This window comes from Passer montanus, unplaced genomic scaffold, assembly GCF_014805655.1.
Source record: "Passer montanus isolate IOZ18808 unplaced genomic scaffold, ASM1480565v1 scaffold84, whole genome shotgun sequence".
Classification (NCBI taxonomy): domain Eukaryota; kingdom Metazoa; phylum Chordata; class Aves; order Passeriformes; family Passeridae; genus Passer; species Passer montanus.
The window spans coordinates 2,281-1,155,713 of record NW_024373701.1 but is presented as its reverse complement, the minus strand read 5'-3'; the positions used below and the strand labels follow the sequence as shown (position 1 = coordinate 1,155,713).

Sequence of the window (1,153,433 nt, the reverse complement as noted above, 5' to 3'; positions counted from 1 at the left end):
AGACATGAAAATCAAAATTCCTGTACCACAGGTCTCTTGTCCAGCCACTATAACCTCCTATAAGCTGAATCAGATTTCTTGGTTTTTAGTCTGTTTGTAGAATAACTTCTTTTAGTATAGTATAGTAATTGTGTTATTTCCAAACTCACCAAACTGTTTTCTATAACCTTTTTCCTAATTAATGATAGCAATCTATAGTGAATTGTTGCAATTTGTGTTACTGTTCATGAAAGTTACTAATTTCACAGTGACAAGTAGCTGTAGATGAAGACTTCTAAATGTCAGTGAAGACAAGGAATTGTATCACATTGTCTTTTGATATCAAAATATGATTGTTAAATTTCTTCATAAGTGTGCAAAACTGAAGATCAAATACATTTAACAGTAAAGAGAGACTATCAGGTCTATCTGGGAACTATGCCTCAAAACATCATGAACATGTAATGACACATCTACAGAAGTCATTCTTTTGAAGAGAAAATAACTTTTGTTGTTGTTGTTGTGTAATTCTTATGTAATAGGTTTTGAGAGACCAGATATAACAATTCATTACTCCAATTTTGTCTCATTCTAGCTCCATTGATATTAACAGAATTGTACTGGTGCCCACACGGTATGTAAAAGTAAATCAGATGTTCTATTATAATTTTTCCTGCTTGGTTTTCACATTTGTTTAAATTCCTTTTAAGTCAATGTCAAAAGCCTGCTGGGAGCAGAAGCATATTAGACACTTGACTTTTTTCTTTCACCAAAACTGCCAGCTTCAGGACAAAGTTAATCTGCAGAGAGAAAGCAATTCTTAAGAAGTATTCCTCAGTCTTTTTCCTCTTCTCCTGTAAAGCATTTTTTTTTTCTTTTTTGTATCACATCCATTTGAATTTGAGTATAAAAGTACAAAAAAAAGTGATACTAAAATGTAAGCTTTTAAAGAAGAGACTTGGGTATAATATCTAGCATTAAGGATAGACTTTCCATTTCTTGAAAACACTTTGTACTCTGCCTCCAATATGTTCCTTATTCATTCGCACAGCTATTTGTTTTCTGCATTTTGTCAGCAATTTACGCTTTGCTAGGTGTTATACTCTAGTTTCTATGGAAAGTTTGGACCTGTTTGGAGGAAATTGCAATATGTGATGGCCAATTCTCAAGCATATTGCTTTAGCACAGGTAGTGGGGAAGTTTGGCTATAAATGTGAAGAAAAGGCTGTTGGAATTCTTTGGTGTGAGAATAATAGTGTAAAAAAAAAAGACAATTGTTTTGAAACCCTTCCAAAATAAGGAGCTCTTTTTTTCCTATGTATTGCAAAGGCATAATTTGCAGAACTGAAACTAAAATCATTAGATTGTTGCTCTTGCAGCTCTTAAAGGAAACAAATAAACATTTAATATAAACATGCACACTGAAAGTTATTTAGAACAAATATTTAATATTCTAGGTAAATCTCTTGTTTGTTCACCGCTTTGGTCTGTAAAAATAAAAATGAAAGAATAAGTAATGTGGTAAGAATCCAGGAGATAAAAACCAAGACATATTTTATGTCTTGAATATAAAGAATGTTGAACTCAAAGGTAGCATAAAGATTTAGTTCGGAGAAAAAGGAGCCTGAAAGCTTTTGAGTGCCTTAACCTGGGAAAAGTTGAGAATTTAGTTTAAAAGGCAGTAAGACCAAGATCTTGTTTTCTCTGTTTTAAGGAAGTTTGGCCTTTTGCAAAGTTAAAGGCAGATGCAACAACTGAATGAGACTTCACAACCTGCTGAACTTCAAATACTCTGAAGTAGCAGCTGTGTGTGTTTTATCCCCTAGGGCACTCATTATTACAAGGTAAGACAGGGAGGTTGCATCTTTTTTGTTTTTTATGAACATATTCTCAGAGGAGGAACCTCTGGTCAAAGAACAGAAGCCAGGTGAGGACTTCACAAGACTGTCAGGGTCATTAAGAGCTCTATATATTCACTGTACCTCTGACTGAGAATGGACTGCTGCATTGTACATATGTCCTACTTGATGTCATACTTGTTTCATAAAATTTTATTTTCATGGATTATGGATTACATATAATAAGGAAAATTATTTAGTCATCAGTGGCAATATGTTTCAAAGGAAGACAATAAATCTGCTTAGACATACAGCCTTTAAGTGGATGAACTGTGTTAAAAGAGGTTCAAAAAAAAGTAAAAGAAAGAAACAACTGAAAAACCTGTTATTCTATCCCTATCTGTATCCTTTCATACACTAAGCACATCTGTGTGTCAAGATGTAGTTTAGACTTAATGATTCATTTTTCTGTCTATCTCTGCTGAATATTGTTGAAAAGCAGAAGAAACTAAACCAAAACTTTAAGCAAACTAAAAGTTTATAAATTCTCAGAAACAGATTGAAAAGATTTAGTATTTGCAAGATTGCAGAATCCGAAAATCATAGAACTGTTTGGGTTGGAAGAGACATGAAGGATCATCTATTTCTAACTCCCCTGTCATGGGCAGGGACACCTTCCACTAGACCATATTGCAAGAGCTCCATCCAGCCTGGCCTTAACACTTTCAGGGAACGGGCACTCACAGCTCCTCTGGAAAACTTTTCCCAATGTCTCAGCACTCTTACAGTGAACAGTTCCATCCTGACAACTAATCTGAATCTGCCCTCTTTCAACTTAAAGCCATTTCACTCTTGTCCTATCACTACATGTCATGCTTTTCTGAAGGCCCCATTGAGGTAGTAGAAGGCAAAATAAGGTTTCCTCAAAGCCTTCTTCTCCTCAGAGAGAATTGAGGCTGCTCAGCCTGCCCTCAGAGAGATGTTTCACCCCTCTGATCAGCTTAGTGTCTTTTTTCCTGACTTGATCCCACAAGTCCTCATCTTGTGCTGTGGGCCCAGAAGTAGAAACAATATGGGATCTCACAAGGGTAGAATAGAGGAGCAGAATGAGCAGCCTCTCCCTCCTTCCCATGCTGCTTTTCTTGTAGCTCAGAACACTGTTGGCTTTTTGGACTCTGGGTGCAAGGGTTAAGTTGAGATTACTGTCCACCAGCACCCCCAAGTGCTTCTCCTTAGGGCTGCCCTCTTTTCATTCTCTGCCCAGTCTGTAGTTGTGCCTAGTATTGCCCTGACCCATGTGCTGGACCATGCACTTGGTTTTGTTAAACTTCATGTACTTTACAGAGGTCCATTTCTCAAGCCTATCCAGGTTCCTCTGGATGGTATCCATGCCCATTGGTGCATCAGCTGCACCACACAGCTTGGTGTCTGTGGCAAATTTGCTGAGGGTGCCTTCAAACCTACTGTCCATGCCGCTGACTAAGATGTTAAACAGCAGTGACAATCCCAATACCTACCCTTGAGGAAAGCACTGGGGCGTTTGGAGTGGTTTGAAAGTGGACAAAGCTTCATGTATAGATATAAAAGAAATGCCAGTGAAAATCTGCAAAAGCAGCAAGCACACATGATTGAACTATCCTCCCTTCCTCCCTTCCTCCCTTCCTCCCTTCCTCCCTCCCTCCCGCCACTTCCTTCCCAACCACCCAAAATGAAGGTGAGAGTAACGAAGGTTCTTGTTAATCAGTTTCATGAAACCCAGTCTATGAAGAATTTTTCAAAACAAGATTGTATCCTTCAAAATTCTTTTTTTCTCAGTGATTTTTCCAGACTGACATGGTGCCGTTACTGCACTGAACTAAAAAGAATTAAGCCAAACCAATGTTTCAGTAGGTACTAAGTATCAGTTGTCCCTTGTAATTTTTTTAAAGGAAAATTAAACTGAAGTATTTTAAGGTCCAAATTCTGTCATAATATGTTGAGGTTACAATTGTGAAAAACGGTTGGAAATTCTGTGAATTAGCATACAATCATGAACTTCCAAATTAATACTCTTTCTTGTGAATTGTGGAATTCTAATAGAAATTAAAATATTTCAAAGTAATTTAAATTCTATGAATAGTGGACTTTCATCTATCACTTTAAAAAGATGTATGTTTTTCAATTCACAAAAAATAGTCTCAATTAAGATTTTATTTTATATAGAACAAACCAAGTTAATTAAAATTGAAATATAATAGTATAAATCATTAAAGCTGAAATAAAATATCTGAAATTTTAATATATAAGGGAATTTTAGATACAGAATATTTTATCTTAATTAATTTTCTATTTTACAGGAGACATTGGTAGAGCTTTGCTCCATTTGCTTCAATATCCTTGAACTACAGATGTAGTGGTGAAAAAAAATAAATTGCCTTGAAGTAAAAAGAAAATGCTTTGAATAATTTCAAAACCTCTTTTTATTTACTTTGTCTTTCCAAACAAAAAGGATATTTTCCAAATGTCCTGATACCTGAAGTGTATGTGAATTACTTTTAGAAAGATACTAATGTGGTTAATGTGGCATGGAACATAAAAAGCATAGTGAGAAAACATATAAAAAAAGAACAGCTAAAACTTTTTAAATTTTAAGCTATTGATGCAATGTCAGTGTTCTAAAACTTTTAACTTTCTTCATAAAGCCTCTTTTTACAGTGACATACATTTCAGAGTACATATTATTTAAAAGGTAGTGATGTCTCTCTTATTTACAATCTTTTCAGCTGCAGAGTTCAGTCTTAATTGTGTCCTGCATTGTTAGCATGGTGCCTGTAGGATAATAACACACCTTTGTTTGTAAACCTTGCATTCAGGCACTGAGCAGACATTTCAACATCTTGCAGAGACTTTCTCACTTATTTTTCCTTGGTCTTGAGTATGTAAAGATAAACGAGAGCTGAAAGACAAATATATAGATCTTAAAAGTGAATGAGAATTTGCTTTTAGAGTTTATTTGTAACAGGCTTGAATATATGCATTTGCAGAGGCACTTTTAAAATGTAATTTTTTGAGAATTCTACATTCCCCAGTCACTTGATCTGTTTTGGTTTCTAAGTGTTATGGTGGATTCATCCTGGCTGGATACCTGGCTCCCACAAAAGCTGTTTGCTTATTCATTCCTCTTTCCAGTGGGACAGGGGAAAGAAAATATAATGAAAAGTTTTTGTCGTGGGTGGAGATAGGGACAGAGAGAAATCAGTCAACAGTTACTGTCATGGGCAAAACAGACTCGACTTTGTGAAACCAATTCAATTTACTGTCATGCAAATCAGAGTAAGGAAACTAAATAAAGCCAAACCACTAAAATGCCTTCTCTCCACCCCTCCCTTCTTCTAGGCTTAAACTTCACTCCTTGTTTTTCTACCTAACCCTGCAGCAGTGCTGTGGACGGAGAATGGGCGCTGTGGTCAGTTCATCACAGGCTGCTTCTTTGTCCCTAGAAGAAAGACTCTTCACACTCTCCCTCTGTTCCTGTGTGTGTTCCTTTCACAGGAAACAGTCCTCTATGAACTTCTCCAACATGAGTTCTTCCCACCAGTTGCAGATCTCCAAAACTTCCTCAGCACAGGTCTGTTTCATCAGGTGTAGTCCTTCAGGAACAGACTGCTACGATGGAAGCTTTCCAAGGAGTCTCAGACTTCTTTGGACATCCACTGGTTTTAATGTGCGGTCATTCATCAGCTGCAGGTGGATCTCTGCTCCCCCATGGCTCACAGGGGCTGCAGAGGCACAGCTGCTTTACCCTGGGCTGTGCTGCAGACTGCAGGGGAATCTCTGTCCCAGCTTCTGGAGCACCTCCTGCCCCTCCTTCTCCACAAACATTGGTGTCTGCAGAGCTGTCCCTCTCACATGTTCTCACTTTTTCATCCAGCGGCTTTTGCGGAGCAGTTTTTTATCCCTCTTAAATCTGTCATCCCACATGGGCTACCATCACTGCTGAGTGGTTTGGCCTTGCCCTGAGGTAATGCTCTTTTGGAGTCAGCTGTCATTGGCTCCCCCAGACATCGGGGCAATTTCTGGCTTCTTACAGAAGTCACTACTGCGTCCACTCTGCCGCAAAAATCTTGCCATGAAAACCCAATATAGCCATTTTAGATTAGTTTGGGTGTCATAAAAATTTACAGCCAGCCCCTAATGTTTGCTGTTATCTTCTGCTTGAAAGGCCAAGTTTCAGGTTTTGACCTTTATCCTGTGATCTCACAATTATCAGTTAGTTTTAATAATCCAGGCCAATTTTGTCCTCAGATGCACCTTTTTTTTTTTTAAATACTAGTATCACAGGTAGTATTTTCTCACTACAGACACATACACATAGCTTATTTCTGTGCTCAAAAGTTGCTAAGATAATGGAATTTTTCATCAATTTTCTTTTTGCTTAACTGAGTACTGAGTTTTCAGTATTGTAGGAGCAGGAATCCATGATTTTCTTAAACTTTGTCTCATTGTGAACTGCGGTTGCCAGAAGATTACAGCCTCTGTTGCTATACATAATGAACAACACCATCTGCATTTACCATCTGGCTTATGAAAACTTGTGATAAGTTCAAGGAATGTATGAGACAAGGAGAGACCTTCTTCCATGTCTGTTCTCATCAAAACAATGAATACAACATGATTGATTAATAAATACCATGGATTATGGATAATAACACCCATGAAAACATAATGGCAGTGATGTTTACAGCCTCAGAGGATTAAAGCATTGCAATCCGGAGAATTTAGCTTTGTCATTCAGGACATGAAGAAGAAAGCAAAACAAAAAAGTGGTGAAATATAGAGAATTACTTTTTCCTCTCATACATTTTCTCATGGAATTTCTTAATCTCAAGCTGACTTATAGGGCTGATTGTTGAATAGATCAGAAGGAGACAAAAAGTAAAATAACTATTTTGTTCAGAAGGAGACAAAAAGTAAAATAACTATTTTGTTAATGAAACACAAATGTGATAAGGAGATTGGCTAAAAACTAACTGCAGAGGCTAAAATGACATTGTTACAGTTACTGCTCAGCACAAACTAGTTCCTCCTTAAAATATATAAACCTCAAAATATGTTATACAAAAATGACAGATCCCTATATCTAACTATTATTGAATCTAAGATTAAACAGTAATAGTAAAAAAAGCCAGCAGTAAATAAACTAAGCAGCATTTCTCTAATTACAGTAGCTCTTAAAATCATCCAAACTACAAAGGTAGCTGCATGATGTTCAGAATCCATTAGGGTTATGTCATGGCACAGGGATGTTACTCCCCAGTTTAGTTCTCCCACTGAGACTCCTCAAACCACACTGCTGCTTATTCTGTGCCTCACTGACTCTTTCTGTGGTGGGATGGAGATGAGAATTAGAGGCACAAAAGGTAAAGATTGTGAGTCTAGGTAGGAAAAATTACTGGAAACAGCAATGAGATAAGAAAATTAACAGAAGCAACAACAATACTAATGACATAGGGCACAAGAAAGATGCAAACAATTCACACAGAAACAATAATGCTTGATGTCTGCCCCTGTCACCTTATGTCACCCTGAAAGAGAGCCCTTCCCCTGTGACTGGATGGTGATGTGAGGTGGTATAGAATAACCTCCATGTCCTGGTCATAACCTGTCCTGGCCACTGCAAAAATTAACGCTAGCTTGAACCAGGACAGGTTAGAAATCAATTGTACATGTAATTAGAGCTCATTAAAAATGTTTCCTATTTTCCCTTTTGTCTTTTTTTAGTCTGTTCCTGGTATTGCCTCTGTCACAAAAGATATGGCACAACTGATGCAACATCACCAACAGAAAGTTCCCGAAGTCACAAACAATTCCCTCCAAGACCAGGTGGAGGGAAGAAAATCCCACAGATCAGCATCAATTAAAAATATGTGACAAAATACCAAAAACTGGCAAAAACCTCAACAAACTACCAAGTAAAAAAAAAAAAAGAAAAAAAAAGAAAAAAAAAAAAGGTGTGAAGAATGAACATCATGAAAGCAGACAGGTGTCCTTGCTAACTGCCAAAATCCCTGTAAGTTTCTGTAAGTTGTCTTTATTTGCTGCATTGCTGCCTATCAGCTGGGTATATAGGTGCTCTCAGAGCATATCTGAGTGGTAGCCATCTGCAAAACATCTGCAGTTACAAACATTTACAAGCTGAAGAAAAATAGCTTGTGTTTTCATGTTTCTGTCACAAATATGGAACTAAAAAAGGAAATCTGATTTTAATTAAGTAGGTTAATGCTTCAAAGTCTATAATTTGCAAAAGAATGAAGAAATAAGCAACTTTTTTCTCTTTTGTTGTTTTACTTCTGGTCTCAAGTCCAAATAGGCTACTGGAATTCTGGACAGTACATTTTTCTTCAGTAGGGAATATTTTGAAAATCACAACTCTCCTGTGCCATATAGCTGTGATACAGAATCAGATAATGAGTTTCATTTTCTTGGGTGTCAGATTGCCTATTATCTGTACAGGAGTTTGACTCATATGTCAGCTAATTCACTGACACCAAATATCTGAAAATGCCAGAGCAAACTGGATGGACGACCTGAAGATACAAGGAAATTAAACCGTCTTAGAAAATATATATTTTGCGCTTGTACTCCACCTCAGAATCAATGGGGCTTTCTCTTTATGTTGGCTACCATCACTTCTGAATAATTACTTTTAAGCTTTACTTTAAGATATGGGGCAATCTTGACATTGCTCCTAATGGACAAACTTCTGTGACATCCCCTGTTTGGTGTCCATAGGAAAGCTCATTTGACACCACCTCTCCTCTGTCTCATGTATTACTTCTCAGAGACTGCAGATTGCTGTTGGTCAAGCTGCATGCCACAGTCTGTTCCTTCCTCTTTTGGAGAAAGGATTATGCCTTTATTTTTTTATACATACACTTGTGCTAATATAGAAAGGCAAGGGACATCTTTGAGCTACCTTAACACAAAAGAGTTGGAGACATGGCCATTTCCCTCCTTTTTGTTTGTTTTCCTAACCTGTAAATCACAGCTCTGCTGACAAACTAAATTTAAGAAAATTTTGTCAGGGAAAAATTTGAGCTACAGTATTTTATAGATCAAAAATTTACCTGCCATTGGAGAATTCTGAATATGATCTTAACAGTATTCCTTCACTTCAATTTGGAGCATGGTATGAAATAAGGAGTATTAAATCACTTATTTCATAGTGGGAAAACCTTTTTGTATCTATAGATGTTCCTACTAAATGACATGCTAAAATGGTCGTTAAGATTTTCACACTATACTGACCTTTTCACACCTTTTTTTTGCTTACAGAACAGATAATAGCCCTAGTTTTAGCAGGTTTCAGAGACCACATATCAGAATTTTCATCAAGATCACTATCACTTCTTAATAAGCTACCTTCAGTGTATTACATGCCTGTTTCTGTCTTAAAACAGAAAAGACTGGTGCTTCAATGCTGTACAAGTCTTTCCATGGTCCATCTGTTATCAGCTACAGGTGCAGGACAGACATTCCCTGCAAATGGAATGGGCAAAAAAGAATAACTTGAAAAATTCTGCTATTGCTGTTCTGCAGTATTGGTGCAGACAAATAAAATTATGTTTCTAATTAGCTTGGGCAGTCCTAGAGAAGATGGAAGATGTGAATAAATAGAGAGAAAAAGATGTCTCCTAGAAAGTATTTTTTCACTTGTTTTGTTCTTACTTTATGTTAACTGCAAGCATAAACAAATATATATAGGGTTTTCTTCTATTAGAATAAAACTGCTAACTCAAATAATCTGGCCTTTTTCAGGCAGACTTTAAATTTAAAGCATCATCTTCAATGCCCTAAGAGATTGTACAAAACAACTTGTAATGTCCACAGTAATTCTGAATAATTGTATGTAATGAGTGATTAGAATATTTATGGAGAAAAAATTTTCTCAATTTAATTAAATTTTCAAATTAAGTACTTAGGAACATGTTGCTCTATTGTCCAATATTTTCTGCATGGGTATTAGGAGTATATGAACTGAACTTGTGGTGAAGAAAGAGAAGGATGCAGGCTAAATCTCAAATTGTTAACTTTTATTAAAAGTATATTATAATATTAACTATGAATTGTAAATGATTTTTCAACTAGTGCAGTGTCATGAGTAAGTAAAAATATTTTAGTCTCATTCAGTCTTTTTTCCTGCACCTATCAAGAAACTGAACTGAAAAATACTTGATACACAGATAATATCAATAACAGAAGAAGAAAACTAAGTACTTAATGTTAATTGCAGTCTTTCCCATTCATTGCCTTGATATTATGATGTAAACCCACTGGCAAAACCCACCAAAATTTATATGACAAGATGATGCTGAAGTGTTTTAAGTAGATATTTATTGTATTTGTTTAAATTATACTTGCCTATATGTATGTGTGAAAACATGATGTGAAAAGTTCCATCAAGGTATAGGACATGGGAGGTATACCAGTGTTATGCAAAGTAAATTTAATACACCGATAATGTAATTATTATAATAATATTACCTATGCCATATATCACAAAAATATTAATGTATCTACAACTGCAAATATATATTTCCTCAGCTCATGTATGCTATTTTCATCTTTATTCTCAGTGTATTTCCTTAGTGTAATTTTCCTATTAAAAGAGAAAATAATACTGGGCTGTCCCCTCTGCAGGTATATTAACATTTTCTACATGTGTTTGCTTCCATGTTATCCTAATCCAGAAGTACAATTTACAAGCTTTTAGTAGTTGAGAAGATAGAAAATTTTCATTGAAAGAAGATCAACATTTTTGACAGATCTAGACAGCTCTAATAAATGTGGTTCAGTAACACTGTAATTATGGATATCCACTTCAAGCACAAAGCTTAATCAAAATTATTTTAAATGCAAATTTAATGAGTAAAACTAAGGTCCAGTTACCTTTAGCAAAAAAATTATTCAAACAGATAATTTAGCATTTAAATATTATTGACTATAACAGATCTAATACTGAAGATTTAATAAGGGTCATATTTAAGATGTGTATGCTCAGAAAGCCTGTTTTACTCCACATAAGGAGAAATTCTGTTATGCGGTTGCAAGAAAGCATGATGAAAGTGTAAAGGTGATAAAGAAGCAGGATGAAGGTTTCATTAGAATAGTGAACAAAATTCAGTAACAAAAAACACCCTGTGAAATCTCTAACAGATTCAGCAATAACAACCACCTGCAAATACTGAAAAGATAGATGGAAGAATAGAAAATCCTTGCTGACACTGAAAAATCCTAACTAATTTTTACAGTTACTAGCTCAGCAGCTCTCAAGAAATTGTTGCACACCTCCAAGACATCCTTACATGTCCTATTTGAAAAGAAATTGTAAAAAATATTTCCCATTAGATTTTTTAATGGCCTTTACCAGAAAAAGATGAGACTGCAACAAGTACATAGGACTTACAGCAGAACGTGCATATTCAAGCTTACATAAAGTTTCTATTATCACCGTTGACACCAGCAAGGATCACCTTTGGATCATCTTATCACTGTCAATTAATGAGCTGCAAAAGGCACAGATTTTCTTGGTTTAGCCATTGCTACTGATTTTCTTTTTTTTCCCCCCTTAATTAATTCATACAGTATCTACAAATCCCTTGTGATTTCCAAACTGTTCAATTCTATTTTTACTGTTGTGCAATGATAACAGTATTGTTAGAATGCAAAGATGGACCTGTCAAAATCAACACAATTACCAGTATGTATTTTACTTTGGTGGGTTTGACTTTTTCCCAATTTAATAATAAAAACTCCCACCTCGCTATGAGCAGAGGAGCAAACTTGTCAATATAAACAAGTGTTTATACACGAGGGCTTAAATCTGCTACCTCAAGTGCTAAGATTTCATTAAGTTTTTCTAGGATTTTAAGGTGAGTCTCTGCCCAGACCTGCAGGTGACAAATATGAGGAGAGCAGCAGAGATCTCTTGTTGTCCCTGAGGTGCAGATGTGTAAAGCCAGGCACATAATTTTGCCTCATGCTGGCCCACTTTCTGGAGGCTGCAGCATGTCTCAACTCCCTCTCTCACTGCCAGCTTGCTCTGCAGGCTGCCACATGTGCCTGACAAGCCTCAGATTCCAGAGCTCTATGGCTCATCTGCTTGCTAAACCTGTATTTTCCTACACTGACTTAGCACAAGAGTCCTCTAGAAGTGCACTGAGAATGAGTAAGTTCACTCAACCAGGTACAACTTTTTCTAGAAAACAGATTATATGCCCCCAGACAGGCTGGGGGCAGGTTGTTTAAGAGGCTCATTATGGTTACAGTGCAGTACAGGCCCTTCCAGAAGGACCACAAAATTTCTGCTCTACCTTATATATGATTTTTAAAGCTTAAGGCAGGACTCAAGACCCATAGAACCAGAATATCCTGAGTTGAAAGTGACTCACAAGAGCTGAGTAGAACCCCTCATCCTGCACAGGCCTTCCCCAAGGGTCACACCATGTACCTGAAAGTATTGTACAAATGCTTTTCCAGGCTTTGGTGCTGTGACCATTACCCTGTGGAACCTATTCTAATGCCCAACCACACTTTGGTTGAAGAACCTTCTCCTGATATCCATCCTCCTCTGACACAACTTTAGGCCATTCCCTAGGGTCACCAGAGTGAGGAGATCAGTACCTGTCCCTCCTCTTCCCCTCACGAGGAAGTTATAACTGCAGTGAGGTTTCCCCTGTCTCCTCCAGTCTGAACAGACAAAAAGACTTCAGCCACTCATCATATGACTTCCCTTCAAGGCCCTTCACTATCTTTATGACCCCCTCTTTGGACACCCTCTAATAGTTTTAAAGCCTTCTTATACTGTGGCACCCAAAACTGCCCCCAGCACTCGAGGTGAGGCTGCCCCAGTGCAGAGCAGAGTGGGACAATCCCTTCCCTTGCCTGGCTGTGATGCTGTGCCTGATGAACCCCAGGACAGGGGTGACCCTTCTGGCTGCCAAGGCACTACTAGATCATGTCCAACTTGCCACAGACCAGGATCCCCTGGCTCCTTCCTGTGGTGCTGCTGTCCATTTGCTTTTTGCCAAGTAGGGATGTACATCTGGGGGTGACCTGTCCCAAGCTACATAATCCATCACTTTCCTTGTTCAACTTCATATGGCCACTGACTAATGTTCTATTTTTCTTCTGTATTCATGGGATGAAGCAACAGTTTATCCTTAACTAGCAGTTTAGTCTGTATGACAAAATGGAAGCTGCAGGATATGCATCAGAAAATTCCCTCCCAACAGACAGTCACAGCTAATAACTGCTTCAAATTATACCAAATTAGAACATCCTTTTCCTTATAAATGAATTACATTTCCTATACAGCTCTTTCTGTTATTAAATAAAACCAACTTTCATCCCATGTCATACAAATAAAAATAAAAGACTGATCTTCTTTTCTTCCCTGCTTGACTGTCTTCAAGAGTAACCCTGTGTGCTATGACAGGGCTCTGTGGTTTTTATGACATACAGACATTTACATTGCATATATCATTTCCACTTGCCACATTTCAATAGTTTTCATCTATTTGTAGGCTCCTTTATCCTATAGGTCATTGCATATTTTGACAATATAATTTGTATTCTGGAAATATATTGCAATTTTTGAATTAAATCCACTATTCATAATATGCTTTTTCAGGTTTCCATTACATATCTGAGGGTGGCAGGGAAAGTTTTCCATATGACATATTTTCTTACAGAATTTATTTTCATCTTTATTGTCCCTGTTCATTTACCCCGCTTAAATCGTTAACCTGATAAGAAAAGATAAGTACAACAGTTCTTTTGGTTGTGTCACAATCATTTTATACATGAGGAATAACAGGAAGGAATATTCCTCTAGGAAACACTATTAATTTTTTTTTTAAAATAGGTATTCTGTGGTTAAGAGATGAAAGGAAACAGGTTTCTGTTTTGGTTTTTTGTTTGTTTGTTTGTTGGTTGGTTGGTTTTTTGTTGTTTGTTTTGTTTTGTTTTGTTTTGTTTTGTTTTTAAGACTGTACTGCAGGTAAACCTAGGTAATAAAGCTGCTTGACACAATCTTTGAATGGTAAGACAAAACCCTGTGTATTGAGAAGTGCTGAAAGCCTTGCTTCCTATAGAGTTATGCAAAAGACTTATGTGGCACAGAAGATTATAACACCATCTTATTTAAGGTAATACCTTACATATTTTATTTATGTTTTTTAAATAGCCATTTGCATGTTTATAACAATTCAGGGTAATAATTTTAGAAACACGAACTGCCTCTTCAAAGCTCAGCTCTTGCAAAATTAGTTTCGTATTTCAGAATTGCACCTGGTTTTGATTATGAATCCCAATAAGCAGTCTGTTAAGATGCCAAAACCTCAAGAATGGTAGGTTAAGCTTGAAACCTCAAATGGCATCCTGCATGTACTTGCCAGTCAATGACTAGCACAGGTGCCTTTGATGCAGCTTGAGCTGCACAACTAGTGGAAAAATCTTAACTAAAGAGAACAGCCCAGTGAATTCTACATGCTCTGTGAGAATTTTTCCAAGATGCACTCTGACAGTGCAGAATTCTTCATTAAAAGAATTGCTCAGAAATTCTACCACTTTCTCTCACTCTTTTTTTAGCATTTGCTTTAACCTGTATATGAGCTTTCATCTTCACTCCAAGAAGTGCAGAAATGGTAGACAAGAAGTAAACATAACAGGAGGCAATGCCAATAAATAGTAACAGACAACTGGAGAGTCATTGCTCCTTCTGGAAGTTAGGCTGAATTTTGAATTATTAGAAAAAAGGTACTGTTAGAACATGGGTAGAATAAAAAATATTGGTAATCTCATAAATGATACAGTACATGGGTTTCCTATATGAACAGTCCTATGAAATATTTATGATCAATAACTGAGATTCATAGTTGTTGCTGCATTGACTAGCTATACAAATTGTACCCTTACTGTCTTTTTCTCACTGTCATCTGCATTTGTTGCAATTAACAACTGCCACTACATTTCAGGACTCCACTAATGTGGTCATTATACATCATTATACACACAACATCTTTAAAGATTTCACAACCTGTTTGTGCGAAATCACAGGTCAAAAGAGAAGAGAGCACTCTAAAATGAAAACTTTTCCTTAAAGCCAAACATGTTCAGGATTTAAATAATGTTAGACCACCCCCATTCTAACATTTACTGGAATATGTCTAGACATATGGCATAGGAGGAGCCAGACCTGTAACTTACATAATGGATATCATAATGTTGATATGTATCTATTGAAAATTTGAATCAATGTCTTTAAATGTCGAATGAGACCTAAAACTAAGTAAGGTGAAGTATTTTGTCAGTATGTCTCTGTGAAAACACGGTAGCTATGCGTTCTAGTGTTCCCCATGGTTCTGTTTCTTGAGATATCAAAGCTAAAGACCTTTTAGACAGCACATTTTCTGGTCCATCACCCTTCCTTACACTCCTTCTCAAGAAAATCTGAATATAGGAAGTCAGAGTGTATATCCAGGCATCAAGCCTGTTCTCCAGTGTGCAATCAGTCTTTGTCTCCAAATTTGTTTTGTTCATGAATTAATATTACTGCAAGAAAAAAACCCATTGTGATTGGACCCTAAATCCTGAAATAATACATAGAGTCCATATATTTTTCATCTTTCTTCCTTCATGTTCATCAAGCATACAAACTAACAAAAAGAGAAACCAACAGAGAAAGAATTGTTGTATATCAGTATTTTTTCCTCACAAATTTAGTTTCTTTCCTTTTTACTGGACCAAACTGTTCTAATTTTTTTCTGTAAATTATCACTTAGGTAGCAATGACAGATGGTATATCCACCTGCTTCTTTTTCCCTTACTAACATCAATAATACTGTACAACTCTATAAATCAGCTTACACCAAGGGAGTGCTGTCATCAGCCATCAATGTTCACAAGGCCAGAATACTAATGAGATTTTACTTTGGACACTGAGACACTCACTGGATGAGTGTTTTTCAGTGATATGTGTTTTTCTAGCAACAGAAAAATCCCACTTAGGCAAAAAAAAAAAAAAAAAAAAAAGACTACAAACTAATTGGAGTACTTTACCCAATTCTAATTTTTGCTGCCCAGTAAGTAGAAATACAATATGTGTGCTGTATTCTAGCAGCCAGGTCTGATTTACTTTAATTTCCAACCAGAGACCTTGGAAAATAATATTATCTTTTTTCTGTTTGGCTTTCTTGCTAGATTTTCATCTTGAATGTTTTCATGTTTAGGTATTAGGATTACCAGTACAGGTTTATGTACAAGGGTGTCACCTGGGAATATGTGACTGGCTAGCTAAACAATCAGAAATCAGCTTAACTGTTTGAAAACATTGTCTTCCCTGAGTCATTCTCATTTGGCTCTTAACGAAGTGTCTAGTATGCAGCACAGGTCAGCACATTGTACAGAAACACCCTTCTGGCTTTCTCTGCATCTGGTTTTTAAAACTGCAGTAGATTGTGGGTGTGAGATTTATAGTAGACTCCTCCTGCTTAAATAGGACAGCATCTATTGGATAACCTCTGTGTTGTTGTTGTCCTGCATGCTAGTCGCTGCCTCCCTGCAACTTAAACTTGTTTCCATGCAGCTTTGTTGCAGGGCTAGCCTGTGTGGCCCCATCTCTGTATCATCATGTACCCCCTGCCACCCTCTCCTCATTTTCATCTTCCCAGCATGTAGATTCATAAACCAGTAGTGTGCCCCTGCAGTGTGCTTCTGCTTCACAGAGCACTATGTAGATTTACAAAATGACGCAGTAGTGAGCTGCAAAACAGCCTTTAGTCTCAATAACACATGGCTGTGTGTTTTAGTTAATTGGTGTGGCTCTACTGTGGTGGGGAAGAACACACAACCTGCAGGAACTCCACTGCACCATGGTGGCCATGATTATTTTTCGCCCTCTGCAACACACCTGCTGCAAAGGGGACCATCTTTTCTTTCAGAGTATTTCTTCTGGCTATTTTGGTCTAAGCCTGCTTAGCACACTGACATTCTGGGCTGATGTTACCAGTTCTTCATTTGCAATCTGATGGTAGGGAGAACATAACCTGTCCCTCTGAAAAGCAGAACCAGAGTAACCAAACCCCAAACACTGAGAAGTGTACACGAAAATCGTCATGTAGTGTGCTTGAAATTATGATCAGAAAATTGATTGTGCTCACAGTATGAATTTAATTAGAACATCTCCATAATCAGCTGGACCCCATTGCATTTTAGTATGAACACTACTACCTAAAGGATTTCTCTGCTTCTGGAATTCTGTGCACAGAATATTAAAGAAATTTAATAAACCCAAGATATTTACCTTTTTTTCCTGTATCTCCTTCAAAACAGAAGTGGTTAAAATGGTTGTCAGGAAATTACACTACACCATGTCAACACATCTGGAATACTACAGTCTCAGAAAACAATCCCATACATCTAAACTCTCCTTACAAAATTTAATTCAATTCAGTTACAATTTAGTCCACTATATTTGTCTTAACAGTAGTATTCCAGAAGTGCACAAAACAAAAGAAATGCAAGAACCTAGAGGAAATGTTCTATTAAAGGTATTTTTTAAAAAGAAAAATATCTTTAAATTACTGCTGGTTTTTTTGAAGTGTTTTAGTCAGACTCATTTTCAAATGGGAAAAATTTGATTTATCAGTCACTCTTCATCACGACAACAACAGTATCCTTCAGAAGGGATAAGGGATTTTTCTTACTATATCAATCAACTCTGAGGTTTAAATAGCATGCTATCTCATAAGCACATTTATTTTTATTACTCCAAAGATTATTTGAAGAATAAACTTTTTAAAAAAGGTTTTAGTCAAACAAAATAACAAAAAAACATCTATTACTTAGACAATAGATATTTTATAAGTTAGACAAGATATTTTCTTAAGGTTAAATACTTAAGGTTTTGTTTAATTAATATCTCTAAATTTCTGATTGAAGCTTAATATCAACAATGAGATCACAAGAAAAGAAATCATTGGAGTTAATGAAAAGACATATTTTTATCCTCTTGCATCTAACATTTTTTTTGACAAAAGTCATGGCAGAATTACAGAAATAAAGAAATTATAGTAAAATCAAATCCATAGATATTCTTCTCTTTTTTTATTTTGTATATATATTTGCTTAAATGAAACTCAATTCTCAGTTCCTGATTGCAACATGAGTACCACTATGTCTTCATTAAAATCTGTCACATTTCATTAGAGGCTCATAGTATTTTTATTTTAAATTATGAAATGATTACAGCTAGTCAGAATTTTACAATGCTGCAAAAATGGTTCATTTTTGTTCCTGTCTTCTTTTAAAAAGTTCAATTTCTAACGCATAAAAATATTCCAAATTCCACTTTTATTTAAACTATTTATCCTTTCAAAATACCTCACAGCTGAGGGGAAGTGAAACAATCTTTGGAGCTTTATTTTACAAGCAACCCCTAAATCATTAGAAAATAAGACTGACAAAGAAAAACTTTAATCTATTCTGTTACAACAAATGTTAAATATATTCTTTATATATCCTGTCCATGTAGGGACAAAAGCTTGTTTCTTGTGCTCCAAACAACTCACAGTCCATGGGAACATGTTATGTTAACTAGGTAAATAGTTTGAGCTGAGCTCCTGACTATCTTGGCTACAGGGCTTTTCAGAGAAGAAACAGGACATGCTAGCATTCCTGTGAAGACATCCTTACCTCTGCAAGGCATCAAGGACAGTAAAATCCATTAAAAAGATAATTTTTATCCTTATAGGATAATATGTTTTAAGATAGAGAAAGCCATGATGGAAAAAAAAATCATCTGACATGTCTGAAAATGGAAATTGGTAGCATACAGTATTGTCATCTACCTGTAGACCTTATGAAAATTGTGGTTGGTGGTATAATAAGGCTCATTTGAGATGAGCAAAAGAAAACCATTTCTTCCTGCTGAGATTTCATCCTCATAGAAGGATAGTTTCATACTGAATTGCACATTTTGGGAGGAAGAGAGCAATGATGAAAAGCTTAACCTTTTTTTAAATTTTCTTATTACTATCCCTTAAACATGGTAGAAAAATCAAATGAAAACCTTGCAAACTACTGTCTCTCTTTTTTTTCTCCTTAGATCACTATTTACTTACAAAGCTTTTTCCATTAGTCTGAAGAGCAAATAAATTTATAATCTCAAAAAATCCCAAACAAATAGATATTCTGTCATTATTTTCTCACAGAAAGCATCCTATATTTCACAGATCCAATGAATAGCTGTATTTTGAAAAACTACAAACAAAATGATCCAACCTTTAATCCTTCCCCGTTGCATTTATTTAATATAACCGGTAGGATAATGTGACAAGGGATGAACATAGAATGAAAGAAAAAATTACTTTGTCTTTCCACACATCTTGAAATCAAATGAAGTTGTTTGGGTTTTTTTACAAGACTGTATCCTAAAAGTCCAAAACAGATTGTTGAAACAGTGAAGAATTCCTCAAAAGTAATCTTTCAGTTTTCATATTACTAAACAGGTAATGTGAAAAAAAAATCAAGTGGTCTCTAGAGGAGGTGGGTGAGAGGATATAAAGGGGGTAGGACAAGCAAGGGAAAATTTTTCCCTTTGTTTTCTGACAGAATAAAATATTTCCACTCTCATCTCAGCATAATAATTTCTTCAATTCACAATATTTCGGTACCTATACAAAATGCAAAGAAGGAGGTACAGATCAATGAATAAATTCTGCTTGTAATAAAGTGACACAGGTTAAATTTCCTCCATGTGTTGCCAAACTCATTTCACAATATCCTTCCAATTAAATCATTAACATTGAGTTGATTGTGCTCCCTGTATGTTGTTGGGTTGACAGATCTATAAGCCAATAAACACTGGACAGTTGTTTAAGTTTGGTGAAGATTATTATGGCAATGAAAGTGTATTATTCTAGTGAAACAGAACATCCTAAAAAATAATTAAACTCATTTGCAAGAAACAATGTATCTAACAGAGTTCAAAGAACAGATGAAATATGTTGAAAAGGGTCTTGCCTTATCCTGTGTAATTTCCTGTAAAACTGAAGAGAAGAAAAATATAGGGAAAATATAGGGAAATAAATCTGGCTAAAATAAATAATTTCTGTAACATTATAGGTACAAAAATTGTGTCTAATACAGTCTATTAAATGTTCCTTGTCCTTTTGCAACAGTTTTACTTTTGGCTCCGATATTCCAGCCTTTTCTGTTGAATATAGGTTTTCATTCTTCATGCCTCATGTACCTTAGCCTTGATTCCCTTTTAGCTAACCCCAGAGCTGCTTTCTAAAAAAGAGCCAACATTAACGTTCTGTTTATTGTGCTCCAGAAAATACCATTATTTCTACAGCATTTTTTTTCATTTTTCTTGCCAGGGAATACTTCTCTGCTCTGCTAGTTCCTTGCATCAAAGAGTATTGTCTGCAGCAATTTCAATTGTATTTCTCACTCCACAGCTTTAGAAGATGGTTGGTATAAATCATTCTGCATATCTGAGAAGATAATAAATAAAAATTTGAAAACCATTTTTCAGGACCTCACATTTTCATAAGCAGGACTCCCACAAGACTTTTTTGCTAGACCAACTCATAGCACTCATTGCTTCTGCAATTCACTTGAATGATGACGTTTCCCATGATTTAGTATAAGTCACAGTTTGTACTCTTCAACTCCCACTCTGTCCCCCCATGACAGCAACACTTCATTATTTCAAGGTCCCTCTGAAGGGCTGCTCAGCCCCCTGGGCTATTGGCCACTCTTCCCAGCTTTGAGTTGTCAGTGAAATTGCTGAGGAGGCCTCTGCCCCTTCACCCAAGTCCCTGATGGATAAATTAAACAAGACTGGGCCCACAGCTGAATCTTGGAGGACACCACTATGGACACTGTACCACTGATTATGACCCTCTGAAATCTGCTGTTTGAGCAGTTCTCAGTCCACCTTAGTAAAAAAAAAAAATAAAAAAATAAAAAAAATCTCTAGCCTATGCAATCTGTATTCAATTTTTTGATTGTTTAAGTCTAAGTCGCTTCCTCAGTTGAGGTCAAACACTCTGAATTAAGAGAACTATGGCAATATGAATCTTACATGAGTTTTCAAAGGAAAATCAATACAAGCCCAAGCCATTATGACAGTAGTTTGCCTGCTTACATTTCTGTAATAGCTACTTTTAGTATGTTTTCAAAATAAAATTATAGCAGCATGAATGCAGAGTTTTATTCGATAAGTCTGTCTTCGGTACAAAACTTCAGAAAGCTTTTCGTACAATAAATATTCCATTTTCTTCAGTGAAAGATCGGGGTAAAATTGAACAAGATAAGGTATTTGTCCAGCTATACATTTTTTCTTACATAAAATATGACTGCAATAAATGGCATAATAGGAAGATTGATGGAAATCCATGTGCACTTAAGATAGATTATTTACAGAGGAAAGTGAAAGCCGTCAGCAACCATGAATGTACACAATTGATTCCTGTGTTGTATCACATTTTTGTTTTATAAAGTTTTTTCAGCATTCATTGCTTGGTCATTGCAATAGAAACAGATGAATGGTTATTTTGAGGGTCTCTGGCAGTGTAAGAAATGTGTCATGAACTGCATTTTTTCAAAAGCAATTTAGAACTCAAAGTCAAAACCAGAAAAAGGCATGAGTTTATATGTGAGTGCTGGAACAGGCTTCAGCAAAAATATTCTTGAGGTTTAGAAAAGTAATGGAACAAGGTTTCAATATGTTTTCTATGTAGCAGTAAAAACTGAGTAAATTTCAGCTCAAGTAAAAGGGAGCACTTTGTGCCAAGCACGAGTTACTTTTTTCTTTCTTCTCTTTCTGTCCTTTTGAAAATCACACCTATTGTGTGTATGAGTTTTATTCTCAAAAGAACTGAAAGCTTCTGCTCCCACTTAACATCAACAGAAAAAAGGTTTATGACAGACTTGAAAGAGGTACTTCCCATACTCTGCTCGTATGCAGTATCTTGTAGTATGAAGACTCAGGCTTCCCTTCTTTCTCACCATTTCTCAAAAATAAAATGCTATTCAAAGTGAGGGTGGTACTTGTTCAGGTTTGGGTTAGGGTAGATAGGGCAAAATACAGATCTGACTCCTGGAAATACATGTCAGAAAAAAGATATAACACAAACCATTTAAAGATGGAATGAAGAGATGAGGAAGGAAAAGAGGAGAAACACATTCAGAATCAGGTAAGATATGCTTGATGGTCTCAGATTGAAAACACATTTCAAGGTCGAAATTAGTGCACAAGCGATTTGACTTAGGTGGTGAGCAGTGCATGACTTCATCCTTTAGGAATAATTAAATGTCTCCAAGTATCAGGATTTAACAATCGGTAGAGCAGTCACACCTGTGTGGAAGCTGTTTGTCAGTTGATTTCTTAACTTCATGTGGAGACAAACAACAGGCGAAAAATATGTGCAGTCATTCTTACTAATTTGTACCGCAACGTCTTTTGCCTATTTTCCACCTTTTATAGCATACACTGCCTGCACTTGATGAACATGCTAACAAGATAAATCAGCCAATATTGAACTGGCTTGTCAAAAACCTTGCAAGTGTGCCTCTGCCACACTTAACCATACCTGCAGATGTGCATATGAGCAACATCTTGATTATTCAGGCTTCATATGTCCCTACATCACCAAGCTTCATACATCACTAGGCAGGAGTGCAAACTCTTGGAAAGCTCAAAAGGGAGACAGCTCTCTGCATTCTCTCCATTAAAAGTCTTACTTAACCAAGCTCTTTAAATATATAGTGCAACTGCTGTAGTGACTGTTTCTTCCCTGGTTTGACCTCACTGAACGATTCATTCTGCAGGATAGATTGAAAGTGAGCTGGAGGTGAGCTGAAAATAAACATATCAAATAGGAGACAAGCAGAGAGCACATCCCCAGGTAGGCAGAAATCAGGACCATAATTATTTCTGCTATGTTCATTTTCAATGCAGTGAAGCTGTCAAATAATAGTTTACTTTTTTGTTGTTCTGCCATTAATCAAAAGTAGGGGAAACAAAAGCTATAACAGAATAAATTGATTTTCTCACATTACATTCAGTATGAGAGATGTCTGCTATCAAACACATATCTAGCAGAATTTTCAGGAATTCTTGGAAAAATCAGTTGAATACTCAGATAATGCTATCCCTGAAAAGATATGACATGCTACTCTTATTTAAACCTCTATGAGACAATAAAAGTACATTTATTTAAGAGATGTAATCACAGGAATTAACAAACAGGGAAGTAACAGGGGTAAGAAAAAGAAAGGGAGAACACGAAGCAAACTATTTGGCCTGTATGGCTCTTGCTTTGCCCTTCAAGCAGGGTTAGAGGATGAGGAGGCAGGTCTTGATTTAGAAATGTGATTGGAATTCTGTGAGAAATCAACAAAACTTCAGTTTTATTGTCTTTCTTCTGCAAAATAGCAATTGCAGATATTTTATTCATGTCAGAAAGTAAAAAATATAGTGCTTATAGTCAAAACTCTAGGCAGCAGGTGAACTAGTTGTCTAAGGAACAAAAACAATACTATGTTAACTATTAAATAGTTTTATGGTTTTTTGTTGGTTTTTTGTTGGTTTTTTGTTTGGTTGGGTTTTAAAAATATTTTTTCACTTGGTTTCAATTATTGAAAATAAAATTATCAAATATTAAACAGTTTCTTTCCACAATCTTGCCTTAAAGTTACTGCAGCATTGTAAACTAAAATGAAAAATATATTTTAAAATAAATTATGGGGGTTCTGACAAGGACAGGGTTAAGTTTTTTCAGTAGCTGGAAGGGAGATGTTGCTAAGATGTTGATGGCTAGGACATTATCTTATACCACCTCAAGTCATTGCCGGGGCCAGGAGTAATGGGTATTCACTTTGGAGATGAAAGTTGTGGCTTCCAGTTGAAAAAATGCAGTGGGATGGACATGAAGCCATTGTTCATTGTTTCAGGGTCCACAATTTTGTATGTGACCCACCTTCTCTTTTGTATAATTTTGCTATAAATTTTGATCTGTTAGTGTGTTTTGTATTTTGTATAATATTGTATACTTTTGCTATTAATATTGATACTGTTACTGTTAATTTTCTTCTCACACTGCTGTTCCAGTAAATTGTTCTTATAATAATTGTAATCTTTGCCTTTTGTGCCTCCAGTTCTCAACTCCATCCTGCTGCAGCAGGAAGGTGTGGGAAAGGTGAGGGAGAGTCTCAGTGGGGGCATAGAACTGGGGAGTACTACTCCTAAACCACCACACTCTTCTCTTAGTATGTTCAAGAACTTAGATACAGAGGAATTTGTTTTAATGTCATATCCCAAAAGCAGATTGGGACTAAGAAACTGTGGAATTGCATATGGGTAGCACTGACACCTGAGCACTTCTTCTGCAACACTAGAAATTATTCACAGTTTCAATTTAACATACTAGAAGTAGAAAATATAAGGAAAACATAGTAGTTATTTCTAGAAAATTTATTTTCTGTATGTATTGCAGATCATATGCGTAGAGCAATACCAAAACAAAAGGAAACCAATAGCAAGAAAAAAATTCAAAGCAAAACAAAGTGTTCCTTTGGTAGAAGAACACTGCCATTTGTAGCTACATCAAACATATTTTTTAAGATGTCTTTTAACATCTTTTGATGTCCTAAAACCTTAATTTAAGGACTTATATTAAAAAAAAAATCTTTACTTGTTTCTCATTAGATTTCCTTGACTCTTGTCACAAAAAATGCAGACACATCTGATAAATAATTGTATATTCGTCTGACTTTAAGATGTACATGAACTCCAGCAGTCTCAAATAATTTCACCCTACAAAATTATTTTGCTAGAAATTTATATAAAGGGTAAGACCAACATACAAATAATTTTATATGCTACAGCTACTGTACCCAAACAGTGCATTAATTCAAGGAGTCCTCCTAGCTAACCTGTTTCTATAAGGAGCTAGTTACCTCTGCTTTCAGTAGCTGCCACTGAGAGAACACAACAGCATGCAAAAGAGAGAAAACAATTAAAAAACATGAAGGAATCCATGAAGGAAACCGGAAATGATGAAAACTGTAGATCTCATTTCAGTCTATTTGAACTGCAAAATGGAAGACATATTACATATATATTAAATAGGAACTGTATATCAAATGTGAAAGGGGATGGGGGCTCCAAACTTTGAGAAAAGATCCTAAAGCTCTAGAAGCTACTTGAAACTGTGACATAGTTTCAGAAATTTGTGTGAGAAAACACAATAGAAGCCACAATTTCTTTATCAGCATGAAAATTGAGGAGAAGCAACAAAAACAGCTGAAAAAATGGCATTTTTTGGTCCATAAATGATGTGTTCAAATAACTAAGTCAAAAGGAATATAACAGCCCTGCAAAGAGTAGTTTATGCAAGTCAGTAATCAAAGAGAAAGGTGTAAACCAGTTTTCCTTGGAGCTAAGCTGTTACTTCTGAGGGACTCTTCACCTCTACTGGCCTCTTAGTTAGCAGTGCTTGGACACATCTAAACACAAGGTGCCTTTCAGCATTGAGTTCAAGAACCAAGGAACTCTACAGGCCAGTTCAATCTCTTATCCAGAGCAGCCTCAGTTGTGGAATCAGCTCAGACTGCTTAGGGCTGCATCCTGTAGGGCAGGAAGCTCTCCAAGGAAGAGATTGACAACTTTGCCCTGGGCCGCTGTCATGTTACCCAATTGTTCTAGCAGGAGAAATGTTTTCCACTGGCTCCAGCTTCTCTAGTCCTTTTTCTAATTTTTATACTTTTTCTATGGATAGAAGGTGCCTCAGTTATAACTTCAGCTGTTCAGATATATTTCCTTAACTACATGAAGACTCAGGCTGTTTGGTAATCCTAACATTGCTGATTTTATCAGACCTTGTGACTGCAATGTAAAAACAGGAATGATACCTACTCCATGCAATTTAACATAATTTTCCCGGTCTTACTAGTACTTCTAAGTTAAAACACATAACTGAATTGATACTGGGTTTATGTCAGCTGCAGTGCATTAGTCCTGCCAGAAAAAGTTGACCCACCAAAATTGTTAGACCCGTTAGAATGATCCTGTGCTTTGACTTATGCAGATGAAGAGCCATAGACACCAATGTATCTATAAATTGGTACATAAATAAAAAAATTACAACTGTCACAGTACAGAAACTGTAATCACCTTTGTTTTGACACTGATGTAAAAGCATAGGGCAAGTTATGGTGAGGCAGTAGATTTTCCCTCACCTACATTGGGTGACCATAGTGGTTTGATGAAAGGGATTAGAAGAGATACAAGATAGCTGAGGAGGCCATGGTAGCTCCATTCTATTCTCTTGCTACACCCCATTATTTATAAGACATATAGGAATATCATGTATAGTTCAGGTAATTGCCCCAGAGCTCATAACTTACTTATTTTGTTATTTCCTCAGCTCCATTTCAAGCCTAATAATTAATTTCAGCCATTTAACTATAGTAGAATAGTGTAATCCGCGTGTTACATTTTATTGAGTAAAGAGCTCATGAAAACAAAGTTACATTACTATTATTATCTTTAGCAGCACTGCATTTCTGGTTGTCTTTGAACAGATTGAAGTTACTGTAGTCAAATTTTGTTCAAGATCCACAGCTGTATTATTGTTGCTCTCAAATGAAATCCAGAGTAGTGGTACAGCTAATTATTAACATAATCACATTTAAAATGTAGTGGAATGTGGTTACAGTAGCCTGTAGTTTGCAATACACCGATCTGCCTGAAGCCCCCAGCTTCTTTCCACACAACATATAACTCATATTCCAATCTCATTGATTTCCTTAGGTAAAAACGGAGGCTGCTCCACAGATAATTTAGGATGGTGTCCATAAGTAATTTAATGACATTTTCTTTTTGAAAAACTGAGGAAGAAAGGTCTCATTGTAGACAGAAATTCTAGACAGAAAATGGTTTTGCAAACCAGCCACTTGGATCATCAAAAGAAAAAAAAAATAAAATAAAGCTTGTTTTGTTAGTGTTATTTAAATGTTACAGAGGAAATTTGAAGCTTTACTTGTCACAGTATAAGACTCCATATGCATTTTGCAATTATAAGCAATCAATACCTGTAGCCACTGTTGAGCAGTTTCCTGTCTCTGAGGATTAATATTTTTTCTTAGCACTGGAATGTCATGTAGAGAGGGTGCATGGTTATATCACAACTGTTGTGATCTTTTCTAAATTGTATAAATGAAACTTAACCAGAATTAACTCCTGTAATTGTAGGTCCTGAAATGAAGCATAATTACAATGAATAATTTAACATAATTTAATTGGATCTTGGGAATACTTTTATATAAAGCAAGTATATCTTATTATCTAAAAATTACATTGCCACTCATTATTTACAGAGATGTATGACTTGCTCTGTCATAATTGTCAGAGTAGCGGAAATTACAATATAGCAAAAAAACCACCCCAATATCCTGATAACTTACATAAAGACCCAAATATCTCTGTTTGAATCTGGATGATCTAGAGAAAAATTAATGAAGCACTGAATTTGTAATTTTCATTTTCCTTGGTTATAATGGAAGAACCATTTTCTTAGATTTGCTGCTGAAACTCATTGTTTATAATTTTGAAGATAAGTGTTTTCTTAAAGAAAATAATGTTTTCTGATATAATTTAATTTAGATCCCTTCATATCTCTTTTTCCTCTCTACTCTCCACACTCCAGCCCCACACAAATGGCAAAAAACACTCCCTGAGGGGAGAAAAAAAATGAGATTGCCTAAACCAAATGAAACAAACATGGCATCTTTGATGAAATGACGTCTAGCTTGGGCACAAAGGGTCTAGTCTAAATTCAGGACATTAGTGACGCCCCGCCTTGGTCGCAGGAGGAGGGGGTGACGCTGGTCACAGCCGGGCTCCGACCCCCTTTCCCCCCGGCACGTGTAGGAGAGGCCGCTCCCCTCCTCAGCCACCGGCAGCGGTTTGGCCACAAGCTGAGGTCCTGTACTGACAGAAGCGGTCAATTAGTGTGGACCCATATCAACGGATTGAGGCAAAGGAAAGAGGGAAGGACCCCTTGCTTGCATCTCTGAACTGCCCTTATTCCTCCCCATGAAGGGAGTGGTACAGGTGCCACAGCACAGCAGCTCGAAGGAGAGGCAGAGGCAAAAGGGCCCAAAACAGAGAAAAACGGCAATCTTGAAAGATGGGCTGTCCCCTGGGAGGAGATGGCCTAACAACAAATCAAGGGCTGGATAGGAGGATTATGGGGGGATATACATAAATGTAAAACCAATAGGAAAGGAGTAGGGAAGAGTGGATACCAATGAGTGAAGAGAAATATCATAATTGACAGCAAAGCTTCTAGATAAATGGGTGTAGCAAATAATAACAGACAAGTTGCAGGGGCAGGGTTTGGAGGATGGACAGGGAAGCATCTGAAAATACCAGAACGGACATGGGGAAAGGCAGGAATACAGGTGGTAAACAACTTTAGGGAGAGACTATTAGGAAAGCTGAACAGGGGTGAATAGGAACAAACCATTACAACATTTCAAAGAATTTCTTAAACAAATAAACTTCAAAAACCCACTTCCACATATTACTAAGCTTTTATAAACAATGTTGTAAAGGATACAAATCAGAATGGGAAATATTAGATAAACCTCGGTGATACCAAAGCTGGATACTAGTCAGGAGATGGATAAAGGAAACTAAGAATAGACAGCAATAAAAACAGTAGTACCAAATTAGAGGGAGGTTACTGGTTGAATACTGTTGATGCTTCTGTTCAACACTTACTTTTCTATCCATTGTGCCAATTAGTGAAATGTTCTCATCATACAAGGCTGAGATGCATCAACAACCCAAAAAAAAATATGGGAGGTTGGAGCAATAAATATGAAATACAATGAAGTGTCTTAAAATGAAAGTTCACTTTTTTAGTAAGTGTCCTACCAACATTGTTTCCTTTAAAAAAACCCCAAAATATTTCCCACTGTGTTATGTTTCCTTACAATTACTAGAGAGCCCAAATGTCATGAAGAGAGTAGACTCAAGGCAGGTATGGTGAGCAACTCAACTGGCTTTGGCAACAACGATCACAAAACCCACTGCATACTGTGGGCAAGAGAGAGTGCAGTTCCAGAGGCTGGAGGAAGAAATCTTACTTCAAATGAGGAAAAATAAAATAGTATAGAAGGAGCATAGTAGATACAGAGGTTTTTGGGACTCAGAAAAGAATGTCTTACATCCAGTCTTCATTTTACTAAAATGAAGACTGGATGTAAGAACTACCTGCAAGGACACCATGCAAAATGGAAACAGACAAATAAGCATCTGTTTATGGTTATGTTTTTTTCCTTTTTTTTATGGTTTCTCTATTCAACAATTTTAAACAATTTCATTTAACTCAGATAAAGGAGTGGTTTGGTTTAGTTTAATTCTAAAACACTTAAAACTGGGGGCAGGCCTGAGTGTGGGAAATTATAAGGGTGATCCTTATCAGACATCGAAAGCAGTGGTTAAGCCAGACCTCTGTAAGCATGTGAAGGGCAAAATAAAGAGAGATCAAAAAACCCCCAAACCCCTAAAAGTTATTAATTTAGAAAAGCAATGATATTACATAAATAAATGGGGTGTGTGCCATCTGGAATATTTTTTTATGAAGAAAACTACCCTCCACCCTCTGAAGTGTAACAAAAAGTAATTTAAAGCATTGAAGAACAAATAATCCTTCAGATGTTCTCACACACAAACTATACTCTATAAGGTGTACACAGTACCCATAACTTAAATCTGTTATTGCACCCACCTAATCTGAACTTTACCTTCATGTACTTCAGGTTTTCCTACCTGTATTTTTCTATTCTCTTTCATGAAAACTTTCAAGATGGAGAAAGGTATATGCTAATAAGTGTATTTATATACATAGTAAATTAAAATCAGAAGTATTTTCAATTAAGCTTATGCTCAAAGATTTCAGAATTTTTGTAATTCTGAGTAAAATAAAATTTAAAATTGACCTTTTTGTTTGTTTGTTTGGTTGGTTGGTTGTTTTTGGGGTTTTTTTTTTGTTTGGTTGGTTTTGTGGGTTTTTTTGTTGGTTTTTTTTCCCCTCCTGCAGTAAACACCCACAGTTGTTCAATGAACTGTGTTGCACATCACCTGATCTGATAAAACCAAATGCAGATACATATTACTCTCTCTTCTTCCTGAATTTTTCACATCTCCTTCTTACTTCTGCTTCACTGGAGACCACTTCACTTATTTCTTTGCAGAAAAAGATAACATTTTTGTTTGCTTTCCTCCCTTTTAGAAAACAAATTTCAATTTTAAAGCTTTTACTGTCAAACATGCACAAAATAAAAGTAACTTTTCAAGGTATCTACTAGTATTCCTGGACTAGCACAGGCTTACTACTCTTTGAAATAGCTGAGAAGATATATCAGTTTGTTTGTTTGATTCGCCTTTCCTAATAATTTTTAAGTACAGACACTTAATTGGGTAAAACATTTAAATCCATTAACACCTTTAGCTACATAAAAGCTAATAATTCATTTAATGTCTGTTAACTTTACTGGTTTACAAGATAGTTATTTGCCAGTCTGTAAATAGGTTTGTGCAAACATGATGTTCCAAACATATATTTGGATGGGTAGCTGTTGTGGCAGGTTCAGATGAAGAAAGAAGAACAGCACTGACAGCAAGCTGAATGTGAAATGGCTTCCTCCCAATTTTTCCTTTCAGAAAAAATGTGAAAGATATTTCATAATTTCTTCTGAATGACTGAGTAGAGTTTTCAAAAAATCAATTTAAATATGAACCCTTACTTCACATTTTGAGCTAACAAATAGACATTTCTGCCAGTTTAATACAATGTTAACTTGCCTGACAATAGCTTTATGCTAAAATCAAAGTGTATATAGATATTGGTTTATTATAGGTCACTGCTCTTGCTACATGACCTCAGTTTCAGTGCAAATCTATAGGGAAACATCTGATAATTGGCTAAAAAGTGACTAAAGCCTACTGGCTTTTGCAGGGTTAGAGTTAATTTTCCATATAGCAACTGTTATGAATTTATGCTGGAAACAGGGTTGATAGCATAGGCATTGATTACACAGAACCAAGGCATTTGCTACTCCTCACCCTATTGCACCAACAAGTTGAGACAGGGCAGAGGCAGAACTGCTGACCTTAATTGGCCCAAGGGATATCCCATACACAGGGTCATGCTTTGCATAGGAACCTGGGGAAAGAAGAAAGAAGGGGGTGTGTTTGAAATGATAATGATGTTTGTCTTCCCAAGAAATCGTTTGGTGTAATGCACTTGCCTCCTCCTGGGAAGCTGGGGAATGAATTCTTAGATTAATTTTCCTTGTGTTTCAGCTTTTTTTTATCTGTGAAACTGCCTTTATGCCTTCCCAGCTCGTTTCAGAGTTTTACCCTTCTGATATTCTCCTCCATGCCACTGAGCATGTGGGCTCACTGGGGTTAAACCACAGCCTAATGTAGTCAGAAAAAATGTGTAAAAAGGTCTGAAAATTAAAAGCATTAAATTCTGAAGCAGTATTTGCTTTTCAGAGACTCAGCTGCCTGGAACGTGATGCTGAGTCACTGAGTCTTGCACTTCTAATAGCAATCTGAAGGTTTTGCAGCATGTATAGCAAACAGAAAAGTATTTCTTCTAGCCTGCCTATAGTGGAGCTATTGCTATTGGTAAAACAGTAGGAGAGGCAACTTTTTGTTCCTAACATTAGGTATTACTAAAATTATGTAAAACAAAATTTGGGATGTAAATGGGGTGTCAGAGAAAAGCACAATGACTCTCACAGTTATTAAACATTTTTACAGTATGAATACTTCAGGTAATACTTCTTAGCTTGTGTAATCTGTCCCAGATGCATGAAAGAGAGGTTTCTTTGACAATAGAGGTTCACCAAGTTATTTCTGACTACTTGTGATAGTCATCAGCTCTTTACACTTCAAATACACAAGCATGCTATTTGGCAAAAGGAAAAGTCTTTCATTTTGTCTAAGCTGATGTCTCCAGTGATATCAGAAGACAGCACCAGGAGGAGGCCAAGTCCAGCAGCCCAACAGAGATGAGGCTGCCTGAGATGAGTGCTGAGCACAGGTCCAGCTAGTAGCAAGTCTGACCATGCATTTACCAGTGGACACGTACAGAAATACCTTTTTATACCACAATGCTGACCAGACAATTCAGCACAAGCTGACACATGTAATACTTAGATGAAGACAAATAGCACAGGTGGCCTCATCCTACTTCTCTCTCTTGTTGAGGAGGGAGATCTGTTGAAGTGAACATATACACATATATGTGTATACATATCATATACACTGGAAAATACTGTCCCCATACAGCCTGACAATTTTAATCCTTTCCCCTTTCTGTTTCCTTCTCCAATACAGAAACCTCTCTGTTCCCTGCTTTGGTTCTTCTCAAAACTGTCCTGTTATAAGCCTTGGGCTATTCCAAAATGGCCTTCCCCTCTACCTCAAAACATGATCCCCCCACTGTCCCTGACTCTGGCAGTGACTGGCTTGGACTAAGTGTCCTCTTGACATGGGTCTGGAGCATTCCTAGGGAAGCCTAGGAAGACTGAGACAGACCTGTTGGCTGGGTTATTGGGGTAGTTTCTCCTGCCACACAACCCATGGCCTTACTTATGCTTGTGGAGAGGTGTTTGTTAGGCTGACAGCTCCTATGATGCCTGACAACTGCTGGGAGTAACACTGTTTAGGCTCCCCCACCTGCTCTACCCTACCTCTGCATCTGGTGCAGTGGCAATTTTTATGACAAAACAAAAATTAGTTAGTGGGGTACTAGCAGGGTTACAGAACATGCAGCCTTATGGGTAGAATTTGGTAGTGGGTACCAGTTTGCTGCTGTCTGGAATACAAACGTGGACAACTCTACTGAGATACTTTTGAAGGATGCTTTATTCTGAATGTCAACAAGTGGAACATATGTTAAGCCAAGTAAAAGTTATTCTAAGGACGTTTCAATGAAGCAAAATATTCCATGTCTTTCATGTTTCTTGTTTTATTGTTTTTCTGTGAGTGATCAGCCAGTTGTAAGATACACCTAATGTTGTAAATAATAAGGTAACCTAGAAATATCTTCATGATGTCAACCACAAACAGTCTACTAAAAAAAAATATTTGGGGGCTTACTCCATTTATCCTGGTTTCTGAGGAGCCTCAAAAATTCATAATTCAGAAAGCAACAGTTTCCATAAACAAACATACAGCTTTTCACAGTACTATATTTAAATTTTGTTTGTTTTATCCCAACATAACACCTCTCTAGCAGATCAAACCATCTTCAGAGTCTTCAAAATCAAAGCAACAACTGAGCTGAATAACAACCATTTTAGCAAAATGATCATCAGCCTTTGCTATTAGACAGATTATCTCACCAACAGAGAAGTAGACACTACAAGAAATTGTAAGTAAGAAAAATTCTGTCTGTACCTTATAATAAGCTCATTGATGACGGCTGAAAGATTTGCTTGGACTTTCTGGGCTTTGTATTTTAACTTACAGAACCATCAACATAAAGTATCAACCAGCAGGAGCAATGCATCCATCCTGATTCTGACACAAATTGACTGAAATTGTAACTAGAGACTGCATTAACAGACTGCTGGGAAATTTCACTGTCTATGGAGCCCTCATTTGCCTTGTTGAAAGTTTTGCCTTTTTTCAAAAAAGCATCTACAAACTGGTCAGTGTCAAAACTTAGTTTCAAGGTCCTTATCACTTCAACTTCTGAAGCCACTGCCATGAAAGGGCAACTGGTCTCTAATTCAAGGGATTTTTGATATTTAAATTGTTTCAGTTCTACAGTGTTTATATGTAACAGCAGTCTCTCCATAAGAGCATGCAATGTATGTTAATTGCTCTGTTCTTTCAAAAAACCCATCATTCATCTTTAAACAGAGAAAATTTATGCCAAGAAAATATACCTACCTCTATGTTCTTAACATTATTTGTACTGAAGTTTATTAGTCTTTCCCAGAATTGTGCATCAGGTTGCTTGGAATTCACTCTAGAAATAAGTAGTACCCTTAATCTAAGTCACTCAACATGGTGCTAGTAACTGCAGGAGGAAGACAAAAGCACAAAATTAAGAAAAGAGAAAAAAGCACAGAAATAGTAATGGCAAACAGACTGAATTAACAGTATACACTTGTGCTTTTCTCTGCACAACTTTTTGTGAAGTGGACAAAATAATATTTATATCAGATACTATACTGGGGAAAAACAAGTGTATCACACTCCAGCCTAAGACTGTTGTCCTTGACTTTTTGTCAAGCTGTCCTAGAACTTCTTTCCCAGCTGGTTTTGTCTTCATCATGGCTTACATATCTGTGTCTTAGTTACTACTTAAATTTTATGTCCCTTTACTCCATTAGGGAATTAAATAAAACAATGAAGCCCTTCAGTAAAGCAACAGTAAATAAGAGAGAAATAGCTCAACAGCTGAGCGACTGATCATGTCCCACCTACTCCCAACTGAAAACACTTCCTTAACATCAGAACTAAGGTATTTATCTTAATTACTCTGATTCACCTTCCCATTTTCCCATTTGTGTAAGTCAATGAAAGGTGCAACTCTTCCTTTCCTTCATAGACTGACAGGAGAGGAAGACACAGAACAAGGAAAAGGGTTGAGGATCTGCCTTTTGGTCTTGGTAAATAGGGAAAGATTTTTTTTCTCACCTTGCCATTTCTTTGGCAATATGAGCCACACACAAAGCTGGTTAAGTGTGGCATAAAATAACACAGAGATGCTCTTCTCAGAGCTGAAGAATAACATTATGTGACAAAGAAGTTAATCCACACAGTTTCCTAAAAATTTTCTTCATGGAAAAACCGCTGAATTCCATACAACTGCTTATGCTTAGAACCCAAATGGGCAGCCAAAGGCAACAAAATGACACAATCATTGCTGAAAATTATATTTCATAGTCAAGATGTCAGATGGAATAATGGATTGATTTTTTTTTTTTTTTACCTCTTACAGGCTTTGTAAAGATTTGATATCTTCAAATTCAGAACATAATTCTCTCCAATACAAGATTACAGGACTTGCTCTATTTCTTAAGACCTGAATGAAGTCACAGTGTCATTCACTCTGTTGTCTCCTTTTTTTACTAAGGGTGTAATACAGAAGAATTTACTCTGGTTTAACATGATTGTTGAAATAAATGGGAGATTTCATAAAAACACAGGTGCTTGCAGTTTTCATGCAAACTTGCAGCTAGAGTACTGGCATGAATTTTATACTAAATATTTTCAGATATTTTGGAGGAGTTTGCTGTAATGAGAAAACATAAATATATAGTCATAAAACTACAGCTGACACTGTTTCTATTGCAACAATTTATAACATAGAAAATTCTTTTCATATTTCACTTAGTAGAACCCAAAGGACTTCTCACAACTCATTCCAGCTTTTGGTCTTTGGTTTCTATTTGTTCTTAAGTGTAGCACATTTCCTTTCCTAAAATTTATGGAGTCACAACAGGAACATTACACCCAGAGCTGAAAAAAAATAGTTTATTCTTTGTGGTGCAGACTTCTCCCTAAAGTAGGCACAAATATCTGCGTGTCTTCTTTGAAGCTCAGCTCATCTGAATAAATATAAAGAAGAAAATGCTGCATGACAAGAGTAAAAGCAGATTTATGTTAGCCTTACTAGACAGTTCTCACCATAAGCTAAGCAAAGTAGATGGCATTCTGTAGGATATAGCCTCTGTAATGATGTCAGCAGAGCCCTGCTTAAAATGATCTGTGCAAAAATCATATGCTGTATAGGAAAAGAAAAAGTGGGATGATACAGCCCACTGGACTTCAGTGAGTGCTTTTCTATAGCAGGGAAAGACCCAGTCAGCAAGGACAGAGAAGTCACTTTGAATCAGCACAGAACACAGCTATTTAGACCCAGAAACACAATAATTGTCTTCCCTCTATCCTCTTCCAGTTCTTTCACTGAGCCAGATGTATGATTTTTTTTATAATGCAAATTTTGTTTATTCAATATTTGGTGCTACCAACTATGAAGCTCTAAATTCCATTTAAAATTTTAACTACTTCACTGGAGTTATTCAAGCAAATTATCTGTTTTAAATCTATTTCATCCAGTTTGATAAAGGAATTACCATAAAAGGATGAAACAGAATATAATGGCAGATCTGGCTTGCAATCTCATTAAAGCAGTGCACACCTGTGTCTGCTTCTGGTCTGAACAAAACAGCTGAGTGATACAGATACATAGCCAAGAATCTGAATGGGATTTAGTTTCATAAAGACAAAGGAGACTTGAACAAGTCTCCTCTAACACACTGATGCCTACCTTCCAACGATGGCTAACAAGCAAAAAGGAGAAGTCATCTAAATAATGACTTCCTAAAAATCCCTTTAAAACTTTGACCATTAATAGCTTGGTTTCAACAATGTAAACTTATGAACTCAACATCCTTACCTATCAGTTTATTTTCCCTTCAAAAAGACAATGGCCCCTTCCTGACTTAAAATTTTTAGCTGAACTGTTATTTTATGCCACTAAACAACATTCACAGGAGTGACCGCATACAATTTTAAGAAATGAGACCAAAAACCAACCCTTGAAACATTCAGATTTGCATTGAAACAACTAAAATTTGCAACCTTAAATGAAAAAAAGTTCCATTTCTTCAACAGGAAATTGGTCTTAGCAGATACAGAAAGATAATCATCAAAGTTCCTAGGAGGAGGAGAAGTGCAGCAGTGTGTTCCCAACCTATACGTTCAAAGTATGTAATTTTCTTCCCTTTTCTCATCTGATTATTAATTCTACTCAATTATTTATAAATCAGTACATTTTACAGTCTGTGACCCAGTAGGATTGTGATCCCCAGCTGTGGAATATCAAAAGGCAGCAAAAAACAAGGAAAAAAAAAAATAAAAGGAAGCTTGGATTGCAATGGAAAAAAGCTAAGAAATAATCCAAAGAAATTCAGTACTTTTTTAGTATTTAATAGCTAACTGGATTTATTACCTGTATGTGTGTTATTGTAAAGGTATTGCTAAAACATGTTTAAAATCTTTAAAAGTAACTGATATTTTAGGGAAATATCAACTGTATGGTAAAACTTCTCTGTTACTTCCTTGTTTAAAATCTTTAAAAGTAACTGATATTTTAGGGAAATATCAACTGTAAAACTTCTCTGTTACTTCCACATGGTACATGATTGTTAATTGTAGTGCAGTTAGAGGTGCTCAAAGATACAAAGTCCTTCTTAAAAAAATAATTTATAACTAAATTTATAACTATTTTATAACTATTTTCAACAAAATGCAACAGCAGAGGCAATTTTTCCATACACTCAGTCATTCTGTTTTCAGTTGGTGAAATGCAGTTAAGAGATTTTACGTATGTAAAAGAGTTGGTAGAAAGCTGTAGTGTCTTGATGGTTTTTTATGTTGTTTTTTCTCAATTTTTATTTTATTATAATTGCCATTCACAGACTAGAAAAGTATGCCATTTGTCTCAGAATCCATTTCTACTAGAAATCTTGATGAATACATAGAGATAATATTAGTTGTGCATTATCACTCTTCACAATACTTATAGAAACAAGAAACACAGACAGATACAAAACAATCTTATTAATTGTAATCACTTGTCCAGTTCTTCAATACTGTCCAGTGTGTGGTATGTGGCACACTAGGAGTACATCTGGATTGAAGATTTTATTATTCATTCCTATGCATAGTTAATAATTATTGTTACAATTTTATGTTGCTCTGCACAGCATGCCATAAAGATATATTTTTTTAGTAATCAGAGTTAATGGGTATAAAAATTCAATATTTTCTTGTCACGGAGTACTACACTTTTCTTTCCATTGCCGATATTTCTCAGCTAATTATCTTCTCCAAACATTTGGGAGGAAAACATCTTTAGATTTAAGGGATATGAATGTACAGGTAATATGCATTTTGCACATGTAGAAGAGGAACCCTTCTAGAAATAATGCTTACTTATAAGTAGGTCTAACTAGCAGTTTAAATTCAAGGAGGTATGCAGACTAAACTGAAGCACAAGTCCAGTTTTCCATTTTGGCCTAAGACTTTTTCTGATCTGGCCAATATGGTAAATACAATGTTGCTAGCCTATTGAAAATATTTTACTGCTGATCTAAAATTTATGATGTGTGATACATAGAACAAAGAAAGTAAGGAAAAATCATTGCACAGATCAAATAGCCAAGAAATTTCCTTATGACTCAAAAGCTAAAAAACTGTGCAGACCTCGAAAAGACCATCCTGCTAGCGGTAAATGCAGTGGAAGAATGGTTACTATTACTTCTGTCCATCCTGGCCTGAAGAAGTAAAAACTTCACAAAGGAAGAATATTTTAAACAGAAACTTTAGGCACAATGAAATTTAACTTGAATTTCATTGCAATATTATTCTTATTAACAAGGAATGAATTAATATGATCTGTATATTATTAGGGAAGATATATATTTAATGGAGATTGCAAAAAATATGCTTCAAAATATTTTAAATAAGTTCAGAAAATTGAGGTTTACCTTGTACCTAAAAAGCATATGAAAACAAAATAAAAAGAAAAAAAGATCTGTATTTTGCCAAACTAGGGCAGAAATGAAAAAAAAAATAAAAATCCCACAGTAATTAAGAAAGCAACCTCTATGGAAAAAGAGAGGTCAAAACTACTAATTTCTTATTCAACTGTGATCAATAAGAACTAGGAAAGTTTAAAATTGCCCATATAAGAAACAAACACTTTTTAATAAATTGAAGTACACAATTGTTGTTTGCATAAATGTACTGGTTTTGGAAATTTTTCCAAACTACATTTGTCACTTGTTTTTAAGTAAATAGTGATGTCTTGAGTTTTAGCTTTTATGTTTTTCAGATCCTCTACTGCATTAATGTATAATTCTGCTAACCCATATGTGGAGGGTTAGCAAGCTTTCTTCACAGTTTAGTCAGATAAAACAATCCTTCTGGGCCTGAGAACCAAGAACAAATCTTCCTCAGGCCCTAAGTATAAACAAAAGTGAACTGGGGGGAAGAAGCAAACCCGGGAAATATGACTTTATTACTTGAAATTATAATTGGACAATTAACCTCTGAATATACCAAACATATATATCTGTCTGAGAAACTCATGACCATCATCCATCTTGGATGCAGTCTCTGCAAGGCTTTTGCAATGCCCAAGGTATCTATTGCAGGCCTTTAAATAACTACCCACTTTATTCTTTTAACTCTCTCTAGATAGCCACTCCTGGGCATCAACAGTATTAAATTTTATCTTTTTTTTCCCAAGAGTTAACAATATCTCCAAAACAATACAGACATTCATCAAAGTTATTCATTAAAGTTATCTGTATTAAATTAATAACTTTTTTCCTCTAGGATATTGTTCTAATTCTGTCCTAATTGGCCAGAAGGGCCACCCATGTCCTGGGGGGCATCAGGGACAGCACTACAACCAGTCAAGGCAGGGAATTGTCCCGCTCTGCTCTGCACTGGGGTGGCCTCACCTTGAGTGCTGGGGGCAGTTTTGGGTAGAACAGTATAAGGAAGACAATAAGTTACTAGACAGTGTCCAAAGGAGGGCTAGGAAAATGTTGAAGGCTCTAGATGGGAAGCCGTATGAGGATCAGTTGAGGTCACTTCATCTGTTCAGTCTGGGGAAGAGGAAACTGAGCGGAGACATTGCAGTTGCAGCTTCCTTGCGAAGGGAGTGGAGCGAATCTCTTCAGTCTTGTAACTAGTGACAGGACTTGAGGAGAGGTTTAGCTTGGGTATTAGGGAAAAGTTCTTTACCAGAGGGTGGTTGGGCACTGGAACAGGCTTCCCAGGGAAGTAGTCATGACACCAACTTGAAAGAGTTCAAGAAGCATCTGTACAATATTCTCAGGCACATGGAATGACTCTTGGGCATGCCATGTGCAGGGTCAGAAGCTGGCCGTCAATGGCTGTTGCAGGTCACTTCCAGCTCAGGGTAGTCTAAGATTCTATGAAAGGTCACACTTTTTCCACTGCACTTAAGCTTATGGAATTCAGAAACTCAGAACTTTCACCCAAAGTATTTCCTTATTCCTAACTCAGAATAAGCCTAAAGCACATAATTATCTTCAAACTTTTACACCAATGTACTTAGGGGCATCATTGTATTTCTGAATTGGGACAGCATTTATGATGACAGAGACAGAAACATTTTACAGTTGCCAGACAGATGGTCAAATGTTTTAACACTATTGTGTTAATCAAAAAACACTAGGAGTCTTAACCAGAACAAAAACCCCCAAAAAATTTTTAAAAATCCCACAAAAATATTAAAAGTCATTGAAAATAAATAAGTAAAAAGGTTTCGTATAAGACAATTGCTTTCTTTGTGACTTCTTGTAAACTTTTCCAAATTTATACACATTTTTTTTTAACAACTTCACTTTCCTTCTACTGACTAGCAGGTCAAGTTTCCTCCGGCTACTGAAATTATATTAGAAAAAACTCCACATCTATTACTGCAAAATATGATTGCTTTTGTTGTTGTTTTTTTGGATTTTTTTTTTTTTTAATGGAGACTCTAAACAGGCATTTGGATTTCAGTGGGCTGGCACTGTACAGAAAAATTAGTACCTCTGTGCAGTAAATTTCCATTTCCATACATCTAGAAGGGCTTGACAAGGTAAGGACAGAAAACAAGTGAACAGAAAATCACAAGTGTGATAAAACTCATCTACAGTCAACATTCATGATAGACTGTGACTGGTTAGAACTGGTTATGTCTTATATAATGCCAAAGAACATCATGGCTTTAATTAGCATATATATAGACAATTATATAATGTCTATATGTAGCCATTATAATATATATAATGTGTGTGTATATACACATATGTGTGTCTGTGTATACATATATATGCATAGTTACATGTGTGTACATATAGGTGTGTGTGCACATATGCATATATATATATATATATATATATATATATATATATATACACACATTTCTTAGCTAGTAATGGTCTCGTAATTTCTATCAGAAATTATGATATATCACAAAAGTTTTCACTATGCTCTGTGCAACCAAAGACTCTGTGGCAAACAGATCTGTAAATATGTAATATGATGGGAATTTATCGCATTAAATTTATTTCCTGTTTATGGAATTCTAGAATTTGGAAGTCACCTCTAAAGGTCATCTTGTCTAACTCCCCTGCTCATGTGAACTGTGTACAGATGGCTTTTTAATATCTCCAAGAAAGGCGACTCCAGAAGATCTCTGAGAAAGCTGTTCCAGTGAGACTCAGAGAACAGACTAAACTTTATTTTCTCCTGAAATATGTGTTGCAAATACTCTTCTATTTAAATAAACCATTCCAAAAGTGTAATTATCTTTTAACTGAAATTATCTTTTATCTGAAAAAATATTTCTGAAAAGAAAGCTAAACAAAAGAGAAATAATGTATGCAAGATTAATTGCACTGATACATATCTCCATTAAAATGTTGTCGTCCCACACACATAGGACATATGAAAATATTCTACTGATTAAAAATCTTCTTTTATTTGGAGATAGTTTTTGTTTTAATACAACAGACAAAATAATTATCAATGTAGTTTTTCATATTATTTTTAATATTTCCTGTTATATTTGATATTTTACCAATAAAGGTACAAAAACTTGTGGACAACCTGTGCAGGCTGAATTCAAGAAGCATCAAACTGAGAGCTGCTACTGATTTATGGAATGAACTGGGCTTGCATTTTGAAGAGAAACTTAATGGTACAAGCAGAAATAAAACTGGATCTACCATATGGTCTTTTCCCATTGCCACTTCTATTAGAAAAATACCATTAGAAGTAAAAATTTAATTCATTTGAGATTCTGCTTCATGTGAGCAAGGGTAGAAATTCCAAACTACAATTACAAATGTTCATTATGTTGCGGTTTTTAGCCACATATATGCAAAGCAAGTGTTTTAAACTTATATATATGCAATGTAACAGAGGTTTAAAAGTCATGATAGTATAAAACAGTTATTGGGCCACAGAATGCTCAAGACTGGAAGACACCCTTCAAATTCATTGAATCCAATCCTCCATGCCTAGAGGAGAATCCCCATAAGCAGGTTGCCCAGGCCTGTGTCCAATCCAAGTTTGAGTATTTCCAGGGGTGGACACTCCAGAAACCCTCTTGACAAACTGTCAGTGTTTGAGCACTTTAAAAATATTTTCTTCTTTTCAGCTTGTGCACATTGCCTCTTGTCCTATAACTGGGCCTCACTGAGTGGAATCTGACTTCATCTTCTTTACTTCCCCCATAAAATTCCTCTGAGTAATCTCTCTCAGACTCAGCAAGCCCACATCAGTGACCGTCTCATTTATCTAAACATTTTCTAGCCTTTTTATATTCCCCTACAAAGCACTTCTCTGTTCCAGATTTCCCCTCTAGTCTCAGGGTCCCGGGACTGTTAAATGTTTGTCTTATGGACATTCTTATCAGGAAATGCTGAGGAAAAGAAAGCAATAAATTTATTCTGTTCCAAAAAAGTGTATTGAAATAAACTGTGTTTCCTTTTGTGGAAAAATATGTTTTCTATATTATGCTGTCTTCTCTCTCATTTCCCATCTGTTGATATGTTCCAGGAATACTCTACAACATTATAAAATTAAAGAGATCACTCATTTTACTAGTAAATGTTAAGTGGAATTATTTTTGTAAATTCAGTGTCTGTTGTGAGTAACAAATAGAAGTCAAGAACAGAAATATAAAATCATAGAAGATTCTTGCTGTTTAAATTAGTCATCCTCAATTTATAAAAGGTTTTTGTTGGTTTGTTTGCTTGTTTTAGTTTTGGTTTTTTGGGTTTGTTTTGGCTGGGCAAATTATATTTTTTGTATCTTCAAAAGCGGTAGTTAAGAATTCATATCATATCTATGATTACAGAGGGATTCTGTTCATGCCATCCATACAGTTCATGTTTAGGTGGAAACTGATAAATGTACACTGTCCTTAATTTTGTGCTGGACTTGTGTGGTTTTTCATAGATAGGAGGTCTGCTTTTTGGAACCAATCTCATTTTTACCTCACTGGGAATGGGAAACTGCAGCAGTTCCACCCACACTAGACCAGGAGAGCAGAAATCCACCAGGATACTAAAGCCAAACCTACTCTGTTACAACAATGCAAATGCAATTCTAATGGTTTCAAATGCCTTTAGGATACCCCCTGAAGGCATTCTGTTAGGTTCAGGGAGTAAAGTGGCTCTGATGATTTTAATTCCTGGCTTTTCAGAACCTGGATATGATACAAGCAAGGAAGAATCTGCTTGCCCTGCCTTGAGCATTTCTATATGGTAACCCCCAAGAGGAAACTGAGGATGACTCCAAAAACTTCCTCAGTTTCCATCCCATTCAAAATACCTACAGATGTGATGCCTAGAATATATTTTCTCTTCAAATATATAATATGTATGTATATGATTTATAATATATTCAGAGTCTACAGGAAATATGTGCTCCATATGCCACAAAACACTACAGTTCAGCACTTTTCAGGCAGTGGCTCAGTCCTCTCTGAGCCTGGCTGGCTGCTCCATCCTGACCACTGCACTGGCTTGGGCCCTATGAATGCTATGATCTCATGCTGTACATCTTTACCTATCAGATCCCATGATTTTTGAAACATTTTCTTTCATCTGTGTACCTATGGCTCCACCATAGCAGGAGTGATCTTGGTGCTACTTAGAGGAGATCCATCTGATATAGTCTTCCTAAAACACTACCATCTGTAAACAGACCATGCTGGAGGCCCTGTGCAGGATATATGACATCAACAGTTCCCCTATATTAATGCAGTCAGTTATCTCACCTCTGTGACTAATCAAGTTGGTCAGGCAAGATTCAGTCTTGATAAAACCAGTGGTTGTTCCTAACATTGCATTCCTGAGTTTGGAAACTGCGTTTAAGAGGATATTTTTTTTTTTCATTTTCTCCCTGGCTAGGATTGAGGAGAGGTTGATAAAATTGTAGCTCTTGCCCTCCTTGAGTATGCGTTTATGTTTTCACAGTAAAAAGTAAACCATTGCCACAACTTTTTGAGGGCATTCCTACAGTGACACCAGACACCTCTCTTATCATCATTGGGTGCATTCACTGTGGTCCCATGGATCTGTGTGTATCTTAGTAAGCTTCGTGTTCTCTGCTTTGACCTCCCTTTCGTATGAGCACTGCCTTCATCTGACAGACCCTGAGAGAAGGCTCAGAAATCAGCGTCCTGGAGGGCAGCTCTTGGCAGGGAAAAGGGCACTGAATATCCTGTAAGTTCCTTGTCAGTAGGACAAAGACATTCTTTTCCACTGTGTCACAAGCTTCCCTTTTCCTCAGCCTTATCTTTGCTATTTACAGAAATCCATCTTGTTTACCTCCTTTGCTTATTTCAGTCCACCTGAGTTTTGGATTTTTGGTATTGGGAATTGCTTCAGACATTGCTTTCTTAGGTTGCTCATTGAGTGGTCATTTTTGTCTGCACCCATGGTATTCTCAATTTTTATTGATTTTTCTGTCCACTGGTTGTGTATTTTTCTTACGCTGTGATGGTTGGCATCTTTGTGTCATGACAGTTTCAAGAGGATCCTGTCAAAGAGATTCCCAAACAAGGTGAACCTCTCTGTCCTGTCCCATGTTCCTCTCTTCCTACCCCAAATGTCTTGCTAGTTTATGGAATTACAACAGAAAGTCTAAGGGGTTTCAGATATGTCATGAGTAGAAATTTCCAAGGTCAACTAATGATAACACCTCTGAGAGTGAAAGAGTATCACATTCTAGCTTTTAGCTATAGACTTTTAAACTCTAATACCACCTGCTTCTAACTTCAAATTTATATAAAAATACAAAATTAAACCTGTTATAGATAAAAAAGCCTATATTCAATGAGAATTATCCCTGATGTATCTGATGAGCTTATTGCTGAAGATAACACTGTATTATTTTCTAAAAATGTAAATGATGGGGATGTATAATTTTAGATTTCAGAAATAACAAAAGATATCATCAGCATGATTTTCAAATATAGCTGCTCAAAAGGGCAGTTCCAGCTCCAAGGCCAATCTCATTAGTTAGAAATCAGATGAACAATAAAATGAAGGTTACTTCCTTACAATTTTAATAAGAGGTCAATGGAAGGCCAACCTAATTTCCTGCACTCTTTGCTCAACAGCATTAATTAGTGAAATCAACCTTTATTTAATCTTGAATTCAGTTATTTCAAGCATTAATATTTTTTTCTGAATTCAATTATCAAATCCATTCACAAGCATATTAATTTTGCAAAGATGTTTTTGTAATTCAGAGGCCTACTAAATTCCCAAGTTACATGCCTCCAAATTCACAGTATCTGAATTGATACTGAAATTTTAGCTTTGTTTTTTTTTTTTTAGCCTTAAGAAGGGTAAGAGAAAATAAATCTGATAAATTTCTTGGTTCTATATAAATGGCAGATAATAGCTCACAAGTCCTTAAAAACATTTAAATGACAAGAAGTAGAATGTAGCTCTTGGAATAAAGACATATCAATCCCAGTTGCGTAGTCTGAATTTCTAGACCAAAAGCCAAACCAAATTATCTTTTTCAGTACCTTATCAGCAAAGTAGCATTTACTCCGTTAGTATTTTGCATGCCAGAGGTTTCATTGCTCTGTCACCCCTGAGAGTCAAATTCTGTTAGGCAATGTTTGGCCTGAAGAGGTCAAAGCTAGAAGTGAGCTTCTCATCTTCACTTTTTGGGCAATGGCTTTCTAACTTGCCTATGTGGCTTGCTTAACAAAAGGTCTCAAGACACAGAAGCCAATGAATGAGACTGCCTGCCTACTAATACAGTGCCTTGAAATGCTGATCTTTCTTGGTAGAAGGAATGATCTTTGAAACTGCCCCATACCATAGATTTGGAAAGGCCAAAACTGCATTTTGGTCCGGTCTCTGATTTGAAGTCTAAAAATCATTAACAATCCCACTTGTAAACTGTTTTATGCTTCATTCCCATACACACATACAATTTCTTTCTACCTCAAAAAGTGAAAGTAAATCTGGCCTTAAAACACATGGTTTCTAAATCTTGCCTGAGTAATTGAAATAAATAAAAGGGAGATCTGTATTTGAGTTTTTCACTTCTCTTACTGCCATCATTTTTTGAGAAATTGCACAGCAAGAAGTCTCTATAAAAGTACAAGAAAAGTGATAGAAATAGAAATAGAAATAGAAAAAAATTCTTTTAAGAATGCAAACCAGTTGCTCAGATAGGAGGAAAATAAGGACTTCCACTAAGAAGATAATAACAGGAGAAGAAGCAAAAAGTAGAAGCAAGAGGTGAGACAAAGGAGAACAAGAAAAGAGAGAGAACAGGTAAACGTTGCCTGCTATTCACCTGGTGCTAACCACAAAAAAAAAAAAAAATTATCTCTGTAACATAAGACCATAAAAAACCCCATGGTAGTAAATAAGCTGGAGGAAAAGGTCCTAGAAAGGACCACTAGTAGAGTAGAATAAGTCACCCTAACATCATTTCTAGTCAAAACCAACACTTCTGTGAATTAATTTTCAGTAGAATAATCATAATGCAATTCACCTCCACTACATTCTTAGTAGGCAAAATTTCTGGCCCACCAATATATCAGCTAGATGAACAAAAGATACATGGAATAAAACAGCTAAAGGACTTTAAGACACAAATGAAACTTGAGATGCTTGAACCACAGAAAGCTTATAGTGGTATCTCAAAGGTTTTTTGTAGGTTTCTTGACTTCTGTTTGTGTCCATTTGCACTGATTTTACCATTCTTACAGTGTCAAAAATCAGGGTGAAAAAAACAGAGACAGAAAACTATTCCCTTCCTTACCTTGGCACCCCAGAAGCTATTGAAACAGAAAAAACACTGCATCTTTCTAGAGGAAACAATACAAATTGCCTCCGGTGAATGATGAGTGTTGCTGACTCTTGGAATATCTCTGTGGTATATGATATCTTTCTAAATATGTGTTTGAAATACTCTTAACAGCAGAGTTCCAAATAAAGCAGTACTTATTTGGTGATTTTTGTACGGTAATTGTTAAACTCTAATTCCAGAATTTGGTTGCTGGTTCTCAGTTCTTAATCTGCAAAATTTTTCCTTCTTTTCTTTTCTTTTCTTTTCTTTTCTTTTCTTTTCTTTTCTTTTCTTTTCTTTTTTCTTTCTTTTCTTTTTTTTTTCTCCTCTCCTCTCCTCTCCTCTCCTCTCCTCTCCTCCTTTTCTTTTCTTCCTCTTGTTTTTATTTTCCTTCACTCCTTTCTTTTATCCTTCATCACTCTTTTTTTCCTTATTATATTTCTATTAGTTTCTTTTGATGTTGCCTGGTTATTTTTTTAATCTCAGTTTTCTGTTGCTTTGTGTCTTTTATCACCTCAGCAGAGGTCTCAACTCTGTAACTGAAGAAATAATAATAATAATGACATTGGCGCATTTCCCTTCTTATGTGAAAATAGATGGTGACAGGTACATGTGCCTGCCTTAAAGTTTGTCTTCTTTGAGATGCAAGGGTCAAAGTTTTATCAGTCTGGGGTCATCAACCCATTATAGCTGATTAATGGAGCACTCACCAGAACAACAAGGACATTGTGAATGCTGTGTTACAGAGTACTTACTTTAACTTTCTAAAAGTCTTCCAAGGTGTGTATTAGAAATTGACTAATAAACAACAAATTCCAAACTTACAGGAAAAATGCTTTTTCTACATTAGACCAAAATGAAAGCAAGTATCTGGAAAAAAAGATGAAAGAACTACACTCCCTTATTACACCTTTTAGGGGATACCAATTTCACAGTGCCTGAAGCCTAACGAGCAATTGAGAATAGATGGTCAAAATCACAAGGGGAAGCAAGAGGGAAGATGCTTGCAGTGCCTTCCTTTAATCTACTTCTTTTAAACAAAGGCAAAAAGAGTATTTAAGGGAAACTGAGGAAAAGATGAAACAGGAGGAAGGACAGCAATGAAAGATATACTCCTTTTCTGCTACCCCTAAGCTTCCATCTTAGTGCTTCACACAGCAAAGAAAAAATAAACTGTTCTTGCTGCCTCTGTTTTAGACAATCATTTAGTCTTGCCTTTGAAGAGAAATCACAGAAAGGTGTGCATTCCAAGAGAAGCCATAAGCCAGACCACTGGAGTATGTGCTGTTCTAATGATAGCTCAGCTAAAAGACCACAATCTTTTCCAAGAACTTTCCCATCATTACTCTGCCATTTCAACCACAATTATAATTTTCACTGGCTTATTTCTGCCAGACTGATTGAGGCTGCCTGGACCTGGGAAGAGCTGCATATGTGGCTGCGCCAGTAGGTCTGGGAAAAAAGCAATCTTAATTATCAGCTGCATAAAACTCTTTCTCAGCTCAGAACCACTGGTGCTGCTGTCAGATGCAAATTCCTGAATCACAGTTGCTCCTCTGTTTTCTCTTTATTTTCAGAAGGCCATATACAATTTTGACAAACACAAAGAAAACTCCACTCAGCAAGTGGCAAGATGTTGAGACAAAGCCTCTCTCTCTCTGAAATATTTTGTGTAAAGCTTAAAGGCTGAGAACAAATTTGATCTAGTTAACTTCTAATTATCTAATACATGAAAATAGAAAACAGGTTTTTGTTTTAATTCCCATGAGAAACAATATAAAAGTAATAATTTATTTCTTCCTCTTAATTTGATATCAGTTTTATTTATCTAATTTGCACTTCACTTCAGAATGTTCCTTTGGTGTTATTCTCTGAAAAACAGAAGACAGTATGTTCTTCAGGTTCCTAGTTTGTCATAGTAGAACGATCTTGATCTTCCCAGCCTAATAATGAAGACATAAATCTTCACAAATGCCTGGTTTAGAACCAGTTTGTAATTTGCATCCAGTAGAAAAATTTAGAGCAATTCAAGTAGTATATATGAAATAATTTAAAAGAAAAACAAAGAAAAAGGGGGAAAAAAGAGGTCCTGAGTGCTTTCAGCTATTTCTTCTGAAGTCTCTGTTCATTGAGACTTCACATCAGTAGTCTGGAATCTGATTTGGTTAAATTGGTTCAAAACCCACTCCAATCTACATAAGAGTGTCAGCTTCCAGATATCCTATAGCAGATCAAGAGCTAGCACTGACCCTGTCTGCACCTTTGCAGCTTGTCAATGATAGGTAAGAAATTGGTGATAAACAATTCTGCAGACCTGTGTAAAATAGGTATTTGCTGTTTAGTGCATGCAAAAGCACACTGTGAAGAACATTGTCTGAGCTTGGGAGTTTCAACCGGACATTTTCTTCATCAAGTACCTAAATGGATGATTCGTGAGCAGAATCAGGATTTCCCTGTTATCATCCTTCCTTTTTGATTTTCAGGTTGATAATGATATCTTCCCTATTTTGAAAAACATTTATAGATCTGTGTATTTGAATTAGAATATAATTGAAAGAAATATCCTGACATCACACATAGGCAATGCACTAAGGAAACAAAAGCTTGCAGGCATGTGATTTTTTTATCTGTTTTAGGAAAATTCATTAAATACTGAATACTGTCTTTTTCCATTTGCTACTTACTAACAACAGAAGACTATGTAGCTTTGGTTTGTTGTTTTGGGATTTTTTTTGTACTGCACAAGGATTTCTTGATCATTTTATGCTCATGCAGCTATGAGTTTCAGGAAGAATGCTAAAAAACCAGAAATTGTTTTCAATGTTGTCTTTTACTTGTCTTTTTGTAGATGAGAACAAACATTGATTTGAAAAGCTAACTGATTTGATATAATCTTTAATTAAGTAAGCTCTATTGGTAATTTGTTGCAGACTAGTAATTTCTGTGACAGGCAAACGTTTGCCTTCGCCCTTTAGGCCATCCCATCACAGAAGAAATTAAACTCATTTTTCACAAGAATTCAAAATGGAAAAGTTATATTAATTTTTCTCTTTACAATACATTCTTACTGGTTATCTCTCAGGACACCCCAAGGTATCTTATAATTTGTCTGTCACAGTCTGCCTCAAGAATCATACATCTATAGATCAAGAAGCATTTTCAGTAAAACTCATGAGGGCTTAATTTCACCAGATGGAAAATCTACTCAGGAAATACAGGAAAGAGGCAGAAGTCCATCCAAGTTATAGAAAGAACAGATTTTTGTTTCTAAGCGTGTTTTACGTTCAACTTGTGTATTTGAATTTCAGATGCCATTCAGCCTATTAATTTGTCTTCTATCCTGTGAATGGTTGAAGAAATCTCTCTCCAAGGTGGTTCAGAAGTTTGACAGTCAATGACATTTCTTAGGTCTTTGGAAAATAATTTAACACCAAAAAAATCAAGAATTTTTGCATACTACATGTATGAAAAATTATATGTATGTACATTTTCCTTTACTGTATGTATGTACCTTTACATTTACTGTCACATTTCAGTATTTGAAATGTTGACAAATACCATTGTCCTGTTTATATGGGAATTCCACCTGTATTTTCTAAAAACACATAGAATGAGTACGTTAGACCACAACCTGAATCCTCATTTTCACTCAGTGACTACATGCTCAAAGTGCTGTAGATAACTTATTTTGAACGTTTTGTGCAAACGGCATTTGCACTCTGGACAAATGTTATTGGTCTCTGAATAAATAAAAATTTGCCAAGTTACAGCTAAGTGGTTTACAAGCAGGTAGAGATAAAGAAATGGGATTAGTAATTTATTTATGTCCTCAGTCATTCCAAAATTTTTCTTTTCATATCAACTACTGCTCTATATGTTCATTAGGAAAAATTCTTCACCAAATTTCTGCTAATGACTCTGAAACTGGAACTTTTCAGACAATAAATAACTGAAATTCTGTAAAATATTTAATGTGTTACCTAGTTGTGGTTGGACATGGAGATAATTCAGGATTTTATATTTTACTCTAATGTAGGTAAGATTTAAATCTAGAATCTGACATGTCTGCACTGAAATCTCTTATCTGTCAATTCTGACACTTGTGTCAACTGTCCACCAGTTATCCCTTCTCTATCAGCTTTATTGCTGATATCAGAAGCTCAGGGGTGAATTTCTTTCACACTTCTGCTGTTGAGGCCCATTTCCACAGCTACCCAAAAATAGCTGAGCTGAGAGAAATAAATTATGAGGTAATTTTTCTTTGCAGGGGTTCCCTATGTAGCCAGTGGCCTCTGCCTGTTCTTCCGGCCAGTGGCCACCCTTTAACACCACAAGTTAAAACACCAGAAGACTGGTTTGTCTAGTTGTCTAGTACCAGGTCTACAAGAAATTATAGAAAGAGAAAATCAAGCCTCTGCCCATGTCTGGATACTTGGATTGCTATTAGGACAAAGAGAGAGCATTTGATATCCTAAGCAGGATATTTATTACTTAATACAATTTTTAATGCATCAGGAGAAATTTGCCTCACTGCAGGACAGACAAACATGTCCAGTTTATTGCTATTTCAATGAGTGAACACCACACACCACTGTCTCAGACTCTGAAAATTTTCTATTTTTTTGGGTTTTTAAATGAGTTAGAAACAAAGTACAAAAATTCTGCATCACAAATGAGTTTAGTAAACCAGTTTTAGAAAGGGTGGAAAATCCCTTTTGTTATTCAGAGAGAATATGTCCTAAAAAGCAAAAGGTAAAGCTTTGTTCTGTTTAGACTCAAATTCACAAAAAACCCCCACCTGGAATAATTTGGTAATTTTCAAGAATGTTCTGTACACTCCTATTGATCTAAGTTATCTACCAAACACAATTTTGAATAAAGCTGGAGCATGTTTTGATTAATGGGCTTTTTAGGCATTCCTGGACAGAACACAGGACCTGTGCTTTTTCTACCAACACTGGTGGGAAAAAAACTTGAGGTTGATCAGCTTGATGCACAAAGTTTCTCATCCTGAATTTACCATTTATATGGAATTTGTAATCTTCCAGCTCTTCCGGGGAGCACTGCTGAATTTTTTGTGTGAGGCTGTCCAGCCCAGATCTTTCCATTACAGCGCAGTGACTCATTCACTTGTAACAAAACTTGGCACATTAAGTTGGTGAGTTGCATCATTTCCCACTTAACCTGACACAGAGAATGGATTTTCTTTAGGGATGTGTATAGTTCAAATGGCGAACGGTGGTTTGTTTAACTGGGCCTGGTGAAAACAAACGTCTGTTAATTGCTCCATCTATAAAGCCAATACTGTTCCTGTCATTGCTCCAAAATTACTTCAAGAGGACCAGGAACAAGTCTTCTTGAAGGAATAAATTAGGAATAGGAAGAAATAAATTACACAGACACTAGAAATAAAGAAGCAAACAGAATGGATAATTATTTCCATGGAGTCAGAGAGAACATAGTGAACTAAACAAGCCTTGTCTCACATGGATGTAGGGCTGACAAAGAGAGACAGCAAAACACTCAAACAAGAGCACATAAGGTTCTGGAAACAAGAAGACTGTCACATCATCTGATTTTCAGTAGCAAAGCTACACCCAGGATACAAAAAAAAGAGCAAATGCCCATACAAGAAGCACAGTTTGACAAAAAGCCATTTGTCACAGCCAGTATCTATTCAAAGAATACATGCGAGTTAGACTTCCTGCTGCTGATCCCAATAAACGTTTACCCTGAGCACAAGCACATGTGATTACTGAGGCTTAGGAGAAGAATTTACTGGAAGTAACTCCTAGGAGACTTAGCTTTGAAGGGCATTAGAGGTAAACCCATACATTTTGACTAGCCCAAATTTCAGTAGAGTGGCACTAGCTGGAGAGAGGTAGTGATATTTATTGGACATGTAGGCTCAATTTGATCACAGAGAATAGGCAAGTACCAGGGAAGCTGCCAGAGAAAGGTTGAGATAAAATGCAAAGCTAAGTACCAAATAATACTGACCAATACAAACCACAGGTTTGCAGCTTTATCTCCAGAAGTTTACTGAAATAATTATAGATAATGATAGAGCAAAAATATGCAGACTTCTGTAAAATGAAACAAGCTTCGTAGTTATTTCATCTTGGATATAAAAACCACAGGGTTTTAGGATCTTTGAAAGATCCTAGTTAGCTAGTTAGTTAACTAGCTAAGATCCAAGTTAGTACTTTACTGTATTTTCCAGACTGACGAATAATGCCAGTATGATCTTTTTTTTTAAAACAATAATATCAATTCTAATAGACAACTTGGTAGAGAAGAATTTTTGGAAGTTACAGAAATTCTTTGTACAGCATAAAGGAAAACCAACTGTAAAGACAGAACAGTGACCTAGTCATGTCATTGAAGGCTTCCTCAAGACCTATGATTCTAAGAAATAGGAAGTAGAGAGGACTCAGAAGAAAACAAGTAAATGAGTTGGCGCATTAGCCTTCAATTGAAGGTGAAAATAAACTAGAATCTGGAGGAGCACAGTTCCAGTCATATTTACTGATCTGTAGACAGCAAAGAAAGCCTTCAGTAAAGCAAAATCCCTGGTAGTGACAAAACAAGAGCAATATATCACCTGACATTTTAGCTACAAATATGAATGAATCACAGAACATGAAACAATAAAGTACACTTTAAGTGGTAAAAACAAACAAACAAACAAACAAAACCCCCTGAAACTCTCATTAATACATTAATGTGAAAAAATGAGATACTGAAAAAAATTCAGAGATTTAGGATAAGAAAATTAAATGTGCAGTGGTCATAAATAGCTCCTGTGAAAACAGGCAAATCACTAAAGACAAAAACCCTTTGTGAGAACTGAAAAAATAAAATAAATAGACAGCATACTAAAAATTAGCAGAAATTATTATGGTTCTCATTCACCATCTCCCAAGATGAGTAGCTATTTCAAGGTGAAAAAAAAAAATTAAAAAAGATTTAATTGTGTGATTAAAATTTAATTTCACTAAAATGCAAGCAATTTAATATGACTCTAGAGATGAAACTAATGGCACAGAAGATATACATAGAAAGAGTTGTCATAATATGCTGTTTATAGGAAGTGTGACATAAGGTTTTGTGTTTTCTTTTTAAGTAAAATCAATTGAAACTCTCAATATACACACCCTTTTTTTAAAAAAAAGGACATATCATAAGTTTCATTTTAGTGTATAATTTTTCCCCATTTAATGCTTTTCCCATCCCCCAAGGCAGTTCAAATAGCAATCAATCTTTAGCTTTACAAGAAGAAGGAAAGTTGGGGAAAAAGGAATGACTGCTTACACATTTTGTAATTTGATATGTAACTGCCCAGTGGGGTTTTTACTACAATGCATGCAATAGATAAAATTAATCCCTACAAGTATGCCGTGTTATTTGTTCAAGCTAGGCAAATTGAGCTCAGCCCTCTGGAGGAAAACCAGAATTAGTGTAGTGAAAGCTCATTCTGCAGTAAAGATATCCTGACAGTACTCTTCCCCTTTTCTGTTTCTTGTGCCTCTGGGCACAGGGCTCCTGATCTGCCTTTGCTGCTTTCACACAAGCTCTGGCTGCAATCTCATTACAAACTGCTCACGTGCCTCCTCACTGCTTCTCTCTCCAGCCCTGGTGGGATGAGAAGTCTGGCAAACTGTGCCTGTACATGGCTCCCTGTTAATTTTTCTCAGTGATCTTATTCTCAGCTTCTTCATAAGTACTTTATATCCTTCTCTTCTACATGAGTACAGGATCTCACTTCAATGCATCTATAGGTGCAGAGACACTGCGCTGACAAAAATAAAATTTTCTGTAATTTACCACACTTGTTCTCTGAAGCTTTTAATCTCATCATGTGAACAGTTCTGACAAAGCCTACATCAGTCACAGTGTTTACAGGGATATTTGCTGATCTAAGGCTTCAAAAATGCTGGGTTGTGTTTTTACATGGTTGTCTGAACTAGGGCCTTATATAAATTGCTTACAGTAGTACGCATCAGTTAAAAAGTTAAATTCTAGTTTCTTGGTATCATTTTACAAGATTCATATTAATCATATGTGAAAACCATATTCAAGCATATGTTTCAAGGAAAGATTAAAACTTTCCTCCATGGGTAGGAGACAGCTACAGAAAATTCCTGGTGCATCTGATAGTGTCAAAACAGACATCTGGATTTGTACCATGCCTTGAACTGCTAGTGTCAATAGCACAATATTAACTTCATTACTGCTCTTATTCAATCAAACTTAGTATATCAGCTGTAGAAGGATCACAATTAGATGTTGTCACCCTCTAGTGCATGAACCATTTTCTCCTCTGAGCACAAACCCAAGCATAATATAGATGAGATTTGTAAACTTTTAATTAATAATGAAACTTTGTGTCACAGAAGAACTAATGTGACATAGCTTCAACTTCAATATGAGTAATTTGTGTCAGTCACTGACATTAACCATTAAGGAACTCATGCTCCTCTCTGTATTTATGGAAGTTGTCTTTCCCATTTAACATTTCCTATGACCCTGAAGGAGGTTTTATGTAATTTTACCTTAATTTAGAGGGAGCTGGGAAGCTATTGATTTGGTTTCCCCTTCTTGCTGCATTCAGGAGGGGATAGAAAAGCAGTTTTGCACAATACCACAATTCAAAATAATATCATTACAAGAATTCAATGCAGCCTCAGAATTCAGGACATACAAATGCTAGGAAAAAAAGTGAAAACATCAATTGAATTTCATCCAAAGAATCTCACAAAATCTCAGATTCACAGATTAGGTATGGTTGAAAGGGTCCACAGCGGGTCAGCTGGTCCAACTTCCCTGCTCAACTAGGGTCATCCTATACCATATGGCACAGAATTGCATCCAGACAGTCCTCAATATCTCTGAATATCAGTGAGAAAGAATCTGCAACTTCTCTGGGCAATCTGTTCTAGTGCTTAGTAATCCGCACAGTAAAATTCTTCCTTATGTTCCGGTGGAATTTCCTGTACATCTTTTTCCGTCCATTGCCTTTGTCCTATACAAACCACCGAGAAGAGCCTGGCTTCATCCTCTTGGTCCCTTTCTTCAGATACTTATAGACAATGATGAGGTCCCTCTCAATCATCTCTTCTCGAGGCTGAACAGTCCCAGCTCCCTCAGCTATTCCTCATAAGTGAGATGTTCTTGTACCCTAACCTATGTTAACCTCTGCTGGGATTGCTCCAGTAGCTCCATGTGTCTCTTGTGCTGAGGACCCCAGAACTTGACACAGCACTCCAGATTTGTGTTTCTGTGGCTGACTACAGGGGTAGAGTCTTCTCCCTTGAACTTCAGTGGTCTTCCTAATGCACCTTCCTAATGCCCCCAGGATCCAATTTGTCTCTCGGCTTCCAGGACACACTGCTGGCTCATGGCTTGTGGTTTACCAGGACCCCCAGTTCCTTCTCCACAGAGCTGCTTTCCAGCAGGTCACCTCAACCTGTGCTGATACCTGTGGTTGTTCCTTCCCAGGTGCAGGACCCTGTATTTGTCTTTGTTGGATTTCAGATTGCTTTTCTCTGCCTATCTCCAGCATGTCAAGGTCTCTCTGAACTGCTGGAGAGCCCTCTTGGGTATCAATCAGTCCTCTCAGCTTCGTGTTGTCAATGAAATTTCTGAGGAGGCCACTGCCCTTCCATCCAGGTCATTGATGGATAAATTAAACAGTGCTGGGCCCAGTACAGAACCCTGGGAGAAACCACTGTGGACAAGCCTCCAACTTGACCCTGTGTCACTGACTATGACTATTCACCCTCGGGAATCTGCTGTTCAGCCAGTTCTCAATCCAACTCATTATCCACTCATCTGGTCCACACTTCCTGTTTTGGTGTTGTGAGAGACAGTGTTGAAAGTCTTGCCTGAAGCTGAGGTAGAGAATACCCACTGCTCTTTTGTCATCCATTGGGGAATAGTTTCCTCATAGAAGGCAGTCAGGTTTGTCAAGTGTGCAGGTGTCCTGGGTTGACTATATGATGCTTGTATTCCCAATCATCTGTTCTGTTTATGATGGATATTAAGTTCTGCACCTTTAAGACTGGTTCAGAGAGCGAAGCGGGAGAGTTTGTTATCAGAAACTGCCCTCACTCTTCCTCATACTTCTCCTGGCCTGTGCTGTCTCCAGCATGGACAGTATGAGAGAGCTCTCCTTTGCTTTTAGTTAGTTTTAGCTAGCTGAGGCAGAGAAGTTCCCTGGACAGAGGTTTTTCTTTTCCTTGGAAGTGTTCAAACGTGCTCTGGACTGAAAACTCAGAAAAACACCGGGAGCGAGCACCTGTGGCCCACTGGGCCTGGGATGCTGCACTCGAGTGCCAGAGGGACTGATAACAGACTGAGTGAGCTGAGCTACAGCTCACAAAAAGGACTGAATTTGTCATCTCTTGAGAGCAGTGAGACATTTTGCTGTTTAGTGTTGTTCATTTTTGTGCTGGTGAATGCTTTGCTTGGTAAACAGCTTTTTTTTCACTTTTCTCCAAGGAAATCTTTTTCTGAACCAGTTTGGGGTGGGGTGGGGGAGGCACTTGGATATGCTTTCTAGAGGGACCCCAATTTGGAGGTTTCCTCCAAAATTTGTCCTAAACCAAGACACAAGTTAACACAGGCAAGCAGCCAAAACAACCATAATATTGTGACTAGAGCACAAGGAGTAAATTTATTTCTATTACCTGACTAAACGGGGCATCTCCAAAGCAGCATCCAGGCAGAGGCATACAAATGGAGGTGCAGCCACTGTTAAAACTCTGTACATGCCACAAGATCACTGTCCTACTGTTCAGACATGTTTATCAAAAGTTATTCCCGGCTGCCAGGTAACTTCAGTGATATACAATTGTCCTTGTAAATCTTTAATCCATTCCTCCCACCAAATCCCCAAATTACAGAAAGATAGCCTGGAAATTACACCAAAGGACACAGAAATTATTTTGGATCATTAGCATCTTTCTCTTATAGTGTTTCATTAACTGCAAATTATTTCATTACCTGGTGTAATATTTTTTTAAATTTCTGAATATTATGGTATTGTTTAATTTAGTTTCCAGGCAATAATTTAAAATCTCAAACTCTAATTTTCAGTATTTTTGTCAATTTTTCTGTAAAGTTCTGTCTATAAGGTTATCTAGCCCTGTTATTCTACATTTCAAGTTTGCAAATAAAGGATCCGGAGCTCATCAGTCTACCATGGACATCCTGAAATAAAGTATTGAGGTAATCTTAGAGAGGACTTGCCAATCACATAACTATCAACAGCATATTACTTGGACTAAATCCACCTTATTAGAGAAAACAGAAGTCAAATATTTACCATTATAAATATCAATGCATGATGTGGATTTAATTTTAGAGTAAATTACTCATTTATGAAAATCAATCCTTAATTTATCTCCCTTATAACACCACTGCACAAAACAAAGCATATAAAATTAGAGGTAAATAAGATTTCTTGGTATTTTCAATATATTGCTCTGTCACTGTGGGACCACCAAGTTTTTAAAGGTTTTTAAAAGCACGGAAATAATTTAGAAGATAGGTCTTACCTATTATTTCATAGAAACTTACTATGGAATCAGGGAGGTCCTTTTGAGTATTTTGTTATTGTTACCAATCTTTAAAAGCTTATTCTTGTAGGTCATATAACATCAGTGCTCCAAGGAAGAACAAAGTATAAAAGACATGTAAAATAGCTTTTCATCTGTTGTCATGGATTCCTTCCACTAAACACCAATAAAGTAGCACTTGAAAATTTTCCCTTGTTTTTATTTTTAGAGAAATACATTAATCATAGATCCCTTTGACCCTCAGTGCACCCAGAAATATGAATATTATTCTCCACACTGAAATATGGTTTGCTTTTTTAAACAAATTTGTAAGTTCTTATAGCAAGCCTGTTTCTTTGTTTGAACTAAACAGCTTCATGCCATAATTAAGCAGCTGTAATAAAGATGAAAAAGAAACAAAATTTTTCCATTAATAAATACTGCTTATATATGTACTCCTTTAGAGGACATTGATAAAGGCAAATTTCACCAACTCAACCAAGTTTTAAATTATTTCTTACTGCTCAATTATGTGTCTAATAGATTTAAGAACAGTAACTTTCCTGTCTATGCTTTAAAGTTTATGTAGCTATCCAGCATTATACCAGCCCAGTGTGCTTCTTGCACAGCACATTGTTGTAGGGTTCAAGACATCATAAATGGCCTCAGAATGCCTTAAAAGTATTTGAGCTTTCCTTTGTCATGAGGTTGAGTCAAATACAGATACTATACTTCACCATTGTACATTACCTGTGACAATAAAGTGACTCGCAATTATACAAAAATACCAGTGACAATGGAAATGCTGTTGGATACAGACAATATGAGTGTTTGGAGGAACTCAAAATGAAAAATTGTGATCTCTAAGTAGAACAGAAAATAATGATTTTTGTACCATCTGTAAAATATTGTCTGTATAAAAAGTCAGCACAAAAAACACCCTATTTCTTATTAAGAAGCCCTTCATGACACTAATCTACATTATATGGAATAAAATCTAAATAGCATGTATCAGGTAGGGCATAGAAGTAGCCATTTTAAGTTTGCAGTCACACTTGCAGTAGGTTCCAATATAGAGTCTTCATTAAGTGCAGGATTTTAAATATATATTATGTCTGATACATATTAACATTTTAATTGGTCTTTCACAGATTGTAGAACAATAAGGAATATAATTCTAAGGAAGCCAAATTCCCAGGAGAAAAACAATATCTACTGGAAGATTTTGTATCTTTTTCTTTTAGTAGTTGCTATAATGGACGCAAATGGTTAGTAGTGAAATGAACATAATAAGTGAAAGAATAATTAAATTTGAGAACCATGTTTACATACATATACATATTTCTCAAATTATTTCTCAAGTCTTCAGAATAGAAATATTTAATAATAATAATATATTTTTTAAAAAATTAAATCTACTGTATGCTATTTCTTGTTGCATTTCTCTTTATACTGCCTTGTAGTCCTGCAATTTCTTAAATCAAGGGTCTCTACTGATTTCACAGTTAAACCTGAATCTTCCACAGCGCAGATTGAGGCCATTTCCCCTTGTTCTGTCACTGATTTCCTGGCAGATGAGGACAAGCCTCACCTGGCTACACCCTTCGTTTAGGCAGCTGCAGAGAGCAGGAATGGCATCCCTGAGCCTCCTTTTCCTCAGGCTAATCACCCTCAGCTGTTCATCAGACTTATTTTCTAGGCTTCACCAGGTTCTCTGCACTTCTCTGGACTCACTCCAGCCCCTGAATGTCCTTCCTTTAGTGAAAGGCCCAGAACTGGATACAGCACTTGAGCTGTAGCCTCACCAGTGCCAAGTAGAGGGGAACAATCACTGCCTTGGTCCTGCTGGTCACTCTATTGCTGATACAGGCCAAGATGCCATTTGCCTTTTTGCCCACCTGGGCACACACTGGCTCATGTCAGCTAGAATTTCTGCATCATTTTCTCCTAGTCCACTTTCCAGCCAGGATCTTTAATGTTTTTTAAATTGTTTTCTATAGCAAGAAATCTATTTTCTTCAGTAAAATGTCTGCTTCTCAACCTGTTTGAGGAAAATCAAAATGCATCTTATTGAATTAATTAAATAAGATTTTAATTATCTTCCAAAAAAAAAAGTCTAACCTTTAAATTAAAAAAATCCTTTTTCCGCAGAGCTATAAGTACAAAATCTTGTGTCCTCCTCCTCCTATTTCCTTTTTTCATAACCCACTTGCAGGAGAAGAATAGAACAAGACTTTTCCAGTTTCTGCCCTTAACTTTTAAACATCAGTAATTTCTGGTAATTTTTTTTCTTCTATTGTTTGAGTGCTTCCTGAATTGCAGCACGACAGCATAATCTCCCTCTTACAAAAGCAAACTTCAAAGTTGAAAACATCATCATGTCTAAGCACGAATAGAAATAATAATATAGCAACAGCTGGGCAGTTTCTATATAACAGGTTAGTAGCGGAGTGCTGGTGTGAGATGTCTTCCTACAGTGCGAAAGTTTTGCTGTATTTGAAATAATTTTATTGAAATTATTTTGCTTATTTTTTATGGCTGTGCTGCTTCATGAAGGCAACTCTCTTCCTACTTGTGTGTGAATTAGATGAAGAGCTGAGTTTGAGTTTTAATGAATTAGCACAATAACACAATCAAAATATCTTCTAGGGATGACAGAAGTGTCTGAGAATCAAGTGCTGTTTAACCACCCCAAAATTAATCTCCCCCCCCTTACAATGTCTAAAGACATTTTTTCTCTCCGTATGGCTGAGGTTTATGCATTATTTAATTTTGTTTCAAGGAATATCCAGACTAAGCTAGGTTGTGGCAAGACTGTGTAAGACAGGTCAAGGTCATATAAATGTGCCAGAGATGTCCCTTTAGTTATTCTGGTGTCTCCTGAGGAGGTGTGGTTTTGCCTCTTACAGTGCTTCCTCTCCCATGTTTTTGTTCCTTCTTGGTTATGAAGCAGTAGACATTATGGCAGCATTTGCACTAAAAAGGGTTCCTTGTAAAGAATCTGTGCTTTCATCCACAACAATTATGATGTTGTTTAGCCATAGCCATACCTATCCTCTCACTACAGCTTTTTTGTGAAACCCTTTTCTTCTTGCAAATTCTATTCATCACAATCCCCTTTTACTCACATAGGAATTAATCCAGAAAGAAAGGATCATGGATTGGGACAGAATACTGGCAGTATATTCCTATTTCTATCTATTTTTAGATGATGTTAAGGAAATATTTCTATTTCTCCACTATCCTCAAAATACTGGAGTGAAGAAACTAGACAGAGGTACACTTGCAAACACCAATGAATGACTATGACTGTAGTCAAGTAAATTTAAATTGTGTTTCTTTCTAAACCTTAAGCCAGAATTTGTGACAGCTTTCCTATTAAGGCTAAACAGGGCTAGAATTCTTGTTTGATAGACTAAGTATTCAAAAATCGGGATTTTTTTAAAATTCAGTTGTATTTGAAATGCATAGACACATACATGTCTATGTGGATTCTGGAGCAGCAGTGAAAATAAATCATGCCTATCTTAATCTGAACCTTTGTCCTTTTTGAAGTCCATTTAAAAATAAATATTGAATCCCCTCCACAAATAAAATAATAAACATTGTATTTTTCTTTGAAAACTGTTCTCAAAAGGTCAGTGTCCTGTCATATCTGGTTTAGCTGTCACTGAGATAGCTGATTTCCACCCCCCCCCAATACTGTACAAATTAGCAGGATTTTTACTAAAATTGTCCTTAAAATCGAAATTTAATAAATAAATATACATAAATTTTGCTTTCAATGTTTATTCAGTTTATTAAGTGATATTCTGTATTTAGATGAGAATTTTTTTAAAAATGCAAAATATTCTTTTTAGCTGTTTTTTTTTGGTTTGCTTTCCTTGTCATTACATAGATTATTACTTTGAGGCAATAATATTCTATTGGTACTTTTTGCCCGAGAATACCCTAAACAAAAATACTAATATTCTTATATTTCCCCAAAACACCTTTTAAGCCATATTTAAGGAGCTTCTGTATAATTGAATAGTATACCAGAGGAAATTTAATAGACCTATTCTTGTAAATATTTCTTTGGATAGATGGGAACCAAATAAGATATCCAGGAATGTTGTTGGAAAAGTTCTCCAGGCTAGGAAGCCTTTATTAAGTTTTTGCCTACCAAGTAGTAAATCCATAATCATTTTGTGGACAACAAGAAACAAATCTATTGACATGAAGGAATGACGGGGGGAAAGGGGAGAGGAAAGGAGGGACGAAGGAGTAGCAAAACAGAGATTTTTCCCTTGATATGTTTGCCATTTCTGCTTAACACTTATGTTGGTGCATTAAATTTGGATAAGCTGCATTAACCTGAAATCAGTAGTCCACTCTTTATATGAGAAGCACTTCCATGAATTTATCACAATGGAACTTCTTTCTTTCCAGTACCTTTTCTTACCAAGGTGCTCATGCATAATTTTCTCTCATCATCCCCTTCTTCTCCCTTGTCCTTGTTCCTTTTCATCTTTAGACTTCAAATCAGTAATCAGTGAAATAGATCAATTTACCCTGCCCCAAATTTTCATGTGACCATCTTGCTTTAGACACTCACAAAGCTCTATACTTACAGACTGTATTTTGCTATGTGCAAACACACCGTGAATTAAAAAGAACAATTTGAAGCATAATTTTGGGTGTACCTAGACTAAACTGCCTGCAGTCTGTGCAAACAATACAAGTCCACTATTTACTGCTTGCTTCAGCAAACACCCACATTCTTATTTTTCCGTGCATTCTGAACCTTGTATTATTACATCCATAACAGCATCCCACGAGTCTGCTTCTTCAAGGGTGGTTTCATCATGTCTTGGCATGAAATAGTCAGTGACTGCAATATAAGCTTCACCATCAATAATGAAGACACTACAACTAGGGATTTGTGTTGAGGTGCATAGTGTTTTAGACATATCAGAGAGAATAACTGATGTCAGAGAGAACAGCTGCCCCTACAGATCAAGAGAGGTATAGAGAGGAATTTTAAAAAAAATGCTGCTATGAAATAAATATTGGAAAAAAATAATAAAAGTGTCTCCTTTCATTCCTTTCACACCAGGGTTGCATTCTTGGAGCTTGAACAGGTAAAAGACTAAGAGAACTGAATATTTAAATACAGAAATTATCACTTCACCTGGTTATTTTCTGGGTGGAAGTTGAAGCATCACATTCAACTTCAGGTCTGAGCTTTTTAGAACTTACAAGAGAGTGGAGAATTTGAAAGAAGAGAGAAGACTCTCTTTAAGAGACTTTATTGTGTCTTAAGTTTCTTTTTCCCAGTGAGATGCCCAAAGGGGAAAAAAAAAGAGGATGAGCATGAGAATCTGGAATCGGATGAAAATCTAAACACTGATACAATATTATTCTGAAGATGCTCTGGAAAACACACTTCTGACTCTTCTACCCACTTCATGACCATGTAAGTATGGTAATGATAGTTAAAATTCCTGGCATCTGTAGAATTCCATTCCTAAAAACACATTCTTACTCTTCCCATAGACTTATTGATAAATTGTTGTTCTCAGAAAATATACCCAGGTGACGTTTTGATGAAACACTGAAAGAAATTGTAGCAATTAATTAGAAGTTCTAAGGACCTCTGTGTTTCCTGTGGCTTTCATTTTTGTCTTTCAGTATTTCATTCTATTCCCTAACAAATTCTCACAAATTTGTCTGAAATTATTTCTTTACCCCTGTGAACTAGAGTTAACATACTGCTGAGATCACACTGTTTGTGAGGTTTCGTACTGAGTAAATACTTTAAATTATTTTTATTTCACTAACATAAATGGAAACAAAACAAAACAAAACAAAACAAAACAAAACAACTTATTTTTGATGGCCTTGAAAGCAAACACCTCAGATATTTTAGAAAACAGCTATTACTTTACTCAGCTTCATCCTAGTCCCCAGGAAAAGCTCTGATTTTCCTGACAACTGAAGGTCCTGGCTCATAATAAAACCAGTATGTTTCCCACATATTTGGATTTTCTGATTTCTGATTTTTGGTGTAATTATATTTTATCAAAATTGGAAGCGTGGGAAAAAATGTCTTTTTCTTCAGAAGCTGTCAGGACTGCCCAGGAGGGATTTGGAGTGTGGCCTCTGTCAGGAGAGCTATAAGCCCAAGGCACTGTCCAGACAAAAGAAAGGTCTTAGTGAATATTTCTTCACATTTAGCTGCAGCACAATACCAATGAGGAACTGCTTACCTGCTTGTGTAAGTATCACCACAAATTTCAATGGAATTATTTTCAGAGGGTGGGACTGAACTATGCATTAAACACTTCTTTCCTTCTACAAGTCAGAAACTTAACTGCTTGGGGCTTAGCTACATTATTTGATAGAGAGACACAAGATCATTAAGCCTGTGCAGGGAACCAGATGATGCTGATGAACTGCTGTCTACCTCCTTTGAGTTTGGTATGATATGATTCATTTCAGAACATCTCTAATCTCATCTCATCTGTTGAATATGCCAATACTGGCTGGTGCACAGCAAGCAATTCTACCATGTGTTTTCAACTGTTGGTAATGTGTATCTGCTCCACTCTTACATAAATCAGAGGGGAAGATCAGAATATTTACTTAAAAAACTGTCTTTCTCATTCAAAACTAAAAGTTTTTGTAATAAATTTTCTTTCTTTACCCAGAACATTTAAATTCCTCTCATCATTATAGCTCTCGTTCCACTATGTCAGAATAATAGTTAAACTTCTTTATATAGAACAAAACCATATTGAATTACACCAGAAATTGCAAAAGTCTATAATATTCAGACTCTTATTATAGGAAAATTCGTTTTTTGTTTGTTTTTTTTTTTTTTAGGGAGGTGCTGGGTGGGGAGGAAGAAGTTGTAGTTTTCTTTGCAGACTGTGACCATGAATAATTTTTTGAATGCATGGAAAATGCACATTGATTTTACAGAAAGTAAATAGCACATTGTAAACTGAACAGTTACTATAGTAGAAAGAGTATGGTAAATAATTAATAGCCAATCAATACCAAAGAAACCTTTTGCAACACTGCCTGGAAGCTGTCAATGATGTGAAAAAACTGAATGATCTGAAGTTCTTTCTCAGTGTTCTGCAGATCCTGAGTAATTTTTCTCCATTTAGTGACTTCATTGCATTTAGAACAAGCCAAAGTTTCATGCCTAGAGGCTGTTCTCCCTACCTATTTGCAGTTTAGAGCATCACTGAATTTGCTTTCAAGTTTTGATATTTGTAGTAAAGTAATGGCCTAAAGTTGCCTTAACAGTTAATGCTGACTATAGAGTTACCACAACAGAAGAAAATTAATGGTTACCATGTTCAAAGTAGAAAGAGTGAAAAGATCCAGTTATAATCGTCCATCTCTCAAAACCAGCCTATAACACCTTATTTGTAAATCCAGCACCAGCTTGGAATATTTCTTTCACTCTGAACAAAATTTTAGTCTGCTTCTTCATATAGGAGCTATAGAAGAAATACTTATTATCACAATTTTTAAAGTACTTTAAGACCTTCCTTGCTGCAGCCAGTGATGTCAGTACAAGCCTTCCCTGGTTACTGTGTGGATTAAGGAGTTCACAAACCAGTGAAAAAGACTCTGTGACTCATTGTGAACTTTTCATTAACTCTTGACTTTCTTATATGCAAAGGGTAATGTTTATCTGACTTCTCACTACTGTTTGGAAAGGATGTTTTTTGGAAAGGATGAGCCTGACAGCATCACAGAACCTCTGTGATACTGTCAGGCTCATGATCAGCATTCACCTGACTTCGTTAACAGCTGAGACAAAGTAACAGGATCTGGCCAGACAGGAGCAAGAAGTGTGTAGAACACTATTTTTCCCATTTATAATAAGTCCACATGCCAATTTAAACAGAGAACTGCTTGAGAAACATGGTGAAGGTGACATGAAGCAAGCCTTTTTGGAAACAAAGCCTGGAGGAAAGTTTATGCAAGGTAAAGTCAGGAGACTCTTTCCATCCCAAAGCAAATGGTGTTGTAAAAACTAAATCAGGTGGAGCTTTGTTTATTTGGTGGTTGTTGTTTTCTCTTTTCTCTGAAGAAAGTCAAAATGAATAAAAATGTGTAAGAGAAAAATGTTAGTAGTATTATTAAAGAAAAAGGTACTAAATTCTAAGAGAAAATGGGTTCTCACAAGACAGCAAAAGAAATGATGAGTGAATATTGGAAATTTCAAGAAAGATGATAAAGCACAGGGAATGAGAAAAGCCAGTTATTAAAGAGTGATAATTGATGGCTCAGAGCTGAAATGTAGTATCTTACAGTGTGAATCAGTGCTGCTTCAAATAAAATCTGTGGAGGAAATATAGCATAAAATTCAAACTTTCCCAGAGGAAAAAAAAAAGTTGTGCAAGTATGCAGGGATAGTGATCAAGGAGAGGTAGAGAGCAGCAAGCAAATAACAAGAGACTGCAAATATATTCATATTAGGTATTTTAAACAGTATTAAAGAAATTATAAGGAAAAGCAAATAAAAAAATATAAAAGTAAAAAGAAGCCAAAAGCTCAATGAAGAATAAAGGATAGACTGACCTACATTGAAATGAGAGAGTCCTGCAACTCATTCCTAATGTGGAGTAGTGAGGTTCTTGTTAATAAATCCCTTGGTGTGGTTTAGAATGAAACAACACTGAATGACTGATGTTTATACACACACATATATATGTATGTATGTGTGTGTGTATATATTTATATACATGCATATGTATGTATGTGTATATATATGCATATGTATATGTAAATATGTACATAGACGTAGATAGACAGATAGATGAAGAGAGAGAGAGAGATGTAGGTATATCTACACATATAGATATATTGATATACCAATATATAGATATTTAGATTTATAGATATATATGACAGGTCTCTTATAATAATTTCCAACAGAAAGGAGGTATATAGTCATGTTAATTATTATCTATAGAAATATATCAATATAAAAGTATTAAGAAAAAAAATTGTATGTATAGATAAGGAAATCTACGTATATAAGGAAAAGTAAGAAAGAGAAACAAAGGACAAGAGTAGATAGTGGAGAGGAAGGATATTACCTCCCACGGATCAAACACTAAGATTTGATAGTTGCTATTTTGATGTCAGCTGGTCAAAGCGATGGTCACAGTCTTGATCCGTCAGGGGTGGGGCAAGTCCATGAAACAAAAAGTCCAGTGGGTTAATACACATCTGGGTTCAGGTGGGAACACCCAGCTACCTCCCCTGGGGGTGGCTGCTGACCATCTGACACAGAACTATGGATCATGTGCAGTCCTCTGGTGGAAGGCTGCAGAAATGAGCCTGGGAATGCTTTGACCATGGCATGACCATCTGTCCCATAACATGGAGTAAGGTTTTTTTGACTAGTGATATACATATGAACAGTTTCTTCCTTTTAAACAGTTTGCCAGAGTGGATATTTTAATCAGGATCTGTTAAAATAGAATGTACTAACCGATCTTGCTTTTGCCAGGCCTGGAATCAGTACCAGCCAATCTCAAACTCTTCCCTTTTGTGCTTATCTCAAGCTCCTGCTGTGGCTTATTTTATGGCTTACCTTCCATCTGCAGCCTTATCAGTTTTTGAGACAGACAACTGTGCTCTTTAACTTCTAGAGCAAAAAAAGTTTATGGTAAAATTGAACATAGGAGAAGAGAAAAAAAATGGAAAACAAGGGTCTGAAAAATAAGATTTTAAAACTGTGGACTTGAAAAAGACACTTCTGAAAAAAAAAAACCCAAAAAAACAAACCAGCTCTTCACCATGTAGGCAAGGTTGTTGACATTCCCAATAAACCATGTATGAAGTGCTGTTGAGGACTAACTACCACTTGAAGACTGAGGGTAGTTAGTGTGGGCAAGATATAATTTCACCCAGACTTTGGTTTCTGGCTGAATATCTCTGTGTCTTCTGTGGCAATTACATAGGAGTGACCTTCTCTTCTGTTTTGATAAACAGAATTTGCTATTCCATATTCTTAGTATCACTTATCTGAGAAAAAAATGATGCTTCTGTAATATTATCTATCTGCACTATGCTACTGCTATTAACAATAACACCAACAATATTTAAAGTGACAATGCAGTGCAGTAATGAGTACAAAGCAGGTATTCACTTGTCGTAATACTAGTTTTCCTTCAGTTTTAAGTTCTCCTTCTTCAGTTTACCCTCTCTTGGCTTGCATCACACTTCCATTTCACATAAACAGCTTCACAAGTTATGGCAACTGTTTTAATCAGTTATTTAGCAGGGAGGAGGGGCAGAAGCCCTCACTACTTTCAGAAATTAATTTCAGAAATACATTTAAGAAACAAACCCTTCCCAAAGTTTTCCCATGTGAAAAACTTGAAGTGTGAGCAGTCATCCTTGTAAGCAAGTATATGACTTAGTTACTACTGATAGTAATACTGGGACAGGGGAACAAATGGAGGTCTAATACTTAATTTCTGTCCTCACATTTTATAAGTGGGTGTGTAAACCAAATGCTTTTTCCACAACAGAGTGAAGCTGAGGGCTCTTGTCATAAGCTGCATCCTCTAACAAGTCGCTTAATGTGCTCTATTTTCTAGCAATTCACAGTGGTCCCATAGGAGGGACCATTGCTTAGAGGTGAATAAGACACAGTTTGGTAATGAATTTTTTTTAAAAAGTGCTTTGTACATTCTTGTTCAACAGAGGAACATCATGTGATTTCAGAGGGCTTTTAACATTTTGCTGGGAATCAAGGAACACCAACAAAAAACTAAAGCTAAGTTTTGTTTCACGCTTTTCTGTCTCCCAACACCAGCTTCCACAGGGACCAGCACATCATAAATGAACATTCTTCTACCAAGACAATAATTTATTGTACACCTTAGTATTTCTATGGCAGTGAGATGAAATGATACTATTTTTCTAAAATATCTTGTGCAATTCTTGCACAACTGAATTTTATTAGGAGAAGGATGACTTACAAAACACAAATGATTCCACAGGAAAAGAAAGGACTTTTGCAGTTTATGCAACTCACAAAATCCTAATTTTGTGAGTTGCATAATGTCAGTGTTCACCACACTATTCCATCCTCCTCTGTTGCATTGGCTTCATCTGTTTCAATGGTTATGAAGACAATTCTGAGGATGTGATTATTGCAATTCATTAGTGCACAGTGTTGTATCTGTCGGCAGTCACTTTTAAACAGCAGTTCTGGGAAATATGAAAGTCCACATTCAATAGCTATGAATTCATTTAGGATATGTCTGGATTAACTACAAGCATTCCAGTGCTGAAGCATCAAGACTGATAAATGTTCCACTACATACTCTTTCTCCAAACTCTTCTCCAAGTGAAAAAAATAACAGCTCTTTTTCAAGATATCAAATTCTTTGAGTTGTATTACTACAGATAGGTGAGTTAAAATTTTGCTTTCTGCAGAGGTTTACTGGAAAAATGTTAACCTTAAAAAATAGAAAATAATCAGTGAATTCTGGATTGAAATAATTAGATAACTCAAGAACACATTGAGCTACTTTCAGAATTCCAATGAAGTAGCTACTACTCAATTTGTATTATTATGGTTCGCCCTTTGTATTATTTTTTACTGGCACCAAGGATCTTAAAGATATATAAGTTCAGTTTTGTTGTTTGGAACATAGACAATATGGAAGTCTGATTTTGTTACTTGTTCTCACACACAAGGCTAAAGAAACAAATCTCCAAAGAGCTCTGCTCTTCTAGAAACATGAATAGCATAAGGAAGTGGCATTTTCTATTCTCTCAGAATCTGGTGTTGAGAAAGGAAACTAGGCTAAATCTGATTTTTGTGGGTGGAAGATAAAAGGGGTGTGGGGCAGAAGGAATTTAGCTGCTATGGGATAAAGAACATTTGATTGGTTTGTTTCTGCTGTGTTAACAACAGTGATACCATTATCTAAGGCTTTTTATGAAGGTGTTTCTAGAAGATTTATTCCTCTCCCAGGAAAAAAAATATAAATTTAAATTTATATCTCTTACCTATCAGCATCAATATTGTTCCTGCCTGGTGCAGTACACAAAGTAATCAGTAAGTCAGGAAGGTGAGACACTCAAGGAGAAATTCCTAAAGCCACTGGAGCAGGCTGTCTCCATGTGCTGAAAGGTGAGGTTTTGCTTATAATGGCATAGTATAAAATAAGGAGTTTGTGCATAGAGATATCAACTATTTGGAGAATGAGATGCTAACTGTTATTTCTAGCACTAGTACTAGTATTAGCATTGTTATAACAGTCATATGCAGAAAGAAGGCACTGTCTCTACTTTGGTTTTCCACTCTAAGCATCTGAAGTTTTATTCTTACAGCTCTGCCCCTAGTTTTACAGATTTATAGAAGACAATGAACTAGATATCTGTGATGTAGCAGGTTTGAGGATGGAATAGTTAAAAAGATACTGTGCAATCTGAAATTCAGGCATCTCACTTCTCAGTGAAAACTGGCAGTATATTCCCTTAGGCATTTTTGAAAGCCACATCTACATTTGTGCACTGATTGCTTTAGTTGCTTTGTATGGCTTCTTTTTTTAAAAAAGGATTTTTATTATTTACCTTGCTTCTTATCTCTGTTTCTATAGTGTTTTAATTAGTGGTTATTACCTAAAATGCTTATTATGCAAAATTCACATGGTATTCTTTTCATCCCCTAACAGGATAAATTATGCCATACAGGAAAGCATGAGGTTGTGATGAAGCCTTATGAAGAAGGAATGGTCACATCAAGTATATGTTGCCCACTCCACAAATATGCTTCCTTCTTGCACAAAATTTATTAAAAAAAAAAGTCAACGCCATAGAAGTTCTGGACAATAAAATGCCATTTCTGTCCAGATTCTACTTCTACAATAAATATTAAATTCAGTCCATGATCATAATTTAGTTTCATTTCTTTGATTTTCCAAATGACTGCATTTGGTACAAAATAATCCTTACACCATGATAAATAACACAGAAAATCAAAGAGAACTGGCAGTGATAATTGTGTACATAAGACCATGAAGTATCTTTTAAAACTTTAAAAGGAATCTAAGATTACTTTTTCTACACCAGCTCAATAAGAGTGAATTAAACTCTCATATCTATAATTCCAATTCCCTCAATAACAGTATGAAAAGGTATTTCTAATACTTCAAATTTAGTAAAGCCATAGGAAATATGTATTAATTTAGTACTAAATAATAGCTTTTGCATAAGGACAGGACTTCCTGTTTTACACCAGGCCAGTATTCAGAAACAGTCTAGTTTATGAATGCAGAAATGACAAAAAGTAATTGTTGGATCCAGACACAGTTATGTCTGTCGGCCTGTACGTACTCTGAAAGATTGACCTACTTCTGCAGACTGAGGGAGGCAGAGCTGGAAGTGACCCACAATCCTTATGTCAAGAAGGGTATATTGGGCAGGGGAGAGGCATTTTGGAAGTTTCAGGATTTCAGACCATATTTTTAGCCACTTGTCCTGATGGTGCTTGACTAGACATCATGAAGACATATCAGCAGAAAGAAGAGCTTAGGGTGTTACAATCATCTCCACCTTTCAGAAAATCTAAACCACATTTCTTTAAAAAAATAAAACCCAACAAAACAAACAATTAAGAAATTCTGTAGCAATAAAATACAACCCAGGAAGCTCTTAAGATGTTAAAAAATGAGCATACAGACTTTTCTGAAAGGCCTGTAATTTGTGTAAATGAAGCAAGCCCTTAACTTAGGTCCACAGCACAAAGATGTTTATATCAGCTCTGAGATTTTGGGGGTATAAAGAGTGCAGAATTCAAGGTTAAAACACCAAACCCACACATACACAAAACCAACAAAAACAACCGAAACACACCCACTCCCAAGCAAACAGAACTCCACAAAACCTGCAGTTCCTAGAAGAGAATGGTGTGTGTTTGCATCACCATTCACTTTCGTGCTTTGCTGCTTTATATTATTTTCAATGTTATCTGAATAATCAACCATGAAGTAGATGAGGTCTTCTCTTTATTTTGTCATTTTCTTCCTGTGGAAATACTGACATTGTAACATCTTCATAAAAGGATGACATAGTAAACTTTCTGTGTTTTGTCCCTGTAATTCAGATAGATATCTATTTCTTTGAAATCAATTCCCAAATTCTAAGTTCAAGGTAACTGTTAAGATCTCTCACACACAGACATTAACACTTACATATTAAAGATGCCAAATAGACTTGAATTCCTTTTCAGAGAATTATAACAAATGGAAAAGCAATTTGGCACACAAATTGTTAAGGTTGTGTGAAAACACTAGGGCTACTGAAAAAGGTGCTTCCAAATGCTGTTTCTGTAACAGTATTTGTCTTGTATTTCTGTTTATGCCATGATTCAAGATGACCATTCTGGCTTCCATATCTTGGTAAGTTGTTCCAGAAGTCAGGATTTTGTTATTTGCATATATTTACTGAATTCATAGTAAATCCTGTGATGGTATACAACCATTTTCAGTATTTGCAAGATCACAGATTAATTCCAGACATTAAATTATTCTCTCACATGGATTTCACATCGCATCAATTTCTGTGCTCAGGTGCCAACTGTTTCACACTCTTCTTACTTGAAAAAAAAAAGAGAAAGAAATCACTATTATTTTCATCATCTAAAATTCTATTAAGTTCTGTAGAAGTATTTTGGAATTTGAAGGTCAAAAGGCAAAAAGAAATGTGATCAACAGTAAAAAAAAAATGGAAAGACTCATGATTTCCTTTCCTGAAATAACTTAGAGAAAGTATTGAGGATCTTATTTCAAGCTATGTTATTTCTCAATAAGGACACAATCTGTCACATGCCATGGAGATAAAAGTTCCCTACTTTTGTTTCAGATGAACTATAAATCCAGAGGACATAAAATCTTCTGCCAAGATCCACTGCCAAACAACAGAGAACACAAAGCCACAGAGATATTTAGACACATTAGTAAACACTTGACCAACATTTCATACACATCTGTTTGAGTTTTTTGAATCATGGTTAGGGTCAGAAAGCAAAATAATATTCTTATCTAACAGTTCAGGCATTCAAGAGCTTTGTTGCAATAAAATTGTAAGAATAATTTAAGCAATGTGCACAGTATCTCTCTGTTATTCACCCAGAGCTAATAATGAAAGATATGACATGAGTTCTGCATTTTGCAAAAGTAAATGTGTAGAATGGTTTCTATTAACAGAAATCCACCTGCATCAGTCTGGGCAAATATGAGGAAATGAAAATGAAGGATAATAGTGAAGGATTACTGTCACAAAAATTTCTCCACATGATAAAGAAAGTGAATTTCATTAGACACAGAATTTCAATAGGGGAAAAACAAACTTTGTTTATTCTTTCAATGTTAACATGAGCATCATACTGATTATTTTATTTATTAGCATAATTGCCTGTTATTAAAAAAATCTTGCATCCTTGAAACATAGTCTGTAATCAGATTTGAATATACATTGAAATAATTACATGCTTGGTATAGCATAAATAATTTTGAATCCTGACCTTAACAATGCTACAAATTAAGAATTATGCTTGATGTTGCTACTAGTAACCATTTAAATTCATATATGCCATAGCAAATTAACAATTGCTACATGCTGGCGCCTTGATTAGATATGTTTTTTCTTGATTCTCCTCTGTCCTGCAGTGGGGGACATGGGGCTAAGTGAACTTTTAAGTCACTTCCAACCTGAGTCATTCTGTGATTCTAAGCTTTTAAGGTTAGTTTCTCTTGATGGAGTTGTTCTACCTTGATGGAGTCATACAAATAATTAAAACATTCATTAGAGCAAGACTCAAACAGTGACCACTCAGACATTAGGTGGCATCTGTCTGGTAGCCTCCAAGAGAGTCCCTGGTTTTACTCTTTGGTTCAGTGTATTTGGTTCAGTCTTTTTTGAAGATAAACAGAGAAATCTACCTCCAAACAAATTGTAATCTTATGGTTTTGGGTGTTCACTGCAAAAGAGAGAAGGAAAAACTTGAATATTTGATTTCCATACCTGAGTTAAGTTTTCAGCTCTTAAGAGAGTACAGTCAGACATATTTCACATTTTCCTGTACAATGACTAGAAGTCTATTACAATAACTGAAATCTTTTGCTGATGAAAGTGATATCAAAGCTGTTAGAACCAGTGGGATAGACACTGGTTCTGAAAACATAAGGATTTGCAAGGGGTATTGTTTCCCTTCTGCTGTTTCATTTAATGTTGAACCAAAAAAGTTAAATAATACATTTGAAAAGTTCCAGAAAAACACTAGTTTTGTAGAAACAAAATTAATCATCCTTATTTATGAGAACATCTTTCTGCATTAATATCACAAACTAAGATTCAAATAGATTAGATACTCACTAACCAAAGAGTGAACAAGGTTTCATACCTTGCAAGGCGGTTCTTAGATGTACTGTAGCATCCACTGCTTATGAAGAACCACAAGAATGGAAAAGGAAAAAAAAAAAAGAAAGAAAAAAGAAAAAGAAAGAAAAGTCACCTTAGAAAACTTACCCCTACCTGCATACTTTCATATTCATCAAAACAGTCTATATCTCAGATGACTGATTTAAGCCAGCATCAGGAGTAAGGACATGTTACAGAAGTAAATGCTGGCAGGCTAAAGCTCCATTATATCTGCATCACTGCAACCTATATTTCAACACTGAAAAAATTCCTGAGCCTTACCAAAGACTCCTACTAGCTAACGTAGACTCTTTGTGCTTCAGATGCTAGAATTATATGCTTTTGAAGCAAAAGATATATCTTTCATAAATGAATGTGAATGGCTAAAGAAAGAATCTGCATAATAAAATAAACACTGTAGTATTATATTTTCAAAGGAGTTTTTTTCTGGAGGAAGGCAGTTTTGTGGAGACACTGAGCACATACTTGTTAAAAACATACAGAAAGAAACATAAGGATTTTTGTCAAAGACAACACAGGATCTCCGAATAAATACCTCAGTTTTGCAACACATTGTTGTTTTGTGTTGCTTAATATATACCATCTTGAAAGCTACACAGATTTGCTGAATATTTTTCATTTTACATGAAACTCATGTGTTCAGAACAATTAGTTCTGGGTGTTCTAAACGTGAGATACTAGCAGAGCAACACAGCTAATTCAGTTTTAAAGAAAAAAATCCCCCATTTATGTACTTATAATGAAACCAGGAGCTCTAAATCGCATATTTTTATGAATACTAAGTCACACTATAAAGAGAAAAAGAGAAAGAAAACCTCTGAGTTTAACACAGCTATTGCTTCTAAATTTCTATTCAAACTTTAATTTATTTTATACTCAATAAATGTCTTAAATGACTTGGCTTCGAAATGACAGAAATGAAACTACTTAGGCACGATAACTCAAATGTTTACTGGCATTTGAGGATGGAAGGACTCAACAGAGGAAGACTTGCCTGTATGATTCCAGATGCATTCCCCTGAAGACACATGATCTAATGTAAGTGAAAGAAAACAGTTAGTACAGCCTTAAATTAAGTGGAATTCCACAAATGGCAGAGATTTTGAATAGCTATCTATCCATCTATATAGTAAGACATATCTAAAAGGCCTCAAGATTAAAATAGCTTTTTTTTTTCCCCAATTGCTAAATACAGTTTGTGAGTTGAGGAAATGCAGTTGAACCATCAGTGAAAAGCCTTCATTTCTAACAGCCTCATTGAAAGAAAAGGCAGCAGTAAGAGCAGTGCGAGGACAGATTTGACCATATCTGAGTGAAGACTCATTACCAAGTTAATAAAAAAATCTGCTTGATATTATTTTTGGCGGTTTTCACACATATTCCGTTTTTTAAATCTTGTGTTTAAAGGCACAGAGGCTTAACTTAACTCCTCATCTCTTCCCTTTATTTATTCAGCAGTTTTAAAAACATCTCAGAACTATCTCTTCTTGCTAATTTCTGATTTCTGTTGTTGAAATTCAATATGTAGGCAATCCACATGCAAGTATTCAGGTTATTTTGTTTGTATTTTGTTTTCTTCTTCTTTTTTCTTTAAACAATTCACATTAGTATTCTATATCTCATTTCTTGTCTCCTAAGGACAAACATACTATAAAATGTTCTCATAAATCAAATTTAAGTGCACTACAGAGGTAACAGTGATAGCAAAAATGTCATGCTTTGTCAGTGGGTTAGTAGAGAATGACCCATTTTCATGTTAAAGTGATAAAATTCGTATGATAAAACACATAAAAAATTGTGACATTTATACTGCCGAGACGCCAGGGAGATTTAGATCAAACTTGTATCACCCATTCATTCTGAATAATCTGGAAAAGCAATGTATTCCTGGAGAAACAGGTAAAAAAAGATATGCTTATGTCTTCTCCTTCGGGACCCAGATACCAAATTCAAATGAGAAAATTCAGACATATTAAAAATAATAGATCATATCTAAAATAAACCTTTTTTCCTTTATTTTTTTTCTTACTTGTTTTTTCATGGGAAAGCACACTAGGGAAAATATTGCCATTCAAAACAGGTAGTCTTGAAAGTCTACCATTAACTGCACCTACAAATAATGGTCAGGCACACTCAACACCAGTCGGAGGCATTGCTCAGTCAGTTTAGATGGGACACTTGAAATTTTGTTATCATGACATCAGGGAGTGAAAGGAAAATAATTTCAAAATCATTAGGAAAACAATCTCAGAGGTTAACTTCTTTATAATTCAATGTGGTGTTAATTGTTATCTGATTATATGAATCTTTTGGCCACCAAAATGGCAGCAACTACACTCTTGATTCCATGAGACTTCGGAAAGTGGCAATACTCTTGAGAGAAAATAATTGAAGGGCACAGGTACTCATTTTTCAAATCCATAGTCAATTACAGTATGCACACACAAGGACAGGAAAATTTGTCTCAAATATATCTATATTGCAGATATCTAATTGGTTAAAACTGGTGTTTTATAGCTAATACAGGGAAAACTGTAACTGTAAGAATGAAAAGTCATAATTGAACTCTAGCAGTGATCAGCTTTCTATAATTCTCACAGATACTTATTATATAATAAAATTTCTTTTCTTTTCTTTTCAACTAACATTTTTGACAGTTTCTGAGATAAATATCTGAACCATAATTAATTTCAATCCATGTCTGTCTATGCTTTAGGCAACCAACACAATAAATTCTACAATAATTTTGAAATTATGGTTAGTTTTTTAGTTGTTAAAGCATGAAAATTTGATATTAGGTATTGTATATCCCAGAGTCAGAGAATCTGCTGAGCTGGAAGGGACCATATATGTATGTATATGTATGTGCATGGATGTAGACTTTTATACAATTAGATATGTACACACTTATGTTTACAAAAAGGATTTTTTCTATACTTCTGTGTATGCAAAAGGGTAGACACATTTGTATTCTTAAATTTTTCAACTCTGATATTCATTTGAGGCTTCTAAAAGGAAATGGATTGATAAATAGATATAAACATTTCTAAAAGAAGTGCTGTTCAATATTGCTTTTTCACAGAGTTGAGCTTTACTCTTATGAACACACACTATAAAGTGACAGCTTTCAAAACAATTTTCAAAGAAAATAATAAGACAGAAGGATTTTTTTCCTCTGAGAAACGTCCAGGTCACTGATGAAAATTTAGATGTAAAAAACCATTTGAAACAAGAGTTTCTACAATTTCTGTGTTTTACCTACTGCAATGTCTTACTGCTCCACAGAGATTTCACATTTCTATTTATGAGGTAAATATGCATAACAGGTTTTTCATAATGTCCGCCATAGCACAAAAAGAAAGCTAAACAAGCAATATTTTATTCTGGGTTTTTTTGCTGGTTTTGGTTTTGTTTGTTTTGCTTTTAATTTTTTTGGTTTTGTTTTTAATTTATCTTTTATTAATACGACCATTCAAAGTTGCTGTGAAGATGTATGAATTTCCATTACAGCAAGTTTATGAGCATTGATTATGTTACCAAACAAATTTAAGCTCTGTGTTCCTATTTCCTATCACTTACAAAAAGCAATCTCAAGACTGATTCAAATACCATCTAGATTCTGTCACAGGTGAACATAGTGCTGTGCTCTTGTACTGTGGGTTTGATCAAAACTTTTTCTACTGCTGCTAGCAGTAAGCATTCCTTCTCTCATTTCTTAAAAGTAGGAGCCTCCACAGTTTATCACAGAGGAGAACCTGTCTCACACTCTTAGTTCCTAAGGTGTCAAAGGATTGCATGCATCAAAACATGGCTGAAAACACAGTGCTCCCGACTCAAAAAACCAACTAGGTTGATGTATCTTAATTTTGCCAATCAACAGGCTGGGTGGTATTTTTCAAAATGCTGAAAAAAGTTTATGACAAAGTTAGAAAGATTTCATATTTTCAGAGTGCAAGCAATAAACCTGTAAGACAGTTATAACCAAACTAAAGAGCTATTTTGACTTAGTATGTGATTTACGAAGGTACAAATCTTATTCAGATTGCACAGGGAAGAGTTCCACTGAAACTATAAAATTCTGTTTTCATTGTACATTAGAACTAGATTTACTTGTCCCACATTTTTCAGCTATGACACTCAGCATACTTTTTTTTCAAGGCACACTTGAAACTTTCAAGACACTTTTTGAGAATTTTATATGATGCCAAAGTAGCGGTCAAAAAGCACTTCCAAATAGTATGTTAAAGCATGTATTAAAATTTACGAAGAAAAAATTAAGCAAGGATTATTTGGATTAGTTTTTAATTACAAATATTTATTTATAAAAAGAAGATTAATCTTAATTTGCATAATTTCATGGTGACATGAACTTTCTGAATAAGATTGGTACTTTTTGCTGTATGGGAAAAACACACGGGTATAGGTAAGGGCACACACTTTCAGCCTAGAGGAGTGAAGGAGTTGTGATCAGCATCTTATGCTCCCAGATGGCAGGAAATCCACCCTGAACAGACCTAACATGACAGTAAACTTATGTCTCTCCCTGGCTGATCAGCCAGGATGACATGTTACAGTACAGTCCTACAAGAAAAGAAGACAAGAAAAGAAGGTAGAGATAGATAGACATAAATACCACAATGAAGATGTGTGCTGTTTCTTCCTGGAATAGAGTTAGTTTTCTCCATAGTAGCTAGTAATGGGCTATGTTTTGGATTTTGGAAACAAGATTGACAATGGGATGTTCTTGTCACAGAGAGCCTAGGCCGCTGCTGCTCCTTTTCCTTTTCCTTTTCCTTTTCCTTTTCCTTTTCCTTTTCCTTTTCCTTTTCCCATTCCATCCCAGCAAGGATGTACAAGGAGCTGGGAGGGGACAGAGTCAGAACAGATCATGCCAACTGACCCAAGGGGTATCCCACACCATGTGGTGTCATGCGCAGTCTACAAATCTTGAGGAAGAAAGAGAAAGAGGGGGATGTTTGGAGTGGTAGTATTTGTCTGCCCCAGCAAGTGTTAGGCGTGATGGAGTCCTGCTTTCCTGTGGGTGGTTGAATGGGAAGCAGGAATCGATTCCCTGCTTTGCTCTGCTCACAAACATGCCTTTTGCTTTAGCTATAAAACTATCCTTGTACCAACTCATAAGTTTTATCCTGTACACCAGAGAAGGTGGATGTCCAAAGGAAGCTGTGAGCCCCAGGGGAAGATCACACTGGAACAGGTTCCTCACAGGACCTGTGACCCCTTGGAGAGAGGAGTCCATGCTGGAGCAGGTTTGCTGGTGGGATTTGTGACCTTGTGGAGGTACAACACTGGAAAGGATGCACCCATACAAGAGACCCCTGCTGGAGCAGTTTGTGGGGACTGCCCATGTTGGGGAAGTTTATGGAGGATTGACTCATGTGGATATGTTGCTGTGCTGGTGCCCGAAGAGTATGAAGGGCTCTCACCCTTAGGAGGAAGCAGTGGCAGAAACAAGAAATTGCAGTTCATATTCCTTGTCCACCTGCACTTTGGAGAAAATGGGGAGTAAAGCTAGTCCTATTAATAAGGGAGAGGTGGAGGGATGAAATTTTAAAGATTTTGTTTCACATAATTTGATTTGATTGTCAATAAATTAATTTCACCAAGTTGAGGGTTTTTTTTCCCATGTAATTGCTGAGTGATGTCTCTCTGTCTTGACCCATGAGACTTTCATTACATTTTCTCTCCCCTATCCTTCAGAGGAGAGGAGTGATAAAGCAGGCCAACCCGCTACACTGGAGTTAAACCATGGCAGGCTGGTATAATAGTAAAAAGAGGACTAAAAAGAGTGACCAAAGTAATTAACAAGTAAAGAGAAAATGATAGAGCATTTAGTAGCAATTTTACCAATATTTCTTTGATGTTTTGTGCATTCACTGTTCCCTTGCTTCATGTTCTAAATCTCAAGATATTCCACTAACAATAAAAAAACCAATGTTTGTGTCTCTCACACATGTTAGCTTTGGGTCTAGTTAGCTCAGAGGTATCAGACTTAGGTTCTTACTTTGTCCTTCTCCCCCAGCCTCTTCATTAGAGTGAGAAAAGCTGGAGGTCCTCAGTCCAAATCTGGAGGGAATAATTACATTAAGAAATTGATGCCAGAATTTTCAGATCTGCAAAGGAAGTTCTCCACTAATTCCTGCTACATTGTTATCTAGTTGAGACAGTAGAGAGCCTTCTCTTTTTTTGAAACACAGACCAAATTCTTAGTCAGACTTTCTATGGGCCTTTGGAAGAAAGATACTTACTTGCTGTGATAGTCTTTGAAGAATGCAAGGTAAATTTTACCTGATCTTTTCCTTGCATATTATTTTCTAGAACAGTACTATGCTCCTTTGTTTTCTTGTAACTTTTAAAAACTCCAGGAAGTTGTACATCACACACACAAAAAAATTCTTACTGAATTAAAATATTGTTTTAAATCCACTAAATTCATAGATAGTTGATAAATTAATTTGGGCTTAAATTACATTAATCTTGATTTTTGGATTTGGATTAATTTGAAGTAAAGCTATCACAGCTTAGCCTCTCTCACCAATAATATTCTGGTTGTAATTAAAAGTGTATTGAAATGTCAAACTTTGCTTTGTCCCAGAAAATGTGTCAGGGCTCTGAGGTAGGTCTTCAGGTTCCTGACAGCCAGAAGCTCTAGACCTGTGACTCTGAGGTGACCTAAGTCAGGAAAAGGAGGCAGAGGAGATACCACAACATTCAGTATTTAAGTCTAAGCTTCTCTCTGTTAGCTCAAGATATATTTGCCCCTTGATCTGAACAGAGTTTTTCTGCTCTATGGGGCTATAATCAACTGCCCAATTCAGGCATGAAGATGGCAAAAATCAAAATCACAAACATCAAACATGAGGAAAATTACAGACAGTGTCTTCATTAGCCCAATAACTTTATTAACAAAAAAAAAATTCAAAAAGCATAGATCATATTGGATACTACTTTAACCAGAAATTATGTAGGAATTTTATCTCTAGTAGATAGATGGACACTGCTGCTGGTCTTTCAAAGAACCATCAACACTCCTAATGTCCCCAAGGATCACCCCCTTTCTGTTCACCATTATGTACTAAAAGAAATTTTGAAGAATTATGATGGAGTTGTTCAGGCATTCAAGAACTGAGAGTGACAGACTGAGGGAAAACAGTATCCTTTTTTATTAGTGTTATATTATTTTTGTAAGTACCAGAGTGAGTGCCACTATACTGTATTTTTCTTAATGGAATGAAGTTATCACAGCATAAGCCCAATTGTACATAAACAAAAAGACCCTTGCAAGATTTGGAAGATTTTCTAGGACACTTCCCTTCTTTCCTTCAGTGCAGGACTGGTTGCATCAGGTAACACAGCATTAATTTTTATGCCTACTTTAGTGGAGTTTCAGCAACGGAGAACATAATTTTATTTTAATCATTTTCACATTCTAAATAATTTAATCTTTTTTTTAGGTGAAAATATTTCCTTTTTGTTCTACATTATGAAGAATGTTCAGTTTCTACTCAGAAACATATCTGAACACTAACATTCACTGTACACTGGATACATAGATCTCTGCTAAAAAACAACTTTTGCCTTTCAAAATTTTTTTTAGAAAATGAACATATTTCTATTCACCTATTTATTCAAAGTCACTGAATTTTTATTTTTTATGCTCTTTGAAAAGTTGCGTTACCTGACATTTGACTTGTTTTTGTGAAATAGTTATGTATGTAATATTGTTTGCAGTTTTAGAAGTAAAAATCACAATCACAAAATTGTAGAAGAAACAAATCATACAAGACACACATTTTTATGCTCATGTATAAAATCTAATGGCTTTCACATGGAAGCACCATCTACTAAAATCTCTGACATGATATTCTATACTACCAAAACTTGTGAATATTTTTCCTCTAGGAAAATTTGTGAGATGGGGACCAAAAAAATATATTGATGAATAAAATATGTTTTTTTCATTATTTTGATTCCATGTCTAAATGCCATTTTAACTACGAAAGTTATGCAAATTCTTTTTTTTTTAATGATTCTCATTTGCAAAGAGTAGAATTACACAGAAAATGTGCAACTCCAACCATTAGTAATCCTCACTTTTGTGTATTTGCTTTCTTTTGAATGTAGTTAATAGCAACTGAATGTTAGTACAGTATAAAATTATTCAGATTTTTGAGGTGCGTACCTTAAACATTTTTCAATCCTTCCTTTTTAGCTAAACATTCTCTTTCATTCATTATGTGATTTTACATGTGACTCAGGAAGATAAAAATTCCTTTTCTCACCTAATATTTACCTGCTTAAGCTACATATAGATTCTGTTACATTTTAATCTTTTTGCCAAAGTGTAGGTCTTAAAAGCCTTAATCAATCCAGCCCCTCTTCCCCAGCCCTTTTTTTTTCACCTTCTCCTCATAGTTTTTGACAATAAGTAACAGAGAAATGAACTGTAAAGTCAGAAATCACGCAATATAGTATTTCATCGTTTTCCAGACACATATTATGCTTTTTGTGCAGTCTGTAGCCCACATTTGCATACTTGGGGAAGCTTCATCTCACTGCAAACTGATGACTAAGCGGCTATTCACCTTCACTTTATGTCCCTCAACCATGCTTAAATTCTGCTGTATAAACGTGTAGTTCAGATTATTCTTACTAATTTCATTCTCCATCTTATGATAAATTAAATAACTATTTCCCCAAAATATCCCCATTTTCCCCCAGAATGTGAGTTCTAATAAAAGAGTTCCTGGTAAACTTATGGAATTCAGGAGAAGTACTCCTTTTGACATTAATCTACCTTTCCATGAGTTACTTCTCTTTCTCCTTTGATGTTTTACAATTGAGAGAATCTGAGAAAGTTCCCCACTAGCACTGAATATTGCAATATCAAAGGCATATGGGTTTTGGAAGATGGGGAACTATGGGGGGAAAAAAGGATTCTTGAGGATTCAAAGACTTCTGCAACCAGAGGGTAGGTGTAAGCCACAGGCGATTTCTAGGTTTCATTCCCTTTTATCTCCACAGTTTCCTAAATTTTAACTCTTCTGACAGAAACAACCAGAAGAAATTCCAAAACCTCCTTATATTTCTTTGAGATTTTTCCGCTTTTCACACAGTGCTACTCCCCTCAATAAGTAATTTTTCAGCAGTTTTATAGTCATGTAACAGTCTTATGCACAATTAAAAGAAGGATATGGCAGTTACGTGTTACGCTGTATTTCTTCTGGAAGCAGTTCAGCTGGGCAAAGAAAATAATTGTTATCAGCAATAAATTTCCCTTTCACAACAAACGTGATGCAGCCCTTTCTCAGTACCTTTCTGATTTTGGTGTCTTCTGCACAGAGTCTTCCTGTTTGAGATGATCCAGACTGTCTTTCTCAATTAACAAATAGGAAGATGTGCACCTACTAGAGGTGTGATGTCAGCAGATGTCAAATAGTCTTTGGCCAAATGGTCCCATGCAGAGGATTGCACACAGATAATTGTGCATGCTCCTTATATGCCACATGAAGACAATGGAATACACTACAGCTGTATACAAATCTTAATCCCAATTATTTTCTGTGCGGATGCTATAGTGATTTGGAATCACGGAGTTTCTTTCCACACTAGATCATCAGAGACGAGGCAAAAATAATTCATTATTTCAACCAAATTTTGTCTCCTGTGACATGTTACATTGCTAGCAGCTCTTCAGAATTCTTTAGAAGTTTGAGGGGTAGTGTTGTCAAAAAAAACTTTTGCTGTCAAGAGAGAAAACTGTGTCTTTTCTTACATGGAAGATGGAACTAATGTGATAAAACTCAAAAATCAGACAATTCATGATGTTGGGATTATCTTCTTAGCTACACTATGCTCCTTGATGTGTTTATGTGCAAAAGCATTTCAGGTGGTCTCTACAGAAAGTGGTTGTTGCCAGATTCATGAGCTTTATGAAATACAAAGAGCACATTTTTCTGTACTGTAACTGATATTGGCAAAATAATCAGTCTTGGTAAAATTAGGGATTCTGAACAATGCAGGTTGAGTTGAGACATTAGGCCAACAGCCAAAGAAAATGTAAGAACCATAGCATTTAAGAATGCAGCTTCAGAGCTGTCACAGCATGATTTAAGATTAATGACTAAGATAACACCATTCAGACATAACCTTATGGCTATTTCCAGGAGACTCCTCCTAAATTGTTTTAAAACAATATAAGAACTGAGGATAACACAGGAAGCAAAAGTCTTGCTGTGAATTCTCAAATTATAGCCATACTCTTGGGTGTGTCTTGGGAATTCTAGACAAAGAAGTATATACAGAGAGAACTAGACTCAGTCTAAGTTTAATTCAGAGGTCACATTTTGAGATTGTTTATTTGGAAGGCTTTTGTTGTAATCTGTTGTAATTTGTTTCTCTAAGCCTGACAATGCTCCTTTGCTGCATCTTCCACAGTGTAGGTGTAAGGTAAGTCTGGATGACAATGATGATTTTAAGGCTGTCTTCATAAAGGTCCCAAAATCAAACTGTTATGGAATGTCCCTGTAGATAATCTGATCCTTAGGCCACTTATTATTCATCAAGCTGCAGTAAGTTATCCATGGCATGGTATTACAAAATATTAAGTTAGTATAATAAAGTCCCCATGATAGACACAAATCGCTATTACACAATCTAATAAATCTATTTCCCAGTAGACAATGTTTTGAAAACAAATAAAGATTCTGAAAAGGTTAATTTAATAAGTTGCGGAATATTTTGTTAACATATCTTCAAACGGATGATTAAAAAAAAGTCATATATTGGTAAATAACTAAAAAGTTGAGAAACAAGAAAGAGGGAAAAAGATTACATAATATTGTTGCAGAGCCACATACTGACCATGGCATGGCATGGCTAAAGAGCATGGCAAGATACAAATTTCTGTATGCCACAAGACATTCTGGTGGACAAAAACAAAGTGTAGAACTCTGTGCCATATCATCAAGAAGCAAAAGCATGTCTGAAATTCAAGATTTATGTGAGTACATGTCCTGAATGCTTGTGACACTGTACACCCTGAATAGCTTTGTATAGAATAGGATATCTGTCAATAAGAAGATTAATATCAATAGCTGCACATAATTATTAATGCAATATATTCTCCCTGGAAAATAATTGTATTATTTTTTTGTTGCACAGAAATACTTAACACACTTGAAAAGCAGAACTAATCTTTTGACTATGTTATTAGTGACTGAAAGTGCTCAGCTTGCAGTCACTAATTGCACACTAGCTGCAATGGATCTTTTAAAAGATGAGAAAACAGTGTATATTTAGAGCATTTATAATGGCATAAGTTAGTATAGAGTATATGTAGCACACAGCAATATGAGCCCTTGTACTTGTTCTTAGTTGTTCTGTACGGTAGTGTACCAATTCAAAATTCTGGATAAATCCCATCAGTCAGAATTAAGGATAAAACCAAAAATCAGTTAAAAAAACAGAAATAAATGCATCACTGATTTGACTGTTTGACAAGGAGACCTGTCTACCCTCAGTTCACTGTGTGCCTTTCCTACTGAATTAGGAAATCAAGCTGAAATCCACTCTGGAATATCTACAAGATATCTACTTTTTTCCACAGTTTTACTACCCCTGACATCTGCCGCCTTCTGTTTTAAAGGAATGATGGTGAAAGAGCTCACTGCTTGTGAAGAAAACAATTTACAGAAACTGGGTTTGATTGCTGAGGAAATAGAAAAAAAATTACACATTTTTGTTTTCAGCTAAGCACAATAGAAAAACAGAGTAGTGATGTTTATAAGCCAAAAAAATATCCATAGTGTTCTTCTTTTAAATTATATTTCTTATTTTAGTTTCAGAAGGGCTCAAACAACAGCTGATCTGAGCACACACATATAGTAACAAAGGAATAAGAACAGATTCAGAAATCTGTGTTTTAAAAAAACACATTTACATGTTTTACAGCACGTACCTTTAGAATTAGAATTTTAAATTTTTTAAGAGCAGACAATACTTCAATGAAATAGAAATCTTTGTCTTAGCATATTTAATTAGTAAGAATTGATTCACTTAAGGACTTAGTATTTGTTGAATCATGCGATATAGTCCCATCTTGACATCTGAAGAGTTAACACAGTAAATGGAGCACCTCAGTCAAGGAAACAAAGTCCTCCCCAGCCCATGTGTGCCGTACACCTGTACCTATACTTCTGGCTGGCCCTGGATAAAGGACCTGTGGCAGCCTTTCTTCTTTTGAGTCACAGGGTTCAGAAACCTCCTGATTATACCACTCTGTGGTTCATTCTGTTTAAGTCACTTAGCTAATGAATTACTGACGGACAATACAGTTCTAAATTGCCCTATCAAGTTCTTTTACACTTCACCTGTCTTCTGTTAAAAAATGGATGTTGCAGTAGATGAAATGCTAGCCTAAACTGTCATGGAAATTTTTATCTTCCCCAATCACATGTAGAGACACACACAGCTGGAGACTGCCTGCAACCAAAAATATTGCTAACATTTACTATGCAATACTGTATTTTTTATTATAAAATCAGAAAGGCATTACAGGAAAAAATTGTAACTGGCACTGTGATTTTAGTGGATGCAGAAAATTAAATTATACCTGCACCTGCCTGAAATCAAACCAGACTCCTTCACTATTACACTGCTCACATTTCAGTCAAAGATGGTACAACGAGTTTTATGATACCTTAATGACAGCTGATGTTGTTCAGTTTAGTACAGAATTAAAATCTGATTATATCTCAGTTTCTCTGAAACAAATCCTAGATTTGACAATGCAGAGTCTTTTATAGTGCAAGGTGTTGAGCAAGGTCATTCAAAATCCCAACACCTTAAAGAGAGAGATTTAGTACAGAATGAAAAATACCTATCATTATTTGAGTTCTGGTTTTATGCTTCACCTTGTCTAGGCAGAACATGCAGAGTCTACATAAGCACATAAAAAAATACAGTAATTTGAAAACAGATCAATCAGGTCTTTTGATATTCATTTTTAAAATTCTGTTTGAAGTAGAGTAAAATTTCTTTTTTTGATGAAAGCCTTACATAGTCAGTAGAAAAATAAATAAAAGCTGCACAAGGAAAAAAAAAGACTAAAAACTGTTTAAGATTTAGTTTATTTCTTTAAGTTCTTAACATCAAAATATCACTGAATACACATTACAGAATGAGAAAATCGGTTTTGATTGGGCTTTTAGATAGTTAAAATAGTGTTTCTTTCACAAAACTAAATATAAAATTTTAACCTTTTTATTTATGCAACAATTTAATACTGAAAAGTAAGATAAGACATGCTCATTTGGACTGGCATTCTAAAATATTTAAAAAAAACTAAAAAAAACCTCGTATTTATTTGTACTATTGTATTTTTTGTCTGTCATAATTCAAAAAATGCTGCTTTATGTTGGTAATTCCTAGAGACAGTGAACAAATAAAAAAAAAGGAAAAAAAACCCAAAAAACTTCCCTATCCACTGCCACTGCTTTGTCTCAGAAAGATCAGAAGCCTAAGAGCAATCCCAATCATTACTACTGTTACTGTCAACAGATATTTGCACACCCTATCTGTTCTACTGTGAGATGCACTTCCTAAAACACTACAATCAGGCAAGTATTAACTCCTTCAGTTTTGGCAGAACTTGGTGTGGGGAGAAGAGATGTCACAGAACCTTACAAAGTATAAACATTAAAATGAAGGAGCCCCATTTTTACCGCTACTGTGAACCCTGTCCATAACTCTGTCACTTTTGAAATTTCTCTACAAGTTTTCCACGCTCTTCTTGGATTCTGAATCAGATTGCAATTCCTTCTTGTTGTATTAAACCATTTGTTTGAATGTTACCACTATGACATCAAAGAGCCTCTGAAGTTCAGAGGAAGTCTTAGTTCCGGCAGCTACTTTGTATATGTGTGGTAGTCATAATTTATGTTTGATTAAGATTCCCCTTTTTTATATTGCAAGCTTGGTTGAGGAAGTAATTTCTGTTCCTGAGGTTCCCAGCTCATTGTTATCGCTAGAGCAAAACCTAGAATCATATTAATATAAATCAGTGATTCAGAACTTTTAAGAACAATTGAAATAATAATAGATTTATAATGGCTTAATAAACCTTTATTGCATAAAAATTAAGATAAAGATTTCAGCTGAAAGTACCTTAAGATATCAAGAAGAGCCAAGGTTTTATTTAAATGAGATTACTCCTACTCTTCTCTCTTATGTAGAGGGAAATTCAATGAGTGGTATCTGACATATTTCTGAATTCTTCATAATAATAGTAGAGTAAGGCTTCTGGGGTTGAATTGCAAAATATCCAAGGAGCTGACAGAACTGAATAGTTCAGCTCTTCTTTCACTCAGCTTTCTGTCAGCCAGAGTCTCATTCAAATAATTTACTGGAGAAGTCATGAAGTATGCTCATTGTCCTTGCTAAACAGAATGGCTATATTTATTTCCATCAGTATACCAAGACAGAGCATAAGTGATTATTCCCTCAAAGTTCCTTACCTCCCAGTGAGCTCTGAAAAATGTAATAGAATGGGTCGTGGCTATGATGTTTCTTAACTTGCCAGTCAGTATATAGTGTTCCCTACACCACAGACAACAAATTAGTGCATCATGAGTGCATCATCATCTGCAGGAAGCCATGAGGAAAAAGGGAAAAATATCAGACAGAATCTCAAGGAAAATAATTCAGGTTTTGAATATAATAAATAGTGTCCTCCTTCTTGCGGAGAGGAAGGAATCCTTAATTGTAATTGTCTATTTTTGTGTCTTTCTTAATTATATTGAATAGCACAACTCCCTTTAGTAGCAAAGGATTACGCTCTGTGACAGACAGAGGGATATAGAAGAGATTATGCATTGCTCTACATAACAGCATCAATAAGCTCAATCCTATGCAAAACACTTTTCTGCTTCTTAAAAAGTAAATAAGATAACAAAATAAACATAAAAACATCTTTCACAATGACAAAGTCATTTGCAAGAGTACCTGCTGAATCTAGAATCCATAGCCTTGCTTTCCACTTGTTTGTATACATGACCCAACAAAAAAATGCATCTTGATTTGAACTTTCTTGCATGAAGAAAATCTGAAAATAGCTCCAAGTTTTCCTCATTCTAAAGTCAGTCTATTATTTTACTATCATAACAAGTGCTTTTAGAACAGATATCTGGTCAGTAGGATAAAATAATCAAGTACTTAAGATGAGGACTTGTTATCTTAATTCTGGTTGCTTGTATTTTCCCCTTATTTACATATGTATTTTCTTCAACATAGGATTTTTTTTTTGTTTTGTTTTGTTTGGGTTTTTTGTTTGTTTGTTTGTTCTTCCCCAGTGATTTTTTCTTCAGTGATCTTTTCCAGAAAATTCTCCTTCCAAATAAACATGATTTTGTTTAATGCTAGTAGTACTCAAGCATTAACATCACAAAAATCACAAAAAATCACAAAAATCATCAGTCATGAAAAACTAGCTGTTTTTAAAACTGCTAGCCATCAAAATATCTAAGTTTGACCACCCTCATATAAATATGTAAGACTGAACGCATTTTTAGACTTTGTGAGTAAAACATAGCTGTTCTCCTTGCGTTGATCTTTAGAGACACGTGTTTCACTGGGAGAAGTGAGTAAAAATAATTACAGACCTTCTGGACAGAAAAAGATTTGTTTCACAAAGGACTGACTAGAGACAATACCTCTATAATGAACCTGTGTTTTTCTGTGGTTTTTAGTTGCAATTTTTGTCAGTTAAATAGTTTGTAAATGCATGGCCAATTGGAAGAATTACAGGGTACATACAAAAAGCCAACATGACTCTTAGAAAATTAACCTGTGAGACATACAATTTCAATTTGTTCCCTAAAAATGTCACTCTTAATTTACATATATAATAAGAGAGGGTTTACTTCTGATGTTCTAAGGCATTAGAATATTATGGGAATGCTGAGGACTGAACTCAGAACTACATGAAAATTCACATTAGTATTGTGACTGAGAACAATAAACTCAGGGATCATCTGTGAGCAAACATACATTCTGTATTACTCAATACGTACATATATTACTAACATAAATGGACAAAGCTGCTAGTGATCTATTCAGCCTTATATATCCTCACTCTGTAGACAGCAGCCTGAGCTCTATAGGTGCTTTTTCAATGATTTCAGGTGGCTTCGGTTCTGTGAGCACCAAAATATCTGCAGGGTCAGGTCAGCTGTGAAAAAAAAGAAAGGATAAATTTTACAGTTTCATTTGAGTTAGGATAGATAGAAGCAAATATCTGTGGAGCTGTGGAAGAAATTATCAATACAGATTTAATTGATATCTTACATAATGTACAAAACTCTTTCTTCTGCTCTTTGTCTTCTTTCATCCTCCTCCTAACAGTCTAGGCAAGGCAGCGTTCCTACCTGTCAACTCCTCCTATACAAACCCACATCATCTTCTGAGCATCTCCTTTGCATTCCCTCCTGGCTTTATTATACATTTCTCCCCTTAAACTTCTGCCTCACACTATGACAGTGTCTGCTTTTAAATCAGCCTTGACATTTGTGCTTGTCTTCTCAGTTTCTGTTTCTTAATGTCTTCTCTGCTGTAATTCAGCCTTTTGTCTATGTGCACATGACAGTGGAAGATTTAGCAATAACTTCTTCAAAAAAGTCCAGACTACTTCCACTACTTCTGCAAAATCTTTTAATTCCTTCAACACCACCCTCTCTGCCTAGGGTAGAGTGTTTAGAGCGGAAACGATTAGCCTGTGGCTGGTACTGTTGGTTTTGAGGAAACTAAACAGTATTGAAGGAAGTTGAGGGCCCTACATGGATAAAGTGATTTTTTTATCTGTCAGTCTGAAAAGGACTGTGCAGCACAAGCACACTGTCCTCCACCACCCTCTTTCTCCTCTCATTTGTTTTTTGGTTAATGAAAATGAACTTTGTGCAAAACTGTGTCAAAAATTAAAAAAATCTTTCATTTAAATGGGAAAAAAATATTCAAATGTCCTGAAAAGAAACCCACCAAAAAAACCCAGAACAAACAAAAACAAAACCAAAAAAAATAAAGCAAAAAACCAAAAACCAACCAAACAACAACAAAAAATAAACCCAGAAATTTAGTCTCTCCTAATTTGCTGTTGAACTGATGAAGAAGAAAATAATTCTTTTACACAAGTAAAAGTATTTGGCTGAAAGTTGTCAGGTAATTGGTAACAGTGTTCTAATTTTCAGTTGCTGACTCCTGAAAAGAAACCCACCAAAAAAACCCCGAACAAACAAAAACAAAACCAAAAAAAAGAAAGCAAAAACCCAAAAACCAACCAAACAACAACAAAAAATAAACCCAGAAATTTAGTCTCTCCTAATTTGCTGTTGAACTGATGAAGAAGAAAATAATTCTTTTACACAAGTAAAAGTATTTGGCTGAAAGTTGTCAGGTAATTGGTAACAGTGTTCTAATTTTCAGTTGCTGACACCTTAAAGTATATTCATTTCATTATTAAAAAAAAAACTCAGCAAGACGGATCTCCTGTATGAAAAAATCTTCAGCAAATTGGGATTCTTCACTTTAGGAAGTCTGTTAGGAGATTAAAAACAAATGTTTCTGTGGAAATAGAGGGAATGTAGGTTTATTCACTATTTCTCACAGTGGGAAAAAAGAAAAATCTGAACCATTACAGAGCAGTAGACATTGACCAAACCCACAGAAATTCTCCTCACCTTCCAAATCAAAATATACAGTGGCAATGGACAACTATGCTACAAGTGCTGCAGGGGCAACAAAATAATTAGACTTGGAGAATTTTGAAAATATAATTCTTGAATGATATGGTAGATAACAGTCCAGATACACTCTTCAGGTCAGAAAGCTCCAATATTTATTATTGCTGGAAAAGTATGATGTATTTCCCTACTCATTCACTATTTTCTCTCATTAAGGATAGGGTACACACATTTTCTTTTATCCACTATGTTAACACTAACACACTTTTCAGAGGTAGCAATGACCTCTCAGTTTCACTTGTTTCTACAGAAAAGTGTCCTTCATTTTAGAAAAAAAAACACATTTCCCAGTCATTTGTTTCATTTTTAAAGTGTTCAAGAATTATTTATTACTTCAGTACTGACAGAATGAAAGTGATCACTACATATTTTTCTGTTTGCTGTGTCAGATTTATTTTTAATTATTAATGGTTTCCAACATGTATACTTGAGGATGGCTATTTATAGGCACACAGTTGAAATAATCAGACATGCTGAGAATTTTAAAACCTTGAGAAGGGAGGCTTAAAAAGCAACCACCCACTATTTCACAAAACAGTTAATTAGTGAAATCAAAGCTTCATGAATGAGAAAACTGCATTCTCCAATCATATTAATGATGAAGAAATACTCCTTTTTGGAATGTTTCTTCATCATTAATATGATTGGAGACTGCCAATAGTCTCCTATTTGGCAGACAGAACAATATTAAAATTGCAGAGACCTGAGGTGAGCTTAGGTCACTGGAGCTCACTAATGACTTCAGTTATCACACATAATTATTAATCTTTCATTTGCTGCATCCACTTGGGAAAAACAAACACTCACATATAATAATAGCAGAATAGGTTTACAAGAAAAAAATATTTTATTTCTGGTTAGGAATATGTTCATCTATTTATGACCAAGTTACAGTGGGTTCATCTTTTCTCTCTGTCAGGTGCTTGGCAAACTATGCTCTCGTTTCCTCTCCTCATTAAGACAGGGTGAAAAAATAAGATGAAAATTCTTGTAGGTTGACAAAAGGACAAAGAGGAGCACTAACCATTTACCATCATGATCAAAACAGATTTGGCATGGGGAAAATAGTTTCAGCATATTACCTTCAAAAAAGTAGAGTAGGATAGTGAGAAACAAAGATATAGGTAGGGGACTCCATAGGTCACCACATCTCTGTGTCACTGCTTGGAGCACCTCCTCCCACTCCTTCTTCATTGGCCTTGGTGTCTACAAAGCTGTTGTCTTACATATTCTCACTCCTTTCTCATACATCTGTGCAGCAATATTTATATTTCTTAAACGTAATTTGCAGAAGCACCAACAGTGTGACTGATGGACTCAGCTGGGCTGAGCAGAGTTTTGGAGCCAACTGAAACAATCTGGAGAGGTCTCTGTCTCCTCACAGATGCCACACCAGTAGTTTGCCCCACCAGAACATGGGTACCTGAACCCAATACACACCAATTTTTATGTTCAACAGTTCTAAAGGAACCTAGCAAAGTGGTTCTCTAGCCCAAGTCTCAAAAAAAAAAAAAGTATAAGGCATTACCTTCCTTTTGAGGAAAAATATCAAATAGTGTACTATTAGGATAAGTATGAAAAAGAGCAAAGAAAGACCAATCCTTGTTTTTTTCTGGATTGGTTTGGTTTAGGAAAAGTAACCCAACTTTGGAACGGGGTTATTTCAAGTCTTTTTTCAGAATTTCGCATTCTCTTAGAAGTGTCACAGGTTTAACTGGCTTAGGATGGATGTCTGGTGTCAGTTAACATTTTCATGTCACAGATAAAGAGGGCTAAGTCATGGTTATTTTGTGCTTAAAGAGCTCAAAAAATAACAGGATAGAAATTTAATTCTTCTTCCACACCTTTTACAGATAGCATTCAGTGTCATTCTTGGAAGAAAAACTGTCCTAGGACAGTCACAAGGACATCTGGCTACAGGTGTGGGGTCACTCACCTGTCTCCTGGTCTGTGTCCTGAGAGGAAGCAACTGACGTCCAGCCTTACCTTGCAAAGCTATACAAGGTGGTCAAAACTATACAGCTTCTGTACTTCACACCAGACAGTACTGGAGACCTGCAAGTTAACACTCATTTGAAGTTTCGGACAAGGATTTGATCCTCTAAAATGCTCAAAATGGCAGAAAACTTTTTCAAATCACTGAAAGCTCTCCTGCAGATTAAATTCAGTCTGAGCAGCCTCCCATCCACGTAGAGGTTTTATTTGATCCAGTAGTCCAGGGCTCTGATCCCTGCAGATGCAGGCTAAGTGAAGATTTGTGATTTAGGTCTTCAGGCAGACCCAAGCTGAATTAGCATTGACGTTGTCATCTAAACAGCAGGTACTTTTAGTCCAGGCTTTGGAGTTGGCTCATGATGTGTTTTACATCATTATCTGTTAATTTATTTTAACAAAGGATCTGACCTCAACTTGTCAGCTGACAAGCTGGCAGCAAACTGAAAAAATCTGACAGAAAACAGAGCACAGGAGATTACAGTAGGCACCGTTATTGTCTGTTTTCACAACCATACAGCTTTACAAGTGACTTTGAGTAGAAACTTGTCACATAGGTGGTGGGGGTGTGTCCTAAGTTGATAAGGAAGTGCGTTTTTTGGGAAGTTGTGGTCAAACCAATCAGTGCTCAGACTTGAATATTGGCACCTGCCAGAGGCCCTGCAGGGCAGAGGGGTGGAGGAACACTGAGAGGCACGGGCGGCCCTCTCTGCTCCCCCACCCCGGGAGAGAAGAGAGAGAGAAACAGAGCCAGTGGCTGCGATTGTGCTACCTTGAAATTTGATACCGTGTGCGGGCAGCAGGGCCGAGGAAGAGAAGGAGAGGGAGTGAGAGAGCGCCCGGCTGCTGTGAGAGTTCTGGGTGCGCAGAGCTCGAAATTTTAACCCTTTTCTTAGACAATGAAAACTTTGTGGAACATTAAACAGTCCTAGAAGAGAGACAGACGTGAAATAGAAAGAACTAGGCAACTGTGGTGAAGGTCTGGGCAGGTAAAAGATGTCAGAAGAAGATGAGAAGAACCCTAGGTGGGAGGAGATGATGAAGTGGCCTTTGGCTAGACTCTTGTATAGCCGTGGACAGAACCATGTTTGTTCTCTAACAAAGAGACTGCATTTAGGGGAAGGCAGTGGCTTAGAGCCAAGAGAGTGAGGTAATGTTATGTGAAAGAGAAGTGTGAATAGGGATGGGTGAGGTGGTGCCTTCTGTCTTCAGTGATGAGGAAGATCTCTGCTCTTGAGACCCCTTGGCCTGAAAGAGTGAATCTGGGGGGGACGTGTGTCTGAAAGTGAGAGACTGTTGCTTTTTTGGAGCTGGGCAAAGCATCCTTAAAAGGAGAACCCTAAAAGCAGTTCTGGTCCATGTGCAGTGGTGAGAGAACTGGACATGGAGGGAAGGAGTCACGAGGGCAGATGTTCTTTGGGCAGTGTCACGAGTGACATGGAAACACGAGAGGTTTCAATTGTGTTTCCAGGGGAAGCCTGTGGTACAAGAGGGACTCCTCTCTCCTTGATGAACTGAGAGTTGATTATCTGAGGGGTGGTGATGGACTGAGAGTTGATTATCTGGGGATTGGTAACTGGATTGGAAATCTAAGATTTTATTTTGTGCTGTGGTGGAAATTGGGGAAAGGCGGAGAAATGTTTTGGAAGGTTTTCATTCTGTGTTCTGTGTGTGTTCCTTTTTACATATAGTAAATTAATAAAGTTTTTTTCCCTTTATTCCTAAGCTGGAGCCTGCTTCGCTCTATTTCTAGTCACATCTCACAGCAGCCACTGGGGAGAATATATTTTCATAGAGGCACTGGCATTGCACCAGCATCAAACCATGACAGGGTGTCACTGCTCATTACATTTTATAAAGGTTGAAGAAAACAGTTTTTTAAGTAGAATATCGTAAAAAGAGGAAGTTGAAAATAAAATAGAGGAGAAGTTCGGATGAAAGCGAAATCTAGGCTATGAATTCCTAAGATAAGCAGAGGATTACGTGTGCCCCACAACACCCAAGGGAACGTGGTACAAAACAGACTTGGGGATTCCACTGCAGCACAGTGAAGTGTGACTGATCACTGTCCACACTAATGGACAAAGCAAAAATACATTAGCAGCTGATATGTGACTTGGAAAAAATGCAAGAAATACTAACTATAATCCTATTTTGGACATTTGAATGTACAAATAGAATATTGCCATGAATAAAAGCAATGAAAATGAATATTAAATTTCCTTATTTACTGGACTTATTTTTTGCATGCCTTGAAGAGGAGAAAAGAAAATTACCTAGGATCCAGAAAAACATTGCAACCATGTAAAGTGGAAAGGCTGTGTGGGGGCCTGTTTGTAAATTCAGGGATTTCTCATTCCTAAATCTTTGATGCCAGTATTAGTAGTATCTTTATAGTAGTGAACTTGCAAAGCTATTATGCTAAAAACAGTAATAGAATCAGTTTTTGTTGCTAGAGATTATCCTGAAACCATTTGCAAAGCAAAAGCATGTACAGAAATATGCATTAAAACACTTAAGATGTTGTCATAAAGCAGCAGTAAGTGAATATGGTCCTTTAAACAATCATTAAGTCTCATCTCTCTCATCAGAGAGATGTTTGTATTTTTCTTAAAGATTTAGTAATCTGTGCTAGGATTTGGAAATCCTTTTTGGTTTTTTTTTCCCCTAGCATGACCCCACATACTGATACTGCCTTTCAAACAAACCATTTTTATTTTTATCTGACTAATGTTTAATAAGTAAATTATGTGAGGGTTTTCCTATTATATAAGGTTTGGTGACAGCCCTCAAATAATTTGTAAATTTTAATAGAATTCTTCCTTTAAAAGTTAGATCAAATTATTGGTAATATTAATGAAATGTGTACCTGCAGATAAAATATCTAAGTATTTAAATATCTAAAATATCTAATAAAAAGTCCTGTAGCCAATTTCTTAAATGAGTAATATGCAGGGTGGGGAGGAATAAGTGAATTAAAGAGAATGGTTTAGACACTTAATGGATAAGAACAAGCTCTAAAACTGTGGATTAAAGAAATGAAAGCAAAATCAACTATGTGCTGCACTATTAAAATAAGTTTTGTGGTTTCTGAGGACTTGAACTATGGAATTACTATTTCAGTGTTCCACTGGTTCATTGTGATTTAAGTCCATGGAATCTAAGGTAACTTAAATTAGGAGATTTTGAAAAAAAGACTTAACCAATCTTTTAAGGATTTGGTGTGAGGTATGAAATTGAAACACACTCAAAGAGCAATATTAAGTCTGTAAGTCTTACTTTCAAGTATGTCTTTACATTTGTATTATATGACAATTGGTGGCTATTAAAGTGCTCAAATGCCAGCAGTCAACACAGGGTATCCAAGAATATTTTGAGCAGAAAGGATTTAAATAGATTTTCTTTGAAAACAGTAGCTACCACTCCTGCTGTTCATCGAAAAATAGTCTAGATTCAGCTTTATGAGCGGGTTGCATTTCCAGTTGGGAAGGTTGGTACTTTGCTAGAAGGAACTGAACTCCCTCACATGAAGCCTTTAGTGCTGCACAGCTGGAAAAATGAATGAGGGCATTTGTTCTTCCTGTGCTTTTCTGTTTTTCTAATAAAGACTAATCCAACAGAGATCAGTGTGTTTTGTGACCTATGTTTAACCTTTCTCTGTGAACTGGACAGAAAACACAATGAGGAAAGTAACAGATGTGGATAAGGTAGCTATGAAGAAAAGGGGCTTAGAGAAATGAACAATTTGGAATATTGTATTTTCTAAATTAGAGGAAAAAATAATATGATTTGATATTGTGAATAACTCAAAACCTTGATGGGAAATACTTTTAATTTGAGTTTTTCTATTTATACCAGATAGAAAATTAATTAAGTATGGTCTCATTGAAAGGCTTTCTATGATTTTTAATAGTTTGGTTTTTTTATTTTCTATTTTTGCATCTGTGTTAGTTTTTATCATCCTTAATTCCCTTAAGAAGGCTGTTCTGGCTACCCCATTTCCAATTTTCAGCACTGTGCTATAATTTGCATTTACAAATTTTGCCTGCCAAATTCTCTTTAAAAGCAGTCTGATTTTTATGACTTTAATTAGTTTGACTAATTCAACTTTCTTTTTCTCTTTTTCTCTTTTTCTCTTTTTGTTTATGAAGCAACTAGATATCTTCACTTTGTATTAATGGACATGATTTTGAAAGACCATTAAGATAATAACTTCTGCTTCTTTATGCATTCAATATTGTTTTATATGATAATCCAAAAATCACCAAACTCCATAGCATGACATTACTAAATACAGTTCAAATGCAAGCTGCAAAGAAATCTAAAGTAACACATGGGACTTCCTGAGAAAGTCTGAGAAAATTATTTTTTGGAAGGAATGAGTTGCAAGAAATAAATACATTGTATGGGACGGTAACACCAGGTAATTTATAGCTCCACTTTCAACCGATATTGAAGTTAGAGCACAGCAGGAATGTTGTTCTCTCCCCAAAAGAATGAATAAATATAACTTTCTGCATTTTCCCTCTCTGACAAAGTTTTGATTCCTGTAATTAAAAGTAAATATGGGTTAAATCTAGAGGGCTGATAGCTGGATAATTGTGGTACTTAAAGAAATATCTTCTCAGTTTACACATTTTGCTCTGTACATATCAGAACTATAGAACAGAATCTTTTATACTAGAAAAGACCTCTAAGATCATTAAGTTAGCCCAACACTGTCAAGTATGCCTCTGAACTGTGACCCTAACCATCATGTCTATACATCTTTTAAAGACTTTCAGGGATGGTGACTCAACCACAACCCTGGACAGACTGCTGCAGTTCTTGACAACCCTTTAGGTGAAGAATTTTTTCTAGTATGCAATCTAAATCTTGTTCCAATCTCTTGTTATTTTGAAGGAGAGACTGACACTTGTCTCACCACAACCTCCTTTCAGGTAGAAATCAATGAGGTCTCCTCAGCCTTGTTTCCTTTAATGACCCCAGCTCCTTCAGGTGCTCCTCACAAGGATTCTGGTCTAAACCCTTCATCATCTCTTTAGCCCATCTCTGGACACGCTACAGCACTTCAACTTCTTTCTTGTCATGAGTGGCCCAGAACAGGACACAAAACTGCAGGTGTGACTAGTGCCCAGTACAGAGGGACAATCCCTGTCCTGGTCCTGCTGATCCAGGCCAGGATGCCATTGGCCTTCTTGGCTACCTGGGCACACCCTGGCTCATGTTTAGTCCTTTGTCAACCAGCATTCCCAAGTCCTTTTCCACTGGGCAGTTTTCCCCACTCTGCATGAGGTTGTTGTGACCCAAAGGCAGGACCTAACACTTGGCCTTATTGAACCTGAAAGAGTTAGCATCAGCCCATCAATTCAGCCTGTCCAGATCCCTCTGCAGAGCTTTCCTGCCCTCCAGCAGGTCAACACTCTCACCCAACTGAGTCTCTGAACTTACTGAGGATGCAGTCTATTCCTTTATCCAGATGAAAGATATTAAACAGAATGGCCGAAAATAATGAAGTTCTACCATGGTAATAACAAACAAATTAAATTATTCTGAAGTAACTCGTAGTTTAAAATACCAATCTCAGAGGGAAAAACTGAGTTCATCATCGCTAAATTGCAGTTGTTGCATATTTTCCCATAAGATTAATTCTTCTTGAAAAACAGACTGTGGAGTGTAATACTCATATATTCTTGACAATGTTCTGATGTTCAGAGTGTTTAGTCTAAAATATTTGTTCATCAGTTTACATGATACATCCAGATTTTCTTGAATCTTCTGGCATTAAAGTTTATGTTGTAATACTGCAGTATTTAATGGAGACAATAATATTTTTCCTAGTGATTTTTTTTTAAATTAAATGTGTTTTTCATTTGTTTGATTAGGATTTTTTTAGTTTTAATTTTTTGTGGGTTTTTTTGGGGTTTTTTGTTGTTGGGGTCTGTTTGATTAGGATTTTTTTAGTTTTAATTTTTTGTGGGTTTTTTTGGAGTTTTTTGTTGTTGGGGTTTTCTCTCCAAAAGAGAAACAGTGCTGAAATAGGTCCATTTTCATTAATAAAATCTCAGGATGATGGTTAGAAAAATCTAAGATGAAATAATTTAAAATCAGATTAGGTTGGAGGAATTCTGATAAGCACTCAGTTGAATAAAATATTTCTGGGTCTTATCCTCTTGTTACATCTTCAGATTGCTGGAGGACAGAAAACATCTCTCTTGTTATGGACATAATGTTTTTCATACATGGACATAGGGGTACCATCATTACTAAATACAACTGTATTATCTCTAATTTGAGCATGTTAAGGTGCTTAAAGGTCCATTAAACAGCACGTAATTTTTCCCAAACTCTTCAAGAGACTGATAATTACCATATCATCTAGTAAAAAAGAAGGAGGATGGAGGGAAGAAATGTGTTGGTATTCTACTAAGCAACCATGTAGCAATTACATTCTTCTCTGAACATATTAAATTTCCCATTTTTGAAGGTTCATTAATTCATGTCAGTGTGAAATACCATGGTGGTTTGTGTTTCTGGACACACTTTTTTTTTTATATATATCCCTAAAAATAATCTTCAAAGAAAGTCATAGTCTGCAAATATTGACAACTTCTACTTCATGTAGAGAGTAGCCAATTAAACACATTTCTTGAAAGTCTATAGTCACAGCTGTGTAGGAGTGTTGTCATTGTTAAATACTGAGAAACAAAAGAGACCTAGAGTTAAATTAATCTACTTTATATATAGCTTCTGTAATTTCTTTTGGTTTCATTTCAGTAACACATGTAGTTATTAATAAAAAGGAAAGACATAATTACAGCTTCTCCTACAAAATATAATTTAGCAGTCAGACTTTTGGCATAGTACATTTAATTCGTATATTTAACATGAACAGAAACAATATATGTAAAGTGCAAACATTTACTGTATAAAATTTTCTTTCACTAAATCAATTGCTGTGAAATACTTTAGATTTTTGCAAAACTTTAAAAATCTCTAGAAATAAGCACTTTAATGAAATACATGCTATCTCTCTCTTCTCTGCTTGTACAATAAAACTGAAATTATTAGGAACAATTCACCATTCTTTTCTATGAAAGAAATATTTCCATGAAGTGAATTATGTGTCTTTTATTATAGAACCATTATCTCTTAGTTAGACTTAAAACCAAATTTCTAAGCAGATGTCACAATGAGACAAGGGATTGACCTGCAAAGATGGGTGAAGACCTTGCAGATAAATACTACAGTTTCCATGACATACCTCAACATTTTCCTTTTGAAATATTCCAGCTTCTGTAATGTTGCCAAACTGCATATATAATTATAAGCCTGAATTTAACACAGAGGATTAATCAAAATTTCTTTTCTATCAGATGAGATTTCATCTACTACGAATTCTTTGTAATATATGTTGGGGGGACCATCCTATGTGATTTTTTTCAACTTTCTTGTATATTTTAAGGCTACACCAAATAATTTTGGAGTTTTTTCTCCTATTAGTTACTGGTGTTGTGCACTTTAACAAATTCTATTTCCCAGACTTTCACAGAAAAACAAATCAGGTTTAATTTTATATCTAAGTATGTGTATGATAAGAAGAAGGAATTTGGAATGAAAAGTAGGATTGCATATTATGACAAGATATCTTGTGCTTCTCCTCTTACATCTGATATTCATTGACCTGCTTCCTTGCAATTATTGTTGGATTATGTACCTGAGATGAAGGAGCCACTATAAATTTTTAGTTTCAAATGGCAGTAATGAACCATATCTTTCTCCAGTCTCCCCCTCCTTTCCTGAGAGATGGCCCAAAGAGGCACTAGAAGTACCATCACACAGAAGCATCTCATCCTTTGTTTCTTTTCTACTGTGGTAAAGTAGCTCTTTTAACTACCTTTGATATAGGAAATGGCAGGGATAAAAATCCTTGCTTTACCACACAGAATTAAATGTAATAGCCTGAGGTTTTTAAATCCCCTTGTCTTAGTTAATTTGTTACTTAACATTAGCTTTAACTTACAATAGGTTTTACCTGTATGTTCATCTCCTTGCAATCCAAAAGAATTATCACACCCATGAAAAGAGACCTATGTGAGAAAGCTACTTCAATGGGTTACTGCAGCAAATTACCCTTCTGTATTACTGATAGAAATGTATTCACAGAGGATATTTGTTTAACAATTCTGCACGAAAAAAATTATTGCTCCAATATGTATACCTGTCTCTCCTTGTGTATGATTTAATGACTTATTTAACATGCTCATAATTCCCTAGGTAATACTAGAAATCTGTTTCATGAATAAGCCTTCATTTTAAATTATTATTTAAACTGTAGAACGCAAGATGGCTTTGCTTATTTGGGTTTACTTTGTTCAGATTAACTACATGTAAAGTGGAAATGTTACATTTCATACATTCGGGAGGAATAGTGATGAATCTTTGGTCTAAAACCAGCTGGTGAATAAGCTAAGGCTAAGGTTATTTAATAGAAATTGCTTATGGCCACAGTGGAATTAGAAATTACTATGGCCCTGAAAAGTTACACTTTTTTCAGTTTACCTTGTGTAACACACAGAACTCTCAAGCAACCTTTACAAGAGAAAGACAGCCTAAATTGTGACTGTCTATGGCAACCAGTGAGATTATTGTAGACAACCTGACATTGTAAACATTAGCCAGTAAATTACAAGATAAACTGCTTAACAACTTTTTCTAGTATGGAGTATGATCAGGCATCAAGCAGAATTAAAATACAGTTTCTCTTCTTCTTCTGAACGTCCATGATCCAATCTCTCACTGAAAGCTGTGTCAAATGAGATCTGGCTGCCCAGGGCCTTGACCAATCTAGTTTTTATTCCAAATATATTATTAAAATCTCTACTGATGTATTTAGTCTCTGGTGCATTCTGTTATGGCACTGCATAACTCCAAAGAAATATATAAATATCTGGTGAAATACAACTCCAGCAGTAACTATTTGTGGGTACAGTACATTGAAGTGCAGGAGTTACATCAGGATTTGCATATCAATGTCATTATGGCCTAATGATATGGCATCTTTCTGAATATTATAAATATTACATGTGGAATAATGTTTCTTAGACTAAGTGCCAGAATACAACAGAGGCACATTCTGTTTTGTGCTTGATGTACAGTTGTATTTATTTATAGTCAAGAAGACAGAGTTCTAGAACAGTGCAGGTATTTGACAGCTTAAAAAAATTCCTGCTTGTTCCAGGCTAAGGAGTGGAGTGGCTGTGTGTGATGCTGTGCCTGGAAACAAGCCAGACAAATGATGAAAAATGCAATGATGAGAATCAAACCTGGTCAGTCAGGCTCATTGATAATAGTGTGGGAGAGACTGAGGATGATTGTTTCAAGATCTTATAGGAATCTCTGGCAGCTGGGAAATAAGGGTAAAAGCATCAAGCCAAAATCAAAACATGCACAGACCTCACAGAACACACATTTTATTATGACAATAAACAAACGTTGCCACTCACACTAGATGTGTGGCTGTCAAGAAACTGCAGGAAGAGGAGGAGGCTGTCTGTGCCTGTGTTTTATGTGAGTCCTGTACCTGTGTCTTGCTGAAGGCCATGTCCATGTTGGCCATCTAATTTCTTTTAAATTAGTTCTTCCTTTAACCTGATCCTTTTTAAATAAAGATGAAAAGTTAAAGAAAACTGAAGTCGGTTGCTTACTGCTATAGAAACATAATTTTTTTATTTTGTCTTACTAAACTTTGTCAATATTAGTGCTCATTGATAAAGTTAATTTTCCCTATCAAATCAGTGTATGTCTGTTATTAATACATTGTTACTGATGGTAATCTGCACATTTATTTTCTAGTGAAAATACCACCTTTTAAAATGGACACTGCTTTTCTCAACATTTAGTTGGGAGTTATGAGGTGAATCATGGTGAAGGTATCTTTGAATATGATTTACCTTCTTGTCTTGCTTTAGAAGTGAATAAATATAAATGTCAAAAACATTCATTTCCACCGTGGTTTTGAATGATATACCTACCATAAATTTTGCTTTTATGTTCTACTTTTGTTTATTTGTCAACCTTTTTGCTATTCTTCATAATCTAATGCCTACTGAGCGGCATGATGGCTCTCAGTGTTTCCATTTATTTTTCTTGGTTTTAATATTATTTATTTTGTCTACTAATTTTAGAGCTCTGTGTGTTGTCATACAAAACATTGGTTTCATTTCTAAAAGGACTTCATGTCCTATCACAACTGATCTGGAAAAATTCTCCTGTCAAAAAGACCATCTGTTCCTTGGGAAAAATGGTTTCAAAACTTAGTTTTCTGTATGAAAATTACTTCCTTTTTATCAAAGATGTTTCATTATTTAATTTGACTAAGTGCAAGAAGATTCAAGTTTGTGTTTTACATGAGAGAGAAGTTTTGCCCTAGAAGTGTGGAGTCTGTAATTACTGAAAAACTGTATTCCTAAGCAACCACATGGAAAGCTGATGTGAAACCATAACAGTCTAGTTTTTTTCTGTTTTCTGATGTCTTTTGGGAAATCAGATTAATAAAAATTCAAATGTCTTTCTCTGTGCTTGTGTGTATGTACGTATATATGTTTCACTATGTTTTATTGTTTGTAACTCTGTATATGCTATTCCTTTGCTTTGCCTTGCCATTCACTTCCTCCTCCTTCCCCTTTTTCTCCTTTTCTCTTCTGCTTCACCCTTTCTCATTTTTCCTTCCTCCTTCTGTCTCCTTTCTCTTTCTTGTGATTCTGCTGGAATACTTGACAATTGAGATGTGGGGTTTTTTTCCACTTTGGTGTGTTAAGTTCATGATACTAATAATCAGCAACATGTCTTCTAAATTATATCTTAAAAAATTTAAATAATTACACTTGTTCAAAAATTTCTCCTTAAAAGTAACTTTTGATAGAGAAAAAGCTCAGGTGATAGAAAAAAAGGTATTACTGAAGTAGTTTTGTTGTTATTCTTTTTAAAAGGAAGGTAACTAAAGGAAGACAGATCTTCAGATAATATTAATTTATTTCAATGTGATTTTCTAGGAAAAAGATATCCATATATCTCTCAGTACTTATTTGGATTGTAGCTGAGAAGAAGAAAGAAAATAAAAATGTAAGCTGAAAGCTTTCTTTTTCATATTTTAACAAAAATGTCAGTGAAAATGGATCAAAAGTAATGGCATTTTTTCAGAGAAAATTGTTTTTATATTTGAATGACTCTACATGTAAAGTCATAACAGCCATCAATGACTGTAGAGAAATTAAATATTTTACCTGAAGTAGAGTGTTTTAATTGTGATGTCATAAACATTCTGTTCACAAGTTATACATAGGGAATACTGAAGAAAGAATTCTGAAAGCATTCATATAATACATATAAACACACATTAAATATAAATTATATATATATTGAAAATTTACCTGGTTTTAAGTGCCTTATAAATTTCAGTGAAGGGTTATGGCTTTGTTTTGAAACAGAGGTCAAATGTAAAAAAACCAAAAATTTCAAAACATCTTGTGAGAGTAGGTTGTTTCCTGCAGGTGTTCTGGGATGATCTGATCATACCTAAGAAATGGGAAATAGTTAGGATAGAGAGCCACAATGTAGACTTTGCAATGCTTTTGACATGTTGAGGAACACATATGGGAAAGTAAATGTCTGCAATTGATATGTTACTTGATTTCACATCTGCTCAGGTGTTGGTAGACCCTGATGGGGCTCAACCAGGTTTCCAGAGCTGTTCCCTCAAAAGTCATCCACCATGGAGGCATTGGACTGGGACCAGGCAGGCTAGGGAGATGCAGTACAGGGTTGCTTATCAGGCTGCTGTATGACAAGTTGTTACTAGATCAGGTCCATGGCAAGGCAGGGGCAAAATTCTAGCTGACATGACTATGTCATAGTGAAGTATGCAGAAAGACAAAGACTTCCAGTAAAGAATGCAATAGGCAAAAATCAGGACCAAATAAAGTGAGGTTGACCCTGAAATGCCAAAAACTTGTCAGTAATTAAAAATCAGTAGGAGATATAGATTTTGGAAGAGGATGGGGGAGAGTGAATTTATTTCTCATGGTAGATGCTATGCTATGCATTTCTGTGCTAATTAAAATACATATGTAGGAAAAAAAGTAGAATGGCTTCTGAACACTACCTTCTAATAACTATTCCTTAGTGTATGTTATTTGGAAAAGCCTTTCAACAATATTTAACATGAAAATAGTATCTGAAAACAAACTGTCATTAGACTATTTATATACTGTGTTGAAAAGAAGAATATCTCATGTTTGAAGCATTGTTAGTATTGCTCCCATTGTTAATATCTAGTGACTAGCCTTCTAATTAGAATTATTGGCTGTCTATATACGTGTGATTTCACACTACTGAAATCTGTTCCAGAGGATGGTAAAATGACTTTTTTTTGAGTCTGAAGTAGATCCTACCAGTCTTCAGGGCAGTGCTAGTTCCCTTGGGACTGCTTTTTTCACCATGTGTTTTTATTAATTCAGCTAATCTTCATGTCGGTTACTGAGCCAGGGGGATGTTCTTTTTGGACATTTCATGTTAAGCTGCACACAGTTATGTTAAGTACCCTGATTTATATTGTGCAGACCTTTACTTTAACTGCTGATGAGTATAGATGGAGACAGAGGTAAATCAGAGTTAAGGGAATAGAATTAAAAGGATAATAAACTTGGTTGTACCTAATTAATTGCCTAACAGCTGCAGTTTTCTCTGTCACTTCCTCCCTTAGGAATATTACATGGAACTCTAGGGAATTAGAAACTTGCTGTATTCTTAAAAGAAGAAATAAATGTAAATTTGAGATGTGTAAAACAAAGATATTAATTTAAAATTTTATGCCCTCATTCAAAATTAAATGAATAGAAATTTATTACTCCTTCAATTATGCAATAGAGATTATCACACATGGTGTGCAGTGGGAGTGCTCACACACTGTCATGCCATCTCCAGCACTTATTTTCACATGACTTTTTGTTAATTAATTAGATGTGGTTTTTTGTGCAAAAGCATTATAATAAGATCACAGGGGGATGTTAGGGCTGATTATTACCTACAAAGTGTTTTGATTACTAAGTTATGAAATATGATTTTACATTATCATTAAAATGAATATATTTTCATGTGTATATTTAGCCCTGTCACTATCAAACTCTCCTTTCTGCAATGAGAATTTTTTCTGGTGCTGATAATGTGGAGAAGAATGTGAAAAGTTGACTTTGCAAATTTAACATTACTGAATTCTAGAATTGTTAGGTTATTGGGGAAAGATGCAAGCTTAACATAAAACTATTAGAATAGTTTCAGAACATGATTATACAAAAGAAAGATCAGAAAACTCTGTGGACTGGATAATGATTTGCTATCAATATCTTTAGGTCTAACTTTCTGAGGAAAACAATGTTTGGAGAATTTCTACTTACTTTGTGCTGAAGTGATTTTTTTTTTTTTTTGGTAAACACACAAAAATATTTACCTAATCTGGGGAGGGAATAATGCTTTTATATGACCAGAAAAAAATTATTTTTTTTTTCACTCCTTTTTCTTCTTTTTTTTTCCTTCTTTTTTTTCCCCTAAATATTTTAAAATCCTAATCTTTTAAGAAAACTTATGTTTGACATGACTAGCATATCATTGAAGAACACATGGAACTTTACAAAATATCTATTGTAAAATTATCTGCTTGATGAAAAATTAATTTGAGGCTCAGGTGTAATAAGTTATTAAACAAATGGGTAATGCAGGCTACAGATTCTATACAGGAGTATATTTTGTCTGCAAGTTTGTGGTATGGAATAAAATTGTGCAAGTATAATTGCAGATTTCAAAAAGCGGCATTGGCATTTACTTAAATCTTAATGAAGTTATTCTTACTTGAAAGTACAGGATTGATTTGGTGACAAGATTTTTTGAACATAATTATGCTCCAGTGAACTACAGAAATTTCATTAAGGGAAGACACCCTCCTATAAAGAACAAGTACTGTGAGCCTTCGTGTATCTTGTACACATCCACATAAACATGTTCAGTCAGTTCAGCTCTCATATATCCATAATCCTACCACAGTTAGTGTTTGAAAAGCAAACCAAAGGAATGTGCAAATGTCAATTTCATTACAAGTTTGATAAAGAAAAGGGCCTGCAAAACAAATATGAGCAAAAGGGAAGTCAGGATAGAGAACTGGAAGATCATGTTTTAATCAGAGATGTTAAATGTGAAACTTTTTGCTAATTCTACTGTCCCTATTTAGTCCACCAGCATCATGCAGCATTTCTCCCTTCCCCTCTCCCTTTGCACAAATACAGCAGTCACCTAATGAAAATGCTTCCTCAGTTACTGTAGTGTCCCAGATGCTGATGAATAGAACAGACTATAGAGATGAAAAAAATATTAATTTGAAGGACCATTTAGTGTGTTATGAATTTTGTGGTTTTGTTTTGTTTAGTTTACCCTCTTAACTACAATTCTTAGTGAGCTAGTATAATCTAGTTGAAAACTTCTACTCTGAAGTAAAATTAAGTTCTTCAAAAAATAGAAATTATTTAAAATCAGCCAATGCACTAGAAAAACCAGTAAATTTGTCGAAGCAAAGGGTATTCATTTTAACCTCCTTAGCCTTTAAATTTTAACCTCCTTAGCCTCTAAATTTCAGAAACTGAAATCTAGAATTTAGTGGCCACATATAAGAGATTTAAAAATCACAATTGTCTTAAACACTGCTAAAATTACTAAGGGACTTTTATTTGCAAATTATGCAAAGACGCAACTGCTTACTCCTCACTCTCCTTCCTTCCTCCTCCTCTAAATATTTCTCCTGGATTCCAGGAACCTGGACCATGAGTTAAGCTGCCTGACAGGAACCTGAGATAAGGTGAAGGTGGCACTATTATCTTAAATGTGGTCCAGCTATCTTAGGTCTAAGGAAAAATAAACAATGCTTAAAGGGGAGAAAAATGTATCCATGTGGAAAGCCACCTCAGCAGCTGTATTGAAAATAATCTCTGGCTGGGTTCCGTGAGGGGAGCCCATAGTCCTCAGATTCATTTGCTGAGACCATCCAGCAAGAAGACTGCACATGATCCACAATGTTGCTGTAAAAGACAGTGTAAAATATCTCCCTCACAGGGAAGGTGCTTCGGTGTTCCCACATACAGCTGAATGTATATTGACTCATTGAACTCTGTATTTTCCAGGACCACCGCCACAGAGAAGGCCAGGGTGGACAATAGAGATGAGATGCTTCTGGATTCACAGGGTAGTGCCTGTCTTTCTGTTTAATCTCTTTCTCTCGCTGCTCTTCCCTTTCCTGTTTCTATCTTTCTTTACCTCATGGTTACTGTAAAATAAAATCTGTACTATTGACTTTGATCTTTTTTGCACCTTAATTTGGGCAAAGGCATCTCTCTGATAAGCATAATAACTGAGTTCATAACTTTATTTTGCTCTTGTCATTGCATAATACTGTTCTCTGACCCAAAGACAGAAATAGTTGAAAATAATACAGTTCCCTCTGTGTGAGGTGAGTAGTTCCTTGTGTATGAACTCTTGGAAACTTTGCCCCTTCTGCCCTTTGAAGGATTTTGTATGAGAGCTTTGGGGACAATGGCTCTTCTGGGTGGCCACTGTAAAGAAAATATTTTCTTGTCCTTCCTGGAAAAAATTGTTATTAGCCCTACATTCCTGGAGTGAAGCTGGTAAGAAAAGACTTGGGATAATGAGTGATTGGTTATGAAAAATTTTCAAGATGAGATAATACTATCTTTACAAGATTTGTGAAAAACTTGCTCCTTCTGCTAAATGAAGAAAAAAAAAAAAAGCTACAGGAAGGGGCACTGCTTGCTGCAAAATGTGATTATGTCCAAAAAGTTCAGTCAGAGCTTTGGAATGAGGTGAGAGAGACAATTTTACAGGAAGCGTTTTAGCATGTAGTACCTCTAAAACACTTCTGAAACAGGATCTAGTAATTCAGACCTTTTGTTGTGCTCATTGGAGGAGTTGAGACTGGATGAACAAGTCTCTTGTTCTGACAAAGAGCAAAATGTAACATTTGCATTGACATTTGATGATGAGGAAGTCATCCTTTAATTAAAATTGAAACCACAAATGACTGCCTAGGTTAGCAAAGTGCTATGAAAATGGTGCTGTGTACAGCTTCCAAGATAAAAATCTGATCATAAATCAGCCAAGATTGAAATCCAGTCAATATTAATGCAGAGGGATGTCAGACAGCAAAGAGTTAAAATCACTGGAGTAAGTGAAGCAAGGGTTATCTGCCAAATTGATAAGGTTAATTCATGGCTCCAGGATGAGAACTAGAAGTGTGCTAAAAACTCTAAAAGAAACCCAGTTCAAGCAGTTAAAGTATTCCCTAATTCACAAACTGCAGAGCTGGTTGAAATTTTACAAGCAGTATCACTCCCTCCAGACATGAAATGAAGCAGAGGAGACTTCCTGAAAATATGGGGGAAACAACAAGCACTTCATGTAATAGATGTTTAGAATGCACATAAGAGATAGGAAGTTCAGGCAGTTAAAAAACTTGATTCACCTAGGAGTAGTGTGTCTGGAAGTTTGTATTGTTTTCTTTTTCTGGGTATGCCAGCACCCCACCACTGGAGATCAAAGGCAGAGAGGCAGAACTGTCAGCAGATTTACAAGAAAAGACTCACAGAGAACCATGAAGATGTCATAATCATTTTTGGTTTAGGCCTTTTTGGTTACTTTTGTGATAGATACAGGAGTGCCAGCATTTCAAACTGAAGTCACTGCTTTAGTAGCATTATACTAGACAATAAATTTTTCCTTCCTTTTTATAATTGGTCTATATTAGGCCAAATTTTCACTTTTCTTTGTATAGGAACCTGCCAGCAGGTAAACTGTGCAGGACCAACAGAATTTCAGAATTTCAAATTGCTACCATAATTGCTCATATTATCAATTTATTATTGTTTTTCATTTGCCTGTGTTTTCATCACAAGTGACTTACTGGGAGACCAAATATTAGACAAACTATTTTGTGCATTATTTGATTCTGCTAAGTTTATTTTGTATTTTTATTTTAAAAAAATTGTGTGGGAAAAACTTTTACCCTTTTACCTTTTTCTTATGATTATATAATTTGTCTCAACCAAATTTAGCCTGGGAGTTGGTACAAGTATACATGCATATTTGGTATCACAGAAATATGTGTTAATTTTCTCAGTTCTGCATCTGAAGGTTTTAGACTTTTTTATGATTTCACTAATTTTGTCAAAGATATTAATGAGTAAACTAAATAATCTTAAGAAACAGAAGAAAATATTAAATGGGAAAATGTTGAGTCCCCCCTCCTAAACCAGGACACACTGCAAATACAACAAGGTTAAAATACAGAAAAGCCTTTTAGCAGCTCTGAAGGAATTTTTCTTGTAACCATTTCTTTGAACCAAATATGTTATTGATTATTAGACATTACAAAGTAAATCACAGACTTGTATTCTACCTGAGCTTCTGTATGTACTCTTGAGTTTCCTACCATATCTTCTAAGATATTTTTACCTTTACCTCACTTTTACTTATGCTAATCAATATGTTAACTAAATACATAACTAAATACATTCCACACCATACATGCATCTCAGTTTTGGATGAAACTTACTGTGGTAGCAATTGAAAATAAAAAAAACAAGAAAAAAAGAAAAAAAAAATCTACATGGGACAATACAACTCAATTTGAAAGGGAAATAATTTCCCTTATGACTCCTGAACAATAAAGCTAGTTTTTGGTTTTGTGTCAGGAGAAAATTACAATGGAGCTATACTTTATCCCCTGGACAATAGAGTAAGGGTTTGATGCAAAGTAGTTTTTGCATAAGAATTTTTTGCATGAGTAGTGGATTTGCATCCAGTGATTTTATTAGTCTGTAAAGTACAAGACCGTGGTTGATTACAAGATGAAATACACTGTCATAACCAATAGAATAAGTATTTGATGCAGGCAAAGCTAGACTCCACTCAGCTGTTTTTCTTGGTCTGATCATGTTTTTTATTCTTCAAACTCACCTTTCCTGTTTTGCTCTTGTACTATTTCTGAAAAAGGGTCTCTACATTAAAACAAATGTGAGAACAGGGATATTTTTATTACTCCCTTCATTGTGTGGTATCTGTACCTGACTTACAAGGTTTGAGGGTGCATTTTAAAACATAGGTAACATGTCAACAACTCTGGCTGTCACTTCACACGGTCATTGGGTCTGCCAGTGTAGAATCAACTGGAAAGACAGTGACATTCTGTGCATCCTAACACCAACCACTGTGCTTTATGTACTAAGTTGAATCCAGAATAATACTAAAATTTCTATGAAATTTTCCATCTGAATTTTCTAAAAATTGAACTGCACTCCGGAAAGTAGATGCCTATGCTGACTGAACAGGCGTGAGGGATAGTTACAGAATGCTTGTGATTAAGTGAAATAACTGAAACAAGTATTTCTCCTCCCTTTCTGAGCTGATAGTAGGAAAGTAGATGCCTATGCTGACTGAACAGGCGTGAGGGATAGTTACAGAATACTTGTGATTAAGTGATTAACTGAAACAAGTATTTCTGCTCCCTTTCTGAGCTGATAGGTTTTGGTCCTGTTGACCAACTGAAACAAAATGTGAGAGAAATTTCCCAGGTGCGATCCTCTACCATCAACAAAATTAGGAATCTTCATGTGGAATGCAAACCTTTACATATTGCTGTTGACCTAGTTTTAGCTACTGGACACTGAAGGATTAATCAAAGGCATTTCATGTGGGAAAAATCTCCATTCACAGATAGAATCAGTTCCAAGTCACATGTTTACTGAGAGCTAAAGATAAATCGTTCTTTCTTATCCCAATGATAATATCTTTTTCTGTTGCATTGTCAATGCAGGGGTGGACCTCTTATATTTTGAGCTCTCTCTAATATCTTAGTTTGCTTCTGTAAAAAAGTTAATTTAATGTAACATTAATTATATATTGCAAAAATTATAACTGCTTTTATGAAGTCATATGAGGGAAATTATTCTGGAAGCAATTTTTTAGAATAATTATCAGACAAAATCAAAGGCTGAAGTGAACTTAATATGCCATAAATGCTTTATTTCATGTTTCAGAGGGGTAGGGAAGGGAAGGGAAGGGAAGGGAGGAAAAGAGAAAGGAAAGAAAGAAGAAGAAAGAAAAGAAAGAAAGAAAGAAAGAAAGAAAGAAAGAAAGAAAGAAAGAAAGAAATCTTCTTACTGTCTTTGCAAGTTAGATATTTTAAGAATTGCTTTAATTTTCATTCTATAGTATCATCTCTAATATCAGTGATATTTGATGGATTTGATTTTAAATGCAAGTTCAAATTACTAATGTGCTAATTTTTTTCCTAAAAGAAGTAATGTCTAGAAAAGTACAAAATAAGCCAAAATAAGAAAAGATTGATTAAATGGCTCCTATAAACACCTGTTCACTTTTTTTAAATTTGGTCAAATTGTAAACATTCATTAAAAATCAGTTTAAAGATTACTGTAATTCACGAAAACACTCTTCTCTTTTAGTTTTTATCTTCATTATGTACTATGAAGTTCAGCTTCCAACTGGTTCAATTTAATTTCAGGGAGAAAGCAAGCATACTTTGATGCTTTTCCAGTGGTAATGAGAGTATATCCTCCATAATGTGAGTTCATAATAGTACAATTTGAAAAATGCCTTCCAGCTACTGTGATTGTGTGATATTTTGCTTTGTATTGAAATGACACAATAAGATCACCTGCCACCTAAGAAAAGGGAGACCTGAGTAATCCCTGCATTTTTTCCCCTTTTTTATTATATTTTTAAAATTTCTGTAGTTTTTTTTTTTGTTTTGAGGTTTTTTTTGCTTTCAACGTAATGTAGATCTGTTTACAATAAGTTACATATTTCTAAGCTTAATTGGAAGCATACATCAAAGCAAGAATTGTTGAACTTTATGAGAAACTGTATAATAATTGTACACATGTGTTTTTCATTCTGGAAATCTTTTTTAAAGCCTTGGCTGCAAAACTACTTAATGGAAGAAATATTACTCAATGAAATATAGTAGAATAAGAAAAAATATTCATTTACCCAGTATAATTTTTTAAAATATTTCTTTCCATTTTTGCTCAATTTTGATGAAAAATAACGTCTTGTTCCTGAAAGATCATGCACTAGATAAATGGAGACCTAAAATCTGGAGTTGCACATAGAAAGATCAGTGTCTGCTACTTTGCCAATACCCAACCAATACTAATTAGGTCGCTGTCCTGTAAGATCAGAGGGATAATATAGTTCCTTGAAAAATACTGTTAAGGGCTTGGAGACTAAAATACATATTCTTCTGAAATATGTCCTTGAAGACTCATTTTAATGAAAGCATGCAAGGAAATAATGTTTAGTAGGAAATACCCCATTTCACTCTGTTTATCAAGAAAGTGAAGTGTATAAGAGGCTTGGTTTAGAAATAAGTCAGTTCTAACGTCAGTAACTACTCAGTTAACTACTAACATGTGAGAGGCAAACAAGGTTAGTATATTTTTTTTTTTTCCTGGAAACCTCTTTTTGTCTCTGAGATTAGTAATGCGTATAACCCAGACTCATGACTCTTCATTCTGGTCTCCTTGAAATTTCTCCCAAAAACCTCTGTGTGAAAAATTAAGAAGTAACAGGGGAATGCAGAACTAAGATTCAAAATTGAGCTTAAAGATTTTGTAGATAAGTCTAAAAAACACAGATTAAAAATGTAATGAAGTAAGCCTGGCTTTTCATTTGAGAATATATAAATATCCTATAAACATGATGGACAATTAATCCTCAGTTTCTGCTTTAAAAAGTGGCAGGGAATTTAAAATTATTAAAATTTTCTCACCACATTTCCAGAAGCAATCCCAAAACAAGTATTTTGTTGTTTCTTGATGATTGCCAGTTTGACATTCGTTAAACCTAGCAGATGTCATGTAGTGATTCTCTCTTAAGAAAACATTTCAGCACTGGTCATAAAAATTATGACTTTTGGAATGTAATAGGAAGAGTCTAACATAACAGCTTTGTGATATAAAAATATTGCTTTGTGTGCCACTCTAGTTTTTGAGGTGTCTGGAGTCTTATTGCATAAGCAGAAGCAATTTTGCCAGACAGTGGAGAGAACACCTTACAGTAACATTTCTTCCCACTGTCTCTTTCAGGGGAGACTATTCTTCCAATTCCTTTTTGCTTCATTCCTGCAGATGCAAATACATCTATCATATCTGATTGCTCTTTCTGACTTGAAAATATGTGCACAAGGACAAAGAAGGGCACAAATGCCATGATGGACCAGAAAATGACTCATGATTCCACAATTAATTGAATGAAGAATTACTTCTGTATAGATTCTTATATAACATATCCTTCAATTTTTCTGTTTTAAAAAGATATCTTGAAAAGCTCAGTATTGTAGAATAGTAGACTGGTCCGAATTGGAAGGGAATCAATGCCATGCAGTTGTAACCTCCCTACTGTGGGCAGGGTCAGCTTCCACTAATCCAAGTTGCTCAGAGCCTCTTCCAACTCAGCCTTCCAGGGATGGGGCATTCACAACTTCTCTGGAAAATTTTTTGCAGTCTTAAGGTAATTTTTTTTTCCTTGTATATACCTACCCTTTGTCAATTTATAAAAGAATTCCCACCTTCATGGTCTTTTAAAAAATCCCTCTATTGCAAAATCAGGGACCCCAGCTGCAGGGAAGAATGATGTGCATCTGACTCCATGGCCTTGGAATATTGAATGCTCACTTTATTAAAACTATATTACATTATACTATATTAAATAAATACATACTGTACTGTATTATAACTATACTACGTCATACTTGCTTCTAACTTCTACTACTAAAAACTCATGACTGTCAGCCGACAGTCCCAACACACAAGTGGATGCAATTGGTCAGTGAACCAAAACATCATTACCAGAGTCCAATCAAGTGATCACCTTAGGTAAACAATCTCCAGAATACTTTCCAGTTGCGCACAAACACAGGAGCAGCAAATGAGACAAGAATTGTTTTGATCATTCTTTTCTCTGCTTCTCCAGGAAAGGTCCTGAGAGAGAGGATTGTCTCTCTCTTTTCAGAGAATGTGATTCCCACATCCCCCTCCAACTTTCCTGTAGGCCCTGTTTAGCTATTGGAAGATGCTGCATGTTTTCCCTGGAGCCTTCATTTTTTGAGGCCGAATCAGTTTGTCTCTGTAGATGTGCTCCAGCCCCCAGGAAAGCACCCATAACATGGAGGTTAGTATTTGTTCCTTATTTCTTGTTTCTACATAATATATTCATCAACATCTTTTTGGCTCTTCTATCAATAATAATCTCTTTCCTACCAGGACTCTTTGTCATTAGGAGAGTAATGCACAGAGACATCTTTCACCACAATTAACTGACAGCCACCCAATCCACTCACTGAACACTTAGCTATTTTTATGAAGTAGAACAAATTTGAGAGAAAGTGGGATCTCCTTCTCAGTGGGATCATCCTCTCCTTCTAATTTCCCAGGGAAAGACACAAGAGGACACTGATTAGAAATGGTGTAAATTAAGAGACTTGATTATCCTTTAACTTGTGCATGTTTGAAGCTAGTATAATTTCTTATTTGAAAGAAGGTATTGAATTTGTAATAACATAACTCTAGACCTGAAGGAACTGCAGTAAATCACTGTATCTACATTTAGGGTGGTGGAATTACAATGATTTACCACCACTTGAACATCCATCTCTGAAAATTCTGATACCAACAGCATTTGACTGGCACAAAAGAAAATTTGTAAAGCTGAAGTTCATGCATATATATAGTACTAATGTTATGCGCATTGTTGATCAGGATGCCTAAGAGAAGAAATGTAGAAGCTTAATATAAAAACGTTAAAATAAATGGCTGAAATACTGAAGTTGTGGTTTGAAATAAAGGAATTTTATCATGTGAATCAATCCCTGCTAGAGGTAAAGCTGAAAAATTTTTTGTGGATATAATTGATTATAGAAACCATCTGAGAGATACTTTTCAAATTAATGTCTGTATCTGTTGACATCTCTATGTCAGAATCACAGAATATGCTGAGTTGGAAGGGACCCACAAGTATCATGGAGCCCAGCTCTTGGCATGGAACAGCACCATTCCCAAGAGTCACACCATGTGCCTGAGAGTATTGTTCAAAAGCTTCTCAAGCTCTGTCAGGCTTGGTGCTGTGGCCATTTCCCTGGGGAACCTGTTGCAGAACCCAACCACCCTTTGAGGGAAGAACATTCTCGTGATATCCAACCCAAACCTCCTGAGACAAAACTTCAGACTATTCCCTCAGGTCCTGTCACTGTCACCACTGAGAAGAGATCAGTGCCTGCCCATCCTCTTCCCCTCACAAGGAAGTTGTAATTACAGTGAGGTCTCCCCTCAGTCTCCTCTTCTCCAGGCTGAACAGACCAAGTGACCTCACTTGCTTCTCATACAGTTTCATCTCAAGGCCTGTCAAAGCCCTATTTGTGTAGGCAGAGGAGAGATAGTATTGATACCTGTAAGCAGGTTGATTCTTCTTTTAAATAACAGAGAGAGCTATAAGAACTGCATTTTTTGGGTATTATAAACACTGGGTGTCTTCATGTGACATATGAAGCTGGATAACATTCAATATGATGCTGAATAGCATTTTTTGATGTGACAAGGCAGGGTCCAGAATGGGGCATGAAATGAAAACTGAATATTTGCCAGGAGTCTGTGTTCCTGAATAATTAGCAGGCAAATTCATGTATGAATAATTGTAAGAGAATATTGTCCAGTGCTTCAGGTCACCTAAGTAATTTTGTTCTTGTTTCATTATTTTGAGTAAGTTCCAGAGAGTGACCATTATTCAATATGGTTTTGTACAGCACCACTGAAAATTTCTCTTCCCCAACCAGTAAAAGACATGCTTCCAATGGAGAAGTTGATGACCTTTGGCTTACCAGACATTTAAAGCAGATCAGTTATTGCCATTTTGTGCATACCTTTCCTCTAACAAACACTGGTGCTGCCCTTTCTGCTAATGAGAGAGCTCTGGGACCAGGAAGCAAATTCATTTAATCCATTTTGTCTCACTCTCCTTCAGGAGAAAGACTATATTCACTGAACACTTGTGCTTCAGCTTTGCCCATGTATTTTAATTTACTTCCACAACATTTATACGTAATGTGATATTGTACACTTTAAAAAAAAAATCACAGAAGAGTGTGGTCATGCAAATTTAAAGGCAATTTGTGGCTATATTGGCATTGGAACAACCCTAAAGAGAATAATATTTTTTACTCCACAAACTTTTTCAAAAAGACTGAGAACACAGAACGGAAAGAAGATAATAATCTAATCTTGTAATTTCTTGTCATTTACTTATTCTAAGATACACAAGAGAAGCAAAAAATGTGATGGTAAGAAGTAAAAAAATATTTCAATAATTTTCCTTGTTTTTCTAATTCTGTTGTCATTGATGTTAGGTGTGGCATAGATTTCAGGGAAAAATATTAATATAACATTAAAAGATTTTGTAATCCTATTAATAGAATTTTTTATTTCTGAAAGACACTTTCTTTCACCAATGGCGAGGTTATATGTGAGTAATGTTACCTGTGTGTTAACTGAAGAGTACAAAAATGTTATTTTTTAAGATTTTCTCAATCCTAAGGATTTGTATACCTAGATTTGACCATTTTGACTATTTTAAAACCTCCCCACAACCAAGTGATTGTTTAAAAGGTTTAAAGTGTACTAATATAATTTATTCTAATTCAAATTTTTGCCTCTTCTTGTTCATCTGCCATTTCAGCTTAGGAAGAGTATCAAGTTAACAAGCACGTGAGCAAACTGGAACTTCACAAGCCCATGAGGGCGGACAAGTTGCACTCCCAAGCGCTGAAGGATCTGACTTATTGCCAGATCACCCTGAATTGCTGGTGGAAGATCATGGAGACAGGGGGAGATTTCTCAAAACTGAAGGACAGTAAAAGTCACCTTTATGTTTAAAAAGGTCAAGAAGCACTTGGAGAATTATAAATCCATCAGTCTGCAGTGGTTCAATCCCACCTGGCTGCTAGAGTACCACGTAACCACTCATTCCCTCCACAAGTCCCCATCATTGGGATGAGAATAGGAAAAAGGTAAAACTTTTGACTTGAGATAAAAAAAAACCAGTTTAATAACTTAAATAGCAGTTATTGTTGTTATTATTAATATTATTACTACTTTGAAAAGGAAAAGAGGGAAAGGAATAAAAGTTGAGAGAAACAATGATGCATAATATAGTTTCTCACCATCCATTGACCAATGTCCTGGACAACTCTCTCCAGTCTCTATACTGGATGTGACTTTCTCTGTTGTTATTCTGTGGAATAGGTCCTGGACAACTCCCTCCAGTCTCTATACTGGATGTGACTTTCTGTGTTGTGGAATAACACTTTGGCCAGTTTAAGTCGGTCATCCTGGCCATGCTCCCTCCTGGCTTTGTGTGTACCTGCTCACTGGCAGGACATGGGAAACTGAAGAGTTGTTGGCTCAGAAGAACCACTCCTAAGCAACAGCCAAAACACCAGTGCGTTACATACTTTCCTCTAATACTGAATCTGTAACACAGCACTATACCTGTTGTGGAGAAGAAAGTTAGCTCTGTCCCATCCAAAACCAGGACACAGCCTCACTTCAGCTGTGGTGTGGGTAATGGAGCAAATAATTCTGGAAGCCACTTGCAAGCACGTGAAGGACATGAAGCTGATTGGAAGTTGTCAACATGAATTTACAAAGATGAGAACCTGTGTGATGGCTGTCTATGATGAGGTACTGGTTTCATGGGTGAGGCGAGATATTATTTACCTTGTCTTTTCAAAGGTTTTGAGGCTGTATCCTGAACATTCCCAAGGACATATCATTTGAGTATGTGACATAAAGTGGACAGTGATGTGGCCTGGAAACTGACAGAACTATCAGACACATTTTCAAATACCAGTGGGCTGAAATGGTTCCGATGAGTGGCATGAAGTTCATGTAGGCCATTTACCAGTGCTGTGCCCCAGGGGTGGATACTGTCTCCACTATAATTTGAATATTTGTTAATGATCTGAATGATTAGACAGAGTGCACCCTCAGCAAGTCTACACATGACACAAAAGCGGAATGTTTGTTTGATGCAGCAGATGCTTTTCCTGCCGTTCAGGGAAACTTCACAGATTGAAGTAGAAATTGTCAGGAAGCTCATAGTACAGGGAAAAACCAATTGCTCCATAGGATTTGAAAGGTTCTAGGGACATGCTGGGGGCTAATCAATGGGAAGGTAGCTTGCTACTGGGTAGATCTGGGCATTCTATCTTTCCTACTGAGCGCAGTACTCTTACTTTGAGGAACAACGGCCCTTTGGTCTGTATAAGGATCCTTACCACCAAATTAAGGGATTCAGTCCTTCCCTACTCAGTTCTGGTGAGACACATCTGGAATTCTGGGCCCAGTTCTGCACTCCCCCTGGCAAGATAGACATGAACTTACAGAAGGGAGTTCAGGAAGGGCCTTAAGGTTGGTGAAGTGATATCCCTTATAAGGAAAGTCTGAAACCTGGCATTGCTCATCTTGAAGAAGGGAAGGCTCCAGGGAATTTTACCATTTACATAAATACTTTATGGGAGGGTGAAAAGAACATGGAGACAAACTCTTCTCAGCTGTGCTTAGTGACAGGAGAAGAAGTAATGAAATAGAAGAAATACGAGTTGGGTGTCACTGTGAGGTGTTTGGCCACTGGAAGAGGTTTCCCAGAGAGTGTGAAGTCTTCCTGGTTAAAGATATTAAAAAACTGACTAAGCACAGTCTTGAGAAATCTAGTCCAAGAGCTCAATTCGCCCTCTTGGTTGAGGATTGTAAGGCTTGATGACCTACAGAGGTGCTACAAATGTCCCTTCTACCCTCATCAATTTTGTGGTTTCGGGAATAATTGATGGATTATTTAGGATTATTTTCAAATAAAGAAATTGAAGCTTCTGAGTATTAGCTCTAAAAAGGTATTTTTAATGCAACAGTGACAAAATATACTCAAATTTGACTGTGCATCCTTCCTCCAACCCTCACACATACCTCACACATGGGCAGTATGATTTATCCTAAGACAAGTACACCAGGTGGGAATTGTACTGAGGTAAGAACACAAGTTGGGAATTGCAGAAGGAACTGTCTGAATGCTTGCATAATTAGTGCATTCCAGATATAGGGGAGTTGTGATGATTGCAGTTGGCTTTGGTACATATTTACCTGCAAAATTGTATTAAATACTGCTGAAGGCTGGGACAGCTGGACAAACTGGTCTCCCAAGGTTGCAGACAGCTTCCAAGTGAATCTCCACCCCAAATCCAGAAGGGACACCTTTGGGAGTAGATCAGGGATCCAAAGACAGGAACTCTTACTTTTGAATAGGTGAGTAAAAGCACTAAGATCTAGTCACATATGGAGATAAAGTCCTAAAATAGCTCCATAGGTGGTTTACTGCTTTGTACTTGTGCATTCTGCAACGCCAAAGACTGTAAAGTTGTATGTTTCTAGACAAACTTTCTTATACCATAATCCTATAGACATGTTTATATTTCACACCTCATTGATTGATTGATATGTATTTTGTTAATATTTGATACTGTATTGACAATAAGTCTAATCAGAGGTATATGTATAATCAATGTCATATTTCTTTCATCTGGCCAAAAGTCTTCTCTCTACTCTCTTCTGCACAGAGTTTGGTTGCCTTACACACTCTCCTTCAATTAGAAGTGTATGGTAAATCAATTTAACACATATATTGTCAAAACAAGATCTTGTTAAACCATACAGCAAGCTGCTGGTATCATATTCATGCAACACATACCTCTTATATATTTTTCTTAAGAAATTCTGACTATAGTACAGGAAAAGGCCTCAAAAGTCAGAATCCCAAGGCTGGGTATACTGTAAGACATCTTTTCCTTGAAGGAGACTCTTATGAAAAAGTAAATTTAAGTGAAAAAGGTTTGTTTAAATTACTTCAGCTGTATTTACATTTAAACTGACAGTTTATGTCTTTAATTTTCATGTTTATGCCTTCTCTGTAAGACACAGCTATTTTTGTCTCATGAAGAATTGTACATGAATTAAGTAGTGAACTGATAAGGTAAAAAACACTTTGGGAAATGGCACATGTGATCCCGAATGGTGTAGATTAGAATGGATGACTCAACTCAGATCTCCTTGCTTTCTACTCTATATTGACAGGGTGCCTCTGAGGATTCAATTTTTTTGCATTGTGTTCAAGCAACTAGAATACATAATCTCTTAATTAGGTGTTCTTGAGTCTTTCCAAGTCTCTAATTTTTTTGCATAAAAGAGTCCCATAGGACGCTTCATTTTGCATTAGCATAGCTTCACTTGCATAACAATCCTTTGCCTTGAATATGAGAATATAGTCCACATATGCTATAGGTTGTCCCTGACTCTACTCTGATTTTAAAATTTGTCTTCCAGTAGGGGGTTGACACAGAGTCTAAATATCTCTTGGATACATGTAAATTGCTGTTTTTCTATTTCTATATAAGCTTCACTACTGAAGAAACCACAAATACCGTGCAAAAAGTTCTGTATTCCCAAATCTTAGCTCATGTGTTCACGCCTGTTCATATTCTGTCTTATTTTTTTATACTGAAAAATAGAACTGAAATATGATGTTCCAATAGATATGTGTTTCTACTACTGTAAATTATGTCACAAAGCAAAAGATTTACATAACATTTCTTTTGGTATTGAAACATGGCTTGTATATGTACACAGACAGCAGTACTTGAGAAATGTGCCAATTAAGTTCTGTATTTGCATCATGCGTTGACCAAGATCTACTCCAAGAATGCAATGATTGACCTATAAAGATAATAGGATTAAAACATTTTAGATTTAACTAAGAATATTGAAGAGATCTAGAATAACGGGCTTGATATTTTGGGTTTCTCAGTTGTTATGAAAATGCTTTTGATTTTCAACCATCAATACTTCATGTGCAGTACTTCATGTTCAGTACCTCACACTCAATACCATTTCATCCATTTTCAAGAGCTACCTAGGCCACAAGTTGTTTCTTTCTTTTTTTTTCACTCATATAAATTCCCTAAATATTTTTGTTCCAATACAAGCCTTTAACTAACTCTCCTTGAAAGAAAATGTTTACAAATAGTAAATATAGCAATTAATGATTACAGTTGAAAATTATGAAAACCATGCCAGACCTGTAGTTTATTCCACCTGGGACAAACACAGCTAGAGGGTAAAGAAATTCAGCCTCTCATTAATCCTGTCCTAATCTCTGCATAATTTGGATTATGCTACTAGCTCAATCCAGTCATCACCTTTAAATATCCCAGGACCATGGATAAAATTCTTTACAGTCAGCTTCTGTGAGGAACTGCTGAATGGCAAAAAAATACCATAGTCACAGATCTGGTTATAATAAAATCTTTTCTCTTTGGAGTTTTTTTTTGTGTGAGTTCTATGCATAACTTCTGATTCAATTGTTCTTTTCAATGGGCTGCTACAGAGTGTTTTTTCCTTACACCTGCCTATATGTCTGCTCATGCTTTTCCTTATTTCCCAATATCATTATCCACAGTGAATTATCAGTTTGACTTCTGTCAGAATTCTGACAGATTCAAGATAATCTGTGGGCTTCCTGACTGTGTCATATTTTCAGTTCATTCCTGTCTTTTCTTCAGCTTTTGTCCAGAAAGAACTGAAGTTATAAATAAAATCAAATTCCTCTTTGCTGAAAGTTCATGTCCTTATCTTTTAACAATTTTCTACATATATTAAAAAATCTAGATTTTTTTAAAGAAGCTTTTTCTGTCACCATTGTTTTTGCCTGTGCTTTTTATTTGTGTTTTTTGGGTTTTTTTTAATACTTCTTTCCGAGTGAGTTGAGGTCTAAGAACTGAACTCAATAGCCATTAACAATAGTCCATTAACAGCTCTATCTTCCAGAGCCTCCTTCTGCTATACAATTTCAAATAGACAATAGGAGCTCTGGGGGACTGGTACTCTGACTAGCATGACTAGTTCTCTGTTGCTTTTTAAGTGTTACACTTCCTTTTTTTTTTTTTATACACATCAAGAAACTTACCTGAAAACCACCCATCCATTACTGGGATTGTGTCACACATACAGATCTATGTCTTATGAGAGAGTTTAATATTCGTTTTCTGCTCAGCTTTCTCAGGAATTGTTTATGTGGATACCTTGTATTAAAAGCTTTCTTTTATTTCCTGACTATTTCCTGACTTCTTCTTTTTTTTTTTTTTTTTTTTTTTTTTTTGTTTTGTTTTGTTTTGTTTTGTTTTAGTGCCCTTTATATTGGTTCTCATATTGAAGCTCCAAATTTTTAAGAATTTCAGTACATGCTATTAGTCCTGAGTAATAATACTAGCACTACTTAAAAAAAAAGAGAAAACAGACCAAAACTAAACATAAGCCTCAAAACATTTCTCTCTAATAATCTTAAACATTATATAATATTAATTTATAGTAATGATTGAAAAAAAGATATTATTATAGTTTTAATTTCAGTTAAGAGTGTTACAGCTAAAATTTATCTCTTTTTTTTCTTTAAGATATGTCTTACTTTTTATGTATTATCTTGAAGGCTAGCTGCTACAGATTTCATTCCCAGCTCTGAAGTTGTATCCTCACTGACTTTTAAGAAAGTAATTGTCTTTGTTTAGAAATCTTGTTTATTTAAATATTTCAATTAAAAACAATGTCTCAGCCTAAATGTGGAAACTCTGAAAGGTATCCAGGTACATGCAGAATCTGAAGTACTACCCAGATGACAAAGAGTTCAAGAATGAGTGTATGTGCTTAGACATATAAAATTTGGTGCAGCTTGAAAGCTCTAATCAAGATGTGCCAGGAATGATAAAAAACTGAATTAAGTACAAAAGGTACAAGAGTAATATAGTGCATTAACAAGATTCCAGGCAGTCTTCAATATGTACTTCACTCTTACAAGAAGACACAAAAAAAAGGAAACCTGCCATGAATGATGATTGTTTTGTCTTTAAGTTTAGCCAGAGGTAAACTTTCTATTGGTTTATATATATATATATACACACTAGGCCATTATGGTGCAACATTTGTATAGTTTGGGTTACAAATGCCTCATATATGCATAAAAGATGCTTCAGCAGTTTTTCTTTTTTACTTCACTTTTAGTCAAAATGAAGAAATTTTTAATGACTTAAATTTAAAATTTTTTCAAAAAATCTAAAAACCAACATAACATTTTTCTACAGTGCATGTTTTCTTATCTGTTTCTAGGTTTTTTGTCTGCAAGAGTTGTTAAGATGTTAATTGAAAGTAAACTCTTGTTCTGGAAAAAAAAAGTTTTTACTTATCTTAATCAGACTTTAGGTTTTCAGAGAACAACTGAATTTTTTTTTAAAGTTAGATTTATTTAAGTAGTCCACAATATTTATACACCTTTATACTCTGATACCTATTTTTCATTTTAAAATCTTAGAAATAACAGTTGATTGGACCTAATCAGAACCGCTTGTTCTGTTATGTCCTTCTTTCTCAAGATCATGTATCTTTCAGAGGTGAAATGGAGTTTAATTAAATCCTTTTGAACTGTTTCCACTCTTTTTAGATGAAAGTATGAGAAAGAAAAAAATGCTAATGCATACTACCTAAAAAGAACCCCAAAAAATCAAAAAAACCCATCCTAAACATTACCATTTTCAAAATACTGATGACCTAGTTTTAGCATATTGTTCTCATATGGTATATATAAACTCCAGTTTTAACCCAGTCAAGTGATTTAAATTACTTTACTTTGAATTTAGTATCTGCTAGATAAAACCAAAAATACTTTATTTTTCAAAAGTTTTACGGCATCTTTACTTGATAACAATGCTTAAAAATAATCTCATCTGTTTCATAGATTTAAATATTAAAAAAATATTTTGAAAACCCTAACCTTTACAGGAAGAAACAAGTAAGATACCCTTTGAACATAACTAGCAAAATTAACTTCCTGTCCATATCACTGAAGTGCTATGTCATCACCATTTATGAACAGAAGAGAATTGTTTCATCACTGTAAGTTGTACTAACTTTAACTGGTCATTTGACCCCTTCAAGAGAAGGCAAGTACTTTTATGCCTGAGAATAACTTGTGGCCAATCTCTAATGCAGATTTTTTTGTGGAGTGTTCTCTTGAACTGTTAGTGGAAATAAGGAAAGGGAGCATGGATAGTATCATCAAATTGTATCTGTCTAATACCAGTTATGTTTAATGCTGCTTAGTCAGAAAAGCACTTAATTGGCTGCTTTTTCAAAATGCTGTTTTGGGTCAAAAAAGTGATGCACTGAAGAAGCAAAGCCTATCTTTTCAAAGCAGGGAAAAGAAATATCTTCCTACACATGTATGAAATCAACTTGTGAAACTAATTCATTTGCACTAGTGATCACTATGGCTGGGGGCTTATTGGGATCAAAATCAAAGGCTGCAAATCCTTTTAAAGATGAAACCATCAACAATTGCATTAACTTGAATGGTTGAAGAAGATCAGAGAAATTCAGAACTGGTTTACTTGGGGGTGATGGATTCCAGCAGTGCTGAGGTATCCATGCAGCTGTAACCAGTAATCCCATAAGCACTGCCCTGTACTTCCTTCAATCTCATCCAAAACACTGTTTGATCTCAGAGCTATGATACTGGTTTATATCTATCTTGAATATGATATGAAGCAGCAATTTCTATTTTCTCAAGTTCTTCCTTTGTGGTTATGCTAATTAATTGCTCTTTGTGTAATGCAGGATTTCAAAAGACTTATTCACCTCCATGTTTCAAAAATAACCCATATCTCTTCTTTTTATAGGAAAGTGAGATATATCTCCTAGAATTTTCTTCCTATTCTCAGTTATAAGTGAAATTGTGAAATCCGCGTAAACCTTCAGAGTAAGGAGAATGAAAACTGGGAGCTGTGTCAATAGTTTGTCTATATAAAAATTGTATTTTGAAAACCTTTCAGTCTTGCTTGCTCTGTTTAGAACAATCAACACATTGTAATTAGGTTTTATATTTCTATAGGATTAGGCTGATGGACCAGCTCTAACATTTTCCCCCCTTTTATTCTCTTCTTGTGACATAGTACAAGTTACTTGAAATACCTGTACTTTTCAAACCAATTTGTCATAGAAGGGATATTCACTTATTGTGAAAAATGTTCTGCATTTCCTTGATTGTGATATCTATATTTGAAATACAGTGTTTTTAATGATTAATTTTTTTTTCTGATTACAGCATACTGCTGAATCCTAAGTCTGAATTTTTACAAGGGCTTTACAGGCTGGTTTATGACCTTGTGGCTCATTTAAACAGCAGTACAAGAATATGGGACCCATGTTAAGTTCTTTCAGGATTTTATTTGTATGACCTTGCAAATTATCTATGCTAGTCACTTTGGTGCTAAGTTTCTAATCTTTAACATATTAATAGACATGGTTTTGTTAGCCCATGTGTGCTAAAATTTCCATACACTAATGCTGCACTACAAAGCATGAAGTCCTTAATTTTGTCACAACAATGAGTATGACACCAATTCAAGTAATAGTAACAGTAAATTGGAATATTCTAGAAAAAAAATTATCTGTTAATTAGGTTAATATGGTAATAATCTGCTTACAGGTGTTAATAATGTGTACAGTTTAGACTAAATATCTTGTTGTATAATAAAAATAATATAAATATGAAGATACACATTTTAAAGTTTTGGTTCTATATGTTGTATCTGCTGTTGAAACAATATATTTTTAAGTAATTTCTAATTCTAGGGGAGACAAATAGTAACATAGGTAACAGAAAGCATAATAATATGCTTTCTATGTTTTTGTTTCTGCTTTGGTAGAAAAAAATAATTAAAAGTGCATTACATTTGCCATATTTAGAGTGAGTAACTTGTATTGAAAGATAACTATAAATATAATTTTACCTTCCAATCAGGGATCAGGCCAAATATTTTCTTAATGCTAAAACATTACAAGGCATGTTTGTATGAGAAATATGGGGATTGGCATAGCTGTCAAATATTTCTGATAAATTTTTCCATCTTTAATCTTTGAGTAGCAATTGGTTTATATGGAAGCCTTTTACATGCAGCTTTGTGACATTACTTTGTTAAACTACTTTTGTTAATATATTTTTTAATGCTAACTGTTCCATTTTGGTCAATCTCAAGTACAATCAAACATTTAGCAAAAATATAACAATCTATAATGATTAACTTTCATACACTGAATAGTCCCTTTGGTTTTGCTATTCCAGTTGCAAACCAGCTAAGTACTGCTTGCAGGTTCCTTATCAGTAATTGTCTATCTGCTTTTCCACCAAACCTTATTTTTCCTCTTATCTCTTCATCCATTTCATTATTACATTCCACACATCCTGTTCTCTCTGGAGTTGTTGCCTGCTTGGAGCTGCAGTGATGAATCTTTGTTTATGGTAAATATTTGTCTATTTCAGCTACTTCATTACATTGACAATACACATATATTTCCTGGGGAAACAGTCTCACTGAAAGCAGTCAGGGTCCATATTACACCCCTCACTTGGATTTCACAAGCTCCTACCACTGCTAAGGAAATCATTAACTTGCCTTCTCTGGGCGTGCTTCCAATGCTGGCTGGAAAACTTTGAGTAATACATGTTCTTGAGATGTGTCAGAGATTAATATTATCAATACCTTACTGGAAAATTGTCATAATTCCACATATGCTTATCCTTTTTTAAACTTGTCATTCCAAATGCCAAGCACTTATGGTGTCACTGTTTTCTATTGAAAAATGTTCTATGTTCTTTTTAGTTCCAAACAGCAATTGAACACCCTCTGAGATGGTGTAACAAGATGTACAGTCTCATCAGAAGAGAAGAATAGAAGAGCACCAATATGAATAGAAATTTTTTTCAATACAAATCCTCCAAATTACTAAGTTTTTACAATTCTCTAATTCTTGGATTTGAAATCATGCTTTTCTTCTGTAGTGAAAATCATCTCCCATTGCAGTGCATTGAAAACATTGTGACTCATCCATGCTCACCAAATTATCCCTTAGGGTTTTTACAGAGCCACAGGAAGACTCTCATTTACAGCTGCTAAAAACCTAATAGATGAGTCTAATATGCTTGTTGTGCTGGCTATTTAAAAGTAAACTACAACTGCAAATTGGGTAAAGTGTAAAAGTCCTCTGTCATGGTTTCTTTTTCTTTGTACCATCTTTCAGCAAAACAGTCTCACTGTGGAAAACTTACAGCATCTAACTTCATCATTATTTGAACTTTCCCTAGTAGTAGTCATCACTCTATGAAGAAAACTCAATTTATAATATCACTAAGCAAAGACACTGCAGACACTGCAGGTAAAGAACATTTTATTTGTTCTGATGCTGAGAAAATTCCCTCTACTACTCCTGATTTTCAGAGTGTTCCTCTCTCTATCCTTGTGCAGAGAACTTTCTATGCCAAGAAAAGCCATTTCACGTAGAGTTGTCCTTGTTCTTCCTGCGCTTTGTATGCCTTTTGATAAACCTAATCTTCTAATTAGGCTCTGCATGACAATGAGATAACTTTTTTAGACTGTAACTGCTGATTTTTTATGTTGTCTCTGATGCAGTCTTGTCTGGAATTCTCAGCTGTGAAAACCTTTGGAAATAACCAGGAAGGTCAAATGTTTAAAATGTATTGCTGTGGCATAAAGAAATTAAAGGTCACTGAGGCTTCTTCTATATTTCTTCTCATTTTGACACAGCATCTCTGAAACACCATAAATGCAAACATCAAACATATGCAATCATCTACCTTTTCCCGTTTATCAAATACATTTCTTTTTCCAATCATTCTGAACTCCAGAAGATTTCTTGAATTCTAAAATGCTGTGACATTTCCATCTGGTTCACTGAAAAATTCATGTCTCTCCTAATGATTTATGATTTAATATTATGCAATGCTGTGGAAGTTAACACGAAAAAACAGTTGTATTTCAGAATTATAGTATAGTCCTTTCTATTTTCTCATTCTCATTTAGAATTATTTAAAGGAAAAAAACAGCACAGGTTTAGAAATGTTTTTCTGCTCTTTTGCGTATTCTAAGTATATTGAAATGTTGGTTAATAAAGACATATGGCTCAAAGAAAATAAGCATTTGTGTAGCTACACAAACTAGGTAAAAACCCCCAAGTCGCTAACTATTCAAGATTTTTCAGTTCAGGCCACAATAGAATTGAGATGGGAAAGGAAAAAGAAAAATCTAGAAGGGGAAGGGGAAAAGCAGGGCATTGGCAGCTGGGAGGGGAGAGAAGGGGCTACTAATATGTGAAGCATAACTCCTTTTTAAGGAATTTTAAGACTATTTTTGAACATGTCTTATTAATGGTAGCTTAATATCAGTTGATAAAATCGTGTGTAGAACATCATAGTTTTTACTCTAGGTATATATTTGCTTAACATTCCTATGTTTCTACAATAATTAAGAAAGGTGCCAAAGCTTAAAGGAATTGAAAGAGATGTATTCTTTTTGCATCTTTTGCAAATAACTCTGGCGTAGGTGGGTGAGGAAGGAGTGAGGAGTGGAGGATAAAGGAAGAGAATGTGAAAGGAAGTTTTTTGTTCCCTTTTAAATGTAAGTGGAATGCTTTTAAAGACTAAATAAATGAGGCATTGGAAGTCTTAAGTAACATTAGCCATTTAGGCTACTTGCTTCCACAAGTTTTCAGATATAATTCCATATTCTATTCATTTAACCATAAAAAATGAAGTCTTCCTAAAAGAGTTTGTGTATGAATATCAATTGAATTTGGTGATTTTTTGCCTCTAGAGTTACTTAAGAACTTCAGGAAATTCCAGCCTGAATTCCATTTTTTTTTTGTTTATTTGTTTGGAGGGTTTTTTTTGTTTGTTTGGGAGTTTTTTGTTTTGTTTGTTTTTTGTTTTGTTTGGGGTTTTTGTTTTGTTTTATTTGGGAGGTTTTTTGTTTGGTTTTTTTTGGGTGTTTTTTGTGGGGTTTTTTGTTGTTTTGTTGTTTTTGTTCTTTGGGTTGGTTTGGTTTCTTTTGTTTTGGCTTGTTTTTTTGTTTGTTTTTGTTGTTGTAGTTGTTTTAAGGGGGTTAGATTTTTTTGTTTGTTTGGGTTTTGTTTGTTTTTGGGGGGGTTGGTTGGTTGGTTTATTTTGGTTTAGTTTGTTTCTTTTTTTTTTGGTAACTTTTAGAATATTTTATTTATTGACACATAAGAAGTTGACCCAGACCTGTCCTGTTGTCTGTGAGTAATTAAATGGCTGGTTGTTCACTTCAGGAACAGGCCAAAGAGGATACTTATTTACAAAAGAAGACTTTAGCAGAAAGAACAGCTCAATATTGAAAGTTGTTCACACAGATATTATTGTACTGTACTCTAGGTCAAAATTGCCTTGAGGGTGATGTGGATTGCTTATTATTTCCATATTGGGCAAGTCAGAAAGGGTAGAAAGTGTTTACAGAAACCAAAAACATGGGATTTGATATATTGACAGTAAATCAGTAATTTTTCTGATATAAATTTTGCAGTAAAAGAAAACATATCTCTATTATTCCTTTAATAAACACCAGTCATTCAGATGCACACAACTTGAATTTTGTTAAAAGCAGCCAGTTAGGTTGAAGTTTTGCATAGCATTATTTTGTAAGATAACTAAAAGATAACAGGTGTCATGAACAGTATAGTTGGGTGTTTTCTGACACCTGCCAAATGAACAAAAGATGGAATCAGTACAGAAGATAAAGGACACAAATTGCTATTTATTATTACTATTATTATTATTATTGTTGGTTTCAATATTATTATTATTATTCTTTTATGATGATGATTATGATTATGATTATAATGATGATGATGATGTCAGTTATGTTGGCATGTCTTCTGTTATTTGAAAGCAAAAAACTCCAGCAAGCTTCACTAACCATAGACAGAAGCAAAATTTGAATAATCCTGTCTGGTCTGAAATATTCACAGCAAACAGCCTGAAGTCGCATATCTAAAAGAGTGTTCTAATGACATCATTATTTTTGAGCAGATGTTTTGAGAAGGAAATTCTGGAAGTAAATCTTCATTTGGGAAAGACATTTATGAAAGACATTGCTTTGGAACTCCAAGATCTATAAAACGACGTAATTATGCAAGCAAATAGAATAATTTTATTTTTCCACTGTCTTATTATCCCATTTTCACAAAACATCAAAAGAATCTAATAAACTGCAGGGAAAGTTGCAGTTTTGTTATTATTTCTGTTAATGACTGTATTATTCACAACTCCAATAACAGCATTTGCCTGAGAAACACTTGTGTTTGCCTCAGAGATAGTTAGTAGTCCTCACACATTTGGTGAGGACAGGTATATTTAATTTACTGTATTTTAGGGAACCAGTTCACCAAGATTCAAAAAGCCACTGCAATGTTCCACTAATATAAATATTTTTACAGCAGCACAAGTTTTTCCTACTTTTCTGCTAAACATGTTATTAGCTATGTCTCACATTTATTATTGCAAAATAACGGCTAATTCCAATAATGTATTATAAACAAAACTAAAAATGTCTGTTAAATCATATTTTTCTTGCATAAAGTATACCACCACCTTCTTTTTAATAGTATTTCATTCATCTCTTATTGCTTCCATAACAAGCATCTCTCTTTTCTGCTCTAGAGTACAGTGATGAGTAAATTAGAAAATGTCAACAGTTTGTTACACAAAGATGGTTATTGTAACTAAGTTAATGTATTAAAAGTACAAAACGTCTTCTCTTCTACAGACAAGTTTATGAAAATTCACTTAATTTATCCTAAAACTGGCAAAGTTTCTCCTATTTAAGTACAAAACCTTGACATTTAATGGTGTACTAATTATGTACAACTTGATTGAGTTTACTGAAAAAAGTATTTTTATTGCCTTTATGCCAGTGTTTACTTAGTTTAGCAGTATTTCACTGCAAAGGTTCTGTTACTTGTGAAATTCTAGTCTACTTTCATTTTAACCTTAATATTCTACTGCATGACCCCTGTAGCAGCAACAAACTTCATAATAAATACTTCCATGAGCAAAAGTAGTTATCTATGCTTGTTCACACAGAAAGCCAACACACAGGGACCACCCTAAGTTTACATGTACGAGGTGTGTGAAAGTGTTAAAAAGGAGGACCGCCTTAAGTCAAGAGCAAACTGAGCTACTTTGTGTTCAGCGTATTATCAGGAGCTAATTGTGTCCTAATTTACCAACTTTCTTTGCTTTCTGGCTCTGATTGCTAAAACTGAAGAACATCTGGAAGCACACAGGTGTTTGTGAAGCCTCATTGCCCAAACTAGGTTATGCCAAGGCTCAGCCAGTGGACAGGAGAAAAGGAGAAAAGCAATGTGTGAGGGATATCTTCAATCCTTCACCATGCTCTGGCACAGGCTGTTGCCACCTAGGGTTCTCTGCTAATTGGAGTTTTCCTCCAAAGTACCTCTACGAGTTATGATGTAATGGGCTTATTCCTTCTTGCCTCTCCCTGCTGGGAACTGAGACAGGGGTGAGAATTTTCCATGCTTAGGGAATTCTCTGCTGATCCCCCTAAATATCGGTGTGTTGCTAGATATACTCATAGCAGGGAACTTAAAAGGAGATTATTTTTTGTTACATTTTAATTTGTATCGGCAAGAAACTGTTGAGTAAGATGATTTAGAGGCTTATGATTCAGTGGAGAGATGAATAGCTTATGATTATAACTTTAAAAGTATGTTTGTTGTTAGAGACCTGATTAAGTATCTCATTGTGAAAGAAAATTTCTACATCAAAAACTAGAGGCTTTTTTAGAAACACAGAATGGATATTGGTGGAAGGGACCACAGTGGGTCATCTGGTCTAACCTCCCTGCTCAAGCAGGGTCATCCCAAAGCACTTGACACAGGACTTCATATAGAGTTCTTAAATACCTCTAATTAGGGAGATGGGACAATCTCTCTGGGCAACCTGTTCCAGTTTATGGTCACCTGTGCATTTGAAAGTTCTTCCTCATGTTCAGGTGGAGCTTCCTGTGCAGGTGTCTGCCAATTGCTTCTTGTCCTGTTGCGTAGCACCAGAGCCTGGCTCCACTCTCTTGGCACTTCTTCAGATAATAGGCAGATGTAGACATTGACGAGGTCCCTTCTCAGTTGTCTGTTTTGAATGAACCAATCCTGACACTTTGGTAATTTTTGGTCAACATTAGCTAAATGAAAATGTGCCTGAATGAAATCCCTGTGCTGTACCTTTTACACTTTGCTGGAAGTCAGTAAAAATACCTACTAATTCCAATTCTTTGAAAATTCCCTTATGCTTCAGTAGCCTGTCTTTGTAAACAACTTGTTGTCTTTGTAAACAACTTGCTCTTTGATGTATACATACATTTTGTTTAAAGGATAATTATCTGCAAATGTATTGAGGTATTTTTTCCTCCATTAGAGCTATTGTTGCAGTATTTTTAGTATGACTGTCTGCTCTCCCCTTTGTAGCAACATCTGTTTCTCTCTGTGCAATACAGGTCTAGTCTAGCCCAAGCTTTCCAAACTGAAAGTAAAAAGCCTTCATATGATGCTATTCATATGATAAGCATCAATAAATACCTTATATTTTTTGTCAATACTAGTTACCTTATTTTTTCTATCAGAATGTGAGGATTTGTTTACCTTTTTAAAACTAGTCCATAACCCACTCAGAAGATCAGTTACTTCCTTTATATCATATCCTAGCATTTAGGTTTTTTGACAAAAATTTATTTCTATGGACTTTTTGGTAAGAACTGAACTTATCCTGCTTCAGCAGTCTTTTTCAAAAAGATGACAGAAATAATATAATAAAAATATTTACAGGGAGATGAACGTAGAAGAAGATGATATTTAAAAGCAAAGCTAATTTCATAAAGATTTTTTTCTAATAGAAAGAGCTTCCTGGAAGATAGTTTCACATCTCATGTGGACTTTTTTATACACTCTTGCATTGTGATTTGCGATAATACATAACAACTAGACATTTTACTGTGAGTTGTAGTATAAGTTTAGGTAAAAGTAAGAGCTGTTCTTCTGTGTTGTATTGTGAGTTCCCTGATAGACTAGCTTTGTTCTAAAAGTTTCAGTTACTAAGGCATATTCTTCTAATGTACTGCTATTTCTATTACATGGGATGAAAAAGTAGGCAAATCATATTCCTTCCATTTCTATTTCACAATAGTTTATTTTTTTATATCTTGCATGTGCATATACAGGGAGGCTTTTGTCTTTTTTGTGTATCTGAAGCTGGAAGTCTCCACTACTTTTTCAGAGCCTCCTGAAGTCATGCAGTAAGGCTTGGAGAAAGGTTCCCCATAAAAGATATGTTTCTGATACTACAGTCCAGGGACAACTGCTGCTGTTAAATGGCTTTTTAATGTTAATTCCTTTTCTTTAAAGGAAGACCTGAAGCTCTTCATACAAAAGAGACTATATGCTTTCAAAAGTAAGTATCAAAGTATCTGGAAAAGAGAGGAATAATGTTTTCTACATCTTTCCTACAGAAAAAAGAATAGCAATTACTGATGCTTATAAAAGAATGCCAAATAATGGACAAAAGTTGCAAATAACTTAGATCTAATAGCTGTAATAATTACAGAGAACAGAGATTAGTGGAAGACGCTGTTCCTGACCCCATTTACGTATTTTATTGTTTTGAAACAAAAACCTTATGTTCAGAAAATCTAAGTTCATTGTTTTGTCTGAAGACCTTTTGTATATACTTGTATACCTACCTATAATCTTACAATTTTATATTTCTGTGTTTGGAGTAATAGTGTGCAGAATAGGACCTCTGGGTAAATTTAGACCAAGTATCTTTGTCGTCCTGTGTCCTGCTCTGAAGGGATACTCCAGGATTGCAGTTTTGTCTGGTAAAAGTCAATCCTTACTTTTAAATATGCTGGCCTCTGAAACTTCCTGAAGTGCAGAAAACTTGATTATATCATTTGCACAGGACTTCTTTGGCATAGTTGTCAAAGTCCTGTCTCAAAAATAAGAGGCCACCCTTACTCTTCCACCTTGTGTCCAAATCCTGCTTTGAAAATATGGACCTGTTTCACAAGGAAATGTGTCTGGTGAGGGAGATACTTCACATCCATGAAGAGTTTTACCATGTTCAATCTCAACTGCAGGATTTTTGGAAAGAGGAAATATTTCTGTTTCTGGGAATTTAAGATATAATATAGTACATCAAAGATATAGTTGATTGAAAATATAATATAGTACACTTGATACCTACAGCTGTGTAAAAACATTAAAAGCATATTCCTCCAACTTCATGATTTCTAGTTCACTTTACTAACAATACGTTAACAGTAATTTACGGTAACTTCTAAGTAACTTGTATTTCCTTTTGAATGAACAAATATTTTGCATCCAACAAAGCGATGCATGCATCTACTGCACACTGGATGAGAAGAAATTTTTTGTTTTTATTTAATCTTTAAGACTGGGATTTTTCAAAAATGGGTTAGTGCTACAGTAGTTTAAAAATTATATTTTTTGCTTACTGGCTGTTGCTTCTTTTTCATTGACTTCAGGTTATAACTGAAAGCCATTATATGTTAAAGCTCTCTGCTGCTGATATTGTTACTATAGAATATGCTTAGTTGTCAGTACACTAAGTCAGTAGTAGCAACACAGGACTGAGTAAAAAATGTTGGTAATGTGATTATTCTTTAATATTGTCACTATCTATCTGATTTTTAAATCACAAAATCCAAGTCTCTGACCACAGGAGTCTTGCTTATTTGTATGAGCTGCTTTTCAGAATCATCCTGTTCATTTAGACAAAAAGACGTGCTTTTTGTGGTATTTTGATAATTTTCAGAAATAAGAATATTCTTTGCAAGATAACTCCCTACTGCACTGCAATCAAAATAATGCCCAACTTTAATCTGTATATCAACACAGCAGGCAAATATAATATTCAATCTTACTGGCACAGCAGCTTTAAGTAGATAGTACATTTAATAAGACCATTGTGTAAAAGTTAAACCTTCTATAAATCCTGCCATTTTGTGGAGATAGCATAAGTATGGCTTCTTAGATTATCATACTGGGATCTAAAATACACTTTCTTTTATGCTTTTCTTTGTTTGTGTTTCATTTGTCTATGAGAGGTAGACAGGAATGGTTTTTGCAGCTAAGAGGGGATTTCTGTTGTACTTCTGTAGCAATTTGCCCCCTGTGGGACAATGTGTTTTATTCTCACTATGGATCCTCCTCTTGAACCAAAGCCCTAGAGGAAAACTGACAGACAAAGGGTGAGATCAGAAACATTCCTGAGTGTAAATGATACTTTTGTGAACTCTTAATCCATTCACAACCATTATTCTCTTTTGCTTAGAAGGGCTGTCTGGGAAAAAAAATTGCTGCATCATCCTTTTCTGAAGCTGCCTTTCTGACAGCAGTCAGGGTTTCATTCTGGTTTCACTTAGAACTTTAGTAGCCAGCAGCTTTGCTGAAATAGCTGTAAATAAAGGCTTTTATGGTTTCTTTTTTACAGGTTGGTTTGTTTATTTTAACCCTTTTGATTATTCCTTTTTGTAATCTCTAATAATGTTAGTCTATATTTTTTTAAGACCCTTTATTGTTACACCCCAGAAACCTTCTAATTATTGCTTTCTTTACTGATTATTAGATGCAGCATCACCTGTACTTTCTGCCTTGCTTAATTATGCAGGGGAAGGAAAAATATATATTTGCAAATATAGTGAAAAGAGAAAAGATAAAATAAAAATACAAAAGTGAGGAAGAAATTTAATCTCAGGATGTCCCTTGCAGTGAAACTTTAATAGATTTCTTAGTGACTTTTCCCCTGCAACTATTTAAATGGATATTATATCTTTAAGATTCAGAGGTGCAGTAACAACTTTTTAATTGTTAGCTAAATGCAGAATATTTTTAAGTTTTTGTAAATGGTCACATAAAAATTAATTAAATATTGTGAATATTTATTATTCACTATATATATTATATATATACCTATTTTTACAGTCTTATGTAATTAACATTTATTATTGTTTGTAAATAAAGCCAATGAAGGCATCAGTGCAACTTACCTGTAAGTTCAGATCTACTAGTCAAACTGTTATTTACTCCAAAAGCTCTTCCACCATCAAATAACTGAAGCAGCTTTAAATGTGGAACTGAGTACCATTTTATGACTACGAATTCCTCTCCAGTGCAGACAGGGAAGTATTTCAAAAGTATCTTGAAGACAGAAGGTACTTAACCACCAATACCACTGCTCTTAAAAATTCATATCTACTATGCAGGACTGGTGGAGGGGAACACTTACCCATGGATGTCTTGCTCAGGGACACATTTAGTGCAGGCAGCTCAGGTGCAGCTGTTCTGGGAGTTGCCTGAGCCTATGGGTTGGTCATGGTCTTTTTTCAATGTTTCTCTACAGGAGTTTTAGCATAGTACAAAAAACTCCAAACAAACCACAGCTACCATTTTTTTATGGCATCATAGCATTACAGCCTAAATATTTTGCTCCTCCTATTCACTTTTTTGTTATACTCCTATAAAAGTCAATTGTGTCATGTGAATATCTCCTTCTGCAGGACCTTCATATATGTGTTCTAGAGTTCAGCTTTGGATGCTGTACTCATTTCAACTTCCAACTACTTAGGTAGGTCATTTTATGTAACCTTTTTACCCGACAATGGCTGATTTATTTGAATGAGGGACATCTATACACATTATTTAAAATATCCCTATACTTCATTTATAAATTTGTCATCCCAACACATGACAAATGCAAAAAATTTTGGATGTCATTCTATCTCCTGGATTTGTCTCTGTAATTTTGCAATCATATGCCCCAGATTAATATAATAAAAGTTTAGTTGTTTCAGTAGTATTTATAAGCTATTTTACATTTATCTAACTTTAGTTTTAATATTGCAAAGCTTATCTAATTGAAGACAAAGTTATCTTCTGAGATTTAAAAATCTATCAATTCTAACAGTTGCTATGCTCTCAGGCTCACACTATGAATTAGAAATCATTGTCATTAATGCACTTTTAATTGCACTATCTTCTGAAACTAGGCTGGATATTAAATATGAATCATGACAAATGTTTTCTGTAAGTATTCTTTATTGAAAAAGAGTTCTTAGGGTTTTTGTTTAAGTATAATTTCCTGTCAAGATTTTTTTTTTGCTAACTACTCAGCAACAGTGGGAAGTAAAAAAGAATTAGGTTCCTTCTACTCAGAGATAGATCATTAGATCTGCAAGACATTTACTTTTCAACTCCCTTTTCAGAGATTTAAAATAATTTTTTCATTTCTAAGAGACACCATGATTTTGTAATGTGTGTTGATGGTACGAAGCAACATATGGAAAATCATTGGACTTCTGCCTTTTTTAGGTCACTGTAAGAATAAGGAAGAGAAAGTTTTGATACTATTAATTTTACTCATCATTTCACTGTCTTTTTTTTGTTGTTTGTTTGACAGTTTCAACTTTTATAAAGAATTTCTTTATTTTTACCATAATAAATAATTTATTTTTTTGAATATTCAGAGCAATATTTTCAGAAAATATTGTTATAGAAATTCACAATAGTTTTGTAATGAAAATTTCTGAAACAGTTTTAGGGTTTTTCTAAATACTGGAGGGAAAGTAGCTCATCTGCTGGCCTGAATTTGGTGAGAGGAAGAGGAAGTTATACAAAAATTTTCTATCTTGTCCCTTATCTCAGACAAATCTATATTTGGATTTCATAACTCACACATAGCCAGCTAAACCTAAGGTTTAAAACTTCAGTGATCACTGTTGAATCACATTTAGAGGAGCACACATCAACAAAAGCGACTGATATGGTATATCTGAAAATGAGCAAATGGGAAACTAAATTCCTCATCAGTTCCCAGAATCATGATGGAGCTTACTTTACAATATCAAGAAATATAAACATGCTGAAATGCATCTAAAAATGTCAAAAAACAAAAATTGACAAGTAACGCAATGTCGCAAATAACACATTGCAGAAGATGAGTCTGATTTTTTATTTTGTGACACAATAATCTATTTCATGGATAGAGGAGGAGCAGGAGATGTTATATCTTCACTTATGTCAGGGTTTTGCCAGTTTCAGATTTTACATTTTGACAGATCACCTTGGAGAATACAGTACAAAATACATTATGGATTAGACTGGCTAGAACCTGTTTGCAGAGACTAATTATCAGTGGCTCATAATCAAAACAGAAGTGTGTAATGAGTACTGATATTCAATATTTTTCCTTATTACTCTGGAAGATTAAATGCAGGCTGTTCATTACATTCACAAATCAAGCTACACTGTGGAAGATGACAGGCCAGGCAAAGTTTCAGGTTCTGTAATCAATTGCAAAGTGTTGTTTACTTAAGGGAACACAGATATGGGAGGGGAACCAGTCAGTAATAGCCATTTTACAGAGGATACCTAAGGCATTTGAGCAAAACATAACACCAACATGAATCAGAGGTAATATGCCGTTGCAGACTACCTGGCTGTACTTAGAAATTAGTATATAGTGTCTCTAAAACAGAGCAAGCAATTTTTTTCACCTTTTACTTTGATGTGGAACAAGTTCTATGTGAAGTTTTAGGTTTTGCAATTTAACAGGGATGATAAATAAAGGTAGGGAATCTGAAGGAGATATTGAAAGTTAGTTAAACAGTAAGAAAGTCCAGTGATAAAACAACAATGGTTTAAAAATGTTATGGATGGCTGTAAAAAAAGCAGATCATGGTAATTTGGGATCTCAGCTGTAAAAGTGCAAGCACCTTTTTAGCACCTTACCCGGATGATGCAAGAACTAAAGTACTAAGCAAGGTTTAAACCTTAATCTAACTTATTCACTGAAAAGGAAGAACCACCTTGCTTATACATTAGTTATTTTAGAGCTGTGTAGCTTTTTTCTTTGGAAGATAAATAGATATTGTTAAATTAAATAACATGAAATTGTAATGTAATTTTTTTATGCTTTTATAAAAGAAAAGAGAACTATGAATGATTTTTTTCCTCATTTTGGTTAATGGAAGCTCTCCTCTGACTTACTTTTATTTTGGTAGCATTGTAGAGAGCACAGAGTATGTTTGGTTTCACAGAAATACAGTATATTTTTATAGCTATTTAGAGTGCTGTTAACTGTGTGCTGTTTGAATTCATAGCCATTTTTTGCAAGAAAAGGGTATATTCTAGCCATTCTGAATGACAAACATCCTAACCTATATGCATGAAATAAAGTTCTGTGATAGAAATTATAATCCCCAATATGACATGGAATAAGCACATGTGGCCTTTTGGGCCATATCATATAGACTGAAAATCTAAAGAGCAGTTGAAGGCTATATTTACATGCAAGGAGAAAATAATCTGCCTAAAACTTGCCACAATTTTTTTGTCATTGCCACTACTTCCTTAAGAGACAAAACTATGCTTTCCTTTACAACAACCTGTTACAAGTTCCTTCATAATTTGTGTGATTTCACTTTAGACATACTTCACCAGTGATTGGATAAGGAAGTGCAAATAAGTGGCAGGGAGAAGGCTTTTTATATTCTACCTCCTATTTTTTGTGTGGAAATTGCAGCTGAACCCAGACTGCAATCTACTGTAAATTTTCTAAGTATAAAAGAATTTTTTTTTTCCTGGAGTAGAAATATCTTCTGTTTTTTAAAGTTTTCAGTTTATATTTTTCCTATTAACCATAAAGAATATAATTTGATTTGTGATAAGAATATGATGCTATTTTAAAATAAATAAATATATATGCAGACAGACTGTGAAATCAAACAGTTGGTTTTGGTTCTGATTTTGGTTTATGTTCAGTTTGGACGTGGCTTATGTTTTCTACATAAGTCAATAGAGGCATCTTCATTACAATACCAAATCCCACTGTGTATACCACTGATGAAGACTTTAAACAGTACTGGTCTTACCACATACCCCTGAGGGATACCAGTCATCACTGAACTGCATCTACACATTTAACCACTTGGTCAATGCTGTCTAGATGAGAGCATCCCAACAATTCCACACCATCAAATACTCTGTCCACCAAATTCATCTCTACAATTTTGAGAGACAAATGTTGTGGGAGATCATGTCAAAGGCCATCTTACAGATGTTGAGATAGATGACATTTCTTCCCTTAGCCACTGCTGGAATCACTCCTTTACAGAAGGCTGCTAGGTTGGTCAAGCAGGACATGCCCTTGGTGAAGCCCTGTTTGCTGCATCAAGTTACCTCCCTGTAGTGGTTTTGGTATGCCAGTCTGAGCTTCCTGGCCAACACACCAATTTTATGTAGTGGGTCAAATGCTGACCAAATGCAAGCACACCAACTAGGTTTACTCATTTTCTGCTGTGACATAAGATTTAGGAGAAGAGCAATGCAGGCTCAAAACTTTAAAGGGTATAAAGAAAACTTTATCAACAAAATCAATAGAAAAATAATATGAATCAGAATAAAATCTTCAGAACATTTCTCGTGCACCCAGAACCTTCTTTCATTTTCCACTGACAATGTACAGAGACAAAACCTGGGACTTTCTGTCAGTTTACCCCCTCTAAAATAGTCTTTCATCAGTTCTCTTACAGAGAGGAGTCCCTCTTGTCATACCATGGAGACTTCTCCACAAGAAACAGTTCTCTCATGGTCGAATGTCACAGTGAATCCTCTGTCTGGGAATAGAAAATCTGTTTCACAGTGTTAAAATCCCTCCCCTCGACTTGCAGCTTCCCCACAACTGTTTTCGAGTGCCCAGTCTTTGGCCAGCTGGGTACAATTTTAAGGATGCAGAGGTTCAGAAGCAAAGGTTCTCTTCATGTATTGATACAATCATCTTCAGCTCTGGGAACAGAGGTCTTTCTTCCTGGGGGCAAAGCATCTTCATCACTCTTCTCTCTCTCTGTTCAAGCTTCTCATTTGTATCACAGCTACTTCAACACATGCTTGCTCTGCATGTGTGCCTTTGCTCACATGTACAATTTGAACACTCCATCCCCCCCATGCTTTTTTGATGAATTACTGGGATATTCTAGTGTATCGCAGTCCATCATCATGGCCTCACAAAAGAATTCCATCCCATGACTAAGGCATTCTCCTCCCATCTGAGATTTGACTCCTTCTTTGCTGACCTTGGTGTTTTTATGCTGCTTCTCTATGTGTCTTCTCCTCTTTCTTTTCTCTTACTTGAGGGAGGATTGGCATCTGCAAGCTTCATCTATGCAGTACAAGGAATAATGTCTTGCCTGGGCCTGCAGATATGTTGTGTGGCATTCATATTCTCTGAACAGAGAGAGACATAATTCTCTCTCTCAGGTTTTTTCCTGGAGAAGCAGAGAAAAGAATGATCAAAAAAAAAAAAAAAGAATGAGCACCCCATGGTCTTTGGTCCATCCAGCCCTGCCCAGCATCACCCCAGGGTCTTTAAATCCTCTGCAACTGCTGGCCTTTCTGGGAAAAAAAAAAAAAAAAAAAAGGTGGAAAAGGCTGAGTTTTCACTGCCAGCTCGAAGTACTGGAAAGCCACAAGTAAGTCAGCCTCGGTCCAAGTGGGTGGATTGAGGGCTGTGGCCTGGGCATTCCAGGAATTTTCTCAATAGTGCTTGATAATATATGATTATCATTTGATGGATTTTTAATAGTTGTTAGGATTTTCTTTAGTAAATTTTCTGTTTCAGGATTCAGCAGTTCTGTGTTTCAGGACTGGGAAGGGCCTTCAGGGATGTCAAAGATCAACATCTCCAGCCAATGGACCTTCTCCTGAAACTCAGCTCTTTGGGCTTGAAACAATGAACATTCTTTGCATTGTACTTTGGTTTTCATATATTGTAAACCTTGTTTTAGTGTTATAATATAAGTTGATTTTCTGCAGGTAAAGAATCTCCCTGATCGTTCTACATCAGCACTTGATTGAGGTTTTGATTGGCAGCGGATAAACCTCTCGAGATGTGATTGTTCTGTCTTCTGCAGGAGCCCAGAGGAAGAATTACAAATGCAGCTCCCTTTCTTTTTATTGTAGTAAACAGGGGACGATGTGGCATTCACATTCTCTGAACAGAGATAAACATAATTCTCTCTCAGGTTTTTTTCTGGAAAAGCAGAGAAAAGAATGATCAAAATAATTCTTATCTCATTTGCTGCTCCTGTGTTTGTGCACAAGTAGAATGCATTCTGGAGATTGTTTACCCAAGGTGACCAGTTGCATCCACGTGTGTGTGTCGGGACTGTTGGCTGACAGTCAGGAGTTTTCAGTGGTAAAAGGTAAGTTAGAAGTTAGAAGAAGTAGGTATGATATAGTATAGTATGTATCTCTTTAATATAGTATAATGTAATCTAATATAGTTTTAATAAAGCAAGTGTTCAGCATTACAAAGTCAATGGAGTCAGATGCCAATCCCTCTTTTTGTTGGGGGCTCACCTGATTTTACAGTAATGTTGGGCAGATGATCTCTGCTGGGCAGTGTCAGAGCTCTCACGATGATGTATTTTAGGCTGTGCTGAGTGGGCTGTTGCAGGATCTCAGGGGGCCAGGCCAGAATGGTGGCAGCTGTTGCGGCTGCATGGCTGTTTTCCAGCCCTTTATGCATTCAGTTCCAGCCCTGGGGCTGCTTTCTGCGTGGGCTGCAGAGCCGACTCTAGTTTCAGAAGTATGATCTCCTGTGGGGCCAGAACAGCACCCTCGACAAGATGACTTGGAATCTTGCAGCTGAAGCTGCTTACAGTGGAGAATTCCTTGGCAGCTGCACTGGGGGAGTGGCTAGGATCTCAGCAGCCAGGCTAGGACTCAACTGGGTTCCCTTTCCCCTGCCCAGCAGCCGCTGGGGCCCAGCCCGGCCAGCGCTGCAGCAAGCAGAGCCCAGCCCTGCTGGGAGAGGGCCCGGCGGGCTCCCCTGGAAGGCGCCTGGCCCAGCAGTGGAGCCCTGTGTGGTGAGCCAGGCTGGGCTGTTGCCTGTTCCAAGGCTGGAAGGAAGAGAGCGATTCCCGGGGTTTGTTCTTTATTAAAGTGTGTGTTCATAGAGGTGTGTTCAGCTTTCTTAGTGGCCTAACAGTGCCCCAAAGCTCAGAACTAGCCAGCTATTTGTTTTGCCAGGTACAGAGAAGCTTCCAGCAGCTCCTTTCAGAAACTCACTTCTGTGGCTGGCCTCTTCCCTCCTCACCAAAAATCAATTAATGCAAATTGGGTGGAAAGGAGCACACTCCCTTTCCACCACATGCCTAAACAGAGCTTCTAGGTTCTTTTCAATGGTCTTTGCAGACATGGAGGCAAGATTGACAGATTGGTAGTTCCCAGAGTCCTTTCTACCTATTTCAAAAATGGAAAATGGAGACAATTTTTCCTTTTTCCAGTCATCTGGGACTTGATCTTACAGCCATGACTGTTCATGTCTCAGGGAGAGTGGCTTGACAGCTACATCAGCCAAACCCTCCAGACTCTGGGATGCATCTCATTGGGTTCCACAGACTTCTGTAAATTTAGGTTCCTCAGGTGTTCTCAATCCTGATCTACAGTGGGAGGGACTTTGCTCCTCCAGTACATCCACTCAGGAGGTGTGAGAAAAAAAAAAAAAAAGAGATTGACAGACTGAAACAAAAACATTGTTAGTACTTCACCTTGCCACTCAGGAGGTGTGAGAAAAAAAAAAAAAAAGAGATTGACAGACTGAAACATTGTTAGTACTTCACCTTTTCCCCATTTGTTGTTACCAGTTTGCCAGTCCAGTTCATCTGGGAAGGAATATGATTTCTTTGAATTCTTTCTGGCTGGCATACCTAAAGAATCCCTTCTTACTGTGTCTCTTGCCAAGTTCCTCTCCAGCCAGATCACTTCCCATCCCTAGGGCAGTGCTCCTATGCTCTTGCCTGGACACCTGTCCCAGGCTGTTGGAGTGCTATAGATAGTAGATATAGAGTGCTGTTGGAGTCCTATATGTCTTGTGGAGTCAAGGGAAGCAAAATCCATTTCTTTCCTCATATCCACTGAGTGAGAGATCTCATTCTGAAATTATACCAGCTTCCTCAGGTACAATTTTCTCTTTATAAATTCATAGCATCTCTTCTATAACACTGCCTAGTCCATAAGAAGTCTAGATGTGGATTCCAGGAGGATTTCCTCAGTGGTCATCCCAGGTGCTGAGACAAAGTTGACTGGCCAGTAGTTCCCCAGTTACACCTTCTTGAAGATGATTGTTACATTTGCTATTTTCTGGTCATTGGGATCATCTTCCAGTTGCCATTCTATTAAAAATGATATTTTGGCCTTGCAATGTTATCAGTTGTTTTCTTTGGCACTTTTTCAGCCTCATTGGTTGTGCATGTCCACTTTAATTATGGCGTTGCAATGTCAACCTTTCTGCAACCTGGATAATGCCTTCCTAGCTGTCAAAATTGTGATATAGTCTCAAACAGTGAACTTTGAGAAGTGGCAGACAGTCAAGGGTGAGTAGAATGACACGCAATGAATGTCTGTAATGTAGATTTTGAACTCTCCAAGCAGAAGCCTTGCTAGTTACAACCACCAAAAAGTGCTGGTAATTTTGACAACTGGACTAAGCAAAAGTGGCACATCTTTAAGATTAAGAAACATGAGTCAGACCTGTAATTGGGAGATTGACCATGAACTGTACTTCAGCACAATGAATATTTAGATTGAGAAGCTCAGGGGCTGCAAGTAACACTGGAAGGAGAAAATAGTCTTAGAAAGAGGGAGTCTCAGACAAATGTGGGTAAATACCCTCTCTGGAGAAAGCAGGGGTGATGATCTTACAAAAAGTGTGCTTCATGAGGACAACCTCCAGGGATGTCTAGGGACAGTGAACATTTACACTTGAATTCATGCCTGTGAGCAGCTGTACAGTGCAAGCCCCATGTGTTTCTGCCAGGCCTCCTTGTGCCAGCACTGATTTCTCTGATGGAATGGGCACTAATCTTGTTGATGCAAAAATTATTTTTGCTTTTATATTTTTTTATATATATTTGTAGCTCTGTAGACTAGTATTGTATAGTTATACAGTTTCCTAACTCCAGCACAGTTATGGATTGAGCAAGCGTTAGACAAACCTTGCCTTAGGTTCAGACTTTTGGCAGCAGCTTAAATTCACAAGATGTGCACCTAAATCCCCCAAACCACCCTGGCCCATAAAGTCCTTAAAAATGGCGAATATGGTCTATTATAAAATGAGTTATTTTTTGAATAGACAGAAGATTAACAGGCAAAAGGTCTTAAACAGTGTTCTTAATATACAAGTTAAAACAAAGAACTACTAGTAGGTTTGCATAAAACAGTGCATGATATAGAGGTACCTACATTGTAGCGAACAAAGAAATAGTATAGATTAGGATTCAATGTAACTTACCACCCAATTGATGATGAGGTGCACAGAGTACTTTCACTCAACCTCCAGAACAGTAAGCATAAAGTGGAAGTCCCAATTTCAGGGAAAAGCACAATTCCAGGGAATGTGCAGAAGACTTCTTGTGAAAGTTTTGTGCTGCTTTTATAGTCTGTAAAGTGAAATGTCTGTCAGTCAGAAATTCAAGGCTGATCTTCAATTTGTTCTCAAGGCAAAATGTTTATTGTCAGCTGGGAATGCCACTCCATGGTGCCAGAGATAACACACTACTGGACAGATGTCCAGCTTGGATTATTTCACTGATTCATATGAGGGTGGAGATGCCCTGAGTATTGCACCAGCTGATGGAAGAGGTAAGTTCTTCTGTGACAGAAGGGAACATTCTGCCACAGGTGCTTTTCCTGTTAGAAAAACAAAAGTAAAAAGGCCTGTTCTAATCTTGATTTTTCTGGGAATCAAGGACAAGACATCTTTCCAAGACACTTCCCCATAACACATAAACTACTAGCAAGAAGGGGAGGCTTCACAAGGGGTTGAACCAAGAGGAGAAATTTCTTCATTACCTCTGTTTCTAATTAGGTATTCTTGTAATTTATGCTAAACTTATAAAACTGAATGTACCCTATATCATGAGTGCATCTTTGGTGCATTTTCAGTGTGCATGTCAGCATTTTGTCCACCCTTCATTAGATGGTAACTGCATTTTATCACCTGGTCTTGTTTGGCTCTTGATTTTAGGGCTCAAAAAGCAACAGTATGGCTAAGTAAGGCTGGTGGAGACAGGAATCAAGGGGAAAACTGGCAGGTGAGGTGCAATCTTTCTCCTTGCTGCAGTTAAATGGTTAAATGGTCCTAAATCCATGCTCCCTACAGGCTGGGCTGTGCTCAGTCTCCTCTGTGACATTAGCACTGGCTGCAAGGACCTGGGCATTCTGGGGGCAGTCTTCTACAAAAGAAACTGGAGTACAATATAAGTTATTTTAGAATTTCCCAGGTTGGTCAGAGTTTCCTGTCGTACTAAACAGTGTTTTCCATTTACTTCAGACCTTCTTTTGCAGCTAGTGTATTTATATACGTCCTTGTCTTTGCCCTTCACATCCCTCACTAGTTTCAGCTCCAGCTGTGCATTGGCTTTCCTAATTCCGGCCTTGAAAACAGAAATAATGTGTGTTCTCCTGGGTCAGCTCTTTGTTTGCACCTCTTTGTAAATCTTCTTGAAATACAGTTCATCTCTGACAGTTACCTGCTGTGAATGCTCATCTTTCCAGATTTGTGGTTTGAGGAGCCTCTCTGTGAGGATGACCAGCTATCCTGTGCCTTTTTGTCATCCAGAGCCATTTCCATGAGAAAACGCAAACTATGTTGCTCGGCAAGAAAAAATCTCTTCTGGCATTTTCAGCAGGGATTTTACTGATTGCTTTGTTCATTTCCTCTGGGATCTTATACTCTGTTGTCTCATGGTCAGTCTTGGCCAAGGCTACCCTACATATTTGCTTCCTTAATCACTTCCTTTGCTGTGAAGGAGCAAGCCAGTTAGCCTTTTGATCACTTATGTCAATAAATTTTCTTCAACACATCCACAAATTTGTGGACTGCTTGCAGCTATCCCTCTGTCCTCCCAGGACATTTCAAGAGGTTGAAATTCCCTTAACTACCAGGGAAGACATGAGACCATGGAGTTTCTTTCAGCTGACTAGAGAATGCCTAATTTTTTCCCTTTGGGATGAACTGATCTGTAACAAATACCAATCTTGTGGCCTTTTTCCATTGGCTCTTAACTTGTTTGTCACACCTGTCAAGACAAAGCTTCATTAAGTCAAGTCTCTCCTTTTTTTCCTGGTCTTTCTCTTCTAAAAAGCCTTTGTGAATAATTGCCAGGACTTCAGTCATATGGACAATACTGCTGAATCTCTTCAAGTCCAGTGAGACTGTACCAGCGCGAATGCATCAGCAAACATTCTTCCAATGTGTTTTCTATGTTATGTGACCTCATGGACAGCACTTGAGGTGAACTCCCTCATCACAATATGATACCACTTTCACAAAAAAAGCACAAGAGCTTTCTCAGTCTGGACACTTCCTCAATATCCTCAGTGCCTCCATTTTTCCTCTGTATTGGGCTGCAGTCTCTTGAGAAACCAATTTGAAGCCCTCAGCAGGTTGGTAATATTGTTCTTGCCCTGATTTAGTATATGGATTAAAGAATTAATACTTATAATAATTCAGATTAACTAATCTGAAGTAACTATCCATGCTGAAAACTAATTTGCTTTCATCTGAAGTTTTAAAATAGAAATTAATGCATTAGATCAGAATTTGGTAACATACATGTCAATGAACCTGATGTAGAAATGGATAGCTGAAGTTCTGCAGTCAGAATAATAGTATGTGGTTAAAATATTTCTCTTAACATCTACACACCTGCTCACTAGGATTGCATAGAAAATGCTCTCTTGTATCTGAGAAATTTTACATGAAAACAGATATGTTTTCTGAAAACTTGTAGCATATCCATAGTCTATACTTCACGGAATTAATTTGAATTCATTTTATCACATCAGTATTGGAATATTTAGCAGGACAGTGACAGGCACTGTAGGAGAAAAAAATCAACAATTACAATGAGAAAATATTTTTCCTACATTTTTTCTGTAGGTCTTTATAGTACAATCTCTTTGGAGCATCTGTATTTTAGATCTCACATGTTCAGATGGAAATACATTTGATGTGTTGCAGAAAATACTTTTCTAGCCACCAGATATTGTGCTAAATTTATTTTTTTCAGGAAGATATAACCTTGATTTTAATATAATCTTTCTGTTTTGGTAAAAAAATAAGGAGAGCAAAGAGCTTTTATTTAGTATTTCATGATATCATGAGTCATATCCTGTTACAATCACTATTTAGAATGCATAGTTCTAAGAGAAGAATAAGGGGATGCTAAATATGCTAAAAAATAATTTCAATTACCTTGAGATAACTGTGTGTAATTATGTTAGCAAACTCTCTGAATAGCACATTGCTAAGGGGTAGTTAACTTAGGTAACTTATTTAACCTACTTAACTTATGATATGAAATATTAGGGCTTTTTTAAAGTTTTCTTATTCAAACAAAAAAGATTTACTTATTTCAGAATCAGGACACTATGAATTGAATACATTTTAGTACATACTACACATTTTTTATCACCCAAAAAGTGTTTTCAGGTGATTTCAAATGGAACCTCAAACATAAATATGGCAAATTAAGAGCCTCAAATATCTATTAATTTTTTTCAGCACACCAAGTTTTTGTACTTATGTCTGTGCCTGTGTATGTTTAAAAATGAGATGGTATGCGGTCATTTTTTTATTACAGTGGCATGTTCCACTCACTTAAACTTATTTTTACTTATTTTCCAGACTGCTTCTTGTAAGTGACTTAATAGTTTCTTTTTCTATTTTTCAAAACTTTTATGAGTACTTTCAATTGAAAGTATTTGAAATCTCTCCCTAGTGCTAGCTAATATGAAGTAAGAACAGGAAATCAGAGAACCGTGAAGGAGAAATTATGTCTCTTGAAAGGAAATTCGTCTTAAGAAGGTTTTTGTAATATAAAAGCACTATCAAATATCTAAAATAGATTTTCAAAAGGTTTGCAGATGTGGGAGATGTTGGTTTGTAACTGAACCATTTGACAGCAGAATTGATAACAGATATCACAGTTCATATTTTCAAAAGTCGGTATATCATCCTCCATGTGAAATGTTAACATTTCACTCTAGGTTAATATTGTGCTAGGTTAAAATACATTAATACACTAGTTCATGATTGCAGTAGTTCATAATAGAGTGTCTAATGCTGAGGACATTCTTGAATGCCATTTTGAATTTTATGGATACTTGCATTGTACTAAAATTATTAACAATTTCTAATGAAAACATACTTTAGTATGAATAATGGTCAGCGTCTCAGCAAGATGTAGCAGGAGAGAATGCACAGTGCAGATCCTGTGTGAAAAGATACCTTAGAATGGAAAAAAAACAAAGTGGCAGCAAAAAAGTACTTTTTTCTTTAGTTAATAATTTTTAGAAATATTTACCTTGATAAAGTTATTCTGTGAGATGTGGTCATGTAAAACTTTTTAGAAAGAATGTGTTACATTAGTCTGTCTGTGTTGTAGCCTACAACAATTCCCTTTATTTCTAACATCTGGTATTTTGTTTGATTTTTTGACCATATAAACTAAGTTTTTTCAGTTGAATGTAAATATATTAAGACGTAATTGACTAAAAAAAAAAGGTATTTTCATGGTTTAAATTTTACTTTTCCCCTTCCTTTCTACCAATGGTGCTTTGCCTTAATCAGGCAATTCTGGAGCCAAGTACAGAGAAGTTGGATTATCCTTGGAACAAAAGGAGAGGTTCTTTATTCAGTGAACTCAATCTTTTCTTTGTATTACACTTATTGACAAAATTACTCAGTGGATACTCAAATGTGACCTCACAATTATTTCTTGTCTTTGGAAAGCAAGTTTACAGTCCCCACTTTCAAATACTGTCCCATATAAACGATGAACTTGAACTGCTGTCTGTTTTCTAAAGCAGTGCGTGATTATTATCTGACTTCTACATGTTACTAGAAACACAATTGAGAAAGTATAAAATGAGAGGCAAACTTTATGTATTTTCCAGCAAGGAAGATGAAAGTGTCAAGAGTCTACATGCACTGTTATTCCCAGGTTCCTTTCAGAAAATCTTTGCAGAAATTATTTCTGTAGATAATTTTCATCTAAGCCACTTGTTTCTACTGGAAATTATAGTGGTATTTTGCCTTTTTCCCTGTAAATGCATTTGATAGTGGTTAAATTAGATTTTGAAGACAAAACACTAACTCAAAAAAAGAAAAGTTGAATGTAGCAACATATCTCTGTAAAAGTCCCCTCCATCCAAGTTTGGTACACTGGGCTTTTGATCAGCTTCGCAGCCTGTCAGGCAAACAATTATGCGCAAATACTGTTAACTGGGAATAATTCTAACTATAGAACTTATAATTGGTAGTGACAACTATACTTAGGTAAGTTAGGACCCCTATTCTAATATATTCCAATCAACATAATAACACCTATGGGGGTAACTGACCATATATTAAAAGGATAATTATGATCCTTTAAAGTCTTTGTTAGAGATGTACATTGTTGTAGCCATGATATTTTATAAAAAATCCTTTGGTAGGATTTTTCCCTCCTGAGGAGCCTCAGGAGAGAAATGTAAACAATAACTACCTGTTGCTGAATGCAACAGGTGCATCTTCCATTGGTCCATGTGGATTGTTTTCACTTGACCAATCACAGACACCTGCGTCAAGGCTTTGAGCAGTCACAAGATTTTGTTATACATTCTATTGTTGTTCTTTCAAGCTTTCTGATCAATCTTTTCTCTCTATTCTTTTAGTATAGTTTTAATGCAATGCAGTTTTTCTATAACATATATATAATAAGTTAATAAACCAGCCTTCTAAAAATGGAATCAAGCTCGCATCTCCACACATGGGGAGTTCATGACACGTGTTCCTTCACATTCTTTTGGCTTTGTAATTTTCCTTCTGTGTTTGTTTCATGCTATTTTTACATGCATATTTAGCACATTCTGAAGAGTAACAAAAATCACTTTCCATATGATGACTAGTCCTAGTGATTACAAGTTCAAATAAAAACTTTTCAAGAATTAAAAAATAGAACTCACACAAACTCTTCTGAGTGAATAAGGAGGCCTGGGATATGTTTTCAAACATGTGTTGCTCACATCTCATTATAAAATAAAAAAAAAAATTGAGAAATTTTATAATAATCCAAATTCTAAAGTCTGTTTAAATCAAGAAACTCTTTGAAATGTATTACTCACTCTGACTTTATTTTGCTATCACTGTCAAATTTTCTTGAAAATATAAATATTTTCTTCAGAATTACTTCAAAGCAATTTTGTCAGTTACTTTTCTATCTGCTATTTTTAATTCATTGAAATTTTAGGACATTATTGGAACACTTTTGTGCTAAATGTTCCGTATGAATGCAAAAGGTTCTGAATATGAACTGTAGGTTCATATTCAGGTGACTCAAAGTTTGGAACCACAAAAAATGACACATTTCTGTGTCATGAATTTTTCAGAAGTCTGAACTTTTCATGGAGTAGCTACTTTATTCTTCAACAAATTTAAATAAACATTCCTCCCCACTCTCCCTTTCCCCCAAGAACTGAGGCATTTCAAATGTTAGTAGCTGTATTTCTCTTTTTCCCAATTTAAATACCATCCATAGTCTTATTTTTCAAAGCTCGTTACTGATTTTATTTCAGAAAATTTAGAGAATTCATATTTTCCGTTTCGTTCTTTCAGAAGCTGCTAGAGAGGACTTGTATGTGCACAGAAAACACAAACATCTTTGTGAAAGGTTCAAATTATATTATTCTATATTATTTAAGATAGTTCACTGTAAGTTTCCACTGAGATTAGTTCTGAATGATGAAAGAACTAAAGTTTCATTTTGAAATGACTTATGTTTAAATCATTATGCTGAGAGTTAGCTGAAGGGTCCCATAGAGTAAACTGAAGTTTATGTCAGAAAGGTCCAGGGAGCAGCAGAGGAGAGCAACAAAAAACTCAAACATGGTAAAGGGTAACAAGGTAATTAAGCTTCAGACTGAAAAATTTCTTCAGTGCAGTTTTTTGCTCACGTAGAAGCTATCTCCATAGCATTTTATATGGAGGCTGTACAAAGTTTTAAAAAATGGAAGAAATGTAAACAATATTTTTAACTTGGAGACCAGAAAGGAAATACTAGATAATTAAGAAATTTTGTATAAATTCTAATCTAAATTGTGATTCTGTCTTGGGAAAAATAAAAGAAAAAACAAAACCCAGATACTAGATGATGTGGCCAGTCCTTTAGAAAGTAATAATGAGTTTACTTTAACCTTTTTTAATAATGAGTTTATAATTATTTTGTAGTAGTTCTGCGGTAGTTCTATCTTATGAATATTTGAAAGTGATTTCTGTTTTTTTGATATTCTTAAGAGAGCTAAGAATTCTGGTCTTTGATGTAGTACCCTTTATATTACAATCCTTAATATTGTTGTTATATTAATGTATACTTATTTTTTAAAAACCAACTGATTTCATGACTGAGTTTCAGGAACTGGATAACTTAGTATCACTTTCTAAAAAATTCGGGGGTTTTAATTGTTTCATTTTCACACCAGCTGTCTAAAAAGGTTAATAGATATGAGGCAGAATTCTTGGGAAAAAAGTTAACATACATTCAGGACAAATGAATCATAGAAATATTTGTTGAAAACAACTCTGAAGGTAATTTGTCACAGCTCTCAAATTCAAGTGGCTATTATTCTAAGTCAGTCATGAGCTCATACAACAAGCACGTAAAATTTTTCAAGGGGATCATAACCTCTTTGGCAACCCCATTGCACTGTAACAAAATGTATCTATAATCACAGAATGGCTGGGGTTGGGGGGGAACTTCTGAAGATTAAGTCCAGCTCCCTTGATAAAGTGGACTCACACAGAACAGGTTGCACAGGATCACATCCAGGTGGGTTTTGAATATCTCCAGAGAAAGAAACTTCAAATCCTCTATCAGCAGCTTTTTCCAGGGGTTGCTTCTGTAAAGAATCTTTTCCTCATAGTCAGGTGGACCGGATTTTAGTTGTGCCCATTGCCCCATTGTCACTGGGCACCAATGAAAAGAACCTGACTCAAACCCCTTGACACTTACCCTTAAGTTAATTTTGGGCATTTATAAGATCCCCTCTCATTCCTCTCTTCTCATGCTAAGCAGGCTCTGCTCCTTCAGCCTTATCTCATAGGAGAAATGCTCTAGTCTTTTTCTCCTCTTCGTAGCCCTCCACTGCACCATCTTTGGAACTTCTTTGTCTTTTATGTACTGAGGAGCCCAGATCTGGACACAGTGCTCCAAATGGAGCACCATCAGGGATGAGTAAAAGGTCAGGATCATTTTCCTTTACCTCCCGTCCTCATTCTTAATGCATCCCAAGATGCCATTTGTGTTTTTGGCCTCAAGGACACACTGCTGGCTCATGGACTGCTCATTGTCCACCAGGATACCCAGGCCCTTCTCTGTAGAGCTACTTTCCAGCCAGTTGGTGAGAGAGACCAGAATGATAATGGTTAAGGACTCAAACAATTGGCCATGTGTGAAAGTAGTGGGTGCTTTGCTGAGGCCGGGTTTGCACCCCTTAGCCAAAGGGGAGGAGGAGAGATTTTGTGCATGCAGTGGTGAAGCCTCTGATCTGTGTAAGAACATTTCAGGTGCAGGGGGAGTGTGCACCCACATCTGGAGGATGACCATGCAAACTGATCCTTGTTTTAGCTACAACCTGGAGTTTGAGTCAGATAAAGGAAAAGGGTCATAAGAAGCAGAACCTGAAAGCTGGGATAATGCTTTTTATCATGCCAATTTACTCATTTGAGCAACCGTAATGTAGAAATCCTCCAGACACATAGACATCACACACACATATCCCCCCCTCCCCAAAGGCACCAAGTGCATGGGGTTATTCTTTCCCAGGTGCAGCATTCTACAGAGCATTTGCCTGTGTTGAACTTGTGTTTCTCCCTGTACAGTTCTTCAGCCTCTCCAAGTCTCACCAAATGGCAGCACATGGAATTATCTCTTCTGACATTCACCCTGAGCTTCCTGAGATGTGTTTTTCTGGTATTGTTTCATGTTGTATTGTCTGGAACTAGCAAGAACATTTTACCTTCACTGCCTTCATAGCTGCTTTACCGACACGGTTGCGGAGACGACTGTGGAGATGAGCCTGTGTACCTAGCTATTTTGCAGACTGTCTCTAACTTAGGACTAAGCAGGGCTGAGGACAATACCCTGAAGGGGAGCTCAAATTTGGATTGGCAAGGTACTGTCACTTACAAAAGGTGAAATATTGTGTTCAGGTAAGATATACTTTATTTCACTCTTCATTTAAGCAACAAAAGAACAAAAGAAATGTACTCTCACCTTAAGACTCTTTTTCACTGTTATCCTTAAAACACTTACTAAAGAAATGTTTTTGCAGAAGCCTTAATTGCACATGACAAACTTACTTCAGACTCCATACCATATCACTATGAAAGAAGAACCACTGAAGTAAACAAAACTTGAAAGTGTTGTGTGTATTGCACTTTTTTCCCAACAACCTAGCATTTTTAGCACTGAGTGATTACTCTATTGTGAAGGTAGACAAAATTGATTAATTTCCTTGGGGTTCCAGGCTAAAAGCTGTGAAAACTTTCACCTAATATTACTCTTCCTTAGATTCCAACTCATTTCCTTCAATTGAGTATTTCTGGGTATTCTGTGTTCTGTTATAAGAAAGTGTTAGTCTCAATGCAATAATAAAAGCCATACAGAGCAAACATGGTTTAATGCTCAGCTTACTTTAAGTTGATTTAATTTCCTTGACTCATTTTGTCTCACTTGTGGGTCATTGTGGCTGAAGGCATTTAAAGCCTATGTAGATGTGGCACTTGGGAACATGGTTTGGTGGTGGACTTGTCTGTGCCGACTAAGGAGTGGAACTCAATTATTTTGTTGTTCTGTTATTCAGTAAATTAAATACTTAGTGAAGGTTAAAAAGATTGTATCTTGGAGCATGAACAAGCAACTGTGAGAGAATGGATGGCAGTACCTCATGATGGATCAACGGTTTTAGAAAATCATGAATTCATTTCAGACTGTTTTGTTGCAAACGTGCTTAGAAGGGGGTAAAGTTTAAGGATACCACTGAATGTAGTATCTGAACTTGTTTTCTCCTGCCTTTCAGAAGTTAAAGCTATATTGAAGTTAAAGCTATATTCATAAAAACTTTCAAAAAAAAAAAACCCCAAACAGATATGACTTTTGTGAAGAATTTTGACTCATTCATATTCCCATGACAAGGAATTAATCTGAGAGTTTTATAAATGTAATCTACAAAAAAAAAAGTAATTCTCGCCTATTTTATATATGCAAGAATATATGTTTATATATGCAAGTATATATGTTTATATATTTCAAGAAAATTGAAAATACAGTTAAAAAAGTTTTGCTTTTATTAATAGTTTTGATGAGTTCATTAAAATATCTTTAAAATATTTCATATTTTAAAGACCTCTCACTTCCCTTTCTAGCATATGTGGTTTCACTATTGATGCTTTCCTACACCCACCCGTCTGTTTCTAATAGGCATTTATATGAAAACAAAACAAATTGAAAATAAATTAATTGAAATGTATCACAGATATTTACTTCCTAAATCACTTTCTGTTAATTTATCTCTGATTCGCAAAAGATGTTCTATGCAGAAAAGTTAAAGCTTTGATTGTGCCCACCACCACCTTTTTTTTCTATTTTACACTTGCTTATCTAAGAGAGGATCAACACTTTGTTCCTATAGGAACCAGACAACTATATCTTCCCAGGAAAAAAAAATTCAGCAAAAGCTGCTATTTTCCAAAGCAGATAAACAGCTCTTCTGTGCATAAAAAGAGTGCAATAATAGAAGAATTTCTACACCTCTTGGGCTTTCATAAGTATTCTGGGCCTTTTGAGAAATGTGCTTGCAAATCCTTGAAATACCTGGCTTTGCAAAGCCAAATGAGAAAACTAGTACAAAGGTCCATGCCTCAAGCATCAAACATTACGGGATACATCTCTTTAAATCCAGGGTTACAACAGAAACAAAATTGTTAAATATTTGCCTGACAGATACTCTTTTTTTCCTTCTGCAAGTCATAACATTTTATGTGAACAGGCTTGTTCTTAAGATCAGGAAATATTTGGAAACTATTTAGAACAATACAATAAGTGCTTGCATGTACATCCTAGAACAGAAAGAACAATTTCCACCTCAGATAAAATAAAATAGGGTAAAAATGTGTGTTGCATTTAGGTAATAATTTGCAGATAAACTCTAAAGAAACTTGACAAATTGTATTTATTCATTAAACATTCATAAAGGAAATAATCTCTGACTTCTGATTTCACTTTAATTATGCAACTGATATCCCTGCTTTCCATTATGTTCTATTCCCAGATATTTTGTCATCAGCCATATGAATATGACTTGAACCTTTAGCAGCTCTACTGTTTTTCGCGGTCAGCTTCAGTAAGATTATCTTTTTGATCTTAACTGATGCTCTGAGCATTAACCTTTCTGTCTGATAGCACTGTAAAAAGAAAATTATACTAATCAACACCATATAAATGTAAGGAGTAATGATTCAGTTTTTTAGTGTAATTTTGTTGCTATAATCTGTTGTTTATCTCAGTGAGAGAAATCAGTGTAATCATCCACATAGAGACAACAGGTTTTCTGTTTGGTTTAACAGTTCAGGCAGAAATGAAGAGCAAAAAGCATTCCTGTAGAAATTCCTGCCTGAAAGATTAACAGGAAAGGCCCTTTTGTTAGGAGTGTCCGCAGAAGGGTATCATCAGTGATCTGGAGTACACCAGGATTACTACTCCTATGAAAAAGTCTAAGAGTGTAAGTCATACTGAATGAGATCAAATGCTCTATTTCTGCAGTGAATATTTAAAGAAATAATAAATTATAAAAGCTAGGGTGTGTATAGAGTGATTTTGCTTTTGCTATTCCCTACCAATTTGTGGAGACATAAGGTTTACTGCCTCACTCTTTCTAACTTCCTCCAGGTTCTTTTGCCTAATTATTCTATCTTCCATGCACTTTCCTAATCTCTTTTCTGAATTTCTTATATATGCTTTTGGTTTCCATGGCATTGTATGAAAAATAGTTTTGGAGTGTATTTCAGTATTGGAAAACATACTCCTCAGTGTTTTCTCTAATTGATAGTTTCACAGACTGTCTCCTATTACTTCTTTTGAGTTCTGGTGAGGAGGAGGACAAGCAATTTTTATCAGGATGATAATCATCAACAAATAAAATAAACTAGTAAGGGCATTTTTTAGATCCTAACTCCACAGTGTCCAAAAACAGAGCACATAAACCACTGGTATTGTAAAAGTGGTCTAGCAGAAGTGATGTAGGAGGGTTTTTAAAAATCTTTCATTCTCAATATTCTTCACTCTAAGTAAACCCTGTGGAAGTTGCCATGCAACATCCAGTTAATAAGTCAGAAAACATGAATATGAAATATCTCTCAATGGAGTTCAACACTTTAACCTCTTTTAACTCACTGAATATATAAAAACACTATCCAAAAATACTTGGTGCACAGCTATGTGTTTGCCTTTGCTGTAAAGTAGTGATAGTGTGATCAAGGAGAAATCTCCCCACCCATATACATTATCTCCAGATAAACCTACCCATTTCTGATGTCTGTGGGCATTCTGGCAGCAGAACCAACATTGCATCTTCAACCACTCCAGGAAGACCAGTTATTTCACTACAAAAACTTATCTGATGTCTAATATGTTGTCAGCTAAAAATGAAGTTTGGTCTACTCGGACTACTTTTTAATGTGTGCGGAGTGACCTACAGCACACGTATCTTCAGGCAAAGTAGAAAGCCTATGTTTTCATTAGCACAACTCATAAATATGGAAGAATATTTGGCACAACTTGACATGCAGTACTTATGATTCATGAGAAAACAGTTGTTGAGCTAATCTTAGGCCATTTCAACTGAAATTCGGGGTTCAGTGAAGTCTGCCTGTTTGGGGTTTTTTTCCTCATTAATTGGTACTGTCAAGCATCATAGCAAACTGGTTGTACTGGCCAGGTTGCTACTAGGTAGAAGAAGCACTGACACAAATGTCCTTTTTTATTCTCTATATTCTATTTTAAAAAAAAATCTATATTTTATTTCCATCTATAGACATTTAATTTCACAAGGCATGACAAAGAATTTGCCAGACCTATGAAATCAGTTATTGAAATTAATCAGTGGAGTTTCCTTTTTTTTTTTTTTTACTTATACATACTTGTTCTTCTGCTCTAAAAAAAAAGAAAATTAAAAAAAAAGTAAATACCTGTGTTCTTTTCAAGTCTTTTGTTCCCAGCTACTCACAAGTTGAGTTGCATGAAACAGCTTGTTCAAGGAGATTTCCTATCTACAATATTTGAAAGGAAAGCTTGTTAAAATTAGACGCCAAAACAAAAAAAAATTGAACATTTTCATCTGGAATAAATCATTATGAAATCACTGAAAGTTGAAAATTACTGCAAGTGTTATTTCAATTAAAATGTTATCTATCTGTTTTGCTCTGTTTCTTAGACAAAACAATCAGGAGCTGGATCAGCAAAAGCCATCATACACAGAGAAGTGCAGCACCAAGTTATCGTAAAAACCAGAACTGAATAGTTAAGGAGAAAAGAGCCTATTTATTTATTTTATTTTATTTTAATTATAACTTCTGTTTTTTCCTTATTTCTTCTTGGATTCTCATCTTCTTCTAGAATTGAGGGAATAGGAAATACCTCTAGAGTCTACTGAATTTTTAATTGTAAAGTAAATTTTAAAGTTCTATTTTTCAATTTATTCAATTTAGTAATGACTAAATCATTACAGCATAACTGATGGTTACTATAAAAATATATAAGCAAACAATTTTAAACAATTTTTTTATTAATAATTGTGAAAACTGTGCAAAAAAGTTATTTGAAGTATGCTTAGTCATCCATTTAGCAGGGTTAGCCTTTGCTTTCCTTTAATTCTCAAGACTTTGCAAAGGAACATAGAAATGAATTCCATCTGAGGCTTTGTGAAAATTAAAAAGAATGTTTATTTTAATCTATCTGAACATGACCTGTGTTTCTTGTCAGACACAAAAGAAACCTTTATAGGTGAGAATTGGACAGTACGAAGTTATTGGGGAATGTGTGGTGAGTGCAAATTTCTTTTTGTTTCCACTTGTGGTAATTAAAAATGATGCCTTGGTAAATGCAGTGTGAATTGGCATCACTTGGGAAGGAGAGTGAAAGAAAATTAAACTTATTTTCTTCCATGGGAATTGAAACAATACATGTTCTAAACAGCTGCTAGTTTCAAATATATCTTTTAATGAACCTATGTAATTAGAAACACTAAATCATTGTTACTTGAAAAAGTTAGATGATAAGGGATCATGTGCCTGCTAATTTAAACAAATATATATGATTAAAAAATTGAACAAATACAGACGTTATTGACACTCTTTATCATGTTTATCAGATTTATCATGTTGTATGACTACTCACAGTTTCCAGAAGAGACTGAGGTTGTAAATTAATTTTAAAATCCTCTTCTTTCTTTATTTACCCTTATACTTAATTACACAAGATTTCACTTAGTCAGTATTTATGTACTACTGTTTGCTTTGTCCTAATATACAGAAATTTTCTGGATGCCACATGCTACTTACATTGCTAGTGATGTTTTTGATTAAAACTGTAGTTAATCAGAGAAATATTTATTATAATTTCTGACACTGTTTCACTGCACTGTGGCTCATTTATTTTGGATAGCGAAGCTGTGTGAATCATTATCATGAACTCTCAAAACATCAGTGCTAGAGCACTTTATTCAAAAAGCACTACATGCCTCTGCCAGCACAAAACTTAATGTGTGTCCACATAAGCCTGGTATACACATTGTTATGAGGTCCTTATGAAGTTTGGGAACAGACCTTTACAGCAGATAAATGAAATCATTACTTTCTCAGTGAGCATTATCTCATTTTTATTTTAAAAGTTTAAAAAATCCTTACATTTTAAATTTAATTTCTTGGAAGTACTATTTTCAAATTTTAACAAAAATATGCACTAATTTTCATGAATTAAGGTGTGACTTCAATGTCACTATGTTTTACAGTTGTGGAACAGTGTCTAAGAAGAAAAAGTGTGTAGATTTGCATAGATTGTGCTCAACAAAATGCAGCAAGTACCATTCAGAATATTAGATTTACTGTCTATTTGTTCAAATAGAAAGCTAATAGGTCATTTTGAATATCAAAGAGTGGTAATGAGATGGTGAGGAAAGAAACAGCAGCTAGTGAGAAAATGAAGGAAAGAAAATACCCATGACAATTTTTTTATATTAAAAAAATGTTTATAGTTGAATAATGAAGAATTTCAATGTACACTTCACTATGCCTCTCACTTTACATTAAAGAATACCATAAATTTCTCATAGACCAGCCAAAAGAGAAATATCAAAGTTTCCTTTTGTCACAGGTCTTAATGTTACAAAGTACGTCACAATGCTTTTCTCTGAGTGAATATTTAATACAGACTTTTAAATCTTGTTACAAATTAAGTCAATGTTGTGTCTGCACTAAATTATTGTTGGTGATCCCTATTCCAAAGAAATTAACCAGATCTTGTAGAAGATGGCAAGCAGTAGAATAGAAGATGGAATGAAATAGTTCTGCACATACTTTGGTCCTTGAAGATTTTAGTCTTCCATAGTATCATCAAATAGGAAGATTGAAATTTTCTGGGGGAAAAGCAGATAAATGGGGTTTAGAGTAGAAATAAAGGACTGACAACTTCCAACTTGAAGCTGAAATTAAATCAAAGTCAGTAAGTATATTAAATAAAAGACATATTTTGGGAAAAGTAACATTTGGGTAAACAGTGGTTTTCCTATAGTTATATAATTAGCTATTTTTTTCCTTTATTTCTCAGCATCAAATTCCTTCCAAGAACAAATAATGTGCCTTAGTTAATCCAGTCAGTGTCACTTGGTTTTCAGCATGTGATGTAAGTAATCTCTTTCATATTGTGCCAAAATACACTGCGAATGGATGAAATATTTAATGACAGTTGACAGCAAAGTCTGCAATTATGTCCTGGATATACAAACTGGAAGATCACATTCCTTTTACTAGAGGGTATAGCATCTGATAATGTAATTTATCACCATTCCAGCCCTGGAATGGTGACATATATATATATGTGTGTGTATATATATATATATATATATATACATATATATATATATATATATATCTGTGTGACTCCTTATGTGGCATTTAAGATCTGACACTGAGTACTTCACAAAAAGACAAAATAATTTGTGTCTTAAATTTATAAAAATGCAGAAGAAATCTATTCTGAAGAGAATCTCTATGCTGAAGTACACACCTGAAAACTAAGTATCTAAGCATTAGCTTAAAAATCAGGTTGGATCAGGAATGTTTTTCTGAATCTCTTGGTCATCCCACCTACTCTTGTGTGGGCCATCGCATAGAGTAATACCGGTGTGTAGATGCTGGAGGAGTTAACTTTATTCACTCCTACTGTTGTTGAACATTCAGTGCAGAAGACCACTAGAGAAGTTTGAAATCTGCCTTATTACTTGCAAATACAAAATTAGCCTTGGTTTGACTCTTTCATTTGTTTTCAAATAAAGTACAATACGTGTTAAGGAGTGAATCTATGGCTGCATAGGAACTCTTTGTTGAGAACTTAAAAACAATCATATGCTAAAAGCATATGATTAATGCCTCCATCCTGAGTGATAATTAGGAATTATACAGTTATTCCTAATTAAGCTTTCTCTCCTTTTCACTTTATGTTCTGCTTGTACAACCTGAATTTTAACTTAGAACCATACTAAATAAAACTTCATCTCAGTAAGAGAGTTTTATGCTTGGGAAACAATAAAACCTCTTTTTTTGTTTCCCTTCTTTTACTTCCTTCCCCTTCCACCCACCCCATTCTTCATATTTAGTTACTTTATCAGTGAAAAAAGACAATTGCATATTTAAAATATAAGTATTTTTAAAGCACTTTATAAACACGTAAACAAAACCCGGCCAGCACATCCTGGAAATGAATACTTGATATATATTGATGCATAAAGTTAAATTGTATATTGGAGGATTTTCTCCATTTGGCAAACACCAATGGAAGTTGGCTAGTCTTGGGTTTTGTGTTGCTGAAATGGCCCCTGAGGTACTAAAGAGTCTTTTTTTCCCAGACCCGTGACTGAAGAAGAAGTTGAGATTCCTCAGCTCTAGTTTTCAAGGTTGTTTATATTCTCTTATCTAATACATTCTTTCTCCAACCCGGTCAGATCTGGCAGGTCAGTTTGTGGCACACTGCACTGCCCTTGGGGTGGTGTCAACATTTTATACTAAGAACTACGTATACTTTATTTACAATAATTTTCCAATGCCTATCACCTATATTAGACAGTCTGTCTCTACTCCAAAACAATCCAAAAGTGCCAGCATCACAGCAGAAGATGGAGGACAAGAAGAAGGAGAAGAAATGACAGGACATGCCCAAATCCCTCCATCTTGCCTGCTGAACCCCCATTCTAAAACCCCAAATTTCTACTTTTCACCTTGTGACAAATTAATTATCATTCTACTTAAACTTTTGTGGCCTGTAAATTCTCACACAAAGCTGGTAATTTTTTCCATGGGTTAAAATCAAAGGCACAGGTGTCTTTGACTTTGTGCCAAGCTCTGAACCCCCTGCCAGGGTCTTGAGCCATCTAGGACAGTCAGAGGAACATCCTGGGTTCCAACAGGCTAGAACATGAAAGGTGTGAAAAAATATGTTACACATTAATGTACCAGTATGATCATTAACATTATGCTCACTCAATAATAGCTAACATACAAATAAGCAATTAAGACTGAAAGAATGCAATCTCTCTGGGCTTCATCTAAGGAGTAAGGAATGTTCTATGAAGGCAAACATCAAAAATGGAAACAAGGTATTTGAAGCAGAAAAAAATAGTAACCATGGGAATGTTTCAAAGACACTGATAACTCTTAACAGTTCAGAGATCTGGAATGTGAAACAGGATGGTTAATAACACTGACAGTGTTACTGAGCTACTAATAGCAATTTTTTCTCTTTTCTCACTCCTTGGCTATTGACTTCCAATAGCAATGGGACACTATTCTAAGTCAGAATTTCTGAAAACTGGTATTCCTGTTGTCTCCTTTGTATATATGCTCCTTTGTATAAAGGGCTTATCTGATCCATACTTCAGTATCTCTGTGTTTATTGTGAGATATAGTTCATATCTGTGCAACATTTCAAACATTACTGAGCTAGTAATAAAGACTGCTTGTATAGGACCAGACAATAGTATACAAACGGTTTTAGAGAATGTCATCCTGAGTATACGTGCTTTTGCCATCTAGAAAACTCCAGGTACACCAGTATTACAGTCACAAGTGGATTGCCAAGCTAATATTTAGTCTGTTTCCTGTTGAAACGGGAATAACATTTTAATGCATTTTTTAGGTTTCTCTAAAAGTACTCTTGGTTTTCATAATCCATATGCCTCTGTGGTAACTACTATTATATTATCCCTTATTTATGGTATATGTCTCAGCTACCATTGTGTTATATTCTAAATAATAATATTTCATTTTCCTTTGATGTTTTCAAATCTAAATTCTGCACTCTCATGAGTGTCACTCAGTTGCCAATAAAGAATTTCACAGCTACTGGTAGTGTTAATTTGAGCCAATTATAAGATCATTGACCTGCCTTAGCACTAATTTACCTCACATAATTTCAATCATGAAAATCTAACTCTACTAAACATCCCATTTAGGAATGTCATTCCTGAATAAATCTTCATGAAGTACTGAATCAGTTTTGATGATCTATCAAGAAGCATGAGGAAAGAAGACTTTCAAATCAATCTTTTTAACATAATCTCATTATGCTACTTTGTTTTATTTTTGAGAAAAAAAATGCAACATTGAGAGCATTTTACTTTGAAAGCAAAAAATTATAAATGAAAATTTTAAATTATGAGATTGTCAACCTGGTACCTTTCTGATAGAACAAGAACTTTCTGCTGCCTGTTTGCATGACGGTCAAAGTTAGCAAAAGACAATAAAAGGAGAAGATGGGAGCAGTAAGGTCAGGCAGATCAAAGACTTTGGTTTTACTGTTCCCATAACAAATATTTTGGAGTGGAGGGGTTATTGTCAGTAAGGATAAAAAAAACATTAATACATAAATCATTGCTATCCTCTTTATGCCCATTTAATAGGAGCCTGCACACATGAATCAGTTTTAAGACCTTAGAAGACCTGCTGGCCCGGACAACTCTATTTGAATTGCATAAACTACTAGTTGCTCTTCAGACTAGGTTCTTTATTTACTGTTTATTTACTCAAGAGCTTTTTTTCCTGATATATGTTTTTTCCTGAAAAAAATCTTTAAACAGCATTTGGTTTTATTTAGTGCAAAAAAGTATGTAATATATATCAGAATAAGTATAAAGATTATTTTTGGAATACAAGTAGAAGAGGTTTGTTTAGATTTAATGCAAGGCTTTTAAGGAGATTTTATGCTGAAGGGTAGTATTCTTCATAGAATAGCTTGAAATTTCAGACTGTGAAATATTTCTGTTTACTTAAAGCACATGCTTCAAATTTGTTTTGATATGAGTTAATTTCTTTTAACAGATTTGTGCTGCTCTTTTTCTTTCCACAGTTGAAGTTTTCCTCTTCACAAGGCATTTATTACTTTGACTTCTTTTTGTCTGTTTTCCTTGGGAATATGAAGATAAATCCTGTAGTTTTTAAAATGAGTTTACTTTTACTTCAAACCCTTCACATAGATATAAGGAGTTCCTCCCGTCCAATTTTAAAAAACAAACAGCTAATGACAGTATATATTTAAAAAGAGCATTTGTATGACTGAGTTCTCTGTTCCAGATTGCAAAATATACAAAACCTTCCTAACCAGCTAAATGACAAAATGGGTCTAGAGAGCACTGTAGACAAAAAAGTGTACCACAGTGTATTCCATTAAGGATTCATGCTCAGGTATGCTTCCAGTGGGAAACTCAGAAACTCAAAGCATTACTGAAATATTCTGTCCGTGAATTTTACACCATTTTTCCTGGGATTTAACAGCAAAGAGTTCTTCTTACTCAGAACTCACAATTTTGACAGGACAGAAGACAGAAAATGCTTTCTGAATTTTAAAGACTATCTCCTTCATCTCTAGTGCTGGAAATGTGGTTCTTTGAAAGATCTGGTGAAAAAACAGATGAAAAGCCCTTTAAATTATAACTTTCCATTCTGTTTTAAAATTTTTATGAGTTCAGGTGACTATTAAACTGATTTCTCACCTGATTTAAGACACAAAAGAAAAATTTGTAAACAAATAATCTGTTAAAATAACCATTAAGAATAAAACCTAACTTCATTGTCTCAACTACCTCAAGGGAATGCCCTGTAAATTAAGCTTATGGAAAGCAAGGAAGAGGAACACCAATATATTTTGTTATTAGGAAAAGAAAAAGTGCTAGGTTAGTGTTCTATTTAGAAAAATGCAGGTTTCATTACTTTTCAGAGTCGGAGATTTTCCAAACTGCCTAGAACATATCTTTGAACTGTAAAACCTTGCATTCACTGTTATGAGGAAGGAAGACTTAGTTGTTACTCTGCCTCTAAAAATGGTTCAGAACCTGCAAAATCTGAAAGGGTAATTGAAAGTGTTGTGAAAAAGGAGAACTTGAGTATGGGGGCACAAGTAAGGTGCAGAGTCTGGATATGATGGGCAGCAAGAAGGTCTTGTTTAAGTACGCCTATAACATTGGCAAAGTGAAAGAAAGTGGATTAGCTGATGAATAGTTTGGGGTGCCCTGAGAAAGAACACAGAAGAATCTTTGACTGGTCTGTCCTGGTAATGCCACTCCTCAGGAATCCCAAGTGCCTGAGACCAGAGAGGAAATCTGGAGTGAAAGAAGCTTTTCTCTGGTGAAGGAGATCAAACTGGTAACATTTGACTGAAGGGGCAAAACCAGATCCCTCTGAAGTGGTGGACTGGACCCATGTGTGCTAGCCAATGTAATTTCAAAGCCACTCTTAATTATTTTTGAGAAATTGTAGCTGCTGGGGAAAGTTCTTGAAGACTGGAAGAACTGTGTTCTCTTAGAGTCTTCAAGAAAGACAAAGAGACAGGATCCCTGGCATGAAAGATAGATCAGGATTACTTAATTCACATGAATTTTGAATAATTCTCTAAAACATTTCAGCTCCTACAATTGTTTATTAGGGAAGTGGAAGGGAAAATGGATGGTGAGGTAAGTCCCAAGACTTCAGAAGTTCAACAGAATGAGAGATCCAACAAATTCTAGAAAATAATATTGAATGATTGCTGCTTCTCTTTCCCCGGCTAGCTGATGACAAGAGTTGGGGGCGGCAGGTTCCCCCTGGAGCTCCATTGAATCCCAGTTGTCAATTGTTTCGGCGCAATATAAAACACAGGCAGTGCACACGGATCCCAGGGAAAATTTATTTGGTGGTAAACTTCCCCTTTTCCTCTCCTGGGACCCCGATCAAGGGGCAAACAAAGACTTATAAGTGTGGGCAGGTCTCAGGGAAAGGTGCAACTTTCAACAAATCAGGAGAGTTGGGAGCAAAATCCTAGGTGGGGATAACAGTAGTGAACCAATAAAATTCCAAGGGAGGAAAAGTGGTTTTAATAAACAGCTAAAGTTTGGAGAAACAGAAACTAGAAACTAGCTGACGAAATAACTGGGAAAAGGCGGAGACAAAAGGAAAACAGCACCAAGGAAAACCACCAAATCACAAATCAAACCATAAACCTACTAATAAAACAAAAAACACAATACAACAAATGATCATTAATTATGTATTTGCTACATAATTAATAGAGAATGTGCAACAGCATACAGGGTTGTTCTGATGATTTCCTCAAGTGATTTTGTTTATCAGCAAATAACAAAAAACAGAACCACCCCCCCTTTCAGCTGTCTTTCTTTCTGCAATATCTAATTTACTTGGTCTCTCACACTACAATTAAAATGAATTTTGTCACCTTTTAAATTTTCTTGCTATTACTTGCTACTTCTGAGTTTTGCAGAAGTCTCAATTCTGCTGGGCCACAATCCCTGAAATAAGCAAGGAACTTTTCTAAGATGAAGCTATTCACTCAAAATCTACACAGACTTTATATCATTGGATTTTCAAAGAAACGTATATTTTTCCTCAGAAAAGCATGATTTTATGCCAAGAAAAAGTCAACCTTACTTCAAATTCTCATTAATAATCAGTTTGATTCATAATAATAATCAGATGAGCTGTATTCCACTGTTGCTGGAGTGTTGACAGAAAATAATTATCCTGTGCACTTGAATTAGGTTCTAGAGGAAGATGTAGTCAGCTCAGAATAGGACATTCTGCATTTAGTGAATATGCCATTCCTTCTGTGTGTCTGAGAACAGTTACTTTTACAATGCTGTCTCTGCTTTGTTTGCTTCCTCTGTCACCCTGAACAAATCTAAGATATTTCCTCCTAATTTTTACTCCTACTTTATAGGACTCCATAAATTAAAACTTTCTGTTTAAATATATTAGCATTTTTTTTCCATCTTGCTACTGAGCCTATAATGATTTCTCATGTCCTGATTTTACTAAATTATTTTGAACTTGTTTCTTCCACATTTCTTTCCTCTGCCTTAAAATATTTGTTCATAATGTTGGGATGATCTTTTCCTCATCCTCTTTTCACTTCATTCATATGATGAATCTAACATTTGTTTCTTGATTTACAGCATCAAACTCCTTATTTTGATCTCAGAGCTCTACATGTTTTCTATGACACTTATCACAGATCTTGTTTTATCCTCCTTCTCTTCATTCTCACTTTCACATACTTTTTATCTAGCTTTCCTCATCTGTTTTCTTTGTATTTTCTGTTTTCAGCTTGACTGGTGTGTGTTATTTTTACCTTTGAACATTGTCTGTATATAGAGTTGTTTTGTTTACAATAATTTATTTTCCATTTCAAAATAAGGGTTTTTTTTTGACAATCTGTGCAAATAGTTTATTCAGGCTTTGCATTCGAGGTGTTTGCAACCTAAGGGTGTAGGGAGTGAATTATAGTGACATAACTAAAATTATATAAATGTACCACACTATGGTAAACCAAGTATATGTTCCTTTGATGAGATTGCTTTCAAAAATACAGGATTAACATTTTCTCTTTACACATCCTCCCAGGTAGTTTTGAGTTTATTTGTGAAAAGAGAGTATTTACAATTTTAATGTTTGCTACATAAATGGCTGCTGCCATTTAGGTCTTTAATAATCTACACAACCCATCAACTTCCTTTTATAGATGGATGACCTCATCTAGTATTCTAGTTTTGCAATAGTTCTTAGAAACAAGAGAATCTTTTAAATATGTGGAAATGTAATTTTGTTTCAGACAGCAACACATTTCTATTATCCAAAAAATACATCAAAAAGCTTTTTGCAAACAGAAAGGTGGAACAAAAATTGGTGTAAAAGGTTCCATGAAATTGGACAAAGATTCTACAGTTAAAACATTACAAAAAAGAGGAAGAATTGCTATTAAAATTTGGGGATACTTCATGCCTTACTGCCAAACAAAATCATACTATGTAGCATCAGTGGTAACATCAAGAGATCTTGTTTAGCATAAATAGTTGGTCTGCCAATAAGAATCTTTGATGGTGATATCTTTTTAATATATGAATGAAATATTTATTTCTTCTCAGAGCCCTTTGGACTTTTAGAAAATATTTTAATTCCAAATAGGAAGAGAAATTCAAAGCTTGTTCTGTGTTGTGAGGAAAGCTGGAAAATAAATACTCTACAAGTGATAATATTTCAGCAAAATTATGCCTCAGAGCTTAAAGTATTCTCACTGCTTGCACCTTTTTTGTTCCACTTACAGATCTCTTAAGAAGCCATACTGAATTTTAGAGCCCACATTTTCTTCTCTGTGCAGTGTTTCTGAAGTACTGTAATATTTTTAAGATGTGTATCCTTTTTCATATTAATAAACTGAAATTCTAATTGAATCTTTTTCTTTCTCAGTTCTTTATTTAGTTTACTCTGCTTTATGTGTCTGTATCATATAATCCATATAATTTAACATATAGCCATCAACATCAGTGGGACAAATGGCAATCTTTATTGTAAATGAGAAATCTTTCTCACTGTAGCAAAACTGGATGAGTTTATGTTTGCACATTATATAAACTGTATATTATGTATGTTCATTTATGCATCTTTGTACAGAACCTATGTTCAGCTAATATTATTTAGATACTATGTCATCTTATGTATTTCTATCAAAACCATAAATCATCCCTCAGTGTCTGGGAAATGAGGAGGCCAAAAACCTTGCCTATGCAAAATGCTTCATACTGATGGTATTGCGGCAAAATCAGCTTCCTTTGAGATCTATAGTCTGTTATCTTTTGTCTAAATTTCTTCCCAGGACTTCTATTATACATATGTTTACAAGAGTGCCTGTTAAGCATGATTTCAGAGCTGGAGAAATATAATAGGTTAAAGAAAGTATTTAGTAGTCCCATTATTTCTGAAGATTATCTCCTGCAGGGTCCTGGGGAATATCTGAATTTAGCAGAATGCTGATCCAAGCTTCCTGACTTTTAGTATGAAATTCAAACCCACATTATAGCTGTGCATCTCTTAAAAAAGATGAGAAGTCTTCAACAAGGGCTTAGTTTGTAAATACAAATATGCAAATTTGGCACTTCATACTAATTTGGTATTTAGATTAATCATGATACTAAATACTTATAAAGTTTGAAAGAAAGAAACACTTTTCAGTTTTTCCATAAGTTCATGATTTCTGCAGGCTTATACATAATTGTACCTTCCCCTTCAGAATCAAAAGGCATAATTTTTGAAGATGAAAGAGAAAAAAATTATTAACTTTCATAAACCAGCTCTTGTACTTAAACTTCTTCATAGTATTTCTTAAAAGGTCCAAGAGTTCAGTGTGTTTTTGGCAGAATCTTAAAACCTGTAACCATAACAGTTTTAAAATTTTAGGGATTTTTTTGGATAAGACAGTGTGATCATGGACAGGTTTGCAGAATAGCAAGACTCCAGAATAATGCCATATTTTTGGATACTCATCCAGCGCCTCCTCCTGCCCAAAGCAGGATCAGTTGTGAATTCACACCAGGTTGCCCAGTCTGGTACTCGCTGATTGCCTACTTTATGTTTTCATCTATGTTCTCTGAACCCACTTCAATAGATATCTCTAGGTGTGATGTTTGTTTAATTTGAGTGATTTTTGTGTTGCCATGAAGGTAATCTTCTCACATAAGAAGGCATACATACTTCCAAACCTTTCACATTTCTGAGTTTGAGTTACTGCCTGATTATTTGAAAGAAATCCTGTATTAATAATAAAAATATTTCTGTTAAATATTTTTGGAGGAGGGGGGTGTGGTTCTTTTTTTTCTTAAGTTTTAAAAAGAGCCTTAGTATTTAACACTGAATGTATTGGCCTGCAGTCCCAAATGAAGACAAAAGAAATAATAAGTATTTGAATAAAGTGATTAAGAACTAAGAAGGACCAGATTGTGAGAAGTGGTGAAGGCGAGGATGTAGACGAGGACAAACAGATGTTTTAATGTCAATACTGTGTGGGAACAGGGGCAAAAGAAATTATTTTAGCTACAACTTCTGTGGTTTCCTAAAGGAAAAAGGCAATAATGGCACATGGAGTGGGATAAAAAAGAGGTGATCGATAAAACTGTGTTTAAAACAAATTTGATGTGTGTAACTGTAAATATACAGTTACACACAGGGATATCGTGCATTGTTGTTAGTTGGTGTTGACATGTGAAGATGAGAAGTACTGAAAATTTAAATGGTAACCTACTCCTGCCATACATTTTTAAGAACTGATACATGAAAGAAAACAGTAAAATCAAGTGAGAGGTGCTAGAATATGGTAGAAAGTGACAAGAATGGTGATTAAAAGAGTATGGTTACTGAGGACCAATTTAGGTTACTGTTATGTTATGTTATGTTATGTTATGTTATGTTATGTTATGTTATGTTACTATATTGTATTGATACCTAGGAGGTAAGTATTAGTAAATTAAAGACTTCCAAAATTGAAATTGCTCAGGCATTTACAGAAAAGAATGACCACAGTTTTATTCCATAGCCTGGAGTAAATGGAAATTTGATGTTTCCAAATAAATAATAGGAAATTATATTTAAGTATCTTTGGATACTTAGGTGTAGCTGGTATATAAAAGGCACAACCAAAGGACTCTTTCAGACAGTTGGACTCTTGGGCATTTCAGTATGATTTGTTTCTACACAGGCATATCTTGCATATTGTCTTTGTCATTTTGAACACCTCTTCTACCACCCTAATGGGCCTTGCCAATGCTATGTATTGATGTGATCAATTATCTACTTTATAAAGTAACTTTGTAAGATGTGCAGCTTTTGTTTGGTTACACATTTTTTAATGGCATCTCCTGTTTTCTGCTAGGGTGTTTCATTAGGTGTATGACGTAAACCACGTAACACTGTGAAAGAAAAAACTGGCATAATGAAATGTTTTGAAAAAACAATTAAACAGGTGTATCTTTAAAATTATTTATTTTGTCTTAAATAATATTAATATTATTTAAGATAATAATATTATTAATAAATAATAATATAGTTAAATATTCATAGTTTATACTTTATAGAAGTAAACTTATGGTTTGACTCTGGCACAGTGCCAGTGCCTCCAAGAAAATATACTTTCCCTAGTGGCTTCTGTGAGATGTGATCAGGAACATAGCAAAGCAGGCTCCAACTTAGGAATAAAGGAAACAAATTTTATTAGTTACAGCATCTAAAAAAAAAAGAAACAGACACAGAATGAAGAATGAAAACCCTCCAAACACATTCCTTCTCCTCCGCTCCATTTTCTCCACAGCATGAAATAACACCATAGATTTCCACCCAGTCACCATCTCTCAGGTAATCAACTTTCAGTCCATCATCGCCCCTTGAATAATCAATTCTCAAGTCCATCAGGGAGAGAGGAGTCCCCCCTTGCACCATAGGCTTCCCCCGGAAGCACAATTGAAACCTCTTGTGTTTCCGTGTCACTCATGGCACTGCCCAGAGAACATCGGCCCTCGTGACTTCTCCCCCTCCATGTCCAGTGCTCTCACCACTGCACGTGGGCCAGGACTGCTTTTGGGGTTCCTTGTTTAAGGATGCTCCACCCACTTCCAAAAGCAGCAGTCTCTCAGCTTTGGGACAGCAGTCCCCCCAAAATTTCACCCCCTGGGGCTGAGGGGCCTCATGAACAGAGATCTTCCTCTCCACGGAGACAGAGGGTAACCCACACCCTCCTCAGCCATCTCTGTTCTCGCCACTGCTTCACTCTTGGCTCCAAGGCATTGCCTCCCACTAAATCCAGTCTCCGGGTCACAGGAAAAACATGGGTCTGTCCATGGCCATACAAGAAAGAGTCCAGCTCAAGGCCACTCCATCATCTCTTCCCACCTAGGATTCTTCTCACTGCTTCTGACATCTCTCACATGCACCAACTTTCCTCACGCTTGCCCATTTTGTCATGCTTCATCTCTCCTCATTCTGATTCAGGAGGATCAGTATTTGTAAGGCTTCCCTTATTCTAGAAAGAGATTAAAATCTTTGCCTCTGTCTGCCCAGAACTCCCACAGCTGCCGGGCACCTTCTCTTGCCGCATCCCCCACTTCTGGCCGTGCTTCCAGTCCATGATATCGAATTTCAAGGCAGCACAGGCACTGGCTCTCTTTCCCGGGGGTGGGGGGAGGCCCGATGCTTCTCAGGGCTCCTCCACCCTTCCATCTTGCAAGGCCTTCACCCCCCTCCTCTGCCCGAGGCTCCGGCCTCCCTCACCGGGCCGCATGGCTTCCCTCCCCCAGCCAGCCCGGGCTGGGCAGGGGAGCTCTGAGCTCCTTCAAGGACCGGGACCGAGAGAGAGTTCTCCTGGGAATTCTTGATTTTAGCCCCCTGTGTTCTCAGAGGTGGTCCGTACCTTCAGTGCCCAAACCAGGTGCCAATATTCAAGTCCAAACACTGATTGGTTTGACCACAACCTCCCAAAAAACTCACTTCCTTCTTAACCTACGACAATAACTTAAGCTATAACTTTTTTATAGTTAAAGTTTATAGTTTAATATTGCCAAATAATATTATAAGTATTATTTGACAATATCAAATTTGCCAAAGACTCCTTTGTACCCATAGCTAAGAGGGCTTTTTTCTCTTTCCCATGACAATCTTAGTGAGACCATATTTAATGTTCTTATAAAAATTTAAATGCAGTATTCTTATTTTGCTATTTATAGGAAACAGGAAAAAAAATACTTTCCAGCTAGCTGGGTTATCTTAGATACAAATTAAATTTGGACAGCTGACAAAATATCCTTCGAGAGCTCAGACACTTTCCAATAGAATTAAAGAAAATCTGCTTTCCTCAGAAACATAGTGAGGAAGATAGTGGGAAACTAAAAGTCTGAAAATCAAAACTAGACTCTGTTGTGGAAAAAGTCTTTTAGCTTCCATTATTTCACCCACATATTGCATTAATAGTGACTTATTTCAAGAAAGTCTTTAATCAAATATTTTAACATTGCAGAAGACATGAGCTATTAAAACATCATAGGTCTAAGTGGAAAAGGCTCAGACTACATTTCATAACCTAACCATCTTAATCTAAAGGCAGTTTGCTTTGAAGTCTAGATCCTTCTGGCTATTCACATATTGATTTATCAAATGATGACTATTTTCACTTCTGTCTGTGATATGTGAAATAAGTGGTTGAGCTGCACATATTTTTCCTTTTCATATAATTAATTGCTAGAGTTAATAGGGAAATTATTCAACTTCAATAATATTATTTCTGAATTCTGTTACTTTAATTAGGCAGATTAACCTTAATAATATTATTGTTTCCAGCATTATTTGAGAATCAGAAGCAATGACAGCCATCTCAATCACCTATTGTGAATAGACAGATCTGTTTCTGTGTCTGTGAAGAACACTGTCTTCTGTTTTCACTTTGTTGTGTTACTGTAAGGAGCACCATATGCTTGAAAGCCTAAATGGAATATCAAGAGAACCAAAATCTGCTGTATAGAACTATCCTCTGTTTTCTCTCCATTCATTGGATCTTCCTGAGGACAAGTGATAAATCCTTTGTTGGTGGATGCATACACTGGACGATTCAAAGAACACTATGAAACAAAGGAAACTTGAGTGCTGTGGGAGACCAGATTGATTTCTTCAGGTTTTGGAGATTGCACAGTGAGCACTTCAAGATGTAGCTGGAAAAACATGCTTTTGCTTTACACAGAATGAAGAAAAAGGTGAATCCTCCCTTCATCATTCTGCCCTGATGATTGCCTGTAAAAGGAGAGCTGCATACGTTTTCTGCATTCTTCAGAAATGTGACTTTTATATTGACTAAGAACACACAATGCAGTTTAAGGTATATTTAGGATTAAGAGAAATGCTACATCATTTATAGGTGTAAATAGTCTTGTCTTCTCTTGACAAGAAGTTGGGAAAAGTTATGAATTTTGTTTCATAAAGTTATATCTCTGATCATGATAATACCTTTTTCACATTAACTCTTGAGAAATGGATGGGGTTTTTTTCAGATAAATGTCTGAATTACTGGTGAGCTTAAAATCAGTGTGACATAAATTTCTTTTAAGCGCTGTTTTTAATAATGGAAAGGAACATATGTACAAGGAAAAGGTGTAAAAACAGGTTGGTTATTTTTCCCAGTGATGTTCTAATTAAAAATTTAGCCATCAAATAAAATTCTGGAACAATTTAAGCCATACTGGCCTCAGTGAATCCTGTTTTTTTTTAATAGAGGAAACTAACATGTACAAAACTTTATTTCAAAAAGATTTATAGCTTCATTTTCAACTATATAAAGTTAAAATAACCTCCTAAAGGATAAGAAAATGTGGAAGATGAATATGAGTCCAAAATTAACTTCATACGTACACTTCCCCAGATAATTGCTTACAAGTCAGAAGTCAAAAAAGTCATATTAGGACTGTTAAATATTATAAATAATTTCAGCATAATCATTCTCTGTCTAGTCAATGTTCAATATGAGAGGAGTTTTTGTCTGATTCTCTTGACTTGGGACAGTGGCAATGGCTTCATTCATATATTGAGTAAAAGCCACAGGAAATAGCTAAAATAAGCAGAAAGAAACCACAAACTTCACTAATAAAAGTATTTCTCTTATTTCACTGCTGCTTAAAGACAGATTATAGTGAGGGTATGGAGCAGATTTTTCCATACCAAGTATGGAAGAATAGGTATTCAAGGTCAGGAAACTTAATATCCTCCCTCCATAAATGTACATGATGAAAAGTGTAAGATCAATAAAATATATGAAATACTTCCTCACAGTGCCATCCAAGCTGTAATAACATGTTCTCAAGGGTTTTCTTAGCAAAACCACTTCCTGTAGAGACTTTTTCTCCAGTGTCCCAAACTTAGTGGGAATGTGTTTCACAGATTAAAATATTCCTAATATTATTGTATTCTTAATTTTTTTCTAAGGCATTTCAACTACAGATTTTACAAGATGCATGTCTAGTTCTTACATGGAAATCCTTTCCTGATTATTTTCTGAATGCATTGCTCTGTTTTGTAGATGAATATATTATTCTGTGATCATTTTTTTAAGGCTGAAGAAATTTAGGCTGTTGAATTATTTCCTTGCCTGGATGTTCTTCCATTCTTCTTTCTATTTACTTGTATTATTTTCCCAAATGTATTTTGTAATTTGCAAATTTGATACTTAAGACATAATTATGTGAATCAATTTAAATTATATCACATTGCATTTCATCTGTTTTTTACTGAGCTGTTATGACTTTCCAAAATTCTTCCTTTATTCTTCACAACAGATCTCTATCTTCATTTATCTGAATACAATCATGAATTCAGCAAATTTGTACCTTTACGTCCTTGCCCTCTTTTCTATATAATTTGTGAATGATTCCAATACTTGGGGTCCAAGCCATGCACAGATTTATATGAGATTTAGCTCTTCTTTGATCCCTTTTCTAAACTGTACAAAGGTAAACAACCAGGTAGGACAAGTAAGAAAGATTTTTTTGTTTTAAAGGAGAATGCAGGTAGTCATAGATATACTATAGCCCCAGAATGTGACAGAAGTACATAGTGAATTTTACTGGTGGATGTAAGAATGGACAAAGTAATAGGCTTAAGCTTTTATAAAACATTTAATTTATTAGAGTAGAATATTATGTTTATAAATACCAATATTTTATAGGGTAAATTTATTAAAGCAGAAAATGTACTTCAGTATAGTACTTCAGTACAGTGCAATTACTGTAGGGATCAGTGCTTAATCTTAGTTTATTTTCGTTTCCTTAACAGTGGTCTAGGAGTAAATGTGAGTCTAAAAATATTTACAATGACGCAAAATTTGCCAGAAAAAGAAATATTTTTCTAATGACACAATGCAGTCTATATAGCAAAAGAAAAATAGATAAGATGTCCTGTTTTCATCTGGGAGAGGGTTAATTTTCCTCTCAGTAGCAGGCACAGCTCTGTGTTTTGAGTTTAACATGAGAATAATGTTGATAAGACACTGATGATAGTTTTCCTGTTGCTAAGCAGTGTTTACCCAGAATCAAGAACTGTCCGGGGTTTCATACTTTGCCAGGGAGTAGGTGCAAAAGCATCTGCTAAGGAGCACAGCCAAGACAGCTGATATGAGCTGGTCAAAGGGACATTTCACACCAGGGAACACCATGCACAACATATAAACCAGGGGGATTTGGCCCCGGTCAATCACTGCTAGGGGATGGGCTGGACACCAGCCAGCAGGGTCATGAAAACCACTTGTCCTTTTTGGGCTTGATCTCTTTCTCACTCTCTACTATTACTATCGCTATTAGCAGTAGTAATAGTAGTAAATATAGTGGCACTGGTAGTATTACTATTGCCATTATTTTTACTATTATTGTCTGTAACATTACCTTCTTTTAACTAATAAACTATTTTTAGCTAGACCCAAGAGTTTTTACTTTTTTTTTTCCTTTACTCTCCTCCCCTTCCCACCAGAGGTGAGAGAAGAGAACAAGTGGCTATGTGATACTTAGTTGCCACAACAGAAGACCAAGAAGTCCTTAGTAAGTCTGATTAGAGGTACTGGAAATATGGAGGAAGCTGTAACTGTCTGTCAGGATAAAGAGTACTCACCTCTGGCACCTACTGCTTAAGAAGTGCACTGGAAAATTAAGGTGACTCTAATTAAAAGTTGGAAAATCACTTGAAAGCTGGAAAAACTATAATTTCAAGCAAGATGCTTGATGTTTGTCTGCAGTGTGTCTTTGTCCCCACTTCAGAAAAACAGAGATTTATTTGTTTACTTAGTATTCCAAATGCAGTAGCAGGTGGTCTGATTATTAGCCAAGCTAATAAGCACTGATGAGTAAAACAAAATGTAGCCTAGTACTCTGTGTCACATTAATGAAACCATATATTTGTGGGTGCTAAATTTTATTTCTCTATCTTTTATTTACAGTGGTATAAATAGTTAGCAAAAGAGCAGCTTAGAAACCAGATGTTCTCAACATGTTTCACGGTGTGCATCCAGCATTCTGTTTGCTTTCTGAAATCCTGCTGTAAAGGTTGATAGCCAGTCTGCAAATAAGTAGCTGATGAAAACTTCATGGAAAATGTTTTAATTTAAATGTGATGGCCAACGTTTGCTGAAGAATTACATAAATCACTTAGAAAGAATGAGATATCACCTTTCTGATTAATCCTGTTTTTTAGGATGAGTCAGCTGGTGAGGTACATAGTGACAGCAGTAATAACAATGACAAACACTGTAAACTCATACAGTTTAGGGGCAGAACACTTGAAGGAGCTAGGCAGGGAGTTTATGGAGTCAGGGATGCTCAGGAGGGACCTGGCAAGATCTAGCAGCTCTAATGAGCAAGGCTGACAGGATGATGGTCTTGCCAGAGCAACCGTAAGACATAGTACAGGAAAATTTCTTGGGCTGATTCAGCTGTCTGATTATTGCCCATGCAAGTCAGCAGAGATGAGGTTGAGGAGAGAAATTCCAGGGCATTTAAAAAGGACTCAGGATACTAGGAGGATTGGTTGAAGACAGAAGCACATGTTGTGTTCTATTCAACCCCTTTGGAAGCAGGGAAGAATGCTGTAAGGAACAGGACAACACACCTGATCAACTCATTATTTAAAGACTGTGTCATAACTAAAATCTTGGGGTTTTTTTGTTTATGGGGTGATTTATACAGTACCAGACCTACTGGAAACAGATGGGTTTTGCCTGTCTAAAAGGGATTAAAAGATTTCAGCTGTGAGTAGGCAGAGCAGACTGAGAGATGCGTTAGAAAGGGGAAGTGGATAAGGACAGGCTCAACAGAGATGAGTCTGGGGTGACATGCCAGATTTGGGGGTGTAATGGGCAGCTCAGCTGAATTGTGCCTACACCAATGCACATGCATAACAACGTGCCTACACATTCGATGTGGAGGAGCTGGAAACCATTGTGCAGCAAGAAAATATTTATCATCACAGAAACATGGTGGGGTGCTGCAATGATGGTCATAAGCTTTTCAGAAGGGACAGGCAGGCAAGCAGAGGCAGCAAGATGGCTCTGTACATTGGGAGAGATTTGACTGTACGGAGCTCAAGGGCAGTGATGATAAGGTTGGGTGCCAGTGGGTAAGGACAGGGGAAAGGTGAATGAGGCAGACGTCCCAGGGGCAGTCTGTTACAGACCACCTAGACAGGATAAAGGGGCAGCCTCTCTGCAATAGCTTGGCTGACATTTCACTATTTCTATTCCTTGCCCTTTTGGGAGGCTTTCACTTGCAGGGTATATGCTGAAAACTCAAAAATGCAGAGGAAGCAGTCTAGGAGGTTCCTGGGACTGGAGGACTTTCCTGACATAGCAGGTAGAACAAGTGCCCTTCTACATCTGCTGTTTACAAACAGAGAAGGGCTGGCGGGAGGTGTGGCAGTCAGAGGACATCTTGGGCATAGTGACAATGAAATGATAGAGCTTTCAATCCTTGCTGAAGTAAGGAAGGGGATCAACTAAACCATATATAGGATTTCCAGAGGGTGGACTTTGGCATGTTCAGGAGACTGGTTCAAACAATCTCTTGGGAAAGAGTCTTCATAACAAAGGGATTCAGGAAAGCTAAGTTGGAAATTTAAAGGGTGCAGGAGCAGGCTGTCCCTATGTGCTGAAAGGCAAATCATGGAAGACCATCCTGGCTGACCAAGAGTTTTCACTGAGAGTTCACAATCCTTGCAAGAAGTGTATACAGCTCAGGGAGAGTACAAAGATATCATCAGGTCATGTAGAGAGAAAATTAGAAAGGCAAACAGCTAAAAATTGATCTGGCACTGCTATGAAATAATTTTTTTTAAGAATTGGTTTTATAACTACAATAAGAACAAAAGGTGGTCCAAAGAAAACCTTCCATCCTTTATTAGATATTGAGGGAAACATTATCAAGGATGCAAAAAATGCTGAGGTACTAAATGCCTTCTTTGCCTCAGTCTTTAACAGAAAGACCAGTTATCCTTAGAGCAACCAGACCCTGGGCTGGTACACAGGGACAGGGCGCGGCACTGACCTCCTGTAATCCAGGAGGAAGTAGTTAGTGACCTCTTAGTGAGCCATTAGACCCAAGTCCTTGGGGCCAGATGGGATTCACCCACAGGCACTGAGGGAGCTCATGAAAGTATTCAAAAAATTTCTCCATCATTTTTCATCATTTCACCTGGATAGTCAGGAAGGTCTGGGATGACTGGACATTGGCCAATATGGTGTCCATCCATGAGAAGGGTCAGAATGGGATCCTGGGAACTAAAGGCCTATTAGCATGACCTTGGTCCATGGAAAGGTTATGGAAAAAATCATCTGGAGTGAGATCACAGCATGTATGAGATAACAAGGGAATCAGGTCCAGCCAGCATGCATTTAAGTAAAAACAGGTCCTGCCTAACCAATATGGTCTTCTTTCGTCACCAGACAACCTGTTTAGTGGATAGATGAAGGAAGAATTCTGGATGTAGTCTACCTGGACCTCATCAAAGACTTAAACACTGCCTCCTATGGAACTCTCCTGGAAAGGCTGGCAGTTCATGGCCTGGATGGGTGCATTTAACCTGGATTAAGAACTGGCTGAACCAGGCCCAGAGAGTGGAGGTGAATGGTGCTGCATCCAGCTGGAGGCTAGTCACTAGCAGTGTCCCCAAGGGATCAGCATTAGAGTTGATCCTGTTCAGTACCTTTATTGGTGATATGCACAACTGGCTAAAGTGTGCCCTCAATAGGTTTACAGAAGATGCTAAACTGATGTGTTAATCTGCAGGATGGCAGGATGGCTCTGCAGAGGCCAAGACCAAAGGTGTGAGGTTCAATAAGGCCAAGTATCAAATCATGCCCCTGAGTCACAACAACCCTGTGCAGTGCTACAGGCTGGGGAAAGGATGGCAGGAAAGAAGTCAGTCAGAAAAGGACCTAGGTGTGCTGGTTAACAAGGGCTGAACATGAGCCAGAAGTGGGGGTGGCCAGAAGACCAGTGGCATCCTGGCCTGTACCAGCAATAGTGTGACCAGCAAGATCAGGGCAGTGATTGTCCCCTCTGTACTCTGTACACTATTCTGAGGCCACACCTTGAGTCCTGTGATTAGTTTGGATCCCTCACTGCAAGAAGGACATTGATGAGCTGCAGCAGGTCCAGAGAACCATAACAGAGCTGGTAATTGGTATAGAGAAAAATTCATGTAAGGAGCAGCTGAGGGAGCCGGAATGTTTGTTCTGGAGAAAAGGAGTCTCAGAGGAGACCTTATCACCCTCTGTAATTCCCTGAAAGGCAGTTCTAGCCAGGTGATTATCAGGCTCTTCTCCTAAGCAACTACTGGCAGGACAAGAGGACATGGCCTCAAGTTGTACCACGGAAGGGTAAGGTTGAACATCAAGAAGAATTTCTTCACTGAAAGCGTGGTTAAACTTGGGAATGAACTGCCCAGGGAAGTGGTGGATCTGCCATCCCTGGAGGCATTTGGTCATGGCACTTAGTGCTATAGTTTTGTTGGCATGGTGGTCATCAGTCAAACATTGACTCCATGATTTTGGAAGACTTTCCCACCCTTAATAATTCTATTATTTTATGATCAAGACACAATTCTGCCAAATTCAGATAGATTTGCTTTAAGCTGCACGTGTCTGCCTCTCTTTTGGATTTCATATCAGGTTTTAAATCAGTCTGTATGTTCTAACAAGGAAATAAAACTCAAAAGAGTGTTAGTGATTAAAGGATTATGGTTTCACCATGTTAATTAATTTGATTCATAATATATCATTGCTCCTGAACTCACTTTTTCCTTTAATGGCTATGCTCATGAAAAAGATTTATTAATAAAAAGATTATCTTCAAATCCTAGCTTATTTTTCTAAGATTCAGAGAAAGTCCCTAAAGGTACATGGATTACAAGACCAGGGAGAAAAATTCTGAAACAAGTTGTCCATATGGCACAAACATGCAGCTGCTCTGTCACTAAATATTTCCTAGACCTTTTCATAGCAATTCTTCAACTGAAAGATTAGAGTGATTATTCCATTAACTCTGTTCTGTTTTTCAGAAGCCTCTCCAATTCTGAATTTGGAGTCTGTGACCTGCAACAGACATTCTGAGTTTTACATTCTGAATTTATTGTATTAGCCTGGACTTGTTCAAGGAAAGAGAAAAACTGGGGTTTATGAAAAGAACATATCTTTCACATTCATCTACATATTTCCGAGACATGAAAATAGGTGAAAATAGAATACATCTTACTACTGAGACAGATTTTTTTTTCTTTTCTCTAGTATTTTAACACATGCTTCTTCAAACAGCAAGTAGTTGGCACTTTTTGCATTAAAGATTTCAGTCCTCCCCCTAGTTAGTGAAGTGAATCTTCTCCAGCAGTGTTCGCCTCTTTTGCTGCAAAGAGGCCTACCAGAGAAATTACAGCAACTTAGAGAGTCTCTGATGGGAGAGGTAAGTTTTAAACCCCTTTGGCTATTCTCAGAAATCTCTATGGGAAAGTGTTTGATAGAAAAGCATCATTACCTGCCTAAATCATGATTTTTTTCTGTCTTTGTCCATTATTGAGACAGATGTCTGCACACGGAATAGATTTTATTGACATTTCACTTCCATTCTCCCATTTGCCAGTGGGAAATTTTAATTGAAGAAGTTTTGCTGTATTCCCAGACATCTCTCCTATCATCTTTGGTGATGAGTTCATCCCACCATGTCCTCAGGAGCAATAGTAATACCAGATAATTACATTTTTCTACCCTTTACAGAATTCTCTAAAACACCTTAGTCTGTGAAGCTGTGCAAAGAAATAAAAACAAGAAAACAGTAAGTAACCTAGCATGTGCTAGTATATTACAAAAAGAAAGTAATGAAAGACACGGCAGCTCAGGGAGAGAGGGGATGAAATCCATATGAAGCCAGTCTCCACTGAAAGATATATTCAAATTCTAGTGTGGGATTTGTTATTGAATAAAATTACCTGATATGGAGTAGTACAAAAGAAAAAAATCAAAACCCAATGAATTTGCAGTCTCAATCTGAAAGCAATTTTATTAATTGTGGGAGCATATGTAAAAATATCTGAAGTATATGAAAAATAGAAGCTTTCCTCATATAACTTCCTATGTCTCACTATTATCCCTAATGCAAATATAATTAGTATATGTTCATTTATTTGTCTGGATCTGGACATACAGCTCACATCTGTGAAGTCAGTTATGTCTCTAAAACAGCCTGGAACTGTAAAACAAATATATTCCAGTTTCTGGGGGGTGGAACTTTTTTGTGTGTGCTCTGTAGTCATACTCCTTATATCTTATATATGGAGTCAACTCCTTATATCTAGGCAGGATAAGAGTCTTTGAGCAGGCAGACAAGCTGTTCTGTCATGGAATTTTGTTGCAGCACACAACTTTTACATTCTCATAAATTTTAACTTCAGAATGTGTTTCAGGCTTACTCAAATAATCCATAGGGACAGTTTCAGATGTCTTTGACTTTTAGGCATCCTGACTTGTTTGAAAATATTTATTTTTGCACAGTCTTCTGCTTTTCTGGAAAAATAGCAAGTGTTTTTGCAGGCACAACCTGATAGGGTGGAATAAGGAGCCAGGAAGATGCAGGGAGAATGATACATCTGTTGAAACTTAGGCCAGAAATTTGGACAAAGAATTATGGGTACCAAACTGTCACTTCAGCATGCTACTTGTATATTTAATATTTTAAAAAAGAGTAAATTCAGAGGACAATACTTGACATTAAGACTTCAATGGTGCACAAATTGTGTTGCATGTGAGCTCTGATAAAATTTTGTCAGTTTTGAGTCATTCTGGACACAATTTGTGCCACATGGGAATTTCCTAGTTAATTTAATTAACACCCAGAAGATTATTAAATTAATAAAATACATAATTAAGTAAAATGATGCAAGGTTTTATAAATCTTTCTCAGGAGCCTATCATATCCTGGAACACTGCCTCTGCTTTGAGTACTTAATGGCTGCATATTTTTCTTTCTTGTAGATTCTGTACCTTTGTCTTTTAGTCATGTATAATAAATTTTACCTCACTGAAAATAAAGCTGTCTCCTCCATGGAAACCTTACTCATTAACTTTTACAAAGTTCTTATAATAGTTTAATAAAATATTTTTAATTTTTATGTCATCTACATTGATACTATTATTCTGTTCAGGTTTAATAGACTGGATCATGGATTGTGTATAAATATAAATATAAATATAAATATAAATATAAATATAAATATAAATATAAATATAAATATAAATATAAATATAAATATAAATATATATCTATATATATATCCTCCTCCTATGATGATACAGTAATCTAGTCTTTCTTGCCTGAGATTAAATATAAATATAAATATAAATATAAATATAAATATAAATATAAATATAAATATAAATATAAATATAAATAAATATATCCTCCTCCTATGATGATACAGTGATCTAGTCTTTCTTGCCTGAGATGTATAAAATAGAAATTTACTTCATTATGGAATATATATATCTTTATTTTTTGTACATATTGATCAAAATTGCACTGAATTTCCACACTTTACATACACATTTTTCTCTCCTAGTATCATTGATTCTTCTTGAAACTGGTCTCTGTCCCTACTTTTTGAATTTTTCCTTGGAAATATGTTTCAGAGAAACTCTAAATAGAAAGAGTACAACAAGAGTTTCAGAAGGATGATTCACTCTAAAGTCAAAGTAGGGCATTCGGAAAGCTACAGACACTATCCAAATTAATACAAAGTGATTTTTTTCAGAAAGTTTTAACCTCTTAAAGAAAACTGCATCATGTGTGCATTCTCTAGACATAGACATGCTGAAACAGATATCATGTGCCTCAACTGTGAGAGGCCTAATAGCACATTGTCATTAAGGTAACTTTGGGAAAGAACACTTTTAATATTTGCAGATTTGTAGTGTTTTCAAGCTTTCCAAATTTCAGTTTGGTTTTGTACATTGCTGAAATTCTTGAAAAAGTGGGAATTTATAGCGTATAGACCAGTTCACATACATATGGTAATGTAGAAAAAACAATTCAAACCAAACCAAAAGAAAAGCAAACAAACAAACTAACAGACAAACAACCCACCACCAACAAAACACCAGAAACTTGAAACTGTCTAAAGGAGTGCACACAAACTAGTTGCCACAGTGTTAACCACTCTTATCAAATTTTTCCATAATCATTTGAGGACAGAGAAGTAAAGCAGAAGGAGGAATGGAATTGTAAAATATCTTGGGTTGGAAGGGACCTGCAAGAATCATCAAGTCTAATTCCTGGTCCTGAAGTACGACAAACCCAAGAATCACATCATGGGCCTAAAAGTGTAGTAATGCTGAGGAGTAGAGAAATCTTTTTTTAGGACACAACTTCAGTTCTTTTATGAATAAAGGGTTTTCTCTATTCTGTTATGTGATTGAGAACCATGGTTCTTCCTTCTATGGCTTGTACAGTTATCAAAGTAATATATATAGGCAATATAGCTGCAGGCACATATAAGTAATTCCCAAAAAAAGCTCAAAACTTAGCATAACTCTTACTTACTGAGCTTATCTTGTAAATAAAAATTCACATATTTTGTATTTTTGTAAACTTCCTGTAAAAAAAGAGGATTTAAATAAATGAGACTTCTGTAAAAGTATATCTGCAATTAGAGGATTAATGGGAATAAATAATAAATTGAGCTAAAATAGATTTTAATACATTAAGCTACATAGTTTAAAAATTAACTAATAGTATTTTTTTTCAAACTCTAATTTATTTTCTATTTTATACTATGGAAAGACAAACACAAATCTATTATCTTTCATAGGGTTATTAAAAATTCCCAGTGAAAGTAATACATGTTTAAAATGTAAAATGCAAAATGTAAAAAATACAAGCAAATATTAGTAAAATTATTTTCTTCTTCGTTAATATTATTAGAGTAATTTAATATGTGTATTTCTGTTCTCCATGATAGTTACAATTATTAGGTAGTACTTGATCAATATGCTCTTTTCAGCAATATTTATTAAAAAACTACCTTTGATAAGGACACCATATTCCTCTGTCTCCTTTGATTAGAGAGAGGGGGCTTTGCATTTTTGATGTTTTTCAAAGACATGAGATCTCTAGGCAGATGCAGAAAGCAATTTCTTCTTTCTAGGGAAAATATATAGCACCTACATGTGGTCTTGATTATAAAAAAACCCAAAAAAACCCAGAGGCTATGGAAACGATGTTTTGGAAGCCTTATACTCTGTTAATGGACTTCTCATATATATATTGTCAGGAAAATAGGGAGAAGAAGGTTTGTTTTCATTGAAATATGTGGAGGTTCTTGCTTGAGATTAAATAAAGCTTAGGTTTTAGCAATCTCGTTCAGTCAGTAGATTTTTCTAGCTACCCATTGTTTTTAAAGGACAATTAAATTAAGTACATTATTTATACAGAATTTAAGAATATGTTCTTTCTTTTCAAAAGATTTCTTAGTATGATTTTGTTTTGGAAAAAAATGAAAATCATTATTTTTTAGGGTACTAAATATGCTCAGTAAACCATTCATTCATTTGGCTTTCTTGAAAGGTCTTTGGTTTGTGTGCTTTAATGAAATAATTTTGGGTCACTGGGCACTGTTCTCCTTCATTGTTTTCCTGGTAGGAATTTACAAAAAGAAATTATATTGTTGATCTTTGAACTGGATGAGGCCAAAACAATCTTTCTTTCCATCCTGGGATACTCATGAAGTGAGTAACCAAACACATTTACTGGCTGAAAACTCTTTTCCTCTGTCAGTATTTCTCACTCTGAGTCAGTGTACAAACAAAAAACCACTCTTAATGAAAAGGAAGGTGATGCTCTTTTTTCCAGATCTTCAGTTATTATGAAATGCACATTTAATTTTTTAAATTCAGAAATCTCTTAACTTCTCTTTGACTTGTACTTCAGCTATGTTGTAAATCTAGAACAGAAGAACAAATAATAGCTTGAAATATTAGCTGCTGCTGAATGATCTGGCATGTAATTTAGACATTTCATCCCAGTAAAAACCAGACATTTTCAACAAGATGAGACAAAAGTGCAAGTCTGCCTTGAGGTATAAAATTGATTCTGAGGTGTACTCTAACCACAGTCTGAAATTTTGAATCATGTTTCTATCATATTTCTTATACTGGTTTTATATTGGCCCAAAACAGGCACAAGGATGCAAACAAATCTCTGATAAATCATAGCTTTGTGTCCAAGATTTACTGAACCCAAAATGTGTGTAATCTTAAAATGCAATCTTACCACAGGAAGCATTTTCGCTTTTGTTACTTGTATATCCGTAGTAGTTTTGAGTTAATTTCTCCTGAGGTAATTTCTGTTCAGGTAATAGTAGTTATTATGGGGCTGTGTTTTGGATTTGTGCTTGAAAACGGAGCAGATAACACAGGGCTGTTTTTGTTACTGCTGTGCAGGGATAACACAGAGCCAAAGCCTTTGCTGCTCCTCACCCATCCCACCAGTGAGGAGGCTGGGGAGTGCAGGGAGCTGGGAGGGGACACAGCTGGGACAGCTGAACTCAGCTGACTCAGGAGATTTCATACTTCGAGGCATAACACTCAGCGCAGAAAGCTGGTAGGGAAGAAGGAAGGGAGGGACAGAGAGATGGAGCTCGTTTGCCCAAATCACTAATAGGCATGGGGTCTTGCTTTCCTGGGGGTGTCTGAACACCTGATGCCTGCCCATGTTTTGCTTTGTTTGAATCTGTAAAGTTTGTTTTATGGATTAAACTGTCCCTGTCTCAACCCATGAGTTTTCTTACTTTTACTCCCCGCTGTCACTGGGTAAGACTGAGAGAGTGGAGTGCTTAGTTGTTGTCTAGGGTTAAACCACAAGTAAATCTCATCTGTTCTTATTTCAGTTATATCTTAAGAGGTACTGAAATACAACTTGACTGTTATTAAAAAAAGCAATATCCTTCTTGTTTATTACATGTAACTCAATGTAACAGCCTCAAAGGTAAGATTTTACAGTGGTTCATTGAGCTGAGCTTTTGTGTTCCTACTGACATGACACATAAACAAGAACTTCATGTTAAATATGCCTGAGGCTTTCCACTCTATACAATCAATATAATGGTTGGGGTTTTTTTTAACCTTCATGTAACATAGGCAAATATTTTGTCTGTCTTAAAAATTCTAAATATTTAAGAAAACTACTGAAGCTCTTTACATGGAAATTTTCTATCTTTAGAAAAGCAGTGCATTTTTTTTATTAGTAATGGTAACATATTTTAAAGCGCAGTTACTGTAGAAACTTTTTCCTAAAAATTAGCTTAGCATAGGCAGGTGCATTACCTCTTTATTTTCTCCTTATAACATCTAGGAAATTTAGTCATATAACTGATCAATGAGTAACCTTTCCAATTAATAGCCTATCAAGTTTAACCTGGGATCCGAAAAATAAACTGTTGTTCTCTGCATTTTAGGTAATCACTTATGAGGGAAACCCAGGATTCCAAAAAGGCAGTAATATAATTTTATTTTAAAAACAATTTGTTTACTAGTGATTAAATTTAGTAAGTTAGTTATTTGAATTAATTCATTCAAAATGGGTTCCAAAATTTAAACTTGTGTTTGCTTTAATTATCCTTAATCCATTGTAACCTTATCAGAGAACCAAATAATACAATGTTTTATAAGACATGAGGGTCCTCTTACTGCCAGCTTTCCAACTGAAAGATTACAGAAAAAGGAACTCTGGATGTCATGGATTAGATTTATAAAGGGATTTTAGGTTCTGAAAATAATCCAGGCATAAGTAGGTTTTATCCTCAGCACTTAAGGCATTTGGTTATTTGAGGAAGGATTCATTCTTGGTAAAAAATATGTATGTGGAAACACAAACATTCTGTTAGGAGAGAGAAGATGGCTTAAAAGGCCAGCATTGTGTCTCCTGTCTCACTAATATGCAAAGTTTTTCTCTACTGAAATGGCTACTAAAAAAGGATAGGGTGTGTCTGACAATGTTGTGCAAGTTTATATTTGCAATCAAACTTACTGATCTGAAGAGGGAGGGAAATGTGGGAGGGGAGTTCCCACAGGGGAGAAACTAGTGCACAGGAGTACTAGCTTCGAGTGTCCAGGAGACACCATGATCAGCAGGGCTGTCATGCAGCAACTGCAAAGGGTGCACAATCCAGAACCCATCTCAAATGTTTACACACAAATGGAGGAGATTCTGGGAATGAGAGGAAGGCACCAGCAGTGCATGCAGAGATACAGGTACTGCAGGAATAACAGGGTTGTCAAGGACAGAGAAGGGGTGATCTATGCAAAGGGCTAACTCAGAAGAGTGGAACTTACCACATGGGAAAGGTTATCATGTGGGTAAAGGTCAGGGGAGAGCACTGCACCAGTGATGCAGAGGCAGACAAATGCAAGAAACTCTAGGGCAAATTCTTGACCCAGATGACTGACAGATCTGCTAAAACTGGTTCTCACAAGGAAGGCAGTTGAATATATGAAGGTTGAAGGCAGACTTGACTGTGGCAACTGCAGAGCTCTGGGGCAATACAACCTGAGAGAAGTGACCAAGACAAACAGCAGAATTTCACAAAGGCAACCACCTTGATTTTTAGATGAACACTCTTTTGATCTGCTCAAATATTTGCTTGGAAGCTGCTCTTAGAGGGAGAGGAAATGTTGCCTTAGAGACGAAGGCACTGAAGAGAACTGAGCTCACCCCTGAAACAGGACAAGCTGAGGCTGATGATTGAGGTCTCTCCCCAGGAAACAGCAGTGAACCCTGGTAGTTAAACAGTCTCTGAACTTGGGGCTGCACCACCAAGGAGAAGGATCCGAAGCCATTGTTAGGCATTGGTAAAACTGTCCTGATAGTCCAGGCTTGATGCCCTGGCGCAGGATAGACCCTGACATACAGGAATGAGTCCAGTGGAGGGTTACCATGGCAGTGTACAGGACATGTAGGGAGACATGGAGGGTACTAGACTTTTACAACCTGGGGAAGATGAGGGGTGGGGAAGACTTCATTACTTGTGATGTGTACAGTGGAACACATGTGGATACAGGGATAGGGTACAGAGGAAATTAAATCAAAGTCTTTTTGGTGATACAGAGCAATAGAGCAAGTGTCAATATGTGTAAGCTGGAATTTAAGAAATTGTGAGGACATATGATTTGCATTTGTTTCTTTTTTTTTTTTTTTCAGCAGAAGAGTGGTCAAGTACAGGAGTGGATCACTGGAGAAATTGTGGTGTCTCTGCAGTTTGAGGTGGACACAGCACTCAGCAATCTGGTCTAATATTCTCTTGCATTGAGCAGAGAAAATGCTTAGCAGGCCCTTACATGCTAAATTAGACAACCGTGTGGTTCTCTGGTGGTGTTGAAAAGAACAGTTAACAAGTTGAACAATTCATGCAAAATTATTTGAAAGTTGTATTTCATAGCTGCCAATTATGTATACTTCATGCTATGCTTTGATTAATAATAGTACTGTGCCCAAGTGACAAAGTCCTTGAAAAAAAAGCTAAATTCTACTTTAGAAAAATGAAACAACACATCACCCTAAGATACATTAAGAGTAAATAGCAATAATTATTTCTGCCTTGTTCAATCTTTTGAACATAAATGACTTTACTGTCTGTCTTCATTAAGAAACTAAAGGTAGTATGAGTTACTAGAGGCATTTCAGAGCTACAGTCACATTGTTAAAATCACAAAGACAATGAAATTCTGGGCAACATGAAATTAGCTGTAGCTGTTTGATTTTCCTTATGAGGCATCTAAAACTGCTATGTCCATGGGTGTTCAGTAAAAGAAGCTTGCAAGATTTATTTCCTTCTGCATACATTACCAAAAAACTCCCCTTGCTTTGATATTAAATTTTTGCAGTCATTAACAGTCTGGTGCTCCATTATCAGTTCTGATATAAAGGATAAGGCCTGATAAAAAAGAAGAATAATTTGAATTAAATGGTAAGAGTATTGTTTGCTCCTCCTCCTCACCTGTCTCTTCTTTTTTAAGAAATAAACATTGCCTTTATTTCCCAGCTGGCAAATGAACTGTCACAGTGCTCATCTTAATAGATACCCTGCTCCATTCCTGTGTGTGTTCTGATCCCACATTCTTCCCTCCCCATACTCTGAATATCAGGCTGCACTGTCACAATGCCACAAATTGCCAGAGCAACTTCTACTCTTTCTGAGCTGCCTGCTTAGATACTCTGGAGGGAATAGACAGAAGACAGACTGGTTGCTCTCCATGTTGTTAGCATTATAAATGATTATACAGTTCCATGACAGTTTGCATTAAGACCTTGATAGTGTTACAACAAGGAATCCACTTCTAGGAGAGCTGTTCCAATATTTAAATGTGGTCAAACAGTCAGATTTCATCATTATGTGGCAATGCCAGAGTGCCTTCTTGTAGAGTATATTACAAGCATGGTTTGTATTACTGCCAGGTTTGCAGTACATATGCTTCACCGCAGTTCTAGCGGAGAAATTATAAACCACCTATGAAAAAACAAATAAAAGCAATCTCTCTTTATGAGATATTGCTTCCTACAACCTGGAGTTTGTAAAACACTTCCTAAATTATAATTTTTGGTCTTTGTTGGGGACGTATGTTGGTTTTGATTATTTTATTGAGATTTTTTACATCAGAGATGTAAAAAATTATATGAGAAGAAAACCAGATCAGACAGAAAATGCTTGCATTCTGAGTGGCACTTAAAAATTAGAAAAATAACAGATAGGATGATTTCCTGTATCATCAACTTGAAATGACCAATGAGTTGATAATTTCATACTTCCAATTTGTAAAATGACGGTCTCAGTCTTCTTGTTAGTATTGTCCCAGTGTTCACTATTACAGTCCTCATGATCAAAGAAACTGTGGTGAAAAATTGAATTGGGGAACTGCAGATATGTTTCCACTGAAAAATTAGTAGCAGAAATAATTACTCTTTATCAAAACTGTCAAGTCTGAAAGAAATCTGTTACACACAATCGAATCTTACAGACTTGTCGTAAAATCAGGACCAGGACCTGAATCTTTTTCAGTGCAACCCCTAGGTTCTGAAAAAAGGTTTCAGTTTGTAATGTTTTGTTAAAACCAAAAAATTATAATAGAATATGCTTTTTGAAAAGGTTAAGATTTTAGCAGAAGAGATTCTGCCAATTTTTCTCCAGAAAGGATAAAAAAAGAATACACACTCATCTTATAAAAAGACCCCCAAACAACAAAAAAAACCCCAAACCAAAAGTAGGCAATCGTCAAACTTTTTATCTTTTAATTTAGAAGTTGCTTAATGATCACTGCTATATGACATTAACAGCACACTTATCAACATGCCAGTATGGCATTCCAGGAAATAAAACCAAAAACTACCTTCTCCTTTCTTGACTTGATGCAATTCTTAGGCATTGTGTACATGCTTTCCTCTTCAAGGACAAAAGCAGACCCACTATATGGAAGGTCATATAAAACTTATTTAGCTGGTGTTATTACTAATTCTGATAAGTATGGTATTTTTTGCCCTATACCATGCTACTGGGAATTTTGATTTACACACACACCTGCTTTCCTTCTTAACCACTCTTGAGATTACTAAAATAAACTAAATGTCATTCTGGAAATAAATAAATCAACCTTAATCAAAATATCATAATGTTTGAAAATTCCTTTTATGTTTTCAATAAGGTTATGGGAAGGTCATGTAGAAATATTTTGAATATTGAATTAAACTTTACTTAAGCATATCCTAAATTATTCTGGGTACTTTCTCTCTCCAGGTGACAGCTCATTTTTCATATGGTACAAACGCATAGATTTTTGCAACTCTTTAAAACTGTATCATCAGCAGCACTGAAATGAAAATGATAGCATCAAAAATATTATCTTGAAGCTGAGTTCTCTCTTAAAAGCTTATTTTTTACATTTCTCAATTTTTTATTGGTATAGGTCTGCTTTGGGGTTTTTTGTTTTGTTTTGTTTTTTTTTTTTTTTCCTGTAGGGAGAGCAGTTTATATTCAATATGTTCATAAAATAATTCACGCACAATTTAATAAAATATTTTCTGAATTTTCAAGCCCATTCTTACTTCTAAAATAGGTTTTATTTCTAAAAAATATTTTAAAAAATATTAAAAGTGGAAATTTTATGTTCCTATTTCTCTTTTGACTTCCTATTTGACAACAACTATTTCTATGTTAATTAATTAGAGCAAAATATATATATATTTGTATGAAAATATATACAAGTATATATATGTCTCTTGTCTGGAAATTTTATAATGGAGGATGCATGTTTGCAAGCAAAATCAAGATGTCATGCCTTTTGTGGGTTCTCAAGAGAGCTGTCTGAATTCTCACAGTTCCCAAAATGTATTATAACCTAATATTATCTTTTTGCAACTTAAAGTACTGAAAGATGAATATCAGAGTGCATCCTAGTCTATGAAATCTCTGTTTACAAATAATTGGTTTAAGAAGTCACAATTGTAACCCTATTCTGTTTTTACAGGCAGTTTTCAAGCAACCTTTCAGATAATTCCACTCATTGCTTCTTTTTATTTCTCTTACTTTTTATGGAAGGTTATATTTCATATGAAATGCTTTTTTTTTCATGAGCTACAGGATATCAAATATTCTGCAGTTTTATATGATTTTTCTCCAGTGTGCTTTTCCTCAGAATAAGAAGGTACTTAAGTGTGGAATATAAGATGCAATTTGCATGGAAACATTTCTACTGATTTTTAAATTTTTTAAACTTTTTATCCTTTTTAGGAGGAAGGAGAGATTGAAATATTTAAGATAATAAAAGATAAAAATATTGGATTCCCTTGTAGCAAGAAGAGTTCCATTATCTCGCCAGGTCACATCTGAACGACCCTTAAAATGCATTTTCTGATTGTGCTGTGCTCTCAGACATTTGGGGAAGTGCTGGGAAGGAAGGTCTTCCAGAAAGCTGCAGTGTACAGAAGACTCCCATTTCATGCTTTCTTTGGAATGGGCTGCTGACAGGTGGGGAAGTGTCAGAGCTGCAAATTGTTAAGTGAGGGGAAGACACATCTGGCTCTTGGGTCAGTGTGCCTCTCTTGCAGGTCTCAGATAAACCAGGGGGGAGCCTCTAGAGCCCTGGGTAGTATTTTCCCATTAGCACACTGCTCCACTGAGATTCTTTCTTTACAAGAAGTGGTTTCTGAAGGGAAATGCTTCGGCCAAGCTCCAACAAACAAAGGTAAGTTCCTGACTTTAAGTCTCAGTTCATGTCTTGTCTTGGTCACTTCACTGGATTCGAGATGGCTGGTAGAGCCAAACTGCTGCTTCCTGACATTCACTAACAAGAACAAATCCACAGAGTGGGTAGAACATAATTAAGTAAAGCAAAGCTATGCACAGACCCTCTCCTCTTCAGGAAATAAAAGCCCAAGCCTTCATGGACATTAAATCTTTGAAGATGTCTAAGGTATTTAACCACGTGCAATATCAGATCGTATAATCCAATGCTCCACACAACGTGCATAAAGTTGTATGTGGATATTTGTCAGCTGGGTCATGTACAAAATTTAATTTAATTTGAAGAGTTCTATAATAAAAAAACCCACTAGTTTTCATGTGTATTGTCTCAATGATTAGCCATTATCAATACTAAAAGCATTGCCTTCCTTTTTTTCAATTCAGCTGAATGTAAAATTTTTGGCATTAATCCTTGAAGTCTTGACTTCTAGTTAAATTTTTTTAAAATATCTTTTCTTCTATATAACTATCGTTACATATTACAATGTTCCTACCATCTTGGAAAAAAATAATGGAAAAAATCGGTTTTTTGTATTGAAACTAGAAGAAGTCAAAATGTAAATGTGAAGGAAAGGGGGGAAAAATATTTCACTTTGAATTTTTCATATTTTGACAAATATATGACATTAAATGAAAATGAATAATTGGAATTGTATAACACTTGAAATGTAAAGATTTTTTTTTTTTAAATAGAAATAATATTTTAAAACAATGTTTCTTCAACCTGTTTCCCAATTAAAATGTTCTCTATTAAAATATTGTTTATACTTCCAAGAATAAACCGACTTTTTTATTCTCCACTAGATATATTGTCTTTGGTTTTACACATCATTTTTTACTTAGAAGACAGAGTATAAAAGCTGATGAAAATTTGATCCCTTATTTCAAAGAGGCCAGATTTTGCCTTCTGTGGGAAATTATTTTTTATTTCTTATTTTTTTAAAAAATAAATGAATCTTGGGGAAGACTCTGTAATAGAAAATTGGCTTTTATTCTCTCGTGAATTTTTTGAGAAACTGCAGTATTTGCTATTTGAAACTATGTTTAATGCTGAAAATCTAACATTTTGACACCCTGAGACTGATGATTGTCATAACAATACATCTTTTAATAAAGGTTTAGAAAAAATGTATTATGGGTATGTTTAATAAATTATTTCTTTAATGTCAGTTATGCTGCTTAAGATATTTTAGCTCTGTATAATAAGGACTAACATATCAATAGAGAATTCAATACATGGATTATATGTCTCATTCATAGAAATACAGAAATAATCACCATTGTGCTAATGTTATACTGAATGTGTGTGTAAATATAATTTATATGTTTACTTACAAATAAATATGAATACTGAGATGTTTGTTCATAACATATCAGAGGATTAGAGCATAATGTGATTGGAATGTTCAGGAGACTTGCAAATCTGTCCAATTTTAAGCTTTAAAACTGATTCATTCACAAAACAGTTTATTACTATCTGACACAGTAAGAGCTGTAGAATAGAGTAAGAGCCACAGCACATCTGTTCTCACTTTCTCTATCACCCTGCACTGAGCTCTGCTGGGCCTAATGCCATTGTCTCCCCCAACAAGAGGGTGTCCTTGGCTAATACTTAATTTTTTGTCTGTGGTCTCACCAGTCACTCCTGTAGTGCATTCATCAGGATATTCCGTCTGTTTGCAATCCCCTCTTTGTATCAGAGCCCCCATCCAGCAACTTTTTCACTTGGTTGCATTTTAAGTGCAATTACACCAATCTTCATTTGCCCCTTTGGTGATGCCGCTGAATGCAGCTTTATGTGAAATGCTTATGCATGGTGTCTGACTACACTGTCATAGTGATACAATCTAATTTTTTTTAGCTACACTATTTGAATAGTCTGGTGTTCATTTCAAGGCAAAGTTATATTAGTTGTAGGCATATATACAAGATATGCTTTCAAAGTTTCTTAGTGCCAGGAGTCTGCTTTGGTTGCAATGTTTCTGAACCTGAGTTACACATCATAGTAAGCATTTTCTATGTTTAGATATTCAAAGACTAAGAAATCCTCAGTGTCCTCAAGAGAGATTAAGATCTCCCTGAAACTTTGATAGCTCCTATAATTCTAAGCAAGATGATTTCCATGTATAAGCAGTAGACAACTGCTACACTCAGGTTCTTAGTTGCTATTCATAGAATTATAGAAAATGTTCAAAGAGGCTTGTTTATCAACTGCCTACTATGTTTGTAGTAGCTGTCCGTGATACAACAAACCTCTCTGTGTCACATTCACTGAGATCCTGGTTGCCAAAGTATTGTAAGTATTCAACTAAAGACTGAGTTTCTATGTCAAGATGGAAAATCTAAGCATTTCTAAGCATTTTGAATTATACAGTTTGATATTGAAGTCTCCACTGATGATGTAGGTACTTAGGATGGGTTAAGATTTACCATAAACCATATTTGATGCATAAATGAAGGAAGAAATGAAGGACTATAGCTTAAGTTTTATTTATTATCAGAACTTCACACACACCCTTTACCCTAACTGCTGCTGAGGCCAAAAGCAAACAGGGGTGGCTTCCATGAGAAGTTGCTGAAAACTTCTTCCATGTCTAGCAGAGCTAGTCCCAGGGAGCTTCAAGACAGATGTACCCCTGGCCAAACTGGGCCAATTAGAAATGGCAGCAATGCCTCTGTGATAACAGATTTAAGCAGAAGAAAAAAGAAAGTTGTTGTGCATTTGTAATTCCAGAAAAGATCAGGGTGAGATTATGTGAGAGGACCACATTTGCAGGTATGAAGGCAGTGGAGAGGGAGGGGCAGCTGTTTTGCCCCTGCATGGTGAAGCTGCTGTGTCCCTGCAGCCCATGGGGATCCACTGGCATGCAGAAATCCACCCGCAGCCCGTGCAAGAACTCCACAGTGGAGCAGCTGGATGCCTGAGAGGAGGCTGTGACCTTGTAGGAGCCTTGTGGTAGAACAAGTTCCTGGTGGGGACCTGTAGATCCATGGAGAGAGGAGCTTATGCCAGAGCAAGTTTCCAAGAGCAGGTTTCCTGGTAGGACTTGTGACCCTGTGGGAAACCCACATTAAAACATACTGTCCTTGAAGGATTGTTAGGTCATAAATTGGACTCGATGATAGCAGTGATCTTTTCCATCTGGTTAATTCTGGGAATTCTGTGACCCCCTGGAAGAATGATCCACATTCCAGTGCTTTCTGGAGAACTGCAGCTCATGAAAAGGACTCACTTTGGAGAACTGTTTCTTGTGGGAGTGACCCCATGCTGGAAAAGGGAAAAGAGTCCTCTCTATAGAAAGCAGGGCAAATAACATATGAAGGACTTACCACAACACCCATTCCCTCTCTCCCTGCACTGCTGGAGGATAAGGTAGAGCTGTGAAGGAGGGAGAAGTGGTAGGAAACTGTTTTTAAGGTCTGTTTTTACTTCTCATTATCCTGCTTTGATTATGTTATTAATAAATTCAATTAATATTGAATTCAATTGATATTCTGTTTTTCCTGTGGAGATATTTGGTGAGTGATCTTTCCCTGTCTTTATCTCAACTCATCAAACATTTATTGTATTTTCTCTCCCCTCTCTAGCTGGGGAGGGCAGTGAGAGAGAAGCTTTAGGGGGTGCCTGGCATCTAGCCAGGGTAAGCCCAGTAGAGTACAAAATATGTATTTTATATATAATGTCACAGGTACAATGTAAATTATAAAGTATCATTTTCTTAAGGTGTTTCTAAAGGTTTTATTTGATAACACACTGTAAGAGGGATCAAACTCTAGTACAACATACAGCCATATATCATTCATAAAATATTTATGAGTCCACTTGTGTGTAAAACTGAACATCCTAGCTTTATTTACATGAGTTATTTTCTGGAACAAGTTGTCAAAGGCATTTCTCTTTCAAAATCAAGAAATCTGAAAACATAAGTATTCTTTTTAATACTGAATTAGGTATGAAGAATTAGAGGCAGCTTTCCAGAACTCTGAATTCTGCTGATATTAAATTAACTTATATATAAGCAGTAACACACACTAAAAACTTACATATGCCTGTAAACCCCAGATAATCCAGCACAAAGAACCAGCAAACTAGCTCACACGATCAAGTGTTTAAAATCACAGAATTAAAGAATGGCAAAGGTTACAAGAGGCCATTTAGTCCAGCTTTCCTGCTCAAGCAGACTCTTTAGAGAATGTGGCTCAAGATTGTGCCCAGATGGTTCTTGAACATCTTCAGTGAGGGAGACTCCACAGCCTCTCTGGGCAACCTGTTCCAGTGCTCAGTCACCAACAACGTAAAGAAGCTCTTCCTCATGCTCAGGTGGAATTTCCTGTGCATCAGTTTCTGCACATTGCCTCTTGTCTTATCATTTGGCATCTTTAAAAAAAAGACTGATCCATCCTCTCAGCATCCTCCCTTCAGTTAATTATGTACAGTAATAAGGTTGCCTCAGTTTTCTCTTCTCCAGGCTAAACAGGGTCAGTGCCTCACACTTTCCTCATAAGAGAGGAGCTCCAGTCCCCTAATCATCATCATAGCCCTGTCTGGACTTGCTCCATATCTCTCTTGGACTGAGGATCCCAGAAGTGAACGTGTAATTATGTAATACTGGACATGTAATACATGTATTATATGCAGATCTCCCCATACAGTTTCTTTCTTACAGTAGCTATGCCACGAGCATAGCAAGAACAGTATTTTGGTATATTTGTTTCTTCATGATTTTTTGGGGTTGAGGTTTTGAAAACAAAACAAAACAAACCAAAATCCCAAGCCCAAAGAAATAAATTTAGCATTATCATATTGGAAAGTATTTCCTCAAAAAATATTCTTATCGCTTAATGCTATGCAATGGCTAAATTAAGCTTTTACTAAATTTATAGCTACACAGTACACTTTGGATCTCAAAAGTTTCCAAAGAAGAAGCAATTCAATTCCTAATTAAAACAAACAATTTCCTTAAAACAGTGCTATCATTCTGATATGTCCTTTTATGGCAATTTTTTTTACTTTTTAGGGTAATAACTAAGCACTGTACTCTGATGCTAACACTCTGTTTTCCAGATACTGCATTGTTGCTCTGTATAGTTATATATTTCTTTAGAAAATGGCATACATGAAGTTTATTTACATTTTGTAGATTTTTCTTTACATTCTTTACGTAAAATATTCTGTGAAACTATGTCACCTACTTCTTTACTTGTGTGATATAGTTACTTCAGCACAAGTAGCCAGTGTCTGTGATTATTTTAATAAGGTATATGAAACAGAGAAGAGATGATTTCAATAAATTTCTTTTTATAAGCTTCTTTATTTTTTCTAAGAACAAAATCTATCCTGAATCTGTAAAGTAGAGCTGAATGAAACAATTAAAATTTAACACTTTTGTCAATGGTAAAAATATAATAGGAGGAATAATTAAAAAACATTTCATTGAGGTACATATTTTGTCTCTCACAGAAAAAGTACCAGAGTACTGGAAAATACATCCATTTAGTGAAGTTCACAGGCACAGGTCATTTACCAAACTAGCTTTATTCGCACATCATTTGACACAGTCCTTCAATAATTTGTTATTGCATAGCGCTCTTTATTTATAAATACATATATGTATGTACATATGTCTGCTTACATATTTTTTAAACTGTTTGGTGTACAATCTTAATAAAATGCCTCATGTTTTTTCTGCTAAAATGTGAAGAGCCTTTATGATTGGCCCCACAATATATGGTCAGGAGAAGTCAACCATGCCAAGAGAAATCCCTGTGCTTGGAGCAGCTGCAAGAGGTGCAGGGCTTCACCTTTAGACAGCATCCTTTCCCACCTGCTTTTCAGAGTGCCCTCCACACACTTCTTCCAGCTGTATAGGGTGACATCTGTCTTAGTGCCCTCTGGCCTCGGGTGTCTGACACATTGCTTCATGTAATATCAGTGGGGAGAACATCTGGCCTCTCACCTTTCTGGGATTTTAGCTCCAAGCACTCTCCAACCTTTCAGATGCCTTTTGTTGACAGATTATTTCTCTGTTTCAGGTGATTGCAAATTTGAAAACCTGCCAGGTGCATAGAATGGGTTCAAAGATTTTTCTAGCTTAAAGTGGAAATGTTATGAGATCTCCCATCTTCAAAAAAAATTTTAATAAAGCTATTGCGTGGTGAAGTTGGATAGCCTTTATTTTTATTTTTCTTTTACTTTGGGAAGTATGTAGGAGCACACAGTGTTTTGACCAACTCAGGAAAGCATACACCCCTCCAAAAATTACAAATTTATTACAAGAGCCATGTACTCATCTTTGCTTCTTAACCATGTACATTTGCCTTTCCATATATTTGGAGCATGCCCGGGCACAAATTTGCCTGCTTCATGACTTTCTGAGTAATTTAATTGCAAAAGAATATACAGCATTTTATTGTATTTTATCTTGTTTAAGATATTCTCACCTTTTGCTATGGGTCAGGCATGAAATGAAAAAAAGCAAGAAATAGGAAATAACTTTTAGCTTTGGTGGTAACAGGAAAAGACATGTATGGAAATTCTTTGGATCCTATTATTGTAGTGGGGTCACAGAGTGTGGGGAAGTTTATTGCATAATATAAACTAGGATTTCTCATTTAGGCATGGGATATATTTTCTTGTTTTTTCAGGTAACTTGAAGTAATTACAGGTATTTTTTTCTATGTGATTCCAATCAGTCTTGACGGACACACACAACAAATACTTTTATCCACTGATTTAGAATTATAAAAAACCTTAGCTTTAGTTGCGGACACCTGGAGACTAATGCTGGACATCCCCCACTTCTGGCTCTCCAATTTGAGATGCCTTTTGTGCTGTCTCAATGTTGGATATATAGCAGTTTGGAAAAGTCAGATGTAAAATGGTCTTGTATTAATCAGGTGTAAGAACTACTTATCTACATTGACTTCCCATGTCATTACAAAGACTAAACTAATAAATGCAAGTCATGAGCAGACTAAGAATAATAGTATCATAGAGAGAAAAAGAGACCATTCTGCTCCAGAAATCTTTATGACTGAACAGATCAGGACTGATAATAAGTATTTTTCCCTATGGTATGATGTAGCATTGCTGTAGTAAGCCTAACTGTGAATTCTGACTCTGAAATCACCACTGAAATTAAGTTTTGAAAAATTAGTCTAATAGGTTAAAGTAAGAATTTCATGCAAACAAAAATCTTCCACCTGTTTGACTTCTGGAGTTACAGTCTAGCCACAACATTTCATGCAATTCAGTTAAATCTCACCTCTAGTCTATAAAATAAAGAATTAATTTCACAGGTAAGTCACAACATCTGGTTTGGTTTTTTTTTTTTTTTTTTTTTTTTTAATTTGAGAATTTCAGCATAATTAAACACTCTGGGGTTTGGTTTTTTTTCCATTGATGGATTTGGGGAGGTTTTTTATATTTCAGAAACTGACGGTTTTCAAATGTTCAGTGTCTACAGTTTAATAAGTGTCTACAGTTTAATAAAAACTGAAAATTGGTAAATGACTTCCTGAAAATATTTTGAGTTGTTTACATTTTGAGTTGATTACATTAACATAGGTATAGGATGGTGATATGTGAGATTAGAGAATATTGCCCCAGAATTCCTGCAATTGTGAGGATGAACAGTTATTTATGCAAGAATTGCGTAGTTTTTAGGACTTTAAAGGGAAAGATGCTTTGGGATACATAGAGCTCACAATTTCAGTGCACTTAATGGGACTTTCTACACAGAGCTCAGACTTTGATTCAGTGTTTCTAAGCATGTGTAAGGGACAAGCAACTAAATTTGAATTAATCCTCAAATAATCCCAATACCTTTTCTAGATTAGTGGCATTTTGATGATCCAACAAGGCAAGCAGAGACTGGTGCAGAAGATGCCTGTAAAGAGCTTCTACAAACAAGATAGCTTAGGATATCTTTAAGTTTACATAATAGAATAATAATGTAGAAATATTTAAATTCATAATTGAAGATGACAACTAATTGTTAACGTTTCCAGAAGCTGCAAGGATACTCTAAATTACATTATATTATTAACAAATCTGATTTGTTGAGATTTTTTCTTTTCAGCAGCTTTTGTGACAAGAAAAGGGCATAGAATAACTGCATTTTGGAGGAAGCTTCTGGATAGTGATAACACTATAAACACTGGTGTCTGGAGCTACCAGAGTCTTCTTACATTTGAGTGCAACAGCTTTGAGAGTAAAAAAGTATTGAACAGCTTGAAGATACTATCTAAATTACACACACATATATATAATTACATTGTCCCAGCTCCAAGTTGTACAGGTTATAGTCTTCTATAACTCTGGAACCTGATATGCTGACTTCTTAGACATGTGCTTGGAAGTTGTTGTTTCAGCTTATTGAAAAAAAACCAAGGAAAATATTAAGTCTTCCAAGTCAATCCAAGAGGCTTTCTTAGGGTTTACTTTCTTTTTGTTTTATTTCTCTGTAGAAAATAAGTTTCTCATTGAGTTTCTTTAAAATTATTTACAGAATTTTAAAATTATTTTTATAAATCTCAACTACCTTTTAGCTCCGTTTGTTTGGGGGGTTCTTTTTTTAATTTTTTTTCTTTTTTTTCCAGAGGTAATAATCCAATCTTTTTTATTTTTGAAAGTAATAGTGAAAATAAGTTATTTAATTTTTCTCCTATTTTCACTGACATAGACAACAAGTGCTGCGGAAAAATTATTTGTTTGAAACCAGCCTGCTCTAGCATTTATAAAACTCAATAAAAGTAGTTCCCTTTGGATTCAGACCAGGTTTTTGTAGTACAGATTCCAGTTCAATAATTTTCACATCTTTCGAACGTCCCTTATGGCTTAAACTATATACAGCTTATTATTAGTCTATTCTTTCTCTATTGACATCTCCTATACCAAAGCATGTACCTCCCATTAGTGTTACTGTAGGAAGCACTAACACAGTAAATATGAGAATATATTTATCCAATTGAAATTAAACATCATGGTAACACTTTCATAGCAGACCAGAAAGTTCTGAAAAGCAATAATCTTTTTCACTTAGTTTATATTCCTGAACTCCATATCCAGATGCCCTTTCTTCCTAGATGAAAAATGAAGGACAGGATTCAGAATCTTCATTTCTCTATGGAAGCATATATAGGCTTACATGAACACACTAATATAAACCATCACCTAACAGCTGGTACAAACTGCTGCCAGCCTTGAGTATTAGACTTTCAAAGAATATAGTTCTCTGTTTTTCACAATCGTTAGTGTTTTCTTAAATGTTTTCCTTCAAACAATAGGCAATCATATCAATAATGCAGCAATTTCTGTTTCCTAATATCTGATTGCTGGTTCCAAATCTATTTGTACTTCATAAACATAACAAAATATTTTTGCTTAGATTTTTTTGGCCTTCTGTAATGGTAAAATTACAGAAATTCTGTTTAAAAATGTTGAGCCATTGCATCCACCATTAACAAAGATGTCATCTCTTTGGTATGTGTTTGAGTTTAATATATTTGGTGATACCAGTGGTACCTATTGGGGAAAATAGGCAGCCTTTGCCAAGATATTTTATAAGAAGATTTTTGTTACAAGAGCCCAAAACCTTAAGATGGAGTTACTTCAATATTTATTTGAAGCAAGAATGCCAAGACATAAAAAAGTTTTCGATCTCCAGACTATATTTCATTAGAGAAACAAGGTAATATAGTTGGATGAGGAAAATAGTAACACAGAATTTAAGTCTTCAGGATAAGTCAAAACAAATCAATGCCTCTGAACAAAACCACCTTTTGTCATCACTCTCACTGCGCAGAGAAAAAGGAGAAAGAAAAGAGGTTGACCTTTCTTCATTCTAGCTTCCCAGCTGAGCAGCTCTCTACAACTCCTGAACCATCCCCCCATGGACTGCAGAAAAGTTGCTTGTTGAAACGCATCTCTGGGACTTCATCAAGTTTTGTCTCTGCTGCAGGCAGATTTTTAGCATCTTCCTACTTCATTCCTCATTGCATTGCAACGTGGGCTTGATGGTTTCTGATCTCTTATACTCAAGCTATGGGAGATTCTCCAATCTGAGTATTTTGGTTAATATATTAACTTTACCTTACCAGATTGTCCAGTCTGTGTTACGTGCGAAGTTAGCAATACATATATGTTCTTGTTTACCAAAATATTGTGAGATACAAAAAAATTTAACAGAACATGAAGAGCTCAGAAAGCTTAGAGTTAGAAAAACTGAAGAGTTATTGTTTGTTAGACTGTGCAATTGCATAACACAGTAACATAGCACACTAAGGTTTTACACAAAATTATTATTGCGTTACTGCAACTGTAGCAACAAGTCTTAAAAATCTTTCAGTTTAAACAGTAAATCCAAAATAATAGAAATGGAGGCCCATGTATCACATGAAACCTGAAATTTACTAGACTGCTGATTAAAAAAGTTTCTCATTCCTTCTACTTTGTAACAGAGGAAATATCCATTTAAAACAATCTTCTGTGTCCAGGCTCACTTGATCAAGTCGTCACAGAAGTTGGCATCAGTTTGCGTTTGTGCAAAGTAAACGCTGAAGAAGAGAAGCAATCTCATCATATTAAGTCATTAACTACAAATATCAGATATCTCAAAGCATGACCACTTTATTTAAGTAGTAGTTCTACCAGTATCTATTGCAAAACACTTTCTCTTTGCTCATGTGCCCATAATCCGGTGACCCAGAAGACACCCCACAAGTGTTCTTTTTAATTTGAAGAGATGATTTGCGACCTTAAACCTTGCATATTTCAAAGGACAGCTTTAAACTACAGATTCTGACATTTTAAGGGTTTGAAGTGCAACATTCCACACTGCATTTTGAAAAAGGAGGCAAAACTGCCATAGACATAGACAGGTAATTTTTTTACAGAAGTGAAGAACTGAGTTCCTGCTCATGGAATAAAGGATGACAGTAGTCCACAGAAGAGACCATGTGTTTCAAAGTTTTTCTGGAGATTTTCACTTATCACTCCAGAAATCACAGTCTAAAAAGTAGATTTCTCTCACTCTTGCTTAAGAATGACATCCCAGGTGGAGTTATAGGAATGTAAAAATTGCAAGGGATCACACCTGAGAATAAATGGATAGGCAGATGCTGGTTCTTCAGGTTTTAACTGTATCATCCTGCTGCACTGTGAAGGTCAGGGCAGGCCAGCATGGGCTGAGGAAAACACTTAACTGTGCTTATTATTCAAGAGGGATTTAACAGAAAATATTCCTTACATGAAATGGACAACTAAAAGCAAGTCTTGCAAGAAAAATTTGATCCAGTGCCCTGGAGATAACTTCCAAAAAAGAAAGTGATGGGTTTAGGTTGCATTTAGAGTTTTAGAGACATAGAGTACAAAGAATTTCCTCTCCTGATTGCTCCTGAGACCTCAAATATTTGAAACCACATGTAACTCAGCATGTTGAGAACAGCTCAACTGGTGTCAGCAGGGCTTCCTTGCAGTGCATGGAGACACCAGGTACATAGGTGTTTGCAGGGTGAGAACTTACATTTCCCTGCTTTCTCTACAAACCCAAAGAGAGCTAATCAGTGGCCTGAGTGCCAAAAAGTATTTATTACCCAAGTAGTGTTAGGCAGTAAACGGTGATAATTTTATACAAAGAATTTTAAAGACAAGCAATGCTAAAATAAGATGCTTTGGGTCAGTCAGTTGAATTTGGTCAGTTTACTTGAAATGGATATGCCCAGGGAACTTCAGGATTACTAAAACAATATTATTAATATTGGAAAACTATACTGCTTTTAATCATGCAATTAAATATTTTATTAGCATTCATGGTCTCAGATGAGGTGGAAAGTTTTTTGATGGGTTTCTTTCTCTCACATATTCTGAATACTTGTGATGTATTCAGAAATTTAAGCACATACATATTTAACGCAGCCTTCTGCATAGGATACTATAAAAATTGCTAGGAGAAGGAAAAAAAATCAAATTGGAATGACTTTCCCACCCCTCCAATTCTAGTGCATGTATTTTATTCTCTTTAGTTGCTTTTTTACCTCTGGCTATAGCTATTTTTACTTTAAGCTTGAACTTTTCAGTCCAAAATAACTCATAATGTCATGCTACAATTTTGGGTCATGTCCTAGGACTATTTTGGATACCTCTATCAGCCAGTATCAGTGAACCATTTTTTCTTTGGTTTTTCTTTGTTGGGGAAAGAGTGTGTGGCTAGAAATTTATATATGCAACTGTGCAAGTGGTGCATTTCATTTAAGGTTCTGACTGCATCATTGACAAATATTTCTGAAGAGAAAAACAGTACAGCAATATTTTTAATTAATCAACTTCGAGACAAACAATACATCTGTCATTTTATTTCTTTTCCACTTATAATTCTTCCACTGTTCCAATAGGGTAATGTATTTACTGACTTGAAATTAGTTTCTGCCCACTATTGATTGCTTTGCAATCTTCAGCACTGTGAAACAATTGTGAAATTAAAGTAGACCAAATACAGAATGGCAAGCTCTTTGGGTAACCTAAATGCTTCACAGGTCCTCTGTTTCTCTTCTTCCACTCACTGTTGGTCTTCACAGAGATGGGAGAGGAACAAACTTAACAGGATTTCAAGGCCAGAAAAAATCATGTTTTTTCCTGTTTTTTTTTGTTGTTGTTGTTGTTTTGGTTTGTTTGTTTTTTGGTTTTTTGGGTTTTTTTTAACCATGACAGTACAAAGGTACTTCATCCACACTTGTGAGTTTACCTTATTGCTTTGGTGAGAATATTGGAACTGCTGTAAGTAATGGGTCTTTGATTAATTAAATCAGAAATAACATACTATGCATTCTTTTTGAACCAGGATGTAAATAATTTCATTTACTGCAGTTGTGGTTCTGGCCTTGTATATTTATGGATTCCTTCTGGGTTACTCCAGTAAGAGCTGTATTTTCTCTGGCTAAGAACCTGCTTTCAAAATAATTTTGAGTGTGCATGCACACATGTACATATTTCCCTGCTAATGAGGAAACACTATCTCAAATACAAGTGTACTTTAGGATGTGTATTTTGTCCCATCAATGTACAAGACTGATGGCATAGAACAAATTTTGTTCCGCCCTACATGTGTGTATTATGGACGTATTTTTTATGAACAAGCTCAATGGATTCAGAAAAATTGTTGAGCTTGCCTTATAGGAAAATTAGGTTTTAACACATACTTTTGTATTGAAACAGTACTGCTTTTTTTACATATGGTCCCATCATTTTAAGTGCTGTGAGTTAGAATTTTAAATTCTGATTGAATCTGCCTAATTGTTTTAAGGTAAGTTCTGTCCCAAGTGTAAACATTTTACACATTAAAAAATACAGCAATATCTGTGGTTGTCTTAACCTCTTTCTCCAATATTTTACCACTTTAAGTGTTTACTCCTGAATTTATTAATGTATATACAAGTACTGTAATGATTTTATTTTCAGTAAGAAAATAATGTAATATTACATTCTTCCTGAACTTTCTTTCTTTGTACTTAAAGATATTGGGTAAAGTCTTCCTGCTGAATGTATTAAACTGTGCAATATTACTACTATGTATGACAATATGTAGTATTACTGTGTATGAATAGCATTACCAGATAAACATGAAATACATGAATGATGAAGCTATGGATACAAATTCACAACTTCAAAATAACAATCAGTTTTTTAGGTAACTCTGATATCAAGCTATGTATTTTCCTATTGTTATCACAATAATGTATATACTTGGGAAACTGTTTCAATTAGAGTAATTGTTTATAAAATGCAATGTCTTTTGTGCTGAAAATCTCCATGACCAACAAAGAGCATTTTCCCCAAAATTAAATCATACATACAGTTAAACAATTTTTTTAGGAATGTTGATAATTGCACCATCTGGTGACTGGCAAGAGATTTCATTTGCCATTCATTTTTTAATCCATCAAAGAGAAAGGAGTTACTTTCACTTACTCTTTCTGTCTACATTGCATAAATGGCTAAAGGCTACTGCTAGTATTATTGTATCATTTGTACTCCTAATGCCACATTAAACATCCTTAGAAAAAGAAAACGTGGTCAGAAAATAGTTAAGGACAAGCACAAAATGACCTAACACTTATGACTAACAATCATGATTGATTTTTTTAAAATAAAAGATTTTCTTTTGTCATGCATGAGTTAGTTTAAATAAGTAATAACTGAGCTTTAACCTTAATGTCAGATCACATAATATCTGAGTTCTTTTGCTCTGTATGTACTGTTAGTGTAGGTCAGAGTCAGCTGTACTGGGAGATGTGCATGCTGTGTGGAGGCTGAGCTTTTGCCTGGAGGGATTTACCATTTTAGAATTCAAAAGACTTTTATGGATAGTGTTGGAAAGAAATTCCAGCTTGCATGCGTGAGGCACTGAAAGAGTAAGAATTACCTTTGTTTTGTTGCAAGGAGTCGGGCATAAAGAGAGTATTCCCCATAAAACTCACCCAATATGATAACCATGAAATGGACCTTGACTTTACTTTCTCTTGGACTTCTTTCAGAGACACTCTCTATCCTCATTGTCTTGTTATGCTGTGGAAAAATCCTCTAGCTTCCCTAACTCACTAAGATTCTTCAAAGAAGAAATAGACATTCCTGGCTTCTAGCCAGCCACTTCCAAATTATTTTTTGGATAGAGAATGGAGCCCTCTGAGCCAAATCATAGAGCTTTGGAGATTCATCAACCACAATTTCTTGTTAATTTTTGTTCAATGGCTAGAGTAATCAGGATGGAGGGGTTTTTTTGAAAAAAAAAAAAAATAAATCTGTGATAAGAGAGAAAATTTTGAAAAAAACTGTTTGGATAGTAAAACAACTGATATGAATTTATGGTGGCCTAAACCTCTATGCACGAAAAAAGTATAGAACGAAGAATAACAGAACTGGGACCATTCATTTTGGATAATTTGAATGCAAGTGGGTTGGACTTGTTCAGTCATGTGCAAAGTTATTCTCATAACTGGCAGTCCATTTTGTGCTGGTGTCTCAGCTGTAAATGCATTTACTAGCATACAAACTAGCGATCTCTCTCCTGTGTGAAATTTTCAGCCAAGAAATTAAATGCTTGCTTATGGATGATGGGGCTCTTTCCCTGCTGTTTGCAATCTGGCCATGTACAGGAACAGACGCAGCTGAAGACACCAAACAATTTACACTGAAATATAAATCAGTTAAACAAAATGATGAGCACATTCCAGAGCTGTGACAGATGACTCTATTGTTGGTAATACTGTAAGCAAGAATATGATGATTTGTGGCCCCTGTGCTGACATCCCTGATACCAAGTGAAACAGTGCTAGGGAGTGCTTGCTGACATTGATCCCAACTGGTACAAAAAGGCTGGAATCTGAATCATCCCTGCATCATCAAACCCTTCTAAAATCAGAAAAGAGGTTCTGAGTTAGCCAGGATGGGTCTCAAACATCATAAGGGTGTCAAAGGATTGCTGGAGAGAGTGGTGATTGACCCAGGCTGACTACCTGCCAGCATTCTACCAAATGAAAAATACATGTAATCGCGATACTTGGAACATTTTCTATCAAGGCTTAATTTACTAATGCAGATAAAGCCAGCTTGCTTTGTTTTGTTTTGTTTTGGTTTTGTCTGGATTTTAAACAACATTTTGGTAAGGGACCGAAACCTGCTTCAGATATTCACATCAGAAATTAAGTATCAGCCAATTATGAATCCATTTGGAGCATCTTTCCTGAATGGCATTGCCTACACTAACTTTCCTAATTGAGCATTTGTATTACATGGTGCTTCTGATGGCCCTGGAAGGTCAAGGCTTTGTTTTCCTCAGAGCTGTGCAAACACATAATCAGGGACAGTTTCCCTATTGAAGATGTTGCAGTTTTACTATATAAGGTGAAACCCATCACATTTAATTCTGAGAGAGTGTGATAGTGGTTGTTATTTGCTGTAGGAAATTCTGAACCTACAGGACCCAAATCCTGAGTGCATTGTTTTGGGAATATACAATCCAACTGTAATTTTTCAAAAATAAGAAAAAAAAATTCATCTGATAATGAAATTCCTTTTGAAAATGTACTAGCAAAAGTCACATAAATGCACTAGGTGATTTGGTGTGCTAGATCTAATGCAAGTTGCTATGATGTCACCTGGATATTTTATAAAACTGAAAAAAAAAAAAAAAGAAGGACATATGTTTCAGTCTACCTTGTAGGTAGGCTTTTTTCATGAAAAGCTTTTGTAAGATTTGGGTTTCTGTTATAATAATATGAATGTCACAGGAAAGACAATTCTCAAGAATGACATCTTTACTTTTCCCACTAGTGATTGAATATTCTGCAGATGGAAAGACAGGGATTTGAGCTTTGTGTATTTTCTCAAAGTGAACTTCCAGATTCAGAGATATTCTGAGGCATAAAAGAATAAATCTTCTTATACAGTGTGAGATTGTAATTGCATTTTTAAACCCTCAGCAAGCAGGAAAAGTAAATTATGTCTTTGCTGGCACTGGCATTGAACATGTTATTTTATGCCTGTGTAATATGGAGAACAGACTGTTTAAGTTGTTTAAGCTTTTTTTTTGTAGTAGTTTAGTGTTTCATTTCTGCCCCTGTTTTTACTTACAGGCCAAGCCTGTCCAACAAAGGACATCAAGGAGAAGGCCTTGATGTAAGAGTGTGGATTATGATGTAAGTAGACGGCTCCTTCACAGGTGTAATCTACCCTGTGTAATTGGGAATTACTGAAGTAGGGAGGGATGCCTTCACCCTCGGGACACATAGGCTGCCTATTTTGAGCCACATGCTGGTGGTGCTCCCGCGTAGGCTGCACTGCTCTATGCACAGCATCTGCCAGCAGCTGCACCATGTTTTTTGCACCTTCGTCTGTCTTTGGCAGGAATTTGCCAAGGATATATGAACCATCGGGAGAGTAAATAAAGATAAATTTTGTCTCAAAACAGATGCTTCACAGAACAATAAAAAGGAGAGATGTTGCCAGTTATAAACAGAAAATTTCAGGTGTGAGCAGTTTAAACAACATAATTTCCTTCCACGCAATTTTGACTGTAGATAAAAAAAATATAATTTTGTAAAAAAATTAATTCACTAGCTGGGAAGATCATAATATTAAACAAGCAATGAGGCTACACAGTATTTTGTTTGAGAAGTTTTTGATAAAATTTTGGGTTTTGAGAAAGTTTTGTAAATGCAAGCTGAGTTTCCGTGGTGGAGATTTATGAAAGCATTTAGCCATAACAACAGACAGAAAAAACAGTAGCGCAGTGTCTGGTTAAGGAAGGAAAATTAGTCGCCTGTTAATTCTCTAAATCTCTGAATGCTTTAGAACTAATATAAATTTCTTGTTGTCAATCATTGCAGGGGCTTAATATGAAATTTTTTATCTTTGATGACAAAAGCTGACCTGAAGCCTAATTTCACTGTGCTTGACAGTGATACCATTTAGCATTTTCCCACATGCTAAATGTTAACAAACTGATATCTTTTCCTACAGTAATGACTAGGAGAAAGCCAGTGTGGAAACAAACAAACACCAAGTGGTCTTGACTCTTTCTTCCCTTTCAGGGTCTGCTGTATCAGACTGCTCAAGTTTTCTAGAGGAAGCCTGAGAATTTTTTCTCATCTTATTCCTTAGCATTCTTCATTGCAAATTAAAGTGTCATTTTTCATAAATATTTGCAAAGTTTCTGCAGTTGTGTGGGCTGAAAAATATAAGATTAAAAAGAGTCAAAATTACGTGTCAGTATAGTATAGCTTGGTTTTGAATGATTTTGAAAGAATACATGACAACACATTAAAGAAAGAAAGAGACACTTCTTTTCTTAGTATTTTATATTTTATAATGTTACAAAAAAAGGTAGTTCTGTTTAATAAAACTCTTGCTAAATCAGACTATTCTATTTGCACTTAGAAATTTCCAGAAGGTTTTTGTTCTCAAAAGGATTGTGAAGTAATTTAAAAAATATTTGGCCATTTTTGTTTCTTTTCATATGGGTGACAATTTGGATTCCCTAAAGAAAAAAAAAATCAAAAAGGGGAAGAAACCTTCTACATAATTGCTAGTGTATGCATTTTTATATGTCAGCCTTTATGATACAAATAAGGAAAGGCACATCTGGATCTATATAAATAATTTGGATTTTATAAAGTTATTGGTTTAAAGATCTATATGTGAAATAAACTTTGATGTAGTGTGAAGGTAAATTGTACATTTGTGTGAAATAAAATTTGTGAAATTACTGAAATCAGTAATTAAATGTGGGTGGGCTCACAAATGCTGCTAATAATGATTTGCTATAATATTTTTTTTATTTTATTTTTCTTCTGATTTTATTGTTTTTAATGTTTTCTGCCCAGCTGGAGGTCCAAAATGATACAAGGTGATATGCAAGGCAAATAGTATTTGCAAGGGAGGGAATATGAAATGCTAAAAAAAAAAATCTCATTTTGTTTCTACTAACAAATTAAACTGCTTGACATCTACTACTACCTATGAAGATAAAGGCTGTCTTCAAGGTGCTACATCAGACAAAAAGTCATATGCACATTGTCTATAGGGCCCTGGATCTTCTTTGAGTCAAATTATCTCACATTTTTAAGACATTTATTTAGAGCAACTGAACTCAAAGTTGCCGAAATAGAATGAAATGTCTTGTGCTATCAGCCTGCTACAGCTTGGCAATAAAGGAGGTGTTGCATATTCTTGAATGGCTTTGGCACATGCTGAGACAATCTTTGAAGGACTGTTACAGGTAGCTGGAATTAAGCTGCTCTGATCGAGTTTTGAACTGAGAGGTCTCAAAGTGCTTGAATTTGTAATTTCAGGGAGCCAGATGGCACAACTGATGCTATATGAGAGTTGAATGGAAGGGGAGTTGTCTTTATGAAACCAAAAGGGGTATAAATGTCATATTTTTGGGGTTTTTTTTTCCCCTGTACCTAGTGATACAGTGGTCTAAAAAACACCCACAAAAGTAAAACAAAGTAAAGCAAAACAAAACAATCCTACCAATATTCTGAATGAAGCAAAACCAGGAAGTCATGTCCTTAAAATATAACTTTTGTTCTATGTTGTGTTTGAGATACAATTTACCAGAGTAAAATGCTCCCATAGATTTTATGATGATCAAACCTCCCTGTGAAAAGAAATTGACAAGTGGAACTGTGGTCTATAAAAGCATGTGACTGTATATAATTTTGCAGACATTTCATTCCAGAGTTCTGTAGAATAATGCATTTTTGTTTGCTTTGCCTATGAATAGGGAAAACCAGCACATTCATCACTTTATTTAAAATAGACAGTTATATGCATAACAGTTAATCATATTCCAGTGCTGCCTTAGCTGTTTTTGTTCAGTCAGTAATTAAGCAATTGCTCATATGATTAATAGACAAATCTATTTCTACAGTTGTCATTTTCTAAATACCACTACACTGCAATAGCTATCAGTTACCACAGACTCCTTTGGTTTTAACAGAGCTACTTCTTCCATGTCTGTGGTAGCAGTTAAAAATACTAGTGTTTAACAACTTGTGGATTTTAATTAGTGGTCAGAAAATTCTGATTTATCATTAATTAATTATTTCCACAATTAAGTTTATTTTGCATAATTAAATAAAAACTTGAGGTCTGAAAAAATACATAAAATTTTCAGAATTTTTTCATTTGCAAGAAAAATGAAGCTTTCAAACACTTTATTGAAATCAAATATATGTTGATCAAACTAAAAAATCTTCTTATTAATTGAATTCATAAAAAATTTCTTCTAATATTTCCAAGCACCATTAAACTACATTTTATGTAAAGAGTTGTACACTAAAAGAATTATAATTGCATGATAGTCTGTGGTGGAAGTTTCTAGAACTACTTTTCCCATGATACAATTGTTAACACCCAATTTTCTTTGTAAATCCATCAAATTAAAGTTATGTTTCATCATATGAAATTATGTATAATTGGAGATTAGCTGACATTTGAACAAAATGAGTATATGAGTACCTGCTTCCAAGAAGGAGTGGATAATATCAGTGGAATTCAGCTGAATTTTAGCTGAGCTGAAATTAAGCATTTTTGTCTTTTTCCAATACAGAAATAATACAGTTTTCTTATAGCTTGTAAACTTCTTAAAATACTAAAAACATAGATAATTTTTTCTTAAATTTGCCTAAAAACCTACCAACAGTTTGTATTTAAATGGAGAACAAATTTAGCTAAATATTTTCAAAATATTGTTAATCAGGTTACATATGTTAAGGTTGCAGCTAACCACTTAGAAGGTGAAAATCCATCTTCCATGCAGTGGGTGTTTTTAAAGTCATACTAGATTTATTTAAAGTCAAATACAGAAGATATTAAGAAAGTAATTGAGCTCTTAGATTTCCTGTTGGACAATATTTGTTCATGAAATTTAATTAATCTTGCTACAAGGCAAGTGATTAAATTTAAATCTATACTGAATTTAACAAGATCTTATTATACGATATTCATTTGATACTGATATGAGTATGTAATTTGAATTGTTGTAACAAAAGTTTGAGTTTTTACCTTTGTGGTAAGAAAAACTGTCATTATCTGTAGTGTAGACTTCTTTCTGTCTGACGTCTGTAAAACAAAGCGGGAACAGCATATTTGGGTGAGCAAGACACTACCTGTCTAGGAACATTTGAGGTATTATTAAAAAGCAATTTCTATATGCTTTTTACATTAAAATACAGATAAGACAATTTTTAGTGATATGAAAGATCTAACTCAGCATATCTATAAATGGCCAGTAGAGAATGGTTAAGAAAAAATTATCAGTAACAGCAAAACTGTTATAAGGTAATAAGAAAACGAAAGTTGTGATCAATACAAAATTAATGTGCTTTTCAAAACTGAATAACTGTCATTTCAATAAAGAAAAAAAGAACATTTGATTTTTGAATGTCGCTGTGATTGAATTTCTGAAGTGTTTTGAAGCCACACTTTTGGGAAATTCCTGGTATTCAAATAACTTGAAATTCATCTATTTTATTTCCTTGTTCAGATAGCACAGCCTAGAAGTTCCAAGGCCACTCAGTTCCACTAAATAATTGTACAGATGAAGACATCATCTTTGTGCAATTACCTGTTATTTTATGTTATCTACCAAATCTCTCAATATAAGAAATTGTATTTGAAAAAGTTTTCTGAAAGAAAAATATTCTGTTGTTTTTATCTTTCCTTCTGTCTTGTAACTGAAAATGAAAAGAAATACAAAACTTCAAGTGCAGCAATGATTCATTCCACTATGCAGTTGCGTAACGTACAAATCAGTGAGGTGCTAATTTCTGGTTTCCTCAATTACAAGCTACAGGAGATTTCAAGGATGAGTAGAAGAGTTTTGATGAGGTAAAAATTACTGTCTCCATGAAACTCTGAAACAGTAATTCAAGCTTGTCTGTTCCCCTGGGCAATATTTACGCCAAAGGGACTGCCTGGAGTAAATAAAAAACATCCCATGGCTTGTTAGCCTTGTGTTTATGATCCGTGGTCATAAACATGACCACCGCATAGAAAACCATGCTTTTAACTAACCATTCATCCACTGTACACTGCTTGGCAACAATAGGCTCATTTTGGCTTCTGAGTATTTCTAGCTGGCATGGTAGACTTCCAATGATTGTGAAAGACAAGCAAAAGAAGAGTTTACAGGGTACATTACTGTGATCCACACCACAGTCTTGGTAGGTGCTGTTGGAAATAATGCATGGTTTAAGAGGGAAAGAGGAGTTTGACTCTAAATATTGCAGTTGTCTCACAGTTTTTCATTATGGCATTTGAGCTGTCAAAGCTTTGCTTGAGGCTCAGAAACCTCCATTCAAGTGTGGGTAGTTCAAAGCTTACCAAATTCCAATTATGATAGCACACAACTGTAAACTTATTTAGCATGCATGATGCTAACATGGCTGCTTTAAAGTGAAGAACTATGATAAATTCCTCTATGCAATGTCCAAAAAAAAAAGAAAAAAAAATCCCTTAGTGATTATTTTTTGCTCTGCTCAGGAGAAAAAACTCAAAATAAACAAATGAGAATTGTCATTGATCTCAAACCACATCTGTTACATACTGTGATGGCTACAAATCCTTTTGGTTCAGGTATTCTTTTGCCTAACAAAAACATTTCTAAAATAAAAATTCTCTAAATAATGTTTAGATTTAAAAAAATTACAAAAGGAAGTAATATTACTGACACATAATTCATAAAAATAGTAGTCAAATCACTCAAAGGCACATTATTTTATTCTCAGATATTTCATCAACATAGAATTATCAAAATCCTTTTGGAGTATTTTTGTCCTCATCTGGGATCCCAGATTTTGTGAAGATAACACAAACAATGGTCTGCTGGTAGAGGAGACAACAGGATGAAAGACACATTTCATAATTTAATTAGATTAATCTTGAATGATGATTTAATAACCCCTGAACTTGTTTGGATCTTCTTCCAACATCAAATTGATGAGGGCAAATAAACATGACACATACTTATTTGATATTTGCAGATAGCCAGACAGGATCAAAACATGACCTAGTATTTATGCCAATGAAGAGGAGGTACTGCCTACTTCCATCTTGCTTCTATATTTGATCCAAAGGCAATCATAATTTACAGCAATTTCTTCTCCGCAGTAATTTTTCATCACTATTATTTGATTTATGATACCCCAAGCTTAAAGATGTCAAAAGACAATATTTGCTGTCTCTATACTCAGCATATGTGCTTGTGCTCATACTGCTGTGTCTAGAAAGTTTCATTTTCTCTTGCCTCATATCTGTGGAAATCTGTCTTACCTAAAGTTTTTTGAGGCTTTTTATTCTGATTTTGTTTCAGGGCATTTTTGGAAAGACATGTGTGGCTCCACTAAGTCTTAACAGATGTATATGTAACATCCAGCTGCATTTCATCTTGCTGTATTCTTTCAAAGAAGAATTTCTAAATCCAATATGCATGGTGGCGTACCTCAGAATTTGTCTCTTAGATAATATTTTGTAGGAAATGGTGTGCAGCAGCCATTTTTGTCTGAGTTTAATCTCAGTGCTTGTAACATTTCCCATTAGAACATGAACTGTCAGGTAAAAAAACCCAAAACCAAACAAAACCAAAAAAATACAAAAAAAAAACCAAACCCAAAAAAACAAACAAACGAAAAAAAAAACACAAAAGAAACCCCCAAAAAACCAAAAACCCACAAAGATACCTCAAAAAAAAACCCAAAAAACCCCACAAACGTACAAACATCTACCCTTAGAAATATGGAACATTTTTTTGACATAGAAAAACCCAAAAAAAAAAAAAAAAACCAAACAAACGAAAAAAAAACCACAAAAGAAACCCCAAAAAACCCAAAAACCCACAGATACCTCAAAAAAAAACCAAAAAACCCCACAAACGTACAAACATCTACCCTTAGAAATATGGAACATTTTTTTGACATAGAAAAACCCAAAACAGCAATCATCAAAGTAAAATATAAGTTGAATTTGGAATTGTTGTCATATAGTATTTACCATCAAAGTGGTTTGGGGTAATTTTTCTTTCCTTCCCCCTCACTCCTTCTTCTAATTTTTTTTTTAATAATTATATTATTATTCATAATATAAGGTAATGCCTTTACTCATTGACTTTGTCATGGTCATGAACTTGTCACAGTTACAAGCAGCAATTGTAATATTGTAGCAAAAGCAGAAGAATTCAGAATTACAGGCCAGTTTTTGATCTATCTCGACAAGTGTATCACAGTAACAAGGAAACTCATTACCTAATGATATCTGTCAATATGGAACTTCAAGCCAGGCAGCGTTGCTTCAGTTCAGTCACTGACTCTGTCGCTGCCAGATCCCCATGCTGGGGTACACCTTGACATGCATTCACACAGCATCACAAGGCCAGAAAGGAACCAGCTCACAGCTCCCACCAGGAAACCAAATTTCCTCACTGCTCTGAGCTGAACCCATCAGATGTATACAGACCCTGGGATTTTTTTTTCTCTTTTCTTTTTCTTTTTTTTTCTGTCATATAAAATCTCCCAGCAGCTGCTCACTCTTGAATTGATGACATTTTATTTTTCCCTGTCTATTAGAGCAGATTGTTTACTGTATTGCCAAAATGGGATGGATGAGACAGCATGGAAGAAAATCATCACATTAGAATCATTTAACATTATTATTGGTGCATCATTTCTCCCCTGTTGATTATAACCTTCCAGTTATTGAACTTTATTTAACATGTTTAACAATAAATTTTAGAATGTGAACAGTTTGCTGAGGTTATCATAAAAATAACTGAAAATGTCCATTTTAAATGATCCCTAAGTGAGGAACAATGGCAATAAAAAAGGAAGCTTGCAATGTGTGCGTTTAATAACGTCTACAGGGGAGTGTAACATTTTACATACCTCCACTGATTTTTTTCTCAGTCCCCTTTAATTTTTAAACAAATGTGTAACAGATCAGGCCTGTTTCATTGCATGAGAAGAGAAGGAACAGAAGGGAAAAGAAGGCAAGGCAAGGCAAGGCAGATCAAAGCAACATGGGGACATTTCTTTGACCAAAAGAAACAGCCAGCAAAAAAAATCAGAAAAAACCCATGTACATGACCTTCAGAACTCAAGAAATTAAAACAATAAGACTTAATGAATAATGTAATTATACATTTTTTAATAGTTATTAAGAATGTTAGGTACCTTATAATTTTCTATTTACTCAGAATGTGGTAAATGTGTTTGTGATTTTCCAAATTAAATTGTATTTACCTGTGCCAATTTCATATCTATCTCAAGAATTTGTGCAATTTTTATTGAGATTCTGACAGGATTGTTTTGACAGAATCCATTTTGTTCCATCGAAACAATCAAATTTGTTGGTAGTATCATGTTATCTTCCAGTGACAAAATCAGCTGATGTCCATAAGTCACTTTTGCTTAGAGGTGACCTCTCCCGTAACAGCAGTAACCCTCAGGGTATTGAGTTTAACACCTTACTGGTAGTGCTGCAGAGTGAAGAACATCTAAGAGGATATTTGTTCAGAAATACACAGTTATAGATGCCAGTATTAAGGTTTCTTCAATTGCAATTTGAATTTACAAGTTGCCAAATTTGACGAATGACGACTCCTTTTGCCTGTTTCTTTCACAGGGCCCAGGCTAAAGCTGGGCTCAAAGCATTACAGAGAATGGTGTTACATTAGGCTGGAGGCCTGGGTTCTTCAGGCCTTGAATTTGGGGCCAGAATACTTCAGTGTCTTTATAAATTATCTGGACATGAATCAAATATGCAGAGTGAGTTTGCTGATGATACTAAACTACGAGGGACTGTGGGCTCCTCTGGGGGCAAGAGGCCTTACAGAAATATCTGGATAGACTAGAGAGCTGGATAATCAGGTATTGAAAGTCATATATGAATCACATGAAATCTAATGAGACAAGTGCTGGATTCTCCATCTGGGATGAAATAATACTGGTAATGCTTACAAACTGAGGGGCTGAGGCTGAAAAGCAGCCCTGCAGAAATAGATTTGGGGGTCAGTTTCCATAGTCAGCCGTGCCCTGGCAGCCAGGACAGGCACCTGTGTCCTCAGGTGTATCAAGCACAGCACCGCAGCTGGGCTAGGGTGGGGACTGTCCCACTCTGCTCTGCTCTGCTCTGGGGTGGCCTCACCTCGAGTGCTGTTTTATTACGAGGACAACAAACTGTTAGAATGTGTCCAGAGAAGGGTGATCTATATGGTGAAAGGCAAAAGTTAGGAGGAATGGTTGAGATCCCTTGGCTTATTCAGCCTGGGGAAAAGAAGGCTGAGGGGTGACTTCACTGCCATCTTCAACTTCCTCAAGGGATACAGCAGAGGGGGAGGTTGGGATCTCTCTCTCTCTGGTGACCAGCCATCAGAGCCAAGGAACAGGCAACAGAGGGACAGGGGAAGTTCAAATTAGACATTTGGAAAAGGCTTTTCAGGAGAAGGCTTTTCAGGAAAAGGCTGGGTGGTTGGTGGAAGAGAATACAGAGGGTAGTGCTCGTGACACCAAACTTGTCAAAGTTCAAGGAGCCGCTGGATGATCCTTTTAGTCATATGGATTATTCTCGTGACACCAAACTTGTCAAAGTTCAAGGAGCCGCTGGATGATCCTTTTAGTCATATGGACTAGGCAGTCATTAGGCAGTCCTGTGAGCAGCAAGGAAGTTGGAATCAGTGATCCCAATGGAGCCCTTGCAATTTCAGATATTCTGTGATTCTATGATTCTAAAGCTAAAGTTGAAAAACTAACCTGAAGACAAGCAAATTACCTGGCTCTTTTATTAACTCATGTGCATAAAAATTTTGATCTCACGAAGGGTGAAAAGAAGGATATTTTTTCAGCTTCTTTTGTCTTTAAGGAAATATATAAGAGAGAAAAATAGACATCTTCCTTTTTCCTAGAAATGTGGGATTTATTTTCTTTCTCAATATTTGCATTACTAGCTCTGTTTCCCATGTAAAGATGTTTTGTAGATTTTTCCCTGTGACATACAAACATTGATTCTGTTTCACATGACTGTTTAGAAAAGGCGATAATTGTACAAATGCATTTGCTACAAGTTTCCTCCAAACTACTTGCTAATAACAATAATAACAACAAAAGTAGGAGCTAAAAGCTCTCTGAAAAGCAGAAAAGTTTCAAGTGGTTTTGAGACTGCTGAAGAAATATGTATGTTTTCTTATCCATTCTTGCAATTTTAAACTGCACTGCAAAATATTCATTAAATGAATTTTTTCTTCACATATTCTTGAAAACTGATAAAAGCTCTTTCTACTGCTTGATCCTCTAGCTTTCTATGACACCAACTAGAAAGAATACCCAATATTAAAACACATATATTTTAAAGAAATATCATGAATTACTGCAAAATACCAATAATCTGCTTTAATGAAGCCTACCCTCTCTGAAGCTAAAAATTCTGCCATAGTGAGGACAATACTGTTCATATTTTGAATTTTTATTTTTTGTACTTGAAAAAGTCATTAAATAAAAAAAATAGTTTGAGAACTGGGTGCACATTACACTTTAACTTTTAAACTACTTTTCACAAAACATTCTTCAATTTATACATTATAATAATAATAATTATTAATATATTATATATATGTCACAATATAAATAGTAAAGTAGGTTAAATAGTTTGCACCAAAAAAATTTGGTTTGAAATTATATTTATGTCACTATATAGTCTACATTTCTAATGAGCAAATTAATTGTAACTTTTTCCTTCACAAAGTAATGCTAAGAAGCCTAATAACCTTTTCCCCTAAAATTAAAAAGTTCTATTTTATTGTTTAATCTACTTCTAGCTTTAAATTCAGAGTTCCTATTTACACCAGAGTTTTCTTCATTTTCTATAGTATAATCAAGTTAATTTAGCAGCAATAATTTCTGGAGATAGGGACAGAGATGGATAAATAAGTATAGATATAAAGAGCTATTTATATGAATGATATTGATAGGTTATATAGATATAGATTGTATAGACAGATATAGATATAGGTAATAGACAGCTAATTATTTCAGCTGGAAGGGACCTATCTACAATCATCTGGTCCAAATGCCTGGCAAATTTAGGGCTGGCTATCTATCTATCTATCTATCTATCTATTGCAGATTTGATCCATTCCCTTGCTCCTGTGACTGGATGCCTGAATCCTGGACCTCAGGGAGAATAACTCAGTACCTCCCTCTCCATACACTCTCCTTAGAAAGCTGTAGAGAGCTGTGAGGTCACCTCTCAGCCTCTTTTTCTCCAAATTAAACAAAACCAAAGTCCTCATCTGTTCCTCACAGTCCTGTCACTAGGTTTTTGCCCTTCTTTGGACACACTTGAGTACTTGCATGTCTTTTATAGATTGTGCAGCCCAGCACCACACAGCTCACAAGGTGAGGTGGCACCAATGCCATATAAGCAGGATCACCACCTCTATTGACCATATGGCTGTGCTGTGTTTGATGACCCCAGGATGCAGTTTGCCCTCTTGGCTGGCTGTGCACCCTGCTGGCTCACAGTGAGCCTGCTGCCAAACAGCAACCCCAGACTCTGTTCTGCAGGGCTCATCTCCAGCCATTCCTCTCCCAGTTAGTACTTGTGTCCAACTTACTCTGTCATAAGTGCAGAATCATGCAGTTGGACTTGTTAAATTTCATCCCACTGATGATTGCCTAGTGCTCCAATCTATCTTGAGCTCTCTGTGAAATCTCTTGTCTCTCAAGAGAGTCCTCAGCACCCCCCAGAGTGATATCATCTGCATAAAAGTTAATGGTGTATTCAACCCCTGCATCAGAAATGATGGCTAAGTAGCGGAGACTGCATATACATCTGCAAAGGTCACATCAGCCATTGGTAGAGAGACAAAAAAATCTACCAGAAAACAATGATGCCTCTAGCAGGACATGATTTGTTTTGTATCTCTGCTGAGCTCAGTGTCTGCCTTAAAACATCCTTAAAATAAACAGATAAAGCTTATAAATGGATGTCCGTTTTTGATCCTGGTCTATATCACTTTTGCCCCAGCTTGTTTAGTGGAATTTACTATAATGTAGTTACAAGCATAGTATATAGTGCGACTAAATTTTCAGTTCAAAATTTCAATTACCTTGTACTGGTTTTGCATGGGCTGGGTTTTGACAGGAGAGGGACCACAAAGATGGCTCCTGAGGGAAGCTGCTGCAAGCTTCCAGCATGGCTGGCAGAGTGAATCCTTCATGGTGCTGAAGATGGACATTCTTCTGGCCAAAACTGGGCTAATGCGAATGGTTGGTAATGCCTCTGTGATGCCATACTTAAGAAAGAAATAAAGTCACAGATGTTTTCCTCTATCCAGAGAAGAGGAGAAGGTGAGAACATGTGAAAGAAAGAACATGTCGACAACAAGGTCAGTGGAGAAGGTCACCTGGGGATACACCAAGGTCACCTGGGCAGGAGGTGCTCCAGGAACTGGAGCCTCTGCAGACCGTGGTGAGGCAGCTGTGCCTCTGCAACCTGTGGGGATCCACAGGGAATGCAGAGACCCACCTGCAGCTCATGGTGATGTCCATGCTGGAGCAGGTGGATTCCTGGGGGAGGATGTGATCCAGTGGGAAGAGACCTAGTGGACAGAGGGGCTGTGGCCCCAGGCTGGAGCAGCCTGTCCTTGGAGTACTGCACCCCATAGGAAGAGAGCCATGTCGCAGCAGTTTTGGGAGGACAGTTTGCCTGTAGGGGTATTTACATTGCACCAATTATGGGGGAACTGCTGCTCATGAGAGTGGAGCCACACTTGAGAAGTTCACAAAGAGCTGTCTCCCATGGAAAGGACCCCATGGTCTCACAGAGCAACAGAAGAAAAATCTCAGGTGACGAGCTGACAAAATCCCTACCTCCTGTCTCCCTGCACTGGCAGTGGGAAGAAGGGAGGGGCTGAGGGGGAAAAAGGTGTTTTAAGGGCTTATTTTACTTCACATTATTCTCCTCTGATTCTGTTAGGCATAAATTCACTTTGCAGCCTTAAAGTTGAGCCTGTTTTGCCCTTGAAATGTTTCTCCCCTTCCTTATCACACTCATGAAGCATTTGTTAATTTTTTTCCCTCTCCACTGACTATCTGTGGCAGGGGAGAATAAGCAAGTGACTCTCATGGGTGCCTGGTATTGGGCCAGTATGAAACCATGACATACCTCTCCCTTACTTTTTTGGGACTCATTTTAATATTATTGTTCAAATTTCATAAGTAAGAGAATTTCAGCATTGTCCACTCAAAAGAAATAATAATTCATGGATTAACCTGTAATGACCATAGTCTGTGTGATGTATTCTGAAAATTATTCTTCTTCACATTATGAAAAGTAGCAAAAATAAAACATTAGGACTGCAAATATTCTTCATAATTGTTTCCTTTTTCTATTTGTCAGCACATGTATTTATGTTTATCTACAAAACTAAAATTTTCTAAGGTTGGAAATAGCATGATTTTATATCAAAATGCTAGTTGAGCAAATTGTAAATGAATTTTGAAAAAGTAATACCAAATCAATGTTAAATTTGATACATACTAATCCTATAATCATTACTATGGGAATCTCCAAAACCTCTCACTGGAATCAATAGAATTTCTTTTGATTGCTTCACCATCTCAGGAAGTCTTGGAAAACCTTGAATCACAATACTGTGGTTTCTTCCCCAACAGTACTCAGAAGTCTAATACTAAGGTTTTGTTTGCTTTTTTTCTTTTTTTTGTTGTTGTTGTAAATATTAATATGACTACTTCTCTTTTTGTTAGCAACATACTCTATCCAAACTATGTAATAAATCATCCATCTCTACTCTATTATCTTCTTGGAAGTATGTCTGAGACATTTCCTTATTGTGTAAACTAGTAATTTGAAAAATTGCCATTATTTTAGAAAAGAGCAATTTTGAAATAATTATATAGGGATTACATGTTCTTATGGGTTCTTTTAAAATTATGGCTTTTCAAAAAAAGTCTTAAAAGCATTTGCAGGAGTAAAGAATTAAAGGGGGGAGTGTGTGGAATGCTTTCAGTAAGTAAAAAAGTTTCCTTGCTTTGATAATATTAACTAGATACCAATAATTTCTGTCTTTACAGCTTCTCTCTGGTAACGTATATAATTTCTTGGTCATTTTCATCTCCATTCCTGTAACTGTGCCTCTTAAGGTTATTAGATAGAATGTAATATAGCTTTAATCAAGTGGCTAGCCAGGCTACTCAGAAACAGAAAAATAACAGAGTAAGGAACAAAATGAGAGAGAATACATAGCAGTATGAAAGAGATTTGTATTCCAAGCTAGCTTTGATAATTTGCTGTGATCAAAATATTGCAACTGTATTATCCATGAAAGCACGTATGAAAAATGAGAGTAAAATAACTACACTGCAATGAGCTAACTTCTCCTGTGTGTCCTATATGTAAACATTTATTCCTTTGCTTTCTCGGTAAGACTTACCTCAGACCAGGAAATCAGAACAAGCACAGTCACAATCAGGATATGTCATTATGAAAAAATAAGCGTTGAATAGTTCTGTTTCCTGTGAGTCCTATAGTATGAATGCACATACCAAATGCTGGAAGAGATGAGACTGATTTACTTTTCTAAATTCTTTTCAATGTTATTTTGATTATTATGACTCAGCTCTCAGCACTGGATCTATATGTTGCTTGTTTTTTACTCCTGATATTCTGTTGACTTAGAGCAGATGGTAAGTTCTATTACTAAAATGTGAAATGTTCATTTTTTAAATTTAAAAATATCCAAAGAGATATTTCATAAACACTTTTTCTACTATCTTTATTGTACAGCATTTGTTGCACAATTTTTATGTATCACTCTTTATTATAACAAATTAGTTCACTGTTGAAAGGAAGTAAAATTATTATTAACCTATTTATTAAATAGAAAAATATATTTCCATATCCAGAGGGTAAATAGAAAAGTAACCCTAAACAGAAAAGGGCTTTGGATAAGTTGTTTTCATCTCTGCTCAGTATTTTACAAATTGGAGAAGTCTGCCACTATAAATGCTGAAGCAGAAATCACTAATGTATTTTGAGATGAGGATATAAGAGCTTCATATCATTTTAGGTAATGTCTTCAAATGAGTGTCTGACATAAAATGATGAGTCCTGAGTACTTTTAAATTACTATTAAAATTGCCTGAGAGCCAATAAAATGTGGTTTGTGCCAGGAAAACTATGCCATCCAACTCAGGTAATCACTATTTTTTTAAAAGTATGTTGGTTCCTCATAAATATTTAATTCAGTCTTACTAAATGTACATATCGCTTGAGCTTCTGTTATTTTTCTTTTATCACAAGAAATTACTTCCTTTGTTCCCTGCTCCATTGTTTTAGTTTTTGTTTCTTTGTTTTTTGGGGGTCTTTGGGGTATTTCTGGGGAATGAGAAGGAAGTGACATTTTTATTGATTTGGTTTGGTTTGTGTTGTTCTGATTTTTTTTTTATATATAGTGTATGCAGAGGCTGCATAGTTTATGCATAGATTATGTAGTTATTTTCCCACAGTAAATAAGTAAATATATAACTAAATAATATATACCAATAATAATATACCAATCATATTTATAATGGTGTTCATTGAAATTACTGGAATACAATGGTATCATCTCAAGTAGATTTAGCAACTTAACAAAACTACCTTGAAGTCCCCTAAACTTGTTTGAGAGTTCTAGACATAAAGGTCAATAAAATTTTTAAAAAATGTAATAAAACAATGCTTGTTTCAGCTGGCAGTAAGAGAACATATTTCTCAAATCTTTCCAGAATGAGTATTATAAGATAAAATAAGGAAGTTTATTAATTTAGTCTTCCTTAATTAATTCCTTTTTTTTTCTTTGAATTTTCTTCTTTTTTTTAATAGAAACTTGGAAATGGTACCAGATAAAATATTCATTAACAGCATAAATCAAGTTTGCTTGACTCTTTGGAAATCAATTAAAAAATACTATCATGCTAACCTGAGCAAAATATAAGCTTACGTTGATAAGGTCCAATAATTGTTATTGTTTCTAAGTCAAGTCCAGGTTTTCTTTATCAAGAAAGTCTTACACTACATACTTTGTCTGAGTGATTCAATTAATTAAAGCTAGAATTATTTAAATGAATCATAGAATATCTGGGGTTGGGTTAGAGATCATCCAGTTCCCCACACTCCTTGCAGGGACACCTTTCACTTGACCAGGTGGTTCAAAGTCCCCTCCTATCAAGATTTGGAGACTTCTAGAGATGAGGCATCCATCTCTCTGGGCAACTTCTTGAATGCCTCACTACCCTGATAGGAAAGAATTTGTTCTTAATATCTAATCTAAACCTACTGTCTTTCCTTTTAAAACCATTGCCCCACTTTCTATCACTGGAATAGCTTTGCAAATAATCTCTCTAGGCCCTGTTTAAGGAGGAGAATGCCACAATAAGATATCTACAGAATCTTTTTCTATCCAAGATAACTGCTTCAGTTCCCTCAGCCTGGCTTCACAAGAGAGGTTCTTCAACACTCTGATGATCTTGTGATCCTCGTCTGGACTCATGCCAAGAGTTTGACGTCCTTCCTGTGCTGAGGACCCCACAGACGGATGCAGCATTTCAGACAGGATCTCAAAAGGGCAGAGCAGAGGGGCAGAATCCCCTTCCTCACCCTGCTGGGCAAGCTGATTTGGATGCAGCCCAGGATCCCATTGGCCTTCTGGGTTTTGAGCACCCATTGACAGATCATGTCACCCACCAACACACTCAAGTGCTTCTCTCCAGGGTTGCTCTCAATCCATTCTCATTCAATTAGCTCGTATTTGCTCTTGGGTTGCCTGGACCCAGGTGCAGGACTTGCACTTCACTTTGTTGAACTTTATGAAGTGTGCATGGGCCCAAGAGTCAAGCCCATCAGGATCCTTCTGGATGGCACTCTTTCATTCCAGCAAGTGGACTGCACCACACAGCTTAATGTTTTTGGCAAACTTGGTGAGAGTGTGGTCATTCCCTCTGGCCATGTTGCTACTGAGGAAGCTTAACAATGCCAATCTTAATACTTCCTTTCATCAACCCCAATCTCTGATCTCCACATGGACAATGAGCCATTGACCACAACCCTTTGAGTGTGATCAGTCAGCCAATTGCTTATCCATTGAGTGGTCCATCTAGCTGATCCACGTCTCTCTAGTTTGAAAACAAGGATACAGTGAAATTCTTTGCACAACAGCAGGTGGATTACATCAATGATCCTATTCTTTTATGTCCAGTTCAGTCCACCCATTTCTCAAAGCATAATTCTATGAGGAAGGGTTGTGCACACATTTGAAGGACTTCTAGATTCAGTTCTTTTGTATTTGTGTTTTCTAGATTGCAAAAAGATAAAAGTGTGGAAATGTTATTAATATTTAAAACTGCATTACTTTCAACATGTTAAAAACAAAAGGAACAAACTTTTTCCTGAACAAGTGGATTTGATAACTTGTAGACTGGCTTCAGACCTAAGTACAACACTTTGCCTGTTGTTCCCATAAAATGGAACATTTCTTTCAGGAAATGTTGAAAATAAAATCTTGAGAAATGGGTTACAGAATGTGAGTTTGTTAATCTCACTCCATCCAATATATAAATGGACAGGTTAAGTTCAGTAGTGATAAAGTTTATAGGAGTTGTGTCTGGTGTTCACTTTGATTTTCATTGAAGTAAAATCTTTAATTTGCTATTTTATTATGTACAGAAATGTATAGTTTGCAGTACAGTATTGACTACATTGCAATTTCCCTTCAGAAGAGCTGAGTCTGTACCTACTTAAAGAAAGACTGACTTCATGGGCACAGGACACTGTTGCTGGTCAGGTACACCTTGGCTTTGTCCCAACTCCAGCTATTTTGCAACTTTACGGCATCGCTGCTAAGTTTCTGCTTCACAAGAAGATCCATAATTAGGTCTACAGTACAGGCACTTTTCTTGTTAGAAACGTTTCTTTGTGCATGTTAACATTTCTTCTTAAAAAAAAACACCTTAAAATCTACTTACTTATATTCTACTTAGAAGGGTGTTTTCAGACCACTTTCTTGGTCTTCTCTTATTGACCCAGTTTTGACTTCCACCTTGATCTGCTTCTACATCTATGTTCTTCCAGTTCATCTGTTCTGACTGGCACTTGTAAATTTTTATTAGCACACACTATGTTCAGCCATCAAAATTGTTATGAAACTGTTAGGTGCTACAGGACATTTTTCAGATAGAAGACAGTGGTCTGAAGGACCCACTTAACATTCCTTCACTGTCTGCTGTTGAATTATTTAGGCTTACTCTCTGATAACAATCAGTTTTATGTCAGTTTTCTAGGGCATTTATCAAGACTATATAGTTTGCTTAATTTCATCTGAGACATAAGTAGATAATACAATAACCATGCTTTGTGGTTTGACTAAACAGTAGGATAAAATTAATAATTTTAATGTAACATCATTACTTCAGTACACATCAAGCACTATTGCCCATACCTCTCATATTTGTCTTTCGCTGATCTGTGCAAGGAAAGTGAGGAATTAACCTGTGTTATAACTATTGAGCAACAGTAATGGAAATGCAAGTATTTCCAGAAAGACCCAGGTGAAGTAATACCATTTTAGGGTTCATATACACAGGCTAACATTCTTATACTGTTAACATAAAGAAAAATAATTTAAAAGATTTTTGGCCTGGAGCATAGTAATTTTTCTATCTCCTAAAAAAGCTCATATCTATGTCTTCTTGATTTTCCCATGTTTTATAAACTACCCTGATCATTAGAACTGCATTGTAATTGAATTGTTATATAAATACATTTTCTATGACAGCTGCAGATTTAATGATCACACAATGCATCACCAAATTTTTCAAGATCCAGATCAGCAAGGAAAGTTGTTTATGTGACTAGTATTTTACCCTTTTAATGTGATTTTATGACAACACATCATAGCCAAATATTCAGCCTTATGAAGAATGAGGGTCACATTTTCAAAGGAAATTCAAGAATTAGCATACAAGAGCAAATCAGATTTGTATGCAAATCAGATAAAAAAATGTTAAAATTTAAAACATGCTTAGCAATGTGGCATTGGATGTGACAAAACAAGTATCTGGGAGACAAAGAATAGCCTCAATAACAAATAAATCATGACATGGATTCAGACATTCTAGCTGTCCCTGGATCTTGATATTTTAATTTTATACTAACCCCTTTTATCTCTTTATCCCTCTATTTTTCTGTACCTGTTTCTCCCTAAATTGTCTAGATTTCTCTGCTCCCCACCTCTACCTCCTTCACAAATCATCCCTTAATAAGCCCTGTACAATCAAAAAATCCCTCCTCTCCTGCATCCCTGCTGTGTCACTTACCTCTTGTAGTGGCATCCTGTGTATGAGAAGCACATGCACAGCCCAGTGAAGCTCAAGAACTTTTTTCTGACTTCAATGGGTCTTTAAGCAATGATTTAAAAATGTAAATAAGAAAATGTTTCATATTCTGAGGCAATAGTGTGTGGAAAGTTATGACCTAACAAGAAACTTTGCATTCAGGTAAATGTGTAATAGAAGCCCCCGCTAGGGAAAATGTCAAAAATGTAATTGTAATGCTACAGGGCCATTAACTGTTAGTGGCATTGCTTGCCTGCTCTAATTATGCTGTCTATGCTTATATGCAGTTATGCTGCTTATTGGTGTGCTGGAGTGGGAGTATAACAGTATGCTTAAGTAATTGAATAAACTGAATGTAATCAAATCACTGAGTTACAATTACAGGTTTCTACAATATTTGTGATGTATTTAAAAATATGATGCTTTCAATTTTTATTTTTCTCAATCCCCTAACAAAGTAGAATAAAACCTGTGAAAGTGCAAAATTTATTAAGTTGGGAGAATTATTTTTACAGCTTAAAAAAGAAAAATACTTTAAAATAAACAAATGCACTGGAAAAGGCAGCTGACATGACATTTCTTTAAAATTCAGGTACGATTATTTAAGAAAATTGTTATAATTATAAATTATTCATATACTTTTGGGTTTGGGTGTTTTGTGGGGGCTTTTAAGCAAATTCACTTTGAAAATTCACCCTCAATCTTGCATACTAAAAGGAAGAGAGGGGGAAAATGGAAATGTGGATGTAGAAAAGACTGTTCTGAAATACGCCTGTCTAGTAATGAAAAAAAATATTAATGAAAAAATTCACATACTTTACTGTATTATGCCAAATCATGCAAGATTACAGAACAGGATTTGTGCCTTACGTAATTAGGTGTAAATTAAGCTGTTGATGTTGACCAGCCTACCATTATTCACCCAGCAATGTTTGTATTTTTTAGAACAATTCAAGTGTTGTATAACAAAAAGTCTACTTACTTGAAGTCATGAAGCAAAATATTTTTGATTCTTTCACCTTTTAATGATATAGCCTGTCATTTCTTAAGAATGGAAACAATACAAGAAACACAAATGTAAAGTTTTTTACAAGATGTTGTCTTTTTATTTCAGTCCTTCAATAAAGAACATCTTTGTACATAGATGGTGGTAAATTTTGCTCATGAAATATGACAGGAATACTTTTTCCAGGTTTGGTGGGTTTTTTGGGTTTTTTTTGTTTGTTTGTTTGTTTTTGTTTTGTTTTGTTTTGTTTTGTTTTTCTGTATGTCTCTCCAAGTGCTAAGTATTAATGTAGACTTCAGGTAGAAGAAAGCACACCAGGAGCTTTAAGCAACCTTTTTTTGTAACAAGACATTCATTTTGGTATGGGCTAAAAAAACATTCAATAATGATAAACTATTTGAAACCTTGGTTCTAACATTGTTTATACTCATTAACACTCATTTTAGCACAGCTGACTACGACTCACCCTCAAAAAGCTAAAAACCCTACACTTTTCATTCTTTGACTGAATGATATTCCCCTTTACAATTTCAAGTGTGAAAGCATTTTTACAAAGAAGAGAAAAAACTGTCATCTTTCTCCATGAATCTTGATATGATTATTTGTTCACTGTGACAGTATTGATTCATTTGGTTTTTGTTTTTTGGGTTTCTCTTTTCTAACTGTCAGCATAAAAAAAAATGAAGTATGTACTTGCTTCTCTACTCTAAATGGATTTGAAGTTGGAACTTGCTTGTGTTACAAGAAAATAATACTTAAAATTATAAATAAATCTAGGGATGTTTGTTGAAAAGGGAAGTTTGTGTAAATTAAATAATGCAAGGGAAGTCTTTCCTCATAAGCATCTTAAAAAATACTATTTAAGTTCATATTCACTGATCTTCAACTCTTTCATCTGGCAGGCAGAAAAAAAGAAGAAGGGTGTGGTGAGTGATAACAACTCTTCTTTCAAAATCTTTCAGTACCCCATCAATACTCAAGCACATGTATGCTCATACTGTGGCTGTTAGTTTTGCATTATTGGGTTCCACTGCTGTCAGTAGAGTTAAATTGACCAGAACTTCATTAATTCCAACCCGAGCTACAGCAAAAATCCAGCTCTACACTACTTGAACAATTCTTGAAAGAGAGTTGGCAGGCACTGAGGGGAGTTAGAACACTGCAGTCTCTGAATTTCTTTTCGGGCATGGGTTAACATTCGAACAAACGGATCACACACTGCCATCCAGCAGGCACCTGGTTCGAGAGACCAGATCATCAAAATCCAAAATATTTTCGTTGTGATCTTTAATTGCAAGGCAAGTAGTTGACATCTGCTTCCCGCCCGGGAGCCATAAATTAACCTTGGCAACTTCACAGATAAGGCTTGCTCTGTTAACTCCAGTGATTTTAACTCTTTCTGATCTGAGTCATGCACCCAGCTTCTTTGCATCCTGACATGTTAATATTGCTTGCTGCGCTCCCCTTTCTATTAGGAATGTTTATTGTTGACAAGAACCTAGTGAAATCCAAATGTTTGGGCCATTATAATGCTGCATTGGGCTTCAGGACCATTATTATGCCCTACATTATGTCTGCAGGATTCCACTTGCTGGATTTCAATATCACCTGATTTATGACCACAATGTTTTTGCAAATCAGCCACATGAATTAGAATCTGTACAATGCTGGGTGAATTGGAAGCTTGTTTAAGCATTACCTCTACCTTTTCTTCCTTTTATTTCCCCTCCTTTTCTTCTATAACTGTTTCTTGAAATGCTCAATATTCAATAGCAGCAGTAATTCAGCTGTTTTTTCAGACTTCATCCTTTCACTCCCTGAGAAAATATAAAAAATTAGCAAAAGGCTTGTGTTAACATAAATAATGGTCTTTGACATTTTACTTCCTGTCAGATATTGCAGCAAATAAAAATCCTTCAGCTAACAAAGATGTCCCATATTGTGGTCCAAAATTTTGACAGCATGATCACGTTAGTGGTCCAGTATTCTGGACTCTGCATCCTCCAACATCTACAGTGCATTTTCCAGAGAAATGTTAAAGTTTAACCTTTTGCATTTGATTTTTCATTTATGTGTGTAGCATTTTTCACTTGTTTTTGCTTTTTCATATTAGTGATTTCAAAGAGTTTTGGAAATTTGTTAAAATCAGTTTCAATTGCAATATTTCTTTCTAAATTCTTACAACTACTTCCAATGCAAATTACCTAGGTAGACAGACAGATAGATAGAGGTAGAGATAGAGAGACAGGTAGAGATAGAGATCAATATAGTTGATATAGATGGAGATACAAATAGATATAGATACAAATGATATAGATATAAATATAGGTAGAGTTACAGGTGTAGATATAGATATAGATATACATAGCTACACATATATATATATATATGACAAGCACAAATTTTCTTCTATCATCTATCATCACTAACCAGAACTATACTCTGTGTGCATTTGTATGGGACTAATGAATGCTACTCAGTTGTTCATGAAACTGGGCTCAGTAATATGGATTATGATTATGATAGGTACCTTTGTTCCGTGTTTCCCAAATTCACTTCACACAAAGATTAATGTTTCTATATTTCTATAGAGATATTAAACTGTTCAAAAAACTGAAATATTTCTATGCCAACCTTTCTCTTTTCCAAAAAGCCTTAACCAAATGAAAAACAAAAAATACCCCTCTAAACCAGAATAGCTACCTGGTGATACAGGGTGATAGGTAGGTGAGCTATTCAGGTGGAAAAATTGAAACAGGAAGAGGATTAGGTCAGGGAAGACAAACAAAGTGAACATATCTAAGTCTACAGGCCATGACAGAATTCTCCTGCAGGTCCTGTGAGAACTAGAACATGCTATTGCAAGGGCTCTCTTGAGAGCCTTTGATTGATAACAGTGACTGGTAAAATGTTCAAAGACTGGAGAGAACAAAATGTGAGCTCAGGAAGGTTAAGATAGAGGACCCAAGGAAAAAGAGACTAGTCAACCTCACTGTGAAGCTGAGAGAGCAGCTAATTCTTAAAACCACTTTTAAGAACATATAGGAGTTCAGAAGCAATCACCAAGGAAAAGCCATGCTTGATCTACTTGATGAATTCCTGTGTGGAAGTAACTGTCTTCTCTGTCTGTTACTGTCTGCTTGGACTTTGTTGAGGTTTGTGAAACTGTCTCCCACAGGATCATAATAGAGAAATTGTTGATGTACAGGATGGATAAATGATGGAAAACTGATGTATGACCAGGCCTGAAGGGTGGTGATCACTGGCAAAGAGTCTTGTTAGAAGGCAGTGACTAGCTGTGTGCACCTTAGTTGACAAATAGAATCCAGCCCTGTTAAATATATCTACTAGCAACCTGGATCATATGGTGGGGTGTACTCCCAGCAAGTCTGCAGACAACACCAAACTGGGAGGAGTAGATGGGTAATAGACCCAAGTGTTGTATCCCTGCCATTCAGAGAGACATTCACAGGCTGAAGAAAGTGACTGACATTAAGAGGTCCTGTGCAGTTCAGCAAATGGAAGAGGGAAGGACCAGCCCTATGTACCATTTTATAATACAGGCTGGACTGGTGAAAAGCAGCTGCAAAGAAAAATGTCGGGGATTCTGGAGAATATCAGGTGGCACATGAACTGGTTATGTACCCCTGTCACAAAAAATAAAAATTATATTCTCAGCTACAATAAAAGAAGTATTTTCAACAGGTCTGAGGGACGTCTGGTACTTTCCCTTTATTTAGCACCTGGAGAGCTGTGTCCAGCAGGTCTGGGCTCTTCCTATTGGACATACCTAAGAAAGTCCAAAGAAAAACCACAGGGATTAAGGGGCTGTAAAACCTCCCCTATGAGTAAAGACTGAAAGAGCCCTACTATTTAATCTAGGGAAGAAAAGCCTCAGGGCTATATTGTTAATGTTTGTAAATACCTGGAAGGGGTATGTGGAGAGAAAAAGGCCAGGCTCCTTGCAGTGGTGGTCAGGGACAGGACAAGAGATAATGGGAACACACAGGAGCACAAGATACTGTTCTGACCACCAGGAAACTCTTGTTTGCTGTGAGGGTTTCTGAACTAGAAGCTGCTGACAGAGTTGCAGAGTCTCCATCTTCGGCCATAATAAATGTGTAATACTTACATAATAAATGTGTAATACTTAATAAATGTGTAATACTTACACATGGTCTTGGGCAACGGGGTCTATGTGTCCCTGATTGACAAGATAAACACACTTCCCAAGATGAACACAATTCCCAAGATACCCTCCCACGTTAGGTTTAACCATTCTGTATAATGCTGTATAATTCTGGCACATAGTTGCAGAGAAACAACTTTTCTTGAATTAGAAAAGCAGATATTGTCAGGTAACTTTAAAATTATCTCTCATGGATAATTGTGGGTATGTAAGCATCTTAGGATACAAAGAATAATCCTGTCCCTAAAACCTGGGATAAACTTGTTTTCTGTTTTCTACACATAGGTGAAATGCATTAATTCTTCAGTTGCCATTATTGCACTAAGGCTGTATTCTGGCTTTGAGGGTTTTGATGTAATTGACTGGTTTCCCTGTAGAAAAAAAATAATACGATCAAAACAAAAAAAAAAAAACCAAAAAACCAAAAAAACCCCAAACACTTCCCCACCAAGACCAACAAACCAGGAAAAGAAGAAATAAAAAACTACAAGTGAACAAAAACCAACCCAAAAATTCCCAGCAAAAACAAATAAACAAACAAACAAAAACCAACCAACCAACCAAAAAAAAAAAAAAAAAAAAAGCACAAAAAACCTCACACACATAAACCCAAATCAAACAAATCCACAAATAGTAAATGGGTATAGGATTATCATAAATAGTATTTATATGTGATAGGGAAAGTGCTACTTAATGACATCATTGCTGTGCATTTATATGCCTATCCCTTTTTTTCTGTTTCACTTTGTGCCTGGGGACAAGACTTAATGTGAAGTTTCAGAGACTGATAGCTGTATTCATGCAAAAATTGCATCTTAAACTCTGTCTGACTATTGTATATATTTATTTAAAGTATACTGTTGAGTTCTGAGATTTTCTCCCGGCTCTTTCCAGTTGTTATTTACAGTCTCAAGAGTGCTGATATGTCTTTTTGCAATGCAAAGTGCTACGTCAAGTCTTGAACAGGCTTCTTCTTTGCTGGGGTTGTTTAGCCTGGAGAAAAGGAGACTCAGGGGTGACCTTAGCACTCTCTACAACTCCCTGAAAGGTGGCTGTAGCCAGGTGGGGGTTGGTCTTTTTCTTCAGGCAGCAACTGACAGAACCAGATGTCATAGTCTCAAGCTGCAACAAGGGAAATATAGGCTGGATATCAGGAATTGTTTTCCTAGAAAGAGTGAAAAAATTGTGGATTGGCCTGCCTGGGGAGGTGGAGTCACCATCCCTGGGTGTGGTTAAAAAAAGTCTGGATGTGACACTCGGTGCCATGATTTAGTTGAGGTGTTAGGGCATGGGTTAGACTGAATGACCTTGAAGGTGTCTTCCAACCTAGTCATTCTGTGAATTCTGTGAATTCTATTAGCAGTCAGACCTAGCTTATTATTTAGGAATAGATCAAATTTAGCTATAAAAAGTTATTAAAAAAATGTCTACATATAAAGTGTGTGTACTCAAATATAACATGCATATGTACCAGTGATTTTCCCTCTTTTTTTCTCTGCTACATTTTGCCATCCCGGAGCTTTGTAATGCTGTCAAAGTCATATATCCTAAATGTGAAATATTCCCAGAAGTAGATTACAGTGCTAAATTGTGTCAGTTTAATAAGAAGAAGTTCAACTCAAAGGAGGAAAAATAGAAGATAAAATTGTTTCACTTGTTTGAAAACCAAACTCAAACTGTGTGTATGTCATATTGACATATTTGTAAATAGAAGATGAATGAAAAATGTATGTATGGCACTATAAATTTGTATCCTTCTTTTCAGTTAGTAAAGGTAGGTATTTACTGTCCTTGACAGCTTGCCCTGTCAAGTCTGAGATACACCTAAGGTTTACAGCTATCACAGGAGAGACTTACACATACTGCACAGTATGCACGAATGTGTTGGCGGACCTAACTCTATTTCTGATGGGACAAATGTTTTCTATTCATTGAGTGCCACTCACTGAATGTCAGTAATAAATTCCTTGATGATTTCTCAGGATGAACAAGACTTTCAAAATCAAGGGCATAGAGTCTCAGACTCCAGGCTGTTTATTCATTTACATAATACACACATTTTAGTGAGCCACTTGCTCACTAAGTAAGGACTTGCTACCATTAAAAAGGAAAATATTAATCTAGAAAAAAAGATATTGGATGCAGCACGAAGGATGCAAAACAGGGTGTTAAACAAGATAGTTTCAGTAATACAATGTGGTAGTCAATTATGAAAAAAACCCTGATAATCTTGAAGGCACACCGGTAACTTTTAAAATAATGAGTAATACAAGACTTTGGGGAACTTCCAGACTCTACTGGAGCTTTCTACTGGAATTGACTGGGAAAAGTTGCTATGAAGAAAAGTACTCAATACAGGGTCTATTTCAATTATGCTTAACCTATGTCCTCATCTTCTGTCAATTTATCACATCATCACATTTGAAGTTACCATCACACCTTATTATTAGAGACTTGCAAGAAATTCAACTAACAAAGTACATAAGTTGTCTTCTATACAGAGTTTCTTTATTGACTACAATATTCAGGAGAAATACAGTACCTGCAATGCAAACAATAACTGTCTTGAGAGTCTGAGAAAAGTAAAGGGTCACTGCAGGTCTTGCTTTACAGGGAAACATTTAAATGTGTGTTTCAGCAGCATGGCTGTGACTTGTCCTGCACACCTCAGGGCTCCAGAAGCCACTGAACCTACAAAGGCTTCTTGCTGGTACAGACTGCTGTCACTCTTCACCAACTTGGCTACAGAACTGTAAGAGTCTGCCACAGCAAGGTTAAATAACAGAAGAAGGTGCTGTCTGTATATAATCACTGTATATAATTCTAGGAATATAAAATCCTCTGGAAAATTATGCTGAACAAACAACAAAAGGAAAAGTGAGGATTGACCATTATGATAATAGAAAGAAAGAAATGCAATGCTGTTTTGAAGACAGTCTTTATCAGCTCTCCATCTGATAGTGAGGATTGACCATTATGATAATAGAAAGAAAGAAATGCAATGCTGTTTTGAAGTCTTTATCAGCTCTCCATCTGAACTTCAGCATTTACCTGTCATTCCCACACCGACTGTACCCTTACAGCTAAATATCAATATACCTGCTACTGTCAGAAACAGCCTTTGGAAACCCAGCCAGTACAGAAATTTTTGTCTCATGTTTACCTCATGGTATCCTTTTTTTAAGTCTTTGAAAGTCTCTTTAGTCACTGGGCATCTATGATCACTGATGTCATTCCCAGAAATACCAGTGATTACTGTTTTTAAAAGATGTGAATATTTTTCTCTGAATTCTGGACCAAATAAAAAACCACCAAACAAACAAACAAACAAACAAAAAAACCCAACCAACCAAACAAACAAACGCAAAATAGAAAACTGGTAATTATATCAACAAATTAATAGTTTTAGTACTTTGAATCAGATTCCTGAATTACCTAAATGCATTGAAGTTGTGTTTTTCTACAGTATGACATTCCAGAGATTTCACTTTCAGCTTGCAGCAGGTTGACAAGGACTTTTGCAAGATATTTTAACTCTCTTCAATATATGTTTTATTGTAGCAATACTTGGTACATTTGCTTAGGGCTGAAATTTTCCCACAAATCTCTGCAGTTATTTTCTGCTAAAAGTACAGAGAAGCACTGAAGGAAGAAGAGTTTCATTTAGCCTTCAGAGCACCTTTGTCTATAACTTCACGCAAAATCGCTTTACAGTTTCATTAACACTTCCAATCCCAGTGCTACTGTGTAGCTTCTTCTGGGTTAGACCTTGTTTCAAATCAGAAGAAGGTGGCATATTTCTCTGTGGTATGGGATTGAAGTAGACAAATATAACAAAAAAATCATTTTTGGATATTATTTAGCTACCAGATGCAGTGTTCATGGACAGGTCATTTTGAGCTCAGTCTAATGAACTTGGTGAAAAATCTTGAATTTTTTCAGGCTGCTTTTTCTCTCAGTTTCACTGACTGTGAATATGGGACAAAGTGCAGAAACCAAGAATCCAAAACATGTCTGTTACTTACTCAATTAACAGCCTCTCATCTCTCTGATTATGCTGCTATTCTACTGCAGCCTTAGGACTGTATTTTGTTCCAAAACACTGTGAATCCAGGGTAGACAGTGTACAGTGAACTACTACATAATATTAAATTGCTTCCTTCACAGTAAACACGAAAAAAAAAAATCTACCAGAAATATAATTCAGGGATCTTACGTGACTTCCCATGTTAGTTGTGCTAAGCCAAAGGTACAAGAAATGCACAAGAATTCACCCAAAGACATGAAACTTGACTGTAAAAGTGGACTGAGTCCTGGAGTGCTCGCATTAATTTTTTCTTAAAATAATTTAAAGGACCTGTTTTGAAATGCTGATGGTAAGAACTGGTCAGAGTAGCTTTGATAAAACTTTTTTTGATGCTGAAATATAGCATTTAGATTTATCATATAGGCAGAAAAATTTTCAAAGTCTGACAATAATTTTTTAGTGGCTCCAGTCATATAATGAATATTTAAATATCTGTAGTGGAAAGAGGTTATCAAAAAAGCTACATGGTTTAGGAGCATCTTATAAAAAAACACAACTTCTTCTGTCACAGTGGATCTAACAGCCTGTATGGTAATTGATGCAAATGTGCTCAGTGTTGAATGCAAACAGTACCACCAGCGTGATTTGCAATAACAATAGGTGCGAGATGTAGTGTGCACTACAACAACAAAGCTTGTTCATCAGGTTTCCCACAGAGTTTTAAGAGCAAAAAGCAGTAAAAGATAGTCCTATATAATTTTAAGAACATATTATTGAATTAATAGATTATTTTTCTCTGCTATAGCTGCAGGCCACAGTTCAGTTTGATTTTAAGATCAAAGGTTAGGCTAGAGACTGATAGGCTACCACAAGTTTTGTCTTTCCCAGAAATGCAAGCAAGAACATAATAGCCCTGACCTTTTTACTCAAACAGCTGAATTCAGATGAGAAGTAACTGATGTGACACAAGTACATTTTTGCTGCATTTATCCTCCTCTTCATCCCAAAACTTCCTAAGGGGTCACATTCCCTGAATGCTACAAAAGTGAGCAAAGATGATAAAAATATTCTCTAGAAATCCTGAAGTTTTGTTGGTTTTTTTTTTTTCCAGGGTGATTCAAGCCCAGGAAGAATTTGCTCCTTGCTTCCAGTCCAGACTTTGTCTAGTTTGAAGAAAAGGATGTTGAGGGTTGATCTCATTACTCTCTACAGGTGTCTGAGTAGAGGACATAGAGAGGGAGCTGCCAAACTCTTTTCCCTTAGATCTAGTGATAGGATGCATGGGAATGGGTCAAGGCTGCATCCAGGAAGGTTTTTGACATTAGGAAGCCTGTTTATTTTAATGACAGTGTGATCAAATGCTGGAACAGGACTCCTGGAGTAGTCCTTGATACCCCAGATTGGTAGTGTTTAGTAGGCATTTGGACAATGCTCTTAATAACATGCATTACCTTTTGGTCAGCCCTGAAGTGGTCAGGCAGTTAGACTGGATGATGGTTGACAGATCCTTTCCAAATGAAATATTCTGTTTTAATGCATTTTGTTCTAATATTCTCTGTTCTGTTCTTTTCAGAATTCTACTGAAAATTTCTGTTAACACCTTTCTGCCATAAACATCTGCTAAGAGATGTTCCAAGATCTTAAAACCCATTGGTTCCATTGGTTCCTTGGCATACGCTCCATGTTCTGGTAATCTTTAGCACCAATATTTATGTCTATCCAAGCTTTAAAAATTTTGTAGTAAAATTAATTTGATTAGGTTGCATGTTACAGTAACAATATTCATTCTACACAAGTGGGAAAGGACCTCTTCCAAACACTTTTTTAAAGCCTTCTGTAAGTTCAGCTGCTGATGTCAAATTCAGGCTGTTTATTTTGCAGATTTGAATGTGCATATACATTCAGTAAAAATTCCTTGCTATGTCAAGGTTGATATAATGTAGATATATAAGATTGTCTGTTCTGTATACATACGTCCTCCCCCCCCAAACATTTATACATTTGTGTGCATATGCACGCAAGAAAAGATGAAACAATGTGTACAAATAACTATATTATACATATACATATACATATACATATACATATACATATACATATATATATATATATATATATATATATATATATATATATATATATATGAGTCAGGTCATAGGTATGTCATCGATTGACTGTGTTTATTTACTTTTTAGACTTTAATTAAGTAAAACTTTAATCTGAAGAAACTTAATCTGATGAATGTAATGAAAGAGCCATGACAATATGCTGAAGGACAGACATCAAGATTATGCACATATTTTAGAATTCATTACACTCAAAAATATTAGGTGTACTCTGTACTTTTGTAGGAAGGATTTATTTAAATCAACAACCAGGCTCAGACTGAGAAACTCGCTGCCATGAGTTATAATTTATGGTCCTGTTCTATGGTTTTTAACTCATCATAAGCCAGTGTGCAGCCCAGGTATGGCTGATCAAGTTGGAAATCATCCTCATTGAAAGTAGATCAGATTCTGGTGGCCAAGCTTGGATCTTCAAATGCTTGCAGACATTGCTGGCTGATTTTACTGTCTATAACCTCACATCAGGGACAAAGTGAGGGGGAAAGGCTGTCTAGGGCAACCTAGAACAGGAGGACTTTTTCCCACAAAAGGTGTGATGGGACTACCACCACGGTTTTCTTTTTTATGGATCAGTCCTGAAGCTCAAAAAGAGAATTTGCCATCCAGCATAGTTGCGTGAAGCACTGTTCTTTAATGTTAACTGGTTAAATAACTGGTTAATAAATAACGGGTTAATAAGTCTTTTAAGCTGCTGGGCATACCTGTTCTGGTGGCATTCACAGTCAGTGTGAAATTAGAAAGATCTGAAATATGAAAGCACTGGATGTCCCAGAGTTTTCAGAACATAGTCAAATCTTTAGAGATGAGACCAATATAACCTGCAGGTTACATGATGGCCCCTGCATGCAGAACTGACCATTCTACTGCAAGTACACTGATAAATCCTCATAGATCTTACAATTTACGTGGCTATTTCAGAATTTAGTGCTTCAAGTTTAGGCCAGTATCTGTGTCAGTATGGTGTCACTTGATACATATACAGTATTGGAGACCAAAAAATTGTAATCTCATCAAGCTCTGCACATGGAAACTACAGTGAGTGATGTCCTCAAGATTTTCTTAATTATTTCCAGTGCTTTTACAAATCAGAAAAGAACTTAAGAATTGTGACAAAAAGCTAACATTTTCTTTACATCGTCTGTCAGAACCACATGGTCATGGATGAACGTAAATAGACAGAAACCCCAAAGCATTTTCAGAGACCTTACTGTACATGTATTAAAGTATTAGATTTAGTTCTTAATTAAGCAAAATGCTTTCACATCCAGGACTCTGTGTCTGAGGTATAGCAATATGTATGAATACTTTACCTAAATTCAGACTAAATAAGAGCAAATCTTCATATCTTAAACCAATTTATTAAAAAGCCAAACAAACAAAAACCAAAAAAATCCAGAAAAACCCCAAACACCACAACCGATACTTATCTGTAAAGACAGCAGTCTTTGAAAGGTAAATATTTATGATGCAAACACAGATAATAAGATTGAACATTTGAAATCTATGTAAGTACAATAACTTTCAGGTTCAGTCTCAGCCAACTTACAAACCAGAAATTTGTCAGCAACTCTGCAGCATGCAAAGGCATTATCATAATCTGTTCTACACCAATACTGTTAGCTATGTAGGCATTTTGTATCTATTGTATCTGCCCTCTCTGTTTAATGCAGGACACCATAGACAGTTACCAGGCACTTGTGGGTTATCTGGTTTTAAATTGTACTTTTGGATTAGGAGTCCTGCAGCAAAATTATAACAAAAATCGATTAATTGGTCATTAGACGTTTTTCTAACAAGAGCAGAAATACCACAGAGAACTTTATTTGTAATGCAGAAAATTAAACTATTTTCCTGACATTTTAAATGGTGGTTCAAAAGACAGTTTAATATATTTCGGTTCCACATTTCTGAGACTTTCAGCACTGATTGTTGCTACAGAGATTATGGATGTGACATGATACAGATATGCCATAACCCTAATAGAAGTGGTTTTCTGCTAAGTAAGGGAGAGCATTGGATCTTGTCAAAACAATAATATTTCAGAAGCGAATACTCAGGCTTTATAGACAACATCACTCTCTTAGTGTACTGTGGGCAGTACACTTTCCTGAAGCCTCTGCTAATGAGGGATGCATTTGAAGCCAAAGTGCAATACAATATCCCTTGTGTAACAGCCAAATATATTGATGTTGGTATTTTGAGCAGTGCCAGAAGAGGAGAGGCAGGAGCGTTCAAGCTGAAAAGGGAGAAACAGACCTGATTTCTAAGCTGCAGGTTGAAGTTCTCTGTCACAACCAGATTTTCCAAATGCATGGGAGAGGCCACAGTGATAACATAGAAGATTCATTGAAAACTCTGGATAGGATCCACATTTTTAAGGTTATGTAGAGAAATTTTGCTCTCACAGTGCTGACTTTCAAAAAATCTGCTTTTACATCTGATGAATGGCATAATTTTCCATTTATCATCTTTAGAAAAAGGATACTTTAAAATAAATATGAAGGATCATGTATATTTATCTTGTACATATTTAGACATTAATTTTTACTGACAAGTACTATCAAATGCTGTGAATTTCAATTTAAATATTTTAACAATATTAGAGTCTGTTGCTTTCTTTGTCTCAGCTCTGAAAAAAAAAAAGAAAAATATATTTTATATAATTCTTAAAGCTTGTTGGCAAAGAAGAAGTTTCCTTTTAAAATGCACATATATGGACAAAAAATAAAGCTGTCATTCAAAATGTAGTGTTCCATTGTGGGGAGCTGTGAGGATTTCTTTTAATAATGGATGTTTGGGAATGAAATTATGCCAAACGAGGTAAACATTGTATCTGAGAACCAGTGGTAATGAAAAGACAAAACAAAAAGGAGTCACCCCACTGAAGAGGGATAGAGAACACAGAGCAAGAAGAAAAAAAATGAGAGGGGGAGAGAGAGGGGAGGGGAGGGGAGGGGAGAGAGAGAGAGAGAGAGAGAGAGAGGAGACAGAAGGAAAAGAAGGTGTTAGCACCGGGAATGCTGTCAGTGTTCTGAGGCAGAGCTATGGATGCTGCCTGCCTGTGGACAGCTCCTGCATCCACTGGACACGATGTGAGGAGGAATCGGGAGGAGGTCCAGAAGCCTGGACAGGGCCGTGGTGAGGATGGGCAGTGGGCTGGTTTGGGGTGGCTGGATCAAAGGTGACTCAGTCAAGGATGGAGAAATGAGGCAGGCAGAGTGCTGGTCAGGGACATAGGGAGACAGGACAGATGTGGGGGTGAGCAAGAGCCAGTGAGGGCAGGAGAGCCAAAAGGCAGGACTCCAAAAGCAGGTTTGAAAAGCTCCCAAAAGAACCAAAAGACAAGGGACAGAACAGCCTCTGGCGTATGGGGTGCAGTTACTTTTTATGTCCTGGCTCCTCTCTGAATGTGCCTGCTGACAGGACACGCTTGGTCCAGCCCGATGTCCCAGCACAGTCCATTGGCAGAGACCTTTTGCCATTGATTGCAGAGTGTCTCTGGGGTACAGGGTCTTCAGTGTTCCGCTGGTGGCTGCCTGTCCCATGTGAGACATGAACCGGTGGCCATACAAAATGCCCCCAGAGATAAGGCTTTCTTCCATCTTCTCCTGGCTGCCTCCTGGATATTGCACATGTGTCAACACTTGCCTCATGTGCCTCTGACAACCATTGTTGAGGCATACCAAAACTCATTGGCTCTTCACACAAAAGATAAAACTGTGTAAATGATTGTCTTAATGAGACTTGATATTCCACTTCAAAGTAGAGTGGACCCTGTTTGTGTGGTCATATTTGGTGTTCCTTTATTCTTTCTGTTCATCCCCCAGGTTCAATACCAAATGACACTTTAAACTTTGTGTTCCTTCTGCTCTCTCTGCCATTGCTACTGGAAATTTTAGTTTTTCAGTATAAAACTTTTGATTTTGACTGTTGACATTTGTACATTTACTTTCTAGGAGTGTAGTGAACGAGGGGTTTGGTTGCTTAAAGAAACCCCATTAGAGATTTTAACAGAGTTTGATGGCAAAGTTCAGTGTATTATTTATTACACAAGTTAAAGCATACAAAGGAATGCCAAACTAGAAGCAATTGGGAATGTTTTATCGACAAGCTGGGAATGAGAAAGGGGCTAAGGGTGCAAAAGATATAAATGCAAAAATAAGAATGCAAAAGAGTTTAGCACTACTTAATCACTGAGTACTTTTACACTTACAAAGTAATTTGGCAGGGTTTTCTTCAATTATTACAATGACTTACCTATAGATTTGAGATAGTAATATTCATAGCATAATCAATTCATAGACACAGAGATAGAATGATGGGTACACTTTCACTATGTGCATAAAGGTACCTATCAAAAATTTATCCCAGGTTAAGTGAAATAGCCACATCACATTTTGTGTTTCCAAACAGACAAGGATTGCACCCAGAGAAGCATGGAGTCTGTGTGGGTGTGAGTGTTGGAATACCAGCCTAATCGTCAGCAATTATTCTTCATGTATCAGAGACTTGAGGGTCTGTGAGATCTGAGAAGCATTCTGCTCATAGGGAGGTGCTGGTTCAGCCTGCTGCAGTTCAGAAGAGCTGAAAGACTTCCTTTAGGTCTGCTGCTCACAGGGTTGCAAAATGATTGACTTGATCCTCAGTAAGTATCTGTCCTGTTCATAACCCAAGTCAGTAACTGCTGGGCTTTCTTCCCAAAGTACAGTAACAAACACTCCACTAGGGCTACAATTCACAATTGTACCACTCTGTTTAGACTGCAAATTCAGGTAAATGTTTTACCAAGGCTATAACTGATAATTGCTTATCCCTTGTTTCCCACCTTAACTAGGTAACAATCACATCAGAAGTGATCCCAAAGTGCCTACAGCTTGACTGGTATGGTCAAGGGAAGCTTCACTGCTCAGATGGTTTGGTCAAGGCTTAGCAGGACCTTTTGAAAACAAGACATGAGAATGAGGGCAGTGTGTGTATGGGAAGTGTCCCACCAAAGTCTTAGGGATAAAGTAATTTCAAGACATTGACCTTTTTTCCTGCATTCTTTCCATTAACACATAAGATTTCTCTCATTTGGATCTGGATTCTGAAAAGTACTTATCACATTCTTAGATTTAAGGAGACTCCTTCATTCTCAAGTGCTTCTGCAAGTGTTACAGGTGGGAAGGGATCTCTGAAAGTCATCTTGTCCAAGCACCCTGTTCAAGCACGATCAGCTAGATCAGATTACCTAGGATCATGTCTAGTAATTTTTAAAATATCTTTGGGAATAGAGACCTCAAAACATTTCTGGGAAACCTGTTGCTGTTCCCAGTCAGTCTCACAGCAAAAAGGTCTTTTAGGATAAGTGTCAAAGGTGGTGTTGAAAGCCAAGGTATAAAATATTCTATTCTCCCCTCAGATAGCAAGACAGTCATCTTATTGTAAGAGGTTATCAGGGTGATTGAGTATTATGTCCCCTTGGTGAAGCCATGCTGACTACTGCTGAGCACCTTCTTGTCCTTCATGTGCATAGAAATGTTTTCAGGAATTTGTTGCATCTTAACCTTCCCACAAAGGGAAGTGAAGATGACTCACCTGCAGTTCCTTAGGTAGTACTCTGGTCCTGCCCTTCTACAAGTCAAGAGTGACATTTGCTTTCCTCCAATTCTCCAGATTTCCATGACCAAAGTTTATTGAGAGTGGGCTTGAAATTATTTCAGGAAATTCCATTGGCACTTATGGCTGCATCAGAATTCATAAACGTCCAGTTTGTTTCAGTGTCCCCTAATCTGGCCCTCTTCATCAAGCTTATATTGCTCCAGACTTTTGTGGTGGCCCAACTCCCTTGGACACTTTCAGTCATAGGGCAACCACAGCTTCTCTGGAAAACTTGTCTGACCACCATCATGGTTAAAAAAAAATATTCCTTATATCTAATCAAAATTGACCCTCCTTCAGTTTCAAACCTTTTTCTTATCACAACAGGCCCTGCTAAAATGTTTGCTCCTATCTTGCTTTTGACCCCCCTTCCAGCATCAGAAAGCCACATTAAGGTCTCCTCAGAGCCTTCTCTTCACCAGGCAGAACAAACCTTACCTTCTCAGACTTTCCTCATAAAAGAGGTGGAATAGAGGGACAGAACAACCTCCCTGGAACTTCTGGCCATGTTTCTTTTGAGGCAGCCTAGGATTCAGTTTGTGGCTCATCTACCAGCACTCTCAAATCATTCTTGGCTCTCAATCTATTCATCCTCCAGTCTGACTTCATACCAGGGGTTGCTGCAATCCAGATGCAGTACCTTGCACTTAGCTATGTTGCACCTCATAAGATTCCCATGGACCTACTCCATGAAGTAGCGGTCACTGTGGATAGCATCTCACCCTTCAGGAGTATCAACTGCATTACACAGTTTGCAAAACTGCCTTGTTTTGTCTGCAAACTTGCTGAGGGTGCACGCAACCCCACTGTCTACATCACTGACAATGTCATTAAAAGCACATGCCCTAGTATGGACCTCGGAGGAACACCACTCAACACTGACATAAGTGGGGACATATTCAGTCTACTTAAAATTTAACACTCAAGAGGCAGAGCTTTAACAGAGAAAAATTTCTACTCCTGGGGCAGAAAATTATTATTCAAAATTATTATAACTAAACCTTCAAAGTCTTGGCCTTTTTTTTTCTCCCAGACCTTCTTTATATGTTCCTTCTTAAATTCTTTATTTGTTCTGTCCTTTGCAATAAAAAAGCTAAGATAAGAGTAGGATATTTTTGGTTTCTCTATCAGAAGATTTATAGAAGAAGACTAGTGGTTTGCCTAGAAATATAATTGATTTGTTTTTGATTTCAAAATATGCTCCTGAAGTAGATTAAACAGACCCAATAGGAGGTGGATGATGTGGAAGGATGGATCTTTGTTGACAAACTGTGAAACATTTTTGCTATAATAATGTAATGAATAAATAATAAGAAATGTGAAACTCTGTTGCCATGGTTTATTGCAACGTATTATTCATGCAGCTAGAGAAAGGTAATCTTTAGTGCAAGTATTCATTCTATAACCAGGGTACGTCTCCCATTCCAGAGATTCTGACCATATGTTCAAAAGCAGATAAAAGCAGGGGAAAGGTAACAAACATAAGGTAAGACTTATTTTTTCAAGTAATCTTCAAGAGTATTAATTTTTTTGAGCATGGAGGGAAAGGCAGGGGAGAGAAGGAAAGGAAAATAAAACCAAACCAGACTTGGAAAATGAGAAATGGAATTCTCAGATGATACAATAGGTGCAGCATGTTAGGGGTGCATATGGGCCCTCCTTCTTCCAGGGGAGCACAGGGAAAGAGAAACTTGTTAACTGATTCTTATAGAAAGATTAATTGAGCTATTTGATACTGTTTGATTTAAATCTGTGTTCATCCATCTTCTCTGATTTCTTTTTAGTGGCTGTGTTGTTGTCAATTTTCCACGAAAACAGCTACAGTGGTGGGGTTTGCCTTTTCAGCCAGGTGTCCTCTGCCAGAGAGTTTGTGCTTGTTTTCTTACTAACCAAAGATGTAATTTCTGTTGCTGTCTCCCAGTTTTGTACAATAAATTTTTCTTTTGAAAGATTTTTTCTATCCACAACTCATTACTTCATCAGTTATTTCATTTATCTTTCCTATAGCTGCAGTTTTGTACTGTATACCACTGACTGTCCTTTGTCTATGAAGCTCAATGAAGAAATCAGTTTGTGTTTTCATATATTTGATACATCTTCCCTGTTCACACTCTTTAGGAATCTGTTCATTAATGCTTGGGAAGTGGTAATGACCAAAGGAGAGAGGGAATAACTCAATCAGCGTCCCTCATACCGCAAAAAGCAAAATGCAGTGCAATCATTTTACTGTCAGAGTGTACTGAAACTTTCAGTGTTTTCCAAAAAGTTTTCCTAGTTACTAATGCTGGAAAAAATATGTATGACAGCACCATTATAAGATGTCAAAAAATAGTCAGTTATATTCATATGTATATATTTAGGTGTTTATTTTTACTGTTGAGAGTCAAGTTCCTGGCCCGATTCTGTTAGAGTCAGCAAACACTATTAAAATTTGTTGACAGACACAAAGTCTCCTTAATTCTGTTCATTTAGAAAAGCACAGAGTGCAATTAAATAATATGAACTATGGAATAGTTAAGAAAGTCAGAATTAAGGTATGATCTGAGTGTACACAATACATTAACAGGATGGTTTGCCAAACACATTATTTTCAAGGATCTCATCAGCTGATTAAGGAAGAGCATCCAGCCTTCATATTTTGTAATGTAGTAGGATATTTAATCTTAAGAACTGTCTCATTCTTGAGGTCCTATTTCTCTTTTGCACTCCAGGGTTTCATCAGAGCATAAAATCTTGATTAACTTTCAGATATTCCAGAGTAAAAATAGACTGTTAAGTAAGGTGAGGTTTTTCTCTTTTCAGTCACAATAAATTTCACTCCTATGAGCAGAAAACAGAATAACATCTAACAGTCTGAAATGTGAGACAAAGGCAACCAGGGCCATCCAACTTTTTTTTTTTTTTAACAGAATGAAAACAAAGGTTTAGTTTGAAACTATTTTTATGGCTTTATATATTCAGATTTCAGAGAAATTTTACAGTGCCAGAGTTGGCTATTTTCTTAATTTGCTTTTGTGATTTACAATTTTGAGCAGCATGGGGATGTGTTAGAATAGTATTTATTTTTTAATATTCTATTTATTTTTTAATATTCTATGTGTTAGAATATTATTTATTTTTTCTCTTAATGCCCCCTTTTCTGTAAGTGATTTTCACAACTGGACAGTTCCTTGTAGAAAAGATTCCACTATATACAATTACCTCTGCTCTTAATATTACACATGTTCCCATCTTGACTTTGGGGGAAAATATTGATACCTCTAATTGAGATTTGTTCTCTGAATACGTGTGTTCCACAGTATTAGAGAAATTTGGATATAAGCTAAAAAAAGAAAATAAACCAACAAAACAGCTATTTCAAAGATGTTAATACAGATTTCTGCCAGCTGCCTGTGGTTCCTATCTCAACATTCTCCCTGGTATGAATAGTATCTGCAACAGAGCAAAGGCTCACTTTAATAAAGATTTGAAAAGAAGTTAAATTATAGAGCTAGGAAAAAAGTAATCACAGTATATCTATACTATTTAGAAAGAAGGTATAAAAAAGAAAAAAAGTGGTACTTTCTCAGGTTGTGTCAATCTATGAAACAAGACATTTGGGAATGTCTTGTGCAAACTGTGGAAACATTTTTTAGTTTTCTAAATTTAGGGGATTTTCTAACACAAAATATATTAATAAATACATGTGAAAATTTAGGTGGCAACGTAAATTGGAGCACTTATAACGCTCAAAGGAACAATAAGGATTTAGGAACATATCTGAATTCTGCACACACTCTACCCACATCTGTACACCGCTATATGTAGTATGAGAGAAAAGAATGAACCGGAAGCATTCTCAGAGCTATGATGTCTTTGATGTTAGGAAGATTTTGTGGAATAAATCCCTTGACTGCAGAAGTGGCATGGAGGGTTACAGGTTGTTTGGAGTGATAGACAAGGAAGGCAAGATGAAGGAGTTATACTGAGTGAAAAGGAGGGCTTTGACTGCACAGACTCAGCATTAGTGGTGATGTGGTTGAGATACTCTGGATTAAGGGAATAGAGAAAAGAGAAGATATTGTTGTAGGTGTCTCCTACTACTTCCACAGCCCAGCTGATAGCATAGATAAGTTTATTTACAGACAATTAAAAGAAATCTCTGAATCAGTTGTCCTTGTCTTGAGATTTCAATTTCTGATATATCAACTCGGAATATGATCAGTTGTGACCGGAAAGTCTGTGAAAATCCTGAATTCTGTGAAGATGGATCTGGTCAATCCAGTGAGCCAATTAGAAAATATTTACTTCTAGAGTTGCTATTGTGAATACAGCTGTATTCACAATACAACAATATTGTCTGTCCCAATATTTGAAGGTCTCACCACCCATTGCTCTCAATGTGGTTTTTAACAGACAATGTACTGTGATAACATGGCACCCCTGAAAGAATTTAATTAGACAGTGGGACTAATTTCAAAAATATCCTCATAGACACCTGGGCCTGAGAGTGCAGGATTGAGTGGATATATCATATTTCCTATTGTGTGCCAACCTCTAGGAAAATTCTGCTCGACACTTGGACTCCTCACTGGTGTGCATCAGTCACAGCATCACCAGTGTGGGAAGGGAGGAGATTTTCCCACTCTGTTATGCACTGGGATGGCTTCACCTCATGTGCTGGGGGCAGTTTTGTGTACTGTAGTATAAAAAAAGACATTGAGCTGTTAGAGAGCTGATGAAGGGCCTTGGGGTGAAGCTGTTTGGGGTGGGGCTGAGGTCACTTGGTCTGTTCAACCTGGAGAGGAGGAGACTGAGGGGGAGAACTCACTGCAGTTACAACTTCCTTGTGAGGGAAAGAGGAGGGGCAAGCATTGATGTCTTCCCTGGGGTGACAGTGACAGGACCCACAGTATCCAAGGGAATGGTCTGAAGCTGTTTTTGTGGGAGGTTATCTAGGTTGGATACAAGAAAAAGATTCTTCACTCACAGGATGGTTGGGCAGTGTAATAGGTTCTTCAGAGAAGTGGCCACAACACCAAGCCTGACAGAGCTCAAGAAGCACATGGCTGTTAAGGCTGGTCCTTTGCAAAGCAGAGAGAGTGATTCACATAAAGAATGCTTACCATGGATGCTGGGTGACAATGGACTGTGGCAGGCATATTGCCTACCCTGGCACACACTGGCTAGAAAAACATGTTCTCTGAAACTCACTTACACTTGCCCCTGGCAGCTGACATGAGATAATACAGAATATCAATCTAGACATGCCCACATGGCACCAGGCTCCAGCTCCTCAAGGCTACTGCAAAAATTATCTCTTTCCTGGACGGAACCTGAACAGGATTTATATCTGGTCAGTTAATAGAAACCAGCAATGTTCCTTCAGAGCTCAATTTAAGGACCTTTTCTGTTTAATACTTTTGTAAATAATTTGCATGCAGCAATTGTACACACCATTAAAGTTTTTGTTGATGACACAAAACTGGGAGGTGCTGTTGACTCTTGAAGCATGAGAGGTCCTGTAGCAGGATCTCTTGTAGATTGGAGCACTGGGCAGTCACCAGTGGCATGAAATTTAACAAGATAAAATGCCAGATTATGCACCTAGGACGGGGTAACTCTGGACACCAATATGAGCTGGGAGTGGAGGGGCTGAAGTTCAACCCTGCAGAAAAAGATCTGGAGCTGCTGGTTGGCAACAGGCTCATTGTGAGCCAGCAGTGTGCCCAGGCAACCGAGAGGACAATCTGCATCCTGGAGAGCAGTAGAACCAGGGCCAAAATCAGGGATTGTCTTCAAAGCAATTCCCCTTTCAACAAATTCAGAGAGAATCTGATTCAAGAAAAATAATACTATATGTTGTTTAGATGAAGATATTTGTGATGAATTGTGACAAACTTTATTTAAAAGGATAATATAGAAATCATTTACAAGTAAATATAAATAGTGTAAGAAATTACCATGGGTATACAGGAATGAAATACTTAATTCTTGTAAGTGTCTGTAAGTTATTAAATTTCCTGGAAATATCCTTGTAGAAGACAAAGATCTTTTAATCACAAGACTGTGTTCCTACTATTTTTTTATTGTTGTTTATTTAGTGTCGGTTCCTTAGAAGTAAATAGAAAGACATTGTGATATCTTAATGACACTTAGTGACATTTTTCAAAAAACATTGTGTAAGACATTTTCTTTTATGAATAATATGATGCAGAAATTCTGATCTGACTTTTTTGGCACTTTACTGAAAGCAATAATGGGCACTGAAAAGACAATACTTAGGACGATATAGTGAAAGTGAAATTATTTTATAATCTATGGAGTGGGTCATTGATTGTTACTGAAAAATATTTTTAATGAGGAAGTTTCACACATGGAGAATGGCTACTGGTAAAGGAGAGAATAATTTGCTTATAGAAAAATTTGGGCTAAAATTCATAAAGCTATTAACTGACAAGGGACTGTAAAAGGTTTTTTCCATTTAGGTTTTTTAACTATGTTTTGCCATGCGTGTGGAGTACTGACTATGAATTATGGCTGCGCTAGCAAGATAAAAACATGAAAAATTACAAGGTATAACAGATAGCAAAGGGAGGTACAAGATATACAACTTAAAACAATGTTGATTAGTGGTTGGACGAACAACATGACAACATGGCAAGTGACACAAATAAGCAATAGTGTAAAGAAGGAAAAATTAACATGAGTTTCTGGTCAAGACAAAAATTGCAAGGATAGCTCTATTACAAACAGTAATTAGGGTATAAATTAGCAAAAATTAGGATCTATAAATAAAGAGAAATATATCAGGCCTGTTTCAAAGAAACAATTGTAGAGATTAAGAAAAACCTAAAAAGTAAAAAAAGGGACTGTAGAAATAGTTGTTTTGGTTTCCCATGAAGTTGTCTTATTCCTGATCTGTGCTTCAGAAGATGAGAAGAATCCTGTCCCTGAGCTATGCCTCAGTTGGAACCACTTCTACAGTCAGGGAGGTTGTGAAGTGATTAGAAATGTTTTGATGGCAGTGATGGAGCATCCTGACTGTTTAACATCACATACATCCTATAAGCATTACTGTACATTACTAGAAGTATGTATATTTTTAAAAAGCCTGAAGATTTTCAGCCTCCGTCTTCTTCCCATTGCATGAATATCTTAACATATAGAGTTTTGTCTTCCCTGCTCTTTTGTGGGAATGGTAGAAAGATTAGGAAATACCTAAACAATTAGAAATACCAATATTTTAATGTTATCATTTAACTGTGTTGCTATATCTACAAATTTTGAACTAAACCTTCAAATTGTTTGAGACCACAATAATTTTTGTAAGAAATATATGATTCATGGAAAGAAAATATCAGCAGCAAAACCCCCCAAACAACCCACAGTTTTTTTGCAAAATATACTTGTAACACTGAATTTGACAGCTACTTGTACCAGACTAGTCTTTTAGACTAGTAAGTCTTTAACTTTGATGCCTCTTTGTATCAAAAATTATTTACTTTGATGTCTCTCTGTATCAAAAAATATCACAGAAGCATGATAATTTGTGATCTTATACAGAAAATTTAGATACAAATATTATTTACAATAAAATTGTTATTGTGGTCTTAGTTTAATTTGTCTTCTGGACAATTTAATTCTGAATACAACTAATTAAGTTACCTTTGGAAATTTCTCAATTAAAAAGTTCTCATAAAACAGTTCTTACCCACTGGAGGGCATTAGAGCAGTTTATGTGAATAAATGTCAACTTGTTTCTCACAAGTGTTGCTCTGCTAGAAAAGATATCTCTATCTTATTTTTAACATAAAGGAAATGGAGAGTGCTATATCCTGTATTTTCTTTTTTTAATTTTTTTTTTAATTTTTAATTTTGTTTTTATTCCCTGGAAGGTGCAGTGAAAAAAAAAAAAAAAGTGACACAATGCTATCCATGCCATTTCTACTGTCTTCCAGGGTGGGAAAGAAATGGAAAGGTGTAGCTCAAGGATCTGTGGTTTTGGCTCCATTCCTTTATTCTTAATGTTTGACCATCTCTTTACCAGCCCGTGGTTTGACCTTATGCACACAGAGCTCCTACATTTACCTAGTAATTCCAAGCCTACTGGACAGACTAGATATAACTCCCCAATCAGCTACATTTGCAGAATGAACATTGTTAAATTGTTTCAGGATGCAGAGTTGCCACCTCCATCGTTATCAGAAGCTTCCTTTGCTTTTTAAAGTAGTGAGGAGTAAATAATCTTTTTCTGCTTCTATTTCTTTCTTTTGGGCTAGAAAAACCACAATCTTCTTCAATTTCTGTCTCTTTGTTTTCAGATACTGTTTCAGAAAGTAGATAACTTTGTTTCAGATGAGGATTTTAGTGGATTTCTTCTGCACCTGAAATAGCATCTGAGTTGTGTCTGTTCTAACAATAAAAAGTATGTCTTAAAAGTGTGCCCTTCATTGAACCATTTGGTCATGATGCATTGTAGTTAAGGGGCTTAGACTTTTTATCTGTAAAATCTTGATTTTTTGAATTTTAGATAATTATTGTTGAGGAAAAGCATGTTTGAATGGGAAAATTTTGAACCATTTTCAAGCAGATCATGGGCAATCCTCAGCATATCTCTGAGTAACTTACTAACTTGCTTTTGTTCAAAATTGCATCAATCCTTTACAACTGGATCATTTTGACATCAATCTGTCTATTCTCTGAGAGAACAGATAATTTTTTACTATTGTACCTTTAGTTCTTACTACTTAAGGTATATTGACTGAATTGAGAAAGTTCAGTCATATTGAAATGACTAATTTTCACATAAAGTCACTTTGCACTCCAGCTTTATCAGATTAAACAGTTTCTGCTTTCATAGAAAGGAAATGTCAGGAAATATTACTTTTCCTAAATCAATAGCAACAACAGTGGTATCAAACAGAGTAATTGGAAATAAGGTCCCAATTCAGTAGTAAACTAATGGTCTTTCGGACAGGGATGGGCCCATTTTTGTATCTGAGGAAATACAAGAGTGAAAGACAAGACAAAAAATGTCTTGTATTGCTGTTGCAAAATAAGGACATACTTTCATAAAAAGGAAAGGGAAAAAGACAATCATGAGTATGTGAACCATCCATGAGTTGTTCATATTCTTCAGTAAATATTATGTTTATGTTACAAAGATTGATGAACAATAACACAGATGTACCAGAATAAGGAAAAAAATTGTTTTTCCTTGTCATATAATAGGTTAAGGTGAATATTATGGCACATTTTTTTACCATTATTATAATTGGGAAATATGAAAAATAGGGAAATTTTCCCTTATTATTTCATCTCTAAACAATTTATAGAATAAACCCCCAATGCAAACCTGGATTTAAGGGCTAAGATTTTCGTAAGATGTCTAAACTCTTTGGTTCTGATGGATTTCTTCTTAATTAAGTGAGTAGAAAACAAAATTGATTTTTTGATTGCTAACTAATTCAAATCAGGAATAAGCATCAACTTCTCTTTCTTTTTCACTAGAGCTACTATTTAATGGTTCCTGCTTAAGACCAAAGGTACCACAATCTTTCTCTAATGGAATAAGTTGTTGTGTGCATTGCAATATAGAAAAAATTCTTGCTTATTTATTTTTTCTCAAGACAGAAATAATATTAGATTAAATATATATTGCATGTACTTTACTTGTCCAATGACACTCTCAACTTTATGTTAAGAAATAGCAATTTTTGACTTATAAACAAATATAACAATGAAAACATGTATACTCTTCTTTTTCCTTTTTTTTCCTCCTTTGTATTTTTTCTCCCTATCTCTAGATCTTACCAGTCTATGTAGCACCTCAAGTACCTGCAGCCTGTAGCTGCTGAGCATTTAAATAGTGTTTTCATCTAATCAATAGTTTAAATCCATGCAAATTTTACATTAGGAATCTTTTCAACTGCATTTGGGCATATCCTACATGTGAACCTACTTTGAAAAATTTATATCTAAATTATCACTAGATATGAAAATTTGATATTTGAGAAATATTATCCATGGAAAAATGAAATTTTCAATAAAAGAATAACTAATAAACATTAATCAAATTAGTCACTCAGCAGCTAACCTGAGCTTGAAGAAATTAGCTCTTCCTGAAAATATTCCAGCAATAGAATCATCAGAAAAATCATCAAAAAAAATTCATCAACAGCATTTCTTCTCAAATTACCTGTGAAAGACTAGTATTTTCCAAATGAATTATTTAATTTGTGATCAATTTGAGCATCTGTGATTAGAAGTGGATAAGGAAGTTTTTTTTCTGCTTGCAGTCAGTGCTCTACATTTGAACATAAGAGGTGACAGCAGGTGATGAGCTGTTTTATTAAGGAGGATGGCCATATTTACCCTGTATCCTTATCTCTTCAATTAAACTTCTGTCTAAGAGAATTGTTACAATTATTTCTCTTTTTTCTTTTTTTTTAAATTTCAATGAAAATGGTAGTTATCTCCAGGCAATTACCTTTGTTCTTCTAAGAATATCTTTGTATCCCTAAGTGTTTGTGTTGCTGAAGTTTCCATTTTTATTTGTGTAATACTTGAAAGCACAGGTGTCAGAGAGAGCCAGGAGAAGCAGGACTTTGTGCATAAGTTTCTGTGCCCTGTGTTGGGATCTTTCAGATGAGCTGGCAATGGGACAGGAGACAGCTGAGGACATATGGTTCAGGGCTAAGAAGGCAGACAAACGTGATTGGTGTTGTTAGTGTCTGCCATGACCCCCTAATCCAGGAGCAGGTGACCCTCTCTTCATACAACTTGAAGGCACACCCGCGTCACAGAGCTTAGTCCTCACGGGTGTGCTGTAAGGACTTAAAGAGCATGGTTGCATGTCTCAAACACTGCTAAAGAAACAGAGGGACTCTGCCATGAGACAAGCACAGAAGGATGGTGCTAACTTCTGTCCTGGCAGAGGTGAGGTCTGTTTAATAATTCCCACTGTGGTAAACTGTGTAAAGAAGAAACTTCTCATAGGTATATCAGTGATCAAAGATCACCCCAAGTTAAGGCATCTGTGACAACTGACCACTGAAGACCTCCTCCTCCCTCATCCCAAACACGTCTCTATGGATACCTGGAAAATAATGTCCTGCAGTAGGATCTTGAGACAATTAAGAAGTGCTACTTTTGTCCAGATGTTATGTCAGACCTGGGGGGAGGATGACGAAGATGGGAAGAAGAATGTATTACTGATAATAAACACAGAGGATACAAAATTTACAGGCTACAAGAAAAGCCAACTCATTAACTGTGTTGAAGTCACAAGAGAATTACTGTGTCTGACAGGTTAAAAGGTAATTCCAACAGGGGGATATTGTGATGCAAAGCCCACCCACCCAAGAACTCACCAAATCAAAATAGAAAGACTGGGCATGCGGACTAATCACATCGGAAGAAAGGAAATCCTTCAGCTGTGGTGACCATGAGGTGGTGGAGTACAACTTTCTAAAAGGAAGCAGCAGGACAAAAAGCAAGATCACAATTCTGGGCTGCAGAGAAGCAGACTGAGGCAGGGAGTCACTTAGAAGAATCCAGCGGTAAACATGAGTGGAGTGGAATGGTTCAGGAGAAATTGTTTGAATTCCAATGTTTGTGTCCTCGAAGTTCATTATCGATCTACGCTATTCTTGAGCTTCAATGGGAAAATTCAGGAGATTAAAAAGGCAGAAGGAGGCCTGTGTAGATGATAAGAATCTGCTGACAACATTCAGACAAACATAATGGGTCATATGAGAAGGAGAAGTAGGGTAAAATGACCCAGGAGAAATATCGGTATCTCAAAGATGTAGAGAGGTACATAAAAAAGAGAAACTTCATCCAAATCAGATTGGGTGAGGAATATAAAAGGCAACAAGAGAGGCTCCTGCAAGTATATCAGCAGCAAAAGAAAGACCAATACACAAGAAAGTGCTGAAGGACAGTTGGAGCTCATCAGAAAAGGACCTGAGATTTCTTTTGACAGTAGGAAGATAAACATGGGCCAGTAAGGTGCCCTTGCAGCAAAGGCAGCCGACAACCTCCTGTGCTGCGTTAGAACCACCTACAGCAGCAGGTAGGCATCATCCTTCCCCTCTGTCAGGCACTGGTGAGATCACTCCTGGAGTGTTGTGTCCAGTTCCAGGCTTCCCAGTACAAGAGACATGAACATGTTCAAATCAATCCAATAGTCAAAAAGATGACAAAGGGAACAGAATATCTCTGTTACGAAGACAGGCTGAGAGGTCTGGGACTGGTCAGACTGGAAGACTGTTCTGGGACTTGGAGAAAAGAAGGCTCAGGGGAAGAACATATCCATATATGTAAGTACTTGAAGGATGGACATGTATAAGGCAGTGCCAGGCATTCCTCAGGGGTTAAGGATCAGAGGCATTAAATAAATACTGAAATATAAGTAATTGCACTTAAATATGAAAGTGTTTTTCCTCTGGGGCTGTTTGAGCACTGGTGCAGTTTGCCCAGAGAGATTGTGGAGTCTCCATCCTTGGGTATATTTAAAACACAAACACGGTTCAAGACAACTTAGTGTATGTAGGTGGTCTTTCTTTGACCCAGGGCTTGACTAGATGATCTCCACATAGTGTGTCATCCTCAGTGATGACAGCTCTGTGCAGCTGATACATCTAAGTTCTGTGAAAATCAAAGACTTTCTAAAAGACCAGATAAAGTTCTGAGGTAGTTTCATGCCTAGAAACTTCATTAGTATGAGGAACCTTAGACTGATCTTTTTGTCCCCTGAAGTGCACATGAACATATTTGTTTATTTTTTAATTTGTTTGTGTATACTTGAAATACAGAAAAGTAATTTGAATTCTTTAGGCAAGAATCACATTATGGCAAGGAAAAAGCCCAAAATATTAGGCTTGGACTTGGTTGCTTTCCAATACAACTTAGATTTTCACACAGTTTATTTAAATATGCATGAAGATTAGCCAAAGCAACACCTATAAAGTGTTAATAGATAGACATGACAAGGGAATAGAGGGGCTGATAATATTGGAAGCCTATGGGGAGGCAAAAGTATTTGCTTTAAATACTTAAATTTTAAATTGAAATACTGTTTTAAAAACTATTTCAGTATGGCTCAAATTAATTCAGTGAAACTACACTGATTTACTCCTGGAAGGATTTGGTCCTGAATATTGAAGTGTTTGGGAATTTTGAAATTGTACCCATGGCTAGAAATTCTGCAAAATGTTCATATTCCTATTATCTCCTGTTGAACATTTTTCTCTTGGTTGCTAATTGATTCCTGCAGCTTTCTTAAACTCTCACTTCTTCTGAAGCTAGCATAACTTTCTCTATCTGTAACCAGACTTTTTAAAAGGGAAGATTCTTAGTGTTTACTAAAGACAAACTATGCATACCTACTTCTCTATCTGATATTTTCTACACCAATATGTATTATTCCACAGGACATGGTCTCAGCCCATCGAGTATTTTGACCAAATAATATGAGGAATTTATATGTTTTTCAACAAATGTGCAAATATTTGCATGGCACAACTTTCCAGTGATATTTTAAGTAACATAGCACTGTAAGACATTGCTATGAGGTACTTGATCATTTATGGCCAACCATGATGAAATAAAAAAATTATATAATTATATAATTTGGAGTGCTGACCTAAATTCTTCCATTAGGTAAAAAAGATACCTAAAATGCTAAAACATTAAAAAGGACATGAATTGACTGTCATCCAGTTGAGGAAACAACTACAGGTAAAAGACAAGAATATGAGATATAATAAACTTTTGCCAGACTCTGTTTGCAACATAATAGGAACACAATTTTTTTCCAAGCATTTTGAATAAGATGTAAATTGATTTACATTTTATAATCGATTAAATAACAGGGATTCATTTTCACATTATTAAAAGAATCTTAGAAATGGCTCTCCTTTAAAAACAGAGAAAATAACTGAGAAAATGGGATCTGTTGATTCTGGAAGTGATTATTACACTACATGAACTAATGATGAGTGACTAGTGCTAGAATTAATTAATACAGGTTTTGATAAAGTTTCTGCATCATATTGTCATATTACTGTCACTCTAAAACTTTTTTTTCTTTCCTTTCCCAAAGTAGTGTTGCAGGGCAGATTCTCTATCCATATAGAACACCATTACCTCTATGGAGTGAGTTTGTAAATAACAGCTGAATGACCCACTCTTTTTTATATTAATTTTGTATAGACTAGCTGTAAATGACCAGTCTTTTCTAAACAGGTAGGTATTATATTTCCTTCTTCAAATTATAAACCAGAAGTATGATTCTCTGAATCACTGAAAAATATTTCTATTCATACCACATGGTACAAATTTCCTATATTAGTTTGCTTGCTGCTGTGTGGTGTAACAAGGATATATATTTCTTACTCATTCCAATATGGATGTGATAATTTCCGACAGTAATAATTCACAGAGCTACACTTTAGAGAATATTGAACCATATTCTTTCGACTACCTAAATACATATAATTCACGCACTAATGTTTAGGTCAGAGTCCTAATGTGTACTATCCCATCAGAGATCCATAGACCATGAATATTTCAGAGGTCTTAAACATGGGTGATTTGAAGCAACTGAGCATGAAAAACTTTGAAACTACAACCTCTTAAAACTCTGATGAGCAGTATATCCTTTGGATTAATTCTTATCATTTTGTAGACTGCTTCCTTTCCAAATAAGCCTACTCTGAATTCCTAAGTCTCAAACCTGTATTCTCAGGTGCCATGAACTGCAACAGAGAACAACCTTGGAAATCTTGTAAATTATTTGTGCACTTCATATGACTTTTTCTTTCCTAAGATAAAGGGCAAGGTTCTAAGCGTTGCTGGATAGCATAGAATAGTAATTGTTCCAATTTTAATTTATTTATTTAATTTATGGCTTTAAAGCAGGATGAGATAACAATTTATGAAAAGATGGAGGAGGTATCTGTGAGCTAAAATGATGTCTCATTGTGCTATATAGCTTCTCCAAGAAAACACATAGGAGACTGGAACTTTTATGAAATTTAATAAGAGATTTTTAGCAGGGTGCTGTGATAGTTTTTATGATATTGTTCCTGTGTGATGAGATACTTTTGTTTATTGAGCAATTACAAGGGAAAAACACTGAAAGATGAACAAGTCTCAAGGTATTTCTTAGGAACTGAGGATTTAGACATAAATAAATCCCCATTTTTAATTTTTTATAAAAATTCTAAATTAAAGGGAATTAATTGATTGAAATTTTAATGATACAAAAAAAGACCTCCAAAGAGCTCAGGTAAAACCAAGTTGGCTTTACTGCTCTAGAAAAGTTAACATAGATGTAATCTGTTTTGTGTTAATGTCTTACATTATTGTTAAACTGGTTAAAATATTTCCTCGCACTATCAGGCAAATAACATGTATTTATCAATCACTTCAGGACTAATATGAATTATATTTAACTTTGTATCTTGCTTATTATGTTCATGGTAGGTCAGCATTTGGCAGAGCAAACAGAGCAGTACCCTTCCATGTAGGGTTTAGCTCTGGTACTTCCCATGTCTGTGGGATCAAGAATGGCTCCTCATTTGTTTGTCAGTGAGCAGCAGCAGTGTTTTCCTCTCCCTTATCTCCACAGACAAGTGCTTTTTCTATTTTGTTTTCATCCACTGACTTTTAGGTAACAGGAGGAGGAGGAGGAGGAATACTGAGGAACATACCTCTTCATATCCGTGATATGTTTTGTATCTGCTCTGTTTAGTATCATTTTTGTTGCCCCTCTTTTCCTTCCTACATTGCATTGATGATCTCTGATAATTATATTTTGCAGGTTTTATATGGATGAAAGAAGAGAGAGGAGTGAAATGAGATTAATAATTATTCAAGTGTGGCAGGAGAGACTTTCTTTATGCTTTATGGCAGTGAAAAGATTTTAATAGTTGTCTATTTAAATATTTCACTATTGTCTTCAATGACCTTGTTTGCATTGTGAAGGAAAGAAACAAGTCATATCTTTATGAAAGAGGCTACAACTTTTCTAAGTAATAAGAGACTGGAAAGTGAATAAATCCTTCAATTTTAAATGATGTTACCATATATGTTACACAGATGCTGTAGTGATAAACCTTATACAACAATATGAGTATGAGGACAGACCTACAATAGAAACCATATATTTTCTTAAACCATTTGTTTGTCTTGCTGGTTTCAACAGTGAATTACATAAACTTTCAGTCTGATCTCCTGCTTAAGCATAAATGGCTAAAGATATATCTATGCTCATGAAAAATTGTTCCTATTTTATCTTATGTTTTAGAAAAGCTGACAATTACCTCCAAGACCTCTAGAGTCGAAAGTCTGGAAAAACGTTTTCAAAATAAGTCTTATTCAAATGTAAAAGCTCTGGCAGATCTCTGAAGATGACAAAGAATCTGATCACCTCAAAAATGAAGCTGGTCGGCTTAGTCATGCTAGAATGTAGACTGTCTTTTAAGTGTATCTTTCAAAACATTTTTCCAGACATGCATGCTGTCATGTATCTCTTTGATTTCACTAGAGATTGACACTTTTGAGCCTTCTTTTCAAGAGGCGAATGCCTTCACTACAATCCTCCCCGCCCCTCTCATAAGAGTTGTGCCCTTCATCAGCTTCGTTGCTCTTCTTTGGACATGCATCAGCACCTCAATGTCTTTTCAATGCAACAGTTCATTGCTCTTATATGTCCCTGGACAGATGGAGTTTTGATCTATCTCAAAAAGCCAGTTAACTAAGATGTTTGTTTCAATCCAGTTGCAAGAAATGAAAGGAAAAAAACCCCTCTGAATATTGCTTTAAGGGTTAATTCAATATATAATTTTCTGTATAAAAATATTTAAGTAGACTATATGTAGTTCTTCTCAGACTAAGTGTGCTATCAACATTTAGCAATACTTATTATAACTACCTCTGCTTTAGTAACTGCTGATACCTTATTTTCAGTGAGTGGTATTAATTGTCTTTGGTTTTTGTTTTGTTTTGGTTTTGGTTTTTTTTTTTTTTTTTTTGGTCTGGTACACAGCAAAACAACATTCCTGAACAGCTTTTAGGCCTATGAAGGCAGTAAATTGCAAAATGAACAAAGAGAGCAGGTGTGGTATTCATCTTATTTTTCTGGGAAAGAAAGAAAGAAAGAAAGAAAGAAAGAAAGAAAGAAAGAAAGAAAGAAAGAAAGAAAGAATTTCAAAACAAGAAAAATCCTCTAATAAAAATGCAATGTGGAAATGCTTATATAGTCTATACTCATTAGTATTGTTCTAATTTCAGCCTTTTTTCAGGTTAACATATGAAGAGAAGCCATTAGCTCTACTTCAAGGCAGCTCAGTAATGAAAATTTGTAAACTTAATTAGGGCAGAAAAGATGTAAAGTTTAAGATAAAACATATAAATGTTTAGAAACTTCCCACATTTCACATGGAACAGATCATATCTAACAATATTCACAGAAAACGTAAACGCTACTTCAAACTTGTCAGCTCTAATTTGCAGAATTCTAGGATTCTGGGAAATTCCAGAATTCAATAAAATGTGAATGTTGAACATGAATTGGAAAAGAAAAATTACCTTAATATTTCCAGCATATAGTCACTCTAATGAAATGTAAAATTATGCAATGGTTATGATCTTGTGTAGAAGGAAATACATTTCCAGTTATATGATTTAGTTTAACACACAGTCTGGAAAGTTTGGGTAATACCTTCAGATGTATTGTCATACCCTTGTAAAAGACATCTAGGGTTCTTTAATGGCATATCTTAGTTGAATTAAAATAAAATAACAGAAGGACAACTCACAGAAAACAAAAAAGAAATTTCTTATTCCTAATGTAACAATTACTGCTCCTTTCTCCTCTTTTATTTGAGGTCAGTATAAATGAAAGTCATTGATACCTCTGCCCTTAAAATTGAGTCGTGAAAGTTTACCTAGAGTTGCATCATTTATATTTAAATAATTTATATTTAATATTGAAATTTGAAACTAAATACAAAAGAACATTCCTCTTTTCTCACACTTGACTTGAATCTTTAAAAACATGGTCTTCCTGGAGCAAACAGGAAGAAATATTGTGTTACTGCAAGGCTTACTCTTCTGTGGTTTATGTTTTACATAAGATTAGACTAGATCAGGATAACTCTGTTTTTGCCTTAGAATCTATCAGTCTTGAAATTCTTCCCCAAAGTACACATGTATGACACAAATCATTATCAATTATTAATTATTAATACTTTACTCTTGACAACAGAAAAAAGTAACCTTAAAATTGCAAAAAAAAAACAACTGAAAAGGAGTCTGCTTCGTGAAAAACTTTGCCTTTTCTTCTGAGGAAGATTTTCAAGTGATTCAGAAAAGATTCACCATTTTGATAATAAAATTGAAGACCTAGAAAACAGGTCACGATGTTCACATCTTAAGAATTACAGCTATTACAGAAGAAAGCAAAAGTGAAAAATGATTTGATTTATAACCACTCTCATAATCAGAGTAATCAGGGGATGCATTTTCCCACACAAATTGGAAATGATATCACCACATGGATTCATTAATCTGAAACACAGAGAACAGAGCAAACTCTGTGTTACTTTTATAAAGCTAAAACCATTTCGAAAAAAGGTTAAAAATTTTCCCATGCATCAAGGAAAATACAGAATTAATCTCAATATTTTTATTGCAGTTTCATTAAAAAAACTTAGAGAAGAGTGAACACAAAGGAAATCTCCTGGAGAATGCGCATACTGTTTCTTTAATTACAGATAGAAAGATAGATGTAGCTTGAAAAGGGGTCTACATGCAACATATACACGTAAATTCTAGGTAAGAAGCAAGAGAAGAAAACCAAAAATTTTGCTCAGTATAGATACCTTTCTGCCTGTCGCTATTCCTTGACATACATAGAGGTACAGTGCTGAAGAAAAGCTGTTTGGCAGAACTAGTTCCAGGGTGTGTAGTAAAATGGTATAATTTGCACCTGGTTCTCTAACAGGGTTGTTTTTAAACAAGGAAGCAAAACAGGAGATGGCAACTTCACAGAAAAAAAAAATAGTCATAGAATCACAGAATATGCTGAGTTGGTAGGTCCCTTCAGGATCACTGAGCTTAGCTTGTGCCATGACCAGTTCAACATGTCATCTCCATTTCTAACCTGAATGCTTGCTTATTTAATATGTCATATGCTCATGTACCATGCAATCTCAGGAGGTGATGTCTTAAGTTTTATCTTTTGTATTTTCCAGATTCTGTACTGCATTATTATGTAACTCTGAATTTCATATAAAGTGTTAGCAAGTTCTCTACACAGTCCAGTTAGACAAAACAATCCTTTTCCAGCCAAGAACCAAAGACACCATTACAGCTTCAGCCCAAAAACTATAAACACCAGCAAATTGAGGGGAGCAATCTGGGAGGATGGGACTTCATAACCTGAAGCTGTGATTGGATAATTAACCCAATATGTAAATGGACCAAAACTTATAAAAGTTTAAAAAACTTGTGACTGATCTTATATCTTGTGTCCATCTTGGATGTAGCTCTGGCTGCGCTCTTGTACTGTCCAAGGTGTATCCCTTGAAGGCCTTTTAGTAAATACTTTATTCTTTTAACTTTGTCTTAACATCTGTTCTGTATAGCATCCTTAGGCATCAGAGGCAGGCATTATTTAATTTTTACAGCAGTTGTACAGTTCAGGAGACCTGCAATAGGTATGGATCACATTATTAAAACAGGTACTTTGCTTTGGTTTAGTTTCCAGAGCTCATAATCTAATTATGTTTCCTCCAGTCATTAGCTAAAAATAAATCCATGTATTTTTGAAATTTAAGCTTTGAGTGCTAAAATCTGGGTATTACGTGTGATGTAATATGTATAATGTATAAAAAGTAATAATGCATAATGTATAAAAAGTATAATGAATCTTGCCATCTTCAGATATTCTCTTTCCACCACTTAAAAAAAAAAGTCACAATTATTTATTTATCATTTAAGAATCCCCATCCTTTATTTGATTCAGAGAGTAACAGAGTGACAAAGAATGGGAAAAGGCCAAAGTAGTTACTGCCTATTTTTCCTGTAGCAAGACTGGAGAAAAACGAAACACTCATAATGTGGTAGGGAATGGTCAATGTACAGTGTGTTTGCCACTTAGGAAAACACTACTCTATGGGACTGGATGGGATCTACCTGATGGTACCGAGGGACCTTGTCAAGCTATTTTCAATCATTTACCTGAGCTGAGATCAGCAAATGTGGAGGCTCATCTGTAAGAAGGATCAGAAAGAAGATCCAGGGAACTACAGACTTGTCAAATTGACCTTTCCCGATGATGTAGAATGTCATGGAATACATCATCTTGAGGGCCATCATGAGATATGTGCAGAACTACCAGGGAATTAGGCCTAGCCAGTATGGAATTATGGAAGGTAGGTCCTGCTTGATCAATCTGCTGTCCTATAACCAGATGATCTTCTTCTTTAGATCAGCCAGGGAAAGGTTGTGGATGTTATCTACCTAGACTTTAGAAAAGCCTTAGACAGTTTCTCACAGCATCCTTCTGGAGCAAGTTGTGGCTGCTTATGGCTTGGATAGGTACACCCTTTTCTGACTGGATGTCCTGGCCCAGAAAGCAGTGATGAATGGTGTCACAGCTAGCTCAGTCACAAGGGAGGTTCCCCATGGCTAGGTACTGTGGCAGTTCTGGTTAGTAATTTTATCTATGATATGCACAAACCAATTGAGTGCATCTTCAGTAATTTTGTACTCATTGTTAAACTGGGAAGGAGTGAAGCTTCCTTCCATTACCTCTTGGTCACTACATTTAGCCTATTTCCACTGTATATAATGGTGGAAATTAATGTAACATGTCATTGTATTCTGTCTGATTATCTTTGAAATGAAACTTGGATTGTGTTCCTACAGTTGCCACAGGACCCTTGTTTCATTTCAAATGTCTGAAATGTACTTCTGCCTTATTAGCAATAATAAGAAAAAAAATGAAAAATTGTTATTCTCTGAGCATGTCCCCAGGAATCAAATCAGTGACTGCAGTTATTTTACTCCTTCTCAAATTAAAATATATTCCTTAATATTCTTTCTTCATTTACTAAAAGAACTTCAAAAACAAACAAAAACATTTATATTTATTAAATATAAAATATTTAATATTGTCCATCATTAAACACAAAAGTACTTGGTGAATATTAGAATATCAATTCATTTTAATAAAATTATGTTTTCAGCTGATAACCCATCAGTTCAGTAACCAAGTCATCAGATAACCCATGCTGATTTAAAAAAATTTAAAAGCCAGGGAAACTACATTATAGCCTTAAATTTTCCTGACTCTGCAGTGTCAACAGAATTACTTTTGTAGCCCATTCATGCTAAAATCAAGAAAGCAAGAGGTTGATTACAAGAAATGATAGTCCATGGCCTTCTCCAAAGGGTAAAGCCCCTGTAACAGATCATCTATTTACAAAAATACGGAGAATAAATTGTATTTCAAGTAGGTATGATGTCTCCTAAGGCTTTTAACATCTAAAAGCTGTCTTATTCCTGCCTTCAAGCAGGTTCAAAGGTCTCAAGATTCCAAGCATAGCCATACTAATGGCTACACAAGCATAGCTGTTTTGCAGTTTATGTGACAAAAATGTTTTATCTTGTAGCAGTAAACAAGGATGCATTCACACAAGTGGATATTGTCTCCATGAATCCAAATGCTGGGTTGAAATTCAGGGGTTTAACTTCAGAATATAAACCCATTTAATGGCAATTTTAATAAAAATACACTTGTTATTATATTGTTGACTCAGTGATTTGTTCCAGTTTTTGATTTAATTTATTTTCAGGGTATTCTCAAAATAGTGAGAAAAAACACAAAATTGTTACCATAAATTTTGATTTAGTCTTTGTGTGTGGCCAATGACAGAGTAGGTTTTTTATAGATGTAAATTTCTAAAATAATAATGTAACTTAGGTTTCAAAACGTATTTTTTTTAAATAATGCATCAGATCTTTTAAAAAAAACCTTTGGTTTTCCTGTGTGGCAACTTTGTCCTGAAGTTTGTTTTTAAATGAAGATAAGATGGACCTAAATTATCCCTTGCATGAAACTTCCTATGATTTCCTGTTTAATTTGTAAGACAATAACCGTCATGGTTTGACCCTGGCACAATGCAAGGGCCCCCATGAAAGATATATTTCCAAAATGGTTACTGTGAGATGTGACCCAGAAACAGAACAAAGCAGGATCCAACTTGGGAGTGGAGGGAAAAACACAACACTTTAATAATCTACAACACAGAAACATAATGGAAAAAAGGAAAAAAACACACATAACAATACACAATGGAACACTCCCAAAGCACTCCTCCTCCCCACAGAAAAGTCAGTCCAACACCCTCCTTCACACAAGCTCCCCCCAGTTCATCAGGAGAGAGGAGTCTCCCTCTTGCACCATGGGCCTCCCCAGGAAACACAATTGGAACCTCCTGTGCTTCCATGTCACACGTGGCAGCTGCCCGGAGAGAATCTGCTGTGGTGACCATCTTCCTTCCATGTCCAGTGCTCTCACCACTGTCCATGGATCCAAACTGCTCCTTAGGTCCTTTTAAGAATGCCTTGCCTAGTTCCAAGAAGTGGCCGCCTCTCACCATTTGGGACGTCTGTCCCCCCCATATTCACTCCCCTGGGACCTGGGTCTCGGGAACAGAGATCCTTCTCCGCTGAAGGCAGAGGGTTCCACCACACCCGCCCCCTGTCTCTGTTCTCTCTACTCTACTTCTCCTCACGGCCTTATCACTCTTGGCATCCGGCCAACCGCCTCCCCTAAGGTGCAGTCTCTGCATTATCTGTTATTATTTCTCTGCAAGAAATTTGTTTCGCCTGTGGCCATGTAAGAGAAAAGTCCAGCTAAAGCCACCCCAATAATCTCCTCCATCTAGGGCACTCTCATCTGCTGGCATTTTCTTCAACTACTCAAACCTTCTCTTCTTTCTCTTCTCATCCTCCATCCCCTCTTGATCTTTAGCTGGGGAGGATCAGTGTTTTTACAGCTTCCATTGTTTCAATACCAAAAGAGTTAAAAGCTCAGCCCGGTCTGCCAGCGGCTGGGCACCTTCTCTCGCCGCCTCCCCCACTTCTGGCCGGCCGTGCTGCCAGCACAGTCTCTATCACTCTCCCAGGAGCTGCCCAAACCATCCCAGGTCTCCTCCACCCCATGCCTCTTGCAGGGCTCCGGCCTCCCTTCCCTCAGACCCCATGGCCTCCCCCTCCCCCACCCAGACCAGCTCACTTGCTGGACTCCAAAGAGGGAGTTTCTCCGGGAATGCTCTGCTTTTAACCCCTGTGTGTTCTCAGAGGCGTATCCAAATCCTCAGTAGCCAGCACCAGGTGCCAATTTCAAATCTGGCCACTGATTGGTTTGACTACAACTTTTCCAGAAACACACTTCTGGGCCAAACCACGACAATAACAAAAGTGATTAATTAGTGCCTTCTAACATAAGTATGTAATTATGAAAACCAGTTTGTTTTATATGCAAAACAAAGTGCATTGATTGCCATATTCACTAGTCTTACAAACGTAAAAATGAATAGCTTTGCTTAGTATAGAGTTGAAAAAGACAAAGCTGCCAACTGGTGGTTCATTTTTCCAATTTCAAAGATATTTAGACATAATTCAAAGTCCCTTCTACAAAAAATTATTACCAATCTACTAATATTCTACTTATTTTTTGAGACATGTAATTGACATTTCCTTCATTTGTGAAACATTTATCCTTACTTTAATTTTGTATATACATGTGGTGGTGTGTCTTCCATGGTTAAGTCATAACTACGTGTGATGGCCCTGTCCTGGTTAATTTACATTTTGGGGGATGGAAGGAAATATGGTAGTCAAGCACTGTTTCTAAGGGTGTCCCACATATGTTGTTAATGAGCATTTGCTCGTTGGCTGTATGCTAATCATCTCACTCCATAAACAGCGGGTATCCCAGGCCCCACTGTGCTCCCCTTATCACAGTCGGCTCCCTTGAGAAGGGTCAAGTGTGCCTCTCAAGGTTACCTACCAAAGTTAAAAGATTCTTTTCCACAACATATTGGTCAGTGATGATTAACATGCTAGACTTTGAAATCTTAGGTGACTTATAAAGGATTGATTGTACATAATTCTTTTAATACATGCCATGGACCAAGTCTGGGATTTGGCATGGAACCAACCACCCCTAGACTCATACATGAGAAAGAGATAGAAAGCAGACCTTTCAAAAAGCAGTCCTTTCCAAAGCTCACAATTCGGTGGGAGGGTCTCCCTGACATTTTGCCAGTCCCTGTCTTTGCTGTAACTGAATGAAGGGTACATTGGCACTGAATCCTATTAAAATAGGATATAGTGGCATTTATCACTGAGCTTCTAAAACTCATTATAGTAGTAAAAGTTGCTTCCCTCTTACAAATGAAGCACATAACTCTATTCATTACAGTATATCACCATTCCTTTTTGTGTTTTTTTTAATGCCATCCACATAAATCATAAATTTTCCAGTAGTTGGCAAAACTGACAGCACATGGGTCTTTATGTTGAAGGTCCTCTTCTGATTAAGTGTCTGTTAGGAAAACATTTTTCATTTATGCCTTGGGCCATGCTTGAGAGGTGATCAGAACAAACTATAAATGAAGTTTCAGGCTAGCTTTTGTGATGCCAGAAGAGAAACATCCAATTTAATTTCTGCCAACATTGTTTCATTGCATTGATTGTGCATGTTGCAGGATTTGACATGCAAATATATTTTTAGAGAGGTAATGAAAGCACTGTCTATGTTAGCAGCAGAGATGGCAGTGGTGACCATTCCCATTGACAGGGCAGAGCCCTCTGACTTGGGACTTCTCTTCAGTCACAAACACTAGGAAACATTTGTACAACTCAAGAAAAGCAGAGGAAAAATCAGCATGAGAGCATCCTATCTTCTCATCCATTTCTAAGAAATTGGCTTTGATATCTTTCAGAACACATTTTTCTCTCCTGTGGACAGATTTCCCATTTGCTTTGTTATGAAAAAAAAATATTACTCCATAGCTAGTTTTTTCCTTCTAAGTCTTTTCATCCTATGGATTCCACCTTATCTTACCTCAGAAACGAGCCTGAGCCATTTGAAAACTTTGGTGCTATTGTTTCCCCAATCACAAAGATGGAAGTAATACTTTAATTTTTTGGAGAAAGCTGAGAGTATAGAGGATTTTATTCCTCATTACCTCGTGTTACTCCAGAAAAGTTAAGCGTGCAGTTAAATGATATTTTCAGAATAAATAAAGCCAAATAAAGCCAAGATAAACAAAAATTTTTAAATGTCAAAACAATATTTTTAAATGCCATCATTAATACAACAAAGCAATTACCAGTTCTACTTTGTTTACATGTAAGGATTAGAGTACTTATCACCTTGCCTGGAAACCGTAGAGAACTATCCAAGGCATCATGAAGCCTCCTGACCTGCAACATATACCTTAGGGTGAGTCAAGTATCTTTCTGTATTATGCTGAATAACAGTGATTATATAGACACATCTACCTTGACTGATCAGGATATACAAATAGCCTTTGGATACTTCTGGAGAAGAACAAGGAATGGGGTCACACAGCAGGCTTATATGTTTGTTTTGGTTTTTTTCATCCAGGGTGAATTGTTCCACATAATCCAGCTAATCAGAAGGTTTCTGAATACCCTCCCACCAATCAGGGACTTGTGGAAGCTTCTCAGTTTGCCAAAAACCAGCACTAGAAGTGTTGGATTAGATGACAAGTTTATGTCTCTTCAAACTGAATTATTATTTTCTATCTTATTCTATTCTATGAGAAAGGAGAGTATAATGTTCTGGGGACAAACTGGGGAATGACTCCTGGAAATACAACAATTACATTGGTAAAGCATTGTGAAAAAAGCAATGTCACTGACAACAAAAGGGACTTCTGTCCAGCTATGGACAATTCAGGGATGCATTCACAAAAACTGGAATGGCTCAAAGTACAGAAAATAAAAGCAGTAACTTACAGAGAAATGAATAATCAGGAAAATGGACTAATATGGGTTCTCACAGTCTTTTTTCTGTTTGCAAAAATCTAAAGTTTCATCTTGTATATTTCTGTATTGCTCTTTTGAAAGACTACTTTGAAGGTGTATTTTGGGGCTCAAGAAATTGCATGTAGTGTGTAATGCCCTGGTGCCTAGCACAATCTCTCTGAAATTACCCCCCCACACACATCAGAATTTTATTCTGAGCCACCAGAGTGAAGTCCAGCCATTAACAATTTATACCCAAACGCTAGAATGTTAGTTCCCATACATGGTGCTTTGATCTTTGCTGCTTTTTTTTGTTTTGAAGGTCTCCCAGAGAGTGTACAACTGCAGTAGTATATATTTTTGGACATTTTTATTTCCATTCTGCAAAATCCTTGATATTTCAGCAACCTCTGACTTTTCATGTTGTCGCTTACTTATCCAGATATCAAGACCCCATTAGTGCATTACTGCATTGTTTGCACTTACTGATATGCTTTCCTGTGGTCTGCATTATCTTCTGAAAATACCCTACATTATTTGTTTTGGGTACTACCTGTATTTCTATATGGCCATTTGCCAAATGTATTGATCCTTAATTACATAGAATCACAGATTTCTCTGTGAGATTTACATAAAGCAAAATGTAAAGATTTGTTTCAAAAATCAAGAAGCTGCTCGAAACCTTCAAAGAATTATTTTCAGCAGCAAAACACATCCATTTTGTTAATCTCTGTTTAAAATCGGATGCTTTGCCCATTTGTATTTATTTTTCTTTTATATATATATATATTTCATTTTGCATTTAATTGATTTTCACCATTGTCATATCATACCAAAAGAAGCTAGAGCATGTCAAAAGCTCAGCTTCCACCCCTCCCCCTTGTCAAATTACAGCTAATGCAGCAGGCCTAAATAAGTAATTCTGAATCAAGATCATCAGGTACATGAAATGCCTGAGATGAGCAGTCTTCAGAATGACGAATCACTGTCTCAGACTTAAAGTTAAAAAATGCTGTGACAGTCAGAGCAGATTGAAATAAAAGAAGCTTAAACTGTAGTGTAGAAAATCCAGAGGAGGAAATCAAGTAGATGATGCTGGGATCTGGCTGTCAAGTATTTCAATATAAATGTTTCATAAGGACTATTTGGTGACACTGAAAATATTTTATGGTTTATTCTTAAGGAAATATTACTTTCAAGGAGAAGGGGAAGGAGCTGTAACTCTATAAAAGCTCCTAAAGACCAGCCATTAATTTGTGTTAAATATCTGAAAATATAAAATATCATTATTATGAGACATGGCTTTTTAATGCTGTGGGGATCTTTTTAAATTGCTTTCAAGATTTAATATTGCTTTATACCTTTACAGTACTATTTATGAATGCACTTCATCTGCCATAACACAATTGTGAAGGCTTTGTTATTATACTCTTAATACATTATTATACATAGGATAAAAGAAAGTGCTTAATACAAAGAGAGGAAAGTCTCAAAAATTTCCAGATTCTTCTATAATTACCTATGTTGGACAACATCTCTGAAGCTCTAACTACACAGAAAGGGAGTCCTTCACCTGAACATAGAAAAAAGACAGATAATGCATTAAAACCTTGCTGCATATGTTTACCATAGGTATTTTTCTCTTAAAGAATCTCTGAAGGACAGATTCATATTGTATTTATTTTCTCCTTTCTAACAAACATTTTCTTAATGTAGAATAAATTGCTCCTCTCTTTCTCAAGAAAGACCCCCAAAGCTTGAACTTTCTGCTCTCCTTACTCATCTACTCTATACTTTGTATATTTTTCTTAAGAAACAGATACAGCCACATAGAAAAGATGACTAAGGCAGCAGTGTAAAACTATGTGTCAATCAGACTTCAGGAGAAATCTGCAACCGGAATGCATGATGGAAATTTCTTCAGAAAGCAGTGAAGCTTTCTGACTACAGTTGCCTGTTGCATTGCAGTGGCTTGCATCACTCAATGAATGAAAAATCCCAGCACCTTTACTTGCTTCATGCATCTTAAGGCTGCCCAGAGCACAAGGAACTGTCTAGTGCCTGAATGGTAAGGATCTTCACAAAGAAACAAATGAAAATGCAGATGTCAGTTTCAGTGTACAGAAGGATCCACAGCAATTAGAACAATCTGTGTCTGTAGTGAATGCTAAATTACAGACTTCAAAACAAAACAAAACAAGAACGAAAAACACCTGAATGCAACAAGTAGTCTTTGGGCGAGGCAAATCAACAAGTTTTCTGCTACAGCTCTGCTGAGACGAGTGATTTGTACAGACAAGCAGGACTATTGTATCTGGGAGTTGAACTTGGGCCTTCTCTTGAATCCTTTGCAGCATGTGAGGTACCTATACCCTCTATGAAGGGTAAGACTTTCTGCTGCATATCTATTCACAAGTTTCAGCAGTGCATCTGCTTGCCCAATATAAGAAGTCATAAAGAGTTCAAAGAAAAATTGTGTCGCATTCTAATTATATTGTACTCTCTAGAATCAAACACTGAAAATAAGTTATCAGAACTTTGTCATAATGAAGGTTATATAAAAATAATTTTTGCCATTTCAGTGCTACACATACTACCTTAAACTTTGATTCACTTACATTGTGAGAAAAAACACAAAAAGAGTGGAAAGTAATATTCTGTGTTTCTGGAAGCAAGTCATGTTATTTTTAAATAGCCTGGAACAACTCCATGGATATGGTGATGTACAGTGATATCTGAACTGGATTTTAAATAATCTCCACAATATGAAATCATGCTCTGTAACGGCAACCCTGTTTCAGCTGAGAATAAATGCTGAGCACGACTGTGAAACAAAATATAAGATAAATCCTCATAGTGGGAATTAGCAATAAGTTATAACACAGCTCAGGTAATTTGAAGTGAATTGGTTACATTCACTCTTCTGGTTTGGTGGTGTTTTTCTCTTTGTTTGTGTATTTGTCTGAAAGCTTGTTTTAACAGGTGAAACTTGACACGAAATCAATGTCATTATTTGAATGGTTTGTTTAGAAAATCTTGTAGGATATCTATAGAAACTAGACATATTGCAAACCAGTAGAAAGTGAAATTTTAACATCATATGAGAGCTTAACATAGTACTTATTTGTTAATATCTGTCAAAGACATTATAGTTTGAGTCATTCCCTGCATACCATGACCATTCATGTTCTGTACTGTAATGGTCACATTAATAATAACAATCCTCTCACTATAAATAAATTTCTAATGTATTCGTCATTACTACCTACCAGTCAACATGCAGAAGCCTTTGTATATAAAAAAAAATTGCTTTGTTATCACTATCTGAATCATATACAAGATCAAGAATTTACTTTGAACCACAACTTTTTCTCTTTACTTTCTGGTCTGTCAGAAAGTCTATTGTCTCTCACTTGCCAACTGCTTGATATACTGTCAAACCAAAAGTAAAACCAAAAAAGTTCCAAACTAGCTAATTAAAACCAAACACCTCTGGCATATGCAAGTTTTATAAAAAGCTTACTGGGTAAGTTAAGTTCTGTATTTGACCTTCATAACATCATATTTTGAGCTATCACCACATACATTGATTGAATATCCAGTGTCATGCAATTTATTGTACCACAAACCCAGAAGTTACTATAGGCACAGAGGAGAGGGGTGAAAAGCTGGTAAAAATGCTAGAGAAGTGTCTGTGTGCAAATCTGAATAAACACACTGAGTTGTTTGAACAAGGGAAAACTTGCTTTGGAAAGCAACTTTTTCTTTTCAATAACATACTAAGACCTCCTTTCACTGCCAGAACTGACTGACATGTTTTGCTAGGATTTGCAAATACAGCCGTTCTTGTAAAACTTCCCAACAGAATTTACATGCCAGATAAGTGCCATTACTTTGCCCACATCTTTCACATCAAGTTCCCAAAAGAAACAATATGAATGTAGAGTGATTTTTCTTTGTGCCATGAATCAAACTACCTGCTCTGTTCACACTTCTATACACAAAGCTTCAAGCACTTCTGCTTGGATTCTCAAGCTGACTATTTATGAATCGTCTGTCATTCATACATGAGGTTTTTCCAGACCATAAAACAATAAGAAGCTTATACTTTAAACTAAGTAAAATTGAGAAGAGACGTTTTAAGACTTTTGCCCAAGGTTTGGCAAACATAGAGTTCTTTGCTCTGCCACAGATTTCCTATGAGCCTACCAACACTTTTTTTAAAAATTTCTTTAACATAGGAAGAATAAGTTAAAAGAAAACTTTTTCAGTAATCTTCTAATTCCCCATGCAATATTAAACAAGATCCTTGTCAAGGTTTGGCCAGCTGCATGTTCACAGGCACATGCTAGGGACTGTTAATAATAATCTGAATGGACCAGTCAAAATTCATTTAAATCTTTACTACCCTGCATAGTCCTGCAAAAAGACTTTGTGTGCTTTTTCATGCCTTCATGAATGCAATACCTACTCATTTTATACTACTCCTGAGGACTGCTGTGCAACCTCACAGTGTTTTAGACACTTTGAAAAAACGTACAAAACCAATCATTTAATCTGATGCTCATAAAGTCACCAAGGCATGTAAGACACAAAAGACTAGATTCACTGTAGTGCAGACATGGCCCTCCCACTGTTCAGCTTCACAGACAAAAAAGTTCCCGATACTGTCCTACTTAGAGATGTAGATTCAATTAATGTGTTCCACTTTCCTATACATAACATGAGGATAAAAAACTCTAACCTCAGAATCTCTATGTCAAGATATGTCAATTTTAGGTCATCAAAGGTTTCAATAATATTTAAGTGTCCTTTATGTAAGAATTTATATTTCTAAAATTTAGTGCATGTCTTCTGTAAAATCACTAATTCAGAAAATGTTCCCTTGTTAATTTGTTTAACAGGAATACTTGTGCATGATAAGCAGAAGCAATGCATTGACTAATTTATGCAAATTCATTCAAGTGTTCAGGTGAACATTTACAACATTGGCAAATACTATTCTGAACCACTGACTGTGCTAAAATAATCAAACTAACTAACATAATCAAAGTTTTTTTCCAGAATAAGGTTTCTGTAAATGTTAAAGAATGAGTGCAAGAACAATGAAGACTAGGTGGGAAGCTGTTTTAAACAGGATTGGATTAAGAAGAAAATGTGGTATTAAAAGAAGGCTTGTGTAGACAGAGACTAACAGATAAACATCAAAATCGAGGTAGCATGTTGCTATGGAGAGCTTTGAAAATAACAGAGAAACTGGGATTTAAAGCAAAACATAAACTCAATAGAATAGAGATTTATGAGTAGAGAGAAAAGAAAAAAAGGATGAATTAATGGTTTGCATAAAATAAAAGGGATATTTCATTAAATGTATTATAAATCTAGAGGAATAAGGTAATAAAATGTAGATTGTAATCTTTGTTATTTTTATAATTTAATTTTCCTTAACATTATCAAATTGTAATTCTATACCTATGTGCAGAATATAACTTGTATATAAAAGTCATTATCTTTTAAGAACAGTTCCAAGAAGGTATTTTAGGAAATAAAATGTATTAGCTGAGGAAACTGTGGATTCTACACCTTTGGAGAAATTGAATACGCAACTGGATACTCTCTCAGCAGTCTGCCCAAGGACACCCCTCTTGAATACTGGGGTTGGACTAGAGACCTCGAGAGGTGGCTGCCAATTAGGTTGATTAGGTTTAATGCTTCATTTCCAAGAATTAATTCCTACAGTGCTGTGTACCAGAAAAGAAAAAAAAAGCACCTAAAAAAAACCCAAAGAAGAAAAAAATCATCAGCCTACAAAATTATGATTTTTCAAGCAAAGACCAATGTAATTTCTTTTTATCCAGTTGGAGTATGACTTTGTAGGTTATTTCAAATATATTTTTTTATATATGTATATTAATTTATCAGTTAAAATAATGAAATGAGAACAAAGTCAGATCAACAACTATTTGAAGTGAAAAGTAAGCAGCCTATTCACTTTCACATTCATATCAGGAAGGTCTCACAAAACAGAAATTTCTCTACTTTGGCAGTCCTAAAAATTATGAAAAACTAATTTATCCAGGGGTGCTACGAAAATCAAAAAATACAAATTGTTTTCAGTGACAGACAGATGTTTCAAGTGGCACAGATTGATTTTTTTTTTTTTATGGCATGATCATGTGGTCTAAGGGCAACACAGATATGAGCTATAGTGTATATTACAAAAAAATAAAATTTATGTAAATGAAACTTGAGTCTGTTTTATCATTCCAAAATCACAGTTTGGTTTTGTTCTTAAAAAGCATATTGCATACATCAATATGACAAGCTCTCTCATTACTAAATAGTTTTTAAGAGCTGGAAGGAGAATTTCTCCTATCTTTAAATAATTAAGGCAATTATAATGCCCTAACTCAGATCTTTTCCAAAGAAGAATGTAGCCAACAAGATGTGCTCATCTCCAAAATACTTTTGGAAAAAGCATGTCACATGATGACACAGAATGTCAGATGTCATATGAAATAGAATTTACCTCATGTGGAGACAGAATTCAGGTTCTAATGCAATGCTTTTATTTCCCTTTGGCTTACTCTGTTTTTCTTGTAAATTATTTATTTGTGGTGAGTATTTTCCTTATGCTTTAGGCCTAACACACAAGATTGAAGCCCAGAATTTTCTTTGAATATCTTCAGTGTGAGAGGTTCAGTATATGGGTTCTTCACACAAAATATCTGTTTAAACATTAGAACTGCAAAACGAGTTCAGTTTTCTGGAAATTCCAGCATAGAATAAAACAAAGCTTGATCCATGTAGTCCTCATAAAGAGCTTTATTTTGAGAGTGAATTTTGGTTGATGTATTTTTCTTTCCAGAGACACTGCAATTTACTCAGAAACACTAATTTTTACATTTTTGACAAGTGTAACTCTGAGTCTTAAAAATACTACCATCTAAAAAGAATGTCTAAACAAGTTCATACAAGATTGGATGCGGACAACATTTCAAGCCAGACATAGAGGATTATTTCAGAAAAAGAGAAGCCTCAAGGGGAAGTAAATATCATTTACTAAGGAGAAGGTTAGTAAACAGCAGTCATTTATGATACTGTGTCCCTTGTGTAATGTGAACTACTGAATAAAACACCAGTACTCATTTTTACTTTTCATAAAAGTATAGGAATTCTTGCTGTTACACATGTTAATGGGACAAACCACTTGCTTCTACTACAAATCAGAGGGCATTGCTTTTCTTCTTGCAGGGCTACTATAGCACTGACATAAAAGAGATTTTATTATAACTTTGGAGTTACTAATTTTAAGCAACAGCACTGACGTACTTGAAAAAGCATTGCATTATGTGTCCTTTTCTTGGAATGGTTTTGGCGGCCAAATTGTTTTTGTATTAATGTATAAAGTTACAGATAACAAAGACTGTGAGGGTGAAAGAAAACCCACACTTTTTATTGTAGTGAACATTGTGAAAACCCTCATTTTTCAGATTAAATTATATTGTTTTTAAAAGAGTTAAAGATTCTGGATAAGACTCTATGATATAGAGAAAAAAATATTGCCTTTGTTTTTTTAAGTTCTTCCTAGGTAGTACAACAAAACTGTTCCTTAAGCTGAAAACTACAATTGACGTCTTCTTCATGTATTTTTGTTTTGTTTGGACACGGATGGATTTTTCTAAAGTTAAGAACTTGATGACAAGAAAGAATAAACCATAACTTTTAGTAAACTATGATATCTAGCTATGAATTCAATGCATTAAAATGAATGGATGTGAAAAAAGTGGAAGAATGACAGTGGCTGAAGTCTTGAAAGAGCAGGATAGTTCATGGTAGAAACCTTGTCAAGGGACGAAGGACAAATTGAGAAACATTCAGGAGAAACAAGAGTTATTCAAAGTAAATTGGGATCAAGTTGCAAGCATTAGACTAGCTAACAAAACCAGTATTGAACTAGAGTAAGTTAGTTCAGAGGATGTAAAAAATTTGTCATGCAATATAAAGCTTTTTTGTTTTGTCTGTATTTCAAAAGACAGGAGTAAGTAGAAAGGAACCACAAGGACTGCTTACAGTAAAATATTACTGTAGCAATAGTTAGGAAAAAGTTAAGAAAATTTAATTCCAGAAAAGTCTTAAAAAAAAGGCTTTGGAAAACTTCCTAAGAGGAATAGCAGAATACTCCTTTTTTTTTTTGTGGGTTTTTTTTGGTGTGTTTTTTGGGTTTTTTGTTTGTTTGTTTGTTTGTTTTTTAAATTTTTTTTGGTCTGGTTGTTGTTTTTGTTTTCTCTGTTTCTTTGTTTCTTCTTTTTTAAACCAGATCTGAAGTTAGGTTAGTTAACCATGGTTTTGAAATTTGCCATTGCAGTTTTGTGCTGCTTTATCTCAAATGTCATTCAGCAGATAAAGAAAAATGATATCAATAATGGCACTGTCATTTCAAATCCCAGACCTGCAAATGTGATAACAGAATTTCAGTTTAAAAAGGAATTCAGCTTATTAGGCTGTATAATTTCCTATAAGGATTCAGATATAAAAAATTTATACTTTAATATAACTAAATGCATAAAGTGAGGATTGAGGAAATGCTAATTTTCATCATAAGCTTTTTCTTTCCTTTATATTGTAGATCAAGTCTGGTAGTTGGAAAGAAACAAGATTTGCAAGTATTGTAAATAGTGTTGTCACAGACTATGTGTAGGACCTTGGAAAGAGGTCAGTTTTTCCCTTTTATTGCTGTGTGCCATGTTACATTTGGTCTGTAATCCGCACAATGTAAATTAGTGTCATAAAAACCCTTCTCTTTATAGAGAAGGAAGAGTGGATCCCTTGCTTAATCTGCTTGTTAAGACATCTTTGGGGGTCACCTCCAACCACTGCAATTTTTATTAGCTTTCATATTTCTCTGATGGAACTAACATACTTTGCAATGGCAGTAACTGCACCAGTTAAATAAATTACCATATTAATTAAACCTATTACTTGTATCTGCAGAGGCTGTTCGTGCTAACTTCTGCCACTTGTAAACTTCTGAGATCGTCTTGCAACTCTAAACTGCCTAGTTTTGAGGCAAACTGGGAAACACTCATCAGCCCTGAGTTTTTGGTATTTGCCATATAGTGAAAAAAAACATAAACATTTTAAGGTTGTTACTGTTGTCAGGAAGTGTAGCCAGAGCAGAAAAATCACATCTGCTGTAATGATTGTAAAGCAATGATTCAGAAAGATTTATTGTGATTTCAGATGGGTGGAATTATTGATCACTTAATCTGCACATGAACATAAAATTTAATAAAATTGTACATTTAATTACAATAAGAAAAATAGATCCACTTTAACTTATAAAACTGTAAGTATTTCTAAATTGAAGATAATGTGCTGATTAGAAGAATAACTCAGATTTTTGAAAATATGTTGTATCAGTTGAGAGAGAAATTAAGTTATCATCCTTCCCCTACCTTTCTAAGTCACTCTTCCATAAAGATATCTAGAGATGTCTGGAATGTATTCAAAGTAATAAGGTTATCCACTAGATATTGAATGTTAACATCTTAGATTCAGAAACTTTACCACTATTGTCATTCATTATTTTCTTCACTTTCACACAGATGAAACATTTGTTAACAAAATAAGGAGGCAGAAATAAGGAAAAATGTCTTTCATTGAACCGTACAAAATTCCAGTCAGGTTTCTTGTTGAAATATCCATTCAAACACAAATAGCAAATGAGATGAATCCTAACTCTTGATTTGAAGGCGTTGGCAATGGACCTAAAACAGGATGGTCTCTTATGCAGCCATGTGCCATTTTGGAAGCTGGGCATTCTCTAATCAGGGAAAGGAAATAAAGTTTCAGGCATTAAAAGACCTTTCCAGAGATTTATTTCCTTGAAAACTTGACATAAAAGTCATGCCTTGAAACTTATTTACCATTCCAATGGGATTTTCTAGATTTGCTAAGGAGAAGACACACCATTCTTCACCTTCTCTTAACAGCCTTTCTATGAAGCTAAACAATCAGAGACTGTATGGTCCAACCCCTTAAAAACAGTTTAGTTGTGAGTACCTAGGAATAGATTTATTCTCTTTGTAGGCATCTGCTAGCATTTTACCTGTGCTTAACAAAGGTGGTAGTCCCTGGCAGAGAACGGAGCTGGGACATAAGTGATAGTTAAAGGTGCAGAATTCAGCATTTTCCCTTATTGAACTTCATTTGATTGGTGATTTACTAACCCCCTAATTTGTTGAGTTCTCTCTGCAGGACCTCCCCATCCCTGAGAGAGTCAACAGCTCCTGCCAGCTGAGTGAAGTCAGGAAACTTACTTAATATTCCTCTGAGTCTGACATGTAAGTGGTGAATGAAGATATTGAAGATCACAAGGCTGAGGATGGAGCCTTGTGGAACCCCAGCAGTGACAGGTCTGGTGTCACCCCATGCACTTTGTGCCTAATCCTGAACCAATTGTTCACCTAAATCCAGCTGTGTGCTGGACACTTTGTCCAGAGGAATACCCTGAGATGCAGTGTCAAAAGCTTTGGTGAAGTTCAAAAGGAGAACATCAACTGGATTTCCTTGGTCAGCTAGTCTGGTTATCCTATCATAGAAGGAAATCAAGTTTGATAAGCAGGGCTTTCCCCTTGATGTAGCCCTGCTGGCTGCAACGGAAGACTGTGCTGTCCTCAAAGTGATTTTTAATCACAGGTAAACTCTTTTTAATCAGGTAAACTTTTGTGTGATTTTACCAGTCACTGACAGGTTTGCATTTTGGAGGATCCTCCTTCTTTCCATGCTCAGAAATAGGGACAGTATTTACCAACTCCCAGTCAGCTGGGACCTCTCTGGGTTGCCAAGTCCTCTCAAAAATCATCTTGTGATTACATAAGCCAGCTCTCTGAGGATTCTCTGATGAATCCTCTCAGGCCCCATAGATTTTTTACTGATTCAGAAGGCACAGCAGATCTTGCACCATTTCAGGTTCAGCTGGGGGATTATAATTCTTGCAGTCATGGTCCTCACACTGAGGGCATTGCTCTCCTCACTATTTACCCATATTTTATTGATAGTTGAAACACCTCCAGTGCTCTGCGTGGAATGGACATCATGGACATAAATTCGTGTCTCTGTTTTGTGATTTGCTTTTCTGTCTCTATATAACTCCTACTTATTAATCCCCCACAAAAAACCCAAACCAAAAACAGTAGTGCCTATGATATAGACGGCTAATCAGAGTTAAAAAAAAACTTATTCTCAACGGTGAAAACTTTGCCGCCTTTCATTTTTCTCTATGTTAGATTTGCTGACAAAGTAAAATGAGTGGTATTGAGTACATTAAAAAAGTATGCATATTTCTTTACTTTAGATATTTTCAACATATAGGAAATGTAAATTTCATGAAAGCTATTCAAAGGTGGGAACAAAGATAACTTTCTAAGCCCTGAACTATTTATCTTCTCACATAAAAGGTTACATTCTAATCCCAAGGTAAATGGTCTGAATTTATTACATTTTGGGCAGATTTACACCAGTCTGACTGAGATAAGATCTCTCTATATGTGTTTATCCCAGAAAAAAATGTCCTTTTTTCCTATTCATCCATCAAAAGATCGATCTTCAGGAAAGATTATTCTATAAAGTGAAGTAAGCAAGCAAATCTGAACTTCTCTATCAGTCTTATTGCATATCATAGCAATTACTCTTGCTGTCATGGGAAATAAAGTCTGATATCCTTTGAGTTTACATATGTCAGATGTAGACCTCAAAATGTAATACAACTTCAGACTCCTGAAAACAGAATTCAGGCTGAAATTTGCAGCCACTTCTGGGATCTGTAGACACCTGGCTTGCAGTTTTCACAGGAAGCAGGAGAATGTTACAAATACGCCACACATCACTGCAGAAAGAAGGAACCCAGGCTCAGTGTGAGAGAGAGAATATTACCTTGTGTGTCCTGGCCATGTGCACAAAACAAGAATGTGTACCCACCTGTTTGATATTTTCCACTGTCAGGACTCGCACAGCTGTTTGCTAAAGGTGTCTTCTCCCCAGAGTTAATACCTTCAGTGGTCCAGTTGCCTACACTTAACTCTTCTGTGCATGTGTTGTCAGAAAGATTTTATGAATCTGAGTTGAAGGATTTATGCTGTTGAAAAACTACTTTGATTTCCTCATCTAACCTCTCTTAATTTGGGGCTATCTTCTTCCTCCAAGAAGGACAATGTGAAAGATAGCACAGGTCAGATGCAACAATAAAAGTGTATTTTCTTCCTCTGTTACTTTTATTTACAGTTATTTTCATATTTCCTTTTTTTGTTAAACTCCATCATAAGAAAAGATAAATGCTAAATATTAAGATGGTGCTCAAAGTGCTAAATATTTAGTTAGTGTTCAAAGCATATTGAAAGAAAGAGTGAGTATCTCTGGCCATATACAAGAAGTTTTGAATTTTCTGTTTCCTTCTTTAAAAGTGTGGATTCATGGAAGTTCTGTTTTCCAATTCCTAAGTCAGGGGCCTAATCTAGTGGAGGTAAACAAATCAAGGGAAGAAGCTCTATAACACTTTGGGTAGTGTGTAGTGGAGGCAGTGTTCTGTTTTCCCTCTCTGCTAAGAGCAAAGCACAATGAAAGATGGTCTCTAAATAAGTATCACTGATTTGATCAGAGATACTTACTTTATGTTGAATAAACAGCAGAACTTACAAAAAGAAAAAAAAAAGAAAGCCAGCAAACAATGGGCAAGTCCAATATCCAATCTCTATATAATCTGTCTCTAGTTAGATGAAATGTAAAACAACATGTTTAGATTTTGAAGAATATCACCTTTTCATTTTAAATCATAGCGTAAGCTGTATTACAGTAGGAAAAATAATCTTCATATTTTACCTGTTTAAATCAAATTAAAGTAACAAGGCTGTAGGCATTTAACAACAAGAAAGTGTTTAGAGACATCAATTTAATATGGAGTTAATATTTCTGATTTTCCAAAATGTTTTGTAATAGTGATCATTGAAATATTCCTTAATTTTATACAAGCTTCTGAGAGCTTATTTTTTTCTGAGAAGAAAAGTCTAAAGAATACTACGTGGGCTATTTAGTGGAAACCAAGAGAAGGAGCAAGCTATTATTGCTGTCCAAATTCTAGTCTCCCACATACTTTATGATTGTCTTAATGTTGTTTCACTTACAATCAAATTGGCTCAAATCTGCAGTAAATATGCTTAGCATTTTGGTAAGAATGGTGATTTAGTTCATTATTCCAGTGTATATGTATGTCATTGTATAGACATATATGCTGTATCAAAATGGTATAATTAACATCAAGGTACTCTTAATTTTTTGATGTATTTCAGATTTTCTGCATCCTGTTTCTAATGCATTTACTTCAGTATTAAATATAAGTGGTATCATTAAAAATAGAATAAGATCTCTGAAACCAAGAAGCCAAACTGGTGTGCAGACATCTCAATTAACATTTATATTACTTGCATGTCTTTTTTCTTTATAATATTAATTTACATATAGCAGTCATACCTTTCTTTGTTCCCAGGAGCAAAATTAGGCAGATAAGTGGGAGGGCAGAGCAAGGTATATCTATCTGTACAGCAGAGAGAATAAGTGGAACAAGAGTATAAACTCCCAAGATCAAGACTTAGACAAAGTGTTAAAAATCATTTTACCTTCATGGAGAAATAAATAATTATTTTCCTTTTATACTCCTGCATTGGCTTTGTCAGGAATAGAGCTCTTCTTTCTTCATGGTAGCTCATATGGTTCTGTGCTTTAGATTTTTGATTCGTCACAGGATACTGATAGTCTGGGGTTTGGCTGCCTATGAAATTTAAGCCACAACATCTCCCAAAATAACACAGCAAATTCTTAAATATGTTTCTTTCTCTTTTTTTACCCTTCCTGTTTTATTTTGCTTTTGCGTTTGAGGGTGGTGGTGGTGAGGTTGTTTATTTATTTGGGGTATTGTAGTGGTTTTGTTTGCTTGTTTAGGTGTTTTGTTTGATTGGTTTTGGGATTGGTTTTGTTTAGGCATTATTTGTTTGCTTCTTTCTTGTGCTTTGTTATTTTATTGGTGTTTTGTTGTTGTTTTTCTCTGCAAAAAGAAAGGATAAAGTTCAAAGGGGAAATCTTGCTGCAGTTAGCTGTTTCTAAGTCTCAAATTCCACAAATAAACTTAGTGTCTTGTCTAACAGGAAATTTTACTGTCTGCTAGTCATAGAGAATTTAAAATGATTGCTAGACTCTTCTTCAGTCAGCATAACAAAACCCTGGTATACTAAACCCAAGGCTCTGGGTTTTAGGGTTCACCTTCCATTGTTGATCTGTGCACTCAGACCTTAAAAACTCAGGCAAGCAGTATTTAAATCAATGAATAAGTAACTACTGATCAGATACACATCTAAGCTCCAAATTTTTCAGACAGTTAGGACACAGAGACCTAGAATGTGCCCAGCAAGCTCACAGTGATATTTCTTGATCTTTCTAATATAAAGTGTAGGGACACTGAATCAAGAAAGAAGGTTAGTGGTTAGGGTACCTGTGCTTAGAATTGCTTCATTCCCTTTGAAGACCTGAAAAAATAGAGGTTGGAGGAGACAGATGCTTGATATAGTTTGCCTTCTGTCCAATTCTTCTTATGGTTAAATTAACACTTTGCTGTCACAAGCGCAGAGAGACTTTGCTTGTAAATTTCAAAAGGAAAAGAGGGATGAGCTGAGTTACATTCTCCTAAAAATCCCAGTCCTCCATGCATGCTACTCTTCTCTGCTACATCCATACCAGCTTCTAATGCTAGATGTGACTACACACACACAGCTTGCCACAGCATACCTTTCTTCTCAGAAAGATATACTTCCTTGATCTCAGACCCAGCTTACACCACACAACCACATACTGAGTCAGGAACTTGTGCTTCCTTCTCAGTGTAAGCAGAAAAGGCATGGTTCTGCTTGAAGAGACCCACCAGACATTACTGGGCAAGGCTAAACTCTGTATTTCAATTGGAATGTGGTCATAGCTACGAAACTATTTTATCCCGGCACCTGGGAAAGCACAAGTAATTATTTATATTTGTTTTGTTTAATTTAATTTGTATTAAAATGAGACCTGTAAGTTAGAATAGAGCCTAGAAAGTGTTTTGTGCTCCTCATAAACACAGAATAAAGCCTAACTCTGTCCTTGAGTATGTCATGAGCAAATCATGCATGACTATTACCTGCAGAATTAAATATAAAACAAGGAGTTGTTGCTCCTTGATTAAGTAATAGCAAAGTGTTCTCATTTGTGTGTTTGCCATAAACTCAAGAAGAGCTTTTCCTCCCTGAGCAAACAGGCAGCAAAGCCAGGTTGAAGAATGTGGTACCAAGATTTCCAACCTCTACGGAATTAAACCCTGAGAAATTTGGTCTGACCACATTACTGAACCTCCACTGGACACTGAGTCGGTCTAGAGACCTTGTGAACCCATACCTGGCTGAACGACCCTGTGATGCTATTGTCATGCATGATTATATAAGATTTTATATATATATATATATATATATATATATATATGATTATATAAGATTATATATATGATATATCATATATATATAGGATCTGATTTTATAAGACCTTACTTCTTTATTAAAGCAGATAAAAATGCAATTTGCTTATTGGTCAGATCACAACAGCATGAAAACATGAGCTGTATGAAAAGCTGCCTGAAAGACTGATGTGGTCCTTGTGTTTGCCTTGCTTGCCTCTCAACAAGCAAAAACCTGGCATGAGGTGAGGTTTTATAAATAATTGCATGGCACTCCTCCTCTGACTGTCTGAGACCATTAATTTAAATTGCTATCTGTAGACATTTATAAAACCATTGCCTAAACACTTAATTTTTTTTTTTTCATTTCAATAGCAAACTGAAAAGGAGACTTGAGTGGGAGTGGTCATTATTGTATGTACTTCACATTTTTTACTGCGTTCCACTCTTAGCAAACAGTGGCATATATTTTGTGATACAAGAACCTGGTTTTATCATTATTTGCATTTTATCTGCTAACTATGAAATTTGGTTCTTTGTAACTTAAATTCACTACTAGCTTTGATTTTCGAAATCAAATTTAGAGAATATAATCTTTCTGAAAAGGTTTCTTATATAAACTTTTATCTGTAACAACATACATCTTTTTTCTTTGAAGTTCCAATAGAAGGAGAAATTTTATAGGTGTGAAGCTCCTCCAAATATATAATTGCCATAGAAGCATTTTAGATAACTCTAAATATAATTTTATATATAAAAATTTTATTCTGATGTTACAAAAAATGCATCTCAAGCTGTTCAAACGGTCTGTATTCATGATCTCATTTTAAAACATATTGATATTAAGCAAAGATGCATAGTTTATGAAATTATACTATTATAATATTAATTTTCATAGATTTTTTTAAAGCAGCTTTCTACAAGAAATGCTTAGAAATTTTCAGCTAACAAAATTTAGCAGAAAGATGATTTTTCAATTTTGAAGTATAAATTCTGGAAGATTTCTTTTGCCTTATAACAAAAACCTTAGGATATCAGAGTTAACACATTCTGATTAATTTGATTCAACAGAAGTACTACTTTTAATCACTGATACACTTTGACTTTAAACTTCATATATATATATTAGCTTAATGCATTTATTCCTGAATATTTATGAACCTCTCAAGCTTTACACATGATCAGAAAAATGCTGTCATATTTGTCTGTGTATTTTCTCTTTTGATAAAGCTGTTTGACAGAAGTTTCTGAAGGATGTATGTCTTAGTTAATTGTTAACACTTAAGAGTCAGTAGATTGGTAATGATTTTTCTAGGTCTGGCTTTACCCATCTTGCAAATCTTGTGTTTGTGAACTATTCTAAATCACCAAAAGACCTAATATACCTAATCTAGGTAGATTATATCATGCTGTAATTTAAATCAGGATATGAGAATATTTTATTAACTTCTTTTGTAAAAGCACAAAGTGTAGTACTTCCTAATATTGATATTCTCTGAATACATAGGAATACTGAGCAAATTGGTTTGACAATTCCTCTCCATCCTATTAAAATTAATGTATCTAAATTGCTATTCTATCCTCTGAGAAGGAGTAATCACTTTCATTTATCTATTCTCTTGCCTTTTCCATTGCAGTATTTGTGATCAACCACAACTCCCTCATCAGTTACCAGAAGCTTTACCAGAAGGAGGAGAGTTCAATCCCATAAGAGGGGAAATGAAGGCAGCCAAAAGTTTCAAAGAAAGTACAAGATCAGCTTGCCCTGTTGTTTTGCTGTCTGTATCTTCATGGCCACTTTTCAGGAATATTTTTGGTTTTGTTCTTTTAGTATTGCATGTTGTGACAGGAAGCAAGCATTTGGATCACACATGGAAAAAGTCTGTCACATGAAAGAGTACCCCACTTGAGACCTTACACCCTTTCAAAAGACTGTTTGTCCCTTAATGTGACAAAACTGCAACTCTGCAGCAGGAAAATAAATACACTCCCAAGAATGAATCAAGCAAAGTCTGTGTGACCCAGTAGAACATGTATTTTAAGTGGTCAGAGAGTGCCCTTGTCACTTTCCATCTCCTTGAGAGCTCAAAAGCCTCAATGCCTGTCATTCTAGCCCTTCCACCCCTGAAAAAAGAGCAGCAGCAAGAAAGACTTTGCACTATGACTACAGAGACAGAGGATATAAATTAAATAATTATCTGTGAATTATTTTCTCATCTACAGCCCAAAACAATCTGTTCCTGCTGATAGTCCTGATGCTATCACATCTGTTAGAAGCCAGGAATGACTTCTTTGACATCTATATATCAGTGTCATTTATTAATGATGGATTGTATTATGCTTCCCATACAGGCCCTTATTTATCATTTATCTCTGATAACAAGGACATAATTGGAACAGAAGCTGAACTAATTTAGTACAATATTAGGAGTTGGGCCTGCAAGCAGTGAAAATAATTTGGTGCTGATAAAATGAAATATTAAGCAAATATTTGGTAGTCCTTTGTAAAGACTAGAAAAAGTAAAATTTCTATTCTTAGATGTCTCATTTCAAAGTTGTAATTTTTTATTTAATTTCATGTGTGATTTGAGTTAAAAATATTCAGTAAACCCAAAATTTTTAGGGCAATGCACTGAAATGTTTAGGGCAAATTTGCCCTAAATTTGACAAATTTTGTCAAAAAGAGAGTTCCCATGGAAAATATTGTCCCCAAGCTTGGCTGAAAAGCTTCCTTCAAGAATTAATTTCACTAAGGGCAAATACTATCAGGATAAAATATATTGATTTATGAAATATTTTTGGAATTTTAAATGTTCCCTGGACTTCACAATCTAGTTGTTTAGCTCTCTCTATTTTCAGGATTTTTAGTTAAGCTACACCTCTTAGGATGAATCTAATTTCTGAATGCAGTGAGATTCTTTTACCTCACAGAAATGTTGAAAGAATTACTAGGAAATCTTGAGGTCAAAATTCTCCAGATGTATGGCAATGTTTGTGCACAGCATACTGATAATTTTGTGTTCATTTTGGCCACAAAGTTTAATGTACCTGTTCAGATTTGAGAAAATCAAACATGACTTCTATTAAGTTGAAGGGTTTGCTGTAAACTTTATTATATATTCAATATTAGATTGCCAATATAAATTTTGCTAGTGAGGAATTGCAAATTTCATTGTAAGGATGTGGCCATATTAAAGGAAGGTGTCATGAAAGGAGTTTCTTTGGCCAGTCAGAATCTTGCACTAATGTATTTCTCCAATAGGACAATATAACAGGATATAAAAGATATATCTATTTTTATGCAGAGTCATGTCTGCTCTAATTATATCATCCTGCTTCTTCCATGTTGACTAATAATAAATAATAAGCAGCTGTTCCCTTCTTCATTTTAGCAAAATTATTGCTTTTGACCCTGATTTTTGATTAAGACAGTCTGAAATTCCATATGCTTTATAACAGTGAATTGAAAGGGGAAAATGACCCCTAATATCAGAAATCTTATTTTGATGTTCAGCAGAGCAGGTAACTACAGTGATGAGGAAATTCTCATTGACTTTGATTTGTAATGCCTTGAATAAATACATCAAATATATCAAAACTAAAAAGGTTTTTTGGTATTTTTTTTTCAAATTTTGTCACCAAACATATTGGCTTTTGAATTCTCTGTTTTCAAAATATCCATTTCAAAAATTAGAAAAAAGCTCTCCTGGTCTGTGATATTCATAAAGCAGCATCAGAGACTATCAAAGTTCTATTTAAGACTACACTTAAGCAACTTTTTTCAAGGACAAAAGCATAATGCGTTTCCTAGAAATGAGTTTACTGCTACAAAAACTAAAGTGAAAAGTACTTCTATAATTCCCAGGTTTTCCAGTTTTTTTAAACCAATTCATTTCATACTCCTTAGACATGTCAAGCATGAATAGAGCAGCAATAATAATGTTATTTCATTGTATGAGGAGTGACCAGCAGCAGGCACAAAATTACCTTGTCCCACTGCATGGCACTGGTGAGACTACCCCTACTGTTTTGTCTCAAGACCTTTTTTCTCCTATGCACTCAAGAAACAAGCATAGCTCAACTACACTGTTCAAAATATCATACCAACTAAAAAAACATTCTTATCTCCTACCTATGCAGCTGCCAGTTTGACTCTACACCAGAAATTCTGTCTGTCTTAAAGTATTCATCTGATTATGACAGAGCACTGAGTCTTCCTCCAGAATAATACAGTCCATATTGTAACATTTCACAGAGGTGATAAGAACTTGTTTGGAAGATTAAGACTATATTTTAGTAATTCAATACTTTTCTGTACTATGTGAGATTGCCAGATAAAAGAGGATAAACTTACCCTGTTGCTGAGACAATAGGCCGCACTATTTTAAACAGGTTAACATCTCCTTCAATTCCCCTTTTTACAGTGGAAATTGGTTTTTGAGAAGTCAGTGTTGTTTGTTTCTTTATTCAGGTTAAGAGTTTGCCATATAACACACCACAGTGGTTTTTAGAATGTTTCTCTACTGGAATGGCATGAACAGACTGAAAATACACTCTGTAGAATGAAAAAGCATGTTTGATTGAATACTTAACATACTTTGAATCTACCTATCTGAAAGACTCATGCTTTTAATCATTTTCTTTAAAACAAACTCTCATTTTTAGCTGTTTTGCTTTGCCTGGGTTTCAGTAAGTATCTTTACCTTCATATTTTCAGTCTCTGAGTTTTTCCTGTGCTGTTTTTCAAGCTTAACATCTTAGAAAGACATGTGTTTGATTTTTAAAGGACTTCCTTAGTTGTTTCCCTAGGCACAGTTTTATCTCTGACTAAGTCAACAGGGAAAAGGAGTCTCCAAAATGACAGTATATACCTCCTTTGAAACTAGGTCTGTGTCAAATCACAAATCCAGAAACAGAATTTCTTATAGTAAAGTTCAAATCCTCGCCTTTCAGACCCTTTATTCTTCTTGCTGAAAACAAGGAGCCAAGAGACAAGTTCTAAGCCTCCAAAACCTGTGACTTCTGGCTTAAAGAAATATGGCTTTAACTTGACCATTATCTTTCTTTTTCTCTTATCAATCTAAAGCTAGATCAAACATCAGTCTGAGAAAAAGTGCTAAAGTTCTCTTATCCATCTCAATGTAAAAAAGGAGATCCATTCAGGCTGGCCGCAAGAGTGCACAGCTCTTCTGGGAGTTGAACTGATATATGTATGCCTGCAATACTTTTCTGTGCTGAGGTAGATGCATAGATACAAGTCTGATAAATGTTAGGAGTTGGTATTGTAAATCAGCTGCCATCTATAATTATTTGTATTGAATTGACTCTAATATTTCTGATGTTCCTCTCGAAGATCTAATGACATTTATTCAAGATATTTTTTTCATGTTTTAAAATGTCTGTAATAGGTGGTTTTTATTAAAAAATCCTGTCTTGAAGACCTTTGTGTAACAGATGACTAAAGAGGCGCCAAAAACAAGGTCTCTGAATTCAAATAGTCTTTATATATGTCTAACCCTCATCAATGAGTCTAAATACAGTTTAGAATTGTCCTTTTTCAGGAAAACTTCCTCCTGTATCTGTGTATTGGCTTAAATAAAAATATAACATCATATAAAAGATTTTTATATAAATATATATATACACACACACGCGAAATCATTTATATAAAAATATTAAAAAAATATAATATAACATGTCTCATATATATATATATATATGTGTATACATCCTATAAGAATTGCATGGATTTAAACATCATCTAATAAAACCTCCAAATCTCTATCGTCCTATGAGAAAATAATTTAGCAAGTAATTTCATTTTAAAAATGAACACAATCTATAGCAGACCCAATGTTAATTTCATTACCTCATATCACTTACCTTATCTTAAAATCTAGTGGAGTAATGGGTCCTGTATAGAAGATTTTTCTTCTAGAAGGAGCTGCTTCAGAACAAACTATTTACTTTGAAGTAATGAAAAAAAAGACCATTCACTGACACAGCTTAGAAGTTCTCGGACTTTATACGAATGAAGTTCAATAGGACATTTTTGTCAAGATTTTTTGAAGGCAAACTGAAATAAGTCATGAGGAGCAGATGGGAATATACCTGAGAGTTTGCCATGTTTGTATTCTACATTGTGCTGATTTCATAGAGTTCTTAAGAAGAAAATCTGCATGCTCAAGCTATTCTCCCCAAATAATCGTGGTAATTTCTGAAAATTGTTTTAGTTTTGGACACCAATCTTTGCACCTCACTTCAGGGAGCACACATACAGCTACATTCCCATTCACTTTTTGCTAAACTAAATTAGCTGGTAGGAATTTGTTTTTTGAATTAGAAAAAGACACTGAAACAATAGACTAAAAACTGTTTCCAAGTTGTCCTTTTGGCAGAATGCCGAGAGTGTTCATGCTTATATCTGTCACAGGTGATATTTTTAAACATATTTTGAATTTGTTCATATTTTTAACCACTCTATGTTATAAACCTGAAATACTTATGTCTGGGCTATCTGAGACCTTGTGAAAGAGGAGAAAGATTTTAATCTTCAGAATTAAAAGTGAGCCTGTGCATGGAAAGAAAGTTTTAAAGGATCTGTAAGACAAAGAGATTGACACAGTTATCACTGACCAAAGGAACCTCTCTCCAAAGACAAGCTGAGAAAATATGTAGATGAGCAGACCACTAAATCTCAGCATCTGCAGACTTCATAGTAAAGACCAGCCAGAGTTTACAATAAGCCAGATGCAGAAATATAATCAAACCTGGCAGAAGTACAAGAACAGAGTAGATAAAGATTTTTTTTTTTAATTTTTACTGTAAAAGACTTTTGTATTGAGGACACCACTATTATCACATGAGAAGAAAATCTAGGCAGCTCTACCTTGAAAGTCTTGTTTCAATCACAGTGTCTTGTGGATTTTCTGAGAGTTTCCCTGTTGATTCAGACATGTTTCCTTCCAACTTATTACAACAAAAACTGAGAGATTAATACCATTTGTGAAAGACAGATCTTTAATACTCTGTTAAAGCATGGGAAAGCTCTACTTGAAGGCATATATCAAAGCCGGTTTACTTATCAGATATACATGTACATTAGCTTAAAGAAAGGCTAAGGAAATGGTCAATAAAAAGATAAAGAAAATTTTGCTCTGCAATGGTTACACTCTAAAGAACATCTTATTTCTTTATGACTGGAAAGTCATCCAGTTCTTACACTATAAAATTTGTTGCAGTGAATTACTTCCCTATTCATAGCAATGTGATGTCATTTCCTCAATTCCATGCCTCGCATTCTCAAGCACATCAGAAGAAACACTCCCTCAAGGAGTGTTTATTCCAAATAAATGAGGTGTCTTTGTATTTTTTTCCCAAACATGAACTTAGCAAAGCTCCCTGACCTAAAACTTAATTTAAAAACATCTTAATCTACTGTAAAAATCAGTAAATTTTTATAGTTACAGTAATGACAACTGCAAATAATGTCATCTAGGAAAACTGTAAGATACAGCAGTCTGATTTCATATTGTGTTCTCTACATAGAGGAAGAGTTCATTATTTCTCCTTAAAGAGAACTTCAAAGGGAGGTTGGGTCACTGCCAGATAAAAACAGAGCTCTACTCTCTAAATATTACTTGATTGAAGAAGAGGTTGAAAGAACATGTTCTACTGTGTATTGAAGAATGTTAAGCTTAATTCCCTTATGACTGAAAAATAGATGGTGCTTGTGAGTATGTTGCCTGCCAGCAGGTGAATTAGCATTTCCTAATCATTTTATTGTGATACAAGTCGTGAAAGAACAAGCTGAAGCCACAATTAACATTTGCATCCTGTAGCTCTAATAAATACTTAATTATTTCTGCAAGCCTTGGCTTATATGCCATGAATAAACATTTTCAATGATCAATATTCTTCCTAGAAAAAAAAATCCAAAAAACAAAAAAACAATTTAAAAAGCTATAAACCTGCCCAGACAATTTTGAAATTGCTTAATTTTATGATATGAGTATCACTGCACTGGACTCTAAGACAGTCTAGCCAGCTACAGCAATTCACTATACCCCTTAACAGATATTCCATTCGTCTCTCCAGTTAGCTTTATTCTAACTTTAAAACATGTCTTACATATTTTTTCCTAAAAAAGTATTTAGCAAGTACTGTCTAATCAAAGTCTTTTAAGCATTTACTAATAGTAAATTTTATGAAAAATGCTAAGCTGCCTTAAAGATAGGAAGACAATACACATGGATTGGGATTGGAGTCACAGCTAAGCCATTTGTAATAGGATAAAGCACTTGGAGCTTCACAGGAATAATGGCCCACATTGTGCCACATCCAGCTTTTAGGGGTACTTCCCCACTAAGCTCATGCTCTGCCACTGTGTATTTTTTAAATGAGGGTTTCATTTTAAACTTAATTTAACAGTTTCATTTGGTTGGTTGGGGATTTTTTAAAAGTTTGACATGCTAGCAGTATTGTAACAGTGTGAGTTATGTATTAGGTAATTATTTTGTCACATGGGAATCCAATTGTTTCTCATTTTTCTTGGAGTAATTTTTAAAGTGTAATTTGCACAGGTTAGCATTCTACCATCTAGAAGCTTCAGCTTCTTTCAATAAACCTCAGCTAACTTTGTTTTTCTTTTATATATAGTAGTCTATATCTTTACTATATATATATCACTATACTATATATATGTAGTGTAGTATATATGTATATAATACTGTTTATATAGTATTGTCAAACTTGTCAAGAAGGCCTGAGGCTAGGTTATTTTACAATATACAGGAAACCTGTTGATTGACTAAAGGGGACTCTGTAGTAATCCACTTTATGTATTTATTCATTCTTAGCATTGTATTATTCTTATAATTAAATATTTCTTACATTATCAGAGTGACAAAACAATTTTGGATATATGTACTTTTCCCACTTTTGCACATTTTTGGCAGGAGAATGGAGAATTTAAGCCTCCTTGTCATCAAAATCTCCATGGTAAATGTATGGGTTGGATATGAATGGAAGGGAGGAGGAAGGGTCATAAGGTTTTAGCGCTAGTTAGTACAGAGCAGAGGGAATATGAGCACAGAGGAAGAGCAGATGTCTTTTTAAACAGCCACTGTAAGTTACTGACCTGAATGTTCCCATAAACAGCCATAGTACTCTGTATTGATATGCTTACCACCCAAATGCAGTTCTTTCTGTTATGTGCAACTGACCAGTAATACAGTATATTGGTAGCAGATGCAAGCTTATAAAAAGTGGGAGACCAAAAGGGATTTATTTTCTAAATAAGTGGTAATATATTCACAATCCTGGCTTCCATCAGTGATGTCCATTACTTTCTTCACCTTCCTTCCTCAGGGTCTCTTGCAGTGCTTGGGAATTCTGGCCAGCTGCTTTGGAATTCACCACAGAAAGAGTGCAAACCAAGGCTTTCCAAATGCTAAGTAAACATTCACCAAAAGCCAGATTTCCAGGGTTCAGCAAAGCAGTTTTGTACCAGCTAACTATAGGTAGCAAAACAAATTTCCTTGTGCAAAATGCTCCTAGTGGTAGCAATAAAGTAACATTTTTATGGAAGGTAATGTGGGCTTTTACAGCAAACTGAGCAATTTGCCAGCCAAAAACCAAAAGGCTTAATAATGCTATATTCTAAATGGCATTTGTAGCATCTGTGATTATTTTTATAAAGGTTCCAAAGTAATTTAGAACATAAAGATTAAAGATTCTTCCATCTGTAAGAAAAAATTGAAAAAAAAAAAAAAAGGAGCTATTTCTCCTGTATTTCAGTAGCAGCTGAAGTACTAAGATTCTAATTGTTAGCTCACAGTCATTTATTTTGCAGAGGACTTTCCAAAGTACATTTTATCTTCTACAGTTTCATTAAGTTAATTTCACACATTGTCACGGGATTAGTTTATTCTTCAGCTGGAAATGAGATTTTTCTGAGAAGGGTCAAAAGTCACCAGATGTAGTGTCAAAGAGAGAATGATAAAGACTATTCTAAGATAGCATTTGGTCAGAAATCTTGTCATCAATTTTGAATGACATTTCTACCAGGAACACTGCAAATCACATTGACTCCTTCACTGAGTGTCCTATTGACTTAGTTTGTTGCAGTCTGCTCAGGTTGATGTGCATTGATGCATATTTGAAAGCCTCTTCATCTCAGCTACAATATATAATTTAAAAATGTCAAGTCTATTTTGCTGTTTCTGGAAAATAAATTATTCTCTCTGAGCTTCTAACATATACTCAGAATCTTCTCTCACTAATTTTCTTAAATTATGTATTTCATTGCTGTCTGCTGTAGATATAGGGTGACTGTAATTTTCTTCTAGTCCAATATTTCCATGTTCAAATTTCCTTGTTTAACTTTTTTGTAGGGATATATGGATATATATAGGTTATATTTGGCAGTACATATGTGTACATATATATATATATATATATATATATATATATATATGTATGGGAGATATGTGTGTCACAGTCACCATACACATGCACACACACATATGCTCTTTGATGCTGACATCCTTAACCTGCCTATTTTCAAACCTAGTACTTCCTGGTATTTTTTGGTGTAGTTCAGGATCCTGAATGTATTTCTTTCCCAAAATGTTGAACTGTAAGCTTCAAACTTTGATAGTTAGTTTTTCATGGTACTAGTTCAGAACGAAAAATCTTCTCGTTTGAAGAACCAGATACCTTTAATTAATGACTTAATGCACTAAAAATGACAGTGAAGATCTGATTTCTCTCCAGGCATCCTGCCTTTCTGTAGAAATCTGATGTCTCCCTACCTATCAACAAGTAGCCTCTTTTTTCTGTCTAGAGAGCTCTAGCTTATTTGTTCATTGCTCATATGTAAGCAGTTCTGTACTTTATCATCATACACTGTTAGTAGATATTTTACTGCTTTGGACTTCTACAGACCTCTAGTCTTGCTACCATCTGAATCTGCCAAAATTTTTGGCTATTCCGTTCATCTTTTGTTGCTTAATATGTGCTGTCATTTCATTCTCAGATATGTTCTTTGACAAGTCCCAATGAAAAATGTTTCTCGAATGTGAGATTTTATTCCCACAGAGGACTTCAATGTAAAAAATGCATTTAGTTTCATTGCAAAGCTCTTGTCTTCTCTAAATGTTTTTGGTTTATTTTTTCTTTTTGTTTTTGTTTTTTTTTTTAAAATATATTTAGGCAATCAGTTGGCTTTACAGACTCCCTGGCAGGCTTCCCTGTGCTTGACAATGGATTTAATATTACCTTTATTTGTCAGTTCTTAAATTTTAAATCATTTTAAATTAAATCTGAGAGAGTTCATGATTGTGTTTATTTCTTATCTTTTAGTAAATAGCTTCAGTATTTTGAAGAATGTCTTCTTGCTTCAAATTAGCAGCCTTTACCTTGCTGGGAAGCCATGCTACCTTCATTTTTAATTTTATCAAACCTCTGTTATAAAACAATGTTTATTAGATCAAAACCTGTTATAAGGGTTACTATGAGATGTTTTTAAATATTCTAGAAGTTTCCTTAAAGACGTTGACATAATAATTTATTATCAACAAGCTTTCTGCTTTTTTGTTCATTTTCATTGTTGGTGGGGTTTTTTGGTTTATTTTGTTTACGGTTTTTTGATCACTTTTTAATTACCAGAACTGTGGTTGCTTTTAAACTATACAGCAGTTAGTATTGTCATCCTAATCAGCAGACCCGTATGAAAGGTAAATACTCATCTTTTCTCCCAGGTCCTTTACTCTCTGGGAATTATCTGTTATTCACTGATGCAGTCAGTTTCTTTGGACTTGATCTAGAGATCCCGTGGCCACAGAAAATTACTCAAAAAATCCCAGCATGGTCTATTTTGAAGATCTTGTATTTTTTAACTCAGTATTAGAATAGCACAACAATTACTTTCCTTCCATCATTCTTTTAGTGTGCCTAATGTGCTTAGTTCAGGACCAAACAATTAGTTCTCCTGTACTTTATTTTAAGATGATGCAGGACATCTGTAGGACCATAGGTACCACTGGTTTGGTTTCCATGTATATGTAATAGACCTTTTATTTTTTCTTCAATTTCTCACCAGTTTCTATTCTTTATGCTATCTATTATCTGAGATCAAAAGAAAGTAAAAATCCAAAGAAAAACAAACAAACAAACCAAACCATACCAAAACAAAAGAAAAAAACCAAAACAAACAAAAAAACCCAAACACAAACAAACAAAAAAACAACATTTATTTTTACCTACAATGGAAGCATCATTCCAAACTAAATCACATTCTTCAAAGTTGGCCATCCAGTACTTCTGCCTTTGTAATTGGACGACAGATAAAATTCATTGCTTGGAAAGCATATGACAGCAGAGAAAGGGCATTCTTTACACTGCTTCAGCCAAAAGTTTTGTGACCTGTTTCAAAATGCAGAGAGAAGGCAGTGTAACTATGGAGTTATGCTGGAAACACAAGGTTGAAATGTAATTTCAGAAAAGCTGAATTTCTAAAGTACATGAAATATTTTAAGAAAGAAAATATGACAAAATGAAGAATGGACCAGGCTCCTAGAGATCTTGTAGCTTAAATCCAGGCAAAAGAAATTGAAGGAGAGTGCAGCAACGTAAAAGGCAGTAGAAGACCTTGTGTGAAGTGAGGGAGAAGTTAGGATCTCTAGGATATCATCCAAATATTTTCTACAGCTGTAGCTGTTATTCTCTCTTTCCATCTAATAGATTTCCTTGGCCATAGAGTCTTTGAGGTGTTTTCCTGTCTCCAGATCTGTCAGAGATCTGTAATATTCCCTGACAAAAGGAGAATGTTGTATGTAACTTATACATTACAAAAATTACATTTCTAAGCTTCTCTTGCCCTATATGTTTGAAATAACTTCACAGTGAAGTGTCTAGTTTAGAGCTCCGTGAAGGCATATCTCCCTTACAGTTCAGCAGCAGAGTTCATTTACCATCTACTCACCCCCAGAAGGACACCGTTGAATGCATTTTGCATTTCCTAATGTACTGTCTTAAGTCGTTCCTATTTCTTAACTTCTTGTAGTCCTGTGCTTTAAAATTCAAAACATGGAAAAGCTTTTCCAATGTGCCAAATTTCTCATAATCTTGTAAATAAAGGCATATGGTACTAGCAGAAAAGATTTTTTACCTGTCACTGTTTTTAGACTGTCAAACAGGACACAACTGAAGTAGCACACTCTGCATATTAGTACAAGATTTTTATAAATTATGAAGCCTTAAATACATTATTTTGCAACAAAAGTTCTTGAAAAAATACTCTTTTGGTCTAAGCACAAACATCCGATAAATGATTTTTTAAAATAATTGTTGAAATAAATAAATAAATAGTAGCTATTACATTTTCTTTTCCTGGAAGCATTCTGTGAAGGCATGAAAATTTGGGGAAATATGACTCTACATTACATTACGAGTCTTGTTCTCATAACCATGTGTTCTACCACTTTAAAAATTGGATGACTTAATTTCCAGTTGACTTCCTGAGTCACAATCAGGTCTGTATTTGCAGTAGGTTCAGAAAACCAGTCACTAATTTCTCTGTCCTCGACACTCTTTCTCTTGATGAGTTTACCTTCGGTTACCTTGTACAAGGTGCATGACCAGAGCCAAAGTAACTTGCTGTCAAAAAATATTTATTGATACAAGATTATTTTTGCAGACTCATTTATTAAAATATTTTTAATTAACTTCTATATGATTTTCTCAAAGGTGCTGAAGGTAAAATGATGTTCAGACAAAGGATTTGAGATTCATAAATACATTTTAAGAATCAAAGAGACCTAACTGTAAGCACCAATTTTGATTTCCTTCATGACATAAAAGAGTAATTTCCATAGCATATCCAAAATTTCTCATTGAAATTGAAATCCAGTTAAGGAAAAGTCTCCACTAAGGTTATCCTTGCGAAAAACAGACTTCCCTAGATCTATTTTTGAATCAAGAGGAAAAAAAAAAAAATATTGATTCTTTAACTTGTGTAATGAATAAATTTATTAAAATTGCTTAGCATATAGATGAAATGGCATTCTGGCAGTTTTCATGCATGCAGTCACCACAAATTTCAAGCCAAAATTACTTCATTTAAGCTTTCCCGAATTATTGGCTAAGGTTCTTTTTTCATTTATTTGCATGAAACTAGTCAACAACTTAAATGAAATTTTCAATTAATTTAAAGTAATTTAGTGCTCCAGGTAATTTCTCACCAGTGTGTGAATTAAATTTTGAATAAATGTAACTACTCACTGTTTGTTTTGACTATTTAGACTTTAAATATTAGTATCACAGTTTTAAAACTTCAGACATGGATAAAATTATTTGACATCTGAAGACCTATCTGTTCCTCAGAGGGAAACAGAACATTGGTCTCATGAATCGCTGTAAAGTTGCTTATTATCTGTATCCTCTCTTATGAATAGTGAAACTAAGTAGAACTTCTGCAATACACAGCAAAATTGAAGTTCTGTCCCGCATATAATTAAAGAAGCAAAAATGTATATACACATTTTATTTTCACTGTTTTATTTTTTTTTAATTTCCCTAACTCCAGATGTTGTTCTTCATAAATTCCTCCGAATGCTTAGTCAATGGTAAATGTTAGAAATTCTGACCTGTTAATTTATTTCAGTATCAATTGCCATATCTCAGGTGAACAGATATTTTGTTGTTAGAAGATTTCTTCATGCAACCACTGGAGAGAAAGTTATTCACAGCAGATTAAAATGCTACTGTGGAAAAGCAAATCTTTATTAGAAAAGCAGAAAGGCTGAAATTTTGCAAACGCCATACACAAAAATTAATTGGCACAGAGATTCAGCTGCATCTATCACTGGACTTCAGAGGCAAAATGAAACTGCTTAATTTAATCCAACTTCTCCCTAGAATGAATCCTGTATCCATAGCACTGATGTCATCCTACAGCACTGCATATTTTTGGAGAGTTTCTGTTTTAAATTTTTCTATGAATAATATTTTTCTAAACTGTCTTTTCAAAAGACATATATAACTAATTTGCTTTATTTTTTTTCAATAATTTTTAATTGATTTGGGAGATGACTTACATAACTTACACAATAAGTGCATAGTATCTGCATAATATTTTTGTTGTAAATTTGATATTTTAAATTGCATATTTTTAAAAAGTGGAACTAACGGCCTTACCTGATATAACACAATATAGGTTTACTACTAAGGAATATGGAACATGGACTATTTTTACCATGCAGAATTTAACTAATGAGGTATATTTATTCATTTAAGCCTAAAATTTTCTTCTCCATTGTTTTTAAGACACAACACATTTTATATTTATAAGGAGTTTTCATATAGAACTGTTCAGGAACAATGCTAGAAAACAGAGGTAATAATTCTAGTTTTATTCCAGTTTTGGACAAAAATATATTCCCAATTCATCCAGAAGTAAAGATATGCTTATTCGTTTTATGCTAAAATAAAATACATCTTTACACCAATCTCTCCTCATGTTACTTCTCAGATAAATAATTTTAACTGATGATTAGTCAGTGAGCTACATGAACTGCATGCTTCTAAGTTTGGCCAGAGGTGATTAGAAGCAATTTCAGAAAAATTGTAGGAAGCTGTGAATAATCTTCTAGGTCAAAAAGTAACAATACATTAAAAAGTTATAAATTAAACAAGTAACAATTTTACTTAAACATTTCCTGCTCATATTTAAGAAAACTGAAAAACAAGCAAAAAAACCCACAAAACCCAAAAAAAATAAAAAAATAATAAAAAAAAAAAACCCAGGAAAAAATGAACCAACCATTCCCAATCAACAAGCAAAGACAACAAATGCACAATTATATTACATATTTTTGAAAGTTGAAAGTGACATAAAACCATGGGGAAATGGAAATTACCATGCATCCTTAATTACTGACACATCTCTTAATATATAAAAATATTTAATTTAAAAAACAAGCTAAAACATAATTGTTTTTGAGGTGGCAGACAAAAGTATTCAGAAATAAGACAGCTTCAAGCTTAATTTTTATCCCTATAACTTCACATTCAAACACTCTTGATTCATTTGAAAATTATTTAAAATTGAATCATCTGTTTATACTGAAAATATATGTAAATACACAATTATAATCCTGCTTTCTTGTTCACAAGAATTAATCCTTAGCCACTCTACTTCTGAACATATATACTTTATAATAGGTGTTATACAATACATAGTCCTCTATACTAAGTGCAATCTTTCTTTTTTGTTCAGGAGAGTACTTTGTATAAGCTTCAGTATGTTGTGGGGTCTTTAATTAAAAGAAGAATCTGAAATTTAACAATATTTCTGTTCTGATAAACAAAATAAGAAGGCACATAACACATTTTCCTGTCATTCAAAGGATAAGAGACTCTTTAGAAGAATAACTAAAACATTTTCAGAGAAAATACTTACAAGTATAGCTCTTTAAGGCTGATTTTCTTGGACTTGTTGTTATAAAATCCACCCTTGTAGTTTTATTTTCCTGGATGTCTGAGTGGATGTTGATTTGTCTTTGGAGAAGAAAAAACTTTTTTCTTATTTTATTTAGCTGTCAAAGTTTCCTAAGAAACAGTTGTTCTAGAGAGACAATTTGATAACATCTGATCATTTTCATCTATGTCATGCATTTGGTTCCAGGGATAAAATTACTGGGAAAAGTTTAAGAATGCAGGTAGTTTGTATTACATTGATCTGTATATCTCTGAGTATATGCATCCTTATATTTTCAACTCTGAAATTTAAATTCTATGACAATGCCATTTTGTAAAGTGGAGAAGTTAATTTCACAGAGTATTACATTTCTGTGGTGCAGGATGACTTTACCTATAGGTTCTTCTGCTGCTAAGAAAGCCATTAAACAGCAACAACTATTTAATATAAATTTACTAAGCACTGTCATTTTACCCAGCACCTCCACAAATGCTGCCACATGATTAACTCAACTCTGACATAATTTCTTTAGTCTGCATACTAATGTGTAACTGAGTCTCAGGGTGCATATATAGCACTCTCTGATATGAATCCAGACATCCAGTGTTTAACTCATTGGGCTGTATATTGCACATCCTGGCTGCTTTTTGGATACTCTTTATATATGTCTTGTCTCTGGGTTTTTTCATGTGCTTGTGCTGTCCTGCTTATAGCCATAAGCTTTCATATCTTACTTTTGATTGCTTAAAGGTCAGGTAACAGAATAATTTTAAAATATTCATCTGTGTAGATTTTAACCCAGGAGAGTTTAATTCTCTTTAACATTAATTTTACAATACTTTTAAAACATAAAACCAGCATTTAGGTATTTTGCAGAAAATGCAATGTCTTCAGTTCACTATATTTTTTCTGTGTATTTTTTGGCTACAGCTTCCTAAAACTTGTAAAATTAAGGAAATCATGTTGACTTTCCTAAACAGGCTAAAAATTATTATAAGAATCAGGTTTGAAATAAGTCTCTACTTATTTAAAGGTTTGATTTTTTTACCTGTTTTTTTTTTCTCATTTTACTAGTTTTTCCAAAGGTAATTCTGGTTTTACTGGCTTTGTGAGGTGTGATTCCACAAGTTAAGAAACAAAAAAAAATAGAGAGCAAAATTAACCTGCTCAAAATTATGACTAGATGCAAATATGTGATTTAGATAAGTAAGGAAAATAAAACATATTCTTTAATGGGTTTTTGATTCTTACAAACCCATTAATTATTTTTTATGTACTTCATCGGAAAAAAATTATTATGATCTACCTAACAATAAGGAAAAAATGCATACTGTCATCATCCAAAATAAAGACACCAACAAACACACAAAAAACATTCACTTCAGTTTGGCAAGTAATGTTTTTCAGTGCTGTGGGAGATGCCTACATGCCACCACCATGTACTGCAACCCCTTCCTGGTGTGCTCAAGCAATATTTGGGAGATAAAACCTCAGTCTCCTTAGGCATTCCTCATGACCACTTGCTACTTCTAACTTCAGGACAGAAACTGAGTAATTATCAACCTTTGGGAAATCTTCTCCCACAGGTAGGTGGTAGAAGTTTATAATGTTAATCTCTAAATGAGTGTGCACAACAATTATTGAAACAAATGTTAATGCAATGAGAATTTAATCAGAAACAAGAACCTGAAGAAATTAAGTTGACACAAGTTGATTACCAAAATACTGTTTTCAGATCAAGAAAGATACAGAAAAAAAGGTGAAAGAAGTTACTCTGTATTTTCCATGTTGTTCTGAAAAACAGGATTAAGGCCAGGCCTTAAGTATGGTGATTTCTTCCCTAGCATTATATGAATTAAAACTTTAAAAGAAAACTGCAGCAATCTGCTTCTGAAACTAAAGTTCATATGCAGCCTTCTAGTCACCATTTACTGAATTGTTTGATTGTATCAGCTTTTAGATGTTGTGGGATAGCAACCCAGGTTTCTAAAAGAAGAGTGCTAGTGAAAAACCCAAAAAAAAAATTCCGAGCCGCAACCCTCCCCACATTGAATTTTCCCAATAAATTATTCAAGGATTGTATTTTAATTGTTGTTAACTATTTCTCCAACAAAACAGACAATCAAACACCAATATGTAGTAAATGAATATATCATGCTGAAAGAGAATATAGAATTTATTTAATAAAATTTTAGACATGACGTATATTATTGTTACTGAAAAATGTTAGTAGAGCAATACAACAGATAAGAAAAAAGCTTATGAAAGAGTCAACCCACATAAAAACAGAAAAAGTTCTTTTAAATAATTTCTCTGAGGCAATGGTGAAAGATAAGTTTGGACACCAAAAGAAGGGATTTGGATAAAAAAGACAAAAAGTTTGGCAGGATGAGATGAAAGATATTGACTGAGAAGGACAAAAGTAGCAATGCACTAAAAGCCTGTAGCACTTCAGCACTGTGTGTTTCAGCCAAAGCCGGACTAGAGTATGACAAGCCAATCTCTGAGGCCTGTTCCAAGGATTGCAACGTGTCTCTGTGTAGACAAAGGGTCTGAGCCATTTGTCACTGCACTATGCTTCAACAGGCTCAGCCGTATAACCTAGACATTCTTGGGAGTATTCCTTGTGTGCTTGAGCAAGCACATAAATTCATAGTGTCTCTCTTGGGGGACATGGAATTAACTTCAGCAATGACATCAGCAAGCACGATGTGAGAGGCTGAATGTAAGCTAACAGCTTCAACCTTGTTATGAAGGACTTTTTGCCCATTATGGAATATAAAAAAGCTGCAACCAGCAAAGCCCACCCCTCCATGAATATGCCTTCTGAGGAGAACTTTGGACTGTGAATTAAGCCACCTAAGGGAATTTGAGGTAAGATAAAGGTGGCACTATTGTTCAATTACTCAGGACTAAGGAGAAGTGAACAAACCTGAGGAAGGAGTATATATCTGCAAGAAAGAGAAACACAGCAGCTGTGCTGAAAATTAGCTCTGACTGAGTTCAGAGTGCCAACACAGGCCCCCAGGCTCATAAAATTCAGAGACCAGAGAGCTAAAAAGGTGAGCTGGTTCTCACCATACCATACTTGCAAATGCATTGTTGTAAAATTATAGTTTAGTAATTGTCCCAGGCTTTGGTTCAGCCTTAAGCCTGTAAGGTGGAGAAACCCATATTTTCCTTTCAATCAAACTTATAAAAGTAAGTAAAAGCAAATACACACAGTTTAATGGGTAAATGCTATTGTTGGTAAAATTTTTCACTGAGCAAATAGCTGATTTTTTTTCCTCTCTCCATCTTCCTTTTGTTTGACCACACTTGGGGTATGGGGTCCAACTTGGATGACTTTGCATGCCAAACAGTGTTCGGTCTGTATATATCAAGGTTCTTTTCAATTGTAGGAATATATGTTCCAGATCAAGGTAAAAACTGTGATTTAGGAAAACTTTCCGTCCTTCATGATACAAAGACCTTTTCCTATTTTTTTACCTGTAACCAAAACCAAACCAAAACAAAACAAAACAAAAAAAAAAAAAAAAAAAAAAAAGAAGAGGCTGTGGATTTCTGTATTATTTAGATTGAATAACAAATGAAGAACAATTTGTAATTGAAGTATTTAAAAAAATACAAAAAGTTGAATTGGAAAGGATGTGTTGCACATCTTGAACTTGAATTGGCTGGTGGCCTCAGGAAGCTTCTGATTCATTGAAATAGAAGTAAAATTAAACTTGTGAGGATGAGGGATTTTGAGGTGCTTTCCATGTTTTTTGCTGCTTTTTTCTTCCAAGTGGACACTGTTTAAGTTGCGTTCATAATTCCTGTCTTGTCTTACAATTATTACTGGTAATAGTCTTTTTTCATTCACAAACCAGTCAACCAACCAAAAAAAAACTAAAAAAAAGAGCTAAATTTGAAAATTGTTATTGATTCTGTCCCAGAATTCATAGTCTATGTCCAATGATGTGCAGGAGCTCCAACTCTAGTTTCAGCTCTGCTCTTGATATCTATCCTGGACTCCCTGAATACATGTAGAAAGTTCTAAATAGTGGAAAAGCTAAGAACAGGCATCTGTTCCAAATTTTATTCCCAGATCACAATCATAAAATTAATCTGTAAAGATCCTTTCATTAATCAACTCTGAATTTTGAAGCTGTTACTTGAAATGTAAAAGGGAGGATCAATTGCCAAAGTGCCCTTGCTCTATGACTGTCAGGAGTCACTGTCCTTTAAGTGATAAAATGGGGTTGGAGTTTGAAAGAGCAAAAGCCTTATAAGGGTTATATTTTGATTGACGAGTTACATTATGACTGTTATTATAGCAGAGACCTGGAAAACTATAATAATTAGCCTGTCAGCTCAATTGTTACTGTTCATTAAAAATGAATGTGTGGGAGCAATTAATCTCACATCTTTAGCATCATTACGCTGCTCTATTACTGCAGTTGTGTGCAGTTCAATATGTCAATTAATCTTCAGAACAATATTATTTTCTAATTTAAGTCTTTACTTTCCTTATTTTGATGTTGCACTCAAAGAGCATCATTAAAGTTTGAACATCCTAGACAAAATAAAATTATTGAAATGGAATCAGAGTTGAAAATTCCACCTCAAAGTTTAAAAATTTAAAATGGACATCATTAATATGCCTCAAACCAGGCCTTGCAAAGCTTATTACTTTTCTGCAAGGACTAAAAAACCAGAAGATTATAGGTAATGGAGAAAGAGCCTAGGCATACACAAGTGAAAGAGCAGCTGAGCTATTTTGTTCTTTCTCTGCCTTCTTTATGTTTAACTTCATAATTGAGCCAAGTGGAAAAAGTTTTGCAAACACAGGAAACTTAAACCTGAATTTGGACACATAGTCACGTTAACTTGTGTTCCTGAGACACTGGAACTCAGGATCCTGTGTGGGTGAAGGAAAGCAGTAAGCAGGACTAGAACCCTGATCTTTTTGAGAGCTATCTTTGGCCTCTTCAAAGACCTACTTGGAGATATCCCACAGGACAGGGGGCTGGAAGAGAAGGCAGTCCAAGGGTGCTGGGCAATATTCAAGCATCCCTTCCTCCAAGCTCAAGACGAAAGAATCCCCATGGTAAAAAAACCAGGCAAAGGGGACTGAAAATCTGCATGGACAAGCAGGGAGCTTCTAGGAAATCCCGGCTAGCATGAAGATATTTATGGGATGTGAAATGTGGACAGGACATGTGGAAGGACTATTGGAATATAATCACAATATGCAGAGATGTGACAAAGGCCAAGGCCTACTTGGAATTAGATCTGACATGGGATATCAAAGACAACAAGAAAGGCTTTTATAAATACATCAGCAGCAAAAGGAATACCAGGGAAGAGATGGAGCCACTGCTGAATTACATGAGTGTCCTGGTAATGGAAGGCACAGAGATGTTAATGAATAAATGAATAATGAATAACGAATAAATATTTAGTACTCCTCTTTGTGTGCAGACACATTTCAAAAATATGTCACTGGGGAATCACTAACACCAAAATGAATTCCATACTGGAAACACCATACAATTTTGAGTAAATAACTTTTTGAACATATCAAAATTAAAAATAAAAATCAAAAGAAGTTCAATTGGCCCTTAAGATATGTGAAACTTTTATATTCATTCAGCTCAGAAGTGCATTCTGATTTTAGCTCTTCAGGAACAGAAGAAATCTATTCACCTTTTCTGTCAGCTAAAGAAATATCTGTAAAGAAACTAACAGGAATTGTTTCCAGTGCTCAACAGGAGACACTTTCCTTGCGGGTAATATCTGAATTATCTGAAGAGCTCTTGAAGAACAGGGAAGATTTTGCTATGACTGTATGCACTACTCTTTTTTTTTCCTTGTCTACTTACAAAGTGAACTGATTAAAACAGAGCCAAACTTCCTTGGCAGAATTTTGAAACACTTCAAGTTCATTGTCATCCAGATGAGACACCAGATAAACTATCAAATTCAAGACTTTTCAAGACTGTTTCTTTCTCGCACACATTTACACACACACACACACACACACACATATATATATATATATATATATGTGTGTGTGTGTGTGTGTGTGTGTGTGTGTATATATATATATATAGGAAAAAAATTTTTTCGTGTGTGTGTGTGTGTGTGTGTGTGTGTGTGTGTGTGTGTATATATATATAGGAAAAAATTTTTTTAAGATGTTTATTTATAAAAAATAACCTGTCTATACCATACAAATACTAGTATTTTTCATCCCAAAGTTTTCAAATATTGTATTTTTATTAACAGATACAGATGCTCCAAGTTAGATTTCTTGAATAAAGAATTTGAAGCTGTCTGTTTGCTGAAAAGAGATGCAGAACAAAATTAATTTTCAATCAAGGTCAGATGGAAAGGCATTTATCAGCTAATGCAGATAATTAAATTTAATAAGGTAGCCCTTTTTTTAGGAATTGTAGTCTGGTAGATTGCAAATAGAGCATGAAAGAAGCAGATTGAAACTGCCTGATCAGCTTACCTTTGCAGGGCACTTTTGTCTCACTGCGGAATGTGGAATAGATCTCTGAGAGGGTTTTCATTTGGTAAGATCAATGGGAGTGAAGAAAATATTAAAAATATATGAAGAAATATTCCCAACACCATAGAAGATGATGCATTAAGTCAGCCTTGATGACCAACATTTCCACCAGTAGTATTTTGAAAATGTTGTTTCATGTTTATGAAAGAAAAAAAGGAAGATAAAGAACTTGTAGAGAAGAGTCAAATTTGTAAAACTGGCAACATATCAACATGTTTCTCAATTGTGAATTAGAGGAATCACACCACATTATTTGGTGGTACAGGACAGGTACATACCACTACTAAAGGAGATGTGGTGGCATGACATTGGAGATAATGACAGCATAGAAAAGATATTTCTTTTCTGCATGTAGGGCCAGTCAGTAAGGTAACACATGACACTATGCAATTCATAATTCCTAGATCATGATTGCTGAATTTAAAGCTAAAGAAATGCCTCTATGCTCTTGACATAATTTCCAGAGCCTCAAAAAATAGTAATGTAGAAAAAATAATTAATAATAAACAGAAAATAATATCTTTTTTTCTTTCTCTAATGATGTGGGCAACAGCTCTATGAAGCTGGTTTGAAATGGCTTATCTGGATAAAAAGTCAAATACTTTTCTGGTATCAGAAAAGCATTAAAAGATTGCTTTGAAAACAAAACAATCAAAATGGAAAGACAAAAATATTTTTTGCTTAAATAAAAATAGAATTGTAAATTGCAAATCTCCACCTCATAGTTAATGACTATGCAAGATTATGCATTTTGTGCAGCTTATTTAGGATCAAAGTAATAGGAGGCTGATTTTTCAGAAAGGAATCAATGGTTATTTTCTTTGACAAGTATTTTTAGCCTGGATAACATACATATTTATTGAATGTACATTGTTTGTATGTGAATCAGGATTAAATTAAATACAGACTTCATAAAATATACTCACTTTGAAGTATTTTTTTAATAGCAAGAAACATTTGCTGTAAAGAATGCAGTTTTAAAAGGGAGGCAGTGAATATTATGCTAAATTGTATTTCCTTTATGACACAGGTCTTGCAGTTTCACCCTTTCCTTCTTTAAGTCATAGGCATATCAATTCAAATAATGAAAAATAATCCATACTGAGCACATAAATCCAGTGTTTAATTTATTGTTTTGGAAATAATTTTCAAAGCAGCTGAAATTTGAATTAATTTTGCATTATGTCTGCGTACTTGAAGAATTTTGGAGTGTTTATATTGTTTCAGCTGGTTCAGACTTTCTCTAACTTGTCTCCCACAGATGTCCTGGGGCCAGAGGATATTTTAAGGACATAAACTGATACCTTTACTTTCTAAGAACCAGTAAAGATAAAAATTATTAATATATCCACTTTTTATTCCTAATTTTTTACAGATCTGTTGGAGAGGTTGCGAGGACTTTATGTGAAGAAATATGTAATTATTTCTTTTGTCTTAATTTTCCTCTCATCCGCTTTCTGTCTTTGAAAGAGGAGTGCAAAATGACAATGAATTCCACATGAAAGGCTCGGCAGCCAGTGAAATTGATTTGCATGCATTCTCAAGTGAGTATGAAATATCCAAGCTGAAAATGAAAGTGGTGATATCTCAGCAGCAAGTTGACTGAAAGTTAAATCCTTCACAATGCTATAGTGATGCAAACAGGTGAGTATATGAGTTAACAGACGCCTCTTTGCTCTCACATTTTTTTCTAATTCTCAGCACAGTAAGAAATGCAGAATTGGGGTTAGATGTGTATAGCAGCTATGTTCTTAAATCCTTACTTTTAAGTCATACTCACATACTACTTTGTAATGTAACCATGCTCCTATTTGTTGAATATTTTGTCTGTTTTCTCATTAAACTACTGAGATAAACATGATAATAAAATTATTCTATGTATTTGCATGCTTGTTAAATCTGAGAGACAAATGAATAAATGTTGGTTTATCTATAGTAATAAATACCACAATGCCATTTGTGGACTATCAGAGACAGGATTTCTGTATCAGTCTTATTAGAACATCACCATTTAAGATTTGAAATATGGAATTTGTCAGTTCGATGTCAAATGCACAGCTTGAGTCAGTTGCACATGGCAATGGAGATTTTGAAACAAAGCAGGAATTAAGAATACACTTACAATCTATAAACTTGTCTTTATACCTATATGTACTGCTTCATTTAAAAGTGAGCAAATTTGGGTTGCTCTGGGAGTTTTCCTCTCAGTTTAGCAATTCATATGTAGGTTCATATTAATTCTGAGACAGTCTCTTGAGGCTGAGTGATGCTGAAAGTGTCATTACTGAAGTCAACCTTTTAAAGTAAAATGAAATCAGATTTGCTCCTCAGAAAATCTGAAGCTCTAACGTACTGGTGGTTTTACTTGTATCTTTTTAGCTTTTTGGTTGTTTTTTTTGTTTGGTTGGTTGTTTGGTTAATATAAAAATATTATCATACTAGCTAATCATAATCTATTTCTGACATCAAAATACTTTTCCAGAATGATTAAGCACAGCTTTTTAATGTTTCATTTTCTTCAGTCACAAACAAGGTTTTCCTCTGAGGCAAATGAAACAGTTGTTCAGAAAAGGTACAGAAGGGTGGAAATAAACTTGTAAATGGGGAAAACAGAATTTAGACTTAATAGGTGAAGAGACACAGGTAGAACAATAAGAAAAACATTGGTAACTAAAATGAGGACAAAAGAAAATAAAAGGAACACAAAGACAAATATTGATTAGGCTATAATAAAAGTTCCTTACTTTTGCAATCAATAAAATATGAATTTTGATTTTTTTTTAATCTACTTTTTTAATACTTTTTTCTGCTGGGCTCACATGTTAGTCAGTCACAGTGATCTGTAATGGATTTCCTTGTCTAAATAACTTATAAGACTGTGAAACCTAGTATAATTATTTTTAGGCATTGGTTAGTTGTTTGTTTGAACTAAAAGGGATATAAAGAAAATTATAAAACACAGCTGTATGATTCTTCTGCAAATTAAAATAATAATTTGTCGCCTGTATAACGAAAAGAACATCAATAGCTTAAATGTAACCTGAATACACACCTCAAAAGTCAAAGACACTTGGGCCTTGTTTAAGCCCTGAGTATGATTCCAGCCCTCTGAGGAGGGGTGGGGTGGGTTCTCGAGAGGGCAGAATTGGCATTCAAATAGAACATTGAGCCATAGAATGATGGATGATGGTCACAACACTAAAGGTCCATTGCATAAAGATATTTCCTTATGGACATACATTATGAGTGCCATCATTCTAGTACGTTGAAAATGTACTTGAATCATTAAAAGTAATTTTCACCTTCTAATATGTCTTGTTAAAATGTAATATCTTGCTTTCAACAGCCACTTCTTAAGAAGTGTTAGGGATTGTAAAAAATGAAATTTTGACAAGTCTATTTGCAAGCAATCTGCATCTTTGCAGTAGGATGATGCCTTTAACATCATTCTATATATTACTTGATTTCAATGCACTTTTCGAGACACTTAGGCAAAGTGTTAAATATGTTTATCAAAGACTAAAAAAACCCTAATAAATATTAATTCCTAGATTCTTTGTGTCATCACTGCATCATAGAAGGGACCTGTCACTAATGAAATGGAGGGACTTCCGTTATGGAGACTTTCTTTTTAGGTATAGATGGGCCAGTTTATGACAATTCAGGATTGAGCTCTTGGCTTCAACTTAGATAAGGCTCTGATGTAGTGATGTAGATAAGAGGAGTCTGCTGATCTCTCTGCCTGCTTTGACATAACCCTGTTACAGGGGCAGGCAAAAGTTGACAACTGGAGTTGGCGAAGTGAGGAGAAATTCTGATGATGTCATCTGGGAGGGCAGCTATGTAAGCACAGAAAAGTTGGGGTTTAGCACTTCTCACTGCAATGTTCCAGCATTGGGATACAAAAAAAGTCCTTCCTTGGCTATGGTCAGGGTGAGATATAGTACCTGTGTTGATAATTGTAGTAGATAAAATTTTCCTTTTGATGCTGACCAAAACCCTAATTTACCCCTGAGTGGAGGAGGAGAAATACAATGAACGTGTACAAACTATCTCTGAGATCAGAACATTGTATGCAGGAAACAGTTAAAATAAGAAGATATGCAACAGGCTCTAAGTTCCCTAAAACTGAGAAACAAGATTCTTAAATGCCATTTATCTCTTTTCCTTTTTCTTATTTTCCTTAATATTTTTTCCTTTGTTTGAAAGCCAGGTCATGTGAATGCTGGCTGAGCTACCTTCTCTGACAATTTGCTAGTTATCTGTGGACAATTTGCTAGTTATCTGCTTTATGGAACTTTTCATCTATGCAGTTCTGTTATATTGTGAAAAGCTTACTCTCCTGATTTGAATATAGAATACAGCACTAACCATAAAATCTGAGCAACTTGAAAAAAAAACCAAAGAAACAAAGAGTGAAGGAACCAAATTTCAAAATTAAAGTTTTGTTAGTGTGGTAACATGCTATAAACCTGGTAGATATTTACTAGGACCCTCAAGATGGAAAGAGTTGCTTTTTACTCTGAGAGTTTATCTCCTTAAAGAATCTATGTAAAAAGTAATATGAAACTAAAATATAGTCTGAAAATATCACAGGACATAATGAAAGACTCACAAAGCTTCTTGGCATAAAATTCATGCATTTGCAATGAGTTGCTTTATAATGCAATATTGTGGAAAATTAATAATTTTCATTTTCCTTGGCTTCATGCATGTGTTTCTGCTTTGCAAAATGCACTTGATATGTCTTGCCAGCAACTGCATTATCTTTAGAGTGTGGTTTTGCACCTAGATAGTGGCAATAAGATTAACTTCTGTTCATCTCTGCTTGCTAAAGAGGTCTGTCGTGTACATTCTGAGAAAATATGATGATATAGCTTTCATATTTCTTAGCAGTCTTTGTTTCACAACCCTTTCTGAAATCAGTTGCTAAATCTGCACACTATGAAAGCAGTACTGTGGATTTGGGTATTCTATGGACATCATCGTATTGGTACAATAAAAAAACAGGGAAAAAACTGCATTTTATTTAGAGTTTGTGTAACTTGCTAGATTTAGGATAGGGAGTGAGGGATCACTTTACACGTGGAGAACAAGCCACTCCTGCAGAAAGCATGTTCTGAACTTACAGTTCAACTTTGCCTATTTCAGTACTGCTTTTGTTCTACATTTGATATTTAATAACTAGAAGTGTAAACCAAAAAAATCCATATGTTCATCAGTTTTTAAATCAGAAAAAGGCCTGTGTTAGGTACAACAGCAAATACAGTAAAATTTATAAATAGTAATTTCATAAAGAAATTTCATATGGAGTTATCTAGTGGTAAGTTCCTAAACATGAATTCATAGAAATCTTAGACTGCTCACCCACTGTCAGGAAAAAAGAAAGAAAAAAAGAGAAAAAAAATTAAAAAGGAAAAAAAAGAGGTAACAGATATAACTGAGCAAAATCACTTTTTTCTTATGTGTCTGTACTTTGAGGCAACTCTTTTGGAGTGCTCTTTTGACGGCCCAAGCTGCCATTATTCTTGAGCAGGTGTATAGCAGAACTAAATACTTGGGAGAGAAGTTTCTGTACCTGGGATATCATTCTGGTAGCTTGTCTATGGTTTTCCTCCATTACCTGCAAAATGCATAAAGTCACAGAACTCTGTTTACATATGAGAATAAAATGTTTGTATTTTAAAAATTGGAAAAAGGAAATAAATTAGTATAAAAATGTGCAAAAATCACTGTTAATTCCACAGGATCTATTAACTAAAATGCAATTATAAAAATTGGGTTTTGTATTTAAGCAATTAATGAAGTATTTGTCCTTTCTGACATTAATTCACTCATAGCATTAACTCAGCATATCTACTTGTTTGTCTCCATCTTTTCTCTTTGCACTTTTCTCCACCTAACCTTCAAAAATAAATATCATCATGTGGGAAAAAAGACTGAGAGGAAAACTAAGAAAAAATAGAACATTACATTCTAACAGAAAAAAATTGTCTTCAACATGGCCAACTCCCCCCACTGAATGAATGATAAGGGCAGATGAAACAGAATGGAAATGTATAGACACAGTATGGAGCTTTGTAGTTGTAACAGTATGCCAATTACAGGGAGAAATATGTTGTTACTCCTGGGATGAAATCCAGTCAGCACGCCCAGCTTCGCACGTAAACACATGGTAGGGTGGGATGGAAACAAAGTGGAGTGGAGGCACCATGGCCAGGTTCTCTTCAAATCCTTGCAGAAGAGGAAGCTTGGTGGCACCTTGTAGATGATTAGCTGCATAGCAGCAGGAATTTAGAAGATATATTTATGTTGAACCAGCAACTGTGGTGAAATCAATCTCCTCAAAGGTGGTACACATCTATCCCAAATTTGCCTGCCCCCAGGGCACAGTCACCTGTCATGGAATAGCCTTAATTGGATGTTTAAATAAGAATTTCACTGGGAATACTGTTGCAATTAAACATATTAGTAAAAAAAAAAAAAAAAATTTTAATACAATTTCCCCATATTTTTCAATAACAACTTAAAATTAATTTCTTCACTAACTTTTGGAAAAGTAGGAAGTGCCAAACTAAATTTTAAGCCATTGTTGTGGTTTAATATTAACACTGTAAGCCAAGGCCTCTTGACAGGACAAGGAAGTAAATACAATATCTTTTATGGTAATTCTACCTTAAATTTTACAGGACATCTGAGAAATTCTTCATAATTTACTGTCTACTGATGTTTAAAGCAGTTCATTTGTTTGTATCATGTACTACTGAACAAAATGCAAAAACAATGGCAGTTCATGTATTTGCAAAACACTCTTCCCAAAAAAAAAAAAAAGTTTGAAAAATAATACAGCATTCTAATGACTACCACGATCAGTATTCACTTTGTTAACAGTAACAAAGTTTTCAAGATTACGTCAGTTTGCCTGCACCTGTTACTATATGTAATGGATATATTTTTCTGAAGACAATATGAATTCACACCAAAATCATTTTACAATATGAAGTTCGGCTTTGGTTGGCAGAACAAGACATAGCTCTGAGGATGAATTTACCATTTTAAAGCATTTTGGAAAGACATACACGAATCTTTTTCAGTTATATATAGTATCATAATTTAGATGTTCACACTAAATTACTTCATTTTTCATTCATTTTATCTTGACTGCTGGAAGTCTTTGTGGCGTAACTCAATGCAGGTTTCTACAAAACTAAAATTCCCACATTAAATGCTAATATTTATGATTTTGTTTATAATATATAAAAATCTCTGATATTTCAAAATTTTGCACTTTCTTCTGAACACAATTTCTTAATGATGTCAGTTATTATCTTTTACAACCTGGGGAATTGAAATAGAAAGAAAGAAAATAGTTTACAAAACTACATTTTACACGTTTTTTAAAGATTTGCAAAAAATTAATCAACTTAAAGAAAGCAGAATACAGCTCTTCACTCTAGTGACTTCAGTTAAAAAACTAAAATAAGTGTCTTCAAGTGGTTTAATTTTGTATTTATTTATTTCTCTGGTTTAACTTGATTTACAGCATTGAAAAGCACATGATTACCCATTTAATCTTAATACCAAATATTTAAGCACTCAACTGAGCAAAGAAACCTTCAAAAAATGTGAAAATGTATTATGCATCACGTTGAAATTTAGTCTCCTCTTGACTGATGTTAATTTCAATATATTAACGATCTAAGTAAACATGCACAGATACTTGCAGTTACCAAATTAATATCAGTTTTTAATGCACAGTAATAGATTTAAATTACAGAAATTCAAATTATTTGAACTGTTATTGCATTCTTACAGAGGACAGTGTCCTGTCACAATATACCCAGCCAAAGTACTTAATATGTTAATTTTCTTTCAAAAAAACTGTGAACCCTTAAATATATTGAAGAAGCAGCATAAATTGAACCATTAATACACTACAGGTCTTCTGCATCCCAGTCAAATACCTCAATTCATCAGCCACATAAAGCTGTATGTTTGACATTAGTCAATAATAATCATGTCTAGAAATAAGCGAAGTGAATAAAAAGTGAAATTTATTCTAGAAAAAAGATACACAGGCAATGAAAACTTAGTTTTTGACCTGTGATGAAGCTTGTAATAATGGTGACAGCAGAAAACATGATGCAGCTTTTTCTGGATAAAAAATTGTTTTTAGCATGCCCACCATTAATAAAGATTACATGTCAAATATGCTATCAAACTTAAAAAAAAATACAACCAGGAAAATCCCCAAGCCCCACACCTATCTCACCTTTCAAGGTCTTTCCATAGATTTTATAACAAATTACAAAGGAGACAGAGTCAGACAACTGCTGCAACAGATAGGAAATTCATAAGTGTTCCTAGCATTTTTTTAACTAATTTTAACCATGAGCTGCATGATTTACTTCAGAGAAACAGGATTAGTAAATATCTTTTGGTTGGCAGACGTAAAAAAAGCCTCCATAAACCCATTTGTCACTCCTATGTGACAACTGTAAAATTATCTGCAGTAGGAAAACAGCCCATGGAGTAAAGAATGAACATGATACAGAAATATGTTTGGCCAAGTATTATATCTGCATCAATGGTCTTCTGACAGTGAGAACACTGAACACAGGGAATTTGATTGTAGATCAGCTTAGAGACCTGGTCTGTTATTTCTGTAGCATATGATTCGATATGTTTGACCCTCTGATGTCATTCCACTACAGAAATCTGTTAAACAAAGGCAGCTCAAGGCAAATTGCTAATGGAAAAGCCTAGTTTCTTCATTATGTTTACTTTTATCCTGTGTAACGTTTCTCTACCTCTGGTGAAGCACAGAGATACTCAGGCAAGCTACATAAAAGGTAGCTCAAGACCTGAAGACAGCCTAGCTAAAACAGCATTGTCTTCCAAAGGATGTGTCCTAGGTTGTTGGATTTCTCCTAAGCCTTTGGCAACCAGAAAATAAACCCACCTCAAACATTTCTAACTTGAGCATGGACGTATACAAATGGGAAAGCAGAGGTGTGCTGGAATACGCTGTGCCCTCCTCCACAGTCTCTTGGACAGCAGCAGCATCAGCAAGAGGTGGCAGCAATGTGTGGCTGCCCTGTGGTCAGCAAGGCAGTTCCACCTCAGCACCAGAAATGAGGGAGAGCCCTGCAGCCTCTGGATGTAAGGCAGTGGTACAGACAGGGAACAGCTGTGTTTTGCAGCCAACAGTAGAGCAATAATACTTTGAAAGATGGAAAAATATTTGGTTAGTTAACATCTAAGCAATGTGTTTTATTGAAATGGAATACTTTTCTGCATTTAAAATTGCATGTTTATAATCCTGCTTTAAAAAAAAAATTAAAATTTGCCATTGAAATAATAATTATTTTTCTAAAAATAGTTAGTGCTGTCTTTTGCTGCATTTCTGTGTAATGTTTCCCTTGTTAATCTCTCTGTAAGGACAGAACTTTTTTCTGAGCTGTGCTTTAAAGTGCCCTAACTGTAAGAGCAGGCATAAATATTTCAAAACTCTTTACTTCTTTTATTTTAGAAAAAAGACTCCTTCTCACTCCACCAGAGTGAGAGCCCTAATGAGATGCATTTTAGTAGGCTAGTAAACCACTGAAGAAGATCTTACTTCTTTTCTCTGCAGCCTCTTTAGACAAGAAAGGCTTTGCTTTTGAATTGGATTTCTAGAAAGGAATTGATATTTTTAATCTTAAAATGAACCACTTTAATATAATTTAACAACAACAACAGCAAAAATAAATAAAAGTGTGTTAAATTTTCCAAGATCTTTCCTGCATTAATATAGATATTCAAATGTGGTTGCATCTGTTAAAATTTTCAGTTGTGTTTCTATTGTCTGTGATAACCTGCCCTTATGTTTGTTTCCTAGAACTGTTGATACCAAAATATTTTACAGTTAAATATGTGAATGAAAAAATCCAACTGAACATTTCTTTATTTAAATACATAATCCAAATACTAATATGTATGTTTTTTATAATTTCAGAACTTTCCCTCCAAAAAGTAAGCTAAAAATTTGTTGTGGATATCCTTCATATAGTAGTTTAGGTGAGGTGTATTTATATAAGTCATTTAATTATTATAAATTAAGTAGTACCCCTTTCCTGTATCCTTTAATTTACAAATGCACATTAGAAAATTTATTTGTAAATATATTTTAAATGGAAGTAATTTTTAAAAACTATTTGCTGTGAATGGTGTTGATTAGGAAACAAATGAAGACAGAATTTCATCTCCAGAATCATTATATTCAGTTTTATAGGTACTTGGAAAAAATACTGGAAATAGTGAGACAGGAAGAAGGAGTAATTATATTATTTTGTGAAACAACTTTGTGCAACTTTTAAATACAGTAATCTTTCAGAATTCATGTCTAGTCACATTTTTGGATTGTAGTATCAGATTTAGATTTTAGAATTTTGGTTATTACTAGACAATACTGGAAGTTATTTATTTTTATTCTCTGGTAAATAACAAAACTGGATTTTTTATGGCATAAGCCATAATTCTAAAATATGAAATCTTTTTAATTTTCTACCAATCATCAAGAGACACTTTCAGTCACAATATGATATCATATTGTTATGCTGTGGAAATGCTTTATGTTTATATTCTTCCACATTCACCTCATTGCAAGAAGGGTGAGTTTAGCAGTTAAAAGATGCTGTTTTCCCATTCTGTTCCCATTTTTGTCTCTTTCTTTGTCAATGAATGAGAGAGAATTGTCAGTTATCACACATTTATATTTAACTAGTTGGATCATATGCTCCAAAATTTCAGCAAAAATGAGTGCTTTAGTTACAGAAAAAAAAATTTCTCTGTGCTTGGCCACGTACACTAAATTTTCTTTCTGTCCATTTCAGCATTAAAAGAGAAAATTGCATAGGAAAAAATCGTCACTCAGAGATGATCTGAGTAGTGGAGAGGCAAATTCTTGATCATTACGTAAACAGAACAAAAACTGAATTAAAATGCCATTCCATGATGTTGCCTCTTGTCTGGTACTGAAAGTGAGGATCTTTTCTGTCTGATAAAAGTGGCACAAAGAAAAAAAGACTTTCCTGAATGCGCTGAAGTCAAGGGTCTTTAACTTAGTTTTGGTACTGTTGAGATAAAAATTGTCTCATCAAGTGGTAAAACACAGAAAAAGGATACTCTGCAGAAACTAAAAGGTGAATGTGAGAGGCCATGAATCTGGAAAGGAAGAAAAAAAAGAAAGAAAGAAAAAACCAAGATTTCTTTGTATATATCATAATTTATTTGGCATACAACTGCCTTTGCTGTGTTACAGTGTATGAAAATGGAGATGAGGAGAGAGCTGAAAAAAACAAAACAGAGGTCACAGACTCTCGGTTGGAGCCATTGATTTAGTTTTAAATTCCAGTATAATTTAACTAGTAAAAGTCAGTAGTGCCTGTCCTAGAAATCACTTCCTGTTATTCATGAAATTGAACAATCCAGTCTTCTTATTCAGAAGTTTCTTAAACTATAATGTTATGGGGAAAACAAATACTTTTATGTACTGCTCCTAATTCACTATGTTACTACTTGTGTTAATCATCAGAGTGGTGTACAATAGAAATCAGAGCAAAAAGGTATGAAATCACTGCTGTCACTTCTCACTTGTCCTACAAAAAAGGACATGATAGCTGAACTAATTCTTGGGAAATAACAGTAATTCATAATAATGCCAAGATGCAGGTTGCTTTTAAAAAGAATGGCGAAACTTTTATAGAACAGTAGAACAGTTATATTGGTTAGGCTATTGGTTAGTAGCTCATTTGTCTCCAACAATGTTTAATAGCAAGTGCCCATGGAGAGTAGCAGGAAGAAAGCCAGCACTGTAGCAAATTTCTCTTGACCTCTCTCCCGAGCCCCATAGTATGATGGGAACTTTCTGGTTCTGAGGTGACTTCCATGTGGTCCATTATTCCATGTAGATTCTTTTGTCTGTAAAAAATTTTCTAGCATTTTAATTAAAAATACCAAAGTTTGTCAAAACTTGAGATTAATATTCCATGTTGAAAGCTGTTCTAGTTTTAAGAAATTTTGGTTGAATCAGAAGAATGGAAGAGGTAAGTTCCCTGATATTTATGACAAAAATTATAATGATTTTCAAAATGTAATAATCATGATACAAAAAATAAAGATTATATCACTTTAGAAGGTTTGGAAAACACAATTACTGTTTTGAGGCGGTATAATTATACCTATTACTACTGCTAATACTAAAATTCTTCTTCATCATCATTATTATTATTGATAATAGTAGTAGTAGTAGTAGAGTAGTATTTTTAACCATCATCACCTACTACAACAGTTTTGTTCTCCCAGAAGATTTGATTTGGAAATTTTTGATAACTTCCAGTAAAGAATGGAAAAAGGTGCTATACTGCATTCCAGTGCTATAGTGCATTAGCTCAGCTTTAAGAACAACAATGTTCTTGTACTCATTTATTCTGCCTTTAAGTAAGCACTATTTCAATTTAGTAAAATTTAGTCAAAGCTTGAACGAGGGCTAGAGATCTCAATGGTGATTCTTTTTCAATGGGGGATTTAGAGTGAAAAAGGGAAATAAATCATTTTCCAGTGAAAAAGAGAGTGACACATAAGGTCAATCACGTTGTGAGACAACAAAAACCCCTGCTGAGGAAGAAAGAAAGAAAATTCAAGACTTTATCTGCCAGTTGCTATTGGCAAAAGACTTATTCTGTTCCAGCTGAAATTTTAACACTCTATCTTTATTTTCCAGTTAAGGGTCTGGCATTTTATGTCTCAGCAATATCTATTTAAATCAGATTTTATCTATCAACACTAAACCATTGTGTTTCAAACACAATGTGTTTTCAACACCAATTTGTGTTTCAAATTTCTAGTAAGCCTTTCATAAGTTTAAGGCAACAACAAGAAAAATACTTTAATTTTAGATATTTGTTCTTTATTGTCACTGCATCATCACTATCAAATATGATCTCTTTTTAAACCTAGGTTATGGAATAAGAAAGGCCATTATGCAAAATTTGTATTACTCAAATATTATTTTATATGTAGATAAATTTATTCTCTATTCTTGATTTTATTTTTTTCTCCCTATGGTCATTATATTATCAATACTACTACTAGTACTATAAGTTTGTGATAATACAGTGGCAAAATCATGATTGCCTCAGGACAAATTGAAATTTCAAACACAAAAGCAGGAATGTCAGAAAAAATTATCAGCACTCTTGAAAACTAGAGAAAAACCTCACTTTGAGAAAACTCCTTTGCAGTTCAAATTCGGGTACTCTATTTTAAACATATAATTTTTTGGACAATATCTAAGCAAAGGCTTATGGCTTTGAGCATGAGCTTAAAGTCTTATAATAACAATAGCATTTAGTCTAATCATTCCACATCTAGGATTATCAGATTATAAAAAGCATCAGTTAACTTGTGGTCTCATACATAGATGTAAAATAAAATATGCATAAACATACTCCACATTCTCAGAAAAAGAAAAAAAAAAAACAACAAAAAACCCCAAAACAAAATAAAACAAAACAAAATAAAAACAAAACAAAACAAAACAAATCAAAAACAAACAAACAAAGAAAAACCACCAAAAACCAAAACATTCCTAGAGATGAATCATTCCTTAGATTATTTAACTAGTTTATAGTAGGTGGTAATATATTCCTAGTACAATGCCTTGAGGGCAAACATAGGCATAAGTGGAGGAGAATAATGTATAGGAGCTGAGGTTACAGAGCACATAGCCATGAGGTGAAACTGGTCACCTACTACTGGCATTTCTGTACTGAGGACTTCTTTTGTGCTGCAGACCCAAACCTACTTTTTGGGTAAAATTAAGCAGCTTCCCAAAATGTCCACGTCAAGATGTTTGTAGACTAAAAGCAGTAGCAATGGCTACCCAAATTTTTTTTCTTCTTAAAGAGAAAGTGTAATAATGAAAACCTCATTTTTTTGAGGTTTGAATCTGCTGTAACTATTTTCAAGAAAACTGTAGCACCAAGTCTACCTTGGGTGATTTTACAATTTCAAGTTCGTGCTGTCAGATTTGGCTTGTCATGGTATGTAGGCCCAAATTCAATTTTATGGTATTCAGCTAGATAATGTGTCTAGCTTAAGTGATAATATTCTGTAAACAATTTTTAACCACAACAGCCAAAGATACCATCATTATAGCTAGGAAAAGAACACCCTCCCAATTTCAGTTTCAGTTTACCACAAGCCTCTATAAACAGTGTAAGAGTCTTCTGTGTACATGTAAAATCTCTTAGGCTTGCTTCTGAAACACTTGAATCTTATACAGTACTCAGTGATTAGTTTAGGAGAGTTTTAGGACAGTATCTGTCGCTGCTTGTGAACAGTAATGAGGAGGTAATATTTCCAAAGGTCAAGGACCACAACTTTCAAAAATGTATGATCCTCAATAACATGACAGTGATAAAATTTCTCAAATATTGAAAAAAAACCCCAAAAAACATGTTAGGGACAGCATTTTAGACTGTTGTAGCTCAAGTAAACACTCTTGATCAAAATACAGGTATCTTTTTTTTTTTTTTGGTGAAAATCATCATAAATTTCATAAGATGACTCAAATATACGTCTTATTATACCCATTGCTTTAACAGAAAGAGGGATGATTTACTGATTGAAAGCTCTCCCTGTTTTAAAACTGCTGCTGAATGACACTAGAATTTATCCTCTGTACACCATGGAGGTATAACAAAATTTGTCATTCTTCTTGCAACCCAGGAAAACCATCAAGGTAACTGACTATCTACTACAATGTACACTCAGATCTCAGGTGTTGTCCAGTCATTAAGGTTAGTCTTATAAGGCAATTGCATTGCATTTAAAGACAAATAAAAATACTCGTAAACAGGACTAGTTCTTATCTCACAGAACAAATAATTTCCTAAATAAGAGAGAGAGTAAAAAAGAGTGCTTTGGTGTTTAACCTTTCTGTATCAATCATAAACAAATCTCACAGCCAAAATTGTCATTTGAAGTTTGAAAGTGCATTTTCTCTAGCCTCTGACCAATGCAGAAATACTTTCAGCAGTAAGAATGTCACTGGATGTGATAAACAATGGCATTCTTAAACTGCAGATATGAGCATGTCATCCTGACCCCCAGCACTAACTCTGTCACATGTGTGGGAGTTTACTGCATTGTTACTAACACTTGCTTGTAATATTATATCACTGAAAGACGGAAGCCTGCATTGCCCTCCAGCCTACAATATGGTCCATGAAGTCAATGTGCTTACCCCAGTGTAATGCTATTTCTCTCAAAACCATGCAGACGAGTTCTTGGAAACTTCAAATATGCACTAAACTGTGCTCTGCAGCAGGAGAATTCTCAATATTTTCCTATAGGTGGGAGAATAAGTCTACACACGGATTATCTTTCTCACATTCACATGCAAGTGAGTGATGGTTTAAAAGTTTTAGCTTTCATATTTTTCTGATTCTGTAGTACCTTTGCGTGTGACTCTGAACTTCATATAAAGTGTCAGCAAGTTCTCACAATTTAGTTAGACAAAACAATCCTTTCCAGCCTGAGACTCAAGGACACCATTGCCTCTTCAGACCCAAAAACTACAATCAACAGCGAATTGATAGCAATCTGGGAGATTGGGACTTTATAACCAGCAGCGGTAACTGGACAATTAACCCCAATACGTAAATGAACCAAAACTTATAAAAATGTGAAAACTCATCACCAGTCTTCCATCTCGGGTCCGTCTTGGTCCATCTCGGGTGTAGCCCTTGCCAGGCTCTTGTACTGCCTAAGGTGTATACTTTGAAGGCCTTTTAATAAATACCTACTTTATTTCTTTAACCCTGTCTAACTTCTGTTCTAGGTAGCCTCTCTAGGCATCAGTTCCACATAGGATTTCCCAGTCGCAGTGAAAGCCTGGAATGTAGACACCGTCTCAGAAGTGACAGGCTAACACTAACACAAGCACACATTAGAATGCAAAGGATAGAGTCAGATCAGCCAGCTTGTATTCCAAGAGACTTCTTTATTTCAACAAATTGGTGTCAAAATTACTCAGGGCAGATTGTTTGAAGCTCTTAACCTGAGGCTGTTGTCCAGTGTGACCTCTCCTTAACTGCAATGCCCAAAAATTTCAAGTCATTTGGAAATGAAGCTCGGGCTCCAGCAGGAAGGTGAGTAAAAATGTAACTTTATCTCTTCCTTTCTAAGATGTAACAAATCACAGTCTTTGATTACCAATAAAGACACAATTCAAAGACTTTGAAACTTCCTCCACTAACATTATTTAAAATTGTCACCAATTCCCACCATATTTCTCTGAATTTTCTACCAGAAGTTGGTATAGAGCAGAAGCTCTTTCTTTACAGATGTTGGAATGTTTAATAACGTTTCACATATACTGAGTCATAGACCTCCTCCTTCCCCAGCTCTAAAGCAGTGTTAGTGTTCAGAAAAACATATAAATGTAACCACCTTCTGACAAGATTTTAATAAACAATAGTCCAGAGTAAGATATTTGATCCCAGACATTGTGAGAAATGTTGTATATAAACAAAAGGGATTGGAAAGAGCAGGTAGAAATGAACTGAGTTACTAGTCACTGGTGGGCAAAAAGGAAGATGGGTGGAATTATGTGTGGAGAAGGGACAATGAGATGAGTACACTTTAAGTGTGTATCACCTGAAAGATACCATATTTAGTGACTGAAGACAGGCAGTAATAGATCAAAAGACAAAAAATGCAATATGTTAGAATAGCACAGCGAGAAATGAGAGCACAGACACACTTTTCATCACGGTTCAGAAAACATCACTAAGTCGTTCCCTACTGCAATGTCAGGAAGGTGGCAGATGGCAAAGCTCTAACTGCTTTAAGAAATACGGGGGAGAAATAAAAATAAGTTATAAACATTTGGCAAAAATCCAAGATTGAGGCTAATGAGTTAATGCTGGGAGAAGACAGGTCTTCAACTCTTGTGGTAGAGAAATTAAAAATACAAGAGGGAAGGAGAAAAACTTTAAGCTACAAGAGGCCCTTGACAGAGCTAGAACTGCAGCTGAGTTCACAAAGCAGACTGAAAACTGCGCAGCTAACATGTTTTCACAAAATTCATCCATACTAATAGAAGAGGATGTTGGACTCTGAAGACTAAAAAAGCAGCCCAAATTAAAAGGAAACCTCAGGTCAACATGTGAGACTTGAAATACAAACACATTTTTTTTCACCAGATCTTTTGCTTCTGCAGTCATTGTATGTCGCTCTAAACTATGCCTTATGCTAGATGAAGTTGTGTACAGTTAATTTGTGGCAATATATTTAAGAGGCATAGACGAAATCAGATTGGTGAAACATGACTGCACCCTACACCCTCCTCCAGAATATTCCTAAAAGAAAGGCCAAAAAATTATTCACCCGTCTTCTCTGTGCATCACTGATTTCAGATGTATTTCTTACTTCCTTAGGTAAAGTCTGTAAGTGATGAAGTGATTGATAATGTTTTCTGAGGTGTTTCCTTATCCCCTTTCTCCACCTGGCTTTAGTGCATCACAACCATCTAACTTTTCAGCTTGAATTCCTTCCTCATGTGCTTTAGCCACTTGGGACTGCAGTCCCAAACTACCTGGAGAACAATATCTGTCTATGCAGATACTCAGGTCAGAAAGCTGAATCCTGTGACCTCTCAGAACTGTATTTCACTCAGCCTGTGAAATTTCAGATGTTCATTTCAATCTGTGTCAATATGACCAGATATATCTGTTATTAGCTTTAAAAAAAAACAAAACTGTTTAGTTGCAGAAGTGTGAGCTGTTGCACAAAGAGTCAGCACACCTCATCAGTGAAGTTCTAGCTAACTTCAACTTTGTGATGACACAACATTTAATGAAAAGAGTGAGAAGAATATTAGCTGAGAACACTAGGAGTTGGAAGACTGCTTTATGGAGGTTTATTTTTTTTTTGAGCAATTCTGCCCATCCGGCTGTATGCTATCCCTGCACAAATACTGGTGGAGAGTTCATCTTTTCAGTAGTCTAAGATCTGCAACTCTGGCAATACTCAGTCATGTACAGCAGCTACTTGTGGTTGCAATAGCAGCAGAGACACCATAGAATGGACCTTTTGACAGACTACACAGCCACAAAATCTCAGATTGATTTTGCAAATTATTTAATCACAGACTGCAGGGTTATTATTAGAAGCAGAAGAGGTTAATTCAAAGTTAGGTAAAGTAGGTTTCCACAAGTCATAGAGATTCTTCTAGACTGCAGGAAAAAAATTATCTTGGATGTGTACCAAAATTTACTTGTAACAGCTTTTGACAAATTCATCATTTTTTAGCAGAACATTTAGAGCCACCATAATTATTGCTGCAAGGCCAAGGACAATGTGCCTGGGGAGCTGGACAGTGTGGAAGAGAGATTTGAATCAGGCAGACAGTGTGAAGAAATTTTTATTTCTGGTTCTGCTCTTGCTAGCAAAGACCATTAGCAGACACTGGCAACTTCTGCTCACTAGGAATTAACCCTTTTGACAGTTGAGCTTCTTCCTTCACTTCATCTCAGTGTTTGATTACCAAAGATTGAAAAAAAAACCATCAGAAACTACAAAGAGGTTTAGCCAGCATCTCCACCACAACATCTTGAGCAGTATTAACTAAAAATACATTTTATTTTTATTTTGGAAAAGAAAAATTTATAGGGAAATGGACAAACTGATTGACTTGTTCTGAAAGAGGCAGGATGAGATGGAGAAAGAATGGGAATGGCTGCTTCGTAACTTTTTCCTTTATAAAGAAATTAGGTCAGGTGTAAAAGCATAATAACATGCTGTTTAAAGCAATAATTTAACATTAAATAATTGAATTCTATTGAAATATTTATTGGATGCAATAGGTAAGTTTTCTAAATATTACAAATATTTCACACAAAAAATTTAATATAGTGGACATTTTTTACAAACCTTAGCTTAACAAATGGATGGGTTTTTTTGGCGGGGGGGGATTTATATTTCCTATGGATTTATATTTCTTATGGTAAATATTTTTTCTGAGACATTCTTTCCCTTTTTTCTGCCTATTTCCTTAATTTGTCCTTAAAAAAAAATCCATATGTTTTGGTAATTTTCTTGTATTTCTGACTTGCTAAATCCCACACTTAAGGAAAAGGAGGCATCTGATATGAATATGGCAGCAATATAGCCATTCTGTGCAGATTTTCTCAGCAGAGATTTTTATATGCCACTTTAGTTGACTTGGATAATCCAGCTACTTCTGTATCATCAAATACTTTTTGTTTGGACAGCTTCAAACTTTGATGTTTGCATAGAAATAAATTTTAATATTAAGAACATAACTGGAAGCTGTGTAGAAAATCGGGACATGTTATAAATTCTCTTCAATACACTTTTTTACTTATAAAATATGATGGAGAATATAAGACTTAATTTGCCATAAAGGGATACATTAAATAGTTGTTACCTTTAATTATATCACTGGTTTTGAAGAAAAAAAAATCTTTTTTCAAAAATTAGTAGCAATCATAGACAAAATTATTTAGAGTCACAAAAGCTTGTGAAGAAATTCAGACACACAAATAAATACATGGCCTGAAATTCAGTCTTTATTGGACTATGTAAAACATGACTAAATTATAACCATCAATGCCTTAATTTTGAAGTATGTGTCTAGTTTGGCATTTATGCTACTTATGGTAATGAAAAAAAAGTTTTGTACAAACTTTATTAGAGTACTATGTTAAATATTTGAGGGTAAAGTACACTTAGCATCAGTACACTTCAAGAAACATGGGACCTATGTGCCTTTTAATAAAACTAAGAATTTCTTTGTATGCAATATAACCTTTGAGTTTCAGTGCTTGCAAATGGCATTTTCACATCTGAAGATTTTGAATATTTATTGCACTACTTTTCTGTCAATGGCCAAAATCAGGTCTATTCTTTTACTACAGAAGCTGAGAACTTCTTAAGCCTTACCAACTTCCAAATATTTTCCTTGCTTTTTATTCCATTTTTCAAAATAAAATGGTGATTAAACCTAGAGACAGCACTAATATATTAACAAAAATGAATACAATTCTGATTTTCTCTTGAAAAATATATTTTAAAATGTATTATCAAGATCAAACATTTTATGTATAATCATCATACCTCTATTGTCATTTACAGTGAATCTAAGTAACAGGTGCAAAACCTTTGATGAATAATGGAAATGCACCCCAGAAACTCCTACGTACTTTGTGTCAGGTCACAGCAGTGTAATTTGTCATGCTGTTCATTTACAAGAGTGAATCAGAAGTAAAGGTAATATTTTAAAGTATGATATTATGTAATTGTCACATTTTAATGGCTTGTAAGCATAAAAATATTTTGTGACAAGTAACTTTACTACAAGAAACACCTTTGTAGAACTGCAAAGACTGAAAGATTATAATGAAAATCCACATCATTCTTACACAGCTGACTCTGAGGACACTTCCAGTAGTTTACTAGTATTCTAAGAGAATCTTGAGGTTTTAGAAGGGATGTTCATCAGATGGTTGTTAATATTTCTTTGCTGTATGCTACAGCAAAATTTTAGAGTTAACAAAAAAATTGTTTGGTAGTTATTTTACATTTATGGAAACTTTTACGTATGCATACTTCATATCAAAAATGGAGGTGTTAACCTCTGCTTTGCTTGTAGCTGTGGGAACTGACACCATACCTAGAACTAAAGGTATTAACTGCCTGCAAATATATGTATATTAAATTTCAAAAAACAGCAAGTCAAGCCTTGTAGTTATTTACTTCTGTATTTTTATTTTTATTAAATTAGTGGGAGGAACAGACAAGGATTTATCCTACATCAAGAAACACCAAACGTTTATCCATGCAATTGCAACAGGTGATGCCGAGCTGCCTGCACTGCTACTAAACACAGAATTCTGATGTGGTGAACTAAGAACTCTGAATATGAGTTTGTAACTACAATTACATGGATTAAGAAGAAGTATTAGAAGAAAATTATTATGAGTGAAATAAACAGGGCAGGAGATCTCTCTCCTTTTTAATGCCTTTATTAAAAGAATCAGCTCAGGTGGGGAGAAATTGATGGGGTCATGTCCACGCCACCGGTGCTCCCAGGAGTGGCACATGAGGATGAAAGCCCCTGCTGTCTGCAGGCAGAGCTTTCATCCTCACGGAAGATTAGGAGATTCCACTTTTTCGGGCTAACATTTCAGGTCCTCTCTCTAGTTAACATCTAGGTTAGGGTGAGAAGTCAAAAGGATCTTAGGAGATACAGCACTAAGTTCCTCACCTTTACACATCACTTAGGTCTTTTAATTCTATGTTGGCTCATTGTTTTTAGGGGTTTCTTCCTGCAAAATTGCAAAATTTGGTGAAATGCATTGTCATCTGCATACCAGGTCTGATGTCACACCCTTCCCCTGCTACCTGTGAGGCTCTGGTGTCACTCCCTGTCAAGCAGCAGGGGGGGGGCAATGACTAATTACCAACCATTAACAGGTAATTGAAGAAGAACTATCAATAAGAGGTGACTGTAACATGAAGCTAACTTAACAGCAACTGGTTCAACATGTTTTAACTCCGAAATCTTGAAAAAAATAGATAACTTTTTACTCATAACAATGAGGAGAAGGATCTGTGTGCCATTTTTAGTGTGTTAGTCAGCTAGTACAAAAGCTGATCTTAATCAATGAGTTCCAAGACTTGATGTTTCAACCCAATCCCTTCCATGTCTCGTAAAGAAATATTTCTTAAATAATTATAGTTATATGTTTTATAAATCAATCAATTTTTAAGTACTGTGTTTGTAGAAATAATTTCACTAATCAAAAAATTAAATAATTTTTGATTAAATATTTATGAGTAACTCTTGATCAGATCATGAACATTAATTTTTTCTTTTAGATATTTTAAGACATGAGAATGTTTATTTTCTCTTTTTTTTAACTTTTTTTTTTGGAAGATCATTATCATAAGTTCCTGACTCCACTGTTAATTGATTCATTCAAAGGATAGAATATCATTTACCAAAAGGCCAGCTTTCTACTCTAATCTTCATAATGCATGCTTGCTGAAAAAGGTGAAAGTCTTCACAATATGCATTTTTATTTGTAAGTTCAGTCAGAAATTTTTAATCAGGTAGCAATTATGACTGTTTTCACTATAAATGATGCATCAACCAAAGTTCTCCTATAGTTCGTAGTTTCATTTCTTATATTGCTACAAAAAGAAAAAAATTAACTTTTAGAAAGCCCTCTATTCAAAATGCTCCTGAAGCTGCCACAGCAAACAGAATATTTTCATATTGTCTTGAACCAGAAGCATTAGTGGTTGAAGTCCTGTCTGTATGTGAGTGCTTGGGCCCCTACCAATACATGCAGATGATTTCCCAATACCCTGGGGGAAGTACTGGTGAACAATCAGACATATTGAGATATATGTGATAACTCTTGTCAGTTTCAAACAGTGGTTTCCTGTCCTTGTTTTTGTTGGGGAAAGCAGAGAGTGAAGCAGTTAACACCCTAGGACAAAGTATGTTTTACCTACTTCTTTTACAAGCAAAAATTACTCAATATGATGGACACCTTAACTCATACAGAGGAGACATCTAGGAAAACCTCTAAACACGCTTTAGGAGAGAGGTACTAATGTTGGTGGTCCTGTTTTTGGCCAAAGGATGTGTATGAGAAAAATATCTTGATTTGACTGTCCCAGTGGTTGCCACAACGTGATTTATTAAGGTAGAAACCTACAACATTTGCCCACCAGATTCTTTAAAACTTGAGAAGAGGAAAAGCTTTAACTGCTAAGAACCTGCACATCATGAAAAGGCACAATGTCAAATTAGAGTGCTAATCATCCAGCAGGATGATCCTCTGATTTCTGCCCCAAACATCTGGATTTGTGCTGCAGCAGCTGAGTACCTCCACCAGCACTGAGTGTGTTTTGACTGTAGTTATAATAAGAAGCTGTGGTATAGTACAAACAAAACCATAACAATAAACACTAATTCCACTATATAATGTGGTATAAAAAACTTCAGATGAGAAACATCTCAACGTAAATATGATATTATTTGTTCTGATTATCACTCAGTACTGGAGGTCTTTTTACAGATCATATTTTACAGATAATTTTTAAAGATCATCTTCTTTGCCTTGTAATATAAAAAATCCAAAGTTTCTGGAATAATTTTGAAGTAGAAGTAATAAAACAACACTTACATTATCCTTTGTTAAATACTAGGCCTATTTGCAGTTTAATGCCTATGGGTTTAAAATCCAAAAGTTAAGCTAAAATGTAATGCGACATTTTTATTTTTATTTAATTCATTAAATCTTAAAATATGTTTCTCCCACAAACTAAGCAACATTTGCAAGATTCTTAAAAATATTATTAGTTTTATTATTTTTTCTGCCATGCATTTTCTAGGAATACTGTAAATTGAAATTTTTTTAAAAGTCAGAATACCAATATGTACCTTTCTATAAAGATTTTAACATTTGTTACTGCTTGACAATGCATGAGCTAAAATTAAACAAAAAGGACATTATTAAAATAAATTTAATATTTCTTAAACTCCTGTCAAATCCCTCTCAAAACTTTCTTTCACAACCTTATTTTATAGGATGTTTTTTCCCAAATAGAAGGGAGAAAGATAAGTTAAATGAAATAAATAAAATTTATTTTTTTATGTGAAAAAATCATCCATTTTTGCAAATTAAGTATATTGTTATGGACCATACTGCTTGTTTGCTAAAGGATTTTTAAAATAATATAAACTTATATATGAGAATGGGGGTTGGAGACCCTCTCTTATGCCGACAGGCTGAGAAAGTTGGGACTGTTCAATCTGGAGTGGAGTAGGCTCCACTCTTGCCTTAGGGCAGCTTCCTGTACCTAAAGGGGCTACAAGAGAGTTCAGAGGGGCTTTTGACAAGATCATATAGTGATAGAACATTATGGAATGGCTTTAAGATGAAGGAGGGTTCAAAAAGGTTAGATGTTATTCTAAATTCTTTACTGTGAGGTTGGTGAGGTTTTGGAACAGGTTTCCTAGAGAAGCTGTGGATGCCCCATTCCTGGAAGTGTTCAAGGCCAGGTTGGATGGAGCTCTGAGTAACCTGCTCTAGTGGAAGGTGTCCCTGCTCAAGGCAAGGGACTTGGAAACAGATAGTTTTTAAGGTCCCTTCCAACCTAAACCATTCTATTGCTCTATGAAATGAGGAAAATCAAACACAGAAATAGTATTTATATTAAAAAGGGAAAACATAACCCCTAATCCTGAAAACATTTTGAAATGAGTTAAACTTAATAAAATATGAGCTAGAGTAATTTGGTACTTACTTGCTGTCATAGTTATTAGAACGGGTTATATTTAAGTCCACGGTTAAAATATAACCTTATATATATGTGAGGTAATTGCCTGTTCCCAAAACCAGTTATATATATCACAGCAGCCTGATAAGAGGAAAAGCTGCTTCCCTACAGTGTTCATGATTGTTATTGAAAAAATAGGTCTCTCTTATGATCCAAAATAATTGCTCTGTCAAGCACTGGTTTTTTGGTTGTTTTTTTTTTTTTTTTTTGTCCATGAGTAGATTATTATCTCTGCCTTCCCAAGACTTTCCTTATAACTTCAATTTTTACTTAAAATGTGTCTCTTTGCATGTGTAGAGAAAAGGTTGTTTTCAATAAATAATTATGAGAAAAGCCTAGATGTTGTAATTATTATCAATTGTATGCATATAGTGTAATATAATATCCAACAGAGCAGTGATGATGAAAGGTCTATTATGTCTATACAACAATGCAGCATAAAATTCAGTGTTGAAATGCTATTGTTCATCTTTGGCTTTGAAGGACTATGTAGGCTCCAACTTTCTCTGCTGACATTAGAAGACACTTATTTAACAAGCCTTTTTTTGGCATGATATTGTGGTGAGAAAGTATTTTATATCCCATGTCTTCCTTTTGAAAGAAAATTTGCATAAGCAATGAACACTTACTAATTTTTGATGAGTATGGCTTGATACTCAATGAATCTAATCCTATTCAAATGCACATTATTTCAAACCAGGTGAAATGCACTCACAGTTTAAGATGCTATGAATGTGAATTCACTGCAGAAATAGCAAAAAAATACAATTATTTACCTTTTCAATTTGAGAGAGATTTTAATCCATCAATAATTGATATAAAATTTACTTTGAAGCTCCTATTAATTATGCTTTATTCACAAACTGGTCCAGTGATGACAACAATAAAAAAAATCTCTGATAAAATGAAGGGAAAAAAATCATTAGGCTTCAACTACATATCAACTTGAAAAGGAATATAAAATTGTTTGAAGTAAAAGTACAGTGGGAGAAGTATACCTATCAGCTGCCTATCATGAAGCCATCTGTAATAATTTAGGATGATTACTTATAACAAAAATTAAATAAGTGACCTAGGATGATAACTCCTTTTGCATTTACATTTCTGCAGCATGAACTGCAAACAAAAATATTGCAGTTTTAATTGTTATCTTTCATTAAATGCAGCTCACAAAATGCACCACTTGTGTGTACATTTTCAGCATGAGGAGGAGATTCTGACTTGATCCTGCCTCGATATCACTGCCTCCATGAGCTCAAATAACTTTCCGGGATCAGTGTTATCACCTCTGTAATGACATAACTGACCTGAGAAAATTTGCCACTGAAATGAACGTAACTATTGAGCAATTCACATGACTGCCTGGAATCTGAGGAAGCTCATTTTCTTCAGGACTTTCCATATTCCTATATTTTTCAAAAGAATCTCACAATCCCTGGTCTTATTCAATTGGTAATTTCAGAGAGAAGTCAAAAGACCTTCTCAGCTGGTTTGTGGTGATAATGATTTCTCAGGAAATACCCATTAGACAGCAGTAGCCGCTGCAGGTTGGCGCCCAACGTGGGGCTGTCCGACACCGCGGACCCTATAGCCGCTGCACAAGATATTGCATGACATTTACTTGTTGGCTTGGGTTGAACTACATCAATCTTTTTTGGCATCCAGTCTGGAACTCACATGTTCAAGATAATGACAGGTTTGGTTGGGATGTGCTAGGTTGACTTTATGTCTATTCTTTCTGTTTAGCAGTAAATCAGCAGGCTCCTGTGCTTGCCATGGGGCTCACTTGCCTGACTGTACACGGCACTCTCGAGCTTGTTAGCAGCTGCTTTTTACCTTTTCCACTCACTGCAGTGCTGTGCTGCTGATCACCTTCCTCTCCTGTGCCTGGGAATGTTCTGAAAACAGCCACAGCAATGTGCCTGGGCTGGCAGGTGGCCAGGGGATCGCTGCTGTGCCTGAGCTGCTGTACTGAACAGGCTGCAATTCCAGTGTCAGTTTGAGTCAGTGTCCCTGGGATGAGTCCACAGTGGAGCACATATCCACCACTGTGTAGGACCCCACACTGAAGCAGGTAGATGCAGCTGAGGAGGCCTGTGAATTGGGAAGTCTGCAATGGATCTAGCTGCTGGCAGGACCTGTAGACCTGTGGAGAAAAAGCCCAGCGGGAACAGATTTACTGGCAGGACTTTTGACGTGCTGGACCGGTCTGTTCCTGAGGGAATTTTCCTCAAGGAAGGGACTCACACTAGAGCAGTAAATGAATAACTGCTGCCTATGGAAAAGTTCAAGTTCAAAAGTTCAAGCTAATGGAAATTCTTCTGTGAGGAGAACCCCACAGTGGAGCAGGGAAAGAGGACATTCTCCTGCAGCCCACGATGAATACCATGGTGAGGCAGGTTGTCCCCCTGAAGAACATGGAAGTTTGTGGTGGACAAGGTTACCAGCAAGGAACCCCTTCCTGGTAACAAAGCTAAGGGCAAGGGGAAGAGATAACTATTATGTTGAACATGATGCTTGGGCCCAAAGGGACCAGAGGTGCAGCTTGTAGTAAATATGTCTTTAAGTCAGTTTCTAAGGCCTGGTTGGCTATGATCTTGACCAGATCTTGGTCTAGTGGGAGGTGCCCCTGCACATGGCAAGGAGGATTGGGGTTAGATGATCTTTAAAGACCCTTTCAACACCTCATCATTCTGTGATTCTGTGATTTTAACTTCTTGTAACATATGACTTGAGCTACAAGTTATAGAAATTGCTTTAACAGGAGCCACCTAATCTGAGGGAGGGGGAGACTTACACAAAGCTGTTCAATGGTGAACTAATCTGAGCTGGCGTTGGTGCCCAGTAACTCCACACAAGACCTCAATTCTCATGTCCCGAGTGACTGCTGTACCTGACATCCCAGAGGCAAATCCATGCACTAATGTATCACAAAGTTTAATATTAAACTGTCCACAACCTCCTTGTTTCAATTACTTGCATTCTGATAATTGTGGTGAGATAGACTTATTTATTCTGAAAATGCAACAAAAAAATCCTAACTGCTGCAACCAACACTGAGACACACAAAGCCTAATTACTTATATTCCACTGATGGATATGTTCTGCAAGTTAGAATGAATTTCTGTCCCACAGGAATTAAAACATTTTCAGGATTTTAAGCAATGTGAAAACTGAAATGCTATGTGTTTCTGAATAGATAATGACTGATCTTTTCTTCCTTGCTAATAAGTCTGAGCTACAGCTTATGTTACAAACCAAAGCAAATGTTACAAATCAAAACTCTAGGAATGCTTGAGTCTTTTGGAATACTTAGTAAGCACTGAAATACACAGGAAAGTACAATATATGGGAAAAATACTGCTTTTCATGCAGTTTAAAAGAAGAATATCTTCTTTTAAACCACCCTTTCCTGGTAAATTCCCTGAAAAGGACAGGCACTGTAATGATCACTGAGAATATATTCTTCTGTACTGTCATCCCATATTGCCACCCATTCAGCTTTCCCAGTGAAACAGTATAGTATTACAACTCCATTTTCTTTGTAATTAAGATGGTAGTCAGGATATCAGTCGTACAACATCGTTACCTCCTTCAAGCTAAAAGACAAGCCTCACAATACTCTATTCAGAAATGTCAGAATGAAGTTATTAGCCATAAAAATTAACTATAGCAGCCTGTCTTAATCTTTGCACACATAGGTGCACACTTTTAACACAGCTACATAATGGCAGAGGCAATATACAGAAGACAAGCAAAGCTTAATTCTTCCTTACCTTGTCTCAAAGCACATAGCAAACCTTGCAAAATTAACTGATGCAGACCTGCTTCTGCTGGAGGTAAGATTTTTTTAACTGCCATAGTATTGGACAGTCCTACTAGAGTCAATGAAATTCCCTTAAAGATAGCTTTTGCTATTATGTTATAAAGCTGAGGAGGAATCGCAATGTGATGGGAATGTAAATTTCCATGCATTTCCTCCATGACCATCCAGTCTACCAACAGTATAATGCAGGTGTATATCTTGCTCAGTGCTGGATGAGAAGGGAGGTATGGCAGGTACTAGAAATACTTAAAAAAATCCAATTTCTGTAAGACAAAGCTAGCTTAAGTGTTTACAAAATTTCTATTCTCTACAGAGTAATTATTTAAAAGACAAACCTCGGAGAGAACCAGCTTGCCATAAACTACTAAAGGTAGTGGACCCAGTAATTTCTCATGGTTATTATGACAATTAGGAAAAGTTACAGGACAAATATTATCAGTCCTGACTGTCAGTGTTTTTTTGGACTATGTTTGCTCCAGCAGCCTCAACATGAAAAGACTCACAACGTCACTACTTCCCTGACATTATACTGAACAACTCAGAACATATTTTGTCTCAAGACATTCTTCAGAGGATATTTCTGGAACAATAACTTGACTTTACATCCTGTTGCAGAAAAACAAGCTCTTAAACTACCTTTGAGAAACACATGCTTGCTCTAGTCCATCTCTATTCATTTACCACTCTTTCACATGCCTTTAATTAAGTGATACCCTGAAGAGATTTTCTTTTCATGAGGTAAAGTTGTCTTCAACTAAGAACAATATGAGAACTTTTGATATAGATTAAGTGTTTCTTATGAAACTCATGTTGCTTTAATTTTAAATTCTACCATTTGATCACTTAATCAGACACTGGCAGATTAAAAAAAATTCAAATAATTTCCTTTTCACTTCTCCTCTCATGTTTTAACTTTAATCAAATATGAACAATCGTACTAATTTTCCACATATTCCTTTTCATTTTTTAACCAAGAGTGTTAAGTCATATTGTTTAGGAAAGACAAGAAATTTCACTCCAGAGTTTGTTAGTCAGATTGTTATGAATTCCATAGCTTGTCAAATATCCTCTTGAAATGAAATTGTGTGAGCTCACAAATGTGGGCTGATTGCACCATCAGCTTCACATCTTCTAGACACTTGATCTTGATTCTCCATCACTTTGTACTTTGAGTCATCACACCATGACATTGAAAGCCAAGATTGTATAAATATACAGCTCTGGAGGTCACCCAGAATTTCCATCATTTCCTCCTCTGAGGTATAGGAAGAAATCAGAAAAAGTGGTCTGCCAGTCATAATTACCTGGAACAGTAGAGAGCGGATTAAATAAGAAAACATATAGGGGCTTCCAACAGAAACTTTTCACAGGATGTGTCTGTATAACCTGCTTCTCCCACTTATTATGAAGATATGAAGATTCTGGTTAGGAATGAATGGCAGCATGCTTACACAAACTCATCACAAATATCGATTCACCTCTGAAAATCTTTTCATTATTTTTTTCTCTGGTTTTGATGGAAACTTCATAAGTTCTCTATTCCTTATCATAAACTATGATAACATAAATTATATTTCTTTGTATTAGAAAAAAAATAAAAGAGTATAAACCAGAATGACCAAATGAATTAATCTATACCTAGTGACTAAGGTACAAGGTTTGGGAGCAATTATATGTCTGTATGATTTGGCTTCATATTTCTAGATATATAAATTACAGTGAAAATATTCAGTAAAAAATGTTATTGGTTCCCTTAAACCCTGCATTTTCAAATCAGTATCCATAAGTGTTTGCATTTATGTGTCTAAATAGAGTTTGATGTATTTGATTTGGCTCATTTTATGTTGCATGTATAGTTCATATTATGATATCATTATATAACTACATATTTAGGAATATAATATATAATGATAAGGTAGTAAATATCAGTGTAAATATTATTTAGCATATAGTATTTATTACAGAAAACAAATATTTTGTCTGTGTCCCATTGTTTTTCAAAGTTTTATTTTGCTTTTTAATCAGGGAAACTAGAAATTGTTCATTAGGACCACAAGAAGCATGTAATTTATAGACTAATTTAACTCTTGTCATGACTCTATGAGCAGAAGTTCCACTCTGCAAGAAAGGAAAAAGAGAACAAATAGAAAGAATCACTGCAGAGTGCTGCCTCTTTTCCAAGATGTTGTCTTGAAACCACTTGAAAGTGGATTTGCCTGTACCTCTTCCATGTCCTTATGATGATCCATCCTTACATCAAGTCTTCATGTATCTGTAGACCTGCAGCCCAAGAGCTACATCACTGGGTTCTGTGTGGCAGAAATATTCCCATGACAATTTCATCTCCATGTTGTTTTGTTTTGTTTTTCTTTTTTTAACTTGAAGAACAAGTTAAATTGGTCCAAGTATTCAAGATGAGAAAATTAACATCTCTAGCTCTTCAGCAATATCACAAGTCTGTTAACAAGAGGGAGGAATGAACTATTTCTTATTAGTTAATAGGATGCTTTATTCAGTCCATTATATATTTCTAGTTTTCTTCTCATACAGCCTAAGAAAAAAAACAAACCCAAACATCTTTCTTTCATGATTTCCTTAGTTTTGTGGACTGCTGTGTACCAGGAAAGTATTCAGCAATCTAATTACTGAACACTGAAAAATGACAGGGCAGGGAAATATTGCTACTGCTTTAAGCTCACAGAATTGAGGTAAATATTGATTTGAGAGAATACTTTCAGTCAGATCATCACAGTATATTCCTACAAGCCCAAATTTTAACAATCTCTATTTTAATGTCAACTAACTATACTAGTGTCTTGGTTTGGCCCGGAAGTGTGTTTCTGGAAGAGTCTAAGTCAGACCAATCAGTGGCCAAATTCGAAATTGGCATCTTGTGCTGGCCGCTGAGGTTTGGATACACCTCTGAGAACACACACAGGGATTAAAAGCAGGAGATTCCCAGAGAACTTCCTCTTTGGGAATCCGGCGTTGGTGAGTGGAGTCTGGACCTCTCCCCTGCCCAGCTGCGTCTGGGTGGAGTGAAATTTGGCAGGGACTGGTGTCCTGAAGTTGAGAGGCTGCTGCTTCTGGAAGGGGGTGGAACATCTTTAAACAGAGAACCCTAAAAGCAGTCCTGGCCCGTGTCCAGGGGTGAGAGCACTGGACATGGTTAGGGGGAGAAGTCATGAGGGCCAATGTTCTCTGGGCAGTGCCAAGAGGCTTCAATTGTGCTTCCGGGGGAAGCCTATGGTGCAAGGGGGGACTCCTCTCTCCCTGATGGACTTGAGAGTTGATTACCTAAGGGTGGTGAATCTGTGGGGAAAAGGGAGGGGGGAGGAGGAATGTATTTGGAAGGTTTTCATTCTTAGCTTTGTATGTGTTCCTTTCTAGATTTGTAATGAATAAAGTGTTGTGTTTTTCCCTCCATCCCCAACGGGGACCCTGGTTTGTTCTGTTCCCAGATCACATCTCACAGCAACCATTTTGGAAATATACCCTTCATGGGGGCCCTGGCATTGTGCCAGGGTCAAACCATGGCGACTTATATGTTGAGTATGTATTTGTATAGTATAAAGAGAGAGTACATAGTGGGGGTATTTTTTTGTATCAATGTAGATATAAATATATTTGAAAGTCAGTAAAATTTGAAGCAAAAGCTATTGATCCAGGGTCTGTTAATATCATAAGTTAAGAAGAATAACTTTTGGGTTTTACTTATGAAATATATATCTTAGACTTTACTATTGAACAGAGAAGAAAAAGGAATAAAGAAAAGCGCAGCAGAATTTGTAACAAAGCATGGAGGAAAGATGAGTGTGCAAGCATTGCAAAGACCACAAATAATGCTGGGATTTAGATCACATTTTTGTGATTTGATGCATATAGATATTTATACTTGTTTGGCTATTACATGGTCTTATTGGAACACTGTATAAGCAGAGGCTGGAATATTTTTCTTTTTTTTCTTGCTTGTGGACTTAATATCTTCAATCATTATGCTAGTAAGAAGTACATTACTTCAACGCAGAGTTAGTAACAACTTACTCAAATGGTTTGATGACAAACATGCCTGTCTGCCATTTATACTTTCTTTAAATGAGTAAACATTTGCAGCAAGTATATTGTTAGTGTAAATCAGAGAAAACAAATCTGATCATAGCAGTTTTAAAATTTTAGCCTTCTCTAGAGAGTAAGCCTGAATCTAATATCAGTGACACACCCCTACTGTGACTGTTTTATAATATTTGGATGTAAATTTGAAATGCTAGACTCGGTCATTTTGTTGTCAATTTAAATTATAGGAGCAGGTTTCTTGCATAAGATGGAAACAAGATATGGTGCAGCTTGAATCTGAAACTCAGGGCTCTTTCTTCCTGATTCAAGAAGACTTAACATTTTGCCATGTGCTTCTAATGACATTTCTTGCAGAGGCACACAAATAATTTCTCTCATATGACTTGAGGGTAGTTTCAAATATCTGGTTATAAAGCACCACTGTTTCCCTAGTGCATTCAAAGCCACTCATAATTTTCAGACTGAAGTGAAAATCTGGTTCATCACTGTCATAATAACAATTTTCTAAAGATTTGAAAAACATGGACTTCATGAGACTGTGTCTTGACACCTGTCATTCTTACAACTGAAAAATTAAGACTCCAGATATATTGTTGGCTAAGCATTAGTGTTTCTACTGAACTATGGTTTTTACTGATACAACTATGAAAGTTGAAGCATTACTTGCAATGTACTGGCACAGTGTCAATGAAGTGGACAAAAAATGCCATGTATTGGCCATCTGACCACTGGGAATTTTTCTGTGCTAGAAGCTGTAGATGGACAGCCACTTAAGTACTTGTCTCACGGAAAATACCAGCTGTAACTATACAATCAAGGAAAGTTTTCATGAGATGAGCTTTCCCTCTTTGTATCCCAAATGGAGTTCAAAAAAAGTCAGAAGGATTGCATTTCCTTCATTTCCATTTGTAGTATGAGCTCACGCAGGTACACCACAGAAAGGTCACAGAAATATGGGTTTGGAAGATATTTTCTTTTGCAACCCATGCTACAAGCAAATTGCTTTCTCTTAATTAATACTTATACAACATTATGCACCACTGTCATATGAGCAATTCATCATCTCCCCCAAGTGGATGATTACATAATATCACTGATGGAATGTTCTAGGCTCCTTTTAATTTTTCCTATTTCATCTATATTCTGATCTAATATGAAACTTGCATTGATGAAACTGCTATATATCAAACCCAACTAATCCAAAAATGAAAGTGAACTTATCAAAAAAGTGTTTCATCTTCAGCTTTTTTCCACACAGAAAACTTTACCTATATTCATTCTATGTGATAAAAATTAAAAGGTAGCAAGGGTATGAACAAGGATAATTCTACATCTGAAATCTTACTTTATAAAATTCCTTAGCTTTTACTGTGATCAAACACAAGAAGAGTCATAATGCTCCTGAAACACAGGAGGCTGCTTCAGAATATGAAGCAGAATTCATACTGTAAGGGTGACTGAGTACTGGCACAGTTTTGTTGCAGAGGCTATGCAGTCTCCATCCCTGAGGATACTCAAAAGCTGTCTGGATATGGCTCTGGGTGGCCGTGTTCAAGCAGGGGCATTGGACCAGATGGCCTCCAGTGGTCCCTTCCATCCTCAACCGTTCTCTTATCCTTTGATTCTATGAATGCCCATCCCAGTTCTCTCAACATATAATAATATATAACAATTGATTTTAGAAGGACATGTCACTGTCAATAAAAAGTGACACGGTCTTAACTCTATAACATTAACACATCACTCCTCGGTTAGTGTGTCTTTCCCTAAGGCATACCAAAACAATTGTGTCAGCATACCCTTCTGATATTCCCTTCTTTACATCTGCCATATTCCTTGGCTTGGCAAGTGTTTGTAGGATCTGCTGCAGTATATAATCTTCATTACTCTTCAGAATATTTTTCTAGCTGTTCTCAGAGGAAACCAATATGTGTATCTTCTTCATTGCATGAGACACGAGACTGGGAAGGCAGATGAAGAAAATATGTAAGATAGTAATTGAGACATAAGATAGACATTAACCATGTAGAGCCCCACTGTAATTAGCAGGCATACGGACAGAACTTTCAGGTCTAAGGATTAAACAGCTTACAACACCAGGCTTTATCTTCCAAGTAAAGATTTTGCAGTGATTAAGAACTTCTAAAGAGATCTTAGATGTGCAGGCAAACTTGTTCTCCGTGTAGGTCTAAAACTGTGTTTAACTGTAAGTGTTATTGTTATGTGACAACAACACAGGAAAATTTTAGCCTGATATTTAGTGAAACCTTTGAAATTTTAATCCTGTAAAATAATGGCAAAGAGGAAACAAAATGTTGGAGTAGATGTTAGCTATTTTAGAAATAGACAAAGATTAATAGGTGGTATACAGAAACAGTAAGTGTTGTAGCCAAAGCCTGTTGAAGTACTTGTAGAAAAAAGAATTCTTCAGTTTTAGATTAGACTAGATTTTTGGCTCTGTATGTTCTCGTAAAAAAAGTCAACGTCCCTTACTAGTCCTAAAATTGGAGTACCTCTCACACACTAACAAGTGGACCTTAAAGGCATAAACTGAAATTCGGCCGTAAAAGCTGCAGATAATCTTGAGCTACCTCACTCTATGTATTACATTTTTTCCAAAGTGGCAGTCTAGTGCTTTTTCTATGGTTTCATATTCATATGTAATTTGCTCTTGAAGAGAGGACTTGGAATAGAAAATACCAAATTGGAGCAGCAAAACTCACATGCTTTGTTCTGCTGTAAATGATCATGTAAGGCAGCAAAGACTTAAAACATTGAATACTACTAAAAAAAGGAAAGGAATATAGTCCTGATTTTTATGTATGACAAGCAGAAACAAAGTATTATGTAAATACAACCTTGCTTCCCTAACCTATAAAAGGTAAGCTAATTGTATTTGCTTCTTCAAATTACTAAAAAGCTTTTTCATCTCTGGAAGACAAGGAATTCCCAGTTCAATTTTAGAGACTTTTTCTTAAAAGCTTTTTGTTTCATTGCAGTTAGGTAATATAAGTGATCAGGTGAAAGTTCTCCTTTTGATTTTTCTTAAGGTAAAGACACTGTTTTCTCAATGGGTACAACAGGATACAGAGAGAAAAGTGGGAGGTTAGTGGGTTTATATCTTAAATGGAAGTAGCCCTGCTCATCTCCTAGTACTGAGCATTACCATCAGTTTTGCAAGATTAATAGATATATAAGATCGAGAGGCAGAAAGAAAAATCTGTGTTTAGATTTGGGTATGTGACTTAATGAAGTATCTCATGGAGATGGATATCTCTACGTGGTATTACAGATATGGTAAGAGATGAAAAAGTGACAAAGACTTTTTATTCCTTACAGCAAGTCCAGGAGGCTCTTAAATGCTCATTTTTATTCAGTTATTAGTTAGACAATGTTAAATCCATTCACTAAGAGAAAATACCAAAATTTGTTATTTGCATTCCCACTGAAGAGTTTTGTAATGACTGATTCATTTCCCTGAGGCCCTACCCTTACTGGGACCTGTCTCCAAATTCTGTTCACCAAATCACAAGGCTTTCTTCCTTCTCAGTGTAGAAAAAAATGTTTGCTCAATTAAAATATCTAGTTCCAGAGACAGCCAAAAATGAGCAAATTTTTGGACATCTGCAGCATTGTTTAGAAGCAAAATGCATGGATTTCTGAGAATTGCAGTTCTTCAGTGGTATGCTAGGAAACACTCGTACAATACAGATACATTAGTTTTTAAAACCCTAGTATTTCATCAAACACCACTGATTAAAAAAAGAAGACAACCTAAATTAGTATCACAAATTTTAAACCATTTTTTCAAACATTTTTGAAAAAGAAATACTGTTCTAGCATTAATCAGTTGAAAGTAATATAGGTTTTCTTTTTATATTCATTATTAAAGGTAAAAGACGGGCAACACATCATCTGCTTTTAAACAGACAGAAAAAACCCCAAAAAATACCATCTTATTGTCTGTATTCAAAACCAAATAAAGATAAAAATCAAACTCATAGTTTTGGGTTGTTTTTTTTTTTTCTTTTCCACTTATAATGTCAGGCCATCTGTCAGACATATAAAACAGAATATTTTCATGAGCTGTTTACTTCTATAAAGGATAGTCTCCATAGCATTCAGAATTTTTTAAAGGTCAGAATAACATGGTTGCTGTGGTCAGAAAAGAAACAATGACACTTCTATGAGCAACAGATTGACTCTTCAGGTTAAATCTTCCTTAGGGGAAAATTTATGTAGTTGGCTTATATCAGGTTATATTGATTTACATCACTATTAGGGTTTCTCCATATTCAAGCTATATCAATTTCTTTTACTGATAAAACCAAATTTACTTTGTACACCACAAAATAAAGCTGGACTTAAAATTATGTAAGTGATTCTGAAAATCATTACAAATTTCACAATCAACCTACTTTTCTTAACAAGATAAGAACTGACAGGTCTTGAATTTATTTTCTGAGCAGAGAAAAAGGAGAAAAGGGTCAGGCTTTTCTGCAGCTGAAACAATAGTTGTTACATCAACATAATAGGATGGAATTTCTGAATAGGTTTTAAACTACCTTCTTTATTGAACAGTGTTGTGGTTATTTTCTGTGACAGATATAATTAGAATATTCCTGCTATAGAAGACAGTTCTTCACTAATTTTAGTATATGCATATACATACATAGAAATATGTGAGCAAGCTACAGTACCACCTGTATTGCATCAAACACAGAGGAAAAATGTACAAGTAGAAATAAACAAGAAAGGTGCTGCGAAATTTATACGGCATCAATATTAATAATATTTTTTAAAATTCTGTATCTATAAAATATTTGTGTATGACAAGTAGAAATGAAATATTATGTAGAAGCTTAAAAATAGGTGTTTTTTCTGGAATCAATATGCAATCATAACAGCTTTATCATGATAACATATATTAATATATTCCTAACTTCATTTGGTATTCATGGTCTTTTCTTACTTTTTATATTAGGAAACTTCCTTCCATCATCTAAAAGAAAATACACCTGCAGATAAACAAACAGACAACTTTTCAATGTGAAAAATCAAATTAGTACTCTATTCTTTAATTTTAAAGTCAGTAACAATAATTCAGCAGACAGTGGAGTTGTGCCACAATAAAACAAATGTTGCACAAATGTTATTTCACTATCTTACAGTAGTGAAAATTTAAATGCCAATATGGAAGCAGTTTTGATAAGAGATGCATCTTAATGTAAGCAGAACCCTGCACTATTCTTTCATGTTGTAGATGGTCTTTCTTGGGAGGAAATATAATTTTATGTCTTTTTAAGACCTTAAATATTTTCAAGAATTTCTGCCACAGTGGAATTGATCTTCTCAAGATATGAACCCCTCAAGATTTGAGTCAAACTTAGAAATTTTTTTTATCATTGTTAATCTGCATTAGCTGTATCCAGCTGTATCTGGACGATTATGATTAAGCAATTGTAGGTTGAATGTTGTATTCTTGGCTTATATTTTTTTTCAAGGACAAGGGAAGACTCCTAAGATGAATGGGCTGTCTGGATGAGAGCCACCTGGAATGAAGCCAGGACTGAGCAGTAACTGGGGGAGAAGTAATTCCAGCAGTGGGAGATCATAACCACCATTTCAGTGAGCACCCACTCCAGACAGATCCCAGAGTCAGATGAAGGGAAGAACTATGCCTGAGGACTAATTAGCACAAGAAGTTAGAGATATAATGAACAAATAGGGGGTTGAGTGCTAGTTGATGGAAAAGCTGTGGAAACTGTGAACAATAAATTATGATGCCTTTGTTTGTTAAAATGTATAAAGAGTGTAAAGTTTAGATGAACAGGGAGTCAGGCTTTTGTGTGCTACCACACAGCTCCCTCCTTTGTGCAGTCTAGGGTAAAACACAGAAATATCTCACCTGGGTGTGTGAGGTACTACTGCACCAGGTAACAGGACCCTGTTCAGGACAGCAACAGGGTTCCATTAAATTATGATGAAATGCATGTGCACACTTCCAAACGAATTTGATTGACCCAAACCCTGAAACAAGGTATGTTCTCGGTGACAAAAATAATCTGAAAGTTTTCCATGAATGAAACTCAGATCATTTATCTCCGAGAAAATTTAGAAGACTGATTTTGATAAGCTGCTCAACTGTAGCTTTGGAGAAAATACGTCTCTCTCTTCCACTGCTATTCTTCTTGCAATATTTCCAGTTAATTTTTTTTCCCACTCAAGTACTATGCAAGATGGTCATAAAAGACTGGTTTTTATACTGCTCATTTAGTGGAGATAGAAAGGTTTTGCGCATAGGAAATATATATCAACGAAGCTTTTCTTTAGAAAATACATAATATAATGAGTTATTTGCAGCAGGCTCCAGCGGTCTCGAAGCAGTATGACACAAGTATCCAAAATGACAGTCTCTTGAAATATTTCATGCAACTATAGACAGGGAAGAAAAAACAGAAGCATACCAGATTCCAGATTCCAGATATTTTAAATCTCAGATTTTGGAAGAGGAAATACATTTGCCTCACTTTTTCACTCTTTCTGTTTTGCAAGCTGTCGTGGTTGACACTGAACCAGCACCAGGCAGCCATGGAAATCACTTACTCGCCCTCTCCTTCCACAGTTGGGCAGAGGAGAGAAAAAATTTAAATGAAGGCTTCATGAGTTGAGATAAGAATTGGGAGAAAAGACTCCAAGGGAAAAACGGGCTTTCTTAGGGGTACAAAATGAGTTTATTACTAAAATGAATCAGAGGATGATAATGACAAGTAAAGAAGCCCTTAAAAACAACTTTTCTCCCCCCAACCCCTCCCTCCTTCCCCCTAACAGTGCAGGCAGACAGGGTATGGGGTTTTGGTCAATTTGCTGCTCGAGGTCTTCCACTGCTTAGGGAGAGGGGTTCTTTCACTGCTACACCATGGGGTCTTTCCACAGGAGACAGTGAACTTCTCCAGCATGGCTCCAATCTCACAAGGCAGCAGTCTCCCAAAACTGCTGCGGCGTGGGTTATTCTTCCATGGGGTGCAGTCCTCCAAGGACAGGCTACTCCAGCTTGGGGGCAGGTCCCCTCTCTCCACAGGTCTCCCATAGGATCACAGCCTCCTCCAGGCATCCACCTGCTCCAGTGTGGGCACCTGCATGGGGTGCAGGTGGATCTCTGCATCCCTGTGGATCCCCATGGGTTGCAGGGGCACAGCTGCTTCACCATGGGCTGCTCCACGGGCTGCAGGGGAATCTCGACTCCAGTGCCTGGAGCACCTCCTGCCCCTCCTTCTGCACTGACCTTGGTGTCCCCATGTTGTTTTCTTCACATGTTCTCACCGCTTCTTCTTCTCTGACTGGAAAAAATATCTGTGTGTGGTCCACTTTTTTTGATTTTCTTATTAAATCTGTTATCACAGGGGCATTACCAACCTCTTTAATTGGCCCAGCCTCGGCCAGCAGCATGTCCATCCTCAGAGACACCAGGGATTGGCTCTGCTGGACATGGTGGAAACATGCAGCAACTTCTCACAGAAACCCCTTGCTGCCCTCCACTACCAAAAGCCAGACTGTGCAAAACAACACACAAGCTTTACTACACTTCTTTATTTTGGATTTAGTTGATGCAGTGCAGTCCTCAGATTTGTAATGCTTTTTTGGCTCCCTGTGTAAGGGAGTATAGTTTTTATGACCTCCTGTTTGTCAACAACCCTTACTTATAGAACATTGAAAATGGCAAAATGCTAATTATGCATTGTGTAGTATGTCCCTTAGTCATCAGCTAAAATCATACCTAATATTAGCCAGATTTCTGTTTAAATGATCACCAATGTCTATGCACCTTGTCCTTGTCAAACTAAACACATATGAATCTCGAAGTTCTGCTTGTTAAAGCAAGATTTTATTTCCACCAGGTCTGGACTTTTGGTTTTGGTTTTTGATTGTTTGGTTGGTTGATTGTTGGAGGAGGGGAGTGTTTCTGTAACAATAATAGTTGTTTAGTGAAAACATTTAAAGAGATACTTGCATTTTATTTCAACAACCAACACTAAATGTAAACTAATCTTTCTATTTAGATTCCATACGACACTGAAGAAAATATTTTCTTTTTATTGGCTACCATTCTTGCTCAAGTTTCATTACATTTTACAATTAAGTGTTATTTCACTGGATTATTTGGAGAAACAGCGTACTATAGTTTCTTACTATAGTAAGAAACAAGGAGATTTCTAGATCAGTAGAAGACAAATTCAGTCATTTATTCAGCTCTTAATATCTGACAATAGCACTCAGTTATTACACTCTCATAAAAATTAATCACAAATCATGTTTTTTAAGAAGTTATTATATGTAATGCTGTATCTGCTATTCCAAACAGAGTATTTATTGACTATTGCAGCTAATATATTTTATACAAAAAACACACATAAAAGGCACATAAAATTACTTTGTCTGTACTTGCAGTGATGTCCATGGGCAACAGTAGCACCTCATTCCCTTCCTTTTCTGTAGATGAACAGATATCTTTTGTTGTTTTCACCTTTTCTTTTTTTTAATATGTACTCATTCACAAACTGTTTTACTCAACATAATATTGGTAATTTTTAAGGTCATCTTCTGTGAAATTCTACATATCTTTTTTTTTTTTTCCCCTAATCTGTCAGGAATTTTTATTCTAGCATTCTTGTATATGCTGAGAAGATATTGTTCTCTTGCTGATTTTATTTGAAATCTCTAAGTCCTACCTCCAGATAAAGGTCTTTTATAACTTAAGAAATTAAACAGTTCTGGTTCGTGAAATAAACAGCAATCAGGTATTGTGAGACCAAAAGGAAAAGATTATACAATGAATTGTTAACACATGCAGTGCGGATAAATTTGAAATTGCCTAGTAGGAAATTTCAAGACCTGAATGAGCAGATTTTTCTCAGAGCACCGTGGTAGAAGGACAGAAGTTGTAAACATTATTGCCATATCAATTCCTTCCATCCTTAGAATGGTCTTTAACACTTCATGAGAAAATAGAGTGCTAAAGGAAAACTAGATTTCAAGTAAAAGTTTCAAAGTTAAAGTTTCAAACAAACGCTTCATATTATTGCTAGTGATGTTTACCTAGGTGGAAATATGGCAAGCTTGTTCTTATTTAATTAGAAACAATGCAAAAATATTAGACACATTTTATAGTACAACTGTTTTATTAGATCAAGACAGAAAAGAAAGATCATAAGCTACAAGAACCAGGAGGCAAAACAAAATATGTTACAACCAGGCACAGACCTAATTTTTTAATAAGTAGCTGGGAGAATCAAGAAAATAACAAGATATAACTGGAAGACTAGAAAAGACCAACCAGGAAAGACTTACTTATGAATGATGTTGGTTTTGACATTTTGTTACACTATGTTGGTAAATCTAGACTGAAAATGTTATTTTGAATTTTGGTAAATGAGCATTCTAAAAATTTCTAGTGCTCTTTAGCAGCTTGAGGATATTGTTCCAGATGATTCTTGGTTCAACAACAAATGTGAACTTCAAAAATATAAACTTTGTTTATTTTCAAAAATATTTGGTAGAACTTGTTTTTGAAAATTTATTTCCCTATCATCTACTTAACATATAAGTACTTCCATTTCTAGGGTAAAATAGTACAGAGTAGAAATAATTTGTGGCAGAAATTCACCTGCTAATAAATTATTTTTTTTTTACATCTTCAAATGGTTTTCTGAGGGAAAATTAATCTCATGCTGTATCTTTAGGTTTGTTTCTTACACTACAAATCAGGGCATAAGAAGCAATCACAGTACCAAAGCTAACTTTCAATGTTCTAGTGCCTCAGAAGTGCCCACTTTGGCTCACTTGCTTTACAGTTCTCGACAATTAAAGTCTCAATGGATGCCAGAGGGCCTCGGTCGCCTTTTCCCTTCCAGCTTTTCACAGCAATAAATATAGTTCAGTCTTCAGCCACATACACATACTCTCTCCCTTGTGATTGTCTCTGATTGGCAATATGATTTATCCTAAGAACACCAGGTGGGACTTTTCCAAAGGTAAGATAACTGGTCTCCTATTACAATTAGATTCATTGCCAATACAATATCTAAATATTGCCAATGCATTACATGATACAAGCAGTTCTAAAGGGTTATAATATTGGGCCTGTTCTGCTTTCACTCATACATTTTCCATTTATTCCTACTCCTCAGAGATTTAATCCCAACACTAGAGTGACAGAAAAAACCAGAAAACCCTGTGAATATGACATTATGTGTCTGAACAAAACAGGGAAGGCAGGCTAATAAAAAAAATTCAGAAAATAATTAAAAGTATTTTGATTGTAGATTAAAAGATGACACAAGGTATGACCATTCTCATTTCTTATAAAAACCCTTTAAGATGGTAGCACACTAACAAACCTATATTTATGGCCTTTGTGTAGAAGACCTGGCATGATTTAAAATGAAAAGTAACATTAATTAACCAAATATAAATTAAATTTCTGAGTGTGAATGTCATATTTTAGGATAAGAATTTTTAAGTAGGTGAGTTTGTGAGTTTCATAATTTTTGTATTTGAACAAAAAGTTGAGTTTAAGGTGCCTCATTTATACAACTTATATGACTGCACCTTCTCATCTTCTTTGTATAGTAAAACTTATGATTGATTCTTCAACTTGATCTTCAATCCTCTCTATGCTATATAACCTCTATCTTTTATAATTTTAGAGAAAAACTACTAGAGGTACATTCTTGTCTATTCCCTTTGGCATTTGCATTTCAATCCTACCAATTTGTCTAATCTTTTCCCAAGTTTTTGACATTAGATTTTCTTGCTTCACAGAGTCCACTCCAATAACTTGCCAGTTCATTTTTCACTGTAAAAACAAACCAATTATTTTCTCTTTAATATAATTCCATATTTCAGTAAGTGCTACATCATTCTAACTTTGTGGAATTTGGTGGAATAACAATTATGCCTTCAGCCATATCACTGCTTTTGTGATTTAGTTAATTTTTATTTTTTGCATGGCTTCTTGGTGGGATTGCACTTGTTTCCAGGCAGACTGATGAATTATTGAGAAGCTCATTAGAGATAAACTTAAGAATGTTATTGGCAACTAGTGGGATTTCCTATACTTATGCAAATGTAATTGCTACAGGTGATAGGTATTTTCTCCCTCAACACTAGCCAAAGGAGAAAACTGACAATGATTACTGCTGAAGGTGACAAAGGTATAGAGTCTTAGGGTATCCTCAGGTAGAAGTGTCCTAGAAGGATCACAGAAATTCAAATCCTGTCCCTGCACAGGACGACACCATGTGCCCAAGAGCATCTTCCAAATGAACAAAGATGTTCATTGAGACTGACTTTAAGCAAAGCAGGAGACACTGAAGAGAAAATAAGTCCTGTCTGCTTCACTGTTGTGTTTGATTTTAAACCTCCATGTAGAAAAGACATGAAAGAGAATAGTCACATTTAGCATAAAAAAGGTCTCTGTTGTTCCATGTTCTGAAAAATTAGTATAGTTAATAGTGAGTCTTCTCTCTTTAGCAACAACATTTTTCATACACATTTGTCATACTGTGGTGCTGAGCATCCATTCAATCCTGAAAAGCATTTCATACTGCACACCTATTTATATACCTGTAGGCATCATTTATATTCATTGTGTCAATTCTTTGGGATGAGTATAATTTCTGCAGCAAATGACCTTGGAGATTTTTTAAACAATGCCACCAAAATAAAATAGAAACATGTCTTTGGTTCTGGTACTCTCCACTACAAAACTATTGAGTCATCAGTGAAAGCGTTTCCTCCACAGTTGCTTCTATTATGAAATTTTCATATAGGAGAGTGGTGATAGAATAGGTAAAGATGTAAAGCCATGCAAACTATGGGTATCTTACCTCTTTGCTATCAACTAGCAGATATTTTAGATTCAGCATCTGGCCACTGGTTAAAGATTTGTTATAAGTGTCAAAAAAAAAAGAAAAAGAAAAAAGCTTCTTTCCGATAAAAGACAATGAATGTCTGAGAAATGCTGTGTTTCGTAAGTAAGTTTTCCAGTCTTTTAATAAAATTACTTCCATTACTTCACAGTTTTCACTTCCTTTCATGAACTATTTTGTATATTTACCCCAAAACATTGGGTTCAGCTGTGAAAATGAGTTTGTCCTCTCACTAAAGCAAACACTTTAGTAGGCAAAAGACAGAGGAGATAACAGGTACGATGATTGTACAAATGATATTGAAACACATATATATTTAAAGTTTTATTTTAACCTCTATGAAAAGCACAGGTAGTCATGCTCTGAATTTTTTGCCCAATTTTTCCTGCATGTTGGACAAACATAAACAGGGAAGTAATTTTTGTAATTTATTGATGAAAGTCACCCCATGTTGGGGTACATAATTTAGGGAATAAAAGTACACAACAATCACCAGAATTTTAGTATACAGTCATTTGCTTTGATTCTTCATAAAAGAATGACTCACAGAACCATAACCTTTCATCCATAAAGCATCATGTTCTGTTACTCCTCAAGTTTGTGATTTTAAATACTTTCTAAAAATGTAAATATGTTGTTCTCAGAGTTCAAGCTCTGTGCCCTCTCTTTGTGGATTAAATCTTGTTGATAATAGGTAGAAACATGTGCAGTTTAAAATCTCCAGTGATTAAATTGTAATATAAATTGCAAGAAAACACAGTTTTAAATGGAATCATCTTGCTTTTTGGCTGCTTAGAGTCAGCTACAGTAGAATTTCTGACAAAATAATTTTTTTCTCCTTTTTGGATTATGCAAAATGTCTTTTTACTGCCTGAATTTAGATAATATGTTTTGTCATTTTACCTGGAGAAATTTTGCTTTCTCAGATGACCAAAAATTCTTAACTGTTGGAGTGTCCATATAATATTTCTTTGAAAGAAAGAGCTTTAATTTTTTTTAATTTGTTTATGTTTGCAAGACTCCAAAATGAAACTCTTTCTAGATCATTATTTCCCACTGAGTATTCTTATTCAGAACACCTTTTTATTTTAAAGGATCTTTCATCAAATTGAATTGCATCCCAAGTGTAAAGTGCACTTACATGACTGAAGTGCTAGACTCATAGCTTAAAAAAATTGCTTCATATTTTTTCTTAATTTATGTGTGTACTTTACCATTTCCTAAACACAGGTAAGCAATATTCTGTTGACACGGTATTTGTTCTACCAACAAGCTTACTGTCAAACATTTATAAAGAGACACTTGCAAGTAATGAGATTTCATTATTTAAGCTCTAATTTTTTTTAATTTCTTTTTTTTTGTGCTGAGCTGTTGTCTATGATACATGGAAACCTGAAAATGCTTATTTATGTATGAGGTAATTATGTTCATATCAGCAATCCCATTCAGTTAATGAGATTATTAACAAGAGAAAAGTTGCTCCTATTTTTGTGTTTTCAGAATTAGACCATGTATTCTGTTTCTATGTTTTCAAAATCTTAAAAGCTGTTTAAGCAGCTCTTTTCCCCCTAGATTTGTTCAATCCTAATTGTTAGACCTATATGCTACTGAGTAGTGATATCCAAGTCCTTTAAGGAGCTTTAAAGATCTAAGCCTAATATACTTGACAGATGCCTATGCTAATGTCATCACTTTCCCCAGTCTCTGTGTTGATTTTCATAAACATTGCTAATCAGTATGACAGAACAATATGATTTCTTTTTTAATCTCAGGAATTCTTAGCCTGTCTTATATGTGGTCCCACATTGTAAAACATAAACCCCCGCCATGATTATCTCCCTTCTTTCACAAAGGGTATTTCCTGTATGTGAATGATTTATTTTCTTAGGCTGCTGCTGACAGAAATGGGATTGTGTGGCTCCTGTTGTGATCCAGTACAGGTTCCTTTATTCCCTTATTTTTTAAGGAGGCCTTCAATTTCCAAGCTAGTCTGAAATCTTGTGTTCCTTTTGTTGCCTGGATTCACCAGCAAATTATGGATTCAAAGGTGAAATTACTTCAAAATGAATTTGCAAATTGGAAACATTAACCAACATTCTTCTATTACTGCACTGAGGAACATCTTGGCTTCAAACACCCACAGGATCTCTGAAAATGATGCTTTCATTACTGGTGATAAAATAGTGGGCCTTTTCCCCATGCAGAAATTTCACAAATGAATGCAAGCTTATATGACCGATAGAGAATGATGTCCCACAATGATACATTAGCTTGTGTTCCTCAATGTTTTAAAGATCAATGTTGGTTGCTCTCTTATTTTCTGCTTACAGACTGACACTTTGGTATTTTATGTTATCTTGCCCCCTAAGAGCACAGAGCTCCTTTCCAGTTTTCCTTTCACCAGCAAGGTCTCCCAAGCCTTTTTGCTAAAGACAAGTTTCAAAAATAACAATCCATAATGAACAAGATCCTGCTTATGAGTCACTTGAATAAATTCAACCCATAAAGTTTCATGGGACCTGGTGGACTCTGTTTAAGGGTGCACAGAGAGTGTCTGCACGGTGTTATCTTTGAAAGGTCATGGAGATTCTAGGCAATCTGCAACAACTGCAGAAAGAGAAATGTCACATCCGTATTCAAAAAAGTCCAAAAGGATCATGCTGGGAAGTGCAAACTAGTCAGCTTCACTTGGATAAAAAATGGAGCAAGTCCTCTTGCAGCACATTTCTGAGCACATTAAGAACCAGAATTTGATGAGAAAGTCAGTGTGGGCTGCTGAGGGCGTATCATACATGACCTTGCAATAAAACAGCAGAATTTGGGAACGAAACAAGTAGATATCATCTATCACTATTAGCTTGGGATGCCATGTTGTAGGTGTGTGGACAACAAGAAGAGACAAAATTAGCTGGATCATTGGAGTAGTTACTGGTTCATGTTTCCTGTAGGGGGTGGTTACAGGTGATGTTCCTCAAGCGTCTGTCCTGAAATATATGCTGTTTGAAACACTGTGAATAAGCTGAAAGAGTACATACTCACCAAATTAATTTATAACTTCAACCCAGGCGCACCAGTTAACACACACTGGAGGGGAAAATCATCATTCAGAGGAACCTGACAGAAAACAATGAGCAGACTAACAGGAAGTCTATGAAATTCACCAAGGACAAATGCAAAATCCTGTACTTGACACGGAATAATCATGCCTCCTGGTATGATACAGACATGGGGCTCATCAGCCAGGGAGCACCTGCAGTAAGGAAAATCTGCAGTAAGGAAATATCAGCCAGCAGTGTTTCTGGACAACAACTAAGACTATTTTTTTCTTGGGCTGTATGAACAACAAATTCAGGAAAATGATGATACCCCTTTGCTCAGGATTTGCTATGCAGTTACCAAATTCAGTTTACAGTCTGCCAGCACATCAGTGGTGCTTGCAATTTATAGGAGCTCACGGATGGTCACTGGACAGTGGGACTGGAGCACCCACCTTATGAGGAGATGCTATAGCGCCAGGACTTGGAGCACAGACAGCTTCAGAGCACTTGACAGTAATCCAGTGCCTCTGGAGAAGGGATCAAGGGATACCTTCACAGAGGTACCTGCAGGCAGAAAGAGAGACAGAAGAAATAAATAAAAATGGGGAAGACCCAAATGGACATATGGAAAAATTGAATTTAAATATAATGAAGTTCAAAGGAGATTGCCAAGATGGATGGCAGACTGTATGTTTTTAAAGATTTTCAGGACCCTGGTACCCTGAGTAACTTGGTGTGAAATTTCAATACTGACCTTTGTTCAAGCAAGAGACTTTACCAAAGACAGACTCTAATTCTCTGATCAAATAAATTTGTAGGTAAAGAGGGAGAAAGTAGATCACTCTTAGTGGAAAAATAGTAAAACAGAACATGACATTGTGGGTTAGTGTTGGCTGATTTATTGATATATAATCAGCATACCATGAAATAGAATAGTGAACATTGGTAGAGATTTCTGAAGTTCAAAGTTCAATCCTCAGATCAAAGTACATCTAGATTAAGTTGTTCAGGATATTTTTGAGCAATACAATTGACTGAGACATGACATCAAATATGTCTTTTAAACTATGAAAACTGTACCCCTACATACCTATGGTAAATAATAAATAACAGTTTTGACTGCATATTATGATAGTAAGTCATCATGGCCCAGTTTTTATTTTGAGAACTTCCACTTGTGGTCATAATGAGTCTGCATAGAATGCACCAAAATCAATTCATAATTTGGCCTTTGCTGTATCAGACATAGCTATTAAAATGGTCAAACACATACAGGGCTAAAGTAAAACTCATCTTTGAAGGATACTTTTCCTTTCTGCTCAGGAAAAAAATGGCCTTAGGAGACTATGAGACAGATCCAGTCTAGGTGTCACGGGAAAGCTGGACAAAGGATCTTCCATGAAGAGCTACATTAAAAAAGCAAATACTTCCTAGAGAAATGTGCCAGAAGTCATGTTGTCAAGGTTATGAAAGAAAATGTTTCCAAAGATCAATATTTCTTCCGTGGAATTCAATGCACGTTTATAGTGCACAGTAAGAAATTTGAACTTTTCATGTCTATGAACTGGTGTCTTTATGGCATTTAGCATGCCTTCTGAACTACTTTCTATATATTTAACTCTATGCTGCATTGCATATTTTAAATTTAACCTCACTTAGGATTGAACTGCTGAGATGAGATTAGTTTACCTGGCTACCTTCCATCTCTGACTTTTAGTTTTCTGTTATCCTGAAATATCTACAAGGGGTTACTCAAGACAGCACTGTGCAGCACTATGGGAACTGATTGCTTGGGCTGCTTTAGAAACAATGTATGAAAGATTTCCCCAAAGGCTGTGGTTTTTCAGTTTGAAGCCTGGAAGAATAGAACTGCTGCTGTGAAGCGACAAGAACTGAATGAAAAGACACTCTAGAAGTGCCAGTCTCTCTTGAAACAATTCTTATTCCCACTCAGCAATTAAATTTTTCAGCTGCATGTGTCTGGAAATTGCAGCATTATCCTACTGCCTAATTTATCAATTATGAGGGAAGCAGAGAAATTAGGGTAATTATAAAACTTGAGCTGTTGGGGTTTTTTTGTTTTTTTTGTTGTTGTTTGGGGTTTTTTTGGTTGTTGTTGTTTGTTTGTTTGTTTTTTATTTGGAGGTCTGAATTTCACTAGTACCATTTAAATCCTTTTCTGTTACCTAGTTTTGTGTGTAGTCTGAGGAACACAAGAAAACAAACAACAAAATAACTCATGAAGAAAAACCTCCAAACCAAAATGAAATTACCAGAAATGGGTCATTTGAAAAGTTATTTTGAAGAGTAAAAGTCCTAAGTCCTCTGTGTGATTAATTAGGAAAAAATCAAACATTTCTGCAATTTATTTATTCAACTTCATGCCCACTTCTGTTCAGGGCCTTATTTTCTCTAAGTATGAAGACCCTGGATGCACACCAAGTTGATTTTTCCTTACAGAAGTATCAATTTCTAAGTGGTCATTTGAATCTTTGCCAAATATTAATAATTAATTATATCTTAAAAAATGGGGCAGATTACCTCATTATAGAAATTTCTAATGAAGGCAAGTTTTTTTAATTCTCCCACAACAAAAGATTCTGAATAGCAATTAAAAGTCACCTGTTCCTGAAGATCGATGTAAAGTCTAAATTGATTATTTTGCCGTTCCCTAATGCGTCTCCAAGCTAAGCTCAACAAAAGACTAGGAAGTTGAAGTCCAAGTTCAATGTAAACAATATATTCTCTTGCACTTCTCTAAAGAATGAGTAACATTGTCAGTGATTTATGCCAAATTTATCAGTGGGGTATGGTAATAGGTTCAAACCAATACTGATTACCAGCTTGGTTTACACTGATGGTAGCATGAAGGATGAGGAGAAATAGAGGTCACAGCATGAGTAAGAAAAGAACAGAAATAGTATTATTTCTATATACTGGAAAGTATATAGGGCTTGACAGTAAGCTTTCCTGGGAAGGAAGGTATAAAAGAAAAAGTGTAAAGATAGGAAAATACATCAGTAATTGCAGAAGTCTGCCAAGTCTGTAGGATCTTTGAGGTCCATTGATTTAATAGAACTTCAAAATGTGTTTGAAGAGGTTTTGTAATTTCTTATGACTGCAAGACTTGCAGGTCTAATTAGTATAGTCTAGTGTGTGGTCTAATTAGTTTGGTGTGCTTTTCGTAGTTATGTCTAACTTTTGTAGTTATGTCTAACTATTTTAAAACTATCAGGTTTTAAAATCTACAAATGTTTCAAGGTCTACAGGTATCATGATTTTGTCCTTTTTTCAGGAGTGACAAAAGAATCATGCCTCACGTTTGTTTCATCTCAGAGAAATCTGTGGAATTTCAAAAATTTGTCTTAAATACTGGACTGAAAACCATGTGTTACAGTGAACCTATTTGGTTTTATCAGGCTTTCTTTAAGAAAATAAGTTGTGCAGAGTTCTAATATCACAGTCTTGTGGATCACCATAAAAATCTGAAATTTACCTTTCACATTTTCATTGGCAAGACATCGACTGCAAGTTATCCCTTTCTCAACGTCTCTGGATGTGTTGGGAGGGAGTAGTTGTGCATTTAACTTCTAAAATTAGTGTCTCTATTTTTACTTAGTGGTAAGGCAGGAGATGTTTATTAGCAAAAAACAAGGGACAAAAATTAAAACTGTATCTTCTCTATGACCTGGTAAGGGGAGGTCTGACATGAAGGAAAAGATGACATTGGCCCAGTTAATTACCTCTGGTATATTTGGTAAGATTTTCCTTCCTGTCCTTTCGGAACAGCTGTGCCACTGGCCAAAGGTAAAACTAGCGCACGCACGCACACACACACACACACACACAAGGGAACCACCAAAGTTCTTTTAGCAGTTTTGTGGTATGACTAACAGGTTCCTGTTTCTTCAGCCTTTCCTCTGTGTTCACTGAAAATGCTGGCTCTGCTGAGCTGTACAGTCTGCTTTCCTACTGTCACTTATTTCCAGCACTCTGCTCACCACTGCAACAGCAATTTCAAGCCTGTGATGTTTCTGCTGTGGTTTTCTTTGCTTCCTGAACAGGACAGAGAAAGAAGCTCATTAAGATTGCCATGCAACACATCAGAAGGCAAAAGCACTTACCCGTATCCTTTGTACTTTTGTAAGGGATGATAACTCCTAGAGGTGAAGTATCTAAATAAAGTTTATATTGCTGCAAAAATGCAGTCCAGCTTTCTCTTCCTTTTTCTTCCCCCACAATCAGATCAGGTGAACTTCTCCACTTTCATACATGCAATATATTGAACATAGAAAGAAAAATGTCCTATTTAGTAGAATTTAGAATTGGAATGAAAACAAGTCTGCCATCATTGTGTCATCCATCATCTATGTGCCCTTGGCAATTTTGTTTAGTCGTATGTCAAAACTAAGTGAACCAGAAGCAAAACTGAGCTGAACAAACAATAAAGTGGAATGAAAATGAAAAAACAAAATATAGGAAAAAACCCAAACAACCAACCCAACCTCAAAAGCTCAGAAAAACTTGCATCAGTTTTCTTTTTCCACAATAAATTATTCTTGTGTCACTCCACTGTTTCTAATCTAATTTTCTAATCTTTCTACTCATTTCTTTTAACTCTGCTTGCTGTTGAAATATTCTGAAAATGTCTAGATCACATCACCATCCCTAGTTCCACTTTAGTAGTCGTTAACGTCGGAGATAAATACAATGAAATTACCTACAACAAGAATCAGTACTAAAGCTGAGCTTTCAGGAACTTATCATATGTAATTAAAGGTTAGATCAACTAAAACATTACTTCTCCTTCACTCTGCAAAAGAGTACAAAAGATATATTTTTCCTAGTCACTGTATTTTTTTTAATTTCCAGCCTTACTAGACTTTTTGTAGAGAGCAAACTGAAAAGAGAAATCTCTGAATCACCACTTTGTTTAATGCTCAATTTCCAGAGCATTTTATTTCTTGTTTCTCTGATCTTGAAATCAGATCACCAGAGCTGTCTAGTCATACATGATCTTAAGGGTAATCATCCTTTCATGGAAAGTTTCATGCACTCCTATTGCTATTGCGTCTCTGCTGCTGCCTCCAGCTGTTAATATCAATTCTGTTTTGTTGAAGAAAGTCATTACAATCTCTTCTGGTACTAATGTCAGAATCTCACAACTGTGTGTAATCCCAGATTTGTCCTTGTTTAGGAGTGAGGGCCTTCAGGCTCTCTCATAGTCCAAGAATTTTCTTGCATTTCTCTCCTTGGGAGAGAAAAAATGCCTACCATAACCTTTCCTGATAAAGAGTGACTTATTTGCCAAGGTATAGCAGCCTTTAATAAATAAGTAGGGTATCTTGATTAAGACTCTTCTGGGAAGGCTTAAGTTTGAAAATGCAAAACATTTCACTCTAGCTTTTCTGTGGCAAAGTCAGTTGGTGTTTGTTGCTGAAATGCTCGATTTTACATAGAGCTTTAGACCAGTGATGATGGCAGTACGTAGGAATTCAATGAGCAGAATGAAATGTTGAAATGTCTCACTAACTCCTCACACCTTCAGTGTAACATCTGATTTCGGGTCAGTGTGTGTACATTTTTCTCCTGAGGATGTTCAGAGGTCCTTTTTCATGCGATTACTGGTATCCCACTTCATTGACACCTTATGCATTCTTTTTTTAGTGAATGAACAAAATAAATATCTGAGTTAAGAAGAATCCTTAAAAGCAGTGACTGAGGAATTCGAGAATTTGCAGGAAAAATTCTAGAAGTGCAAGAGGTGTGAAATCTCTTCCAGCCAAAGCAATGGAGGATTGAGAATCTTCTTTTAGCCCCTACTCTGACGGAGAACCCATAGCAATTTGAATACACCAAGGACTTCCCTAGGCCCAAGAGAAAAGACATTCTGTAGCTTCCCACCCATACTATTCTTATTTCAAAGTCTTTGGTATAAAGGCTGAAATTTGCCACATGTCTGTATGCTGTTTAGAACAATTGGATACTGGATACTGGTCTATGTTTTCCTGTAGGCATTCACAGCATTTCAAGCATTTCTACTTTTTATTATTATTTGAAGGCTATGAATTCCCTGAAGGGAATTTATATTGTTCTAGTGTTTCTTTTTCCCATTATGGATCATTCTTAATCCCCTTGAGTTTCACTCCCATAAGCAGCATACTCAAAGCCACAAATAATTACACTTAATAATTATATCCTCTTTTGCCTATTGTTTTCCTGGTAGTTCATTAGTTTATTTATTTAATTAATTTAAGACCATGTGATTGTGTCAAAGAAACTATTAGCTAGAAATTCATGTCCGTTAGCAGGGGATGTGTACCTACCCTCTCTGCAATAAAGGGAAACAATTTATCTGTGTTAACTGTTGCCTAGTGACTTTTATGTTAGTAGCTTGGAGAACTCTGGAGCCTGCAAGTAAATAGATTTACATATTGTTGTGGCAGGTCACAGGATTTTCACTTTTTTCTGCCTGAAGATGGGAAATAGGAAATGGGAAATGATAATTTGGTCAATGAGCCTCAAAACATATGTGGTCTTGGCATAGCAATTACCTTTCTCTCCAAATATACAAGGAAATTATTCCCCATAACACTAACACATCCTGTGTGATGTATGGTTTTCATGGAGATCTTAAAGCAGCAGCACACCTGCTTTGCCTCTGGAGCACCAGATGGGACTGAGCTTGGGATCAGTAGCTGACTCAAGAGTTTCTGATGTGGTACTTCCAGCTGCTGCTTAACACAAATCTGGAGGAAGAGGATAGGCATTCGCTGAGATTAGTCCCTTGTGACAGATCATACAAGGTAAGTCACCCACGCAGGGTCTGGCATTTTTTTTAAGGTTTAGAGAGTGAATATATAGAATTCAGAGCAGTGTAGCAGCAAAATAAAAGAGAAGAATGCCTGAAATGCAAAAGATGAAATCTCCTCCTGAGGTGTTAGGAGCATTTCTGTACACTACAGATGCCTTGTTTCAGATGAATAAACACAAAGGCTATCAACAAGGCCTTAGGGATGGTGCTTGCACTTCCAGCTGGTCTGGTTTTAACCAAGTCTGACATGAGACAACCTGATCCATGCAGGGGACATGGGACCTCATATACATCCACTTGCCAGTGCAAGGGATGGACTGCTTCTTTTGCCCTTTTTAGATCCTGCATCCAGCAGGATGTAAAAGACAAAACATGGGGTAAATTTTTTCAGACTGTTGCTTAGCTGCTGAAAGTAACTCCTAATGTTCAGAAGCAGGACACATTCTGCAAGTCTATCTTCTGTGGAAAAATATAGAAGTTCTATTGGGATTTTACTAAGATAAAAGTTCCCAGAATTTGTCTTGTGAGAACAGAAGGTGGTAGTGGTGATGGGGGTCATCCTCTGCAATATTCAATTTGCTTACTGTATTATATTATTTTTCAGCCATTCAGAATGATCTTGTACACAATTTTAACTGCTTTCCAGATACAGAGGGAATCTATTGTTTGCAATTATTACAAGAAACAAGTGGTGATTATTTCCCACCCTGCTTATCTATAATTTTCATAGGTTATCACAAGCCACCAGATAGTTCAAACTCCATGGTACTTATGAAAAGATTATTATCCCACTTTCATTACATATGTGCAATTACTTCTTTAGCAGGATGGTGTATTATTTCTTATACATATGTACTTCTTATTAGCATGCATGCTCCAAATGAAAAGCCATTACTTGCTGGATTAATAATGTTGGTACTGAAGTATAATTTGTAACATATTGATGATTACTTTGGGAAGGTAGCACAAATTAGCCAAAAGGGTGAAACAATAGGGATAAGTTACAGCCTGTTAAGGCTCCATGTGAATTCCCTTATTCAGAAGGAAAGCAAGCATCACTAGCATATTCCCTAAGAGATTTCATTCAGCTCTACTGCACTGAAGCCATGTGACGTCTAAATTAAAGCATCTACACAGGGATTCAATAAATGCCTTGCAATGGGATTAACCTCTGGCGAAATAAAGCATTAACTTCACCCTTTTCTGGAGGATCTCCATGTAGAAAAACTGTCTTATAATTGTAGATGAAACCAAATACAAAAGCAGAATTAGGCTTTTAAATAACTGCTGACATAAATGTGGTCAGATCCCGTCAGTCACTAAAATGACAAGGTATCCCAGCCCTCCAATTCTAATTTTTCTAAAGTTTAAGTTTCTACAGAAAATAGAAAAGGGTGCTTTGCATTGCTTCAAATTATTAAGTTAAATTAAGCTGAAAGCATATGAAAATTATTTTGGCACTTTTTGTGTATCCATGTGGAATGAGGCCATGAATGATTGCAGAGGAATGATCTCTTGAACATGTAAGAGAAACAAGAAAAAAATCTCAAAACTAAAGGAGTAGAGAAAAAAATGTACAAACTTTGTGATTTATAAAAGTATTTGTACATAAGTATAATATTGTAAGCATTTGCATTGAATTTTAAAATATAAACTTGAAGCAATGCAAGTAGAAAACATAATAAATATCACTAAATGACAGTGACTGAAGTATGAAGTTGATGAAATTTATGTAGATTGTTACAGCTTCCAACTGATCAAAAATCTGCACATTCCAAAGTCAAGTCTACTTGGAAAATTACTAGGTGTGCACTTATTGACTGGAGTATCTTTTGAAAGTTAAATAATTACAGTCCAGGCTGAATAAAACAGAAGTACATTTTCTAAGAAGATGTAGTGCAGTATCTCCTCAGACCGATTGTCAATGTGTGGTCCTTTGTCATTTGTTTAGAGAAGATGATTTTTGTGTCTTTCCTCATGCATGAAAATAAAAAGGTGTCTATGCATATAAATAAAGTATCTGAAGTATTATATAAATAAAGTACTGAAGTTAAAACTCTTTAAAACAGCAGAAGATTTCTTGTGTCATCCAGATGCATGGTATAGCAAAACTAAAAACATATTAAAAACCAACTCCACACAAAAACCTGTGCAAAGTAACATACCCGGTCTTTCTATTAACACATAAAATAAAGCCAAAAGAGTCTGCATTTAAAGTAAAAAAACAGAATTACTTTTGCCTCACTTGTTTATTTATGTATATTGTTGGGATATCCCAGGGTGCTTTTTCTATTGTAAAAACGTTTGGCAATATGTATGCTTTCAGACTGATTGAGCTATGAAGTGTTAGCAGAACCGTGTTTTAAGAAGTGATCAGGTAACATGAAGAATCATTGTAAGAACAGCTTGTTTTATTGCAGTTGTTAATATTGTGTATTGGTAGTACAGTACTTCAACTTTGTTGAGGTAAATTAGAGATATGTTTTGGGCATATCATCTCCTGAATATATAAGATGAATATTTTCTTTGGTTTTGTAGGTTTTTTAGTTCAGACTATTTTTTTATCAATTTAAGAATTAAATTTCATGGTGAACTGTCTTGTAAAATTGTGAACCTACTAGTCTCATTCAGAGCAGCTGGAACACAAGATACGTATTTTGTGAGTATTCCAGAAAAATACAGGTAATTTTTCAAAAGCTCTTTACAATGCCACATCCAGAAATTACTAACGATGGCAATCTAAGTAGGAATCTCCAACAATTTGCATACAACTCTGCTATCTGAGCCTGCTCAGAAAGCCAGGGAAAATAATGAGCCATTGGAAAACCATAAGACCTGGTGGTCTGTGACAGAGATGCTAGTACACCCATTTTACATACCTTTGTGTTGAACTTGCAACATGCCAGGAGGAGAGAGAATGGCTTCAGCTATGAAATCACTCACCATGAATTGCATGTCTCCCTATAAATGTTTCAAGAAGCCTGTATTTGATGTTGGTACAAACAAATTTGCACCATCAGTTGACTGTATTGAACTTGAGTGCGGTCAGGGTTTTTTTATACTGCCCAGCACCACTCCACTCAGAGATTCTCTGCCCATTTGGGGCCAATCTGGTGGCAGAAGCAAGACTTTGGAATCCCAAAACATCATTCACACAATAAACAGTGCTTAGACATCCCCCCAGCACAGCTGCTCTGCTTCTGCAGAACCAGGGAGGGATTTCCATGAGGCATCTACCAGCCATGTGTGAAGTCATCCTGCCTATAATTAGCTGTGTGATTCCTGTGCCAAATCCCATCTTTCAGGTGCCACCTGCCAGCACTTCCCATAGCCTTATAGTTCATGCAGTCATGAACGACACCAGACAAGACGATAGCCCAAAGTTTGCCTGTATCCCCAAAGCAAAGCTCAGCAAGAAGTTTAGGACACCAGCAACATCACCAATTGACCTCACCATTATTATTGGGACAAGGTATTATGTACTTCCTGGCACCTCTGTGATGCTCTTTGTCTTGCTAATTTGTAACTTTTCAAGTTATGAGCTTTAGCAATATTTATTCTTTCACACAGCAAGCTCCACCTAACTTCTAACAATGCCTTTCTCCAACAGTAATGTTTTCCTGCACAGTTAATAGGAAAAGATAAGAAGTGTGGAATTATGAGCTCAAAAATATGTGAAAATTCAAATTGTATTTGAATTTAAGTTGTATTTAAGAGGAAGAGCTGAATGTGGTTTGATTCAAATGCATATGTATACTAATTTTCAGCCAATTTACTTTGCTGAACAGAAATCAACAAATGGGAAATTCAAGTATAACTCAGCAGCTCAGACTGTATGGCCAGTTGTCCATTTTGTGTTACCAATCTTATCAGTACACCTATTTAAATGCTTCCTTTAACTAAAAGTTTAATTAAAAATCATAAATTTGAATGGTGATAGGACAGAAGTATGAAAGAATGGACATTCACGTCAAGTGTTCATGAAAAGTAAAGGCTTGTAATTTAAAAAATATATTGATGAGGCCTCTCTACTGTATTTATCCAACAACAAGACCAAGCAGGTAAGGCATGGCCACATAACAAAATAAGACCCAGCTGCACTTTTAAAACTTAATTAAAATGTAATGCTCTACACATCATAACACTGTAATATTTAATTAATGTTGAAACGTGTAAAATAATGTGTTTTCCTTAAAGCTGTCAGTCAAAATTATTAAATAAAAATATACTACTATTGTTTTAACTGTGGAAAAGTTCTCCTAATTTTCTTTGTTTAATTTTTGGATAATGAGTTGAGTCCCTCAAAATTTATGTTATTGATCCTATTGTAACAAGTAGTTCTTTTAGTAAGGGTTGGATTTTCTTCCTGTAAAATATGGTAAATAAAAATTCTAAAGCAATGCTGTAACTTTGTCTCTTTTAATAAAATATTTGCAGATTTTTTTCCTGTGTGAAAGTTTGAGTGGAACTTAAACTAAGAAATTTATACTTTTTATATGTACCTCAGCGAGGAATCTTCTCCCTCCTTTGTAAAACTTTGAAAATGATAAAAACAAAACAAAACAAAAGGTTTTCTATTTTCCAATCAAATGCCAGAATCAATAGAATCAACCTGTATGTGCATGTGTATGTACTGTATTTTGCATATTATTAAAACAACCTGAAGAATAAAATACAATTTAGATGATCTCTACAAAGAAGGCATGTTCTTCAGAAATGAAGTTATCTGTACTAGCATTTTGGCCATCAGCAATGCAAAATTCAGTCTAATAAAAAAAAGAATCTAAAAAAAAAGTCTTCTTTTTGTGTTCAAAGAGGATCAAACCCTAAAATGAATGAAGCTTGTGTCCTCTATATTAAGTTATCCTCAGATATTGAAGATCTCACCAGGAAGAGCACTATCACACAAATGTGAATTTAACAACATCTATGAAGCCTAGTATGAAAAAAGTTTTCATCATCAGAGTTGATTGTCTGTCCACTTGAGCACAGAATTTTATATCTTAGCATTGCATGTAATAAATACAATGAGCCTTGAATCTTGAGGACAGTACAGAAATAAACTGCTTTAGACAGAGTTTCACTGACAAATTGAGGCTAAACCGGGTCTGTTAGAGGAACAACCAAGCTACAAGGAGATGAATTATCTATTAACAGTCTTACAAGAAAAACTGCTTGGGGCAGAAAATTAAATACTGTGTAATATATGAGATGACAAAAATTCTTAACAGTAACTGAAAGGCAGATAGCCATTGTTGCATTGGCATTTAGCTATTTCCAAGAGATAAATACTACTAATTGATGTGGATTTGATATGGTCATTAACATGTAGCCTAATTCTACTTTTACATCACTATTAATCAGGATTAAATCTAGTTGAGTCTGTAGCTCCACTCAGCATTTCCAGGCTCCCAAATTAAATTAAAAAAAAAAAGGTGGAAAAATAAATGGAAAAAAAGAAAAAAAAAAGGCAAATTTTTAATTTCTACTGCTGGAGCCTGAAGACCATGAAATATGTAAAACATCTTATATATGGATGCTTCAAGTGAAGGAAAAGACCTTTGTTGTTGAAAACAAAAGAAGTGAAAGCCTCTGCAGAACCTTCGATGGACTGCACTTTAGTTCTGTAGCCAAGATTGCAATTTTAATACCACATGTTTCTTTAGAGCAATGGAGAACTACTCTGTGAGGAAAGTTTGAGAGAATTGGGACTGTTTATTGGATAAAAGAAGGCTTTGGGGTGACCTTACTGCATCCTTCCAGTACCTGAAGAGAGACTACAAAAAAGGTGGAGGGAGACTATCTACAAGAGCATGAAATGACAGAATAAGGGGAAATTGCTCCAAACTGAAAGACAGCATTTATTATATATTATGAAAAAAATCTTTATTGTGAGGGTGAAGAGGCACTGGAGCAGAGAAGTTGTGGCTGCCCCATCCCTGGGACTGTGTACAGACAGGCTGAATGAGGCTCTGAGAAACCTGCTGTAGTGGAAGGAGTCAGGGGGCTTGTTACTAGATGAGCTCTAAGATACCTTCCAATCCAAACCATTCTATGACTCTGTGAATCTATATGTCACCAGAAATCACAGTGAAAAAAATGCGTTAATTTGATATGATGTGGTTTAAGGGGCAATCATTATTAAATTAGTATAAAATTATCTTAATGTTTTTCTCATTGGGAATTACTTTAGATTTTGCTTTTAAAAACTTATAATTGTTTTCTGAAGTTAGGAGAGTGGGGATAGTACCTGAAAGGTAAAATTTTATTTCTGTGTGAGTAATGGAGCTGGCTGCTATTTTAAGCAGAAACCTGTTAGATTGATATTGCATGGGGCAGAGGGAGGTTTGGAAAATTAACATAAATATGAGAAATAACTATCATACTATCATTAGATATCAGAGTTAAGAGAGAATTTTATTAGATAAAATAGCTGAATTTTGTGAGCCTTTAGGCCATGCACAGACTTGACATGCAGGCTTTGGAAGTCAGTTTATTATGATTCTGCATTTTCCTGAGTTGTGGAGAAGCACTTGTAAAACAAGCCAGTTTTGATTGGAATATTTTGCTACAAAACCAATGTCTCCCAAGAAGGGAATGATAAAAGAGACATATCCCTACAAGTATGGATGTCCATTTCCCACTGCTTCAGAACAGCTGGTGTTTGTTTTACAAGTAATAACATACCTATTGCCTGAACCTGCTACACCTCTCACCACGTAGCATTTTACATGAGGAATTCTGTTGATGCTCATTGTTGCTGAGGATCAGTAGCAGAATCCAGATGTGATTAACACATGTGGCAAAATCCAGGGGAGAGGAGGGTGTGGGAAACTTAAATGCATAAAGTGTATAACTTTAAACACATACATGGTTTCATGATTTTAGAAAGATTGATTTCACCAGCATGATAAAGACTGCTGAATACTCCAGGTTGCACATCTTGAGCTTTCTCTGATAGCCAGAAAGCAAATATACCAGAAAAATTTATAAATAATACTACTAAAACAAGTTTGTCATGGTAATCTAATACCATTGTTTTAAACTTTCTTCTCCCTTTTTTCTTCACGAAGTTTCAACCACTTCAGCAACTACAAGTCCACAAAAAGACATATCATCTCAGTATATCTGTGTTTTCTATACAGTATAATTTCAAAGCCACAGAATACCGCTGTACTTAGGGAAAGTGCCTCTGATTTGGTGGTTTGTGTTTTTTTATTATTTTATACCATCTTCCAAAATATTTGTACTATATATGACATATTGATGAAAGCAGTATTTTGGTTTCCCACTTCTAACAACAAGCTTTCTCTTTCTCACTGGTAAACATACTTTTATTTCAACAGTTGCCTGATAAGAGGGCAGCCAGAGATATATTTTCGTTCTAGTCCTATAAGAGGCTTTTACTACCTTTTAGTACAGAGGACTGAATATCTGTACAATTTGCTTGGGACTGCTTCCTTGCATAGTCTGGAATTGCATTAACATTCAGCTTTCCTGGCCAGCTTGCAGGTTGTCAGCCACGTGTTTATTTATACCTTGAGTCCCTGTAGAACTGCTTGGCTCTGGTCTTGTGAAATAAAATAGTGATGGCTGATGTCTACAGCAGATTCCAAAGTATCTGTATGAGTCTGGTGAATGTGGTAGTTTGAGTAAAGTAGCAGTGTGGAAGCATGTCCCACTTCTTTCTCTTTCCTTCTGAAGTTTCTTTGTATTACAGAGCTAAGAAATGCTTTGGTTCTGTGCAGCTCATTTTCACAGGTGTTTGTGAGTTGGTTCTCACGTTGTGGGGTGGTTATGAAGTATGGTTTCATGACCATCATGTGCTGCCTTTACTCCTAGAGACACCGTGAAACTCTCAGCAAGAAGCTGGGGAATGGGAGATAGCATCAGTTGGTGTTCAGGACCTTCTAATACCTGGGCATGAGTAGCCCTGGGCTCCCCACACGGGTCCACGGGATTTCCCAACACATAGCTGCTGTCACCTACAGCCATCTGTGAGTAACACTTCTGCCTTATACTCTTCAACCTAAGTACCCTTAAGACCTGAGGTGCTGGTGAGTTAACTGAACTACTGCTGTTGCACAATGCCCATTTCCAAGTCCTGGCCTCTAGGCCTACAAAGGCATCTTCTAAAGAGATTGATTATGCACAATAATTAATAATTGAGTCTGGTACTGTCTCATATCCATTTACCCTTGAGCTTGGATTTGCATCTCTTTCATGATTTTCTCACCTACCACATCCTACCAACACTTTCTCCTTCTACACTGCTATTCCTACCGACTACTAGAAATAAACCTGTAAGCTGATGATAAAGGTGCCTGGCCAGACATGGCTTCAGAGTGTCTGGTTGTTTTATGTTGTACGCAAATGTGATTAATCTTCACCCTCATCTTGCAGGTGGCATCTGATGGCGCATACTTTGCTTTTCTGCATCCAGCAGCCTGTCGCCTGTGCAGTCATTGTTTTTCCTAAAGAGCAGCAGAACCTACAGCCAGAATGTGCAAATATAGAAGGGAGAATAGTTAAACAGACTGGTTTTCATTTTAGTGAACTGCATAGTCTACAATGCACAGTGATGTGTTACCATATGCAGTCCTTAAAGGTCTTTTCAAGCAATGCCTTGTTATAGGGACTCAGTGGTGTCTGGGTAGTTAAAGGTGTCTTGTCTGATTGCTAGAAACAAAATCAGCAAAAGACAAGGGTCAATCTTTGCCCCATGAATGCAGATGACCCTTATATTATTCATCTATTTAATTGGTTTTTTTATTGGTATGAGTGTTGTGTTGCCTATATCTTACCTCATTGTTGTTTAGTTTGGCTTTTGTATTTTCAGTTCAAAAACAGTGTCTTGAGGCAGGGATCTGTTCAGGAAGACATCTCAGTTTCCAATGTGTTTATACACTAAGCTTGCAGGAGTAATTTGCAAAGGTGAACTAATTAGAAATTAGAAAATATATACTTGGGCCCTACTTTATTCTCTGTGTGACTTTGTTACTGTCACCCATGAAGATCAATACACTTAGATTGGCTGTTCTCTTGCTGTTGGCTCTTCATAGAGTGGTTCTGCTGCAAAAGAGGTTTCCTCCTACTGCGGGTGTTGTCTGTCCTGAGTCCACAGCCTCCTTGGCCTAGCCCTGACAATCTGGGGGAACAGAGGGTATCACTGATGCCTTTCTGTATGAGTGGCTGCATGCAGGAAATCACCTGCTGCTCATTTATAGGAGACATTAAAAAAAAAAAAAGTCCTACAACTGAGGGGAAAGACAACGGATATCTTCTTGTGCTAGCTTTCACAGCCTATCTCTCACAATCAACTACTTCCTCTCAATCAAACAATAAAGTTTTGCTTTGGAGATTGAAATGTCAGACCGTTGTAGAAATGTTTTCTTCTGTGTGAGATTGGTTATTAATGGCTAAATGCAATTGTTATGGGAAATTAAGTGATATCTTCCAGAGACGCTTCTCTTGATCTTTCTTGTTTTCCAAATAACCAGTATCTTAGTTTTGGCCCACCAGGCTATTATTTCTCTTTCCATTACAAAAGAATGTGCCAATGGTGGCATGGAACATGCAAGAAAGATCTAGAAAAGCACAGACAGATCACTTGAGTGTATAAGTACTAGAAAAGCATAAATTTACACATTGTACAAGTTCAATGAAGTATTTGGTTACACAACCCTTGTGTGAAATTTGCATTAATTACTTAAAATTATTGCCATTGTGCTCTGTTTGAAGTTTGCTTTGGTTTTTTTTTCCTTAAGAATTTCAAAAATATGGTTGGAGAGAGTCAAATATTCAATGTTGAGCTCTCTAGATTGCTGCTTGGATTACATAATGCAATTTGAGTTACTTTGGAACTAATATTTTGATGCATGAAAATTGGAAAATGTAAAAAGAATGTCATTTTTAGTTTGTTTCTGAATAAAAGCAACCTATAGTATTATCGTTGTATAACTGTAAAGCAAATAAGTGAACATCTGCCAGTAAGCAAAAGGGAACAAGCCTATTTGTCATTGCATATTGTCATTTTGCAATGCTCAGAAGAGATCTTTTACTATTAATAGCTATGCTGTACTTTAAATTTAAAATGGAAAACTAAATGGAAGTTTACCTATGCAGAATTAGGAAAAGGTTTTTTTTGTATCATCCTTTGCAATGCCTTAATAAACTCATGATTTGTCAATGCACCTTCCTGCAAAATATTTACAAGTTCTACTGCTAACAATGTTATTTTTAAGGGTGCATGTGTTAAACCTGCTAAAAGGACTGCAGATCTTCTTCTTTTTCTTCTTCTTCTTCTTCTTCTTCTGACAAGAAAATGATTTCAGAAAAGGTGTGTCTTTAAACATTAAAGAATTTTGTGTCCTATTAAGTAAATAAAGGATACTTTCTTTAAGTGTTGAATAGCTTTTTTGGGCTGGGTTTTTGTAAATGATTTAAGTTTCATCCTGCCACCACAACTGTTTTATTTTCATCTGTTGGTGGATATGATGCAATTGGCCAGCTCAACAAAGACAGGCACTCCTGTTAGCGCTTTCCATGCTTCTTCTTCTTCTTCTTCTTCTTCTTCTTCTTCTTCTTCTTCTTCTTCTTCTTCTTCTTCTTCTTCTTCTTCTTCTTCTTCTTCTTCTTCTTGTTCTGACAAGAAAATTATTTCAGAAAAGGTGTGTCTTTAAACATTAAAGAATTTTGTGTCCTATTAAGTAAATAAAGGATACTTTCTTTAAGTGTTGAATAGCTTTTTTGGGCTGGGTTTTTGTAAATGATTTAAGTTTCATCCTGCCACCACAACTGTTTTATTTTCATCTGTTGGTGGATATGATGCAATTGGCCAGCTCAACAAAGACAGGCACTCCTGTTAGCGCTTTCCATGGTTTGTGTAGCACCAAGAGAACTAAAGTTTTGAGTCTGATTAGGTATTAGGCTAATTCTCTGGTAAAATGATGAAGTAAATAAAGAGAAAGGCTTTACTAAAGTTCAGGTAACGAACATCCACACAGCTTTTCCCTCATCCAATAAACAGGTCACCTTGTTGTGGAAGGCAATCAGGTTGGTCAAGCTGTACCATGCCTTCCCTAAACCTCTTCTGACTGGACCTGATACCATGACTGACCTGTATGTGCTGCATGCACACTCTGTAAATTAAATCATTCAGCTCATTCATTTTCAAAAAGTCATTCATCCATCAAATCCATTCCTCTTCATTTTAGAGGTAAGAATATTGTGCAAGACAGCATCAAATGCATTGAACAAGTATAGGCAGATTACATCAGTCACACTTTTCTTTTTCACAAATGCTGTAACACACTTCTGAATGGCATTCAATTTGTAAGGCATGATTTGTCTTTGGTGAAGCCACATTGGCCATCACCAATCACCTTTCTGTTTTCCATGTGCCTTAGCATAGTTACCAAAAAGGTCTGCCCCATGATCTTGCCAGACACAAATTTGATATTCCCTGGCCTGTAGTTCCTGAAGTTTCCCTTTTTCTCTTTTTAGAAATGGGGACATGTTTTTCAATCACTGGAAAATTCACCAGAATGCCACATTGGTATTATGGATAGGGGTTTAACAACTTCTTCTACCCTCAGAACCCACAGATGCATCTCATCAGGTCCCATGGATTTAAGTATATTGATGTCCTCAAGATGGTTTGAACTTGATCTTACTGCTGTCTCTTTCTTTGGATTTTGTGAATTGAGTTGTGTGGCTAGGTTTCTTGCTAGTGAGGAAAAAAAAAAAATTGAATACCTCACCCTTCTCCATGTCAGTTGTAGCTGAATCCTCCATTTCACTCTTCAATGCAGGTTGTACACTTTCCTTCATCCTGTTTTGTGCTCTCACACCACATCCCTATCATCTCTCCAGGATGCATATCCCTGTCTCCAGTGCTTTCCACTTTGTTTTGTGTTTTGGTTTGTCTAAGAGGTCTTGACTTAGCCATACTGATCTAGCCTTCCTTGCCCGACTTCTTGTTCTACCTCTAACCCCACCTCTCTGATAAGTTCTTCTGCAACAGCTTTTCTACTGAATAATAAGTTCAGCTGTGCCTCTCCTCTGCTTGGATTTTCAATCACTTGTACTAGGAAGTCTTCCTTAATGCACTCCTCTACTTTCTTGGACTTCTTGATGTTACTTCTTGCACTTTTCTAGCAGATGTCTTGGTGTCTTAAGACCCCTATCAAGATCAGAGCCCATAATCATGATGCTATCTGCAGCCAAATAAAGAACTTTTCATCAGTCTCCTCATCTTGACCAGGGGGCCTACCCAAAAGTCACCCTTGTTTTCTTGGTCTCTAATTTTCACCCATCAGTTCTCAACCAGTGAGTCGCTTCTCTTTGAAGAGAGCTCTGTGCAATCAGCCCCATTTTTGACACAAAGAGCAGCTCCCACATTTCTTTTTCTTCTTTGTCTGTCTGTTAAGAATATTTTGTAGCTTTCAGACATTCATTCTGCTCCCTGTCTCTGTCTTACAGCTTAGCGAATTGGGTGGCTCCAGAGCACCAGGCCTTGCTATCAAAGATTGAAGCAAAGAAGGCCTTAAGTACCTCTTAGTTTTCCTTATTCTTCGTCACTATGTTTTCCTCTGCATCAAATGCTGGATGGAAATTCTCCTAACTCTCCTTTTGTTCTTAATATATTCCTGTAAACATTTCTTATTTTCTTTTATGGCCATAGTCAGATTGAGTTCTAGTTGGGCTTTGGCCCTTCTAATTTTCTCTGTGAATAACTTCACAACATCATTGTTGTCCTCCTGGGCTGTCTGCCCCTTCTTCCAAAGGTCATAAAGCCTCTTTTTGTACCTGCGTTCCTGCCAAAGTTCTCTGTTCAGCCAGGCTAGTCTTCTTCCTCACCAGGTCATCTTTCAGCCCATGGGGACAGCCTGCTCCTGTGCCTATAAAGATTTCTTCTTTAAGAATGACCAGCCTTTCTGGGCTCCATTGCCCTTCAGGACAGACTGCCAGAGAACTCTGTTTACCAGGCACCTATAGAGGCCAGTGTGACCTTCAGAAGTCCATAAAACTTTAGTAAAACCATCACAGGTACAGAAATTGTTTTGTCAGCTGTCCTGCAAAGGATCATCCCTATATGCAGCAACAGGTACAAATCCATAGTTCTGTCTGTCACTCTTAACTTCATTTTCTTATACTTCCTTCTTAATTGCTTATATAATGTGCATTTCTCTAATGTTTTAATAAAATATTTTCTAGAGAAAAGAGCTGAAGAAATACTACTGCCAATACTCTTACCTTGTACAAGATTCATGGCTATGATCTACAGAAAAAAAAATCTATAACATAACTTTTTTGCTGCATAGTGATATCAACAATAATTAAAAAGGAATAGAACTCAAGATTTTCAACAGAGTCAAGAGACTGTCTCAATGACGTTCTGAAGAAATGTTTAACAAATTTGTAGAAGAAAAAATTACAACATCATTCAAATGTTTCAAGTAAGAAGTTTTTGCAGTAAACCAGGTAAACATTTGTGATATATATTCAAGTTTGCACATCATTCATTTCTGAATGTAGACAGTATATATTTGATCCTCATGTAAAGAAATGGTTTTCTGAAACAGGGAGTGAAGCGGAGTTATATAATCTTAAGTCAAAGATTTTTCTCTTCATTCTGCAGAAAATAGCTTTCCAGAATTCAAAAGTACGCATATAGGTTTACATTTCTAATATATATGCATTTTAGTAATAACAAGCCTTGAGCCTGAGCAGTTATCATGAACCTAAAATGGAAGAATGAAACTAGAAGTGTTTAACACTGCTATGTTAATCCACGTATGGGTGTACAGTGCTTCTCTTCAAACATGCTTTTATGAACTTTAAACTGCAAGATGAAAAGCTACAAAATAAAAGTACACATATCTATGTTCAGACTGAGTAATGTAAAAGCTAAAATATTCTCTTGAAAATATATCCTACAGACATTTCAATCATAATTTAAGCAAGGTATAATGTTCTAAATCACCATTTAAAATACACTACTTTTCAAGTCTGCGTGTGTACACTGATATCATGACACGTGTTTCACTTGTTAAAGAGTAGTCTCAGATGCAATACCATTGATAAGTGATTATATTTGAATTACAGTACTGATTAGTGATGTCTTCCTTTGCTACTCTTATACAAACTGAAAATAATTTCCATAAAATATTTGCTTCAGAACTGACAACCATGAAAATTGCTTTTTAAGGCCCCAGTATTGTGCCTGGCAAGTGTAGGTGTTGAGTTATTATGTTTCATTCACCTGGTAATCAGTGACAAATCTCTACTGATTCTAGTAATTAGAGTGAATCTCTGCAGAACTAACAGGGCACAGCTAATTCCTCTGACCTAATCTCATATCAAGTCATATTCTCTGAGCAGTTCTACCAGGATGGCAGCTTCTTCACTATGTGACATAAAAATTTATCACTTACAGTGCTCTTCTACAGTAACTGGAGACTGGAAAGCATCTGTTAAAAATCTTGCTATAGCTGCAAAATACCCGGTGATGATCACAGTACCATTTGTACAGTGTGGTTCTTATTTAGGGCTTTTGCCTTGAGAAAACTCTAAAAGATCCTATCTTTGCAAGTTCTAATTTAATCACACTTTGCATAAAGAAGTTTTTTCTGAAGTGTTTATATGATAATCACTTCCTCAATGTCAATATTTTTTAACTAACTACTTTATATGAAATTGATTATTAGCTAGCCTATCTCTTTGCATTTAGATTCCCCTGTATCTGATAAGCAGGTTATGTCTATGTCCTTTCAAATATTTTTTAAAGTAAATTTTGCTCCTTTAAGCTTTATTTCATCCTCATATGTCCTGAAATGACACAGAAAGTATATGTGTATTTGTGTATTGAATTTACTAATGGTTTAAATTTTAAATGAAATCTAGAGTACTACTGAAAACCTAAAGGATAAACATCTAGTGAGAACATATTTTCTAATTAAAACATAGCTGTATTACCTGCTCAAACAGAGACAGTGCAATTCATTAAATGAAGAGATTCTCATACCTAGTCAACAAAACTGGCAAACCCAAAACTTATATGCGTGTTCCTGTTAACAGTTGTGTAGCTGTCATGCATTATCATAGAATAGTAGTGTGATGCAGCTGTTAAGATCATGTGTAAATTAATTATCATTTCCTGAGTGTTTAAGCTGAAGAAAAATTTTAGTAGAAAGGAAAAATGACAAACTGTTTCAGGATGATGTAAGCATAGGAAGGAAAACTTTGTCTATCGTAGTTGTCATATAGAAAAAGATCACATTTTCAATAAGCTTTTATATTTACATAGCCAATTTATTTTTCCTTTGGACACATTTTCTCTCCCTGATTCTTTAGTTCTAGTTAAATCATGTTGTCTTTTAAGAGGATTTTGCGTTTTTCAATTGCAGTGGTTGCTCCTGAAAGAGAAGTAGTGCAGTAAGGCCACGCAATCTAACTGGTATTGATGTTGAAATACAGCCTCTGGCAATCTGGATGGATCAAAAGTACAATTAGCCCAGGGACTCTGATATGTGGACTTCCATAATTTGCAACTTGTAGAGAAAATAAGAAATTAACATCTTCACTTTCTCATCTGCAAAAGAAAGATAGCACTTTTATATGCCTGTTTCTCTAGGGATATTGCTGATGGAATAAGATAATCTAATTAATTTGCAGCAGTGTATATTGTATGGTATGGTTTTTTTCAAAGCTTTCTCTATAAAATATCAGTCTGTCTCTTCTTTTTTCTACAAAAAAGCTGTAGCTAATAATACTACATTATGGGAATTTTCATATGAACAGTCAACTAAAGCTGCAGGTTTGAACAGAAGACAGTACTGCAAGATTCAAGTCCATTTGTCATAGCCTTCAGAGTCATGAGTTTCCTCCATGCCTTGAAGTGAAGGAGAGGCAAAAATGTTTTCATCACTAAAAAGTATATTTGATATCATGTGATCATCTTACAAAGTGGTGCACAAATATTTTTCCATTAGAGGTTATTTTTTCTCTAGAGAATCTCATGTATTACACTTAATCATTATTCATTAATTAATCAATCATTAATGACTAGGCAAAAGTGTTGTTTACTGCATTTAAAAGCCTAATTCAGTAACCACATTCCAGAGATGTTCTGTGCCTGTACTTATTAATGCATGTTTTATATTTAAAGGTGTATTGAAGCATTAAAACAGAAATCTTGAAACGAACCTCAGTTAAGAACACTGAATGTATTATGAAATCTTGCAAAGAGACAAAAGAATTAATATCTGTGCTTGGCAGAAACTTGAAATGACAAAAATTACCCCAGGAAAAAGGGAGATTTTGGCATCCTTACACATAGAAATTAGTTTTGCAAAGCTATGGTTCAAAAAACCAAGACTACTGTGTCTTTATGCATTAAAGGGAATTCATACTGAATCAAGAATTACCGTGACATGGATGTTATCAGAGTTGTGGAGCTAATGACAACTGAATTTTTTTCCATAGTACTTTTTTGTAATTTTATGTAGACTTTCTATACTTGCTTTGATTAAGTTTATTATTTCTGTCAAAAAAAAAAAGGTTTTTTTTTAAACTTTTATGGTGATCAAATCCTTTAAGGCACTTTTAATGGGTTATAAGCATGTGAGAGTGCCAAAATGACTGAGACTAGTGCCAAATGCCTAGTCTGCTGACACTGTTAAGAAATACTTCATCTGAATTAATTTCTACCACAGTGTTATTCAGCTGGGCCACCTCCTATCCTACACCTGGCAGTGAAACCTCAGCATCTACAGAATGCTGATATGTCTGCATCTATACATGCTTCCAAATTGACAACACTTTATAACAATTTGGTCTTCAATTACTCTAAATAAGGAAGGAAGGAATCTTAGGTAACAACTGCTAGAATCTAGTCCATGGACACAAATGTTACTGAAGTCAAGACTGTGGCCCTGTGCACATTCTTATATGCTATTTACATTTCAAAAAGCTTTCACTGACTTAAAGAGGTATGTCTGGATTTGTTTTCACGAGATTGATGTCTTGTGAAAACTCAGTCATGTGATCAATTTGTGACTATTTGTCTGCAGAATATACAAATAGAGCCCTCAAGGAAACTGAACAAGGGTTCCCAAGCCTGAATTTGAATAAATTTATGTAGCAAGATTGAAACTCAGTGCTCCAGAATGCAGCCAGGAAACAAGTGGTTTCCTAAATATGAAACTATTGCACATAACTTATGATACATTGTTCTGTGTGCTCTAATTCAGAGGTGTGTTTGTATAAGCAAAGCACAGATGGAAATTATGAACTGGTAAATTTAGTGCATGATGCAGAAGGCTGGAGAAAACATTTTAAAAAAATATTAATCTACACTTCATGTGTTGTCTTAACTATCATGATTATTTACTTGATATCACAGTATCCATATAATGGATAAAATAATTCTCTCTCTCTTCAGAGGGAGAATTAATACACTGAATTAACTATGTGGGTCATTTAGCTAGAATACCTGTAATGAAATGAAATGAAAACTGAATAAAATTTGCTTAGAGTTCTGCAGGGGGTTGGGAAATGTCCCCTACACCTTAGGCTACTTATACTATGCTGAAAGCAAAATGGTCCAAGTGTTCCTGATTCCGTTAAAAACTCCATTCTGTAATTTTATAATATTCATCTATTGTAGCTGAAATTAAGTCCAGTCTGATCCAGCTAGATAGCCTCCTCTCTACATGTATGTGAAGATGTCTTATGAACCTTCCACTGGAAAGGCTGAATAATGCTCTCCAATTCTATAGAGGTCAGACTTGTTGATGGGGATTGAGGCATAACTCAACCTTTTCCTTAGTGTCCTTAGACTCACACTAGACATCAAAATTGTAAAGGAATAAAAATGCCAGTATTCATTCACATCCTGAAACAATAATATAGAATCCGAAAAAAAAAACCACTGAAATTCTGTGATTTCTACATTTCAAATGGCTTATTTTTGTATTTGTGTTTGTTCAATGGATAGGTAAGTGATCTTCTCAGGTTGTTGAAAGCAGCCTCTAAAATATAATTTGTGATGCAATGATATGCTGGCTCACTTCTACTGTGCTTTGAAATATAAGTGACAGGAACAGAAAGTTTTCAGAGTAGCACTAAAATTATTATTTCTTTAGCAACCAACATTGCAAAGTCAGGACAATTAATTCTAGTTCAAAAATCACCATTCACAGCATGACTTTTTGTGGCTGTTGCTAAGGTAACATAATTGTTGATGTGTATCCACAATGGAGTTCAATATGTCTCCCAAGCCTCTGCTCTTAAATTCTTGCACAGAAATAATTTGAATTTGCCTGTGTCAGGGAAATAAGCATGACTAAATGCAAAGTATTGCTGTGCTGCCTTACTTCTTAGCCATTTAGATCCTCCTGTGTGTAATGTTGCATGTAACAGATTCAAAATGAAGGTTGCATGCAAAACTTCAGCACATTTGAGATCTGTCCCTTCTATAGATAGCTTTCTTTATGATATGTTCCTCTATACTGCAGTTCTGACATAGAGCAATATGCAGCTATTTCTTTCATTATTATTAACTCTTACTTCTCAGAGGTTTTACTTTCCATCATACAAAGACACTTAAGAAGTACATAAAAATATTTAAATTATTTAAAACCACAAGTAGCTGTTCTTTCTATCCTCAAAATCTATTTTGACTTAGCCTTTCTCTTACAGTTACTTTTTTAACAGCTACAGCTTTTTTTAAATACATTTCATTAACTTAGTACCTCACTGAAAAAAGTAGCTAAGCAAAATGTAGAAAGTTTTTTCCTATGCTATGCTGTAATAAGATATAAGCTGCACAGTACTAGATCTCTTAGAGCTAATATAAAAATCATTGTTCTAGAGGATCTCCTATGAAGCTCATCAAGTCACAAAATCGAGTAAAAAAAACATTTGTATTATTTCTACACTTTTATTGCAATAAATGACTTTTCAGTGCTAAATTAAGTTATGCTAGTTATTAAGTTCACTAGCATTCCTCAAAAGAAACTTTTCATGACATGTAGCTTGTGGTTTTGGTTTGGTGGCTTGACAAGTAAGACAAGCAAGTGACATCACAAATACTGCCTGTTTTATCCAAAACTTTTCAGATGCTGGATTTATTTGACCCCACAACCATTCCCTCTAATCTTGTGCAGTCTTTTTTCATCCACTGCAGTCTGATATTGGTTTATTTATTCTGCCTGTCAGGCATAAAGAATGCAAATTTCTGTCAAAATCTGTTAGAGGCTAACTTGCCAAGTAGGATTACTTGCTGCCCTGATTATGATTTCAGTGGTGTTTACCATACATTTTACTTAACAGAATTTCCTTGTTCTCATCTTTTAAAAGTAATTCTATATTCAGCTGAGATCCTTTGAGGTTGTCAGAAAACCTAAGAATTGACAACTTCTTGGTCAAGTGCTCATCCACATACCCAGTGTCCAGCTCCCATTCATGCTGTGAATACATGTGTTAAAAGCCTGCTGCTGCCCAATTGTTCTGCAGTGAATGCAAGCAGTAAGATAGTATGGTAATTTAAACTCATGGTAATAAATTACTGGTCTCCTGGCAAATGAGCAGAAGCACATCACATCTCTGTAAAGAAAAGTATGCATAATAATGAGTACACAGCTATTTAAATTGCTTGGTTATCCCTCGACTCAGCTGAATCATTTCAGTTACAGCAGAAAAAACTCAAGCAGATTTTTTTCATAAAATATGGAAAATGCAAAGAAAATAGTTGAAATTATAACTAGCGCATTAAAAGGCAGTATCAGTGTATATGAATATCCTTTTGTAAACATAACAAAAAATCATATTTGAAGAAAAATGTAGTTTAAATATTGATTTTTTTGTGTTAAAGGTGTCTCTTAGTTACAAAATAAAAGTTAATAAAATGTTAATAAAAAAGATTTCAAAATTGCAAACTTTAAAAAAAGATATTTTGTTTTTCCCAGAGGAAAAAACCCAGATATTAACATCTCCTAGAAGTGCTGCTTTCTTCCAAAGAAAACATATTAACATCTTACAGTACCCAGCTCTTAAATGTTTGAAATTGCTTGAAAATATTGCTCTGGCAACTTAGTTTGATTTTACATTTGCATGATCTCTGCAGCAAGTTCCGCATTAATAAAATAAATTACATTAATTTTAAATCTCTAAGTTAATTGTTGCGGTTGTGAGGGTCCCAGGACGAGGAAAGAGATGAATTTCACTCCATATTCTTAGAAGGTTGATTTATTATATTATGATATTGTATTATATTAAAAGAAATTATATATTAGAACTATACTAAATTATAGAGAAAAGATACAGACAGAAGGCTAGAAAGGAGTGAATAATAAAATCCATGACAGACTCAGAGAGACCAACACAGCTGGCTTTGATTGGTCATTAAGTTAAAACGATCCATGTGGAACCAATCAAACATTCACCTCTTGGTAAGCAACCTCCAGACACATTCTAAAGCCATTAGATAATTATTGTTTACATTACTTTTCTGAGGCTTCTCAGCTTCTCAGGAGAAAAATCCTGGTGAAGGGATTTTTCACAAAATGTCACGGTGACAAATAATACTGCTGTTTCTCAAGAACTCAGTGTCTACCTCTACACAAATGTCCTAACTCATTTGTTTTCTCTGAATGTTAATGAAAAAACAGTTTCTGCAATATTAAAATTCCTTGTGGCCATAGAGCAGATTGTTTAGTCCCTTCATTTTCCTCTCTTATGTCATTTTGCTATAATGAAAATGCCAAAAAATGGTGTTTCACCCATTATTTAAGAAATATGCAAGCATACAGCCAAACTGCTGTTGCGTAGCAAAAGGCTCTGGTATGACTGTCAGCGTACCTCTGTGCAGGGAGAAGTCCACAAGCATCTGATGGATACATTTGTCAACACAAATCTGTTCAGCTCTACTGTTTCCAGAACTTCCTGTAGGTGTATTTGAAGAACAGATGATATCCTGAACCAATACTTATTCTTTATTAGTTTAGATGCAGATAGGAAAAAAACAAACCTCATTCTCTCAACCTCTCAACACAGCAGAAGTGCTTGGTACAGTATGGGAGTATGGCACTTGACATGTTCCCAAGTTAGTTTTCCATGGACTGGCCATCCACTATGCCTGCTACAATACAAAATATGAAATAAAATGAGTTTTTAAACCCAAATATCCTACCAAAAGATCAACAGCAAACAGAATGCCTTGTTCCAGATTATTGTACTATTTGTGGTTATTGAGAGAGATTAGTACAAGTCCTGGGGTACAGATCTTCAGTGCAAAAACAGAGGGTGTATGCAATAGTGTACGCAATTGCGAGTTCACTGTCAAAAAAAAAGCCAGTGCTACTCAAGTAGAAGATTTTTTTGTAGTGGTCAAATGGATGACCAAGACATCAATATTATTTTATATATTGAGGCCTTGCAGACTCTGAAAATTATACACAAAATATTAATGTTAAAATGCCAATCTAAAATACTTCAAACTGTTTCCATATCTCAGAAAAGTTAAAACTAAATCTATGCTTTCTTATCTATCAAGTATCATTTTTGAATTTGGTTTTTAAGCTTTCAAACCCTACTTAAAGGAGTATCAAAATACCTGGTGTGATAGTAAATTATTTTTCCAGAAATCTCAGGGCTTGCCAGCTTGTAGAAGTCAGCTTGCACTCTGAATTTACAGCCTTGCACCGCAGTAGAGCACTTAAAACAGCCTTAATTTGCAGGGACAATGGGGCTAAGAAGAAACCATATGAACCTGGAGTTGGGGGTGCAACAAGAACAAGCTTGTGGAGCTCAATGTAGAACACTGAAAATTCATGTATCATCAATCTCACTGGCAAGTAACATCATTTATGAGACAGCTGCAGTGCTGTTGAAGCTAGGGTCCTATACTGTTTATATTCTTGCTTTCTTGTATTTCCAAATGATAGTGTTTGTCAAAATTATCCCACTTTTTTTTACTTTTGTCTTGGCTCCCTTTTCAGTCATCTCTAAAATTTAAGTTTGTGTATGCTGTTTTGCAAAGATGCTCTAGGAGTTTCTATGTGGACCAAGAACATGGAGCAGCACTATGGCAGTATTCTCTGCAAGTTAATCAGCTCTGTTAAAAACCTGATTGCTTTAACTCTGTTGCGCTAGTCTAGGTGTCCTTGTTGTGATACCTATGGTATTATTCTCTGCCACAGATGTTTATTGGTTCATTACAAGCTTACCCTGAAACCTCACATGAGGTGTGTAACAAAGAACAGACATTTTTTGAGTGTCTGCCACAGAACAGAATCTCTAAAATGCTGTAAGGAAATACTAGGAAAGACCACTCTTTTTCCCATTAGCTTTTCATTTGGCCTGACTGTGTCGAAGTGATGTAAAGAATTTTAACTACAGCCTTTCTTTGTTTTCAAGTTCTTTAGAAAATGCAGTCTTTCTACAAGGAGCTGTCACCTTGATTTTGATATTAAATTCAGTAGACATAGGTAAAATGTACTTTTCTACCAGACTCTCCCTACCAGTCCCTTTTTCAAGAGAGCTTACACAATAACCTGTTTCTCAGTGAATGGAAGACAGTGTTGATCACCTAATGCCTCGTAACATTTGTCTGACTGCAAATATCTGAAGAATTTGCAAGTAGCTCATTGCTATAGACTGTGGCAAGAAGTAAAATATCATCACATGACTTGTCCAGAAACTTCTTCCAAAGTTGGTGCTGACTGGTTCCATGACATATGTGGTTCTTCCTTGCATTTTGCAAATCTGCTACTACAGGCAATTAAGAAGCATCATTCAAGTAATGTTGAGGGGAAGTCACATAAATAGCACCAAATAGGAACTAACATCTTTGATAGAAAATACAAGATAATAGTGGTTTCTAAAACTTCCCTACTTGAAGGAATTATTTATTCCCCTCCACTCCCCAGAAAATTTTAGTTAAGAAAACAGAGAAAGACATGGAAAGTTAGCAAAAAGTGCATTAGACTGGTTTTTTAGCTCTTCAGAGCCCATGATATCATATGTTTTTCTGTGACCACATACCTTTTACTATAAAAGTTTAAAAAAATAAATATTACAAGACTAAAGCCTGCTAAGAGAGAGAAGCTCACACTCAAATCCAGAAAGAGAGCCACGGGGTTCTTAACTTCTGCCTAACTTACAGCATTAGATAAAATATTATGTGTTTAAAATTGTGTATGCCAATATCAATATTTTCCCCCTAGTTCTTAGCTTTTCTTTCCAGCTTTTAAATAAAGTCAATAATTCTTTTCTACCTATGTTCTCAAATTCTTTTAGAATTTGAATCTTGGACAACAAAATTGTGAGGAAATATTCTACTACTCACACTTTTCCACTTGCCACTCCTGTAAGAAAACTAAGAGCATTGAATTTTCCCCAGCAATTCATGTATTGTTTTTGATAAGTACACAAAAGTCTAGAAAGTGCCAACAAGAGTATTGATTTTAGATCTTAATTATTATCCTTTACTTCTATTAGTAAGATATAATGACAAACTGGAATTATTAGTTGATCCTAGTTATCACTCACGTAAATGATGTTGACATAAAACTCCAATATTGTGGGTCTTGGTGTGCTGTTGTTTCTTGTAGGAGTTATTGATGCAGGAATAATCTCTCTTCGGGGCAATATATATTGGCAAACGTATAGGTGTGAAAATAGAGAAAAAAAATCTTGTAAATCATATTCAGATCAATAATCTAAATGACAAATATGAGGGACATATGAAGGATTATGCCATTTGCACACCAAAGACCTCATTCAAATCCACTAAGGCTTCAAGCATTCAATGACTATTCCACAGATCAGACATTTAATCCTCCTAACTTAAGAAAAAATAGGTTTAACTTTTGTCTAGAACTTCAGATGCTTCAAAGAAGATCACCTATCTTTCTCAGAAACTTCAAGTCCAGCTTCTGCAGGGATAACTGATTTGAAGGATTTTTGTCAAATTTTGCAAAACAAAAGGTTTTGACCATTTTGTACACTGAATAATCATAAAAGGATATACCCGGTTTATAATTTTTTTAAGACATAGTTCTTTAAGTTCTTTTGGGCTATTCACATATGTATCTTTTTTCAAGATCAAGTTGTAAGTTCTATAACTTTGAAGTTACAGAGTTTTCTTTCTTTCAGATTACAACTCATTTCAGTTTCTAGATCAGTTATGTACCAAGGTATGACTTGTCTTGCCATATAGTGCATCAAAATTAAAAAAAATAACAGACATGGAGTAAATAAATATATAAATACTCTCATCATGAAAAAAAAAACAAGTTTAATATTATTAGGCCTTTAACTGGGATAAGAATAAAACAATCCCTACCCAAATCAGTATTATCTTCTTCACAGAGTTTTCTTTCTTTCAGATTACAACTCATTTCAGTTTCTAGATCAGTTATGTACCAAGGTATGACTTGTCTTGCCATATAGTGCATCAAAATTAAAAAAAATTAACAGGCATGGAGTAAATAAATACATAAATACTCTCATCATGAAAAAAAAAAAACCAAGTTTAATATTATTAGGCCTTGAACTGGGATAAGACTAAAACAATCCCTACCCAAATCAATATTATCTTCTTCTTATACAGCTCCCCTTCTGACACAGAAGTATCAGAATTTGCCCTCAAAACATAGTAATAATTACCAGGAAAGTGGGGAAAGGAGATTTCCTGGGCGTATACTTGTGTCAGTCAGACAATGAATGCTCGACCTACCAGGTTATTTATTTGAGTTAAACTCTTGGAGAAGGAGGAGGAGGAGGTCAAGCACACCCTCAGGCCAGAATGTGCTCTTTGCCATCAGTCTGCCCAGCAGAGAAATTTGTGGCCCACAGAGCTGGATCCAGCAGGGAAAAAAGCCTTTTTTTAAACAAAATTTGAGAAACCCTGAGAAGAAGGCTTTTGAAAAGCATGAAAAAATCTTCCTGATTGCCAGTAATGACTGGACAAAGGTTAGTACCACTTAGGAAGTTGGGCCATTTCAAATCAATCTCAAAGAATAAATCTGCAAGGCAGGGCTAAGGGAATAGGGGAAGGATTGTGAATAAATATTTTCCATTTCACCAAGTCGACATGTCTGCTCTCTCTGCGAGGGCTGTGTCAAAAATGGCCTTCAGACTTTAAAAACTTTTCAATATGCTCTGGAAAATTCACTACAGAAAATGTGAGTTCACCTCTGGGTTTTAGATAATGTGAACATTATTTTTTTTTCATAGTATTTTTTTAACCTACTCACAAAAAAACTCCCAAATCTGCATCAGCTGCATATCCAGTGTGTTGTACTCTAGCACTTTGAAACAGGAAAGTCTTTGAGCCAAAGGACATTGTTTTCTGTTTTCATAATTTATTCTTCACTGACAGAAAGTCTTTGAGAATGCATGTGGCACTGCATAAGTAATAACAAAATTTTCATACCTTTCCATAAATTTGTCTGACCTCTTGTTCAAACATGTTCTCTGTGGCTGTGTTGAATGTGAATGTATGTCTGTAAGGAACAATACAGCAAGAGCCACATATAAGTGGAATGTCGGCATTTTCATTTGTTTGCAAAGTATCATGAATAACCTGCTATTATAAATTAATGTACTACCGTTGGCTCTGGAACAACTGTAGCAATATTCTTCAGTGGAAAGTTATGTTCCTAATCTTAAAAGAAAGAAGATGCTGTTCTTAAACATTCTTAGAGGATTTTTAAAAATGTTTTTTTCCATTTCTTTATAAAATCCAGCAAAATTCAATGTTTAACACTAGCAATTCTCTGAATAAGAGAAGAATGGAAATTTACATTGCTTCATCTCTGCTTCTCCATATAACAAGAGCTTACAGTCATTCTCCAGAATATAACAGCCTGTTCCCTCCATGCTTTACATGCAAAAACAATTCCACATGTGTTCAGGTGAGGGCTTATATATGCACACATAATGTGCTCAGAAGTTCCAAAACTGCGGTGCATCTAATTATTATCTGATAACTTGACATTTTGATGCTCCATTAAGATAGCTGGATGCTATTTTACTCAGTTTCTAGGTAATAATTCCACATTTCTTCTAAACAAAGGAGGAGTGAAATTCCATGTTAATTCTAAAAAACCTCAAATGACATGAACTTGGTATTGTCCAGAATCAGTAGAAGCTGTTCTTCCTCAGGCATGGAAGCCTATGACAATCCCAGTGACAGCTGTATCCTCCCCAACATGCAGTTCTGAGGGTGCAGAAATGGGGCTCCTGGGCCAAGGTTTGTGGCAGGTTCCATGGGAAGCTAGTGAGATTCACCAAATCTTGTGAGCACTCACAGGACTCTGAGAAGATGACCTTCTTTTGATAATCCTGAAATAACGGGACCATCGTAGTAATTAGGTAATGGTGCTGTTTCTGCTAAAAGGAAAAATTTGGGTTAAACTAACAATATTTTGCCATGTTCCTTCTTCTTGTCAGGTTGATGGTGCAATAGCTGGGAGATGTGTTCTCACAAGTGAGGGGAAATCTAGGAATATATAAAAAATTCAGGTTGGTTTATTTTGTGGGTTTTTTTTTTCTTTTGTTGTTGTTGGGCTTTTTTGTTTTTGTTTTTGTTTGGTTTTTTGGCTTTTTTGTTTGTTTTTTGTTTGTTGTTATTGTTGTTGTTTTTGTAGTTTTTTTATTACACAACCAGACACACAAACTCCAGAGCTGAATTTTTGTTCAGATGGATTGGGCCAGGATTTAGAGGGTGGATTTAGGTTTTGTAGCCATTACATGACACTGTTAAAAAAAGAAAATCTTTCACCAACCTAAGAGCAGACTACACATTTTCAGCTAGATGTTGAGCAGCAGTATTATGACAAAAGAGGACAGAGGAATTTGAAGGGCCTGGATCCACAACTTAGGTGGCCAGTAATCTGGCAGATCACTGAAGTCTTGCGAGTACTGTGCAAGGATACATGGTAATGATAATTCTAATAATACTGGTTCTTCTGTATATAAAGCTTCATTCCGGAGTTTGAAGCTCTAGCTTTAGAATTTCCTGTGATGCTGTAATTGTAAAACAATATTACTCAGTTTCCACTAACAAAAACAAAGATGTTGTAGGGCTATTGTGACCTAGGAATAGAATTGCTTAAGTATGTAGGCAGAGTTGTATCTAGTGTTTAGCTACTGCACACTGTCTTGGAAAACCAACAGTACAAGATTGGAAAAAAAAATCATGGCTAACTGTGATAGTACATTTTTCCTGCTCTGTCTTTATTAAAGGATACAACAGCTATTTTTATCTGGAAAAATATTTGCCTCAAACTCTGGGTTCAGTTGTCTACATTTTGTTTAGCTCTTTTGACATTTCTGAGAGTGACCTATCTCCAAAGGGTGAATTGAGCAGACCACAGAAGCAAGCACTAACAATGGATACGACATGGAAATTATTTAAGATGAAAGGTGCGCTTGAATTCATAGGAAACTAGAATAACCTAGAAATGAGAATTTCCACGTGTTCTACTATTAGAAAAGCCCATGGTTACCACTGAAGACAAGAATTTCCAGAGACTAAAGAGGTGGTTAATTTTTTTCTTTTTTTTAGGTTTTTATTTACTTTTACTAATTCAGTTTTTCCTTTTAAAAACAACAACAAAAAATTCAGCTTTAATTTGTCATAAAGATAAAACACATAGAGCTTCATTTTCAAAATATCTTGACTATAGCATGTTGTATAATTTTATGAATGAGGGTGCCACTACTTTGTTGCCTAAAGGAGAGTGAAATGTTTTGGAAGCCTAACTAGCACTGTGGCTGCTGAGCTTTTCAGTAGTTCTTACTCTGTGGGAATAACCTCAGCTCACTCAGCTCAGGGGAAAAAAAAAAAAAAACACAAAAAAAACAAACCAAAAAACAGTAATACCTACAGAGAGTGTTTACAGAATTGCCCTTATGCCTTTTTTTTTTTTTTTTGCCTTTGATATGTGTTCAGAGAGATCTGGGAGCTCTTCAAATTCCAGAAAGCTAAATGTTTCCAAGCATTTTTTTGTTTAGCATAGTTCTCAGAGGAAAAAAAAATCTCTTAATATTTCCTATGATAAACACACAAATAATCCAAGGCCAGCAGAGGAGAAGCTGAGGTTCAAGGCATCTGTTAAAGCCTGGACTGCTTCAGGCATGAGAGTACACTCTTGCTGGATCAATTAACTGGACTAGCCATGTGAAAATAGTTGGTAGGATGTACACAGATGAATAAGTTCTTTAATTTTTCATACAGCTACAAGCAGAAAAAAGTCATGAGAGACTGAGTATACAGTCAAGCTTGGCTACATAGGAGACGTTAAGAAGAACTAAGGTTTCTTCCAAACCAAGTAGAGATGCAACAGAAATGAGCAAAGCTGCAGAAACTACTCCACGTTTTGCTCTGCTTCGCTTCACCAAAATGATTCATCCTTGAGTTTACTCCTTCCTCTGCCTAAGAGCCTGTACACTAGAAACACATGGACACACCAATCTTGGACAGCCAAAGATATATTTACTTTGAAGATGATTGTGTCCTTTTCCTCAAAGTCAGCTTTGACAGGTAAGCTGGCAGAACACACATATATTAATCATAAATTCATTTAAACAGTAAGATAGAAGAGTGATTTTTATAAATGTGCTTGTACAGAATGCTCCAGATTGTTTGGGTGTTTTGCCTGTTTCCCTTGCTGGTGTAAGAGACAAAACGCTTGTTACCATCTCACACGTAAGACCTTTCAAATGTGGTTACAGAACTTTGGTGCTTCAAATGCTATCTAAAGGATCCACAGACACCAAAGGCCTGTTTTTAAGGATTTTTTCCTGAATTTTTTTTTTTCTTTTCTTAACATGCTCATATTGTGAATACTCAGCATCTCCATAAGTCAGACCAAGGGTAATCCTATGTAAGATCTGAAGTGCCAAGAGTCAATTGACTTTCTTAAACACTATCTGTGAAGGCAGTGCACAGGACTGTACAGTGAGTTAGGGCCAACAGGATTTTGAGACACTGGGAGAGCCTTTAGTGTTTCCTTTGGAGGAGTTAATTTGGTATATTGCTGCTTGGCTCAAGGCCCATACATGGAAAGGTGTATTTAATTTATTGTCACAGCCTACAACAGTAACTTTTTTCCTCCCATCACAAAGTAAAGATAAAAAAATTATATTGCTTGATTTCAGTGATTTGCAATACTCATTGTATTTGAAAGATGCTGACACCACACATGCTACTCTGATTCATCTTCTGAATGTGAGATGTTTACCAACAAGGATAAGTTCTGAGCAACTGTTTACACAGTTAATGATGTAAAAGCACCATGACAGGACTATTTTGACAACAACTTTCCAACAATGTTTTCATGGACTATACAATTGTATTATCAGCACATGATATTTATTTCTGATTCTGTGTCTTGCAGACAGAAAAACATTTTAATACTGAGAATTTAATAATTTCAAGAGTGTATAGTACTTGGCATTTTTTAATTTTTATCTAGCAACATAGCTCTTAAAAAAACCTAAAAACAAAACAAAAACAAACAAACAAAAAAAAACCCAACCAAACAAAGCAAAACAAAAAACAACAACAACAAAAAAAACACCAACCAACCAAACAAACAGCAACAAAAAAACCCCACCAAAACAAAAAAAAACACAGGAAACAGGGTACTACAAATATATGAAGAAAAGGAGCCTGCCCTGAAAACAACAGAAAGCAGTAGCAAAGGCTGTTTTGTGGGAGCCTAGGGAATTTTTCATTGTGTGATGGAAAACTGGTGGCATAGCTGATGAATAGGCAAAAGGTGACCCCATATTCCACTGCAATGGTTTGGGTGTTAGATTTTGTCTAGATTTCTGAGCCATTGGTTAAAGGACTGACATGGAACAGTTCTGAGCCAGTGTTATTTGGTTGTAAAGGTGACCTTATCATCAGCTTGTCCCAGACTGAGAATAAACATTTGGAATTCAACCACATCCCCATATCTAGATCCTCCTGTTTGAATTTTTATTAAAGCAAATATAAAGCTAATACAAGTTCAGCGGTTGTTTGAGGAGCTGAAAACAACAGCCTTATGATTTTTACATTTGAAACTGAACATTGAAATTTATATTGTTTAATTTAATGTAAATCAGCTTCGCAAATCAGCTTTGTTCCACTGGTGTAGCTGCATCAAGAGGGAAGCATGAGAGTTATACAGCATTTATGCTACACATTTAAATACTCAAAGCTTTTATTTGTATGCTATATGTATAGACATAAATATTTAAAAAGGAAAAACATTTTAACTATTAAAGAAAAAAAAAAACCTGTATATAAGCCAAATTTAACTCAAAGCAAAATGAGGTTTAAGTTCAAAGTAAGTATATGAACTGCTACACAAAAGACTGGTATGCCTATTAAATGTTTGGTGGTATATTTTCCAGTGCATTATTTTGAGGCAATCTGTCATGCACTCTGCTATTAATATCAGCCCAGAAAGTTGCACTTTCTACTTGAATATAGTTTTATGTTATGCTTACAAGACTTTCTGTAAGTTGCAGAATTTCTTAATAAAAGAGATCCTTATATGCTACAAATTTAAAAAATACCATCTGTTTCTTTGGAAATCTGCTGTGGCTTGGGCCTCACCCACAGTGCAATGAAATTAGATTACTGCTCACCCTTACTTTCCTCCTTCTTCAAACCATAAATGAAAAGGGTTTTTGAGTGGGTCCTGATACAAGAAGGACACACAAAAATTCATGGGTTTGTAAGTCTTCCCAGGGATGGCAACACTAGATTTCAAATTGTACTGATTCCTGAAATTTAGGCATTTTCCTGGCAACACATGGCTTAGATGGAACCTTACAGTTGAGTGAATAGGACTTGCAACCTAATGTTGACCCAAAGGAAGAGAAATGGAGGAATGTCCCACAGGTACAAGAGCAGAGATGGGACCTGAGGGGTTGGTGGTGAGAAGCTGATCATGCAGATGAAAATTTCTTGCAGTGGTGCCACCTCCTGAAGCTGTGAGGTCTCACAAACTGTTGAAAACCTAGACAATGAGAAAGAAAAGGGACTAGGATTCTTTGAAAGGAAGACAGGCTCCAGTACCAATAGAAATACAGAGCTGGAGCCAGTGCTCACCACTTGGACCAGTACAATGTTGTCAGCACTCTTCAGTGACCACCAGAGTTAATTCTGTTGTCATATTCCAGAAAGGCAAATAAGTTTAGCCTGCCGAAAGCTGAGGATTCAAGTCATGCTAAGTGACAGCCCAAGAAAAAGGGCCAAATATTGTCTGGTTCATTGTCCTGAGAAAAAGCATTACCAATAAGAGAGCAGGGCAGAAAGAGCAGGGAAATGGGGAAATGCTACACTCATGCCTACAGTGGCGGGGATAACTATCTCCACACAAGGAATCTTCAGTCACCATTCCAAGTGCTTCCAGTCACTTTGGGCATGTACTAAACTTCCCTGAATGTTGCAATAAATCAGCAATATTATGTACAAGTTCTACAGTATTTTCTCTTAGAAATCCTAAGTGTATATCCAGAAAAAAAGTGTACAAATATTGTTCTGAGGACTTTTCATGCACTTAGTTATATAATGGCATCATTATTTGCAGACCCATGAAACTCTTGTAAAAAACATATTATGATAGGTAACTACAGAAAGATACTTTGGGTTTTTAGTCTTTTAAACAGGCATGTGCCCAAACTATATTCCTGGAAAAAAATGAACTCCTGAGAAAAATATTAACTAAGATGTTACATTATTTGACATTCTCCATCTGTTAACTTTACACTACTGTGATATTCCACAAGTGGTATTTACACAAGACATTTGAGGATTTTAAGCCAAGTCTAGTCTAAATAAGCCTTATTAAATACGGTGTCCAAAATGAAACAGATTGTCCATGTAGATACAGTAAGTAGTTTGGATATATTTGGCCAGATGGAGTTTGTTTGAGTATGGGGTGTGATCATTACAGTAATGGGGGGAGGGGCTCATTCATCCCCAGATACTAATTGTTGATCACAAACTAAACAAGTAGAGAGCATGTTGTGTTTCAGATCTTGAATCTCAAGATTCTGCATGCTACACTGCTGAATTTATGTTTTGGTTTTTTGTTATTTTAAAGTGAGTTTTCACAGTTTTATAAGACAGTTTACCTAGAAATCTTTCAGTTCTATATAAGGAATCCATTTTTGAACGCTTTGTAGTTTATAATTTTTAATTTAAATTCTAGTTTTCCAGTCCATATGTATTGAAACTCTGAGTCTTACAGGTCTGATATTTGCTCACAGTATTCTTTTATGTGCCTTTAGTATGCAATTCATTCCTGCAGAGAGAGTTAGTAGGAGTTTTGTATCATCCTTCCATGATGAATGAACCTTATGCTTTTCTCTGTGAAGTTTCTGTTTCAAAAATGCAAACCAGAAAGTATTAACAGATATGTTAAACTTGGAATTATTTTTTGGAAAAAAAATGAAACCATCTAGTTACATTTCATTTTATACTGAGAAGTATAAAATTTGTTTTGCAAACTGTGCTGCTTGTGTTAGTCTATAATTACTCTGCTAACATGATGTGTTTATAAGTCAGTTGCAGCATAAGCACATCATTCTGTCTGTGTGGAAAACCGCCAACTGAAATACAGAGTACTGTTGGCAGCAAAACTACCGCGCTCAAAAGACAGAAATTTGTCAGCTTAAACAGGTGCTGTAGCCTGTGACCTTGACATCTAATTTATACTCTGTCAGGTATATTAGATTTCATGGGCAAAACGTGTATATAGACCAACTGGCTTCTTATGGCACCTGAAATGAGCTCTAGCTCTTAAAAGGCAGGTATTTCGTTCTTAAACACAATAAACAAAACTGTACTTGTTGGTCTATTATCTTTTTGTATGTGTGATCCCCTTTTTTTATTTCTGAGGATACTGAAAGAAGGGCATTTCTGAAAAGCATAGGGACACTTTCCACTTAGGTATACACTACAGTTGCTGCAAGAAGAGTAAACAGAAGCCTTAGTGTTTCTCTGTACTTCAGAGTGAAGTACAGAGTACTGAATTCACATGTAATTATCGCTATTATTTTTTCTCTCATCTGGATGTCTGATAAGAGATAAAATTAACTCAATTGTGTCCTGTTTTTTTTGGGACTTTAGGCTGATAGTCATACAGACAGAAAAGCTACCAAGTTGCCAATTTTCTGACTATAATGCTGGATTCCTAACTGACTAAGTTGAACCTTTTTAAATCTAGTCAGTCTTTCTGAGCTGAGAGTGCTATCAGTAAACTAGAAATTAGAGATAGTTGATTTGGATGTTGCCATGACTGGGAATGAGAGACTGGACAGAACAAACCTCCCATGCTACCTTTTTTCTCCTCCTAGCTTGTTCATAAGTTTGTCATAAGCTAACTTGTGAGATCTTGAGGCTTGTTCATAAGCTAACAAGTGAGCTATTGAGACAATAAAAGCAGTAATCAATCCAGGCAATTTTTACTAAATAGTTAGGACATAGCAAAGAATGAAGTAAACAAAATAAGAACCTTGAGTTCCTCTTTTAAGAATTTTAAACCTAAATGTGGAGTGTAGACATGGAGAAGTAATGGAAAAAGGGATATTTTTCTGTTGACAAAGATGATCATATATCTTGCCTGTGAAAACTCTCATTCACTTCTCTCCTTTCCTCACAGACTTTTAATCTTTCAAGAAATCATTAAAAAAAGAAAAAAAGAGAGAGAGACAGAGAGAGAGAGAGAGAGAGATAAAGATTTTATTTTCCCGAAACATATTCAATAAGCTTACACTAAATGCATAAATGATAGTTTTCTGGATATTTTCTGTGGTCATGCTACACATTCATTTCAGGACTGCTGAAAAGATCACACACCACCAGTTATATATGAGTAGTCTCCTTTTACATTAAAAAAAAAAAAGTGAAAAATTCAGTAGCAAGAAAACAACAGTTTGTGATAAAAGAAGAAATTTAGCAGTGAGATGCCAATGGTTTGTCATTTGATCTAACCTTCACACTACAGTTACTTTGTTTTTCATGACTCAGTTGCTGTTTAAGTCATAATGACCGGCTAAAAGCTATTTAAGTGGGAGAGAAAAGCCAACCATTAAAATAGCATTTTGAGGAATAGACTGGGAGAGTGGCTGATGACCTGTGTCAGAATCTGCTGTGTGGAAGGAATCTTTCATGAACAAAAGAAGTGTGGATATTTACTGAATATTAATTTGTTCTATGCCTAACCAGCTCAGCAAAAGTAGCTGGGATTTTTTATGGTTCCTTTGATTCAAAAAATTAAAGATTAATTATGCCTCTTCCTGAAATGTCCCTCAACCTATTTGACACATGATCTATTCACCATAAAAATATAGGATTCAATATTTCAACATTTTCATATTACATGAAGGATAAATTTTTGGGTGTTGAGATTGTTCATACTGCAAGTTGGACTCACATAACAGTTTTTCAGTTCTCCTCTCATTTAGGATCTGTCACTCAAGCAAGGAATTGACAAAACAGTTTCTATTCTTACAGCCCCTTTTGCCAAATTACATGGTATTTGTGGGTTGGCAGGTGACTGTTCCCTAGGCTTATCCCATGCCTGCACCCATTTTCCATAGGTTTAATGATCTGGGTCTTTTTTATTGTAAGTAGCTCTTTCCAAGTGCATAACATTACTATAGAGATGTCAAGGAAAAATTATTCTACGTATGCCTTGAATTGATGGAAAGCATTCTGTTTATACCAGCTTAAGAAGGAACCTCAATTTTTTTTTTTTTTTCCAGAGCTGAGAAATCCTTCACCTATAAACACTCTCAGGGACCATCTTCTGTGCAGCACCACAACAGAATGAACCTTCACAACAAAATTTTGTGAAAGTCAGCCTTCAAGAACAGAAATATTCACTCTCAAATTTAGTGTGAACTTTACAGTGGCTTTAAATCCTTCACAGACTTCACTAGTTAAGAAATTTAAGTCAGCATGACCTATCTGAGTCAGCACAAATTAATTAACAAAACAGTGAATTATTTGTAAAAACGTGCTACTGCCTAGGGGCTACTTCCTACTGCCTCTTTTTTATTTGAATGCCTGGAGTCTCCAGAACTAACCCACTTCACTTCTTTTTATTGCAATGTACTATAGTCCTGCTTATCTGACAGGGTATGGTGAAGAACAGACTGTACATCCCAGAGGTATATACACCTGCAACTCTACAATAGCTATAGTAACAAACTGCTCCTGCTCTGACCTCAACTAAATTGAATTCCCATTATTTCTGTGTCCGTAGGATGATAGAAAATTCTCTCTTTGAAACTTAAAATCAATCCCTATTTTATAAATTCCAGATTTTGCAATTTTCCTCAGGAAAATCTCCTGAAGAAAGTTTAATGAACATTTATCCTGATGACTATGAACCTCAAGACTCCAGTAAGTTTCTTATAACATGCTAGTTTTGCAAGAATAAATTCATGCCTGTCTAAGGATCTGAAGGAAAAATGTAAAATATCAATTTGTTTGTGTTCAGTTCCCAAAGAGTTATGTCATAATTCAAAACAATTCCAGTTTAAGAAAATTCAAGGTTTTGACAGGAAACACGGACAGTTTTACTTGTCTCTTACAGGCATTGTGTGAAGAAAAACTGTGATACTTCAGTTCTGAATTATTTTATTTTTTGTGTTCCGTTTTCTTTAAGTAGCCATTTATTTAGAAGGAAAAAAAGACTATTTTCACTATCACGGTCTCATTAATCTTTCCTGTTTACTGACAATTAAGTTTTGGATAGTAAAGGTTGTAGTTCTGCTGCTTTCCTTTCCTCTAACTTTTCTATTTTTAGTAAGAGAGAGAAGGAGCTATCCCAGTGTTTGTGAAACACTCATACAGCCCAATGGGAATTACATACATCCAGATAAGCATCTGTGGCACAGTAATAACTGGGATTGTCTTCTAACATGCAGAATGCTTCCTTCCTGAGTGAATCCTTAAGCCAAATTTGTCAGTCAGAATATTTCAGCCCTGTGGGAAAACCTGATTTCCCACCACTAATGCAGTACTATCCAGCAACTCTAAAAAATTCCATTCACTAAACAGTAGTAAAGATCCATTATTTTCCGTTTTGTTCTTATTATAAAAATGTAGCTCGCATATGGTGTGGGAGGGAAATGCTACAGAGTGCACTTAGAGGACCTATATTGTTGAATTAGAATTGCCACTAGAATTACATTTTAAAAGTCACTGAAAACAGAGTAAACCTTTACCAACTAATGCATTAGATAGTGATCTGCTCTGATTCACACACAGTAATCTAATAGTCAAAAGTACAGAAAAAATATTCTTGGTGTACCTTAACTTTCTTTCCTTTACAATCACAGATATCAATGTATTTTTTATTATGTGTAGTAGCACCAGAATCCAGCCTCTCCCCTTAACTATCAAGATTTTCCAACTGCTATAAGGAAGATGTAGATTTCTAGGGTTTGTTTTGCCAGCTTCAGCTTTTTGAGTGGACTGCCATTTGATACAGACAACCAAGCAACTTGACTTTCAAGCAGAGATTGTTGTAGTTCCTATTCTTGCTACACACACAGCTGTTGAGAAGACCATCATATGAACTCTTATTTTTTAATGCAAAATTTTAGGCATAATTAAAAAAATTGAATGTAATATAAACTCATAATACTTTCTAGGATATATCATAGAATTTCTATTTCTGTGGATGAGAAATTCATAGGGCATCCTCTGGAGAGCAAAGTAGAATAATGAAACTGCACTGCTTAAAATGTAAAGTCCTTTAAATACACATACATGTAAACTGTATTTCTAGACACTGTGTTCTGATGATTTTTTAAAGACAAAACAAAGCTTTCCTTGACTAAAGGGCTGTCCTTGAGCATGAAAGAGATGTGGTTTTGTATTTGACATTGACCTGCTGTTCCTGAAAAATACGTTGTAATCAGCATAAAGTAGTGTTTGACTTACGTCAGAGATTCAAAATAGAAAAGTATTCTTTGCACAGTTTTATTTCATGTATTGCTTTTTTGATTTTTTAAAGGATCTCTTAGTTATGCTTAAAGTGATGGAAGTCTTCATATGAGAAAATACCTAAACTATGTGCTTTTCTCTTTTCTCCTCATGAAGTTTCTGAGGAATAACAGGTATTTACCAAGTCTGTGTGAAGTCCGAACAGCTCTCAGTCCCTTAAAGACCATTCTTACCCTCTGCGGTGTACTGCTCCCAGTTATTCCGAACACTAAATTCAGGAAACAGAAAAGGTCACCCTGCCCTATCAAATGCTGCTTGAAGTAATGGCTTATATGTATCCATTCACCCTTTAAATCAACTTAGGAACCAGAAACTATCCCTAGTGATGGGACCTTTGCTGCTCTGGAAGGCAAGATTCATATGTTCAGAAAGGATTGACTGTCTGTCACAATTTGTGCCTGGTCATGCATATATGTATGCAACGCATGTGTGCTCTATACACGTGCTCTCTATGTGTGTGTCTACTGTGAACATATCTTGGGCCAAGCTGCTGACTGGACCAGGAAAAACAGATGTGTCTTACGACACTTTTTATATGCCAAACAAATTATGGCCATTTAAAGTGTTCTTTCAAGTTCTTTGTGCATCTGCATGGGTATGGAGATAATAAAGGCCATTACAGTAGAGAAAATATAGTTCATCTTAACTTTTTCATAAGTGGCTTCTCTGATACAGTGTCAGAATGTACATAGCTCTTACCTATAAGAAATTCTGTGGAAGACAAAACCAGTGCTTAGGTGTGGGATTTCAGTGGTAAGTACTGCTAAAGAGGTTGCCACAGCTCCAGCTCCTTCCAGGCAGCAAACTCAAAATAAGGAATATTTATTCGCCACTGTCTTTAAGGAGTTTCAGGAAGAATATAATCTATCTTGTATTAAACCTTTCAGACAAAAAACCCCAACCAAATAAACAACAAAAACAACCCCAACAGAAAACAAAAAACAAAACAAAAGAAAAAGAAACAAAAAACCAAACCAAACAAACAAAAAAAAAACAAATCAAAAAACCCCACCAACCAAACAAAAAAACCCAACAAACCAAAACCAAAAAAGACAGACAAACAAAAATAAAAACAACAGGCTTTGCCTTACTCAAAATTTTAGCAGGAAGAAATAGATATTTGAGCACAATTCCATGAACTTGTCCCTACCCGTGTATTTCAACTAGATAAGCCACATATGAAAGATGACACAACACGTAGTTGATGAAGATCAGTTTGTACATGCAGATTGCCCAACATTTTATGCAGCCTCAAGTTCTGAGGCTGGTTCTGGCCAATTCTCTTCAAAAGTTACTTGTAGGCAAGCTAGAAGGAGTGAATGGGAATTCACACTGATCAGATGTTCCTCTATTCTGCAACTCCCAATTGAATCAGAAAACTTCTGCTTGGGAAAGGCTTATATAGGAATACTATGCCCTTCCACAGAATCCAGTCTTGGTCTCTTTGTGTGACTATTCTTCAGCTGTCTCTGCCAATAGCAGAGATAGAGCAGATAGCAACCTGTGTGCCCCAGTCAAAGATGCTTTGATATATCCCTAAATTTTGAGCCAGACACCCTTTTCCTAAGGGAGATCTACTCATCTTATTAATGAATTACACTACTTTCTCTTTCAAATTTTGACCATGAGCCCAAATATTTGAATAATTAAATATTGTACAAACTTTATTTCAACTGCAATTGGATGCACAGCAAAAATACTCCTTATCCTCATCAAGCAGTTTATTTTTGAAATGTTCTCATTTTTTGTTCTAAATTCTTGGCATGATGAGCACATCATGTGACTTCAGCAACTGGAGTTAAGGTTACCCAAATTACTGAAGGAGCTCTTTTGCAGTAAGAATTTTCTTTGTGTCTTCACTTAAAACATTAGCTAGCACAGCTGTGACAAAGAAACAATGAAATCCAGCAGCTAGCTCTTGCCCAAAAGGTTCTACTCACCTCAGTGAGGGTGAATTTCATCCCAGGTTCTGGATCACAGAGGATTGCAAAAAATCAGACACCAGTGCTTCCTTTTGTTCTTTTAACAGTACAAAATAAAATTAAAATTAAAATCACATGGTGCAGATTTTAACGCATCAGTAACATTTTTAATAGCTAGATTTGTAGATAAATATATGCAATGATCATATCCTTTCTGCGAATAAGAACAACACCAATCATTTCACAAAAGCAGTTAATTAATTATATATATGTCCTTGAGTTGCAATTTTATTTATAAAAATTAACATAATTCTAAATAATAAGTAATTTTTTTTCTATTTTTGTTTCTTTTGTCTCATTGTCTGCCTGCCAATTTCAACTTTTGTGTAACATCTATAGTTGTTGTATTACTTATGTGAGGAAATCACTGATTACTAGTAAAAACCTCCTCATACAAAAGGAAGCAAATCAGTAAAATAAACTCAAATAAATTTTCATAGGAGATTGTTACAATAATTGTCAAAGCAATTTCAGTTGAACCTGGCAGCTATGCACAACTAAAATTACTAATTCTAAAATTACTCTCAAAATTCTTTATCAAATAACATTCATTCACATATCAACATATTTCAACCTGTTTACAGGTATTTAGAGACAAAATTTCAGCTTTCACTACATCAAAAGTAAAAGCATATTTCTTCTAGGTGTCTAGTTATCTCAAATTAAATCAGTTTTATTCAGGTAATAAGAATTTGTCTCCCCACGTAAAATACCATGTTAGTTTAAGTTGAAGAGACTCAGATATTTTCATCTTCTGGCAAAAACTGGATTTAAAATTGCACCTTAGTTATTATTGTAATATACTTTGGAAATATAAGGTTTGCTAGTGTTTGCACCTGTGGCAGTTTCAAAAATTTTTGTTCTAAAGATGCGTGACAACATATGAGTAATGTCTGAACAGATGCATTTTCTGTTAGATAGCAATAGCTGAAAATCTGAGGTAGAGTAGGGCAGTGATGTATTATTGTTTTCTCTTTATCAGCCTTAGTATCACCATCTGGCTTTCGATTATGGAACTGCAACAAAGTCTATTTTTTCTTTACCACCATCTGGTACCACAGTCAAGTGACAGAGTCACAGAACAAATTTAACCAAAGGTTTTAAGAATTTCAACCATTCAAATTGTAAGGAAAACAGAAGCTGCAAACGAAGTACTAAAATAAGCAGTCTAAGGATACAGGCACTGGAACTTGGTGAGCTTAACCTCCAGGGAGAAGAGACTGCAAAATAGCCTTGCTCAACCCACAACACCCTAGATGATTTCTGGGGTCACACCAGCATTTGGCAGCCAGCCTTGCTTGGAGACAGTGAGATTTTGATAGGAGAAGTGTAGACAGGCCATTAATTTGCCATCTAATCCACAGAAAAACCCCCAGGACTATTTCATACGTTAGGACAAGAGTCCTGCTGCTTGGAAAAGGTGATGCTATTGTTTGTACCCATCCAAAATGTGAGGAGGACTGAAACCAGATTGAGCTTTTGTTTACAAAGTGAATGGAGTCTTGCAGTTGCTAGCATGGGATTATTATGTAATGCATGGATGGTTTTGGAATTTTTCTATCTCCGTGTGAAGAATCTTGATGACGGCAGAAATGGCTCTGTGTTAGAGAAACTGTTTTGAATGCATGACAATTTTGTCAAAATTAATATAGTCAATACTGCTCAGTGAATACTGCCAAAAAATGGCTGTTTAGTTAAATATAGATTATTTCAGGTATAACTATGTGATAGTTTGGCTGGGATAAATTTCTTTAGTAGCTTCTATGAGGTTATGTTTATATTTGTGAATATATGTTTATATTAGTGTTGATAAACCAGGGAGTTTTCGTTATTGCTGAGCAGGGCTCATGCACAGCCAAGGCCTTTGCAGCTCCTCACCCACCCCACCAGTGAGAAGGCTGAGGGTGTGCAGGGAGCTGGAAGGGGACACAGCTGACCCAAGGGTCTACCACAGCACATGGCATCATGTTCAGCACATGAAGACTGGGAAGAAGGAGGAAGTGGTGGACGTTCATAGTGAAGGTATTTGTCTGCCCAAGTCACCAGTACATGTGATGGAGTTCAGCTTTCCTAGAGGTGAACACCTAAGGATGGAAAGCAGAGAATGAATGCCTTGTTTTGCCTTGCTTGTGTGCATTTACCTATCAAACAGTCCTTATCCCAACCCACAGTTTTTCTCAATTCTACTCCAACAAATTCTCTCCCCAAGCTGACTGGGGGAGTGAATAAGTGGCTGTGTGGTACTTAGTTACTGGCTTGGCTTAAATCACAGCACATGGAAAACAAATTTTGTAATTTCATTACAGTATCTGTAAATTCTTGCTTCAAGCCCTTGTTTTCACTATACTAGAAACAGACACAGTTATCCATCAACTACCATCATACTTATGACTTTCATGCAGGTACAAGGCAAGTTCTGTTAGCTTTTGTTCAAAACATGTTTTCTTGCACATACTTCATGTTCAAATTGTTCACATGTATCTTAATTAAAAGTATTGATAGGATAAATATCAACTATGTCAACATTTAAAAAAAGTTATAATAAGATGCTAAGTAAATGCTGGAAGTAATAATATATACAATCAGCTTTAGGCTGACCACTTAAATTGCCCTTTCTTCAAGAAATGACAAGCAATGTCAATTTTTTTTCTTATCTATCAACAAAACTATTTCTCTTCCTGCTTTACATGTATGACAAGTACTAGAAATTAGCCCTAAATAACACTTTGTGATTTACAGCAGCTTTTGAACAGCAACAATAGCTACATCCTGTTCTTTAGAAGAGTACAAATGTTCTGTAGCTGAGAGAATTGCTGAGAGAAAATGTTAATTTTGAAAATTCAGGTTGGCTTCACCTGTGAGATACTCCTATTTTACACTGGGAAATTACATCCTCTTAACGCTATTGACATCATACTTATAGAAATTGGAGGAAAGTGACAGTGAATAAGATAAAAAAAAACAATTTAAGAAACTTTTAAGCTACTTTTCTTTAAGCTAGATTTCATATGATTGTGATTTAAGAGCGTTCAGTGCTTTTCTCAAAGTCTTTCTACCTCCAACATTCATGCAATCCTCAAATAAAATGGAAGTACATAATGCCCCTCTTCCATCTTCTATGTACATCTTCTATAAACCAGAGCAGGTGAATAGGAATGCATAGTATCTTTGCTTTTGTGAGAGTTTAAGTTTACTACAGCACTCCTTCTGAATAAAGAAAGAAAAGGTGGGTAATTAAGCACGGAAGACAACTTATCATTCCGGCTCAGTCAGAGATGCATCTAATTCTGGCTTTTCCAACTTATAAGAGAGGTAAAAATGCATGTCTTCCATCTTTTGGGAGCCAAATGTGTAGTAGTTGTGCATTGGAGTCATACTGCTATCTTTCTACTGGTATTTAGGAGGGATTGCTTCTTATCCAGAATTATTTGGTGTCCTCTAAAAATTAAATTTCTGATCCATAGTTTCTAAAGACATGATTTCTGTCTGCTAAATACTTTTTAACATAATGGAGACACTTTATAGGTGACTAAAAGTAAAAGATAGTGAAATATTCACCTCTGTGATGAAAAAAAGCAGAACAGATTTACTTGGTCTGAACTTATTAACAATAAGACACATATTTTATGAAACTTCCTTCCCCGCTTAGTGGTGCTTGGGGCAACCAGGTGGTCTACTGCAGTGAAAACTTGCATGGTTAGGAGGAACTCTGGGATTCCCACTGAGGAGCTACTGCAGCATGTACAAATGCTATGCAGAACTGCAGAATGGTACTATTTTGGTAAACATCATGGTTTCAGCTCAGAGATATGTGATCCTGATGATTCTCCCTGAGAATATCTCATGCCATTAAATTCTAAATTACATCTATTTTGGCACAAAAATGTGGGTCCCATTACACAGCAGTTGTACTTCTACCACAAGTCCTTTTCTCATTCAGCAAACTAAGAATGTCGCCTTTGGCACGGATAGCAACCTCCTCCTACCTACACCACCTGCTAGACAGCACACCCTGTCCACAGTCAGAAGAGCTACACAACACATGGTGCCCACCCTTTGATTCTGGAGGTTTAGACACTGTTTCCAGGTTTCACCCTACATGCAGAGACACTGCAAGTACAGGCTTTAAGGAATGAAGCACAGTCTCCTTAAAATCCACCAACTATATTTAATTCAGCAGAACATTTGTTAATTCCACTCAAATTGCTTCTCAAACAGTTAAATGGAGTAGATGTAAAAGCAGGTGAACTAAGAAGATATTAGATCTTGAATTAAACTAGTGGCAGTGTAAGAAGTAGGCCATAGGAAAAAAAAACCAAAAAAACAACAAAACAAACCTTTGACTACCAGTTTATTTTTTGATTTCTCTTTTAGGGCTAGGAATAATTTTATGTTATAATAGGAATATGAATTTTTCAAAATATAATTTTTTCACAAGAAATTGTAACTCAGTATGTGAGCAGCATTTTTAAAAAACATGTATTTTGAAAATGCTTAAAATTTGAATTTTTGTCTTACTTTATCATTGAAAGCACTTTTTGGAAACTTCAAGCCATATACTGATATGTATAAGTGGGTGATAAATAATTTTTTTCTTATTTTCAGATTTCTTTAATGTATTTTCTTCTCTTTGGAGACAGAGATTATCAGGTCCAAAACATGATTCAACCTATGATGCCATATAATACACTGAACACTGGGGCAAAGCCACCATGAGAACACCATTGCAATCCCAGTTCTTCAGACATTTGTAAGGCTAAGCATTGCTAAAAATGTGAATGAAACTTATTGTAAATACCAAATAAAACAGAAACATCACTGTTTGAATTCTTGCTACAGAAACCTCAGAGGGCCAGAACAGTTACTGAAGGAAATTTTTACAAGACAATTAAAAATAGCTGAAACATTTTGATACATTTAATATTTCATGTTAAATTTTTTGTGATTCAAAGATTATTTAATTTCCTTTGAAGAGGCATTGTAGACTTTATTTACAGTACAGTTGAAGGTAAGTGCATAATCATTCCTGTTTCTATAGGAACTACTTTTTCAGAGGTAATGAAAGTATGGTTATGGTCTTCTTTTTCCTTCTTTTTTCAGGCCTTATGGCAAAATAGAAGTACAACACCCTTTCAAAGTCCCTTTCCAATTAAGAGCTAATGGGCACTTTTGAAAATGCTTTTAGATTGCATTATGCACATACCTCCTGAGAGGAAAAAACAAGTCTCATCAGCTTCGATTTTTATATGGAGCCCTGACTGAATGGCCAGTAGTATGGAAACATTTGATTTCTTATTCTGCAGTGTTGTTTCATCTCTTCTGAAAGCCAAATACCCACTAGTGAAAGGAAATAGTAGGCTTCTCAAGCTGCCCTAAGGTCGGGCATCTTACTGCAAAAGTACCTTTTGTGATTCACAAAATATGCACAATACTTTGAACCTGTCACCACAACTGAGATTTGACTGAAGAGACACAAGAGTGTTGTTAAAGCTCTCTATTGCTCCATTGTTTAATGGAGTTCACTTTGGTGATCCCTTCTGCTTAAGTTTCAGTCTTTAATTTTTTCCAGATTTCATCTGTAGCACCTCCTTTCTTCAAGAACAACTCCAAGAGCCCTAGTGATAACCTTAGCATTTTCCTGTTCCTATTTTTAGTTTGTAGTAATTCAATCTTTATGTACAGCTATCCTGCCTTGTCTTCCACTTAGAGTAACATGCTAAAAGTGGCAGTATTCAGAAGAGACTCATTTCTTGTTGATAGTACACTTAGAGTAGATGTACTACTTTATCTTGCTGTTTATATACCTTCAAAAAAATTACACTGAACTGGCAAATTTTAAAAAGTCTATATATAAATCTCTATGGGGTATCAGTGCAATTTCCTCAGAATAGTTGTGCTACTAGCACTCCACAGAAATCACAGAAATGTTTTCTGGATTTTTTTTAACTACTGTGCAACAGCTGGGACTCAGTATTAATTAACATGTTTGGGTACTCAATTTGAGACCAGTTCAAAGAACTTTGCAATATGTTGTCAGTGCTTTATAAAAATGGGGTAATTCAAAGAAGTCAGTGAGTTAATTGCTTTTGAATCCAGATAACAGGCTGTCTCTTTTATGAAAAATAAACCCAGGTATCATTTTACTATGTTCTCCCAACTTTGCAGGAATTCTCAGTAATTTCATTACGGATCATTCATTCTTATTGTTTTTCCCTATAATGTAGTATAAACCAAAGCACTCCTGTGTGGATGTTTAGCATGACTCTGGATTAACAGTGCTGCATTTTATTGATGAGTGCATTATGTGTATTATAGCACGATCAGATGTTGGACCAACACCAAGATACTGTTCTTTAACTTCATATTTATTAATGTTCATGTCCCTGTTTGGGTGGCTTATGCCACAGAAGGAGCCAAGAGGAAACAGAAGACTGAAATCAACCCTGAAACTGACTAAAGAAGCTAAATGGAAAAGCTTCTGCTGTAAAGACAACAGTATTCTTATCTCTGAAGTATGGCTAGCTACCAGGGCTACTGCTTGGGGATGCTGTTTGAAAAAAAAAAAAAAAACAAACAAAAAACCCAAACACATAATCTTGAACATTGGTGGTAAAAGAATAAAGGACTATGTTTTACTTGTGTTAGTTTCCTTTATTCTAAGTCTTCCACCATCACGTGTGGCTTACGTATGTTTTCATTTGTCTCACACCCTCTTACGTTAAAAAAAATCTGTGCGAACTGCATATGTGCACACACTCACACACTTATGAAAGCAAAGGGAAAATGCAAAATATTGTTCAACTCACAGTTACTATTTGATTATTTGTAACTTTCATGTCACTGCTCCTACCGGTAAGGAAAATTACTCAACTAAATCAGTTTTTCATCCGTTTTAGAACATGCAGGTTTCTGAGGATTGTAGCCTCCAGACAGCTATCTACAGACAGGGATATGACAGGGATAGGACTTGCTGCCAGTAAAAAAGCCCTCCCAAAAAAAAAAAAAAAAAACCAACAAAAAAAACCAAACCAACCAAACAAACAAAAAAAATCACAAAAAAACAACAACAACGACAAAAAACAACCCAAAAATCCCCACCCCAGATTATTCTTAGAATCGTCTTAGGGACCAGGTATTGCTGCTCCTAAATGTCTCAGACTAAACCTGACACTCTGTGTCCGCCATTAAAAAATGTGTTAAATCCAACTGTTTCAAAGAGTACAAAGAACGCAGAGTGAGGTACGGAGCTCCAAATCCCACGCAGCACTAACTTCGGCAAGTGCAGGGAGGAACGGGGCCAGCAACAGCTCTTCCATCAGCAAACGCAAGCCAAGCAAGTGACGAAGAGGCTGGAGACGCCCTCACACCACCGACGCAGTCAGCGTCCTCTCCGCAGTACGGTCCCGGGGAAGCCTCGGACGCGGCCGCCTGCAGAACACAAGGCCGACGACGACGGTCATCGCTCCGCAGCCGCACCCCCGTCCTGTCGCCAGATCCCAGGCAGCCCTCGCCCGCGGGGTCTCCCCGAGGCTCCGGCGTCCCCTCGCCCCGCCGCACAGTGCCCTCCTATCTCCCGCCGCCTCTTCCGAAGCGTGCCCGGAGCGGCCCCGAGCGGCTCCGTCGGGCGTGCATCGGGACGGTCCCGGTGCGAGCCGCGGGCGTCCCGCCGGCCGGGAACCCGCGCCCCCTCACCGCGCCGCCCTTGAAATGGCCGCCCAGCCTTGCGGGTCTCCCCTCCTCCGCGCGCCCCCCCGCTCCCGGAGGAGACACACCCCCGAACCGCGGCACCCCGCGGGGCCGGGGCGTCCCGACCTCCGCGCCGCGGAGCCGCCCTGCTCTCCCCGGAACGCGGCGGGGAGGGAGCAACGGTGGAAGAGGGGGGAATCAACCACGCCGCCGCCCGCGTCGGGGAGGCGGGGGCACCGCTTCTTGCGGGGCTGTGGGGGCGCCGCACGCGCTCCCTCCTCACGGCTGGGAGGATTAATAAAGGCCGGCGGCCGCCTGCCCACGGCGCGGCCGCGGCGCCTCTCCGCGGCCCAGCAGTCATCGGGATAAGGGTGGCTCGCTCGCTCGCCACTCCGCGAACCGCTCTGCCTCCCCGAGGTGCCGCCGCTGCCTCGGCGGGACTCGCCGGCGTGTGAGCCGCCGCGCGGAAGGAGCCGCTCCGCCTCTGACAGAGACGCGCCCCCTCCTCCCCTCCCCACCGCCCGCCCGCCCTCACCTCGAGCTGGCGCTACCTCCCCGCTCTGCCGCCGGCGCCTCGCCCGTTCGCCACTGCGCCCCGCTGCTGTCCCCCTGGCGCCTGGCCCCGCCGAGGGGCAGGTGGCCAGCCCAGCCCTCTTCCCCGCTGCCCTGCTGCGGCTGCTGCGTCTCTCGTCCCCCGCTGCAGGGAAGTCGCAGCGGCGATTGCCAAAGGGGAGGAGAGGACAGGAGAGGAGTGGAGCCACCGGCGGCTCGGGCAGCGCGCTGCGTCTGGGTCTCCGGGGATGGACTGGGCTTCGTCCTGCGCCTTAGCCTGCCCGCGGAGAGGAGGGCGGTGATCGTCCGCCCAGCCCGCCAGGGAGGAGAGGCACCCCGGTTAAATGTCACGGCTCCCCGTCCGCTCCCCGCCGCCACCCCGCGCATCGCTCACCTCGGGAGGGGGCTGTGAAGGTGGCGGCAGAGGCAGCCTCGGCTGCGGCTCACCCCGCTGCCGCTCGCCGTGAGGGAGCGCCCCGGCAGCTGCCAGGTAAGCGACGGGAACCCTCCCGGTGCCGTCGGGGGTGGCGGCCGCGGGGAGCCCGCCTGTGAGGGCAGAATAAGTTTCGCTGGGGGGCCTCTGGAGGCGAAGAGAATCCCCGCGCCGTGGGGGTCTGCGCCTCCCGATGCGGGGGCTGCGGGGGCCGAGAGTCGGCGGGACGCCTTGCAGCAGAGCTCTCCACCTCCTCCCGCCCCGGCTGGCCTCGTCCCCGGCCCCCCGAGGGCTCTTGGACGAGCGGCGGACGGCGCTGCCCGCCGTGGTGAAGGGGGGTGTCGGGCCCCAGTGGCGGGTTGGGGGGGCGGTACGCCGTGCCCAGCATCACACCTTCCCTGGGGAAGAGCTTTCTCCGCCGGGCGGGGAGCCGTGCGATGGGAGCAGGAGTCCTCCGGGGGCTCCGAGAGACGTGACACAAACACAATAGTCCTTTGTCACCAGTGAAGAGATGCTTCTACACCTGTGTCCGCTGCTCTGGTGGATGTGCTCACTGGAGTACGTGCATCAGCAAAGTGGGTCTAGGGGGGTGGTGATGGTGCTGCACGATGAAGGCACTGTTTTACCTTCTGCACAGCAAATCCAGAATAGCCCCCCCTTTTAGGGAGCAGCTCGAAGTACATGCAGGTGCTTCTGAACATACCTGGAAGAAAAATAACGGCAAGAAAATCATCTACTGATTCATCATTGTCCAGTCTCTTGAGTCTAAAATACAGGGTTTTGCAAGTACTCTTCTATAGTTGCTGGAGCAAACAGCAGTGCTTTGAATGTTCTTAAGCATTTCCCCATCTAGCTTTCCTTGCCAAGCAAAGAACTGCAGTGTGTTTTTATTACATGCTGCTGTTTTAAAATACTGTTCTTTCAAAAGACTTTCTCATTTAAAAGGAAAAATCTCTCACATAAAAGGAAAACGTCTGAGGACTGAACACTTCAAAAATAAATCAGATCTGAACTTGCGTTGCTTGCCAAGTGCTGGGTGGTGGTGGTGGGGGCAGAAAGAAGCACACGGCTTTTCTGTGCCTTTGTCATGAAAATGAGCCATGCAGTCTTTATTTCAGTCAACACTACAGCACTAGGGGAATGGAAGTGAAAATTAGTTTGCATAGTGTTCATGGAGGTAAGCCGTAACCTGTAAAACATAAGCACAATGAAGGCTTACAGAAGGCTTACCCCACTTTTTACAGTGACACATCTGGAATCGACAGATCTACAACGTAAAATATGAGTAAGACTTTACCTCAAACCTATGTGTATGCCTTAAAATAATGATATAGCATTTAACTTACCATTCAGAACTACAACAGCTGCCTCCACATGACAATAAAAAAAAAAAAAAAGCAAAAGTGCTAGGAGGTAGAATAAAAGGATATGCTTTCCTGAGCTTCTACCTTCCAGCAAAAAGCCTAAAATTAAAAGAGATGGTCTCTGTTCCTCCTGTATGCAATCAAGCACCAGCAGTTCCATTAGAGGCTACACCCTTTCCAGGAAGTGTTTCATTGTGGAGTTGGAGCTGCTATGTGGTCTACCTTGCTATATAATGGGCCACACAGAGGAGTGCATTAATGTCAGTATGTTCCTACTCCTACTATATGTATACATGTAAATATCCCAGTCAAAATGGGATTTGAGATTTTTTCTCCAGATCAGCACTTAAAATGATTGACTCCTCAGCTACTGTGCCACCTCCTTATTTTTCTTGAAAAGTAGTGTTTTTGACAGTAGCTAATATATGTGAATCAGAACAGTGATACTATTCATTTTGGGTAAACAGAATATCCCTGAAAACTGTTTTCACTGCTCTGAATTCCTTCTTCAGAGAGTAGGAATAACACCTACATAGGCTGAGCACCACAAGGTGTGATCAGCTACATAGAAACAGCGTGGTTTGGTACTATAACAGGTATCAGATCTTTTGTTACTGTTCTAGAATCCAGATATTCTGTGAAAGGACTCTAGGAGGAAATGTTACCCTGCGTAGTAGCAGCAAGAGGTGAAAAAAATACAAAGTATTAGAGAAGCGTGTTAGCTTAAGCAGCTGTCCACAAGTACTGTGATTAATACTCATAGCATGCTACTGTGTACTAATACCAGGATGTGGGTATCCTGCAGTTAAGAAAAAAGACCAAAGTAACTTGCTCTTTGTAGTTCTGAAGCTGTATCATTTTTTCCAACACAGACAGTTAAGGAGGTCTAAAGATTGGAATATTAGCGGCCCTGTGCCAAGTTTAACAATGTAAGTCTATGTTAGTGCCTTTTTCATATCTTGTATTAAAGCCATCCAAATAACATAAACACAGGGTGGGTGTGGTTATTGGAGAGGGAGGGTATCGATAAGGTTTCTAGGAGGAGTCCTGTGGTGATTTTTCTAAGTCATACTGATATGACTGTTGCTTGGTTTTAAAGGTTTTGGTTTGTTTTTTTTTTGTTTGTTTACCTTTTGACTGTCTAAACCCTAGTGAATAAAGTGGGGGGGAAAAGATTAAGGAGTTCTGAAGGCTCTGTTATATAGCTGTCTGTTGGTTCATTGGCTTGTCGTTTGTGAGAAGGTGGATTTCCTTATAGCTGTTGCTGGTAATTAAAAATCCAGATGATGGACAAATGGAAGGAAAAGTGGATCAATTTCAGTAAATTTATATGATACTAGGTATGTATATTGCTGCATTCCCCTATTGAAAAGGACCTTATTTGGCTACTAGTACTGTGAATGCACTGCTGAGTGCATTCTAATTCTCTGTGCTTTCTTTTCATTTTTTTTTGGTACAGCTATTAAGGAAATTTAAGAAAATTCTATTTCTAAGTAGTCACTGATTGACATGCATCTGTCATAAGGCTGATTTGGCTAAGGTGTGTCTAATTATGAATCTTTATAAATTATTGCTCATTTCTAATTAGTACAGGGACTAGTTTAACTGTTGATTTTCCAAAATGTTTTAAACTCCTGTGGTTTTAGCCAGATACTCATTTTTTCACCGAATTTGAAAGCATAAAATTAAGACCTTTCTTCTTTTCTGGAGACTGTGGCCTTTCTGTTACCTTAGAAAAACATTAAAATAGATGAGATTACTGTTCAAGGAATAGGATTGAAATATTTGAAATTTATAGACACTGGTCCTCAAGATATGCAATACACCAGTCAATATTTTCTGTGCTGAGATATTGATATTATTCCCATGAGATATGCTGAGTAGGGTTCATATGTGAGCTGCTTCCCATATCATAAACCTTTTGATTCCTGGGAACAATTTCATTTCTTAATGATGAAAATCTGTGGAGGGAGGAAACACAGAAGATAAACTATCATCCGTGTTGTATAATGATATTTCGGTGGCCTATTTTCTGTTGATAAAATACAAATCTTGTGGGTGGGGTTTTTTTTTTTTTTTTTTTTTTTTTTTCTCTCAGGAACTATTCTATAAAGCAGTAGTTCATGAGATTATTTATAAACATACTGAACAGAGTTGTTATTTGATTACAGTCTAGTCTCTTATTCCTTTTGAGAGTGGAAGTAGATATTTGTATCAGCAGATCGTAGGCAAGTCTTGTTATATATTGATATATTAATGTTTTCAGATTGATTATTATTGTAAAAGTCCTATTAGGTCAGTATGGATATTTAGTGAACACCTCTTCTGTGTGGTGGAATTAGTGGGTCATATAACCCATCTTTCAGAAATACTGCTAATTACATGGAAATACAAAATAAGGGTGCATTGCAATTAAAGGTGGCAATATATTAAACTTCTTCTTACTGTTGGTTTGCACTTTTGCTAATAGTTTTCTCATTCCTTTCATAGTAGGCAAGGGTTGCAAGGAAATGCCAAAATCATACCTGAGTTGGTGTATTTTAAATGGTATAGTCAAAGTAGGTGATTCTTTAAAAATAAAATTCAGAAGAATAAATGTTTCTGAAAAAAATAGATATCTGGATTTTCATCTTATGGTCCTATTACATTTCCTAAAAACAAAGAAAACTGGGAAAATTAGGTTTTAGTTAGACAAATAAAGTGACGTAGCTTATAAGCTGTCAATCTCAAAATTAAAGTTGCAATGAAAGGAAAAGAAATAGGGATTTGCAAACTTTTGTCATCGTTGGAAATAAAACTATAATGTATTTGAATGCAGTAAACAGAATCACCTTCAGCAGAAATATTTGTCTCTATAAAAATATTTCTTTATTGTGGGTTTTGTTTGATTAACTGCAAAATGTCTGTCCTTTGGTCAGATTGAGGAAGAATAAATATTCTAAAGTCATAATTTTTTTTAGCTAGTGTTTATACAACAGTACTATGATTAATACTTTATAATTTGTAATAAATGCATGTTCTATTTCTACTTTTTTGGGGGGGTTGTTTTTATTTATTTTATTTATTTATTTTTATAAATTTACATAGCTTCTTAAAACCATTATTCTTTAGGTGAAGACAGATTCTTTTAAATGGTAGAAAAACCCAGATATATCCTGCAAATCTATAGGCAAGAAATATTAACTCTTGATTTTTTTAATATTTGAAGTTACATTTTAGAAAATTGCTGTTGTTCTGATATGCATGTTTAATTCATAAGAGCAACCAGTGGTCACTGTTAAGTTTATAGGAATTTAATAGCACTCCACACCCCTCACTTCTCCCTGTTCCTCAGCCCCCTTTAAGTAGACCTGTCTTCAGTGTTGAATATTTATAAGAGCCATAGGGTGGCATTTACTGAGGTAGACCAAAGGCCATCTTTGAGCTGTACAAATGTAGATCTCCATCTCTAAGGGAGGAGTGGGATTTCACTGAAGTCCCCTCTGGTGTTTTTTCTGTAACTAAGAGTGTAATATGGGGAATCACATCACTAAAGAAACCAAATAGGCTAGTATTACAACAGGACAGCTATTTAGATTGTAATCTTCTGTTCACTTTCCAACTTTCAGAACATTCGTCCTATTATTTCCTTCACTTTATCTTGTTTCTGAGGAAACAAAAAGTTTTCTTTAAATGATATTTATTTCTCAATTGTTGCAATTCATAAACTGCATTTCAAGTCATGTTTTGGTGAAGTATTTGTGAAATAGCAGTAGATGCCGGTTGTGAAGTGTTTCATAAGACAGAATTTCTTGAGAAAAAGCTCAGTTTGGCATCTTCAGGATTCTGTTTCCTTTAATGTAGAAAAGTTTGTGTTCCTGTGTGACAAGTCATCAAATAGATTCCCATTCACAGCACACATGAGCCTCAGCAATGATATTTTCCCTACACCTTTTGCAGGCCAGTACCAAAGTCAGTTAAAATCATTAGAACTCCACCATATCTGGAATGCATCAGTTCTACAGACAGGAAATGTGTGTGGGGAAGACACATACAAAGACGCAACTGTGTTTTATCATGTTTATAGAGACTGAGATAACCTCAAGAGAGACAAAAAAAGTGAAACAAGCTCCTTAGGAAGAAGAAATTCTGTGTGCCTTTAGGCCCTGGAGAATAAAAAGGAGGGAGAGATTTCAAGATTGTGAGACTTTACAACTCTGTAGACCCTTAGTTAGGATAGATAACACCTGTCAGCCCTAGTAAAGAGGAGATAGAGTTTGTGACTGTAACAAGATCTGTTTCTGAAGTGGAAAGGACTAAGGAAGACTTAAGCTGGAATGGTGGAGTATGACTGGGAAAGAGAGGGCCAGACAAGCCCATGGCCTCTCAGCATCAATTTGCCTGTGTTCTCAGAAGTAACCAATTACACTTATGCTTAAACACTGTGATTCAATTTTCCAGGCATAGCAATAATTGTTCTGAATGAAGAGACTGTGTTGCTATTTCTTTCATGGGTGTTAGAAAGTGTGGAGATTCAGAAAACCACTCATTTTCAATGGCCCCATGTGAGTACAAGACTTGCTTTAGATGTTCTTCTGAATGCCTCCAGTGCTCTATGTAACTATCAAAACCAGAACAATTATACAGAAGAAAAGATTATACTTACCATTCTATTAAATAGAAAGTATTACTTTGACCATTAGTATCAGGAATAGATTTTTGATTTGAAAGCCAGGAAAAATATAATGTTAATAATATATGTGGGGAGAAACCGTTGTGAAAATGGGTTGTGTTTATGGCAGCACATGAAGTTGTCTGGAAGAATATGCAAAATTCTACATTAGCCAATGGCTTTATAGATTTTATAGTTCTTTTGAATGTCTTTTTTTTGTTTTGTTTTCTTTTCTTTTTTTTTCATCTATAGAGTGGGACCAACCAAATCTATTGAGAAAATAGCTGTCTCATGCCGGCTTTTAACTGTTCCATTCCCAGTGTAAACTGGTACACATATCAATGAAAAAGATGCACTTTGGGCTATAGGCAATATGTGAAAAGAGAATATATTCATTTATTGTAACAAAAGTCTTCAAAGAGTGAGAGGACCAGTTAAATTTGAGATAAAATTCCTTTGTGCTCACAACATAAACAGACCCTAGTGCAAACAACAACTCATTCCATTTGGGAATGGATTGAGTTTGCTGGAATAGGTTATAAATTAGATAAGTAGATTCACATAAGCTTAAACCCCATAAATGCTTGTTTTTGTTGTCTCCATAGACAATGAGGAGGAAATAATTATCTTAGAGTTATTGCAAAAGTAGTGAAAAGATACGTCAAGGTAAAAGGCCGTGGAACAATTGTAGAAATTAAACTGCAGTAAATAATGCTTGCAATAGCTTTCTTCCTGGATTTCTGAAGGAAATTCATAGCTGAGCACCTGACTGAATCTATAATTTATTTTTAAATGCTATGTCTGATCTGGAGGATGGCCACTTGTTAGGAAGAAAACTTATGTCAGGAATTACTAAATAGTAGTCAAATCCCAAGGAAGTAATTCAGAAAAATAAATGAAGTCAACAGATCAAAACATCTAGATGAACATATCAGGAGGATCTGATTGCTACCCACTTCAAGGAGACAAATATACAAATCTGCTGTAATAACAGTCCTGTCCAACTTCGTTCTCACAGCCAGAGTTGCTTAAAGTGAAAGTTACATTCTTGTTATAAAACACTTTTCCTGCTGATAACAATTCTTCAGACTGTTCATATACTGTTATAAAAAGCTTGATTAAAGGAGCAAAGTTGCATGTGTGTTCTTAAGAAAGGAAAAAGATTGCAAATAATTTGGTTTTTTTTAAAATTCTTTGCAACCAGTGCTTCTTTATTTTTCTCAGATTGTATTCTGAAATTGGAAGTTGTGTTGAGCCATTAGGTCTTTCCTATTCTTTTAGGGATAGAGTTTTCAGAACAGGAGTCATTTTGGGACTTTAAAAAATAGTTATTGTAAGAAATAGATATAATTTCTATTTCAAAATAGAAGTAATTAAGTAGTGGGCAATGTTGTGCATTGTGGACTGCAAAATAACTCATCGGATTACTCCTGTCAAACAATTACTGGGAAAAGACAAATTAAGAAATTCTATACATGAAAATAAAAAATTATTAAGGAGGCTAAAAAACTCTTGCTTAGGTCTATTCAGTAATTATTTTGTACTTTCCCTTTGGGAACAGTCTTTTGTAGTTTTGAAAACAGACAGAGGTAAAAAAAGAAAAAAAAATTACTGTGATGTGTAAAAAATTAAAACCCTGCATGTACTTTAACATGCTAAAGCTTTGAAATGGAAAAAGCAGAGATATGATAAAGTTATATAATAATAAATATTCTAGTTTCTATGATTTTTTTTATTTCCCTATTAGACAAACAAAAAATCATGTGATGGGTGAAGAAATTTGAATTATTATCTATTTAAAAATTAGTAGTCCAATAACCAAACAGTATTGAAGTAAGAATTTCTGGATTTTTCTTCCCAAAACCATAGAGATATTATAACCAGGCAATTTTTTTAAACAGCAATAGAAGAAAAATACAAGAGTAAAAAAAAATTTAAAAAGAGTGCATGCTCTGAATATCATAAAAAAAAATCTTTTGCACTATGCCACATTGCTCAATTGCTTGCCTGGCTTTAAGAGGTTTATCTTTTCCTGTGGGGCTTTAACTGTTTGGCTGAAGCTATTTAAATTGCTCAAAAAGAAGGGTACCAGAGAGTAGGAACCATCAATTTAATTGTTGCTCCATTGATTACTGCACCACTAACCAATCTGATTTACATGGCTGTTTGACCAGTACATACTACTATTCATAGTCTTACTTAAAAACAGTTCACTTTGCAGTGTGGGTAGACAGTAGCCTTCAAATACTTACATCAACACCTTGTTATAATCATGTAGTGTGTTATAGCAATACACCATCTTGATATTTGATTGTACAACAACTAAATCTGAGTTTTTACTTCTGCTTAATATTGCTTTATTTTACTTAAAATCAGCTTAAGTGTGTTTTGGTTTTCTCTTTCATTTGAATATACATCAGGTGAGAGGTGCAAACAGATTATGGTTAGATTTAACAGCTAGGAGGCTCAAACACCTCACTGCTGATTCAGTTAGGGAAACAGTACTGAATATTTGGTGCATCAAAATATAACGGCTTTTTTCACTATTGTCTTTTATAAAGCAATGAAGCTATTGCTTGGTTTGGAGTTTAGAGACAGTTGTTTAGCTAGAAAAAGGAGTTTTACTGGAAGTAAGGAAATGTTTCATATAGAAGAATCAATCTTCATCACTGTAGATGTTCTGTATGAGGAATGTATATCATGTTCATTGCTGCTGGAGTTTATGCTTAAATATATAGTCGAGGTCACGGTTTTATTTTATTCACATTCTAGCACAGTATTTTGATAAATGGAAGGATATTAATGAGTCTTTGTAATGTATCAAGAGCCTAAATTTTTGTTTTAATTACATCCATCCTAACTATGGTGTATCTGTTGGCACTAGTAATATTTTGTATGCTTTCTGGACACATGAAAAGCACTGTCTGAGGATCATAGAGAAGAGGACATGCAGATAACTGGTGCAATTTTTAAATTTAGTACTCTTGATTGAAAGAGATATCATTATTGCTGTCTTCAAGTACTTTCACTCTGGACATCTCCTTGGATCATCACAGAAGTAAAAAAGGAGAGCAATGAGATACTGAAAGCCAATATAGCTAGAGATTCCTGAAACTTCTTCAAATCTGGTGTCAGACATGCAAAGTCAGTTTGATTATATAACAGATATGCTTTCTTCAGCAGCTGTCAAAATAGAACATGTTCTGCTGTAATATTTTATTTGAAGGCCATATGATCATATTTCTGATTTGAAATTGGGAAGAACTTTGGAAATTAGGTAATGGCTTTGGGGCCATGACAAGTTACCAGTGCATTCTGTTTCATATAGACTATGCAGCTAACAAAACTTTATAATTTACTCTTTGTCCAGCATTTCTGAAGCAAACAGAAAACTGCAGAAAGTAATCCTGTAATATATACATAATAGTGCAGTAATTTCTGTTGATCTAAATTAAAGCAATTACATTTTAAACTCACCAGAAGGATTTATACTACAAAAGCTTACTGAATTTACAGAAAGAGACATAACTTCAGGTTCCTTTGAAACTTCTGCTCTACTGGTCTGTGTTCACACATGCAGAAATGACCTGTTACTCTTCTAATAATAAAAACTGATGTCCATTTAAAGGTTTAGAGTGGTTTTTTGCATACATTTTGATGCAAATTTGAAACCTGTGTTCCAAAATAATATTTCAGTGACTTGTAGTTGTTACGTAGATACCCTATGAGGAAGCATGCTAATTTTTTTTTTAACAATAGCTGCTAATAATGAAATATTCCACAAACTGAAAAATAATCAATATTTCTTTTTTTTTTCAGTATCTCCCGTGGTTGGATTCTTACATTTTTATATAAGAAATCCAATATTTAAGAATATTTATGGTCAGGGTTCACTTAGAGTACAATAGGACAATTTTCTGTCAGGAAAATAATTTAGACCTGTGTATGAACTATGTAGTTATCTCTTCCTCCTGCAGTTTAATTCCAGTTAATAATTACCAGTACATCCTTCAAATGGAACAACAGAGCTACTGCTCACTAATACTTATTCTGTGTTATTTGTAAAACACTGAAAATATTAACTGATTTCCTAACACTGCATTGTGAGGGGTGATGGTAGATTCTTCCTTTGAATCTGCTACCAGTAGCATTTTTACTTTGAAATGCAAATGATGAACTCTCTTGAAGTGGTGAGAACGTGACCTCTGATATAATTCGTTATTACCCTTGCAGCTTGTTTCAAAAATGTTTTGCCTGAGAAAATAACCAAACTCAGTTATTGATAATACTCACTTTGCATCACATATTAATGCAAACTTTTTTTATTTATGGTGTCAATCACTAGATGGCACTGCTCTATGGTCTTTTTAAGATGTTACATTTTCCTTTTCTTAAAATAATAATTTTCTTCTCTGCTATATAGGATCATAAATCGTTGCTGGTTTTGTGGTATTATTTATTTGAGATTTGTGGCAAATTGCAAAAAAATTGAACAAATATATTTTTGAGGAAGGTTAAATCTCTGAACATGATGTTTTGGTCAAGTCTTTGACATGAGGAGAAACATGCTGTTTGCTAATCTCTATTCCAGAACTAGTCAAAATAGAAAATGTCAGAAAAAAACCACAATGAGAATGCTCTTCAGTTTCTGTGTTTGTTGGTATCTACACCAGTTGTAAATCAGCATGTTAAGTGTATCTTTTACTTCTTGGGAGGAAGGTGATTGTGTAATCCTGGAAGGTGATTGTGTAATCCTGAATTTGCTAGCTGGAAATTCTGGCTTTTCTAATCTTCAATTGCTCAGTTGTAAATGCAGTCTTTAGCCAAGTGCATAAGGAACAAAAAGGTAGGAGACAAAGAAATCCCTTCTGTCACTGGAGTGCTAGCACAGTGTATGGCTGATGCTATTGATTTAACACAGTTCTGTGAATAGATTGCTCTACTCCCAGGTCAAAAATTATTTAGGACATCATCACTGCGACTACAAAATTAAAGGGTCTCACAGATGCAAAACCATTAGCAGCAACACTTCATCAAGAAAAAGAAGCAGGAGCTGTTTTTGTGTGGTGTCTTCTCAAAGTTTATCATCACTGACTATTAATGAAGTTAAATATGAAGTGGTAACAAGTTTTGTAAGACTGCTGTAGAGGGGAGTGCCTTAAAAGTCCTTATGCATTTCTCTGTTTTACTCCTGTATTTTGTTGGGTTTTTTTATTATGGCACTCTGGCACACTGTGTCTCCAGGTCTGTGTGGTTCCTTAATTATTTGAAGAACAGTATAAAAGAGTACATGTGTCTAATGGCTGCATATAAATGGAACTTCTTTTGATCTCCAGTAAAGCTGTCTCAGGAGTGTTTTCAGTTCTGGCTGGAAGAACTGCAAGGCATTTTTTAACCAGAAAGTGACTGAGATTCTCTTAATATCAAACTCACTGGGGGATTCTTTCAGGAGTAGGTGCCAATACCGTCAGTAATGACAGCCAGCAGGCATTCTCTGTTGTCTAATTTTGAATGATTAAAGAGATAGACACTAATTTTTGAGCTTGTCATTTGCAAAGAATTCTATCCTTTGGAATTAGGATGGCAGTTGGACCTGTGCAAATGATTTTAGGGCCTATTTCCAGAGACAGGATTTACCAGTCTAGCTTTTGATGAAAATTAAATTTACACTTCCATGTATTCATATTGTGTGACGTGATTGTGAAGTTTTAAATGAATGGCTATTTTCTGCTTGGTAATTTTATGTGCTTAAAATCTAGTGTCTATTCTTTCAAAAATGCATTCACAAAAAGGAAACAGTAGTTAGGTTGAGACTTTTGGAAAATATTTTTCGAAGACAAAACTATAAATATTTTGACAGAAAATGTTGAAGTTCTTGCATGAATTGCTTTTCAACAGTTGGTTGGTTTTTCTGGGTTTTTTGTTTTTTTTTAATAACAAAAATGAAATTAAATTCTTTTTCTTAAATTATTTCCAAAAAGGAAGATGTAAATTTCATTATGCATTTATTTAATCTGTTTACTTTTATGAAATTATAATTTTAAATAATCTACACTTTTGGCTTTGGCAATGGTCATTTACTTTAGAGAGAGCCAGATAAAAATAAATTTTGCAGCAGTTATAAATTAATAATTTTGGAATTTCACTAAGGACTTCCAATGAAATAAATAAAATCTAGTTTATTTCATAATCCATCATTTTTGATGTGAAGATTCTGGGGGCTTGAGTTTGGTGTTGGCGTGGTAATGCTCTGCTCAAGAGGATGTCAGTTTACATATGATTTTAATTAGCATTTTTAGATAAAAGTAGAATGCAGGAGAAGGCAGTAGTGATGCTAGCTTTGAATTGGAAGAATCTAGGCTGAAGAATTTTTTGCCCTACATAATGAGACTGTTGCTATCTCCATGCCAAAATCAGATGTTTTATATAGGCATATCAGTACAAGAATACTTATTGGCTTTTATCACCTGCTGGTTTTTATAGCAATATGCTTGTGACTGATTTCCAAATTTGATGCATCTTTTAAAGAACCACATTTGTGGACTTTGCCAATGTTACAGTGGGGAAACTATGTCTTCACCAGGACCTGAGTAAGCAGTCCTGTTTATGAGTACTTTTCACCAGTGCTTGGAATCGAAACCTCATTATGTATTAATTTCAGAGTAGAGTTCACTGAATTGGTGAATATCTTAAGACAGACAGGATGAAGTATGACTGAATTATACAATAAATATCATATAGACTGCATTGTAACAACAGAAATGTCTTAAAATGAGTCACTTTCTTATACAGCTATGAACATGATTTTAGTAACACAGGATAGTATTGCTATGCCTAAGGCTGTTCTGTCTTACTTGACTTGAGTCAAACTAAAATCTTCTTCCACTGCTCCCCTCACTGCCTTTCTTTCAGTTAAAGCTTAAAAAAATCAGACACACATTTTATACTCTGGCAGGAGAAGGAGGCTGCTGCATTTCTGTCTTTGTTTCCTTGTAGAGAACTTAATGATAAGGATCCTTATTTATTAAAAGTTGGGGGGAAGAAACCCTCCACTATAAAATCTTAGAAAACTTTTATTTTCCTTGGGAAATGACCTCTTGGTTGTTCTTTGATGAAGTAGTAATCCAGGTACTTAGAGAACATTCAGTAGTGGTTTATTTACTGTGTCTTAGAAGACTGTGGAAGTTTCAGATATTTCCTCATTTTTATTTCAAAGTTTCTGAAAATTGGCCACTTTGCTTCACAATTGGTATTAGGATTTAAAAAATTAAAAAAAAAACAAGGGTCTAAGTCACTTCTGAACATATGCACAGTTATGAAACTACTACCTTGAATGAAAGTGTCAAACAATAATTTGGGGCTATTTTATTTGTGAGTGTGCATAAAATGTATTTATATATAAAATACTGATTTACTTTGAATATTATTTATATATATATGTATATATGTATATGTATGTATATATATATATATATGTATATATAAAAACATCTTTACAAGTTTTGTGAGCAGAAAGAGACCTTCAAAAAAGATTTGTCAGAGAAACCCTGACATTGAATAATGAGGTTCAGAAAGGATCACTCTCCTTTCTTTCCTTAACACCTTTTCAGAGAGACATCTAAGTGCATCTGGAGCCAATTCTAGTAAGACTTGGTCAATGGTTTAGGTCTAAATGATTTAATAGGTGCAATTGAACTCTTACGACTTTGTCCTTTGTATGATTAAGGATGGCAACCCAGATATATTTATAAGGATAAAATAAATAATTTATTTAAATTATGATCATGTTAATGACTAGACTAAAAGAATTCAGAATTTTTTACTACAGAATATAGGTAGTTATAACTATTATAGTGAAATATTTTTGAAACTATATTGAAGCAATTCTATTAAACCTAGCAAAATAATTAAGAACAGATTGATATTACTCACCCATATCAATGACTGTGGGGAAATCTTTTTCACTCAGCCTTGAGGAGTAACCTTCAGGTGTGTCCTAACTCAAGGAAGAAACTTCCACACACACTCCAAAAAGGGCATGTATATCAGAAGATCCTGCCATTAAAAAGTGAGATGAGGCTTCTCCAGTATAAAATGGTTGACTATCTATCAAGTCATACCTTCAGGCCAGCTTTGTCAGATCAGCACCTTGATGTCATTACTGCTATCACTTGTTTGTTCTCTTACCAAAAAAATTTCTCACACATTGACTGGTGCCAGTTTCCTTCAAGAAAGACATTCTTCCCGGTCATGGATTGACCCTGGCACAATGTCAGTGCCCCCATGAAAAATGGTCACTGTGAGATGATCTTCCTTCCACGTCCAGTGCTCTCACAACTGTCCATGGATCCAAACTGCTTCTCAGGTCCTTTTAAGAATGCCTTGCCCAGTTCCAATAAGTGGCCGCCTCTCACCATTGGGGACACCTGTCCCTCCCATATTTCACCCCCTGGGGCCGAGGGGTCTCATGAACAGAGATCCTTCTCCGCTGAAGGCAGAGGGCTCCACCACACCCTCCCCATCAGCCTCTGTTCCCTCTGCTTCTTCTCACAAGCTTTGTCACTCTTGGCTTCCGGCCAACCGCCTACCCCAAGGTGCAGTCTCTACATTACAGGAAGAAATTGGTTCCGTCCCATGGCCATGTAAGAGAAAAGTCAAGCGACTCAAAAGAGGAAATCCCTCTGGGAATCTTCTGCTTTTAACCCCTGTGTGTTCTCAGAGGCCTATCCAGGTCCCCAGTGGACACACCAGGTGCCAATTTTCAAATCTGGCCACTGATTGGTTTGACCACAAATTTCCCAGAAACTCATTTCCTAGTCAAACCACGACATTCCCATCTTCAGAATATTTGGCTTTGAGATTGAAGAGTCAGTCTGGTCTCAGTGTTCTTCAGCATCAGAAACAGAGTGACTCTTCTTCCTTTGTCCACTATGGATATTTTTTGCAAAATAGGGTAAAGCCTGAACTGTTTTGCTTTTAACCCCTACTGAGGCTGAGCATTCTGCTGCACTGCATCTCATGACTGCAGTCAATCTAAAAATATTTGCAGTTTTTTATGTACAGTGATTACAGCTAGATACCTTAACAAATGCACTTATGAAATCTCTTAAGTTATCATGGACAGCTACTGATTTATAGAATGTAACATATTAAGAAGCTGTAGAAAACACTGAACCTTTGTCATAAATGCTGAATATAAATGCTTCTAATGGTGAACTGTATGAAATGGAATATAGCTTTGTGCACTGCAAGAGCACTTGAGGAAGTTTTAGAGATATCTGACAAGCTTTTCAGTAGGTTGTATTTAGTACATTGCACAATAACCTGGAGTTTCAAACATTATTAATTTTTGCTTACAATATCACGAGTTGATCCATCTAGTGAAGCTGTGTTTTGTATAAGTCTCAGAGGCTTAACTTAATTGTCCTGAAATGAGTAGTCTAAATTGTACTGAATAAGAACATTGGTTTTGTGTTGTACAACATAGCAGCTTTTTTGTTATTGCAATAATTTAATGAACTTATTTGTACAGACAGTTTGTCAATACTGAATCTTTGACAGTAAAATCAGTTGAATCAGTTAATAGTAAATTTGAGAGGACAAGTATTTGCTGTACTCATTTATGAAAAGGCATGTGCTACAGGGTGCATGCCTAACTTTTCTCCTTTGTCAGATTATCTTTTTAAACAAGAGGTAACAGTACAGCTCTTTTCCATGACCCAACATACTGGTCTCAAAGACCTCAAAAAACAGATAAAAATCAGACAAAAAATGTCTTTCCATAGATATTTTAGGAAAAGGATATTCTTCCAAGGGAAAAGCCAGACTTCACCACATTTTCCATCTGTGGGTCTTCTCTGAATTAACATGTGTAAAATAATTGTAGAATAGTGGGTATGTAAACTCAACACTTACAGGTTGTATTACAAGGAAACAAGTACAGAGGGTTATAAGTAGGGTGGTATTTTCTTTCTCCTTTAGATTAAAATAAGACACCATTATCCTAATTATATGTTAATAATGTATTGCTTCTTTAAGCATTACTTGAATATGGTACAACAGAAGTTGTACCTTAGAAGTTTAGAGTTTTTAACAAGCACACGTATACATATTCAGAGAGAACATTCTCTTATTTTTGTTAAGAAATTTAACATTTCTTGGAAAAGTTTGATTTTTATTTTAGGAACATGAAGAATTTTTTACTGCTGTTATAACAAGTTCTTTGTAGCTTCTGTTATTAAGAAAGAAAAATGGATATTCCTTACATGGAAATAAAAGTTTTTATTGAGCAATAGCTATAACTATGGTTATCTTTTAGTTATTTGCCTTTTAACAATAGCATTACAATGATATATGGGACTGAAAAATATTTTTGCAGGTCTGCTAAATAGGCACAATGATAAGAATTCGACAAACCACTCCAACCTAAAAGATATCTATTGCCTAATGATTGCTGAAGGAAGTCCTTTGAAGGAGGCAGCCCAATATTTTAGATTAGTAGATAAATATGTAAATAGAAGTTAAGTAGTACTGAGCTTTCCAAATGGTGGTTGAATTAATTTTCCTTTCTTCTCCTCCACTCCCATCCTTCCCTCTTCTCCTGTTGCCTCTCCTCCCCTACCCTCTGCTCAAAAAGTTTTAAAAAGGACTTTGTAAGTAATGCTGCTATGTTCTTATTTTATTACAGTTAAACAGGCTATGTATTAAAATGCCACTGTGATTCAGTTGGACTTTCACAGCCATTTAAGTGGTACAAACTATCGTTATTAAAACAATCTTGTAAACCTGTTCAAGATGTACTCAATTGTTTAATAGCATTCTTGCTTTGATTCAACATGAGAGCTTGTTCATATTATTACTGGAAAAACCATGAAGCAGTTGACTTAAGAAAATGTGCAACCATTGAAAAAAGGCATTACACATGTTTTTTAACTCTTTTCTGAACTTGAAGTCACTGATAAATTTTTAGTTTTGTTTTTTGCTTCCATTTAAGCCTCAGTCTTTGTGCTTTGTTATAGTCCTTTTTGTCATGATGGTGCCCAAATCATGTAATGATTACAAACTTTTCTGGGACAAGTTTTCATATGGTGTGCTGTTCTTTTTCAGGAGGAATGTGGGTATTCATACTAGAAGTAAGGCTAATATAAGACAAAATTGAAAAATGGGTTCTTATTACTAGTAAACATAATGAAAGTATGTCTGCTCATCCTCTTTTTTCACAGCATTTTTTTACCAACATGTTGTTTGAACTATCTCACATTTTTATTTTTCTATAGAGTTACTGAACAGTAGGTTCTCTAAATTTTCTTACTACAAAAAGCTGATTTTGAAAGATATGTCTTCCCTTTCTGCAGATCCCTGCAAGAGGGACTGGTTTGAAAATTGTTATGCCAGTAAGATTATACTCTTGCTTCAGTGCAGTTTTCAATTCAGTAAGAAGCATGCCATCTGACTAAAGTGACTGAGTCACTATTACTTCTGTCCAGGGGAGCAAAATGTGTTTCAGGTTAAAACAAACAAATAAAAAAAAAGGTGTAGGGCTGGAACCTACACATTCCTAGTAGGAAATTATTTATCTTTGTCTAGAACTTTGCTGTAAGTGATGATGATGTGATCATCAAATAATGAAAAAAAAAATTGGTTTAAAAGTGAAAAACTTTTATGGTATTATGAACATATGATCAATGTTCATTTTCTCTATGTAAGAATCATATATAAATGTGTTTTCTTGACACATTATGTTCCACTGCCTTTTTATCTTCTATTTAAATAAAATGTCTTGGGAAAAATAAGTTATTTGCCCCAAATACAGATTGTGTTGAGTTTAGCTGATGGTTTTTAATTCGTATCCAAAACAGCCCCAGCCTTTTGCTTGAATACTATTCAAATAAAACACTATTTTGTCTTCAAAAAGAGACTTTGAAAATAAATTTGTTTCATTTAAACTAGATTTTAATAAGGCCATTGGGAAACAAAGAGAAATTTGCTCAAAGATTTTTACAAATGGAGGTCAACAGTGGTTAGGGTTAGTCACAAAAGTCATTCAAGGCTGTTCCAGAATTGATGCTTATTTTCTCTTGAAAATCAAAGGAACTAAAATACAAAAGGCTGTTTCAACATGACATTCAGGTGAAGGGATAAGTCTTTATCTCCTCCTTGCCATTAAGATAGCATCTCTGTGATGCTGGTGAATTACTCAAATATCTTAAGGGATGCTGAGTAATAGTGTTATCATTAGATGCTGGGTACTGAGGAAGAGGTGTGGCTGCCAGATAAGTCCAGTTGAAATCATAATGGAGGTAGTCAAATTTATGAAAAGCCAGTAAACATGGACATATTCTAACAAATCAAGCTCTTCAAGTTGATAATCAAAGATGAGCAATGACACTTTTGTGTAGATATATTTGTTCTTAAATTCTTACTCTGCATGACAGATCCAACAGGTTTGTATCAGAATGATACAGATATGATATAGATATATACAGATATGATATAGATATGATATAGATATATACAGAATGATATAGATATTTCAAGGTAAATTCCTGTGGATTTCTTTCATGTGGTATAGCCTAGACAGTATTCTTGATAGGAAAGCTTACTTCCAGCAGTCTTTCTCTCACAGTTACCTTCTTTGCTCTTGTTTATATATAATCTGTTATAATCTATAATCTATATATAATCTGTTTTAACTTGTTTCCAGCTTCTTTTACATGGATAGGTTAAGAAGCAATAATAAAAACAGTCAATATTTGAGTCCTGAGGTTTCTAAGTCACAAATCATGAGTCTGAGTTATATAGAAGGCAGATAAATACCTGATTTATAAGTGTTTGGATCTTGAAGACTGCCATGAACTATCCTAAGAAGAAACTGAATGATACCGTTGTCATAACAGAGATGCATAACAGGACTTTTCAGTGTTAGATGTTTAAACTATGAACAACATGTTACTTCAACAGGTGACTGTAAAAGAGAAGTAGAATATTTTATTGGGGAAAACACCTGTTAAGGCCACTGAGTCCAGCCATTAACTGAGTACTGCCAAGTCCACCTCTAAACCATGTCTCTAAGTGTCACATCTACACTGCTTTTAAATACCTCTACAGCTGGTGGCTCATCCACTTCTGTAAGCAGCCTGGTCTGCAGAACCCTTTCAGTGAAGAAATTTTCCTAAATATCCCATCTAAACCTTACCTGAGGCATCTTGAAGCCATTTCCTCCAAGAGAGATATTTGTGCAGTAATTACCCTTTTATTCACAAAAGGAACAAAAATATTTTCCTTCTTTGAAGTTGAAATTTTTAAAGTGTTGTTCTTTGTTTGACTTTGGTTCCTGAAACATCTCACCTGTCACTCTGTGTGGTACATACCTCCCTGTCCTTGTTCCTTCATTTATGCAATGTGTAGTGGCAGAAATAAGATTTCTTACTCCAGAGACCAGAAAGGAAACCAAGATTTTTACACATCTCATCTTGTAAGAGGATTTTCCTCAGAGATTTAGTAGCCGTCCCACATCTCAAAGACTTAGCTGTCAAATATACAGTGTTTTGTAGTAAACATCCATTTCCTTAGAGCTACCATGCTAGCTATTCAGCAACTGAATATATATACTTTTTTATTTCAAGGCGCAAGAAATTAGAAGAGAAAATTTAAAAGTAACTGATAAATGCTCCCAGATTGCAATCACCTTGAGTGAATTGATCCAGCGTAAAGTAAATATTCTAATTCACTTTTCCTATAAATAGTCCTCGGGGCATACTTTTCTGATCAACCCAAGCTGGATTGATCTGAATGAAAAAGAGGTTTTTGTTTAAATTGATCATGAGGCTGTGTGAGCATTGTTGTAGGTGCAAATGATGTACTGCACCATTCATGTAGCATTACAGAGGTGGATTGACTTCCACCAAACTGGGAAAGATGATCTTGGAACTGTGAGAGCTGTGGGCAAGGACTTAACGTTCAGAACTGATGTTTGCTGATGGTGTTCTGTGAGTCTAGAGCTATATTCTTTTTCGTCATAAAGCTTTGCTGGTATTTTTTGGTGGTTTTTTTTTGTTGTGGTTTATTTTTTTTTTGTGTTGGTTTGTTGTTTTGTTTGAGGGGTTTTTTTTAATTTTTTGGGTTTTTGGATGTGTTTTAGTTTTTTTTTTTCTTTTCTATTTTCTATTTCTTCTTCCTGTAATTCAAGTAACTGACATTGACAATATTCCTGTGCTAGATTACCCAGAAAAGACAGCAAATCTTGAATGTACCTAGTAGATATGAAAAGAAACTACACAAAAACTCATCAAAACCAAAGCACCATTAAATATTTTAAGTATTTGTCACCACTTAGAAGTTCAATAGCTGCAAGTCAAAATTTCCAAATTTAGATCATCAATTTTATTTTAAGTTTTTAAAATTCTTTTTTTATCATCTGTGATGGGGCAGTCGGCCTTGGAAAACCTAAAATATGTAGGGTAAAATGTCAAAGATTAAAATGTGGGAAAGAAGATAGGTGGGGGGGAGGAAAGGAGAGCTTTTGGAGAGAAAAGGATTAAAGGTTTTATCATATATTTTGCTTAGATTTGTGGCAGATCAGACAACTGGATGTTACCAAGGTTTCACTAAGATTTATTTGCACAATTAAAGAGGAACAAATCATTATAAAACTATGCCCTGCAGCTTTTTTACAGGGGAAGCAAATGAAAATGGTGTGATTATTTCACTATGTGCAAGGTGGGAGACATTGACAGAGCTAATCGTGAGTGTACATTATCTGCTGAGAGAGGAGACAATTTCAGACTCTTGAAGGCAAATGAACTGTAAGTATACTTGTAACTAGCTGCAAGATATACCATTTCCAAGAACAGCATGCAGTTTCACAGGTATTAGGTAATCTTTTGTCTCTGAAAGGTGTTGACGCTTGGATCCTAATTCTGAAATTAAGTTTCTTCTGCATATTATTATGCATGTAAGTATTTAGTGTTTGTTTTAATTCTTCTGAGAATTTCAACTGCATTATTTGAGTGGAAACCCCAAATCCGTGATGAATGAACATGACATAATGTTTTCTCTAGATTACCTGTTAAAAAAAACCCCAAAACCAAAAAGCAGAGAGAACCTGACTTAGAAAAGAAAGCAATTAGGAAAAAAATGTAACTTTTAAAAGACAGATGTGTGAGACTTTGACTTGAGAGTTAAAATAAATTACCATTTTTACCAATGTTTGTTATTGTCCATATACACAGACTAAGGAATAGATAATAATAATAATAATAGATAGAGGAGATATACTGTGTTGGCTTCTGAAATAAGCTGACACATTTTTGTTGTTTGATAATGGAAAACAGGCAGTCATTCATTTTTGCAATTTAAGTCACTTAGGTTATTTTGTAATCCGTGTTGGGAATATGAAACTGCAGAACAGATTCTGAAATATGATTTGCAGTAATGTGCATGCAGTGGAAGAGGAAGACACTGGGGTTTGTTTTTAAGGCTTCTAGTCTTAAATAATAATGTTTCATGACTTCTTTCCTTAAGAAAAGGATATCAAAACAAACTCAAATATGTTAATCCTAGTTTGCATAGACATTTGGAAAGGAAGATCTTTTACTGCTTCTTGCTGGACGTGGATTTTTTTGTATTGAGTGAAAGAGTGTGCTCTAGGAGACATAATGCTCACTCTCTGCATTCATCTGTACCATCCAGTAATGCTCCAAGACTACATTTCTATTTTATGATTTTAAATTTAGAGAATTGATTCCCTTCCATTGGATAAATCCATTTTTTCTCAATTTATTATTTTTCAGGGGACAACTAAAAATTAATCAGTAACAGTTGACCTGAAATATTTTGTGTTGTCTTTTGTTCTTACTTCATCTTCATGTTTTCATGTGTCATTTAAATGTATATTAATATAAACGGATTTTGAAAGGAGACGTAATCTGGAAGCAGAATAATTTTGACATTGTCAGAACATATTTTCTTTTTATATCCAAATTGAACTGCCCAACTGAAAACTGGATTCTAACAAATGTATCTTGTGATGGAATATAGTTGTAGCTCAGTATTTTTTTTCTAGTTTGGTTGATTTTTTGTTTTCAAGTTTGTCATATTTTATGGCAGCGGCATGTAAAAATGTCCACAGCATTTGAAAAGAAGAGGGGGGGGTTGGGGGGTATGCGGGGAGGTGGAATTGTGAAGAAATGGTCTAATAGTAAATGAGAGAAAAGAGATTCCCTGAGATTCAACATGCAACAAAAATCTACTGTCATGTACTTCCGTACATCTTTGCCTGCTGCATAAATGAAACTTCAGTGAACAGTTAATCTGAAGGCTCAGTGTTTTTCCACAGTATTTTGCACAGGGAGATTTTGCTACACATAGAAATGTATAATGGTAATGATACCAGTCAGGAAATCTGCTTTTAAGAATTTTATATAGTATTTGTTTTAGTGGACTTTGGTTTTTTGGGGCTTTTTTTGGTCTTGTATTTTTTTTTTTTGTCACCGATTATCTTTGTGTATATGTTTTTCCTTAAAGAATGCTGATATTTATTCTTTGGTTGAAAATTTTTAGACTGCTCTAACTTAGTGTTCCTTTGATAGAGAGAAAATAAAATAACTAATTTGAAACATTTTCTGTAGCTTGTTGTCAGTTGTCTGTGTGAGCAGATTTGGGCCTCAGGCTCTAAAAGTGAGAATAGCTGCTTTGAATTCTTTGAAAAAAATTACACAGTTATGTGGCTCACCTGTTTGAAGAAAGTCAATGAGATAAGTGCATATGACCATAGCGTCTTATATCCATTCTTGGGTCACTGATTCTTATGGTCTGATCTGATATATGTTTTATGGCTAATTTGGTACACAGACTGATTTTGAGAGATAAATCCGGACGTGTAAATATGCAGATCCTCTAAATCAGAAGATAAATTACTATTCTTGAGGTTTCTGCAGAAAAACATGGCTGAGGATATGGACAAAACACATAACTTGTACAGCAGATAAAGGGCATTTTAAATGAGCATTCATTTTTCTGTTGTATGAGATTCTCACCTCTGAACATGCTACTCTTCATGAGTGGAGTATGGTATTTCAGCTATAATAATAGGTCCTGCGATGAGTTCAGAAAGCCAAGAATTATTGGTATTAGGCACATATGTGACAAGAAATATGGGTTTGACTCACAACAATTACACCTATAGGGTGAAAAATAGGGCAAATTAAGATACAAGATCTGAAGGCATTTTTCCTCCTTTCCATTCTGCATTAATTTCTTAAAAAGTCTGATCAAAAATTTCATTTAGTGGGATAAATATGAAGACATTAAAGGAAGTTTTGTGTTAAATACTCTACTAGTTAATTGCCTTAAATTATAAATGAGATTCACCTTTGGATGTGTGTGCACTGTGTGGCTCCAATTTCTGCTCAATATGTTGTCATTCTCTCTTCATTATTGTAGTTCTATTAGCAGTAGTTTTAGTAGAATCTTTAAATTGGCAATTTAAGGTGTTTTCAGGGGCTACTTCGTAGTAGTTGTTTTAATTTGTACTGCATTCCTTTTTTTGGCAGGGAAATAAAATGCTCAATATTTTCACTTAGAAGTAGTTGTCTTAGACGTAAGTAGAACACAAAATTGGGAAGTTGGTCATCCTTGTTTTTCCTGGCATTAGTATAAAATCAGTACTCTCATAGTGTAGACCATCATCTTCTTATTTGTCCTTACCTGCTGTCAAAATTATCCACTAATTTCTAGGAAGAGACTTTTCAGAAATATACTGAAGAACCTGACTGTACTGCTTCTATGAAGGCTATAAGAAAAGTGACATTTTGAAGTGTTACATATTTATTGTTTGAAGTGAAATTGTGACTTATGGATACCGATTTATTGGATACTGCTCCACAAATACTCCCATCCAGTTCTAGCTACAATAGATGAATTATTTTATGCATCTTTAGCTTCTTTGCTAGTTCCAAATCATGGTGCCTTCATGCAGAGGTCTGCTATTTTGCCACTCATTAAACAATTACTGTGATAAAACAATTTTATGTCCTTTGTTTTGTATACAACCATTGGTTCATTTCCTCATTTAAAATCTGTTTAGATAGGGTTTACTTTGGTTTTGAACATGGGTTACTAGACATGTCCATATACTACCAGTCCAAATTGACTTCCCTCCATAAGTCTCTGATCCAAGAGCATTTCTTTTTCAAAGATTGGTGCATCCATAATTTTATACATGTTATAATTCTTTTAATGTGTATGTTCTTGATGGCTGGTTCTACCATAGAATATCTTGAGTTGAAAAATGCCTGTGCCTGTCTAATTCACTGCATGGCCTGTCTTCACTCCAAGAAAAGGGATTTAGCTCCTTGCTATCTACCGGCATAGTCTCCCATATGCTTCAGTCTTTTCAGTTTCTCTACCATGCTCGCAGCATTTTATAACAGTCATTGTCTACAAAGTAGAGTACGTTGATCTTACGTCTTCTCTGTCAGTAATATCACTCCATTTTCTATAAAGTTGTGTTCCATCAGGATTACTTCTTACCTACATTATGTTTTTCTTAATGTAAATTACTTTTAATTTAGTCACTAGGAGAACCATTATCCCATCTGGTCTGTAGTAATCACATATTAGATAATAAAGCCCCATTTCTCTTGACTATGAAATGTTTTTTCTTTTGAAAATAAAAGGCTTGTTCTCTAATTCAGTTACGATAAGTTGTTTCTTGTTACACTTTTTTACCAAGAATTTATGTAATTTGATCTGTTAAAAAAAATCTTTCATATTGTTGTGGTTTAACTCCAGGTCTCAACTAAGCCCCACACAGCTGCTGACTCACTTCCCCCTAGTGCAATGGGGAGAGAATCAGGAGGGGAAAAATAGACTAACTTCTATTTTAAGATCAGGTCAACTGCTAGGTAAAGCAAAGTCATACCCACAAGCAAAGTAAAACAAAGAAGTCATTCACTGCTTCTATGAGCAGGCAATGTTCAGCCTTCTGTGGGAAAGCTGGGTTCCACCTTGTGTAGTGTTCACTTGGGAAGAAAAATTACTAAAAGTCCAAATGTTCCTTCTTCCTCCTTCTTCTATCTTGAGCATGATGCTGTGTAGTATGAGGTACCGTGGGGGTCACTTGAGGTCAGGTGTGTTTCCTCTCAGCTTGTGCTCTGCATCCCCAGCCCTACTTGCTTTCAGGACAGTGTGAGAAACAGAAATGACCTTGGTATTGTGCAGATATGATATAAATTTTCAGCAATAGCTGCAATATGAGTGTGTTACCAACACTGTTTTTGTCACAAATCCAAAACATGACACCCTGGGAGCTGCTATGGAGAAAACTTACTCTATTTCAGGCAAAACCAGTTCACCTACAACTGACAAAAGATGACTGATTGTGCTCTGTTTAAATTTCTCCTTTTATTTCTTAAGTCTATAATTTTTTCTGTTTCAGTGAGATTTTTTTTCCATTGGGTTTTGGGTTGCAGATGTTTCTGGATTTTAATTATTTTCTACAAACTGATTAGTTGGCTTCTGTATTGTTTGGTCAACATTGCCCCTGGCTCATTGAGCTCACTTGCTTCAGACATTGTAGCTGAATCATTATAAAGAACATGAGAGCATTGATAAAATTAATGAGGTGAATAAGCTATTAACTATCTGCTCCACCCTCAAAGAAAAAGAGTAAATCACACAAATAAAATTAACCTTTTGGTGCAAAGGTTTTATTTCACAAGATCCATAAGATCCTACAACTAAACAAAACAAAATCATATGTTAATTCCTAAAATTTGTTTCTATGCTACCTATTCCGAGCATTGAAAAATTTTTATTATTAAAAAAAAAAAAGAGACATTCCATCATGATTAACAACTAGATTTTAAACATCTTGTATCTAATCTTAAAGAAACAGTGGACATGTGTAAGAATTTTCTGGATCATGCACTTCAAAAAACAGCTATCTATATGTTGCCAGCTTATCGGCACAGACTCTATTTGTACAGCAGTTTGAAAAATTAGGAAGTTTAGTGAAAGAGGAACTGTGGGGGACTTTTTCTTCCAAGACGTTTGAATAACCCTGTGTGTTAATGTTATTAGAGCTCTCAACAGAAAAATGACATATCGATGTCTCGCAAAATTTAACACAGAAGTTGAAGGTCTTTGACCTGGCCAGAAAAAGGTCAAAAGGAAGATGAGCATAGAAGGGAAGAGATGTGTCCAAAGTAAAAAGCAAAAAATGAAACATTGATTTTGGATTATATTTTCATATCACTCAAACAGATACTAGGTAATAGCAAACTTTCAGGCTCTAGACTGAAGCTTTACAATGCTTAATCATATTAAACTCTTAGAATAGTTTCTACATAGTCTAATAAAATGTTTTACTGACCATACTAGATTTTTGTATAAGTAATAACATGCAGTATCAATTCTCCCTTCCATTCAATCTCTACTTTTTTGCTAAATATCTATGCAAAAGTGACCTAGAGGGGAGAAAATTTATTCTGGATTCTAGTGAGACAGTATTTTAGATAATTATGTGAAAACTGTTCAGTGTTTTCCTGTTAGTTTACAGTTACTTTTTTCCTAACTCACTTATTCATATCTTATTAGATGAATACCACTATGAACATTTTGTATTGCATTTCCTGCTGTTACTGTTCCTTCACAGTCTTTATGTTTCTCAGTGCCATGCTCTGCAAGGCACAGGAAGAAAATAAGGTGGTAGAAAATGGCACAGCTTAAAAAGAGCAGAAATTTCAGCAGTCATTGTCCCTGTATTTGGACCATTGCTTGGCAAAGCTCAGGGGTATTAGTTCACTGTCTTGCTGACTGAAACACCAAGCATCTTGCTTCCCTGAAACTGATGCTACCAGCTGAATAGTTGAGAATTCATTTGTCAAGTTTTATTAGCATGAATAAAATTATACCTAATGTAGTCTTCAACTTGCTGCACTACACAGCAGAGCAGCCATCTCTGTGACAATGGAGTAATGTTGTCCCATTCCATGACTGCCCACTAATGATTAGATTCCTGGTTAACTATATGCAAGTCTTTCACTCAGTCCAGCAGTTCTCCTGACTTCAGTGTTTTCTCTACTATAAGTGCTATATTCCAGCATATGCATTAAGTGGCTCTAGATAAAAGACAAAAGGTCAAATGGCAATAATTAAAAATTAAATTATGCTTCAAAGTGCAATGTTAAGTCCCATTTATTGGCACATCATCGCAGATAACCTGTGATTTCCATATCAGATAACCTCAGATATTTGAGGAGACAGAGTTAAGTCTACATACATTAATGGATGATTTACTTGAGGAAAGCAGAACTAAATAGCTTATGAATCATTTCAACATAAATGGAAGACAGTAGTTTGCATCAAGCTACAGTGTTGTTTCAGTTATGTTCTGTTGTTCTTACCATTCTTTTTTTTTCTGTAGATCTAGGAAAAATAATACAAAAAACTCCTGATTCTAACAAGGACCACCATAATTCAATGCAAAATATTCTGAAATTGTCTTTGTATTCTAATCTGACAGGATATGAAACCAGTTATGGACTCACTTTAACAAAAGGCTTGCATTAAACACAGGTGTTTAGTAAACAAGAGGAGAATAGCAAATACGGGAAAAATTGTTATGGTTCTATTATATTATCTGCTGGAGATCTTAATTTCCAAGAGCAATGCGCAGATACACAAAAGATTTCAGGACCTATCTGTGGGTCTCTTTCAGCCAAATAAATTAATTGGACCTTCATTTTGTTAGCTGTACAAGGAAGTTTGGACAGCTAATGTGTTTAATAAGGACATGCTGTTTTAGCAGACTCTTTTTCCTATGAGAAGTCACTGATGACTTTTTTAATTTATAAAGGTGTGGCTCTCATTTCAAAGAAACTGCAGATAATAACTTTTGTTTCCCTGGGATATACTAAATGGCATATCCCTCTCTTAAAAAATAGAATAAGCATGTTCCATTTTGTGTATAAATTACAGCTGTTTTCTCTCTTCTTGACAGTATTAAGTAACCTCTACAGTATTTTGTTCAATTGTTGCCTGATCAAAATCTATGTTTTGGCTGGAGACCTTGTCAAATAAATTGTGGTTTCTCAGCATCATCAGATAAATTCTATGGGAAAGGAAGTAAGTTCTTTGGACAGGACTTTCAAAAATAAAGAAAAAAGAAAAAAGAAAAGAGAAGAAAAGAGAAGAGAAGAAAAGAGGAAAAAAAAGAAAAATGGAAAAGAAAAGAAAAGAAAAGAAGAAAAGAAAAGAAAAGAAAAGAAGAAAAGAAAAGAAAAGAAAAGAAGAAAAGAAAAGAAAAGAAAAGAAGAAAAGAAAAGAAAAGAAAAGAAGAAAAGAAAAGAAAAGAAAAGAAGAAAAGAAAAGAAAAGAAAAGAAGAAAAGAAAAGAAAAGAAAAGAGGAGAAAAGAAAAGAAAAGAAAAGAGGAGAAAAGAAAAGAAAAGAAAAGAAAAGAAAAGAAAAGAAAAGAAAAGAAAAGAAAAGAAAAGAAAAGAAAAGAAAAGAAAAGAAAAGAAAAGGAGAGAAAACAAGCAAGCTCAAAATAAAAGTTCTATTTGTACAGTTGGGACATCATTATATTTTTATGGAGGCACTTTCTAATCAATATATCAATGAATGTGATTATGAGTTTTGCTTCTCTCTCATATTCTTTGTCACAAAATTATTTCCACTCTATTTTTGCTATTTTTTGAGAGAAACCAGCAATCTCATCTGCCTCTCTCCCCCAAACCAAACCCATCCCCACCTCTAACCTCCAGATTTTGCCTCTATTTCTCCAGTTATGATGAAGTTTCTATCAGTTCTCCATTAAAATTCAATTATAATTTTCAACTTAATCTAAATTGATTAGGTTTTATTTACTATAAATTATTAAATTTATTAGAATAAATTTAAATTTATTCTACTACTATGCATCTAATACCAAACTAGAAATATATATAGAATTCAAGCTAATTAATTAACACCATTTTTCAGTGCTGAATTGTTTTTAAAAATAGATTTTGTTAAAAATGTTTTAGAAATTTATAGATTTAGGATGTAATATATGACTTGTATTTAACACAGTGAGTTCCAACTCTTGAGTGCCAACACTAAGGAACTGGGCAATAACACTGTCAAAAATATTAAGTATAACTGGAAACCATGAAGACCATGATTTCCTTTCAGACTGATTCTATATGCATGACTAATATATGTCATCCTAACACTTCAAACTTTTAAGCTATTTTTAACTTCCAAAACAGGAGAGAAATTTTATTTAGAAATGTAAATAATTGTTGATATTCAGTCAACACAAAACACTGCTCACACTATAGCAATAGCTTTTTTTTTCTTACTCTTAAAAAGATGAACACCATTGAGGAATATGTACAGCTAAAACTGCAGTACTTTTCTTTTTAAAATTAATTTCTGTTCCTGCTGTGCTGAAATACATGCCCATAAAATGTACATAGGTGTAGTCAAAGTCTGACTGAACATATTTTATATAAGTGAATATGAAGTACAAACTCAAAAACAGTAATATACTTTTTGACAGAAATTTACCCATTTAGAATGTGTACACAGGCAGTGATGACAACTAAATTCAAACCTTTAATACATTCAGAATAATTAAAAAATACCTTAATACAACATAGTATATTATTGAGCCAACACAAGCTGAATTGAAACATAGCTCTCAATTTTGTGTGTGGGTATTTTTGTACAAGGATAAACCTTCTCTGCAATGAATATATCAATTTTAAAAAACGTATGTGATGTAGTGGATTCTGCTTTTCCCATTCCGTAAACAAAACAGGGAGAAAAATCCAGAATATTTACTGCCTGATTTGTAAGCTCTTTGGAAACAAATTAGTGGGTCCAAGAAGGAAGACTTGGGCACTGCAGATTGTGACCCACATCACTGGATTTTGTGATGTGGCACAACAGCCCACAGTCTGTAAACCTACACAGTTTTTGTTTAGATGTGTTATAACAAATTTAATTGCTTTTATTATGAGAAAAATTTGGTCTTAGCATAAATATTCTAACTTCCACTTTTCAGTGCTACACAAAGATTCAGAAGTCAGTAGGTAGGATACCCACCCAAAAGGTTCATTTAAAAGCTACACTAACAATAACTGTATATTTAAGTGTCTGAGACATTAAAATGTGAATGATTGTGTCACATGGTTTAGCCTTGCTCTAGAATATTCTGCCACTTTGGTGCAGAAATTATGGTCTGATTTGCATTATTATGAGGATTCTTCTGCCTTTTGTACAGTCTCTACGTGTGAAACTGGCAAGAGGTGCTTATTTTCATTTTCATAAAATGAAATTTACCCCAATAAACCAATGGAATTAAGCAAATAGGGTGTCCAACTCATAGTTAGTCCTTGTATTTTTTATTTGCTTGGTTGGTTGTTTTATTTTGTTTTGTTTGCTTGTTTCCTGTGTGTGAAATTCTACTGTTTTGGAAAAATCATAAGCAACAAGCTGGAATATTATTGATTTGGGACTTGGTAAACTAGTGTATACAGTTATTATTTTTCTTTATATACATATATACTATATACAGTCATTATTTTTCTTTAGCATTTTTCTTTTCCACAGAAGAAATAGTGCATTTCTTGTCTGTTCTAATGTTGATCTCCATATAAATAAATAGTATTTTAATATGTTTTAAGGACAATTTACATGCAATAGCAACTTAAAGAAGTATTATAGAAGCAGTGCCAAGCCCTGCTGAGCATTTCTTTTAGATGTAGTCTCACTGATAATTTTAGACTCAGCACATAAAAGTGCTAACTTTTCACTCTGTTATTGGAATGACATTCTGCTGAAAGATTTCTGCAACAAAACATTAACTTTTAGTGTAATTGTGTTAGTCTAATCTAAATTCAGGTAATTAAATACCTGTCCTGTGTGCCAAAAGGAGGGCATACTTAAACAACTGAAGGAGTATGTTTTAGTGACTGGTAGTGGTCTGTCAGAAGAACTTGAATGATTTTTTTTTAATCTATTTTTTAACTTTGTTCTAGGGAAATACGTTATCTTGGAATGATACAAACATCAGTAGGCATTAAAAGATTATTTTTGTAGTTTTGACTTAAAACTAACTTACAACTATTTCAATTTATGCATTTACCTGCTATGTTACAGCTCATTAGTCAGCATCATTGTACTTTGAGCTGAATATGAAATTAGAGTTAAATCAGAACAAAGTAAAATATATGGTCTCTGGCAGTCTTGATTGATAATTTATCCTTTTTCTTCAATTTTCAGTCATTCTACTGCATAGGTTGTACAAGGTGAAAATTTTGTTTCTTGACATGAAGATAGACTGATCTAGTGATTTTACATGAAACCTTGAAATGAGATTTGATTTTAATACACTTTTAGCCTTATTCAAGGTCTTTATCTACCAGTTTTTAGAGTTAATAGTCATCTTTTGTTCCTAATTTCAAATACTTGGGTGTGGAGAGCAAGCGTTATTAGTACACTTCTTTTCCTCTCATCATTAAAATAGATTTTCTCATTTTACCTTGATGATGCAGTATATCCTTAGTTACCTTTTATATAACATTTTGTTATATTTCGTTATTTCCAGTTTCTATGATTTTCTTTGTTTCCATTACATTAAAATTACAGATAAAGAAATTTTTATAAAGTTAATTTTTAAGTTAAGATGATGCAAATGCCTTGAAGTATTTTAGTATCATATATCTTTCTATTATCTATCTGTTTTCTATTTAGAATTGAGACAAAAAATATGTCAGGTAGTCCTCAGGCACACATGTATATACTTCATCAAAATGAACTTTAAAGTAGGAATACTCTGTTTTTGCTGTCAGGTCCATAGAAGTTCTCACACAATCAAGGCTTACCATCAAGAAGATTAATATCTTCTTGTTATTCTACATTTCCATCATTGTAGAAAATACAGTTTTTTTTAGAAAATACAAATAGAGAAAATTAAGTAAAATTTAAATAATGCTGTTTGATAATTGAGTGCTTCTAGCCTGCCACAGAGTAATAATTTTCTAAATATTTATTATAGATTTCTTATTCAAGTAGTCTAGTAAAAATCCAGGATGTCAATGTGTCTGTTCTAAATGGTACTGTAATTGTCTCATTTACACTTTGACACAAAGGCTTTTATGGGAAACTAACACATTCTGTCTCTATGCTGTGTGACAGAAGGATCATAAACACACATTGCCTGTTTGTAGTTTATATGGAAACACAGTGCCTAGCTTTTCTTAAAATACTGAACAACATTTCTTCTACAAGTCATTCAAAAATAACTACAACAGAGTCCAAATTTCATGCATGTTGTGTTTTTACCTGCAACTGATTCTGAGCAAATGGAGCTCTCTAACTAATGCAGATGCTGCACAGAAGCAATACAGGGGTTTTGGCAGCTTTTTTCCTATTCTTGAGGAATATGATCTTTAAATGACTTCCCCATTTGGGAGAAGCTATAATATGTAGTTATATCATGCCTCAGTATTTCATAAGCTCTGGATAAACTTGGTCCACATAATAGCTTGTTTTCAAGAGCAAAATACTGCATTTTTCAGTGATGTGTTTACTGCCAGTGTTCTGAAAACCATGTGGCAGCTCATAAACACATATATGCTAGATACTGGTTTCTATGACAAAGTGTCTTCATGTTCCTGTCAATGGTGGGGAGATTGGAACTAGGTGGTCTGTAAGGTCCCTTCCAACACAAACCGTTCTATGATTGTTGCATAGTATTTGACCTTGGAATACTTTAAATTTCTTTATATCACGATTTTGTTTTGGACTAGGATCACTACTTAGTTTTGCCTTCTGCCATCATGGGGTGTTGCTTCCCTGATCCAGCTGTTTGGATTTGAAGTTTGGGGGTTTTTGGTTGGGTTTTTTTTTTTGTTTGTTTGTTTTTTGCTTGTTTTGTTTTGTGGGGTTTTTTTTGTTTTTGTTTGTTTGTTTGTTTTGGTTTGTTTTTGTTTTGGGTTTGTTGTTGTTGTTGCTGTTGTTGTTTTTGTTTGTTTGTTTGTGTTTTCGGTTTTTGTTTTGTTTTTTTTTTTTTAAACAAACCTCATGGCTGTTTCTGGTTGTCATTCTTTTCTTCATTGTTAGCTGGCACAGCATTCTCAGGAGAGTTGCATGACCTGTTCAGGACTTCTGTATAGTCAGATTCTTGGGCCAGGTAAGACCAAAGCTAAAGTATAGTTTCCTGAAATACAGGACATGTGGATTATTTTGCTGTACATAGTCATTGAACTACGTGTTAAAGTAGAACAGGCAGTGTGTTTAAGTCACAGAAAGCTTATTAATGTCCCTGACATTGATGATCTTAGGACGTTAATTTTCATAGCATATTCTATTCAAAAGATAACCTTATCAAAATATGTTCTAAACTTATCAAGATAAACTTATCAAACAGCATTGTGTTTTGCTTAAATGTTCCGTGTACAATTCAATTCTTCTGTCTTCAAATTGTCTAATTCATCCTTAAATCATTAATTTTCAAGATTACCTGCAAATTTACTTTTTTGTAAACTCTTTGAAAATCATTTGGTAGCACTGATGCCAAACATAAAAGTGTTTTAAGACTGGAAATACAACAGAACTACTTTTTTTGTCATTTCCTTTATTCTGCAGTGGCAAATAGTCTTAGTGCCTAATAGATAACGGCTTAGTGCCTAATAGAAAAGTGTCTTAAGAAAACAAGAAAGGTATGTTGCTGAAATAATACTTCCTCTCATAGAGACTTCTTTCTCTAAGTTAGACAGATGGGCTCTGCCCACCTTCAGCTGAAAGTCATGATTCATCTATGAACAGCAAAGCACATCCTACACACAACCTCATAAATATATAAAACAACTGTTAAAGACTACATGATTCAGCACTCTTTTAGATGAAAAATAGTCATGGACAATAATAAGCCTGTGGAAGTGAATTATATACTGTGTTCATTATAGAGGACATATAAAAATCTGCAAATTCAATTTTAAAGGCCCGTAACTTTAATAACCCTTTTCAGGAATTCTTCTGTTTTATTGACCAATGATACAAATAATATTTTAAACCCTTTTCATGTGGATAAATGGACTTGGCTAATCATGTGATTAAAATAAAGGATGTCTGAAATTATTTTGAGGATTCATATTTACCCTGGGGCCTTAGATAAATAGCTAATGACTGGGGTAATGGAAATTAGTTCTAATATAACAGATATTATTTCTAGTAAAAAATATATTTAATTTATACACTCCTATAATACAACAGCTTTAATGTTTTCTCTTAAAAAATATTATTGATAAGTTGCCAAGAAACACAAAAATTAAGATGGTTCCTAATTAATTGTCAATTTGCTGTGGATATACTACTTAGCCAAGGAAACAAATGAGTGTAGAAAGACATCCATACTCAAATATTATCAAGGATAGGTTCAGTGCTCAAGCTACTTTTTACCTCTTGCTTCAAATGCAGAGAGCTGAAAGCTTAAATTAAAGCCATTTGCTTTATCTCCTCTTTGCCTAAATTTCTTTAGAACTGACAGTTATGAAACAGAGGATGTGTAAAAAGAAAATGAAATGTCTGTTGTCCCTCATTAAAATGAAACTGAAACACTGCTTTTTAATTAGTGAATTCTGATGTATGTAACACTTATTTTGTCTTGCCTGTCCACCAAGGACAACTGGCTAATTCTTAATATCTTAGAATGTTTTGATAATTAACCTGTCATGGTGAGGTCTAACATTGTGGAGCTATATTTCGAGATAGGTCATGACATAATATGTCATTATGTTGCATGTTTACAAAATTAATTTACAGAGATATTAAACTGGTGAAGCTGCATATAAGTATGTGGTTTCTAAACCATGACATTCAATCAAGATTTTTAAAAGAAGCATTGAAATAAATGCTGGATAAATTAGCACTTAAGATTATATTTGTGCCTCACTGCCCACTTACTATGCTCTTAATTATGCACAGAATATATAATTGGTATGACAATAACTGAAATAAACAGTGAAGAAATTATTTATTCTATTTTACATCCTTGAGATGGCAGTGCAAAGAGTCAGTGATTCCTTCTCAAGTGGGATAAGTTCAGCTATATGAGGAAATTGTTGCAGTGTCGAGAAACTGGGTCTTTTGAGATTTAGGCATTGCATGAAAAAATTAGGTTTTAATTATTTCTTATACTAGTGGTAAAACCATGAATAAAGCAATAAAAAAAGGAAAACATTTTCCCTGCTTCTTTTTTCTTGCATTATCTTTCCATGAAAATGAACAATTATGATTCCAGTCAAACCTAACATCATTAATTTCCACTGGATTATTCTTTTTATGTTATCATTTATCCTTTCTTCTATCCTTTCTCTCTCGGTCACTATTTTATTTTAGTCCTTAGAAGCGTGTTACTACAAAACAGCAAGACTCATCGATATCCTCTTTCTTTGCAGAATGCCATTAAAGAAAGCAACTGCAAAAAAGATGTCAACTTATAATTCAAAAAAACATCCTAAAATAATATATTAAAATAATTTATATTGTAAAATTATGAAGGTGTCATATGGCTTTGTTTCTTTCAACACTTCTGATGCGAATTTAGATAAGATTTTAAATAAGCATATCTACCAAGGAGGAAAAGTAGCCAGATTGACCTTCCAGTTTTCCTTTCCAGATGGAACAGTTAGAACACAAAACTGAGGGATGGATAATATTTGAAAAGTTGAAAGGTACAATTACATGTAAGAACTTAAAATGATTAACTGCCATGTGTTACAGCAGCTTGACCCTCACGTTTTCTACTTAGAAAGTATATGAAAGCACAACTAAAATTATTAACATTATATATATACATATATATACATATACACACATTATTATATAAACATATAACAAATAAAACAGTTTTGCAAAGAGAAAAATTAAGAAATGCAATCCCATATTGTTTTATTTCCCTCTGAATCTATTTTCTCACCAGTTTCTGCAAGGGATCTGCATGGTAGAAATCTGACACTGCAGTAAACTATGGCTTTTTTTCTTTGGATATGTTCTGAACAGCATGTGTTTCCCTCAGATTCAGGCGCTTCCTCACAGATATTTGCACAGAATTTCTGATCTATTTCTCTTATTTATTTCCATCTTCTAATTGGCTGTGAGATTTGATTGAATTGAAGAGGCATAAATTAAGTATAAATACATAATTTAGTTAACAGGTGTGGTGACTCGATGGGAAAGGGCAAGGAGAACTGAGAACATGTGTTCTAAATCAGCACCAGGTTCAGTGTTTCCTGATTAAAATCTTTCATAGGGAAATACCTGGGTTAAATTTAAAAATTATACTGTAATAATGGTATAAATTGCTTGAAGAAGATTGAAGTGGTAATCTTCTATTTTCATTACACCTCCACTCATGTAGTGAAGAACTACACCGGAACTGTAGTGGCTTAGTGTCAAAATGGAATCTGAATAATAAAACCAAAAATCTTTCAAAGTTAAGAATTTGTTTCCAGTCTGTGTCCTAAAAGTATTATCTATAAATAAAAGATTAAGGCACATTTTACCAACAGTAGCTTGTAGGGTTTGGTGGTTTGGGTTTTTTTTTTTGTTTTGTTTTGTTTTGTTTGTTTGTTTGGTTTTTTTTAGTTTTTTTTGGGGGGGATTTTTTGCTTTTTTTGCCTTTTTAAAATTTTTGTGCTATTGTATTATGTAAATGATTATTAGTTGATTAGTAGTTTTGGATTGTTCTAGGAATATAATCTGATTTAATTAATAAATCTGATAACTAGAAAACTAGACCAGTCATAGAAAAGTTACCTTATTTAAAAAGTAATCAAGAAAATCATAGTATGAATAAACTGTACAATATTAAAGCCATGAGACACAAGATTAAATTTTAATTGTTCCTTACCGTTTTGAATTTTTTATTCCCAAATGAATTTGCATGGAAATAGTGATACTTCAGATAGATTAAAATGAATAGTAGAAATTGAATCACACGATGGTTTGGGTTGGAAAGGACCTTAGAGCTCATCTACTCCCAAAACCTCATCTTAGAATTTAATTCAGGAGTAATGCACATGATTCACCATCATGGGTCTGTTTTCTAGGACAAGAAGGCTGTTCTGTTGATTTTTTTCTCAAACCTTTTTGGTTGGTTGGTTAGGTTTTTTGTTTTTGTTTGTTTGGGTTGGATTTTTTTGTATTTTTTTCTTGTTTTTTGTGAGGGTGGGAAGTTGTCTTTTTTTAAGTGTTGGAACCTTAGTTAAGGATGTGATATACTTACCCCATACATTGATGTTTGAGCTGCAAGTGTTTGGAGATTTGAGCCAGAATTACAGACCTTATTAATACCCTAATTTTTCAGGAAAAAATAAAACAAACCAAACCAACCAACCAAACAAAAAAACCCCAAAAATCCATACTGAAACAAATTAAAACAAAAGAAAAACCAAAAGAAACACAAAAAAACCAAACCCCAAACCCCAAGAAACCAAAACACAAAACAAAGCAAATGAACCAAGAAAATCCAACAAACAAGGAAACAAAAAACCCAAGCCAAAAGAAAGGAACAAACAAAAAATAAAAAAACCCTTATCAACCTCCCCCCAAAAACCTCCAAGCATAAGTTATCTTTCCTTCAATACACTTATAGAGGTTCTAGTCTTCTTTGAAATGAAACTCTACTCCCCTTATCAGTTTCATTTTACAGTGAATGAGATCAAATTACTTCATTTTGCAAAATAGCTTGTGATGTTTTTAATAGTATTTCTGACTTCTGATACATGTTACTAAAAGTTAAGAGCAATTTTTTAAAAGCTTAAGATTTCTTATTACTCAAACATAAAATTAAAAGTCTTTCATTTCACCCTAGATTTCTGCTGAACTGCTTCCAAATACATTTTTCATTCTACCTTTAAATTTTGGACAATTGCACTGTATACTGTGGAATGCTGAAGGAAAAGTTTTTAAATAATTTTTCATTTTTAGTAGCTATGTCTCTTACCTTGTGTAAAGAAGTAGAAGGAAGATAGAGAATTTTTATGTGTCTGGAAATACAGCTTTGAAACATTGATGGCATTGCAGTATATCTAAGCTATTAATAAAATCTTGCAGCCTTTTGAGCCTTCTTCTTTTTCCCCTGAAGGTGTAACATTTGAAATATTGATCCAAATTTTTGAGAAAAGAAGAACATCATAGAACATTCTTCATTGCAATACCAAGTAGATGCCAAGATTAATATTTACTGATTTGTCATCTCCATTGAACACTAAGAGTTCAAGAAAACATATCTTCTAATTTTCTGCTAAAAGTCTTTGTTGAAATGAGAGGAAATACCATAAGACTATGCCATTGAAAATACCAATAATACATTTAAAATGGGTATGAATTTCAAGAAAAATATATAATGGCTTCTGGTGGTAGCAACCATCTCCATCACAGAAAACATTAAAACACCATTGTGCCCCAGAGGAAAAAAAAAAAAGTCTTTAAATATTGCTTTTATGATTAAATATTGCTATCCATATTATATCTAACAAAGTACTTTTTATATGTTTTCTTTTTTGGGATCTCCTGTTTTATACTGATATTCACAGTATTGATATTCACAGGTAACTCATGAAGCTGTCACATTTGTAGAGAGGCAAGAGATGAAAATGTAAATTTGAAAACATGTACTATACTTTGCAAGAATCTTTAAAATTCTGTGTTAATTTTATTGGACTATTTATTCTTATTTTTTCTTGCTTCACACAGTTTATGATTTTTAAAAACAGCATTTAAAGAAACTAATGAAAAGAAATATGGATTTTTTTGAACTCAAAATTAAATTATGATTTTTCCCTTCCCTTTGAGTACTTACTGATCTTTTTTCTTGTATTGGAAGGGAATTCACATGAGTGAGGCTCTCTGTAAGGATATAAAGAAATGTCTCTTTGGGTGTCTGCATAATTTAGTCTCTGAATAGAATTAAAAAGACAGAATAAAATTGAAGAATGCAGCCAAGAGTGTTTTCCAGGTCTGGGACTCATCCTAAGGAGAGTTTGTAATTTTACAAAAGAATTTTGTAAAATTTTTTGTGTTTTCAGAGTCATACAAATAACCATAGAGACTAAAATTATAGTGAAGTTTATCTTAGATCATTAATTTCACTGCTGATGTATTTTCTTTATCCAGTTTCCTGCAGTACTAACTAGTAGAAAAGATGAGATTTTTTTTTTCCTCAAACTTTACTTATTTCAAAGATGTGATAGAAACTGAATACCACAATAAGTAAAATTATCCTGGATATGAGCTCAGGTAAACTGGAACTTGTGTCATAATTTTGAGGAATGTTTAAGTAGGGCAGTATAAGCTCTCTACAGCTCTACATAATACAGCCCAGTCATTGGAGAAGTGATATTTAAAATCTCTCACAGTTTTGTTTGTGAAAATGCAATTGATTTTTGAAGCAAGAGCAAGAAGCACAACTGATTAGTGTTCCGTTTTCTCTTTCTTTGGCTTCCTGCCCCCAGCATTCAATTTAAGAAAAAAAAGTGGAAAGGGAAACAAAAAAAGGAAAAATAGGTTTTGGATATTTCAAGTGTTTTGGGTTTTATCTGGCTAGCTTTCATTCCTATAAGGCAAGAGTGAAATATATATATTTTTTTAAGACCTTTCACTTGCTTATTCCTCAAAATTATTTTACTTTATTCTCTGGACTTTGTTGGTTCTTTTCTTTGTACCAAGTATACCCTTTCATTTCTTACACCAAGTAGCATACAACTTTCACTGGATTTAGTATTGCATTTTTATTAGGTTTGCCCAGCTCAGCAGGGAAGAAATTATATATGGTGAAAAAGGAAGCATTTAATAATTTAATAGAAAAAGCAAGAGGAATTTAATTGTTTTTTTTTCTGTAGATAATACTGTACATGGGAAGTCTTCAAAAAATCATCAAAGGATCAACGTGACAATTTGGGTCTTTGACCTAGACATGGGAATGACCTTGGTGCTACTGTATATTAAATATAAATAGCTGTTCCCATTTAAATTTAAAGCAGCTGTATCATAGGCTTTCTCAAGTGTAATTTTTTATCATTTTTACAATTTGAAGTTTGTGCTTTCTAAATCTATAGATGACAAGAAGATGGCAAATACTGCAGGTGTGCTGGGACTAGATTTCCTCTTGCTTTTGAGAAATTGCTGGAAAAGGAGAATTTTGACAGGAATGACTACAGTGTACTACACTTAGTCAAGAAAAGCCAATAATACAAATAATGGCCAACTCTTTAGAAAAGGGCCATGGTGGATCATAAACTTGAACAAGATTAGTAAAAAAATTCTGAAAAATAAGCAGAAAAATAACCCAGTAGTAGTCTTTAGTATAAGTCTGTATAAGTAGTCTTTCTTTCCTCAACGTACATAATGGTTTCAGGATGTGATGTGCTGGTTTTGGGAGATACACATTAACGAACAGAGATTTAAGGAAGCACTAATAGTTTGTCAGTGGAGGTCATAGTATTCTTGACATTGGGTCTGAGCACAACTGATCTCTCTTATATAGGGAGGAGAAAGGGACACACCTCCTTGAAAGTTTTTTTCCAGTCTAATATTTTTTTCTAAGATATGATCCTTAGAAAAATGTTTTCTGTAATCTTGGAACCCATACTCCCAGGATCCTTTCACAGTTTTTTTCCCCTTCTTTCATCTTTTTGTAATGTTAAAAACCTTCTTTTTCCCTAATGTTATGTTTGTGCTAAAGTTTTTTAAAGACCATATTCCCATTGGAAGTGCTAAGTGCATTTGGTTGCATGACTGAAATGGTTTTGCAAGTCCCACATAGCATGGTAAAAAAAGTTCATGAAAAAACCTGGAAGTACCACTTCATAATACTGACAGGTCTTTTGTTCAAATGCAGTATGAATGGCTCTACCTTACTTCTATAGGGAACATCCTGACATATAGAGCAATGGGTCACAGTTAGGAAGCATAAGATTAGGAGACTTGCAGATGGTGGAGCGTCTGCTTTGTGGATGGAGATGTAATTAGGTTCTCTCCTATTGTGGCGTAAAAACCAAACATGTTCCTGAAGAGAAAATAGATCTTAAGATGAACAAAGCATACACTTGCAGAATTTCAGATGATTTTATTTGCCTAATTATTTAATTTTCCTAATGATTCTTCCAATATTATTTTTGCAGAGGCAAAATTATGTATTAGAGCTTTTTTAAGAGGAAGATTCATCAGTAAAAAAGGCTGTTGGGTCTCAAGACAAAGAAAATAAACTGCCTGGAATTCAGATTGTTTTTCAAGGTTATTATGGTGCTCAAAGCCCTTGATCTAAAGATGAAAGCCTAGAGTAAGGTAAGGGACTTCACAATTTTAAAAGGAGTTTTGTGGTCTTTCTAAGATCAGGGGAGTGCTATATAAGCAGAACAATGGCAGCTAGTCCACAACTGTGTGACTTTTAAGGTATGCATGTATTTAGATGAAGTATTTGTGCTTTTATATTGGTGGTACTGGTAATTTGTCATCTAAATACTAAGATAGAATAAGTGCTAGAGCAAAAGAAAACTTTAGTTACTGTAATCATACCTTCCTTTGGGTACTTATTTTACACAACTTATAAGAAACTTTCAAAAGTTTCAGAGGTGCAAGAAGATTTGCACTGCTGCTAGGTTCCACACCTGCCTATTCTCTGTTGAGACAAATGCCATACACGTTTTGTCATTATACCTTTTTTTTTTTTTTTTTTGGAAACACTTGTGGGCATACACTCAAATTCTTTCAAATCCTTGGCTAAAACTTTTTTGACATATATTTGTGGGAAAAAGTAGTCTGACAGGACCCAAAGCTAAAGTTATCTTGGCTGACATTGTTTTTCATTGCAATTGTCAGTTGTAACTGTTAACTTTTTTCATACAGAATCCTGTATCCAAAGGGTAAGAAAGAGAGTGTATTTTTTTCAAAATCTGTAAAGATATCTTTAGACTCCTCTTTTATTGTCAACCCTGATAGGTAATACTGATTACTTCCTATTCACTTTCATATCTAAATTTATAGTTCAACCTTGTGTTATTGCTTTCATGATAATATTGCTTTAATCACACAGGGGCTTACTTTATATTACCTCATGGATTATTATTTACTTTGTCCTAATATTTTTGTTTCTATTGCTTTTCTCCCTCTGTAATATGAATTGCTCTCTATTATGTTGCTGCCTCTTTCTCTTTTGGCTCTACTATGATAAAGAAAATAATTACCTAGAGCCTTTCTATAGCATGTAGTTGTACTAGGGATCTCTTTTTTTTTTATTTTATTGTTAAATAGCTTGTAGATTTAGCTTGTGAATAGCTTGTGAATAGTAGTTTCACTTCAGTTGTTGAAACCTGTTCAGTCAATGGTCAAAATAGTTAAATTGATGCAACTGTTGCAATCTACCTGGCCTTCAGAAAAACATTATACTTAATATATGCGTTGCACTATACAGATGTGGTTTGTCAAAACAAGTTTTTCTTGTGAATTACATCTACCTTTTTTAAACATCATGAATGACTCTTCATCATATAACATATTTATAGTTAAACTGTAAGTGCTACCTGTTGCCAGTTTAAATACCAGACTTACCTAAAAACAAATAATATATTTGTTATTATAGTTTTAGAAAAATTACTTTCTACTGAAAAGTAAAAGGACTACTTTAGAATACTTTTTTAAAATTACTGGATATCTCCATATCTAAAATTAGTTTTGATAGCCTCTATCTACACTCTCCTCAGTTTTCTTCTAATGTAGAAGTGCTGTATGGATTAGACTAAATTCAGCTCTTTTTTATTAAAGATTTTTTTTTATTAAGAAGCTTTTGAAACTGATGCCACAGAAAGGAAAATTTGCAACTATCCTTGAATAACTTTCATTCAAAATTGAAACTGAACCCAAGATCTAAGATAATATAAAGGAACATGTGCAGGTTTTAGCTGCCCCAGTTTTTCAAGGAACATAGGAAGCAGGCAGAAATAACTTGAACTCACTCACAAGGACTTTGAAATGTTCATATTCAATAAGAAAAAAGTTTCATTCTGTGTATTAGATATACACCAAAATATACTGATAGAAATGTGTAACGAATTTTAAGTCAAAGCTGTAAAACCATGTTGGTGTTTGATAGGCGTAATGTTGTCTCTTTTAAAAGCATCAGAGGTCACAGTGCACATCCCCTGTGAACTTCAATTAGTGTAGCTTTCATGTAGCTTTACAATAGTAAAGTGTAAAGATTGAGTTTGAGCTGGAAAAAATCTCTTCTGCCTCCAGCTGATGTGCTGTTGTTGCTGTTTGGGAGCCTTTCTACACTCGCATGATGCAGAGTGTCAGACGTTATCCAATCTCAGTGGACCATTTTTGGCTTTCATTTCCAGTCCTCCTTTGAGACCTCTGGATGTTCTGGATAGCATCTTTTTCCTCTGAAGCAAATTTACCTTTCTCATATTGGAGACAATCTGGCCATTCACCACAATGAGTGTTACTGGACTTTCTTGAAAATGCAAAATTCCCTTTATTTGACTGAGTCTTGTGGATGGGTGGAATGTAGGAAAATAGAGATAGTGATAAAGGTAATCTCCCCCTTAAGGAATTACAGCTGTCCTAATTATCAAGAATTAGGAACAGGCCTGCCGTTAATAGGCCATAGCTGGATCAAATAAGGATGGCTATTGTAAAAGAGTAGGTTGGCTGGTCAAGAAGTTAGATGGAGTTTGTTGGCTGCGCTGAAAGGAGCTAGTGTTGTGAGGAGCTGCCCATGAGAAATCGCCAAGAAAGTATGAAACCTTTGCAATAAGATGACAACAGAGTCTCATTTCCCGTGCTTTTCTGTTCACTTGTTTATTCCTTTTCCAGCCATGTGTACAACAGTCCTTCTGCATCTCAGCCAATTGTGGATGTGGTTGGGTGACATATCTCAGCAATTTACAGGGTAGCTGCCCTGTGAAAGCCTTACGTTTTGAGTATCAGAGTGAGCTGAGTGAGAGCAGTAAATTAGACATAGATTGATCCTACTCTTTCTGCAGTCAAGATGGGCAGCATTCTGGCAAGTTAGCTTTGAAAGATGTTTGCCCTGGGTTCTAATGTAAAGTGGTAAAGCAGAATATTACCAGGATGTAAAGGACAGAAAGCAATTAGAAAGATACCTGTTTAAGCAAGTATACCTGGTGTTTGTTTCTCTGTTATCACTTTAGGCAAATGTTTAGCATGCTTCTTGCAGTGTGTCTCTTAAGACCAATCTCATATTTTGTTGTGGTAATCACACTAAAATCAAAATGAAAGAGACATGTACTGTACATTACCTGTTCTGAAGGTAAAACAGCACATGATGGTTTTAGGGCTGGTAATAAGGAAGATTTTTTTGTTGTTTAAAGAGAGTATGCTGTTACACTTCTCCATGAAAATTTTACATTGTGAAATTACTTCACTCCTGATAATCTGTAAATTTGGAAGTTATTGATGGACACTTTAAAAAAAAATCTAGTTCATCAAATTTTATTGTTAGTTTTGTACTGTACAGGCCACATTTTACCCAGGGTCTATATTGTTCTTAACCTTTACCAAGGGAGTGGTAAAATGTGTGTAGGTGTTAGATACCTTCTGCAAAAAAGCACAATGTTACGGTAGAAATTTATATGCTCCCTAGAATTATAATCAGTGCCATTATCAGTGTAAAACCCCTAAAATTTATGTAGCTGAGTTGTACATCATGGATATCAGTGTTAAAATGTTTCTGTCCTGGGCTTTGTAAGCAGTCATTTAAACTTGTGATGTATTAAGTTTAACACACTCTTTTTGAAACAACATCTTTTCATTATATTGAGTAAGAGGAATGTTATCTACAGGACTTAAATTTCTATTTATGATGGTTTATAATTTTCCTTATTAATCAATATAGCACACAGCCACATTATGTATATAACAGACTACTGATTCTGAGATTAAAGAAAAAAAAAAAAAGAGGGGGAATGTTGCTGAGAAAGTCGATATTAGATCATTAAACATTAGAACACTGTTCATTGTTTGTTAAATGCTAGTCTTCCCAACCTCTGTACCTTTTCTACAGTTTAAAGGAGTATATGAAGGAGGTGAACATTATTCTTCAACAAATCCTGGAGACAGGGAACCCTGGAATCCTCCTCTGTGTTTAGAACCACCATTTAATTCTTGAGGGAATTGGGCTTCCTTTCTGACTGGACACTTACAAAAGCAGCTGCAGCTTATCCTGAATTGTACTTCCCTCTTAGGAGAAGATTCTCCGCTCTTTCCTCTCAAAAGGGTTTTTTGCATCTGAACAATGCACAGAATTAATTTCTCATGACTGCACTACAACACCTAAAATTGTCATTTTGATCAGAGCCAGCTGACTCAACTTGATTTTGCTGATAGCACATGCTAAAGCCACATATGCCACACATATGCCATACTTAAGCTTTAAAAATCTTGTCCCCATGACAGTAGCAAGGAAGGACTAGTTAGCCAGGACTGTCCAACCACCGAACCAGGGAGCAGGACAGTGGCCAGGCAGCTCCAGCCCTAGGCAGTGGATATTTTCTCATGGATGGTGACAAGTAGCCAAATCCTGTTGGCAAGTCATAATCTCAACATCCTTACACTAGGTTATCCCTACTGAAAGGAAATAAAGTATATATCTAAAATGTATATATGTATAAAATAATATATATCTCTATATTGCATAAAAATTTTTGAATCTCAGTGAAATATTTTAGACTATGGTAGCAAAGGAAGCATCTCCTCTGAGCTCTCTTATTCATGTTTTGACAGATGACGAAATATTTGAATAAGAAAGTTGTGAAATCCTAATATGTATTTTGCTAGTCTGATTTACATGCTGCCATGTCAGTAAGCCAGTGATTGCTGAGTCACATTTCTAAATGGGAAACATGATATCTGGGAGTGTTACTAACAAGATCCCAAGATACAAGAGAAAACTCATATGTGTATGTGTATAAGATCATGTTGTGCTTAACCTGGCATAGTTTATTGTTTGAGAAGATGTGACATTCGGTTGACTCTATACATGTGGAAAAAAACTCTCAGAATTTGTATGCTGAGAATTCTGTATTTTTAACCAAGCTAGAATATTAGCCTGCAGCTAATATGTAGCCTCCACCTACTCTGGACATGATCACATGTCTTTTTTTTGCTTTGGGAATCCAATCAATAACTAGAATATAAAGTTGTAGTTTAATAGGGTTTTTCTGCTATTATCAGATTCTAGGTAGTAACTTTTAAAGTAGCATTCCGCATTAATTTCTGTCTGAATTATGTACACACGTAAACTAGGAACATAGGTACATTATAATGATGAAGAAATTTTTATTTCCTCATAAATTGGGATACTATTTATAATGTCAATATTTATATAGTTATCAGGGAGTAATCTGTATGTTTTGAAGTTTAAATCAGTTTGAAACAAAAGATTATACAAAGCTTTTAGGGTCTGTGCATGATAATATTTGGTACTGATGTTGAGATCTGTTACTTGCTTATACCAAGGAATACACCTTATAGAATAAAAGGTTTGGTAAGGTACTTTGGCATACTGAAACCATTATCTGACAAGCACAAAATGCAGAAGGATTTATCAACATGTGAATGTCACTTGTTGTTTAATTCATCTGACTAATTAAAAATCTGATTAAATATCAATCCGTATTAAAACTTCACAAAGAGATAAATAATTCAGAATAATATAAATAAATAATAATGATAATAATGATAATAATGATGATAATAATAAATAATTAACTTTTTTGTTACATAAGTAAAACCTTTTTCAACAGCCTGTATACATGAAATTAAAATATAATTGTTTAATTAAATTTTTATTTCTGATTTCTGGTAGTTTACGAAAACATATATGTATGGGCTACTAAATAATATGTAAAAATAAAAATTGAAACATATAATAATGTGTTTCAATTTTTGTCTCTTTGAAACTGATTTGCAGGCAGGAAGTCTTTACATTTATAGCTGCAATTTGGAATGCATTCCAGAATATATGCACTTGCCTTCTTTATTTCTCTTCCTTACTTCCCCTGCAATGCATTGCTTGTGTGGCTTTGATAACATGGCTGATTTCGCTTCAGATACTGGTGGGCATGCGATGACTCCAGGAATAAAGAAGTGGTGGGAGTTGCCATGTATAAGGCAAGAACCATACATGTAAAGCCAAGAGAATTTTGGAATCATTTCTAGAGCAGTGTCTCCAAAACATCAGACTCTTGAGCTGCTATCTTTTTTTCAGTTCTGCCTCTTGTATGTATAAGAGTCGGCATGTATGCAACACACTACTATTTGAAATATGGGAGTTGTCTGTCTGCATATGGATGGACTCAAAAATTTTTGGTCATACCCTTGAAAAGATAACTATATTTTTCCTTGATAATACTGCCATTTCTTTAATTGTTTATTTAGGTAATAACAACAGTGGCAGGTGAAAGCATGGTGGCTTCACCCCCTGCAGTTTTAGTGATGAAAATTTTATGATGCTCACTTCTGCAAAATTTGTAATTACAATTCTTGTCCTTAAAAGGGCAACGTTGTTTAGCTGTCATGGTAAATATGTCATGTGCAACTGGCTGACTTCTTCCGTATTCATTTGAAAATGATGGTATGGCAGTGTTAAATTTATCTGGATGGGTAACTATGTGCAATGGTGTGGTGGCCTGACATAGGCTGTCCACTAGACCTCCAGCCACCAGATTCAAGGTGAGAAAATAAATTTAAAAACTTGTAGGGTGAAATAAGGACAGGGAGATCCCTAAATGATTCCTGTCATGGACAAAGCAGACTCAACTTAGGGAAAATTAATGTAATTTATTGCCAGTTAAAATATATTTCAATGTTGAGAAGAAAAGACAAAATTTAAAACTCACCTCCTCACACTTCTCCACTCATTTCACCCAAGATCCCCTTTACTTCCTCATACCCAAATCATCTGCCTGGTCCCCAGCAACATCCTGAGCAGCAGAGTGGGATATGTAATCAGTGCTGTGGTCAGCATGTAATAGCTACTCCCTCCTTCTCACCTGTTATCCTGCTCCAGTGTGGGGTTCCTTCCATGGACTAATGTCCTTCAGGAAACAGTCACCTGCTCCACCATGTTCTTCACAAGGCTTTTGTATGGGCTGCAGGCAATTTCCATTCTGGTAGCCTAGAGAGACAGAGGAGGAAGGACCATGGTTAGAAGGACCACACAAAAAAGGGGAAACACAGTACTTTTGTAAACTATTAAAGATAAAAGTGATATTTAGGCACTGAAACCAAATACATTTTAATAAACAGTTAGTCTTTAACTGGAGGGATGGAAGTTAATTAATATTTATTTTGCCAATCCAGATAGTGAATGAAATGTTTCAAAACATTTTGCTTCTATTAGTCTTATTATTTTATTACTGCTCAGATTAAAAAGAGAGAGAATTTCTTGCTGTTGAAGAAAATCAATGACTAAATGTTGAGGTTGAAACATGGAGTTACTCACAGTCATCTGCTGAGAAAAGTTTTGTAGTTGATTTCTGTACTTGAGCTGATGCTTTTACACCCAGAGTGACACTCTGGAATTAGCTGAAGTACCACCGAAAAGGTAAAAAGTGTTTTCTAAAACTATGTAGAGTAAATAACCTTCTTGTCTTCTAGTGTGGTTGATAAATTCAACATCTTCTCTGATTTCTCAGCTCCCTAATTCTTTTCTATGGAAATTCAGTACTCTTCAGTTCTCCCTTTTGAGACGCCTGAATATTTCTGCTTCTTTGTTTCAAGGAACATGTTGAATTGTGATCAAATTTAACTTTATGCTTGTATGAAACTCATAGTCTTTCTTCAACTTAAAAAGTAATGGTGTATATGCAACTTTAGAAACTTTTACTTTATTAGCCCTGACATGTGAGCAGTTAAGAGAAGTTACTTTAAAAGAAAGATAGAAAAGATAGTGACATTTATGTTTTAATCTACTTTCCCTATACTTCCTTGTCTTTTTTTTCCTCCTTTACAAAAAGCAGATAAGTTGCACTTATCTGGGAAATGAACCAGTTGATCCTTGGCAAATATTACTGACATTGTTACCAAAATTCCCTTAGGACATGGGATTTTTTTTTAATCATCACTTGTAATTAGCATAATTTTAGGATGTTATCAAACAGGATGCTATCTGCCAAAATATCCTTGAGATACTTTTGTTGTTTTGTGAGGTTTATTTGGTGTGTTTTGTTTTTTGTTTTTTTGGTTTTGTTTTTTTTTTTTTGTCATTGTTTGCTTTTGATTTTGCTAAGGAAATGTCACCTTTCAACTTACTTCTCAGAATATAAGAGTTAATTTGATTTTGAATTTGACATCAACACTTTCTCCAATAGCTGCTAATGGCCATGGTTTTAATATTGAAATATTGTGTAGACTTTGTTAGGACATATGTTTTATGTTTTTAGAATAATAGAATTGCCTTTAAACATTTAAACTGAATTTTGATAATAGTACAAATAGAATGCCCCATAAGTAGTAATGTCACATGAGTATTAATACCATTTCTATTAGTAACTGGAGACGCCTGAAAGGTCTGATTAATTTTTCGTTTATGGTGGCAATATTGCCTTTTCATTTATTGTTAAAATCATCCTCAAAGTCCTCCTAAAATGACAATCAAAACCATCATATACATTTAAAAAGTCAGCTTGGAATGAAAATTATCATCTGGATACTGGGAGTTCAAACATTAGGAATATAGTAACCAAGTACTAAAGGAAAAAGTGAAAATTAAAATTTGAAAATACCATTAGATATTGTATATACTTGTATATTGGGGTTCATGTATTCATTTCATTAAATGCGTGAGGTTCTGCACATCAATAAATCAGAAATCAAAGAAATTTAATTGTATAGCATTCAGAAAAAAAGGGACTTTGTGTTAACTTCTTTATCATTTTATATCACTGAAGGGGTATTGGGAAGAGACACAGGTGATACAGAAGGTATGAAAAAAAGTACTTTATTATTAAAAATCTACAGTTCCTATAGAAACAAAGGTGGATTTCAGACTTGATTGGTTTTTAGGAATCTTCTCTCACTTTTTGGTCAAGAAGGGACAACTCCTTGTAAACATCTTTGACAAACGGAGATTGTCTGCAAGGTGCAGAGATTGAGATAATAATTGTTTTAATTCTTTCTCAGAGCTTTCTCACAGCTTCTCTAAGAAAATTTTAAGAGAGCTATGTCTCTCTCTGTTCACAAAATATGTGATTACCACAACTTTATTCAAGAGAAAATGTGATTTTTAATCTGCAGGGTCCATTTGAATTTGAGTGCTTTTCTTAGCTCCTGCTGTAAGCTATATGTTAGAAAACACATTTATTTGCTAGGGCTGACTGAATATTGCTTACAGAGGTTGTGGTTGGTCCATCATTGCAGTTTGTAAAGACAGGCTGAACAAATATCTTATGATAGATTCTGAATTACATGCATAGCTGATTTTGCCCTGAGGTAAAGGTGAGGTGTCTTGCTGTGGTACAATCTGAGCTTCTGTGGTTATATTATGTTCATGAGCTACTTAGAAATTACAACAACAGCAACAAAAAGCAGTGTGCACGGGAGAGTAGGGAGAATGAATACCTGAATTATTGTATTGTGAAACAGTGAATGTGGTATATCTCTCTTCCAATTATACTGGTGATGTCAACACTTCCTTTCCTGTCCATGGCAAAGCAAATAGAGCCTGTGCTTAACTTGCTTTTTCCTTGCAGTTGTATGATTAAAATATGTACTTATCATGTTTTCTTATTTAGTATAGCAATTAAGAAACAAAGAAAAAAAGTGATTTCAAACAATTAATTTTCAAGTTAAAAATTCTGGTTAGGTTGTTGCTCAACTAAGCTTCTAACTAAAGGAAAGTGTGGAAGTATTTGTTTAAAGGATTGTCTCAGAGGTGCCAAAAGAGCATAAGGCACTGCCTTCTAGGAGCTGAATATTTGTGTCCAAAGAACAGGGCAATCAGAAGCAGGCTGAACTCTAGTGCTCCATCACCCTTTTCTGCACACTTTTTAGCTGACATGGCAAATCATACAACATAAGAGCATAACCGTTTTCTATTAGAGAGAAATTACAAATTACTTTTTCATAGGTACATCCTGAATATAGTCCAGAAAAATCTTTGTTTCTTTCTGGTGTTAGGATTTGCTAGTGTGAATTGGACACTCCTATCATTCAGTGAATAACTGAGTGATTATGCAAAGGAAATCCTTTGACTGTAAAAGATCAAGGGTAGCTTTCTGCCTAATGAATAATTTGTTCTTAGTAGTGAAGGACACAATGTGTTTTGTGTATGGTATAAAAGCACATTAAGGTCCTGTCTTTATTAGATGGAATTGCACATGGTGGAATGCAAAATAAAGATGAAAGAAAAAATGCAGTAATATGTAGGAAGTGATTAGGACAGTCATATTAGCTCTCACATACATATGTTTTCTGCAGATGTATTTGTGAATGAAAGGGAAATTGAAGACTCATAAAATAGTTCCACTATTTCTTTTCCTTCCTACCATGTCTATTGATTGCTTCAAGTTCCCTGGCTCTAAATTAGTAAAGCATGCTCTGAAGTTTGAACTTAGAAGTAAGCTTCTCTTTTTTCAAGTGATCCACTTCTGGATGAGAAGCACAGAAATAAAATAATTTTGCAGCAGACCTTATTGACATTCTCACAGCTGTGAAAAGATTCTCATAAATGCTGCAGAGAATTGGAAGCAGAGGTATAAGAAAGGGAAGGACTAATCATTTCTAGTGTACTAAACCCTGATGATATGCTGATAATAATTTTGCAATACTTAGATCACCTTTTCTGGTATAATTTAGATATTCATGGCTGTATAATATTTTTCTTAATAAATATTAAAATATCAATGTTCAATATTAATAATAACAATGTTAATAATTAATAAATATGAAAGTATAAATATCAATTTTCAATAATTCTTTATTGGTATTGCAATTCAGAGTTCTGAGCAAATTAAATTAGCTCTTTATTGCTGGCTATGCACAAGAGGAACCATTTATTGGAGAATTTATCTTTTTTGATGACATTTAGTTTCTATTTCTCAAATTATTTTGTAAATTTGGAGTCCTTTTTAATATGATTAAATATACTAGCTAAAATAAAAATTCAGAAATATTTATTGCATGAAGATATGAGAGGAAGACCATGTTTATTCTTCTTTGGAAAGTTTCTGCAAAAGGATTTCCAGAACTTTACTGCTCTTTTGGCACTCTTTTCTTTACGTTGTATAGATTTAATACCCAGGACACATATTTAAAGAGATAAGGGGAAATATTTTTGTAAATTACATTATAATAATGCCAGCCTATGCTGTCTGTGGTGAATAAAGTTTCATGGTATAAGATGCCTATCTGTTAAAGGAAAAAGCAATAGCTTTTCCATATCTAGAGTTCCCTCTTCTTCTTGGGAAACAGTATGAGGTTAATAACAGAACAAACATCTACAATTTTGACGTATTTATGCAGGTGTACTGTCTCCAAATGATGAGGTTTAAACAAAGGTAGCAAATTTTTTAAAGCAGTCTCCTATTATTCAGCAGGTCAAGGACTGCTGTTTATTATTATTATGGTCTCACTTTTATAGATATGAAAAAGTTGCATTCCAGTGCACACCTGGTGTTCAGTATATCCTTGGCACATGTTGACATATGTAGCAGCTAATGAGCTAATTATACAAATGTCTTTAATGTTTTCTGAAACTGTTTTACATGACATTCTCACAGGTCACAGTACATTTTAAAGACAGAATAGAGTGGTTTTGATTATAGAAATGATGCTTAGGCACCTGCTTGGTTTAAGACAGAAAGTGTACATTTGCATTTGTGCATCTGACTGTGTGTCATTCCTCTCTGTAATATGTTGGAGTTGAATAAATAGTCTTTGTCACAGCTTACACAGTGGTATTATGGAATCACAGAAAGACTGATGTTAGAGACCCCTATGCAAGTCAGCTATTCCAAGTTCCTGGATCAGAGCATGCTAAACTAGAGCAAGTTGTCCATGCTCTGTCCAGTTCAATACTGACTGCTTCCAAAGGTGTGGAGCCCACAGACTCTGAGCAACCTGTTTGTTGTTCAGCCAGTCTCATACTAGAGAAGTATTTTATTTATATTGATTTTCTGCATTTCAGTCTGTGCCTGTTGCCTTCTGTTTTGTCACTGGATTTGCTAGCTGTCTGGAGATCTTAGCTCTGTCTTCTTGATCCCTTCCCATCACATATTTTTCCATGCTGCTGAGATTGCTGTCTGAGAGTTCTCCAGTATTAAGAGTCCTAGTTCTCTTCATTTCTCCTCTTTGGTCTTAATTGTTTTTGTGTTTCTACATTGCACTCCTTTCAGAATATCTATATGTCTCTTGGAGATAAAATTCCAGGACTGGACCCAACACTCCAGGAATACCTCACTGGGTCTGGTTAGAGGGGAAGGATCACATCTTTATATCTGCTGACAGCATGTCTAATGGAGCACAGGAGATTGTCTGAAGGCACATTGATGGTTAATCTTCAAATTATGGTCCATCTGGGGCCTCAGATCCTTCTTGGTAGACCCGCTTTCCAGACAGCTACATCAGCTATTTTTTGGTGTCATTCTCTCCCAGGCAGAGGTCTTTGAACTTCCCACTCTTAATGTCATAACCCATCACTTTCCCACTGATGCTCACCTGAAATGTGGTGCAATTATCTGACCTCTCAATCACTCTTGCCCGTTTGCTATTTCTCAGCAGACAGGCTAAGAGTGCACCATCCAGGCCATTAATAAAAATGTTGAATGGTATTGTCCTCAACATATGCTCCTGGAGGTCAGCAATAAAGAATGACCTACACCTAGAAATTCTGCAACTGATTGACTGTAGTTTTAATTGCACTCCAAAATGTCTCATTTATATCGTGGTCTCACCTAAGAAATAGAGTTGTACTTGGGATAACATTACTATTGGGATTTGACAAAATTGCTCATACTTGAAGCCTGTCTGAGTTATCCCATAAAAAGTTTGTATTTAGAAGGCAATATATGATGGAAAATTGATAATAGCAAAAATTGGTAATATCAAACCAACTAGAATTAGAAATTAGAGATGGAAATGGTTTCTTTACAAGAACATATTTCGAAAGAAATGCCTATAAAAAGGCAAGGTACAATAAGGGTTATGTTTTGACACTGAGAAGGACTTCTCTAGGTCTCTTTAAAATATCAAGGTTCATTTCATTCCCTGAGCTGAGTCAAATTGACTTTGACATATAGTTCAAAGCAGGTTAAAACATTTTTACATTCCATTAAATTTTGGTATAATAGGTGTTCAAGGTGAGCTTTTCATATTGGTCTGTTGCAATTCAACTAGGCACAGAAATTACTGGAAATACAAAAATTTTATCCATGTTCTATTCCCAAAATGACAGCCTTTCTTTTTAAGAGAGCACCTTTAATGAATAAATCTGCTTTGTTTAAGACTGCTTTGCTTTCTGAAATGCAAGAGTACTGGAAATGGATACCATAAGCAGTGTTAAATGTCTCTTCATTCTGTTTTGCAATTGAAATTGTTCTAAAAGACAAGTGAAAAAAAAACTACAGTCATTACATTTCTGTACACCAATCAAGTCATGTAATCAGCATTCAGGTTTAGGAAGTGTATGTGGAAAATTCTCCCTTTTTTGTAGAAAACAAGTCTTGAGTATTTCCAAAAGTACTTTGATCCTTTCCTAATATCCTAGTGTACTGGCTGGATATGACAAACAGAAGTTTTTTAACTAAAACTCCAGTTTTGACCAAGGATTATGGAAGTCTACACTCCAGGTCTGATTTTGGCTATTTCTCTCTACAGAATATATATAATTTTCTTTCATAATTCTACCTCTATAATTCAAATATGGAATTATTTTTATGATGAATTTTATTTATTAGAATAAATTTAGGTTTTTCAATATAGGTTATGTATGATATTAATTTTTCAATGTATTTCAGATACAAACAGAATTTTATTGTTCTCTGATCTTGGAACAGAAAACCTTCATAAATGGAGATGAAAAGCTAGGTGATCTCTTACACCATATATAGCCGGAAAACATCTTTTTGGAAAGCAATAGTAGAGCCAAAACTTGTCCTAAAATATTTATTTGTTCCTTAATATTTAGGAATCTTCTGTGGATTTGTTTGGTTTTTGGTGATTTTTGGAGAGTTTTTTTGGTTGTTGTTTGTTGGTTTTGGTTGAGGTTTTTTGTTGTTTGGCATTTTTTCTTTTTTATTTCAATAGCCTATTTTGACATACTTATTAATTTTGGCAAATGTTTTCTTGTTTGCAAATAGGTTGTGGGGGACTAAGAAAATAAAATTGTAACATTTGTTCAGTTCTTCAATGTTCATGACGTCAAAATTATTTCTTTAACAGATTTTGTTTATTTTTGTGAAGCATAAAGACAAAAAAATATGAGAAAAAATATTTAAATAAAAGCTTAAAAACTTCTTCACTTTTTAATTTCAATACAATTGATTCATTTTTTTTCTGTAGAATTGTCACTTTAAGCCTTAAAGTATCCACTTTTATGCTTACATATGGTTCTCAGTGTGTTTTTGCTATATTTTTCTCCATTTCCTCTTTTCTAAAATATTTGTATGGTTTGTTTTTTTATTGAGGTAGCATTGGAACAGTCTTCCCATCCACATGATAATGCTATGAATTTGCAGTGACAGCAGCAGACTACAGAATCTCTGGTTCATTCTAGGAAATGGTGCTAACTAGTGATCCTGATTCTTTAAAGTGTTGAATACTTGCCAAACTTGCTGTCAGGAATAGTTATATTTATCATTTCTTCACTCGATTCCAGTCACTTCTTCTCCCACCCCCAAAATGCTATTAAAATAAGACTGCTATGAAATTAACCAACTGAATGTTTTCTAACTGGTTGATTCTGCCAAAGTCTTATATTATTTGAGCCTTGAGGGCTAGGACATGACTAGAAGCAGGAGCTGGCAGACAACTGTCCTGTGTAGTTGTATCTGGTGATATCCAGAAAGACACTGAAAAAGGTGAAAGAAGGTTATTGCTAACATGAACATCCAGATAATGGTGTTTTTCTATACACTTTTGAGCTGTGAATACTACATTCCACTGCTGAGAAAATTAGGTGATACTATTAGGTGAGGGACTTGTGTGCAATTCAGGTCTTACAAAAAAAAAAGCAACAAATAAGGCTGCCTTTTTAGGAAGATAAAACTTGATAATTCAATATGAATTTTGGAAGCAGATATAGGAATAGATGATTTTAGCTAAAAGGTTTCTTGTGAAGAATTAAACAATATTTTTTTGAGACAGAATCATAGAACAGAATCATAAAATTATGAGATTAGATTATACCTCCAAGATCATCAAGTCCAATCTTTTGTCAAACACCACCATATCAATTAAAACATAGCACTAAGTGCCATATCCAATCATTTGTTGAACACTTTCAGGGATGGTGTTTCAGGATAGACTCCACCACTTTCCTGAGCATCCTCTTCCAATGCTTGACCATCCCTTCAATGAAGAAATCCTTCCTGATGTCCAACCTGAAGCAGCCCTGGTGCAGTCTGGGACCATTTCCTCTTGTCCTGTCAGTGCTTTCCTGGGAGAAAAGGTTGTCCCCCCTGGTACAAACTCCTCTGAGGTGGCTGCAGAGAGCAGTAAAGCTCTCTGAGTCTCCTTTTCACCAGGCTAAAGAAGCCAGTTCCCTTATTTGTTCCTCATATCACTTATTCTCTGGACTCTTCACCATTACCATTGCCTTTCTCTGGACTTGCTCCAGCACCTCAATGTCCTTCCTGAACTGGATGCAGAGCTTGAGGTTCTGTCTCCCCGGTGCTTAATCACTGTCTTGGTCCTGCTGGCTACACTACTGCTGACACAGGCCAGGATGCCATTGGCCTCCTTGGCCACCTGGGCACACACTGGCTCATGTTCAGCTGTATGTCAACCAGCACTCTGTGGTCCTTTCCTGCTGTTCTGTTTTCCAGCCACTCTTCCTCCAGTGATGCATGGGGTTGAAAACATTGAATCACAGGATAATTTGAATCAAATTTGGTAAAGCACTAGGAAAACTGAACTATATATTTACAAATATGAGAAAATTCAGAGAATTTAATTGTCTTGTTTTGAATGCAAAAATATCTCTGTGTGATCCATTTGAGCATTATGAACATGTTAAGTGTAACCAAACCCATTGAGTCTGCTGAGACACCCACAGATTACTGGGTTTTGAGTTGGGCACAGGTGGGTTCTCCTATTTATTGAATGGTGAATCATACTTCTATTCATTTTCAGTTCTGACCAAAATAAGGACTCTGTAGACTGATTATGGGTTGTTCTGTCCACCTGCTACTCTTTCAGAAATGCATTTTCAGTGAAGTGGATAAGAATTGATGGTAGTTGATGTTGTTTTTGTTAAGGCTGAAAGGTACATTTACTTTCTTTCCCCCACTGAAAAGGAAAAGCTTGATAGAAATTTGCTGTTCATATAATTGAACTACTTATTTTTTAAATATTTTAGAGAGTAATTGTTTCTGTGATGTTGCAAGGCCTATTTTTACTTAGAATAAAGACAGTACAACATCTTCAGCTCAGAATTGAAATACAGTGAAATTTCTGACAAAAAAAAAATGTTCTCCAACACACTCTAGGCCAGCCACCAACAGTGGCAGATACATTTTTTCCCCCTTTCTCTGGTTAGAATTTAATTACAAAATAAACTGAGAAGAACACATAAATTCTACTTAAAAACTTTGCTGCACAGTGAAGCATACTGCCATTCTTTGTATTCCAAAGAGCCAATCCTTATGATTATACTTTCAGGAAGACACATACTAGAAGGCTGGGGTTCTCTCTCAGTTTCTGCTAATTAATTTGTGTAGTGACTTTATCTTCAGTTATATTATTTATTGTATCTTTTGACAGTCAATTAAGGTGCATTTTTTTTCTTTTTTTTCATTATTTATAAACGGACACAGAAGTACTCGGAATAAACAAAATTGCACTTCAATGGTATAGAGGAACGTAGCAATTGCAATTTTTTCATAACATTTTCTTTCCCACCTGCTCTTAAGTTATTTTAAAATATTTTTTTAACTGGCTTACTGACAGAACATCAAATTAAGATGTTAAGGATGAGGAAATGAGAAAATTAGTTTTATTGAATTATCCTATATGATTAAAGTCCAAAAGATATATAGCACATAGGTGATCAATGATCATGTTATTAGAAAAATGTACAAGTGAAGGCAGCACTGTAGTCCATTAGGGTGAGTTACTCTCCTGCTTCAGAGATCTAAGATGCTTAGTTCCTCTACTTATTTTGTTATGAATGTCTTCTTTTTGAATATAAAAGCTAGCCTTTTGCATGTGGATTGTACTTAGTTTAGGCTTTGTTATTTTCACTGTTGTGTAACATTATTTTTCAGTGGCTTACTGTCACTTTGAATATTTACCTTGTTACTTGTCAGCCTATATTTTGATAATACAGCTGTCAAATGGTGCCAGGTCTTTAATTTACACTAAATACCTCTACCCCTTTAGAAATCTTTGAAATCTGAGTCAGTACCTAGGGTCTGATCTGATTGTACATTTAAGGTATTATAAGACTTTATTGAATGTGAGGTTTTCATAAGTAATTCAGTAGTATACTAATTATTAATAGTGAATAATTCTCATATTTCTCTAAGAAAGTGGTGAAAAAATTAATGCTTGTAGATTTTATTTAGATATTTGTTATGTTTCCTTTGTGTTCTGTCAATTTTAATTTCCCTCATTTAAAGTAATAGACAAAAGAAATTATATTTAATTTGAAAATTTAGGCTGTTTTTCAAATTTGAGGATATGATATAATTTTTAATTGTAAAATTTTATAACTCTATAAGAATGTGATTTTAAAAAAATGAAAAAAAGAGAAAAAGTAATGTAATAAAAAATGATACTCATTTCAAGGGGTTTGATGTAATACATTTTTCTTGAGACAGTAATTTAATCTTACATATTTTCAATTATACATTTATTTAGTGTTTTGTAATAATGAGGAAATTTGCTTCCTTCAATCATAAGAAACTAGTTTCTAGATTATATCCCTGTCCTGCAAATTCCAGTGTTGTATGTAGGAAATTCTTGACCTTGGACTGAACTCCCTTTCCATTAACATTAAAATTTGAGAAAAAAGAATTAATTTTAAAAATTTATTATCTTAGTATTTATCGCAAAAATTCTGAGTGCATATGTGGCATCAACTGAATCTTGTGGATAATGACTGGCAGGGTGTCATTATGAATTTTACTCAGTTAAGCTTGAATTGCAAGTGTGATACACTTTTAGGAAGCCTTCAAAACATTGTGACACTTGAATACAGAGTATCTTAGTATCTTACTGTTGAATGAAATCCATGCTTCTATCTTGGTTTGGTCCTAAGAAATCCTTGTGTTGATAGATTGTGAAAAATAATAGTTTTCCTGAAAGATAATATTTCTACTTTTTTGCCATCTGTTAAATGTGATATATACATATATATTGTCAGGCATACCATCAAGAACGTTATACATTAGTGTTTCGCTTTCCTAGTCACTTAAATGTCTAATGTTAAATGCTAATTAGTCTCATAGTCAGCTTTTGTTTTTACAATTACAAATATGATGATTTTTGTAGAGTGCTGTCAACATGTCTGTTACAGCAGCTTGTTTCTGTTCATCTAAGAATATTCAGTAGTTGAAGATGTGAGTAAATGAAAAACCTATGGGAAAGGTTGATCTGGCTGCAGAACTGAGATTTACTATTACAGTTCAATGTGTTTATAAGAGGCCTGTTTGCTTGCAGAGCTGCATGAGCAGCTAAATTCATTTAGGAAAAGTCTTCCTTACTCAGTGAAAGGAAAGCTTCGTGAAAATCAGGCACTTTGTGTTTATACAGAAGTTCAATCTCTGAGATTCAAGCCTTTTCATAAATGTCTTTAACCAAAAAAATTGAAGTCAAATGAAAATCAGACCCATGGCCTTCCTTACATAGTTTTGTTCTGTATGACTAACAAAGCAGAAAACACTGAATTTAGCATGATTCTTTATGATTTTTAGAATTTTTCCATTAATGTGATTACTACTTGCATGGAAATACATGTTTTGTTTCAGTGAGTTTTCTATCTTTCTTACAGCAAATAATTTGGGCATATTATTATGCCTCTTTTCATGTGGACCAGAATTTGATGACTGTTGCTTTAGAGCTAAAATCCTCAGTCTCCCCATTCCAGAGATTAAATGGACAAAACAACCCAGATTAATTCTCTGCTTAAAACATTTTGTGGACAATATAGAAACACTCTAGCCTTTTGTGCTGATACCATAAATAGTTTAACATTCTGTTTTCACTTTGGATAACTTTGTATTTAATAAAAATAATTTAACAGGTATTTGTCTGGCATAGGAAGTATGTGTAAATTTTTTTGCAATAGAAATCCCTTATGTTTCTTTTTGTTTTTGAAAATATTTTTGATGCAGTTAACTAGGAAAACAGCTTTCTATTGATCTGTAATCAGCACTAAGTAATCCACAGAAAACTCATTACTAAAAAAAATTTGTTTTAAAATTTAAAATGAAATCCCACTAGGAATTGTTTATCTGTAAAATACTTATACAGTGTGTCCTGTAACCAATAGGAGATTTTGATTAAATGCATCTTGAATGGAATCATTCACATTTGGCATATACAATACATACTTATTTTCTTTTCTCTTTACTTTTACATGTGTCTATACTTGAATAGTTTATATATGTGAAGTGCACTCTTTGTAGTGTGATTTCATAGTACAGGCTTGACTTAAATATGTTTGAAACTCTTCTGTCCTTAAGATCTTTTCAGAGAATGAATGAGGAATATGAAGAAAAAGATGGTCTGCAACCTAGTGAATTTTTAAAACTGTCATGATGAATAGAGGGGATACATTACTTGGAAGGTAGTAAAACTAATAAAATTTCTCTCATATTTATTTCTTCCTTTGATTTCCTGCAGGAGGAATGGCATAGACCATGTGGTGGGATAAAAAATAAAAAAAACTCACAAAAGCCAGATGCTATTGAAAGCTGAAGCTATCAAAATGCAGGTAGGATCTTCTGGAAGAAATCTCAGATTCTTCAGAATCCTACACAGCAAAACCATCTAGAATCCAAATAATAAGACAAAGTGAGAGAGAAAACCTAATTTATATCATAGCAAGAGTTTCTAACTATTGCTATGTTTGATGTGAAATTTGATTGCATGACCATAAGAGAAATGTGCCAGTATGAGCAAAAGACAGGACTCTTATGTAAAAGCACCCTGTGGTAGTTTCAACTTTCCATTTAATTTTTCTAAAGTTCAAGTGTGTTATTGCTGTAAACTAATCAGCACGCAGGTGTTGTCTTAACCTAATCTTGCAATATTTGAACTGGGAAACCCTTTGTTTCTCAATTGACTTAGCTTTGCAGGTGCAAATTTCTAAGCTTAATTGGGACAGTTAAAATGCAAGTGGATTTAAAGGTGTCATTAGGGTTAGAATATTTTTTTTCTCTTTTTTTCAAGAAATGGGAAAGAATTTAACTGAGGAAACAGGTCAGTATAGTGTTTGACTTCAAAATGAACACACCAAAAATGAACGTAATATAACACCTAAATGATGTAACTTTCAAAGTGAAAAACACTGCATTAAGAAAAAGCAAAAATTATAAAAATTTGTGATACAAATTACCAAGAAAGACCATCATGATATACTGTTAAGATAATTAGTTTTAGAGATCTGAATTCAATTACAAATGAGAAAATTAACTGTTAATAAAAAAAACCAAACAACAAAAAACCAAAAACAAACAAAAAAAAAAGCCACCCACAAAAATATACTATGAGATTATGAGATTAAGGGATTTTTTTCAGAAAATATGTGCTTATTAGTAGAAGAATTGTTGGTGAATATACTATGTTTAAACACTTATTAATATGATTAGAGTCTGGAAAATTACCAGGTATTGGAAATGCTTCTATGGTGTATCCCTTACCTGTAGGTTTTGATATCTGTAGTAGTTGTATATAGCTGTGCTCAAGATGTGTTTTGTTAGCTGTTATGAAGATAAAGCATTTTTAATCACCACAGAATTTTAGATCTTAATCTGTAGGTATGAACACCTGATGTTCTAAGGAAATTAACTGACCTTACTGCGGTTGTATAAGAGACTGCAGGTTGACCCACCTGGATCAGAGCAGACATGGATCTTTACCGAAGGACTTATTTTAGATCAGCTGCTAATCCTTTATCCTTCAATTTAAGTGAATTCACATCAACAGAGCTCCATCCTAGTGCACAGGTTGCTAGAAGCAGATGAAAAATTTCTACTAATTTTATTTACTTGCTAAAAAATATGAATTTGCAACCAAATTTTCATTGGAAATCCTGAATATCTAATTTTGGCTCGGTGCAGCTCTTGCAGAGCTATGTTGTAATTATATTCATGACTCAAACACAGGATTGCCATCATCTTTGATTAAAAAAAAAACCAAACAACCTCTATCTTACATGAAAGAATCCTTGCAAAAATCCAAATATATGTATGCATATAACATGCACATATTTACTGGTTTTTTAGTTCCTACTGAGGAAGACATTTTATGAAAGAAAAGGTTGCATTTAAGGTATTGAACTGAGTGCAGAAAAAATTGAGCCTTTTAGCAGAGTGTATGGAATCTTATTTGAAAATATATGTGGAATAATAGAAAGGTATTAGGAAGAAAAGGTATTTCTTGCAATGTTATCCAAGTATCACCACCTCAAGAGAAGGCTTGCTAATATGGCATAAAAGAAGGCAGTACTCAACTGATTTTTGTTGATATTTGAAGTAGATTTAGAACAGATAAAACTTTTAGTTAAGTTATTAAAGGCAGGTGCCATGTTGAAAGACAGTGCTAGATTTGGAGTGGAAAAAGTAAAATATTTCTATCATAAATGTTAATTTTGACAGTTTGTATCTTTGAAGGCTTTTTGACACTGCAACACTACTGCGGAAAATTTAAGGTGAGCATATATTTCCAGATGCTCAGTAATTACAAATGTGAAGATATTTTGAAATGGACATTTTCAGACACAATCAGTGTTTGGGATTTTGAAGAATCTTGCATGAGTCCTATCATGTTTGCAATATACATTGCATTGTAGAGTAAAACCAAAAAAACCCATTTTAGATGTTGTTTCAGAAATACTGTCATCAAAGCACTGACTTTTAAAAGTTGCTATGAATGAAGAGGTGTTTATACTTTACAAGCATTGTAGTCTGATCCTAATGTATTTAGACAGAGAATCAGAAGCATCTGATTTACATAATGTAGATCAATGTAGTCTCTTTTTTTTCAGTTTAACTTGAAGTCCTCTGCCATGTTTTATTAATGTTTATCAGAGAACTAAGCTTTATCAGTCTGTTATGAATGATCTGACATTTCAAAACAGTTAAAGTGATAAATTGGCAACTGTCATGCAGACAGAGCTCAGAAATGTGATAAATGTTTTAGTAGTGGTGGGGTTTGTTTTTTTTTTTTTTTTTGTTTGTTTGTTTTTTTTTCCCAGCAGTGACATCTGGATTCTCATCTGGCTTTTTGGCACATCTCCTGTTGCTTCTGCTGATCTGACTGTGCTGCTGCCCAATACACTCACTATAAAGCTGCCTGCGAGACTGGCATATACTCACCCTGTTCCTAGCCATCCTTCCATGTTTGCATGCCATTAGTTTTGGCTCCCTTGCAGCACAAAGGAGGTCTGCCAAACTGCAATTTCTAGTGTAATGCTAGGAGGGCATTCCAGGAACAGCATTGCAAGCACAGAGGAAGAATATGATTTCTTGATGCAATTTATTTCATTTTCCCTATAGTAGAAAAGAATGTCAGATGCTGCTAGCAGCATGGCAGCACCACAGTAATGGCGCAGAGAGGCTTCAGTATAGTTAAGAAAAGTTCTACAGTAGAACAAGCAAAATCAAAGAAACAGAAAATTACTAGATAGTGACAGTGAACCTAGAGCTTAGCTGACACATGGGATGGCTGGATCTAGGGCTATTAGTCCACACATATCAATAATCTCTTGGAATGTCTTTGAAGTAAAATGTGCTTTTATTCAGAGTGAAGGAAGAAGTAATGTCCTGATATGTAACAAATGAAATGGATTAGGAGTTTGATCTGGTTTGCTTAGTTGGTTGATTCATTGGGGATTTTTTTGTGTCTTTTAGGGTAGTTTTTTGGTTGATTTTTTGGTGGGTTTGGGTTGTGGTAGATTTTATAATTTGTTGGGGTTTTTTTGATTTTTTTTCTCTTTCAAGGCCTTTATAAAAAGAATAATCAAATATATTAATATGTTAGCTAATAAGGTTGCTTAAAGCAGCTGTCAGCTTCCCTTTTGTCTTGTAATACCATATATACCTGGTCTGTTACAGATTTCTAGTAGTAAAATGAGTAAAATGCTGTCAGTAGCATACATTCTGTCAAGAAACAATTCATTTTTATGTAAGCTTGCAAGTATTATACTTTTGTACTTTTCTCATTTAAAAGGCAATTTGGCTATAAATAAATCTTCACAACAATGTTTTTCATTTTCATCACCTTGTAGTTTCCCACACATCCTGTGAAATATCTCCACCTCTCACTGTAGGAGAATTTCACAGAATTGATGAATACACCTTAGTAATAATTTTTTTCAGTTACTAGAAACAAAGTGTTAGAATAAAAAATTTGCACAAATACAGCTTAAGTCAAAGCCAGCAAAATCCCCAAAGTAACACATAACTTAATACAATAAATTATATGTTAACAAGATCCTGCTAGCTGCTGCTGATAATGCAGGAAAATAAAATTTACTTCTAGTAATTTTTGGTTTCAGGTGATATTTTGTCATTCCTGTGAGTAGTAAAAGTGGGTCTTTAGAATAAATATTAGGTATGGCAGGAGCAGTATTCTAGCACAAATATTGAAAAAATATTCTTTCCCTTGTCTTGAAAAGTTCCTTTTCAGAATCATTCTAAAGCATTTAATGCAGATCAGTTCTCTCATACTACCTTTAACATTTGCTGACAAATCTAATGTAGTTACGTACTTGTCTACAGACCAGGAGTCAGAAGGCATTAATAACAGGAAAAGATTTTGCTTCATTTTCATTTCAGAACAATATTAATTTTGTTAATTTTTGACAGTATAACCAGTGTTGACAATTAGAAGTACCAATTGTATAATAGTTAGCATGTTAATCACAGAATCATAGACTGGACATGGTTGGAAGGGACCTTAAAGACTAACTAGTTCCAATTGCCCTGCCATATACAGGGACATCCTTCACTAGATCAGGTTGTTCAGGCTCCATCCAGCCTTGCCTGGAACACTCACAGGACTGGGGCATCTACTGCTTTGTGCTTTTACAGGCTTTTTACAAGAGCATGTAAAAAGTCCTTCTCCTCTTGTAGAGTCCCTTCAGGTGCTAGAAGGCTGCAATTATGTCACCCTAAAAAAAAGGCCTTTTGTTTTCCAGGCTGAACAATCCCAATTCTCTCAGCCTTTCCTCATAAGAGAGATGCTCCATCCCTCTAATCCTATTTTATCCATATGGAGGACCCTCTTAAGCTCAGTTTTATGGCTAATTAAAATTCCCTCACCAGTCTCAGACTTTGAATTCATGTTGCTGATTTCTGCTTTCCTCTTGTGACCATTTCTATTTTGCCATAACCTTCTTCTTGAATGTGCCATATCTGAAAAAAGTAATATTAGACCTTGCAGATATCTTGTCATAAGGAACAGAAAAATGTTTTTCACTACCTGACAAGTACTTCATGTTCTTAGCTGGTATCAGCAACAGAAGCCCTTGTCTGTAAAAGCTGAGCAAGAAAAAGTTGGTGTGAACTCATGTCTGTTTATAGTCATCCATATCAGGATCTAGACTCAACCATGAAAAAATAAAATAGTCCAGTGTCAGCTTTAATATTTGAGAAAAAAACGGAACACAAATATTTTACCTGAATCTTCAGTGGAAACCTGTCTTTCCACATGCCTCAAGTGGATGGAGTGGGAAATGAGGGCAGGGGTAGGAAAGTCCCTTCCACTGTGTATCCTGGGCTGCATCCAAAGCAACATGGCCAGCAGGATAATGGAGGGGATTCTGCCCCTCTGCTCTCCCCACTCTGGGGTCCCCAGCACGAGAAGGACATGGACCTGTTGGAGTGAGTTCAAAGGAGGGCCATTAAGGGAATTGGCTTGTCAGACAAGATGCTGCTCTGGAAATTTGAGAATTAGTGAAAAAATAGCTTGCATAAACTTCAGCAAGAAATGTAGTTCAATATAAACAACTCTAGAGTGTCCCTGAAATACACAGATGCATAAATTTATTCAGAAACACTGGATGGTGATCCAGTGTAGGGAAAACTGGAATTTTGTCCGTGTACCTGAGGTATGTGTTACATAAATTCTCATCACCAAAGGACTGGGGAAAGAAAATAAGGGAGAAGGGCCTTGAGGGGAAGCCGTGTGAGGAGTGGCTGAGGCCACTTGGTCTGTTCAGCCTGGAGGAGACTGAGGTGAAAACTCACTGCAGTTACAACTTCCTCATAAGAGAAGAGGAGGGGCAGGCACTGATATTTTCTCTGTGGTGAGCAGTGACAGGAGCCAAGGGAATGACCTGGAGCTGTTTCAGAGGAGGTTTAGGTTGGATATAAGGAGAAGGTTGTTCACCCAGTGGGTGGCTGGGCACTGGAACAGGCTCCCCCAGGAGGTTTGGCACAGCAGCAAGCCTGAAAGAGTAAAATGTTTGGAGAAAACTCTCAGGCACACAATGTGATTCCTGGGGACATCCTGCGCAGGGCTAAGAGCTGGACTTGATGATAATGATGGATTCCTTCCAAGTAAGATATTCTGTGATTCTGTGGTTTTATTTTATGTGCCTGAATTTGTCAATGAGATTAATTGGCCTGAGAACAAGGCCAGTTGAATTCAAATTATACACAGTGAGTTTGTTTGGAAATGTCAAACCTATAGAATTTCAGATCACTTTTAAAGGTACAAGCAGTATTCAAAGTATCCAAGTCTTACTAGTCATCGGAACATGGTTCAAATAATAACTTTATTTCGCAGATTAAACTTCATGGACCTTTTCTCAATCAGGTTTCATCTTTTATTTGTCCTAAAAATTATAATCAGATTTATACTGCATATTTCCATTGTGTAAATAATTTAGTAGCATTAGATGTTGGGTTTTTTTATAGTTTTGACGTTACATCCTCTTGGTTTGGTACAGGCTTATTAATTTGCTATGGCTTGCTTTGCAGATGGGTGACTGATATGTTAAACAGTAACTGAAAATTGACTGGTTTTTAAAAAGGAAATTGAGCTGGGTTTAAGATTGCAAGGTTATAAAGGTCATAACTGAATTTAATGTATATTTAAATGGATTCCTTTGAAAGAGGCACAGTGAATGCTGTATTTGAGGAATTGTCTGAGGAATTTGCCTTGCCTTACACTCAGGGCTATGTTTATGGGTGAGGTGTTTAACCTTACCAAATAGATTTCATATTTTGAGGGACAAATTAAAGTGAATAGCAGTACATTCATGCAGAATGATTTAATGACAAGTGCTCATCCCGGACATATTGGGCTAAATTCTGATCTCCAGTGTGCTAAAATAACAACATAATTCCTGTCAAAATAATTCTGATACATTTGTGCCTTAACAGCGAGAAAGACCTGATGTCATTCTTCTCTAGTTATGTTGGGTTTTTTACATGTTTTGATGACATGAGAATACATAATGTTTACTGTAAGTCCCAGTGCTGTGAGTTCCACAGTCTGGGAAGTAATGCCATTGATTAGAAAGTCAGATCTATGATTGCTTTGGAGAGATCTCTTTTTGCATAGTATCAAGACCAGTTTGAAAGATTTTTAGGGTGTCCTTGAATAATTAAAGGTAATAATCAAGAGAGAAGTAGCTTTTTTTTAATGAGAAAAACCTATTGTTTGTGTATTCTTTCATTAAAACAGGTCGTTACAGGGACAAATAAAAAATAAATAACCTTTTGAGAATGGTGTTGATAGTCTTATGGTGTTGGAAGTACTTTGTTGAACATAATTTCAAGGCACCAGAAACTAATGAAGTGGGCTGCAGATATTTTTTTTCCTAATTTTTGAATGTTTTCCATTATTTTCTTGTCACAAATAAATGCTTGTTGGCATACTAAGACAATTTTTGCCATCAGGACAATCAAAATATGTAAATGGTAGTTCAAAATTTAAAGAGAAATCAACAAAAGTACATCTAAGCTACATTTTTTGGAAGAAGTTATGGATCTCTATGGACTCCACTGTTAAAATGCTTTTCAGAAGTATGGCAGTTCAGAGCTTGGCTTATAAGCAAAATGATGTAAATTGATGGTATTACTTTTCGTAAGTTTTGGGGTTTTTATGGAAAAGCAAAACAAGTTTTAAAACTTTTGATAATCAAGAGATCCAATTATTTCAAAAGAAAATTATGGACTTATGAATGTCATTTTTGATGCTTCTTTTACAATTTTTGAAATTAAAATATGATTTTTTAATTTCATTTCTAGAACAACAACTGATAAATTCAGTGTCTGATTCATTGCCTGCAGTATATTCTGGGCATTCATTATACAGCTACAAATTGCCACCAGATTGCTGCTATCACACCTAGCATGAGCTGTTGCATTATTTAGCTCTTTTTATCTTCAGAGGACTTCTTCCTCAGTTTTCTCAGTGGACAGGTGGTACAGTCGTGCAGCTTGCACACTAATGTTCTTTTCAGAGAGATTACTGTTTTTTCTTCAGTTGCGAGCTGGGGTTTGGATTAAACAAGCTTCAGAAAATTGTGTTAAACAGACCAGCTAAGTTCTGGTCAAAAAAACAGTGATAGTCCAGTGCTGGCACTAAGGACTCTAAAAGCTTCTTGTGCCAAATGAACTGTAATTTTGACTAATCTGTGTGAAATTAATTGAAGACTCAGGTCTACCTTTTTGGATATTGAATGGAAATTTGCTGAGCTCTTTACACTTCATAAAAATGTAAAGGAATAGCTGTGTCTTTTATAAAGCTATCAGTGTCATTCATTCTCTAACTGAATTCCTCCCTCTCTGTCCTCAACTCTCATTATTTAGTCCTTCTTTGTTTATGATTTTTTGAATTTTGTTTTTACTTGTAACAGGAAATTCTGACATTTTCTGTACCCACATTATTTCTTTAGGGAAAATTGTATAATAGTTTGTAAAGGATTATAATATTTCTCTAAAATTCAGGAAAACAACCTTTCAATATTATTTATTTTCTGGAAACAGATAAGTTATTTTCCAAGCCATAATAGTAAATTGTTGTTATCACAAAATAACACAATAAACATTATGTATGTTTTATCAAAATTCACTCATGATTTTTTATGTTAAATTGTCAGTGGGAATGGGTTGGAGGATAGGGTCTCCACAGTCCACTGGATCCTGAAACAAATACTGGGAATACATTGTGGTCCAAGTATGACAAGCTTCTCACATCATTCTTCTGAGAAGGAAAACATAGGGCTTGCAGTGTTTTTTGGTTTCGTTTGGGAGTTTTTGTTTGTTTGGGGTTTTTCTTGTTTTTTATTTGGTTTACTTTTACTTTGGATTTTGATGCACAGTTCCTTGGGAGTGCAATGTTTACCAAAGTGATTACACAGTAACTGTTATTTAAGCTGTTACACTAGTTTGCAGCACATTGTCCTTTAGTTGACAACACTGCTAAATTATTAAAACAATTTCATTTTCTGGCTTATTTTTTGCCTACACCATAGTCTTTTAGAGTTATCTCCATTTCTTCACACAAGATGAGTGACTTTGTTTGGAAAAAAACCCAAAATGCAAAGTAGGAGAGGTCTCTAGATGCTAGTTTTAACATGGTTACCTAAGCCCTCTGAAGTGTGATGAGACTATAAAGCTGTATTGGTATAACAATGTGATGCCTTTGAGCAATTTAGTCATTCTAGCAGATGTTAGTTAACAGTAGTTATTTGGTTTTGTTTTGTTTGTTTCTGAAAATTAGAGTTTCAAAGCTCTTTATAGAAGACAGAACTGAAAGAGGACAGCACATTGGGGTATCACATGTGGTGAATTGATCACTGTTTGGGAGCCCTGGAATGCACTTTCATGAGAAATGCCTTGTATATACACAGGAAGAGAAACAAATAAACTTCCTCTCATCTGTAGCTTTGAACAGGCCAACAATACCATAGAGTCCAAAGTATTTCCAATATTTAAGTCACTCTATCCTATCCATTTTAATTTCAGTTTCTGGACCATTACAATATTCTATATAATAACTTCATATAATCATAAGCAATTGCCTCATGTTTTCTGTGGCATAATCCTCATGTTTACTTAGTATCTGGTAACTGACAGATACTGGAACATATCCCAACACTACCAGGTCTTTACAGCTGTCCTATTGTCATTGTCAGGACTAATGTATTGTTTTGCACTAATGCAAATAAATTCTTTGTATGTCATAAGCCTGTAATTCTTAGGTAGACATTTTCTGTTAAAAAAAAAAATAAAACCAAACCAAACCAAACCAAACAAACAAAAAAACCCCCAAACAAAACGCCTTTTTCATTGCTCAGGACTGCATCCAGATGGTTCTTGAGTATCTCCAGTGAGGGACACTCCAGTGCCACACAGTAAAGAAGTTCTTCCTCATGTTCAGGTGGAACTTCCTGAACATCAGATTCTGCCATTGCCCATCACCCATCACTTGGCAGCACTGAGAAGAGCCTGGAGCCATAGTGAAGATGTTCCATTCTGCTTTTGTCCTTTGATCTCTGAATCTACAGTACACCAACCATGATACAGACCTGTGTAATTACCATATTTAAACCCAAAGCCTCCTTTTCTGAGGCTTGATTTAATTTTATTTTTCCTATAGCCATGAAGTTTTAGTATTTAATTCTCAGTCCCAGTCACCCCTTTTTAGTGTAAAAAATGAATTAAATAGAGATAAGTCATAACATTGCTATTAATGAGAGTCTAAAAAACTTGATAGTTGAGATAATCTCTTTAATTTGTTGTGAGTTCCATCAATGCACATGTAATCCCTACGTATGCTGTATCACGCTTCCACTATAAACCAGCAGTCATCCCCATTCTTGTCTCTGCTGAGGAGATAGAGGTGTAGTTTCTGTTCTTTAATAGAATTGAATCAATTATTGGGGGTGTGGAATTCTGTGAAAAGATAATGATTTTTCTCAACTTTCCTTTTTGCATTGTCCTCGGTTTGCTTTTTAAGAAAATATTTCTAACTGTGGAAATCACTAAAGTACTGGATACCTTATATTCAAAACTGAGCTGCATCAAGTAATTCTGACTGATCATAGAAATCATGGAAATTAATGTTTTCAAGTCATTAAAAGTCAGGCACTATAAACTCTATCTCATCATTCCAAATAACAAATTCCTTCCAGGGTTGCTTTTATACATGATAAACAAAGTTAAATTGTAGCTACCAATAGTATAGTCTTATATGGTACTGCACAACATAGGTCTCCTGCTGTGTTGTTGTCATATGGTCATATGAATTTAGATAGTCTTTGTCCCTCCTACCAGAGCCCAGTAAAACAACTGTAAGAACTAGTGGATGTATACTAATGAAACTGAAGGAGAAGATTTCAACTTGAGTAGAATTTGGACACCATTGTGGCTGTGAATCTCTGGTGGAAATGGCACTTTGAAGGAAGATGGCAGCGTAAAATTATGATAATATTAAAAAAAATATTAATTTTTTTTTTTTTTCCTGCTTGTGCAATATATGTTATGCTCTGGCCCCTTGCCATTCTCCAAAGGTGAGGCTAAAATTACCAGTGCACTGAAAGTCAAAAATCCGGCTGCTGCTACAACTTCAAGGCAAGCTGAGGATCTGAAATAAATAGATTTATAAATTCATTTATTTTCAGGGACTGGTCAACATCCAGGTAAAATGTTGGAATTTGAAATTTATTCTGACCCACTGTGAACATTTATCTCTTTAGCCATGTGGATTCTGTGATCTAATCCTTGTAAGACACACTTAGTTCCCTGCGGCAGTGTCTCTAACAAGAATCTCATCTATTACACAGAATAACATTCTCAGCATAATTATACACTCTACTGCCTGTTCATCAGTAAAACTTCTACTTGCTGAAAAACAATGTGAAAGAGACCAGATTCTTATATCAGTCCACTATTTGTGATTTTTTAGAAGTTGTTCTTGTAATTAGAATTTTAGTTTTACCTTACTGCTGATTTAAAATCTGTTTTAATTATTTGGATGAGGTGCAGAGAGAAAGGAGAGAGGTGTTTCTTATATAATGAAGGAAATTATATAACTGTTCTTATGTTTTAACACTAAAAAACAGTTACAGAAGCTATTGCTGTGGCTGGTTTTATTGTGGTCATGAAACGAAAGCCTGAACACAGCAGGTTTGATAGGAATTTTGTGTTCCTCTCTTCAGATTCCTTTATTTCAGTTTCATTATTGCTTGGTGTTTATTATTTCATGTAACGTGGAGTAGAGCAAAAACATGTAGCAGTTTTTTATCTCTAATTCAACTTTTTGATCTCCTTTTAAATTCAATTTGCTTTATGGCGCAGTCCTATAGCTGTGCTGGACGGGAAAGCTGCAAGTTACTTTGTCTTTCATATGCTGCTCTTTACCTCAAATGATTTTCTTGTGGAAAATCCTTGTGGATGACTGCACCAGCTTTCTGAAACCTGCACATTTGTACTAGCTCCTTCTAAAGACAGGGTAGATGCCGACAGGTAACAAGCAGAATCCAAATGCAAACAAAAGAGCCTAAACATGCAAACCTACTCTCGGGATTGAAATTATTGACACATGCACAAAAAAAAGTACCACAAAAAAGTACCTCATAGAAAAAAACCAAAAACACAGAGGGGCAGAATGAACAAATGGGAAGAGGGAGTTATAATACCTGAGGTAGTGGTGTTAGTGGTGTGTTGTTGTTTGATAAACTGTGTGGAAGGACATAATTTCAGAAGTCATTCCAGACCAACCATGGTTGGTTAAGCAGCATTACTAGCGCTGAATTTTTGCAGTCAAAAGAAGATGTGTTAAGAGGATCTTCCAGGGGATGCAAGCACATCTATTTTTTTGGTGTGGATGGAAGATGATACTTTAACAGTACATACTCCACTTTTTTTTTCTACTTTTTTTTTTGTGTGTTTGTTTCGTTGGTTTTTTTTTGGAGGGGTGTGTGTTTTTGTTTTCTTTTTAATGTGACAATTCACATAGCTAAATTGTGCCAGGCTTTGCACCTGCACGTTGTGGCATGTTGACCTGTTACTCATGCTGGTCATGAAGTCAGAGCCATGTCCACCTGAGTATCACTACCTCCAATGTTTGTCAAGGTATGAACCACAGAACTCTGGTGACAAAAGTAAGAAGTAAGCAATAAAATACTTTCAAAATATTAATGTTAAGTCCATTTAAGCAGGATTAATTTGTCCTGTGGTATTTGACATTGTGATGTGTAAGGCAAAGACTTGTAAGCTGTCTTGCTTAACTAGCAGAACTCAAAGCCAATTATTTACTAAAGACACTTAGAAAGTTCCTAAAGTTTATTGGAGCCAAGAATTGAAAAGAAATGTGAATTGCTATAGGATCTGAATGACAATAAAATATGTTACTGATGGAAAAAGCAGTTTGCTGCTTTGCCTTTTTAATAAAGCTAGAATCCTTGAGTCATCAAAATGTGCCCAAAATTTGTAGAACGTAAGAGTATTTAACAATGAGAATTACAGCAATGACAGATGGTGTGGCATTCTTTCAATTATGCCTGGAGTTTTTAAATTGTATTGAACAATTAAATGCTGGTTATTGTGGCTGTAATGATTAATGTAATGGTTTAATATATTCATGCAAAGTTCATTACTTTGGTAATATGTGTAAATAACTTGGACTGATATGAATAGCTCCACAAGGGATAATTTAATATAAATGTTTGTGATTGAAAATATAGCAATCATTCTTTGTTGTACTAAAAAAGTACTAATTTTTGCAATATTTTCTAGGCAGATTCTGCTCAGATTTCAGAAAGTGTCAGGAGTTTTGGTTTCATGAGATATCTTTATTTCAGTTAGGTATCAAGGGATATTGAAAAAGAAGAATGCCAACCTAGCTCCACTGATGTCTATAGTAAGATTTAATACTGTGAGTTACGGCCTCCATTGGGTGTAGTCAGTAATGATGAAAAAAACCTATTGAACCTGTTGTTCAGGTGTACTGGGGAACTCAAGGTTCTATTGCTGGAAAAGAACATTAGTACCAAAATGAATAAGGAGGCATGTTTATCCAATGTAAATAGCTGAAATAAAAGCCCAAATATAGTATTATTAGCACTCAGGTAAAATCTCTGACTATAGCACTTGTTAAAAATAAATACACTTTTATATATAAGAATGTTTTTTCTCCTAGGGACCTACGTATATACATACATACATATATGCCATATATGGCGTCTATATGCATATATTTTCACATGGAAAAAAAAACCTTACCTTTTGGAGGGTTGACCCACAGCAATTCTATTGAAACTGTACTAAGCTCTGTTGCTTCTCTTCAGTGTTGTGGCAGACACATATGCATATACTTCCTTACTTTGTAGAATTATTATATGTGCATTTAATTTTTAATTGTGCAACCATGTGTAAAAGTTTTGAATTTGCTTTTAAGTTTTGAAAGTGAACTCTCTGTTTCATAGGAGAGACTTTACCTTTGGAAGTGTCTGTGAAATTAATTTTTCCCAGTTTTGCCATAGTGACAGACAAGAGGTCCTAGACTAAGGCTCCTTCTGTTGAGACATAAAACACAACAGCAGTGGTGCTCCATCTCATCTGAAAATTCACTCAAACAGAATACTAGTTTCTCCTGGAAACAGTGCATTGACTGAAACAGTTTCTAAATTCTCCTTTATCACCCTACATATCATAAAACCTTTCCAAATTCCTATAGTATGTTTCTACAATTTAATAAAAAATATATCTGTTGATTCTATGTCACCTTATTCGAGTCTGAGGAAAATTGTCTTTTTTTCTGCTTTATTAGCAGGAAAAGAAATAAGTTATTTTTATAACTGACAGTATAGCTGTAGTTTTGAATACAATGCAGACACTAATATTTTGCAAATTCAATGAAGCTTTGACTTTATTACTATGTATGATATACGGAGGTGACATCAGAATTTATGTGTTGTAGCTACAGAACTATGGAAATATAACATTCAGTGACTTATAAAGTTGCATATTATCCATAGATCAATATCTGTTGAAAATCAAGTTGCATAGTTTCAGTTTTGGTGATGTTAATGCAGCATTTGAAGTAACACAGAGTGGCTGGGTTATATGTTCTGTACCACTCTCCTGTAGCATGGAGCATACAGCCCAACCACCCTAATATAGCAGATTTAGCTGTAGCAGGTTCCACAGTATTGTATCCCAGCAGATTTTGAACACTTCCAGAAGAGAAGATTCCACAACCTCTTCATGCACCCTGTCTCCAGTGCTCAAAGAAGTTTCTCCTCATATTTAGATTGAACTTCCTGTGTTTCAGTGTGTGCCAATTGTCCCTTATGCCACTGTTGGGCATCACACTGTGCATCTGAAAATAGTTTGGCACCATCTTTTTGACATCCACCCTTAAGGCATTTCTTGACTTTGCTAAGATTTCATCTCAGACATCTCTTCTCCAGGTTAAATAAGCCCAGTTTCCCAGACTTTTGTCCAAGGAGAGATGTTATGGTCCTCTCATCATCCTTGTATTACCCCTTTCCAGTAGTTTTTTATCTTTCCTGAACTGTGGAACCCAGAATTTAATTTTAATTATTTTAGTTTAGTTTAGTTAATTTCCCAGCAAATAAAAGCTGAACAATCCAGGCAGGATAGAACCAAAATCTGGCTCCAGAGTCAACACTGGAATTAAAAATAATTTTCAGTAGCTTAAGAAGCTAAAAGTCTATGCATCCAATTTCTAGAATTATCCATATGTATGGTCTTAATACATGCTGTATTTTCTTAAAGCATAAATAAGCACCACATGTACACATATTTTTGAACACTTTCAGGAATGATGATTCCACCACTCCCGTGGATAACCACTTCCAAAAGGGTGTTTGTTTTTAGTTTGTTTCTTTGAAAGAATGAGGTGATTCAATCCCCTGTCAAGCTGATACTTCTTCCTAAAATCTTATTTGTCATATTTTAAGTTCAAACTATCTGCATTAGCTTAGCAAATTTATGATTTCAGAACTTTATGAAGTACTCCATACAACCACATCTTTTTCAGTGTACTAGGTTCAAGAGGTTTAAAGGTTATGATAATCATTCAGGATTAAGAATGTTAACTTGAAAGTTTCTCATGGAAAATATTGTATAGTTTGGATGAACAGGTGGTTCCCATGCCAACCTCTCTACAAGATACTGGATGCTACCATTTAGCCCATATGTATATCTGCAAGCTGAGAATACTTTTTTTAAAATTTCAATTTCTGCCATATGGAAGTTGCACAATCAAGTAATTTGTCTCCATTGTCATTTTTTCTAGCAAAGAAAAGTCTAGGAACCTTAAAGGAAAGAAAGAGACCATCATATAAAATAAATGAATGCATTGCATAATGTTGTAAGAGGGGTTTAAAAGAGAACAGTGGATTCAAATTGAATTTTGTCTCATTCTATTGCCATAATCAGAAATCCACATCTCCTCATGAATTTTTGCTCTATTAAGTAGTAATATAATTTTTTTCATAGTCTTGTGTTTTAGTGTACTGTATCTGGAATATTTTCTCTTTATTCTGAAAGTGTCATTAATATATTAAGTTATTTGATGGAATATAAAACAAATATGCAGTAATTATGTGCTTTGTCAAATATTTGTTTAAAAATATGCAATATAGATTAATCTTTCCAAAGCAGTAAAAAATGTAAAATATGAAATGTTGGTAATTATTTTATCAGCATTTAACAGAGTATTTACAAGGTTAAGTAATGGTCAGAAGGCATTGTGATGTCTTTAAATCTAGAAATGTGAGAATACTCCTTTCTTCTCAATTCATTGTGGATAGATGTTATTTTAGTCTCACTAGCACAGAGTTAAAAAGTTTTTAACAGAGTTAAAAAATTCTGTTATGCTAAAATTATGATAGGTTTATGAACTTAAAATAGCACTAAAACATTTCGATGCTTTCTTCTACTGCATCAGCTCATAAAAATTACTTGTGCAAAATGAGGGTCTTTACATATGTGGCATCATTCCTTGCTCATTGGAAAATGCCTTTTTTTCTGATAGTTCTTGGATATTTTTATTCTTCTTACCCCTTTGCTAAGTGTTTTTCCAAGACAATACACTAGGTAAGGTAAAAATATTGTACAATAAAGACGGTTTTGTGATTATGTTGTTTTGCAGCATTGCATAAATATGATTTCCAAATTTAAAATCAATTAAACATTGCACCAATAGAATATAAAAATGTGTTACTTACTTATGCCAAGCTCTGAACATATTTTCTAACATTCTGTCTGAATAATCTGTGTTTAAAATTAAATCCTTAGATATTATGCAGTTGCTGAAGTACATTTTTTGCAAAGTATAGTTGGTCAATGTTAGACATGAGATTCTATGTGTAGTCTTTGAATGGTGTCTGACACTTTCCTCTTCTTTGAACTAATAATCATCAACTGCATTGCATGTTGACAGTACATCAATAAGGCTTCCCTTACTATGCAGACATTTTGACCACCCAAACCCAGAGTTTTCTGTTCTTAAGACAGACACATGCTGATGCCCTTTCCATGTCGCCCTCATATTCCCAAAAACCCTGCTTGAATGGCATGTGTTTATGTCACTTGAAGACAAGGGGACCATAACCTGAAGTTCTTCATCCCCATTAAATGTTAAATTACAAGTTCCCAAGTAAATTTAAATTTAAAGCTGTAAGGTCTCTCTGCAATCATCTTTCTCTGCAATCATCAGCTGATAACTATCAGGATTTCAGAAGACGTTTCTCTGCACTGAGGAATTAGGAATTTAACAGTGTTATGGAACAATTATCTCCCAGGTATTTTCTATAACGATTTAGGAATACGTAAATGAAACAATGATTTTTAAAAATGCTTTGTGGAACTTGATATTTGCATTAAATAGTACATACAATATGTGAAGCAATACCTTCTAACCAGACTTTTTAAAGCAAAATAGAAAGGACAAAGAGTGGAAGGACTTTTAAAATATTTTTTGTGAATTTTCCTGAGCTGTGTTTTGGTAGACATGCTTGCACTAACTCATGTGAACATTTTTAATTATGAGAGCCATACTCGGTTCTGTAGTAAAGGTAGATCACAGAAGGACTTCTTTAGATGAAATATTTGTTTTTTCAGATTCAAACTGTAATTTCAGTTCATTAGTAACTGCCTGATGCATACAAAGTAACATTTAATGGGAATGCATTTAGACACAATTCACTAATATAAGTGATTATTAATTATTGCTTAGTAAACACAAATATCATATTTTATGAAATGTTCTGCAGAGATTGAACAATCTATAAATTTGTTACAAAGCAGAGAAATATTAATGCAGTGCTTAATGAAAAGGTTTTATTTTCTAGAATAATGTACGTAACATAGAGACAGAATTGATATACATGACCAAGCCTGAATTTTATGTTGGGCTTTTGTCATTGAAAAAGACAACAGTGGCTAGAAATTATTTTTCCCCTTCAATCTGATAGTCAGACTGATTATTGCTTCTGTAAATGTTTATTATAGTGTAGCTCTGGATTAAACCTTCTGTCACCACCTTTTGCTGTTTTCTCTCAGACGTTACTGCATCTCAAGGCAAGCCATTAGCAGGATGCTTTCTTGTTTCCAGCACTCCTTGGTCACATTTTTACATTTTAGTCAGAACATTACTGAAAAACGTGTCTGTTTAGTACTGGATGACAGTTTTTACATTAAATTTTTGTAGACAAGCAATTTTGCTCTTCCCATGTAGGTGTGGTGTACATCTTTTTTAATCCATTTTGCTGGGACTGCTGTTGATCTAAATCACATTTAGGTTTTGGAGAAAATGGGAGCAGGTTACATGGTGTGTTTTGTGTGTAGGAAGAAGGTGAATGGCTGGAAAGAGACATGATTTCTGGGTTTGGTATGCATTTGAAACAAGTTCAAAAGAAAAAAAAAAGAAAAAAGAGTTCTGCTGCTGAGCTCATAGGAAAGTAGAAAGATATGTGTAGGCTCTCTCTTCCATTATACAAATCCAGACTTAATAAGCTGTAAATACCAGTTCTTCTTAAGTTGGCATTCTGGTTAGAAATTAGTTTTTTGCATAACTTATATATAAAAAATGTTTTATTATAATGATGTTTTATTCCTTTAGAGGTGCAGAATGGTGAAGAGGGTTTCAGGCATGAAAAAAGGAACTTTTCTAACCATTTAGTATTTGAAATGTTGGCAACAGCTGCTTTGTTGTGGGGCCTGTGCTATGCTAAAGGGCTGCTGGCTTTCAAGGCAGTAGACTTGCTACTTAGTTCTAAACATTGCCTATTATTGTTCAAAATGTTTGAAATAACTAAGAAATTCTGTCCATTTCTTAATCTCCTTTTCACTATTTGTTGTTCCCAGTGGTGATTTATAGAGGGATTCGATATTTTTCCTTGATCCTTGGATCTGAATTGTGATTAGTCATAGCCTTTTATTGGGAAAGCAAAAGAAAGGAAGAATAGTTTAATGGGAAGAGACCTACAATGATCATCCCATCCAACTGCCTGACCTATTCAAGGCTGAGCAAACATGAAAGCCTTATAATAAGGTCATTGTCCAAATGTCTCTTAAACGCTGAGAGACACCGTTTGTTGAGCACGTAGGAAGTCTGTTCCAGTGCTCCCTATAAAAAAATGTCTCCTAATGACAAGTCTGAACCTCTCCTGTCATTGACATTGAGCCATTTCTATATCTCTTGTCACTGGACCCTGCGGAAAAGAGGTCAACATCTCCCTCTCCACTTCTCCTCCGAAAGCAGTAGAGAGAAATGAGGTGATCCCTCAACTTTCTTTTCTTCAAACTAGACAAGCCCAAAGCTCTCAACCACTCCTCATAGAAGCAGCAGTTTTGTTGTCCTTCTTTGGATACATTTGAGAACCCTCACATCCTCTTATAGATTGTGCAGGCCAGCACTGCACACAGGACTCAGACCACACCAGTGCTGAATACAGCAGAATCATCACCTCTTTTGACCATCTGGCCATGCTGTGTTTGATGTCCCCAGGATGCAGTTTGCCCTCTTTGCTGCCCTGGCACACTGGCTCAGAGTGAGCCTGCTGCCAATCAGCACTCCCAGATCCCCACTGAGGACAAATCTCCAGCCACTCTTCTCCTGGTTCATACTTGTGACCAGAGTTACACCATCATAGATGCAGAATACAGTGTTAAATTTCATGCCATTGATGACTGCCCAGTGCTCAGTCTATCTAAATCACTCTGCAAGGCCTTTTTTTTTCCCTGAAGAGAGTCAACACGACATTCCAGATTGCTGTTGTCAGCATAATTGCTAATGTGGCATTCAGCTCCTGAATCTTGATTATTGATAAAAATGTTGAGCAGAACTTACCCTAGAACAGTGCTCTGAGGATATCGCTGGTGACGAGTCAACAGCCCCTTTCCCTTTGGTCCTGTCCTTCAGTCAGTTCTTCACCCAGCATCCTGAACCTGCTCATGCAAAAGCTGGATAACTTGTCCAGAAAGATTATATAGGGGACAGTGTCAAAAGCCTTACTAAAAGGCCACCCTTACTGCATCCACCACCTTCCCTTCATCCAGGAGGCAGGTATGTAGAAGGATATTAATTAGTTAAATTTTTTGCCTGTGTGAACCCTAGTTTAAACTTTTTCCCTGTGTGAGCCTATGTTGAGTGTGCCTGATGATTGCATTGTCATTTAGATGCCTTTCAACAGGATTCAGTATCATCTTCTCTGTTATTTTTCCAGGTGCTGAGGTAAAACTCACAGCTCTGTAGTTTCCTAAATCTTGCTTCTCGCTCTTCATGTGAGTTGAATAACATTGGCTGGCTTCCAGGTATCAAGGACCTCCCCAGATTCAGTCTTCTCACAAAGAAACTAAAAAGGGTAAATAAAAAGCCATTGCACAGAAATAAATTTTAAAAGTGTTCTGTATCTTTTAATCAAACTTAGTAACTAGGAAGTAAGGAAACTATACTTATAAATTATTCACGGGGGAAAGGTAACTGAACCATGATTTTTAATTATTAGTAGCTTAAGATACTGTGTAAATAGCAGCAGCAGGAGGAAGGGAAGGAAAAACCAAGCTTTGATTGTTTGCTTGTTTGATTGCTTCTCATTTGGTTTCCATTTTAACCAATCATGCTAAGTCTATGCATAAATAATATTCTAGATTCATTTTAGATTAAAAAATACATAGAAATGACTGCATAAGAAACAGCACAGTAATGCTTTCAGCAGTGTGATGTAGATTAGGAAACAAGAAACTTTTCCTTAAGTCTGAATTAAGAAGTATCTAGGGTAATCAGCAATTTCAGATGTTATTTTCAATCAGTAGGGATTTTGTGGGAGGAGACAAAGGAAGAGATTGAAAAAGGGAAGTAGAAAGAAAATAAATTTCTGGACAATGTTTAAAATGCCTAGCATTTTAAATTGTGCATTGAAGTTTATGTTTTTCACTCCATTGCTTCCTGGGTCTCTTTTAATTGCTGTGATTTTGTGCTTTGATTTCTCTCAAAGTTTACTACTTTTCTTCATCTCAAAGAGTTTCTGGTCCAATGCTAAGTCCTGATTCTCATCTCATGACATACTGCTTCATGTTAATCTAATAAGGAATTATTAGATGCTTCTTTTGGTAGTGTTCTTATCATAGGATTGGGACACATATAAACATCTTTCAAACAAAGAAAGCCACAAGGAGATATATATCTAGTAGCTTTTCAAGTATGAAGAGTCTCAAAGAAACATGAAACCTTTCTACCATAAAAAGGGCAGTACAAGCTGATGCGAGTTGTAGAACTTACATCATGACCACAGTCATGTGTTAATTACTTCTCTTAGAGGCAAGATCTCAAGGCACTGTAGATTAAGCAGGATTCTAAACCCAATCTTCCCTTTCTTCAAAACTGTTACACTACTACCATAAGTTTATTTTAGTTAGCTGAGTTGCTATCCTTGATTCTATTTTGCAGTTTATCCCACAGAAATTTCACGTAGTGGGATTTGCAATTACTTGCAGTATTTTCCAGCTCTGTATTTCCTCCCAGTATATCCTTTGAAATTTTCCCCACTGAATACTTTTACTAGTTTCTGTGATTAAATATACTATTACCTATCCAGAATTAGTTTAGCTTTAGATTTTTTTCTTATGAAATAGGAAAAACTTTGCCAAGTAGCCTTTCCATTAAGCAGAGGGTCTGACAATAGTAATGCACAAGGCTCCAAAATTGAATATGTAGTATCACACAACTTTTGATGGCTTTTCAAGCACAGCATAGGAAAAAAGTTGGTTATTGGTGCTTGATTTCTTATTTTTCCCTCTCTTGGTTAACTCAAACTGCTTCAGGCTTACTGAGTTGTTAACACATGACTTAAGACTGCACAACAAGCATGTAAGGAGGGGACAGAGGCAGCCATGTGGCAAGGTTTAAGTACAAACATATCAGGTAAGCAGCAACAACAGAATTGCCCCCTTGAATCATACGACCAGCACAAGGTAACATGTTTATTCTGATGTCCATGGAAGATAGACACAGGACACTTCAGCATCTCAAACTTTGAGTTTCATGAGTTTGGCATACTGCGTGTGGCAACTGGACTTCACAGCACTGTGTCTATGACTGTAATAGGCCTTTCATTTGGATAATGCAGAGAGAAAATCCTGACTACATTTAAGGAGAAACTTGATCCTCATTAAAAGAGGTATATTAGAGGTAAGTGTGCCTCAGAAAAGGATAGATGCTGGGTCAGAAGATCCCATGGAGTCCAGCTTCTTAATATAAAGGGAAGATGGGATTGACCTGCCTTTTTTGCTGCAGTTATGGTTGGTACATGGTATTCTTTGAGCTGACTTTGCCAGTGCTATTGTCTTAGCTGAACTTTAGTGGTTGTAAAGGACTTTCTTTAATATGCTTTTGTCTGTGCAATTTAACTTTTTATAACATTTCTAATGAAACTTTTTTTTTCTTTGCCCTTAGCTTTATGGAGTCTCTGAAATGCCAGAGGAAAAAAGTAATTAAGTAGAGAGTAATGGTCTTGAATGCAGTTCATAGTTCTTTGTTGATACATTCCAAAGAATGCTTTCTGCAGAGCAAAATCCCACAGGAGGATTAATGTGCTCCAAAGGATAATACCTATACCATTTTATTATTTTAGAAGAAAATAAAAAGAGGAGAAACTGGGAGTTTTGTTCATATAACAAGGAAGAAAGAAGTATTAGCTCTGTCTTTGACATCTCTTCACTGTGTCTTTCACAGTGATATTTTCTTGGAATCCAAAAGATTTATTTGGAGTCTAATGTGTGAAGGGAAAATCTATGTGCATTTCAGTCACCTTAGTCTCAAACTGCGATCCCCAAATCTCATGTCCAATGGACAACTAATTATAGGCATGTCTTTCCTTTGTGGTCACCTCAGCTTCTCAGGGTGAAGTTTCTTTATGACCTCAGATTTTGTGGGTGTCCACAGGTGCTTCAGGTTCTGATTTCACCATGGAGTCTACAAAAAATATAAAGCAACACATACCGATGTTGTGACATCAATGCAACTAAAACCATTCACATCATTTTCTGTTACTCAGAACTAGAATATGCACTAGGATATGTATTCGAGTTTTCCATTTTTCTGTTTCCCAGTCTGGTTCTTCAGCCATCCTTCTTTCTGGGTGCAAAATAGAGAGGCTAAAAAAATTATTCAAAAATGTTCAAAAAGTATCACAGCCCTGCAGATTATTGTATATACTACAGAGAGGACTCACACAGTTGCTGGAGCACAAATGGGAAATCATCCTTCCTTCTTCATTACTAGTTTTGGATGGTATTGTTTTATTTCCTTGGACTGACTGCAATGCATTCAGTTTCCTTTTTTTTTTGGAGAATGAAACAATTTCGGCAGGAAATGACATCTGTTCTTGTGCTAAGAGGCAGAGAGAAGAAATGGGCTCCCATGAGGCTACTGAACTAGGATATCTGTTTCCTATTCACGCACATGAAAGCAAGGAAGGTAGCAATGAAGATCCATGAAAATACAGGGTGTATCTTTGTAATTTTACAGGTAGAATGATATCTGCATCTAAATATAGTAATAGATTGTCCTAGCTTTTTTTGCAATACTGTGACTCTCAAATGCAGATGAATTTTAAACATTTTAAAACTGCACTTTATGCAAGAAGGAATCCATACACAGAACTCTTCTATGGAAACATATGTAGAATATGTGGTTTTTCTGTCCTTTTAGACATTTAGAAAATATGCTAAGATTCAAAGTCTTCATATTTTTCTTCTCATGACTAACATTTTTAAAAAAAAGACTGTGCCTTCTCTGCATGAAGAAACTCAATTTTTAAACTATAAGCAAATATAAGGAGTTTTCTGCTGGTAACTTTTTTACAGTTCTATTTCCAGAATAGAGAAGACAACTCTGCCACTCTGCTTTCTAACTTAAGAACTAACCATCATCTAACTAGCTGTAGAGATAGTTGGTAATATCCAAGACAAAGAATAGTATACTTGTAGTGAGTCCTTCAGAAATCTGTAAATTTCCAATAGCATTAAAACTCTGATTTACACAACTGTACCATGATTTTTCTAAGTCTGTTCAGGTATGGTTGATTTTCAAAAGAAAAAAAAAAAAAAACAGGAAAAAACGATAACTGAATATGATGAGAAATAGAAAGTGTTGGGAGAAATACTCAGTTATGTCTTAAGACATATATCATGTAAGACATTTATACAAGAAAATAAGGGTTATCAAACCAAAAAGTAGTCAAGCACTTTTTTTCCAAGCACTGAAAAGGTCTTATGTATCCTACTTAATAATATTTTTGATTATTAATTCTTTTATTTCTTTACAGAAATTAAGCAAGAATGGATTCCTTACTGTCTCATCTTAGTCAATATTTTTTTACTGCTATATCTATTGATTCTATGTGATATGTGTAAAAAAATATAATGAGTTAGTTGCTTACCAAAGATCTGTTATTGTAATAGGAAAACCTGTGGTACTACAGGTCACTACAAATTAGAGACAATTTTTTTTTTTTTCGGCTAATTTATACTAAGAGTACCCTATGTCAGTGTGGGCCAATCTCTTCTATGTTCAAGTTTGTATTGTGAGTTTTCCTCTGTCCCAGGTCCTTCTGTTACAAAAAACACAAAATAGAATTTTGCTAAAAAGAAAATATCTATATTGATAGACTGAATAATTAGTAGATGTTCTGGGTGAGAATATAATGTCTCTTTATATAACATCCACAAAAATATTGCTTCATAAGCAATCATATGACAGATCAGACAATATTTCAGAGTGAGGATTTTTATCCACAAATTAACTCATGTATTTGCCAATTAACAAACTTATCTTGTTTACAACAATCAGGTTTCAAGTTCATTTCATAGGAGAATGTATTAATGCTTTTTTTTTCTTATCTAGTCTAAATTTTCTAATAGGTAATATGGCTAGCTACAGCCTCTCTGCTAAATTTTTTTAAATGACCAACTTTATTTACATATTCACAACATTGATTTTTTTGCTAATCTTCTTGATGAACTAGAACTGTACTATTTCAGTCTTGTGTTATTTTGCAATTTTAAGATACACATCAATTTAATCATTGCATAACTATTTATTTTGCCTTTATTTAAATTGTGCAATAACATTTCAGCCTTTAATTAATTAATTAATATATATATTTATTATTTAATTATTATTTTATTTAATTTTCTAATTATGTATTGCTTCATTGCACAATTTTCCTCTCATTTGCTGATGGGAAAGGTATGCAGTTATCCTTTTCCATGCCACTTCATGCATTATGGCAATGTCAACATAACTGGAGAAGCCCAGGGTTGAAAATACTCTACTTATTCTCCTGGTTCCCTACATGTGAATGAGAATAGAATGCAGGATTTGTGGGTCATAGCAGACAGAGTATTGTGAGACCCTTCTGGCATCATTCCTTTGCTCTTTTTTAAGTGCAGTATGTTTCGTATAACAAGACACTGAGTTCCAAGGTATCCTAAAAATGGGGGAAAAAAGGAAAAAGTGTGCATCTTTTGAGACTTTTTTTTTGCATACAAAAAGTTCAACAAAAGAGTACTATAATTTGCAGTAAATTGCATAAAATTGACTTGTTAACTATCATTGTGTTTATTTACTTAGGTTGTATAGAAACGCATTGTGGAAAATTGCAAATAAAGTTGCTGCATTTGAAATAGACTCAGCATGCAAGCAGAAATTCTCTTTGAAATCATTTTATGGCATATGAGTTCTCTTCATTTAAGAAATACTTAGCATATAGGCAAGTACTCTTTTGTAACCTCAAACAAAAATATTTTAAGGTTGTAGGTAGGGTATTTAGAAAGCGGTGTGAGTACTTTGTCATATAATTTTGAACAAATTTTTTTATATTAATTCCTTTCCTCTGTATTAAAATAACAATGTTCCATTTGACTTTCTTTTCTACATATTTAATCTTGCAATTAAAACAAACAATGCTCTGTATAAAGCTACTGCAATATTTTTGTACATATGCTTAGATTTTTTACATTTCAATGTTTGCACTGGCATTATTTAATTTTAAAAATGAACATGGTTTCCAAGTTGCTGCTCCCAAAATCAGTCTCTTATCATGTGATTCAAGCCACCTCCACAGTTTTCTGAGCTGCATATCAAAGCCCTAGACATTTTCATTCAATTAGAATTGTCAATCTATCTCCTTAGCTTAAAGAAAGTAATATATTTTTTCAGAGTTAATAAGTAATGATGCCATGAGTTCAGTGAGAATTATATAATATCAGAAACTTTCCAAACATAAATGACTTTTGAGATATTTACAGTTTATCTGTCCAAAACTCTAATTAAAGTTACAATATTTTTTCATCTCTATTTACGCAGCGAACAACTAGGCCTAATTTCAGCAAACCTGTCAGAATAAGTTTTCAAGCAGAGGGTGTTTGAATTACATTATTTCACTGGGCTCTTGACATTCCTCCTTCTCAGCTCCCAAGCTATTTATCTCTTTAGTACATTTGGTGAATGTTTTTGTTACCACGTTGGTGTGTCTGTTCTCAGTCACCAGTGCTTCAGTAATGTATAGATCTAAAGTGCAAGAACTGAATTACCTGAAAAGATTTCAGAGACAAGAAAGTCATCATGTTGGAGACAGAGTATAAGGAATGCTTATAGTACTTTCCATGCAGCACTTACTTAAATAAGTCTGCATAGGGTTCTTATTGTATAATCATAAAATATATTGAGTTTAAAGGACCTTCAAAGTCCAACTCTGGGAGCTGATGGTGATTAATAAAATTCTATCCAAACTAAATTTAGAGCTGGTGTGTCACTTTCAATCCTCCAATAATTTTTTTTACAGGGAATGTTTTCAGCATTTTTCAACCTTTCTCTCCATTTTCTCAGTTATTTGTAAAAAAATATCTTTTAGGACACCTTCCTCCTAGCTATCTGTGACTGCATTCCCAAGTAGTCCCTGTTGTGTTCATTAAATGACACAAAGAGGAAATCCCATTAACATTAATGCCACTGTAATGATTTACAGCCACTCAAGTTGTCTGATTGTCTGCAAATAGACTGGACAGCAAATTTCTCTGTTGATTTCTCCACCATTGTCCATTTTCTCTTTGCTTTGTTGTGCATTGTACAGTATTGACAAATGCTTTCTTCTAAACCTAGAAGAGGCAGCAGACAGCTTCGCTAACTTACATATTTTAGGGAAGTCCCAATTTCACTTTTTAAAATATTGCCTTCTCAATTAATCCTTTTGTTTGTGTTCTATCTTGCCTTGTTCTATTTCTCACAATTTTAATTTTTTTTCTCATTTCTTAAAAGTCATGCCTGTGACATACCAATTCCAAAATTTCTGGTGCTTCTTTCCACCAATTTGGTCATTAATACTTCCCATGGATATTGGTGCTTGCCTTCATTTCCACATTTACTCCTCTCACCTGTTTTGGTGTTGTGCTTACTTCTTTTTGAGTAGCCTTCATTGTTGCCAGGCAGACATTCTTCATTCATGCTCTCTCTTCTATTCTCCTGTCTCTTTCAGAAACTTTGGCCAGCAACTGCTGCCTAGTATTTCTCAGAGTTATTTTAAACAAGCTTTCTCATTTGCAATGCTGTGTCTCACACAAGAAATGAGAACTGAATGATTTCTTCCAAGTTAGAATAAAGTTCTTATCTCCATAGCCTATCCTTATAATTGTCCTTATCTTTCTAGTAAGCATAGTGCCTTCATGGCCTTTCTGTTTTTGTCATTTTACCTGCTCTGTCCCCAAGGCCTGTCTTTACTTCTCCTAGATCTTTAATTCCATGGTTTTTCCCAACATTTTATCTGACCTGTACTGTTCTTCTGCATTCATTTTATGTAGATGCTACCTTCTTCTCCTGTAATTTTCTTTGGTTGAAATGTTGTTCAAGCTTCTTGCAATTTCTCTATACTCCTGCCCTCAAAAGCAGATTTTACCCTATCCCATCAACTGTAAGCTACTACTGCCTTATTAAGTAACCTCTTCGCAGGTAGTTTGCAGGACATCTGCCACTCCTTGATTGCTTTCTCCCCTTTCTCCCATCTCAAAATCTTGTTTCCAGAATGGTTTCTCTCAATAGTTAGTGCTATGGCTGATGTAGGTTTTTTATTGGGGTTTCTTTTCTGTTTCATGCCGTCTGTGTGGGACGTTATTACCAGATCCATTTGTGGAGCTCTGAACTTGATTCAGGCAAATGCTGTAGAATGGTATCATTTCTCCCCATTATGAATTCCAGCAGATCATTGAATTTTTTACTTACAGGGAAGCAAGGATGAAATTATTCTTACAGTCCACAAAGTAGGCGAAGATGCCTTGACTGTTGGGCAGTGGCATAGAATGTGATCCTAAAGTATTTTTTTCCTCAGTGGATATGCTGTTGAACAAGTCTTCTAAAACAAGGGGCATTTTCTTGTTTGGTACCATATATTTTACCAAATCAGCAGAGGAAAACTGAAAGTGGGTCTTTTTACCTAATGTGAAGAAAAATAGCTTAATGAAAAGTCTGCACTTCATATACCTGCTATCTTACATACTTCAGAGTTTACAGAAGGTTTGTAGTCTGGCAAAATAATTTAGTGAAATGTCAGGCTCCAGAAAATAAAACATTTAGTTTAGATGCCGTGTCACAGGCAGTTATTTGGGATATGAACTGGAACAAAGGTGTAGGCAAGCAGTGGCAAATGGCATCTCAGAAGCTAAAATTCTGTTTCTTGGTGTGCTCATTCATCAGTGGCATTGCGGTTTAGTGGATTGTCTAATTAGGTGTAATCAGCAGCCAACTGATGAGCACAGCACTCAGCTCAGATTTATTGGAGCATTAATGAATGATCCTCCTCATGCTTACACTGACCATAAGACCGTAGTAATTATATGTTATTTCAGATGTAGCATTTATCAGTTCATAAGGCTCCTACCTAAGATTTAAAATAAATCTGGTCTGCAGAAGCCAGAAATGTCTACCTTGGGCTGTGGTTGGAGTTCACCAGACACGCTATACTTAATGCTAGCACAAAACCAAGCACAAAAATGTCAAGTGAAGTTAATTATTTTTTCGTAAAATTTAGTAAGAATCTGAAAAAAGTCAACTATCCTGAATTCAGGATTTCTGAAAAAAATTAACTGCCACTTGAGTGGGTTCATTCGCACATTTCTAAATTTCTGGTGCAATGATCTGGTTGCAATTCTTCCATTTCTTTACAGCTGACTACCTAAAAATGGAGAGCAGAAAGTGGAAGAACATGTGTTCCTTCACACAAGCATTTTTATGTCACCAGATTGCATGTTGGCATTCTAAGGAAAAGTGACAATACAAATTCCTTGTAGCACAACTATATTATGTGCAGTGAAGAGGGTAAAGCATCAAAGGTAAACAAGATGGAAGTGAGGAAGGCTGTTACAGAAAGTAGCAAGTGACTGTCAATGTGTGACACATACTGCCTTTGGCCTGTGGGTTTTAGTTGTGGTTGGCAATACTCTGTGGTATTGCTGGCATCAGTTAGCAGCGTTTATCTCAGTGGGAGATGCTTTTGTGGTAAGCCAAAGCTTTAATGCAGCTACTATGTCAGGACTAACAGCTGTGTTCTGAGATCATCTCTGCAGCTCAGCTGTTCAAAAAAATATTTTAATATCCCTGAAGGTTTTAATCTTCCTGTTTATTACCAGGTAAAGACATTTTCCTTGTGAGTGAGGTAAGAACACAGAGCTTCATTTGTGATGCTATTGTTTTCTGCACAGATTGCATTGACTTTTTTTTAAACTTGGACAACAGTCTAAATCATCAGAACCCTGATGGTTTTCTATAAAGGGTTTATAAACACATCATTTTAGAAGAGCAGTGAGTGTCTTTGAGATTTGTATATGGCATCTTTCCAATCATCATACATTTTCATGGAGCCAGGCATTTGACAGCTCTGTTCTCACAGGCCATTTTTAGACAATGGCAGTTGTACCATATTGCATAACTGCATCCCAGGATGCACCCAAGCTTCACCTTTGATGAAGGAGAATGATGAAGGAAAGAAACAGTTGAGTTTCCCAAGGATGGGAATATAAGGAAATGTAGCACATTTGGAAGGAGAGTTACTGGCTTAACAGTCTGAATAACATTCTGGCATCTTCAGGGTCTCCAGGAAATGAATGATTCTAGCACTTTCTGAAAAATCACTACAGATCATCTTTGCAAACATTTTTCTGAAAGTCCTAATGAAGAAAGTGGGTTTGGATATTGAAAAGTATGTTAAAGATGGCAAGCCAGATCACAGCTGCTACTGTGACTTAGAAGAGTTTCAGTCTTCCCTGAATTTCTTTTGGGCTGCTTTCCTTTCTAGAATGGTTCAGAATAGGCTGACACATAAGGACTTTAACCTACTTTTGTGGGAATTTGCTATTGCATATTGAGACTAAGCTGTACAGAAACTCATGCTGTTTTTCACATGCTAAGGACCCATGTTTCCTGAACCTCATATTCTTCCAGAAGAAGTCTCAAAATCCATGTGTTGGACTTTCCTCTGTTACCTGCTGTCATTCCAGATGCCACCAAAAAAAAAAAAAAAAAGAAGCAAATGTGATGCTCAGCATTTTTAAGCTGTCACAAATATTTGTCACTAGCAAGGTGGCTTGATGGTAGAAGATAACATTCTTATTCCTTTGTTGTAACATCTTTTACAGCTTTTGTTCTTAAAAATCTCAGATGATCTTGTTATCCTCCTCTTTATTTCCAAACATAATTTGTTAACAGAGTAAAAAAAAAGGAGACAAAAATATCTAGGGGAACAATGGCAAGGCAGTTGCATGCTCCGAAACAGTTTAAAATGAAAGTTTAAAATAAATATTGCAGATGCTATTCTTCATTATTAGTTTCCCAAAACACTTTTTTTCCTTGAAAGCAGATTATCATGGCCTCCTCTGTTTTTGTTTAAAAAGATCAGTTTTCCTTGTGCCTTCTCTGTTTTTTACTGTCACAACCTGATACAAGGATTAATCCCTATAACAGTACAAGAAAATTGAAATTGATTTTCATCACAGCAGTCAACAGTATTTTTAGTAGAATGGGTTTGCAAGATGACTTCCAAAAATTGTAGATGAATATAAACCTCAGGGAGCATATACTTCAGCTCTTGAAATTCTTAATTATGGGTGTTCCATCTTATTTAAATAGCAATAAGTAATTTTGCAGGAATGCTTTACAACTAAGCAGAACTACTGGGTTCAATATGGGCATTGAGCAGTTATACTTTCCTAGCTAAGTGGTACTATTCTGAAGTCTTGCCAGAAATATTCTCTGTATTTTCTTAGGAAATATGAGCAGGATGATAAGTTAGTTTGCATATTAAAGAGTAAATTGGGAAGCACTATTTCTAGAGATTATTAAACATTAATAATCCCTTTGAGAAATTATCATTTGGAGATGCATATTGTGGAGCAAAATTCAGCTTTGACATTTGATTTCAAGCTTCACATACATTATTGGATTGGAGTATAAACTATTTCCAGCCTTGCCAACAATTACTTTGGCTTCTTTGGAAAGTGAAGTATATTATGATTATAATAAATAAATGTTAAACAAAATTTGATTTCTTTTCAATTAATGTCATGGTACCTTACCTCTAATTACATTACCAGGTAATTAGGGGAATAGAAAATGAAATTATGGAAGCCAACATGAGACATTCTTAGCATTGGTATTTTAATATTGATTACATTATAGCATGTTTTATAAAATTATATGTTCAAACAGCATTTAGATAGAAGTCTTTAAAGGTCTCCTGTCTGGAAAAAACATTTTGTACATACTATTCTGAGAGTTTTCTTGAGAGATAACAGAAAAAATACATTTTGGTTTTATGCTTTGTACTGTCTTGTGACATCCAGTGTTAGCAAACTGGTAACAACAAATGAGAAGGCTAAGGCACTTAATAACTTTTATGCTTCTGTCTTCAGTGGCAGCCTCGCTTCCCACACCTCTTGAGTGGATGGATAGCAGGATGGGGAAGGGAAACAAAGTCCTTCCCACTGTATGGAAATATGAGGTTCATGACCTGAAGAAACTGAATGTACGTTAGCTAGCCCATGGGATCTGATGACATGAATCCCAGAGTCCTGAGGGAACTGGCTGGTGTTGTTGCCAAAACACTCTCCATGATGTTTGAAAAGTCATGGCAGTCAAGTAAAATCCCAGGTGACTGGAAAAGGGAGAACATCATACCAATCTTTAAAAAGGGTAGAAAGGGGAACTCCTGGAACAACTGACCTGTGAGCGTCGCCTCTGTGCCTGGGAAGATCATGGAAGAGATCCTGCTGGAAGCTGTGCTAGGGCACATGGAGGACAGGGAGGGGGACAGCCAGCATGGCTTTACCAAGGGCATGTCCTGCCTGACCAACTTACTGTCACACAAAGACACTCGTGACTTTGTGTGTTGTAGTGACTACATCAGTGGACATGAGAAGGTTTACAGATGTTGCTTACCTGGACTGCTAGGTGGATAAGAAAGTGATTGGATGGTGACATCTACAGGTTATTGGCCAACAGTTCAGAGTCCTAATGGGCATCAGTGACAAGTGGTGACCCTCAGTGGTCTGTGTTGGAACCAGAGTTATTTAATATCTTCATTAAAATGGTTCACAAGGCCAGATGCAAGGTGTTGTACCTGTGATGGGGCAATACCTGGTATCAGCACAGGCTGGGAGATGAGAAGATCAAGAGCAGCCTTGGTGCAGTGCTGGTTGACAAGAAGCTGGACATGACCCTGCCATGAGCACTCCCAGCCAAGAAAGTCAAACTTGTCCTGGGCTGCATCCAAAGCAGCGTGGGCAGCAGGGGAGGGAGGGGATTCTGCCCCTCTGCTCTGCTCTGCTGAGAGCCCACCTGGAACCTGCACCCAGCTCTGGGGTCCTCAGTCCTCAACATAGGGAGGACAAAGACCTGTTAGAGCAAATCCAGGGAGGCCACCACGATAATTAAAACGATGGAGCTCTTTTTCTATGAGGAAGGACTGACACAACTGGGATTGTTCAGCCTGGAGAAGACAAATCTCCCAGTTTACCTAATCATGGCCTTCAGTATTTGAAGGCAGCCACCAAGAAAGGCATATAGTGATGGCATGAGGGGGAACAGATTCAAACTGAAAAAGGGCAGGTTTAGATTAGATATTAGGAAAAAATTCCTTAGTATGATGATGGTGAGGTCTAGAAGAGCTTGACCAGAAAAATTGTGGATGCATCATCCCTGGGAGTACTCAGGCCAGGCTGGGTGGGATTCTAATCAAATTGGTCTAAAGAAAGTTGTCCCTGGCCATGGCAAGAGAAGCTACGTGGGCTTTAAAGGTGTATTACAAACCAATTATATAATTATCCTAGTCTACAAGGAGAGGCAGAAATTGGAGAGTACAAGTGACAATGTACATTGGGTCTGACTGAGATGGAGTTCAATTTCTCATAGCAGCCCTCACTGTGCTGTGCTCTGCATTGATAACTGGAAAGGTGTTGATAGCACACCATTATTTTGGGTAATTCTGAGCAGCACTGATGCAATGGCAGCACTGCAGCACACTTTCTGTCATCCTGCATCACATACGTAGGCCAGGAGCAGGCAAGATCATGGGAGGTGACAAAACTAGGTCAGCTGACCATATTTGACTAAAGCCATGTTCCATACCATATGACATCAGCTCAGATACAGAAACTAAGAAAAGGAGGAGAAAGGGATGCATTCATTATTTATATTGTTTACCTTCCAGAGTAACCACTATGTTATTGTGGTTGAAGCCCTCCTGCCTGGGAAGTGGCTAGAGGTTTCTTTCTGATGGGAAGTATAGAACAAAGTATTTTTTTTTCTTTGTGCATGCGCAACTTACAGCTTTTGCTTTAGTAAACTGTCTCATTTCAACTTAGCTGAAAAAAAATTGTTTTCCATCTAATTTTTTATTCCCTGTCCAGCTCAGGAGGAGTGATAGAAGATAGACACCTGTCATCCAGGTGAGGTCAACTCACCACAAAATGTTGTGTTTTGCTACATGATAAGCTATGGTTACACCATGTTATATTTACCAACTTTTTAATCCAGAAATTTAACATTTAAATATGGATAGGCCATATTTAACCCCAGCCAGTAGATAAGCACCGTACAGCCACTCACTTAAATAACTCTGCTGAGTAATTCAGAATAGTAAAAGTGGGAAAACACGTAAGTTGAGATAAAGGGAGCTTACCAGATAAAGCAAAAGCTGCACAGACCAGAACAAGGAACTAATTTATCATTTCTCATCTACAGGCAGGTGTTTAGGTGTCCAGGAAAGCAGAACTCCACCATGCACAGCTGTTACTTGTGAAGACAAACATGATCACTTTGAATGTCCCCTCCTTCCTTTTCCTCCCAGCTTTATATTTGGTGTATAACACATAAAGTATAATGTTGTGGGATATCCCTTGAGTCAGCTGGGTCAGTTGTTCTGTCTTTGTCTCCTCCCAGCTCCCTGCACACCCCCATCTCCTTGGTGAGATGGGTGAGGAGCAACAAAGGCCTTGGCACTGTATAAGCCCTGCTTAGCAATAACAAAATCAGCCCTGTGTTATCAAACCTGTTTCCAGCACAGATCCAACACAATGGAATTCCATACTAGAATGAAGAAAATTAACTCTATCCCAGGCAAAACCACCTTGGACAACTATTGATATCTTGTCACTATGGAAGTGGAACAGAACTGTTGACATTCAGCTTGGCTTTCAATGTGGTTGGTGCATAACACGCAGACACATTGTGCCCAGTTAATGGTTTCTTACAGTGCAGAAAACCCAGAGAAGGTGTTGTTGTTCTGCTATCTTCATAATGCTTGATGCCCTCTGCTTCTAGCACAGCCCAGTCCAGGAGTCCCCAAAACATTTTATTGGATCAGACTTGAAACATGAAAATTGCCAGGTAGGTTTCTATGTCGTATCTCACGCACCAGATGCTGAAGATAGCTCTGGGTGCTTCAGTATGCCCAGGTGGCATGGTTTCTGGTGCACCAGGGGCTTTGCTCCCCAACAGCTACTGGATTTTTTCATTGCCTAACAAGAACATGATTAATTCATGCAATGCATTTATTACTGGCAAGTTGAGGAGGAGTAAAATCCTGCTGTATTCATCAGCATATATTTTGTTGGAAGTCTGAAAATGACTGCATATAATTAGTAGTTATTAGAGACAGTGATGGTTATTATGTATTGCCCTGCTATAGAGGTGTCATTCCCTTGTCGTGCTAGACTCAAACCAGTGAACTCTTTAGGAACAAGAATGTGAAGTTTCTTTGAATAATTTTTCAGTAATTGTTATATTTTTGGAGGGAAAAAAGAAAATAAGCATAGATGAACATTTCAAATGAGTACTTTGCCCTCCTTTTGAAGACTGCTAAAAACAAAGTGCCTGTTCTTGGCTGGTACTGAAATTGCTGTCATCAGTCATCCTGCATTCAAACACCACCATGCTGGACTTTTTGCTGCCTTGGTGGATGATAGCTGCTAGAATGAGCAGGTGGCCAGCAAAGTGTGCAGTGAGCAGCGCTCAGCCTTTGCACTGGTGACATTTCCATCTTGGAAGAGACTGAGAGGGCAGAGTAAAGCTCAGGTAACTGGCTGTGGAGAATGTCAGCCTTCTGTGAACACAGCCAGTGAAACAACAGCATGTACAGGCAGTATTAGCAAGCTCCATCTCGGACCCCTGGAAATGATCCAGTTTTGGTGATGTTTTATATGGTTTTTCCCCTAAGCAAACTGGTACCAGATAGCTGGAAAGGACTATTTAACAAAGTGTTGTACCTTTCTATCATTTTTTCATTATATGGTGCACAGTCTGAGAGAAAAAATTCAGGTTCTGTAAGGGGGAGAAAATCTTTCTTGGTGCAAGAATTATACTACCCCATCAAGAGAGAGCTAAGTTTGTAATGAGATCAGTAAGAAGCACATATGCTTTCAAGAAGAGAAAATAGCTTTTCCTGTGTGTCATATCTAGTGAGCCAGAATTTTGCAAAATATGTCTCATACCATCAGGATACCAAAAACTGTTATGGCTTCTTCAAACTTTAAACATACTCTGAATTGGTGAAATGCCAAAAAAAAAAAAAAAACCACTCCAAAAAACATAGGGTAAGTTCTTTACAAATTGGTATTCAGGATAAAAATAAGAGTTGAATAAGCTTAATCAAAATATTTAGATTAAATTTTGACCCTTAATGAAATTTTAAACTGTTTCAAAATATTAACTAAAATTAGCTAAATAAAGAACACATAGCATAAAACATAATTTTTTCCTCTAGAAAGTAGCAAAACAGCCTTCTTCCACTTAGAAAAGCATTTTTCTTCAGCTGCCCTAACCAAGCTACTAAAACAAAAAAACTCCTCCTGTCAGACTCCTCATGTCTTTTCAAGGATATGGGTTTGTATTACTCCCTTTTCATTTTATCTAGTCCCGGTAAAGAGCAAAATCACTTGTCAAAGTAGAATGGCACTGGCCACAGGGAAGAAATGGGGAGCAGGCATTAGCTTTGTATGAGTGTGTATTCATGCTTCAAAACAGAATGAGGAACTGTTGACCCATGCTAGAATTCAGTTCATTAGGATTGTTTCAGATAATTGATTGATTACACAATTGCATAGGGCAAGTTTTATATGTTCCTAAAGCTAAATTTGACGAGAAACTGGAATGTCAGTCAGAAAAGAAAAAAAAAATAAAGCTTTCTCTGCTGCAGTACTTAATCAGATTGAGCTTAGAACAGAAACAGCTATTGTGTATGTATTTATGATGTAAATGAAGATGAGAATGAAGAATTTTTTAAAATTAGAAAATAGGTTGTGTTTTTATGAAACAAACCCTTAAATACAAGAACAAGATAGAAGGGAGAAGAAAAAGGACAATTGAAAACAGAAAATAAGACAAGCAATTGGGATCTTTGAAGTGGAAGATATTTATACTATCTGACTGTATACAAAAAATCTTCAATATGAAGGGAGAGTCTTTAAAAATTAATTTATATAACTTGGATTTCTACAAAGATACATCTGTGAATTACTGGTTATTTACAGAGGAGTTCACTTTTACTATCCTGTATACCCTTTGAACCATCAAGCAGTCTGACATTTCTGACATTTTAGTGTCATCAGCAAACTGACTGAGCTTGCACTCAATCTCCTCATACAGGTTGTTGATAAAGACATTAAACAGAACGAATCCCTTAGTGTGCATTGCAGTAGAGGAACCTGCTATGTTTATGTTAATTAAAAAAACCAGTTATTTAATCTTGCTATGACTGATTTATAAGAGATCTTCCTGTGTGCTTGAGCACACAAATGTCAAGGTTTTTCTTAACAATGAAGAGAGTTCCTTAAAGTATTCAGTAACACAAACTTTAAAATAATATGGAAGCAATAGCTTTGGAAAAAAATCTGTGTTCTCCCAAGATCTAATTCCTTAATGTGTCTGCTGCCATTCAAAATTACACTAAATCACGTCCAGAGCAACAAACTCTCTATCAAAGATGCAACCTCAACAGCTGAATTGGAGTTTGTATAGCTAGGTGATGGCCCACGTGTCGGGTGCTGTCTGGGGGAATGGCACAGGTTACACAATGGTTTTTACAAAACAGCATTGGGGATGCTCCCCTCAGTAAACTTGCAACCCTTCCACAAGCTCTGCTTTTTCTAGTGTACTGAATGCTGTGTGCTATTATTCATATCTCTAAAAGAGTAAGGAAATGCTTTCCAGGGAGAGAGGTCTGTGCAGTGACAATTCTCATAAAAATGTGCAGAGTCAGGGGAGCCTGAGTATGTGTATGCCTTTGTACACAAAATGAGCAAATTAATTTTTCTTCATTTGTCAGCGTGAGACCTAGACCAAGAGCCTGTGTGACAGCCTATGAAGTGCAAGTTATAAGTGGCTGATAGTGAAATATTTCACTGGAAATATTTATGCAACTTCAATTGAGTAGTCATGCCTAATATTTTATACACTTTATATTGAATTATGCATCAAATATCTATCTGCAAAAGCTAATATATTCAGAATTGTAAAGGCTAGTGAATCATCTGGAACTATCAATCTGTGCATACCCCTGTTGTGATGGAGGGACAAGGGATATACCAGGTGACATTGATGTGTAAGAAGTTAGAGAGCTAGTACCTAGCTTTACTTCTCAAAAAAAAACCCCAAACCATATGTCCCATATTAGAGAACTTTTTGAACATGATTTTATTGATAGAATTATATGTGCACCTCTACTTGAAGGGAAGAATTCACTTTGCATTATGGCAAGGCCAAGAAGATTTTCCTGAATCTCTAAGATCAATGGTGTCAGTCAAATGTATAAAATTATTTGCATTTATTTATGTGCAACATTACTTTTGGTAAGGTTGGTTTAGTCAAGCAGTAGTTGAATTCAAAGCTTGATCTTCAAACAGTTTTACCTGTAATGAAACTCTGCAGCTCTAGAAAAAGCTAAGACTATTCACAGAAGTTTTGAGAAATCATGTTTCTTTCTAATATGGTGGCTTTTCAGGGAAGCATATAAGAATTTTGTAACCATCTTTTCACTCTTAGGATACAGTTTGCAATGATATCTCTTCAAATGCTGACTATCTTGTATCACTTAGAAAAGAAAATGGCACAATTAAATTAGGAAGTTATTTTATTGTGCTGTGCAACAGTTGGATACAGCCCCTTCATGGTATATTGCTGGCAATGCCCAAATAAGAAGTCCCTCTGTTTTGAGGGCAGGTAGGAAGAATTTGTTATTGTATCACCTACTAAGGTTCAATAGTATAAATATTTGTGTATATGCAGAGATATATAGGTGTGATGCATGTATAAATTTTTCTTTTTCATTTAACAATATGTTTGAATCTAGCCTAGCTAAAATATCAGCCAAGTTATTGTTTATACCATATGATTAATATTTTGGTAAAAACCAGCTTTTGGTTAAAGCTTGGCTTGAGTATTCACTTATTGCAGAGAAAGCAGTTACACAGCTTATGGTGCTACAGACTGAGGCCTCTGTGATGTTGAATAGGTTTTTTGTGGACGTTGTATGGCCAGTGAATATTTGAGGATGAGGAAGCTGAGCTCCTGCACAGGTTAGGTTCTGAACAGCCTTTCAGCATCACGCCATGCACACGTGCATGTGCACATCCACACAGACAGAGCAAACAGCCTCAGCAGGTGGGTTGCAAACCTCTTGTGCATCTTTTAGTGAAAAACATTGATGCTGTAGAGATACCAACCTCAAACCATAAAGTAATAATGTAAAAGTAGCTGGAGAAAGCTAGTGACTGGATCATCTGAAGCTGGACTATATGCAGGTCACTGCATAGACACAAATAACAGGGTTTTTGTTAGAGAGAATGACGGATTTCTTTGTCTGTCTGTTTTGGGGAGTGTTTTTAAAGCCCCAGTTGCAGAAATAATTTATACAATCTTCTGTCTATAATTGATGGGTTGCCTAGCTCAGCACCTTGGAAGATCATGCTACCGATTTAGAAGCTTAAATCAATGTTTAATTTTAAAAGGTTGTGATGTGAACTGTAGTTTGACTTAAATGGAGAAAATGTGGCATTGTTTCACCTTTCTAATCTTTCATTTGTGTCCACCAAATATGTTAATGGCATGTAAAGAAACAATTTCCCAAAAAACTGAAAAACCAAGAAATCTGCGGCATCCTGTGGAAAATATGGGCACTATGCCATGTTCATTCATGTGTATTTTTCTGTGACTTAATAATGACTAGAGTATTTCTAAACTTAGTGTGAAATATTATTGAAGAATAATTACTTTTTCTTGCTCAAGTGCACAGCCATTTAAAATAGTTATTATAGTTTGGGAACGTGTTTATTACAGAGAATTTGCTGATGAAAAAAATAATTACTTGGCTCTGTGATGTTTTCAATTCGAGAAAAGCAGTAACAGCCTACTGTTGAGATTATTGTACTTTTCATTAAAGCAGCTGGTATTGGCTATTCTCAGAGTGAGGATATGAACCATTGTTCTGATGCAATAATTACTGCTTTCATATGGAACCATCTGGTTTTACCTCTGTTCTCAGTATTTTTAACATTGGTAAGAAATAGTGAATATTCATAAAAACAGAGTTTTTTTGTAATTTTCAAATAATTAGATGTATTTGTTTTGTTTCAGTTAATTTAATACAGGAGACTAGACTTAACTTTTAGTTTATTCTTCAACAAAAAAATCATTTCTAAGGACAGGCCCTGAATACAATTGGATAGTCTAGCAGAATCATAATGCAATTTGTGGCATTTTTGTGGGTTGGGACAATTTTGTTTGATTGCTTTTTGTTTTGGTTTGCTTTACTTTAAACTTTGAAACATTATGTAAAGATTTGACATTAGCAGCATACTTGATAGAGTCTCCAGTGCTTTACGTCAAATGGAGTGCTTAGTCATGGAGTGCTTTTTCACAGTGTTGCTAGAAATAAGAACACAGTTGAGTTAGGTGACTGGGTGTCCTCTTTAAGATTAATTTAGATCTGTCTTAGTTCAAAAGACATAAAATGTAGCTTCTCTATTCACAAGTTCATAGAGCAGTACCAAACTTTTGAGTACAAGATTCTGAAAAGAATTAAATACCTGATGGTAATGCAGCCCCTAATCCCGCAGGCTTGGAAGAATGAGAAACATATCAAGGCTATTTGCTTTTTCCTACATCTGTCACAAATCTCTAAAATGACTCTGGTTAAAGTACTGCTAATGACTAGTTCAATTACCTTCAAAAGGATTTTGCTTCTTCACAGTTCAACATTATAAGACAGCTCGGGTTATCAAATGAACTTCCCTTCCTTGTCTCTCAGTGGTTTTCTCCTTTTCAGATACAGCAGGGAGCATTTCATAGTTTCAAGGGCATTCCTGGCAGGAAGTACATAATAACATTAATTGTAAAACTCTCCGGGTACTTGTCATAGTGCTGAAGAGATCAGCCTGCACTGGCATTGTGTATTCAGATAACACTCTACAAGCAGCAGGATGCTTGAATTTATTACTGCTGCCAGAAAGCAGGCACGGTTTGCTGGTAGTGGTTTGTCATCAGTACTGTGCAGTTTTGTAAGCTGATGGCAATTTTATTTCATATTTTGCATAAGATTTTTTGGGCAGGTCCTAGTGGCACTTTGAAAAGTTTCGTAATAGCTGAAAGATAGAGTCAATCTGCTGACTGCAGAGCATTAAGATGGCAAAAAACTATTAAGACTTAAAACAAGTCAACATTGATAACTCACACACATAGGAGTTTTATGATGAAAGTTGCATTCCAGCATGCAAGCTAGAGTTTTGCACATATCTAAAATGTATGTTCTGCAATCCTGATTGTTATTGAAGTAACTGAATAACCCTCGCCAAAGAGTAATTCAGGCACAGAATTTTACTGAAGATGAGAGGATCTCAAGTGAATAAATTAACCAACTTTTCAAATGAGGAAAGCTGAGTCATGCTGATCTCTAGATGCTTACTATTCTAAAAATATTCACCCTGAAAGTTGAGGTTGTCATGTCCTCTTGGTGTGTGAAAGTAAAGAGATGCTAATGGAAAGCAGGGGTGGAAGACTCCCAAAAAATGTTTTCTCAATGGTACCTGAAGCCCCATCTCTTGAATCTTGTCGAGGAACCTGGGCAGATCTGGCTAGCCAGTTGGAGCTGAAGGATACTGGTACTGTCGTTGCTGAGTTCTGGAAGTCCGAAAATCTTACAAGGAACTCTTCTGTATTTTTCTTTCATATTTGAATATATGTTGTATTTCTTACATTATTTTGTGCATTATTAATGTCCTCTGATTGTATTTAAAGTACTAAATCTGATATCTTTGATGTACCCTTGAGAAAAAAAAGAATCAGTCTACAAATATTTTTCTTAGTTTTGTGAGAATTTTCAGAGTTCATAGTACATTTTAGTTGTATATGAATTATTTCAAGACAAACGTAATTTTTTACTGTTTTCTGTTCTTTCTGGATGGCTCCATATGACTGGGTATTGATACTTTTATTACCACATTCTCACCTTATTTCCTAACTCTCGCTGTGAAAGAAATTTGGTTCTCCTATTGCTGTGTTTAAAAGTGTGATTAACTTTCTACTGTCACTTGTTTGCGTGTTCCTTGTAGGATGTTTAATTGCAGTGAAAAAAAAAGTCCCATCAAAGTCCTAATTCATTTTCTTCCCCATCCAACCTATTTCTTTTTTAGCATGATAACGCAACCTTCACTTATTTCAGATTGGCTTCAGCACTCATAGGGCAAATTTTTCTCTGTTATATGAAGGATTCTACCAAGTTTCTTCTAATCAAATCATTAGCGATGGTAAAATCAAGAGAATGTGAAAAAGCAAGCCTGCTTTTATGGACAAAATTTCATTCAGGAACTTAATTTCATTTCATTTTGAAAGCAAGCACGCATAAGTAATTTATTCAAGAGCTAGAGAAAGACAAAACCAGAGATCATTCAAGGCATTGTTAAAATTAGTCTTGTGCTCTTTTTGGTAAACATGTAGCAATTAAAATTTAGATAAAATAATAATAAAAATTTATTTTAACTAATCATTCAAAATAAGCAGTGAAAATGGCATGTATTCCTTGAAACAAAACTCCTGTCTTTTGTGTGATGCTCTGATATGGGTGTCTTAGCACAATTACTTAGATAGTAGTTATCATAAGGAAACACCACATCATTTTCTGAATAGATGTTGCAATTAATTGACAGTGTCATTTTTATCTCAGGATACAGCTATTGCTGGGCTTTTGGAAAATGCAAGTAATATGATAATTGAGGCTGGTATTTGCCTGTAGTTTGTGCACAGATTTAGTGGCTGTACTGAGTTGCTGTATCACAAGGAGGCTTAAGACCTTACTAGGAACCTTTGTTTTATGGAAATACTTGGGAGGCAGTCCATCCAAATGCTGGAAAAAAAAATCAGTAATAAATATAGTAGGAAAAGTATCAGAGAGAAATAATTGAGTTTTCCACATCTTTTCCACAGAAACCAAAATACTGCTCTTTTACATGCATTAAAAAACATATGTTTTTTGAGGCTATTCTGAAGTGTTTGCAGAGACTCTGTATAAGCATTTTTTTGCCTGCCTATAAAAGTGAAAATTAGAATAGCAACATGATGCAGAAACTAGAGCAAATAAGATAAAATCTCTAAAGAGCTTACAATATTGAGCACATTCATTTTATAAAAAATAAAACCTGCTAGAAAAAGGAAACCTTTTAAACTACCATAGAAGACTTATTAATCATGCTTGCATTAAAATAATTTTAATTTCCACCCAAATATTTCTTGAATAGGAAAGATTTTAGGTTATAGGAAAAAACATTATAAAATTATAATACCTGGCTAAAACCAGGTAATCAAGATGAGGGCATATGCTTAGCACACAGTCATGTTGTGTTTTAGTGCCAGAGGTTTCTGTTTAGAGAACAGAATATTTGTACCTATTTGTAGTACAGGATATTGGGAATTTTCACAGAACCATTCACAGGCTGTCTGGGGACCTTTTTACACTTTACAGAAACATACCTAGTCTATTGTACAAGGTATACTCTCTGGTATAGCTACATATCCTGTAGATATTTCTGTAGTATTTCCACATCTCTTTAAATAAAAGCTGCCTTAATGTAGGGCGGGGGGAAATCAAATTGTTCCAGCAACTCTTGGGAGAATTTCTGATTTCAGTCAAAAGTCCCTGAAGTACATGTATATGTATTCTTTTATACCTGACACTGAGGAGAAAGAATTTTCTTTAGTATACATGTAAATTGTTGCAGCAGTGACATTTTCATCTTTAACTGTAGAGGAGTTTCAGCTGTCTCAGCCTGGTTACAGGACTATGACCTGCCAACTGAACGAAGCATCTGTGAAAGCAGTGTTACAAAGCTCCCCAGAAAGCACCTCTTGTACAGCATGTCTGTACTGAAGCTTCTTCTTACTGGTATCTTCAGTCAACAAAGAACCCAAGCATTGCAATCCTTGCTTTGCATAAGAAGCAGATAGCGAAATAGTAATCTACAGGCAGAATCCAACATACTGTCAATGGGGAAGAGGGAGTAATTGTTATTTATGTGAAGCTGAAAATTGTGTATATCCTCCTGTAAAGAATTATGCGTAATGACCACTGTGATTTTTTTTACTGGTTTGGCGAGTACACATATTTAGATTTTTTTTATCTGTACAATTTGCAAGTATTTGTAGTCACCTTAGTACAAGTAGGCCTACATAAATGAAAGCAACAGTCAAGTGGGAGTAGCTCACAACACTATTTACAGAAATACTATATGACTCAAGTAAATTGTTTTATTAATGAGTTTTGCTGAGTTTCAACACACTCTTGGACTGGATATGTGTTTAAAAGCTGGAAAGCATAGATGGACTTTCTCTTATAGGAATCTTTCTTAAGTGCTTCCTTAAAACATTTTGAGTAAATCTAATCCATCAAAGTAACATCTCTGAAAATTACATTCATCTTGATACAGAAATATGTGATTATGAGTTTTTAAATAATCATGATCCTATGAACATGACCAAATTATTTAAAGTGTAGAAAAACATCCTGAATGAGAGTTCTAGTGGCATTAAACATGACTTCCAGTAAAAATAGAGTGAAATACATTTAATTTATCATTGTTTTCTTAAGTTAAGATGTTAATATACGTAAAGACATCAATTTTTCATTTCAAATGTGGGAAAGTGGAAGTGAGGGAAGTAATAGTGCTGCATTACAGACAGAGTATTCCAGTTGGAGAAGATTCAAAGGCAATGAACAGGAATGACTGAGGGTTATAGGTAGTATTTCTCCATTGAAAAACTTCTTTTTTTAGCCAAACAAAACACAGCTGTGTTATTCATGGCAGATTTTTGCCTTGACACAAATATTCCTTCTTCAAATGTAAGCATAATTATTCTATTTTTTGAAGTGGTAACAAAGAGATAATGAAAGAACACTTTTTGTACAATTTTTGTTGCTAGAGATGGGTGTACATACACTTTGATATAATACTCTACTTCCTCCTCTTCCTGCAAAACACAGTATTTGTACTGACCAGAAGTGTCCTGGACTAAGAAAATTATATTTGGGCTGATGTCTGTTTTCGAAGGGAATATTCATCTTTTGTTTCAGCTTTTGCAACAAGTAATTCTTTTGTTGCTTTTTAAATTTTTTTTACACAATGCAAGGAGGGAGTTTTTCTTTCATCTTGTCCAATGGTGCTGAAATAACCAGGAAAATAGAATACCCCTTGGTCATTCGTGTTACACTGTGTTCTGCACCATACCTATTCTCAACTAAAACTATTAAAAATCAAAATATGAGAATATAATTTGTAGTATTATTTCTGCATTATTTGGTTCTGTAGCTGTTCCCTTCAATTCACTGATTAAAGCCTTATAATTGGCAGTAGATCTTACAAAGATAGAACTGTAGCCCTATTGGTTAGAAGAAAATAGCTTCTTTAGGTATTTGTAGAATTTCATACTGAACTGAATGTGCTTTTTAAAAAAATCTCATTTTTGGAGACCTCTCGCTTGAAAGTTTAGCTTCCAGGAGTTACTGGAGACTGTGACAGGTAAACCCAGGAGTATATAATGCCACACAATAGTTTTTGAATTTGGATAGCATTAGGGTGCTTCTTTTTCTTCCCTATTTTGTGCTTAGTAAGGAAAGCTGATAGCACTTTCTTGTGGTTACAAGATATGCCCAAGATTTATTTGATCTATTTCTCCATAGCCTTTGTCAGACTGTGTAAACTTTCCAATCCTTTATTTCTGTGTTTTAATACTGGGAATATGGCTTTATCTGGCTTTTTGTAAGTTCTCTGAAATAATGCTTTTTCATTGGTGACTTGCATTCAGGCACCAAATGGAGTAACTAACATTATTACAAATATATGGATGACAAACAAAAATGGAGACATTAACTTAAAAACATCTTTTGCTATTTTGAAAATGTTGTATCTGAAGAAAAAATTATTTGTATAAATTATTTATAATCAAATGTAATAAGATAAACACCATAAGTTTCAATATTAACAATTCAATAATATTTGAATTATAGTTGGAAGAGGAAAAGAGAGGAAGAATAGGGGTTTTTTATAATATTTTATTTATAGGCAGCATGACAAGACAGATAGTTGAATTCAGTCCCATTTTTCTATCACAAAAAGAAATGTTGGTGCCTGGGCAAAATTTTTACCATAATTTGGATTTCTGACTCTTATAAAGATTGGGAAAGTAGAACAGACATTAAACCTGGAGGTAAACAGTTTCTTATTCAAATATCTTCCTGAAAAGCTATGTTTGTATTTTGTGCAATTTACACCATTATTATCACATAAATGATAAGAATTTAACAGAAAAATTGTGTACCAGAAATGTCAGTGGAATGTATACCTATTCTCAGAGTTTATGAGAAACACCTGTATTACCCACTGTATAGAGGTCCAAACTTTTTTTTTTTTTTTAAATTTATGTGACTGCAAAGAAGAAAAAATCCTTAATAGTTCTTCAGCCTTCACCAATAACCTCATGGATTCACTATGGTGATAACAATGTACTTCCATTGCAAGATGCAGATATTTTAAAACTTACTGGACTTGAAACCCTCCTAATACATCTGATATACTAATGAGACAAATTGCTGTCTCATACATGCTATCTGTATAATTTTCTTGGTAAGGACTAGCTTTTTAATTGGCATGACTTAAATTACAGCCTATTTATCATTTTTGCTGTGCTTCTGTCTCCTGCCACTGATTCAGATGATGAAGTCACTAGAAGAGAAATGACCAAGCTTGCAGAAAATGTTGAACAGTTCACTTGCACTGAAACAAGTCCCAAGAAATGTTAGTAACCTTTACATAAAAGATAGTAAAGGGCAAGGTGTTGACTGTAGCTCTTAGGTTGGCAGTCTTCTTATCAAGAGCTGCAGTAATGTCTTGGTTTATGCACTCCATTTGCTCTCATTGAAAATGCAGACCAGGCATATCACATACTTAACATTCAGCAAGAGTGGAATCAGGGCGTCTTACAAGAAGTTACTGTGTCTTACAAGGAAATGCCTGTTAACAATGTGTTAAGCTGAACTTGAGAGGCGAAAAGGACATCTGAATTATGAAAATCTAGTTTTTCCATAATATTACAACAATAATACTCATAAGTGAGTCAATCTTTATCTAACAAGGCCAAGTTCTTGTCTTTACGTAGCCAATAAATTTCATATCTGGCTTATATTGACAGCTATATTATAAATTTTTTATTTTTTTAATACACACTCCATTTTCATCTTGTCCTCTGAGAAGATGGTACAGCTTTTTATAGTAGCTAAGGAATGAGAGCAGCAATCCCTATTTCTCTTTACTGTTATGTTTTTCATCTTTGAATTCCTTCTAGGCCAAATATCAAAGAATGAAAGCTCACTAACAAGACCAATCTGGCTGTGATGAGGGAAAACCTTGATTAATAATTAAATGTATATTTTAGGCAATGTTGTTGTAGATTGTGAGGATTTTTTTCTTAACACAACATATTGTGATATGAGATAGATGCAATAGTTTTGAATTGTGCTACTTGGAAAGAATAGTTATATTGGGTGCCAAATTCTTAACTAAACACTGACATTAGATTTGTTTTTTAGGTGTGAGATGGTCCACAGCTGAAACAAAAGAGGCTTCTGAGTTACTCAGAGTACAATGTGAAACTTTTTCCCCTCATCTTCCTGAAGCCTCCAAAACTACCTTCAATATTAAAGCTGCACAATCCTTCTAAGGTCTAGTAAATTTACAGGAAGCCTGGGGATTTCATGTTGATTTCTCTATGTTTTTATTTTTCTCTTTTATCATGAAATTGCCATAATCTGTTGTTTGTCTTCCAGAGGTTACTTTTAAAGCTCATTTTCCAAAAGAATTGTTCTTTATCCCTTTGTACAATGATAAATGAACCTCCAGAGTCTCACCCTTACTTTTTAGTACCTGGCAAGCATTTTTGCAGAAAGGTAATGGCATGATAAGTGTATAGAAAAAGAAGCAGATAGTATTTTTTTTTCCTATTTCTGTTACATATACATTGCCTTAGATAAGGTAAATTGATGGAATAAAATTAGTGAAAGAAGAATAATGATTTGCAGCCCATGGAGAGGAGAAATGATGGATTATTAGAGCTCAAAAAACAATCTTTTTTCCTTACCTTGTATATCCTGTAAGAACCTGAGACAAAGTGATTTTTTTTTCAGAATTAATGTAATTGCATGTTTTCTATATAGCTCGGCAACCTTCTGCCCACCCCCAACTAAACTGGCTTTAATTTATTCTCCTATGGTAACCACAAGAAATTAGGAGTATGAAGATTTTCCCTTGCTGATCTCACTGAGGTTTTCTCAGGACACCAGCTTCCAAGTAGGGAAAATTATTATTCCTGTCACATCAGTAGCACTTAGTTTATCAGAAATACTGAATTATCAAAAGTAGAAGTCATCTATTCAATTTATTCTACCTTTTAATTGCTTCTGTATTAGTGTTCATATTTGCATAAAGAGTTGAAAGTTTATTCTAATGTTTTTTATATTTTATGTTTTATCTCATGCAAGCAAATGGCAATCACTTCAGTAAGCATTTGTGTCAACTATTTTTTAGTAAGCATTTGTGTCAGTTATATGAAGATATTTGAGATCACGTTACTATGTGTTCTAGCTTTACAGTGATTTAGATGAACTCGAATTTCACATTCTCCATTTTCTCTACAGTAGAAATTGCATCAGTGATTTAAATAAATTAGGAGACAGACACTGTACTAGGAAACACCAGAGATTCAAAACTGATGATTAAATAATTGGTGATGTTTGCGTTTAGTCTTCATCAGTATGGACAATTCCTAACATGATGATTCTTGGTACTAAATCACATTTCAGGGAGAAAAAATAAATGAAATAACAGCAACAAAAATAATGCATTTCTGAACATAACATAAAGGCAATTCTGCAAATTTGTAATATGTATAGGAAAAATTTGTAGAAAATACAATGTAAGGTAAGCACATTTTAATTTAAAAATCCATAATGATATGGCTAATACTGCTTAAAGGAGGTGTCATGACTGGATTACTGAAAATATTAAAATATGTATCTGCCATTTATACTTTTATATTTTGTGAAATGCTATTAGACTTTGCAAGCTTTATCTGTATTTTCTCTCTTATAATGTACTAATGGAAATGTTCTTCCCAACCTTTCTTTGGAACTTGCTCAGTAAAAAAGAAAATACTTTCTTTCAAATTTTTAAGAGAAAGTTTCTCTTTTGAATATAGTATGTGACTAAACAGCCAGAATTATTTTTTTTTTTAGTATTTGATATTTCAGAACTAATGTAGAAATCCATTTTTCCTGTGTTAAACCATCTGGTAGGGTTCTGGTAGAAGTCCTACTCCAGATCAATATAGTAAATGGTTCTTGTGAGTGCACTGGCATTTGGCCAGCGGTCAAACTGCTACAGATATCAAAGTGCAAATTACTCATTTGTGTCTCCCCAATAGGACCTGGATTTTATTTCAAAACAGAATTTTATTTTAATCCAAAAAATTTTGAAAATATGTTGTGAGCTCTAGTTAGGTCTGCTCTAAAAATCACCTTAAATATATTTAACAGTACTAGTTTCTTGTGTATGGAAAACGTAGAATATCTTCTAAGCTGTCTAAACCTCTGCTACTCAAACAGAACAGTCAACAATCTTATATGAATGTCATAGTCAAGTTTTTTTGATGTCACCAAACTAATAAATTGATTTGAGAAGTGCCATAATGTCTCTCTTCAACTAATTAACAATTATCTGAAAAAATAATATATCCTTTAGGTAATCATCTTGAAGATGACTATTTTAACTTATTAAGGATAGGATAAAACAGAATAGAACAGCATAATTCAGCTGGAAGGACCTACAGTGACGATCCAGTCCACCTCCTGTCAAACACTGAGTACAAAAATCTGCCAAAGCCATGTCCTGTAAGAATTGGTTAAGAACTTACTAGAAAAAGCAATAATCCAGATTTTGATAGACAGTGATGACCTAGATTTTGTAAGACTGCAAAACCAGTTTTTTCACCTATGAATCAAGCAAGGCTGTCGCAAATCATTCTGTGGAGTTAAACTCCTGACTAGGGCTGACTCTTGGTGTTGGTGATCTGTGGTCTTCCCTGTGTAATTTAGTGCCACTAAGAGGTGTCAGAAGAGCTCACACAACCATTGTTTACCTGTTTTCATGCTCTCTCACTTCTGAGACACAAAATAATAGAGATAAAAATAAAATGGAGATAAATGGAGATAAAAATAACAGAAATTCAAAAATTTCTGTTAGTAGTTTGGATCTCCTATCTGTGAACCAAGGAACAGCAGTAGCCTGCTTTGGTTATGACAAGCTGATTTAAAAGCCAAGCTAACACTGTAGAATGGAGTGATCTACAAATTCTTCAGTCATAAGTGAAAGTTACAAATACTTTCTTCTGGGGACAAACTGTTAATGGTTTCAAATTGATAGTATTGTGGTTTAAACTCTAAGATGAATCTCATAATTTTCTGATTTCTATTAATGCAAGTATCTGCCATCTCCTCTTTCCTTGTGGCAAATAAATGTATTTAGTAAGGTTTCATTTTATGATGGGGTGAAAGAGTAAGCTCTATGATTGTCCTATAAGAAAATTCTAACTATAAAACAAAGGCAGAATAAATCCCTTTGTTTGTATCTGTTCTGCCTCTTTTCTCTCTGAGATAAAACTTGAGCAATCTGCAGCCCTGTGACAAGTGTCACCAAGAATCTAGATGTCATCAAATAAAAAGCAGAATGTCTTTATCTGAATCACTGGGAAGCTGTGACATGTTGCTTTTAAAATACAGCTTCAAGCATAAGCAAGTTGATGTCTTTAATTAGAAGAATAGAGAAGAGTACAGGAATTAACAGCAGAATAGTGAATTATTATGAACTTTTAGATCATGGTTCTACGTACATATCAACATATCGTCCTGGAAAGTTGATTAATTTCCTTCTGGTTATTTTTTTTCTTTGCAAAACCTAAATTAATTTTTCAGTTCAGGGAATACACCCCCAGACTGGGAATCTTCTTTGTATGGCGTCAACACCTAACGAAAATGGATCCTGTTTCCTACTCACTTTCTGTTCTTCTGCAGTAGTGACTTGAAAAATTAGATTTACTTCCAAACAGCTTTGAAAAATTACATGTATTCTCATAGAAATTCCTGTGACATTTCAGTAAGAAAACAAGTTATTATTCATGTATCGAGCTACATTTTCATATTTGATTTAAAAAAAATGAAAAGAAATTTGACTGCATAAATAGATTTATTCCCATTTATGCATTTTGTGACAGTTTTGTACAAATGTGCTTCTTATTAAATATAGGTTGGCTGGAATTAACTTGGTAAAATAAGTACCTAAGCTTTCACTGCACTTTCTAGTTGCTTCATAATACACCTTAATATTAGTTTTGCTACTCTGTTCAAATATTAATAAATAAATAGCATTTTTAACACATTTTAAGGGGATACATCATGGCTTAACAAAATTATGCCTCTGATTCCCTAGACTAAATTTTTTTTCCTACTGAAAAATTGGGAAATATAAGCAGTATTCAAATACATCTTTTGTTTCTTTAAGTGTTAGGAGTCAGGAAATCTTAACAGTAAATGATGTATTTTAAAAACCTATAAATACATGAAAAATTAATCCATTTTATCAGAGTGACTAATAATACAAAAAACTGAAGAGGTCTAAAACTTAAGAGTTCAATCCTACTACAACAGCTAGAGTAATTTGAAATTCCAACCTTCATTTCAGTAGTGCCAAGGTTAAATCTCAAAAATTATTCAGTGCACGAAGTTCAGAAACCAGAAAATCTCTAAGGGATTTAGGTCTGAGGATGTTCTGAAGACTGCAGATGCCTTTTTACTTCTGAGTTCTGTTGAATGTTCAGAGAAGTTGACAGACCTCAGCTGAGATCTGAGAAGAATTTAACTCCATGGAGCTTCTGGAGTATCAGTCTGGCGTATTCCTTTGCAAATACTGTGATCTGTATTTCTTGATGCTTTGGTTTAATAATATTTATTCAGGTGTTTAAAATTGAAGTAGTTTATATACTTTTGAGGTACCAATATGAGTCCAGACTAGGACTGTCAGTAGTCATCATGAGAATGTAATGACTGTTCAATCAAAGACATACTATATAAGCTTATGGTCAAATGAAAACTCATTTTACTATTAAAAAGTAAGTAACTTAAAAAAAAAAAAAGAAAAAAAAGAGAGAACAATTTGCTATCCAGAAAGAGTAGATTAAAAGTTAGATTTCCTGTACTGCATTTCTGGAATTTTATATTTACAGTCTTAAACACGAAGATGCACTTTCATATTTCTAGGAACTGAGCATTGCTACAGTCACTTAGGAAGATTTTTCAAAGACCATAAAAAAAAATTGTCTAGTATTTCTATTATTTTCTTCAGTTCATTCTATGAAAATCAACTAGAAATTTTACCTGACTTTTCAGTATGCTTTGGATCCTCTACTGAAATCAAAAGGCTGTCTGAAAACACATTATTATGGTCTTCAAAATCAGGAAATGCTGAGTACCAGACTTGTTTCATTGCATTTTTTGCAAAAATATCTATTTGAAGAAATAATTTATGGTAACAACAATCCTTGCAGCCAGTTTGTAGGTCTCTAAAAACTCTGCTACATGAAGGTCTTGCATGTTGATAATTAACATGGCACTTAGGAATGTTTCCTTTAAAATCAAGGGAACCGTTTATATGCAGAGCTTAAGTCAGCTTTCTGAGCCTGTCTTAACAGGAGTGGTGTTTCATATATCTGATCACCTTCGTGCTTTCTTCTGGACTCAGTTTAAAAAATCCTGGCAACCCCAGAACTAAATGCATTGCAGAGGGTGAGGATCCCCTCTCTCCCCTGCTGCCCACGCTGCTTTGGGTGCAGCCCAGGACACGTTTGGTTTCTGACCCGTGAGAACACTTTACAGGTCACATTCAGTTTTTCATCCACCACCACCACCACCTCAGAGTCCTCCTCCTCGGACAGCTCTCAATTGGCTCGTGACCCAGACAGTGTCCTTGTTTGGGAGTGTCCTCATGCCTGTGCAGGACCTGACACCTGGACTTGCTGAACTTCATAAGGTTGTGCAAACCCACCTGTCAAGGCCCCTCTGGATTTGCAACTCTTCCCTCTAGAGTGTCAGCCACATAACATAACACTGACTCAGACTTCAGAATCCACCATGGAGATCAATTATGCAGTTTGTCCTGTCTCAGCATCCTAGATTTTCCCCATAAATATTAAGGTAAGGAAAAGTGCAAGAAAATGAGAATGTATAGATTCTGGCAATTCATATTCTAGGGACTGCAGGTTCTCTCAAACCTTCTGTATTTAAGTAAAACCAGGTTATATGAGCTTTCAATTTAGTGTTTCTAGACTCCACAATATTATGAAATATTTATTCCTTTTTTTGTAGTTCATATCTTATTTATTTTCCTCTGAAACTGCTTGAAAATTAAGCCCCCTCTCTATGCTACTATTATAGTAAGGTATAATGTTTTCTTCCTTCACTGAATATTATATGATTAAGAAATGCACCATTTTACTTAGGCATTTCGAAACACTTTTCCATGTTTCAGAAATATTCTTAATTATAATGACGATGCTTCAGGAAGACATTGTATTATATCATATTATATTACATTACATTACATTATATTATATTGTTATGTTATGTTATGTTATGTTATGTTATGTTATGTTTATTATATTATATTATATTATATTATATTATATTATATTATATTATAATATTTTACTTGATTAAATTACTAAGGTTTTTTTTTTAATCTTAGTTTCAATGAGAATAAGGCTTACATGGTATATTCTTTGTCAGAAACTAAACTTGTTTTCTCCTTCTGATACCTTCATGTTAATTGTGATACCTTTATGGTCAATGCTGCTTCTAACTGCAAGTAATATTTCTATCTTTGTCTATCAGATAGAAAATTCATTTATATGAAACCCTAGAAATCTGAATTAGTGTAGAGAGAGCTGCATTAGAAGGTCCTTAGAGGAAAAGGTACAACACAGAGAAGTTCTGTCTTGAATATGTATTTGTTTGAAAGACTGTAAGTAAAAACACATTAGGCTGCATAGGTTGTGACAAGGAATTGAAATTCAGTATTTCAGGCTAATAAAGGGAAGAAGTTCACTGAAAGTAGTGCAAGGAACGTATGTGGAACATCCACTGGATAGTGGTAAGAGTAAAGCGGAGAAAGCGAGTTGTTTTGTTTGCTTGTTTGTATATCATTTTATGATTAAAATATGAGAGAACAGAGATTAAGGTCTCCATGAAATGCTGGGATGCTGCATCCATACAATATATGGAATATTTAAATCTACATGCTTTTTAAAGAAACTATCCAAATATATTGAAGGCAATATAAGAAGGTGAAATAGACACATATCTGAAACAGCTGAAGATTAGAGATTTAGTTAAGCTATGACTGAAACTTGAACACTGTAGCATTTTTATTCTCAGGTTTTTCTCTTATGGTATGTTAAAGATGGTTAATTTCTTGGTTTTGTGTTAAAAAAAATCATAAACCTTGTTGTGTGCCTCTTGTTGTTACACAACACCAAAAGCCTAACATAATTTTGCAGAAAGCATCTATTAAAATGGTTACTTCAGTATACTGTTTAGAGTTGCAAACTAATAGGAGCTAAATAATCATATTCAAGCTCTTCAGATTCCACAACATTCCGATGTGTTGACTTCGCAACACTGGGCAATGATCAGGCAGTCTCAAAAATTCTTGTAAGTTTTTTTATTTTTTTTCCTAAATTTCACATTATAAAGATTTATTGTATTTTACAATTGGATTCAAAGTGTATTCTACATTATTTTAGCTGGGTAGGAAACTGCTTGCATTCTTTTTTTTTAAATTTCTGTGAGACTTGCAATTTTCTGTTTTCTTTGTGTCATCTGTAGTTGTTCAAATGGACTGTTCACTAAGCAGTCAGCCAGCTACTTGAAACACCTGCAGTACCTGTACTGATAAGGCAGACTGCTCACTGAAAGAAGTCTGTCGTTATCTGAAATGTAGGATAAGCTATGGAATCTTCTGCATGTTAGGTAATTAACTGACTGACTAGGTTTGCATTCTTAATACTGGCAGAAACCTTTATTTGCTATGCATCTTAGACCTAGTATTAACAGCATTTTGCTGAACATTCAGCTGCCTCTTTCACGTAATTGTCATAGTGATTGTTAGGCTGTGTCAAGGTGATTAAACATTTTTTTCTTTCATAGTAGTTTAACTGTATTGTTCTGGTTAATTTACTTGGTTACAGAAAGTAAGATGCTGTCTGCAAATGAAGCTCTCAAAAATATGAAATCATACAAAATATGTTTCATTCTGATTTTTAAAACATGCATTTTTCTGGGTCATTCATTTCAAACATAGAATGTATCAACCATGAATTTGAGAAGCAGCAGATACTATTTTTCGCTTGTGTTTGCATTCTGATGCACTCCTTTTTCAATTTCTCAAATCAACAGATCTGGTATGACTCTTGACAGAGTATATGTCTATATGACTGTATAGAAAAAAGGACAATCCTTTAGCTAAGAAATTATTCTGAGTCTTCATTGTGAAAAGGAAATTTGACTCTTCCAGGCCATAAATAAATTGAGACTTTATTTATCTGTGTTAAAACAATTTTGGGGAAAAGGCCATTGTTGAAACAACGCCATTGGGATTTGCACAATAAGCTTCCAAAAATCTGAATATAATTTCAGTGATATAAAATCTGCTTCAAATAAGAGTATTCATTAGGGCAGCCAGGAACGTCCTTTTTTTTTTTTATTGATGCCACAGTATCCTCTTGTCTCCCACCTATAATGAATTTTCTCATTTCATTTGAAGTGTCAAGAAAATGTACACATCAAGGTGGTGGTCAGAATACCTAGACAACTTGGTCTTGTGAATTTTCTTGCACATACAGAACCAGACTTCTAAGATACAAAACAGATTTTATTTTCCTGAAAATTTTAGAATCAGGATCAGACTTTTTTCACCTAGGCATATCTTGCATTGTATTCAAAAAAGGGGCAAATATGTTTCACAGAATCCCAAATATCCTGAGCTGGAAGGGTATCACAATGATTATTGAGTCCAGCTCCTATTCCTTAATGACACCACTCCCTGTTCTTTAAGACAAAAAAAAAGTCTCATACAAGAAAGGCAGTGAGCATTAGTGTTCCAGTAGGACCAGGGCCATCGTGGTCATCTCCCTGATCTTGGCGCTGGTGAGGCCTCATCTTGAATGCTGTGTTCAGTTTTGAATCTCTCGCTAAAATAAAAACATTAAAGTGCTGGTCATGTCCTGAGAAAGGCGATGAAGTTATAGAAAGGTCTGCAGCCAAGGCTTGTGAAGAGTGGCTGAGGAGCTGGGAGTGTTTATTCTTGTGAAAAGGAGGCTCAGGGGAGACCTTTTCCCTCTCTACATCTACCTGAAAGGAGGTTGCAGAGAGGCAGATGTCAGTGTTTCCTTCAGGGTAATTAGTGACAGGCTGAAAAAAAATGGCTTAAGCTGCTCCAGGGGATGTTTATATGGGATATTAGGGAAATATCTTCACAGAAAGTGTTGTCAAGCACTAGAACAGGCTGCCCAGGGTTGAGTCACTATCCCTGTTAGATGTGTCATTTGGGGATATGGCTTAATGGTGGACTTGAGCAGTGATGGGTTAATGACTGAATTTGATGTTCTTAGAAAATGCAGTACATTCCCATTATTTTTTTTCCTTTTATTCACACTAGTAGATTTTAGTTATTTTTATTCATAAAGGAAGAAACAACAGAAAAAAAATTAGCTAATAGGGTTATGATGATGCTCAATATTATTTGAAAGTATTTTATTTTGGTCATGATTGAACTTATTTAGCTGCTGCCAGTCAATATTCCTTGAAGAAAACAAGAAAACTGCCTACTAACAAAGAAGGGAGTTGTGTCAGAAAATCACTGTGAAATCAGGGTGACAGGAATAGAAATATGAGCCTGAAACAGAAACAGAAAGCAGCAATGGTGTTTATGGCATTCCCTTTTTCCTGTATATTCCAGTATAAATATTTCTAACTTTTCCTTTAACTGAGTTTGGTTCAGCACAGTTTTGTGCCAGGACCAGGAGGCCAATAGTTCCTGGGCTTTTTTGGTTTTGGTTTTGGTTTGGTTTTTTCTTGTCAGTTTGTTTTTTGTTTTTTTTTTTTTGATGGGTTGTGGTTTTTTGGTTTTTTTTGTTTATTTGGATTTTGTTGGGGTTTTTTTGTGTGGCTTTTTTTTGTTTGCTTTATTTAGGTTTTTTTGGGGGGGGGTTTGTTTGTTGTTTTTTGTTTTGTCTTTTCTTGTGGTGTCCAATGCTATATCTAAAGTCTATCTATATATAATTGAGCACAAGTTTCAAATATGTTGTTGTTAATCACATTTGTGGTTTTAGCAGTATCAGCAGTATTGAGAATTAAAAATAAAGCATATTTCCTTCATTACCTTAAGTGATCTATGGTTATGGAAAAGTCTGCCGGTGCTAGTATAGGCTTAGAAAAGACCACAATATGATGTCATGAAAAATTGGTATAATCTTTGAATCTTCTGTTTTGTCATTCCATGGCTCAAATTATTCTGCTCTAAGGAGAGAAATTAAAAGCATAAATATTTTGTCAGCTATGTTTCTGCTTTCCAAATTGCATAAGTGTGCCGGTTGATTAAGTTTGCTTAGAATCTCAGGTGCCTGAAGGTGTAAAATCCATGATCACAAAAGTGCTGCGAGGATTCACTCCATGAAGTTCCATGGTTTAATAATTTTCATGTATTTCTAAGACTGCTAGCAGACCTGACTTATGAGTAAAGACCCCTTGGAGAGACCTTGGAATAAAGCTGAAGAGAAAGGCAGAGAACTATAGAGAAAGCACTAAGCATGACTTATGGCCTTTCAGACAAGTCAAAACCTGCCTTCAATGGATTAAAAGCAGGCACTCTTTAAAGTTACACATGTAAACTGTTGTGGAGCTTTTTTTCAAGGTATTCACTGTAAAGTTTGAACATATGTTTATATTCCACCAATAACCATTTTTTTTTCTGGCAATGCCAGATATATTATGTCATTTCAGGAATGTTTCTTTCTAGACCCCACTGTTCCACAGTGATACAATCTAAAGCTCTGGCAATGTTATGGTGAAGGGTAGCATGATTCCACATACATGAGTTGGGGAATCAACTCATGAAGAGTAAACTTATTAACCATAAATGACAACAAAGAGTATTGTGGCACAGTATATAATTTATGTAACATATGAAACATTTGAGGATTGGTTTTAAAGAGAGCTGGTGTTCAGAAATTAAAAATATTACATATTAAGGTTCTTCTCTCTATATATGCTGCTTTAATAATCTCATCTAAAATTTGCAGTTTGTTTAACATATTTAAAATTGTTCGTAACTGAACCCTTGTATATGACTGTAAGTACAGAGAGATTTCTTGGAAGTGCTACAGACATAAGAACTATGTCTAGATGCTGAGGACAACCTGTGACAGATAATTCCTGAAATTTATTCCTATCTTGTAAGTAAATGCACAGAATTTAGCTAATTGTTCAGAAATTTCAAATGGGGATAAATGTTCACCATAAAGTTAATTCCTCATAAAATACATAAGTTGGTGCTTTTTAATTTTTTTTTGTCTTATTAAAGTATTAGGAGTAATTTTGGGTTACCTAAATGTTTTTTTCTCGCTTAGCGTAGAGACTGGGTGTGTCATGATTCCATTATTTTTTTTTTTGAATCTCATGCAAGACAATTTATGTTTTGTGATGTACCATAGACAATTGTACTAAAATAAAAATACAAGTAAAATTAAAATTTGGGACATTTTGTAAAGCTTGAAAAGCAAAGCAGATTCATATTTGGACTCAGTAACCAGGTATATGTCTCAATAGGTTATTTTAATGAGCTCTATTGTAAACCACTTTTGTGGAGAGCCAGGGAAAGAAAACACATTGCAATTTTTTCTCTCAAGTCACATGCCCTAGAAAATCTCAGAATTAAAAAAAAAAAAAATCCATACAAAGCCACTATGATTTTTAGTAATGGCCTGCCATTTAAGTATATCTTTTCGAAAATAATGTAGAATTTTTACATGCAAAACTCTTCATGGTACCATTTGCTAAGTGCAGAAGGCCTATAATGCACTAACATTGATGTCACCCTTATTTATTAATTGAGAAGAAGAGGGAGAAGATGATCCATACTTTTTCTTTCTGCGGAAAATAAATCTACTGGCCAGGTGAACAAGTTATACTGAATTTCAGTATATGGTTGATAGAAGATAATTCTCTTTTTTTTATGATTACTAAAACTTCTTCAGATACCATTTAACTCTTTCTTATGAATTTTAAAATTAATTACTGAGCTTTTGACAGCATAGTTTACTTCCATGCTCTTGCTAGTCTACAAACTGAAGGCTTAGCTCGTGACAAATATTATTGAAATAACCTTTAGTTTATAATTCATCCAAGTGTATTTCAAAATTTTTATGTGAATACTGGTATTGTAGACATTGACTAGGTGGAAGTGTTTGTTGTACTGATGAGCTGTATTATACAGTAACCAATCATCAATTTTTTAGTTGTCAGATTCTGCCATCATATTTAAACTGACCTATGAATCTCAAACTCTAATTTAAAATTATGAAAGTAAATCTAAAGAGTATAACTTAATAAACATGATCCAAAACATTGTCAGTGACATAAAATCTGTAAAGCAAAGGAAACCAGAGTTTAGATATTGGTTTAGCCGCAAAATTCTCCCTAAATGTAAATGTAATGTCTTTGAAAAAATGGCATACTTTACATTACACAAGACAGGGACTTTGAACTCTCAAACAGATCAATGCTCCCATACAACATGGTCTCATCTGTAAACTGAGTGAGGGTACAGTCATCCAGGTCCTTGGTAAAGACATTAAACAGAACTAGCCCCAGTACTGAGCCCTGGAGACCAGAATTTGTCACTATTGTCCAACTGGATTTGCCTCTATCCACCACCACTCTCTAGTCTGGGCCAATGAGCCATTTTTTTACCCAGTGAAGAGTTCACTCATCCAGACCCTGAGCAGCTACAGCAATTAACAGGATTTCAGTGCAAATCGTAATACAAAATGTCTCTGCATGTTTTTCCAGACACCTACCTCCCAGGTGCAAAACCAACGCATCAGGCCACAGACATCCAAAGACAACTCATGAACCCTTTTTTCCCTGCAGATAAACCCCTTTTTCTTCTAAAATAAATTCATATTTTATTTTCAAGATTTTTCAAGGTCTGTGAATAAGCATTTGGTATAGAATATATAGCGGTTGTCAAACATTCCACTGTAACATTCATATTCAAAGAGATATTCAAAATACTTAATTAATGTTGGAGTAAATAATTAATATTTTGACAAATTACATTACATTACTTAATGAAAAGAAAACAGTATCTGTCAGATATCAACTAGAAAATTGATACAGAAATGAGTGTCAACACTAGTTCAAATATTTTTAATCAGAATTTCTTTTTAAATGTTATTTAATCAGATGTTTTCATTTGATCTGTAGTTCTGAAATAGTGTTGTTGAAAGACAAAAGACTTTTTAGACTGTATATATTTTTTTGAAGTTATGATTTGTGACTTCATAACAGATTGTAGTCTGGAAGGAACATTCATCTCTTTTTCTAAAATGAGTATTCACAATGGATGCCCCTGCATTAAATTATTCAAATGTATCAAATATTATCTGCCCCTGGAAGACACCTTCTTAGATGTCTCTCTTATGACTATCATAGAGATGGGATTCAAAGCTGTACTTAATTAGCAAAATATGGTAGTTTAGAGAACAGTGCTTCTGAGACCACAATGATATTGCTGATAATCAGCATGTTGTTGCAGATATGTACAGTGCTGGGTTCAGTTCAAGTAAAATCCAGCTTGAAAACGGACAATAATTGTGGAGCAAAACACTGATCTAGCAGGTGGTCCAGCTGTTGTCCACATTATTACTATTGATAATTACCTACATAAGGGATGTATGTTGTTTCCTGTAATTTTGCAATTTTGCTTTCCACCACAAATAAATTCTGAGCACACTTAAGTCATGATTATGCTGACATTTGCAATAAACTCTAAATTTTACTTTCTTTTTGTCCTGATCACATACTTGTATTATTTTGTGTAAGTGAAGAAATCTGAATATGTTTATACATAAAAGCTAATAAATCTTAATCATTTTTCATAACTTGAATATATTAGCTTCACAACCAATTTTAATATATTTAATTAAGCTCAAAGTACAGGATAGTGAATCTTTAAATGCTCCAGTCAACTAGAAAATGGCATCACTTTCCTTTCACTCTCTGACACCACTTTTAATTATTCCACTTAAATTACTATTGGCTGTAATTAATCTTTTTTTCTTGCAGAAGTGCCATTGTATAAAGTAGGGGGAAATGCTTGACTACTACACATGAAGACAGCTCATATCATAACTAATTTCTGAACCTATATGACTGAATGTAATATAAAAGTATTGCTTACAATAGACCTCTTTTAACCCTAGTGGAAGTGAAGGCAATCGAAGGTCATGGTATGCTCATTCAAAGAAGTAATTAAGGACTTAAATCTTCCTTCCCTTCGTTACCCTCCCATTTCTAATTCCCAAAATATTCTGTTAAATTGTTACGTTAAAAAAAGGAGGGGACAAAACTCAGTACATTACACTTTTCTGAACTTTTAATAGTATAGTTCTTAGTTTTTCTCTTAAATTAATTATTGTTCACCATGATTATTCTGTACTTAAATTTAGTATCTAAACTTAGTCTAGCCTTTCACACACAATGGCTAAGGAGAGATAGCTAATATGTACTCTATAAGTTTTGCGAGTTGAACAAATAACAAATTCATTATTTTCAATGATTTGCAAGACACAGAGGTGCTGAAAATCAGCTCCTTTTGCCTTTTTTTTCTTTTTTTTTTTTTTTTATTCCTACTGAGGCATTGTATATTTACCAGTGTTTCCACCCCAATAAATACAGTTGCCTTAGTTATGGGCTTTTGTTATTAAACTTCTATCACATCATTTGCCATCACATATCTGCTACAATTTAGCATGGGCTTGTATACAGGGTTTTTTATCCCCAGTTTCATATTCACTTGATATGCCTCTAGGTACTAAATCACCTTAATTTCCTTATATAAAAATAGGAAAATCAAGTGCCAAAGTGTCCAGCATAGAACTCTGGTAAATGGCTGTTTGACATTCTCAGACTAAGGGTAGAAATTCTGTGAACCAATGACTTTCTGAGAAGATATATTTGTTTTCTAGAATAAAAAAAATTAGTGTAAAGGGCAATCCTAACTCTACTGCCAAATAATGTGAAGTTTTGTAATTGCTGGTAATGTTGGTGAGATTATCTCAAGAATCATGGTGAAATTAAAATAATTACTTAGTAATTAATGGTTTTTAAAAGGAAATTACTACCCTGAGAGAAACAGTTGAGTTATTTCTCTACTGGTGTAGTGATGCCAAAAAGATTTTTGGCTTTTTTATATATTTTTCATATATTCATAGCTCTGCAGACTATTATTTTACATTTATATAGTTTCTTATCTAGCTTCAGTACTTTCTCATTCAAACACTTTCCTGGAATCCAATTACAATGTTGCTTCTTCCATGAACAAAGACCATGTCACTTTCCCATGGATTTAGACATAAAAATGCTGGACTAGAAGCAAGAGGGAGGCTTCAGTAAGGGGCCAAACCAAGAGGGAAATTGCTTCATCAACTATACTTCTAATTGGGGACTCTTATCAATTATGTTAATTTCCTAAAATTTTGAAAATGTCATATCATGTGTGCATTCTATCCTAAGCACACCAGGTACTGTTCAATAAATGGCAACTGCTTTTTGAGACTTTAATTTTGTTGGGCTTGTGATTTTAGGGTTGAAAAGTCATCAGTAGCAATGACTAATCATGATCATGAAATATATATTTTTTTAATTTTGTGTGTAGGTTGAATCCCAGATATCTCTCGAAATATCATTAAACTTAAAAAAAATGTGTAGAGTATGTACAAATGTAGATTCATTAGTAGCACAAGTTACTTCACATACTGGATTTTCTTTTCCTAATGAAAGACCTGTGAAATCTTGTTAAAATTAAATGACATGTCAAACACTTGATCATCAGAAGTTTCCAACTGTGTTTGACTGCAAGGGAAGATTTTCTGCTGGAAAATTATATGATGTAGCTGATTATTTTGGCTGTGGTGATATAAGAAAAATCATTTAGATTTGAAGGCAAAAACAAAGATTCCATTACGGAATAGTAATAGCTGATAAAAAAAGTTTTGAAAATGTAGCAAATAAAATATTTAATAGTACAGGGTAAATTGTGTTTGATAAAAACATACAATTTGTTTATTTATTTATTTATTTATTTGATGGCAGTAGTAGGGTGATACCACAGAAAATGAAAAAAAAAAACAAACCAAAAAAAGAACATTAATAGTTGCATTTCAAGCAGTGATCATAATTAAAGCTGTGCAGGAACACAGCTTATGACTGTTCAGATCTTCTGGGAGGTGAGAGAGAAGTACACGTTGTTGGTAACTTCCATAATCTAAATTTCTGGATGGCAGGAGGTAGTCCTGTTACAGACCTCAAGGTAGTATCTGCATGTTATAATTGCATACTTTACTTTCTCTTTTTAAATAATATAATAAATGTGTCTAAATTTTAGGAGTTCAAAATTGATATGATTCTGTTGCAGAATTTTTTAATTTAGGAGATTTTTCATGGTGTCCACAAATATTTTTGGTTTTTTGTTTGTTTTGGATGGTTTGTTAGGGTCTTTTTACCCCACAGGCTAATCTTCTTATTATATTTAAAATCTGGTTAAAAGTCTAATTTACACTGCATCAAAGCTTTACCTATTTTGCTATTTATATTTGCTTTTTTTTTTCCTGATCTATACAAGGAATCTTTATCAAATAAAGTAGGAATTTCAATTTGTCAAAAAAGAAAAAAATTGGAAAATTGTTTAGAAATTAAGTTGACAAAGACTTTTAGATGTCTAAGGTATTCATTAAAACTGTTACTGATTTTAATGTAATTTAATGTACATTTACTAGAGAGCCATGCAATTTGTTAATGATTTGGATAAAATTGCTTATTTTCTTTTAAGCAAATATAGAATCACTGAATGCTAAATTAGATAATGCTAAAAAGGTACTGCACTAATGTGATTCCAGCTTACTTTAAAGTTTTCTTCAGCTACTATAAGAAACCATTATTTCTGGTTACTTACAAATACTTTTCATTCATGTAATAAGTCAGATTTTCTATATAGATGCATATTTTAGTTGGATATAGAGTAAATCTTCTCAAATATTATCAGCAGAAAGAAAAAGGATGTTTTTATTTTAACTTTATTTTTGAAGTGTTACTGTAAATTATAGACTCAAATAAAAAACATATTTTGTTTTTAGTATATTTGTGTGGTTAATTTAGTCTAATGCACATTAACATAGAAATTCAACTTCTTTCACTTCTGACTAATGAGAAGTAGGAAGCTTAAAGTGCAGAAAACCTTTGTCTTCTCTGAAAAAAAAGTCAGAGTGATTTCAGTTACATCTAGACCCCTGTATTTCCCAACCAAACTCCAATTTGCCAGATTAAGCTCCAAATTTTGGTTCTGCAGGTGACATCAAGAGAAGCAACAAGTATCAAAATGCAGCACTAGGTCTGCCTTTGCTTTTCTACCTGAGCCCAGCATTCCCTGTACCCACCCTCTGATGCTGTTTTATCTTACTATGGGTTCTCAAACTGCTGTCTGTGCCTGTTTTTGTGGACAGCTTTTCTTAGCCATGGATCAGCTACTGATGGTCCTGCTCATCAAACTGGTAGAAGTCCTTATATTGAGAATGAATCACTGCTATGTTCTACTGACTTAATAATAAAAATATAAGAATGATCTTTAAATTTTGGACAGCACTTTTTCTTGAACTTTCATCTTCATTATAAGTGTTAGGGATGTTGCTTTTAAATTTTTTTTTAGAAGAGTGACTAACTCTAATCCATTTTCAATTAATGGAGACTAATTTTAAAGGAAAAATATTTTCATAAAGCCAGATAAAGTATTTCAAAATTGCTCTGACTGAGGTTATTTGGATTTTTTAATTACTTGTGTATTCTGCTACCTAATTATGTTGTGTTTGATAATTTGTGATTTCCTTATTCTGTCTAAATACATCAAAAGATGAATTATTGGAGAATGTTGCCTATGAGTATAATGTATTCATGAGAACTGTGAGTGGTTAATAGCTTTACAAATCTGAGAAAACCAGAATTTATTTCAACACCTCATTGACTATCATTGGTAATCCACCAGTTCACATAACTTTTTTGCCTTCTGTCAGAAAAATAAGTGAAAACATTACTTGCTTTCTTCATATATTAAAATATGGCATTCCATGTGTTTACTTATTATCATAATTTAAATAGCAGGATCATGGGTTGGGTTAGAAGGTACCTTAAAGATCTTCTAGTTCCAGCCCACTTGACATAGACAGGGTCACCTTTCACTAGACCGTGTTGCTCAGAGCTCCCCCCAGCCTGGCCTTGAACCTTCAGGAGGGGGCATCCACAATTCTCTGGAAAACCTGTTCCAGTGCCTAACCACTCCAAGAACAAAGAACTTCTCCCTAAACAGACACGATGCATGCAAGAGGATTGCATCATTTGTGCTTTTATATCAGATCATATCGTACCATACCGTACCATATCATATCATATCATATCATATCATATCATATCATATCATATCAATCAATCATCCGTTCCTATTTGAAAAATTGCTGGGAATCTTCCAGAAACATAGACATGCTTTTCAGTGAAATGAGGCACAGAAAAGGAAAAGAAATGTTATGATGGATGGCACTGATTTAATGGATCTAATGAATGAAAGAAATGCAGTCAAATGGACTTTCTAAGAAACATCTATGAGTATGTGTTGTTGATCTTGTCTCTGGCTCTGCCCATCCTCTGCTTTCTGCTGAGCTATAATAAATCCACTGCAATGGAGTGGATTTATTATAGGTGATCAGCTAAGCTTTACCCACATGAAGGGCAACAAATGTTGCTGTGTCAGTCCTCAGCAGCACTTTGGTTTTTGCCTGCATGTAGTGTGAAGTATGCTGTGCTGTCGTTAGCTCATGAAAACCTAATGCAAATAGACTCACAGAAAGGAGTCCTAGGAAGAGCAAAAGAGCTTTAAATGTATCCTGAAATATTTGTGCATGACTAGGCTAAAGCAGCTGGAAACAGCTCATTGGTCAGATGGATACTATGATTTCCAGTCACTGCTCATTTAAAAAAAATATGTCACAAAGATAAATATAACACTAATCTTAGAAATTTCTTTTTAAAAAAAAGTGTTCTGGCTCATTATCTTATGAGAATGGAGAAATGGAGACATGGAGAAATATTTTGTGATTTTGTCTTGATGATTCATGCAGTTCAAGAAAATTAGAGTTAATTGGTCAGTTATTGATAAAAAGAAAGAATTTGTTGGGGAAGTGGTATTTTACCAAAACAGAACACAACAAAACAAAATAATAAAACAAATAAACAATAAAAAAACAAAAAAACCACAACAACCAAAAAAAAACCAAAACAAAACAAAAAAAACCAAACAGATAAACCAACAAACTCCAAAGCAGAAAAAGAAACATGCATAAATTTTCTCTAAAGGAAAAATATTCACACAGGTCTCAGTTTTATCATCTTCAGAGGTGTTCATAGAAATTTCTCTTGACTCTGGAAGGTATTGGGAGGAGCTCTGAAGTGGCCACTCTCTAATAAAATTCTCTTCATTTATCTAGGCAGAGCTTCTCTTTTGGTTAGTGATTTGAAAATAATTATTTATTCACATTTGAGAGAATAGGCACTTCATGGTTAACATAATACTAAATACTATGGCACAGACAATGAGTTGTGATAGGCAGAGGGATTCACTATTCTGAGGATATATTTGGATTTGGAGGAAGAGTGAGAAAATACTATTCATTTCAGCTTCCCGTTCATTTTGATGAATGCTCTTGTGACTTGGATATTCTTGTCAAATAGATGTACTAAATCCAGTCCCAGAGCACTCTCCTTTGGAATGACTGAAAAATGGATGACTACAAATATGGCATCATAAGCAGTTGTTTAATCTCCATCATAATCTGTTTTCATCCATGATTTCAAATCAGCTGGAATACTTTACTTACTTTTAGACTGTTTAATTAGTATTGGGGTTGTGGGGCTTTCTGTTTGTTTGTGTTTTTTTTTTTAAACAGAAAAAGTTAACTTTCTTCCATGCAAGTCCTAGATTCTGTATTCATAAGATTCATGAACCAATACTCAATATTTTTAGGCATGTGATTTAAATTCAAGCAACTCATAGGCTTTAAATGAATCATGTGCTTTGCAAAATGTGAACCAAAATAGTGAGCAGGGGCATGAGAAGTGGGAGGAAGCTGTTTTGTTAGACACATATATTAGCTCTGTCTCTTTTCCATGGTCTTAGGGCTGACTAAGGGGATGTACTACATTAAGAAATAATAAATGTTAATTGTTCTGTTTACAGCACAGTTAATTTGTGAATTAAGCATAATTTATTTAAAACTATTGCATGAGATACGAGGATGTGGACAGTAGGTAGCTAGATAGACTGTGTTACTGAATCTGGAAAGAAGCAATCAATTAAATGGAATAAAGAAATACAATGGTTACTTAGAAATGTTATTAACTCATTGCTTGCAATACCTACCATTGGGGGAAAACACTGATAATACAATTACCGCAAATTAAACCAAATTATTGTGTATTTAAAGGATTAGAAGCATTGTGTGTCTTGTAATTAACCAGAGATTTTTAAATTATTTCACCTCTAATATGTTGTATAAAGATAGAAAGCTTCACTTTACCAAAAAGAAAACCCCAAAAACTGTCTTACTCTGAGTATATTTTGAAAAGTACTAGTAAAATTCTAGGAGAATTTTGGTATACAAAGACAAAAAATTTATTTTGCAAAAAGTAAGTAATTATTAGATTTCTTAAAATAATTTGATACTGAGAAGCAATCACTATCTCAGCTCAAGATTAAAAATATACCAAATATAGCACATTCAAATAAATCAGTCTTAAAATGGAATTTATTATTTAACTGGGTGAATATATTTACATAGGCTACAAAACGGACTGTACCAATTTGCTTTGCACCTTGAAGGCAACAATGCATGACTGCAGTCAGAGATCTGTGTTCAGATCTTGTAGATGAACACTTCCAGTTCATGTGAATGACAGCAATTGCTACAAGTATTTTAAGATGTGCTTCTTAGTTAGTAGTCCATCAAACAATTGCATACTCAACCAGTCCAAATTAGTCCTTCCTAATTTTCTTCCTAAGGAACACTGTTACAAATTCTCAAGAAAATCAGGAGATCATGATGGCCTCCAGAAAGTCTGTGGTACTGTGTAGTAACAATATGGAGAAATGGCTTATGAGATTCCTTCAGAAGGATGCTGAATCTTGGGGATGAACCAGGAGCTTCACGAGGTAGGTTAGCTGTACAAATATCTGTTACAGCACTACATTCTGGGGACAAATGAAGCCACCATGACATGAAAAGGAGTGGTGGGAAGTGAAATTCCAAAACATAAGGGATTTGAAGAGCAAAAGATGCTGCAGCATGTATAAAATATAGGAGGAAGGTCATGAATTTGAGTTGCCATTGGTAGGTAACCAATGTAGGTTACCAAGAATATAAAGGGTAGTTAATTTTTGGGTTATCTGCCACTAATAAGAAGGCAGGTGGAGAACTAAAAAGGGAAGAGTACAAATGTCTGAGGCCTCACACTGTGAAAAGAATGCCTACAAGAGGAAGAAGCAACCTTTCCAGAAGCTCTATGAAATTCAATTACTTTTCAACTCTCTCTGAGAAGAAAGTCTCTAGCAGATAGTTTGGTGATAGTTAGGAACAAAATGTTTAAAACATACTAATCAATTGCCAGGCTCAAGACTGACTCCAGCATTATGTCAGCGAAGGTCTCACCAAAGCCAGCTGCTGATGAGAACTACTTTTGTTTCAAACAATCTCTTTCTGGACCTAGCTGATTTCCAGGCTACTACAATGGGGGAGGGAGGACTGAGGATGGAGGGGGCTAATATCCTTTCCCACCCATTCTATTCCTGTCAACTCTTAATTTTCATCTGACAGCATAGCAAGTAAATTTTAAACACTAACTCAGTAAAAGGTTTATGTCATCTTCCTATCTGCCATGCCTCACCATGTAAAAATAGAACAGGTTAGTTTAGTCCTGTTATGGTGAAAAGGATTAGCTTTCTCTGACAAAAATTTTTCAAAGTGGGAAAATTAAAGAAAGTACCTGGACTTCCTCATTTTGGTTGGCAATGACACGCTGATACTTCTGAAACCTTCTCATTACACTGTTCATGCAAATTAAACCTGCCCACAGGCAAATGAAAAAGCGGGGTCTGTATCAGAGCACTATCTCTGAATGCTATGAACATCTCTCTTTGTTTCCTACTAACTGCGGAGAATTTTGAAAAATAGCATAATAATAAAGTGATGGAAAAAAATGAATGAGGAAAGCTGCCACTAAGCAAGGGCATAAAATTTTGCTGAAATGCAATATAACCTGTGAGTTTCCAGAATTCGGATTGATTTTAGATCAGAAATTTTGTCCCTGTTTCTGTCTAAAATATTAACATTATACAAAATGAAAATAATTTAAATAACTCTTGACACCTATTGAAGGTTTTTTGAGACCTTGAAAACAGATAGAAATTGAAAATCTGAAAAAATATAACCAGGGAAAGTGCCAGATTGTGCATGTGGGATGGGGAAATCTTGGATGAATATAGAGCTAGGGGAAGGAGACCAGTCACAGAAATTAATTGTCCTACCCTGCTCTGCATAACGTGTGGTCTCACCTTGAATATTGTGTACAGTGCTGGCCACTGCAATTTAAGAAAGCTATAGAGCTATGTCGAAGTCCAAAGTAGGGCAACAAAGGTGGTGAAGGGCCTTGAGGGGAAGCCACATGTAGAGCAGCTGGGGTCACTTGGTCTGTTCAGCCTGGAGGAGACTGAGGGGGGACCTCATTGCAGTCCATACTTCATTAGGAGAAATAAAGGGGCAGACAATGGTCCTTTCTCTCTTTTTCTCCCAGAGGATGGCTGGGCAATGGAACTGGCTCCCCAGGGAATTGGCCACAGAACCAGCATTCCGATAGAATGCAAGAAGATTTGAATGCTCTTATACATATGGCGTGGCTCTTGAGGACATCCTGTGCAAGGACAGGAAATCAATAAACCTTGTAAGTCCCTTGCAACTCAGGATATTCAGTGATTCTATAAAATAGCAATATCTATCAAAATTAATCTTGTTTGAAAACTTCGATTGAATTTTCAGCAAATCCTACATAAACACACATGCAGTCAGGAATAGCATATTTGATTTGCCGAGAAAAGTATCAACATGGTTTTATGGTTTCATCATCTGTGCCACTCTGCCTAATGTTTTGCTGATTTATCTGGCCTTAAAATGTGTCACCAGTTTATACTTTGTTGGTATTTAGATTCATGTATGTTGGGACTGCACATAATTAAAAAAGTAGCTGTATCACCACTGCAGACACTGAGGAAACAGAAAGAAAAGAGAAAAAAAAAAAAGCTTGTGTTTCATCAGCCCCACAAATAAGCAGCTGAAGAAATGGTTCAACTTTCATTTGGAGCAGGATTTTCTCAGTATCTTCATTTGCTGGCACTGGTCAGAACTGAGCTCTGTAGAGGAGATAGTTTCTTGTCCTCCTACCACAGCATTTTCCATCACTGCAGTCAAACAGGCAGCAGCATGCAGATGAATCTGGGAACAAGGCTGGCAGAGAAAAAACTAAAGAAAAAGAAGGCTGCTAACATTCTTTCATACCATGATTTCTGCTTGTGTTTTTTTTCTATTTAAGTGTCTGATCTAATTGTCACATTAATATGGAAATACCTTTTGCTTTTACATCTAGAAACAACTTTTAATTCTCTTTGAAGAGCTAAATATAGTTGAACACATTAATCTTCCAGGAATGTAATCTTTTCTCAGGGAGGATGACACATAACCTGAAATTGTAAGGTGACCTCTGGAAAAATGAAAGGATATACCTCTCTATTTCATACAATTTTTCTTGTGCTAATTAGTGGTGAAGCTTCACAAGATGGCAGATATGATCTAACAAATCACAACTGTCAAAGGCTTCCTTTTCTCTTTCATATACTCTACCAACTACTTTCTGACACCAAGCTCCATGCTGGTTTTTTTCCCATGCAGTGATTTCAGTGCTTTTTTGCCTACCAGTGAGCTGATTCATCTTTCTAAACTGTCAGGATGTTCACCTGACAAGAAAAAAATTGTTTTATTTGATTTTTTTTGAGTCCATTTGGCTTACCTGAGAGTGGGAGAAGTGCCAGAGCTGATCCATGTGGCATGACAAGGGTCCAAAATGTACCTGTGAGAGTCAGTGAACAACTAAACCAATGCACTTATAGCAGGAAAATTTCACTTGCATGTTTTTGTTCTGGTTTAGTTTTTTTTTTTTTTTTTTTCTGTGCAGTAAATGACATCCAATGTTTCTAACTATCTCTTTTGGCTGATTTCTAGAGCAGAACTGGCGGCACTGTACAGTGGAAACAGCAGCAAATATTTAATTCTTTGTGAGACACAAGTTTAATCATTAAGTCAGGCAGATGATCTGTTAGAATAACAAAATGAAAAAGAATCCATATAAGGGTACATATACATAGAAGAACAATGGCAGATTTTTATTCTAACTTTTAATATAATACGGTCAAGGTTCTTACTTATCTTGATGTGTATTAATTGATTATTAGTATTTTTGTGGGATAGATTTGTTATCAATATAAATCAATTTTGAGTGCAAGGAACACTTGCTGGTCAGTACTTACTTGCCATGAGTCTGTACTATAGTGTGATACAGTATCATCAGATTGCAAGGCAAGGACTTTTTCATTTGACATGTTTCTCCTAATATTCAGTGCTGTTATGCTAAGATTTTTCTGGCTGTATAAACAACACTTGACTGTGTGTGCATGGATGTATAAGAGATGGAGAAAGAGGGAGAAGGAAGAGGAAAGAGAACATACAGAAGGGACAGAGGGAGACAAATGTTAAATCCAGGCAACAACTAAAAAGCATCAGGGTTCCCAAAATCTGTGTGCTGATTGTTCTGCTACCTGGCTTGGCCATATGATATTTACCATAACCTGCTAGAGGTTAATTTTTCATTTGAAATGAAAACTGCAAGTTTGGAGGAGCTACCTAAGACCTGAATGTTTTATGATGCTCTATGCTGAGAAAGAATGACAAGAAATTGAAATATCAAAAATGCACAAACAATCCTGCCTTTACATGCCAAGACTGACATGTTGTTAGTTCTGTGGAGAGAGAATATTCAAATCTACCTGCTGCTTTTAATGAGTCCTGAGATACTTGCTTCAAACCTGGGTATCAGATCAAGTGCTGACTAAATGAGTACTGAACATCACAAAACTGCTGATTAAAGGCCTTTTTACTCATACCAGTGTGGTATAAATTAACATCACACATTTTGGAGACACTTCAATACTCCTTTTCTCTAGCAGCAGTATATTAAACGTAAATAGCTAATTTCAGCTTTTTGACTGGACTGTAAAGAAGTTGCCCTACTCTGCCAGCCACTTAAATAATGTATGAATACAAGCACAAGACCAAAGAAAATCATAATATTTTTCTTCACTATCAACTTTTAAAGAAAGGACATTCTAAGCTGGTACCATTCAGTTACTCATATTTCTAGTTTTGGTGTTGAAGAGTTTAAAAGTGAAATAAAGAACTTTTGTCTTTCATTGTCTGTGTGACTGCGGGACACAGTAAGAGACAGAGATGATACCCTTTTAGGAATAAACAAATACATTAATTGTTAGAACAAAATTATAAGGCAATTAAGTTTTTTTTATTATTATTATTTCTGTAGTACTTACTACATGACTACATGACCTTATACCTTATATGCCTACTACATGATCTTGTACCTCAGACCATTGATCTAAGAATTCCTTGTATATTGACATAGTGTTGATTTAGTAGTGTTATTCATATATTGTATCAGGAATTTAGTATGGCATCAACTTAGAACTATTCATCAGCATGTTCTTAATAATATATCTAGGGACAACGTAAAAAAAAAAAAAAAAGAGAAAACAAAAACGAATGGTTAAAGGCATAATAATTTTTTTTAAAAAAGGTGTTTTTTGTGCATGAAAGTCATTGTTGCTTGTGGAAATCTCTCAGTGTAGGGTTACTGCTTTATGAAGCTGGGTGGTTTTTCTTTGCAATTTTCCTAGGTAGAAGAACTAATTTTGCCTACCAAGATGTAGACATTGACTTAGGATTTGTTCCAGCCCAGCTGTTGCCATAGAGTTGTGCTGGATCACACACAGTGTGACAATTTTTTGCAGTGTTCAGACAGGGTGGATGAGTTGGTACATGTCACTGCTTCTCCAATCTCAGACCACCTATAAAGAACAGAGTAGTAAGTGTATAGAAGTGAAAGAGAAAAGAGATGAGGGACGAACATGGAAACAGGTAGAAATGTCACCCCTTATTCACACCCTGACACTCAGGCTCAGGGATGAAGGGTGAACATTTTGTAGCTGACAGAGCTGATATTCTTGTCCTTTAAAGAAATGCCACAAAGCACTGTCAGCTGTCTTTCTTCTTCCAATCAGTTCCCAAACTCTTATCAGACTTGAAGTCCCAGGGGAATTTTTTATTGTCTTTTCACTTTTTTTTTTTTCTGCAGGCTTCCTCTTGTCTACTCCTTCATGGACTTTTGCCATTTTCCTCAACTACGTCCCATGCAAAGCATTGAGTATACTTTAATGTGACAATGAATCATCATATTAAAAAACCTGTCATGCTGCTAGATTGTGTAAACAAAATCAAAGATTAACAACATGTTTTTGGTGTTGTTCATTTCCAGTAAACTAGTTCTGCTTTGAGAATTGTATTTTTAGTGATAGTTTGACAAAATATATGGGAATTTTTATAGACAGATAATTTTTATTGATAGATAATATAATCAGATAGTTTTAATAGTTATAATAACAGGATGGCTTTTGTTTTGATTTTAGGAAGCAATGGATTTTATTAAAGGAAGCAGAAAATGTCTATACAGCTAGAATAGATCTCAATTAGAGATTGCTGAACTATAAACAAGAGCATACAGTGTTTGGGGTTTTTTTAATTGATGCCTCCAAATGGAATGATGTCACATTGGAAACAGAAGGATTCGGCCTTAAAACTGCATTATGCATTTCTTACATCAATTATATAAATCCTGTCCTACCTTCTCCTTCCATCTCCTTTCTCTTTCTTCTTGGCTCATATGGGACCTGACATAAAAGAGAAAGGTTACTGGCTTTGCTGCTGTAATAAAAGCCTGACAGAGAACCTCTTGATACTGATTTTATTTACCCTGAGAGTGGCTGAGATAGCTCATCCCCATCTCCCAGCCTACTTGGGATAAGATAATTCTCTCCCTGCTCATGCAGGAAGGACTGAAATGCATAAATTTCTGTTATAGTTTTCCCAAATGCAAGAGGAGCAATTAAAGAAAATTTCTCATTCCATGGCCTTCTACATTAAGTCTTTGCTAACTTTTGTGCTAACGTATAGCTATATGTTAATTTAGGAAGATTATTGTTAGATGCTTCTATTGTTAGTGCTTCTTAGCCTTCTGCATTTATTTCACTTTTCACCATACTGCATCATGTATATTCATAAGACAAAGAACCTGATGGTGGATTGGTGGTTAGGCAGTCTATACACAACAGAACTTAATAAATTTTGCTAAAAAAATCTTTATTTTTGTCTCTTAGTATGAATTTTTAATAGTTTTTTTTTAACTACTGGAAGTTTGGTAGAATAACGACATCCAAAACCAAGAATAATATAGATTATTTATTATCAGGTTTAAATGTTTAATTCTTACACATTGGAAAACATTCTCATTTGCACACCTTTTTTTTTGGTCTGTAGTGTCTATTACTGTGATAGCCAGCAAAGTCTCCACTGAGGGTTACTATGCAGATAAATGAAAGTGTAAGAACTTTATGATCTGTTTCTGTATTTTTAAAAATACATGTATCTATGGAAACTTGCTAGAACAACAGACAAAAGGTTGTTCCAAGTTGGGAGGTGAGATATAGTCCCTTCAGGCAAAAGCCTCCAGTTCCATAGATGTGCATCAGAGGTACTGCACCAAAAAGAAATAGCTGGCTGGGTTTGGTAGGGTTTTTTTGGATAACTGTAATAGAGGCATTTGTCTAGTAAGAAAAGTTTTGCTTCAGTCCTGTATAACTGGGAAACTAATAATTCTTACCTGATTTCATTTTTCTCTGTTTAATAAGGGCAATGAAGAAGTGGTAAAATTAGTGCACGATACTTGTAGGGTAATATACCTGGTGTTTGAAAGAATGAAGTCAAAGGAAGCATTGCACTCTGGTCTTGGCTTCCTATTTGATTCGCATTTTAGATTTTCTAATGACATCCAAACTGGAAAAAAGAGAAAAAAAAAGAAATAAACACAAAAAACCAAACTAACAAAAACCAAAAAAGAAACCAACCAAACAAAAAAGAAAACACAGAAAAAACCATCAAAAAATACAAACAAAAAACCTACCAAACTAAAACAATACAATTTCAGTACACCTAGCCCCAAATTACATTCGCTTGCTCCATCTTACAGTAAATGCTTATTGTTTTACCTGATTATCACATAATCTGGTGATGTCATTTTTTTGCCAATTAAATGTTTTATGGCTAGAGGGTGAGAAGCAGGAAAAATGCCAGCAATATTTGCATTCTATTTCCTCATTAATATTGGAATTTTTTTTATATTTCATATAATCTCCCATGTTCAGGCAGAGTGTTTCTTCTGGTTTTTATATGGTCAATATTGCACATGGTATCTGTGGGAATGCAGTGTAATAAAATTAGAGCCACAACTGGAATAATAGCTATGTAATATGTATACCACAGTGATTAGTTGTACTCTGCAGCCAAGGTCTGCTTCCTTTTAGTTGCCATTTGGGGTAATTTTCATCCCACATTAAAGGCAATTGTTTATCCACAACAACATCTGTAAATCTACTTATGAACAAACTGCAGCAGTTTTACTGAATCTGTAGTACCCCTTTGTAACAAATGTTTGCTTGTGATAGTATCTACCTTTAGTACGGCCTAAGCTAGACAGGTAGGAGTATATTCAAGAATAAGTACTGTAGTGGTAGGGCTTATCTTTACAAATGATGTAAGTTTTTGAAAAGAAGATCAGGAATGTATTCTGCTGTATTTCTCAGAACATATTCAGAGATACTGTTGTGGGTTTTTTGTTAAGGTACTGAAGGATCAGTATTAAGCCAGATCTGCACTGATTAGCTTGGTTTGCAGTCTTGCAAGAAGATTTACTAGCTGTCTGTACATATGATATTTGTCCAGGCATTTTAGCGTCATGTGTGTTTTAGTGAATTTGGAATCCCAGTTTTAACCTGTGTATTCCCTTCAGTCGTCCTGCCCTCTGTCGCTCTTTTTAGTTAATTTAGACAAACTTACCAGACTATTCACTCATAATTTAAGAAATGGCAACTGTCTCTACTCTAGGGTTATTCTTCTCCTTTGTTTGATAAATGCTTGCTGTCATGGCTCAGTAAGGTAGGAGCTGCAGTTTTTTAATTTTAGCAGTTTGTGTTTGCTGAAGATGCTAGGCTTGCCCTTCCAAATATTCCCACTTGATTTATTGACTTTCATTAATTTCTTGCATAATTCTGTGATCAACCATGTGGCCATCATTAACACTCATTGGACACATAGTTGAGTGGAAATTTTTTTTAAGAGAGGAAAACTCAATTTAACCTTTTTTCAATTCACTTGACAGTTGCATAGATGGCACTAGATAGATTCAAATTTTAAAAAATTGCTTCTGTAGATATATTGTCATTATTTTTTGAAGTTTGCACATGTTGAGTTTTTTCACATAAACAGACCTACTTGTTCTCAATTTCCTGTAGGGAAGTTTGCATCTGAGATTTTAGTTTTAAAAAAGTACATGGAACAAACTGAAGAAACATGAAGTGACTCATTAATAGAGGTACAGCAGTTTGACAAAGTCCATTATTAATAATAATTCCCATTAGAAAGAGGAATAGAGGTCTACCCATTTTCCTTGTAACTTTTAACTGTATATATATTTATAAAACTCTTGAGGTCTAAGTACATTTAGTTGAAGTTGTGCAGCATAGCTGGATGAAAGATTTTCATGTTTCATCATTACTTGGTTGTTTTATTCCTTCTATATGAAGAACAATATGTCCCCTTATGCTTTTTCCAAGTCACTTAAAACACCTTTTTGGTTAAAATAATTCAACCCTTTTTCACCTTTCGGCCAATATATGTTCTTTGGGCCTGGCATAAAATCCCTTTTCTTTGTTTGGAATTCTTGTCATTTACAAATCTTTTTTTTTTGAGAGAGAAAGGTATTAGGAAACATCATTATCTGTTCTGTCCTATATATTTAATTTCTGTGTTTAGGCAATCAAATAGCTTGTTCTTTTTTGCTGGAAGTGTGCACAGAAGCACGTGCTTTCAATGGTCTTTGAACAGTAACTAGTAGTAACATCTCTTTACAGTTTTATTAACGGGTTGTTTCATTCAGCATATCATTCTTAGACTGACTTTTTGTTCAGAGACAGTGTGAGAAAAAATAAAGGAATCTTTGATTATAGAAGGTTTGTGGTTGATAGCCATAGTCTATTTTTTAAAATGCCATGCCACACAACTAGAAACCTTTGACATTTGCTGCCATTCATTCCAGGGAAGAGGTTATACAACTAAAAGGGTTGAACAAAATGGGGTTATATTCAAAGTTAGTAGTGGAACAAAGAGAGTTAAAGATCTGAACCCTCTAAATGAAGTCCTGTGGTAGGTTAGTGAAGTTAGCCTTTTTTTTTCAGTAATATATTTTTACACGATAGACAGCAAAATTGTTTGTCTGCTCAGTGTGTTACCGTGGTACCCTTTCAGAATTTCTTAGCCCAGCCACAGATAAACTTTTAGCACTTGGCACAGGCTAATACATCCAGCCACATGACAAGTTTCAGCAACCAAAACATTGCAAAATGTACAGCAAAAAAAATGAGAGCATAAAAATATGACAAAAATATCCTCTGCAGCTGTAGGACAATGATTAGCTTATTCTGTTGAGAAAGGAAAGATTTCTTATTTCAAATTCAATACTCTTTAATGTCTCAGACCAAGCCAAGGATTAACAGCCAAGTGAGGAGAGTTCTATTTGGACATGCTACTAGAAATTTTTTTGAAGATGGTCAGGTTTAATGTACTGAAATATAATACTGGAAGTGAAGTTCTGCCTTTCTTACATGCTATCAGTGATCATAAACTAGAGATGGCAAAAAAATGAATACAAAGAGGCAAACAAATAATTTAGTCTTGATGAACATCAAAAAATTCTAATTCAGCAGCTACATTTTAAGACAAAATAAGGAAGAAATATTGGTTTTCTCATGTCTCAAAACTCAGGAAGGTACTTTGTTTATCTTATGCCTTATAAATGGATGATAAGAGGAAAGATGGCAAAACAGGAATCCACATTACTGATTCTCTCTAGGAAGCTGATTGAGGCTATCAAGAATTAGCAGATTTTGTTGCTAAAGATAAATGTCCATCTCACTCATCGGTATCAAGCTCTTGATTAATGGGGAGTTTCATCTTCTACTTTTGATGGTTTTGATATTATTCTAGCAGAATAACTCTTTAACAAGACAAACCTGGGCTCTGTGCTTCATTGCAGAGCTACAGTAGTCCAAACTTTAGCTTTCTAAAGCTAAAGCTTTATTTATGTTTATAAAGTGGTGGGTTTTTTGGTTTTGTTTTTTTGGGGTTTTTTTTAGAGTTAAAATAGGACAAAAGTAGAATTTGTTCATGTAAGTCATAATATGTACTCTGTCTATAACACATCTGTATAGCTGCCTTTGGGAGCAAGAAAAAAACTTTTCCACTAACATATCCCTCATTTCTATAGTCAGTCAGAAAAAGCAGAATGAAATCAAACTACAACATAATTTTTATAATATATTAAAAAAACAAAGTGTAACTGTACATGTAAGGAACTAGTTGAACAAATTTCTGGGTGAAATAGCTTAGTCAGTCAAGTAAGGGGTAAGTACAGCTAATTTGGGTTAAGGGAAAGTGATTGGTGGATGACTCTGAGGTCTCTTTGGATTGTACTTTTCTCTGAGTCACCCCAAATGAAAAAAAAAAAAAAATTCTCCCTTTCAGGAGGATATTCTCAACTAGAGAAATACTGGAATAACCCAAGAAATGTAAGTATTTTAATTGGAGAATTTATTCTGACATACATATCTCTTAAATTGAGTAGAGAATTGCAGTAGTAGTTCTTATGTTTTTTTATGTACTAAAATTGTGATTCTGCTTCTGTGTATGTAGTTATAACCAGTAGAGTATTGTAAATGGAGAAACCTTTCAAACTTAGTCCATGAAATTTGGATTATCTCTGTTTTTTCTCTTGCTTGAAATTCTGCAAATGAAACATTTGCTTTAGAAAACACCTTTAGTACTATTGGCAAAATTTGTTAACATGAGGATTAAAGGAATAATAGAAATAAATACAAAATAATCATTCTTTGAAACAATAGTAATAATACTATAAAGAGACAAGACAATCCCTTAAAGTATATAACACTAATCTTATTTTGTACGATGAACTAGAGAGTATTTTGTGCAAAGATGTTAAGACAGTATTTATGCATGCTGAGAGGTTTCAGTAGAATTCTTCATTGTCTTCATTTTCTAAAATTCTGTGCAGATTGAATTTTCTTAGTAATTGTCCAATGTATACCAATCCAGATTGAGACCTGGATAATGTCTGCCTTTCTATCTAGCATCCTGGTGATTGCAGTGACTTTATTAGACCAGTGTGAGAAGAAAAAATGTTGGGCTTTTAGGTTTTCTGGTGGCTTCAGAGCCACATACATCTGCAACATTTTTCTGCCAAATAAATGCCACGTAAATATAAAGGTAAGCCTTTTAATGCTTTGATGAGACAAAGTAGGAGTGTTTTCTGCATATTTTAAATGGAAGAAGAGAAAATCTGGAGATACAGAAACCAGATTCACTGAGTTTTCGTTGGTTTTCTGTCATTATCAATTTCCATGGCTCTCCATTTACTTATAAAAATTTCTCTCTGAAAGTGAACCAGAGTTGCCCAGTGTTCTAGCATTAATAGGTGATGGTATCTACTCTGTTCAGTGAAGAGATGCCAGACATTGGAGATTTTCACTGGATCATAGAGAGGCTTGTCTTTCCAAGACAGATTAGCTGAAATGTTTCCAGTGACAGCTCAGCCATTTGAGAAATTTTAAATTAAGAAAGAATTAGGAATAACAGAAGTCTTCTCTTGGATCCATCATCTATTTACTTGTTCCCAAGCATCACAAATTTCAGGATCTTATGGTGAAAACCAACAATACACAATAATATCACTATAGCTGGGACTGTCTCTGTACCTCACCTTACAAATAGCCCTTAGGAACCATGCAATGGCTTGGAGTTAATCTGCTGACCAGTTTGAATTCTACATGGTTTGCATGAACTGGAACAACTAAGTCCACCTGTATCTTAGCTTTTACCAATAGCCAAGGTTTAACTGGTTGAACATAAGCTGATTCAGGTTTGTCTGCATTTTTGTGGAGACACTGAATGTCCTTACACCAAAAATCACAGTGTGCTCTCTAGGACCCTGGTTAGCCTGTGGTTTCAGTTGCCTCCTTATGATCCTAGTTAACAGAGTTGTCTGTAGTGTGACAGAAACACTGACACTGAAAACGCATAGGGTCTTCTGGGGAAGAGACTAGAAAAAACTGCAATATAAATTCACCCTTTAAGAAACTTCTGTACTGTTCTTTTCAAGAGGTGCACCATAAAAGACCAGAGTCCACCAAAAAAGAGTACAGAGAAGGGCAAAAATGTGGAACATCTTTTGTATGAAGAGACAGTTATTCATTAATCTGAAAAAAAGCAAGTCAATGGGATATGATCTAGATGTCCTGTAAATCTGAATGGTGTGAAGACTAGGAGAGTATTATTATTCTCTGTTTCCCATAGCACAAAACCACAAAACCATCAGAGAGTATTTTTGGATACAGTTTTCAGAATTAATAAAAGTTCTTACTTCTATCATGTATTATATGCCCTATTCTAATGTAAGTAAGGCTTTATGTTAAAAAAAAAAAATTGTCATCGTGTCCAGTGCAGACAGACAAAACTGCTGCTGTTTCAAAGAAATTATTTTACCTTTACAGGTTTTCCAGAGTTCACATGTTTTAGTCTTTATGTCCATGGGGTGGAAATGAATATCCTGTGTCTGCCTTCCTTCTTGCCACAAGTTATATGTTGAGGTGTTTTTTAAGTTTCCAGTTAATGTCAAATGTAACTCTGAAATATCAAGAGCACTAGGAAATTGAGCTCTTACAGTCAGATTTCATTTATAATTTTACAGCACCTGCAGAACTGTTTTAGTGCTGCCTGATTCAATATGACAAGTGCTAGGTCGCTGACAGTCCTCCCAGAAAACATATCCCACCTCACTCAACAGTTCTTGGGTATGTGATAGGAATGTATTGGTGTACATACCTACTTTCTGATAGGGAAGAATTGGATTAGAATACAAAAAAATTATTGAGATGGTCATAGTAGTTCGTATGAGTTTTCTGGATTGTATGCAGTCAGAAGCTCAGATGAACAGACTGACACTTCAGATATGTAATGTTTTCACCTGGATTTAACACCTTCTTCAGCCATGAATCTGTCATCAAGTGGTGTCTGGCCCTTTAATGGACTTACAGTTTTTAGGTTGAGCAATTCCTTAAATGTCAAGTTTTCTCTTTGTAATGAGGCATCATGTGCAAAACTTTCAGTTGCTATAAAAAGTAATTTTATTTTCCTGTGATACAAGCACACAAAATCCTTTAAAATACCCTCAGCTCCAAGAGTAGCACTGTCTTGGCTGTTGTAATCTGGTCAGCCTTTTCCACTTTTCCACTCAGCAAAATTCTCTCCTGGTAAAAAATTTTAATCTGATTTTTCACATCTATGGAATGCATGTCTACACAGTTCTCTTTGTTGGATCACATCTGTATATTGCCATATAATTATTCATGTGAGTGTGTATATATACATATACCTATATGTATATATAGATATATATATATATGCAAAGATACTGCATATATGTTTGTCATGCATGTATTAATGTGCTTGTGTTTACAGAGCTTTATAAAGGTTTACATATAGCTAAGATGAACTATAATACAACTGCAAATAGTAAGAGAGCAGTGATATCATGGCACTTTTATTTTGGCCACCAATACACACAGGTGTTCATGTAATGATAATTAGCGTAAAGACCATATTTTATATCTTTATTTTTTATGACGTCTGCACCTTTGTTCTTTAAGTTATTGTTGTTCAAAGTCAATCCTTTTTATAAACAAAGAGGAAAATATAACTTATTTAAAGGAATACCATTCTGGAATTATTTTTGATCATTAGCAGATTTTTCTGGATTTGCAACCTGGACCCTCTATGTACTCTATCAGTACAACAGTTGTGGTGAATGAATTAATGGATTACTTAGGTGTTGGTAATACCTGTATATCTTCATTAATCTTTGACACTGGTGCCGTAATGTAGGTCACTTGTTTTAGCATAGAAATCCTAAAAGCTCCACAAACACTGATGAGAGCTCATTAAATGCAATAGCCTTGCAGATGGGGGATGTCAAAAAGGAAATACAGAAATTTATGCGCCGTGGTCACATAAAAGAGCTGAATTGTGCTACATGTCACTAAAAGTAAAAAAGATTCCGCAGAAGTTTGTGAATGTCCATGTGTCTGTTTTCTAAATTTATACTCTAAAATCAGGTTATCCTTGACCCCATTACCATTTTGATTTGGAACTTTCATCTTTATTTGGGTTTGTTGTGAATAAAGGACAAAACACAGTAATGGGTACTATTTTTTAAAAACACAGAACACTAACCTTATCCATTACCCTTCTACTGTGAAAAGAGAAAGTGTAACCTGAGTATCATCAAGAATTAGACTCAATTTGACCTATTTCTTGGTCTTATTAGGAGATTTCATATAATTTGCAGTCTTCATGATCAGTCTTCATGTCTCTACAATTTTGAAAAATATAGCATTAATATCTCATTTTAGTAGATTAGAATGGAAATCAAGAAGAGATATGTTTGCAGATTTTTTTCTGTAGTGAACCAAATACTTGGCCAAGAACGGAATTAAATTTTTTTATTCAGTTTATATGAGGTTATACTATATTTTTTAGTACTTTAGTTTTTTTTTCTTGACAGTGGGGGAATTATTAGATTCTTTTGTCCGTTTGCTATTGTAAATACAACTGCAAAACTAGGAAATTTCAGGAGTGTTATGCAATTGTACACATTTATATTCAAAATTTTTAATATTTTTTTTTAAAGTAACAGTAATTTGTGTTTGAGCAGCTTGGTCTTGCCTGACCCTACACTGATTGAACCCCTGTAAATATGAAAATTGGCTGCATTTCTATCACTCTTTGACCTCTGCTAAGATATCCTGTGAGGCATATTTCAAACTTCAATCTTTTGCCTTTCTGTCAGCCCAAATCAAAATCAACTTGTGTAGAGGGTTTCAGAAAAGAGTGGAAAGTTATTACTTTGTGGACAAACAATGGCAAAGCTGCTTTACTGCTTTTTAGTATCTAGTTAAGCATGTTCAACATATTTATTTACAGAAGCTTAGTCACTCAATGAGTTCATGCATTTCCATAACACGTAAAAGAATCTATAGATTTTATTCATTGCATCCAGGACGTGACAATGTAATAGAGATAGCTGGAATAAAAAGAAATTTATTAGCATTTAATTAGAGAATGCTGGAAAGAACAAAAAGCCTGGCTTCTGGCTCTAACTGACTATCATCCTTAATTCAGAGTGATAATATTTGTGAAAGGTTATCCTTGGCGTTTGCATTTGAATTTGGGTTTCAATTTAAGGTTTTCTTTGTAATGGGCTTCCTCTGCTCCTATATATAATATTTTTCTTTAAAGACCTTCAAGTGCTCAGTATTCTTAAGCCTGTATTTAACCTTACTTCTTTCTCTTTTTTTTTTTTTAGCAATGAATAGTTTCTTCCAAAAACTATTACTGGTTGTTTCTGCTTAAATACAGTAATCTAGGTTTTTAAAACTCTTATGTTGCCATTTCAATCTTTCGTCAGGTATACCCTTTACTTTCTTTGGTCTAGCTGTTCTTTGCTTCTGTATATGAGAGACATGTCATTCTTTTCCTTGTATACTCATCCTTTATACTTTTATGACATAGAATTACCAGTTGCCTTCTTCTAGTTTTCACCATGCCTCAGTTTACTGATGCCATAATTGGCAGGCTCATGCAAGTTCAGGATCATTTTCTCATCTTATTTTCATAATTTCTTAAAGAAGCAGGATCTCAGACTGGTTTCCTGTATAATTTTTCCTGTGGTCCCATAAAACACATGATTTTCACTCGCTTGTAGATACAGGAACATGTTTATGACTAGCAAATATTTAGCAAGATCGTTGCATTTCAAAGATTGGGAGTAAGCTTGCTGCATTTCTAAGACTGAGATAATTGTTTTGTGTGGTTTCCAAAGTCTTCTGTGTGTCTAAAATTTAATGGTCTATAAATGAAAGAGACAGTACTTTTGTGGACAGCAAATTAACTTTGAGTTGACTTACTATAAAACATGAAAGTTTAAACCAAAGAAACTGTTTGTTTTTTGGGTTTTTTTTGTGAAAATGGCATCATGATGTTGTAAAAAGTGTGTGGATGCAGCCTGTTAACTTCGTGAATACAATTTTTTCTTTAGTTATAGCTCTTTTCCTTCAGATCTTGTTCGTAGAAGACATTAGAACAGTCTTCTGTTTTCAGTTAGTTTATTATAAAAGTTTGAAATGGTTAATTATGAGACACAGAATTGTACTGTACTTTGAATCTGAATAAATGCCATCTTCTCTTTCTTAACCCGTGAATTTTGACCAAAAGCCAAATTTATGTCTCCTAGGAGGACCTGGACGATCTGTGGGGCAGAGCTTGGTAATAGAATAAAGTCATGTCCCCCTAGCATTCTTTCTCTTTCTGGTTGCATTTTCACTGGAGTGAGTGTATCATCCTTAGCATTGTGATAGCTGGGATTTGATAGCCGGTAATTAGAACAGCACACAGGTACAGAAGACTGGAGTCCCAAGGCAGAACACTCTGAGCTTTGCAGTCTCAAGCATCAGAACCCAAGAACAGTTCCCAACGTGTCAGTACATTTACTTAGTTCTTTTGGGACTTCCAATACTTTTGTAGTTTTATTTCTGTGGTACTAAACACATTGCTTTGACTTTGAGTTAGGTGCTTACTGTGCTGCAAGAATTTGGGGTTTTGTCTGGAATTTGATTTCTGCCAAGAAAACCCCAAACAATGCCACACTTCTGTTTCTGCCAAAAGTTACTAATCTGCTGAGAAATTGATACCTAATGGATTGTAACATTGCAGGACATTCAGGAAGATGGAGACTTCAGGAGGCTTCTAGTCCAACACTCTGTGCTTAGCAGACTCAGCTGTGGATCAGGGCAAATTGCTCAGGGTTTTATTCTGTGGCAGCAGGAAATGCTCTCCCTGCCTAGGGCAGGGCTGCCCTTTGTACCTGCCATGGTCACCTGAGGGTCCCCTTGGCCTCTTCATCTCACCACCTGTACAGAAGGCCTGGCCTCATGCATATGGGCCTGTCTGCTGTCCCAGTTTGGTGGCTCCTGCAAACCTGACAGGATGAACTTGGTCACCTTTCCAGGTCACAGACAGAGACGTAACACAGAACCAACTCCAGGGCAGCTCCTGTGGGATCACATAGGACACCAGCCTACAGGAAGGTATGACCCAGTGGCCATCCCATCTGGGCCAACCATTCAATCCATATTTACTCCACTAGTGGGACATGCACGCCATATCCAGCTTGTCTACATGGACATTGTAGGAAGGTGTTGAAGCCTTGCTGGAGTCAACCTAAAGAGTAGCTTCTGCCTTCTCTACGTCTGCAAATTCCATCATTTATAACAGAAGGTATCCAGCTGATTTACACATTAATAACTTTTGGTCAAACCACCATGATTCCCCATCACCTTTTTCTCTTTTGTATCCCAGAATGTGCTTCTAAAGGATCAACTCCTTGATTGTCCCAGGGATCAAAGTAAAGTTTGTAGTTAGCCAGATAACTTTCTCCCTATAGACAGAGATCTCCTAAGACTCCCAGAAACCTCCAAGACTTTTCTTGAAGAATGGCCTTGCAAGAACATCAGCCAGCTTCTTTAGCACAGCTGAGTGCAACCCATGAGTTTATCTAGAGCTCACAGTAATTATGGGTTCATCCTCCTCTGGTCATTATCCTTAATCTTGAATCCTATCCTTAAGTACAGAGAAAACCCTCATTTATGAAACCCAGAGAAAAGTCATTCCTAGTTTAAGCCAAGCTTATCTGCCTCTGTATGAGAGCCTTATGTCTTGGTGCCGTCACAATGAGAGCCATCTTCATCTCATTCTGTTCCCTGTCTATCTTTACTGTAAATTTTTACTCATTCACTGCCTCCTTCATTCATGTGACTTTTCCCTCCATATCCCAGTCACTGCAGTTTTGTTTCCATCCATGTGTAGTTGTGTGCCTACCCTGGAGTGGAGCCTGACATCCTGAATCTGGTGGTGTGGTATCTTTTGCTCCCATTTCCAAGCACCCTTTTCTTTTCATTAGAAGCATAATTTCTTTACTAGTCTCTGGGTTGTCATCTCTCTTCCCCATTACTTCTGTTTAAAAGATTTCTCAGTGTGATTTAATCTTTCCTCAGAAATTGTACTTTCCACACTGTTAATACCAAGGAGACATTTGGGTTTTATACTGTTACTTCCCTTCTAAGAGAAGACATTGTTCCCCACCTTAAGTATTGCCTATGGCTTTTGAAGTCATGATGCCACTCTGTGTACAGCAGCATTATTTAGATTTTAGAGCAGATGTACACTTAGTAGAGGAAGAAGGACTGTGACTAGTTGTTTATAGTTGATAAAACATGGCAATCATTTCCTGAAAACATTCTGATTTTGTCATATTTTTCTGATTATAATCTTGAAATTCTTAACCTATCATTACTGTATGAATTTCTAATACATTATGTAGGTGTTTGCATTTGTATTCTCCTGTCTTGAAGTTTGTTTTCATAGTTTAATATTTTTATTTCTTTACTTTTTTCCTCATAAAATAGAATATTAATGTGTGTAAGCTCTTATTAAGAATTGATATGTATAAATGTAAACTTATATGAATAATTTTAATGGTTTTGTAGTTTGACTTGTCATCATTGCTATGATATTCTCTTTTTTTTTTCCATATATATTCATTCCCACTGTTCCTTTCATAAATAGCAAATCTCATGAACAGGTGTAATGAGTTAATTCTCAATATACAGCCATGCTAGGGATGAAAATTTTAATTTTGCAACTATATTTACAGAAATCCAGTGCCAGGTACTATGATTAAAATTTTTCAATGCCTTGGTATGTCAGACAATTTTTCAGTTAAATGTCCTGGCTTACTCAGAGACTGTCAGTAGAAATCATTCTAGTCACCTAGCTGTCCCTACATAATTACCAGGTTCTGCATGCTTTTGTTTTAGGTCACCAGTTTCAGAACATCTTGAACATTTCAGACTTCAGTCTGGTGGCCATTCTTACTAGCATGTCAAAATGACTGTATCATAACTGTGGAACCTTGGTGGGTTTTGGCATTAACAAAGTGTTTTTAGTGAAAGTTTGAGTTGTTTTAAAGGCAACCCCATTTTGTTTTTTTAATCCCACTTTGACATTGCAGTTACAGAAAAGGAACAGAAGGAAAGATTTCCAGATAACATTTTAGATTTTAGTTACAATGTCTTCAGCTAAGTCAGGAAGATCTCTTAGAATTAAATCCCTGACAGAGAAGATTACGCTCATAATGCTGGAATCAACTTCCAGCTGAAATAATCACACAAACTGATATTGCATGTGCATTTGTGAGTTCATGTGTTTGAGCTCAGCCTCCACACTGTCTTATCGATTAGCAAAAATTTTCACATAATTCGCACACACACTCACAGTTACAGACAAGACCTGTTGAAAAGCCATTTTTACCCTGAAGATTTAATGATATGAAATTTTACCCTGAAAATTTAATTATATGAAATTTTACCCTGTAATATGAAATCAGAAAATGTGTTCCTGCTCATAAGAAGAGGAAAAAGATTCACTGTTAGAAGACTGCTGAGATGAAGAAATATATATATATATATATATATATATATATATATGTGTGTATGTAATCTAAATAGTTTGTTAACAGATGAAAAATACATAGAATTATTTCTAGTTCTAATAGTGTGCTCTTTGTCACCAATTTTTTCATGAATGGAATAGCTTATTTCAGGCAATAAATTGTTCCCACACTCTCTGTTATAAGTATTCCTCCAGGTGTACTGTTCTCAAACACATTTTTATGGCCCCATAGGAGTTAGGATATATTTCTGTTACTTGGATGAATGCATAGAGTAGGTCCTTGAATAATGTTCCCTGTATGAATTATGAATTGAGAACTTCCTTTCTGCTGTATTTGCTGAAAAGGGCAGACATTTCTTTTGACAACCATTCCTGTGAGCCAGCAGAAATCTGCAGAAAGTGATTGCAGATAGAATGTAAAAATGTGACTTGATTAAAAAAAAGAGACTGAATTATAATAGAAATAACTTTTGCTATGACTACTAGTAGTTGTCATTACCATGTTAGATGAGTTAGCCAAATTTGTCATAGGGTCTACAGAAGGACCTATACCATCAACATCGTCTTCAAGGACGTAGTGCTATCCAAAATTTTCTCCCCAAATGTTTGCAGAAGGCACCAAAATGGGAGGCATGATCAACACACTGGAGGGAAGTGATGTTATCCAGAGGACCCCTTCAGGTCTGAGAGAGGGTCTGTGCAATTCTCTTGAAGTTCAAAAAGGGCAAGTGCAAAGTCCTGCACCTGGGTCAGGGTAACCCCCAGTATCAGTGTGGGCTGAGGGACAAAGGGACTCAGGGAGTGGCACTGCTGAGAAGGACTTGGGGTGCTGGTGGGTGAGAGGCTGGACATGACCCAGCCATGGGCACTCTCAGCCCAGAAAGCCAAATGTGTCCTGAGCTGCATCCAAAGCAGCGTGGGCAGCAGGGGAGGGAGGGGATTCTGCCCCTCTGCTCTGCTGACAGCCCACCTGGAACCTGCACCCAGCTCTGGGGTCCCAGCTCAGCAAGGGCATGCACCAGTAAGAACAGATCCAGTGAAGGGCCATGGAAATAATGATCAGAGGCCTGAAGCAGCTCTTCTATGAGAACAGTTTGAAAAAGTTGAATGAACTGACCGTGGAGAAGAGGAGCCTCCAAGAAAACATAATTGCAATCTTTCAGTACTTAACGGGGATTTATAGAATAATGAATATCTCAAAGTAGCCATGCATCAGGACTGCCTATTGGTGTTCATTTTTCTTCCTTTGTTCTGTAAGATGTTAACAGAGTAACAGTACTTGTTTGAGTCCTTCCCTCCTTAACAGCAGATGTAAAAAACTAGAAAGGATACTAGAGGCAAGGGAAGGAAGGTGTGTGTTATGGTGTGCGTACTCTCCTGGAAAGGAACTATGAATTAAAACTCAATCATTTACTCTCACTGTTCTTTATCTTTATCTTTATCTTACAGATTTAATGTGTTTTTTTAATAACAAAAAGCTGCTTTATAAGTCAACTTTAGCATCAAAATATGCTTCTTTTGAATATATTTATCTTTTCCCTGCAATAGACACCACAGTTCTGATACAAAATATCCTAAGCCCATACCAACTGTTTTATATAGACTTACATGTTTTGTAGAGAATGATCTCAGACAGTATTCTGTTGCTCATTATGAAGCCAAAGAAGATTATTCTTAAAACTGTAGAAAGAAATTGAGTCTCTGAGTTCTTTTTGCAAGCACACAGAACTTGAAGCTTTAAAAACTTTTTTTCTTTTTTGCTTCCCATTAAAACGTTTTCAGAAAGCTTTCTTTATTTTGGGCTATCGGGGGCTTTCAAGCATGATTGGAATTCTGTACAGCATCATGGTTCTGATTTGCATGTCCTCTTAGAGACACTATTCAACTGTAAATTAATTATTGAAAATAATGGGACTCTATAATTAAGGTTTGGAAAAATTCAGTAAGATTATTTTCGATTATATTTTAAACATTTTTTATATTGAATGAACTTGCTTGAAAAAGGAGGTTGTATTTTTCTGTGCCTAAATTTCTGAGTCATTAATAAACTCTTAATAAGGTGCTGAAGTGTCTATTTATATTGTGACTCTGAAAAATATAACTATGAAAAGTTAATAATTTCTTACCTAAGTGTTCTACTTCTTATCGTAGTTGATATGAATCAGCAACAGCACTGTTTTTTAGGTTTTCTTAGGACAGAAAGATAGTCTTGACTGTCAATTGTCTGTCACTGAGTTTCAGTTAATTTCTGATCCTTCTGTAAAATGTGGGGAAGCCAATCATCATTTTTTAGCCTTGCTAACAAGTAAAAGAATATATCAAATAAAAGAATGGCCTTATTTTGCCTAAATCATTACATGTTGATGTAACTATTTTTATTAATCACAGGAAAATAAGTTATTTTGTAAATTTAATTTACAAAATATGTTATTTTGTAAATTTAATTATTACTTTGCTTTTAACATAGATGTCTGAAACATACTGGAAGTATTATTAGCTTTTCAGACATAGGGATAGAAAATACAGCAGCAGCATAAAAAGCCACTTATTTTTACATATGCAAATGTTGAGCAGACGGCTTAGCTTCTTCTCTGTGATGGTTTTATGCCTTCTGGGTTTGACACTGTTCAGGTATAAAGACTATACTATACCCATCACATAGATACCATCCTTCATTTTCACTCCACGCCTGACAAGAAACTTGTACATAAATAATATTAGTAAATTATTCTTAATAAATTAGTTATTTATTGGTTTTCAGTCTCAAAAACATAAATGTATTGTTAAAATCTCTTGTACTCATTTTTTTATAGAAGGCTAAGCAACAAAACTGATGGTTTTATAGAAAAGTACTAAGCCAACTAACATACTTGCATCGAGGAATGCCATTTAGCAATTCTTTACTTAAAATTTTTGTTGTGATTCAAGTTGATCATGGACGCTAAATGTTGTCCTTAAGTAGTGAGATATGGAAGATGTAGAGACTACTGGTCTATTCCCCAGATGTTCCAATTATCCAAAAACCCTATTGACTCTCAAACAAAGGGTGCAGAAAGTAGCTTTGCAAAGTTTCTTGAAATAGCTGTCATAGGTTATCTCTTCCAGGGATACAACTGCATATCTAGTTACAACAATGAAACCAATAAGCTTAATATTTTTTAAGGAAATCACTAATTTTCCTTGTCCTGACTGCAGCCATTAAATTCTTCCTTACACAGTGCTTCTTTCTCCCCTGTTCAGTCAGTCCTTAGACACCCACAACATCTAGATGCTCTTAAATGAAAAGTTGGTTTATATACCCATTCCTGCTTCCAGTTGTAAGCTTTCTGAGGCAGGAATGTTATTAAAGATAATCGGGTCCATCTACTTTTATAGGGAAACCAAATGGCTAAGTTAAAAGACAACATTAACGGGGAATACCATCTACTACATCTTATATTAAGATGCCTTATTCTGTGCCTAGTGTTGGAAACTCTTATTTTAGACTGCTGACTTCATTCCAGAAAATAAAAAATGTACTAAAGGTGCAGGTAAATGGAAGAACATATTCACATGATTTGGAGAAAATTTAGCAAATGGTGGGAAAAAAGTTTTAACATACAAATCGTATCGCTTAAGGAGGAATAGTTCTTAATTTTATTAAACTTAATATTTTTGTTCCTTTTTTTTAATTTGAAAATTTGAATAGTGGTTTTCACATATTTTTCAAATAAATATAGTCACAGCTAAAATATTCCTTAAAAATTCCAGTCCCTGAAATTATGTAATGTAAAGTGTGCATTTCTGCTGTGAAGATAAAGCTTTCTCAAATTACTTGATTGGAAATTTTTAGGTAAGGAGTAATTTTTGTCAAATCAAAATAATTCTTTCTTGAAAAAATCAAAATATATCAATTCATTTCATCATTATTCTTAGTTTTCTATGATAAAATTTAAATTGAATATTTATTCATTGTAATTGGAATCAAAAGGCTTTAATTCACTGAGTTAAAATTAACTTTTCTTTTGACTTACCTAGAGGTTAATTTTTATTTCCCTGCATGGGGGTGATGGCTCATAAGGGATGCAAATTATAGGATTCCAGAAGTGAACAGATTATTCTTTGGATTACACTTGCCTTTAGATAAATGTCGGAAGCAAATAGCTTTTAGTACCTAAATGAGGACAGCCAATTATTTTGCCATCTGAAATAGAAGGGAAACAAGATCAATATAACAATAAGAACATAGTACAGTTTTTAAAGAAAAAGGAATTAATATTAATTTAGCACTGGAAGCTGATATTGATGTTCTTAATGTAAACATAGTTTGTTTTTGTTTTTGTTTTTTTTTAAAGTTCTATATTTTTCTTCAAACATGAGCCATCAAATTTCCTAATAGACTTTATTTATTTATTTATTTATTTATTTATTTATTTATTGAGAAAGGCCATTTGAGGTTTAAAAATATTTTTTTCAGTTCTACTATAAGTTATAGTAGAGTTAATTCAGTTCCACTTAAGTCCACTTATCCAAATTTGGATAAGACTGTTATTGCTTACTATCACTTTTTCCGCAAGTCATACTCATCCTGGGCATATTTTTTTGTCTCCCTTAAGTTGGAAAAAAGAGACATTTTAGCTATAAGGAGTTGCAGCTCCTTAAACTTCATACTGTAACAATCATCTCAATATTTCCACTGTATCACAAAGTCTGTAACACACAAACCTTTCTCTACACCAGGCAATGTCATCACAAGGTCAGGGAAGATAGTTCTGGATTGGGTGTGCAGATCCTGGTTCCACAAGGCTTGAAAACTTGTGGTCTTTTCCAGGTCTGTTTGAATCTGTTTAATCTGTAAGTTCAAAGAGGCTTTGAGCAGTTATAACAAAGACTATAATTATTGAGAACTTGAAAATAAGGATGAGAAAGTTCTCAAGTGAATAACCGCTAATACAAATTCTGTAAATATTTAAAAACAGTAGAGGGGGTCTCAGATTAGTATGGAATAGAAACACCAGCATTTCATTTTAGTACCTGAGTCCAGCAGAATTAGATCCATCTTCATGCTGGTTTATACTAAAATAATAGTCATAAACAAAAGGAAGTCACTCCAAAAGGTAGGCACTGCAGAGGTGGCCAAAATTGCTCTGAACCTGTGTCAGCATTCTACAAGAGGTGTTCACACCATAAACACCAGGGAATTTGCAGGAACCATATAAACTTATAAACACAGAGGTCTGATTTCATTAAGATCTCTACATTTCCAAAATGGTAAACACATTTAAAACATCTAATACACCACTGGTCAGTGTATCTGCAGTAACAATCAGTAAACACATTGTCTCATCCTGAAGCCTTTTCATCCATTTGTCAGGATTCCCGTGTCTCCTTTATCTGGCAAGACTGTGGAGAACATCTGCATCCAAACTGACAGCTGGGAGTTTTTTAGTACAGGAATAAAAATATCTATCCTGTTTCCCAGAGTTCACTACTCAGACAGTATTTGCTGCTGACTTTGCCCTGTTTTTCAGAAAATAAGCCTGTCCATGGTAAAAAAGTAAGGCTTCAGTTTACATTATTACTTATCTTTCAGAATATTGGCTGCCATAAAATGGCTTCCTGTAGAAAAAAAATGGAAGTAAAAGGTCTTCTACATGGTCTTTATTGTATGAAAAAATTCATAATACATAATATAAACCTTATGAAAATCCTTTAGTTTGTCAAGAAGTGTGATGTGCATATATGTAGAAGTAATGAGGGAAGATTTTATGATCTGCTTTGTAAGTATTTATTCTGTGAGCTTTAAACCTGTATGAGGATAATAAGAGTGTTTGTGAAAGCCACTTGGGGTTAGTTCAATTTGCTTGGGCAGTTACAGTCCTTTCTTTGAAGTAATATGCTTCAAATAACCTCAATATGTTTTCTGTATATTTGAAATTAATTGGAAAAATAAATCACCAGTATTATCAAGGGTGTTGGGTCATTTTATTTTATTTTATTTTATTGGAGTATTTATCTGCTAAATTGACGCATATTGCAGTTCATCTTAAATATTAGCTCAACACTTCAGTAGTATCTCAAATACTATTTAGGTGAAACACTTTTCTAACTCAGTGTGTTAGATCATACTATACACACTGTACTTTCAAACACAGGCTGCTTTAAGTGCATATTTTATTTTTCTCTTTTATATGCCCAGATGGTAATCTGTTTGCTTTGGGGTGAACTCATGAAATGAAGCATCTGGAGTTTAGAGTGTTTTGATTTGCTTCGATACTTTCTCCAAGTTCTTACTATATTACAAAATATTTATTGCTAGAGCTCTTACTCTGAACATAGTGTTGCCAAAGGGTAAGAAAATCATAAAAGTGTCGGTTCCTTTTTCCAGATTGCAATTCTGCTAAAACTATTGTAAACCTTAAGTGCAAGAGCTCAGCTCCCCAGTCTGAAGATGAATGTCATCTATCTCACAAACATAGTCCTCTGAAATGAACCAGGTCTGCACTTGAATCACCCATCAACCTACAAGTGCAAGGTCAAGCAACACTTGGCTTAGTGTGAGAACATTCATATAAAGTTGATTTAGTTATAGTGACAATTCCATATTCTTTTTTATATTGCAAAAAGGTATCTATTACATTACAGGTAGATTACAGCTGTAAAACATAATAACTCTTATGTATGCATGCTGAAGATTTATAGACAACGTTTTTAATTCAGGCACTTGTTTCTGTTTATGACTGTGATTAAGGATAAATCTGGGTGTGGAAGAGAAGACAATCAAAGAGGCAATTTGACTTTGTTTCAGAGTAAGGCAGAGAAGCTGTAAGCAAAGCAATTCCTTCACTGGTTCTCTCCCTTTGGTAATCCCCATGTATTTTAGCGGCTCTTAGTCAAGCCATGTCACTGGCACTGAAATTGCCCTGTGTATCCACGGCTGAAGCAAATAGCATATTTCTTATCTTTTTCAGCTGTAGAAACGATGCAGTGCAACTCTGAGTAACAAACAAAAGATGAAACCTGCTTACTCACCAAAGCCAACAAGCAGAGCTTTAACACCAGGATTTCTTGTCTCATGTTACTTATTGTAACTGTGTATTTTAAGTGGCATTGAAATTAAACTACTTCCTTTTCTTAATTAACTTCTCCCTAAGTTCTTGCAGTAAATTGTCCTTGTTTTTTACTGGAAAAAACCCCTAAAAACTCATTGTTCTGCAAGAAACAAGCATTATATCATGGGAAGCAATTTTTGTTTTATAAATAATAGAGGCAGAAAAGATAGAGGGGTAGGAGGTACATGAAAAACAGAGATTACAGTCACATAGAAAATACAAGAGTGCTGTTGGACTTATGCAAATTAAACTTTTTCTAATAACTATTTTTTTAATTCCTCATGTCTCCCTATCTCAACAATTCTCTGGTTGAAAAGGGAAACACTTGAATAAAGAGCTTATTACTTCATTTTATGTTGTGACAAGTCCTATTTGCTGAACTACAAAAGAAATAACATAAAACAGGCTGTGGCAACAGTTTAGTATGTATCATATAAATTCATTAACTTATTTTTCTTTTCTACCAAAGAGCAAGTTCTTTGAATTAGCTATCATGCAACACAATAAAAGTGTGTGAAACTCTGCATGACTGAAACCTACAGTTAAAAATGGTGATTGATGGTGTGAGTACTGAGCCTTTTAGTTATTCATGTTGTCTTTGTCCTGTTCAGTGTGACATGTTTAAACTTTGTCTTTAACTCTGCCAGTTTTGAATTGTTATGTAATGTAGTTACATAGAACATTTGTAGACTATCACGTCTTTGGTTCATATAAGACTGTGTGTTTTCCACTATCCATGGTAAAAAGAGATGATTTCTCCTAAGACACTGATGTAATAATTCCCACTATTTTAACTAGTTACTCCTAAATGTCTCCAAAATTAAACAAATTTATAGGAGTGGTTTACAGAATAATGGTCCATCATGAGGTATTCAAAGCTGTAAGAGAACATACCTGACAAGTGTTGGTGTTACAGGTTATTGGAAGGCAGCTGATGACTTTTCATTGCAAGAAATATGCAGAATATCTCTCTGTCCTTAGGGAATTCTTAATAGCTGTAATTTTGTCAATGAGTAACACACTAAGTGTTTCATCCACCATGCAAAGAAGTGGGATGGGTTGGTGAGAGATTTGAGTAGGAGGCATATATCTATATTAGTTACCTTTATGTTTGGAATAGCACAGACAAAAATAAAAACCTAAAGATGGTGCATATATATTGATTAGATAGTAACAAAACTGCCTTCTGGTTTTCAAGATACATGTAAGTTAATTTTGACAGGTGGCTGTAAACCTGAGGAAATCTCTAGAGCTAGGGAGAGGAATCAAACTAACACTTTTATTGTATTTACAAAGGAATGCTCTTGATGGTAAAGAGAACAAACACTGAAAGGCGAGAATCAAGCAATTATGATTTTTTCAGGCAACACTGTGAAGTTTGTCATATAGAGAAGGTTTTTTTGTGTTCTTGATAGTTTTGAATTTTGTTTGCAACAGTTCAATAGTGACCAAACATTGTGACTTTCACTGGAAAGTTATCAAATTTTCAAAATTATAGAAAATAAATATTTGGAAGTAATGACTTTACAGAGACAACAAACTTCTTTACATCACTTTTGTCGGTAATGACAATTAAACATTAGACTTAGTAAGCTTTCATTTGTAACTGAAGGTTATATGATGATGAAAAATTAAGATAATGACAGTATTTAGTAGTTTTATTTCACAATGCCTCAATATTTTGATTTTGATCAAAAGCATCAATAAATTTATATGGGCTTTTTGGAAAAGAAATGAGATATTTTTGCTTCAAAGATCTAAAACTGATTTGTTTTCAAAAATCTCATTCATAATCATTAAAAGAGGAACTGTAGTTACTGATGATTATATAAATCTTGAGGATATTTAAAAAGTGAGGCTTTGACCTTTTTTCAGTTTTATCTTGATGTTGAACCTAAAAATATTGCCTTTGTTCACTTTTGATCACTTCTGATACCTGAAATAAAGTGATGAGGGATGTATATTTTAAGTCAGATGATTAAATATGAACCAAAAAGTATATCCAGTTTGTATTGTTTAAATTTTAGAAATTATTGAAAATAACGTTGAAGACGATGGGTTTTCAAGAGCATATTACCCACTGCCCTCTCCCAGTGATGCTTTCTGGCTGTATATGTGTGATTTCTGGTAGGTATTCACATTTGCTTCACAATGACAGAAATATTGGAGGTTCCACAGCTCCCATAGACACTTTATTTCAGTGCTAAAGCATCCTTAGGGGTTTTCCATTGAAATTTGATCTATTTTTCTGCAGTTTAAACTCAATATTTCTATCTGTGTCAGCTTTAAGAGCTGATTTTGCTATTACCAGTATTTTCTTGTTTAGGATGCTAAAGTTCATATCTACAGAGAATAGTATGTCTTTGACTCCAAATAGGAGGCTGTGGATATTTCAGTGTAATGTCTGCCCTCACAAAGCTACACTTCTTCTGTGTCTCTCTGCAACTTCTTTCATCTGGGGAGCATGGAATGGAGACAGGAAAATAAACAGGAACCTGTAAGTTAAAGTGGTCTGGCGCAACTTACTATCTGTACTGAAAGCAGCAATGTTTGGAAGAGTTTAGCTACTCATTCCTAATGCTGATTCTCAAAGGTCTTGTTTGAAGGCCTCGGTGTGCAGCAGATATTTTTAATTAATTTTTTCAATACCAAGTCTCAGATATTTTCTTTCAGAGAAAATGTGATGATATCTTTGTCCCACGGTTTACTTTTTTATTAGCTAGTTTGTTTAGGTTTTAGGTTTCAAAGAAAATTCTCTCTGAGCTTAATACTTATGTACTGTAAGAAATGTAAAAATGTATTGCATTAAAAATTTTAAAAAACCCCAAAAAACAACAGAAAACGCCAAACCAAACCAAGCCAAAACCCCCCCCAAAAAAAGGAAAGAAAGAAAAAAAACCCAAACTGAACAAAAATCCATTCCTGGCTTAAGTTTATGAGAAAATTTTTTATCTTCAAATCATTAAGGCTTGAAAAGAAACATACTTTATAAGGTAATGTTTTGAACTATGGCAGATTCAAAAACAAGCTATTCCTCTCCTCAGTGTATGTTAGTTAACAGCTCTTTGGAATTCTGTAAAAAATCCTGAACTGTGATTTAATCTAAAGAAAAATATGGTCAGTACCCTTACAAAATTCTATTGTATAAAAAATTATTTTTTCATGCTTTTATTTATATATACACTTAGTTCATTATCTTTTCAAGATACAGATCTGGAGAGTTTTCTTTCTTCTGGTGTAGGTCATCTTTCTGTAAATCTGACACATTTCTTTTTCTGAAGTTTAAGCAGTCATTTCTTGGTTGTATTTCGACATTTAGCTCTGTGGCATTTAATTTTTTCAATGTAGGTCAAGGTAGATCACATGACTCATTTTCATGATGCTCATATTTATTGTCTGATCTTAGGACAAGATTGTCTTTGTACATTTCACATGTTTGGCATGCGGCTCAAAAAAACCCAATGAAAACTTTAATGTTTGCAGGCTGTCTCTGTGTAGTATGGTTTACTGACTTCTCATTTTGGTAACTGCTGATTTTGGTATTGTTACATTCTCACTGTGATTTTAGTGACAGTTTTCTCTTCCATAAAGCAGCATCTTAATTAAGGCTACGCATGCACTGTTGCAATAGACAAAATTAGGTAAAATATTCCAGAGTTATTGGAGGGGAACTCTTGCAGATAATTTTTCCTTCAAAAATCTAGGATAATCAGCATCTGAGGCAAAATGCTCTGTTTTCCATGCACAGACTATGAATGAAAGTATAATTTAGTTCATTTTGGATTTTTATTCTGATAGGTATTATAAAACACCATCTGGCTTTTTAGCACTGCTAAAGATTGTGTAGAAAATTGTGGCATCTCCTCCTTCTTATTTGTCTATAAGTATTTTCTATTTTTCATCTCTTCCATTCACATAATACTTATCTTTAAGATTTTTCTTGACAACTAAGCTGATGCTCTCATAAACCAGCTCTCTAGGAGTCCCAGATCTTATATCTGAGGGGAACACAATGCTTTTTTTTTCCAATATTATTGCCTTTTTTCCCCGTGTGTACATGCACTGGCGCTGACTATCTTCTTTTATTTCCACAGCTGGTTATTAAGCTTGTGTGTTTCCCCAACATCTGCTCTGTACCACCTAAAGAGCAGCTTGGGGCCAAGAGCAGCTTGTTTTAAGGTGAGATACTAGTGTTATTTTGCAGCTGGGAAAACTGATTAGCTACTCTGTGTCTCACCTATTAAGCAATCACTTATCTCTGAAGGAACTATTTCTTGCTGCAGAAAAATTTATCTTCTTTGCTAGCTTCTTGTTGAATTCCCACGGGGGTCTTAATAACAACAACCCTCTAGTCCTCTCCTTGAGTTTTACACTCTCACTTGAGTTTTACACTCAAAAATAATTAAGTAATGAGATGGAAATGTTATGAACATTTTGGTTATCAACAGTTTGACCCTTGGTCTCCTCTAATGATGTTGATACTTCATTTTGGTGCTACATTTTGGTGAGGAGAGAAATCACAGAATCTGGAATGGTTCCAGGTGGAAGCACCATCTGGTCCAGTGGGTCATCTGGTCCAATGTCCCTGCTCAAGCAGGGTCATCCCAAAGCACATGGCACAGGATTTCATCTAGACAGTTTTTTAATATCTCCAGTGAGAGAGACTCTGCGCCCTCTCTGGACCATCTGTTCCAGTGTTCGGTCAGACACACAGGAAAGAAGTTCTTCCTCATATTCACGTGAAACTTCCTGAGCATTTGTTTCTTCCTGTTTAGATATGATATCTAAATATCCTTTGAAGGTTAGTTTGAATATAAAAGAGGTTTCAGAGTTTAATTCTCTCAGCCTCCAAAAGCTCATGCTGACCTTTGTTTTCGTTTTATTGTGTGTCCAACCAAAGGTGAAGGCAAACAACTATAATATTTAAAATATTTCCCTTTGGCTTCAGCATAAACAAAATTTTTAAAAAATTTAGATACATGATTAATTTTCTTATTTGTGGAGTTTCTGTGGTTTTTTGGGGTTTTTTGTTGGTTTTTTGTGTTTTTTTTTGTTTTGTTTTGTTTTTGGTTTTGTTGTTTTTGTTTTTGTTGTTGTTTTTCTGTGTTTGGGATTGTTTAAATTATTTAGGTTTTTTGGGTTTTTTTCCCTTCTGATTCCTTTAGATTGTGTGTTAATTCTGAGAAGAATTCAAATACAAAAAAATGTAAAATCAATAAATAGTTATACCTCTCTAGGAAGAGAAAACCTGAAAAAGTATTGCTGTGAGTTTAAAAAAAATTTCCATTTTGTCTGAAAATTATATATATACTAGGGAGATATTAGAGAATTGATGTAAATATCATGCCAAAACTACAGCTTTAGTGAACATGCAACCCAGCTTCTTCTCTAGGGAAATATTTGTGTTTAGTGGAGACAGTACCAGACCCTGGAGTACTGACAGTTCATTGCTGTCTTTCAAGACAGCAATGCAAATTGCATAAATTGCATAAATTCCTTATGTTACAGATGTACTCTGCAGTTCAGCTACTAGTCCATTTACTTTGTTAGTTATAAACCACAAAGTAAAATATAAAATCATTGAATTAGCTCACATATTTATATACCACATAACAAGCTGGTTGAATGAGAGTTAAATAAAATATATTTTATCATTACCTTTGCCTTTACTTGTGATATCTAATCTTTACTGTAACTGCTGTATATTTGTATTATATCCTAGGAATAGAAATAATTTTAAATAATAGTCTTATTTTTTATATGATATTTTGTGTGTAAGCTCTTATTAAGAATTGATATGTATAAATGTAAACTTATATGAATAATTTTAATGGTTTTGTAGTTTTTTTCCATATATATTCAATTTACAAAATAACCTGAATTAGATCATAAAATGCTTTATGTAGACATGTAGGGTCACCTTTTTCAGGTATTGGGAAAGGTCTTGGCATAGTAATTTGTATATGGAAGAAGAGGAATAATTTTATTATTTTGATTGGTTTTTTTTTAAAAGCTTGTGTGAAACATGCTCATCAAAAGTGTTTATGGCATTTTTCACATTAATTTTGAAATAGCACAGTCTTTATTAGTCATTGGTATCATTATTCTTTCAGGCATTTTCTGGTCCTGACACATATGTGATTCAGAACTTTTCTCAATTCCTCAGCCTTCACAGTGTAAGACAGGTGTTTCTTCATCTGTCCATTTAAAATAAATGGAAAGTTCAGATTTTAATTCAATATGGCAGAAATTCTAAAACCATCCTTTCTAGAGTTGGAGACATGGATGAAGAAATCTGTGGAGGTGCCAAGTTCTATCGCCATGAGAGAAAAACAGTTAATCCTACTGTTGAAGTGCCTTTCGTTTTCCTTTGCCTCTACTTGGGTTTAATGCTTTGTCAGTTTCACCTTCAGATCCTCCAGTAAATGCCTCTCTGTCCTACCGCAGGCAGCACAGCTCCCCATGAGTGCCAAAGAATGTATTCTATTTTTTGGCGTTGAGGTTATTATAAGGAGGTTTCAATTGCCTCTAACTCTGTTTACCTTAACAGACACATTTATGGCTCTGACAATCTTTTTCTTTTTGGACAGGAGCTAAATATCATTTGAAAATGTCTCAAGGCGTTTTCATTGAGAACATAACCATTTCAAAAATCTCGGTACAACTGATGACTAAATAAATTTTATTCTTTTTCTTTTTTTTTTTTTTTAACCTAGTAAGTGAGCAGTGGACCTGGAAAACTTGGCAGAAAACTCTTTTTCTTTCCTGCTCGTATCTATGGAACCTGGTTTGCAAGGTAAATGTTCCATTTTAATTGACTGTAATTCTATGCTGTTAAAATTTTAAATGTCTAGAATTATCTTATAGTACCTCTAAGTTTTAAAGAAAACACCCTTGCTTAGTGTTTAATCTACACTTTTAGCAGTGAATTGTATTAGAATACTCTTACAACCTAAAATAAATGCTATTTGTTCCTTTGTATTTATTAACAAACAAACCTCACTCTCAGGAAGAAAGGAAAAGCATGACAAGACCTAAGTTATTTTTGAGTTTCTGGGTTATTTCAACTCTATTTCCATCAATCAGAGTGAAAAAAATCTAGATTAATGTGAATGCATTTATTATGTATTTTCTGTAGTCTGTGTTTATTGGGAATGCGGTGTTTATTTGTGACTTTATTAGAAGGAAGACTGAAGGTAATTATTGAGACCCCTGTCCTATGTTTGCAATTTTCATTGCTATGTAGTTTTTAAAATAAAAGATTCTTATTCCTGCTCTAAAACATAGCTTTTAATAGTGATATCTGAAAGGTAATTATGTTCTATATTTGGAAAATGTAGTTTTCTAGAGTTCCAAATACCTCAGGGAAGCTGGCTTATTTTGTTATCATGATTTTATTTTAATTAATTACTGTGGAAGGCTGCTGTTTCTACCAGGAAAATTATGTTACCAAGAAAATATTAACCTGAATACCTTCCTCAGCTTTTGCTAAGGGTCTAGGCTTAATATTACTGTTTGCTTTGACACTTTTCTTGTCCCATCCCTGAATTATATGATTGAAGTTATGTTAATTGTCTTTAGGAAAGAACTTTCTTCTCTAATATTTTTGCCATTGAAAAGGCCATTTTTGCTATTTTAGACATGGTGAAAGAAAGTTTTCAAAATATGTCCTCTAATATATGGTAAAGAATTCAACAACAAGCTATGCAACAGCCACTCCATATTTCTGCTGGGGAAAAGAATTACCCCCTCTCGACAGAAGTGCCACTAGGAGTACGTGTATGTTCAAGGGGGAAAATTGGGCTTTTTGAAAAACAAAATCAGCAGCTTTCCCAGCACCTGGAACAAGGGACTGAGTGTTCTACTCTTCAGTATTTGGTTAACGAGCTGATCCCCAAGGCTGGGCATTTTAATATATTGTATTTTTTAAGAAGGGAGAGGAAAGAAAAGTGACTTAACTTTTGCTTGAGTGAAACCTGCTGTGAGATGGTGGGTGGTGATTATGAAAGAAAAGTAGTAGCATTTCTTTCTGGGCTCCTTCTAAGGATGGAAGATATTAAAAAAAAATATATGTCTGGCCAGTCTCTTTTAAATACTAGAAATGGCAGAAAATTTCCAGTTTTTAGGAAGAGCCCAGACACAATGATTTCGCATGCAGATAGTTAGACATTTTACAATCAGATTTGTGGAAAAAAAAAAATACTGGGTGCATTTCAAAGTGGTTCTGGTGCAATTCTCCAAATGTCATGTTGTACACAGGTTTCTTGAATTCTTTCTATCTTGACTTTACAAAGCCAGCAAAAGTGGGAAAAACACTAGCAATCAGAAGTCTGATGGCTAAAGCTATCATTTTACACGGGTTTAACCACAATTTCCATGATTATGTTTCATTGTGTTTAATGGAAATTTAAGAATGTACCTAAACACTTGCAGAATTGGGATGTATTTGGATGAATTACAGAAAAAGAACTGAAAGTGAAAACAATCAGTAGAATTTTCAAAGCATCTCTAGGTGACATAGAAGCAGAGCTAAGATACTCTTTCTGCATTATATATTTTGTAGCTTATGTGAGACACAAGTCACAAAAAATAATATGTTTTTAAGTATTTGGCAAAGAGCATTTAATTTTTTTTTTCCAAACTAATGTTATGTCTTTTTATGCATAATGACCACATCTGACTTACTGGCTTTCATTTGACTGTATGTGTAACCAAATCTGAAAGTGCCATTGATTCTAATGACTTATGTGCAATTTTTGGTATTGGCATTTCAATACCAAAACACCAATAGTCAATTTGGAGTTAGCAATAAGTCACTGTCAGTAAGAATAGACTAATACATCTTTATGATAATGAGCTTGTATGGGGTAATGAGATGTTTTTAATCAAACAAAAGGGTAGGTTCAGAGTTGTAATTTGAAATTCTATTTTCAAAAAGGTTTGAGGAACTATTAGAAGTAAATTTTCTTTCATTCTGTCTTTTGTTTTCATCCCTCTGAAAAGATTCATTACTGCCTATTCAACTTGTTTTCCTAACATTCTTGTGGTGAATTGGGGATGCACAGTGCATAACATCTGTGAATTTCCATGAAATGAGGCTGTGAAAGTTTCCTCTATGCTTTCCATTTGATGTTAGAAACCTCCATGAGTAGGTTTTAGGCATCTCAAGGATGTTTCTGTCTTTAATGATCTAGATTATACATAATGTTGTAAAGCATTATGTACAAATAGGTGTAATGACTCTTACCATTTCAGAAAAAAAAGAAGGGGGGAAAGAAACAGTTATTTCATACATGCATGTTAATACACATGTATTTCTTTTCAAAAGAGGAGTATTCGATAAACCGAAATTTTTCATGTGTGTAAATATTATCCATTTTTGTGCCCGGGACATTTTAAGTAAAGTAAAACTAGATGAGAGGTGGTGTTGATAGTATGATTTTGCAGGTAGATTAACTTAGTTTCTTTCCCTAGTTGGCCAACACTACCGTAAGAACTGATTTTTCCTTCCAACCCTCAATTTCAGCCTACCAGTGCGATAGATTATTTTTATGTTACCAGAAGTATCTGAATTTTGGATCAGTGCAGTACTTGTATAAAAATAATTTACTATCTATTCCAAAATATTCTATATTGACTCATATTTCTAATACTTAAATTTCTACATTTCTTCAGTAAATGCCCTGAATTTGATGGATTAGTGCCTACATATTGAGGAAAATATATGGCTCTAGAACACTCCTAGAGCAGAACACAAAAAGTTCTGGATGATTGTATTTTTTTTTCCTGCTCTTTAACCTACAAATCTATGTTATTAAAAGTACTTATCCAGGCATTAAGTAATAAAATTAGTTAAGGTTTCTCATAGTTCTCAGTGTTACAAGATCTGCATGCCCGAAAATAAGCAAAGGCTATCATAATGCTTTGCTTTTGAGACCAGAAGTTGCTATTCTTCAACTGTAAAGAATAATTGGAATAGTTGTGCTGAAATTACTAAAAAAGGCATGTGTGCTGTTATGTGAATAAAAGAGAGTACATTCCCTCGGGTTTAAAACATTTATTTTAATCCACATGCTCAAATAATCTCTGATAATTCAGTCTAGTACCTTCAAAAGTACGCAGGTGACTTCAGACAGACAGATTATACAGTTAGAAGGGGGCTGATATTCACTACATTTTGACCATTTCTTTCATGAAATTCAGGCTTCTTCTAAATTCAAAATCCACACCCAAAAAGTCGCTTAGAGACATCTTTGCTTACACTGGAGGTGCAAGACCAGATGATTCTTGAAATTGCTAGAATAAATTAAAACAAACCATTTCAGTTTTCTTTAGGTGTATTCTTGTGCTGTTATGTATGCAGTCACCTGCATACTTTGACTTGTATAGGGAGTTATTCTCCAAGTTACACTTGGACTTTAAATAAGTGTTGGGATTTATTTGAGAGTACTTAAGTTTACTGAGTCTTGATTTTCCAGATAAAAGTCAGAAATATGCTTTAGACGATGGACTTTAGGCATCCACATTCCAATATAATCAACAGATGTTTAAAACTGTTTAAATACAGTAAACAACCACTTTCTTTGGAGTGACATATGGTTCATCTAGTGAAGATGTTCCAGTTTCTTCCCTGGTCTCTCCAAATATCAAGTGATGTCTACATTTGCAGGGTACTAGAATTGCTGGTTGGAAACTAAAAACTTAACCTTAGTATTCTTTGTTTTAGAGAAGTCAAGCGAAGATGAACAAAGATCTTAGAGAAGCAATCTGCCAGAAAAAGTAAAGTTACAATCCACAAATATAAATATTTTTTTCTTTATTCCTGAAAATGTAGCAAAGCTTTGTTATTCAACTATTCTGAAGACACTTCCTATGTTTTGCAGAAGGTAAAGACGTTAAGAAAAGCTAGAAGATCTGTTGTCACCTCTTAGTATCAATGTCAATATGTTTCCATGTTCTGTCTTAAGAGAGAAATACCATTTTAGATGGTGTATCTTGGTTGAAACAGTTAATTCAGTCCTTCCTGATTTTCCTTCATGCTTCGCTCACAATCATAATGTGCATCCTTAAATCTTTGTCATTTACATTTTTATCATTGTAGCCCAATATTTGGAATTTTGAAATGAGAGCTCAGCACAGAAAAATCCTGTTGCTGCATTTCATTAATCAGAAGTTATATGAACAGAAAAAAAAGCAATAACTTTGTGTACTATTTCTGCCAATACAATGGTTACACCAGAGCTAAATTAAAAGATAAAAGGAGACTTTAGCAAAATAATATATATGTAACTCTCCAAAACTGAACCAAGTCAGATGGTCTATTCTGACTTTGGAAGAAGAACTTGCATGATCAAATAGTGGTCTTCACTTCCTGTCTGGCAAAAGCCAAACCAAACCAAACAAAACCATGCCCATGATAATCTTAAATGTCCCTTCCAATCTAGGCCCCTCTATGATTCTGTGATTAAAAAAAAAATCTGTTATATAACAGCAGCCCACTGACATACAGATTTTTAATAACTGTATAGTTGACCACAGTTTAACACCTTATATTCGTTTACATAATGTCTATTTTTAATGTGGCTGTGGTTTCTGGTAAACTATTTTCAGTACCACTAGAGATTGTACAGAAGCTTTTGGCATGAACATTAGGTCTCAATATTGAAAAACAAGTTTCAGAGCTTTATTTCATCCTTGTTTACTACATCACTATGAATGTATTCTATCCTTAGACTAGAAAATCAGAGCACTACACCTTTAAGTCTAATCATGGAGGCCAGTGCCTTCTGCCTCACTTTAGTCACATAGAGTGGACTTTTTGCCATGGAGTGCTCAATAACATGAGACCTCATGCCTGAAAGCCCAAGAACTCAGGATGCTGAAAAACTACATTCAAGTGAGAGACAGTGAGGACCTCTACCAGCTCCCTGGGAAAGCTTTGCCTCAAATCTAGTAAAAATCCCTTGAGTGTGCAAGGAAGAACAGGTGACCTAGATGTGTGAATGAGAATGACTGTAGGTCAGTAGAACTTTCAAGTAATACAATGTGACATGTCTTGAGAAAGCATTTAAAGAGAGAGGCCACAAAGCACAGTTCTTGACCTCTCTGGAACATGAAAAAGGAGTTAAGGGTATTCAAAATGTAGAAAATTGTATTTTACATAATTGTCCTTTGGAAGTGTTGTCCCTGTAAATATTAGAACAGAAAATTCCAATGTCATCACATTGTTATGCTTAAAACCATGAAGAGTGAGGAGTGAATCTGGAATAATAAAAAAATAGATAATCTCCACAAAATATAAGTATTTTAATGAAAATTTAGAGGTAAAGAAGCATCATCTTCCTTTCTTTATAGAAGGCTCAGAAAAAGAGTGTCTTCAAATTTCAGAGAGGATCATCAAGGTTTTGTCAAGACTACTCTTGCATTTGTTAGTTTATTTAGGTAGAGTTCCTGTTTTGTCTCTGAAGCATACTGACACTGCTTGCAAGCCATTATTTGAACTCCAGTTCAGTAAGTATGCAGAAGAAATCAGTGCAATTTTTTTTTCACACATAAAGCTGTTTCTGCTTGTGAAAATGTAAAAATATGAGTATACATTTGAAATCTTTCTGTAATCATTTCTCTACAAAATTTGGTGCTCTAATGGGAAAAAATAATTTGGAAACAATGGCACAAAATCAGAACAGATTAAATTTAAAGATTCCAGTGAAAGGAGAGCTCTCATGCCATTTATTTAAATGTATTCACTCTAAAAATCATCATTATATTAAACAGAAAGCAGTCACCATTTCAATTCATTGATGTCATGTTAGCCTAGAAGATCAGTGCCTCTGTTGGACAAAAAGGTTTGTCTGGAAGATGGGGTGGATAGAGAAGAGGTAGTAAACCAAGAACTCTGTTATTTTAGTTTTCCTTTGAACACTGGGGTTTTGGAATGGGATGATCTTTAAGGACCCTTCCAAATGAAGTTTTTCTGTGATTCTGTGATTGCAACGATGATGCCTTTCAGAATCAAAGATTCATCATTATGGGACCAAGCAGGCTATTTCTTCAGTATTCATGCATATATAAAAATTTGCCCTTTTCATTAAAGTCAAATTTGTCATGAAAATTAAAGGTCATTTCCTAAACTAATCTAAGTCATGTTATCGCTGAAGTTATATTAATTTACAAGAAATTATGATTACCCTTAGACTTGTTTTGGAAATTCTCCTGACTCTATGTTGAAGTTCATGGAGGAAATATTTTAGAATACTTTTGATGAAAGACTTTATAGAAGTTGCTACATTTATTCATTTGAACATTTTCAGTGTGAAGGTGTTTATGAGTTTTTTGTTACTATGACATATTTTTTAATTTTGCTCTACCTAAAAAAAGATATCAGATATCAAAAGTCAGGAGAAGCTTGTTTCATGCAGTAATATCCTTCACTTGGTATCCAGTAACGAAAAATACATCTATTAATTTCAGTCACTAAATATTAGGATTGCCTTCCCTGTGCTATCAAATCAGTAATAATTTAACAAATGTTATGAAGAAAGAGGAAAAAGAAGTGACAGCTATATTGTCCCTGCTTTAAAAATCAGTATTTACAACATCCATAGAAAGCTAACAGCTGTCTAAATTATATAAAAAGTAAAAAAAAACAACCTAAACAAAAAAAAACAAACCCCACACAGAAACAAAACAAACCCCCAAAACAAATAAAACCCCACCAAAACCAAAATCAGACTTAAACTAAATACACCAAAGCAATTTATTTTCATGCAAAAAACCCAGTAGACCTAAAATGGTATATAGTGAAGTCAATTAAAGACATACATCCTAAAATTATAGGAACATCTCACGCCTGCGTGTCTCCTAACAGCTCACAGCATACTTACAAATATTTGGTGCTATATTTTTTATTAATTATGGCAATTGAATGTAATGTTTTCTTTCAAAATCATAATTTAAAACAAGTCAGATGACTCAATTCTGTTACAACCAGACTTCCTGGGTAGTACTGATATACTGAGCCACTGCAGTTACTGGTATGGTCAACACTTCTAAAACTGCGCTTATCTTATGCACTGCCTGATTTTTCTTTTGCTTCCTTTACCCCTTTTAGTTTGAAAACCACTCTTCTTTTTAGGAAGGGTTTATTTTTTTATGATGGAATTTCCTCATTGCATCTCAGAATATCACAATTGATCACATGCAGATTTATTTGTCTAGATACTTTGTGCTATCTACAGTGTCACAATTTCCCACTTTTTCATGAACCACCTTTTAAAAGAAAGTAGCTCTTCATAATTGGACAATTGACTCCTTGTGAAGCAAGGCTGCTTTTGATAAAAACAGAACTGTGGGCATTTCTAACTTTAATCAAAAAATTTCAAGGAATCTGTAGTGTTTGAAGTATCAACTGGACCCGTAGCAACACTATAGTCAGAGAACTAGCATTGATTCAGAATTGAGTGATTTTTGGCTGGAAAGGACTTTAAAGAGCCTGTAGTTCTAGCTGCATGAGGGATGCCACTTACTAGATCAGTTTGCTCAAAACCCCATCCAACCTGACGTTGAACAATTCCAGGCATGAGGCATCCACAATTTCTCAGAGTAACCTTTTCCACACTTTTACCACCTTCACAGTAAACGATTTCTTCCTATGATAAAATCTAAACCTTCCTTCTTTCAGATTAAAGACATTACTTTTTGTCCTATCACTATGCGGCCTTGTGAAAAATCATGCATTTGTGCAATGCAATGGTAATATGATGCAGAACAGGAAAAAAAAAAATCATTAAAGCCTCAGAAGATAGTGAGATTATATTTTTTATGCTTGGATAACCCTGGGAGAAAAAAATACTTTCAACAAATCTCTGTGCAGGGCTAAAAAAGCTGCATAGAATTCTAAAATTATGTCAGTAAAGGTGAAAGTGATCAGAATTTTTAAATGGGGGCAATAGACAGAAGACAAGATATAGAGGAAATGTGGACTTAAGTTATAGTGTAAAAGAAATGCCAGTGGGGTTCTAGTGAAAGTCAATTTTGGCAAAATTGCCAAAGATGGCAGGTTGATGAACCTGAAGAGAAAAGTGAATTTCTCACAGGAAAAAATAACTTTTGAACTTTGAGTAGATACCATTCTGATTAATGCACCTGATCCACTTCCATTAAGACTCTGATTCTAACTATGCAAAATTCCTTCACATTATTTAAACTGTACAGCTGTGAAGGCTACTCCATACTTTGGGTGTGAAGAGCTTACACTTTTTAAGGTGTAAATTATGTGGTGTGATAATATTCTAGCTTCATTTAACCATCTTATAGAGCTCCTTAGCTCTACTAAGCATATTTATGGGAATTCATTTTACAAAGATGATATGCAATGTTCAGAAAAAAAAAAAAAAAAAAATTTTACTGTTGCTGTTGCTAGCAAAATGTATATTTTGTGTGTAGCAGCAGGTAGATATATAATGGTTAGCCGAACTGCATCCTGTGGAGAAAGACACATTTTCTGGGTCACTAAAAAGCCAGCTCACTCAGTTTAAGTAAAATAGTAATTGAAGGGTAGAAGATTTACTGTGGCAGTGGATTGGAGATTCTAGTTCACTTAAATAAAACACATATTTTGGTAGTCAGAAAACGATTGTTCTTCCTTTATGAGCTGGATTCTGGGTTGTTCCCCTGCTGTTTGAATTCCAGTTTTTGTCTTAAGTTCATTTTTCCCTCAGTGCATAGACAATATCAGATAGTAGTCTGCCTGTCAGTGAAACACTGTGAAGGCTGTCACGTTCTGTCTCTCATTTCTTTCCCTTCAGTTACATAAATAACAAGAACTTCAACACTGTCACTCCAGGATTATGTGAACCCTTGAACATAGCCAAGATTGCTTTGAGAGTGGCTGAGATCAGTACTGGATACTGCAAGCTCTGAGGCATTGTTTTTTTCCGGTCTCCAGCAATGAATGTATCAGCTTAATTTCAAAGCAGCTGTGAATAAAGTTGAAGTCCTCCGAAGGACTCTGCCATAGAGCTGGGTCTGCCCCGTTGGGGTCTGACTGGAGGCATTGCATTGCCTTGCCCTTATGCTCCTGTCAAACTCACCTTGGAGATTTACATGGAAGGTTGGGTTTGTACCTGTAAGCAAATGAGTGACAACCAAATGGGAACACCAGTTCCAAAAAACAACTGCCTGTAGAGACAGGTGTGAGTCTTGCCTAAAGACTGAAAACGAAAACCGTAAGTGCCATTTCACTGATCAGAGGAAGAATTTTTCCTTTTCAACAACATGAGGATTTTGCTTCCAAAATGCAGTCTTTATCTGGAGGCTGCTGCATAAGGGAAAAGGCTAAATACTTCAGAGGAAAACTCTTATAAATACTTAAGCTGACATTAGTATAAATTTTCTCTTAACTACAATGCCTAGTGTTCTCCTTCAATTAAAGTATCACACTTATCTAAAGTGTCTTACATAATCTTCTAATGATATATTTCCGGTTAAAATGCTGGGATTTTTATCTTCATTCTCAAAATAACATTGTGATACATTCAGTATACTCAATAAGAACAAAAGCTACTGGAATAAGAAGGAAAAGTTTGTGATTTCTGAAATAAGCATTTAGAATTTTGAATTAATATGTGTTGGAAAGTACTTAGATAATTTTGTTTTTAAGGACACACTTTTCCTGAGGTCTTTCAAAGTAAGCACATAGTGCTTGTGAATATATTTAATGTTTTTAAATAATTTATCCTTTCTTTTGAGGTGGTTCTCAGATCTCAAGTATACACAAAAAATGTTTAAAAAAATACAACACAAAATTACCTGGGTAATTTGTAAAATAAAGGCTTTACATTTTTGTAGTCTTTAAAGGACACAGAGGACTAGACAAGAGTAGGGCTTTTATGAGTCTTCTAACTGTGTCCTCTCTGGTGATGGGAAACGCCACTGAGGAGATAGTGTCCTGCAGAGTTTTAATCCTATATAAACTATAATTGTTGCATATATGAAAAGTAATAAAGAACTTGTTATGTTTTAAAATGACAATCCTCAGGGAAAAAAAACCAAACCCAGCCCTTCTTTTGTATATTTTCAGCTATTTTGATATCCCTGACACACACTTTTTAAAGAGCATTTACTGCAATAGACTCTTGCGGCATTTATTTACCTAGATGGTAAACAAAATAATTCAGAAGAGATCTTTCAAAAACTCAAGAGAATCTGAAAGTATTTTGAGGTAACCTTTGGTTACGTGTCACTGACATTTCTGTCTAACTAGGGAACCTCTGCTAGGGAAATCCATAGGGAAATCCATAAGGCATTTCTGGACAGTTCTGTAAGTGGTACAAAGGACTAGCTGTTCCCTTTGCAGTGATTTTGCTTCCCTTCTTCTCCCAGGTAATAAACATAAGGTGTTTATTTTTTGGTCTTCAACCTTCATTAATGCATTGTTTTGTTTAAATATTCAGGAATACTGTAACACAACTGCCAGACCTGTAGTTTAAATTATGTTACCACTATAGATTATATTATACCCTTTTTTAATGTCCATAAAGTGTCATAAAATCTGCAGACAGGACCAGTTATGTAGATAGACCTTAAACATTGTTTTTTGGTTTGTTTTTGCATTTTTTTACTTGTTGTCTTAAGTGCTGTGTGGACAGACAGAGCATGAGTAAAGGCAGAGATTCATGAAGAACTTTGAAGAACCAGTTTTGGAAAAAATTCTCTTTTTTTACAACAGGAATTCATTCTTTCGTAATTCGTGTTAGCTGAATTAATTATGCAATAACTGTCCCACCATAAAACCATCCTGGAGGTGTCACATTAATTCTTTTTATTGCAGCACAGAAATGAAAGTTAGCACTAGAAGTTTCTAAATGAAAGCTTTTAAAGTTTTCAGAAAGAAAGACAGAAAGAATTGCTCAACAAGTTTAAGCCAAATGAAATAGATCATCATTTAAAAAAATAATCTCTAGAAAAATGCTTTGTTTTAAGCATAAAACTGCTGAAGCTTGTAGACACAGAAAACAATATTTATAGTTGAAAAGAGGACTCATATTACAACTTCTTTAACATTATTTAATTCATACCTGATAGAACCATTTGGTGAAACCAAAAATGAGTTCATAATACATCTGTGTCACTGAAATTTTTTATTAGAAATGGGACAAAAAATTCCCAAGTACTGTTCCTTTGCATGAGGAAATTATTTTCACAATTAAATGAAATTAGCTTTCTCTTAGTTTGGTGTTTTGTATGTGTGCTTTTTTCAAGTAATTAACATGTATTAGTTAGCCTGGACAAAAACGTGTCTTATCTCCTATCGGACCCTTTCAAAGGCAGAATTATTGTGTTCCCTTTCTCAGATGTTCTTTATTGTTACTAATATGTGTAAAAAATGCTAGGAATAAATAATAACTATAATACTCCAAAATTTAAGTATACATTAAATTCTGGCTACTAATCTTAAAAATTAAGTGGTTGCTATGAATACTGGGCCAGATATAATGGGCTTCCTTATGAAGAATGCATTTCTTTCACTTGACAAAAAGACATTTGCAGGAATGTGGGAGACTTTGATTTGTAAAGCCAGTGTTGATAGGAATTAATAAGAACTGCCTCTCAGAAAAATAAGGACAAACAAAGAAATGTCCTGGAAGAAATATGGGAGTTCCAAAGGGAATATTTTCACAGAAGGAAAAATCTCTGGAACTGGTTATTCTTGGAATTTATTAAGTATAATTTGTATCTAGGTTGAAGAACCTACCATGAAAATGAAATGGAGTAGGATCTTTCCTTCAACAACCAGTGTACAATCTCTCAGGCAGGAAGATTTGAATAACTGCATTGGCAGTACTGAAATATTTAGCTGTTTCAGCAGCCTTATAAGGTGCACAGTAGCTGTGTTCAAAAACTGAGCAGCTCAATAAGCAGGAGCACCTTGTGAGAGCCAGGGCAGAGGTGTAGAAGGTGTTTTGGCCTGAGGATCTCATGTCTGTGCATGCAAGCACAAATGATTTCTTTGCAGCACTGTTGTACAATTGCAGTAACTCTGTATGGCAGCCAAGGTGGCTGTTTCCCTAAGGGGATCAGAGGAAGGAAGATTTCAGCCATTTCCTGTCACTTTGCGAAGCATCATTTTAGCCTGTCTTGCTAATAAATGAAGTGTAGCTTAGGGCAAAGAGACTTACCTTTCAGATACAATTTCAGTCTGAAAACTTTAGGGATCTGATTATACTTGCATATTCAGGTTTTTAATGTGATTATCAGTATTCAGTGATATTTGGCCATGTAATAGATCTGAGTGTTAGTAAGAGATTGGTAGAATGTGCTTTCACCTTCAGGATTTTTTTCCTTTTTCCTCCCTAATAATAAGAAATTTACTAGACCATCATGGTTAAGACAGAAAGGATTTTTAAAATTTTAAATTACTTTAATGAGATTAAATGAAACAAATTTTCTGAGATTACACATTAGACTGCTGAAAAAAGTACTCATAACCTCTAATCCAGCTCTCTGTTTATATAGCTGAAGAACGTCTACATGAGGGCCTTCTGAACAGAAAGCTGAAACTCTTTGGTTCCGTTTATTTTGTGTTAGAAAGTATCAAATTTCCAAGATCATGTAGTCCAATTTATCTGCCATGATCCACATCTTTCACTAGATCAAATTCCCATTCAGCCTGACTTTGAACACTTCCATGGATGAGGATATCCACAGATTCTCTGGACAACCTGTGCCAATGTTTACCACTCTCATGTAAAACATATATTCCTTATATTAAATCTACTCAAATATGCTCAAATCTCTTTCAATTTAAAATTCTTGCCCCTTTTCCTTTCCCTAAGGAACTTAAAAAAAATTACTCTGTCCTTCATACGGACTCCTTTTCAGTATTGGATGTCTGCAAGGCGGCCTTCAGGAGTGGTCTCTTCTCTAGGCCAAAACAATCCTGTCTTCTCATCTTCCTTCATAGACAAGATGTTTCAGCCCTCTGGTCATTCATGGATTATGAAGAATCATTAAATGTTCCTCTTCTGGACCTGCACTAGCAGGTCCATGTCCTTCCTGTGCTGGGATCCCAGAGCTGGGTGCAGGTTCCAGGTGGGGTCTCACCAGAACAGAGCAGAGGAGCAGAATCCCCTCCCTCCCCTGCTGCCCACGCTGCTTTGGATGCAGCCCAGGACAGGTTTGGCTTTCTGGGCTGGCAGTGCCCATGGCTGGGTCATGTCCACATTTTCATCCATCACCACTCCTGAGTCACTCTTGGCAGGGCTGCTGCCAGTTCTTTCATCCCCCTGCCTATAATGATACTGGGGGTTACCCTGACCCAGGTGCAGGACTTTGCACTTGCCTTTGTTGAATTTCAAGAGATTTCCCCTGTCAAACCTGTCAGGGTCCCTCTGAATGGGATCCCTTTCACCATCAAATCCAGTTTGTGTAGTCTGCAAACTTCCTGAGAGTGTACTCAATCCCACTATGTAATCAAGGAACATGTCTATGGCATAGTTGTCAGTATAGACCCTTGAGGGGCATCACTCATTACTGGTTTCCATCTGGACATTGAGATAATGACTATAAATTTTTTGGGTATGGCCATCCAGACAATTCCTCACCCAGTAAAACCATCCATCCATCCATCCATCCATGAATCCATCCATCCATCCATCTGTCTCTCTGTCTGTGCGTCCATCTGTCCATCCCATACCTGTCCCATTTAGTGGCAGGAATGTTTTGGAGGAGCATATCAAAGGCTTTATCAGTAAATGACAACTGTAGTTATTTCCTTGTCCACTGTTCAGTCACTCTATCACAGAAAGCAACTGTGTGAAATAGTAATCCATGTTTTGGTCTGTGAGGTCACATTGGTTGTGTCCCCTCCAGTATCCCATATGCTTCAACATACAGAGATCACACTTTCTTCCAGGAGAAACTGCACCCTACAAGGAACAGAGATGAGGCTGGCTGGTCATTCTTAGGATTCTTCTTTTTATCCTCTTATTAATTACTTACTATTATGTCAGAATTCATTTTAGGTTTACTTCTTTTATGAGAGAGGGTTTTTTTCTCATTCTTTATTCAGAAATTTAAATGTGATTTGCATAATAAGGGAATAGAAAATTATATGGTTTGTCTTAAATAATTCTGAAATGTCTTAGGTCTAAGCTCCTAGCTTATTTTCTATTATTTTGTGAAACTGTATATGAAAAAACAAAGGAAAATCCTTGGCAGAGGCTGGAATTTTCAGACAAGAATGTTGCAGTTACAAAATACGTATACAGCAAACTGCTATTACACACAGAGTAACAGCTGCTTAACATACAAGTTACCAATGATTTAAGGCAATATCCAATTGATAGTGCTCTTTCCTGTGAAGCTGCTCCATGGGCCTTGATTTTCTTGTCAAGTTCTTAAGTTTTACAGAGGAAAACACTGTAGCCATTAGCTCCACTGAAGAGTGCATACTGTAGTGTGTTTTCTCATGTTCAGGCACACCTGACCTAAGTGTCACGTACCACAATGCTTGTTTTAGGCCAGTGAGTATTTCCTTGGAAAATGTGTTCCCGTAGGGGCAGAATAGTAGTTATTGGTAGCTACTTTGTCGTCTTGCAAACACAGTGAGTTTAGGGCTGCAAGTTACTGATTTATTAATGAGCTAGTGCAAGATGTCCAATTAAAGGGGACTTACATCTGCTTTTGGGTACAGCTAGAATCATTAATGATGGCAGATATATTTCTGCCTTACAAACATGGCTGGTTTTTTCTCCTGTTTATTAAGAGCAAATTTCTAGAAAAAATTACATTCTACCTCTATACTCTGTACTGCTCTTAATTTAAATTGCTGGAGATGTGTGTCAGGATATATTCTTTTCGATCCTCTGTATCCTCTTTCATAATTTCTTTCAAATGAAGACAGGATGAATACTTTCTTTAAGAAGGAAAAAAGGATAATTTGGTTTTATGTGCATTTTTGAATAGAGGTCTTAGTAATATTTTATGAGATCTTTATTCTAACAGAAACAATTGTGAATTAATTCAGGTCAATTACCTTTTTTAAAATATCAATAAAAATTTAAAAAATACATTATTCATTTATTAAGAAAGCCCCCTTCTCCTGAACAAGATGAGACATTTGAGAAAACAGACACTACCTGAATTTTCAATGAATGGGTATTTTCTTCTAAAAGCATTTGTTTATGCAATATCTCACTGGCTTTGTTTGTACAGATTAATGACACGGTATTAGACTTAGATCATGTAAAACACACAAGCCTTTCTTAATAAGAAGTTCATAAATATAAAAATCAACTGTAAACTCAAATCTTTTAGTTTGGTTGGAGTTTTTTTTCTTTTAATTCTTCCCTACATTAATCTTACTGTTAACAATTATCAACAATTGTTGGTAAATTATGTATATGATAACGGAACACAAATGATCCACACAGTTCTAATGGTTGTAAACAGCTGCTACTGGACACCTTTTTTGGAAAAGCAGCATAAAAACTATTAAAAAACCCAGAAAGATAAAATTCACCTAGAAGAAGTTCAAAGACTGTTCATTCTCTTATTTGTAAGTAAGTCTCTTGGGGTTAAGACAGGCAGAGTAGAATAAATTATGCACTTCAGCCTAAAGAACTTTATATGGAATATTTTTTTTAATTAACTACTAGCTTGCCACAAGGCAGTAAAACTCATTGATATTTAGATATAAATGACATAAAATTAGTACTCCGGCTCTTCTTTTGTTAATATTCCTGCCTTATAAATAACTTTAATAGGACTTTGCATACAAAAAATAAATGTTTATATTAAACAAAGTCAATTTTCCTGTCTCTCTATAGCCTCCTAAGAGGAAGCAGCTGTATAAATAAGACAACCCACCATTAACAGCAATGGTGTGAATAAAACACACTCTTTAAATACAGCCTCAGAAAGGGTACTTAGCTGGTTAAATTTTGAAAGGATGCGTAATGCTTTCAGCTAAACTTGCTGACAATGTGAGCTGGGGCCATCAATCCATTTGATGCTCTAGTGAGCTTAAATTAAAAAAATGTGAGAAAGTTCATAGGTGGAAAATATCAGATAAAGACTATCATTGATACAAACTACAAAGAACAACTCAGACCTTGCACTTCCAAGTAAAAAACAATGCAGTAGGAAAAAATAAACTGTACTGACATCCCATTTTAATCCCTGTTAGAATCCTCATTTTCGGGGTTTTTTTTAGGGTTGGTTGATTGGTTGGTTGGTTGGTTGGTTGGTTGGTTGGTTGGTTGGTTGGTTGGTTGGTTGATTGGTTGGTTGGGCTTTTGGTTGGTTGGTTGGTTGGGCTTTTGTTTGCTTGGTTGGTTTTTCTAAAATTCGTTTTATCAAAAAACATCTCCCCCAAACAGATTAATGAGAAATTGTATAAATTCTTTGCTGAAAAAATGGCATTTCTCATGTAAAAGGTTTTCAAATGTTTGATATATTTTCTTGTTTCACAATTCCTTTTTATATATGTAGAGCACCTCTGTATGTATAATAAGAAATTAGGATTCATATCACTTTCCTAAAGGATCGTAAAAATAAACAAAATAAGCAGATTTTCTGTTGCAGCAGAAATTCAGAAGAAACTTTGAAAGGATTGTCATATTTTCACTCCAGACAGCAATTAACCACCTCAGAGCCAATTTCTCACTTCCCTCCAGTCAGATGGGGGAGAGAATTGAAAGAGTAAAAGTGAGAAACTCCTGGATTGAAAATAAAACAGCCCAATAAATGAAATAATAATGACAAAAATAATAATAAAAAATGTAATGAAAGGGAAAGTAAGAAAAAGAGAGAAAAATAAACACCAAGTAAACAAGAGATGCAAGTAAAAAAGAGCTGCTCACCACCAACCAGAAGATTCCCAACCACTTCCCAAGCAGCAGCCCTTAGCCAGCTTCCCCTGTAGTTTATGTGCTGAGCATGATGCCACATGGCCAGTTGGAATCAGCTGACCTGGCGTGCTCTCTCCCAGTTTCTTGTGCACCACCAACCCCGTTTTCAGCAGGGCTGCATAAGAAGCTGAAAAGTCCTTGATTTATTTTAAGCACTGCTCAGCAACTGAACCAGCCATGTGTTATCAACTTGATTGTCATCTGAAATGAAAAACACAGTGCTGTAACTGCTGTGCAGGAAAACTAATTCTATACCAACTGAAACAGGATGGAAGGAACATTGACTTGCTTAATTTATTTGTTTTCCATTTTCTTTTCCATTCTATTTCCACACTCTACAGCAAACAGTTCCTCCCTATCTCACAGTCTGACCATGAAATGGTATGATAGAGACATAAACGGAATGCACTAATTTACTCTAATTTTTCAGAATGGAACAGGATGTTCCTTCATTAAAACAGACTCACCAGTCTGACTGGTGTATATTACTGAATTTACTGTTAGGAAAATACATAAAATACTAAATACAACACAAAACAATAATGGCTGTTAGACTTACAGAAGGTGTAAGTCCTTGTTTAATATCTCCTCTATAATTGTGTTCTTCAGCTGTCATTAAATATGAACAAAATAACTCCCTAGTGTTGTTATGTTTAAAGAAAATAATCTCTTGATGCTAACAGGTTTTTGCTCTATAGAGTGGAGTAGAATGAGATAATAAACTAATATAAAATAATTGAACACAATCTAATAGAATTAGTACCCTGATATCAATTATTCATCATCTGAGAACAAAAGATAATTTTGCTGTTTCTTCCTTAAAATCTTGCTTTTTTCTTTTGGTGGGATGAGTTCAGATGTGGAAGTTATGTAGTGGGAGAAGTCAGTTTAGATTAAAAGGAAAGAGGTTGCACGGGTTAACTGACAGACTTGGTTATATTCAACGTTCATGTCAAAAAGTGTAAGTGGTTCTCAGTTAGTACACTTTAAGCATTATATTAAGCATTGTTGTTAGCTCAAGTCCAAATCCACTGTGATGTTCCTTCTTTTTTTGTGTGTTTTTAACTGAACATGGTTAAGATCTTACTAAAGGAATTGTCTTGTTCTATTTTTTTATTATTATTTTTCTTATGGTATAGTCTGGGTTAATTCATTAAATCAAAATAACGGAAGAAAGAGGAAGAAAGTTAGGTGCACTGCTGAGCAAAACCAAAATTTTGCATGGCAGCTTTTACCAAATTCAGTGGACTTAAATTTCTTGGTTGGTAGGAAGCTCACGTGGTTTCTTAAATTAATTCCCAAATGAAATGTTTTAGCAATGCTTGGAGGAAAGCAATAGTGAACTGGGACAGGTGGGGATTTTATTTTTTTTTTTAGGTTTTAAGAGCAGCACATAATAGGCCTGACTCATACAGAAGAAAAAAATATCTTCATTTCCATTTAGAAAAAAATTTACCTCCAGTATTGTACCTCTTTTATCTCTAGAATTGTCAAGTATGGACACTTAAATTGAAATAATGTAATTGTTAAAAGAAAATATATGTAAACACTTGTTACTAAATATATTTAACATAATTTTCATTACAGGATTAGCTCTACAAAGGTAAAACAGTCATCTAATACCATTATAGGTTTCACATGTTATTCATATTTTCTATAAATATTCCAATAGTCAGATTTTAATGGATTTGTTTCACACAGTTTAATTACATTGTTTATTTTAATGTTGTACAGGTATCCAGTGTTTTGTTGTCTCTCTCTCAAACAGATGACTAGATGAGAAGAAGTGTGTTCGTATTTCCACTGATTTGGATTGCATCAATCTCTAATTCTTAAATGTTCCTTTTCTCACTAAATCTTAGTTTCTATTTTTGTAGTCTTTTATTCTTTTGCCTATTTTCTTTCATATATTATTCAAGCTTTTCTTTAGTATCGCTCTTACTTTTTTTGGATATTGAATTTAAGTTAGCAAGTGATCTTTCCACAGAGTATTTTAAAGTAAACTAATGTAAAAGTTTTCTTTAAAACCCAGCTCCTCCTTCCTTTGAAGACAATAGTAATATCAAAGTATTCATTACAAATAGGAATGAGTCTTTATGCACTGAAAGCCAGCATCTGTCTCTGAATTTCAGTGTCTTAATAGCACTAAAGTTCCTAAAATTAGCATCTAGGATTAGGTTAAACTTTCTTAAACTTTCACCAATACCACTAGTCCAAAGGCAAATTCCTTTGACTTTTGTCAGACCAATTTCCATCCTTTCTGTAATACAAGTTTAGACCTCAGCAATATTGTAACTGGAAAAACATAAGAGGTTTTCTTCTCTAAATGTCATAATATGCAGATTTTGGATTACTATTTTCACACAGGAGCCAAATATTTATAGGACAGTGCCATTACTAGTAGAACACAAAAATGCTGGAATTTGGTGATCCTTCATAAAAAACAAAAAGCTAGAAATGACTAATCCTTCAGCTTTGCTGGCCAGGCTGAGTCTCAGATTCATTAGAAAGCTTTAGATAATAGGTTAATGAGAAAATGTACTTGAAATATGTCAATATTATCAAGTTGTGATCTGGAAAACTTGACTGTATAATAGACGTGAAGAAAAGCAATAACTTGTAAAAGCCTAGCTGTATTAAAAATTACATGTATAAATATAGTTGGTTTTGGTAGTCTCTTTTATGTGCCTGGGCTGACAGATGTCATTGTGCTGTGTTTAGGCCGTAGTAGCACCTTGTCACCTCACTTCTGCTGTTTGTGACATAGAACACGCATACGGCAGAGACTATCCAAACTAACCTACCTCACTTATGGTTCTCCCGTTTTAATAAAACATGAACAAGAAATATGGAGAAATTGCTCATTTTTACTTCACAAAATCTCTTAGGTGTCCATTTTCTACTCATCAAATATTTGAATTTTTCTTGGCTAGAAGCAGTAAATCTTTATTTTTGTTGTATTTTTTGGCTGTTAACATGCAAAATACATATTTTGATAAGACATATGCAAAGCAAAAAGGGTGAAACCACTTTATATTTTAAAATTATTAATAGACAAAAACTTATTACAGTTATGGGTTCAGGTTAAAGTTATAGCATACTTCCCCTCACAAAGTCCTAAGGATTTTTACAACCCAGCCTATATATTTATTGTGAAGCTAAATTACCATTTGTGTCCTTTTCCCCTTTCTTCCTTCCTTTTTTCTCTTGAGCAGATCTTTAGAGAAAGAATGCAGTGATATTTTACTGTAACTTATTTTCAGTGATTTTCTGAGTTGCATTTTTTAAAATGCAGTGTGAATGCAGTTTTGTTTTCCTTCTTAATATAGATCTCAAGAGAACAATTCAAAAGTCCCAGAAAGACAAATTCAAATGAAATGGCTGGAGACCTATTGCTTTGGGAATTGCAGTGTGAAGTATTCAAGAATATGCAGTAGCATCAAAAATATGCCTTCTAAAATTTGTGTGTTTTGGATGGGGGGACAGAGAGAAGAGTACTAAACACCACAAATTCAAAGTGTTTTGTTTCACTTGGTAGCACCCTAGGTTAAAGACAAAAAGGACAAGGTGGGAATCGAAATATTATAGTAAATAACTAATTCACTTTGTGACAGTGAGAAAAGTTGTACCCAAATGACCACCAACTTGAAATCTAGGAGTGCATGGATGTCTTTTCTCTGCTATTCCTTCCCATCAATTCACCCTTCTTTGGAAACCTGTGAGTAGACATTATTCAGGCTTTTGAAAAGCAGCAGTGTGGTTCCCCTTTGAGTAGGCTACTTAATGAACTCCCGCTATTTCTTCGCAGATCTAATTGGAGCACCAGCTACCATCACTGTCTCACCCAGTGAAAATAAGTAAATATCTATGTGGACCCTTCAAAACCTCTATATTGCCTGTTCTCTATACCAGGATACAAAATGTCCTGTGAAAATCTTGTATACCTTTATTACCTCAGCATGGAAGTTATAGGTAACACCTAATCTACTGGCCCCAAATGATTATCACTTTTATGTGCTTTTTGATTACACAGACAGTCCTTGATGACACCCATAAAATGGTAGAAGTCTCATTTGAGAGTTTGAAATAAATATCATTGCAGTTAATAAATGATTTCATAAATCTTAGTTGGCTTTATTCATCAAACTGTACTACCCACAGATGCCATACTGGGCTCAATCACATCACTTGGATGGTAAAAGGTTACTTGAGGGATCTGTAAATACCACTGTTAAAGTCAGGTTTGTATATGCAGACACATGCAGGTTTTCTTGCACAATATAAATAGACTTGAACTATCTATCTAACATGCATATCCTTGATGGGAATGGGAAATTCACTTTTTTTCCTGTGCATGGTAGCTCAGACATCCCTTATTTATATTCTGTGTCTTTACTTGCAAATCTCTATGAAGTTTTACTGAAGTTCCCAAAGGGGTTAATTAAAATATTTCGTCTATTTAATTTAATGTAAATTTCATCATCTCGAGTTTTAGATTTAAGTGAAACCAGAAAAAGCTCTGCTTGTTCATGACTTTGATCTGAGGCCATCAGGGCCTGTATGAGTTTCTTCAGTTTTGGCTAAGGGTCAGCTGCAAGTTGACTCAGTCAAGTTCAGTGAACTTGGGTAAAGGGCATAGCACTGTTTATACACTGCTGAGAATTGCAAGGAGAGTTATCAATGCTGATGCTGAACAAAAGGAAATTATTTTTCCCACCATCCTGACACATATATACCTAGTTCTTTAAAGTATTGTAGACAGTGTATTACAACTGGTATCTTGTTCTTAAGGTTTGAACAACTGCTGTTCATTTTTAGCCACTCACTCTTGACATCTACTCAACACCACTGGAACACAAGCAGTTACATCTATGCAGCCATTAATCTTTTCATGGCTGGGTTGCCTTTGGTTTGAAACTTTAAAAAGAAGATGCACATATCAGAATTTTTTTTTCATAACTGTTACATAAAGCCTGTTAGCAGTATCAAAATATTCAGCAATTTTGCTAAAAATTCTCATATTCTTTAGGCAAGAAGTTTTCTTTGTTTAGCTTTTAGGTTGTTAACATACCATGCAGAGAAACAATGCATTATTACTTCTTGAGATCTCTTGTAAATGAAGCAGATATAAATGTAGACCTGAAATATATCTCAAAGGCAAAGGCAAAGAAAAAAAAAAAAAGAAAAACAAAAGTAGCATCAATTTCTCTTCTGTCTGAAAACAAAGTATACAATTTATTCATGATAAAAGCATCTAGTGTGCTTATCCTTGTTTGTCTAACAAGTTTAGTTAGTTACTGACAGAAATTTGCTGTAATTAAAAAGTATACTAAAAATAGACATTGAATAAATTATTTAACATGAGAAAAAACTTTATTAATGAAGTATTTTGTCCACACAATTTTAATATTTTAATTTATTATAAATAATACCACAAAATAGAACAACATTGAAAATAAAAATAAAAAATGCAGTTCATGATCTCAGAGCAGCACCCTTCCTGTAGAACCTTACACCTATCTAGAGGACAACACATGTAACTATGAGTTTCGCTTTACAGGAAATTCCCAAGGTGTTTCATCTCAGTTCACCCTAAGAGCATGACTGAGAAAATCTGCTTGCTGGATTCCTGATATTGATAGCATAAAGCATCATGGGTAGCTTAGGGAAAAACTGAAATTTACCAATATGGGTAAATCAGGGCAAGACTGGTTGTTTCCTACTTACATACAAAGGTGTCCTGCTTCATCAGTTGGTCAGCACAGGAGATGTGGAAAGCATACAGGAACTGGACTTTTCAGAAGAAGATCAATTAAAGCTGCATGTAGATATAAAATAACTACATTTTTAATATGTTTGATTATTTGGTTTTTGTTTTGTTTTTTGGTTGGTTTGATTTGGTTTGCTGGTTTTTTGTCTGTAGGATTTTTGTGGGGTTTTTTGCTTTCTTTTGGGTATCAGTCACTGATTTTTTTCCTGTCTGTGCAACTTGTCTCAAATTGTGAAATTCTATCTAGTCTCCAATCTCCTAGGAACTGTAGTCAGTCACCTTGTCTCAGTTTTTCCCAGCACCCTGGGCTAGAAGTTCTCACCTGTGTTACAGCACAGCACTGCCCCCGGGAAAAATGCAGAAAGAATGACCCCCAGGGGATTTGTGTGAGCCATGTTTCCCTGTTCTCATGGTAATGCCATGGAAGAACATGGTGATAAAATACCCAGTCTGACCTCCTTGGTGCATGTGGTTGATCCAGAAACCGCCAGAGTTGCCTTTTGGAGCAGTCCTCTCTGTGCTTGTACTTGTAGAAGAGTATCACTGGAAATTGAATCAGGAGGAAGAATGGAAAGACCGGCTCAACAAGGCATGCATGACTTTGCCATTAGTTATGAAGCTCTAGGCAGCATCATGCATCGTTGCATTGAAGGCTGACTCCAAGAATCCAAGCCTGTCCCTACTTAATAATATAACAAACATGATATATACTGGTTACCAAAACCACTTTCAAGAAAATGAAAAATATCTCACAGTTGCTGCATTTTATTTCCCAATACATCTTTCTGATAACTGAAGGAGCTGCACATTGTCTGTTTTCTGATTATATCCTTCATAATTAACTCAATGTGAAAGGAAACCAAAGAATTATCTTCCCCATGTCTTCTTGTGCTTCCAGTAATGTCGCTGAGTAACAGGAGAGATGATAAACACTGTGGGAGCTGAATTTACATGTGCCAGTAGAGATTTGTCCTTTTACATGAAAGGTCCAAGAGCCAACAATTCTTGCTAGCATCCAGCCCATGACATAAACTCTATCCTTATGAAATTGCTATTTACCTGACAGGGAAGAGCACGCTGTATCTGAGTGCACAACCTGTAGAAGTCAGATGATAATTGATATATTGGATTATTCTGCTATAAAATATGCAAAAAATGGCATGACGTATTCAAAGGAAGGTGCTGCTATCTGACAGTCAGGATGATGTTATTACTGAGCCTGGCAGTTTTGGATCCTCTGAATTATTAACTTTGATTATGCCTTACTAATGGCAAGTAGTAAGGCATCTTACCTTTTCCATCTTATTGGCAATAGCTTCATTTCCTTTCCTATACCTTTCTATCAAGTCATTCAGAAAAATTCTTATTCCAGAGCTGAAAAAGGGAAATTACTCTGCCTATCTTAAGAACTTACAAATATCATATCCTCAAAAGAGATATTCAGAAAAATCAAGAATTATTTAATCCTTCTGCACTTGCTGAGAGGAGCCATGCAATTCTGTTCTCTGACACCACAGGCTCATCAGCTCTGCTGTCTCAAACACTGAGAAGTGAAGTGAAATAGGTAAGAATCTGTATAAAACCCACAACTATCTGGGAGTACTTTGTCATTACTTCTTTTCTGCAAACAAAGATTGGGATTCCTTATTTTTTGTGAAAGAGAATGATTGCATCATAGAATCATAGAATGGTTTGTATTGGAAGGGATTTTAAAGACCATCCAGTTCCAACTCCCCTGCCCTGTGAAGGGACAACTTCCACTTGACCAGAATGCTCAAAGCCTCATTCAGCGTAGCCTTGAACACTGCTGAGGATGGGGGTTTCCACAACTTCTTTGGGCTACCTGTGCCAGTGACTCACCACCCTCACAGTACAGAAGAGGAATGAAGTCACTTCTCAGCTGCTCCTCAGAGGACATCCCATTTAGCTCTTTCTCCAGCCTTGTTTATCTCCCCTAGATGCATTCGAGTGCCACATTCTTTTTAAATGGTGGGAACCAGAACTGCACACAGTACTCAAAGTGAGACAGCACCAATTCTATTCCCATAATAAGTGAAAAAATTGCTACAACTGAGGTTACTACCCCATACCTTTTTGTTGGTAACATAATGTTTCCATCTGCATCTTTCTACTGATCCTGGGTTTTATTCAATGATAGCCACATTTCAGGAATTTTTAATAGGTAATGCCAGTTCTACAAAGAAAAGGAAAATGATGATTTGATGACAAAGTCATTTTATCATAGAAACACAGAATATGAGGATCATGAAGTATGACTCCGGGCCCTGCACAGCACATTCCCAAGAATCATAGCATGTGCCTGAGAGTTTTTTGTAAAGCTTCTTGAGCCCTGCCAGGCTTGGTGCTGTGATCGCTTCCCTGGGGAGCCTGTTCCAGTGCCCAGCCACCCTCTGGGTGAAGAAGCTTTCCCTGATATCTATCCTAAATCTGCCCTGACTCAATTTCAGATAATTTCCTCAAGCTCTATCATTGATCAGCAGAGAGAAGAGATCAGTACCTATCCTTCTTCTGCCCCTCATGAAGAAGTTGTAACTGTAGTGAGGTCTCTTCTCAGCCTCCTCGTCTCCAGGCTGAGCAGACCAAGTGACCTCAGCCTCTGCTCACACAGCTTCAAGGGCCTTCACCATCTTCATTACCCTCCTCTGAATGCTCTCTTCATAGTTTAACTTCTTTCTTTTTCTGTGTCCACCCATTAGTGCCCCCAGAGCTTGAGGTGAGGCTGCCCCAGCGCAGAGCAGAGCAGGACAATTCCCTCTCTTGCCCGGCTGTGATGCTGTCCTGGAGCACCCCAGGACACGGGTGGCCCTCCTGGCTGCCAGGACACTGCTGATTCATGTTCAACTTGCAATTCCTTGACCAGGAACCTTAGGTCACCTTCTGTAGGACTGCTTAAGAATATTAAACTTGTTGTAACGGGTAGAATACACTTCCTCCTAGATCAAAATCCATCTAGCTATGATCCATCTCAAGATCCATCTCATACACAGAAGCAAATGCTTACAGTATGGTTCTGGCATACACAACTCAAGACTGATGAAAACATAGCTGAGAAAAACACCTTACCCCTGGAGAAATGTTTCTAGGAGAACAATGTGATTCATCCATGACAGGAGACAAAATAACAGTGTTCAGTTTTGCAGTTCAGGACAGAATTATGGAATCACCATATCAAGAAACTTGGGAGGGGAGTTGGAGAAAGATAAATTAAAAATTAATGGTCTCCACCATTCAAATTATTCAGAGAACATGTAGAGCACAAAGGCAATAACAAGCTTGTAAACAGTAGAGGAAGCTAAGGTGCATACAGATTTTGTATTTTGGGGTAGTGGGCTCTCCTAAGTAGTGCAGTAATGTGAAGGTGACTGAGGACTAAAGCTTTGTAATTCAAAGAATACTTCCTGGAGCATGGCTTTAACAGATTTTAAGACTCTCAGTGTGCACATAACACATGAAGACAGCAGCAAAATTTTCCACTCTGTTGTTAAATTAACAAGAGTTGAATCACAGTGGGATCAAGAATGCAGTACTGGCAGCACAAAGGCACAGAAATGAGCTAGCATAATCTAACTTTGTGCTTCTCATGTTAAGGTCTGTTCATAGCAAAAAAAGCCCTTGACCCAAAACATGTGATATTGCTTAAACTTTTTGGGACCTGGAATACAAGTGCATGTAGCATTGCAAGACAATAGGCCCATTTGAAACCATCCAGTACTATGTGAGGAGAGTGAGAAGATAATCATTAAGTGAAAAAACAGTTGCTATGGATCAGGAATATAAGGAAACAATTTAGTGAAATGGGCACATAAATAGCACCTGAAAATTCTAAGCAGGATGCGCAACATAGCATGTTTGATCGCCAAAATGGTGATCCTGCTGCTGTTATGAAAGAAAAGTATTCACAGATATGGAAGGAGCCTCAGTATTTTCACCCATCACTATGGTGTGTGTTTGGTGAGTAAGTAACGGCAGGAATGGATTCATACAGTAGTCACACCTTTTTTTATGGAAATATGCCCATTAAATTATTAGATGCTTTATTAGGAAATAAAACAACAAAAAAAAATCTTCAAGCAATAGACTGGTCCCTAAGAGCGTATTGGAATTTGGTTCTCCAGATTCCACACTATTTAGTCTTCTAATTATTTTCTTGTAAAATGAACACATTCCTGGTGAAGTGGATATTTAATTATATTCATAAAAGGGAAGAACATTAAAAGGAAAAATTGAAAAGCTATGTCTATAAAGTGGTTGTTCTAACTTATTAGTATCAAACTAATATCTAATCTTGGTCATGTTGGCTATTCTGAAACTAGCATTTTACCTTATTTTTGTCATGAATGAAAATCCTAATGGTTTTGTTTCATTTCAGAGGATAAAGAACCCTTCAACTTAGAGCTTTTTATAAAATCACATTCTTGGGAACTAGCTATTCTTTCTAAGGCTTTACATTGATTCAAAGCTGCTGAATAGCACTTGCAAAAGAAGTTGCTACCTATTACTAACAATTGAGAATGTACTACTTGATTTATCCAGGGAGCTGTAGTGATAGAAAAGTGGCAATCTGCTCCATTTGATAAAAGGTCCACTAAAGACTCAGTAAGAGTGTGTGAATATACTTAAAAGGCGTATTCTTTGCTCTTTGGAATAAAATCGTCACATCAGGTAGGTTTGATCATGACTTTCAGAAAGCACCATGAGAAAGTCACTGCTGAAAGCATCCAGCTGACCAAAATGCCTGTTATTCAACTCAGAGCTGTCAGGTGAAAATGAGGCCTTATGCCTCAGATCACCAGAAAAGTCACAATATGGTGACCAAGATCATGTTCTGGCAGAAGTGTCACTCCCTTCCAAGCACACAAGATAGACTTTCATGAGAGACTGTACATAATCCAAAAAAACCTGAGATGATAAATAAAGGCAATGCAGATGGAGGAGGTATCCTACATGTCAGAAAGCATTTCAGTTGTTCTAATGCCCTGACAGTACCTTAAATAACGGAATAGACCATAAAAGTTAGTTTCTACCTGTAGAAGGGATAAAATTATACTAAAATACAAAAAAAAAAAAAAAAAAAAAAAAAAAAAAAAAAAAAAATTAGGATTAGCAAAGCAATGTAGCAACCCAGTACAAAAGACAATAAAAAGCTTTGAATTGTGATAAGAAATAGGTTTGGCTTGCCATCTGGAAAACATATAAGGATGTGGCAAAAAATCTAAAATATACTAAAACATAGAATGCATTCTAGCACCATCTGGATTAAGAACATTGAAACAAAGTTACAAAAGTGAGCATATGTTGGTGTAGTCAGACAGTTTTAGCCACTCTGAACCTTTATCATCTGTTGATCTTTCTTATAAGAGCTGAAAGAAAACTAAGCAGCATAGAAAATATAACACTGCAAATAACAGAACTTAAAATAAATTCAAATTTCTTACCAAACACAGTTACATAAATACAGGTAAATTTTTTACAGATCACTTTTTGGAGGATGACCAGAACTTAAAAGATACAGCAAAAAAACAATAATACTTATGTTCTTGAATGTGAAAATAAATTTCAAAAGAAAGACTGGAATAGCAATACAAAAAGTATAAATAAAACATTCATCAGTCTGTCAGAAATTTGAAGATGGCATCCAGCAGCCAATTATACAAACCATAAAATGTGGTAAACATCTTCTCTTAGTAGATCACAACACTGCACCTAGACAAAGAGTTTTTCACTTTGTTTGTGGTATGCAAAACAAAGTAATTGTCAACCATGTAGAGGCCATGTAATAAACTGATAATTCAAATTATGCGTGCTTATACTCCAAAAAGAATTCTACTGTATCCGTATCTGGATTTAAACCCACAATATCAGGTACAGGAAGTAGCTTTTTGAAATACTCCTTAGTGCTGCTTTTTATCTCTATTGAAAATTTTAAGTTATTTTACTTTTCAGTAAATCATCACAATGTAATACATTATTGACAATATTATTTTGCCCAAATTTTATTAGGAGAAAATATTCTCTAGCTTTAACCACAAGGTGAATAGCATAATATGAAAATTAAACAAGTCCCAGCAAGTGGTTGGGGCTTTAAGAAATACAGAACTTTTGTTGAAAAAACCTACAAATACACTTATTTTCATTGTATGCCTGGGACTTTCCAGGGACTACTCCTCATAACTAACAACTTTATTTAAATAACTGATCTTATATATAAAAGGGCATGGGAAAAAATTTGTTCAGAATCATCACAGGCACAAGGCAACTGAAGGTGATCTTCATTAACAACATGAGTCCTACCTATTCAGCATTGTTCCAGTGTCATTTTGCTGTACAATAAAGAAGCCACTTTGCATTGATTCTGGCCATATGTCCACAGGCAAAGTAAACTGTTTCCTTTTCAGTCTTGGAAGAAACTGAGCTCCACTGTCCCTGTCTGGGAGCACAAAGTGTGGGGCAGCTTTGCAAAGAATTATTAGCTGGCAGCAGAGGAGATTCTGTCAGGAGAAGCTGGAGGCAAGAGTGGAAAATGTGACATCACAGACAATCACAGAATTGCAGAATGAACTAGGGTGGAAAAGACCTTTTGGATCACCAAGTCCAACCTATGACCTAACACCTCCTCATCAACTAAACCACGGCACTGAGTGGTGCCTCCAGTATTTTTCAAACATGTCCAGGGAAGGTGACTCCATCACCTCCCTGGGCAATTGGGGAAATGAAAGCAAGAATTTTACTTCATCTGTAGAGCAGTACAGGCATCTAGGTACATGCAAGACTGAGAAGTGGCAATCATGGCCCCGCAGCTCTTGGTGTAGGGCACAGAACAGTCACTCAGCCTCTTTGTGTTTACAGCCTGGAAATGTGGTTAGCAATCTCCAGAGAGAGTCATGGCAGCTGCTTTGTTTCTTTACAAGAATTCTGCTATATCCCCTGGAAGACTGTAGCAAACTGTGTTCCCTATAGAAATATCTTGAGATACCTAGTGCTGTATAGACAGTTTACTTTCCTTTTTGATTTTGGTAGAAAGACATTTTTTCTGATATTATTTCTGTAGACCCTGCTGGAAATAGGAATGTTCTCTCAGGCTGTACTCATCTTACCTAAAGCCTTGTGAAGGTGAATAAGTGCAACAAGAATTAGAAAATGTAGATTCTGCCTTTTTTTCACTGTTCCAAAAGGTCTCTTTAGAAAGGCAACTAAACAGAAATCACCTGAAAATTCATGAACATGTGGAACTTCCTTAAAGTGAAAATTCTATAACCATTCTCTGAAAGTTGCTCTGTGGGAAAGGAGGGGAAAGCTAAACCACTGTGGCCAGAGAATTTCTCAGTGATTCACCTTGCAGGAACATTTAGGCAATTGATAACAGAAGAATTTGTGCACAATGACATTCAGCTGGAAAACTGTGCTCTGGAGAGTGAGCTGATATTCACCACTACACTGGAACTCTTCTATTGAAAGGCAGCTTGGAGATGTCATGCTGTGAGTAGACAATGTTTTAAAACTGTAGTTTCTATATCAGCTTGTAACATTTTAACCAAGCAGCTTTCAGGAACAGCATGGATATGAATGTTCTGTATTACTCTATGAAACAGATTACTCTTACTGGCATTTTTTGCAAACATTATAAATACTGAAAATAACTGAGTTTATCAGACCATTTTATAAAGACTCAGACATGCCCATGCTCAATGATTCTCATTGACTATATAGGAAATTATTTATAGTAAAATGTTATTATATATCTAAATGTATATTAGGAACAGACCAAAAATTACTGGCACCTATTGTATGCTTCAAAACACAGATAAAAAGAAACAGCATGCAAACTATTTATTCTAATGTAGTTCTGACTATTTTGATAGAGACCTAGAAAGAATAGCACAATGATACTGGAAAAGCAGTATATTCATAAGTTGTTGTCCTTTATTAATCACAGCTGAGATATAAATAAGAAAATAGAAACGGGTACAGATGAAAAAGATATTCAGGGTGTGTTCAAATACAAATAATAGCAATAAAATATAAAACTTGCAATGAAAACCAAAAAACTTTTATTTGTTATGTTAAACAGTTAATTTAACTATATTGTTAGATTAAAACATCAGAGTTTTGACAGATGAAAAATGCAAACAAATTCAGGTATAAATATTACTTTGTTGTATTAACTGGCATGTAACTGTTTGAATTTTTTAAATAATTTCTTTTTTTCCTTTCACTGCTAACAAGTAAGCACATGGATTTCCCAATACACTAAATTTTTATTATTCCTAGAATCCTAATTTTAATAACTTTTTTAATTACTTAGGTATAGATTGCCATTTAAGGAGGCAACAAAATGAAAAACTTTTCAGAACCAATATAAGTCAGCATCTTTCTGAATTGGGTACAATAGTAAACACGGTGAGTCAGCACACCACTGAAAAAAAATCTCATGTAAGTTTAAGCACTATTTTAACTAGTAGTGTTGAAAATTCAGAGAAAGGCAAAGTAAAGGTGAAAGTAGGTAATGGCCAGATACATAAATTCCAACAGAGTGTTAGTCCATTTTCCTGAGAGGATGAATTGTTTTTTAGATTATGAAGACATTATGCTGTTCTACCAGAACGTGTGGTTTAGGAAGAATAAATGAGAATGAATAAGACTATTTCTAATTTAATGATGACTCTACTTGCTATTGCTTATTGGATAAGCATAAATGAAAAATTAAATACAGATGTTGCATGTGTGTGTGTCTGATGACTTGACAGTGAATTGAGAAACTATTTCCAGAGTAATTCTAGTGTAGGAAGAATAAACCACTGTGACCTATCAGCTCAGTCTTCATACATGTCTAGCAGTTTCTTAACTGTGCAAACATTCCTAATTTCCCCTTTTGAACGCAACATATTTGCCTGGGTAAAAGCTATTATGCTCTGTATATGTCAGATTTTCCCACACAAGTGAATGTGTCTAAATCGTGCTTTACACCAGCAAAGTCACTAATGGGATAAGGACATTTCTTGAAAGCAGTGAAGTTAAAGGTCACCATTATCACAGAAACATTCCTTGCAGTTTTCCATCAGTTTTGAGAGGTTTTTAATGGATTTTACTGAATTTGGTCTTTGAAATCTCCTTATGTCAGCCTCTTTTACTTCACTGAAGAATATTTCAGCCTTAGTTGCTGCAGTATAGTCAAACATAGCATATATTTTTTTTCCGTATAATACTGTGTAACCTCATGCTTTTATTAAATTCCACAGTTCATTTCAGTCCTTCTTTTCAACTATGCATTACTGGTCATGTCAGTAGGGAAAATTTTCATTTCTTAGATAGCTTCTCTTTAAGAAATCAGCATGGGCTTAGTAAAATAACAAATTACTAGAGGAGTTAACTATTATCACTGAACGTGCATTGAAAGATGAACCTAAAAGACAAAGTTTCAGACACACAATGTTCCATCTGCAAGAGTCAAATCCTGTTCCCATTTAAAACTGTTGAAATGTTGCCATTGAGAGAGCTGGAAAAAAGTAATAATACTCAAGAAGTAATTTGATTTGTAAGAAGCCTTATTTTTTTACATGCAAAGACTTTAAATTGTTGCCCCTTCTTAAATTTAACCACCGTAATTGTGGGGAAGTTTTATTCATTTTTATATTAACTTTTAAACTAAGATAAAAACTGGTCCAATCCTGTTTAGATTATTATGAGAGTTGAATATTTTATCTTGTTAAAATAGTTGTAGAAGTGAAATCAGAAGGGGAATGTGAAGTTATACAACTATTCTAATACAGAAAATTTAGGTACATTTTTTTCCTGTGAATTTTTAATAAAGTTTTAATATGGTCTTTGGTTTCTTGTTACCGCAATTTGCCCAGAGCCTGTCCTATTGATTCCCCCTAGATCAAAATAAAATCCTTTGAAATTAACATCTTTCATTAACTCTTCCTGGAAATTGTCACATGGCTTTTCTCCAGATAAGGCAGAGAAAATTCAGTAAATCTAAACTTTCTTATTTTTCATTTCGTAATAAATTTCCTTTCATTTGAAAATGAAAGCATAATGATAAAATTAGGTAACTGTGGAGAGGCAAAATGAGTTTCTAGGGCCAGAATATTTGCTAGTCCTGAAATTATTTTTTATGTTTTTCATTTTTCATCCCAAAAAGTCAGCCAAAATGGCATTTATTCAAATTATATCCTGCATGTTTGTTTATTTGTTTTTGATTAGTTTGAAATATATTTGGAAATCCATTATTCAAGCAAACCCATCTGAAGTTGCTGTCTTTTGATTTCCTTTTTGATGGCCATGCAGTTAAAAGAGTTCTGTTCCTTTATAACAGATAATTTTAAAACATAAATCAATTTTCTAGTCTATGTCATAAACAGTGGTTAGTGTGATTTTCTGGAGACACAAAGAGTATGTTTTTATTGTTCTTTTAAGAAGCTGTCAGGCTATCAAGAGAACAGTGTTGCATGTAGCAGTCTTTGTCACAGCCAACAGTATAGATATTTCCTCTCTTTTGCCAAAAATGAGTGGAGATCTGAATTATGCATTCATTATATTAGATGAGGAATTGACTTTCTGTTCTCCACAGAGTTCCAGCACTTCCCAATACAATGGTCAGAATTAAGGACGAACAAAATCCTTGAGAAATATGCAAAAATTGAGTAGAACGGAAAATTTCCAAACATTTCACTTACTACTACTGTTAGTATAAAAACTGAGGAACAAATTTTACAAAATGAAGAGAGTATTTCATTTGGATTCCAATGGAATCACTGGGTTAGCTCTCTTTCAAACAGCTCTGAGTTATTAATTGCAAATTACAAACCCACTTGTGGCAGTGACATTTTTCTGTCTTCTCTGCAAAGGTTATTAGTGTTTCAGTGTCAATAGTAATTGTTGCCTGGAATATCACTAAGCAGGATCTGGCTAAACAAATGAGGGAGAAATTTTGTGCATCCACAAAAGTCAGACAAGTACTAAGGAGAGCACCAGGGATGGATTATGTTCCTTTCAGCTTAACCACCAGAACTGCTCAGGAAGAAAAATCTCACAAGAAAGGTCTCAGCTTTCCTCCTGATAGACTCCCTTGCCACCTAGAGACAGGCTACTTCAAAGATTTAGATGGAAAGGTACTGCTGTTTACAAAGTGTCAGGAGATGCTGCAGCAGACAAGAGGAAATGACTGATATGTGGGTAATAACAGGACAAATATTGTGTGAAATGTGGTTAATATATACAAAAGTTTAAAATATGTGAAAGGATTTTTAAGAGTAAAGAATCAATGAGAAAAGTCATAAATACAGGGGGATGTTTTGTTAGCAGTGCTTTTGTCATTCCAACTCTAAATAAGCAATTCTTCCACTCATAATACTTCTGCAGAACTGATCTATAGAGAAGAATTTTTTAAAAGTACACTTGCTACACAGAATGACATTCAAATTACTGTACTTTCTTCAATCATGTATTTTAAGCCTCTATGGCTGATGGAAGGATGTAAGAGAGTTAAAAGATAAATAAATTATCTGAAGGTAGTTATTGTGGAGGATATTTATTATCACCTGCTCTCACATCTGTAAATAGATGTGGGTTATTTCCTGAATTTTACCATGGTGTTACGAAAGTTTTCTACACAGTATCTTGTCAGATATGAAAGAGCTTGTGAAATCTGATAAGGTGTTGATGTACCCCTTCCATTTTGCATTCATCTTTTATGTTTAAGGTCTGGGAGGTCATCAGCTTATAAATGTCCTAGCAATAGGGTCTGTAGATGCAGTGAGGATGGAACTAAAAAAATTAATACAGAAGAGAAAAGTGGATCTAAAGGACAAGCTGGAGTCTGACCATTTCATGCAGCTTTGCTGGATAAATCTGGAATGGTTTTTTATATATTTGCTTTCCCTATAGTTTTTCAAAGATTCAAGATGCAGGGTAAGGTCTTTATGCTAGAGGAAAACCTCTGGCTTTCTGTTTTCCTACAGGATAAATTTAGACCACGGGTCAGAGTAATATAGCTCTAGGTTAACGGGTTTGCTGTTTTGTTTTATTGTTTTGTTTTTCTCCTACTCATTGATACTCCTTGTTTAAGTCTGTTCTCATAAGCACACTGACATTTTTCAAACAAGAATGAACAAGAAAAGGTGAATTTTACACTTTTTGGGAATTACAGGATAACTGCAAAGATAATATCACAAACTTTTTACTGTATCAGGCTCTTTGACAGATAAGGACGCTCATTCAATAAGGAAATTGTTGTTGTCTGAAGGTCAGTTTCTTTGAAATGATTCCCTTATTCCATACTAAGACCCATCCAGGTAAGGACAAGGCTGCTAATACAACAAACAGGTGTATGTAGTCACCCCTTCTACTTCAGCTTCACATCAGAGTCCAGATTGCTCTAAGCAACCCAATATAGTGGGAGGTGTGCCTGCCCATGATGGGGGCTTGGACTGGGTGACCTTTAAAGTGTCTTCCAAACCTGTGATTCTCTCCCTTGCATTTGGGCACTGACTAAAATCACCTCTTCTCAAAGCTGATTCACTTCACCTCTTCTCAAAACTGATTCACTTCGGAATGAGTATCATGATGCCTCCTAGACAGTGGATGAGGATTGTAACAGCAGTACTCTGACCTTCTGCTCCAGTAAAGAAAAAGGCAAGGTTTGCTTGGTAAGAAAAGAGCTAAGCTAACAGGTATAGCTACTCCCTTTCAGAGGAGATTTTAAACTCAAATAACAGATAACAAACAACATAGAATGTGGTTGAATGAAATGGAAGAATGGGAAAAGAGATATTTTGTGTGTCCCTGAGGACACATAGGATTAAGCAGATCTTTTCTTAGCATCCCTTATATAGGAAAAAGCCTTAATCCTTTCTGCAGTCCTGAAAGGTAATTCTTTTGCCTGTCTTCAGGACTCTACCAGCTCTCCTGCATCAGGCCCAGTATTAGGTCACCCATTGATTTTTAGATTATTTTTTTATGTTTTTACAAACATGGTATAATATGATGCCAGAGAAGCAATTAGCCTTCAATAAGACAGTTATTTGCTTCAATATTTGAGAGGATAGTCTTCTAACACAGCTAAACCTATTTGCTCTCAGGCACTCAGCTTCAGTTCCATTAATTTCAGTTTACTGTGACACTCTATAATTTACTCTTCCCAAGATTTACATGCATCTGCACTACCATTAGTTGTATTTGCTGTGCTATTAGCTTTAAACTTTTATAAATATCACAGAGATGGCAAATGAAGTGTCAAGGAAAGTGGATGATGTATGAAAGAGTATTAATATCTGTCTGGAAAGATGCACCAAATTTCTTCAGGGACTATATCAGCCTTCATAAGATAACTATTAAGGTTATCTTGGGTTTTGAGGCTTATTCCTGAAGTGTATTGATTCTTTATTATTTTGGTAGCTCTTTAGGTATAAAAATTGATGCTACCATGAGAATTGTAACTCATGAGTCTCTCTCTGATCATTCTATCTAAATTTTGTGTAAATTAAAGACACCAGAACACCTAGTTATCACCCTCTAAGAGTTTCAGTAAAGCTTCTCTGTTAGAAAGAAAGGGCTTTTCTTCTCTAGGGGTGAGACCATCCTTTGTGGTGTGATACTCAAAATACAGAAAATTATATTTGCATTATTTGGGTTGCCTTGCGTGGAAGTGCCAAATAACATGAAGGGTGATATCTCCCAGTTCTTTGTAATAAGTAAGACCATGCACCCTCCTATCCTTGTCTTTTTTTTTTTTTTTGTATGTCACCAGAACAAAAGAGTGTGAAAAGGGAAAAAAGATAAAATGAGATCAAGAAATCTTTAATATTAATAATGTCCTTAAGAATGATTAGGAAATCTGTGTAGCTATTACCTTATTTTGTTGCATAGACTAGAAATTTAATTACAATCTGGGTCCAGCATTCATGTTGTAAAAAACATAGCTATGATTCTGCTAGCCCCAGGAAAAGAGTGTAATCTCTTTTCTTTTAGATTTTGCTATGTACACCTGACTTGCTCTTTTGAAATTTGATTGGCTTCATACAGTAATCACAATGAAACAGGAAAAGCAGTTAACAAGAAAAGTTAAGCAAAAGAGCTGACTTATGAATGCATTTTTGAATATTTAAACAAAGAATGAGCTTTCAAGCTGTTCATGTAGGTACATGATCATCTTTCATACAAAAGGATTCATGTTGATTGTTTCAAATCTCAAGTAGTTGTTCACACTTAGTTGTGTAATGTTTTTGGATTTCTGCAAAGCTTTTGAAACTGTCTCTCCCAGGACACTTCTGGGCAAATTGTCCAGCCCACAGCTGGACAAACGCATTGTGACATGGCTGAGAACACAGGCACAAAGGGTTACAGTGAATGGGCTGACAACAGGTTTGAGACCTGTCACTAGTGGGTTCTACCATCCTTGGCTCTCGACTCTTCAAAATGTTTATAAATTACTTGGATGCAGGACTCGAAGGCAAATTTGCTAAAAATACTACACTTGGAGGTGTTTTCAAGCCCTTTGAAGGAAGGGAGGCCCTGCAGAGAGACTTTGATGAATTAGACAGTTGGGCAATCATGAACCATAAGAAGTTCAACAAAGGTAAAATTATAGATTCTGCATCTGGAATGGGGTAATCTTGAATGTACAGCCAGAGCAGGAAATGAGATGCTGAAAAGCAGTGCCACAGAAAGGGACCTGGGGACCCAAGCTGAGCATGAGTCAGCAGTGCCCTGTCAGCCTGAAAGGCCCCTGGAGGGCCAGTCTTGTCCGGAGGTGCATCAGGCACAGCATTACAGCCGGGCAAGGGAGGAGATTGTCCTGCTCTGCTCTGCACTGGGGCAGCCTCACTTTGAGTGCTGGGGGGAGTTTTGGGTGCCCCAATAGAAAAAAAAAAAAAAAAGAGCCTTATTCTGTTAGAGAGCACTCAGAGGAGGGCATTGAAGATGAAGGGCCTTGAGGTGAAGCCGGATGTAGAGCAGCTGAGGTCTCTTGGTCTGTTCAACTTGGAGAAGACTAAGGGGAGACTTCATTGCAGTTACAACTTCCTTCTGAGGGAAGATAAGGGCAGCCACTGATCTCTTCTCTGTGGTGACAGTGGCAGGTCTTGAGTTCAGCCTGACAGAGGTCAAGAAGTGCTTGGACAATGCTCTCAAACACATGATGTGACTCTGGGATGTGCTGTGCAGGGTCAGGAGTTGGACTCCATGATCATTGTGTGCCCTTTCCACAGCTAATTCTCTGTTTCTGTGTCTTCAGGTAAAAATTAAACTACAACCTGTTTTATGTATAATTAAAATAATGAAAAATTTGAATTTTGTTTTTTAATTATCTTAAAAAACCTCATATGCTTAGCTGCCTTTTTGCACTATTTTACACAAACTGATGAAGGGTATTTCTTTTAGTGTCATAACCTGGCATCTGTGACCCAACACAAAGCTGACTCCATAACAAAGCTTGGAGAAATATGGGCACCTGCAAATTAAGACCTGTATCTTCTTAGCCACACTAAGTGATAGTGTAATTATTGGCCAGTGCTGGCAATTGTTGTTAAGGCTTGATCATCCTTCCTAGCAGACTGTTTTCAGTGGGATTTCCCCCCCATAGAGGGGAATAATATCAAGTTTTGGTCTTGTTTCCTCTGCAAAGCAGCAATATTGTGTTTGATTTTGGTACTTATAGGAGGATAATATATTTGTGGATTCTGATAAGTTTCTTATTTACTAACAATTTAGACAAAAGGATAAGTTTTTCTGACTAGAGAAACTAGATATAATTTAAAAAAGAGTAAATTTCATTCCTTAAGCATGATTGGGAAATATTGTCCTGTACATTAATAAACCAAACAGAAGATTTGATTTGGTTCTTTGAACTTGTACTTGTTGGCAAGTTTGATCATAATTTTCCAGACAGTACAGCAATAATCTGAAATAAAAGATCATGGATAGTGAAATGGTGCTAATGTAGATAATTCATGTTTTGAGAGCTCATCAAGACAAGGGTAATTTGATCTCAGTGGTCATCTGCTCATTTAATCTCTTCATTTGGTGAAATTAAAAAACCCTAAGGGTAAGAAATGATTATTTAAAACACCTCAATTTTTGATACATTATATGTATAAACTTTTTCTCTCATTGTGGATATATTAAACCTCATGAAACTCACAGCTGTGCTTGGAGAGAGTTCCAAACTGAGGATCAGACTCTGTTTTGCATCTCAGAGGTTATGGTGTCTTTGGATCCTTTTCTGGGCAGTCCTGGAGATATTAATACATGAAAAAGGGAAGACAAGAAAAAGAGAAGGGTTGTGATTAATTAATAGCATTGTTTCTTAGTCTTCAAAATGCAGTTATGGTTTTGAGCTTAAAAATTTACCAGATGAGTGCAATTTAAACCTATTCTTTAGGAGTTTATTAGTTGTTACTAAAGGTCACAACAAAACCCTATTCTTTTCTCTTTTTTTCATTTCAACTCATAATTAATATATTTGATGCTAACTTTACTTTTTAGCATTGTGGAATACCTGTGGTACTAACAGGAATATCACTGCACCAGCATCAATGATCTCTACTACTTATCACTTAGTATTCTATTCTTGTCAATAGAGTGATTTTTTTTAAATAAATTTTTTCTCTTACAGAAATCATGTGGTTATAATTAAGGGTTCAACTGGGACCTAACAGAGAATATCACTGAGGAAAAAATGAGCAAAACCACTTTTGAATAACACAGTCTTATGCATTAGTTTTATGTCTCTTTTAATAGTTACATAACAATGAAAGGAGGAGGGTGACTGTTTGCAGTGAGTTGTCCACAGCTATCACTTCTTTTGGCAAGCAGGAGTATTTCAGGCTCTATGTAATGTCCAAAAAATATCCCTCAATGAAACAGCATCATCATCGTCACAAACTGTCTCTTTATACATTCTCCTTCCTTGGCCTCCTTCCAGCAAAACTCCTTTAAAATATACTGGCCGGAGCCAAAATGGATCAAGCAATTTTCTAATATGCATTTACTCATGAAAGATAATGTGGTACACCAACTCTTATACAACTTTTAAGTTAGGTTGAAGTTAAACAAGGTTTTTATTTTTTTGTGGGATTGAAAAATAGTGGGAGAATGAAATTCTCATGGGCTGTGGGGTAATGCAGTTGCACAGAAATATGAAGACAAGAAAACATTAATTACTGAAACCAAAATTAAAGATGCCATTCTCTGAAAATTTGAAGTAATATGGAGCTGACAGCCTTCATTGTAGTACAGCTGATGTGTTCTGGAGTGATAACCTTGCCTGTGCATGTTTAAAGACACTGCTAGTCACAATAAGAGTCCTTTCACCGAAAAAATTCCAGGTTGAGCTCTCTGCTGATGTAAAAACTGACCTCCTTGTTTCTTTGTGCTGGGAGCACAGGTTAGGGGATTTTCTCTTCTCAAAGCTGCTTTGTGGCCATAGTTGTGTCTCAGGTACTGCAATGTCTTGACCTCTGTCAAAAAGACTTGAGGCTAAATCTGTGCTTATTATGCTTGTAAGCTTCATGGATGTCTTGAGGGAATCTGAGAATCAGCTGGACTATGGGCAGACAGGTCCTAGGGGCATGTGAACCTGTATATATTCAAGAGATGAAGATATAACCTGCCTAAACAAGGCATTTCCTCTAACAGAGTTCACATGAAGTTAGTAAATGCATTCACATATAGAAATATACCAGCTATTTAAAATAAATAAATAAATAAATAATAATAATTAATAATAATAGTTCCTGTTTTCATTCCTCTAAGAAAAACCTAAACATAGTGGCATCTTTTTTAGGCTTAATGTTATTCATTTTGCATTGTTTGATGAATGTCAGGCAGTTTTCACAGCTAAAGAGCAGTCATTGGTACACATTTAATAGTTGTGTCAAACATAAAATTATTATTTTTCTACACAATAATTTTCTTTTGCTACCTGCTGAACATAATATAATCTAGTTTAACATCAAGTCCAGCTATTAAATCCACATGAGTTTTCACAAATAGAAGAAATTATACAAGGGCTGAAGAAAGTTGTGCTCATTTATTCATTAATTCATTCCTCCATTCATGCTTATTTTGTGTCCAGTAGTACCTCTGAGGTTTTTTTTCCTTTGTGTGACTTCTTAAGCATTGTAGCAATCCAGCTTTAAAAGGAATCACCATAACATTTGTTGATTTCTTCTTATGAGGAAGTTGTACAAAAGTGTATTTCTGCCCTACTTACTACATTTAAGAGCTGCAAAACTTGGCCTGATTGAGTAAACAAGGATGACTATGGGGCTGTTCAAACCTGAACATTCAAAACCTATGATACCTTCCAGTAGATAAAATTTTATCAATCTTATTTACTGGTGTAGCTAGGCTGCATTAGGGCCACATATATGCATGGATACTGTGCTGCTGTATGAATAAAAATCTCAGTTTCTTTTTATAGAGACCCTAAAATTCTCAAACAAGACAAATTACCACAGCTGAGACTTTTAAAATACACTAACCTGTAAAGCTGTGAGAGCTGACAACACTGCACCTACCTCACAGCAGGAAAACAAGCTCCAGTGTTTTAAAAAACTGAAGCATTACACCTGATAAATTATGTACAGACAAACTTTCATAAAACCTTTTGTATAAGCTCCATCCAGTGAGAGGGGTAAAGAGATGTTCTGCATGCTGTTTTGGATTAAACGCGAGCATTGCTGGTCATAGGAGTTCCTGATTGTGTTATGTTCTTCATTGCATTTCTAAAGCATGGAGAGCAATTGCAGCACTACCCTGGTCTCTGCTACAGTATTGCAAATGTTTCTTGCATAATTTATGTCTTTCTCTATTTCATATGCGTCCATGTTCCTACTCACAAACTCCTTGTTAATGACAATGTAGCCAAACTAAAACCTAGCTGCTGCAGTAACTTCATGTTATCTTCCCACCACTCCCAGTATCCCCTTTCATGTGTGTGAAACAACTGAGTTTCCACAGCCAAAAGAAGGCCTGTGTACAGGCTTGTACATACATTGTGCAAGCCTGTCTTTAGAGGATGTACATTATTTTTGACATTGTCTACAAAGTATTGTTTGGGAGAGACATTGGTGAATAAACACCTAATAGGAATTTTCAAAGTTGTGTCAATATGTAAAATAGATGGCAGCATCCTGGCACCTTGGAAAAATGAAGGTTCTCCTCTGCTTAATCCAGCAGTGGCCTGGACAAACCCAGTGAAGTGGATAGGAGTTTACTTTCTTAGGTTCATTGCTCTTGTCATCTTGCCAGGAGCAGCCAGCCATAACATATGGCCGTGATTTGAATCCTTAATGAGAGAGTACTGGGACTCAACACAGCAACTAGAATGGACAGCCATCACAGCTTTCGAGGCTTTCTGGTGGACCAGCAGACCATTTCATTATTCTGTGAGAAAATATCTAAGTATAAGATACACAGTGGTGAGTCACAGGATGTGGAGGTGTAAAAACAGATTTCTTAGGAAAAGAGTACCTTTGTAATGATCCAGAGGGAGTTTTAGAATCATATTTGGGCAACATTATAGCAATACCCCTTTAAAAAAACATAAACAGTCAAAAGCAGAGATTCTATACTACCTCCTTTCCACTCATGTTCCCTTTAATTCCCTGTATGAGATGACAGCAGATAGAAATAGGCTGCCTTGCTGGAGGTAAATATTGCAAGTAGACTATTCCCATGCAACTGTCTTGAAACTGCTGCATTACCAGAAATTACCATCTCAATCAACACCTTTTGTTCAAGGGCCACAAATGCCAAGTGGTGGCATGGCACTCAGAAAATGTGCCAAATGTGCTGATCCCAAGTTGTTTCCCAGACTGATTCCTGCCAGCCCTGAGCTCTGGCAAGCCCACATTTCTTCATTTCTTTAAGCAAGGCATGGCACTTGAATTAAATATGCAGACAAGATTTTTTATTTGCATAAAACATAAGGTTGTTTTGGGTTTTGGTTTTTTTGGTTTTTGGGGTTTTGTTTGTTTGGTTGGGGTTTTTTTTTTTTTTTGTTTTGACCTGTATAATCACCATGTTTACTTCTTGTTTGAAACATGTGGAGGGAAAATTGTCATCTCAGATAGTGATACGGTGATTTGGTTGTTGTTGACTTTCTTATGGTGATCACATCTATGACACCACAAGATGCCCTCTGTGACCAATGATATCTCATTTTATGCTTGTTCCAGCAAGTCAAAGTTCAGTTTTCACATTAAGTTATTTTACAGAAGAGTATCCACACAGCTGATTGAAATAAATCATAAAGGTTATCAAGTTATCTTCTGTGATGGTGACCAAGTTTTTTCTATGGCATGTGGCCAGGTATAATTAAGGGTTTAGGATGAGTCTGCAGATGCACTAAAAACTCTTTTTTCCTGATCACACCAAGTATATTGCAAAATTCTGTGTCACAGACCAAGTGACTCCTACTGTTAGGGAAACAAGGAAGAGCCCTCAAAAAGTCTAAGTTTAGAAAAAATATCATAATCTTCTTCCTTTGCACCATTGCTTCAGATGAGTTTCAACTGGACATGCTGTTGCATTCATATTTTCTGAAAAATCCCTTTGCCCAGGATGTTTCTCTGGGAAGCTGAGAAGCCTCTGAGAAAAATGAAAACAAATATTATCTCATTGGCTTCTCCTGGGTTTTGCTTCTTTGGAATGTGTTTGGAGATTTTTTATCAACAGATGATTGTTTCATTGGTTTCTGCTGTGAATTATTTTCCCTTATTGGCCAATCAGTGCCAAGTTGTGTCGGGACTCTGGAGAGAGTCACAGTTTTCATTATTATAATTTTAGCATTCTGTAAATATCCTTTCTGTATTCTTGAGTATAGTGTAGTTTAGTATTCTTTCATATAATATAGTATCAAAAAATAATAAATTAGCCTTCTGAGAACATGGAGTTAGATTCGTCATTCCTTCCTTCATTGGGGCACCCCTCAAATACAATAACATGCCATTTAAAAAGATGAGCCACAGTTTCAAGGGAAGGAACAGTAGCCGCTCTTGGTAAAGGGTAATTTCTCACACAATTCATAGCTAATTAGTAGCTCAGTGACTCTGTGTGGCTTCCTTTTGTACCCTGTGTACCCTACAGGCCTCTTAATCCTCTCTGCCTTAAAAAGTGCTTCTGAGTAACATTTTAAGTTTTCTTTTTCTGCTGTCATTACTAGGAAAAGACAGTAGTCATCCTTTTAAGACTGGGCTGAATTGAGGTCTGAATGAGAAACCAATGACGTGCTTTATCTGGAAGTTTCAGTGGGGCATCATTTCAAGGGTGAGAGCACTTGAAGGAGATTCCTCCTTGGGTCTTGCTAAGGCTGGTTCTGCATTTTGAAAGCTCATCTCATGATGGTTACCTTTAGTAACCATCTTTAGTAACCATTTAACAACTTTTGTTTCCCTTCAGCTCTAAAGCTTTTGACATTATTATAGAAGACCAGAAAAATATTTGGATAAATTTATTGTGGCAGCAGAGAGCAATAAGTGAAGGCTTTGAAGTACACTTTCATACTTTATTATTCTAAACACCAGTTCTTTATTCCATTTACAGTTTTCACATTTATTCTTAGTTCACAATATATTTCACATTTTTTCAACAATTTTATGTAAGGAAAGGAAAATACTATCCATAGCAGAAAGATTCTTGACAATGATAGACTTGATAATGGTTGCATTAAAGTGAAATAACTGGACATAAAAATGTGTTGTGAATGTAGAGGAGAAATCAATGCAAAAAACCCTACACTTGTATATGACCACTGAATACCACGGAATTGTAGTCAATTTTGATTATAACAACTATGTATATTGTCCTTAATGCAGGGTAACCTCCAGGTATTTTTGAAGCAGAAGGAGCAGGAATCAACTGCAGGATTTAGCAAGCTGAATAGTATTTAACTTAATTACAGCAGATACTATAACTGAAACATATATAAAACAGGTAGCTAGATTTTTCAAATGTAAGCATGATTATGACAGTTAAAGACATTAATCAAATGTCCTGGACATTTTTCAGTTTACATATTTATAAAATAATATCTCATTAGAGTCTTATTGCTAATAATGCTATGTCTGTAATAAATGCCACTTGAATGAGGAAAGTGGAGAGGTGGGATAATACAATGAAATACAAGAAGCTTGCTTTGAAAGAAAATTGACCATTTTCTCTATTATGTTAGAGCTCTGCAGGTAGTAATATAATGCTATCTGGCCATTTATTTTTATAAGCAGAATATTAAAAGTTTTCTGAAGTTAATTTTTTGAAATAAATAGATAATATAATGCAAAATAAAAAATACTATTAAGGAATGAAGATTTCCATTTTTGATCAATCAATTGCAGAGAAGACTAAAAAAAAAAGGAACAAATCCAGCACATATATAATTTAAGTGTCTGTTCTAGAAATTGCAGTCTGAATAGAACAAACATTTGTGCAATAGTAAAGAGTAGAAAAAGGAAAATCTCTGTGTTTCTGATAGATCTGGAACAATCCCTGTTTGAAAAGAGAATCTTCCCTCTTAAATAGGTATTCCCTGGACCTGCCTATCCTCTATACTTAGTAACTAAATCACTGTCAAAAAGTTATTTTCTCTTTTTTCTCATTCTCTGCTGTTTATCTTTACTATTATATTAGTGAGAGTTAAGTACCTGTCTGGCTAGGTCTACTATCTTTTATCTGATCCTTGCTCTCATCTGATAGGATGAATTCTTCTATCTTAATTTTTGTTTCTTGGGTCTGTATGGTCAATTAGATGTCAGTGCAATAGGCCAGGGCAGTAAGTTACATAGACTCCAGCCATTTGCAGAAGGCTGATCATCTTTATTAAAAAACCCATACTTTGACACCTCAGTTAGCTACAGTTGGACCTAATTGGTCCTCCAATCAAAACACCATCATCATTGGCTAATTAAGAAACCACCCTTTGGTAAACGAATCTCCATAACATATTCCACATGTCCACAATACCGGGTGCAGCAAGTTAAGATAAGAATTGCTTCTCATTCTTTTCTCTGATCATCTCACAGCCTTTCCCAGAATTATGCCAGGGAAAGTTTTGTGCTGCTCTCTGTGTGGCCAAATAGCTGCTGTAACATTGGTGAGAAAGATCTTGCAAACAAATTTGTTTGAATTTGTTTGAAATACCCAAGGTTGCATGAAAAAGGGGAGGACACAGAGACTGGGTAGCTTATTATTCCACTTCATTGACAAGAAATTTTCATCCCCATAACTTCTAACTAAGATATTCTCTCACAGAAACCTTCTGCTAGGTTTTCTGAAGAGGCACAGCCACAAGGCAAGAATTTTTTTAAAAGTGACAGAAACATACAGAATGAATAATTTATTTTTTTTAAAAAGTGTTGAATTTCCAAAAACTGAAAACAATTAATCCTTTCTTTATAATACAAACTGAAAAGCAACACCAAAACGCAATGCCAATCAATTTTGGTCCCTTTAATTAGTGAATCTGGACTCCAACACTATTGTCATTTTAGCAACACTTTTTAGAGAAAAATCCCTTCCAGTGTTGCCCCAAAATTTTATTTTGAGAATGTTTAAACCCATAGTGACTGCAGAGAAATTTGAGGATTGATACACAGTATCTTTTAAAGCTATTGGGCATGGAATTTGTTTTAGAAGCAGGTATCTTGAACGATAGTTGACACTTTAAGTTTATGTACCAGAAAAATAAGATAAATATGACATATTCAGAAATAAAATGTTGACTTTTCTGATAAGCTTTTTATCATTGCACCTTGCTTGAGAAAAATAAAGCCACTCTTTTTTATGCAGTTGCACATCTTATGACCAACCTAGGATAATTTTTGGGGACAGTATTCATGTAGAAAGGAGAAAGAGAGAAAAAAATCAGTATAAAATTCAAAAGTGCTTGAATGGTCTTAGAATACTGACAAGAAGACTTATCTATATTTAAATGGAAAGAAAGGTAAGTATCAATGCTAATTTAATTAGTTGGTGCATTTATGCTATGGCATAGAGCAAATATGGAGCTCTCTTAACTAGGTAAACTAATCTAGTTTGGAAATTTGGAGCAGGTGTCATAGGTTACACTGGGCAGTGCCTGCCAGGAACTGCTTAGTGTTTCTGTTTGGCAGAGTCTCAGGAACTGTATATCTTGCTCTATGGGATAATGACAGCATGTCCAGTAATGTCTTGACAACCTGGCCTACCTACAGTTCTATAAAGGGACCATACATGTACATGTGTGAGTATCCATAAAAGTGTGTGTGTGAAGTTTGCCCTACAGAGAGAAACTTCTTTCTGAAATATGAGTATTCTCTTGTAGTATTTCTCCTTCATGCTATCTTTCTGTTAACCTCTTCAGCACAGTGAGAAGAATTGGCTTGCAAATGCCAGTCAGATTTCTAAAATTACAGAAGCATTTTCAGACATTTTGGTGCTTCTCCGAACTGGACAGTTGAAGCTGCAAAGCTCACTGATAGCCAAGTACATGATTCCTTCTCACACTACTGTCTCAGCTAGACCTAGAGATGTTACAGCAAAGTGTTTGTTAAAACCAACTACCTGATATTCAGCAATGCTTGTATTAACAGTAAAGACTGCTTGAATGTGTTTACATCTACACATATGTGTGGGATGTAATTTCTAATTCATGATAGCTATAAGCATTAATTTCCTAAAGAATATATAAATGTTTCATACATGCAATTATAGTGATATCAACAGCTTTAATTATGACCCTAGCATAACATAAAAGTTAAAAATATAAAGACTAAAAGTTTTAATCTTTTCAATTAAAACATTGTCCAATACACATCTTTGAACAATAAGAAAAGATAGAATAAATTAATCTGCAACATTTTTATTCTAAATTTTGAAGGGTGATATTCCTACAAAGGTCTAAAGACAGGACAGCATGAAGAATTAATTAGTGTAAAATTGTGATAACTGCATATTATTTTAAATTAATCTTTTTTTATTAGTTTCCTCTTTCTATGGGGAATATAAGCTGAAATGCACATTTCTGATACCTGAAAATAATTATTTGTTATCTTATTGTATTTCTTCACAATATTATTAAAGCAAAATATTGTGCCTTGCCTCTTGAGAGAGGCAAAATATGAAAATCCTGCTTAATCATATTCCCTGATGTCTTAGTCTTAACTAGAGTAAGGGTCACCTAGTATATTAGATAATATCACAGCTTCTGAATTACTTTCTTATTAATATTATTTTCAAATGGAAAAAATATATTTTACTTTGTTGTTTTAATATAAACAAAGGAATTATGTACTTGATTATGGTGAAAAAAACTCATGAACTTCTTCCCTGCAATATTGTCTTTCAGACATACTGTATTTCATAGCACTAATCTTTTCTTCTGATTTTTTTTTACCCAAATGAAAATTTTGTTAAATAAAATTGAATAGTTTGTAGAAAAATCTGATAATATATGAAATTGTTCCTTTGAGATCTACTCAATGTATACAGTCCAACTCCTATTCCTAAGGAGGACAATCTCCGACAGCCACACCATATGCCTGGGAGCACTGTCCAAAGGATTCTTAAGCTCTCTATGGATGTGTAAGTGAGGGCAACTATGTAGGCTATGAGTCAAAAATGCTTCTAATACAGGGCATGTATCTTTGGCTCTCAATCTTATCTTCTGGTCTGACTGACCTAAATATAGCAAACTCTAAAAGTTTATTGAGCTTTGCAGAGTGATGTATACAGAATTAATTTCCTAAGTTTGTAAACAAATTTTTAACATGTTTTTGGTACTTATTGTAGGCGTGTTATGAAACAAATGCAAATTACTGTAATTAGAAACCTTGAATGAAAAAAACTTTAGAAATGTCTAAGTCTACCTGAAGTTTAAATATATAACCTATATTAATAGGCCTTATAGCATTCCTAACTCAAATATTCAGAACCTGAAGTCAGATTATGTTACAATAATGTCTTACTCAGATGAGGTGGGAGACCATTACTAATTTCAGGGTTGTGTTTTTTTAAGAAAAGACTGCTGTTGACTGATGCACAAATAGATTCAAGAACATTTCAGTTTTCTTTACCATACATTTAGCTCATTAACTGCAAATAACTTTATGAAAAATACACATAAACACTTTTTACATATCATTGTGCTATGAATATAAATTGCAGTTTCAAATAATTCTGGCAGCCTGCTGAGTTTTTGTGGGTTTTTTAAAGACACGTTCAAGATTGTATAATGTTAATCCATCTGAGAACAGGGGAAAAAAGGAAGTCAAAAAAGATACTGCAGAAAGGCGGAAATTACACCTTCCTGTGTTAGCAACAACTTACCCCCTAAGAAGAGCTTATTTTCAGCAATTTTTGCTAGGAACTTGGACAAAGATGGAGAGGCCCAATTACAATCACCCGAGGATAATGGTCTGCTGCTAGTTAGTTCTGCAGCAGACAGATGCAGAATTTTTGCATGCTTCAAGGAGCCTTCAATTGTTTTTGTATGCATCTTACTCATTTCAACGAGTAGAATTGCAGCTCTTGAACACAATTGTAGTCTGTCTGGCATCCTGGGGTGGATGAGGAGCACAGACTGAGGAGCTTTTTCCTAGCACATGCTAGGAAAAATAGCTTTTTTCCTAGCACACGCAAACTCTATTACATGTTCATCAGAGAGAGCTCATAGAGAAAGTATGAACTAGAGTTTTTTACCACAAATACTTTACTGAACAAACTGAATGCCCCAAATATTTTACAGAGTAAGAGATTTCACACTGAAGAAGGAAATGGAAACATCTGATGATGCTCTATGGCTGTAAATTGTGTTCTCTCCACAGAAATCCTCTCCTCCCTCATTCTTCAAAAAGGAACTCCAGTCAGATGGTTTTGTATAAATATATGTTTTGTACCAGAATTGTCAAATGACAATGTTAACCAGATAGCTGGTCCTTGATCTTTGATGGGACAGTAGCTGCAGTCACTGGGAACCTACTGGGATTTTTAGAGAAAAATTATTCACACTCTGATGTGAACAGTTGCAAAAGAAAAAAGGAATAAGTATGTCTTCAAAGTTTATTTCCCTCTAGCTCATTAATTGGAAAGGTGAAGAACACAAGCAAGCAGTTTTCACAGGTCTTTGTGCTGTATTTGGGATTTTCAGAAAAGCACAAAATACAACCATGGTAGGAAGGTACAACCCCTGACTTTGGGGAAAATCTCATCTTCTTTCTCTAAGTAGCTTACTATACTACACAAGTTTCAGAACATGCATAAGTATAACCATCCTCTTCAGCTCTCCTCACACTGGGATGGTTTCTCATTCAAGTACAGCAACAGAACTTGAAGCTAGTTTATCTTCTCTTTACAAATAACCTGCAATTAAAAACAGGTGAAACTGATGCAACAAATAGTATTTGTTTATTTTTATATCTACATGTAAATGAATGGGATACAATTTCAGCAAAATAGCTTTCTTAATGCCTTGAGGAAAGATTCTTTCTCTTGATAGAGCCTGACTGCAGATTTTAAAAAAATTCCATTTCAGAACATGTTTTTGTGATCTCCTCAAAAGGGGATTTTCTTTTCCTATCACAAAGTTACCAAAGACATATTTTCCTTTTTAAATATGATGAGGACCTATTTTTCCTAAAGTGAATCCCTTTAAAATTAAAATTCCTGGTCCTTATAACTCTGCAGTATGAGAAAAATGGGAGTTACCACTGAGCATGGATTGCAGATCAGTATGGATCAGTGGTCAGCCTTGATTTCTCTGCAGTACAAATAAGTAGAAAGGATCAGTGAGATTGCTTTGAACCCTCCAGGTTTGCTGAGCCTGGAGAGAAGAGACAATAAGAAGAAGGAGAAATTTTGAGTTTGTTTGAGATTTTGCAGCTTGAGACAGATACAACATGAACTCTGCATGCGAGAGTAATCCCTCGTGATCCCTTCCCCAAGCTGCTTCCAGAGTAAGATAGAAGTAAAATGCCCTTGTGATAAATCTAGATATAAAAGTGTTGCATAATATTTAATTATAGTGAATTAGCTTCTAATATAATGTTTTTCATGTAACTTTGCCGTTGAATACTGTAATATTTTTTTTGAGCAAAGGTGAAAATGTTGTCACTAAACATGTTGAAAGGATGGAGGTGTAGCAAGCACCTCCTGCATTAATGTTTCCATTTTAATTGAACAGGGTAATTTAAATTACTAATTCACAACTCACCATAAACTTAAAATTTCTATTTTCATAAGTGCCACCAGATAAAAGTTGGAAATAAGATACTGCTTTCCTGACAAGCTTTGGATAATCTCAGGTTCTGAAAAATAGAAAACTGTGGTAAGATAATTTGAAAGGAGTTTCAGTCTTTGTTAAGAACATAAATTATGCTAATTGTGATATCTCTGTTGGTATATTTTTGTTTGGACTCAATTTTCTTGCAGTCTCTTTATAGCCTGAAGTGCCCCAGGAGCAAACATTTCATTACCTTTCATATGTAATATCTGTCAGAGACCAATTTTGCTGTAGAATATTTCTTATTCTTTGCAGTTTGTTTTTCTTATATCTGTGGTTTTACTCAAGATGCAGCTAGATAAACTGATTAAAACTGTTATGTTTTAAAAGATTTCAAGACAAATATTTAACCATTAAGCATCAAAATTTCTCATGGATGGATTTTTCAAGTTTTTATGGGAGTAGAAAAGCGACCTGAAATATGCTGTCCTTGGGAACTGTGAAGAAAATTATAGCCAGATGCCTTACAGATACAGGAGGAATTTTGCACTGCCTTTTTGATTTTGCCTTGCCACACACAGTGTGGCTCATAGGTGTGGCAATTTGCCACACAAGTGTCTGATTATCAGGGTTTTTTGAAGGCTGAATCTTTTCTTTTTTGCTTTTCTCAGTGTACAACCATAGAAGCAGATGTCACTAGGTCTAGCCTGCTGAAGTAAATAGCAATGTCTAACTGAAATCATCATTGTTTGAAAGTACTATCTTTCCTAGTACATTACACACAGGTAGGCGCTTCCTAATAATCCTGACATTAGGAAAATGTTTAAAATGTGACGAGATAAAAGTGAGCACTTTTGGCTCAGTCTGAGTTTTTTAATTTTCTGAGCCAAATGCAATTAAAGAATTACATTCAAGAATTAAAGTGCCTTCTTAGATGTTAAGCTAAATTTATCCATGTCCTACGTAACTCAAAATCTCTCTAGTCTCAAGCAAGTTTCGAAAACATAACTGAAAGTAAGTTTTACTGCTGTTATATGAGTTGTTTTTTTTTTATGGCATAGTGTGTTCCTAAGCTATGGAAGTCACTCTCTTGAGGCTATGTGGACTCCAAAGGAGGGAGGATGAAGGATCTCCATAAAAGAGAATAGATTGATTCATGGCCACTATACCTAGTAGTAGTAATCAGAACAGGGTGGATCTGAGCCAGGAATAGCTCCAAGGTATATTCAGCTGTTCTGTCTAGTCAAATTCACTGTTTTAACACCTGTTTACATTCTCTTTCTACAACTTTGACTGGTTTTAGAGTTTCAAGTTGAACTAGCAATTTACAGTACATGCTTAGCAGATGTTGTTGACATGTGAAAAAAATGGCAACACAATCAGGCTGAAAACAATTTTTGAAGATCACCTTGTGCCTGCAATATTAAAGTCTAAGCTAAGAAAGAGCATAGAGCCATTAATCTAATGTCAAATTAACCAAACGGAAGCAATATATAGAATATTATAGAACTGTTTTGTTAGTATGAGTCACAGTCACCACAATTTAGCAAACAAATTGTGTAATTCTGGAGGCGACTCCATCTGGTTGCTTGTAGTGAATGTTTCCCAGTGTTGGACTTGGTTATTTGCAAATGACACTGCTTATTTTCCATAATTCCTGAGTCCATTAGCTGACTCTTCTATAGAAGATGAAGACCTATTTTTTGTAGAAAAATTACGTATACCTTCCTGCAAGTTGGAAAATTGATTTTAATTTAAGCTGCTGTCCCAGACATTCCATCCTGTTGTTTTTACGCTTGGTCAGTGTAACACACAGAGCGATTCAGAGCGCTAGAATGGATTTTACAAAGGCTCCATCACATGTAGATAAAACTCAGATCTGAAAACTGTCATGCTTAATTTTGGTTAGTTGGGTTTTTTGTTAGTTTGTTTGGTGGGTTTTTTTTGTTTGTTTGTTTGGTTTGGTTTGGTTTTTTTGGGTTTTTTTGGGGGTTTTTTTTTGGGTTTTTTGTTGTTTTTTTTTTTTATTTTCCCTCTGCCAGAGATAAACTGCATAATATTTTTAAGTCAACTGAGCACCAAAGACAACTTAAGAGGACCAGTTACACAAGTTTTTGATTCTCTAATTCTCACTGTGTGTTTTGTCATTAGGACATTCTTTTCAGGAGAAAGATGTTGATCCCACTAGGATGAAGAGATAAGATTTTTTGTTTTGTTGTTGTTGTCTTTGCTGTGTCTTTTGGGTTTTTTGGTTTTTGGGTTTTTTTTTGTTTTTGTTTTTGGGTTTTTTTGGGGTTTTTTTGGTTTTTTTTTTAATATTTTTAGAACTCCTATGGAAAAGCTATTAAATACATATCTGCTATGGCAAGCATTCTTTTTCTCAAAGAAAATGTTTGTTTATTGTGCAGGATACATGGTTATATATCTAAGACTGGCAGCGAAAACTGAACTGTGATTTAGCAGATACATATAGTATGAAAATTCAGTTAGTTGGATTTAATGCACTTCTTTGGCTGATAGAATAGCCACAGGAACTGCTGTCATTAGTAGAGAAGACAAGGATAGAATTCAGTCACCCAGAATCTAGTCAAAAAACAAAACTGAAATAATTTACTATAAATTTTGCTAGAAAATTTGTTCACAGATACTACTGAGATTTCAACTACTGAAATAATTTTCACTGTTATTTATATTCAACTTCTGTCATTTTTTCTGATTCTTTCTATCCTGCAAAACTTTCCCCCTTCAGTGTATTTTTATAGTGAATGATTTCCCCTGGCACTAGATCATGACTATTCCTAAAATATTTGCCTGAGAGCTTTTCCTTCTCCATTGGGAAGATACATCAAAGAGTTATCATCTAATTGATTTTGTGTTTTGTCTTTTTCTTCCATGAAAAATTAGGTCACCACAGCACAGGATCAGGGAAAAAAGCATTTAAATTAAAAGATGGCCTCTAGCTTCACTAAGACCTATTCATGTCCACTGTAAACATTTTAATAGGGTTTTTTTTCTGAAAATATATTTACTTAATAGGAATCTTAGGGGTTCTGTTTTGGGAGTTTTTAACTTAACGTTTCAAGAGATTTGGACCTTGACATACAGTGGCATAGATGACTAGAATATAGAGACAGAATAAATTGTCCAGCTGAAGGGAAGTTTTGAAACTCCCTCAAGACTTATAGTTAGGCAGACTCCACTCTTTCTAAGTCTGTAAAACTAATACCTTAACATATGGACTCCCTGTGCTACCATTTCAAATGTTGTTTAGCTTAAATTAGTCAGTCTGAAAACTGAAATGGGAAGGTATTCAGCTATTTTAATTCTTTTATCAGATGTGAATCTCTATGATATTTTTATGTAAATAAATGAGAGGTCAGAGTTCTGATAATGTTATAAATCTGTCAGTTACAATTCCCATTGAAACCAACTGGATTTTCACAAAGAAAGATGAATAGAAAATAGATTGCTACATGTCAGCAGCATGTTTCTAATTCAGAATCTTAGGATGATTTTTTTTAGTTATCAAAATGTTCTTATGTTCACAGAAAAACTACTGAGATATAGGACTGTGCAGCGAAAAAAAGAAGATCAGGAAATAAATGTATGCAATGAATAATAATATTTCAGCTGCAAGACAGAATGGTTGAGATAGCACTTCCACTGGAAGGATTGCCATGAGTTTTAGAAGCGATATTGTTTCTTTGAAAACTGTTATAGAAAGAAATTGTGAACTCTTCTGTAGGTTTTTGTAGTAAAAGTCAAGCCCTTTTATCTTCACTTACTGGCCCTGTTTTGTGTTTCCAACAATGCTTCATCCCTGGAAATTTTCAAGCCAGGTTGGATGAAGCTTCAAGCAGCCTATTCTAGTGGAAGGTGTCCCTATACCTAGTAAATCATATGGTAGGACTAGATGATCTTTAAGTTCTCTATCACTTCATGAAACTTATAGATTCTATGAAGAAAGAAATTTGACTAATTAACACATTACTTGACGTTTCACTAATCTGCTTGCAAACTGTAATAAATCGGTTGGCAAACTAAAAGCCAAATTAATATTTCCAATTCTGTATCTTTAGTTGCTGTATTTACATTGTGCAGATCAAAAATGTAAGACATCCTGAATATGAGATAACTAATTCCTTAGTCAGAGTGGATATTAATTTAAATGCTGGGGCTATCACAACTCTGTGCTACATCTTTCTCAGTAGCAAAGTAAGATTTTCAAGGTGAATTAATTGTCCTGCTACTTTGCACTGAATTTCTAATCCCAAGCTACCCAGTCTCTGTTGTCATTGTTTCTATGCAGCCAGGATGATAGTATACACCAAAATTCATGACAATCTCTAGAATATTTTTCTATATCTCCCATTCAGGTAAATCACTTTTGTCACTCTGTCATACTTTACTTCTACCAAATGACTGCTGTGGGAGACAAGGGGAGTGTGGTAGACAAATGGATATTGTCTACTTGAATGTCAGTAAGACCTTTGATGCAGCTTCCATAAGATCCTCAGAGAGAAGATGTCATTGTGTAGTCTGAATTGCCAGACTGAACACTGTCTGGATGACCAGGCTCAGATGATGATGATCAGCTACACAAAATCTAATTGGTGCTTAGTTACTGGTGGTGTACTCCAGTGGTCAGGACTGGGTTGAATCCTGTTTAAGATCTTCATTACTGATCTGGACAATGGGCCAGAGCATATCCTCAACAACTTTCCTGATGACACAAAACTGGGTGAAATAGCTGACATATCAGAGAATCATGCTGCCATCCAGTTGGACTACAGTAAGCTGCAGAAAGTCTGATATGAGGCTCATGAGTTTCAGCAAGGGTAGGTGCAACCTCCTGCAAGTGGGGAGCAACACCTCAAGCACCAGTGTATGCTGGGAGCCATTTTCCAGATGGAAAGACTCTCTGTGGAGAAGGGCCACAGCATCAGGGTGGATGTCAAGTAAAACATGAACCCATGTGGCCAAAAAGGCCAGTGGTATCTTGGGCTACCTTAGGAGGAGTGTTGCCAGCCAGTCCAAGGAAGGTGATCCTACCCCTCTTCTCAGCCCTGGTGAGGCCACTACCAGTGTACTGAGTCCAGTTCAAACCTCCTCAGTACAAGGAACAAACGTACACATAAAATGCACCAGGGGGCTACAAAGATGATGAAGGGAATGGAACTTTTCTCATAAGAGGCAAGTCTAAGTGAGCTGAGAGTGTTTAGCCTGAGGAAGAGTAGGCTCAGGAGGGTTTTACCAATGCATAAGATGTACATCATGGGGCCAGGTAGCTTTCAGTAGTGCCTAGTGACAGAATAAGAAGCAATGGCCAAAAAGTGAAACACAGGAAGTTTCCTGTAGACATAAAGTACGTCTAGGTGTGTGTGAGGGTGATAGACCAGATTGCCTGTGAGGTGCTGAGACCCATCCTTGAAGATTTCAAAGGCCATCCACATATAGTACTGGAACTGCCTCTGGGTAGCCTTGTTTGAGCAGAAGACTTGGGCAGTATTTTTTACAGAGTACCCTTCCAACCTCAACCATTCACTGATTCTGTGAAAAGAGAAAGGTTAGTTGACAATCTAATTTCTAAGCTCTGCTTTCTCTTTTGACATATCTCAGTTGTTTACAATGGGAGTTTACACACCTACATACAGATACCTAAATATATATATAGCCTTGAACAGAAAGAAACCTGGCTTGCCTTGCTCTAACCTAAACAGTAACATGTTTTGATTTGTTAAGGGGTGTTACTTGAGCCACTTAGCTTTTCTCTAGCTCTTATGTAATTTTCTTATTTTATATTTGGGTTTTTTTTCCTTTTTTTTTTTAAAGTTCTTCTTCCTTTCTGCTAAAATTCTATTTCAAAATCAAAACTTTCATTAAAAAAAAGTTTTGAGTCTAAATGATTCTGAAATAAGTTAAATACCTTAATGATTTAATACTGAGAAAGTAATAACAAGAGTAAAAAAAATCTTTAAAAGGCAGTATTAAAACATTTTAGTGACATGACTCACTGCATCATGATTTATGTCATTGAATGCTTGGGATTTATGTTGTTAGCTCTGCAGATTTCCATTCTCAAAATGATGTGTATAAAATAATCTCTGAATAAAAAGATTGGTTGATAGAGGGGAGAGATAATGTTACTTGGGAAGCAGTGGTACTTTTAACGCCCTGCTTATGAGCCACTTACATTAAGTAGAAGTTCTGCAGGCAGGAATTTCCCATGACACAAGGGAAATGTTTGAGGTACTCCCAGTTTGTAAGGGTTATACAATTGTTAGCTACCATCAGAAATACATAAGATATTTGTTCATTAGTCAAAATACTCCAAAGATGCTGAAGATGTAGATAGTACCTTTTCCTGACATGCATTTTTTCTTTTTTTTCAGTTTCACTTCTTTTTTTCATACGTCATTAAAGTTCTGATAAGTTTAAAATTAGTTGTAGGTTTTGCTTCCTATTTACCTGGTTATTTACTATTCATCACTGTATAAAATTTCCGATAAAGAAAGCCCATCATGTTTTCTTCTGCTATGATGATTTGCATATTTGGTATCTTCTTCGTCAGCCCATACTGCGTACATGTTTTTTTTTAAAGAAAAATGGAGAGAATGGAAATTACCTAGTTTCTAATGCAAGTAAAACGTTCTTGTAATGTTTTATACATTCTCATGAAGAAATAAAATTTGTGGCAACTTTAGTACTAAAAAATATCTCGTTTCAAGGAGGAAATCACCAGCAGTAGCTGACTTATTTTTCCAAAACTCTGGCCCAAAAAGTGTGTATACCTTTATTCAGGTCCAACTGCAGTATTCTGCTGTGGATCAAAGCTAAAAAGCTGTCACAAACAACTCAGCAGCAAAACATAGGTGCGAAATATGGAAGAATAATAGCTTTAAGAAAACATTAATGTCATCACAGTAACCTGTGTGTATAGAGAGTAATTAATGATTTGTTTCTTTTCAAGCAGTATTAGCTGCTTTAAAGCAAGTACACATCTCTTGAGATTACCTTGCTTCATTAATATTTGTGATCTGGAACAAGATATAGTATTACCACTGTATGTATGGCTTTATCTTTTGATTTTAGCCTGTTGAGAAAGCAGTTCAGTGCCCACTTAAGATCTGACAGGATTGGCAGGCTGGTTCAAAATAAAAGATGTGTCCCATTAGAAATATTTCAGGTAAACCTGATTGAGTCCGAGCAAATATTTACAAGGAGTCAAACTTACAAGCAGTCTTGTCACAAACATAAACTTAACAAGCTGAGGAAGAAGAAGAAGGAAAAAACCCTTTCTGAGCTGCATAATCTTAATTTTTATTTATAGCTGTAACATATTAGAAAAAAATGTCTGAAATAAAGGTGTTATCTAGTGCACACTGTCTCTTTAATAATGAACTCCAACAGACAGAAAAGCTGGATCCCTTCTTTCTTCTAGTTAAGCAAGCTTTCATCACTTTTCCCTTGATGTTGGATTATAGAGCAAAGTTAAAAAAGAAAAGTGAACCTCCAGCCAGGTTTTTAAATCCAGAGATCGGCAACAAATTTGAGTGCCCTGATTCTGAAATGCTGAGCCTCTGGCAACTTCCATTTACTTTAAAGGGAGCTGCCAGGGGCTCAGCACCTGAAAATAAGGTCAGTTATTGAGGCACTTCACTGAAGATTGATAATTCAGAGAGAGAAGATCCATAATAAGAGCATAGAATGATTGTACCCCTTAGGGAGGAGAAAAAATTCTGAAGTGAAAAACAGAGGCTTGTCACAGTAACACTCCTTACTGTAACTAAGCAGGAAGTGCAGTATCCACAGAAGAAATCAAAATTTATCTGTTTTATAAAACATGAATATTAACATATTTAACACCTTTTTAAACCAGAATAAAATAAAAGTAAGTAAAACAAAACCAAACCAAAACAAAGATCAAAACACTGAAAAAAAAAGGAGGAGAGGACTTTTAGGGGACAGCATGATTTGAAAAGTCAAATTTCAGACCAGAGAGTCATGACTTTGCCTTCTACTGGTTAGTCAGCCTTTGAAGGCTTTAATCTAAAATTTCATTTGTTCACCCACTGTGCAAGAAGCTTATCCATACACAGAACAGAGATACTTATTTACTTCTGCTCAAGTAGGGAGCTAACTGGCAAATCCACAGAGGCACACAGAAGGAGATGTCTTTATGATCTCAGGCTACTAGCAGGCCTCACTTAAATCATTACTTAGCTGAGTTTTTTATTGGTTTGTTCATTCCACCTTTAAAGGCATATGTGTCCCAGGAGGTAATAGCATAAGCTTTATGTGTAGTGGTCTTTTGTGGGCAGGGCCCTTCTGAGCTGGGTTGTACTTTTACTACTATAGTGAGTAACAGTCATTGATTGAGCAAATTCTCACTGCTAAACTCATCAAGACTGGAGCTGTAGTTGGCTTATAATGCAATATCCTTGATTTAAAAAAAAAGATATAATATTTTCAGTCCCCACCACTTCCAGGACTTAGATCAACAATTTTCTATTTTTCATATGCCTGTGGTTGTTTCTTTCATTGCTTAACAGCTTTGGTTTTTAGCTTGTTACTTGGAATTTTTCCCCCATTATTCAACAATAAAACCCCATTTTTTTTTATTTTCTTTTTTCCCCTACATCCAGATAAATGTTCTGCTTGTAGGTCTGATCCCACCAAAAGCAGGAATCTGGGACCAGGAGGTTCCATTAAATCTAATTTTACCTCTAGTTGTGTCTTCAAGCTCATTACAGTAGTACTATAATGTGTTTTGTGCGAAAAGGAGGGAAATAAAAAGATGTTTCAGCAGGTCTGTAAAATTCCATTGCTCTAACTCTTAAATTTTTTTTTGTGCTCCAGCATATATTTTTTAACAGGTTTTTCCTCTTAATTTTGAGTGTTCTGCATTTCTCCAGAACTGAGCCATCTCGTGGTATGAGCTGTGCTAGCACTCACATTAAAAACACTAATTTTTAAGGATTTATTACTGAGCTGTGAAAATTTGCTCTAGGCAGGCGCTTGCCTTGAGGCTGTGATGCAGAAGGAGGCTGGTGCAATCTCTAAGGCCATTTTAGGACATTGTTTCTTTCCCACAAGTGTTCCAACCTGAAAGTTCCAGAAGTTTAATTTTTGTGTCCTAATCTCCTGAAACACTGCAAAGTTCTGTCTAGTTAATCCAGGCATTCAGAGGAGTTTTCTGTCAAGGAGCACCAGCCAGCTCAGAGAATCCAAACTGGGACTATCTCCCTGCAAAACATGCTGGTGTACATTACAATCACATTTCAGATCAGCCTGCCTCACACTGCTTTGAGGTAGCTCAGATGTCCACAGTGACCTGCCTTAAAAAAACCCTGGCTTACATAATTGAGCCTTCCAGCAAACACATTTTCGCCCTCAGAAACAGATTCGTAAACTTGCTGGACTCTGGACAAACTTTGCTTGCAGACAGGTTAGATTTGTGTATGTGTGAAAAGCTAACAGTTTAGGAAGTGTAAAATCCTCCAGACAAATATAAAAAAACTCAAAAACCACTAGAAAAATGAACATGAATATAAGTAATGAGAAATTCTTGATTTAATGTCTCTCTGCTTTAGTCTAAGGCTGTGTTTTAATGCACTTGGACTGAGTAGTGTCAAATGTATGACAGCACTGAGCAATAGCTTCTAGATAATCCCATGGGGATTTTACAGGATCTGCAGAGCTGGGGGCTGGAGCCGCCATTACCTTCTAAAAATCAGACTAGGTCCAGGGTTAATCACGGTAGGAACTTCAGGAAAAAGTTATATGGGGGTCCCCTCTTCTTGGCTGGGCAGAGGTAATTTTCTCCTAGTAGTTCAAATAGTGCTGTGCTTTGGTTTCAATATGATGCTTATGTTCTTTATTGGTCCTTGCATTGATATGACAGCATGATGTAGGGTGAGATCACCTGTGATATGACAATGTACTCTTGTACTGCTCTTCATCCGGAAGGAAGGAAGGATGGAAGGAAGGAAGGAAGGAAGGAAGGAAGGAAGGCTGGCTAGTGGTGTTTTCTGTAGAAGTGACATGGTGTGACAAGGTTCCTGTTTGAAATCAAGTGAACCAGCACAGAAATTAAGGCTATGATTGTGTTGTTCAGGTTTTTTTCAGAGTAGGGTAAAAGGCCTGTGCTCTGACTCCAGGGCAGGAAGAACAAGAAGGAGTAGGAGAACCTTGTAGTTTCATTTATGTAGCATACAAATGCAAGAATACAAGGTGCTAAGGGTACAAGTAAACACTAGAGAGTTGAGACCTAAAGCAGCTAGTCAAATATGCTTTTTTAGTTGACCTACATTAGTTCAGACAGTGAGTGGCCTCTGAGTATTCCCCAGATGTTAAATGAGGCAACATTATTACTTTAATTGCTGGTTAACACTTCATCATTTTGGCCAGTAGGGAGATCAAGTTTTCTTCCTCACAAATTGTATTATAGAATCATATGCAAATAAGTTTTTCTTATATTCTTCTGATCACCTTTGCCAAGCACAGCACTGATACATATAGCTTTTAGAGCAAGGGTTTTTTTGCTGCAGGTATGTAGTCCAACCTTTTTCTGAAAGCAGGGCTAACTTCAAAGTCAGGCCAAATTACTAATGATTTTTCTTCAGCAATTTTGGAAATTTCAAAGGATAGTAATATAACAGTCTTTCTGTACCTATTGCGATTTTGAATCACTCTTATTGTGAACCACTCTTATTTTTTCATTGTGCCTATTTAAAATTCCTTTGCTTCTTTCCCAAAGCAAGAAGTCTCTCAGAAACAGATTATTCCAAGTCCCAAGCCATCTCTAATCTTCTTTCATACAAGTGGAGTATACATTTCTATACACAATTTGCAGTATGACCACAATTTTTTGTAGCTTTCCAAATACAGTCTGAGCAAGACTTTTTTATGCTAATATAAATTCTGTCAATCATTTTATAAGCTGGCCATATTACCTTTAATGTTAAAACCTTGATGTTGACCTATCAAATCTGGGGGGGATTTTTGTTTGATTTATTCTGTTCATTTTTACTACCTCTGGTCACTGAAAACTACAACCTTTTTTGTAGTTAAACAGTGTTTTGTTTTTATTCAAATTACAGTGCTTTGAGAGTAATTTTGTAAAACTGCTGGTTTTTGGAAAGCATGCAAGGTGTACTGGTATTTTCATTCTTTTACATTTATTGACAATCAACTCCTAAAACAATATGTTATTTTCAAGATTACTATGAATAATATGTTATTTTCAAGATTACTTCAACAGTATTAGTTGCTAAGTATGCAGATAAAAAATATAGTCATATGTATGAGTATGTCAACCCTAGAACTTTTACTATTTGTGAAAACCTAGCTTTTACTAAAAATTTCAGATGGATAAAAATATGCATAAAAGATATTTCAGTATAAAAATCCCTGTTTGTTGGGATTATTTGAAATATGTTTCGAACAATCTCTTTAAAGACATATTTGTGTAAATTGTGAAAATATGAAGTCAAGTGCACAGAAATTATATACCTATTACAAACAAATTTAGCAAAATCTGTCATATGCTGCTAACTTATTGTGGCACAGGCTACAGACATTAAGTTTCTCTATAATAATATACTGTACTGGAAAAATCTTCTGTATCTTTAATATCTTTCAGTATTTTCAATCCTCAGTATCTTTCCTGTCAGTAACCTTGTGTAAAGGCACATAAATTTAATTAGTAATAAGACTTTATCTGTGATAAGTCAGCAATAGTTTTCTAAAATTTCACCAAAATTGCTGCAATATCTTTTGAAAACATTGGGCTAAATCTCTTCATCTTAAGAATGGAGACAGTAGTCAATTGGTAATGTCTGAAAAAATAGAGTTTTGGAACTTTAGATATCCCTGGGAGATTTGTATAAACTACTAATGAAGGAGAGTCTTTGGTATTACATTTTGAACATGTTGGCATACAATCAGGTTTTCCAGACAGAAGCATAATCATGTTTATTATAACAAACTAATATTAGAATATATCTGGTTTAAAAAAATATTTCCAAAAGTAATTTCAGAAGCAGTGAAAGAATATGTTCCTTTCACAAAAGTTATATTTTGTAATGTTATATTTGGTATGTATATGTTTCCTTAGGATAAAAAGACTGTTGGACTTACAGGTAGTCAAGAGGCACTTAGAAGATAAATCCATACAAGACTGTTAAAGCACAAGAGAATACCTTTTCTTAGGATGTCTATGAACAGTGCTTTACTAGAAACTTGGCTAGAACATAAGTCTACTGTAATCACAAAAATATGTTTGCATCATGCTTATAGCCTTCCATAAGCACCTGTCTTTGGCCCCAGTCAGATGGATCTGCTTCAGCCACTCTCATATCCATTGGCAGGAAGCAGTTGATTGTTATCTCCGTTCTTATTATGAATAAATATTGCAAATTTGATCCTCAGACTAATGTAACGAAAGAACAATGGGTCTGCGCTCTTTGGTATGTATGGCCAAACCTTGGTATTTACCAAAAGCAATCTCACAACTTCAACAACCTGAAGTTTATTTACAGCACAAAGACAAACAAGCAGAATCTCTTTTGATGCAAAAAATGTTCCTTAGCTAAGTAATTTTCTTTTGGTTTGTTTAGTTTTGTACTTTCAGCTACATAAAATACAAAGCACAAGTGTTCAGTTGCTGTAGATGTCAGATGGAAAACATGAAAGTTTATGTTTAAACGAACCTGAATCTGTGTTCTAGACCTCAGCTGGAAGTGGATTTGAAATTGACAAGCATAAAAGCTGAATATTATGTGCACTTTGAAATGACCAACTTCAAATCTCAACATCCTCTAAACTCTTAAAGATAATAGTCCGGACAGAAACAGAGATTCCAAATTGTGCAGAGCTTTATACTGTAGGTTGTCATATAGCAATTTTAAAATCAATTTGGTGTCGAACTGTAAGCCTATGTAATTCTCTACAAATTCACATTTCCTACTGAGACCTCCTAGTGCATGCTAAATCACAGCATCTCTATTTTGTATGCTTTGGAAGAAGCTGCATCTAGGGAAAATATTCAGAAAGTCATGCAGCAACCTAATTCTATATGCTAAGATATTTAGACAACATATGGCAGTATACACAGTAATGGCATTTTGTATGCTGTAGCTCAGTAAACTAAATCTGGACTTGAAGTTCCAAGGTCATTCCTAACTCTATTGCTTATATAGTGTGCCATTTAAAGTAATAGTTCCTATTTGAAAATTCTGACTAATTAACCTTGTTTTATCTGTATGCTTTTTTTCATCAGAAGAAAACAAAAAAAGGGAGTGGTAGAGGAATAAAAGCCTGCCATCTTTCCCTAAACAGTCTAAAGTGGGCAGCTCTCAGCATCTTTATATTTGCTTACTTGTGTCTGGATAGCTAAAAAGCTGTCCCAACATTTGATGAACTGTTTTTTAGATGCTAGATGAAGTAAATATTTTCAGAAAACATGTATCCACAATTTGTTTAAAGAGTATTGTGTGTCACTGTAAAGCAATATTTTCTATTTGATGGCTTTATTTTATTAGTTTCCATATATAATTTTCTTTCCAACAATGAGCGAACCTATTATCCATATTTAAGAGTTTTCATGTCCTTAAAATTAAATGCAAACCTATTTATAGATTCTATTAGAAACCCTGACTCTTGTGCTAAAATAAAAGCTTTATATTTTAAGCAATACAGATGTCAAACCAACAGCTTAGATTATAATTTTAAAGGAAAAGAGGATTTAGGGAAATATTAAAAAAAAGACAAATTAAGAAAAAATATTCAAAATTTCATTATTAATTGTGCTTCTTTAATGAAACAATTTCTGTAAATTACCAACATTTTGGTGCAATTCATTTTATCACACTTTCGCATATCTTTTTCATCCATTCAGGATGCACATGTTCAACCATGTATGTAATGTAAATGTGAATGTAAAATAAATATGCTGCCAAGCATCTCAGCCTTGGTTAAATTACTGGTGGGGAAAAAAAGAATAAAATACCTCCCAAACTTCACTCTGTTACTAAATAAGGTTCTGGTTTTTGGGGGTTTTTTGGGTTTTTTTGGGGTTTTTTTTTGTTTTTTTTTTGTTCCATCTCCTTCTTTCTGCAAAACCTACTTTAACCGGTTCCTCAGCAAACTGTGACACCACCTTCCACTAGTTTTTGCAGCAAACAACTTTCTCATTTTGAAAAATAGATGCTACTTTTAATCAAATTTCTTTGTGCTTGAACGTTAACGTATTTTTGCAATCTTCCTAAGTACGACAGAATTTCACTCAAAAAGTTGAAGCATCTGTCCTTCTGAATTTCTTTAAGCATATTTAAGGTAGTGCTGGGCTCTTACATGCTTCTATTTTTTCAAGCTGTTAGTAATAATTGAGAACTTATGCCTCACCCTTCAGAATCACTGCAGCAATTCTCTGGATGTGTTTCAGAAGACATGCATATTTTTAGATGACATATAGTGCATCAAAGACACGGTCTTCTTCAATGTTCTTTCTAGTCTTACATTAAAGGGTTCAAGTAACAATCAACAGTAACAAACATGCAGACATTTGAAGCCAGTATTGTTTCCTTTCATAATCAGGAAATATCAATGAACGGGTTAGATTCCTCCATTCAGTTTTACTTGTTATTCACTGAAATTCTGATTGATAGTTTTGTTTTAACCTACTTTGAGGAGTACATAAAGGTTTTAGTTTATTTTTTTAACAACTCACATAATATTCCATTACAGCTAATCAGTTTAGCATAAAGGAACACTGAATTATTCTAATCATATTGAAGCTTTTGTGGCAGTTGTGGAGGAGAAGGGGGCAAGGAGGGTGTTTTTGCACCAGCACCTTTTTATTTTAGCTGTTTCCTTAGGTGCTAGCTTGTAAAGAATTAAAGTGACTGTATTGTCATTTTTTTCTTAATTACAATAATCCATACATTGTACTGCTTGAGAATGTTACTATTTTTGACAGAAGCACTTTGAAAAGATAATAAAATACTATTTAATTTAAATTTTTCCTTGCTATAGTATGGTACTCCATGGTACTATAAGAAAATGCTAATTGCTGAATTGAAATGACAGTGTGCAGTCTAATGTAAGGTAGGAAGTTGGTTAAGACAGACAAAGGGAACAAGCTTTTCTTCTTTTCAAAGAGCTAATATAGCTGAATAATTTCTTAGTAGCAGAGTTTATAAGACCCAAGAATACGGCGAGCGAATATATATGGACAGTGCATTTAAACATGAGCAGAGAGAGCATGTTTTTCTACAATGTATATGAAAATCAGGCACTCCAAGCTAAATACGTGATGGGAGATTCAGCTGTGTGGACAAAGTTCCACTGGTTTGCAAGTTACCAGTATGATCCTAAGTAGTTCAATTATGTGATGTGCTGGAATTCCAGTAGCAGTGCTGGCAGTATTCTAATACCACCATCCACTTTGATCACAGAGACACCTCTATCCTGCTAAATAAGATAATGCAGTAATGGTGGGTTCTTTGGTTTTTTTCTATTATTTGGGGTTTTTTTCCCATGAATGATCAGGAGAAATTGTTTTTAATAATTTTGGCAATTAGTAGTTCAGTGAGTAGGGCATTCCTGTTTAAGGAAAAGATTCTCAATTCTCAGCTGAACAGATGAGGAGCACAGCTCGAAACTTGAATTTCTGTTTCCTGGGGGACTGCAGCAATGCCAATATGCATAAGATATCACCTGAGACAGACAAGGGGAATCTGAAAGAGGAAGAGAGGGACAGACCTCCAAAAAAATTTAAGAAGAAAATGTATGCTAAACAGGTATCATTAAGTCAGAACATTGTAGTATGTCGTTTGAGAAAGCACAGGTCACAGATGAGCAATTCAGCACAATCTGGGTCAGCAGAAAATGAAAATAACTCATTTATTTCTTGCTGATTCTTAGGCTGTGTAAGTTGAATTTTTTAAACTGTATGATCAAAGGTAATAGAAAAACTGAAGACTGTTGGTGTTCGGTCCTCTCTGAAAGATCTCAACAAAGAGTGAAGCTAGTGCTAAGTATGAGAATACTTGTAAAAATTCAGCTTTTGTGTGGTTCCTATCACTTTTTCTTTCAATATTTTTTTCTGAATGTGTTATTGTTATATTCTTGGTTGTGGTGATTGCTAATTATTTCACTCAGTAATTTCTTTAGGAAGAGGATTACAGTACTTTTTTTGGTTAACCTATCTACACAAAAAACAGTTTTAATGTCTTCTATGAAAAGAAATAACATTCTGTTGTTATTTTTTTGTGTAGGTGGAGGTCCTGCAATCCAGTTTTTGATTTGAAGGTCTAGCAATACATAGATCTTGGTGAACTAATCCACTTGAAATAAAGTGGTAGTGGTTTCCACCTGGAATAAGTCTTTCACCACGTGGACCAATTTCTTTTGTTTAAATCAAAGCCCTTTTATTTGTCTTGAGATCTAGAGTAGGTTTATTTTGAAAGAGGAGACAAAAAAATCCCCTAAAAACCCCAAACAAGTGTTGCTTTCCTCAACTGCCATTAATTCAATGCAAAAACTCATATCCTTTTCTTTATGAAGAGAGTTAAATAAATGAGGAAAACTTTAAAATTCTCACCTTAGTTTCCTATTTGCTATTTATTCATGCTGTTCATTAAATCCCATGGCTTCCTTCAAATTTCAGGCTCTGTAAAGCATGTGTTTTGAAGCAGTATAAAATGTGATTAGAGAGAGAGTTTAAATAATAGTTAAAATAACTAAGACGTACAGAGATACTACATACCCTTCCATAATTTCTTTTGTAGTAAATTTGATGAATGGTTTTACCTCAAGGCATTGTTTCCACCAGAGATAATGGCTTACGCCTAAGAGTTATGCTGTGCTAATGGGGTTGCAGAGACTGTTGACCATTCCATTAAAAAACGACAGTATTTCATGTCTGACCCTGCCCGGCCTCTTGGTAAAACCACACTGTGAAACACTAAAATTCTGATCCAAGGACAAATATATTTTGAATTCATTTTGTTCTTGTTCTTTTTCTTTTTATCTGGGTATGATAGCAGAAATTAACAGCAGTAATTAACATACTTAAGGACATACTCTGACAAGCTTTGAAAACCACATGGAAATGGTCTCTATCTGAGGTTCTCTGCTGACCTCAATGAACAAGTGTAAAAATAACCCATTAAAGCACATGTCACAGCTATTTACTAGTTATTAAATATTTTTATGCCTATATTCATAACACATTATTATCTCTATTTTCAGCTCTTGAAAATGATTTCCAGTAAATAAAAGTAATTACACAAAGGTATATTAGGAATTCTTGTGATGGCCAGATAAATAAATATTTTGTAATTCCACTATACCTACACTTCAGGCTGAAAGTACACCTTTGTATACTAATCAACAAGGAAACTTAAGAGTTGAAAATGTAAAAAAATAATTGAAAAGGAAACACAAGACATTTAACTGACAATTGGTAAAAAAAATTCTTTCCATTTTTGTTTGCAAAGACAATTATTAAGAATCAAATAACAGAATATGCTAAGTTGCAAAGGACCCAGCAGGATCATTGACTCCATTCTTTTCAAGGAAGTTGTAATGGCAGTGAGGTCTCCCCTCAGTCTCTTCTTCTCCAGGCTGAACAGACCAAGCGGCCTCCGCCACTCCTCATGTGGCTTCTGCTCAAGGCCCTTCACCACCTTCATTGCCCTCCTTTGGACAATCTGTAACAGCTCAACGTCTTTTTTGGGTTGCAGCACCCAGAACTGCCCCCAGCACTCAAGATGAGGCTGCCCCAGAGCAGAGCAGGACAATCCCCTCCCCTGCCTGGCTGTGATGCTGTGCCTGATGCTCCCAGGGCACGAGTGACCCTCCTGGCTGCCAGGGCACTGCTGGCTCCTGTTCAAATGATCACTGACCACGACCCCCAGGTTCCTTTCCATGGCATTGCTTTCCAGCATCTCATTCCCCAGGTTGCCCATTCTGTTCTGGGATTTCTGAATATTTAATACACACAGGCCAGTCTGGGGGTGTCATGGTTTGACCCTGGCAGAATGCCAGGGCTCCCATGAAAGGTATATTTCTAAAATGGTTACTGTGAGATGTGACCTGGAAACAAAACAAAGCAGGCTCCAACTTGGGAATGGAGGGAAAAAACACAACACTTTATTAATCTACAACGTAAGACAAAAAGGAAAGAAAAAAACAAACACACACAACAATCCACAATGGAAAACCTCCAAAACACTCCTCCTCCCTCTACCCCTCTAACACCCAATCCCCTTTAACACTCAATTCTCAGTCCAATACCCTCCTCCACACGACGTCCCCCCAGTTCATCAGGAGAGAGGAGTCTCCCTCTTGCACCATGGGCCTCCCCAGGAAACACAATTGGAACTTCCTGTGCTTTCATGTCACACGTGGCAGCCACCAGGAGAGAATCTGCTGTGGTGATCATCTTCCTTCCATGTCCAGTGCTCTCACCACTGTCCATGGATCCAAACTGCTCCTTAGGTCCTTTTAAGAATGCCTTGCCTAGTTCTAAGAAGTAGCAGCCTCTTACCATTTGGGACACCTGTCCCCCCCCATATTTCACCCCCTGGGGCTTGGGAGTCTCATGAACAGAGATCCTTCTCCGCTGAAGGCAGAGGGCTCCACCACATCCTCCCCATCAGTCTCTGTTCCCTCTACTTCTCACAACAGCTTTGTCACTCTTGGCTTCCGGCCAACCGCCTCCCCCAAGGTGCAGTGTCTACATTACAGGAAGATTTGGTTCCATCCTGTGGCCATGTAAGACAAAAGTCCAGCCAAAAGGCCACTCTAAATCATCTCCTCCATCTAGGGCGCTTCTCATTTGCTGGTATTTCTTCACTCACTCAAGTCTTCTTCTCATCTGCCCATCTTCTGTCCCCTCTAAACTCTCAGCAGGGGAGGATTAGTGTTTACAGCATCCACTGTCCCAGCACCAAAGAGCACAGTTTCTATCACTCTCTCTGGGGGTGGGAGGGTGGGGAGGAGGGGCTGCCCACAGCTGGGCAGGGGAGAGATCAGATTCCACTCACCACCAGATTCAAAAGAGGAAATCCCTCTGGGAATCTTCTGCTTTTAACCCCTGTGTGTTCTCAGAAGCATGTCCAGGTCCCCAGTGGCCACACCAGGTGCCAATTTCAAATCTGGCCACTGATTGGTTTGATCACAACTTTTCCAGAAACTCATTTCCTGGTCAAGCCATGACAGGGGAACATAGTTATCTGCATAGCGGATGGAGTGAAATGTTTGGGTAGCACTAGAGATCTTGTTTCACCACTTTGTGCAAAGGTATTACAAAAAAGCTGGACTGGATCCAAGTGAATACCCCAGAGCTCTAGACAGAAGCCAAATGTCATGCAGTTCTTAACATTATAACTGATATACTTTTCAGTTTCTTTCAAACTTGCTAAATTTGAAATGTTAAGCCTAGGAAGCATTATTAATTAAAAATCATGAGACAGATTTTATTGGTACAATTGTTAGAGATGCAAAAATAACCAAACATTTTTTATTCCAATCATCACTGTTATTTAAGTATTTTAAAATATTTCCTGGTAGCATTTGTTCCTGCATCTTTATCTCCTCTCCTCACCTCATCAAGGTCAAAACTACAAAACTCTTCTCTTTCATTTTGTGGAACTCTTAATTAGTGAGAATTAATAAAAAAGGATTATCTGAATAATGAAAAGTGAATATTTTATTTAAATTTATGCCTTACTTTCAAGGTCCTTATTTTCTTTTCTTCTCTTCCCAAATACTTCCCTTGCCAGTAATAAAAGTTTTATTAATAAAGCAGTTTAGTATTTGTCCTGGTTCTGGCCAGGACAGTTATCTTTGGCCATAGCCAGGAGGGGCATAACCCAGACCTGGACGTTGTCCTGTAGCACCTCCCACCATAGCCAGGGCGGGTGGGCAGAAGGGGGTCCTTTCCAGTCAGGGTAACATTGGGTTTCACAAGGTGGGCATTTGCATGTGAATTGATCATCTTTCCTGGGCACCATATTAATAGCGATATGGAGACTGTTCCTTTCTTACCCCATTGCTGTTTCCAGTAAATTGTTCTTATCTCAGCTCATGATCTTTACCTTTCATGTCTCCAATTCTCCAACCCATCCTCCTGCAGAGGAATGGGGTATGGGGAGGCAGAATGAGCCAGAAATTTGTTTAGCAGGAACACTAATTTGGGGAATACCATCCTTAAAAACCATGACAGTGTGGTAGGTGTAAATTCTTTGCTCACACATAAAAACATTAGATTTAAAGTTGATGTCTTTTTTTTTTTTTTTTTTTTTTTTTAGTTTTGTTTATGCTTCTTTCATCTTATGGTATTCTTCAGAGTGATTACGCTACTAAATATTAGCAGGCTTTACAAAGGGAATTGCCAGGGAAATTAAAAATTAATTACATCCTTTGGTTGCAGCACCATCATGCAGGTACCAGGTACTGCTGATAGATCCTTTCTCACTCTTTTCTCTCTTTTTATAACAGTCATGTCCTAGGAAGGATATTGTTGCCCATGGCATTTCTTTCAGATACATACCTTAGGAATGTACAATCAACAATATGTAAAAGGTTGGGAATGAAGTGGATTTTGTATATTTCTAGCAGATTTTTAATGGAAAATGCATCAGATAATTTGTGCATCTGGTAATTTTTAAGATACCATCCTTCAATTTCAGCTTTAGATTACAGTAGTCATTGGATGTGAGTCCCAAATCTTCTTCCAGCCTGTACTCTCAATCTTGGCTTATGTGCTTTCTTTCAACTTAAACGTACAAATTCTCCAGCATTTATATGACACAGAAAAATATATTTTACAATATCTATTTCTTTGTGTTGAGGCCCCAACAGTCAAGAAATCTCAAGAGAGGTATAAACTTAAATTCTGTGTTGCTGTAGAAAATGCTGCAATTCTAAGATACTGTATTTAGGAAATAACTCTCTTCTTTGTAAATCTGTAAGGCATAGCACCCTGTTAACATCAAGTATTATGAGGCATTCCATTGGTGGCAGATAAAAATATTTCTGTTTATTGTAACTACAAAGTTTTTAAAATAGACTAGCATTGAAGTGTTATTGCTTTGCCTCCTAAGCTTAAAATTAAAATATTTGTGGCAACAGTTCCAAAAATGTTTTATCCTTACCATTCATTACCACCACCTTTTGGTGTGACTGGAGTCAGTGAGAGCATATTGAAAAAGTACTTGAGGTTTCTGTGCTTAGTGTGCCATAGGGAAGAGCCCAATAAATCAGGGAGAATTCTAGACATTAATGCATTTACTTTGCGTGGAGAGTAGTTTTAGAGAGTCAGTCTGAAAAGGGAGTTTATTTTCTTCAAGATTTGCATCTCTGTTCTGGGAGAAAGATGACAATAACTTCAGCTGTAAAATATGCTCAGCAGAATATTACCAGTCCCAGAACTACATGCACATGTAGTCCTAGAACTACATGCACTACAATGCACATTGTGGTATAATGTTGTTGCCCTGTACACATGCTTGGGGCTGTTTATCAGTTACAGCCTCTTAGTCACTTCTCTCAGAGCTCTACTTGGTACAAACTCACAATTCTGTAAGCATAATTTGCCTTGCTATGAAGTAGCAACTTCTTTTGTTGATTTATTTCTGCTCATAAAAGATAAAGCACAAATGGAACATAGTTTAGTTTTAATTATACAGGATTCTAATTTCCTTGAGAAGCTTTAAAAAAATACTTATATATAGTATTATATAGGTTAGCAAATACATGAATCCTGTGGTCTGACTTTTAAACATTAATGAAACCTGTTGTAAACAAGAGGTCAAATCTTATCAGTATGCGTGATTACTGGAGCGTGTGTATGCATCAGTTGTTTTCTCTGGGGAGTGATAAAAATAGGGGCACTACCAAGCAGGTTGAAGGAGTGAAGCCAGTCAGTTAAAAAAATCATTGTAGAGGCTTATAGGATATGTCTTGTTTCTAGTTTCCCAAACTGTTAAATATACAGGAAAACTGCAGGTAGAAGTTTGTGGGAGTCCAAGATGTTTCTTACTTTTCTTGACTATTAGAAAAAGCCTTAATATTTCCTTTATGCTATTATTGATAGCTCAAACTGTTTCATAGAAGGACTAACCAGCTTCTGTCTTAACCATGTTGTATATTTTAAATATGATAAAATCACATCACTCAGTTTTTAAAGAACATGATGAAATACTCTGTTTTTCCAGCACACCCTTTTTTTAACTTTTCATTCACAAATTGGCTGTCCTTGTTTTGTTTCTAATAAAGCATATTTGTTTCTAAGAACTGCATCTGACTGAGGTTGTAAGACTTTTAAACATGGTAGTCACACAAAATTATATTTAAACACATACAAAAAATAATTGTTCAAATACCATGAAAATGGCATTGAAAGTATATATGTTTTAGTCTAATTTTTCAGTCAGGAGTAGATGCACAGATTTTAACGGTTAGTCTTATTTATTAAGGTATTTAATGTGATCTTTATATTATTGGCATATCTTTTATTTTATTCTATTTTATACTGTGCTTATGATCCTTTGGATTGGTTGTTTGGGTGATTTTGATGACTATCCATAGTAGTAGGACAATGTGTTTTTTACTGAATCCAGAATAATGGAGTAGGTGTTACCTTTCATACTGGGGAAAAATAACCACCTGCCACTGGAATATATACTCATATAAATCACAATGCAAATATGCAAATATGTAAATCTTTTGTCATTACTGCTGCAAGTCTGTGAAGCCCAAGAAGACAGAAAATACTAACATTTTGTCTTTAAATGTTCAAAATCATAAAACAAATAAAGCATGGATATTGATTTTCTTTGCACTATGTTATCTGCACAGGGGCTATTCAGAAGGGGTTTTTTGTCTTCTTTTTATACCTTATCTTTCATGCTTCATGCTGTCTAATGCGGAGCTCCACTTAAAATATAATATTTTACAGTCTTGAAAGTACATTTCTAAGATACTAAAAATCTGCTGTTATATATTAAAGGCTTTTTACTGGTGTTTTTATTGATGTACTGTATTGTATAGAATAATAACATTTTGCAGTGTGGGAATTACTTTTTAAATCAATTTTTACTTTTTAATTCTATTTTGATCTTTTTAAAAACAAAGTAGAACCCTGATTTCAAAAAGAGCAAATACCTCTGGATTTCAGATTATAATGCTGATAAGACTACTTATTAATAATTTAGAACTGTGGCATTCCCATATATTTTTCCCCTTGTAAATGTTCCTACAGTTTCTATACACAGATTTTTGGACTGCAAATTACAGTGTTTCTTCCACACTTATGAAACTAGATCTTTGTGCTTCTTTGATGAAATTCAAGTATTCTGGTGAATGAAAATTGATTTTGTGGCATCAGTCTTGTGGCAAGGAAAAGAAAAAAAATAATGTAAAAAAGAACAACTGAAAATTAGTTTAAGCCGGTTAGCAGTTATGTGCATGTTCTGGAATATTTTGTGAAAACTTACATCTTGTAGTATTCTAACTGCAGGAGGTGACAGAATTAATCTTTGTGGACTACTTTGAAGTATAGATTAAGCTCTTGCTGAAGGTTCTGTAATTTTTTTGTATACTTTAAGCACTTATCTCAAATGCCCTTCAGTGCTGGATTCTAAAATGTGTTGCTGGTCACCTTTAAGTTATCACAAGACTTTTCAGAATGTAATCTGAAGGACTCAAGATTTTGCAGCAACCTTCATCTAGCTGAAAATCCTATAAACTGATCCAAAAAAAGAAAAATGATAGGCATTTGAATTTTCACATGAAAACACTTTCCTCTGTTTACTTTTTTTCTTTCCCTCACCTCAAAGCAGAAATAATATATCAGTAGGTCTTCTATGTGAGTTATAAAACCCAAACTCTGCACTGTTTATTTACAAAAGACAATCTCTAGGCAGCCCAGCACAGACTGACTTCAGAACTTGAGCTGTGGGATTTGCTGGCACTTATGTCTTGTGGGCATTTTAACTTCCTTGCCTGTGCACCTTCCTAAGAGGATGATGAGTAAATCTTTGGTATTTCTCAGCCTTACCTGGAGCAATGTGGTTTAACTTGGATAGAGCTAGTTTTTGAGCATGACGATTTTAGGTTGTTGAAGTCAGAGCATGAATCAGGGTCTCAGAAATTCAAGTGAGTTAGTTATCCAGGTCCTAGACAGAGGAAGTCTCAAGTGACTTGAAGGTTATAAAGAAAAAAAAAACAAAAAAACAGAATGAGTTGCTAACTCAATCATACATAAAAGATTTTTGTTATATATTCATTTTTTTCTTTTACTTTCTAAGTTTAACAAGTGTGAGGTCAACATACAGGTTTGTTTTTTTTTTAACCAGATTTTCTTTCCAATAATTGCGTGCTTTACTTGCAATATCATTGTTGAAACTTTTTCCAGATACCTAATATGTACAGATATACATCATGGTTACATTTTTTGAGAATAAATTCAAAGTTTTTGTTGCCACAACAAAACTTCAAAGTTCCATGTCTGTAGAAAGCAAGCTTTATGCATGCTCAGATATCATATAATAGTAAACTGAAATTTTAGTCTGACAGGTTCTGATGTAATTAAAACAATATTTAATTTCTCAGGAAGATTTTTGTTTCTAAGGAACATGCAATGGGCAGATGCAAGTGAGCAAGATCTTGAGGTAGACTTGATAATAGCCAGGTCATTCCTGACAGATTTGTGTTCTAGTTGCCAGATTTATTCAAGACAGAGTTCTTCTACATTATTTAACTGCCCAAAGGGGTTGTTTTGTCAAGTTGTATCAACATTTGCTGCCCAGCTTGCAGTGGAACTTGAAAACAGTTAATCATTAGCCTCTTCATGTTAAGTGATGTACTACCTCAGTCATCTCTTGTGTTGAACAAACTGATTTACTTATCACAACCCTTATCTCTAAGTTATATTTTCTAGCTCTTTCATGATTGTTGGTTCCCTCCTGGATCCTTCCATTCTTGTGTAAATTTTCCTGTGAATTTAACATTTCTTAATTAATATCAGCAATGTCTAAAAATATTTGGAAAATATTTCAAATATAAATATTAATAACTACAAAGAATTAATTGTATTTATGGTATTTTATAAATTTAGTAAAAATTTAATGTGTAGAAATATTTAGCCCTTTTTATTAAAGAAATTTAGGCAGATAAAGAACAGATGGAACTGAACTAAAGATGAAAACTTGTGAAATATAGGAAAGACACACACTAAAGATATTGCTTGACTGAATGAGTATGTGATGCATAGCAAGTTGAAGCAAAACCTATATTACTGTGAAATAAAGTTTACAACTGGAGCTGCAAAGTGGTATTTTCATATTTACTAGTAAGATTATTGCATCATTGAAAACAGTCCCCCTATGAAACAGACAAAAGAATAATCACTAAGCTACTGGTTAAAATGCGCAGACAAAAATTTTACCTTTGGTATGAAAAATATCAAATATATAATTTTTTGTTATTATTATTAAATTACCTTTAAAAATTCTAGTGATAAATATATTTTAAACTGTGTTGAAATTACAGAAGGGTTGGGGTTTTTTAAGACTGATAATTTAAAAATAAATAATACTTATTTTGGAAACACAGATTCCCAACACCCTAAAAGGTAAGAACAATAAGTCTGATTATCTTTCCACTTTGTAAAAAATATCTAGATATGGAGTAAAAGAAACAAAAACCTGTATGCTTACACAGGCATCCTAGGAACAGGCTTGTATGCAATAATCAAACTTATATTCTCTTTGTGATGGTGAGAATGACAGGATGTCCTAGACTATGGATATTGTACTTACTTCCCCACATAATACATCTGAAAATTGATCCTGGACAGAGTCTGTGTTGCCACTGATAGTGTATTTTTGTGCATGGGTTATATATATATATCTCTATACACGAGACTCCTTTTCTGGGAGTGTCTGATACTGAAAAAAATAATATCAGCTACACTGCATGTTGATCAGTCTCTACTTAGGATGAAATTCATCTCTGTGAGGGTGGTGAGACATAGGGACTGGTTGTCCAGAGAAGTTGTGGATACCCAGTCCCTGGAAAGGGCTTTGAGTTTCCTGGTCTAGTGGAACATATCCCTGCCAATGGCAGTGGGATCAGCATCAGATGATCTTTAGAGTCCCTTCCAACACTAACCATTCTGGTTGCCATGAATCTATACTTTTCAACCTGATTAGTTAAATTTCAAATCAAGTAATTAATAGATTCACACACTGGCAGTGTATGTGTGCTTAATACTAATGATTTATTCTACACATGACTCCACATTACTATTATGTATGCAAAATCTATATCCTCACATAACAGCGCATGCAGTGTCACAGAGTGATGTAGCTCTCTTTAGGGCTGGTGGCTGGGTGCTCCTAAGTCAGGGAGGATGAGCTGATCAGAAGCACTAGCAAGATGAATTTGGAAGCTCCCATAAGCTGCTTCCTTTACTCCAAGAATTGGCAATAGGTTATATTGATTATTGGATTACCATGTTGATGTTCCAACAGTAAGTTGCCAATAGGCTAGAAACTAGCATAACGCATCCTACAATGACATGAGGGGGTTGAAATTTCCAGAAGAATGAAATTTAATCGGGGAAGTTCAAGTACTGCTGTGTATTTGGTGGTGAAATTCTCATTTTTAATACTTGCATTTAAATTGAGAAGATTGATAGGAAATATTAACCTCCAAAATTGTTAAGATAACTTTGTACTAACCAGTTATATGTCTATTTATGTTTTGATAGTGGAGAGACTGAAATCTCAAAATTTTACCTTCCCTAGTAATAATTTGCCAGCAGGAAATTATTGTAACATAAGTATTGTCATATTTGATTCCAGGTTAATTTTTTTTTCCTTCCGGTATGCTATTGTTGAGTTGAGAGAAAGACAACATTAGTCAAAGAATTGAAAAGAAGATTGGGGTGGAAAGGATGGGTGCAAAGAAAAAAAAACTTTACGTTCAGCTACTATCATAGATAGAGAACTAAAGATAAAATCTGGCATGTTAAGGAGATAAAGGCGATTCAGAAGGATAAGGAAACATAAAATACTGAGCACTCAAAGTAGTTGAAGGTTGGATTTTGAACTCGACAAACATAATAGGAGAGTACAAAGTGTTAGTGTCAAAAAAGAAACTGATAAATACAAGGATATTATTTAACTTTGAGGCCGATTTGAGCTCCTTTCACAGTACTAGTGGAGGAGGTTGAAATAATCTGTGCTTGAAAGACAATTTTAAGCTACTGAAATAGCTCATAACAGATCAAGGTAGTATTCTCAATATAGTGTTCTCTAGTATTCTCAATGTAGAATTCTCAATACTGTAGTATATGGTATTATCATAACTAAAATAATTAGAAATCTATGATGAAATCTATGGCTGAAATAAAATTAGCTCTTCTACTTAATGTGACTTACTGTATTTCTCATTATGTGAAACAGGCACAACCACTCGCCTGACTGCAGGAACTAATATAAAATAAGAAGTCTGCTCAAGAAGTCATTGTGGCACAGCTTAAACTAGTTGAAGTCTAAGAAATCCCTGAGGAAGGGCTCTTTCACAAATGCTCTGGTATCTTTCAGAGTTGTCGTTTTGGGAAATATCAGAGAAGCAAACATGAAAAATGCAAACTGTAAATGTGAGGGAAACGATATTGTGCAGTGAACTATTTGGCAGCATGACCTGTGAATGAATGGAAATTCTGCGTCTGTCCCATCTACGGTTTCCCAAGGGACAGAGCAGTCACTACACATGACTGCCTCCAGTGAGCACCCCACACTTCACCATGTCAGAGAATTTTACAGCATTCACACTTTTCTTTAGTGTATTTCTAAGTATAATGTATATCTCTTGGGATAAAAATAATTCACTTTAGTAAATGAGGAATATAACTGGGAAATAATAATGAGTGGGAAGAAGTTTGGTCTGAAATTTTAAAAGACCTCAGGATAAAACTTAATTTAGTATTTTGTGAAATCATACAAAGATAGAACACAATTAAAATAAATGTCTATTTTTTCATCTAATAATGAACTGTAAAAGACAGATTTAACATAGTTGCTTGTAGTTTTAACATTTCTTAGAATAATGCTTGCTGTAATTTTTTCTTCCTTCAGTTTCTCCATCCCAGGGTCAGAAGCCAAAAAATTTAATTCTTGAGCATTATACCACTCTATTTAAGTGTAAGCTCCATAATGTAAGAACTTTCTTAGATCTTTTACTTAAAACAATAATTCCATTGCACTGATTCATGCTGAATCTGCCTGTATTTGCATTGCTACAGCAATATCTTGCTGAATGCTCCCTGAATTTTTGCATATTCCTAATTTCTTTATTTATATTGAAACTCACTTAATTTCACTCAAAAGCTGTTTTCAAAATGCTTGTATTACACAAAAAAAAGTTTATCAATGGATAGTCTATTGACCTGCAAATAATAAAACAATCCTTATGGTGTAAGAATATAATCTGTTAGAGTAATAAAGGTTTCAATGCAAACAATCCAAAGTAAAACATTTTTATTAAGTGTATCTACTGTTTAAAGTTCCACTAGCAAGAGTCCCTTTCAAACACTATCAATAAATGCTGTATTTTTTCAGAATTACTTTGCTGCTCTTGTTTTCTACTGTCCAGAAATAGGAATCCAAATAACGAATGCATTAATTCCATAGACAAATTTCTTAAAACTTTTTTGTTTCTAACAAGATTATGGTCATGTGGAACACCAACTGACTTTTTAGAATAAGAAATCACAGAGTAGGGAGTCATGGTATTTCTGAATTGAAAAACATTTTACTGGCAATTATTAAAAAACTAATTTACTGCCTATAACAAATCTTGTTTCATTATTTTCTAACAATATGTGAATCCTTCACTTGTACTCAAAAAAATCATGCAAATAATCTGGTTTTTCTGTTAAAAAAAGGGTTTCTACCTGTGATCAATTTCATAAAATATTTAGTTTTCAAGCCCACTCTTCTTAGGCTCTTCATTGCATCTTGTTCAAGTTATAAATTAAGTTGTGGTATCAGTTTTGGGTAGAGACAGGATCTTCCAGATACCTTGCAGCTGAAATGAATATATGTGCATACCGTCCTTCTAGAAAGTATGCCATTCAATTTTAATGTAATGAGTGGGATATTTTCTGTTAGGTGGAAGAGCATTCTATTTAATGCAGCCATTTGAGAAATCAATTACAAAATTTATTTTCATCTGTTGATAAAGCTGGGGATGTCAGACTGTAGATACCTGCTGGTCTGTTAACTGGCTAATAGGTTAATAGCAGATTTCCTGGTGAAAGCTGCTGTTTCTACAGGTGACATTTCATTTTCTCTGTGGCATACAATTAAAATCAAGCCTCAACATTCTTTGATTACACTGAGAAAGTATGTTTGTGTGTAACTAGTCCTTTTGAAATTAATAGATCCTGTTTAGTAAGATAACAGCTCCTCAATATTCCTAGGTGTGATAGGTAAAAAAATAAAATCACAGCACAAAAAATAAGTCCTCAAAAATTCAAATAATGTCTCCTAATTCAAATGCTTATCATGTCCTCAGTAATTTTTCACATTGCTCTATGGTAAGATATTTCTAATTTCTCAGCTGGGAAGACACTTAAACAACTTAGCTAAATGTGATTTCTTCACCCTGAGAATTTCTTTATTTACTCAGACCAGATGTTAAGCTCAGCAGCAGTCTGTTTCCAATACTGCTAAGGGAAAGTGAGGATTCTTGTACAAAATGAGCAACCTTTTTGTAAATGTTCTTGGATTCTAGTACTGGCAGTTTAAAGATCAGAGCTGAATGTCACCTGTATATTTAATAAACCTCTAAAAGTCATAAGCATAGTCAAAAAATAAGATGTCTGTGTTTGGCCATCATTCATAAGCAGTTATCTTATTAGTTAAACAGTCAAATCTTCACATTTTTGTGGAAAATCTGAATGTGATTTGCTATTGAGGATATCTCCTGCTATTTTCCTTTTTTATTCTCCAAAAAGAGAGAAGGAGAGAAGGAGAGAAAGGGAGAAAGGGAGAAGAGAGAAAGGGAGAAAGGGAGAAAGGGAGAAAGAAAGGAAGAAAGGAAGAAAGGAAGAAAGAAAGAAAGAAAGAAAGAAAGAAAGAAAGAAAGAAAGAAAGAAAGAAAGAAAGAAAGAAAGAAAGAAAGAAAGAAAGAAAGAAAGAAAGAAAGAAAGAAAGAAAGAAAGAAAAGAAAGAAAGAAAGATTTTTGTTTCTTTTGTTACTTTTTGATCATAGTGTAGCTCTTCTTTCAGAGTGGTAAATTCCAGTCATGTATTAGGAAAAATTTTGGCTCTCTTTCTATTTGCAAATCGTGTAGTAAGTTTATCCAAAAACAAATTAGTATTAATTTGCCACAGACAGATGCAAACTTAAAATTTGATATCTAATATGATAAAAATATGGATCTACAACAGTCTTTCCATTAGTTCTGTTAGTCTCAAGACATTAATATTTATGTAGCTCATGTAATATTGTTGACCTAACGTAAGGACTGGAGGAAATTCCTTCTGGTTAGTCCATTAGGAAAGTATCATGCTATATAAATTATATCTCAATTAGGTGACTATAATGAAAAATCTGTGAGAGGTTTCTTTGCTAAGCACTTCTTTAGAGGAAACACATTTTGAGAAAATGCCAATTGGCAATTTGGTCTAAATGACCTTTAAATATCCCTTCCAAACCAAATTATTCTATGATTCTATGAACCTGTAAGATATGTGCAATAGGATTATAATTATTGAGTAAAATGTATTTGGAGAAACACCGTTCTATGGAAGGAAATTAGTCTTTACTCAAAGCATAGGACTCTCATATGATTGCTCTGAATACTGACAATTAGTGTTTCTGCTTTTCTTTCTTTTTTTTTTTTCCTGTTGTTTCTCCTATAATTTTACTGCCTCGGTCATGTGGTTTCACTGTACATTTCAATTTCATTAATAGAACATTTAGAGGAGGGAATAAGGCCTGTGTTTGAAGTAAGACTTTTCCTTTATGGAAATGCTAGGACTCTTCAGGACACGGTGTGTCAGAGAAGGAAAAGGAGTTTCTGCTTTCTTTTTAGTGCCAAGTACACACTGAAAGCATGACATAAACATTGTAATAATTGAACTATAACTTCGTGTGTATTCTTGTGATAGCCATGCTTCCAGAGTAGATTTTTTTAAACTATTTTGTAGTTTGTGAATAGCTGGTTTTGCTCAGATACTGACCCAAAGTCAAGTAACACAGGAAAAGAAGTTCTCCTAAAACAATAATTTGCTTATCTCCAGAAAAGAACTATAACTCAAAGTCTCAGTTTTCTCTGTTTCTCTTCTTTTCTCAGTGAGACAATAATTTATGATTGATCTTACCATAATGACAAAAAGTGTAGAATGAAACAAGAACTAAGATTAAATGCTTGGCCCTGACTTTTCAGTACGAAAAACTGCAGGATGATAAGCAGACATTTATGTTCAGCATATTGAGTTTAAATCTTTTATCATGTCACCCTTTATGCATAATCCAGAAGTTCAGTAGTTGAATCTTTTGAATGGCATAAATATTTTAAGAAGAAATAGCAAAGGTCTTGTCTCTCCTAATCCCAAATTCTTAAAGTAAGAGTTTGTGCTTATTTCTATTCTATGTTTGCCTCTTGGGGTTACCTTGACTGCCTCTCCATCTTCATTAACAGATGAATTTGACTTATGTTGCTTAGTTTTTGTTGTCAAGAATTCTACAAAATATCTCACAGGCCAAGTCAGTATTCTTATAGCCTTCTTCAATTCCTAACATTGATCTGTATTATACCTGTGTGCAACACAGGTCAATACCACTTAGCAGTGCATATCACATATCATAATTCCTTATAATATTTAGCAGGAAAATTATTTAAAGTGCATTCTGAAATTAAAGGTAATTGAACAGTGAGGAAATTTTCTAGTACTTATGATGTAAAAAACATTCCTCAAGTCATGAAACAACACAAATCATTCTGGTAGTCTTTATACCATCTAAGTAGGTTATTAAAAATAATAATCTACTATAAAAATAATAATTAAGAATAATTAAAATAATTAATTAAATCATTGATCCAGATATAGAAGCAGAAATATCTAAAACTGGATGGATATATAAAAGATGTCATGTATGCAAATTAGGGATAGCAGTAAGGTAAAAGAAAATTATATAAAACAATTTTAAAATAGTAATAAAAAAAATTATTTTAAGTAGCCCTTATAAATTTGTAAAAACTACATAGAATTGCTAAAATTATAGCTCTTTATTAACTTTTAAGATTAAATGTATTAATTAAATGCGTCATGGAAATGTGTTTCTCAATACTTAGGATAACCAATCTTTGTTCTGAATTCAGTTCTGATCCAGCATATGAATTGGGATATTGATCAGGAGACTTCCAGAGGTCCTTTCCAGACAGTTGGTCTGTGGCTTTGTGTTTCTTCACAGGAAAAATTCAAAATACCTGAAACATCAGGTTCAATTCTCTACGTGGATTGAAGAAACATGAAACTGGTGCACCGCAACAATGGATCAAAATATTGTGGCTGTAAAAGCTGCAAGGCAATGTAATTTAAGAAGCAGAGACTACTCTAATACAAACAGTTTACTGAGATCTTAACAGAAAGTGGAGAGATAGATTTAGTGTTAGTTACAGAAATAAACTTTGGAAGCATATTTGGGATAGCTGAGTCAAGCCTCTCTCTTTTTTTCTACAAAGCTGTGATTTATAAGAGCACACCTAAAAGTGCACCTGGGGAAAAATTAGCATTACCCGCCCTATGTTTGTTCCTTTGTTTCATGAATAGAACTCAGTTTATACTGTCTTCCTGGGATTATGCAAAAAAGACATTTGCTAAGCCAAGACACCTTCTTCTCTGACTTCTCTGGCACCTCAAAAGTAAAATAGCCCTAACTAATCTAACCCTGTCTAGTCAGTATGATAAACCAATGGGTGATTATTTCAGGAAAAAAATTACAGCATATCAGATGAGATCTTCTTAAATGATTTATCAGTTTGGTACTAGTTTTTGGTGATATCTTGTATAGCCAAGTGGTTCTCAAAACCAAAATGGTAGAAGTTGTTTAAAGCCCTGAATCCAAAATGCCGCCTTAATTTAAAAAAAAAAAAAACCACAACAAAACAAAAAAACCCAACAAAACAAAACAAAACAAAACAAAAAAAAACAAAGCAAAACAAAACAAAAAAAACCCCACCCAAACAACTTGAAAATAAGTCAATATTTTCAGGTCAAATCCTGTGCCAGGTAGAAATTATTTGAATTTCATGAACTAAGTATCTGGACTATCACTTTTTAGAATGATATCACTTTTAGAATGATAACCAGAAGGAGGATTTTTACTGAAGAACTGCCATGATGTAGATTTCAGCTCCCCAGTGTTGTTTTTCTTTACACCTGCCCTACCTTCTCCATCCATAAAAAAGCTATGATTTAACTTTTTTAGAAAATGACTGGTGTTGTTGTGCCGTGTAAGGTCTTCCCTAAGTAATATAAACCTGCAATAGCATTAACTACACTTTGAAAAAAATGAGACATAAAAGACTACTTCTAGTCCTAGATGTCAATGGGCAACAAGTTTTATCTCCTGCTATGTATGACTACAACTTCATAAATTACATTTCTAAAGATTCCATTATTATTTACTAAATTTTAAAAACAGTCAGAAACTGAGTAGATATGCAACTTCAACAGTTTGCATGGACATGTTTTTCTTTTTTATGAGTGTTTAATGTCAAAGGTGTTCTATGTACTCACTCTTGAAATATAAAAACAATGAAATTAAAAAAAATCCATCACACTGATCTAGTCAAGGATTTCGTAACTTAAGTCATTTTGTCTAAAATATTAATTTATATTATTTTATTTTATGTATTTTATTTGTTGGGAGTTGAGTTTTTTGTTATTTATTTTCTTATCAGGTTGATATTAAGATAATCTGAAGGAAGGAAGTAGTGGAAGACTTTCACCACAACTGTGAAAAATGAGCAGTGTCAACCTGGTAAGTTTATCTTTTTGTTGTTGTTGTATTGGTGATGGTTTTCCCACTGATTTTCTCATTTATGTTTGTAGCAAGATAACAGTTACTGTTGTTTTTATTCCTGGTATAATATTTCTGTGTTAATGTCTTAAACTTTGATTTATCTTTTAAAAAACACAAATGCTCAGTATCTCATTAGCTCTTTGAGAAACAGTTTTGTCATGGGTCCAAGTAGTTTCAGTAGTCAGTGCATAATTTATTTTTTTTTTAATCCATTAAGTGTGTATACAATACTCACATATTTTTCTCACCCTTGTCAGGTCTATATTTTGCAATTTGAGAAAAACTATGAAATGAAGGATCTGTGTGTAAAATCTTATTTTTCTGATTTATTTATTTTATTAATATCATGGTTTAGGACTGGCACTCCAAATCACCGGTCACTCCTCATCCTACAATTCCTATGGGAGACAAAAGGCAAAGATTATGGGTTGAGATAAAACTGATGTACTGGAAACAACAACAAGATAAGAAAAATAGACAGCAATGACAAAAATATCAAAAACCAAAAATATACAAAAGAAGGTGATTTACATGGAAAAATGCTCAAAAGCCTGGGACCATAAGAAACAATTGCAGACAGACTCTCTGTGCTTCCATGTTTTTTCCCTGACCACAAGCCATGTCCACCTTCTTCTCAGAGGCAAGAATCCTTTACTTTTGCCACCAAGCATGACCTTAGGTGGTTTAGAATAACAACCTAGACATACTCACACAGCCTCAGGCTCTTCTCCCTCATGGCTACTGTGAAAAAATTAACTCTGTTTTGGCCAAAAAACAGGACAACTAATTAAAATAAAACAAAAATAAGGCAAAACCCTACAACTTTTCTAGGCTTTCAAATTGTAATTTTAATTCCAGCCTTGATCATACAAATGTTTGCTCCAGTTGAGTTTTCCTTCTATGAAAAATATTTCTGTAGATTTTTTTTTTCTTCTCTAGAAGAAAGTCAGTGCAATTAAAACAGTTCTGTCTCTTTCAGGAGGACAAGTTGTTTTAAGTGTTTAGGGATAATAGTGTCTAACTCCCCAGTGTGACTGGAATAAACTCTTCTATTTTCTTTACACACACACACAGCCTTTGGCTAATGGTGTGCTGTGAAGTGCTAGGAAGTGGAAAGACAGTTTTAGCAATTCAGAAATAATAGCAGTACTTCTTCAAGTTTATAATCTGAAAATACTGAAAAACTGTGGTATCATATATCTGACATAGTATAAATCCAAATTTATAAATGCATTAAATTTATCTGCAAAAAAAAACCTAATAAGGAGTTGCAGGTTTCTGTCAAGACTGGTCTTTTATGATCTCTAATCCTCAGCATCTTGTTCTAAGTAGTCCTGTTTTAAGAAGCGAGTGGGACCGGACTTCCAAAGTGTGCTTCCTTTCAATATCATCCTGTAGAATTATCAATTTCTGATTCTCTGTTAAAGTTATTTCCAATAAGGAGGCGGAAAGTCTTATCAGCATTTTTTCTTAAATTCATTAATCACTTCATGGAATTAATTATGAAATATAAATGAAACTGGCATGAAATGTCAGTATGCTCCATTTAAAGAAATTGTCATGTGACTTAAACTGTAAGAAAAAGTAGCTCAGCTTTGAGAAGATCACATGTTCTTAGGTACAAAGATTTTGCATATCATTGCTTTTAAAATGGGAGCAACTGGTAAACTACTGGAAACAAACAAAATTTTGTAAATAGACATTTGAAAATGTGTTAATGCACCTTCCTTTAGAAAATCTGAAGTTGAGGTAAAAACTCAACTGCAGACTTCTGAGATTCCCCCTTACTTTTGTTTTAGTTTAGTTCTTGCTGTCATCTTTTCCAAAAACAGTTTACAGTAACACACGTGTAACTTTAAAAGTTACCAGTACAGTTATTTTAGTGTACAGATATATGTTGTTTTACCTAAAGAAAACCAAGAAAGGCTTTATGAATGTAATTTCTTCATTTTTTAAGTGGAGAAGAGTAGAGTGCTGTCTTAATGTCATTGGTGCAATGATCCAGGTATGCTTTGCTAGAAATCGAAGGAACTGCATCAGAGATAAATCTGGACAATTACTGTTTAAAGAAAACAGAGAGTAATTTGACTGGAAAAATATCTCACACCCTAAAAGTGATTCATTGCTGAAAAAGTACAAATCTTAAAGGCAGAATTGCCATAAGTCATGCAACAGGTAAAAAGTATTACTGTTGACTATTTAAGCCTTTATTTTTAACTACTTCAAAATGCCGTTGAATTCCAGTCACTCTTCAGTTCCCGCCTGTATTGATAACTGTTAATATTTTCCCTACCTTGATCTTCTTTTGGCATTTCTAAAACAACTTCATTTAATAAGGAATATATTTGCAGCTGTAACAATGATTTATAGTCCTTAAAATTTTTTGCTGTCAATGTGTTTTTAAGCATATAAATTAGAATAAGAAAAGGTGTTTTGGGGAACTGCATCAGTAAACACTACAATTAAGTAGAGCATACTGATTTGGGGGTTTTTTTGTAGTGTTTGTTGTTATTGTTGTTGCTGTTGTTGTGTAAAAATTACTATCAGTTTTGTGAGCAATATTTCAAACATAAAGTAATATTAAACACTATTAAGAGAAATTAGAATATTTCATCTTAATAGAATTGTGGACTTTGGTATATAAAAAAAGTTACATGACATTACTGTAGCAAGCAGTATCATCAAGATGAAATCTTGTCTGTTAATTCCACACTCTTTGTCTATGAAAACAGAAGTAGTGAAGTTAGGTATCTTTCCACAGGTACGGGAACATTTTCATAAATATCTTTTATACAGGCAAGGAAACGAAGTGCTGCACTGAGACAATGTGTTATTTATATCTTGGCTCCCTTGTGTTGTTCTGGCTTGGAAAAAAATTCCATTTGGTGTAGAGAGTTTTCCCAGAACTAAATGTTACTGTGATTTTTTTGAGTAATACCGAATTTTACCCTGCCATCATTGAGACAAAGTATATAGATGCTTGGAGTAAACATTTCAAGAGCTTCCCCAAGCTGAAAGGGCAGGTGAGTCTACTTGACTACGACTGTACTAACTATACAAATATATTTCTTCAAAATCAGTTTCACAGGTTTAGAATTCCACATCTACCTTCATGTTCAAGATCTTATTCTATTCCCATGTTGGTAAACTGAGTAGTGTTTGATCTAACTCTGGAATAAAGGTGCATGCCATGTTCATGTCACTGTGTTATTACAATATAGAAGCTACAAGATGCTTCTGTTAGGTTGCTATGTTTCTTGATATTAACTTGTAGATACTTCTGGGCATGTCCAGTTTCTCAGCTAGTATCAGTTATTAGATTCAATTTGATCAAATAAGCTAAGCCGCTCTGGGTTAGCAATTCCCTGTTCTCATGTTTTAATGAAAATTTCTAGGTCTTGCATTTTCAGATGCATTAAGAATAGAGAAAAGGAATCCCCTAATTTCTCATCTTCTTTATTAATTTGTGGGGTTTTTTGTTCATATTGGCTTTCTCTTCCTGTCTACGAGACATTTGTGAAAGTGTTATAAAATCCATGTGGAAAGGTTGCTCTTTGATCTGCTAATTTAATAGAGTATGAAATTATGGTTTTTAGATGCTTTGCAAACAGGAAGTGTGGATGGGTGGAAGGGTCATAAATGACAGGGAGAGATCAGCTCAGAAAGGAGGACAGGAGTTGTAGCAAGAGGAAGTAAAACAATACAGCTGGAAAGAGAATGAAGGCTAGACTGATAAAATATTACAAAGGTAGTGAGAAAGGGAGAGAGAAAACTCTGAAATTAAACAATGTGTAGTGTATTTTCTGTATGTGGTTATGTCTGCAAGGTCACTGACATTTTTCTGTGCATTATGTCTTATCACAAATATCATGAATTGGAACATTTTAGAAGCAAGCAAATGAAAAATTCTGCTTATTTAACAACATTTTCCATTCCCTTCTCTTTAAAAAAATACACCCAGAACTATGAGCACTCTCCAATTTGTGATGAAGCTGGAAGTTTCCAAAACAAGAATATCATTAGTCCCTTCCCTTATGTCATAAGAAATGTATTAATTTCTTCCCTTCATAATATTTTCTTTAGTTTTGGGATATCATGCAGCTATTATAAATATTACCCAAGTCACTTAACCTCTTTGTTCAGCAGATGCCACTTTTTTGAGTTTGACTTGATGATCCTTCTGGGTCAATATTCTGTAATTTAGAGAATAAACAATCTGGAGGGAGATTTTGTAAACATTTTCATGAGATAAGGAATTAAAACTAGTTCTGCTGTACTGTCATCAGACTGTGGAACAGTGGAGGAGGTAACGACAAGCATTAACAATTCAGAAATATAGATATCATATTTGCTTACTAAACCTCCCGTATCTCAGTTCATGCATTGTTCTTATACAATTTTACCATTCATTTTGGTTCCATCTGTAGACAAAGGAGGTTAGTAAATTCTTTAAACCCTTCTTGTTGAACTCTCTCTCCTAATAACACTAATTAAAACCCAGTGAAAGCAAGTCAGATTTGAGGAAACTATTTTTTTAGTTTTAAGAATTTCTAGGTATTTTGCAGGGTAGGTTTTAAAACTTAGATTATCCATATGTTTCACTGTATTCTTGAGGACATCCAGTCTTCAGCTGATTTGAAGTAGAATTTATAACCCTTTAATTAATTTTGGTGAGCATTCTCCTGTGACAAAAGCAGAGAAAAACGTTCATTAAGGGAACAGAGTATTCCATCTTTAACAATGATCTTTACTTTTTTTAAAAAAGCAGAAAACATTCTATTATGTGAAATTGCAAAATCTTTTTGCTCTTTTCTGATATTTGTGTTAAAAAGTATGCTTTATAATAAGAGTGAAATGGTGTCAGATTCACTTTGAAAGCTAACTTTCCAATGCTGGTAAGAAAGCATGTCCTGACCTATGCAGCAGTGGGTTAGGGTCCACAATCTTATGTTTGGACTTCACATGAGCATAAATGTGCCTCTTCTGTGAGTTCTGGCTTATTATTATTTAATATTTACTTTGCAATTATTGGTACTGAAAATACATCTCCACAATTTTCTTACGCTTTATTAACTTTCAAATACTAATAGTAAATAAAAATGTAGAAGCCCATATAGAATTTATTTAATTGTGGGACAGTACCTCATTGATATTAGAAAAAATCATTTGTCAGAAAAAAATCCTGAGAGACCTTTATATTGAAAAGTACTTTTTGCATTTGAGACCTCAGATATTTGCCACATGGTCAATGAACTGAGTTTAAGGATGATTTTATGTTCTTCTAGAAGAGTAGGCTGATCAGTTCATAAATATATGCTACAACAACTTTCCTAACAAACTTCTCCCTGTCTAAAAGAAATCCTGAAGGACACTGAACAAAATTGTTAATTATGATCCTCTGTAATATATAAAATATTCTTGTTGAAATTTGCTTTGTTGTACCTTACCTAGATAGCTGAGAAATGCTTACCTATCAAAGAAAATTCTTAGCAGTGTTATGTTATTAATCAAAATTTACATCTCTAGCAAGCATTCCTACAGCAAAATAAAACAAAATGTAAAACAGGTAAAAAGGAAAATGAAGCTTTAATACCAAACCTGTACACAATGTTAATTTTTTTTTAAATTTTAACTGTCAGAAAAGGTTTTATTTTTTAGCACTGATGCATAAATTTGCTCTCAAGATGGCAAGATGGTGATATTGAAGGCAGCTGGTGACAAGAGTGGGCTTTCACTTCATAAGTTAATGTGCTTAATTTATCAGTAAATTAAGCTAATTCAGTAGTCCTATATGTTAAAACATTTTAATTAAAGTAACTTTTCAATTTGTTACTTTATGACTTTGAGCTGGAGCTGATTTATTCTTTGTGAAGTAGCCATAAAACACTTCTCACCTTATAATATATTAGTAGAGAAAAAAAGAATGTATTACAATCTTTATGACACTATTAATGGCCAAAGTTACTTTACAAACCGATGTTTTTCCATGATATTGCATGAAAAGGCAGATAAGATGTGTTTTGCCCAAGCTAAATGTCATCAAAAAAAGAAAATGGGAAAAATGGCTATGCATGCAGCAGAACAGAGAAGAGAGGTGGCTTGGATGAAGCACTCTCAAATGCTAAATTCAGTATTGGCTTAATGAGGAACTCCTGTGAGTTTCTTTTTCTTTGTTTGTTTTATGAGCTGCAAGAAATAGCAAGAATTTTTTTTTTCTATTATGATGAATAATAGAAAAAAATGTTCTAACCTCTCTGGAAATGCTTTTAGTAGCACCAATATATTCCTCCTGGCCTTTGTCCACTCGTCTAAAAAAAGTCCAGTGTTTTGTCCTTTATTTGAATTGGATCCATGACTGCAAGGGTTAAGGAAAAAAAGAAAGACATTGGCAATCCATATGGAATAGCCAGCATGAAAATCATTGAATTAGAGAGCTGCTGCATAAATGGAAAACAAGAGTGAACGATGAGGGGAGGGACCTCATGAAGGTGCAGAGCCCATTTATCTGTGTGCCCAGGACAATCCTGCAAGAAGGAAAAGGGAATACACACTCAGGTACGCCCTCACTTGTTAGAGCAAAGAACTTATATCACAGGACACTTCTCTTTTAAATGAGCTCTGTCGTTTACAATGGTTGTCATAGAAAATGCACATCCATGCGAGGACAGTTTTCAGCAAATTTCAGGACCCTGAAGTCTCTGAGAGAATCATACAATAATTCATTTAGAACCATTATCCTTTATCCTGTCACAAGGGGTCGTGCTAAAAGGTTTGTCCCATATTTCTTACAAGCCCCCTTTATGTACTGAAAGGCCACTCTTAAATCTTCATGGAGTCTTCTCCTGGCTAAACAATTTCAACTCTCTCAGCCTTTATTCGTAGGAGAGGTGTCCCATCTCTGCCATTTTTGAACATTTCCAACTGTATTAAGGCTTCAGATTATTTGTTCTTTTTTCCTCATTTCACTTTCTCTTATCCCCTAATCTTCCCTCTCTACCTCTCTCAGTGTATATTGACAAAATTGAGCATTATTCTTGCTGTTTCTGTTCATGCTTAAGGGACATCACAGAACATTCCAAGCTGCATTTTTATATTCATTATTATTTTTTTTTAATAAATTTAGTGCACTCTCTTACTAGAAGCTCTTTCCTTTACAACGGAGCACATCATAATCAAAATTACAAATCTTCCTCACCTAAAAGAATAAATTTGACTAATACAGGAATGGGCTGGTAACGTGTAATAATTATGGCTAATGTGTCACAAGAGGCAATAAATACAGATAGTAAGATGTACAACAGCCATTTTCAGGAATGTGAAAACCACTGAATATATTCCTTCTATCTCTTCTAGTTTGTTTCAGTATGTAAATTCATTCTTTTAAGACTATGCAGCTGTTGTCAAATTAAAAATTTATCTGTAGCCTACCAAGATACAGCAGAATTTTCCAGCAGTAAACTTTGCTGGAAAAAGGAAAGGAGAGGAAACAAATAAAATTAATAAAATCAGAATATTCATTGAAAATAATACATCAATTCTCATGAAACTGCAGACGTCTAAAGGATATGCAAGCATACCTACATTCATGGATGCAAGCATTTTTGCTTTTGTAAAGGACCAGCTGCTCTCTAGGGTGGTGATATGCCTTTAGGAAGCTGATCAGAGTCCATTTCTTCTCTCCCCGTTGATTGTGAGAAAAATACCAAACGAAACAATGGGGGTTTCTTCTCGTTATGCATTACTATGAATTTCAAATGCAAAGTTAGAATTGTATCTGAAGTAAATGGGTGAAATCCTTTGAGACTTTTTCACCAGCATGTAATTTCATTAGAATTCATTAAGTCACTGTAGAGAAAAAGAATAGGGGGAAAAAAAAAAAAAAAAAAAAAGAGCAGTCCCAGGAAGGGTTGCTACTTTTAGCTTTCTTTTTCCTCCTTTGAATTACATACTAGAAAGATTTTTTAAGATTTTTTGTTTTGTTTTTTATGATGGTTTGCATTGCCACGTCCAATGTACTGCCAGTAAGGCAATATGGTTGGGTTTAAAATTTCAATCAACGTATTCTCAAGTTCTGAGCAGAAATAACTGTAGCATTGTATTTTATCTCTAGACTGTACTGAATTTGTTTTATTTCTGTTAAAAATTATGTAAAACTTGGAAGGAGTTTCACATATTAAATTTCACTATAGTATAAAAATTAAATCCTTCTCTGGATGTTGGCATGCTAAACCACTAATATTTAGCTGCAAAAAATTCAGTAGCTTGACTAATTCAGTGTTTTGGGGTTTTTTTTTTCTTCTTATTGCACTGCTGTTATGCTCATACAATACTGAAACTTGAAGAAGCTCTGTGTTATCTCAACATGAATATTTTCTGTGTTCTATTTTTCACTTGTGTGTTGAATTTTAATTCACCTGGAACCCTAGATTGGTGACTGAGTTAAAATACTAATAGTGATTAACACTTGGACTGCATGATATGTAAGTAACAAAAACCTTATGTAATATTCCATCTTCTAGAAAGAGGAAAATTTGGAAAAAAGTAGTCAGTGAGTCTTTTGACAGAGTCCTTTTTGGTTTCAGAATTAAGGAAATGTTTCATGTGCTACCATAAATTAATTTTTTGAATGGTGTGTTAATTGAAATTCTAGATGGTAAAGGGCAGGGGTTTGATTTCACAGGACTGGCAGGGTACTAATCCCTCTGTATTTTTGTTAACTTCCATTAATTTATCAAGAAAATATAGCAAGCTACCTGACAGATTTAAAAGGCTCATCAAGAAAAAAGGGTGAGTTTGATTTTTTAGTTGGTTTAGGAAGACATTTGAGTTTGGCAAATAATTATGTCAATTGTCATACACCTCAGCATGCCCTTTCTTTAAATCAAAGTCATATTGTTTATTGTGGAGTGTAAGAGCTCCACAGAGTGTTGCTTCATTTACAGACTCAAGCAATGAAATTATGCAAATTTCTGCAATGGCATATTTAAGGGACATAAATTTTGTTTTATCATTCTGCAAATATTGGGCTATCCATGATCAAGATGGTTTTTGGTATAAGCTGTAAAAGAGGTAAATTGTCCTATTGTTAATCAGAACAGACCAGGGAAAAAAAAAAAAAAGAAAACCAAACAAAAAATCAAACAACAAAAAAAAACCCAAATCACCAATATTTTGGAACTCTGAACCTTTAAGAAACATTTATTTGGAAACTATCTGCCTCTGTTATTTCTACAGGAAGTATAGAGAATCTGTTGTGAATCTAAGATGAACCATCATGATGTTTGAGTTAGTCAGTATTCTAGAACTGATTAAAAATTATTAGAGATTGGCAGAAACATTCTGACACAGGAAAATTTAAGTCAGGTAGAAAATATGACAGCTTTTTTCTTCCTCCTCCCTAAATAAAAATGGAATATTTTTACAAAAATATTTTAAAGTATTCCTTTTAATCATAAAGCCATTTCAAGGGTCATTTTCTGATTAGCATTATTTATAATATCATCTTACATTAGAAGGGAGAAGTTAGACACTATTGTCTTTTATTTTTAGGTAGGTAATATCTATAAACTCTTGAGACTGTATCTTCTTCTGAAAGTTCAGGAAGTATTATGGCCTTTAACTTCCCAGATTACACAAAACCAATTGTAATGTCCAGGGAGAGTGTTTGCCACCTCTGTGGAAATTTGTTGCAAAACAGGAAGAATATTTTGACAAAGCTCTTTACTGCCTGTTAAGGGCTAATTTCACATTCTCAGTGTGCTTCACGGAATTTTGTCACAGAATCAGAATAAAATACAGAAATATTTTGTCATTGCCATGTAAGATTTGAAGTGAGACACTACAGAGAATTGCATTTGTTATTAATTACAGGTCTAGGTCTCCTTTGGCATTCTCAACAGCTTATTTTTCAGACTTTATAGAGGATAGCAATTAACTCTTCAAATAGGGCCACTCATGAGGATCCCAACATCTAAAATTAGACTTCTAACTTAAAATATCTTGTCTAAAAACCTGACTTTCCTTTGCTGCTACTGATGTTAATAATAAACCTCAGGGCCTTAAGATCTCTTCTCGTTTACTCTTCTCCTCTGTGGATAGTTTGTTCTGGATGAATCCTCCTGCGTTATCAAGGCTGTATCTGCTGCATTCCTTTATTATAACAGACTGAAGTGCCACTTCAGTAATTGCTGGAGACAGCTAGGCAGCAGCATTTAAAATGCTATGTGTGGAAGCAAAGCCACCTGATAATGTTCTACCTATTGTCTTGTTCCAACTTTATGGCTGAAGTTGTTTTGGAATTAGAGACATATTTCTTGGTGAAGTTGCTTCTTAATGTTTCTTTAATTCGGTTTGGGTTTTTTTTCTTGTGGTGCTTTTTAGCGTTTGACTAATGCTCTTATAGGGTGACTTAGTGACATTTCTGTAGGAAATTAGTATTTTAGTTGGGTGAGAAGTAAAAAGTCTATATGCAATTGTTCGTTTGTTTGTTGGTTTCTTTGGTTTTTTGTTTTCAGATTAGGAGTCTTTTTGCATCCCTGTCTCAGCAGTCCATCAGTTCTTAGTCTGAGTCATTTGCTCTTCAGTGGTTTTTGTTTTAAAGTTAAAAAAAAAAACAAACCAACCAACCAAACAGAAAATCCTCTCTTAAATGTGAAGAATGTATGGGTAAACTGTGATCACATGTGCAGCTTTTCTGTCTCAGAACTAATTATTTTTTCTATATCTTAAACAGAAAAGGTATTTCAGCTTAGTACTGCAGGTTTTCTTGTCTTTGAAAATGTGGTTGCTCTAAAGGGCACTCATCTTATAAACAGCAGAAATAATCAAAGGTAACTACTTATATACAGTATTACTGCTATATACAGCAGTCAGTTTGGAAAGTGAAAATTATCTGAAATAAATTGAAATTAATTGAAAGACCTTTTCTTAAAAATGCAAATATTCTTATAATGTATCTCACAACAGAAATTTTCTATTTTATGTCTATGATAAATGTAACTGTAAATGTAGTGAAAATAAGAATAGGCTCAAGTTCTGAAAGGGTTTAAGCTCTTCTTCATAACTTCAAAATCTATAACTCCAGTAGCATATGTTAATTCATTTATTGTGCATGGATTTGAGCAATCATGAAATCAATCATAGTTATCTTGAGGTGGAACAATTTAGAGGGGCCACTCTTGAACAATGATAGCATAAGATGCAATACATAGGTGTCTAAATTGACAAATTCCCTTTCTAAACACAAAAGAAAAGCCTGGAATTAAGGTAAAATCATGACATATGAAAAGTATAGAATGCCTTAAAAAATTATTAATTTTTCCAAGAATAAATATTTTTGACTTACCTGTTTTTTTAAAAAATAATAATAAATTAACATAGTCATTAGGATTGACAGAAAATGAGTTTTAATTATTTGTAAATATATTTTTCTCTTAATTTTAAGAGAATATTCAGGAACTATGGATTTTTCACCAAACAAAATTCTTTAACTTGGTTCCTCACTGTTTAGACAACATCATCACTGAGAATATGGGTGAACAGGCTTTATTTTGAGAAGAAACAGGTTTTTAATTCTGTTATTTAATTTAAAGGCTTTTTTAATTGAACAGCTGCTGAAGTTGGTTTGAAAAGTCTCCCCTCTCTTTCTTTTTTCCTAAGCTTGAATTGGATGTGTTTAACTGGGTACACTGCAGAGGTAAGGTGGATTGCAAGACACCCCCTCACAGTCTGGTCGTATAGTGCTGCACAGCTCTTCTTTCAGACAGTTCTGCTTATAGCACCCTGGTAGTTTTCTCCATTGTGATTTTTATCGCCTCTAAAGTGTCAAAAGTAACCAAAAGGGGAAAAAAATCCATGAGAATTGCCTTGTTTGGCTTATGTTCAGCTCCTATGAAAGTAGGACTTTTACTTGTGCTTCTTCAACAAAAGTTTGAGAGCATTTTTTATTTAGTATTAAATTTTGATGGATTAGTACCCTAATCCTGAGACATTAAAATCCATATGCCCAAGTGATCATTGAAGTCAGATGGATCTTCTGTATGTCTGAATCTTAGTATTTTGAAAAACTCCCTATATTTGTCCCCATATATGAGTACTCTGAGGCATCATTTTTGTCAGTGAACATCTATATGAATGTTATCTATAGATGTTCATATAGGCAATTTATTACTATTTTATTATGTGTACTCATTTTCAAATATTTCATTAAAACATATATAGTGGTGAAATTCTCTGTTTTCTTAACAAAAGAGAACACAGCAATTTTGACTGTTATTTAAAATACTACGCATAATAATATTCCTTCTTACTGCCAGAAAAACAAAATTACCACAAAATCATGAGATTAATTATTTGTTTCTTTTTTCCTTCTTTTTTTTTTTGGTTGGGTTTTCTTAAATATGAATAAAATTTCTACTTATGATTCATAAAAAAAGGTTTTCATGGATATCTCATAAATTTAAGATTAATTATTTCTGGTGATAACTACATAGCAGCACATCTGTGATTTCTTCATTTTTCCAAGCTGCCATGGTATTTGGTATTTTGAATCAAGCTTTAGTCTGAGCATTGTCATATTCCTGTGTTGGTTCATAAAAACTAAATTTGTGGTTAATATGTAGAACTGTTCAGCTGTTTCTGCTACAGCAGCATGCTTGGCGAGCCACAAAAAAAAAAAAAAGATTTATAATACAGTATAATTATTTTGGGTTTATAGACAAATATAAATGAATCACATGAAAATCAGGCCATCATCAGATTCTAACAGTCAAAAGAATTTCTGAAATACTATATTTGAGGATGCTTTCTGCCCTTCTGCTCTGTGTAAGCCTGAAAAATAAAACATTATTTTCCTTTTGAGGTTTGCATGCTGAGTGGCTAGTACCTTTACACTTGATGAACTTTGTTGTTGATTTCTTGAGTCTAGGGCCTAGAGCTTATTCATGATCAGTATAATTTTATGGACAGAGAGATTCAAGTACTTCTGAAAAGTGTAAATTCAGTATTTTGCAGATCTAGTCAGCTTTTTTTCTTGGAGGAATAGTGCATACAGATTAGTTCCAAAGATACATCAACAAAGATTTTCAGTTTACACCATTATTCTATGTCAGTGCCAGGTAATCTTATTCACTGCATGAAGAAGAATACATCTTTACAGAACTTGGTTTGTCAAGGTTTGGGCTTGCTGTTGTCCCACATTTATGTTGGATATGGTTGTGGTGTATGAGCAAATATATTAAGTAGATTATTTATTCTGGTGTCTTGTTTTTCATTTCAGCTTTTCTATTTCATGCATAATTTCTTGCAAATGGTTCCATTTAATTATTGTTGGAGACGGATGAATGGTCCTACAAACCATCAAGCAAAAGTTTAATTTAATTCAATTGAATTTATATGATGTTACCTGTCTGAGATTAAATTTCAAATAATATAGAGAACAAAGAAATGAGACCTTGGTAGAAAAAGACACTTGCACATTAAGTAAAGAACAAAAAATAATTCTAATTAATTTTGAGAGAAAATAATTGAAAATATGAGCGTTTTTCTGCCTGAAGATGGCTGGATTTGGATGACATGGTAAGACTGGCAATGAACTAAGATAGTGAGCAAACACAAACCAAGACAAGTATCAGCAGAAATAGTAACAATAAGGACAGTGCAAAAACATATTTTTATGTAATAACCAAGGAATTTGTCTGAATCTGTTCTGACTGTACTTCTATTAGATCTTTTTAGCCTGTCTTCCCTTCTTATTGCTAACTATTATCAATCAATCTGAAAAAGTATAACTTCTTTCATGGTCACTTCCATTTCTGATGCTACAGCCCCAGACTTTGTTAATACAGGAAAAGGTAGTCAGCCAATTTCAGTGCTTAGCCTTGCAAGAAATTCAGAGACTAATGGGAGGGTTAGAAGACTGTAAAATGATAAATATGTCTAATCTGGCCACTGGTTTGTGGGAGTCTAGATAAAGCATGAAGATGAAGGCAGATTTCTTTTTAACCAGTGAGTGCAGATGTCTGTGCGTCATCAGACTTACAGAAGAAACAGAAGCCAGTTGGGAAACCTCACCTGTCAATAAGTTAAAAATACAGTAAAAAAATAGGGCTTCACTTCAACAAGGCACAGAGAATACGGTCCCAATGAAGCCATGGTAAATTAGGTAAAATAAAAGAATTGGTCTCACTTTTGTTATTTCTTGATGAGAAAATGGTAACACTAAATATTTTTCTGGTAATTTAAACGATGGATCGGACTGATTAAACCTAGCTAGTGAGAAAACCCACTACTTTGTCTTCCTCTATGAAACATGGAGAGGGACAGGTGGAGGGCAAGCACTAGGCTGAGTGTATCCCTCGAATGACAATGGGCCATGACTGCAATGTCTTTTTAGAAAGGGCATCTTTAACTGGAAGGCATCTTAGTTCAGGCACCTTGTTTTCATGTGAACTTGTCTCTGAACTCCAATTGTGAAACAACGTAGGACTCAGTATATTGATTGAACATGTTTTCATGTGAAAAATAAAAACACTGCTTGTCTCTTCATGTCTCTAGTTTACAATTTAAATTTTGAGACAGAAAATATATATAGAGATATATATATAAAGATAAATATATTTTTTAATATTATAAACATTGCTATTAATCTTTGGCTCTTCTTTCAAATACAATATCAGTAGGTTTTCAGAGATTGCTGTAATCTGAGAATTTGTGGTCCTTCAAAGCAGGCCAGAATTTCAGAAAAAAATCTGTATCAGGATCTTACCAAAATGAGTAAAATCTCTGTTAATGTGTTGAAAGAATTTTAAGACATATTTGCAGAAGAAAATAATAGCATAAGTTTTCCTGATTTTTTTGTCTCTAAGTCTGTGAATTTCATACTGGTTAATTTGGCAATTCTACAGGGTTTTGCTCAGTTTTGATTGTAGTCTTCTGGTTCTGCTGCACTTCAGAGCTCTTCCACTGTATCAGAAACACAGATCCAAAGTTGCCTGTGATATGTTTGACAATTGTTTTTTTTCTCCAAATCATGGAATGATTTAAAAAAAAGAACAGTTGGAAAAAAGCATGCAGTTTTTTTCATGACTTTGGAATTGTTACATTAAGAAGATGTTAAAAAGTGAAAAAGTCCTGTCTGTGAACACTGGCACATATTTTCAAGTGATACATACCAGCTTATGGAAAGTGTGGGTTGTGGCAGGTCAGTGTATTTATGTCTGAAGTTTTAGTTAGGAAGCTGATATTTTTCACAAAGTGGGATTTTTTGTTGTTTTGATTTTGTTTGGTTTGGTTTGGTTTTGGTTTTGTTTGTTTGGGTGATTGGTTTGGGTTTCTCTGACAGGTGGCAAAAGAGAAAAAGAGCACGTGAACGTTAGACTTCCAAGGTTTAAAAGAAGATATATATCTTGAGAAAAAGTTCATGTAATAATGTTTTTGTCATTTATTTACAACTAAGAAATATTCTTTCATATTTCTGTTGTGCCCTTGACTAATCTGCCTGTCCAAGGTATATGATATTATAATATCATATCATGTAATATCATATAATACAATATAATATAATACAATACAATATAATCTCCTATCAGTATACATATCTATATATATATTTAATTATAATGTAATATAAATGTTATATATGTGTATATATATATATGTATACATACATATATAATCCGTATACATATGTGTGTATATATATATGCATATGTAGTGTATATGTAGTGTCAATTACCTATATTCCATGGCACTTCAACTATCAGTAATCCAGTTAATCACAGGTATTGAGCAATAACAGCTTTCAAGCATTACAGTTCGATAACAATTACAAAGAAGAGACAAAAATTTAGGTTCAATGGTAGAATCATGTTTTCCTATACATGTATGCATTATTTCTTTCAGTACAAGTATAATTTCGTTTTTTGCTGCAAAACCAGACCAAATCAAAATAAAATAACACAAAAAAGTGGTAAAAAGATAGCTGAGGCTTGACCTCACTCAGTTTAAATGATGATGTAACAGACTAGTACACTTTTCAAAGAGGAATGAAGGAAATATCAGTAATGTTTAGGGAAATTTTATGTTATATCAGATAAATTGGAGTTAATTGTGTTAATCCAGATTTATCTGTGCATTTTTAATATGCTACTAATTTGAAGATTTGAATTTTATAGTAACTTGGAAACTTGAACAATTAGTATGGCTTTTAAAAACTTTCTCTGAACTAGTTATCAGCTTCATAGGTAGAAGGATTCCTTTTCAAGCAGATGGATATCTGAAAATGTGACTTTTGTGTTTATTTATTTTGTTTTCTTTTCCACTTTGTATCCTGTGATATTTAACACTGTGAAAAAATAGGAACAGTGAACAATGAAAATATGATTTTGAAAAGTCTGTCTATAGGAGAAAACCTGGATTTTAGTATTTGATGTTTCTTTTGTTTTGCTTCTTTTCAAGGCTTGCTGCCTCACAAGTTTTAGGATAGGCAAGACTAATTTCAGAGTGCCAGAATAATCTGTGGAAGTATTCCTTGGAAAGGAAAGATGATTTTATCAGTTAGATTGAATAAGGCTATGAAATTCTGAATGGGAACTGAAGGAAGGAAAAATTAAAAATAATTTAAAAATTTCCAAAAGTGGCATGCAAAAATTACAAGGGGAAAAAAATTAAAGGTAGAAGTAGACCTGACATAGGAAGATAGAAAACACTTCAAAACATTAGCTTAAATAAAAATTAAAGGGATCTCATTTTGTCACAAAGACTATTTCTCCTAACTTTCAGGGTCATATTTCATTCCAAATCTTACAATAAGTCATTTGATATAAATATTAACCAGAAAGCATAGAATTATGGACTGTCCTGAGTTGGGAGAGACCCAAATGGTCCATCAGACTCCAACTCTTATCCTTACACAGGACAGTCCCAGGAGTCACACCATGTGCCTGCGAGCATTGTCCAAGCACTTCTTGAGCTCTGTCAGGTTTGGTGCTGTGACCACTTCCCTGAGGATCTCCAGTGGAAGCCAAAGTCTAAGCTGTCAGTAACTTATGTAAGACCAGAATTTTAACTATAATCCTTGTCCATATCCTGCAGCTTTCCTCTGCAGGTTTTGGTCATTATTTTATTATTAATGCTTTCATAATTAATTTTAGTTGGTCTGTAATTTTCAATTTGCAACAGGCTGAGATATCCCTGAAGGGCTTTAGACACTACTAGAAAGCTTTGTAGGATCAGAAGTCTGTTAAATTAAAAAAAAAAAATAAATTCTATGTTTGATTTGATTATTAATGAAGCCATTAAACCCTCACCCATAACAAAAGTCACACTTATAATGGCCTTTCTCATGCTTTAGTGTCCTCATGTTCAGTATAATATTGTAGAAGGATTGTATCCATATAATACACTATTCTGAAGACAGGTAGGTTTAGATATGCTTTTAAGTGTTGGAAAACCTTCACTTTCATAAAATATTTTTTTAATTCAAAAAAATTGATTTGTAATGTTAAAGTACATTTATATATTAAGGCTGAACCTTGGAAGAAAAGCTTCTTGGTAAGTCATTCAAACTTCTAAAAAATTATAGGAAACTGAATTAGTGATCAGATTTAGCCAAAAGGTAGGATAATGTAGTTCTACCATAAAAATGTTTACTATTTGTGTGTTTATATTTCACTCAGTGTCATTACCAGCATTAAATCAATGCTTCCATTTATTAAAATTGTTTCCTTCTAAACCACTGTGAAATACACATGCATCTCTAACTCTTTTTCATTCATCAGAATCAAAAGTGGTTTTTTATTAAAAAATTGTGATCATGTACAACAGACAAAACGATTCCTAATATAAAATGTGTCTTCTCATTAAGGAATAGTAAGTCTTACCTCCCATATCCTATTCATTACTAGTGGGACAAGAGAAAAAGAGCATTTTTATTTCTGACAAAATTATACCTTTCTTTGAATTTTAGGACATCTTTAGTGCTACTAATTTTAGCTTTCTTTGCCTCTGATTGGTAGAAAGAGGACTATGCTTTTTTTGCCTTTGTAATGCACATTTACAGAGACTATTCAGTTTTTATATTTAAAAAAAAGATTTTTCACCATCAGGGAGGTTAGGCTTGCCTAGGGAGGTGGTAGAGTCACCATCCCTCGAGGTGTTTGAGGTGCCTGGATCTGGTGCTGGGTGATGTGGTTGAGTGGTTTAGGGGCTACACTGTCAAGTGGATGGTTGGACTGGGTGACCTTAAACATCTCTTCTAACATTTACAATTCTGTGATTCTACAACTTGCTTGACAATGCAATGTATGCTAGTAAAAGTATATCCAGATGACTTAGAGGGAATAGTAATGAGACATATAAAATTCAGTAAGCCAAATGAGGAGTCCATATTTTATCTCTGAGGGGAGTAAATGAATGTCATGTAGGATGTTTCGTATCCCACCCTTAAAGTCTGCAAGCTGAAGAAAACTGTCCTTACAGTAGTCAGCATCACTCATGTGACACCACTCATGTGGAGGGATACAAGCTGGAAAGTCATAGGGATGCTGGTTTTCTTTCTCCTAGTTTTGTTATAAAGAAATGGTGGAACAGCAGTGGAATCCTGGCAAACTCCCTGGCATGAAAATACCTGGAAATCAGGGCAATGAGATAACCCAGATTACATTTAAATTTAAAATTTTATGTGCAGAATGCCTATACTTTTTCCTAATTTACTCCTTAAATTCAATTATCTGACTACTTAAATATTTTCTCTTCTATTGTCACCTGCACATAAATTGGAAGAATACATGCATTCAGAATACATGCCAACATTCTGTCTTGATGATTTTACCATTCAAGCACGTTGAAGTCTGAAAAGAAGCCTGATGCCACGAGGAAAGCACACAGCAGCCAGTGCAAGCTGGTTTGGTCCTTTAAAACTTAATGGTCACTGTTTGTCATGAACAAAGACCTTTTTTTATCTCCTTTGTTTAAATGACAAAGGAAAATAAATCTTAAGTTTGGTGTTATCACTGTCAAATGGAATTCCTGTACTCCTTCCAGATATGCATGGTATGTTCTGAAGCTGGATTATGATATATTATGCAGGTTTTCTGGCAGGTGTGGGGTAGGCAGATCATTCCAAGATACTTAGAGATGCTCAGAAAACAGATGTTTTTCCACACACCAGCTGTGTTGACATATTTCAGTCACCTTGAATGTTGGTGTTCCTTTAAGTATCACTTACAATATCTACCAGTACATGTTTGATCCAGGAGTATTTCTGATCACTTTCTGAGAGAACTGCATGAAAAACACACACTTTAGCTATCCTGAATATATAAAATAAGGCTTATTTTTTTCAGGCTGTGAATCCTCTTGGAATTTCAGCACTAAATGCTGACTCAAGTAGCTAATTTAGCAGCAGATTAGCTTTATGCATGAAAATGTTCCCATTAACATCTGCAAGCTTGATTGCAGGTTTACATTTAAACAAATATGAGCACTTTTATGCATCAGAGACCAGTAGACATTATTCATGCCTGAAACTTTGCAATTAATAGTAGCTATTGTTTCAGTGCATTCTTGTTGCCCCCCAGGTATAGCTCGGAAAGGTATATTTGAAAGTTGATACATTCCTAAAATATTCTATAAATTTGTAGCTATGACACAGTTACTTCCTCTCTGTACACTGAATTTCATAGCCTGTTGAAAATTACAATATTAAAAGTGATTTATTAAAAAGTGATTATTATCAAATATCTTAACATTTCAAAGAAAGGCAGGAGAAAAGAATGAGTCATGATAATATGTCAAATGTCATATTTTGTTTCTATCACCTTTACCAAAATAAGAGTCATGACATGTACTTCTTCAAATGCAGCCACTACATATATAAGTTATGTGAGCAGATGTACATAAATCTCCTTTATCATTGCTTCCCTTTAGCCTTCTCTGACACAGACTTAAGAAACCTGAAACTGGTAAACTAAATTGGAAGGTATATGGCTTCTCTGCCAGCACTGAAAATGCATATATATTGTTTCAAAGAATTGAAATAACCTTCATTGTTTTGCATATAAGTTATCTCCAGTTCTGTTCAACACTAATCACTGGAATCCTTTGAATCAGACCATATATGAAGTTCAGCCTGGACTCAGACTACTTTACCACGATTTTTGTCTCTTACCTTTTCCACAGAAGAAGCTGAATTACACTTCTAAGTAACATATAGAAGGGTAGATGATAGCAAGAGGAGTTTAAAAACCCAAGCAAAACCAACCAAACAAACAAAAACCCTACTAAAAGTACAAAAAAGCATTGCAAGAATCTCCTGAATTTAAGATACCTAAAACTGGTGGTGTAAAGTTTCTAATTTTTCAAGTATCTTTTTTGCCAGTTTAGGATCAACTTTTCATATTTCAGCATCTTCGTATCAGAAAGACTGATGCAAAGTCTGTGAAATGTTTGTTGTGCTTATCCACCTTCTAAGTAACACTGGTTAATGTATCACCCATACTCTGATTTTTGCTTCCTCATTTTCTTTTCCATGGGTCTTTACTGCAGGTATGTCTGTTGATTTGTCCCTCCTTCCACTGCTATCAGTTCTTTTCATAATATGCTTGGAACAACCCTAATTTGCAATCCTGGCTAGAATGAGACTTAATCAGCACAATAAAAGAGGGAGCTTATTTCAGGAGTAAGCAGACCTCTGAAGTCTACCATTTTAAGTCAGTCTTTCCAGCATTCATTACTCCTAAGAGTCTAGAAGTTATGCTTGCCTTTAGTGCCACATAGAAAGTGATGCATAAAATGTGTTAACACAGTGTGTTTATTCTGGACTCACTTTTTTTTCACTGATTTGCATAAATCACATACTTAGTACACCTAGGATCTGTAATAGACTAAAATATCACTGCAAATATGGTTCCTTTCTTAAAAAAAAAAACAAAAACAGCAGAAATCTTAAGAAGTTACTTTTTTTCTTTTAGTAGATTTCAGAATTTATTGGAATTTACTATTTATTATTTACTTTAAAACAGCAAGGAATGGTTCATTTCCACATCTGGTCACAAGAAGAGAAAGCACAAACATATCTAGTTTATATCTAGGGTTCAGCCCACAGTCTTTTTGAAAATATTTCTTGTTTAACTCACTGTCTCATGTAATACAGACTCTATTACATAGAATATTAGAATATTTTCAGTACAAGAGAAGTAAAATATCCACTGGAAAATGTTGAAATGGTGGTGTTCTTTTTTGCTCTTTGTGTCTGACTTGAGAAGTGTTCTATGGAATAAATAAATAGAAATATCCTGTTATAGCCAGCAGAGGTTCACAATCGGAATGTCCTGCAGGAGTTACTCAATTTTTTTTTATGACAAGGTCACCCGTCTAGTTGACCAAGGGAAGCCAGTAGATGAGGTGTTTTTTGACTTTAGTGAGGATTTTGACTCTCTTTCACACAGTGTCCTTCTGGACAAAATGTCCATCACTCATCTAGAGAAATCCATGCTACATTGGGTCAGCAACTGGCTGGTGGGTCAGGCTCCAAGAGGTACAGTGAACTGAGCTACATCAGGCTGGTGGTCAGCCACCAATGGGGTTCCCCAGGAATAAATTTTGGAACCACTGCTTTTTAACTCCGTTATAAATGATGTGGATGCAGGAATTCCCTCCAACCAATTCTATTGTAAAATCTCAACAGTACAGAAGTAATAAAACCTCAAAAGCAATATAAAAGTTGAAACCATATGCTCTCAAATCAAGTGAAAGACCATGCCTGTATTACCACCTTCACATGTGTTTAGTCCAAGTTCAGTTAAGCCACCTTTAGTCTAAATGGAGTCAACCACGATAAAAAGAATGGCAGAATGTACTGGTTCTAGGGTATCTCCCAGGAAGTAGGTATTTTCACTAAGGGTGTTTGGGTATGATAGATATTGAAGTGTTCATGCTGTAATGGGAGGCAGAAAGCTAGTGCTAGTTCTGTGGTCATTGTTAACATGCGGCAGATAAATGTCTAGAATATTCATCTACACTAAACATCAATCTATACTTTTATTTAATTGGTGCCTTTGGAAGCACAGTGGTTTCTCTAGTCAATGTGTTTTATTAAAAACATGTGTGAATATAGAGTGTGTCGAAAACATATTGCCACAGGGTTAGCCTATCAAACTATGTCAGCCATATTGACCTTCTATCTCTATTGAAGCTATATTATTTTATTCAATTAAGATAACAAAGGTCTAGTTTGGAAAATAGTTGCTACTGACACCAAGAGTACCCTTGTTATCAACCCCATTTACTGTCTTACCAGACTGCACTGCTATGGAATTTAAATGGATTTCCAGCCAAAGCAGATATCTAAATACAGACTTTAATTAATTTGTGACCTTGCCCACTTAATCTACTTTGTACTGATATTAAAGGCTGATGATATAACTACAGGTGTTTGTAACTGCAAACCTAAGATAACAGGATGGATGCAGTTTAGGACAGCATGATGGTCCAGTGTGTTCAGACACATTTAGGTTCCTAAATCAAATGACTTAGGTATTTTCGAAACCTTAATTCTGTATACAACCTTTTCAATTTAATGTCACATTATGCTTGCCAAAAATGAAGGTACATATTTCTTGACTATAAATACACTGAATTATATTTTAGTTATGTAGAATGCAACAACATAAAAGTAATCTAGTGTAAATTTTTCCATTTTGATCCCTCTGGATAATATTCAACAAAAATTTGCATTGTTTTTTGGTTTGCTTAGAATTCTGTTGTTGTTGTTGTTGTTCTTGTCATTGTTGAAGACACAAAGAGAAACTGTTGATAGAGAAGATAGAAATTTGGGGTTGGACCAATGTAACTATATGTCCTTGTGTAATACATAATATTCAAAAGTAGCATCTTAAGAATCAAAATGGTGAACATGGAACAGGAAAGTGAAAACAAAAAGGAAAGGAGAAAAGCATCTAAAAAAACCAAAATAGCATCAAAATAAAATAGACTTTTTTAAACATAATTCATAGGTACTTCAATAAACACAATTTCTGGAAATTAGAAGGGAAAATGGCATCATTTTTGAACCCTTTTCAATCAAGCGAAAAATCTTAAAATTAATTCTTACATTATTTAATAAAAAAATCTGTTTTAAAACTTTCTGGCATGCACAGTGTACACAAAATATTTGCTATGTTCTGATAAAAGAACTGACTTCTTTTATTGATTTGAGAAAATACAAATATATTGTATAGCTTTTTGATGTGTCCTTTAATATGTAAAATATTACCTGATTAGAGGTTTTGTCCCGTATATGACTCATTATTAAAACATTTAAAAAACCATTTTTCTATAAATAATATAGATCAAATTACTTTAACTGGTAAGAGATGTATTCCCATTTCTGACTGTTTAAAAAAAATTGATGTAGTTTTAAAGTTCTCTGTTTTGAACTTTCAGCTATGCTGCAACCAGAAAACTTAAAATTCAGAATTAGCTAAATGAAAAATAGATCTGTCATATGCCTTCTTTTTGAAGACAGTATTATGTCATCTTTCTAGATATGTTATATCAACAAACTTTTAAAGTGTTTTTGTGATATAGATAACCAAGTATGGATTTATCTAGAATAATGTACACGTGTCATTTTGGCCATAAGGTAAGGTAGAAAGCTATTCACAGCTCCATGCTGTGAAATTGTCTAATTGAATATTTTATTTTCTGTAAAAGGTTTCGGTGTTTAAGGAAGATAGCCCTATCCAGAGGAATATATCTGTGATACTTCAGCATGTCTGCAATCCAACAAAAGACTAATTTGCAGATCCTGCAAGAAAAAATTATAGTCTGTGATTAAAAAGGCAAATTATTTACCCATTTTTCTGTCCAAATAAAATTCATTATTGAGTTTAAAGTTTAGTGATAGAGATAAATTTGGTGTCTCTTCCTTCCTTGCCTGTCAAGGCTGTGAAACTCATGCACTGGAGGTCTTCAAAACATATATGCACAAGGTTTTGAGCAAGATGATCTAACTTGAAATTTTTAAGAAGGATATTGAAATAATTACCTCCTGAGATCACCTCAGCATAAGTTTCTCTGTGAAAATATTATCTTTTCTCTGCTTTTCTTGTCCATTCCTGAGAGAGATCTACACAGCACTGTTAAATTCTGCCACACTTAAACCAGTAGAAAAATACATGTTTTTTTCCTACAATAATATGTAGAAAATATGGTTTACTGGATAATACAATTCAGAAAATAATGGAGTATCGCTGACAGAAGGTATAAAAAATAGTACAGAAACAGTCTCTGATTTACATTTACAGATTTACATGAAAACCAAAACTTACATATTCTTGAAATTCCAGTTGGATGTAAATCAGTATTTTTGAAGTGAAATATCAGAATGGTATGCATTTAAGATTATGACCATGTTTATAAAGTGAAAAAGGAAAGAGATGTTTCATGTCTCTAAGTGTGCTAGTATCTCCTTCAAAAATATAATGGAAGAAAAAAAATGTTATCTACCCTGTGGATATATCGCACACAGGGATGGAGAGTATGCTTTCACAAAAATCACATAAACAGAGTCTGGTGCCACCTTTTGACATTATCTAGTCCAAATCCTCTGCTCAAAGCACAGTTGGCTGGACCAAGTTTCTCAGTAGGGTGTTCTGTCAAGTTCTGCATATCTCCACAGATGGAGACAACACAACCTCCCTGAGAAGTTGTTTCTGGTCCCCAAACACTCTCACAATAAAAACCAATTTTGTTGTTGTTGTTGTTTGTTTAGAGATGAAAACTTCATGAGTTTTTAGTTGCGCCTATTACCTCTTGTCCCATCAGTGCACACCATTCTGGGAGTCTGGTTTGCCCTTCAGTCCTCTCATCAGGTATTTATACTCAGATAAGATGCTGCTGACACTTCTCTTCTACAGGATGAAAATTTGCAGGTCTTCATCTCTTCTTATTTGAGAAATGTTCCAGCACCTTCCCTTGTCTTTGTGTCCTTCCAACAGACTCGCTCCAGTAAATCCACATTTTTCTTTCACTGGGAAGTCCTGAGCTGGACCTAAGACTTAGCAGAGAGAAAGATTCACCTCCCTCAACCTGCTGGGTTCCCAATGAGTCCAAGTAGCTCCTTCACACTGCTTTGCCGCAAAGTGTGGCTCAAGACCAACTTCTCCACCCAGCAGGATGTCTTCTGCACTGATGCACAGGGTTATTTCTACCTAGGTGCAGTACTTTTAATTTCCTTTTATTGGACTTGTTTCCTTGTCTGAACTTATAATTTTGTCTTTATAAATAATTCATTCTTCCTTTGTATGACTATATAGTGTCATCTTCTTCATTTGAAGAATGCATATGTCTAATTTTGTGAATCCATGACTTCTAAAAATGTGGTGTTTGGGTATACTCTTCTGTGAAGTATTTTAGAACCATCTTTTAGAAGTGGGAAATCATGCATATAAAAAAATAATGAGAATTTATAAAGTGGAAACCCTGTAATTTAAAATCTATCATTTAGTCTGTGTTCATCACATCATAATTTCAGTACTTTATGATAATGGTCTAAACAATGCTTAGAAGTGATTTAGTGCTTGAGAATACCATCAAAGTTAGTGAAATGGTAGAAACTTCAATCTGTAGGTGTTACAAATTGGCACCGAAGTCATAGAAACACAACGCTTGTACCCAGCAAAGCTCTGGATGATGGTTTTTTGTGGGTTTTTTGTTGTTTTCCTGTGTTGTTTGGGTTTTGTTTTTCTTTCCCAATTAGGATGAACAAAACTAAAAACACGCTGTAGCTTATATTTACAGGATTTTCTAAGAAAATATTTTATAGTTTTGAGAAAAAAGGTTAGCTTTTGTCACTTTCCGGAGTAAACTTTGTGAATTCTGAAGGTTTTTCTGTTGTTTCTACTTTATAGTAAAGTTTTTAACATGCATTCTTAATTTTAACATCCAGATCAGAGAAAATTTTTGTAGACTCCCTTTCATTATCAGTCCACAGGAAGCAGGAAGGGACTTGATTCTCAAAGAAAAGAAGAGAGAAAAACACTGAGAGTTTTGCTGAGGTCTTTGTTATATAATTTTAGGAAACAAAGTAATACTTTCTCTATTTGACTTTTTCCCAGGAGGAGTAGACATTTTTTTTTCCTCTAGATATTTCAGATAAGAGTAAGCTTGCACTGCTGAGCATGTAAAGTCCAGTCTTGGGGTTTACCACTGCAATTACCAGTTGATGAAGGCTTAAAAATATTTGGGCTGTGAAAATGGTGGCACAGAGAACAGATCAAATTGCAAAATTCTTGCTAGAGAAGCAGATGTCCTGTGCTGAACTCTGTAGCAATGGCTACTGTTAGACATCAGACCAGTGTGGTTCTGTGAGTGTGCATTCTTTGATATCATTCCCTATAATGTCTTCACTACAGTAAAGTAATTCCAGAAGCAGGGCTTTCTCTTGTATCTCAGAGTGTCAATTAGAAAAAAATAAGTTAACTCACAAAGATCTCTTTGTATATCAGCTGTTTTTTTCTCAAGAAGGCTGCAAGAAGAGTTTTGATAGATGGTTGAATCTCTCTCATGAGACCATTAAAAATGTTAATGTAAACCTTCTCAGATGTCTAAGAGATCAAGTCAGGAAAAGTGGGAGGGTGAGACAGTGGTGAGAGAGAGGAGGGAAAGGTTAAACTTATTTGTGAAATGCCAAGTTGTGAGCAGTATGCTTTTGCTCAACAGATATTATGTACAATTTGTCATTTGGCTTCTGTGGAATATGAACGGAAGAACAAAGAACTCTGGGTATGTGTTTGTGCTTATCAGTAAGGGAGTATCTTTTCTTCCTCTACAGAGTCTTCAAGATGCAACAAATGTAACACAAGCAAATTGTAGTACTTCTCCTAATGCTTTCTGCTGGTGATTTCCCCATCTCCTTTTTTAAAAAAAATATATATTTCAGCAATGAAACAGTGTGGTCATTAATGAAAGTATAACCTATCTTAGATGAAATACTTAGATGGAAAATGTAACCAGGAACCCATAGATGCTACACTGTTTTATAATGAAATCATGAAGGATTTAGATGAGATATTGCTGTAGTTGAGGTATTGCTGAGGTATTATGTCAATTTGTCATTATTTGAGTTTGCATTCCACTAATATCAAGGGGTTTGCTACATTGGAACTATTGTAATGCATTTGACCAGAAGCTTTCTCATGGTTGACTCCTTTCCTCCTTCCTTCCCATCAAATGACACATTCTGCTGAGCGCAAAAGAGAATTTGTGCAGTGCTGTGCACTGTTAGCTGTGAGCTGATAGGATATACACCTGGAGTTCTTTTCTTTTGTCACAACAAGTGCATTGGTGAAGGACATCTGGTAATGGCATCTTCCAATTGCACCTGCTGAAGTAGAAGTTCGTTTATTTACTGCTGAAATAGTCATATGTCAAACTCGTCTTTGCAAGGATCTTGTAACAGCCCCTTGTCTTTAGGTTTTGTTGGTTGTTTTTGTTTGGTTGGTTGGTTTTGTTTGTTTTTTGTTTTTTTTTTCCTTTGAGAAGACAGTCAATAGAACACAGTGATTCTACAGAATGGGTTTTGTGAAGTAAATTGTGTACTATACCTGCTATGTAAACATGCAATATCCAAGTCATTTTTGTTTCAGAAAAGTAACTTAGGAACTAGAATTTTTAAGAAGTGGTTTTTTTAATTGCTATTGAAGTATCAAAGAAAGAAAAAAGTATACAGCTGATAATTTTCAACTTATTTTTTCATGTTTGTTCTACCTTTGATGCATGACAGTTTAAAGCCATGGTACTCTGACAAGGACCACAAACATATTTAATGGCATGAATCATGCAAAGGGTGACTACAATAGTTGTTAAATACACTAGAAAACATCACACAAAACTGATTGGTGAGTAGGATTGCAAGAGTATTACATCTAGATTTGTTTAAGCTTAGGTCTTCTTTTAGGTTTGAGCATCTCCAAGGAAAGGGATGCCACAGTCTCCACAGATATCTTGTTCCACTGTTTGACAAACCTTATAAATGTCAAATAAATTTTCTTTATATTGAATTTAAATTTCCCATGTTCCAAGTTGTGCTTGTTACCTCACATAATGAGAAGAAACTGTCTTTATCTTCTTTATTCTTCCTCACTCTTCAGCAACAGAAGAATCTCTCTTCACTAAGGTTTAAGAAACCCATTTCTCTCCTCCACATGCTCCAGCCTTGGCCATCATGGTGAACTCCACTGAAATCACTCTTGTATGTCAGTATCTGCCCTGTGCCAAATCCCAGGACCCTGAACTGTTCGGGTGATCTCACTGGGGCTGAACACCAGAGCAGCATCAGTGCCTGACCCCGCAGCTGTGGCTGTGCAAGTGAATCCTAAGATTCAGGGGCTGCTTTGCTGCCCAGGTGCACTTCTTCTTCCTGGGAACTTGCTGCCTCCCAGTGCCTCTTCTGCAGAGCTGTTTCTGGTGAGTGAGCCCTAACCTGTCCTGCTGCAGGGGTAAGTACTTTTCAGGACTTTGTGAAACTCTGTAAGTAGTTCATCCCTACTACTACTTACTTACCTACTACGTCCGTTACTTACTTATCCCCAACTGCAGCTCATTTCTTCAGCCTGACTGAATTCCTCTAAATAACAGTTCTGTTCTCCAGCGCACTGTACTCCTCTCAATATTCTGCCCCCTCAATCACTGTTGGCACTGCCTTGATGTCCATCAAACAGGCAATGAAGGCACTAAAATGCTTTGGACTCAGTATCAGTCTCTGAGCGATGTCACCCTTAACCATCCATTATTTGAATATTGCAACACTGACTCCCACCCTTTGAGCATCTTTTTCCTGAGCATTTTCTTCTCATTGTTTCTTGTCCATACTCAGCCCAGACATTCCCTTGGCTACAAGGAGTCTTCATGTGATCATGCCAAGGGCCTTGCTAAAGTCAAAGGGTGCAACAACCACTTCTATTCCCTAAACATTCTGTCAAGTCACCTATCACAGAACCTTGTCAGGGTTGCCCTTGGTAGATTTCCATCAGCACAAGACCACTGTGGCTTCTAGAATGAAGATCTGATAGCACCATATGAGAGCAAAGCAACTCCAGTTTACTCTTGGTGAAAAGGTAACTAGCTCTTTCTTGAACATTACCACAGGGAAGCCATCAGAGCAAGAATTTTTCTCAGGACCAGTTTTGTACTTAAATGGAACACTTCTTTCATGTTTTGTTTTGGTTTTTGTAAAAGAAAAATTATTTTTATAAACCATAGATACTTTTCTTAGGTACAGTATTTTGAAGGTTAATTACTGAGTGTTAAACTGGAACAAATTCCACTCTCTCCATTTTCTGGAAATGAGTCTGCGTTAGAAAAGTACATATGCCCCATAAGGTGCTATTAGGTCAGTTGACTCTGACACATCTCAACTGATTTCTCCCAAAACCTATTAACTATCTCATGTTCGTGCTGATTTTAGAAATAATGTCAGTTTTAAGTCACCTTAAATGGGGAGTTTTCTTTCCGTTCTGTAAATGGGTTATATGTCATGTGAAAAAAAAATGTGTTCATTGTGTATTGTGGTCTCTGTTAAATTAGATCTTTCTTTTTTATTACTTTGTTTATCAATTAAAAGATCATTAAGTTTCCCCTCACTTTGGATTTGATTATGAGGATTTATCCTTCCCCATCCGTATGCATATCAATGTACAGAGGTTCAGCACGGTAAGTTCTAGTTGTTGATTACCTCTGACTTATGTGTCTGTCATAAATATATAGACACTGGAAAGATAAGAAATATGTGACAGTATCTTTGGTGAAGAGTAACTGGGCAAGGTTGTCTGTGAAAAATAGGAAAACAATGCCTACGTTTCGTTCTGTCCCTACTCTGCTGCAACCCAATGTATTTGGAGGAAAAGATTCTGCAGCCTCTCTAAGCTACTTGTGTTCCTCCTGAAGGCAATTAACTACTGCTGTCAGATTTGAGTTCCCAGAAGGGCTGGTGCAGTGGTATTTTATTAATGATACTCTGCAGTAAAATGTGTAATGAAATGTGCTGTTTCATTACACAGAAAATCCTCTTCGTTGCTAAGGGTGCATATTTCTCTAGTAAGCTTATACTGAGGGTAGCTACTTCACTAAATGTCCCTTTTTAAGTCATGTGAATATTTATTTATTTATTTATTTATAAACATAAATTTAGCTTTTAAAAATTGCTTATAGCTCTAGGATTAGTAAAAAATTTGGTCATCTGTCTTATGTATAGCAAAATCAGGAGGTCTCTGGCACTGAACTTTGCATAAATGTATGAGAAGTGTGTTTTTAGTATCAACTTGGTCCTTTTTTCAGTTGCTTAATATTTCTCAACCAGAGGGAATTCAGTTTCCCGAACCTTTTCTTCCTTACTACACCAAACCTGACCATATCAGGCCTCTTTTTTCTATAAACAAGTGGTAGGATTTACTTCTTGATCCAGTAGAAAATACAAAATTAAGAAGAAACAGTGTTTCCTACTCCGCTGAGAAATCTGGGGGCTACAGCTAACCACCAAGTTGCTATTTTCTTTTTCAGTACCCAATTAATATTTCTTATGGTTGGGATAAATTCACCATATTTATATATGCACATCAAGGAATTACCCTCTAGTTTTGGGGCAAACACTGGACATGATATCTATACCTTGGCTGTGACAAGAACATAAAGAACTTCTGCATCAGAAAGCCTTATATGATCTAGTCACTGAACAATAAATTCTTATGCTGCTGAGTCCATGTGCTGTGACACTGTTGAAGTGCCACTGTTCTGAATTAAGAAGACAAAATTTAGGTAAACAGTGAGGTTTAAATCTTTGAATGTACCAATCTACTTAGTTGCACTGGACTTTTTCAAGATGCAATTTGAAAGGTTGCTAGACAATCTCACCCAGGCTGCCTTTCCCACAAGGACTGTACCATATAATCTTTCAAAGTCCCTGAATCCAGTCTTTGTCTTTATGATTCTATAATTTGGTTCCAGGTACTGATTATGTGGATTGGAAGTAAGAAGTACAGGAATGAGTCAGGCATTTGAGAAATATGTATGATAGGCAGGTGCAGACAACCTTAGACTCACCCTTTTTTCATCCATATTTAAAACTCAGTAAGTGACTTATGATGAAGTCCATATCATACACTATTCCGAAAATTACACTGGAAGATCATAGTAACCATGGCCTTACAGTGTATAAATTTTGATTTAGCAATATAAAAGAGTTTTTGTTATCAATTTGTTGGTTTTCCTCCTGTCTGAATAGTTATGACTTCTAATGATTTTCCCTTGAAAACTTCTTTTGTATAGAAAAACATTCTTTTGTATAGAAAAAGTTGCTGCATGATAACTATATACCGATGATTTAAGTGGCTTTTAATAATATTTTTGGCAAAAATAGTGGAAGATTCTTTTTTAATTTTTATTTTAATTGCTTTTTCTACCAAGAAAGATATTTAGTAGTCCCATTGAGTATATGAATGTGGATCTCTTTCTTCTCATCAAATATGTTGTATCAGAATGAGTTATTTTTTTAGAATCAAGCCTGTCATTTTTGATGCTTGGCTTCCAAGCATAAACTGCAAAGAAAGTGTTTTGCAGCAAATACTGGGTGCAGCCCCTAGTCAGTGAAAATTAACACCTTACCAGGTAAACTTCAGTGGTGTTGTCTAGTTGACATTTCCAACAGTGTTACAAATGGTCAAACGCTTATAGGTCATTTCAGTCAATATATCATTGCCAAATTGGAATGGTTATGTATCGTAAAGTGTAGACTGCAACTCTGGCTTTGTAATACTACTTTCACCAGTGTTGTCTATTAGAACCATTTTAAATATCATCCTGTGTGTGCAGTGGAACCAGTGGAATAATAAACATTGCTGAAGTTTCTTCATAATTTTTAAAACCCTGGTCTAGGTGAAATATCTATCTGTGTTTTACAAACAGCAATCTTCTGAATGTCTTATAAACAATAAACGTTACAGTATAGTTTAAAAGGAACCTTAGTACAGAGGGGTAGTGGAATGCACTTCATTAAAGTCTCCAGAAAGAAAACACAAGATCAATGTAAGAATTGTATTGAGGATACAGCACATCTGGGAGAGGTCTAACATGTTTGCAGTGGTAACTGTATGCTCAGCAAATCCTCTGTACAGTAGGGACATTACATCAGCAGTAAAATTAGAGACAGAAAGCTCCCTTGCTTAGGTCATCTGCAAATTCCAGGTCAAATCATGCTTGTTAGTTTTTGTTGGGCAGGGGGATTCTTTCTTTCTTTCTTTCTTTCTTTCTTTCTTTCTTTCTTTCTTTCTTTCTTTCTTTCTTTCTTTCTTTCTTTCTTTCTTTCTCTTTCCTCTCTTTTCACATATTAAAATATTTATTTTTCTTTCTTCTAATATGTGAAATTTATGACTAGAGTCATAGAAACCAAAATGACTAGAACCATAGAAACCAAACTGTGAAGATCAGAATGGCTTACCATAAAATACAGGACTCTATCTCCTGCATTACTATTATTCTATCAACTATTACAATTATATCAATTTTTTCAAACATTTTATTGTTTCTTTGAAGACTGGAAGAGACAGGATGCTATCACATTTCAACAATATGATATGTAGAACATCAAGTGATAAATTTATCTTTGTCAGTTGTAATATATAGCTTGTCATGTTGAATTATTCCTGAAATGATTTTGGCTTAAGCATGGCTCCATAATTTTATGACACAATCTACTTAGGACTCTCAAGGTAAACAATTTGATATGATGCTTTCCACTAGAAAAATGAGTTTATATTACATTACTGATCATCACAATTACAAACTTGGTAACACAGTGTTGATTTTATGGTCAGTTGCACAGTATGCCTTTGAGGACCCAGACATATCTGCAGAGTATTATTGACACCTAGGTGCCACACTTTGTAAATCCCTTGTTATTATAAAAAACAAAAACCACTCGGATATGGCACCAAATAAAATTATTACTTTATTTTATTTAATTTCATTTCATTTCAATTCAATTTTTCATTTTTTAATCGCAAATTCATCACGCTTCCCTTTATCAAAGACATTTGGGAAACTCTGAATTTAAATCTCAGTTCTTTCAGTACTGATGATTTATGTAGTATGACCTTTTGAATTTGTACAGAATAATACCAACTGCAGCCATTGAGGTGAGAAACTGCTCAGAATCTACAGGGACTATAGGCAGTAAAAACACTATCACTTTTTCTTTAAAATTTTCTAATTGTGTTAATTCCTGTGAGAGTTATTCAGATTTAGCTGGGACATGAACTGATTTTGTTAATTTTCCCCAATAATAATTTCAGAAGATAGTAAGATGATTTTATTTGTGGCTTTAAGAATAATTCAGCTTGTAGATGTGTGTATTTTTTGTAAAAGATGTTATGACATAGAATTTCTATTTTCTTTTTTTTTTTAATGAGTAAGAAAATATTAAAATATTTCCTTATAGATGAAGGAAGGCTAAAGATATAAGCAATGTCAAAGAAAAATGTAACTTGAAGGAAAGTCTAGTATAGTCTGTTATTAGAGTCTGATAATCACAAAACCTTGTACTTAAGAAGTTCACCTAAGCAAAGGATATGCTAGTCCAAGTCCCTTGGTTAGTTATTTTCCTTTCCCGGATATTGAAGGATAATGTCATATACTTGTTTAACTTTTGCATACATGTGCCAAAGTAAAGTAGATTTTTCTGAAAGTCCTGAAATAAATATGATTTTCCAATAGCATTTTTATTTATCTTCTAATGAAGTTTACTTTCAATCTATATTGGCTTCTGAAATAAATTGGAAATATTCATTTGAGCAAACATATTCCTTTCTGGAAACAAGAAGTGTTTCTGTGGATAGACCAGAATATTGAACTCACCAGGCTGTGTAAAGGTGATATTTCATGTGCTTTTAGTATACTTCTTCTGGAAAGTGATATCACTATATTTCTTTTCACTGTAGAAGAATACGAGTAGGAAGTTTGGCTTCCAACAAATTTACAGAGGGAGCATTGTATCCAGGAAAAAATGTAAAGTGAGTAAATAGTGAATGTGACTTGAGAATGACACATTAGTCAATCAAATCCAAAATTACAAAATCTGAAGAAATTGTGGATGGGAGTACCAGCATACAATAAGAGAGCATGACCAGGGATGTACTGCTGTGTTGTGTTCAGCCTCATTTCAAAGGACGCTGGAGAGAGCTGATGTCTGAGATTAGTAATTCAAAGAAAGCTGTTGGAGGCAATATACAATGAACATTCTACTATTATTCTCTAATATCAATCTTTGTGAATAAAAATCCATTTGCAATGACAGATCAGATGCCGGGGGTTTTGCTGTGTAGTGAAAACTCAACTTGTCACTATAGAGCGCGACACGGCACAAAGAATCCAGACTCCATCAGAAGGGTGTATGAGAGAGATTTATTACAGCAACAGGTTGCTTTTATAGTTTTTCAAGATATTTATATTTACCTAACAGAAACATACATTGTCCATTAGTAATAAAAAAGAAACAAGGTTCCTAATAGGTGACCAGGAGCCACATCATTTTATGAGCCAGCTAACGTCCATATCTTTAAAATTTCCCTCTTCTATCACGTTGCCATAGTGATAGAAGATAGAACAAAGATGTGTTCCTTGAGAAAGATAAGGGGCTTTCCCCATCTCCAGGAAGCCTTCACTGGCTCACAAGAACAGCACGAAATGTCTTTCCCACATCAACTGGACAATAAGAGTCCAAGAAACCAAATGCAAATCAGTTAATTTAAATATCATATCAGTTATAAAAATAAAGGTCACCTGACAGTTTTAATTTCTTGAGCAATCAAACTAGTCTTGGGACTAGTTTTAAAAATTAAAAAAACTGGTGAAAAGAATAATGAGTTCAGAGACTAGATATCAGATCATGGAAATAGTAAAGAAAAATTAATTAATTGGGAAGTCCAGAATAAAATAATAATAAATTAATGATTAATCTGATTATTTCAAGGCATTAAAACAATATCTTACTGTGGCATTTGCTGTGGAGTTAAATTTTTATGAATACTTTTAATAACTCAAAAATGTACCATTCACTTAAAGAGACATGAAAGTAAAAATGATAAAATTTCAGAGTGATTAATCAATCTTTTTATCATTTAGGGACATCTGTTTATACAGAATTACATCTGTCAAGCAACAGAGTATTAATTAGCAAATTATACTAACTTTTTGAACTCTGAATTTTGAGTGTAGTAGAAAAATTCCCTAAATTAATTATTATTACTATGTGCAGATTTTATACATTAAACATTTATTTCAAATGGATACCTAAAAATTAAAACATGACTTTTGGCACTTATAAGCTTATGAGTAAAGTCTTTCAGAGAAAATTTGGAAATTTTTTTGCTTCCAAGTGGTAATCTTGAGATAAAAGCATCTTGGAAAATCTGAAAATAAAAAAAAATAGAGCAAAAAGACCAGAAATATTGAAATGCCAAAACAAGGTTTCAATTCTGAAATTATTTTCCTTTCAGTAATGTGCATTTTTTATGTGGGTATTTATGAGTGAAAGTATCTGCTAATTGCATTTTATTTGGTAAAATGTGCCTTTAAATGTACAGAGTGTATTATATCAATTAAAAAATCTTCTGACTTTGTGTTAATTTCTACATCTTCATTAACCATAACAAAGTTGCTGTAAAATCTGCTTTGTCTCCTGTTCCACTTTTAGGAGAAATTAAGTACATGGTATGTGATGCATGTCCTATCAAAAGTGCATTTCCATAGTTTATTATTATATAATTTTATTGGTTTTTTTGGCTTTAATGAAGTTAACACTTATGTGATTAGCCAACCTTAATCCTGTCATTGCACTTGCTCTTGCAACTAGCTACCCAGGATATTCCTAGATACTGTTTTTCCTCTATGGCTGTCTCATTATGCAAGAGTGTAAATTTTCTCCAACAGAGATATTGTTATATCATTTTCCAGATCAGCAAACTGAACCACAAAAAAAATTGTGACATAATGTACCAAAGGTCAGGTGTGAGTGGCAGTGGTAGAACTGAAAAAAAAATTCGGATTCCAGTGCTAAAAACTGAATCACTGTGAGAAACATTTTTCCAGTGGAGGAGGTTGTAATAACTTACATATAATTTATGATATTTTTTTAAAAAGTGCAAAAGACTCTTGGTTGTCTCAAATCATTCACACTTCAGATCTCTCCTGTGACATATGGTGACAGCTATTTTATGCCATTTTATACTGGACCAAAATAGATACAGATGTAGATACAGATATAGTTATGGATGTAGATATGGATATAGTTATATATATAGACGATATAAATATGTTTGTATCAAAATATTATATATATATATTAGGTGTGTGTGAGCATTTACTTATAAGTATATTTACATCATAGGACTACTGTGTATATTGCACTTCTGTTTGTCATGGATATACGACTTGTAAATCACTCAGATTAGAAATGAGGAGTGAGTGGTGTATCACAAAAAAAAGAGTTGTGTTCATTTGAGTGGGGAAGGCACTTTAGTTGCTGTAATCAAATTGCAGTTCAGGTAAAGTGAAAAGAAATTTACAGAAGAAAGTTTTAGCACAAATAGAAAGAATTATCTAAGTATTCAGTGTTGATACAGAAGGTCATGAAAACATGGAACAGAAATGGAACAGTCAATGTCAATATTTATTTTTGCATTCATGGTATTATAGGATGTGAAGGTAGTGAGAGCGACAGCAGGCTCAACACAGTTATATGAAGGTTTTGCCTGGTAACAGATTATCTACTCACACTCTCAGATGCTGATATATGTGGATACACTGCTCTATTTTATTTAATATCTTTCAAGTGTTTGAAGCAGGTAGGGGGCATTATTCATTCTTGAGACTGCCCTTGTAGTTCATTTGTACTTATTTTAATATAGTTTGAGAAAGTAATACACTATTAATTCTCTCCAGAAGTTGAAAGGCCCACAGAGGTGAAATACAATAGCTTTTTTTTTTTAACCCAATTTTCAGAACAATAGTAGTTTGGTGATGACCCTAGTCTAGTTTAGAAGAGAATCTCTATGGGGAAGTATTTGTCCTGTTGTCATGTTTTGAAAAGAGTTCATAGACTGCTATTTAATACCTGCTTTTCTGTTCATGTATAACCTGTGTAGCTAGCTGGACAATTATCTCCAGTCATTGTGCAGATTTAAATTCATCTCTAATTGTACTTGTCTCACTCTGCAGGGTGTACTTTAAGACAGATTACCCATACTCCAAACTCCTTTATTGTGACCCTGTTCATCTTTTGCTTGGCATAATTATAGTTGTGCATGAAAAAAAGTATTGCATTAGATATTAGCATGTTATAAATTTTCAGTTAGCTTCTTCAATTGGTTTTCTCTCTAGGGAAAAAAATAATACTCAGTTTTTTGGTTTTTTTGTTTTATTTTTTTTTCCTGCCATTTGTGTTTGTCTGTTCTCAGCATCCCTTCTATTCTAAGACATCACCAATGCCCGGATTCTTGTATCTTGCACACATCTCAGCCTTGCTTGATGCCCCTTTCTCTAAAGACATTGCTTATCCATCATCTTCTCTCCCTGATTTCTTCAGATTCATCTGTTTCTCTTTCACTTGTGTATCTCTCTTCCTAATATATATTCCTATTTGTCCTTCCTTTTTGCAGTAAGCTTCTAGATGATGCCTTATTTGATTGACTGATAGCTGGGACTATGCTTTGCTTTCTGCAATCACTTTTGTCTAGCTCCCTATTGCATTCATTACTAATTCATTGTCCTGGAGAAGATGGCTCAGATGGCTTCCTTTACTATATTTTTTTAGCGCTCAACATTTCTCGCCCTCTATAAAGCCTTTTTTCTAGAAAGTCATCATCTTTCTGCGTACCTTTCATAAAATTGATTGCAAGTTCCTGCAACATTTCATTACAACTGTATGGAGATTTAATTTCAGCTTTAAATGAGAGACAGCAAGAGACCCACAGCTTTAACTGTGAATAATTGTAGTTCCAGTACTTTACAAGGTTAAACAACTATAAATTAATGGATTAATGGTGATCTACACCAGTCAAGACTATAGCCCCAGAAGATGACTTTAAATAAAGCATGCTTAGAAATCTGCAGCTGTAGCTGTAGCAGTGTCCTTTTGCTGAGTTTGTTTCTCAAGTCTCACCATCTGTTCTGATTCTGAGTGTAAAACATCCCACCATGAGTAAAATTTTCTAGTAGATCACATGTTCTTAGTGGATTTAGAGAGAAGGACTTGTGCTAATAAGAATTTTAGAGTGGTTGGACTGTTAGAGTTTCTGTAGCTCCAGCTAATGTTATCAATAATTCCCTAGTCTCTTGAAAAGCCAATGTATTTTCCCAAGTTCTGAACATAACCAAGTGCGTAACTAAAGATTATAAATGGCATTGTAATTTCCTTGGACCTTGATCACTATTCATATGGTAATCATCTGTTTACTTTTTATCACTTCCTGCAAACCCTAATTTTCAAGGCTGCATAGATTTATTTTTTCTCTATTATGTACAACTTGCAACACCTTGTATGCTCCTTAATGCAAAAGTGGATAATGGATTGTCTCACTCAATGCCATCCTCAGTTAATGGGAATGAGCTCTCCATGGGTGCATATCCATTGAATAGTACCATTTTCATCTTTCCAAACCCAATGTTCCTGCCATACTTCAGTCTGTACCTACATGCAATAAAAGAGGGAGCACATCCCCTATTGTGTTTCTCCTGTCTAAATTGTAACTTTGCAATTGTCTTCTTTGGGACTTTACTGCTATAGAACTTTGAGCAAATCATGTAATCCATGATTAAGCAGTTTCTTTCAAAAACTGGTCTGTTGCAAAGGACTTTCTCAGATCATTGGGAAATTCATTGTGTATGTTCCCAGTTGGAAATCAGTGTGTACCTGTGATTAGTGTTCATCAGGGTGATGGACACAACAGATGAGCTAGATAAAGAAAAATCATTGAAAGTTTTGGCATCCTCCCAGCCTAGAAATCCTCATACCTGATCACTACTTCCTCACTTTCTTCACTTCTTTTTCTGAAAAGTCTTCAGTATTTGTATGTAGCCGTTCTGCATACTTTTTGCAGCCCTGCTAAATAGGAACATATGTATTACTATACAGTTGTTCAAAATGTTTGAATAAGATTTATGTTCAAAACAAACTTTTCAAGAAAGTCAGTATAGTCGAAGCACTGTAATGTCAATTGGAAACTGTCTTCTCCTGGAGAAAACATTAGTACAAATTACATTTTTGTTAAGTTTGTTTTCATTTACATTTCCTGGTTTACGTTCATTTTTGTAACATATACACCATTACCTGCTATTTCTTTTTTTATTCTTTATGGGGAGGCCTTTGAATTTCCTGTTCTAGGAAACACTTTTGTCGGCTACTTTAACATAGAATTTTTATTTTCTTCCATATGATGTAGCATAGAGTAAAAAATTTCATATAGCATGTTAAATGGGTTTCAAATGAAAGCATTGATATTTCAAGGGGTTTTTGGTTCAGTTTTCTTTATTTGTTTGTGTTTTTTTAACGTGTAGTTAATCAGCTCAGGATTACAAGTCGTTACTTCATTTATGTGTACTGTATTCTATTTAAACTTCTGTCAGATGGAACTTTGTGATTTATACCTGAGTTTGGAATTAAGCATCTATACAGGGATTTATCCTTCAGGCAGGAAAACATTGAAAACTTAATGCAAATAAGGAAAATAAACTAAGAAGCGTTGGTGTGAATATACTGTGTCCTTTGAATCCAGTTCGAATCAACTGAACTTGCAGCCTTATAGTATAAAAAACATCACATGCATCTTGCTGCTCTTTTTTTTTTTTTTTAAATAGAGGTGACATTTTTCCACAGTTCACTACTGGTGGTGAACATTCAGGCACTTCTAGATGGATCCCCCTTGTAATGTGTCTTATGATGATTTATCCCTTGAAATCCCAGGAAATTTGCAGATGCAGAAAATAGAGATGAAGATAAATAAACTAAACATAAGCATCCAGATCTTTGATACTGGTTCAAATTAAGTATTTCATCCTTTAATAGTTTAGCTACTGATGACTTCAGTATTTGATAGTCTTTCTTTCATCAAGTTTCAAACATTCCCTACTTAGTTTTGAAAGCATAACTAATGGGAAGAGAATTTATCTACCACTGGCAGCCCTCTCTGTTTTTTGTGTCTCTTACTAAATTTACCTCTGTTACAAGGAGATTGCTGACAATTACTTTGATAACAGAACTAAGTATTGATTCATAGGTGGCTATTAATCCAAATTATTAATAAGAAAATATTTGATGTGTTGAAGGAGAAGTGCCTCTATTATGATTAGTTTCTTTCTTTAGAGCAAACTAATAAATCATGCCACTCTCTCCACAGTTTTTCTGATCCTCTTTACCTCTTTAGAAGATAGAAGGGGTTAAGGCCTCTGAGCAACTTGGCCTAGTGGCCCATGGTAGGGGTTTGGAACTGATGATCTTCAAGGTTACTTCCAACCCAAAGCATTCTATGACTCTGCAGTAACCTGTGAAGTAATAACCTTTTCTTACATTACCACAGTCTTAGTAACCATTATTCTGATTAACGTTCTATTACTCTCTTCTTCATTATTTTTCTGAAAATAAACATGAAGAAATCTTTCCTATATCCCTAGGCAAGTAGGGATAGTAGGCAAGCAAATCATACATCTAACTGAAGCTGGCATATAGCAATCACTGTTGACATGAATTACTCCTAAAGAGTGCAGTGAAATAAATAGTAAAATCCAGCATTCTAAACGTGTTATTGGCATATGAAAATAGTTGCGCCTCCTGAAGCTACAACAGAGCCAGCAATATGTGCTTAGAGAATAGAAAGCCAGCCATATCCTGGGCTGCACAAAAAGAAGTGTGGCCAGCCAGTCAAAGAAGTTAACTGTCCCCCTCTACCCTGCTTTGGAGAGATCATACCTGAATTCATTCTGGGGCCCAAGTGAAGGAAGGACACAAATCTGTTAGACTGGGTCCAGAAGAGAGATGTAACAGAGATAAGAGTTCTGGAACATCTCTCCTATGAAGAAAATCAGACAGGATTGAGTTTATTCAGACTGGAGAAGAAAAGGCTTCAGGGAAACCTTATTGCAGTTTTCAGTATACAAGGGAGACATGGGAGAAGCATAACTAAACCAAACAAAAAACCCCAACGACAAAACCCCAACAAATCGAACAACCAAAAAGAAAAAAAGAAAAACTTTTTACCAAGGCCTGTAGTGACAGAACAAAGGGCAACAGTTTTAAACTGAAACAGGGCAAATTTAGGTTGGACATTAAAAAAAAATGAGAGATATTATGAATGCCACATCATTGCAAGTAGCAAGGTCAGGATAGATGGAACATTGAGCGACATGATCTAATGAAACATATTCCTCCCATGGTGAGAGTGTTCAGCTAGATGATCTTCACATGTCTCCTCCAACCCAAACGATTTTATGACTCTTTAAGATGAATGCTTCACAATAAGTCTTGGGGGTTTTTTGTATAGTAGAATGAAATATCTGTTTGTAGCTACCTTGCCTAGCATGTTCTGAAAACTGACCAAAATATTTGCTTATATATTTGTTGAATTTTATAAAAAAGTATTATCTCTAAAACAAACAAAAATTCTAGAAAAGCCCTTCATTAGGTCCTTTATTGACCTAGGAAATACCTCCTTTACTCTTGAACTGAAAATCCCTGAAATGGAGGGGGACTGTTGCATCACTTTTCTACAGTTGCTTCTAGTGAATAGTAGTCAATTCCCCTTCCCTTACAGTAAACCATCTCTCAACCATGCTAGTGTTTATGGAGATAGACCTGACTTTCCCTGAATGAAATGTTATGATGCCTTTATATCACTGAAAAAAATTTACTTAAAATACTTGTCATCCATAATCCTTGTGTGCAATGCTGGAAGGTAACTCTAGATTTTCCCTCCAGCTTTGGTCTGATGGCAATTAACACAAATGTGCATAGCGTGAAGACAGGCATATCACCCGTAATTGCAGCAGTATCATAATTCAGTTCTCCAGGGACTTCTTCTACAATCTATGAAAGTAGTCTGGAAAATAATTCTGTACTTTACAGCTTGGCAAGAAGAATTAGAGCCCCTGACTAAAAATAGTCTTAGTTCTTACCTTCTTCTTATGTAAGACATACAGTTGATCAAAATGTATGCAAAGATCCTTCTTCCTCACCAGGCAGACATAACGATGCCTTTCAGCAAACATAGCAACTTAAATCCTCTGCTGTGAGGGATGGGAGGTATTGGAAATTCACTGATTTATTCTGTTTACTGTACTAGTCACAAGGCATAACACAGTCCTGTAAGCCAAGTTTTCCAGCCTCTTCCTCCAACGGTAATAGAAGCTCTGTGGACAATATTTCTAAAGGCTGTCTTTGTGCCACAAAGATGGGAAATCCTCAAAACAGAGGATGAAGAGAGAAGGTATTTATTTTTTTAAATACAATTATTCATAAATATATTAATATATATAATATTTCATAAATACAATTATTTGCATCTTTTGAAAGAAAGTAAAGGGAGGTACTTTTTTTTTTTGTTTTGATTTGGTTTGGGTTTTTTTAAAATCTATCTATAAAATATTTTTCTGAATCTTTAGGTTTTCAAAAACTTTAATATCATAGTATCACTGAATCACCAAATGGCTTAGGTTGGAATGGACCTTCAAAATTATCTAGTATACCTGCGTTGTAAGTGCCACACAGGCATGTAAATGTCATTAACTTGCAAATGCCATTAGTTTATGAGCTTGGACTTTTTTATTACTTTTTCTTTCCTCATGAAAGTATCCCCATTTCAAATGTTCAGAAGACTATAGGCTCCTTCGCACTTTATTATGCAGATATAATCAAAGCCAAGATTTATAACCACAATCCATTGCTTCTATCCAAGTGAGAATTATTATTGCAATCACCACTTAATTCGCCATGTACAGATATCATAACTTTAATCCAAGTTAATAAAACTTCTCATCTGCAGAATAAGGCTAGTCGACTACTTTGCTGTAATATTAGAAGATTTAAAACAAATGAGAAAATATGCAGAACTGAATCCTCCTGGCAATTTAATCCAACAGAAAGCACTTACCTGAGGTGTTTTGATGTTCTTCTCAAACCCTGCATTTAGCTATAAATATCATTTTGCAGTTTAACGGGACTTCAAAAGCAAATACGAGCAACATAGTCCATGTTGGGATTCAAGATCCAAGTAATTTATTGGACCTTCCTTTTTCTTTTCTTTGTTAAAGAATTATGTAAGAGGGGTTTTAAAGTCAAATACTATTTCATTATCATGTGTGTGACATGCTAATAGTCAACCAGTTTCTTTTTCTGTGCTGATCTGCATAATTTCTGTAGGTCTTCTGTAATGTTGTCAGGCCATGGAGATTTTGTTTCTAGAACAAAACAGACTTATTGTATTTTGAATGAAAGCACACTGGAAAAATACTGGGGGCGATAAACATTGAATAGTATTGAATACTACTCCCCTACCTAGAGAGTGGAAAAAAGATCTTGATCTTTTCAAGAAACGCAAATGTGATGCTTCCAGAATAAGACTAACATATTGTGTTTGGTTTGCATGGCCTGGTTTTGGTAGCAGGGGAAGGGCACAGAGGTGGCTTCTGTGAGAAGCTGCTGGAAGCTTCCTCTGCGCCCAGCTGAGGATGGACATGCTGCTGGTAAATTAGAGACATTGGTAATGCCTCTGTGATAACAGATTTAAAGAGAAAATCAAAACAAAAGTATGCCACCATTTTAATTCTGGCCGGTGAACAGGAAGAGATGAGAACATGTGAGGAAAACTACATGGAGACACCAGGGTCACTGGAGAAGGAGGGGCAGGAAAGGCTCCAGGCACTGGAGTCGAGATTCCCCTGCAGCCCGTGGTGCAGCCCATGGTGAAGCAGCTGTGCCCCTGCAGCCCATGGGGATCCACAGGGATGCAGAGATCCACCTGCACCCCATGCAGGTGCCCATGCTGGAGCAGGTGGATGTCTGGGGGAGGCTGTGATACAGTGGGACACCTGTGGAGAGAGGGGCCCTGCCCCCAGGCTGGAGCAGCCTGTCCTTGGAGGACTGCAGCCCGTGGACACATGACCCATGCTTCAGCATGGGAGGACTGCTGCTTGTGAGATTGGAGCCAAGCTGGAAGGTTCACAGAGAACTGTCTCCAGTGGGAAGAAACCCCATGGTGCAGCAAGGGAAAGACTCCTCTCCCTGAGCCAAGCAGAAGGCAACCTTGTGTGATAAATTGACCAAACCCCAACCCGTCTCCCTGCACTGCTGGTGGGAGGGGCTGGGGGAAAAAAAGGTGGGTTTAGGGGCTTGTTTTTATTTCTCATTATTCTCCTCTGGTTTTGTTAGTAATACACTTGCTTTATATCTCTAAATTGAGCGTGTTTTGCCCTTGGAGGGTTTTCTCCCAGTCCTAATCTCAACTCCTGAACCCTTCATTACATTTTCTGTCCTCTGCCCAGTTGTAGCAGGGGAGGGTGAGTGAGTGGCTTTTGTGGGTGCTTAGTGTTAGGACAGCATTGGTACCATTTTTGATAGCAAAACTGCTTGAAAGAATTTCTCCCTTTCAGCTTTTAATTCTTGCATGAGCAAACAAAACCGGTGAAATGTAACTGTACTGTTCCTGATGGCGGAACCAAAGACCTGACACTTAGTCCTCAACAGGAGTGGCAGGACTGTGTGGCTGGCAGCAGGCTGAAGGCTCTTCACCTCCTTCTTCTTGGCCTTGACACAATATTTTCTTAGGTTTTGTGTCCCTGTGGAACAAATAATGAGTTAGAACAGTAGCATGAGAGTGATTGGTAGGAGTGAGTTTCTGAAATACATGTAGAAAAGGGTGATACTGAGGTAATTACATAGATAGTGCCTTGAAATATATTTGATACTAGACCATTTTGGATTTTTTTTTTAATCATACTAGATTATGTCTTATTGCTGGTTGTAGCTCTTCCATTCAGTATTTCTGTATTGTTTTCTCATCTTAGGTAGCAGTCAGGCATTTGTTATCATTTTATCTTTGCTGTATTTCTCCTATTAGCAATTAAGTTATGCCATTACCAGTACTAACTGATGGAAGACACTAACTTACCTCTGTAAGGTTCCAGGTAGGGTTGATGTTAAAGTGGGAACTGAAGCTTATGCTCACATATTCTTCACTGTGCATTATTAACTGCATATCCTGTTACAGATAGGTGACCACTGCTTATCTATCACACTTTGGGGGTGTCAGAGTAAGTCACTGGCCTGTTAATTCTTGGAGTATAGACCCCTCTGCTAACAATTCGGTCTGAATAAAAGATATTTTTTCTTCATCTCTGCAATCTCCTTTAGGGGCTGAATATGGTGGTGTTTCATAACATGCTTCCTGCAAAAGAAAAATGGTGTAAATAAAATGTTCATATCAGTTTTTCAGTAGCATAAAAATTCTCCCCAATTATTTTGGAGAATTAAAATGAAATATGAAATGGGAACTGGAGATCCAAGTTAGTTTGTCTTTCTTTGCCATCTTTAATGATCTATAAATAGTTTGTCGTAAATTTTCTAACAATAAGGTTTTTGCTTTTACACTCCTTAGCAGTGTCAACAATGTGCTTCTTCTGGGCTTCAGTTCAGTGAATCACTCCTGCTTAAGGGTGTTTATGAATGTACATTATAGCAACTAAAGTCAAGTGGAAGCAAGCAAGTACTTAACTGCTTATTCAAAAATGAGACTTTAATTTAACCTTATGATTGATGTAATCTTCCCTTTGAGTTGAAGAAAAGAATTACAGTGCCTCAGTTTCAGCCCCTGTAACTATTGGTGTTTACAGATCCAGCTAAGCACCATCAGCTTTGAGAAGATTCAGCCAAGGTATTTCAAATAAAGAATTTGGTTGCAAATTCAAGAACAGAATTAAAATAGGAAATTAAAAGAGAAAGAAAATGTTTTCTTTGGTCCATCACATTTCATTTAAATAATTCTGTTCTTGCCTAGTGTCTTAGAAGGATTTTTAACATGAAATTTTTTTTACTTCTGTTTTATCTTTACCTTGTGATACGTGCAAGTCTTCCATGAGTTACACAGAAGCCAGTGTTGCACAAATTCTAAAAAAAAAGCATGGTGATCTAAGAAAGAGATACAAGGGTGAAAAATTGCAGGATTTGAAGGAAAAAGTTGAAGACACCAGGAGTGAAAAAGCAACAGTGATTACCAGGGGAATTAGTTTATGTAGGGTAAATAGGAAAAAAACAACCCAGTTCTGCTTCCTGCCTACTCTCTTTTCTTTAATAAATATTTATACATTTTATCTTGATTTCCATGGAGATATTCAAGTATCCAGATGTAAAAGCTAGAAGAGGAGTTGTTAGTATCCTTCCACTTCTTAATTCATCAGAATTAGTGTCCTTGAGATATTCCAGTGTACAAAAATAATTTTAGGATACATTATCACCTTGAATTCTTTTAATGTGCCATGTAGATTATTACTAAAATAAATAGTAGTGATCTGTAAAGTTCTCTCACTACAGCATTTGTGTTGAACATTTGAAGCAAATACATAATAAACATCATCCCTTTATAAACAGCATAAACATCCCTTTATTATGATTTTTTTTATTATGATGATTTTTTTCCTTAAATAGGAATTAAATTCTACAACGTTTATTTCATTTTCTTCAGCATGATCCATGATGACAAATAAACCAAATATCATTTGAAATATGATCACTCCATTTGCTTCCTGTATAAGAAATAGTGCTTTCAGAGCTCTTGGAGTGTACTTCAGTCTAGTTAAGCCCTGAGCCACCTAGTGTAGACTCATTTGCTTGTCTAATGTGGACTTATTTACTAGTCTACACTAGTACTTATGCTGCTGTAGTTTATATGAGCTAATTATAGTAAAATAAACTAATTCATAATCAGATAAGCCTTCTATACCACACGTGGCACTGATTTAACTGTTCTTGATTTTTAATATAATATATCTGTGTTGAGAAATCCTATGTAATCACAATGCATTACAAATTATAAGTGGCTTTTCAAGGTATCTAACAAAGGAGATAGACTATATGCTTGTAAATTTCAGATACATCCTTGCATTTTCATTTAAAATAAAATCTAACAATATTAGTTAAGAAGTTAAATAATTGAATGTCATTTATCCATTTATCAAACAGCATTCTGTAAGCTTTCTTTTGGTTTTAAGAGAGAAGTTCAATTTTCAATAAGAGCAGACATTTGGCTAAAAAACTGTGAGAGTATCTCCAATATAAATCAAAGGATTTTTGTATTTTAAAACATCTAAAAACATCAAAGCGTGGTTCATTTGCTCTATTAAACATTGTCAACTTCTTTTGTAACATATGAGGAATGGAAATTGACATATTGTGCACTTCTATTTTCTTTCTTATGTTCATCTCTCTTATTTCTACAGCATTACTCTGCTTAGCATTATTCTCCAACATATCTTCTACTTTTCTATTTTCCACTTAAATGAGTTTCTAAAATCCACTTGCCTTCATCCATTTTCCAGAGAACTGCATTCTGCTCTGTGTGTGATATAAAGCCTCTTCCTGCTTCCTTCAAAAGACTGATTTGTAACTGTGTTGCTGCTTGCTTTGCTGATGCCACCTTATTTTTAAGGTCTTTTCTCATAAACAGGGCTCCCAAATAATTTTCTTTCCACTTCCTTTTTTCATCCTGGTTATCAGATCATATTGATTCCTCATTTCTAGTTTAGTGCTTCTCATTAATTAGTAATACCATAGGCAAATGGTAGCCACTATCAATCTACTAAAAAGAATAGTAAACACAATATAAAATAACTCCTAAGGTTTGTTTGTTTTTGTTTTTTTTTTTCTTGATATGCAGAACTTCTGGATTGGCTTTAAATATATGCCATATACCATTAAAAATGACAATACAAAAGAAATAAAACTCTATCTGTAACTACACAGAATATTTTATTTGAAGCCATTAAAGAAATTAATTTTCTATTAGTAATTTTAATTATTTATCTACAGGCTTGCTTCATTTTAGGTATTATTATGGGAATGTCAAATTTTAGTGATTATGTATATAGACACCACCTATAAATGTACACAGGATCTAAACAGAATGACAAAAATCTTATTTAGCTGTATTATTCTTTTAAAGGCTTTTATCAATGTAAAAGCTGCACACCATTCAGTTGCTGATGGAATATATATATGATCTTTGGTCGTGAAACATTACCATTACACTTGGTTTCCAAAGGACAAGGTGTCTGTCTCTGAAATCACATAGCAGTTGTGTCTGGTTGGGGGAAAAACTATATTTTCACTTGTTGTTTTGAAGGTGTTATGTTAAGACAATGTGTATATTCATAGTGTGGGCTTTTTGTTTCAAATTAACTCATTTTAATAAAAGAAATACATTATAGCACAATATATAAAAAATTGTTCTGCTAAAGTGGTTTAAATCAGTATCAAAATTGTTTGTGTTAAAAGCACAGAATTAAATTGAAGTCAGTGAATTATATATTTGGTACCAAGAGCAACAAAAAAAACAAATAACCCACAATACTAAACACTTACTTAAAAGCTTAGTAAACACCTGCAAATCTCCAGGCAGCCTTCTGTAGTAAATTCTAAGACAATACAATTGCCCTCTACACACACACTCACATGGAAGACTCTGCAGTTGCATGCCCCCATACTTGCACACACGGCGCCTCACCTTACAGGCCCTGAGCATCGCAAACCTCCTCCCTGGCAGCTGGGGCCGTGCCCACACGCAGTCCTCCACCCTCCTGCTGCACAACAGGGACTGCAGCCCCACCCTGCAGCCCACTGACCCATGCACCACCTGGGAGCAGGGTCCCTCCTCTGTGCCCTTTGCTGGAATGGTCCACAGTGGGGGGCCACAGTGCTCCTTACAGCAAGACTGTCCTGCTCAGGTTTATTCTTCTTACACAGCCTTACACACTGGCTGTATTGGAACAGCCATGTGTTCTGGAATATGAGGGACAAATAGAGAGTTAGAAACTTTTTTTTGGCTTTATAGATTTGGAGGGTTTCCACATGCAAGATGGAAGAATGTAGTGTGTGTGTATACATATATATCTATGTATATATATATATGTGTATATATATATATTCTCCTCTATGAAGGTAATGGACTTAATTGCACTTGTATACTTCTGATCTATGTGTCCTGAAAAACATATATATAGCGTCTTTTGAAATCATGCTACATTCAGTTACTCATTCAGTTACTTTTTAAATTAATATTTATACAGGAATGTCAGCCTTAAAAAGGGAAATGAGCATTCCAAGGAAGACAATGCTCAATAATGGCAATTACAATCTTGTTCACCAGTTTTAATTAGGAGGCTGTCTTTAAATTAGTTATTACTGTTTTCTAATAATGTCATTTGAAACTCTCATTCACTGATATGGTTTTTTTCAATTCCTTTTGTGAATGCTTCGAAGTTATTTACAATAGCTCTTCCGGTGCAGGTAGAAATGGACTTTGATTACAGAATCACAGAATCACAGAATGACTAGGTTGGAAGAGACCTTCAAGATCATCGAGTCCAACATATGCCCTAACACATCTAAACCATGGCATAGAGTGCCACATCCAATCTCCCTTTAAACACATCCGGGGATGGTGACTCCACCACCTCCCTGGACAGACAATTCCAGTACTTTGTCATTTTCCAACAATTACCATTAGCACATTACCATCCCCATTCTTCTCTGAGAGCTCATTAGTTTAAAATTCAAATCTTGGGTTGTTTACAATACGGTTGTTTCACTTTTAAGACGATTTTCTTTTATTCACCATTATTGCTTGTCGCCCTTCTTCATGTTCTTGGGCTTTTGTCCATTATTTGCCCTCTTCATTCCAGGGAAAGATACTTTGCTGGGTTGCTTCCAGCTGTAGCTGTAGTTTTGATGCCAATTGCAGTCAATCTCACCCTTGTGTTGATTTGTTGAGAATTCTTTTTTTTATAAAAAGCAGTTAATTTTACTAGTCCAAGTAAAAGTCCATTCAGGAGGATTGAGTGTTTTCACATGTTCAGGTAATAATTTCAAATATTATAAAGTCAGTGTGTATCCGTGTGGGTAAATTTTAATGTGATACTCTGTGTTTTTAAGTTGTCCTGGTTATTTTCAAGTCTTTCTTCTCAAACTCCATGCTGTCAGAAGCCAGACAACTTAAGTTTGATTCATTAAGCTTTTTCTAGTAATACAGGGGTTGTTAAGTACTGTAAGGTAGTCTGAAAATAGGGACAGTTTATTATTCAAAATGGTCATATTGCTTTCAAATAGCACTTTTGGATAATATCATATGAATTTGAAGCATTATAATTCTCATTCTGAGATATGCATGTATTTTACTTCATTTAGAGTTGAGTAATGATGGTGCACATATCTAGATTAAAATTGCTCTAGACTCAAATTAATAGCATGGCTGCACCTTAGGAGAATCTCCTCTAAAAACCAATGAGTTAGAGGATTATCTGACATGGCCCTTTTTTATAAATGAACAATGTCTATTTACAGCAACATCTTCTCTGCCTACTTCATTCATTTTTAAATGCCTCTTCCCCAAGTCACCCTCAAGAGAAGAACATCTGGGAATTAAGCGGGGTTACCTCTCTCCATGGGCACTAGCACCTAATGCTCTATCATGGACGAGGATCTCAGGGCTTAGTAAGGCAACTTCTGCTATTAGTATGATGATGGAGGAGGAAAAAAAAATATTTTAGTCAAAATTATGTGAGAAGAAACAGAGCAAATATTAATATGTAGCAATTCTCTGTTCTTCATTCTGTGCTCTATAAAACACCTTGGGTATAAAATAGCTTGTTTCCTGAAAGGATACTGTAACAATAGGCATGAAATAAGGACAGTGAATAAAAATAAACTATTTCTTAATTTGGTGCCTGATTTCAGCTGTTTGCCTGCTGCAGCCTTTTCAACCATCATAATTTCATATTGTCTTTCTCCTCCCAGGAAAAAATTCTTACATGTTCTTTGAACATTGTCTGCAGCTTTGGTCCCTGTAATATAAAAAGATATAAAGTCAGTACACAGTGTCCAAAGAAGGGCGATGAAGATGCTGCAGGGGCTTGAGGGGAAGTCATATGAGGAGTGGCTGAGGTCACTTGATCTGTTCAGCCTGGTGGAGACTGAGGGCAGATGTAACTGTAGTTACAATCTCCTTGTGAGGGGAAAAAGAGGGGCAAGCACTGATGTCTTCTCAGTGGTGACAGTGACAGGACCAATAGGAATGGCCTGAAATTGTGTCAGGGCAGGTTTATGTTGGATATCAGGAAAAGGTTCTTCACCCAGAGGGTGGCTGGGCACTGGAACAGATCCCCAGGGAAATGGTCATTACACCAAGCTTGTCAGGGCTCAGGAAGTGTTTAGACAATGTTCTTAAGCACATGGTGTGACTCCTGGGGATGTCATGTGCTGGACCAGGAGCTGGACTTGATTCTTGTGGGTCCTTTCCCACTTGATATATTTGAAATATTTTTAGAAAAGAAAATAGGTATTTATTTATAATTGTGTATGAAATTGAAAATATGTCAGGACAGGAAATATTTATTTTTCTTTGGCACTCTTAGGCACTCTAGGGTAGTCCACACTGGCTGCATTTTCAGCTAATCTGAACTGCCTGCAGTAGAGGTATTCTTATTTCTATCTTCTGAAGCAAAATGCTATTCGGACTGTTATTCATGTGCTTTCAGCAGCTATATTTGGTTGAATCCAACTGTACTAAGTTGGTCAGAAAAGGAACAAAATTTAAATTTCTGAGGTGTGAGTAACCCATATTCATATTCCTCTTATGTTGATTTGGAGAGATAAGAGATGGAGAGTGATCTGAATCAGCAAAACTATTTATAATCAGACTGCTTTAGACTACTTATATTGAGGCTGTTGGCCAGCCATCAGTCTGTTGATTGTCACACATAAGCAGTTACAGCTAAGCAAAATTTCAGCTTGCACTTAATACAGACCTCAGCTCTGAGGTCTGTATTAAAAAAGAAAGAACTTTTATACAGCTTCAGTTTTTGTTCTAAATTAGAAACTTTGGAACCTCAGAAACTACTGTTGAATGCCATCATTATTCCCTGTTAGTCCTTGCTAATGGCATTCCTAATAATATCTGCTTAAAACCAGTCAAAAGGAAGACACAGGTAGGATGTTAATAATCCTTTTAACCAGCAGCTGAACCCTTTGCTGTGAAAATAATTTGGAGCATAGCTCTTTCTAAACTGTCTTTAGAGACTAAGGTTACCAGAAAACCTCTGAGTGACAGAATTATTGTTAGTATAATTGTTGTATGTGTACTTTGGGAGGGACAATTGAAATATTAGCCCTACTGATACACTGCTGAAACAGTTGTTCCCATATCTGGCTGCTGGAGGGCATTGTCTTTAACCTGCTTTACTCAAGTCAGGTGCACCTTAATCCATCAATTTACTTATGGTTTTTAACATAGTATGAGAAGATTCATACTGACAACAAAGTGTTCAGTTGTTCTAAATTTTGGTAGTTCTTACAGTCTCAAAGTATGTGTTGGTGCACGTCAAGGATGTATTTCTGACAGCACTTCTAGAGTCAGAATCACAAGATATCCTAGAAACAGCTGCTCTTCAAGGCTTTACTGATCTCTTAAATTATATAAATTGGCAAGTAACAGGAATATCTCCATTTGAGAGTATTACTATTGCTATGGCAGTGTTTTAGTTTGCAACATAAATAGCAGATTTTACTTCCCATCACAGTGGCCAGCATGTAATCTAAATAGATTACTTGAATTCTGGAATGATGTTAAAGAAGGCAAGAAAGATAGAGTGGATTCCTTTTGAATAGCTTAAACTGGCCTAGTATGAAGTGTTAGCAGAATGTGTAAATTAAAGGTCAGTAGGGAATTGTAATCACTTGCCATTCAAAACCCTTTTTTTTAAACTGCATTTTTGACACACTTATTTTCTAGTTTCTTATTTTCACTTGTTCCATTTTAGGATGTGCAGGATACTACAGTTTATGGAAGTTTATTTGTTGCTCTCCCCCAAATTCCTCATTCAATTATGTATTTTCAATTACAGTTAAATTATTGTGGTAAAAGCATTCTCAAAAACAGGTTATCTGAAGAGCATTATGAAAAACTTTTATAGTGGATGTCATTTATTATGGCCTTGTGTTGTCCACAATACCTCATGAAGAGAAGGTTTTAGAAATTGCTTTGGATTTTATTTTATTTAAAAGAGAAAATATAAGAAAAGAACAGATGCCATAAGAAACAGTTTCCACTAGAGAGCATTGTGCAAGCCTGACTGTAGCAATGTGATCTTGGCTGTAGCACTGTCTTTTACCTAGTGCAGCTCCTTCATACAATCACAGCCCTTACCTCTCACACTTTGCTGCAAGATCCTGGTGCCTTTCCATGAAGAGCTAAAGCTTATAGTCTGTAAGGGACACCTGCATGCACAAAAGGCTTTTATCCTTTCTGAATGTATTGCTGTCTAGTTGCTGAAATGCACTGCTATGCCTGCACTGGTGGGCAGGGGAGGTAGCTGATTTTATTAAAGTCATAATAACCCTATGCACAATATAGACAGCACAAGAGAAATTGGTCTGCTCCTCCTTTGGTCCTCAGGTATTGTTTTGTGGCTATGACCCAGACAAAATTTAGAAGATATTAAACAAAATTTCAGTCATGGTCCTCCCAAAATATTTCCGTAGAATGAAATTGTGCAGTGGCATACCATGCTCTGATAAAGCCATGAATTTCAAAAGTTCTACTGTTGCTTTCATGGAATTGACTTCTCTTCATTTTCTGCTACTATTTTGGATAATTTTTCAGTTCCATGAGATTCATTACTCTTATTTTCCATAACCTTGATTTAAATAAAAAATTGCCAGCACTAAGGTAAGTCTTAGCTTTTAAGTATTAATGCTATTATTAACTCAGCAGAAATCCATCTGTAGCATATCAAAGATTACGCAGACTCAATTTTCTTGGTGAAAGATGGAATTTTTTAGTTGTAGAAGAGGTAGAAGAACATAGCAATTTTTTATTCCATTTAGTAGCAACACGTTAGTTACATTGTTCTCAACCTCATGTCAGGAAATGTACGTGTTCGTATGACAATCAGATTGTCACTTGCAAGGTCTTTTAAAATATGAGAAGCAGCTGCCAGTGAAGAATGTGACTATGCCACTAAGAATGAAGAAATGATGGAGGCTTTTGTATGGGTAAAGAACATTGAGAAGCTAATGCTATATAAGGCAGGACAGAATAAAAAGGGATGTGATGTGACCAGCATAGGAATCTGCTGGTTATGTACCTTCCTAAAGCACATTCTGCCATCAGTGGATTCCTTCTGTGGTTGTGATGTTAATTCTTGTCAGAGGGTCCTGGTGATGCATGCTTAGCTTTGTCAGAAATTTTCTTGTGGATGTAGATGATTTCATTGGGGCTGGAAAATTTTCATCTTCCTGTAGCTACAAGACTGTACCAGTCTTTGTGTGATCAAAATGAATATCCACTGTTATTCCTTGAAATAAACACACAAGTTTCTGATTTTCCTTGCTTTTGCAATGTGCATGCTAGACATGATTTTAGGTATAAAATGAGGATAAAAATTCATTCATCAGTAATTATATTATCTCATTTGGCATCTAACTCTAGGACAATAAATCAGTGATTTAATTTCCTTTCAAAGTCTTTGTCTATCAGAACCAGAACAAGTTTAGTAATTACCTCTTAGTTATTGTGAGAACTGTGGCTTCAGTATTACATTCCTAATTATTTTTAGATAAGGAAATTTATTTTTATAGCTCACTCAGCTGACTATTGCAGGCTGGGTGATTCTCCATTGTTTTCAGTGTAGATAGCAAGATCTGTAGATATATTAAGAGAAATTAATATTGTCCTTCTGGTACATACAATATGACGCATAAAAAGTGTTTACATGAGTACACAATATATTTTCATTTTATATGAGAAAATTTAATCTAAAATAAACATCTGATAAATATTCACAGAACACCCCAGCAGAGATCTGTAGTGTGCCTGAAACTTCCAAGAATTTCATCAGCAAATTAAAATTAGTTCTATATTATAATTGTGGGTGAGATAAACCCATTCTTTGTGTGGAAATATCATGTTTGTGCTCCAGTCAATTTTGCAGGCAGAATTTGTGTGTTTTCAACCACTAATTCACAAGTTTTTGGTTGGGAAAATTTTATTGCATGCCGTGGTCTGAGTTAAACACAGACTTGTGAATAATTACAGAAGATTTAATGTACAGTGCACTGGACAGTCTTATCACCATAAGCTGTTCTACCCAGTGCATGCAGAGGTGGAGCAGGAGTTGATTCCTTATGTACACATTCAGTGGTACCAATCCCAAAAACATCAACCCAATATTGGATCCATTCTCCATTCCAGTTCTGCTGCCCAAAAGTAGCCTCTGGCCTTTGAGCACTTAGGTCCCTGAGTGATGGGATTGTTGCAAGACAACTCTGCAATGTGCCTCATTCCCAAGGGAAAGTTCACTCCCTTATAGAGAGTCCTTCTGTCCTGTCATTCCTATTCTGTCCAACCAGTTCAACCTCTTCTGCAGTTGGACCTTCTTGTCCTCTATGACACATCATTTTTTGTCACAAATTATTAATTTTTAGCAGCTACAGTTGCAGTTTTTCCTTCGCTCTACTGTGTATGCACACAACCCCCCTAACTTGACCATTTCTGCCAGATTTTAGGAGGATCAGCAAAATGGTAACTGTGGCAAAAGGCTGCTCTTTCAGCAGAGAATGAGGGCTTCTTTGAAATGTGAGGACACTAGAACTATGACGTGACAACCCAAAAATTTCTACCTGACACTATAGGCTGTAAATCCTTCTCCAACTGAACCATCATGCTTTGGATTCATCACAGTGCATCTTGTTCTGAAATTGATACAAAGCTCAATGTCTCAGCTTGATCACTGGCATAATTTTGTTTCTAAGATGTATTCAGTCATAACCAGCAGACAAAAGAAAATCCAGTCCACAGCCCAGTGCTCCTTGGAGTAAACTAATCCCACCCCCTGATGGGTTGATATATGTATCTGTCTTTTTGTTTTACAAATCAGGATTTCTATTTTTACATTTGAACAAACTGTGCCAGAAAGTGAATTAATTAGTTCTTGAAATGAAATAAATTGACTAGGTACATGAAGTATGTTGGTCTCTTGTGAGATTGTTCTAAGCACATGAAAATTGTGGGGGTTTTTTAATCACTGTTTCAGAATATATGTATATTTCAACAAGTACTGTTCCTAAGTGAAATGTAATGTAGTCATCACTGAAGGATGTCATCTACTTTCTCATCAGTGATTAATGGCTGATAGCCTTGGCTTCAAAGTCATTGTGTCAACAATCCAAGAAATATATAGACAAAAATACAGTAATTGGAGGATCAGGACCTGTGAGTTCACTGGTAATATTTTTCTCTATTGAATTTGGCTAAGTACAAACCAAATTGAAGATTTTTTTAACATTAGCTGTTACACCAGCTGAAGTCTAAACCACCATTTCAATCTGAATGATTGAAGAGCATTTTGTAGATAGTATAATGAAATAAGAGTTGTGGTATTTTTTGAAAAAAAGGTTAACAAAAGATCTGTTTGGAAATACTCACTTAAAATCAGAAGACTGACATATGTACAGCAGAAAGAAAGAGAAAGAAAGCTTTGCAAGAATAAATTTAATAATACTTATGTTTATGAGATGATAAGGGCATGTATTCTATTAAGTATGAATTACAGCTAAAAAATTATATTCTTCAAATGCTTTTTTTCATAGCCAGAGAGAATTTTTTCATCTTGTTGCAAAAACTGTCAGTGTGTTTATCTAAGTCATTCCAGTTAGAAGGAAGTTCTGCTTCCTGGAATATCATGCATTTGTTTCTGGTTCATTTTCAAGACGATTGATTCAAATAAGCAAATTTTAACTTTGGGTGGTTGTTGTTTCATTTTTCTTTTTTTTTAAATTATATTTTTCTGCAACAATACTTATCTAAATTTACTTTTTTGTATGCAACTTATTGCAATTGAAAGTGTTTGTCAGAAGTTTTAGTATCTTTAAAATTAAATAAGTTGCTGGCATGTTTATCTGTACACACAAATATATAATTAACGAGAAACTATAATTTTAGCACATCAAAAAATCAGAACTTATCCCTAGTAAGACACAAGACAAATTGTTAAAGGTATATATACAAGGAAATATACTTTTCCTTGTGCTAGCCAAGAAAACAACTGTTGTAGAGACAAGGTAACTCTGATTCTTACACCACTGGGATGGCTTTTACAGAGACCATTTAATGACATGAACATAAAGGAAATGTCTTGGATTATCCCCTTATAACTGAGTATTTTGCTATAAAACATATAAACCTGTGAAATTAGGGTGAATAGAGTGTTTCTACAATCTATATCATAATAAGGCAAGTTCTGTAATAGAGTAGCAGTAGAGTACTTGGACTATATCTTTATCATGTTTCAAGGGTGGCAGGTAAATTCACACTTGCAGAAAATTAGATGTGACAAGTCTGATTTTTTTTTATTTAAGACATTTTCAAAGGGATGAGAAATAAACAAATATTTTCAGGTAGTATTTAAATATATATATACCAATGCTATATACATACATATACAAGTCTGTGTAGATTTAGTAGTAGTAAAAGTAGTAAAAGTATACATTTATAAATATATATTTAGGGTAGAACAAGGGATGGCAAGGACACACTACCAGAGGAGTATTCTTTTCTGAGAAAAAAAATATGCTGGCATTGTCTGCTTGCCAATGGGGATTTGATATCTTGAACTCCAATGGTAAGATTCTTAAATAAAATATTTTTTATTACTTTTCTGAAATCACTGCACAAATAGATAAGCAAAAGTTATGTCCCAATGATTATGCCACAAAGAGTAAGAGAGTGTGTGATGACATTCAGCTAACATGTGCAAAACAAAAGTTAGAATAGGAAAAGGCTTATCAAGGTGCTCCTTGGCAAAATAAACTGTTCCCAGTGCTCTGCCTGTAATGCTTTGTCCAATGTGCTGACACTGGTAAACCAAAAGTCCAGTCATTACATTCTCCTTCACTCCAAAATAGCTGACTGAGAAGTTGGTACTAGGTATTTTCTTTCTGTCATCTGTGAGATTAGTATTTATTCTCGAACAGTTTGTTGGTTAACTGCTGCTGCAGTAAACAGTGCTGCAGAGGGACTACAAAATATTGTTGATAAAATAGTTGCTTTAGAAAATAGTTGCTTTAGAAAAGTTTCTTGCTAGGCTTCATAATACAAAATTAATGGAAATCCAGGAAGGGAGGCTGTGCTGAGGAAGACTGAATAGTGCAATAAACCTTCTTGGGAAGCTCAAAAAATGAACTGAGGGACTGAACAAATTTCACTCATCTCTTGAAGATAGCTGGAAATCAGACAGGAGCGTGCTGCTAGGTACTAAGGGAGCTTGAAAACTGTGCTTAATAAAAGCTTTCAGAGGACAGGGATTTTTATCCTAAACTAAATTAGTTGCCATAGTTTTAACAGATTAATTTTATTTTCAAAGGTGCTGTAATTGTCTCCAGGACTTGAACTCTCTAAGACTTAAGGTATGTTATTTGTGATTTCTATAGTAAAACAACTCTATTTGAATATGCCTTCTATTGCTGATTGTGTATATGTTGTTGCAAGACAGTTAAAAATGAAATTGTTTTTGGCCTTATGTTTGCAAATGTTAAGAATTTTTTTTTCCTCTATATCGAAAAAAGTGGGATGTATATGTACTGTGTTATTTTACCTGACAAGTGGTTCACAGGTCATATATGTCATCATTCTTAAATGGATGAAATAGCTTTAAAAAGTTATGCATTGGAAAGTTTTGTTCTGTTTTGTGGTTTACATTTGTAAATAATGAAATCTGGAAAAGAAAGAAAAATGGAATCTCTGCATGATTATATTAAACTTTTCTTTACTGAGCCTTTATTTTGATCCATTGTATATCAAAGGTCATGTTCCTGTAACTCATTATTTGAGAACCTCATATTTTCATTTTTTTATAAAGTAAGGTGCTAGATGCGTCATTGTGGATAGGAAAATATAAAAAAAAAAATAAAAAATAAAAAAAAAAAAGAAGTTCAAGGATGGGATATTCCAGGAAGGGGAGAAGAATTTACACTCTCAGAAATTAGTTAACAATTTAAATGAGGCTATGTGGAGTTTAGATGCCAGGTGGGCTTAAAACAACACAGTGGTTCAATTTCCTTCCTTCCTTCCTTCCTTCCTTCCTTCCTTCTTCATCCCTCCCCTTTTTTCTGCTCCAGGCTGATTACACTAGTGTTATAGAACAATGAAGATTTTTAATATCCTTTGAATGCCCTTGAAAATAAACTGGTCCTTTTGCTGGGATCCAGGATGTTGCTGAATTATGGTTGAGGTCTTTTTTATATTGGCTTTTGTTTCTCCGTACACAATAGCTCCAAAAAAACCTCCAAACCTCTAAGAAGAGATTGTGATAGCACCATCACAATACTTTCTATTCTGAAAGTTCCTACTCTATGTTCTAAGCACATTTCAACTTTCTTCTTGTTTCATTGCTGTGCTGCCTCTGAAATCACTCTGTCACAAATCCACTGAAAGGTCTCAAAATTCAGAATGACCATTTAACACTAGTCATCAGAACTTATCTTATATTGTATCCATGTTCTTCTCTTGGCCAGCTCTTTTTCTCCCCTCTTTGTCTGCACTCTTGATTTAAACGTTAAACCCTTGGGTCAGTTAAAGATCCATACCATTTATATTGTAAGATGCAGCATGAAACTCCTGTTATGGTGCCCTCTTTTTCCATTAGCACTATTAAAAAATTATGATAAAAAAATAGAGTGAGAGATTAATATCTCCCCAGAGTTTATACAGAGCAAGCCAAAGAGCAGTTATCCACGTCTCCCATTTCTTTCTTCTTCGAGACCTAGGCATAGTCATGAAATTGATAAGCAAGTCTAGCAAAATGCTAATACTGCATTTAGCAGTGTAATGCTCAAACCTGAGTGGAATTTCAGGCCATCGCAGAGTCTAAGCTCCCAAGGTGTAAAGAAATAGCAGAGTGCTGTCACCAGTAATATCATGAAGTTTCTCATATACGGAAATTGGATTATGCTTCAATAAAACATCCCTGAACAAAGAAAATGCAAAATGTAGCCATTTATTTTGTTTCCACAATGGTGAAAGTGCAACAGAATGTATAGGCTTATTTTGCATGCCTTGCTTGTTTGATTTTGCTAGCCCCTACTAAGTAGTACACTATTAGGTTTTTGTTCTGTGGGAATATGCTTTTTAAAGTATTCTCCAGACTTTACCCTTACAGTCTCTCCAGTATTACCTCAGTTCACTTTCAATAATTGGGATGCAGTTATGGTAAAAATGAACACGGAGAGGATGAAATTAATGTTAATATTAATCCTGTCTATTTAAATAGGGTTCTGGGGGTTTAGATATAGTGTCATGTCCTTCTTGCCCAGATTCTTTATTTAAATTCCAGTTTTGTTGAATACCCATGACTTCAAAAGTCACAGTTAATATTCTTGCATGAAACCCACTGTCTTAGCAAAGACGAAACAAACTTTCTCTTTTTTTTGCTGTTGTAAAAGAATATGTTATTATAACAGACTTTACACTGATGCATCTCAAAGTACTGTGAAGTAAACAGAAGCTGTTGATTTTTTTCATTCTTTCAACCATTTTATAGGACTTCATGGAGTCACAGAATGGGTGAGAGTGGTAGGCATCTCTGGAGATAGCCTAGTTCAGAGCCCTTGCTCAAAGCAGAATCATCTAGAGTAGATAACTTTGGTCAATGTACAGTCAGATTTTGAGTATCTCCAAGGATGACACCTCACAATCTCCTGGGGAACCTACTCCAGTGTTTAAACAACATCACAGCCAAAATTCTCTAATTAATATTTAGATAGAATTTAATTTCAGTTTGCGGTTGTCTCTTGTCTTGCTACTTGGCACTAGTGCAAAGAGTTTAACTTCATCTTCTTCAGTTGCTCCAGATATGTATTTATACACATTGATAAGATTCCCCCAAGCCCTTTCTCTACATGATGGAGAGTCCCAGCCACTGTCAGCCACTACTCATGTAAGACAAGCTTCGGTCCACTATCTTTATGGCCCTGTGCTGAAGTTGCTCTAGTGTGTTCATGTCATTTGTTTTGGAGAGGGCAGAGCTGTACACAGTCCCCTCAGCCTGTTTCACCAGGTGTAAGCAGAGGGGAAGGACCAGATGCCTCAATCTGCAAGCAACAGACCCTCTAATGCAGACCCTCTTTGCTACAAGGGTAACATGCTGCAATATGGTCAGCTTGTCTCCCAGGAACTCCAGGTTCCTCTCTGCAGATCTGGTTTCCAGCCAGTCAACCCCCACCATGCATTTATCCTTCTTCCCCAGATACACGGGTTTGCATTTCCCTTTACTGAACTTCATGAAGTTCCTGTTCACGCATTATTCCAACCTCTAAATGCCCTCTAAAAGACAACAATGTCCTGTTGTCTTTTAGATACATCAACCACTCCTTCTGGTGTATCATCAAATTATTAAAGATGAACTCTTCTTAACTTCTTTATGTGGTAGTGGAACACCCCTGAGCCTTGCAGAGGTGATCCTTGAAAGTCAATCATCTTTTCACCAAAAAAGTAAGAAAAATATGTGACAGTAAACACAAGTAGGTCTGCTGAAAGAACTCTTCAGAAGATGACAAGAAAAGTAATTCCTAAATAATAATTTATTTTCTTTTGCTGTTCACAGTGGTCTAAATGTCATTTATGAGCTCTCCTGATCTAAATCTTTGCCATGGATTCTGAGAGAAAAATTCCTGGCAAGCAGGGAATGTTATTAGAGTTCACACTTTCCTTTTCTGAAAAATTAAAACTTATTGAATAGTCAAGGTATAAATTATTTTCAGCACCTGGGATATGAACACAAAATTTGAGCCCTATGCTAGGTGAGTTGTTTTTTCTAGAAATATCAGACACTATACACACAGGTGCAGTCACAGATAGTTTGCTCTTTTGTTTCCCTGCTTCCCCACTTTGTGTTGATTCTTAATTAATTAATACAAATCCTCCTAAATCCTGATGACATTACTTCTCTTTATTGCTCAATATTTCTTCCTCAGTATTTCTCTACAGACGTCAGCTCCTCATTTATTTATGTTGGTATCTTCTTGCTCTGTTGATTTTTATGGTGGATCTGACCTATGAAACATAACTGTCAGGTGTCATAGTTTAACCCTGGATGACAACTAAGCCCCAGATAGCCACTCCTCCACTCCTTCCTGAAGGTTAAAAGTGAGTACACTTTTGTGGATTAAGATAAAGACAGTTCAATAGGTAAAGCAAAGAAAAACAAGGAAATCACTCACTACTTCCCATCCACAGGCAGCTGTTCAGCCATCTTCACGAAAGCAGGGCTCCACTATGCCTAATATAGAATTGGGCACACAAATGCCATTTCTCCAAATCTCCCCTCCCTTTCCTCTTTTCCGTCCAACTTTATATGCTGAGCCTGATGCCGTGTGGTATGGGATATCCCTTGGGTCATTTGGGATCAGCTGTCTGAGCTGTGTCATCTGCCAACTTTCTGTGCACCCCTCAACCTCCTCACTGGTGGCATATGTGAGGAGCACATATGTGTCCATCACAGCATTGCCCGGCAGTAGCAAAAATATGCCTTTGTTATCAATACTGTTTCCAGAACAAATGCAAACAAAATCCCAAACTACTTAACTAGGGAGGAAACTAGCCCCATCCCAGCCAAAACCAGAAAAACAGGGGATCAAACATACCTTTTCCTTCACTTTTTTTCCCCCATTCTGTCTTCAGAGCTTAATTATTTATACAAGATCTTGCAAAGCCATCTGTGGCCACATATTTGACTTTTTAGCCTTGAAATTTCTTGATACCTCTCAGCCAATGCTTGTCTTGCACACAGTCTATATTATTTGTCTATCTCTCCCTTGTTTCACCTTCCAATCCAGTGAAGGATGTCTTTGGAGCTTTCTGAAGAAGGAATTTTCCTTTGTGGTGTCCTGAACTAACAGGTGATATCCATTTGTTAGCACAAGTGTGTGGGTTTGGGTTAGCATACTAGTGGGAATTTTGCCTGCTACTTCATCTATTGGTATTTAGAGACCCTACCCTCACTGAGATAACCACCATTCCTATATACTTTTTGTACTCTAGATTGTTCTAATTTTAAGCAGTTTTTTTTTCTTCTGCCGCCAAAATTGGCTGGAGAATAGATTTTCTAATACAATTTGAGGTATTAAAAAGCAGGTGTTCCTTATTACAGTGCTGGATGCATTTGGAGGATTCCCTCTACTCAAATGTGTGTCATGAAACTTTACAAGAGGGTATTTATTCCATCAGGATCATACACACTCATTGCAACATATGTCCTAGCTAATAGATAAACATCACTTTTCCTAGCACTAACTTATATGCCTCATCCCATTCACTGAAACTCCTTTTGTGCTCTTAGAGGGTTATGTGAAGGAGTTTCTGGTGGTTGTATTCACTGAGAGCCCCCAAAATTTAAGTGGCCCTGCCTTAAACTTTTCTTAGGTCATTCACTGTTCTTTCTTGTTACAGAAGTTTATCACAAAAATCACTAAGGTTCCTCACTGTCTGTTTATTCACTGATTCCAGCCACATTTGCCAACCTGTGCATCTACTTTCACATTCTTTTATCTAACTGATTTTTAGTTTTAAGCTTTACCTTGCAACTTCAAGGGAACTGAAAATTTCTATTCTCCATGCTATCACTTTAAAGAAGTAAATGGTTAAGGTCAGGCATCAGTTCTCATTTTGACCATTTCAGTCCAGTTTCCTTTTTTCTGACTCAAAAATGCCCCTTGTGTACACCATTATCAAATACTAGTTTCTGGAGATTTCAATCTTTATCCCTCAATTATATTATCTTCTATCTTTGTCACCTACATTAAAGATCAAAGTTGATCATATAGTCTGGCTGCATCCAAATCGGAAATCTTAGTTAATTTCTTTCACTGTAAGATGCAAAAATATCACACAATTTTAGATAACTATCTGGAGTATTTAACTTTGAACATACACAGTCCGACATATTCTGAGAATTTTATAACAATTTAATAAAATTTTCCAGTGCATTTCTGGAAGATGCTCATAAAATCTTTACTTTTTGTTTATACTGCTTTAGGTGTCTATGATATTATTCTTCTGGATAAAAAATTCTTGCTGCTACACAGGAGGTGTAATGATGGAAATTACAAATAAAGATAAAGAATCCTTTACCATGTATTTTGAGTTCCATAGTAGATTTATTATGAACACACATATTAGTGTGTTCCTTCCTCAATTTCAGTAAAATTCCATTCTGTGTTGGATCATGAAGACCCAGGCATCAATCAATGACTGATCTCTATGCACTGGATTAGATGGGAAAAAGCCATCAGCACCTCAATGCAACATATTCAGTTGATTTTCAATGTTCCAGTAATCTTTAACTTTTCCTGCATTCATCTCACCTACTGGATGATAAAATACTGTAATTCCTGGTCATTTAGTCCAGGACATTCCTAAAACCATGGATAGAGTTGCTCTTTCATTTGAAGTCATGGATGATAAATTTTTTATGCTTGGAAACTTTGTTTTTCATGGTAATGCATCATGCTTCAGATGCGCTGAACTCTCACTTCCGAACTGGCAAAGTGCAATGTTGTTCCTTTTTTAGAAACACTTTCTGTTTGTGCAACTTTTAGAAAATATGCTAATGACTGATGAAGGCTGAACAGTTTCTCTTTTGATTCACTCATTTTACTTCAGTTGTTGCCAGCTAAAATGCAGGCTGAAGGCTTTAGTTTGTTTAGAAGCCATACTATATGTTAACTTTTGAAATATTTGCAAAACTAATTTTACTGTAATTTTCTTTCAGATGTTTCTCAATGTGGATAGAATGTTTTCTTTTTATCTTACATACATATGCATGGAACTAACACCTCTGCGCACATGTTTTCCTGCTCTCTATTAAAAGCCATATGCAACACTTGTGGAAGGGGAGCATACAGAATTTTTGAGATGTTTAGGAGCAGTGCTCTTTAAATTTCAACAAAGACCGAAATAACAATTTGAGTCTCTTAAGGAAAGCATAGATCAGTGTATCACCTGGATGAACTCACCTTATCTCAGTGCCATTTGGTATTCTCCATGATATCTGTTCATTGGTCTAAACATTTCAGTGACAGAGAACAGATGGTAAAACAGCTTTTTAAGTAAACTCATCTAAATTATTCATCTTTTTTAGTGAAAGAGGTAGGTGCACTGTAGTTTAAACTCTGAAAAAAAAAAACCAGCTAGAATGTAGCAGAAATGTCCACTTGAATTCTAAGTCATATGAAAAGCATCTGAGATAGTAGGGGTTGTTTACTCTGGAAAAATGAAAGCTCAGGAGAGACCTCCTAATTCTCTGCAAGTACATGAAAGGAGATAGTGGAAAGAAAGGACTTGGCCTCTTATCCCAGAAAACTAGTGACAAGACAAGAGAACATGGCCTTGAATACCTCCTGGTAAGGTTCAGGTTGGATGTCATGGAAGGGGTTGGTAAGCATTGGAACTGACTTCCTGGGGCAGTGGTGGAGACACCACCCCTGGAGGCATTCTAGAAATGACTGGACGTGGCACTTAGTTGTATGATCAGTCAGAGTTTGGACTCTATGGTCTTAGAGGTCCTTTCCAACATAAATCAAAAAATAACAGAATATGCTAAGGTGGGAAGGGACCTAAAAGGATTGTCGAAGTCCAACTCCTGGCCCTGCACAGGACATACCCAAAGTCACAACACGTGCCTGAGAGCATTGTCCAGAAGCTTTTGACCTCTGGCAGACCAGCTTCTCTGAGGTCTCTCTTCCAGTGCCCAAATACCCTCTGAGTGAAGAAGGCCTTCCTGATATCCAGCCTAAACCTCTCCTGACACAACTTCAGGCCATTCTCTTGTGTCCTGTCAGTGCTCACCACACAGAAGAGATCAGTGTTTTCTGCTCTTCTTCCCCTCACAAGGAAGTTGTAACTGTAATGAGTTCTACCCTCAGTCTCCTCCAGGCTGAACAGGCCAAGGGACCTCAGCCGCTCTTCCTATGGCTTCATCTCAAGGCCCTTCATCATGTTTGTTGACCTCTTTTGGACACTGTAACAGCTTTACATCTTTCTTATACTGTGGCACCCAAAACTGCTCCCAGCACTCGAGGTGAGGCCATCCTGGTGCAGAGCAGAGTTCTGCTGGTGATTCTGTGTCTGATGTCCCCCAGGACACAGGTGGCTCTCCTGGCTGCTAGGGCGCTGCTGACTCATGTCCAATTTGCTACTGACCAGGACTCCCATGTCCCTTGCTGTGGCACTACTTTCCAGTATCACATTCCCTAGTGTGTACATAAACCCATGATTGCCCTGTCCCATATGCAGGATCTGGCACTTGCCCTTGTTGAACTTCATATTGTTGATGATTGCCCAGATGTCTTATCTGTCCAGGTCTCTCTGCAGGATCTCCCTGAAGGGTCTCCCTGCAACAGCCTCTCCCAGTTTTGTATCAGCTGCAAACTTTCTTAGAATCCCTTCTAGTCCTGTGTCCATGCAGCTAATGGTATTGAAGAGCACAGGACTGAGGATGGAGCCCTGTGGAAGGCAACCTGTGACAGTTCCTCAGTCTGATGTCACCCTATTCACTGTAATCCTTTGTGCCTGACCTGTGAGCAAGACACATAGACTGGTGATTGTTCACCTATCTCATGATGTGTTTATCCAGCTATGTGCTGGCTTTGTTATCTAGAAGGTTTTTGTGAGACACAGTATAAAAAGCTTTACTGAAATGCAAAATGATTATATCAGCTGGCTTCTCTTGATCAGCTAGGTGGTTTACCTTGTCACAAAAAGAAAAAAGGTTTGACAAGCAGGACTTTCCCCTCAAGAAGCCATGCTGGTGACTGTGTTGACATTCAGGTGTCATTCAGTTTTTCAGTATCTCCCACAATATTCTTCTCTATAACCTTATCAGGCAGTGAAGTAAGATTGACAAGCCTGTATTTTCCAGTCTCATTCTTCACGCCCTTTTTAAAGATTAGAACAATCTTCCTCAGCTTCCTATCAGCTGAGACCTCTTCAGATTCCCAAGACCATTCAAAAAATCATGAAGACAGGCTTTGAAGACTTTGCAGACAGACTATTTTTGAATGAATTTTCTCCGTAGAGTGGTAAGCAGCATTTCTGTATTTCCCCCACACCACCTGATGTTGCTCCCACTTACACCTTCCTTTTTTTCCTTATCTCCAAAAGAACATCCTTGTCAGGCAGGCTGGCCTTTTGTTCTGCTTACTTGACTTCTGACACCGGAATTTCATGTTACTGTGTCCTTTGGAGGTGGTGCTTAAAAGATGTCCAGTATTGACTGACTCCAGCAACTAGAAAAGCACTTTTCCAGGGGAATTCCTCATTAGTTCCTTGAGCAGAAATTGTTCTGTGATTCAGTGAATTACTGAAAAGCACTTTTAAATGGTAGCAAATTTTTTCAAAAAATGTTGCAACTGTACAGAAGAAGAGTTCTACATAAATATTACAACCATCATTCACTATACCATTGCTTTCCTTAGTAAAGAGAAAAGCCTACTATTGCTATGAGTTCGCATTGCATCATCCAGTTGGATGTTACAATTTTCAATTAAAGATACTAAACAAAATGGTACTCAGCCAAGCTCTCATGGAACAACTAACTATAATTGTACTGAAAGTTTTCCATGACCTTTCTCAGATAAGAACCTGTTTAGTTCAGAAGGAGATACTAATTTTGAAATTCAAATGAGAAAGGACTTACAAGTCTATGTCTGAAAATCTGCAATTTTTAAAAAAAAGATGAATACCATTTCTTATTCCTGACAGTTTTAATGGGTCAATAAGTGCAACAGAATTGCATATACTCAGCTAAAATATGTTTTCTGGAACATGAGCTTCTCAGTCACCATCTTGTTCACCAAGTGATATTGATGATTTTATACTCCTTTGTAATGTAGTCATTGACTAAGTGCTCATATTTCCTTACAGTTAGGCGTAGATGAGTATATTTCTATAAAAATGTAAGAATATCTGCATTTTCCAGGTCTGTTTCAAGCATCCTGAGTGTGCTGCCATGAGAGATGCTGTTGTCCATGAGATGCTGGGATTATTGTGATCAAGTGCTGTATTTTGACTTCACCCAGTGGCTAAAAAATTTGTGGGGTAAAGACGAAGTGTTGGACTTTTAAAAGAGTTAAACAGGTAAGTCCATTGAAATAGGTTTTTTTAATTGACAGTTTTCAGATTTTTTCAATTGCAAGTCCTATCTCAACGCTCCCTCTGTCCAGAAAAATCTATTTCACAATCACAAATGAAAATTACTTTCATAATTTTAGTTCTGAGTGGCTCTTTATTTTGTAAAGTAAATTGCTTTATTTAGAAAAAAAAAATTGACAAAAGGAGGCAGAGTTTTTTCCTTACATTGTGATATCAAGAAGAATCTCTACACCCAACAGCATATAACCACCATGAGAGCAATGAAAAAATGTAAATAATTCAGCTAACAGAGTTTAGTGGCATCTATGTAACTTATTTTATTAAAAGGTTGCTAGGTGCAAGACTTTTAAGGCTGATTGCCTGTTTATTTTACCATAATATTTGTTTTATTATTAGATACTGAGAATTCTCTTTCATCTCTAAGACTCCTGTTTAAACAATCCATCTCATTTCTTAGAACAACCTGCAGAAACCAATCTACCTAAGATAAGGCAATGTGGTAACATTACCAAAAGTCAGTCTGTCGTATCTGATTTTGATGGATGTTTTACAAGGGAGGGGGAAGATCATGAACAGTTCTGTATCTTTTTTTCTGTATGTTGCTTTTATCTTTTCAAGTCAAAATCTTGAAAACTATGCTGGATCATGGCATTATGGTACAGACTAAATCTAAGAATCAAGACAATGTTTTAAGCTAAGACTCTACCAGCTTATTGGTAAAGAATAAGTGATATATTATTTACCAAATCTAGTCAAAACTGCCCTGAAGTATGTCTAGGGCAGCAGTAGATACTACTGAATAAATTCTAAGCTTATGCCCATGAGAGTTGTACCATACAAATACACAGTTTGGCTCAGGAAACATTAGAGCAGTGTTGAGGTGTCAATGTACCTTGTGATCTGGGCTCTACACCTCCAGAGATGACCTCCACGACATTACTTCCATGAGTAAAAGACAGCCCAAACAGACGTATGGAAAACTGTCTTCACATCCATTTCTCCAGACTTCTAGGTTTAGGAGTACACTCAGATAGATACAGGTCAGCTATATTTGTATCTATTTCACAGCTGCATCATATTCTCCCTGTTTTCAGAAGAAAAGTATTTGCAACAGAATTATTTTTTTAACCATGAGGAAAAATATATATTGACCACATATTGTAGCAACTGAATTATTCTCTGACATCAAAATTAGTAATTTAACTAATAGATGTTTAGCAGATTGCAGATTTTAATGCTGAAAAACTAAAAAAAAAAATTAAAAATAACAGGGAAAAAAAGCAGATAAGTGACTGAAATATACATAACAATTTCATAAACACAAGGTTACAACTCATCATCTCCATCATAATTGAGGAATTTTCATGCTGATATGTAGGGAGAAGAAAAGTGTTTAAAATAACAATATATATAGGATTATATATGTATATATGTGTTTCTAGTTTTACTTTATTTTCCTATAGAAATATCCAGCCTTGTAAAATGTACTTCTCATATGTCTGTATTTCTCATGGTAGCTTTATTTAGGTCATATGAATGGGAAGTTGGTTCAGGATTGTTATTTAAGATCCTGTTGCTTAAGGATTGTTTATGCTTCACTAATATTTATCTCCTTAAGACTCAGATTTTTATCCATTTTTAAAAGAAATTGTTTGTAACATTTAATTGAAAGGCTAGCTGTTAAATAGAAGTCAACAGTGATAGAAGTCAAAGCTTTCAAATTGTGTAGTATGTGGAACACAAGAAGCAAAATGCACATGCAATTCCTATTTCGCCTTTCAGAAAATATTATTTTTCTCTTATCTGTCCCTCAATTGTAGTACTGTTTTGTGATCTGTACTGTAAAAACTAAGTACACTTAAACTGTTATTACATTTATTGTCTCAATAAGGTTTAAAACTTTTCACCATTTACATCAAAGGATGAACTGTTTCCAGCTTTCTATGATATCCTTCTGGCTGAAAAAATGGGCCAAAAATTAGGAGCTCTACAAACAACTCCTGGGAGAAATCCTTTCTCATAAGTCTTATATTGCTTTAGTCGCCAATAAACTTAAAAAAAAAAAAAAACTCCAAGAAGCAGTGGGAAAATTAACTGCCAAATCAAGATCATACTATTTTCCCCTCAAATTTTGCATGGTGGCACTATGGCACAGGGCAGTTGGTATCTTATCAAGGCCCAGTGGTCTTTGAGTGAGGGTGTACAAGGGTAACCTTGGTCATCTAATGAATAACCCAAATTTCCTTGTAAGAGACTCTTTTCAGTACATGGATGCTTATAGCAATTCGTCAAACAGTAAAAATAAGGCAATATTTTTTGCAGGTTTATTTTTTGTAGAAACTTTTTCAGGGAAAATTTATTTTCTGTTTTGCGTTTTCTGTTTTCATTTGGTTTGGTTTTTACTTTGATTTAACAACAATATTGCTAATATATGAGAAGTCTGTCAGGATATTTCAGTTCTGGTTTTGGCCTCTTATGACATGGTTATAAAATGATTGCCCCGAGTTCATGCCAGTCCATATATTCTGTTTTCAACAAATAGTATTTATCTTTTAAAGTTTCTGCACAACATAAATTTAAATATAATATAAATACACATGGCAAACTCAGGATATTTCCATTAGTATTAAAAAACTGAAAGTTTTCCAAAATTTGGTGAGTTCATACCATGAAAGCTTTACATTTGCTGTTCACAACAAAAGCAGAATATGCTAGGTAAACTAGCTAACTGTACTGTGCTTTCTGAAATTACCTGGGGGAGATTGTGTGTTTTAGGTCTGGAGGTTTTCAGTGTCTGATAATACCATGTCTTTCCTTCGGGCTGTTATGCATGTGCAATAGACTGATAGGTCCAAGTTAATCTAGGGCTGTTTACAGTAGTGTACTTACAAAATGAAGTGAGAAGTGAGCATATCTGGGAGTTCAGGAGTTGATCAAGTTTTTGATTGCTCCAGTGATTAACAGAGTATATTCTGAGTTTCACAGAGTTGGAACTGTTACTACAACTTTGTTTCTCTTTCATTTTTCTTCATCAATTTTTTTTCTTTTTCTTTTGAAATTGTGTATTTTTAATACTTCTCTTAAGTTACTTGAGATTTCTTGAATTTCATTTAGAGGCTGTTTTCTTCCGGGGAAAAAAGGCTCCTAATACTTTATAAGGTAATGTTCATTTCTGTCTAAGGAACTCTGTGATTTTCAGAGGTAGAAAAAGGTCTTTAAAAGATTGTGTCCTTTAAGAATCAGAAAGCAAATAAAAATAAAATTTAAAAAAAAACTTTAATCCTTTGTATTTTTAATTTTGTCTCTTTTTTTGTTAGTCACATCTTTAGATTTTTGAAGCTATAATGTTAAACACTTCCTGAAAGAAAACAAGTTTCCAGAAATCTTTTTCTCTTTCCATTTGAGGTCTGGTTATTAATTTTACTGCAATCATCACAATTTTAAAAAATATGTTTGCATAGTTAAATCAGGGAAAATCTAGTCAATAGATGTCTGAGAAAAAGTCTTGCTTTTCCTGTGTAAAATGTTGTGGGAATGTGACTGACAGTACACTGATCCTTTCATTGGTATACTGTCTCACTGGAAAATCAAGGATGATTTCCTCCTCTTCTTTTTTTTTCTCTACTCTTCTATGTCATTTCAGTATTTTAACAGATTTTTCTCCATCTGATAGCTTATGATGTAAGCAAATTGTGTTGTCAGTGGTGCACATTGGAACTGTCCATTTCCCTGCTTTGTACTATAGTTGGTCCTCCCCACTGAGCCTTTACTACCCTTAGATTACTTAAATACAGCTTTACACAATGGGCCATATCAGCTCAGAAGGGGTCAATATAGAGAACTTTTACCTCTTCAAACTCACTACCGTAAGCATTTGTAGAAATGAAATCTCATAACCCTGTTTCTCAAATTTATGTTGCAATTAAAAACAAAGTCACTTTTTCTGAATTTTATTTCTCTAACTCACCTACTGTCTTGCAGGTTTTATCCTTGTATTCATCATTTTATAACCCCATCAATCAATAAATTTTAATTGTCCAGCAATTTCAGCTGGCCGACAAAGGAAATCAAATGTACCAAACACTACCATGCTCCCTAATAAAAAAAAAAAATTAGTTCCTAGGGAAAGTTACAAAAAATTGTTTCATTACAGAGAATCTTACAAAAAGATGAGGCAAAGACAAATGTGGAAAAGGCTTAAGGACATGTTGAGTGTATCAACACAAGTATCCTGTTGCTGACAAGAGAAGCTAAATCCACATAGCACTGTGACTTCTTCAATAAAGTCTTCCCTGATGGAAGTCAAGGTGCAGCTGAAAAGCAGAAAACATACAGTCTAGATCAGGTTAAAAATCAAGGCCCTGAATCTTAAAATTTTTAAAATATTTTTCAAGCATTTTTAAAATCTGTAAACACCTTTGAATAGTCATCACTTCACAGAAATAGATAAATAGGAAAAAATAGTAAAAAATAAAGGGGAAAAAAATGGATCACTGCATCAAAGGAGATGCCAAGTTATTTGAGTCATTCCTTCTAGTTCCTGACCCTTTGCTATGCAAAGTGTGGTTACATAAAAATTGATGTAAAGGTCTCTTCTTATTCCTGCTTTTTCTCAGACAGAAAAAAGTGTTTCAGACAGTGTCCTGTTGGGTCAGATTTCTATCCCATCATAGGCACATTAAAATGTTCCACTATTTTTCACAGACATTTCTCTACATTACATTGGTTCAGGTTGTAGTTTTTTTGTCTGAACATTTTGTCAAATTCAAATGGCACTTTGAATTTCTTTCTTTACAATTCCATTATTTCATGGTTCAAGTTTTATGAGAGTTTGCTTTTCTATTCTTATTGGATGATCTCTTGTGGCACTGTAAAGAAAACATGTATTTGTAAACATCTGAGACTACAAAAGCATCATCCTGTGATGAGATGGGAATGAACAAATGGCTGCCACAGTGTGATGCAACTTGATGGTGCTATTCTAGCCGGGGACAGTTCAATACAGATTGTCAAAGCAAACACACTCAGCAGCCAGTGTACATTGAGATATGAAGCTCCTAATCTGGATGTAAATCTCATGGTCTGTCAAATAAACAGTAAGAACTCTCTAAATTTTAAGAACTCTCTAAATGAACATTGGAAATGATACATTTTAGCAGCTTGAGATGAGCTGTCCAAATCAATTGAATAATACCCCATTTCTTCTACCTACAAAAAAGCAGCAGGTAGAATGGAAATCTTCTAATATATGCTCATGCAATAAAATCACCTTTAAAATGTCCTTTGCAATCTCTATAGCTTGACAAGTAAAATTTCACATGTCTCTTAGCTGATTCAGTGTTCCAAAGTTCTCTCAGTGAAAATAACTTCCTGGGAAAAAAGCTGAAATTATAAAAATAAAAACAAAAATAAAAATAAAAACAAAAATAAAAATAAAAATAAAAATAAAAATAAAAATAAAAATAAAAATAAAAATAAAAATAAAAATAAAATAATACAAATCTCCATTCTTAATATTGCAATGCAAAAAAAATTTTTGAAACCTATTAATTCAGGGAAACACATATTTTATTAACATTATTAAACATCCCGCTTAATTGTGAAATTTAATCTCATGTCTGTAAGATATCTTAAGACATTAATGCATAACATATTATGTAGGAAATACATTGAACAACAATTGTTGTTTGATTATTTATGTTCAGACATTTGAGTAATATTCAACTGATGTTTCCAAAAACTTGAGAGTAGGATCTGACACTGTTGGTATCCTTGACAATTACTTGATTTCATGGGTTGCTGCAATTAAATTGTAAGCACTTATTAGCATAGACTACAATAAGATGATGCTAGTCATCATATGAAATAGCCATTCATCAGAAAAAAATGTTTAGTACTAATAGAGTTCAATATTTTAGGTTCTTCTCTTTAATGAGGTATGTTCAAGGAATGAAAGATCAAAAACCTGTTTTTGAGAATAACATACTCCTCTATTGCTGTAGATCTAGCTTAAAGCATAAGTGAAACTAAATGTGCAAATGGTAGATGCAAGTGGTAAAATGCATATTTCATATATTTATATGGACGTCTTTATACATTATTCCTGTGTGGACAAAATCACATTCAAAGGCATGCATGACAATGTTAGAAATTCGGCCTACAGACTGTATCTACAGACTGAAATCTACAGAAGGTAGATTTCGTTAAGCAATGACATGAACTTTGAACTTCGTCTATTACTTTTTTTATGTTGGAACTATCACACTAATAACTGTGCTTGCAGTTGAAAGGCAAAGTTATGATTAATTGTAACAAATTCTGCCAAATTAGAATATTAGTCTTCCTCTTACTTTCCTGTGGTAGTTTTACCTCTAGCAAGGAGGTGAACATGTTGAATTTCTGTTTGTGTTTGGGAATGTATTCTCCTCTCTGATTCTGCTGCAGTTCCACTGTTTCATATAGTGGGGAGAAGCAACTCTGGAGTTTCTCCAAATGTGGAAGTTTCTTCTAACTTAATCTACAGCATTCTGTGGGTTGATTTGGTCTGGATGACTGATGTCCACCCAGGCACTTCCTGACTCCCTCTCCTCAAGAGGACAGAGCAGCAAAATAAAATATAAAAGCCCATAGGTTGATATAAACACAGAGAGTTCACCTACCAGTAACAATCATGGGCGAAACAGATTTAACTCAGGAAAGATTGATTTTATATATGGAAAATTTAAAATGGAGTAGAACAGTGGAGATCAAAGACAAAACTAAACAAACCTACCCCTCTCTCCATTCCCCCTGCCTCCCCCGCTTCTTCCCAGAAGCAGCTTCACTCCTCCATTATCCATCCTTCTACCTCCTCTCTGAGTGGTGCAGCCAGATGGGGAATGGAGATTAATCCATAACACTTCATCTCTGTCACTCCTTCTTTGCATTTTTCATGTGCTTCAATGTGGGTTATCCTCATCACAGAATACCATTCTTTCAGAACTGTTCCAGTGTGAATTCTTTCCACACAGAAGAGTCCTTCAGAAACTAATTGGTCCTGTAAGGATCCCCCACCAGCCACAACTTCTGCCAGAAGCCCTGCTTCTGTATGGACCCTTCTCCACAGACTGCAGCTCTTGCCAGGGATGTGGTCCAGCATGAACTTTCTACACAGCCTCCTTCTGGCACCCACCTATGGAATTAAATCTTTCATGGGCTGAAGGTGGAACTCCACTGTGGACCTCCATGATCCGCAGGGGAGCGACTTGCATCACCCTGGTCTTTTCCAGGGGCTACCAGGAATTTCTTTTCTGGCACCTGAGTGTCTCCTCCTTCCCATCATTTGCTGACCATGTAGCCTACAGGGCTCTTTCACATTTTCTCACTCCTCTTTTTTATGATTTGTCTGTAGGATTTCTTTTACTCTTTCTTAGAAGTGCTATGACAGAGGCACCACCATTATCCTGGCCAATGGTCTTAGCAAGGACCAGGTCGGCTCTGCAGTCTACTGGAACAGACATTGTTCTGCACTGGCAGCCTTGGTTTCTATTCACAGAGGCTTCCCCTGCAGCTCCACAACCATCAAAACATTGCCACTTGTATGGAATTAAAATTTTACTGATGTAACACAGACCATAATTTTCCTTAAATGTTTAAAGCTTTAGGAAAAAAGAGGAAAACAAGACAGGTGACAACTTTTTAATTCATTAAGAACACTGGAGAATAAGAAATTCTATTTCTGAAGCCGATAACACCTGTCCCTGAAGGTAGAGGTAACTCAGGTTCTGTTTGCAGTTCTCTTGCAGCAGATTAGAATATCCTAGTACCTCCCTGTGGAGCTTTACACCTGAGCCAGTTGTGTAAGGGAGGACAATGGTGTGATGAAAAGTACTGGGGTGCCTCAGCAGGTACTGCTTCTTATTTTCCTTCTCCCTTGCCTGGATCAAAACCCAGCTTGTGTCCTCCAGTGGTGGTAGTTCAACTGCTCTGTCTGATGTGGATCACAGCTTTCACCAACACGCCAAAAACTTTCCTCCTCCCCTTCTTTTGGGGGCAGGGAGTGCAAACCTGGCCTCAGCAAAGCAGCCATTGCATTTTCACATTGACAATGTTTTTAGTCATTAACCATTAATGTTTCAGTATCTCACAGAAACATATGTAGGATAAAAATTATACAATTTGTATCATTTTAGGCACAATTCTAATTTTTGAAACTGTAGATAATACATTTAGAAGCTTTCAGGTATCTTATAATACAGGAAACTGAAGTTGCTAACTCCTTCAAGGAAAATACATTGTAGAAATATCCACTGAGAGAAAAGAGAAACCATGAAGTCAGAATTCCATAGTTATAAATGTTAAAAAAAGAAAAAATTAGGAGCACCCTGTGCTCAAAAATCTGAATGCATACAGATTTGTTTTAATGATTGGGTGTTTTTTATTAAGTCTGCAACAACTTTTTTTTTTGCAAATTTATATATGTGCATTGCTATCTGTAAATAGTATATTTTTTCATATCAAGCCTGATATGTTTCCTGCTTCTATACCATCTTTTAATTAGATTCTCAGATATCATGATGACTAAGTCTTGAGATTTTTATCCTGGATTTTATCAGATTGACACTTTAAAATAGAGACTTAAGTATTTCTTTTCTGTTTTTTTTTTTTTGTTTGTTTGTTTTTGTTTTTTGTTTTTTTGTTTTTTTTTTTTTTTTTTTTTTTTTTTTTTGTTTTTTTGTTTTTTGTTTTTTGTTTTTTTCATATTACATACTCATGCTGTTAATCATTTTGAATTTGTACAATAACCAACAGGATTTGCTATTCTCTCTTTTTATTATCATCAGTGAAAAATAATTCCAACTGTTCAGGAACTCATCTGTTTAGCATATAAATTGTAGTATCTTGGTCCTCTGTTAAAATATTACAGTGTGTGACAACAAAACCATCATAAGAAATGGATAGGAAGGTTTTAATTTTTATGTCCTAACAATGCTAAAATGTAGATCACATATCATTCTGTTAGCCTGATATTTAGGGTTCCTCTCCATTCATTTTTCATTTAGTCAAGTAGTAACACCTTTACTTTGATCAGAAATATGTAAAATATGAAAGTAATTTAAGCTGATCAATATTTTTTCCAACTGAAATAGGTTAAGAATATTCACATGCCACATTTTTATATCTCAGCTGAGAAGTGGTAGTATCTTAAGCTGAACTATGCACATTGTCTATGGTTATATGAATGTAGTGCAGGAAGAAACAGTTCCAGCTCATAACTTATTCAAAAAAAGAATGATTTGTGAGCAACAGTTCAGTGTCAGTCTCTTCTCCTGAGTAACAATTGATTGGACTATAAGAAGCAGCTTCAAATTGTGCCAGGGGAAGTTTAGATTGACTATTTAGGAAAAAAAAAATCTTCTCCAAAAATGTTGTCAAATGTTGGAACAGGCTGTCCAGGTTGTCACCATACCTGGAAGTATCTAGAAGTCATATAGATGTGTTACTTAGAGACATGATTTAATCATAGACTTGGCAGTGCTGGGTAAACAGCTGGACTCAATCATAAAGGACTTTTCCAATCTAAACCTTAAAATGTCATGTAGATTTCTGTAAAGCCTTTGACAGGGTCTTCATCTCCAAACTGGGCAGGCATGGATTTGAAGGGTGCTCTATTCTGTGGATAAGGAATTGGATGGATGGATGCAGACAGACAATTTTGTCTCTGTGTCCAGGTGGAGACCAGTGACAAGTGCTGTCCCTTCGGGCTCTGTCCTGGGACCAGTGCTCTTCAGTATTGTCATCAATGATGTGGACAGTACTATTGAGTGCATCCTCAGCAAGTTTGTAGAGGGCATGAAGTTGGGTGATGCAGTGAGCACAAGAGAGAGTAGGGATACTATTCAGGGCAGCCTGAACAAGCTCAAGAAATGAGTCTGCAAGGACCTCATGAAGTTAAACAAGTCCAGGTGCAAGGTTGGACTGGAGCAATCCCAAGCACAGACACACTGGGAGATAAACATATTGAGACCAGTCCTGTGGAGAACAATGAGGGAGTTCTGGTAAATAAAAAGCTAGACATGACCCTGACATGTGCACTCCCAGCCCAGAAAGTCAAAAGTGTCCTGGGCTGTATCCAAAACAACATAGCCAGCAGGGGAGGGAGGAGATTCTGCCCCTCTGGAACACTGGATCCAGCTCTGGTGCCCCAGCACAGGAAGCACATGGACATGTTAGAATTGTCTCAGAATAGGACCACAAAGATGACCAAACTGTTGGAGCATTTCTCCTGCAAAGACAGGCTGAGAGTGCTATGAGGGTGTGAGGTACTGGAACAGGTTTCTCAGAGAAGATGGAGATGTTCCACCATCTGGAAATGTTCAAAACCTATTAGGATGGCACCCTGAGCAATATGATCTAGTGGGTTGGATCCCTGCCCATGGTGGAGTGGTTGAAATTGTGTGATCTTTAAGGTTCTTCTTTCCAAAAGTAACCATTCTGTGATTCTAAGTGATTTTGTGATTCTATAGGTCTTTTTCATTTGTACAGTGGGACAAGAAATACTTTGGTTTTAACCTCCCGTAATGTAAGACTAGTGAAAGGCATTTGTTACCTTTAAAGGAAAAGGCAGATGGATTATATAAGTTGCAGTTAGAGGTTGGTTATTATGCTTCATCTGAGCATTAGCATAATTTCCTTTAGGTTTCTTTGATCTTTCTGTGTTTGCCTCAGGTCATTTCAAGAGCTATGCTTGAAATGTTTCAGTCCACTGGAAAAGCACTGTTGTGAATTTTTGCTGCTGCATAGATTTTCTCAGAACTGAAGCTGTACTGCAGTGTCTAAGACAAGCAGACACAGCCCTTGCTCTATAACTGAGGACAGAAGAAGGTGAGGAGGCTGAATTCTGTCCAGCCAAGGAAAGCTGCCTACATGGAGTCACACACTTCTACAAACATCTACTGTGCTCCTTTTCAATCCTCACTACTTCAGAAGAAACACATTTTAATCATGCATTGTATAGGATCACTCTAACTTCTAGTTTCTCTTTTTTCTTTTTAATTTTTATTTTTATTAGCATGACATTTTCAAATGCTAATCAATGTGTGAGTTTACCACTATTAATATTTTACATAGCCAGTGCAAACTGACCTTTATGCTGTGAAATAAACAGTTGGGAACAAGAGTTTTGAGATGTCTCCCAGCACATGAAATCTTTTATAAGACTTAAAAAACAGCTCCTCAAGTAAAACCTTCTGATCTAGCTCCTCAAGTAAAATCTTCTGGGATAGGATTTGACTGGTCACAAATGCTTTAAGCATTAGGCAGGAAATTGAGTTTTTTCTTACATCTAAATATAGTCTAAAACTCTTCCTTCTTTCTATTGCACATCAGGAATGCTAGACTGGCATTAAACATATGGACACTCATGCACATTTCTCCTTCTGTGATGCCATAAGTAAAAGTATCTGTGTGACCCAGAACTATTTGACTTTAACTCACTTTTATAGCCAAGACCCAATCCTCTGCTTGGACTCATTTTTCTGCCACACATTGAGTATTTGATCTTAAATTTATTACTTGTCTCACGGAGCCTCATGCACTGTCAAACTCTAGTAATGGTGCTACATGCCTCCCACATCTGTCCCATTTGTTTTGATGGCAAGAAATTCAGAGAGTGGACTGTTGAATGCAGTACCCACACAGCACTTGGCACCACAGCACCACGCCATCTGAAGTCTTGCTTACTTGAGTGAAATCCATTAAGAGTAATGTATTTAATAACTCTTCCTAAACCCTACCGAAGGACTTGCATTTTTGCTTCCGTCACAAGCAGAAGGCACTGAGAGTTAGTAGGAGAGACAAAGTTTCTATCAGTAGAGTGAGAAAAAAGAGCTACATTTTTCCTCAGTCTAGTGTGCCTCACCTCTGGCTCAGAGGATTGACTTTTCTGGGTTTTTGGGCAGTTTATTTTCAAGGCTCATTCAGTCTTGGCCTCTGAGCCATGGTTGCAATCAAAGATGTCAATCAGCATTAACTGTAATTGTTTTGTGATAGAGAACTGGAATGAGGCCACCAATTCATTTCCTATAGGCCACAAAGAAGCCATCTAATTGTTACAATTTTCAGTCATTGCTGACCTCAGGCAATTTCATGCCATTATCTGGAGGCTAAAAGCTCCCAATATCATTACCCAACAATAAAGCCATCTATGCCTTTGAATTCTCATTTCTGAAAAGATTTTTGGTCTGCCTACACTTCCTCATGTGCTCACAGCAGCTGTTGGTACCAGGACAGAGAAGTGATTGGTGGTGGTTGGATTTAGTGTATCAGACTTAGTCAGTACAGAAACCACCTGCCTCTGTGCACAGTTGTTTTTTGCTCTGTGGCCCAAGGACCCACAGTGGCTTTAAACCACCTGAGTCTCACCCAAAGATGGAGTCAATATTTACAAAAACATTTCATCAAGTAACTGCAGGAGGTTTTATTGCTGTTCTGGGAATTGGTATTTCAGAAGCATAGAGAGCATTAGTAGATCTCTTTCCATTAACTTGATATTAGCTTGATAGAAAATTTATATTGGCTTGATATTGCATTTGAAAGCATTACTCTTTGGGAGTGAGGTTCAGGTTCAGGCCCTTATTTTTGTTTGGGCGGTTTTTCTTTTTTTTTTTTTTTCCCTCAGAGTGAAATGTTTAATGAATGGTTGTCTTTGCATTTAGTTTTCAATTTTACTTAGAAAGCTGTTTGAAAAACCCATAGAATATTTCATTGTCAGAGACAGTCTTGAAGACAGTAGTTCATGGTGTTGTCTTCTTCTTTACTTTCCTCTATTGCATTTATTTGAAACAGCTTTGAGATTTCTTAAACTAAACATAACTGGTTTTAAAAACAGAAATGCTGGTCTCTCTGGCTATATTTACTACTATTTTATTTCTAAAAGAGATCCCAGAAAATGGAATAGATTGGGAAGAAAGAAACCTTTCTATGGAAGTAAAACCAGAGGGATTTGAACTTCAAATTATTTTGGCTGCTGTTGATATCCTTTTTTCCTCTTTTGTGTAATGGGAGAGAAAAAAATCCAATGTAACCACAGAATTGTAGGATGGTTTGGGTTAGAAGGGACCTTAAAAATTCCACCTGCTACAGTCAAGGACACCTTCCACTAGACCAGGTTTCTCAGAACTCCATCCAGCCTGCTTTCCAAGGATGCGGCATCCACAACTTCTCTGGGCAACCTGTTCCACGTCTCATCAGCCCCACAGTGTAGAACTTCCTCCTAATATCAAATCTAAACTTAGTCTCTTTTACCTCGTGCTTTTAATAAGCCCTTAGAAGACAATATCATATGTGCGTATGTATCTAGATATAGATAGATAGTATATAGAGATATAGATATATAGATATATAGATATAGATATAGATATAGATATAGATATAGATATAGATATAGATAGATAGATAGATAGATAGATAGATAGATAGATTAGATAGATAGATATAGATAGATATGAACACATATATATTTTCCAGACTATCATTTTTAGGTGAACACTTTTTCTCCCTTTTGATTAAAAAAAGTAAGAGTAGAATAGCTTGAAAAATATCCCAGAATATCATAATAATCTTCTCTGCTTTGTTAAATAAGCATATACTTAAATATCAGGGATATGTTCTTCCTCTACCTTTTTCTGTATTACATAATCCACTAAACAGATGACAGTAAGATATTACTAAAATGAAATTAAGAAGAAAACACACACTCCTCCCCCAGAAAACAGTTTTAAATAAAAGACTCTGTTTTGCAACACTAAAAATTGGTGAAATATTATTTGAAATTTTTAAGCTACACTGGTCTCAGAAAATGCTTAAATAGCTGAAAGTCAGAAAAAAGATACTATTCCATGCTAAGGAATTCTAGGAGAGCACAGGTGCATACAGTATCCTTTACCTGCCAGGTATTCTTCCTGTATTCTTCCTACAGCCAATTCCAGAGGGGCAATAGTGGACCTGGATGTACTACTGTCATAACCTAATAGGAAACTTCAGAGTATAAGTAGAAGAATCTTTTGAAAAATTCACAGCATTAATTTCTAAAATTAAATTACTCATTTTCTTGATTTATTTTAGTGCATTATATTAGGTTAAAACTTTTTATTTCTCTCTATTACTTTGTCTTTTCTCCTGTCCACAGTGATGATATCTCCTTCTCTTATGTATTGTCTAGAGTTTCAGATTTTCTTCACTTTTAAACATTAATTACTAGTTTAAATAAAAGGATAAGATGAAAACAAGAAACAAACCTTACACCTTTTTAGAATATAAATAGACATTAGTTTTATGTCTAATAGCTCTGGCCACTGTAACTGAAGTTTTGCAGCAAAGCAGATATGTCAAAGTCCAGCATTCATACTGGAATACTAGAAGCACTTAAAATTGGATTACTAAATTATATACTTATTTTTAAAATATTTACTATATTATCCCAGAATAAATTCTTAATAATTTTTGATGGAAAAATAGAAACACTAACTAATTTCTCCTTAACTTTATGAAGTGCTGAAAGATTTCTTGGTTTTCGTTGAGTAATCAGAAATCAGATTAAACAATATTTTAGTGTTTCTTAGTCTAGTCTTTTTCTCACTTGTGCTTCCTCTCTACTTTGTTCTCTGTCAGATACATGGAAATTGAAGGTTGGATGACTTTTCTTGAATCAAAATTTTAAAAAGGGTAGACAGATTAAAGAGTTGCTGTATTATGAGTGTCTAGAGAGTGAGAAAAGGAAAGAGGGGGAATTCAGCTTTTCAGTAATTTTTAAGAGAGTAAAAAGGATTCCTATTGATTTCATCATCAAGATGTTCAGAAGTCTCTGTTACAGTCACACAGTACAACCACAGATGGAAAAAAGAAATGCTCATTTTACTCCCTCAAGCCTTATCTTTTCAAAGTTCTTACTTCCAACTTGAGCAGTACTTTTAAAAATAAACTTCTGGAGTGGGAATGAACTCTAGCTCAGAAAACCCTTACGGTTTAGATTAAAGATCCACTAAAGAGGATTTTAATTAATAATCTTAAAATTAGAAAGATGAAAGGAGTAGTAAAGACATCTAAGGTGACAATCTTCATTATGTCACCTGGATCTCAATGAATGCATTTGAAGTCATGACAGTGATCTGAGCAAAAATGGCACTGTGCCATTGTTGGCCTAAGTTGTGCTCACTTCCATCCTATTTATTTTTTTCCTCATCTTTTTTTTGCTCTGACTGTTGTATCATTTGTTTAGTAAAGATCGTCTGGAGCTGCAAGTATGCAAGACTTTGAGCCCGCAAATTATCATTAACATCCCTAATTTTCACTCATATAGGCAAAAGTTGTCACTCCAATGTTGAAAGTTTTTTTTCCATGGTTTTAGCATTTATTTGGTTAAGGTCTGTAGCATTACACACACACACAAAAAAAAAAATTACGTAACAATACTGCTTCTTTTACACTACGAGGGTCATCAGTTTCCTTCTCAGAGCTGAAAGGAAATATATCCTTGTCTTTATTTTACCTTCTACAAACACAAAAATTCCAACAATCAATGAAAAAAGGATCTTAGTGCAGTGGTGATTAGACTTCCCCTCTGACAGCGTGGACTGAACTTCATAAAAGATTCTTCTGCTACTCATTTAAGAAAATGGGCCTGATGCTTCACATTTTGCTATTTATGCAGTCATTTATACCCAGATAAAAGCAGGTATGAAATGCAATCAGTTCAGTCTTGTTCTCTTACATCTGCTATGCACAGACATAAATCATGCATGAGCTGCTTAGTAGGGAAGAATCAAGTTTGAAGTATCTATGTTTTATGAACGTTAATAGTTTCCTGTGAGTCAAAACTAGGCTAGGGAAAAAAATACTTCAAGGAACTCTAAACAGGTAATTGTTCCAATCTGTTGTGTTATCTCATCAGCTTTTTCAGCAGTGATCTTCTGCCAAGTTCTCAATTCATTGGTATTAATCCTCTCTGCTCTGGGACAATGTTAACCCCCACCTTCTTTGGCCTCCCCAAGGACAAAACAGATTAGAAGCACATGAATTTGCTGCTGAAAACCTTTTCTCTTTTAAGTAGTGTAAACAAATGTAAGATACACAGTACAAGTTATTGCCATACAAGTCACAGTTTCCTGGGGGCATGTATGACCACGGTCTGTTCTATTTCTCATGTATGTGAAAGTTAATTTGGAAGAGTGGGAGGTGAACCTGAGGAGAGGAAATGGGAGGGCAGAGACTCAGCCTTCCTTTGGTGTCTCTTTCATGGAAGAGACTGAGCTTCATACCTCATAAAATATTCATAACATTGTTTGAAGAATAAAACAACATGTGTGTGTCTTTTCTCAGCCTTTAGGAAAGGGAGAAATTCCTCATGGATATGATTTATATTCATTGTGTAAGCTTTTGTGGGGTTGGTAAGTCAGTGAGAATAAAGATCATGTGGAAAAATGGTTTGAAAAAGATGTTCTGTGTTGTAGCTCACAGCTTTCATTCTGCTGCAGAAATATGATTTATTTTCATACTTCACTAACAAGACTCTCTGGTGAGATGGATGTTAATCTCCACAGACTGCACTTCCCCTAGAAAAAATATTCCTAGAAGACATTTTTAATGAGTTAAAGGAACTGAGTATCCATATCTATGCATCATATAAAAATGAAGGCAGTCAACTTCCGACTGCCAACTTATTTTATTGCATTTTAAAGAGCAATAAGCATTCAAAAGCAAGGAGTCCTGATAGAAATTCCCTAATATATTACTACCTTTTAATTCCTAAATTTTCATTCTGACTCCCCTTTTGCTTCCTCCTGCCAGTCTCAGAAACAGTGCTGACTGAAACAGTGGCACCTTACCACAGTGTCCCTGCCTTTTGTTCAGTCCTTCCCACATAATCTTCTACAGCTCCAAAGTTTTCATAATTTCTTTAGTAACATTTGTAACATCCTGCTCATTTTTTGTGCTTTTCTGTTATATGAAAATAATACATTTTTGAAATTTTTGAATTTTTTGAATCATTCACTTTCACAAATAAGGTCAAATAGTTTGTAATTTTTTTTATTTGTTGATTATATGCTGTAATGTGGTTGGTCATATTTCTTTATTGAAGTTAGTGATAAAGTCCAGGTGGACAATACTTTGGATCATGCTCTCAATCTTCCAAACATTGCCTCATGCTGTCCATAATCCTAGGATAACTAAGTTAACTTTTTCTGAGCATGGTGTAGCATCTATCATCCTTTAAACTTCTCTCCCTAAAATCTCTTTCACTCCTAAGGCTAAACCTTTTTTAGAGGCTATAATTAGGTCTCATCTCCTAGCTAAAAAATATTTGCAAATGACAAAGATGATGTCCATCTCCTCACACAATCTGCACTGTTCCCTCATGGGTGTATAAATAAATTATATATATAATAACATTTATAATATTATATATATAGTAATAAATAATAATAAATTATATATTAAATATTATATTAAACTGTATAATAAACTACCTATTTGGTGATACATAATCCCCTGTTTCTTGTCTTGGTACCACTCATCATAATGACACATGACATAAGCTGACCCATGTCACAGTATCAATGACATGACATGGGAATGTGATTTCTGGGGTGACTGCTTTTTCTACCAGTTTGTCATGGTCACCATGGCTGCCTAAATAATGTTTTAGGAAATTTTCCAGGTGGTGAGATGGCCCCAAACTATATCTGTCTCAGAGGAATGAAGCATCAAATTCTTCTAGAGTAATTTCCACTGTCAGATAGGTGCCATTCTAGTTTTATTCTTCCATTGTAATTGGAATTACAAACCAGGTGGGTTTGGGAAAGCTAATTCTCTGCAGACATGAGTATTCAGTAGTGACTATTAGGTGATAATAATTCTAAAAAAAATGTCATCTTGGGGAGAAGACATACTACTTGCATGATCTGAAAGAATCACAGGCTAGCCATTTCATGGGTTTAAAAATATGACCCAGTTAATTACGTCTTCAGAAATGTTTTCCTTTGTGATATGTTGTCATGCTTTTTTTTCATGTAATATACTGGTATTTGCACTGTCATCAGCCCTTAGCCAGGGTCCATGGCTCACTTTGCTTAGGTAGTGTATGAAATAATAACAAAACCTCTCTTTCCCAGGGTGTTTACAATGTATATATAAGGTGAGACAGCAGCTGGAAACAAACACACAGGGGAGTACAGGATTGAGGCAATACTGATCGATATGCTGGACAGTACCTAACTGATGGGGGTTTTTAATCAGAGAGCACCACAATAGTTTTAGAGAGACTCTGAGAGAACTTACAGGAAGTTCTAAAGTTGTGAGAGAAAACACAGAAACAGATACACAACTATTATATTGTGTCAAATCTGTAAACAGGGAGATGACAATTATGTTGTATTTGAAAAAAATGTTGGTAATACTGGGGCAACTCAACAGGCAATCTGAAATGAAATATTCTCCATCTAGCACTTAACCCTAGAGGGCCTTGGCATAAATAGTTTTTTGAGCTTTCAGATTTTTTTATGCGGCATCAAAGTTTATTTCAGGTTAATTTCAGCTGTCCCTTTTTGTAGAAAGCCCTGTCAGCTGCAGAATACCTGAAGGGTTTGCTAGATATTCTGCCCGAAGATAGGATGACATTATGCTCTTTATTGTAGAATTTCACTGAAGTTCTATGCCTGTGAGTCAACTTTATTATGTATAACAACAAAACAGGATAAATCTGGTTCCATTTTCAGTTCAAGGGACAGATCCTTAGTTTCAGAATAACAGTTTAGTGACAGTACTTGATTTTAGAAAAGAACTTAAATATTTATATAAAATATGGCAAAAAACAGCAGAAAGAAGTCTGTATGCCCACAGGTTCATTAAGCAACCTGTTCCAATCTCATCCCCCTCATAATTAAGTGTCTTCCTTATATCTAACCTTAATCTTCCCTCTTTCAATTTAAAACCTGTGCCATTTGTCTTGTATTTCTCTGTATTTCATATCAACATCCTTTAAATATTGAAAGGTCACAAGGTTATATCCCTTTTCACTAAACAAAATACTAGATACTACAATTTTCTGGAGAATATCCATGGCAGTTTTATTTTCTTAGCACTTATCTGGTTTATAGCTGTATCTCAGTGACAGGCTTTGGAAAACTTTGATTCTTAGACCAAAAGAAGAGTCATCATGGATTTATCAGGCTCTCTGTATGCAACCTACAGGATAGATACAGCCTTCCATTCCTATGGCATCTGAACTAGAAATTGGAAGGCATCAAACTCAACAAAACAGGATGAATTATTCACCTAACGTCAAAATTCAAATATTTATCCACTAATTTTTACTCCACACTAAGATTTAGCTGATTCTCTATCAGTGCTACTTTTTCACCTTGAAAATTGTTTAAAAGTGTATTGAGACTTCTGCCCTCCAACACTAAATACTGGAGTTGCTGGAAGTACAACTCTTATAAAAAACCTGAAAGCCATTTTCCAGCTGGTGCCTGAAAATAATTTAGCTATACTTCCAAGAGTGGTGGGTATTTTGTGGCATGTTCTAAGGTGAAAATTTTTCTACTAAACCTATTAAAGAATTTTAAAAAAAAATTATAAATGGTATATAGACAAGAGAAGGGAAATCATTAATTTTTTTAAAGACAGATGTTTATTCTTCCTATATAAAGTTCAATTTGAATAAAAATAAAGAGCCAATTTAGTGTTACTAATCAAGGAAGTGATGCCTAAGATTTATAGTTTTTTATATTTTTCATATATTGCTAGTTTTGTAGATTGCTAAAGCATGGTTGCAGCTTCTAGTACTTTTCCTATCTTTCTTCCTGAAATTTAGGAACAATAAGTTAACTTATTAATTCCTCCCTAAATATTATTTAGTCTTATGCCAAGAAGAGAACCAGCTGCGAGAATGTTCTGTTTTCCAACCAGAATCTGGACCAGATATAACAAGAATGGGGCAAGACAAACCTCTGGAATTCTTTCAGTGTGGCAGGACCCCAGAAATAATCACCTAACCAACTGTTTTTTCAATTGGATGATTTCAATTGGATCAACTAACCTTATAAAAAATGTAGGATTATTATACCCTATGTTATTTTTGCCATATTATGTACCTGAAAGCTTTCAAGTAAAGGTTTGCTTTCATATTCGCTCTAACATTGTTGGGAAGATGTATTCTATTTTCTAGGTATCAAAAGAAGTTTTATTTCTGACTGAAAGAATTGTAGCTCATCACTGCTTTAATAAGAAGAGTAAGTAAAAGTGATTACTCATACATGCTTGCCATCTCATTGGGCATTTGATATTAAAAAGTATACAATAAAATTCTAAGTAAGTTGTGGTATTTTTTTATTATTTTTGAAAGGTTAGACTGAATAAGGTTTATTATTTCCATTAGGCCTTAGAATTTGATTATTCAATCAACTTACTTCAATCCAGGAAGTCACTTGTGGTCCATCAGTTTAGTGATGCTCTTTGATTTCTGACATGATTGATTAAAGAAAAAAAATGTCATAAATAAATAAGATTGCTAGTTTCTTTCAGCTTCACTTTCTACTCTGGCTTGTGTCACTCTTGCAGCAAAATTCACATGCAGAGAAGGTGGAGAATACTAAAGAATATAAGCATGACATAAGAGGCAAGATATACTGGTAGTTTTCCTTTAGTAACGATCAATCTTGTCAAGTGTAAATTAGAATTTTTTTCTTTTAAAGATATTTTCTTAAAAATTTCTGGAGTCTTAAAGAATTATTCTGGAAACAGACTTATTTCTTTGCTCTGAAATACATAATAATGGATTATATGACCTGACCTTGGTAGGCGACTGTATATTAATAACAACACTTGCAGTATCAATTTACAGGTAGCATTTATGTTTCCTTAATGTAGATTTATTCCAGGAAAATCGATAACACAATGCTGAAAGCACCAGAAATATTGGGAGTCTATCCTGTGGTTACAACAGGAGATCTGAGAGGGAACCCTAACCGGCTTTTGTGTCTTGAGCTAAATCCTTCTACCATGGGAAGTAGATCTAAAGCTGCCAGTCACTTTTATTGATTCTGAAGTCTGGAATGGGGATGGGATGAATGATGAACTCATCTGCTTGCACGGAATGCCAGACCTGAACAAATGCAATGGTCTAAAGTCAAAATACTGAAAAGTATTAGGGTCATATAAGATGCTGAGACTGGAAAGAGTTCATCTATTATATTTTGTCATGCTGGATTGCCAAGTAAGCTAACTAGCTGAAAAAAGTGTGAGTGATAATAATTAATACTTCAGAGTAAACAGCTTTAGCCAAATTGGTTTTGTTCTTCATCCTGGTATTAGGAACATGTTCAAATTTAGGCTTATGGATCTTGGCTTCTTCAAGGACCCACTTGGTCCTGGAGAGGCTGGAAAGATAGCTTCCTTAGAGCACAAGAAGGGTTCATTTTACTCTGTGAAAAGTCAAGAAAGCGTGTCTGAAAAAGCTAGTGTGAATGAACATGGAACCTCTGACCTCAGACATATAAAAGACTGTAGGTGGAGGTGGGCTTTTTGATAACAGGAAAGTTAATAAAAATGTGTGCCTGTTACTGCAAGGGAAGTGATTAAAGACCTGGAGATGATGGAGGTACATTTTTTTCTCCGTTTATGCTAGTAAAATCTGTCTTTAAGACACCCAAGGCTCTGAGCTTCCCAGTCCATGGGACAGACAGAACTCAACAGCAGCTTCTTCAAATTCTGGCATATTTGCTGTGTTTAAGTCTGTTTCCTTCAGAGATTGCAACTTTGTTTCTGATGCTTGAAAAAAGCCAAATATCATATCATCCTCAAAAAGAGTAAAAAGGAAAATCCATGCCATACAGGCAGGTCAGCCTCCTTCTGAGTCTCTGGGAAGGGTCTGGATGTACCCTGAGTCTAGCAAGGCTTTTGTCACAGCATCTCAAAGTTTCCTTATCACTGAATTAATGAGATCCAGTTAGACAGCTGGATGACATAGCGGCTAGATGCATAGGCTGAAAGGGTTTTGATTGATAATGAAAATTTCAGCTGGCAGGCATTAACTAGTGTTGTCTGGTGGCTGAATTGATGTTTTATCCATCCAGGTTACTGCCTTTATTAGAGCCTAGTTGCTGGGAAAGCACTCCTTGATTGTTCGTGGATGACAGCAGCCTGGGAGAAGCAGTTAGTGATCAGGAGGGTGGGGCTGTAGTTGAGAAGCACGTGGAAGAATACCTTGATGGCAATCCTGTGGCTTTTCCCGAAGACCAAGGAAAGTCTGGCCTTAGAGGTTACAACAGATATGAAGAGCTCTGCAGAAAGGGTCCTGGGAAGCAGTGAGTTTCCAGGAGTCAGCAGTGCACCCAGGCATCACAGGAGCCCCTGCACCAGGGAATGGACCAGAGGGGAGTGGGGTGGCAAGCAGGACTGAGTGCTGTCCAGATTTGGGCTACATGTACAAGTCAAATTCCAGAGCTCTGGAGTGAATCCAGCAGAGTCCTCACCATGACCAGGGCAAAGGGCAAGCAAGAGAGGCTGAGAGCTGTCTCAGTCCAAAGCAATGGTTCGCATGATTAGCACAACTATTTCACTTGATATGAATAAAAGAGAAACCAACCACCAATGGCATTCTCCTGATTTGCTTGGTATATAATTTTGCTGGGGTCATAATGTAAGATACCCAGTGATGTCCTCTCACCCAAAATATCAGTTTCTGTACCAGTACCTCACTGCAAAAGGTTAGTGAGGCACGACTTGCCTTTGATAAATCCATTCTCCGAGTCATCTTGTTTATTGGTAGATACAAGAGTCCATAGCAGGCTACACTTCATCCCCTTCTCAGAAACTGAGATAATGCTGGGTTACTAGTCTGTAGTTCTCCAAATCCTTCCTTTGCCCTACCCGAAAATCAGTGTGATGGTTGTTTCCTTTTTTTTTTTTTTTTTTTTTTTTTACCACTTACAGCCTTGTGTTGAACAGAAACCAGTCTAGAGTGATAATTTTGGAAAGGGAGCAGCATGAACTTCTTTCCTTTTTAGAGTTTGAGAAGAAAAAGTTGAGAAGAAAAAGTTTTCCAAACTGCTTGAGAGTGTGGCTTGTGATTTTTCAATTTATTTCACTAATCTTTTGTCTGCCTCAGCCTCACTCCTTTTGACTGTTTTACATTTAAACACAAGAGGAAACCTGATATTTTAAAAGTAATGATTTTATTTCCTTCACAGATCACATTTCTTGTCTCTCTTTTTTATAGTCTCCATCAGTGGATTCTTTCACAATTAGACTCATAGTTTTTTGCTTATTGTGGAGCACTGCAGCTAAAACAGAGACACAGTTTTCAGTCCTGATATTCAGGTAGTAGAAATTTCCAATCGGGTTGATCTAATTTAAATTTACGCTTTGACCATGTCTTTGAAAAGGTTTTTTGTCACTAGTCTTTGGATCTGGTCCTGTCTTAATATGACTCTCTCAAAAACTTCTTGGAATTCTGTAAAAAAATTTCAAGCTATATAGAAAAGGAGTTAAGAATTATCTTGATTGAAGAAATAATACTATTTTGATTTCTTTGATTTTTAATCCTACATTGCTTACTTTGTTTTTACTCATGAACCAGTTAATTTGAGAACTAAATGTTATTGCCTGCATTTTCACTGTTAAGTGAAATATTAGTTCTTTAGAAAATAGCTCCCCATCCATGCATGTGAATATGTATATCAAAATTTTAGTTTTCATTAGTCCTGAGAAAACTATATGGATGAAAAATAAATTTGTCAGACTCCCTATGAACCTTTTTGGATTTTAAGGAATTGTTGACAATGAGGCCTGCCTCTTATTGGGAAGTAATGGTGTCAAAATAATGATGATAATAATAATGACAATAACAACAACAATAAAGTTGTTTCTGCTTTTTTAATGTTGGTGTCTAACTGCAGTTGCAACTGAAGAGTTTTCTCTTTCAATGGATCACAATTGACATAAACAGCAACAGTGAAGCAGCTATTCATTTTGTTTATTTAATACATCTGAGACATGGTCTTTGCTATCACTTCTAGGAGAAACAAAGTTTTTCTACCAATTGAATGCAAAGCAGCAGGTGGGCATTTGTCTTCTCCTTCCACCTCAATGTCATTCATTGAGGAATTGTGTCGGTGTAGAGAAGACAAACTTTCTTAATGTCTGATACATATAATACAAAGCATTGTATTTCATCACCACTCATGCCATTCTTAATTAATTTTTGTACATTGAGTTTATGATCAGTGCACAGGCAGTTGGGTAGCATTCATTTCGGCTAGTATGAGCACACAGTACAAAAGTTCTTGCTAGAATTATATAAAAATGGTAGGCTCCTATCCAAATCCAATTGATACACATCTTGGCTTCACAAAGCTCCTGGGTGCCCTGTTTCCTCTGTTCATGTTCAGGAGTCAGTTGCACATGGCTTGATGCTGCACTCAAATGTACAGATTTTGTCCAGTGTCTGGGCTTCATATCAGAATAAAAGCTGGTGTGCTGCTTCTTAAAGGGCATCTTATTAAAATTGCCTGTCTGACTATAAATAGGCATAATCCAGCCTAATCTAGTTCATTTGTTCTTCCACCCATAATCTTTTAATTAGAAAAATACTGGGCCTCACTTGGTCCACATTTCACCACTAACTATTTTGGTGTTGTAGTACTCCTTGTTAGCTCATCAGTATCCTGCTATACCAGGCAAGGAAGTTGCTCCATTATGTTACTCCTCCAAGCACCATTTGGAGCGGCTGATATTAGGTTATCACACAGTAGAACTAGTAAAAAAAAGTACTTTCATTTCAGATTCTTTGAAAAACTGTCCAAAAAACAGAATATAATTTGTGAAACCACAGAGATGAGTGATTGCAGATGTGATTTCAAAAGCACTGCAGGAAATAGGATTGTACAACCCAAAAACGGGAGTTTAACAAACAGTGATGGGTTGACCCTGATATGATGCCAGATGGCTACCAAAGCTGATCTATCACTGCCTTCTCAGCTGAACAAGGAAGAGAAATTATAACAAACATCTCATGAACTGAGATAAGGAAGAGAGAGATCATTCACCTGTTACTGTCACAGGCAAAAGAGACTTGACTTGAAATTAGTTTATCTATTGTAAATCAAACCAAAGTAGTGTAATAAGAAATAACCCCAAATCTAAACCCCCTTTCCTCCACTCCTCCATTTTTTCTTGGCACAGCTTCTGTCTTGAATTCTCTCCCTCCTCCCCCCACAGCAGCACTGGTAGATGTGTTGTAATCAGTTCATCTCATGTTGTCACTGCTGCCCTTTTTCTTTGTAGCTTTTCTGTGAATGAAACCCTGTCATGCAAACCCAATACACAAATCAAAGTGATAGTACTGCAAGTGACCATTCCTGCTGTAATCATCTGTTAGGTGTACAAAAAGTGATTTTATTCTCACTTTCTGATTAGATGCTCTCTTTAGGCAATACTCTGAGGAATTTCAATTCAGGCCAAAAGCTTGTCTGCTGTGCAGTAATTGTATTTCTCTTGCATGAACCACTTTGTTGTTGTCTTAAACTGCAGGACAACAAGTTTTTTCTTGCTTCTACACAACTTGTGAGCACATAGCAACTGCTGAGGAGAATGACTTATTACATACTCTTGTAACAGAAATTATTGGAGACAGATCTGTCTGTGAAGCAGTACATGAGGACAGTCAGTGTAGATTTCTTGAAGCTTTTAAATTAAACCCTGTGTAATGCATTCTTCATGGGAGCAATGCTTATTTAAAAAAACATTCTCTCCCCAGAAAAACACAAGCAATTCACCTACAGGCTAGCAATGTTTTGTTTGTTGTTCCTTTTTAGACAGAAGATCAATAAATATGAGTAGCTTGAAAAACTAACTACCTTTTGATGTTCACTGTTGAAGTCAGAGAATTGACTTTGCACTGGGAGAATCACTGGAGAAGTTGGTAGCTGCCTTCATTCATTACTGGTGTCAGTGGGCAGCAACCGGAGCAGACATACTTGGGAAATAATGGTGCTTTATATAAATAACAATTCCTACCTTCAGTGTCCCTAGACTTTATGTAACTCTTTTATATCTGATAAGCTAGATAAGTTGCCCCAAATTGCTTCTCTGTTATGAGTAAATAACTAGAATGCCTTTTGGGGATCAATACCTTTCCTTAGAATCAGATGAGAGACAAAATAGAGCCTATTAAGGATGCATGAAAATAAATTGGTAGCACATCTCTATACTTGTAAAGCTGACCTTTCTAATTGCACATCATTCCAGGGAAGCTTCCGTTTTGTCGTGGTGCTGTAAATTGATCTGCCTCTAACATGTTTGTTTCTTTATGAGGAACTGTGCTTTGAAAAGTACTATTTGGGATTACTGTTACTATTCTCATTGGGATATGCTTAATGTTATGTTTAATGGTTTTGAAAATTTTAGTCTACAAAAGCCATATTTCAGTGTTATACTGGAGTTATATTGGTAGTTCTTACAACTATCTTCGTAAGATCCTGTGCAGCATAATAATATAAAACTACTTTTTAAAAAGTCTACTATCTTAGTATTTTATTTTCTCTATCCTGTTATAATACTCATTATCATTATAATACTCATCATGGTATGATAGGGTTTTATCCATGAAAAATACAGTAAATTAGTATAAGACATCATATTCATTCTGACCTTTTAGGGGAACATTTAGGATATTATACTGTGCTGTATTTTTTTAATATTAATTGAAATACTAATTCTTAATTGAAATGAAGGACACACTGAGGAAAAACAACAGAGTAACCATTGCTCTGAACTAAAACTTTTATGGAAATTAAAAAAAATATGGATTTCAAATGTATTTCAGCCTCACTGGCAACTCTCTTAACTCAGCAAGATTCCTAAGAAGAGACTAAAGTTACCTTTCAATTACCCGCCTCTTAAAATAAAAGACACTCACTGATGATAGTGTGAGGAGTTAATTATTATTTCTTTGTTGTATATTTCCTCAGTGTGCTCCCAGGCTGTTTAGAAGTGAATAAGGAATCCTTGCTTCACTGAATTCTGCTGTAATTTTGCCACTGGCTCCACTGAGGAACTGTGTCACTGGTTTTCCCAGAAAAGCACAACTGTCAAACCTGATCAGAGAAATTTTACTTTGATTTTTGCTAGGATGCACACATCCCAATTTGTATAAAGATCGTGAAAACTGGGCCTGGATTTTCACCTGAGAAACAGTAATAGTGATAATCTGCTTAACAGAATTGTGTGATAATCAAAAGGATAATAGTGCTGAAATTAAAGTGTGGCACAGATAAGTCAAATGTATAATCTAAAAACCATGAGGTACAAGCAGAAAGCATTATCCTCTATGAATATTATTCAAATGAGGTTATTATTGACATTCATAGTTCAAAAAAGTTGCAAGAAACAAAGAAAATTATTCAGAAAAAGCCTACATGACAGAATTAATAGTGTACTTTTTTCTTCCAGATGTAATATTAGAAATAAAATTACCTATGCCTGCATAAATAGTAAAATAATTTATGATAGATAACTCTTAATAGAAAAAAAAAAAATAGAAAGCAGCATCCAGCACATTTACAAAAGAAACCACTTTTAACAATAGTGATTGTTAACAATAATTAATATCAGTGACAACATAATTGCTTAATAAGGAATGATGTAGCCCTGGTTTATACACAATTTTGGTTTGGAAGTCTGTGTTTATATAAAAAGTCAGCTGTAGTTGAAACAAACAATAAGTCTAATATGTGAATTGATAGAAAACTTATCAGTATGCTGTGAGTAAATAATCTATGCAATCTACTAAACTAGTTACTATATGACCTGTTTAGGCTTTTTTTTGTTGGTGCAACACTTCCTACTTTAAAAATACAGAATTTTGGAAATAATTTCTCACTAAAAAAATTACTATCTAAAAACTATTTCAGTTATTTCTTCTGTATTCCAAATTCTCTCCAAATTGTTATATGTGGTGTCATAATTAATATCAAGTATGGAAGTAATTACTTTTGTAATATTAATATATTTAAGTCTTCCATTGATAGTTGAAAATTATTTTAATATTGCCTTAAGCTAATGAAAACATATTCAATTTAATATGATGTAAAACAATCTATAAAAACTACATAAAAATAGTTCTGAATAACTACATCATTTGCCAATCAAACTAGTTTTTGAAAATAAGAATAGACACCAGTGGATTGCTTGGTAACATTTGTATATTCTGGGTTGCATTTGGAGGAAAAGGAGAAATTATATCAACTTAAAGGATATGACAGAGAGAAAAAACTTCAGCTTTTTAACACAAATTTGACACATTCCACTTTTATAAAAGAAAAACAAATACAAAAACTAACATAATTCAAAAATCTATATTAAATATAACATTAGGACAGACTCTGTTGTTCATCAGCTTGTTTTGAGGTAGATCTATACATTTTTCTGGAACTGTGTATATCATAAAGAAATATTAAAAATCACGTCACAGCTTCACGTAGTACTGAGTCTATCTAAATGACATGTCAGCATAGATTTTTTTAAAATCTATTACAAATATTTTTAGTCCTTTCCTTCTAGAAAAAATAATAAAATAGTCTAAAGCTGAAGAAGTGACCATAAAATTGTGGAGGATGCTTGCAATTTTAGAATAGTTGTATTTTTTACATTCTAAAATTTTATTTATTTTTTATTATTGTCATTATAGCTAAGCTTATTAAAATATTGTAGTCCCTTGGGGGAATTTTTCTCAAAGATATCTAAAATAAAAGAAAGTGTTATTGCATATTCATTCGTACATATGGACACACTGAAATATAGCAAGTAGTAAAGAAAAATAAAAACATTAGAGTCTAAATTCTCCTACACTTAATTTACACAATAATTGTCCTGTATCACTGAGCCCTGGAAGAGGAAAAAAACCAAGAAATTATTTTCTCATCCTGCCTGTGTGATACTAGGGAATTTTGCTGAGCCTCTGAGGAGCAACAGCTAAAGAACAAGTAAGCTTAAGAGAAAATAAATAGATTGCTTATAGCAATGCTAGCCATGGCAAAGGAGTGGATTTTATAAAAAAAAAAATCAGAGATAAGGCAAGTAAATTCTCAGGACTACATTATATTCATCTAAGAAATCACAGGAAAATGAGCAATGTCTTCTAAGGACAGTATTTGATTTTCTCAAAAAATTATCTCCTGTCTTGTACAACTTTCCCCAATGAGCTTTGTTAAGCCCTCTGACTTTCTAACAGTCACTTTTTATTAGATAGTGCACTAATATCCTGTATGCTCTTACAGAACAGACAAAACTGTCTTTATTTTGCCTGAAAATTTTGTACCCTGACAGAGTAACATGTAAGTGTTTGACCTGCTCAGGGCAAGCCAAATACTTTTGGGTTTTCCTCTAGGAGAAAAATATTCCTTCATGAAGAGAAAAAGTGAAAGAATTCAATAACAGTGCAGATGAACTAGACAAATGTAATGGTCACCAAAACATTGTTCCAAATAGTCTGCAGAACTCAGAAGAATCATGAAGTCCTTGAATTAGCCTATTCATATTAAATGTGAAGTGTTATTACAGTCACTTTCAAATAATACTCTACATAAAATTACTATGACCTTATTTATTTAGCTTGAGTTTTGTTTGAAGAGTATTGAAGGTAGTACTAAAATTTAAAAAAGCATATTTTTCTTTGTTGCTTATGAAGAGCTTACTTTGATAATTACCTGCACACTGAGATAGAAAACAATTCTCCATGTGCATAGGACCTCAAGCAGGGTCTCATCATAGCTCTGTCTAGAGAAGGATACTCCACACTGAATTCCTTCTGGTGCTGTCTGAACATTTTTGTGTGGTCCAGCTCAAAGAAGAGCGAGAAGCAATAAGCCATGCTGATCTCAGGAAGAATTTCAGAAAATAGCCATAGTCTGATTCACCTCTGCTGTTTCCAATAATGGCTTATTTTTTCGTTTATAAATACATTAATTTATTTTGTATGTCTTATCTTCTACCCAAGTGGCTTTTTGTTTCTCTTCCTGAAAATATAATTTTCCCAATTTATTCTCTGGTGAAAGCTGCCTGTCTCCTTCCTCCAGACTAAAAGCTTTTCATCTGCTTTGGAGAGATCACTTTGCAAAATGTATTATATGACAATTACATTCAGTAGGGACATTGCCTTCCTCTTAGAGTAAAAATACTTGTTCTGTCACTGCCACAGCTGTTTTTCAGGTTTCACTGAGCTGTGATCATTCAATTCACTGTAATATGAGAGAAATTATTTTAACAAAATTAAACTGGTTTGGTTTCAGTCTTTTCTGATAACTTTTAAATAAAAGCTTGTGTATATTATCAGGACAAAAAAGATCCAAAAACAAACTCTATAAAAAGTGAGTTTGTATGAAATTTCTGTGGTTTTTTTCTATTGTTTTTTATTTCTGAATAGACTGATTGAACAAATATGTTTTGATGGGTAGACATAGAAAGTTGAGGCCTGAAGAAATGAACTTATTACACAAAAGAAAACACAAGCTATTCTCTAGACTTCATATTTGAATTACCATTACGCCAAAATGAAAAAAAAAAACCTAAAACAAACCTTGGATAAATGTGTCCAATGATGGTTTTGCATAAAAAATTTACATTCATTAAAAATTCATCAATTGATTGAGATGCTTTATTCAATGAATATTTGAGATGCAACATAGACCTTCAATCTTGCATCTACATTATAGCCATGTGGTGATTGTTTTGAAAATGCCATGACTTGTCTGTGCCAATATGGCAGATAATTTCCCACAATGTGATCGGAGAAGTCGGAGTCATTATAAGCAATTCTAAGTTAATATATTTTTTTCTATTTGCATTTTCAAAGAGATAAATACATGTTAGTAAGCAGAAATACTTTGTCACAACTTTATGAAGTTTTTCCAATTTTCTATTCCTCTCAACTTACAGATGCAACTCATGGTTTATACAAAATTTACTTTCTTATTAATCCAATCAATAGATTATCTATTTTATTTGCATCAGTGCATCTGAAGAAGAAAATATCACACAATGCATTCACCTTAAAAGCCATGAAAATGAGAGTACAATATTTCCAAAACTGGAACTCATATTTTGTTTGCACTTATTATTAAAATAAAATGCAAAAAAATAAAAAATTAAAAAACCAAAACAACAGCCCCCCCCCCCCCCCCAAAGAAAAAAGAAATTAGTCACTCAGCAGTTCTGTCTCTGTTTAAAAGTGTGGAAGTTTTCTGATTTCTGTTATAAAGTGTGGAAGAAAAAAGTAACACAAGGTACATAAACACTACCAGATCCCACAAACATTTAATTTTCTAAATGTATTTTTCGAGATCCAGGATCCAGGACTGGGGAAAAAAATTAAATATTAACTAGAATTACAAACTAAAAATACTAAAATTCTTGCAGGGTAAATTCCTCTATATGAGTTGAAGCACTTAGGTTTATCATATTAAAATATAGATGGACTAGAAATGGATTATCTGACTTGAAAGAAATCATGACATGTCAGCAATTTTAAAAAAATCCTGACATCTATTTGAATAGGAAATGCCTTCACAGTGATTACATAAGAACTTCTGGTATTCAAATACTGTAGATTCCTTACCTGAAGCATGTAGTAGTCTCCCCTTGTGCAAAACACATATCTTCTATTGAAGATGTATGTTTAAGGAGAAATATTGTTAACAATATCAGGAACTCGAATATTATACTTATGGCAAAACAATAAAATGTTATAGAGAATGTTGCTGTAAAAATCTGAACTGAAGCATGTCATGCAAGAAAGCCTCCAAATATATAATATTTTAGTAGTTCTCTGTCAGTTCCATCCCCTTTCTGCTCTAATCCTAAAAGCTTTTCTTCCTGCTCTCTGATAATTTTTCAAAGCCTGTCCAAACAATAGTGGTTACATATCCACTAGAAGGAAATGAAACTCTGTTTTGCCACTTGCAGTGCAGTTTACTTCATCTGTTGATAGTCCTATAATATTATCACTGATACAGTGTAATGATGCAGTACCTCAAAATAAACTGGTCCATTAACTTTCAAATGATCTAAAATAGGAAGGCTAGGCATGGCATCTCGTTTAAATCCAGGCTTGCTGGATTTTGTAATGTTATTTTCTATCTGTGGGATGTAAAGGACTTTTGCTTGTGACTAAAAGCCACCTGTACATTCAGAAAAAGTAAAAACTGAAACCAATTTGGGAAAATTACACCAGAAGGTGCCAATACACAGGGCATCTAGCTACTGATCTCTAGAATTTAAAGCAGCAAGCACATAGGCTAAAGTCCAAGATCACAGTGAGTCACACACTGTGGCATTATAATATTCATAAATTCAGAGTCTAATTTGACAGAAAATAAAACACAGGAACATGAATGTACAAGCATAAATAATTTCTTATGGAGTTGCTTAAAGCCAGTTGTTAGTAAAACAGGATTTTTTTTGTAGATGAAGAACCATATCACTTGCTTATTCAGCAACTCCTGTTTCCATCAAATTGGGTTGTATTAACCAGGAAGTAAGTGACAAAGTCAAACACACCCCAATACCAATTCTGAAAAATTATCAAATTTAAATTTAAAGAATTTAAACAAGGATGACTAAAGATAGATGTCTCTGACAATGTTGGGAAAAGAGAAGTGTGAAAAAGTGTCTGTATGAGAGACCATTTCACTTTCACATACAAATGAAATTAGGAGGATTGGGCCTGTCCTCAAATTTATTGATGAGCAGAACCCTGGTGTTGCGTTTCAACCTCCTTACTTTCCTTTCTTTCTTCTTTTCCTCAACTTCTCTCTGTTGCAGGGTGCAGACCCCATAGTCACACTTAAAACTTACAGTGATTCTTGTGGCAGGTTTTAAGATATACCGTTGTTTTGTGTTAACAGAAAGAGCTCTGGGTCGTAACCCAGAACCCCTATTTGGAGTAGTATCAGCAAAGACTAAAGGGTTGCTGTTAGTCCTAGCCTGACAGGGGTGGGGCAGAGGGGGGATGGGTGTGGAGGGGGTACGAGGCTTTTTTTTCTGCTGGAAATAAAAAAAGAGGTTTCAGAAAGCCATTAGTTGGGAAATCCCACCCCGAACAGGACCATCAAGTACTGAAAGCTGACTACATCTCCTACCATAGTAGGAGATGGAATTATCATGTCTGGAAAGGGATTGCAGGATCATACGTTGCCACCCTTCAGTCATCAAAGTGTTTTGATCCCTAAATTGTCATGGGAGTATCCATTTAAGGCAGAAAAATTTGGGATTGATGATTATGTCCATCTGATCGTCACAGAAATGTAAAATCATAGAAGCATAAAATATCCTGAGTTGGAAGAGACCCACACAGATAATCAAGTCCAACTCTTAGCCCTACTTAGAGCAACTACAAGAGCCACATTGTGCTATACTGCGTGAGAGCATTGTCCAAATGCTTCTTGAGCTCTGTTTACTCATGTTGTGACCACTTCCCTGAGTGGCCTGTTCCAGTGCTTGACCACCCTCTGGGTGAAGAATTTTTTCTAATATCCAGCCTAAACCTCCTAGCAGAGTTTCAGACCATTCCCATGTGTGCTGGTGCTGGTCACTACAGAGAAGAGAATAGAACCTGCCCCACCATTTCCCCGTGTGAGGATGCTGAAGACCATGATGAAGTCAAGTCTCCTCTACTCCTGGCTGAATAGCGTGACCTCAGCCACTCTTCATGCTCTTCACTCTTCCCCTTAAGGCCCTTCACCATCTTTGCTGACCCCCTTTGGATGCTTTCTAAGAACTTAATGTCTTTCTTATATTGTGGTACCCGGACCTTCCCCCAGCACTTGATGTGAGGCTGCCCCAGTGCAGAGCAGAGTGGGACAATCCCCTCTCTTTCCCAGATGGTGATGTTGTGCCTGATCCCCCCAGGACACAAGTGGCCCTCCTGGCTGCCAGGGCACTTCTGGCTTGTGTTCAGCTTCCCATTGACCGGAAACCTCAGGCCCCTTTCCACAGGGCTGCTCTCCAGCAGTCTTCACAGTCTTGTTCCACTGTCTGACCACACAACAATGATTGTCTGACACAGGTGCAGAATCCATCAATTTTCTTTGTTAAACATCATATGGTTGGTGATTGTGCATCACTCTAATTTTTCCAGAAGGCTACTGTAAGAGACAACATCAGACTGCAATCCAAAAGGTCTATGTTGACTATCTTCTCTTGTCTGTCTAGCTGGACTACCTTGTCATGGAAGAAAATTGAGTTTCACAAGCTGCACTTTCCCCTCAAAGTCAAACTGGCTGTGACAATGAAGTCAAACTGGCTGTGACCACTTGCTGTTAACAATAATTTTTGTTAACTGCTCCTACCTAACGAATCCTTAGGCATGGCTGGGCAAGCTTTCCTGTTTAATCATTGTGTTCTTTGGACCCACTTCAGCCAGTATGACTGTGAGTCACTGTATTGCCTGTGCACAAGCAGCAAACTCTGCATTATGAAAGGCTATATGACCTTTTCTGAAATATCTCTTCTTTACTGGAATTTATTGTGTTTAAAATAATAAACAATAATAAAATAATGAACAGTAATAATTTCTTGCTTAGATATTGCTGTTAGCCTATTGTTCTTTTTGCTAAGTTATATAATGATGTATAATTTGATATAATATTATAGACACATCTCAATATAACTATTGCAAAGTGGTAACTTTGAGAATTCAAAAGGTCAGACTTCAAAACAAGTATTTTGGGTTTTCCACTGTGTTACATTTTTACTTTTATGCTTGTAAGCTGTATGCTGCAGCATCTTACAACAAGTGAAGTTGTTTAGGGAAGTTCAAGAGAGAAGAGACATAATAGTGATTAGTAAAAGAATTTCTTCTCAGGGGACATAATTAAAAGCCCATTGAACTTTCTGGGCTCCAAAACGTGGCATCTCTCATAGTAAAGCTGTAACAAAAGGGTGTTTGTGTATTCCTGCAACACAGTAATTTTATTACTTCGCACAATTTGATGGCAATTCATTTTAGTTTTACATCCAGCACAGAGTTTAAGGAAAAGGAGGTGGGTGAGTCTCTCTTTCTGCTCATATTGAAGAGTTGTCTTCTGAGAAGAGATTGAGATGCAGAGGTCTAGATTAAATCTGACTGGAATAGAAGAGAAGCATTATAAATGGTCTCAGTACACACAAATCATGATTCAAATGGACTAAAAACAAAACTGTAGCAAAAAATTGACAGATATTGTCATGTATGCGTCTATATGCATCTGTATATAGATGAAGACAGAATACTCAATGGTCCAAAAGATCATTAGATTGTATAATGTTTTCTGTAAGGTAGTCACAAGCAGTCAATTCTTTCTTATAAGATAAATCAGTGCAGCTACACTTGTAATTTGAGATTCCTTATATATGTATCTCTGGAAAGTGAAAAAGAAACCTTCCTTTTATCACCTTCCCTATTTTCAGAAGTTATTCCATTAGGCAACTGAATTTTCAAAATGAGCCATCATTTTGCTGTGGGATGTTCACTGAGCATTTCTACTGTCATGCAGAATCACATCTATACACAATGAAGTAAATGTAGACTTTTTTTTTAAACCCCATGGAGTGTTTTTCATTCAGCAACACATAAGTCACAAATGGTGCTTTAAAGGAATTAAAGAAATAGCTGCTGCAAAGCTCAGTAAAGTGTTGAATTCCACATGCTTGAAAAGAGTTCAATGTAATTTAGTGCTCTGTCACACAACTGAAATAAGAAAGTAGAAAAAAGTTATTTAAATAGCCTCTAAGCTTATTTATATCTGTTTCACTGAACCTCTGGGCTTCTGATGCACCACATTCAGCTGATATGCAATAAAAGATGTTAAGACTAACTTCACAGATTCAGTCTCAGAGTATTTATGGCTTTAAGTGTTTAAATTTTCACCAACTTTTTCTCCTTTTTTGTTGTATGAATTTTCAGATAGCAGAATAGCTGATCTCAATGTGTTTCACATATATTTATTCATCAGCTGCTTATAAAAACTTTTTTTGTTCTTATTATCTCCAGATTTCACTGTTCCTTCCTTACAGTATGTCTGCTTTCTTCATGACCAGAGGAATATCTTAAGATTGGGAAGCATGATCTTTTTATTGCCTCTTAGTTTTCTTTTTTTGGTTTTATTTCTCATATTCTGCATGACCTGAATTAAAAGAATCTTTATGGTGATATGAAAAAGGGAAAGAAAAAAGCATACTATGGTATTGAAATCTATGTGTGGATGCTTCACTTTTGCAACACTTTCACAATACACCTAGAAGATTGAGAATTGCTGAATACATAGGAGGCTGAAAAAAATAGACAGAAGACCAAATCCAGAATGCTAATTAAAGTGTCATGATCTCCACTGATTTTTGTTTAAAAATTTTCAAAAAACCTTAATATTTGATCACCCAGTGTATGTGCTTTATCAGGAAAAACAAGATACTGGGAGCTGTTATGTCTTAGCCTGCCCATTTAACAAATAGGTCATATTTGTTTTTTGACAGTAAACAGTAGGTTTTTCATTACTACTGTGCTGAATGTAAATAATAATTTCAAACTGAAATACAAAATCCTTTCTAGGATTTTGAAATAGTTTTTAGAAACTATTTCTAAATAAGAATATATATGTATACAGGACACTTCATAATAATGGAAAGTAAATAACTTCTGCAAATTTGAGAGAGGAAAATTTCAGAAAAATATCCTTCTCAGTAAGGAAAAAGGGATAGGAAAGCATTTCTAAGAGTTCTGAACCTGCATTTGAGACAAACTGAAATTGGAAATTTGCTGCAGAATCTAACCTTCCTGCTGAAGGATATTTCTTTAATTTAGCTTGATTTTGTGTGCTATATAACAAGTATGCTTTTGCATCTCCATGCTGTAATTCACATGACTGTGACTGAAATTAGGTAGCCATATATAGCACTTTTTGTGAAGGAAAAATAAGCAAATGAACTCTTACCAAGCTTTATATCTGAAATCAATCCTCTCAATTTAACTAACATTGAAAGAAGAATTGATTTTGCAAATGCCTCCCTGAAGCATAATTCTGTCCTACATGTATATTGTACTAGTAGAATTGTGTCTAGGTTCAGAAGCAAGGTTTGGTTTTTGGGTTTTTTTTCAGACATAATACCTCTACTAATGTGGCTTACTGGGCTCAAATTATTAAAAAAGGCTTGGAATTCAGAAGTCCAAGAGATGTCTGCAGGTTTTTTGCTGACTGTTGCTCATTCCCCTCTGCATTTGCTCAGTTTTCTATCCAAGAATTCATTTAGTCATTAAACCTTATGACAGCCAGTGAGTTAGCTCAAAAGCAAATTCTGGCAATTTGTTTGCTCATACTTATTGAGGTAGGGCCAGACAGTGTGCAATACTCTGAGAAATCTCCTTGTCCCAAAAGGAAAGAACAAGTCTGGAGGAAATGTACTGATTAACAATGAGCATTGGATTGGCATCAACTAGGCATCTCAGATGGCAAATCTAGAAGATAATGATACAGCTAGGAGAGACATAACTGCTCTGGATTCATAGCCAAGAGGCCAAGGCATAGTTAGGCCTGAGAGATGTTAGCTCGGAGCACACTGAGGTGATATTGTAAATGTCCTCTGAAAAAGCTGACCGAGCCTTTTGAGCAGATAGCACCTTGTCACTGTGTCTGGCTGAGCCTGATTGCTTCATGCACAGAGGTGGGAGACTTTTATAGCCAGCTGCTGTGGTTATAAGGCAGACGCTGGGCTACTGTCTGAACTGAGCTTTTGTAATAGTTGTTCATAGAAAGCTGAACTTGTCACACAAAGTGTAGAAACTGGGAGAGTAGTTAAAAACTGAGATAGGATTTTTGCAGGGCACAAGAAGACGGCCCTGTCATATCAAGCACAGCATACATGCAAAGCTGGTGGTAGCATTTCTTCACCATGGGGCTGAGAAGTATCCTTGCAATACGACCCAGCTTTATCAGGTAAGAGATATAGGAAGTAGAAGCAACACATATACAGATGTGCAATCTGTGAATGCCTTTGTGTTCCTGAATGAGGTCATTCAGTATGTCTAGATTTTACAGATTGGGAAGTCCTGCAGGTCTCAGCTTGACTAGGAATGAAGAAGTCTTGAGTTTCTCAGATCATCTTAGAATATTTAAGGGGGTGTGGAATACCCACTTTCTTCCCCTGCTTTACCCAGATAATGAACAGAAGAGTTGAGACTCCACAGACCTTTGTCTTTCAATCTCCCCTCAGTCTAGTGCCTTCCACAAAAGCTCATTGATTTCTAAAGCTCTTCTACTGATCTCGTTTTATAATCACTTGATCTACCTTACTTGACACTCAACTCAAGACTCATCAGAGGATCAGAGACCTTGTGACAGTCTCCATCAAAATAAGAATTCTTTTAAATTCTAATCAAAGCTGAGACATACTGAACCTTCCCTCACTTATCACTCATAAGAAAAAGGGATTAGCAGCATTTAGTCTCCAGGGTGACTGAACTATCATGTATTCACAAGCTATGAACTCTGAAAGCAAGAGAAAAAGTAAAAGGATTTTGACTGCAATAGATAATTTGAAAAATGGGAACAAAAAAATTAAGAGTTTCTACTTGTAAATTAGGTTATTTTAAACACCAGGAATAAAAGCTAAAAGGAATTTGTTAAAAGGCTTAATAAATTATTTTCCAATAAGATAACAGTTGATAGGAGCTGAATATTTAGGGTTTTTAAATTAATAACTGTTCATGTTTGATTTGGTTAGGATTGCATTTATCATTTAAAATTCATTTTCCCAGTTATAGGAACAATTTACATGATGAGTTCTGAATCTATGCAAATGTTATGTTTTATATAAACTGCTAGATAATTTCTAGTGCAACTTGAGATTTTGAAAGTGCTTTCAGCAAATTCCAAATACAACTTCTAAACTAAAATTTTGAAAAATTTTCTGTACAACTGGATAAAAGACATATTTGAGGGGAATTCCTGAGTTTTATTTACATTTAATTCGCATCATTCACCACTTATTTCAAGAGTGATTTATGTTTATTTAACTACATTTGTTTGAGTGTGTATGTTCAGTCTGTGTTTGCACTTATTTCAGACTAATAAGGATCTGTCCTAGTAAGTGAGTTCTAAGCAGATAGCAGTCTATTCCAGATACCATCATGGGTAAAACAAGCTCAACTTAGAGATATGGAGTGAATTTTTTATTAATAAAATCAGAGCAGGATAATGAGAAGTAAAATGAGCTCTTAAAAACTCACCCCATCCATGTGACCTTCCAGCTCTTCGTCTTACCATGGTGGTGCAAGAAAACAGGGAATGGGGGTTATGGTCAGTTCACCACCTGAGGTTGCTCCCACTACTCAGGGAGAGGAGTCATTCCCCTGCTGCACCCTGGGGTATCTCCCATGGGTGACAGCTCTCCATGAAATTCTCTGATACAGCTCCATCTCATTAGCAGCAGCTCCCTGTGACCTGCTGCTTGTGAATCCCTCCTTTGGGCACCAGCCCCCCTCAAACTGCTCTGGCATGGGTTACTCTTCCATGGGGTGCAGTCCATCAAGGACAGGCTGTTCCCACCTCGGGGCAGGGCCTATTTCTCCACAAATCTCCCACTGGATCACAACCTCCTACAGGCATCCACCTGCTCCAGCATGGGGCTCCTCCACAGGGTGCAGGTGGATCTCTGCAATCTCATGGACCTTCATGGGCTGCAGGGGCAAAACATGGTCTGCACCACAGGCTGCAAGGGAATATCATCTACAGTCCCTGGAGCACTTACACCCCTCCTTCTCCACTGATCTTGGTGACTACATAGTCATTCCTCTCACATGTTCTCACTCCACTCTTCTTTTATCCAAATTAAAACTGCCCACAACATTTGATTTCTTCTTAAATATGTTTTCACAGAGGCATTACCATCACCTTCATGCCCAGCCTTGGCCAGCAGTATGCTCATCCTTAGAGCCATTAGGGATTTGCTCTGCCAGACATGGTGGAAGCTTCCAGCAGCTTCTCACAGAAACCTCCTCTATACCCCCCACCCCCACTAAAACCAGGCTACACAGATCCAATACAGCAGTGAAAGGCAGCAAGGCTCATGGACAGCCTAGAAAATATATCTTATGAAAAATGGCTGAGGGAGCTGACGTTGTTTAGTTTCCAGAAGAGGAGGCTCAGGGGTGACCCAATCACCCTCCACAGCTCCTGAAAGGAGGGTGTAGTGAGGTGGGGGTCAGTCTGTTCTGCTGTGCCTGCAGTGACAGGACAAGAGGAAATGGCTATAAACTATTGGCCGTAACAGAGGAGATTCCAACTGTATACTAGAAAATAATTTTTTCACTGTCAAGCAATTGGTCAGGCAATTGGAATAGATTTCCCTGGGAAGTGGTGGAGTGGAGTCCCATCACTGCAGATGCTCGAGGGGCCTGGATCAGGAACTAGTGATGTGATATAGGGGTTACAGTGGCAGTGCTGGGTGCATGGATGTACTGGCTGACCTTAAAGTTTGCTCCCAACCTTGGTAATTCTATAAGTCTGTGTAGCAAAGTGTATGCTATCATTGAACACACACCTTCCAGCCTCTCCAGTGACCAGTTCGTTTTGCTGGTTACCCTTTTTTTTTTTTGTCCATTCTAAGATTTGAGCTGTATGAGCTTAGACAGTGAATGATACCAAGCAGATACATAGAGAAGGAAATATAAACTACAATGTGGCTGGATAAAGGTGCCTACCAAGCTACTCCATCACTCCCCTCCTCAGTAGGATGAGGAGGAGAGAAAATAGGATGGAAAAAAATTCCCTTAATCCTGGTATAGGTTTGTGTGAACCAGTAAATTATAAGCATTTAGGCTAAGATACGTAGCAAGATATATTGTGGGGCTTTCCCTTTCAAGTATAAACTCACTTAAATTGAAGAATAAGACTTTATTTTTAAGGTCCTTAATCACTTTTTAAATACCATGAGTAAAAGCTATAAAAATGTATAGTAGGATTTAGAAGTAAAGACTGTTCATAAACAGTCTATGAATTAAATATGTAATTAATAAACTGTCAGAAAAAAAAACCAGTAGATTTTTATTTTAACTACTAGGAAGATAATAAGTCATTCTTAAATGATGTTGACATTCTTGTGTTCAACCTGTGCATTCTGCTATATATGATGCCTTCTGAACTGTGTATTTGCTGTACTATTTACAGGACTTCTTATGGCAGTAAGTGCTGGATGGTGAACTGAGGGGGAGCCAGAAACTTTTCTATTGCACTAATTTTTGCCTTTTTCTTGCACTCATGCATTACAAGGATTTCTGAAGAGCAGACAGCCAGACTGACCCCATGAAATCAAAATGTTTTCCCTTTAATGAAATAAACCAAATAGAATTTTCCCTTTAATGAAATAAAGTAACATTTGTGACAGAAGGGAGAGCCATTTGTTACTGACTTACATACAAAATCTTGGGGAGGTTCCAACCCATTAGCATAATTAATTCGTTTTCCCACTAATATTCAGTGTTCTTTACCTTTATCCATAAACCATCCATCAAGGTAATGATTGTTTTTCAAGTGTATTTTTTTACTAGTGTAATATAAATGGAGTTCTCTCAGAAGCACATGAACATTTTGAATGGTATCTAGGGGTTTTTCCAAGTGTGGTTCATGTTAGACATATTTAAGGTTTTCTAGATTTTTCAATGTTCGTGTAAATCCTAATTACATAACAAACGTGAAAAACATATACACACACTTGCTCCATACTCACTATATTTCTAAGTACTTGCTATCACAGTTATTACAGTGTAATAATTTTAGATTGAATTTTCCTATTTTCTCCTTACAAAACTGCAGGATTCAGTAAGATCCAAGTTATGTAATAATATTAATTTGTTGCTCTTATTTTCTGCAAGAGAAAGAATTATATTCTCACAAAATTATTTTGGATGACTAGGTAGTTTTGCACAAATTTGCAGCATTTGTGTGAAAGTCTTAAGTGAACTTTAGTAGTGGAAACAATTGAGAAGTATGTGGAAATTTTAGTCATTTAATAAGTGATTTAGCTTTTCTTGCTGTAGGGGAAGTGAATCAGGACAAAATCTATGCCTACTTTTTAAGCAGAAACTGAACTTCTGGGTACCTGCTGTCAGCTCATAATGATGATCACAATATGAAACCCAGATTTTGTTTCTTCTTTGTTAAATTTACAGAAGTGTTGCTGTATACTGACTGTTTTTGGTTGAGCTCCTTTTGGGTCTACACTGTAGAGATGTATAGGATTTCAAGTTTTTAAGCATAATTTTCAAATGAGGTACCTGTGAAACAACCCAAAAGTCTAAGGTGATATGGCAGTTACAGTTGTTTTATTTTCCTAGAAACAAATGGGGCATAACAGTTGAGACACATGCATAACTTTAGCCTTTTTTTTTCACTCTTTCACTTTAACTGTTTGATTCAAGGAGAGTTTCCTTTAAGTAACTAGATTTCCTGAATGCCTCATGCTACTCTTGTACGTTGTATTCCAATGTATAGTAGCAATAGTTATTCTTGTAATTTGCTGTGAAGTATGCAAGCACAGACACGTCTGTCACTTACTGCCCTTATTTTTTTCAGTTACCTATTCCTCTACATCAGCTCATATAAAACCCCGTATCTTGTACACAAACTTTTTGACTCTTTGCTGCCAGATATTGTATGACTAAATAGTAATAGAGAGAAAGATTAATGGGTTCATGAGAATAGTGTAGTCCTTCTTCTTTAGGCATGTTCAGGAAAATCTCTCATTAGTTTCAATTGCTGGAAAATGGAAAGTTAAATTCCTTATGAAAATTAGATTCTGTATGAAAAATGTAATGAAAGTTATATTGTGTGGGTTTTATTGTTCCTTCATGTACTTTTATTTCGGATCTCAACTCTAGAAACATTGATAGGCTTGGAAGTAGAGTCTAGCTGAACAGGTCTTAAGATTGACATTTAATTAACAGATTTGTCGATATGGATTTCAGAGTACATTTCTACATTCTGTTCACTACAGAGAAAGCTTACTAAAGGTGCCAGCAAATTAACAGACCCATAGGAACACTTGGTTTTACTGACAGGAATGAGGCCCAGGCAGCAGATTTTAACACTTTACAGCCCAGACATTTATTTGATTCTTGACTCTCTAACAGGGCTGTTTCACACTCTGCAATGAGCACAATATGGTACCCTTAGTGGAGCAGGCCAAGTTGCTGCTGCTAGAAAAGAGGTGTTAGAGGATTTGGGTTTTCAGGAAATTTGATTTCTGTTTGTTGTTCTTGTTACTAAATTCACAGTGGATTGGGTTTTTTATTTGGCAGAAAAAAATATATATGTGTAGAGTCTGTAACATTCATTTTCCAGACTAGTAGGAAGCACAGGCAGTCACAAACTCTTTAGCTTTTAGGCTAAGCCTATGCAATTCAGAATTATGGAAACTGCAGCTGTATTTATTAAGTCTTTAAAGACTGTGGGAGTAATCCAGCTTAGGAGAAGCATCAGCTGTATTTTCTTCCTTTTATAGAAAACACATTATGGCATCTAAATGCTATAACTTTCACTTGGAGCCAAAACTTAACACCTATATCCTTATGAAAGGATGGGTTGGTAGGCATCTTCCTTGAATGAATTTTGTTCAATATGAAGCAATTTCCTGAAGTGTCATCTACATTGTATGTGTTGGGTTTCCATATTTTTCAAAATCTCCTCATTTAGCTCAGCCATCATCCTTTATTTCTGTGTCATCTACCAACTGCCTTTGGAACAGGCATCTTTGTCTTTGCTTTGACTAAAGAAAAAATGTTGTCCACTGAGGCACGTGCTTTCAAAGAGAAATTAAGTACGTCACCTAGTTTGAAATGTGAAAGCTATGTTGTGCTTGTTCTTCACTGTCATTATGTAAAGATGTAGCATCTGGGGCATAAGAAAAAGTCAGGAGAGATGCCGCAATAGAAGTGTCAGAACAAGTCAATCCTTGTGCTCTCTCTCTCTGGCTGGCAAATCTGTATAAAGTAAAGGTTTAAATAGGAAAAACTTTAAATTGTGGAACTCTTGAAGTGATACATTGTATTTCTCTTGAAAGCTTTTACATGTACAAGCAATTGGAAATGACTCCCTCAAACATGAGAACAACTTTAATAACTGTCAAGTGTCAGTGAAATAGACACATAAACAGAAGAAATGTCACAGTCCATCAGCTTTTCTTTACTTCTACTATTCACTTGGCTTTGCTTAGTGACCTAGGCATATATAAAGAATTCTTCACTTCATCTGCTGCAGAATAATGGTGGTACATCTGCTTTGCACTTTTCCTTCTGCACAGCTCCCGAATAACATTCAAATTGGGTTTTCATTTTAAAACTTAAGAATAATCTGTCCTTGAGAAATGATTATGGTAAAAAAATGATGCCGTGGTTTTTCAGATTTTTTCTCCTTCAGTGATTTCTATAGTGAATCTGCTCACTGCACACCCAAAAGCTTTTTAGTTGCTGTGCAGGCAAACTCAATTTGGTACCTGAAAGTAATGCCAGGGGCTTGATTACCCGTCTCCACCAATTTTATCAATGGAAATGTGATTTTTGGTGACAGTTTAACACAGTAACACTAGAGAGAGATCAGAGGCACACTTGCATTTCAAACATCTGAGAAAAACAGAAAAGTAAGGCACACCAGAAATAGAGATCCTACATACCCAGTCTAGATTTACAGGGACAATGAACTAATTTGCTTCACACAATAGCAAGGATTGCAGAATTTTATTTTAAGCATAGGAAAATTACTGGGGGGGGGAGGTGTTTAAGTCAAAGTTATTTGTAAAGCATAAAGTTCAACTTAAAAACTGAGGCATTAGAAATATAGCTGCATTATTCTAATCAATAAGTAAACTGAGAAAGTGTATTTTTTGGCTGCTTAATCTTTTTCTACAACATTCTGATTTGGTTTCATTGGACATTTTACTCCACCCTTCGAGAAACAGTCAACAGTATACTTTCCCTAAGCATCTGCACTCAGAGAGAGAAAAAAGTTAATCCCACATTTTCTAGAGATTAAAAGATAAAACATATTTCTAGTGTATTTCCATTAAAGGAATAAAAGAGAATTTCAGCTCTTCTGCAGAAGACACTGATAGTCTCCCACTGCTATTCCAGCAGTCTGGACTCCTGGCTCAGCATTTTAGAGTCTTAGAGAGCCCATTTGTTTCAATTCCAATTTCTGACAGTCTATTAGAGACAGTAAGGTGATATTTATTTCTCTTCTTCTAAGGGTGCAGTAAAGGAAGAGTTTCATCAGCAAACTCCCCAAATATAAATTTTCTTATTATATATAAAATTTATACACTGAATATCTAGAAATCATGAAGGAGCTAGTTTGTTAGGGACAAGGGAAGGGATGATATCCTTTAAAAATAAGGGAAAACAGGCTCCTAAGAGAAATATAATAGTGCTGCTTTTTAAAATATTACAAGCTCTTTTGGTACTTCAGAGTAGTAGGAAGACTGGAAAATAAGTTGCAATTATCTTTCACATGATTCTTATTGCAAGGCTGTGGATTTTTTGTATTCTTTCTCTTTGTAAATACTATGCAATAACACAGTCTAGACAATAGAGAAGACAGACTTTCTCACAATTCAAAGGTTTAATCCTTGGAGTCTAAGATAGTCACATTTTAATTTTCTTGTTCTGTTCATAGATACTGTGACGAAACGTCTTAAAACTGTGCAAGGATAATTCAACAATTTAAAAAGTCTTACCTGTGGGTCAGGAGGAAGGTGATAGAAAAAGAAAGGGTGTTTTCACTTATTTGACACCAATTAAAAGGAATCACAGAAACATAAGGGAAAATGATATATTAATAAAAACTCAAATCTGAAGTACAAAATAGATCAATGTTATGCAAATCTTTTCATTATTTAAATAAATGCAATTTTTCTAGTGTAATAAACATTACATATACCTCTATGCTTCTCTTTATGCCCCCGTTATATTTTTCGACTCACAGAATAGACCATTAGCTTAAAAAGGAGTTTGAGGGTGGCCAGGTTTTGTTATAGTTTCTTCTAACCAAAATTCAATGTATTTTGTCTTGGAAGTTAATTCCTCAGGAAAATAATAAAAAGGAAAAGTATTGTGTTGGGCAATGCAAGTTGTGTAGAACGTGGGAAACAAATGTTGAAACTTCTGGGTGCCAAACACTCTAAGGAAGGAGAGGTCTTTAAATTAAAGAAAAATCTGTTTCCATACCATGTCATCAGGGTAAGTATTAGGTAGTTTTTGACATAATGAATGGTTAAATGTACTGGTTTGGACAGAACAGGTTTATGCAATATATATGTGTATATGTGTGTGTGTGTGTGTGTGTGTGTGTATAGATATATATATATAAAATAGATGTTATATATATTATATTATATTATTATTAATATATATTATATGTATATAATATATGTATTTTATATATATATATAAAAATTACATATATATATATATATATATTAGCTGCTCCTCTATTTACTATGTATTTAGCAAGGTGGATTCTTGGTTTTTGTTAACACATGACTATCCAAATTGCAACACATTTTGTCCCCAGAAGCAATTATTCCAATCTGTTGGACACTTATGTTTTTATTCCTTAGTTTAGTATTTCTGTCTTTGAATAAGATGTATTTTCCCAGCTAGAATTCTTTTTGCTGCTCTCTGAAGTTTCAATACCATTCCCTCAAAGCGGTTTCAGGAAATCTTCCCTCCTTCCAAAAATCAGATTTGGATTGCTCTTCCCAAAGAAACATAACAGAGGCCACAGTAATCTATACTGGTGCATCTCTTATTTTAAAGTGGATAACAAAACCACTATTTTAAACAAAGGAGATAACAAGTCACATTTCTCTTGAAAGTCTTAGAAGCTGTGCAAGCAATGCCAAGAATCATATGAAGTCTTGTGGAGGAGCTTCTTCCATGTAATTTGGGAAAAATATTCATTTACTGAGTTCTAATTTTTAACTTTGAAAGACTGAAAAAAACCCAATTCCTTCAAAATTAAACTTGGAAAAACTAGGAATAAGATTTATCTCCTTGTTAAGTTTTTCAGCCCTACTGAAGAACCCATTCTCTTTAGTATCATCTTTAGGTATATTAAGAAATCAAGAAGTCTGAAATATGCTAAGATGTATCATTAACATGTCTGTTTATTTCCTAGAAATTGTTTAACTGTTATGGCTTATTGATTCAATTTAATTCCATAGTGAAATCATCTCTTGTAGTTATGAAGCAGAACATTCTCACATCTTATTAATTTTAGCTACAACATTATGTATAGGTAGTAAATTATTTTCTCCCCTCTCTTCCCCATGTTCTACTCTCCCTGGAGAAATCTACTCTACAGGGCATTTAAACAACAAGGAAGATACAGAGGTTGCCCCAAGATTTTCAGAGTATGATTAGATTGTGTGAGGTCTGAGCATGAAAACCTGCTGATATTGGCAGCATGACAACAAGATGCCCTAAAAAGTGCTTACTTCAGTTGTCTTTCTATGATGCAGCTACCTCTATAGAGCAGTCTGGGAGCACACTGGACAAGGATTTGAATTTTATTCAGTTGGGATGAAATTTTCTGTCAGTCTCAGATAATTTCAAATTAATTTTGCGAAGAAATGTAGTTTATTGCTCTTCATTAAAACATCCTCTTGAAGTCAAATGAAGCTTGATTAGCTGCTCTTGGAAGATTGTTGTTTTCCTCCTTGCACTGTTGAAATCCTTCTTTCTCTTCTGAGGTCTTCAGAAGTTTTTACTTGCAATATTGTACAGACCTTACAAGATGAAAATGAAAATTCACTAATCTACTTTCAAAAGCTCTAAAGTCTGTACCCCCAAAACAGCAATATTTTACATAACGTGGCATCAATAACTAAACATGTCAGCACATGCTGATGCTTAATTTTGAAGAAATAGGATAAATCTTGTCATAATTAATCTTCTTTTATGCTGAAAAGAGAGAGGAAAAATGATTTTTGACTGGAATAGACTAATCTATTCCCCTTATGGAGCACTTCTTAGCAAATACATGGTCCATCAGCATTAATTATATCTTCAGAATATGTTTTAAGACTATTTGAATGATTCTATATTACAAAACCTGCTATTGACAATAAAAAAAAACAAACAAACAGGTCCATGCTGGATCTGTGGACCAGGGACCTTCCTGTGCTTACATTTAACCTCAGATTACCACATATGTATAAAAATCTGAGTAATTGAATAGTCAGATTTTAATAGATTCTTAGTGGCACCCATCAAAAGGAGAAGTGGAAGGTGATTCTGATGGCCAGCACTGGAGCAATGCAACAGAATTCTGTTCTGCTTGTTCTATATGATTTAGAGTTTGTCACAAAAATGTCATAGAATCTCATTTAGTAGGTAATTTTGGTGAAAAATGTTCAGCGTATTCAGTCTGTACATTGCTCTGTCTCTGTGTTTTGCATTAATAGACATTGAAGAAGCGCCTGAACACATTTAAATATTTCATGAGATGCTGCTTTATGACCCAGTGTTGGACATGCTGTCATCACTCTCCCTAGTATTGTGTGCATCTAAGGAAAGAATCCTACAGAATTAGTTGCTTTTTCTCATGCTTATTCCTCCAGGAACCTGGAGCTGAGAATTTTGGATCAAATAGAACAGGGTAGATGCATCAAAGATTGGAATTTCTGCAGGTTTTGTTGACGTCAGCGGTGAATAGAGGCAGGAGTCCTCTATTAATATTCCATGGAGGCAAAGGCTGATGTCTGAGCCTTATGGACACCTGCTTTGCTGGGCACAACACCTGTTCCAGTAGGGTGAGATACACAACTTGTAATCTTCAGGCCTGTGGGAGGAAATATGAGACACATGGAAAGGAGAGAGAAAAGAGCACAAGTACTGGAACAGCTGCAGTGGCAACAGGTTTTAAATGAGATTCATTTTCTACAATAAGAGAAGTGAGCAAGGCCTTAAATGGCAATCTGGCTAAAGATCTTTTACTATGTTTTCTCTCTGTTCTCTGAATTTCTCTTTTATTTTGTATTTTATATTTTCAAGATTGTGAAAGGGATGAAAATAAGAACTTACAACCCTGAAGTTTTAACAAATTATTTAGAACAATGATTTGCACAGAAGACAGAACAATTGCTTTAGCTGTTTTTATAATGGTCCAGTTTTATTGATATGCATTCAAGTTTCCTTCCATTTCTCTTCCTGTCCAGCCTCCAAAGTACAGAAAATGCTTTTTGATTTTTTTTTTTAACCCTACATCTTTACTTGTAGTATGTCTTGTTAGAACTAGCTAAAACCTATGAAAATCTGAAACCAGTTAGCAGATGTCTTAAAGAAAAAAGGTAATTCACTTCTGTGATTGACATGGCATCATACTGAGTACATTGCTGGTGGCATGGGGCAAATCCAGGCTCTTAAGGGAAGGGAAAACCATTTCATTTCCTTTCTAAAACCTCAGCTAGCACTACCTATTTTATTAATTGACTCATGGGAATAACCCACATGATTGTGATTTATCTCTGGATCTACAAAGAGCACACTGGATGGAAAGCAGTAGCATTTTTTCATGTAGATATTTTTATTTCACATAGATATTTTATCTTGTGCCTTTGTACCTTCTCAGAAATACAAAATAGATTTACATGTTCTTCTGAAGTTGTTCAGCATCTGGGCTTGACTTGCACGTCCAGAAATTACACGTCCCTGCTTAAGGGACACAAGCTCCTGAAACCCCATGCAGTAAACTTGTGTGTTTTACAGAAGTGTGCACGTGACATTCTCTTAGACAGGAACTTAAATGACTCCAATATTTCTATAGTAATTGATTATAAATGTTTTGTAGGCTAAGGAGAAGAGGATTAGTACCTCTTGTCTCATAAATTGACAGGTGCAAGATGGCTTTATACATCAGTGGGAAACATCTTCTCTGAAAGATAACTCTTAACATTTGGTTCCCTGTGATGTAAAACAAACCTCCTAGACTACCTGGACACCTTTCCAGCCCTAGAACATCAGCATGCCATCATGGTGAGTCCAGCATGGGCAACGGGTTTTACTGACTGTTCCTAAGCCAGGATCATAAGCAGACCTTTCACTGCACATGCCAAAATAATTTTTCTGGTCACCTGTCCACTTTCAGGTCTGTTATTCACAGCTGTGTCTTATTTGCATAATTAATATATCAAACCAGAATTGCCTCTTTCTGAGAAGGTTAAATGCTCCATACAAAGAAGATATGTGGAAAGTCAAAACTATATAAGCTCAACATACTCTAATTATCTATTTAAATATATTCAGTTATGAAGCATTCCATGTGGAAAATACTTCTAGACATAGCAAAATTGTGTGCCTCTTTCCACTGTATAATAAACCTGGTGAATGCAGAGTAGTGCTGCTCTTTTTTAGATGGCAGTCAAATGATTTACATGCAAGGAATAGAATATTAGACAGTGATTTGTTTTAATGGAACCTACAATAACTTTAGCCACATATTGAAATCATTTTTGGACTCCTATCAAGTTCATCAATCTTCTAATACTGCCCTTGATTTTCTTTTCATTTGATACCTATTGCATAAAAAAAATGAAAAACAAGTATTTTCTTTAAATATAGTCATTTTCCAAGAGAAAATTCATTCTGACAGCATTGAGAATTATTGACATACCCATAGGTTGGTAAAATTCCTTTCAGAGTAGCTGTTCTTCAAGGAATTATTTCTTTTATCTTTTCATGAAGAGTTTCACTGTTTGAGAACTTGAAAGGGGCAGTTATTTCATATTAAGTTTCTTATGACTAGCTTATGTTCTTGGCAACTTCCATATCAATTCAAGATTAGTTTTTGGAGAGTTTTTTGGGTTTTTGGAGTTTTTTATTACATAAAAAAAACTAAAACAAAACATGAGAACAAAATCATTGATTTGACCCAAAATTCAGAATCTAACTCTTTAGCAGGGAGAGATGAAAATAATTCTAAAAATAGAAAATGCAACTATGATGTATGAATGCAATCTTTTAACAGTATCTGTGCCTGTGTTTTGTGGAAATGGTGTTGGAGGAGCACGTGGAAACTCCTTTCTCCTGTGGGAGAATATTTTTTTTATAGTCATGAGCAAATTTCACATAATTTTCTGGTTTTATGCTTACCACTTGATGCAGGATAAGGCAAAGTTTGTATTAGCCATCATTCAATAGAAAATATTTGAAGAAGTATAAATGAAAACACACAGACAATGTATGTGTAGATATTTGGACTGGCAGATAAAATTACAATTTTTTTGAGAATTTTGCATGTGGGCCTGCATGTGTGCGTTGATTGCATTATTTCAAACTTTTTTTCCTTAGGGATTTGTAATGAGCTGCTGGATGGAACCAAAATTCACAGTACATAATACACCATCTAAAGAAATAAAACAACACGTGCAATACATTTATACAATTTGCATTAAAAAAAAATAGTCTTGAGATGAGCCAAAATGCTAGTGAAGCAAATGGGTTGTAATAACAGTTATTGTTGCCCTCCAGTGACAAGGTATGATTACCTTGTCAATTTCATGGCAACAATGAGATCACTTCCACGTGATAGAGTAGGAGTCAGATTCCGCCACACAACACATCATCCAGAACAGGCAATATCTCTACATCACACAAACAAACTTTTATGCATCCTGTAGTTTTCATATCAAATAAATGACAACAGCAGTGGCATATCATGAGCCTCTGATCACCAGGTTAATCTTGTGAAGAAACTGATAAAGGAAGAATGGAATTTCAATGCAGAAAAGGCAAAAAAATTGAAGAAAATGTGAAACTATAACAGATGTACAATGTCAAATTGAAGACCCCCCCATCCCAGCATTCCATTCTAGAGATAAGTGAAAATAATTTTTCAAGAAGAATATAGATTCTAAACAATTATATACAATGCTTCCCTGATATATTTGCACAGCATCTAAGAAGATGCAGTTTAGGAATATTACGAGTTGGAGATATTCTTTATTTTTTAGCAACCCATCGTGGAATTTTTTTCAATAGCCCTTGTCAGTCTTGCTTCGAGCAGGGTAAACCTAAGGTCAGCCATAACATCTAGCGAGAAGGCTTTCATCGCTTAGGTGGTTCTCATATTCCAGAAATAATCACTTCCTTTGTTTGCTTTGCACTTGTTAAGTACAAATTTTGTGTGTTGGCTTCTAGTTAGGCTTCATGAAGTTACACCAGTATTTTGACTAGACAAGGATACCGAGATTTCAGAAAATAAAACACATTAGTTATCTTTTCACATGCTTTAAAATAATTCAGACATTAAAAATCAGGTATGATGTGGAAATCTTTGCCAATATCAACACTATCTTCCAAATCTCGTCTGTCCCATATTTTGCAGACTTTTTTTCTTTAAGAAGTCAGATGAAAGACTTGAAGCAAAATTGTTTGTTTGCAGCATGCTTCTCTAGACAAAATCATTATTCAGTACTTATAAGAGACATAATTATATTTTTCTTTACAGAATACTTAGAAAAATACAGAGGCAGGTTTAAAAGTCCACCTCATCACAATAATTCAAACCCAAACCAGCTACATACCCACCAGTTTTCTTTGATATTAAATAACTTAAATTTAATTGGCCTGTTTCCTAACTGCTGCAGATTAAATAAGATACTTCAAATGCTAAGACACTGCTCCAGAATATATATCCGTTAATGAGACATATTTGATATTTTCCTGTAGAGACATATAAGGTAGGTGTAGAGAGAGTACATAAAAGACAAGCTTTTGGTGCGAAGCAACATCTTGCTTTTCGTTGTTCTTTCAGTCATTCTTGATAAATCCTGTTTTCCAGATTTCTTGATGATCCTTTTTGATTTATCATCTTCATTTGCTTGCCTCAGCTTTCTCTTAATACTGCATCAGTGGTTGATCACTGGCTGTAAAAGTGGCATGACCAAGGTATTTCCTCCCTGATCATTCAGAAAGATTAGAAACATTTTCCAAGCTGAGTGAAAAGGTGGCAAGATGAATGACCTCCCAACAGTCACATAAAACACATTGCTTTACTAACTCAACACCTGACTTTAACAAGTAAATTCCAAACCTCACTTCCATGCTGCTCCCATCTTTGTCTGAGATTGAACACCCACATCTTCGCTGCTTATATTTTGGTTTTCACAACACTGATATTCAGATAGTGGAAAAAAAGAAGTACACTTAGAACTATGTAGCTTTTTTGTGTTTCGTATGACACTGTGTCAGATTTATATGAAATAATAGTGTATCATCAAATTATTTATTTGCAGATTTAGTATTTTAATAAAATGCAGTAATAAATAATGAAGGAAATTACAAGCTCTAGCACAGGGACATTATAAAAGATGAAAATACTTTTAATCTATTGGATCATAATCCAGAGTTATATGCTAAAGTCAAATCTTAAGTGTTGCTCATTTTTTTAAGCTGTAGTAGAAGTCCAGTCAGACAGTATATTGTAGAAAAAGCTCCACACAGAATGCCAGTTCATTCCAGAAACTGCATGGTTTTGTCCAGTCTGAAAAATCACTCAAAGAGAAAAAATAAGAGGAGATTAAATCCATGTTGAAATCATGCTTTTATGAAATGCCGTGATAAACTTCCTTTGAAAATATATATAGCATTAATATTGTTTAGTTTGAGTCCCCACTGGATAAAAAATTAAGCTCAGCAGTATCATCCTTGTTCTATAAATGTTCAAGTCTGCTTAATTAAAAACTCCTTATTAAATTCACTGCCTAAAACTATTTGTCAGTGAACCAGTTCTGCTTGTTTGTCAAAATTCCAGTCTCAGAAATCTGTATCATTTTCTGCTTAGTAAGGACTATTCAGGTTAGTGTTTTTAATGATAGCTATAACTTCCTGTGAAGTTCTCCAAATGTCAGAATTAATTTCTCTTATCAGTATATAAAATAAAAATTGAAAAGCAATAAAATATACTGAAGATTTCTTTTTTGCCACTCTTAAGAATTCATATAGAAAACAACTACTTCTGCTGATCCATTGTTTCCTAGCAGAGAATAATGTGATATATATAGGATAGCCAGCAATGAGCTCATTTATCAGAGAAGAAAAGTCTTAGTTAGTTAGCACTGCTGAGCTTTGTCTACAATAAAATCTTAACCAGTGCTGACAGTGTTTGTGAGAAGCGTATGTAATAGAAATGGTGCTAAAAATAATTCAGCTGCAAAGAAAGATGGGGTAAAATACATTGCACACGTACCTAAAATTCCTTCCTGACATCCAAAGCAAGTAAATTTTAGTTCACATGCTCTGTATATGAAGATGTGGTCCACATTTGAAGACTTTTTGAAGACTTACTGCTATTTTAAAAATACTGTATAAAATTTTGTAAAAAAAATGTTCTTGCAGGTTTCTTGATCATTAAATAAGGTTTCATGAAAAATTATATTCTGCCTGTTTTTTGAAAAAGAATGGGGGACAAATCTTCCTTTCATCTGTTTAATTTTGCAGATTCATAGTGAATTTTCTTACAAAATAATCTCTTTCACAGAAGTTTTTTAAAACAGAAAAATGACTCTTTGCTTTCATATTTGCTCTTCTACTGGTCTTAGCTGTAAAACCTCTGAAGAAAGAACTCTATCCCATGTAATTGGTGCTTACTTTCTTGTTTCTGAAAATGAAAAGCACTTTAGACATTAAAGAAGTAATATTGCAATATTTGCCCTAATATTCACTGAATAAAAGGATTTGAAATTTCTTCTGCCTCACCAGGTATGTAAGTGTAAGGGGTTTTTATTCATTTGCATCTTGCTTACATTCACTCTCAGGAAAAATAAAACCAAAAAAAAACCCCAAACCAAACCAAACCAAAAAACCCATGATAAAATCACACTAAAGTTCTGGGCTCGGTGAGACAGAATACTTCAAAGCTGAAGGGCACAGCTGTGATGCATGGTCTGTCACCTGCATTGCTGCCTCTGATGGCTGAGGAGAAGCACAGCAGCTTGAGAAGGCAAGTGTTGCAGCCCTAACCCCTGGTCGTACAGACTGTATAGACTGTATAGACTGTGCAGTCATCTGCATGTGGAAGGGATGGAGGCAAAAATATTGCCACACCTGACATTAAGAACTGAAGCCATTTAACAAGCATTTTTACTCAAATCACCATTTCTAAAAAAAATTGTTTGCTGGCTGGTGAGAAACTTGCACTTTTTCCTGTCAATCCTGTACTTTCGGTTGGCTTCCCTGAAATACATGTGCAGCTGAGTATATTCAATTCTTTTCTAACCTTGGGTCTTAATCTGCCATTGTTTATTTTGAAAGCCGAATTCACTAAACACAGTTTGGTAAACCGATGACTCGTATTATTTAGAATTCAAATGGTAAAAATCTGATCCTGGATTTAATGTATGTTATATTAAAGTGATTCTAAAAAGCTTTTATCATTTTCCTGTAATTCTGAGTAGAACTCTGCTTGCCTGCTTTTTGCAATTCAGCTTGTTTTGTAGGCTTCCTGTGGTTTCCTCATTTTCAGTAATGCTGCTAACATAACATTAACCAGTTCCTTTTTTCTAACCTCTTCTTCCTTTTTTTCTTTCTTTTCTTTTTTTTTTTTTCTATTCCAACCCTAGCAAAATGACTTCTGTATGATTATGTATGCCAGGCTTGAAACAAAGATCAAATGCTTTATCCACCAGTACTTCAGAAGAACTTTGCTTTATGGAGCCTTTCCTTTCTCCTCTCCTAACATTTTAAAGTCATTGGATTTAAGACTCCTTTGAGAATCAGTGGCACAGTCTGGAGAGAGAACAGGAATGTAAAAGCGGGGCTGGTGTGGAACACTACTCTTTTGCAGAGGGGTGAGACCATGGCATTGGCTAGTCTAGTGCTAAGAGCTTATTGATGTAGAAATTGTGTTAGAGGCGTGAAATGCCAATCACAAAGTGAGTGAACTTCAGAAAATATGGAACAGAGAGCAGGAAAAAAACTGCCTTTCATGAAGGTGACTACACAGTGATCAGAATCACAGCTGAGAATATGGGGAGTTTCCCAAATGAGGGATGATGTTTGACTGCTTAGTAAAGGCCTGAGGCAGTCAGGCCCTGGTGCCTAATGGAAACATTTTTTTCTATGTAGAGTTAATCCTTTCACAGTGTTTTTAACAGAAGTCTGCTGTGCCTTTCAATCCATGAAACAAAAGTTTTCATTTATTGATGATTTTCCTAGGCTTTCCATCCTTGCAGTAGTGCATTTAACTGGAGGAAGTATATGTCTTGACTGTAAGATGAAAGAAATAATAGTTCTGTAGGTTTGAAATTCACTGTTTAGTCAATAATTGATCAATTGACTGATCAATATTATTATCACATAAAAGTAGGATGAACAGTTGAAAAAGTCACAATTTAGAAGAGGAATCCAATTTCAATCAGTTCAGTCCACTCAGCTAGTTGAAGGGAATTTTTCCTCTACCTTAGCAAAGTGGGGAGGTTGTCTCTTAGTTCTTCCAAGGTAAAGAAAGGAATTAAATATTTTCAAATAAGAGAAAATGCTCTAGAAAAGAAAAAAACAGTAGGGTGGATCAAAGTTAAATTAAGAATCAATTTTGTTACCAACTTGAAGTTAAGAGGAAGAAAAATTTTACTTTGTGGATTTCTATATCTGAATTTTAGGAAATAAAGATCAGGGGGTTGGAACAAAATGGGAAGCAAACCACTAAGAAGTTTGGGTAAATCACAGATGCATTCTATCTCCATTCACCACCACCTTATTTCTGTATGTAATGTATTTTTATTTAAAATTCAGGTAATAGGTAACAATTCAGAATTGTTTCAGTTTTTATTCTCTAAATGTATTTAGCAGTGAGTAACATGATGAACTTGCCATCATCAAAATATAGCTGCGTGTTTATAATATACTTTCATGTTGTTGGAAAGAGATGAGAAGTTAATCTAATAAGTGCACATTTACTTGGGTTCTTTCATTTTATTTGCCAGAAATACTACCATGGTCTGAAGCTATTAAAATAAACTCCACTTTCCACTTCATCTTACTTATATATAATATATTCTTAGGACAGCGTATTTATATTAAGGGTGTGATGAATCATGACGTAGAACAGGAAAAGCCATTTATTGTCTTGTCTTCATCTTCTGTAGAATTAATAAACTAAATTAAAGTTCCTCAATTTGGAGGTTTGGAGGTTTTTATCTTGTTTCTAATATATTCATCAAACAGTTCATTGATTTATTTTATTCAGCCTGTAAAACAAACATCATTGCCTTTGGTCCCTGTCTAAATTCTACTTTTACCTCTTAGTCTAAGTGCCTAATGGATGACAGATGCTATTGTGGGAAAACTTGAGACTATAAACAGCTGGTATTCAGTTGCTCATGACCAAAATGCAGTGCCTCTGAAATTTTCATCCTTGCACTCTTATATATATGACTCATGCTTAATTTGTGTAGTGATTTTAATTTTATGAGGGAGAGATAGAAAGTATTTATGCTTCAGGTAGACATATGATTAAAACCTTATAATCAAGAAATAATTTTTCACATTCATAGAGTGCTTGTCCTGCTACTCAGGACCTATTTTTAATTAAAAATCTGAGCTCTGGTAGATATGCAAATATCACTATGTTAACAATAATCTCCATGAAAATATGAAAGACTCATCCACTGTCTTGATAAAGCAATAGAGAAGGAAAGCAGTGAGATATCTTACACCTTCCTTAGCTTCACAAAAGGAATTATAATGGACACAGTATAACATGAAGTTTTCACAAGATTAGCCCTCCCTGGGTGATTTGCTGTCTGAACATGAAGGAAACTGTAAAGCAGAAAACTTTAACTCTTTCATGCTATTCTGCAAGAAAACATTAATATTTTACAGTGGATAATGTAAATCAGATATGGCACTTCATTAAGAACAGTTCAGAACTAAAAAATTACAGAATTGTTACTTTTTGAAATGTGATCAAAATATGATAAAATAACACATATTGCAATATAAGAGTGTGACCAATTTCTTCATAACCTGTGCTCTGCTTCATACTGGAACCTTTTTTTTCAGTGGTGGAGAGTGAGTAAGTTCTTTCTAGTTCCTGTTGTTAGAAGGACTGAAATAAGCATGCGAAGCTTATATTGCAAGAGTATTGATCTTTATATGAAGAATCAAAGTCTCCACAATTTTGACTTTTCTGATGATCAGAACTCACTGTACCAGCACTCTGGTATCTGTAAAGTAGAATCCCTGCATAATCTTTAAAAACCACTAGCTTAGGTAAGTGTAGCTTTGTGTTGGTCCAGACACAACTTTTTGGTCATCTATTCTTTATATATATGTATGGTTATTTATTTATATTCCTTTATATGTATACCTTGTTATGGTATACCTTGTTAATGGTTCATTCTGCAGAATGTGATTTTACAAAATATATTTTGTGTATCCAGCCATTACATACGGAGAATATACTTGACTTGTACAGGGTGCCTTGTAACTCTATCGCTTTTTGATTTAGAAGAGGTGAAGTCAACCATAGGTGTATTGCATGTCAATTCTTCTCATTCCAAAGTGCCAGTAGAATCTTTTTGGAATCCATTGTAGCCTCATTACATACATATCTAGAACATCTGCCTGAAAGCTTTGTCATTGCCTCTCTCGGAATGCCTCTCTCAGAATGTTGAAATAATTGCACAATTGAACAAATGAGAAAGTATGGATTATCTGAGAAATATTAGAAAGTAGCAGTGATGAACACTGCATAGGGGAAAATTTCTTAGTTTTTATTTCTATAGATTATAACAGCATAGTGAATATCCATACTTATAAATATATGGGTTGGTCCAGGCAGCCCAGGAAACATGCAGTTTTCTGTATCATTATTTTCCTGCACCAGATTATGTTGGCAGATATTGATACTTAAATGCCCTGTCTTAAGTACTTCCTTCTTTTCTTTCCATGTGCAAAGATGAGGTCTCTTGCTCATTCTCATTTAAAAAATGCTCTCCATTTAGCAAAACAGATGTTCAGTTCAAATAGGCTTCAGGTAATATGGACATCTCTGCCTTTCCTTAGTGAATCCATCGTAACCAAATTACATATGCATAAATGCAGCCTAAGTCCTTCAAGGACATACTAATTAGCTGTGTCATTTCAGATTCACTCTTTGGAATAAATATGCCCTGTGGCTGTTTGAAGCATTTAGATTCACAGATTGTATTTGAAAATAGTGTTTTGATATATATTAGCTATATATTGTTATGTACACAGAAAGAAAAAGGGACAAAAAGATAGTTATTCACTAAGGTGTAAAATAAGATTACTTATTGCACAATCATATATCCTTTTTACATACAGGAAAGATGAGACTCTGATCAATCATCTCTACTACTCCTAATTTATTCACAGTGTTATAGCTTAGCTAACTGGATTTTCCCTATTTATAATGAAATGACAGAAAATATTTCTAGCTACAGTAATTCACTAATTCATGAATACAACTATCATAGGTAATGGAAGATTTTGATTTCTGTCAGTGTATGTAGATGAAAAGTTCTAAAATATGGCATACGGTAACATTACTTGAGATAGAACAAGTTCAATGGAATATCTGCTATAGAGAAAACCTATAGAGAGATCCATCAACTTCAGAAAAACTTTAAAGGAGTTGAAACATTTTTATTAGGTGATCTTACACCAAGTTTTATTGAAATAAGCAAACTATGTGGTATGAGATTGGATGAGTAGATACAGAAAAGAGATACTAAGATATTCTTAGCTGCTCGAACTTCATGACAGTGTCTGTCTAATTAACCAGATGTGCCACTTTAAGTTCCAATTTTTGTGCTGTTTTTTGCAGTGTAAAACCAAGGAAACTGTAGTGACAAACTTCTCCCTCAGAGCTGATATTATCTGTGGACTGTCAAAATCAGGAAGCTCTCCCTTGGTGTGAGTGCAAAGCAGTGGAAACCTACATGGATTAAACCAAAACATTGTAGTGCTAGAAATTATTGCAGAGAACATTTGGAATCATCATGCAATCACTGTTTCTTTCCTTTTCTTCTTTATCCACTAGGCAACATTCAGCCTTACCTAGCTAGAGGTTTTGGTCCTTTTGTTTTAACATAAGGAACTTTAGAAGCAAACACCCACATTTCCATCAAGTTGTGAGGAAGATGAGACTGATAGCTAAAAGTACTTCAAATCTAGGAAATCACCAGCTGGCTGGAGTGACAGATCCACCAGAAATAAGGTTGTGTTGTGTGTTGGAAACTGGTATGTGTGAAGAGGGAATGTAGCAATTGCAGAGTCATAATGTTTGATTATAAATTACATTTTAGGGCTCATTAAGGCATAAGAGCATTCATTTTGTTACAAAAACACAGGGATTTAATACAGGTGAAAAGTCATTATGGCACTCAAGGGCAAAATAAACTGTAATCAATTCAGCATGTCTTTATAACAGTAAAGTGATATATATTCTGCTTCAAGCCTTACCCTAATAAAGAGGCCCTAGCTCCAGACATCGGTCCAAATAACTGAGAAATAGAAACTCATTATTTACTGACTGGCATTTCTCCCATTTGTTGCTTTGCCTGTCTTCAAATTTTATTTTAGGGTTTTTTCTATTGAAAGTTTGTCCGAGAAGAATTTGACAACACTGCCAATGCTGATATTATAAAAGTCACATAAATACTAAAAATATGGCTGAAGCACAGTCCTGTTCCACCTTCCCCTCAAAATGAGAAAGTTCTTCATACCACTGCTATAAAGCAAATTATACAGTTAGATTACAAATGCATATCTAAGAAGCACTTTGGCATTTTATTCCCTTTGTACAGTGTAAGAATTAAAAGCATCTTTTAAGAGCAAACACATCTTTCTACTTCCAACAAAGTTACTTACAGCATTTCTCTCATGTTCTCTGGGAAATTATTGCACTGATCACTCCATTATGCAGACCTTTCTTAGTCTGAAAACCTGCACAGCTGTGGTACTGTGGTGCTCTGTGGTGCTTTTCCAAAAGGCTAATTATCCAGTGTCAAGCACATTTCTAGTAGAGTGGTGCTGACTACCTTTTTTTTCTCTATTTGTTCAACTAATGAACTTAATTAGGTTCAACTTATGATTGTTGCTTTTCACCTGCTCTTAACTTGAAACTTGCTGCTGCTTTTGTCAGTTCTAATACAGAAACTTACCTATTTTTTCCAAACATATTTGTTCTGTCATTTAAACATATTAGCCCTCTGAGAGATGGCAGGGGACAAAGACTAAGTGCGCAACACAGCCTCAGTACATCTGCAAGAATATTCATAGACCAAGTCCTCTTTGTGCGCACTTATGGGCATGAGAGAAGGATCTAATGGGGAATTTGGGCTTGGCTAAGGTTAAAACATTGTCCGGCTTTGGCCAGAGAGCAGGAGATACATCAACACATTGGAGGTTCTCACAGAGGCAGCAGGGCTAGAACACTCATCGTGCAAAGGAAGTTGTGGGACTGGTTCAGTGGGAGCAGAGTTGGCTTCACAGCACCTGACTGCACCCCAGTAGAGAGTGAAGGGGGATCACAGGGGATCACAGGGGTGGGGAACAGGATTTATGGTGGGACAATAAGACACATTGGCCAAAACAGAAGTTTTAAGGTTCAAGACAGGTTTTTCCCCTACAAGGTCAACCAGGCATCAGTGCAGGGCACAGGGAGGTGATGGTGCCTTTCTTGTTGGAGGATTTCCAAACTCATTGCAATAAACTCCTGAGAAACCCATTAAGTCCTCATGTCTGAGCCTCTTCTTTGCTGGGGTTAGGACTAGAACCTCCTGAGGTCTCTATCAGCTTGATATTTTATGTAACTGCTTTGATCCCCTCCATGGTATTTCACCACTATGCTCAGCTGGCTTATTAATTTTTACCCAAAAATCAGCCACTGTAAACCACATACATTTTGAAGACCTGCCTTCAATAAAATGAAGCAATAGAAATACTGCCAACTAAGATATTAGTCCTAGCAGTGGATTTCCCCTGCTTTTCATGGACTTTTATTTTAGTTAATATCTAAATGCCTTAGACAGAGAAGTCCTACACAAATGCAAAATAATTTTTATTTTTGCTGTAGTATAGAAAAGCCTTTAGTAAGCGTAGAGATTGCAAGCTCTGTGCTTTAAATTCTTTACCCTCTATTTAGATTCAATTTTTGTCTCTTGTGAATGATTCTTCCAGTATCAAGGGATACCTCTGTCATCAAAATATTTTCAAAAACATCCACAAATCCTCTGGAAGTCAAGCCTCTACAAATATTCTGCAGAGAAAACATCAATTCTACTATATTTCAGCTACAAAAGATGATTCTTGCTAACAAATGCAATCCTTGAATATAGTGTAATATAAATACTGAGTGATATATCACCTTGGGCATGGCAATAGTTCTAGGAGTAATATGACTGTGATCACTTCCTGCTATTAAGAAATGAACATTCCCTCCAATGTAAAGTAGAAAAACATTTCTTACTGAAGGGTATGTTTCCACATCAGCCACTGACAATAATCTTTTGCAATAGTAGATGAAGTGAGTGCACCAAATATGTCCTCCCTTTTACATCTGAAATTTTACCACTTTCAAGGGTTATACATGGAATTTTCCATCGTTAAATAGAAATGTCCTAGTGTAGGAATCATAGAAATTACTCCATTTTTGAGATTTGCACCATCAATTTATGTGTATTTGAAAATATTAGAAATATTGTTTAAATAATTTAAATCAAATATGATGAAATCAACACGACAGAATTATGCTGCACTACATATATGCCATTTTTAGTAAAGCCCACATGCTCAACACACAGTTATACAAGGTAAATAGTGTGTGTGAACAAACAAGAAGAAATATGGATCTCAATATGTTATCTGTAATGGTCAATAGCCTTTTAAGCAGTTGAATAGGAGCATAGATGTATTTAAGATCCAGATGTGACTTAATAGATAGCATTCAGCTGTCTTTGAAGGTTTTTTTTCAATGTGTCTACAGTTTCAAATAGAGGTTCTTCTCCAGCTGCATGGTGAAGTTTTAGACAAGCCAGTTAACCTACACTCTTCTAATTGACCTGGAGTGGATAAAGTTCTACAGTTTTTATATGTTGTTCATTTAGGCTGACCAGTATTCAAAGCTCATAGCTGGGTCTCCAAACTAAACTTTCTGTGTGTACCATTATTGTAGATTGTTCTGTATCTGCACCAATGTCTTCTTCACCAGTTTTCATAATTTCATATAACTTTCTCTTCTTAAAATTTAGTTTGGATTCATATCTTTACTTACTATCTCCATAATCTCATTAGCATACACTTAAGATGTATAAGAATGTTGTTAAAATTTATCTCCTTAAAATATAGTATCTTTGCTTTCATTTTTTATTTTAATGCTTGAAAAGGCATTGTGGATCCTATATATTTATCTCCTTAAAATATAGTATCTTTGCTTTCATTTTTTATTTTAATGAAAAGGCATTGTGGATCCTATACAAGAGACATGTATCTGGACCATAAATTAGAACTCTTTGGTTGGAAACATGGCTACAAAAGCCATCTCTTGATCACTAGTTTCCCTTAGGTCTTCATGTCTGCTCCATTCTCCAACCCTGCCATTATCTTGTTATTTCCTGAACAGAAATAATCTCATTTCCTAGAACTGACCTGTAGAGAGCTGTCACAACACAAATCACTTGATCACTGGCTCAACAACCTGAGTCATGTCAGAAAGTCACTGCCCTGCCAAATCTATTTTAGAAACCCCTGAGGAGCTGACATAATGAATCAGTTCTCCCTGGTGAGGCTTGCTGCAGGGATTTTTTTAGTTTTTTGTTGTTGCTGTTGTTTTGGTTTGTTTTTTAATGGTTTGGATTTTTGGTTTCTTTTGGATTGGTTTGGGTTTTTTTGGTCTGGTTCATTGGTTTGTTGGGGAGATTTTGTGTTTATTTTTGTGTTTTATTTGGTTTTGTTTAAATGTTAATAATATGTCTGTTTTTCACTTTCCACTTTTTTAGTGGCAATGTTGTTAAAAAAAATGGGATGTGTGCATAAAGCAAGCACAGCACTGCTAGTTCACTTCAGGAACTGCAAAGTTGCTACTTGACCAACAGAAATGTCAGCACGAATGAACATAATGTCACACAGTGATTGGAGTTACTGTAAAATCTCTGCACTTACTTTGCTTTGCCTATTCCTTTGCTTTTTGCCTGTTTGATGTGAAAGGTTTTTTAACTCATAAGAAGAGAAGATTCAAATAAATTGATTTTTAAAATCTATCAAAAAATTGACAAAATACCTGAAGAAAATAGAAAAAGAAAATAATTCTTGTGTTGTTTATATACCACTACTGTTTCACATTATTATGTCTTCAGAGATGCAGATGTAGTATTAATAATTTGTCATATCATCAGTTGTCATCTGTGATCAGAATTCTCAGACTCCAGTTTCTGTATGCTTTTGCTTTTGCCAAAGTGAATTGATGCAGCAGGGTCAATATGATGACCTAGATGTCACTAGTCTTGTGCAGAAAATATAAAAATTATTACCTGCTAAATCTGTAAGAGAGGATTAAGGCATTGTAATTCTGAAGATAAAATTCAATTACACAAATATAGTAAAAAGTTTTTGACTAGTATATCCACTTAGAAGACTATCACAGCAAGATGCAGGAAGAATTTCCTTCTTGAGATTGGGGTGAAACCAGTCATCCAAGCTTATTAAAAAATGTAAAGGCACTAATCTAGGATAGCCCATCTTTATGCTTCCATTTATTCTTTGACTAAAATGCCCCATTTCAAATCCCTCTTTATGATACTTTCACAAACCAGCTAAGTACCATTGTTTTGTAAGAATACCTTTTGTTCCTTGTTGAAGTTGTCAACCTCTGTACTAATGATTAAGTAACTGCTAGAAGGAAATTCATGAAGCAAGACTAGAACCATATTAATAACTTTCTCGATATCTGTTGGACTTCTTGCCTGCTAAATGAGTTCTGTGCTTGAACAATTTCTTTAAAAATTTGAAGTTCCATGTTCCCTTCAATATCTTCCAATTTGAGGAGTGTATTTGGTTTTGACTATAAACTTCGGATTAAAAAATAATCCCTGACCACCTCTATGCAGAAGTATCTCTGTATCCCAAATAGGCCTAGAAACATGATATATTTCAAAGAGAAGCATCTCTGTATCCCAAATAGGCCTAGAAACATGATGGGTATATTTCAAATTGTAAATATGGCTAAGTACATGTATTTCTGAAACATCTTTGCCCTACTTCCCAGTCCTATTAAACTTGCTGTAAGAATTTCTTACCTTCTTTCACTTTGAGGTATGGAGGAGGCCATTCACCTCTAGTCTTGTCGTTTTAGTGAAGATTAAGTTTTACTGGTGCTTCCACTAAAATTATGCAGCTTTAATTGCAATTTGCCATCTGCAATTAGATTAATCGTCTCCAAACTAATGAAGTGTAATTTGTAAATGAACTGTTTGTTTCTCTGAAAGGATCACTCCAGTCATCTAACTGTCAAGTCAATGAATGCTTTGTTAATCTTGACTGTCAGAGTCTAGCCTTTTTGAATTAGATTGACTTTCTGGAGTTGTCTCTTGGCTTGACTCTTTGACAAAGACTAGGGAGGGCAGGAAAGACTTCTGTTTCTGGTTTTCTTCAAAGCCACAGAAAAGCACAGGTGCAGGCTACTTTATGCCTTCCATCTTTCTTTTGACACTGTTAAATAAGTCATTGAGATCAGATCTTCTTACATGACATTTTCCTGTTACACATTTGTCATGATATGGCATGCCCGAGGTGAAAGATAAGAGCAATTTCTTAATGATTATAACAAAGATCAAATATGAAAATGGCACAGTATACTTTACACAGTAACCATAAGATGATATAGAACCCCAGGAGTAGTCGGCCTTGAAGAGTTTTAAATTATCCTTTCTCAAATCATTTCTTTCTAATGTTTCTCCTGGTACTGCCTTCTGATTCCAGAAATATGTTTTTAATTGTTCTTTCAGCATTCAAGTAATGTATCCTCATTTTTCTCAGAATATATTCTCACAGACTGATACATCTGTGTGTGTGTGTGTGTGTGTGTGTGTGTGTGTGTGTGTGTGTGTGTGTTTGTGTGTCTGTGTGTTTGGGGCTTGGATTTGCAAAAGGGATGGAGGTGCTGGAGTTTTTGTACTTAAGAGCAGCAGTAGCAGCTAATCTTGTTCTGAATCCCTTTATGCTCATGATAATAAAGTTCAGCTGCTTTATACTGTTCCACTAGCATTTAGATGGTTGAGCTGAGCTAACAGTTGAGTTTTGTGAAACTGCAGATGCATGCATAATGCATAGTTCAGAATGGCAAAACTAATATTCAGATCACACTACTTATATCAATTCCTTATTTCTTATTTTTCTCATGCTTCTAAACTTTGACAATGAACTGCTTTATGGCAAGTTGTTATTTGCATCCTGATTTGTTACAGTGTGTACAAGCTCCAAAGCAGCATTGTGTACCCTTTTGAATTTGAATGAATAAACAAGTTTGTCAAACGAGGTTTAGGATTTGTAATGATTTATAAGAATTACAAGTAGATTATTATTATTTCCAATTCCAGTGTTTTGGAATTGGACATTTTATTCACAGAGAATGGTATCTCTGAAGACAGATATAGCAAGTCAATAAGGAAAAATTATGCAGAGACAGCTGAGATGCCAAAATTTGGAATTTTGGCCATATATATTTTTAACATTTATTATATATATCTTTAACATTTACTGCTAGCCAAAAGTCAGAAAAAAGGTCAGAAGGTTGTGTGTCAGAAAACAGATCTTACTAATATATTTTCTCTCTTCTCATTTAGTAAATTGAAATTACACTTGTTTTCTCATGTAATAATTGGAAAGAATATATCAATTCTCTATTTAACAGTTTTGTTTTTCAATTAACATATTAATTGCTCACTAATCAGTGAGAGTATTCTCATTTCTACCCTTCAAATCCATATTTTTCTTATGCATGTTCTTCTTTATGTACAGAGAGCTTTAATGTCATCTTGGAACATTTTTATTTATTGCACATCAATATTTCATTTTAGCTATCAAAGTTACAATCCACTGATTCCCCCTGCCCCCATTCCCCCCACAATGATTAGATTATTTTGGCAATATCCAACAGGGAATGGACAATAACTCTTAAAATCAAATAGGTATTTCAAATATATGAAATAGGTATTTCAAATGTATGAGGACTTAAGATTACGGTTTGTTTACGTTTCTTCATGCTAAAATGTTTGACAGCTCAGAACACACCTGAAAAAAAAATGAAAATTAATTTTGCAACTGAACAGACATTAATGAAAAATGTTCTAATACCATTCCTATTGCTTTGCAGTCTGTGGCAGTTTTCCCATTTTCCCCTACAATGGCAAATATGGACCTAATGCTCCAGTAGAGCCAAACCAGCTTTCCTGATGGTCATCCCACTTTAAGCTTGTCTCTCTTCTGCCAGCCTTATATCTTGTACCTAAAGCTCTGCTAACTTCAAGGTGTCTTAAGAATTACCTTTATAATGATAGAAATACAATAACTTCTTCAGGAGTAGATAGTTACTCTAGCCCAGGATCTATCCTGGATAAAGGCACTGTATGAATTGGTAACAATTGTTTTTTTCTTCTCCTACCTCCAGTTCAGTCTGGTGTGCAAAGGAATGGGGTAAGTTATCTCCCTTGTCCTCCTTTAACGTACTATGGCATAGCTTATTTCCTTCCTGTGCTCAAGGGCAGCTACTCTTAAGAAACAAGGCTCCACCTTTACCCACTTCTGAGTTTAGGCTGTCTTCAGCCACCTTCATCTGTCACAGGACATTAGGCAGGTATTCCAACTCTTCCGTCATGTCCAAAACTTAAGTAGCATTTGTAAACAAAGTTTAAAAACATTTGTAACTGGGATAGGCAAAAAGTTTAAATAAGAGTGGTTTAATTATACTTAAGTAGCATTTGTAAACAAAGTTTAAAAACATTTGTAACTGGGATAGGCAAAGAGTGGTTTAATTAAACAACAGCTGTGATATTAACCTGGATAGCTAAGATTTATGAAAATCTCACTTCAGTACTATTTTGCTAGACTGGGATCACATCTAGGGGCTAGTTGATGAGTACAAGGATTTTCACAAGAGAACATTTACTGCAAATGAAGGAATAAGTGTGTTGGCAATTAGAGACTTTGGGGGTATATAAAAGATCAGCCCCTGAAATTGAATTTAGATGTGACGGTTCTATTTTCTGTGATTGATCAGGCTTGTGCAATGCCTCCGCTTTTCGTTAATGTCAATGGCTAGACCCATGGGCTCTGCCACTTCAGCAGAGGAAAGGCCACATGAATTCTGCTTTCATTCTCCTTTTCTTATTTCCCTGGGGTTCAAGGGTCAGCAATCAAAGTGCACATCAACCAGCCAAAACTGAAACTTTTTCTGCCTCACTGAACAGACTCTGAAAAAGACCTGGTTGCATGGGTCATATATATTGCCATTTTCCATTGCTATTTATCTCACAAATAGAAGAAAAAACATCACCTGCATTAGTCCTGGAATCCTGTATGAAATTATTTCTCATGTCAGTGCAGACAAGTATCTGTATTTTATGTTTATCCTATAACAAGTTATGGTTGCCATTGTGAATGTATCATTCAAACACAGATAAATATTCTTTAGACAGACTAAAAGAGCTAGCTTACTTCAAGGGTGATCTTCATTTATGGAACAGACTGTGAGTCATTTGTTTCCCCATAAGCAAAAGTATTATCATGCTTACTGGACCATTGAAGATCTCTCAGAATGTATAGCTAGAATTTCTCTTGGTTTTTATGAAAGCTTTAATCATGACAGTACCTTAAAAACAAAACGAGCAAAAAACCCAACAAAAACAAAACAAAAAAACCCCCAAACAAACAAAATTAAAAAACTAAACAATAGTAACAAAAATAACAGTGAAAAAGTAGAAGTTGACTGGTAAGCAAGGAAATATCCTTGTTGAAGTTTACGGAAGAAATTTTTTTTTCTCATCTAAGGCAGTTGAAATGTAAATAATATATGACTATCTTTAACATGTCCAATCTAAATCATTCTATGATTTGGTGACTTTTTCTGACACAACATGGAATCTTCTTCTAAGGAAATTTGTCCTACAATATCACTGTTAAGAAACGAACAACTTATTTAGGAACCACATGATATGTGGTTGAGTGAAACTGAGCAAAGGGAAATGACATATTATGAGCACCGGAAAGGGAACATAATGAAGTGATACATCCACTTATCATTTCTCATGTTTTTTTCTAGACCCCTTCTCTCCAACAACTGCTTCTCATTCTATGTTAGTCCTCAAGCTACTAATGAAAGCTGGCAGCTGTTCTGCTAGCTACCTGAGTCTTTCGTTAACCAGTTGGACAGTGTTGATGAAACCAGCAGCTATTAACACAGAAGCATATATTTTCACCTGCATGGTGTGCTGCCCAAAAATATTTTAAAAATAATCTCCAACACCAATTATCAGCTGAATGTTGTAGTTTATTTATATACATACACCCACAGGCACTCAAACTTGACAGATTTTTGTTTAATTTTTATTTTTACTTAGCAGAAAAGTAAGTAGATGGTTCAGTATGCACTTGTATAAAAGCTGTAATTTGTAGAAAGTTGGGCTAAAGTTGTATTAAAAGGGAGAACACTGGCAAACTGTGTGCATGGAGTAGTTTCTTTTTGCTCTCACTGCTGTGGTTGATGTTTTATTCAGATCATCTCTAAAGACAGTTAATTAGCTGAAGGAAGCAACAAAAAAATTTAAGTTAGGTCAGGTAATGAGTTCTGTAGTTTCAGTTGGCTTCCTTGGGTGATTTAACAGAACAGCATTATGTTTTCTCTTGGCCTTGGAAATCCTCAGGCTTAACTCCTAAACTTTCGCTTGAGCACTCACAATATCTGCTATCTAACTGATAAATTAAAAATGACAGGGGATGAGAAATGGAGAATAAATTGGCTATTCCAAGTTCAGCACTAAAGGACAGTAGCTTGGATGATTCACCTTCAAGGACCAAAGGCAGAAATAGCCTTTGAAAGCCGAGTGCTCTCCCCGAAGGTATCTACCAGCCAGTATGAATTTAAGGGATATACCATCCCAGGCTTGATTTCCACTGAACCATGAGGGTCAGTGCCAAGCAGTTGGAAAGGGACTCCTGCCAGCAGGAGTCCATCAGGCAGCTGGCAGAGGTGGAGTAGTGCAGGCAAAAGCACTGCTTGGGTCATTATGGACACGCAGCGTGCAGACATATGTCAGGGCTGCCAATCAAACCATGGATGTTACACTGTACCTAAAAATAAATTAACTGTATTTTCAGCAATAAGGCAACAAAGAGTTCCTTAGTTTATTTTCTTTAATGCATGTTACGTACAAAAAATGCAAAAAAAAAGAAATATTATTAGTTTATGTTCAAACCATTAACCCAGTTTGTTGCAGTGTTTTAAATCCCAAAGAAATTTTACCCTGTCTCTCCTTTTGCTGATCAGTAAAAAACCTCATATACCCTGCTGCTGCAGTTGTTTATGCTGTTTTTATTTTTACCTTTTTTCTGGACTTCAGGGCTTGTCTCCTTTTTCCAGTATTGAAAATTACTTAATATCTCCATTTGAATATGGCATAATTTCCTATCTCTCTAGAGACTATGAAATCAAAAATATTGAAACAAAGCAATGCCTTCATCAATTTGTTGGGAGAAATGCAGGAATAAAGTAGTTTATTTTTCCTGTAAGTATGAATAGAGAAAAGGTTATGACCAAAAAAAGGAATGATCAGAGAGAGAAAATATTTTGCAGCAAGAATATATTTTGCAGAGTGGAACTTTTATATTGCTCTTCAGTCAGGACTTGCATTATTTATTTAGTCATATGAAATTTATCTCAGAAAAAAATAAAGTGGAAAGTGGATTTTCCAGACAACAGACAGTATAATTGTCATAAATTGCATTAGTTTCATTGTGGCCATTTCGAATTAGATTTTTTTTTTTTATGGTTTTGGTTTTTGGTTTGTTTTGGGGTGTTGGGGGCTTTTTGTTTGTTTGTTTGTTTGTTTGTTTGTTTTGTTTGTTTGTTTGTGAGGTCTTTTCCTTTTTTATTTTTGGAGACTTTTTCCGGGTTTTTTGTGTGAAATAAAAGAGAAATATATTCTCCATGTGGGGATGTGTAATTGTTGACAATCAAGGCAGTATTAGATGTTGTAAATACCCTGAAGAATGCTGGACTACTGCATCAGCTAAAAGCTGTGTTGATCAGATACAAGATGCAGTCTAGCAGTAAAGGAATGATGTTCAACACAGATTTATTCATTCATATCTAGTTGCATTTGCAGTGTACTCTGAAATGTAACATCACTTGCAGTGTTAAAGGTATTTTTGTTATGTTAGATAGCTCTGTACAACACAGGAAAGGTAGTACTTCATATCTCTGCTGGATTTCTTAAAATCAGAATTTCTTTGGCCTTTCCCAGTTCATAGGAACTCTCAACTTAGTGAGCAGTGTGCCCTGGCAGCCAGGAATGCTATCCATGTCCTGGGGTGCATCAAAACTGGGCAAGGGAGGGGATTGTCTCACTCTGCTCTGCACTCACCTTGAGACTTGTGAGCAATTTTGGGGTCCACAATACAAGGATATTAAGCTGTTAAAGAGCATTCAAGGAAGGGCAATGAAGATGGTGAAGGGCCCTGAGAGGAAGTCATATGAGGAGCAGCTGAGGTCACTTGGTCTGTTCAGCCTGGAGGAGACTGAGGGGAGACCTCACTGAAGTTATAAATTCCTCATGAGGGGATGAGGAGGGGCAGGCACTGATCTCTTCCTTGTGGTGACAGTCACAGGACCTGAGGAAATGGTCTGAAGTTGTGTCAGAGGAGGTTTAGGTTGGATATCAGGAAAAGAGACATCCCCCCAGAGGGTGGTTGGACACTGGAAGTGTTTCCCCAGGGAGGTGGTCACAGCACTAAGCCTGACTTCAAAAAGTTTTTGGGCAATATTCTTAGACACATGGTGCTATTCTTCAGGCTGTCCTGTTCAGGAATAGGAACTGGACTTTAATGATCCTGATGGGTCCCTTCTAACTCAGGATATTCTCCTTTTTATGATACCATTAAATACCCAGTGGAAACACCTATGAATGAAAAGCCATAGTTAGGACTGACACTGATGAATGACTATTCTGCCCGTGTCACTTTCTTCCATTTAAAATATATTTATAAGTATAGAATGAATAAGGTTGTAAAAGACTTCTAAGATCAATTTCAACTCTTGGGTAGAAATGTGTGTGTGCAAGTCTATATGTATACATATATATATACATTCAATATATACAAATATATTTATAGTATAAGTACTTATATGTGTGGCTGTAAATATCATGTTAGCTGCAACCATTCTGCTACCATCTTTTTTCCTAGTTTTTGTATAAAAACCCTGTACTGAGTCATCTGGAAGGGAAAGGTGATGGGTTTTTTTGTTTTTACTTCTGCCTTGGGTGGCTGACTACACATTAATTTCAAACGGCATTCCACCAAATTTCATCCATAACCAAAGCATTGCAGAATGCTCCACTTGAGTACAAATCTAGAGGAAGAGCTTCTTAAGTGTGCATTAAATCCTTTGTCAAGTGATTCAGAGCATTATATTTGGGTAGCAGGCCCAGGTTTTGGGGACTACCCTACTGAGAAGCTGCCAAAAACTGTGTGGGCTCCAAGGTCAAGACCTTGCTAATCAGAGATGGTAGTAATGCCTCTGTGATGTCATACATAAGAGGTTAAAAAAATATGCTGATGTAATTGGGGTCAGAGAAGAGCAGGGTGAAAACATGTGAGAGGAAGAGCTCTGCAGACACCAAGGTCAGTGGAGGAGGAGGGGCAGGAGATGCTCTAGGCACCAGAACAGATTCCCCTGCAACCCCTGTTCCAGGCTATGGTGAAGCAGGATGTGCCTCTGCAGCCCATGGAGGCTCATGGTGGAGCAGAGATCCACCCACAGCCCAAGAGGGAGATCTGCTGGAGCAGGTGGATGTCTTAGAGGAGGCTGTGAACCCATGGGAAGCCTGTGCTGGAGCAGGGTCCTGATAGGGATCTGTGGGCCCATAGAGAGAGGGGCGCGCACTGGAGCAGGTTCCCTGCTAGGACTTGTGACTCCCTATGGGACCCTCCCTGAAGCATCCTGTCCTTAAAATACTGCACCTCATGGAAGAGTAACCCATGTTGGAGCAGTTCATGGAGAACTGTCTCCTGTGGGAGAAACCCCACACTGGAGCAGGAAAAGTCCTGCTCTCCCCGAGCAGCAGCAGAAACTTTTGTGTGATGAACTGACCATAACCCCTACTATCTGTCTCCCTGCACTACTGGAGCAAGAGGTAGAGACTGTGAAGGAGGGAGGGATGGGGGGGAAAGTGGTTTTAAGATTAATTTTACTTCTCATTATCCTGCCCTGATTTTGTTGGTAATAACTTTGGTTAAAATTCCCAGGCTGAGTCTGTGTTGCCAGTGATGGTAATCAGCAAGTTATCTCTCCTGGTCCTTATCTCAACTCACGACCATTTTGCTATATTTTTCATCTCCTATCCAGTTGTGGAAGGGAATGAGAGAGTGGCTTTAGCAGATACCTGGCATCCACCCATGTTGAAATCACCACAATATCAGCAGCTGTGCAAACTGGAATTGTATGACACTGGAATGTGTCATATTAGGGATACATCTCTATTCTTTTAGCATCAACTTTGAGAACTGGTCACATGAGGTGTTTTGAAAAATAGAGTGTGGGCCAAATTCACCCAAAGCAATTTTTCTTTTTTTCAGAACTACCAATTACATGTCTCTTAAGAAGTGTTTTATAATTATTTTACCAATAATTAACATTTTCTGCATTTCAAAATATACCTTAGAGATAGAAAAGGGAGGTATGATTTCTTCAAATTTTGCTGAACTATTTTGTTTAACTGGTGACATATGGGAACCATTAATACTTACTATCTGAAATATAGAACAAGGGAAAATTCCAGAAACATTCATCTTGCCTCCGCTTTACCTAAGACACACTTGTCTCAATGGACAGACTAATTTGATTTATGTGGGGCTCTTCCTTTAAAATCTCTTCAAAAGGAAAACAACAGTACTAGTGTCACCTTGGATTTCTTTTATCATGCACCTAAAATTTTCTTGTAAGAGTGATCAGTATCATTATTCTTGTCATCCAGATTGGAAACAGAGGTCCAGAGAAGTAAAAAATACTTGGGTGTAATTTAATCAGCAGAGGTGATAACGCAAGGCAGTGTGTATGATCTGCAGACTTGAACTTGACCACACCACCTTTCAGCATATTTACCAAACCTCTCCAATAATGCTTAGCACCCTGAGTGTACATTTGTTTCCCATTTAGTCAGCCTTCCTTCTACCTGTGCACTGGAGGACCTAGGCCATGAGGGAAAAAGGTCATTGTTTACTCTTTGGGGTGGAAACTGCCTACTTCTTTGATTTCTTATGGAGAAAAAATTAGTTTTTCTATTCAAAGAGAATGTATGTGGCTAAAATAATTAATAATAAGTAATAAATATTTATAGCTATAATGAATTATGTGATGCATAATTGAGTATGTGTGTACTGTATAATACATAATACAACTCTGTATTGTAGTTATCTATAATATATAATTTATATTATACAATTATAATTATACTTAATTATAGTCATTCTGGTAATAGCTCCCCCTCAGTCTATGTACTTTGACTACTCTAGTCTATTATTCAACCATTTAATCATTGTTGTGTACTCAATATCATTTTAATACATTTTAAGGGAAATCAAATTTGTGATTTTGCATTTGAGAGTCACTTCTCAAGGACCGAAAGTTTCACCCTTCCTACCATTGGTGGAACTGTTCTGAGGGAACACAGTATCTGTGGATTTGAAAGCCACCTGACAACCCATACTTCATCTCATGTTATTCCCTCCTAATATCAATGGCACAGCACCTACCATAAAATTCTCAGAGTGAGAAGTCCAAGGACCTTTGTAGGCTTTTCAAATTTAGGAAATTTCCAGGAAAGACATGGTGGCATGTAAGTTTCCTAACATAAATACTTTTAAACTGATTCAACAAGTTTAAACAGAGATTAAAGTGCGCAAGTTCCAAGAAACTATGAGAAACTGCACACTGTTTTGCTTGATTTTCTGTAAATGTCCTAAGTCCATAAGATGTTCTGTTTTAAAATTTTATAATGATTTAAAAAAAAAAAAAAAAAATAGGTGGAGGCATCTGCCTTTAAACAGTTGCCATATGGTGTTATTTGTCTACAAAAAACAACTCAGAATTTTTCAGACTCTTGTGCTTAGTACAGAGAGGACAAAATAGTCAAGCAAAACTAGCAAGCTCAGGCAAGAAGTCATCAGTCTCAGCACTCTGATATTTGAAGGCTCTCTTGGCACCAAGAGAAAACATGCTGAAGTCAAACACTGCTTTTATGAGTAGAATTTAAACTCCCTCAGACCAACATATATGATTTTTTGCTGTGCTTTTCAGTTTTAGCAGATAAGACCCTTTCTGATTGACAGGATTTCATTCACTAGAGGACCTAATAGGGCTGTTGCTTGTCCAGTGATAAATTAAGTGGTTATTGATCTTTTTTTTTTTCATGTCTTATAGAGATTAAATTAGTATATATGAAAACCAGTTATCCCTTTCCTTCAATTATATTTACAGCACATTCTGTTGCCTCCAGTGTTGTTTTAAAATAGTCTTCTCTCTGACAAAAGCTGCTCTAAACCTGGCTAAAAATGGAAACACAAAAACAGGGAGGGATGAATTGCAATCATTAGGGTTTCTCTTGACATCTTTAGAAGGATGTTCATTCCTTATTCTTTAAGAATTTTTCTTGAATTTTTATACAAGAATTAGCTTTCTCATTATACCTGTGTAATCCTGAGAAAAACTGAACTAGCTTCAAATCTTACTTTCTGACATTTTATTTACACTGATATGAATAGGATCTATGTATGTTCAGTACAATTCAGAATCAGTTTCTTCATCCCTGTGATGAAATGGTGCTCTGCTGACTTCTGCATTTTCTACACTGCAAATTATTTCTATGCAAAAACTTTTGTTGCAAGTGAATTTGTTGAGGGTTTTTCTCACAGCAGTCTGGATCTGATATTTATGAGCTTCTTTCTGTTTCTCTGTTCCCAGTTTCCTATGGTACTGGGTCATGATATAGAAATTGAGTATCAATTTCCCTGGAAACAATAAACATATGAGATGTTACTTAACTTCAGAAGGTGGGGGCTATAGAAGAGGTGGCTTCTATCCTTTCTAGACTTCTAAATGGAAGCTGGGGATGAAGTTACCATGGTAGATACCAGTATAACTTAAGGACATACAAATTGGTATGACAGACACTGTGACTTGGTCATATGAACCACTTCCAGATAGCTGGACTCCCAAGCCCTTCAACCCTGGCAGTGCTTTGGTTTCAGCTAACAGAACAAAAACTGCCACATCCCTTCTTTTTAAAGAGAATTGTGGGATTGAAAGAATATCCTGCTTTTTGGTGTGTTTTGTGATTTTTTTTTATATAGACAATAAAAATATTCGTTCTGACATCCTGGTAGGATGGAACTAAACTGAAGTTTAGTCCTTTTTTGAATGCTTGTTTGTTCGTTCTTTCTCTTTATTCATCTTAGAAATCAAATAAAAGAAAGAGAATATTTTCCTGTAAACATTTTTATAGTTTATCTTGTGCAGTTGGATGGTGTCAGTAATACCAAAAATAAATTATGAGGAGGAGAGGACTTCCCTGGTAATCAAACATTCAAAGGCTTCATAGGACAGTTTGCAAGCAATCTGCGTCTGAGAAATTGTACTATATCTCATTACCCCAAGGATGATGGATAGAGCCCCTACCACAGTAAGTATCATTCTGCTTCTGCACTCACTGAAGTAAAGCATTGAGAAGAATGAATTGGAAGTGCAGAATGTTCTTTACATTTTTCACAGCATGGAGAAATGCAGGTTATCAAAAGCCAGCATTGACAATGACTTTGAACAAGGCTGCATGACAGAAGGGATAAAGAAGCTCTGTCAGGGACTCCCAACCCCACTCATTTCATCTGAAGGCAGGGTAATATTGCAGCCAAATCTGCCAAATCAGCTGCCGCTTTACAAACAATTTCTTTTCTACTATGCTTTCTAGAAGTGAGGGTATACCAGAAGATTACCTTTTGTGTGAACTACACACTGCTGCAGCAATTGTATATTGCATGATTTCTAAACTTACATCAATTTATGAGATGTTCTCAACTAACCTGAGAGTCATTTTGACCACCTTATATTTTCTACCTTAAAATCTCTCAGAATATCACCTTAATGCCATTTTTGTAACACTGCTTAATTTGCCCTCTCAGACAGATTTAAGTTTCTTTGTATGTACACACATCACTGTTATGATTCAGAGCATAGATAGCAAATAACAATGTGACTCAGATCTGAATTGTCTAGGTCCATCTCAAATAGATTCTGGTTGTGCCCCTGGCTCTTCACTTGTCTCTCTGTTACCAATGACAGTGAAATCTTGCCTGCATTAATTTCATAGCAGCAATCCCTGCAGTGACACTTAAGGGAGAGTCCAACAGAACCAGATTCCTAGTTAAGACTTCAGTGCCCAAAACAGCAATTGGGTATCCAAAATTGTTTGCTTCCTGTTATATAAGAAGAATGCAACTCAAATATAACTTCTTCAGAACATGTAATGACTTGGGACTGGGAAAAAGTAATTATTCCTACAAGTTATTCCTGAAGATATGAGAGGATTTTATACTGTACATGTATCCCATATAAACTTACCATAGAAATATATGTTCATATTTCTTTGATATTTCATTATTATCATTATTGAAAAGCAATTTGTTATGAAAACTAATTGATGCTGTTCCAAAATTGCATCATTCCTCTGAGTTGCTAAGTTGGATGTGCAAATCAACCTCAGTGTTAGTGATGAGTAAATTTTAATCCTGGCACCCTTCTCCTGAAGTGTATTGTCTGAAGTACCTTTGGCTTAGATTTTGTAATTGAGTCATTAGAATACCCTCTGTCTCAAATTGAAACACACAAACAAAAGGGAAGGCCTTAAAACAGAAGACTAAGTTGTTGTATGAAGGAAATTGAAGCCTGGACATGAGGTAAAAAACTTAACAAGACAGATGAGTGGTGACTTGATTAATTCTAATATAAACAATCATGTTGTACTCCTTTGCTCTGGAAGGATTTTCCTACTTTTTCTGGTTTTCCTGCTGTGTCAAAGTAGGCAGCATAGACAAACTCTTACCCATTCTTTCAGAAATGGCACACCACCATATTTGCAAGTACAGAAGTGTCTGTTTAGGCCAGACATTTGCAAGGTTCATCATGATGACAAGTTTCATCAACTTGTGGTGATCTTTCAGACAGAAGATGGACAAGGCATAGATTGTTGTTGTTTGTGGAATGTTTTTTTCTTTTAGAAAAATATAATGTAAAAACTTTTGGACCTTAGCTAGATAAATATACTCCTAACATCTAACAATGATTTGATTTGTAGATATTTTACATGGTTATGCTAAGCTTCTTTTAAGTCTGTATTTCAAAATAACATAAATTTTTTTCATTTAAAAATTTAAATTTTTTGCCAATTTTACTAGAAGGTGAATGATTTGAATGCCATTCCCTCATATATTTTCCCCATTTTTCACAGCAAACTGGTTTTTTGCTATTTTTAATATTTTGTTTCCTTTAGCCAAGATGGATTCCACTTTTCTTGACAATGACAATAAGTGAAAGAGCTGCATAAAAATTACTTGGGCCTATAAGCATCATTTAGAATAATGGCACCATTTAAAGGTGGCAATTGCATGATGTTTGAATGTAGAATACAAATCTTCTCTTCAAAATCCTTTTGATATTTTGACAGTCGAATTTAAATGAGATGGGGAATGTGTGCACAGTTATACACTCCCTTGTTTGCCTTATCACATCACCATGGTGGGAGGAAAAAAGAAATTTAAAAAATAAATTACCAAAACTTCTGCTCTAAAACTTTTAATATTTTAACATACTAGTTCATGCATTTTTTGGTGTCAGTTATTGAAGTGCTGTACAGGTAGCTTCTATTTCATGGTGAAATGGTATATTCCTATTTCTTTCTGGTTTAAGTTGTGTGCTTGGAGGTTCAGATACAGAAAAAAAGAGCAATTATGTGAAAAAAAACTAACATGAAACCATCACTTTCATATTCCTCATACCTTTCCTTTTGCATGGCATTTAGTTAATTGCTCAGTTAGATAGCCATGAATAGGTTGATCACGTGTACTTAAGTGTTCTGATTTCTCCAGAGTTGTTATCAGAATTATATCTGTGTCAAGAGCAGACTATCTAAAGGAAATATATTCTTCTGGGGAGCTGAATTAAAGCTAATTTGTTTCTTTTTTATTAAGGCTTTTGGAAGTGTAAGAATAATGGGAAGAATGGCCTTTTTTTTCCCATGAAAGTAACAAAAGAAATGTATCCATCAGCAGTTTCACTGGTTCAGATTTCCACCTGTGACTCAAGTGGGAAGCTCCTACTTTTGAGCTTTATTTTTGGTTATCATAAGCAGATTCTTTACATGAATTGAAACCACATCATTTGTTTCAAAATTGTTGAGCAGTTCAAGTCTAAAACACAGTTCTGAATCTTTTTCTAGTTGGTGTCTGTAAGTCTTGATGGATTAGTAATATCCCTGGGGAAAATAAAAATAAATTGAACCACTAATCTCAGTCTTATTTCTGTTCAGGTCTTAAAACAAATGTTCTTCCCTAACTCTTCAGATGACCCACCTGGAAGAGACAGGGAATCTCATCTACAGAGTAGTTTCTAAAGGTAGGATTTAGTCCCCTCTATTTCTTTCTCCTTTTTCCTTTGGCATTTAAAGATCAGCCAAATCAGGACACACAACCCCAGCATCCCTGGTCTTCTTAAAATACAACTTGTGGTACAAAACAATAAGCCTAGTCATTTTCTTTAGGAGGAACATGAGGAGAAAACTGGGCTTCTCTCCAGCTCATCAGCAGAGATATTGAGCACTTGAAAAGACCCTGGGTGAACACAGACAAAGCACCTCCATGACTAAACTCAACACATTAGGCAGAGAGATCTATGACTAACTGTCTCTGTTTCATGGAAGTTCTAAAACTCCTGCTCTTGGCAGTACCTGAAAACAAATGCATAGGTTTGCCTAAGTTCATTAAGGGCTGTGTACAGAGAATTACACAACAGCGTGGGTAGTTTTCTGAATCTGGGGCATGTCTTCTTCGCCTGCTGTAAGCAAAATAAGTTTTGTAGAAAAGTTATTCTAAGCACTCAAAGGAAGCGGTTGCTTCCCCTCTAGCCTCCTATTTACTTAATTTTCCTCCTGACTGTGATTGACCATGGGACAGACTGCTTGCCTGTCCGAATGAGAAGTTATTGTCTCCAGGAAGCAGAGTACTGAGTGACTCAGCAGGCAATACTTTCTGTTCCGCCAAAAGTTTGTCTTTACAGTCTCATTGTCCCCAAGCAAGAAAAGCAATAATTTACATTTTATCAACCCCTCCAAAAGCCTTAACTCTGAAACTATCAGAGCAATATCCCAGGCAGTATATCAATAAAGATTCTGGCATCTCTTTAATAATAAAACTGTATCTGTCTCCAGTTCTGACCTTCATTTCACACATAAAAGTTGGGGTTTTGAAAGACTAATTATAATTATAATTATAATTATATCTGTCTATCTATCTGTCTCTATGCAAACTTGATTCTAATGATACAGACATCATTAAATAAGGATTAATTTATATTACATACATAAATAATTGGTAGGGATAAAAACTGTTTCACCTTTAATCATGACCAATCCATCTTCAGCATGTTTCAACATGATGACAAGCGAGTTCCAAATTGAGTTCTGCATTTTTATTCTTCATTTCTCTTACGTGACTTTTAAATGCACGTAATGGCACTAGAGAACACACTTTTTTTAAAGCACTAAAATTACCTCTTTCAAATTCACTTGTCTACTCAGAGGGCTAACATGGCTACAGAAAAAATGATTGCAAAATGAAAGAATCTTCAGCCTTTAACGATTTTCTCTGCTTCTTAAACAGATCTAGTTTAAGAATTGCATTTTTGCATTAAACTATTTTAAGAATTGCATATAATTACATTACAGTCTGCTGTGAAGTCTTTCAAGCAACTTTCTAAGAATTTAGGTAGAAAATCGGTCAGTCCAAAGTGAATATGTAATTTTTGTGCTGGACATTGGGACTTTGGTTTGTAAACCGGATTAGCCTCAAGGACACTTATATTCACTTTTTGAATGTTTAAGAAGGTGTACCTCCCTTGAATCTTTTTTTGTATTTAAACAACACAAAGTTTGTGACCAAAAAGGAGGTTTCCTTACTTTGTTCTTTAATGTCTCTAAACTCCTTACTCAGCTATGTCCTGAGGAATGATAGGGAGGCTAAAAATGCTTATTTTTGTCTGTTAAGTATACCATAGTTATTAAGAAGTCAGTTCTGTGCTAACTTTTTGCATGTTAGTCATTGCCAGCCTTTTCAGGCTAAAACATCTTGTTACTTTAAAAAACATCTTTGTCTGTTTTGTTGTACTTTTGAGAGATTTCTACTCTCACACTGCATCACAGGTCTTTTGGGGGAAAACACAATGTAAAGAAATTCTCTTATATATTTGACTCTTAAGGTACAGGATTTAATTTTTTTTCTCTTCCACTCAAACATGTACATATATGTTAATTAAAATAGGGATTTTTCTTTTGTCTGTTTTATTCTGTTTTAATACAAGAAAATGTTATTTCTTAACATGGCCTATTTTTTTTAAAGTGTATTATCTCTAATCCTGATGTGATGACAAAATTCTTCTATGCTCTGATTTTTTTCTGGCTATAGAACCGTAGTCAATAATTTCCAGAAATAATGTCAATAATAGTTAGGAACCTAAATAATTTTTTGTATTATTTGAATACCTTTTAATTCAGAATCTTGCTACAGACTTATTTTTCTTGGACTAAATAAAAATACTATTTTCATAATCAAATTAATCCTATTTCAAGTCTGGACTTCCCCTGATACAACTTTGAACCATATCTATATGGCTGCTAACACTGAATCCTAGAGAGAACAGTTCAGCACCTCTCTCACCACTCCCCTTCCTCAGGGATCTATAGAGAGCCATGAGCTCAGCCTCAGCCTCCTTTTCTGCAAATGAGGCCAGTGAGGGTCCTCAGCCACTCCTCTGAGGACATGCAGCCAGTCCTTTCATCAGCTTTGCTGGCCTCCTCTGCCCACAGCCAAGGACCAGCACCTCCTTCTCAAATGCAGTGGCCCAGCACAGCTCAGGTCACACCAATGCTGGATACAGCAGGACAATCTTCTCTCTGACTGTCTGGCTGTGCTGTGTTTGATGTCCCCAGGACCCTGTTTGCCCTCTTGGCTTCCTGGGCATCCTGCTGGCTCACAGTGAGCCTGCTGCCAACCAGCAACCCCAGATCCTGCCCTGCAGGGCTGATCTCCAGCCACTCTCCTCCCAGTTTATGCTTGTATACAAGGATATATAGGGACTGGGCATTAGCCATGCCACTTTCCTGATTCTAGTTCACTCAGCATATTACTCCTTCCACCCCCTCATTTGTTTTTTTCTTTTCACATACAGCTCTGAAGCACATCTTCACATGAATCTTTTACCCCCTTAGTTTTCTTCATCTAGTTAGTCATTTTGTCAAAAAAATTTCTACTCTCTAAAATCTTTCTGGAAAACCACATTTTTTATCAACAACAATCTATCATGCCTGTTAATTAATCCCACAGTCCATTAATCTACTTCTTACTAAATATTAATACTAATATTAATAATAATATAGTATCTTGGAAAAAAGATGGCTTCTCAAATTTGTTTTTGTTTGTTCCTTTTCTATATATCTTCTATCTCTTAACAAGGCAGATGCAACCTGTAAGAATCCTTTTACCCCATAAATATTTATAAACAGTGCCAAAAAATAACTTAAGCCTGGAGTTAAAAAAAGAAGATAAAATTAAATTTTGTCTATTGCAAGGTTATTTACTTTTGCCACTTCATTTTCTTTCAATGTTTTCTTATCTCCCATTTCATTCTCTGCATCCTGACATATTTGCTGCACTGTGCCTTGTTCTAGTCCTTTTTTTCTTTTCTCTGTCATTTCCCTTAATTTTAATGCTCCCGTTCTTCAACACCACCCAATATTAAAATTATAGTATTTCCCTTTTTTTCCTCTTGTTTTCTGAATGCAGTCTTCCTTCTGCATATTTTGCCTTTATTTCCACTTTCCTGCAAACTATTCCATTTCTCTTCCCACCTGTTTTGTTTCAGTTTGGGAGTGGGTTTTTTTTTTTGTTCATTGGTTAGTCTTTTGGTTGTTTTTTCATTGGTTTTTTTGTTTGTTTCTGGTTTTGGTTTTTTGGTTTTTTTTGTTTGTTTGTTTGGGGGTTTTTGTTTTGTTTGTTTTTGGGGTTTTTTGTTTTGTTTTGTTTTGTTTTTTGCAAAACCAATCTAGATCATTCTTATTTACACAACATTATCTCTTTGTGTCACCTCTTTTTCCCACCTCTATTTTTCCTGTATTACATAAATGTGGGAGCAGTGGAAAGGATTGATGCTGGGATTCTCAAAACAAGAGGAGGAGTTTGGTCATCATGTAAAACCTTGGTAGAGGATGGCATATGGATTGCAGGTATCTATATCTATCCAAACTGCAATTTTTCCTTGCAGCTTTGCGTGTAACCCTCTCTATTTGTTATTTTTAGTTGGCAAAATAACATTAGTTCAGCACTGGAAAGTGAGTTGAAGGCATGCCTGTGTTCCACCTTCCAGTGCTCGAGCATTGCTCTTTGGCTGCAACGAGCAGGAGAGAAGGAAGATGGACTATGATTACTTCCATCCACTGTTTGCCAGGATCAGGACATTCTGGAGAGCCCCTCAGGGGTGGAAAAACCCTGGCTGCACTGTTCTTTATGTCTCCCACAGAGTGAATAGGAGTTCGGCCTGGCAGGGTAATCAACAGGGGAAGATGCTGGTATGAATTCATGCCACCTACAGTGACTTGTTCACTAGAGTTTCAATTGTGTGTGAACAGCTCTCAGAAGTTCTTATTTAAGCCACAAAAATGTCAAAATATTTTTCCTGTGAAAAACATATGTGAGTTACTGGGGCTGACTGTTTCTGAGTTCATGCCTCTTAGCGAACAACTTCTGAAATGAGTTTTCCCTCCTCCTCTCAGCTAGTGGTAAGCGATTCATATGTTTTGAGGTGTGAAGCCTTTTAAATTTATTTTTTAAAGTTCTACTTTAAAACAAAGTGCTTCTCTTATAGAGGGATTGATTATTTTCCTAGTGCAGTGAATGATAAAACTACTGTGGACTATGAAAAGGCAGCATAGTTGTCTCTATCTTCAGCTGTGTAACATGTCTAGAATCCATCCATTCTACTACTGGAAAATGAAAAATTTGAAACCATTAACTCATCTAGGAAAAATTGCAAGTGGGAATAAAGAGAAAGTATTGTGATTATAACTAAATCATCTATTGCCATATGCCTTCCCTTCAGAGAAAACAGTTTAGATGCCCATCACATGAAAGAACTCAGATAAGCTTTTCCCTGGAAATAGTCCACTTACATAGTAGCTAGATAAAATAATGTTTATAATTTATTAGCAGTTCTTCTGTCCTTTAATTTCATTTAATTGATCAAAGACTTTTCAGAACTTTAAACAGAAATACTAATTTCTGATTAATTCTCAGCTTTTCACAAAAGGTGAAAAATTGTTGAAAAAAAAGATATTACCTTCTTTCTTTTTCTTGTGTTTATTCTTATTCTTTTTTTTCTTATGCACATTCTTAATTTTTGTTCTTGGTCCTATGGAACTCTGTTTCTCCCTGTGTCCAAGGCTGCAATCACTTGCTGAAGTATTTGGTGATTGTTAGGAGACATAAATGCTGAAGATTTTTCAGAATCATGTCATCAAGGCATGTTGCATTTTAAGGTTAGGTGTTGAACAATGTAGGAACTACTGTCTATGCTTTAAGTTACCTGTGCTTGTTTTGAAGTACTTTGTAATCAAATGTTAAAAGCAGTTTTGAGTATCTGCTGCAGGGATGCAATGCCTGAAAGCAAAGCATTTGTTCAGAAAAGCCTGTGTGTTTTTATATTTCACACTGGAATCATCCAAATTAGGCTTTTTTAATTGAACATTTTAGAATAATAACTGACCCATCTGAGAACAACAGCCATTATTAATTTAAAGACAGAATTAAATAAAATTTTAATAACAGTACTTGTTTCCCATATTACATTAATTGTTAATTGAAAAATACCTAAACTAGCCTGACTTTAAAGCTTACCTGGAGGTATACAACTTTGTCTTACATTTGATGATGTCATTTTGTGTTATGACCATTATCTCTTTAAATTTGTTTGTCCCTATATAATAACTAAAATCATCCTACGAACATCTGTGAACCTCATATCTTCCTTCCAGTGCCTCTATAGTTCTCATGACAGTTTCTAGCAAAGGAATACTCACAATACTTGTAACAACATTCTAACTCTCTGATGAGTTCTTTAGAGCTGTGTTTTTGAGCACTTCCACCTGCAAAATACTTTGTTGTCTTCTGTAACGTTTTCTAGTACACCTCTTGCAAGAGTGTATAAAAAATGAAGGAGGCTATAGCAGGTATGCTGTCTAGTTTTGGACTGATGTCCAGCCAAAAAGTTCGAAATCTTCAGTTTCAAATGAAGTTGGGCAGAGGGTTGTATCTCACAAACTAGCAATTTCTAATTAATTTTGTGACAAGCCTACAAGAAGAAAAGGATCCTAATAAAGCCTTCAGTAAATCAGTCTTTAGATAATACATTATTTTCTAATCATCAAACAATCCACATGGGAACTAAAATATCGAAAGAACACACTGTTGGTTAAATTACAAGTCTTCATTAATTCTGAAGGTCTAGGTATTCTTGTGCTGTATTTCAGCGTGTCACAATACCGTAAGATCCTGGATCATCTTTCTAATGCATAGGAAGTGTGCTACAGATCATGACCCCATCCTATAAGTTTTTGTACCAAATATATTCACTTTCACATATTTAGCATACAGAACCCACCTTAGACACAGAATTTCATCTCATTTGAAAGGTCTTGGGCAGTAGAATTGAGACCAGATCTGGATACTGTTAAAATTTCAAAGTAACCTTTCTTCAGTCATATTTTGCCAAAATGAAAATTCTTATTTTCTTCACACTTCAGTCAAAATAAAATTCTGTTCTTTAACTCAGGAGGAAAATGCTGTTAGGGAAAGCCCACCATAAACAACATAACAAGGGAGGATAGTTCAAGAGTGTTTATAATCCCATAACCAATTCAGTTTGACCAAAACCAAACCTCACTGCTCTTCTTTCTTTCCATAGGATGTCTGTCAGTTATGTTAACCTGAATTCATTTTTCACCTGTGACTTGAATAAAGATAGCTAGTTACCAAACCATGTTACATTTGTGAAATGGAGAAAAGCACTCTTGTTTTTCAAGAAGCAATCATTACCCTACCGGTTGTATCTCATTGAATCTGAAAGAGCTTTTATTATTGTAATTATATTCCGATTGAATTTTTCTGGCATCTATGATAATAGTAATGCAGCTTTTATTTTCTTTTCAACCATAGTTTTCATAATGACATGTACAATGGCTGGCACAAAAGAAAAAAGAAACAGTAACCAAAAGACGTTGAGGTTTTTTGGGTTTTTTTTACTTTCTCTCTCCTTGAAGGGAAAACATATTTGTTAATCAGAAAACAGCAAAGCATAGTACATTGTCTTGAAATCTTGCACTGTGGTTTAAAAACTGAAGCCAATTTGGGAAAGTGGATTTCATAATGGAAATATCCCTGAACCTTGGCTTGTTTTTTTTCTCTGCTCTGCCAAGCCAAAGTCAAAGGTCTTACAATTTATGTGTCAAGGTTTGCAGTATAGTTAGTTAATGATGTCCCTTTCCAGATTAAAAAAAAAAAAAAAAAAAAAAAAAAAAAAAAAAAAAAAACCCACTGTGGTCTTGTTTTGGGTAACTATGTTTCCCATAATCTTTGTGAGGAATCGAAGTGATAATGGCAATTATCTGAAGTAAAAATATGCGAAATGAAAAAATGTAATTAATAATCAAAATACAAAATAGAGTAAACTAGACTATACTAGACTAGATTACTCTAGACTAGACTAGTTTGGCTGGACGAATTTACAATGGTAATTCAGTCCAACTGCCTGACCACTTCATAGCTGACCACAAGTTAAAATATGCTTTTAAGATATTGCTCAAATACCTCTTAAACACTGTCAGACTTGGGGCACTGTCTACTTATTGAGGAAGTCTGTTGAAGCATCTGACCATGCTCTCAGTAAAGAAATGCTTAAGGTTCCTAAGTCCAAACCTTCAAAACTGCCCTGACACAACTCCGAGCCATTCCCAGCCTGTTATTACTGGATCCAAGAGCAAAGAGCTCATCAGCTCCCCCACAACTGCCTCTCCTCAGGAAGCTGTAGAGAGCCTTCTTTATTCTAAACTAGACAAACTAGAGCTGCATCTCGCAAGAAATAACTTCCAGCCCTGTCATCAGCTTTGTTACCTTCCTCCTGTCATAACAAACATGATCTTATTTTGTTGAAACCCTTTACTCATCATGTGATCCTGTCTGCATCAAAGAAATGTGAAAATCAGTTTAATAGCAGATTTGACGTTCCTTTTTTTAATGACTTATTAAAGTCTAGAGATACATCTCTGCAAGGAGCATTTCTGCATGATTTTACTTAGTTCACAGGAGATTTGTTCCATTGCTATAAAATACAGCATAGCATGTTTAGAGAATAATACAATGACATACAAAAATACAGTGGAAAGTATTGATGCAAATTCTTTAAAGTATGGATTAAATTATAGAAACATCTGGATCCAGACATCTGAATTTCATATGTAGATGCTTTTTTATACCCACAGTCTGTGTTTTTCATGAGAATCTGTATTTACATCTCTGCCTATTTATTAAATCTTACAAGTTTTCTTTCTTTTTTTGCTTTGTATTGAAATATTTATGGTTTTCTTTCTCAAAGTAATTTCTGAAGATATAGTCCATAGGGTCCTCCGAAAAACTGCAACACCATGTTATTTATATATTATCATTTCTACAGCATTTGAAGATTTACAGATGTCGTCCTAGACAAAGGTTTCAGAATAAAAACATTCTTGAGCTTGGGTGGACCTAGAGAAGATCCTTCAGAAATTTGCTGCTGTTTGTGGTGTAAATATCTTGTGTACAGAAGTTCATAGTGGAATTATACAAGGAGCTAAACTGTCTTGAAAACAAGAGAAAATGGTAGGTACAGAGATAACAGAACACGTCTGTTAATTGGTCTTTTCTGTGAGATTTCACCGTGAAATACATTTTCAGGAAGGACTTTTGCAGTTTTCACATTAGGCATACACTTTCTGCCACACCCCTATGAAATTAGCCTGCAAGGCAAGGAGTGTCACATCCTCAAATATTCCAAGATAACCATTCCGATGGCTAGACTGGAATAACTGAAAGCTGATTTTACTCCTCTGGTTTATTTTCAAAGATTAACCCTTCACATCTGCAGTGTTAAATCTCTTTCTTATGAACATATTTTAAATGCAAGTTAAGGTTAATACTTGTGCTATTGTTTTTGAAACTGGGCAACGGGCTTGAAAATGTAAAGCAGTGAAAGCCTTTCTGGCTTCATTAAGTGCAGAAACATCATGTAGAATTGTGAGTGTAACATTAAATTTGGGCTCATTTTATTAAAATTTTAATCAAGTGTCATCTACAGAAAACTTGGTTTATTTGATCTGAAAATATGTTTACGCTACAAAAAAGACTATTGATATAAAGAACGTGATTCTTCAGTGATTATTCCACATCTGGAGTATCCTAGATGGCTCCTGCATGAAGCTGATGTTAGCAGAACCACAAATTTTAAAAACAAGAGATACGTAGGAGCAAGGAAAATATCAGCCAACAGATTTTGCAATAAACATACTTCTTATTAGACAGCATAAACAATGGAGTTGTACCATGGCAAACCTAGAAAGTTGTTTACCAAGAACCCAAAAATCGTATCTGCCTGTGTTCAGTTTAATGATTTGAAGGATGGCATAGAGACACCAAACTCTAATGCTTCTTTGGGCTCTGAATTGTGTCAGGGAACAGTAGCTAAGAAGTTGATGCACAATCTTGTTATAAACCAACTAGTGAGAGAGGCCTCTCCCCAAATTAAGGTGCAAACAACACCATATGCTGAATTTAATAACATAGACCCTATTTACTAATCAATGTGAAGTAGAGAGGAAGAAACAAAACAGGGGATGGTAAGAAAAAAGAAAAAAAAAAAAAAAAAAAAAAAAAAAAAAGCCACTGTGGTCTTGTTTTGGGTAACTATGTTTCCCATAATCTTTGTGAGGAATCGAAGTGATAATGGCAATTATCTGAAGTAAAAATATGCGAAATGAAAAAATGTAATTAATAATCAAAATACAAAATAGAGTAAACTAGACTATACTAGACTAGATTACTCTAGACTAGACTAGTTTGGCTGGACGAATTTACAATGGTAATTCAGTCCAACTGCCTGACCACTTCATAGCTGTGTCCTTTTCAGAAGTAAAAAAAAAAAAAAAAAAAAAAAAAAAAAAAAAAAAGCCACTGTGGTCTTGTTTTGGGTAACTATGTTTCCCATAATCTTTGTGAGGAATCGAAGTGATAATGGCAATTATCTGAAGTAAAAATATGCGAAATGAAAAAATGTAATTAATAATCAAAATACAAAATAGAGTAAACTAGACTATACTAGACTAGATTACTCTAGACTAGACTAGTTTGGCTGGACGAATTTACAATGGTAATTCAGTCCAACTGCCTGACCACTTCATAGCTGACCACAAGTTAAAATATGCTTTTAAGATATTGCTCAAATACCTCTTAAACACTGTCAGACTTGGGGCACTGTCTACTTATTGAGGAAGTCTGTTGAAGCATCTGACCATGCTCTCAGTAAAGAAATGCTTAAGGTTCCTAAGTCCAAACCTTCAAAACTGCCCTGACACAACTCCGAGCCATTCCCAGCCTGTTATTACTGGATCCAAGAGCAAAGAGCTCATCAGCTCCCCCACAACTGCCTCTCCTCAGGAAGCTGTAGAGAGCCTTCTTTATTCTAAACTAGACAAACTAGAGCTGCATCTCGCAAGAAATAACTTCCAGCCCTGTCATCAGCTTTGTTACCTTCCTCCTGTCATAACAAACATGATCTTATTTTGTTGAAACCCTTTACTCATCATGTGATCCTGTCTGCATCAAAGAAATGTGAAAATCAGTTTAATAGCAGATTTGACGTTCCTTTTTTTAATGACTTATTAAAGTCTAGAGATACATCTCTGCAAGGAGCATTTCTGCATGATTTTACTTAGTTCACAGGAGATTTGTTCCATTGCTATAAAATACAGCATAGCATGTTTAGAGAATAATACAATGACATACAAAAATACAGTGGAAAGTATTGATGCAAATTCTTTAAAGTATGGATTAAATTATAGAAACATCTGGATCCAGACATCTGAATTTCATATGTAGATGCTTTTTTATACCCACAGTCTGTGTTTTTCATGAGAATCTGTATTTACATCTCTGCCTATTTATTAAATCTTACAAGTTTTCTTTCTTTTTTTGCTTTGTATTGAAATATTTATGGTTTTCTTTCTCAAAGTAATTTCTGAAGATATAGTCCATAGGGTCCTCCGAAAAACTGCAACACCATGTTATTTATATATTATCATTTCTACAGCATTTGAAGATTTACAGATGTCGTCCTAGACAAAGGTTTCAGAATAAAAACATTCTTGAGCTTGGGTGGACCTAGAGAAGATCCTTCAGAAATTTGCTGCTGTTTGTGGTGTAAATATCTTGTGTACAGAAGTTCATAGTGGAATTATACAAGGAGCTAAACTGTCTTGAAAACAAGAGAAAATGGTAGGTACAGAGATAACAGAACACGTCTGTTAATTGGTCTTTTCTGTGAGATTTCACCGTGAAATACATTTTCAGGAAGGACTTTTGCAGTTTTCACATTAGGCATACACTTTCTGCCACACCCCTATGAAATTAGCCTGCAAGGCAAGGAGTGTCACATCCTCAAATATTCCAAGATAACCATTCCGATGGCTAGACTGGAATAACTGAAAGCTGATTTTACTCCTCTGGTTTATTTTCAAAGATTAACCCTTCACATCTGCAGTGTTAAATCTCTTTCTTATGAACATATTTTAAATGCAAGTTAAGGTTAATACTTGTGCTATTGTTTTTGAAATAGGGCAACGGGCTTGAAAATGTAAAGCAGTGAAAGCCTCTCTGGCTTCATTAAGTGCAGAAACATCATGTAGAATTGTGAGTGTAACATTAAATTTGGGCTCATTTTATTAAAATTTTAATCAAGTGTCATCTACAGAAAACTTGGTTTATTTGATCTGAAAATATGTTTACGCTACAAAAAAGACTATTGATATAAAGAACGTGATTCTTCAGTGATTATTCCACATCTGGAGTATCCTAGATGGCTCCTGCATGAAGCTGATGTTAGCAGAACCACAAATTTTAAAAACAAGAGATACGTAGGAGCAAGGAAAATATCAGCCAACAGATTTTGCAATAAACATACTTCTTATTAGACAGCATAAACAATGGAGTTGTACCATGGCAAACCTAGAAAGTTGTTTACCAAGAACCCAAAAATCGTATCTGCCTGTGTTCAGTTTAATGATTTGAAGGATGGCATAGAGACACCAAACTCTAATGCTTCTTTGGGCTCTGAATTGTGTCAGGGAACAGTAGCTAAGAAGTTGATGCACAATCTTGTTATAAACCAACTAGTGAGAGAGGCCTCTCCCCAAATTAAGGTGCAAACAACACCATATGCTGAATTTAATAACATAGACCCTATTTACTAATCAATGTGAAGTAGAGAGGAAGAAACAAAACAGGGGATGGGGAGGGAGAGAGGGAGGGAGAGGAAGAAGAGAGTGAAAAAGGAGGGAAGGAGAGAAAAAGGAGGAGGAGGCAGTGAGGGGGGAAGAGACATGTGGATCCAGCATCATCCTATTGATCCTTCTTCACCCTGGGGTTCTGTTTTTTGGGGATCCCAGAGTCGTTCTTCTAAGTAAACATAGTGTGGTTTTAATAATTTTGCTAGGCACTTATGTTCTTAAAATCTTTGAATGGAAATGTTAAGTTAAACACATTTATTTTCCCCTGAATAGAATGCATTTTGATCTCAAAGTACCCAAACTAAAATAAGAAGAATTTATTCTCTACATTCACAGGGCATGGTTAAAGAACACGGAACATTTAAGTATTATGGATAGTTCAGACATAAATCTGTTAATGCTGTTGTTTTAGATATTGGTTTGTTTCCTGCTGCATGAACTGTAAAAATGAAAATATCTCTAAATAATGTATTTTGTTGCATATTTTTTGGTACTTGAGGTGCTGAAGGTGAAGGCTGAAGAACTTGCCATATACAATTTTGTATTCTGTTCATGCCTTGCAATACTTGATCTCATATACGCATGAGGACGAATGCAGGTCTGCACACTGTGCTGAGCAGACAATAGAGCAGGAGGAAATTCATTGCTTCTGTGCATTGAAATCAGGCACAACTGGAGCATTTGGTTTGGTTGTGCTGAGACACCCTGACCTAGAAAATACTTCATTATAATTATTTAATACTTTAAATCAACCATTTTTTCTTTGAAAAATCAGTCCTGTGTAGAGCTATATCAGTGTACAAGCAGGCATCACTATGATATCATCAAAGTGTAGATAAAACCAGCATTTTATATCACACAAAAGGAGCTAGTCTGTCTATCTTCTTTCTTATTCCATTGTGACTCTCTTGACATTTGAGGCATTATTCCATATTTGCACTAGGGAGCCATGATCACAAGTGAGTGTCCATCAGAAGTTAAAGACAAAGTGTGGAGGGAAAAGTGCTCCTTTGAAGGGAGCATATAAGCAATTCTACATTAAAATGTATTACTTAAAAAACAGTTAAGTGAGTACAGCTAGACAGAATGTTATTGTGCTTTAAATCTCTGGAGGAAAGGTGATTACATGCAGCTGCTATTTTTTCTATAATAAATTTGAATAGAATATTTCACTTGCACACACTGCAGAAGCTGAGCACAAATTGCCTCACTAACCTCTATTATTCTGGGGAACTGCAAGAATAACAAGTTGAGACACTGATGAACTCAGAAAAATATGAATAACATATTAACACTTAGGAAGTATCAATAGCATGAAGCCTGACACTGGGGACAAACATCTTGAGGATACAAGAAACTGCAAGAGTGGGTTGTTAAAAGTAGGTCTGAAGATGGGAGATTTTCAAGACCACTTCCCTAGGGAAGTCGGATACATCTGCAAGGGGTAAGAAATCTTGTCAATAAAAAGCTAAGGGATTTTGTCTCTCAGATATTGATATTCTCCATGTAAAATGGGGCGAAGGATAAGCAGGAGGAGTGATTTCTATTTTCACAGGAGGAGTGATTTCTATTTTCACAAACAAAGAACATGGTATGGGGATATTTATGATACTTAGATGGTTATATCTCAAGCTTACTGCTGTCCCAACCTTATTTCCTGCTTAAAGCTCAGGAGAGTTCAATGTATGAGACAACTTCAGGGAGGGAGGGTGAAATACTACCAAGAAGTGTTCCCCAGTTGGCCTTGTTATAACACAGCACAATATAGTAAATGCTGTTGCAAGGAGTTCCAGACACATACAAAAAAAATAAATACAGTCTTTATTGAGAAGTGTTAAGAGTGCACAAAGAGGATTTTTTTTTCTTTCAACAGATTCTTTTTGTCTGCATTTGATGCAGTCTGCTGGATTAACAACACTTACACCAAAAGTCTTCTTTCCAGAGAACAAGCAGCCTGCTCCTTTTCTTGAATGATAGGCCCTTAAGCTTTTAGGGCTTAGCTCTATCTGTCAAGTTTCAGTCCTTTCTTCTGAAATTGCCCAGCGGGATTCAGCTGGACTGAGCATACGAGCTTAAATCATATACCTTACAAAATTGCTGCAGCAATGATAGCTTTGTCACTTTCATTCCAGCATCTGTAGCTTGCTCTGATTAAGAAGGAATTTGCAAAATTAAAGAACTGAATATGTATGTCAGTGAGAATTTAAGATGCTGTATGCTGTAATTTGCCATTGACTGTAATCAATCAGAGAAAATTCCGTTTTAATCTTGATCACTTTTGAAAGCTGAGTTATACAGGGCAATCTAAGGTACTACTGAAGGAGAGCAGCAGGAAATTATACTGTACTTCAGCAGCACAATTGATTTAAGGAATCCACTAGAAGCCAATAAATTCATAACTGTGATATCATTAGCCTGAAGGCAGTCTGAGAATTTCTGGGATTATAAAAAGCCTATCAAACTGAATGTTAGTGTATCATCATAGATTAAAAAGGGCTTTAATAATTTTCAGCTTCTCCCCTCAACTTTGCCCTTGTGAGACGCCACCTGGTCCCACATTGCATCCACGTCTGGGATTTGCAACACAAGAGTGTGAACCCTTTGGAGCTGGTTCAGAGGAGAGCCATAAAGATGATCAGAGTATTGGAATGTCTCTTCTGTGAAGACAGCCTAAAAGGTCTGGAATTGTTCACTCTGGAGAAGAGAAGGTGTCAAGGAGACTTCATTGCATCCTTTCAGTACTTAGAGTGGGCTTATAAAAAAAGAGACAGAGTGCTTTTTACAAGGGCTTGTGGAGATGGGATAAAGGGTAGTGGTTTTAAACTAAAAGAGGAGAGATTTATATTAGATGTCAAGAAGAAATGCTTTACCCAGAGGTTAGTGAGGCACTGACATAGCTTGGCCAGAGAAGCAGTGGGTATCTCAGCCCTGACAGTGTTCTGGCCAGGTTGGATGAGGCCCTAAGCAACTTGATCTAGTGGGAGGCATTCCTGTCTATGGCAGAGGGATTGGAAATAGATGATCTTTAGAGTCCTTTACAACCCAAACCTTTTTGTGATTATATAATTCTATTATTTAGATAGAAAATAATAGCTTCTATGCCCTAAATTATTGTTTCTGAAGCAAAAAGAAAGTTATAAAAGTATATATAGCTTCAAAATCTTCTTCTGAAGATTCAGAGATTTACTAAGGCAGAAACTTCTCCCTCCAGAGGGTGCTTCAGTACCACAACAAGCTCTCCTAAAAAGTGGCCACAGCACCAGACTGACAGAGTTCAAGAAGTATTTGTACAATGCTTTCAGGCACTTGGTGTGACTCCTGGGATGTCCTGTGAAGGATCAGAAATAGAACTTGTGGGCCCCTTCCAAATCAGGATGCCCTATGATTTTATGATTCTGTGACAAGGAGGGAGTATGTGAGATATTGCAGCATCCTGTGAATAGGATCCATCCCTGACAAGCCAGAAGTGCAAGTTTTACTGGTTTTACCATTGAAGTAACAGTCATTAAGTATCACATGAGTTTCTTGTCCAGACTGTGCTGACCAAAATAAAGAGAGCCTTGTCTCAGTATTTTCATCTTTACCACCCCAGAATTATGACCTTGAAAGAAGTAAAGGGTCATCTGAAAGTTTTTATTCTTTGGCAAATGAGATCATCTCTATTTTTCAGGATAGCCTTAGATGACTTCAGATGGTAAAGCTGAGAAAGTTTTAACAGAGTGCATAAAATACCAAGTCAAAACAAAACCAAAAAAATACCCATATTTAACCCTAGTCACAATGTTTGGAAACATGAAAATGAAACAGAAAAGATGGCCATCTTACTCAACACATTACATTTGTATGTGGACATTATTGCAAGTAAAGATTTTAATACATTATTGTAGGGTAATGTTTTCCTTTCTAACAAGCACTATGTCTTGAATGTGCAACAACATATTTCCTTGTCATGTTCACCTATCAGACTGCAAAGTCAAGATAACACAGGGATAAGTCACACAGCTACTTCAGCTATGGTTTGGATCTCAGATGGGATGCTTTCTATATTCAGCACCATCTTTGCAGCAGAGTCATTAATTTTCAGTGTAGTATGATTGAGGTTTTGAGTGTTTTTTGAGTTTTTGAGGTGTTCTTCTAGCTATGACAGCTAAGTGAAGTGGCTCTTCATGTCAAGAATGTAAGTTAAATGGACCGTGACCTAGATAAAACCTTCCTTTTCTTTTCCCTCAGAGTGTCAGCCTATCCATTAACATACCTTGTAACACTCAGTAACTCAGATGTGTACTCAGTCTTCTCAGATGCATAATATCCATTTAGAGGGCAGCACAAAAATAGGCACATTTGACACTGAAGAAGAAGCAGTTAATAATAAGGTGATGAACTTCTCACCAGCTGGTCATGGGTCTCAAGTTCTTCTGCACATACACACCATCACCCACCCCCCCACCAGAAATTAAACTTCAGTATGAGAATAAGCATATTAGAGAAACATACACATGGTTGCTTTGTAAATGAGGAAAAAAGTGCCATTTATGTTTAGTCCTTGCTGAAAGGGGTCTTGATTTTCTTTTCTATTTATCTGGAACTGACCTTCTCTGGATGTTTTATAATTCTGCATTCACTTGCACATGCAGAAAATTAGAATTAAAAATTGCTCATTTTTGATTTAATGTTCAGATAAACATGATTTAAATGTTCAATGAAAACTGAAGAGAAAGAATGAAAATAGGAACAGAAGGCACTAAATACCAATTATTAGATGTGTTGATCTTAGAGGACTTTTTCAACTTTAACAATTCTATTATTCTGATTTTTATACTCTTGTAGAAGCACCAAAACTTTCCTCTTCCAATGACGTTGATCTGATTGTATATTGTGTATGATTGTTCCACTACATATTCTGTATTCAAGAGTACTTTCCATCCCACCACTGAGCTAAATGCAATTAACAGAATTAGTTAGCTCTTTTTTCTGTTCAAAAGTTAAGGTCAGACACCTTAGCATTTATATCAGATTAAAGTTATTAATCAGTTAGAAAACCTGAATTTCTGAACAAATAGACATTCTTCTCTTTTTAGGTATCTACTATTACCAAGGAATCACAGAACTTGAATGTAATTTGCTGCCACTTGCCCTTCCCAGTGGAGTAGCTGCGCAATGTTTCCTGTAAATTCTCTTGTCACCAAAGACATGCTTTATGGAGCATTATGTCACTGTGAGCCCTTCTTTCTCCCTGATGCTATTACATCATGTCACATGTGGTGCTTCTGGGAGTGATGTAATGACACAGCAGTTTGGCATGCCACAGGGAGAAGCATTTCTAAGAGAGTGCTGTGGCAATTGAATGAATACCTGCATGAAAACCCGCCTTGAATTACCAGCAAGCCTTGAAGAAAAAAACTCACACACATTAGGAAATGCCTTGTTGAAGAAAAGCTAATACTTCAGTTCTCTGTGGACTAATTAGGAACGGAGTCCCATCCAGCACCCACAACTGTTTACTTGAATAGTTTTCGAGCAAACTACAGTGTTCAGCTGAGGTCTAATTGTGCCAGATAAACCCATTACTTTGTAATTTGAGCAGTGTTGTAGAATTTTCCCCAGTGATTAATTAAACTAGAGATAGTACCCAAATCTTCACAGAAAGCAAGACCACCTTAAATTTTTCACCAGTGTCTGCCAGAGTTTATTTAAGTATACTGTTTAAAGCCAGTGGGGTCTTCTACCCCTGATTTCCTAGGTTTGAGAATAACCCAGACTGGTGTGTGTCTTTGTTATCCATCTTGGCTATGCTTTACAGATGCCCATAGGGGATCTCATAAGTCCCAGGAAATCTCACCTGCTTTTCACTTAGGCTTATTTCCTACAAAGGTAGTTTTCTGAATAGGGTTAAATGTGCAGCACTTGTGAAAATGCCTGTGACTGTAGCCAAAGGCACTTAGAAGACAGGAAAGCTGTCACGTAAATGCTGTCCACTTCAGAAACCACTGAGGGCAGCAGGAAGCAAAAAGAATGTGAGATGATTGCATCTTTTACAACTTCTTTTCATTGCTGGAACTGCTACTGCCCTCACAGTGATCTGACTTTTATTATTTGATCTCTTCTTTCTTTCTTTTAATGCTGAGTGTTTTTCTGAGAAAGGATCACCCCAGAAAATTTGCCTTGTATAAGTGCAGCAAATGTAGGGGGAAAAGAGGGATGGATAAAGAGAGCTTCTAAAATGTTGCATAGAGGCTCACAGATAGTCCAAGAAAAATAGAGAAAAGTAGTGATTGAAAGGCTGATCTGTGAGATTTACTATATTTCTGAGATGAAAAGGTGAATATTTGAACTATGTGGGTTCTGACTGAGATGCTAATACCTGTAGCCTTTAACTAGAATTGTTTCAATACTTGAATTGAACTCATGCATTTGTATATTTAATGCATATTGAACTGTCTTTCTAAGAGTCCTCTTTCCATTCATGAAGTAGCTTGAGTTACAAATGTATTTACTTTTGAGGGATGTTGGAGATATTTTTACTGTAGATCCATTAAGAAGTTTGTGGGAGGTCTGATGTGCTTAGGCACATTATTTGTAAACACAGACACCTCTAACCATTAAATGAAATCTTCACTCACTGAGAAGTTCATGAAGACAAAAAGTCCGCTTCAGTAACTGATCAATGCAAAGTGCATCTCAGTTTGCTGAGCCAAGGATGGTGGTGTTACAACTTGTGTGTTATGAAATTATTGTGTAATGGGTGTTCTTGTCCCCACTACATTTGTCTTTCCATGTGATTTTTGCACTAAGCCCCAAAACACCAGGCACAGTCCAAAATTACACATACAGTGCATCCTGCAGTGCATTATGGGCATTACAGGTAACCCCAAGGTTAAGTCCATACCAAGCTCTGTGCTCATGTGTCCAAACCACATGCAGGACTGAAGCTACAGACTCATTAACTTCCAACTTCACTCCCATATGGGAAATGGAACACCAATATGGTATCCATCTATTTATGTTTTTAGAAGCTATCTCTCCCATCTGGCAAATGTCTTCTGTCCTGTTTGCATTGCCCAATGGAGGCATAGAAACTACAGGTGAGAAAGAAGTTCCATTAATCATTAGGGCTCTTGCTATCATCCAAAAGGTGGTGGAAATTTTTAAATGGTTTTGAAATTTTTGTCAGAAGGTCTTTTTATTTAAAGAGGTTTTTACAGAAGTGGCTACATTTTACATGGAACTCTGATAGCAGAGATAAAATTTTTTAGGAATATCAATAGTTTATTTGAAGGTCCAGCCTGAAGATACTCTGTGTTGTTAAATTCATCTAAAAGAAAAACAGTCCATTGAGAAAAATTTAAAAACGGTGTTCTGGTTAGAAAGTAAAACCAGTGAGAGATTCCAAGTCAGAAATACAATTTATTAGGAAAAGGGAAAAGAAACCCAAAATACATGCAATAATACAAAAGAAAAACCACTGCCAAAGCCAGAATACAAGCTCACACCCTATTGGTCAGGGTGTTCTTAGCACTCCAGTTGGACTGGTGGCTGCAGTCTTCCTCAAGTGTCAGGTGTGGTTCTGTTGGAGCAGTGATCCTGTAGAAAGGATATAGTTTTCCTCTGAAGAGCCAGTGGAAAAGACTGACTGTTCTGTCCCAAATCCCAGATTCTATGCAGGTGGGGATGCTTAGCTCCTCCCCCCTGGGTGGAGCATCTCACAGTGGGCTGTTATCATTCTCTGAGTCATGTGGTGGGTCCATTAAACAGAAATGGCTCCTGGAAGGAGTTTTCTCTGAGTCATGGGGAAAGGCATTGATGAGCCCATTAATAAAAGATAAAGAAAAACAATGCCCCTCCTGGTTTCAACAGCTCTTGAAGATGGGAATAGAATACATCTTTATATGGAACCTAAGACAAAGAGAAAGTTGCGAATGGTGGCACACTGTGTTGTGTCTGGTTGAGCTGGAGTTCATTTCCCTACCGAAGCCGCCACAGTGATGCTGTGCTGTGCATTGATGGCTACAAAGGTGCTGATACCACAGCAGTGTTTTGGCTATTGCTGAGCAGTGCTGAAACAGCACCAGCACAAGTCCTCCAACATTCCACTCCTATCCATAAACTACGGATAGGCAAGAATGTGGGAGGGGACACAGCTAGGCCACCTGACCCAAACTGACTGAAGGGATGTTCCATGTCAGCCCAGATGTAAAAACTAAGAAAAGGAGGAGTAAGGAAGGACATTCATTATTAACAAGGTTTGCTTTCCAGAGCAACAGCGTCATGTGCTTCCCAATGGGAAACAGAGAATAAAATTTTTTCTACTCCTCTTTGTTTGTGCATATGTAAGCTTTCATTTTTACTTTAGTAAACTGCCTTGTATCAACCTACAAATTGTTTTCCATCTTATTCTCTCTCCCCTGTGCAGCTGAGAAGAAGCAGTGATAGAGAGGCTTGGTGGGCACCTGGCATCCAGATAAGGTCAATACTAACACAAAATAAATAACAAACCAGATTTTACAATTCTATTTTATTCTTTGAAAATACTGGGTTTGGTCAGTGTTTAATTATAACATTCTTTAAAATAATTAGTTATTTGGGGAAGAATGCTTATGAATAATACCCACTAATGAGGTCTCCTTTACAATGTGAAACTTATGGAGAATTAATCCTCTGTAACAACCTAAAATTCCTTAGGAAGCACAAGGAGTTTGTGATTTCAGTTACACTCTTTATCTAATAAAGATTGAATGGTCTTCAAAAAGTTAGAACAAGAAATAAAAAAGAAATGCAATTTAAATTCACTTCTGCACTTTGATTTGGTTTATTCAGGCTTTTCAGCTTCTGAAATTAAAACCAGTAGATATATTCTTTCTGCCCTTAGAGAAGTGTAAAATTTCTATAAAAGCTTGATCATTCTAGAAAATTTTCATGCAGTAAAAAGAAGAATATGATGAGAAACCATTTAAAATAACAAGTATTAAGTATTTTATGAGTAAAATAATCAACTTGTGTCAGTCTGACCTTTTTAGGCATTGATTTCTTTGTATGGTAGGTTGCTCTCTTTTACTTAAGGGAAAAAACATAGATTCAAACAAGACCATAATTCTTTAAGAGTACCCCAAAGGTAAATTGCAGAAAAGGGCATGCACTTTCAAACCACTAATATTCTGAAACTTCAAAATCCTTTCCCTCTCTAACATAATAATAAACTAATCAGACAAGCTGTATATTCCACAACACATTTTTCCACACGGGATATATCATTAGTCTTTCACTCATTGAAAATAATTTATTCATTAAAATATTATTATTTTTATTCCATCACCAGGTATAGTTCCCAATCTAAAGTACTTGTCTCCAGTACTGCCCAATGTGTGTAACAGGGAACCCCTCCAGACAACTTGCACTCCAAACGTACAGTATATACATTAAGGGTTACAGGTAAAACTGCTGGAGTGCTGAAGAAGAAAGGACAGTGAATTTCTTTGAGGTCTAGTAGAAAGTGCTGAATGAAAATGTGTGTCCCTACTATAATCTCTGTATTTTGAACCACCTCTGTATTTTGAAGTCTATCTGACCTGAATTTTTTCAGTACCATAGGAGCCTTTTCCATTTATACCATTTCTGCACCACAGACCTAGCAATTTCTGCCTTGCTGTCTTGCTCACCACAAAGCTGGTCAGGTGTACCAAAGGCAGTGAGTGGGAAGTAGAGGCAGGCAAGACCAAACAGTGATTTACTTGTAACTGTCCTCCTTCATTACTAGCTTGGGTGTTGCAGGATATTGGTGTGGTTTTGGTTTTTGTTTTTCAAAGTTGTGAATGGATGCTACTTACATCTGTAAGTCAAATATGGCATTATTGTGTAGACAATATTGTCAGGCACAGCAGGATAGACTTAGACCTGCTGCTCAGTGCCCTTATCTCAAGGTTAGACTAGTGCAGTTTCTCATTGTCAGCAATGCCCCATTTTGTTAACTCAAGGATTCATCTGAGTGTTCACCTACCCCTGGTTGCAGTCATTTTGTGTGGTTCCTCCATTTCATAATCAGGTTGTACTGATTTCTTTCTTGTAAGAGTTTGATGTGCATTGTTATGATAGTTTGCATCCTTGGAGAGAGTGAATGTGAAGAATGTCAGACAAGGTTACCTTGTTATGAAAACCAAGAAGTTGGGAGAACTGTGCCCTCTCCTACAGCGTGAGTCAAACTGGGGCTGTTTTGTGACAGGATTCTCAGGATGAGGAGGAAAGCAGAAGCAGCATTGTGGGTGTGTGTTTGGGTAAGCCTTTCCCAGGCTTGGGGAAATGAGCCTTGCAAATCTTGCCAGCAGTCAGGGCCTAGGTAGTGAACTAACATCTGCCTGGTCCTACACTTAGCAAGGGAGCAGCTGTTTGAGTGATCTCATACAATTGATTTGCTGCTGTTTCCTGACAAATGAGTTTGCTCTTTATTAGTCCTGTTCATAGACTCAAAAGGCAAAGTACTGCTCATGTAATTCTTCCCTGCACTTGCGAAGTGCACTTGTTATCATTCAAAGTGTTCTGTTCTTTTACAGAATTTTAAAATTAATGATTTTTTTGTTCTCTTTCCTCCCACTTAAAAAAAAAAAACAACCAAAAAACAAAATAAACTGAAAAAAAACCACCACCACGTTTTAAGTTTGTTTCACTTTTACAATTAAGATGTCCATAGACACAGTGGAAATGTGCATGGATCTGTAAAAATCAGAGCATGTGATAGGGCTTCTCTATTTAGTGTGATTTTGCTGTGGTTTAAGAAATATATTCTCTGTGCCATAGAAAAATGAAGAAGCAGTCTTGGTGGGAACCCATTTTACCCCTGGTGTCACTGCACTCCTGATCCACCTGCCAGGTAGATGGAGAATTAACCCTAAAGAGACAAAAATTCCTTTTTCATGGCTACTTGTGACTTTTTATCTCATCCTCTGATTTTAGTTTAAATCCTCTGAAAGGACTGTATGACTACTAAAGAGTCATAGCTAAACACTACTTTGGAGGTTAAAAAAACATAAACAACAACCCAACATGAATTACTCTCTAGTCTCTTCAGAATCAATTATTACCACTCAAGAGAAGCAAGTGTTGTAGAAAGACTAAAATCCACAGCAAAAGCCAGAATCCAACCACAAAGTGCATCTGAGAAAAGGAAGCAGACATTTCCTTTTTATTTCTGAATTAGCTCAGAGAAGAGGTAACACCATGTCAGTTCAAATTAGTCACAGAAAGGGACAGAAAAATAAATGGTACAATTTTACATGAGAAGATGCAGAGGATGAACTTCCTAGAAATTGTTTGCTGGTTTAAAAAAAAATAGTTGTGATGAAAAGTTTCGACATCTTAAAGTTATTGGAAATTACAAATTAGTCATGTAAACTGGCTTGATTTGATAACGGTAATTAGCCTTGAGATACATTAATTCAGACCCTTGGATAGATTTTACAAGAATGCTTGAGCCTTAATTTGGCATCTCCTCCCAGATTAGTTTCAAACCTGGCACAGAACTGGGAAACAGTTCTGCTTTAAATCCTATGGTTATATAACAAATATTTTTCATTTACTCTGAGATTAAGTCTCTGAATTCTTTCACATCTTCACTACCATCCTGCCCCACCCCTCTCCAAACCCCTCCTAGGTCTGTTAGAAACAGTAATTTGTAACAACTGATACAGTTTCAAGACACAAAATTTGAATTCATTCACATCAACAGACATGGGTAGGAGACATATAATTATTTATACTACATCCTTTCATAGCCCTTCTGTAGCATAAAGAAACCTTCAAGGGTTTCTTTACAAAAACAAAATAAAAATGTCTTGATGTTTTAAATAGAGAGAACTGCAGCAAAAATGCAAAGTAATATCCATATCAGAAGTCAGTTCTAACATTTGCAGGGATTATGATGGAAGTAATATTTTGTTATAGGTAGAGCCAAGAATATGATGCAGTTAAAAGTTAAAATCAAAGTAAAATGTAGAATACATAATCTTAAAGGAATAATGTTCTTCTTATTTGCTGAGTGGCCAACATCCTTAGTGGTAAAAAATATCATGTATTTAAAGGCTATCGTAACACAAGTACCTAAAATGCAACAGGTAATCTGGCAACCTGGTTGAAAAAAACATTGAATATGTTTTTTTCCCAGCTTTTCAGTTTTAATTTTCAATCTTGATTTCTTCTTTAATTGAATGAAGGTTTCAGTGTAAAAAATATGTGCATATTTCGCCTTCATAATGTTGCAGATTGGATTTGGCTTTTATACAATGTTGAATGTGAAGTAGACTTGTACAAGTATGTGTCTGTAGGTGTGTTGGGTCTATGTATATATATTACGAATAAAATTCCTTTAAGGATCTATAAAGCAAGTCATTTATCCTACCAAGAAATATCCCTTGCATATAGTAATGGCACCTTAAAGTTTGAAACTAATTAATTCAGGAGCAACCTGGCATCACAAAGGTGTGAATGAGAAGAGTATTATCAGATGAAACATGACAGCAAGTTCAGAATGAGTATCTTTGTTTTTGTCCTGGTGTTTTTGAGGAATAATGTATTATTCACAGCATGGTGAATTTTCTGAACTTTTAGCACATGAGACCTAAGGGACTGCATGTCAGAGAGGTTCAATTAACCAAAACATTAGTGCTTGGAGATGTTTGATTTAAAAGACCATATCCTTGAAATTTTAAAGTGAGTGGAATATATTTCATTATTTCTAGTATGTAAGCCACAATGCCTTGGAGAGGATTAGATGAGGAACTGCAGCTTAAGAACCTGGCTGTTTTTTCAAGAAGCATTAAAGAGTAGCAGTGAGTTTAAATGCCTACATGTTTGCACAGCAACCCTGGCTTCTGGGGGAAGTTTGATTCTTGTGTTATTCAGAAGTCATGCTTTCAGCATTAACTGGCAGAAGACCTCCCACCATCTTAGCTCAGTCAGCAGGGAGGTGAAAAATCAAGGTTTATGAGGTTCTGACCACTTTTCTAAGATTTAAAAATTTGTTGTGTCCACCAGATCCTGTGACTCAGGAGAGGCCTGTATAAAAACAAACTTCCACAGCTGCTATGATAAAGTCTCCTCTGGAGAACCTTGTAGAATACAAGGTATTTTCAATCCTGTATAAGGATTGAAAAAGAAGGAAAAGAGTGAAGGTGAGAGACAAATACAGGCATAAGAAGTTTTGGCAGTTTTGGTTAAGTCTGCTAAGCATCTGCATCTAGTCAGTAGAGCTGCAGTTACAGTATAGTTGCAGGGTTCTTCTTTAAGTGTAACTTTCAGTGGCCTCTGCTTCTCTGGTCCTTTCAAACATATTGAGCTCAATCACATAAAATCACTTTTTTCTTTTGGTCACCAGCACTCACTGGTTTTGATGTATATGACAGTGTTTTGTGAAGAGCTGCAGAGCATGGCTGAGAAGAGGTGGATATGATCTAAATTGTCCTCAGGATGCTACATAACCAGGAGTATCTGTTAGCACCATATCTGTTTAATTAATGGGAGTACATCTTCACATATTGCTTCATTCTAGAGTTGCATTAGTCGTAGGTCAATTCTGCTTGTTTTCACCACAAACCTAACTGACCTAACAGCTATCCATTCTAGTTGATATATACTGAATATTACTCAGTTGTACCAGTTATCTTGTCTCAGTATCAATTCACAGAAAAAGAGAACATGGATGGCGAATAACAAAGGAAGTATGGAATTGGAGGCTGGTACATAAAGGCTAAGCCTCTGACCCATAGTTTCTTTCACACACTGGTAATAACCTGCTGGAATAGAAGCAGCAGCAGCATATGGCTCATCAAAGGGATTTTGCAGACTACAAAGTGAGAGGGTGGATTGTTTTTGATAAGATTCCATGTCATGTGGTAGAGATTTATTAGTACAGTAATATCAACTCTTTAGGTCAAAGTTCTACATTGATACACAATGGTGCCCTTTGGATTTCCAGTGTTATTATTTGATCTTTATGAAGATCTGTCCTGATGAGCAATGAATTGCTCCTGGACTTCTCATTCATCATTTCAACTAGGCTTATCTCTTTGAGCTGTTGGTGGTTTCTTGGTTTTTTGGGGCTTTTCCCCACATTTGATAGATAAATGAAAATAATCAGAAGGTAGAAAAACATAAAAACAAAGAAAAAATTTATGTATTCTCCCTGTTTCTTAATTGGCAGATCCAAAGACAATAAGCTCTATATCTGCAACCCTAAAGTTGTATGTCATTAGAAATTACAGCTTGTCTGTTTTCTTATTTAAAAATTATATTTTTAAAAATTAGTTTTTACTGGTCACCAAGGTCTTTGAAGATAAGACAACTTCAAAAGAAAATAAAAGAATAATTTCCCAGTGCACTTTTTCTATCATATCTTTTTGGCACTTTTTTAGGTTTTTTTTCTGTCTGACACTATCGATTATAAAGCTAAGCTTAAACCCCCTTTCTATTATATTCTCTGGTGTGTTTCACAACCTCCCCTTAGATTATACATTTATTGATAATTTTCTTACCAGATGGGAAACCTTGACTTTTCTTGTTATGTTATTCTGACAATTTCAGTGAATGCGCTCATTAAACACACAAGGATTATGTGTATGTGTGTACCAGTGCACTATGTAACTTTGACAATTGGTATCTGATTTTATTAATGGTGGTTATCAGGTATGGTTGGAAGCCAGCCATTGATACTCCCATAGGACAAAACCAAAATCACAAAAGTTTTCCATACCCTGTACCTGTGCTACACAGCAAATATTTGTTCAGTGGAGAAGATAGAACAGTGTGACAACCTGCTCACTCTACAAATGTCATGGGAGACTGTGAAGAAAATGTTTGCATATGGTAGTCTCAGAATTGCCCAGGCAAGCACTGCAATCTCATCAGAAGAAGATAAAAATCATGGTTTTGTAACATTTTTTCTGGCCAGATACACACTTGCCCCCAAAGACACAAACAGACATACATCCTTGTTTTTCCCTTGTTTTCTTATTTTTTAACTGTGCCACTGAGCCATGTAATTAGTCAACCCGCATTTACTAGGAGCAGATGAACAAAGATATTTCTTTAATTAGAACCATTTTCACAGCTGTATTCAAAGTACTAATCATCACCTACTTACTGATGCATCTTAGGAGAAGGAGAGATGGAAAGGATGAGGAATGTTCTTTCTTGCAGTTGTGGTGAATGCAGAGAGTATGATGTGGTGTTACAAGACACTGTCACTGTGGCAGTGCTGACTGTGAAAGGAGCTGCAAGCAGGTCACAAGGAGAAGTGCTGCAAAATATAAAAAGAGTTTTTGAGGACTTGAGGGATACCTCCTTTCTAAAAAGGGTAGAAATCTGCAATATATGTATTCTGTTTCCTGGCCTCAACTTTTGTGTTTGCCTTGTTTAGCAGAGATGGAGGTCAGTGGAGAGAGCCATCCATCCATTCATTTTCCTAGCAAAGGCATTTGTGAACATCTCAAAGTCTACCCTCTGTCTGTTCAGGTGACCAAGAACTATGGGAGATGATTTTTCCTAGAGGTGAAAATACAGTTATATTCATATTATATCAGAGAAGTAGGTAGAGAATAGAAATTATAGCTTTTGGGAAAATATTATTTTACTATCTGCAAGTAAATTCTGATGGTTTGTTCAGTCTGTTACTTTCTGAGTAACAATGCAAACCAACATTACAGCAATGTCAAATACAAATTTGGACATTGTCCAAATATTGATATTTTTCACAGCAGTAAGATGTCATAGCTCTGCTTAGTTGCAGTAGATATATGTGTAAACTTAGGCTTCTTAATTTCCACAATTATTTTTAACAAATAATACCTCTTATCATGCAATTCAATGAAGTGTTGTAAAATGGTCATGGCCAGTGAAATTGAGAAATTAAGAAATAAGGGGGCGAAAAAAGAAAATTAGCAATAATCTATGATTCACAGTATAGTAAAACCTATGATTTTTTCCACATCTTATTTGTCATTGTATATCTTAGCCATTGCCCATTCATCTTTATTGTAAAATATATCCTCACACATTCTAAACAACATTTGTCTTCTTGTTTCTGCAGTTATCTGGTATAAATATTTTCATTATTATGAAATTCAAGGTTGAATTTTAAAACACATTACTGCAAAAAAAAATAACATAGATGTTAAATTTGTAATACCTTAAGTACAATATTTGCATATTTAAAGAAATGTTAATATTTCATCTCATACTAATCTATCAGATACACCATGTTTTTCTGTTTGAGGAAGAGTGAATAAAAAGCAACTAATCTGCATGCATCTATACAACTAATAGACTATGAACATCTATGCAAACCCTAGGAAAGTAGTGTTTGTTAAAACTAGTTGGAGCACATTGTAATAGAAAAGGAAAGAAGTGCCTTTTTCAATACAGGAAGATACTTTAAAATCCATTTATATGATTAAAAAGTTACAAACAATTCCTTCTGTTTTATATGACATCATAAAATCTTACCTGTGCCCTTTTATAAAAGAACACACATGTCTTCTTCTTTGGACGTGTCCTTTGCCTTTTGTAGCTGCTAGGCAATTTCCAGATAAATGCTGCCATCTTTGAGATAGTATCAAAAAGCCAAAATTGGGCAATTACTTAAGAAATAACTTGAGAGATTTTTTGAGAATAATTTTTTTTAAAATTAGCTGCTGTTATCTACTAGTTTGCTCCTATCTTCTGCCTTTCTGAGTACTTCAAGAGTTCGCTTGTGGGACCTCCAGTTCTAAACCAAAACCTGGAAGCACCTAGTTTTTGGTGAAGGGATGTATGGAATGGCTAAGCAATGCTTAGCTTGCTGTAGAACAGTTGCAGTTTTGCAACTTAGCAGGTAGTGTATACATGTACACCGATCTGAATATACATCATTGCAGGTATCTTTACTTTCAAACTTAAGATTGGAAGTGTTTTTTCCAAACATGTAATGTAGGGCATATGTCAGAGTCAGCTTAAAATTTTTCTATATGTTTCAGGCTACTTCAAAAAGAAGTAATTTTTTAAGTGCAGAAATAACCATTAAATGGGCTAAATAATCACTATTTAGTAGTGGATTAGTTTTATTTAGTATTGTCCCCTTGTTAAAATGAAGCTATACTACTTAATAAAGCTATTCTACTTAATAAAGCACCATTCTCTGTCAATAAGCATAGTATGGATATGTAGGTTAATATTTACTTGGCTACAAAATACTGCAGGGCTTTATTTTCCCTCGGGAATGGATGGCAAAATAAAACATGAGGAAGCGTATTTCCAGAGCATTGTGAGAACCTTACTTTTCTCAAATAATTTTGCTCTGAGTAAAATATGAATCTTACTGGAACAGCTGCCTGAAATCTTGCTATGAAAATATAGTAATGTGATGGTTTGGCGTACTTTTGGGGTCCTTTTATCTTTTGTGTTTGTTTGTTTGTTTGTTTTAAAGGAAAACTCATGACAGTTTTACTTAATGTATCATGTACCGCCTAAAAGAAAAAGATAAATCCTTACTATTAATGACTGCATTCTTAAGTCTTGTCAGACAACCGAATTTGTAAAAATGCTTGAAGCAATAAATGGAATGGAATGCTGTGTCTAACTCTGGGCTCCTCAGTACAAGAGAGGCCAGGAGATCCTGAAGTGCATCCAGCAGAGGGCAACAAAGGTGATAAAGGGACTGGACCATCTGTCTCTTGAGAAAAGGCTGAGGGATCGGGACCTGTTCTGCCTGGAGAAGAGAAGGCTGAGAGAGAGGGGGACGTTATCCAGGTACATGACAGTCTGAAGGCAGGGTGTCAAGAGGATGGATCCAGGCTCTTCTTGATGGTGCCATGCAACAGGGGCACCAAGCAGAAACTGTTACACAGGAAGTCCTATCCAAATATGAGAAAGATATTCTTTACTGTGCAAGTGACCACTCACAGGTTGGTTGATCAAGTTGCCTAGAGAGCTTGTGAAGCCTCCTTCTTTGGAGATATTCAGAAAGTGTCTAGGCACAGCCCCAAGTAATATGTTCTAGGGGATCCTCTTGAGCAGGAAGGTTGGACTAGGTGAGCTCCAGTGGACCCTTCCAATCTTACCTATTCTGTGAGTCTGTAAAAATGCAATTTGTTTTTCCTTAGGAAATATCTTCTATCTCTACATTTCTGACCTACAGCTTCAGAACACTGCCTCTCATTTTCTATATGAAATTATTAAATACTGGTATGCTTAGAGGTATAAACCATCAAATTAAAGATTTGCAGGTAACTTTTAAAGAATCAGTTGGCCTTGTCAATAAGAAAACCACAACATTATTGAAAAAGTAGCACTATGAACCATCAAGGAAGTAAGAATTCCATTAGAATGAAGGTCAAAATCTGATCAAATCTGAATCCGCTCTAGCAACAGTCCTGCTGCATTGTTGGATGGAAACTTATTATAGATTCCTTTGCTTTGCCTAAGATACATATTTTGTGCTGCTTGCTTGACCACTGAGAAACTAAGGAGAATTTACCAGCAGTATATGTTATGATACACTTTAAATAACCATGTATTTTGAAACTGTAGCCTACAGACATGTAATTCTAAGGTATTTGAAAAAAGTCCTAGTTTTAAAGTACAGAACACACAAAGGTCTGTTAACATAAAAACATGAATAAATTTTCACCAAACTGACAAATAATGTGAATAGCACTCTGTAATTATTAGAAATACTTGTGAATAGGCGTAACAGTGAATGAAGTATTAAGATCTTTTCAGCTGTATGCTATTGTAATGTTTGAGCACACTGGTTTTTATGCTCTGAACAACAGACTATAAAACATTTCTGTTGTCAGCATTGGCCAACAGGAAATGACAATACTTTGCAATCAGTGAAAAATGGAGAGGTCTCTCTATCAGAGAGCACTCAGAAGTCCCATTTCCATTTGCACAGCAGTCTTGCCATGAATGAACATTGCAAGTTTCAGCACTGAGTTTAAAGTGGTTTAAAGCTTTTCAATGATTATCCAAGCTAATAAGTAAATAAACAAATATATAAACAAATAAATTGGAAAGCACTTTGTGTTTTCCTAGTTGGTTCATCTAGGAGCTTAGAAAACTTACAACTAATTGAGTTTATGTCCATTTTAGAATATTTATTGGATCAAATTTGAACTCATAGATTTTTGCAGTAAAATTCACAAGTTCAAAGCCCATGTTATGAAGGAGTCCTGCCAGCTCATACAAAGTCTTTCAGTCCAGTTACATAAATCTCTCCACAGTTCACTAATCTCTTTTCTTTTTTTTTTTTATTTGTTGTTTTATTTGCAAATGCAGCAAAGAAAAAGGTGAGTTCTTGGTTTACAGATGTCACTTTTGAGACACTAAGGCTGTTTAACATGTCTTTTTTATAGAAAACCAAAGTAAGAGCAGAAGACTACGCGAATAATGATAAAAAATTAGTTATTGGTTATTATCACACTGTACTGAAATTTAAAAAATATAGATTTCTTGGCTCAAAGGCAGGCTTCCTTCAGGACCTTGAAAGAACCATTTGTTTTTACTGTGGCGTCCATTCTAACACCTGTAAAGTGAAGATAAGAGAAATGTGTTTCACCCACCATTTGTTTTAGAAGGAAGAGTGTGTAGCCTGAGGAGAATAAAACATGAATACCAATGGAGCAACAAGAATTTTAATGGAAGGTTTCATGCTCGAAACTTTTGCTGCCATGGTTGTTTTGTTTTGTTTTCAATTGAAATGGTGAACACTGATTTATGAGCACTTGCCATTAGTTTATGAAAGAAACCTCCACTTTCATTTCTGTGATTGCCTCCTTATACTCTCCCTCATTTCCCTTTTTTAAACCATGACAACATAATTATTTCATTAATTAAACAATTAATATGACAATGTTGCTAAAGTATACCATTACTTCACAGCACTTATCTGGTGTTAGCACTTGAGTTTTCAACTATTTTCAGCCAAGAAACTGTAGAAAAGAGGGAGAAACCAGAGCTTCATTTAGTGCAGCATGGGCTGTGATCACTGTCCTGTCAAAGAAACCTTCAGCCACACTCACTTTAAAGTGTAGTGTTTTCAGAAAGGCTTGCTTTAGGTTGGGGTGGTTTCTTGTTCCATACTTAGGATGTCAATTGGATATTTATACTACTTGCATGGTTTAGTAAAATAACAGTTTAAATGTTCTTCTGTCTTTGTAGCATTTCCATTCTTTCTTCTTAAGGTTAACTGTTGCTTTCCAACTTCAGTCCGCTCAGCAGCAGTATTTTGCTGCTCTCTAGTCCAACAGAGCTTTAGTAGCTTCTCTATTCCCTCTTTTGATTCACTGTCTTTGTAGGAACAGGAGACTGCTGGGAGCAAGTGGATTACAATAAGATATGGCCTTGTCCAATCTTATTGTCAAATTGTTTTAGAACACCTAATATCAAGTTTATATGGATTTCCTGTGATGGATGATTATTGTTCCTATGCAATCATAATAGCCTATCACTGCAAAAGACTGGATTTATTTCTCTCATTCAATAGGACTAATCAGGTGTGGCAGAAAAGGGTATAAAAAAACCTGACTGTCTCTACAGAATAACTGAGCTACCTGAAAGGTGAAAAAAATATTATGTCATCAAACAGGTGCCATGAATGCAGTCAGTGTTAGGGTCAGACTCACTGGGAGATGTATAATTTCATGCTTGTAGAGATAATAAGTATGCTGCTCTTCAGTCTGAATAGGGCTGCTAGATTTTCACTTTGTACCCTTACTGTGATTATAGATTTCTCTATTTTTCTCTCAATCTCACTTTGCCCCTAATAAATATTGCCTACTCAGCACAGTACTTGAAGTTCAAAATGTTTTCCTCTGAACAGCAGAGCATTTCTTTTCTCTGAACAGGTAATAAAACTAGGAAGATTTGACATGACTTATTCTTCTTTGAGAGTTTAGAAAAAGTGGACCCAGACATGAAGGAGTTGCATAAAAAAAAAAATTAGTCTTTTAATGCTTCATAGTATCTTTCATTTATAATTAACTGTAACAGGAACTCACACAGGCCCTAAGCATGATAGCTCTAACCATCCTAAGGTCAGGAAGTATCAGAAACAAAGACCATCTTGGGTAGCAATGGGCTAGTGATTGTATGCAAAAAGGTTTTATATACAAAATCCCCATTTTTTCACAGTAGCACAAAGAGATTGCTCATATATGCAGCCTAATAAAAACAAGTCTGCCATATGCCACAGTTAAAGAAAGTCACTTATATTGTCACTTTGTTATAGTTTCCAGTACCTATCTATTTCTTTGTGATAAGGAAATTATCTTGGTTATGGAATTTTTAATGCTGTCACTACAGAAAAGACCTGATTTGATTTATGTCCTCAGCTGTTCCCATAGAGTCAAGGCAGCCTGAGCTGTTTCTTCCTTCTTTTTCCCTTAAATAATATAATTTTCTTATCTTTCTCCACTAAGTGCTTTTTCTCTCACCACCAAGTAGCCTGCACACCAGTGCCCTCCTTAGGTTCTCAGAGGTTGTTCTCCCATGTGTTCTAAATATTGCCACTGTAGAAAGATTCCTATATGACACTCTTCTATTTTTTTTTCATTCTGCAAGGTTCTTCATCAAACTTTTGAGTCCATATATTGTCTACTTTGTACCTGTGCTTCCAGTTTCATTTTCTTTCATATGCTACTCCTTTATAACAAAGTAAATTTTGACTTAAATTTTCTGGTTTTTCTGTATCTCCTTCCATGATGTCTCATTACCTAGAAATATTAATTATCGAAATGAAATCATATCTGCTTTATATTAAAATCTAGAGATTAAAAGATCTCTTCTTTCTTTGCATCCGAGTGAGAGAAATTATGAAAAGGAGTGAACAAAATACACTTAAATTATGAAGTATTTTGAGTACCCTGTGAAATCCTTTGCTGCCTTATTGAAGGTCTCTGCCTTCATGGATGTCATCTTATAACTTTGAATTCTTAGAGTGAATTGGGTCAATGGATTTGTGCAGAGTGGCTAGCCTGGAATTCTCTTCTTCAGGATGAAAATTCTTCCGTATAAATTTTCCTCTTTTGAAGCTAAATTCTGACAAATTTGACCCCCTTACTCTCAATTCAGCATTTCAGTGTAGTACTTCTCAACCCCATGCATGTTTTGCCTTCATTGTTAGAGCAATAAAATTGCTTACAGTGTCAATTACAAGCTCATATAGCCTTATTTTTAGTGTTGAATTGGACATGAGGTGCAAGCCTTTTGAGATGCAGTGTGTATTTATGGTCAGCTACTAGCAGACCAAAAGGTCATTGCATGGAATAATATAGTGTTTGACATACCTATTTGCTGAAAAGATTGCTGGATTATTTTCAGCTGCCTATAATTAAAATGAGTAGATATTGAATTATTCATATATAAATCCTCAAACCAATTCAGGTGCCCAGTGGATTCAGACATTTCATTTCTGAATATGTTGGTAAGTCAAAGTTGCATAGCTAACCCTTCACCTCATCTTTAGCTTCTGAATTCTTTCATAAAACTGAAGATGTCTTGCTATTGGACACTGTTAGTCTTTTGAATTTAATAAGGGTTCTCAACACAGGACAAAAAAAAAAGCAGTGATCCAGATTTGTATTCTTTTCTCTTAAAAGGTGCACAACACAATGTGTACCCCAGTAAAAATGTATATACTTCATATTCAGTGACCTGAACTCTTGAGCATCATCTGTAGAGGTGCAAGCACGATGATTATTTTCATCAGCCTAAAGCATGAAAGCAATTGAGTGAAAAAAATCCTCATGTTACATAAAATGATTACTGCCTGTGAGCCATAATAAACAATGTTGTTCTCACAGTGGTGATGTTAAGCAGCAGAACAAATGAGTACAGCCTGCTGATTGTGCAATGTCTTGATCATTACCAATTGCTGTAACTCCCATTAAGTAAATGATTTAATTATTGGGGTGTCTGCATGATCTGTTTCTAAAAGGAACAAATGATAATGGTAAGAATGCAATTCTTTTCACTGCAAGTGAGTTAAACTTCTACAGCTCTTAGTGTTTCTCATTGGTGGGCTTTGTTTCTGCTCTGCTGGATGTCCAGGAGGTGTGTTAAAATGCAGCCACAAAGGAATGCAAAACTAATTTATACGCAGGAGATAAGAAATAATGAACAGAATAAAAGACACTTCAGGAGAGCAGAAGGGAAGAGGTAGAAGGGAAGGCTGGGAGATTTATACCTACAGTTCACAATAGTAGCATCACCATAACTTCACAAGGTTTATTACTTTATCGTTCCTGGAAACCTGGGCTTCATCCAAAAACTCATCAATCGAACCATGTTATTACTATATTTAGAATTTGAACTAAATGCTGATTGGACAGTAAAACTGCTGTAAATTGATGAGTCCATGCAGAAAAGAGGCTTGCCCTGTATTCCATGAGAATCTTCCCTTATGCAACGTGGGCGGGCAAGCATGATTTTTAAGTTGAACAGCAAGTTTGTATCTACAGTGATACAGATTGTCAGCTGTCAGCATTGAATAATGAGTCCTGAAATTGAACAAAAATCATTATCTGACTAAAGCAAATTTTAACTTAAGAGTTGCAATACTGTCTTTAGTTTTACCTGAGCTTCAACCAGATGGGAATCAGATCAAGTATCTCAACCCTGTATCGTAGCTGGCAGTGTGCACACACACCAAATGGTTTGCAAACAATAATCCTATCACCAACAGGATAATCAGCACTTATGAACTGAAGACTTCCCAGAAGTCAGACAACCCTCCTTGTTTCATTTTTGCTCTTCTGGTCAATGTGAGATCACCTCTTAAGTTTGGAGTCAATCCTTGCAAATATAAGACATGAAATCACAAGGTTTTTAAAAAGCTTTGAAAATCTTATTGCTTTGCCTATTCTGTGGATTTAAATATAAAAGGAGAAAATGTAAAAGTAAATTACTTTTTTTAGACATATCATAGGTTCTCTGCACCAGTGTTTCAGTTTTTAAGGACAGCTCTTTGAAATAGGAACAATCTGTCTCCTTGTATATGGAAAATGCTTAACACTGTCTGATACTTTTAGCTGCCAAATGCATTAGATTTCTTGTTGTCTTTCCAGGTTGGTAACATGTATGTAAGGTGGCTTTATCAGTCCCAAGGAATACTGCTTTCTCTCTCTTACTCATTTTGAGTAGATTGCACCATTCTTCCTCATTAGACTGTAATTGCTCTGTAATTATTTTAACTACAGCTGGGACAATAAGCCTTGATGGAACAGTACCATAAAAGGAGCATGTAGGATTCAAAAATCATCCTCTCACTTGATTTTTATTACTTTTCACCTCCTCCTGCTGTAAGTACCACAAAAGGTCACAATAGCAGAAAGGAAAATGAAAGATTAAATAATTTGATTCAGGATGATCACCTAGATACCCCTCTAGTAACATATCCTCTCCAGGAAAGCTACATTTACTGATACATTCTTGGGGGGGTTGTGGATTTTTTACTTGCATATGCAACCATGAGCCCTTCACTTACTGAAGCATGTATCCAAGGACTAAAGATAGAAAATAGGAAAAAATATTACAAGGCTTTCATGAGGTCAGTCTCAGTTTTCTCTGCTAGAATTTTCTGCTTCCATCAATAAGAATTTGCATGATTTCCTAATTCATCTCTAGTTCTGTTTGTTAGACAGGAAAAAAACTCTTTTAGCCTTACTCTTTTTATCACAAAAGTTGTAGTGACAGGCCCAGTAATGCTTCACAAGATATTTATTTCCACTCAGAAAAAAAAAAAAGGTTTTCTTTCTGTGACCTAGTTCAGAATAGCTGCCTATTGGGTCAGTTTTCTGAGAATCAGTTACCTTGGCCATCCATTTCACAAGAGACATGCTCCTGCAGAGAAATGTGCCAAATAAGCTTCAAGATATTTTTGTAAATACAATTTAAAAAAAAACAAGTAAATTTATTTAATGCTACGATTCTTACCCTTTGGAAGGTTCAGTTCTTCATGTCTTTTAAGAGAAATTGTAGATTATTCCAATTTTGTCTAAATTAATGCTACCCAATCTAGTACTTTTCACATTGGCATTCGTTCTTTTTCCTTACCTGTTGTATCCAATTCTGCCTGCATCCAGTGTGCTGTTTCAGTTTTTTCCATGACTGGAAAATAGATTGTATGTAAAAAACAACCTGTTAGAAATCAGCAATGTTTTTTTCCAAAGTATGCAAGCTAAACTTAATACAGAAATCTAGGAATTCCCCACAACTTCTTTACTTTTGTCTATTTTATTACCACATTTCAGCTTTTCTTAGAGAGCTGTCTGTATTGGGTAGGCCTGAAAAGGTCTTGGTAGCAGGAGGGTTGTAGAGGTGCCTGTGAGAAACTGCTGGAAGCCTCAGGACAGGACTGTTGTAGTCAAGGCCAAGTGCCTGACACTAAATGAGATCATATATTGAAGAAATGGGGAAAAGTCACTGTGCAACAATTGCTGTCAGAGAAGAAAGGAGTGAGAATAAGAGAGAAGAGCAACCCTGCAGACACCGAGGCCATGAAGAAGGAGTGGCAGAAGGTGCTCCAGCTACTGGAGCAGGGATTTTCCCGTAGCCCCTGTGCAGACCATGGTGAGGGCCCTGCAGCCCACGGAGCTCCACTTGAGGACTCTCATGCTGGAGCAGATGGATGCCGGAGGAGACTGTGGACTGTGACCCCATGGGAAGCCAAGACTGGAGCAGGCTTCTGGCAGGGCCTGTGGCCCCATGAAGAGAAGAGCCTGTGCTGGAGCAGGTTTGCTGTCTGGACTTGCAACCCTGCAGGAACTTGTGCGGTCTGTTCCTGAGTGACTGCACCGTGGCAGAGACCCATGCTGGAGCAGTTAATGAAGAACTTCAGCCCATGGAAAGGACCAGCACTAGAGCAGTTTGGAAAGGACTACTGTGGGAAGGACAGTATATATGTATGTATGTATATAGGAACAGGGGAGGAGTGTGCTAAGTCCTTCCACAGAGAGCATAGGAGCATCAGAGACAACACATGATGAACTGACCACAGACCCCAGTCCTTGTCATCCTGTGCCACTGGCTGGGAACATGTAGGGACAATCAGGAGTAAAGTTCAGCCCAGGAAGAAAGTGGGGGTGGGAAAGGGGCAGGGGGTGGCAGGGGGGTAGGATTATAGTGGTTTTAAGGTTTTGTTTTATTTCTCATTGTCTCACTCTGGCTTGATTTGGAATAAATTATACTAATTTCCTTGAGTCATGTCTGTTGTGCCCATGAACTGGTCAGCAACCTCTGCCTGTCCTTATCCCAGCCCATGAGCCCTTGATTTATTTTCTCTCCCCTGTTCATCTGAGGACCACAGTGACAAAACAGCTTTGCTGGGCATTGGTGTTCAGGCAGGATCAACCCACCTCACCAACCTTATCACACTGGGGCCAGACACTCATAAGCTTTTTAACTGTGTACAGTAGCTAACAGAAACTCATACACGTTTCTCTTTCATTTTCGTAAAGTAATAATTTGCATTCATACTATGTGTATTTTATTTTCTTTATAACAAGCACAAACAAGTCCTCTAATGTGAATTTTATGGTGCATCATCTCTTCTCTTCTACCCACTTGTCATGTTTTAAAATTCTGCATGTGCAGAATAGTTGTCTTATGGGTGCCCCAACTTCTCCCTTTTTACTCCCACCTCATTCATTAAATGCAGTGCAATACATGTGCTTGAGCTGAATTCCTAATTTAATGAGTCTCCTTTAAAATACCTGTACATAAGGAACACATATTTGTACGAAGTTGTCGGATAACCTTGCAATCTGAATGTGTTAGTAGCAGATTTCTTGTGATTTGCTTTTGAAAGTAGTGTGTTTACAACTCACCATTAAATTGCTTGAATAAATCTTTCATTTATGACTAATTTCAGGCACAAGATTAATTTTTGGCATAACTCCACAGGTATCAGTGATGGATTGTCATAGAGAGCTTGTAATAATCCTATTCAGCTTTACTTCCCTAGTAAAAGGGAAGATGATGTTCCAAAAGCTGTGGTAAAATGAGCTTAAACATGATAATACAATTGCAATTACTTCAGATATCTTTTCTTCTGTGCTGCTATCACAAAAAGGACAACTGTGTAAGAGTAATGGATATCAGTAGAAAAGGTCTCTCTAATTGCTGTGCCTTTGTTGTGATGCAGACATGCCTTTAAATAGCTACTGAGCTGAGCCTGCTGGGGAATTCCACCTGCTAATTCATCAGATCTTCTGCCTTGGAAAAAACCAATTATGGCAGCTTTCAGCTTACATTGCTTTACTGGGTTTACATGGCAAGGTTTAGGTAGTGGCTGGACTATAGGAGTGGGATGGCAACTTCTTTGAGAAGCTGCTAGAAGCTTCTCTTGGGTCTAATGAAACTATTGCTAGATGGCTCCAAGACACACCTTCTGTTGGCTGCAACTGAGCTCATCAGTGATGATGGTATCACCTCTGGGATATTCTATTATAGAGGAGGGGAGAAAAATACCCAGCAGTTTAATCCAGAAGAAGAGTGCGAACATGTGAGAGGAGCAGCTCTGCAGATACCAAGGGCAGTGAAGCAGGAGGGGAGAGAAGGTTTCACAGGCACCAGAGCTGAGATTTCCCTGCATCCCCTGGTGCCCGTCATGTACCAGGTACCTGCCAGCCCCATGGTGAGTCAGGCTGTGACCCTGCAGCCCATGCAAACCCCAGGAGCAGCAGCCATCCACATGCAGCCTGTGGAGGATTTCCAGGCTGGACCAGGTGGATGCCCAAAATAGACTGTGACCTTATGGGAAGCCTGAACTGGAGCAGGCTCCTGGCAGGACCATTGACCCCATGGAGAGACAAGTCCACATTAGAGCCAGTTTTCTGGGTGGATTTAGGATCCTTCAGGGAAGCCACACTAGAACAGTCTGCTCATGACAGGCTGCACCATGCAGACACATGCTCACCAGTTCATAAAGAACTACAACCCACAGAAGGACTCGCTTTGGAGAAGTTTGTGGAGAGCTCCTGTGAGAGGGACACTATGCTGGGTGAGGGGAAGAGTGTGAGGAGTTCTTTGTTTTCCAAGAACCTCAGGGAGATTCTGAGTGCTTATTTTACCAGGACTAAATACTCAAGTTTTTTTAATAACTCAATTCCTTTAGTTAATTCCACTTTTCAGTTTCCCCCGTCCTCCAAATGATTCATATCTGTGTGTGATGTGTAGTCACTGCATGTGATATGTAGTCACTGCATGCTCACCAATCTATATGATGTTAAGTTTCACACAGGATCTGTTTTTCCTTTCCTGTTGAACCAAAAGATACTTTCCTGATCTACTGCATTAAGATGGAATGGCCCATGTTTCTGGGGTCTTGGGCTCTTGGTATATTCAAATAAAGAGTACACTGAGCCCCAGAGGCTGTCCTCAACATATCCACCTCCCTAACTGAAAAGGAGTAACTGCTAAGCCATTGTGCACTCAAAAAGGGAGAAATTTTTTTTTGTTTTTCTGTGTGTGCCAAGTCTTGCAGAGAATTCTTATGGACTGATAAACGTTCCTCCCATAACACCAGCTGGGAAAATAAGTATCTCTAGAGACTCTTCTTCCTCAAATGGATTATTGAAGATTTGTAACTAACATACATAGCAGTCCTTAGGTAGTGTTAGTCACTGGGAAGGAGTTTTTATGGGTGGAAGGAAACAGGACAAAAAGATATGGATAATTAATAGTGAGAGTCTTCTGCTGATTCTTGCCTTGTATTAGTAGAGGAGAAAAGGTGATAACCTGCAGTTATCACTAGGCAGTGATAAGCCCTTTTAAATGTATATGATTATGCCTCACAGACAGAATTCGGTCTATAAACACCAAACATGAAGAGGCTTAGTGTAGTCCTTGATCCAAAGCCAATTAAAGCCAATGTGGAGCTCTAGGAAAATCAAAGTGCTGAATCTTGCTTACAGTTTATGACTGAAATGAAGCTCTACTGTGGCTGAATTATTCCTACTCCTTCCTCTTTGTGATGAAGTACTGGTAGGTTCTTAGAGCATTAATGAACTAATTCTCTTTCCAATTACTCAGTCCTCTAGAGCCAGCATACGACCTGAGCATTTGCACCCAATTACTTTGCATTAAATCTGGAGGAAAAAATGGCTGCATTAGCCAAACTGCTTAATGTTTTTCCAGGCTAAGAAACAGCTTTATTTCCATATATCTAAGCTTTAGAAAAGCTAAAATAGTAGATTTTTCTTTAAATTAAATATTGTTCACAAAGATTTGAATAAAATGCCAGTATATGCTCCCAGAGCTGCATTACAGATTGCTGTGAAATTCCTACTTGAGAGAAAAACCCTTGCTTTGTAAAGTAAAGAAGCAGACTGGTTTGTGCTGATGAAATCCCTCCAGGATTCTGAAGGGCAGCACCTCATTTTTTGCATGTGTATTATATCCTCCTACTGATTCCATTAGTGATTCATGGAAATTATACCTATTAAACACAAAAAATATTCATGGATCTGATTGCTGATATGAATATACCAGTTACAAAGGCAGTAAGATACCAGCTGTAAATTGAATGAGACTTTATTTTGTGAAGTTAAAACATGATAATAGAAGGGTATTTTCTTTAGACTTTTGAATCCCTGCAAGGTAAAATAATTTCTTCTATAACATGTTGATTTAATGTGTTTTGTTGTGATTGTAAGTGATAGAGAAGGAGGCTTCCTAGCTGGGAAGCACAGCAAAGACCTATAGGATGCAATAGGTTTCCTTCTTTCCACATGATATGTTTCTTTGTGCCCACAATCAGTGTATGCAGATTTTTGCAGCCTGGCATCTGCAGTCTGAGCACTGAGCACAACACCAACAGCATCTCTTGTTTTCAAAATAGCACAAAGAGCCTGTAGAGTTTGAAAGAAGGAATGAGAAGAAAGCACTGAACACTAAGCTCTTGTCAGACCTAGCTAAATTTGGTAGAAGGTCAATGAGTTTATAACAGAGAGTCTGAGTAAGCAGCATTGTGCAATTAATCTGGTAAGAAATATCTATCTAGTACGAACTATGACTGATACCTCCTTATCCCATCTTCTGGGAAGATGTTCTGTTTCATTTTGGCACTCTTGTCTTGACTCTGTATGTTGATGCTACCAAGTCTAGTAAGGTTACCTTGGCTTCCAGATTGACTGGGTTTCTACACCTGGGAGTTCAAAATCGCAGCAAAACACTTTTCTTTATTTTTCATTTTGGAGGTAAAGTTCATTGTCAAGATTCACAGACAAAGGCATCCTCATCCTACCTCTGTTCTTTTCTAATAATTAGAGCTCTATGATCTTCTCTAATCTGAAGATGACATGGGAAAAAATGTGCTAACACAAGAAGTTGGTTTTGTGGTCTTATAAAATTAGACTAAAAATGCATAACCCAATTGAAAATGGTGAATTTTGAAAACCTCGAGATGGACTTTGGAGAATTATTGAATGGAGGATACCCGCAGGCTTATAAACTAGGTGCTGCTTTACAAGAATACCTTATTTATATCTATATCTATATCTATACCTATCTATATCTAGATCTATAAAGCCTTTTCTGAACTTATTTCTACTATTCTTGGCTTATGAAACTAAATAAAGTAATGAAAGTTACAGAGAAAAAGGTTTGAAACAAAAATCATGCAACTAAAGCTAAGAGCATCATACATGACAGCCACAGTGATACTGGGATGATAGCTCACCTTGGTCATATGCCCTCACACATGTCTGTGGTCGTTCAGTTCCACTGACCTTGCTTACGAGAAACTGCAGCCTGAGGTGGAGATTTTCTGGCAGTCCATTTTGAGAAGCAGCATTTAGCTAATGACACCAAATCATTACCTACAATCAAAGGTATAATCAGTTTTCTGAACTAAGCATAATATTCTTCCTGAAAGGGCTCTCTCAAGGAAGTAAGTGGCTGGAGAGAAGTTCTGCATGTCTGCACCGCTCCTGCAAATGGAAATAGGCAGATGTGAATTTTTCATATCTTGACCACTCTTACTACCAGGAGATTGGCTTCATCTATCAGCCCAGATAGCTAGGAGTAATTGTTGATGCCTCAATTGTGATGATGTTTAGTGTTTTCAATCATTATCAGTGTGGTTTTGTAGCAGAACAATTTTCTAGGACTTCCTTAATTTTGAAGTTAACTGTTGGAAAATTGTTTGTGGGGCTTTTTTGTTTGTTTTCTTTTTGCCTCATTTATTTGCTGTCTGAGGCTGGTGTTTATAATTCAGCATAGGTGTTTTCATTCTGAAGAGACCACAGGTTTGAGATAGAATGTGCTCAGTTATCACATATAGAAATACTGTGACTTCTCACTACAGGTCTCACTGACATGCACACAGGAAAGCAAAATATTTTAAACAGGAAGAAAGTGTGCATAAACCAGTACCCATGCAACAACTTCTCCTACATTAACTATACATTTTAATTTTGTCTTGAAAATCATCCTGTGCTGAATTGTTTGACATAGCTTTGGTAAAATCCAAAGCTCCAAGTACAATGCTATAAACTTTCTAGTTTACTGTTCTTTTCTAGTTATTAGCTGTATATTATATTTAATTTTGTAGGAGTTCTTTTCCTCATGCACATGGATTTCTTTTCACATCCTTTTTTCCCCTATCTATCCCTTTTATTAGCCTTCTGTTCCATGTGGTCAGACTACTGCTATTTCAGCCCCATTTTAAAATATACCACTATTTTCAGAAATCCAGAGAAAATTTATTATTAAAGCCCATGAAAATATGCTAATGACTTAATTTCTTTGTTTATGTATTTAATTTGCATTCAGACTCCTTATTATATCAGATAAATAAGTTCAAGCAATCTAACTTCCTGCATGTTCCTCCTCAGAAGTAACTAGCCTTGCATAATTGATAATACTTGAGGTGAATGGCACTGTCCTTCTGTCTTCTAGACCAATGCTTTACCTTGTCTCCTTTCATCTCAGTGACACTTGCTTATCAACAGAAGCAGACTTCTTGGTGTGACTCTGAGGCCATGGAGTTAATGATTTGCAGCAAAGACATAACAGGAGTTGAGACCACTGCACATGTTGTAGTGGTTTTAATAGAAAGTGAATGATGGTGGCACACCATATATGGCTGACTATGGTCCCTGGGCTTATTTCTGTTATGCTGAAGCCAACATGGGTAGAAACAATACAAAATATTTTTAATCTGAACAAAAAATACATGCTGCATTCCTCGTTTTCTCATTAAGAATGCTTCTAAGTGCACTACAGCTTTCATCCCCTCGTAAGACCAAGGATACAAAGATAAGAAACATCAGAATACATGTGGTTCATGTTAATAAAAATGGTCTCATAGAATTGCATGCTGAAAAAGCAGGAGCAGCACCAGCTTTGATGGAACTAAATAACAAACTTAGAAAAACTTCAGAAAAAATCTTATTGTCCCTTCTTGCTCTGCACTGGTGCAACCTCACCTCAAGTGCTGGGGGCACTCTTGGGTACCGCAATATAAGAAAGACATTAAACTCCTAGAGTGTGTCCAAAGGAGAGCTGTGAGAATGGTGAAGAAACTTGAGGTGAAGCTGTATGAGGAGTGAATGAGGTCACTTGGTCTGTTCAGCCTGAGAAGACAAGACTGAGGGAAGACCTCATGGGAGTTACAACTTCCTTGGGAGGGGAAGAGCAGAGGCAGACACTGATCTCTTCCCTGTGGCAAATGCTGACAAAATGTGAGGAAATGGCCAGAAGTTGCATCAGAAGAGGTTTAGTTTGGATATTAGAAAAAGATTTTTCACCCAGTGGGTGTTTGAACACCAGAAAAGGCTTCCTAAGAAAGTGATCACGGCACCAAACCTGACAGGGCTCAAAAAGCATTTGGACAATGCTTTCAGGCACATGGGGTGACTCTTTGGGGTGTCCTGTGCAGGGCCAGGAGTTGGACTCAATAATCCTGATGGGTCCCTTCCAACTCAGGATGTTTTATTATTCTATGATTTAGGTTGCATTTTGCAAACTCCAACATCATTTGCTTTTCATGGTACTAATACCAAAGAAGTTGTTGTGTAAGTAAAGGAAGTGGAACATTTCTTGAAGGTGAAGTATCTAGGGATAAGAAAGGGATCTTTCTTTCACATTTCTTAGTTAGCCGGTGGCCATGACCCCTCATACAGTAGCTCAGCCATGGGGAAACTTGCTGCACAAGATGTCTCCTCCTTGTGCCACACTCCAGTGCAGTCAGGAATCCCTTCCCTAACTCTCAGCTGGCTACAGCCAGTCTGTTCTGCCCAGACCACATGAAAGAGGGGAAATCCAGGGCCCTCAGGACCAATCAGGGAGGAGATGCTGGAAGCAGCTGTCTGCACACAGGGCAACAAGATACCATTTACACACAGGGAGCTGGCGACAGCAGTGTAGATGGTATTGCACACACGCGTGCACACAAACAAACACACACACACACGCACACACAAAGACAAAGACAAACATAAACACACGGGACCATGGTACCAGTCTACAGCCCAATGCCAGGGCCAGGGTGCAACATGCTGAGCAGAGAGAAAATCAAAAGGGATTTTTATGTGAGTTAAGGGTTCGTGAAGAGGCAGCAGTTAACACTTGACTGAGAGCTAAAAGGCTGTCAGCAGTTCACGCTCTTATGGCAAGAGGCTGTCAGTTCCCAAATGGCTTACAGATCAATTACACAAACAAGGAAAGTGGTGAGAGGAAGGCTGTGTTGAAGAACTGAGAATAATGCAAGACCAGGACCTGAGAATGACTCTGACCCGAGTTGAGCATCAGTGGCAGAGGCCAGGTATGTGCCTGTACTTCCTGAATCCCAGTCTGAGCCTTAAAACTATTCTGCACATCCCAGTGGCCTTACTATGGGACTCTATCTTTCATCTCAATCACAAACAATCTGTTTTTTCTCCCTTTTTTTGTTTGATTTAGCTAAGGTGGTAAGTCCTACTTAATTTAGGGATTATTATCAACTTATATAGAACAGCAGTGGCTTATCTTACAGGGTAATAAACAAAGTCTTGAACCTGTAAAAGTGCAGTCTCTTTTGTCTTTTATACCTTTCCTTCTCTTTTTGCATTTTAGAGAACATGCATCCTTTTCACTAGCTCTCTTTTTCCTCAGCTACTTATTATTGGGTCATAACCTGTCCTGTGTTACTATGTTTTTGTTTCTATTTTATTTCCCCCTTCATCTCTGCTCTTTGTTATTTTATTCTCCTGCTGCATCCTGTTGCTTCTTATTATACAGCTTTATTCTTGCAGAAGGATTGCCTCCTGCAGAAACTGGCCTGCCCTTCCTATATCTTGATCTCTTCCCACAGAGCTGGTCCAGTGAAGACCCTAGAAATCTGAGTGATATTTGAAACACACAATCACTGAGGAGTTGTTAATCATGTCTTACTGTGGTTGACTGGAACAGCAAAACAAAAGGAAGGAAAGGGAAAAGTAGAAAAAAAAAAGGCTTCTGAGCCTGATGTTTGCAAAACAATTCCTTTGCATCAAGGTTGAGATTTCTTTGCAATGTTAAAGTTGATTCCCAGAGGGACTCCTTTTTATTTTGTAGATGCATGCTACACTGATGACATGTGAGGCCTTGTTAGCTCTTGTGCTCACCTATGTGCTGAGATTTCATCTTATCCTTTGTTGGTTTATATTATTCTTACTAAGCATTCTGACCTGAACTTTGCTTGCACTTGATAGTATTGCAGTTAAAATATTCATTTTAAAGGTCCAAGATTAGCAGTGTATGAATGTCAGCAATGAACTGAGAGGACAGCCCTGGCCAATGGTAGGGCACATTGCACCAGTGTGTTTCCTTCTAACAAAGATATATTGTGTGTACTGTCTTAGAGTGTTATAGATATTCATCAGGAGCAGAACAATACAACTGGCCTCAGCTCTAAATTAATCACCATCAACCTAAGTAGGTAATGGTTGAAATTTTTCATAAATAGTGATCTCTTAAATATTTCATTACTCCTGTTTTGCCTAAGAACCATCTGTTGCATAAAGTCAATATTGAAAACTTGATAGCATTCATTAAGCATTTATCTCCATTGCATTTAGCTCCTGTACATACATTAGAGAAGGCCAAGAGGGGCAACCAACAATAGAGAGTAAAAATCTAATGTGTTTTTTGCTTTTATAGACACAGAATTAAGCTGTACAACCTTGGAGATTTAAAGGGCTCTCATGTTTTAGAAGAAGTCAGTCATTGAACCTTGTAAAAGTTACACTGAATTTCTTCAGAATTTCCACATAAACTGAGTAAAAAAATTGCTACTGAAAATGGGAATGTCTTTATAGTAATGAATTGCAGTGTAAAAATAAGATTCTTCACTAGTGAGGAAAAATGAGCAGATTATCTTCTGAGGCCTGGTATCAAATACCTGAAACTTTAAAAACCAAATGACCACATAAAAGTGGGACCAAAAAAAAACCCACAAAAATCTACCATTGAAATATTTTCAGTAAAAAAATCTCAACATAATTTGCACTGTAAGTAGCATTTGTATATTTTCAAATGCTCTCTAATAAGATTTTCAGCAAACTACTGAATATTACCCCTTTTTTTGTTTATTTGGGGAGATTCTTTGGGTTTTTTTTGGTGAAGTGGGCACTAGCATTCTGCTAGTTATACTGCACAGGTTTTTTGCAGCTTCATCTTTCTGGCAGAACTATTACTATTAGAGTGCAGCATAATTGTTTTATTCTTGTAAAATAAATCATGCATTTTTAGGAAAAGATAGTGATGCATCCCAGAGGGAAGCACAGCACCTTGTAGAAATCCCAGCTCATATGAGTAGGATATAGTCAGATTGTAGTTTCAGTGAGGTACCATCATACCCAGACACTTTGGGCATCAGAAAAAATACAGAATATTTTAGGAAAAGAGAGTGTTTGGGATTTTTTCTGTTTGGGGGGCAGCAACAGAAAAGATAGGCTTTTGATGGGTTTTTTCTTCTTTCCTAGAGAAAAAAAAGAGTCCTTTCCTGGGGTATAAAAAGACCAAGTACAACCTTGAATAAAATATTTCTGTTTGTGAAGATCCAATTTGTAGAAAGCAAGTTAGAGAGAGTTATATGCTACTGAATGAAGTTAGACTACATTCAAAAAGTATCCTTTTTGTTTCAGTATTAGAAGAAGCATAGAGTCATAGAATAATTAAGGTTGGAAGTGCAACACTGGGTGATCATCATTCCCAGTAATGTTAATAATAAACATCTTATTAATTTGAGTGTGATATAAGCTCTTTTAAAATAACATATTGCAATATCTTAAACTTGCTTGAACAGCCTCTAAATCTGCGTAAGATTTACTGCAAAAACTGTCTCTTTCATGAAATGAGATTTTAAATCAAATCATATGCTTTCATATAACAAAACTGAAAAAATGGAGCAGAAAAATAAAAAAGGCCCCTTAATATATTTGTTTTAGTCAGTACTAAAAGCACAGCATCTGTGCCCTTTTCAATACTTCTGCATTATTCATTTTAATGCACCGAATGCAATGAACACCACTGAAAACTTCCTGGCTTTTGATTGAGAACTGTGTGGTCTCAGAAAGTTTCCAGTCTCCATTTGCCAAGGACATACCTGGTTTATTTAATGAGCAGGAAACAGTGCAGTTGACTGGTTCTGACTGACCTTGCCTGCAACTATTGCATCCCCGAAACCCTGCAAGATAAAATAAATGGACAATACAATGAAGTGATGCACAGCTGGGCAGATGATGCTGCCTGATTTGGTAGTGCGGTATTTTTTTTGGACAGGTTTATGAAGTGTGTTTGTATCTTCCAGCAGGACTTGAACCTGCCACTGCTGCTGCAGGTTAGCAGGGACACCTAGTGGCTTTGGTAAATGAAGCTGGAATTCTCCCTCTTACTGATACAGTGTCAAGGTTTTTCAGAATAGGCTCTCAGTGCCTCCCTGTTTCTGTGTTTTCTCAAAGCATTTTGCACCATCGTTCTTCTCTGTACTTTTTTCTGCATTCAGTGAAGCAGAGAAAAAAAGCCCTGTGTTTGTTTTAAGTGCTGTGACAGACTTTCAGAAGAAAGAGGGTTGCTGCTTATTACATGACTGCTGTAGTCAGGTTTTTCAGAACAAAGCAGGAGATCACTTAAAATCACAAATTCCACATATCAATTTTATTACTTTTTTGCCATTAAGGCAGGGAAGTGCTTTTTATGATGGTGGGTTTTTTAAAGCTAACCATTTTTAATGTAATGCATATAGAGGTTTTCTTTTGTCATATAGGTATTATGCATTACCTCATTTTTATTTCTTCTGGGACTAAATAGTTCCCACTAAATCAATAAGTCTTATGAAAGTGAGGCACTTAAATGATACTTGAGGAATCTGAGCATGTAAAATGCTTTTCTTATAAAGCCACAGGTCAACCTCTCAGTGAAATTTAAACCAGTATACAGCAAGTGTATACAAGGTCACCTTGTAGTGCAGCAGATACACTGCTGCCACATCAGGTTAGGCAGGATCTATCTAGCCCTGTATTGTGTCTCATTTGCTGCTGGCAGCAACATCAGAAGTGTACCTGTGATTAATGTGAGTGAGCTGTAGTTTGCCAGGGTCTTGGACACCTCCTGAAGAAACCAGAAAAAATTTAAAAGCGTCTGAAGGTTAGATGAGTTCACCAAGAACAAAGCATGGCTCTCTGTGCTGATCTGTTTCTCTGCACTGGAGCTACATTCTGCCTCAATAACATTCGCAGACACCAGCAGCCATTGCAGCTGCCAGCAAAGAGCAGCCTTTCATGGCCAATTTGGCAAAGGATGCTCAAGCATTGCCAAGAGAGCATCAAGATAGTAAAATCTACAACAGAATAGGTAGCCCAGCGAAAAGCTTAGTATCCAACTTGGTCCCTTCAGTCAAGAGCTCTAAAGAGAATGCCTTTACATAGTAGAGAAAAACACAACTGATAGGCTTTTAAATCAGAAAAGATCTGACCCCATTCAGCTGGAACAGGACTTAATTATGGTTCCATTGAGATCCTATGCATATGAATGTCAAGAAATCTTTCTCAGCAGGTAGACAAAACCAATGTTTTGGGGATTTGCTCTTATGTCACATTCAGTAATGATACACAGTCATTAACAAGCCGCTAGAGAAGTTTGAGGCTATTCCTTTCCCAGCAAAGTACCTTTGTCGAAATGCAGATAATCTACATAAAGTATCTTCCCCTAATTTCATTGCTTGTAAAAACTTGATAAGACATAATTCATAGCTGGTAGCAAGCGTTGTTCCAACATCTATTTCCAGGGATGACAATTGAGTCATTACCTGGGATTTTCCTTCTCTGGCCTCATTAGATGACATAAAACAGACCCTCTGAATTCTATTCTTTAGCATATGCCTATTAATGATAGACTCAATAAATTATAATCATCCTCTGCTTTCAAACAGATGATACTGAGCAGAAATGTCTTTGATAGGTTTCAAGATCATTGGATTTTCTAGTCCTCATAAGCCCATGATTTCCTTTTATAGTATTTCAGTATCATGGTATCTGGTTATGCATCTTTGAAGAGATCTGCCTGTTCCATGCAAGGGAGATAGGCTTTTTTCCCAGCTTTGATCTAAGATTTCTATATGTCCATTAGATATTTGTGATTGATATTAATGATCATAAAATCATTAAGGTTGGAAAATACCTCCAAGGTCATTGGGTCCAACCTTTGATCAAACATCACCATGCCGCTAAACCATGACACTAAGTGCGACACCCAATTAATTCTTGAACTCTCCCAGAGACGGTATCACCACTACTTTTCTGAGCAGTCTATTCCAATGCCCAATCACTCCTTCAGTGAAGAAATTTTTTCCTCATATCTAACATGAGCTGCCCCTGGCAGCTTGAGGCCATTTCCTCTTGTTTTGTAGTAGTTGCCTGGAAGAAGAAGCCAACCCCACCTCCTACAATCTCTTTTCAGGCAGTTGTAGAGAGCAATGAGGTCACCCCTGAGCCTCCTTTTCTCCAGGCTGAACACCCCCAGTTTCCTCAGCTGCTCCTCCTAGGAATTACCTCTGGACCCTTAATCAGCTCCTTCACCCTTCTCTGGACTCACTCCAGCCCTTCAATGTCCATCTTGTAGTGAGTGGCCCAGAACTGAACAAAGCACTCAAGGTGTGGCTTCACCAGTGACAAGTGTAGAGGGACAATCATTGCCCTGGTCCTGCTGGACACACTATTACTGATACAGGCTGGGATGCCATTGGCTTTCTTGAGTACCTGATACATGTTGGCTCTTGGTCAGCTGGGTATTGACCAGCACACCCATGACCTTTTCTTTTCTGCAGCACAGCTTTCTGCACACTTTGTCCCAGCCTGTAGCTCTGTGTGGTGTTTTTGTGACCCAAGGGCAGGACCTGCCACTGGGTTTCTTGAACCTCATTCAGTTGGCCTCAGACCATTGTATCAGACTGTCCAGATCTTTCTGCAGAGCCTTCCTGCCCTTCAGCAGGTCAACACTCCCCACAACTTAGTGTCACTGAGTTTTGTACTTTTAAACCTCAGTCTTTACTTCCTTTGGTAGTTATAGTCCTAAAACAGTTTTACTGTCTTTAGACTGATGAAGGGCTCCACATACCATCAGTCAATCAATGATTAAAATTTAGGAAGCACTACTTCAAAGTGCTACTGTTTAAATATTGTACCAAGACACTACCCGGTCTCCTGAATGATGGCTCCTTGTCCCTTGTCTTTCCAACAAGGTGCTCTGAGAGTCTGTGAGGTCTGTGAGTAAACATTTGGGAAAGAGATTGTTGAAACTCTGTCTCCTCATTTCTTTTGCCTCTCTCTCATTTGCCTATGTCCAAAACCATTGTAAAACTGCATTCTTTTCAAATTGCAGTGAATACATTTCTTCATTATATATTCTGTTAATTTCACTTTGCTTTCTGTTTTTTATTTTAAGTATGAAAAAGCTTCCATGTGTTACTGCACCTCTACTATACACTAATACATAGTTCATCAAAAGTATGGATATTTGTGAATATTACTTTAGGGATTTTTTTATATTTATTAAGATAATATAAGGTTTTAGAAAACAAATGTGTTCGGATCTTGGCAATCGTCCTAGTTTGTACACCAGCAATACCTACATTTTGCTGAAGCTGTCATTCTTAATGTGACTTGATTCTGGTTTTACTCCACTGTCTGAGAATCAAAAGCTTCTCTAACTTCTCTAGCCATCATTACCAAACAATGAATGGCTTGCTTGCATTAGACATTTAATTTCCTAGACTTCAACTAGAGAATACAAAGCGTGGTTTCTTTGAGACTTCTTTATTCTTCATAATTTGAAGGAGTCATGTACTTTCTTTCTTCACACTCTTTTTTTTTTTTTTCCATTTGCCTTAAAACATTCCAGTTTCACCTGTGGTGAAGAGATTTTGAAGTCTCATGAGAACCAGGCTGAATGTAGGTATGGAAATACTTATTTATCAGTGTCTTGCAAACTTAATGATAAAGATACTTCAAGTACTATAGCATGTTTTTAGAGAAATAGGGTCTGAATAAGAGATGAGAATGGTGTATCCAGCATTTTCTTAAATGGCACATAGAATTTCACGCAAATAAAGGTGTATATTTCTAGATAATTTTTCATATAACAGTTACTGAAATGTATATGAGATAATTTTTTTTGCATTTCTTCTGGAATTTATGGTAGGGAAGAGATATTCCTGTTGGTATGCTTATGGTATGATTCAAGTAGAATATGATAGAACGAAAAGTTTATAGGCTATGTACCAATATCATCCTACAGAGGAATGGAGTGATAGAAAAGGCAATGGAATAGAAATGTGAAGGGCTGATCTGCAATGCTATCTTAATTAAAATTGTCTCCGTTAAAGTGCTTGTACTCCCAAGAACTGACTGCCATTCTTCATATTGTGTGATGAAGTGACTTCATATTTCATATTGTGCAAAAGTAATTTAAAATTTGAGACAAAGAAGCAAAGTTATCACTTCCTATCTGGAAAAGCTATGAATCACACATGAGAACAAAGTCAAATCAAGGTGGTAGATTGGATTTTTATGTCTCTGTTACTGATGACTAGCCTGTTCCATTCATTATACCTCAAACTAGCAAGTGCTCTTGCTTACACCCACCTAAAAACAGTTCCTGAACACATGGCAAATGCTCTGAATGAACAGCCAGCTAGCACCAGATGGCATGGCAGGACACTGTCTAAAACTTTTGTGAACAAAAACGTCAAAGATTTGCTTTTCTGCAAAGAAGTTCATACCTAAAACTCCCCATGAAAATTCCTATAAATACCTAAATATAAGATATTCCTTAGAAATAGAATCTTGTTTGAATTGTGTCTTGCTCATTTTTTCCCATCTCAGCTTAGATTTGTATATTATTGAAATAGCAACTTCATTGTTAACCCACTTACCCAGTTTTGAGACTGTGAATTTGAAATATATATTTCAAAATAAGTTGAGGGTTTCTGGGCAAATTATATAAGCTTCTGTTTATTTCTGTATACAGAAATTTTGTTTTGTTATAAAGGCTTGTTATTTATTCAGTAATAAAACATTTGCTGTTTATATTAGTTCCAGTATTTTTCACATTTAGAGGGTTTTTCAAGGAATGCAAAGGAAGAATAAAAGCTAACTTTTCTTTCCCAAGATATTGAGAAAGTTTCACGGCTCCTGCTGAGTCATCCTTTTGAAATATGATAGAGGTGGGTTTTATATGTCAGATGCTGCTGTGTATGTACAACAGATGTGTCAAGCTGGACTTGGTTCATACATCATCAGGTCTTTTTACAGTGTTCTAAGTGCTAAAAGCCACTCAGTCAGATAGAGTTTGAGTGTGCCTGAAATGTCGCATAGAACAACTAGGTTTGTTTTTTCTGGTGGTATCATGATTTATTTCCATAACTAAAAAATTTTTGTACTGCTAAAAAAGTTAATAATACAGAGAGTCATTAAATGAGATAGTTATTAAAAGGAAGGGAGAACTCTTGCTCAAAATAGTGACTCAGTTAAGAAGACAGATTTGGGAAAGCTGCTGTATACAGCAGAAGTTCTCAACCAGAAGGTCCTCCTACCAGCCCCACCAGACTGTGTGAAGAGATGCAGAGGACATGCTGCTAGCCAGGCATTGAGAAGTGGATCAGAGACTGATACGCCTAATCTACTCTGCATCCACCTCCCCTGCGCTTTTTCAAGTATGTGCTGCCATTCCAGGCCATTAACCAAACTGATGTTTGGAACTGATCAGAAGGATTTCTGGCCTGAATTCAGAATGCCATTCCTCTCTCCTGTGTGCCTTCTTTTCCTTCATCCTACCCCATGTGAAGTTAGTGATTCATTCCCTTTAGTTTCCTCCATATGGCAGGATGTATTAGAAAAGAAGGATAAATGCTCAAGCAGAAAATACACTTTCAGTTCCAGAGGAGGCAGAGGGAAACAAACAGCATTTACTCCTTATTTTCTTCTCTTTATATTTGTGAATAAGTTGGAAGGTTTGGGCTATTTCTTTTCCCTTACAGTGAGAATTTCTGGTCACTGAATCCTGAGAGTACACTTATTTGTATGCTAAGCAGATAGGAACACTCTGCAACTACCTAAAGTCCTATTCTGTTCAGCTGATATTTCAGAAATCAGTAAAGTCTTGATCAAATTCCAAGTTCCACTCTCTAAACATCTGCCTGATGCTAACTTCATCTCATATATGCTTGTTTGTGAGATTTTTACAGCCAGTGGTTACACATGAGTATTTGGACATAGTGACCATGCAGAAAATAAGCTAAATTAGCTGAAATGAATATTTCTTAAAGGAAAATTTATCCAGGTGTATCAGTCAGTTCAAGCAAAGTCAGATGCCACATTGTTATAAAAGAAAGAACTGCCCATTTTTTATGACAGTAAATATATACCAATCAACAATAACGAAAATTTACCAACGTAATTCCTTTTCACAAAACCAGCAAGGAAATATTGATCAACCGTCTTAACAGAGTCAGGTATTAAGTTTCCTTATAGTGAACAAAACTGGTAGCCAAGTGATTCATACATAAAATGAACACATGTTGGAAATTAAATACAGGTACTGGTATGGAAGAACCAACTACACTCAATGCTCCTTAGATAGATATAAAGCATATTCTTCATTAGCGATAAGTTTTAATACAAGAATCTGAGTCAATTTTCACAGAAGAAATATCGGTTGCAAACACTCATTTTTTAAGATAATGTTCTCATTGTTCTGTCTCAGATGTCATGGCAGTCATCTAAAATTTTAATTTCATTAAGGATTAAAATGATCTTCCTACTGTGGCTGATTTTCAATAGGACATCTTTGAAACAGAAGGAATCCCAGAATCTTGTAGGTTTTGTGAGTTTACTCTGCGTTTCAGAGGTGGTGAATAGTGAGAAATGACAAATAGTCTGTTGTAAAATCTCAGCTGCCAATGTTACCTTTTCAGATACAAAACCGAACTTCAAGTGATAATGAACTTTCATGTGTAGACTCTTCCAAGCCTTTGTTGCATTTGGGTGGAAGCCTGGACTTTAAAGTCACTTAAGCATGATAGTTTCTAATTGTACATAAGTAATCTGCCTTTTCTAAAACATAAATTGAAACAATATTTAACAAATGAATCATTTTAGTTTCCAAATTATCAGTGACTTACTCAAAAGTTATAACCATAGATGCACTAAAAAAATCCTTATGAAAATGGGTCAGTTTCCTTCCAAATGACTCTGTGATTCTGCAAAAATCTGTTCTCGCAGTAGCAGTCAAGAGCACTATTTACTTAAATATATGGCTTAAATTTGTTTGTAAATGAAATAAACATGGAACTTTAGTTCTGAAAATTCAAACACCAAATGGCAAAAGTTTTCTGCATCATTGCTCAAAATCCCAGTTCATTATTCTATACAGAAGATATTACAAAACATGTCCTAATTCATATAGGAATTGCCTAGATATCCAGCACCAAGCATGTCTGGAGTACAATAAGAAACTACTTGCTCAGTTATACTAGTCAAAGGCTTCACAGCTCACATACATATTCTTTTAGTATTATTTGTAATGTTATATATGCTGTGCAGCCTGGAGTTAATTTATCGTCTGTCCGTAAGAGTATTGTATATATTTTTATTTCATTTTATTTAATCAAAGATCCCCACAGAGTGACTAACTGCCTACCAAATCTTGCTTTTATACAATACTTTTCTTTAGTCTTTTTTGGTAACACTCTGTTCATTAAGACCTTCAAGCAGAATGCAGAATGAGGCACTCTGAATCATTGACTCAAAAAACCAGTGATAATGCCCATTATTAACTCTGTGTTCTTCTCTGTCAGGTATTGGATGATAATTAAAATATGCAGCTTTCCTTTCCCAGGTGATTGTCAGAGCCCCAAACACTGAAAATGGAATTCGGGCAGAAAAGTTCTGAATCACAGCTCTGAGACTTAACCTGTGTCATTCTCATCTGTCAGTTTTCTGCGTAAAAAGCTGTATATATTTTATATATGTACAGACAGCACAACAATTCTCGCTATAATACTCTCCACTACATCCCATTACCGGTTACAAACATGTCCCAAACTACCACTGCATAAACAATGGTAGATATTCAGACCTCAGTAATCAAAGTGTAAATCACAAATTTAACATGACTTAATCTCAAAATTCTATAAAAATAATATTCCGTGGGGTTTTTTTTCCTTTTTATCATTTATACTTTTTTGGATTGTCTTTGTTTCTATATTTTAGAGCTCATAGTTCCAAAACACAACATGTTGAACTTAAGTCTATAAAGGAGGTCTTGGTTTCAATGAATAGATACCAGAAGCCTAGGCAAAAACCTGGAGGCTGAAAATTTATCAGAATTGACATTATCATTGCACTATAGTGCATCTATGCATTTAGAAAAGTGTGCTGGTTTTTTCTGTTTCTATCTCCAAAGTGTATGCTTTGTATGATACTGACTGATTGAAGATGGGATGTCATTTTCCAATTTATTTTTTTCTTTTAGCACAAAGTATTGTGTTTAAATGACCCTATTAAAAATAAAGATTTTATATGATGGAACAAAAAAAAAAAAAAACAAACCCCAGGCACTTCTAGGAATGTTAGAGTGACAGAAATGGAAAAAGTAACATAATCTATTGAGGAAACAATTATCCTTTACCTGACTGACTTCATGTATATGAGTCATCCTGTCACATTAAATGTTTTATGTGCATTATGTGCTGTGTGATATTGCTGCCTTTGAGAGTAGTGGAACCTGAGTGCAAGTGAAAGGACTTTTTATTTTAGCTCTGTTTATATAGTAAAGAAGGAAGGAAAATCCAGGATTCTAATCTGAGATATCCACTGTTGGTAATCTAAAAAAAAATAATGTTTTTGTACCTAAAATTACCTGAGGAAGTCCTGTCTGGGTGCTAGAGACTATGCCAGATGCATCAAAGCTGATAGAAAACTCATAAGCCTAGGGAAATCCTGACAGTGAGTAAAGAATTGCTTCTATTTAGTATGAATCTGATCATGCATTTTGTTCTCAAGTACACAAACATTGGCAAAATTCCTTGATTGCAGAAATTAATTGAAGATCGAGCCACAGCATTGCTGCTTCCAGCAATACCACTGGCAAGCTGCTTTGACTTCAGTGGAACAAGCTCCTTTTCATCTTCTTACCTTGCAGAAGATTTAGTTGGAAGTGAAACTAGTCTGCAAAACCTGAACTGTCTTCAAAAACCACAGTTATTTTAGGAAGCTGTGCCTGTATTAAGCAGTGGTAGTGACATCTGACAACATGCCCACTCAGAATTGAACACAATAGCTGTGTTTCCCATATCCACAATTAGTCCAGGTTTTAGGTGTTCACCTGCAAGAGGCACAGGAGTCTCAAGGGTTGTGAGTACAACACAAGACAGGTTCACATTTCGCACTGCTGAAGTCATATATACCTTCATGCATTTCAACCCAAACTTGCTCACTCTCAGCTCTCTCTGAGACAGAAGAGACGCAAAAGAATGTACTTTTGCACCAAAGACAAGGCTGATTGTTCTGTTGAAACATCTTTTGAGATATCAGACCTTGACCAGGTCTTTGGTCAGTCTTTTTTGAATAAAACAAAATACTAGAGATACACCCTTACACCCTAAAGTAAAATAGACATTTTCTGATATAATCTATGAAAGTTTCATTTGAGAAGCATGGGTTCAGCAATGAAAGCAACCAAAGTAAATCATGATGATATGATCAATGTTAGGTCAGATTATTAAATCTTAGAGAAAAAAATAGAAGAGTTACATGAAATAGCAAACCTGATCGCAGGTGTGAATAATAGGTGGGGAATGTCATCTCAGCAAATCTGGTCTGTCCTCAGTCTTAAGCTGAAGTATTCAATTCTTCTGTCACAGCATAAAGGCATAAAGTAACTAAAAAGAAGGGTATTAAATTGTTGAGCTGAGCTCAGACAGTTTTACACAGGGAAGAGGATAGCTAGAATTTATGATGATGCATCTCAATTGGTTATTCTTTTAATATTCACTAATGAAGTGCTCCTTTAATAATTGAAGCCACAGTTTGTGTTCTTTCTGTTTTGAAGGAGAATGAAAATGGAATTTTGGGTGATTGTTGTTTTATTCTAGTCTATTCTCTCATCCAATTATGGTATACAATCACTTATAATAATGAAGTAATTATAACGTCAGGAAAGGAGGAAAACAGCAAATAATTTTTATTTTTGCTTAGCCAGAAAAGACAATATTTTGGAAACACTGAACACTTTTCACAGCTTTGTATCCTCTGCTAGACTGAGGTATTAATTTCCTTTAAATTTATGACTCAGTTCTGTGTATTTATAATTATATGGGGTAAGGAAATCTATAGTCATTGCTCTTTTCCCTTTCCAAAAAGCCCCTAAAAAGATATTAATTTTAATCTTTATTAATATTATACCCATAGCAGCTGCTTCAGTAAAAGAGGATTCATCATTACTACATTCTTTTCTTCTCCTGGTTTCATTTACAAAACTAGTGGAACTGCTGAGCAAAAAACATTATTACAATGTTTTTGAACAAGTTGGATGTGGAATCAGGAAATCAAATGGAAAAGCATAGAAATCTTTGGGAAAAAATTAGCTTAGGGATGGAAGGGAGTTGGGTTTGTATTTCTGTCATGCACAAGACCAAAGATTGCTGCTTTACAGAGGATTTTCTGGCCTATGAATTATATAAAATATGTTGAATTAAGATATGGTGCCCAAAAACCAAGAACTGTGCTGTTCCTTTTTGAGTATCATTCTTCTGCATTCTGAAACACAAAAACCAAATTTGGCTGAGATGCAAGACTGAGAAGCAGCCTGAGTATATCTTAAATGACATTGTGTGAGGCCCTGAGCATCAATAGAAAGTCATGGATCTTAAAAGATTTTTGACGACTCAGTTTGGCCAGTCAAAACATTCCTTTGAGGTTTATGGTTTCTCCTTACTATATACGTACTATTAGAGATCATGAATAATAGTGTGATATATTCAAAAAAATGCTAGCACAGATAACCATTTCTGATAGACTTACAGGAGTGAAGACTGTTGGTATTGCAGGTTTTGTCTTTCTGTGTTACTCATGCCACTTGCCAGTTCCTGAACCTAGAATAATTGCACATCTGGCAATTTCATACCATATGGAAAGTTAGCCATTGTTAATTCCAGTCAGATCTATGGCACCATGAAACAAAATTTCTCTACACCACTGATCAATGGATTTCAGTCTGTTGAGCAGTAGAAATTCTCATCTCAGTGTCTCATTTAAAAAATAAAGTCTTCTTTTGCAACTGTGTGGAGGTCAATTTTGATCCATTAAGTTGGGGCTCACAAAATATCTAAAGCTACTCAAAGACACTTTTAGATAACTAAATGTATTTTTACTACCTAGACCTCCCAGTTGAAAATGATCATTGGATACTACATGTGTGACTTTGGCCTGTAGCTGATTTTCCAGTTAATTATTTCTGAATTCAAAGTAATTTAAATTAATATCCCATAGGAAAACAAGAAGGTTTTCATTTTTAATCTCCTTGCTAGATTTACAGAGTTGGATCTTAGTGCCCATGGATAAAGTAATAGTTTATACGGGATTTTTGAATTTTAGCAAAATTTGACACTGTCTCGAACAATATCATTGTGGACAAAATGTCCATCAGAATGATAGACAAGTTATAACAGTTTTTGTAAGAAACTGGGTGGTGGGTTGGGTTTAAAGAGTTATAATGGCTATACATGTGGGATTTTCATGCTCACTGTGGCTATACATGCTCAACTTTACAGCCAATGCTCTGTAACATTTTCGTAGTCTCTGCATGAAGGAATCAAGTCTATTTTAGATGAGTTTGCCAATAGTACTAAGCTAGGACTCCCTCAAGGGTAGAGAAGCATTCCAGAGAAATCTGGATAGACTAAAGTTCTGGGCCATCACCAACCATACGAATTTTAAGAGCAAGTGCCAGAATCTTCACCTGGGACAGAGTAATCCTGATTATACATTTAAACTGGAGGAGAAGATATTTCAGCTCTGCAGAAACAGATCTGTGTGTCTGGGTTGGTTACAGGTTGGGCTTGAGTCAGCAGTGCCCTGGCAACTAGAAGGGCCACCTGAGCCCTGGGGTGCATCAGGCACAGCATCACAGCCAGGCAAGGGAGGGGATTGTCCTGCTTTGTTCTGCACTGGGGCAGCCTCACCTCGAGTGCTGGGGGCAGTTCTGAGTGCCACAAGGAGGTAAGGAGGGCAACAATCATTAGAATGTGTCCAGAGGAAAGCAATCAAGATGGTGAAAGGTCTTGAGGGTTAAAATTTTGGAGGAATGTCTGAGGTCATCTGGCTTGTTGAACCTGGGGAAGAGACGACTGAATGACTCCATTGGAGTCTAAACCTTCCTCATGGGGGGAACAGAGGAGGAGGTGCTCATCTCTTCCCTTTGGTGATCAGTGATAGGACACAAGAAAATGGCATGAAGCTGCATTAGGGAAAGTTCAGATTGGAGATTAGGAACCAGTTCTTCACTGGGAAGGTGGTTGATCACTGGAACAGGCTCCCCAGGGAAGTGCACACAGCACCAGGCCTATCAGAGTTCCAGAATTATCAGGATTATGTTCTTATTCTTGTGATCTATTTTTAGGTGGTTCTCTGAGAAATGAGGAATTGAACTCAATGATCCTTATGAATCTCATTCAACTTGATAGATTTTATGATTCCATGGTTGAAAATATGATCATAGTGGTGGTCATAGTCCTTGTTCAGGAACAGCCTTAAAAGAAAATCTCATTTCCATCTAATTGATATCACCCTTGTACCTATACATTCAAACAAACACTGGTTTTAAGATTATGATTGAATTCTAAATTATTTTAGCAATATTTGCCATTGGGATAAGTAATAAAGTTTAGAACTGCTGTGAATTTTTTAAATTAAATTAATTATAACTTTAATTATAGCATGGAGTTTAGAGAAAGTCATATTATATATTTCAGAAGAAAGGGACATCATCAGCATTCATTGCTTTGTGGATATTCTTTCACCTCCAGATTCAAAAGACATAATATTCATACCTCAGCATGCAAGGTAAATAAATGTTGCTTTTGTTTTTTCTTAGCCACTACAGAAATTATGTGTTTATATAGTGTCTGCCCAAAAATTACACAAGATCTCTTCTGGAGGAGGTGCTGGAAATCTCACAGCTCCAATACTATCCTTTCTGTTCATATATCCACCTCTTTTGCTTATCTCTTCCTACCCCCATACACCAATAATGCTGAAAATGTGCGGTGCTTTTGAGAATGAATCAATTCAGACCCCTTTCAGTTCCTCTCTTCTCTGATGTTTCTGGTTACTCTGTGGGTTAAGTTACTTTTCAGAGCTAGAAAGTAACTGGAAAGATGAAACATCACATACAGCCTTCATAAAGAGGTGTATCAATGCTTGCTGTAGTATAATACTTTATTTCACACAATGTCTACAGTAGTTTTTGAATAAGTGATTTTGAGTTGATAGGGTGAGTGCCTTCAGTCTTAAAATCCCAAATGATATGGTCTCATCTGGGTTTCTTACAATTGTCTTTGATATTAATGAGCTTTTAATTAGGAATAAAATGGAGACATCATTATGGATAGATATTCATGCAGACTCAAGCTTTTTTTTTTTAATTTAGGCCATCTGAAAGTGCTCTAGCAATAGAAAGCTATTCTAGCATTAATTTTATTTAGGACAAGGACAAGTACATTAGTATTGTAGAGTATTAACACAGATGGTATAAATAGAGCTCTCCTTTAAGGACATCTAAGCATATGTGCATTTTTGTGAGTCCTAGTAAGCATAAAATGGCTGAAAATTATTCACTGAAACTGTTTCTAGATAGAATATAATGGTTTTAATGAACTATAACAGTTTAGAAAATGTTTTGAGAAAAAAAAACACTGGAAAAAATTCACTGGGAAAGTTTTCAACAAATGATAAAATAATTTCAAGAGAAAAATGCTTTTGTTTTTTGTAGACTTGCACTGTACATCTGTAGAGTAAGGCAGAAAATACAACCTAGATCACTGTCTTTAGCTGAAATCTGTAGATCTAAACCAAGAAAAAACTCCTGCAAATATGATATGGGTGTAATTGAGGTTTACTCCTCACCTTGATGAGAGAAGTGCAGCAGTACTATAAAGAACTGTTGCAGATCTTCCAGGAGACTGTAAGTCTGTAGATGAGCTTGTACTAGGTACTGGACAACGCAGCAGCCACACCGCTTGTAACTTTCCATCAGCTCTTTGCAAGGCAAGTGTCTTCTGACTGGCGTCAGCCTCTGGACACCACACAGAGATCAGGACAACTGTAGGACACTACATCATCCACTGTTAATGTGATGTCAGTTTCTTGAAGAAGCAGCAAGGTTACCCAGACACAGACTTTTTCTTATGAAAAAGTAAGAAAAAATAAAGTGTTTACTAGCTTAAAAACTATACACATTTACCTCTGTAACTAGTGTTACCACATTAGGGCAGCTGCATAAATTTAATATGGAAAGCTGTAGCTTAAAAACTATACACATTTACCTCTGTAACTAGTGTTACCACATTAGGGCAGCTGCGTAAATTTAATATGGAATGCTTTCTAATCTCTTTATCTTGATAAACCAGGAAAATAAATGTATTTGGCCTATTGTTTAAGTATTGGTGGTCTTCTGCTAGCAATTAAAGAAAATGTTAACCAAATACATACTAGTGGCAGAGGCTCTGTCTTGTACAAAAATTGTTTTCATTAGATTTCATACTAACTGAATGACGTGGAGTTTCTTAGGAAATGCCTTTTTTTCTGGATAAATTTATAAATAACAAGTCAAACAAAGCACTGAGGTTACAGGCCTAGATTGCCAGGATTTGGAAAGTTATTTCTGATACCATAACAAATATGGGTACGGATTTTAAGCAAGGTTTCATTTGTGATTAATAATTTGTCTGTGAAGCATAGAAGAGTTAACAAATTTCTGTCTGCATCACTTGGAAGCTACCTACAACACTGCTGTGACATTAAGAGCTCTGCAATGAGCCGGGCTCAAATCAGGGGCTTAGTTATGACTGATCCAGCTGAAAAAAATCTGACCACCAAATTTCATCTGCTTGGTGTCTTTCATATTGTATCTCTTTCTGTTCCTTTTTTGCTGAACATAGAGGCTCAGTTCTTAGGTCAGCTGACCCCAGTACATATCTGGAGTAACATTCTTGGAGTATGGGTATGAAAAAACCAGAGATTAATGGTTGTATCTTGTCCACCTGCGAACATGTCAGGTCTTATTTCCAAATGCCCTACCTTAAACCATCTGCAGGCTGATATTGAGTCTAAGCATATTTTAAGAATGACTTTAGCAAACAGGGAATCTCCAAGGCAGTTTACTATTCTCTTCTTCTCTCAATTGTATAAATTATAATCAACTCTATTTTAATTTAAAGTGCAGTAGTTTTGTGCAGCTCTCCCAAAGGTATCTTCCTTATCTGAGTTATTAAGTGACTGACTTCAGTTAGGCCTATCATAAAACTTCTTCACACATGCCCAGTTACTGTTTACCACTGTGTTGAAATATATCCTTTCTTTCCTTTGTGCTACCTAAAATGCTGAGCATAATTTTCAGCTAGGATTACTACTCTGAATTCCAAGCCATAACATGAACTGAGGACCTTCTGGCAAGGACTAATAATTGTACTAATTTCCATATAATGTTCCAAATATATGCTGTAGCTCTTGTACTGTCTTTCCTGACTTTGACTACTCCTGCAGTCAAAAAGAGCAGCAGCACATAGGTCAGGAGCTGGGTGCAAGGTTGTACTGTGAAGGCCTTGTGTGTGATTGTAGGAAGATAGTTCCCAGAGAAAATACTCCTTGCTTTGTCTGATAGGGTTTCAGTGAAAGATACAAATATTACTTCTGCAAACATGCTTATCAAGGTGTGAGAAAATAATGCAGGATGGGTTTCATTTTTTTCTTGTGTTACCAGATAAGTAGTACTGAAATCATTTGTTGCAGCTTTGCTGTACTTTTGAGATTCTTGTCTTAGTACAAAAGAAAATATATTGGTTTCAATTTCTTCAGCTTTCCCATTTAATTCAATTTTAAGCTATTTTCAAAGAACTTTAAACTCTATCCACCTCTAGGTAAGGCAGATGAATGCTACCCTTGTAAAATGCATTTGGTTTTTTCAGATGTACTTAACAAAAAGTGTTTTTGAAAAATACAGGTGTAAGTATACAGAGCCTTTTGGCTAAAGATCCTTTGAACAATATTATGAAGAAACAACAGCCCTTGTAGCACTAATACATTTTAGCTTCCTTTCTTTTCAGTAGTTTTCTGTTACTGACATCTTCACTCATTTAAGATAAGAAGTAGCTGGATGTTAGAATTAAAACTTCAGAGGAAATTCCATCCCTGTTTTTCTACATAAGAGATATTGTGCAGGCTGCAGTGGTGTCATCTGTTCTGTTATGCCCAGACAATTTTAGAAGAAAGACTGTCTTTTTCAAGAGAAGGATAAACTTTAATGTAGAGTTGTTGTTGAAAAAAACTTCCTAAACGTCAATCAATGCAGTTAGTTTTCATACTGTTTTAGTTTTCAATTAATTTATTCAGACTTCATTGGCTACAACACATATGAAACGCAAATATAGTATTCAACATTTTCACATTCTCCCACCAGTGTCCCATTTGTGGTAGCAAAGAAGTTTAAGGTTCACCTTCCTAGACACACATAAGATCTTCTTTGTGTGACAAACATAAGATCCACTTTGAAGTAAGGAATCTTAACTTGCAAGAAATTTTTCATATTTTTCCAAATTTTTATATTTCTGGTCTGCTGCATTCTCCAAGAGTAACAACTTTCGCTCTTTGTTGTCATATGATTTATCCTCCTGAACTACAACAACTTCACCTTTCAACATCACCTTCCAAATACTGAGAACTATCACCTGATGATAAGTCATTGTCAGTATTTGAAACATTAAAATCTTGCAAGAATCACCAGTGAAAGAGAGTGCAATGGAATTTTGCTTTGTAACCCTTAAGATAAATCACCTTCATAAAAATATGGGCTCATGCATTGTTTTTGAAGTCACATATCAGTCAGGGGGGCTACTATGCATAGATACTAAACACCAGGTCTAAGGATGGAGTTTAGCGACAACAGGAGTGTGGACTTCCAATACTAAGGAGCCCTAACAAAATTAAGTACAAACTACTTAGGAGCTGTACTGTTTTCAGAGGTTCTTTATTATTGCATTATCATATCAACACATTTATTGTCATGGTGATTATGTTGGTCTGGTCTTTGCTACTGAATAATTATCTCTTAGTGACATCACTTTTTACTAGTGAAATAGGCATGTCATTTAATAGAACTAAATGACCTTAACAAAAGAAATTTTCTTTAACTCTGCCTTTCAAAAATCTGCTTCTGCATTCAGAAGGAATAGATGGTAGAAGAGATCTGTTATTCACAGTAATGTTTTAATTTATTCAACTAAGAATTCTTTGTCGGAAAGTGTTTATATGCAAATATTTTCAGTTTTTATAAAGTAGCTAATTGTGTGGGTATGATAGTAGTGCTATCCCCCCTGAATGGTTGATTATATCATTAACCTACACCAAAAAAGTCTGAATTTTATTTTACATCCAAGCATCATTTATATCACTTCACATAATTGTTCCTATCAGCTTTTCATCTCTTCCCTTCTAACTTACCAGCAAGGTCAGTGGAAATGTCACTGGAAATGTTTATAATTCTTGCAAACATTTCCACTTTATTTTCCTGTTACTTATGCTTGAATTGTCTCCTGCAAGACAATCCTTATGATTTATTATTTTTCCTTCAGATTTCTTCCTGAGGTTCACTTTCTCTGTGAAATTTCTCTGTGAAAATTGAAAGAATTTTTTTAAGTAAACCTAAAAACATTGGTTTAAATACACAGGGTGTAGTGATGGTTTCATTTCTTTGCTTAATTTGGAGAATGTTGACCTCAAAGACTTGTACAGATAATTTGTATAATTACATGAATTTGTCACTGTGATTTTCTTACCTTCTGTGTTTTGGCACACATGCTTCTTTCACTCTGATTCAGACAAAAATAAAAGTATTTGGGGCAAAAACTATACCCACTTGTTTAGTTTTAAAACATCTCATACAAATATTTCAAGCAATCTTAAAATAATTCTGCTGGATAAGCTAATAAAGAATGTTGCTCTAATTCCACTTTTTGCTTTTGTTTCCTATTTCTATGTTATGATTTTTTCAATTATCTGAATCTCAGCATTTTCTTCTGAAAACTAATGTTACTTGACTGTAAATTTGGAGTTGATGGTAGCCCATGAAGTTTTTACTGATGACTTAGTAGATGAGAATGATCCTAGGACTGCAGAATAATTGAATCAAAACTTTGCTTTCAATTCAATGAATTGTCAGACTTGTGGTTGTTGCTGCTGCTGCTGTTATTCAAGGATTTTTAAATCTATTTATTATTGGAATCCAGATAGCTACTTAATGTTTTACAGTTTATTTAAATGCTGAAATGTTTAAGAGATCAATAAAGGAAGGGAGAACAAAATCTCTGCATAAGCATAAAGGCTTGATCAAAGAGACAGGGAAGGTAGAAACCTAGATTCATTTGAACAATTTCTGAGATGCTCTGCTTTAAAGAAAAATCATCACTTTAGAGTATATAGGCAGTCTTGACTCAGTCTGTGGTAGAATTTGGGAACAATACATTAAGATAAGACAAATTTCAGGCATGAGACCTGATGAGGTAAAGCTCCATTGTAAAAGCTTTGCTTTTACAAACTAGCTCTTACATTCAAAGAGCATATGATGGGAATGTCTAAATTGAACAGTTGAGTCAGAAAATGACAGAGTCAGGATTTCATTCATTCTCCTAGTGGCATAGTGTCCCACTGTAAGAACATTTCTAAATGTCCCATATTTTCATGTGTCATTTGGCTGTCCCTAAAACCATCTCAGTCTATTTCTCATCTTCCCTTCATGTCCTGGGCAACACTTCCCACCATAGCCACCTCGGGCACAGTCCACCAGCAAAGGCTACTTACCCTTCCTGCCCTTACCTGGCCTGGTGCAGCACCAGAGGAGAGTTCAAGAAAGCCACACCAGCTGCTCTTCCAACATAAATGCAACAGATACTTGAGAGATAAAACTGTGAATAAAAAATCTCCCAAACCACACTGAGCTGGGCAAAATTTTGCACTGCAGAAGTTCAGTAGTTTTAGCTGCAGACATGCAGTATATGTCTGCTCAGCACACGGGCAAAGGTGTTTTATGGCAAAGATTTGAACAATGGCTTTGGCTTACTGCTTGCTGAAGTGTGACAGATGATGACAGCCATGCAAAGACAGAAACATTTATAATCCTCAGTATCTGCTCCCTGCTTTAAAATACACCAATGCTAAAATTCAGCATTCATAGGAAAAACAATCTTATATAGGCAGAACAATTTACTATCCCTAAACACAGTCTCAAAAAATATCCATCTCGAAGGACTGAATACTGTGCAAGAGAGGGACGTGCATTGGAGAAATTCCTCGAGGACTGTCTCTTGTGGAAAAGACCCCATGCTGGAGTAGGGGAAGAGTATGAGGGGTGACAGAGGCAATGGGACGAACAGACAGCAGTTCCCATTTCCCAAAACCCTGCACTGCCATACAGGAAAGGGAGAAAATATGTAGGGTGAAGTCGTGCCCAGGAAAAAGGAAGAGGTTGGGGCAAGTGTTTTGCAATTTGAGTTTTTGGCTCACTATCTTACTCTGATTTAATTGGTAATAAACAACACTAATTTCCCTTGCCTAAGTCCATCTTGTTTGTGATGGTAACTGGTGAGTAGTCTCCCCCTGCTTTATCTCAATGTGTGAAACTATTTATTATATTTTTTCTGCCCTGTCCTGTTTAGGAGGGCAGTGATACAACAGACTCAGTGGGCACCCAGTTTCCAGTCAGTGTCAACCCAGTGAAAACACTTTCCAAACAGGTAGCTCACCTGGTTCTCAGGATTACCTGGTAGCATTTAAGTGAATAATCAGTACAAGTCTGTTTTGTCATGCAACATTTAATCCTAGAACATTTATTGAATACAGTATGTTTTTGTAAAGGGGATTTTAGAATGTAAATTACTAAGTCCTCATCAGGCAAAATTGTGATCTCTGATATAATCCTCTGTGATGGTTTTTGTCTGAAAGGCTGATAAAAGGAATGAGAAAGGTGAGATAAAAACTACTAAGTCAGAGCATTAAGTGATGATAATGCAGCTAATAACAGAAACAGATCTTGTGACTTTCCTCTTTTCTGGCTAAAGCTATGTCCCATACAATACTGGAGCATCAGATGGGACATGGAAAGGACCATGGTCAAATGCAGTCCCGTTTTCAGCTTTTAAGGCTTCAAAATTAGTCTGAGGGAGAGAGAGAAGTGAAAAAAATATGTAATACATGCATGATTTGGCACATTCCTATAGATGATATTTAGAATTGCATTGCATTCTAGGACAGCATTGGGTTGCTTTGTTTTTTTTTAATTATAATTTTTCAATTTAAAAGCTACAGGGTACTGTACATTCTTGTAAAGCACTTTTGGGAAGACTCAAAGCTTCAGAACTTTTTAAAAACTGATTTGTATTTCAAAGTAGTAGTGGCTGTTTTGGGTGAGATCACACAGAACAATTAACTAATAACTTTAATGAGGTTTCATAATTGCATAGCTGAACTTTGAATAGGGCCCTCTTTTGAAAAAGAGTATCAGCCAACAGTAACTTGACTCTTAACTTTGGACTTAAAGAGCAGAGCCAGAGAAAGACAAAAAGAAGGTAATTAGTTTACTTTTATTTTTTAATAAACAACTCCTTCACATATTTCATTTCCCAGAGTCTATCAAATACCCCAGAAAGGTCAGGAAAACAATTTTATATGTTGTCATTCACATTCAAACATAGAAAAATTCTTAGTTCATAATCATTTATGGTTTTTGAATTTTCATCTGACAAGCTATCATTTTAGAGGACTACTGTGTAGTGCAAGGCATGTACAATCACAGATCAGTAAGACTATACTTCTTACAAATTGTGTATGTATGCGTGTGTGTGTGTACATACCTGCATGCATACACCTTAGTCTTGTATGCATCACAATGAAGCAAAAAATGGCAATGCTGCAGATGTGAAGAGGGAATACCTACACTGGAAAAGATACTGGTTAGTGCTGGTTGTTTAAGCAGGAATGAAAGTCATCAAGTGGTGCACTGACACTAACAATTCAGCCCTGTGCCAGTGAAGTTGCCAATTAATTAACATCCCACAAGTCTAAAGAATTGCAGAAAATAATTTTTCGCTTCAAGAAATCACCTTGCAGTGAAGAATATCTTTTAATGGCACAATTTCCCTCTTTTTAAAGAAGCATTTTTGAGGAATGCATGTATACTAATAAATAATTGTGAACACACTGACATGGAATGTACTTTACAGATAAAACTGAGTCCTTTCTAAATGTTCTTAGATGGGAGGCACAAGGTAGGCCTAGCTAGTGATGTTACTGGACGTGTCCTGAAAATACAACTTTATATTCACTAAATTCAAATGGGGACCATATGTAATAGATCGTCAAATTCACTCTAGGCTTCTCCCACAATTCACCTTGTCCCACATATCTTATTTGCTAGACCTTTTAACCCTAGCTGGAGATAAGGTTACATTTTTTTACATAATGAGATTAGGTTATTTTTCCATAAAAGCAGTTCAAAGTGAAGGATGTAATCACAGATTTGGTTAGCAGAAAGAATGGCAGTATCATCTGGCTCAATGGAAATTGTAATAATAAATTTAATTTATACTTTCTTCTACCCTGTACTTATTGATCCGCCTCATCTTTGGGGGTTTTGACTTGATAGTTAATATAGTTTATTACTCGTCCTTATTGAAATGTATCCACTCCAGATTATATCTCGGTCCTGAATCTTGCTGCCTTTCAAGTGTGTACACACACATGCATCCATCCTTACTGATAAATATACGTCTATCTCATTATCTGTCCACATACCTTTCCAGACGACTACTGTTAATTTTTGAATTGCTTTTTTATATTCCAGCCACAGTCAAAAAAGCCTTTTATAATCTTTTATAGTCTCTACCTTCTACTTTGTACTCCTCAGAAGTTTTAGTTACCAGGTGGATTGGATAGCTGCAAAAAGTGTTTATATTTTCACTATCTAAACCAAACACTCCAGGAGTGCTCATCTTCCACTGAACCTGTTTACTTTGTGCTTCATACATTATTAGATGGATACGGTAGGAAATGAAATCCCTGTGTGGTAGAAGTATCACTATGAAAGCACTAACCTCACAGACTGAGCTCTGAAAGTAATGATCAGAGAACCCAGAAGCCTCTCTGATCTAAATTCACTGAAAACACCTAACTCAGAGTCCCCTATTGGTTTCCAGTTTTAAGTTAGTGCCTAATGAAGTGAAGTTTATCTCTGAAAACCTTTGTCACAGCTGGAGATAACTAGCAATAGTTACTTGCAAGACTACAATTTAAGGGGGAAACTGAATCTCAGTAGGTTGTCCTTCTAGAACAAAGTGGAAATGTGCTTTTATAGGTAATATAATACAGAGTAATTTTCATCCAGTCTCCACTCTATATGTCAAAACCAGCGTGCAATGTGCCTCACATTAATAGTCTCTGCATAGAAGTGTAAAAATGGAAATACAAAGCCACATCAGTCAAGAGTGAAATTCTTCCAGAGAGTTGTGATGGGAATAAGATATGCATCATTCATGTCTGGTCAGTCAAAGAACATGATTTACAGAGCTCCAAGATAAATGCTTTTTCACTCAGTTTAGTTTTTAACAGTCAGAGCACAACAGCTGTTTATTTCTCAGTCCAGTTACAAGAGTACAAATGTGTACAATCCAAACCTCACAGTTCCTGATTAGAAATTTTTTTGTTACTATAAGATCAATAGATCCAAATATCTGCTCCTTTTCTTGCATCTTGAATGTCCACTTTTCTGATCTTCCACAGTATGAGAGTACAACTCTTCTTCATTCAGAAAGGATGGTTTGGTGAGTTATCAGGTTCCATGCCGTATACCAGCGGAGTGCAGTGTTGCTGTAGCAGAGTTACTGGTAGGATTTTCTTTTTCATCAGTCTGTGATTTACACAGGACTGTGCTTCAAATAGCTTATTTTCTTATTTGCTCAAATAGCTGTCTGATTGCCTTATCAATTTAGCTTTACCATATTTATTTAAATGTATTTATCCTCTGTGTATGGGAGGATTTCTTTCATGTTACAATCTATGCGACAGTGCATAGACAAAAAACATTTACTCACATGCAATTTGCAAATTTCTCAAGTAGTAACCAGATGATCCTCAAAGCCCAAAGTAACAGATAAGTTGGTGGCTTATTGGGTAATCATTATGCATTGGAGGAGATGGGTCATAGTCATCTGTACAGACCCAGAAGATAGTTACTGGCAGGAGTTATGTAAGTATTTTTATAAGTACAATTAAAATGAAGCCCAAATTAAACAATGCAGAAAAGGCATCACAAGTCTGAGTCCCATTATAAGGCTTATTAATATTATGAAGCCTGTATCACAGCACTATATCTTAGCCTCATCAAGTTGGCTGTACCATAGGAGTTAAGGCACTTCTATGGTCCTTCCTTGCAGTTTGCTTTACTCTGAACATCTCAAGCACATCTTCCTTTGATGAACACCTATATCCTTTTCTTCTTTCTCTTTTGAAATGCGTTATTGTTTATCTTCATTTAGTAGCTTATAAGTATACTTAGAAAAAGTCTCTTGCCTTTGGTGACTAAACCTGAAAAGTACATTGTTTGGAGAAGGGTAGCTAATTTAGTAGATGGTATCTTGTCTTCTTCTATCCTCATTTTTAACCTGAAGGTGAGAATGAATAAATCCTTTACAAAGTGTGATTTTTATTAAATCTGTAGTGCTTCTTTGGACACTACGCTGCTTAAACACAGACAGGTCATCTTACCTTGTTTTTGTCTTCCTAAAACTAGTTTATATGTCTTGGAAGCACAAAGATGTATTCTGTAAACCCTTCTTGGATCTTGGTTCTAAACAATCACACAAAAAAACTCTGTGCAGTAAAAACAAAGAATCAATTTGACCTATTACAAATTCTAATCAGAGATGCACCAGTTCTTCCTTCTTCATCTGAGCCATTGTGTATGTGTATGCATGAACAAGCTTCATCTTTTTATAGCTGTAATATATGCAATAAATGATAAGAGGAATCTTTTCATTGTCAAGGAGCTCTTTTTCTTGATTATAATACACCATTAAGGTTTGCCTTAAAACACTAATGGGAGGCAAAAGCTTAGTTTCATATTACATCACAGAAATCCAAGGCTGTAAATTTATCACAAATGGTATTAGCCCTTTCTGTGTGGTGTATGTTATCTATCTCTGGGTTAATTATAGCACTGTCTTGAGGAAGCCTACTAAGACTGAGAAAAGATTGAAAGGTCTTTTACTGTTTACAGTAGGAGAAGCTGTTTTGTCTTCACCAACATATGGAGGAAAGTGCTGGATACACAAATCCTTTGACTAACCCTATGATATTGAAGTAAAATCTGTTTTTATATAGGTCATGCCATTCACAATAGGTTTTATTGATTTGTTCAATATGAAAACATATGCATTTGCTTTGCAATGGTACTGTTCTTTTTCTGCAGACTTAACCTCTCCCCTTTCCCATCCTTACCCCACAGGCCCGTGACGGAGGGTTAGCCCAGATCAGTGGAGTCATGCGTCACACAGCTCTATCATGCTGGCAGCTGTTCCTGGGTCTGGCTGTGCTGCTTGTCTTCACAAGCCCCACTGTGGGCTGCCCAGCCCGCTGTGAATGCTCAGCACAGAACAAGTCTGTCAGCTGTCACCGAAGACGTCTGATGTCCATCCCAGAAGGCATTCCCATTGAGACCAAAATCTTGGACCTCAGCAAGAACCGACTCAAAAGCGTTAACCCTGAGGAATTCACATCATACCCATTGCTGGAGGAGATTGACCTCAGTGACAATATTGTCTCTAATGTCGAGCCTGGAGCTTTCAACAATCTCTTCAACTTGCGCTCCTTGAGGCTGAAAGGAAACCGTCTAAAGCTGGTCCCCCTTGGGGTGTTCACTGGGTTGTCAAACTTAACAAAGCTTGATATTAGTGAAAACAAGATTGTCATTTTGCTGGACTACATGTTTCAAGATCTGCATAACCTAAAATCCCTGGAGGTTGGGGACAATGATTTGGTGTATATATCACACAGGGCCTTCAGTGGGCTGCTTAGCCTGGAGCAGCTCACCCTGGAGAGATGCAACCTCACAGCCGTACCAACAGAAGCTCTTTCTCACCTCCATAACCTCATCAGCCTGCATTTGAAACAGCTCAACATTAATGCTTTGCCGGCATACGCCTTTAAAAGACTGTTTCGCCTGAAAGACCTGCAGATAGAGGCCTGGCCCCTCCTGGACATGCTGCCTGCCAACAGTCTGTACGGTCTCAACCTGACTTCTCTATCCATCACCAACACCAACTTGTCTGCAGTACCTTACTCTGCTTTTAAACATCTGGTTTACCTGACACATCTCAACCTCTCTTACAACCCCATCAGCACCATCGAGGCAGGCATGCTGTCGGATTTAGTGCGCCTGCAGGAGCTCCATATGGTGGGGGCACAGCTGCGCACCATTGAACCACATGCTTTCCAAGGGCTCCGATTCTTACGTGTGCTTAACGTGTCCCAAAACTTGTTAGAAACCCTAGAAGAGAATGTATTCCATTCCTCCAAAAGCCTTGAGGTCCTCTGCATTAACAACAACCCTCTGGCCTGTGACTGTCGTCTTCTTTGGATTTTACAGCGGCAGCCCACCTTGCAGTTTGGTGGCGAGCCACCAATGTGTGCTGGCCCAGACAGTGTCAGAGAGAGATCATTCAGAGACTTTCACAGCACAGCTCTCTCCTTTTATTTCACCTGTAAGAAGCCCAAGATACAAGACAAGAAGTTGCAGTACCTGGTAGTAGAGGAAGGACAGACAGTGCAGCTGATGTGCAATGCTGATGGGGACCCACAGCCTACCATCTCCTGGGTTACCCCACGTCGAAGGCTGATCACAACTAAATCAAATGGTAGAGCCACTGTGCTGGGAGATGGCACCCTAGAGATCCGATTTGCCCAAGACCAGGACACTGGGATCTATGTCTGTATTGCAAGTAATGCAGCTGGAAATGACACCTACTCGGCCTCCCTGACAGTAAAGGGGTTTACTTCAGATCGTTTCCTTTATGCCAACAGGACCCCTATGTATATGACAGACTCCAACGACACAAGTTCTAACGGAACTAATGCAAACAGCTACTCTCTGGACCTTAAGACAATATTGGTGTCCACAGCTATGGGCTGTTTCACATTTCTTGGAGTGGTTTTATTTTGTTTCCTTCTTCTTTTTGTGTGGAGCCGAGGGAAAGGCAAACACAAAACCAGCATTGACCTTGAATATGTCCCTCGCAAAAACAATGGTGCTGTGGTTGAAGGGGAGGTTTCTGGACCACGAAGGTTCAATATGAAAATGATTTGATGGTATTCTGCTAGCAGTGCTTTTTCTGTGGCATTAAAACCAATTAAAACAGCCTGGCATGTGGAATTGCTAGGCAGAAGCAGCTTAATGCAGCTGTCAGTGTATCAAAAGGTTATATGAAAATGGAAAGACTATTTGTGGTTATACAACAGAGCCTCCAGACCTTGAGGCAGATGTGTCAGGGCCTTTCATAGAACTGGGAAATTGTACTAACTGTTTGCATTGCAAATATTGGCATTCTGGGGATATCAGCAATGAACCACTGGCTCATGCTCATGGACAATTGTTCAACATTTTCTACTGCTACAAAAGGAAAAAGAAAAAAAAAAACCTACAGTGTAGGATTTACATACTTAAAGAAAAAGACACATTTGTCTAAACCACACTCTACAATGAAATTTGTATCCATAGATCTCATTTGGTAAAACTTTGCATCCTCCCTCTAGCTGGTTCAACACAACAAAAAAATTGGTAGCTTTTTTTTTTTTTTTAATCTACATCTATACTGTGTACATTTTGAAGCAATACAAATGAGAGGTTGTACTTTTAGATATCCACCAATACTGACCCAAGTGTGATGTCACTCATCTTTTAACTACCATAAAAACACAAATTAGATCCTTGTAGTTACTAATTAGAAAAAAGATATTTTTCTCCTCATGTAGAAGGCCGGAGCTAAATAGTTGAGAGCAAAACCACTCAACTCTGTTGATCTACTCTTCATATAAATATAAGGCATGTGCCTAGTTTTGATACAGAATGGAATATTTTTTATATCTGTGATATCACACTGGACCAGTTTACTGTAATACAGCCCTGGTTCTCACACAGGGAAGGCAACCCACTAGTCAATGCTGGCATGGAGGAGTTGAGTTCTACCTTGAAGAGAGAGAATCAGTTTTGTTAGCCCTAATATTAATTTCAAAGCTACTGTTAAAATGTTAATGTGTACTGGGCCAAATAAAGAGCATAATACATTCTGCAGACTCCTTGGGAAATATGGTCATCTTACTCTTTATACAAGTGAATTAAAACATACAAACACTGTTACTAGGGATGAACTCTTCTCCAATGCCAAGTAAACTACAGTTGTTCATGCATAATATGGGGATTTGTAATACTAAAATAATGTTTAAAACATGATAGCCTCAAAAAGGCTGACATACTGCCAGATATAATGAACCTCTAGCCACTGTCATTCTCATCCTGTATATTTGTAGATAACACAAAGACGCAAAGCTAATTTCCAAGAACAGATTACTTAACTATTCTTGATGCCATTTTAATAACAATGTGGTTATGTTTCTTTCAGGGGCAGTATCTTAGAGCAAGAGGGGCAAGTTTTTCCAGATTTTAGGAATCTTTTTTAATGGAGAGAAGACAGAAGTGGAACATTAGTTCAGTACAAGTAACCTTTTGTTTGTTTTATGTTTCCAAAGAAATCCTCAAAAGACTGAGAAGTGAAATTTTATTCTTTATCATAAATACCATGATTTTTATTTTTAAATTCTCATCAATTGCAAGATACAACGTTGTTCAGCCACCTCTCAAATTTTCCACCAGTTATGAGCCATAGGTTTGTCATACATGGTTGCTAGCAAATACCATTTTTAAATGATTGGCATAATCTGGGGAAAGGAGGACAATGGCTATATCTATGTTTAACCAAGATGAATATGAAAATATTATAAGACAGAACCTTCAGATTAATGTGATTTGAGAGCCTGTGCTCAATCTTTGTATTATATTTCGGCATTTTGAAACTAAAGTCAGGCTGACATATAATAGGATGCAGGTGCTTCTAAAATTAGTACCCACATCCTTTGCAGAGATTTTAAAAGCAGGACAAAAAAATCTTCCACTTCTATCAAGGGAAATGTGCCGAAAGTTGTAAAATCCAGCTGCGCTCCCCAGAGGTACCCATTACTTAGCTGCAGGACCCAAGGCTAGGCAGTTTTGAGAATCTCTTTTTTTTAGTGGTTGATCATTTGTTGCATCATTGCTTTGTTTTAGGTTATCAAACTGACAAGGTTGCCAGGGTTCATAGAATTTTTTTCACTTAACTTGGCTTTAAGTTTAGAGTTGGGTTTTCTTGCTTCCTTTTGTTTTATGCTCTGAACTTGATAGTTGGAGATTTATGGACATGCTTGATAAGAATAGTCTTTGTTCTATGACATTCGTAGAACATTAATATAATGGAATAACCCCTGACTAAATTCTAACACCAGGGAAATTATTTTTGTTGACATAATAACCACTGCACTGAAGTCCAAAACTCTACTGTACCTTAATGTGGGCAGTTAAAGAAACAAATGGGGATAAAACAAAATGTTTCTGAACTGTCCCTTGAAGACATTTGCATGTGCCTTTCCCTCGTAATTGTCATTTTTTTCAACTAGTTACCTATTGCCCCTGCAGTCATTTCATGTTAAATGTTTAAATCAGTGTTAGATGCAAAAATTCACCTAGGTTCTAGACATTTTCAGCTGATTTTTTCATATTAAATGACACAATTAAAAAAATAATCTCAAAAAACACCACCCTAGAAAACATGTACTTTTAGGATTAAATATGAGTTGCTGTATTCCCTTATTCCCTTGAAATGACTCTAAGAAGTGATTGCAGTTAGTGCACTGCAAGGACTTGTGAGCAGAAATATGCTTAGTTATCTATGTGAATGTGTGCTGGTGATGGAAATCATCACTTGCTGTTGCTGAGCACCACCTTGCAGAGCTGTCAGCATTCTGTGTATTGCCTTGAGTTCAGTCAGTATTCAGTTTTTCAGAATCAGTGTTTGTTCCCTGCCTCTAGCAATGTTCTACTTTTTGCAGCCTATTTATTTCAGCATGGACTTAACAAGGCATATGGCACCTCTTAACAGAAGTGAGGACAGCAAGACCCAGAGACGCTTTTTGTCTTGCTCCACATAGTCTCCTTCTTATGTATTTGTGGGACACATACTAACTATGGCTCTTTTGGGTGAATAAGGAATACAGTGTCAAAGTCAGACCTAGACAAGAACCTTTTTGACAATTCTTTTAAGAACAGTAGCTGAATGCTTACCCTGCCTCTTGAAGGAGTCAATTCTCTGCTAGAGATCAAGGAGACGCACCGCAGTTTATTTTACTGCAGGGGAGAAAAAGGACTGGGATGTGAGAAGGCATATGACCCTCATAGCTCCCCTATCATATATTCAGAAGCAGGTTGATAGTGCATACCTGGCACTAAAAGAGGAATCAATGGTTTTAACCTACCTCTGACTTACATACCAGCTGGTCTCCATGCTGACAGTAGCCTGAATTTACCTGACAGCCAGTGCAACAACTCTGAGGAACAGCAATAGTTCTGCGGAAAAGGAGAAAACCGAAAATGTCAGGACCAGCAAAGCAACTTGAGAAAACAGGTACCAAAATATCCTTGTCAATAACTCCTGTAAGAGCAATGTCCGGGCCCCTTGCAAATATGTTTTGAAGTCTACTTGCACAGATCAGTATGAAGATAAGAATAGATGAATGTACAAGTGTTTACAGAATCACAGTGAATTACGGAATCATTTAGGTTGGAAAAGACCTTCAAGATCATCATGTCTGACCTTTGATTAATCACCACCTTGACAACTAGACCATAACACCAAGTGTCACACCCACTCATTTACTGAACAGCCCCAAGGATTGTGTCTCCACCACCTTCCTGGGCAGTCCATTCCAATGCTTAAATACCCTTTTCATGAAGAAATTATTTCAGATGTCCAACTTGAACCTCTTCTGGTGCAGCTTGGCTCTCCTCCTATCACTGGTTTCCTGGGAGAAGAGGCCGACCCTCACCTGGCTACAACCTCCTCCAAGGGAGTTGTAGTGAGTGATAAGTTTCTTCTGAGCCCCCTTTTCTCCAGGCTGAAGACCTTCAGTTTCCTCAGCTACTCCTCATAGGACTTACACTGTACACTCTCCCCTAGCTCTGTTGGCCTTCTCTGGACACATTCCAGCACCTCAATGTCCTTCTTTTGTAGTAAGTGATGTAGAACTGGACACAGGACTTGAGGTGTGACCTCACCAGCACCAAGTACAGAGGGACAATCATTGTCCTGCTCCTGCTGGCCACACTATTACTGACACAGGCCAGGACACCACTGGCCTTCTCAGCCACCTGGGCACACACTGACTCATGTTCAGCTGCTGGGCCATTTTCCAGCCAGTGCATTCCCAGCCTGTAGCACTGCATGGGGTTGTTGTGACCCAAGGAAAGGATTCAGTGCTTGGCTGTTTTGCACCTCATACAACTGGCCTTGAGCTATTAATCCAGCTTGTCCAGATGCCTCTGCAGAGCTGTCCTACCCTCCAGCATATCAACAATCACATCCAACTTGGTGTCACCTGAAAACTTACTGAAGGAGCACTCCATGTCATTGAAGATATTAAACAGGATTGGACCCAATCCTGAGCCCTGGGAACACAACCAGTGACCAGAAACCAACTGGTTGCGACACCATTCACCTCTCTCTGGGCCTTAAAAACTTCAAACAGTTTTTAATCCAGCCCATTTTCCAAGCCAGTTAAACTTTCTATGAGTTAAAGAGAACATTGAAGCAACATATACAGAAAAGGGTTTTTTGCAATGATTTGCAAAAAATCATTTGCAAGCAGCACCCCACCTCAGCCTTATTTTAAGTTTTGAACTGGTTCTCTGTTTTTTGTCCCCTCTTCTTTCTACTTAACTTTGCAACTTTGCAGAAAGCTTAGTCTGTTAAAATGTAGCATTAGATTCAGACTGGGAAGTTGCTTTTACCCTCTGTACCCTCCTCGTTATACATTCACACATGCTTCTAAGTGCCAGCAGAGGCAACAGCTCCTGATACAACTGAATAGGAGACACCAAGGCCCCTAGAGAATTGGTGATATCACCAGACAGACATTCTTTAACTAAACTTCATTTCAGTTGGCTTCTTCATCATACTGCCATTCAAGGTTTCTTTTATTTACTTGAATGGGAGTTATCTTTTTCTTCCTTATTTGTTTAATCTTGATTTTGCATTAACTATTACAATAACAACTATAACACCATGGAGAAAATTAAGAAATATTATGCATTACATCCTCAGCATGACAAATTGTAATTTAGGCAGATGAGACACCATAAGAAGTCAGCATTAATATTTAACAGAAAGTCATATCTAAACTTCATAATAGAAGAAAAAACTGTCAAGGAGATTACTGAGGTATGTAGTCCATGTTGCAACTGAATCACATCTAAGATGTGAAACAGACTTTTATACACCATCCCTGGATATCTTTTTTTGACATTAAACTTTCCCAGAAAGACTCCCATGATGTGTAAATGCCAGATATCTGCATTTAACCCATGAAAAGACAGAACATTGGCTGGAAATCCAGGTGAGCAAGCAATTTCTGGCTGCCCAAGGACAACAGCAGCTTCCTCCAAGGATAGACAAGGAACTATAATCATGCAGTTATTTTGCCTTATTCACTACTGCATCCTGTGAAAATACAGTCCACTAGCCACCAATAAAATGCACAATCCTTACTCATTTTTCTTCACAGCAGGAAACATTTGCATAATCAGCTACAGTCTGTTCCACCTCCACTTAGTGCAGTGAAACATCCAGCAAGAAGTGACGAAGAAGAAGCCTCTTCTGATCAGTTTGCTAATAATAAGCTTTTACCATTGAATGGTCCTAGTCTACCTGGGGCTATCATGATGACTGCTTTGTCCATTCCCATCCTCTGCTCACCATGTGGCTTGAAGTGGAGTAGCAGAGAAAAAAAACATATGGTCAAGTTGTCCTTCCTCACTGAGTTGTAACTCTGATAAACATCACAGCAGTAATGTCTTAGAAATCTCAATCTGCTGCAGTTGATCCATGATTTTTTCATAAAACAACATGGGGGAAAATATTGGATGCAAGGTTTCTGAGCTTCTTTCAGTATCCTATCCTATGCCATTGATTGCTCTTTGTGCTAAAAAAGAGCCAGGAAAGAAGAATTAAAAGCTCTCATCCAGTAATTTAAAACTCAGTTGTGTCTGAAGGAGTTAAAGGAACATTTTTAGAAAAGTCAAAGGACCTGATTGCTGGAGAATGTTTCAAGAAATTAATGACATTTTTCAAGTTAGCCAAGCAATTTGGATGCCCTGTTCTTATTATTTGTAATAAGAATTAAAATCTCAATTCTCCTTGGCAACTTAGAAGAATCACATTAGTTAGTTCAGAGACACATGCTCCTTTTTTCTGTCTCCTAGCTCTGTTCAATTCCCTTCTCAACTTCAAACGACTATGATGCCAAAGGAAGTTCTCTGGATTAGGTTAAGTTTCATTGAATGTTCACATGGCTTTTGGAATCTCGATCATAAAGCAGGATCTTAAACCTTCTTCAAGCCAAAAATAAATTTAAAAATAATTTTAAAAAAATATTGAGTAAACCTTCTCCAAATTAAATTAATCAAATTTTGTGGGAATCCTGCTACTAAGGTGGTTACATGTGAAAAGTAATCTGCAGGAACATTTTGGGGTTTGGGGGACTTTTGTTTTGTTTTGCTTTGCTTTGTTTGTTTTTTTTTTTTATCTTTTTCACTAGAAGCAGGTGGTTGGGTATAAAGCCAGCTGGAAATAAAAATCTGTATTTATAGCATCAGCAGAATGAGGAAAGAGACAGCATAGTCAATAAAATGTTCTATGTTATTTCAGCTTAAATTGAAAGACATTTTATCTTTCATATTAAAAAAGGCTATAGATATGTACAAAAGGATAGACTTTTGCCTCATAATTTGATTTTCTGTATTTATTCAACTCTACCAAAATTGTCATGAGCAAAACTGTTGCAGTAAGAGACTGAAAATAGATTTTCTACTGTAGTCAGGCAATATAAATCAGGAGAAATCCTCTTGACACCATTCTGTTGGTCCTGGTTACACTAGAAATTTGATAAATCTATCTATGTTTTTTTGCTTTCTCTTAAGCAAGCTGTAGTAGACAATAAGCAGAACTTATGTTTTAATTATTTCTCATCTTGTGGCATTTTGTGCCTTTTATTCTGCATTGCTTTAATATTTACACTGCTAGCACAGCTGCACAACATGAAAATATACATTCTGTGAAGAAAAGGATCAAAGGAAAATGGAAATCTCTGACCTTGAAGAAGTCTGCCTATTTCTACTGATGGCATTTGCAAGTCAGAAACATCACCTCCTCACACTTAAAGCCAAAAACAGTGGCTTTAAAGCATTGTGCATAAGCAGCTGCACAGGCATCTATGAAGATTGTGGTCAACTTGTACACATATTAGTAATTTTAATCTTTCAGAAAACAAAATCTTATTGCTTCTTAAAGAATTCATTTATGTCATTTTGATACTAAAAGCAAACATTTTGGCTTCATTACTCTGGGCACTGTGTAAGTAGGAAGTAAATTATAACACTGATATGTTGAGCTTACAGCCATATAGTAGGAAGTTGGCTTTTGAGCAAGTAAACATGATAACAAGTCTCTCATTGTTTGTTGAGGGAATGCCATAGTGCAGATATATTAAAATATCATCACACTGAAATCTGTTTGCAAGCACATGTAGTTCATATGTACATGTTTGTGTGTGAAAAAAATAGTTATATTTGTTTTGTTCCTTTCTTATTTCAAGTATTAAATGTATATTGTTTTTAAAAAGTGACAAGTTTAACATGAAAAAATTGTGCTGTAATTTATTTTGATATATATGATCATGAGTATGGATGGGAAATGAAATCGCCTTGCTGTCATGATCCATGAAGCACGTGACAATTCAGGTTTGTCCATAAGTTTGCTTCATGTTTGAGCAAAATATGCAAATACAATGAAAAAAAAAAACAAAAAAAAAGTGCTTTGTTGTCAAGACAGTTGTCCTGAATGTCATTTTAAAAGTTACTTTAGGGCTTATATCATGATGTGTGTCATACTTATCCACAATGAAACCCAAATAAATAATTCCATGGAGTGGCAAAATTTACTTGAAAAAGTGAAGAAAAATTACATTGTTTCCCCTATTGTAGCTGATCACTTTTTCCTCCAAAGTGTAATGTAGAAAACTAAGCCCAGAAAAATATAGTTTCCTTATAAAGGTCCTTAGTGCCAGGTCTTCACAACAAGCTAACTTTTCAGGCCCACCCCTCTTGAACTGAGAATCTGAATGAACACAATGAGAGAGAAGACTCTGGCAGGTATTTTTCAGCTACTCACTCTCCTCCATCGCATGAAGCCCTCAAACACAGATAAAACTTAGGTCTCATTCAGATGCGTTTTGGGATTTATTATCTGTACAAAGTATCAGTCAGCCTGTGTCCTCACTTTTACTTGTGTAGCATGTTCAGGTAACTGATGGGGATACCAATCAGGCAAATGCTGGAAGCAGAAAAGCATGCCACTTAACAGCACCACGTAGAGAACAGCAGAAAGACAGATTTCATCAGCTGTATCACTGGGAAGGCAACCAAAACTGAAAATCTGAATATGAAACGTTTACTGGGGAAATCACCAGTATTCAAACACCTCTGTAATTACAAAAAAAATTAAGTGGTGGAAAGTAGATTCTGCTGAGGTTGAAACCTATTTCAACCCCCTGAGACTTGGCACAATCTACCAAGTCTTCATCAGAGATCAGCATTGAAGAAGGACAGGTTGTAATCTATACTATTGCTACTCCTATTTTTCCACAGTTAGATACTTTTACCAACAGCAAATGTTTTTTATGGTTTCTGGGATAATCTGAATTAAGATTTATCACCCGCATACCCATTATACTATAAATTACGGTCCTGTTCTCTAGAAGGGAAAACAGTTGCTACCTCAGGAAAAGAAGAAGCAGATTGAAATCCTGACAGATTGCTAGGAGCAGAGACAGACAGGGGCTGAATCTGAGCTCTCCTGTGCCCCCTGAAATGTGTCTTATCCTCCTGCATTTGCATTTGACACCTCCAAAGGATTTCGACTTATTTGCACCACTGTACCCTCCTCTGGAGAAGAATGTCAAATGCAAATGCAAATTGTCAGAGAAACTTTATTATTGATTTTATTATAGTAATCTACTTTATTTATAATATTTTAAATCTGATTGGCAGTCTAACGTACTGCAGCACTGCCTTCAGTATGACATGAAAAAAGAGCCACTGCCCCTACCACTGCACAGAGAACAGAGGTTTTTCTTCAAAAGATTCCTCCGTCCTAAGATTACACTATATCAAGATGTAGAACCTGTTCCTGTATCACAAGATCTATTGAGCAATTTCCAGTTCTTACAGTAGAAGCAGCTACTAGTTTTCTCCATGATAACCAGGTAGAGAAAAACACCATCACATCATGTAATCACTGACACATTCATTAAAATTTAAAAAAACAAAAGAAGCAAAATTTATTAATATCTCCTAACAGACAAACACACTTAAATTTTTAAAATCATACAAAATTTTCTAAAGCACAGTCACTTTCAAAAATTTTTAAGAATGTTTATACTCTTGCACATCCACTATAGAGGATTTGCCACATATTTAGCAGCCCTATATTGGATAATACAGACATATTTAAATAAAAAAATCTTGGCATCCAAAGTTTATTTTAAGAAATGCCTGGGTTTAATATTTTTGTATTTTCAAAAGTAGATGGGAAATTAAAAATCCCACTACTTACCAAGTAAACTCAATTCACAGAGACTGAGTTATTCTCATATAAGGGAATGCTCACAGTGAATTTTCCGCATCATAAAACCTTCCCAATTAAAGCTGTAGATGACATGATATTAAAAAAAGGGCTTTGTTCATCTCTGCTACTATCTGGAACTCGGGGAGAGGCTGCTAATTCATGCTGGAAAAGCACAAATAAAGTATGAAAGTGCTGGATTAAGAAACAGAGTTATTGCAAAGGAACTGGCCTTTCTGTCTACAGGCTCAGTAGCAGTCTGGGAAATTTAGTCTAAATTTCTTCTTTCCTAGATACAGGAAATTCCTCATTTTTTTTTTCTCTTCTGGGAAGGATAAGTTTCAACTTTAGTAATCAATGGGAAATGAAATACAGTAAGAAGTTAGTAAAATGCAGGACTCAATTGTAAACATGAATAGAAATTAAAATGTACCTAAAAAATTATGTTACATTGTACTTAGCACATTGTCTAAGTAATTCTGGAATTATTTTGGTTTGCAGGATCTGGTTCATTAATTAATAGCTAGGGGATTCATTCAGCTACTTAATGCTGTAATCACCAGCTGGAATATCTTATTTACCTCATCAGTCCCTAAGCGGAAGTTATATTTTTCTGAGCTATTTTCCAATAACTTTCCTATTTATATAACTCAAAAGCACAAGTGACAGAGAGCACACTTATTTTATTATAGGAAGACAATGATAACAAATTAAATATATTACTTTTGCTAAGAGAGCTCTTTGCTGTTTTTACAAAGATTAATAGATTACATCCTTATCAAAATTATTACTGTCACTAAAACTAGACACCTCACCTTAAGAATCTATTGACTTTTTGTACAGCTGTGCAGTGCACCAGCACTAATGCACTGCAAAAAACATTTTGCTTTCACATTGAACAGGCATGCCACGCAAAGGTGTTAGAGGCAATGCAGCCTTCTGAGTTGGAGAAACATTTGCATTATATGGGCCTTATTGAATTTTTGTTGGCTTTTACGGGTTTGGCAGGCTGTCACATTTTGTTAAAGGATATCAGATCATCCTTTCCTGGCTTGGAGAAGACATAGCTTTCAGTTTGTAACACAAACAGAAGGCTGCAACTCAGGATTTCTTAGCTATAATCAAAACCCTGAGCCTCTAACTCTTTGGAGAATACATTAATATTTCCCTTCCAAAATGATGATTCTATCATTTTCCTAAGGGTTATAAAGCCAAGGAGTTATAGTTCACCCATACCTGTGTGAGGAATGATAATTTTGATGGAGGTTGGTCTCAAGCAAAGAAAATCTTTTTTAAGAAATGCAAGCCCTGCTGCTCAAAGTGCTCCAGATGAGCACTGCTCTTGGCAAGGTGGTGACAGCAGTGGTCTGCCCTGTGGTCAGCCTTTCCAACAGTTCTAAATTAAAGGACCTTGCAGAGCAGTGGCAGTATTTGAAAGAAAATTGTCATGAGAGATGCATACCAACTAGACACTGACTTTTATGTAGTTCAGTGGTATATTGGATGAAAGGACCTCTTAATGACTCACTTAATTAGTGGGTTTGGAATGCTTGAAAAACATTATTATCTCCTAAAATGTCTACAAAATTTATGTCTTTGCCTTTGATTATAGATGAGAAATGCTGAAATGAAAGCAAACACACATCACTTGTCAAGTGTCACACCAAGCACTCAGACTACTACGAAAACATTTCTGTTTGGTCTTTATACAAGACTAACAAAATTAAGTCCCACAATTTCTTCACTCTGTAATCCAAGTTTCTTGAAAGAAAACCAGGAGTTCCAGGTTTCCTAGCTCTTTAATAGGTAAAGTAACAAGAATACACTTTTCAAATTACTGCTGCCAGTGTTTATCTTTGGGAATTTGTCCTGACACAACTCTATTTGCCACAGCATTGACTTGTGGCCAGCCTCATCTTCATCTTTTAATCAACATTGTTTTCCTTATATATGAGCCAAACACTTGGAGCTTCCCCATTCCCAGCTTCTGCTTTAGAACTGAAGCCAGGAGATTTTGCTGTGAATGTCAGTGAAGTACGTTTGATAGTTAATGGTTGCAGCCTTGCATCCAGCAGTCACTGGGAACTGCTTCTGAGGCATGGGCTAATCTGGCATGACTAAAAGTAGAAACTACTCCTTGGGAAGAAGATTAACCAGTACCTCCATTTTATTTCAAGACCGCCATCAACTTTCAAGACACTGGAAGGTGTGTGTCCTAATGAAGGAAATATTTTCTGGATGTGCTTGCCATCTTAGAGAACTGCATACAAAAAGGTATGTGAGAAATCAATTTGTCCTATAAGGGTTAAATTACTGAAGCAGGACATCTAAAACACTACAGACAAAAGGAGGTATGCATTTTAAAAAATATGCTCTCGTGGGTTTTACACTGTGAGAATGAAAGTCAGAAATATGAGTAAAAGGTAAACTTGTTGATGAGAAAATTATTTTCTCAATGTAATAAAATGCTCCCTTCAGATCATAAAATACATTTCCTCCAGTATTTAAACACAAGGATTCTCCTCTCTCCTCGTTCAAAGAGGAGATCTACAAACCACCTCATTTCAGTACAATACTTTCTTAAAATACATTCTGTTATGTTCAGAACAACAATCCTTCCTGGATTTTCAACAGCTGTTGTAATTGTTTTCCATAGAAATCGATTTTAATTGTAACACTGTTTTGATACAAGCCTATTGTCTGTGTCCTTCTGAATTGTCAATTACTCAAATGAAGAAATAAAGGCTTGAAAGTGCATTGTTGTAATTAATTTCTATGTTTAAATTATCTAATCACAAAACAAAGTTATGAATTTCATCTGTTGAGGCACAAAGAATACTTTTCTTGAAAAAAGAAAGAAAAAAAAAAGAAAAAATAAATATAATATCCACTACTGTTTCACTTGTGTTTTTTAATACAAAAGTTTGAAACTGTCCTTCCAGTCCTCTTCTATGGTTTTAGAAATATGCACAGAATTTTTAGTGAGTGTATTGCTTATAAAGAGAAAAGGTTTTTTCTTAAATATTCTAATAAATTTGCTTTTCTGCATATACAATCAAATAGGATAGTATGTGCCATGTAGTATCATCTCTCGAACTGTCCTTTCTAAACACTTTCCAATCAGGGTGTGATTAGTAAGTTCCACATGTGATGTTCCCATTGAGTCCCAGGACATTAAATGTATGGATTTGTCCCAGTGCCTACTTCCCAAGGAAGTGTGGGTCTGGGTGCTGAGGAGCTGCTGATCCATAATCTTTTCATTCATCCCTTTCACACTTCAAGCTCTTTTTCTGCTGTCCACTTCTACTTTTGTTCTCATTATTGACAAAGAAGAGACACACCTGCCCCCACAGGTAGAAACAACTTTTCTTTGCTGTGGAGCCCTCACCCATCAGCCATCCACCAGTCCTGTGTTCTGTTAAGGTGCTTACACCTCTGGGCTCTGGTTTCATGCTGATGTTTGGAACAGTTCTAATGGCAACCAGCCCCTGGGGAGGGTTGTAGAGTGGCATGAATAGCAGACAGGATCACTTGAAGCATAGACAAGCCTTGGGACATGTATTTGTGAGCTACCAAGTGGTTTCTAACAGCAAAATTCCTTACCAAGGGGAAATAAATGCCAGAGGCACCTAACAGGGCACTGGGACAACACAGCCAAGTCCTTGGTGACAAGTACAGAACATTAATTCTGAGAAGAAGACTAAAATATTAGGAGGAAGTACCTTTCAGGAAGCCCCAGCAGAGTGAGCACTGCTGCCATGGCCCATTGCAACAGACCAAAATGATGAACTGAGCCACACTCTGCACTCATCCCCAGGCACTGGCAGAGTGTGCCCAGCCTGGTTCAGCCTGAAATCTGTTAATTGTGTGTGTAATACCAGCCCAGTCAAGTATGCCTTTGGTTGGTGCTGATTCCTGCTGCAGGGGCTGCTGGTGGCAGCACTTTGTGCCCAGCCTCAGAGCTGTTCCCTGAGTTTTCTTGGCCCTGCCTGGTGCAGACAGCAGGCATGTAGGGTGACATGGTGGCTGGTAGGAAGGCAGAGTGCTCTCTGTGAGAATCTGCATAACCATCAGGTTCTCAGTGCAAACAAAAGCTGACTTCAGAGCACAACCCAATGCCTGCCACAGAGACAGTAAGCAAGAGCTCCCAGGCACCCAAATGCCCACAGCTGTCATCACCCCATGTCCTCTCTGACATCCTCACCACAGCATACACCGTTCCCAGTGGGCAGCAGACTGCAGGAACCTGACCCAGAGCTGCAGTGGATGACATCCAGCATGACAGCTGGGCAGTCTTTTTCCACAGCCATCCTGATATTCTCAATCTGATGATTCAGCTGGAGCTCGAAGAGGTCTGTGAAGTCAAATAACAATTCATCCTTTGTATCTCAGATCTTCCAGACAGTTAACACTGGTGCTCTTAAAAACCTCTTGTAAAATTTCTGCCTCCATTGAAGAGATAAATACTATCTCAATAATCCCTGTAGATGTTCACTGCTAAGTGATACCTTTTCACCAAGCAAAGAAATTGTGGCTTTGGAGTATCATAAAGGTAAAGGACAAAGATGTACTCAAACAGGTCTGTACTCAAATCTGCTGTGAAAATTACAGCACAAAGGCCCAGAGCAAGTTGGAACACAAAGGTCAGCTAGAGAGAGAACAATCAATGCCAAGTGTTCTGTGCCCCAGAACAAGGGATTGTAAAAGATATATCCTGTTGCTGTTATGAGACTGCTGGAACTTGTCGAATAACTGCATATTTCTTTGGTCTATATGGTCACAATATTTTTGAAGCTGGTGGGCTTTTATGCCAGTTAGATAAACAAAATTACTTGATTTCATAAAAACAAGAGTGACAACACAGCCCTTGCATCCAGCACACAATATAGTTAAAGCCCTTGTCACCTGCAAATATTCACCCTGCACCTCTGCTTGAGGTTGTGGACAATTTTCTTCTAGAAAAGTTTGTTCTTTAGAAGATCAAGACTTTATGGATACATTTTTAATATCAGGAGAGGTGCTGAGTGCAATTGCAATACTGCAAGAGTCTTCTGTTACAGCTTAAATCCAGGCTAAGAAGGCAGTTCGTTGGTTTTCTTAATTACCTTTTTTAGTGACAGCTTGCATTCTTGTGAGGACATCTCAGAAATCAGTCAGGTCTTTTCTATCCAGCACTGAAACACAATGGTAGAAGAGGTTTTTTCTTTGTTAATGCTCTGTCTTGTGATCCATGTATCTTCCTGTGTTTGATAGGCTTCATGGTTGCTGTGTCCCCCCTTTGAATGAACTTTACAGGAAAATTATGAGGAAATATTAACTTTGTACATTTTTAGATAAAAGCATACTCTAGATCAAATACAGTCAGTCACAGTCTTTATCAGTATAGTCCCTTTGAGCTCTTTACAGATTTGCCTTCTGTAGATGTGTGACTAGCTTTTGACAGGCCACGTAGAATTCCTCTTCTAGAAAGGGCCTAAGAATACCACTCAAGGCATGTTATTCCTGCTTTTATGCAGGAATAACATGCCTTATTGAATTTTTACACTTCTTTGGCTTTCAGCAGCCAGAATTGGGAAATCAGCCTCCCTTTTGAAAGATCACTAGGTGGTTTTTGGTTTTACAGGTTGTTTTTTTTTAATTATTTTTTTGTTTGTTTGTTTGTTTTTTAATGAGAAAGTACCCAGTTTGGATGAGAAGACCACCACATTGCACTCTGAGTGCACCATCTTAGCTGACACCATAGTGAGAAGAAACTTTAGCCCTTCTTAGAATGCTTCAATGCATAGCAAGGCAATTAACCATGCCTGTACCCCAGTCAAGTTCTCAGTATGATTTCTGAAAGGAGCAGTATGCACCACTTGTTTACTTGTTTCACAGCCAAGTCTCTTACCACTATCCTTCCTCAATCCGAAATACTCATTTCTACAATACTCATTGTCCAAGCCAATAACTTTCTGTTGCCTGCTGGTACTTTGGTACATTCCCATCACTGAGTGCAAATGATCTTTGCTGATAGCAGGCCCATTTCCCATCATATAGATCCCTTCCCATAATTGTTTTACATTTTTATCCTTGGCATTATGGTGTCTTTATGTTGTGTTTCAAAAGAATGTGATTCTTATATTTAGAAATGCATTAATATTCAGAGATTGTGCACTGTACCATATGCTTATTAAGTTATGAGCACATGGCATGCAGAACTCCCACTTTCTCTCTTGTATTAGTTAGAGGTGGATGTGGTAAACATTAGTAAATTAAATAAAATTTTTATTATATATTCACCACATATGCCTTTGAAGCCTGTACATTTTTGCACCATGAATGCACAACTAGCATAGGGAACACAAACCAGAATTCCACAAGCCTCTCTTTGGGACTTTATGACACCTTTGACTATAAGAAGATGCTCACTTACCCCCAGTCAGCAAGAAATTAAATTGAATGAATGTCAAATGTAAGCACTTACAGGATACAAAGCTTGAGCATAATTGTAACTGTGATATTTAGTTGCTGCTTATAACAAATGTTTGTATGCATCGATTTGAATTTTAGCAGACAATACCAAATTTTGTCATTTAATTCAACTATTTATGAAAACTGTCTGCTATAAATTGTCTGGGAACAACATTTGCATGTATGGGTCCCACTTATAAAAAGGGATAGAAAAAATTTTCAGCTCAATGCCTTGCTAAAGTTTTGACTGAGTATACAATTATCTAAAATTTTTTATCTCTTTCTCTTAGTAGAAGAATTATTAGACTCCAGTCATTTGCAATAAATTCCAGGTAGATTTTAGAAAGTATTGGATATGGATAGTGTATTGGGTTTGCATGGCAAGATTTTGATGGCAAGACAGCACTATGGACCGCAGGGATGTTGGTTTCTTTGAGAAGATGCTAGAAGCTTCCCCCGTATCCAGTGGAGCTAATGTCAGCCTGCTCCAAGACAAACTTGCTGCTGGCCAAAGTTGAGCCCATCAGTGACAGTGGTACCACCTCTGAGGTAATATAGAATAGAAGGGTAAAAAACCCCACCAACTTCAGCCAGAAATGGAGAGAGGATAAATGACAGGAACAGCCCTTCAGACACCAAGGTCACCACAGAGGGGAGAGGAAGTTTCCAAGTGCCAGTGACAAGATTCCCCTGCAGGCCATAGTGAATGTTAAATTGAGACAGCTGTGCCTCTGCAGCCCATGGAGATCCACAGCCACCTGCAATCAATGGAGACCCCACAGTGGAGCAGGTGGATACCTGAAGGAAGCTGTGGCCCTGTGATAAACCCTCATTAGCACAGGCTTCTATCGGGATCTGTGGCCTTGTGGAGAGATGACCCCACAGTGAAGCAGGTTTGAAGGCAGGATTTGTGACTTCACAAAGCACGCCACAATGGATTGCTACAGTTGTTAATAAAGGACTGTGGAAATTACTCACATAGAAAAACTTCTAGTAGGACTGTGTCCTCTGAGAGGAACCCCATGTTGGCAGAGGAGATGGGTATGAGGATTCCTCTCAGTGAGGAGGAAGGACCATCAGAGAAGTGAGGTGAACTGACCACAGTCCCCATTTCCTACTTCACTGCTGGGAGGGAGTAGATAAAGAAAATCAGGAGTAAAATTAAGCCTGGAAAAAGGGAGGGCTGGGGGGAATGATGTTTTTACTGGGTTTACTTCTCATTATGCCACTCTGGTTTGATTGTTAGTAAATTCAATTAATTTCCCTAAGCTGAGTCTGTTTTGCCCATGATGATAATTGGTGAATGATGTCCCTCTGTTCATATCTCAACACACAAGCCTTTCATTGTATTTTCTTTCCCTGTCCAGAAGAGGAGGTGAGTGATAAGAACACTTTTGGTGGTCACTTGGCATCTAGCCAAGTTCAAAGCACCACAGAGAGAATCCATCAAATTGTCTTGTAATGTATTATGATTGAATCAGTAAAGGATCACTTTTGTTTACCTGAACAACCCTTAGGAGATTCACTCATTACTGGTTTCTCTTCTCATTACTCAGCACTCCCCTATTTCCTTACACAGAGCTGTAGTCACAAGTGGCATTTTACTCCTCCATCAGTTAAGAATAATTCCTTGGTTTTAGTGTTGTGAATACACATACCTTAAGGTTCAGTAGTCACATTTTTCTGGCTGAAGGCACACCACTTTCACAGCTTTCCCCACTAGGAAGTTACCTGTATTTCATGTATAAAAACAGCACTGCCTAGTTGTATACGTAGCATTAAGCATGTTTTTAAATTTGGAAAACATGTTTAATGGTACATATAACATGTTTTATGTTATATGTACCATTATTTCCACAGCTTCATCTTCTGAAATATCTACTGCTGTTTTATTATTTCCCCTAAAAACAATGCTGCAGGCAGGTTGGTACATCTGTTTGGTTGTCCAATGAGTCTAGCTCCTTAAGAAGCTGCAGAGGAATTTAGATTCCCTGGACTATGAAGCAAGGCCACAGGCCACAACTACAGCAGGTCTTTATCAATTTGCACATCTGCACCATTCACCAGCCCCCCAGACTCTGCTCCTGTGAGTCTGTAATGCACAACATCCTTCTAAAACACTTCCTGTCATCACTAATTTTGACAGAAGTCTGTCATGGGCTTGTGAACACTCAGATCATCATGTACATAAATTTCAAATGGATCATGCCCCTAATATATTAAACTATTCATGGCAGTTTGGGGATTTTGTTTTGCTATGGTTTTTTGGTCAGTTCGATTTCTGGAGGTTGTTTTAATGGCAGAAGGATTTAAGAATATTCTGCTTTTAACAGCCTCTCCTTCAGAATAAATTTGTAGGAGACACTAGGGAAGAATAAATCACGGAGTCACAGAATCATCAAGGTTAGAAGAAACCTTCAAGATTACCTTGTCAACCATCAACCTAGCACCACCAAAATATCACCTAAACCATGTGTCACATTCAGACATTTCCAGAGATGGTGACTCCACCTCCTCTCAGAGCAACTGGTCCCAATATCTAACTACTTTTGTAGTGAAAAAGAATTAATTTCAAATACCTAATCTGAACCTTCCCTGGTACAATTTTTTCTCACATCCTTCCACTTGAGAAGTGACAGAAGATCCCAACTTCCACCTCACTACAACCTCCTTTCAGGTAGGTGTGGGGGCAGAGGTTCCTTCCACGACTCTCTTTTTCTCCAGGCTAAACAATTGCAGTACTCTTAACTGCATCTCATAAGACTTGTGCTTCAAACTCTTCAAAAGTTTTTTGCCTTTCTCTGGAAATGCTGCAGCCCCTCTACGTCCTTTTTGAACTGAGGGGCTGGGAACTGGACACAGGACTTGAGGTGTTTCTTCACCAGTGCCAGCACAGAAGGACAACCACTTCCCTGGCCCTGCTGGCCACAGTATTGCTGATACAGGTGAGGGTGCCTGTATCACTGACCTCAGCCACCTGAGCACACTTTTGGCTTGCCTGCCATCTCATCTTTCTTTTCATATCATATGTAGTAAGTGTGGGTCATGGTCTTTGCACAAAGTGTGGAAATAACTAATTGAGCTGCTGTTTTCGTCTTCTCTCTGCAAGGACTTTGAGAACTTTTGCTGCTTTTCTTTCCTTTGAGACCCTTGTTTTCCTGTAAACATGCAAATAGTAGATAGCGAGGCAGAAAAATAGTAGACATGTCCCATATAAGCATGGTAATTTCTTAAATATATAATCAGATTTTTACAGATCAGACTAAAAATTAAAATTTAACCCAGAAGAAAATAAACCAATAGCAGCAAAACCTTCTCCCATGTTCCTATACCCTGGGCAGATTACACTATAGGACAGTGTGCTAACTATTTATTAGAGTACCCAGATTAGCAGAGCAAGTGGGTTAGCTACAAAAGAACAAAAATTACTTAAGAAGAATTCCAAATTTATCTCGAAGACTTACATTTAATCATCTATCTCTTTTCAGCTGTTTAATATCTAAAAAGAATTCAACTTCTTGGGCAGCTTTAATTGCAATATCCATGAAAAAGAGTTCAAAAAATCTAAACATGTATCCATGAAATGTCTTCTACTAATTGGTTAATTTTCATAATAGCTGCATTATTGTGATTTTCTGGCACGGTTGCATGTGTCATTTTCCAAGAAGGTGATTTAGTTCAAAGAAATTCTACTGTGATTTAACTTTTTTGTAAATAGATTGAATCTCTCCCTTTTGTTTCTCAGCTTGAGAATTTTATAGAGAAACATGATTGTCATTTGTAAGTGTTGTTTCTTTTGGATGTCATGAATCAATGCTTGCACGTTTACTTTTACCTTAATCCATTTTGTGCTGGATGCGATTTAAGGTTTCTGGTTAGCAGCCCATCTACTTGGCACACAATATTGTGAGCCTGCCATCTGGGTTTCCCAGCACAGCACTCATCAGAGGACAGGAAAGATGAGCTCGCACAGTAGATTAATGCCTGCACCCATGAAGAGTAGTGATGAATGCCATGACTACTGGTGATGCTGAAGGCCCACTACCATGCAGCAAGGTACCAGGCTGCTGGGCTGATGCTAGAGAATTACTGCATGATTATCAGAATTTTCTCCTTACTATCTGTTTATAGCTACTCGTTTATCTTATCATAGCTTTATAGGCCCAAAGAGAAAAGAAAAGTAGGGAATTACTGTAGAAACTTCACTGAAGGAAGGCATTGCTACCACCATGTTCAGATAATCTGAACATGTTAGATATTATTGGAAAGCAAGGCATTGCTTTGCACAGGTAGGATGCCTCTGCCTACATAGTTATCTTTCAGCATGTTGTGACTTACTATCTGCTGTTTACAGTCTCTCTGACACCCACAGTTTGATTTGGTAAGATCAAGCTGCAGGATGGGATTAGGATGGTTGAAACAAGTTTTACAGAGAGTAAACCATACAGAGCACTACCAACTTATTCTTGTTTTTTTTGGCTGATGGCCATTTTCACCTTGAAAGACCATCAGTATGAAATTCAAGTCCTGTCTGACTGATCAGGCTGAAAAAGAGTATAACTTCTGTCAAGAAATATTTTGCTGTTCACTCTTGTGAGCGCTTGTGAGTGCTCACTCTTGTATTTTCACCTTAATAAGTACAGCATTTGATACATACGTGCAGGCCGTTTTCTCCCATTTGACTTTACATGTAAAAATATTTTATTTTCCTAGTCTACTGTGGAAGTTTTCTGGATGAAAAATTCACTGGCTGAGCCACTGATTTTCCCACTTCACCCCACATTCAGTATTTTCATCAGCTCCAGTGCAACAGAAAATTATACAGAGATTTTTTTAATGCAGTCATTAAAAATAGCCTCATAAGAATGTACTGAAGACTACATCTAAAAATAGAGAAAAAAATTTTTGAAAAAGCTTTTTGACATCAAGTAAAATTATTCTTCCCAATCATTACTAAATTTAGTGCCTATGAAAGGAGAAATCTTAATATTACACATAACCCTTACAATATATCTCCTTTGTTCAATGAAAAATAAGATAAATATTCCTCTGAAAATAAAAGTTCTTTGAAAGCACAGCAGTTATTTCATGGTCCAAAGCCACTGTAGAGCAGACAGAAATATGTTTTGCAGTATGGTGAACAACTATTCCACTAAAATAAAACACATCCAAGAGTGCATGCATGATTACTTGCATTCTGGATAATCCAGCTGGAAAATTGCATCACTCTTTTTAAGTTTCAACCCTGATTTACAAGCCAGCTTTCTATTGCCTCTCATTTTTCACTTATACAGGATAACATTTTTAAATAGCTTGGTATAAAGTGTATTTTATTTTTTTTTTTACTTATGAAACTCAAAAAATGGCCAAACCACTTTTTCCTAAATCCTCAAAAAGAAACCCCAAAAATAGAATAATTCCCTTAAACCACTTATGGCTATGGTGAATTATGAGGCTGAAAGTTTTTATATCTGAGATCATACTTAGAAATGTCAAAAGAGGGTTGTACTTTTTATTGAAATTTTAGCTCTATTTTAGCATCTGGATACAGCTGGATAAACACTTCATGTGATGCGTGAACAACAGCCTCAGGATCAGGCACAAAGGGTTACAGTGAATAGGGTGACATCAGACTGGTGACCTGTCACTGGGGGATTCCACAGGGCTCCATTCTCAGCCTTTTGCTCTTCAACATCTTCATAAATGGTTTGGACTGTGGACTGGAAGGGATACTAAGCAACTTTGGAGATAATAATACATTTGGAGGAGCTGTTGACTGTCTCAAAGGCATAGAAGCCCTGCAGAGACATGTGGACAAATCAGAGGGATGAGAAATCACCAACCATATAAATTTTAATGAGGGCAAGTGCCATCCTGGTTGCACACACAGACTGGGGAATGACACATTGGAAAGCAATACCACAGAAAAGGACCTGGGCATCCAAGTTGATTGTGAGTCAGCAGTGCCCTGGCAGCCAGGAGGGCCATCCAAGTCTTGGGGTGCATCAGGCACAGCATCACAGATGGGCAAGGGAGGGGATTGTCCTGCTCTGCTCTGCACTGAGGCAGCCTCACCTCGAGTGTTGGGGGAAGTTTTGAGTGCCACAATATAAGAAAGACAGAAAGCCCCACCAAAGGAAGGTCACAAAACTGGAGAAAGGTCTAGAGAGTAAGATAAGGACTTGACACAATGATATGAAGTTTTGTCAGAGCAGCTTTAGATTGGATATCAGGAGAATAGTCTTCACCCAAAGGGTGATTGGGCAGTGGAACAGTCTCCCCAGGGTAGTGGTCATAGCACCAAGTCTGACAGAGATCAATAAGTGTTTGAATAATGGTCCCAAAGTGTGATTTTAGGGACTGTGCAGTGCAGACCCAATAATTCCTGTGGGTTCCTTCCAACACAGGATATTCTGTAATTCTCTCAATGACTAGGCATAAGATTCAGAATAAAAGAATTAACATTTTTCAAGAGCCGGAAACTAAGACAAGGGCAGTGTTGATCACCAAGTCTTTTCCTGAAAATTGTCTAAGAACACCTTGGCACTAAGTCCTTGACACTAAGTTTGAAGCTTTCAACAGTTTCATCTGCGGCCAACACACCATATTTTTAATGGCACATATGGTGTTCTCTATCACATAATGGGACCATGAGGTATAAAAATGGGAGTCCATCAAGTGAGGGTCCTGAGTCCCATGATTTTGCTTTCTATAGTTCATCTTGAGGCTACTTTTTAAGTTTGACTAAAAACCATAACTTTCCAAGTGAGCTCTGCTTTCATAGTCTATTTAGGCATCAACAAGGGAAAGCAGAAAACTCAGTCACAGGGAGTGAAATTAGCAAATATAAGATTTCAGGAGAAAATTTCCCCTAGAGCTACTATGCTGCTGAAGTGCAGAAAAGATTGCTTAATGTGGAGAAAGGAAAAGTCATAGCTAGTTTTCTCTGGAAGAAATGGTTTAGACTCACAAGTGTAGCAAAATCTGGATGACACCTGTCTTTTGTGTAAATTCTAGCTCTAAATGTATCACCGATTTTCCATCTTATCCTTTCACTTAAAATGGAGACTTAAAAAATATCCAGAAATACACAGTGACCCTACTCTATCTAGTAATTTAAGTTATAGTTGGGGTGAAGATTAGGGTACACATCCATTGCATTCACCCAGAATGGGGCAGACAGTATTCACATGTTTAGGCTCATTACACACGTGCCACACAGCAGCTGGTAACCTCATCTGTTCTTCCTCTTGTGAAGGGACTGCAGTGACAAAAAAAGAAACATCTGCTGGCCTCAAGAATTACATCCCCTGAAAACGTCTTCCAGAAACATGCTGAATTTTTTAATCTGGTGCAGCTGAACAGTAGTTTGAGTGGTTTGCTTCACTGAAAGAACCCAATCCAAGGGGCAGATGTTGAAGGCTAGTCACTGCAAATCAACAGTCTTTTAAAACCTTAGATACAATTTCTTCAAGCCACAACTGAAGGCTTCATTCTGGTTGCAGGCAAGAATATTTGGTTGGTGGAACTTCTTCCAGTGTAACAGAGTAAGCCTAAGAAAGAATCAAGTGCATATCTACTCAAAAAAGTGATAGGACTTGACGGACCATCTGCACAGAGACTACTCTATACAGCTCCAGAGTGACAAAAATGTAGAATGCTAATTTGTCTCCAAATGCAGACTGACAAAATGTAAGTAAATGAAAGGATTTCAGTAAAAGAATAAGTACAAAGTATTTCATAAATTCCAGGCTGCTGTCCAGGTTTCACACAGCATGTCATAGAAGAGGTGCAGATTTGTAGCAGTTATAAATTCACAGAACTTCATCAAAAACAGTAGGGTTCTTCTAATTTAAATCAGCTGAGGGTTGTGTCTCAAATCTTAGTCATAACAGCATGTTGTAAGTCAGGAGAAATTTGGTACAGAAAATAACATTAAAAATGGTGCTGTGATGATTTTCAGTGATAAACAACTTATTATAAATATTTAAAATCCATTATAACTTTTTATTTATTTTTAAATACAGTATGATAATTTTGCAACATTAAAATCTCTAAGTCCACTTATTTGCATAATTGCTGCACAGCAGTTTGGTTAAAGTTTTTTTTAAGATATTCACTAGTGATAGCTTGATTATATGTTCAGTTGAATTAAGAAAAAAACATACAATAAAGAAAGCTTTTAATGCAAAATGCATTATAATAACTAACATAGATAAGAGGAAAGAAAAATTGCAATTTGGTTGAAGGCAGAGAAAAGCTTTCCATAAATTAAAGTGCCTGCTGAGTGCTAAGACATTAAAATAGTCTGAGCTAATATTGAGTGAGCTGCTCTGAGTAGAATGAATAGTGTTCCAGTGATTAAAATATTAACTGGTGGTTAAATGAAACTGGCAGCATTTCATTAAAAGTGATTTTTCCTACAGATGGGAATAATGGTATCAACCAGCAAGAAAGAAGAAGAAAATAAAAATCTGGGAAAATAACTGAATCCTGCAGATATTCTTTCTGATTTATTTGCTAATTGTATCATCCTACACAGTTACTCTCTGTCCCAGGTCTGTGCATGTAGCACCCTCATACTTCTGGGATTCTGAAGAGAGAAAGCTGGAAATGTAAGTACCTAACAGCCAGCTGGGCAGAATATGATCCAGCAATGATATGTAATAGACCTTATTGGAGCTTCACTGGTCCACATATACAAAAGAATTGCAAAGCCAGAGGGTGAAATGAATGGGCAAATGAGTCTAAACATAGTTACAGAGTCTGTCATCCCATCTTTTCAAGAGCTGGAGACAGCTCTGCCCTGGAGAAGCACAGCACTAAGCCTTCTCTGACAATGGAAACACATAATGTGCAAGACTACCAGAACCTAACATTTCCAGGGCCCCATTTCAGCCCTTCTGACTACTTTACTGTATAATCCATTAGTTTACAATGGCACAGAATATGGCTGAGGAGAAGAAGAAGCAATTATTTCAATTGTTTATTCCAAAATACTTGTTTTAAAAATCTCATTGAACACTTTTCCAGCTGCACTGTATACCAGATAACAGCAATGTGGCACCTGAAGAAACAGTTCTGAGTGGAAGTGCTGGTGCTCATCACACTTAAGGAGGAGTAGAATACAAAAAGAGAAATATACAAAATATCCTGCAGAGAAATTTTATGGAAAATTTTCATTAAAAGAGAAGGCTGCCAGATGGGGAAATCCCCGGCTGAATCATGAGACTCATTGAATCAACACCTAAAAATCTAAACTGCATTTTTCCACACTTTTTGGGAAAAAGTATTCTTTCTGCAGAGAGCTTCAAAAAGATCAACATCTTTTTGCATAAAATCTCAGAATCTGTCAGGATAACTTTAACATTGCACTATATCTATGGTACAGATGAGAGGCCACCAAGCTAAATCATAAAAGCTAATAATAAAATTTAAAGTATTTAATCATGGGCACCACTTAAACATTCAGTTGGGTTGTTGCAGAGGACAACACAAGGTGAGGAAGGAGACACAAGAAAAGGGAAGGCTTCATGGTGAATACCTTCCAGAGAGGAAGAGCATCACTTGCTGAAAATGAAACAATTTCAGAGGTTCTCACAAGCAGAAATGACACAGCATATCTGCCCAAGGAAGGTATCAGAAAGTGTCTATTAGAAGCTGCAGCATTTAATTAATGGGAAGCAGATTCTGATAGGACTGTAATGGTCTGGATAGCCATGATGGTGTTGGAGATGTGCAGGCATCACCAGTGTGCAGCCTGATAGTCAAGTCAATGTTGTGTCCAGTACCAGCGGGGATGACCATAGTTGCAAAGATTTGTAACACAGAAATAGCTGAATAACTATAAGAGATAGAGTTTTCTGTTCTGTACTATAGAACTTTAAGAGCATGATTAATTCCAAACACAAGTTAAATCTGTACTTTCAAGAGCACATTACTTATGGTTCAGTCTGAAATAGGACAAAAAAATCAAAGGTGCATATATGCTAGGAGGCACTTCAACCTTGAGAAGTAAAAAGAAGTTTCTGTGCTCTCTTATTTTTGCTGACATATTACCTTAGGATTCACTCTATGTATGTTTCTACATCACCTGATGCAGACTAAGCCCAAACTTTGACAAATCCAATAAACAGATATGATGACAAATCTGGATATAATTTGCAAAGACTGTGCTTACCTGTTGTGTAGGCACAACAACACAACACAAAACAACCAGTAGTTCTATTGGTTTTATTTCATAATTAAGCAAAGAAGGTGCCATTTCAAATATTTAACCATGCTAAAATCATAATTTTTAAATGAAGAGGGTGATAAGAGCTGTGAAATATGAGCTGTGTCTTCCTCACAGATACCAGCAACTGCATTCACCTGGTATAGATCAATGAAATGCAGCTTTTCAGAAACCTTAATTACTACGTTCTGACCCATTTCCAGCGCTGAAAGTTAATTACTTTTTTTGTGTTTATTTTTAAACTACATCCAGCTGGGATTCAATACCTAACTGAGTTACTAAAGTTTCATACCTAAAATGTCATGCAACAAAGCTGGCTTCCCGGCTCAAAAGCTGACACAAAATACCTTTCCCATTCTGTTGACTTTTTCACTACAGGAAAAGAAAAGCTCTGAAACAGGTGTATGTATTACCTAAGTGCCCTCTCATCTGATGCAGTGAATTCATTACAGCCCTGGACTGGCTGGACCTCTCATTTTCAGACTGTACTTCATATTGACTGAGATTTGGTGGCAACTACAAGCCCAGCAGCTACCAATGTACATTTTTCTCATAACAGGATCAAGAAAGCCTTCTATTTCAAAGTCTTATCAGCTGAGTGCTTTTTCTCAGCTCTTACCTACTCCTTTCCTTTTATAGAAGGATATTTAGAGTTTACATAGAAACCAGTAGCAACACAGGGGTGTCATGGTTTGACAATAGTCCAACACCAGGCACCCACGAAAGCTCCTCTCTCACCCTCCTCTGCCACAGCTGGGCAGAAGAGAGAAAAATTAATGAAGGGTTCATGAGTTGAGATAAGGACCAGGAGAAAACACTCCAACGGCAAAACCGCCTCAGCTTAGAGGTAAAAAGTGAATTTATTACTAACAGGGCAAGAGGAGGAAAATGAGAAGTAAAAGGAGCCCTTATAAACCAACCTTTTTCCCCCCAGCTCCTCCCTCCTTCCCACTGACACTGCAGGGAGACAAGGCATTGGGGTTTGGTCACATCATCACCAAGGTTTTCTTCCACTACTCTGGGAGAGGAGTCCTTCCCTGGCTATGCTGTGTAGTCCCTCCCACAAGAGATAGTTTTCCATTAACTTTTCCAGCATGGCTCCAATCTCACAAGCAGCAGTCCCCCAAAACTGCTGCAATGTGGGTCACTCCCACAGATAAACAGTGCTCCCAAAACTGCTGCAGTGTGGGTCATTCTTCCATGGGGCACAGTCCTCCAAGGACAGGCTGCTCTAGCCTGGAAGCAAGGACCCCTCTCTCAACTGGGTCTCCCACAGGGTCACAGCCTCCTCCAGGCATCCACCTGCTCCAGTGTGGGCACCTGCATGGGGTGCAGGTGGATCTCTGCATCCCTGTGGATCCCCATGGGCTGCAGGGGCACAGCTGCTTCACCATGGGCTGCTCCACGGGCTGCAGGGGAATCTCAGCTCTGGTGCCTGGAGCACCTCCTGCCTCCTCCTTCTCCACTTGTGTCTCCATGTTGTTTCCGTCACATGTTCTCATTTCCTCCTCTTCTCTCAAATAAATAGCTCTGTGTGCCCCACTTTGTTTTGATTTTCTCTTTAGATCTGTTATCACAGGGGCATTACTAACCTCTCCAGTTGGCCCAGCCTTGGCCAGCAGCATGTACATCCTCAGAGCCATCAGCCATTGGCTCTGCCTGACATGGTGGAAACATCCAGCAGCTTCTCACAGAAGCCACCTCTGTGGCCCCCCCTGCTACCAAAAACCAGGCTAAGCAAAACCAATAAATGGGGCTAGAAAGCAAGCCAGATATTCTAGGGCTTTATTAGTTTTACAAACCTTGGGTCCTTATGTGCCAAAACTACTAATTTTAATATTCTTGTTTTACTATCAGCAGACACATTGCTTTTGGCATAAGACTTGCAATGCTTGCTTGAACCAGTTTTTATTAGTCATTTTCTGGTGTATTCATTGGAAGCTGCTGTTGCCTCACTTTGCACAGTTGCACCTGGCAGATATCTCCATTTCTTAGTGAAAGGAAAACTCCTGGCTCTTCACAGTTGTCTTCTTACTGAACTTAACTCAATTATCCTCACTGGTTTTGAACAAGAGCAGCACCATTCCTTGTCAAAATGCATGGCTCCTGAATTTCAGTCTGAATTTATTTCTTGGAATGGTTGTCAGTGGTATCTATTAATAAATTCCTATTGAGACAATTATAAACACCTTATTCTAAATTTGAAAGCCTTTTGGTGAAATGACACACTATAATTCTACATCAAGAAAAATATATTCTAGATCCAAACAAATGGTTTTGTGCGTATTTCACACAGCACTTATGGCGTAGAGTCTTAGAGGTAAGACTACCTCCTTCTTCTCTGAAAAAACCCCAAACCTCAGACAAGTAGCAACCATTGCACTAGCTGTTCCTTCAGTTTAACAATGATGTGAACATTAGAGTTAGACACTGTAGAGCAAAATTCTGTGCTTGACTCTGTTCTTGGGAAGCCCTACCTGGAATTCTGGTGCCCCCAATAAAAGAAGGACATGAAGCTGTTGAAGCAAGTCCAGAGGCAGTCCACAAAGTTGACAAGGGGAACTAGGTCACCTCCAATATGGAGAAAGGGTGAGAAAGTTGGGACTATTTGGCTTGGAGAAGGTTCTGGGGATGCCTCACAGCAACCTTCCAGTATCTGAAGGGTCCTACAGGGAAGCTGGAGAGGGACTTTCCATCAGGAACTGTAGTGGTAGGAAAAGGATTAATGGGTGCTCACCAAAAAAGAGTATATTTAGGTTAGAAATACAGATAAAATTCTTTGCTGTGAGCAGTAGGCACTGGAACACGTTTCCCAGAGAAGCTGCAGGTGAACCATCCCTGGAAGTATTCAAAGCCAGATTGGGTGGGGCTCTGAGTAATCTGTTTTCGTGGGAGATGTCCCTGTCATGAGCATTAGGACTTGGTGATCTTTATGGTCCCTTCTAAACTGAACCATTCAATGATTCTATGATATGTGGCAGTTGTAAAAGCCAGCTGAAATGTCTACTGCACAACAATGCAGAGCCTTTTATTTACCACCTGTGAATTCTATTTGACAAAAGGCACTGTGAAGAGAACAGCATTCTTGAATGACTGCATAAAAGTACATTTCTAACTCTTCAAATAAAGTTAGATCAAATTCCCCTTCATCTGTCAACCAGGGAAGTGCATTGTTAAAACTAATGCACTACCTACAGCAACACTCTCTTGGATAAGGAATTATGGAGCAAGGATAGTGGATTTTCCTTTTTTTCCACCTGAAGAGGAAGGGCAGGAGAAACAGTGGAACAATATCTGCTTTTAAAAGGAAAACTGCTAAATAAATAAAGTTACATCTGACTTTCAGCAATAAAAAAGGGTACAACAAAAATAAAAGGAGGGATTTTGTTGAGTTTTTTTAAGTGCTTAATTCTCCTTCATTGCTTCCACACAGTGTGGGAATACCCTGGAGAGGAAACAAATCTGCTTGTAAGAGAGAAGCATGAAACAGGATAAAACATGGGGAAGATCTGCTGTTTGCTGTTGAGGGGTTGTGGTGCATGCAGAGGAACTGCTGAGAGCAGGATGAAGTTGGCAGATCTCAGAGGAGAGGGGAAAGGCACTTTCTAGCTTCTGAAACTGGCTAAGAACTTTGCTGCAAGACAGAAATCCTCTGAGTTGTCAGGAGCCATGCCTAAATGCAAGATGTTTCTTTCAAAGGGAGACAGTGAATTCAAAAAAGTACATATGAACCCCTTATACTCCTTATACTTCTAGTCCATCACAGTACCAGCTAGGCTTTCACACACTAATTGAGAATCCTACCTTACTTATTCTAGTAATACTGATTCTACACAATAGTAATTTCATTTAAAATCTTTTGGGTGTCCATCAGGTTGCTCCATACAGGAGATAATTTGGGCATAGCTGACTGGGACTCACAGCAGACTTGGACACCCATGACAATACATGAGTTGAATGTAAATGCAAGGGTTCAGTTTATAAAAGGGCATATGTCCAGTTGAAAATGGGCTGTGGCTGCAGGACAAAGGGCTGGAATAGTTCCAGTACATGTCTGCAGACACTAGAATGGATTCCAGTACAATTCCACGGTGATTACCTGACAAGGATCACCAAGTCCAACTCTCAGCCTTGAGCAAGCACCACAAAGAATCACACTATGTGCCTGAGAGTGTTGTCCAAATTCCCTTGGGAAACTGTTACAGTTTCTAAAAGTTAGAAATTTCTCTGAGTTGAAAGAACCCACTTAGGTTTAATATTTGCAGAATCCAAAGTATTCTGCAAGGCCTTTGGAAAGGAAACTTTCTAGGCTAAGTTCTTCCCTGCATTTACAATGAACATTGGCCTTGCAGGCACCTCTGGAATACTGAAAACCAGATGTTAATCTGCGCATTAATTACAGCAGTTTTAATCCTCTGAGTTACAAGAATGTGTTTTTCCTGAAATAATACTGTGCTTTCCACTTTTGTAGAATGCTAAGGCCTAGTCATGCCATCACCCAATAATGCTCTTCTTAAGATAGTCAATAATCGCTTCTTCTCAAATCTTTTCCCCTGACGTCTTGTTCACTTACTAAATACATCTACCATCCTCCTAACTTTTGTAATTACTAGGTGGGAACACAATCTTGTGTAAGTCAGGGCCATGGTATCTGATGAACTGATGCCTGAAGGTTAGATTCTTTAACTAGTTTCTTTGACCTTAAGAGTAACAAAGGATGTAAGATTTTCACAGGCTCATATATTACAAGAGAAATAAATAGGCTAGGCAGCTAGCTTAGTTTCTAGACACTTTAGTTAAAAAACAGAATGGCTAAGATCTAGCTAGATCTAGTGATGATATTAACATGGTAATTAAGAGTTTGTAGAGTGCATCCCCTTCTAAGAAAAATAAATGTCTTCTAAATTATCACATATGCCTAAGCCCATGATTGCCTCTTATAAATACAGATGCTTTTGCATGCCAAAACTATTTTAGTCATGGTGCAAATTAAGTTGCCACTTTGACATTCTCATATGGTGCCATTGTGTTTCCACAGAACATTTGCCACTTTTGTCTCCAGATTCTCCATTTCCACCTTCTGACTGGAAAAAAATTATTTTTCATTACATGGCAATGTGTTACAGAGAAAATAAAATTGAATATAAATGAGGTTTTTTGTTTTTCTAGGGACAGTCTCCTATATTCAAGCTATGTGCAGCTTGAATATGCTTATTTAACAGGAAAAAAATTTTTTTTTAAAAAATATTCCCTTGTGACATGCTTTTCTTCCAGCAAATTTGGATTTATATAGAATCAATTAACAGATTATAGTATAGCATGAAAGCCAGATTTATGTTCCTGGCCCTTTTTTAAAAAAAATTGCTCAATTTTTTGACATGAATGCAGCAGAGAAAACTAGAACTAGGTTTTCAGGTGTACTGAGTTGACTGCCATTCACTAGACTTTAAATGATGTAGATGGTAAAACAGTGACAACACTCAAAAGCCTCTGCCTCAAAACACAACTTGATAAACACAATTCAAAGGAATCAAACCAATTTTCTTCCTTGTGTTTCCTTCACTTCTTCTCAGCACTGCTTCTGCAGATTGGAAGTTTTTTATATGCTGCATATCTTCCCAAGAATAAAAATTAGCTTGTGTGCTGACAGACAAAAAAAAAAAAAAATTCAGTCAGGTAGAACAACTCTAACAGTCTAGCATGTTGGGCAAGTCCCGGTGTACACCTACATGAGCATGGAAGTCATATATATTCTATAATAGGTAAACAGAAAATAATGGTTTAGCTTTCAGCTAAACTGAGCTTTCAGCTCCTGAGAGAAGTCTGTTTTGAAGATAGGGTAAAGAATATAAAATTTGAATCAGATTCCTCAAAATGTACCCTGACAAGCAGTGTTTAATACTCTTCAAAACTATGTAACTTTTTTTTTTTTAACTGGAAATTTAAGATATACATAAATAACATGTTGAAGTATCCCAGTAAACCTCATTCTCAAGTAATCAAAGTGGTGTGCTGCTGCTAGAGATGAAATTCACTGTGAAGAGAACATAAGACTCAACATGTATCTGCAAGTTAGTGAATCCATGTGTGGGAGGAAGCCACAGAAATTTATTCAGACTCTTGCTTTAGTTCAGAGAACCAGTGTGAATTATAACAGAAAGCAAAATTCAGCCTGGATAAAGAATTTTGGCAGCTGTCTCCAATAATATTAGACAGATTTAAGAAATTTTAGAAACTGTCTCTGGAAGATAGGTATACAGATGTAATTTCCACATTTCAGTAGGTGGTTTTTCTGTTTGTTTATGTTTTGGTTTGTTTTATTTTAATTTAGGCACATATTTTGATTTTCTTTTTGCAAGCAAAACTATACTTTCCTTAAAATTATCTCTTTCAGGAGTATGATGAGAAACGCTATAATTTGAAGGTATATCCTGGTCAAATCCTCTTTTTTTTTTGTCTTTTTCTCCTCACCTAGTAACTGGATACTTCAGGTATATTTCCCTTGACCCCAGAGACAGACAATTGTCATGTTGCAGGAAACAAAATATTAAGTTTCAAAAGACTGAAAAAAAAAGTTTCAGGAAAGAACTAGGACTACTTAAAGACAAGGCAAAGTTACAGAGGAAAGAATCAAGCAGTCAAAGTTATAAACTGAATGAATTTCTAAATTACATGCATTTGCAGCAGAATGATATTCAAGATGCCACTTTGCAAGTCAGTGAGTGGTGATGCTGCAATGATATCTCTGCACAGGGCCTCATGTGGTGTTCTCTGGTTTATTTTTCTTCCCACCATAATCGATCAATAATAAAGATGGTAATGAAGACCTCTCCAAATAAATGCAGGATCTGGACAGAAAATTTGCAATCTAGTCAACAACAAAATCAGTATATAAACTATATGCTACTGAACTAGTTTAAGGCTTAAAGATAAAGGCCTGGGAAGGCTACAGCTGTCAAAACTGGATCATTTCACCTGTAAATTAACAACTTTTTTCTTTGACAGATACCCACAAAAATCCTGGTGAGGAAAAAAAAATGTTAAAAATTTCATAAAATAAATATAATTGATGGAGATAATTTGAAAGAGGTACTTTAGAAAAAAAATATAACATTACACTCCAGCTATTTATAGAAATATATAGGTCTATGCTGAAGAACTAATCCCTCCCTCATTAAAATCTATTAACCTTAAAACCTATTTACTAGTCTAGTCAACAAGGATATGGAAATACTTAAGAACATAAAGAGGACATGCTTCATAAATTCTTTAGTCCTAGATAGAGTGAAGTCAAAATCTGTCAATCCTGAATGCACATTTTGATTATCTATGAAACTGAGTGATCAAATAAACATAAAGTACTAATACTATCAGTATACATGGCAAATATCTGGCACTTCTGTAGTGGCTTTCTAATGCTCAGAACATTAAATAATTTATCATCCCAGTTCTTTAAAACAATTTAGGATAGAAAAGCAGTAATTCAATCTTAGCTAAAAGGAAAATTAGATAGACTGTTTATTGAGGTCTCATCATGGCAGAGTTTCTATCCTGTACCTCTCCTAAAATTTGGAGTCCAGTTAATGTGATATGATGGGAAGTGCCACAGCACAGTAAGACGGAAAGTTTATATAAGAAATGCTTTATTTTCTAAAGCACAAAACAGTTCCTGTGACCTGAAATACATCACTGCTAGTACATCAGTTCAAACCTGAAAGATATGTATAATTTTTGTTTACTGGCCTTGGATATTAGCACACACTAATCCATTCTTCCAAGTTTAACAATTTTCAAGTCTAAATGCCTTACTAACTGAAAACCCAGAATAAAATACATCAGCAATTCTTTGACTAATCATGCCCACTGCTTCTGGTCAGAGCTTCACTGTCAATGTTTAAAAGTTCAGATGATGATATTATTATGTTGTTCTCTGGTACAGAAAGGGTGATAAAGAACTCATTATTGATTTTATCTCAGAGTGATCAAATGGCACAGTTTACAAAGGACAAAGCAGGCAGGAAGCACAGCACACAGTAAAGCCAACTTGCAGTGACCCAAAGTATCTCTTTAATGCATCTATATAAATGACAATGCTTGGAAGCAAAGGAGTCACATAAATACAACATTTTAACAGAAGTGTGAAAAGATGGTTGGTCATGAAAAATACAGTCATACCTAATAGACACTTGGGAAAATATCTCCAGCCTGATCTCTTGCCTTTTCCAGACCTCTCTGGTTTAAAGTGCTGAAGATGCACTCCTCACGTTCAATAATAGAATCCTGTTGGCCTCTTTTGTGGAAAGGAAATAATCCCATAATATAGTCGTTGGTTCTAGCAAACATGCATGCAGCAAAATATCATATAAATTTCATAACAGTTGGTGTCCCATTCCTTTTGTCAATAAACTTCATTGAAATCTCCTAAAATGTATGCATGACAACTCTAAAATCCACAGAAGCTCTTCTGGAACCCTCCCTTCCAAAACTGCATATTAGTTTGGTGTAGCTTAAATTATTTCTTTAGAGTGCATTGCTGTTTCAGTTTACTTACATTAATAATTTGTGATTCTCTGTAAGGGGATTCCCCATGGAAAGTAAAGCCTATTATGTGAGCAACTGATACCACTGGGAGAAAAAGGGGCAAACTTTCATAATCTCTAGTCCTTCAGGATTTTAATTTGGTAGTGTTCATATCAGTGCCAGCTGTAAAGAGAATTCTAAAACCAAATTAATATACTTGCAGAAGAGAACTGGTAATTGAATCTTCATTGGCTTTACTAGGCTAATATATACACAGAATCTCTAAGTTAAAACATAAACATCAACAATTCTTGTCATTAAATTGGGAAGTTTGGACGCACTGCATCGCATTGTCCCATCCTTTCTTATTCTGCAGTCAGATCTAAATGACATCAGCTGAGTTGAACAGAAACACCCCTAGTGAAGACAACGGTGTATTCATGTTCATAATCCATAATGTTGGAAGATTTATTGCATGAAACACTAGCATTCACAATTTCATCAATTGGAAAAATGACTGTTCCAGAGATAATTCATTCAACCACAAGATGGTTGGATAAAACTTTTAACCTCAGCAATATTCAATGCATCATTCATATTAATTAATTACATTATTAAAAACAGTATATTTATTAATTATATCAGCACTTGGAACTTTATTTCTCTTGCTTGCTAGCAGATGCTGCAAAGCAGAATGGCTCATCCAGTTAGAGCACCTGGACAAATCCAAGCGTAGAATCTTTTTCAATCACCTATATGTTTGTAAGTAATCAAAAAGTTCTGTGTCAGAAGCACAAAATTTCTGGTATGTCTTCTTTTCCTTCAACTCCCATTCACCTCCACTATTATTTTTACAAGTTTATTCATTTTTTTCCTCCATATTACTAAGGTCATTTGAAGGAGTTGTCAGTGAGGACTCTGCTGACCTCACTGAAGAAGTTGGCTCAGCACTGCTTGCATGTGGTAGTTCCCTTAGAATTGCAGTGCTCAGCAGAAGCAAAGGCCGTAAAAACTTTCACATGATGATTTGTCTGTGTATTGGGGAAATATAATTAATATTTTGTTAGATGTGTACTTCTTACTTGTGTTGATTTGCTTTTTTTTGGTGTAATTGTACACAGAACACTCTTATGCCAGAAAATAAGGATTTATATTGAGTATAAACTAAATAATCCTGAAGGTATTACTGGGGCTACAAGTACTAGTGCTACAGCTGATGGTGTAACTCTTCCACAGATCAGGCTTCATTATTTTTAAATCAGCATGCACTATTAATGATAGTTTTCATTACCAGATTACTGTAAACTGAGAATGTGTCATATGGCCTTGATGAAACAAAATTACCTTCTATCTCCTCAAACCCATACTCCATCACGCCCTCCTAAAAAGACACATTTTTGTAACATATCTGAACTCAAATTATGAAGTTGTACACACTCAATGTTTCCCATCCTATGCTTAAGCATTTCACTCTAGTATTAGGCTCCTGGTCCCAGATTTATTAGAAGATATAATGGGGGCACTGGACAAGGATTGAAATAGCAGCAAGCTGTGGAGGAATTTCTAGTGCTTTCAAGCTGGAAGAGAACTTGATGCAATTGCATTGTGCAAAAACCACTATGCTTGTGCTTAGGAAAAATCTGCTTTTTACATAATTGGAGCAAGCCATGGAAAAATTAAAAGATTCAGCAAACAGTCCAAAGGTAGACATAGGGAATGCAATGATATTATTCTGTCTTTGGAAGTATAGCATCTGCACGAGTGGGAGTTTATATGAAGTGTTTCTCAATTCCAGTTTAAATTCAGCAGCTTGGTGTCATATATTTTGTTCTTTCTCTCCTAGATTAAAAAGCTTTTACAGATGGAAATATAGCATCACCCACTTAATTCCTGAAAAACAGCATGAAGTGCTGGCTATCAAAAAATTTGTTAGCAGCAGTCATGATGGCTGCATCCAAAGAGCACTTGTATTTCTCAGTTTAGAAAGATTATTCCTAGCCTATGGAAAAAATTTAAACACAAGTGAAGACAGGATAAATACTAATCAGAGCAAAGGAAATTTAACATGCAGGCCTAAAGTTCAGAGGTAGAGGCAACAATTAGGCAAGTGGGAGTCAGTGAAATGAGTAATGGGATTTTTCACAGTTTTAATCATTTTATAATTTCTCAAGTATTTGAGATAATGATCAGGGCTATACTGTGAATGATTGCCTATTATCTGCAGGGCACTTATAAGGTGTCCAGGGACAGCTGCCTGACAGATTTGAAGGTCTTTGTTTTGCACATTTGGGCTGATTAATAGTATTCTAAAAGTATCTGGTCATAGATTATCAGAGATTAAATGCTGAGAGCATTCTCTCTCCTGTTTATATAATTTACAATTTAATTAGTCGTGTTCTTTTCTCTGTGAGTTATATTTAACATTATCCTTTAGAATGAAAACCTAGCAGTAGTTCTGAATCCATATCTCTCTTCTAGATGCTGCCTTTCTTCTCTGATATGAAGAAGTTAAAAAACCTGTAACTCTCAATATAAATGCAGATTCTGGATTTACCCTTTAGGATCTGCAGAATGCCTTTACTAGGAAGCTCAAACAGGGACTTATAACTTGAATTTTTGCTCTTTGGAACTGTAATGTGACAATAACAAACAAGGCTATACTATATATATATATATATATATATATATATCAGTTATATATTTTTAATATATATATAATATATACAGTATTTTTATATATAGATATAGTATTTATATATATAGATAGAGTATTTATATATATATAGTATTTATTGTATAGTACATATATATACACATATATATATGTGTGTATATATATACTATACAATAAATACTATTTACACTCTGAGAATTTGTGTTTGTGCAAGTTTATCTGGGCTCAGGACATGTGATACAAGGATGCAAAGCATTATGCAGGGAATTAGAAAGTATGACCTGAGCATCTTTGCATGTGTCCTGGTTGGTGCAATTCACTAGGCTGCACTGCTCTAATTCAGTACCTGTTGACTGTGAAAACATATCCTTTTCATCTAGGCAGAGCATTTTTGACATAGAGATGGCTTTATCAGTTTTCATGCTACAAAATGAGAATCTTTTTGGCTGAGTTTAAGTGAAATCCATGGAGCATAAACTATGTCCCTAGGCCAGACATGCTGAAATCGCCCTGAAATGTTGAAAAAGAAGAGTGCTTATATTGCAGTAAGAATATTGAAAGCGGGAGCCTTTTCCTTTCAAGATACCTGAAATTTTTTGAGAAAGATACTACAAACAGTAGTATTAATTTTACATTCTCAAATGTAAGCAATACAAAGGTTTCTGGAGTATGTATTAAGCACTTCTTTCTGCAACCATGCAGAAGGTGAACAGCAAATATTTCCAGATGTAGTGAAAGTAGTGAATACTTAACTGGGATGCATAAGTCTGAACAAATACTATACTAAAACCCCAGATGCTCACTAATTTAATGAAACACAATACTCTAAGAATTTAATGGAGCAAAACCCCTAAGGGAATTTCTGAAGAGTCATATTATGTCCTTTATCAAAAATATAAAGACAGGAGTTCTTTTCCAGCCCAGAGCCAACATTCAAAATTATCTAGCAAAGGGCATCACGGTATCCAAGTCTATTTTATGCACACTTACCCTGATTCCCTTTTGGCCAGCTAGGAATGTTGCTAGCCCACATCTCGGCTACACTAATTTTGTTGACTGCTTCAGTGGTAGCACACACGGGGATGACATTTTGTTCCCTTTGCCACAGGCTTTTTAAACTAAGAGAAGGTAGTATTTGCTAATCATGACGTGGTAGGTTTTTCTCCTACCCTTCTGAGTGCAAGCACCCCAGTGCAGCTTCCTAAATTCATGAGTTACACATATGGCTTTTCCATGTGGCTAAAGCCTTATGTACACTCAGAGAAAGGGCAAAATGGAAACTCATTTGGGGAAATCAGATCAAAAAGTGCCTATACTTTGGGATCCCTAGCACTAAGGGTAGCAATTGCATAGGCTAATAGCCAAATTCTCAGTGAGAAAAACACAAAGAACATAATATGCATAAATTCAGAATCTGACTTGACAGAAATTAAAACAGGGGAACATCAGTGTACAAGCATAAATTATTTGTTATAGGTCTGCCAGTTGTTGGTAAAACAGGACTTTTATTAAAAATGAAGAGCCATATCTTCGTCACTTGCTAATTCAGCAACTCCTTTTTTCATCAAATAGGGCTGTACTAACCAGGAATTATTCTGACAAAATGCACATACACACTAATTTCCAAATCTAGAAAATTATCAAATTTAAATGTAGAGAATTTAAGAATTTAAACAAGGATGACTAAAGATAGATGTCTCTGACAGTGGTGGGAAAAGAGGAGTGTGAAAGAGCATGGAAGTGTGTCTGAGAGACCATTTCACTTTCTCATAAAGTGAAATGAGGAGGACTGTGCTTGTCCTTGAGTTTAATGAACAGAACCGTTGTTTTGGGTTTCAACCTGCTTGCTTTCCTTTCTTGTTTTCCTCTACTTCTCTCTGTTTTTGCAGGGTGCAGACCCCATATTTACACTTAAAGCTAACACTGATTATTGAAGAAGGTTTTAAGACCTACCTGTGTTAAAAAAAGAGGCTTTTAACCCAGAACCCTTATTTGGAGTAGTATCAGCAAAGACTAAAGGGTTGCTTTTAATCCCGGCCTGCCAGGGGAGTGGTGGGAGGTTTTTTCTGCTGGGAATAAAAAAGAGGTGCTGGACAACCACTAGCTTGGAAATCCCACCTAGAGCAAGATTATCCAAAAATGAGAGATGTTCACAGGTGGAGATGAAATTATCATGTCTGAAAGGAGATTGCAGGATCATACATTGCCACCCTGCAGTCATCAAAGTGTTGTAATCCCTGAGTTATCATGGAAGGCTCCATTTAGCACAGAAGTGTTTGAGACTGACAGTCATGTACATCTGATCATTATTGCTAGCAGCTCCTGCCCATGTCGCCCCCGGGTGTGGCTGGGCAAGCCCTCCTTTTAGTCCTTGTGTCTTTGGATCCACCTCTGCCAGTGAAAGTGTGAGTTGGTGTATTGTTGGACACAAGTGGGAAATTCTGCCTTTCGGGCATGAGAACTCAACCATGTTCTCATCAAATCAAACTTACATCCTTTACAGGCTTTGGTTATCCCTACAACCTTTTGCTTACAAGTTCAGTCACAGCTGTGTAAAAAGAACTTTTTGTTCACTCTTTGGTGACCATCGATTTAAGTTCTTTTAAAAACACGTACATGAGGAAAACTATATCCTTTTGGAAAACTGGCCTCTTTCTCTCGGATTATTTCTTTGGAGTATTCCAAAACAGCATACCATATAGGGCTGAGGGGAGATGATAAATCTAAGGGTGAAAAATGGTGTCTGAAGAACTTCAAGAAGTGGTTTTTTGTTTGTCAATAGGTGCAGAAACAACACTAATGTGGGTTGCTTCTGTGTTATTAGAAGCTGGCAAAGAGTAGTTCAACTCTGTAGTCTTTGTTTCACCCATTTCTCCATTCCCCTTCCCCAAAAAATAATGACTGCTACATGGGCAGTCATTCTGAACTGTGAAGTCTGCGTTTATAGATTAATGTTGCTTGGAGTTCAGACTTGATAGATCCTTCTTATTATATTTCCAGTCTTGAGTACTGAAATAAACACTAAAGTTGAAATTTACTAGAGAAGTTATCAGCAATTTCCAAGGAAATTCAGAATCTCTCTGGGTAACAGTAAGCAGTCCAAAACAACTAAATTTTAAAGTCTAGTCTCTGTTCATTCCTTCTGTATGGGTCTGATGTAGTAGCTTTGCAAGCAGATGAACTTGGTTTGCTCTATGCTCATGTAATAACATTGTCCTTAATGTACCCAGGACTATACCAGTGATGGCTTTCCTGCCAAGTCAAAGGATCACTACATTATAACACATAAATTCTGTCAAATCTTCTCCTGCAATCTCATTCACAGGCAGTGGTGAATGTGCTTTTAAGAACTAATGAAAAAAGAGAGGATAATTCCAGCAGATGGAGTGGAATACTAAAGATATTACACCAGATCACACCTAGAAAGTGGTATCCAATTCAAATAATTTGCACTTACAAAAGACCTGGAAAAAAATCAGAAAGGTGCAGAAAATTATGATTAGACTAATCAGAGGTCTGACAGGAAAATTGCATAAAGTTAAAAAAACAATTGTAATAAATAGCATGAGGCTACTGAGAATTGGGATCCCCCAAAATACCTCCTGATTCAATCATTATAGTTTCTGATCCTTTAATTCTTACCTCTTTTTCAGCCTATAGAGACAACGCAGATATGTTTAGTTTGGTCTGTCAGGTGCCTGGTCTTTTGAGAGCAACTCCAATAAATGACTGAGGAGAGGGAAGCATTATAAGGCATATTCATGCATGAGGTCTGCCCAAATATATCAAACATAAAATGTTTTAGAATTTTTTAATATTGGTGTGCTCTGATCTTTAGTAACTTCTTAGACAATGATTTTCAGAGTCTGACAGCATGGTAGATGAAAAAGAGCTCTTTGGATATTATTTAGCAGTTTGCTACAATTAAATTCTTGAAAAATTCACTTTGTGTTACAAGGACAGTGGAGTAGCCACTCAAAATTAAACCATCTTCCTATTCAAACCATCTTGTTATTCATTATTTTCCATACTCTGCTTTCCTCTACTGCTGTCATTCCATTCTAGTTTTACTAGAGCAAAATATTGAAGCAAACCAGTCTATGGATGAAAAATCTCCAGGCCAACATTGAACTGTTCACTGACCAAAACTGCTGAATTCTTTAATCTGTGCATACATTATTACCTCATGTTCTCTCAGTGCTCCATTTGACTGATCCAATCAACCATTGATTATTTCACTGCAAAATGGAAAAATCTTGAGTTTCTCAAAAACTTATGAAATACCAGACATAGAACATAAAATATTCCGTATTAAGGATAAACATAGTTTCTCATGTATTGAATCATTTAGGCATCCATCCTTTTTTCAAAGATCCGAAACTTAAGTATTGAAGGGCTGGCATTTTAATTCTGCTGTCTCACTATTCTGCCACTAACTTGTGTCTGTATTCATGTCTTCAGCAGGTCTTCAGAATTTCTAGAAGTGCCGCTTCTAGAAATTCCTTTAGAAAAATTTCTGGTTCAAAAAACATACAGTTGCATATTTGTTTCAGTCTTTGATTTTCCCTAAAAACAAAACACATAGCAAAATGTAACTGAAAAGAAAAAATCAGCAGGTAATTCTGAATAACAGGTGTTCCCTGAACAGCTAGATAACTAATAAGTAAATAAAAATGGCTGCTTTTCTGTACTGTTTGCTTGTTTAATGCTTCCTTTAATTGCTTGGGTATTTTTAATGTTCTTTCAGAAGTAATAGTTTGTAATTTCTCTATATTACTGAAGTGACTAAGGCAAAGAACTATTGATTTCCAAATCAGACATGCCAGATTTGCAGGATGCTTTGAACTCAAAATGTATTACAGAGGTCTGGCATTTAATCTCCTGGATGTCATTTTACTTCTGATCAGTACTACACTATCCTGTAGACTTTTTGCCCCAAGATCAGCTGATTTTCTGATTCTGGAATAGTCAAACAGATAGTACTCAAATGTTTCAGTACCCTGGGGACCCACAATACCCACACTAGCCAGTGGCTGCTGAAATCACCACTCCCCAAACTCAATTCTCACCCATTCTTTCACATAGTTATTAGTTCTTCATTTTGATCCACATTCCTTTTTGCAGCAAGATATCTGATGTGGGAACTGCTGCTTTCATTGTTTGCTATAGTCTTAAGGTTTGTTTAATTTAGAACCACCATTTGGTATAAAAGTCTTTCCTGAATTGACGGGTCCAGAACTGGATATAGAACTCAAGCTATGGCCTCACCAGTGTACAACAGAAGAATCACTTCCCTGTTCCTGCTCACCACATAATTTCAGATATAGGCCAGGATGCCACTGGCCTTCTTAGCTGCCTGGGCACACAGTGGTTCATGGTCAGCTGCTGCTCACCAGCACCCCAATCCCCACCTTTCTGCTGAGACATTTTCCAGGCATTCTTCCCCCAGCCTGTATGAGGCTGTGGTGACCCAAGGGCAGGACACAGCACTTGGCCTTATTGAACCTCACACATTTGGCCTTGGCCCATTGATCCAGCCTGTCCAGATCCCATTGCAGAACCTTCCTGCCCTCCTGTAGGTCTGTACTCTCCCCCAGTTTGGTGTCATCCACAAATTTGCTAATGGTAGACTCAATCCCCTCATTCAGACCATGAATAAAGATGTTAAACACAACTGGGCCCTAGACTGGTCCCTAGAGAGCACCACTAATGAACAGCTACCAACTGGATGGAGCACCATTCACCACCACTCTCTGGACCAAGCTGTGCAGCCAGTTCTTAACCCAATGAAGAGTGCACGTGTTCAAGCCATGGGCTGCCAGCTTTTCCGAGAGAATGCTGTCAGAAGACATGTCAAAGGCTTAACTGAAGTCAGGGTAGACAACATTCAAAGCCTTTCCCACATTCATAAAGCAGGTCACCTAGTTTTGTAAAAAGAGTTGGACTCAATGATACTTGTGAGTCCCTGACAACTCCTAATGTTCTGTGAAATAATATTTTTTTAAAAAAGTAAAGGGAGATCAGGGAGTTGGCCAGGCTAGACCTGCTCCTTCTAAACACCTGGGTCTGATCTGCTGGTTGTCATGTGCCATGTGATCACACTCAAGATTATCTGCTCCAAAACCTTGTCAGGCACCAAAATCAAGCCGAGATGCCTGTAGTTCCCTGGATCCTCCTTGTAGCCCTTCTTGTGGATTTGTTTCACACTGGACGGCTTATCAGCTGAGACCTCCCCTGCTATCCAGGAATATGATAGAAAGTGATTAGCAAACCACAAGTCTTGCACTGTATAGCACCTTAGAGATAATGCTACCAGGTAAGCATTGCTTCCATTAATTTCCTTTGATCTCTCAACTGAATCCTTTTAATATAGTCGTGTTTCTTTGCTTTTACTCTAAATTATGAGTTAAAGCAGACACAATACAGAAATAAACTACATGTAGAAAGCAAATCACTGAGAGTAAATCATGTGCCAAAATCCCACAGAGTGGCAATAATAAAGAGAAGAGTAAAATGTACTATGTTACATTTAAATCCTGGTATTGTAGACATAATGCCCACATCAGGATGGCTTTGTTTTGTTTTTAAAACAAGGCTACTTATTTTTCTGTGTAATGGAAAAACTGAATTCTGTAGCAAATGGTACATTCACAGGGAATTTCTAACATCAGAATGAATCTCCCAGAGAATAATTTGGAGAATATCCATGAAGAATCTTCTCTCTTGCATTTCTGTCACTGCTTAAATACTATTTTTCTGCTTAATTCCATAATGGATGTTACCCAAATTCAAAAAACTGGCTATGGGACTTGTGTATAATCCTTCTAATCTGAGACACAGTACATATGACTTTTCATGCTTAGCGACAGTAATGATGGAAAACCTACAGAGGAAAAAAAAAAATCAAAAATAAGCTAGTACAGGTTTGACAATCACAAACTGGGCCTTCAACTCAAGTGGAGTCTTGTCTAGTCCTGATCCCTTGGACTAAGAGGCACACCCATCAGGCTAACCTCATAGGTTATTTCCCATCCTTCAACTAGTCCTTTTCTGGCCAGCTGACATCACAGTCATGCACTGGAAAGAGGTGTGAGGTATAAGATGCAAGTTCTCCAAGCACAATGCCATGGTTTTGCAGGAGCTACAACATAAGTAGCAACAACTTCCCCAACACGATAGCAACACCAAGGTACTTAGCTGATTCACTTGCTCCTGATCAATATGCACAGGAACTTCACTTTACAAAACTTTAAAAACACTTTTAAAAACTTTACCCAAAGCTGTGCTCACTGGGTTTTCTGTCTCAGTGGTGCAGGATATTGTGTGCATTTTCACACTGACCCCTGGGATGCTGTGCACACTCTTACATCTCTTGCACAAAATTGTGTTTCATCCACTATATACAAAATAATATATGCTCAGTGAAGGTATAAGCGAAACAGCTAAGGAGTCATTCAACTTTGATTTCCAGAGGTCTTTCAGGAAGTGATATATTGACTAGAAAGAAAAAATAGACTCATCTGCATGGCAAAAACACAACCCACCAAGAAACCATTCACTCTCTGGAAAATGCTTAGTGTTTTCATATTGCCTTTGACATTCATTCTTGGATTAGATGCTGGAAAACGTAACAAAATTTAACTTATGCTGAGCTTTCCTGACTCTCAACACAGTGTAAAACTGTGCACTCTGCTGCAATACACAGCATGGCTCAAGGCAAGGTTTCAAAGTTCAGCCCAGCCCCTGGCTTCCACTGATTGATCCCAACTGAGAAGTAAAGGACATGCATCTGTCCATCACCTGAAATACAATCATCATGTGCTTACCTTCATTTGCATTTAATTTTAGAATTTTATCAGCAAAACTCAGTTCTCTCTACAGTATTATTCCTGACTGTATTAGTGCCTTTGCTGCAAAGAGATTTTTCAGCGGAGTCAGATTTGCCCACCATGTAATAATGAAACTGTTAGTGTGAATGACACACAAAATTAAATAGCATTCATTTGAGAACTTAGGTCTGAACTCATGGACTACTGTATGCATTTTCATGGGGTAGAATGGCCTGGAAACCTTTCTATTATACAATAACTTTTTGAGCATTTATCCTCATGGGATGGCTTCTGCCTGGACTGGGATTTTTTTGTTTGTTTTGTTTTTTCATTTGTTTTTGTGTGTTTGGGGGTTTTGTGTCAAAAACATTGGTGCACACGTTATTGGCTGCTGTCTGAAATTAGAGGGCTAGCATACCCAGTCACTGCTCTTCACCTATGCTCACTGTGATTCCAGTGAAGATTGGCCTTTTCTTACAGTCTCTGATGGGTGATGAGGTGTGGAGGAACACACAGGCAAATCAGGTAACCCGAGAGCACAAGAAGTACTTGGAAGACATTGTCCCTATGGTTTCAGAAGGCACCATATTCCTGTAAGAGGTGGCAGACCAGATGTGTTTGTCTGTTCAGTCACAACTGACTGAGGGTATTCCTCCAAGTGGCCAGGCCAGGGAGGAAGGCCGCTGGTTTCCTGCCTGGTTGCAGTGTCCTTGGAGGGGTGAAAGGTTTGGCACAGGGATTATTGTGCATTCCCTGAGTGTAACTGCAGGGAATACTGTCTGTAACTAACAGGTCTAGGAGAAACTCAGCTCTCCCTATTGGAGGTCTGCTTGGTCTAAGCTCAGCCGCAGTTGCACACATCATGTTTTCTTCCTCAGTAAACCAGTTAGGAGCCTATTATCCTTTAACAAGTCCATCTAAAAATGTAGGACTACAAAGAACCCATGATTTAAGAGTCGATGTCTTTTCCCTCTGTTGGACTTTACTTACAGGTTAGTCTAGCATTTCCTAATGTGTACAAACATATCACAGACCCTTGAAGAGCTTTGTTTGTGCTCTCCATGCACAAGCTTTCCCAGTACAGCAATCTGGGTCCACAGGAAGTTGTGGAAGGTTATGTCACAGCTTCCTTTTTCCTGTGCTATTCAGAGGTGGTTTTCTCTTTTCTCTTTCACTGCTTGATCCTGCCTCGTTTGGAAGGAGAATCCCAGTTTTGGATGAAGCTGGCTTCTTCATTATCACAATTTTAATGCTTGAACATTTCACAGCAGAACTATAAACCTAACTGTGTGGCTGGATTGCAACAAACCTAGTTTCTCAACAGATTCACATGAATGTCACATTTTTCTGAGCTATTTGGCCCACCCTGGACTTTAGCAGCTTGACGGCTATCTACTCCCCAAAACAGCTGCAGCTTACATGAAGCTATTCCACTGCTGAGTAATGGAAAAAAGCATCTAGATCAGAAACATTATTCTAAAGTCTGTTATTCATGTCATCTCTGGAGCTGCTGTAAAGAGTCATTAGCAGCTACCCAGATTTGCTTTCACAGAAGCAGATGCTTTGGTTTCTTTCCTCCTTGCATGAGTATGGAGGCCTCTTTATTCTCCTTCTGGTGTGATCAAGAGCTTTGAATGGGTCTACATAGAGCTGTTATAAGGCACTGAGTGAGAGTTATTAGGCTGATAGCCTAGACTGGCTGGCAAACAAAAACAAAAACACATCCCTCTGTATGGCAGTCAGCTGCCAGTCTTCAAGGGGCTTTCATGGTGTACTTTCAACTACGTGTAAATTATCTGTTCTGCAAAATGAACTGCTCTCCTGAAGGATTAGGCAGCTTATCATTACCACATAATTTCCTCAAAGAAGAGCTGGCTTGCTGTTCCTTTTCATGTCATTAATTAGTTACTTGAGCCAAAAAGCACAGCTTGTAACTATGATTGCAATGAAGAAGGCTTTGTGAAGATTCCCCTGGTCCTCTCTAATAAGAAAATAGACTGGACTCAAAATGAACTTTGACCTGGAAGGTCAGCTTCAATGTCTTCCACAACTGCATTTCAGTCAGATTTTTGCACCATGATATTTATTGGACATGAAGTGTCCAATCATGTGTCTTGATGTCCACAAAAGCCTAGCTGCTGATTTGTGTTGAAGGGCAAACTGTGCCTATCACTTTATTCTCAGCATATTTACCTTTCTGAGGTGAAAGCACAGAGTCTGTTTTGATTGCCAGAGTTTAACTCAGAAAAAGAAAAATCCACTGGAGCTCTATGATAATTATCCCAGGTGAATAATACCAAAATAATGTAGCAGAACTTATTGACACTGGTGAATGAATTATGATTGATTTATACACTTTTTCTGGGAACATATTTGTGTAACCACCTTTAGTCATAATGCAGATTTGGAGAAATTTGAAGGCTTGTAAGTTTAATTTCTCTTTGAACCCCAACTTTGTAAAACCTCTATACTTATAAATATTGTGTTGTCTTTCTCCATAAAAGACATACAGATACATGTATTATGGAGGAAAAACCTGAAAGATGGTATTAGACAGTCACTTTTACCTGGAATACCTTAGATTAATTTAAAAGCAAAACACAACAGCATTTTGACCACAGAATTAGAGAGAAAACTTGAGACATCACTTGCAATTCATGGAAATTCTAGATATTAATGAAATTCAGTCCTGACAGGACTTTAAGTTTCAGACATGGCCTAAACTGTACAGAATTACCAAATTTTTGTGAAACAGTTTTGATATTGTGTTCATTACTCCATCTGATCCATATCCATAGCCTGTTTAGGCAGCTTTGGTACAGTAGCCACTTTTCTAACTGACTATTTTAAGCCTTCATCATCTACTTAACCAGATATGGATTACATAATAATTCTGTTCTTTCCTTCTTCATCACAAGAATACAAAGCAAAAACAAAAATACAAAGCAGAAATAGTTTTGCTGGCATTAGGCTGGGTTGGGCTATTTTTTTAACAAAGACTCTGATTTTGAAGGGACAGTACACTAAAAATTAATACAAATGAATGACTATTTCAAAGCATGAGGGAGAAGTCCTTTCATATCTAGGTACCCTTTGACTGCTAGAAGATCAAAATAGAGTGGTAATCAGAAGAGGTCACAGAGATAAGGTTTGTATTCAAACCTACATGAAGAAGCATTTGGGATATTTGATGCAGACATAGAAAGAACAACAGAGGTCTTTTGGCATTTTAAAGATGATCAAATTCTTAAAGTAACTCTTGTATAAATACAAGTTGACTTATCTGTTACTACTCAAAAGTTTTTTCTAACCTTGCCATTTGTGTCTCAAGAATAAGCATGGGAAAGTGAGATACAGTGTAACACTATTTTTGCTTTCTTTTTCAATGAATTTTCATGAAAACAATTTTCATATTTGGCCAAGAAACTCATCTGCCCCTGCTGTTTAATATCTTTTCTAAAGTCAGAATCTCTCTAACATCACAAATTCCTTGAGTAGATGAGTATATATTTGGAGTTAAACAAATTAAATATGTTTATAGCAACAACCTTGGGCTTGTACAGCTGTGTTATAATTAGAAATTATTCTATACATTTTATTGACAAAAGGCTGAACTTGAATTCAGAAAGAAAAAGAACTGGTAGAAGTGATAGCTTCTGTTTGTCTCATCCATATTTTGAGTTTAATCATCCAGGTGAAATGGAACTACTTTGTCCTTCTTTTGTACTTAACAGCCTTCCATATTTCCTTCTGCTTTTCCCTTCTCTCCCTGCAATTACCACAAAATAGAACAAGCCTATCTCCTCTGAACAAGACAATGGTGAAGCCCACCCCTGATGACATAAGAATCTCATTCTGACATTTTCATTCAGTTGCACAGAAATCAAGATAGTAACCCCAAGCCTTGGTACTTGGACAAACTCTGACATTTCTACCTGTGGAGTTTCTAAATTCTTTGACATTAAATTCGTGTAATTTTAGTGGGGGATAAAAGGACAGGACCAATCAAGTTCCAAATGCTTCCTATTGCAGCCTGCATGAAATTTTCCAAGATTCAAAGATCACCTCTCCTGAGCAGCCCTCCACTTCAGAGAAAAAGCAGCAACAACACACACTTGGACACTGATGGCACGCTGCTGCTACACGAAAACACCCTGGACTTGAGACGTTTACTAGGCTATGGGAGATCAAGTTATACTAAAAACATAAGAACAATTTGGGTAGTAAATGTTTGCAATGTCACAGAATGATTCATTTGGTTTTGTCAGCTCTGCAGTACTTGCAATGTTTAGACTTACAATTCCTGTTGTTTCCTTATTTTTATAGCTTTTTGCTAAACTCAACACACAAGAGGAGTTCTGGTTCTATGATTTTCAATTTATGCCCTACACTGCTCAGATGGTTTCAGGAAAAGTTTTTTTATTCACTCTGGGCAGTGCACATGAGAAACAACAAAATTCTCAGAACATTCAATGGCAAATTTTATTTGCAAACTTTAGAACATTAAGGTTGAAAAAAGTACTTGGCAAATTTAAAGCAACATCCAGTCAGAGTAAGGCATTTCACAAACTTTAACTTAGCAGATTTAATCTTAGGCAGCTTTAATTTATCCAGACAGAAGGTACTAACTAACTTATTGACTGGGTTTTTTTAGTCTGGCTTACAATATATTTTGAAAAGAAGTTAGGAGAAGAGAGAAAGAAAGAGAGAGAAGGAATAAGAGTAGGAAGATGTCATCACCCATGGGTCAGCAATGAGATCTGGTTGTAATTTCAGCGTCTGCTGGTTGAAGTGATAGTCATAGTCTGGATCTGTCAGGGGCAGGGGAGGCCCACAAAACTGAGTTCAGTGGGTTAATATACTTTTAGGTTTATGGAAAGACCCAGGCAGCTTCTAAGACATGACAGCTGCGTCTGACATCAGAGTAGCTGAGCCACTTATACTCCATCAGAAGGGCCAGATACCTTCATATCTGTAAGTACTGTCCCAGTCCCTGGGCAGGAGGGGGTAGTTTTACACCTGATCAGGTTGTTAGGGAGGACATTGGCATGATAAAAAGCACTATTCCAGCACCTGCTTCTTACCAGACTTCTCCCTTACCTGGCTTAAACCCTAGCTTGTTGCTAAACAAAGGTTGATTTGTGATGGTCACCCTCTGGTGCTCACCCTCTCTGCACCTGGGCTGTTATCTTACACATCATTAGCAAAGCAGCCTCAGCTTTTTCAAAAGGCCAATTGTTTGAAGGCTAGCAGTTAACATTTCAGTCTCTCACACCCAGCTCAGAAGCAAAATTTGAAAAAATGCACAGAATTTTATCCTGAGGACCCAACTTCCCCTCAAATCAAAGACAAAGAGATTCCAGCTGAAATTTCAGAGAAGAATTTCAATTTACATGTTGATTCTTGATTTTGAACTCTTTATGATTCTTGTTTACACAGATCATAGAGCTAACTATTCCCATTTCCAACACTGAGTTAAGTAACATTATTTTTATATAATTAATTGTTAAACATCCATATGGAAAGGGTCAGCAAAATGCTGGAAGGCCACAAAAGGCTCTGCAGCAGTGAACTGAGAGATGTCATGATTGTCCACTGAAGCCTTTTGATTTATAGGGAGTTAGGCCTTATTTTTAGCCATCTCAGCAGTCCTTCATATGCTGACATGATTTTCTAGGTTGTGTTTTCAGCACTCTAATATTCCCTGCTAACCTCTTTGTACTTGGTAGAAATTTTAACTATTGCTTCAAAGGACCAGAACTAAGAGGATGCAGGGAATATTTAATAACAGCCTCTTAATTCTTCACAGCCAGGATTTTTGTGGGACTTCAGTGAAACAGAAGTGTCCTGTAAACATTTTCACATTCTTGATTTAAATGCATATTTGTTGCATGAATTACATTCTTTACACTATGATGCTCTGTATCTTTGATATATATTAATTTTGACTGGTACTCCTGTGCATTCTGGAAAGCAATTTACACCTGTACAACAAAGTGGCAAAGCAAAGCACACTGCCTGATAAGGTATTTTATGGGAGTTATGTGGACATAATATGCTAAGCACAGCAATTGAAGGGCTTACTATGTGGTATCAGTAAGAAGGCTGATATCAGATGGAACTGAGTGACAGTAAATGCTGTCCAGTCTGGCTGAAGTGAAAGGCAAATTCCTAATTGCCTTGCCAGAAAAGCACAAACCATTAAGTAAGAAAGAGAATTAATAAAGCATGGGTCTTACCATGTTACCTGAAATTGTTTTATTCTCTCTCCTTATAAATTTTGACTGAAATTGTACTGTAGATTAAAAGCCATTAACCTAGAGATGGAATAATACTTTCCTAGGGAAGCAGGATAAGAATACATAATTGTATCCCTAGGAACCCTGACTAAGAACATCTTGGAACAATGGTATAAGCTGATCAAGCACAGCAACCATTTTTTTTTAATTCAGGGTGTTTCTGTGATCTTTTTATTGATTTACTATTTTGCTTAGTATTAAAATCTATCACTGTTCACTAAACCACAAAACAGAGCATCACCCCATCTATTTCTGCACAAGATCTAAAAGCAGATCAGTCCTAGTTTGTTTGGTTTTTTTTCTTTCCTACAAATATCTTCTCTTCCCTGCCCCATTATGTTTCTGTAAAAGAAATTCTGTTGTTTTTTTTTTTTAATTAATATTGCATATCTGCTTCCTTTTCTCTTGTCTTGTGAATAAAATAAAAAAGTAGCAAAATTCCTACATTTGTATGTAGGGACTTGCTAAAATATGTGAGAATAGAAAAAACTGAAATTAATTTGTGAAATTTTGCATTCAACCATCACAACTCACAACTTTCCTTTAAATCTTTGAGATAACCAGAGATTGTCTTATATGCTTACTAGAGAAAGGGATGATAGAAAGAATATAATGATACTTTAGAAAATGAAATTTGTCCAATTATGTCCAATTTATCCTACTCTAAGCCAACAGAAGAATAAAAAAAGCAATAAAAATGTAACTATATACTGTTGTTAGAATTGCATTTCATTGTAGAAATAAGAAAAAAAAATTTGTTCTAAAAGTCTTATAATGTTTTTTAAGTCCTGTAGAAAATGACGTTGTCACTGTCAAAAAAATTAAGAATAATAAAACAATTTGAGATAAAAATTTGACAGAATTAGAGAAATCAATACTTTTACAAAACACATTGCATGCCACAGAAGAAAATGTCCTTTTGCAAGGTCTTCAAAATTCTGTCCAATGGAGACTTTCTCCAAAGCTGCAGCACCTATTTCTGTTCGAGAAAACTCAAATTACAGACCTTTTATCTGTTTCCATGTCTTGATTCAACAAATACTGTGTGTACTTTCAGTCCCATTTCTGATTTTCAAAAGGGTGACTGTGTGTCTGCTTTGGGAGAGGCATGTCCATCCTAGCTTGGGCTTGAGCTGGGCAAAGGGTTCCTTTTCCACTTTTAACAAAGTTTTACTCTGTCATTCACAGGCAGGTCCTGTAAGTGGCTCTTCAACTTTTTGCTTTCATTCAGTCACTGCCATTAAGAGGATGTTTTCAAAGCTGCCAAGATACCTCAAATAGAATTGCAAGTTACTGTTCACTGAAGTGCCTGTTCTCAGTTCAGCTGAGGCTCTCCCCTCAAAATGTTCACTCACCAGTTCTGCAAGATGATGCTTTTCCACTGCATTAAAATGATAGATCAGCGTGTAAGCAATTGTCTCTTGATATAGGAATGCAGCAGGAATGAAAACTCTGCTATAAATCATACTAAGGAGTACACACAAATATTACACATAAAGAAGACATGTTTTGATCAAGAAAACAATGTCTATTAAATGAGGTCATTTGCTTAGGCTTACTTAGCAACCATTATATAATATTTACTCTGCATTTACTCTGCATTGTTCTTCCTTAGACAATCTTCTTCTCTGTCCCTCTCCTTCCTCCAAAGTAAATAAGTTTTACTGTCATATATCAACTCCTTTGATAACTAACTGAGGCAACTGAGTGGACAGATGATGAACTGACAGTCCATCTTGATAAAATTTTTAAATGGCAGGCATCTATAACACAACTACACACTTAGATATATCTAGGTATTTATATACAACTGCACTGTAACAGTAGGAAGAGAATGATCACAGCATTTCTTTCTGAATATCTATATTTGCAAATTGCATGAAATACGTACTGTAAGCTCAAACACCCAAACAGCATTCATAGTTATTGTATTGGAAAAAAACTGCTTGCTCTAAAAATGTACAGAAAAATAAAATCATACAAAGACTAAGCTACTGTTTTAAATACAATACATTATAGGGTTATTTTAAACAACCTCATGGAGTTTGCATTAATTTTAATATGATCTACGATAACAAACTTATGAGCGAAGTGGCAAAGCTCACCAAGATGACTTTCAAGTGAATAGGTGAGCTAGTAATGGCTGGGCACAAGAATCTGTAATTTCCATGGCAGATCTTACTTCATGGCAAGCAAGGTATCTAAGTGAATTTACAACACATTCATGAACTGAAACCTATTGTTCTATTATCCATGCATTTCATGCATTGATATTCACAGTGTCTTTCCTTTTTTTTTTTTTTGTTAAAGGGATGAGCTATTTTTCTATACAAAAAGTACAAATGTAGAGATGGACATTTTTTCAAGGCCCTGAAAAGTCTTCATCTGCTTGCAGCTTTATCTCTATATATTCTTATACATTTGCATTTGCTGGCTTGGGTACAGTCCTGCAGCAGAAGAATGAGCCTGAAATAAATTCATTAGCCATTATGTACATTCTTTTTCCTTACGACATTTCTAATCAGATGTCCTGTCTTCTTCATTTATTTACTAAGTCAATGGATTTCAAGCAACATATCTCTGATGTTAAGAATGAAACAAACCAGAGATTCTGAAAAAGTAACTAAGGAAATACAGACTGTTGCCCATCTGCTTGTTCACTGTAGAGGAATGCATATCACTACCAGAGGGCAGAAAAGACTTTGAAAACTACTAATTTAAGTTAATAAAATTTTGTTATTGTGAATAAAGTGTCACGGGTTTCCTTTAAGCATGATTAATGCCGCACAAGATAGGCCATCACATTCTTCACTTAGTGACACTGTGTTAGGTACATCTCAGTGAATTCATTACTGAAATTCTGACAACACCTGGAAAAAGTGAATACATTTAAGTGAAGATTGGACTCTGCTGGTCTCAACAGCAAGAGGTTGCTGAACTTTGAACAGATAGGATTTTGAGGAGATGCAATTAAGAAACCAATTACATATAATGAATGATAGCACAGGATGAACAACTCAAATGTAATTTGTGGCATTTTATGACTGGCAAAGTTCCTATTCTCCTTCATTTCTGAAAGATGGACTTGGCTGGGACAGAATACGGATACAAGTACTCATTACAATTTTTTATGAATTTGAAAAGCATCAGCTGAAGGTCCTCCTCTGTGACACTCCAGTATTAATTGGATTCGACTGAAAGTTTCAGAATAGATAATATTAAACTATTTGACAAGTGTTCCTTCTAGGGGACTTACTATTGCATTTGTCTTAATTATGAATATAAAAACCCTACAGAAGTAGAATACATCTTTTATTAAGACTAACTATAAGAAATCTGAGAATTGTCCAGAGGCATCACAACATCTTCAGAAAATAAAAAATGAAATTAAAATAACTTCAAAAAAAAAAGTTCATGACCTCTGCCACCAGACCTTATCATGTCTTTTCTGTGTAATGCAAAGAGGTTTGTAATAAAAAGACAGATGTACATGGACAGATGAAAAATAAGTTGTACCCAAACCACTACTGAGTATAACCATTCTTGACAAAAAGAGTTCGATGTATCCCATAAACAGACAACGATATTTTCTTGCTAGATTTGGAGAGAGAAGATTTCTTTTAACACAATGGAAAGGACTAAGCTCAGGAAACAAAATAGATTTTCTAGCTCACTGCTGGAAGACTCTATAAGTGTGCTCATAAGACTCCAGTGTATTCCCATGTGCTTCAAATTTTTGTTCTTCAGAGTTTTAACACTACAGAACAAAACTTCAAAGTTACTTTAACCCTTAAATGTCCTTAGTGTTAAGACAGACAATTCATCTTCCTGTTGTTCAGGTACAAAATTAGATTCTCTAAAAATCGGCTTTTTGAAAGAGTGGTTTAGGTGAAGCAGGAGCAAAAGTCCATGCAGATCATCTATGAGATAAGGAGAGACAGAACTCATTCCTGCATAATGACACATTATTATTTGAGACAGTTTCTAGTTCCTCAGAAAGAGTTTTGCAGATTCATTTGCTGAAATCCTTTGTAAGTTGTAAACCAAAAGAATCACGGAGAAGCTGAAAGTTTTCCAAGTCATAGCATAACATAAATTTAAACCAGCTAAATATGTTAACTGTTCTATCTAGAAGATGCTATAGATGGATAATGAGAAGATTGGCTCTCATAATTAAGGGATAACTATTGTGTGAATATTAAGAAAAGCTTAATTAAGAATTAATAAAATTAAGAACTTAAGAAAAGCTTTAGTGATGTATAGTTATGTTATTGTATTTTAGATGTCCCCTGCCTTCCCCATAGTTCCCTTTTCCCCCACTGTATTGTGACCATCAGACAGTCAGGGTTGTCTAGAACAGACGTGTGGCAATGGGATTTTGAAGATAATATGTTTAGTCTCTCCCTAAAGTTGTTTACCACCTGTCTTCCTGCCTTTTCCCCATGGCAGTTATGGTAATTCCAGATTCTTCCCTGTCTATGCTCCAAAATCCTGCCCCTGCAGCTTGTCTGTCATAATTTGCTACATCCATTTATCCAGAAACTTCAGTGTCAGTTATATTTCCCTTCTCTCATTGGAATGTATCTTTCCCATCCCCTTTTTTATTGGTATTATGTTGACATTTGTCCCCCCAGACCCCTCCTATCTAGCCCTTGATTTATTAGATGGTCTCTTCCCAGGAATCCTCCCCTCCATAAAAGCCGCTGGTTTTCTTTTTTCCTGTTCTTTTGCTGTTGTCTCTCTTCGAGTTGCACCACTCCTGCATCCCACCTCTCCCATGCAGCACTGGGAAAGAATAAAGGCAGCTCAGACAAACAGCAAAGAGCCCTTCCTTCTTCCTTTGCTTTGATTCTTAGACATGGGTTCGCATTTATCAGCCGCTCCTGGTGGTCTGGGACCCTAACCAGTGGCTGAACCTTGATCTTGCCTGCCAGTGGCTCCGGCGGGACGTGGCCACTCCTGGCACACACACCAAAAGCAAAAGGAGATTGGAGCGCACAGGCGATGGGGGCTACCTTCCCTCCCGCGACCAGGACGCAACGTCAAGAAGGCGTGCACACGTGTCCCTTACTTGGGGCAGCTGGGAATGGAAAAGCTTGTTGCTTAGGGGGTGCAGCATGGCAACACCTGATCTCCAATCAAGTTACAGGAAAGCAGCCTCCACTGATAAATGGCAGAGAAGATCTGACTGACAGAATTTGGGAGAGGCCAGGGCTGGCTGATGAAACCCCCCAGGGGTATAAAAGACTGAGCATCCACCTTGAAGATGAACTGGCCACATGGTACCCACAGGAAGCATTTCTCAGCGCTGCAAATTTTTCCTTATATAGTCCTTTTGTTGTATTTTTATCAAGGTTTAATAACATTTTTTTAAATTTTCAAAGTGAGCAGTTGTTTCTCACAGAAGACAAGTCTTAAGAACCCTGAATTAGGAAAATAATATAGTAATAGTTGGTTTTCCTTAAAAAATATTTTTATCACCTCTTGGAGTTAATACTGTTTCAGTCTTTCAGTGAGAAGGTAATAAGTGTTTAGAAAAGATGCCTAGAGTAGTTTGGAAGTCTGAAAAAAACCTGGTTAGCATTTTTCTTGATTATTTGTTTTCTTGTAACAAATTATTTTCTTGCAAAAGTTATTCTAGGTAATTATTGCCATGCACAAATTTGTGTATCTGTATCCACAACAAGAAGAAGTCTTGAGAAAATACGCTGAAGAAACAGAGAAAATAGCAAAGTCAATTCAGACCCGCTGGATTTTATAACCTTCTAAGAAGAAAATGCTCATTTTGTGCTCTTCTAGCCTAAGGCAAAAATTCACAGTCCCAGCTGCATAAGGTTAAGCTGCCAATTGTCCTACACAAAAGCAGCTTCATTTTCACCCTTACCTTCTAACTTTAAAAGGTCATGTTCTGCTTTCTTCGTCTCAGATTTTCAGTGTGGATTCATAGTTGATATTACTTAGTATATCCTCATTAATATGAGGTTCAGCTAAATTTCAGTGTTTAGGAAAGATTGTTAAATATACAATTAAAGATAGATTCAGGCCATCAAAATGCTTCCTAACCTTAAGAAAGATTGGCTTTTTCACTTTTATGCTTTTTATGTGCTTTTTTCAATGTAATGTGTCTTTTGGTCAGATGTAGCTCCTCTTTCAGCAAACATACATTTGCTCAAATGAACAGCAACTTAGATTGCAAATTGTACATGAATCTCTAGTTCTAAAAAACCAGTCACTTCATGACTATGTGAGGGACAAGCACACCAGAAAAGACTTTACTGTTCTACACTGTTTTACCAGTTCTACCATTAATATGTTACATTAATACTGATAAAATTTTCATCCTTATTCACCAAAAAAAAATTAAAATTCAGATCTGGGTCAGCCTGAAAATCTGGAATTCACATCTGGACTTAATCCATTCTATACAAAAGACAGAGAAATCTAACCCATTGTTAGTTGTAAAAGGGAATTGTTTGTTGGTGCTGAATTAACATAGTTTCATCATGCTAAACTCTTCACATCAGACTGTTCTGCAACTGCAGATAGGTTGCTCACATTAGTTTTGGTATATAAACCCCACATCTCAAAAACAGACCTTTTCTGATATAAATAGATTTCAGGTAAAACCTCATTTAGCATCCTGACCCTTTTGCATTTAAGTCACCTGGAGCAACTTTGAAGGTCTTTGGAGAGAGGCACTACACGTCAGCAGTACACAAGGGTGTTTGTGCATTGCTGCAAGAATAGTCATGGTTATGAGATAAGTTATTAATTTCCTAAGGTCTCTGGGAGTGAAAGTGCCTTTTACTTGGATGATATCTTGATTGCTTCAGAGTTGTAAGTGTATCCAAAGCTGCCTATTTCTACCACAGTCCAAGTGTTTAGAATCCTAAAGACTTTATTAAGTGTAGAAAAATCTATATGACCCCTTCTTCTAGCTCTGGTCTGCTGGGATCACAGCGGATGTGTGAATACTCACTTCTCAGAAAGGGAAGCTATTAGCAGTGCAAGCTGTTCTGCTGCTTCTCTCTCAAGGTGGTTTCTATATTTAGGAGAGTTTGTGGTTGCTGGAAGCCCTGCTCCTTCTGCTGTTATGACCCTACTTGTTTTAACAGTTGAAAGACAACAGGAGATCAATGAGAAAGAAACTCTGCTCTCTTGTCACAGACATCTTTAGCAGAAAAGAAAGAAATCCATCACTGTCCTGCATGCCCCAGCAATCCTGAGTCGAAGGCTCAGGTGGAAAAATTGTTCCAACTCAGGAGAAAGATGGTGGTTCCCAGGAGTGATCAGTCTATGCTACCAAAGAATATGAAGTAGTATGCATGCTAGTTATACTAATTAAATATTTAACTAACCCCTGTTTTAGTACTGTCCCTTTCCTCTAGTCCTGTAATGTGTGAGCTGAGATATGCTTTACTAAAGGGAGGCACCTGGTAATACTGCTGAGTGATAGACAGTGTCTGAACATTGAGAAACCAAATATTACAAACAGCAGAGCTGGGAAGATATCTTTGTGGATTAAAGGCTAATCCCTTCCTGCAGCTAAGGCTAAAATTGCACTGTGCTCATTTCTCCCTCTATCTTCAGTTCATTGGAAAATTATGATGACATTACTGCTAAGACTTAACATAGTCTAGTATACAAACAAGTTAATGGGGAGCATAGCCTTTGTAATTACATTTTCCTTATTTCCAAGTATTATTAAGCCCAAAGCATGTATTAGCTTTTAAATAACAAAAGCTATTCATTTGCAATAAGAAATTAAATTATGAATGTTGCAAAATGGAAAAAGGCAATGTTATGTGTAAGTAATACACAGACTCTTCATTTTGATGTACAATAATCATGATATTAAACCCAAATAGAACTCTTACCTGAAATCTTAATGAAAAATGAAAAAAAGGAAAAAACCAACACAACTCAGAGCTTTATTAAAGGCAGGAGTCGCTGCAAGGCTAAACAGACCACATAGTACCATTGAATGCAACTGGAGAAATTAAAGTTGTTGAAAATGCAATATGTCTGTATAATTTGCAGTTCTGAAGGCAGAATTCAGAAGGCCCTATTATTGGGCTGAAGGCAAAAGCATGTAAGAGCAATGACGGGAAAGTGATGCAGGACTGCAGGCTACTGATGCTGGGTTACTGGAGGGCTTGCTAGCCAGCATGTCTCAGACTGGTGTTTCCTGCTGCCTCACTGCCACTTATCAGCTTTATGGCCTCATTAACTCTAATGTGTCCACATACTTTTGTTAATTTATTTCCAAGATCCGGCTTGTTTATGAGCAGTTAGCCTATTGGCATAGCATCAGCAACTCATCACTCTACTCAAAATACAAGGCTTCAGCAGAGCAACCTTATCATCTTCTTGCTTTCAGTACATGGAAAACCTGAGATTAAAAACTGCAGGATGAACCTCAGCTGACTTTTATTAAAGAAGATCCTTATTTCTTGGTAGTTTAACAGCTGTGGTAAACACCTGAATTGCACGCTCAATGGATACCTAGAAATGTACCAAGAAATATAGCATCTCTGACACTATTATTACACAATTTCCCATGAATATAGAAAGTTCTTCCATGTTTCTGTACTATTGTATTACAGTACTGTATTCTGAAGTATTGGTTAATCAAAAGTGCCTCACTGGTGCTGGTATATTTTTTAAGTTTGAATGAGTTTATAGGGTGTGAAGTTCTGGTCAACATCATGCTTATTTTGATCAGAAAAAAAAGAGAGAGAGAGAGACTAATATTCTGGTAATGATCAAATGTTGTAAATTGGTAGAAATCTATTGAATGAGCAATTTAAGCAATTTAGGAAATTAAATAAATGGGGAAAAAAACCTCTATAGGGTCCCACCTGAATATAATGTTTTATACCATTAACTTAAATGTCAGAGAGGGAGTGAATTTCATAAAGTGATACAATAAACTGATACAAAAATACTCCTTCACTACATAATGTTCCCCATTCATAGGTAAGTGCACGTAGCATATAAAGGGAGTATCCTGATCCTGTTGAACAGAAGCCAGCGATCAAGAAGTTAATCTGGAGAGGGCTCTGTGAACCACACTGCCCTTTCTTCAGTTCCCATTAACCTGTAAAGCCATAGCCGTGACAGATCTCTAAGAATTGGGATGTGCTTCTATTTTTCTAACACAAAATATTGTAACATTTTACAAACAAATGGAGTTTTCCATTTGTTTTCTATTTTGAAGAGGGCATTTTCCTCTCTCTTTTCTATCATAAGATGTGGTGTCATCTGGTGTAATGACAAGAACTGGAACATACCCATATCTGCCAATATCTTTTCCTCCTGCATCAGCTCTTATCTGCACAAAGGGTTCAGTTGTAGAATTGTTTTGGTTGTTATACTACAGAGCTACAGAATCTTTTTTTGAGACACTGTCTTAAGCAAGAGTTTTTGATACTTTTCTGAATGTTGTGACAGAGGGAGATGCCTGTCTTCCAGAATTTAATTTCTTGTGCACTAATTGATTTGGACCTCAACAGGAATGTTTTCACACATCAGTCATAATATAAACAACTCAGTTATTTCAAAGGACACCAGTGCCAGAAAACAAAGCCTCCTTTTCTGTCTTTCTTAATTGTCCCAGTTCAAAAAAAAATAAACACTTCACTATTAAGCACCAGTCCATGAAGGTGAGTTACAAGACTTGTTTATCGTAAAGCAAACCATGTGTTTCCTCAGAACTAGGATATAGGTTGGTTTTATTTGGTGTGTACCCAGCAAACTATCATTGCCTGGTCACACCAAAATAACTTAAGTTATGCAAATAAATTTGAAGCTGAATGTCCTTAGATGGAAGTTTGGTCATCTGGTAATTTAAGTGAAGGATGTGGTACTAGTGTCCTGTGCTGGATGATACATAACCCAAATAACCTTTAGATACATGCATCTCCTTAATTTTAGGCCATAGTCAGGAAGATATCTATGCGTACATGTTTGTTGAAATCAAAACAGTAATATAGAAATGTAGTATTTTTTAGAGACTTGTTTTCTGTTAATTGAAAAAGAAAGTTATCCACTTCTTTATTACCTACTGATTCAGTGTTGGCAAACACCAAGTATGAAACTAAATCCCCATGTGGGACATTCCCTTTTGAAATAAGCTGTGAAGAGAATTCTGGAAAAAAAAACGCTTGCAGCAGATCCCAAAGCAAGCGATGTGAGACCAGCTCCTGCCATTCTTTTGAAGAAGCCCCTCAACAGCTGATAAAGGTGCTTCCTTGTCTGAGATATGACTTGGTTTTACTAGAGCAGAGTCCCAGAAGGAACGTGGATCTGCAGATTAAAATCAGTGGAGAAAAATACCAGCCATCCTGTATGCAAGCAGAGGCAGGTGAGTCCCAGTGCTTTTAAAACACTAGATATGTGCAGAGAATCTATCATCACTTCACAAGATGGGTAAGCACTTCAGCAAAAGCTCCCCCACTCAGCTTTTACTGGCATGCAAATAAGAAAAACTGCAGCAGCTGACATCAGATGCAAATCCAACCTGTGGCCCTTGCCTGAAGATTTTCTTGGGATTGGGCGTGTCAGATTTCATATTTCCTGCTGGGGAATCCTTGTGTATTATGCTGCTAGAGAAAAAAGTGCACTGACAGCCTAGAGACAGGCCTCTCTCCATCTCTATGACCTTACAATAAGGTTTTCTTTTCATGCCTAATCTGACTATTCAGGTTCAAGGATCAGGAGGGGGCCAAAGTATGTGTCACATAGGCATGAACACATTTGGGAAAGTCTGGCAAGTTCAATATTATTGATCACTCCACTCCAGCATTGCACAACAAAATGAATAGTGACATGAAGAAGTAAACTGCTTCTCTGACCCATAGCCAAGCAAACACATTGGTTAAAAAGGATTTAAGTCTTTGATAAAAGAGCTTTCTGTCATAAAGCTTTCTTTGAGTGGACAAAACACCCTGGGCTCAATGAGAACTGTCTGTGTACTCCATTAGTTCCAATAACCATGCAGTATCTTTAAAACAAGGCACTCCAAAATTTTATGACCTTTTAATTTTGAAAGAATTACTGAACAGATGTTCAGTTCGTGAATCTTTTAAAATATTAGTATTGTGGTCATTTTTTCTGAAAAATGGGGACACATGAGTTATCTCTCTCTCTCTCTCCATCTGTGACTTTTATAAAAATGAAATAAAAGAGCTTTCAATAATAACTGAGAGGAGACAATTAAGTAAAGTGACCTCTTGGTCTCAGGGCGTGGTCCTGTAGGTCATGTTACAGTGAATTTTTGTGTCTGTGCCAGCCTCATAAATTCAATATGAATAGAAATGTGTAAAAGAAATGTTGATACCATCTTAACCCAAATTGCAGTAACATGAGGGTATAATTTTCTCTGCTATTTAATCTGGTACAGTAACCTGTGCTCCCTGGGAAATTTTAAGTCTCATGGGGAAAGGGAAGTGATGAGGAAGGGAAGATGTTTTCTGTCTTGTGTATAAAAAGAGCACAGTAAACTGAATTAATGTTCAGAGTTATATCACAAGCTCTTTAGATCATATTAAACCAATTATTTTCATGTGCTAAAATATGTGACTGCAGTATGCTTTCCTCTGTGTCTTTAATCCCTGCATTTTGTCCAGTTATTTCACTATGCAAACAGCTGCAAACCCAACTTTTTCACCCTCCCCTGTCTAATTTCTTTTTTCTTGTCATGTATGCCTTGGATGTCAAGGTCACCCAAGCTAAGTTTTTGCCATTGTGTTGTGGGTTTCTGACTGACATTATGCCTTGTTCTTTCTCTCAAGTTATTGACATGCATCTATATTTCTCTTTATTGTGTCTTTGAAATGCAGATTTCTCCTCTCTGTGCTGCTGCACAAAGAGCTGCTGCCTCCCAGCAGAGCATCACCACTGCTGTCCAAATGTCCTGGGGGAGTGCCTCCTGCAGCTACAGTGCCTCAACCTGGGAGTGGCACATCCTTGACCCATAAAAAAAAGAGGGGTTTTGCCTAGCCTGTGACCCTCCTATACCCTTCAGATTTGAGGCAAGCCCTGCCTGTCAAGGCACATATGAACCATGGCTATTGTGCAGCAGGCTGAGATTTGGACAGCTGGAGGAAGAGCTAAGCATTTAAGGGGGTAAACATAGCTTAGCTTCCCACACAAAATGATCAGGAGAGATGAAGGTCTACCTCCACTTCTTTTTCATATGCACACCTACCTACAGCATCTCTTTAGAATAGCCAGGTCACTTTGTCTTACTGTTTCCTGTCTTTACATGTTTTTTGGTTTTTTTTCCCCCATCTTCCCTTTTGTAGTCTTGGAAAGTTATAAGCTTTTGTATACTATGGACCCATTTATTTCATGCTTCCCCTGGTGACTGTCTCCTGCCATTCTGTTTTCATTTTTCCTCTTCCACTCTTCAGAGCTCTCCTCTTGTGTGCTTCAAAGGCAGACTGTGGGGTCAGACCTACACCTTCACTCTAGCTGTCTGTATTTCAGTTCCATGATCTTCAGTGAGCCAGTGAGCTGTGTGTTGCACTATGCAAAGACAGAAGAATGGGGAGGAAAATCAAGTGTCTAGGACTTCTGAAGTTCTACCCCAGAGATAAGGATGTATGGAGACAGAACAGCACTTTGTAAGTCAAAGTATTTTTTCAGATTTTGTCTTTTTTTTTTTTTAGACTGATGTCTATAAAAATACAAGTCACAACTTGTGGGCGGGAAGTGACTTTACTTGCATTCTGGGGATTGTTTGTGGGCATGACAGCATATGGCTATGGCTGGCTTTTGTGTACACTGTGTCACCTGCAAAATTCATCCAACATGTGGAGACTTGTCCTGGATGCAGCCAAGTAATTCATTTCAGCAACACCTTGCAGAAAAACAGTGTAATGGATCTGTGGTCATCCACAAGGAGGTCACAAAACTGAAAGGTCTACTTTGGGTTTCTACTGGCCTATGAACCAGTCCTTATTAACGAGGGCTCACTGAGGAAAACAGGTTAAAATTCATACAAAGAGTCCCCACAGAATGCATATGTGGGGCTGGTAGAATTTCATTTAAACAATGTTGGCATTCTGCTTCAGCAGAGATTTTCAGGGTTTGGGATTATTATGACAGTTTTTTTCCTGCATTATTCACAAAACATAAATCTATTCATCTTCCTTCTTTCTTCATTTTGAGAAAGCCCCAGGCTTTCTTGAACAAGAGGTCAGTGAGGCTTGGTACTGCTTCTCATTTAAGAAGGAAGAATCTCAAGACTTTCATCTTTACCCCCCTAAGCTAAATATCTCCACAATGGTTTCAAGTGAGGGAACTAGTCATGGTAGTGGCTGTGCATTGTGCTTTCTTCCCACTAATGGTCCACTTAAAAAAAGAATCACACCTTTGCAGAAGGAAATCTATGCTGTGCTAACATGCAAGGAAAGACTTGTTCTTCCAAGCTGTATACTACCATATTCTGATGTAAAGTGGCAGAATCACACTTAGTCTGTTAGTAATTCTCCCTCCCCCTAGCCCCAGCTGGATTAAGGGAGAAGGGGGAAATGGAAGGTTTGCATTTGCCTTGAAATTCTGCAGCATTTACATGTGTGCCAACTCAGCCAAACTGAGTACTCCTCCTCTATGCTGCATTCACAGCAACTCTGCAACATGAAGTGCCTGACGCTAGGGCCTCACATGAAGAGATTTTCAACCATATGACTCCTTCCAGGACATTGGCATACTACTCACTTGGGTGTTCCATCTTGATCTTGCCACTGCTCTTGAGCACTTACCAAGTTTTGTTCTGTAGTTTCAGGGCTTTGAGATGAATGATGCTTTGATATTAGTCAGTAGTCAAATTACTGCAAACTCTCTTTTCATCTAAAAGAACTAGACCAGGAATAAAATGTGCCTCCACACTACAAAAACAAATTATTCTTTTCAATCTCTTAATGAATCCTGGGGTTAATTACTCTTTGAAAAAGAGCAGTCTAAGACTTCAAATATTGTTTGTGCTCATGAAAATTGCATAAAAACCTTGCTCTTTAAGACTCAGGTGTCTACTTACAGTTAAAAATTTTTCTTGGTGACGAGTAGAATTCCTCCTCATCAAAATGCAGTTGGTGCTTGTAAAGTTTTGGAAGGAAGATACTTCAATTTATCACTAGAAATAATCTAGGTCAATCGTCTCCCTCAACAGTTGTCTGTCTTCCTTTTCCCTAGCTACTGTTCCTAAGGTACAGAGAAAGCTGGTCTCCTTTTTTAAATGTGTATTTCTGCTTGCTGGCTTCCCAAGTGAGAAAGATAAATGAGATTTATTCACAGTACTGAAAGTCAGAGGCTTGATTCCTGCTGCAAACTGTTGGCTTTTTCTCATTGCAATTCAGGGGTGGGAGACGCCCTGTAAAACACAGCCTTGTTTTCATTAAATGCAAACATAAAGACATGTATGTTGTTTTAGCAGTTGCAGGACTTAGGTTGGGTTTGTAAGTAGGAAGACCTAATGTGGTTAAAAGGACAAAAACAGATTTACACGGAGTCACTGTACTGAGCTGCATTTCCCCTGGAAATCCCTTCAGTACTGATGTGGAACCATATGTCTGCAGCAGGAGGTGAGATGGGGAGTGGCTGTTGCAGCAGCTGGTCTCATCTGGAGCAGGGTAACAGCCAGGGACACAGGGAGGACAACAGAGCCTCAAAAGCAGTGGAGCTTGCCACACATGAGGAAAGGCCACGCATACGGGAAAGGTGTGTCTGCTGTCCTGTTATTTGTAACTCATCAGCAGGCACCTCCGAACAGACTCGCAGGCAGTCGGTACAACTTCCGAGGGCAAGTCAAGTCAGTTTTGCTACCTTTGCATGGCCTAGCACTAGGAGTGTTTAAAATTGTTTAGGCTTAGACTCAACTGAATTTAGCCATGAACCTTTTTGTGTCTGGTGGATACTGGACCATGAACAACATGAGAGCAGAGGAATTTTTCACATCACAGTGGCATTTCCACAATTAACCCTCCATACCAATACATTCATTCATTCTCCTGCTAAGACTATCTTTTGGTATCCAGACAGTACAACCCTCAGCATGTTTCCAGCTCAGGAAAACCAAAAACAGCCACAACAGTAAACTAAGGATTTATATGGTAAATCACAGAGCGGGAGAAGACTGAAATAAATCTATTAGAAATTGGAAGAGGTGGATGGAGAGGGTTGGGAATCCTTGTTTATTTGTCAGATGCTCTGTTTATTTGTCAGATGCTTACTTAGGTGACCAGATTCACATGCAGAAAATTTCCTAAAATGCTTTATTGTCTTATATTTTTTCAAGAAGTATGGCAAAATGTTATGTAACAGGGACTACCCAGAAAGGGCATATTGCAGTTTGCAAAGCACTACCTTGCTCTGCAATCTCGAAAGAAAACATCTTTTGTCTGCCACCCACAGAATAAGAAAAGTAAACCCTTGGAATCTGCTCTTTCAGTATTGTTTTGGCCAACAAACTTTTTGTAGCACAAGAGCACAACATTTTCCATTTCCTTTCACTCAGGTGTTTATTATTTGGTGGATTAATGCTTTATTGAGGTGGATAAAGGATAAATGCATTAATTTTTAATTTCTCCATCTGGCTTTTGATCCTTTGTGAACTGAAAGAGCTCTTTCTTGGACACCTTTTCTTTTGCTTTCAGGGAGCCTACAGTGTCGCAGAGGATGCTTTTACTCCCACTTGGCCTTTCTGAGCCCCTGAGGTGCTGAAGACCATAGATGATCATTGTATTCTGAAAAGGATATATTCAAAAAAAGCCAGTATTTTTTTCTAAAAAAGCATTTTTGCTTCCATATGTATATATCATTCACAAATATATTGTGTAATATCAGATGGAAATATGGATATAGATAGGTCCAATCTGGGTTTGCTTGTAACTTGGCTGGAGTAAAAGCTTCATCATTGCCACAAACTCCTATCTGTGGTTCAGAAGCAAAAGCTAGGAGAAAATACCCCACAGGTGTGGCAAGGATTATGAGTACATGGAACTGGGTAGTGATAGGACTTTCTAGCAGCTGCTATGACAAACTTTATACTGTTGTGAAATATACTGTTGTGCAGCAGCTAATGAAGTAGGTCTTTAAAATACCTGGTAGGATAATGCTAAAGAAATATCACAGTTCACTAACCACAGATCCCTTATTTAGCGATAGCATGCTATTATCTACATACCACATTCTTTCTCATGAAAACATTTGGATTTAATTTGGTGCATTGTGTTGCCCAGACTATTAACACAGTTTGGCCAGCCAGGATAGCATTTGCAAGTTGGGGATGAGTACTAGAAGAAGAAAAGAAAGAAATTTTGTACTTCACAAAGTGAAGTGTTTTCGACTGACCAATCCCACTATCAGTGTTAATCTGTAGTCTAGACAAATATCCCTTCATAAATGGAGTGAGTGAAAGAAAATGCATAAGTAAAATCTGTGACAAAGGAAGCACCAAGCAAAGTAAAAATCAGGAACAGATAAAACCATTAGAAGGTAAAGATGAGAAGGGTAGCAAGTATATTCAAGTCATATTGCAGATAAATTTGGGAATAATAAAGATGAGAAGGGTTCCAAGTATATTCAAGTCATATTGCAGATAAGTTTGGGAAACTAAGTGGAAGTGTAAACATTGCTTTCTTGTCTGCAGTCTGAAAAATGCCCTGTTTGTTTGTCACATGTGTTAAAGATTATACGTTGGCATGATAGGTTTTGTGCAACTCCTCTGATGTCTTTAAAAAACTTTGACTTTTATTTATTTGCCTAAAATATCCATTTTGAAATTGTTGTTGTGCACTTGACATTTTAAACATATTATATCCAATTAATAAATTGGCAACATCTGCTACCCTGCACTGAACTCCCTGTAACTAAAGATGTGTAAGCCCTGGAGATTCAGCATTATATTAATTTGTTTAATTTACGTAGATTTAGTTTATTTATTTATTTATTTATTTAAAATACGTAGATTTGTTTAATATAATTGAACATAATTGTGCATGCAATGTTTTAACATAATATTACTCAGCAGATGTGCAAATAATAGCTAGTTTATTTTCCACCAGCCATATGGTGCTGATGCATTGTAACACTTGGCAAGACAAGTTAATTAGTCTGAGTGAGTGGACCAGTGCACTGAAACTGATGTTTGGTGGTGACATGGGGATGGTGATTTGCGCCTTGAGAAAACACCACTGTCAGTCTGGCAAAAAATTTAAGGTTTTTTGCCCTCTGCTGGTAACAGATCCTGAGCATTACTTTCACATAGCTCTTAATTCAGCTATCTGAAAAAAATCAAATGGAAACAGATGTTTAAGATGGGTCTGTTTTGAAACCCAGAACAGTTTATTGCATAAAACAGGAACTACAAAGTGAACACCTGATTGTCTGATGACTTCAGATTATCTTATAAAATTCTTCAGAAAAGAGACACAAAACTGAGTTTTCATTTATAAAAAATCTGGTTTGAAACATACTCCAAACAAGCTTCTGTTTTAAAGAAACTTCTTATATTTGGGATTCTGAAGAAAACAGCCATCCTAATTACAAGAGTAATTGCTGAAAAGCTGGGTATTTTACTATGTAAAAGGGCATAAAAAACATGGCCAAACACTAACACAACCCTCTTAGTAATCCAAAAGAAAGAAAAATACAGCTAATAGTTGCCAACACTTGATCTACCTTCTTCTAGTCTTTTTCAACCAACCAAAAAGAAATGAAAGTATTCCTGCTTATTCAGGGATAATAAAATTAGGCCCATGGACTCTCAGCAGAAATTCTTTCTCTATATCTTATGTGTTTAAAGACTCTGAAATGTGACTTCCTAATGGTCTAGTGTTTGAACACTGACCCTGCAATGCTGATTGAAATAACGTACTTGGTCTGACTGAGCATGCCTTTGTAAGGATTAGACTTTTTTCTTCTGTCCTGTTTTGAGTACAGCCTGGACTTAACAGTAACTGACCTAAGGATGTGAAATAAAAATCTGCATTTGTATGGTGGACTGTCTTAAATATTTTACACCTTAAAAGAAAATACTGGCTGCTGTTAGACTGAGGTTACTTGTGGTCTGTGTTTGATCTTTTATATACCATGGGCAGCAGCTCCCATGGTCACATATGCATGGCTGCTAGTCTCCCATCTGTGGATTTTAAAGTGGTAAGTGAAACTGACAATATGAGAATGGGACAGCTGCACCATCATATCTTTGCTTTCCTTCTTTCATTTTCTTATTTTACTAAGAATAATTCAAATTTTTCAAAAACACACAAACTTATGGAGCAAAGAAATTTTTTGAACCTTATGTTAACATTGGATTCAAGTGCTGACCAGATTGCAGCAAATAATTTGTGCATGTGCATTGAATACTTCAGCACTGTAATCAGAGGAATCCTGTATGCTTTTAAAATTTACTAACACAGCTCAAGACCAGAAAGATTCATTATGGTTATCTAGTTTAATTTCATTACTATCATCAGCCATGAAATTATGCCCAGAGATTTTTAGCATCAAGAAGACAAACTAGACTATAGAATCAAGCTAGACTAACAATTCTACCTCCTAAATCTTCTCTCATAATTTCAATAGTGAAAAGAAAAGTGATGATCCTTCAGTGGTAAATTTTTTTAGAATTTTTCTATCATCCAGTTTTCCATAACGGATATGATTTTGGATGAGTCTGGACATTTAAATCTGGATCTGTATATTTCCCATTTTGGGGGACGTATCCAGGAACAAGGTATCTGTTTCAAGGATCCTGTTAATGAATGTCTTCTTGGATCCCAAAGGAGTATTATCTGGATGAAATGCTCCCTATGACAGTTTGGACTGAGTCTGTTACTCCATGAGGCAGAGGCCCATGCAGATTGTGAATCCCCAGAGAAAAAGTTCACAGGCCTTGGGGGTTTGGAACTTGAACTTTAAGATCCTTTCCAGCCCAAGCCACTCTGATTTTATGATTTTGAGGTCATATTTTTGTCCCAGGTTGTGGTTCATTGCCCTGCAGCTCCAGTAGCTCCACATGTCCAAACTCATTCTGCTCTATTTAGACACTAGAGAAATAGGACACTATTGAACATGTGCTAGAAAAAAGTGACCTACACTTTTCACATTGTATTCTTTGATAGGCTGAATAAACACTTCCTGGCTGTTACAAAGTTTAATGGGCTCACTTTTGCAAAAACTGGAATTACAGCTGGTCCCTGAACCATAGTGTGGCCCTTCATTGCTAGGGCTCTACTTCCTGGGCAAGATCTCTGCTGTAACTCTGAGGCAGACTGTCATGCCTGGAGAATAGTGTACCTGTCTTGTTCAAAGAAAAGTCCAGCAATAGCACACTGCAGCAATCTCCACTGCTAAAATTGTTTTCATTGCCAGTGTTTTCTTAACTTCCCAGTTTACTGGTGGTACATGTTTATGGATGCCAAACATTCCCCCTTACATTCAATGGATCAGAGCTATTCTAGGCAGATAGTCTTTAATGTGAGACTTTCTGTTCTTTGGGGTTTTGTAGGAATTGCTTAATTTATCTGAATGACTTTAAGTCTAATCATGTACAAAGAAAGCAGTTTATGTATTCTGGCTATCTGACTTGGCTCCTTAGAGAGTTTACAGCAGAAATGTAGATGCTTCTTTGATTCTTAATTCTTCTGCTCATTTAGACAGACCTGTTTGAGCCCACTTCAGGAGTCTCCCTCACTCAGTGCCTCACCTGGCTATCCATTCTGGCAAGCAAATGATCATTTCTTGTTTCATTTCATGTATCCTTAAAAAGGTAATTATTTAGATTACAAGTTTTGTTAAGAACACAAACCTTAATGCATTAAATATTATTAAAAACATTAATATAAAAGTTGAAATTAAGTAGCACTCATGAGTAGGAACTCATTGTATGCAGTCTTGGTCTCACTGCATCTGCAGAGGGGATGGATGTACAGATAAGTGCACCTGACTTCTTGCTCATAAGAAAGTGTTAAACGCATTTCCTCCCCCATGAAAAAAATCTGATCTAATTCAGTATGCTTTGTTTTATCCTGAAAAGTACCATTGCTGAGGGTTTGCTAAAGTAATGTTACTCTCTTCATTCCTGGAAGTGCCTGGGGATTCTTGGGATGAAAGACAAAATATAAATTTAAGGTATTATTTGCATTACTTCTGCTGATAATAATAATAATTCAACCCCAGAAAAATGTTCATGGTGAAGTTATTATAATCTGCTAAACAAATGGATTTATACAGAATCAGAACTGCTGAGGCAAGCCTCCTGTAACAAGACAATGCCAGCAGGCATTACTATAACTCAAGCAAGGGCCAGTCAAAATGATACAGCCATTGTGTTGATGTGTTGTATATGATTGTGAGTATTGGTGCCAACTGTGTTATAAACCACTCCCTGGAAATAATAAACCCGACAGATAATAGGAATGAATCAGCATTTTCTCCTTAATCAGAATGTTTTGTAAACCTGGCTATGCTGTCTCAAGATTCAGTAGAGAATATTTCAGGGAATATTTTCCCTCCCCCTGAAAAAAACACAGAAGTTTTTATTAGGTTATGTCCTTTATTTAATAAAGTTAATGGTTGTTTTCTCATACCTTCTGAAGCTCTGCATGAGATAACACTTAAGGGGAGAGTGACAATTACAGATGGAATAGCAGGATGCTTCCTCATACTAGCCCTGTTTGTTGCATTGCACCAGTGCTGGAAAGCTGTTCTGGAGCTGAAGGACCAAGCTGTGAGTGCAGCAGGGACTCAAAGCAGATTCAGTTTGGTAGATTATTTGGTGGGGGTAGGGAGCAAGGGATATACATATTATGCACTGCTTTTGGCTCATGGGAAAAGAAAGTTGATGGAAGTTTAAACCAGATTAAAAATCTGACTGAGGAAATATGTGATCACATTGCTTTTTCTGCAAGCCTCCTTCTGACTCTGCTTCCTAATGTGCCAAAGTAAAGGAGATGATTGTTTGAATAATATGCAGCTTCTTCTCTCTTAAATCTTCCACACAAAAAAACCTATCTGCCTTTACTTTCGAACTAGAATCTGGATTGATTATTTGTGCCGACACTTCAATTTTTTCTTCCTACAATCTTTTTTTTTAAATGAAATTGAAGGTAGAAAAGCTGCCAGATAAGTTGTGTTGTCCTCCCCTTGTTTTCTGTAAATGCGAAGCCATTATAGTTTTCCTGTTACCTCAGCAATATGTTGTCTTTCTATTCCTCTCAAAAGCTGGATATTTGACTTACAGTGTGGAAGAGAAAAAGTAAAAAAGATGCCTTTTACAAGGTTTTTTTTGTATTGGCAGGCCATACTGCTGTAATAGAAGATGAGCTATCCAAGTGTTCACTTCTTGTTTGCCCATTACAAAGTGAAACTCTGAAATTCAGTTCTCTCCTGATTCCCCCTGGAAGGTGATATCCACCTGGAAGATTTGGCTCATATTAAGTAAAGTGCTGACTTGTTTCACTTAACTTGGTGGTAAGACCTGTTCCCTTTTTCAGCTTGAGTTTTTGCTTAGGGGATGACAATTATTTTTAAAATAATTTCTAAGAGCATCTAATATTGATACACGTGGCTATTTAACCTTTTTCATCCTTTAACTAGTATTGCATTTTAGCCTGGGATCCTGAAAAGTAATGGGTAAGGGTTTGCATGAGCTACTCAGAGACGTATAGGGAGAATTCAAACTCCTTGTGTTACAACTCGTTTGGTAAAATTAGTGGAGGCATTGGTCTGGTAATCATCCCAAGAGTCTAACAGCAAATTTTCAGTTAGCTTGTTAGCACTGCCAATGCCTGTGATCTACAGCATGGCCACAGAACTGCAATGTCAGCATCTGATAAAGGACATACCTACTCATAAAATCTCCTGGCACAGACAGTAGTGACATTTAGAGTCGAGAAATTAAGGCATGCAGGTGAAGACCAAGTAAGCTGCTCCAAGTCATAATTAGGGCAAGCTTCTTAAGAGCAGCTTAACAGGGACAGCTTCACAACCACAGTATCCTTTCCATTTCTTCACACTTCAGACCACAGAAGAGACTCTCTCCTATCATTGAGTATAGGAGATGTCACTAGCACTGCCCATCCCCGTGTTAAACAGCTTCTGGCTACAGATCTGACTGCAAATTCAGTCCTTGTATTGTAGCCATGTTTGTGTATCAGCTGGAAAATCCTAATTTCCTACCTTTTTACTCCATATAAAGTCCTGTATCAGATAGATTTATATTAGATATTAAGAAGAAATTCTTCACCTTTGATGAGGATGGCAAGATGCTGAAACATATTGCCCAGAGAATTTGTGAAAACTCCATCCCTGGAAGTGTTCAGGTCCAGGCTGGATGGAGGCCTTAGCACCTGTGGAAGGTTAGTGGAAGGTGTCCCTTACGATGGCAAGGGACTTGCCATGGGAAGATGACTTTTAAGGTCCTGTTCAAGTCAAATCAGTCTGTCATTCTTTTTTTTCAAGAGTGTATATTCTGTCCTGCCAGGTGACCAGACTTACAGATCTGATCTTTCTGCTCTCTAACTGGTCCAACCCTGTGCTAAGGACTAATTTTTCTTTGGTTTGAAGGAGAAGAGTAAAAGAGGGGAAGGCAGGTAACTGTAGTCAATTAAACTGATTTGTGGCAGAGTGACAGAGAATCTCCTTCTGCACTTTCTGTACATTTAAGGGAAGGTCATTCTATGTGTGAAACAGGACAGACACAGATTTGAAGTTTTTAGAAACAGAAGCCCCGCCTTTATAAATGCTCTCCCCATAGCAATCTCCTGTGCTTAAATAGTACAACTTGTAGCCAGTGTGAGATTTATAATATCCTCTAGGCCAAACAGTGACCCATGAAGGATGCTCTGTCTTTAATTTGGCATCCAAGCTGTGTCTGTTCTATTACAGAGAAACCCGTAACACAGTCTTTATGTGCACACTTGAATGCGTGTGAGCACAAGCTGAGCTAATTGCTAATGCTAAGCATCACTTAAGACTGAAATATCTGTGTCTGTATGATACACGAGTTCCTGAAAAATTGTCAGATCCCTAATCAAAAGTCTTTTGCCTTGGGGGCTGCCAGTAACCTCTCTGCAGTATTACTCATTCTGGCAGGTAGCATTTCAGAGGCTCATAAATGCAGGAGGCCATGAAAAATTAGGGGGTGAAGAAATACCTTTTTTATCCAAAGAAAGCGGTATCAGGACTGCCATTGTTCTGGCAAGCTTTGAACAGGCTTTCAGAGCAAGAAGGCTAGAGACTAAGCTGCTAAAAATCAGAAAGGATATCCTTGCCACCATGGCATGATGAAAAGCAATGTTTCTTTAGGTAGAGGAAGGTCTCTGCTGTCTCAGAAGCAAATGTGCCTTAACACTGCAGACAGTGTTTAGGAGGGGAAAAAAAAAGAGGTAAACCCATAGGTTTTAGATATATGCCCTTGAAGAATATTTTTTACCCTATTTTAACATACCATGCTTTTATTCTGTAACTTAATATACACAAGAGAAATTTCGGGACTGTTGAGCATGCAGATTTTCCTAGGGGATGACTGCAAGGTTATTTAGCACAGGTGTTTCTGTAATTGTACAACACTACCTATTCATATGCCCACAAGCTTTTATTCCCTTGTGAATGATGCTGTTGTCTAGTATTAGAGCACCAGGTTCTAATAAAAGCTCAGATAATATTGCTTTACAGTGACCTCTTCTGCAAGTCATCTTTCATTTCATGAATGCATGCAACTCAGGGAATAGGCTTTTCTGTACTACATATTATTTATTTAAACAAGTGTGAGTGCAGAGTTTTCCTGAAGATTTTGTTTTATACATTAGCATAGTTCACATTTCAGGCTGTAGGTACTGTGCAGAACATCACAAAAAAAAAAAAAAAGAGAGAGAGATAATGCTCTCAATTCTTATCATTACTGAAATGGTCAGGTTGCCCACTGTGTTAGGCTACATCTGGCACGTCCCCACCGAAATGCATAACATTGTGCTCAAGGTACTTGAGGCAGCTGTGATTATACTGTTGCCATGCAGATTCCACTCCAGAGGAGCTGCATGCCCTGCTTGCCGCATTCAGCACACACATCTGCCACATCTGCAGATCTGAAACTCATGTGTGTAAACGAGCCAGCGGGGGATAGCCAGTCTGATTACTGACACCTCTCTGAAACTTTAAGATACCTTTCTATATTTTCACTCATACACTTAACTCACTTGACTACTCTACCCCAGAGACTGTAGCAAGAAAGAAACAAAAATTACTAATATTTGTATGGCTTTTATTTTATTTTACAAAGCCACATATTTGTAGACATCATTGTTTCAAGGGCTGTGTTTTAAAAAGATAGTATGATTTTTTTTTCTCTTTTTTTTCTCTTAGGCCAAGCACACAGACATTTGTGAAGCATTAACAGGATCTGGCTGGGAGGAACATCTCTGATTATCATCCCAAGGAACAGGAGCTACACTTACTGAGCTGTCCTGTGCTCTGGTATTTGCTGCTGCTTGGTACCTGTTTTTATAGAATGGTTTCATCTATTATTCATTTCAGATTTTAAAATACAGAAATGCAGCAAAGAACTGCCTTCATTATTCTTCAGTTCTTTTGTATTTTCCTATGTAACTTGGATTCAGTCGCCCAAGTAAATATCAGGCTCTCTACAAAAAGGTTAGTTCTTCCCTGCTCTGCTACAGAGGGTTCCTCCTGATTCTGGATTCAAGCAACCCTACTTAATTACTAATTAGTTTTCTTTCCATTTCTTCCTATGTCATTTGTGTCTGATAGTGAAAATTGCTTAGCAAGTTGACTTAGTACCTTTGCTAATTACTAAGTAGTGCTGTGCTTTGATTTTTTTTTTTTCAGGGGTTTTGAAACACATTGGTTTCAGTAACTCTTTCATACGCTTCTACTATTCTGTAGTCTTCTATAACTTCTACTATTGAAAATTTTCATGGTTAAAAAAAAAGGAGCTTGTGGCCTTTGTGGTATAAAGTGAAGTGTATATATATATCTATCTATATATATATATATATATATATTTTATTTTTTTTTTACTCTACACTGAAGAGAAGTGAGTTAAAAGCTGAGGCTGTATTCTGTAAAGATGAAGTCGAAGGTGCAAAGCCACACAAAATGGCAGAGATTGACAGTGGGGGGCAAAAAACAGTCCAGAGTGTGACTTGAGAAACCAGAACTGAAGGTGACCTTCCTTTAAGAAAGATTTTAGAGTTTGACTCCCTAGATGTACTGGGAGTACATCTAGGGATTGAATTCCTAATCCAATTGCAGTAGCATTCTAGAAACATATTTTCTGTATCTCAATTCCCCAAGGGTCTCCTGATCTATGGTTGAGATCTTGTAAGTAAAGAGATAAGTCAGGCTTAATACAGACTGGTTTGCTAATCATGACATTTCCTATTACCCATCTGACTGCAAACACCACTGGGGAAAAATACACACCAAGTGTATAATGTGTTAGCAAATATTGGAAAAAAAATCTGAAAGCAAACTTAAAAATCTTGATTTGAAAGAGTACAGAAAGGGACTGGGGAAGAACATGATGGAACAACAGAAATTGTCCATTTCAAAACCTTGCTGTTGGTGTGATTACATTAGGTCATATGCATGTGCCTTTCAAGATGCTAGATGCTGCACTTCTGGGAACCTCCAGCTGCTGTGCTGGAAGTGCTCACTTGTATTACACCTTTTTTCTTTTTCCTTTTTTTTTTTTCTCTGAGTTAATAAGAAGAGCTCAGAGGAGCAGGAAATCTGTAACTATGAATATTGGTAATAGAGGAGCAACAATAGAAGAAAAATCTTACACAATTTTTCATTAGTAAAGAAAATCCTGTTCTCCAGATCTTTTAATCCATAAAAGAATTAGTCACTGCTAAGCCACTTCATTTCTTACTCTTGAAGCCATTGCTGGCCTCACAGTCCTATCTTTTCAGAGGCAGAGAATGAAAGGGGAAAGAACAACAGGCAGATGCCCCCTTTCAGAAGCAGCCTGCTGGCTGCCCTCCGTGCAGGGAGAGCACTCACAGCTGTCTGGACAGGCAGGAGTCAGGCAGACACTGAGCAGGGCAAAACCCCCAGGCTGGATTGCAGCAAGGAGGGATCACAGCTCTGCTCAGAGATCCCTGCCCTTCAGGGATGATGAGTGGCCAGCAGGGAGAGGGGCTGAAGTGCTGTGCAGCAGCAGCCTCCAAGCTGGATCCTTCTTTTGCGCTAAGCTCTGCTGAGGCTTTGCACCACATGGCGTTGCACTCCTTCTAATTTCAGATATTTGTTATAGCTTTGGGTGAAAGGTGGAGCCTTCCTCTGTGAAAAGCACTGCAGGAAAGGAATTACAAAAGGCCATATCACTCCCCAGGTTTGAACTGGGGAGGAAGGCAGAAAAGTGTGTTTATAATAATATGAAATATAGTGAAGCAGTTTGAAAGATGAGGAAAGATGGGTGAAAAATAGGAAAGTTGTGCTGGAACTCAAAGTAAAGAAACCTCTGTTCAAAAACAAAATGACAGTCTGGAAAATGGAAAAAGTTTTAACAGAAGGTTCTGTAATGTCAGGAAAAGTTAAATTTGAAAGCAGTTTTTCTGAACTGATCAGAGCTCTTTGAATTTGCAGAGCTGTCACCTTCAAAAGGGTTCAATGCACTGCAATTAAATGACCTGAAGAATAGAGTAGTACTTAAAGTCAATTGCATTTCTGAAGAGCGATGCTGAAATGAGAAGCCCAGACGCTGTCAGCAAGTATTGAATAAAATGAATGAGACCTGAAGAAGCTGTATGACAAGAAGGTGAATTTGTGAAAGTAACTAAAACATAAAGCGTCAGCTGAAGAGGCCTGTGGAAGAAAATACTCTGCCTCCTAATCAGAAAAAGACTCTTTGAAATGGTTATTAAAATCAAAGAGCTCTTCTGTTAAGAATGCCTTTATCAAAATATCCATCAGAAAAAAAAAATGTTCTGTAATGTTTAAGCTCTGGGCAAGTGCTGAAATGGTAAGCATAAAAGTACTTCATGGGAACAAAGTTGAGTGTTTCTAGATGTAGGATGACAGCCAGGCATGCTTTTCATGCGCAGTGGAAAGCTCTCCTGCAGCCTGTAGGACTGTCTTTGATGGTCTCCAAGTACAGTCAATAGACAGTTACCATGTATGGCTGGCTACCCTGAGCATTTGAATATGAGCACTCTCAACATAAAGGCAGTTTCCTCATGTATTGCTTTCTTTTTCAGCCTATAGTTACAACTATAGGCTAGTTTCAGCCTACAGTTACGACTATAGGCAAGTTACAGAGTTTTAGAAATCAGGCATTCAAAGCAAATTAGTTTAAAAATTGCACAGTCGTCCCAAGTGCAGGCCATTTATCTGTTACTGTGAATATCCTATGGTGTCCCAGTCATAAACTGCTATTTCACTAGAATCGCTTCAGAACCATGAATTTCATGTGCATGCAGGGTAGGCTGGCTCACCTCTCCTACCTTGTTGCTGGTGATAGACAGACAAAGGATTACAGTTTCTTAGGCCAGAAACTAAGAGGACAGAAGTCTCTAACTATCTTCAGCCTGTCCCTTCAGTTGAGAAAGTGTCATGATGCCTAGATGTGCTGACCCTACTACCCCAGGACTTGCTTTTCTAAGGAGCATAGAGAGAGTTCTGGGGCTGCGTCATCCCCAGGCAGGTTGTCAGACAAATATTGTCATGGCAAGGAGTCCATGTCACACAGCAGTGTGTGAAGGGGAATGAAGAACCACTACACCACAGTCTCTGTCTTTTCATTTTGCTAATCTGAAGCCTCACCCTGTGTTTCCACCGCAGGAACTTCACTCTGAAGCTGAGACGCTGCAAGGCAGTAAGGTTTGCTAATCAGTCAGTGTATTGTTTGGTTGTGATGAGCATGAACATGAAGAGATTTTTGGGTAATTCTGGATGGATGCTGTGTGACTGAGAGTTAACAGGGAGGGTCTTCTCTGCTTGGAGAAGATGTTTTGTCTTTGGATGTTTATGCAAACAGATAAGAACAATGCAAGAAAGAACTGTTCTTTTGGAACGGTAGCCTCCTAACAGGTTTATGATTCCCCTATGTTCGACAATACTGGAGGTTTATTTTTTTTCCATCTCCACAATAGATTTCACACACATTTTTCAGAATTATTTTTCTACATGCAAATTCTTTATTCTTCCCCAAACGTCAGCCATTTATTTCCAATTACTTGGGCAATATGCAGAATTATACTTCTGGGAAAGTATAATAACTTTTTACTCTTTTGAAACCAAGGAGGTTTGACCTTGGAACTGTTTGAACAATATCTTGTGATCTCAGTGAATTGGCACAGAGTTGTTTTTCTGATCAGTCAGGTTCATCAGTAATAGTTCTGCAACCATTTTCTCAACTTACTGTTCAAGAAGGACATGCTCAAGTGGCAGTGCTACTTACAAGTCTCTGTCATGCTGTTTCTCATGTTTGGCATAGATAAGGTCAGACATGCAATTAGAAGAATGTTACTATGAGTAAAAACTGGGAGAGTGGGTTCCTAAACCTTAGTATTCCCCAGAAACACAACCCACCTGTTTTGGGGTTTTTTGCAGTTTTTTCTGGTTTTGATCATGAACTTTAGACTTGCAGATGGGATGTGGAGTGACACCAGCCTGAGGTCAAGCAGTGCAACGCTACATTTTATGTGTGTTTGTTGCTAAATTTTTAAACAGTCAGACACTATGATTCCACAAATCTTGTATCTGTTATAAATGAGCTGTCTCCCCTGTCTTCCAGCATCAGATTCAATACCTTTAGTAACATCAGCTTCCACACCTGTCTCAGTAAGGCATCACCTGCCTAACTACCTGTCTCATCACTTTAGTCTTCTTTCTGACATTATTAGTCTTATTATATCTCTGGCTTCTAAAGGTGACCACCTGAGGCTTGTTCTTTCAGATGGTGAAAAAAGCATTTGGAACAGAACCTCTGGGTGCAAGACATCAGCAAGTTTGTGTAATTGGTTCATCATAGTGGTTAAATAAATGTGTCTGTCCATGCTAGAAAGCTTTTATGATAGTTTCTGAGTAGAATGGAAGCTTGAATAGACTGCAAGCCAAGAATGTTTTACAGGATACTTCTGCCCTACTTCCACATTTTCATTATTTCTGCATGCCAATGGTTCTCAGACCACTGTCAAGTCAAGTACAAGACCAAAAGTCAAGTGCAATTTCACACATGCAGGTATATAACAGCAAGATTGATGTACATGTGCAGGTGAACTGACTCTAACTCACAGATGAAAATCAAAACATTCTTGAGGTGCAGGCAGCAGCTCTGTTACACCATGATAAAAAAGCAATCTTATGGTCCTGACAGATATGTAAGGGTCTCATCCTGCTGAAAATAATTTGGGGTTTTGATTTACATCTCCTTTCCTGGTATCTTTCTTTTTCTTTTTTGAATTACTGAGATGAACACATGGAAGGTATCAAAGAGACCTGTCCTTGTCTAAGTTATAATTTATTTTCCCCAAGATGTTCTTAGACCAAATTATGTTTTCCCAGTGTAACAATGAAAAAACCTTTCTCTCTTTAGCATCCTATTATTTTTCCTTCATTGGTCCTGCTGTTGATATCTGCAGAGAAGGAACAGGAGTAACCCAGAAAAGGTAAATAATTTTCTCTCCACAGGTGATTTTTGCATTGTCCTTGTCATGAGACCACTAATCCCTTTCTAAGAAATGACCCTAAAATTCCCTTTGTCTTTGTAGCTATTCTTTCTTCATAATAATTTGCCTTGTTTTTTGAAAATAATTTCATATAGTCTTATTTCATATAAAATTCTCAACTGACTTGCTTGTAACTCATAAAATGAATATATTTTTTTTTTAGATCATATGCAGAAATGTTGCAGACATTTCATAAGTCAGATACTCAGTTTTCTCAATTTTATCTGAGAATTCTCCCCTAGGCAGTTCCAGGCCAACTCTGGGACATTGCGATCTAAGCCCTACACCATAGCACAATATCTGCTTCATACCTAACTCGTTATTGCTGTCATTTTGTGGTCACTCTATCCTAAAACACAATATCACAAGATTCCTGAGCAGCCTGACTGAGCTCTGAAGATACCCTTGCTTTGAGCAAGAGCCTGGGCTCTAAAGATCTCCATGGTTCCCTTAGAACCTATGGGAATATGTCATGTTAAAAGTAATCAGAGAAAACAGCCTCTGACTAGACAGAACATGTGTCTAAAGTATAAACTGATTTTTGGATAAGTCAAAGGTACTTATGCATTGCTTTTAGAGTTCCTTTGGGTGGGGAAAAGGGGAAGCATTTAAGATATGAAGCCGTGTGGATCTATTTACAGCATTAACAAGCATAGATGATTTGCTAAAAAAAGAAACAGTCATCATGCTTTTGTTGAGTTTTGAAGTAGTGCCATGACTGTGAGATAGATGAAATACAGCGTTGGGAATTCCTGAAACCAACTGTGGTATGCATTTGTAGCACTACATCCTCAGGTGTGCCTAGTTTGCTCTTACTGTTTTAAGTAAGGAGGTAGCTAAAAAAATAATACCTATATGCACACATGAACATAAGTGGTTGTTTAGCAGCAATATCAGAAATTGTGACACTGGCTAATAAAATAAAAGGTACCACTGATAATAAAATGCCATGAAAAACAAAAAACTGTGAAACACCTCTTTGTTAGGCAGTAGGAAGAGTTCAGTAGGAGGTAGTGCTAACCTCTGAGCAGCACGGTTTATGTAGTAGGAAGATCTCCGGTAAATGTTTGTCTTTTGGAGTTGAACATGCAACAATGTGTTTTCTGGACCAAGTGAAACAGCATGGTATGACTGTGTGAAGAGCTAAACCTGAACTTTGGATGAGATGCAGTTTCCCAACCAAAATGAGAGATAGGACAGTTGGTGCAAAATGGGTTGGCACACAGCACTGAAGCAAAGTCATAATACCTCACATTGATGATGATGAGTGTTTGGACTCTATCCTATCTGCAATATTTTTCAAACTTCAATCTCAAAACAGAATTTTTTTGCTCATTTTCTGTCCTCCAGTCCTTCACAGCTCATCTTGCACTGCTGGTGTACTATCTGAGGCTTGAAGACAGTTTGGGAGAGTAGGCATTACCCAGCCTGGAGAAAAGAAGGCTCTGGGGAGGCCTTATTACAAGCTTCCTTAAAGAAGCTATGGCTTGCAAAGGAGATGGAGAGTGGCTTTTTACACAGGCAGATGGCAATAGGACAAGGGGGAACCTTTTAAAACAAAAAGAGGAGAGATTTAAATTAGATTCTAGGAGGAGCTTCTTTGCCGAAATGTTGAGACACTGGCACAGGTTGCCCAAAGAAGCTGTGGATGCCCCATCCCTGCTAGGGAACCCAAGGCAAACTGGGATGGGATTTTGAGCAACCAGGTCCAGTAGAAGGTACCTCTGCCTGGGGCAGCAGGCATGGAACTAGATGATCTTTAAGGTCCATTCTAATCCAAACTGTTCTGTGATACCATGATACTAAGGAGTTACACTTACAAAGGGATACTCATATTATTCACAGCATAGCAGCTCTCTAAAATCCTTCTGGAGCTGGTATAACCACTAGAATTCTGACAAGCAACTCTTTTCTTGCATGTCTTCCTCTGGCCTTTCCTTGGAAAATTCCTTATGTCTTGCTTTTCCAGATATCTTGTCAGGCATATGAACAGTTAGGATTTGTATTTAGCTTGCGCTCCCAAACACATCGTGTTCTTTTAACCTGATTAGAAAGGTCTGTTCAGAAGGAGATGTTATCTGCAAAGGAGAGAATTGCATCCTCAATTTCACATGGCATGTCCTAAAACCTCTAGTTTCCTGCCGTCTATCAACAGGCAGGTGAAAAATGTAAAACCACTGTTGCAGATGAGAGGTTAGTACCGTCAGTGACCGACCTTAGCCTCTTGTTTTACCTTAGGTGTAAGGAGACCACAGCAGAATTTATTTCCATTCTTACATGCTCCCACTGTTTTTCCTCTGTTCTTTCTACCCACTCACGCAAAACCACTGTGCACCATACAGATGTCAGCTGAGTTGTCACTGAACATAACACATCACAGGTTTTATGAGCTGTGCTCCATTTCACACTGGTGAAGAACACAGAAAAACAGGTTTATTTATACTTATTGTATAGAGAGCCAAGAGACTCACTTTACAAGCGGGTGAGCTTGTTGGGAGGAATAAACTAGGTTTTGATAGCTCTTTGCACGATAAAATCTCTTGTCTGCAGCAAACTCCATCCCCTTTGTATGCATGGGTCGAGGTCAGGAGTGTGGATGGTCACTTAAGTGCCTCATAAACCTGCCTAGAACTTTTCATCTTGAGTTATATATGGGATATATTAAGAAGAGTTTTGCATGAGTGAGGCCCATATATAGAAGTCCTCCATGCTTTATTAAACTGTTTCTTTCTTTAAATAATTGAGCCCTGTGGAAGAGAAATTGAAAAACAAAGCCAAATTTACAAAAAAAAAAAAAAAACAACAAAAAAAAAACCCACAAACAAACAAACAAAAAAAAACAGCTTAAAAAAATGCCTTTTTTTTAATATAAAGACCACAGATACCAGGCATTACCTCAAGCTACTCATGTACATCTGATATCTTACATAGATAATTACAAGGTGTTCTGGCAGAACAAGTACTAATTCTTTGCCACTTAATTCCTCAACTAGGAATTAACCAGAACAAAAATGAGTTCTTTTTGTAACTTAGGTGAGCAGATGTTTGGCTGTTTTTGACATGGAGATCTTGACAGTTTTACATGTAGGGTTGGCTGATACTTAACTGTCTCATTACCTCTTAAATGAGCTTGACCCTATCTGAATTTCAGGTATATAACATAGCATAAACTACAGAAATGGCAAGACTCTGAGAAAAAGACATCTTTTTTCACTTTGGAACATCTTGCATTGCAATCTTTGTAATAAGCCTGAAGATCCAATTAGAAGCACTTAACTAACTGGGAGAAAAGACATTGTTAGTACTTAAATTTTAATCCATTTTGAAGGAGTTCCTCTCTGCAGCTATTTTCAGAAAAAGCTCAGGGAATGTCCTGTTGGTAATGAGGGATACAGCAATGACATATTGCCATTGAAAACAGTGACTCCTGGTATTTTCTTATTCAGTAATATACACATATGTATGTTAAAACAGTGATTCACTTTTGAGAATGGATACAAAGCACAAGCATAACAGAAGAGAGATTTCAAAGAGCAATTCCATATGTTTCTCTTAGAGGTAGTCTTTTTGGTGGAGGAGGAAAAAAGTTATTGCTTGCTTTTACTGACATAAAATCTGCTGTGAAAATGAAAAGTAAATCTTTTTCTGCCCACAGGCAGGACCAGTTACCCAGCTGGGGGATGTTTCCTTCAGTGATGTTGAGTACTTTCTGATGGGATTAATTTTTTTCTACAAAAAAGGAAAGATCAAAGTTTCATTTCCAATATAGGTGAAGTGTGTTTCTGGGAGAAGATACAGAGTATACTAATGCACAGTGTCCCTGATGTGCAATGCAAAGCAGATTTATTCATAACCTGATGCAATGCAGAGTTAAACTGGTAAATCTGCTTTCACTGATTGTAGTTAGTTGGACCTGGAGAAATGGCAGGAATGCTTTCCAGCACACAGCTTGTCCCATTGGATGCCTGCCAAAGGAGTCAGGAATACTGAGTGTCTTATATCTCCACAGTGAAAGAACAGCAGCTTTATTTGGGTCAGAGTGGGAAGATATGTTGGACCATCATCCTCTAGCTCTGTTAAGATGTCTGATATTGATGCAGAATGAATGTACAGAAAGAAACTTTTCCTTACCACTGTCACACTAGAGTTTGCAGCAAAGTAAAACACTTATCCAATAGATTTATTTCCTTCAGAGTGGTTCTGCACAGAGAAGTGCTGAGGCACATGCCATATACCACATGAAAAGTTTTGCCCTTTTTGGTCATATGTCCCTCTGTGATGTCAGGCAAGCACATATCATGCTGCTGTCATGGCACATACCCCATTTGTGTGTGCCAGGATAGGGGAGACGGCATGTTCCTGCAATGCCACCACAAAGATAAGCAATAGGCTGCTTACCAAGTTGACCTCAGGCCAGATCAGCTTAACATGCTGAAATGGGCACTAACCTGCAAAAATGCTTCTCGTGCTCCTAACCACTCCCAGGAAGAGATCAGAAGCTAATACCCAGAAATACATTGGATTATTTCAATTTATCGAAAACCAGTGGCAAAAAAATTCTGAACAAGAACTGAAAGAATCTGCAAAGAAATCTCTCATTATTACTCACATAATCAGGCATTTGTTCTATATAAATATTATATGCATCAGCACATGCACATATATGTGCACAAGTATTATAAGTACAAAAATATACACTGAACTACAGATGAACACTGACAAAAAGTTAAGAATGCATTGTAATGAAAGCATGCTTTTAGATATCCGGACATCTGGTTGTGTTTTAACACTAATATCAACAAAGAAAATCTGAGAGTCAAGAAAAACTAAACTGCAGGTTCAGTTGCAAAACTGGCCAGCTTTGCAAAAGACAGCATTGCAACTACACATAAATTTTTAAAAAGTATATATAGTAATCATGCAGCAGCTGTAGTGTAGCACCTATTTTGGGGTAAGTAGGGTGCTTTCCCTTAGCAAGGCATATAGAAGACTAACTAATGCTTGTTTCCTAAACACGTTTGAAAATATTTACTTGTGCTTCTGTATTCTCATTTTAGAAGCATCAACTTGGCCTCAAATTGTAGTCAAGTCATGATGGTCTGAAGATGCTTGTACCCCAAAACTGCAATAGCTTGAAGTGCTACCAGATCACAGACGCTCTACAGATGGAAGTATGATCTGCTGAGTTTTCCTCTAATAGTCAGTTTTTCTTTTGCTATACTTTCAGGACCTCATGGACACAATTTTTTTACTTAAATCTTAAGGCAAGTGCAGGTCTACATAGTGGGCCTTTCTACCTAACACAGATCACAGGTCTTTACCTAACAATTTCTGTACAGGGCTCATAACCATTGTGCTGCAGCATCTCTCTGGGAGAGACATCTTGATTTCAAAATGTCAAATGATATGCAATTATTTGCTAAGAACTATTATGAGTATGATATAAAATGTGAAATGAACCCTGCTCCTTTACGCAGGGAACTTGGCATATCTTTAGATCAGAAGAACATATTGTAACAATCTATTTCCGTATCTGAAAAATCGAAGGAAAACAACTGGTTTGATCAAGCTAATGCACAAGAATTGGAGAAACAGATTGGGCACAAGATGCTATTTTTTGCTGTCAGTTCCAGAGACCTAGAAATGGTTGCGTGTATAAACACGTCTGCTTGTCATAGATCACTCCTGTGTAATGAGGCAAGCAGCACATGGTGCTGTAGAAATTTAAAATGTGCCAAGATGAAGGAACTGGCACCAACACACAAGCACAAAACTAGTCATGCAGAAGATTACCTAACAATGCTAAATGGAAACTTAAATATGAATCTTTTTATTACAAAAAAAAAAAAAATCTCTTTTCTGTTTACTTCATTGTAGGCATTGGTTACTTTATGAACACAAATATATCACAATTATAGTGAGTGCTGATGATAAAAGTAATTCCTAGAGCCCCACAGAGACCTTCCTTGCCACGTACACACGCAAGTGGGACAGGCCCACAGCAAAGACAGTCCAATGTCCTTGGACTGCTTGCTGCTAACTCCTTAAGACCAAAAATGTCACAAAACTGTTCACATTTACTTCTCCTTTCCGAGAGGAATTACTTGCTTGACTATGTTGAACATTCAATCTCTGAAATTTAAATAATGTATTAGAGATCTTTTTTTTCCTTTCCAATATGCTATGCTCTGAGAAGAGATCACTCAGGGGCCTGAATATATAATCTCTGGGGAAATTCTTGAAGGCTTTTACAGCATTTTATTTGACCATTGATTTTTAAAGAGCTAGTATCCTCAACAGATTGTTGTTAAAGTCAAATAAGAGGTCATTTGGTCTGTTCAGCCTGGAGGAGACAGGAGAGAACTCACTGCAGTTACAACTTCCTTGTTAGGGGAAGAGAAGGGGTAGACATTGATCTCTTCTCAGTGGTGACAGTGACAGGACCCAAGGGAATAGCCTGAAGTAGTATCAGGGGAGGTTTAGGTTGGATATCAGGAAAAGATTCTTCCCCCAGAGGGTGGCTAGGCATTGGAACAGGATCCCCAGGAAAGTGGTCACAATAGCAAGCCTGACAGAGCTCAAAAAGCATTTGGACAATGCTCTTAGGTACATGCTGAGACTCCTGGGGACATCCTGTGCAGGGCCAGGAGTTGGACTCAGTGATCTGTGTGGGTTCCTTCCAACTCAGAATATTCTATGATTTTATGTCAAGTACCTGTGGTGACTTAAAGGAAACTAAAATCTGCAAGGCACAGTGTTTCTAAAGAAACTCCATTTAAGGTTCTTATTAAGGCTCGTTCTCTACTCTCCCTTCAAAGTCTTGCAGAAATTTATGTTGTGTGCAGCCAAAATGTCTCCCCAGAGTGAATTTCACATTTGTCTGGGGCTGCTCACAAATTCGCCTGACTACTTTGCAGCCAAGGATCACATACATGTACCTGCATGCATATGTACACCTGCACATACATATGCAAGGCTGCAAGATTGCTGCATGTGTTTGATATCTTTGCACTTATCATCTCCACAGCTTCATAATTTATACAGTTGTACTAATATTTTCTAGCCCCTAAACTATCACTCCAGTGCAGATCGGTGCAGAGATGGGTTTTTTCATTCATCTAGATTCTTTAAACACGTTTATTGCCCTTAATATTGGTAGTATAAGTTTTAGTTAAGCCTAGACATTTCAGAGCTATTTCATGACAAGGCATTATACATGAGGAAAATGGAGAAAAGCAGTTATGTGGATTTTTATTGTCCTGTAGGTGCAGGCTCAGGTATTTTTACTTCGCTGATGCAGATTTGGGGAAGATGATTTAGCTTTCAACAGTGACCCCTTCTGGAGCATGCAGGGAGAGTCTCCATGCAGCACACACCGCCCTGATACTGTAATTTCTGATATAAAATGCTTATAAAAATTATTACTTTCCAGTCGTCATTTGAGAAGCATAAGTGGAAAAAAGGAGTCTTCCATAAAGAACTCACTTCCTTCCTGACCTTGTGTAACTAAGACATCTCCAAGCACTCAGAATTTCTTTTATTTTTTTAACACGAAATGTCATTTAACCAAGATCAATGCCTCTTAGCAGAGCTGCATTACTTAGGGAACAGGAATCAATGTTCAAGCCGGTGCTAAATAGAAAAGACTATAAGTAGAGATCTCAGGCAATAGTACCTGTCAAACAACTAATTTTCTTTCTGGAGGTGAAATACTGGAATTTTCATTCTTGCAAATCCATTCCTCCCTTTCTCTCTTTTGCTTCTTTGTTTCTGAAGAGCCCTAATGCCATTTAAGAGTTGCTTTTCAAGACCATTTAACAGTAATGATCAGTGTTGTAGAGCTTTTAGTCTCTACTCTGGCTCTGAAACATTCTTCATTAATTTATCAGGCAGACACCTGTACTTTTTAAGCAGAGGGGTTACAATCCCAGTACTGCAATTGAAGTTTCAAATACATATAGTATACAACGTAGTCAGCCATTAAAATCTTGAGCAGACTCATACTTGCTGCAGTCTTCATTTTTTCAGACTGCTAGCTTGTCTACTAGGCATGCCACCATTTCATTTCATTTGATAAGCCTCTAAAATTTGTGCCTTTCTATATGAAAAAAAAAAAAAAAAAAAAAAAAAAAAAAAAGAGAAGTTGTTTCTTTTCTTCTGGACTGGCACGAGAAATTCTGTCATGTTCTGCTGTGAAGTGACAACATTTCTTCATCAGTACACCTTTTCTTCCTCAATGCTCTTCGAGCATTTTGTTCCATTTTTTGCTAATTTGAGTGGGAGTTTTTGGCAAGGGGTGGAGGCCCAATCAAATTAGATGTGATTCCACTTAGAACATTTCATTGCTTGTGATATTGTTGAACTTCTTTTTAGTTCTACACACTGCAATACATTTGTAAAATCATAAAACTACCAGGAGCTGCAATCAGTTAGTTATTCCCTGGCCCTGAGGCCAAAGCAACACCACCACAGTCACTACAGCCAGGTAGACATCCACCTTGCTCCCACAGGCCTATAAGGAAGAACCCACCACCCCCAGGATGGTTTTGTCTGGGGCTTGGATAAGCCCATTAACTACTCCTGACTTCCCAGCAGATCTTCCTTTACTGTTATTTAACACTGCTCCCCTGTCAGTTTGCCCTACATGGACGCAGAAAAGAGGCATCTACCTTTTAAGTGGCTTGGGTTCACATGTCTCAGATGAATGAGTTGCCTCATAACCATCACTGCATCTCAGGCTTGATCTCTGGGAATTACTATTACAACACCTCTGGTTGGGAGATAGAGAGCCAGGCAGCAAAGCACACAGTAAGCAACCCAGTAGAAGGATGGCTAGAATTGCTGCCTCCTGTCAGCTGAGGTGAGTTAGTCATTACAGGAAGAATTGTGATAGTCTTTCCCTAGAAAGATTCATCCTTCATTTTGCATGAAGGAGGAATGCTTCTCACCCTCCTTGAACTCTGCATCTTTCATATTTCAGGTTCTGTCTCTCCTAAGTTGCATGTTTTCCTACTTGCTTGTTTTTCCCCTTTTCTGTTGTGAATGCCAGACTGTCTTTAACGTCCACAAGATTGCTCTTTGCTGACAACTATGAGCAAAGGCTACAAGCCCAGCCAAGTGATTTCAGTGGGAACAAAAGGTATTGCAGCTTTTTGGAAGGTCAGGAAGCAATGAGCAATGAGGACAGGTTGGGTGGGATATATCTTTTAACTGAGAAGATGCTAATCGGGAACACTGTGTAAGGCCTTTAACAGAAGGTGTTTCTGTGGCTGAGACTAAGATGGGACAGGAAAACTGGGAGAGCTATGATGGACAGAAAAAACTGAAATGATGCTCCTGAGACAAGTGATGGGACTAGATGGGACAGAAGGGAAAGGCAGAGTTGTTGTTACTCCTCACTGAAACCCCATCAGACTGCCCTGCTGCAAACTGCTGTAAACTGGCTGTTCATGGCTTACTGATTACATTCACTGTGGAAAAGAGAGTATGAAGATGGGGATTATTTGTTCTCTGTTTTTCAGCTACTGCAGGATTAGCTTTTACCCAGACTCTCAGAATCTAATTCCTCTGCTGCAAAAGAGGAAGAACAGCATCTCCTGAGGACCCTGTTAAAAAACATTCAGTAGTTTCCAAAGACTTATGTTTCCATACTTAGTTTCCAAAGCCATTACATGGCTTATTCATGTATGATAGACCCTCATAGTCTCTTTACTACTCACTGAAGTTTATTTCAGAACAAAAAGCATGTGGGATGAATGGCCTTTACTATATTTAATACTGGTGAATTTTCTAATGTGTATTCTTTTTGATATCATTAGGCCATATAATTCTGCCACAACTTTCCCAAATGGTGAAGTGTGCTGAGGTTTGGAAAGAATGGCAGTGCTCCTTGTAGCATCATTGATGACATTTCTAGTACCTTCAGAGTGCCAAGAACTCTGTTTCTTTGTACCTTTCTAAAGGCCTTTAGAAAGACCTTTAGAAAAGTCTTTTCTTGGTTTTAGGGTCCACTAGCTTCTAGGCTTCAGATCTCATTATTTTTCATTGCTTTCTTTCAAAAGGGCCTTAGAACAGTTGATTAAAAAAATAAATAAATCAATAAGGCAGAAGAACTGTTTGAATACAATAACAAAATGCAAAATAAATATGATTTTTAAGACTTTTCCTGTGTTTTATTGCTAGCTATATCATGATTTTGTTCGACTTGCTTATCAAAGTTGCTGCATTATACCATGGAGCATAAAAATTCTTAATGGAAAACCTCTAGAGAACAATCACAGCCAGAGCATTTTTGTATACTGAAGTATATTCACAAGAAAGAATATTAAAATGGGTGAACCCATACATGACAATTTTGATTCAGAGTTAGCTTTCCAGATATTTTTCTTCAGGTTTACTGTCAGTGTAAGCAAAGATACACAAAAATTAAAAAGCAAACAACACTAATACTGTAAAGATACTTTTTTTTCACTGTTACATTTCAGGGCCTCTTATTCTGCAGAATGACACAGGTACCCAGAAGACTACAACATCTGGCAGGTCAAGGTGATCTGTGAACATGAAAAAAATGCTTCTTAAAAATACAGGCTACAAAACTTCCACTGCCCAGTTCCACCTACACCCAGCTAAATGAGGGCTGAAACACAGATGACATGATAAAAATTTATTTCATGAGCACCCTACACTCTTCTGTGTACAAAGTAAGCATTTATGCAGTGAATAGGTGCAGGGGTGTTTCCACTTACAAGAACACATCCAAAGGAGCCTCATGTTTAAGACATTACAAGTTAAGATATTTTCTCCCCTTTTTGAAGTTTTTGCTCTGTTATCAAATGTATTATAGTTCTTGCTCTTTGATTCCTTTTTCTGCATCAGTCTGCCTCAGAACACAAGTGAACCTGTCAAGAATCTTTCTAGTTGACTGACCAGTCAATAGCAGCTAGCAATTTCATAAATGAATCTGTTTAATCAAGGTATCTAAGGTGAAGAAGGTACCTACAGAGCCTTGCAGGAGCTGGAGACTGACTTGTCACAGCTGTGTTATTCTTAAATTGATAAGAGCAGAGTAACTTGGGTCAAGGATGAAAATCATTGAACAGTAAGGCACTGAAGTACTTTGCTGAATCAGGTTTTAAGTGTGTACTCAGACACAGTGGAAACTGTCCATCAACTGAAGTTTGGGTAGAATGAAAAACTTTTCAAAGTTTGTCACATCCTTTAGTGATATCCTGAAGGGCCATTTGCTGATTCAGTGCTCCAGGCCTTGTCTGCAAGCTGCCATGTTCCCTACATTCCCACAAAAATATCCTTTATCAATGTTTAAAGGATTTGGGGTCAGGCTTTTTTCCCCTCAACAAAAGGTATCTGGCAACGTTACTTGTATTTCTTCTCCCTCAATAGTGTAGTTGTCAGTGTTGTTGCAAAAATTGTGTATTTCTTTCTCAGGACCTATATGCAGTCAGTCTTCTGAAAGTTCTGAAGACAGAAAAGCCCTGTCTCCCCACACCTGCCTGGCCTTAGCACTGCACAGTGCACACAGCCACGGGTGTCTGAGGCATTGCATCTGAACCCTGACACTGTTCCACTGAGCCTCCTCAGCTCCATTCCCATCACCTTGTGCAGCCTGGCAGGGGTCACGGTACAAACTGATAGCATAGTACTTATTCCATGAAGATTATTTCAGACTTAATTGGGTGTGTGTGTGTAAGACTTAGCCCACCTGCCTCCCTGTACAAAACTGAAAAGTCTTGGATAGAACCATGCCAGAACCTGTAAAGGGAAACCATGCTGCCCTTTGATAAATACTGTCTGTAAGGTGGAGTCCTTCAGAGGAGGGCTGTTCCTTCCAAAAATCTGACAAACTCTTATCAAATCACTTCAGAAGCCATGGCTTTCTTGCACAATTTCTCCATACATTTTCATGTTTATATCTCTCCCTTTCACTTTTATAACTTGTACTAACACCTTCTAAGCCTGGTGATGGAGAACTAACTTTATGTCATAGAACTAATAAGCTCAGCTTGTCTCAATAACCAAAAAAATGGCTTCAAGGAAAGGAAGTTATTTTCTCTGAATATAATACAGAAAACAGTAGGGAAGGATAAGGACTATTTAACTAATGGATGATAATGCAAATCACTGAGACAGTCTGTTTGCAGACTTATGGAAAAGCATCCCGATAGATCCTCATAATTCCTTTCCCTTTTGGAAAGATTTCTTTGTCAGCATGGTGTTACAAATCATCCTTTTATTTCTTTATCTCAAATGGAAGATTCCAGTACTCTGTGCAGTTTTGTAGCAGGTGGCCAATGCAGCAAATGGAATAACTGCAGAATTAAGAGAATGATTAATCCGAGTCATTCTGCAGATCAGATGTGTAGGTCTTTTCAACCCATGAAAATTTGTAACACACTTATATCACCAGTACTTATTCTCCCACTACTGTTGTGCCTCTGGGAAGCCATACTGGCCTTGTGATTCATACAAAAATCTTGGCATGACACAGAGCTATAGGCTAGGTAACCCAGAGGGAAATAAGAATAGCTCACTGGTAGAAGACAACAGCTGTTTATGATGGCTCTCATTGTCCCCTTGCAGTATAGGATGGAAGTGAGTTTGCAGAGAGAGTCTAAATCAAGCTGGGTACTGTCTGCTATGGCCCTAACTGTTCACCTTGCCCTGGTGGTCAGTGATGAAGGTTGCTCATATGTCATTATGCCAGACCAGTTCCCCCTTTTCATGTGTTATTCCAGGATATGCATCACATTCCTCCCCTAAATTTTACAGTATTTAGAAAATACTGTGTTACTCTTATAACTCTCCATTACCACTATTGTGTCAAAAAGCAAACAATCAAAGACTTCTGAGTACTTCTTAAATCACTCAGTTGCAGCAGGATTTAAGACAGAAAGTGCTTCTTTTGCATCTGAACTGAGCAGCCACCATGACATAAATAGTGCCATACACAAGAACTACAGTTCTAGGTGACATCTGGTGCCACTGAGACGTCCTTTGGGCAACAGGGTGGCTTGGCCAGAACCACATTGGAAGAGAGACGAGGGCAGAGCAGTTCCTAGATCTCTGCAGGGCACCATGGCATTCTCACTGCTTTCTGTGGTTATGGTGAGGGTGGTCCCTGGGCTTATCACCGAGGATGTTACACAACAGACAACATTAAGAACAGAAACATACATTTACCTACAGGTCTACAATATGTGTCTTAGAGGATAGAAATGGCACCCTCCCGTTAAGCAAGAACAGTAACTACTGAAAAAATAAACCACTTCAGGGCTAACTAAGAATAGTCCTTTAAATAAAATAGTCCTTTTAAATAAAATCTACCTTCTTCATTAATGTCCAAACTGTTGTACAACAGTTAGTCTTCTTTTTGTACTGTTTCTCTGCAAAAGTCCCCTGTCCTTACTTGTTTGCTGCTTTTTTCTACAGATAATATACTAATACCTAATTTACATATAGATATAAATATTATGTTGAAGCTTATTTACCCCTTTGGTAGGAAAAGCAGCAGAACACCATATGGACATACAGGTTTCATTATGACCGTTTAGGGGTTCGGTTTTTCTTGGTCAGTATCACAAACTGGACTTTGGAAAAGTGATGTTTTCATATCTGTTCAGTACAAAGTACTATTCCAGATATCAGCCAACAGTTGTTAGTATTTCAGAGTTTAGAAACCACAAGCCTTGCTGTGGTTAACAAAAATAACTCAGTTTGTTCCTAATTAATGCCTCATTAACTTCAGCATGTATTACAAAACTTTCCTCTTCCTCTCCCAATCTCAGGTATACAATATGCTTTCAGATCTGACACCATGAAAACAGCCCACCTTCCTTCACTCACTCAGCTATGCCTTTCAACATTAAATTTTTTTAAATTCCCATTTCCATTAGTTTCCTAAGGAAAATATTAAAATTTTCTGTATTGATTTACAGACATTGTCATATATTCTGCAATACAGTAAGCTTCATTCTTACAGAAAATTACCTATCTTTTATCTACTCTTTTTGTTTTCAGCTTAATAAGAATAATAAAGGGAACAATTGCTGAGAATAAGAGAGGAATATAGTGTTCCTAAGACTACTGATTTTCTTTATGCTCCACATATTACTGGAACTTTATAATCAGCTGAAATATGTCTTCACTGATGTTTTTTTCTGTCTTTTTTTAGAAAGAGGATGATGCATATTTTCTCTTTCTGAAGAATGTTGCAAGCAGAGCATGAACTGTCTTTGTAAATGCATTTCAGATCGTCAGTGTGCTGTCATACATGGCTCTGATGGAAAAGTGAGCTTGAGGCCCTCACTGGAGCACGTGGCAGCAACCTGCTTCTGACAAGGTCCAGCCCTGCCGTCCCCAAGCACCCTCATCACTTGCCAGCTGACATTAGTGACATTAAGAGGTTGTGCTCAGTTTTAGTACACAGGTGAGGGGCATGCTAGTGGACCTCTAGATAGCCATTATCATTCCTCTGTAAGTTTAGGTCTAGACTGCAAAACATAGTGAAAGGAGGGAACTCGCAAGCTTCACAAAAAACAAGAACTCGGCTGAAGACAGTTGCATGTCTGATTGCAGAGAACTATAGCCATAGCTGAGCATCCACAGTTCAACAATCCAGTATTCATTTTTTAAATTAACGGATACTTCCTTCACAGATAGATCAGATATAGAACATTGTACTAAAAAAAAGTTGATGAGAAAATATGTTCTGTCAACTGAAGTGCTATTTTTTATTGTGTTAAAGAGGAGATATAACCTAAAACTTCGTGGAAAAACAGCTTTAATGATTTGTACATGTTCCTTACCAGGCACACCTTTAAAAAGGGTGTTGTAATCAGTCCTTCAGCCTATGCAGAATCATAGGTTTAGCCCATCCTTAAACCCCAAGGCTTGACTGAGCCTGTAAGCTTGAACTACTCACTTGGAGAAGTTCACCTCCAACAGCATCATTTAAAACCATTGGGATAAATCAAGCAAGGAGAAAGAAGACATAAAAAGGCACATCAGTATAGTAAAATGACTCTGTAGAGGGTTCTCTACACTCCCAGAATGGCAGCACTTAGAGCTCACTTAGTACTAATGGGATGACTGAAGGAGGAACACTTTTCTGGGAAACAGGAGTAAGGAATGTAGCCATATCTCTTCCCAGATCTGAAGACAGAGATAGGGGAAGCAGCTCACCCTGATATTCTCTCCCCCACATCTCAGTCAGCAAAAACTTCTTTTCCTGGCTTGTTTTGTGCCCCACCACTACCTACCTAGGCCTTTGAAAGATGCTTCTGTGCTTGCTGCCACAAAACAAGAGGCATCACAGCAGATTACCCAGGAAGGACATTAAACAGCTTTTATTTGGAAAAAAAATGCTGTTGTTTGTTGTTAAAGTCCACAAACATTGCTGAAAAAAAGGTAAATATCTAATGCAGAAGGCAGGGTGCATAAAAGACCACAGTTGACTATACCACATTTTTCTTTCTTCACTGTAAAATGAAATACTCAATAAAAAATTGTACCTTGCATCTTAAGCACAGTATTGAATCCTCAAGTTATGTCAAAAAGATGTATCATTACTAGTTTCATTAAAAATTACTGGTTTCATTTAAATCTTTCCACCAAATATCTTTTAAAAAATATATATAACCCCTTCACTGCCATTCTTTCTTTATTCTGTTCAATTTCACATGCATACATGATATAATTTTGAACACCATTTGCCATGGATCCATTGTGAGAGCAGTAAGGGAAACCTTCACTGTAGAAATAACCAAATAACCATTTCTTGCTACAGCAATTTTTTTCTAAGTTGTCCGATCTCTTTGATTTCAAAAGAAAGGACACCAGCTTCATTCTTAAATGGTTGCTGTCATTTATGCCTGGGCACATACTCACCAAGTCCAAGAAAAAGGTCAGTTGGGTCAGCAAGCAAATAACTGAGGGAACTACTAACTCATAGCCTGTATGTGCAAGCAGTTAAGGAGTAAGGATTGTAAACAAGCAAGATGTGATTCCACTAGAGCTGCTGCTCAGTAGGGATAAAAAAAGTGCTCCAATGCTGGACACTTATAGACAGACAGACTAGCTGACTTGGGTGTCTATAGATAGAGTGAAGTAATCTCCTGGGCCATGACACGCAACTCTTCAAAGAGTTGCATTGAACCCAGCATTGAACATATGAACTCCTCATTCCTCAAAATCCTTGCTTTCCACATAGGCTACTGTTACTGCACCATATCCATCATCCTGAAATCTCCACCTGACTGTATCATAACAACACTTCACTACTGATGGGGCATATTTTATACATCAGACAATACTGTGATTTTTTGCTAGTAGCGTCTCTGCAGCCTTTCCTCAAAGGGGTGAAATTATTTTTTTCCCTGAGTAAATTAGGTATTAGTCTGCGATACAAAAACTCCACTTTTTAAAAGTATGTCCTAGAATCATTGTTTTATTTCCACTTATTTTTCTCTGCAGCTACTAGGTATATAGTACTAGGGTATTTGTCCTAAAGACCTTCTTTCCCTTTTGAGTGAGGGGATGAGTTACTGCAACAGCTGCAAAAGCCTCTAGAAGGATGACTTTCAGTATAACTTGGGCACTGAACTACTGCTGTCTTGGAAAATGTCTCCCTTAATGACATGCTGTGGCATCTGTTTTAATTTTAGTTGTGCTGACGTAGCAGAGAGGATTTTGTTTTCCTTCATTTTTGTTTTCTCTAGGGAGCTTCCACAGAATACATATAACACTCATAATCTTCTCTTACAACACCTGTGAGATGGATAACACTAGCAGCTCCTGTATTATTTCTATACCTCTAGTCAGGTCTATTAAGAAGACTTTTGTTTAGTCTTTGAGAAAAGAAAATATTTCTTTTTTTACTGCCATCCTGAGAAACTGATTATTTCTCTACACCATACCGTGCTACTGCCTTCAGTCACATCACTCTGGAAAGCATCCATGTGTTTTTCCTCTATTATACTATGACACAAAAAGATTAAAGTTATTTATTTCATTGAAGGTGATCTTTAGTTTCAGATGTTGCTCATTGAGAGCGTTTATGCCCAATTAGATACTCAGGAGGTTTTATCACTTAACGTTCTTTCAACTGGCTTTTGAAGAGTAATGTTCATTCTTTAGAACTAGCTAAAATTAAAACCTAAGTCATTGTAAATCATATGAATTGTGAATCACAGTCTCCATGACTGGAAGTTTCCAGATGTACAGATGCCGAGTTCTCCTTCAGAGCTTTCTGAAGGGAAAGGATGGGCATTTTCTAGCTATATAGGGACCTGCATTAAAAAGAGAGTGCAGCACAGGAATAATACTGAATAGCACTGGTATTCAGTGACATGCCTTTGTATAAATACATAGAAATAAATAAGCCATGCACCCAGTTCTTGCCTGAATTAGGCACACAACTGATGCAACTAGAAAATGATAGTGTGACCTCAGGCAGCATTTTGTCCACATAAAATAGTGTTCCCAAACAATATCTAAGGATGACTGAATTGCATTAAGTTTAATGCCTTTTGAAAAATACAAAATTTCATCACATTTTGGGGTATATTTGTCTTTTCATTTTCTTAACTTTTTGGGAAAATTATTGTTCTGATCTTGGATGAGACATGCCTGGCCCTGATTTGCATGTGTCTGCAACTTTTGCATCCTATTTTAGATGTCTGTCTTCCTTAGATGTTTCAGGCACACCCAGCATTGAACATATGAGAACTATGCCATACTTTTAGATGCCCTCCCCACTTTGCTTCAACAAACCTCAGTACAAACAAAACCAGGATCTAGCCTCAAAGCATGCAAGGACCTCCCCTGGATTCCAAAGTATCCTTTCAAGAGCATTGCTTTTAAAGCCTGTTTTCTCCTGTAGGGACTGACAAGCATGAAGTCAAAGCAGCTTTTCTTATGCCAAAATAGACAGGCATGTTTTACTACTCCTGTTGCAGAGAAAGATTAAGCTCATTGCAGCTAAAGCAGAGCTTTGTGAAACCTAGAAACTGCCCATGCACTATTTACCATATAACTAACATCAAATTGCCTTGAACCAAATATAAATGTAATTAAAAGTGTAACCAATAAAAGTTTATAAGCTTCTTACATATATTTTATGTATGTGTCTGAGTAATGTGACCACCAGCAGGGGAAACAAGTACACAGACAGCAACACATGGGAAGTATCGATTCAAGAAAAAAACTGATAACTACAAAGATAGATGCAAAAGAGATAGATACAAAAGGTTGCAGGGAACAGGACATCTTGATGCATACAAATGAAAAATGACTGACCAGAACCAAGGTAAGCAGTAAGAGAAGTAGATTATACCCCGCTTTCAGTAGGCAGGCAAAGAGCATAATAACATCAGGCAGCAAGAGGAAGGACAGCGAAGGAAGAGGACAGGCACACATATGACCAGACTGCCCCTATGAAGAGCTCTCTAGCCTTATTGCCTCCACCTCAATAACCGAGACTAGCAAGGACATAGCCATCAGACTTCATGGCATCAGTGTCATGGCCCCGCATACACAGCAGTGATTTCAGATATCTATGTTAAGGACAAATAATTTTGCATATGTAGTGAAGATGACTAATATTGTTTAAGCATTAAGCATTAATGCAAAATGAGTTGTTAATGAATGTATTTAATAAAGGCTTTTGAGTTTAAAATTGGCCTGCTTTATCAGTCTGCTAAAAACTCCAATCATAATGATCTCTAATTCCCTACATGTAAACAGATATTTAGTTGCAAGATTACACTCTTTTTAGCTTTAATGATCACAAAGTAAGAATATGAACAATTATTTTTCCTTCCTGCTAGGCAGAATTAAATTTAACTCATTCAATTCAATTAAATTTAACTCATTGTTGCTGTGAGGGTAGTGTGCCTGAATCCTATCAGGACATGTGCCTCTTACTCAGTGAAAATTCTTTAGTAGAGGTAATTCATACAACAGCACAAGCATTTTAATGATCAGAAAGTGGAAAGCTGGCCAAGGCTTATGATATTACCACTGCAGTAACCAAACATATAAATTTTCAGTGTAATCTGACTGCTGACATGTTCTTTGCAGGACACGTCCTTCTCTGGTGTAAGTGGCCAAGCTCCATGTCAGTCCATCGGACCCAGCAAAGGTACCAATCCCGTGCATGAAAGTTACTGTTTTGCTATTTGGTCACCTCTCAAATACTTGCTAGCAAAATGCACTCCCTGAAAACCCTAGCAACTAATTTTCTGTCTGCCATTTTTAAGGTGTCGCTGTTTACAGATCCAGTATGGAATCTATTGCTGCTGTCTATATATGCTCTATTTTTAATCAGCTTTCATTTTGCAAAAGCAATTTTTGGCACAAAAATGGGCACATCTCACTGTCCTTCAATAACTAGAATTTCACTTCCTCTTCCCCTTCCACTGTAATTTGTCTGAAGACATTTTTCTTTTACCTTCTGTTCATAAACTTCATACAGAAATAGTAGGACTGATTACAGGAGCCCTGTGTTTAATCAGCAGTGCTGCCCACTAGCCCTAAGCATTTGATTTGCATATTTGCATAGTCTTTAGCCACATCTTCCTCAGTATGACACCAGAGGAATATAATCCTGTTAGTCTACATCAGATGCTATTATTGTATTTGTGGGCTGATGCTGTAACTGAAAACCTTCTCTGCCTGAATGTTGTACTTATCACTTTTGTGCGCTTACCTGAAAAATTGCTTAAGCATGCCTCTAACACTGCATACAATTAATGGCTTTTGTCATTTTCCTTTTTAAAAATCTGAAAATTAAAATTATACTTCACTAGATATTAGGAATTTTACAATGTCTTCCAATATTTAATAATGCACTCAAGGTTCAATCAAAAGTACACTTGTGACTTGGGAGGTGAAAACAGAATGTTGTTATAGAAGATCCCAAAATAAAGTTTCCTGAAGTAGAGATAAGAACCAGTTACGCAATAGTAGGCAAAAGAGAGATTGTTTGAATCTATAAGCTGATTACGCTGCTTCCTTGCTTAGCCTAAAGTGCTATGGTTGTCCCATTTCAAACTCCACTATAATGCAGTACCTTTTCAACTCCTAAAATAACATATTAGTATATGTTCAATTAGGAATACACTTAGCATCTCTGCTGATGAATTCATCATAATTTCTGTGAGACTTGATAGGTGTTTGTGGATCTAGAACTTACAGCTTTGAGAGACACAACGTTTTGTCTGGTTCTTGGTCCCAGTGGGAGTTATGGACTGACTAAGATTCCTGACTACTGTCTTGTTAAAGCCTCCTGTGATTTTTGGACAATCCCGTGTATTGTAACATAAAAGAGAAAGCCTAGGCAATAACACTACATGATTTAAATCCCTGAGGATTCACATATGTTCTTCGTATCTCATTGCATGCCATGGGAGGAAACTGAGACCTTGATAACTACTTCTTTTTCTGATTCCAGTGATACCAGGTCTCGGACACCATGCCTGCCCTGTTATCTACTACAGTTTCTGGGGCTTATACCCATTGCTAAGATAGCTCATTTTTTCAGTTTACAGATTTACCATACCACTGCCCCATATAAGAAATACCCCTCTTTGTATATAGCTTGTTTAAAAACATCCTTCAAACAATCTTTCAGTAAAAGGCAAAGTAACATCATAACAACTTCTTATAGCATAATTCCAGATGTTCTTAATAAAGTTAGGAAGCGGAGCTGGGGCAGGAGGTTTTTAGAGTGAACACTTGCATCATAATCATTCTTAGACACCTTATGTTTCAGGCTGCAGGCATTATAGACAATCTCCTGCTCATAAGCAGCTTTATCAGTTTCTTTGGGCACGGAAATGTTCTGTGATTGGACCACAAGACCTTCATTCCATCTGCCTATGCAACTTTTGTTACATAAAACTACTTCCTACCACCTGGGTGACTAAGGGGGATGCTTCTGCAGAGTGAAGTGTCTTCACCTGTTAAGCAGAATATTTTAAATATTTTGTACACTGACAAAATGCTCCACAGAAATATTTGGATAGGAAAATTAAAGTGGCTCATTACCAGTTATACCATTTATTGTATCAGCAGAAAAGCTTAACTGGCTTTTGCATGTGCCCACAAGTTCATTTTCTCAGATATTCTTATCAAGATTGAATTCATGCTTTACATGAAAATACCTGGACAACTGCTTATTAGTTAAAAGTTATGGAGCCAGTGTTGTCAGAACAACCTTTAGAACTATAGCACACAAAACTCATTTGATATCAAGCCTTCAAGATTTGAGACCCTGAAGATTTAAATAAAATTTTGCTTTTTTTTTTTTTATTATTTATGAGTAGTATAGATGGATCGTTACGATTAAGCAATTGCACTTGAATTTGTTTTCTTGGCTAACATTTTGTTTCAAGAAAAAGTGAAGACAATTCCAAGATGAATGAGAGTCACCAGGAATGAAATCAGGACTGAGCAGTAACTGGGGGAAAGGTAATTCCAGCAGTGGGAGATCCTGACCACCAACTCATTGACCACAGACTCAGATGGAGGAAAGAACTACACCTGAGGACTAATTAGCACAAGAAGTGAGAGATTTAATGAGCAAATTGGGGGTTGAGTACTAATTGATGAAAAAGCTGTGGAAACTGTGACCAGTGAATGCTGATGCCATTGTTTGTCAAAATATAAAAACAGTGTAAAGTTTAGATGATCAGGGAGTCAGGCTTTTGTGTGCTACCACCCAGCTCCCTCCTTTGCGCACTCTAGGATAAAAAATAGAAATACCTCAAATTGGTGTGAGAATTGGCATTGAGTAATGAACCCACATTCAGGACAACAATTTACATTTGAAATTGCAAGTGGCAAAAAATGAACTTGTGTGTTCATATCATACCCAAAGTCATCTTCAAAGACTTTAACTGTAACACACTGGAAAACAGGCCAAGAAGAACCTACCTCACTTTATTCAACAATATTCTAGATGGTGTTGTGTTGCAGAAATTTTTGGATCTTTTCAACACACTAAAATAACTGGGTTTTTTAATTCCCTCTCAGAAAGTGGAAGCTAGGTAATATAGTGGGGGTTTCTTGGTCTTTATTTTGGATACACATTCTGAAAGATGCGCTGGAAACTGAGCATTTTTCTTCAGAAGATGTTTAGAAATAAGTGTATCTAAACATCATTTGAAATATCATCTCAGAGTGAAAGCATGCCACTTGGTCACATTTTGATGTTGTCAGCAGGGTTCCTCTAGTGGCCATGGGTGTTGGTGTTTAACATCTAGACATTTTCTAGACATCTAGAAAATTGTGCCTTTTCACATGCTAGGCCATGAAAACCTGCCCCCAGACAGCACCAAAGGAGCAGATGAAAGCAAATTGATTAGTTATGGCCTTTTTGCTGATAGCCCTGAAGGTCAGCAGTATCCACCCACTCCACCAGAGACTGGAAATTTCTGCGCATCAAGTTACATAAAGGAGATATCAAATGAAACTACAATTTCTTCTTGAAGGTCAGCAGTATCCACCCACTCCACCAGAGACTGGAAATTTCTGCTCATCTAATACATAAAAACATAAAGGAGATATCAAATGAAACCACAATTTCTTCCAAATGACCTTCCTGTCACAGACATTTCAAGTACATGGGAGCTGCAAAAATGCAAGTTCACTTAATATAATGACATCAGTGGTTCCATCTTTGGCTCACACATGAACTCAGTGGCAGAGGGCCTAGCTGTCCGCAGTCATTTTTTCTTCTGTATATAAGCTCCCATGGCATCTGAACAGTAATTACAAGGACAGATTTAAACAACTGACAGTGGTAATATTACTGAATACATATTTGACCAATGAGTATCTTCACTTCTGTGAATTCAAAAAGGCACTAAAAAAGTAAGGGATGTTGTAAGGAACTTTGAACAGCAAGGAAAGATAGAAGTGCACTAGGGCTTGCTAGGGAAAAAAAAAAAAAAAAGAATCCAGAATATGTTTTTTCCTTCCTTAGGTGAAAAGCACACTGCAACCTGTTTCTTTAGCTGTGCTGTGGCACAAAAGAGAGTGCATTCAAATTGAATATATTTTTTAAAAATTTGAAACAAAATCTTGAATGTCAGCTAGCAACTGCATGATTGGTTGACCCTGTCTGGACACCAAGTACCACCAAAGCTGCTCTATCCCTACTCCCTCAGCTGGACTGAGGATAGAAAATAAACAAAAGGCTTGGTTAAGCTAAGGACAGGGAGAGATTACTCAGTTAGTGTTACAGGAAAAACAGACTCAACTTGGGGCAACTAATTGCATTAATCAGATCAGAGTAGGGTAATGCGAAGTAGAAGCAAATCCTAAAGCCATTTTCCCCAGCTCTCCCTTCTTCACTTCACTCCCCTTTTTTATCTACTTCCTGATCACCAGCAGCAAAGGGAGATGGGGAATGGGGCCTGCAGTCAGTTTATCACATATTGTCTCTGCCACTACTTCTTCCTCAGGGAGGGGTCTCCTCACACTGTTGCCCTGCTCCAGCATAGATCCCTCCCATGGGAGTGAAAACTGCATGAACTTCCCCAGTTTGAGACCCTTCCACAGGCTGCAGCTCCTTATGAGTTGTTCTATCATGGATGCCTTCTATGGCATGCAGTCCCTCAGGAAGACTGCTCCAGCCTGGAGCCCCCATGGGGTCACAAGTCCTGCCAGCAAACCTGCTCCAGTGTGGGCCCCTCTGTCCATGGGGCCACAGGTCCTGCCAGGAGCCTGCTCCAGCATGGGGCCCCCACCAGGTCACAATCTTCTTTGGACATCCACCTGCTCCAGGTCTGGAGGTCTTCATGGGCTGCAGGTGGATCTCTACTCCACCATGGACCTCCACAGGCTGCAGGCAGCTCTCTAACCATGGTGTTCATGATGGGCTACAGAGGAATCTTCTCACAGAAGCCACTACCCCTGTAGCTCCTGTGACACCAAACCTTTGCCATGCAAACCCAACACAAACTGCCCTAAAGAGCTCACCCACCTCCCATATATCATCTTAGCAGCACTGCTGCTTCAAACTCATTAGTGACAGGCATGTCACATGTTAACTCCTGCTAGAGGTTTTGATTTCAAATATTTATTTCAGTAAGAGATGAGCTCATTCCTTGACACTTTTGGTATGTTTCTTGATAGTACACAGTAAAACATACAAAAAGGTGTCATTCACAAGTACCAGAATAGCACGAGGACTGAAGATTCAGCATGGCAGTGTGTTAAGTTTCTTGTAAAGTGCATTATAATAGGACAACAAATACAAAGCAATTCTCCTGTCCTGCTACAGTAGCCATGATGATGGATAGATTCCTTATAGCTGTCTGTGAACAAGAAAACAACTTTCAAGATTTCTAAATTATTTTTAAGCAATATTTCTAACCTTACATGCTGATTTGGAATAAAAAATGGAAAATTTAATCCTTGCTTCCAATATTTGAGTTTGTTTCCTCTGCCATTAATAAATCCTGAAAAAAATCAACCAGTAGTGGGGAAAATATGTTGCCTTTTTCCTTCATCAAATTCAATGCTTCTTTCAGTATTTTTAGCTTTTAATGTTATGAAAATAAAAATTACTCCATTTTTCCTCATTATATGTCTGGAAAGTGCTTATTCTTCAGCACCTGTTCTTTAGTTCTAATATCTCATATTTCTTTTATGCACTCCTGCCCTGGAGGCCAGCTACCTTGTCCTGCATTTTGGAAAGAAAGCAATTATTACCCTCATCAGTGAAGGTGCACAGATCTTATACTTTGCTTGAAGATTTAAGACATGTATGGGACAAATTCCTGTGGAATTAAGTGTTGCAGAAATGACAAATTTATAAAGATTAAGCGCTTAGTGCCATACTTCTCGCTCACCAATTTTATTCCTCCCTGGATGCATTATTATTTTTAGCTATTAATCCAAGCTACTCTCTCAGGCAAAACTTCCTCTGGAAGTTTTAAAATTCTGCCAAATGGAGAGAAGAGAGACCCAGTTTTGATGTGTGTTTCCCTGTTTTTGAAGAGGAAGCAATACTATATGTTCTTTGGTGTTTCAGTCTGAGTATTTTCTTATATTTCCTAAATATAACCATTTGTTATATTTGATGTGGAACCTCACTGCTATAACCAGCCTTTAAATTAAAATTAGAGCTTAGTCTGAAACTGTTGATTGTTTTCAGCATCATCTAAAAGTACGAGTGCTTTTTTCAACACCGCAATGACACAAGGCCACATCAGTCCCCTTTCAACAGGGTACATAGCAGAGTAGCTTTAAAATGCCTAATAAGAATTTATAATCCAAGCAGAAGATTAATAGCATGCTGCCAGAAAAATGGTCAAGAAAGTAAGTATAAGATTCTTCAGTTCAAGATTAGAAAAACAGAAAGCAGACCATAGAATAATTTGTGTTCTTTACACCTTTTAAATGTTGATATTTTTAACTGTCACGGACAATACCTTAGATTGTCAACACCAACAGGCAGCAGATAACCATAGACATAAAGGGTGAATGTCCAAAACTGAGCTGCTGAATTCTCAAGCACAGGTCTACTATTTGCTAGCTAAAACCTGTATAGGCTTCTTGTAAAATATAGAAATACTCTGGATTAAACAAAAGTGACATGACTAAATCCTGCAATAAAGAAAGGCATGTGCCATGCCACAAGGCAAACCCCTCAACTTAGAGGAAGAGCACATGTGTTTCTACATATATTTAGATGAAGAAAAGCAGGTTAATAAAATAGGAAAAAGGGGAAAGTCCTTGAAAATGCTGCCAAAAAAAGTGCTCAGAGTTGTTTAGGGATTTGTCCATTGACATTCAAGATCAGAAACTGTAAGCACCAAAATAGCACAAAGTCAACACTTTCCCCCAGCTCTCCAGGACCAACAGCAATCTTTCCAAGAGAAGAGAGAAGTTAAGACTGGGTGAACGTTACATTCGGAATGGGTGTATATGTGAAGTTGATAATGGTGTGACTACCACCAGTTTTTAAAACCCCAGTATCACAACATACACTGTTTTTTTCATCATGCTTATGATGAAAATACATTAAATACATGAATATAATACATGAAATACATGAAAGTAAAGCAGAAATAAAACGTCTAATAAAAATGCCTTACTAGGTTATGAAGACAGAAGCTTCTGTAAGACACAAATCTACCATAACCTGCTCAAAGTTTAACCAGTCAACCAACAATTAAAACAAATATTTGATGAATCATGTTTTTTCAGAATATGTTAGAAATAGAGTAGAAACTCTCTAATATTTGAACATACCAAAGAAAATAATCAAGCCTGAATTATAAGGGCAGAGAAAATAAATACTGAAGTCAAGATGGAATGCCAGGGAAGTGTCTGTTACCAAGATTTCTTGCAACATTTCAGAGCAGGATCAATTAAACAAGGTGCAGAAAGATTCCAAATCTTTTCTCCAGTGAAAATAATAATACATATTATGAGGCAGTGTTGAATTGTACCCACATTGTTGTTCTAAGATAAAGTTATCATTGACAGCTGCAGTCAACATCCTGCACTGCCTCAAGGCAAGGTTGTCCTCTCCTGCAAATCTAAAGGAAATTTTGCCACTGATCCCAGTGGAAGTAAAAGCCAATACAGAGAATGAAAAAAGATACAGCAAAATAAAAACATCTCCAACACCAATATATTTCTGCAGCCATCATTGATACTCAAGGTTTGCCTGCATATTGTGTCACTGTTTCATTTAACTGTACAAGATGAATGAGTATCTGGAATCATTTAAGTATCATGAAATTCTATTTGTGTTTCTGAACTGACACCATACACTACTCAGAAGTTTTTACACATAGCTCAGAGGGCTTGCTAAATGCATTTGATGTGATTGCTAGCCAGTTCTGTGGGTGCTTGAAGAAACTTAGTCACTTTCTATTGTATTAGAATCTATGCAGCCTGCAGACACTTCATCATGTGTGTCTTGCACTTACCATCCAGAGAGACTCTCCTTCCAGCTGACTATAATAAAGTGGTGAGCTGTATTTGGATTTTAACTACTTTCCCATATGGAAAGGCTATGTCACTCAGAACTACCATGATCCTAAGAAACCATTGGGCCTCTTCACTGCTCAGTTCAAGTGTGTGTAGGACTGGCTCCTTGGTCATGTGCAGCTCTGGGAAATTCAAATGTAGTATTTGTGCTGGAGTTGCACACAGTGATGACAGCAAGGTGATAGGACAGGGTTGCTGGATGACAGGACAAGGCTGCTGGATGATCAAGTATGCAAGCAAGTGAGCCACAAGGGAAAACCAAAGGTGGCTGTTCCTCACTGTCTTGCTGTCTAGCTGAATATATAACTATCCCTCAGTGAAGAACTGCTGCCATTTTCTGCTTACAAATAACTGCTGGGCCTCTGCTTAAGGGGTAGGTTCCCCTTGTCTTGTGGATCTAGGAAGACTTGAATACATACTTTGAGTCTGGCTAAGTAGTGGAATATCCTTCTTTGGCCTTGGAGCTGCAGGAAAACAGCAATAGTAATTGTGTTCTGCTCAAGAGGAGGAACAAAGAAGTTTATGTATCTAAGAGTTCATATAAATACTCTGCATGAAATCCAATTGAAAAGTCTTCTGACACACAGATGGAAAAGCAGCAGAGAGATAAATATGCTGCTCTAACAATACATGAATTTTGGGTACCATATTTTTGTCAGAATTAGAAGCCAGATTCTTCGACACCTATAAAGGTGTCAATAATAACAATAGAATTGTGGAGATTAAAATGAGCTAGCAGTAAGACAATAAAGCCAAATAAACAGCTTGATAGACTAGCTCAACATTTACAACTTCATGAACTTGTGATCACCCTTCAGCTGCTGCCATTTCAGGTGCAGAACTAGTATCACTGAGACTCTTTTTAAAGTATTTCAACCAAAGAATTACATGTTCAAAACACTATCAGAGCAAAAAAAGACATTTTCCAGCTTGTGGAACATTCTGAACAGGAAGTCCTGGTTATAGTTTGTTTTGTTCTGAAAGTAGTTTGTTTTTTTCTGTAGTCTGCCTCTACTACTGAAATCAGTAGTAGAGGCAGACTACCTGACTTAGCCATACAGCACTGGTAGCAGTAAGGCCATCTTCAATCAGTTTTGGGGACTTTAATACAGAATGTACAGGAGGAATGTACATTCCTCCTGAAAAGGAGGAATGACTAGAACTCTAAGTATGTGTGGAAGTGTTTTCCATCTGGAAATCAAAGCAACAGTGTCCTTTATCCAAAGTGTAATACTGTCCTGATTCCAAGGTTACATGCTGTATTTTTATCCTTGTAATGCCTTCTGCATTATAAATTGAAATAAATTTAAATGTATGGCGAGTCATAAATCTGCAATCAGGACAGAATTTGGCTCTTCCAAATCCTCATCCTTTCAGCTACAAGACATCTTTCTAAGGTTAATTCTGTTCTCAGATATCAAAGAGCTAGAGTTCAAGAACGAGTCCTGGGATGCTTGTGAGGGCCCTCTTCTTATTCTGACAGCCAGGTAACAAGAAAGGAGCTGATAGGGACATCAGTGTAACAGTGAATGTGAATGGGACAACCAAAACTCTCAGGGGGTGTTCATCCAAGGCTGATAATGCTAAAGATTAAGGTAACAATCAGATGGATTAAATGGTAATCAGACAATTAACAGAGACTTTGGCGGGGAAAAGAATCCCCCTAAAAAGCAATATAAAAACAGCAAAAACATTTGCAGCAGTGGAGACAGCAGCTGCTGATGCTGGGCAGACAGAGCTGCCTCACTGAAAGGCACTGCTGGCACCCTCTTTCTGTGGAGGACATAGGGGAGGGACTTTGCAGGGGGCTTCCTCAGTGGCTTGGCAGTCTGAGCTGCAGGGGTGAAACAGGCGAAAGTGAAATAAGCTGCACCCTGGGGTTCATCATTCCATGAATATGGTCATCCTGTGTGAGGCACGTATACACTATCAAAAGACTGTTATGCCAGTTCTGATGTGTTGTGATACTAAGAATATATAGGCGTAGCCAAGGTAACAACTGAAAACCAAGTGGCTTCTTATTGTAAAAACACTGAAAAGGGGATGTGTAACAGTTGGCAATTTAATCAAGTTGACTGACTAGAGAAAATTGTAACTACAGAGAATTCTGCAGTATTGTTTTGGCTGACATCAAAGCAAATTTTAGCACAGGGTCTAAAACTGGACTACACTAGGAGAAATCTGATGGCTGCTTCCAAGCTTGGTACTGATCTTCAGTGACCCCTGAGGAAACCTGTCTGTCCTTCCTTGACCTCTAGCTTACATGAAGTCTTACAGAACTTCAGCTTTGCAGCAATGTCTTTTGGTGACACCAGGAAGACCTAGAAAAGTTGAACATCAGAACATCAGAACCCCTGAATCTCTCAGCACAGATATTGACTTCAGCAACTTCCTACCATTTTCCACAGAAAAACCTCTGAGTACCAGCCAAAGATACTACATTGGAAGACCTTTTACTATGTTAGGCTTGTTACTCAGCTACCAGTCAGCTTCTGCTGACTATCCAGCAAATGTCTAACCCACTCCAAACATAAAACGGAACCAGGATCTTGCCATGCTATTCAAGAGTGTACAGTAATATATTTTGAAAGATGATGATGGTAATTTTGTAATACATTATATACTTCCTTTAGAAACAAGATCTATTCTTTGCATGTAGCATGATACAATAACATCTCTCACAGCAGTAAGGGACATGCCTTTGAAAGCAGGGACCTCCTTTCAAGTGGAAATGACATTGGAAAGAATGAAGTAGAAAATCAGTGTTTTTAAAAAGTGCACACTTCAATATTCTGTTGAAAGCAGAAAAAGACCTTCAAGTACAGAAATGCCATGTCTCAAAATTTTTATGTTTGAGAGTATGAAAATGCTACGCATCCATGAAAATAACTGTGCAAGGTATTGCAAAAGATGTGATTTTTTATTCAAAACATGAAAGAACTAAAGCCTCTATTTTTAGTTTTAGTGTGAATATCTTTGTGTTTAAAAAAACCAAGTATTTTCTGCCTTTCCTGACTTCCTTTCTTCATCAAATAAAAGCACAAGTATATGCACAAACTGTAGAATATAAAAGTGTCCATCAAACATCACACTTCCTGATGAATCTTCTGCAGCCATACCTGATTATGAAAGACGTGCATTTTTTTAGCACAGTCTGTTCAATGATAGCAAGTACTTGGTCTGTTTGGTACCCAAGATCCAAGAGAGCCTTTTATGGCAGCTGGAAGGTCCATGAGCGTACCTTACACTCCCCTAGTCAGTGGTACATGAAGGCTAATGCACTCACGTAGAAGATTTTAAAACACCTCCCAAATATGACTATCCTAATAGAGTAGTACTGGGCCATTTTCCTAAACTTTGGAGAAAAGGACAAGATTTCCTCCTTGTAACCTTGCAACCTCTTGCTGCTGGCAATCAGCTTATCCGTGGTAAACTGCAGGGACTATCTACCACCTTTAAAAACAGCGTGCTCCCACAGATTTTCATCAAAACATGTCAGAGTCTCCCCCAGTAAGAGAAGTAAAACTCTTTAGAAGAAGTGAAAATGAGGAGAAAGTGGTTTATGTTGTGGTCCTAATAAGCTGTACTGCTATAGTTTCTCTGGCCTTCTTCCTTTGTAACATGTATTGAAGACGATTTCTGTTGTTTTCCCAGCATCTTTCAAACTTGAAAATTTCCCAAAATACACATCTCCAATTTTAAAATATGGTCTTGGGTTACAACCAATTTTGTTTCATTGTTAGATAAACAGGATATAATGACATAAGCTTGCTTCTGTGCAACATTACTCCCACGGTTAGGTTTGCCTGCCTAAATACACAAACAAAACAGGAACTGTTTTAAACATCTGTAGAGGTTTAGACAGGTCAGGCTGATGTGTCATAGAGCTAAGTTGTATTGTCACACAAATATTAATACAGAAGAAAAAGGAGAGTGGGAATACTCACCTGGAGTTGGGAAGTCAGACCAGATGAGACCAGCTGTTTTTAATAGGTTTCTGAATTTAGAATTTATTGAAATCTGCTGTGTAACTGCATCTGAACAGTGCCTTTATTTGAAACATACACTCAGCACAGAAGCTTGATTAATGAAAACTACCTTTAGCTAAGATCTTACTGCTAGAATAAACTTGGGTTTCTTTCTTTGGGTAAGTATATCTGAGAGATACCACATGACCTTAGCTCTTATTTATCAAAAATATCATGCCTATTTCCACTTTCCAGCTAAATTCTTCATGGATAATGGTATATTTTCTTTGACATAATTTATTATCTTACTGAGACAGCTCTCTCCATCAGTAGTGTTAGAATAAAACAACACAGATGGTTATATCCTGGAGTGAATTCTCCTTTTCTTCAGTTTTATAATTTATTTATTTATTTCTAACTGACGACACAGAAATATAGTGTGCATTCCACATTCCACATTATTTTTGCCAAGTCAAAATTACTCTAGTGGTTAGTATAGCAGATCCCGTCTTGCTGTGATTTAAAAACAACCCTGGAACCAAGAAAACACTTGGAACTCACATGACCACTGACCCATCATAAATAAAACAGCATCACCAGTTTCTTTACACATTTCTAATGGATGGTAGGCATCTTTTAAGACACTGATTTTGGTTTTCAATTTTTTTAATTTCTGGCAGCTGAAGGGGAACTGTCAGTGTGAGTTCAGCAGTCAAGAAGGAGTTAACTATCTTTACTGCCTAAATCCATAGTCTGTCACTCCAGCCTGTACAAAGCTGAACTGCTGTTGTGTAAAAGTTAGTGACATCTGTTCAGAGGAAGATCACTGCTCCCTGAGCTCCAACACAGCTATTTGCTAGAAGTTCTTTAGTCATATACATATTTCCTCCCACCACCCATTTATATACATCTTTTGTAGCAGTTTTCCCAGTCATGAGGGCTTGAAAGTATAATACTTTTCTTTAGGGGATCAAATAATTCTTTCCATGTGTGTAACTATCATGGCAGGGAGGGGAAAGGGAGTCCTCTTAAAATAAAATACCTCAGCACTTCAAAATTCTGTATCTTTAAATTCTATTTGAAAATTGTTAACTTCAACAGAGTGGCTCTGTAATTCCAAGCTGCTTTCTGTAATTAATGGGTCTCTACACTGTCATGCCTGTGCATTTAGTGACGGTGCTGGAACAGGTTGCCCAGAGGTTGTGGATTCTCCCTCACTGGAGATATTCAGGAACCATCTGGACACAGTCCTGTGCCATGTGCTTTGGGACAACCCTGCATGAACCATATGATCCACTGAAGTCCCTTCCAATCTGACCCATTCTGTGGTCAGCAAAGTACCAACATAACGACAGCAGTGTGGGATAGCAACACTCAGACACAAACAACTGGTGAGGGGCAGCTAGAATCAATACCAGTTCTGTGTAATCAATTTATATTCACAGGTCAAGCTCAAATTTGCATGGGTCCTAGTACTTACCAAAGCCAGTGTTTCTAAGAACAAGTTAAAACTTCCGGCAAGAGACTCAATGAACATGCAGTGAGAGTGCAAGCACACTTCACTGGTTTTAACATGAATGTGAAACAGCCGTAAACCATAAACCAGAACTACTGAGGAAAAGCCCATCATTCACCTCACGTGAGAAAGAATAGCTGGGGATAGGGGAGTGCAAGCTTTGTTTTTTCAAAAATCTGCCTTCATGTCACTTACATGTACATAAAGTGTAATCTCAGCACTGATACCTGTACTACTACTGAGTGGTCCTGTTTCTTGATGCCTCAACCAACTGTTCCCATTTGCTCTCTTTTACCTTGGACATTAATTTTTTGCCAATCTGCTCTGGCTGAAAGAGAATTTAATTACAGTAAAATTAGATTTCTTCAACATCATTTTTATGAAGTGATGCAAGCCTGCACTGTCTGAGTGCATGCGTGGTTTCACTGAAGCAGGGCAGCTAGGTAAAATCATGTTTCCCTGACCTTATTCCACCAGGCTGAGCAGCTGAATTCCACCATATATTTCATTTCTTTCCCTTTTTGCCTATGTACTCCCTTATTCTAAAGCATTAAGTCATGATGATGATTCAGGTTGCCATACTAAAAACACAAATAAAATTGTGATGTGTTTTCACTTAAACTCAGTGCCTGAGCTTGTTTTCATCTTCTGTGTTGCATATTCTCTAACTTCTGTGCAGATGTGCAGCATTAGGTTTCATAGCCACATGTATTCTTTGTCAGGGGAAAAATAACTGGTTGTACTGCAGCCTGTCACTTATCTCATGTGTCCACAAAAGGCACCTGCAGAAATATTGTTAAGTCTCTTCAGATTATATGCAATGAGCCTGTGACTCTTCTCCATGAGAAGAAAGTATTCAACAGCGAAGGAAAAGAAAAAGACAACCACCATAGTGCTCTGATAGACAGAAATTTCACACTATCACCACAGTACTTACACAACTCATCTATAACTTTGAGAAAAAAAAAACGGACTTCTAATTAATTTTTATGTTTCTTTGGGCAGAACACGATGATTTCACTTTAAATGTAGAATTCTCAAGGCAAAGAGAATACTTATAATGGCAAAATTGATACAAGAATACTAAGTGCCTTATGGAAGGCTACACGACCATCCAGTTACAAAATGATGACAACTCTTACATCTTCATTTCTGAAGTCCATTTATTCAATATCATTACTGATTTAATATCAATTGCATTATTTTCACTGTACAGCTTGGTGTCTACAACTGCATGATAATCAATTTACACTAAAGACACAAACCCTTTTTTAATGAACTGCATATATTACCATTTAGACAAGAGGTGAGTGTGAAATGCCACAGTTTATTGTCCAATCTTTGTATTAAATAAATTAAATAGCAGTAATTTTTCAAACTAGTTTAATTCCATTATTCCTCCAAGCTTTTCTGTAATGGTTACACCAATTGTGTCTGGGGTATTTTTTTATTTTTATTGGAGCTTTGCTTCTCAGAAATTAAAATTACAAAATTACACAGACATAAGTAATTTCAGGTTTCAGCATGTTTTTTAAAATCATTAATAAAAGTAATCTAAAGGCAAAGTTTAGCTGGCTGAAGACTACATTTTTCAATAGTCTGTCATTAAAGGGATTTTTACAGGCTTCCCAGGGAGGTCATGGAGTATCTCTGGTGACATTCAAGACCCACCAGGACACGTTCCTGTGCAACCTGCTCTAGATGACCCTGCCTGAGCAGGGAGACTGGACAGGATCATCTCCAGAGGTCCTTTCCCAGCCTAATAATTCTGTGAATTTTGAGGTGAGTGGTTTTAGTGATTAAAGTTGGAGGGTATAAATAAAAAAAAAAATATTCCACTTCAGGTATCTTGTGTCCTATTAAGACCTCCTATATGGGCCAGTTCAAGCTGCCAAAGACAAAAGTCCCCACGGTACTTCTCAATACAACCTCAAGATACTTCAGGATACTCCTATTTTCTAGGCTGTAAATAAATACATGCCTCTAATACATAGCTGTGGTTATTTCAATCATAGAACCACAGAATATTAAGGGATTGGAAAGGACCTTAGAGACTATATAGTTCCACCCCTTCGCCCACGGCCAGGGTCACCTTCCACTACAACAGCTGGTCGAGGCCTTATCCAGTCGGCTTTAAACACTGCCAGGGATGGCGCATCCACAGCTCCTCTGGGCAGCTTGTTTCTGTGTCTCACCACCCTCAAAGTAAAGCATTTCTTCCCAATATCTAATATAAATTTCCACTCTTTTAATTTGTATGTATTCCTCCTTGTCCTGTCATTATAATTCCTAATGACGAGCTCCTCTCTTGGCTTTCCCGCAGGCCCCCGGACAGCACTGCTAATTAAGAGGACTACAGGCACTCTCCTGGAACCTGCAGCACTACACCAAACCCCGTCACCTGCACCATTCCGCACGCTCTGGGTTTGGATACCACCCCAAATCCGTCATCACCAACTTCCTCTTTTAGGCCTAAAAGCCCGTCCATAAATTGTGCCGGATGCTCCCAGCACAACGCAGTTTCGTCTTTTGGCTTCCTCCACAATCTGCACTGGGTTGGGCCTGTTTCCTTCCGTGGGACCCGCCAGTGCGAGCCACTCCCCGCGCCAAGGGATGCACCGGCAGGCCTTCCCCTGTCCGGGGAGTCACCCCGGCTCGGCTCCCCGCGGGTCACACCGGGGCGGTCACACACCAGCACGGCTCCCCGCGGCCCGGCCCGGGGCGGTCGGTCACACACCAGCACGGCTCCCCGCGCTCGGCCCGGGAGCCCGCGGTGTGCGGCAGGGGCGGCGCGGCGCAGGCGCGGGGCAGCGGCCGAAGCCGAGGTGAGGCGGGCGCGGGCCGGGGTGGCGGGGCTGCGTTAGTGCCGGGGATGGTGTTAGCGGCCTCTCTGCTCCGCGGGGAAAGGAGTGGGGCCATCCCGCAGCTGCCTCCCCGCCGCCTCCCCGAGAGGTTCAGACCACATCCGGACGGTGCACCCGGGCCTGATCCGGGCCGGCAGCGGGGAGGTGCCGCAGCCGCCGAGGTGAAGCGGCCGCGGTGGAGAGACGGTGTGAAAGCGAGCCTCTGGTCAGCCCGTGGGTGCAGGGGGTCGGTAGGGGTGGTTGACGCCGTGTCTTCCCTGAAAGTCGTAAAGTCACGGTGTCAGATGGCCAAGTCAGATGGCCGTGGCTTCCCGGCTGCCTTTCGGGCGGGGCCCCGGCTGCCTCCTGAGAAGAAGCCGGAGCGAAAGAGGTTTTACACTTCTGCTGTGAGGTGATAAACAAATAAATAAAGAACTTTAGATACGGAGCTCTGGTGAGTTAAGCTGCGGTAGTGAGGTGTGTGTTCCTGCTCTGTTGGTCCCGGGTGGGATTCCCTGTTGCTGTCATCTGGAGTGCTGCAGGCAGAAAGGAGAGGAAGGTTGCCCAGCTGCTCATGAAAGGTTTTCCTCATTATGGGTGGGTTCTAGCTGTTACAGTTTTCTGTCCTTGGTTGAATTTATTTGCAAACTTTTTTTATTTCATGTCTTCCTGTGTCTTTAGTCTAACTTTTCGGGAAGATGGAACTTCCTGTTGTCTTCTATAGGCTCATCAGAATGGGGAAGCTGTAGAGTTGGTGGAAACAGCTAGAGAAGATGTTCAGGGATTGTGTCCCCACAAGATAAGAAGTTATCCGTCAATATATTCTATAAAGTGCTGAGCACTTGTATCATAACACCCTGTGTATGATGTAAAGAATAGATTTATCGTGTCAGTTTTTGAACACAAGCTGTACGTTGTGCAGGTTCATCATATTTCTATAGTGAGTAAAGGGCATTTGAGGTATGACTAATGATTGTAAAGCATACCACTTTTTTATGTGAAACATACATATGTATATATACAAACTTCCTTCCTGAATGAAGTCTATGATGAAATCTCAGGTGAAGAAGCCAGATTGCCTCTTGAAAGTGTCATTTGGAAAGAAAAGAATTGTGGAAAGACGTTGATTAGTAGGAACCTTAAAGATGATGTAGTTCCAATGCCCCTGGCTCTGGGCAGGCATGCCATCCCACTGAATAGTGTTGCTCAGTGCTCCATCCAGCCTGGCCTTGAGCATTGCTGGGGAGTGGGCATCCACTTCTCTGGGCAACTTTTTCCAGTGCATTACATGTGACCAGTAAAGAATGACTTCCTGACATCTAATCTAAATACTTCCTGTCTTGGCTTAAAACAAGTCCTAACACTAACACTATCTGCCCATGTAAAAAGAAGATGAGATAATTTATGAGGGCTGCTCTAATGTTTTTCCTACAATTTTTTTTTCTTTTTTTTAGGTAATGTAAGTATTTTAGTTAGACAAGAGAGAGGAAACAGGCATGTCAGCTCTTTGTCCACCACCATCTCCTGCAGTTGCTAAGACAGAGATCTCTTTGAATGGTGAGTCACCATTACTAGCTGCCACATTTGCTTACTGGGACAATATTCTTGGCCCCCGAGTGCGACACATTTGGGCTCCAAAGACAGAACAGGTACTTCTCAGTGACGGTGAAATAACTTTTCTTGCTAACCACACCCTGAATGGAGAAATACTTCGGAATGCAGAAAGTGGCGCAATAGATGTGAAGTTCTTTGTTTTGGCCGAAAAAAGAGTAATCATTGTGTCATTAATCTTTGATGGAAACTGGAACGGAGACAGAAGCACATATGGACTATCAATTATACTTCCGCAAAGTGAACTTGGTTTCTACCTGCCACTTCACAGAGTGTGCGTGGATAGGTTAACACATATTATAAGGAAAGGAAGGATATGGATGCATAAGGTAAGTTTATTGTTCTTTACTTAAAATAGTTGTTAGATTGTCTTTGTGTAGAAGCAAAAATTGAGATGCTGTTATGTGGAGTCCGGAGACACAAACTCAGAAAAGGCAGGTCTCTATACAGTTTTGAGGGTTAAAAGTTATCAGATTATAAATCAGCAAATTCAAGGCTGCGATTTTTATTCATGGGATTATCCTGGTGATACTGTATAGCCTTTACAAGACTGTGTAGTTGAAAGAGGTTTCCTGTACAGTTTTTATCTCAATGAATTTCATATAAATTGTTGCTTTTAATTGTGTTAATTTGTGTGTTTAAATTTGGTATAATTGTAAATTTACTGTGTTTCAAATTGTTGTTTCCCTTGTTGAGGTCCAGAAAAGGGAACTGATACAATTAATCTTCCCATTACTGTTACATGTTTATATTAAAAAAAGAGGGTGTTAACAAAGAGTTTGTCAGGACTTAAACGGTGTAGAACTAAAGGGAAATCTGCAAAAGTACATCTACTTCAGTCCAAATATTTCTACTCCTGAAACTCAAAAAGGAAGACATGCCAAATTTTTCTTAAGCGCTGGAACTCTGACCTTTTGGGTAAGGCATGGATATTTCCTTATTAAGTGAAATCTTTTATGTGTTTTTCTTGAAACTAAATAACAGTCTAATGGTAAAAATTAAAATTTTTTTCATCTTTATGGAGTTCAAGCTGTCTTAGGCCCATCAGCTGTAATGAATATGGTGATGCACATTTGTGTGGTATCTTCTGTTCTGAAAACCGTAGTCAGCCTACTTTAAATATACTCTTTTAGTGCTCTTATCTGAACTAATTACAGAAATAACAAGCTGATATTATTTTTGTGGTGAGGTTTATGTTTTGCTGTATTGCCTGATTATGGCTGGTAGTGCTTTCTGAAACACTGGCTTTTCACAGTTTCTGGGATTTATTTTTAGAGGGAGGATAGTAGATAAAGTTCTTTCTCAATGTAGTAGAAACACAAATATTTAATTCCTTATCTAGTCTTTAAAAACCCTCGTAGATGTTAGTGGGAATGCTGTCTCATGTTCCTGATTACATTGCTGCTTTCATGTAGTGTCCTCTGCACTGACTTCTAATAGGAGTGGTAAAATAAGAATTATCTATCATTTTTAGCTGTAATACATTTTCACAGTTTTTAGGTACTGCTCCATACTAGTATGTTTTCACAGTAGAAGTGACCTTCAAGCAGCATAGAGAATGATTTTTTTTTTTCTCTCTAAGCAGGTAGGTCAGCTGAATTAGCTGAGACAGCAGTACATTCTGAATTCTGAAATATACATTTATTATCTTTTTTTTTTTCCCCCCAGGGAAAGCACAGATCCCTGCATATATCTGCAGTTTTTCAGTCTAATTCAGAAAAGAGAAAACTGCTTGTAAAATGTACATTAAAATTTAGGCATGATTTGTAGAATAATCGTAACTATGATAATAAGTTAAAACAGTTTAATTCTGTAGTTTGCATTTTGAGGCATTTTAGCAGATATGGTTACATACAGCAAATCAAAAAAAATTATCAAGTCCGATCTGGATCTGGATCTGGATCTGTTCTGGATGTTCTAATAGTTGTGAATATTAGCTCTCATTACTTCTCTGTAGAGCCAGACAACATTTCCAGCTAGACTTAAGATCAGAAGAGCCTTTTGAACTCAGGAATTAGGGGAAACATGGAGCAGTGTTCAGACTGGCAAAGAGAGACAACTCTGAGCAAGTCATCCATATGGGATTAGAAACCCCATTCACTTACTCCAATTTATGATTTGTATGTTTTGTCTAATACTTTTCAACAGTTATATTTTTCAAAAGAAGTAGCTTAAGCCATTTGTTCAGCTTTATCTTCAAGAAGACTTGAGTTTTTCTAAATGACTGTCAAGGATGTCTGCCTTCTCTGACTGAAGGGTGGAAGAGCCCTGAAGGAATCTGCCTTGTTGCAGTGTTGTTTTTAACCTGATGCTTCTTTTAGGTGGTTAGAAAAGTTTTATTGCTGTTTAAGGGCAAACTACTTTAGCTTATTCTCTATTCATCTGCTCAAAAAAGACTCTTCCAAACTCTTTTCACGCTTGAAGTTGATTAACTCTGCCTAGGTCAGTCACAAGAAACTAATGATTAACCAATAAAAATGCAATAACCTATCAGCATCTAGCAAAATGTATCATTAGTTCTCCCAGCATCTGCTATTTTTTGTGACTTTTATTGATGCTCCAGCAATTAATTCCAAATCCTCTTGGTGAATAATAACTTCATACCCATTGTAAGTTCATTTTAAATGCAGTTTGCTATTTAGCTGCTGATGAGTCTGTTTTCAAAGCTTTGTTCAGCCTCTTGTACATTGTTTTGTATACTCTGAGGTTTCATGTCTCCTGTACTTAGTTGGAAAACAATGTTTTGAAGACTTTTAAGTGCCTCAAGGGGTGGGGGAAAAAAAGTCTTCTGTTTCCCACCCTCCCCAGTCAAATAGTTTTTCTCATTCTGAAGATCTTATTTTTATCCTGTTGTGTCAGGAATCCTCAATCTATACTGTATCCATCTGAAAATAAAAATCCATACATAAAGTGGAATTCTTCACCATAATCTGATAATCTGTCATTTTCTTGATCTGTAATAATGAAAGTGTTTTGACATTGTCGTCAAACCCTTCCTTTACTGCCCAAACATGGGAGATGTGCAGTGGAGGGCAGAGCAGGGAGCATTGATTTGTGTTGCATGGCATCACTTCCTCCTAAAGTCAACTCTGTAAAAGAAAAAGTACTTGAACATCAAAATATTAATGTAAGAAGCCTCACTCTGCAGGGACAAAACTGTACTGAGTGCCTGGTGTGTGCATACATACATGAACAAATGCCAGAGCGTTTATGTTTAACTGCTTCTCTTGCTCAGGAGAGGCAAGAACATTTCCAGAAGATTGTCTTGGAAGGCACAGAAAGAATGGAGGATCAGGTAAGGGCCATCTGGTGGATGCATATGGCACACCATTACAAAACCATTTGACTGCCTCTGATGACTGTAGAAGTTGGTGTTGCTTCTTATTTTTGGGATCCAGGAGGATGCATTAGACTGGCTAATAATGTGACATGCACACTAGACAAAGTTTCTGAAGACAGGATGATGGCAGCTGTGATCAAATGAAAAGAAATTACGTTTCATCACTTTAGGAATAAAGTAGGAATTTGTGAAGAATATTATCTTTCAGAAAAGGAAACTTACTAACTTGAACTTGAAGTTCTGTAAAGGTAGCCACTTGCATAGAGTTATGCCAGCCTCCTATCAAGGTTGTTTTTCCATTAGGTTATGCTTAGAATTACAGGGACATACAGAGTCTGTCATGTTAAAATATGCTTGGAGACTTAATGGATGAGACTGTGAAAAGAATTTGATTTCTGAAACTCTAAATATGAGACTGTGGCTTCCTTTGCTTGTGATAGGTAAGTCAGGAAATTATTTTTGTATGTTAATGAGTAGTATGCCTGGTTTTGGTTTCCAGTTGTTGTTATAAGATCAGACTTGCACATGAAATCCTTATCAGTGATTGCACGTAACATAGTATGGTCAAATTATCTCACATCAAATACTTGGTGTCTAGGCAAATCAAAATTGATGCTGAAAATTAGCATAAGACCCAGATATGCATTTTAGGTGTGATGTTAAGAAGCCAAATATATGTTTCCAGTTTATAATTATTGATAAGCAAAGCCCAAGAAGTCTGTGCATCAATTTCTGCTCATACTACCCTTCCAAGGAGTAGGAAGTTAGGATGCTTTGCATGTAATACTGCAAGTTCATGTTGATAGTAACTTCTAATACTACCCAATGTGCTTTTACTTCAAGCAACTTATTTATTGTTTAGGGTCAGAGCATCATTCCAATGCTGACAGGAGAAGTCATTCCTGTAATGGAACTTCTTTCATCTATGAAATCACACAGTGTTCCCGAAGAAATAGATGTAAGTTCTTGTTTTATTTTTAATCTGAATTTTTGAAAAGTGATTTTTTCCCTCTGGATGAAACATAGCTTCAGGCCTTTACTGTGGTACTCACTTTGCCAGAGAAAATACCCATTTTCCTAAATTCTTGTACACTTCTATTGCTTCACATCAAGTTCTCCTAAGTGGTGTAATGGCAGTATTTTTTATGGTCATCACTTAGCAAAATTGACTGCATAGGACGATGTCCTTGTACAAATGGAAAGTCAGTTTGATGTAAACCAAAGTGAATGGGCAGATAAATGGATTGATGTTCATACCTGTTTTAGCACATTACAGTGTTCTCATGGAAGAAGTAGAAGTGATACGACATGGACCAATCTAAACTATTCTGAACATTTTTTACAGAAAAAAAAAACCCACTAGGAGAAACCTGATTTTTGACTGGTGAAGACTTAATAATCAAGTGACTTTCTTATATTCAAAATGTTTTGTCTGAAGACAGGTCTTCTTAAGATTGTGCTTTTCGGGGAAGCCTTACAATTTAACTTAAATAGTTTCCAAACAGTTCCCATGTATCAAAGCAAAAATCAATTAATTGGAAGGTGATCAGATCCTTGTCTAACTTTTGTTTATATTTACTTGCATTTCAGATAAGTGACACAGTGCTAAATGATGATGACATTGGGGATAGTTGCCATGAAGGCTTTCTCCTCAAGTATGAAATTCAGTTTTGATTTATGCTGTAGTAAAATGATTTAAACTTGTGTATGCATCTAAATGTATATATCTGCATGTGCATGTGAACATGGATTGGAATAGATTTCTGTATAGGAGGGGGAATAATGACATGTATTTGGCTTTTTTGAGATTTTTGTCAGTAAAATGTTACAAAGTTTCTGTCATTTTAAAAGAATGGTTCCGGGCTAATAGCTGCATTTCTGTAGACTCTGTTGTCACAGGATTATTTGTTTGATAATAGAATTCCTATCAAATACATGTTTTTCTTTGATATCTACCTTAAATTTTATAAGACTCTAAGTCACAGTCTTGCATTTTTTTAAATAGCAAAAAACATGGGTTGTGCATAAACTAAATAAGAGTCCTTAATGGTTTGGCATATAGCATGCTTATTGTTGAGTTGTGTATTTTTCTTTTTCCCCTGTTTTTAATTTTTAAGTGGAAATAGTTGAACTTGAGAGCAACTTGGTCTCTTCCTGTGGGATAATATATTTAATAGGTTTTAACTGATGTTCTGTTACCTTTCATTGTATCTCCTGCATAACTGCATTCATATATGTAGTGGTTGGTGCCATCCATTTATACAGTATCACATGTGCTTCCAATACTGGAAAAATAATTGAACTTTTGGATTTCAGCAGTAACCTATGCTGCTGTTTAAAGTCCTATGGTTATGGGCATGTAGGCTATATTTATACTTGAAACACTACTCTTCTTGTGAAGGTGACAATTGTTTCATTCAAAAAATGTGATTAAGTGTATTAACCTATGTCTGTTTTTACTTGCAGTGCAATTAGTTCACACCTGCAGACCTGTGGTTGTTCTGTAGTCGTAGGAAGCAGTGCAGAAAAAGTTAATAAGGTAACATACTTTCTTATAAACGGAACTTAAATGCTGATTATTATGAGTGTTACTTGGAACAGAGTTAATCTATAAACATTCTTGAGGCTGAAGAAGGAAGGAGTACTGTTGTCTGGCTATCTTCAGTTTACTGGTCTAGCAGAAAAGAATTCTGCCAGAAAATTGACTTTCAGTTGTATTCTGACAACTATGAGAAAACTGATGTATTGAACTGATACAGTACATAAATGAGTAGTAAATGAGTCTGAGCTTTTAAAATTAGGGGTTTTTTAGCTAAAATACACAAATCAAAGAGACCTAACTGGCTTGTCCATTTCAGCTATGTCATAGAATCTTAGAATGATCAAACGTGGAAGAGACCTTTAAGGTCATCCAGTCCAACCATCCACCCAGCACTGCCACTGTAACCCCTAAACCACTCAACCACATCACCCAGCACCAGATACAGATGCCTCTTAAACACGTCCAGATATGGCATCTCCGCCACCTCCCTGGGAAACCTATTCCAGTGCCTGACAGCTAACAGTGAAATTTTTTGTATAATAATTAATCTGAATCTCCCTTGTCTCATTTTTAAGACCATTTCCTCTTGTCCTCTCACTTCAGGCACAGCAGAGACTGGAGACGCAAGAGAGACTGGTCCTCACCTCACTGCACGCTCCTTTCGTGGAGCTGTAGAGAGTGATAAGGTCACCTGAGCCTCCTTTTCTCAAGACTAAATAGCCATTCCTCCTAAGACATGTTTTCTAGTCCTTTCATGAGCCTTGTTGCTCTTCTCTAGACACACTCCAGCTCTTCAGTGTCCTTTTTGAAGTGAGAAGCCCAGAAGTAAAGACACCATTTGAGCTGTGGGCTCATGAGAACTAAGTACAAGGGGACAAGCACTGCCCTGGTCCTGCTGGCCAGAGTATCCTGCTGATACTGGCTAGGATGCCACTGGCCTTTGTTATTACCTGGGCACACTGCTCGCTCATTTCAAGTGGCTGTCAACCAGCACCCCCAGGTCCCTTTCTCCTGAACAGCTCTCCAGTGACTCTGCCCCAAGCCTGTAGTGCTGCATGGGATTGTTGTAACCCAAGGGCAGAACCCAGCACTTGGTCTTTTTGCGCCTCATGCAGTTTGTCCTTGGCCCATTAATCAAGTCTGTCTGATCAGGTCTCTCTGCAGAGCCTTCCTACCTTTAAGCAGATCAACACTTCTGCCCAGCTTGCTGTCATCTGCAAACTGACTGAGGGTGCACTCAATCCCATATCCAGATCATCAGTAAAGATGTTAATTATGACCAAGCCCAGAACTAAGCTCTGGGGAACACTGGTAGTGGTGAGGATACAGACAATACCCATATCATTGGCTATTGTCTGTATGCTCTTAAACAATTAGTGTCTCCATAATTTCTCCTGCACTGGCAGTAAAGAGGCTTCTGTGCCATGAGCTGCCTGTGTTTTGTGGAACATATATCTATTTCTTCAATGTGAATATATGAATATATATATTGTTACATATGTACACATATATGCTATATATAATACAAGAGGAAGTGTTTGAAGCCTAAGTAGTTATAAGTAACTTATAGATCATTTAATAGTTAATAAAAAGGATCTAATGTCTAAATGGTTATGAATGTGTAAAATAATATATCAATAAGCTAGACAGTAGAGGAAAAAACAGTATAAAATAATGTGAGCCTCAAGATACATCCAGGATAAATTTCATAAATTAATTCTACACATGTTCTTATCAGCAGCATGCTCCTTGTGTCATGGTACAACTCTTCGGAAGTAACTGCTTTCTTAATAGCATATTATTTCAGCTTGCCTCAAAGTAAAAAAAAAACACTTGTGGCATATTGTGACAAAAAGCGTCAGTCAGAAATCGTGTTGTCATTGTTTTAGGTACTGCAGAAACATGTTGTGCAAGGATAGCCTTTGCAAATATATTACAGACACAGATAAGACACCACAGGTTAAGACTGAAAGATGAGCGGAATGGAATACGTGTTGTATATGGAGTGATTACTTGCAGCTATTTCAGCTCAGAAGTTTGAAGATGTGTGGTGAAGTACCTGTGTTTATAGTAGTAGAGAGTTTAAGGAAATTACTGAGGAAATAAGCATCAGTGCTTATTTACAAAATTGACTGTGCCTGATTTGAGACAATAACTGCTATTTTAATAGGGAATGAACAAAATAAGAGGCCTGAAAGGCTAGGAAAGTAATCACTGTAATATTTGTATCATATTTATTAAAAGAAAGATGTAGAACACAAAAATTATTTGTTCTATATAATTGGGTAAAAACCAAACTTGGTTACAAGAATGTGTAGGATTTTTTCATCATTTGACAAGAAGTTGGAGTAGTGTGACTTACAGCACCAGTAATTTTAAAAAAAGTAAAAGTAAGCATGTCACTGTTCTGTAGCCTTTTATAAAGTTTTGGCTTTTATAATAAACATGGTGAATTCTTTTGTTCATAATTTGAAATGCCTAATACAAGACATTTCAATACACAGTCTAGTCAGACTTATTTCCTTACATTTTTATACTTTTCAAACTATTCTTTTTAATGCAGATTGTGAGAACGTTGTGCCTGTTTCTCACACCATCTGAGCGGAAGTGTTCCAGACTCTGTAGAAGTGAGTCCTCTTTCAAATACGAGTCAGGACTTTTTGTTCAAGGCTTACTCAAAGTAAGTATGCTTAGGAAAGTTCTTTTCTTTAGTAGTTTAAGAACATTCTTCAGTGTATGTTTTTGCATATGATATACACACATATACGCGTTCAAAAACGTGTCACTGTCCCTTGATGTCATTTTTTCTGGCTTTGTAACTTTCCTTGTAATTATCTTCATGTTGAAATTCCAAGCCAGTCTTTTCTATGACACATTCGTTGAAATTCCAAGCCAGTCTTTTCTATGACACATTTGTTTCTTGAGGATTGTTCAGAATTGTTCCTGTACTTTGAGGTACAGTAACAATGCGCTTTTGTCTGGCTGGGGCTAGAATCCCAAAAGTCATTTAAGTTTTTGTGTTTTAACAAAACCAAGGAAGAACTGTCTTACCGGGCCTGGAGTTTCCAAGTATTTTAAACAGTCTGTAGCAGTGGGTGAAGATGACTAGAAAAATAATGCTTCTTGCTCTAGTAAGAAGTCTGAACTTACCAGTCAATTACAATGCTGTAATGCTTATGGGCTCACAAACGTGAGCAATACTCTAATACACAGGTCACCTCAGTACCTTTTTCATCTTTTTGTTAAGGAAATCATCCAGTATTAAGGACTTACTACTGCAATACAACCACCAGTTGTCCCAAACAAAATACATACAAACAAATGGCTTATAAAATGTAGGCACGATGTTTTAATATTGTTTTGTCCCAGTACAGCTTCGCATTTTAAAGTAAAACAGGGATTTTTTTTCCACTAAAACAGGATGCAACAGGAAGCTTTGTGTTGCCCTTCCGTCAAGTAATGTATGCCCCATACCCTACTACACATATAGATGTTGATGTCAATACCGTGAAGCAGATGCCCCCTTGTCATGAACACATCTATAACCAACGACGATACATGAGATCTGAACTGACAGCATTTTGGAGAGCTAATTCAGATGAAGAAATGTCTCAAGATCATATTATCCACACAGATGAGAGTTTCACACCTGATTTGTACGTATTCTTACATCTCACAAAGTTACTTGACTCTTGATAAGAGTGTACAGTACAGAGCCTACTTGTTAATAAACTACATAGAGCTTCTTAAAAGGTAAAAAACTTACTCAGTTCTGGTATTTACACTTGTTTTGGCAGAATTTACCAGGTCCTTCAGTAGTTTGGTTATATCAAATATATTGAAATTAATTCTCAGTAATAATTCTGACCATGTCATATAATTTTTTTTGCCTGTTTTAATTAGGGATATAATAGAGATATGTGTATTTGACAGAGACCAATGGCTTTTCTGGATTTAGTTCATTTCATCTGAGTGCTTTAAAATTCTGTGTTATCTTTAAAAATACCAGAATTATCATTTACTACAATTTTAAATTCACTTTTAATTTCAACCAGACTATCAACAGTAATGCTACTGCTGTGTTCAACTCCTAGAAGGTTAATATCCCTTACTGGCATTAACTCACACATTTATTCATTTTCTTTTCTACAGAAATGTCTTTCAAGATATCGTGCATAGAGATACATTAGTAAAAGCCTTCCTGGATCAGGTAATTGTTGTTTTTTTCAGAAAAAGAAAGAAACACAGTTCAGTAGTTTGACCTCTAATAACAGATAATTTAACACAAATACATCATTTAATGGTTTGGTAGCTTTTCTTCATACTACTGCTGTGATTCTTCTCTACATAAGTAGAAAGAAAAATATTGATGTAAAACTGAACCTCTGCTTAAGTGTGAAAAACAAGGGACATTTTTTATTGCTGTGCAACAGTGTCTACAATTACAGTATTGAAAAAACTACCTGACCGGGAATAATTTCAGATAACTATCCAAACTGAATTGTAATACAGCTTCATTTATTGCATCTGAGCAGATAGAAAACATAGAAAGCATTCTGACTATGTACAAATCTGTTATTTGCCTGCTTTGCTATAATGAAGGGTATCTTATGTGTGTTTGCAACGTTTCGTTATTTTCCAGATTCTTGAAATGATTCTTGAATTTCCATGTCTACCTAATATTCTTAATTTTTAACAGATCTTTCACCTGAAGCCTGGCTTGTCTCTAAGGAGTACTTTCCTTGCACAATTTCTGCTAGTCCTTCACAGAAAAGCCTTAACTTTAATAAAGTACATAGAGGATGACACGTAAGTGAACAGATGATGGAAAGCAGATTTAGATAAATTCATTTTTTTCTTTTGTAAAACACATGTTTTTGTTTCCTTGCAGGCAAAAAGGCAAAAAACCTTTTAAGTCTCTTCGTAGCTTAAAGATAGATCTTGACTTGACAGCAGAGGGCGATCTTAACATAATAATGGCTTTGGCTGAGAAGATTAAACCAGGTCTACACTCCTTTATCTTTGGGAGGCCATTCTACACTAGTGTACAAGAACGTGACATGCTCATGACATTTTAAAGTCTTCCCTGCATCTGGTATTGCAGTCCTGCAGAGCACGAAATCTGTCAGTGGGATCCCCAAACTGGTGACAAGCATTGTCTACTGAGGGTGAAGCATCAGGAGCACAGTAACACTGAGGTGTGTCTCAAGCAGTAAGGCTCTTGTTAGAGGGAATTTCAGCTGTGCTAGATAAGCATGATTTTAACTAATTGATCTCTTCTGTGTGTTTTTTAATTGTGTTACCAGAGTTTGTGTGTTTTTTTAATTGAAAGTGATACCAGAGGTTCCTTGGCCATATTGGCTTAGTGGATAAATGTGGATATGTTTTAGTGTATGATGAAAGGAAGCATTTTAATTTTTATTCCCCAAAAATTTCTTTCAGGTGTGTGTCAGATTTTCCCTGTTCTGCTGTGTCAGTATTTTGAGTGTTTCCACAAAAAAAACAGTATATATGTCCTCATTAACATGGAGGTTGCAGAAAATGCGCCTCCAAGAGTTTCAGAGTTTTTAAAACTTGTTCTTATGTATGTGGCGCAAATCTTAAATATGGCTTTTACTCATCTGCCTCTTTTAACACTACTGCCTTCTTCCTTTAGAGCATTTAAACATGTTTGCAGTTTCTAATATACTACAAAGTGCTATTTCTGAGTGCCAACCATTGATTATTTGAAGCTTAAATAGCAGAACATTGCACATAGGAATTAGATTTTTACTCAAGCAGCTTTCTGCATGTAAGTGCCAGCCAGGATACTCGTACCATATATTTCTGGACTGTCCTGCAGTGGAGTCAGTGATCATGGTCAGTGGTCCTGGTCAGTAATCAGCTGAGGTCTTTCAAAACACAAAACGGAAGACTCATATCCTTCCACAGCAGTTGTCAGTCCTTCTGTGTGTAAACTGCTACTGGTAGTTGCACTATCAGTTTCCATGAGGCTCATAGAATCATTTAGAATGGAAAAGACCTTCAAGATCATTGAGTCCAACCATTAGCCCAGAACTGCCAGGTCCACCTATAAACCTTGTTCCTAAGTACCACATCTACACATTTTTGGAACTCTTCCAGGGACAGTGATTCCAGTGACCACTTTCTTGGAAGATTGTTCCAATGCTCAACAAAATATTCAGAATAAAGTGTTAGACCCTTCCAATGAACATCAAGATGATAGCTGAGGTAAAAGATAAAACAGTATTTTTTTTTCATTTACATCACTATTAATATATTTAGTAATCCTTAATTTAGGGATGTGCACGGCTGTTAACTAATGTGATTAGCATTTTAGTAAGTTAAATCTAGTCATTAAGATTACCTATCTTCTTCATTAAGCTTAGCATATCTCCAATTTAGCTTGAAAATCAAAACACATTTTCTGTTGGTATGTCTCAACTTTTCTTTCTCAGTAGCATGTAGAGCAATGCAGTGTCAGGTGAATCCAGAGGTTTTTTTTACCCAGAAATGAGAGGTGTATCTGTACTGCACATTGTTGTATCTCTGCTCTTTTTGGACAAGTATAAGAGTTTCTTTGTGTCGTGTTTCAGCATAAAGTCGTAACTCAATATTCATTGAAAAGAGAAAGAGCTGCACTGACTGGAGAAGCCGTGGCTGCTTTATTGCTTACCTTGTTTATAGCTCTCCTTTGTAAATAGGTTTCTGTTTCCAAGATAGCTTTTTAGTATTACTTTCATGCAGTGTGGCAGAAAAGTTGGAAGTTAAATTTACATTTTTCCTGAAATGTCTAATACTCAGATTATGAAAGAAATACTGTCCTTTATTTAGATGCCCAAAATTCCCTTACATTTCCTAAAAGACAAAGATTCTCAAATGTTTAGAGCCTCTAAAAGCTGTGAAATTGAACCCCATCTGCACACCATTTTTGTGAGTTTGCATCACCAGTGTTACTGGGTTGCAAAAGAACTGACATTTTGTACAGCCATCCTTTTGTGGTACATGCATGTAGAACTCTTGCAGCAAGCTTCGTGATTCATCAGAGGAACTTGTCAGAATTACATAAGTTACTTGTGCTGAGATTGTTTGTCATTGTACCACTACTGTTCCCTTCTGCATTTTCAATCGAGACATTAGAACCTGAATGTGCTTAAGTTGTTATTCTCACAGATAAATAGTGAAAGAAATGTAATAAACACTGCCAAAACTTCTAAAGTAGAAGTTGTGTCAAAATATAAGAGATTTAAATCTGTTGCTGAAATTAAACCTTTCAGCTTGATAAGCATTGGAAACTCAACACTGACACTACTAACAGTGAAGCTTTTGTTTACTGAAGAATCTGTTACTTTTTGAAGTTACTAAAAACTGGAAATTCAGTTGCTACTTTTGTTGCACAGCTGTCACAAGTGCAGAATGTGTAGTGAAGTACATTGTTAAATGCATCTGCATGTTGTGTTGTAAATCCAGCTCAGGAAACAAAGTAATAAAATTCATGCACAATTTTTGGACTTTAATTGTTGCTGATTTTTTTCACAGAATTTCTGCTTTGTATCTAAAAGCATCATTATATTTTATGCTTTGTATTAAAGAAGAAACCTTTCTTCCTTCTTGTTAAATTAAGTTATTCTTGGATGTTGCTGTCACTGATGAAAGTCACATGTTATTTAGTTCTTTCATTTCTGTTAAGGACTTAGTCATTTCAAGCTGAGACCAATGGGACTTGCTGTGCCTCTAATGTACTCAATTATGAATTTCAAAAACTTTAAATCCCACAGGTGAGAGGTTAGAAATGTTTTATCTAGCAGTCAGTGAATACCTTTCTTCAGAATTTAATTTCCTTATATTTAAAAGAAAAAGGCAAATTCATTTCTTCCAGCTGGTTTTGAAAAGGAAGTACTATTTTCAAGCTTTTTAGTAGCATATTTTTCCTGGTATTTGCACACCTAAAAAGGTAGCACAGAAAGATATCCACTGGAATGTCTTACCTATTAGGACCACAGAGGATATTCCCTGTCTATATACCAGTATGTTGTAATGTCAACTTTATTCTGGAGCAGAATAGGCATTTTGGTGATGTTCTTATCTCTAAGCCAGCAGTTTGTTACACCAATACAGAGTGTCAGGCCTTCTGCACTCAGTTCTGTGCTGGCAAACAATGTTAGAAAGCTTTGTCTTTCTGTTCTGAGACCTGTGAGGACAAAGGAATGTGATCCAAAACAGGAGGACAAACATGCAGGGTGGTCCCCTCTGTTGTCTAATCAGAGCCTGCAAAGCAAGTACTTTGTCCTCTTCAGCAGCGAGGAGGCACAAACCATACTCATTAGTATGCAGAGCAGGCTTTTGCACAAGAGTAGAACTTGGATGTCTTGTTTACCTGTGTCCTGACACAGAGCTCCTGTTACACTTCCTACTTCGGCAAAACACTAAGGAAGCTCCAGGGAAGCATGTGCTTATTTGCAAGGTTGTTCATAATATTTCAGTTACAGAAAGTAATTATCTTACTTCTCAAAGCCTCGCTGTTCATATGCCTGCTCAAAAATTTCAAACATAGAATACTTTCAACTACAGTTCAGAAGTATGAAGTAAAGGATGCATTCCTGATAACAGCCATCAAGTAAGTCTGACTTGAGTTCTAAATAAAATAATAGAGGTACCCTGCATTGCTTGACTATCATTGGGCAGCTTTTAAAAGCAAAAGATCAGAAGAAAGAGAAATTACTTAACACAGAATGGCAACTGGTAATTGTTCCTTTCTCTTAGATACTTCTATTTCTATTGTCACATAGATGGAGGAGGCCTTTGACAACTGGAAAGAACCAAAAGACTGAGGAATTGCAGGTTGACCAGTTTTACTCAGGTATAAAACAAAGTCATGCCATGTGTCCTCTTGGACTTTGTGTCTTACCAGACTGTTTTATACCTGAGTAAAACTGGTCAACCTGCAATTCCTCAAAGTCATGCCATGTGTCCTCTTAGACTTTGTGTCTTACTACATGAGGGGGGAAAAGGTGATTGGGAGTTATCAGCACAGACTGAGAAAGTGAATAATGCTTCATCCACCTCATTATATTTTGTGATAAAATGACTGGATTTGAGGATGTGGAGGAGTAACAGGATGGCTTCAGCAAGGCTTGCGGCACCCTCCCACAATCTCCCTGTAGCCAAGCTGGTGTTGGGGTAGGGGTATGTGCCCCACAAGAGCAGTATGTATCTGGTTGGGTGTTTGGGCTTAGATGTGATGGCCACTGGGTCATATCTGACTGGAGGCTGGTGCCCTGTGGGATCCCAAAGGATCTTCCCTGGGGTTGGTCTTGTGCAATGTCTCTATCCATGACCTGAGAAGGTGACCAAGGCTTTCAGGTTTGCAGGTGGTGCCAAATCAGGGATCACTGTTCAACATGCACAAGGGCAGGGCTGCTGTGCATAGGGACCAAAGTGGGAGGAAGGATGGGTTCCCCATGTCCTTGGGGCAGCAGAAAAGGGCAGCCGTGCCCTGGGCTCTGGAAGCCATGAGACCATGGGTAGCTCTGGGGAGAAAGCCTAGGATCCTGGTGAGCTTACAACCCAGGAGGACAGCTGGGCAGTGGGGATGCACTGAGAGAGGTGGTGCTGTTTCTCTACCTGGAAGGTTTCTAGGCTTCACAAGGTAACATCCTGAGCTCTGGTCTGATTTCAAGGCTGAGCCTGCTCTGAGCAGGAGTAGGAATGGGGACCCTCAGAGGTGCTTAGCAGCACAAAGTGTGCTGTGATGGCAGGCTGTAGCCATTTTTTCTTAGGCCAGAGAATAAAGGAAGGCAGTGATCCCTGGAGGGTAAGGGTCCAACCCCCTGTTTGGACCAGGCCAGCTCCTGTCAACGTTGCTCATAGAATTGTCTGGACTGTTCTGACCAGAACTTTGCTCCAAAAGTTTTGAGATGGCTCTGGGTTCACCAGTAAAACTGGAGATATGCTAGTACATGAATCTCAAAAAGAAAAGTATAGGTATCAGGAATACTTCATCTATAGGGTCTAGTGTACATGTTAAAATTAATGGCAGCATGTCCTCTAATTGAAAGATGAGAGTTAATTAAGACTGTTTGTAGAAACACCTCTCAATAGCAAGGAAACAAAGACTTAAGATAGAGAAATATTCATATCTAAGCAAGGATGAATAAGTAAAGTCCATTTTTGGCTGAATTTCAAAGTAAAAGTGTGATCCTCAAAGGCAAATGTCTGAATCTTCATCCCTAATCTGTATCTAACAAAAAGCCAAAATGTTTGAAAATGTACAACAGCCAAAAGCTAATGGATGAAACTTTGGGTTCAATGCCAGTCTCTTCCATTTATAAAATGGTCTCATTATAGTACAAGAGAGTGTCTTACAGCTTCAATTAAATATGATTAATGGACAGATTTTTTGTTTTCAGTAGAAGCAGGAATGTAAGAAATTAGAGGTCAGGGAAATTTGTACTGCAGACAGAATAATTCAATATTTTTTGCTAAAGTGTTCAGCTGACTTATGAAACTGCAGTTTTGGCCTTCAACATTCATCCACGGAAATACAAAGCAGTTTGTCCTTGTGAGATTTCTGTCTGTCTCAGGCTGCCTCTTCACTGGAGATTAGTCCTGTGTCACTTCATCTCATTCTCTGCCTTGCCTCTGTAACAGCACTATACGAAAATAGTTTCTGATAACCTAGCATCTGGAGGAAGGACCTTCTGGCATTTTGGGGTTTTTAGTAGCCAAAGGCAGCTTCACAGACAAAACACAGAGAGCACAGGGACCTGGATAATGAGTAATGACTAATAAACTTCATACCAGTTTTTGGCAGAGAACTGGATGCTGGCAGGACAAAGAACATTTTGGGTTCCGTCTGCTTTTAGCATCATAACTGCCAAAGCTTTCCCTTGAGGTTGGAGACTTGAGGGGTAGCTGATGCAAACATGATTGACATGTTTTTGAATAACGATCACACTAGAAGGAAATGTGTAGGACAACAAAGTTCTCAGTGATCTAGGCAATCAGGTATGCCAGCTTTTAATTAAGTAATAATGCAGGTATTAGGCTTGACTGTGACACTGTTAATTATAGGTTTGAAGTCCAGTGAAACCTAGAAGCATGCAATTGCCGTCAAATTACATTTTTGTTAGCGTGCAGATGCAAAGGTGCAAAGTGATTTCTTCCCACACCACATCTAATGGACACCATCCAGATGATGTGTTGTCCAAGGAGTGTCCCTTTAGCACCCCAGTGCACGGGGGCATGCAGGTTAGCATCACTGTCTGCCAGTATTCATGCTGTTGTCAGGTGATTCACCTTCCTTTTTGCTCTACCTGACTTCATACTTTACTTCTCATTTTTTATTACTTTAAGCTGACATTTTTGCCATCTTTGCATCTTACTCCACTGAGCTCCTCTCAGCACCCCACACCTGATTTTTTTTGCTGTTAGTCCTAGTTTTGCTACATCCACACAAAAATATATTATTTTGATACTGTTGACTTAGGCAACACTGGGCAGACGTGGCTTTTTGGCCATATTGGACGTATGTAACTTTACCAACAGTAAAGGTCAGTGTGAGTGGCTTTGCATTCACAGCTGTCCAGACATGGTTCACTTCAGCCTGGTTGGACTCACTCCTAGACATAATTGCTTGACTTTATTCTCCATGCCCCTGGCTAGTTCATACCGTGCATGAGCAAGTTCTCCCTATAGACACCAACTACTTGCTAGAGAAGCAGAGTTACTTGTTTTCTCACACATCTGCTGTGGCCTGTCACAGGTCTGCCATAGGACATTAGCTGCTGTAGGGCCACCTGTCCCACAGGACTTCTGGTGTGCCAAGGCCAAGTGGGTTGTGAGCTGCAGAATGTGCAGGAAGCCAAGCTTTCAGTGCCAGGACCTCCAGGATGGGGAAACATAGTCATTAACAGGGTTCCTTATATGGCATAAGAGCATGAGGTAGTGGTACAGCACTTCACAAAGTTTTTATTATGGTTCTCAGGGAGTTGTATGATGCCAGCACGTCTTGATTGCAGTGCACTCATGGATGTTTGACTTCCTGTGACTCCATCAAATAAAGTTACTCTTCGATGCCAGCTAATAGTTGCCATGGTAGCTCTATATGTGAATTGTACTTAGGACCCTTTCACCTCCTCTCAAGTTCTCCACAAAAAAACAGCTATATTTTTGAACATGTTTGAGTGTAGTTGCAACATGACTGAGCATTGGGCTGAACTGTCTTTATAGCTATCTGTATTTCAGGCACGATTTTCACATAGATATAAAACATATGTAAATAAAGTCTAAACTGTGAACATGGAACATAAATAAAATGTTCCAGTCACCTTTCTGATAAATCATTTAAGAAAAAAAAAAACATTAAAAAACATTCTTAGCTAATGGACTCCATTAACTTTCAGCTTGTCTCTTTTCAAACTAATCACTGAATTTTAATTCACGTCTTTCTATATATCAATAGATTTCTTTGTCCATTTATGAGCAAACCTACCACTCTGTTACATGTGAAAATAAATGTCTGTCTGTTTAACTATTCTCATAGATGTGGTAACAATGTGATGTATTTAATTAGTTCCAGAGAATTGTCAGCTTATAAATGTGCTTATTACCAATAAAAGGTAGCCAAATCTATAGCATCACACATTAGTGTATCTATTTTTTAATTATGGAGTTTTCTTAATAGAGTGTATGCATAAATTATAGTGTTTGAGTGGAGAGTTATGTTGGTCGAGGCTGTGCTTTATGTTCCAGAGTTTTTTAATGTGGCTTTTTTGTCGCTTTCTCTGCTGGTAATTTTATCTGGGAGTGTGAATTCATTAAGTGGATACAGAGCTGTCCCTTGGTTTTGTTAATTCCTGATGCTCAGTAATGTCACATACTATAAAAACGTCATTGCGATAAATGCCAAAAGCTGTGTGCTTTGGATCAACACAACTCTTCAACAAAAGATAATATGTGGAAGCTGCAGCAATTTTTAGGCAGGACTCAGACAACTGAGAGCTACCAGAGTGATGCTGAAGCCACAGGCTGCGACCCCAGAGGAACCTGACAGTAACAGTTTTGAAAGAGTTTCAGTCCCATTCCTGAAAGCTGCTGTTTCCCTCTGTGGGAGGAGGCAGGGCAGGTGCTCCTGCCCGGCTGTCCCAGCTGTTTGCTGATGTTCCCTGGCCTGCTCTGATTTTCAGATGCTGTGAAAAACTATCAAATGAGCTTAAAAAAAAAAAAAAAAAAAAAAAAAAAGGAAAAGAGATAAGTTATTTTGAAAGAAAATGAAGAAGGAATCCAAGAGGCAACAATTTGGTGTTCTGGGTCCCAGACCAAATGTGGCTTATCCAAGGGAAAGGAGCAGGATGAGAACTCCAGTCACCTCCCACCAGTCCCTGTTATTCGAATTCTGCCTTTTACCTTTACAGCTCAGTGAGATGGGTTTTTACCCTATTTAGAGAAATCTCTATTTTACTATATTTACTATATTTTACTATTTTAAAGTTTTACTATAAATAGAGAAATCTCCCTAAGGCCTTAAAACAATCTAAATAGGAAAGAATTAAGAATTTTTCACTTGAGACCATTTGTCTGAACTCTAGAGAGCTCGATTGTGCAGAGATTGATAACATTTTTACTTTTAAACCCAAACAGGGCTACTACTTTCCTTCAAAACAAGCCAGTGTTATTCTGCTGTGCAATGAAAGATCAATTCTTTGGTTGTGAAAAGAAGGCTTTTAGATAACTTGGGTAACAGGGGTCACAAAGCCATCCTCTGCCCTGCTCAGGGCACAGAGACCTCCTGTCTATCTGCAGGCAGCTGCTGGAAACAGCTTTGCTGCAGTCGGTGGAGCCTGTGACTGAACCAATCAAGGAGCAGCCAGTGGAATTTCAAATGCTCTCTGTTTGCAAAGAATTCGCATAATATTTTGAGGAAGAAGCTGAGAAGAACAGCCCAATGACACAGCAAAAACAAAGTGCATGCTTATGATTGTGCTGAAAGGGTAGCTTTTACTCCAGTGCAAACAAATGATTTGGGTAGAAGGAGGAGGACTTGGAGTGGTTAGGCTCGTCCCAAGCGGGGAGGAAAAATCCATCCATGGAGGCCAGAGAAACTGAGTCAAGACTTCTTGAAAGGAAAGAAAGGGGAACAAAAGGATGCTGGCAAGAGCAGAGCAGGGAGAGACCATCAGTCGTATGCTGGGGAGCCCAGTGGTCAAGGAGTGCAAAGGGAGACTGTCAAATCTGTGAGTGACAACCAGAGCACTGAGATAAAAGCCAGCATTAGCACTCACAGGACACAGCCTCAGTGTGGGGGGGCACGCAAATGCATGCATTTTGTTTTGCTACATCGTGTTAGCACTTGGTGAAATGCTGTCGGAGTGGTTTCAAAGAGCAAAACAGGTGCTGAGGAGCTGAGATCCATGTGCATTTCAGTGTTTCAGCAGTACCGTGCTTCTGACAAGCTTTAGTCCTGTCCCATATCCTGACTGCTGGCGTACCTCTTCCCATTTGCTTTAACGGGATGCAATCCAGTTTATGCAGACCATTAGGCAAGGCAAACCACAGTGAAGAAAAATGACGATCAGGTGAATGATTTTAGGAGAGCATTCCCGGTGTGGACTGAAACACTTCTACAGATGTACTCTCTGTCCTAAGTTGCTGATCACAAATAACAAGTAGGAGCGTTTAAATGAAACTAGGGGGGAAAAGAAAAACAGAAAGGAGAAAACATGGAAAAAAAAGAGGAGGGAAACAAAAACGTTAATTATCCAGAAAGTTCTAAAAGAAGAGAAGGACTACCTATGGATCTTTATTTTCAAAGGTAGCATGGCATGAGGTAGAAATTAATCTGCTTCAAGATCAGTGGCTCTGTTAGAAAAATGGTCTGTTTTTATCACAAATGCATTTGAATGTTCAGCACTAAAAAAAAATCTGCATGATGGAAACCAAATAGATATTACAATGACCATATTAATGTGCTTTTATTTTTTTCCCACATCTGGTCTGGATTACCATACTTTTCTTTCTTCTTGTAAAAGACTGTTGAAATGCATTTATCCAATTCCTTCCTCCTTTCTTCTCCCTTTCAACTTATCACTAAATGTAGGCAGCATTTTTATTTTTAGCAGAAAATTCAAGCAGCATGCATCAGAAAAAGCAAGTAGGAACATGCCTCAGCAAATATTTCAGTACATGCTTTATTATAAGGTGAATTTTTAAAACTGTTATGATATATTGAAAGGCCTTTCAGGACATGTGACCTCTTTAGAAGGAATTGAAGTGGACTGAAATACATCTATTGATATCAGCCATGGGATGAGCTTTTGGAAAGACTTAGTATGTTTTAAGTTTTTCACCATTTGTTTGAAAGAGTATACAGAAAAAAAATTGTTACTATTTTCATTGCCATAGGTTCCTGTATTTCCAGTGTAGGCCAATTTAATTCCCTTCTCCTTTTCATGAGGTTCCTTTCCCAGGGCTTTTTGTGTTGCAGCATCTCCAATTATTAGGAGTTTGGCTTCTCATTTAAAAAACTCCTACAGTACAGAGAAGCAAGGCATCTTGGAGCCATCTCACACTTGCTTGTGGGCAGAAATTGTGGAATGCTGACTATTCTGCATGTCAGATCTTGCCAACAGCTGGAGAAAAATAAAGCCATTATTTAAAACAGCACTGCTACTTCTTCCAAAAAGAGCAAGACCCATCTGGTTCTTATAGTGTTTGAGGCTGTGTTAAGCAATGCAAATTTTGCTGACTTAGGACAGACTTCGGAACCAGAATATTTTTTTAGTGTTTCATGTTTGAAATTTCCTTGACTCTGGGCAGAGGAAGGCTGTAGGTAAGGGAGAAAAAAGACAAGGGCAAGATCTATGTGTTTCCCTGATTTTTGAGGCAGGAGAGAGCTAAATGTAATCTACCACAAGCTGGAAGGAGCTCGTATAACCACAAGTTGCTTATATTGTGGTAGCATCTCGGGGTTTTAGCTTTGTCTGCTGAACATACCTGGAAAAAGCAGCTCCAGTGACTGTACAATCATCTGGATAGTGTGACGTTTAGACAGCTTTTTGATGCTCTGGGTTGTTAATTTCACTTGTCTTGTTAAGAGACTGCTCTGATGAGTACAAATTACTTTACTGATAGGCAGCTGCAGAGATAAAAGGTGATGAAGTTTATACCTCATTAATCTACATAAGTGATTGTGGTAAGCAACTTGAAGCCAGCTAGAAATAGTCCAGAGGTCTGATAGGTTTTAGTACTGGTTTGCTTTATTAAGCAACTTCTCTGAAGGAGACATTTTATTTCCTGTTAAATTTTTTGAGGACTGTATGATAACTGTTCTGGGTTAAAGGGTGGGAGAAAAAATTCATTAAAGTAGAAAATTTTACCTAATGAAACACCTAGGTTTTGCCCCAAGCAGAAACATGTCCCAAAGTCAATATGCACCAAGTTATGTCTTGTCATTAAGAAAGGTAGGCTTTGCTCTGTAATGTATGTCTGCAGTATCTCACAGCCTTGACACTCATGATCAGCTTCTGACATGATTGCTCATTTGGAAGACCCAAACGAGCAATGAACCACAGTGGTGTTTCCACAATGCTGATCTTCAGTCAGTAAGGGAAGGCAAAAAAACTCAGCCCCCACCCTCAGTCTTTCTCTGTTCTTTTCTTTTGCAGTTTAGTCTCTCTGTTATGCACAGAGGTTTCCTTGCTGGCTGTGCAGCAAAATTGCTGACTCAGTCACTCTTAGTGGGAAGTGACAGGTATATTTCTGATGACAAGCTTATCTGCTCCCTTTTCTGGACCTAACTGTTTTCAGAAGGAAGGGAATGAGAAATGGAAGCAGAAGTGCAAGCAGAAAGCAAGGGAGAAATTAAGGAAGGATTTTACTAATTACCTTCCTGAAAATCTGCCATGTGACTAGTTTTCAATAAGGTGCTTAGAAGAGTAAGATGAAAACTGTAAATAATTAGTCGTTTTTGTAAAACAACTACAAGCAAATTAAAAAAAAGTCATGAGGAAAAAAGAAAAAAAAGGAAAACCCCAAACAATAACCCAAATGCAACAGATTTCTGATTTTTTTGAGTGATTCGGTTGCATAAATTTTGCCTTATTTGAGATTATTTTATCTGCCCTTTATTGTCTATACAGTAAGTGTTGAAATGTGAAAGTTGTAATGGAATTAACTTCTCAGGCTTTTTACTGTTTCATTTCAAAGCTTGCAAGGACATTTTTTACATACTTTGTCATTTGTTATATACAAAGTGTGTTGCATCCTATATAAATGGCAGTCTCACTTGCTAAAGAGACAAACTGATGAACTAAAATTTTACTCTCTTTAATCTCAGGCATTCTGAATTCTTGCATGTTTTTGCATGCAGTTTGTCATACCCTTGGACCACAGTCAGAAAGAATGATCACATAACTAGTTGTAGTGGAACAATCCTGATGGAATAATTTCCCACTTCAACTAATTCATGAAAGTTATTTAGTGACTATAAAATCAGAAATGTTATGAATAGAAAGTTATCTATTTTTTTTAGGTTGCAGAGTTAAAAACAAGTCAGACCAGTTGCTGTAAGTTAGTTTCACAGCTAAAGAGGAGTTCTTCAATTACCTGTTAATGGCTGGTGATTAACCATTGTCCCCCTGATGCTTGCCACCTGCCAGGGAGGGACACCGGTATCCTCCCAAGTACCAAGTACCAGGAGTGACATCAGAGCCAGTATGCAGATACTCCTGCCCATTTATTTCAAGAAACACCCCAGAATTACATAGACCTTGAAAAATATACAAGAAAAAATTCTCTCTGATGTAATTCAAGAGTAATTCCAATATTTTCAGACAAGGATTCAGCTCTTCCTTTGGTTTCTCCTTCCCGGTAGGAATTTGAGATGGGGTTTTACAGTCTGGATCCTGGTTTGTGAATGGACATTACTTTCAGGGTGGTTCAGGTATCTCTTTTGTCTGTTTACTTTGGAGATATCTGTAAGAATGTTTTGTCATGAGCTAGCCTGTGTCAAGACCTTCACTGGACAAGAAGACCTCACTGAATGCATGGTTTGAGTGGATTAAAAAGACACATCTCTTTGAATGTATCAGATTCAGGTAGGCTCAGGGAACCATGCCTAAATCTGAAAATTATGATGCAACTTGAAGAACAAAACCACTGGTCCCATAGTGGAATCTAAAATTGTAAGATTATAATCCATGGTAACAGGAACAGAAACATCTTGCATTAGTTTACTAAAATCTGATACAAGTGTGTGTAATTAAAAATGTATGAGGAATTTAAACACAAGGACAGTTCAGACTGAGGTTTTTTCTCTTCAGTTTCAAATCATTTTTTCTAGAGTATAAAGTCTGACTCAGAGACCACTGAGAGTTTCCAGTGACAAAGAATTTTTCTGTTATCTACCTATGTATAGAAGGAATTAAAGCATTATTGCAACCTCTATCTTACTGACAGAATAGTGTGCACAGAGATTTTTCAGGTGAGGTAAAAAATGGCACTGGAAATGGAAGTTTGAGTTTTATTCTTTACTTTCCTTTTGTGTTCAGTGTGATTTGAAGTCCTTCCCATTAGATTCTGGTAAAAGGTTTTTCAGCCATCTGGATATCAAACAGTGATTAGTCTATGTAGTCTGAGAATGTCTTTACATAAATATTCATAACATAGTCATCCTGAAAACAGTGAAAGTGTCTGGACATGGCTTCATGCTCAGGCTGTAGAATCCCACTCAAGTTACAACAAGAAGACGGTCCTGCATGTAGGCAGGACCCACTTATGTACATTTTATTTCATTTATTTGAACCCTCTGCTTTTCACTGGAGAATTACATTTCTATGCAAATTGTACCACTGCAGATAACCCGCAAGAATATTTAGATTAGTTCTGTGTTTTGAAATACATTTTCCACTCCCTTCCATTAGTATTTTTGACCAACTGTAATGTACAATTTTATCTTATGATGAATAAGTTCACATTTCTACACCTCAGGGAGGGCACAAGATGTGCTGCTACCTTCTCTTTAATAGTAAGTACAATCATCTTTTACCAGTGGTCAAGAAATTGGTGCTCTAAGAGATTAAACTTTTACTAAAGCTAGCATATTCATTTTAAAAAAGAAGTAATGCTTAAAGATGAGATTTTAGACTATGAATCTACCTCTATTATCAAGTGACTCTTTAGTGTTGTTTGAAGGAGACAGTCACCTTGAAAAAAGTCAGCCTTGTGGCTTAACTGTGTTTTGAAGTTGCATTTACCTGAATCCTTTTGTTTATGAAGAATATATTGTAGACCTTTAAAGGCAGTACTAAGCCCTGGCCTTTCCTTCAATTGCTGTGGTTGGAATAACATTGCAAAACTTATAGGACCCAGGTGATATTGCTGCATGTGAGTGAAGAGTTGTTGTGTTCATCTGGATGTTCCTATAAATCCACTCAGTGAAACAAAGTGCAGAGAGGAAAAAACTGCTCTGCCCTTGTATACAGTGCTCGTAAGGTTAGTCAACACATCCCTGCTGAAAACTGAAGCACACTGAGGCTGCAGCCTCCAAGGCCAAAGAAAGACCCAGGTGCCAAGTAAAGAAAGAACCTCAATATTTTCCTCTCCCGTTGCAGAATGTATGGGTCTGAGCCCTTCTTAGGGACATCAGACCACTCATCTTGTGAGCTGTTCAAGCAAGTGCATGCTTATCACTGAATCAATACTTTGTCCATGCTTTGGCGTATAACACAACCGCCCTTGTATGCAAGACATGGGTTATCTTTAGATAAAACAGTGAATTAAATAATGCTTTTTTTTTTTTTAAGAGAAACACAAAACATTGTGCTCCATGGTCTGTGTTGTTATTCTGAATCCAAATTTAATGTAGCATTTTGGATTTGTGGAGTCTTCAAAGAATAACTTCAGAGAGTATATTTTGTTTTGGTATGATTTACAAGCTATAAACACCAGAAATGCCTTTCCAAGGACTGTATAGTCTTCCTAATTAATAATACTGTTCAAAATTACAGGATTTCATCATCTATATATTCTTCCAGCTGATGCTATTGCACTGAGCTCCTAAACTAATTATATGCTGCAAAAAGCTTCTGCAAGCCTTCCCTCTCCCAGTCATCAGACTGGAAAATAGGCTTTAATAACACATGTGGGAGTTCAATCTGGGGATGAACAGACCTGAATATTCAAGTGCTCTTGCCATCGTCTTCTCTTCTATATCAAGGCTTCTCAATGTTGAGTGCCTCTTCTGATCATAAAATAACCAGATCCAAAACAATTAGGCCTTGAAAGCTTTGAATTTTCCTTGGGGACTTCCATGCAGCCAGTGCAGCTGTCTGAGCAGCAGTGTAATGCTCTCCTGTCACAAAGTGCCACTTAAGTGAGCTGCCAGGTTCCAAATTAGTTTTGGTGTACAAGTGATGTCATTAAACAGAAGGAGAGATTAAGGCTAGATAGGGAATAGGCCAGGCAGAATCTGAAACAACGTGAATCCACAGCTTCTCCACTTGCAGGTACATCTTTCTGGAAAATGTTAAAATGCTATGTCAGCACTCATCAGGTAAGGTTAAGTGCTAATCAAAAATATTTATCATTGTGGGGCGGGATATATTTTAAAGTGTATGATCATACTCAAACTGTTCTGATGTGTCATTCACAACAGATTTCATGCAAGAGACACCATTAACTCTTCTGTACCTCCTCTATATTGTCAAGTATTTAGTGACAAAGCATGGTGGGTCTCTCTTCCTGAAATATTAGAAGAATAGTGAAGTTCTGCAGTTTTCATATTTTTCTTCCTTTTCTAAGACATCTTTCCCATAATGGCAGGCCAAACTGATACAACATGGACTGAATGGATTTTTTTCATGAAAAATAATTCATTGTGTTCAAAAAGGGATATAGCTTCCCTAATAAATAGTGGAATCACTGGGAACTGGGATGAAGAGGGCAGTTTACAGGACTCTGCATATGATCTTTTGATGATCTTCTGTGAGCATAGATGGAACAGGGATCATGGTAGCTTTAAGCAGGAGTTTAGAAGTTCCATGGAGGACTTCTAAGAGTGGAGGAAAAATAGATTAGGAGAAAACTTGTAGGCAGATCTAGTAGTAGCCCTGCTTAACAATGTATTTTAAGTAGCTCTTGTACACCAGGAAGGAGCCAGGCTGGACTCTGGGGGATACTCCTCTTGTCTCTCCATAGCATTGTAGCTATATATTTCTTTCACCTCCTGTGTCCTATGTTAAACAGAACATTTCTCTTATTCATTTGCTACTGTAGCAAAAGCTGGTGAATAGGCTGGGCCTAGCTGAGAATATAAGCTTGTCTGATATTTGATGAAACTTGGAGATCTCTTTGCTTCCTCTCCTGAAGAGGGTATTGTCCATTAGTGGCCTCTTTGAAATTCTGGCAGGAAGGAACCCTTCCTTCCTTCTCTGGAAGGAGAGGATTCCACTGTGCAGAGCACATTAGTTGAGCTGATGTTCTCAGGCAAATCAAGCATCCAGGCTGTCCTGTCTGCTTATAAGGTTATATGATTTTCACTCGTTGGAGATATATCCTTCAGCTACCTGGAGTCATTGGGGAAAGCTGGCTTTGGCTGACCCTTTTTTTAATGTGCTTTGAGTGGTTGAAAACTAAATCCTTTATCAAATAGCTCTTAGTAGAGCCAGAAACTGAATCAGTGTGTGCTTTGTGGACCTGACAGAGTCCTAGACCCCTTCATGTTACATTAATATTACAGCAATTCCAGGAGAAGACAAAATTCTGGCATTAGCTCCAGAAAAGCATTCTTTCTGCTGTTGATAGGAGAGAGGAAGCAAAGGTTAAAAAAAACCAAAAACACCAAAGAAGCCCTCACAAAACCAAACCAAACAAACTCCCCAAAATTATAAGGAGGGGACTTATGTTTTGTCAAAATACACTAAGATTATAGCATTTTCTGATCCACACATTTTTTTGGGAAAAACAAATCCTAAAGAGATGTTGTCATTATAAAAGCTAAAGTAACTGGAGAGCATTTTGAATATAACCATTGTCCTGAGAGAAACTGTAAGCAGTGTTTGAGTCAGAGGAAACAGTGATTGAATTTTGCTGTTTACTTTTTGCAGATAGGAATAGCAAATAATTCTCTAATCTCAGACGGGCAAAGGGCACCGAGTTTCATTCTTGGTCACCTTCATATAAAACATATAATCTTTTCATTCTAGAAGCAGATTTTCATAGTTCATGCTGCTAAAATTGGGTAAAACTTGTTTCCATCTACTTGACAATAAAATCTGGAGGATGATACTTGCTACCAGCAGAGGAGTTATATTTTGCTTTGGAGAGTTCTAGGAAAATTATCTTAATGCAAAAGTGAGGCTACTAATTTGGGCACATGCTGCCTTTCCCCTCTAGGTAGTCCTAGGTGTTTTGTCTTTAATTTTAGCATCACTCACACTGCTTGGCAAACATCAAAGAGATTTCATTACTGTAGAAATGCACAAGTCTCTGCCGCTCTCCTTCAATTTTCAGCCACAGAAAACTGTGAGAATATCCCACAGATGAGCAGAAACAGGCAGGTAGCAAGAGAAACAAGATGATTCATGCCAGTCTTTTGACCTCAGCAGGGTTTCTCTTTCACTCCTGAAACTACCAGCAAATTTAGTCTGCTGGTGTTCACTTGCTTTTCCAACAAAACATGATTCCTTCCATGAGACACTGCCACAGCAATAACTGCCTCTGACCACCCAACCCACAGGTTAGCACCAGTGTCAGACCTCAGATAAATGTTTTTCTTCTCTCCTCACCAATTTTTCAGCCCAGACCCACAATGAGTTCTCTAGGCATTTGTGACAGAGCTGGAATAAAGAGAGGCAACCAATGGCACACATGTAGCAAAATATGCTTAGGCTTCTGGCACGAAAACAAGGCCACCAAATGTTCTTGCAGATGCCATTCAGTTGCTGAAAATAATTTTTTCTATGGGCAACTATAATTATCAGGACAATCAGCAGAGGGAATAGCTGCCTTTCTGAATCATTGAACCAAAAAATAGGCTTTTGACAGGATCATCATAATCTCTGGCCAACATCAACAAAAAAAGGATTCCAAACCTAATAAAGCTGTTGTGGGGCCACCCAATGGCTTTATTCAGAATTTTTGAACTTTCCCTCCTCATAACCTGCCTCTTGGCAGCTCTGTGAATGATGAGGTCTGGTTGTAAGAAGTAGCCATTATACAGGAGGCATTTGTGGATGCTCCATAAGTCACCCAAAAGAACGACAAAACCAGTCTTACAGTGCTTTTTGTAACATGGTATTCACAGCTGTTGCTTGCCACCATACTGTGTTCAGTTAAACATCTCCAAATTGCAGAAAAAATAATCTTAAATTGAAGAAGAAAAAAAAAAGCCAAACCACAAATAAACTAAAACGACACACACAAAAAGCCTTAACACCAAAACCAAAACAAAAAAAACCCAACAAAACCTCCTCTGAAAATTAGTGGATAGATGAAAAGGCTGATTCTGTGTTTACTTATGATAGCAAGGACACTGTTTGAAATTTACCCTAAAATGTTCTTTTACCAGGTATATCAGTGGGAGATTTCCAGGTTGTGTTTCTTTAGAATAAGTAAATCAGGACTGGTGGCACAGTTCCTAAATATAACAGAGAAGATTTACTGCTATAATATATGCGCTTTATGCCAACAAGTTCAGTGTATGTCTCCATATTAAAAAAAAAAAAAAAACAAAAAAACCAAAACCACAAAACAAAAAACAAAAACCACAACAAAACAAAATAATACACACTATTATGTGAGTCACAGACTTTGGAGTAGCAAATTTAGACTTTCTATTAAGAGAGAGAGAGAAAGAAAGAAAAGAAAGAAAGAAAGAAAGAAAGAAAGAAAGAAAGAAAGAAAGAAAGAAAGAAAGAAAGAAAGAAAGAAAAAGAAAGAAAGAAAAAGAAAGCAGAAAAAGAGAAAATTGTGCATCCTTTTATAGGAAAGAAACAGTCACCCTCTATATATAATCACAAGAGCATATGTGTGTGGTACGGAAGGTAAATTATCTATTTGTCCCACATGAACAGGAGGCAGGCACGACGCTTTCAGGTCCAAGTTGTTCTGGCCATCCCTAGATGGTGGCTAGGGACTAGGAATAAAGCTAGTAATAAATGTGTGGAAGAGATACATTTGTATTTGCAGCAGGTGCATGATATATCATGCTGATAGCAGCTCCCAAGAGAACAGTTCTTTCACCACTGTACTTCGGACACTCCCTCAGCAGCACCACCATCATCCTGCCTTCAGCACACAGCAGCAGTGCAGCCACAGCTGTTTGCAGCCCACCTTACTGCCTGTTGTGGCCTTGCCTGGGCTGGTCAACACTCCGCATGTTTCCAGAACTATCTGAGAAGCAACTGTGCCAGATCTGTGCCATACACATAAATTTCATGCAGTGTGGTGTGAAGGGTATGGTATTGTATTAAAGAGAAAGGTGGAGTTAAGTCAGAACTTAATGCTCAGTACCACATACAGCATGGTAATGCTGTGAACAGTGAAGAGCTGTTAAAATTGTGAGTCAACCATGACAGATACTGATGTGAAGTACCCTCTGGGTTACCAGCTGAAAGAGTGTAGGGAGAAAATATATTTATGTTTGTATATATTGTGGTTTGAGCCTATTCAGGGTTTCATTAATTGATTGCCTGCATGCGTTGAATTTTTTTGTCTGCTTTCAAATTTTTATGTTTGTAATTTTTCTACAAATAACACAGGAAAGCTAAGTCATGCTGGTGATGAAAAAGGAAAACTCTCTTTAAGAGGGACATAGAACATCTCTACAGATACAAAGGGTACCTAAAGGGCTGAGGTAGTAAATGCCTTCTAGCCATTGCTGTGTGCTCTGTGGCTGTGTATCTGACCCTGCTTGAGTCCAGATGGGCATTGCAACATACAGAGGCCACTCTGGTGCCAGCACCTGGACTGAACAGCTGATTCAGGGCTTTCACATAAAATGAAACCCATACATTTGATGGAGAATAGAGTAAAAATGCTGTACTTTGAAGTCTGTCATAAAAATTATCTTTAAATTGGGTTTAACGAAGCCACAGCAATTTCTTGCAGACTCCAATCAAAGCCATAAGCTGGCCACTTGAAAAAGAAAGGAGGCTGAAGCAGGCTCTAATTTTATCCTGCTTTCCCAAGAAAACAGTGGTTATGATAGCATCGTGGTTACATACATGTCTGTATTCTTCTCATTGTCCCCAGTCCAACTTTGATTTTGCTAGTCCTTTTCGTAAAATCAGTTAAGGGATAAAAATATAAAAAATGTATCTTCCATCCTGTTATGCCAGGGTACATAAACTTTGTCATCTACCAAGGAAACAATGTGAATTTAGTCCTATCAGGCACAAGACCCCAAAACAATACAAAAAAACAGGCAGACAAGAGCCACAGGAAAATAACCCTTGTAAAACCCTACTTACAAAATTTTGGTTCTTTCAGAGGATCCAAGCACACCTAGTACTAAACAGCAGCATCACAACATGTTATTCCTGCTAGTTCAAATTGTTTGTACCAATGTGAATTGTCCAATCTGTGTAATTCTCTGTCCTGTATTCCCAACAGTGGCAGAGACTAAGCAGTCCTCAACTATTTGATGCTAAATTAAATTGCATTTCAGTTTGCTTGTACTGACAACAATTAACCTGAAGACCTACTTTTTTTTTTCTTTAGCTGTGTATTTTGTGTAGTAGGAAGAGGAAAGAGCCTTGACTTTAACATCTTTGCTGCATGAGATTAGAATAATAAGGCACAGATGACTGAATCGACTCCTGGTTAAATTCCGCTGAAGTAAATTGACTGTTGGGGTTCACAGCTCTGGTTTCTGGCTGCTGTCCCAGCAGCAAAGGAGCAACTCCCATCAAACATGCTGGTAAATGTAGCCATGGCAATGATCCAGAGTGCAACACGACTACAGAGAACGGAAAAGCAGGCATCTTTCTGTTCAGAAAGTCAGCTGTCCTTGATGTGCTTTTAAGCACTCTAGTAATTTCTGATGGTTAGTAAATAAAGGGGTTGTGAATTGAAATTCAGGAAAAGAATTGTGTTGTAGTTTGTCCTTTCTGGGCTCTTCTTTTGTCACCAAAAATAGATTGTTCCTGAGCAAGTTCTTGATATGCTTTAATTATTATAAATCACAGAAAAGAAAATGCTGTCCTCAAAGGCACTTTCTGTCCCTGTTTGAGTGTATATAACCAAATGGATCTTGTCAACTACACCTACTGCATTTTTTGAAACATCTGTCTATGGAGCATTTAAAGGGATGAAAACTCTTAAATTTTGGTTTCTTATTTTTGCTGTCCAGTTGTTTTAACAGGGACCTTGTCTGAAAATTATTTTACTGTGTCACTGGTTTTTGATCTGGCAGTGTCCTAGTATTATGTTTAGGTCTTTCCAAATACCTTAGGAAATTTGCAATTTAACAGGTTTTTTTAACCTACTCCTTCTTAGGACTGTGATCCCACAAACTCTCTGTATGCATGTTTTATTGTCTTTAATTTTGTACAGAGAAATATGAAACACAGTACTGTCAATATCAAACCTTGTTTCAGGGAAGAAAAAAGGACTGACTTTGCCTGAAAGCAGAAAATTGGTAATAATATAAAAAAGCATTTCTACCTGTGACTTAAACCTGCTTAAACCTTTCTGCTATCAGAAAAAGAAGATTATTTCTGCTGCTATTTGTTCAGATATCTTAATGAGGAACATCACGGCTGCCTCAGAAAAAATAGAAAATTGTTTCAAAAAGGGTCACTTTTCAGGCTTTTCTTACAGGGTTTGTGAAGGTGCAAGGGTTACTTCTATTATCTTTATTTGCAAGTTAATTAGTCACAATAGAGTATTTCCTTCCAAGCAAAACAATCTTCTGCCCCAGTCACAACATGCTGGCAGCTTCTTAGGTACCCATCCACCTCTTCTCATCTGGTTTGGCAGCCAGTAGTTCCTAATACAACCTCTCATCTAAGAGGCCACAGATTTGGTCCTTCCCTCAGGCCAGCTAAGATTCTGCTTTGACTCTGCCACAGGGAAGCTGCTACCTCACTTCATCTCCAAGTTGAAGAGAGTCAAAAGTTGGGCCCTTCTTTGACAGTACAGTCGGGATCCACAGCAGGGCAAGAGGCCACCTTCTTTGCTTTTCACAGTGGGAGAGGAAGCACAGTAGTCTTCAACAAACCTGGCTGATTTGCTGCTATTTCCTGCAACCTCTTAAGTGGACAGTTCTTGGTCAATGTTTGTCCCACTGGTCTTGTTCACAGAACACCTTCAACTTTGCATGACTATTTTTTTTGCATCTTTGTCAGGCTGTACTCTTGTGTGTCTCTGCTGCTTCCCCAAATAGGGAAATTTGGGGTTTGTTCACTCAGTGAAACCAGGATTTCCAAAACTCATTCAGCATTGCTGTTGGGTTTGATTTTTTTCCACCTAAGAACAGAGAGCTTGGCATATAACCACCCTACTTTTAGTTGGGTGTCAGTGAAATGGGTCTCTGCTGTTATTCTCTCTCTTCCCTCCCACCTCCTACCTCTCTTTTGTCTGTGGAAAAGATGGGTCAGATGGGAAGGTGTAAGAAATCTTTGTAGGCATGAAAAAGAAAGAACTTTTTTCCAGCTTGTGTATATATATAGTCATCTGGGAGAATGTATGTTATGGTTGGGTTTTTTCCCTATTGAGATAATCAGTACAGTGAAACTGCAAAGGTGGGTATTTCTATACACCTGACTGTGTATAGAAATACCCACTGAGACATACTCCCATAAATGCCATAGGTTAGATATACCAAAAATCTCATTAGCTGATAAAACAGTAACATGGATACTGTTATTTATTCTATCAGTCAACCCTGAAATAAGGGTCCATTTCTATGCTGATGACTACCACATCAGGTGGGATAATGTTACGGAGATAAACTCCTCCACAGCACCGTGTCTGCAAGGAGCTCTGTGAAAGAGGGCCATGGGGCCAAGGTTTTTACTGCTATTGCTACAGATTCTATGCTTGGTCAAAGTCTCACATTTGTTGCTTAAACTGAAGTTACATTTTCCCCCAAAACCTAATTTAGGTTTTAGGTCTCTTCCCAGAGGCTGTGGGAAGTAATTTGTCCTGCTGTCGTCTGCAGTGGAGCAGGCTCATGTGGAGTACAGTGTGCAGTTTTGGGTGCCATAACAGAAGGAATAAAGCCATTAAAGAGGGTGTAAAGGAGGATCACAAAGATCGTGAAGGGCCTTGAGGTGAAGCCATATGAGGAGCAGCTGCACTTGGTCTGTTCAGCCTGGACGAGACTGAAGGGACACCTCATTGCAGTTACACGTTCTTTGTGAGGGGAAGAGGAGAGGCAGGCACTGATCTCTTCTCTCCATTACATGAATTTGTGACCAGTGTCACAAATCACAAATTCACAAAGTTTGTGAATCAGGTGACCAGTGACAGGACACAAGGGAATGGCCTGAAGTTGTGTCAGGGAAGGTTTAGGCTGGCGATCAGGAGAAGGTTCTTTACCCACAGGGTGGTTGGGTACTGGAACAGGGTCCCCAGCACCAAGCCTAACAGAAGCATTTGGACAAAGCTCTCAGGTACATGCTGTAACTCTTGGGGATGTACTGTGCAGGGCCAGGAGTTGGATTTGATGATGCAGGTGGGCCCCTCCCAGTTCAGGATGAGTTGTGATTCTGTGGGACGCGGGCAGACCCTCCGGCAGGGCCGTGTGTGCCGGGGCCGGGGCAGTGTGTGCTGGGGCAGTGTGTGCCGGGGTGACTTGACTTCACGCGGGGGAGCCAAGCCAGGCTGTCGCGTTCTTTTCCCGGCCCTCAGGCGAGGAGGGCACCTGAAGGGGCGGCGGCGCCCAGAGGGGTGCGAGGTAAGGCGGGGGCGGTTGCGGTGGGTCAGGGTGGCGGGTCGGTCCCGCCGCCTACAAACTTCCCGCAGTGAGCGGGACGCGTTCGCGGTGCGGCAGCCGCTTGCCCGCTCCCTGCTGCTTTCGGTCCAAGTGGAGGTGACAGCCCTGCCCAGCTCCTCCGACCCCGCGGGGACTGCCGTGCTCGGGAACCTGGCCGGTGCCGGCCCCGCGGGGAGAGGCTCCTGCTCCCCCGCGGCCGCGCTGCCCTGGCGCCCCGGGCCTCCTCCTTCGGCGGGCGGGGGCGGAACTGCCTCTGCTCCCGGCCGGACCGACAGGTGGTGGTGGGCGCTGCCGGAGAGGAGGGCGCGGTGCTGGTGAGCGCGCTTCGCTCCGAGCAGCAGCGGCTGGGCTGCAGCCCGCACGAAGGTGCGCTTTCCCAAGTGCTCTTCTTTCTTTTTTTTTTTTTCCTTTTTTTTTCTTTTTTTCCCCCCCCTTTCGTTTTTATATTTTTTTTCTTTCTGTTTTTTTTTTTCTTTTCTTTTTTTGGCGACGGCGGGAGGGTTTGTTTGTTTATTTGTTGGTTTCCCTTTCCCCCATCCCGTATCTCAGAGGTAGGTCGCTGTGTCCTTCCTCCAGAGCTCCAGGAGCCGGCTCGGTCCTGCCCGGGAGCCGCGGGCTCTCTGGACCTGTTTCCCGAGCGCGGGAGGGCCGGGCCGGGCTGGGCGCAGAGCTCCCGTCGCTTCTCCGCACCGTGCTGTGGCGCAGGGAGGCGAGGTCCGGAGCCCTGCGTGCTGGTCCTGCTGTAACCGTGTTGAGCAAAGGCGTGGGAGACTCAGCCAGCAGCTCGTCGTCTTCTGTAGCAAACGCTGAGACACAGCCTCTTAAAAATGGCAGTTTTGCTGCACTTTCTTTAATGCTGTGGGCGAAGTTAGGGTCTCAAGGAACGTGCTATGCAGCTGATCTGCCAGGTCTTTGAGGAGACACAGGCTCAGGGTGCTGGATTTTACTTTTAATTTGCAGAGTTGCTCAAGAAAAAATGGTTTGTGTTAAACGTCATGTTTCCTAGTGGAACACAGTATTTGAAATCCCTGCAAGTGTTTGCAATCACAGTGTGACAGCTTGACAGCTGGCCTCTGGGAGACTGACCCAGGGCTTGTTACAGAGAAATGTGTAATTGCCGGTGCAAGGACTTGCACGCCCTAGAGGTACCCGCTGTTGGCTAAAAAGAGAACCGCAGTGCAAGCGCAGGCAAAGGCTCCTGGAGAGTGCTGCTTGAAGCTGATTGACCCTGCAGATCATCTGTCTTCTGGCAAGACTGCTGCCAGCCGGCATTTGAAGATGTAGAAGCCTTCTTACTCCCATTTGATGATCAAATCAGCCCGTTCTGGGACTGGTTGTGGACAGCTTTCATAAATTAAATATTCTGATTGAATAGCTGTATGGTTGTCTAAAGGATAAAGGTGTTTGAGGACCCTTCCCACCCCTGCTTATATTTCAACAACTTCTTAAATAGGCATCGGGATTGCTTCTACTCTCCAAGCCTTTTAGTTGTATTTTACATGCAGTAGGTAGAGGACAGCCCGTTTCCCTCTTTTCCACAGCAAAGCATGTTATTAAAGATTTGCACACATCTCTGAGTGGGCCAGTAATTGTCACCTGTGAGCAGGTTGTGCTTCTCTGCTCCATGGGGCACAGAAAGGAGCATTCCTGGAGCCCAAAAAAACCCCAAAAAACAAAAATCCCCAAACATAGCAAAAAAAAACCCACCAAAAAACCCCCAACAATGACAACAACAACAATAAAACACCAAAAAAAAAAAAACAACCCACACACCAGAAGGAGGAAACTGATGGTTTTTAAACAGACAATATGCGCATCTGAAAGCATACTGTAGAGTAGAAAGAGAAGCAGCACAAGGTAGAGTACAGTCAAGCAATACTGAATTCCAGAAAGTGCTAAAGAGAAAAGGAGGTGGGTGCAGAATGGCAGGATGTTGCTTGGCATCAAGCCTCTTGCAACGATGATTTTGTGCAGTTTGCTGATGTGTTGGTGTAGTAGCTGATGCTGCTTAGAATGCATTAGTGAATAATGTGAGACTTGGGACTGGACCAGATCACTTCAGTTTCTTTGATGGTGTTTCTCTCCTGAAAAATATTCTTCATTAGCTGCCAGCAAAGCAGGTCCCTGGGGAAGGTACTTGTGTTTTGGAACAGAAACTGAAAGAACCAGAGAGGTCCTAGTGCCCTGGGAACAAGGACCACAGTCATTTGGAATAGCAGTTGTTTAAAAATGTTATAGGACAAATGTGGTATTTGTCTTTGTTTAATATTTAGTCTTTATCACTAGTTAGCTAAACTGAGATTTCAGATGGAATTTTCTTAGACAAAACACAATGCTATTTTCAGTCTTCTGTTTTAGGGCATTATCTCAGGTTTAGATGATTCGGTACCTTTGACAGATAGTTGAATGTCTTGTGAGACTCTTCTGAGCCAGGGACTTAGGCAAGACCTATCCAGATAAGATGGAGAGAGAAACCGATAATGAGTCAGCTAGAACTGGAATTTTAAGCTAAGTAATGTAGAAGTAAATTTATTTCCAGAGAAACTACACTGTGCTGTTCCACTAAGGTGTTCTGGTGATGGGTAATTAGCATATTAGTATATTAAAGGAGAAATACTTACAAAGGAACTGCAGGTATGGCTGAAGATCAGTTATACATAGTGTAACTGAGAGGTTCTTTTAAAGGCATATGGACCAGACAAGAAAAACAGAAGAGGTTTTGCTCACTGTTCTTGTTACCCAGTCTTGCTGTAACACTCCCCTTTCTCTTTTGCGTTGGTTCTCATATGCAGTTGGTGTTCTCTGATTTAAAATCTTTCCCTTTGAACAAAAGTATTGATTTTATTGTTTTGGTGTTTTGGATAACTTTTGTTTGTCTGATGGGCTCAGGAAAAGGTTCAACAACTATTAAAACAGGACAAGGATGTGAGATTGGAAAGAGGGAAAGGGTGGAAGAATGTAAAACTGGGTCATTGGTCACTGTTGTTTGATTTTCCCTGGAAAGATAAAAGGGGACTTAGTCTAATCAAGTAGTTTAATGGGAACATGCTTTTTAACAGCAGGGGGCTCTTTGGCCAAGAATTTCTAAGAATTGTTTGGGCTAGGAAATCTGTCATCTGTTTTAAGCTAAGACTGCTTCTGTGCTGCTTCTGCTGTTGAGAGCATTTGCTTACCATGCCAATACAATCAATTTTTTTTTTTTATTTTGAAGATTCAGCATACCCTTATGCTGACAAAAGGTGTAGGTTTTTAAGCTAGAAGGATTTCAGTAATAATAAACTTTATTATTTTATTAGTAAAAATAATAGCATGCAGTATATCCAGGTGGTTGGTAATAGATGACCAACCAATTTCTGTCATAAAAATAACTCTCCACCGTAGTGAGCATTAGTTTTGGAGTTTGGATTTTTGTTTTTTGTGATTTAGCAATTATTACCATTTGGGTATAGAAAAATGAAAAAAATTACACTGCTTTGAAGTTTTAAAGCAAATCTAGCAGATAGAAGAATTCACTCTCTGAAGAGGGTGCTGAACTCGTGTTTAAAGCAGCTTCATGAGCCCTGATACCATAAACTTCCAATGTCCTGAAACTGGAAAGGTGTGACTGGGAGCTGATTTCTTGCTCTGTGGTTATTAATTCCTTGCTTCAGCTCTTCATCTCAGCAGAATTGCAGTTTGTCTTGTGCAGCTCACAACGTCTGTATTTCAAAGTAATCCAACTTTTCATTGATCACTACAATATGGTACGAATGCTAGCAGTGATCACTTCAGATGATGCTTCCTGCAGAATATGAGCTTTAACTTTTTCTTCTTGTAACCAAGAAAAAAAAAATCAAGAGGATCTTTCTTTTTTCTTAAAAGAAATTTTAAGTAGCTTTGAAATTGTTACTAATTCTAAGAATTAGTAATTATTTTCACTTTCTCATTTTAGTATCTCCCTCCCTCCCCCCAAACCCCCTTTGTTCTTGTAGCCACTAGCATGGTATTAGAGTGCTTGGTTAAGATAGACATTGAAGTCATGTCTATTCACAGATATATCAAAGCCAATACACTGAAAAAACCTGAACAAACAGACGTGGGTTTGTTTCTTTTGCTCTCCAGTTACAGCAGTGATAGGAAGTTGCAAAAAGTTTAATTTTAAGAGTTATATGTAACAACAGTAGTCTAAAATTTTTCATGAGAACGTTCAGTACTTAATTTTTAAGTACTCATTTGAAGAAAAAAAAGTCAATACTTAGTTTATTTGACTTTAAATAGTAGAAGACCATATTCAGTTTCAGCAAATGCAGTTCTTTCCACAGGAGTAGAAAGTTGCATATGGTTTCTTCAAGTAGGGTTAAGACTGAATTCCAGGTGAGAAATGTGAAATTAGTATCAGTTACAGTTACTTCTTTTTTCTTCTATAAGATGCAGTTAACTGTAACTTGTAAAAGCACAGCTGTGTTCCCTATAAAAGCTTAGCTGATATCAGTTAGGTAAGCTTACTTGGATACCCCAGATTATCATCTAATGAGGTCTCTCTTCCCCCCTTTCAAAAAAATCCAAGCATCATGCATTTTGGAAGTGTGAGTCACAATTGACAGTGAGGACTGCATAGAAGTACCTCCCCAGAAGAGCAGATGGAGGAAGTGAATGTTTCCACATTGTCCAGGGACGACCTCTTTTTAGCTTGAGGTGCTGTCATTACCTAACCAAAACGTGCTGTGATTCCATGAAGAACTGACAGAATCCAGTTGGAGTCCAGTAGGCTGTGCAAGGTTGTTGCCAGTCATACCTGCTGAAGCCTGTACTAACTTTTGGCTTTTTAGAGACTGGAATCTGAGTGCAGAACAGAGCAAAGAAAGTAAAATATAAATATAGGTACATTGATCCGACCTTACATCATTTGGCCTGATACATTATGCATAGGGAAACCTCAAGGTCATGGCCTTCAGTTTGTCAAGTTCCTTGAGTTTGGTGTCCAAAATTGGTTTATGTTAATTCCCCACAGTAACCACACATTAAAAGCAGCAAATTAAGGAAAAAAAGTTCCAAATAAGCGTATGTGAACATATTCTGCAGACGTCAAACATCACTTCAGTGTCAACGTAGTTGTAAAGTGTTTAAATTAGTAAAACAGAGACTGACTAATGAAGTTGGGAATGTTACATTATCTATGTGCCAAACTGCTCTTATGTTCCCCATACAAACAGTTAAGAACTGAGCTCTTCTGTTGGTGATTGAAAGCAGAATTATATTCAGGAGTCTGAAGCCCATTCTTTCCTCCCTGTCTCTGTAAAGCAGAAGCATGTGAAAGGGGAGTGGGTGGACCTGATCTCTCTAGCCCAGTGTCTAATTTGGATGCCTAAAATGAGGCAGCTGTAAATACCCTGTTGTTGCATTCCTGGATTAAGGAATTATACCAATCCATTACAATAGCTGCATGCAGGATCAGTTTTACTTCCCCCCCCCCCCCCACCAAGTGGGAAGAGATTTTTAGATATATATTTCATTTGAGTAAAGGAAAGGAAGGCAACCCAAGTTAAAATCCAGACTTCTTAGAATAGAAAAATCTTGAGATTCAGTCCACAGGTAATGGTAATAGTACTTCATTTTTTTTTTCCAAATAATCCCTTTTTCTTCCCGAGTTCCAGAAGTCATGGACATATTTTAACTCTTCTCCTTACATTCAAGTTTGACACATTAAATTTATGATAAAAATATATGAGAAATCAGATATTCTTGAAGATATATGAAATCTGAGGTGGAAAAAATCTATGTTAGAAGTCATCCAGTTTTCAAATGTATAGGAAGTGATACAGAGACCATAGGGTATTCAAGGTGTCTTGAGTAGCAGTTCAGCTGATGAAGATGATAATTTGAAGTACTGCTTGATTCTGCCTGAATGAAGGAAAGAAAGATAGAAGAGGAATGGAAGAAATTTGCTAATATGTGTTCATACAGTAGTTCTTTTCAGATTAATTTTGTCTGCTTATGAACTTGAAGCACATTGAATGCATACATATTTTATATAGTGTGGTGAATCAATGTGTCCTGACAATCTATGCTGTAGTTATTCAATATGCTGTATAGAAAGCTATATACATAAATCTGTCTATATATATATATAAATATATAGTTCATATATGTATATTTCATATCTATAAATATATCTCCATAGGCTATGGAGACAATTATTCTTGCAAAATAAAGATCAAAGCTGGTAATTGACTCTTCTTGTTTGGGAGGACTACCTGTTGTTATTTTTTGAGTTTAAAGATCTTTTGGTCATCTTAAATTCTCATCTCTTTTGTAATATAAGATCTTCATAATGCATAAGGCTACAGGAAGGTCTGTCTTCCTTATACATGTCTGCATCTTGTACATTTTTCCTGAGTTAGTGAAATACTGCAAATATAAAATCTATGCAGTCATGTATGTAAATTTTTCAGGTTGTAAAACAGCTGTTATTTTATGTGAACAGACTGCAAAACCTTTTTTTAAATAGTGCAAAGAGACAATATAGGAGCAATACCTATTTGTATTTTTAAAGACCTTCTACAGATGCAATGATACCAAATGCCCTTTCATTTGAGTACTCTACATGTTTAACTTAGAGCACTGAATGTTTTTTGAAAACAATCCCAACTGTCAATTTGAAAATTATTAAAATGTGGATATAAAAAACATATCAAGATAGGGGAAATCATTGTATTATTAAAAAGAAACAAAACATAGAAGATTTTACCTCTTTATGTGGCTTTTTTTTTCAAAAGACTGTCAAAAATTATATGACATGTTCTCAGTTCCATTTGAACTGCTTCCCAGGAACAATGGCTGTATTGCTTATCTTTTAAGAATTTGGTGATTCTTTGAAAGTACTTTTTTATGCTATATGTTGAGCTTTTTAGGATCCATGTTTGGAAACTGTTTCTTGCTTTTGATTGTTCTTCTGACAAACATGTCTCCAGTTCTTCAATTTGATGATGAATTCCATTTTGGAAGTTTTCAATCTTGCTTGTATTCCAAACATCAACAGGAAGATTTTTGCTAAATAGTTGGAAGATGTGTTGAAGGAACTCGTAGATGATCCTTATGATGTTCTTCTGTGTGACCTTGGTAATCTCTACAGGGAATCTGAAATCAGTTGTTTCGCTGAGACATTGCTGGGGAAAATAACCACCCATTTTCCACAGAAAGTTCATGATATGGTAGTTCATTTTGTTTCCTTGGAAAAGACAAACTGAACATGAGACTTTGATATACAATGCCATTATCATGCAAATTTGCAGTAAACTTCTCTGAACCATAATGGTCATGCTGATGAAGCAGTCAGCACTATTTTCCTTTCCTTTTTGCAGATCTGTGAGTTTGCAGTTCCTCGGTTGTCTTGCCTTGCTCACATGCTTCTCTTTCACATCTCTGAATTTATTTCATCTGTATGACATGCTGGGTATTACTCACTGTGTGGGAGTTGCTCTTTCTAACAGCTATGGTCCTGCCAAGGTTTACTGTTTATTTCAGTTTCACACGATTGCAAAGGTTTTGCTCATTTCTGCTGTATTTAATTGAAAATATGAGTAAATCAGTCAATCTAGTGATTCAGAGGATATTGACAGATTAGCAGGTTAGAATACGGTAAGAGCATTTCATCTTCTTGCATTCTTCCTAGAATTGGCAGTCCTGCTTGAAAAAATTTACTTTTATGCTTAAGTTGGCAAAGACAGTAAAGGATAATCACATCCCTGGCTAACAGATATGCAATCAAAGCAAGATGTAATTTTATTGATTTAAGAACAAATATCTTTCTAGTAGGATAAACTGTTTTGTTTGGGCAATTACTTAAATTTTATTAGCAAAATAACCTTGTTTTTGACACTAACACTGACTCACTAGGGGCATATGTTGCTATGACTAAGTTGGCAAAAAAAAAGAAGTATATACAACTCTTAAGAGAGATGCCTTTTTCTCCAAAATCTCTGATAGTTCACTGTTTAGAGAAGCTTTGTTCTACTCCATCTCTTGATGAATCAGCCTCAGTTTTTAAATCCATAAAGGAAACCATGCTTTTACCTAAAAAAAAGGGGGAATTCCTTAAATTTCAGAGAAAACTCTTGTTCTGAAGCCTCCTCCTGTTGTCTTGAAGTGGTTTCTTTCACCTGGTGTGTGAGAGAGTCTGGCTCTGCTCATCCACTCAAATGCAAAAGAAAGCATCTTTTAAATCCAAACCAGTCAAATAAGTATTTGTCCACAGTTATTTGGTTTATTGCTCTTAAATCCTATTCCTTTTGACTCTCTTGTTCCTCTCAGGTCTGGGTCATTAGTAAACAGATTTAAAGCTTCTGTGCCTTACCTTGTGAGATATATAGAGCTTTCTGACTCAAGCATTTAACTTGCACAATAAATCTCATCCTAGAAAAGACAGCAACATTCTGGCATGTAGAAACTCATGAGTAAGTTTAATGCCTCCAATTGGCCACTCTGTGAGTTGCAGGAATGGCCATAAAGCTGCCCCAAAAATCAGTGCTGTAACTTTACTTAGCCCTTACAGATAATTTTTACTGAATATGTGTCACTGCTGTTTATAAAAAATTCATTTTCTCTCTGGTTTTACTGGAACTAGAGGATCTCCTGGGGATTCCTTGGTATGTGGTCCCCTCATTCATTGTAAAAAGATTCTCCAGCATCATAATGTTTCCATGTTTTCAATGACCCTTACTGCCTACAAATATCACCTTGATTCAGGCCAGAAGAGTGCGTGTGTGTTTGTGCAGGGGAAGTAGGGGCCTTTCAGGCCCCAAGCCCCCTGCTTATCATGTTTCTTTCACCTTTGTAATGCCAGTCTCTTTTCTTTCCACAGTAACGTGGTAATCAATCTAGCCTAAGTATGACCCCAGTTAGGGTAACATAACTGTTAGGTTAACAGTTTCAAAAAGACAATACTTTCCATCAAGATTCTCTCAGTACAAACCAACAGATCACTTCCAATTTGACAAATATGGAATATAAAAAAGGACATGTATAAAAGTTGGCAGACCCCTCCTGCTTGTTTTAAAGTTGCGTGTATCACTGGTTGATTATTTCCCTGAGTCTGACCAGCAACAGAACTAAAATCCTTATTTCCCTTATGGTCTTTATTTTGATTCATATTCTCTTCACCCTTCCCCACTCCTATGTTACATGGTATGAAAAGGAGGGAACTAACATTCACACATCTTCTGCCTCATCCCCCCTTGCAACACACGATCTTTGCCTTAGTACATGACATCAGCATCTCCTCCCAACATACCCTTTTTCTGAATACCTGGGTCTCTATACAGTGTCGTAAAAGCATCAACATAAACCAAAACTGATCCCATTTACCAAGTCAGCAACAAAACACCAACTCCAAAATAAAACCACAAAAATCCATTTTCCCCATTCTCCAATTTATAAGGTGTCCTCCACTGCTTACAGTATGTATTCATTTTATCTTTAGTCATTGGATCTTCCCCAGCTTACTCCAGCTTTTCAAAATAAACCCCCAAGAGCTACAGGGTAGAATTGTGGACTAGTTTGCCAATACTCAATTGCCCAATTCCTTAATCCTTAGGTCCAGACCTCTAATACAAATAATTTTTTACTCTCTGCTCCAACTCCTTGTTGTCAGAGAAAGGAAAAGCACTCACTTCCATCACACAGTTTTGTGCGTAACGATTTTAATGCCTAGGCATTTATTTATTTATTCCTTGTTCTGATCTCCTGTTGTTATTTACACACTGCTCTGACCTTATGTCAGCAAAGACAGGAGGACACCTCCTCTCTTTCGCACGCTATTTATGTTGTGTACATTGACAGTCGTTGTTCCAAATCTTCCTTACCAAATTTACACAGAGCTTGAAGTTTTCAACTACCAATCCCACTAATCAGCCCAGGACTGGTCACACTGATCAGCTACAACAATATGAAATTTGATACTCACCAGTCTAGAAATTCACACCACTTTTGCCCTTGTTCAAATACCTCTGGAGTATTTCAGTTATACCTCTGAACCTTTCAGTTGCTCTCCACCTTGATGCTGGAGAGGATTTGATGGAGTCTCCTATCAAACTTGTGCAAATCCTATTTGATCTGATTCTCCTTTGCTGGTGGCAGCAAGGTGATCCAGGCAAGGCAAGGGTTTATAACTCCCATTTGGATCACCAAGATTGTTGTCCCAAAATGGGTTATTTCACCTGTTAATGCAAGAGGCTCCACGCACAGAGCTGAGGTATTTGATTTATTTGTAGTTCTGCACAGAAAGGGGTGCTAGGTGGCAAACCCACAAATGCAGCATATAGACTATCAAAACTTTTTACTGTTTCTACATTTTAGCAAACAAAGGCATTAATGTTCATTTGTTGCAAGTTACATAATTCTGTTATTAATTAGTATTCTGTCTTCTCTTGGTTAAATAATTCCCTTACTTCTTTTGCTAATTTGTCTGCTTACTCAGTCTTTCTCTTCCTTGAGTTAGTTATTTTCCCTTGCCAGAATTACTCTTTACCCAGTTGAAGTGTTAGCTTTCTACTTCCTTATCTTGGGAGTTCTGCCAAAAGACCTTGTGGCTTATCAATTCTGCATTCTTTGTGTTTACTCTCAGTGGTACATCACTCTCCCCCAGCTCTGCTAACCTCCTGCTAGGTCTGTGATCATTGAAGCATGACAAGCCCTAAACCTTAACAAGACTATTCTATGAGCAAGTAATTAATCTTTCTAATACCTGGACATCACTCCCATGAAAACAAGCTCTCCAGGAGACTGAATTTACTTGTGTTGGTAGCAAAATGTCCCATCTTCAGGACTGCTCCAGATGGTGTAAGGCCAAAACTTTTCTCCCAGGGTCTGGCTTATGTACTTCTCTGACTATCAGGTCTGGGGGCCAAGTTGTAGTAGGACTGCAGATAGGCACCGCGGGATGAATTATAAGTGTCTGAATCAATCTGAGCCTTTGATAATGACACTTACAAGAATGTGCCACATAAGCACTGTGGCTTGAAATTGAAGTGCTTGGTTGGTTCCTGAATATGCATTAACGAAGTGCCATGTTTCTATGTATCACTGACTTCCTCTAATGCAGTACCAGCCTTTTGAACTGATTCCTATAATCACAATATAGGAAGTCACTGGTGGTTGAAAAGGAAGACTGAGTTGAACATTAAGATAAGCACAAATTACAAAGTATTTAGCAGGCAGATTTGCTTTTCTTCTTGTGGGAATCTTTATGGATTGCTAATTCTAAAAGTGAACCAAAGTGTTATTAAATCTGCGTAATTACAGGAATATTTGAAAAATAATATGGAAAACGCATAAACACAGAAATATTTGACATTGTCCTGATATTGTCTGGAAAGGGGTTCATTTTTTCTTAATTGCATACTGTGTTTTAGATTCAGCAGGAGGATAGTGTTGATGAAACACTACTGATTTGGCTGTTGCCATTAGGACTGTTGTTTCCTGTGCTCTGCCAATGAACAAGTGCACAAGAAGTTGGAAGGGAGCCCAGCCAAGACAGCTGACCTTAACTGGTCAAAGAGATATTCCACACAATAGAACATCATACCTAGTATATAAACTGGGAGGAGTTGTACAAGAGCTGCAGATCTATCACTGGCCAGTAGGTAATGAGCAATTGTATTGGGCATCACTTACCCTTTTTGGGTTTTATTCCTCTTTATCACTATTTTTGTGGTTGTTGTTATGATGATGATGATATTACATTTTGTGTCACTTGTTAAACTGTTCTTATTTAAACCTATGTGTTTCACTTTTCTTTCAGATTTTCCTTCCCACTGATGAAGGAGAAGTGAGTGAGTGGCTGTGTGGTTCTTGGTCCCCAGCTGTGATTAAACCATGACAGATACAAGCAGTGAAGGAATTCCAGAATGATCTTGAGATTAGAAAGTATTTTTTTAAAGGAAAAATAAATCTTGTTGGTACTTGGGAGGACCTATTATAGTCTGACAGAGCGAGAGATTGCTGTGGATAAGCAGTTTCTTAGCAAAATAGTGAATGACTTCAGCAGTTACACGGTAGTATCCTAGTAATATAGGAACTCTCCCATTATTATTCTTGTTTTGCTTCTGCTGATGCTAAGGCTGTAGTTATATTGTGATATTGTCACAAATTATCTGCATCCAGAGTTTTTCAGAGAAGTTAGTTTTTGAATTAAATTTGTGGTAGGGATGTCTTTATGTTTGAAAGACTGAACAGAGAATCAGGAAGGCTATAGTATATTTAGCACATTGATTTGCTACAGATGTCTTTTTAATTGTAATTTGGTGTATATGTGTGTGGATCTCTTGCATTAAATGGAACATTGATTTAAATCAAGTAAGGACCAGTCCTTTCATCTACTGAGATGAAACAACATGAGAGTGAGTATGGAGTGATTGTAAGTGATGAAGGAGAGAATATCCTGTGTAAGAAACTTCAGGTCAGGATCAGAGATCAGAGAACTATTGGCTTTGTGCAGCTTACATAAGGACAAGTCAGGACAATTGTTTCTCAGAGTAGCTGAGTTCTGTCTATCTATTATTATGCATCACCCCCCTAATTTGAGGACATCTGAGGAACACATGGAGATTACCATCTTCTAAATCAGAACTCTTTTTTCCTGAAAACAGAGGAGGGAGATAGACACATTCTACCTTGTAGTGCAACCCAGCCACTCTGTGACCAAGGACCTCACACTGGCCGTTTCCTTATCTCTTCCTGTAAATAAGGAAATACTTTTCCTGTGGGAATGAGAAGAGCGGGCTTGAATGAGTAAGTCAGAAACAACCCCTCTGGGAAGACTTAATATGAGTAAGTCAGAAACAACCCCTCTGGGAAATCTGTGCTTTAGTTTTGGTGCTTCAGGATTTTGCATTTCATTGTGTTCTTGCCTCCTAAAAACTTCTCTGAAGTCTGGTGGATGCAGCAAGAGTTGCTGAAAGAAGCAATTTTTGTCTAGTGAGAGAGAATATGGTTGTTTGGTTTGGATTTTTCTGGTTGCTTCTTTTTGTAGTTTGTTTTTCTCAAAAACAACAACAATGATAATAATTTTAAAAATCTCTCTGTCACAGATTTTGTTACGTCTGTAACAAATGTGATCATAATGATGTCTTGTGCTTAAGCTGACATAGCCTGTTATGTTTCAATGAAGGCTAAACATGTTTTGGACTGAGGATCCCATTTTGCACCAAAGCAGATGATGATATGAATGTTTTATGGCTCAGGAGGTGGGAGGTGAAAACAAAATCCAGAGGATAAAGCTAAAGGTCTAGTATAAAGGACTAGGTGTCAGCTGAATGGAACTGAGATCCCAGATCTGAGTTCACCTAAATTAATTTGTCTAGGTTCAAAGTTTCTTAGTTTTCCTGTATTTTAACTATATCCTTATTTACAAAGTAGATATATCTAGTTACTACATGTCTCGGGAGTGTTATACAGTTTTACCCAGGCTCTTTGTCAAGAGTGTCTAATGAAAGCATTATGAAGAATGCTGAAAAAAACCAGAAAAAAAAGGTTGAGGCCCAAAAATCAGTTTTGATTGTGGACAGCCCTAAATTCTGAGAGAGATGCTACTTTAGCTTCTATATTGTCTTTGTTTCCCTCCACGTTGTCCTCTTTTCTTGCTTGAGAAGAAGTAGTGATAAACTGTTAGTTTATGTGATAAAAACTTGCCTGTGCTCCTCAAGATAGTGCAAAGAAACATCAACAGGTGTGGAGTAGCCTTAGTAACCCTTTCTGCAGCTGCTCCCAGCCCCATCACTGTATCCTATCTCCTCAAACTCAGAGAAGCACAAGGGACAGTGGCAGGCAAAGACACAATGTAAGGATTCTGAGGAAAAGCCCCCTCCAGCATTGTCCTGAGGCAACCTCATCCCTGTGGCATGGGAGAGAAAAGCATCAATATGAGTCAGTCCTGGAGCACCTCACAGACTTCCTGGTTTTGCTGCCTGGAGATAGACGACACATTGCAGCATACAGAGGAAGACAGTTTCAGGGTTACACAGGACTTACTATGGGATGCTTAGGGGAGAAACTAAAGGCAGGAAAAGGAATAGAACTGGGTTGTTTGGGAAGGAAAAAGCATGTGAAAATAGGAAAAGGACTGGTCATGTTTAAACAGCACCTGGTCAAAACTCTTCTCTATTATGACCTGAAGAGCATTATGCCCTCCCAGTAAACTGTATTTCTAAATATTTTCCTGGGTGAGGGACTGTTTGACTTTCCAAAGGAATTTCCATCTGGCTGCATTGTCTGACTCATTGGGTTAGATTTTTGTGAGTAGTGTTTTCATCTGCTTGCAATTAATTGTAATAAACAGTTAGACTAACGTTATTGTTCATCTGTCTGTAAGAAGTCGTCTTGACAGCTAGTGAAAGAGTGGTTATGAAAACACTACCCCAGAAATAGGATATACAAAGTTCCTAATGCTTTTTCACCTGTATGAATTAGCACTAGTCTAGTTAAAGTTGAGGTGTCATGTGGTAAAATAAGAAACCAAAATGCCAGAATAGATTTGCTTGGTTTTCCTGCTGAACAGTGGTTTTTTTTCTGGGAAGTGTGCGTACATCACTTTATTTTTCCCCTGGAAAACCTTTGGGCCTGAATCACAGAATCCAATAAACATAATAGGGAAAACTCCACTGACTTGTTTATCCCCAGCTGCAGAGGAGATATTTCACACTGAATGTATTTTAAGACATCTCCATCAGCCAAATTACTCCTAGGAGCAAACTTCTAACAGGACATAATTGATCCCAAGCTTAAGGTGAAGTTTGCTGCACACAGCCGAATTGAACCAAGTGATGGTTAACTCCTACCCAAAGAGCTGTTCCTTTTTCTCTCCTGTTTGTCCTAGATACTGTTTCAACTTGGAAACTGGAAAGCTAATCACCTTTCCTTTCTCTGGGCAGGAATGATGGTGATGAGACCAATCCGGAGCAGCACAGCCACTAGGGTAAAGGAGTGGATTCTGTCCCTCTGCTCTGTTCTGCCTTGGTGAAACCCCACCCCAAGCACTGCATCCAGCTCTGGGGCCCTCAGCACAAGAAAGATGTGGACCTGTTGGGGCAAGACAGGAGAAGAGCCGCTAAATTGATCAGAGGGCTGGAGCACCTCTCTTCATGAACACAACCAGAGAAAGTTGGGGCTGTTCAGTCTAGAGTGGAGAAGGCTCCAGGGAGACCTTATAAAACCTTCCAGTACCTAGAGGGGCCTTATAAGAAGGCTGGAGAGGGGCTTTGCACAAAAACATGTGGTAATAGGAAAAGGGGGAGTTCCTTAAGTTAAACGACAGCCGGTTTAGGCTAGATATTAGGAAAAATCTCTTTACTGTGAAGGTAGCACAGGTTTCCCAGAGGGGTTGTGGACTCCCCATCCTTAGAGGTGTTCAAGACCAGGCTGGATGGGGCTCTGGTGATCTAGTGGAAGGTTTCCTGTCCACAGCAGCAGGATTGGAACTGAATGGTCTGTAAGGTCCCTTCCAATCCACGCTATTCTATGATTCTGTGTGCTGAGTGCTGAGGTTTTTCCTTTGTTGGTCAGTAGGCTTGTTTTTCTCCTCATTCAGCAGCTAATTTTATGTGTTCTGGAATACTGAGTTGATTTTGAGGGAATTTTTTGAGATTTGAGTGGCTCTTTCAAACATCTTTGAAGGAGGATGGTGGTTTGTAAGGTTATTGTTAGCAAGACAGATACTTTGGACTTGTAAAGTCTTGTTTCCAAGAAATAAGTTTAAAAAATGTAATAGAGAGATAATTAAATGTTTTCCCTTAGAAAGTTCTTAAAATTTAATAACGTTCATAGAGAACTAAGCAAGTCTAAGCAATTATTGTCAAGTGTCATGGCTGTGGACTTTTTGTGAAAAACTGTAAAATAAGGTGGGAACGAAGAATGTTTACATTGGCTTGGTTTGACAACAGGCATAATAACCATGCCAAATTCTGCTTATTTATTGGTCTTTTATTTGTTTTATTTGTTTGGGACTTTTGTGTTTGGTTGTTTTTTCTTTCTTGTGTACCCATCTCATTGTGCATTTTGTCCTGCTTTGTCCTGCCCTCCCTCAAATGTTAGTGTTTCAGATTACCTTGTTTCCCCTTGGGAGCTGGTCACATATGAAAATGGACATTACCAGCAAGTCTAAGAGCCTGCATTGCTAATGGTCTTGGCTAAAGGATGCTAAATGGTTGCAGGAACACTTCATTCTGTTGATATATTACTAAGTAACAAAATTGTTCTGAAGGCTCTCATAAACCTTGCCAGGAATGTGTGACCAGAGAGGTTCCTGTAACAGGATGGAATGTTAGGAATAGCTCATGTAGCCCCATAAAAATATGACTGTATCTGTTCTCCTGTGTTCAGAGACATGCCTACAGTACCATCCATTCTCACAGAATCTCAGAATGATAAGGCTGGAAGGGACCACAGTGGGTACCGCATCTGGTCCAATTTCCCTCTTACACTATGTCTGAAACAGTTCCAATTTCCTGCTTGAAGACTCTCGGTGAATCCAGTGATATTCAGTTCATTTGCTGTGTAGATTATGACTCCAGAGTGAAAACTACTGGTACTGTCTTGTTTGCTACTTAGAATGTTGCAGAAGTCTGTCTGTGGAAGAACTTGCACAGAACCTAAAACTTATGTGGGTTCCTAAGCCCTATCTTAGTCTTTGCTGAGTAAGCAGTTGGACTATATGGAAGTACATCAGTTTTGGAATTGGTGAATTGGCATGAGTCTTAATTCTGTGACATTAGTAACTGGTCATTGGCACCTATGCTTATTTTGAAATTGCTTAGCCCCACCCAACATGCAATTGAAGACGGTTGTATATGACAGGTGAATGTTTTGGGCAGCTTCTAAACACAGGAACTTTTGGTGTGCTGAAGCCATGAACCAGTTCACTCTAATGCTTATTTCAAAGTCTATTGGAAGAACAGCTTTAACACCCTTGATGAATAAAGAATGTATGTGTAGATGTTGAGTTTGTGCTGTCCATTTTTTCTGGCATCTAAAATTTCAGATATTTCATTTCCATTGTGAATTTATAACATCCGAAGGACTCCATTATCCAGAGGAAATTGGGAAATAAGTAATGTTGAGCAGGTTCAAGCTGAGTTAAACAGGGGCCAGATCTGTTTAAATAATGTGTTTGGAGTACAGCTTTATGAACAGATGGCAACTCCAAATGAGGCAACTGTGTTTTCCTTCCTTGAACTCTATTGGCCTGGTGTGTGACCTTGGATCAATGGCTTGCTCTCTTATTTCTTGCTTTCATCTGCTGTTCCCAAAGCACTCGAGGAGACATATTTTTTACATGAGACAGTGGTTTTGATAAGAATTTTGTGGTTATATCTTACATCAAAGAGAGCAGTCGTTTGAAAACCTGATCTTTCACTATTAAAATAAAGTAGCTTTCATAATCTGATTTATTTTGTTTATTGTACTGATAAAGCTACCAAACACAACTTAATTACATTAATGATCTTTATAGAATTATAAAGAAGGAAAAGTTGTCTTAGATTGTATATCTCATTATGCTTGCAGGTGTAATTTCTTAACTTCTTCATTTTTATGGTGCTTTGCATTAGTAATATACTGGTTTCTGCAGGTCATCAAATGTGGCAGATTGCAGGGGCAGTGTTCTTCCATCGGGATGCATGGAATGACACAATCCAGAAGTGTAACATATAGTATGTAAGATATTGCTGGCATTCCACTGTAATCCCTGAGCAAAATCTTGATTTCCCATTACCTTTAAGAGATCTTGTCATGAAAATATTTAGATTGAAATCCTTCTGCTGAAGCATTTTGTCCCTGGGTATGGAGAAAAAGTACAGGATAAGCTTCTTAAAAACAGAATCACAGAGTATCCTGAGTTGGAAGGAATACACAAGGATTGTTGAAGTTAACTCCTGGCTGTTATCTGTAGGGTAAAACACAGGTTAATTATTATTTAACTCCCTGCTCTTCTTTAGTGTTTTTTTACTTGCAAAATCCTTTGCAAGTGAAGGGATTTTGCATTCCTTCCTGACTACATATCTAAGCAGCTTCTCTCTCTTGTGAGAAGTCTGAAGGGTGCAGAACTTTCTTTCTTTTGTTTAGTTTAGGAAATCTTAAGTTCTGGTGTGTGCTGCTTTACAAAATATAATCATCCAAATGCAATTCCCAAGTTCCCAAGTCATATTATTTTTTAGGCAGAAGAGTATTATTAATAATCAATCTCTTAGCAATACAACTGGAGCACAAGCTGGGAGATGCCTGTGTAACCCAGTTCTCCCACTCAACCAAATAAGTTTCCTGCAGAGTCTCCAGAGTCTTCAAAGTTCACAAGGCTTTTCCATTGAGACAGACTGCAGAATGCACATGGCACGAGGCGTCAGTCTGCTGTGATAACCTCAGTAACTGATAACCTCCTTTCAGTGTACTGTATTCTGCATCATACTGCAAACTAACATGTTAACAAAACAGAACTCAGCTATAAATAAATAAAGGCCTGAGAGAGAGCTGTGGATCACCAATACAGCTTCTGTTTTCCAAAGTCTGTCCTACTCATGTTCTTGTCTAGGAACCTTGTTAGGATTAAAAGATGGTGTCATGGGTTGACCCTGGCCAGATGCCAGGTACCCACCAAAGCCACTCACTCACTCCCTCCTGCAGCTGGACAGAGGAGAGAAAATTTTACAAAGGGTTTCTGAGTTGAGATAAGGACCAGGAGAGAGATCACTCATCAAATAACGTCACATGTCATACAGGCTCAACTTAGAGGTATGCATTGAATTTATTACTAAGGAAATCAGAGCAGGATAATGAGGAGTAAAATGAGCCCTTAACAACACCTTCTCCCCACTCCTCCCTCTTTCCAGCTCTACTTACCGTGGTGGTGCAAGGAGACAGGGAATGCACATTCACCACCCGAGGCTGCTCCCACTACTCAGGGAGAGTAGTCATTCCCCTGCTCCACCCTGGGGTATCTCCCATGGGTGACAGCTCTCCATGAAATTCTCTGATACAGCTCCATCTCATTAGCAGCAGCTCCCTGTGACCTGCTGCTTGCGAATCCCTCCTTTGGGCACCAGCCCCCCTCAAACTGCTCTGGCATGGGTCACTCTTCCATGGGGTGCAGTCCATCAAGGACAGGCTGCTCCTGGCTGGGGGCAGGGCTCCACAGGTCTCCCAGATGTTCCATCAAACTTTCATCTTTTGATGCTCCTGTGAACAGTAGTACAGCAGTGCACCATCTGTACCCTAGACTAATTCATCTGATAATGTCTTAGAAACCAAAATATTATTAAATCTTAAACAGACAAGAAGCATAAAGCTTGACATAATGTCTCCTGCATCTTTTCAGTGAAGCTGTTCTGTAACATCCTCCTGATGCTGGAATAAACCATACAATTAATCTAACAGTTCTAATGTCAAAGGGATGTGAGATATCAGAAGCGAGCATATAAGGTTACCTCTTACTCTTTAGGAGCCGTATGTTGAAATCTCTTTTGTAAAAGGCACAGTTCAGGCATGGAGTATGCAGTTTCACAGTCTAGATATGGTATCTCTGCCACAGAGCTGAAATACGAGTCAGTTTATCCAAAGACTGCTGTCAACAGATACATTTTATGTGTCCAACCTACCACAGATGACATCTGTTCTGTGGAGTTTTTCAGGGTATTGTGTCACTTGGCTTTAGGTGTCTTGGATGGGTACCTGTGTTAAGGTTTATATTCTACTTCCATGGCTGGTTCTCCTGAAAAACTGGAGATTGCATCAAATTTACAAGCTTTGAATTAAATCTATAGAACTGCACAGCACCTACCATATCTCTGTGGGACAGAACAGCTACATGCTATATCTGTGTGACTCTGTAGACAGAATCTGCTTCGCTAAATCACCTTGGAATTATATGGTTTGCATGTGGCCTACACATTTCCAGAAGCACCCTTACTTTTCATTTTTATTATATTCACAAGACTTAACAGTATGTTTGTAATAAATTAAATCTCATTTAACCCATTAGATAGGTCTGGATGGACTTCTGATAATTATTTTTGATGAAATATAGACATGCCCATTTTCCTGCTGCAAGCCTTATTTGTCTGCTTCTGTTCAATACAGTGATTGAAATATATTTGGATCTGAATGTATGCTTGCATTGCAAGTTAGGTGTTTATTTTTCTGTATCTAGGACATAAGTTTTGTCTGTTGCTTTGCCTCCTTTTTTTTTTTTTTTCAGTAAGTAGTAGTGGAAAATACAGTGCCAGTGTCCAAGTTTGTTTTAAAATAAAGAAGTTGGAGGGGAAAGAAGCAGAAGAATGATGATGCTTAGCAGAATTTGGAAAATATTGATTTTCTGGCAATAGTAGATTTTTCCATTGCAATTATAACTGGTATATTCAATATTTGAAGTATTTTATCATGTTCCTTTATAGTGACCATGGTCTCTAAATACGTGTGTCACCTATACTACACTATTTATGTCAGTTTAAGCAGGTGTATTAAAAATTAATAACAGATTGAGTAGGTTTTTGTCTTGAATTCCCATGTGTGCCACATCAGTATGGCTCTGACCTAAATGGAGCAATTATCCTTTTATTTTAGAGCAAGCAGGTGAAGAGTTGCATGATAAGTTCTGGTCTTACAGGCTGTTTAACTTGTAGTATGTTGTCCTGATGTAAAAACAGGAAGTCCACAAGAAGAATAATCCTCTAATTGCATGTACTCCCACATACATGTGATAATTTAATAATTGAACTTGTCTGAACATGATTATGTAAAGGGCAGCAAATGTAGGTAGTTTGCCCCAGCTTTGTTTATGTACCTGATTGTTTTCTACAGTTGAACCTAGGGTTACAAACTCAATAGAGACAAAATGGCATATGGCCAACAGCCTTTGCTTTAGTGTCTGCCTGTCCTTCTTCAGAAATACCATTTAGCTGACACTTAAACCAAAGCCTGTTGCAGTGTCTGGGTGAGTGAAAGAGAGAAGAAAGAAAAAAAAAAAGTGTTAAGGTATGGAAGAGGGTGTTTTGAAATTAGGAAAGGAACAGAAGCTATAGAAGTTCCTCACAAAGAACAATATAGGAAAGCATTTCAGAATTTGGCCTGATCTTACCTCATCAATGAGGTGTGTATTTTCTGCATGGAAAACAGTGTGTTTATTACCATGCAATTGGCTGTAATCATGACAACTGACCATGCACCTCCCCATTTTGCTCCTTGGTACTCAGCTGTTATTCGTGGCTCCTGAAGAAATACCCATAGTTGAAGTTTCCAGTCTTGCTGATACCAGAGTTATGATCTCCAAGACAGCGACAGTGGCTCAAAAACCCTCTTGCTCAGAAACTTGGTTTTGTGTCTTATTAGCCAGGATTCTCACTCATTTTTCTAAAGAAAATTTGGACTTCAGTCGCTGCTGTACTAGGATGGGGTTCAGTCTTGTCAGTTAGTCGCCTGGGTGGCATTCTTTTCAGAGAAAAGATGTATTATTATTTAGGAATACTCTTGGGATCTGTGGTGATTGCTGCCTCAAAAATTCTGATGGTGTCTGCCTCTCTGATAGCAGATCTTGTGTGTGATACAGCTGGGTATACTCAAATAATTTGGGACTGGATCAAAACCATAAACGTATGGAATGCATGAGTGGCAAAAGATGTAATTGAAGTGGGGTAAAGAATAGCAAGGTAGTAATACAATTTCCTAACCATTTATTATGTAGCAATTAGAATGATGAAAGCATCCTAGGGGGAAATAGGTCTAAGGTTGTTTTGGGTTCATGCCAATTCAGGAATAAATTACAAGTGCTAAAATCTGTGTGAATTTAATCAGTATCCTCAGTGTTGTTAAAGATTCCACCAAATTCTAGTGGATAATAAAATGTTAGAATAAATATAATACATATATGTAACAGAAGTGCTAAATAGATAGTGAAAAAAAGATCTAGCAGTTAAATACAATTATATTCATACATAATGTATGAATTATTATTTGTGTAAGGTTCTCCAAATAATCTGCAAAGGTTTTATTTTGAAGCTCTCCTGGCTTTTCTTTTAACTCAGTGTTTCACCGGTAATGTATTAACTCATAATAAAGTGCCATATATTCAGATTCTCAAATTGGGGACAACCTGTTAAAAGAATAAGGTAGAAGACACAGAATCAGTTTAGGTAGTTCAAATAGTAGAGGGCTGTTTACCCTAATGACTTCTACACCATTTTGGTAGCTTCTTCTGCTTGTCTCCCATGTTTTCTCTCTTCAGTGATTTTCTGGCTTCAGTGATTTTCTGGCTTTAAGACTATTTTCCCCTGCTCAAACAGTCAAACTTTTTTGAGTTTTTGTTTGGTTGAGTGGGGGAAGTGGGGAGACAATGTCTTGGGCAGGTGCTTTTGTTTGTCAGTTTGGTTTTGGTGTTTTTTTGTTGGTTTCAACGGTGGTGCTTTGGGGTTTGGGTTTCTTTTTTGCTGCGATTACTTTGAACCAACCTCTGCTTCTGATGTCTTTAAGTGTGATGTGAGTGTGTTAGTCTTATGAAATCTTACTTTGAGAGACTGGGAATCTTACTGGTGAATTTGTTATATGTGTGGTTTAGTGATATGCTGAAGATGCTGTGAATTCCTCCACTGCTGTAATCACAGTAACCATCTTTAGGTTTGGATGTGCCTTTGATAAGACAGCCTGTCCTGCAGTGTATTTTCTCAGCATCTACACTGTCTTAGAAAGTGCCGAGATTTTGGTGCTTTTACAGTTGCCCTAAAATTCTTCTGTCAAGCCATGGGATGAGATATGGTGGAAAGCAGCCTGAAGGTTTCAAGGGGTCCTGAATAAACATCACCACAGAACCCCCCAGTGACCTTTTAATTAGAGCAGCAAATGAAAGGTTTTGATAGTGTACTCTGATTTGGATCTGAGACAAAGACCTTCCTCTTGAGTCACAGCATGTGCTGCACCCAAATATGCAAGCAGAACAAGAAGCTACCAGGCTTTCATTTTTATTGATCAGAAATTATGGGGGACATAGTGTGGGAAACATGCTCCATAAATGCATTCTGTAGGAGGAAGCTTAGCCACCTGACAACTCCTGCATTCAAACTGTGCCATCTTTCCAGTCAATTTTTGATAAAAATCAGCAATTGACTTTTGTTTAGAGCTAAACTGGGCATTGCCAGGCTGTGGGGAACCACTGTACTGCAATGCAGATGGCACCTTCCAGAGCTTATAATCTGTGCTTTCCCTGTGTGCTGGCAGCTGTGGCCATACAGATGACAAAGTGCACTTTATTTTGCTTCAGAGTAAACTGCTTGCAATGCTCATAGGAGAAAGAATTCAACCCTTCTGGCTGGTTATGTTTGTATGCTGTGTGACTAATGAGTTTTGTTCCTTCTTTTGTAGTATTGAATATTTATTGGCCACAGCTGTGGGCAACTTGGCTTGAAAAGCAAGATCCTTAACTGGCAGTGAAGGTAGTGTTTAAGATATTCATGCCTTTTAAGAGTTTGGTGCTATAGCTCTGTTACAGTAAATTTTTTGTGTACATGGTTAGAAGGAGAGCTCATACTCTGGTGAGACTTGCTCTGACCACAAATTGTAAAGAGTAATCAAATACTGTACTTCTGACTATAAAGGGCTTTACCACAGTAATATATTTATATAAAAAATGACCCAAACCCTTCTTCCAGATCAGTTTGTGATTAGTTTTGTATGCTTTCTTAAGTTCGTTCTGAGGCACACCATGGGTTAAGCGGTATGCAAAAAAGGCTTTCAAAGTAGTTCAGTTGACTAGAAGGAAGGGTAAAACAGAATCATAAACTCGGAAGTTACTTTTCAGTGTGTAGGCAAAACAAGGCAATTCCACAGTTGTTCCCTGGTGCATACTGCTAGTGCATTGCTTCTCTATGCAGTCAATACCATGCTGGCTAGTTGCTATCTGCTAAACCGCATTAAAGGCATCACATTTTTGTGATGCCTAAACTCTCCCCTGGTGAAAAATCCTTGTTACATCAACAGTTAGTGGTATTGTCATTGGAGAGGACACTGGCATTTCTCAGAGGAGGTAGTTACAATGCTCAAGTGTTCTTTGTAATAGCGTTTTTTGATTTATGATGTCACTAACTTCCTTCATTTGCTTTCATATTTCACATGTCACGGATGGCAAGGAAAACAGGTTTTTTCCTCCAAGTGAGTTCTTCAAGACTGCTAATTTAGAGTTCCGGAGTGTGGATAGTTGCTCCACACTAGGTATTCTGTTTCCATATAGTAGATTCTCTTTTTTTTCCCCTATGCGTGGTAGTAGGTCTTTTTGGCCAAATGGTAAATTTGAACATGCTGAAGTTTACATGGTGGGGATCAAAATTATTCTCCAGAGAAAAATTTTTCCAGCCATCAAGTCAGTTCAGTTCTGCAAGTTAAAACCTATGTAGAAATCAACATTGTGGATAATTTATTTCTTTGAATTTTGAAAGCACAAGTCCCACAGCTAGACAATTATGACCCCACCATCACTTGTGCCGTGTGACTGCCTGCTGCTGAAGCATCGTATCACTTGCCAAATTGCAGATTATGACTACACCATGTCCTTGACCTATAAAACGGTGAAATCATAAATCTGTGAAGTCTTCAAAAGATGTCGGTACAAATACCTTTCCTTTGTCTCCTTGATATAAGTTTGAAAATGTCCATCCTGGGATGTATCAGGTACAGCATTTCCAGCTGGGCGAGAGAGGGGATTGTTCCACTTTGCTTTCCACTGGGGCAGCCTCATATTGAGTACTGAGGGCAGTTTTGGGTGCCACAATGTAAGAAAGACATTGAGCTGTTAGAGAGTGTCCAAAGGAGGGCACGAGGATGGTGAAGGGCCTTGAGGGGAAGCCGTGTGAGGAATGGCTGAGGTCCCTTGGTCTGTTCAGCCTGGAGGAGACTGCGGGGAGACCTCACTGCAGTTACAGCCTCCTCATGAGGGGAAGAGGAGGGGCAGGCACTGATATCTTCTCTGGGGTGACAGTGACAGGATCCAAGGGAGTGGCCTGAACTTATGTCAGGGGAGGTTAACGCTGAATGTCAGGAAAAGGTTCTTCCCCCAGAGGGTGGTTGGGCACTGGAACCGGGTCCCAAGGGAAGGAGTCACAGCACAAAGGCTGGCAGAGTTCAAGAAGTGTTTAGACAGTACTCTCAGGCACATGCTGTGACTTGGGGATGTCATGTGCAGGGCCAGGAGCTGGACTTAATGATCCTGATGGGACCCTTCCTACTAAGGAATTTTGTGATAATCAGCTATAGTTGCTGCCACTCTGTGTATTGCCATATTGAGTGCTTTCATCCAAACCATGGAAAGTGGATTTCTGGTGTTATTTAATGCACTGAGCTTTTCTGAAAATCATGTGGAGCTGTGTTTTAAAGTTAATGGATTAGGTGCTACAGCTGCTGGAGGTCCATTTCAGGACAAGATGACATTTTATGGTATAAATAATTGGAAGATATTCACAATTAAATTATCACTTTTGAGTTATTTGCAGTTAATCTGAGGGACTGCACTGACTCCCACATGATTTTAGGTGAGTTTTGTTTCTTAGCAACATGGAGTTAAGGGTAATATTTTTGTAACTGAAAATCATCATGCAGATCTTTGCTTTGGAAAATGCCTCTGATATAATTAATTTCTTAGAACAGTTGCTGAAGGCACTGTGTCACCAACAGTGTGTCTCTGCTCTCCATCCCACCACATTAACCTGAACTTTGGTAGAGAAGCCAGACTAAGGCTAGTGGGTCTGAATGGATGTCAGCTGAACTTTCTACATCTTGTTTCCAGTGTGTTTGCTTGTGGGGAAGTGCTGTTTTCACCACAGTCTCTGTGGCATAGTCTGCCAGCATAGTGTTTGTAACTTGACTCTGCCCTTGTATCCCTGGTTTTTTCCTTGCTTTACTTGGACAAGAAAATGAGTGGCTTTGTTTGAAATGTCACTGAGATGGAACATATAATTTAAACATATGATTTTTCTTAAAGCAGAACAGATATGCAGTTTCCTAAAGCTGAGATTTAGACCAAAAATAAAACTTAAATTTGGCCAGGGCATGTAGACTAGGACACCTGAAGTTCTAGGGCATATAAATTACTGGCTTCTAGCAGATAGGCCTTGTACAGAAAGGCCCTGGCATGAGGCCTGAGATTACATTTTTGTGTGTGCACATTCTTCTGTTTCCTGTAGCTCATATGAGCTGACTAGCATCTTTGCAATGGAATTGAGTGGACTTGGTTTTAGGCTTTCATATGGGAATTGCATGGATGATCTGATAATGTTGGAGAGGGCAGGAAACAGTATTTTAAGTCTCTCAGAGTTTACTCAGTTTTTTCAGTGCTTTTAAAAGCCAGAATGTAGGTTTAGGATTTAAGCTGAACAGAACAGAAAGATTTTTGAAGGTCAAGAAGTTCAACCACAGTTTGTTAATGATGTGTTATTGTTTGGTAAAGGAGAGTTTTCAGAGTGTAACAGTAAAATTTTAGCTCTGTTTTCTGAATTCATTATCACAGCAATGCAGCTTAGTCAACATTTCATCTTCAGGAATGGCTTGGAATCAGAAATTAAGCAAGCTGGTAGCAACAAATATTATAATAGAGAATCAAAATGTAATCTAATTTGTGTTCTTCTTCAAGGCTATTAAAATACTCTTAGTCCTTTCACCTGATCTTAGTATATTTACTATAAAGGAATGAAGGATAATTGTTGCAGCAAATTGTGCAGTATACATACTACAAAAGCCTAACAACCATCCAGGATTGGTGTGAAGTCTGTGTCCCCAGACACCAAGAGATTTTGGCAGAAGCAGGTTAGTGAGCTGGTTCTGTAGGTCTTCATACTGCAGCTAGTAAGCTGATCTACACAGTCCAGCAGTATGGTCAGCTGTGTACTAGAGCAGTGATTGTAACAACAGCTGGTGAAACAAGCCACGTGCAGCTGTAAATCCTTTGTTTTGTTGGTGGTGGGAGGATGTAGCAGGTAACAGGAGCTTGATAACTGAAAGAAGAGGCTGGTTTTATACTTAGAAAATGTGGTTTAGTGGTTCAGGATTAGTGACACAGGATTCACTGTGCTTGCACATGTACTACCAACCGCTCAGGTTGGTAAAAAAGCCTGTGAACCAGAGAGAGAACTAGAAAAACCTGTGTACAATAATAATAAAAAAAACCAAACCAGCATTCAAAGGGAATGTCAGAACTGTCACAGTGCTTCACTGTGATCTGTCACTCTGTCAGTAGTTGCCTGAGCTAAAAGGGAGTTCCCAATCTGCTTGAAAGTTTGGGAGGTCTGAAATTGTCATGGCAAACACTGTAATTCACTTATGTGGCCATGTATAGATAACCACACCCACAGAGTTTTAGTCCATCTGCCTTATCCTCTGCCTTCCACTCACCTTTTCTTATGTTGTCCTTTTTCCTGTTCTGCGTGACCAAATGGGATCAAAGAAGTGATTGGGATGAAAAATCTGTGGGTTTTTAAATTATTACAGTTTACGTGTGCGTCTCATGCAGCTCCCTGCAAGGGAATGTATAAATGCTTGGGCCATCACAGGGGAGATGTCAAGAAGGTAGGAACATGAAAGGAGAGAAGAGGAAGTAGGACTGAGTTTTCAGAAAAATAATGTAGACATACACACCTCCTTGCATGACTATCAGCCTGTAATGGGTTAAGACCTCATATTCCTGGATAACAATGGAACATAAGCTGAATTTCAGTGTAATCTATGTATCTTTTGTAGTTTCTTCGCTGTGCTTCTGAGAGATACTTATTTCAATTCACCTTAAATTATATGCTACAGGAAGTCCACATTCCTAACTAGAATGCCATGGATGCTGTAACCAATATAAATTTGGAGTGAATAAGTGTCAGAGTATCTTCAGTACCTTTGTGGTGATCAGTGTACTTTTGCAGAACTTCAGATGAGGTGTAATAGGATTTTAGATTTGTAAAAGGCACTAGAATGATACTAGTTGAGTGGCCAGTCATCTGTTAAAACATAAACATTTATGCCCATTGAGAAAAAGCATGCTTCATTTGCATTATTAAATAGCACTTATCATCTAAGATTTGAGCACTCATACCTGATTCTGCAGCTGATCACTTCATCATAGAAATGACTGCTGGTTAAGTCATCTTCTAATTGTTTGTACAACCAGTTTTCCTAAAAGGAAAGAGAGGCTTCTCCATCTGTGTAGAAGGGAACTTTGTTGAAAGAATTGGAATTAAATATTGGTAAGCAAATTATTGGGATACACAGAAGTGCAGTAGCTCTACCTAACATCACCTAACATGCTCATGGGAAATATGACGCTATGTTTAAGGGCATCAGTCTAAAAATGTCATGTATTGTGCCCTGATCTAAGCCCAAGTGATTCCTACTCAGTCATGACAGTGATTGTGTTCTTTAGCCAAATATTATTTTTCAATTTTATCCTTATGAAAACCTCAGTATTTTTTCAAAACCATAAATTATTTATTTCAGGCTGATCCAATTTAGCAACTATTTAGCTTTTGTTTCATAGCTGCATTCATTTTTAAAGCACACAGTTTTATGGACAGCTATCTATTGTATCTTGCTTTCCCTTTCCAGTCTTTTACCTTAGAAGGGTATCAAAGGTTATTTGTATTTGCTCCATTGGGCCTTAATACTTTGATTTTGGAAACACTATGCTGATTCCTGTGATTGTTTACAATTCTGGTTTTTTGTTAGTCTTGCAAAATCAGTTGCTCCTTTTTTTTTTCCCATGCCCCAACAAAGCAAAAGGTAGTCATTGCATGTCAAATAAATGGATGTTGTTATATGTTAGAAGTGTTTCTGACTGTGAGAAGGCTTCTTTATAATTCACCTGAGTGTCTTGAGTCTGCAGGTCATTATTATTTTGGTTACTAGCATAAAGTAATCCCAGCAGCTTTAGAGGAAAGGAAATTGCCACTCAACCTGTATCACTCCTGAAAGAATGAGGAATGGTGACTTAGACTTTAAAAAGAAAAATATAAAAAATGTAGAAGTGAACTGATGCAGAGTTGATTTTCATGTGCATCACTGGATAGTCATCTCTCTGTGTGTTTTTTGTTGGAGAAGTAATGTTTCCTCGCTGTCTGATTTAATAAATCAGGATTTATATCAGCTACCTACCCAGAAGACCTCTAAAGCTTGTGTAACACTTCTTAGAATATGATGATGAAAGGTATGTGTATAGAAACAGTGCGTCATTTAACATTCTTGTTCCCTGTAATTTAATAGAAAATGTAGGGAGAAAGTATATAGTATGCCTTTAACACAACAGTGACTCTGATATAATGCTGATCATGATGTGTTTTTTGTTGTGGGTGTTATTTTTAATGATATCTGCATGGGTAGGACTGGTTTAAAATTTCCAGATGTTAGTATACATGATTTTAGGTCAAGTTTCTGTCTCTGTCTGTGCACAAACTGGAGGACAGAGTTGGTCACTGTGGTGCTGATGCCGTGGATGAAGCTTATGGGGTCTGATTGTCCTGAGACCATCTCCACATCTGTGTTTACCATTCTCAGGCATAGCTCTGCCAGCAAGGGAATTCACCCAGCTGCATTATACATGCTTTGGAATAGTCCACCAGGAAAAGGTGTTGGTGACTGTACCAGAAATACATTGCTCTGAAAAAAAAAGAGAACTAAATCATTGGGAGGAATTACCTCTCTAAGCTGCCCATACCAGGACAGTCATTTAGTTCAGAGGGACGTGCAGGACACTGTCCCAGTATATTATTAAGCCAAATACCATGAATTATGACGTTATTCTTTACGCCTTTATGTATAGTTAGAACCTGTCATAAAAGACTAGAAGCCAGTTTCTATCACTTTTGACACAGTTATAAACCAGGAGCAGTTCTGTTGGCATTACTATAACAGTAAACTGCGAAGTATCTCTTATCAAGAGACAAATTTAGTTTTATGTGGAGTGAGGGTGGGTGCTACTGTACTACAGGTTTCAAGGAGTTGTGATTCAGTCTGACCACTACCACATTGTCCCGAGTGTTTCAGCTTTAAAACAGTTCTTCCAAGACCAGTTGAGATCATGAAACTGGAAGCATTTTTCATTCTTGTAAGGTGAAAACTGTCATAGAAGTTAATGTGATGACTGGCAAGGCAAGTTACATTCTCAGTGCTTTAAAAATGGTGAGATTTTGTTTGTCATTTGTTGTTGAAGCTATCTGATGAATTTTCATTTTTGCTGATGTTTTGCAATTTTGAAGCAATAGCTTTGATTTTTAAGTCCCCCCATACAAAATTTTAATTGGTAGTATGTGGTTTGGGATGAAATTGAAAACTTGTCATGATTGTTGATTCAAGTGCAGTACAGGGAGTGCTGAAAGTCTAAAGGAAATTAATTGAGTTCCTGCAATGGATTAGTAAATCAGGCCTAAGCAAAGGAGTGGCCATCCTATCCTTAAAACCTGTCATTTTATCACCTAAGCAGAAAAGATGGTCTCAGAGCACAAGGATTTGGTTAGAGTTCTCCCATTAGCATCACCCTCTGAAGGATTCAAACCTAAAATGTCTATCCTTGATCTCTACTGAAAATAAGGCGAGCCTGTTCCTTTGTCTGCTATCGGTAAAGGAAATGCTTCTTTATTCCAAGGAAGTAGTGGTTATGTTGTTTGTAAATGTTTATAAAAGCCTAAATTCTTATTTCTTTGTTCATTTCTGTTAGCTTTTGAGTAAAGACAATAGTCAATTAGGTAGCAAATACCATCAAGAACCAGGATGCAAAAGGAAGTATTTCATAGGGTTGATTCACTGCAGTATTTTTGTGAAGGTCAGGTCTTACAGTTTTCTATTTTGCATTCGTGAATGTGAGAATACATGAGAAAGCAAGTCTGTTTGTCCCCTAGCATGGCACAGCCTTCAGTCACATTTCCAAACAGAGAAAGAGGAAAAAATAAGCTCTTAGAATAGCTGTATCTCTTTAGAGAAGTTAAGCAGTGAGCTACAAACCAGCTTTGTATTTTTGTATTTTGTAAAGTTACAGAAAGATGAAAGAGGAACAGTCTTGGCAGCTTTTATTGCAGGATACTGAACAGAAGATTGTCCAGACACAAAATGTATAGGAAGTTCTTGCTTGTTCTGATTCTGCCCTGGTGAGTTAAAGAACAGTTTCATCTGGCTGCACAGTAGAGTAATTTTTTGGATGAGTCTTAGAGGTGAATTTGACCAGAATGTGTGTGCGCTTCCACAGAGACCTTCAACATCAACATAAGACTTCAGATAATGAGTTGTTTGCTGAATGTTTTGATTGAATTTTCTCTGAAGTAATTATTTTTATGCAGATTTCCTGAATATATGGAGAGGAGTGGGAAACATTATTTAATGTGATTCAGTTTGTTTGCATAATTAGTAGAAAATAGCTTATAAAATACTGTGTGTTCTGTTTTTCTTAAAGAAGCTTTAATTGTAGTACTGTGTTTCAAAGTGTCTCTTTTGAAGATGAGTTTGATTTGCTGCTCTGCTTGTTGTTTTGAATAAAACACCTTGCATATTCTGATGAATATTTGCAGGTGATGAAGGGAGTCAAACCACATAAGAGCACCAGGTGTAGTAATATGGGGAAGAAAGTAATTACCTGAGCTGTAAAGTTCTGGACTTAACCTGCTTATTATTGCAAACTGGGACATTGGCTCCATGCCATCTTCAAGTGTGTCAGTCACAAGCTCAAACTATGCAGCACTATTCACCTATGTTTTTAAGGGCTTTTAAATATATAGATGACTGCTACAGAGTATTTGAGGCTGGAAATTTTGGTCTTAGTAACAAACAACAAATTGTAGGGCAAAGTTGACTATTTAAAAGTACCTTCATTTCCTGCCAATGACACTTAACTGTTCCAAGGCTACTTTTGTTTAAAGTCTTCTTTCCCTGGCCTTTGTCAGGGAAAGAATTTCTGGACTGGAATATTCAGGATCTCAGTCTTTGAATATTACTCAAGGGGCATGTCAGAGATTACAATAATCTCCCTGGAGTTAATTCCATAACTTCTAGGATTTTGCAGATATGGAAAAAAATGGCTGTTTATAAGGTCATGATTGGAATATCCCTCCATCATGCCATCAGGAAAAGTTAAACCAAGCACTTCTCTGCCAATTCCTTGTGGCTGCTGCTTGCCAGCAAATTAGCTTGCATGCTAGTCTTTCACATATTTGGAAGAGGATTTTTTTATGGCACTTACATCCTATTGGGTAGACACAGGGTCTAGCACACCAAATTTCTCTTTGCTCTTGTGGATATTAAGAAGAAAGCAACACCTTTTTATCTTCCTTTTTTCCCCTCAGCAAAGCCTCAGGCAACTGTCTTCAGAAGAATTTAGTGTTAGGCACACACTGCCTAGTAAAATTTTCATGGACATGATTTTAGTTAAGGGAAACAGTGGAACACAGATAATCCCATAAGAATTGGCCACTGATAGTGGAGGATTTTTGTATTGCTGTGCAAATTTAAGATATATTGTGTTATTTAATTTAAATATTGCACAGAAATGTTTATTCTCTATAATTGTTCACAAAAATTTTAGTACTAAAAGTCTAATTGAAGCAGCACCTATCTATCCTGTCACTCCTAAGTGTGTACATTTAGCAATAATGGACTCTTTTTAATGTATATATATGAGAGCAAACAAAGCTCTAATGCAGTAATTCATTTGTTCAGTCAGGCTCACTGTTGAAACCATTCCACTGCCAGCTTAGGTTAGATGGAGCGACACAAAGTCTATGCTCTTGCTTTTGTAAGAACAATACCAAGTATTCCCCCGTAAAGGAGATGAATAGAGCTACAAAAAAGCGATGGCTTCACAATTGCTAATAGTTCTACACAATCCAGTAGAAATCTTAAGTCCACTACTGAATTTTTGAAGGTGGGTCAATAAAAGTAACGATCTCCATACAGTTTTGTGGGAAGCAGGAATTATTTCTATGTAATACCTAGTTATCCTTCTTATTTGGTTCTATGTGGTTTGCAAAAGTGAACACCTCAATAATTTAAAACAGAGAATAAATACGGATAAGGTTTGCTTGCTGATTTCTTTTTGCCACAGAGATGGCACCAAAGCTATGGCTAATGCTTAGAGGCCCCATTGGTAGCTCCATGAGCAGTTAGATAAAAATTCTAAATTGTCATATAGTTTTTTTCTACTGAACTTATATGCAGGTTTTGAATGTTACGCAGTGGCTGTAAAAATATAGCAAAGTGAAAAAGTTTGTTTTAAAAAATTTGAAGGTCATACAAGATTTATTGAATTCCCATTTTTATAACTTAAGAGCCTTTATTTGGGTAGATATTTAAAAAGAGCAGAGAAGTTAATTCCTTAATACTTAAAAAAAATTAGTCACTTTTTAAAAAAATTAAATCTTGTAGTTAGGGTTTGGGCAGTTTTTAAGGCTAGCATGTTACATATTATTTTTCATCTTATAATTGCTAAAAAATTCTGGTAAAACAGTAGCAAACTGACAGGACCAGACTTGAACTTGCCATTGATGTGTATTGTTTCTGTATCCTTAGGGAAATGAAGCCTTTCAGGGAAGTTTTCAAGAGGAAGAGCTAGTAAATTTCTCTGAAGTTGATACAAGCTTCTCTGGGAAAAAGAGCAGGGCCTGGAAAGCCTGTGATAGAGAGCAGCTGTTTTCATATACTTGCATTAAATCTCAGATGTGCTTTCCTGCCAGCTACTGCAGTGCAGAAGATTAACAGACATGTCCATAGCACTCAAGCAAGTTTTTAATAAGGATAAGACTTTCCGCCCAAAACGCAAATTTGAACCTGGAACCCAGAGGTTTGAACTTCACAAACGAGCGCAAGCATCTCTCAACTCAGGGGTGGACTTGAAAGCAGCTGTGCAGTTGCCCAGTGGAGAAGACCAGAATGACTGGGTGGCTGTTCATGTTGTCGACTTCTTCAATAGGATCAACCTCATTTATGGAACTATCTGTGAGTTCTGCACAGAGAGGACCTGCCCAGTGATGTCTGGAGGCCCCAAATATGAATACCGGTGGCAGGATGATTTGAAGTACAAGAAGCCCACAGCACTGCCAGCACCGCAATATATGAATCTTCTCATGGACTGGATCGAGGTGCAAATCAACAATGAAGATATATTTCCTACAAGTGTAGGTAAGTGTAAGGAAGAAGTCCTAAAGCATAAACTGCCTTTCATTCTTGTACTAAGCATGTTCTCTTCCCACATATTTAGGGACATAAAAGCTGTTGAGCAGCAGGTGGGGAGGAGGAGGGATCAGAAATAGTGTGCAGTGTATGAAATGTTAACAGTGGTTTCTAGGTATGGTAGTGTTTGTTAGCCTTAAATGTTTGTTCCTGATGAACCTGTCAGGTTAATCACTGAGGGTGATCAGCATTGCATTAATATCTTCTTGAAAACTAATCAGATTTGTATGGCTTTGCACTTTGTCCAGCTACTTAGACAGATACAGAATGTATGGAAAGCAAAACTAGTCACTGCTCTCATAGTGTGTACATTTATGTACAAGACAGTGGAGAGTCAACAATGCAGTGAACTTAGCCCTCCCACCCTCTCTTGATTTCTCATCCAAAACTCACAAGTTGTCAAGTGAATTATTCTCCAAAGTATTGTTTTCAGTACTACATATAACTAATAAGCATTGTTATTATTTAAGCAGACAGCCTAGAAGAGAGAGCTGTAAACAGCTTCACAAATTTCCTTTTATAGTATTCTCTCTGAAGAGTGGCACAGACAGGTTGAAGCATCCTTGCTGAAAGTGGAAGAGTGCATTGTATAGAGTAGACAGCATAAATAAATATTTATGCTGTCTACACTGCACAATGCAGCTGTGGCTGCATGCAACAACAAAAAAGTTATGCTTTAAAAATGTACTTGCATCATTTTTAGCAGTTTTAATTAATGGATCCTGATTTACTGCTTTCAAAGTGAAAAGCTGGGAGCTTTCTGTAAGAAATGTAATTTGTTATGTATTAGTTGACCCAAAAGAGTAACAAACAGAAAGAGTGCCATAGGTTTAGATAAGTTCAGCCCAATATTTTTGAGTTCATAGACAGCTAGGACCTGCAACTAAGTGGTAGATCATGCATCAAGAGTCTCTGTCTATCAATGTTTCCACATCTTAGATATACCTTACACTTCACTTGATGGCTATTTATGTGGACAAACCTGTTAATTGTTTCATAGTTTCTATCGCTTTTCTGTTCTACTCTAATCGGTAGAAAGGATGCATTAATTACATTTTTAGTCTTAACTTCAACAACACAGCAAGAAGAAGGATGATATCAGAAGAAGCAATATCATATATTTTTTGTAGTGAAAAATGGGTTTGATTTCTCAAGAATTGGTTGCTTTTTGTTTCTTCACGGTCAATGATTTTTGGAGTTGAAGATTGTTAGAAGGCGCAGAGAAATAGGTGATTTTGCTTCCGCTGGTATTCCTGCAGGCTTTTGTTATACCAAGTTTCTGCCTTGGAGTATTCCAATATTGTTCTGTTTTTGTGTCGTTTGCGTATGTAGAAAGTGTTTTCTGTCAGCGGATATGGGAAGCAGATAGCACAACTGGTGTGCTGATGGGTTTTACTGAACCAGCTAATAATCTCTAACACACAAGCATTCAGCCCTAGATGCTCCACCATTATATTTGTAGAAAGACACTTCTGAAAGAATTTTTGTCCTGATGGTTTACCTCTTGTAAGCTAAGAATGACATCAGTACTTAGTCTCATTCTACTTCTCCCAGCAGCTTCTGCTGTTGTCAATTAAATCAAACATGAAGCAGCTGAAGAAGGGGAAACATATCTGGTCTCTAAAACGGGGCTGGACTCTGATAAAACAGGAAAGTCCAATGTTCATAAAAATCTTTGTCTCATCTGAATTGATTCAAAGGAAAGCGACAAGTCTACTTGCATTGGACTGTGCTGTATTCATATTACAGACTGAGATGATTGGACAGTCTCTTGAAGAGAATCTGTAAATACCTTTAGAGCATTATTACAGCAGCACTTGTACCCCTGTTTCTTCCTTGCTGCCTCTTCAGCCGTTGTTGCAGATACCATGCTGGCCCCCTGCATGCTTCTCATTATATTTTTGATTTGCCACTTTTCATATGAAACTGTTGATAAAATTGTTTGGGAGGGCTTAGATCTTTCAATTCAGGGACAGATATATGCTGTGTTGAATTTGGTGTTCTGGATATCTCTTATGTGAGCAAGTCTCTACTTAGGGACTCAAAACATTCAAAGGGAAGTTTGGATCTGTTTCTGGGGTAAGTTGCCTTTCAAAATAATCTTTTTGATTGATTTTCATATCAGTCCCATATTTGGATGTGATACTACCTGTTAACCTATACTGCTAATAAAGCTGTTGAATGAAATGCAGTCACTGAGCATGTGTATTGTTACCCGTTCTGCATTTCACAAGTGATCAGAGAGGGAACCTTTGTTGCTGTGTTAGGTACTGTTTATTCCTACCTGTTCTGCAACAGCCTTTTGGTTAGCCTATGCACCATAGGCATAGTACTAATTAAATTCTCTATTTTCATTCATATAAATTGTTGGTGATGCATATGACAATTGCTCATTCTTCACAGCAGCTGAAATAAATCTTGAAACATGATGAATATTGAAATATGAAATAATTCTTGAAATACTCAGAAAACAAAACAAGCTTATGTATGACCTTACTAATAGGACAACAGTTTTAAAGTGTTGAGTACCTGTAAATTACTTCATTGCTTTGAATCTTTCTAGTCTAAAGATAATTGTTCTGGGAAAAAAAAAGTGTCCAATGGATGGTATTTGGGCTAACTTTTTCGTTAGCAAATAAGTTTAATGACGAGATCCAGAGTTGGATTAGTAAGTGCTGTTCATAGAAACCTGATCACACTTTTTTCAGCCTAATCCTATTAAACTTTTCCTCTTTCATTCAGTATGTCTCATGCAAACTATCTAAAGAGGGATTTCAAGAACTGTAATTAAGTGTAGCTTTCACTGAGGAGCTAGTTTCAAGGAAAATAATTTCAGAGTAGGGATAGCCAGGTTTGGTGGGATCTTAATTTTGTGGTGGTGGTTTTCCTCTGTGGTTAAAGGAAAAAAAAAAAAAAAAACGAACAAAAGACCACAAATGCAATTCAATTATAAATTGTTATAAATGTTATATTTAACCTTGTCAATGTTTATACTGGCACAATGACCTCTGGCCTCTTACCAGTCATCCTGTGGTCTGGTATTTCCTTTCTGCTTTCCCCTGTCCTTCTGGTTTATTCATTTGATGGTAAAGAGCCTCATCCCTCAACCACTCTCCCACTTGCAGGGAGCTGTTTGCATGTAAAAAGAAGAACTGTCAAGAATTTTGTGCGGATGATAAAAGCAGGTGCTGAATATCAAGACCACTTCTTTGTATAGCAAAACTTGAAGGCCTGTTTTTGTAAAATGGCCTCACTGTCTGTAGAGGATTGTATACGTGATTATTTTTTTGTTATTATTTCCATTATTACCAATTTCTTTATCTATTCAAGTGGATTTAAGGCATGTAAGAGGCTGACAGCTCTGGAAACAAGCTCTGTAGGTAACCACATAGAGATCTGTCTCAGTCCTCAGTGGGTGAGAGTGCAGTAATAGAACAGAGGAGAGTCTGTATGCCTGCTCACTACAGTGAAGCTATCCATCCCCAAAATTAATTTTAGTAATGTGCTTGTGCTTTATTTAGCTTTGGAGTAAATTCTTCAGTAAATACTAGTTACTCTTTAGGGCACCTACTAGTCTCACTGTTTAACACTTTTCAAGCAATATATTTCTCAGCTTTTGGTAAACAGTCTGAAGAAATAATTTGGAGTGGAAAGCAGTAGATCCTGGGAAAAGATGCAGTTTTTGTTGAACTGTGTCAGCTTTCACCATATGAGTTTTGGCAGCCTCAAAAAAGGAGCTAAGAAAGAATTCTCACAGAAGAATTCTATTTTTCTGTGCTCCCTTTAAATCCTGATTCCCAAATATGATAAATTAATTTGCTTTAGGTTCTTTCCTCTACTCATTGCAGCCTTAAATTGAGAGTAGTTAGATCTTGTTGGGGTTTCATTCACTTTTCAGTGAATGGAATGATGATGTTTTTTGTGTTGTAAGAGTCACTTGGAAAAATACACAGAAATTTAAGGCCACAGGGCATTATGTCACTTATTCTAATTTGAACACCAGCATAACACAGGCCAAAGAACACCACCACATGATTTCTTCATCAGGTCCGCAAATTGAATGAGAAGATGGTCAAACAGAATATGTTGCTGAAATTAACAGAAAATTGACTTCTTTTGTCTCTTGACATAATGATTTTTTTTTTCCTGATGAAGAAAATAAAGCAGGTGAGAGCGAAAAGAGGTTGTGCCATCTCCATCCTTCAGGGTTTTCAAGACCAGGCAGAATAACACCCTGAGCAACCTGATCTGATGGGATGCAGACTTCCCAAAATCAGTACTAGCCTTAAATATTCTGTGATTCTTAATTCCAATTTCAGCACTGCCAGGCTGCGTGAGGAGCTAAAAGAGCTAAATTTATTAAGACCTGATTAAGCAGTTTAAGAAACTACTGTTTGACATTTAAAGGAAGTGCAAAATCACTTTCAATCTATGAAAGTTCTTGTATAGGAGTATTTAAAAAGTTATTAATGTTATCAAACAGCCTAGTTATGGCTGATCAAAATAAAAATATTTTGAGCATATTTAAAGCCTAGGACTTCAGCTGAAAAATGAATGTATCTTTATCAAAACTTTGGCTATTCCATGTTTGCTAGTAAATTTTGGTAGCTTCAGGTTTTGCACAGAGCATGTGTGCGATACTGCTTTCAAAGAAAGGAGCCCAGTATGTCACAACAATGCACCTACAAAAGCAGATCAAGATTCTGGAGGGCCCTTGTAGACATGATTGAAATTTTTCTGTTTTCTTACTAATATTGTGGTATCGTAGAATTTTCTGCAGTTTTCATTTCTTACAGTTATGTCTGTCTCGTTCCAAAGTACGAGGAAGTGTCCATAGTGTGGTCAAAGTGGGGCTTGCTGGCATTTCCTGCATACACTTTCTGTTCATTTTTTTGCATCTGTTGCAATTGCACTATCTAGGAACTGCCATTGTTTCATGCACACTCACTCCACAATAAAAAATATACAATCTCTATAGCTGGTATGTTTACTTCTTTTTTAGACAAAGCTTTGCCAAGGACCAAAGGGAAGGGTCAGATTGCTGGCTGTTCCCTGGCAATTCAGTCACCCAGTGCTGGATGCATATAGCTGTAGTCTACCACCTGAAGAGCAATGTAAAATCCAAACAAATCTTTCTACTTGATCTTTGCACCTGTTGCACTATTGATGAATTTGGTGTGTAGAAGAGTTTTATGTAAGTTTACCGGCTTGCCCCTGTTGCAGCTCTTTCTTGATCACACAATGTGGATGTACCTGCCAAGACCCAGCTTTGAATTATTATTTATGTCCATGAAATAAAGAACATTCTGTAAAACACAGACTATTCTATGGCTACAGCTTTTTTTCCAGTTATTAAACTTTATGAATACCACATTCTGTAAAACACAGACTATTCTATGGCTACAGCTTTTCCAGTTATTAAACTTTATGAATACTGTGCTTATACATATGTTCCAGCAGCAGCACAGCTATTCTCTTAGAGAGTTTGGTGTCTTGAAATATATGTGCTTGGAAAATATCAGGTAGATATCTTACTACCAGATTACACATTTGAGCTTCCTCCTCCTTGCACCTTATTCCTGCCCCTGTGGTTCAGGATCTAACAGGTGATTCAAAGTAACCTAAGCTGGCATGTGAACCAGCCCACAAACCTAGCTTGCTTCAGGAGTATCATCACAAAAGATTGATGAAAATTGCATTAAGTCCTTCTGGATGGTGAGTGATGCAGTTTAGCAGTTAGCTGTCTGGTCTTCTTAGCATTGCATTACTTTCTTGCTGACTGATTGTATCTTGGAGGAATTTGATTCCCTATTTGTATCTGATATCTAAAATGCCTTGATTAGTTTAGGTATTCTTCTTATACAATAATAGGGACTGAAGCTTGGGAGTAGTCTAGACTAGTAGTCTAGTCCTGGAGCCATATCACTGACATGCTTGATCTGTTGCTCTGTGTATCATTTGAGGTACATAAAGGTCCACTTCCAGCTCAGACATATGAATTAAACCATTCTGCAATCTAGTTTTGATGATAGAAGAAAGTATGTGCAGTAGAAAGTAAGTGCAAATCTATTAGTGTATTCTCTGCTTTTCCATGAGAAGGATTTTGCACTTCTGGTATGAGGGAATGCTGTCTCACTTGGAGAATGTACTGGGAGTCTGATGCCTTGTGTAACATTTTCAGTATTATGGTAGTCATTAAGGGCTAAAACCCACTTTTGCTAACAGACTAAGAAGCAGGTCTCAGTGCCTTTCTTTCTCCATTCTCCATTTCTCAAACTTGAGGGAAATAAAAGGAAATTGAGTGGTGGCATGAATGGTGGTGGAAGGAAAACTTGAGAGGAGACGGATGTATTAACTGGCTCTACAAAGGTTTCAGGATCTCTGCTCAGTGTGATGCTGTTTTTGGAGAAAGAAAAATGTATAGAACACCCACAAGACATGGTGTCCCATGTAGGAACTGGGGTGGTCTGTCCAATATCTGCCATCTCCATTGTTCTTGAGGAATTCAGCTTTCCAGCACATTGTCCGAACTTATGTTGTGGGACACTACTTAAAGTAGTTTCTCAGAGAATCAGCAATGCCACAACCACAACTTCTACCCTAACTGAACTTGGGACCTCTTCTCTTTAGCCACCTTCACAGCGCAGCTGATATCTACAATGTTTAAGTAGGCATGCTGGGGTTGAGCTTGTGCCCACCTCAAAAAGTGTGAGAAATGTGATGTCTTCAACATACTTTACCTTGGAAAGTGGGTTTTTGTGAACTGAGCACTCTGCATTCTGCAGAAGAATAGCTTCTTATGTGAAACCTTATATAAAAGACTTTACGTCACAGGCTGCAAGGCAGAATGTGTGTAGGAGAAGAATTTACATATCATAATGACTCTGCTGGTTCATTGTTTGGAGCACAAACAAAATAAGATTCACAGGAATAAATTTTTTTAGTGACTACCTCTTGCTTATGATTTTTTGCCAAATTGAAGTTGTTGTTTAAGCTCAGAAATATTGCAGAAAATTCATGGCAGTCCCTACTTTGAGAAATGCATTTTCATCCTTAAGGTCAATCTTCTGAGGACAACACTGATACTTTGGGTCATGTTTTATACACAATCTAGACAAGGGAAGAGATGTATGCCCTGATGACAGGGTATCATCAGCTGCACCAGATATATGATAACAATCATCAGAATGAAGTGTGATCATAGAGGTATGAAAATAAAATAATTTAATCCTAATTTGTTTAAACAACTATCTCAATTTGATTTCACTGTTGAATGGCTGGAATCCTGCTTAGTGTGGCTCTTAGGGAACTTCTGGAAGGCCTAAATCTAGGAGAAAATTTTTGCTTCAGACAGAAACATCAGTACTATCTTAAAGTTTCCCCATTGTTTTTCAAATAGAATTTTTGCCTTCTAAATTCATACAGATTATGTAAATGGAACAAAAGCAGAAACTTTAGGAGGGAGAAAACATATTAGTTGCTTTTCAATAAGGTTCTCATGTATTTTGTAGTATTTCTTTTAAGGAAGTCAAATGTATGTAGAAAATACGTGGACAAAAAAACATTGTTCAGCTTAATGCCAAAAATAATGTGGCCAGCAGGACCAGGGCAGTGATCTTCCCCCTGTACTTGGATTGGTGAGGTAACACCTTGAATCCTGTGCCTAGTTCTGGACTGCTCCCGACAAGAAGGACATCGGGGTGCTGGAGTGATTTGAGAGAAGGGCAACAAGGCTGGTGAAGGGTCTGGAGCACAGGTCTTATGTGGAGTGGCTGAGGGAGCTGGGCATGTTTAGTCTGGAGAAAAGGAGTCTGAGAGGGGCATTCCTCTCTACAGCCACCTAATGAGAGGTTGTAGCCAGGCAAGGGTCAGCTGCTGCTCTCAGGTAGTCAGCAACCAGACAAGAGAAAATAGTCCAATGTTGTGCTAGGAGGAGTTTTGATTGAATGTTGGGGAAAATGGCTCCATGAAAAGCATTGCTAAGCGTTGGAACAAGCTGCCCAGAGAAGTGTTTGAGTTGTTTGGAGATATTTAAAAGACATGTAGATGTCATGTAGAAGGTACTTGGGCACATGTCTTAGTGATGAACTTGGCAGTGTTAAATTTATGACGCGACTTATCTTAAGAGTCTTTTCAAACCTAAATAATTTCATTATTCTTTTATCTTTAAACACAAAGAATTACATATTCATATAACCTGAAACATTTGTAAGTACAGTGTTCATTCTGATAATGCCACAGAGAAAACTTTTTCAACAGGAGTATTTATAGGTGTAATTAAGTCACTTGTGCGTTAACCATAAAAGACACCTGTATTTGTACATTTCTGTGGCTAGTTCTGCAGAATTTCTCTGCCTTGAGGAGCTTTACATGCTCATAGAAAAAAAAAAAGTCAGCAAGAGATTACAGGAAGAAAATTATTATTTATACATATATATAACAGATAATATATATAACAATATATATACAAATATATATATAATTATTATATTATATAACAGGAAGAAAAGCTGTTTAGTATGGCTTCTGCTAGGATGGATTTTTCTGCATTCTATTAGTTTGGTCAGTGTTTTCAGCTGAGCACTCACTAATAGTGCTGCACATGACATCATTAGTCCTTATCTGCATAACTGCATCTTATGTATCTCTTTTCTTCATGAGTGTGTTTACATGTGTTAAGGCCATACCAAAAAATTTAAAGGTAGGGATGATGGGGTCATTCTGAAGGGAGTTTATTTCAGAGACTCTGAGTGGTTTTCCTTTAGGTCTGTGGTTGTTGTACACACTATTTTTGTGGTATGTGGGCCGCTGTAGTCCCTCATACAGAGGATTGCCAATAATCTGTTCCTTAGCTACACAGTACTTTGAGGTAAACAACTTGAAATCTAGACTATGATGTGAACTTTAAAAAGGCAGTTGTATTTTTTCTAGTGTATTGATTATTAAGTGTTGTGAGAGGCCTGGGACCTTAACAGATAACTTTAAGTAGGAAGGACAACAGTTTCCTTTTCATTTTGAAAAATGTAAATGCATGCAACCCTGAACATGAACATATAAGGTTGCTTAGGAAGTAGAGGAGGAGGAAAAGGCAGACAGTCTTGCATCACTGTTAGTTTTTGTATTGTTAAGGACAATGTTAAGTTTGTTAGAAAACTTTTCTACAATTCACACAAACCTTCTGGTTATTCACTGTCATTTGTCCTTAGCAAAGGGCCCAAGGCTTGCCGTATATGTTCCACAAGACTGTGATAGGTAATTCAGCCATTCATTAAAATAGAACAGATTTAAGTTTATGTGCTGCATTCAGGAAAAGCTGAATTACTCTTAAAAGCAGGTTCAAGTTATCATTGGTTCACTACAGGAAAAGGGCTTGTTCGTACCATAGCTGTCAAACTGTTGGCACCACACAGGATTCATAGCTGGTGCTGTGTACACAAGCACTAGTGACCCTGCTGCAAAACACGTTTCTTCATTTAATGTTCCAGTAATGAGTTTAAAGTAATGAGTTTTTTTCCTGTTTAAATGGAAAATTGTTTCCTGTCAAAAATGGGGTTTGAGCATAGAATTGCTCATATTAGCAGGCAGTACTGTAATATTCCTAAGACATGTTTTCTACAACTTCCTAGCTAATGGAAGTTTCAAAAAGTTTTTGAAGTATACATAGGTCCACACTGAATGGTGGAAAATAAAGTAACTGAAAACACTAGAACAACTCAACAAAAATGGATACTCATGAGCTTATGCTCTGTGCTTTGACAGGGCAAATGTGTGCTTTGGTCCTAGCATGGAAACCTGTTATGTGCCAGGGGACTGCCTGACTTTAGAAAACCTAAACAAAAACTTAGACGCTTTGGTAGGTTACTCCTTTCTGCTTTTATGGGTCTATCCAAGAAATCATTAAATGCCCTCTTACACCTTTTCAGTGTCCTGGAAAAATCAAAGCAGAAGTCTTGAATTTTCAGAATAGCAATGCAAAAACTTCTATAAATATGAACAAGATAAGGCATGTCTGTAGGTGGTGAGTGTTAATTGGTGGTGAGTCCTTGATAATTAGGAGTTGTGTTTGCTCAGTCCACCAGCACAGATGTTTCTATGTGACTTGCTTTCTTGCTCCTTAAAAAGCCATCCTGTGGTTGTTCATGGGAGGTGTACAACTTTACAGGGTCATGGTTTTTAAGCCCTGTAGAATTTAATCTACAGTCTCCAATCTACGCAAAAGTTACCTTTGTGCAGACCTGTTACCCTCATGAAAATCTACTTTCTATTTGACTGGAATTGTACAGATATCCAACAGAATCTGGAATTGAATAATTCTCTTTCATTCTTTTCTTAATGCTGTAGCTGACTGTAAGCTGAGAAGTTTTGACTGAAACCCATCAACCAACACATTCCAGAAACTGCTTGCAGTGAAACAGGAAAAAAAAAAAGTGCATCCTGTGTATGCCTTTTGATGTTCAAAGCTAAAAGTTCAAGGCCAATCTTATAAGTGTATCTGTGGCAGGGCCTAGTTCTTGAAGTAGAAACAGATCCAATGAGTAAAAGAAATAATGTAAATAGTTACCTTCTCTGTTACCTTCTGCAAGCCACGTGGATAGGTCTGCATGAGCTGTATTGAGGCAATAAAGTGTACTTCTCCTACCCTAATGTTCAGTGTAGGCTCCTTGTGCCTGAGCAGTGACTGGGACACCAGGCAACTGTTACTACCCTGTAACTCACATTAATGAGAGGCTCCCCAGGGAAAGGCTCTGCAGCCTGACAGTCATTCTTGGGCTGAGTTGTAAGCGGTGTCACAGGGATAAACACCCTTTGTAGTACAAATTCTTCAGTTACAGTGTCACAAAACTTACATGTGCATATTGTAGACAGTGGAAATATAAAATAATTTTCAGTGCCTGACACTGTTTATATGAAGCTGCAAGTCATTACACAATTTTTGATTACATATTTAACCTAAAAGAGTTGTTTCCAAGTAGAGAAAAACCACAAAAGCCAAGGCCTAAATTGTTCCCTTTTTCCTGAAGACTCATCCAAGATGCTGGACAGCAGATGATTTTCCACAGCAGTTGCTTCCTCCATATGCAAATGAGCATAGGAATTTCCTAGAAACACAGATCTTTGTAGTGTTTCATGTGTCTCCCTTTCTGGAAGTTTCTTTTACTTGGAAAATCCTCTGAGTCATGCTTAGAATCCTTGTAATAGGGGGTATATGTGATACCTGTTCAGTGACTGGTTTGTATTACTGAGCAGAAAATAACACTTGCAGGAAACTCAAAGATTAGGAAAGACCTGACAAATGCTGAGAGCATCTCAGCAACAGTATGGAGTGAAACAGGCTTTACTGACAGTGCTGACACAGGGGACTTTTTTATTTCGTCCCATCTCACAGTGAATCATGTGTAGGAATTTCAGAAAGGCAGTGTCATTTTATATGCTTGAATATTTTCATACAGTGGAAACTTGTATTTCCTTCTCATAATGTGAATCAGTGGCACTTTGATTCATTTAGAAACAAAATGATGGCTGCTGAGTAATCAGCAGGAATCAGAGATAATCAAGAAGGCAATTATCAAAGTCAATTAATAGTTGGAGGGGGAAAGGGAGGACAGTGAACAGCATGTCTTTGATAGACTAACCTCTCATCTGGATATCGAAAGAAGTACCTTTTAATTTAAAAAGATGATGTTCAGGTGAACTGAGAAACATTATAGTTTACCAATGAATGTATACTTCAACATTAGCATGGTGAAATAATGGTGGTTGTTATTTGTACAGCATTGACTCTAACCAGAATTAACAGAAAAAACTCAGTCCTCTAACAGACAAATCCCTGAAGCTGGGTATAGCATTCAGCAGCAGAAACATGTCCAAAACACATGCTGGATGACATAATATCTTTTAGAAAAGTGCCAATGAATATTTAGGCATTATAACAATACATCTGTTTAGAATTTATATGCTTTAAAATTAGCTGTGTAGCATGACTGCCTTTCTTTTGTATTTTTAGAGCTTGTTTTTGTTTGGTTTTTTATGAGATGTAGTTGTTCAAGAGCCCTATAAGGCATGGTAAATATTACTATTTCACTTTTCAAATTGAAGGCCAAATCTCACATACTCAAAGAGGTCTACATATTGTATAAGTAGCTTTACAGGTAGGAATTCTAAGTAAAATTTTTTTTTCTTTAATTGTGGTTTGTTTGTTTGTTTGTGGATCCAGAAACAGGTCACAAACACATGGTAGTGTCAGTGATGCCAAGTGTACTCTTTATATGTTCCTAAACTCCTAGCTCCCTATATGCATTTAGAGTAAAGAGAATGAAAACTGAAATGCTTTAGAAAGACTCCAAATCCCATGCATTTCTAGCCCTCCAAGAGACTGCTTGATGCAGTTTCGGAGGAATTAAAATTATAGATCAAATGCCAAGACTTTGCCTAGCTGTTTTTTTACTCAGGACCTACAAGATCTCACTTTGGTTCCAGATCCCTGGCTTTTAAATACACAATCTGCACAAGCAAGGCTGTAAAGGTCAAAGCAAAGGTCCATTCAGCCAAACAGGGAATGTTCATTGTTCAATATAAGAAAGGGAAGGATGCTATTTCCAAATTCCAACAATCCACGGGATAGAGATTGTTTCAGAGGAGTCAAAATGTTCTCCTGATCTGGGGAATCCTGGTAAGAATGAAAATCTCACAAATTACAATCTTATTGTTTTATCTTCGTGGTGACTCCCTGTTTTATGCACTTCAATTTTCTAGTGTTTTGGGCTGCATTGAGGATTTCTGCCTGTGAATTTTCCTGGCAAAGAAAGGAGCAGATGATAAATTGTCCTTGGACAGGCATATGTTGAAAACATTTTATGTCACAGTAGCAGTCACAGCCAGACCCAAAATTTTTGAGCAAAAAGCAATGATAATTTTAGTATCCAGGTTGTGTTGTAATTGTAGCTGGTTGAATATCAGTTAACTAACAGACATATTTTTGCTACAGAGATTGCAGACTTTTGTAAATGTCCGAAGGCATGGCAAAAGATTTCAAGAAACTTTAAAAAAATTACAATAATATAATTGTCTTCTGAGAAACCAATGGCAGGAAAAGAGAAAAGAAGGAAAAAACCTAAATGCAACTGAAGCTTGTTGACTCAAAGCAACTAGGGTTATTCACTCATGTGGACATTTGCCACCAGCATTAGGATAAAGTTTTAGTTTTGCATAGTTTGTGCCTCCTGCAGATAATTGGGTTGCAGGACACTGACAACATCTTTCTAAAGATTCAGCTGCTTGTGTGTGAGCTGAAAAGTTTGGCATAAAGCAAGCAATGTTTTATGTATTCAAGATGAAAAAATTATCACATGGAATATACCCGTAGGTAAAATGAAGGTTTTCCTTGTTAATCTCTCCTGTCATCTGCCCAAGCTTACTCTAGCATGTCTCCTCTTATAAGGCCTCAGCTGTTAAAGCACACAAAACTTATTTCATTCACTGTCTTAACAGTTCCTTTTTAAATAAACCATTAAAATCTTTTAATCCTCAAAGTGAATGCTGGTGACAACAGGACTGTTCCTTGATTTTTTTTAAGCAGGTTTTTCTGTATGTGTGTTTTTATAGGGCTAATTAACAAAAGCTATATTAATTGTATCAGGATTCTGTTTTGTTGGCAGCACAACTTCCCCTGACATTTTTTATCATCAGGCTTGGTTTCATAAATAAAGGGGAAACAGTTAGCCTCTAAATATCATTGACATTCATTGACATTTTTGAATCTAAAATGTGAATCTTTTATAAAACCTTTCTAAGACAGGCTGATTCTTTATGGCATAACTGGGAGCAATAAACTAATGATTTCTGTCACTGGAAGTATTTCAGTGTTTAGGCCAAAATAAAAAATTAAAAAACTCATAGCAGTTCTTTCCACCACTTGCAGTTAGTGCCAGTTAGCACTTTGGCTAATTGACTGCTTAGCCAAAACTGTCCTAAAGGTCACAGAAATTTTCTTGAACAGGTGGCATTCTCAGACATACACGAGTCTACTGTACTGCACCAAACCCTGTTTATGCATGGCACAACAAAACTGGATTTCTGCTTTGACAAAAAGTTCTGTGTCAGGCAGCTGCAGTGATGATGGAAAAAAATACAGCTGCCTTTGAAAGCTATTTCAACTCCTGCTTTATCCTGCAGTTAAACCCATAAAAGCTCACTGGAAATAGTAGCAACTAATGAACTGTAGCTCCTTTCAGCATCATGGGGATATATAGCTATGGAGGCCACAAATGGATTTAAAGGTCTTATTAAAATACTGTTCCTTTAGAGAATTCAGTCCCCATTTCTTTTAATAGTTTGACTTTTGAAATATTTAATTTTTGAACTGAACAAGTCCTTTTCAGTCTTATTGTGTGATACATATTGTAATAATGTCAACTGTCATCTGCTAAATTTTTGACCCCAGACTACAAGCTATATATTTACAAATGTTTCCTGTGATAAGTAGAAAACTAGATTTCGCTCTTCCAGCAATGAGAAAACAACCTGTCTGGTGTCAAACACATATTTTGCCTTCACCAAGGTGAGCATGTACCTAAGCTGTCTGCATCCCTGAATCTGTTTCCAGCCTCTAGGCTCTGCTACTGGATGGAAATGTAAGTGTGTTTCCATTCCTCTCTTGCTGATGGGGAAGGAATTGCTCTGTGAACCTTTCAAGATATCTGTAATCTGTAACATTTGGTCTAGGTCTGCTACCTAAGTTATTCTGTCAAAGTACTTCTATAGCTGTGCAAGTCCAGGTGGGAACTGTACATCACAACATGAGGTTGGTTGATGGGAACAGGCCTCCTCACCTCCTAAAGTGATCATGCTTAAATCACACCCTAGCAGCTCTGGTGTAAAAGTGCTTCTTAAAGGCTATGAGAGCAGCGTGGTGAGACAGTGAGCTCTCTGGCACTGATCCTCACATTTGGGGCTGTACTGGACAAAATTAGAGTCGCAGAATAATTTGGGCTGGAAAAGACCTCTTGAGATCATCTGGTCCAACCTCCCTGCTCAAAGCAGGACTATGTAGCGCAGATTTTCCAGTCCATGGATGGAGATTTCACAGCCTTTCTGACAACCTGTTCCAGTTCTTGACCACCTCCAGAGCAAAAACTTGTTTTGTTGTGGCTAGGTGGTATTTAATGTCTTAATTTGTGCCAGTTGCCTCTTGTCCGTCCAGCTTTACTATGCAGAAGAATTTGCCCCTTCATCTTCATTCTCTCTCATCAGGTGCCTATACACATAGATAAAATCCCGAGTGTTCTATTTTCTAAGTGAATAGTCCTACCTCTGAGCCTTTCTACATATGAGGGATGTTCTGGTTCCTTCATCCTTTGTCTCTCGGGTCCTGCACTTGACACTGTTCAGTTAAATCCATGCCTTTCTTCTACTGAGGAGCCCAGAACTGGACTGAGCACCCAGGTGCAGCCTCACCAGGGAAGGATCACCACCTTTGACCTGCTGCTAGTGCTCTTCTTAATGCAGCACAGGATGCTGTTGGCCTTTTTCACCCTGAGAACCTAATGTTCACCTATGGTCAGTTTGGTGAACCCAACTGTTCTCCTCAGCAAAGCTGCCTTCCAGCTTCTCAGCTGCCAGAATGTACTGGTGCCTCAGTTGTTCCTCCCCAGGAACAATACTGTGCAGTTACCTGTGCTGAACTTACTGAGATTTCTCTCTGCTTATTTTTCCAACCTCTTTAGGTCCATCCGAAGAGCACTGCACCCATATGGTTTATCAGTCATTCATCCCAGCTTTGTGCTATCCTCAAACTTCCTGAGGATGTACACTGACCCAGTATCCCAGGTCACTGGTGAAAAGGTTAAACTGTATTGACCCCAGTATTGAGCCTCAAGACACTCAGGTACTGACTTGCCTCCAACTAGATTTCAAGCTACTGGTAGAAACTCTTTGGGCTCAGCAGCTCAGGCACTTTCAGTCCATGTCATTGTCCACTTTTCTAACCCTTACTTTGCCAGCTTATCTGTGGTGGCAGAGATAGAGTGACTTCACTGGAGTCAAGATAAAGAACATCAGCTTCTCTCCTCATTTTATCTGCCTAGCTAGTGACTGTAAAAGCCATCAGGTTGGACAAGGGTGTTTTCCCCTCATAAATACATGCTGACTGCTCTCAATAAACTTCTTGTCCTTAATGTGTTTGAAAATATGTTTTAGGAAGATTTTCTCCCATTAGCTCCCAGAGACTGAGGTGAGACTCTGTGTCCTGGAGTTCCCCACGTTTCCAACTCCGCCTTCTTGAAGATAGAAGTGATCTTTGCTTTCTCCCTGCTTCTAGGAATGTGAGATCACTGTGACCTTTCAAAGGTAATCAAGAGTGGCCTTGTTGTAACAGTTCCCTCAGCACTTTTGGGTGCATCCCTTCAGGCCCGTGGATTTAGGGATGTCAGATAACACATATCTTAACCTTCCCCTAAGTCAGTGCAACTCCACTTTTTTCCATACTTTTCCTTGGGTTTCTAAAGGCCCATCTAATTAGTAAAGACTGAGCCTAGGAAGGCTCTGAATTTTCTGTGTCATTTATCACCAGTTCCCGTGCTCCATTCTGCAGCAGACACATATTTTCCTTTGTTTTTCTTTTGCAGTTTGTTTACTTGTAAAATCCTTTATTGTTGCTGTTCACATACCTTGCAAGATTTCAGCTGCTGTTAGGAGCAATGCTCATTGCACATCCATGCAGGCCTCCTCGAAGATTATCCTGCTTTATTTCATACTTCTCTGGACACACCTTTCTTGAGCTCCAGGAGGTGATCCTTTCATATCAGCCAATCCTACTAGAACCTTCTTCTCCACAGGATTTTATCCTATGGCATTCCTCTAGGCAGACCCCCAAAGAGATAGAAATGGCTTTTTGTGTAATCCAAGGCTCTGGCCTTGTTTTTTGCATTCCTATCTCCTTTTAGGATCTGCCCTCCACCACTTTATAGTCACTGCAGCCAAGACAGCCTCTAACTGTCATGTTTCCCAACAGTTCTTCCATCTTTAAGTATCTTTAAGACTTGTCTGAGTACATTTCTTTCTTGGCTCCTCCATTATGTGTTCCAGGAGGTTGCAATGCACACAAGAAGTATCCTAGATTACTTGAGTCCTGCTGGACTGTTCTTCCAGGAGATCTTAGGGGCATTAGGGCTCCCCTTGAGGACCAGAGGCAGTGAAAACTTCTGCTTGTTTGCTGAAGGCTTTACCCACATTTTCCAGAGCAGGAAAGCCGTAGCACATTCCCAACATAACAGTGCCTGTGTTGGTCTGCCCACTAATCTCGATGAAGAAGCTTTTCACTGACTCCTGTCCTGCCCCAAGGCAGACCTATTTGCATTTCAAATGCTCTCGCAAAGCAGGTTATTCCCCACGTCACCATGCCTGCCTCGCCTTCTTTAAAAGCCTGCATCCCCTCATTGCAGTACTCTAACTACAGTCCTTCTGTCAACATTTATAATGTGGTCACTTAGAACAAGTGTTACAGTTTCTGATGTGCTTGTAACTACATTTTAAATGGCATTTTGTGGTATAACCCTTGATGGCAAATTAGTCTGAATCTGACCTGCCAAAATGTTCTCTGCTGGATGTCAAACATCTTCTTCCAAAACCCCATGAGGCTGTGTAGCTGACAGCTGCTGGGAGACCCAGGCAGGTGGCTCTGGGGAGGAATAACAGAAGGTGCTGCAAGCAAAATCCATTTACATAAAATATCTCTGTGAGTGTAGCTACTTATACACACTAACTTGTTCAGAAAATACATTTGGATGATATGTATTGTAGGCAAAGAGAAAAAGATAGGATGGAAATACAGATTATTAATCAAATCCCAGATAAAATTTAAATTACTTAAAACTGAAAATTGCCTTCACTGTAGTATGCCTGACTATGAAAACTAGAAAATGAGGATTACTAGTTTCAGATTATTTTTGCTTTTCTTTTTCTTCATAATATTTTCTTCTAGAATAGAACAAATAATGTCTTTCTCTTGTTTCTGTTTTCTCTCTTCTTGGCTGCTATCTGTTCCCTGCATTCTCCTCTATAATGTATATATTCTTCTGGTCTAGATGTATTCAGCCAGATAGGAATTTAAAGGTGTTATCTTCTACCACCAATTCTGTTATACAAACAGTAAAGTTTTAACTAACAATCTATGTGTCAGAATATGATCCCCAGAAGGCAAGTAGGGGAACTTCCAATACTCTTTGCAGAGCAAAATGGACACTGCTTTCTTTTTTAAACTTCCCATTGTTAATTCCTATTGATTGTGATAGACAAAGACATGAGTGCAAGGCCTCTCAGCTGTAGACCCAGCCACTAATTCAACCAGCCAGCCTCTGCAGGCTTTGGCAGATGGCTCCTTCTTAGTATTGCATCTTTAATGGCCCATTTTCCCTTCATGGCCTGGGACAAGCTGTAAAATTACCTAATGGTGCTTAAAGATACCTATTAAACTTAGCATCTGCATACCACATTTGAACTCTACACGGTGCTTTTTACCAACATGGATATTCCAAAAGAGTTAGCCACAAAGTTTCCAATTTATATTTCACTTGTTTTTTAATGTCATCCACATTTTGAATTGGGTTTTTCTTTCTTTTTTTTTTTTTTAAGCAGAAACATGAATCTCGTTTAATGTTTACTTTTAATCCTGATGGTCTCAAAGGAGAAAGAATAGCTTGGAGTAGCTTTTAAATTTTCAGAAATTATTAATTATTTGATTACATGACTGTGTGAATGGCAGAAACACAAGGTTCTTTGGGTAAGCCTTACAGTGGGTGCTGGGAATGTATAAGAGGCAGCACATGATTCACAGCAATGGACAATCTCAATCTAATGCCATACACAGCAATAACTAGGAGTGTGGTGAAACTTAACTGCCTGAAGGAGTAAAGTAAAGGGCAATAGGAAACTTTTAAGAGTTTTCTGTGATCTTGAAAGTGGGAGGAGATGTTTACAAAAGTCTTACACACTGATGGCACCAGATTATTCTTAATGATGATATACATCAATACACCTGAGCACTAAGTTGAAATAGCAGAAATGGCTCAACTGCCAAATGAATAACTGCCAAAGAAAGTCAAGCAGGCCAAGATGTTATGAGTGGGTGATCTAAAAGAATAAAGAGCAAGAACCCAGAGAATGCTGGAATAGATTGCACTCTAGCTTCAGGGGCCACTGAAATTGGTCATCCAAGAAAAATATAAGCATTCATGTTAATGAGGTGCTACTGCAGGGAATGGAACCATTAACTTTCTTACTGTTGCCTTACTTTAGAATTGGATGATGGATGCCAACCTAGGGAACAATTCAATTTGTATTAACCCTGTAATTAATCTGTAAAAGAAAAAAAATTACTCCAGTGAAATCAAGGTGCCTCCCTTTTTCAGCTGAATTTGATGATAGATCAAATTAACTTATTTTTGGCTAGTCATGTCTTTAAATGACCCTTTTTTTTTTTCTTCCAAAACTTTTATTCCAATTGTGCATTTGATGTTTATTGGCTTATTTTTCATCTAAATTTTACTTGGTCCTGAATGTATCTTACAAAAGTCATTAGTGTAGGTCAGATTATCTAATCTTTTGAATTGCTTTTGTAACTGTCCTTTGCTAATGACATTAATATATTTTTATATAACTTAGGGGTTTTTTCTTTAAAAGAAGTAGGATACTTTTCCTTATTAATTTTTTAGACTTATTTTCAAGAAAGTTGGTGGCTAAGCTTTCTTTGATTTCCAGGTACCAGATGGACCCCATGGCATCTGAAGAGTCAGACGTTATCTATTAATGACATACTGGAATAATCTGTTTAAATGGTAGTAGCTCCTTTTGCACAGACAATAGTAGGTTTTGAGTGCCTTGTAAATCCAAGCATCTTTAGCCTATGCTTTATCAGTAAACATAGGTGTTTTGGGGCATATGCAATAAAAATATTCAAATTATCTTTATATGATTTGTATTCCTGGTTTGAAATTATGCTGGACCCAAAACCTGTCAGTCAGTGATAGCTTTTCTGCGGCTTTCCCTGTATTCTTGTGTTTGAATTTGTGTGTGTATATGTGCATGTGTGTTCCTGCTGATATAACCTGAAATTTCTTGGAAAGTGCTGTGACCTGTGAGTGTAAATTCCTCTGTGCTCTGGTTCCTATTCCAGAATAAATTGAAATGGATTTCCTTTTATGAATCATCTCCTGATATGCACTGAGAATATTGTCATACACATACAAGCTTCTTACATCGGCACAAAGAGTCAGAAAACACCTTGCATTAGAGGACATAAGGGCTGCAGTGTGAGGAGTTAAAGTTGCCTATTTCTTCTAATGGCCCACTGAAAATGAATTTAGCACAGCAATCATCTTAAGAGCAAAATCTTCTTATGTGATATTAACCTGTCAACTACAGCTGTTTGTTAGTGTCATGCTGAATTTTGTCAGATGTGGGTGTGGGGCCTGTGTTTTTCAGTTAACTGCTGGAATATCTGTGTGCTGTGGACAGGAAGTCTGGTTCTGAGTGCATGTCCTGGCATAAGGGCTGCAGTGTGAGGAGTTAAAGTTGCCTATTTCTTCTAATGGCCCACTGAAAATGAATTTAGCACAGCAATCATCTTAAGAGCAAAATCTTCTTATGTGATATTATCCTGTCAACTACAGCTGTTGAATTTTGTCAGATGTGGGTGTGGGGCCTGTGTTTTTCAGTTAACTGCTGGAATATCTGTGTGCTGTGGACAGGAAGTCTGGTTCTGAGTGCATCACTGAGACTGCCAGTGGTTTTTTGCTTGTGCTAAATTACATTGTTATTTAGTTTTTTTCTTCCTAGTAAAAAACTGTTATTCCCATTCCCATATCTTTGCCTGAGAGCCCTTTTAATTCTGAAATTGTGATAATTCGGAAGGAGGGGGTTTTCCTTTTCCATTTCACAGGAGGCTTTTGCCTTCCTTCACAGACTCCTGTCTTTTCAAACCAAGACAGTGCATCACTGAGACCGTGCTGCTTGCTATTTCTGATAATGTTTCATTTTACTGCCTCTTGCAACCCCTCTGGAGAGGGGCCCTTTGAACAGCATGAGTCTTCCAGTATCCCTGTGAAATTAATGGGCAACCAGAATCTTTGTTACTGAAGACATCAGGAGTTAAAGAAAGTAAAAGCTGTGCTGTGGTGCACTCAGCATGGAAAGCCAAAACCACATAATTGCCCAGAAATTGTCAGTTCATTGTAAGTATTGTATGAACAAGGCTATTAAAAAGCAGGGAGGAATGCTTTTCCATTGATAACTTGGCCAAGCTCCAGTGTTGTACAAATGTACATACTTTTTCCTTATGTTCATTCAATGGGTTAATAAATTCTCTTTTCCCTTCCTAAGCTGTTGTACTGCCAAATAGCTGCTATATTTTCTGTCCCAGAAGAGGCTGCATTTTGCAGTTCACCTGCAGTGTGGTTTCTGCTCTCAGAAGTATTCTAATGGTTTTCTAAGCTAGTTTAGGATATATACGTGTGTGTAAATGCCATACATACTTGCTCAATCCAACAAACCTAATTTTGTTACTATATGGAAAATGTATCTTCCATGGCAAATGAGTTATACTGACACATAATCATGACTCTGCGGCTTTTTATGTCAGTGTTCTCTTTTCCTTGAAGAGTTACAGAGCTGTTCTAATGGGTTTATCAGGCTGATTATTGTCTGGAGTAAAACTACCTTTGCTTGGAACAGACAGCAAGAGTGTTCTGCTCTGTGGCATTGCAGAGTTTCTCTTCTGTTCCTCTGAAACAGCAGCAGCAGAAGTAATCAGTAAAGGGGAGGAGCTAAGATTTGCAGTCAAGCAACAGCCTCTATAAATTTGCTCAAAGTCCAAGGGATCTGGCTTATGCAGGGCAGGAATTTAAGTCTCTGTACTCTGATTTCAGAGAGAGTTTAATTCAGGTGCTTTGCATACTGTTTCACATACAGTATTTGCATTGTAAGATTGGTCTTGTGGTAAAATTGATGATTAAATGACAGATTTTAGGGCCGTCACCCATTTCTTGAAATAGAGCAGCAGAGAGAGCTGTTATGCTGTAATGCTTCCAACAGTTTTCTGATTGGTAACCTGTTACCTTTAGAGTTCTCTTCAGGACAGCACATGAATACTTTTGTTGAAGAACTGACAGTGGACTGGCCTGCTGATTTATGCTACTGAAGAGTTACACTGTTAGGGGTATTCCCATTTAAAAAGTAAGTGGTACACCACTTTGCTAAGAAAGCCATATAATCTCAAGAGTGTTTTCCTTCCTTCTGCTCCTTCTGATTTGACAGCAGAAGGGAGGGCAATATTATGATGATATAGGTACACGGTAGTGTAGATTATCCCAAATATTTTGCAGCTATCTACTTATTTATTTGAGGAACAAAGTCCAGCAAAACTAACATTGTTTTCATTGACTTTTGAGATAGACACTGCCTTGACTAACACACTGTGAAAACATTACACATTGGCTTAGCTCAGGATAAATGCTTTTGCAGCAAAGGGCATCTTTTGCAAATTTTCATGCTTTGAGAAGGAAGAGTGGAAGGGTTTGGTTCAGCTAACTCCTCAACATTGTTAGACTCTGGTAACATTGTTTTCTTGATAGCTATTATAAAATTGGAAACAGTTCTTACTTTACCAGGTTGTTACATTTTTAAGCTGTGTTTGCAATAGAATAGTGTCAATCCTTTTGACAATGGAGAATGCAATCTTTTTTCCCCCCACGTGTATTTTTAAAAAAGAATGAATTATGACTGTGGCCTGTAAAAGGATTTTCAAATGTGAATCGGAATTTCTGTGCACAATTGCCAAAGGACTTAACAGCTGCTCTTGTGTAGAGCAAGACTTCACGTCAATACAGAAGGTAAAATTGTTCATGCATCTGGATCACGGAAGGTTTAACTAGGCAGTCATTTTTCTTGCACGTTACAGACAGGAGGAGTGTGGGCCAGTTGAGAACTGCAGGTAACGTGGCTGACAAAAGGCCAGGTTGTTCTCTCTGGCTCCTCAGCATTGTCTTTCTGTGACCTTATGCATTCTGATTCTTGCCTAGAGAAAATCAGGCAACAAAGACTATGTGTATAATGACTTTTCTTCTGTTTCCTCTTTCACTTATGCAATTGACCTACTCCAGGGGCATTGTGATGCATATTGAAGTAAGAAGATTCAAGATTTATATGTTAAATGAGACAAGGTTTTTGCCTGTGGCATTCATCTCAGCCATTTAGTTTCCCTCCTTTATCCCCACCTAAGTTAATTTATTTAACTTTTAATCTCTTTTTCTTAATCCACCTTTTTTTTTTTTCATCATGCAAAGAACAGTTTTTTTATCAGCAGGATTTAAATTAGGACCTTCATCATGACATTAAAACATCTGTGTTTTAAACCAGCAAACCATTAGCTTACTGGTAATCACTGTGCAAGATGCTCAGCATATATTTCGATGTGATTGTGACCAGCTTTTTGAGTAGATGGTAGTTGTAATTGTGCCTTTGGAGAGTGAGTCATTAGAGGAGGGCCATGACACTCTCTGCAGTTATGCAGGTGGAATATGCAAAGAAATAAGGCAAAAGATCAATGTCATGATTCGCTTTTGTAGCGCTGTGCTATATGCTTGATGATGGGTAGATTAGGTCTGGATCCTCACTCCAGCACAGGTGCAGATCACCTGACAGTAAATTAAAAACATGTAACGAATGAAGTTGATAGCCACAGAGAGCCATGGGTATATGGCTGATTTCAAAAAGAAAAGGAAAATCCTTCTGTTTTCTGAAGACTTAAGAAAGACCTTAAGTCTTTCTTAAGACCTTTAGAAATATATTGGGCCGGTTGAGTTTTGTAGAGACCCCTGATATATGTGAGAAGTAGCCTTTCCAGCATGTCAACAGAAGCAAAAAGATCAGAGTATGGGGAGACTGGCACAAAGGGGAAACGGTGTGGTTGTTCTATTATGCTGCTTTGAAGCAGCAGATATACTGCTTCAAAGAATTTATATATCCATGAACAAGGCCAATGAGGAGAACTGCACCAGCAGCACTTCACTGTAAAAAGAATTGTAGTGGGTACCTCACTGTTAAGGGGCACGGAGTTGTTTATCTCCTGGCCTGATAGACAGTTGTGAGGGGTATCCTGCCCTCCACGAGCTGGGATCCATTGTGTTGCCAAGAGGGTAGCCTGACCTGTCAAAGACCATTACCCTCATCATTTTTTCATATGGGTACAAATAACGTCTCTAGAGATGAGCCGGTGGGTGACATACCAGAATTGGTGCAAGGGACAGCCCAGCTGAACACTGATGCAGGTGAGTAACAAACAGAAGCAGCTGGAAACCATTGTGCAGCAGGAAAGATATGATGTGTTTGCCATCATGAAAACTTGGTGGAATTACTTCCGTGGCTGGAGTGCCCGAACAGGTGTCTATAAACTCTTCAGAAGGGAGATGGGCAAAGCAGCAAAGGGGTTGGGGTACCACTGTACCTTAGGGAGTTTTTTGATTGTATTGAACGTGATGATGATGAAAATGACAAGGGTGAAGATCAGGGCAAAGATCAGCAGGGTGGGTGGTGGGAGTCTGTTAAACCACCCAACAAGGACAAACAGGCTGATGAGGCATTCTGCAAGCACTGGCAGAAGTCTCACAGTCTCCAGACCTAATACTTGTGGGCAACTTCAACTTGCCAAGTGTCTGCTGGAAATGCAACACAACAGAGAGAAAGCAGTCTAGAAGGTTTCTGAAGTGTGTGGAAGACAACTTCCTTGCACAACTGGTAAATGAGCCTACTAGAGGTGGGCTCTGCTACAATGACTGTGAATAGAGAAGGACTAGTGGATGATGTGGTGGTCAGTGGCTATCTTGGGCACAGTGACTATGAAATGTTAGTTTTCAATATTGGGTGAAGTAAGGCGCAGCACCAGCAGGACTTTCACCTCGGTCTTCAAGCAGGCAGACTTTGGCATGTCTAGAAGATTGTTTGACAGGGGTCTATTGGGACTCAGCCCTGAAGAGCAAAGGAGTCCAGGAAGGATGGATGTGTTTTAGAAAGGAATTGTTAAATATTCAGAAGCAGGCTGTCCCTCCATGTAGAAAGACAAGTTGTCAGGAATAAGACTGACCTGTTGAAACAGAGAACTTTGGCTGGAACTTAGGGAAAAAAGAAATCTATTGTCTCTGGAAGGAGGACGAGATAACTTCGCAGGACTATCAGGATGCAGTGAGGTCGTGGATGGAGAAGATTAGAAGGGCCAAGTTCTAGCTCAGCTAGAGCTTGATTTGGTCTTCAGTTAAGGACAATGAAAAAACTTTCTATAAATACATAGGTAGCAAAAGGAGGACCAAGGAAAGTCTCCATCCATCACTTGTTGAATACAGAGAGTATTGTAGTGACAAAGCATGAGGAAAAGGCTGGTGTGCTTAATGCCTTTTTTTGTCTCAGTCTTTAATATCAAGATCAGGTGTCCTCAGGATATGCAGCCCCCAGAGCTGGAAGTTAGGGACAGGGAATGAGTGAAGCCCAAATAAGCCAGGAGGAAGTGGTTAGTGATCTGCTATGCCAGTTAGACACAAGTCTATGGCGCCTGATGGGATCCACCCCATAGTAATAAGAAGAACTTGCCAAACTCTCTTCAATCATCTGGCAACAGTCCTGGTTACCTGGAGAAGTTCCAGCTGACTGGAGGTGGGGATTGGTCACTCCTGCTGTGCCTGCAGTGAGAGGAGAAAATTACATTGCCTTAAGCTGAGACAGGAGAGATTCAGATCAGTAATTAGAAAAAAATTTTCACTGCTAGGTGGTGAGGCACTGGAATAGGTTGTCTGGGGTAGGTGGTGGAGTTGTCATCCCTGGAAGTGTTCAAGAGGCACCAGGGTCTGGTGCTGGTGATGTGGTTTAGGGTTTAGGGACTACAGTCATAGTTCTGGGTGGACAATTGGACTGGATGATCTTGTAAGTCTCTTCCAACTTTGATGATTGTAAGGCAAAGACTCTTGTGGTTGAGATGAAGGACAGGCTTCTTAACAAATCAAATTATCTAAATATAAGTTAGTCCAGTCCCAAGAGACACTTGTAATTACTCTGTTCTGTGGCTGATTTATTTATAACTGTAAAGTTGCAATGGGAACAAAACATGAGGCCAAATTCTGACCTCAGAATATAAATCTAGAATAATTTTGCTCTGATTTTTTCAATTTTGATGACATTACTTGGAGTTGATTCTATTATAATTGAGGTCAGAATCTGTTCTCTTTTATCTAATTTTGAGCAGCAGGGTGTATGTTCAAAATAGGGCTGCAGGCACCGCAATATGTGCATTTATACCTTGAGGCTGACCAGATTTTGAGTCTCTTCTGTGTGCTAGGGACAGACAGACAGACTGATAGGCTCTCCAAGACTGACAAGTGTAGGTAGCTCACCAAAAAAGTTATCCGTTGCTTTCAATGGTACTAGGAGATGCTTTTTAACTCTTTAGGACACTGTGTGAGTTTGTAAATCAGTTTTGCTGGAATGTGAAAGAAATCAAGAAAGCCTCTACCAATTATCCTGTGCCCAAATTATATATTTGTGATAGCAGCAATTTTTCACTGTTTATTTAAGAGTAAATGAATCATATACAACTCCACAAAATAGGAGAGATTATGCAACAGCAAGTGAAACCATGCAATTGGTCTGAAACCTTGATTCATGTGAGGAGCGGGGAGAAACACTGCAAGTTTATTATAAATCCTATGGTGTTCTATGCCAGCCATTTTTTAAAATGTGTTGTTTACATGTTCTCAAATTGACTGTGTAATGCATCTAAAAAACTGTCAGGTGAGGTCCTCTCTTGCAGCAGAAACAGTGCTCTGTGGCTTCTGCACTTACTGCCTATAACTGTGAAATGGAAACATGTGCTGAAGAGAAATTAAAGGATTTGTCACCTTGGTTTATTCAGATTGTTATAGTCAGTTAATACAGAAGTATGAATGTTTTCATTACAGCAGCATTCTTCAGTAACAATTTTGTGTCAGTCAGGAAGATGAAACAAATTATTCTCCATTTTGGAACATATTTGTTCTGGATTACAAAATACAGTACTTTCAAGAATTCATCTCTCAGTTCAGCTTGCAGTGAAAATGCCTGTTATTCCCCTTCCCCCTTTTTTAAGACTGGACATTTTCTTGGGTATATTTTTTAATTTCTGGTATGGGTATATTTTACAGAAATGTAGAGCAGGTTGCTGCTATAATCATTCCTGAATTTAGCCATGCTCTGATGGCTGGAATGTAAATGTGATCCCCCTTTTTAATGAGCAATTACTTGGAGTTTCTATTATGTTTTTATAGATTATGTTTATTTTGTCCTTGGAAAAAACAACAATTGTTATAATCCAGGTGCTTGGCTAATTGTGTGGAGTTGTGATTTAAGCATTGCCAAGACATCTGTACATACTATCATTTCTATAATTTAACCATGTCTCAGTTCATGTCTTGAGGATTCAAGCCTTCTCCTCCATAACCTTCCATAATAGCTTTAGCATTTAAATGAATGGATTTGACAACAAAAAGCAAACATTTCTTAAGAAGATAAAGTAGCTGTGCTTTGATAGATGCAGCTATTTTTCTGATCCTTGGTTTGTACGTCAGGAATAAGAAGGGCAGCACTGCATGTCGACAAGCTACTTAAAATTGTTTCAAAAGGATTTTGAAATATCTGGTGAACCCAGTACAGGCCAAAAACCCCGGAGACATTTCTCAGCATTATCTCCACCTCAGCAATGGCAAATGTAGAAGCAGTTCAGGGATACTTCTACAGGCTGATGTGTTTCCATACTCACATACTGGGACACACCAATATTCATATCCACAGTGGGTATATCCTGGTACCTCCTTGGCCAGGGATTCCAAAATAAGATGCATGTTTATGTTGATCAGATGCAGACTGATTGCAGCACAGTTGATAATTTATGTCAGCTGTAATCAAAAATCAGGTTTTGGTATGGAAATTCTCTTTGTATGTCCTCACATCACCCTCAGTCAAACTGGGCAATTTGTCGGTCAATTCACCACACTTAGGAGTGCTGAGCAACATATAACAGGAGACTAAAATTTGAAAACTAGAAAGCTTGCAAAAGTGTTAATTTAGTAAATCCACCTTCTGTCTGCCAATAATAATGTTTTTCTTGTTCAGAGCATGAACTGGGCTTTTAGGCAGTATGGAAATGCTTGGCTGTGAGGGTTTTTCTAATGTTTTAAGAGGCAATAGCTGCATTTATGTGGTTCAAATCCAAATAAAGCCTGAATTAGATAACTAAAAAGCCAGGAAACTGTGCAACAAAGCAGAGTAGCAGTAAGTTCCAAGCATGGCACTAAAGTCATTATGTCTGAGAGACGATCATAAAAGGAGATGAAACTTTAAGATTTTGGGGACACCTTAGTGGCACATAACTCCATGCAAGATCAGTCTTTAATGGAGAGCACTTCTGAAGAAATTATTTATGCCCCATTATTGATGCCTGACAGTTTATTAGTAAATGGTGCTTTTGCAGCTGCTGTGGAGTTTCCAGGTACAAAGTAGTGTAACTTTAAAAGTCTTTTGAAAGAGCCATTCCTGTAAATCAAACAGATTTTTTATTAAAGGAGCAATCAGATTGGTACATGCAAGTGGGAGGAAGTTGAAAGCAAAAGGGTCCTTCTGTCAGTTATTTCAAATGTGTTATTAAATTTGATTCTGTTAAATGTTGAGTACATGAGTACACTGTTGAGTAACATGAGCAGGAAGTGTATTACTTCTAAGAAGTGCTCCGTATGTATCACTTTGGGAAGCAGTTACTGCATTATTTGAATCCATTGATGTTAATAGTTCAGTGTGCACTGCAGTGAAAAACACATTTCTGAATGTTACAATACTGGATGTATTAATTAAATTATATGTGGGGAACAAATTACTTGTTCTCGTCAGTCTCGACCCATTAAAGTTGTTTAAGTATTTAGCTATCTTTGGTGCTAGCTGTCAAATAAATGCTTTCATAAAGTGATCTTCTGGATTGGAAAAGAGCCCTAGGAAGTCATAACCTAGTTTGCAGTTAAAATCTCACACTTAGCTGTAAAGTTTTCGTCTTGGGAGGATGACAGGATGACAAACATTATGACAACTTGGCCTTCTCTATTCACAGGTGTTCCCTTTCCAAAGAACTTTCTCCAGATCTGCAAGAAGATACTCTGTCGGCTTTTTCGGGTGTTTGTTCACGTCTACATCCATCACTTTGACCGTATCATCCTTATGGGGGCTGAGGCCCATGTCAACACCTGTTACAAGCATTTTTATTATTTCGTGACAGAGCTCAACCTCATAGACCGCAAAGAACTAGAGCCTTTGGTAAGTGTGGGGTCTGGGCAAATGCTCTAGGAAATTTTCCTCCTCCCTTCACCAAGACTTTCTCATCCTTGTTGCAGTGAGTTTCCTGTAGGAACAAGGTTTTTCATTCAACACAGACAATTTGAGGGGAGGAACTCTACCTCTCTGCATAGACCCATTCCTTCTGCTGCAGTATTTGTGAAATCCTCAATAGGCCCTGTAGAAAGAGAAAAGTTCAATGTGTGTTGTATGGAAAAACACAAAGTAGAAAATCCTGGCATTTGAAAATAGAAGTTAATTTGTCTTCTGCTTCTTCCTGTACAATATATTTAGTATACAATTTTATTCTGTCTGTTTTCACTGGTCAGTAACAGCATGGCAGTTAGTCATAGCAGTCACTTAAATGCATGGAAAGGGAGCAATTATCTATGTAAAGGTGAATTGTGAAGTCCTTAAGTAGTTGTTTGCAAAGGTATTGAGTGTGTTAGACCCAGAGCACACTCTGAATCTAAATGAGATAGATGAAGTGAAACAGAAGTTCAGATAATTAGCAGTGTAAAAAAACAAGACACTTCCTTGTGGACTGAAATAGATTAAAATTAAAATTGTTTCCAGAAGCAAGGGCCCAGAAATGGAAATGTTTTTGCTGTTACTTGCAAATGCAAATTTAAAAAAATAAGCAGAGAAGGAAAAGTAAGGAACAATTCAGAAAGCACTTCAAATCCTCACTGTGGGTGTTTAGCCAACTTTAAAAGGGTTCAGGGAGACATTTCCCATAGGTCAGAGTTTGGGCTATGCTGTATCATACAGCCTATTAGGAATTGCTGGAATCACTGGTTTGTTGGTTTTTTGTTTGTTTGTTTTTTTTTTTTAATACAGAATCACAGGACAGCTGAGGTATTGGCTGGCAGCTGTGGGTATCGTGTAGTCCAAATCTGTGTGTCACCTAGAAAGGGTACCCAGCACCACATGTTTTACATGTTTCATATAAAGGCACATTGCAAGGCCGTGTGTAGCACAGTTGATATGAAACAATTCTGAAAGTGTGGCAAAGTGATGATTGCCTGCATTTCTGCAGGAATTGGAGCTGTTGCAGGTGTGCTTCTTGTATACTGATTGGAGGAGAGGCTGTGAAGTAAGACAAATTGTATCATCATTTTTTTTCAACAGTTTGCAAGGCCTCCTGAAAGACACTTCTTTGGCATGTATTGAGAAGCTGAAATGTATCTATGGTTTTTTCTGCATAGAAGAATTTAATATGCTATATAAATATGTCCTAAGGGGTAGAAGGTAAACCTGGTAAAGAGGGTTTTTCTGCCAGACTAGTGATGCTAGCTTAGCCTGTAGCTATTAAATACGGAAGTTGAATCACATGCAAGATACAAATCAGAATATCTCAGAGATAGGAATAGAGGTGACTTCGTCAGTCTATTACAGAGCTTTAGAATACAGAGTGGACAAAAATGGCTTAATGCTGCAGTTAGTGGGCATCAATGCCCTGCACAAAGTTGACACATGGGGACAGAGTGGTGCAGCAGGTTACTCAAGCCCAGCAGCAGAGCAAGATGGGAACGTGCTCCAATTGGTATATGCTTTCCTTTTGTATTCCTCCCTTCACAAAATTATCCTTGGGATCATTGTATGATTATTAATTTTTGCTGGGATTCACCATCTCCCAAATAAATGTTTCATCTTCTTCCCTCTTCCTGTCCTTGACATGGGTGGGTGTCAGCAGTGTGGAAATGAAAAAAAAAAAACCCCATGCCTGTATTTTTCTCTTCAGCTGAGCAAGGAGAAGGGAGGGAATTGTTAAACAAAGCAGACATTACAAATAGTCTTGAATTTTAATGTGGTAGCTGAAGACAACCTGTGGACTGCCAGGTTTACCATGGTAGGAAATGAGCCTGCATTATCTCCCTTAATTAGAAAATGGGCCAAGAGATGATTAAATAAACAGACTGCCACATACTTTAATAAATGGAAAGACAACTGATTTATCAACATAACTCTAAGAAGGGAGAATAATTGCGGAAGTTGGCAGTAGATGAGTCATAATAATAGTCTGCAGGACTTATGCTCTATGTTTAAAATAGATTTTATCAGACTTTTGCAACCCAGTGCAGCAGTTATAATATCAAATGAAGAAATAATTCAAACCGGGTTCTCCCTCTCATCTGGGAGTTTCATAACTTGTCCTTTCTGCAGTCAAAGAGGTGGTTATAGTTTAAAATGCTGTATGTTATTTTCCCATACTCATCAGCAGGTTAATTTGACAGATTCTTGAGTCTTTCATAGAGTTGTTTTGTATGGGGACATAAGAGGAAACTGATATAGTCACTGACACCACAGGGCATCCTGCGAAAAAACACATGTCCAGTTGGGATTTCTTCTTTGCAGCCAACAGACAGACAAGGCAGCACCATGACAGCTCTCAGAAGACCTTTAAAGTGTGCCTCTGTGGTGAGGCTATGGGGAAGCATACTTAGCTTTAAGACGTGCTGTTTGTTTATGCTGTTTCCCTGTGTGACCAGCTTTATTTCCCACTGTCAGTAATTCACCTTAATTCACTTCTGAGCCTTTTCCAATGGCCAAAACACCCAGGCATGGGGGTGCCTATTACCTCCATCCCACCCTTACCCTTTGTAGGTGACAGCTTGTCAAAATTCAAGCACTGCATCTAAATATACGTTTTAGTGAGAATCGTTATGCAGCTGACTCAGCACATAAATTTGATGCTCACACATTAGAACAGCTGCAGCAAGTATTGCCCCTCTACTTCCTTCCTGTGACCCTGTAGAATACATCTGACAATGTATTCTACAGTATGTAGGACTTAAGAAATACACCATATAACTTTATAAGCACACCATGAGCAAAACAATCTTGGTTCATGGAATTTATTTAATTTATTGTCAGTTAACAAAACTTTTGATTACTGATCATTGTATTGAGGAAAAAAAAAGGAAATTAAAGAAAACAGTTGGCGAAGAAACACCTTTCTTCCCTGGGCTCTAATTCAGTATAAAACATCTCTCTGCTTGCAGGTCTCCACTCACCTTGAGTTAGCTAGGTTACATTCAGATACTCCTAATCCCTTCTGGGAGGCAAGGGACAATGCAGGAGACTGGGGAGTGGTCTGTTGCTTCTTGATTCTTACTTGTGTTGCTCTACCACAGCGTGGGTTTACTGTGGGACACAGTCTCTCCACAATGTCTCTGTTCTGGTGTGCACCTGTGACCCACAATCCCTTTAGGGCTGTGTTTGCTCTGGCACACGGCCCTTCCTTCCAAAAATATGTCTTCAACCACATCCCAACAGTGCCACCATTTGTCTTCTCCTCTTAACAGCTGCTGGTTTCTTAAATATCTGTGAGCAGAGGCTCCATGTGCTTCTCTAGCAGAAATTTTGGTGCACGGTGGGTTTATTGCAGTGGTGTTAGGGTGACATGGCAGTAGCTGGCTGGCACAGGACAGTACATGATCTCCTGCCACCATAAACCACCCTGCTAGTCCCCTGCCACAAAACCCTTTCCAGTAAGGCCCAGTACAAAGCATCCTCTTCTAAGTCATATGTGATCTGTTGGTTAAAAACTTACTTTCTGTTTCCAATTTTGTTTTAGGTTTTTTTGTCTATCTCTGGGTAATAGGTCTCTTCATCAGTCTTATGTGACATATAAAAATATCTAGCATTTGACAGAAGTCTTGTGAGCCTGAATTTAACGGTGTTTAATAAGTACTCTGGTGCCACAAAATAAGAGTTGTACCAAGAGAAGAGCTTGCTCCTAGTTCTACCTCCTGCCTTCAGCAGCAAACTGGATCCTTGCCGCACACGAAAGAAATACAAAAGCTTTCTTGGTGTTTGCTGATTTGCTTTGCTGTTGCTATGGGAGTTACTGGTGGAAATGGGAAATGAGCAAGCTTTCAAGAACCTGGTCTGGTCTGCTGTGGGCTAATGGGTCCGTCTGTCAGAGGTGGAGATGAGCATTTTCAGCCATAGGGCTTGCCAAACTGGTGAAGAGGCCTTTAAACCAAAGGTGCCAGTGGGAGGGGACCCTCAGTCCATCCCACTCCTACTAGTTTGGTAGCAGTGCTAATCAGTTCGTTTCCCAGCAGATTCCTAAAGTATTCCTAAACTGGAAACTATTGACGGTAGTGAAATTTTCTTCGGAGGTCAGGGGTAATAGACAGCAGAATATAGTAATCTTCAGTTATTCTTCTCAAGTTGTTTTTTTTAATAAATCACATCCTATGAAAACATTGAGCTTTTCCTCAAAGTAATTTTATAAACACTTTTTTCATAAGAAGATAAAGTAAAAATTACATTTGAATGACAAAAACTAGAGAAGGACATCACTTCTGTGCACTATTCTGCTTAGTTTTGAAATGCTGGTTTCATTTAGATGCAGAAACTATCAGCCATGGTAGCAACTGGCTAGAATTGGGTCTGGAAGTGGTGACCATCAGTGGAGCTGAGTGTATAAAAATGGTGAAGCTGGTAATTGCCTCTATGAGTATGGTCTTTCTCTGCAGGACAAACAAAGACATTAGGATTTTCTAGCCTCATTATTCTCACTGTAAAAGCTTCCATTGTCTATATAGCATGATTGGTTTCTGAAAACATTTTCATCTGGTATTTGGAGTTGCTTGAAAGTAATTATAGCATGGAAGTCAAGATACCAAACCAAGAAGCCTCTGTTTTCACACAAGTTCTGCCAAGTCTCCTGTCTATTTCAAGATGTGCCAATCAACAGTAATGTAGTCATATAGTGCTCAGATGAACACTTGTGCTTTTTGTTTTTCCAGGGTTACAGACCTCATAAATATCAGTCCCTCAGCTCTATAAGTCTTGTCACTCTGCCTCTGTGCATGAGGCCAAAGTAGCTACTGGTATACATCTAATTTATGTCTTTTCAGTAAAAAATTAGCAGCTTTGCAGCATCTTTGTCTATACCAAAAAAGAATGTTTGTCAGGCAATTCATTGCCAGAAATCCCACAAATGTAGTAAAAATACATAATCATAACACTTCTGGCACTAGTTTCATTCAGTACTCACAGTGGAAAGCTCAGCTGTATCAGGTTTAGCAAAACATGGCAAAATACTCATACAGGCAATTTTGATACAGGCGTGGTCAGATGAAGCACAACTGTGTGAAACAGGATGATTAAGGGAGACTTTTTATGCAGATAAAACTTTCAAGGATATATTTTAAAATAAATGTATTCCTTTTTTAATTCACTGGAGTTTTTTCCAAAATATCACTTTTTCTCTTTAGTTATTTTTTATGTTGATGGTGAAAATTAGAATTTGCACTTTTCCAGTCCATAGTCTTTGTATATCCACTTACAATCTTCGAGAAAGCAGTGAACACATCCACAAGTCAGTAGAGTCTGAAATGCAAATTATTTGCCAATCAGCAGAGGACAGTTTGAGCTCAAGAGGCTCATTATAGTTACTGTGTTCTATAGTTAATCTCATTATAGTTACTGTGTTCTTGTTGTAACATGTAACTTTTGGTCCTGTTCAGACTTGTTCAGTCACTGCTGCCAACTAGAAAACAGAATTTTTTCCTTTCAGAAGTGCAAAAAAACAACCAACCAACCAACCAAAAAACCCAAACAACCTAGTATTTCCTACCCCCAGCCAAGTTATGATGTTAATATCCAACAGGATTTTCTTTGCATTGTGAGAAGCAGTGAGAATTTATCAAAAAAATTGATCTGATCGCTAACTAAAGAAGAAACCAGTTACAGGTAAATGTTGTCTTTTCCATGTCCTGCAGGAAATTAGAAGGAAATTGAGAACTCTAGGATTTAACTTTGCTGAAAGATAGAATTCTCAGCTCTGGTGCTTGAAGAAAGCAGAGCCTTAAGGTGCACTGAATTTTCTGAATATATAATTTCTGGCACACATTTTTAGTGACTATTTCTATGGCACCAGCTGCTTTGCTTGCATTTAACTGAAGACAGAAGGACTTTTCTAGTGAGATTTTGGTTAACTGTAAAAAAATTCCTATGATCTCCTTTCTTTAGCACTTGACAGCTCCCTTCAATAGTCTAGCTAGTATAAGTCAATTTTAAAGGCGGTATAAAGAAGAAATTTCAGAAAAACTACTTTATTTAACAAAAAGTATGTGTTTTCTTTGACCAATACTTGTTGAGTGACTCTGTTAGTTTTATTGAGTATTGGATTGGACTGTTAATATTCTCTCTAAACCCGCAAGAACTAGAAAACTGAGAAAAAACAAGAACTAGAAAACTGAGAAAAAACAAGTCCACTTTTTCTTATTGTCAAAGGAAGAAAGAAATCTCATATCGCATGAACTTAGAAGTTCTGCAAAAGAAAAAAGAAATCAGGAAACAGGTATATTCCCTTTAATTAGATCTGTTAGTGTATAAAATAATCTGTGCAAAATACCTACTATTTTGTACTAAAATTGTAGTTCACAGTAGAGAATTAACACGTCTCCTGATTATGCAAAAAATTTATGCTAAATATAGTTGTAGTGTTTGCTTATTCACTATGCATTACTTCAGTGTAAAAGGCAACACATTTCAAGTTCATTTAATATGGTATGGTACACTAAACCAAACTTTTATTTTATTGTTACAGAAGACAAAAACATGCAGAAGGTGAAAATACCTCCTTGGAATATGATGATTTTAAGCAAGTCAGTCATCCAAATGCATGTGCTTTGTATCTAGATGGGTCTAGCTCTACTCACAGATGTATTTGTCAGGGTAGTTTCCTGATCCTGTTCCTGCTTGCAGTCAGTTGATAAAATACCTTTGTCATCAGTGATAAGGAGTTACATTTGCAGACAAGAGTATTATCTGTGTCCTGCAAACATCACCAAACAAATTCAGGAGGAACCAAATAGGATTATTGTCAGCCTGTCCTTAGCTTCAAAATAACTACCCTGAAGCCAAAAGAGATTGTCTGAGAGATTAATTTGATGCTGTGCATCATGATAATTGATTGTGAAACCTAACAAAGGAAATAACTGAATGATCAATATACCCACTGGACAGCAATTACCAGTCTGTTGGCCTTTTTTCAGTCAGGATACAGAGAGAGCGGCAATAGAAGTAGTAGAGAAATTTCTTTTTTACTAACTTTGGAGAACGATTTCTAAATGAATATTCAGGGCATGGTTCTAATTAAAACTTCCATAAAAAAAAAGTTTTGTAGATTAATTTACTGTTACAATTCTGTTGTCAGCCTTCCCCTCCTGATCAATCAGCTGTCTGAATACAGATTAGTTGTGCAGCACAGGATCATAGACCTCATGATTGGGTGCTATTGGATTGTAAACAGCTTCTTTTGTAATCAGTCCACATGTAAATTATTCGATAACTGTTGAGAGGTTTGTGAAGAAAGCAGCAAGAAAAAGCAACGGATGTCATAGCCATTTGTGCTTTGATGAACAGATCTTTCTCTTTTTTATCTGCTTATTCAGCAGTTGTGATTTGAACTACAAAAAGACTGTGAACTGGCTGTGTTGATGCATCACTGGGCCTCTCTGTGTGCATATACCATTCCCTGTGGCTGTGGCTTGCTTTTCTGTCCATGAGAGTAGGGAGGAGAAATGTGTGTCCCAGTGATGGTTGTGTTTGCTCAGCCAGCAGAGCCTAGTCATGAACCTCAGGTCCGGTTGGGTTGGACTGTTATGGGTCCATAAACAGGAAGGCCTTTCTGCCCAACACTGCTTCACAGGATGGTTGAATAGATTCTAAGTTCCTTACCTGTGAGATTGTGGTTAATGCTGGGCAATGTTTTTTGTTTGTGGGGTTTTTTTGTTTGGTTTGGGTTGGGTTGGGTTTTTTTGGTTGCAGTATTTGGAGACATGAGTCTGAGGGAGTCTTACATTCTCCCTGTGGAGTCAGTAAGCTTGGCAAGTGTATTTGGCGTGGTGCCCACTGCTGGCATGTCCTTGCTCTTTGCCTCTTGCTCAGGTCTTCCAGGCTGATGAGTGCATCCAGCAAGGTATCCCTGCCTGTCAGCAGGTAATGCTGTTTCTCTATCCACTTGTCTGCAAACTCACTTGTATATACATTTAAAAACCTCACTATGTTTAAAACAGTTGTCAAAGGGTTAAAAGGAGATGTTTCCACATCATCCTTAGGCTTGCTAACTAGCAGCAGGAGGAGCTGAGGAAAGGGAATCAAGACATGCTTTGCTTCAATTTGGAGAACTGGAAGTGAGGATGGGACCCAGGCACTGAAAGAGGATTTGAATCTTTAAAACAACACTGGTTTTAGTGAAGGTCATTATTACATTTATTATTTTTCCTGGTGTTCTTACAGAACACTATTACTTACACTGTTTTTTCACTTCATCTACTTTCTCATCAGCTTCTGCACAGGAAGGGCCTCTGGCTTCTATTATATTATGGTACAAAGGTGATGTTTGTTTGAAGGGTTTTTGCCTTGTGTTTTGCCAGCTGTATGTTATACTCGCATAAGCATAGAAACACAATTTTCTTAGAAGAACATAATTCTTTATGGAAAATTAATTCTTCTTGTAATCCATTCAGATGCAATCAATATCTTACCACAGGTAAATTTGTCACATTAAAAAAAGATTTCCTCAGCTACTTCTGGCTATGTTGCATTTTTTCCATTCTTCTTCTGCTGCACTTAAAGGTAAAATGAGGAATAAAAATTGAAATAGTTAGGTATAGATTTATGTGCTGAATGTATCTGCTCATATGTTGGAGCATTATGGAAGGGAGAGGACCAGATATTCTTTAGATAAAAATATTGATTACCTTTTTAAATGTTTATTTTTTTCCTTCATCTGTGAAATCAAGTTTGTACTCCCTGATATTTATTCAGGAATGTGCCCTTCCATGAAATCACAAATACTAGCAAATCAGATAGATTCCTGATGCTTATAGAGTGGCTTTTTGCATTAATTCCAGCAAGTAAGTAAGTACTTGAAGGACTTAATAAAGAACAGCAAATGTTTCTCTTTATGTTCCTTAGAAGTGAGCTCCATGCTAAATTCTCCTCAGTTAGTGGTCTTGGTCAACACATAGAATGGGTCCAGGCTTCTGATTTGCATTTTGCATTTGAAAAACAGCATCTACTTTTGCCTTCATGTTTTTTAGTTACTGTGTAATCCAGAATTGAGACCAGGAGCAAGTCTGAATGTAGAAATGCAGAATAATGCTCTGGAGTGTCTTGTAATTAATTTTCAAGAAGAAGTGCATCTGGTATCAAAGTTCTGGTATGGAGAGTTTCTGTTAATGAGCACAGAAAGAGTTGGAATGTTTTTTATATGTTTTCAAGTGCTCGTGTGTGCCTTTGTTTCTGGTTTGACTTTCTGATTCCCTTGTGTGTCTAGCCTTTATGTTCCATTCAATATCCAACTGGGACTGGGTATCACTATACCTTAAGGCAAAGTGCATTTCCAGTCTTTCTGCCTTCTCAGAAGAGTCAGTTGATAGCTGGTTGTCATCTGCTGTGTTTGGGAAATACTCTTACGTGCTTTAAATCAGTAACTGTAGGTCAAGAGCATACTTCTACACCTTTCCCAATTTAAAATGAATAGTGATGTTTCACAGAAGCACAAATCCAAGAAGACTCAGGAGACACTGAAGAACATTCATCTTTTTGTTAGACAGTGCTCCCACCCAAGGCTATGCAGCAGCAGAGTAACTAAGGATCAGATCTTTGCTATGAAGAACATTCATCTTTTTGTTAGACAGTGCTCCACCGAAGGCTATGCAGCAGCAGAATAACTAAGGATCAGATCTTTGCTGAGGTATGAGGGGGACTGTCCTGCAGAGTTAAGTGGAGCCAGGGACTGTGTGCTAAGTTCTCTGGTGCCCATCAGAATCAGTGAGAGATATGCCAGCAGGCCCTGAGAAGAATGGTAGATAATTTTGAAAGGTAAGTATCTCAGAGGAGGCAGAGTCTGGCAAGTAGGAGCAGCTTGTTCAGTGACAGGCTCAGCAGCACACAGGATGCCTCATGCTGCTGCCCAGCCAAGATTGGATACTGAGCGTGTGACCCTTCCTCACCTTCTCATCAGCATTTTGAGAGAAGCTAACTTTTTCTTTGCCAGCACCCCAATTATGTCAGTCTCTTTGAGAAACTATTTCCTGGTTGTTTTGTGAATTCCTCTAAGAAAATAACAAGTAGAAGTGGGTCACTCCCACAAAGCTTGCACCAGCCCACTACCACAGGAATCATGGGCTTTTTCTTTTTTTTTTTTTTAAGCACATCTAATTCATTGTCATTGGGTGAAATCAGTAAAAGCTCAAGCATATGTATGCAAGCATGCAATGTGACTGTACTCGTGTGTCCTTCATTTACATGTCCTATATAACAATATAGATCAATACAGAGAATGTTTCTATGCATCAGTGATGTCAATGTTTATTAAGGTTAAACGTTTTTCTGACTTTACAGCTTTGGTGAAATTTCCAAAACTAGCCTAGCAGCTGTTGGGACAGAAGGCCTTGCAAGAAGGAAGTTACGGAGCCATTTGCAGCAATGCTATCCTGACAGGGTGGGGAAATAAGATCTTGGGAGAAGACTGTGGATGTAACTGTATAACAAAAAAACCACTCAGAAATTAAGGGAGAGAGAGGCTTGGGGACAATTTGTGTTACTATAAAAATAAATTCTTCCTCTAGGGAGAAGTTAGAAATAGCCTGATAGGTTCATGCTTCTTGACTGTCATGGCAAACTAGTTTAAAGCCCTCTAGTTTACATCTTATGCATAGATCATCTAAATTCCTGCTCTGCCCTTTTCCTGGATACATTTATCCATATCTAGACTCCTACCTCTGATGCTATTGCACTTTGCCTTCTACTGTGTCTGAAGAAGGGTGGCCCAGTTTACAATGGCTCTGATATGGTCCACATTACTCCCTGGAATGCTTTTATAACAGGGTAAGACGATACAGTCTGACTGAAAGTTGTAGAAGGAAGCTGCAGTGTTTTACCTCACAGATCTTTCAGCCTTGATTATAGGAAGTACACTACGAACATGCAGACACTGAATATGTGTAAAATTAGGGGCCAGCAAGATAAAAACTGCCTTGAAATGCTTGAACACCTAATTAATCTTCAGTAGGAAGCTGTCCAACACTGTGCTGAATTTTATTTAGTTCTGCATTTGTGTTTGTTGTTCTAATGAAGTAAACCTAATCACAGCTATTTAAGGAAAAGAAACAAAACAACCCAAAAAAGCCCAAAAAAACAAACAAAATAAAACACCCACAAAAACTTTCTTCTTTTTAAGGAGAAAAGGAGACAGATTTTTCCATGAACAGTCAGCTTTTTTATCTTTGACAAATTGGAGGAGAAGCCAGTACTAGTTTAGTTTACTGTATATATCACTGTGGAGATCACCTTTTACTGTATAAACTCCCGTACTAATTACCATTGTCTTTATAACAAGTGACAACATCCCCTTCTGTGACATGAATGGCAACAAAATAACAAGTAATGCAAGATAAGTTTACAAGAAAGAAAAGGTTTGGAAGGTTAAAGGTTTGGAAAGGGAGCAGAAAGCCCCATGATTATGTGGAGGATTCTAGGTGGAAAAGTAATTTGTTAAACACAGAATAATATACAGTTACAAAATTGTCATGAAGCCATTTCCATTAGATCTTAATGATCTTATAAATTATAAAAAAATTATTCAAGCAAGCTAATAGATTTTTCAGAGACTTCTGGTAAGTTGGTAAATCTCAATTGATTTTCTAAGGTAAATGCTGTGTGGTCTGGTGTATGTGGATGGCTGTTGGTCAGACAATGGCTTTCCAGAAAATCTGCTAACAAATATGAAGTTTTATAGAATGAGGCAGCCAGCTAGCAGAGAGTTTGTATCAGAGTGTTTGTAAATCAAATCCTATGTGTATCCCAAACCTCAGCTCCTAACGGAGTCTGTGAATGGTTCAAAACCCTATCACAGACATGAATGCCACAGTTTTGGTCATCAAGGTTTGGGTTCCTGTGCCCTTTGTTCCTGTGGGTAGGAAGAAATAACTAGGCAGAGAAGGTATGTCTAGGACTCCTGTTGGCTGCAGGTTCAATGAGAATTATTTGAATCCTTTTTCCTTACATTAAATTAAAACTTTTCTGGCATTTGCAGTTGATTTATTTCTTAGGGCAGGGAGATGTAGCACCATTTACGTGACATGGCTAGGGATTTATTACATTATTAAAGCTGTCAAAAGTGACAAAATGCTGTATTTTACCTTCAATTATGTTCATTGCCCTTGAAAGTGACAGAAAGGGGCGAAGCATGGTGCCATATAAAACTACATGAATTTGCAGAGTTGCAGAAATACTAACAGTGAAGAGGCCTGTGCACACTTTATCACAAATGCCATTTGTTTTTTTATTTCCCCTTCTTGTTTTACAGAAAGAGATGACAACCAGGATGTGTCACTAAAAACTACCCACTGAATAAAAGCAAATCCAATTTCCTTCCTACTGAAGAGTTCAAGAATATCACAGCGCTCATGGACTGAGCCTGCTTGTTAATCCCCGGAAGCAGGAAAGTTTGGAGCCACAGTTACTTTCACAAATGCTTCTCTCCAGTGTCAATGATGTTAACCCTAAATATGCTGCTAGGAACCTCATCTGAGCAACATGGATTATTGAGAAAAATAAGAATCATATCAGTTCTAGCTCCTTTATCAGGGATAAGAACCTCTTCAGCCACAAACAATGGCAGACAGTGCCCCAGCTGCTAAAGATTTGCTGAAATTCAGGTCCTGGGGGTGACCTCCAGACTAGCTGTTTTGAAATGAAATCTGCAATTTTGCTTTTTTTTTTTTTTTCTTTTGTTTCTTGGTATGTGCTTTCTTTCTTAACTGCAACAGACTATTAAGAGGTTCTGGAATCAAAGAAGACTTAGCCTTTAATGCCCCCTACCCCGCTCCAGGCCACCCAAAGCTTGGCCACCATTCCCAAATACTAGCAAGCCTTGTGTTTCTGGGAAGACAGCCATATCCTTCAGCTGAACAGGCAGTTTATGCTTCATTGTGACTCATAATTTAATGACAGTGGAAGGGTTTCTGATCTCAGCTACATGAACAGGGACCCAGATATAGCTCTGCAGTGCTGAGGTATTTTCCTTGAATTCATGCTGTGACTGGCAGCAAATGTTCTCAGTATCTCTCTATTACATTAAAAAAACCAAGCTACAGTCGTCATTTTCCTGAAGTACCCTATAAAGTGCACCTATCTGTCATGTAATTTTGTATGCTTTTATCCCCTTAAGAAAAGGATCCTAGTCAATCACTCTAAAATTTCATCTTTACAGAGAAAAATAAATTTAATTTGGATAACTTGGGAAGATACAGTAAAGATGAGTAGTAAAAAATGTTAGAGCAGGAGGGACTAATTGAAGGTCCCTGTAGCAGTTAAACAGTGCCCAGTAATGTGACTTGCTTTATACACTGGGCTAACACAATACTTTTTTCCAGAACTTAATTCTGGAAAATTAACATGTGTATGGACAGTCTAGAAGGATCCATTGCAGCAAATCAAGTCTTCTACGCCAAATATGCCCTGAGGAGGCTTTCTTCTGAAAAAAAAAAAAAAATTAAAAAATGAAAGTGATACAGAATATTACAAGATAAAAACTTCTGAATAAGTGGGAGTCAACTGGAACACATCTATGTATTCTGTGCCTTGTAATGAATTTTGCACACTTGTGTTATTGTGAAAAGTTACTTTTTCCTGAATAAGTGCTGAACTCTGTTTCTGCCTTCTCCTTGAATAAGTTTAGACATGTTTACGTCTTCTGAGACAGAAACAGAAGAAAAGCTCATGGAGTATCCAGTGATTGGAATATTTGAAACAGAGTGGTAGCAGACATTAAAGAATAACGGCAAATATTTTCTAGCTTAATGTTGTAGCACATGATGATTTATTTGCCTGCTTGCTTAAATCAGGGCTTGTAAAACTCTTACTGGGAAAAAGTGCTTTTGTCTCTGAACATTTGGTGCTCCTTTGATGGGGGCTTTTCTGCATCTCTAGAACTAGGCAAGCAGCATTATCCTTAGCTTTCAAGGGGATGGACCTAGGTGTTCTTACCTCCTTTGGTAGTCTTTGCAATCAGGTTAATTCTCTGGGGATTGGAATGCACACACAGATAATTTCTGTTGTGCGCAGGATATAACTAGCTTCTGAAATTCATGGCCACAGCTACTCTTGAGCTTGCCTCATTTTAAAGAAGATAAAATATATAACTTCTTTGGGGTGGTTCATGTAGCTGGCAACTGCCTGGAATTACTACTCCAATTGCTTATGATGGGTGTCTTGAACTCCTCCAAAGTGCCTGGGCTGTGGCACTATTTGAGATGGAGCTGATGCAGTGTACTTGAATTTCACTGCCAGCATGGACAGTTGCCATGTGGTGTTCTCAGTCTGGGCAGCACTGTATTTGAAAGATTAACATAAAGATGCAAAGGAGTGGAATTTAGCTCATAAAGATCAAAATCACTACTCACATTGAAAAACATGGGATTTTATGCATAATTTAGTCTTCATTTTATTACACTACTTACCATGTTCTGTTTTGAGACTATTCACTGCAGCTCAGTCTGAAGATTAGGCTGAGAAAAAATCACCTGAGAAAAATTTCAGTTATCTTTTTGTGAATGCAAAACTTATCACGTGGAAGTATTTTCCTTTTTTTTAACTGGTTTTTTTTTTTTTTTCCCACCAACCCCTACGTTTCATTTTCTGGTAGAGCACACTGTTTGAAGCAAAAGAGAGAAATGCAGAGTTGAACCCTAGAGGATTTGTGTTTGACCTGACCAAAATCCCTGTAATGGTAAAAGTCCATTATTACACATGAGATGAACCAGCTGCAAAGAAGGGAAAAGTGGACTTGTTTTGGTTGCTTATTCTTCTAGGAAGAACATGGAGTTTCCTTCCTCCACCTGACAAGGTGTGGCCTTCTGCTGAGTATCTCCCAACAGGTACTCTTGATTCTGCAGCACAGCTAGTCAGCCATCACTTGGCCACCATATGCCACAGGCTGTCTCTCCTGTTCCACTCTGTGGTAGCTGATAAGCAAATGCAAATGTTTGGAATGTGGCATCACTATGTAAAAGAATCATTTTACCCCTTCCCTTAGCAAGAGAAAAGCAGCCTCCTCTTGAATCTTCTGATCAAGTATTCCAGCTTAATCAGTAATTTGCTCAGGGTTACAAACAGACAGAATGGTGTTTTGCTTGTTAATGCTTTTTCTACCTGATCTTATTATTACATATGTTTCTACTAATGCCAGCATTCCATATTGTTCAGGGATTGGGAAAGGTGGTGGGAGGAGAGGGGAAAAAAGAGGGGTTTGTTTGGATTTTTTGTTTTGCTGTGGTTTTTTTAATCACTTTTCTAGTTCTTCAGTCAGGTTTTGTTTTTCTTACATATTTTGTTTCCTTGATACTTACCTTTAAAGATGCTGTTATGTTAAGCTTCAAGGCACTTCATAGTGCCTTTATAGAGGAATCATTTCCACTGATTGAAATTCAGCAGTACTCTGAAGTAATGAAAGGTTGTGAAAGGTTCCTATGACACCAAACTTGACTTCAGTTGTTAAAAACTTGACAGCTTTTATTGATTGTCTCTGTAATAATAGATTTTGTAATGAACTTCTGGTTTATGTTAATATAGTTTAGTGACTACTGTAATATGAAACAAATCTGAACATAACCTCCCTTAGTCCCAGGGTCTTTTGAAGGTTGGGGTTTTTTTACTAATCCACAGCAGAGAAATTGATTATTTCTATCAGATTTGAGAGAAGCTGGAGACTTCTGAAACTTACTAGTTTCCTCCAAGAACTCAGGCTCTAAAGCAGCAAAAGTTACATTGGGCAAGTTATTTGACTCTCCTGATGAATGAATTCATTAAGAAGAAGGCAGGGAAAGAGAGGAAAACAGATAAAGTGTAACTCTACAGAGACCTACAGACAACAGCTCAAGATGTGCAGAAGCTTAGTGGGTGAACATTATCCTCAGTGACCACAAATTCCTTGTCTGTGGAGAGAGTACAGAAAATTATACTCTTTGTAGCTGGGAAGCTGCTCTTGTCAAGTCTCTATTAATGACAGACTAAAAGGACTTCAAGCACCTTTGGGTTAAATAAATTACACATTTTTGAGATGTCTCACAAAAAGCTACTCCTTCATGTTGCTTTTTACCTCCTCTTCATATTCTTGAGGTTTCTCATTTTCTGGATGGTAGGTCTCAGAGCCAGCCTTCAGCCTTTCAGTGTTCCTTTTTCTTCCCCAAGGACATTACTGTTCCAAAAGTAGCTTTCTCACCTGCCTCTGTGCCTCTAGAAGGGCTACTTCTCAGCTATGCCCTCTGAAGAGAGAACATCAAGGGCTGGCTGTTTACCATCTCTTCAGAAGAACAAAAGCAAGAGCAGGAGGTTCCTGCAAGAGCAGCAAAACAGCAGTCATTGCATGTAAAATAGAAATAGAAATATGATTGCTGTAGTAAAGCATGCTCTATGGGCTTCAGAAAGGGGATAACACTGGGGCATCCAGTATAGTGGTCAGTATTTAGACATTTTTTTATATATATTGGAAGAAATTTTTAATAAAAGACATTTTTAACAATTATGGAGATTATTCCAAAGGCAAAGCAAGCCAAATCAGCACTAAGAACCTGGTGATGGTGTATATTTAAATAAAAAGTTATCAAAGTTGATTTTTGAATGTGTTCTATGCTAAATAGGCAGTGATTTCCAAGGTTTAGCCAAATATGTTATAACTCTTAATGTAGATTCTGTTCTGTGTTTTAATAAATTTTCCTGTTTTAAAGACAGATATAATTAATATAATTAAAAGTTATCATAATTTTCTTCCAGGAAAAAAAGTAAGTTACTTGTCCAGTCTAATACATGCGTGTCTGTGTACGTGCATGTGCCTGTATATATACAGATATATATCTCTGTGTGTATGTTTGGGGATATGGATGTGGAAGCATCAGCATATGCACATGTACACTCCCTGCTCTTTCCCATAAAATACATTTTTTTTAAATTTTGGTAATTTTTAGGGGAATGCATCTCTCTAAGATATAAGTGGTTGATTCCTTTTCTTCCTCCATGAATTAGCTCTCTTTGGTGTGTTTTTTTAATGCTGTCACATTTGTCTCAGACTTTTTTAGTTGTTTGTTATTAAATAATTGTTCAACTGTATAGGAAGAGACTCCAATATTAACTGTTGTAATCATTAAAAGAAAAGGAAAGTTTCCTTTTCAAACCAATCATAATGGATGAAGCAATGGAATACAAATATAAATAAAATAACATAACAATGCAGAAGTATTGTGAAGTTATTTGCCATCTAACTCTTCAGCAAGAAAAATGCATACCACAGAGCAGAATTCTCTGGCAGGCTCCCTGGACTCAGAGGTGAGTGAGATCCATCACTGCCAATGCACCAGCTTCACAGTCCTCCCACCACCAATGTGATACCAAGAAAAATTGATCAAATGTCATGCTGATGAAACTGGCCAGCCTCTCACCAGCACTGTGGGATCTGACAAAGCATGTGAGTAGCTGTTCTTTAGCTAAGCTGGCTTGCTCTTTTTTGCCTGTCAAATATTTGAGCTTGGGAAACTTAGGGTCTTCATTATGTCCTTTACCTGAATCCTGGTGAGACACTCCAAGGAGCCTCCAGGAGTGACGGGTAAGTAGCACCAAGTAGCCAGTTAAAGGCAAACTTTTGTCTCCTAAAAACAAAACAGCCTCAGTTAGGATTTGGCTGCCACAGAGGGAAATGAGGTCTAGTAGGGCAGTAGAAACTATCTCCAGCATATGGACTTGGGCACTTACTGCATTGTTCTCTTTGTCCGCATTCCTAAAGCACAGATAGGCACATGTATGTGCATAATTATGTGTTGAAATTACTGTACCTAATATGAGTCAGGTACAGAGCTCGAGGGGAGCAGGAGCATTGGGATTAAGAATGGCACAGTAGAGGCAACACCCAGTAGGAGAGCTGATGCTGGACTCTCAATGTCTCTCTCTGGCATGGGGAGGATCTGAAGATTAGAGATGCTGAGTCTAAAGGAGTAACTTGAAAACAGCTACTGAGGGAAGCTGAGGAACTTGGAAGCTGAAAGAAGCCCAATGGCAAGAGTTTTGCAGGGTAGTGCATGCACCTCTATACACCAAAGGGCTGTGCCACCATTTAGAGGGCCCTCAAAAGCTTGTAGAAAAATGCCAAGAGAAAGCTCATGAAGTTGAATAAAGGGAAATGGAAAGTCCTGCAATTGAGAGGACCAGGCTCTGCCCGTATATGCAGGAGTCACCCAGCTGAAAAACAGGGCAGGGAAGGAGCAGGGCCCCAGCAGACACCAAGCTCACCACAACCCAATAATCTGCCCTCATGACAAATATGTCAAATAGCCTCCTGGACTGCGTTAAGAGGAGTGTTACCAGCAGTTCAAGAGCTGATCTTTCCTCTGTGATCAGCCCTGGTAAGACATGCCTGGAGTGCTAAGTCATGGATGAATCAGTACTGTCAAGAGACAGTACAGACTGGAGGAATGCAGAAAAGGGCCACAGGCATGATGAATGGACCAGGGCATCTCCCACAGAAAGGGAAGCTGAAAGAGATGGGACTGCTTATCCTGTAGAAGCCCAATGGGGAATGCTATCCCTATGTATAAACATTTAATGAGGTGAGTGAAGAAAACAGTCAGACTTTTCTCAGTGGCTCAGTGGTACCCAATGACAGAAGCAATTGGATACAAAGTACAGGAAACTTGTGTTAAACCTGTTCAAAGTGACCTTGCTCTGAGTGTGACATTGGACTAGGGACTGCCAGCAGTGCCTCCAGTCCAGTGGTGTGGTAGGCCTGCAACCACAGCAGCTATCTAGGCTGTCCAGCAGTGATGAGGCTCTTCAGTGTGCTGTTCACAATCCCCTTGTCAGGGCCAGAAGAGACCTGTTCTGTCAGGGGAAATCGCTGTAGGAAACCCTCCTATGGAATGCTGTTGCATGCCTTCCTATCCTGATTCCATACAGCAGTGAAAGCTGAGCAGCAAGAGGAAGGCACCTCCGTGCATCAGCCAAGAAGCAAAGGAGTGGGGCAGAAATGACACTGGCTATAGCAGCCCACATGCCTTTCTGCAGCACACAAGTTGTCTCAGCTATGCATTAACACCATAAATAGGATATTTTTTTCCTCTTGCTGCTGCTCAATATGATGGCAAAGCAGAATCCAGCCTCCCTTTTCTATTCCAAACTGCTTTTCACAGTCCTTGGAGAGAGTATAAAATAAAAGTGAGGCAAATCCAGCAGGTGATGGGGTGAAAAACAAGCAGATCTTCCCGATTAAAAAAAAATTACATCTGACATGGAACAGATTACACTCATTGTTTGAAACCTTAGATTGTGTTTAATATGGCATGGCAATTCAAGCAGTTAAAGTAAATTTACAGGTCATCTGAAAGTGTCACCCACCAGATGCATGCATTTTGGGAAGTGGAGCCATACTGGCAGAGTAAAAGCCACACGTTGCTCACACCCTTAAAAGCCACACTGTAGGTAATTACTAACTATTCAGGAATAAATATGGCACAAAGGATAGCAGTAGTTAGGAGGGGAGGTGCATGAACAGTAGGGCTCTCTTGGTGTAATCACATTCTATCCATCAAAAAGTAAAAAAAACCCACAAAAGCATAAAACCAAGACCAGACTAGTTATGAAATTTGGCATTTATAACCTATCAACTGTGTCACAGAATACTCCTAGGCCATCACAAAATTTTGTCAGGCTAGTCAGCTCTGCAAATTAGGACACTTTTTTTTTTTTGTTCAGTGTTAAGCATGTTTCATGTTACTTTCTGGTTTGCAATGGGCAACAGCCACAGCTCATGCACTAGAAAGTTCTCATAGCAAGAGACTGGCTTCTAAAAAGTGACATCACTTTCACCAAATGAAGGACGGCTCTTGCTGAACATACCTAACTTTATGTGGATGGAGCAGCAAAACCTCAAAATGGCTGGGAACAAACTGAACAAAGCTGCATCCATTATTACTAGTAGTCTCTGTCTCAGTGGTGCTTTCCTTTCAGACAAATCATCAATTTATTAGCTACACATTGGCATCAATGCTCATTAGTAAAAAGAGAATCAGTGGATGCAGTGATAGTAACAATTCTGGCCCAGGTTTGGAAGACCTCCTGAGTCTGCAGATAGGTCTGAAGTCAGCTGTAAACGATTATCCAAGCCTTGTCTCACCATGCTGTGCTGGAGTGCACTTCACTCATGGTCTCTGTCTTTCAGCCTCCCCTGGACTCAAACTAAAAATCAGATGTTTCCACAAACTGTTCCGTTGTGGTCCCAGAAGACAAGTGTTTATTAAACTAAATATACATGCACTTTATACTATGTTAACAAAATAAAGACAGCGATTCCACCATCTGTTTAAACTTTCTGAGGCTTTATCTTAGATAATAATCTGAGAAATAAGCTAACAGTGCAGTCCAAAACCCCTCATAATAACCAGTAGCTTCAAGAACACACACAGGTAAGACCTACAGAGTTACGTCCAAGAATTAACTGATCTCCCAGTTGCCACTCCCAGACATACCAATACTATGGCAAATTAATCTATCTATTTGATTGCCTAATTTCTAGGGAGATATAGCACGATAAAGTGTGAGGAGACAAATTATATTTTCTAGCTGAAAAACTCTTTACACCCCCAAAATCCTAATAATCTAATATACTGCATTTGTCCTTCTCAAACAGGGTGGTACGTATTACCTAAATGGGACCTACAAGAAAATTTTTGACAAGGGCTTGTAGTGATAGGACAAGGAATAATGACTTTAAACTGAAAGAAGGCAGGTTCTGTGAGCTCTCTGAAGCAGTGGAACAGGTTGCCCAAGGTGCTGTTCAAGGAGAGACTGGATGCAGCTCTGAGCAGCCTGTTCTAGAGGGAGGTGACCCTGCCCATGGCAGGGGGGGTGGAACTAGGTGACAGTTCCTTCCAATACAAACTGCTCTATGGTTCTATGATTTTGTCAATAAATTTATGAGGGAGTACATGTGCCTGGGAAGGAGAGCTGATTTCCTTAAATAACAGGTCTCACTGACAGGACATGCCTCATTAAGCAATCCTGTGCTAGATTTTTCTAGCAGAAAAAAAATCAGTATGAAAAAAAGAAAATTGCACAAATAAGACTGCTTTGTTTTAGCTATGGTGTTTGAAGCCCATTGATCAAACAATCTGCTGATCATTTTCTTTTAAGATGATCACCCATGGCAATGAAATCAGACTTTCCCAGTCTGTCTTTCTGTCTCAGAGTTACTTGGACATGACATATAGTTATAAAAATGGGAAGAAGGTTGAACTAAGGAAGAGTCTGAGTTGACTCAAAAAAAATCGACTTTTAGTATCAGCAGTGCATGATCCTGAGCCTTGTGATGTATGTGTGACCCTCAAAATGTCAGTTCCAAGAAACACACCAAAAATTGAATTTTACAGGTAGATGAATGTCTGAATGTCTACCAGGGTTTCTATCTCAAACAACCCAAATGTTCCAGCAAATGAGCAGGAACTGTGATAAATCACTACCTTAGTTTGACAGCATTTTGTTGCTATTAGCCAGCATTTCACAAGCTGATTTCATTCAATGGGCCTACATAAATCATTCTTTATACCAGTCCGGTGGAAAAAAACAATTCCAAAATACAAAGTACAGCAGAGAAAAAAAAGAGGAAAACAACTAAACAAGCTGACAGACTTACTTTGCAGGCCTTGAGTGTGATGTCGAAGGCCAGCCTGTACTGGTGTTGTTTCTGACACTGCCACATCACGTGCTGGGGAAAAAATGTCTTTAGTTTGTTACTTCTGATTTGTGAGCTCTTGCATTACCACAGGTTGCCATTATCCAAACTGGTGTCTGAAAACTGATGAAACTACTGTAACGGGAACATAATGAAACTCAAAACTCACACATGAGAAAAAACTCATGGCTGAAAAATTGACCTCTGTAAAAGCAAGTGTGATAAAAACCTTCTTAGAGCTGTTCATTCATTCAGTGACTGGAATGACAAATGGGACTGAACTTTGCTGCCATTTCCTGTTCTTAGGTTGGAGGTGGTTTTGCAGGATTCAAGGTGGACTTAATGCATTCATTCAAAACAGTTACTCTAACAGATTGGCTATTTCCTGCCTCTGTGGCACAGCTCATTATTTGATCCAGCTAGCCCAGTTACGAGACTTTGAGAGGGATGAAATAAACTTCCCTGAGATGGACCAATCTGATTTTTATTTACGCTTCAATGTATGGCATACATGAGGCGAAGGATTCCTATCAGGACTGTACACGTGTAGACATCCCTGTCCTCGGAGAGGCTTCCCCTGACAGCCGATTAGGGCAGAGAAAACTTCCACGACCGTGCTGCAAGAGAACCTGTCACAGGCTGTTGGGGCAGATGTCCGGGTGCCGCAAAGCAAGCCTGCCAAAAATGCCCGTGACGTCGGGCTGTGGGAGAAACACATTAAAGCAAATGGTTGTTACACAACACCGGCGATTTCTGCTTTGCGTTTCTCGGGGGGATCAGAGGCTCACTCGGAGGGTCATCTTGGCCCTTCTCCCCTCCTCTCGCTTTTTTCCCCCTGTGGTCCTGCTTCCTTACCCGTACCTGCTTTGCCCTCCTTCACCTTTTCCACGAACCAGCTCACCACAGGGACAACCTCGTGCTCCGCTGCCTGCCGGCAGAGCGGGGAGCCGCAGCCGCCGCCGCTGCGCGTCCTGCGCTGCCCGCTGAGCAGCTGCCCAGCAGTGCCCACAGCGACCCAGCAGTGCCCACAGCGACCCGGCAGTGCCCACAGCGACCCAGCAGTGCCCACAGCGACCCGGCAGTGCCCACAGCGACCCGGCAGTGCCCACAGCGACCCGCCTGTCGCCACCAACTTGGGCAGCCCGGCCGCGACCGCTGCAGCCCCGCCACCGCCGCCTCCGGCTCTCAGGCGCGCCCGCAGCTGAGGTGCCCGACCCGAGAACCCGCAGCTCTCTCTAGGAGCTCACCCACAGCCACAGCAGCCTGTTCTTCGCCGATGGAAGGGACACGCAGACCGCTGCTGCGTGGAAATCGTGCCCCGCTCCGCAGACACAGCACGGCTGGCAGCATGCATGCTCCGTGTGCCGAGCCGACGCTGACAGAGCGTCAGGGGTCTTAGGGCAACGCTGTCCCTCCCTGCTGTTTCTTTCTCTATCTCTCTCTTTTCTCCCTCTCTGCTCCTTTTTCTACCCCTCTATTAGTAGGAACACTTACCTTTTTGTATCAAGAGGCGGTTCTCAGATATAATATTGCAGCATTTGCGTCTTATTTTCATCCGAGAAATCTGCCAAAAAGAATCCTCCCCGACACCCCCTTTTATAGCGGAACGGGACATTCTCCCTTTCTCAAAAGGAAAGAGAGATGTACAGAGCAACAAAAGTCTTCATTTCAACAAAGAAAAGAATAAAAGACAATAAACAGAGATATGGTATTTAATTTTTCCTAGTGAAAGATCTGGAAGCCATTACTACTTAAATATTCTCAAGTCCAAACACTGAAACAGGCTGTTCTTTGATTTTTGTTTGTTTGGGGTTTTTTTGTTTGTTTGCTTGTGGGATTTTTGTTTGTTTGTTTGTTTTTTGGTTGTTTTTCTTTTGTTTGTTTTGTGTTTTGCGGGGGTTTTTTTGGTTTGGTTTGGTTTGGTTTTTTTAGTTCTTCCAGTTCCTATGTGAAAGTAAAAATACCAGTTGTTGTCCATGTAATTTTATATTTAAATAAAGGAAAACAAGACTGTCTCTTCTATAGTTGTTTTACTGTACAGACTTTAAGCGCTTCAGGTTGGTTTCTTCTTTTTGCTTGGTTGGGTGTTTGAGACAATGATTGGGTTGCTTGGTTTGGTTTGGTTTTCTTTTGATTTTTTAAGCATCTTTGCTGCTCTGCCTAAGGCTTTCTGTTCTATGTCTAGTATGTCTAGGAGGACGGAGAAAAAATAAATCAGGAAATGTCCAAATCCTTTTGTCTTGTTCTCTCTGTAGGCTAAAGTCACTAAGACTTTTTCTTGGATGTCAAACCCAAGTGCATAAAAGTGAATTGCTAAAATTCTGTTCAGAATGAAGCTATGGCAAAGAATCATCATGATAGAAATTACATTGGAACTCCCATTCTTTAAGGAATACACTACATATATTTTTAGTTATGAGATGGAAACATCTGAGTTTTCTTTCCAAGTGGAATGCAACATACTCCATTTGCTGGCTTTAACTAAAAAACTAATTCTGTAATTGATGAACAGAAAGACATTCAGGAGGAGAAATTAGTTTCTAGACTAGTATGAAGTGCCTCATACTTTATTTTGTTTTGCAAGTTAATTCTTTCTTTGCTTTTTGGGGGTGTTGTTGAGGATTTTGTGTGTGTTTTTGTGGGTGTTTTTTTTTTTATTTTTAGTAACAGCCTCCTCTGGTACTTGTTTTGGAAAAAAAACAAGAAAAGAAATAATAGAAAAGGATGTCATAGAAAATCATCCACGGGCAGGAGGTATTGGCTTTGGTACACTCAACTGGTTCCCTTCTGGAGCACTTATAGAGGGCAAAAAGGGAAGGAGATAATCCTAAGTAGAATACATGTTTAAGTGTGGAACATAAAGCATTTTCAAAGACCATGACAGGAAATTAGTGGGATAGATCTCATTAACTTTGTTCCTCTAGCAATGCTTATTCATCAAGATGTCAGGCAGTGTAATTATTTGTTGAAAAAATGAAAATGGAAGAGAATCTGTGGAAAAAGGAGAAAAGTAAATAGTAAGACAATTAGATTCTTGTAGATCAATTGCAAGACAGCTAAGAACTAGTAGCCTGAAATTAAACCTTTTATAGATTATCTGTATAATACAGATGCACACATATATCTTAATTTTCATTGTATGGAAGCAAAATATATCCATAACCAATCTGGATAACTTCAGTGTCATGTTGTGTGGGATCTTTTCCACAGCTCGCATTTACCATGTGTCTAGTTTTGCTAACTCAGCCTCTCAGCTCAAAATCACATTTGCTCATGTCTTGCAGTACAAACACCCTGGTAGCTGTTAAACATTGCTTTATACCCCTATTCATTCATCAGCCAATCAGTCATTCCGAGACTGCCTTGGATATGAACCTAAATCTTTAGTGTCACATACACTATGCTTAATCTTAGCTTGAATTCCTTGCACACATCTGTCCACTGCCTGGAATGATTGTGTAGGGGATGACTGCATGCCAGTTGCCTCTGTGTTGTCCCTCTCCTTTCAAGCAAGGGATTTATCACTTGAATTCAGTCAACCTCAGTCAGAGGTCTAATTTTTCTTTTCCGCCTGTGAGAGACACACACTCACCTCCAATGATAAAAAAGATGTTACATTTTTCACCAGAAGGAGTTCAAGTGCTCTTACCCTAGAGTAAGTTTGGAAAAGTAGTGACTGTTACAATCAAAAGTGAATACCTCTGGGAACAGAGATAGCTGTAGGGTCATAGTCCATTTCACTGAGTCAAAAGCCATTTTACTGAGTTGCTAAGAGCTGCAGACTGCATGCAAGTGTGCCACACCAGAAATGCTCCTCCTTCTAGTCTTTGCATTATTCTGTCAACTTTAAAAATCTTGCTTATGTGTATACAGTGAGTCAACAATAATTCAGCTAATGAAAGTGCTGATTAAATAAATTGTTAAGAACTACAGCCCTCTATTGTCCTAATATAATTATGTAATTTCTCAGCTGCTGGATTTCATTTGTATTCTTGTTCTGCAACTCTCCTTTCATTTTTTTAAATTTACATATTAAAAATCTGACTTGTCTTTCTGTAGTCAGCAGAGGGAGCCATATTATTTACTTATGTAGAGACCTTGCCCTTTCAGATCTGAATTTGCTCTTTTTTCACTTCAGCTGAGCTAGAAGCATTCTCCAGCCTTAAAATTTCTTCAAAGCGTACTGGGACAGGGGTGGTCACTTAGTTAGTTTGGCAGACTGTTACAGACTGCAAATAGGATATATTTGCCAGATATTTCATTTAATGTTAACTGTAACAAAAATTATTAAGAGTCTATGTTATCTTAAAGAAAAAGATACACTCCACATTATCTTAAAAAAAAAAAAATTAAAGTTAGAAATAATTACGTCTTTAAACTAAAAAACTTTGTAATCACTAAGAAACATGTTTGAAAGAGTTGTAGCTTACAGTCAAGCAAAAAAAATTGGTGAGGACTGAAAAACCACGTAAGTGAGGGTCATCTAGAATTTGGGGGTAAGTGAAACACATAATTGCAGATGAGTCCAGTCTGCCCAGTTATGCTTTTTCATCTCATTATATTTGTGCATACAATTGACTCTGTCTGCAATGAACATGAAGTTCCAAATATCTCTGTTTCTTTATCCAAGGAACAAGCTTATGGATTTCCCTTTTTTCATGTGATTACTATTTTTATAAGGAATATAAAGATATGAGGAAAATATTTTTTATGAGCTCTGTGCCAGAATACAGATGCTGTACTTCAGGGGCCAGTGAGCACTGCAGAGATGCATTTTGAATATCAGTTCATGAAAATACGATAGTAAACCAAACTCAGGGTTTAAAATCCTCAAACAAGAAAAATGTGCTTTTGATGGAGTAGCTCTACTAACTAGGTCAGCCAATAAAATCAGAAAAGATCCTTTGGATGTTGAATTGCCATGGCTGCACTTGGTCAGCTTTTGGTGTAGAAAAATCCCCTCTAGGCCTCTGCAAGGGAAGAAACTGACACTGCAGACTGGAGGTTAAAATATGGGGTCTAGGTGAGCATATATGGATATAAAAAAACCAGGTAGAATGTCAAGTTTGATTTTTCTCTAGGCACTAAGTCTCAAAGCTAGGGAAGAAACAGCAAAGATGCAGAAGCGACTGTTCCTTGTGTTCCATGACTTTCTGAATTGCTGTTTGCACATAGACAAGGGCAGGCAAGGGTCTGCCAAGGATCTTTTGGATGCAAAATGGAAAGTGGCTGCAACTAAAACAACTGCCCAATGTAACAGGCTTCTCATCCACTAAACTACAAAGCATCAGACGGCATCCACTCATATTAATCTCTGATCTCACAGCTTTTCAAACAAAAATTAAGTAGACTGTTAAAACAGTTTATGGTGGAAGATACTTTAAAGCTCAAAAACTCCAACCATCCCTGCAGCGATCAGGTACTTCTTCAAGTTGATCAGGTTGCGCAGAGACCCAGTGAACCTGCTCTTGAATGCTTCCAGGGATGTGGATAGCATGTACACCTAGCCATGGACTTCTGGATGAGGAAGAAAATGTAATTGCATTTCCAGCCAAAAGGCAGTGAGGAGCGTGGCAGCCAAAAAATCCTGCGGGGACACAGGTTTTCACCTGTGCACATAGAGGCCTTGGTTCCTGGCCAGTGCAGACAGCATGTCTCCTCTGTGACTGCTCCCACTTCCCAGGTGGCCATGGCTAAGAGACACAAGGCTCTGCAGGTGGAACCAAACAAGGAGGGCACGCCTGATGCCAGTACAGGATGGGGGAGAGAAAAGAGCTTGGGAGGTGCCTGGCCAAGGAGGGACAGCACCCAATGGACCAGCTCATAGTCACAACAGAGAAGGACTGGTGGATGGGGCCATTCTTGGGGGCCATTTGGAGCTCAGCGATCATGAAAAGTCTCAGTGCTTGACTGGGTTTGTCCTTCTTTCTGTTCCTTCTCTTGTCCCAGTCCTCAGCAGCTGCTCCCCAGGGCTCTGTAGCTGGCACAGCTAAAGTGCAGGAGAGCCTCCCATGTGTGGCCTTTGAGGGGCTGCTCACAGCCACTTTTTCAATCTGGAAGCTCCGTCTGGAGCGTGAGTTTCCCCCTCTGTTTGGTGGCAGAGGCCAGGGACTGCCATCTGCTGTCCCAGGCGGCATTAAGGGCTGCCCGGTGCTTCAGGTTGGTGTGACCTTAGCTCAAACAACAGGAGGCAGTGGCAGGTGGCTGTTTCCAAAGCCACATCCTTCAGGGGCAGTGTGCTGTGTGTGTGCTTTGTCCAGACCTAGGGATCAGATGCAGGCACTGCTGCTGCTGCTGCTGCTGAAGTCAGGGAGGATTGGTGCTTGGTTTCCATGTCAGCACAACTGGTCACTTATGAAGGCGGGTGCTGATGGTGCCCTGTAGATCTCTGGGCTGCACGGGTGTGAGGGAGCTGTCCCCTGTTGTTACTCTCCATCAGGGAAAGCTGTGCTGGCCAGGTGTGGATCAACAGAAAAACAGGGAATGCGCAAGACTCCCTGATGTCTGTCTGCTGAGAGTGGTGACCTTTGAGATTAAGTGGCACAAAGTCAATTGCTTTAGGTCCCTCTCTGTATCTCTCCGTGTTAAGGAATGCTGCTAAATCGGCCTGCAGCACAGCAGCAGGGCAAAAAGCCTCTCAGCTCTGCAGGTGCAACAAGTGGCCTCTGATGCACAGAAAACACTGCATTTTGTCTTTAGGAGGGAGAGGAAACCTGACTTAGCAGCAAGAAGAGGGGGAATGTTGCTCCTGAACTTCCCTTCTTTCCTCCAGTCAATTACAGGCAGATCTCTGTGGCTCATCGGTGTACCTATGACTGGCAGCAAAAGGGGGAATGTCCAGTGCCACACCCAGGTTGGGCCATGAGAGGCTGATCCATGAGATGCCACACTGGGAGCAAGGCCCTGGGTGGGCTCACCTACAAATTGCGTGCAGACTTGGAGGAAGGTGCCACAGCCAAAGTCCATCAGTTTTGCCTGTCTGCTGGCCAGGTGGAGGAGGATGTTGTCAGGTTTGATGTCCCTGTGCAGCTGCTGCAGTGCCACACGGCCTCCAGCATGTGGCAGAACAGCCCCTGCACAAGTCTTCCGACAGGAATGCCCTCCCCATAGTGAAATCAAAGAGGTCCTGGGATCGCTCTGGGCGCTTCATCACTAACAAGAAGTTGTGGCAGAGCTCAAACCAATCCAGGAGCTGGACAACACCATGCAACCCAGTGGACATCTCGTCCAGCAGCTCAATCTCCAGGGGCGCGCAGGCACTGTTGGGATGCAGGAAGACGACGATGCTGTCAGTGGGGCCAATGTTGTGCCAGGGGTCTGGAAGCCCTCAGCCAGCCTGGGATGCTCTGTGCCCTTTGCTAATCTCACTCTGATCTCCCTCGAGGCCTCCTGGTGGCTTCCACCCTGCTGGGCCTTGGCTTACCCCGCCCAGCACACCCCGGTCTCTGCTGCTGATCCCCTTCCCTCACCATCTCGCCCCTATGAAGGGTGCAATCCTGCCAGACACATTTCATGGCCACCTGCTAGCCAAGGGCAGCAGCGGGCTGAGCTTGCCACCCGCTCTGCCGAGCTCCATCCTCCTCTGCCTTCACCTTCCTCTGCCCCCCACCAGACCCCCACTCACCGGGGCACCGTCTGCCAGGCACAGCCCCGTGTAGACGCTGCCGAAGCCGCCACGCTCCGGCACAGAACCCAGCCGGTTTCGCCCCTGCAGGGCCACCTGCACCTTCCCTGTGGGCCAAACGCGGCTGTCGGACCAGGAACGGCCCCCACCGCAGCCCAAGAGCCCCTGGCCGGGCATCCCCATCTGAATGGGGCACCTTATTTCACCTGAGATCTATCACAAGCTCTCCTAATTTTGAAATAAAAAATTTTGAAACAAATTGAAATCTAAGTCTTTAAAACAAACTTCAAACAGGCTCATGAGACCCATGAAACAGTACTAGCTGTGGTTCTGAATGAGATATTTCACCCTGGCTGCAATAAGTGAGCAATCTTCTGTCTGAAGTTCTCCACTTCAATCTAATGAATGCCTCTGAAATGGAAAATTTGAAAATAGACCATCATCCATTTATTCCTACTGATGTGGGTACTGTAGTTTGACAGAGGCTGCGGGCTTTCCAGCTGAAGCGAAGGAAGTGCTGCTGCTGCTGCTACTGTGCCAGAGAGCCCCGGCTGGGCAGGGATGGCACCACTGTGCCAGGGGCTGCTGCTCCTTGCAGAGCTGGGCGCTGCTTTTGGGCACTAATGACAGCTGGTGGGAGAACAAAGGGGCCTTTTCCTGCGCCAGCACTTATGGATGCACTAGGGCCACCTTCAGGGCACAGTTGTGGCCCCCACAAAGTCAAGCAGAGTGAAACGGTTGGAAAAGGCCTCCTTTCAAGCCTCCTTGGCTCCTGGAAAGAAGGGAGCCGAGCGACAGGACTCCCGTGCAGTGCAGGGCTTGGGCGTTTTGATTGCCAGTCCTGCAGTGAGCTGGCCGGCCACAAAGCCTCCTCAAGCATGGCTGCCTCCTCTGCAGGCTTCCTGCAATGCCTTTGCTGACAGGAGCTGATCAGCCAGGCTGGGGGGAGGCTCGGCTGATGGTTCAAAGAGCTGCTGTCCAAAAGAAAAAGCAGACAAAGCCCAAACCAGAAAGGAAATATTAGTTCCCAGGCTGAGTTCCTCACAGGCGCTGGGGGGAGGCTCGGCTGATGGTTCAAAGAGCTGCTGTCCAAAAGAAAAAGCAGACAAAGCCCAAACCAGAAAGGTTTTAGTTAATTTAGTTAATTAAAGAAATTAGTTCCCAGGCTGAGTTCCTCACAGGCGGAGGCAGGATTCCTCCGGTTCCCTGAAAGATGCAGAAACAGGACACCAGGGCACTTTGAGGCCCTTACCTTCATGTCCAGCACCTTGCCATTGCAGGCCAATGTAGCTCAAAATCACAGTCACCCCTTTATCCAGAGGGCTCAGCTTGTTGCAATTTTCCTCCTGGGAACAGCCTGGGAATGATGCATGCTCTCAGAGGGCTTTGTTCCTTCCAGGAAACAACAGAGACTTACTTAGGTTCCTCCTGTGTAAAACATGGCCTGGGTTAAGAATTGAAAAGATGAGCAGCGTAAGCCGTTCCTCAGCAAATGCCAATCCCCCTAAGAAATGCTGATTCCAGTGGGATTTAGCTTCAAGTGTTGTTCTCAAGAGCACTGCAGTTCAGGGTTTGAGCAGCCAGACAAGAGCAGGCAGCCTGGCAGGCCTCCAGCATCTCAAGCCCTCACCTGCCTTGCCAATTCCCACCCTTTGTGTAGCCATGAGCTAAACCCCTGCTCCTGACCTGCAGTCTTCTCCTGTTACCTGTGACATTGGCACCTGTTAGCTCTTTCCTGTGGCACATTGTGGGGAAGTCTAGAATGAAATGACAGAGGAGAATTGCACAGAACCTGCACTTTGGATCGTTTGCCCCCTTTGGTGCTTGCAACTGTCTCCAGCAGACATGGACTTTGCAGTTCTGTGAGCTATACCATCCTGAAAGGAAAGACTAAGTTAGCCCAGGAAAAGCAGGATCAATCTACTCAGCTCCTGCAGGCCAGAAATGAGAGTGCAGCATATGAGTGAAAAATGGAGTGCTAGGCAGTATCCACTGTGGGCGGGATAGAGATTTAAAAGCCACTTGCATGGAGGAATCTGACCTTGCAGGTTTCCCACCAGCCAGAGGGAGTGGGTTTCTGCAAAGGCACCAGGATTGCTTTCAGTGTTGGACAGAAAAGTACTTCAGGAGAAGGGCTGGCTTGGGAGCTGGAGAGAACGAGCAAATGCGCCCTTGCGTGCCCCCACATGGCGAGCGCTGCTCCTAGACACCCCCTGGCACACAGAGGACAGGGGCGGTGCCCCGTGCGGAGGATGTGTCCCTGCCATATCGACAACACAATCGCTGTTCCAGGCACAAGCAAACACTTATGGGTAGGCTGTTGCTCATATTTATTTCCCCACTAAGGTACTGTTCTTCCTTCCGTCAGCCCTAAAATTTGTTGGTTGATGTTAGCCATGGCATGTATATGCGGGAAGGACAGGCATTGCTGTTCTGGGAACTCTCAGGGATATTCCCAAAGCCTGATTTCATCCACAGGGTTTAATCAAGTGTTGCTTGTTTTAGTCAGAAACATTGTGGCCAAAGTACCGGGTGTGTGCTCTTGCCACCTGCTTTGCGTTACTTTTGGTTCCTTGGAGCTATGGGTTATGGACTGAAAGAGAGGATTGTGCTGCTTTGGGACAGAGGAGAACTTTCCAGGCTCTCTTTTGTGTTAGCTGTAGAGGAGGTCCGGTTGCTGTGCATGAACTCACAGAGCGACCCAGAGCGGCTGCTATTGTGATGTCAGTGCAGGGCTGCCGCGTCACAGCGTGGCCAGCAGGAGGTTGCCCTGGTGCACGCGAGGCCTCAGCGTCCAGAACAGCTCTTGGCGTTCTCGTTGCAGGAGGATCCTCTATTGAGGAGTTCTCAGGCAACATTCTGTGCCCTGGAAAGGGAGTCTTTTTCTTTTGTGTGCCATTGTACGAGTCTGCAGACTCGTAGAGGCATCCTTTTGTTTCCCCTGCGGTTGTAGGGTCTGCAGACACGTCCAGGTGTCCTTTTATTTTCCTTTTTGCTAGTACGGTCTGCAGACTTGTGCAGGTGTCTTTTGGTTTTCCCCTTCTGTTGGTATAGTCCGCGGATTGCTGCGGGTGTCTTTTTTCCCCTTTTCCTTGCACAGTCTAGGGACTTGTGCAAGTGGGGTTTTCTTCCATTTTTGTTTTACTGCCCAACGAGTGAAGCAGCCCTGCTGAAAGGATGGAGCAAGTCCGTAGAGCGGTCAGCAGGGCTTTTTCGTCACTGTCGTCCCGCAAAATTATTACCGGTCTGAGACGTAAGTAGAAGTTTTTACCTCGGGGCAGCACATTGAAAGGAAAGTGCCATAAAGATGCCATAAGTTTGGTAAAGCTCCTGCCAACAGCTTCATCTGACAAGCGGGTGTCTCTTGCCCAGCAGGGTGTGGACAACTTCCAAAATGCAGACTGGGAGAGATTTGCAAGTGTTCTACTAAAAACTGTGCAGTTCTCTCCAGAACTGAGGGAAGGCATCTTTTTTCTGCATTCCCTCCTTAAAGGATGTGACTCTCCAACTCGAGCCCCTCTGTGTGCTGCAAGAGCAATTGGCTTTGCCCTGTAGGGCAAAGTGCTGAGCAGATTGTGTGTGCTCCCGAACCCCAGAGCTGGGCCTGTGCTGTGTCCAAACAAAGCTGCAGGCGCTAAGAGGGGTTTGGCAGAAGCTTTTGTGGGGAATTGTTTACAGCAACCACGTGGGACATGCTGCATGCAATTTACAAAAAGAAACAGCAAGTCCAGGAAAGAGAGGAGAGGAAAGCTGCTTTAGCTGTAGTGTGGACAATGAGCTCCGATGCAGGCACTGCCTGCTAAGGGACAATTTGCATCTTCCTGGCCAAATTTCTGGCTCCTTAGTGGCAAAGCTGCGCAAGAGGTAGACACAGCCTAGGGTGTTGGCCTGCAATCTTGCTTGCTGTGCTACAGATCTGTTGCTGCTGGTAGGGAGGTTGTGAAAGGAAAGTGCTCTCTGCTTGGGTGGAGAATCCTTGTTCTGTGGGATTCCTCAGCACCAGCAGGTTTCTAACAGCACCTGGTTCATTTTCCCTTGTCCCTGGCAGGTCGGCTCAGAGGTGGAAGGAGTCAAGTCTACAGTTCGGGGAGTGGGACGGGCACCCGTGACATTCCTGGTGTCTGAGCACTGTGGAGCAAGCTGTGGGCTTGGCCCGTAGCAGTTGAGTGCCAGGCAGGCAGGCCGAAAGAAAGTCCACGTCAGTCCACGTCTGCATGAGCACTAGCAAAAGGATTCCATCTGTTTCCTCCTTTTACCGTTGAAGGGGTTTGAACTAATGAAAGTCAAGCGTTGCAGACAGAAGGCTGCATGCTGATTGTAGCCTGGCTGAAATATCTCCGTTATAAACATATGCAGTACTGTCCAAACCTTACTCTCATCAGCCCACTTGAATGAGTTTTAGTGACTGAGCATCCCATTTCATGTATTGAAATTCATGACTTCTCCTTAAGATCTCTGGTGATAGAGCTCAGGAGAAATAAGGTTCTCTGTGACAGCTTACTGCCTGTCCCTCGTGCTCCTGTCTGTCTGCAGAGCACCACAACAGCAGCAGAACCTGCTCTGGCTGGCTCTCTTGCTCCAGATGCAAAAGGGGAGGCAAAGGGCAACAAACCTCCAGGTGTTGTCAGTCCAGGGCCTGAGCATCCTGCACCAGCCAGTGGCAGCTTTTGTTGCTTCAGGGCAAAGCTTTGGTGCAGTGCAGAGCTGCAAGTTCCTGAGCAGGCAGCACTTGTCCCTTGTGGCTGAAGACGCTGAGGCCTGGGCTCCTGCCATGACCTCGCGCTTCAGCCCAGCCACTGACACGTGGGAAATGGGATTGGAACTCTCACATGCAGGCATCATTTTCCTGCCATTCTGACAGGGACTGTGAACTTCCCCTGGTGTCAGATAGGCGCTAGCATGATGTCCTCTAGTGCTGCTGGTGACAAAGTGAGCTCCTTTGTGCACAGTGTCTGTGCAGGCTCCCTGCTGCCAGCAGAGAGAGCAATCCCAAGGCGCAGTTCACAGCCTTGTGGGGTACAGAGGAGCCACCGCTGCCTGCAGGGATGTGTCCAACTCCACACGCTGTCTAAGTAGCTACAGTCACTGCTTTGACTACACCCTGAACTTTGACATGGCCCAAGTTTGCTCCGAAGAATCCTGAGCAGCTGTGTATGGCAGCGACAAGGTCTGTGTCTGAAGGGCTGGAATGCAGGTCCTACTGGCTGCTTCCTAATGCTTGAAAACTTGAGGGGAAGCCAGCTGACCAGAGCTGAGCAGGGAAATGTGCCCCGTTTCCATTCAGAGACACTTGCAAAGCTCAGCTAAGGGGTTAGTTGGTTACCCACAAAAACACACCCTCAGAAGAGCTTTTGCCTTCAGCTGAGCGGTGTCTCTGCTGCTTCTCCCATCACTCAGGAGCCAGCTTCCCAGCTCCTTAATGCTTGTTTGTTCTTTTTCCCTGCCCATTCCTGGCAGGCCCCACTAGGAGACCTTCTTGCCACTCAGGACTCCTCAGCCCAGGTGGGAAAGGCAGAGAGGCAGGAGAGCAGAGATGGAGTGTGCAGTGCTCAGGAGTTCAGGTGTGTGTGAAGTTTTCTGGCTTTCTCTGAGCAGGGGTGGGCATTGCTGGGCTTTTAGGAGACCCAGAGTCAAAGAAGCAATTTGGCTTTCTCATGGTTTCACTTGCTCAGCATAGACGGGGAAAGGCAACCCGTGGGCAGGTCTGGCTGCCGACCCACCTTCAGCCCAGCTGCCTGCTGGGGCTCGCTTCTCAAACCTTGTCAAAAACAATGCTGAACTGCACCAGAGTGAAAACAAGGGAGGTTCAGGCTGGGTTTATGGACAGCAAATCCTTGAGCTGCAAAGGCAGTCATGCAGCAGAACAAGTGCAGCAAAGAGTTTGTGCACATTCCAGCCCTGGAAATTCGGAAGCCCCAGCTGGACCAGAGCCTTGAGCAGCCTGTGCAGATGCCATAGCTGGCCCCAAGTGCTTGGAGATGAAGACGACGGGCCTAAAGGCTTCCTGGGGTCCCTGCCCGCCTGAGCCATCTTGGGATCCTTTGATGATTGGATTGGAAATTTGTACCCACCTCCTCCCCAAGCTATAGTTTGCAAGGCTCTTTCCTTGTTGCACTAGTGAAAGCAAGAGTAATTGTGGGAATACTCATCTGGACTTACCAAGCCTCCCTTAGCCAAAGCAGAACTTTTGCAAGTCTGCTATCCACTGTATCAGAGAGGAGCATAAGAACTAGCAGGCAGGAAGCTGTTAAGCTGAGATTAACCTGAGCCTTCTAGAAATGTTTGGTGGCTTCTGGGAGCTAGTTTGACTTCCTCACTGGTGACTCTGTCAGCGGCATGAGTGAGAAAGAGAGAGGCTGGTCTAGAGAGGGAATTCCAGCATCCTGTTGAGGTGGAAGTAGAGGGCTGTTGGAAGGCCCTGAGACTGCCCTGTGTGGGACATGGTATGCAGTCCTGGTCTTGCAAGGAGAGTGTGTTGCAATTAAAGGCTTGTTTGTCTGTCCCTTTGTCCTAGATGGAAGGAGCTGTCTGCATTTGAGAGCAAGCAGCACTCCTCACTAGAGAGGGTGTTGGAAGTGTCAGCAGAGACAGCAGAGGAACTGCAGCTTCAGAGAGACCTGGCGAAGGAAGAGGTTCCTCTGGCAGTGCCAAAGGTATGCTCACCTTATTCCCAGGCAGCACTTGTGGGACAGGGAGCTGCCCCTAGCAAGACCGCCCGAAACGCTGCTTCTGGCAGCAAGGCGAGACCAAGACTGTGTTGTTGCTGTTCCTCTTGAAAAATGGTGCCTCCTCTGCTTCCAGGATTGCCGGCGGCAGCAGCCAGCCCACAGGGGTCTGGAGAAGCTGCTGCAGGAGTTCTCTCGCCAAGGGCACACCCTGTCCCAGGTGTGCAGAGAGAAGGCGGTGCTGGCACAGGAGAACGCTGCCCTGGAAGCTCGACTGACAGCCATGGAGCGGGACCTACGTGGTCTCTCCAAGCAGCTGGTAGAGGCCAGGTAAAGGCAGGAAAGGGATCCTGGGCGGGACATTATTGAAGGTCTGGAATGGCAAAGGTGTGGTGAGCATTAAATCAGGATTTGCTGCCTCCTGTGTGCGCTGCAGATGTTTCTCAGAGAGAGAAGCAAAGAGACATGAGATAAAGGAGAAGGATACTGTGACCCAAATGTTACTTTTGTAACAGCTCCAGCTATCAAAGCCCTTTTGGGTGCCTGCTTGGGACCCCTTGCACATTCCTGTGCCAAGTGCCAAGCGAGCCATCTTGGCACTGACATGTGTGCTGGGGAAACCGTGCAGATGTTTGCTGAAAGCAGGAATTTCCCTCTCCTTCTGGTTTCTCCTGCTGTGCATCTGAACATCAATCTTTCTTTGCCAAGTAGTTTGACATGGCATTTTCAGAATTCAAGGCTTTTCCATGTGAATGTTGTCAGTAGGGTGCTGACGCTTCAGGTGAAACCTGGCGGGTTGTGCTGAAAATCTTGAGAGCCTGCTGAGCTAGCTCGTGTGCAGTATGGTGCAGGACCTAGAGTTGCTTACAAGCAGCAGTAGAAGAAGGGAAAGGTCTTGTGGCGTCTCGACAGTGTGCAGGGATTCTTGCTGAGCACTGATTCTTGCTCTCTTGCCCATCCACCTCTGTAAGCTGTCAAGGTCCCTTTGGCTGGTCCCTTTGTAAAGAGTGCCAAGACATTTGGGCACTGCTGGCTTAGTTTGCCAAAAATAAAGGGAGCAAGCATTCTTGTTGATGAAAATCCAGTAATTTAAATGGAAGGATACCTGTGCCTCCTCCAAGATGGTTCTTGTTCAGATGGAAACCTCATTCTGGTCTCTTACTCATGCCTCTCGAAGCCGGAGCTTTCATATGTCATTCTCTGCATTCCTTTAGTCCCTTTTACTTTGAGAGCATCTGGTAAACAAAGTATCTGTATGCACACTCTGAATAGCAGTAAACACTGAGGAGTCAGCCAGGAGAACATTGGGTTCTGTGCCCGTGCAGAGAGACTTAGGACAGCTGATGAGTTCAGGGCTGTGAGCAGAGGCTTCTACTTGTTGGCAGAGACTTTGTGGGCACAGCCAGCCATGTGGGATTCGTCAGGCCGCAGCAATTTGGGCTTTGACTGCTGAGATCCAAGTCAGCTGGCCTTTCTGTGCTGGGCTAGGTCATGAGGCAAGGCTGGACAACCACCTGGAGGGGCCTGCTCTGCTATTTTCAGTGGTAGAAATAGTCTTGCTGTAGCTAAGTTTCCACACAAGCCGTTTCCCATAGTCAGGGGTAGGGAACTGAAGGCACGTCGTACTGGAAAAAGTGCCCGTGTGTGCCAGGAGCAATTTCTCTTCATCTTCACAACTTGTAGGTCAGAGAAGGAGAGCCTGCAAAGCAGCCTGCTGGAGGCTCAGCGGCGCATATGGGAGCTGGAGCTCATCAGGAGCCGTCTGGAAGGCCAGTTGCGCACAGCCGCACGGGCCCAGGAGGTGATCCTCGGTGAGAGCCTCGTGCGCTTTGTTTCTGGCAATGGCCCTGCCTAGTGCAGTTGCTCCAAAGGCAACTCTGGCCGCAGGGCTTCTGAGCAGTGAAGGAACTGAGGGCAGGTCGCTCCTTGCCTGAGACTGAAAGGGCTTAGGCTCAGTAGTGTCCTCTGCTTGTGTAGTCTCTGACTGTTGCCATTTGTCCTGTTTGCAGACAATGTGAGGGGCCTTCGTGGTGAGCTGCAAGCTGTAAGATCTCTCAGCCAGCAGCAATGCGAAGAAATGGCTCAACAGCGCCGCTGGGCACTAGAGCAGTGCAGCAAGCCTCTCAGATGCTGGCAATCTGCTCAGGAAGAGGAAAAAAGGAAGCTGCGGCAAAAACTCGTAAGCAACAATACGCACGACAAGTTTTCAGACAGGCTTGGTGGGCTGGCTCGGCAGAAGAGCAGCCTCAGTGACACGGCCGCAAGCATCTGCTGTAGGCTGCACATTGCTGGGCAGGCAGCAGAGGGCCTCAGGGGCTCACACTAGAAAGGCCCTGAAGACCAAGAGGATGGTGCCAGGACAGTACATGCAGGCACAGTTTCAGACTGACATAAGCCAAGTTCCCCAGAAGGCTGCGTGGTCACCAGCCAAAGCATGGCAGAAAAGGATCTTCCCCACAGCCTCATGCCATACAGCAGACGCCTGCTGACCTTGCTGCACACTGCAGTCCCAGCAGCTGGGTTCCTTGCTTTCTGTCCTTCCACAGTGGACAAAAGTCTTGTATGTGGTTTGAAACGTGTGCAACAGGTCCCGTGTTTCTGGTATTTCAGCTGGTGGCCCGTCTTGTGACTAGGCCATTGGGGTGCTGGCCTCCTCCTGGTCCTGTAGTCCACCTGCAGCTTTTCCTTGATCAAAGGGCGGGGTGACATTGAGAACAGAGCCTCTGAGAGCAGGCAGAAATCCTGAGGAGAGAGGGGCTAGGAAACAGGCAGTCGTCAGAGCAGGGAAGGAAGGTGGCATCTCCTTTCCTTCCACCTGCTGCCCGTCCTGTGAAGTTTCTGGTTACAAGTGCTGGAGGGCACAAAGCCACCACAGGGGGGGTGTGGGAGGGACGAAGCTGTCATTATGTTCTTTGGGGAGCACGTCTGGGACTTCATGTGGAAGTGTCTCCTCCTCTCATCAGAAGAGACGTCTGGAACGACAGCGCTTGGAGGCGCAGGCCATGCTGGAGGAACGGGAAAGCTTCCTGGCAGAGGTACAGAGGGAGCAGGAGCAAAGGCTGCTTGAGATGAAGCAGGAAGTTGCCATCATGCAACTGGAATAAGAAAAGATACGAACCGGAGGCAGTCAAGAGGCACGGAGTGTGAAAAGAGAGTTTGTGTGCTGTTTTGGACTCCTCTGGTCTCCTTATGGGCACAGCTTCTCTGCACACTGTCTGTCGGGGTGGGATTGCCTCTTAGCTGGCTCTTGGTAAAGAGGAGAAGGAGAACAAAATGCTTTTGGAAAGCGTGCTCACATCAGTCTTGGTTGTCACCAAGTGGTGTGTGGGACGTTGAAAGCTGTCCTGTCTTTGTTTCTGTGCAGCTCCAGGGTCAGAAGGCTGCTGCCTTAGACAAGGTGCGCCAGCTGCAAAAGGAGCTCAACCAAAGCCGGCAGCAGCTGGAGCAGCTGAGGCAGCAGCTGCATGAGGAGCGGGTGAATGGGCAGGTGAGCCTGACTAGGCAGGGTGCAGAGGGAAGGGCAGTGACGGGGGCATGAAGTGGAGATCTCAGGAAAGGGGAGGCATGGACTGCTGCAGGCACAGGATGCACAGAGCCTGGCAGGCTCCAGCATTGGGCACCAGGAAGAAGAGTTAGGAGGGAAGGGTGAGAGCTGGGCGGAGAAGCAGAAGGAAGTGGCTGAATGGAAGTGCCCATGAGATTGGAAAGGAGAAGCCTGAGTGTAATGGCAGGTGCCAGTAAGACTTTTCTTGACAGAATATCAAGGAGCAGATGGAGGCAGAGCTGTGGAAAGCTTGGAGGAAGATGAAGGCAATGGAGAAGAGGCACAAAGAAGAAATGGAAAGGATGTACCAGATGCAGCTGCAGTACAGGCTGGCAGTACAAAAGCAGGTGAGTGAAAGAGCAGCAGGCACTGCAGTCATGCCACAAGTGGTCTCTGTTCTTCTCACCTTTCCCCTGCAGAGCAGCATTTGGCTGGGGGCAAGGCCTCTGACTGCCATGCCCTGTGGTCTGCATTGCAGCTAGCCAGCACGACCCTTGCTGGGCCACTGAATCTCAGCTGCTGCCCTGGGCAGTAAAGCTCGGGCTTTGGCTGATGGGCCAGCAATCCTGTGTATGTATTGCTGCTGGCCTCTTAGTGCCCTCTTTGTTTCTTGAGGGGTTTGTTCAGGTGAACATGCTGAGCCATGCACTTTCTGAACAAGCCGTCCCTTCCCATGGTGAATGCAATCCTCTGGGTGAAATTTTAAGTTGTTCTTTCCCTTTCACCATCTCCACTACGGCTGGCTGTAGTGACAAGCTGTAGTCCCTGCCTGCTCCTTTGGGTTTGGCTTGAGGTGGAGGAGTTGACAGCTCAGCCTGCAGCCTAACAGCAGTGTTGCTCCTAATGGCTTGCCTTTGAAATGCGCTGTCAGGGGCATCTGTGCCAGGCACCTTTCTGACACCACTAAATTTCTTGGCCCAGGTGGACGAGGGCTCTGCCATGGGAGCCGCCGCTCCAGCAGCATCCTGCGAAGAAGCCTCCTCTCCACAGGCTGAGAACCCGAGCATGAGCAGCTCGCCCCACTGCAGCCAGGAGAGCGAGAAGCCGTGCCTGAAGCTGCTGAGTACGTCCTGTGGATTTCTTGTGCGATCCAGCAGTGTATTGTATTGTGTGTGCCTCAGCATGAGCTGGACCACAGATTCCTCCTCATTCTGGTGTTGCAGAGACATTTTGGACTCCCTACAGAAGCCAATGTTGTGCTTGGAGGCAGCCAGGGAGCACTTTGGGGCACTTCTTTTGCCTTTGAGGGCAGCTGGGAGTGGGTGGGCCTTGCCTGTGCAGTAGAGGCAAAAGCAGGGACTGTTTTCTGAGCAGCAGAAGGCTGCAACCTAGCTGAACCAGTGTGTGCTAGTCTGGCCAAATTGATCAGAATACTTGACCTTCTAGATTCCCTTCAGACTCCACTGGAGAGAAAATGCTTCAGAGAAATTGATTGCCTGTGGGGCTGGTTTCATACTGGTGTTGTTTTCCTGAGTGGTATATCACTTCTACTACTCCTTCTACATTTTACTTGGACAAGAATTCTACATTTGAGCTATCCTGGTCTCCTTGGAAAGAGCACCAGGTGATCGGACAAATAGGAGAGGGAGAGGTCTTTTTAGAATATCCCAAAAGTTTAAGACTTGTATTCTTAGAGCAATCCCTAGGAATCAGAGGAATTCCCTAGGAAAAGAGGTCTTTTCAAAGTGCACCAAAAGAAGAAAAACAGGATTTGTTTTGTTTTGTTTTTTTACAATCCCTCTTTGACATTTTAGTTGTATGCTTAGGGAGATGCATTTGATGCCCCCATCAAAGAGACACATGTATGTGGCAGGGCCAGATTAAACTGCCCTGGAGGCAATTCTCAGGAGAAAGCCTGCAGCCCCTCTGCTGCATGTTCCTCCGGTACCAGGCACTTTGTCACGGCTAATGCCCAGCCAGTGAATACTCTTGGAATACTAAGCATTGGTCTCAATCCCTGCTCTCTAGGAAAGCACAGCAAGGCATTGGTGACTGCTGTGCAACTGAGTTGCTTCTTGCAACTGGTAATAGCTGCCAGTGCAGTGCTGTCAGGGAATAAGTGGTCACGTACAGAGCAGAGCCAGTTTAGTCCGTGTCTGCCATCAGCTGTTGGGGCAAAGTGTGAATAGATCTACTCCTCCATGGCTCTGAACTCAGTGACACTCCTGTTCTGTCTTGAGTGGGGTCAGCAGCTTCTAGCAGTGCTCAGTCTGGCTCTGGCTTCCTCCCAGTGCTTGTCAGTGGCCATTCATGGGCTTTGCCAGGGTTTTTGTCCTACCTGCCCTGCCACTGAGGGCTGCTGTGGCTGCAGGGGCTGGAGCCTTCCTTAGCTGTGAGGTTTCAGCAGCCACCCCATTGCTGCAGCTTTGCCAGGAGTCGTGACAGGATCAGCATCTCATTTGTGCAGGTGTCTGTGTCTCGGCAGCAGCTGAGCAGCAGCGCTGTCCTTGTTAGCCATCTCGGCTGTGCCCTTTGGGAAGATGGGGCACGTGGGTGCTGTTCAAGGGGCCAAGTCCAGTGCCCATGGCTGCTGCAGCCCAGGCTGAAGAGCAGCACTTGTAGTTCTTCACGGAGTGGGCAATGGGCACAGTCATCTTCAGAGCTTAGCCTGCTCATAAATGAAGAGGGTCCTAATTCTTACAGCCGTTGTTCCTGGTCATAGCATGAGCTGCTGTTGTCTAAAAGGGTCAAGGCATTATTTAGGCCAACTGCTGAGAGGCAGAGAAGGTCCCCTCTTCTCCTGGATTTCACTTTGTAATATTCTTCCTGCCCTGCAAAAAGCAGCTGTTTTTTGATAAAAATTCAGCACAGATCCCAGGGTGCATTGAATCTTTGGAAGTTCAGAACCTTCTGCTGAATCTCACAAGAGACTGTTTATTCCCAAGAAAATGAAGGGCCGTGACTTTTCAGCTCTCCTTCCCCTTTGTAGATGACAACCACTTGCCTTGGTGCCAGTTCTTTTCTAGTCTCTTTCTGCTCTGAAAGCTTCCCCATGGCTCAGTTTGCTCTTCAAAGGAGAGTCAGAATCCAACTCTGTGCAGGCCATGTGTATCACAGATCTGCCTGTCTTGTTGGGGCTGCTCTTGTTGTTCTTCTTGCTGACATTTTTGTCAGCCAACCGAGCACAAATTGCTCAGAGCCCCAGAGAGAGGAGCTGAGATTCAGCTCTCCTGGAAGTCAGGATCTCTGTTTTAAACTTTGCTTCTTGCATTTTCTTTCTTTCAGAGAGTGTGGTGAGCGTGGCAGACCCAGCAAAGAAATACACTGGATGGAAACTGATTGGCAGAGGGTGAGTGCAGCCACGCTTACTTCTAGAGAACCATGGGTGATGTCTTTGGCTGGTGGAATATCAAGAGGGAAGTCAGGCAAGCTGCAAGCAGCTTCACACCCTGGCTTTAGGTGGTCCCAGTCTCAGTACTGATCACAAGGCATCATCAAAGATATCTGGATGCTGACAATCAATGTCTTGCCTGCCTCAAGGAGGCACTTGCCTGTCCCTCAAGTGTGTGGCACCAGTTTGCTTCTTTTCCTAGGAGACCTGGTTCTGCATGATTCAAAGTAATACAGCCACACTAATGAAGGAAGAAAAAACTGAGAGAGCAGCTCCCCACCCGACAGCTGTCGCCTAGCAGCTCTCAGTAGCATTTCTTTCCAATATTTTGCTGAACACAATATTCATTGGTCAGGACAATAAGAAAGGCTGTGTGGTGCTGCCTGAGTTTGTCCAACAGAATCAAAAGAAAGGTGTGAGAATCCCCAGCGGCACTGTGCATTTCATTGCCTGGAAAGGCACACCACATGCACAAACAGAAAAAGGAAGAGAAAAAGAAAACCCTCGCATCCATAATCTAGTGTGTACATTTGAGATTTCTAGCAGCCCTTTTTCTTCATGTTGGACACAGCTTTCCTCTTAGACACTCTGCATGGCAGAGGGCTGCTGTGCTATTGCCTGAAGAGTTGACAAACGCTGGTGTTTTAGAGACACTGCAGGCAGCAGAGAGCTCCTGCCTGCGCTGCCTTTTGCTTCTCAGCACTGAACAGCTTCTCTGCTCTTGCCGCTGTTCTGTTCCTAGGGGTTTTGGAACCGTTTATAAGGCCTTGGATGCTTCCACAGGAGAAGCGGTAAGTGCCAACAGCCCATGCAGATGTTGCAGCTCTGGAGCATTTTCCCTTGTGATGTGATTTGTGGCCAGAGGTGTGTGTTCCCTGTCTTTGCTGCAAAGGCTGCCTAGAGGCAGGCTGAAAAATGCATTTGGGACAGACTTTGTCTTGCATCCTGTAGGAATGCAAGGAAGGCAGTGGTAGCTTTCCAAGAAGGACGTGCTATCTTGGACTTACTGGATAAGTGCTCATAGATTAGCTGATGGCAACAGCCATCATTCTGGCCCAATTCCTCTTAAGCGCAGGTTCAGACACAGATAGGATTTCCCATTGCTTCCCATCCTGTGCTACATTTTGAAAAGACCTAAAGAAGGAGAGATTGTTTCTGGAGCGCAGTTTTGCGTTTCAGTCCTCGGGAACCTGGGTCACATACAGACACCCACACGTGCATGGCGTGTACAGATGAATGAGAAGGCGTTGATGAAGAGCTTTAAATAATACCACCTTGTGCTGGTCCTTTGTGGGTGACATTCCATGACAGAGATGCTATTTGTACTGAACTGACAGCGTGGTGTCTTGGAGAGTCACACAGCTCTTTGGGGCTAAACGTTCAGAGTCCTGAATTCTCATTTCTGGCTCTTAGCAAATACTACTCCAAATTCCTGGTAGTTCCTCATCCACCTGCAGTGCTGTGCTCAGCAAGTGCGCTTGGAGGGAGGTCTAGGATGTGTCTGAAAGCCCTAAGCCGTGCTTATGACCTGGAGTGCATCCATATAGTGGAGCACAGAATGGTTTATTGATTTTTAAACCCACTAAATAATTGCACGTCTAAACTGTGGTCAAGAATGTTCTTCAGAGATGCAAAATCCAAAGGAAAGAACTTAGCGTGTACTAGGATGGTAACTTTCCTCTGAGTTGCCTTGGAGTGCTTTTTCAGACAGCATTTTCTCTGTAACGTACGTGTGTGTTCACTTTGGCACAGAGTTGAGAATGGCAGCAGTTTCTGAAACACTGATCAAAACCCCTCGAAATGCCAATGGATTTTCAGTAGTTTCAATTGGTTATCACAGCAGCAAAATTACTTTTGGCTTGCAAAACATGTGTAAATGATAATAGCAATGGTAAACACAGTCTAATTGAGGAGTCTGTGAGTGCAGAGAGTGTTGTTAGCACATTGTGGTTGATGGTTTAGCGTCCCTTTTTCCCAAGGTGACAAGGCATCCTGGCTAGCCAGTGTGCGGAGAAAGAGGCTCTTGTAAGGTCTGCTCCTAAGGGCTTTCAACGTCATTGTAGGTGGCTGTAAAGCAAATTGATCTCCAGCACCAGGGCTGCAAGAAAGTGTTGAAAGAAATCCTGGTCATGAGGGAAAAGAAGAACCCCAATATTGTCAGCTACCTAGAAAGGTAAGTAGTTCTGGTATTTTTTCTTGCAATGGTAGTTTCCATACTTGCAAGGCAAAGGTTTAAAAGCTCTTTCCTTGGTGGCAGCAAATTGATCTTGCTCTTAACATCAATCCAGTCCTGTAGGAGGCATGGGAGGAGATTGCATGTTGTCCCCAGGAATGGTTCCTGGCATCAGTCACTTAATGACTGATCTCAGAAACCTGGCTCTCTTCCTAAGCCAGCAGTCTGTATGTTCACTTGCTGCACGTTCTTCTGCTGTTTTGGGACATGATTTTTTTGCTGAGTATCAGAGGAGAAGTGCAGAGAAAGCACCACAGAAATGATTGTCCTTGTGCTGTTCCCACTATTTTCCATTGCCTTGCGTGCCAAAAGACTAGGCTAGGAGACACATTATTTGCCGGGTTTGTTTTTCCCGTTTGTGACTGTCCCTTATGCAAGGTTTTCCAAAGGGTGTTAGCACTCCTGCACCTCTGCCTGCCCTGTGAAAAAGCTGTGAAAACTGTGTCTCCTTGCTGCTGGAGTTAATGGTGCAATTGTGCATGAAAGCGACGAAGCAGCTGCTGGCATGTGTCTGCTTCCAGATTTATCTCTGCTGTCACAAAATGCCATTTTCCCCTGCTTGCCACCTAAGCCATTTCCTTTCCCAGGGATGTGCCTTCCTCATTGAGATGGCACAGAATGCAAGCTCTGGATAGCCTAGGTGGAGTGTGTCTTCCTTTGATTCTGTCTTCCTTTACCAGTGACGTGGAAGCACAACTCAGCTGTCGTCTTTTCTTCCCTCCGGCAATTTAGCTGTGCACATTCATCTCCACGCTGCTGTTTTCATCTTCCAGCTACCTTGTCAGTGAGGCTGTCTGGCTGGTGCTGGAGTACATGGATGGAGGCTCTTTAGCAGAGGTGATCAGCGAGAAAAGGATGGCTGTAGGACACATAGCAGCTGTCTGTCGGGAGGTAAGGGATCCTGCTTGTGCTTGGCATGGCTTGGACAGCTTTGTCCTTTGAAAGCGCTGCTAAGTGAGTGATTCCATGGTCAGAGCTTTCTTGCTGTGCTGCTCTTATGCTTCAGAGAAGAAAGGAGCACCTGGACGGAACTGCCTGCCAGTGTTCCTGCCCTTCTTATAGTCTGCGCTTAAGTCTTATCTACTTTTGCTAAACTCTCTGTGTCTTTTTCATTTTTATTTTCTGTTCTGCACTGTGCCTCTCCAAGCCTTTGGCCAAAGCCTTTCTGCTTTGCCTTCTTTGCCTGTAAGCACAGTGGTGCTGATGTCTCAGGTGTAAAGCAACAGCAAAGCCAAAGAGAGACTCATCTCTCACGGGTCTCAGCTTCAAAGGAGGGCATGGCACCCACCACAGTGCTTGCTGCTGAAAACTGACAAATGACCTGAAATGACTTTCAAATATGCTGTTGAGGCAGCCTTACAGCCCTTTTCCTCCAGTCTCCCACCCACAGTGGTCCCCTTGGTACCCAAGGCAGGGCCTTGTCCTCTTTTGGCAAACCGTTGTTTGCCGTCTGGACGGGGAGAGCGCGTCCGCTGTAGCTGCCGTCATTCTGACTGGCTTTGCAGGAGACAGTCTCGAGCAACGACTGATGTTTCCCCCTCAAAAGCTAAGATGCCTTCCCTTGGGAAGATCCTGCTCATCTAGAGTTGCAGCAGCAAGCTCTTCCTCTTGCCAGAACTCGCTGTTCCTTTGAGATCTATGAATCTTGTGGAGCGCTTTCCTTTTGCACATGATGAAATCAGATCAGGCTGACTTTTGGCCTCCTGTTTCCTTTTTCTCTCTCAGTGCCTGAAGGGCCTGGCTTTCCTTCATGCCAACCAGGTGATCCACAGAGACGTCAAAAGCGACAACATCCTTCTGCGCCGGGATGGCTGCGTCAAGTTGGGTGGGTATTCCTGGTCAGGTGCAGCGCTGCGGTGTGGGGCTGCTTTGGAGTGGCTGCAGGTGCCCAACACTGGTGCTTGGCAAAGTGCAGGGAGTACTTTGTGAGCTCACAGCTCAGGTGCAAGGTGCTGAGAAGTCTAGAGAGCAACAAGTATCAAGAGTAACTTTGGTTTGTGTGTGTCCATTCCAGAGGGAGGGAGGTTACAGTGCAAACCTTCAGTGTAAAGGAGCAAAAGCCACCGCCCTGGGAATGGTGGCAGGTTTGTTAATTGGACGACTCCTAATTCCTTGGCTGCAGACCTGAGGAAAGAGAGCACGTTTGCTTTTCCAGCTCCATTCAGTACTGCGTTCTGAGACCTAGAGTGAGGAACTCTTTTCCTTGGTTTGCTACTTGAAGCAGTGTTTGTTTTTCTCCTCAGCTCATTTTGGCCTATGTGCTCTGCTCAGCTCTGAGCAGAGGAAACAGAGGTCGATGGTCGGGACCACTTGCTGGATGGCACCCGAGGTTGTGAGAAGAGAGCCTTACGGCCCCAAAGTGGACACCTGGTCCCTTGGCATCGTGGGAATAGAAATGGCCAAAGGAGAGCCTCCTTATGCTTGGGAAACCAGCGACAGGGTAAGGTGCAAACACGCTCAGATTGCGGTGTCCATCTGGTCTGTCTGCATCAGACAAAATCCCCTTCCCATAGCTTGGAGGAGTCCCATGAAGGCCCACTTCTAAAAATGTCCCTGGGGCTCATATCAGCTGTCAAGGCAA

General features: G+C 36.6%; 4 protein-coding genes across 11 annotated transcripts; 3 read left to right on the top strand and 1 right to left on the bottom strand.

Annotated features, from left to right (window-relative positions):
* Positions 1–411,996: 411,996 nt before the first annotated feature.
* LOC120513612 (translation initiation factor IF-2-like) lies at positions 411,997–416,269 on the bottom strand. The gene is made up of 2 exons (XM_039733195.1): positions 415,850–416,269; positions 411,997–415,056 (listed from the first exon to the last, which is right to left on the bottom strand). Exons 1-2 carry the CDS (start codon positions 416,251–416,253, stop codon positions 414,990–414,992), a joined length of 471 nt encoding a protein of 156 aa, XP_039589129.1. The 5' UTR covers positions 416,254–416,269; the 3' UTR covers positions 411,997–414,989.
* LINGO2 (leucine rich repeat and Ig domain containing 2) lies at positions 416,235–893,013 on the top strand. 6 transcript variants are annotated; one of them, XM_039733190.1, is made up of 6 exons: positions 416,235–416,356; positions 579,766–579,845; positions 664,948–665,027; positions 723,789–723,831; positions 733,398–733,555; positions 887,117–893,013. In XM_039733190.1, exon 6 carries the CDS (start codon positions 887,153–887,155, stop codon positions 888,971–888,973), a length of 1,821 nt encoding a protein of 606 aa, XP_039589124.1. In that variant the 5' UTR covers positions 416,235–416,356; positions 579,766–579,845; positions 664,948–665,027; positions 723,789–723,831; positions 733,398–733,555; positions 887,117–887,152; the 3' UTR covers positions 888,974–893,013. The 6 variants fall into 6 exon arrangements, with proteins under 6 accessions (XP_039589124.1, XP_039589125.1, XP_039589126.1 ...); XM_039733191.1 differs by lacking the exon at positions 416,235–416,356 and adding an exon at positions 477,424–477,486; XM_039733192.1 differs by lacking the exon at positions 416,235–416,356 and adding an exon at positions 577,183–577,228.
* Positions 893,014–1,005,631: 112,618 nt separating this feature from the next.
* Positions 1,005,632–1,020,827, top strand: C9orf72 (C9orf72-SMCR8 complex subunit). Of its 3 annotated transcripts, none has more exons than XM_039733165.1 (11): positions 1,005,632–1,005,693; positions 1,007,166–1,007,651; positions 1,010,558–1,010,617; positions 1,011,525–1,011,620; positions 1,012,253–1,012,317; positions 1,013,129–1,013,201; positions 1,015,768–1,015,884; positions 1,016,625–1,016,860; positions 1,017,357–1,017,414; positions 1,017,904–1,018,013; positions 1,018,096–1,020,827. In XM_039733165.1, the coding sequence occupies exons 2-11, from the start codon at positions 1,007,208–1,007,210 to the stop codon at positions 1,018,280–1,018,282; spliced, it is 1,446 nt and encodes a 481-aa protein (XP_039589099.1). In that variant the 5' UTR covers positions 1,005,632–1,005,693; positions 1,007,166–1,007,207; the 3' UTR covers positions 1,018,283–1,020,827. The 3 variants fall into 3 exon arrangements, with proteins under 3 accessions (XP_039589099.1, XP_039589101.1, XP_039589100.1); XM_039733167.1 differs by lacking the exon at positions 1,005,632–1,005,693 and adding an exon at positions 1,006,075–1,006,165; XM_039733166.1 differs by lacking the exon at positions 1,005,632–1,005,693 and adding an exon at positions 1,006,184–1,006,308.
* Positions 1,020,828–1,041,999: 21,172 nt separating this feature from the next.
* MOB3B (MOB kinase activator 3B) lies at positions 1,042,000–1,123,255 on the top strand. Its single transcript, XM_039733199.1, has 4 exons — positions 1,042,000–1,042,104; positions 1,075,663–1,076,271; positions 1,105,487–1,105,689; positions 1,118,051–1,123,255. Exons 2-4 carry the CDS (start codon positions 1,075,854–1,075,856, stop codon positions 1,118,078–1,118,080), a joined length of 651 nt encoding a protein of 216 aa, XP_039589133.1. The 5' UTR covers positions 1,042,000–1,042,104; positions 1,075,663–1,075,853; the 3' UTR covers positions 1,118,081–1,123,255.
* Positions 1,123,256–1,153,433: the final 30,178 nt, after the last annotated feature.

What these genes read in the sequence shown, in the direction of transcription:
- LOC120513612 (XM_039733195.1), bottom strand. Translation starts at nt 416,253, where the DNA reads ATGCGCGGGGTGGCGGCGGGGAGCGGACGGGGAGCCGTGACATTTAAC. An exon ending in GGAGGTAGCGCCAGCTCGAG is followed by an intron (nt 415,057 to 415,849) that starts GTGAGGGCGGGC and finishes TGTGTTCTGCAG; the next exon opens with GCGGCCGCGTCCGAGGCTTC.
- C9orf72 (XM_039733165.1), top strand. Translation starts at nt 1,007,208, where the DNA reads ATGTCAGCTCTTTGTCCACCACCATCTCCTGCAGTTGCTAAGACAGAG. An exon ending in CAGAAAGAATGGAGGATCAG is followed by an intron (nt 1,010,618 to 1,011,524) that starts GTAAGGGCCATC and finishes TTTATTGTTTAG; the next exon opens with GGTCAGAGCATCATTCCAAT. An exon ending in GTGCAGAAAAAGTTAATAAG is followed by an intron (nt 1,013,202 to 1,015,767) that starts GTAACATACTTT and finishes TTTTTAATGCAG; the next exon opens with ATTGTGAGAACGTTGTGCCT.
- MOB3B (XM_039733199.1), top strand. Translation starts at nt 1,075,854, where the DNA reads ATGTCCATAGCACTCAAGCAAGTTTTTAATAAGGATAAGACTTTCCGC. An exon ending in TATATTTCCTACAAGTGTAG is followed by an intron (nt 1,076,272 to 1,105,486) that starts GTAAGTGTAAGG and finishes CTCTATTCACAG; the next exon opens with GTGTTCCCTTTCCAAAGAAC. An exon ending in GCAAAGAACTAGAGCCTTTG is followed by an intron (nt 1,105,690 to 1,118,050) that starts GTAAGTGTGGGG and finishes CTTGTTTTACAG; the next exon opens with AAAGAGATGACAACCAGGAT.